The 1,055,067-nt window shown below is 40.7% G+C and overlaps 3 protein-coding genes and 1 pseudogene across 4 annotated transcripts; 2 read left to right on the forward strand and 2 right to left on the reverse strand.

The window, feature by feature from the left end:
* Positions 1-23,550: 23,550 nt before the first annotated feature.
* Positions 23,551-76,680, forward strand: napgb (N-ethylmaleimide-sensitive factor attachment protein, gamma b). The gene is made up of 12 exons (XM_043687753.2): positions 23,551-23,754; positions 28,064-28,131; positions 29,114-29,198; positions 33,105-33,122; positions 41,444-41,474; positions 45,415-45,524; positions 46,671-46,737; positions 51,170-51,240; positions 53,795-53,873; positions 58,745-58,824; positions 68,767-68,896; positions 75,471-76,680. Exons 1-12 carry the CDS (start codon positions 23,702-23,704, stop codon positions 75,612-75,614), a joined length of 936 nt encoding a protein of 311 aa, XP_043543688.1. The 5' UTR covers positions 23,551-23,701; the 3' UTR covers positions 75,615-76,680.
* A 2,481-nt stretch (positions 76,681-79,161) lies between these two features.
* On the forward strand, positions 79,162-126,154 carry LOC122548865 (putative aminopeptidase NPEPL1). The gene is made up of 12 exons (XM_043687751.2): positions 79,162-79,335; positions 83,684-83,869; positions 87,792-87,962; positions 100,123-100,212; positions 102,241-102,322; positions 103,151-103,293; positions 104,013-104,090; positions 110,448-110,548; positions 111,073-111,196; positions 113,451-113,627; positions 118,364-118,474; positions 124,108-126,154. Exons 1-12 carry the CDS (start codon positions 79,168-79,170, stop codon positions 124,267-124,269), a joined length of 1,593 nt encoding a protein of 530 aa, XP_043543686.2. The 5' UTR covers positions 79,162-79,167; the 3' UTR covers positions 124,270-126,154.
* Positions 126,155-129,715: 3,561 nt separating this feature from the next.
* LOC122548766 (piezo-type mechanosensitive ion channel component 2) lies at positions 129,716-911,955 on the reverse strand. 2 transcript variants are annotated; one of them, XM_087986702.1, is made up of 54 exons: positions 909,864-911,955; positions 738,585-738,680; positions 611,987-612,112; positions 565,253-565,295; positions 486,386-486,548; positions 435,153-435,360; positions 434,751-434,964; positions 422,431-422,599; positions 414,077-414,208; positions 395,727-395,765; positions 388,967-389,105; positions 379,046-379,164; positions 376,390-376,635; positions 369,867-369,978; positions 369,367-369,548; positions 358,111-358,259; positions 356,235-356,408; positions 335,036-335,172; positions 331,054-331,217; positions 329,397-329,573; positions 317,869-317,997; positions 313,622-313,822; positions 294,426-294,630; positions 293,267-293,368; positions 290,052-290,217; positions 288,853-289,096; positions 271,473-271,569; positions 269,551-269,716; positions 269,178-269,267; positions 268,905-269,035; positions 263,299-263,370; positions 259,759-259,865; positions 253,349-253,447; positions 251,189-251,288; positions 249,693-249,764; positions 238,968-239,134; positions 229,045-229,244; positions 203,421-203,579; positions 201,536-201,838; positions 201,195-201,453; positions 195,455-195,637; positions 188,141-188,378; positions 185,116-185,251; positions 166,320-166,467; positions 163,793-164,007; positions 163,410-163,568; positions 160,786-160,933; positions 159,162-159,350; positions 154,441-154,533; positions 152,001-152,173; positions 148,670-148,786; positions 140,677-140,756; positions 133,672-133,864; positions 129,716-129,968 (listed from the first exon to the last, which is right to left on the reverse strand). In XM_087986702.1, exons 1-54 carry the CDS (start codon positions 909,925-909,927, stop codon positions 129,716-129,718), a joined length of 8,247 nt encoding a protein of 2,748 aa, XP_087842828.1. In that variant the 5' UTR covers positions 909,928-911,955. The 2 variants fall into 2 exon arrangements, with proteins under 2 accessions (XP_087842828.1, XP_087842829.1); XM_087986703.1 differs by lacking the exons at positions 203,421-203,579; positions 253,349-253,447.
* LOC148150488 (uncharacterized) lies at positions 183,073-183,791 on the reverse strand (annotated as a pseudogene).
* Positions 911,956-1,055,067: the final 143,112 nt, after the last annotated feature.

Here is a 1,055,067-nt window from a genome sequence, read left to right on the forward strand (position 1 = left end):
TTCATATTTTTCTATCAAATTTAGTAAAGGGAAGGGGCAAAAATACTATTTCTGTAATTGTGAATTGTGATTCAACAGTTGGGAGAGTTCATTTTTGACAAATGGCCTTTCATATTTAATTTCATGAATGCATTGAATATGCAGCTGCCTTATGGTACACTATAAAACCCAAGATTTTTCATACTAGTCAATTCATACATTATCTTCAAAGATACAATGAGGTTCCCATATGTGCCATGCAATGTCAGGAGCGAGAACTGTTATACGTGTTCTTTCTTGTGAGTCAGTCGAGAACTAAAAGCACTGTTTGAAAATTAGGGCTTTCAGGACAGGGATAGAAAGATTCTTTTTCACTGAGAGGGTTGGGTGACTTCAGAACTCACTACTCGAGAAAGCAGTGGAGGTGGGTTGTTGGGCCATTTTTAAGATAGAGGTGAATTGATTCTTGTTAGGCAAGGGAATCAAGCGTTCTTGTTGGTAGACGGGAATGAATGGCGGAACAGGTAGAAGGAACTGAATGGTCTTCTGCTCCTGCTGATGTATTTATTCATATACAAGGACCCATTCTCTGACAACAAAATTAATTTGATCAAGCCTTTTACAATTTTTTGAATTGTCTGCTGGTTGGCTAGTCTATGGTTCCTTGTTGCTTTCTCCATGGTAATACTTCAACCAATCAGACTTACCCACAAATCAGTACACTTTTTTTCTGTAGTATAAATTGTTGTGTACATTTGAAGTTTGTCATTCTTGCATCTGCCTTGATGAGTACATGGCAAAAAGCTTTATCAATCCATCTGTCTTTTTAGAAATATTACAGCTTTTTAAAATTCCCCTTAATAAACATGTCAGGATGTTAATTAATGGGCTGGAGTTTGCAAAATGAATAAAGTGTTCTCCATAATTCTAAGTTCATCAGACAGCAAACTCTGGCATCTGCACATGTGCAGCTATGTGTTTTTACCACAAGTTTTCTTTATTAATGTCTCACTCTTAAACTTAGCATTGATATCCATGGAAGAGTTGTTAGGGCTTTTTCTGTAGCATACTCACTAAATAAGCCAGAAAAGTTTAGGATCTTCTCCATTTGAGTTGTAAGTGAATTTGTAATACTGTAATGAAGTCTTCATTATTGCCAAACAATTTCTCTGTTGGTGAAAATAGCTCCCCAGTTTGGAGTCTCGCTCTTTCAGATTTTAATTACTGTTGGTGTGATTTGTCCTTTTTTGTTATGAAGGAAGGTTGAAACAGAGGTGAAAAGCAGTCTGCTCAAAGCCATTAAAGTAAACAGCTTGTGAGGCCTTGTGAGCTTTTTCTTAAAAAATTGAAACAGTAGAAGCAGCCTGAATGGGTGGGGTCAAGTTCTCACAGAACCAGGATTTTTAGTCTAGACTTCAATAGCGGTTGCTTGTGTCTTAAAGCTGGATGCGGATGCTTTTATTGCTCTCTCTGTTACAGTTAAAAGCTGGGGTTCTCTTCCAGCTGCTAATATGGCATGTGAGACAATCTATTTTACTGAATTTGCCTTTGCCAAGGGTGTGTTCTTTTGGGATGTTACTATATTAGAACAGTTTTATATATATATAGTTAAACATTTTGATAGAGGTATAGTCAAGCTAATTATTTTCTTTTGTATTTATATTGTCTACATTTTGACTGCAGTGTAAAAATAAAGAATGCTTTGCTTAAAGTCAAATAGTTTGACGAATCTAATTGTATCTGGAATGCAACACTTTACATTTATCTTTAAGATAAGAAAAAGTTGGGACCTAGGCTATCTTCTTAGTATATTTTGATGGAGTTTGGTCTGGTTCATAACGTTGGAGATGTCCTTTAAAGTAACAATTAAATTAAAAATAGTTCTCTTGCTACATTTTTCTTATCTGTTAATCCCATTGTGTTTTCATTTTTGTTTCTTTAGCTTTCTTGTACATTATTCTGATTTATATTTCCTTGTTTGGATGAGGACAGGGATGGAAGGAATCCAATTGCAAAGTAGAAGGGCCAGTCATTTGTTCCTTAACTGAGGAATAGTCAGATTGCTGATCTAGAGATGATCTCTGAATGAACTGGGAAGGGAGAACTGTTTCTACTGGAAGAGAATCTGATAGTTTTGAGAATGACCAGGAGACAGTATTCCTGCTCCTCCTGGGTCATCAGCAGTTTTTCTTTAGTTTATTTGTCATGGGATGTTACCATCACCGACAACATCATCATTTATTCCCCATACCCAATTGCCCTTCAGAGTTGATGGCCAAATGCCTCAGTGCTGTAGAAGCATTTACTCCCTGAAGCTGTCCTCCAATCTCTTGAACTGTCAGATATCCTGAAGAATCTCAGTCAGCCAGGGTCAAATCTGTAAGGGAAGTTAAACATGGAGGCCCATTATAGTATTCAAATAGTCAACCAATCCTTTAGTAGACTGACTGCCTTCTTGTAGTCCAATCTCTAATAAAACTCCTAAATGAGAAAGATGGGGTCAGAATTGAGATTTTTAAACATTTTTACATCTCACCTGATTCCCAAGCCACTTACTTTTTTAAGAGTTAAAATTTATCCCTGTGTCTCAGTGAGGATTCTTCAATCTTATTGTTTGAAGAGGTGTGCAAATGATTGCCCAGCTCACAGCTGTCATGCATCCCTCTAGAGGGTGTCACACTGTATCAGAACCCAATTAGGATAACCCACGTGGGCAGCTGTAAGCACAGTGAATATTCCTTCATTGCTGACTACAAAATCCAAGGCATTGTATCTCAGTCAAAGGGACAATGCTGCTGTAAGCATGGAATTGGAATATTGACCAAGATACTGAATTCCCTGCATGGATTCATACCAACAGTCTTCAGTCCCACAGCGAGGGTGCTACTATCTGTGCAAAGCTGACATTTGGCTTTCTCCTCTGGTTAGTGAATTCCCAGTGTCATTCTATAGACTTCTAATGAAGTGAGCTATTTCCCAGGTTCTCCTGTTATATAGAATTCCTCAGTCTTACATAATCCATTCACTGTTTATTTGCTTTTGTTTTAACATTTAGGCATTGAATAAAGTTAACCTGGCTGCCAAATTTTCCCAAGAGATGAAACACATTCAAGAGCCAAACCTTTTATATCCACGAGATGTTGTAAGTTTAGTATTTTTGCTTGTTTTCAGTTCAACTAAATTTCTGAAAAATGATCAAAATTCTATGGGTGCAGAGAATTACTAATTTATGAATTTTATACAGAAGTCCTTGATCCATGTGGACCTCTCAGTAAAGCAGCAATTTATCTGCTGAATTCTAACTGCTTTCATCATTTTTTAAAAAAGTAATCATTCTGAAAACAAATTCATTTAGAAATTTCTGGTCAACTAAATTGTAACACCCTGTCCTTGGCAGCCAATATTTATCCAAACCAATAATGTTATAGGAAGTGAAACTAGATCAAAGTGGTCCTTAATACCCTGTTTATACTGTAGACTGCGCACAGGCTGATGCCAGCTTACATTAGGATGAATTGAATTGCGGGTCACTCAGATACAGTGCATGTACTGGATGATATTAGATTACTTGCCCTGGCACACGTGCCGTACTTGTTATTTTCATGCAGAAATTGGCAAGAGATTCACATTGTTTATACCAATCTAATGGGAATCTCCTGCACCACAGCGCAGCCTTGTTCTAAGGTCATTGCTGCAAAGTTTTTGGGTATGGATTGGGTACCTGCTAAATAAATTCTTGAAATAACATTGAGAGCTATTTTATATAGTATGCTCTATTTTGCTCTTTTAAAAATATTCTTGTACTCCTCGAGTTCAATTACAGCGTACAGCAAGTACCTCAGTTTGAGAAATGATCCAAAGGTTCAGCCCCTAACTGTCTGAACATCAGAGTTTCTCATTGTTTAAGCTCTTCAATTTCTCCTTTGCCTAATTCACTGGAGATCACAGCAATTATACAATTATAATTTGTAAAGGTTTTACTTAATTTTGTCACAGTTTGTAAGTGTAACTTATAAAAAGGGGACAATTATGGCTTGGAATGATCCATGTTGATGACTTAATCATCTTTACTGATTAAGCAAATGATTAGAAAGTGGTTAAACCAATACATTAAAGTTAGAGGTTATTGTTTAGCTATCCCTTGTTTAGCACTCTACATGTGCTTTTAAAAATGGCATGTAAAACCAAAATCAGCTGCTTACACGAAAACTTGAATGGATTTTTCTCCTGATGTACAATTTTTAGATTTAAAACTTACAACTGGCCTGAAGCTAAGTGATCCAAATGTCTCTTATGATCTTATTAACTCTTACCTATTAATTATTTCCAAACCCCTTCTACTTGCTGACTACCCCACTAACACTCACTATTTCCTGCTATCTGCCTTATTCATCACTCTTTTCTGGAACCTTTGCTGTGAATGAGAATGCAAATGTAAGGAAGGCAGCAAATGAGAGATGTAGTTAGTAAGATTGGAGGAGTTTGAACCACAGGTTCAAAACAGCTCTAGCTTTTAATTATGAAAATTGCAAGACACAAGCACAACCCATTGCATGTTTTCTAACGAGTAAGCGTTTTTTAATGTGTTTTTTTAGAAATGTGTTAAGAGCCCTAAATGAGAGATAACTGTACTTTTAACCACTTTTCTAATTATTTGATTAATATATTATTTGATTAATATATAAGGATGATTAAATATTCAAGTGGAATACTGTACTGAAGGTAAAACAGAGACAGCGCTATTCATGGAACTTTGCTAATTTACGAACCATATTAAAACAAAACATGAATTGTGTTAAAAGGATATACATTTTATTTATAAATATTTATAGGGCTGTAATAACAGGCATTTCAGATAGTTTTGTTCTGCAATACTTCAGGCTGAATTGTAATATTTAATTAGACACCATCTACAAATAAATCAAAGTAAAATGGAAGTGTTGCTTTAATTAGCATTTCCAATGTCCTCAGAATGTCCCTCAAATCCTTCATACACGATGAATTCTATAGTGCAGTCACTGCTTCTCTGTGAGCAAATGCACCAATGATATTGTACACAAAGGCCAATAACATGGCACAGTTGTCTATCTTTTAAAACCAGTTCTCTCCCCTCTCCAAAGACTGGTATCATAGTCGATTCCAACACTTCTTCATCAAGTCTCCCCATATGCGTACTTTCCATTCTGATCAGTGGATATTTTTTCTTAATGAGACTCCATGGTTGATGTAGTGCCTAGCCTCCAATGGAAATATTCCTGTAGAGCCCAAACTGTAACCCACAGCTAAAATCAGCAATTTAATCTGAGATCCTTTTAGTTCAGAGCTTCTTCAAAAGGCAACTTTAAGTTTGAAAGGATAGAATCAACACGGTATTAGGTCTGGGCAGGAAAATTCTTGGGGAGTGGGAACATGAAGAGGGTTCAAAGGAGTTAATCCCTCACTGTCTGCAAGAGTAGGTTTCTCACATTGGGAAGTTACTGGATTAGCAATCTAAAGACGTATCTTACTGTTCTGGAATACAGGTTCAAGTCCCACTATGGAATTTAATGGACTCCTGAGGTATAAATTATATTGTCTCTACCTCTGGGCCAGAGGATCTAGGTTCAAGTCCAGAGGTGTGTTACCAGAGCATATCTAAATAGGTTGCATAGAAAGAGGCAGGAATTAACAAAGAGACTGTGATATGAGACTAGATTGCCCAAATACTTAAGTACAATTTTGTCGAAGTTATGCTGAAATATTAAAAGCTCTGTTTAAGTTGTATACAGATTAAAGCCTTGAGTTCTCGTTGTCACAAAATAATGCAGCAATCCAATGAATGAACAGTAATGAACAGCTACATTAAACTAGCTATTTTTCTCCTTGAAAAGGTGGGAACTATTCTGATGTCTGAAATATTTAATAGAATCAGTGATATAAACTTTTGAAATTTGTAAGTTTAGCTGAATAATAGGTACATGTTTAAATTTGAGAATGGCAGTTTAATAGAGACAAGAGATAGTATTTCTTTACACAAAAGGGTGATCTACAACTGGAACAGATTTTTACAAACAATCGTGGAGGCTCAGATCTAGGATTCATTTAAGGAAGAGAGATAAACTAGATGCTTCAGCTGAAGTATCTTCAACTCAGCAAATTGACTGGATGATGGGAATCTGTTTCATATTTTGTTGGGGATGACATTTCCTTTAATCTGGGCTTTAATGACCAATTTACTTAATTCAAACATATGTATCCATGGCTCCAGTTGTCAGGTCGGGCATGTCTTCTAATGACCTTTTTCAGAGGAAATTGGAGTAAAATGAATTTCTGGTGATATCTGTCACAATCGTAATTGCAATTAACTGTCAAGGCCCTGAAAGACTCTGCAAAGAATAGGAAACTTATAATGTGAACATGGAAGATTTAGCAACCTGCTCCGCTTAGCTTTTGTCTTATAAGTAAAACCATTACTTTTGATTATTCATATATGTACTAAATTTGCACACAATTTGCAAACATAATGTTGTTACAGTTCTGTTGCATATTTATTAGACTCTAGCTAACTACAGTATGTTCCTGAGCAATTGGTACATTCACAATTAAAATTTAGGGTTCATGACAAAAATCAGCGTGCAGTACGGTGGCACAGTGGTTAGCACTGCTGCCTCACAGCGCCAGAGACCTGGGTTCAATTCCCGCCTCAGGCGACTGTCAGCGTGGAGTTTGCACATTCTCCCTGTGTCTGCATGGGTTTCCTCCGGGTGCTCCGGTTTCCTCCCACAGTCCAAAGATGTGCAGGTGAGGTGAATTGGCCATGCTAAATTGCCCATAGTATTAGGGGAATGGGTTTGGGTGGGTTGCTCTTCGGAGGGTTGGTGTGGACTTGTTGGGCCGAAGGGCCTGTTTCCACACTGTAAGTAATCTAATCAACTATTGTTAGCTTACTTACATACAAATTTATATTAGTAAATATTTTGCTAATTTTAAAATGTTTCAGAAACTTTTTTCTATGAAATGTTTTAAGCTATTGCTAAATAGATCCTTTGTCAGCTATAATGTAACTTTTAGAACGTTTCTAAAACAAAGCCATGTTTCTGATTTCATTGTGTGGCCAATGCTGAATAAAATAAGTGAGATGGAGCCACCTAGTGGTCGTAGCAGTTTTACACGGTTTTAAAACTGCAAGAAATAACAATACCAGACAAGTTGGTACAATTGTACAGATAATAACTTAGAGGTTTTTACTCCAAAGAGATATAGTTGAGGTATTTATTTTAATTAAAATGCAAGAATAGCTTATAACCAGAAGGCTCTTTCTCTTATATAAGGGCAAAGCACTGCAGATACGACATAAAAACAAAGTGCTGGAAAGTTTCAGCAGGCCTGGCAACATCTGCGGAGAGAGAAACAGTTAATATTTCAAGTCTGATAAGATTCTTCTTTAGAATCCTTCTTGTTTTCAAATTCTTCCATACTCTCATACTCTCTTCTAATCCTCAAATTCTGCCCTCTTTAGCATCCTGATTTTTGTCACTCCATTGTTGGCTGCTGTTCTTTCAGCTGTCAAAAGTCTTAGCTTCTGAAATATCCATCCTAAACCTTTTCACATTTCTCTTTAAATGTGTAAGCAACAGTCATGATTTTATGAGAAGCACTCCTTGCTCTGTCAGAGGATTGTTGGCTACAGTCCCGCCTCTCGATTAAAGCACAGAAGAAATCAAGGTGTAAACTTGAGCGCACGACTGAGGGTGCTGTTATGCAGAAACTTACTGAAGATATTAAACCAAGGATCTGAACACTCTTTAAGTTGTGTGGAAAAGATTGCAATACACAATTTAAAAAAAAATGTTTTTCCTTATTATCATTAAGAAATCAAATAATCAACGTTCATCATAATACAATTTGTGGAAGTTTGCTGTGCACAAAGGTCTTGCTGCGTTTCCTGTATTACAATGGTAACTACACTTTTGAAAGTGCTTCTTGATTTTAAAATGTTTTGGAAGGTTTTTGAGTTGTGAAAGGTGCTGAATAAATGCCAACTTGCTCTTTACTCCCTTAAAACAATCCTTAAAGTTGCTATTCTAATGTCTCCTAACATGGCTCAGTATCTAATCTTGACTAAGAATGATCTTGTGCCTTGAGCTATTTCACAACATTAAAATTGCAATATAAATGCAAGTTGTTGCTTATGTAATGGGTCCAGGGGATTAGCTGATGGCATTTGTGAAATATTTTACTTTTCACTTCTGTATCCTCTTTATCTCTTCTCATCCTGTCTGTCTTCCTGGTTCCAGCCTCAGGCAACTGCCTGTGTGGAGTTTGCATATTCTCCCTGTGTCTGCATGGCTTTCCTCCGGGTGCTCCAGTTTCCTCCCACAGTCCAAAGATGTGCAGGTCAGGTGACTTGGCCATGCTAAATTGTTAGGTGCATTAGTAAGATGGAAATGTGTCTAGGTGAGTTACTCTTCAGAAGGTCGGTGTGGACTTATTGGGCCGAAGAGCCTGTTTCCATACTGTACGGAATCTAATCGAATACATTTTTATTTCATTACAGCAGCTTTTCTTTTTCCATCATTTGCTAAACAATATTCATAGTGAAGCTAAAACAAGGGTTAAAATAGGATAACAGGTTGCATTCACAAACCTACACTGCATTGTACAGTGAAGATTACTGGTAGTTCTCCAATAACACTGTAGTTGCTTGCAGGGAAACCTCGTTTAATAGAAAATCACTTAATATAAATTTAGATTAGATTAGATTAGATTCCTATGGTATGAATACAGGCCCTTCGGCCCAACAAGTCCACACCCGACCCTCTGAAGAGTAACCCACCCCAGACCCATTTCCCTCTGACTAATGCACCTAATACTATGGGCAATTTAGCATGGCCAATTCACCTGACCTGCACATAATGGGGCCTATTGGAAAAGTGGGGTTGGGGCAGACCAGCAAAAAACAAATTACTCATGATCGCTCAAACATCATCCAGAAATCTAACACAAAATATAGCACAACGTGAATGAAGGTATAAATCACATTTATTAATGAAATAAAAATAAATTTAACATAGTACATTTAAAAAATATTGTTAATTCAGGGACGTAGGGTCATTTATGGTGTGTAACGTAGACTCTCTCATTTCTGTTTGGCGAGCTATATCACATATTCTCTCCTTACGCTCAAAATGCTTTATAATATCTTGCTTCTCTTCTCGTGTTATAGCCTTTCTTCTACGTTCACCATCAGCAATTCTATCATAGGATGCTTCTTGTTAACATTCTTGTCATTATGTCCCTCCATTTTTTCCAAAAAAGGGACAATCCAGGAGTAGTGTACCTTTCACAGGAAGCTGCTCAATGTATCTCTCTCAGAAAGCTGCTCTCTGTGCAGTACTTTTCACAGAAAGTTGCTCTGTCAGCAGCTCACACTGGCACATGCTCAGAATGGCATGACCACCAGCACTGACACTGGCACATGCGCAGAACAGCACAAAGACTGGCACTGATATCGGTGCATGCAAAGAACTATACAAAGACCAGCGGTGGCATTGGCGCTTGGGCAGAACAGCCTGAAGGCCAGCGCTGACACTAGCCCCTGCGCAGACCAACATGAAGACCGTCGGTGACACTAGCGCATGTGCAGACCAGCATGAAGACCGGCAGTGACACTGGCGCATGCACAGACCAGCATGAAGACAGGCGCTGACACTGGCGCTTGTGCAAAACAGCACAAAGACCTGTGCATGTGCAGAACGGTACAGAGACTTTAACGCAGACATCAGTGCATGCACAGAATGAAGCATGTGAAACGATCATTGCTAGAATCGCGCTATTGCAAAGAGATAATTATTCTCAAAAATACTGTTCCCTGATTCCTCAGTGATGTTATAGCCAAATCGTGCTGCCGAAATGCGTGTTATCTGAGATTGTAATCTAATTGAAGTGTAAAAGAGGGTTAAAAGAAAATACTTCTTCTGGCAGGTACATTCAAGTACAAGGATGCACTGAACTCAGTATACTGAGTTAAGATAACAATCAACCATGATCTGATTTAATACCAGAATAGGCTTGAAAGGCTGAATGACCAATGCCTATTTTTATGGGTGAATGCCCTTCATTGAAGCTCCAAAGTTTTTTGGTCCAGTATAAACACAGAGAATGCTGGAGAAACCGAGCAGGTCTGGCAGCATCTGTGGAGAGAGAAACAGAGTGAACATTTTGAATATGGAATGACTCTTCAGAATTTCAGAGGGTTCTGAAGAAGAGCCATACTGCCTTTGAAACATTTAACTGTATTTCTCTCTCCAGGCCAGCTGAGTTTCTCACATATTCTCTATGTTAGTTTCAGATTTCCAGCATCCTCAGTATTTTGCCTTTATTTTAGAGTGTAATCACTATTTAATTTAGGAATTGTCCAATATCTAATGGAAGATATGTTGAGAATAAGAGGTTTTACATGGAAACAGAAGATCACATTACTGAGGAAGGAAATCATGATTACATGCACAACTTTCCTTCCAAAGAAGGTACATAAAATTATAGAATGATTGCAGCACAGAAGGAGACTGTTGTTGATCCATGCTAGCTCTCTGTAAGATCCACTCTACGAGTCCAACTCCCTCCTTCCCCACCCCCAAACCTCCCTCCCTATAACCCTTCACATTATTTCTCTTCAGATAATTATGCTTTTAAAAGCCATGATTAAATCTCCTACCATCACAATCTTGGTGGATTTCAGAACCTCACCAAGCGCTGCTTAAACGAAACTTTTCCTTAGCACCATTGCTTCTTTTCCCATTCAGCTTCAATCAAAGGGACAGTTTCACCCTGTGTACTCTGTTCAAACCCCTCATGATTTTGAAAACCTTTATCAAAGCTGTCAATATTTTCTTCTTTAAAAAGAACAATACCAGCTTGTCTAACCTAGCTACACAGCAGTTAAACCTCACTGAAACCAAGTGAGTGAATATTCCAACTTCTCCAATATCCTCACATCATTCCTGAAGTGTGGTGCCCAGAACTTGACACAGTATTCGAGATTAGATTAGATTCCCTACAGTATGGAAACAGGCCCTTCGGCCCAACAAGTCCACACTGACCCTCTGAAGAGTAACCCACCCAGACCCATTTTCCCTCTGACTAATATACCTAACACTAAGGGCAATTTATCATGGCCAATTCAGCTGGCCTGCACGTCCTTGGACTGTGGGAGGAAACCGGAGCACCAGGAGGAAACCCACACAGACAATCACCCGAAGCTGCAACTGAACCCAGTCCCTGGCACAGTGAGGCAACAGTGCTAACCACTGAGCCATCATGTCATCCATTCTAGTTTAGGACAGTATCTTCATAAAGGTTCCCAATGACTTCCTTGCCTTTGTATTTTATAGGGTAGAATTTACCACTCTCCTTCAAGATGAGTTTGGCATTGCAACTAGGTTAATAAAAAGGGAAAAACTACTCTCAACTAATAAATAGGTGAAGGCAAGGTTGAGTAGGCTTTGAAGTGCAGTAGTCTTTGATAAGGTACTTCACATGATAGATTACTGCATATGGTTCCATCTAATAGTAGAGATCTGGAATGCCAGATAAGAAATCGGGTCCCACTCCACATAAGAAAAAATTGTGTAGTTAATAGACCTGCTTAAAGAAATGATACTATTGATGCATATCCTCAATACTCTTCACTAACATTATCAATGAGCTCGACAGTGATGTTGTGAGTAGAATATATGACACTGTCAATGACAGTAAAATTGTTTAATGTTTAAAACAGAAATTAAATCCAAAAAGATACAGATATGTTATTAATTGGCTTTTTATTGGCAAATAGTGTTTAATTTAGATAAATGTAATGCTATCCATGTTGTACTGTAACAGAATATGCATACCATACATGCATAGTGCAACACTGGCCTCCACTGGCAGTGTGGAAAATTGCCCAAGTAAATCCTGTACACAGTGGTTCACCTTAATTAGATCACCTCCTAACCTTCTATAAAATTTGCACATGTAGCAGCTCTGACTTTGGTCCAATGAGGAGTGCAGGAAAGCACAGCAGGATCAATCTAAACTTTATATAAAAATTAAACTGCCAAGAAATGTAATTGAATGTTTTGATGAACAGTCCTGAACCACTAATTCATTATTTGCTTTCATATGTCAATCATTATACTACACATTTCCAGCACTCTCTGTTTTGATTTCATGTCCCATTTTCTACCAATTAAGCTAATGAGCCATAGAGTCATAGAGATGTACAGCACGGAAACAGACCCTTTGATCCAACTCGTCCATGCCAACCAGATATCCCAACCCAATCTAGTCCCACCTGCCAGCACCTGGCCCATATCCCTCCAAACCCTTTCTATTCATATCCATCCAGATGTCCTTTAAACATTACAATTGTACCAGATTCCACCACTTCATCTGGCAGCTAATTCCATACATGTACCACCCTCTGTGTGAAAAAGTTGCCCTGTAGATCTCTTTTATATCTTGCCCCTCTCACCATAAACCTATGCCCTCTAGTTCTGGATTCCCCAACCCCAGGGAAAAAAACTCATGCCCCTCATGAATTTATAAACCTCTATAAGGTCACCCCTCAGCCTCCGACGCTCCAGAGAAAACAGCCCCAGCCTGTTCAGCCTTTCCCTATAGCTCAAATCCTTCAACCCTGGCAACATCCTTGTAAATCTTTTCTGAACCCTTTCAAATTTCACAACATCTTTCTGATAGGAAGGAGACCAGAATTGCACGCAATATTCCAACAGTGGCCTAACCAATGTCCTGTACAGCCGCAACATGACCTCCCAACTCCTATACTGAATACTCTGACGAATAAAGGAAAGCATATCAAATGCCTTCTTCAGGATCCTATCTACCTGCGACTCCACTTTCAAGGAGCTATGAACCTGCACTCCAAGGTCTCTTTGTTCAGCAACACTCCCTAGGACCCCTGACCATTAAATGCATAAGGCCTGCTAAGTTTTGCTTTCCAAAAATGCAGCACCTCACATTTATCTAAATTAAACTCCATCTGCCACTTCTCAGCCCATTGGCCCATCTGATGAAGATCCCGTTATAATCTGAGGTACCTTCTTCACTGTCCACTGCATCTCCAATTTTGGTGTCATCAGCAAACTTACTGAGCCATGCCTTGGTGAGTTATAGTTCCTGCCTAGTAAAACAGGAGATCCTGAGTTTGAATTCAGTTGTGCTTCCCCCTATCACTCAGTGCAGAGATAATGCGCTAAGTAACATCCTCCTGTGTTAAAAAATTTCTATGATCGTGAGTTCTGCTTTAATTTGTCAAAATGACCATAGTAAATGGGGACTTTATAAATGCAATCTTAAATTAAATACAACTTCCTTTCCAAGTTGTGTGGTTGAACCAAATGATTGTTTGGTATTGCAATCCTTTGTAATTTCATGGAATTAACTGAAAACAATACAAACAGAATAGAAAACAATTTAATTGTAAAACCTCAGAGGCAAGAAAGGAGAGATAAAAAGGAATTTAATGAATTCAAGTTTAATCACTTCAGTCATTTTTGAGTTTAACTCAACTTTACATAGTGGAATTGAGCTATCAAGATTATTGGAGGTAATTGAATGTGTTCAAAATGATGTCGTGCCTTGAAGATGAAGACATTCCTATCTGTCATTAAACTACTCAAGTTGGATTTAATAATTAAATCATAGTTCATCAACGTTCTTGTCATTTAAAATGAGGGGATTGGTTACAACAGTCTCCTAAAACTTGATAAATCACTACAGTGATCAGAAGCATGCCAAACTGGTTTTTTGAAAATGTGATTAATTCAATTTAAAACATTTTAACCTTTTGTGTCAGAATTTTATTTGCAATGTGTTGTACTGACATTTTAAATAAAGCATGATGAGATGCAGAAAGGATTAGGAGAAATAGACTTGTGAAGGATATCAAACCAATAGCAAACATTATTATAAATGTAATGGGTGAATGAGAGTTGGAAAAGGAATTGTTGACTTAACAAATAATAGACTTTTCGACTCTGATAAAGAAAGTAATACAGTTTACGATATACATATCTCCACTTATAGTCATTTTCCTAACATTTTCCACCACCATCAAGATTTGCGAATTATGGTTTTGATTTGAATGTTTCAAATATTACTCCATTATTTTACAAGAAAGGGAGTATTAAACAGACAGTGGACATGCCAATTCAACATAAGGTCTGTATGTAATGGATAATCAGCAAATGGCAGACTTATTAAAAGTACTTTACAGAGTCCACGCATGGCTACTTTGTGCCAGGTAACAGCCATTAATAGACTTAGTGATCCATCGGGAGAAGGTGAGGATTGCAGATGCTGGAGATCAGAGCTTAAAAATGTGTTGCTGGAAAAGCGCAGCAGGTCAGGCAGCATCAAAGGAACAGGAGAATCGACGTTTCGGGCATAAGCCCTTCTTAGTGATCCATTGGCCAATCTCCAGCTATACCTCCAAGAATGTTGGCCTCTGAAATTACTGTACTTGGGGGCCGAAGATGGGACCTCTGGGCTGAGTTAACAATTGAGGAAGAACCCAAACATCCTCATCACCAGTCCTGTACATGAAAACCTTCTAGGCTAGGAACTTGGTGTGGGCCTTTCCTGCCACTGGTTAAATTGCGGTTGAAGTAATTGCAAGCAGGTGAGTTACAGGTAAGCTATCCCCTGCATTTTACATCCACCCTATCTTCAAACCTGTTGTGGGAGAACTTACAGTCTTACCGGTTGGGGGGGGGGGGGGGTATCTACTTCACAATAGAAGAAGAATAATAGAAAGGAATTTAGTATAAACATCACAAAATGAATAAGTCTGGTGATAAAGAAAGTAGGAGAAAGTGAGGACTGCAGATGCTGGAGAAAAAGTCAAAAAACGTGGTGCTGAAAAAGAACAGCAGGTCAGGCGGCATCCGAAGAGCAGGACAGTCGACGTTTTGGGCATAAGCCCTTCATGGGGATTCCTCTGAAGGGCTTACGCCTGAAACATTGACTCTCTTGCTCCTCGGATGCTGCCTGACCTGCTGTTCTTTTCTAACGCCACACTTTTCGACTCTGATAAAGAAAGTAACACAGTTTACGACATAAATATCTCCACTTATAATATTTCCCTAACATTTTCCATCACCATCAAGATTTGCGAATTATGTTTTGCACTCCTCAGCCCATTGGCCCATTTGATCAAGATCCTGTTGTAAACTGAGATAACCTTCTTCGCTGTCCACTACACTTCCAATTTCGGTGTCATCTGCAAACTTACTAACTATACCTCCTATATTCACATCAAATCATTTATATAAATGACGAAAAGTATTGGACCCAGCACCAATCTTGTTGCACTCCAATGGTCACAGGCCTCCAGTCTGAAAAACAACCCTCCAGCACCACCCTCTGTCTTCTACTTTTGAGCCAGTTCTATATTCAAATGGCTAGTTCTCCCTGTATTCCATGACATGTAACCTTGTTAATCAGTCTCCCATAGGGAACCTTGTCAAACGCCTTTCTGAATTTGTATATACAACGTCCACCTCTCTGCCCTCATCAATCCTACTTTGTGACTTCTTCAAAAAACTCAATAAAATTCGTGAGACATGATTTTCCACACACAAAGCCATGTAGACTACCTCTAATCAGTCCTTGCCTTTACAAATACATGCAAATCCTGTCCCTCAGGATTCCCTCCAACAACCTGCTCACCACCGACATGAGGCTTATTGGTCTATAGTTCCCTGGCTTGTCCTTACCACCTTTCTTAAATAGTGGTACCATGTTAACCAACCTCCAGTCTTCCAGCACCTCACCTGTGACTTTCAATGATACAAATATCTCAGCAAGAGGCCCAGCAATCACTTTCCTAGCTTTACTTTCCTAGTTCAACTTACTCCATGTGATATTAAGCTCCTATTGGTATAGAAATTGGTTTCACTATTGCTTTGCTGAATTTGAGCCAATTCATATCCACTACCATTGTCTCCTGCTATGTCTAATAGTTGATGGATACTTTTATATGTCTACAGTGGAGCTGTGTCAAAAGGGTTAATGCCAGCAGTACATGGCAATGGTGAAGAACGGTGTCGAGCTGGGGGCTTAAATATTTGATTTGGGATCTCAAGTAGTGGTTAGCAACAGTCAGGAAGGGCAGCTAGAGCAGATGGATAGACCCTTTCTGAAAAAAAAGGTGTCTCTTTAGAAAGGAGGGCCCGTGGGATGGAGCAGACAGCAAAGAAATTCCCCAACATCAACATAAACTATAGCTTCATTCTATGTATACACTTCCTTGTTTAATCTCAACGTTTGCAATAACCAGACGCAAGTGGAAAAAAGAAACCCAGCTTCATGCAACTTGATACTTTCATGTATTCAAATCTCTCATGTCACATATTTAAGACTTTGTCAGACAGCAATTCAACTAGCGCAAATAAGTGAAGGAGTTTTCTGGTAATGAGGCTCTACTATGAAAAATAAATAGTACATGCTCTGCAATGAGCTCTAAGTAGTGTCATTGCACCAAAAATAAAATTGCATTTAATTGGAATCACACAACATTGGCTGTTAAGATGTTGAAACCAGTCTTTCGGACAATCATGTAGGCGTTGGTGGAGGCAAGGTGGTGCCAAAGAGAACTCATGCCTGGCCACCAGTCCCATGGTGGAGCACTTAACAAGAAGAACTGTAAAGTTGAACACTTCTGCTTTATTTTTCTTTCATTATATTCTATGCTTAGGTTTATTTTTCTGCATTTTAAGATGACACCAGAGAGTGACAACACTACACAATAGTAGAGGAATTGAGTTCCGGAGTACTGAGGTCATGTTGCAGTTGTATAAGACTCTGGTGCGGCCGCATCTGGAGTATTGTGTGCAGTTTTGGTCGCCATATTATAGGAAGGATGTGGAGGCACTGGAACGGGTGCAGGGGAGGTTTACCAGGATGTTGCCTGGTATGGTAGAAAGATCGTATGAGGAAAAGCTGAGGCACTTGGGGTTGTTTTCATTGGAGAAAAGAAGGTTTAGGGGTGACTTGATAGAGGTGTATAAGATGATTAGGGGTTTATATAGGGTCGACAGTGAGAATCTTTTTCCACATATGGAGTCAGCTATTACAAGGGGGCATAGCTTTAAATTAAGGGGGGGGAAGGTATAGGACAGATGTTAGGGGTAGGTTCTTTACTCAGCGAGTCGTGAGTTCATGGAATGCCCTGCCAGTAGCAGTGGTGGACTCTCCCTCATTATGGGCATTTAAGCGGGCATTGGATAGGCATATGGAGGATAGTGGGCTAGTGTAGGTTAGTTGGACTTGGATCGGCGCAACATCGAGGGCCGAAGGGTCTGTACTGCGCTGTATTCTTCTATGTTCTAATACTTTTCACTATGTTTTGTAACAAAACACGACAATAAATAATTCAAATCAAATCAATTAAATGAAGAAATTCAGCTTGTGTCAACCCTATAGGCTTGCAAATCTTTTTCAAATAATGATACAACTTCAGTTTGAAAAGTTGAATTGAATTTACTTCTTCCACACTCTCAGGCAGTGCATTCCAAATCCTGACCACTCACTATATTTTTTGCCTCATGTTGAGATTACATACCTTTGCGAATAACCATAAATCTGTACCTTTTGGTTCTCAATTCTTCCACCAATGAAACAGTTTCTCCCGATCTATTCTGTTCAAATCCCTTATGAATTTGAAAATCTCTCCTTTCAAGCTTCTCTCCTCAGAGAACAAACATTTATCATCTACATAATTTCCTTGTTATAGTTCTTAACAATTTTACAATTTCCTAAAACTTTCCCACCACTAACATTAAACTGACTGTTTCACTTATCTTTCCATTATTTTGGACAAGGATATAACCACAGACATCGGAATAGAATTAGGCATTCAGCCCACTGAGTCTGCTCCACTATTTGATCATGGCTAATATGCTTCTCAACGCCATTCTTCTGCCTATGCCCTGTAACCCTTAGTAATCAAGAACCTATTCATCTCTGTCTTAAAAACACTCAATTATTTGGCCTTCTGCAGCAATGAGTTCTACAGATTCATGATTCTCTGACAAAAAATTCCTCCTCTTCATTCTGAGGCTGTGCCCTTGGTTCCTAGTCTCTTCTACCATTGGAAACATTTTCTCCGTGTTCACTTTATCCAGGCCTCTCAGTATTCTGTAAGTTCCAATAAGATCCCCCTTCATCCTTCTAAACTTCATTGTGTACAGACCCAGAGACCTCAATTGTTCCTCATACAACAAGCCCTTCATTCCCAAGATCATTCTTGTGAACTTCCTCTGGATCACCTCCAAGGCCAACACACCCTTCCTTATATACAAAGGTCACGTACAACTGCTCACAATATTCCAAATACAGTCTGCACTGAATCTTACACTCAGCAGTACATCCCAATTTTTGTATTCTAACTTTCCTTAAATGAAAGCTAACATTACATTTGCCTTCATAAATGCCAACTGAACCTGCACGTTAACTTTAAGAGAATCCTGAACTAGGACTGCAAAGTCCTTTTATGCTTCTGAATTACAAAGCCTTTTCCCTTGGAGGAATTAGTCTAAACATCTATTCTTCCTACCAAAATACATAACTTCACGCTGTTACGAAGTCAAACTCATGTATGTTCAATTTAAAACAGAGTGTTTTCTGAATAATTAATTAAACTTAAAGTGCAGGCTCAGCTGCCCAAACGAAAAGGTTGGGAGGTGGCTGTTCCAAAATAGATACATGTAACAGTTGGCTATTAAATGGATACCTGAGTTTTGCTTGCTCTTTTAACAACTATTCAAATTTAACTAATTAGTTTAAATTATGCCCAGGATACCAGAAGCCAATGGAATTTCATTTTAATTGTTTTGTCACGTGGAAAGCAATCAAATTCTAAAAAAAGTGTCATGAGGGGTATATAAACCCAGCATTTTGAAAATTAGAGTGAGAGCAACTGCTGTAGAGCCAACTGCCTATATAACATATTTCTCTTAAAGAAATAAGAAAGCACTTTCATCTTCTACCTTGGCACCCTGCAACCACATGGGATTAATGTGGATTTCACCAGTTTCCTCATTTCCCTCCCTTTGCCTTATCCCAGTTCCAAGCCTCCAACTCAGCACCACCCTCTTGATCTGTCCGTGTTTCCCATCTAACCGCTCAATGCTCCTCACCGACCTATCACCTTCTCACCCACTTTCATCTACCTATTGCATTCTCAGCTACCTTCCCCATATCCCCACCTCCCTCCCGTTTATATTGCAGCACCCCAGCCCACAAGCCTCATTCCTGATGAAGGGCTTATGCCCAAAATGTCGATTCTCCTGCTCCTCAGATGCTACCTGACCTGCTGTGCTTTTCCAGTACCACATTCTCGACACTGATCTCCAGCAACTGTAATCCTCGCTTTCTCTTAAAGCCTTCAAGTGTCAAGGCTATCTTTCCTTACACCATGACATGGACACCTTTATTTCCATTGGTAAGGGAGATACATAGTTATCTTTTATTACGTCAATCATGCCCTCTTCTTCCATGCATAAATCTGATTTTCAAAAATGTGGAATTTCATGGGATTTAGGCAATACAGTCAGACCAACATTTGTTGTCTATTCTTAATTGCCCTTGAACAGAAGAGCATGCTCGGCTTGTACAGGAAGAAGACAATCAACCACATTGCTGTGGGTCTAGAGTTCACATGTAAGCTTGACTGAGCAAAAATGATTCCTTCTCTAAAGAACATTGGTGAACGAGATGGGTTCTTACAACAATTAATGATAACCTCCCAGTTATTATTTGGGGGGAGGTGATGGCTTAGTGGTATTATTACTGGACTGTTAATCCAGAGATCCAGGTAGTGTTCTGGGGACCTGGGCTTGAACCCCCCCCATGGCAGATGGTAAAATTTTAACAATATACATCTGGAATTAAGAGTCCAATGATAACCCTGAATCTGTTGCTGTTTGTTGGAAAAAAACCCATCTGGTTCAGTAATATTATTTAGGGAAGGAAACTACCATCTCTACCTGGTCTGGTCTACATGTGACCCATAGCATGTGTTGACTTTTAACTACGCTTTGGGCAAATTTGGAATGGGCAATTAAAGCCTCTTCAGTAATGCCCTCATTCTATGAATAGCTTTTTTTAAAAAAAATTACTAGTTAGACTAGTTTCATATTCCAAGGTTTTATTAAATTCAAAGACTCTTGGGTTCCATTTTATGTATTTGCTTACTTCCTTCTACAATTTCACTCTGAACGTCCTCGAGTCATAGAGATGTACAGCATGGAAACAGACCCTTCGGTCCAACCTGTTCATGCCAACCAGATATCCCAACTCAATCTAGTCCCACCTGCCAGCACCAGGCCCATATCCCTCCAAACCCATCCTATTCATATGCCCATCCAAATGTCTCTTAAATTGTACCAGCCTCCACCGCTTCCTCTGGCAGTTCATTCCATACACATACCACCCTCTGTGTGAAAAAATTGCCCTGTAGGTCCCTTTTATATCTTTCGTCTCTCACCCTAAACCTATGCCCTCTAGTTCTGGACTCCCTGACCCCAGGGAAAAGACTTTGCCTCTTTACCCTATACATGCCCCTCATAATTTTGTAACCCCCTATAAGATTAGATTAGATTAGATTACTTACAGTGTGGAAACAGGCCCTTCGGCCCAACAAGTCCACACCGACCCGCCGAAGCGCAACCCACCCATTCCCCTACATTTACCCCTTTACCTAACACTACGGGCAATTTAGCATGGCCAATTCACCTGACCTGCACATCTTTGGACTGTGGGAGGATACCGGAGCACCCGGAGGAAACCCATGCAGACACGGGGAGAATGTGCAAACTCCACATAGTCAGTCGCCTGAGTCGGGAATTGAACCCGAGTCTCTGGCGCTGTGAGGCAGAAGTGGTAACCACTGTGCCACCGTGCCGCCCACAAAGGTGACCCCTCAGCCTTCAATGCTCCAGGGAAAACAGCCCCAGACTGTACAGCCTCTCCCTAGCTCAAATACTCCAATCCTGGCAACATCCTTGTAAATCCTTTCTGAACCCTTTCAAGTTTCACAACATCTTTCCGATAGGAAGGTGACCAGAATTGCACACAATTGGCCTAACCAATGTCCTGTACAGCCGCAACATGCCCTCCCAACTCCTGTACTCAATACTCTGACCAATAAAGGAAAGCAGACCAAACGCCTTCTTCACTATCCTATCTACCTGCGACCCCACTTTCAAGGAGCTATGAACCTGCACTCTCTTTGTTCAGCAACACTCCCTAGGACCTTACCATTAAATGTATACATTCTGCTAAGATTTGCTTTCCCAAAATGCAGCACCTCACATTTACCTGAATTAAACTCCATCTGCCACTTCTCAGCCCATTGGCCCATCTAGTCAAGATCCTGTTGTAATCTGAGGTATCCCTCTTCGCTGTCCACTACACCTCCAATTTTGGTGTCATCTGCAAATTTACTAACTGTACCTCTGATGCTTGCATCCAAATCATTTATGTAAATGACAAAAAGTAAAGGACCCAGCATCGATCCTTGTGGCACTCCACTGGTCACAGGCCTCATGTTTGAAAAATAACCCTCCACCACCACCCTTACCTTTGAGGCAGTTCTGTATCCAAATGGCTAGTTCTCCCTATATTCCGTGAGATCTAACCTTGCTAATCAGTGTCCCATGGGGAACCTTGTCGAACGCCTTACTGAAGTCCATGTAGATCACATCTACTGCTCTGCCCTCATTAATCCTCTTTGTTACTTCCTCAAAAAACTCAATCAAGTTTGTGAAACATGATTGCCCACTCACAAAGCCATGTTCACTATCCGTAATCAGTCCTTGCCTTTCCAAATACATGCACATCCTGTCCCTCAGGATTCCCTCCAACAACTTGCGCACCACTGATGTCAGGCTCACTGGTTTATAGTTCCCTGGCTTGTCCTTACCACCCTTCTTAAACAGTGGCACCACGTTAGCCAACCTCCAATCTTCCGGCACCTCACCTGTGATTATCGATGATACAAATATCTCAGCAAGATGCCCAGCAATCACTTCTCTAGCTTCCCACAGAGTTCTAGGATACACCTGATCAGGTCCTATTTTCAGTGCTGTTCTCAATCATATTGTTCACCTGTCATCTTTATCTTCTTATTAACTTTTATATAAGTTTTGTCTCTCTGGATTTGTTTGTTCTACCTTTTTCCCTTCGATTGATTTGCTACATTGACTGCATGACTGTAATTGGAGAGGCATTCCCAAGAGAATGCGCTATAGAATGTTGACTGATCCCCTAAACTTGTATTTAAATTTAGAAAAGGTAACACTGTGACCAATCAGCATGCTTTTCTTATACAGTATAAATTGTCATTCCCTTTGAAATTTGGTATTCTGGTATCTGACCTGATGAGCCCAGGACAAAAAAACTTTGACTATACCTTTTTTCAAGCAATATGAAAGCTCTAGACTATACTTGAACTACCTGTCCTTTGTTCAGTAATGTCAACCAATACTTCCTAACAGCAGCGTCTTTCTTGTGCAAACTACATTACTGCAACTGGCATACTACGTAACGTAGCCATAGTTCCAGAGAACCACTTTTTCATTTAGGTGGGGCTTTAACCTTCAGTTCACAACATTTCAGCCAAGAGGTGAGATTGACAAGGTGTTAATGTCAGCTGATGCGAGAACCCACATTGTTGGAGTCATTCTGCATTGTAAGCCAGCTGTCCAGCCATCACAGCCCAACCCCTCTCATTAGTAGATGGATGAGGATATTGTGCTGGAACCATGTACAGAATGCTGAGAAGCCTGATAACGTGGACATTAACAAGATGTTTCCATTAGTTGGAGCGTCTATGACCTGAGGGGACACTCTCAGAATTAAGGGATTTAGAACTCAGATGAGCAGGTTTTTCTTGTGACAGAGAGTGTTGAATCTGTAGAACTCATTGCCGCAGAAGGCTGTGGAAGCCAAATCATTGAGTGTATTTAAGGCAGAGATAGAGAGGTGTAAACAACAAACCAAAAGAACTGCAGTTACTGGAAATCAGAAACAAAAACAGATAATGCTGGAAAAACTTAGCATGTCTGGCTGCATCCACGAAGATAAAAGAGGTAATGTTTCAGGTTCAGTGAACCTTCCACAGAACTACACTAAGTTAAAAAAAATCACACAGCACCAGGTTAGAGTCCAACAGATTTACCTGAGGATCATTGATTATGGAGTAAGACCAATAGGGGCGGCGCTCCGAATGTATCCAGATAAACCTTTTGGACTGTAACCTGGCGTTGTGTGATTTTTAACTTTGTTCAGCCCACTCCAAACCCCAAGTCACATCAGCCATATCAACAGACTCGATGGGTCAAATGGCCTAATTCTGCTCCCGCGACTCATTGACGCCGCAGGCGGATGCTACTGCGTAAATGCAACTGCGCACCCACCTGGGTGAACGCGCTTGCGCGTTACTGTCACGGCCGGCCTTGTTCGTTGGCAATTGAGCGGCTCCAACCAGCGGCGACCGCCTGAGAGGGCGGGGAGAAGATCTGCGCTAGAGGCCGAGGGATTGGGCTTTTACTCCGGACCTTTACTGCAGGAAAGCACGAAACATCTGACCGTACGGAGTGAAGTCTTCGTGTCCTTTTCACTGTCCTTGATGTTTTAAAGCGAACGAAAGTGTGAGCTTTTAGTCTGAGAGAGGCGGATGGCTCAGAAAATTAACGAGGCGTTGGAACATATAGCCGCAGCTGAGAAATGGTAAACAAGCCGACGGACGAATTTGAATTGTTTTGTTTTTCCTCCCATTTACAATATTGCTTGAGGCAGTCGCTGTGTTTTATGAATGGAAGAGCTAATCCGAATGGGTTCTAACGCTTCGTTTTAACTGAAACGGCTCGCGGCCTCTGGTCTGCCTGACCCCCGACCGAAGCATTCTGGGAGTTGTAGTTCCATATCCTGTGTTTAGATCAGAGTGGTACTGGAAAAGCTCAGCAGGTCAGGCAGCATCCGAGGAGCAGGAAAAGCCCTTCATCAGGAGTAGGGCTGATGAAGGGCTTTTGCCCGAAACACCGATTTTCCTGCTCCTCGGATGCTGCCTGACCTGCTGAGCTTTTCCAGCACCACTCTGATCTAAACTCTGGTTTCCAGCATCTGCAGTTCTCACTTTTGCCTAGTTCCATATCCTGTGTCTACCACTGTTGGCATCCGTTGGTGCACTAAGATTCCCAAGAACCTTTGCGAACTATATGCTTCCTGTTTAGGTCTTCAATAAAATCAGTGCAAATGAAGCCAAATTCACTGGTTATGTTACTTTTTGATTGCCTCTTGGGTGTACTGTATTGCTTGATTATATTCATTGGCGTTACAATGGCTGAAACCTCCATGCCAATGTATTTTAGGGGTGGTGTGGATTTGATTGACTGAAAACTGCATTGGACTAGTCATATAAACAGTGGAAATGTTAGAAAACTCAGCAGGTCTGGTAGCTTGTGTGGAAAGAACAGTATATTCATGTCAGGTATGACGTCAGCTTTTCTGAAAGGTTAAAACGATAATCCCATCGGAGAGTAGAACTTCAGATGCGGATGCCTGGAAGAGAGGTGGAAGTGAACTAAGTACTCAAATATCACAAAGCAGAGTTGCTGCTAGACCTGCTGATAAGTCTCCTGCATTCTGTTTGTTTCACATTTCCAGCATCCACAGTGTCTTATTTCTTTTTCAAGCCATATAAGTGCTGTGCCTACAAGTGCAGGCTAGGAATCCTGCAGTGAGTAACTCACCTTGTAATTCCCCAAAACCTGTCCACTATAAGGCCCAAGGATAATTAGAAATGGCCAATAAATGCTGGCCAACCCAGCGGAATCCACAACTCATGAATGAATTAAAAAAAAAGTGGCACAGTTGTGTTGCAGATGTCCCTAAATGCTATCAACGTTTTGATAGCTCCAATGTCCATTCTGTGCAGTACAAACACACTGATATCAATTCTTAAATTAATCCTGTATAATTTTAAGCAATAGTTTTACAGTATAACTAAATTGTATTCTGCTCTATTTTTATATGTGGTTGTGTTATTTGCTGGGATTAAAGAACTCTAGCTAGATGGGTTGCTGACGCTGGAGCTATTCTTTTTGGATAAAAGATTAAGTTGATTTGATGCTTGCAAAATCATGAGGGGCCTATAGGTAAGGGAAAACGTGGTGGAAAGATCGAGAACTAAGGGACACCAATTTATGGGGATTGGCAAAAGAAGCAAGGATGACATTGCAAAATCCTTTTTATTCTGCACATGGTTAGAATCTGAAATGCTCTGCTCAGGCATAGTAGTCAGCCTTTCAGAAGTGAATTACATAATAAAAAAAAGTTTGCAATGATACCAGTGGAAGATAGGACTATGTGAGTTGTTCATCTCCAGAGGTGGTACAGACCTGACATGCTTCTGTACTGTATGTATCCCATGATTCTTAATCAGTGCAGAAATTGATGGGTCTGGAAAGGACAAGTAATAATTCACTAATAAAGGAATGTTAGCTTCATGGCTCGTAGCAATTTTAATAAAAATCACAGAAGTCATGTGGTCTGGAAGGCTCTGTTCTAACAAATGAACATCATTACCTAGTGCCAAATCGTCGTCTTCCCTATATGCATTATTTTTAATCAAATGATCAACTCGGCTAACTGATACATTTTCAGAGCTTAACATTTTAATATATTCATTAGTTCCTTATTAGCCAAATGACAATACTGTGTTCGAGGTGCTCGTAGAAATTTAGTGGACTGATGAAGTTGAGACTATCTTTGCATATAATAAGTGTACGTTAATATTGATTGAATTCTTGAAGGGGGAACTTGGGGGAAACTCTTTCAAAGTACTAAAGCAAGCATCATTTTAAACAAAAAAAAATGGGATGTGAGCATTGCACCAATATTCATTATCTATCCCTAACTGCCGTTGAGAAGATTTGGTAAACTGCCTTCTGGAATTGCTGCTGTTCATTTGGTGTAGGTACACCTACAGTGTTGATTGAGACGGGATTCCAGGATCGTGATCTATTGACACTGAATGAACGGTGATGTATTTCCAAGTCAGGGTAGTGAGTGGTTTGGAGGGGAGCTTGCAATTGGTGTTCTTCCTACATATCTATTGCCTTTGAATTCTAGATGATAGTGATCAAGGATTTGGAAGATGCTGTTTGAGGCTTTAATGAATTCCTGCCCTGCACCTTGGAGAGGGGATAAGCTACCGCTTTGAGTCAGTGGTGAAGGGAGTAAGTATTTAAGGATGCAATGCCAATGAAGTGGGCTGCTTAGTCCCGTATGGTGCCAAGTTCTAAAGTTGTTGGAATTTCATTTGTCCAGGCAAGTGGGGGGTATTCAATTACACTTCTAACCTCTGCCTTGGACATGGTGGACTGGCTCTGGGAGTCAAGAGATGAGATTGTTGGACCAGGATTCCTAGTCTCCGAACTGCTATGATGAGGTGCATCTTTATAGACAATAGGTGCAGGAGTAGGCCATTCTGCCCTTCGAGCCTGCACCACCATTCAATATGATCATGGCCGATCATCCTTAATCAGTATCCTGTTCCTGCTTTATCTCTATAACCCTTGATTCCACTATCCTTGAGAACTCTATCCAACTCTTTCTTAAATGAATCCAGAGACTGGGCCTCCACTGCCGTCTGGGGCAGAGCATTCCACACAGCCACCACTCTCTGGGTGAAGAAGTTTCTCCTCATTTCTGTCCTAAATGGTCTACCCCGTATTTTTAAGCTGTGTCCTCTGGTTCGGCACTCACCCATCAGCGGAAACATATTTCCTGCCTCCAGAGTGTCCAATCCTTTAATAATCTTATATGTCTCAATCAGATCCCCTCTCGGCCTTCTAAACTCAAGGGTATACAAGCCCAGTCGCTCCAGACTTTCAGCATAAGGTAGTCCCGCCATTCCAGGAATGCTGATGTGTGATCTGATTATACTTTTGGTAAGGAAATGTTATTGAACAAACTTTTAAGAAATGGTACGTGTTAAAATTGAGCTCCTTTGAGAGTGGTTTTTTTTTTGTCATTTAAAGAATACATCTATTTTATCTTGAAGCAATATCTCAAATGTTGTTAATGTCTTCATTTGGAGTTGAGAGTGCTATTAATTTTTCAGATCATATATGAATAGAAATTTGGCTCTTATGGCGCAGTGGTGGTCTGAGCCAAAGGTCTGGCCTCAAATGGCTTGCTGTTTATAGTTTTATTTAAATAACTTAAACATGAATGTAGGAGGGTTAATGAGTTTGCAGATGATACAAAGATTGGTTGGGTGGTAAATAGTGAGGAGAATAGACTTAGATAGGATGGTCAGAATGACTGACTGATCAGTGGCAAGTGGAATTAAATACAGATAAATGTGAGGTTATGCATTTGAGTAGGACAAACAATGTAAGGGAATACTTGATGAATATTTGGACGTTGGGAAGCACCAAGAGTAGAAGGAACCTGATGTACATGTACACCAGTTCCTTAAGGTATCAGGACAGGTGGATAAAGTGGTTCAGAAAGCATTTGGGGTACTTGCTTTTATTAGCTGAGGCACAGATTTAAAGAGCAGGGAGTTTATGTCGAAACTGTACAAAATATTGTTTTGGTCCCAGAGTATTCTGTACAATGCTAGAATCCAGACTATAGGAGGGATATGATAGCACTGGAGAGGATGCAGAGGCTATAGACTAAATGCTGGAAAATGGCATTACTGCAATTAGGTAGTTGCTTTTGAACTAGTTGGGATAAGGGGTGTGTGATTGCCTTTGACATCAAGGCTGCATTTGACTGAGCTCAGTACCTTCTTGAGGGCAACTAGGAATGGACAATAAATGCTGGTCTAGTTAGCAAAGGCCACATCTGCTGTTTGAATTTAAAAAACAAGGACCAGATCACTATTATATATCAAATCTTGGGTAGTTTACTGCAATCCTAACTTTTGTCTAATGGAAACCTAGTTTATTAGCTGTGAAAATGTTAATGCAACATGAGGCTTTGTTAAATACAATTCACTTGATTGGTTCTGTTTTATTTGCAGTCTGAAAACAGGCTTTTTAAAATGGAAACCTGATTATGACAGTGCAGCATCTGAATATGCAAAAGCAGGTAAGAACAAATGATCTTAATGTTTTGAAGTTGCTCAATAATATTAATCTCAGTTCCATATTTGATCTACCCCGTAAAACATATCTCTTTCTATTGTAATATGTTATGTGTACTGAGCACTCGCTAAGTTTATACTTTGTTAATAATTCATAATGCTGAAAATGTGTTGCTGGAAAAGCGCAGCAGGTCAGGCAGCATCCAAGGCACAGGAGAATCGACGTTTTGGGCATAAGCCCTTCTTCAGGAATGAGGAAAGTGTGTCCAGCAGGCTAAGATAAAAGGTAGGGAGCAGGACTTGGGGGAGGGGCTTTGGAAATGCGATAGGTTTACATTTACTTAGCATTATGAATTATGCTGATCTCCAGCATCTGCAGCCCTCACTTTCTCCTTAATAATTCATAATGCTAAGTAAATGTAAACTTATACAGGTTATCTTTCAGGGTTGGCATAAAGATTTTGAAATTTTTACATTTATAACTTGAAATAGTGTTTCAGTAGAAAATTAACAATAATTGGAAGAAACTTCTATTAAATGCACAATTACTTTGTTTTATCGAATTTATCAAGGTGAGATTTAATTGACCTATTTAAAAAAGAAAGTAGGTAAAGTTGTCAAGAAAAACTTATTTACCTTTAAAGGGATGAATAGTCAGTGATGCAGATTATATGTAATTGATGGAAGCATTGGGGAAGAGTTGACAATTGTCTTTCTTGCAGAAGTTGATGGGAATCTGTAATAAGAATAGAGGCAAAATCTTCGTTACATTTAAATAAGTATTTGGATATAACTTCAAGTACTTGAACATGAGTTCCACGTCGAGTTGGAAACTAGGTTAAGGTGGATGGCACTTCCTTGGCGGATGTGCTCCATCTATTTAGTACATTTTCTGTCTTTGCATGTTGTGAGTAGTGAATAATTAAATGAAAATTGCTGTTGTATCTTATAATTTCATATAAATTTTTGTATTCTGTTTCTTTGTAGCTGTCGCATTCAAGAATGCAAAACAATATGACCAAGCAAAAGATGCCTACCTAAGAGAAGCAGAGTCACATCAGAACAATAGAGCGTATCCTTTTCTTTAAAGCTGACTTCTTGAAGGAAGTGCTTTACTTGATATTATGTATATTATGTATTAATATTTTCAAAACAAATTCTAATTCATTTTTAGGGAAGTAAGATATAACTAGGAAGATGTTTTGCATTGTTTTATACCAAATTGAACAACTGCTAAATTGGAACTATAATGAGGATGAACTACCACAGGGCTTTTCCTCCTTGAATTTTATTACTTAGGCTTAAGGATAATGCTAAGAGGCTATTTTTACTGATTGGAGGAGAAAGTGAGGACTGCAGATGCTGGAGATCAGAGCTGAAAATGTGTTGCTGGAGAAGCGCGGCAGGTCAGGCAGCATCCAAGGAACAGGAGAATCGACGTTTCGGGCATAATGCCCGAAACGTCGATTCTCCTGTTCCTTGGATGCTGCCTGACCTGCTGCGCTTTTCCAGCAACATATTTTCAGCTCTATTTTTACTGATTGCAGAGTTTAGAACTTGGAACATCTGTGCAGAATAAGGGTTTCAGTCATGTAGAATTCAGATATTGAGGAATCTATTCACTTAATTTGTATTGGGAATATTTGGAATTCTGTACTCTGACTATTCAGTTGTTGAATATATTCTGGCCAGATCAAAATGGTTTTGGACATTAAGGGAATTTAGGAATGTGGGATAGGAAAAGAAAGTGGAATTAAGATAGGAAATTAACTTTATTCAGTGGAGTAAGCTTGAGGTGTGTGGCCAATGTCTGCTCCTACTTCTTAGATTCTTTTGAAAAAAAAACTGAGAGAATGATGTATACAATAATTTTTCACTGTTGTGGGGAAAATCACCAGCCTCTGAGTCAGAGTTCAATGACAGAGTTTATTGTGCACGGGAATACTGTAGCTCCGGGGAGAGAGAGACACCAACCGCACAGTGGTCAGCTGCGATTCTTCTCTCCACCCAGAGTACATGTCAAGATACTTTTATACGTTTTGTAATATGACAGGTCAGTAGTGAGGTTATTGTCGTTGTAGCGTAGTTTGTTTATTGTAAGCATTACAGAATCACTGATAGTTTTGGTGCAGTCATTGTCAGTTCCAGTGCAGCCTTTGTTAATTTTGGCACGGTCATTCAGTTTCAGCGCAACCTCTGTTAATTTCAACATCTGTGCACAAGTGCATTACTGTAGTAATGGGTGCTAATCGCTCTTCCTGAGAAGGATGATTACTGCAGCCCTGGCTGTTAGCACTTTGTATTGAGTCCGTATCAAATAGTTAGCATTTCTATCAAAGGTGTTGGCTAGACCCAGACACTTAGGTGGGCAGTATCCGCTACTCGTGTATTCTCTCCCCCACCTGCCTTAAACTAATCAGCTAGGTTGTGAGTGCATCATGCTGGCATCCTGGTGGCCCCAGGCAGTATCTGTGTTTGCTCTGCTGTCTCTCTCCATATTGTAGTCTGGTGGCCATCTTGTGTGTTAAGTGGCCAACTTGTGTGTCCGTGTGCCTAGTGTCACCCTGCCCCGTGCCATCTCCCACTTCATCACCAAATGCTGATATATCACTGAAGTTATAATGTGTGCATGGGAGAACTTTAACTTTGAAGAAAATTGTTGCCCAATGTCCTTTCAAGTTGCCTGTTGTCTCCTTGCTCAGCTGCATTTAAAAAGATTGCAGCTTGGTTGTAAATTTGTTCTCATTTTCTGTTCCAAGAAACATCCCAACATTACTGTAGACTTTTGGAGTTATTAGGTAGGCAGAGTCTTTCTCTTGGCTCTGTGGTAGCACTTTGGCTTCTGCATCACATGGTTTTAGTTCAAGCTCTACTTCATGGACCTCAGTGCAGTGCTAAGGGATTTTTGCATTGTCAGCGATGCAGATTTTTCCGATTAGGGATCCCTTCCTTACATCCCCGATAAGCTGGCCGACATTTATAGATATTATTACTGTTTATAGATAGTTAATATTTCCCAAAAAAACTATAGGATATAATGTGGTCTAAATCTTCAAGCATGCAGATATGGAATTAAATTAGTATTGAGCCTGAGCTTTTGAGTTACCTATGTGTCAATTTTCGACTCGGCTCATATTTTGTAGTTGAGTGCTCAATATGTTAGAATGTATTTTAAAATTCAGGACAATCCAGCTAAATAGTAAAGTTGCTGTAGTCTTTGTGGACCATGGAGCTGCTCTTTCATTGGAGAAATTGACAGCTAGTGTTTTAATGTGAATGTCACCACTGATCTGAGCCTCAGACAAGGTGAAATAGAGTCCTTCATAGTTATCTCAACCAATGTGGAAATTGAACCCAAGGGGTTGGCGTTATAGTGCATAGCGGACCAGCTGTCTCGCCAACTGTTTACCAACCCTCCCCCTTCCGCTCAATAAAATGAAGGTGAATTGCAGTTTGGAATATGCTGTTAGGCAGTTGAAAACTAAACACAATGTGGCATATAAACTTCATTCACTGTTTTCAGAGCAACTTCTAAGTATTTCTAGGACATGCTTCTTAAATACACTATCAGGTCAGTAGAGGGATTGCAGATTTCTTTTAAATGAAATATGAATTGGCATGATGTGACATATTTTGAAATAAATCAATAAAACTCTTCATGATAATTTTTAAATTGGAACTTAAATGAAGAACATTCAAATTATTATTTTATTCCTTTGCAAGTGATACTTGACAGCACTGAAGATCTCTTACATCACTTTGATAAGCAAAAGTAGACAGAGTGATAATTGGTTAGCAACAAAAACAGAAATTGTTGGAAAAGTTCAGCAGGTCTGGCTGCACAGATCTGCTGTTTTGTTTCTGATTTGCAGAATCTGCAGGTTATTCAATTTTTATTTGATAAATTAAGTTCGATTTGTCCTTCCTTTTGTGGATAGGTCAGTTTTCCACATTATTGAATAGATATTGAAGCTGCTTTGGAACAGTTTGGCAAGGGCGCGGCTAGCTCTGTACCACAGATCTTTAGGGGTATTGCCAGAATGTTGTCACAGGACTACTGAAAGGTTCCGACCTGAAATGTCGACTGCCCTGCTCCTCTGATCTGCATGACCTGTGCTTTGTCCACTCTACGCTTTGTCGACTGACTTTCAGCATTTGCAGTCCTCACTATCTCCTTGGGCTGATATGTAACAAGTAATATTTGCACCACACTATATCAGGCATTGGCCACCTCCAAGAGAGAATATAATCACCTCTTCATGTTTAATGACATTACCTTTGCTGAACAGAACCTGTGCTATAAATACAGTTAGAAGTTTGAAATTCTGTAGCAGGTAACTCACCTGCCTTGCTGAAGCCTATTGATCTCCATAGCACAAGTCTGTTTGCCTGGTTTTGTGCAGTAACAGTCAAGAAGCTTAACACCATCCAGGACAAAGTAGCCCACCTTCAACATTCATCATTGATGAACTGTGGCAGCAGTGTGTACCAAGATGCATTGTAGTGACTCATCATGGCTGAAGGACAGGGTCAGCAGATGTATGAGGATCACATCATTTGCAAGTTCCCCTCCAAGCTACATTCCATCCTGCTTTAGAAATATATTATTGTTCCTTCATTGTCACTTAGTCAAAATTCTGTAACTCTCTCCCTAATATCATTTTAGCTGTCCCTACACCCCAAAGGCTTCAAAACTACATTCTCCAGGATATTAAACGCTGACCCAGCCAGTGATGGCTATGTCATTTGAGAGCATTAAAAGCAACAATTTTATTAGAATCCTGAAGTCAGCACAATTATGTTTTCAGTGAATGCTGAAACAATCTGATTCCTTGTCATTGGCATATTTCATTTAACGATAAGATCCAGATGAGACATCACTCTGTCTGAGATCACACTGAATGGTTTGTAATATGTAATGATATATATTCGCTGCTGACACTACTTTTTGTCTTCCTTAACATTTTGTTCATGCTAGTTTCTTCCATGCTGCTAAGTAAGTATTGTAAATTTCTGCTGCTTTTGTTTTCTTTACCCCAGGGAATTAAATTAAAACCAATATTAATGGTGAAGTTAGAGATTTGCCTAGTGCCCTTCTAATGGAATGCAGCAGTCCAAAAGAAATGATATAATTTGTACATCTGATCAACCGAAATTTAAAAAACTCTGGAATTTGGTACTGATGAGAAAAGCATCAAGAGATGGGGAAAAGGCCAGGATGGAACAATTGAGATTCCTCAATGAGATCTTTTTAATTTTAAAAGTAATAATACTTAAAGTACAAGTCAAAAATTTAATTCTGCTTCCTTCAAGCTCAGGAGATGGTGGGAGCCCATATCAGCTGAAGAGATTCAAGCCTGAACTGCTTTTCATGTTGTTGGGATAATTATTAGGGGTTTATGGTAGATGGACAAAAACAGGTTGCTTTATTTTTCAGCATGTTGGACAAATCCACAGAAAGGATTAACGTTTTGCATTACTATAACTTCATATGTTTTAATTCAGTTACAGGTTTAAGTTGTATTGCTAGATGGCAAGGATTCATTTTGTTTTGTTTTTGGGGCCAAACTTTGTTTCTTGTGCGAAATCAGATTCTTCAGACTTATCCTTTTGTCTATTACTATGGTAAGAAAAGCATCGCTTATTCATGTTGTAAACACTGCATTAACATTCAATTGTATTTCTTCCTAAAATTGATATCTGTTTTGGCTTTAATGTAGTTTCACACCAATTTTTAAATTGTCTGGTGATTGGGGGACCTCCATTTGCACTTAATCATTTCCGTAGGTTATGTGTAACTTCGTTTGTCATTACTTTTTGTTAATAAGTTTCTTACAACTGTACTCAGATCTTGCATTAGAAATTTTAAGCAACTGGGAATTCACTGATTGTTCAAACCATGCAGATCCATGCGAAACTCTTGCGTCCCCAGGTTTTTAGTTGAAGAAAGTAAAAAGCGTGAGATGAGAGGGAGAAATTGACAAATGTATGCTTTAAAAGGGAATTGGAGGGTGCATGTACAAATCATTCTAGTACCTTGATCTTTCTATTTGTTTTGCTGCTACTGAACTAGGAAGTGGCATCAGCAACTGGACTTTCAGTTTGCAGATTTTTTTGTTTGACAAAATCAATTTCTTCCCAGTTGTGTTAACTTCCATACCTTTTTTATAATGTCATTATCTCACTGTTAAGTAGAAATTAAGGGAAATTCTTCAGTCAAGACAGCAGTCAAAAATAAAATTGCTACATGAAATGAGTTTTGGATTTTTTTCATTCCAGGTACTTGAAAATATATTTCTTCAAAAAGAAATTCTGATATTGTAAAGTAATTAACTCTGGTGATATCAGAGAATTGAATCAACATTGCAGAACTGGGCTGATAAGTGGCAGATGGAGTTCAACTTGGAAAAGTGAAGTCATTCAGTTTGGAAGGTTGAATTTGAATGCAGAATACAGGGTTGAAGGCAGGATTCTTGGCAGTCTGGAGGAATAGCGGCATCTTGGGGTGCATGTCCATAGAGTCCTCAAAATTGCCACACAAGTTGATAGTGTTGTTAAGAAGGCGTATGGTATGTTGGCTTTCATTTGCAGAGGGATTGAATTTGAGCAGCAAGGTTCTGCTGTAGCTCTATAGAGCCCTGGTTAGACCACATTTGAAATATTGTGTTCAGTTTGACTCATTACAGGAAGCTTTAGAGAGGGTGCAGAGGAGATTTACCAGAATGCTGCCTGGACTGGAGGGCATGTCTTATGTTGAGGGAGCTAGGGCTTTTCTCATTGGAGCGAAGAAGGATGAGAGGTGACTTGATAGAGATGTACAGGATGTTGAGAGGCATAGTTAGAGTGGATAAACAGAGATTTTTTCCAAAGGTGGAAATCTCTATCAAGAGGGACATAATTTTAAGGTAATTGAAGGAAGGTTTAGAGGAGATGTCAGAGGTAGGTAGTTTACACAGAGAGCGGTGGGTGCGTGGAATACACTGCCAGCAATGGTAGTAGAGTCAGATATATTAGGGGCATTTAAGAACTCTTGGATAGGCACATGGAAGATGGTACAATAAAGGGTATGTAGGTTAATCTGATCTTCGAGTAGGATAAAGGGCTGGCACAACATCGAGGGCTGAAGGACCTGTACTGTTCATGTTTTAACATTAAATGAATGCACAGACAAAATTGTGAAATGACCATATGTTTGAAGCTGCATTTTCTATTAAGGTTTAGGTCAGATTTACTTTCCAAGCACTATCTTTGTTCTTTTGTTTCAATTTTTTTTGCACTAAAGGCAAAGATGTTAGTGGACTGCTAATGTAAAGGCCAGGACAGAGGGATTTTCAATTCAGTTAATTAAAAATTGAACAAACGTCTTATTAATGACCATGAAGCAACTGAATTTTTTTTAAAAAACAGCAAAAAAATACATCTAGTTCACTAATCATCTTTTAAGACAGTAGAAATACATCCTGCTTTACCAATATGGCCATGCAGACAATGTACTGCAACAGAAAATACAAGATGGAGTAAAAACAGCCATTGAGCATCACCTTGCACAATCAACCCTGCAAAGTCATCCTCACTCAAAACTGGAATCTTGTGCCAAAAGTATTGGACTGTCCCATAGACTAATTCAGCAATCTGACTCAATAAAAGTACCAAATTATATTTTAAAGTTGATGCCCCAGACTTGTCCATTGCCATTCTTGGGTAAGTCTACACCAACGGATGTGGCAGCACAGTAGTTTACAATTAATGGAATGGCTCTGGGACCTTTCAGCATTAAGTAGAGTATTAGAGTAGAGTAACTGGTAGAAGACCGAGGTGGTGGTGGAGGGTAGTTTTCCAGACTGGAGGCCTGTGACCAGTGGAGTGCCACAAGGATCGGTTCTGGGTCCTCTACTTTTTTGTCATTTATATAAATGATTTGGATGCGAGCATAAGAGGTACAGTTAGTAAGTTTGCAGATGATACCAAAATTGAGCTGTAGTGGACAGTGAAGAGGGATACCTCCGATTACAACAGGATCTTGACCAGATGGATCAATGGGCAGCGAAGTGGCAGATAGAGTTTAATTCCGATAAATGCAAAGTGCTGCATTTTGGGAAAGCAAATCTTAGCAGGACTTATACACTTAATGGTAAGGTCCTAGGGAGTTTTGCTGAACAAAGAGACCTTGGAGTGCAGATTCATAGCTCCTTGAAGGTGGAGTCTCAGGTAGATAGGATAGTGAAGAAGGTGTTTGGTATGCTTTCTTTTATTGGTCAGCGTATTGAGTACAGGAGTTGGGAGGTCATGTTGCGGCTGTACAGGACATAGATGAGGCCACTGTTGGAATATATTGTGCAATTCTGGTCGTCTTCCTATCAGAAAGATGTTGTGAAACTTGAAAGGGTTCAGAAAAGATGTTGCCAGGGTTGGAGTATTTAAGCTATAGGGAGAGGCTGTACAGGCTGGGGCATTTTTCCCTGGAGCGTTGGAGGCTGAGGAGTGACCTAGAGGTTTACAAAATTGAGGGGCATGGATAGGGTAAATAGACAAAGGTTTTTTTTTCCCTGGGATTGGGGAGTCCAGAACTAGAGGGCATAGGTTTAGGGTGAGAGGGGAAAGATATAAAAGAGACCTACGGGGCAACATTTTCACACAGGGTGGTACGTGTATTGAATGAGCTGCCAGAGGAAGTGGTGGAGGCTGGTACAATTGCAACACTTAAAAGACATTTGGATGGGTATATGAATAGGAAGGGTTTGGAGGGATATGGACCAGGTGCTGGCAGATGGGACTAAATTGGGTTGAGATATCTGGTCAGCATGGATGGGTTGGACCGAAGGGTCTGTTTCCATGCTGTACATCTCTATGACTCTATAACATATATACTGGTACAATAAAAACGAGACAGTGTTCTTCCAGGACCGAGGTGCTATATGAACACACAGATTGCACAGGAGTACAATCATACACAGGACGGCATAAAATGCAAAATGTGTAAGATAGCACAGTAATTCCTGACAAATTACAATGTAACAGAAAATGATCATTAATAAAACAGTATTTTAGCAGCAGTTCAAAAGTCGCCCGAAAATTGCAAATGGAATAGAGTGGGATCACACAGCATTAAGAAGTCTAATGGCTTGGGGGAAGAAACTATTGTGCAGTCTGGCCGTGAGAAACAGAATGCTCCGGTATCTTCTGCCAGATGGTAGGAGGGAGAAAAATTTGAATGAAGGATGTATTGGGTTGTCCACAGTGCTGTTAGCCTTGCGGATGCAGCGTGTGGTGTAAATGTCTGTATTGGAGAGAAGAGAGAGACCCCAATGATCTTCTCAGCTGTCCTCACTATCCGTTGTAGGGTCTTACTATCTAAGATGGTGCAATTACCGAACCACGCAGTGATGCAGCTGCTCAGGGTACTCTCGATAAACCCTTTGTAGAATGTGTTGAGGATGGGGGTTGGGAGATGGGCTTTCCTCAACCTGCTCAGAAAGTAGAGGTGCTGCTGGGACTTTACTATTTCTTAGCAATGGAGCTGATGTTGAGGGACCAGGTGAGACTCTCCGTCAGGTGGACGCCAAGAAATTTGGTGCTCTTCACAATCTCCATTTGGAAACTGTTGATGTTTAGCAGAGAGGGATCACTCTATGCTGTCCTGAAGTCAACAACGATCTCTTCCATTTTATCCACATTCAGAGACAGGTTGTTGGCTCTGCACCAGTCTGTAAGCCATTGCACCACCTCTCTCTATGCTGACTTGTCGTTCCTGCTAATGAGACCTACTACCAACATGTCATCAGCGAACTTTATGTAATTCGAGCTGTGCATGCTGCACAGTTGTGTGTCAGCAGGGTGAGCAGCAGTGGACCAAGCACACAGTCCTGGGGGGGGGGGGGGATAAACTGGTCCCAATATGGACTGACTGAGGTGTCTGTCAAAAAGTCCAGGATCCAGTTACAGAGGTAGGTATTCAAGTCCAGCAGGTTCAGCTTTCTACTCAGGTGCTGAGGAATGATAATGTTAAATGCAGAACTGAAGTCTATGAACAATAGTCTGTCTTGTCCAGGTGGGGGAAGGGCCAGATGGAGGGTGGTGGAGATAGCATCATCAGTTGGGTTGATACAAAACAGCAGGGTGTCCAGTGAGGGGGGCAGCAGGATCTTGAAATGCCTCATCCGAGCCTCAACGCTTTATGATGATGGGGGTTAATGCAACAGGGCATTATCTCCAAGCCTGATGGTTTCATGTTACTGAGTCGAACGTGTGAAGAAACCTCTTCTAGATTCCATCTACCACTCTCGCTCAGCTAATGAATAAGTACTCTTCCATGTTGAACTGGAAAGAAGCTCTAAGAGTAACAAGAATGCACTCTGGGTGGGGAACCTCAATGTCCCCAAAGTGGCTTAGGTCGAATCACTACTGACCAAGCTGATTCAGTCCTGAAAACGATATCTGCCAGATTTGTTGCATTGCAGGTAGTGAGATGGTATTGGAATGAATAGCCGTTCCTTTTGGAGAGGAATCCCATCTACACACAGATCATTCTCTATTATGTGTAGTTATTCCACTTTGCTACATTGGACAGGCCCAGGATCAGTCTGGTGTCTCAAAACTGGGCATCCATGAGGTTCAGTGGGCCTTCAGTGGTAGCAGAATTACATTTAACTACAATTTGTAATCTCTCACATTCTTTCTGTGCTTCAAGGTTCAGGAAACCAAACCCTGCTTCAGGGGAGACTAAAGGAGAGCATGAAGAAGCAGCATTAGACATACCTGTAAACATGTTTCAAACCTAATGAAGCTATAACACAAAGCTACCTGCAGGCTAAATAGCAGAGTCAGTATTCTGCAGATGGAACTGAATAAATCTCATGCCAAAAGATCAGAACAAAGCCTTGAAGTCTTGTTACATTCAGTTCTGAACGATGTTGGGCAATTAGTTAACTAACTGGAGGATAATCCAAAAACATCCCTATTCTCTTTGATTTTGAACACAGCATGTTAGTGCAAAGGACACAGCTGGAACAGTAGCTTCTTCAGCCAGAGTTGCCAACTCTTTGATTATCTTCTACTCAGAAGGCCTGCACCAGCATAGATGCCAGTGTTTAGACAATTCGATTCCCTTTGGGTATGTTACATTAATGGCCCAAGGTCGTAAATATAGAAATGGCCATGAATCTTGACAATACCCTAGTTATGATACTAAAGTTTGTGCTGTGGAACTAGCAGCACTCCTAACCAAGCTGCTGAAATGCATCAAAAACGCTGACCTTTACCTGACGATGTGCAAGAATTGAGAGAGTACATTCTGTCGGCAGAAAGCAGTGTAAATCCAATTGGTCATTATTGCCAAATTAGCCAACTAACGAGTGGTTTAAAATATCCCTCATTCAGCAACCTGCCCACCAATGTTCCAATATTGATATTTGCAGAACCCCTAATTCTAGAGCTCTTTATAGTCTTAGTCCAAACATGGGCAAAAGAACTGAATGCTAAAGATGAACTGACAGAGACTGCCATGACATCATGAGCATTTGCCCAAGTATGGTAAAGTTGAACTCAATGAAAAAAAAGAATAAGCTCATCATTAGTTGATGTCATATATAGGGCAGAAAGTGCTTGTTGGAAGTCAGTAATTTCAGTCCAATTAGGTTGCCACAATGTAGTGTCTTGAGTTTGAATAGTCTTCAGCAGCATTATCATTAAAACATAAGGTCAGAAGTGGAGACATTTGGTGATATTAATGTTTTTTTAAAGCCATGGAACAGCATTCCAGTTTGATCTCAACAATTGAGTGTTGGAAGTCTTATTTTCAACACAATGGATATTTTGAAAAATATAATTTCGTTATATGTTTTACGTGCCTACTTGTATAAAAAGATGTGCAATCCTTCTTGAAATATATTTTTATTTATACCGTCCTTTTCAGTGCTGATGTTGTTATATATCTAGAAAACTCCACTACATAATGCATTACAGTTTTCTGTTCATTGTAGAATTATGTTTTTTAAAATAATGACAACTGTTTTCTACTTATTCATCTTTTAAGGCCAAATGCTCTGGATTTCCATACTGGGGGCAATATGGTGACACTGCAGTGCTAACAAGTTTACCTGGTGCATTTTTTTATTTGTTGAGAGTCTATCTGTGGGTTGCCCAGAGGACAGTTACGAGGACATGTAGGCCAGACCATGCAAGGATGTCAGTTTCCTTCTCTAGACCAACCAGATGGGTGTTCCCAACATTTAACAACAATTTCACAGCCAAAATTAGACGCATTAATTCGAGATTTCTTACTAAATTCAAATTCCACCAATTGCCATAGGGTTCCCAGAACATTATCTGCTTTTGCCTGGAACATTGATTCTCCTGCTTCTGGGATATTGCCTGACCTGCTGTACTTTTCCAGCACCACACTTTTTGATTCTGACTATCCAGCATCTGCAGTCCTCACTCTCTTCTAGCTGCTCAGTAGTGGTGCTACTGAATTATTCTTGGTGATGGATGTTGAAGTCCCACATCCAGAATACATTCTATGCTTTTGCCAGCCATCAGTGAGTCCTTCAAGTGGTGCTCAATACGGAGGAAAACTGATACATTAGCTGGGGTCATAGTGCTGTTAATCTGCAGAATATTTTCTTGCCTGTGTATGACTGGTTACAATTAAACATTGTCCAGAGTTAATGTTGAGTAATCCCAGGCAAGCTCCTTCCCAACTATGTTCAAGTGTGCTTCCACTGTGGATGATTATGCAGCATTTAAGATATAGTTACACTCAGAAATTACCTTCAGGCGTTTTGAAGAGTTGCTATGTAAGAGAACTATTGACTGAGTTGACCGAGATTTAAAAGGTGTCAGGCTGTTGACTGCTCTCCCAATTTTGGTATAAGTCCCCTTGGATGTTGGTCAGAAGGACTATGCAGGATTGACGGGGCATTTTTAAAATTGTCATGTGGGATATGGCCAGGGGCGTTTGTTGTCTATCCAGCAAGTTGTCTTTCTAGGTCATGTCAGAAGACATTTGAGTCAACCACACTGCTGTAACTCCTGGTCACCATTAAATTAGCTTTTAATTTTATATATAAAGTTGAATTCACATGTCAGTATCTGCTGTGTTGTAATTTGAACCTATGGTTCCAGAGCATCAGTCTGGGTCTCTTGAGTTAATAGTCCATTGGTGAGCACTGGACCAATACTGGTACCGCTTGCAGTCTGCTTAGGACTGCATCAGCTATCTTTAATACTTTTCTGTTAAATTTGTGCATCATGACCATTTTTGTATAGTAATCCTATGGTGTATGGTATCTCTGTGTAATTTATTTCTGTTCTCCACAGAGCATATGAACAGGCTGGAATGATGCTGAAGGTTTGTCCCTTGTCATTCATTTTTCTTTCTTTATGTAACCAAAAATAACTAATGTGCAAAGGTTCTTTTTCAGCAAAAGAGAAAGAATATTTGAGAGCCTCTGGATAACATGATAACAATATTGCAGAAATATGCAGATATCTGAGATTACAATTTTGATAGCGCATGCATATTTATGGGAGAAAATTTGTATTCTTTCATTTTATTACTCACCTGATGAAGGAGCAACGTTCCAAAAGCTTGTGATTTAAATAAACCTGTTGGACTTTAACCTGGTGTCATATGACTTCTGACCTTGTCCACTGCAGTCCAACACCTGCACCCGCACTTCATTTTATTATTGAGATGATGCTTGCTGTCTAACAGCTGAATTTCATTGGCTGTGACTGTAATCCTAACCACCAATAATATTCCAAATCCTGAACTGCTTTGATTGTGAATCAGATAGTTAACTGCCTGCCTTTGAGGCTTCCATGCGTTTAACAAAGAACCTAACCTTGAGTTGCTGGCCAATTAGAAAACAAACAGCTCTTCAGTCTCAGCAGTGCCAGCTAGAGTGGTGGCCAATCCTGGAAATACAGCTGGCCTCAGTTATGATAAGTTGGTAGCACGCACCTCTGAGATTTTGGTTTGAGTTTCACTTCAAGACTTAAGTTGAAAATCAATGCTCACATTCCATTGTATCCTGGCCACCATTTATCCTTCAATCAACAACAAAAAAATTGATTACTTTGTCATTTATTTCAGTGCTGTTTGTGGGCTGTTTATGGTGAGCATATTGGCTGCCACTTTTCCTAGAATCATACAGTACAGAAGAGGCACTTCGGCCCATTGGTTCTCACCAACAAAAATAACACTCAAATCTATTCACCTCCCACTTTCCAGCACTTAGCCCGTAACCTTGAATATTATGACTTTTAAAGTGCTGATCCGAAGGAAATGTTTTAAAGTTTGTGAGGTTTCCTCCCACAAGTACCCTCTCAGGCAATGCATTCCAGATTCCCCATCCTCAGGATGAAAATAAATCCTCAAATGCTCTCTAAATCTTACACCTTTAACATTATGCTACTTGTTATTGACACTTCAACTAAGTGGAACAACTGTTTTCTATCCACCCTGTTCATTGCCCCTCATTATCTTATTATATAGGCTCCCTCTTAGGTTCCCTCTAAGCTTTCTCTGTTCTAAAGAAAATAACCCAAGCCTCTCTTCATAGTTACACTGCTCCATCCCACGTAATGTTCTGGTGAATCTCCTCTGCATCCCTTCATTGCAGTGACATCCTTCCTATAGAGCAGTGACCAAACTGTACGCAGTACTTCAGCTGTAATCTAACTGCCACCTTAAATAGACTATTAACCTGTCCTGCTGCCTTCTGGCATCTGTAATCAAGCACCCCACACTCCCTCTGTTTCTCTGAACATTCTAGTGGCCTGTCATTCATTGAGTACTTCTTTGCCTTGTTATTTCTTTGAAAGTGAATCACCTCACCAGTATCTGCATTAAATCCCACCTGCCTCTGATCTGTCCATCTGACAAATCTACCTATATCTTCCTGTAAGATTTAAGACGTTCTTCCTTACTGTTAATTGTCTGGCCAGTCTTCATGTCATCTGCAAACTTCCTTTTCAACACCCCTCCCCCCACGTTTTCTCCTATATTACTTGTATGTATACAAACTGAAGAGTAGTGGACCCAGCACTGATCCCTGTGGTATGCCACTGGACACTGGCCTTTGGATACACAAGTAGCCTTCAACCATCACCTTCTGTCTGCTATCACTAATTTTGGATCCAAGTTGCCAAGTTACCTGGATCCCATGTGGAATATTATTGAATGATGTGTAGAAATTCATATAAACTACATTAACTGCACTATCCTCATCTACACACATAGCCGCCTTTCAAAATTCAATCAAATTGGCGAGGCATGACCTCCCTCTGACAAGCCATGCTGCCTACTATGGTCAAACTTTGTCTCTCCAAGTGGAGATTAATGCTTTCCGTCGTCTGCCAGAGCAACGTGGAATATATCTCACCCGGACCTGGCAGTTTGTCTACATTTAAGCCTGCCAAAACGTCCGATGCCACGTCAAACTTTTCAGTCCTTCTTCCTGAATTCTGTACCTACATCCTCTTCCTCCACCGTGAAGGCACATATGAAGTACTCATTTAGCCCAACCAATGTCCTTTGACTCTACACACAGATTGCCTTTGGTTCCTAATGGGCCCTAATCTTTCCCTTGTTATCCTCTTGGGTGGAGGTCCAAAGATCCACAACCACTGAGAAAAAAAGGATTATTCTGCATCACCATCTCAAACGGGAAACCTTTTATATTTTACCTGTCATTAGATTTAGTCTCCCTCTCAGGAAGAAATATCCTTTGATGCTATCCTCAGGCTCTCTTCTATTTCAATGACATTGGCTCTCATCCTTCCAGACTGGTATAGTGGTAGTGTCACTGGATGAGTAAACTAGACTCCCAGACTAATGTTCTGGTAACATGGATTGAAATTTCACCATGGAAGATGTTGAAATTTGAATTCATTAAAAATCTAGATTAAAAATTGCCTAATAGTGATCATGAAACCATTGTTAATTGTTGTAAAAGCTATTTGGTTCACTAGTGTCCTCTAGCAAGAAAAGCTGCCATCGTTCCCCATGATTTGACATTTACCGCCCCTCTAAATAATGAGGGAAAGGCAATAAATGCTGTCCTAATCAGTGAAGCCAATATCCCATGAACAAAAATAAAAGGACGCAGGCCAAACTTGCTTGGCCAAACTTTCATTGTAAGATAAACTCACCCCTCATCCCGGTACCAGTGAATCTCCTCTCAACTGCTCACTTTAAAAATAATGGAACTCCTATTTAAGATGGAGATGAAGATGAATTTCTTCACTTAGAAGCTCCTCAGTCTTTGACATATTCTTACTCTTAAAATAGTGGGGGCAGCGTACTTTGAATATATTCAAGGCTGAGTTGGTTAGATTCGTGATTGGCAAGGGGACTGAGGAATATGGGGAAACACAGAAAAATAATAAGGCCACAGTCAGTTATCCATTATCATAACTGAATGATGAAGCAGACTCTAAGTGTTGTGGTCCACTGCTCCCCTGTTTCTTATGATCTCATCAGGTCTACAAAACTGCTACATAATTCAGTAATATCATGGCTGATCTGATTGTAGCTCCATGATCCTAACTGCATTCACATTAATATACAAGTAAATCATAAATTTTAGCATCTTCATATGTTTTAATATTACTATTCACAATATACAGTTTTAAAACTGTTTCACAGAAGGAAAGCTTTCTGAATCATTACAAAATTATGCTTATTTTCCATCTTTGGTTTGAAGGTGGTCTTCTAGCAATTGTTTGTCTGTAGGACAATAATCATACAAAGGCTGGAGTGACATCAGTGAACCTGTTGAGTTGTTGATGACAGGCTAATTGTTTTGGTTGCTTTTTTTTGTGGTTTTAGTGCTCCCAGCAGAAACCTATGATCCCTATCTTGCAAATGAATTATTTTATGTGGGAATATTGATGAAATATCAATAAATGTAAATTGAACCTTACATTGGAATAGCATGTTTGAGAACCGGTTAACAATACATACTTTGTGGAATTTGAATGGGATTGTTCTGGCTAGGGAAATAAGTAGGTGGCATGATTTTTAAGGCACAAATAATATGGGAATGTTTAATGAATGCTCCTTTGTTTAAATACGTATTTACTTAGTAATATTTAAGTGTGCATTGGATGTTAGCTCTTCTCTTGGAGTTATTGGATGCATGTTATTTCACTATTCTTCCCATCTTTTGAATAATGTCCTACTGTACCCATTGATACCTGACCATAAACCACAAGTTAAATATCCTATGCTAATGCAAAGATCTAAAGATACACATGCGTAATTGAATATTTTTTGAAAATAGGAAATGCAAAAGTTACCAGAAGCAGTTCAGTTTATTGAGAAAGCCAGCATGATGTTTGTAGAGAGTGGAACACCTGATACTGCTGCCATGTCACTGGACCGTGCTGGAAAGTAAGACATTTAAAATGACAATTGACAATTTAAATGTATTTATAGTACACAGATTTGATGACATTTGGGTGATGGCATTTGAGTGAAAGATTACAAATTTTGGATATTTGCAGTTAAATGTATTTAATGAGTCCATACCTATTATTTTGAAGCATACTTGGAGTAATGGTCAACACTAGTGCAGTATAGATATTTTACTTCCAAATAATTATCTTTTTTATGTGTGTAATGAGGCTTATTTTACTGTGGAGACCTCATACCATTCTATAAAACATTCACCTAACTGCAATTGTAACAATGCAAATATCACTGAGTATTGACAAGTCTCAGGGTGAAATAGATATAAATTATAGTCTCATGTTTAACAAGTATAGTCTCCATTCCATCACTGTTTACTAAAAACTGAAAATTTATTCAATATCTCTGCCAAATCTGTATCATTGCAATTGGACTCTTTCCATTTTTCCTACATAAAATCTGTCTTTGAGCCAGAAGGCCAGTGCTTTGTGACTCACTGCACAAACTTGAGCTAATGTCTATACTGTCATTTCAGTGCAGCACTGAAGGGTTGTTTCATTATTGGGTTTCCTGTCTCTTGAATGTGATGATAAACTGAGGGACATTTTCACTTTCAACTCCCAGGATAAAAGATCCCACATTATTTGAAGAAGAGCAGACTGTTCTGTTTTGTTCTGCCCTAAAATTAATTCAGCCACTACCACACTTATAACTTGTACCACCAAGAAGTATTAGAGCAGCCTGGAATTCCCTCCCTAAAAGCACTTTGTGGTGTTCCTGCACTACAAAGACTGCGGTGGTTCAAAAAGGTAGCTCATAAATGCTGGCCTAAACAGTGACGTCCACATTCCCTTTGGAAAAAAAACCTTTCAAAAATTCATTGAATTAATGCCATTACAATGGGGATTTCCTTGTCCACAGCATCCACTCCACCAGTCTTCATATTCAACAGGCATTTCTGTCACCTGCAAAATAATTGTAGATTGGTTAAAGTCAGAGTCCAAATGATGAGCAAAGTTCACTTGGTAGCTTTGAGGTTTAGCCAATCTTTGTACATTATATGGTAATAACTGGTTAACAAGCAATTCCGGATTACAGGCTTTAAAAAATGTTTTTCTTATGTTTCAGGCTGATTGAAAACATAAACTTGGAAAAAGCTGTAGATCTTTACCAACAAGCTGCTTCAGTGTTTGAGGTAATTTGTGGACCCAAGGATCCTGTAATTTATTTGCTGATTTATAAAAATGATTTTCTTGGTTGCTTTTCAGTTTATCAATAGAACCAACAGAAAATTGGTTTAGAAATCAGTCCAATAAGAATATAAGTTCAGAGAACATCAGATGAATGTACAAATTAGGAGCAGGAGTAGACCAATCAACAGCTTGTGTCTGCTCTGTCTTGTAATAAGGTCCAGGCTGATCTGATTGTGACCTCAACTCCACTTTCCCTACTCTGTGTGACCCTTTTGCCAATCAAAGGACTATCAAACTTGGCCTTAAAACTATTCAGAGACCATTCCTCCACTGCATTTTCAAGAGAATTTCACACAATAATAACCTCGCAAGGGAACATAATTTTCTGGATTCGTTTTAAATGGCAAACACCTTATTTTTAAATAGTCTGTCCTAATTCTAATCTCTCACAACAGGGATATTTTCTCAGCATCTATCCTGAAGAACTGCAGATGCTGGAGATCAGATTCGAGTAGTTGCTGAGTCGAGAGTGTGGTGCTGGAAAAGCACAACTGGTCAGGCAGCATCCAAGGAGCAGGAGAATCGACATTTTGGGCATAAACCTGATTCCTGATAAAGGGTTTATGCCCAAAACATCGACTCTCCTGCTCCTTGGATGCTGTCCGATCGGTTATGCTTTTCCAACACCACACTCTCGATTCAGCATCTACTCTGTCATTCTTCTCTGTATTGCAGGGAAAGGAGACACTGGTAGGAGCAATCTATAGGACTGTATATAGTAGGCACATGGTGGGTCGGGTCGGCGAGTAAATCAGTAGAGTATAAATACATGTATCAAAGGCACTACAGTAATTATAGGTGATTTTAATATTAATATATATTGTGATATAACCTTACTAATCAATCTATCATGCAGAACCTTGTTGAATGCTTTACCGAAGTTCATGTAGTCTACATCTACTTCTCTGTATTCTTTGATCATCTTTGTCACCTCTTCAAAAAAAAACTCAATCAAGTTAGTGAGAAATGATTTCCCATGCACAAAGCCATATCCCAAATCAGTCATTGCCTTTCCAAATGCATGTAAATCCATATAACTTTATTGGATGATCTCCCGGGAATATCCTCCCTAAGTGCAGCTGTAATTTTCTCCCTGACCAAAAATGCCACTTCCCCTTTTCTCTTGCATCATGTTATATCTTCTATAGCATCTGTATCCTGAAGCATTAAGCTGCCAAACTGTGCATCCCTGAGCCATATTTCTGTAATGGTTATGAAACTCCAGTCCCATGTTCCCATCCATGCCCTAAATTCATCTGCCTTACCTGTCAGGCCTCTTGCATTGAAGTAAATGCAGATTAATTTATCAGTTTTATGTCGTTCTCTGCCATGCTGCCTTACTTATCTGCTGAACAAACCTCAGCCTTTTCTCTTTTCTCACTATTGCTTTGGTTCCGCTCCCTGCTCTTATTAGTTTAAAGCCTCCTAAGTAACACTAGCAAGTTTCCCCGCAAGGATATTAGTCCCCTTCCAATTCAGGTGGAACCCATTCTTCTTATACAGGTTATTTCAACCCCTGAAGAGATCCCAATGGTTTAAAAATGTGAATCCCTGCACCAGCTCCTCAGCCACTTATTTAGCTGCTCTATCCTCCAGTTACCACTCTCACTAGCGCATTGCACTGGTAGTCCAGATATTATTATCTTCTATGACCTACATTTTAACCTCCTACCTAGTTTCCTATATTCTTTCTGCAGAACCTCTTTCCTTTCCTTACCTATGTCATTGGAACCAATGTGACAACTATCCCCTGCTGGTCACTTTTCCCTTTCAGAATATTCTACACCCTCTCCAAGACATCCTTGACCCTGGTTCTTGACCAAGGAGGCAAAACATGATCCTAAAGTCTCACTCATGGCAGCAAAACGTTTGCCTGTACCCGAGACCAGAGAGTCCCCTATTACAATCCACCGTTTGGAACCTGACATACTGGACAGTGTTCCAACTTGTAATTTATGCACTCAGAATAGGAGCACACCGCTGAATTTGACCTGAAGTTATAGGCAGCACAACCCTGTCCTCTTTAAGTAGCTCTAGTAAGGGTTTGTAATTGGTTACTATAACAAATTTACATCCGCAAAGGTATTGGTGAAACTTTCTCACATCAAAGATTAACGCCAAACCTTCCTTCTCTATCTGAGTTAATCATCTTTTGGCATCAGCAAAGTCTGGGAAGTATTCACTATCCGCTGGGTCACTGGTGAGCCAACACTACTCTGATATTGTAGGAGGGGCATGGCATATCAGCACCAGCTCTCGCTTGGGATCATATTGTGCCAACACATAGACTATGATAGCTGTTTCTTCACTTTCCTAAAGTCTAAGTCTTGACTACAGGATTATTTCCAAGGCTGACTCTTTTTCGATAGCGGAGGTAATGGTGCCAGGATGAATGCCAGGTTGCGTATGAATTTGCCACAGTAATTTACCAACCGAAGGAAAGATGTAAGCTCTGGTACAGACATGGAGGCCGGGGTACCTTTCATTGCCCTGTCTGTCTTCCAAAGGATGTAACCTGGTCTGGTTGACTCTGTAGCCCAAGAAGGTCACTTGGGATGCCTGGAATGCACATTTTCCCCTCTTAAAGCGCACCTCCACCTTGGAGAAACTTCAAAGCACATGCTCAAGTTCTCTAAATTCTACTATTTTCCTCCTGCTGATATCAGACTAATATATCTGTAGTTCACCACGCTCCCTTTTTTTCACAAATAGTTGGATTATACCTTCCAGTCAGCAGGAACCTTTCTTGAAATTTCAAAAACTAATCAATGTATCAGTTAGCTTCAACACTCTCAGCATGGGGAGGTGGTGACATAGTGGACTTGTAATTGTGAGCCCCCCAGACTAATATTCTGGAGACATGGGTTTGAATCCCACCATGGCAAATGGTGAAATTTCAATTCAATAAAAAACATGGAATAAAAAGGTAGTTTCATGGTGACCATGTGCCTACTGCCACATACCCACCTTGTTCACTAATGTGCATTAGAAATGAAATTTGCCCCCCTTACTTAGTCTGACCTACATGTGATTCCAATCTCAATGCATTGTGTTTGATTCTTAACTGCTGTATGGGCAGTAATAAATACTGGCTTAGCAACGCTTGTCGCCCATAAACAACTAAATAAAATCTGAGATGAAGCTCATCTGTCCAGGGTTTTATCTACTCTCAATTCAGTCAATTTTTCAAGTGCTACATCTTTACTGATACTAATTTCTTTTAACTCTTCAGTTGCAATTGTCCCTTGGTTGCCTCGTATTTACAAAATATTTTCTATATTATCTTCAATGAAGAAATATGCAAATTAACTCTACAGTTTCTCTGCCATTTCCCTGTCCTGTATTATGAATTCTACTGTTCCCACCTGTAACAGGTCTCTATTTATCCTTGTTAATTGTTTTCCTTCCAAGTACCATACAGTCATGGTTTTTATCTTTACTAGCTTGCATTCAAATTCTCTTTTCCCTTTTCTAATCAGTTTCTTGGTCTTTTGCTTGTGTTAAGTTAGTTTTTCCTGAGGTTCTTACGCACTTGATGCAACTGCAACACACCAACTTCTGTGAGCAAGCAACCACATTTTATTAAGAACAGTACAATACAAACTTAGGAGAAACCCTGAACACTCCTCACCATGCTTGTGAGGCATGTCCAGGGAAGCTCTCTCTGAACAAAGGAAGCAGTCCTTCCTTTATACAAAATCTTTACATCACAGTTAGTAATGCCCACAAGAAAACCCCCAGTCACTCCCCCACAGTCACATGCCACTCAAGATACAATGCAGTGACAATATCACCTCTAGAAATAATGTAATGCAAATCATCCCTTAATGGACAGATCTGGTGTGAATTGTATTTTTTTTAACTACAAGGAGTCGTCAGAATTCCAACTATATAATATTCTTATTAATTTTTAATAGGTGATGATGACAATGTAAATCATCCCTGAATGGCAAGGGAATGAGAATGTAAACCTCCCACATTCCACCTATAAAACAAAGACACACCATCCTACCCCTGATGCATTCACTTTCTTGCAGGTCAGCAGAGCAAATGAACTCTTTAATATCATATTAGGATCTAAATTGCTCCCAGTTCTGAGGCTTAACGCAATTTCCTTTGATCTAATGCAGTTCTGTTTCCTTTGATCTAATGCAGTGTTTTAACTTTTTCCCTTAACTATGATTGATTTATCTTTCCTTTAAAGATGATACCAATTACCTAGAAACATCAAGAATTTATGTGGACGTTATTTTTAAAAAAAGATTTGGAAGTCTGCATATATACTATTGAGTTATGAAATGTTGTGAAGTATGCTGTATGGCTTACTATAAAATGTTGACTTTACTTTGTAACAATGGAGTTATTGTTTGGTAGAATGAAGAGCGTTTACGCCAATCAGCTGAATTGCTTGGAAAAGTTTCACGGCTGCTAGTTCGGGATCGCAGGTAACAGCCTTTCTGAAAATTAGATTCAGCTACCTACGGACTTAAAATCAAGAAAAGTTAATGAAACAGTACTTCTGTTCCTAAACATGTCTCCCTCCAATGTGTTGATGAAACCGTTTTATCAGTAAATATACATATTGTACCTAAGCATTTTATTGAGAGGGAAATGGAAGGTTATGCTGACAGTTTGGATAGATGAGCTGCCAGAGGAAGTCGTGGAGGTTGGTACAATTACAACATTTAAAAGGCATCTGGATAGGTATAGGAATACGAATGGTATAGAGGGATATAGGCCAAGTGCTGGCAAATGGAAATAGATTAGGTTAGGATATCTGTCGGCATGGACGAGTTGGGCCGAAGGGTCTGTTTCCGTGCTGTACATCTCTATGACTCTGAGGAAGGATGTGAATATATGTGCATGGAGCTTAAATGCTGGGGTGGATTGGTTGGAAATTTTGGCCTTTTTCAGTGCTGTGCATTTCAAATGATTTTTAATTATCTAATATTGGACAGTCTTTAACCTAGTGATTCCATAAGATACAGGCGCAGAAGTAGGCCACAGCCTGTTGAGTGTGCTCCACCATGAGATCATGGCTGATCTGATAATTCTCAATTCCACTTTGTTGCATTTTCCTTGACTGATTGAAATTTTGTTATCTTAACTTTTAATATACTTAAGCTTCAACAGCTGTCTGCAGTACTGAATTCAATATATTCACTACTATCCGAGAAAAATTTCCTCCTAATCTCTGTTTTAATTATACAACCCCTTAATCCTGAGTTTATGCCATCTGGTCTAAGACTCTCCCTTAAGGAGAAGCGACCTTTCTGCATCCATCATGTAAAGTCACGAAGATTCTTGAGTGGTAAATTGTCCCCTCATTCTTCTAAATTTCAATGAGTACAGGCCAACCTACCTAACCTGTCAGCCCTTGATGTAGACAAACAGGAAGCTGGAAGAACATGGCAAACCAGGTAGCATCAGGAGGTGGAGAAGTCAATGTTTTGGGTGTAACCCTCCTGACGAAGGGTTGCACTCAAAACATTAACCTCCACCTCCTGATGCTGCCTAGCTTACTGTGTTCTTCCAGGCTCCTGCTTGTCTACCTTGGATTCCAGCATCTGCAGTTTTTTTTTGTCTGCTACCATATCTGATGCCAGCTGACTGAACTTCATCTGGACTGCCTCCAATGCCAGCAGGGACACAAAACTCATGGAATGCTGCTCTGGTCTGACTAGTATCTCGTATAGTTTTAGAAAAACCTCCTTAATTTTATACTACATTTCCTTTGAAATAATGGCCAATATTCCAGTTACCTTCCCTATTATTTGGATTTGAATGCTAGCTTTTTGAGACTCACAAGGCCTCACAAATCCCTCTGTTCTGTCACTTTCAGCAGTCCTTCTCAATTTAAATAATAATCAGCTCCTCTCTTCTTGCAACAATGCGTAGTCTCTCATTTTTCCACATTAAATTCTATCTGCCAAAGTTTTGCCACTCACTTAATCTATCTTTCTGCCTGTGCAGCCTCTGTGTTATCTACGGAATTTGCCTTCCTACTTATGTTTGTCACACCTGCATACTTAGCCATAATATATTCACTTTCCTCATCCGAGTTACTTATATCAGTTGTGAATAATTGTAAGCCACAGCACTGATTCCTGTGACGCTCCGCTAGTTACAGGTTGCCATCTGCAGACCTCACTTTCTCCTATCTTGAAAATGACTCCCTTATCTCAAATCTCTTAATTTCTATTAGTTAGGCAATCCTCTATCCTTGCTGAGGTATAGCCTCTAACACTATGGGCCCTGATTAAATAGCCTAATGTGTGGCATCTTATCAAATGCTCTAGTGACTTCTGTTAATGAAAGACTTTGTGTCCCAGAGCACTTAAATTCACATGTAGAAATAGGTTTTGTACAGAAAGTTGCCTGGGAAATGATTGCCTTCAGCTTTGGTTGTGCCACTTGTGTTCATTTTTTGTTTTTATTTAATTTTACCTATTTTTCTAATTAACCTGTTCAGATATTATTGTACACCTCTGGAGCAGACAGGACTTGAACACATGCCTCCTGGTCCAGGAATAGGGACACTACCTCTATACCACAAGAGGGCCGTGTATTCTTTTTCTTAGCTGTCCTCCCTACATCATCCCAGCTGTGACTTTGAATTTCTGTAAATAGAACCTTTTCCTTGAATGCTATGATTCTGTCCAACATGATTCAGAATTACCTATATATGTTTCTCCTCTGCTGTTAGTGTTCTTAGTTTTAAAGTATTTGCATTTACTATATCCAAAATAGTCTTGTGTTGTGAAATGGCTTTGAAGACTGACTTGTCAGTAGATGATTGGATCACAGTTTTGTGCTTGTTTAACATTGTCTTTTCAAATGCATTGGCCACGATAGACATGTTGAGGGTTCCATCTATATATAAAATAAATAGTTGTTGATTGTTGGTATTTTAAATAAATATTTTATTGCCATAATGAAGTCTGTTTGTGGAAATGCCTTAAAACTGCTGTTAAAGTGTTTCTTGTTCCTATTTTTAAGGCTTGATGAAGCTGCAGCATCTCTTCAAAAGGAAAAGAACATGTATAAGGAAATTGAGAATTATCCTACATGTTTTAAGGTACCCAAAGAAGATTTGTTTTTGCATTGACATTTGGCAATTTTCCTTTAAATCTTTAGCTGACAGTTGACATTTCCCCTTTCTGATGAACAATATAATCAGGAATTCATTTAAAATTTAAAATTAAGCCTAATGTATTTTTTTCACTCAATCCTGATTTAGGCACTAATTTGAAATCACTTGATTCACCACACAATAAAATGAAAGGAAAATCTATAACACCTATTGTGCTGCTTAATCAAAATGCAATTAAAATTAATTAATTATAGAGTCATATAGCACAGAAACAAACCCTTTGGTCAAACTCATCCATGCTGACCAGCTTTCCCAAACTAAACTAGCCCCTTTTGCCTGATTTGGCCCATATCCCTCTAAACCTTTCCTATTCATGCACCTGCCCAAATATTTTTAAAATATTGTAACTGTACCTGCATCGACCACTTCTGCTGGCTGCTCATTCCTTGTATGCCACCCTCTGTAAGAAAAAGTTGCCCCTCTGGTCCCTTCTCACCTTAAACCTGTGCCCTCTAGTTTTGAATTTCCTTACTTTTGCTAATCATCTCATCTATGCCCCTCATGATTTTATAAACCTCCTATAAGGTCAACCCTCAGCCTCCTACGTTCCAGGGAAAAAAGCCTCATCCTATCTAGCCTCTCCCTATAACTCATACTGTCCAGTCCCAGTAACGTCTTGTAAATCTTTTCTGTACCCTTTCCAATTTAGTAATACCTTTCCTAGAGCATGGCAACCAGGATTTTACACAGTTCTCCAAAAGTGTTCTCACCAATGTCCTGTACAGCTGCAACATGACATCCCAACTCCTATACTCAGTGGTCTAACAAATGAAGCTGGTGGTGAACAATGCTTTCTCTAGCAGTATTGGTTTTGTTGTTGAAATACATTTGATGAATTAAAGCTTTCTGTTTAGTATGAAATTAATCAATCCAACAGAGTTATCTAACAACTCAAATCACTCATAAACCGCCATGAATTAGTATTAACTTTACAGTCTTGCTCAGGCACCTTAAGAAAATTTTTCTGTGGAAGTAATTTGTAAAGAGGATATGATTTAGATTAGATTAGACATAAGGAGGTTACAAAGAGATTGGATAGGTGAGGTGAATTAACAAAGATCTGACAACCTTACATTCTGTAAGTTATCAAGCTAAATGGAATATAATGTGGGAAAATTGACCATTTTAACAGGAGGAATTAAAAAAAAAGCATAATATTAAATAGTAAACGATTTCAGATCTCTTAAGCATCATAGGGTCTTAAAATGCAGAGGAACCTGGGTGTCGTGGTACATGAGTCACAAAAGGTTAATAGGAAAACTTGTAGAATGTTGTTGCTGGTAGTGAGGAGAATTGAATACACAAGGAGGGTGGTTAACCTTCAGTTAAACAGGGCGTTGGTGAGACCACATTTTGATTACTATGCACAGTATTGGCCTTCAGAATTAAAGATGGAGATAAATGCATTGTATGCAGTTCAAAGAAGGTTTAACTGGACTACTACCTGGAATGAGCAGGCTATCGTAGAGGCAAGGATGGACAAGCTGGGTTTGCATTCACTGTTTAAAAGCATAAGAGGAAACTTGATTGAAATATAGATCTGAGGGGCCATGACAGGATAGATCTAAAAAAGGTGTTTCTTCATGGAAGAATCTCGAACTAAGCATCATTATTTTAAAATATGGAGTCATCCATTTAAGACAGATGAGAATTCTTTTTCTCATGCTTGAGTTTTTGACATTAATTTCCTTCAAAGCAGAATTTTAAAAAAATATTGAATAAAAGCTGAAAGAACAGCAGATGCTGTAAATCAGGAACAAAAGCAAAAGCTGCTGGAAAAGCTCAGCAGGCCTGGCAGCATTTGTGAAGAAAAATCAGAGTTAAGATTTCAGGTCTGGTGACCCTTCCTCAGAATGTTCCGAGGAAGGATAACTGGACCCAAAACATTAACTCTGATTTTTATTCATAGATGCTGCCAGACGTGCTGAGCTTTTCCAGCAACTTCTGTTTTGGTTTTTTAATATTGAAGTATTCATTGATCAGTAACTGGAGTCCATAAATTATAATCTCCAAATTTAACAAAAGGGTGTAGCAAAAGTTTGAATATTGAAGGTAGATAGACGCTCAATGAGCAAGGTGGTGAAAGAGTTTTGGTGGTAGCTGGGAATGTGAAGTAATTAGGTCAGCCACAATCTTATTGAATGATGGAGCAGATTTGCAGGTCAAGTGGCTTATTCCTGCTTCTATTTTGCATGTTAGTGTGTGAGAAATGAGAACAATATTTTAGATTGATCTCAAGGATGAAGTAGTTTCGTTTACTGTGCTGTAATGTGCTGGATTTGGCCTTAGATTATCCAGTGTTGCAACAGAGACGATGTTTCATTGTATAGGATTGAGCATAAAACTGTGAAAATCAAGTACAGAACCAAAGAACGACTGAAGTTGACTAAACTGAATCAGGCTTGTACTTATTCTGGCTGTCTGCATTGTACAGGTCTTGTGCATTACTACATGTAGTTTTCAGTAGTGTAAGTGTGCCACACTGAGAGCCTGATTGACTATCTTAAATTAGTTGCCAGAGTAATTCTTAGCATACTCTGGAACAACATTTGCTAATAATCCTATAGGTTGTTCTGCTATGACGTGCGTTTTGCTAAAACGAATTTGCTGTAATGCGATTGACGAATTGGGGACACTTTCTAAAGCAAGAACTTTTAAAATGTTGTTGGCTGTAATGTGATTACATTGTCAACACTTTACATGCTGTTTCTAAAGTGCGATGTTTCTATAATGCGGAGTTGCACAAGAACTGGCTGTATTTTAGAATCACAGTTAATATTGAACATAGTAGACCTGGTTAGGTCCAAAACTAAGGCTACAACATTCAGTCCTAAAATACTCCTAGTTAATCTCAGGTTACCCTGGAAGAATAAAGAATCTCAAAATTTGTGCAACATTTGAAGCTAGCTGTTTCACGCTGCTACCATGCAGCTATGAAGTGGTGTTCATGAATAACAGAGCACTGTCATCAAATCAAAGAAAGATGTTTTGCCTATAGATAAATTGATATGAAAGTTTCAGTGACAGTATGATGCTAAGAGTATGCAACATCGTGAGCATACCACTCATCCGTTTCAGCAAAGATCACCTGCTCCACCTGTGGCAAGGTTTGCAATCCAATTCAGTAATCTCAGAACCCACAACATTGGAGTGAAGTAAAGTCAACCTTAATCCCTAGGTACTGCTTAACAAGACAAGGTTAAGGAATGTAGACAAATTGTATCCAATAGGGTAACCCTTTGGTTGATTGAAAGAGGTGAGCAACTGACTGGGTGCAACTAGCTTGCGCTAGCTAAACTTTTTAAAACTTTGTATCTTTTATTACTTTGTACCTAAGTTTTGTTTGTACTGAGGTACCTTTGTACCTAAGATGGTGTGTTGTGTGGACACATTATACACTTTTCACTATACTCCTGTACTTGAATACACGTGACAATAAAATCTAAATCTTAAAAGAAAATCAAACTTGATTGAACAAAATTTGTAATAATTATGAATGTGTAAAATAAAATTAGTGTGGCAACTAATTTTAGATTATCAGTCCGGTTCATAGGGTGGTGCTATTTTGCATACTGGAAGCTGCATATATTAATACACTGGAACCTGTTCTTTGCAGATAGAAAGATCATAAATGCACATTGTGTGTGCTTCAGCTTAACAAAATAGGTGACAGCCATTCTCAGAGTTAATGTGCCTGATTTAAATTTAATCACAACTTGGCTGCTAAATGTCAGTCTTTATCCAATTGGTACATTTTCCATGATAATGCCTCGACAAATTAGTGTCCATTAAAGTTAATCAACACTCTCTTCTCGTACAGTATAAAGTATTGTTCCACTTTACAGAGATATTCTTGCAAAATCCTGATGAGTGCAAAATGAAAAGTTTTGACAAAATGTTTTCATCAGTACTCAAAGTTTGTACTAGCAAATTTGAGTTCTTGAGTTTTGTTGGAGCATTTGTTGGAGCTACTTCAAGGCAAGTGGAGAGTGTTCCATCAACTCCTAACTATGCCTTGTAGATGGTAAGCAAGCATTGGGGAGTCAGGAGGTGAGTTACTCACTGATGAACTCATAGCTTCTAACCTGCTCTTGTATACACAGTATTTATATGATTGATCAGAAATTGAACTGGTAACACCCAGTATGTTGAAAGTCAATTCAGCAATTAAAGCAGAGATATCTGGATTCTCTCTTGTTAGAGAAAGTCATTGCCTAACACTTGTGTGATGCAAATGATTTTTAATTAAAATAGAAAATGTGAAATTCCACGAACATTTAAAAAGCTAGTAGAATAGTTCAGCAATAGTTAGGAGTTCAGTATGCCATTGGGGAAAAAAATCATTTTTCAAGTGAGACCAATAGCAAAAGGGGTAGGTTTCCTCAAGTTCAGTGTTTTCTACTTGATTAAAATCTGGGAGAAGGAATCTCAGCAGCTCTGTAGAGTAGCACAGAATCACCAAAAGCAACTTCTGAATTTCTATGTTTAACCAATGTATACACTTAAAATTCCACTGTCATTACTACCACAAAATTCATGTCAACCTGTTTTGAATTTGGTGTTAGACAGTATTTTTTACTGCATTAACACAATGCGGGTTTTATTTGTAATAAAAATATGTGTGATGAAAAGTGCATAACTTTTTTAAGAGCTCACATTTTTCTAAGAAGTCTCAACTTGTAGATGACTTGTTTATAATATATTTTACTAAGGGAAATGAAAACTTTTAAAAGCACTTACTTCATGTTTATGTTGCAATAATAAGTTTTTAACAATATTACTTTTTTTTCCTCTAGAAAACAATTGCACAAGTCTTGGTTCATCTACATAGGAATGACTATGTAGCTGCAGATAAGTGTGTTCGGGAAAGTTACAGGTGAGCATTAACAAATTGTAAAAGCAAAGTCCTGCGAATGCTGGAAATCTGAAATAAAATGTAGTGCTGGAGAAACTCAACAGATCTGTCAGCAACTGTGGAGAAAGAAACAGAATTAGCTTTGAGTCTCTTCATTGATGATGTCAGACCTACTGAGTTTTTATGGCTTGTCCTTATTTCATAAACAAATTATTTCTAGCTACCTCTAGATGAGGAATACCTTATCAAAAATGATGTGCAAACTCAGTAGTCTATTGGATTAACTATTTGAACTGTCAGCTTAGGTACTTTGTCACAGCTGAAGGGTTTTTAAAAATTTGTTTGAGATGTGAGCATTCGTGATTCTGCGAGCATTAAATACTTGTTTTCCTCATTGTCCTGAGGGTAGTTAAGAGTTAACCATATTATTGTGGATCTGGAGTCACTCATAGACGAGATCAGGGAAGGACAGCCGATTTCCTTCCTTAAATGCATTATGAACCAGATGGGTTTTTATGATATTTGACTGTTGTTACATGGTTGCTATTAGGCTAGATTTTTATTCCAAATTTCTGCTGTGTTCAACTTTCACCGTCTGCCATGATTGGATTTGAACCCATGAACGTTAACATGAGGTTCTGAACTCATTATCGTTGGCAATCACTCATGCGATGATTGTTCATTTTGGAAATTCCATGTCACTGTGGGTCCTTGCGTAGCTGATGAGTCTGATTTGAAAGCTGCCTTTTCAGCCACACATTTGGCAGATGTTTCTAGGAGGTGGAAATTGGCCTTGAAATTGATGGCACTCCATTTCAAGTTCATTTTCTGTACTTCCTCTTGCCAATAGTGTTCCTTCACACAGGAGCTTATCCTAGTTGGTTTCTTCTGGACAAGAGCCTCCTTTGCATTGATCTCTTAGTTGTATTTTTTGAGGCAAGCCTTAAAGTTATCTTTGAAAAGCTTCCTTTTTCCTTATCTTATTCAAGTATCTTCTCTGAGCTGGGAGATGATGATTTGCTATGACAGTCAGAACTCTGGAATTCTAAGCACGTGGAGTTGGTTTTGAATGATAATGGCCTCGATTCTGGTGCAGTTTGCTCCTTCAAGGAGATGGATGTTAGTATGCCTGTCCTCCCTGCTGATGTGGAAAATCAGCATTGATGATATTTGTTAAGGGCCTTGAGGTTGCATCTATGTAGTCCAAGTTTCACAGCCATGTAGGAGTGTCAGTAGGATGACTGCATTATTGTTGGCGGCGGCAATCACTTGCTCATGAGTATGATTGTCCACCTAGTTAATTGTATGTTATTGGTCATGGGTTTGTTCCATGTGTGGCTGATGAACCTGATCCTTGAGCCACATCTCCGACCACACATTCGGCAGATGTTTCCAGGAGGTGTAATTAGTCCTTGGCCTTGAGATCATTGGCATTCCTTTCTTTGGTTTATTTTCTGTACATCCTCTTGCCAAGAGGTGTTCTCAAAGAATGTGTCCCTCATAAGGAGGGACAATCAAATTGTTTTCTTCTGAATGAGGGTCTCCCATGGTTTGATGCATTTTTTGAGTGAAGCCTTTGGAGGGGTTCTTTTAAAAAGCTTCCCTTGCGTTTCTGTTATTTGAATGCCTGCCTTGAGCTGGGTGAAGATGATTTGCTTTCTTAGTCGAATTTCAGGCATCCTGAGCACTTGGCCAACCCAGCAGAGTTAGTTTCAGATCATCATGGCCTTCATGCTATTGACTGCTTCAATGAAGCTACTTTCAGTACACCGGTCCTCCCAGAGAATTCATGTCAAACAATATTGATGATATTCCTCAAAGGTCTAGAGGTGATGTCTGTACATACTGCAAGTTTTGAAAGCATATAGAAGACTTGGAAGGAAACTTTTCTTATACACAAGGATCTTGGTATCAGCAAGATTCATGGTTGTTGAAGACTCTCGTCCTTGGGTATATGAAGATTAGATGCAATGCTGAATCTTCGCATCGATGGCAGCCATATGAGAAGAAACTTCCTAGGTAGGGAAAAATGTTCCACTTTTAGGGGATTTCTCTGTTGATCTTATTGGTGGAATGGACCAGAACTTGACCCGTGACAGGTTGGTAAAGCATTTGAGTCTTTTTGAGGCTGAGACCAATTCTTTGGAATATTTTTGGGAAAGCATTAAATAAAGCTTGATGATTCTCTTCTGAGAGAGCAGGGATGACACTGTTATCTGCATACTGAAGTTCCATAAGTGAGGTCAGAGTTATTTTCTTCTTGGATTTCAACTGGTTGAGGTGGAAACGTTTTCCATCCATTATGTAGACAATATCCATGTTAAACTTGGGGTTCTGGATTCCAGTAACATGACACCACCTCCCCAAAACAGTGAAATGAGTACAGGTAGTTTCAATTTAGTCTTATGGATACATCAATAAAGTACCATATTGCTCTAAATTATGCATTTATGCTAAATTATGTTATTGGGAAGACCTAACTCAGTGGTTGGTTTGTTATTTGGTAACACTGTGTGTAAAATAAAAGGGTTAAAGTTGTTGTGAAGTTGTCCCTGGTGCACATGGCAGCAGCTATGTGACAGCCCAACTGTAGCAGATTAGGTGAGCATTGGACCTGGAGGTGCTATACACCAAAGCAAGGAAGGAAAGACTGCCTAGGTGGACCTAATAAACTATTATGAAGATCTTCCTTCTCTGATCCGGGTATTGCTGATTTTCATTTTTGCTGTGTTATTTAACTTAACTCATCTGTGACGTGGAGGTGCTGGTGTTAGAGGTGCTGGGGTGGACAAGGTCAGAAGTCACACGACACCAGGTTATAGTCCAACAGGTTTATTTGAACTCACGAGTTCTCGGAGCACTACTGCTTTGTCAGATGGAATGACAAAACAGCACCACTCCGAAAGCTTGTGATTTCAAATAAACCTTAACCCTCTCGGTCACCAAACAGGACATTTCATGATCTACACCTCCACTGAGGCTTTGGATCTACTAAGGGTCGCATGCCTCTGGGAATATGACTGCTGTTTCCTGGTGGCAAGTGTGGATTCATGTCCCTGACATTGAATTCTGGCTTTCTGAAGCCCATATCCTGCCCTTTCTGTTTGGATAGACTTATCCCATTTCTAACTACTAGAATCTTCTGATTTTACATCCAAATTTGTTTGACACAAATTTGTTTTAAATAAAAATGTATTATTCTGAAAACGCAAATACATTTATTCTTGTAATCAGCGGTTTTCAGCTGCTAAAATCTGTTTGTGTAAGTGATTTATGTAAACCTTGATTATAACAATGTAATTACAATATTTACTTCTATCCTTGTTGCTCTTTATAAATAATAGAAATATTTTATCCACATTTTATATTCTGCAATATTATGATCGTTTAATACAATAATAGTACTGTCTTATTACAATTATAATTCACACAGTTGAGGTACACTAATTGATTAAAATACTAATAACACCTTCATTTGTATCATTTCATTGAGAGATAAGGGGAGAGGAATGAAATTTCTTTATTCCAGCAGCAAGAAACTGCCTTGAAGCACATTAACGACTGATATTTCACCAAATCGTTTTTATTTTCCATTGATTTGGAAAATATGGTCTGTTGACTTAAAAAGTATTTTCAAAATTATTGACTTTAAACTACGTAAAAGTGACATTGTGACTGGAAAACAAGCATTCAGAGTTTGAATTTTTTTTCTATGAACTCCAGTGGAAAGATCTTGTGCAGTGAAAAGTTACCTTCTAATTCACTATGAGCCTATCTCTATCTACTGGTATACACTAATTTTACCCACAAACTGGAGAAAAAAAAATTCTAAAACTATTACTTGCCGATAATTTTTTACACGTTTCTATTTTTAGCTGTACATTATAGTTTACAGCAAACAGTAAGAATTTGTAGTCCTCGTGGACAATAATGTGGGAATCTCTTTATAATGAAACCAAATTGGTAATATTTGTTGCCAAATTTGTTAACCTGGGCCAATTAAGAACTTGGTTAATAAGTTAGCAAGGTCAACCTGATCCCAATCATAACGTCCCCTGCCCCAGCCTTGGCCACAAGCCCAGAGATGTGGGCCTGATCTTTTGTTTGTAGCATTTTTTGTGACACTTTTGCCCCAGGTCTGGTTGTTCCGACTTGGGCTCAGGCACAGGCGGCATGTACTGGGCTGTGGCCCGTCTCTTTCATCTGGAACATCTTGGAAGATCTCTTTCTCTTGCAGTGGCAATGATATCAAAGCTGCATCCATTTCGGACATTAAGGTTTTCTTGACACTAGATGGAGGAGGAGCACTTGTAGTTTCAGCTGGGCCTTTGGGCTGTTTTGAGGGGCCAGGTATGTTTTGAACCTGTCCCATTTGTGAGGTAACAGCTTTCAGGTGATCCACATGTTTGTTCTGGACTATATCACCTACCCGAACTTTGTAAGTCACTTGTCTTCTCACGTCAACCTTGCCTTGTATCCACACAGGGCTATTTCCATGGTTCCAGCACCAAAGTTCATCCCCCTGAATTAAATTGCCTCTTTTGCTTAAGAGAAGACTTTTCTCCATTATTGGCCTTCCTTCTGCTGTTTCACTCCTCGCCTCCAAGTCTGGAAATATCAGTTTTAGCCTGGTTTGAGTCAACAACTCCACTGGGGTAATTCATGTTGTTGCACGTGAGGTGATCCTATAACCGAACAGGAACTGGGACAGCTTGGTCTCAACTACTGTAGGCTGTTTCTTTAAGTCTGCATTCAATGTTAGGACTGCTCTTTTCGCTAGATCATTGGACGGGGGTGGCATGGAGCTGTCCTTATGTGCTGAATGCCTTGGACTTTGGGAAATATTCAAATTTTCTGCTAGTAAATGACGTCCCATTGTCCATGACCAATACGCCAGGAGTCCATGTGTTGCGAATGATACTCTCAGCTTCTCAATCGTCATTTCTGAGTTTGCTGAACGAATTTTATTCATGTCCAACCACTTTGAATGGACATCTACAATGACCAGGAATATTGAGCCCATGAAAGGACTGGCATTGTTATCATGCACATGTGTTCGGGGTTTACCTGGCGATTCCCATGAATGTGGATGCTGCTGGTAGCAGTTTTTGTCCTTGTTGACACTCTGGGCACTGCTACACCAAACGCAGCTATGTTGGCATCCAAATGTATCTTCATCTTGGAAACTCCCAGATTACCCTGGTGGAGTTCAGCCATTATCTGGCAGTGACCTTTACTTGGGACAATTACCCTTGCTCTCCACAGTAATATGTTGTCCTCAACGGTAATCTGGTCTTGTTGGGTCAAAAAAGGTTTCAATCCTGGTTGTGATGTTTCCCCCATTTCCACCAGCTGTATTCATTTCGTGAGGACAGAGGATCTTTTTGTGTTTACAGTTGGGTATTGTTTGTAGTGACTGGAAGGGTGTCTAGAGTTTAAAACCAAAATGGATTTTTCCGGGCAGGCACCATCAGTGGGGTATCTGTCAATGGGAGGCAGCTTAAGGCATTCACATTAGCCACTTGGCTTGCTAGATGGTGTTCTAACTTGTATGTGCTGAGAATAAGGGCCTAACACTGAATTTTACTGGAAGCTATGCATGGCAGTGCCTTGTCTTCCTTCAGGGGTTTGTGATCTGTGACAAATTCCCATCTGTATAGGTACTGGTGGAACTTGCTTACACCAAATTGACTGCCAAGCCTTCCTTTATCTAGCTCTACTTGTGTTTGGCATTAGCCAAAGTCCGGGAAGCATACGATCTCAGGTGTTCCTCTCCGTTGGGCCACCAGTGAGCCAACCTTACCCCAAGACTGTATGGGGAGGCATTCTATGTCAGCAGTAGTTCTCGCTTCGGATCATAGTGGGTGAACACTTTAAATGACGATAGCTGCTTTTTCACTTCCCTAAAGGCTGCTTCCTGACTTTGTGACCATTTCCAAGGCTGACCCTTTTTTCAATAGCAGGCATAAGGGTGCTAAGATGGAGGCCAGGTTGCGTATGAACTTTCTGTAATAATTCACTAACTGAAGGAAAGCCCTAAGCTCCGGTACAGAAATGGGAACCATGGCTCCTTTGATTGCCCACACTTTCTCTTCCAACATGTGTAACCCAGTTTTGTTAACTCTGTAATCTAAGTAGTTCACCTGGGGTGCCAGGAGCACACATCTTTTCCTTTCTAATGTGTACACCCGCCTGGGAGAAACGTTTAAGCACTATGTCCAAGTTCTCCAAGCATTCGTTATTGCCTGTTATTTGTACATTTTCCAGATAAACAGCAACTTGGGGTAGCCCTTGTAAAATGGCAGTCTTGTATATTGATATAAACCCTTATGGGTATTAATTGTAGCGTACTTTTGGTACTCATGTCTCAATTGCAGGTAGGCATGGCTCACGTTCATCTTCATCACCCTCGCCAACTTTGCGTACAAGTCCTCTATGCGAGGAATTGGGTTCTTATCTGAGAAGCAGTTTACCATTTGCTTAAAATCCCCGTAAAGGCGAACTGAGCCATCAGGCTTCACAATCAGTACAACCGATGCTGTCCATTCTGCAAACTGCACTAGTTTGATGATCCCTTTGCTCTCCAATCTCCTGCTTTCTGCCTCTACTTGTCCCTGCAAGGCAAATGGCATGGGCAGGCCTTGCAAAATCTCAGAATTGTGTCCTGGTCAACATGTTAAGTCGCTTTGGCCCCTTTGATAGTCCCAAGCCCTTCTTGAAAAGCATCTGGGTATTTCACCAGGAATTCACTGAGGCAGCCATTTTCCAATTGAAAAATATTGAGCCAATCAAGGTGAATAATTCTGAATCCATTCTAGATTAGATTAGATTACTTACAGTGTGGAAACAGGCCCTTCGGCCCAACAAGTCCACACCGACCCGCCGAAGCGCAACCCACCCATACCCCTACATTTACCCCTTTAACCTAACACTACGGGCAATTTAGCATGGCCAATTCACCTGACCTGCACATCTTTGGACTGTGGGAGGAAACCGGAGCACCCGGAGGAAACCCACGCAGACACGGGGAGAATGTGCAAACTCCACACAGTCAGTCGCCTGAGTCGGGAATTGAACCCGGGTCTCTGGCGCTGTGAGGCAGCAGTGCTAACCACTGTGCCACCGTGCCGCCCGTGCCTACTCCGATAGGCACGGGCCAAAGCCTTTTACTACCATCAGTGGTAACTGCACCAACTGCTTCTCATAGGAGACCGGAACCGAAGTCGTACCCTTAATTTACAACGGTTCCCCAGTGTATGTTATCAGTTTGGCTGAGGTCCTGTGTGAGTTTAAAGTTTGGTATCCCAAGCGAATCTTATTAAAGACTAATTCTACAACTCCAGATACAGCTGAGCAAGTATCAACCTCCATGGTAACTGGGTGACCATTTAACCAAACATTAGTGTGGCTCTGACTGGTGTCACTAAGCAATTTAATTAGGGGAACTTTCCAGGGTGTGCACTCTCCTGGGTACTGGTCTCTGAGTTTTCCTACTGAAGACATCCTTATAGGACTCCTTTGCTGTCTCGAGTCTGCATACCAGCAGCATCTATGATGGCATGCTGGCCAAGATTCTGGCCTCCACCACTTGGCAGAGGCTTGGCTTTGTTGTAGCGTTCTGCTGTGGGTTGGCCTAGGGTCCCTTTGCTCTGGATGTTCCCTGTGTGGAACTCTATAATTGCCTACACCCATGTGATGTTCCCCAAGCTCTGTGGATAGGTGTCCACTTCCTGTAGTTCCTACGCTCCACCTGCTGCATTTCCTAATGACAAGGCCAGCTGTAGTGCCTGTTTGAAGTCCAGTTGGGCCTCAGCTTCTGCAAGGTTACATCATTTAATCCTACGTACCAAATGGTGTCTCAGTATTTCATGAAGGGTTAACCCAAAATCACATGCCTCTGTCAGTCTCTGTAACCTTGTCAAAAATGCCGATACGGATTCCCCTGGTTCTCTTAGAGCCAAATAAAACCAATAGTGTCTCAAGATTAGAGGAGGTTTAGGGTCATAGTATGCCTTAACCAACTCTTGGAAGATTTTTAGTGTCAGATGCCTCTGGGAAAGTTATGTCCCTTATGACAGAAAATGCTGCAGGTCCACAGGCAGTCAAAAGGATGGCTCATTGCATTTCATCTGCCCTCAAAGTAATTTGCCTGGGGAAGAAATATCATTTTTTCAACATACTTGGATCAATCTGATGGTAGGGTCAAATGAATCAAGCTTCCCCAATGGAGGTATGATGCCAAAAATTCTTACACCAACTCCAAGATGATAGGTTGCAAGCGAATGTTCCTCAGGCGCATCCTGTTTTCTCCCATCACCACTGAAATAACTGCACAGAGGCCAAGTCCTGTCACCAAGTCACCCTTTTATTTACTGGGGCACAATACACATACTCCAAGCTGGCTGGTTACAGCCAATCTTCAACTGAATAGATTCTAATCTTTTTTTTTTACCACCTATGTATGTGTGAATGCAGAAATCAGTAAAAACTCCAAGTGTAAAATAATTTTTTCTCCTTTTTCTTAAATCTCCAGTTTATATTTTATTAAACAATACACGGTTAACAATTAACATGAACAGTTGTATACAGAGAAACAGCAGTTTACAAAGGAGACAAATGGCAAAGCCATGCCCCAAACCCTACCGTTCAACCAGTTTTCAGGGAAATGAGGACAAACCTGAAATCCCAGTTTCGATCATTACAAAACAGTAACAATGACATTTGTCCATATAAGACAGTCCAATTACATAAAACCAGTTCAGACAATACAGACCCCTAGCAACCCACCCGTCCCTCCCACCGGCCACTCTAAAGGCAGCCCGCCCCACGCCCCTTCCGGCTCTCTGTCCATCTAGACATACCTTCCGACCACCGCTAGGACAGCCCGTCCTGCTTCCCTAGCACCCCCCCCCATGAGCGACAGCGGTCAGGACGGCTTACCCACCTTGCGGCATCCCTGACCACCCTTTGCACCTTCCAGCCACCTCTAGGTACCTGCCCAGGGTGACAGCACTGAGGACGGTCTACCTGCCTTCCAGCTCTCAGTCTGCTCCTACGTACCATCTCCTGGTTATAATATTTTATTAAACAATAAACAGTTTACAAAACAATTAACATTAACAGCTGTGTACAAAGAAACAGCAACTGGGGCAAAGTCAGGCCCCAAACCCTATCGTTCAACCGGTTTTCAGGGAAATGAGGACAAACGTCAAATCCCAGTTTCAATCATTACAAACAGTAACAATGACATTTGTACATATAAGACAGTCCAATTACATAAAAAAAGTACATTTAATACCAACCCCAAGCAACCCAGCAAGCCCCCCAGTCCTGGCCAGCTTCCGGCCACTCTTAAGGCAGCCCGCCCCTATGCATCTTCCAGCTCTCGGTCCACCCCATGCTCCTTCCAGTTCTTGGTTCGCCCTGTCACACCTTCTGATCACCTCCAGGACAGCCCGTCCTGCTTCCCTAGCACCCCTCCCGCCACAACGGCGTCAGCGGTCAGGACGGCCTACCCACCTTGCGGCTTCCTTGACTGCCCTTTGCACCTTCCAGCCACCTTTAGGTACTTGCCCGGGGTGACAGCACTGAGGACGGTCTACCTGCCTTCCGGCTCTGTCTGTCCCTGTGTACCATCTCCAGGTTATAATTCTGCCTTCTTGAAATTACTTTGCTTAAATATGGATGCCCTTTTAATTTTAGCATGCAAGTCTATATTGTCAATAACTTGAGGATAGAGGTAATGGTGATTATGGAACAAATGGGAAAGTACACAGTACTCTATATGTTTGGCACCTGTGAAATATGGCCTAGATAAAACTGTTGTATTTCATTGTTCCAAATTTAAATTAAAAAAAGCTGATCAAGAAACTAACTAAATGTGTTCATATTTATTCCACAAAATTCAGCTTATGTTGGATAAATTTTGGATGCAGTTTCTGACACAGTTCTTTTTGTACATAGCCTCCCAGGATTTAATGGCAGTGAAGACTGCTCTGCTTTGGAGCAACTACTGGAAGGATTTGATCAACAAGACCAGGACCAAGTTTCTGCTATCTGTAATTCGCCTCTCTTCAAATACATGGATAATGATGTAAGCTTGGTTAACCACTACTTTGAGTGTTAATGTTGTTATGTGAAAGTATAAGCACAAAGGAACTGGAACCCCAGAATAGGCTACTCAGCCCCTCAAGCCTGTTCTGTCAGTCAATAAAATTATGAGTGATCTACCACCTCAAGTATATTTTCCTGCCATTTGCCCTTATCTCTATATCCCTTGATTCCCTTATGATGATATCAGTCTCCGATATATATGCTCCATAATTGCAAAGATTCACAACCCTCATTTCTCCTGATATCAGAATTAAAATGCTGATTCCTCATCATGCCTCTGTGACCTACTAGTGTTATGACCAGATCCAGGGTGTGGTTCTTCAATTCTTTATGGATCCCAAAGAGGTAGCCCAAACGGTTAAGCTCATAGATGAGGATCAATGAACTGGCTCCCCTTCTTTACCCACCATTCCCTTAGTTGATTGCAACATTATTAATTGAAGAAGGGTCCCTTCCCATTAGTGGATATCTTCTCCCAATCCCAAATGAACTTTGTTTTTAAAGAAGTCAATTTGACCAGGCTTTCTTGAATTAACAAAAAGAATTACCAAATGAGAAGAAATATTACCGTAACACAGGTACATGTAAATTAGAAATATGTAGTGAATCTAAAGAGATGGAAGTTTAAAACAAGACACCTATATGGATCAGTCTTTGAATTGTTTGTAAAGAGTGAATAGTTGAACATTCTGCAGTGGACGTTACTAGTAACATTGACTTTGGTGATTTTGGACTGGATTCCTTTTTTTAATATTAATTTTCAGCAATTCAAGGTTAACATGGAGTCATAGAGATGTACAGCATGGAAACAGACCCTTCAGTCCAATCCGTCCATGCCAACCAGACATCCCAACCTGAGCTAGTCCCACCTTCCAGCACCCGGTCCATATCCCTCCAAACCCTTCCTATTCATAAACCCATCCAAATGCCTTTTAAATGTTGCAATTATACCACCCTCCACCACTTCCTCTGGCAGCTCATTCCATACACGTACCACCCTCTGCATGAAAAGGTTGCCCCTTAGATCCCTTTTATATCTTTCCCCTCCCACCCTAAACCTATGCCCTCCAGTTCGGGACTCCCTGACCCTAGGGAAAAGACTTTGTCTATTTATCCTATCCATGCCCCTCATAATTTTGTAAAATTCTACAAGGTCACCCCTCAGCCTCCGACGCTCCAGAGAAAACAGCCCCAGCCTGTTCAGCTTCTCCCCATAGTTCAAATCCTCCAACCCTGGCAACATCCTTGTAAAACCTTTCTGAACCCTTTCAAGTTTCACAACATCTTTCTGATAGGAAGGAGACCAGAACTGCATGCAATATTCCAACAGTGGCCTAACCAATGTCCTGTACAGCCGCAACATGACGTCCCAACTCCCGTACTCAATACTCTGACCAATAAAAGAAAGCATACCAAATGCTTTCTTCACTATTAAGCAGGGGTTTATCAGTTCCTTATTATGTTTGTAGTCACGAGAGAACTGTCCAGTCTGTTTAAAATTTCCTTGACGCCTTTCGGTGTTAAATCCAGATTTTTTTTAAACAACTGTAATTATTTTGTCTCTGTAGCAATCCTCTTTGTTTAAAATAGATTTGGCCTAAAAATGACCATGTCATCGTAACATTAGTTCTTGACTCTGCAGCCAGGGAAGATGGCATCTGAACATCTTCCCGTCCAATCCTTTAGACCTTATACATTTCTTGCTAAAATAAATGCTGTAGTTTACATGTGTAGAAATTCTGTAATTGAATTTCTACAGTCTAATTTTTTTCATTAAACACTATATGAAAGATATGAAATTTTACAACCTAGAAATCATCCATCTCATATACCCTTCAATTTAGTAAAAGTACTACTCTACTTTTGTCTTGTAATCTATTTATATATCAAAGTTACTTAAGACAAAGCAAACTGAGCATCAGCTTGATTTTAAAATTCTCCTTTTCAAATTTACTGCTCTTTATCCTTGTAATCTTCATTGGTTCGCAATCATCTGAAATAACTACATTGACCCTTCAACTTCTTTTGATTGCTTAATGATTCACCTTCATGATGGCACCGTCCAAACCTCTGACCTTTGCTGCCTTGTTCTTCTAGGTTATAGATATAAGGGAATACCACCACCTGCAAGGTCACCTCCAAGTCGCATTTTTACTTAGATCTATATTGACAATCTTTAATTATTACTGGGTTAAAAACATAGAATTCTCCTCTTAAGTGCACTGTGGATGTATACACCACATTGACTGCAATGTTAAAGAATGTGGTTCACCAATCAGATGGGCACCAAATGTTGGCATTGCTAGCATATTCACACTTTATCATGCTCCCTTCTGGACAGTCAAAAATGCCAACTTCCCATCTATAGAATCCATCTACCAGGCCTACTGTCAAGGAAAGGCCGCTAGTATTCTCAAAGATCCATCCCACCCTGGCAATGCTTTTCTATAACCTCTACCATTGGGCAGAAGATACAGAAGCCTGAACATACGCACCAGCTGGTTTTGTAACAGTTTCTACCCTACTATTGTTAGAACATTTAATGGACTCACAAATTCTTAACATTCACCTGTACCTGTATTTATGTTTTTGCCACTGTTTACCTATTATTTACTTATCTATGTTAAAAATCTATGTTAAAAATCACACAACACCAGGTTATAGCCCAACAGGTTTAATTGGAAGCACACTAGCTTTCGGAGTGACGCTCCTTCATCAGGTGATTGTGGAGGGCTCGATCGTAACACAGAATTTATAGCAAAAATTTGCAGTGTGATGTAACTGAAATTATACATTGAAGAATTGATTGTCTGTTAAGCCTTTCATCTGTTAGAATACAGTGATAGTTTCACTTCTTTCATGTGTAAATCACAAAACCCTTTTTTTTAAAGTTGCATTCTCGGGTTAGCTGTTAACAATGGTGATAGCTAGACAATGTGTTGAAGGTGTTAGCCCCCTGTGTTCTCTGTCTATGACCTAATGTTTAGATTGATTCCAATCTAAAAAGTGAAATAACAGAGTTTTACATAAATTCATGCAATTTTTGAGCTCAGAGTTCGACATGAATCTATGTGGTTTTTGAGCAAAGTGCAATGTAACTTTGTACCAAAAAAATTCACCACACACAATATATATGTGTGCATGTGGGTCTGTGTCTGTCTGGTGTGGGGGTTGTGAGTGTGAGAAAGTGTGTGTGTGTGTGTGTGTGTGTGTGTGTGTGTGTGTGTAGTGAGTGCAGAGTGTCTTAAGTCTGTGAGGGAGTGCATGTGTGGGAGTCTGTGTGTCTATAAGGGTGTGTGTGCGCGTCTGTGTGTATCTGTGTCCTTGTGCATGTGAGAGTGTGTGTGTAGGAATATCTGTGTGTGTGTGTGTGTGCAGTGCAATGGTAATCACCTGTAATGTGACATGAACCCAAGGTCCCGGTTGAGGCCCTCCCTATGGGTACCGAACTTAGCTATCAGCCTCTGCTCAGCCACTTTCCTCTGCTGCCTGAAAATCACAAAAAAGGGTTTTGTGATTTACACATGAAAGAAGTGAAACTATCACTTTATTCTAACAGATGAAAGGTTTAACAGACAATCAATTCTTCAATGTATAATTTCAGTTACATCACACTGCAAATTTTTGCTATAAATTCTGTGTTACGATCGAGCCCTCCACAATCACCTGATGAAGGAGTGTCGCTCCGAAAGCTAGTGTGCTTCCAATTAAACCTGTTGGACTATAACCTGGTGTTGTGTGATTTTTAACTTTGTACACCCCAGTCCAACACTGGCATCTCCGAATCATGATTACTTATCTATGCTACTTAACTCTGTGATCTGCCTGTATTGCTCGCAAGACAAAGCTTTTCACTGTGCCTCAGTACATGTGACAATCAATTCAATTCCATGAAGAAGATACAAAAGAAGATTAATGTACAATTGAGAAAGATAAAAATAATATTTTTGTATTTCCAATCAATTTTAAAATTGGATCCTGAAGTTTATATTGCTGCTTCATATCAAATTGTGTAGAATGCCCTGTCCTTTATGTACATGTAATACAAGTCACTGAAGGTGAAGATCTCGACCCATGGGAGGGGTGTCTCAGTTCTGCGATCGATCAATAAACACTAGCAATTCAGTCTGGTTCTGTAAGATTTCACCCTTTATTCAATCTCGGCCGGGCACAGGTTGTCCAGTAACATAGAGGTCAAACATTTCCGTGTTTCTCTGAGAAACTGAGGACGTGGCTTAAAACAAAGACATTTTTAATGCTTTTTTTAAGAGAGGTACAGGCCATAATCATAGAGCACATTCAAACAATTACAAATCAATTTTATCGAAATGGTTTTATTGACAGTAATTTAGCCCAATGATATTTCCTGGGAACCAACTTTGTTTTCCAACATCCAAGTACTCCTATCTCACAAACCTAGTCTCTGCACTTGCACTTGAAGGTCAGTTAGGGTGGCCAGTAATGTCTGATCTAGTCTAGTTATTTCTATGCTGTAAAAGAAGCATTGTCTGCTAATCTCTGTAAAGGCAGACTGTGGTTAAGTCAATCAAGCCATTTTGTGCAGCTTGAAGCAGAATTGTCAATTTGCAGCCGAGAAGCCATGTTGTCATGTCATTTGCATTAAGAAGCCATTTTATTGCTGTCTATATTAGTAAGAGCATGTATTATATGGTTGTTCCTGACAACAACTAATTATTTCAGCCTGTGTTTAGATTTCAGATCCTCAAAGGAAGCAGGACAGGATAAAACAAATTGAGATTATTGGCAACATAGAAAGCAAAAGAAAGTAAATTATGATGAATCCATATAAAAACCCTGGTTCAGTCACATCTGAAGTATTGTGTTCAACTTAGGCAAAGTAAAGATTTATGAGAATAGTTTCAGGGAGATGGAGCTTCAATTGTTTGGATGAATTGGAGAAGTTTGGACTGTTCTCTTTGGAGAAAAGATTGAAAATATACATGTTTTCAGAATGAGTGTTTGAAGTCTGAATCTGAGGACTTTGCCTGACAAAGGAGCAGTGCTCCAAAAGCTTGTGATTTCAAATAAACTTATTGGACATAACCTGGTGTCATGTAACTTTTGGATTGATCTGGGTAGAAGAACCAAATTCCATTGTTGTGGAACAAAAACAAATTTAAGAAAAAATTCAGAAGATCTGGCAGCTGGAGAAGGGCAGTGGATCTGAAATATTAACTGCATTGTCTCTCCACAGATGCTTCCAAACCTACCAAGTTTTTTTTCCCAGCAATTTCTGTTTTTGTTTCTGATTTCCAGGATCCATAGATCTTTGGTTTTCTCATTGGTATGAGTTTGCATGTAAGTGTATGGTGCTCCACCTACTGGTGCTGTTGGCTACAAACAGAGGAAGGGTCACTCGACCCGAAATGCTAACTGGCTTCTCTTCACACGTGCTGCCTGACCCGAGCTTTTCCATCAAATTGCTTTTTTGTATTTTTAGAGAGCTGGACTAAACAGATTGGGAGAAACTGTTCCTTTTGGTGGAGGAATTGAGAACCTTAACACCAGTTTAAAATGATTGACAAAATAAACAATGTTGACGTGAAGATTTTTTTGTAATTTGCGTTTGGTTAGGATCATGCCTGTGCATGATGAAGGCAGATTCAATCACATCTTCCAAAATTAATGATAAATTATCATTATCTGATAATTATTTGGAGGGAAAATATTTGCAAGAGTATGGGAAAATGGTAAGGGAGTACAGGTGGTAAGTTTCTCCTGCAGAGGCCGAAGATAGTTATGGTAGACTGAATGACTTCCTGTAATGTAACTGATGTGTGAGTGAAACCTCCTCTCTCTAATGGAGAGCTTTCAGTGGAATAGGCAATTAATGACCATTTAAGGGCCTCATTTCACTGCTTTGATAGTAACTCAGCTGTAGAGAGCCTGCAAGATGTAGTCCCTTTGATCAAAAGGTACTCAACACTGAGAAGGAACAGCCTGCTGGAAACCAGTCCTCTGCCCTTGCTTTTGAACATTCTTCTTCCCTGACATTGCCACGTTGCAAAACCCTTCTTGACATTACTTACTTCTGCTCTGGGTCACTCTGTGACCTTCAGACTCTGAAGTCTGTTGTGCTGACACCAACCACCCCATCCTCCTGTGCCTCTCCTGAACATGTTAGTAGCTGACCTTTAATTGACCAATAGTTCTCAGTGGGTGAGACTGGCATCTTGATTCCAGGGGAATGCCTCGTCACTGCTAATTGAGCACATGGTTCAGCAGACCTTCCCAACAAAGGGAAGCATAGATCTCTTGTTCACTAAGCATCTGGCAGATGAGATCCTGACAACATGACGATTTTGTTGTATGATTTATGAGCAACCTTTGCCAATAACAGGTTGATGATAAAGTGTGGCTAGCTGTGACTAGCATTATTCAGACCTCCGCGTTTCATGACAAACTTGCATGGTGAGCACTCATAATTACAGTTTCTAATGGAAAACAAACTTGTATGCATACTAGAAACATATTTTTTGTATTAGGCATTTGAACATTTTCTGTAACTAAAGTTATTTCATGCTTTTTTCTAGTATGCGAAACTCTCTCTAAGTTTGAGAGTCCCTGGAGGGGGAACAAAAAAGAAGTCACCTGAGTCGCAGCAAGAAGCTGGAGAACCTGTACAAAGTGCAACTGTTAATGAAGAGGATGATGAGTACTCCTCTGGACTGTGCTAGTTCTGGACAGATCGCTTGTTTGATTTTTTTTTTTCGGGTCAGTTGTTTAGAAGTGAAGGCCAAAGCTCAAAACAGTCCAGACTCTTGACTTTAGCTGCCAACCTATAACTAACAAGATTCTGGTTTGTATAGGAATGGTTCAAGAATCAGATTGATTAAAGCATTAGTCTTGTTGACAGCATTTAGATTTGTCTAATTCTGCATTACATATAATTTGTTAGATAATCTTAGGTGTGCTTTTTGTTTTGGAAATGTAATCTTAAAGGTGCAACTTAATTTGGTTTTAAATCAGTGTAAAGATACCTTGCCATCAAGAAAATTTTCTTTTTAAAGACTTATGCACACGTGTTATATGATCCCAAATCAATGCAGTTTATTTATTATACCAGTACAACAGATTTGTTTTGGCGGGTCAAGAATTTGAGCAATGACATAGAAATTTGAAAAAAAATATAAAATGGGAGAAGTTTAAAAATATATCCAGAATTAATTTACAGAATAACGTTGTAGCTTTGAAATACTATTGCACACAGTTAACAAAAGCGTACTCTATGATTAAGGCTGGGTATTGCCACCATCAAAGTGTTCCTTTTCAATTTATTCCATGATGTGAGAATATATGCTTAAAAGTTGTAATATTTGTTCATGTTCAATAGGATTACAGTATTTATGATTTATCATGTGTATGTGTTTGAGCAATTCAAGTGATTAATATGCACGTTTAGACAATGGTCGGTTAATGTATTCTATGAGACTTGACTACAAACTTGCAAAAGCTTTTTCAAAGTGCATTTTCAACCTTAGTCATTTTAATTTAAACCAACGCTATGGAAGCAACTGAATATATTGATGCAAATCATTTGATAACTTAAGTATCTTAAAAGGAACAAAATAGTACTTTCTTGATCTTGCTGCCACTGAGAAAATAAGATCAGCGGGCCAACAAATACTTGTTGATGTTCTTTCTGTGTTGGCAATGATGTCACGGTGTAAACATGATAAAGCTGCTTTGTTGTGTATACACGTTTTGAACTTTATCTACAGTAAAGTATTGTACTTGCCTGAATTTTTTTGAGTGATGTGTTTTAATGAAGATCTTGTAGTTTGTGCCATAATTTAGCTTACTCATGCATGCCATAAAAGGTTGATTCTCATCTTTATCACAATTTAAACAGACCCATGAGAACACTGTTGTTCATCAGGCCAAGTTTAAAACATAATGGAGCATCTTGAATGGAGAAACATTTGATTTAATAATGCTTTTTCATTTTGTCTGGCCCTTATATATGCAGTTACTCTTGAATTCAGCCAGTTTTGCTTTACTAATTTTCAGATAAAAACTGTCTAATATCATGCTGAGATTGTTTTTGTACATTGCACAGCCATTAAGAATGGTTATGTTTGTAACCTTTCATTCTCCTTAATTAGAATGCACAAAAGGAAATAAATTACTCTACTAAAAGATTATTGGTTACTTGTGGTCAAAAGAGATTGGGCCATTCAAACCTTTTCACACTGGAGAAGATGGTTGTTTTATATCCAGGCAGAATTGTTAAAACCAAACACCAATAGGAAAGCAATTAACAGAAACCAGTTTACATTTTGGCCAAGATCATTTGAGTAAATGATTTGCTGTGGGAAGAAAAGCTAGAACAGAATGGATGTCCCTGTCTATTGTGTACGTTGCAAAGCACGTTTGTGGTCTCTTCAAGGATGAGAATGGGAAACTAGTAATGGGAATCAAGAAACTGTCAGACCCTATGAAAATGTGTTATTTATGAAAATGTATCATAGTAACGAACACAAAAGGCAACCCATGAATAGGAGAAAATTAAGAGGTTAAAAAGGGAGGAATTTAAAACTATGTTGATCACCAGAGAAACAGTACAAGGAAAACTAATGGGACTAAAGATTGACAAGTCGTCTTTAGATCATTAAAAACCTTAATGAATCCACACACTTAGAAGAAACAAATAACAGCAGATTTCCTTCTCTAAAGCACATTAGTGAATCAGGTGGGTTTTATGAAAATTAATTCATGGTTGTCATTAATAAAACCAGCTTCCAATTAGAAAATTTTAATTAAATAAGCTTAGTATGGTGAGCCTGTGCACCTGGCTTGTATGGACCCTGTACACCAGACCAACTTTTCAAACGCAATGTTCTGCAATCTGAACTGTATGAGGGAAATTCCCTTCATGCTCTTCAAAATGGAGGTGTTTCTTGCATGGGCTGCTGCTGCACGCTATCCACTTCCAACCGTCCATCAGTGACGATCCTAGTGGAGGGCCCTCTATAAGGGTTTAGTTCTTTGTCCATCAGGTCTCTGATGGAGAGAGTTGCACACTGTAATCTCATGCAATAATAGATCAAGTTAGTTCACTGGGGGGGCTGCATTAGTGTTTGGAGCCTGGAAATGGTTTTTAATGTTTACTGAGTATTTTAGTTTGCAGCCTCTATTTAGCTTTTTAAAGGTAGTATTTTAAATGATTGCTTGCACTTCAGCCCCGTACTCCTAATCTATGGGGCAGCTTGTTTGGATGGGGGTGGCAGGCAGTTCAGAGGGCCTGGTCAAAGTGGCTATTAAGAGGTCTAGGCAATGTGGCATGGAGAGCACTGTAGTACTGCAGTGTCTGCCCCTTTTCTGTGGTTATCTCCATGTTTGGATATCCAGGAGAGGGGTGTTTGGTGTTTTCTGGCACAATATAGACTATCACACTTCTATTGGCACAGCAAGATCTGGGGTGCATCTTCAGCATGAATAATAATGTTTTGATTTAATAAGTTTCCATTTTAGTCTTGCATGTTATTGTTATTGTGCCCTCCAGGTGCTGGTTACCTTAATGCTGTATCAAAAGATAAAAATTGATCCTGGGATGAGTGACTTTAGTTACATTAAGAGATTCATCAAGTTGAGGCTGTTCTCCTTGTTGAAGATTGAGAGATTTGGTAGAATTGTTAAAAATCGTCAGTTAGACAGGATGGGATCAATGCAAGCTGACAGATTTAAGGAAATTGGTGTAAGGCAAAATGGTGATATAAAGGAAAACTTATTCGTGCAGTTGGCCAAGTTGATAAGCACTGACTGAAAATATGCTGGAGGCAGTAATTTAGATTAACTATAAAGTAAATAAAATATTGGGTCATGGGGAAAAGGCAGGTGTGACATTATTGGACTGTACCTTCAGAGAGCCATCAGAAATATGGAAGGCCGACTGGTCTACTTTTGTGCTGTAACTATTTTGTGAACGAAATGCAGAACTGAGAGAAAAAAATAGGATTAGGTCATTTTACTTTTCCAGGAGACAAAATCTTATATTGTACTGCAACCCCAGTTTCAAATAATTTGTTTATAACTAACCCATTCCAGATTGTTTTGTTCAAAACTAACTTTTCAATAGAAAAAGGGACCTGCAAACGACAAAAATGTTTCACAAGTCTGCAATCTACTGAATGCACTTTGCATTGTATTACAGTGGGGTGGTGCGGGTGCGCATGCGTTAAGAGCGGGCAGGCTGTGCGCAGGCGCTCTTGAATTGACTTAGGCGGCGGGATGAGAGGCGCCAGAGGGTCGGTGAGCGAGCAGCTGGTGTTCACGGCGAGTGCCGGGGATGTGGACCCAATGTCCAGGCCCGTGTTGCTAGTGGGACAGCTGTCAAACTTGCAAAAACTCACCTGGGATCAAATAAAGGGCAAGTTGGAGCCCCGAGTGAGCCCGGAGGTGAGTAACTTCAAAATGGTGGCTTTGGCTCCGGAGGAGGAGGAGGAGGCCGATCGGCCCCTCTATCTGGCCTGCTAGCCCACCCTCGTCTCCTTCCAGTCCGCCTTAATAGCCCAGCCTACTTGCTATCCAATTTTCATTGATACTCGTCGAGAGGGATGTGACTTCGTTCTGAACTTTTAATCTTTAACTTCCAGTATGACAGCTGAACCCATCATGCATGGTTCAGTATTCCTGGATAGCTATTCTTAAGCATCATTAGGACATGGAAAAATGCCATTCAGCCTATTGATTGAGTCTGTTCTGACTGTTTGTAGAGGCATCATTTTTGAGAAGATTTGTAGCTCAGGTTGATGATAAGTCTCTAAATTAGCTCACTGAGTTTGAAGGTTTGTTTTCAGACGTTTTGTCACCATGCTAGGTAACATCATCAGTGAGAGTCTGGTGAAGTGCTGGTGCTATGTCCTGCATCTCTCATTCATAGATCTTGGTTTCTTAAGGTGGGCAATGTCATTTCTAGCTTTTTTTTTCAAGTGAAGGTAGATAGGTGGGTGATGTCATTTCCAGTTCTTTTTCAAGGGAATCTAAGTCGTCATAAGTCGATGTGTTTATTGATGGAGTTCTGGTTAAAATGCCATGCCACTAAGAATTCTTATGCATGTCTTTGTTTCGCCTGTCCTAGGATGTGTGTTGTCCCAGTCAAAGTGGTGTCCTCCTTTGTCTGTATGTTAGGACCGGGTGCTGGCAGGTGGCACCACGTTAGCAAACCTCCAGTCTTCATGCACCTCACCTGTAACTATCGATGATACAAATATCTCAGCAAGAGACCCAGCAATCACTTCTCTACCTTCCTGCAGATTCTAGGGTACACCTGATCAGGTCCTGAGGATTTATCCACTTTTATGCGTTTCAAGACATCTAGCACTTTCTCCTCTGTAATATGGACATTTTGCAAGATAGCACCATCTATTTCCCTGCAGTCTATATCTTCCATATCATTTTCCACAATAAATACTGATGCAAAATACTCATTTAGTATCTTCCCCATTTTCTGCGGCTCCACACAAAGGCCGCCTTGCTGATCTTTGTGGGGCCCTATTGTCTCCCTAGTTACCCTTTTGTCCTTAATGTATTTGTAAAAACTCTTTGGATTCTCCTTTATTCTATTTGCCAAAGCTATCTCATGTCCCCTTTTTGCCCTCCTGACTTCCCTCTTAAGTATACTCCTACTTCATTTATACTCTTCTAAGGATTCACTCGATCTATCCTATCCTTACATATGCTTCCTTCTTTTTCTTAACCAAACCCTCAATTTCTTTAGTTATCCAGCATTCCCTATACCTACCAGCCTTTCCTTTCACCTTAACAGGAATATACTTTCTCTGGATTCTCGTTATCTCATTTCTGAAGGCTTCCCATTTTCCAGTCGTCCCTTTACCTGCGAGCATCTGCCCCCAAACAGCTTTCAAAAGTTCTTGCCTAATACCATCAAAATTGGCCTTTCTCCAATTTAGAACTTCAACTTTTAGATCTGGTCCATCCTTTTCCATCACTATTTTAAAACTAATAGAATTATAGTCGCTGGCCCCAAAGTGCTCACCCCCAGCCTTATTTCCCAAGAGTAGGTCAAGTTTTGCACCTTCTCTGGTAGGTGAATCAGAAAATTATCTTGTACACACGTAACAAATTCCTCTCCATCTCAACCCTTAACACTATGGCAGTCCCAGTCTATGTTTGGAAAGTTAAAATCCCCTACCATAACCACCCTATTATTCTTACAGATAGTTGAGATCTCCTTACAAGTTTGTTTCTCAATTTCCCCCTGACTATTGGGGGGTCTAATAATACAATCCCAATAAGGTTATCATCCCTTTCTTATTCCTCAGTTTCACCCAAATAACTTCCCTGGATATATTTCCAGGAATATCCTCCCTCAGCACAGCTGTAATGCTGTCCCTTATCACAAATTCCACTCCCCCTCCTCTCTTGCCCCCCTTTCTATCCTTCCTGTAGCATTTGTATCCTGGAACATTAAGCTGCCAGTCCTGCCCATCCCTGAGCCACGTTTCTGTAATTTCTATGATATCCCAATCCCATGTTTCTAACCATGCCCTGAGTTCACCTGCCTTCCCTGTAATGCCCCTTACATTGAAATAAATGCAGTTTAATTTATTAGTCCTACCTTGTCCCTGCCTGCCCTGACTGACTCGCTTCTGTTCTCAACTGTACCAGTCTCAGATTGATCTCTTTCCTCACTATTTCCCTGGGTCCCACCACCCCCATCTTACTAATTTAAATCCTCCCGAGCAGCTCTAGCAAATTTCCCTGCCAGTATATTAGTCCCCTTTCAATTGAGGTGCTATCCATCCTTCTTGTTCAGGTCACTTCTACTCTAAAAGAGGTTGCAATGATCCAAAAATGCGAATCCTTCTTCCAAATACCAGCTCCTCAGCTGCTCTATCCTCCTATTCTTGCCCTCGGCTCTCCTATTCCTGCTCGTAGCACCGGGAATAATCCAGATATTACTACTCTCGAGGACCTCCTTTTTAAATTTCTGCCTAACTCTCTGTAATCTCCCTTCAGAATCTCAACCTTTTCCCTTCCTATGTCTTTGGTTCCAATGTGGACAATGACCTCTTGCTGGTCCCTCTCCCCCGTGAGAACATTCTGCACCCTCTCTGAGACATCCTTGATCCTGGCACCAGGGAGGAAACACACCATTCTGCTTTCTTGCTGCTGGCCACAGAAATGTTTGTCTGTACCTCGGACTAGAGAATCTCCTAACACTCGTTGCATTAGAGCCAGTCTCAATACCAGAAACTTGGCTGTTCGTGCTACATTCCCCTGAGAATCCATCACCCCCTACATTTTCCAGAACAGCATACCTGTTTGAAATGGGTTTATCCACAAAAGACTCCTGCACTAGCTGCCTACCTCTCCTACCTTTCCTGGAGATAACCATGTGTGTGACTGTATCTGAGACTTCCCCTCCCTTCCTATAACTGCCATCCATCACATACTGTTGCTGTTGGAAATTCCTCATTGCTTCTAACTGTCTCTCCAACCCATCCATTCGATCTGATAAGATTCGCAGCCAACAGCATTTATGGCAGATATAATCCGCAGTAACCCTTAAACTCTCTTTAAACTCCCAGATCTGACAAGAAGTACATATCACTCTATTAAAGGCCATTTTTGTTCCTTCACAATCTACAGACCCAGAAATTACCACCGTCTTATTCCTCTAAAACATTGCCCCAGTGTAAATTAATAGTTATGACTTATAATTAAAGTTTAATCAAGAGGTGTATCTCCAGAAACATAATCAAGAAAGAACGCACTCTACTCACTACTGCAGATTCTCTGTAGGCCACACTTAAAACAATGATTAACTTATCTGATTCTGTGCTGTGAACTTCGTCCAACAGTTCCTCCAAGATCAGTTGTGAATTTCGCTGTTTGTTAATTTTCCCAGATGCACTTCGATGTCCAACGATACATGAATTCAAACAGCAAAGGCAGTAACTGTGCAGGTTTTTTCTCTCTCTCTTGCTCTCTCTCACTCCTGCAATGACCTCACTATGTGCTTCTTTTGTCTGTTCTTCTCCCTTTTAAAACTGTTGTTTTGACTTTTTTTTCCCAAAACAATGCAAAAGCATATAAAACAGTAATTGCTGCTCCTGGAATTCGAGGAAATCACCTCCAAAACCTAAAATACCTCAAAAAAGGAGCAGCTGTTACAGCCAGAAATTTTTCCCCTCCTCCACCTTGCATTACCCAGAATCCGCCAACTGAGACTGATGTGGAGGTGCAGGTGTTAGACTGGTGTGGACAAGGTCAGAAGTCGCACGTCACCAGGTTATAGTCCAACAGGTTTATTTGAAATCACAAGCTTTCAGAGTACTGCTTCTTTGTCAGGTGAAGTGGAGGGAAGAATACTGACACAGAATAGCTGAGAATAGTTAATTTGACAAAAGTTGAATTAGGAACCTTTATGGTTTGTTTTTCTGTGCATCACATCAAGAAGTATGTTTCCACACTAAGACAAAGGCAATACTTAGCATTTCTTTAGAATATATGTTTGATGTAATTTTTAAATGATTATAAATGACATTTTTCTGATTCAAGTTGCTTTGGTCATTCCAGATTAACTTTGGCTTCTTGTGTTTTCTCAATGATTGTAACATGTACTTTCTGGAATTTGCTGCAGCCTCGAATGCTGAACACCTGTAGACAGTTGTTTTTAAGTGTTAAATTTGGTCAGAGTACATATCAAGATTGTGCAGTAATAATTCTTTCCTCTGACATTCCAAATCTACACTTTAACAACATCTTGTTTGTCATTCAGGTCTGGCAGGCTGCATTGAGCACTTTGAATCCCAATCCAATAGATACCTGTTCTCTTTGGCTTAATTATGCTGTTGTGGCAGCCCTCCCATCTAAAGTCAGCCGCCATAACAGCCCGTCATCGGCTCACTTTCTCACACGACTGATTCGCAATTGCTCGTCTGGAACGACTCAACAGTGCATTGTGGTAAGTGATGTCCCTTTACAGTAGCGTTGGATTGTATGCATAATCTGTGTGCTTCGTGGTTTTACTTTGCAGTCATTCTTGTTTCCAAAAAATAATTTTGTTCCCTCAATTATCATAGACGATGCTCAGTATCATCAATAGCCTCCCTATCACTGATGCCTTTCCTAATAGTATTGTAATTTTTAAAAGCAGTAGGAATTGTTAAAGAAAGGTTTAGGCAGGTTCAGTGCTTGAGCAATTTTGTCTGAAGGTATGTTCTGTGTAAAAGTCCTCATCTAATGTACTTTCCCATTGCATTGGGTTTCTGTCTGGTGTTCTTTGGCTTACAATACTAATTTTTTTATACCTTCATAGGGCATTGTTGACTAGGCCAGCATTGTTACCTATCTTTAATTTACCTTGAAAAGATATGGTGGGGTTCTGTGGGTGTTGTTACTCCCACAATGCTGTTAGGGAAGAAGTGCCATGACTTAGATATATTGTCAATGAAAGGATATGCAAATCAGGACGTGTGACTTGGTAGTGTTTAATTTCTACCTGTCTTGCCCTTCTAAGAGGTTTAGTATGTGGTTTTTGAATATACTGTCAAAGAAATTTGGATGACTTTCAACTGTGCATCTTGTCGATGGTACTCACTGCTGCTACTGAGCACTAGGAGTGGAGGCAGTGGATCATGAAGATGGTGGATACACTACTAGTCAAGTGAACTGCTTTATACTGGTTGCTGCTGAGGTTCTTGTGCACTGTTGGAGCTACAGTAATTCAGGCAAGCACAGAGTATTCCATCACAATCCAGATGTGTACCTTGTAAATGGTGAAAGGTTTTATGTAGGTGAGTTACTTATCACTGAATTTCCATGCTTCTGATCTGCTCCTGTAGCCATTGTAGTTAATTAAAAATCACACAACACCAGGTTATAGTGATATTTAGCTTTTTAGACCCTAGTCTTAACACCGGCATCTCCAACTCGTGACTATTGTAGTTATCCAGATGATCCAGTTTTTAGTCCAAGGTAACCCTCACGATGTTGATACTGGGGGATTCGGCGATAGTAAAGCTATTGAATGTAAGAATGAGAAGAGTAGATTCTCTCTTGTTGGAGTGGTCATTTCCTGGTACATGCATGGTGTAAATGTTACTTGCCATTTGCCAGCTGAAGCCTGACTGTTACCCAGGTCTACCATTATTCAGATACAGATGGCATCAGTATCTTTGCTTAATGCAAAAGCTCTATGCACTGAAAACAAATTTCATCAAATTGCTTGCAAGTGAATCATAGAGTCATAGAGATGTACAGCATGGAAACAGACCCTTCCGTCCAACCTGTCCATGCCGACCAGATATCCCTACCCAATCTAGTCCCACCTGCCAGCACCTGGCATATGTCCCTCCAAACCCTTCCTATTCATATACCCATCCAAATGCCTCTTAAATGTTACAATTGTACCAGCTTCCACCACATCCTCTGGCAGCTCATTCCATACACGTACCACTCTCTGCTTGAAAACGTTGCCCCTTAGGTCTCTTTTACATCTTTCCCCTCTCACCCTAAACTTATGCCCTCTAGTTCTGGACTCCCCAATCCCAGGGAAAAGACTTTGTCTATTTAACCTGTCCATGCCCCTCATTATTTTGTAAACCTCTATAAGGTCACCCCTCAGCCTCCGACACTCCAGGGAAAACAGCGCCAGCCTGTTCAGCCTCTCTCTATAGCTCAAATCCTCCAACCCTGGTAACATCCTTGTAAATCTTTTCTGAACCCTTTCAAGTTTCACAACACCTTTCTGATAGGAAGGAGACCAGAATTGCATGCAATATTCCAACAGTGGGCTAACCAACGTCCTATACAGCCACAACATGACCTCCCAACTCCTATACTCAATACTCTGACCAATAAAGGAAAGCATACCAAACGTCGTCTTCACTATCCTATCTATCTGCGACTCCACTTTCAAGGAGCTATGAATCTGCACTCCAAGATCTCTTTGTTCAGCAACTCTCCCTAGGACCTTACCATTAAGTGTATAAGTCCTGCAAAGATTTGCTTTCCCAAAATGCAGCACCTCTGAATTAAACTCCATCTGCCACTTCTCAGCCCATTGGCCCATCTGGTCCAGATCCTCTTGTAATCTGAGTTAACCCTCTTCGCTGTCCACTACACCTCCAATTTTGGTGTCATCTGCAAACTTACTAACTGTACCTCTTATGCTCGCATCCAAATCATTTATGTAAATGACAAAAGGTAGAGGGCCCAGCGCCGATCCTTGTGGCACTCCACTGGTCACAGGCCTCCAGTCTGAAAAACAACCCTCCACCACCACCCTCTGTCTTCTACCTTTGAGCCAGTTCTGTATCCAAATGGCTAGTTCTCCCTGTATTCCGTGAGATTTAACCTTGCTAATCAGTCTCCCATGGGGAACCTTGTCGAACGCCTTACTGAAGTCCATATAGATCACATCTACTGCTCTGCCCTCATCAATCTTCTTTGTTACTTCTTCAAAAAACTTATTCCTCGATGTCTTAATTAGACAGCAGTGTGGAGGTGGCATCCTGATCCTTGTTTTCTGCGTCTGCATAGTTTTGATTGGGTATCTGAAATATGCCAAACTGCTGATAGAATTTCTAATTCAAAAAATGATAATCAAGTTTATTATGTTTTTTTTTTAGTCAGTATGCCTGTAATGGTTCAAAAATCAACATTTCATTGCCTCCATTAAGAATAAGAACTGGAATAGGCAATTTGGCTCCTTGAGTCTACTGTTTACTCAGATCATGTCTGATGATCTACCTTTGTGCACTATCCTTATATTCCTTAATACCCCAAAAGCTATCAACGTCTGTCTTAAATATATGGAGCATTCGCAGTAATGTGTAATACAGTTCATGTAACAAAAAGAAATTTGGAGTAGACCTAATTAATTTAAATGTAGTAGTTAAAGAATTAATATCTACTATGGTATGATAACATTTCTTGATTAGTGTATTGTTGAGGCTGAGATTAAGCACTGAGAAAGGTCAGTTAATCTGTGAAATCAAAAATCTTGATTCTGGCAAACAATGAGAAATATTTGTTTTCAGCTTTTATGTATATGACAACAAAGATAAATCTGCAACAATAGTTTAAATGATCAGAATAGACTAAGGTAAGTGGCACAAGTTCAAATCAACAAATGAGAAATTTTGACCAGTTTTCATACTCATAGAATAATCATAAATACTGAGACTTTATATATGTTACTGGGGTCAAAGTCTAGTTTTGTTAATTAAACAATTAGGAAGGAATCTGTTTCAATTTTGTTTTTAATGTTCACGATCTAAGAATGACTGAACTTCCTTGGTTTTTTAAAGTTAGACCATTTAATATTTTTGTAGTATTGGCATGACTGAAGCAAGGTTGTGATATTGTCTCAGTTTCTCAAAACCCCCATTTAAAATTAGTATTGCCAAAATTTTATTTTCATTTAGCAAAATATCTACTTTTATCAATCTGCACTGGATTTAGAATAACAAATATTTACTTAATCATAATTAGAAATGTAATTGAGGAATCCTACCCAGCTGAGGCTAGAAAGTTGTTCTGTCACAAACGGAAAGGTAAAAGCAAAATACTGTGGTTGTTTAAAATCTGAAATAAAAACTGGAAAAGAACAGAAGGTCTGGCAGCATTAGTGATGAAAAGGAAGAGGGATAATTAGTCACTTAAAACAGTAAATGGCAATTTGTAAGAATAATGATGCAAGCGGACCCGCAAATCCAGAAGAGTTTTGTCACCTAACTCAACATAAAGTCTGAGGAACTGTTTTGATTTTCTGGGACAGCAACAATATTTTAATTTCTAGAAATAACTGGATTTGGATTTCCTTAATAGATTTTAATGCACATTTAAAATATTTTAATATTGTGATTAAAATTTTATTACAGCTCGTTTGTGAATACACGGAGATTTTCGCATCAGCTTGTGCAGTAACAAGGGCATTTCCCCTGTTCACTCGGTGCACTGGCTCGCTGGAACAAGGAGAGAAACTCACTGTTTCGGTAGAATTTATTCTGGTTGGAGAGAATACCAATCCACTTAGTGAATCTATGCTTACGGTAAGTTTTAGCACAATGATGAGAGGATTGCACATTATATACTTACTAAATTATATTTAGTATTTGTTTTTATTGTCTCCTTACGTTCTGTGTCATTGGCTTACATTTGTATGAATTGGATGCCATTTAGCTCATAGAAGTTGGTAATGATCTTGGATGACTGGGCACTCTGGCACTAATACATTGAGCAGCTTTCCATCATAACATTTTAGCAATTACAACACAGCAGGAGCCATCTGGCTTATCACGCATCTGTGAGTACTATCTCTATGGAAAAAGACTTCTAATTTTTGACATTGCCCTTCTAGTGAGAACTTATGAAAGTTTGCACACATTACAGTAATGCAGTCAGTTGGAAACAATCTTTTACTCTGAAAATACTGACGATTTTGAATACTATTAAATATTCACCATTTTCTTCACTGGAACAATGAAGGATGATTTTAAAAAAAATGTGTTTTAGAGCTCTTCTTCAATAATGTAGTCTGTGACCAGTGGTGTTCCACAGGGATCAGTACTTACAATTCTTGTTGTTTGTAATATATGTAATTGATTTGGAGGAGAATGTAGGTGGTCTGATAAAGTTTACAGATGACTCAAAGCTTTGGTGAACTGCAGATTGTGAGGAGGATTGCCAGAGGATACAGCAGGATAGAGATAAGTTGGAGATTTCGGTGGAGAAATGGCAGATAGAATTTAATCCAGATGAATATGAGGTGACATATTTTGAAAGGTCGAAATGCAAGAAAGTATATAGTAAATGACAGATCTTTACAAGCATTAACATACAGAGGGATCTCGGCATGCAGGTCCACAGTTCCCTGAAAGTGGTAATATAAGTGGATAAAGTAGCCAAGACGGTATGTGGCTAGTTGCCTTCGGTCAGGGCATAGAGTTCAGTATAAAAATTGGCACGTCATGTTACAGCTGTGTAGAACTTCAATTAGGCAATATTTGGAATATTGTGTACAGTTCTGGTCATCACACTACCCCAGGATATGGATGCTTTGGAAGGGTACAGAAAAGGTTTACCAGTATGTTTCCTAGTGTGGAGGGTATTAGTTATGAGGAGAGATTAGACAAACTTGGTTAGTTTCTACTTGAATGCCTGAGGCTGAGAAGCAACCTGACAGAAGTTTACAAAATTATGGGAGATGTGGATAGATGGAGTCTTTTTCTCAGGGTAGCAGTATTATTTACTAGGGGACATAGGTTTAAGGTAAAAGGAGAAAAGTTTAAAGGAGATATGAGAGGCAAGTATTTTACACAGAAGTTGGTAAGTGCTTGGAATGAGAAAGCTTGTCCCTTTTTTTTTGAAAAGTTGTTTCTTGGCTCAAGGAGATTCTGTTCTTGATTTTTTTCAGAGGGGTAATAAACCTGGCTGGGCTCCAATCAGTCTGGTTTGGTACAGAGGTCAAAAGGTTTTTGAGAGGCCTTTTGTTTATATCTAAACAGATGAAACTTTCAGGCCAAAGTGGTCATTTTTTAGAAGTGACCGATACAAAGAAAGTCAGTGGTCAGCTCTCTAGTGAGCTGAATGAGCAGTTTAGGTTCAGTCTTGAATTGGTTGGAAGTTCAGCAGGGAGCTGTGAGGAAACTCTCTCTCTTTCTGCCCTTTAACTTCAACCTCTAAGCATGTGTTCCATTTATACTGGTTTTTAAAGGGAGTTTGCTTATTGGGACCGTTGTGCATATTCGGAATAGCATAATTAATTCTATTTTGGATAGATTTGATTTCTGTAGGAGTTCTTTATTCTGCTCTTTTTGTTTCATTGTTTAATTTTGTGAATACATTTTTGTCTGTTTTAAAATCTAGTAGTCATCTGAGCTAACTTAATCTGAGTAATTTTCACTGTACACTTACTGAAACAAATTGCAAAGTTATGGTCTGAGCTGCCTGCTAAGAATTTTTTGAGTGGTCTGGCCTAGTCCATAACAACTGTCAAAGGAAGTGATAGAAGCAGATACAATAGCAACATTTGGATCATTGGAATCTCTTTTGGGGTAGATGTGACCTGTACAAGAAGGACGGATTGCAACTAAATTGGAAGGGGACTAATATAGAGATTTGCTGGAGCTGCTAGGGCGGATTTAAACTAGTAAGGTGGGACCCAGGGAGATAGTGAGGAAAGAGATCAATCTGAGACTGATACAGTTGAGAACAGAAGCGAGTCAGTCAGGGCAGGCAGGGACAAGGTAGGACTAATAAATTAAACTGCATTTATTTCAATGCAAGTGGCCTAACAGGGAAGGCAGATGAACTCAGGGCATGTTAGGAACATGGGACTGGGATATGATAGCAATTACAGAAACGTGGCTCAGGGACGGGCAGGACTGGCAGCTTAATGTTCCAGGATACAAATGCTACAGGAGGGATAGAAAGGGAGGCAAGAGAGGAGGGGGAGTGGTGTTTTTGGTAAGGGATAGCATTACAGTTGTGCTGAGGGAGGATATTTCTGGAAATACATCCAGGGAAGTTATTTGGGTGGAACTGAGAAATAAGAAAGAGATGGTCAAATTTGTAAGGAGATCTCAGCTATCTGTAAGAATAATAGGGTGATTATGGTAGGAGATTTTAACTTTCCAAACATAGACTGGGACAGCCATAGTGTTAAAGGTTTAGATGGAGAGGAATTTGTTAAGTGCGTACAAGATAATTTTCTGATTCAGTATGTGGATGTACCTACTAGAGAAGGTGCAAAACTTGACCTACTCTTGGGAAATAATGCAGGGCAGGTGACTGAAGTGTCAATGGGAGAGCACTTTGGGGCCAGCGACCATAGTTCTATTAGATTTAAAATAGTGATGGAAAAGGATGGACCAGATCTAAAAGTTGAAGTTCTAAATTGGAGAAAGGCCAATTTTGATGGTATTAGGCAAGAACTTTCGAAAGCTGATTGGGGGCAGATGTTCGCAGGTAAAGGGACGACTGGAAATGGGAAGCTTTCAGAAATGAGATAACGAGGATCCAGAGAAAGTATATTCCTGTTAGGGTGAAAGGAAAGGCTGGTAGGTATAGGCAGTGCTGGATGAGTAAAGAAATTGAGGGTTTGCTTAAGAAAAAGAAGGAAGCATATGTAAGGCAGGGACAGGATAGATCGAGTAAACCTTAGAACAGTATAAAGGAAGTAGGAGTATACTTAAGAGGGAAGTCAGGAGGGCAAAAAGGGACATGTGATGGCTTTGGCAAATAGAATTAAGGAGAATCCAAAGTGTTTTTATAAATATATTAAGGACAAAAGGATAACTAGGGAGAGAATAAGGCCCCTCAAAGATCAGCAATGCGGCCTTTGTGTGGAGCCGTTGAAAATGGGGGAGGTACTAAACGAGTATCTTGCATCAGTATTTACTGTGGAAAAGGATATGGAAAATATAGACTATAGGGAAATGGATGGTGACACCTTGCAAAATATTCAAATTATAGAGGAAGAAGTGCTGGATGTCTTGAAACGCATAAAAGTGGATAAATCCCCTGGACCTGATCAGGTGTACCTGAGAACTCTGTGGGAAGCTAAAGAAGTGATTGCTGGGCCTCTTGCTGAGATACTTGTATCATTGATAGTCACAGGTGAGGTGCCTGAAGACTAGAGGTTGGCTAACGTGGTGCCACTGTTTAAGAAGGGTGGTAAGGACAAGCCAGGGAACTATAGACCAGTGAGGAGAAAGTGAGGTCTGCAGATGCTGGAGATCAAAGTTGAAACTTTATTGCTGGAACAGCACAGCAGGTCAGGCAGCATCCAGGGAACAGGAGATTCAACGTTTCGGGCACAGGCCCTTCTTCAGGAATGAGCAGAGAGTGTTCAGCAGGAGAAGATAAAAGGTAGGGAGGAGGGACTTGGAGGAGGGGCGTTGGAAATGTGATAGGTGGAAAGAGGTCAAGGTGAGGGTGATAGGTCGGAGTAGGATGGAGGCGGAGAGGTCAAGAAGAAGACTGCAGGTCAGGAAGGCGGTGCCGGGCTGGAGGGATCCGGCTGAGACAAGGTGGGGGGAGGGGGGATGAAGAAACTGGTGAAGTCCAAGTTCATCCCCTGCGGTTGGAGGGTTCCCAGTCGGAAGATAAGACGCTCCTCCTCCGACCGTCGGGTTGTTGTGGTTTGGCGGTGGATGAGTCCAATGACCTGCATATCCTCGGTGGAGTGGGAAGGGGAGTTGAAATGCTGTGCTACAGGTTGGTTGGGTTGGTTCGTCCGGGTGGCCCAGAGGTGCTCTCTGAATCGCTCCGCAAGTAGGCGGCCTGTCTCCCCAATATAGAGGAGGCCACACCGGCTGCAGCGGATGCAGTAGATGATGTGGGTGGAGGTGCAGGTGAATCTGTGGTGGATATGGAAGTTTCCTTTGGGGCCTTGGAGAGAAGTGAGGGGGCAGGTGTGGGCGCAAGTGTTGCACCTCCTGCGGTTGCAAGGGAAGGTGCCGGGAGTGGAGGTTGGGTCGGTGGGGGGTGTGGATCTGACAAGGGAGTTGCGGAGGGAGTGGTCTCTACGGAAAGCTGATAGGGGAGGAGAGGGGAATATATCCTTGGTGCTGGGGTCTGTTTGGAGGTGGCGGAAGTGACGGCGTCACTTCCGCCACTTCCGCCACCTCCAAACAGACCCCAGCACCAAGGATATATTCCCCTCTCCTCCCCTATCAGCTTTCCGTAGAGACCACTCCCTCCGCGACTCCCTTGTCAGATCCACACCCCCCACCGACCCAACCTCCACTCCCGGCACCTTCCCTTGCAACCGCAGGAGGTGCAACACTTGCGCCCACACCTCCCCCCTCACTTCTCTCCAAGGCCCCAAAGGAAACTTCCATATCCACCACAGATTCACCTGCACCTCCACCCACATCATCTACTGCATCCGCTGCAGCCGGTGTGGCCTCCTCTATATTGGGGAGACAGGCCGCCTACTTGCGGAGCGATTCAGAGAGCACCTCTGGGCCACCCGGACGAACCAACCCAACCAACCTGTAGCACAGCATTTCAACTCCCCTTCCCACTCCACCGAGGATATGCAGGTCATTGGACTCATCCACCGCCAAACCACAACAACCCGACGGTCGGAGGAGGAGCGTCTTATCTTCCGACTGGGAACCCTCCAACCACAGGGGATGAACTTGGACTTCACCAGTTTCTTCATCCCCCCTCCCCCCACCTCGTCTCAGCCGGATCCCTCCAGCCCGGCACCGCCTTCCTGACCTGCAGTCTTCTTCTTGACCTCTCCGCCTCCATCCTACTCCGACCTATCACCCTCACCTTGACCTCTTTCCACCTATCACATTTCCAACGCCCCTCCTCCAAGTCCCTCCTCCCTACCTTTTATCTTCTCCTGCTGAACACTCTCTGCTCATTCCTGAAGAAGGGCCTGTGCCCGAAACGTCGAATCTCCTGTTCCCTGGATGCTGCCTGACCTGCTGTGCTGTTCCAGCAATAAAGTTTCAACTATAGACCAGTGAGCCTGATGTTGGTGGTGGGCAAGTTGGGGTGGAGGGAATCCTGAGGAAAAGAATGTGCATGTATTTGGAAAGACAAGGACTGATTAGGGATAATCAACAGGGCTCTGTGTGTGGGAAATCATGTCTCAAACTTGATTTGAGTTTTTTGAGGAAGTAACAAAGAAGATTGATGAGGGTAGAGCGGTAGATGTGATCTATATGGATTTCAGTAAGGCGTTCGACAAGTTTCCCCACAGGAGATTGATTAGCAAGGTTAGATCTCACTGAATGCAGGGAGAACTAGCCATTTGGATACAGAACGGGCTCAAAGGTAGAAGACAGAGGGTGTTGGTGGAGGGCTGTTTTTCAGACTGGAGGCTTGTGACCAGTGGAGTGCCACAAGGATCAGTGCTGGGTCCTCAACTTTTTGTCGTTTACATAAATGATTTGGATGTGAGCATAACAGGTACAGTTGGTAAGTTTGCAGATGATACTAAAATTGGAGGTGTAGTGGACAGCGATCTTCACCAGATGGGCCAATGAGCAGAGAAGTGACAGATGGAGTTTAATTCAGATAAATGCAAGGTGCTGCATTTTGGGAAAGCAAATCTTAGGTGGACTTATACACTTAATGGTAAGGTCTTACGCAGTGTTGCTGAACAAAGAGACCTTGGAGTACAGGTTCATAGCTCCTTGAAAGTGGAGTCGCAGGTAGATAGGATAGTGAAGAAGACGTTTGGTATGCTTTCTTTTATTGGTCAGAGTATTGAGTACAGGAGTTGGGAGGTCGTGTTGCGGCTGTACAGGACATTGGTTAGGCCACTGTTGGAATATTGCGTGCAATTCTGGTCTCTTTCCTATCGGAAAGGTGCTGTGAAACTTGAAAGGGTTCAGAAAAGGTTTACAAGGATATTGCCAGGGTTTGAGGATTTGAACTGTAGGGAGAGGCTGAACAGGCTGGGACTGTTTTCCCTGGAGCGTCAGAGGCTGAGGGGTGACCTTATAGAGGTTTACAAAATTATGAGGGGCATGGATACGATAAATAGATATAGTCTTTTTCCCTGGGATTGGGGAGTCCAGAACTAGAGGGCATAAATTTAGGGTGAGAGGTGAAAGATATAAAAGAGACCTAAGGGGCAACGTTTTCACGCAGAGGGTGGTACGTGTGTAGAATGAACTGCCAGAGGAAGTGTTGTAGGCTGGTACAATTGCAGCATTTAAGAGGCATTTGGATGGATATATGAATAGGAGGATTTGGAGGGATATGGGCCGGGTGCTGGCAGGTGGGACTAGATTGGGTTGGGAAATCTGGTTGGCATGGACAGGTTGGACTGAAGGGTCTGTTTCCGTGTTGTACATCTCTGTGACTCTATGACACTATTTAAGAGACCTCTTGATAGATATGTGAAAAGGCAGGGAAAACAAGGATAAGGACCATGCAAAGGCAAAAGGTGTTTAGTTTAGAAAAGCATCATGTGTTGGCACAGGCTTGGTGGGACAGAAGGCCAATTCCTGTGCTGTTCTCTTCTTTGTAGCCTCTCATTGTTGCTATCATTTTAATAGACCTTTGCTATGCCCTTTCAGAGGTTCTAATATTTACAAGCATGTTGCATGGAACATTTTTTTCTTCATACAAAGGATGTGAGCATCACTATCTAGACCAGCATTCTTTGCCCAAGCTAATTGCTCTGGAGATGGTGGTAGTAGTAGTGGTGAGATGCTGATGCTGACTTTAACTAGAAGCATAGGACCAGAATTAGACCATTCATCCCCTTGAGCTTATTCCAGCATTTGGTGAGATCATGGCTAATCTGTGGCCTAACTCCATATACTTTGGTCCATATCGCTTAATTCCTTTGCATTAAAAAATCTATCTCAGATTTAAATTTAACACTGGTCCTGTATCCACTGCCTTTTATGGAAGAAGTTCTGAACCTCAATCACCCTTTGTGTGTAGAAGTGTTTCCTAATATCTCTCCTGAACAGTCTGACCCTGATTGTCAGTTTGTGTCCCTTGGTTCTAGAATCCCAGCCAGTAGAGATACTTTATCTACCCTGTCTTTTCGTGTTAATATCTTGAAGACTCCTCTCAGACTGCTGCAGTCTTTGAGGTTTAGGGACTGTCTCTTAGACTCAAAAGAGAAGGATACCAGGATTTTGACCCGATGAAAGTGAAGGACAGTTAAACATAAATTAACATTTATACCCTGGGCAAAAGACTCTATCCATTATATGTATGTCTCCAATAATTTTGTAAACTTCAATCAGGTAGCTCCTCAGCCTTTGAATGGCTTTAAGGGGAACTTGCAGGTTATGGTGTTCCCAACCATTTTCTTTCCTTGACATTCAAGGTATTAAAGGTTTCAGGTTTGGAAGGTTCTGTAGAAGAAGCTTTGAGTTACTGGAGTGCATCTTGTAGATGATACACACTTGCCATTGTGGATTGGTGGTGAAGAAAGTGTACATTAAAGGCGATAGATCAAGTGGGTTGCTTTGTCCTGGATGGTGTCAAGCTCCTTGACTGCTATTGGAGCTGCATCCGTTGAGGCAAATGGAAAGTAATCCACTGCAATGTGATTTGAGATGGTGGGGAGGTAATGGGAGATAGAAAGTGAGTTAGTCACTGTAGAATTCCTAGTCTCTGACTACTCTATTAGCCTCACTATCTGTATGGCTGATGCAGTTCAGTTTCTGGTCAACACGAACTACGAGATTGTTGATAATGGGAGATTCGAAGGTAATGCTAGTAGAGAATTTACCCCGTACCCATTTCTGCTGTGAGGTGTGTGCTTTATTTGTATTTTAATATCACTTACTTTAGAGTATGGATTCTGAACTACCTGTAATATCATGTGGGTTTGGTCTGTGTTTACAAAGGGATTTAACTGTAGCCACAATGATTTTTAAAACACAGTATAAGAGAGACACCTTATGCAGAGAAATGAGGTTTTGTTTTCCTTGGGTAAATTTTATGTATAGATAGAGTAAAGCTTGTGCATTGGGTTTCAGATAGAAGATTCTTGATTTCTTTTGGCTAAGGAGAAGCTCCTATGGCTTAAAGAAAGCCTATTAGGGTTGGCAGTTTGTAGTCCTTGAAGTTGGATGTGTAAGACATTTCCTCCTGAAAAAGGGAGATTTTGAACTGCTAAGGAATAGGTTACTTTAATTTAAGTGATTAGTTTGAGAGTTCAAATTGGAAGTGGTTGGTTAATACCCTGAAGGCATTATTTGAAGCCGTGAAAGTGTGTCATTTACTTGAAGACTCAAGGAAGAGGCTATTAGTTTCTCAAGGCTAGGAATGAAAGCCAGAGTTCAATTAAACTCTATAGATAAAGGAGGGAATTCTCTCAAATGTGAGTACTGCAAGGGAGGGTTTTAAGATTAATGGGATTGTAGCTCCCTGTATGTTTTGGAATTTTTAAACTTATGCTGTACATAAATAGGAGAAAGTAAGGACTGCAGATGCTAGAGATGATAATCAAAAAGTTTCGTGCTGGAAAAGCACATCCAGTCAAGCAGCATCCGAGGAGTAGGAGAGTCAGTGTTTTGAACATAAGCTCTTCATCAGGAATGTGGGGTGTCCCAAAGAGGCTGAGGGATAAATGGGAGGGGTGTGGGGCTGGGGGGAAGGTAGCTGGGAATGCAATAGGTAGGTGAAGGTGGGGGGTAATGGTGATAGATCGGAGTGGATAGGTGGGAAGGAAGATGGACAGGTAGGACAGTTCAAGAGGGTGGTGTCGAATGGGAGGGTTGGATCTGGGATAAGATAGGGAGAGGGGAGATCAGGAAACTGGTGAAATGGACATTGATCCCAAGTGGTTGAAGGGTTCCAAAATGGAAAATGAGGTGTTCTCCTCTCCAAAGAAAAAAAACTTTCCACCCTGACCTCAAATTCACCTGGACCATCTCGGACACCTCCCTCCCCTTCCTGGACCTCTCTATCTCCATTTCCGGCAACCGACTCAACACGGACGTCTACTTTAAATCTACTGACTCCCATGGCCAGCTGGATGACACCTCCTCACATCTCCCACCTGTAAAAATGCTATCCCTTACTCCCAATTCCTCCGCCTCTGCTGCAACTGCTCCCAGGAGGACCAGTTCCACTCCAGAACATCCCAGATGGCCTCCTGCTTCAAGGACCACAATTTCCCCTCCCACATCAATAATGCCCTCTAGCACATCTCATCCACTTCCCACACCTCTGCCCTTGAATCCCACCCCTCCAGTGGCAGCAAGAATAGAACCCCCTCGCCTCCCCCCCCCCCCCCCCCACCCCCCGGTCCTCATCTTCCACCTCAACAACCTCCGGAGACAACGCCGCATCCTGTGCCCTTTCCGCCACCTACAGTCAGACCCCACTACCAGAGATATATTTCCATCTCCACCCCTTTCAGCATTCCACAGAGACCATTCTCTCCGCGACTCCCTTGTTAGGTCCATGGCCCCCACTAACCCATTCTTCACTCCCAGCAACTTCCTTTGTCACCACAAGAAGTGAAAAGCCTGCACCCACACCTTGCCTGTCACCTTCATCAAGGCCTCAAAGGATCCTTTCACATTCGGCAGAAATTTTCCTGCACCGCCAAACACCTTGTCTACTGTGTCCATTGCTCTCGATGTTTTCTCCTGTACATTGCGGAGACAAGACGCCAACTTGCAGAATCAACCCCACATCTTGTAGCCAAATACTTTAACTTCCCCTCCAACTCTGACAAGGACACAGAGTCCTGGGCTGCCTCCACCGCCAAATTCTATCCATCTGACACCTGGAGGAAGAACACATCATCTTCTGGCTTGGGTCCCTCCAACCACACTGGATCAATGTCAATTTCACCGGTTTCCAGATCTCCCCTCACCCCACCTTATCCCAGATCTAACCCCTTTGAACTGTCCTACCTGTCCATCTTCCTTACCACCTTTCTGCTCCACCCTCCACTCTGATCTATCAGAATCATCCCCACCTTCATCTACCTATCTCATTCCCAGCCATCTTCCCCCTCCTGCCCCCAACCCCCAGACCCACCCCCCACACATTTATCTCTCAGCTCACTTGCTCTCCCCCTCCCCCCGCCCCCCCACATTCCTGATGATGACCTTATGCTCAAAACGTCAACTCTCCTGCTCCTCGGATGCTGCCTGACTGGCTGTACTTTTTTACTTTTTCACTGCACTTTTTGATACGTTGACTTGAGTTTTGCTGGGCACTGTTGACAGTTCCATCACTTTGAAGTATTAGAGTAAACTGATAGGGCAGTAATTGTCAGTGTTGGATTCATCCTGCCTGTCCAGAACATACCTGGACAAATTTTTCTGTTGTCAGGTAGATGTCAGTGTTGTAGCTAACGTGGAACAGCTAACATTGGGCTGGCCGTGTAGCTGATTTTGCAGCCCAATCTTCAGTACGGTGGCTAGAGCTTTGCTTCTGCACACTTCAACATCTTCAACTGTTTCCTTGTATCACCTGGAGTGTGTTGAATTAGGAGATTCCTACCTGTGATGCTGGGGACCTCAGGCTGAAAGACCATGCAGTGCGACTCTCTGAGGAACACCTGGCACAAATTCAACATCATTTTGTTTATTTTTATATATTATGGTGCACCTATGTATTAAAGTTCAAACTAGCTTTCCCTTTTTAAAATTATTTTTCTGCCTGTAATGTAATTGTAATGCAGCAGTGCTCCAATATTGCTTCTACAGTTATCTTACCACTAGGGTATCATTTATTTACTTGATCTTTACCTCACTTCGAATGTTTATTTCAACAAAGCTGTGCTACTGGCACTCAGTACTGATTTTTGAAATCAGTATGACTTAAATATTACCAATTTATTGGAGTTTGTTGAAGAAGTAACATGTGCTGTTGATAAGCAGATGTACAACACTATAGATTGCCAGAAGGTATTCGAAAAGTTCAGCATCAAAGGTTTTTGGACAAATTAGGAACACATGGTATTGAGAGGAGGGTAAAATGTTAGCGTCATTAAAGCTTGTATAAATGGATTATGATCTGATTGAAGGATGTAACAAGTGAGGTCCTGCAGGAGGTGGTGCTGGGACCTCAACTTATCAGGGAAATAAAAACATGGTAATTACATTTGCAGGTAGGTGGGAAAGTAAGTTATAACAAGAACATGAGGTTGCAGATGGATGTACATAGATTGAGTGAGCAAAAAATCTGGCAGATGGAGTGTACTGTTGGACAAGGTAATCCTTTTGGCAGAAAGAATAAACGGAAACCTAAACTGAGAGTGCCTGCAGACTTCCAAGATGCAGAGTGATCTAGGTGATCTGTTGCATGAATTGCAAAAGGTTAAGTGCAGGTACAGCAAGTAATTATAGCAAGTGGATTGTTGTTCTTCACTGCCAGAGGAATTGAACATATAAGTAAAGGGCATCCTTAATTTAAAGTCATTGATGAGACCACATCTTGATTACTGGAAACATTTATGGTATCTGAGTTGCCTCAGACTCTTAAGTTTAGACTATTGTGTTCCCCCCCCCCCCCCCCCCCATAGAGGAATGTTACCTGTTTAGATTGTACTTTTTTCATCAAACTGCTCAGGCATATTATGACGCGATGTTGGTGGCGGTGGGGCATTTGAGTCCAGTCCTTCTGGCTCAAAGGCATGAACACAGCAACCACACCATGAATCCCTTGCTATTTTGGTTATATTGCTGATAAAATCACTTATTATTCAGGTATAAGTGATGATTGTCATGATGGATTTCCATTGCTCCATAGTGTCTGTTAAATGTTGCTGAAGGCATTCGACTAGCTGCTCGCATTGTGGATACACCTTGCAATGAGATGAATACAGATGACTTCCTTGCGGTGAGCATATGTGATTTGTTATGAGTATAATAGCTAACCTGATTCAAGACATTTTTCTCTGTTCTTCCACTTGATGTTAAAAGTGAGTTTGTTAAGATCTATAAGTGATAATGAGCAACACACAATGGTTGTTGTTTGTAATATGCTAGTCACATATGAGATATGCTAGTCATATTTCCAGTAGCATAAATTTCTTGACCTAAAGTGAATTTTCCATATGTTGAACTTCAGAGTCGAGAGTGTGGTGCTGGAAAAGCATAGCAGGTCAGGCAGCATTTGAGGAGCAGGAGAATCAATGTTTCGGGCATAAGCCTGATGAAACATCGATTCTCCTGCTCCTCGGATGCTGCCTGATCTGCTGTGCTTTTCCAGCACCCCAACACTCGACTCTGATCTCCAGCATCTGCCTTCCTCACTTTCTCCATATGTTGAACTTTAGTTTTGGGTGAATTTTGCTATAATACCTTCCCTGCCTGGCCTTTCCCCACTCATTATCCAGTGCTGCAACAGAGTATGTAAGGATAAAGTTTACCTGCTTGAACATCATGGTTTGCTATATCTTACAATTTTCCATTGTCATCAGGGTGGGCTACTTGGAGAAAACAAAAATCTCCACTTGATGGTTAATTTGCTGGGATCCAATTTTGTTTTTGCAGCATGTTTTTCTTTAACTTTTTAAAACTTTTCTATGGGATATGGGCTTCATTGGCTGGTCAGCATTTATTATCTATCCATAGTCATCCTTGAGAAGGTGATGGTGAGCTGCCTCGTTGAAATGCTGCAATCTATTTACTACATTCAGAATGTAAGTATATCTACTGTAACAGTTCAAGGATGTCAGGAAAAATATGAAATGTGAAAAAACATACACAAAGTACCCATCTTTACATTGTGCCTATCACAATTCCAAGATATCCTAAAGCATTTTGCTGTCAATGAATGATTTTGAAATGTCAATATTGTAATCTATGAAAAGCACTCATTTTGCATAAAGCAATCTTCAATGAGCAGCACTGAAATAACAATAGTGGTTGAGGTCTAAATTTTGGCTAGTCACTTGCTCTTCTTCAATATCATGTCTTTTTTTATGGACAGAGCAGATTTAACCTGAAGTACTTCTGACAGGTTCATCCGTCCTTCAGTACTGCACTGGTGTGTTAGCTTTGTTTTTGTTTTGAGTTCCTGGAATGGAGCTTGAAAGTACAATCTTTCAATTCCATAGACAAATGTCTAACGTTGTGTTTATCATAATTCTCCAAACCGGCTTGTAAATTGAGTGAGATGAATACGCTTAATGGGTAAGCTCTGATCTAGCAGCATATGATTTGTGCACACATTGAGGTTGCAACTTCAGTTAGTTGTATCCTATTGATAGAGGGTAGTACTGGATTGTAGCTATCGCAATTCCAAATAACATATAAGTTATGAAGGGTTACTTTAAATAATTTGTAAATATTTTTCCGCTTATTACTAATCTAGGAATTTCCTTTATCAACTTGTGTTAGCTGTTTTTAGAAATGTATCTGTTTGTCTTAGCTGCTAGATAGTGGCTTTTGGTTGAGTCCATCACTCGTTATTGGAGCTCTGTTATTCTAGTCTGATGTAGAAATGCTGTGCTTCTTAGTTACCATCTGTAGCCATGACCTATTTTAATTTTATTACAGCAATTACTGTTAATTCAATTAAGTAATCAATGTTTCAATAAAAGGAAAGTACTGTAGATACTAGAGAGCTGAAATAATAACAGGAAGTGTTGGAGAAGTAAAGTTGCAAGAAAAAGTTATAATGGACTCAAATGTTAAGTCAGTGTTTCTTTCTCCACTGGCAGATGCTGAGTTTCTCGAGGACTTTTTGTGAGGAATATATAATGTTTTAAAAATGATGTTCAGTTAGGCCCTGGAGAATAAGGTGACTAACATTGATTTGACTAAAATTGTTGCAGTCACATATAGTATCTCACATACATCTTCAGTTTAAAATTATTTTTCATTTTGAGTACTTTATTTACAATGTTTTCTTTTCTGCTAGGAAATTGAACTTGTTGGATCTGAGCTGGGCATTATTCCCACTGTTATCCGTGGAGAGGAACTTAATCGCAAGGGATTTGGCGGTATCTATTATGTAGTAACTGATGTTTTTAAAGACCAAAATTATATTGTTTAAATATCTTTTCTATATTCAATTTTGTACTTAAGATAAACTTTTAAATGTGTTCTATATGTTTTTCAATGACTAACCTTCCTGTTTCCAGGATTAAGTATTCTTTGCCACAAGTTTATATAACTTGTTGTAATATTGGGATTACACCATTAGGGAATGTGAGCATAATTGTTATATCACAATACCAGTCATCCAAGGCCTTGGCTAATGATTCGGACACAAGTTAAGTCTTGTCACAGCAACTGGAGAATTTAAATCCAGTTAACTAAATATATGTGGAATAAAATGCTAGTAACCAATAAAGAAGACCATTTAAATATATTTTGTAAAATCAATCAGATTCACTAAAGTGTTTTTAGGGAAGGAAATCTACAGTCCTTTCTTGACAGTAAGTCAAATCTGACCTCTAATTACAGACCCACAGTATTGTGGTTGACTTTTAACTGCTCTCTGAAATGGCTTAGCATGCCGCTCACCGTCAAGAAGACAACTCACCACCACCTGCTTAATAGAATAAGCAATAGATGCTGACTTAGTGATACCTATGTTCTGTGATTGAATTGATAAAAGACAATGTTAGTGTGGTTAGCTGTAGTGTGTTTCAGTTTATCGTTTTATTCCTCGTCTCCTTGAATACATAGTCAAACTGTGTGTTAAGTGTGAATTGAAATCTTCACTGCGAAGTTCATTGTAATTGGACCCTTCCAATATCTGTTTGCGATCTTTTCACTTTGCATCCATTTTAAGTATTCATTTGATTTGTATTTATGTTGTTCAGGCATCTACGGAGTTGGAAAGGCTGCTGTGAGCCCACCTATTCTTGCGATACTTAGTTACACTCCAGAGGATGCTACACAAACTATAGCCTGGGTTGGCAAGGGTATTGTTTATGACACTGGTGGCCTCAGCATCAAATCAAAGGTGATATAGCTTTCCTGTTTATCTGTTCTTACCTTTGCTGATCACTCACACTCGACCTAATACTGTACAATGTGAACAAATTTGATCCAATGTACCAATTGCAGAACATTCAGTCTTTTATGAATTCAAAGTTAGCTGTGTATGTAAGATAAAATCAAATATATTTTGTTTCCATACAATTTAGAGGAAACAAATTTGAGGCTGTGACTTGCATATCTAATATTGTAACACAGATTTATAAACTAGTCAGTATATGTGAGTTCCTTAGTGTCTGGGTTTTGATACATTTCAGTGTCAACAATTTATGTTTGGCATTATGTTTAGCAATACCAACAAAAATTCTTTACTGACTGACGATCAAAAATACTGTAAAATGTGCACGTGTGCATATTTGAACATGGTTAAATGCCATAGTTTACCAATTTTAATCTAATGAAAAATTAACAACAGTCCTGCTGAAACAGTGAGTGCGTCAAGTTATGACTATTCAGGTTGATGACTTTTAATCTGTTTCTTTTTAAGGTTATATTCCAAAAAGTGATGAGCACCAATATAGTTAAATTGCACAATATAATTAGTACAGTGAAGAACTTGCTAACCACAGAAGATTAAAAAATAATCTTTACATTATAAATTTGCGATATATTTTATGTCTTTGTAATTATTTTACTGGATTATACTTCTATAAGCATGCGAGTTGAATTGATATATTTTTGTAGACCTGTATGCCAGGTATGAAGAGGGATTGTGGAGGTGCTGCTGCTGTCCTAGGAGCCTTCAGAGCAGCCGTGAAACAGGTGAGTAGTTCCTTTCTGTTTCTGGTGGTAAGGGATGCAGACGTTTTGCTGAGTGAGGAATTTTCCTAATTTTTTGAGTCATGAAGAGCATGTTTCAGAGATTCTTGAGATTTGAAGAAGTGTCACTGTCCTCCAGGCATTAACTCTACTTCCTCTCCAGACATGCTGCCAGACCTGCTGAGTTTTTCCATCAATTTCTGTTTTTGTTTCAGATCTTCAGCATCTGCAGTTCTTTCTTTCAGAAGATCTTTCTACTTCCTTGCCCTCCTTTCCTAAAGCTGACTGTTGCAGAATACACTTTCATTAGCTATGGGCAAATATCTATTTCAGTGGCTTAAGACAACATGCCATACTTCATATTTGATCATGTTGCTACCTACACATGTCTTCAACTCTTTGTTGCACTCCGCTCCAAAAGAAATTTTAGGCTAATTTATCAAAAAATATTTCAAGAAATCCCTCTTTAAATCTGAAAACGAATAAACAATTAAGTTCCAGGTGATTATATCACTAGTGCCAGTTAATCCAGCTGATGTGGATATTATTCAGTTTGTAGGAGGCAAAAGAATTGCACAGTGTTCACGTTCACTACATGTATGGCATCCAATTAGGAACAGAGGACTTGGAAACATTTGGGCCCTTCAATGCTTCAAGCCTGCTTTGCCATTCAGGCTCATTGCTGATCCAGTACTGGTCTCAGCTGCACTTTCCTGTTTGCCTCCCATGACCTTTCAATCCCTTATCTATTGAAAGTACATCTAAATCACTTAAAATAAATCCATGACCCTGCTTTGCTTTCTGACTGTAGAATCCCACTTAATCATGACCCTCTAAGAAAATTTGACCATGATCAGTTCGAGGAGTGGCAGATGGAGTTTAACCTAGATAAATGTGCCATGTTGCATTTTGGTATGGTAGGATGTGTACAGTTAATGATAGGGCTCTGGGAAGTGTTGCCGACCAAAGAAACCAAGGGGTACATGTGCATCGTTCCTTAAAAATGGAGTCAGGTAGACAGAGTGGTGAAGAAGGTGTTTGGCATGTTTGACTTCATTGGTCAGTGCATTGAGTATAGAATTGGGAAATCGTTGGCATTGTACCGGACATTGATGAGGCAACTTTTAGATTACTGCATTCAATTCTGGTCTCCATATTATAGGAAAAATGTTAAACTTGAAAGAGTTCAGAAAAGATTTACAAGGATGCTGCTAGAATTGGAGGGTTTGAGATATAGGGAGAGGCTGAATAGGCTGAGGGCTTTTCCCTTGGAGGGTTGGTGGCTGAGGTTTGTAGATGTTTAGAAAATCGTGATGGGACATGGATAGGGTGAATAACCAAGGGCTTTTTCCCAGGGTGGGGAGTCTAAGACCAGTCACATAGGTTTAAGGTGAAACGGGAACGACTTAAAAGGGACCTGAGGAGCAGCTTTTTCTCACAGTTGGTAGTGAATGCATAGAATGAGCTGCCAGAGGAGGTGGTGGTACTGTGGCATCAGGATGAAAAGGGAGGGTTTAGTGGGATATGGGCTAACAGCTGGCAAATGGGGCTAGATTGATTTAGGATGTATGGTCAGCACAGGCAAGTTGGACCCAAGTGCCTGTTTCTGTGCTGTATAATCTCTGACTGTATAAAATTCTTGTCTCCACCTTAAAAAGGAGTTCCCTTATTCTTAAACTTTGCCTCGCTCTAGTTTCCCACATAAGGAACCATCATCTGGGTATCTACTCTATTGAGTCCGTTCAAGATGGCATATGTTACTGTAAGGTCATAGAGCCTTACAGTGCAAGTCACCTTCCATTCTTCATGGGTGAACTCCCACTGGCAAATGCCCAATCTATTCAGCCTTTCTTCAAATAGTAAGCCCTTCATCCCAGGAATGAGTAATGTGGGCCTTATCAGAACTGTCTCTGGCGAAATTATATCGTGTATAAATAAGGTGAACAAAACTGTACACAGTCCTCCAGCCATGACCTTACAAAGGCTCTGTACTGCTGCAGAGAGACTTCTCTACTTTTATCTTCTATTCCTCTTAGACTAAATGCCCAGCATTCAATTTGCTGTAGTCTGATTTAGGAAAATATGATTTCACTTTTTGGCAGAAAGCTTGAAGAAGCAGAGTAATTTTTAATGGAGAATGACTGTGAATTCTGAGTTGCGGAGGGGTTTCTGTGTTATAATACATGACTGTCAAAATGTTAGTATACAGGTATAATGCACAATCAAGAACACTGATGGTATTCTATTCTTTATCACAAGAGGAATTGAGCATTAAAGTAAAGAATGGTATGTTTCATTTATTGAGAACATTGCTGAGATCACATCTCATACTGTGTCCAGTTTTGGTCGTCTCATTTAAGGAAGGATGTAATGCAATAGAGATGGTTCAGAGGAGGTTTATTTAATTGACGTGGGTGGATTGTCTTATGAGGGGAGGTTGGACAGACTGAGTTTGTTTCCTCAGGAGTTTAGAAGTGTGAGGGGTGAGTTGTTTGAAGCGTGTACGATTCTGAATGGTATTGACAGGATGGATGTGGAAAGAATATTTCCTCTTCTGGGTGAGCCCAGCCAGTGTTCTAAAATTAATGATTACCACTTTAAGGCAGCGCAGAGAATTTGTTTCTCTCTTGGGGTTGTGTAACTTTGAATTTTCCACTCAGAAGGCAGTGGAAGTGCTTTTTTTAGGACAGAGATTTTATTAAGCAAAGGAATCAAAGGTTATCAGGGATAGATGAGAATGTAGAATTCCTGTAAGCAAACAGATCAGCTGTTGTTTTGTTGAATGGTGGAACAGGCTCAATGGGCCAAATGGGTGACTACTGCTCCTGTTCCACAGGTTTATACATACCCCCACTTCTTATCTTTAAACTCAGTGTGAAACTCTATCATGATATGATTGTTGTAAACTTGCATTTCCTTCACATGAAGTTATTAATTAATCCTGTTTTATTGCAGTTCCAGAACAGCTCTCTGTTAGCTTCAGAAACTGTTCTAAACTCATTTGGCAAACTACCTTTGCTAATCTGATTTGTCCAATTGAGATGTGAATTTAAGTTGACCATTGTTATTGCATTACCATGAATCTTACTGTATGTTCCAACTTGCATTAGAACTACTGCTAAGGTGCCTATAAACTTTTTCCACAAATGGCTTTTGCTATTTCTAATCATGCCCCAAACTGATTCTACGTTGATCTTTCAAACAAAAGTAATCTTTTGCTACTGTATTAATAATATCCTTAATTAATTGATCTTTCCTTAGCTTCCTGAGTTGAAGTTTCAAATATCCTTCAATATCTAGGGCCTAGCCTTGATTGCCTTCAGCCGTGTCTTTGTAATAGCTATCCAGTCATTCTAATATTTGGCAACTGAAATGAAGGAGGAGAATGCGTAGTACAGAATCAATATGCCTTTACTGTTCTAAAGACTTCAATAATAGCTTCGTGAAGTCTGCATTTCCCCCAGAATAAGTACTGCTGCTTAAATTGGGTATCAATCAAGTGACCCTGCTCTGGAGTTACTCCAGGAGCTGTATTCCCTGTTTTGGGGGAGCATCGTGGCAACAGTATTTGGCCTAGTCAGACTGTACATCACATTATAGATTCCCTACAGTGTAGATAGAAGCCATTTGGTCCATTGAGTCTGCACTGACCCTCCAAAGAACATTCTACCCAGATTTATGTTCCCACCCTATTTCTATATTTACAAAGACTAATCCACCTAATCTGCACATCCCCAGACATTATAGTGCAATTTAACATGGCAAATTCACCTAACCTGCACATCTTTTGGACTGTGGGAGGAAACCGGACCACCTGGCGGAATGTGCAGACTCCACACAGTTATTGAAGGCTCGAATCAAACTGGGTTCCTGGCACTGTGAGTAGTGCTAACCACTGTGCCACCATGCCCTCCATTGCTTGGCTGGATACATCTATTCTGAATCCCAACATTGTTTCAGAACTGGAAGATCCTATAACTTGTTTACTTTGAACAAAGGAAACCAGTATATATTATCTTAATTGATCATTTACACATGAGCAGTCTGTTTAAGCTGGTGCCCGCTGAGGCTGCTCAGAGTGATCTTCTCTTTCCACAGCAATGTGATGTGTAAAGTTAACTATTGTGGTGTAACATTAGAACCTTTTGAGATCTGAAGTGAGGACAGACAGGGTTCTGGCACCAACATTTTTTGACATATTCTGTTTGCTGCTGTTGTAAGTCTTCGGTTCCCTTACATATCAGGATTCCTGAAGAAGAGCTTATGCCCGAAACATCGATTCTCCTGCTCCTTGGATGCTGCCTGACCTGCTGCGCTTTTCCAGCAACACATTTTTCATATCAGAGCTGAAGGAAAGATGTTTAGTTTCACAAAAGCTACATCTGGTATGTCCAAGCTGAGTAAGAAACTGAAATACCTCTGTTTGTAAAATATAACCCAGAGCTTCCAGTTGCCTGAAACTTCAACACACCACAGTATTCCCATGCCAGGCCTGCTGCAGTGAGCCTCATCTCAAACTTGAAGGACAGTGCCTCATTTTCTGCTCGGGGACCCTACAAACCTCTGGGACTCGATATTGAGTTGAGTAACTTTAGAACCTTATTCCATCCTTCTGTGTTTTTTTACCCAAACCCACACCCAGTCCTGTTATGATATATGATGCTTTTAGCACAACCAACCCATTTTCACCCACTCTGAGGCCTGATATCTAATTACATGGTTTCTTTTCAGCACAGGTTACCCATTCTGTGCTACCCTCAGCTCTCATTATAAATTATTCAGCTTCTATTACTGAGAATATTTTACTGTGAGTCTACCAAGCTTCTATCCTGAGTGCACTCCTCCTCTACAGTGCTGAGACATGGTAAACATATGTTACGGAGAAAAGGCTGAACAGTTTCCACCTTCATATTCTCAGACATATCCTGGTGATCTCTTGGCAGGGTGGGGTCATCACCTGAGGGCCTGAGTGTTCTGTTTCCTTCAATGAACATTCCTTGCCAAGCCAGTACTAGGTGAATAGCAGCTTAAGATCTTTTGTACAATGGGAAATCCAGGAAGTCGTAATCTGTGAATTCAATATCCACTATAAGGACACCTGAAAGTGAGATATGCAAATGGGAACATTGACACAGACAACTGCAGAACAGTTGCTGATGGACGTGTCATTTTTCAGTCTGACTGTTGGAGGGGCATTGTAAAATGTGTGATGAAATGGAAAACACAGCTGGTTGAGAAGGGTGGGGGCACAGAAAATGGAGATCAGTGAATAATACAACTTCATAGTCAATTATCTTCTTCTGTTAAAAAAAAATGACAGACTGCCATGCCAAAGTGGTACTCTGGCCCACACTAAATTAAGTTTAAGAGTTAATCACCAAGACACAATAAGGGATGGAAGACTGCCAGAGAAACCATGCTGTGAGTGGAGCAAAATTAATTTGAAAATTGTCGATGGCAGCTAATGCAATGTCCTGTATTAAGTAGAAATTATACTTCTAATTGTCCTCAATATACACCTTATTCATTCTTGTAACAACCTCCTGATACTGGATCTTCCAAATTTTATGTACAGTAATACCTACTGCTAAGTGACCTTGAATAGTGAATGCATACTTATAACTGTGTTGACCAGTTGCATCTTATTGTACCTGTTCTGTCTTGAAAGATATTTACCACGGCGAATGTGGCTGGATCTATGCCTCAGACTGTTTATTTTGTCTTAGGGTTTATCATTTTTTTCCCTCTATTATTTCATAAATTGAGTGCACTAGTATTTGTTGCTCATCCCAAATTGTCCTTGAATGAAATGTCTTGCTGATCTATTACAGAAACTTTATGAATACAAAGATCCGATATATTTCATTGTAATGTAATTTCCTTCTGAATTCTTTTTCACAGGATGCTGCAGTAAGATTGCATTTGTTTTTCTATTGGCCTTTATTAATTTGTGCTACTATTTTTAATATCTAATTCACTAAGGTTGCTGTGCTCCTCAATATTTTATTCGAATGTTACAATTCCCATAATCTTTCTTTCAAAATATAGCGCTTCACAATTTTTCTATGTTCTACTTTCACTATGTTTACCTCTGCATTTCGCATTCTACTGTTTTTCACCAACATCTTGCACATTCACCTCAATTCATATGATATTAATTTCACAAGAATATGGTTAATTCTGTATTGCACACAATGAGAAGATTACCTGTCGGTTACTTACTGAGTTTGACTTGATATATTTACAACAATAATATTGTTGATTTTTAAACTGCATGATGTATTTACAACTAGTTTCTAGTTTAAAATGCCATTGTTAATAACCTTGTTATCCTGAAGGAATTTCATTTCTCTTAATCAGGGTTTTAAAGAGAATTTGCATGCATTGTTCTGCCTGGCAGAGAATGCAGTTGGAGCTAATGCTACAAGACCAGATGATATTCACCAACTGTACTCTGGAAAGTGAGTTAATGGATTGACGTGCTGAATGTGTCCCTAATGCTTCCTCACTTTGTTCCAATAAAAGAACAAGAACACAAGAATTAGAAGCAGAGCAAACATGGTTTAAACTTGGTTTCTTTAGGAATACCTTGGTGTGCATTTACTGCATTCACTCTAAATTCCAGTCAGAATGCAACATTTAAAAAAAATTAAGATCATTCTTGCCATTACCTTTTACCTAACATACAAAAAGTTATGAGTGGGACAGTGTTATTTCTGTAGAAGAAACATGAAACAGACTCAAATACTGCTTGATAATATTTTGACTGGATGCTTAGTCTGGTTTATGGTCTTGAATATTTGCTGTTTAATACCATGCTTTCTGTAAATCATAAGTACATAATCTTACACAAATTTGCAGATAACTTCTATCACAGCATGATGTGCATGAAGAAAGTGAAATGAAGTATTGAGTCAACAATATAATAATAATAAACAATATCAGTTTTGATCTTCTGCTTACAAAACCTTATTTTACTCAACAGAACAGTTGAAATTAATAACACAGATGCAGAGGGCCGCCTGGTTTTGGCTGATGGCGTGTCATATGCTTGTAAAGATCTTAAAGCAGACATCATCTTGGATATTGCTACTTTAACTGGAGCTCAGGTAGGTAACCATTCCAATATATTTTGATTGAACTCTTAATTTTCACAGACACCTAAGATTACCTTGCGTTGGCGTGTACAAATTGATCTTTTAACTGGAAGTTACACTTATTGTGAGGTAGCAACATTCAAAAATAAAGAAGTGTATTATTAAATCAGAGAGGGGTCAGAAACGATTTACCAGGATGTTGCCAGGGATCGAGGGTTTGAGTTACAAAGAAAAGCTGGATAGACTGGGATTTTATTCACTGCAGCGGACGAGGTTGAGGGGTGATCTTTATAGAAATCTATAAAATCATGAGGGGTATAGATAAAGTGAGTAGCAAGGGTCTTTTCCCTAGAGTGGGGGAGTTCAAAACTAGAGGGTGTTTTTTAAGATGAGAGGAGAAAGATTCAAAAAGGTCATGAGAGGCAACTGTTATACACATATAGTAGTTCGTATGTGGAATGAACTACCAGAGGAAGTGGTGCATGCAGATACAGTTACAACACTTAAAAGACATTTGTATATGAATAGGAAAGGTTTGGAGGGATATGGGCCAAACACAGGAAGATGGGACTAGTTTGATTTGGGAACATGGTCGGTGTGGACTAGTTGGACTGAAAGGTCTGTTTCCATGCTGCATCACTCTATAAGTATATGTTAGCTATATGCTGTTTCATTTCTGTTTTGTTTTTACTGTATTAAATCTTAACTGTATAGAGATCATTGGAATATGTTCAGTTAGTTTGGGTTAGGTGTGGTCATGATTATGTATAAAAGTTGCTTATGTGTAGATCCAATACACTGAAGTATGAAGCTCGCTCGCGCGTACGCTCTCTCTCTTTCTCTCTCTCTCTCTTCTCTCTCTCTCTCTCTCTCTCTCTCTCTCTCTCTCTCTCTCTCTCTCCTCTCTCTCTCTCTCTCTCTCTCTCTCTCTCCCTCTCTCTCCCTCTCTCTCCTCTCTCCCTCTCTCTCTCCCTCTCTCTTTCATCTCTCATCTCTCTCAATTTTCTCTTGATGTTTTCCCTCCTGGACTGGAGAATTGCCTGTGAGACAATCTATTTTACTGAAATGTGCCTTTTGCCAAGGATGTGTTTATGGGGTGTTATTATATTGGAACAGTTAGTTAGTAATATTTAATATGTATAATTTTGTTGAGCATTCCAATAGAAGTACAACTAAGCCAATTTTAAAAAAAAATTTTAAGTGTAGTGTAAAAGTAAAATGTGTTTTGCTTAACGTTGAGTAGTTTGACCAGCAAATTGCATCTGGAACGCAACACCTTACACCTACCTTTAAAATAAGAAAAAGTTAGGGTTTAGACTATCGTAATATATTTTGGGGGGTTTTGATCTGGTCTGTAACAATTGACATATAGTGTATATGGACTGTCGCAGAATTGGAATTTAAGTAATTTATCAAATTCTCCATTAAAGTTGGAGCATAAAGAAAAGTATTAATTTTGTAGATTAAGTTTGTAGATAACACAGTGTTTAAATTGGAATAACAGAACAGGTATCTTGACCTCAGGTTTAAACTTAACAAATAACACTCTTCAGTCCAATAGGATCAACTATATATTTTCCAAGTGTCATAGCTCCTTCCTAGTCCTATACAGCCTTAAAGTAGAGATTTCACCACCCGCCCCTAGCTCCCAGTCACCCTCCCCAACCAATCCCTGACAACCTCACACAATCGCCTCCTCTTCCTTCTTCTCCACATCTGTGCACCTATGACACTCAGGTCAGACCCAGCCCTAACTAAAAGTGTCCCTGATCTTGGCCTCAGCTAAATGTGACCCCTGTGACAACCTCATTTGCTCTACTCACTAGTGAGCCTATTAACAACCAGCATGGGAGAGAGCCAATTTGGGATTGGTCTAAACCCCCAGCCCCTATGACTGAGTTTTCCAGGGTGATTTGAGGACTTTCAGGGGCAGATCCACCCATTACATCTGTGTTTTGAGAGTATTGGCTACTGGTGGTATTTGCAATTGATCATTGGCAATGTGCAATATCAATTCAAAAGCTACACTTTTAAACATTTTTGGTAGTTTCAAATATAGGATAATGAACTATCCTATTCATTCTCTGCTCTCAGTGCATTTTTATATACCTTCTGTGCAAATTACCTTCCACCATTTCAACTTGTCAAATTTTCAGTTTTGGCTCCTGTATGGCAATAGGTAGTTATATTTATTTTAGGTTACGGGGTTAGCTTTCAGTTTATAGTTGTTGAGAGAACAAATCTCTTGATTTTCTTTTTCAACCAGGGTATTGCTACTGGAAAGTATCATGCTGGGCTGCTTACTAATAGTGAAGAATGGGAGCAAGCCTGTGTAAAAGCTGGGCAGAATAGTGGTGATCTTGTGCAGCCAATGGTGTATTGTCCTGAATTGCATTTCAGCGAATTTACTTCTGCTGTGGCAGACATGAAAAATTTTGTGTCGGTAAGTTAATAATGAACCCAACTAACCAAATGGGCAACTTTGGTTGGTTTGGGCTGATTTTGTATTTTATTTGTTCTTTTAGTTTTGTTTGGATTCTCTTTAAGACATTAATGTTTGGTTCAGATCAACCGTTTCTTATCATTTTGCAAAGTAGAATATAGTGTAAAATGTCACTGAAAAATTAACTGGTCAATCCAGTCATTGTTAAATTTCCTGAATCTTTTCTATACCCAGGAAACTAAACAGCTGTTCTCGACTTATATGTTACTAATGTTTGTATCGGTGATCACAAAATTGACTTCAGTTCAAGATGGTAGCATCTGCGGAGCAGGGGGATGAATGTTTCGAGATAAGCCCTTCATCAAGAATGAGGATCCCTTGTGGCCCGAGGGATCTGAGAGTTAAAGGGGAGGTTGGTGGTGGGGAGTACCTGGGAAAGCAATGGGGGGGTGAAGGTGACAGGTGGGAAGGAAGATGGACAAGTAGGACAGTTCAAGAGGATGGTGATGAGTTGAAGGGTTGGATCTGCGATAAGATGGAGGAAGGGAAATAAGGAAACTGGTGAAATTCACATTGATCCTGTGTGGATGGAGAGTCCCGAGGTAGAAGATGAGGCGTTCTTCCTCCAGGCGTCGGATGGTTGGGGGTTTGGTGGTGGAGGAGGCCCAGACTTACATGTCATTGTCGGAATGGGAGGGGGAGTTAGTGTTTGGCCACAGGGCAGTGGGTTTGTTTGGTGCTTGTGTCCCAGAGATGTTCTAGGGAGAAGGTAGGACCGATCAGGGATAGCGTAGGGAACTTGTATTTGGAGCCTGAGCAGATGGGGGAAGCCCTAAATGAGTTCTTTGCTTCAGTTTTCACTAAGGAAAGAGATCTTGTTGTGAATGAGAACTTTGAGGAGTTGAAATACAGGCTTGAACAGATCAAGATTGATGAAGTTGATGTGCTGGACATTTTCGAGAGAAAGTGAGGTCTGCAGATGCTGGAGATCAGAGCTGAAAATGTGTTGCTGGAAAAGCGCAGCAGGTCAGGCAGCATCAAAGGAACAGGAGAATCGACGTTTCGGCCTGACCTGCTGCGCTTTTCCAGCACCACATTTTCAGCTCTGATCTCCAGCATCTGCAGCCCTCACTTTCGCTCAAAAATGTCCAGCACATCAACTTCATCAATCTTGATCTGTTCAAGCCTGTATTTCAACTCCTCAAAGTTCTCATTCACAACAAGATTCCTTTCCTTCGTGAAAACTGAAGCAAAGACCTCATTTAGGGCTTCCCCTATCTGCTCAGGCTCCAAACACAAGTTCCCTACGCTATCCCTGATCGGTCCTACCTTCTCCCTAGAACATCTGGCTTATGCCCGAAACGTCGATTCTCCTGTTCCTTTGATGCTGCCTGACCTGCTGCGCTTTTCCAGCAACACATTTTCAGTGCTGGACATTTTGGCAAACATTAAGATTAATATGTCCCCAGGGCCAGACCAGATTTATTCTAGGCTGCTCCGGGAAGTGAGAATGGAGGTTGCTAAGCTGCTAGGAAGCTAATTATATTATATTAGGATATTATAAAGATATTAGGAAGATCTTTACTTCCTCACTCTCCACAGGAGTCATACCAGAGGATTGGAGGGAGGCGAATGTTGTTCCCCTTTTCAAGAATGGTAATAGGGAAATCCCTGGCAATTACACACCAGTCAGTCTTACGTCTGTGGTCAGCAAAGTTTTGGAAAGAATTCTGAGGGATAGGATTTATGACTATTTGAAAAAGCATACCGTAATTAAAGGCAGTCAGCATGACTTTGTGAGGGGCAGGTTGTGCCTCCCAAATCTTATTGGGTTCTTTGAGGAGGTGACAAGACAGGTTGATGAAGGTTGAGCAGTGGATGTGGTGTATATGGACTTCAGCAAGACTTTTGATAAGGTTTCCCATGGTAGGCTCATTCATAAAGTCAGGAAGTATGAGATACAGGGAGATTTGGCTCTCTGGATTCTTAATTATTGGCTGACGGAAGGCAGAGAGTGGTTGTAGATGGAAAGTATTCTGCCTGGAGGTCAGTGTTGAGTGGTGTCCCACAGGGCTCTGTTCTTGGGCCTCTGCTGTTTGTAGTTTTTATAAATGACTTGGATGAGGAGATTGAGGGGTGGGTTATTAAAATTGCAGATGACACAAAGATTGGAGGTGCTTTTGATAGTATCGAGGGCAATTGCAGGCTGCAGGATGCAGAGAAATGGCAGATGGAGTTCAATCTAGATAAATGCAAAGTGGTGCATTTTGGAAGGTCAAACTCGAATGCTGAATACATGATTAAAGACCGGATTCTTGACAGTGTGGAGGAACAGAGGGATCTTGGAGTTCAAGTAAATAGATCCCTCAAAGTTGCCACCCGAGTGGATAGGGTTGTTAAGAAAGTTAATGGTGTTTTGGCTTCCATTAATAGAGGGATCGAGTTTAAGAGCAGCAAGATTTTGTTACAGCTCTCCAAGTCCCTGGTGTGACCACACTTGGAATATTGTGTCCACTTCTGGTCGTCCTATTATAGGAAAGATACAGAGGCTTTGAAGAGGGTGCAAAGAAGGTTTACCAGGATGCTGCCTGGATTGGAGGGCTTGCCTTAAGAAGAGAGCTTGACTAAGCTCGGACCTTTCTCTCTGGAGAGAAGGAGGAAAAGAGGTGACCTGATCAAGATATACAAGATAATGAGAGGCATGGATAGAGTTACTAGTCAGAGACTTTTCCCCAGGGCAGGATTGACTGGCACAATGAGTCATAGTTTTAAGATATTAGGAGAAAAGTATGGAAGAGGTGTCAGAAGAAGGTTCTTTACACAGAGAGTTGTGAATGCATGGAATGTGTTGCCAGCGGTGGTGGTGAAAGCAGAATCATTAGGGACATTTAAGCGACTGCTGGACATGCACATGAATAGCAGTGAATTGCAGGGTGTGTAGATTAAGTTATTTTATTTTACATTAGGATTAATCCTCAGCGCAACATCGTGGGCCAAAGGGTCTGTTCTGTGCTGTACTTTTCTATATTCTATGTTCTCTGAAATGTTCTGCAAGTTGGTGTCCTGTCTCCCCAACGTGGAGAAGATTGCATTGGGAGCAATGGACACAGTAGATGACGTGTGTGGACGTCTGGGTAAATCTCCTCTGTCGGATGTGGAAGGATCTTTTAGGGCCTTGCATGGTGGTGAGGAGGGAGGTGGGTGCGCAGATTTTGTACTTCTTGCGATGGCAGGGGCAGGTGCCGGGAGTGTGATGTGGGCTAGTGGTGGCCGTGGACCTAACAGTGAATCCAAGGAGGGAATGGTTTCTGTGGAACGCAGGTAGGGGTGGGGAGGGAAATATGTCCCTGGTGATGGTGTCTGTTTGTAGTTGGTGGAAATAGCGAAGGATGGTTTGATTTATCTGGAGGTTGGTGTTGTGGAAGGTGAGGATCGTGGGGAGGGTTCTGACTTGTTTCGGTTGGAGGGATGGGGTTCAAGGGCGGAGGTGTGGGAAGTGGAGGAGATGCGGTGGAGGGCATTGTTGACCATGTGGGAGGGGAAATTGCGGTCTTTGAAAAAGGAGGCCATCTGGGGTGTTCTGTGGTGGAACTGGTTTTCCTGGGAGCAGATGTGGCAGAGGCGGAGGAATTGGGAATAGGGATAGCGTTTTTATAGGAGGCAGGGTGGGAGGAGTGGTAGTCCAGGTAGTTTTGGGAGTTGGTGGGTTTGCAGTAGATGTCCGTGTTGAGTCAGTTGCCAGAAATTGAGATGAAGAAGTCCATGAAGGGGAGGAAGGTGTCCGAGATGGTCCAGGTGAAATTGAGGTTCACCATGGCTACCCCTTTGGTATGGGGGATGAGGGAGGATTCAAAGGAGAATCCAGACAAAGAGGTAACCATGGGCACCAACATGGGCCCCGACTATGCCTGCCTCTTTGGGTAGGTGGAACAGTGCATCTTCTGCAGCTATACCAGCACCACTCCCCACCTTTTCCTCCGCTACATCGGTGACTGTTTCGGCACTACCTCATGCTCCCACGAGGAGTTTGATCAGCTCAGCAACTTCACTAACACCTTCCACCCCGACCTCATGTTCACCAATCTTGAGGGCAACAATGGAGGAGCCTAGATAGTGGATAGTAACTACCTATTTTAGCCAAGAGATGAATATCCTGGAGCTTGGAGTCAAGTAATGCTTGGAAAGGTTTGAGAGGAATTGAGAATTTATTTTCATCCAGACAGTTTGGCGGGGGGCTCTCTGCTTAAAAGTAGAGTAGAGGATAACACCCTCAGTGCATTTTAAGAAGCATTCAGATATGTAGGTAAATTGCTGTTACCTATAATGTCCAAATGCTTGGAAGTGGGATTATGTTCAAGACATTGTTATCTCTAAATTACATGGCCGCGCAGCCTCTCTGATCAGCATGCTGACTCATTGGCTTCCGTTTTCGCTCCCATGCACGGACCTCAGACATTAGTGCAGCAGAAAAACTAATTAAAGGGAACATTGTTTGGATAGCTCGCTCTCAGGTAGCACAGGCACATGCTGTGGTGTCCTGGGTTGTAAATTTTGTAATTTTATAAGTCCATTGATTGTCAAGTTTCTATTTTGCTTTATATTTTTATTCACAGATTTTCTGTTTAAAAAATGTAGAGATTGCAAAAAAACGCTTGTTTACAAGTGAACTGTTTGTTTGCTAAGGGAAAACAGCTCAATAGGTTTCTCTCCAGTATAATCTAATTGTTTCATTACAGGATCGAGCCAATGCTTTGAGTTCATGTGCGGGCTTGTTTATTGAAGCTCATATTGGTTTTGATTGGCCAGGCATCTGGGTGCATATTGACATGGCTTCACCAGTTCACACTGTAAGTATTTGTAGTTTATCTTTATGCAATAGTTGCATATTTTGAGTTTTGGCTGCACTCAATCAACCTCTATTACTATACTCAAACTGCATCAGATAGATTGATTTATTTTTATCTTCAAGTGCAAAATGTGTCGTGACCAAAATGTTTTTGTTTTGTAATTTCATGTATTTATTAGATGTTTGTACATGTCTATGGTGATGGTATTCAATCACATTTCAGTAAGTACCTCTATGTTACAATTAAATAGTCAATTAAAACTCATTAAGAATGACAGGAGAAATCAAAACTCAGAGCTGCAGCACATCAGAATTCCTGGAGCTTTGATCCAGTATATGAGCTGGAGACTGAGCTGCAGCACATCTAGGTGGGAGAAAGTAACTTGGATGCTTTGTGTCTTTCAGATAAGATGTTCTGATTTGGTCATACTCAGATGAGTGTGACTAAGTTAGATAAGTAAGGTAGATTAGGGTACCCAGACAACAGGAGCACAAAGCTGCAGTTTTTACAGGTGTTCATCTGTGAGAGCTGTTGGCTGGATGAGCTAACTGACCATAGTAATGTGATACAGGAAGCCATCCAATTAAGGGGAACATAAAGGGATCTTCTAGTACAGTACAGAGAGTGTGATTGACACTGTTCTCTGCCACAAAATGTGAGTGAATAGGCCATGCTGCCTGCATGGTGCCAGGTTTCAGGACTGGATAAGAGAATTCTGATTCATGGGACACTGGTACTAGGACTCAGAAAGTAGACTGCACTGTTAGAGCAATCTATTCTAGTGGGCTGCATAACTAGGGAAGCAGAGAAGGTTTTTGAAATACTGGGGGCAAGGGAAGATGTGGTGAATCAAGGTTTAGAGCTGAGGTAAAAGAGAAAGGGAAATGGTAAACAGATTGTGACAGGAAGAGATACAATGTACATATCAGAGTAAATCAGATGAGGTTAGAGGTCACAAGAATAATAAAAGGATAAAATTAATGACCGTGTCTATCTGCTTGCACGTAGCATTTAGAACATTAAAATAAACTGTGCTAATAAAAAGGAATAAGTGCGATCTGACAGTTATAACAGAGACAAGACTGCAGAAAGACATGGATTAGAATCTGAATGTTGAAGGGAATAGGACATTTGGGAAGGACACGAAGCTTGGGAAAAATGGAGGAGTGGTTTTGACAATTAATAATGGCATCAGCACAATAAAAAGAGATGATTCATGTTTAGGAAGCTAGGATGTAAAGTTCTGAAGAAGAATCATACCCCAGACTCAAAATCTTAACACATTTTCTTTCTGTGCAGATGCTACCAGACCTGCTGATTTTGTGCAGTGTTGTCTGTTTGTTTCAGATTTCCAGCATCTGCAATAGTTTGCTTTTATTGTAGAAGCAGTTTGGGTTGAGATGAGAAATGGGAGAAGTAATTAATCACTTATGGGAGTGTCATAGAGCTCCCTAACAATAACACATGTTAGGGTGAAGTGTAAAGTTAGAAAGGTACAAAGATTATCGTGGAGGATTTTAGTTTACATATGAAAAATTAGTGAGCAAAAATAGCCTTGGTGAGTTCATGGAATGTTCTGGTATAGTTTCATAGAACAGCATTTTCTGGAGCTGACCAGAGGGCAGGCTATACTAGACCTGGTAGTGTGCAACAAAAATGACCTCAGTAAAGGCACTACTTGATAGCAGCAATCATTATATGATAAATTATACATTCAGTTTGAGAAAGAGAAGTGGGTCCAAGATTCATATTTTAAACTTAAGTTAGGGAAATCATGAGGCTATGAAAGTAAAGCTAGCTTAAGTAACTATTTAGGGTCAATAGATGTGCAGTGTTGAATATTTAAAGGGATATTTTAGAATATGCAGGATATTCCAACAAGGGAGAAAATTTCCAAGGCAAAGTGCAAAAAGTTAAAGATAATTTGATACTTAAAGAAAAAGCCTTTAATCGTGCAAAGATGTGTGGCAGGCCAGAAGTTGGACTGAATATAAAACAATGACACAGAATGACTGAAAGATTAAGTGTAAGTGAAAAATCAGAGTATGAGAGAATGCTAGCTAGAAATATAAAAACACCTAGTATGAGTTTCCATAGATATTTAAAAAGGTGAAGCATTAACAAACTGAGTGTTGGTCTTGTGGAAAGTGAGTCTGGGGAATTGACATTGACTGATCTATTGATTTGTCTTTACTGCAGAGAATACAAGTAATATCTCAAATAGTTGTAAGTCAGGAAATTGAAAGGACAAAGGAACTCAAGAAAGTTATAGTCACTAGCTAAGTAGTACTGAGCATACTGTTGTGTGCTGACAAATCTTTGGTCCTAATGGATTTAATTCTGGGTCTTAGAAGAAGTAATTAATGAGATAGATAAGTTGGTTTTCATTTTCAGAGATTTTCTAGATTTGAGGACAATATCATTAGGGCAAAAGATGGGAAATGTAACTTGCTTGTTCAAAAAAAAACAGGAAACTTCAGGCCTGTTAGCATAGCAGCTTTCATGATAGAAGTTGTTGGAAAATACAAGTATATTAGGCAGCATCAGCATGATTTTTAAAATGGAAATCAATGGAAACCAATTTATTAGAGTTCTTTGAAGAAATAATACATGCTGTGTTTGAAGAGAATCTGGTGGATGTACTGTACTAAGATTTCTACAAGGCATTTGGTAAGGTGCCCAAATCAAAATCATTATTGCAGAAAATAAAGGCTAATGGTGTGGAGGGTAACATATTTGCATGGATAGAAGAGTGTCAAGATAACATGAAAAATAAATGGAGTATAATGGAGTTAATATGAGATTATCCATATTAGCAGGACAAATAAAAAAAAACACCCATTACTTAAATGATGATAAGTAGTAGAGCTCTGAGATACAGTGTGTCCTGTGTGTCCCAGTAAATGAATCACAAAAGGCTAGCAAGTTCAGCAAGTAATTAGGAAAGCTATTGTTATTCTTGTGTGGAAAGTGAATACAAAGTAGGGAGTTAATGCTTTTGTCACACAGGATATTGATGAGACTATATTTAGAATACTGTGTACAGTAGTGCCCCTCCCCTGGTGCAAAAGGCCTGGATTCAAGTCCCAACTGCTCCAGAGGTGTGTAATAAATCTGTGAACAGGTTGATTTGAGAAAATAAAGTAGGTTCATATCCTTGTTTAAGAAAGGAGGTAAATATTTTGAAGGCAATTCTGAGGAGGGTTACTAGGTTAATACCTGGAATGGGTGGATTGTCTTATGAGGAACAGGCTTGGCTGTATCCCGTGGAGTTTAGAAGATGGAGAGATTACTTGATTGAAACATGTAACATCTTGAGGGGTCTTGACACTGTATGCAGAAGGAATGTTTCTTCTTTTGGGAGAATCTAGAACTATGAGTCACCACTTTTTAAAAGAAAAATCACAGATCCATTTTAGACATATGAAACCTTTCTCTGAGGGTCTTTGGAAGTGCCACCTCCAAAGGTAGTGGAAGAATAGCTTTTGAATATTTTTAAGTCAGAGGTGGATAGATACTTAGTTTTTGGGAGTAATCAGATCAGCCTCAATTTTATTGAGTAGTGGAGCAGTCTTGACAGCTAAGTGGACTGTTCCTGTCCCTAACTCTTGTGTTCTGTTTTCAAACTCTTTCTACATTTTTTTTGTTTCCTGTTTGGTGAATTGTGATTAATGATCTGAGAAAGCACAAGGTGCCTTGAATTCCAAAGTGGGTCCGAGTGCATAGAGTCATAGTCATAGAGATACAGAGTTCGTATTCATATACTCCCAAGTATGTGATCCAGATGCCTTTTAAATGTTGTGATTGCACCACCTTTTACCACTTTCTCTAGGACCTCATTCCATACCCACATTACCCTCTCGGAAAAAGTTGTCCCTTGGGTTCCTTTTATATCTTTCTCCTCTTATCTTAAACATATGCCTTCTAGTTTTGGACTCCTCTACTCTGGAAAAAATACCTTGGTTATTTATTATGATTTTATAAACCTCTATAAAGTCACCGCTCAGCCTCAGATGTTCCAGGGAAAATAGCCCCAGGCTATTTAGCTTCTTTCTATACCTCAAACTCTTCAACCCTGCAACATCCGTGTAAATTTCATCTGCACCCTTTCAAGTTTCACAACATCTTTCCTGTAGCAGGGAGACCAGGTTCACTAAGACAGGTAGGCTTAACGCACTGTAGTTGGAACTGGGGAGAACCTGAGGCAGTTGTGGTGTCAATTATTAGTTGGGGTATTTCAGAATGTTTGGAATGGCTTACGCAAAGAGTAAAGTGGAACATTCAAATTTAGAGTAAATAGTGACCAGTGTGTATGAATTCACCATGTACTACAAAAGCAAAGTGAAGTGATTTTGAAAAAGAAGTTGCCTCACAGCGCCAGAGACCCGGGTTCAATTCCTGCCTCAGGCGACTGACTGTGTGGAGTTTGCACGTTCTCCCTGTGTCTACGTGGGTTTCCTCCCACAGTCCAAAGATGTGCAGGTCAGGTGAATTGGCCATGCTAAATTGCCCGTAGTGTTAGGTTAGGGGTATGGGTGGGTTGTGCTTCGGCGGGTCGGTGTGGACTTGTTGGGCCGAAGGGCCTGTTTCTACACTGTAAGTAATCTAAAAAAAAGTTTAAGTTTCAATTAAGTATTATATATTGCCATTTCAAATCTACAAAACTATTTTAGTCTCAAATGCCTAGAACTTTGAATTGTGTTGAAGTTTCACAAGGTAATATTGCATGCTGCAAATGATTCTTTTTTATTGAACAAGTAGTTTAATTTATTGCTTTCATGAAGGATTTTAGTTGCTCGAGATTGTCTTATGAAGAGAGTTTGGGCGTCTCGGCTTTTCACACTGGAGAGAAGGAAGAGAGGTGACTTGATAGAGGTGTGCAAGGTAATGAGAGGCATATATAGAGTAGATAGCCAGAGACTTTTCCCCAGGGCATAAATGGCTGTCACAAGAAGTCATAATTTTAAGGTGATTGAAGGAAGGTATAGGGGAGATGTCAGAGGTAGGTTCTTTACGCAGAGAGTGGTTGGTGTGTGGAATGCACTGCAAGGGATGGTAGTAGTGTCAGAGACATTAGGGACATTTAAGCAACTGCTGAACAAGCACATGAACGATAGTAAATTGAGGGGTGTGTAGGTTAGGTTGATCTTAGATTAAGAAATGCTTGGCACAACATCGTGGGCTGAAGGGCCTGTACTGTTCTATGTTCTATAATAGTGGATAATTAGGAATTGTTCTCTTTGTTGGACAAAGTCTTTTGGTGCACTTTGTACTTTTGGCAGTTATTCTAAGAGGATCATCCATAAGAACATAAGGAATCGGAATGGGCTGTGTGCTCTTTGAACATGCTTTGCAGTACAGTAAGGTCATTCCAGATCTTCCATCTCAATCTTAGTCAATCTATCCCTATATTCCTCATTTGCTTTAATGTGCAAAAATCTCTCAATTTTAGTTATGAATATACTGAATAATTGAACACCCACAGTTCTCTAAATAATCCCAAATATTCACAAGCCTCTGGGTGAAGAAATATCTTTTTTTTCAGTTCCATTGAAGTTGGTTTTTATATTTCTTTGAACACTGAAAGAAGAGTTTGTGAGCAGTAAAACTAATGTTTGAACTTTTTTCATCAGGGAGCGCGTGCTACAGGCTATGGAGTAGCACTACTACTAGCATTGTTTGGTCGTGCAACAGATGATGCATTATTGAACTTTGTTTCACCAGTTGGTGTTAACTTTGCTGCAGAAGGTGATGCTACAATGGAAAATTGCTGCAAAAAGAGACGACTGGTATAAATTCTGCCTGAGGTTATGTTCATTGTTTATTGTTCAGATTTGAATGTAGAAAACCACTGAACTGGTGTGAGCCATATCTGTTGAATTATGCTTTAGGGTAGATGCTGTGTGAATTTAAATACTAACAGCTGTATTCATGATGGTGTACATTTGCTAGATGCCAGCATTTTTAGACATAAATTAGGTCTCGTTTCAAATGTTAAATTTCAAATGGTGCAGAAGGAATCTGTTATTTTGGCTTTATTATCTTAACGTGATTTATTGATGTGCAAAAGTTGCAGCTTCTCACATAACCTAAATCTAATTCTTCAAGCACTGCCTAGGATATCATTATCAGTTTGACTTGGCTTAATTTGCTATACATTTATTAAAAAGTCCTTGATCACATTGGTGTCTATCCATCTTGTGGTCAGGTTTTACAGAATTTGTAGTTTTGCCTGTAAATTGATTGTGAATCACTTAATCTTTGCTCGTGACCCTCTACTCCTATGTCATTCTAATCAAGATCTGCCCTAATGTCGGATGACACCAGAGCTCGCGTTCAGCTCTAACTCATTATAATGAGAAAGGGTGACAGGGCAGTCCTGTCATGTTTTGAGGCAAATAAATATTAAAGCTAAAGGGTTAACACTGAATGTAACAAAGCAAAGCTTTGTTTCGCATTTATTCCGATATTTTGACAAGACTATAGTGCTAACCTTCTGCTTCCATAATACTTAGTGCTGTCTTCAGAAGTCACTTCATACAAAATGCTAACAATGTTTTTTTAGTTGCCTACTGTCCAGTTTGGTAACCGCGTCTTCTAGGCTAACGTGGTTGTTTTGCCAACTGAATGCGTGTCCTTAAAACCAAAAGTACTCCATTGAACACAATGGGGGCAGAATTGTGGTTGACAATGTGTCCCAATAAAAAATGGTCTCAATGGATGCATTGTATTGATCTAACTGTGTTTGTATCCTGGAGTCTTCATATGTAGAGTTCTCATGTTAGCCTGTGATTCAGGTTTTGCAGTTCCTCCTTTGTCAGCACAGGGATAATCGCTGTTGAGAAATCACTAAAACAGTGGAGTAAGGGGAGGTACCCAACTCAAGGTTCCCTGTGAATGAGGAGATTGACATATTTTCAAAAATATTAAGCCAGTTTGGTTAGAATATATTTTTCCCATGGTACAAATAAATCTGCACCTTACATTTGCCTTCCTCTTCAAATTGCCCTCATCTTTAAGAATGCTGTGTGTCTTATCAACCTTATTAAACTGACTTGATTGATGCCTTGAATATGCATCTTTTAGGAAACCATTTTGTGTGTACTGTAGCTAAAAGATCATGAAGTTTTAAAATAACAAATATGAGCACTGTTAATCAATTGAAAATCCAGATGGGAGCTTTGCTCAGTATTGTAATGCCTTTAATCCTAACATGGTGGTTATTATATTCTGGACTAAGGTCAGGGCTTTTACTCCTATGAAACGTATGTATTTTGGAAACTACTGTTAGCTAGATTTGCACAATGGTGTCCATAAAACTTCGATGAAATTTTGAGATCAATATATTGTTTTCAAGGTGACTCAAGCTCTATCTTTTTCTCTGTCACAAAAAGACAGGAAGAAAATGGAATTTATTTTGTGTTCATGATGGAAAAATTCAGACCTCAATTCACCTTGTAGGCAACATTTGTAATCTCCAAAAGGTATAGGTGTGTTGCTAAGTTTATATTTAGAGAATGAATCTTATCTAATTATTTCTAGAATAGCTAAAAGCTGTAATGATCTTATCAAATTTTTGTAATGATAATCTTGCGTCTACCTCGCAAATACTTATAAAGCATTTTTATATATTTTTATGTATTTGAAATTATGTACATAAAGTAATTTCACATTTTACAAGACTTTTCTGTATCTTTAATGAAGCTATCGTTTTGATCATTACTGGTACCAAGGACAGGACGTTTTAGATGACAAGGATATTGGGTAGGTAATGGGCTTGCAATGCACTGCATTTTCTGAGTGCTTCCTTCCCCCCCCCCCCCCCCCCCACTACCCATCCCTTCCAAAAAGTCTGAATGGTCCTAGTTAAGTCATCCTAGATTGCTAATAAATCATCATAAACCTTTCCAAGCCAATATAAACCTCGTTATATTTCACAGGAATTCATTGTCCCACTCCTTGTTTCAAACTGATATTTTGCTGTTTTAGAAATTATACTATTGTAATAAATCCTTTCCAAAAATAAATACTCCTTTAATAGTGAGGTGGTTTGTTAGGATTTAAATAGTTTAGGTTTTGTAGAGATCTTCTTCATTAATAAGCTTTTGCTATAGAAAATTCGGGTGCATTATGAAATTTTAACCAATTCTCTAAATTCCCAGGTAACTTTAAAATAAACATGCAAGAAAAACAAATGCCGATCAAGCAACTTAAGATGAAAGCACCTAATCATTACTCACAAATTTACTGGTGAGAAAAAAATCCATTTTTCAAGAAATTTTATTGAAAACGTTCATCACTTAGTGAGATGTTTTAGAAACAAATATAAAACAGGGACATATTTCCACTGGTAACTGTTGACAGCAGGGTCACAATTATGGGTTTGGGAGACAGCGTTCTGCACAGAGAGAAACCAGAGTAATCCAACTAGAAGCGAAGCTTATTGCATAATTTCTAAACTAATTTCAGTATTCCAGAAGTTTATGAATGAATGTGAAATATAAATACACCTTAACACAATGTAGTACTGAAATCTATTGAGGAATAACATAACTCGTGTTATACAAAACTTAGTTTTACAAACTGCTATCGTTCATTTTCAGAAATATCCATTTAAAATCATCTGAAACAGTGCACGTTAGGGTCAGAACAAGCAGCTAAATTGTCAATAACTAGGATCAAAAATGTTACTTTGTCTCAATAAACATGGTTAAGGTAATTACACAAATTTAAAGGGAAAGCAATAGTTCCCCCTCCCCCATTCTACATAGGATTTCATTGCAATTCCTACTCTTAAAAGATGAAAAGTTCTTAACATTTGCATATGAAAATTCTTTCTCACATGAATGCTTCTTTAAAACAGATAGTTATAAAATGGTTTTCAAGGGTTACCTTAACTGTAATATTGCAGGTTATAGAGTTTTGCAAGTTTACGTAGCTACATTTTCTTTTTCAGTTTTAACACTATAACACCGTTTTTGAAACTTAGAGTGAGTTCTTACTGACTACCAGTTATTTTTCTCATGGTCTTTTCTTCATGCATATTATTATTGAGGTACTGAATCTTTTGCCCAGATCCTCTTGAAAACATGGAAGTAAACATTTATTTTCAAACTGATTAAGCCTGAACTCCAGTGCTATTTAAATATGACGTAAGGAATTGGAGAGCACTATATAGTGAGTCCCAAAAGCTTTAACAATTGAACTGTCTTGTGATTGTGTAATAGCTGGTCAGCTACTGAATTAGATAATTCAATGGAGAAACTGCAAACTAAATGTAGCATTCATTGGTATTATTAATGATTTCTTATTGATACAAATATCAACAGCTGTGAACTGAGCTGGCTTCTCTAAGTAACAATATATATGAAACAGAATGATTTTCTTAAGAACTAACAATTTATCTTTTGCAAAGCACAAGTTGAAAAATAATTCTACATCTGTACATTGCAACATTATGCTTGAAATACCCTTGCTGCAACAGTGGATTAATTTTTATAGAATTTCCAAATCTTTTGATTTTTAAAGATCTGTTGATTGTGCTTTGATTCTAATCCTATCAATAATACTATGACTTAGAAATATCTCACCATTTTGAATCTTTAATCATATTTGCATTTTGGTAAGTCAATAAAATCAATGTTAAAATACATCAGACTGATGTCTTGCCCTGTACTCCTGCAATAGGATTATGGATGCTTCAACGGTTGTAGCAATAGCAATTTGCATGTGGAAATATGTAATCAAAGATCAAAGTTTATCATAAATCTGCAATACAGAAATCCAGACTTTCTAGCAGGCAATTTTTGTTGTTAGAATATTATGCAATATTGAATGGTTCCACAACATCCTTTTATTTTGACTCCAGTTATTTCTCACATTCTATATACTGTGCTCAACAATATCTTCTTTAAAGATTAATTTAGAATATAAAGACAGAAACTATTATCTGTGGAACTTGATCATGCTACCATCTTCATCACTGCTGTGCACATTTAGGTATGGAAATAAAGTTGAAGTGCACAAATATTTAGGTCGAGTTTGAGATCTAAACTGGATCTCAGTCGGGCCTTTTCTTTCTGTTTAGTGCTAATGAACAAACCTTATTTGTCTAATGCACATTGTACAAAAACTAGAGTGACACAATATATGCTTACTCCAACCTAGTGTGCAATACCATGGGAGTCATGATTATTTCCCTGATGGTCTCTCATTAAGTTCTTGATAATGGTCAAGCTGTCATGGGCAGTAGAACACATAACATGGATTCTGACAAGAAGGAATAGCCTTGGACCTTCAGAAATTTGCACTTTCTGATAATCAGATTGGTACAAGCAGTAACAAGGCTATAAAGTGTCCATGTTCCCAAATGACACATCTCATGGGTAAAAGGGAGGGGTGTTTTAGAGGTAGCAAAATTTGGAATGAAAATCCAGTTATTATTAATTTTCTGCCCTTCACAAAAAGTAACTGATAAAGCTATAGGGCTATCAATGAAGTTGAATTCTGAATATTTTGCTGACCTTTAGTTTCAAGTGTTCTCACTGGTATCATCTGGGCCTTTTCATCTTGGAGAAGCATTTGCTTGAGGAAGTTTTTATAAGGGAATGAAGTTACAGAAGGCACACAAAAGCCTTTGGTAAATGAACATTTTTCCTGAGAAAGATCACTGAGATGGTGATACTTTTCTTTTGACTGTACAAATAAAATAAGGCATTCAAAACAGATTGTCAAATTATCTTCCTTGCTCAAGCCAGTCAGTATTAGCTTACACCACTGGAGACCTGTGATATCCAAGAATTCCTGTACATTGGTGATGTCCCTATTATTTTGGCAGCATTGTCACACCAGGTTCTATTCCTCTGTGCCTGGGTGATAATGACAGCAGATTACATGTTCCAAAATCATTGCATCGCATAGAGCAATGTAAAGGGACTGATAATGGCTGCAAGGATGGTAAGCATTTCAGAAGCTCTGATTTTGGCTGTAATAAAAATAGAAAGAAACTGGATTCAGTTCCGACAGAATCGTTTCCACAATATGGTGCTGAATGTTAGAACAAGCACCAATCTTTAGTATCAGCAAAGACTGTAGGCAGAGAAGACTTGAGGAACGTGCGACTGCCTGGGCTCCATAAGGAAAAGCTGCTGTCACTCTATTGTGAATAGCTTGGCTTTTCAATGACATTGTGCTTTTGTTTTATTTTCAGAAAAATACCTCTGTCCACATCAGCAGAAGCTTTCATTTTGTCTTTTCACGTGTCCACTTGATCATAGTTTCTGGTGATCTATACAAGAAAATGAGCTTGGCATACAGATCCTCCTCTAACTCCAGTTCTCCAGTCTCTCGAACCAGGAAGATATCTGTACATAATTTTAAAATTCGGTCTACATTTGGCAGTTCTTCGAACATGATGTCATGAGAGATCCCACTGAAAAACTCACGTACAAACTTCCCAATGACCAGTACAACTGATGCATACAAACCCATGATGCTGAAAAGTAACAAAAATAGTATCAAACATTTGGTAGACAAAAACAATTCAGAAAAAAATGAGTTGAAAAGAATGTGAGCCTAGCAATTTGGCTATGTGACATTTAAGTTGAGGGTGCTAAACAGCCTCCTAAACATCTGTGACAGATAGGAAGTATTAGCTTATTATGAGCCATGAAATATGTAATCGACCAAATTGGTAAAAATCAAACATTTAGCATGGAATGCCCATGTATTCAACAGCTGATAGTTCCTTTATATATGCAATAAGTGCATCAGGCCTATTTTAAGATTTTCATTGTAACACTGACCATCAGTTAGAATCTGGAAGACCAGGGCTAAGGCCTCAACTAATTAAATGCGATTTTTAAAGGTCCTAACCTAAAAGTGAAGTTGCAGCTACTCTCACCCAATTAGCATTTACTGATTTCCATGGAGATCAAATCTGATCTCTAACATCATCTGAGTTCCTTCAAAACAAAAATCTGCCACTCTTACTAACTTGCAACATTTATTAACTTGAGAATTGTTCTTTGTTCTAAGCTCTCAAAATAAATAATGTAATAAATCCATCCTTTTTTATCCTTATTCTGTCTCTATCTTCCACCACTATGTGGGGAAGCTAACATTTCCCTTTGACTCTTCCTACATTTTAACAAATATTATCTTGCAGCAATTTAAAATGCCATTTGGGAGACTGATGAGTCACCACCTTTGACCAGAATAAAATTATGAAATAGCCACAGCACAGGAGGATAGTACCATGGTATGTTTGCTCTGCAAAGTTTACTAGTTTACTCCCCTTTTCCCATTACTCTACAATACCTTTCTCTTCAGGTGTCATCAAATCCCTTATTGAAAACCCAACATGTAAGCCTTTACCACACCAGATAATGTATCCCAGGTCCTAAACATTTGTTGCATAGCATAGCTTTCTTTCGTTGCATGTATTTTACCAACCATTTCAAATTGGTGTCCACTGGTACTTGCAATTGAAGCAATTTCTTTCTATTTGGACCGTCATTATTTTATGCACTTCTTTTAAATCTTCTTTCAGCATTCTCTATTAAGAACATCAGTTGCTACAATCTATCTTGAAAGGGTTCAGAAAAGATTTACAAGGATGTTGCCAGGGTTGGAGGATCTGAGCTACAGGGAGAGGCTAAACAGGCTTTCGCTGTTTTTCCTGGAGTGTCGGAGGCTGAGGGGTGACCTTATAGAGGTTTACAAAATTATGAGGGGCATGGATAGGATAAATAGACAAAGTCTTTACCCTGGGGTCGGGGAGTCCAGAACTAGAGGGCATAGGTTTAGGGTGAGAGGAGAAAGATATAAAAGAGACCTAAGATGCAACTTTTTCACACAGAGGGTGGTATGTGTCTGGAATGAGCTGCCAGAGGATGTGGTGAAGGCTGGTACAATTGCAACATTTAAGAGGCATTTGGATGGGTATATGAATAGGAAGGGTTTGGAGGGATATGGGCCGGGTGCTGGCAGGTGGGACTAGTTTGGGTTGAGATATCTGATCGGCATGGACGGGTTGGACCGAAGGGTCTGTTTCCATGCTGTACATCTCTATGACTCTATAACTGAAGTTCTTCACAGGAACCATTCTCAGTTCTTTTTGTGTGTTTTCCATAAAGCCATGGTCAGAATTAAACACTGTAATGCCAATCAAAACCAAATAGAGTTTCATGAAGTTTTTCATAACTGTTCTACTACCCTGAAAAAAATGCATTTTCACCCCAGGTCCTTCTGTTCATGCACCCCTTTTAGAATTCTGCATTATTGTATTTTGCCAACTGAACTTTTCATATTTTGCCTGATTCTTGTATTATCAACCTGACATCTGTCAGAGACCAATATTATAAAAACTATGAATGCTGAAGGTCTGAAATGAAAACAGGAATTGCTGGAGGAAGTCAGCAGGTCTGGCAGCGTATCTGGAGAGACAGAAGAGCTGACGTTTCAAGTGCCAGCTATGACTCTAACCAATCTTCCACTATGTTTAAAAAAACACTTTTCGCTACAGCCCAATAAAAATATTAATCATTTAGACACTTCAAATGTTCAATAGTTGAAAGTGCAAGCACTTGAGATCTATTGACTTTGTGTAAATAATATTGTTAAACTGAAAGCATATCTTAGCTTGTGTAAATAATGTGAAATTGGTCAAAAATGCATCTTAAACAGTGTCTTAAAGGAGAAAAGGCAGAGAGACAGCTCCTCTTTCAATGATAGAAGAGAATTCGTGATAGTCAAAACTCCAAAATAAGAATGAAGACGGCTCTACAATTCACAGAAGCCATGCTGTCGTTTGAGAGAAATATAGGCGTTATGTTTCAGTAGGCAGTTATGAACCATCAAGAAATTTCCTCCCAATTTGAAAGGAATGGGCTTTGGTGAATAAGTGAATTCCTGCTGTCTGGCTTTGAGGATCTTGCAGCAATATTGGAGGAAATTTAATGGCCTTGTTTGGGTGGTCAAAATTAGTCAATACACCTTAAAAAATCATCTTGCATCTAGTGAGTTACCTCAGGCTATTCAATGCACTACACCTCCATCACTCACCCATCAGCAGTTCCTAGCACTCAGAACTATTGCACAACATTTAAATATTCTATTGCCACGCTTTTCAAGTATCACATCTTCCATTTGTTGCCTCTACATTTCTCCAGCTACTCAGCTATGCCAGATTCAGCAATCAAACATGGTACAACATAATCATTGACATCCTGCTTAAGCGATTTAAGGAATAGTTACAGTCAATACAAGAGAACAAAATGAAATTATCAAGGAACAGATATGCCTTTATTTCCTGAGCTAATCATGAATGAGCTGTGACATGGCAATGCTGGATGGTATTGCTGCCAAGAATTCTGGATGACAGTATGGTCATGTCTTATCCCGCCTCATTTTCAACCCACTTATGCCATAATGTACAAGCTAAGGATGATGTGAACATGGACATCTTAATTTACACCAATGAAACCTCTTTGGATTCAGAGCATTCACTACTTCAGAATTGCCTTAGCAACCATAAGAGGAAAAGAAAGAGCAACAGACTGCCATGCATGAAGTCATACTGTCGCTCTGACATTTGCAACTACCAGCCTGTGACTTATGTTTGGTTGTGAATGACTCTCACAGGTGTCAGTGACCTCTACGACTGAGGTTCCAGGAATGAGTCGAGAGTGTGTTGCTGGAAAAGCACAGTAGGCCTGGCAGCATCCGAGGAGCTGGAGAATTGACGTTTCGGGCTGGAGCCCTTCATCAGGATTGAGGTCTGATTCCTGATGAAGGGCTCCAGCCTGAAACGTCAATTTTCCTGCTCCTCAGATGCTGCCTGACCTGCTGTGCTTTTCCAGCAACATACTCTAGACCCTGATCTCCAGCATCTGCAGACCTCACTTTCTTCCAGGAGTGAGTGCCAATTGATATCACATCAGTGTCTCCTCAAAGAACTGGTGCATCACATGCCAATGGCCTATGAGATGGGTCCAAAGTAACCAGCAGCACAACCCAGTACATTCCATTTTATATTTCTAAGGATTCTGTAGTGTTGTAATGATACCTGAATGAATGGAAATTACCATTGTGTACATGTAGGAAAAGCCAAGAAATTTGAAGTTTTAATTAAATAACAACAAATTATAACATAAACTTAAAATGTATCAGAAAGACTAAACAAAATTTTGTCTTACCCATAACCAGCAAGAAATCCAAGGCTAGGTGGGCTAACTTTATCACTGAATACAATAATTTCTAGGCTTTCTTTATCATCATTTCTATATAATCTTTCAGTCTGGTTAACAGTCCACCATTGCTGACATGGTTTTAAAGGACAGTTTTCTTGCTGAACCAGTTTTACAATGAGTTCACAGTAATCACCATCATCTATTGGAGAAATTGAACAAAATAAACATTATAATTACATATTTTCACCAATGCTTTTGTTGATATCAGGATGTCTCCAAATTTGAAAAAGGGAAACACTTTTAAATATAGATGAATTGTTAATAAGGCGACATCAAGCTTAGATTTAAATGTTTGAAAACCGAAATGAAAACTGTGGAAAGTTAGAAATTGTGGAACATTGGTAACTCCTAACTGGCCTCAGAAATAGCCTAGCTGAAAATGTGTTGCTGGAAAAGCGCAGCAGGTCAGGCAGCATCCAAGGAGCAGGAGAATCGACGTTTCGGGCATAAGCCCTTCTTCAGGAAATGCCTGAAACGTCGATTCTCCTGCTCCTTGGATGCTGCCTGACCTGCTGCGCTTTTCCAGCAACACATTTTCAGCTCTGATCTCCAGCATCTGCAGTCCTCACTTTCTCCTCAGAAATAGCCTAGTAAATCATTGAGTATCATATAAAGGAATCAGCACATAGACCACAGTGTTTCAAGAACCATGGTCACTTTCTTGAAGGGTAATGAGGATGGACAAGAAATATTAGCCATGTTGATGCTATCCGAATCTTAAGAATGAATTAAAAATAAATATTTTTGAGGGTCTAGTAAAGAAAGTGTTCGAGTAAGTTTTGATTTAAACATAGTCAAGGTGAAATAATGGCCATAATGGTATTTAAAAATTGAAATCATTTATTTTGGATTTTTGTCACTTAAATAAAAAGATTGGAAAATTGAACAATTCCAATATATGGTGTTTCTGTAAATAGTAGTGTTTTATTTTTAGTAGTAATTGGATACATTTTTAAGAGTTATAACAAATTTTTATTTTCAACTCAATTAGCAACTGAATTGAAGCATTGAAAATTTCTTTAGACTGTACCTGCTTATAGAATAGAATCATATTTTCAGATCTTAGAAGATTCGACTTGAACAATGTGAGAAAGTTTTTTTCCTAGGAGAGTCTAGACTTAAATATATTTTCAGGATAGGTGGTTGGTCATTTAAGACTGAAATTAGGAATTTTTTTTGTATAGTTGTTTGGCACTACAGAGCTAGAATGTTGCTGATAAAAGACACATTTTGTCGAAGTTGTATGCATCCAAAAGTTTTGTATTAATACAAAAGCAGGGTAAAACACGTGACAGGCAGTGCTGTTTAGTTGGCACATGCACTTTGGGGCATTACAATAGAGAGCGTTCCCCTTAAATACTGTTTGACAGATAGGTTTTGTTTACATTCTAAACCAGGCAGAATGACTCTGATTGGTCAGGGTATTGCCTTGAGAAATTAACCAACAGATAGGTGTTATCTATTTTGTTAAGTTGGAACAGGTGCAATGTGTGTCCATGTGCGTTCTGTCTGAAAAGAACGGACATATGAATTAATATACATAACTTCCAGTACATGCAAGTACACCACACTGTGAGCAAACTGACAATCCTAAATGCAATAACCAATGCTGACTCAGCATAAATGGTGTTTACCACAATCAGAATGTGGCAATTAAAACAATGCTCAGCCCTCCCACCCTACCCCATCCCAAGTAAGATAATGGTTTTGTAATGCTAAGAATAGGAGTTACCATCAGTAGAGCTGACTTGAGACACACTTGGACTAAGCCATAAAAGTTCCAAGTTTTTTTTTAGTTGTCTCTTTGGGAATTTACAACAGTTGGAATGGTGGTTAAGGCAGTTGAATTCTCTTCCTGTAGAATGTGGGAGTTAAGGGTCATCACTAGTCTTCCTGCTGACTTAATCTATGGGAAGTGCACCCAACTCCAGCTCCTCAGAAACCGTGTTACGGAACTGGAGCTGGGGCTGGATGAACTTTGGATCATTCGGGAAACTGTGGGGGGGTAATTGTGGGGAAGTAGAGGGAGGTAGTCACACCTCAGGTACAGGAAAAAGGTAGATGGGTTACAGTCAGGGGATGGACAGGGAACCAGCAGGCACTGCAGGGATCCCCTGTGGCCGTTCCCCTCAATAACAAGTTTTGGATACTGTTGGTGAGATGACTTACCAGGGGCAACCCATAGTTGGTGTGTTGTCTCCCAGGTGCCAGGGTTCATGATGTTTCAGTTCGTGTTTTTGGGATAATTGGGGCTCATTCTGGGGTAGGTGGAATCTCTACAAACAGCATAGTCTACACCTGAACCAGAGGGGTACCAATATCCTGGGGAGAAATTTGCTAATGCTCTTCAGGAGGGTTTAAACTAATTAAGCGGGGAGATGAGAACTTGAATTGTAGCTCCAGTGTACAAGAGGTTCAGAATAGTGCGATCATAAATAAGGTTTCAAGGTCACAAGAGTGTACCAGCAGGCAGGAAACTAGTTTGAAGTGTGTCTACTTCAACGTCAGAAGCATCCGGTATAAGGTGGGTGAACTTGCAGCATTGGTTGGTACCTGGGACTTGGATGTTGTTGTAATTTTGGAAACATAGAGCAGGGACAGAAATGGTTGTTGCAGGTTCAGGGGTTTAGATGTTCCAGAAAGAATATAAAAGGTGGTAAAAGAGGGTTGTGTGTGTGTGTGTGTGTGTGTGTGTGTGTGTGTGTATGGTGGGGACATTTGTCTACTGAGTTAGTATGGGCTGAGGTTAGAAACAGGAAAGGAGAGGTCACCCTGTTGTGAGTTTGCTGTAGGCCTCAGAAAAGTTCCAGAGATATAGTGTGTTATCAAGGTGCAGGTGTGTACTGTACCTTTAAGAGAGAGAGCAAGCTAGCAAGGACTGACTGAAAGCACAGTGTCTGCAGAACAATTTAAAAATGTAATATTTGGTTGAAATAAATGGCTGGAGTTGTGTTGCCATGGGACAAAAAAAAGTTCAAATTCGGCCAATCAATTTAAATTATGCCCCAAATACCAAAATCCAATTGAATTTGATTAGGCAAAATTTAGGATGTATAGGATGGCAAAGGAAACTGTGGGGATGGTCACAATTGAAAAGTGGAGCTTGTTCACTGAACAGCTACTGCGTGTCCTTGATAATTGTGTACTTGTCAGGCAGGGAGGAAGTGGTTGAGCAAGGGAGCATGGTTTACTAATGAAGTTGAATCTCTTGTCAAAAGGAAGAAGAAGGTTTATGCTAATATGAAACGTGAAGGCTCAATTAGGGCACTTGAAAGTTACAAGTTATCCAGGGAGGACCTAAAGAGAGATCTACGAAGAGCCATGAGGGGACATGGCAAGTCTTTAGGCAGGTAGAATCAAGGAAAACCCTAAAGCTTCTTATAGGTATGTCAGGAATAAAAGAATGACTAGAGTAAGATTAGGACCAATCAAGGACAGTAGTGGGTTATTGTGCGTGGAGCCTGAGGAGCTAGGAGAAACACTAAATGAATATTTTTTGTCAGTATTCACACTGGAAAATGATAATGTTGTTGAGGAGAATATTGAGATACAGGCTATCAGACTAGTTGAGATTGAGGTTCAAAAGGAGGAGGTGTTAGCAATTCTAGAAAATGTGAAAAAGTTAAGTCCCCTGGACTGGATGGGATTTATCCTAGGATTCTATGGGAAGCTAGGGAGGAGATTGTAGAACCTTTGGCTTGGATCTTTATGTCATTAATGTCCACAGGAATAGTGCCAGAACACTGGAGGATAGCCAGGGAACTATAGACCAGTGAGCCTGACGTCGGTGGTAGGCAAGTTGTTGGAGGGAATCGTGAGGGACAGGATGTACATGTATTTGGAAAGGCAAGGACTGATTAGGGATAGTCAACATGGCTTTGTGCATGGGAAATCATATCTCACAAACTTGATGGAGTTTTTTGAGGAATAACAAAGAGGATTGATGAGGGCAGAGCAGTAGATGTGATCTATGTGGACATCAGGAAGGCATTTGACAAGGTTCCCCATGAGAGGCTGATTAGCAAGGTTAGATCTCATGGAATACAGGGAGAACTCGCCATTTGGATACAGAATTGGTTCAAAGGTAGAAGACAGAGGGTGGTGGTGGAGGGTTGTTTTTCAGATTGGAGGCCTGTGATCAGTGGAGTGGCACAAGGATCGGTGCTGGGTCCTCTACTTTTTGTCATTTACATAAATGATTTGGATGCGAGCATAATAAAAGGTACAGTTAGTTAGTTTGCAGATGACACCAAAATTGGAGGTGTAATGGACAGCGAAGAGGGTTACATCAGATTACAACAGGATCTTGACCAGATGGAATTTAATTTAGATAAATGCAAGGTGCTGCATTTTGGGAAAGCAAATCTTAGTAGGACTTATACACTTAATGGTAAGGTCCTCGGGAGTGTTGCTGAACAAAGAGACCTTGGAGTGCAGGTTCATAGCTCCTTGAAAGTGGAGTCGCAGGTCGATAGGATAGTGAAGAAGGCGTTTGGTATGCTTTCCTTTATTGGTCAGAGTATTGAGTATAGGGGTTGGGAGGTCATGTTGCGGCTGTGAAGGACATTGGTTAGGCCACTGTTGGAATATTGCGTGCAACTCTGGCCTCCTTCCTATTGGAAAGATGTTGTGAAACTTGAAAAGGTTCAGAAAAGATTTACAAGGATGTTGCCAGGGTTGGAGGATTTGAGCTATAGGGAGAGGCTGAACAGGCTGGGGCTGTTTTCCCTGGAGCGTCGGAGGCTGACAAAATTATGAAGGGCATGGATAGGGTAAACAGGCAAAGTCTTTTCCCAGGGGTCGCAGAGTCCAGACCTAGAGGGCATAGGTTTAGGGTGAAAGGGGAAAGATATAAAAGAGACCTAAGGGACAACTTTGTCACACAGAGGGTGGTACATGTATGGAATGAGCTGCCAGAGGAAGTGGTGGAGGCTGGTACAATTGCAACATTTAAGAGGAATTTGGATGGGTGTATGAATAGGAAGAATTTGGAGGAATATAGGCCGGGTGCTGGGAGGTGGTACGAGATTGGGTTGGGATATCTGGTCGGCATGGATGGGTTGGACTGAAGGGTCTGTTTCCATGCTGTACATCTCTATGACTCTATGATAGCAAATGTTATTGACTTGTTCAAAAAGGGGAGTAGAGACAACTCTGGTAATTATTAACCAGTGAGCCTCACTTCAGTTGTGGGTAAAGTGTTGGAAAGGATTTTAAGAGATAGGATTGATAATCATCTAGAAAAGAATAATTTGATTAGGGACAGTCAACACAGTTTTGTGAAGGGTACGCCGTGCCTCACAAATGTTATTGAGTTCTTTCAGAAGGTGATCAAACAGGTAGGATGAGGGTAAAGTAGTTGACGTGGTGTATATGGATCTCAGTGAAGCATTTTATAAGACTGCCCACAGCAGAATATTGCAGAAAATACAGAGGCATGGGATTGTGGGTGATTTAGTGGTTTGCTTCAGGATTTGCTAGCTGAAAGAAGACAGAGGTGGTGGTTGATGGGAATTGCTCATCCTGGAGTTCAGTTACTAGTGGTGTACCACAAGGATCTGTTTTGGGGCCACTGCTGTTTGATATTTTTATAAATGACTTGGATGAGGGTGTAAAGGATGGGTTAGCGGATGACACTAAGGTCAGCGGAGTTGTGGACAGTGCTGAAGGACGTTGCAGGTTACAGAGGCTGCAGAGTTGGGCTGAGCGGTGGCAAATGAAGTTTAATGCGGCAAAGTGTGAGGTGATTCACTTTGGAAGAAGTAACAGGAGTACAGGATACTGGGCTAATGGTAGTGTAGATATGTAGAGAGATCTCGGTGTCCATGGATCCCTAAGTTGCCACCCAGGTAGATAGAGTTTTTAAGAAGGCTTTTAAGTGTGTTAGTGTGTTTGGTGTGTTAGCTTTTATTGGTAGAGGGACTGGGTTTCAGAGCTATGACGTTATGTTGCAGCTGTACAAAACTCTGGTACAGCCACACTTGGAGTATTGCGTACAGTTTTGGTCCCCGTATTATAGGAAGAACGTGGAAGCATTGGAAAGGGTGCAGAGGAGATTTACTAGGATGTTGCCTGGTATGGAGGGAGGGTCTTATGAGGAAAGGCTGAGGGACTTGAGGTAGTTTTCGTTAGCGAGAAGAAGGTTGAGAAGTGACTTAATACAGACATGCAATATGATCAGAGGATTACATAGGGTGGACAGTGAAAGCCTTTTTTTTGGAAGGTGATGGTTAGCACAAGGGGACATAGCTTTAAATTGAGGGGTCATAGATATAGGACAGATGTCTGAGGTAGTTTATTTACTTGGAGAGTAGTAAGGGCATGGAATGCCCTGCCTGAAACAGTAGTAGGCTTGCAAAACTTAGGGCACTTAAATGGTCATTAGATAAACATGTGGATGACAATGGAATGGTGTAGGTTAGATGGGCTTCAGATTGGTTTCACGGGTTGGTGCAACATTGAGGGCTGAAGGGCCTGTATTGCACTGTAATGTTCCATGTTCTATGAATGCTCTGTGCTACCCATTTGTGTATATAGTGTAAATACTTATTTTTAAAGGAATGTTATTCTTTTCTGTGTGAGAATCTTGTCTCTCATAACATCCATAGTGTAATCTCACAACACCACTCCCCTGTAAAATTCAGCCTGCGGTGTTCAAGCTGAAGATTAACTATGATGTTATTGAATATTGAAGTAGATTTGATGGCTATGCTTCTATTTATTATGCTCTTTAGTCACTTACACTGAAGTGCTAGAAACTCCATCCAAATAGATAAGAGGATGGATGGGTGGTGTATTTATAGACAGGCTTTGGAAGTGAAATGGGAGTAGCTTTGAGGAAATCCCTAACTAATACTTTAGATTCAAATCTTACTTATTCTGTTATTCACTCCTTACACATCACAATATTCATATATTTCTGTATGGAGCATTATAAACATGCAGACTTACTTTTATAAAGTTGTTTCACAGGTTTTGTTTCAGAATTACTGGGAGCCCTAATGTAGTTTGGAAATATATTTTCAAGTTTTCTGTAATATAAAAACAGTTTTATTGATATGTAGTTTGTCAAAAATAAGAAAAATGTTCTTGCTGCTTGATCTAAATAATGGCCCTGAATTTCCACAATGCCTCAGAAAATTACATCACTCACCAGCAGAGGGTGCTGCACATAAGAATAATTGGTGAGTTAATTGACAAATGAAATAATGATGTTCTGGCAAAACTCTGCTCTCAAAAAATAAATGACAATTTTGACTACAGGAATTCTCAGTGCAGAAATGGTTCCAGCTGAGAACATCAAGTTGGGGATTAAAATTCCTTGACAAAAGATTGCTGGCTGATAATCTGATTTGAGCGTGAGATGCCCTATTTAACTGCAATCTCTCAAGTGAAATATTAAATCAAAGTCTCACCTGTTCTCTCAGTTGAATGCAAGAGATCCCATGATATTATTTTAAAGAACAGAAGGAGCTTTTTCTCAGGATCTTGATCAATACTAATCCCTCAATCAATCTGCCTAAAAACTATCTGGTCATTATACTTTCCATACAAAAACATATTACAAGATAAAACAATCAAATTGGCTATCATGGTTATATTTACATTTAAGTAAAACTATTCGGCTGTAAATCACTTTTTCATATCTTAAGGTACACAATTCTTTCTGTCAAGGACAAATTTAGATATTTTCAACTGCTTTGTATTTCATTCACTTTGGCAATTTCCCAGCTTTATCAAAGATATCTCTTGCCAGAACTATAAGCACTCACATGTCTACATTGTTTATTCAAGCAAAGCAATCTAATTTTTCACAGGGGAAATTTGAAAGCACTAGGAAGAGGCCACATATAAGAACCTAAGACACAAAGGTAGGAGTTGGACAACCCTGCATTTCAGTACGATTGTGGCTGATCTTAGGGGTGGTGGTGATAGCACACCTCTATCTGCCATAATGAAGGCCTCCAAACCCTCCGTTTCTTCCTCTCCCGGTGTCCCCACCATTTCTGTTCCACTGAAACTCTCATTTATTTGGCTGAACTGGTCCTCACCCTCAATAATTTCTCCTGTGAATCCTCCCACTTCCTCCAGACCAAAGGGGTAGCCATGGACACCCGCTTGGGCCCCAGCTATGCCTGCCTCTTTGTTGTGTATGTGGAACAGTCCATCTTCCGCAGCTACACTGGCATCATTCCCCAGCTTTTCTTCCTCTACATTGACGACTATGTTGGCTCCACCTCATGCTCTCACAAGGAGGTTGAGCAGTTCATCAATTTCACCAACACGTTCCACCCCAACCTTAAGTTCACCTGGACCATCTTGGACACCTCACTCTCTTTCCTGGACCTCTCCATCTCCATCAATGGTGACCGACTCAACACAGTCATCTTCTACAAACCAATCAATTCCCACAGCTACCTGGACCACACCTCCTCTCACCCTGCCTCCTGTAAAACTGCCCTTATTTCCAATTCCTCTGCATCTGCTCCAGGAGGACCAGTTCTATCACAGAACAAACCAGATAGCCTCCTTCTTCAAAGACTGCAATTTCCCCTCCCATGTGGTCAATGATGTCCTCCAGCGTATCTCATCCACTTCCCGCACACCTGCCCTCAAACCCCACCCCTCCAACTGCAACAAGGACAGACTCCCCCCCGGTCCTCTCAGACTCCACCGCCAGTGATATATTTCTCTTCCCACTCCTACCTGCATTCCACAAAGACCATTCCCTCCGTGACTCTCTTGTCAGGTCCACGCCCCCATTAATCCACCCTCCCCTCCTGGCATCTTCCCATGCCACCACAAGAATTGCAAAACTGGTGCCCATGCCCCAAAGAAGCTTTCCACATCCATCATAGATTTACCTGCACTTCCACATATGTCATTTACTGCATCCATTGCTCCCGATGCAGTCTCCTCTACATTGGGGAGACACGATGCCTACTTGCAGAATGCTTTAGAGAACATCTCTGGGATGCGCGTATGAAGCAACCCCACCGCCCCGTGGATGAACACTTTAACTCCCCCTCCCACTCTGTCAAGGTCATGCAGGTGCTGGGCCTCCTCCATCAATAAGTCCTAGCCACCAGTGCCTGGAGGAGGAATGCCACATCGTCCGCCTTGAGATCCTCCGACAACACGGGATCAATGTGGACTTCAACAGTTTCCTCATTTCACTTCCCCTCACCATATCCCAGATCCAAACCTCCAACTCGGCACTACCGTCATGATCTGTCCTACCTGTCCATCTTCCTTCCCATCTATCCACTCCACCCTCCTCTCCACCGATTACCATTCCCCCCACCTTCCTCTACCTATCGCACTCTCAGCGACCTTCCCCCCCAGGCCCAACCCTCTCCATTTATCTCACTACCCCTTTAGCTCACAAATCTCATTCCTGATGAAGGGTCTAAGCCCAAAACCTTGACTGCCCTGCTCCTCGGATGCTGCCTGACCTGCTGTACTTTTCCAGTACTACACTCTCAATTCTGATCTCCAGCATCTGCAGTCCTCACGTTCTCCTCATTAATTCTCTACCCTCACCCTCAATGGAGCAACACTCACTTCAGTAAGTTTCACTTTCTAAATAATTGCAGAAACAGGGTCTCTATTCTCAATTGTGGTTCAAAAGAGTGAAAGGTGGTCTAATTAGAGTCATAGAAATGTACAGCATGGAAACAGACCCTTCGGTTCAACTCGTTCCATGCCAACCAGATATCCCAACCTAATCTTGTCCCACTTGCAAGTACCCAGCCTATTTATATACCCGTCCAGATGCCTCTTAAATGTTGCAACTGTACCAGCCTTCATCACTTCCTCTGGCAGCTCATTACACACACGTACCACCCTCTGTGTGAAAAAGTTGCCCCTTAGGTCTCTTTTATATCTTTCCCCTCTCACCCTAAACCTATGCCCTCTAGTTCTGGACTCCCCCAGCCCCGGGAAAAAGACTTTGTCTATTTATCCTATCCATGTCCCTCATGATTTTATAAACCTCTATAAGGTCGCCCGTCAGCCTCTGATGCTCCAGGGAAAACAGCCCCAGCCTATTCAGCCTCTCCCTATAGCTCAAAACCTCCAACCCTGGCAACATCCTTGTAAATCTTTTCTGAGCCCTTTCAAGTTTCACAGTATCCTTCCAATCGGAAGGAGACCAGAATTGCATGCAATATTCCAAAAGTGGCCTAACCAACATCCTGTCCAGCCATAACATGACCTCCCAACATGACCTACAATCAATACTCTGACCAATAAAGGAAGGCATACTAAACACGTTCTTCAGTATCCTATCTACCTGTGACTCTACTTTCAAGGAGTTATGAACCTACTCTCCATGGTCTCTTTGTTCAGCAACGACCCCTCGGACCTTACCATTAAGTGTATAAGTCCTTCTAAGATTTGCTTTCCCAAAATGCAACACCTCGCATTTACCTAAATTAACCTCCATCTGCCACTCCTCAGTCCATTAGCCGATCTGATCCAAATCCCATTGTAATCTGAGGTAACCTTCTTCGCTGACCACTACACCTCCAATTTTGGTGTCATCTGCAAACTTACTAACTATATCTCCTATGTTCACATCCAATTTATTTATAACTTAAAAATGATTAAAGTGTTAGATGGGGCGGATTCAAAAAGGGTGTCTCCCTCAGCTGGAAGAGTTTGAACTAGGAGAAACAAAGGTCTCAGAATAAGGGCAAGTCACTTCCCACTGAGATCAGAAAGAATTTCTTCACTCAGAGGGTAGTGACTCTTCGGAATTCTTTACCCCAAATGGCTGAGAAATTTAGGTATTTAAGTACGCTCAGAATAGAAGTTCCTTCTCGAATTTTGGATGCAAATCATATCAAGCAATGTGAGGTAACATAGGACAATTATGTTGAGGTAGATGATCAGCTATGATCCAGGGCACAGATGTTCGCAGGTAAAGGGACGGCTGGAAAATTGGAAGCCTTCAAAAATGAGATAACAAGAGTCCAGAGAAAGTATATTCCTGTTAGGGTGAAAGGAAAGGCTTGGAAAGGAAAGGAAAGGAAAGGATAGGGAATGCTGGATGACTAAAGAAATTGAGGGTTTGGTTAAGAAAAAGAAGGAAGCATATGTCGGTACAGAAAAGATAGATCAAGTGAATCCTTAGAAGAGTATAAAGGCAGGAAGAGTATACTTAAGAGCGAAATCAGGATGGCAAAAAGGGGACATGAGATAACTTTGGCAAATAGAGTTCAGGAGAATCCAATGGGGTTTTACAAATACATTAAGGTCAAAAGGGTAATTCGGAAGAGTCCTTCAAAGATCAGCAAAACAGCCTTTATGTGGAGCCGCAGGAGATACTTTATGAGTATTTTTTTAGATTAGGTTAAATTACCTACAGTGTGGAAACAGGCCCAACCAGTCCACACCGACCCTCCAAAGAGTAACCCACCCAGACCCATTTCTCTCTGACTAATGCACCTAACACTGTGGGCAATTTAGCATGGCCAATTCACCTGACCTGCACATCTTTGGACTGTGGGAGGAAACCGGAGCAAAGCCATGCAGTCACAGGGAGAATGTGCAAATGCCACACAGACAGTTGCCAGAGGCTGGAATCAAACCTGGTTCCCTGGTGCTGTGAGGCAGCAGTGCTAACCACTGAGCCACCATGCCGCCCTACTGATTTTGCATCGGTATTTACTGTGGAAAAGGACATGGGAGATATAGAATGTAGGGAAATAGATGGTGACATCTTGAAAAATGTCCATATTACAGAGGAGGAAGTGCTGGATGTCTTGAAACACACAAAAGTGGATAAATCCCCAGGACCTGATCAGGTGTACCCTGTAACTCTGTGGAAAGTTAGAGAAGTGATTGCTGGGCCTCTTACTGAGATATTTGTATCATTGATAGTCACAGGTGAAGTGCTGGAGGACTGGAGGTTGGCGAACGTGGTGCCACTGTTTAAGAAGGGTTGTAAGGACAAAATGGGGGGGGCTATAGACCAGTGAGCCTGACGTCGGTGGTGGGTACGTTGTTGGAGGGAATCCTGAGGGACAGGATGTACATGTATTTGGAAAGGCAAGGACTGATTAGGGATAGTCAACATGGTTTTGTGCATAGGAAATCATGTCTCACAAACTTGATTGAGTTTTTGAAGAAGTAACAAAGTGGATTGATGAGGGCAGAGCAGTGGACGTGATCTATATGGACTTTAGTAAGGCATTCAACAAGGTTCCCCATGGGAGACTGGTCATGGAATACAGGGAGAACTAGCCACTTGATTATAGAACTGGTTCAAAGGTAGAAGACAGAGGGTGCTGGTGGAGGGTTGTTTTTCAGACTGGAGGCCTGTGACCAGTGGAGTGCCACAACGATCGGTGCTGGGTCCACTACTTTTCATCATTCATATAAATAATTTGGATGTGAGCAAAAGAGGTATAGTTAGTAAACTTGCAGATGACATCAAAATTGGAGATATAGTGGACAGTGAAGAAGGTTACCTCAGATTACAACAGGATTTTGATCAGATAGGCCAATGGGCTGAGAAGTGGCAGATGGAGTTTAATTTAGATAAACGTGAGGCGCTGCATTTTGGGAAAGCAAATCTTAGCAGGACTTATACACTTAATGGTAAGGTCCTAGGGAGTGTTGCTGAACAAAGAGACCTTGGAGTGCAGGTTCATAGCTCCTTGATAATTGAGTCGCAGGTAGATAGGATAGTGAAGAAGGCACTTGGTATGCTTTTCTTTATTGGTCAGAGTATTGTGTACGAGTTGGAAGGTCATGTTTGCGGCTGTACAGGACATTGGTTAGTCCACTGTTGGAATATTGCATGCAATTCTAGTCTCCTTCCTATCGGAAAGATATTGTGAAACTTGAAAGGGTTCAGAAAAGATTTGGAGGATTTGAACTATAGGGAGAGGTTGAATAGGGTAGGGCTGTTTTCCCTGGAATACCAGAGGCTGAGGGGTGACCTAATAGAGGTTTATAAAATCATTAGGGGCATGGACAGGATAAATAGATACAGTCTTCTCCCTGGGGTGGGGGAATCCAGAACTAGAGGGCATAGGTTTAGGTTGAGAGGGTAAAGATTTGAAAGAGACCTAAGGAGCAACTTTTTCCCTCAGAGGGTGGTATGTGTATGGAATGAGCTGCCAGAGGAAGTGGTGGAGGCTGCTACAATTACAACATTTAAAAGGCATCTGGATGGGTATATGAATAGGAAGGGTTTGGAGGGATATGGACCAGGTGCTGGCAGGTGGGACTAGATTGGGTTGGGATATCTGATCGGCATGGACGAATTGGACCGAAGGGTCTGTTTCCATGCTGTACAACTTTATGACTCTGTGAGTCTAATAGTGGAGCAGGCTGGAAGGGTTAAATGGCCTCCAGTTGATTGGTTAGACTTGCCAGCAAACTGCTTCCTCTTCCACAAAGCCCCATCCCAACTCTTCCCTTTCTGGATTGGGTTTCCAGCTGCAGAAGTAGAATTTCCACTCATAAAGTCTTGGCCCTCTGCCACTTGGTCTCCTTACAGATTGTATCTCTCTCCATTCTTTTCAGTGGCTATACTTATGCCCTAGAACCCCAGATATAGACAGATTGCCAGACTCTTATCCAATTAAGTTCCTCCATCTACTATTCTTCTCGTCTCCCTGGAACTGTAAGTTTGTTCACACTGAAGCTAAACCCAATTGCTCACAATGACGTCATCCATTAGACCTTGGCTTGAGCTTGCAAGACAATATTTCCATCTCGAGTAACCCGCAGCCACTCCTAAATAGCCACATCTGTTAAGGAAACCTCAGGCATGTCACTGTCACTTCTAATCTGAGATTATCCATTCCTTCCATCTTCCATAAAATGTTACTGTTTCCACGTGGAATTCTGTTTCTCCTTTGCTGAAATTCATCAAGGCTCTTTAGGCAGCACCTTCTAAATTTACAACTGCTACCATTTAGAAAGATAACGGCTGCAGAAACATGGGATAATTACTACATGCAAGTTCCTCTCCAAGCTACTCACTATGCGGACTTGTAGATTTCTATTCCCTCAGTATCATTCGGTCAAAATCCTGGAACTCTTCCCAAACAATATTGTGGGTCAACCTCCAGTAAATAGGCTGCAACTCATCAAGAAGGCAACTTATAACCACTTTCTCAAGGACAACTAGTGATCGGTAAATAGTGCTGGCCCAGCTAGCAATGCCAATATCTCATTTGTGAATAAAAAATAAGTTCTATACAGATTAACTTGCTCATTGCCTGTTTCATGCTCACCCACAATAGTTTTTGAGATCCTCAAAATTCTTATTCTTTGTGTTAAATTCCCTCTCTGGCTATGGTTGTCCCTATTACTGTAACTTGCTGTTCTCTATCACCACAACCTTCTCCAGTTCTGCAAACGCTCCTCCCTACAAAACCCTCATTTTCCCCAGCACCAAGTTCTTTATTCCTCCTTCTTTCACCATTGCCTCACTATCATGTCTAATGTCCATCTTATTGGTTGCCTCTACATCATTTCCACGACTTTCCCTTTCACCACCTGTCGCTTCTTCATTAAGGTCATTCATAAAACTTGCCATTTTGACCCAGTCACCACTACTAATCTCTCTTTCTTTGACTTCCACAACCTTATATTTTCATTGTGTTTCTTTGAAACCTCATTTTTACATTTTTATAAATGAAAGTCTTGTTGTTGTAAAAAAAACCCTATATTCATTAATTGGCATAAGACATTTTCAAAATACCCTCCTTATGCCAAATAAAGAAACAGAAAAATTCTTCCTTTAAGTATTGATATCAAAACTCAGATTTCAAACTTTAGCACTTTATGCAAACATATAAATGCCAGGTTTAGATTTTTAAAACAAGGATCATATTTAATGTCAAGATTATTTGTGAGAGAAAACACCTTAGAATGTGAAATTATTATTGTGGATGCAAATTAAATGAACTGGTTAACTTACACAGATTCGTTCTTTATTCCTTCCACCACTGCAGCAAGTGCTAATTTGGCTTCTGGTTGAATTTCTAATGAGATTTTATCTGAAGCAATTTCCGATTTTCCACCAAGACTGACATTCCTGCAAATTAAGAATATTGAAAACTGATTACAATGTACATGATGAACACATATTGTGTGTACAATAACCTTAGGGTCATAACATGAATACAGTGACATGATTTAATTAGAACAATGAGTTAAAAATTTTGCAAGTAAAAATTGTAGAGATTGTAAAAATGTATAAGTCAAACATAACAATTTATTTGCTCCCTTAATGAGGACTATTCTGAAATTCTAAGAAAGAAATATATCATAATTTACTTTTGTACAATAAAAGGGCTGAATTTTACCACGGGTTTTGACATCCACAGGTTGAAAAGTGGGTAGCATGTTTGCACCACTTGCTGGCTGTGGTTTGATAGTTTAGTCATTTTACTGAAGGCAACCTCCTCATTGGTAAGCAACAATTACAATTAAGGGGCTTCATGAGACAACCCTTTGAGGATACAGTTGTATAATTTGCACGCATAGAGTCATAGAACATAGAACATAGAAGAATACAGCGCAGTACAGGCCCTTCGGCCCTCGATGTTGCGCCGATCCAAGCCCACCTAACATACACTAGCCCATTATCCTCCATATGCCTATCCAATGCCCGCTTAAATGCCCATAACGAGGGAGAGTCCACCACTGCTATTGGCAGGGCATTCCATGAACACGTCTCGCTGAGTAAAGAACCTACCCCTAACATCTGTCCTATACCTACCCCCACCTTAATTTAAAGCTATGCCCCCTTGTAATAGCTGACTCCATACGTGGAAAAAGATTCTCACTGTCGACCCTATCTAAACCCCTAATCATCTTGTACACCTCTATCAAGTCACCCCTAAACCTTCTTTTCTCCAATGAAAACAACCCAAAGTGCCTCAGCCTTTCCTCATACGATCTTTCTACCATACCAGGCAACATCCTGGTAAACCTCCTCTGCACCCGTTCCAGTGCATCCACATCCTTCCTATAGTATGGTGACCAAAACTGCACACAATACTCCAGATGCGGCCGCACCAGAGTCTTATACAACTGCAACATGACCTCAGTACTCTGGAACTCAATTCCTCTACCAATAAAAGCCAGTACGTCATATGCCTTCTTCACCGCACTATTTACCTGGGTGGCAACTTTCAAAGATCTGTGTACATGGACACCAAGATCCCTCTGCTCATCCACACTACCAAGTATCCGACCATTAGCCCAGTACCCCATCTTTTTGTTACTCTTACCAAAGTGAATCACCTCACACTTAGCTACATTGAACTCCATTTGCCACCTTTCTGCCCAGTTCTGCAGCTTATCTATATCCCGCTGTAACCTGCCACATCCTTCCTCACTGGTTGGGCGATGGCACCTCTGGCTTTGCAGGCCTCCAGGGTCCCTCAAGGAGGCTCCACCAAGAGAAGCCAACAGGTTGCAGCCACCCTTCTGCCTCTCGTACTAATGATAGCAATGGTAGGAGAATGATGGGGAACTGATCCAACAAGGCAGTTTCACTATTTTACCAGTCCCTCTGTTCCTTCCACCAGAGAATTAGTAAAATTCAGCCATTTATCTACTATATAGGTGACCTGGAATGAAATATCAAATAGGTATAAAGTAATGAAAAATAATTAAAGTGGTATTCTCACTGTAAAAGGTAGTTAGCAGCGAGGTATTATTTTTCAGCTGATCATTTTTTAGATTAGATTTAGATTACATTACAGTGTGGAAACAGGCCCTTCGGCCCAACAAGTCCACACCGACCCGCCGAAGTGCAACCCACCCCTACATTTACCCCTTACCTAACACTACGGGCAATTTAGCATGGCCAATTCACCTAACCTGCACATTTTTGGATTGTGGGAGGAAACCGGAGCACCCGGAGGAAACCCACGCAGACACGGGGAGAATGTGCAAACTCCACACAGTCAGTCACCTGACACCTAACCAAAGAAAGATGAACTGAGCTAAATATGACAAGTACAATTTACTGCTGTTAGAAAACAATGACACAGGCAAACACATATGGTAAAATTGGCAAAGGACAACTAAGAAACAAAGAAGAATCTACTGCTTGCCAATATAGCTGGGTTGGAAATAAATTATCAAACTTTAAATGAAAGTGAGGAGTTGGCCAAGGCAAAGCCATGGGAGGGAGACACCAACATAAAGTCTACGACTATCAATCAGTCAGCAGCAGGAATGACACTAATACTGATAGTATTCCCTACCATCATTGAAAATTTTGACTTATAATTTTGCACCAACCAAGACAGATGTAAACAGGGAGGCACATAGATGTGAACCTAATAAACAAACGGCAAGAAACCACTATTTACCATGGGGGTATATCCTTCTACAATACCATTAAGAACATGAATGTTTTATTAATACATTGGTGAGAAGATGCATTTGCTAGGCTGTCATAATTATGACCTATCAAAATACTACCAGATAAAAAATGCCCTGGAGATTGGAAATTACATTATCGCCAGACCAGTGAGTTGCAAAAGAAATTGTTCTTTGAATACCTAATAGAGTGAACCTGAGCAGGCAAGATACTAAAAGAAATTGGTTTTAGTTTTTATCTTTTCCAGTACAAGTGCAGGTGACACACATTCCAGTCATAGCTGCTAACATTTTAAGTGTCAGCCAACCAGCCACATAACTGTGGAACATATGCATTCTAGCACATTATAATTTATCTTTGAGATGTGGATATGACTGACAAGACTGCCATTTATTACTGTTTTTTAGTTTCCTTTGATAAGTTTGTGGGCGACTTCCAAATTTAACTACTGCATTCTATATATGTCAGAAGTCACACAAAACCAGGTTATAGCTCAACAGTTTTATTTAAAATCACAAGCTTTTTGAGTACTGCTCCTTCATCAGGTAAAGTGGGTTTCATGCAAGTGGTGCCATTTTCATTAGACCCTATGGGACAAATATCTGCCTTAAACCTTTGTAAACCAGAGTTTACCTAGCAGTCTCCCCTGACCATTTGCTAGATATCAACAGAAGTGGGAAGCAACTCTTAACTAGTCAATTAAATGTCTTAGTTGTATTCTGGGTGTGAGGTCTGTCTGCCATCTTATTTTGACAAAATGACATGGTCAAAGAAAGATAACAGATACATCAACCTTCACAGTTTTATGGACTATCTTGCCTCCTATATAAACTCTATAGGAGGCTTTAAAATCCAGCTTATCATCTGTGCACTTAAATTTACTAGTAATTAAAACTTCATAACCTTTTACCTTTGAACAGACCAAGAAACCACAATGAAGATCTTTGAAACATTATCCTTCAATTCTTCTACCATCTTGCTCCGACTTGGAGGACTGATAGTCCAAAGAGAATTTGAATTTCCTTCAAGTTGTGCAATTAGAATGTCTTCTTTCATGTATGCATCCAGGAACTGCATAGCAGCCTAAGAAAAGATAGAATTAGCTAGTTCTAGTTTTAGGGACCAGTTAACACAGATATTATACATGGTGATCAACTTTCAACTTCAGATGCAAGTCAGGACGAATATATGGAAAATTTCTGAAAAGCCCAGAAAGGTATATCATAACCTAACATGTCATCTTTGGAGGTAAGGTGTAGGAAATGAGAGTCTGAAGTTTAGGTGTGAGCCTTGACACATGATAGTGTAATCAGCTTGTGAACTTCACTGAGTAGTATTGTGATGGATGTAAGGAATGTTAGCTTCTGTAGAACTTCACCATACTATTTTACCTAGGCGAAAGTGAGGACTGCAGATGCTGGAGATTAGAGTCGAGAATGTGGTGCTGGAAAAGCACAGCAGGTCAAGCAGCATCCAAGGAGCAGGAAAATTGATGTTCTGGACAAAAACCTAGAACCACAGCACCACAATCTCAATACTATTTTGTCAGTCAGCCTGACTATATGCCTATAAAAAATTCAATTAACTTTCAAGTAGCAGCTGACTTTTCTTATCAACTTACTGCCTGATAGTCACATGGTGACCTTACAGAGCTGTTCTACAGTTGTTTCTCTGTTCACCATGACAAGTGTTTCTTAGGACCTGTCAAAATGTCAATTAGTTGTAAAAACTGGTCTTGGAATGCTTTTGAAGAATCTTTTAGCAAACTAAAACCAATCAAATTAATCAGATATAACTTTCCCTCAACAAATCCTGCTGCCCACCCTTTTTTAATCATGCTTTTATAAATGTTAGGGATAAAAGTTGCATTAAAGTGACTTTTACTAATTAAAAATACAACTGCATAAACAGAGCCAATGTTTATTTTTACCTTGAAATGCAAAAATATTTAACTAAAGTAACTGCACAACACTCAAACTGAGTGAGACATTTTCTTTAAATATGAAAAAATATACTTGAAAGTGCACATTAGCAGTAAAAGGTGAACTTTTTTTTATGAACAGGAATAGATGACCTAATTTACCAAATTAGACAGTTTAAGTCAGCAGTCCCTGTCGGTGATATTCTATCTAGACTAATTTTGTTAATCAATAGAGCATCAATCATGACTGCAGCAAATTTCAACTTTCCTGGGTTGGAGAAATAAAAACAAAACAAAGTTCCATCTCAAATGCACTAGCATTCTACTCCTGAAAAAATTGGGCAGGCGTGGATGTTCTGTGACAATGTCCTCCACTCTATAAGAGCTACAATTCAGTTTTGAGACGCACATGTGAAGAATATGCTTTAGTTGACTTGAAGTTTGACTGAGGGGTCTTGTGGGGCAATTGTAGTGCCCAACACTTGAGCCAGGAGGCCTGGGTTCAAGTTCCCCATGCTACAGTGCTATGTAATAAAATCTCTGAACAGGTTGATTCTCTGATAGCATGAGTCAGCGACCTAGATCTTCTAATGAGGACACAGTTTAAAACTGAATGGTTTAAAAGCAAATTTGGGATTTTAATTGTACTACTTCAACTCAATTTCAACTTATTATAATTGTTCCAGATAACAATGTGGAGAAGCGAAGGGTACCTGCTTGCAGTCGGAGCATAAATTTGTATGGAAATGTAAATGATGAGAGCATAAAGATGAGTAGCAAGGTTTTAGATAAAAACATTTTGATATATTACTTTTAAAAAAATTGACTGAAACCTAGTTTCCCAAATTACACTATCTGATTGCTCCAAGAAAAATAACTCAAATAATTACCTCAAAGACAATAGTGCAAACACCATAGAGTTGGCCCAAGGAATTGAGGGGGTTGAGTGCTCAGTCACTAAGTGCTGGAAGCCGCATTGTTGTAAGGGAAGCCATTATCACTGTGGACCTTCTCCTCTGAGTGTCCAATAGGGAAGGGGTTTGTGCTCCAGAAGCTACTGGGATGTTGCATCTGGCAGAAGGCAACATGCCCTTAGAGACAGGGAGTGCCTTAATAGGTCATTTAAGCAGTTCAGTAGGCTTCCAGGAAGGCAACCAGTCTACCAACTTTCTTGCTGCTAGCAAAAGGTGTTTGTCTGCTTAACAGCACATTATCACACACTATGGAAATTTCCAGCCAAAGTTACAAATACCTAATTATTTGGCTTTGTCTGATATCTATAAGAGTGCTGCCAAAATATAAGATGAACAACTTCTTTCAATATATCACCTTTTACACACAGTAGCACAATTCCACACAGAAAACTTTAATATGGTGCAACATATTAAGCACAAACAGAACATAATGATGATGACGCAAAAGTACTTACAGGTTCATGTTTAAATTTCTTTAAAAGATTGTTGTATTGGTTTTGATCAAAATCTTGTAGCTGTTTCTGCTGGGCACTCATTGTAAAGATAGGCTTAAGGAAAGAAACAGATTTAAATATAGAAATTTGTATTAAAGAGATGCTCAGAGGAAAGAAGTACCATTGATGGTGATTATTGTATTTCAGAGAGAAAAAACTGCTTGGCAGCAATTCTTACATCATTCTACTTGGGTCCACAGGACAAAACCAAACTATTCAGACTAACTGTGCCATGCCAGACTTAATGTGCATAAGCCTTCTCTCATTTCTCTTGTTCTAGTCTCAAATATCAGACAATTCCCATTGTCTTTTTAACTCTCATATGATGAGGGATTGCATTTTGTTTCCAGAAAACAATCTAGTTTTCCTTGGAACAAGCAGCTTCTCATAAAAGTATTTGCCTCCCCAGCTCTGTGAGCATTTGAGTTGCCTTGCTATTGTTCTATCTCAGTATATCAAGAATGATATGTTTATTTTACGACATCAGGTTATAGTCCAACAGGTTTATTTGGAAGTACGAGCTTTCGGAGCTCTGCTCCTTTGTCATGTAGCTAGTGGAGTACAATCAGAGGACACAGAATTTATAACAAAATATCATAGTGTCACACACTGATGCAATTATCCTTTGCTATAAATTCTGTGTCCTATAATCCTACTGTACTAGCTACCTGACAAAGGAGCAGTGCTCTGAAAGCTCATACTTCCAAATAAACCTGTCGGACTATAACCTGGTATCATCTGATTTTTAATTTTGTCCAGCCCAATCCAACACCAGCACCTGCATATCATATTTATTTTAGGAAGAGATATAGTATACTCCTTTTAACTTTGCCTGTTGGAAATAAGGAGAAAACTACACGTTTAAATCTGTCTCATGACAAAGAGGTTTTAAATTGGATTTAACATCACTTTATATCAATATTAGTCAGGATGACTGAACATGAACATTCTTTACCTGCATTGGCTATGATGCGATTCCTGCCCCATTAGTTTAAATGGCGCAGCTATTGCATGATTTTCTTATAATGTGACATTGCACAAGGACTATTGCGTCATATCAGAACTAACAGTATTCCCCTCTGAAGTTACAAGAATGATAGTGTGTGAAACAATTTAATTGGGCAAGAATCCAGAGATCAGATTCTTGCTGTGGAGAAAGGTTTCCCATTAAGTTCTCACATGTTTAATGACGCATCTCAAACTCCGGTCACCAGGTGGAGGGCAGCTATTTACCATCCATTGGCAGTTAATTAATATTTAACTGTATATAAGACCATAAGACATAGGAGTGGAAGTAAGGCCATTCGGCCCATCGAGTCCACTCCGCCATTCAATCATGGCTGATGTGCATTTCAGCTCCACTTACCAGCGTTCTCCCCGTAGCCCTTAATTCCTCTAGACAACAAGAATCTATCAATCTCGGCCTTGAAGACATTTAGCGTCCCGGCTTCCACTGCACTCCGTGGCAATGAATTCCACAGGCCCACCACTCTCTGGCTGAAGAAATGTCTCCGCATTTCTGTTCTGAAATGACCCTCTCTAATTCTAAGGCTGTGTCCACGGGTCCTAGTCTCCTCGTCTAATGGAAACAATTTCCTAGCATCCACCTTTTCCAAGCCATGTATTATTTTGTACGTCTCTATTAAGTCTCCCCTTAATCTTCTAAACTCCAACGAATACAATCCCAGTATCCTCAGCCGTTCCTCATATGTTACTTTCAATCTTATATCACACTTTCAATCTTCCTCACTATAAATGAGAAATTTAATGGTGCAAAAACGTAAGTCACAAAATAGAGCAGGTACCCAGCAATCTGCCTTATCAGCATCCATAACAACTCATGGAATAGCAGTGCCAGCTATCTAGCTTCCCTTTACATGAAACCACTTCTGCACAAAGTGCAGGTGTCCTTTGTGTTTCAACTTGCTTTTTAACACTGACGTAGAGCCAAATAGCCTCTGTGTCCCAGCCTGATTTTTTTGTACAGAATGAGAGGCAGATAGTTCATGGCAGGGAAGTGTCAAAGAGGAAAGATATCAGTCTGAGATGGGATGGACATGTCGCTTTATGACATGGTGCTGAATAAAACTCAGAGCTGAAGAATGAGCCAAAAACACACTGTATGATGGCAAAGTCAGTGTTCAATTAACAATGTTTAAAATCACATAACACAAGGATATAGTCCAACAGGTTTATTTGGATGTGCAAGCTTTCAGAGCACTGCACCTTTGTCAGGTAGCTGAGTGGGACAGGATCACAGGATATAGAATTTAGAGTAAAAGATCTTTGATTCTAATTTAAAGCTTCTTTGTCATGAAACTGATTTAAACATCTTTGATCTTTTACTATAAATTCTGTGTCCTATGATCCTGCCCCACTAGCTACCTGACGAAGGAGCAGTGCTGTGAAAACATGTACTTTCAAATAAGCCTGTTGAACAATAACCTGTTGTTGTGTGATTTTTAACTTTGTCCACCTCAGTCCAACACCAGGACCTCCACATCAGTGTACAGTGAGATGAAGGTGTTTTTTTCAATCAATCAAAGGCTGGTTCAACGTCAGTCTAGAGGTTTGGGCATAGTCAGTCAGTCCCTTCAATCTATGCTGGTGACTGGGCTTAAGTCAGAGCTCAGGTTAAATACAAACGCTCTTGGGATTATGAGGGGACAGATGAGGTGTTGTTAGGAGATCAGTCTGGAGTTTGGGGGGGTAGGGTGAATGCCCATTTAGTCAGAACTGTTCTGCCAGGTCAGTCTGGAAGAAAGTATAAATCATTCAGGGGGCTTTACTATCTATTAGCCAGGAGCTTATCAGGGAGCTGTCCATAGTACCTCAGGGTAAACATATAGTTTAGATCTGGAGATGAACTTCATTGTATCAGGTTGTTGAGGTTATGGGAACAGTGATAGGGGTAATTAAAGATTTTAAGATCAGATCTTAAAGTTAATTGGAGGATACTGGAATCTCCTGAAGGAGGAGAGTTGAAGCTATGCATACTCTGCACCAAATTACTGCGAAAAAGCAGCAGTGAGACTGTGCATATATTACAGGGCACTGAAATAAAACAAATAACTGTGAATGTTGTAGATCTGAAACAAACACGAAAAGTGTTGGATTAATTCAGCAAATCTGACAGTATCGGTACAGAGGAAAACAGAGTTAATGTTTCAAGTCAGTGGTCTTTTATCAAGTCCAATAAAAGGTCTGGTCCTGAACCATTAACCCTATTTTTCTCTCCACAGATGCTACCAGACTGTAGTGATTGCATTGACGTCAGCTGGGTGCCCTTCATAGAATATAATTTCCCTGATTGGGGCTGTTAATCCAGTCCAATCAGAGAGCCCTGGCTGACAGATATAAATAGGAATGCCACCTGCACACAAATAACATGGGTGCTGGGGAAAAATAAGCAAAAAAAATGTAAAAATACAGGAACGTCAACATCCTGAAAGCTGGCTCTGAGAAAGCAGGATCAGTGTCAAGGACTCTCCATGTGTAAATAAAGGGTCACTTGGTGATGGAATACCAACCTCTGTGGAGTTATTTCAGTGGCAATGAGAGAAAAAGACATTCCTGAAGAAACTCACTTGCAATAATCATCTTTGAGTTGGAGTAAGCCTTTCTGGCAGAATGCCATTATTTAGGAAGCTTGCATCATTTGATCCTGCTGTCAAAGACTGGACACAATATGTAGAAAGAATGTATTGTTTTTCCGGCAGATGAAAAGCAAAGTATCTATGGACCCACAGCTTTCTTAGTTATTAGCAGCCTTACTTAGTTAACAAATATTATGACCCCATACCTCCTCTAATTCTGAGACGCTACTGGTTTTACTTGGTAATTCAAGATTCTATATTGGTATTTTTGAGGAGGTTAAGACAACTGGCAGAGGCATATGACTTTGGTTTAACCTTAATGGGCTGAGAGACCATTTGATATGTGGGATTAATAATGTAACCATGAAAAAGCACCTACTTGCTAAACACAAATGGATTTCAAACAGGCACTATAACTGGCTTTATCATTGGAAAAGTAGAACATATGAGTTGGAGGGTAATCCGATGGAAGTGGATACCCTCATCAGTCTGATTGAGCTTAGGGAACACCATTTGATTGAAAGCAATTGCATAGTCTCACTCAGAACATATCCTGAAATAGGGACTCTAGGTTAGCCCACAGCAAAACCCCAAAGGAAAGTCAAACCTTGGTCAAACATTTAAAATTTTCTTCAGGATCCTGGCTGGCAAACCATAGTAGTTGCTGACACAAGACAGCAAAAGAGTCCCATTAGACCTAAATGGAATAAGAGAATTCACAGGCCAGTGAGAATTGTAGTCAGCTGGGAAGAGGACTGATTTTGTCTCCATCGGCCTATCCAGCAGTAGTTTCAGACTTTTCTGTCTGTCTGGGTTTTAAAAATGGCGGCACAAGCTAAAAGGTGTCAGTAGTGCTGAGTACAGTACTTCTATTTCATGAAGCACACAATTTGCTGAGTCAAGTGCTTGCATACATAATGAGGCGAGAAGTGCATCATTGTATAGGATAGCTCACTCCAAGCTATGGTGAAAGTGATGCCATAAAGCTCATTCACCACCATTCTTTAACATAAATTGTGAAAATGACAGCCTTGATATTTTTGATTACTTCAATGAGTATTAAAAAACTTACAGCAATTGTTTTACCTGATAACCTCCAATGGTTATTGAAACAGATACATCCAATGGTTTATTTGTCACACCAGCAACAGATTTGATCAAGGACATGAAGAGGAGTGGGAACCACACAATGCATATTAACAAGAAGACGATAAGGCCACCCATGCCATATTTTACAACCTTCTTTTTCTTCTGTCCACGTGGTTGAGGATATCGCTGTAATGAAACCCAACAAAGGCAGATCATTAAACAAGAGATTTTATAACCCTTTCAAAAATAACCTGCACCTGCCATAAATTGGCCATGCAAATCCAAGTCAGATGGCACCATCAATGCCAAACCTCAAATTGCCAGTCATGCTGAGTTTTTAATACAGGTGGAAACTTCTAAAAACTCTTCACAACTCAGCATTAATTAGCTACCAGTCATATTCAGAGGACCCTGGATGGTTGGAATAGGAGACAAACAGTAAAAATAAAAGTATTCAAGTTGATTGTGCCCTTGTGAGTGTAGGACGAGCTTTGTTGTTGGAACTTTCTGTTTCATCTAGCTGCACAATACTTGATTTATGTGTAAGCTAACAGTGGAAATCCAAGATAGGAAGAGTTCCATTCCTCAACACTATTGTACTTTACCTGAGAAGCATTTATAAAGCATTAAAATAAATGAATTGATTCAAAATAGTCTGTAAGATTTTAAATTATTGAATTACAATGTTATTTATCTTCTATCACTGAGCTACCACCAACCCCTGCTCAATGACTTCACAAATCCTGAGGTATAGACAGCACTATGCTAGGATATGCATTGTGTCAATGACTGTTCTGCTAATGTGAAATATAAAAAAAATGTGGGGGTCTAGATTAGAATGGTGCTGGAAAAGCACAGCAGGTCAGGCAGCATCCAAGGAGCAGGAAAATCTATTCTTGATGAAGGGCTTTTGCTGAAATATTGATTTTCCTGCTCCTCGGATGCTGCCTGACCTGCTGTGCTTTTCCAGCACCACTCTAATCTAGACTTTGGTTTCCAACATCTGCAGTCCTTGTGTTTACCTACAAAAGAAAATCAACCATTCAAATACATAAAACAATGCCATATTCTGAGCAATATAATAAAGAGCTAAAGAATTTAATGAATGATCTCAAAAATTATTAAATGATTAATTGTTTCAAAGCATAAGTGTCACTTTTATTTTTATTTGTTCATGGGGAGAGGGCATCACTGGCTAGGCTAGCATTTATTGTTCAATCCTAAATGCATTGGAAAAGAGGGCAATGAGACATCTTTTTGAACTGTTACAATCCTTGGGGCACATTCTATGAGGAAGGGAGCTTCAGGATTCTAACCCAGCAACAATGAAGGAATGGTGATATAGTTCCAAGCTAGCATGGTGTGTGGCTTGGAGGGAAATTTGTAGGTGGTGGTGTTCCAATGCACCTGCTGCCTTTGTTCTTCTAGGCAGTAGAATTCAAGGGTTTGGAAGGTGCTGTTGAAACAACCTAGGTGAGTTACAGCAGTGCACCTTACACATTGCTGTTACTGTCCCATTGAACATCAAGAAGAGATGGTTAGTTTTTTTTTGAAGATGGTCATTATTTGGCATTTGTGGGCACAGTGTGGTACTATTCAATAATGATTTTTCTTTTCTTACCTTTTCAGATTCACGCCAGCACTTCAGAATAAAAATATGAGCGTAAATGTCCTCTATACAGATCCAACTGGAGAGACTAAGGGTTGTGTCTGTCCAGACCCAGTCCATCACTGCTCTGAGCTCAGTCAGAAACGGAACTAGTCGAAATCTGGGGAGACCAAGTTACATCAAAACTGAACAGATGCCTGGCACTGGTTAATTATTAGAATGTTTTGTGTTCATTCATTGTACCTGGGTTTCATTGAGTGAGTCAGCAACATTAGCCATCACTACTTCCCTGGAAGGTGGTGATATTATATCTTGAGGGGAGGGGGGATTGCCGAGTGGTGTTATCACTGGATTGTTAATCCAGGCCCAGGTAATGTTCTGGGGAATGGGGGTTGAATCCTGCTACAGCAGGTAGTGAAAGTTGAATTCAACAAATGTGTGGAATCAAGAGTCTAATGGTCACCATGAATCATTGTTAATTTCCAGAAAAACCCACCTAGTTCACTAATTTCCTTTAGGGAAGAAAACTGCCAACCTTACCTGGTCTGTCTACAAGTGACTCCAGACCAACAGCAATGTCATTGACAGATGGAGTTTAATTTAGATAAAAGCGAGGTATTGCATTTTGATAAGATGAATCAAGGCAGGGTTGATTGTAGGACCCTGGGGAGTGCTGCTGAATAAAAAGATCTGGGGATGCTGATGCATAGTTCCTTGAAAGTGGAGTTACAGATAGATAGGATGATGGAGAGGGCATTTGGCACACTTGCCTTCATTTGTCAGTACATTGTGTATTAGAGTTGGGATGTCATATTCCAGCTGTGCAGGACATTAGCTAGGCCACTTTTAGAATAGTGTGTTCAGTTCTGATCACCCTGCTATAGGAAGGATGCTCTTAAACTTGAAAGTCTTATAAGATTTACAAGGATTTTGCTGCCATTAGATGGTTTAAGCTATTAGGAGAAGTTGAATAGGTTGGGTCTTTTTTCCCTGAGGGGTGACATATAGAGGCTTATAAAATCATGGGGAGCATTGATATGGTGAACAGGCAAGATCTTTTTCTAGGGTAGGGGAGTCCAAAACTAGATGGTATAGATTTAAGGTGGGAGAGATGATGGTGTTTTCATATATTTTTGTCCATTCCCTCTAAACTGTAATGGTCATCGATTTAAAAAGTGCTGACTAAGGAGCCTTCATGAATTTCTACAATGCATCTTGTGGGTTGTACACACTGCTCTTTCTGTGTTTCAGTGGTGGAAGGAGCAAATATTAGTGGACATGGTGTGTATCCAGCCGACTGTTTTGTCCTGGACCATGTCAAGCTTCTTAATTGTTGTTGAAACTGTACTCATCCAGGCAACTGGGGCGTTCTCTTGACTTTGGGTGGCTTGTAGGTAGTCAACAGGCTTTGAGGTGTCAAGAAGTGAGTTATTAGCTGCAGGACTCTTAGCCATAATATTTATATGGCTTGTTCAGTTCAGTTTCTGGTCAAGATAATGCCCAGGATGTTTATAGTGAGGGATTTTTCTAGGGAATACTATTGATTCTCATAGAGCAATGATTAGATTCTTTGTTGTTAGAGATGGTCATTAGTCTGGCAATTGTGTGGCCTGAATATTAATTGCCATTTATCAAACTGCAATATTATTCAGGTCTTATCACATTTGGACATGAACTGCTTCAGTACCTGAGGATTCATGAATCGCACTGATTGTGATATAATCTTTTGAATTTATTCAGTGAACAACCATCATGGCAATTAAATTATGTTCTTCCAAGCCATATTCCAATCTGAAATTGTTCAATATTATCATCAGCTGGGGTCATGACATTGATAAAGAAAGACTGAACATATACTCATTGGAATGTAGAAGAATGAGATATGGTTTTTTGAAATTTCTGAGGAGGCTTGGCATGACCAATGCTAAATGGATATATCCCCTCATGCAAATCTAGAATGAGGGGGCACAGGTTAAAATTAATTGGGCTACCATTTAAGATGGAGATGAAGAGGAATTTCTTCTCTGAAATGTTTTTAGATTTTGAAGTTATCTTCCACAAACAGCAGTGAACACTGGACAACTAAATATATATTGAAAGCTGAGTTAGTTAAGTTTTAACTGGCAAGGGAGTCTTGGTTATAATTGATTGACAGACAAGTGAAATTAAGGGAATCAGATCAGCCATGATCTTATCAAATGATGGAGCAAGCTTGGTGGGCCAAATGATTTACTCCTGCTCCTATTTCTTATAACTTTATGAAATATAATACATCTTTGAACCTGTCACTCCTTATTCTTTTGGGTCATATATGAAAAAAATGACTACAAAATAAGAGATACCAGAGATTGATCTGTGGTGGTGGAACAATATGTTACATAAAATTACACAGAATATTAATTAATTCTGTGAGCAATACATTGGCACAAGGACCACACTAACATCAGATACCTCCATGCATTTAAACAGGTTTCTGTTTTTCTTATTATAAATATGATATTGACAGCTGTGTGTCTCATGCAATTTTTACTCCATCAATGGAAGATTTAGAAAGTAATTATAGATTTCAGCAAATATTTAAACAAATTGAAAAGTGTCTGAATTGAGTTACCACATTTACAAAGAAATTCCCTTACCCTTGGAACAGAAACAAGTTGATATAGTTGTAGCTTTTTGTCAAAAAGTTACCAAGCACACGTGTTGGGTAACCACAACGTATTTGATACGCTGACAAACCAAAGTAAACACATTTAACAAAGTACCAAACCTGTGCGACTTTGTTCTGGTTAAACCTTCTGCAAGGAAACAACAAAGAAAACTATTTTTAGAGATCTATGCAAACAAATGCAAATACACCAAAGTATTTAAAGTTAAGGATTTAAATGATTGGTGATAGTGGAAGAATATATATAACTACTACTAAATGTAATTACCAGCCTGCAGTTAATTTGTCTACAAAACCTAAACCCTTCTTCCCATCATAAAATTTCCAGTTAACTATAATAAGATAAGAAATTACCTTTCTGTCACTCTTGGTAATATAAAAAACATCCAGAAATGAATTCCAAAAACAAGGATCACTTGAAAGATAACTTTTCCTAAAACTGTCTTTCTGAGATAGAGTGCTCGATCCACTACCATTGTGCCAAACTGAATTATTAACATCACCAAAAATGCCTCCGGCACTTGATCCTCTGATAAAGAAGATGTGATGTCGGCAGCTGCTGAATGTTTCTGTAGAAGACAAAACAGCCATTATTGAATTCTTGTCTTCATATGTGCAATATTTCCTGAGTCGACTGGATCTCTAGGACATAGAGAAACCCAACATTAACCAAAAGAGCTTTTCAAATAAGCTTTTGAGAAATCCACATATAAAATATTCTTCTTTGCTTGGCATAAACTTCATATGTCTCATAGAAAAACATCATAACTAACTAGGCCAAAGTAAATTAAGTACAAACCAAGTATTCAGGGCTCCAGGTGTTTATTGGGGAATTGCTGGACTTTGAATCAAATAGCTAATCAGTGGTTGAAATTTCAAACTGTTTAAATACTATATTTGGTTGACTGCAAGATTATCTAGCACTTTGCTGAGTGGGAGTAAACCCACCTCTGGTCAGTGACAACATCCTAAACTACTGAGAACTTGGTTCAAGTGTGTACTTAATGGACATAAACTGCAACAGATAATAAGCTCAATGTTAATTTAAGGTAGCACTGACAATCTAAGTGGGCATTAGACATCCATTAATGTTTGGTTTTTAGCCCTTGCCAGTTTAGAACCAGAAATCCATCGTTAGTAATATATATTAACCTAACATCAAGGTATCATTCTTTGTTTGCAGTTCTCCCAACTCCTAGTTTCTTCATCAATTACAAGCATGTGTATGAAGGACAATTTGTGGCTTGATTAACCATACGCAAATCCAACAAGGTTTACCAAATGTTTCAACCATATTATGTAAAACAAGACGCAAAGATGCAAAGTTGTACTCCCTGATTTGCCTTGTGGATGGAATCCATAGATCACAGCAGACCAGAAACTTCTTTCTCATATTCATTTTGCTATAAATTCACAGGGTAACTTGGTCCTGTTTCATGCAGAAGGTAAAGAAAGTCTTTGTATTATAAGATTAGGAATCTGAACCACGATGGAAATCTACTTGGACATGGATCTAATATGGTTATATATTAATCTCTATTGAGTTTTTACTGTCACTGAAAAGAGACAAGAGTGCTCTTTGGCCCTTTTCATCAGGTCCCACAGAACAGTGTTCTACTCAAAGCAGGTATTTGCTAGAATCCCTAGGTCCACATTGGCAGCAAAGACGTAAGTAAGATGGGGGATGTGATCCTGTCATCAAAATTTAGGAAGCTAGGTAGAAGATCAGCTAACAGATCTTAAATGTAGTAATTTCTGGATTACTCCTGATGACATGCAAAAGTTAGTACAGAAAAAGACAAACACAGATGAATGCATGATTCCAAAGATGGTGCATGAAGGTGGGCTTTAGATTCCTCAGGACACTAGGACTGGCTCTGAAACAGTCAGCACCTATATGAGCTGAACAGGTTGAACCTGAACAGAACTTGGATTGAATTCCTTGTAAGTGATTTGCTAATGTTGTTGCAGAGACTTTTAACTAACTTTACATGGATGATGGAACCTGGCAAGACTATCAGAATACCAGGGTGTACAAAATACGGGGAGGGACACATAGAACGAGAAAAGAAAATAGTAAGAGTCAGAATAAGGAAGAATTTAAAACATTCAAACCCTACTGAAATTTTACAGGAATATTGTGTGTAGTATTTATTTCCTTACCTAATGGTAGACAATATCCACTACAGGGAGTGCAACAAAGCTTCACCGGAGTGATGCCTGAGTTGAGAGGATTAGCCGATGAGGAGAAATTGAATAGACTAGGCATATGTTTCCTAAGGGTGACAAGTGATTGAATGGAAACGTACAAAACTAAAAGGAGATTTGATAGAATTGGATGCTCAGAAAATGTTTCTCTTGACTAGGGTATTTAGAACACAGAATAAAAAGTCAGCCATTTAGGATCAAGATGAGCAGAAATGTCTTCACTCAAATGGTTGGGAATCCTTGGATTTCTCCATCCCAGAGTACTGTTGATGCTCAGTTATCAAGTATATTGAAAACAGAGGTTTTGAGTATAAAGATAATTAAGGGATGTTGGGAGAGTGCAGAAAGATGAAACTGAGGTGGAAGATCTGCCATGACCTTACATGACAATGCAGACTCTACAGATAGACACCAACTCAAGCTGAAGCATACCCCTCCAGAAAGTCATTAAAATCAAATAATCTTTTAGGGGCATTGTATTGAATATATACAGCGGATCACAATATTTTAAAATCAAATACACGCTGCAAATAGATTTGGAAAGAAAGTACAGTTTTTTTTTGGTTGGGTGAGAGGTCATCCTGATCTTCTGCTGAAACTTTGGTCAAAGATCTGTGAGAATCTTGGAGAAATGTTAACCATTCTTTAAAATAAAACAAAAACATTTACGTACCCCAAATGCCCCAAAACCAAAGACAATAACAATGAAGTCTACAACATCAGCCAAGAACATCAACACGTAGACATCTGTTACTGCACTATACTCCGGATGGATAATGTTGTAGAAAAAATGTTTGATTGGAATATATATTTGAAGTGTTCTGAAAAAGAATGAAACACCAAATGAAATGCAGCAGTTAATAATCATAGGTTAAATTGACTTAATGATTTTAAATTTAATGCATGATCTAATGCTTTTTTAATATATAAAGTAGAAAAAAAAAATCACTTATATGGCACATTTCATGATCATTGATAATCCCAAAGCATTTTACAACCATTGAAGTATTTTTGAAATGAAAAATAAAAGAATAATAGTAAAATTGTTATAATAAAAGAATTAGAAACAAAAAAAACCTGCAGACACTGGAATCTAAAGAAGACAGGCAGGAGGCTAGAAGAACACAGCAAGCCAGGCAGCATCAGGAGGTGCAGAAGTCGGTGTTTTGGGTGTAACCCTTCTTCAGGACTGGGGATAGGAGTGGGGGGAGCTGCAGATAAAGGGGGAGGCAGGGACATGGTGGGGAAGTGGGGAAAGGTGAAGATAGGTAGAGGGTACCTGGTCAATGGGAGGAATGAATCCAGTTGGCGGCAGGGAGCAGTGAAAGGGAGTGGGAGGGGCTGGGTAGGGAGTTGAGGGATGGAGAGTGAGGTTATTTGAAATTGGAGAACTCAATGTTGAGTCCTCCGGGCTGTAGGGTGCCCAGGTGGAAGATAAGGTGTTGTTCCTCCAATAGGAGATTGTAGTTTGTTTTAGCAATGGAGGAGGCCAAGGATGGTCATGTCGGAAAAAGAGTGGTTGGTGGAATTAAAATGGGGGTGACTGCGATGCTCAGTGAGCCATTCCCTGAGTTTACGTTTAGTCTCCCCAATATATGCGAGCATAAGAGGTACAGTTAGTAAGTTTGCAGATGACATCAAAATTGGAGGTGTAGTGGAAGCGAAGAGGGTTACCTCAGATTACAACAGGATCTTGACCAGATGGGCCAATGGGCTGAGAAGTGGCAGATGGAGTTTAATTCAGATAAATGCGAGGTGCTGCATTTTGAGAAAGCAAATTTTAGCAGAACTTATACACTTAATGGTAAGATCCTAGGGAGTGTTGCTGAACAAAGAGATCTTGGAGTGCAAGTTCATAGCTCCTTGAAAGTGGAGTCGCAGGTAGATAGGATAGTGAAGAAGGCGTTGGTATGCTTTCCTTTATTGGTCAGTGTATTGAGTACAGGAGTTGGGAGGTCATGTTGCGGCTGTACAGGACATTGGTTAGGCCACTGTTGGAATATTGCGTGCAATTCTGGTTTCCTTCCCATCGGAAAGATGCTGTGAAACTTGAAAGGGTTCAGAAAAGATTTACAAGGATATTGCCAGGGTTGGAGGATCTGAGCTACAGGGAGAGGCTGAACAGGCTAGGGTTGTTATCCCTGGAAGTGTCGGAGGCTGAGGGGTGACCTTATAGAGATTTACAAAATTATGAGGGGCATGGATAGGATAAATAGACAAAGTCTGGGGTCAGGGAGTCCAGAACTAGAGGACATAGGTTTATGGTGAGAGGGGAAAGATATAAAAGAGACCTAAGGGGCAACTTTTTCATACAGAGGGTGGTACGTGTATGGAATGAGCTGCCAGAGGATGTGGTGGAGGCTGGTACAATTGCAACATTTAAGAGGCATTTGGATGGGTATATGAATAGGAAGGGTTTGGAGGGATATGGGCCGGGTGCTGGCAGGTAGGACTAGATTGGGTTGGGATATCTGGTCGGCATGGACGGGTTGGACCGAAGGGTCTGCTTCCATGCTGTCCATCTCTATGACTCTAAGACCACATTGGGAGCACCTGATGCATTAAACTAGGGTTGGAAGAGAGGCAGGTGAACCTCTGTCTCACCTGGAAGGACTGTTTGGGGCCCTGGATGAAGGTGAGGGGGATGGTGCACCAGCAGGATTTGCATCTTTTCTGGTTGCAGGGGAAGGTACCTGGGGGTTTGGTGGTGGGGGTGGTGTGAACCAAGTACTGTTGGAGCATCCCATTCTCCCAATTCCTTTGCCTCCACTGCATCTGCTCAGATGAGGAAACATTCCACTCACGAGCATCCCAGATGTCCACCTATTCTGAACAATGTGCTTTTCCCCCAACCGTCATTCAGACAGCCCTTTGCCACACCACCTCCATTCCCTGCTCCACTGCTCTAAGCCCCCCCCAACACAATAAAGATAAAGTTACCCTTGTCCTCACCTACCACCCCACCAGTCTCCATATCCAATGCATCATCCTCAAACACTTCCGCCAGCTCCAAATAGATACAACCCTCCCCACCCCTCTCTGCCTTCTACAAGGACTATTCCCTCCGACAGTACTTGGTTCATCCAACATCCACCACCGAACCCAAAGGTTCCTTTCATTGACTTCTGAGCCTCCTGATGCTACCTGGCTTGCAGTGTTCTTCTAGCCTCCTGTTCATAATAAAAGAATTGGCAGTTAGCTTATAATAAAACTGATTTGCTTTCTCTGTAATTTAAATAATGGTCCTTTTTACACCTGCAGCATTTGCACATGAACATATGAAGATGATGGACAATTTTATTTTGAAAGAGAGCACAAAATATCAACAATTCACTTTAACAAGGATGGGAGCCAGGGTGGGATGACCTTCTGTATTTTCAGCACAGTCAGGGACTAACCCATGTCTGGGCATATCTCTAGAAAGCCTTTAAAATCAAATGACCTTTCTATTGAAGGTAAATCGAAATGGAATGGATTATTTGTTAGTACTGTGATAGAAAGAACAGAACTAGGAGTGGGAGTAGGCATTCGACCCTTCAAGACCATTCTACTATTCAATATGATCATGGCTGCTCATCCAACTCAGTACCCTGTTTCCGCATTTTACTCATACCCTTGATCCTTTTAGCCCTAAAGAACTTTATCTACTACCTTCTTGAAAACGGTCACTGTTTCAGCCTCAAACACTGTCTTTGGCAGAGGATTCTAGAAGCTGACCATTTGCTGTGAGAAGAAATCGCTCATCATCTCTGTCCTAAGAGATCTATCCCATGTCCTCAAATTGTGACCTCTTGTTTCGTATTCCACAGTCATCAGGAACATCCTCCCTGCGATGATTACAACTGATTATATTTTTGCAGAAACTGAGGTTTAATAGTCATCAGATTTGCTGTCGGCAAATTTAAACCCACAAAGATTTCATAGAATCCATACAATGTGGAAACAGGCTATTTGGCCCAACAAGTCCACACCAACTCCCTGAAGAGCATCCTACTCAGATTCAACTATCATTTCCTTGTAACCCCGCATTTCCCATGGCTAACCCAGTTAACCTACACATCCCTGGACACAATGGCCAATTTAACATGGCCAATCCACCTAAACTGCATATCTTTGGACTGTGGGAGGAAACCCACACAGAGAGGATGTGCAAACTCCACAGAGACAGTTGCCCAAGGCTGAAGTTGAACCTGGGTCCCTGGCACTGTGAAGCAGTAGTGCTAATGATTGAGCCACTGTACTGCCCAAGGGGTCATTTTATTTCAAGAAGATACAGATGGCTGACTTCATACCCAAATATGTGGCAACTGTTTGGCCTAAAAAGCTATTCACGTAGACAAGAGAAACATCAATATTGTGGGCACATAACAGAAACTTGCTTATAATAGGAAATTCTTCATGAAGTCACAAGAACAGCTCAAAGCAGCCAACCTAGGTCAAAAGCCACCAAAGATCTTGCTTGGAAAAGGAAGAGATTCACATTAGGCAAAGAAGTTGGCTTATTCTTTAACTGCAAGTTATACCTTTACTACAGCGGCTTGACTATAATTTTGATTGGAAAAGCAGTTGCACTTATGTTGTGGATGCAGAAAAAAAAATGAAGGTTTATTCTTTCTTTCAATTTAAACTTATGAGACAGCCTAGTTTGTATCTGTTCAAGCTCAAAACTCATGGTCACAAAAGTCAAGGTGTAAGAAACTTCTTGAAAACAAATCTGGTTGCAGTTTGATGAGAGGTAGAAAAAATGAGAAATCATCTTGCCCCTATTCTCCATTAGATGGTTTCAGCCATTTAAATCTAGTGCCATCACTTCTGCAACAATATTCATGCAAGGCAAACACACAAGAAAAGGTGTTCACTAAAGATGCAGCATGCACTCAGATTTTGTAAAGATTCAAGAAAACCACTTCTATTGTTAGTCCTTGCGAAGGTAAATGGAAATGGTGCAAGCCTGAGGCATCTTTTAGTTTGCTGAAGACAATGAAAGTTGGAAATGTTGGCAAGGAACTCACAGTGGTGTACTCCAAGCATTGATTTGAATGGTCTTTACTTCAGTGATCACCCAGTAAAGCACCCTGTGAAGTCTAAGGCCAGCCAAAATCCAGGATAAAGAGACACCAAAAACCTCCCTCCGCCGCTGCATCCAGGGGTTTTCAGCCATACTCCTCTCCCCAATATCCAAGAGCCTTTGACTCCCCACAATGTTCCACAATATCATCACAGGAAATTAAGGTAGAAAATCACTTATCAGCATGGTGGAAACAAGATCTTGTTGGCCCAATATTTGAGTGACAACTCCCTGCATGCTCTTCCCTGGGTTACTCAGGAAAGGCTGGATGAAAGAAGGAGAATGCTTTGTATAACCAAGCATGACTGAACAAAAACCAAAGATGAGGTCAGCAACTGTGTAATTATTGGAAGAACCTAGTTGCAGTACCTTAAGTGAAACAAAACATTTCTCCCCTTTGCAAAGTTAAATACCACACCACATTTCCCCATGGCGAACAGCAAGTAAATCTGAATGAGGAATTGCGTGTGAATGTTTGGGACCGAAAATTTACCAGTCACCATGCAGCATCTAATTGGAAAAGAATAGTTGCAGCTCTGCCTGGGTACATGAGTCTGGTAGTATTGATTCTTAGAAGGTCCTGCCAAAGTGTCCTATTGCCATAGACATGACATTAGTCACAGACACAGCAAAAAAGTGCATATTGATTCGGCCTTATGTTTGCTCTAGTTCAGCTACTAATATTATTTTCTGTGTTCCATGGGTGTAGAGAGATCAGAATGCCAGGGAAAGACTGGAGACCAATGGTGAATTCCAAATCATTGCCACCTGAATTCCATGGCTGAGGAGGTTCTTGAGTTGATAGGAAATCAGGGTTGCTGCTTCATAGCAAAGAGGCTGGAGTGGTATAGCAGAAGTATACATCAACTCGCTGTTGGCATGAAGAATGGTGTACATGTCTCTTACAAAGTGCAGTCATTGATGTGAGATGTGTGATGTGAGTCCTCCATTTCTGTTTTTCAGCGGCAGCAGCAACTCGAAGGGCGGGAGCTTGCACCAGGGGTCTGTCGGGAGCGGTGAGTCACTGATTTGTGCTTTTAAATTTGAAGTCAGAGAGCAGAGGTTTCTGGGAAAGGAGGGACTTCTTATTTTTATTTCCGTCCTGCTATATAAGTCAGTGTCTTCTCAACCTGAGACCCTACCTTTGTAGGGCCTCCCATCCAACCACCTCCTCTAACCTTAAAGACCAGGGACATATCAGATAAGCGCCTCTTTTTTACTTTCTGACGAGGGGACTAGCAGGGATTGCAGTGCAGGGAGAGCAATGTTCCTCCTGCATGTTGTTTGAGGCCAGGGACACCAATAGTGTCCCATCCAAGTACATCTGCAGGAAGTGCACCCAACTTGTGGGCGGCACGGTGGCACAGTGGTTAGCACTGCTGCCTCAGAGCGCCTGAGACCCGGGTTCAATTCCCGCCTCAGGCGACTGACTGTGTGGAGTTTGCACGTTCTCCCCGTGTCTGCGTGGGTTTCCTCTGGGTACTCTGGTTGACTCCCACAGTCCAAAGATGTGCAGGTCAGGTGAATTGGCCATGCTAAATTGCCCATACTGTTAGGTAAGGGGTAAATGTAGGGGTATGGGTGGGTTGCGCTTCGGCGGGTCGGTGTGGACTTGTTGGGCCGAAGGGCCTGTTTCCACACTGTAATGTAATGTAATGTAATCTAATCTAAACTGTCGCTCCTCCAAACCCGTGTTAGGGAACTGGAGTGGGAGCTGGATGAACTTTGGATCATTTGGGAGGCAGAGGTTGTGACAGACAGGAGTTACAGGGAAGTAGTTACTCCTAGGCAAGAAGAAAGCTGGGTGACTGTTCGAAAGGGGAGAAAACAGTCAGTGGAGAGATCCCCTGTGGTCGTTCCCCTGAAAAACATGCATACCATTTTGGATACTGTTGAGGGGGATGACTTACCTGGGGCAAGCAGTGGGGCCTAGGTCTCTGGCACAGAGCCTGTCCCTGTTGCACAGAAGGGAAGGAGTGAAAGGAGGAGAGTGTTAGTCATTGGGGACTCAATAGTTAGAGGCTTAGATAGAAGGTTTGTAGGGAACGAACGAGACTCGCGGTTGGTGTGTTGCCTCCCAGGGGCCAGGGTCCGTGATGTCTCGGATCGTATCTTTGGGGTCCTGAAGGGAGAGGGTGACCAGCCTCAAGTCGTTGTCCATGTACCAATGACATAGGTAGAAAGAGGGATAGGGATGTAAGGCAGGATTTCAGGGAGCTGGGGTGGAAGCTGAGAGCTAGAACAAACAGAGTTGTTATCTCTGGATTGTTACCCGTGCCACGTGATAGCGAGACAAGGAATAGGGAGAGATATCAGCTGAACACGTGACTGCAAGGATGGTGCAGGAGGGAGTGTTTCAGGTTTTTGGATAATTGGGGCTCATTCTGGGTAAGGTGGGACTTGTACAAATAAGACGGTCTTCACTTGAACCAGAGGATACGAATATCCTGAAAGGGAAATTTGCTGGTGCTATTCGGGTCGGTTTAAACTAGCTCAGCAGGGGGATAGGAACCGGGGGTGTAGCTGCAGTGCACAGGAGGATGAGTGTAGGAAGGACAGGGACAGGATTTCAGGGTCACTGGAATGTGCTGGCAGACAGCGAAGTGGTTTGAAGTATGTCTACTTCAACGGCAGAAGTATCCAAAATAAGATAGGTGAGCTTGCAGCATGGATAGGTACCTGAGACTTCGATGTTGTGGCCATTTCGGAGCCGGGTGAGGAATGGATGTTGCAGGTTCCAGGGTTTAGATTTTTCATTAAAAACAGGCAAGGCGGTAAAAGAGGGGGAGGCGTGTCCTTGTTAGTCAAAGATAGTATAACCGTGGCTGAGAGAACTTTTGATGAGGACTCGTCTTTGATGAGGTAGTGTGGGCTGAGGTTAGAAACAGGAGAGGAGAGGTCACACTGTTTGGAGATTTTTATAGGCCTCCGCAGAGTTCCAGGGAGGTGGAAGAGAGGATTAGCAACATTATTCTGAGTAGGAGTGAAAGGAACAGAGTGGTCATTATGGGGGACTTTAACTTCCCAACATTGATTGGAAATGTTATAGCTCGAGTACATCGGATGGATCAGTTTTTGTCCAATGTGTACAGGAGGGTTTCCTGACACAGTATGTCGAAGGGCCGACAAGAGGGGAGGCCACACTGGATCTGGTGCTTGGTAATGAACCAGGCCAGGTGTTTGATTTACTTGTAAGTGAGCACTTTGGAGAGAGTGACCATAATTCAGTTATGTTTAGTTTAGCGATGGAAAAGGATAAGTACATACCACAAGTCAAGAGTTATCGATGGGGCAAGGGCAATTATAATGCGATTAGGCAAGAATTAGGATGCATAGAATGGGGTAGCAAAATGCAGGGGATGCAGATAATCGAAATGTGGAGCTGGTTTAAGGAACAGATATTGCATGTCCTTGATAGGTATGTCCCTGTCAGGCAAGGAGGAAGTGATAAGGTAGGGGAACCGTGGTTTACTACAGAAATTGCATCTCTTGTTAAGAAGAAGAAAGAGGCTTATGTGTTGATGAGGCAAGATGGTTCAGATGAGGCGATGGAGAGTTACAGATCAGCTAGGAAGGATTTAAAGAGGGAGTTAAGAAGAGCGAAGAGAGGACATGAGCAGTCTTTAGCAAATAGAATAAAGGAGCACCCTAAAGCTTTCTATAGGTATGTGAGGAATAAAAGGATGATTAGGGTAGGAATAGGGCCAGTCAAAGACAGAAGTGGGAAGTTGAGTGTGGACCCTGTAGAGATCAGAGAGGTGCTAAATGAACATTTCTCATTGGTGTTCACTCAGGAAAAGGAGAATATTGTAGAGGAGAAGAGTGAGGTACGAGATATTTGACTGGAAAGGATCGAGGTTAGTTACGCACAGGTGTTATCAATTCTAGAAGGAGTGAAAGTAGACAAGTCCCCTGGGCCGGATGGGATTTATCCGAGGATTCTCTGGGAAGCTAGGGAGGAGATAGCAGAGCCTTTGGCTTTGATATTTGAATTGTCATTGTCTACAGGTTTAGTACCTGAGGACTGGAGGATTGCAAAGGTTGTGCCCTTGTTCAAGAAGGGCAGCAGAGATGACTCAGGTAATTATAGACCAGTGAGCCTTACTTCTGTTGTAGGAAAGGTTTTGGAAAGGATTATGAGAAATAAAATTTATAATCATCTAGCAAGCAACAATTTGACTTCAGATAGTCAACATGGTTTCGTTAAGGGCAGGTCGTGTCTCACAAACCTCATTGAGTTTTTTGAGAAGGTAACCAAGCATGTAGATGAGGGTAGGGCAGTTGACATGGTATATTTGGACTTCAGTAAAGCCTTTGATAAGGTTCTACATGGTAGGCTGATGGAGAAAATGCAGAGGCATGGAACTGAGGGTGATTTAGCAGTTTGGATTAGAAACTGGCTTTCTAGAAGAAGGCAGTGAGTGGTGGTTGATGGCAAACATTCAGTCTGGAGTCCAGTTACTAATGGTGTGCCACAAGGATCTGTTTTGGGACCACTGCTGTTTGTCATTTTTATAAATGACTTAGACACAGGTATAGGTGGATGGGTTAGTAAATTTGCAGATGACACTAAAGTCGGTGGAGTAGTGGACAGTTTGGAAGAATGATACAGGTTGCAGGGGGACTTGGATAAACTGCAGAATTGGGTTGAGAGGTGGCAAATGGAGTTCAATGCAGCTAAATGTGAGGTGATACACTTTGGGAAGAAAAACAGGATGGCAGAGTACTTGGTCAATGGAAAGATTCTTGGTAGTGTGGATGTGCAGAGGGATCTTGGAGTCCATGTGCATAGATCCCTGAAAGTTGCCACCCAGATGTATAGTGCTGTTAAGAAGGCAGACGGTGTGTTAGGCTTCATTGGTAGAGGGATTGAGTTCCAGAACCGCAATATCATGCTGCAACTATAGAAAACGCTGGTGCGGCCACACTTGGAATATTGTGTAGCGTTCTGGTCGCCCCATTACAGAAAGGATGTGGAAGCATTGGAAAAGGTGCATAGGAGATTTACCAGGATGTTGCCTGGTCTGGAGGGAAGGTCTTATGAGGAAAGGCTGAGAGACTTGGTTCTGTTCTCATTGGAAAGAAGAAGGCTAAGGGAGGATTTGATGGAGACATACAAGATGATCAGAGGATTAGATAGGGTAGACAGAGAAAGACTTTTTCCTATCAGCTTGTACAAGAGGGCATAACTACAAATTGAGGGGTGATAGATTTAAGACAGATGTCAGAGGCAAGTTCTTTATGCAGAGAGTGGTAAGGGCGTGGAATGCCCTACCTGCTAAGGTAGTCAACTCAGCCACATTAGGGAGATTTAAACAATCCTTAGATAAGCACATGGATGATTTTGGGATAATGTAGGAGGATGAGCTGAGAATAGTTCACAGGTCGGCGCAACATCGAGGGCTTGTTCTGCGCTATATTGTTCTATGTTCTATCTTGCTGACTCCATGGACTCCTATCTATGAGTAAAAAAAACACTAATTATTCCATTATCTCTTAAGGTCCACCATAGAAACAAAAAGCTGCCTATTCTGGCTGACACTTGCTCATCTCCAAAGAGTAGGAGATGACATTGTGAAAATCAACAATACTGACTCTGTCCCCATGGCCTGACAGTCCACACGGATTCAGAAACGTATGCAGTGATTGGTTGTCCTGAGGCAGAATTCTATTGGTTGACACATGATTGAGGGTTACACAGATACATCCAGTGGGCTCCTAGATGGAATCAAAATTATAGATATTCAGGACCACAATGAACCACTTGCATGAGATGATCACCAATATAATTGCAGTACATCTCCACTTCCATCAGGCATATCAGTTGTGACATTTCAGGGCCAATCACGTCTTTAGTGACACTGTTGCTCCACCATCTTACAGGAGTTGTCCTTTGATAGGACACCCCACAGCTCTATGTGGGTTCTGCTTGCAGCTACCACTGCAGTCTTTTGCCAATTTGCCTTTATGAAATTGTCCTTGCAAGTAGCCAGGAGATTGTTGCTCTCCCAATCTTTGTGTCTGCATTTTCTACCTCTCAAATTCTCCTTCTCACTGGAGGAACATTCTCTAGAACATATAACATTCATGGCACAGTCTTTCTGATTAGGACACATTCTAATAGGTTCTACAACACTGCCCAGATTCTTTTGTCTCTCAGACCCGCCTCCAATGAATGGCTTTCCAGAAGCACAATCATCTCAAGGTTGCCATTCTTAGGAAGAAAAGTAAATCGCTTTACTGTATGTCTGCCAAATGTAACAATAACAACAGCTGCTGCCTCATTGCTATCCTTTAAAGCTGCAGGGTCACTGATTCCACCATCTCTCTTATTTTTTTTTATATAGATATTTTTATTAGAAATTTAACATTTTTTCAAGTTTACAAAAATAAACAAAACTCTCAAGTACAAACATTGATATACAATTAAATCTTAAATATATAATTACCAAAATTTAACAAAAGAAAAATACCGAGAAAGAAAAAAAAACAAAACTCAACTAACTACTAATCTAACCTACAACTAATCAGAGTGTATATTTAAGTCTCTTACATTATTCAAATAAGAGAAAGAGAAAAAAACCCAACAGATAACACAGAAATTGGGGAGTGAGATACATGTCGGAATGTGTTAACATCAAATGTAACAAAACCCGTATTCGTGCGGGATTCCTCTCCCAAGGGGCCCCGGACCAGCCAGGTTCGTAATCTCAATTAAATAAAAGCCCTTGTTAGGATAGCCGAAATATCTGTATTCATATAATTCAAGAAGGGCTGCCATATTTTATAAAATAATTCGGTCTTTCGGTGCACCATATTTGTAAGGAAGTCAAGGGGAATACATTCTATAATTAACCTGTGCCAATTTGAAAGTCCAGGGGGGCCCTCAGCCACCCAGTTTACCAAAATATTTTTCCTTGCACAGAAAGAGAGAATAGAAAATAGTCTCTTCCTGTGCATGTCCAAGGAGGGAAAGTTCGAAAAGCCCAAAAGGAGAGATACAGGGTCCACTTTAATTTCCGTTCCTAAAATTTCTGTCAGATTACTTGCTACTTTAGTCCAGTATCTACGGATCTTATGACAGGTCCATAAGCAATGTCCAAGAGTGCCCACCTCTATTTTACATTTGGGACACATTGGAGATGCTCCTGCCTTAAATTTTGCCAATCTATCCGGTGCTATATGGGCCCTATGAAGTATCTTCAGCTGGATAGCCTGAGTTCTGTTACAGATGGTGATTTTTCTGGCGTTTTCCCAAATGTCATTCTACGTTTCTATAGAGATTTCTAGTCCCAATTCCTGATCCCATGTTTTAAGCAGATTGTCGGGAGATTGTCCATATCTCCCGATACTTCATCATGTAGTAAATGATAAATAGTACTGATGGAGGATACCCCCATTGGTCGTAGTACTCTACATTCTCTATCTGATTTATAAAGACTATCTAATAATGTAGTCTTCTTCTGTATATAGTCTCGAATTTGGAAGTATCGATAGAGATCTCCATTAGGTAATCCAAATTTCTGATGCAGCTGTTCAAAAGACATCAGGACCCATCTTTAAATAGGTCCCCTAGACATGAGATACCCCTGGATCTCCAGAGTTTAAAAGTGGCATCTGTAAACCCCGGTTGGAATCCCCATGCTCCCACTATCGGTGCATAGGGGGATGTTTTATGTGAGTTGCCCTCATTTTGCCGCATTATATTCCAAGCTTTAATTGTGTTTAGTATTATAGGGTTTTTACAGTGATCCGTAATGATTTTCCTCTTGTCTGAAAATAAAAGGTTAATAAGTGGGCATTTTATTTGAGAAGCCTCGATATCCGGCCAGATTAATTGTGGATCAGACAAGACCCAATCAGCTATGTAACTTAATAGGGAACTTAACTGATATTTCCTAAAATCTGGGAAGTCCAATCCTCCCCTTGCCTGTGGCAGCTGTAGCTTCTTCAGCTTAATGAGGGGCCGTCCATGATTCCAGATAAAGGAACCCAACCAGCCATATAACTTACGTAGTGCCAGCCTCGGCAGCATCACCGGAAGCATTCTCATAGGGTATAGGAATCGGGGCAGGACATTCATTTTAATTAGTGCTATTCTACCCAGCCAGGAAATTGGAAGGTCTCCACATCGCTGGAGGTCCTGCCTTATCCTTTCCAGTAAATGCACAAAGTTAGCCTTGTATAACTGACCAAATACTAGGGTAATAAAAATACCTAAATATAAGAAACCCTCCAGGGACCAACGAATGGGAAAATGGGATCCGTCCATTAAGTGGGGTGCTGTGGTTCTGTTCGCCGAGCTGGAAGTTTTTGTTGCAAACGTTTCGTCCCCTGTCTAGGTGACATCCTCAGTGCTTGGGAGCCTCCTGTGAAGCGCTTCTGTGGTGTTTCCTCCGGCATTTATAGTGGCCTGTCCCTGCCGCTTCCGGTTGTCAGTTTCAGCTGTCCGCTGTGGTGGCCGGTATATTGGGTCCAGGTCGATGTGTTTGTTGATGGAGTTTGTGGATGAGTGCCATGCTTCTAGGAATTCCCTGGCTGATCTTTGTTGGCTTGCCCTATAATGGTAGTGTTGTCCCAGTCGAATTCATGTTGCTTGTCGTCTGCGTGTGTGGCTACTAGGGATAGCTGGTCGTGTCGTTTCGTGGCTAGTTGATGTTCGTGGATGCGGATCGTTAGCTGTCTTCCTGTTTGTCCTATATAGTGCTTTGTGCAGTCCTTGCATGGGATTTTGTACACTACATTAGTGTACAAAATCCCATGCAAGGACTGCACAAAACACTATATAGGACAAACAGGAAGACAGCTAACGATCCGCATCCACGAACATCAACTAGCCACGAAACGACACGACCAGCTATCCCTAGTAGCCACACACGCAGACGACAAGCAACATGAATTCGACTGGGACAACACTACCATTATAGGGCAACCCAAACAAAGAACAGCCAGGGAATTCCTAGAAGCATGGCACTCATCCACAAACTCCATCAACAAACACATCGATCTGGTCCCAATATACCGGCCACAACAGCGGACAGCTGAAACTGACAACCGGAAGCGGCAGGGACAGGCCACTATAAATGCCGGAGGAAACACCACAGAAGCGCTTCACAGGAGGCTCCCAAGCACTGAGGATGTCACCTAGACAGGGGACGAAACGTTTGCAACAAAAACTTCCAGCTCGGCGAACAGAACCACAGCAACGAGCACCCGAGCTACAAATCTTCTCACAAACATTAAGTGGGGTATCATAGCAAGGCCTCCCATTGGCATTGCCTCCGATTTTGAGAAATTAATTTTACAACCTGAGAATGCGCTAAATGTATTAATAACTTGGATTAAGCAAGGTACGGACATCAGAGGATTACTGAGGAATAGAAGAACATCATCTGCATAAAGGGTAATTTTATGTTTACCTGAACCAATCCTCGGGGCCGTTATATTAGGATCAGCCCGTATAGCTTCTGGTAGTGGTTTAATTATTAGCGTAAATAACAATGGTGAGAGAGGACATCCCTGACAGCAGCCCCTACCCACACTGAAGCTATCTGAACCTTATCCATTGGTAACCACAACTGCTTTGGGATCACTATACAATGTTGAGACCCATTTGGTAAACACCTTTCCAACGCCAAACCTTTCCAATGTGTAAAACAAATATGACCATTGAACCCTATCGAATGCCTTTTCCGCGTCTAATGAAACTACTACTCCTGGTATCTTTCCCTGATAGCAGGCTTGAATCATATTCAAAACCCTTCTAATATTATTGGATGATCTATGGCCCTTAATAAACCCCGTCTGATCCTCCTTTATGATATGTAGCAGTACCCTTTCTATTCTCAATGCTAACGTTTTAGAAAGGATTTTAAAATCTACATTTAGCAAGGATATTGGTCTGTTGGACATACAATCTTCTGGATCCTTTCCTTTTTTAAGGATAAGAGAGATATTTGCCTCTTTCAGCGAAGGCGGGAGACAGCCCTGACTATATGCATAGTTATACATGTCCATAAGTGGACCAGCCAATATTTCTGTAAATTCTTTATAGAATTCAGCTTGAAAACCATCTGGGCCAGGTGCCTTCCCGCTCTGAAGTTGCCTGATTGCGTCAAGTATTTCTTGGACTGTTAGGGGAGTATTTAAGACCGATACCTGTTCCGGAGTTAGGCCCGGAAAGGTCAAATTTTTTAAAAATGATTGCATCCTCCTAGTCCTGTCTTCACATCCTGTGATTTATATAAATCAGAATAAAATTTTCTAAAGATAGCATTAATCTTTTTATGATCATGAATCAAAATACTTGTACTTTCCTTGATAGACGTGATTTTTTAAGGGCCCTTTTTTTTCTTTGCAAGAAATGCTAAGTATCTACCTGGTTTGTCGCCAAATTCATATAACCTTTGTTTTGCAAATAATATTTCCCTCTTAGCTGTTTGGGTAAGTGTAGTGTGTTTAGAGCTGTCCTAAGGGCCGTGATCCTTTGCAATTTGATAACAGAAGGTCTATCAGCGTATGATGTTTCAGCTGCTTTTAAGTGAGCTTCGAGCAGACGCTGTTGTTCTCCCTTTAATTTTTTCTGGGTCGCTGAGTAGGAGATGATCAAACCTCGCGTGTAAGCTTTGATGGTCTCCCACATCATTGATGGGTTGCTAGCTGTACCTAAATTAATTTCTAAAAAAGTTTTAAATTCTTGAGAGAAGTGCTTTACAAATTTACTATCTTTCATTAGGAAGGGGTCCATACGCCGATGCTGAGGGGATGTCCCGTTGTTCCTCGCCTTGGTTTCCATATATACAGCAGCGTGGTCGGAAATTGCTATACTACCTATTTTACAGGATGATATGGAATTTAAAAAAATCGAGGGGGCAAAAAACATATCAATTCTGGTATGACATTTATGTGGATTGCAGTAAAAAGAAAAATTTTTTACTGCAATGAAGACATCTCCATACATCTACTAATCCTAATTCTTTGTTCAGATCCACCAATTGTCTAGATCTGGGAGATACTCCTGCAGTACTCTTGGGAATCCTATCCATTTCTGGATCCATAATACAATTAAAGTCTCCCCCTATAATTGTATGACGGGCACCAAGAGCCATCAATTTTGAGAAGGCTTCCGTTATAAATTTAAAGGGGTGTGCCGGGGGGGGGCAGTACAAATTTAAAATTCCATATTCCTCTCCATATATAAGGGCTTTAATCAGAATATATCGTCCCGATTCATCTTTTATCTGATTTAGGATTTTGAAAGGGAAATTCTTCCGAACAAGAATAACAACTCCCCTACTTTTTGAGCTAAAGGAAGAAAAAAGGCCTGATCAAATCCACCCTGTTGAGATTTCTTTCTTTCTTAAGATTTGATAATATTTTCTTCCTTTTGACTGGCGAATTACTCCCCTTGACATTCCGGGTGCACCACTTAACCATAATCATCTGGGCAAATCCGAGACCCCTCGGGAGGGGAAATCCTATCCAGAACATCCCGAGCATAGAGCATATAAAATTCACAAAAATAAAGGCTCTCTAATACACTCACAACAGTATAATAAAAAACTATTTCTAAATAATAAAAAAAAACGTATTTAAATGGAGAATTTCCCCTTTGTTCCCAGGGGGTGTCACTTCCTTTCGAAAGGTCCATCGTATCCTCTCCCAACCAATGCCCCACCCTTGACCCAGGTGCTCCTCAATAGGATGAGGAGAATTCAGATATAATATAAAGCTAGAGTTAACAGTGAGCACCCTCCAGACCCCCCCCACCCACACCAACACCTGGATATATTTGGTAATGTTAATACCGTATAAACATATATAACTATAAAATTACAACCTCAATAAATAATAATTAAATATAATAATACAAAATAACAAGGGAAAACAACCCCGCTCCTAGAGACAGAGGTAAAATAGAATAAGGTAACCACCTCCCCCACCAACGTTAACTAAATCCCCCGGCTTATATATATATATATATATACATACACATACATATATATATATATATATACATACGTACACACATACATACATAAAATAATAAAAAAACCCCAAGGGGGGGAGAAAATCATTAAATAGAGAACAAATAAATAAATCCCTCTCCCCACCCCCCAAGATAATATTAAACAGTAAGGTAAGAAAAAAGAAAAAGGCGGGGGGGGATATAAACCGGAGTGGGGGAAAGGCAAACCAACATCCATTATCTCTTACAATTTATCTCAGACAGTCCAAAAATTCCTTAGCCTTTTCCGGCGATCCGAAGTTATACACGGATCCTTCATGGTTAAAGCGTAGCGTCGCTGGGTAGCGTAAGGAGTATTGAACATTTAAGTTCCTTAAACACTTCTTCGCCTCATCGAATATCTTTCTCTTTCAGACCAGAGCTGGGGAAAAGTCCCGGAATAACATGATCTTAGATCCTTTATAGATCATGGCTTGGGAATCTTTTCCAAGATTTCTAGAAGCTTCTAGGAGTATCTGCCTCTCCCTATAGCTTTGCAGCTGGAACAGGACTGGGCAGGGACGCTGGTTCGAGCTAGGCCCGCGTATTGCGACCCGGTAGGCCCATTCTACCCTCACCTGGCCTGATTCAGCTTCCAGATTTAAAAGCTGTGGCAGCCACTGCTCGAGAAACGCTGTAAGCTGGCCTTCCTCTTCCCGTTCGGGAAGGGCCAGCAAACGAATATTTTTTTGACGACCTCGATTATCGAGGTCATCAATATGATTCTCTAAGGTCCGGACTCGCTGTTCGAGAGTCCGGACCCGATCCACGGCCGATTGCGCTGTAGTTTCGGAGGTCGCGGCCTTTAGCTCCGCCCCTCCGACACGGCGCTAGATTTCTTTAATGTCTCGGTCGTGCTTTTGCAGCGCGGCCAAGAGTGAGTCCCATCGACTTCGGGATTCTTCAATGAAAGCGTCAATCTTCTCATCCAGTTTGGAGATGATTTCCACGAGGCTCGCCACTGTAGGTAAGTCCCCTGGGGCGGCTGCGGACGCCTCTGCTGCAGCAGGAGAGGGTGGGGGAGAGGTTCCTACTTGCTGAGAGCTGCGGGCTCCCTTCCCTTTAGTCATTTTTACTAAACAACTAATTAAATTAAACAGCTATTTTAAATGATTTGGTGAGTGTGGTGGGGGTGGGTGGCCCACTTTACCCAAGTCTTGGGAGGAGCACTATAGACTCAGACTTGCTGGGTCGCCGCCATCTTCATCTCTGTTGTTTATTTTGTGTCAAATGTGGCAGGGCCAATAAATTGGGTTTGATTACCTCTTTAACAATTATAAACCCTCCATGAAAGATTTTGCAAATGTGGGTGCTGTTCCTATGTGTCTTGCTTTCAGCTGATTATAGAATTGGGGATCAAAATTGGTGACCAGCCATCTCTTACAATTTACTCTGCCTGTAATGTCATTGGTTTCTGGCCCAAAATCACCTGGTAAATATTGAAATCCATGATATCTAATCTTATTTAATATGTTTTATTCATATATTTAACCCACAAATTTCACAATCCGTTTAGCACAACTGCAGAATAAGCTAAGAAAGTCATAACACTGGTTGCAACTTGTATCCACCTGTTCACAATATAATTGCACTTTTAACTGGTGAAGAAAGGCAGATACTCCTTGTCACCATTCCACAATGTTTCACCAGCAGTTTGAAGATTTTACTGAGCTACTTTGGGAATCCTGCAAATGCACTTCTACTGAGAAGAAATATAAGTTCTTTGGGTTTATTGCTTTCCTCTATTATTCAAGAAAAAAAGAACAAAAGTCAAAGCTGATCTTTACCTCCATGCTGAATTTTTAAAAATACCAGGAGGGCTCGTAAATTTTAAAACATTACATGGAAATTCTGCTTTGCAGTACTAGCAAAGCTGCCAGAGACAGTTCTTTTCTTTAATAATGAGTTTTCATCTGTCTATTTGAGGGAAACAGTGCTTGAATGCGAATAACATTTCCTTGTTATATTGAACATTAATATTGCATGATCGCAAAGAATTCCTCAACTTGTTCAAGAAATGACATTGATCCTGTGATCAGAGCAGAATTCTTTAGTCTACTCATGTATTATTCCTTCCTGGAAGATGATCCATAAATAATGCTTATCCAAGTCAATTGGCAAACTTGCAGCAATTAGTATTGAACTGAATTGGATCTATTTTCTACAATAATCATTAGGAACTAGAACCGAGACTGTTTGACTACTTGTAGTTCAAACTCAATAATTATGATAGGAGGAAAATTTTAACCAATTCCTTGACCTGGATTTAAACACAAAACAGCACTGTTCTTCCAGTAAATGTGTCGCATATTTAATAAAATGACAGAATTTTTTATAACTATCTTGATATCCTGCATGGATAAACATTTTCAAAATCAGAATTATATCACTTACTTTGCAATGGCAATGGTTTTTGCCTTGATCATTTGTTCCCTTACTTTTTCCAATAAAAGCTCTTTTTTATTCTTCGGTTGAACACTGAGTGACCCGCTTCCTTTTCGGCTACTACTGTTTCGGGTGCTTACACTACCTATATGAAATTTTTGCAAAAATCACCTTGATTAAACACTTACTAGCAACAAAACTTTGAGTTTTGAGGATTAGTTTTAAGAAATTAGCATAATCAGTAGTTACTCAGTTGAATGATAATCACATAATTTAACAAAAACAAAGTCTGTACTTCCATAAAGGAAAATAAACAAATAATTTAGCAATCAATGTGTCAAATTCAATGCAGAATTAGGCAGTATGAGAACTTAAAATTTTGTGAATAGTAAGCTTGTAAACAGCCTTACAGTATAAGACTTTTCAACTGTTAACTGTGTATTGGAACCAGGCTTTAAAAAAATGTTTTCATTTTCCAAGAATTCTGTCTTTCATAAAATTTCACAGTAAAGACTGGAATCCTATTTTATCTCCACTGACAGCAGGAAAAGAAATCTCTAAAAATTATCATTCATGGACCAGTGAAAACTAACATGTCTTGATTGCAAATGAAGTATGGTCATAGGAGTTATACAGCATGGAAACAGATATTAGAACATAAGAATATAAGAAATATGAGCAGGAGTAGGACATCCGACCCGTCGAGCCTGCTCTGCCATTCTATAAGATCATGACTGATCTTTTCGTGGACTCAGCTACACTTATCTGCCTGTTCACTACAATTCTTAATTCTTTTATTGTTAAAAATCTATCCTTCCTTAAAAACATTCAACAAGGTAGCCTCAAATGCTTCACTGTGCAGGGAATTCCACAGATTCACAACCCTTTGAGTGAAGACATTTCTCCTCAACTCCTAAATCTGCTCCCTCTTAGTCTGAGGCTATGCAACCCCCCCCAACCCCACCCTGGTTGTAGCTTCACCTGTCAATAGAAACAACCTCCCTGCTTCTAGCTTATCTATTCTCTTCATGATTTTATATGCTTCTATAAGATCCCCCCTCATTCTTCTGAATTCAAATGAAAATTGTCCGAGTTCACTCAATCTCTTCTCATAAGCCAACACTCTCAACTCTGGAATCAACCTTGTGATCCTCCTCTGCACCCCTTCCAGTGCCAGTACATCCTTTCTTAGGGTGACCAAAAATTTACAGAGTACTCCAGATGTGGCCTTAAAAGCACCCTACACAGCTGCAACATAACCTCCTAATTTTTAAACTCCATTCCTCTTGCAATGAAGGACAATATTCCATTTGCCTTCTTAATTACCTGCTGCACGTGCAAACCAATTTGTTATGATTCACGCACAAGGACACCCAGGTCACTCTGCACAGCAGCATGCTACAGTTTTTCACCATTTAAATAATAGTCCATTTTGGTGTTATTCCTACCAAACTGGATGACCTCACATTTACCAATATTGTACTCTATCTGTCAGACCCTTGCCCAGTCACTTAACCTATCTGTATCTCTCTGTAAACTTTCAGTGTCCTCTGCACATTTGCTTTACCATTCACTTCGATATAACCTGTGAACTCTGATACACTACACTTTGTCCTCAATTCTTGTCCAACTTGTCCATGCTGACCAGGTATCCTAAACTGATCTAATCTCATTTGCCAGCACTTGGCCCATATCCCTCTATTCTCCCTCCTATTCATGCACCTATCTAAATGCTTTTTAAATATTATAATAGTACCCACCTCCACCACTTCCTCTAGCAGCTCATTCCATACATGCTTCAGCCTCTGCAGGAAAACATTTCCTCTTCGGTCCACTTTAAATCTTTCCCCTCTCATCTTAAACCTATGCCCTCTAGCTTTGGAAATCTTGACCCTGATAAAAGACTTTGGCTATTCACTCTATCCATGCCTCTCATGATTTTATAAACTTCTATAAGGTCATCCCTCAGCCTCTGTTGCTCCAGAGAAAATAGACCCAAGCCTATTCAGCCTCTCCTTACAACTCAAACACTCTAACCCTGGCAACATCCTTGTAAATCTTTTCTGAATCTTTTCAAGTTTAACAACATCTTTCCTATTGCAGGGAGACCAGAAATGAATCTAGTATTCCAGAAGTTTTCCCAAAAGTAACCACTATTTTTATTAGATTTTGCTTTGTTTTGGAACTAAAAAAAAATCATAACAATGATACTTTAATGGGAGGAAGGAGACAGAAGGAGACTTGGCTTCAGAAAACACCACGTGAGAGGTCAGAGAACGGCTGTAGAGTTCAAAAAGAAAATCAAAACAAAAGCTAAGCAGTGAACTCTCACAGCTGACTGACTGTAAAATTACAAACATCTCTGGAAATCAGAATTTGGTCCAAGAAAAGCAGTGACATTTCACAGCTGACCTTGGAGAGGTCCAATATGATCTCCTCTTCAATTGCTTTTAAAGAAAAGTTGAGACAAAGACACATGTACCAATTATAAACTCAAAGTGGGACTGTAAGTATTATGTATTTGTTGAATCTTGTCTGAATATCAAGTTGATTTCTAGGTGAGCTTGAAAAGTTTCTTAAATTTAATGTAGATTTTCATATTATCTAAAGGTGAACATATGACCAACAATTTAGAAATTATTGAATATTTACTTCCTTATAAATCAATTATATATGAGCTAATTAATTATCTTTAATTCCCTACTCTCCATGACATTGAATTCATTATTACAATGTAATCCAGATTATATTTATTATAATAAATATGCTTAGCACTTATTAAAATGTTTTAGTCTCATATTTGATTCCTGAAGAGATTTCAAACCATTGAATTTGAAAGGTTTTCCAAAGATAGCTCAATTATATTTGCAAACATCTCAGCTAATGTTATTGCACTGAGCGCTCTATAAGGTTACATTTGCTGGCAGATAAGCTAAAAGTAACAACACTTTCAACTACATTAAGAAGTTCCAGCATTCTCAAAATTTCACACATCTTTTCTCACACCACAATTATCGAAAAATATGTGACATACCTCTTTGTGATCTATGTGACGATCGATTTGAGATCTGTGAACCTGTGGAACTTGGTCTTCTGGCTTTTGTCTGTTCTGGAAAATGAACATGTATGGAATCCATTGATGCTTGCAAATTAATTGATTTTAAAGAACCTAGAGAGTTCTTTCTCTGAGATTCATTCAGATGATCTTCTTCCATGTCATCTTTAGCTGAGGCATTTTCATTCTTATCATCCTCATCCCATAAACCATGACACTAGAATTAAATGTTTACAAAATAAGCATGTAGTCATCACCAGAACAATTAATACAATAATATTTTAATACCACTCACATGACTATACTACAAAAGTGATAATAATTGACTAAGTCATCTAGTATTGCTTGCCATAAGCCCAAATGTGACTGGCACTACAATGAACCTGATCCCTAGAATATGTTATATATAGAAAGCACCGTTTGACAATCATTCATAAAAGAAAAAGAAAATTCAAAGAATAGAAGTTTTTTCACTATTTTCCATGAACTGAACAATTTCAACATTCTGAATAGTTGTGACCTTTTCATACAACTTACATCCAGTGGGTAATTCTAAGTTTGGATGTCAGTGTAAAGTGGGTTAATTCCATTTAGCCCCTTTCCTACATCTCTCCTAACTGTCCTTTCCAGTCACTTCAACAGAAATGAAAATCTTAGGAGATATATAACGAAGAGAAAACTACCAATGTCTTCTAAGTACCAATGGCATAATAGGTTATCGGGATACTGTGGGTAAAAGGCACTGAAGTGTTCCATCAGCCATAACCATATTAAATGGCTCATTGGCTGAATGGCCCAACTTTTGTTTATGTGTTCCGACAATGTTAATGTAAAAGAATGCAAAAACAATGTTTTAGTGAAATTATTTTTCTTACAAGAGAATTATAAATGAAGTCCAAATGATGGGTGAGTCTCCATGATGGGGGAATGGGTAGAAACGGACTGTCGTGGGGTAGTGGGATGTTAAACGGGGCAGGGAATCTTTGGAAGTGTACCAGGCTAACAGGTGGGCTGAGGGTGCACTCCCAGCCATCATTTTTCCTCTCCAGATGTGGTGGTAAAGCTAAAGTTACCACAGTCCTTAATCTGTGGATCACCATGCCTCAGGTGAGGAAGAGGCTGAACTAGTAACCTCAACTATTTTCATCACCTTTGCTTCTTTTGAACATCACTTTAAATTAGATTTTTTCCATTTGCTCTTGTTCCTTTCATAAGTGGGAACAGCCTCTCCCTATCTACTCTATACAGCCCACTCGTGATTTTGAAAACCTTTATCAAATCTCCTCTCAGCCTTCTTGTCTCCAAGCAGAATAGTCCCAACATCTTCAGTCTATCCTCATAACTGAAGTTTCTTATTCCTGGAACCATTTTTTTAAATCCTTTCTGCATTTCCTATAATGTATTCATACCTTTCCAAAATGTAGTGCCACAACTTTTCACAATACTGCAGCTGAGGTTTAACAAGTATCATGCAAATATGCTTTATTAACCACACTCTTCAATTGTTCTGCAATCTTGAATGACATATATACACCAATTTCTGGATTAGTGGTGCTGGAAGAGCACAGCAGTTCAGGCAGCATCCAAGGAGCTTTGAAATCGACGTTTCGGGCAAAAGCCCTTCATCAGGGATAACACCAATGTCCCTCTGCTCTGTACCCTGTTACATTGTGGAAGACCCCGCACAACCCCCAATCAAACTCTTCTCCCTCCTGCCATCTGGCAGAAGACAGTGGTTAGGCCACTATTGGAATATTGCGTGCAGTACTGGTCTCCTTCCTATCGGAAAGATGTTATGAAACTTGAAAGCGTTCAGAAAAGATTTACAAGGATGTTGCCAGGGTTGGAGGATCTGAGCTACAGGGAGAGGCTGAACAGGCTGGGGTGTCGGAGGCTGAGGGGTGACCTTATAGAGATTTACAAAATTATGAGGGGCATGGATAGGATAAATAGACAAAGTCTTTTCTCTGGGGTCGGGGAGCCCAGAACTAGAGGGCATAGGTTTAGGGTGAGAGGGGAAAGATATAAAAGAGACCTAAGGGGCAACTTTTTCACTCAGAGGGTGGTACGTGTATGGAATGAGCTGCCAGAGGATGTGGTGGAGGCTGGTACAATTGCAACATTTAAGAGGCATTTGGATGGGTATATGAATAAGAAGGGTTTGGAGGGATATGGGCCGGCTGCTGGCAGGTGGGACTAGATTGGGTTGGGATATCTGGTCGGCATGGATGGATTGGACCGAAGGGTCTGTTTCCATGCTGTACATCTCTATGACTCTATACGGTTTCTCACGGCCAGACTGTGCAACAGTTTCTTCCACCAAGCCATCAGGGTATTTAACCCAGTATAATCGGATTCCTTCCCATCTGAAATTCTTTCATATTGTTGCTAGAAAAATGTCTATCATTCATCATCCCTCTGTTACACTCTAACTTGGGTGCTTTACACTTCTTATGCACTTTATGCCATGCACAACTATGTAGTTTGTGCTGACCATGTAGCACTCTCGGCACTGGAGGAACACTGTCTTGCTTCTCCTGTATCAGTTGTATATTGGTAGAAGTGACAAATAAAAGCTATTCCACTCTAAATTGTACAACCTATTTTGAATTGTGTTCCAATATTCTTCCAACCAAAGCACATCGCCTCCATTTCTCTGCATTGAAAATCATTTGCCACCTGTCCAGCAACTTGTCAATGTTGCTTTTAGAGTTCCATACTATCCTACCCAGTGTAGAATTCTTCCAAGTTTCATGTCTTTTCCAACTTTGAAGCTGTGACTTGCATACCTAGATCCAGATAATTAATATATATTAGGAAAAGCAAGGGTCCCAATCCCAAAAACCCAGAGAACTCTACTGTAAACCATGTTCCAGCTAAAAAATATCCATTGACTATTGCTCTCCGTAATCTATCATTCAATACATTTTGTAGCCACCTAGCCACTGTCACTTTTTCTACTATGAACTATAACTTTCTTCAGAAGTCTGTTATGTAGCACTGTATCAAAAGTCTTCTGGAAATCCATATATATCACATCAACAATGTTACCTTTTTTGCTACCTCCTCAAATAAACTCCAGAAACCTGTGCTGACTCCTTGTAATAACCTGTGATAACTAATTCAATCTCGAACAGTTGTTTCTAGAAGTCTCATACTACCAAAATTAAATTACCTGGCCTATAATTGCTAGGATCATCCTTACAACTTTTCTTGAACAAGGCCAATTCCTCACATGAGGAAGGATGTTTTGGCTATGGAGTGGGTGCAATGAAGGTTTGCTAGATTGATTTCTGGAATGGTAGGATTGATATAGGAAAAGAAACTGGATCAGTTAGGTATATATTCAGTGGAGTTTAGAAGAATAAGTGGGGAATCTCTTAGAAACCTATAACATTTTAACAGGATTGGACAGGAAAAATGTTCCTGATGACTGGGTAGTCCAGAACCAGGGGCGATAGTTTAAGGACATTGGGTAGGCCATTTAAAACTGAGATGAGGAGGGAGTTCTTCACCCGGAGAGTGGTGACCCTGTGAAATTATCTGCCACAGAAAGCTACTGAGGGAAAAACATTTAATATTTTCAAGAAGGATTCAGATATAGTTCTTAGGGCTAAAGGGATCAAAGGGCTTTGGGAGAAACAAGGGACTGAGTTGGATGATCAGCCATGATCATATTGAATGATGAAGCAGGTTCAAAGGGCCACATGGCCTAATCCTTCTCCTGTTTTCCATGTTTCTGAGGAGAAAGAAGCTCTCATTATCCAAGCTGAGCTCAGCTGTGCTGGAGACAGAACCACACTGACACCTGCTTCTAACTGGATGAAACACACAATCATTGACTGTAAAGTAACTTTTGGTCATGATGCTGAAAAATGGTTTGCATTATGGAGTGACATTTAGCTAAATTTATTTGTGTTCCCTTTTGCTTTCTGTAAATAAAGCTCAAGTTTGTCTTTGTAATTATCTATTTACTTCGTTGTATGTGATGTTCCCTGACTGGACAATGACAAGCTGTGGCTGTCCAACAGGCAATGGACACTGATTAATAGTGACAACAGAGGCTGGTTAGATAGGATGTAGCTTGGGACAGATAAAGCATATGGCAAGGTTGTTAATGAGCAACCAGGTTGAGAGAATGGAGTTGTATGTGCGAGGAAGTGTCAGCCATATTGGCTATATGCTATGTAAAACATGGCTTTGGGGTTGCTATGTCATGACATTGCCAGCGAGGGGCAATGCATAATTGTGAGAGCTTATCCAGGTGCACAGGACCTTTCAAAGATGGTGTGGGTATAAATGTTGCTGGACTTTGGGTGGATATTTGCTGAGTTGTATGCAGTTGTGGGAACAATATGTAGTCAGATGGGTAGAAATCAGTCATAAGAGATGACACAGGTGCAAGGTAAGAAGTTAACAAAGTGAGTTTGGTCATATACGGTAAAAGAATTCAGACCCATGGCAAACAATCCTCCAAAAAACTCAAAGCAATTCAGATTTAGCCAAAAAAGGCAAGGTTCAGCATCTTGATTTTTCAATAAATTAAGCCTAGAAAGAGTGACATGATATTAGGATTCCAATACAAGTACAAGTGGTTCTGGCAGTAACATGCATTTCATTAATGCAAATTTGCTATATAATGTGATTGATGAATTGGGGACACTGTTTCTAAAGTGCAAACTTTTAAAATGTGTATTGATTGTAATATGATTACATTGCCAATATTTTAAATGCTGCTTCTAAAGCACGATTTTTCTATAAGAGAGGCTTGCACATGAATGCAACCATCGCGTTATAAAAGAACCACTTGTATGAAGTTATGATTGGATGAGTATGTCACAACATATGAAGTAATATGTGATAATAAATGACACTGAAGTATGGGTTCATAATGTGTTGAGCTCCTAGATAATGCTTGAAATGGTTAAAGTTGTCTGTATAATAAGAAAGGAAACTCTTAGATCATCAAGGCATTTTTACATATATCCTAGAGATACTGATTTTATAAAATTGGATACAAACTAATGCAAATGTAAAGAAAATAGAACATAAAGGAACTTATATTGGGCAAAAATTAGGAATATGTAAAAGATAGAAACATATAAGGACAGAACAAAAAGGATTGTAAACAATTATTGGAAGTAAGTTACGCTGAGGTACCATTAGCAGATATAGGGCTTACAAACTTAATGTGGTGAATTAATGTAGTGTTACTATGTTATAAAACTATAAGATATAGGACCAGGAGTAGGACATTTGGTCCTTCAAGGCTGCTCTGCCATTCAATAGTATCATGACTGATTCAACACTCCTCAGCTCCATTTTTCTGCCCTTTCCCATAGCCTTGATTCCCCTAGTGCTCAAGAATCTGCCTATCTCAGTCTTAAATGCATACAATGTCTCTGCTTGAGAGGTTTTCGTGGCAGGAACTTCTAAAGACTTTCAATCCTCAGAGAAGAAATTCCTCCTCATCTCATGGCATGTCTTAATTCTGAGATGACTCTCTCTGGTCCTAGACTCCCCCAAGAGGAGAAACATCCTCTCCGCATTTACCCTGTCAATTGCCTTAACAGTACTATATGTATTAATGAGATCACCTCTTATTCTTCTAAATTCCAAACAGTAGAGTCCCAACCTGTTTAACCTTCACTCTTGAGACAATTCCACCATTCCAGGGATCTTCCTAGTGAGTGTTCTCTGAACTGCCTCCAATGAACTGACATCTGTCCTTAAATAATTACATGAAGAATCGAATGCTCAGGCACTTTTCAACCTCAAGGTGGGGACTATAGGATTAATTAATTTCAATAATTAGTAATTTTGACTTGATTAAGAAAGTGAAGAATTACATCATAATTTAATTATTTGTGGTTAGCTGTAAAACACTTGTGCACAAGAAAGTTACATGGCAAAAGTCAAAACTATGATTGGGACTCAGTTTTATGGTTGTATTCATGGTCGGACTAATAACGGAAAATGCTTTACTGAAAATGATATTCATTTCTGTGTGTTTTAAATAATTTTCATTTTGTAACTTAAAGTATGTAACAGTCCTATTTTTTATTAATTTGTGTCGTTGTTTTGAGCTTTAATTTGTTTTAGGCATAAACAGTTTTGTGGAGTTACACATTACTCTTGCAGTTAAAGGATATTGTAGGCTTTAGAGAATATTTAGGTACATCAGTTGAGTGTTTGGGATAATATTAAAATACTAGGGAGTGACACTACAAACTCCTGTTCAGATGCTGATAGTGAAATAATCTTAGTAGATATCTAAAAGGTTTGGAGTTTCATACAGACAAGCTGTTACAATAGTAATGATTTTATAAAGTGATTGATGTGTTAAAGAATGAATCAGGAGACAGTTCAAAGTCACGCCACTAAGATGACCATACCATTTAGAGAAATTATTCAGAAATTGGGCAGACAGTTCCTCATCAATCCAAGATGGACCACGAGATGTTCATAATGTAATAAGCCAATTAGAATTCAGAATGTTTCTGCTCATGCATAGGGTACAGTGGCAAGCAAGGGTTAACAAATGGTGATTCTCAGTGGTTCCATGCACGAACAAAGGAAGACTGAAGGGGAACTTCAATCAACACAACAGAACAAGTGAATAGTGCCCAGTCACCCAGGTTTGCGAACTGGTACTCTAAAGTGAATCAATTGCAAACCATTGCTTTCATTAAGTGTTATTTGTTTTGCTCTTGTTATGCTAAAGTTATTAAATATCATGTTGTAACAAAATAGAACTAGTAATCATTTAGTTTGGCTCTCTCAAATTCAGTCTATAATTTAATTGTAAGAACTAATCAATTATAAGTTGAAGTTAACCCCAAGGTCTGACATACATGCTGAAATAAGAACAAACTATTCACAAAACTACTTCATAGGCTTGTTAAAATCTGATAGGAGAAAGTGAGGACTGCAGATGCTGGAGATCAGAGTTGAAAATGTGTTGCTGGAAAAGGGCTCATTCCTGAAGAAGGGCTCATGCCCGAAACGTAGATTCTCCTGCTCCTTGGATGCTGCCTGACCTGCTGCGCTTTTCCAGCAACACATTTTCAGCAGTTGTTAAAATCTGAGACAAGGAGATGAGTCCATGCCCCAATGATTACCCATCACCAACATTATGTTTTTCCTGCTTTTACCACACTTTATGACATAAGATGTTGGATATCTTTTTAACACCTGATAGAAATAACCTTTCGCAATCTTCCACATGAGAATGCACAGAGAAGACAGTTTGACAGTGTATTTTTCCTTCAGGAAGGAATGACATCATTTTACCTTTAAAATGGATCGGTGAAAGAACAGTGCAAGTAGCTGTATAAGGTCATAATGCACATAGCCTTCCTTCTTCTCAATGCCAATTATATTTGGGGCAAAATCAGGTTTATCTCGAGTTCTACTCAAATTTTCATTCCAAGGAAAAAATCCAAATTGGAAAAAGTATTTGATTACAATTGTTACCTGTAAGAAGATGAAACACCAGAGGTTTGCATAGCAGTCACATTTGCATTATCATCCAGTTTAATTCAATGGAATTAAATAGTTATGGTACTTTGGGAAATACAGAAAACAACCAGAGTAAATCATTATCAGTTACATATGAGGGCATTTCATCCATCCACAGTTAATATTAACAACAACAATAATAATAGGATAAATAAATCAGAGATATTTTATGTATGTATGAGTAAATTCTATTAGAACCCTACAAATGAATTAGAAAAGCATCATATATCTTGGTGGTGATGAGATACATTTTTGGAACTGCTGCAGTCCTTGTGATGTGCTGTTAGGTTGGGAATTCCAGGAATTTTTTACCCCTTGATATTAAAGGACCAGTCATATAGGTTGAATACTAATGCTTTGAGCCCAGTGACCATGCTACCATTGTGTTTTGATGTTAGAGGGAGTGAGTGTTGAATGTATTAGCAGGAGTGCCAATCAAATATGGGCGGCACGGTGGCACAGCAGTTAGAACTGTGGCCTCACAGCGCCAGAGACCCGGGTTCAATTCCCACCTCAGGCGACTTTCTGTGTGGAGTTTGCACATTCTCCCCGTGTCTGCGTGGGTTTCCTCCGGGTGCTCTGGTTTCCTCCCACAATCCAAAAATGTGCAGGTTAGGTGAATTGGCCATGCTAAGTTGCCCTAGTGTTAGGTGAAGGGGTAAATGTAGGGGAATGGGTCTGGATGGGTTGCACTTTGGCAGGTCGGTGTGGACTTGTTGGGCTGAAGGGCCTGTTTCCACACTGTAATCTAATCTAAAAAAAAACTGCTTTGTTGTTGCTTGTGTCAAGTTCTTGAGTGTTACTGTGCCTACAAGTGCAGAATATTCCATTACACTCTTTATTTGTGCTTCTGAGATGATTGTCAGAAATTAGGAAGACAGGACGTAAGTTACTTATCACAGAATTCCTAGCTTCTGACATGCTTTTATAGTCAGTAATTATATGGCTGGTTCATTTCAATTTCTGAGCAATGGCATTCCCAGGATATTGATAATAGAGGTTTCAGTAACACCAAGGGGTGATGGTTAGATTGTTATTTGCTGGAGCTGGTCATTGCCTGTCACTTGTGGAGCACAAATGTTGAGTGTCACTTATCAGGTCAAGCCTTAGTCACCATCTGCTTCAGTATCTGAGGTGTTGCAAATGGTGCTGAGTATTGTGCAATCATCAGTGAATATCCCCACATCTGAATGGAGGAAAGGTAATTGATGAAATGGCTAAAGATGGTTGGGCCCATGAATTTCAGCATGGATGTTGTAGCACTGAGATGATTGACCACTCAAAACCACAACCCTATTCCTTTGTGTTAAGTATGACTCCAACCAAAGGTGGCTTCGCCTGATTCCCATTTGTAGTGATTTGAACATGGATTTTGTATAATATGAGTTCTCTGATTGGGACTGTTAACCTGGTCCAATCAAGGAGTCCTAGCTGACAGATATAAGCAGGTATGTCAGGGGTCTTGCTCACTCTAGGAGCCGATTAAAGTATGGCTACCTGAGTGAAACCCTAATTAAATGTATAAACATTTTTGAGGATGGTCTTCCTTGGGTTGGTGAATTATTACGGAAGGTTCATACATAAGCTAGCCTCCATCCTGGTACCCTTATTCTGCTATTGAAAAAGGCTGAATTATCACTGATTAACTCATGTCACTGACTCACCGAATGGCCTGAAAGGCTCCATAATTTAAAAAATCTCTACTAAGTATTCATTTAAACTTGATCATTCCAATGTATTTTAAATTTCTCTTTAAGAATTTAGTTTTTAAAAATCATTTATATTACGCTTATCTATATCATCTTTACTCACTTTTTACGAATGGTTGCCCTAAAACTGAACACCGTACTGTAACTGTAACCACTCTGTTCCCATTTCCCATACTTATTTGATTGGAATTTTAATGGCTTTTATCAGAATAGCATTTTAAGTTCATGAGGCTTGAATTTGCTGGAAATAGTTTTGAATTCCACCTTCCAAGTTTTAAAATATATTGTCCGTAAATCTCTAATGAAATATACTCAATTTGATTAACAATTTGTTATGATGCAACAGACGTCTGCAATATTAATGTTTTATCCATTAACAATCTGTGTATAGATTTGACCTGAACCATTATTAACAAAGCACTTTTTGAAAAAAAATCATTTGAATATGGATTCCAATTCTCCTTTAAAATTTTAAAAGCAGTTTTCCAATTTTGTATTCTGGTCAGACACCTTAACAGTGAGAAATATTTATTGGAAATGTTGTAACACTCAAACATGTATAACAATTAGATAGGGAAAACATATATTCCAAATGTAAAAGGCCCTATTGTTCTGGAATAGCTGAAGTTTGTGAAGAATATAGGACAGGTAACCCAGTGAGTAATTCATATTTGATGACATAAATGTTCCTAAGTCAGCGGAATGTGCCAATAACAACGTTCATTGTGAGTATTCTGGTTTTTGACAAAACAAGTACTTCTTTTATTCATCTATGGGATGGGACTTTTCAACTCTGATTCTCCAACATTTGCAGTCCTCACTTTCCCCCTTGAACTGAGTGGCTTACTAGGCTATGTTAGAGGGCAGTTAAGAGTCAATCACATTGCTGAGAGTCTGAATCACATGGAAGCCAGACCTGGTAAGGATGGCAGATATGCTTCCCTGAAGGACATTAGTGAAGCAGACTACCACCCAGTGGTTCTGACCTCCATAATCATGAAGGCCGGTCATGGCCCACATCAACTCGAATCTCCCGGCCTGCCTCAATCTCCTACAATTTGCCTACCAATGTAACAGATCCACAAAGGATCCCAATTCCCTAGCCCTGCACTCACCTCTGGAACATCTGGACAACAAGGACACCTATGTCAGACTCCTGCTCATTGACTCCAGCTCCACCTTCAGTACCATTATCCTCTCCAGACTAATCTCAAAACTCTGAGACCTCGGTCTCGGCTCTGCTCTCTGCAATTGGATCCTCAGCTTTCTGACTTACAGACTGCAATCAATGAAGATAGACAACTGAACCTCCTCCACGATGGATCCCACCCCACACACCCCCCCGCTCCCCCACAAAAGATGAATCCTCAGCCCTCTAATGTGCTCCTTGTATAGCCACAACTGTGTTGCCAAATTCTGATGAATACCATTTGCAAGTTAGTTGATAACACCAACATGGATATCTCACAATGATGAGTTAGAACACAGAAAGGAGACAGAAGGCTTAGTGTCATGGTGCAATGAGAACAACCCCTTCCTCAATTAAGGCAAAACTAAAGAACTGATCATTAAGTTCAGAAAGAAAGGAGAAGAACACGTCCTGAACTACATCAGTGGAGCTGAGGTTGAGAGGGTGGAGAGCATTAAACTCCTAGGAGTGATGATAGCCATCACCCTGTCCTGCACTTCCCATGTAGATTCAGTCAAGAATGGACAAGAAAGCCGCTTCATTATCAGGCGATCAAGAAATCTGGCATACCTATATGGACCCTCACCAATATTTACATATGCATCATTGAAACTATACTATCTGCGTGCATAATGGCCTGGTTTGGCAACCACTCTGTCCAAGATGGTAAGAAACTACAGAAGGTTGCGTGCATGGCCCACCCCATCATGGAAGCCAACCTGTGGAAATGCTGCCAACATCATCAAAGACCCATTGCATCCTGGTAATTCTCTCCTAACTTCTTCCGTCAGGCAAAAGATACAGAAGTTTGAATAAATGCACCAGCAGGTTCAGGAATAGCTTCTTCCCGGCCATTATTAGACTGATGAATAGACTCTCTAACTTCAAAGAATGTTGATCTTGCCTAGTGCATGCCTTTGCAACATAACCTATATGCCTCTAAGTTTTTTTTAACCCTATGTTCTGTATGTTCTCGCTTACTATGATCTGCCTGTTCTGCTCATAAACAAAGCTTTTCACTGTATTTAGGTACATGTGACAATAAATAAATCAAACAAATGGAAACTCATGGCAATAGTGACTATAGCCATATTAGGCCAGTTTTTAATTCCAGATCTTTATTAAAAGCTGCCATGATGGTATTTGAACACGTCCCCAGAATATTAGTTTGGGACTCCAGTTTATATGTCCTGTGACAGTACCACTATGCCATCACCGCCCCAACAGGTCAACTACTGAGTTACATAATCTGATAGGATTTGGACTGGGGAGTACAAAGTTAAAAATCACACAATACCAGGTTATAGTCCAACAGGTTTATTTGGAAGTATTAGCTTTCAGAGTGCTGCTCCTTCATTGGGTAGTATAAGATTGTAAGACATGGAATTTATTGCACAACTACTGCTATATATCCTGTGTTGTACGATCTTATACTCCACAACTACCTGATGAAGGAGCAGTACTCTGAAAGCTAGTTCTTCCAAATAAACCTGTTGGACTATAACCTGGTGTTGTGTGATTTGTAATCTGACAGAGTAGCTTCCAGGGTTCAATCTTTCTTGAAAGGCCGCCTAAATAATATTACAGGTGACTAATAGCTTGATTACAGATGTAGACAGTAATGAGTACTTAAAGGAGCAGATGGAGCTAGAAAGACAGAGAAGTTTCAGAATGGAATTTCAGAAGTTAGGGCTAAAGCAATTGAAGGCAATGTTGTCAATAGCAAGTAAAAAAAATGTGGAGGAGGAAGAGACTGGAATTGGAATGAGGCATTGATACTGGGCTCAAGACAAGAGGAGATTCAGTCATAGAGCATGGGAAAATATGGAAGGATTTGAAGTAAAGTAGAAAATTTTAAAATTAATACATTGTCAGACGAGCAAAGAGAGAGGCATGAATAGAATTTGGTACAATTTAGGATATTGGGGACAGACGGTGAAAGATTGGAGGCCGACCAGGAGACCATTTGAATGGTTGAGTTAGTCAGACTGATCTAGAGCTATCAATGGGTGGTGCTATAAAATTTTCAGAGTATTAAAGGCAAGACAGAATTGGTTCAGGTAAATATTACTTATGAAAGCTTTTTCATTTTGCAAAACTTTCACACCCTCAGGCATTGAAAATGAGACCAACATGTGTACATGTGAAACATAATGAAATATATTTTTGTTGAAATCTTAACAGCAAGGTCCCATAAACACAAATAAGATGAATGGCATTACTTTCCCCATTGTAGTTTCACCCAGACTATCTATTATTTCATGGCTTGGGCTTGTAAATTGTGTATTGTTGGCAAAAGTATGTGAAATTAATAATATGTAGGAGTAACATACATAACAGAACTACATTCTCAACTTCCAAGATATTTTCATCATCCTCAGTTACCCACTCTCTCTGCCTATAATCCCACACATACATTTGTATTTTAAATTTGATATTTCAAAACTTTGTAAGGAGCTAACATTATAATTAACTTGCCCATTCTAGTAATATTGAATAGACAACATTACCACAGTTCTTTTAATATTGTAAAACTATTTTTAGCCACAATAAAAGGAAATTAAGTATTAAATAATGTAAATAAATTAAAACAAACTCCAAAAATTTAACATACCTCAGTATACACAATGGCTGTCATCCAGAAACGTTTGCTTGGCCTTGGTACAGACAGCATAGCCCAGAGGAAGATAAGAATAGGAAGTACCAGTGTAATCATTGAAGCAGATACCATGTGGTTCAGTATAATGACAAAGAAACACAACATTTCGGAACGAGCTACTAAGGTATTATATAGAGCGAAGAATAGGAGTAGTGCTCGAGGCTGGGCTTTGTAGAATTTTTCTGACTCCTCTAATTCTTCATCATAAAACATTCTGAAATGTAAGATATTGGAATTGTATTAAAAGTATATGCTAATTCAGTAAAAGAAAGACATGTATCTAAATTTCATCTTACTTGTTAAGAAGCAGTTCACTGGCTGTTAGTTCATGGCTTAAATTTGGAAAGATTTTATCTTCCAGTAAATCTATCCTGCTATCTGGAGTAAGTGCCATGAGGTGTTTTTCACCAGCTGAATCTGAACTGAAGGATAGACAATCAAGACTAACAGCTTTGCTATACGAAGGTGGAACTTCCTCAGTCATGATATCTGATGTGCATACAGGAATTGTTGCTTCTTCATCCTGCTCATCTTCCACTTCTTCAATTGTGTCTGTGGTACCTTGGCGTGAATACAGCAGTGTGCACTGTGTTGGCTCACTAAGAAAAAGAAATGTTCACTTTAATAAAATACATTTTGTAGCGAATCTTTCTTCCTTTCAATGATATTTTAGATTTTTAATCCTTTCCTATTCAAAACATTTAAAATTTCCATGATGATTTAAGCATCAAGTTACAAAACTTTGATTGTCTTGACCAGGAAAAGATTCATTGTACATTTGGCACCAGCTTCATGCACATATTCAGTCCACATGCCAGGATTGCTCACATAGGTCCATGCTTGTGTGTCAAATGGCATTGATGTGATTAAAATGTGGAAATATAATTAAACCTGTACAGAGTCAAAAGGTAAAGAAAATATTGAGATTCATCAATTTAATTTACTTTGTGTTGCACTCTATCCATTAGAATTGAATGAAACTTTCTACTCCTTTGTCTCTGTGGCAATAATTCGTTGTATGAACACTCTCTCTGGAACTGGGAGACCTTCAGTACCAACCCAAAGTAAACATTCTTCACATATAAAACAGGCATTAAGAGTCAGCAGGTTACTTAAAAAAAAGGCATTATAATGGGTCCAATTTAATCATTATCCAACATGCACACACGTTCCATTAGAAAACAGGCAGAAGAAAGAGCATTTGTCAGTTTTCTCCATTCTCCAAGCAGACCAATCAACTGTAGCATCACCAACACTGCCTCATTAAGACCAACGAAAGCAGCACAGGTCTGGACAGAATTTTGAACCTACCTTATCTGTATCGTTTTGTATTAAACCACAAAGTATATTAGTACTTACTCAAGCAATGAAAGGGGAAGTTCTTTTCTTCTCCCTTAAATTGTGACTATTTTATCAGCTTTTTTGTTTATGACCAAAACATAAATCCTCCAAGATTTTACCAGAATTGGAAGCAAACGTTTGTCAGGACAGATCGAACAGGCTGCTGTTCATACTCTACTCCTTATAAGAGAGAAGACTGAAAGATAACCTGAAAGAGTTCTTTAAAATGACCAACAGGTTTGTATTATGGACATGGAGAAACTGGTTCAACTTCTGGGAGACTCTAGTGCAAAGGAGCTTGAATAGAAGATAGTCAATAACTTATCAGAATAATGAAAGCAGGAAGACATTCTTTACAAAAGAATGTAGCACTCAAGAAGTGGTTGAGGCAGTTAGTATTCATGCATTTAATTGGAGGCTTGATGCACACTTGAATTGGAAGAATATGGGCAAGTTAGGAAACGCAAGTTAAAGTTAGAGGGCTTGTGTGTTATATGAACTCCAATAGAAATGATTTGGATTGAACCTATACTCTGTAATTTTGCACAATTCTTAGTGTAGCCTGCAGGCTAAATAGTAAATACAGAAAGGACCTTGCAGATTTGAATAATTCCAGATTTGAGCGCATAACTTCAGTGACACTCTGACTAGTTTCAGCATTAAGTTTATCGCAGCACGGTCAAGTAACCTGTAGTGTTGTTACATTTTACAAAGCAGAAACCTGAGTTTAAAAGTAGGAATCATGCTGAACACATTATATAAACACATATATACTATATATGTATATAACATACATATATTTAATTAATTATGGAAATTAAGCATGCATGAATAAAGCACCTTGACACTATACTGCAACTTTCAACCGATGAGGATGACATATCAACGCTGTACATTTTACGAAGCCTAGGTCGAGCACGCTCACTTGTTTTAGGAATATCATCTATATCATCTAGAGTTGACTGCCGTGAGTACAGCATGGTAGCTTCAGTGTAGCAGCTAGCAGTACAAAAAGTTAAAATGACATAGAACATATAAATTAGACAAAAGTGTACAAAACAGCTACATACTCAAAAGATGTAAAAAAATACAGAATCTCCAAGATTCTGCAGTTGTGTACAAATCTGAGGGCTGTATTTTCCTTTCTGACAATTTGAGAAGGAATGATCTTCATGAACAAAAGGGATTTCATACTAGTGAAAAACCTAAAAGGCCGTTAATCTTATTTAAATGTTAAATAAACGTGAGCAATAAATGATAACAGTTCGATTTGCTTGTTAATGTTAATAATAGGGAACACACTCAGCTTCCCTCAGTTGCACAGTTCAATTAAAGAAATGAGTTTTATTTCAGGCCAAGATTGGCATTACCGAACTAAGTGAGCAAGCAAATTTCAATAAACCAATAAAGTGACGGGAGTGAATAGGATTCTCTATTACTGGTCAGTTACTCTCAACCAAGTTCCAAAATCTAAAAATAAACTACGTCATTTAGTTTCCATTAAAAAGAGGAAATAAAGCACATGTATCTTTTAATGGATAAAAAAACTGTGGTGCATGATAAACAACTTTTGAAAAATATACACATTTTTAGAGTAAAATTGAAGAAAATATGTAATGCCATACATCTAACTAATAATATTATTGTTCTCCAACTCAAATAGGATATCATGTTTATAAATGCACTTTGAGATTAAAAAATTTGGTTCTCTTCATGTCTGGCTAGAAAGAGAGATGCAGATTCTGTAAAAAATAAAATTAGCATCTCCTTGTGAAGAAGTTATTGAATAATTTAATAAGTACTCGGTGAATATGAATCACATATTAGCATAGATGGTGAATTAGGATGAAAAATGACCAATACAATTACATTTGACAAAGTGTGGTGTACTCTTTGTATTAAGAATAATCTGCGCAATTTTCTAAAATGTTTGCTGCAAGGGATAATGTTTAAGAACAATTTCGCAGTGCTACACTGTATCAGCAGGACTGATTAGAAGAGGAGGAAGCAATTTATTTGTGGTGCTCCAATTGCAACCTCCTGTATGTAAGATCTAGGTGATAGCATTGGGTCTATAAAATTTCACCCAAATTGCTAAAATGCAAATATCCTTTCTATAATTTAATTTCTGTTAAAGCTCCTTGTACAAGCCTCTTAAATATCTTTAAACAAAATGGGTTTTAGAAAATGGAAATAAAGCATGAGACCAGCATTGCTTCCATTGGAGAACATTTCCAGAATTTAATGCACATCAGAGGCCAGCAGATCTCCAGCACTAATCAGCACAACTGGGAGCAAGACTAATGCTGGTCATACATTCACAGATGCCTGGCTTCAATAAGGTTCCAGGCCACAGGTGAGTGGCTGGAGTTGGGGAAAAGGATGCTGCATGGAAACAATGGAAGAAACAGAGGTTACTGGCTCTCATTAGATACCCTCTTCCCAAAACTGGGCTTTGTGATTGAACAAGTGATCCTTATGGAAGCCCATATGCCAATGTTACAGATTTTGCTTTTTGGGCTCCCTGCATGGTGACTTTTCCACTCAGTATTTATTGAATACTAGTGGCCTTTCCCACCTTGAATGTAATCAATGAGAGATGGGTTTCCACCTTGCACCCTCATGTCTGATTTCCTGTCTATTTACAATATTTTCTGTTTTATTTCACAAAAACAAGAAGATAAGAAATCGGAGAAGGAGTTATCCTTGTGGTCCATCAAGCTTGATCTATTGCCATTCAATATAATATTGGGCTTCAATTCCACTTTCTCAATCATTCCATTTATCCCTTGATTCCCTGAGAGACCAAAAATCTCACCATTCCAGCCTTGAATGAAATTAACAATGGAGAATCTACAACCTCACTGGGTAGATAATTCCAAATATTCACAACCATTGAATGAAGTAACTTCATATAACTGCACAAAGATGAGTGGCAGGTCAGATGCATAACCAGAATGCAAAGTAATGTCCAAGAATGGCTAAAACACTAATCAGAACAAAGAACGTGAGAAAAAGTTTGAAATATTTAAAAAAACAGATAGCAAAACTTTTTACAGATATTTAAAAGAGAAGGGAGTAAATAAAGTGCAGTGTTGGTCTTTCAAAGAGTGAGAACGCTGGTTAATAATAAATAAAAAGAAAAAAAGTAGATAAGATGAGTAAATATTTTGCTTTCTTCTTCACTACAGTAGATAGAGAATACATTCAAGTACATCAGGAGGTGAAAGGGAGAGAAGACCTTAGTGAAATTACAATCATAAAGAAAGTGGTACAAAGTAAATTAATGGAGCTGAGGGATGACATGTTTTGGGTTCAGGTGGACTTATAAAAGAGGTTGCCAATGAGGTCTATTTTATTTTTCCAAAATTCCCTCACTTCCCACACTTCAGAAAGAATTCTATCAGATTGGAATGTAGTAGATGTATCTGTTTATTTGAGAATGGAGTGAGTCTGAAATTATAGACTAATTAGATTGGTAGGTAGGTTGAGTGAGTCGGCAAAAATCTGGAAAATTAATTATAATGTGGAAAAATTTGAATTCATTCACTTTGGCAGCATAGATGAAAAAGCAGTGCATTACTTAAATGGAGAGTGACTGAGAAATTTTAAGTTGCAGATTTAGGTGTTCTAGTGTACGATTTACATTTGGGGGAGTTCACCCAGCCTCTGAATGGTGTAATCAATGGTGAGTCAATTGGGAAAATGGGAAGGAATTGAATGGAAGTTTAAAACATCAAAAAGAAACAAGAGAGCAGACATGAAATGAAGAGGCAAACAACAACCAAAATGTGACTGGAAGGTAATGAAAATATAACGAAAAGAATGCAGCAGATATTAGAACCAGATAAGTAATAATGGTAAGAAGTTGAATCTTAAGGCTTTTTATATGAATGCATGTTGTATTTGTGACATAGTAGGTAAATTGATGGCAGAAGTAGTAATAAATAAATACAACTTAATGCAATTGGTTTGGATGGGAATAAGGAAAGGCAAGGAAAAGAAGCCATCGTGGAAATTGTCTATTGGCCCCTAAGGAGTTGATTCACTGCAGGACAAAATATAAATCAGAAAATAATGGAGGCATAAGAAGGGCATTTCAATTGTCATTGCAGTTTTAATCTAAATATTGACTGGACAAAGCAAAAGTGCAATTATAAAATGGAACAGCTCATCAAGGATTTCAGTATGTTGCAGATCCTATTTTCAAACAGGCTATTTTAGATCGAATAATTTGTAATAAAATAGGATTAATAAGACATCATTTAGTTAATGGTGCTGTAGGGATAGCAATTACAACATGGCAGGATTTGAAATAAAGTTTAAAGATTACAACTACAAATGTATGAAGAAAATGTTGTCTAAAGGACTAGGAAAATAAACTAAGGAGATGTGTAGATGAGCAGTAGCAGACTTTTAAGCAGATGTTTCACAACGCTCAGCAAAAATTTATTCTGGTCATAAAGAAGGACTCAAATAAAAGAATGAACTACCCAAGAAGCATATCCAAGCAAAAACAATGGCATACAAAGCTAATAATAGTCCAGCAGCAGATGATTAAAAAGTTAGTAAAATGGGAGAAAATTGATTCTGAAAGTCAATTGGTAAGAAATGTAAAAACAAACAACAAAAGATTCTGAAGGTATATAAAAAGAGAGAAGCTAAATCGAATCTGGACTCTTGAAGGAAACAACTGCAGAATTTTTAATCGGGAATAGGGAAATGATAAATGTAAGAGGTAATTTCGGTTTAAACTTTAAGATGTGCCTGGACCACAGACTGATCTATAATAAAAGACAAAACCTTTGTTTCTTTTCTAACAACCATTTTATATACTCAAAAGTAGAGTAGTTTAAATTGTGCAGAATGCTGACAATTTGTGAGCTATAGTGAAAGCGAGCAGGCTCTTGATTAATGAAGCCATTCACACAGCAGAGAAGGATGAGTCCTTCGCTGATAAGACTCCAGGGATGGGAGTGCGACTTGAGACATCTGTTTCAAGATTAAAGCTTTTGACTGATAAGACTACAGGGTGAGAAAAACAACAAACTTTGGAGACTCTGGAGCCTTTTGTTGCAGACTTTGTGATAAAAATAATGATGTTTTTAAGAATGTGAACCTCATGGCTTGTTGGAGCCAAGGACAGGAGGGACTTGTCCTATAAATAATGGAGACTTTGTAAGCCTCAGCGCGCCTTTTCTTTAAGGGTGCCCGACTCTGCAGACTTGACTTGTTAATAAAACTTTGTTTTCCTGAATTTGTCTAGAGCGATTATTGAGAAGCGATTTTCGTTTCTAACAACTTGGGGGCTCGTCATCCGGGATCAACACTCCGGCCGCAAGGGGAGTTGAGGAAGGATATCGGAGAAGGTGCACCCTGCTGAGTTCAGCAGTCCCTGATTCCTTGCTTGTCGCCCCGCGCGGCTTGAGCGAGTGATATCCGGGAGGCTCAGGAAAACAAAGGAGGGGTGTACCCGAGGCAGTGGGGATGGTTAACGATCGAGTAATTTCGGTGCACCGAACCCAGGTAAGACAAAACTTGCGGGGACCGTGTTTCCGGAGGACTGGGTACCTACGGGGTGCCTGTGGATTTTTTTTTCTACAGAGACGTGGGACTCAGGAATCTGGAGGCCGGGGCTCGCCTGTGAGGGATTTTGCAGAGACCGTGTTTGAGGAGGAACGTGTACCTACGGGGTGCCTGTGATTTGTGTCACAGAGACGTAGGACACAGGAATCCAAAGACCGGGGGTGCCTGCAAAGGAACCTGGGCGATCACGGGACTGAAGGTCCGGGAATTGGCTACATTGTGATAGATTATCACGGGAAAAATACGAAGTCCTCGGAAATGGGAAATAAGGGATCTAAGGTGATTAAGGGAAAGGTAGGCTTAAACAGGGACAATGACACATACCCCGGGGTACCTGACGATAGTCCGTTAGGGAGAATGCTAAATAATTGGGATCAGGCTGGAAGAAAGGGAAAATCTAAAAGGAAGATGGTAAAATACTGTCAAAAGTGGTCCCAGAAACCTATTCAGGGCGACTCAATGTGGTGGCCTAGATTCGGTACTGACGAAGACTGGGTCCGGCAAGCCCTCATTTTATATGTCAATTCAAAACCTGATGTTAATCTGGAAGAAAGTGATTATGCCCTTTGTTGGCTGCCGGTTACGATATCTTGTCAAATGCAGGTAACTAATAAAGACTCGAAAGGGCAGAAAGAATGGGACCCTTTAGATCACTTACCGCCGCCCTACGTGACCCCGTCTGCCCCACAGAATGTTCCTTCGGGTGACGACGATTCAGGGGAAGGGGAAGAAGATGGGGAGGAATCACAAACTACCTCAGGGGTACAGACCAGATCTCAAGCTGAAAAGGGTCACAGACAAAACCCTGTCTCGATTGCAAGAATGAATCCACTCCGGGAAGTGCCCATGGGGGGCGAGGAAGGAAGGACGGGATATGTGAACGTTCCCTTGACGAGTACTGAAGTACGGAATTTCAGGAGGGAGATGAAGGGTCTACTAGAGGACCCCATGGGACTTGCTGAACAATTGGATCAGTTCCTGGGTCCGAATACTTACACGTGGGAAGAGATGTGTTCCATCATGAAAACATTGTTCTCTAGCCAGGAGCATCAGATGATACGACAAGCTGCGCTCTTGGTCTGGGAGAGAGAGGGGGAGAAGGAGGGGAGCAGAAGTTTCCCCTCACCGACCCCGAGTGGGATAAGAACACGGAGGGAGGACGGCGCAACATGAGAGACATGCGGGAATATTGGATAAAAGGAATAAGACACGCAGCCCCAAAGGGGCACAATTTTACCAAGGCCTTTGGTAATCATCAAAACCCGGAGGAAACCCCTACGGACTTCCTAGACAGGATTAGGAAGAATGTGCAGCAGTTTGCTGGGGTGGACCCTGAGACGGACGTGGGGCAACAACTCATACGGGTAGAGTTTGTATCAAAGGCCTGGCCGGACATACGAAAGAAGTTAGAGAAAATGGATGATTGGGATAGTAAATCTTTAAGTGAATTACTACGAGAGGCGCAAAAGGTGTTTGTGAGAAGGGACGATGAGAAGCAAAGGAAGGCGACAAAGATAATGATGCAAACGGTGCAACAAATGACAGCTGGAAGAAAGGAAAAGGGAGAGCCGTGGCAGAAACAGGAAAGGGGAGAGTCGTGGCAAGAGCAGAGGAAAAGAGAACCATGGCCGGAACAAAGGAAGAGTGGAGGAACGCGAGACCGCGACAGGGAAACGAAGAGGACACTCAGATGTTACTATTGTAATGAAGAGGGACATTTTAAACGAGAGTGCTCCCGCTACAAGCGGGAGGTGAGGTCGTACGCCCTGATGGAGGAAGATTAGGGAAGTCGGGGGTTCCTACCCTTGGGGCAAAAGGACTATCGACAGGAACCCCTGGTAAACTTGAAAGTAGGGCCCCAAGGATCGGAGATCACATTTATGGTGGACTCGGGAGCCGAAAGATCAAGTATAATCCAAATACCCCCCGGCACCCGAGCAGGAGGAAAAGTTATGGGGGTATCTGGAATTGGAGGACAGAAATTACAAGTCCCAGTGGTAGAGGACGTGGAAATTGGATATGAAAACAGAACTACTAAACGAGACCTCCTTCTACTGTCATCGGCGGGATTTAATTTGTTAGGAAGAGACTTGCAGGTCAAACTAGGGATCGGAACGGTACCAAGTAACGGGGAAATGGTGGTAAGGTTGTTCGCCCTCACCGAAGATGATGATCAACAAATAGACCCGGAAGTTTGGTACCGAGAGGGGAATAGAGGGGGTCTAAACATCAAACCTCTCCAAATCACCATGTTACCAGGAAGAGGCCCGGTAAGAAGGAAACAATACCCGATTGCTATGGAAGGACGGGAGGGGTTACAACCTGTGATAGAAAGATTAATCACAGATGGACTACTGGAGGAATGCATGTCCCCTTTCAATACTCCAATACTCCCTGTGAGGAAGCCGGACGGGACATATAGGCTGGTGCAAGACCTGCGGGGGTTGAATGAAGTAGTCCAGGCTAGATACCCGGTGGTACCTAATCCCTACACGTTAATGAGTAAAATTCCCCCCGAACATGAATGGTTCAGCGTAATAGATCTGAAGGATGCTTTTTGGAGTTGCCCCCTTGACGAAGAAAGTCGGAACCTTTTTGCCTTTGAATGGGAGAATCCCTTCACAGGACGAAAGCGACAGTTAAGATGGACGGTCTTGCCGCAGGGATTCACGGAGTCACCCAATTTGTTTGGACAAATACTGGAGCAGATCTTAGAAGGATTTCAGTGTAACGCGGAGAATCAATTGCTCCAATATGTCGATGATCTCTTACTCTCAGGACCAAGAGACGAGGAGGTACGAGCAGACACCGTTGCCCTGTTGAACTTCCTGGGGAAACAGGGTCTACGCGTCTCCAGGACAAAACTCCAGTTTGTGGAGTGAGAAGTAAGATATCTGGGCCATCAAGTCAGTAAGGGGCACCGCCGTATCACGCCAGAACGAATATCAGGAATTACGGGTATGCCAATACCCAGGACGAAGAAGGAAGTCAGGCAATTCCTGGGACTAGTAGGGTATTGCCGGATATGGATTGAAAGTTACACCACTTTAGTAAAATTTTTGTACGACAAACTGGGACAAGAAGGACAAAAGGTGGACTGGTCAGATGAGGAGGAGCAGCGATTTAATATTATTAAAAATAAACTGATTCGAGCTCCGGTATTGGCTTTACCCACCCTGAAGGAACCGTTCCAGTTATATGTTAATAGCGCCGGCGGAATTGCCCAGGGTGTGCTCACTCAGCTGCGGGCAGGGAAACGACAGCCGGTTGCATTTTTGTCAAAAATGTTAGACCCTGTGTCACGTGGATGGCCGACCTGTATACAGGCAGTGGCAGCTACGGCAATGTTAGTAGAAGAGGCCCGAAAACTTACCTTTGGAGGAAGGATCACAGTATACTCCCCACATTCGGTTAGTGCCATACTGGCTCAGAAGGCTCACCGCTGGTTAACAGACTCTCGCATCCTAAAGTATGAGACGATTTTGATGACCGGGAACGATCTCAATTTTGCAAAAGATCTCAGTTGCAACCCAGCCCAGTTTCTGTACGGACGTCCTGCAGACGGGGAACAGGAGCATGATTGTGTGGAATTTGTGGACTTGCAGACCAAAAGCCGAGAGGACCTGCAAGAAGCCCCGCTGGGTGAGGGACAGGAACTGTATATCGACGGGTCCTCCCGGTGCATCAGTGGAGTACGATACAGTGGCTATGCTGTTATAGATGGTGCAACAAAACGGACGATTGAGTCTGGACGACTGCCCGGGAAGTGGTCAGCCCAATCCTGTGAGTTGTACGCCCTCCAGAGGGCCCTGAAGCTGTTGGAAGGGAAAGTGGGGACCATATATACTGACTCAAAGTATGCATACGGAGTCGTTCATACTTTCGGGAAAATCTGGAAAGAGCGAGGATTGATAACTTCCCGGGGAAAGGAATTAGCTCACGAACAAATGATCAGCCTAACGTTGGAAGCCCTGGCGTTACCTACGGAACTTGCAGTAGTCCATGTACCCGGTCACCAGAAGGGGTCGACACCGGAAGCGGTGGGAAACCGGCTGGCAGACGAGGAAGCCAAGCGGGCAGCGGTCGAAAAATCCGTCCAATTGTTAACGTTAATACCGTTGAGGGAGGGCCTCGCTAAACAACCCGTCTTCACCCAGGGGGAGATTGATAAAATGGATCAATTGGGTGCCCGGCTAGATACTAACGGGAAGTGGACGGTTCCTGATGGGAGACAAGTACTGAACAAACAGATCACCCGGGGTATTCTGCACCGATTACACCATCAGACCCACTGGGGGGTGCAAGCCATGTGTGACACAATCCTGAGAGACTATGTATGCAGGGGGATATACACATTAGCCCAACAAGAGGTAGTCGGATGCCCCACTTGCCGGCGTATTAATCAGAAAACCATGCGTTCTATGCCAGCTGGTGGTCAGCCCCTAGCGATTAGGCCATTTCAGAGGATCCAAGTTGACTTTACAGAATTACCCCCAGTACAGAGATGGAAATATCTGCTAGTAATAGTAGACCATTTCACTCACTGGGTAGAGGCTTTCCCAACTGCCAAAGACGATGCACCAACCGTGGCCCGACTGTTGTTAGAGAACATAATCCCGAGATATGGCATAATGGAATCTATTGACTCCGATAGCGGGACGCATTTTATTTCTAAGCTACACCATTTGATCTGTAATGCCCTGGGCATCCAATGGAAATTCCACACACCCTGGCATCCTCAGAGTTCGGGTCGAGTTGAGAGAATGAATGGCACGCTCAAGACCCAATTGACTAAGCTGATGTTAGAAACTAAGTTACCCTGGCCAAAGTGCCTGCCCATTGCCCTATTGAGGATACGTACGGCACCTCGCCGAGATGTCGGGGTTTCCCCCTATGAAATGCTCTTCGGATTACCGTATTGGAGTAAGGTTGATGGATGTCCCACTCTACAAGGGGGGGATGTATTTATCCGAACCTATTTACTGGCCTTATCCCGTTCTTTTGCAGAACTCCGAAGGAAAGGTCTCCTGGCTCAGACTCCGCCGCTCGACTTCCTCCTGCATAAGGTGGAGCCCGGAGATTGGATACTTGTTAAGACCTGGAAGGCCGAAAAGCTCCAGCCGCGGTGGGAAGGACCGTTTCTGGTTCTGTTAACAACTGAGGCAGCTGTTCGAACGAAAGAAAAAGGGTGGGTCCACGCATCAAGGATAAAGGGGCCCGTTCCGCCTGAAGAAGAAAGCACCTGGACATGCGAACAAGGGGACAAGCCGTTGTCGGTAAAACTGAAAAGACAGCAATAATGAACTCTACTTGGACTGTATTGGTGGGGATATTGATCAGTTTACTCCTGTATGTGGGGGAGGGTGAGGGGAGATGTGACAAATGTCGAACTACAGTAAGACTTGGGATTCGAATCTATTCGGGATCATTTGTGTCCCATTCCTATGTGGACGATAGGTGTTACGATGTGAGTGCACGCCATGAATGTTGGGAGGATGGGAGACCCTATTATCAGGTATATAATAAAGGATACAGTGGCAAAATCCATGGATGCCCTATAAATGACCGCTGGGTGTGTATTAGCAAAACTGGGAGGCGGGACCTATCCTCCGTGTTGCTCAGGGAGCAGGTTGACAGAGTCAAGGAGACCAAGATACAGATCCCTGATCGGGGGTTGGGGAAAGAGCAAGACCGACAGGGAACGGTCGTGCTCCCTAAAGTGCCATCTGTATACGAAGAGGTAGAAGGACAGATTAAACTCCCTGATGTTACACAAAACCTGTTTATTGATCTCACCTCTAGAATAGCCACTGTTTTAAATGTTAGCAATTGCTGGTGGTTGGGGGCGGCATGATTCTTCTTCTCGTATTACCCTGCCTAACTCCCTGTATTCAGTTTTTAATTCAGAAAAATATTTCCCGACTCCAGGCAGTGGTGGTTCCACAACATGGGACACGGGAACTTAAAGTGATGTTGCTGCGAAAGACCAAGGATTTCCCGGGCCCTTGAGGGAAGGGGGGGGGCTTATCTTGGTCAGGCACATCTTAAAGAAAGAAAAGGGTGGAATTGTAAGAGGTAATTTCGGTTTAAACTTTAAGATGTGCCTGGACCACAGACTGATCTATAATAAAAGACAAAACCTTTGTTTCTTTTCTAACAACCATTTTATATACTCAAAAGTAGAGTAGTTTAAATTGTGCAGAATGCTGACAATTTGTGAGCTATAGTGAAAGCGAGCAGGCTCTTGATTAATGAAGCCATTCACACAGCAGAGAAGGATGAGTCCTTCGCTGATAAGACTCCAGGATGGGAGTGCGACTTGAGACATCTGTTTCAAGATTAAAGCTTTTGACTGATAAGACTACAGGGTGAGAGAAACAACAAACTTTGGAGACTCTGGAGCCTTTTGTTGCAGACTTTGTGATAAAAATAATGATGTTTTTAAGAATGTGAACCTCATGGCTTGTTGGAGCCAAGGAGAGGAGGGACTTGTCCTATAAATAATGGAGACTTTGTAAGCCTCAGCGCGCCTTTTCTTTAAGGGTGCCCGACTCTGCAGACTTGACTTGTTAATAAAACTTTGTTTTCCTGAATTTGTCTAGAGCGATTATTGAGAAGCGATTTTCGTTTCTAACAATAAATAATTGAACCAATATTTTGTATTGGTCTTTATGGTAGAGGATACCGTAAATATTCCAAATATATCAGATAGACAAGGTCATTATGGAAGAAAAGGTCTTGCAACTATCATGATGGGCAATGTATCTTACAAATTAATGGGACCAAAGGCAGACAAGGACCTAATGGCCTGCTTCCAAAGGTTCTCCTTAGGGGCCAGAGTTTATTGTCCTTGATGCAATTTTCTGCATCTGAGCAAAATACCTTCTCACTGCAGACTAAGGATCTTGGGAATAGTCACAGAACTGGCACTTGCAGGAGACAGATTTGCAACCTTGAAGGAGTTGCCATCCTATCCCAGTGTCCAACAAAGTGACAGCTGCCTGCTTCCAAAGGTCCACTGCTTATCTTTGTGGGATCTATTTATTCTCAACCTATGAAGATAGAAGGCTGTCATGGATGCAGTTTGTAATAGACCACATGGCTTCAATTTGTTTCCCCATGAAGAGGTTATTGCTGCAGCCAGGGCAGAAGGCTTTGTTAAGACAGCAGTTGCCTTCCATCAATTTATCAAGGCAATAGTGGGAATTGGAAGCAGCATGCTGGGATGCAGAGAAGGCAATAATTGTGCCAGGGATAACTAATCATAACGTTGGGAGATGATAGTACATTGGAGGACATATGTCCCTTCTTGACAGGGGTGTCACCAAGTTTCAAGCATCCTGGCTTCCTTGGAAGAACAGTGCAAAATGAACATTGGCTGTAGGGCACTATGGCCTGTAGCCAATTTGAAGTGAGAGTGTCATCCAATGTAGCTACTCTCATCAACAGAGGAGGATTCCATTCTATCAATGCACAGTGTCACAATGCTAGTCCTTTTACAAGGTCACTGTGGCCTTGAAGTTTGTTTTTCAGAGAGGGGGTAATTGACTAGGATCTAAACAGACTGAGTTTAAATGGTTCATTGAGGCCCTTTTTGTTTATACATAACAGATAATGATTCAGGCAGAAAGCTTTCAAGTCTTTTTTAAAAAACTGGTATAATCAAGGGGACGTGGCCAGCTCTTTAGCTGCACAGGTCATTTCAGTTCAGGGGTTAGTTGAGTCAGGGTCACTGTTGAAACTGGGAGCTCTCTCCCTCCTTCTACCTTTTTGACTGCATAACCTGTAACCTTTTTGTGTCACTTTTACTCTTTATGCTAAGGGATGTGTTGATTGGCACTGTTGCAATTTTTCTTTTGGAACAGCATCATTAAGTGGAGATAGCCTGTTGGGTTCAAGGAGGATAAGTCATTCGAGTATTCTATTTTCAGTTTGTTGTGTTTCATTCTGTAATTCTGTAAATAAATTCTGTTTGTTTAAAACTTGGCAGTCGAACCAGCTAATTCATTCTGAGAATATCCACTGTACACTTACCTGAAACAAATAGCAATGTTAGTCTGGGCTACCTGCTTAAAAGTGTTTTGAGGGGTCGAACTTGGTCCATAACAACATGCTATTTGTGATCAGTACCACATCTTATAAGTGTGCAACAGGTGTCCTGGAACTTGCCATGATGCCAATATCCATGAGAACACTTTGGTTGCTGCTTGACTTCAAAAATGTAATGCCTTACATGGATAGTTACTAGGAGAATCCTCTGGCTGAAAACTGAAAAAAAAACTATGGATGCTGTAAATCAGAAGCAAAAACAGAAATTGCTGGAAAAGATCAGCAGATCTGGCAGCACCTATGGGGTTAAATCAGAGTTAACGTTTCGGGTCGAGTAACCCTTCCTCGCAACTGGGTCCTCAGGATAGATAAATTCTTGCTAGGAAGTGGAATCGGGGTGACTGGGAGTTGATCGGAATGTAGAATTTGAAACAAATATAATTCAAAATATAATTGAAATCAGCAATTCAAAAATGGATTCAATGACAAAATTAATATTTAATTACAATAAAAATACAGCTGCAGTGAACAATAGAAAGTCCAAGTGATAGGTTATGTTAGATCTGTACATTTGTTAATAATTACATTATGCTATTAATAATGATTATTAACACCATTGGTGAAATGGCGATTCTTGGTTAGTTAAATCATGATGGAATAAGACATGCAAATACTTTCAAGGGCCATTCCTCAATTCCTAAGGCTGGATTTTATGGCCAGCACAGGTGGAGAGGGCATAACCACTATAGATAACATGCCTGCCTTCAACCCACCAGAATTGAACTACCTCAATTTTATTAGTGTTGGCCAGTCATTATGAGGCCTGCCAACTGAGGCCATAAACAATTTATTCTGTCGCCGATAGAATTTAACCACCACGCCAAATATACAGCTTGGCAGCTTTCAATATGCTCACTGGTGGCAAGTAAAGTGGAGGTAGCGGTAGAGTTGCCTCATTAACTGGCCTACAGGGTCCCATTGAACGATCTTTATATTCTCCCCACCCATTAGCCTGTCTATCCTATTTCTCATGAACCCTGCTTTGCTGGTGCCAGTCACCCCAACTGGGGTTGGAAATCTTGTCTTTCGTGTCGGACTCCTTTGCAGCATGGATGGGATCACCAATTCTTTTCTCTAGAAGGCAGTATATAGATTTCAATGCACTGAAAAATTCAGATATATTGCCAAGACTTTCCTTGATTGACTTGTGCTATGCTTCTTTTTCTTTCAGCAGATCTGTGAAAACTGTAAGTAATAGTCCAGTCTTAGTAAAGAGATGCTTTAGTCCAGACATCCTTGCTCATGAAGCTCCAGGTTATGCCCTCATAGAGGTTAGTCTTGCACCTGGCCATGCCACAAACAGCATGTATTCCATCTTTCTCTGCATTCCTGTGGTGTTCCTTAAAAGTGAGGTTAGGAGAGCTAAGAGGCAACATGAGAAAACACTGGCAGATTAAGTAAAGAAAAAAATCCAGTTTTGGAAGTGTGTTAGGAACATGGGAGGATAACCTGAAAAAGAGCAGGGCCCATTTGGGGATAAAAGTGGTAATCTGCATATGGAATCAGAAGATGTAAGTGAGATTTAAAAGGGGGAAGACATTGCAGAATTAAGGGAGGAGACTTTGATATACTTGAAGAAAATAGCACTGGGAAGTATTAGTAGTTTTAGCAGGCTTAAAAATCAATAAATTCCGAGGCTATGATGATTGTATCCTAGACTGCTGAGAGAGGCAAGGCAGAAGAATACAGTGAGTCTGCCATTAATTTTCAAATCCTGTCTGCACACAAGAGAGGTGTAAGAGGACTGGGAACAGCTGATGATTCAAAAGTGTTATTAGTATGAACCACAAGTCTACAGACAAGTAAATCTAACATCAGTGGTACAAAAACCATGGAAAATATTTTGAGGAATAAAATACATCTCCACTTAGAAAGACAAGGATTAATTCAGGACAGTCAACATTGCTTTATTAACAGGAGAGTTTGGTTCAATTTGTGGGTACATGAGGCTTGTGCAGTTGATGTAGTGTCACATGGGAAACTGGTCAAGAAGATAAAAGTGAGTGGGATCCAGGACAATTTGGCAAATTTGATTCAAAAGTGGCTTCCTGTCAAGAAACAGAGGGTGATAGTCAAATGTTGTTTTTGTGACTAGAAACCTGCACCCAATGGCATACTGCTGTTTGCAATATGTATTGATGTTCTAGGAAAGTAGATGTGATGGTTAAATTCACAGGTGAAATGAAAATTGGTGGTGCCATAACTAACAAGGAAGCAAGTTTCAGATTATGGGACAAATAGACAGACTGGTCAGATGGGCTGAAGAATGGCAAATGGAATTTAACTTGAAAAGTGCAAGGTGAGGTACGTCAGGAGGACAATAACGTGGCAAAGAAATACACAATGAATTGTAGGACCTTAGGAAATATAGAGGATCAAAGAGATCATATCTATGACATGGCTCAGGGATGGGCAGGACTGGCAGCTTTAATGTTCCAGGATACAAATGCTGCAGGAAGGATAGAAAAGGAGTCGAGAGAGAAAGGGGAATGGCGTTTTTGATAAGGGATAGCATTACAGCTGTGCTGAGGGAGGATATTCCCAGAAATACATCGAGGGAAGTTATTTGGGTGGAACTGAGAAATAAGAAAGGGATGATCACCTTATTGGGATTGTATTATAGACCCCCTAATAGTCAGAAGGAAATTGAGAAACAAACTTGTAAGGCGACCTCAGCTATCTGTAAGAATAATAGGTTGATTATGGTAGGGTATTTTAACTTTCCAAACATAGACTGGAACTGCCATAGTGTTAAGGTTTAGATGGAGAGGAATTTGTCAAGGGTGTACAAGAACATTTTCTGATTCAGTATGTGGATGTACCTACTAGAGAAGGTGCAAAACTTGACCTACCCTTGGGAAATAAGGCAGGGCAGGTGGCTGAGGTGTCAGTGGGGGAACACATTGGGGTCAGCGACCATAATTCTATTAGATTTAAAATAGTGATGGAAAAGGATAGATCAGATAAAAATGTTTGAGGTTCGAAATTGGAGAAAGGCTAATTTTGACGGTATTAGGCAAGAACTTTCAAAGGCTGTTTGGGGGCAGATGTTCGCAGGTAAAGGGACAGCTGGAAAATGGGAAGCCTTCAGGAATGAGATAACGAGAATCCAGAGAAAGTATATTCCTGTTAAGGTGAAAGAAAAGGCTGGGAGGTATAGGGAATGCTGGATGACGAAAGAAATTGAGGGTTTGGTTAAGAAAAAGAAGGACGCATATGTAAGGTACAGACAGGACAGATCGAGTGAATCCTTCGAAGAGTATAAAGGCAGTCAGAGTATACTTAAGAGGGAAATCAGGAGGGCAAAAAGGGACATGAGGTTGCTTTGGAAAATACAATTAAGGAGAAACCAAAGGGTTTTCACAAATACATTAAGGTCAAAAGGGTAACTAGAGAGAGAATACGGCCTCTCAAAGATCAGCAGGGCGGCCTTTGTGTGGAGCCGCAGAAAATGGGGGAGATACTAAACGAGTGTTTTGCATCAGTATTTACTGTGGAAAAGGATATGGAAGGTATAGAATGTAGGGAAATAGATGGTAACACCTGGCAAAATGCCCATATTACAGAGGAGGAAGTGCTGGATGTCTTGAAACGCATAAAGATGGATAAATGCTCAGGACCTGATCAGGTGTACTCTAGAACTCCGTGGGAAGCTAGGCAAGTCATTGCTGGGCCTCTTGCTGAGATATTTGTATCATCGATAGTCACAGGTGAGGTGCTGGAAGACTGGAGGTTGGCTAACGTGGTGCCACTGTTTAAGGAGGGTGGTAAGGACAAGCCAGGGAACAATAGACCAGTGAGCCTGACCTCGGTGGTGGGCAAGTTTTTTTAGATTAGATTACTTACAGTGTGGAAACAGGCCCTTCGGCCCAACAAGTCCACACCGACCCGCCGAAGCGCAACCCACCCATTCCCCTACATTTACCCCTTTTACCTAACACTACGGGCAATTTAGCATGGCCAATTCACCTGACCTGCACATCTTTGGACTGTGGGAGGAAACCGGAGCACCCGGAGGAAACCCACGCAGACATGGGGAGAATGTGCAAACTCCACACAGTCAGTCGCCTGAGTCGGGAATTGAACCCGAGTCTCTGGCGCTGTGAGGCAGCAGTGCTAACCACTGTGCCACCGTGCCGCCCACGGTTGTTGGAGGGACAGGATGTACATGTATTTGGAAAGGCAAGGACTGATTAGGGATAGTCAACATGGCTTTGTGCGTGGGAAATCATGTCTGACAAACTTGATTGAGTTCTTTGAAGAAGTAACAAAGAGGATTGATGAGGGCAGAGCGGTAGATGTGATCTATATGGACTTCAGTAAAGCATTTGACAAGGTTCCCCATGGGAGACTGGTTAGCAAGGTTAGATCTCATGGGATACAGGGAGAACCAGCCATTTGGATACAGAACTGGCTCAAAGGTGGTGGTGGACGGTTGTTTTTCAGACTGGAGGCTTGTGACCACTGGAGTGCCACAAGGATCGGGGCTGGGTCCACTACTTTTTGTCATTTATATAAATGATTTGGATGCGAGCATAAGAGGTACAGTTAATAAGTTTGCAGATGACACCAAATTTGGAGGTGTAGTGAACAGCGAAGAAGGTTACCTCAGATTACAACAGGATCTTGACCAGATGGGCCAATAGACTGAGAAGTGGCAGATGGAGTTTAATTTAGATAAATGCGAGGTGCTGCATTTTTGGAAAGCAAATCTTAACAAGACTTGTACACTTAATGGTAAGGTCCAAGGGAGTGCTGCCGAACAAAGAGACCTTGGAGTGCAAGTTCATAGCTCCTTAAAATTGGAGTCACAGGTAGATAAGATAGTGAAGAAGGCGTTTGGTATGCTTTCTTTTCTTGGTCAGTGTATTGAGTGCAGTTGTTGGGATGTCATGTTGCGGCTGTACAGGACATTGGTTAGGCCACTGTTGGAATATTGCGTGCAATTCTGGTTTCCTTCCTATCGGAAAGATGTTGTGAAACTTGAAAAGGTTCAGAAAAGATTTACAAGGATGTTGCCAGGGTTGGAGGATTTGAGCCATAGGGAGACGCTGCACAGGCTGGGGTTGTTTTCTCTGGAGCATCGGAGGTTGAGGGGTGATCTTATAGAGGTTTACAAAATTGAGGGGCATGTATAGGATAAATAGACAAAGTCTTTTCCCTTGGGTCAGGGAGTCCAGAACTAGAGGGCATAGGTTTAGGGTGAGAGGGGAAAGAAAGAAAAGAGACCTAAGGGGCAACCTTTTCACACAGAGAGTGGTATGTGTATGGAATGAGCTGCCAGAGGAAGTGGTGGAGGCTGGTACAATTGCAACATTTAAAAGACATTTGGATGGGTATATGTGTAGGAAGGGTTTGGAGGATTATGGGCCGGTTGCTGACAGGTGGGACTAGATTGGGTTGGGATATCTGGTCAGCATGGACGGGTTGGACTGAAGGGTCTGTTTTCATGCTGTACATATCTATGACTCTATGAATGTTGAAGGCATTAGGAAAGGTAGATACGATGGTTAAGATGACATTAGGGATACTTGTCTTTATTACTCAAAGCATTGAATAGAACAGCAGAGAGGTTAAGTTGTATAAAATGTTAGTTAGGCCACAGCTAGAGTACGCTTACAGTTTTGATTGTGCATTATAGGGAGGCTGTGATTGCAGCAGAGAAGGTGCAGAGGAACTTCACCAGGAAGTTGCCTTGGCTAGAACGTTTCAGTCAAGAGAAGGTTGGGGTTGTTTTCCTTCATGAAGAGGAGTCTGAGAGATGATGTCATTGAGTGCATTGTGAGGGACATAGATATGGTAAATAGGAAGAAACATTTTCCCTTAGTAGAGGTGTGAATAATCAGGGGCATAGATTTATGGTGTTTGAAACTCACTACCTGAAAGGGTGGTAGAGTCAGGAACACTCAAAACTATTTAAGAAGTATTTAAAATGCCTCAGCATACAGGCCAACTGATAGAAAATTAGATCATAGCAGATAAGCACCTATTTCTGCAATGTAAAACTTCATAACTAGAAAGACAATGGTGACAGACGTAGGGGAACAATATCACCTGCAAGTTCTTCTCCAAGCCACTCACCATCCTGACTTTAAAATATATTACTGTTCTTTTAGTATTATTGATCCTGGATGCCACTTTTGAACAAACTGAAGCTGTTCCACTCCCCACTGCCTTCTTGGGGGGCATCAAAGGATGGATATTTAATGCTTCTCATCCCATAAATGAACAATAAAAAAATTAATTTTTGGACTTTTGCACAATTAGCTCAGCACTATTACTGTCTTCTCAGAGACAGAAAATCATGTGTCACAGAATGGCATATGAATTTAGCAACAATAGCAAACCTGATGGTTGTTTGTAAATCATTTCAGCTTTGATTATGTAAGCAAACAGCAAATCCATGCTTGGAAACAAATTAGTTTTCTATCCTCATCAATATAACATGCATAGGAAATACTTATTTTCACTGTAGGAACTGTGCAGACTTGATAATTGATACTAAGCTACCTAAATATATTCAGTATTAAGAATGATGCTCCCAATTCCCATTAAAACAAAGTTTCAACCTGCTTCCCATCACTATCCATTATGGAGTCTCAAGTCCTGAAAAGTTACATTTTATAGTTCAACTCTTACATTTCCAATTAACTGACTTGTGATAGTTTCCTTGTTGTAGTGCGAGAACCGTCATTGAGTTTTCATTTCTTTTCAAATCAAGTTTTGGTTTGGAGTTGTGAACTTTCAGCTAAGAAGTCTGTATAGTCTTCTTGTAATTTAAGGCTATCATCCTCACTATTTACCATTCCACCATTTTTTGTATCATCTGCAAACTTTTGAAAGGTAACTTTTGGACTGCGTACAACAGCTTGTGTTTATAAAAAAGAACAAACAAGCTGTTATTTGTATTTTTGAGGCCAGGTTTGAAAGTTTATTACAACTTGTTTCTTGCTAAAAAGTGATCTATAGATGCTTTGACTCCAAAGAGACCTAAACAGATGTCAGATGCTGAATGTTAACTGATATCTCATGGAGAGGCAGTTAGTCTGGCAGAGACAGATCAAAGTTTGAACTAGGGTTTTGAACTCTGTTTAGGTTAGATGGTTTAGGTCAGCTACAAGATAGGAGTTTGGTTGCTACTGGTTGTCCTCTCATTATCAAACTATTGAAAATTCACTTCGAAGAATCTCAGTTATAAGAATTAAATTATTATTCCTCAGAACCTACTGGAAATTATCCATGCATCAGTGTTTTCAGAAAACAGGCAGTATATAATTCCATATGCTGAATCGTGAGGATTGCTCAAGTCGGTTAGTTACATCACCTCTATTTTTCTCTTTTGATTTATCCCTTAACTATACCTGTTTGTCTGTCTGTCTTTGTGTGAGAGTGGGGGCTAGAATTAAAAAGGTTTGAGTTTAAATCTTAAAAATTAATTAGATTACCTCATTGTTTAACTTTGCCCTGTTAAAGTTATTGTGTTGTTAAGAAATTCTTAATACTTTTGTTTGGCCTATAAACCCGGGGCTTGGTATCAGTTATTCACAAAATCTGTTCAGGTTTTTCAAAACGTCTGGTTAGGAACCATTGGGGTCAATTGTGAGGGTTATTGAATATTTCAATTTTACTATGTTGTGAACACAGGGAAATGAACGATAATGTCACAGGGTGGCACAATCAGCCACCTCATTTATGGGGAAACTATTGGAAGCAATTCTGAGGGACAGAACATAATCTGCAATTGGAAAGGCTGGGATTACTCAAGAACAGTCAGCATAGTTTTGTTAAGGGTAGATCATGCCTGACAAACTTGCTTGAATTTTTGGAAGAGGTGAATAGGTGTGTAGATGAGGGCAATGCTTTTGAGGTGGTCTACTTGGACTTTGGCAAGGCTTTGGATATGTCTTATATAGGAAACTGATCGCAAAGACAAGAGCCCATGGTATCCAAGGAAATTTGGAAAACTAGATCCACAATTGACCAAGTGGTGGGAAGCAGAGGGTAATGGTCAAGGGGTGTTTTTCTAACTGGATGCCTGTCCGGTGAGGTTCCACAGGGATCCATGGTGGGAATCTTGCTGTTTGTGGTTTATATAAATGATTTAGGCTTGAATATAAGAGTGTTAATCAGTAAGTTTTCAGATGATCCAAAAATGGTGGAATGGTAAATAGTGAGGAGGATAGCCTGAGATTACAGAAGGATATACAGAGCTCGTCAGATGGACTGATCAATGGCAAATGAATTTTTAAAATTTATTCGTTTTGTGGAATGTGGGCATCACAGACTGGCCAGCATTTATTGCCCACTCCTAGTTGCCCTTGAGAAAATGGTGGCGAACTGCTCCAGTTTACCTGCTGTGGATTTACTTACAATACCACTAGGGAGGGAATTCTGGGATTTTGACCCAGCAAATGAGGAGGAACAGCAATGTATTTTCAAGTCAGAATGGTGAGTGGCTTGGAGGTAAACCTGAAGATGGTGGTGTTCCCATAATCTGCTGCTCTTGTCCTTCAAGATGGAAGTAGTTGTGAGTTTGGAAGGTGTTGTCTGAGGATCTAAAGTGAATTAAACCCAGATAAATGTGAAGTGATGCGCTTGGTAGTACAGACAAAGCAAGGGTACACATGATGAATGGTAGAACCTGGGAAGTACTGAGGATCAGAGGGACCACATGTACAGTGCTCCACTGAGGTAGTGGGTTAGCAGAATAAAGTGGTTAAGAAGGTATGTAGTATGTTTGCCTTTATTAGCTGAGGCCTAGAGTTTAAGAGCAGGTAGCTTATGCTGGAACTGTATAAAATGCTGGTTAGGCCACATCTAGTGTTTTGTGTGCCATTGTGGAAACAACATTATAGGAGGGATGCGCCTGGAAAGGGAGCAGAGGAGATTTACCAAGAGGCTGTCTGTGCTGGAGAGTTTCAGTTATGAAGAGAGATTGGACAGACTGGGATCCTTTTCCTTAGACGAGAGGAGATTGAGAGGGGACATGATTGAGATGTATAAAATTACAAGGGTCATATATAAGATAGACAGTAAAAAAGCCTTTCCCCTTGATGGAGGCGTCACTAATCAGGGGGCATCGGTTTAAGGTAAGGGAAGAAGGTTTAGAAATAACATGAGGAAAATCTTTTTCACTAGGAGGTGATGGGAATCTGGAACTCATTACCTGTAAAGGTGGTAAGGCAGAAACCTTCATAACATTTAAGAAGTATTTGGATGGGTACTTGTGATGTCAAGGCATAAAAGCTTTGGGCCAAGTGCTGGAAAATGGGATTAGAATAGTTAGGTAGTTGTTTTTGACTGGTAGGGATGTAATAGACCAAAAGACATGTTTCTCTGCTTTAGATCTCTATGACTGTATGATTTGATGTGGATTTGTGTTTCTGTGTCATAATAGTATCCTATCCTTGTAACACTGCATTTCCCATGGCTAATCCACCTAACCTACACATCCCTGGACACGATGGGCAATTTAGCATGGCCAATCCACCTAACCTGTACATTTTTCAACTGTGAGAGAAAACTGGAGCACTCAAAGGAAACCCATGCAGCCATGGGGAGAATGTGCAGACTAACCCTTGGCACTGTGAGGCAGCAGGGCTAACCATTGAGTCACTGTGCCACACACATTTTATTTTTGGTAACAATGTAATTATTCTGAAACTTTTCAAGATCTCATTTTGATACATGCCTCTCAGAATAAGGCAAATGTATAAGCAGTGTTTCCTTGACTCATTTGGTCTTGGGGGATTTGGTCTTCACTGTGGATTTCTTTTGCTTCCATTGTCACATTAGATTTTCACTGACATGAATTTCCTTGACACAACATCCTTATTTGACAAGTTAGCAGATGTTACAACTATTTGTAACATTTAGAAGGACAAAGGCACCAGATGCATGGGAACAGTATCAATTGCATCCATCTCCAAGTCAATACTGTTCTGACTTGAAAATACGTTGTGTTCCCTTAATCTTGTTGGATCAAAATCCTAGAACTCTCTCCTTAAAGTTATGGCTTGAGCCACACCGAAGAAGTTTCAAGAATGTGAATTGCCCACATCTATAGGCTGAGACATTCAGAGCAATTGCAACTTTTTTTTTGGGCATTTTATAGTTTTTTATGCCCTCAATCAGGAGGCAGTGACCTAGTCACGAGTAGTTAGTCAGAGTCCCCAAACTAATGATCTTGGAACATAAGATAAAATCCCACCATGGCATCTTGGAATTAAATAGCTCATCTTACTTCATGATGACCATGAAACCTGCAACAATTGTTGTCAGAACTTAATGGGTTCACTAATGTCCTTTAGGGAAGGAAGTTTGCCATATCTCAATTACCTGCAAGCCTAGACCCACAGCAATGTAGTTGACTCTTAACGAACTTCTGAAATGGTCATTGTTATTGTAAATTAGAATTACTAGTTAGTCTAAATGACTAAACATAACTTCAAATTCTAATTCTGATGAAGGGCCACTAGACTCAAAATACTTATCATTGATTTTCTCTCCACAGATGCTGCCAGACCTGCTGAGTTTCTCCAACAGTTTCTGTCTTTGTGTCAGTTTTCCAGCATCCACAGATCTTTCTTTAATTTTATTAGTCAAATTCTAATGATCTGTTGCTGTTCATGGAAAAAGACCCCATACTGGGTCACAGCTTTTTGGCTCAGAATTAGCAACAGTCCATATACTTAATTATGCAATACCACTTATGGTTTTGTATGTGTACATGTTATGCACATATCCAAAATAGGTTTCAGGGTTTTTTGCATTAGCAGCCCCCATTACAACACTTGTTTGTTCTGAGGCAAACATGCCTGAATTGGTAGCACTCAGGAATACCAAGCCACTTCTACATCCCTGTTAATCCCTGTCCAACTCAAGCATTTCCATTTCCCAATCCCTTTTTCTCAGTTAACCGAGGACTGCTGCTGAAAAAGCTGCAATTGATCTTCCAGTCATAGAGTCATACAGGACAGAAACAGGACTTTTGGTCCAACTTGTTCCCGCCAACAAGCTATCCTAAACTGATTTAGTCCCATTTGCCAGCATTCGGCCAATACCCCTCTAAACTCTTCCTATCCATGTACCATCCAGATGCCTTTTAAATGTTGTAATTGTACCCACCTCTACCACTTCCTCTGGTAGTTCATTCCATATATACACCACTTCGGTGTGAAGTTGCTGTGCAGGTCCTTTTTAAATCTTTCCTGGGAAAAAGACCTTGGCTATTCACTCTAGCCATGCTCTTCTAGATTTTATAAAACACTATAAGGCCACCAGTCATCCTCAAATGCTCCATGGAGAAAAGCTCTAGCCTATTCAGCTTCACCCTATAGCTTAAACCCTCCAATCCCGGCAACACCTTTTGTGAACCCTTCCATGTTTAAGAAGATGTATATTAGGTAGACCAGAATTGAACACGGTACTCCAAAAGGGTCTCAGCACTGGTAAACTACCTGCTATTGTCCATGACTTACTGGTTGGCTGATAACAAGGCTTGAGGCTTTAAACCCTGAAATATGAACTCCTACAAACCATGCACCGAACATATGTTGTTAGCAAAAAAAGTAGTCTGAAGACCATTGAGAAACTATAAAACGAATAAAGATTTTTTGGAACTAAAAATGCATGTTATGTATCTGAGCTCAGTTAACTTTTGAGATATACTGCACTATTGTGACAGCCTTCTGCTACTGTTGTACAGAGTTGAAAGCTTTTACACAAGCTCGTGAAACAATTACACACCATCTGATTAAAATGCAATATTTAAAGTGGGTGGAATCTTATTAAGATATTGAGGGTCTCACTTACCAGGTAAAGAGAGATCTATACTGCCTTTTTTGGGCAAGGACTGCTGAGCCACAAGTCAATCAGGCATCGACGTGGCCATTGATTGGCCTTGGCCTTGAATCAAGACCCTAGGTGGAAGTCTTGCTGGCCCCTGAGTGGGCTCTTATGCTCAGCAGTGGCCTGCAACTCTTGTGTTAGCAGCGCCAAAGGGAGGCATAAGCGGCTGCTGATAAAACACTAAGTTTCAGGATCATGGATCAAACCAAGCCACAGGGAGATGGGGAGGTATATTTTTATGATAAACATTTGTGTGAGAAGGGTGTGAGGGCGTAGTCAGTGTGGACTGGTGAGGATCTCACAGGCACCCCCTCCCTTTCCTAATCTCGACTCTCTTAACAAGGCAATTGATCTGATCAAGGGGCACCCCCCCCCCCCACCTCTCACGCCTCACCAACCCCCTCCCCTACTCAGGCCCTGGTGAAAACCTTTCACAGAGCCATACAAGCTAATTGGCAATAGACTGCAACTGAGAAAAGAACAGCAGCCGCAGGATGCAACACTTCAGTGGCCATTAATGGCCTCAGTTGGAAGAAGCTTGAACATAGCCTTCCTCCTTCAACTCAATTCTGGTTTAGGTGATAAGGCAGAGGGGTTCAAGTATGCCATCATCCCATCTAATTCCTACCTCTCAGCTCACCATCAACGAGACCAAAAGGTCATGCCCAATGTTCCAAATAGTTCAACATTTGAACATTTAAACTCTATTAAAGGACAATCAGGCCAGTTTAAGATCTGCATGATTGCTTAAACACATCATAGAATTTTAAGCATCTTGTAACTGCATGCCAGGTCTAGGTATACTTTGGCGTCACTTAACATCCTCAAAATCTGGTCATGTCAATTGAATCAACTTACATTTTTTTTGTTAGGACAAAAAAAGTAAAATGATAGAAACAGATATTTCTGAAGCAACTACCTGGACAGACTATCACGAGAAACTATAGAATCCGTGCTGTCCATTCTCTCAGCACCGACTTCCTGGTTTCCTTCACGGATAGTTAAAGCAGCACATCTGGCACCATCATCATTTCTATCCAGTCCTGACTCACGTGAATTGTGCATCTTCATCTGGTGCTTGTAATAATTATGGATACTGTCACGACACGGAACATTTCCCTACAGTCAAGTAACACATAAGATGATAATCAATCAACTATGCAGGATCAATTTGCAATGAACAAGTGTGGAGAAATTAAATTTTGGTTAGGAATGGATTATCTTTATGAACTACATTTTTTGAATCTCAAAATGAGATATGAGGCAATTTTATTTGAATAAAGAGACAGAGTTATATATTGGGTTACCCTAATTTTGAGGCATGGGTTTGTGGTTTTTAATGTTCACATGCATGGATGAACTGAGCTGGGAGACATCACATTTAGTACATCCATGTCATGTAAGTGGTTATAGCATTTGGACAAAAAAGTCCCACATTGCTGATTGTCTCTGTGCGCAGCATGACACCCTAATAGCACAGTTCACAAACTACACAATAGGACCAATCCCATCCCTCTTAATGGGAACCTACACAGAAGAACATTGCTGGAACTTAAATAATGACAAATTGAAAACAGGAGCACAGAGATGATTGCAGGCAACATAGAAAATAGGACCAAGAGTAGGCCATTCAGCCCTTGAAGCCTGCTCCAGCATTCAATATGATCACGTCTGATCATTCAACACAGTATCCTGTTCCTTCTTTCTCCCCATATCCTTTGATTCCTTTAGCCCTGAGAACCATTTGTAACTGCTTCTTGAAAAATACAATGTTTTGGCCTCAACCGCTTTCTGTGGCAAAGAATTCCATCGGCTCACCACTCTCTGGATGAATACATTTCTTCTCATCTTCGTCCTAAATGGCCTAGCTCGTTTCCTTAAACTGTGGCAAATGGTTATGGATTCCTGATCACTGAAAACATCCTTCCTGCATTTAACCTGTCCAGTCCTGTTAGAATTTAATTGCTTTCTATAGATCTCCCTTCATTTTTCTAAAATCCTGTGAATATAGTATTGACTGATCCAACATCTCTTCTGAGGTTGTACTGGAGGCATTAATGTTGAGGTTCGGAGAGATGCTACAGTTCCTTGGGGACTAAGAGACCCTCAAGGTCCACAGTCAAAAGTGAGTAGCAGTAGGTAAACAGGAGTGTCAACTCTTGGAACCTGGACTTGAGTTTCTGCAGCAGTGCGACAAGAAATCTAATGATATATCATGGGCTGGTCAAAATTAATCAATCTTTGCATGATATACCATGCCCAATATATCACTAAAGTCTTACACTGCTGCTCTAATCCCAGCTGATACTAATTCTAGAAAAATCAAATTCCAAAGTGAAACATATCATGTTAGGTCCAAAGTTTGATTCTCAGCTGTGGAGATCAATTTCTAAACACATTCACGTGAGACTGCTTTACTAAAACATTAATTAAACAAAATCTGAACTATATTAAATGGGACAAAAATATTTCGAAGATGTGAATATAGGAAGTACGGTTAGTCAGTTTGCAGATGACACCAAAATTGTCGGTGTAGTGGACAGCAAAGAAACTTACCTCAGAATACAACAGGACTTTGATCAGATGGTCCAATGGGCCGAGGAGTGGCAGATGGAGTTTAATTTAGATAAGTGTGAGTTGCTGCATTTTGGAAAGGCAAATCAGAGCAGGACTTATACATTTAATGGTAAGGTCCTGGGGAGTATTGCTGAACAAAAAGAATTTAGAGTCGAGGTTCATAGTTCCTTGGAAGTGGAGTCCCAGGTAGGCAGGATAGTGAAGGAGGCGCTTGGTATGCTTGCTCTTGTCGGTCAGTGCATTGAGCAGAGGAGTTGAAAGGTCATGTTGCGGCTGTATTGGACATTGGTAAGACCACTTTTTAAATACTGTGTGTAGTTCTGGTCTCCCTGCTATAGGAAGGATGTTGTTAAACTTGAAAGAGTTCTGAAAAGATTTTCAAGTAATATTGCCAGGGTTGAAGGGTTTGATCTATAGGGAGAGGCTGAATAAGCTGGGGCTATTTCCCTAGAGTATCAGAGGCTGAGGGGTGACCTTTTAGAGGGGCATGGATAAGGTGAATAGCCAAGGTCTTTTCCTTGGGGTGGGGGAGTTCAAAACTAGAGGGCTTAGGTTGAAGGTGAGAGGGGCAAGATTTAAAAGGGACCGAAGGGGCAACTTTTTCATGCAGAGGGTGGTGCAAGTATGGAATGATCTGCCAGAGGAAATGGCGAAGGCTGGCACAATTACAGCTTCTAAAATGCATTTAGATGGGTATATGAATAAGAAAGATTGAGAGAGATATTGGCCAAATGCAGGCAAATAGGAATAGATTAATTTAGGGGATCTGGTCAGAATAGATGAGTTGGACCGGTGTCTATTTGTGTGCTGTACATGCTCTATGACTCTATTTTATTAAAGACATTAGAAAATCACTCAGCTCCTTTTATTTCAGCATCCTTAGGATCATCCTACCTCAGAAAAGAGTTCCACCATGTCCACACAGGCTAATAGAGTTGAAATCTCACTGGTTAGCACTGCTGCCTCACAGCACCAGGGACCCGGGTTTGATTCCAACCTCGGGCGACTGCCTGTGTGGAGTTTGCATATTCTCCCCGTGTCTGCATGGGTTTCTTCCAGATGCTCCGGCCTCCTCCAAAATCCAAAGATGTGCAGGTTAGGTGAATTGGCCATGCTAAGTTGCCCATTAGTGTTCAGGGATTGTGTGGGTTGCATGCATTAGTCAGGGCTAAATATTGGATAATAGGGTAGGGAAATGGGTCTAGGTGGGATATTCTTTGGAGGGTCAGTGTGGACATGTTGGGCTGAATGGCCTGTTTTCACACTACAGGAATTTTATGTTAGGGTTCTATGTTAGAAATCAACAAACTGTCAGCAAATTTCTGTGCAGTCACTAGCAACTTTGTATAGTATTTCTCCGTGAGACATCTAAACAAGCTGCAAACTAAAATATACTACTGGTTTAATTTCAGTACGTGTTCTCTGACTCCAGTGTCCAGCAGTCCTTCACTGTCTGACATACGCCACATTAACTAACTGGCTTTCCAGATTATTCAATTTTCTCTATCAAGCTCTATAGTTAAAGAAGGCACATCTCCTAATAGTGCAGTGTACCCACTGACATTCCGTAGCTCTATTGCTGAACCGAAGGTAAACAAAGTTACCCCTGCATCTCCTGAATTCTCTAGAGGAGAGTGTTGTCTGCAACATGGGCTGACTACAACAGAACATGTAATATCCAACAGCACTGAAAATTTTGAGGATAATGGGATGTAGTTTATACTCTTTCTCAACTTTCAGCGCATCCTCATCCTGCTGTCTGGCATGATGAGCAAGCCACTGTTGATACAGTCATGCAGCTTGTACTTTTCATCTTAACAATATCTTTGTTTTCAACAATCAGCTCTGAGTTCCTACTTTCACAAGCCCAAGAACTGCTACCAACCCAAACTAGGCAGGACAACAATGAAGTGAGACAAAGAATAAACAAACTGCTGAAGAGGCCCTCTCACTTGATTTAACATTTGCAGTCATCAGCACGGAAACTAGTATACAGTAGGGATCCTTTCATATGGTGAGCCATATGGGCACAAATGGACTGCAGCTCAATTAGGGGTAAAGGATGGTTCATCAGTTCATCAGGAGACAGATTACAGATGGGTTGAACTGCAGAGAATTCAGACGAAGACATTGATGTGGTGCCATATAGAAGAGTATTGATGGGAATGCTGGCTACACTGGTTCTGCTGTCAGGTAGCCTCCCAACACTATCAAAGAACATGAGGATGTCATGCATTATCCTGACTGAAGGTATGGAGCATACATTGGCCATCTACAGCGTCTACTTAATCACCTTGTCATGCTGCGATACTGCGGCTTCTGAATGTGCCCCTCACCTCAGAGATAGAGTCATAGAATCATACAGCACGGAAACCGACCTTTCGGTCCAACCAATCCATGCTGACCATAATCCCAAACTAACTTAGTCTCACCTGCCTGCATTGGCCCATATCCCTTCAAACTTTTTCTATTCATGAACCCATCCAAATGTCTTTTAAATATTGTAATTGTACCCGCATCCACCACTTTCTCTAGAAGTTCATTCCACAAATGAACCATTCTCTTTGTAAAAAACATTGCCCCTCATTTTTATTTTAAATTTTCCCCCTCTCACCTTAAAAATATGACCCCTAGTCTTGAAATCCCCATACTAGGGAAAAGAACACAAGCCATTCACCTTATCTATACCCCTCATGATTTTATAGACCTTAAGAAGGTCACTCGTCAACCTCCTAAGGTTAAGTGAAAATGTCCCAACCTATCCCGCATCTCCTTATAACATAAATCCTTCATTCTTGGCAACATCCTGGCAAATCTCTTCTGAACCCTCTCTAGCTTAATAATATCCTTCTTATAATAGGGTGACCAGAAGTAGACACAGTACTCCAGAACAGCCCTCACCAATGTCTTGTACAAACTCAACATAATGTCCCAACGCCTATACTCAAAGGTCTGAGCAATGAAGGCAATTGTGCTAAATATCTTCTTAACAATCCTATCTACATGTGATGCAAACTTGAAAGAATTATGTACCTGAACCCCTTGATCTCTCTGTTCTACAATACTACCAAAGGCAATACTTTTAATTGCACAAGTTCTGCCTTTGTTTGTTTTACCAAAATGCAATACCTCTCGTTTATCCAAATCAAACTCCATTAGCCACTCCCCGCCCATTGATCCAGTTGATCAAGATCTCTTTGTAATCCTTGGTATATTCTTTACTGTCCACTATACCATTCTGGTGGTTTCCGCAAACTTATTAATCATGCTTTCTTATTCTAATCTAAATCATTTATATAAATAACAAACAAAAGTGGACTCCGCACCGATCTAGATTAGATTACTTACAGTGTGGAAACAGGCCCTTCGGCCCAACAAGTCCACACCGACCCGCCGAAGCGCAACCCACCCATACCCCTATATGTACCCCTTACCTAACACTATGGGCAATTTAGCATGGCCAATTCACCTGACTTACACATCTTTGGACTGTGGGAGGAAACCGGAGCACCCGGAGGAAACCCACGCAGACACGGGGAGAAAGTGCAAACTCCACACAGTCAGTTGCCTGAGGCGGGAATTGAACCCGGGTCTCTGGCGCTGTGAGGCAGCAGTGCTAACCACTGTGCCACCGTGCCGCCCATGGTGGAACATCACTGGCCTCCAGTTCAAGAAACAACCTGTGGGAGGAAACCAGAGCACCCAGAGTGGCATAGTGGTTAGCAGTGCTGCCTCACAGCGCCAGAGACCCAGGTTCAATTCCCACCTCAGGCAACTGTCTGTGTGGAGTTTGCACATTCTCCCCGTGTCTGCGTGGATTTCCTCCGGGTGCTCCGGTTTCCTCTCTTAGTCCAAAAATGTGCAGGTTAGGTGAATTGGCCATGCTAAATTGCCCATAGTGTTAGGTGAAGGGGTAAATGTCAGAGGAATGGGTCTGGGTGGGTTGCTCTTCGGAGGGTCAGTGTGGACTTGTTTGGCTGAAGGGAGAATGCGGGTAAGTGGAGTTGAAATGCCCATCAGCCATGATTGAATGGCGGAGTGGACTCGATGGCCTTACTTCCACTCCTATGTCTTATGGTTTCCATACTGTAAGTTATCTAATCTAATCTTTCATCATCGCTCTCTGTCTCCTGCTATTAATGTATTTCGTACCAATTGGCAAGTTCACTCTGAATCCCATATGAACTAACTTTACTGATTAGTCTGTCAGGTGGAACCTTGTCAAAGACTTTACTAAAGTTCAAGTCTATTGCTCTACCTTCATCAATGTGATGTGATGTCGTGTGATGACAAATGCAACAGAAATTCTACCCTAATAGTTACTCTTATATGGACAAAAGTAACTGTTTCTAGGCTAAACAATTATTAAAGCCAGGCATTTGGTATGTGAATTGCAACATATGATTATCCAGTGCTTGATGTGACTGATGCAGATGACACAGAAGCCTTCTACAGGCTTCTCATCTCCAGACAGAAAAGTGGAATTACCGCTTCAAATAGAACAGGCACGATCTCATGGAATGGCAGAGCAGTCTTGATTGATTGGTACAATATCCTCCAACTCCCCTTATTTATTATGATTCTATGATTGTGACACACAGTTCAATATTAAACAGACTATTTCAAAACTGTATGTACAATGTGGGGTCAGCATTAATTACACTAGCTCATACCTCAGGACTCATACCTACCATTCACATGCTCCACTTCAACCTCACACACTTATCATGGCAGCAAACCTCACCTTGCAGTTTTTAGATAGCTATTCAGCTATGACAGACACAACATCTAATCATATATCAACAGCAAGGGACAACAGGCAAACCTACATATTTTCACTCCATTGGAGGAGACAGTTCTTTGTCTTACTGATGCAGCCATCATTGGGACAGTAGAAATCAATGTCACTTAGGTCAATGGGATGATGGTGTGTTCCTACCTTATGCGATTTTTGAAATCCCAATTACCTTTATCCACAATTGGTACGATGTGAAGGATGACAATGGTGGAACCATGCACCTCTTTTTTCCCACTTGCTTACCCTTCCCTCACCTCAACCCTGTCCTTCTATATCATTTCATGTATGCAAAACTTATCACCTAGCCTCCCAGTAGTGTATAAAAATGAAGGCTTAGAGGCATAGCACACCTCTGAGAAAGAGCTGCTACTATATGATTGGACACTTACAACCACCATCTTAGATACTGGCACTGCATGCACTGTTGAATACATCAAAGATGCCAGATCTGCATGTGGTGAGCCATCATGCACTACGGCGAGGGGAAAGTTACAGTATGTGTGCCAGCTCCCCAGTGGGCAAGATTAGATGCTGTAGAGAGTTCAGATGGGAACTTAATTCGGTTGGCATACTGGTTCTGCTTCAAAACACAGCATCTTGATTTGGGACTGCATTGCTGTTCCATCACTGTTTCTGAGTCAAACCCGAGAACACCTTTCGTAAAAGCATATTGCATATACCTAACACATGGACTGCAGCTGTCAAGTCAAAGAAATCTACAGTACAAAAAGGCCCTTTGGCCCATCATGTCTGTGCTAGTCAAAAACAACCACCTAACTATTTTGAATTTCCAGCACTGGTCCCACATATGCCTTGACATTGCAAGTGTACGTCTCTGTTCCGTATACACACTTTTAACCTTCATCTTCAACAGTACTGACTCACCATATCTCAATGTTATCATGTCTGCAGTTTGATTTCATCTTTAGTTTCATTTAACCTCTTAACAAAGTTACTTTCTTTTAGATACTAAAGATAATGAAGTCCAATAATCTGCAAACCAATATCCCTGCAGATCCTTATTTCCCTTCATATCACTCTGACTCCACTCTTTCTTCTAATCTGACCTTTTGCTACATATTACATCGAATGTTCCACTTTCTGACAATGAATAGTCTGTCCTTAGCATAGAACTCAGCTTTATCTCCTCACAACTTCTGATCTTGAAATGTCCATTTTGGCCAGCAGTCCTCTCTCTGCTCAGCCAACCCTTAAAACTCTTGCAAGCATTTTCCTTCCACCTGATCCTCTCCTTTTGGTCTCTCACCTTCTTTTGTCTTTTCATTGAGAACTGCCATAATGCTAATTGCTATTTCAATATTTCTGCTCTCGTCATTCAGTCGAAGCCATTTTTCACCAGTTCTGATGAAAGGTCATCAATTTGAAATATTTATTCTGTTTCTTTTTTTGGAACTGTTTCCTGACACAATTATATTTCCAGCATTTTCCATTTTTATGTCAGACTTTGTGGTGAACAGTGAACTGTCATGTTGATGATTTTGCAAATTACAGTCTAAAGGATTTGGTATAGAAATTGAGGGGCACAGTGATCTTAACAGTCATTGGCAGAGTGTCATCATCCTACTCTGCAGCTCAGTCACATTTGAGAAAGTGGTGCAGTTCTGATGCAGTGCAGCTACTTCAAACATTGTTCTGACTGAGGTACAAGTACAAGAAGTGCTCTGAACACCCATGTTAGTAGGCCTCCTACAAAAGGTTTTCCTCCTCCCCTCTGTAGATAGTTTTGTCTTTATGCTGTTGCTGCTCCAATTCCCTTTCATTCCATTGGCCATAGGTTGAGGGCAAATCATATGCTTAGAGGTCTTTCAAATTCACATTTCTTCCAAAGGTCCAGAAATAACTCTGTAATATTCTCCAGCAAAGTACTTACATTTATACTGCACTGCAAAAGAGAGTCAAAAGCAACTCACATGGAAGTTGAGCTTCAAAATATTGCAACGGTATTTCTCCTTCAGGTGAGTACAAAATCAGTTGTGCATGGAGGGTGTTATTATGGTGGGCAAGAACTAAAATGACACATTGCATGCCAAGCCAGCATTCAGGGCAACCTGAAGCTACAATTCATCCCCTCTGCCAGCTTTTGATGCCCAGATGGAATGTCTGAGATGTCACCCTACAAAATGGAAATCATTATTCACTGTGCCAGACATTGGCAAGAACGGATTACCCTCCCTTTATTTGTGTTCTTTCGGCAATAACATGGATTCAAATTCTGTGGCTTATATGTTTCGAAATATGTAAATGGCTTACCCTGTTTATGCTGGCTAATTCTCAATTAGAGGAAATAAAACAAGAAACATTTCTTTTTAAATTTAATAGATAGTATGATGTTAGATCGTAATTTCAAAATATTGTTATTACTTTTAGATCTAATGTCTGGTTGGGTGGAAAAAGGGTTCAAAACAATTCCTGACTTTTAATCTGATGATAGCCACAAAGGATAATCAGGTACTTGATATAGGCTGCCAGGAAGTTTGGTAGACATATTGGACTCATTTTTTGTTTAAAAAGAATGGAATATCTGAAACAGCAAAGTGAAATTATGAAATAAATAGAATCAAAGGCCTTCATGATCTTGTAAGCTGATGGGTTTTGATGTAATAGTACAAGATACTGTGTGAGCTAACCTGCAGTCCAAAGGCTTAAATAACTCTACTTTCACAGTCTTGTTCAAGACTTTCCCTTCCCACATTGGTCACCTGGATTGCCTCACTGACAGGTGACATGCCTCAGGGTAGAATCCTGCTGTTAACCACCGATCTGGTTGAAGCCTGCAGATTTCTGTGGCATGCTACAGAGGCCAAAATATGGCCCTAAGATCATCATGAACAAGTAAACAGAGTGATGTTAAACTGATTTTGAACCTGTTTAGTTACTGGTTAAGAATCATCAAATAGACTAATAAGAGATGGTGGCCAACATTCCTGCTTTATTTTTCTTCTGAGTGGACCTCTGAGGTCTGTGCATGGCAGCAACGTCCAGAATAAGAAGTCAATGCTGTGAATGGTATTGGCATACTAATTGCCATGTATGGACCCTTGGAATGACTGCACATCTTGGAGTGAACACTGGGTGTGGTGTTGTGGACGAGTGATGTAAAATCCTGAGCTAAATGTTCTGAGGACATATGTTTGAATTCAAACATGGCAGTTGGTGCAATTTGAATTGAATAATACCTGAAATTAAAATGCTAGCCTAATGGTAGACATGTAACATTGTCAATTATTGTAAAAAATTAACTGGTTTACTAATATCCTTTGGGGATGGACAATTAATTTGGCCTAAGCAAGTGACATGCACATTATGTGAATGAATAAAAAAAAATTGGGTAATAGTCATACATTGGGTATAGTCAGGATATTAGGGTGTAGCATTTTTGAAAACTTAGTTAAAACTTTTAATTCGATAAACACAATTTTCAGAATGATGATTGCAATATTCCATACCTTCTTTACTTCTCTCGTAAGCATACATCTTTCTATCCTCAGAACAGTGGATATATCAATGCATTCCTTTGAGATTGAATTTAGCCAGTTTGTAAAACTGTCCACCAGAGCCAAGAAGAGAACCCACGTGAACTTCAGAAGATTAAACACCCGCTTGATAACATTATCTGAGAAAGAGGAGGAGAAAGATTATTAGAGATAGATAGATAAGAAACATATGGATGAATTCAGCCTTTCCACCATGGAGTACAAGCAAGGACTTTATAGAGATGGGGCCTCAAGATTTTCTATCCATTGAAATGAATAGAGACTAGGCCAATTAAAATTTAAAGCTGGGATTGGTATTCTTTTGGTTGAAAACAGCATTGAAGGATCTGAGCTAAGACAGGTGGATAGAGTCAAGGTAGAAACCAGTTCTGATCTAAACGAATGCCAGAACAGATTTGAGTTGTCGATGTTCCTCAAATGCGACAATCTAGAATGAGAGGTCATAATTTTAATGGTTAACAGATTTAAAGTAGAGATGAGGAGAAATTACTTCTCCGAAAGAGCTGTGAATCTGTGGAATTCACTACCTCACAGTATGCTGGACGCTAGGACACTGAGTAAATTTAAGGAGGAGATTGACAGATTTTTAATTAGTAATGTATTGAAGAATTGTGGTGAGTGGCTAGGAATTGGAATTGAAGCTGATATGAGATCAGTCATGATCGTATCAAATAGGGTAGCTAACTCAAGAATTGCCTATTTCCGCACATAGTTCTTACGTTCTTGTGAATGGTCAACTCTTGTTCCACTGTAGATAGAAAAAGAGGTATGCTGACCACTATGCATGAATTGAAGATATGCAATCCCTCATCTCAGTCAGGGGAACTAACTCACAAAACACACTCATGCTGCTGTTTTTAAATGTAACTAGGAAACAGGCAACAGCTGGAGTTTAATGTGCACCAGTGCAAGATTGTATGGGACAGTGAATGTGAAATATGTGCAGACGATTGAAGGGTCCCATAACAAAACAATGAATAGGATTTCAGTTCAACTAATACTTCTCTGAGTTATAGAATATACAAAAATATTAATCAGGAATTTCGTTGGAATTTAATGATATCTATTTGAAGGAAGTTATGTCAAACTGCTGCCACTTAATGACCAAGCCAATTTAGAATACTGTCTTATTATTGCAGGTGATGACTTTTCAACAACTGAAATTTCATCCACCCAAAATGTTAACTTTGTTTTTGCTTCCTACTGCCTGACTTGCTAGGGATTTCTAGCATTTTGTCTTCCATAAAGTTTTCATTATCCACATTATTCTATAGTTAGAATGCTGCATATAATTTTGTTTATTTAATAACTAAACTACATAAGATATCCCAAAACTATAACAATAAGAAAGATAATGGTCTTACATAGCGGTCCAATATTCCAGTTTGGGTTGAAATCTCTATTCCCAACCAAGATCAAACAACATGTTGCTATATACCTTCCCAGAAATTTTCAGGACAGACTTCCCAGGATTAATTCCAAAGATAGAGGTCAGCAAATAATATAGTAACACATAGTGAACCTTTACAGAAAACATGGTACCAAGTTATAGCATTGCAGGTAGTTCTTCTATAATGTGCATTTTGTAAGTGTGATTTGGCTGTAACACTATTTGTGAATTGCAGATTTTTTTAATTATAAAGCAAACTCCTGTTTGTTGTTGCAAGATTTCACCCCCTGTATTACAAGCTGGCTGTGACTTATTCTGCTGGCGCATCTATTGTAACAGGTTGTTATCTGTGTGTGTGTATTTGATTGCTTCTATCTGCAACTAAAGTAGGGGAAGTGAAGAGTGGAATATTTTGCTGGAATGCTTACTAGGATCATGCACGGAGTTAGGGGATTGGGGCCGAGGGAGCGGGAAAAGAAAGAGAGAGAGAGAGAGAAAAGAGTGGGAGCAAAAGAAGTTGCAAATACAGCGAAGTCCAGTGAGTGTTGAAGAGTAAGCAGGATCTTTTGTTAAACAGAGGCTCAGATACTGGCTATCTGGAGCTTAAACACATGGCGACTTTACAAGAGGTGTATGTCTGTGGAAGGGGGGAGGTGTGAAACTAAGGACGAATCACTGGCAACACTCATCTCTCCCCACCCCACCCATCCCCAAGTTATGCCTGATCCAAGTTTACCCAGTCTCCATTTCAGAAGGGTGGGGGCATGATCTAAGAGTCTCGGCTCCTCATTCTCTCCGAAACCCGAGACACATCAACATTTTCAGCTATTCAGAGCACCCCAGCAGCCCTTTAGCCACCTCCCTCAAAAGAAAGGAGATTTTACTTGTGCAAAAAAAAACTTCCTAAAGTTTCACAAAGTTTAATGGCAGACAGCAGGTAAGTGGGCTAAGTGCAGAATGGAGGTAGTGAGGTCTGCAGATGCTGGAGATCAGAGTTGAGAGTGTTGCTGGAAAAACACAGCAGGTCAGGCAGCATCCGAGGAGCAGAAAAATTGACGTTCCGAGCTGGAAAATGATGAAAGGCTCTGACCAGAAACGTCAATTTTTCTGCTCCTCGGATGCTGCCTGTCCTGCTGTGTTTTTCCAGCAACACACTTTCAACTAAGTGCAGAACAGGCTAAGTGGTAGGAGGGAGATGTGGGGGTAGGGTGGCAGTTAACTGATGGAGGGGCTAGAGTGGTAGCTGGGTAAAAGGGTATGGTACCCAGTGTGTGAAGGAGCAGGGTGGCAAGAGGCTGGGTGAGGGGTAGGGAGCAGGTAGATGCCTGTATGAGAGATCTTTATAACATGGGGTGACCATTGTATGCTGGCCATCACATGGCCCTCAAGATAAAGTTCAGGCCATGGTACATTGAAATCCTCAAGGATAATGCCACTTGTTACAGGCATGAGCAAAACACCGCTATCATAGCCTGAAAACACAATGCTATAATATTAACATTATTATTCTGAGTGAGACAAGGTGGGCAGGTCAAGGCCTATTCAAGGAATAAGGTGGCAGGTACACCTCCTTCTGGAAAGGTAATCCAGAAGAACAAAGCTGATGACTTGGACTTGCCTTCACCAAAAGGTTGATCATCTTTATGGGATAAATAATACCTCATGACCTTCGGCCCACCTTAATTCAGAAGATGTGGACCATAGTTGTCAGTGCATGTGGCCTGACTTTAAAAATAATGTATGAGGCCAAAGAGGAATTTGGCACCAACTTTCTTCAGTCATACAGTCATAGTGATGTACAGCACAGAAACAGACCCTTAGGTCCAACTCGCCAACTCTGACCAGATATCCTAAATTAGTCTAGTCTCATTTGTCAGTATTTGGTGCATTTCCCTCTGAACCCTTCCTATTCATATATCCATCCAGATCCCTTTTAAATGTTGTCTCTGTACCAGCCTCCACCACTTCCTTTGACAGCTCATTCCATACACATAACCTTCTGCATGAAAAGGTTACCCCTTGGGTTCTTTTAAAATCTTTCCCCTCTCACCTTAAACTTATGCCCTCTGGTTTTGGACTCCCCACCCCCCTATCCCCACCCCCGGGGAAAAGACCTTGGCTATTTACCCTATCCATGCCCCTCATGATTTTATAAACCTTTATAAGGTCATCCCTCAGCCTCTGACGCTCCAGGGAAAATAGCCCCAGGAGATTCAGCCTCCCCATACCGCTCAAACCCTCCAACCCTGGCAACATCCTTGTAAATCTTTTCTGAACCCTTTCAAGTTTCACATAGCAAAGAGACCAAAATTGCATGGAGTATTCCAATAATGGCCTAACCAATGTTCTGTATAGCTGCAACATGACCTTGCAACTCCTATACTCAGTGCACTGACCAATAAAGGCAAGCATACCAAATGCCTTCTTCACTATCCTATCTACCTGTGACTCCACTTTCAAGGAACTATGAACCTGCACTCCAAGGTCTCTTTGTTCGGCAACACTCCCAGAATCTTATCATTAAATGTAGAAGTCCTGCTAAGATTTGCTTTCCCAAAATGCAGTACTTTGCATTTATCTAAATTAAACTCCATCTGCTACTCCTTGGTCCATTGACCCATCTAATCAAGATTCCATAGTACTCTGAGGTAACTTTCTTAGCTGTCCACTACACCTCCAATTTTGGTGTCACCTACAAACTTACGAACACTACCTCCTATGTTCATATCCAAATCATTTGCATAAAAGACAAAAAGCAGTGGACCCGCTCGCAAACCTCCAGACTGAAAAGCAATCCTCCAACATTACCCTCTATCCTCTACCTGCGAGCCAGTTCTGCATCCAAACAGCTACTTCTCACTCTATTCCATGTGATCTAACCTTGCTAACCAGTCTATCATGAGGAACCTTGTCAAACGCCTCAGTGAAGTCCATATAGATCATGCCCACAACTCTGCCCTCATCAGTCCTCTTTGTTACTTCTTCAAAAAACTCAATGAAGTTTGTGTGACATGATTCCTCATGCACAAAGCCGTGTTGACTATCCCTAATCAGTCCTTGTCTTTCCAAATATGTGTAAATCCTGTCCCTCAGGATTCCCTCCAACAACTTGCCCACCACCGATCTCAAGCTGTTATGAAGCTGTGGGTGTATATTTAAGAGAGTGAAGGACTTGGCAGGTACACTGAGTACTGGAGAATTTACAAAGTAATATTTAATTAAGAATAAACAGCACTTGCTGAGTTGTTATGAGAAAAAAGCACAAATTCAAATTCGGCCAATCAGTTTAAATTATACCCCAAAAAATATCAAACTCCAATCCAATTTGAATTGACTATATTGACAATCTTAAAAGCCAATGACAAAGTCTGATGCTTTGGAGATATAACAGTTGAGAGGAGAACTGTCAAGCTCAACATGTAAACAGACTGCCTGAAAAATAGTTCTCTTAAAAAAGGTACCTTTTTGATCAGTAACTTGTGACACAGAAATTCCTCAGGAAAAAAAAAGACACAGGAAGATCCGAATAGAAGAACGAAAGCTGCCTGGTTTTGTAAATCTTAATTGGGAGTTTTATCAAACTAGTATTATAGCAGGGAAGGTAAAAGATAGGTTAGAGGCAGAAATGGTAAATAGTTGTTAGTTAATTATTCTCTGTTCTACTTTAAGAAATAAAGTTGTTAACTTTTCTTCAAATAATTCTTGGCCACTCGAAAGTTTTACACATTACTGCATGGGATAAATCTTTGCTGTATTGTTGATTTTAAACTAAGCAGAAGCGTTTACCCTAGGCAAAAGTGAGGACTGCAGATGCTGGAAATCAGAGTCTAAATTAGAGTGGTGCTGGAAAAGCACAGCAGGTCAGGCAGCATCCGAGGAGCAGGAAAATCGATGTTTTGGGCAAAAGCCCTTCATCAGGAATGAGGGCTTTTGCTCGAAATGTCGATTTTCCTGCTCCTTGGATGCTACCTGACCTTCTGTGCTTTTCTAGCACCACTCTAATCTAGAAGAGTTTACCCTGTCTTGTAATCAAGTTCATCAGTCTATAGTTCACTGGCTTTTCCTTACCACCTTTCTTAAATACTGGCACCACATTAGCCAACCTCCAGTCTTCTGGCACCTCACCTGTGGCTATCGATAATTCAAATATCTCAGCAGGGAGTCCAACACTCACTTCCTTAGCTTCCCACAGAGTTCTAGGGTACACCCAATCAGGTCCCAGGGATTTATTAGTCCAAGAACTCCCCACCTACGTTCGTGACACCACCCACGCCCTCCACCTCCTCCAGGATTTCCGCTTCCCCGGTCCCCAACGCCTCATCTTCACCATGGACATCCAGTCCCTGTACACCTCCATCCCCCATCACGAAGGACTCAAAGCACTCCGCTTCTTCCTTTCCTGCCGTACCACCCAGTACCCTTCCACCGACACCCTCCTTCGACTGACCGAACTGGTCCTCACCCTGAACAACTTTTCTTTCCAATCCTCCCACTTTCTCCAAACAAAAGGAGTAGCCATGGGCACCCGCATGGGCCCCAGCTATGCCTGCCTCTTCGTAGGGTATGTGGAACAATCCATCTTCCGCAACTACACTGGCCCCACCCCCCATCTTTTCCTTCGCTACATTGATGACTGTATCGGCGCTACCTCGTGCTCCCACGAGGAGGTTGAACAGTTCATCCACTACACTAACACCTTCCACCCCAACCTCAAATTCACCTGGACAGTCTCGGACTCCTCCCTCCCCTTCCTAGACCTTTCTGTTTCTATCTCAGGCGACCGAATCAACACGGACATCTACTACAAACCAACCGACTCCCACAGCTACCTGGACTACACCTCCTCCCATCCTGCCCCCTGTAAAAACGCCATCCCATTCTCCCAATTCCTTCGTCTCCGCCGCATCTGCTCCCAGGAGGACCAGTTCAAAATACGTACAACACAGATGGCCTCCTTCTTCAAGGACCGCAATTTCCCCCCCGACGTGGTCGACGGTGCCCTCCACCGCATCTCCTCCACTTCCCGCTCCTCCGCCCTTGAGCCCCGCCCCTCCAACCGCCACCAGGACAGAACCCCACTGGTCCTCACCTACCACCCCACCAATCTCCATGTACAGCGCATCATCCGCCGTCACTTCCGCCACCTCCAAACAGACCCCAGCACCAAGGATATATTTCCCTCCCTTCCCCTATCAGCTTTCCGTAGAGACCACTCCCTCCGCGACTCCCTTGTCAAATCCACACCCCCCACCGACCCAACCTCCACTCCCGGCACCTTCCCTTGCAACCGCAGGAGGTGCAACACTTGCGCCCACACCTCTCCCCTCACTTCTCTCCAAGGCCCCAAAGGAAACTTCCATATCCGCCACAGATTCACCTGCACTTCCACCCACATCATCTACTGCATCCGCTGCAGCCGGTGTGGCCTCCTCTATATTGGGGAGACAGGCCGCCTACTTGCGGAGCGATTCAGAGAGCACCTCTGGGCCACCCGGACGAACCAACCCAACCAACCTGTAGCACAGCATTTCAACTCCCCCTCCCACTCCACCGAGGATATGCAGGTCATTGGACTCATCCACCGCCAAACCACAACAACCCGACGGTCGGAGGAGGAGCGTCTTATCTTCCGACTGGGAACCCTCCAACCGCAGGGGATGAACTTGGACTTCACCAGTTTCTTCATCCCCCCTCCCCCAACCTTGTCTCAGCCGGATCCCTCCAGCCCGGCACCGCCTTCCTGACCTGCAGTCTTCTTCTTGACCTCTCCGCCTCCATCCTACTCCGACCTATCACCCTCACCTTGACCTCTTTCCACCTATCACATTTCCAACGCCCCTCCTCCAAGTCCCTCCTCCCTACCTTTTATCTTCTCCTGCTGAACACTCTCTGCTCATTCCTGAAGAAGGGCCTGTGCCCGAAACGTCGAATCTCCTGTTCCCTGGATGCTGCCTGACCTGCTGTGCTGTTCCAGCAATAAAGTTTCAACTTTGATCTCCAGCATCTGCAGACCTCACTTTCTCCCCAGGGATTTATCTACCTTTATAATATGGACATTTTTCAAGATGCTGCTATTTATTTCTCCATGTTGTTTATCTTCCAAAACCTTCTCCACAGTAAATACTATGCAAATTACTCATTTAGAATCTCCCTTATTTAGATTAGATTACAGTGTGGAAACAGGCCCTTCGGCCCAACAAGTCCACACCGACCCGCCGAAGCGAAACCCACCCATACCCCTACATTTACCCCTTACCTAACACTACGGGCAATTTAGTATGGCCAATTCACCTGACCCTGCACATCTTTGGATGGTGGGAGGAAACCGGAGCACCCGGAGGAAACCCACGCAGACACGGGGAGAACGTGCAAACTCCACACAGTCAGTCGCCTGAGGCGGGAATTGAACCCGGGTCTCTGGCGCTGTGAGGCAGCAGTGCTAACCTGCGGTTCCACACATAGATGGCCTTGTTGATTTGTGAGGGGCCCTATTCTCTCCCAAGTTACCCTTTTGTCCTTAACGTATTAGTAGAATCCCTTTGGATTCTCCTTAACCTTATTTGCCAAAGCTATCTCATGTCCCCTTTATGACCTCCTGATTTCCCTCTTAAGTATACTTGAATCACTTGATTTCTGCTGTCTGTACCTGACATACACTTCCTTCTTATTCTTGAACAAAACCTCAATTTCTCTAGCCAATCAGCATTCCCATACCTACTAGCCTTGCCCTTCACCCTACAGGATCATACTGTCTCTGGACTGTCCTTGTCTCATTTTTGAAGGCTTCCGGTTTTCCAGCCATCCCTTTACCTGTGAACATCCACACTCAATCAACTTTTGAAAGTTTTTGCCTTATATCGTCAAAATTGGCCTTCCTCCAATTTAGAACTTTGAGGCCAGTGATATAATTCTATTAATTCTAAAATAGTGATGGAAAAAGATAGACCAGATCTAAACGTTAATGTTGTAGATTGGAGGAAGGCCAATTTTGACATGTTCGAGTTTTCTGCTCCTCGGATGCTGCCTGACCTGCTGTGCTTTTCCAGTAACACACTCTCAACTCTGATCTCCAGCATCTGCAGACCTCACTGTCTCCTAGCATCTTACATTCAATCTGTTAATGTTCAATAGGAACCTCAGAATGTCCGCAGCACTTTGGTATGGAACCATAACCTCATCTTATCCAACTGAAGGTTCATTATAAACAATCACTCCCTCAATATCCACCAAAACAAAGAAGGTGGTCATCAACTTCAGGAAGCAGTGTGGAGGACACACCCCTGTCTGTATCAATGGTGCTGAGGTGGAGGTGGTTGACAGCTTCAAATTCCTAGGAGTAAATATCACCAACGATCTGTCGTGGTGTTTTCATGTTATTGATACAGTGAAAAAGGCACACAAATGCCTCTACTTCCTCAGAAGGCTAAGGACTTTCGGCATGTCCATTATGACCCTTACCAATTTTTATAAATGCATTATAGAAAGCTTCCTGTCTGGATGCATTACATATGCTCTGCCCAAGACAGCAAGAAATTACAGAGAGTTGTGAATGAGCCCAGTTTATCATGATAACCAACCTTCCTTCCATTTGCTCCACCTACACTTCCCATTGCCTTATGAAAACAGTCAAAAAATCAAAGACCCCGCCCACCCCTGTTATACTCTCTACCACCCTGTTCTATTGTGCAGAAGATATAAAAGTGTAAAGACATGTACCAACAGATTTAAGAATCACTAAATCCCCCACCATCAACACCCTTGGAGTTATCATTGATAAGAAACTCAACTGGACTCACCACATAAATGCAGTGGCTACAAGAGCAGGTCAGAGGCTAGGAATTTGGTGGAAAGTAACTCACCTCCTGACTCCAAAAGGCCTGTCCACAATCTCCAAGCACAAGTCAGGAATGTGATGGAATACTCCCCTCTTGCCTGGATGACAGTAGTCCACAACACTCAAGAAGCTTCACACCACCCAGAACAAAGCAGCCCACTTGATTGGCACTGCACCCTCAAGCAGCCATCAATGAATCTCAGTAGCAGCAATACATACTTTCCAAAAGATGCACTGAAGAAATTCATTAAAGATCTTCAGACAGTACCTTCCAAACCCATGACCACTTCCATCTAGGAGGACAAGGGCAATAGATACATGGGGACCACCACTTCAAATTTCCCTCTAAGCCACTCACCATCCTGATTTGGAAATAGATCACCATTCCTTCACTGTCATTGGGTCAAAATCCTGAAATTCTGTCCCTAATGTCATTGTGGGTCAACCCATAGTAGGTGGATTGCAGCAACTCAAGAAGAAAGCTCACCACCACCTTCTCAAGGGCAACTGGGGACGGGCAATAAATGCTGACCAGCCAGTGATGCCAACATCCAACAAAATGAATAAATTATATAAAAAAGCTTTTTTCCCTGCTGTTATAAGACTCATGAATATAAGGGTATAAATGTGTATAATCACATATGGGTAAGATGATGGGTTGTCAAATTGGTAATGGGGTAAATTGGTTGAGAGCATAGAGTGGCAAGTGAAGAGGAAGTTGTATTGTGGATGGGTGGATGAACCAGTACCTGAGTAGTAGTCAGTTGTCTGGTGTGGAGGAATTGGGTGCCTGTGAGGGTGACAAGGAACATTGGATTTATTGAGTGGAGAGGCACTGTCACATGTCGTGTAGCCCTGGAGTCTGCATAAGAAAGTGGTTGGATCAGGTGCTTGGGGGATCAGTGTGAGTGGGTGAATGATGGGATCAGTTGTATAGTTAAACAGAAGTTTGAGCAGGTTTTAATTCTTCTAACTTGTTCTGTATAACTACCAAGGTAAGTAGGTCACAATCCTCTAAGATTTCCAACTCAGAATTGGAAACTTTTTTTCAGAGGTGCCAGAAGCAGACTAGTTGCTGACTGAAAGTTTAAGCGTCCTGGGAAATTACATCGTTAGTGCTTTGGGGCTTCCAATGTGTATCTTTCAAGGTATGTCTGAACTATTTGGAGACCGGAAGATCTTGACCATTATATCGGATGCTAAATTTTATGCACGAGAACTCTTTTTAGCTAAATCGGTGAATTAGCTAAATAGTTCATATGGTTTTCAGTGTGTTAAAATAAATCTGAAAATCCTGATGGGATGTGCTATTCTTCAAGTCTGAATTCTAAACAGTCATCTTTATTTGTGAAGTTTAGTACTATCTCTTCTAATTATTAAACTTCAATTTCTTGAACGAACAATAATTCATTTAAGTTAAGATGTTATTTATTATCGTTAAATGCTGTCATACCTGGTGCATTAGAGTGTTTATGCACTTCTTCTGGTAGTTCTTCTGTCTCTTCACATTCAATTGCAATGTGACCTAACGAAGAGAGAGTGGAGGAGATATCAATAAGCTTAAAGTGTGCACCATACATTTGCTTCATTTTCATTACTCTTTTGAAGAGTCACTGAATTGATCTCAAATTGCTTTCATGGTAAACATTGCAAACATCGGAATATAGAAGTGAAAATAGTTGCTTGTTCCCTGAAGAAATAAAACAATTAAATAAATGGATAATACTCTCACGTCTGTTACTCCATTCTTCTTCAAGATAGAATAAGATTTTAAATATTTACAAAGAAGGTGCATAGAGTTTTGCACCACTAAATTCCATGTTTTTGGGTAATCAAACTGAAACAGTTCACAGCCACATTTTTCTTTCAAATAAATTACAAACTCTGGCATTTACAGCTTTACAAGAATTGAAACATTGCATTGCGTGTCAATTAAGCAGGAAGATCAATCTCTAACTAAAATATTTTAGAGAATTTTTGTGTTCTTGGAAAAGTGTTTCTTGAGTTAACAGTCTATTTACTTTTACAGGATTCTGGGTAGGAGTAGAGACATTACAGAGAAGGGAAGTGGACATGGATAAGTATTGGAAAAGATTGAAATTCTGAAACAAGTCAGAAACTCTCGACTTTCTTAATAATAATCCATGATTTTTGAATAACTTTTGAGATATTTTTAGAAATTTCCAAATATTTTCCACACTTTCCAAGATCTGCATAAATCCTGGAAAGCATTAATAAATTAACTATTTTCAAATATGCAGTATCTCCTTTCCAAATTATTATTTATTTAGGATATCTAGTTGGTCTGACGGGTCTGTTTCCATGCTGTATATTTTTACGACTCTATGACAACTAATCTCAGCTTTTACTGTTGCAAATGCACGGCGGTTTTCATGATTAATATATAGAATATATAGAATACAACTAGATCTCTCCCCCTCCTCCTACCTCACTGCACGTCCTTCTCCCCTACCAGAATGATTTCAATATCTGAGATCTGATTTTACCTCTCACTATTAAGAAGAACATCAGGTTGGAAGGCATTGGCACAACCAAATGTGCATGGGGAGCCAAATCCAGCAACTCCATTTCAATTTGTAACTTTATTTGTAACTTAAGATAACTCATACTATTAGTTTTATGAATGTTATTTTTACAATGTTGCAGGGCATGTCTCACATAGATTTAAAAAATGCAATGTTATCACCATAGTCCACGAAGAATCAGATATGTCTTTTTCCATTAGAGAGAGACAATTTGTTATGTATAGCTTGAGGGTAACCACTTCACAAGTGTAGGGTAAGGCACAGAGACAGGCCTCAATGAACCAAAACAGCTGGTACAGAGATTGAACCCATGTTGTTAGCTTTATTACTATACCACACTTGAATGCTCAGGACAACTAAACTAACTGCCCCATGAACTAACAAACAACTGCACCAAAATTACCTCCTGTTTCTTTTTTACTGTGTTCCCATCTTTTCCGTTTATTTTTCTCCTTTCTTTTTAATACCGATTTTGAATCTTTCATCCAGGTCTGATAAATGAACTGTAAGAGAAAAGTTCATACCTCTTCAACAGACTTAAAATAACCCCATTTAGTGCATAACCACACAACAAAGAAAAACAAGTGACATTCAGAAACTCACCACAGCTCAAGCAGATTAAAACATGTATGATGTTGGATTCAAAACACAAATGAAATGTACAGATAATTAGTTGGAACAGTCAGGCATTAGGCTAGACTTTGTTGTATGTTTTGGTTATTAACAATTAACCATTGACCATAGTGCTGTACTAGTATACAAAAATCAGGCACTCTAATGACATCAATTTAAAATCCACTGTGATAGTTCTATTACTGATTTGTGAGAATCTCACTTGCCTCTCAACTGGTGACAATTGTTCCAAGGAAAAATACTTATGGCAAATGCAATCTTTATCTTGTTAAGAATGATTACACGGCACAAAACCAACATTAGTTTAGAAATTTCATCCTAAGAAGCCACAGAATGCAAAGAAATCTAATATATTAGGGATCATCCAATGCGATTAGGATTTATCTTTGAAATTAGTATTGGAACATTCCAAATTGAATTTAATTTTTCCATATTGGCATTGAGAGACTTGATGCTGATGCCCGTTGTTTAAATAAAAAAAAAATTGATTAAAACTTTAAATATATTTTGGAAATTCAAACAAACTTTTGCAGCCAATGAGAGAGATTCCTGTCAACACGTTCATTGATTACTGCCATTGTGGCTGACACACTCTGTAAAGGCTATCTCAATTGCCATTTATTGAAGTCTACTTCAAATGCAGCAGTAGAGTAGTTCTATATCACTTTGGCCAGGTTTTTATTTTGAAATACCAAATACAGCACTATGCAAGTATAAATTAACCAATCATTAAATAAGTGATAGAGGGAGAAGAAAAACCACAAGATTTGTTTGCTACTTTCTAGCAATTGTTAGTTCATTAGAATCATAATTAGTGATTAGTTTAAATGATTTTTCAGTAGTATTAATTTATTTAAAATCAGCTGTAAGCATTTGTCTCTGTGGTGACTTTTAATGCCACATAAAAATCCCATCTATTCAGCAGTGCAACAATTCTCTTTTTGTTATTGTTTTACTCCCATGGTGCCAGTAGTGGACAAACACATGCATGCAAAGCAAGAACAACAGAAGCATGAAAGAAAATCAGCATTGGCTTAAAGCAAGCATAAAAGAAAGCATGCATATAATGTTGTACAGAAGCAAAATGTTTCCGAGCTGTTTTCCAGCAGAACTGGTGTACAGAACAACCAACACAAAAATACACAAACTCAATTAGCATTTAGATATTCTCAGTTTGAATCTTTCAATTTTAATCCATAATTTCAGTTTCCTTTGTTTTCTCTGAATATTAATGTTAGGATCAACTCCAAACCACAAGATTCTGATTTGTGTATTTACAGCCCATAAAAAGCATGATCCTTGAATATGAAAATACTTTCAAGGAATTTAAATGTATTTACTTTAATTAATAATAGGCTGTTAATAACACAATCAGCATTGCATCACTGAACTGAGCCTCTAGCCTGTGGAAAAAATGTCTTGAATGCACAAAGCAACATACCTCAATAAGCAACAACTTCAGAAAATTCCTCAGATCAATTTTGTTTGTTTCAAATTTGTTAAATAGTTTCAGGTATCCAAAGTGTGTCAACTATCAAACTCTTTATTTAATTTGGAGCAATCCTAATGAAAGATAACTAAACATGCAACTAAAAGCTAGTTACAATAAGGCAGAATGGTTTTGGTATAAGAGGAAGGTACAGTACAACCCCACCAATTGGCAATCTCAGGAGATGGAAAGAGCCAGATGTTATATGTATTTTTAATGGAAACACAGATAGTAGTTGGTCATTTCATCAACGCTTCCAAACTCTACAGAAATTTTCAACTGCACTATAAACATTGCAGGAAAAGAATTCATTCAAAATACAATTAAACCAAATTCATCTAAGAGTTGTCAACTGGTTGGGATTTACTGTACTAAATGTGTTGGCATACTACACAATGAGGCATAAGCATTCCACACACTCATGAAACATCTGAGAAATACCTTTATAGCTCTGACTATCAACTGAAGTATTGTTTTTGGAAGTTTTAGAATAGACTTTGGCAAGGCTATAATGGCTGAAGCAAATTTCCGAACTGCTCTCTACAGAGAAGGATAAAGCAAGGCAACTGTTAGTAGAAAGGAGGTCCCTAAAACTTAAGTTTTTTGAAAACGAATTCAAGTCAATATTTTAAAGTTTTACATTCATTCAGAAGTTATTTATCTTTGAAATTTACATAAGTTAATTGAAATGACTAAAACCAATGTGATTTTCTACAAAAAGACCTAAAGGAAATCTGAGTTTCCAAATTAACTAGCTTAAAATAAAAGCTTGTATTTATGTAGCTTCTCACATTTGAGACAAATTTTGATTAAGAATAATATAGGGACAATGACATTGGGAAAAAAAGAGAGTTAAACAGAAAAACTATGGCGAATGGAAGGCATATATGAAAAATATTTTATACTAAGCTTCTTGCATCAGTTAACGAGACAGTGAGCGGTCAGCATGGACAAGTTGGACCGAAAGGTCTGTTTCTGTGTTGTACATCTCCATGACTCTATGACTATAACTCTATAATCACGCTCAATGGACAAGGAAGTTTAGAGTGAAAATAGGGTGAGCCTTCACTGGAGGTTTGAACATCTGCAAAATTGTTCTTGATGGTGGAATGGTTGAATCTTTACTTGTGATATTTCTAGTAAATTGTTTCAACTAGTTCAGGTATAGTGTAAAATAGCTCTTTTTTTTTGCATATCAAAATCCTTGGTGTTCTTTTCTTAAAAGTACATTGGCAAACTTTTTTGGATATATTTAGAAATGACAACATTCTGCCATGATATCTGGATTGTTTGAGTCCAATTATTGATAACATTCTCTTCTTGCACTACAGATCCTGTCAAACATTAAGGGTTGAGGCGATACTCAGCATTTGCTTAAGAAGTCTTTCTCGGTCTTTTATCTGTACTGGTACCTTCTAAGAGATACAGGTTCTATGGTGGATGGCCGATAGAGGGGTCAGGTTAATTAGTGCTTCAGGAGTTATATATTGGTGGTAATTGTTGGTTCAGCTTTCCAGTTTGAGTGTCTCCCGGCAGGCAAGGGGGAGGCAGTTGCACTCAGAAGAAGCAGTGGTCACAAAACAGATAGTCTCAATTTTGGACTCTAATATTTCAATAGTGATGTGGTTTCTTAAGATTGTTGTTGGACTTTAGTAGTTACAACATTTTCAAAAATTGATAGACAGTTAATGAATTGAATATTAATAAAACACTTTCTGAAATATGTGATGTTATGTTGTATGTCAAATTAAAACCAAGTAAACAATTACAAAGATGTAAACACTCAAATGTAATTATTTAATTTTAAATTCTATTTCAATAAAATGTTTCTCTGTTTACAAATAGTCTTAAATGTGCTCTATATTTTTCTGTTTTGATGTTCACAAATATTTTAGCAACAATTACACCCCTGAATGCAGACCTTTAATTAACAAATATGAAAAGTAGCCAAATTTCAAGAAAATATAAGGACAATAATTTGATGATACCCTCAGACAAAAATGCCAGCCTCAGATCATCAGCAATAATCAGTTTCTACATTATAGAAAAAGTTCACATGTCATTTAATTTATCAAACCCACAGAGATCTCAATGATTTGTATAAACGTTTGTTCACTTAACCTTAAACATTGGCAAACAGAAACAAAAAAGTTACCAGAATGTTACAGTAATTATGCATGACAAAGCATGAAGAATAAAATCAATAAGTAAAAATATATAGCAATATAACTTAATGCATTTGCAGATTCTTGACAAAATCCTGCTTCATATCTGATGCATCTCTGCAGCGATTTATGTCAAATTATTTCAGTTGTTCAAGCCAATTCAAAAGCATTGCCACAAACATGATGTAAGCAATTATTATATTTCTTCTTCATATATTATGATCATGAAAATAGAGTTTGAGTTGAAACTTTATTTTTCATGTTTTGATGTGGGAAGAAGACATTCTTACATCTCAGTCAATCTGCGAAACTGGGTGCAGTAAAAGGCAAACAGTTATCATGAGCAAATGGCATTTCTAATTCAAGGATAGAAAAGAACAGAATATGCACTTGTACATTACTACAGATCTTCTAACAGCTCTTTGCATAAGCATCACATTCATTTTCAGTTAAATGTATGGAAATTTAAAAGTGGCTGGCAAATAACTAATCTATATTTAATAGTTAAGTGCCAGTAACATGATTTGATTATATATAACAGAAATGCATAAATCATGTACAAAGCATTTCTCTTTTCAATTCGGATCTGTTATCAAACAGTCCTGCACTCTGGACAGATAAGGCTACTATAAAAAGTCATAGGCAAAAATCCCATCTACAGCTACATATACTGACATAATGAATCATTTCCCTAGCATCACAGGTGCCCATCTTCAATCAACTTAATTTATTCAAAATTGTAGTAAGAAGTGGCTGAACACAATGAATGTGACAGCATAAGTCACAGCAACATCCCATTGTGATACTGAAGACTTGTGCTCCAGTATCCCTAGCCAAAGAATTCCAGTATAGTCATAAAAATCAGTGTATCTATCCAACAATATGGAAAATTGTTCAGGTGTATCTTGTCTTTAAAATGCTAAACAAATCAAATCCAGTTAATGCTATGGCATTAGTTTATTCTCAAGTCTCAGCAAGTTGCTGAAAGGTGTCATCAACAATGCTATCAAGTAACATTTATGCAGCTAATGATCCGCATCCATGTTGGGTATCGGACTAGTCACACTACCATACATCAGGAGCATCTCAGAACTGACAGCCAGACTACTGCGACCCCTAGGACTCATAACGGCACACAAACCAACAGCCACGCTCAGACAACAACTCACCAGAACGAAGGACCCGATACCCAACATGAGCAAAACTAATGTAGTGTACAAAATACCATGCAAGGACTGCACAAAACACTATATAGGACAAACAGGAAGACAGCTAACAATCCGCATACATGAACATCAACTAGCCACGAAACGACACCACCAGCTATCCCTAGTAGCCACACACACAGACAACAAGCAACATGAATTTGACTGGGACAACACTACTATCATAGGGCAAGCCAGACAGAGAACAGCCAGGGAATTCCTAGAGGCATGAGCTGAAAATGTGTTGCTGGTAAAGCGCAGCAGGTCAGGCAGCATCCGGGGAACAGGAGAATCGACGTTTCGGGCATAAGCCCTCCTGAAGAAGGGCTTATGCCCGAAACGTCGATTCTCCTGTTCCCTGGATGCTGCCTGACCTGCTGCGCTTTACCAGCAACACATTTTCAGCTCTGGTCTCCAGCATCTACAGTCCTCACTTTCTCCTCAATTCCTAGAGGCATGGCATTCATCCACAAACTCCATCAACAAACACATCGACCTGGACCCAATATACCAACCATTACAGCGGACAGCTGAAACTGACAACCGGAAGCGGCAGGGACAGACCACTATAAACACCAGAGGAAACATCAAAGAAGCGCTTCGCAGGAGGCTCCCAAGCACTGATGATGTCGCCTAGCCAGGGGACGAAACGTTTGCAACAAAAACTTCCAGCTCGGCGAACAGAACCACAGCAACGAGCACCCGAGCTACAAATCTTCGCACAAACTTTGAAACACATAGACCTGGACCCAATATACCGGCCACTACAGTGGACAGCTGAAACTGACAACCGGAAGCGGCAGGGACAGGCCACTATAAATGCCAGAGGAAACACCACAGAAGCGCTTCACAGGAGGCTCCCAAGCACTGAGGATGTCACCTAGACAGGGGACGAAACGTTTGCAACAAAAACTTCCAGCTCGGCGAACAGAACCACTATAAACACCAGAGGAAACATCAAAGAAACGCTTCGCAGGAGGCTCCCAAGCACTGATGATGTCGCCTAGCCAGGGGACGAAACGTTTGCAACAAAAACTTCCAGCTCGGCGAACAGAACCACAGCAACGAGCACCCCAGCTACAAATCTTCGCACAAACTTTGAAACACATAGACCTGGACCCAATATACCGGCCACTACAGTGGACAGCTGAAACTGACAACCGGAAGCGGCAGGGACAGGCCACTATAAATGCCAGAGGAAACACCACAGAAGCGCTTCACAGGAGGCTCCCAAGCACTGAGGATGTCACCTAGACAGGGGACGAAACGTTTGCAACAAAAACTTCCAGCTCGGCGAACAGAACCACTATAAACACCAGAGGAAACATCAAAGAAGCGCTTCGCAGGAGGCTCCCAAGCACTGATGATGTCGCCTAGCCAGGGGACGAAACGTTTGCAACAAAAACTTCCAGCTCGGTGAACAGAACCACAGCAATGAGCACCCGAGCTACAAATCTTCGCACAAACTTTGAAACACATAGACCTGGACCCAATATACCGGCCACTACAGTGGACAGCTGAAACTGACAACCGGAAGCGGCAGGGACAGGCCACTATAAATGCCAGAGGAAACACCACAGAAGCGCTTCACAGGAGGCTCCCAAGCACTGAGGATGTCACCTAGACAGGGGACGAAACGTTTGCAACAAAAACTTCCAGCTCGACGAACAGAACCACTATAAACACCAGAGGAAACATCAAAGAAGCGCTTCGCAGGAGGCTCCCAAGCACTGATGATGTCGCCTAGCCAGGGGACGAAACGTTTGCAACAAAAACTTCCAGCTCGGTGAACAGAACCACAGCAACGAGCACCCGAGCTACAAATCTTCGCACAAACTTTGAAACACATAGACCTGGACCCAATATATCGGCCACTACAGTGGACAGCTGAAACTGACAACCGGAAGCGGCAGGGACAGGCCACTATAAATGCCGGAGGAAACACCATCAGTGCTTGGGTGTTCATAGTGGTCTGTCCCTGCCGCTTCCGGTTGTCAGTTTCAGCTGTCCGCAACGAGCACCCGAGCTACAAATCTTCTCACAAACTTTTAACATTTATGCAGTAATGAAACTCAGTTCATCTAAAAGTCAGTGTCCCAGGAGCATTCAGCTTCAAGCCTCAATATAATATGACTTTGATCCAAACATCCACAAAAGAGTTGAATTTGAGAGGTGAGATGAGAGTGAATGTTCTTGATATCAGGCAGCATTTCTAAGTGTGACATAATAATTCTCAACATAACTGAAATAAACCAGAATCAAGGGAAAAGTTCTCCATTTGTTGAAAGCATAGCTGGCGCAAAGGAAAATAATTGTTTTTGTTGTTGGAAGGCCAACAATCTTAGCCTTAACAGATTGCTTCAGGAGTTCCTTGGGGTGGTGCCCTAGAAATAACTATCTTTAATAAATTAATCAATGACCTTCCCTCCACAATAAGATTAGAAGTGGAGATCATCATTGATGATTGTACAATATTCATTATCACTCACAACTCCTCAGGTATTGTAGTAGTTTGTGGCTGCATGCAGCAACACCTGGTCAACATTCAGGTTTGGATTAATAAACTTCAAAAGAGAATCTAACCTTCTCAACAGTTAAAACTCTTCAACAGTTCAAACTGACTGGAGATGCCTTCCGGAGCAACCATATAAATGCAGTAAATACAGCAACAGCTTAGGATCTTGGAATTCTTGGCAGTGTAACTCACCTCTTAAACTCCCAAACTTTATCTATCATCTACAGTGGGTAATTCAGAAGAATGAAGTGAATACTCTCCCTTTGTTTGAATCAGTACAGCTCTAGTAAACTAAACTCCATCCAAGATAGAGCAGTCTGCTTGATCAGTACTCCTGCCATCAACTTAAACTCTTGACTCCCTCCACAACCAACACATACTGGCATCAGTGTATACCATCCACAAGGTGGACTGCAGGAATTTGCTAAAGGTCTTTTGGTACCACCTTACAATCGCATTCGACTTAATATCTGGGAATTTCATCTCTAACAGTATGATAGGCTTACAACATGCATTGCAGCTGTTCAGGAAAACTGATATTCTCCTGATTCCCTTCTCATAGACAATGAGGAATGCAGAATAAATACTGTTCTTGCCAGTCACATTGGCATGCCATAAATAAACATAAAAATAATGAATTGTATAATTATAAAAAATTTCTCACAATTCTTGGAAATAAACCACTGATCAGTAAAGATTTGAAAGTCAAGAAATATCAATATTTAGACGTAATGCTTAACACTTCCAATCAAAAAATCAAGGTATCAGGTTCCAAGCATTAATCTAAATTTTAATTGCTGAATTAACCTTTGTATTTGCAGCTTTTATTTCTGTGAACTGTCAGAATATTTTAGATCTTATTTACTGTACTGAATCTATTATTAATATAGGATGTTGAATGCTTTTCAAATTTAGTTCTACAAATGTTACTATTTGATAAAATATAACAGGATTCCAGACTATTACCTGAAAACCTGACTTTTTGGGTTGTTCTTCTTCATCTTCTTTTACTTCTTCTTCATTTTCCTCCTCACTGTCTGTCTCAAAGAGATAGTAATCTCCACTTCGTACCACTAAGCAGGAGGAGATAACATTACTAGCACAATGAAAGGTAAAATAATTCAATTTTATGGACTTCTGAGCATATGGTTAGTTATTTTTAAGTATTGCTCAAAATCTCTTGATTCCATTTTAACAAATTAGCACTAGTAAAACAAATGACAAATTATAAGTCAAACCATGTCAATAATGTGGTAGAGAGCAGAGTGTAAAGAATGTGCAGCACTAAGCTACTCAAATGGTTACCTGAAAGTCAACATCCAACTAAAGAGAATGCACAAGAAAATCAAGAAGAGGAGGTAGCCAGGAAAACAAAGTGTAATGAGGATTTAGTAGCAGAATGTAGAACATCAAAAAGGACTGCTATGGTTGAAAAAAGTGAAGAAAGGCGGAGAAACAGAGAATAAATATTGCAAAGACTGGCAAGATTTCTGTACAAGTATTGCGAATAAGAAAGTAAGAAATTGAAGCTGAGGCTTAATTGAAGTTTTGTCTAAAATAGTCGGTATGTGTTAATTGGAAGAAACATAATTCATTTTATATTTCTGCAGATTTAAATAATCCATGCAGAAATATGCATTAAAATAAAATTCAAATAATATAAACTATGTCTAACAGAATGCAAAGTGATATATAATTATCTTCTCCTGTAAATTTAAATGTTCAGATTTACAATTAACTGGTTGTAACCATACAAACAAAGAAAACCTGGGTTATATACCAAATGATTTCAAAAAAGTCAATACGAACATGGCACTCCTTTTCAATTATTACCAATTTATTGTAAAGGTATGCATTAATTACAAGTGAACTACATTACACAAATCCTTTTGAAGTTTCCATGGTTTATAACCCCTTACCAAAGAAAATTAAATAATTAAAATAAATTGTCATTAACTTCATAAGTTTTTTCTATCTATTTATATTTTTAACTTTGTTTTCACTGTTCTCTAAACAGCAATGTGCTTAATCAGAAAGATAATGTGTTGATAGAATGAAGGAGTTGAAGTCAAACTAAAATAAGAGATTTACTCTCCTATGCACAAGGTTCTACTGAGTAACAGCAATAAAGAACAGATTGCCACTGTACTTGAAGGTTCTCCCAACACGATTTCTTTTGGGATTGTCTGCTCCCAGCTGTCAAAGAGGTCCTGAGGGATGCATCCAACAGGGATCTCTATTGATGAGCAATAAAGCCAGGAAAAGAGAGAACATGTCTTTTTTTAATGATATTAACTACCATATGCTAAGCTTAAAGATCCAATCTTTTAATGTGATTGAGTGGACAAATGAATGCGTTACTGGATGAATAAATATGGATGAACGAGTGAACAGTTGGCTGGGGAGGTGAGTGAGAGGATTGATGAGTGATTCAGTAGGTGAATGAGTTGGTAGTGGGCAAGTGGATGGGTGAGTAGGTAGGTTAAGTAAATGATTTTTAGACAATGTGAGTAGGCAAGTGAGTGGGTTCGGTTACTCAGGTTGGGTCAAAGGATAATTATGTGTTGCCACAAACTCAGGTAGATCACTGCAGTCAGGTGGGGTGGGGATCAACTGAGTATTGTTGTGAAGGTAATCAAGTCAGAGGGATGCTCAGATGATTAGATGAAGTTTGTCATGTGATCGAGATATAGTAAAGAGTGCAGTGTGCAAATTGGGGAAGGGGTAGTTGGGTGTTTTGAGGTAATGGATGATTGGTGAGGGAGGATGGTGTCAGTTGTAGAGTTACTCAGGTGTTAAAGCAAGTTTTAATCTGTTCAATGTTTCCTGAGTAAATATTCTGTTTAATACTGAGGATCTTTCCCAAGTCTCCAATTCTAGCTCACAGTCAGAGACATTCACAAAGAATCCTGGGAGGAAGGAAATGGACTGTTCGAAATTTAAATTATCTGGGCAATTCCCATCTAGGTCCATATGTTAGGACTTCTGAAAGGTCTCAATGTGCACCTTCAATCATGCTTCCAATCTCTGACAGTAAGGGGACAAAAGATTTGGCCCACTACTAACACAATTATAAAGAAAGTTTTGTAGCTTTACCAAAACTTTTAACCATATTGGATACAATTTATTTCCTTCATGAACAGTTCTGTAACTTTTCCAAAGAAATACTTTTAAAGAGGTTAAATCGAATCAGAAACAGAAACAGAAACTGCTGGAAAAACTGAGCAGGTCTGACAGCACCTGTGGAGAGAAATCAGAATAACGGTTAGGGTCGAGTGACCCTTCCTCAGTTCTGACCCGAAACATTAACTCTGATTTCTTTCCACAGATGCTGGCAGACCTGCTGAGTTTTTCCAGCAATTTTTTTTTGTTTATGATTTATAGCATCTGCAGTTCTTTGAGTTTTTAAATAGAATCAATTTAACTAAAACAATAAATAGATGGAAAAAAATTAACCAGATGTCAAAATTAATGACAATTTTATGTGAAAATGAAGCTGTCATAAAAAATTCCTAAGGGAACCACACACTCTTAATGAAAATTCACAGCATCCCGGAACTGACCTTAGCCTCCGAAATAACCAATTGGTTTGGTGTCACACATTTAACATACCTAATTTCCTTGAATAGATCATGATTTCATTACTTTCATGCCTCATTTTAAAACAGAGTCACAAAGGTAAAGACCAACCCAAATATATAAATAATGGAGCAACAGGCTGTTTGACTGAGACAAACAGCTGCAAGTAACGATTTCTTGCGGTCTGGCAGAATGTTGTATTTCCTGGATATATTAAAATATTGAAAATAATAATAATTAACAGATGGTTCTACAGATCAGAAAATAACATCAGTCCAACAAAAAATGTTTTTCAGTAATCAGCCACTGATTTTCATCTTCCACATTGTGTTCATAACACATAATTAGATGGCACAAAGGTAGCTCACACATTGCTTTCATCTAATCATTTACACATGTAGTTTATTTGTCTTAAACTGAAGTAGGATGCCACATATACTTAGCTAATTTGAATTGAAGTAATTCAAAAAGTCCTTATTCGCTACATTATTTAAATTGTTTTATTTCAACCACTGGATAATTCAAAATTTGGCACTCAAAGGTGTTGATGGTTCTCAGTTATTTGAACTACAGTGCAATGCAAAATGGTTAGATGATGATATTTAATTTACTGTAGCTTCACAGTTAATTCTGCATTCAACAAGGATCCCTACAGTTGTGGTGAGTTAATGCAGAATGACCCACGTGCATAACAAATCAGCACACAGCTATCCTTGTTTGAAACTGAGCATAAAGCCCATCAAAATAACAACAGTGGGCTAAAATAAATTCATGCTTTAAATTAAACTAGGATAGACAAGTTTTTGAAAGAAAATACTTTTTATTTGTTAACTTTTATTTCAAAAACAAAACCAAAACAATTGTCTATTCAAGGAAATTGGTACATGATTAGCACACATAACTAACAGATGATTGAGGCAAACCTACTAGAAGCATGGTCAACCCAGGGCCGCCACCACTGCTTTTTTTTGCCCTTGGCTTTGTCTTTCTCTGGTTCTCCTAAAATAAAATACGTCCAAATATTAATTACGTAAAACAAAAACAAAATAATCAGGTGGGCAAGTCAGTGGAATTTTAACCTATGAGGATTACAAATGGAGTAACATGTTAATGAGAATTTTATGCAAGAAACAAACAATACTTCACTAATACATGATATCTTATTTTAATCATTACATTTTCTCTCAGAAATTATTTCCTTAACATGCAAATTATTTCCCATGCTGAGTAAGATTTCCCACCAACTTCTCAACACAATCCCTCATTCTGAAAATTACTGAAGACATCACCCCTTGATTTTTTATTTGGGTATGTATATCTGACAGACAAAAAAAAACTCATCACTATGCTTAAAATTTCCAACCCAACAAACTACTGAAAAATATTTGTAAGTATAATTTTTAAGTGAAGTGCAGAGGCAAATCCAGAGGTGGGCATGCTGGCACTTTCAACAATTGGCCAGCATACAGGTAATCAATGAAACCATCAATTGAGACAGTTCATTACACACCACACACATTATATCTAAAATTTTTCAGATGGCATACAGGCTGCCACTAAGGCCACAGCTTGTTGAATGGATAGAGACAGCATCAAAACAGCAGTTTACTATTGTCATTTTTAGGTCAAAATCAACTGAAAAGGATCTCACTTAGCCCTGAATCTTCTGAGAAAGATACACAATAGGAGCTTCACAAAAATACGCATTGATCCGGCAGCTAGGAGTTGCCCAAGAATAGTGAATGTTTTTAATCTTCTGTCCATAACAATTGAGCTGAGGTAAATGAACCAGTGACACACCCATTTGCAACTCTTCCTTTTCAATTAAAATAATAAACTTAGTCACAGAGACAAAAAGTACAATGGCAGGGACAGCTACTTCAACTCCACCGGTGGATGGAGAAAGTGAAGACTGCACATGTCCACGATCAGTGTCAAAAAGTATGGTGCTGGAAAAGCACAGCACAGGAATTTCTGATGAAGATCTTATGTTCGAAATGTCGACTCTCCGCTCCTCAGATGCTGCCTGACCTGCTGTGTTTTTCCAGCACTACATTCCACCGGTGAATGCACTGTTAGCTCAATTACCAACTTTTGTGCATATTACCTGGTGAATTCTATGAACTGCTAACAAAAAGATGTACCCATGTTTTACTGTGTCATAACATAACAAAGTTCATGCATGGTTTAGTGATCTTTCTAATACACTTGTCTGATTTGACTTGCAAAATGTATACTTTCTGTCAGAGATAGGATCATAGCTAGAGGCATGGGCTCTCTGCTGCAATAATTTTAAACTGTAAATAAGCAACACAGCACACATATTACATTTTCGTATACTTCAAATGTATTAACAGTCTTCCATTAAATAGGCAAAACTCAATAGTTCTGGCAGCATATGTGATGAAGAGTCACTGGACTCGAAATGTTAACTTTGCTTTATTTCCATAGATGCTGCCAGACACACTGAGTTTTGCCAGTAATTTCTGTTTTATTACAGATCTCCAACATCTGCAGTTTCTTGTTTTATTCCAAAAAAAAGTGAGATTTTCTATGATATTACATTGTGAATTTTATCGTTCTTTTGTTGCACTCCAGATCAATGCCAAAATTATCGATTTTGTCAACTGGTGTTTGTAAAACCTTTTAATAAAAGTCTGTTTATTTTACTGAAAGAGAAAGAAGGTATCACTAAATTCACCAGTGCTAATTGACAAATTTGATATTAGTTCAACTAATTTCACCTCCAGACAAATGTGAATCCAAGCAACTTATTAAATATTAACTGTGCTAATATTAGCCTAGCAACTATTGTTAGCAATTAATGTGATATTCCTTAACGTCATTGTTGTGGAGTTAAAGGTGGGTACTGTACCTTTAAGAGAGAGGGGAAATTGAAAGGCTGGCAAGCACCTGTCATGTGACTGACAGCAGGCAAAAAGTGCACTGGACAATTTGAAGATGCAACATTTGAGCTGTAACTCAGATAATGAGTTGTTTTCAAAACCATTCAAATTCAACCAATCAGTTTAAATTACTAAAACCCAATCAAATTTGAATTTTACTGTTTTGACAACATCAAACCAATGAGATGATCTAATGTTTCAGGGTATAAAAAGCAGGCATTTTGAACAGTTAGCCAGAGACAAAGAACACCTACTGCTATCAATAGGCTACCTGTGCACCCTTTCTCTAAAAAGGTATCTTCTTCATATGAAACATTTTTGCCACAGAAGACCAAAGATCACCCAGAGGAAATCTGCAGACAGAGGATGTTTGACACCTGAAGATGACAAATGGTTTTGAAGATTGATTTGCTGTACATTTTATAGGGGCTTTATTGGATCAGTATGTTGGTATTGAGTGGGAGGCAGATAACAAATTTTAACAGAAAGGAGCTGACAGTTGTAGATGTTGTTTTAGGTTCTCTTTTGGAGTTAAAGAATAAATTGTTAAACTTTCTCTTTAAATAGTGGAATTTGGGTAGTTCTCTGTCACTCATACTTAAACAGATTGAGGTGAGGTGAGCTTTTCTGTGTGTTTGGTTTAAATTAGCAGAAGGATTTATCCTGTGTTGTAACAGTTTGGAGTATCACTAAATTCACCAGCGCTAATTAACTAATTTGACATTAGTTCAACTAATTTCACCTCCAGACAAATGTGAATTCAAGCAACTTTTTAAAATATTGACTGTTAATATTAGCCTAGCAATTATTGTTGGCAATTAATGAGACATTCCTGAACATCATATTTTAACAGATACAATACACACTTAATGCAGTGTTAAGCTGTTGTTTATTTTAACTTATTGGGCAGAGGAATGCTTTACAAATTTGTTAAACATTTGTCAACCGGTAGCATCACCAGTATTTCCTAAGCTTTTGGCTACCAAGATAGCATGTAGTGACAAGAGCAAATGAATGAAAATTGAAAACTAGCAATCAAAAAGTAGTTCTAAAATAAAGTTTTAAACTGGATGCACACTTGTTAATGACAATAAAACTTGTGAATTGCACTCCAGTTGTTTGCTGATATTTTTCCCTTTTCCCAGTTCTCACATTGGGTTTTGCTTTTTATTCATTCATGGAATATGGGATTCATTTTCTGGGCCAGTAATTATTTAATTTGTTTAATATCTATGAGGCTTGAATTTAACTCTTAACTGTATGAGTTTTGAGTGAATTTTAATGTTTCCCAGGATTCAAAGGTGGTTACAGTCTACCTCAGCAAAGTAGCTATTCATATGGAATCCTTAGTGAGAGTGGCAGCAGGTAATTCATTATTAGAGTTTAAAGAAAGAAGTTCAAACCTTACTCTCTTCTGGCATCAAGACATATTTTCAGCAAAGGTTATTGATCAGCGAGGTAATTTTAATCTAACTTACCTACTGGAAATCTGACAGGATCAGGTGCAACATTGTTTATATCCTAGTCAAATTTACTCTCCACTGCACAGATTATAACGATTCTCCAGTGGAATGTCAATCCAATATTTTTCTACCTTATATCGAATGCCTTGATCTGTTCCTTAGACTAAAATTCAATTAAAACTCAAAACAGAAAAAAAAAATGCCTTACGTATGATACCCATTTGTTGTGAGGAAATGCCACCAATTGTCAGGTAAGATTATAAAAAAGAGTAATGCATTGAGCACAGATGCATTATATTTCATTATGGTGAATGATGTATCAACAAAACAAAAGAAGTTCCCATAATTCTGCATTGGGAAACTGACATTCCTACACAAGGCTCATAATTGTAAGCTGTGTTGATTTTGGTCACAATTTTGTATGCTACAACGTCACTGGTAAGGTATGGTTATGAATTATTCTCACCATAAAATTACTATTAATTAGTTGTAACAAATTATTACAATATCTACCAAATCATTTATCAAAGCATCTCCGCTAGAATTTTACATTAAAATTATTGCACATCAAGTGAAGCGTATTGTATACTTTCAGATAATACAGCAGTACCAACTTTATTCCTTTTAGTCTTCTGTCTCAGTGGTTTTTGATTAAATTAGAGCTTTTCATTGTCCTCAGCTACCTAGGCCTACATGTGCTTTTTGGCTTCACAAATAATTACCATTGAACATTGTCTTTGACAAAATTTAATGAAATACTCCTTGATGTTGATGATTAGGTAAGAAATATATTGCTATGAAGACAATGGACTAAATAATTATTTGAAATTACTGAGAAGAAAATCTCGTTGGTTCCTTTATGGCAGGATAGGTTGCTTGCTTCTCCAGATCAGAGAATATGTACTGTGTTAAAAATAAAATTCAACCTGGAAAGAATACTATGAAAATTACTTACTTTTTAATAATAGTTGAACTTAATTGTGCAAATGTAATGTTTCTTTGTGAATTTGTGAATACAAAGCCTATAATATTAATGCTGGGAAATGAAATTTCTATTTGGGGTGGCCAATGTCAACTTCTAGTATTTTCACATAAATGGAAGATTCAGTATAGACTCCTAACAACATTTCTCTTCTGATAGGATGTCCATTTTAACTTGGGAAGATTTCATGTACTAATACTGCAGGATGAACGTGCTCACTTTTTAAAAACTCAACCTCCAGGCATGATTGGACAGAGGTCACAAAGGATCAATCAGCAATACAAAATCAATTTGCAGGTAATTAGCATGCTGAGTTCTTCTCTTCACATATATACAGAAGCTTTTACAATCAGTTTGTATCTTCCCTACAAGCTTACTCACATTCTGTATTTCCACCCTTTTAATCTCTCCCTTTGTCCTCTGATGAAATTTAAACTGTTCCCAATCCTCAGATCTGCTGCTTTTTTTTTGGCCAATTTATGTGTATCTAACCCGAATTTCCACTGTTAGCCATAGTTGGGCCACCTTTCCCATGTTATTTTTGTGTCAGGGAGAAAAGTGTTTCCACTTTAGACTTTAATTAATCAAAGTGTAGATTGTTATGCTTCTATTGGCAGCAATGTTCCTCTATGACCCCACTAAAATAATCTGATTTATTGCTACCTACCTCTGACTTCCATGATCCCAACCCTCTGCCACTCCAGATATGCTTTTAGTTTGATAGTGATTGGGAAAGTTAGAAGTACCAGCCCTAACAGTGCATAGCTGGTGAACTGCAGCATGACAAACAGATATCCTGGTGCAGCTGGCTGGCCAAATGGAAGTAGCCTAGCCTACTGTGGCTGCATTTTTGCTGTGGATACAGGTGACCAGCCAGTGTGCTCCTCTGGTTGGTTGTCCTAGGTCATAATCAACAAATGGGAGTAAATTAGAATGCTGCATCAGGAACTTATACTCAAATTAAATTCGTACAGATGAAAATTCAATTTTTCTATGCATAATTGTTAATGGTGGGTTTAAATTCTATAACTAATTTTTGAAATATTAAGGGGATGACCATAATGTATATCCATGACAATCATGACCTGTGATATAACATAAATAACATTGGTCAATAATGGAATTAATAAGCATGCAAAATGTGTTTTGTCTTATGGGTTGACATTGCCAATGTTGAAATACCTTCATCGTCATCATCATCATCATCTTCCTGCTTCACCTGAGGACCCTGTGCATCTAGTGACTGTGTCAAACTGAGCATTCTCTCTTTGCCTTTTTTATATTTTTGTTGTCTTGTTTTGATACGATCCATCCTATTCAAAATAAAGAAAAATATATACATACAACCGATCAACAAATTCACAAATCAATGGTATTAATCTTGCCATACTCAAGTAAGAATAGTGACATGGAAAGGTGTATTCATAAAAATAATTAATTAAAATGTGGTCCTACTGTCTTTTAAGTTGATCCATTGATTTCTTTTCCTCTTCGAGTCTAGCTTTCACAGCTTTTACTATTGTAGCTTGAAACAGCTCTGCACCTCTAAAATAAGACATAAAATAAGCATCATAGCAAACCATATTTAAACAAAGATAATAACTAAACCATATTCAAATAACTGAAAGAAAAGAACTTAACAGATACAAAAAAAAAGCATTAACTTAATAATGAATGGCAATAAAAATTTACTTTTTTGGAAAATAACTGAGTGGAAATGAATTATAATATGGTCACTTTATTAATAGTATTAACTAAATGCTAATTCTATAAATGGTTCATGTCTCATGATTTTATATGGTTCTATGAATATTTTTTTTTAACCTACCTTGATGCGAGAATTTGAGCAGATTTTATGTCTGCTACTACATGCAAGAAGTAATAACTCATGAAAACCCTCCTTTGTAGCAACAGAAAAGAAAAGCATATACTGTCCCATATAATGCCCGCTTCATCCTTAGGCAATGGACATTTTGTAAGGTTCTCAGCAGGGGCTAGAAAAGAGGATATTATTTCAACAAGGAAATAAATCAAAATATAATTGTAGAAATAATCAGTTTTCTATTTCTTATGCTAAATTTTATACATTTTTAAAGTTTTCTAAATGCATCATTATTTTTAGTGAAATGTTAACATTCAGGCACATGTGGCCACTTTGCATATTTAAGCAAGGCTAAAACCTTCCCTTTTTATTGATCTGGAGGACAACCAAACCAAGAATTAAAATTCTTTCCAATTTTGGACTTACCAAATTTATAACGTCCAAGCATAGCCTAGCATGAATGTACAACAGATATCATTGTATCATGATAAGCACCAATCCACTATGCCAAATTTAGCTTCAATTTCAAATGAGCATGAACAAAAGTAAATTGGACATTAAAAAAAATTATCATGGAGGCTGATGAATATGTAAAATATGTGATCACAAATTGTGGTGACTCTAAGAAATCTGGTTTATCATAGAAGAACTTAGAAAATTTTTCATTCGCAATTCAGACTCAGAGTATTAGCTTTAGCATTGCAGTAATGTTAACTTATTAGCAGTGGATCAATGATATGACAATGCATAAAATTAATTACTATCCACTTGATAATCTTGTACTGTACAAGCAATGTCAATTTGATTAATTTTGAGGTTAATTTACATAATTCTACATGCAGATATAAAGATTATGAAACTCTTTTACACTTTGCACAGAATGCAACTCTAAGTTTCATCTTGGGATGTGTGTGAGTCCTAAGTTCTGATTTCATCACAGGGTGCAGCTACTGGGCCCAGCATTCACTGTTGGACACAAGCTGTCTGCCAATAGAGATCCTTAGCCCAGGAGGCCATCAGGCAGGGGATTTAGCTGGCCACTTCAGCCCCATTTGGGACACAAAGTGATGCCCTTGACAGACTTGAGGTAGAGCTTGAAGCTTGGAATACAGGTTGGAGAAGAATGGGCAGAGATGGAAGCCACAAGAATAGGAGAGAAAGCAATAGCAAGAAGCAGAATCCAGGACATGTAAGTTACAGTGTGAAAGAGACACAGCCACAGCCATGAATAGTCCAAAGTGAAGACTTTGACATTGGCTATAGAACCAGGAAGAGAAACTGGGGCAGTTATACTGCAAGAGCAAAGAATCCAAGATGCCACAAGGAGAAGAAGATTCTCTTTTTGTCTAGGAGGCAAATCTGGTTCATATGATCAACAGAAATTAGTAATAGGAGCTCCATCAACTGTACTCTGCAGATTGGAATTTAAGCTCTTGACAGAATGCTGGCTATCCAATGAGTGCCCAATACAAGTAGTCTCTCTGCTTTAAGCTTTTCCACTAAAGTGTATAAAGGTTTAATGGCACTAAACTAAAGAATGGAAATGTGTTGCTGGAAAAGCGCAGCAGGTCAGGCAGCATCCAGGGAACAGGAGAATCGACGTTTCGGGCATAAGCCCTTATTCAGGAAACGTCGATTCTCCTGTTCCCTGGATGCTGCCTGACCTGCTGCGCTTTTCCAGCAACACATTTCCAGCTCTGATCTCCAGCATCTGCAGACCTCACTTTCTCCTAAACTAAAGAATCCCAATCTCATTATTTTTGTGCTGTGCGAGTGCTTGACTCTCATTAATGTAAATGAGAAGACATCCTTCACTGTAAACATTTATCTTAATTTGTGGTACTAATTTGCCACCTCAAACATTTTGTAGAATGTATTTCTTTGGTGTAAATATTTTTGTACAATAAAAAACAAAATGTATTACTTACGCTGGTCATAGCCCTTAACAGTACAAACGAGACCAAATGTTTGGATTAACCAACAGCTTTTCAAAATTAAAGAATTGATGTAGGCACATGCTCCTATCTGGAATAGAAATAAATATTTAAGAACACATTTTTAATGTGCTTTGGTGCTCACAGCACTTAAATATGAAATGGTTTCAATTCTTTAAATATATTATAAGTCAACAACAAACCTCTACACATATGATTTGTCTCACATAACACATTGTTTAATTTCTATGCATTGCATTTTTGGTAACCCTCTTCAGCCACTGAGACAATTAATTCTCATGAAATACAATTTTAAGATTTAGTTTTCTATTCATAAGTATTCTGGAACAGGAATATGGACATCAGAGAGAACTCAAGGATTCCAATCAAGAGAATGGGTTGGGCTGTATTAAATATAACTCACTGAAAGAAGAATTGATAGTGAAAAACTGACCATTGATAGACCTCAATGACGGGAGTATACAATCCTTGTAACTTATGCACAGCAATCCAACAGTGCAATAAACAGGTCACACTCAAACAAAAAATCTTGTGTGGTTCCACAGCAGTTTGAAATGTATGTCCACCCCCTTCCTCCCCAAACTGATTATTCAGCACTGGTGAGCATGTTAAGCTGCCTGGCTTTCTGTCTGCGCTAATAAGGCAAGGTAGAAATGCCGTATAAGTTCTGAATGAAGAACATTGCGAAGGCAATGCAGAGATGTTGTGAGTATCCACGTAAGTGTAATGTGAGTGAGAGCTAAGAAAGCAAGCTAAGAAGCCTAAGAGACACATCCAAATAGATATGTGAGACAGGTATATATAACTAGGGATACTGATAGGTCTGATATATAATTAGTGTGGGGAGGGTTCAATTGAAAAATCAAAACAAACAAGAGAGCACTACTGTAACTTTGTGAAGAGGTGAATGATAGTCAAATGTGACAGAAAAGGGGTGAAAATATACACAGAAGAGTGTAACAGAGATTAGAACAAGAGTAAGTAATAACATTAACTAGTCAAGCTTAAGGCTCTTTCTTGAAATGCATATAGCATTTGTGACAAGATAGGTAAGCTGATGGCATAAATAGAAATAAATGACTATGTCTTGATAGCTATTATGAAGATGTGATGACAGGATGATTGAAACAACTCCACAGACACGAGTATCCCATATCTGGGTCCATTATGTGGATGACACCTTTGTCATCACCAAACAAAACGAATTAGAGGAAACTTTCAAGACCATCAATAATACCCTTACTGGCATAAAATTCACGAAAGAGATGGAAAACAACAACAAACTGCCAAACCTAGATGTCACAGTAGAGCGAATAGCCGATGGGGAACTTCAAACGAGCGTCTACAGGAAAACAACACATACGGACCAAATATTGAACTACAGAAACAATCATCCCAATATCCACAAACGAAGCTTCATCAGAACATTATTTCAATGAGCCAACATACACTGCAGCACAGAGGAACTATGCAGAGGAGAGGAAAATCACCTATACCATGTATTCAAAAAGAATGGGAACCCAATGAACACAGTCCACCGATTTCTCAGCAACAAACGCAAATAAGCAGACAGAACACGTCCAGAAAGCCTCACCACTCTCCCCTACATCAAAGACATCTCAGAAATGACTGCCAGACTACTCAGACCTCTTGGCATCATGGTAGCCCACCAACACACTAAAACAGCAGCTAATGAACTTGAAAGATCCTATGCAGACAACAAACAAAACTAACATCATTTACAAATTACCGTGCAAGGACTGTAAGAAACACTACATTGGAAAAACAGGCAGAAAACTAGCCACCAGGATACATGAACATCAACTAGCCACAAAACAACATGACCCTCTCTCACTAGTATCCTTACATATAGATGAGGAAGGACACCACTTCGACTGGGACAACACATCCATCCTCGGACAAGCCAAACAGAGACATGCACGAGAATTTCTAGAAGCATGGCATTCCAACCAGAACTCTATCAACAAGCACATTGAGTTAGATCCCATCTACCAACCCCTGAGAAAAACAGGAAATGACTTCACCACAGGAAATGACATCACCAACCCAAAGAAAACCCAAACATATAAATAGAAAGCAGTGCTTTGCCCGGATGCCCACTAGGTGACGAAACGTCTGGAAGTGAACCTTCCAGCTCAGCGAGCAAACCTACATCCAGAACCTCAACCTGAGCTACAAATCTTCTCCAAACTGGCTAATCTTCTGCAGGTAGCAATCACAACATTATATAATTTCCAACTCAGTTTGAGGGACAGCAACTCAGGTCTCAAACCAGAGTCTTCAACTCAAATAAGATGAGAACAATGAACTGCCTGTGGTTAAAGGCAGTCAATGAGAGTACCCAACCAAACTTAAGTATTACAAAGTGGTGAAAATTAGCAGTAGGCCATACAACTGGGAATTTTTTTATGAACAAATATCCGATGACTAAAAAGACATAAATAAGGAGAAAATTGATTCTGAACGTAAATTGGCAAGGAATATAAAAATAAACAACATCGATATACATAAAAAAGGACAGAAGCTACAGGAAGCGTGGGACCTATGGAGGATGCAACTGGGTAAATGATAATGAGGAACAGGGAGATTGCAGATTATTCACGTAAATATCCCAAAGGTAACAGACAAACAAGCTGTTAATAGGAGGAAAACCCTTCCCATGGTTGCTATTATGATGGACAAATCATTTGACAAACTAATGGGATTAAAGGCAGACAAGCTGCCAGGACCTGATGGCCTGCCTCCAAGTGTTTTAAAGCAGTGATTCTCAACAGTTTTTTGACCACCGCCCCCCTAGGAGCTCTTCTCATGTTCCAGAGCCAACCTTTCAAACAGGGTTAGAACACAAACAAATGGACAGAAAATCATTTATTACTGAACACCAAGAAAACTTGAACATTCCGACATACTGGACAAAACTTAAAAAAAGACTGTATGAAATTAAACATCTATCAGACCTAATGTGATCCTTGAGCTTGGTGCTTTTCTGCAAGTTTCATGATATCGGGCTACAAATGAGATTCGGCATGAGTATTTCATTGGTTCAGGTACCAGGGCCCCCATAAACACTTGGGGCTCCCCTTCTCACAGTTTTCAGTCTGTGGCCCCCTTCAAACGTGCCAACAGCTCCTAAGGAGGCCATATAGCTCCTTTGATAACAGCTGTTTTAAAGGACGTGGCTTCAGAGAAAGTGAAGGTATTGTCCAAAATATTTTAGAATTCATCAGATCCCAGGAGTGTTGCAGCAGATTGGAAAAAGCAAATATGTTGCAGCTGTTCAAGATGGAAGGGAGACAGAAAGCAGGAAATTACAGGCCAGTTAGCCAAACATCTGTTGGGAAACTGTGAAGATCCATTATTAAGGAAGAAGTAGAAGGGCATTTAGAAAAGCTATTGCAAACAAAGGTAACATGAATGTGTGAAAGGAAAGTCATGTTTGACATATTTTCGTGAATTTTTTTGAGGATATTCAAAAATATGTCATTTGAAAATTTATTTCATAAGGTAAGAATTCACACAATTTGGAGTAATGTTGTAGAATGGATTGAGAATTGTTTGACACAGAGAAGACACAGTCAGGATTATAGGGTCATTTTCAAATTTGAAACGTAACTAGTAGAGTGCCACACATTTCAGTCCTTGGGCCCAAATTATTTACAATCTGTATTAATGATTTAGAGGAAGGGCAAAATGTTATACTTCTAAATTTACTGATGATACATAAATAGATGGGAGGGTACATTGTGATTAGGATATGAGAGATACAGATAGATTGAGTGAATAGGCAAAAAGTTAGCATGCCATTAATGTAGGAAAATGTGAGATCATGTACTATTGATAGGAAGAATCAAAGAAGGACTACTATTTAAATAGAGTGTAAACATTTAGCACAAAGTGATCTGGGTGTTCTTGTGCATAAAAGTACACAGGTACAGCAAGTAATTAAGAAGCCAAATGGAATTTTAAGTTTCACTGCTAACTGGGTTTTAAAAATAGGGAATTTTTTACAAGTGTGCAGTGCATTTGAGAGGTCAAATCTGGAGTAGCGTACACAGTTCTGACCTCGATATTGAAGAAAGGATATAGTGACATTGGTGACAGTTCAAAAGAGATACATGAGGCAAATTCCTGGGATGAAGGACTTGATTTATCAAGAATGGATGAACAGAGTAGTCATCAGAGTTTAGAAGAATGAGGTGTGATTGAGCCTGTTCGACCATTCAATAGAATTATATGAACCTGATTATGGCCCTATCCACATACTCTGCTTTCCTCCGAACTCTTGACTCACTTGGAAGACAAAACCTTTCTATTCTAGCCTTAAGCTTTTTCATGACCCAGTCTATACTAGCAGCCATACGAGAATCATAGCATGATAAAATTCAGAAAAGGCCCTTCTGCTAACTAGGTCTGTACTGCCAAAAATATATCACTACCTAAACTAGTTCCACTTTCCTGCACTAGGCCTATAGCCTTGAATATTATGACATTTCAAATGCTCATCCAAATATGTTTCAAAGGTTGTGAGGTTTACAGCCTCAACTAGTGCATTCCAGATCTGAGTAAAAAGGTTTATTTTCTCAAAACCCCTCTAAACTTCTTTCCACTTAAAATTATGTTCCCTTGTTATTGGCCTTTTGACTCAGGGGAAACAGCTACTTGCTATTCACCTTGTCCATGCCCCTCATACTCTTATACACCTCTCTCAGGTTCCCTTTGATGTTCTCTGCTCCAAAGAAAACAAGGTGAAAGTGAGGACTGCAGATGCTGGAGATCAGAGTCAAGATTAGAGTGGAGGTGGAAAAGCACAGCAGGTCAGGCAGCATCGGAGGAGCAGGAAAATTGACATTTTGGGCAGGAGCCTTTCTTCAGGAATGAGGCTGGAGCCTCCGGAGTGGAGAGCTAAATAGAACATAGAACATAGAAGAATACAGCGCAGTACAGGCCCTTGGGCCCTCGATGTTGCGCCGATCCAAGCCCACCTAAACTACACTAACCCACTATCCTCCATATACCTATCCAATGCCCTCTTAAATGCCCATAAAGAGGGAGAGTCCACCACTGTTACTGGCAGGGCATTCCATGAACTAACAACTCGCTGAGTGAAGAACCTACCCCTAACATCAGTCCTATATCTACCCCCCCTTAATTTAAAGCTATGCCCCCTTGTAATACCCGACTCAATACGCGGGAAAAGGTTCATACTGTCGACCCTATCTAACCCCCTAATCATCTTGTACACCTCAATCAAGTCACCCCTAAACCTTCTTTTCTCTAGTGAAAACAGCCCCAAGTGCCTCAGTCTTTCCTCATACGATTTTCCTTCCATACCAGGCAACATCCTGGTAAACCTCCTCTGCACCCGTTCCAATGCCTCCACATCCTTCCTATAGTATGGCGACCAAAACTGCACACAATATTCCAGATGTGGCCGTACCAGAGTCTTATACAACTGCATCATGACCTCAGGACTCCGGAACTCAATTCCTCTACCAATAAAAGCCAGTACGCCATATGCCTTCCTCACCGCACTATTTACCTGGGTGGCAACTTTCAGAGATCTGTGTACATGGACACCAAGATCCCTCTGCTCATCCACACTACCAAGTATCCGACCATTAGCCCAGTACCCCATCTTTTTGTTATTCTTCCCAAAGTGAATCACCTCGCACTTAGCTACATTGAATTCCATCTGCCACCTTTCTGCCCAGCTCTGCAGCTTCTCTATATCCTGCTGTAACCTGCCACATGCTTCCTCACTGTCAACAACTCCTCCGACTTTCGTATCATCCGCAAACTTGCTCACCCAAGGGGTGGGGGATGGGGCTGGGGAGAAGGTAGCTAAGAGTGCAGTAGGTGAATGGAGGTGGGGATAAAGGTGATAGGTTGGAGAGAAAGGTGGAGCGGATAGGTAGGAAGGAGGATTGGTAGGTAGGACAGGTCATGGGGACGGTGCTGAGCTGGCAGGTTGGAACTGGGGTAAGGTGGGGGGGAGGGGAAATGAAGAAACTGGTGAAGTCCACATTGATGCCCTGAGGTTGAAGTGTTCCGAGGCAGAAGATGAGGCTTTCTTCCTCCAGGTGTCAGGTGGTGAGGGAGTGGCAGTGGAGGAGGCCCAGGACCTCCATGTCCTCGCCTGAATAGGAAGGGGAGTTGAAATGTTTGGCCACAGGGTGGTGGGGTTGATTGATATGGGTGTTCCGGAGATGTTCCCTAAAAGCGCTCTGCAAGAAGGCGTCCTGTTTCCCCAATGTAAAGGAGACCGCATCGGGAGCAATGGATATAGGAAATGACATTTGTGGAAGTGCAGGTGAAACTTTGACGGATGTGGAAGGCTCCTTTGGGGCCTTGGACGGAGGTGAGGGGGGAGGTGTGGGCACAGGTTTTACAATTCCTGCAATGGCAGGAGAAGGTGCCAGGAGGAGATGGTGGATTGTTGGAGGATATGGACTTGACCAGGTCACAGAGGGAACAGTCTTTGTGGAAAGGAAATAGGGGTAGTGAGGGAAATATATCCCTGGTGGTGGGGTCCATTTTTGTAAGTGGCAGAAATGTTGGCGAATGATGCAGTTTATCCAGAGATCGGTGGGGTGGGGATCGTGGGGTTTGAGGGTGGAGGTGCTGGACATGGATGAGATGCGTTGGAGGACATCTTCAACCGTGTGGGAGGAGAAATTATGGTCTTTAAAGAAGGAGGCCATCTGGTGTGTTCTGTGGTGGAACTGGTCCTCCTGGGAGTAGATATGGCGGAGGCGGAGGAATTGGGAAAATGGGATAGCATTTTTGCAGGAGGTAGGATGGGAAAAGGTGTAATCCAGGTAGCTGTGGGAGTCGGTAGGTTTGTAAAAAAAATGTCAGTGTTGAGTCAGTCATCGTTGATGTAGATGGAGAGGAGGTGTCAGAGATGGTCCAGGTGAATTTAAGGTTGGGGTGGAATGTGTTGGTGAAGCTGATGAACTGCTCAACCTCCTTGTGGAAGCACGAGGTGGCGCTGATGCAGTCATCAATGTAGCAGAGGAAGAGGTGGTAAGTTACACCTAGTGCACTCTCAGCTACCTTCTCCTCAGCCCTAGCCCCCTCCCATTTATCTCTCCACCTTGGAGGCTCCCAGCCTCATTCCTGATGAAGGGCTTTTGTCAGAAACATCGATTTTCCTGCTCCTCGGATGCTGCCTGACCTGCTGTGCTTTTTCAGCACCACTCTAATCTTGACTCCAAAGAAAACAATTTGAGCTTATCCAGCCTCTCTCCATGGTTGAAATGCTTCACCTCATAGAACATAGAACAGTACAGCGCTGTACAGGCACTTCAGCCCACAATGTTGTGCTGAGCATTTATCTTAATCTAAGATTAACCAAATTTACACACCCCTTAATTTACTGCTGTCCATGTGCTTGTCCAACAGTTGTTTAAATGTCCCTACTGCCTCTGAATTCCACACACTCACCACTCTCTGCATAAAGAACCTACTTCTGACATCTCCTCTATACCTTTCCCTAATACCTTTCCCTACACTCCTTGTGACAGCCATTTCTGCCCTGGGGAAAAATCTCTGGTTATCTACTCTACTTATGCCTCTCATTACCTTGTACACCTATATAAAGCCACCTCCCTTCTTCTCTCCAGTGTGAAAAGCTCGAGCTCACTCAACCTCTCTTCATAAGACATGCCCTCCAATCCAGGCAGCATCCTGGTAAATCTCTGTACCCTCTCTAAAGCATCTACATCCTTCCTAATAATGAGGCAACCAGAACTGGATACAATATTCAAGTGTGGTCTAACCAGGGTTTTAGAGAGCAGAAGCAAAACCTTCTGGCTCTTATCTCAATCCCTCTGTTAATGAAAGCCAAAACACCATACACCTTCTTAACAACCCTATCAACTTGAGGCAATTTTGAGGGATCCATGTACATGGACACCAAGATCCCGCTGTTCCTCCACACTGCCAAGAATCCTGTCTTTAACCCTGTATTCAGCATTCAAATTCGACCTTCCAAAATGAATCACTTCACATTTATTCAGGTTGAACCCCATCTGCCATTTGTCAGACTAGCTCTGCATCTTGTCAGTGTCTTGCTGTAGCCTGCAACAGTCCTTGACTCTACCTACAACACCACTGACGTTTCTGTCATCTGCAAACTTACTAACACACCCTTCCACTTCTTCATCCATGTCATTTATTAAAATTACAAAGAGCAGAGGCCCAAGAACAGATCCCTGCTGGATACCATTAGTCACTGACCTCCAGGTGGAACACTTTCCATCCACTACCATTTGCTGTCTTCTTTTAGCCAGCCAATTCTGTATCCAGACAGTGAGATTTCCCTGTATCCCATACCTCACTTTCTAAATGAGCCTACTGTGAGGAACCTTATCAAATGCCTTACTGAAATCCATGGCACAGTGGTTAGCACTGCTGCCTCACAACTCCAGAGACCTGGGTTCAATTCCCGCCTCAGGCGACTGACTGTGTGGAGTTTGCACGTTCTCCCCGTGTCTGCGTGGGTTTCCTCCGGGTGCTCTGGTTTCCTCCCACAGTCCAAAGATGTGCAGGTCAGGTGAATTGGCCATGCTAAATTTCCCGTAGTGTTAGGTAAAGGGTAAATGTAGGGGGTATGGGTGGGTTGCGCTTCGGCGGGTCGGTGTGGACTTGTTGGGCCGAAGGGCCTGTTTCCACACTGTAAGTAATCTAATCTAATCTAATCTAATCTAATCTAATCCACTGCTTGACCTTCGTCAACTTGTCTTATCACATCCTCAAAGAACTCAATAAGGCTTGTGACGCATGGCCTGCCCCACACAAAGTCATGCTGATTATCTTTAATCAAACTATGTTTTTCCAAATAGTCACAAATCCTATCTCTCAGAATCCTTTCCAGTACCTTGCTTACCATAGACATAAGACCTACTGGTCTGTAATTCCCAGGAATTTCCCTATTCTCTTTCTTGAACAGAGGAACAACATTTGCCTCCCTCCAATCAGCCGGTACCATTTCCATGGAGAGTGAGGATATAAAGATAATCGCCAGAGGCACAGCAATCTCATTCCTCACATCCCATAGTAAACATATCTGGTCTGGTCATGGGGATTTATCTGTCTTGATGCTTCCCAGAATTTCCAGCACATCTACTTCCTTAATATCAATCCGTTTAACCCTATTAACCTGATCCACCGTGTTCTCACTATCAACGAGGTGCCTCTCTCTCCTGAATACTGAAGCAAAAAACTAATTTAGGGCCTCCTCTACATCTTCAGACTCCAGGCACAAGTTCCCTCCACTATCCCTAATTGGCCCTATCCGCTCTCTGATCATTCTCATATTCCTCACGTATGTGTAGAACAACTTTAGGTATTTCTTAATTATTCCCGCCAAGGCATTTTCGTGCCCCCTCCTGGTTTTGCTCTGTCCATTTTTGAGTTCTTTCCTAGCTACCCCGTAATCCTCTAAAGCTGTGCCAGATCCTTGCTTCCTCAACCGTAAATAAGCTTCCTTCTTCCTTTTGACAAGAAGCTCCTCTGCTCTTGTCATCCAAGGCTCCTTCACCTTAGCATTCCTTACCTGTCTCAGTGGGACAAAGTTATCCAACACTCACAACAACTGCTCCTTAAACAGCTTCCACATATCTGTTTTAAAACCCTGGTAAATCTCTTTTGCACCCTACACAATCCATTCACATTCTTTCAAGGGTGTAGTGACCAGAACTACACACAGTAAACCAGCTGTGGCCTAACTAAAGTCATGTATACCTCCAACATATGACCTCCCTGCTCTTATAATCTATGCCACAACTGACAAGCACAAGCATCCTATATGCCTTAACTACCTTATTAATCTATCCTGTTGCCTTCAGCGATTTATGGACAGCCTCCTAAAATCCCTCTGTTCCTCTTGCCATTCACTGAATACTTTCTTATTTTGATCCTTCTTCCAAACTGCATCACCTCACAATTTGTCAGGGTTAAATTTCACTTGCCATTGATCTGCCACCTTACCAATCCATTTATATACAAATTCCTCCTCACTGTTAACCAATCGACCAATCCTTATGCCATCTGCAAACTTGCTCATCATGCCCCTCACATTTTCATCTACATCAATTATAAATATCACAAAAAATATGGGACCAGAAATAATCTCTGAAATGCCATTACAACCAGGCTCAAGTCACACAGACTTCCACCATGCTCCTCTGTCTCCTTTCACATAGCTAACTTTGGATCCAACTTGGCAACAAAATGGTTCAGAATGGTAACAGAACAAATAAACATTAATAGATGGGAACTCCATTTATAGGATAGGTGCTGTTTTACTTGGCAAGAGAGAGAATTCCCAGCTCACCACCCACCGAAATCCCAATGTAACAGAATGTGGAAATATTAGAAGAACAGAAATAAAAGATACATGAACAATCAAATAAAGAAAGCTGGACAGCCGAAATCAGGAAACAACAAAAAACGAGAAATTCGACATCCTTGGATTATATGAAATATGGTGGATCAGGTGACTTTATGTGTGAGGAAATGAAAATGATTTCATCAGAAGAGAAAAAAATGAAGAGTAGTATTTCAATCAACATGGATGCAGGAATATGTGAGAGTGAAATTAAATATGATTCAGATACATCAATGCTCGTGGATAACCTGTGAATGTTACTACCATTCAAATATATATGCCTACAAGTAAAAATCCAGATGAGGAGGTTGATGAAAAATGACAGAATGGAAAAAAAAATGAATTGAATGTGAGTGAAAAGCCCTATTGGATCATGGGAGACTCGAACAATCATGTGGGGATCAGTTAGAACAGATGCATAATCCTGTGAAAGTGGAAACGGTAATCCAGCTAAAGAAGACTGCAAATAGAATACACAGAAAACAATGGTACTTAGAGAGACAGAGGGAAAAAACAAACAAATTGCAAACAGAATTTGTAACTTGGGTTAATGAAGCACTAGCTCGGAAGCTTAAGAATACCACCAATATGAATCAGTAATGGAAACATATGAAAGAATCTGCCAAGGAAGAGAATTAAGTAGCATGTGCTTTTAAGGTAACAGGATGTAGAATCCATGGGTCATGATGACAGTGTTGTAAAAGATGAAAGAAAGAAAAAATGAGAGAATATCAGTAATAAGAAGTTAAGCTGAAATACACAAACAATAAGCAAAAAGATAAGCAGAAATGGCATGAGAACAATAGTTTAAGAAGCAGTCAGGTATATTTGAGGAATTGGATTGACAAGCACAGATTGACTCAATGTATGAAAAAGCAAAGGAGATTTGTGTTACTCATTATAAGGGACTAAAAACAACAGCATGAGAGTGTAGACACTGATGAGGTAAGAAAAACAATGCAAGCACCATTTTGAAGAACTATGTACAAAAACTTGAAATAAGACTACAGGCCATGAGACCATAAAAATAGGTGAAAAGGCAAGTGGTGAGAGTGACACAGACGGATAGAGATAAGTTAAGGGTGTGAGCAAAATCTTGGCATATAATGTGGAAAAATGTGAGGTTATGCACATTGGCAGGAAGAATAGAGGAGCAGAATATTAATTGAACAAAGTAAGATTGCATAAAGTTACAGAACAGAGGGAATTGGAAGTCCTCATGCACAAAATGTTAGCCTCCAAGTTCAACAGGTAATGGAAAAGCAAATAGAATGTTGGCCTTCATTTCAAAGAGAATGGACTATAAAAGTAGGGAGATTTCACTAAAGCTATAAAAGGCACTAGTCAGACCATTGCTGGAATACTGTGAACAGATTCGGACACCTTCTCTAGAGAAAGATATACTGATGATGGAGGCAACCAGAGAGGGTTCATTAGCCTAACACTGGGTATGAAGGGACTGTCCTATAAGGTTGAGTAGATTGAGCCTTACTCATTGGAGTTTAGAAGAATGAGAGGCAACCTTATTGAAATAGGGGACTTATAAGATGCATGCAGAGAGGTTGTTTCTCCTTGTGGGAGGGTCTAGGATGAGGGTCTCAGAATAAGGGTCGAACATTTAAGACAAAGATGAGGAGTTTCTTTTCACAGAGGGTACTGAATCTGGAAAATGCTTAACTGCAGAGGGCTGTCTAGGCTGACAGACAGAAGAAGGGCCTGTGCCCGAAACGTCGAATCTCCTGTTCCCTGGATGCTGCCTGACCTGCTGTGCTGTTCCAGCAATAAAGTTTCAACCAAGACAGATTTTTAATCAGTAAGGGTTTATAGAAGAAAGGAAGAAAAGTGGAGTTGAGGATTATTAGATCATCCCTTAATTCACTAAATAGTGCAGTGACCTTAATGGGCTAAATAGCTTACTTCTGCTCCTACATCTTATGATCTTAGTCCTTAGTCAAGTCAAGGTGGACTATGGTCAGCTGGCACAGTACACTTGTCTGGTAAACCTTTGTTGCACTCTCTGTATAGCCAGAATAGCGCATATCTGAACCAGGTCTATTATATAAAAGGTCCATGTAGGGGCATCTTACTGCAGTCCTCGGTAGAAGCCTTTTTGTTGCATTTTTTCAATGACAACTGTTATTTGTGTGTATTGTAACTGCTGATGCATCACACTACTAAACAGCTGCTTTATTTTTGATATTCTCCATATTGCCTCTTTGGAACCATCATCAATGTATCCATACACAGAGCTCATTGTCATCACTGTGTTCACTGTGCTATGTGCACCACAAAAATGGTTAAGGTACACATCCATCTAGAAGCCCAGGGCCAGCAGTAGTCTCCAGCAGATGTGTAGCAGCCTCCTGATGCAGATTCCAGTAAAAGCTGTCCTCATGATGAGATGAAAGTACAGAGGGCTCATAGATGGAAAGAATAGCAATCCTTCAAATATGATTTTTCCATCATTTGATGCTAATAATAGCTAGTCTCTTCAGATTCATTCTTGTACCGTAGTCACAGTAAATGAAGCAATGTAAATATATATTGACAAATGTGATATCCTATTTACAATGAAGTGGCATCCATGCTATCTATGTTGCTTAGAAGGTTTTCCTTTTCCCTTCCTTCCTAATATGTTTAGGTGTAATGATGGGTCCTCAAGTGATGTCAAGTAAGCCTTCCCTAAAAAAGGACTTTTGGTCTTAGTGCTTTGGGCAAATGACTCTGGTGACTTGATAGTCCACACATTTTGAGAATGCCTTGGCCAAGTGCAGGCTCACCCTCCTTGGCTTGAGTTTCCACAGGGTTGAAGGTCACAGTCAGGGTTGAGGGCCCAAGTATCTCTGGATGTCTCAGGAGAAGATTACTGAGAGACCTGCATGTGGATTGCCTTCCAGCTGGGTTTCAACTGGAACTTCTCCGTATCCATGTAAGGAAGGAACATCTGGAGTGAGTTCAAGGTCCTTTGATCCCTTGTCTTGTCGTAGATACTGAACACCAATGGCTAAAAGAATGGAGTGCAGATTTGTACACATACCTAGTAAACACTGAATCAGCAATGAAATAAAGAAACAGCAATATGTATGCAAGCAAAAGCCAGCACAGTATAGATGGCCACTGGCGGACATCTACTGCCATCAATCTAGCTTCCTGAGTGTCTCTGTCAAACCTGTCTGCCACTCCTGTGTCAGACTGTGCATTTTTAACAAGCTGTTAATGGCTAACCCATGAGATCATCATCTGCCTGGGGCTGAGCAGTTGCCTAGTCTCCAGCAATACTTCCACTGCCTGCTCCTGGACATTCTCTCCTTAGCCAGCTGTCGATTATAGCTGTACTGTGCGTCAAGGTGTCATTATTTGAGCAGGTGGATGGCGGAGAAGCTAGCCTTGCTGGTACTTCTTCTGAAGGCCTATGGCTCCTTCCTTAGAGGCAGTTCAGGAAATGATAGCTGGAGGAATTGGTCTCTGTGGAATTTGTGAAATAGGGCTAGAATATTCGTGTGTTAGGAATACATTCAGTATCTTGTTAGTGAAAACACCACTTGTGTTGCTACTGTAAACAGCTGACTTTTTCTGCTGTTCAAATTCTTGAGGTACTGCACTTTTCCAGGATATTTGGAATCTGAGTATACTTGCTAACTTATCCACACTCCTGTTTCATTCAATTTAAATGTTAACTTCCTTATACTTCGATATTTCTTGTGGATTGTCCTGATGAATGCAAGACAAAAACTTCAAATAATGTGTCTTTTTTCAAGAGTATTCAAGATATATTTGAATATGCAGTCAGCCGTGGTGAGATGGGGAGTGATGACAAAACATTTGCAGCAAAGCACAGAAAAAGGATAACAAAAGCCAAGAGAAATACTAGCCACAACAGGCATTAGAGTCATAGAGATATACAGCATGGAAACAGACCCTCTGGTCCAACCTGTCCATGCCGACCAGATATCCCAACCCAATCTTGTCCCACCTGCCAGCAACCGGCCCATATCCCTCCAAACCCTTCCTATTCATATACTCATCCAAATGCCTTTTAAATGTTGCAATTGTACTAGCCTCCACCACTTCCTCTGGCAGCTCATTCCATACATATACCACCCTCTGCTTGAAAAGGTTGACCCTTAGGTCTCTTTTATATCTTTCCCCTCTCAATCTAAACCTATGCCCTCTAGCTCTGGACTCCTCCACCCCAGGAAAAAGACTTTGTCTATTTATCCTATTCATGCCCTTCATGATTTTATAAACCTCTACAAGGTCACCCCTCAGCCTCCGAAACTCCATGGAAAACAGCCCCAGCCTATTCAACCTCTTCCTGTAGCTCAAATCCTCCAATATCCTTGTAAATCTTTTCTGAACCCTTTCAAGTTTTACAATATCCTTCCAAACGGAAGGAGACCAGAAGTGCATGCAATATACCTAAAGTGGCCTAACCAATGTCCTGTACAGCTTCAACATGACCTCCCAAGTCCTGTACTCAATGCTCTGACCAATGGCAGGAGTAGGCCATTCAGCCCCTTAAGCCTGCCCCCACCATTTAATAAAATCATGGCTGATCTTCCCAAAGCTTCAATTCCTCTTTCATGCCAGCTTCTCATTGCTCTCAATTCCCTGATGTTTCAAAAATTGAAGTCCTTTTTAAGTACTTTCGGTAATCTATATTTATGAGCCAGACTTGCCTTCAAGCCTAAATCTCCCACTAACTGCAGCCACACGTGCTTACACTGCTAAGATATCACAGGATATTCCAGCATCCCTGGCACTGGTGTCACCTTTAAAAGACCATTGGTCAAACAATGCTCTACATAGTTTGTGACCTTTTCCCTGAACATGGCAGACAAGCAAAAATTGACATCTTGCTTTTTAGAGAGAGATCTAGAGATTCTGTTGGATGCAATAGCAAAGAGGAGGGATATCCTCTTCCCACAAGACCGGCATAGGAGGCCATGACTCCAGACTCTACCATCCTGGTCCAAAGTTGTCACCCGAATCAATAGAAATTCAGCAGCCTGAAGAAACAGTGTGTGAAAACAGTCATTGACTTCCTCCACTCTGCCTGGGTAAGTGCCACCATCGCCTCTCTGCTACCTTGTACTCACTCTATCTCTGCTACTGCATACACCCTCCACCAAGGCTCATACTCTACCACTCAGACTATTGCATGCAACATCTTCCGACTTTTACTCATCCAATTCCCAGACATCACTAACCCTGGATGGCTTCAATGTTTACTTATAGTCTACCATTCTCACTTCTGCATCAACATCTTCTTTTATTATTACCAATCCAATTCCTCACACCACCAACCTTACATGCCAGCTGCACTGTCTACTTGCACACCTCACCACCTTTCTTCCACCTGTACTGGCAGTTTCAGCATTTTTATTTCACTCAATTCTTTCCTTTGTCTCATTCCCAGAGAAAACAGGCAACAACTGGGCAGAAAGAGCCAAGACAAATTGCAGGGTGCCAGACATTTGGATCCTCACCTTCTAAGCAGAGACATTCCTGAACCTGATCCCAAGTGCTCCAGTGGTGATACCCAAACCCCTGAACTGAAGCCACAGGCTATTCTTGAATTAGACTTGGGTTCTTGCCTAGGTGCCCAGGCTGAAGTGTGATTTCTTTGACTTGAATTGTCATTTAGTTAATGCACACTCCATGTTTGCTGCATATACACATGACACAAGTGAAAGATTGACGTAACATTGTACCATATAGCAACATGTCCACTCCCTTGACTGATCACTGCCAACAACTTTGACAAACCTCCTGATTTGATTGGCACCATATCCGCTGCCACTCTTTTCACCACGAACACTCAGAAGCAGCAGTGTGTACCATCTACAACATGTCCTACAGAAATTCACAAAGTAACTTTAAACAGCACCTCCCAAACCCACAACCACTACCATCTAGAAAAGCAACAGCAGTGCATAAATGGGAACACCACCACCTACAAGCTCCCTTCTAAGTCACTGATTATCATGACCACAAAGTATAATGCTATTCCTTTGGTGTCACTGGGTCAAAATCTTTGAATTCCCTCTCATACATCATTGTGGGTGTATCTGTATCAAAAGAAATGCAGGGGTTCAAGACATCAGGAGCAACTAGGGATGGACAAATAAATGCTGGCTGAGCCAGCAATTCTCACGTCTCATGAATGTAAACAAAACTCTGGCACCTGTCACACAACACAACCTTCAGGATTCATATTTTTAGGGAAGAAACACAGGTAGCATGGTGGCTCAGTGGTTAGCACTGATGCCTCACAGTGCCAGGGACCCGGATTCAGTGCCAGCTTGGGGCGACTGTCTCTGTGGAGTTTGCACATCCTCCTTGTGTCTGCATGGGTTTGGTCTGATTTCCTCCCACAGTCCAAAAATGCGGGTTAGGTGAATTGGCCATTCTAAATTGCTGATAGTGTTTGGGAAGTGTAGGCTAGGTGTGTTAATCAGGGGAGATGGAGAGTAATGTTGGTCTGGGTGGGATGCTCTTCGGAGAGTTAGACCTGTTGTACCAAATAGTTTATTCCCACACTGTAGGGATTCTATGAAAACAGTATCTATATCCTCAGTTATACAGTCCCCTATTGTAATTTAAGCCTTTTTAAACTCTTTGAAAGGACCCCACAGTATAGAGCGGTGGGCATTTCCTTATCTTCTCTCTAGTCCCTGCTCCTTACAACCATGAAGGACTTCAAAACCTGCTTGCCAATTGCAAGGTCTGAGGTCCTTTGACTGCTACCTTTTAAATATTTCAACCTGCATCTTTTCCAGCAAAATCGGCCCTGACTTGGAATATTGATCAATCTGATGAAATTACCCCAATAAATAACTGCCTCAACAATGTAATAATAATGGTACATATTTCAACAACAAAATAAAAATATTCTTCAAAATTGCTTATAGATAAAGCTTGTCATTCACTACTTACAGAAAGAATGTTCTTCATTGTGATCACAAAAACATTGTAGGCAATAAGACAGTCCCAATATTGGAGGATTATTTTAATAGGTTTTAGTAATAGCTCTCCACCAAAGAGCAGGAAATAAAAACAGGCGACAAGGTAGCCCATGCAAAAGATGCTGATTCGTGTTGTTCCTGTGATAAAGATGATTGTAAGCACGAACCAAAATAGGTAACTGAATCCAATGACTTTGATCATATCCAGGTAGGATCTGTATTTTGAGGAAAGAAAACAATGAAATTTCAATCATGAGATCATAAATATCAGTACAGAGGAGGCAGGCAATTAGGGACATACATTGTTTTAGCTTTTTTTTCACAGAAATCTGCATTCCCCAATCACAATATTTAATATCTATAATTCAAGAGTCCACTGCATTATCTCGAAGACTGTTACAGGTATTAATCATCTTTTATTTCCTGAAATTAGTCCTGAACTTGTCTTTTATTTGTTTATACTTTTAAAAGTTAAGCTTCAGGTTAACTTAGTATCTTACCTTGTAACAGAATTTAAAGATGGTCAATAATAGCAGGTAAAATGTAATGCAAATAAATTCAATAGCTAGACTGCCAAATCAATTAGAATATAAGTTCTTAAGGATTTCAAAATATTTGAAAGATTTTACATTTCAGGAGATAATTCTAATATTATTGAGAGATGCATACCATATTGCAACTTTATCTGTTGATTTATTTAGCTTCTGCATAAGGGTTAGTATTATAATAAAAACATCACTGGAAGTATGAAAATGAGTCCAAATCTCAAAATGGCTCAAGCATAAACCTTGCCAAGAATGGATGACTACACTGCCAACTTTGCTTTGGTCTTGGTGTTTGCTCATCCATCCTTTCCATCAATTCAGCAGAACATCAGGTTTGATAATAACATTTGCATCTTTATAAAGGTATTATGGACCATTGCTAACAGGATTGCAAACCATCAATAATTCTTGTGTAATTACACAAGAGTGTAATTATTGTATGGACAGGATTGTAACATGAATTAACATTCATTTTAATTGCTGGTGATTTATACATATTTTGAAACATTATGTTACAACAAACATAATATATGATCTATTATATGGACCACGTGAAACCTCTTGCTAGAATAAACACTTATCTCTCACTAAATATGAAAGATAGCAATCAGGGTTCATGTTTTACCTGCAATGAATAAAGTCTGGCACTGGATTATGTTGACTGAATGTGGCTGCATCCAAATCTCTGCAAATTTCTACATTATCCCCAGCAACTATTCTCACTGCAGCTCTGTTTTCATCTTCGAATACCTGCCACTGCAGTGATGCACACAGCAACATCATGAAGTCATCTAAATATCAACAAGACAAACATCTGATATTTACTTTTGTATTTTGAACGATATTTATTATGTAAAAAAGAGATTTTGCATGTACTTGCAACATTTGAAGGTACAAATTATATGATTTTTTTAAGGAGACAACCTGGTATAGCAATCAATTTTCCTTTCATTGTTGCACTCCCATACAGATTGTCTTTATTTTACGCATTCCACTTTCTAACCCACACTGGGATTAAGTCTAATCATATGAGAAACCACAGGTAAAAAAAACCCACATCACAATGGATTCATATTTACTGGAGATTAAAAGACTGAATGAAGCTTATAAAATTGCACAATGTAAAAAATATATAAAATTCTTAGAGGTGTTGACTGGGTAGAAATTGACAGATTAATTCCCTGGCTGGGAGCTTTTGTCACACAGTGGTAGTGTCCCTACCTCTGGACCAAGAGACCCATGTTCAAGTTTCCCCTGCTCTAAAGGTGGTGATAGCAACTCTGAGCAGGTTGATTGAAAACATTTTAAAAATCTTAAATACCCTGGCTGGAGATTCCAGAATTAGTCTCAAGATCATATGTCAACTATTTAAGAAGGAATTTACAAGATAATTCTTCACTCAGATGTGTGATTCTTTATAATTCTCAACTTCAAAAGACTTGAAAATTCAGTTATTGAGTACATTCAAGTCAGTGATGAACAAATACTTGGGCACAAATGAAATCAAGGAAAATAGAGATGTTGCAAACAGTTTATTTAGAAATTCAGCCACATCCTTATTTAATTCTGCAGCAGGATCAGCAGACTATTTGGCTGACACCAGCTCTTATTACTTGCTGTTCCAAGTATTCCACATCAGGATAATGTTTTGTTAATTGATTGCGATGATAAATCATTATTTTGTATTTGTGTAAACCATTTTGCAATTGAGATATGTTTCTTGCGTAGATACTTAAGTCATCATGAAAGCATAAACTTCATCTGCTTTTCTTGACAGTGTAAGTATGTGGAGTTAATTTCTCTAATGTATGTGAACAGGCTTCAGTTACTGAAATAAATCCAATCAAACAAACTATTTTGGTAGGTATCAGATAAAAAACAATTCTGAAATTATAAAATAAATGTTAGCATTACATAGTATGATTTGCACTTAACAGGTGTATTGTAAGTAGAAAGAATGAAGTATCAAGCTAGTGACTGAAAAGAAGCAGAAACGTACATTTTCTCAAAGAATTTACAGAAACATGTAAATTATCCTAGTTAACTATGAATATTTTCATTGTGTTATTGTCAAAGGCAATGCAACTTTTGTTTTTCTTCATTCCTGTGCAGTCTGATTTTAAATAAAGTTATATACCCTTTCAAAAAATTTGTTGTGAGGCTACATTAAATTTAGCAGTATAAAATGATTGTGCTCCCCATTTTTGCATTTTAGCATGGATGTAGAAAATTTCAACACTTCAGTGAAAAGAAATTTCTTAGCAGGATGAATATTAAAAACTTAAGAAATATGTTGCTAGAAATTCATAAATATTTCATATAGCTCTCAGTTGTTATAAGCATCTTATTGAATTATTACAGTTGTTGAAAAAGTAAAAATGCCAATTTCCAGAACTAGTGCAGAAATATTTAAAATATTAAATTATCTTTTAAAGCCATTGCAGCCATTCAAAGTAAACTAAATTTCTCTTAAGTGACAGTGATTTTGTCAATTTGGAACGACCTGTAACTGGAATTTGGGATACTTGATGTGCTTTAGATTTAGCCTCTAATGACAATAAAAGACAATTTTAGTTGACCAAATCTATGCCATTATATTATAAATACCAGAAAAAATATTTCAAATATTTTCACATTTGAAAGAAAATGTTAAAGTTACGATCATTTTGCTAAAGAGCTATGTTTTGCTACTTTGATACAAAATGGCAGTGAATATGTTAAACGTAACTTAAAGGAGGAGAAAGTAAGGACTGCAGATGCTGGAGACCAGAGTTGAAAAATGTGGACCAGAGTTGAAAAAAACACAGCAGGCCAGGCAGCATCCGAGGAGCAGGAGAATCGATGTTTCTGGCATAAGCCCGAAGGGCTTATGCCCGAAACATCGATTCTCCTGCAAACGTAACTTAAACCCAACATTTGTGCAATAAACATTTATAAGTATTTGTTCATACAGTAGAAGTTAGATTTTTTGTTGTGCATGCAAGTAGATTATGTGTGAATGCGAAAATGCAGAAGGTATTAAATAAAAATGGGAGATATATTAGAAAACACTGCAAGATAGAGCACTTCGCGCGTTTTGAGAAGATTTGTAGCTCAGGTTGAGGTTCTGGATGTAAGTTTGCTTGCTGAGCTGGAAGATTCTTTTCCAGATGTTTTGTCACCATACTAGGTAACATCATTAGTGAGCCTCTGGTTAAGCACTGGTGCTAGTGACTTGTTCTCTATTTATGTGTTTAGGTTTCCTTGTGTTGTTGATGTCATTTCGAGTTGTGATGTCAGTTCCTGTGGTGATGTAATTTCCTGTTCTTTTTCTCAGAGGTTGGTAAATGGCATCCAAGTCAATGTGTTTGTTGATAGAGTTCCGGTTGGAATGCCATGCTTCTAGGAATTCTTGCATGTGTCTCTGTTTGGTTTGTCCTAGGTAGATGTGTTGTCCCAATCAAAGTGGTGTCCTTCCTCATCTGTATGTAACGATACTAGTCAGAGCGGGTCATGTCTTTTTGTGGCTACTTGATGTTTACCACCCTCTGAGAAAAAGAACGAAATGACATCACAACAGCAAATGCCATCACTACAGGAACTGACATCACCACAGGAAATGACATCACCGACACAAGAAAACTTAAACATATAAATCAAAATGGTCACTAACACCAGTGCTTCACCAGAGGCTCACTGATGATGTCACCTAGTATGGTGACAAAATGTCTGAAAACGAACCTTTCAGCTCAGTGAGCAAACTTACATCCAGATAGAGCACTGTTTGCCACACACCAGTTATGTCTTATTTCTGAATTCAGTCCCTCATACTAATGCTTTCAAAACATTTTCTGTACTCACAAATGAGAAACATCGGATTTGGATTTGTGATGAAGTCTGGAAAGTACAACCACTTAATAAAATTTGAGTTGATTTTGGCACTGGCATATCTCCATGGATACTCTGCAATACAATCAAAGTACCGTGAAACATATCTATTGGTATTTATTTGGGAAATGAAACAGATCTGTCTACATTTCATTTTGATAGGTAATTTCATCGCTGTCACTACAATCAGAAATGAAAAAGACTGACAAAAATAATATTATTGTCAATTCAGTTGTGAATAGTGGGAGTAATGTATTACTCAAGTTTTTGCGCAGAGTACTGTTATCTCAGCTCATGATATTTTACATCAGAATTCAACAATTTTATTTTGTATTTAAAGGAACACTGGTCTCCATCCAAATTGAGTATGACCTCTTCATAGAGTTCTAACTTTAGTCATTTAGGTCTTGTAACTAACAAGAAATGTTGGAAGAGAAACAATCATGAAAACTGTTGCAGGACACTATTAATTGAGCAAGTATCTCACTGTAAATCCATCTGCGCTAGTTGAATCAGAACTGTGCATTTCAATCTACAATAAACATATAAACATACAAGAATTATGATGTATTCCCATTTTCAGCAAAATCAAGAGTACTAATTATTATTGTACAACGTTAGCCCTCTGATCAATGGGTTTTACAAATGGTTATTTAGAGTCATAGAGATGTACAGCATGGAAACAGATCCTTCGGTCCAACCCGTCCATGCCGACTGGATATCCCAACCCAATCTAGTCCCACCTGCCAGCACCCGGCCCATATCCCTCAAAACCCTTCCTATTCATATACCCATCCAAATGCCTTTTAAATGCTGCAATAGTACTAGCCTCCACCACTTCCTCTGGTAGCTCATTCCATACACGTATCACCCTCTGCGTGAAAAAGTTGCCCCTTAGGTCTCTTTTATATCTTTCCCCTCTCACCCTAAACCTATGCTCTCTAGTTCTGGACTTCCCCACCCCAGGGAAAAGACTTTGTCTATTTATCCTATCCATGCCCCTCATGTTTTTGTAAGGTCACCCCTCAGCCTCCAATGCTGCGTCAATGTCTCACAGGTGATATGATACATAAATTAATTCAAAGAAAGGCTGATGTTAATTACAATAACTCAACAATTACAACAGTTCTACCTTTGCAGGCAGCAGGTGGGATGCCAATACAAAGTAGGTACTGAAAGGTCAAAATGCATGCTAGGAAGCAGCAGTATTTCGGCCAGATTTCGGCAATGGCTTTCCTGCGGCGTCGATAGAGTAATGCAAATAACCAAAAGGCATGAAACATGGCATACAGATCCATTCGTTGGCCAATCACATTGACAGTCATTAAAAAACATATCTGTGGAAAAACAAACAGAAATGGTATTACTCAAAAAAGAATACTTGCAAACTAATGTAGTAAACAGAGATGGATTGTAAAATTCCAAATTTAACTTGCAATGCCTTATATAAAATAAATCATTAATAAAAAGGCCCAAAATTTGGACATTGATTGGGCAGAGGTTACAGCTGAATTTTGGTAGACGTTTACTTGCTTTCTATTTAAAAATTTTGTGAGTGAGACAAAGGTGAATTATTCCTCCATTCAGTGTTTTTATCAACATACGGCACAGGTTGGATTGGCAAACATAGGTATGTATCTGCTCCAAGAAAAATTCTGATAATATTAACATAATAATCTGAACCATGGAGTTTTTACTTATTGGCCAGACAGCCAGCATGACACTTGCAGTGCATTCTTTGGGAAAGGCCTGCCAAACAATGAGGAATGATGCAGTTAAAAGGCTAATGGTGGGCTGTTTCCTGGGATTTGGACAACGGGATTGTAAAACCACATATTGAGATCTGTCTGACAATTAGAGGCTGGAGGCTCTCTTGTTCAGCAACATCATCAGGGAGGTAGTGGTTTCTGGAGGAAAGATACCGACCAGAAGCCCAGGATAATGGCGTGATCCAGGCTGCAGGTCCAGAGTGGGTACTGTTAGGTAGTCAGGTATAGAGAAAATTAGGGCACCAGCAAAGGCATTGGTGGCTCTCAGTGGGAGCTCCTCTTCTTGATGCTGTTGTCTCTCAGTCAGGCACTGAATCCCAATGAAGGAATGACCAGTGCCCTGTTGTGCTCTGGGAGATAGCAAGCAGCGTAATGTTTACTTGTCATACATGTCTAATGATGACAGACCCATAAATGACTGAGTTAATACTAATGATTGTGCTTATTAATTGTCCATTTAAGGGTCAGTGAGGCAGGAAGGTCACCTTGGGTGTCTCCTTCCTTTACTTATCAAAGGTGAAGCTGTGAAGACAGTAATGTGTTCACATATCTTCTGCCTAGTTAAAATTTTTTCCCACCTCCAAGCACACAGCTAAAGAGGACAGAATATTCCACCCAATGTTCTGGACAGCTTGTGAAATAAAATTACTTCGTATATAAGCAACTTACAAATCTAATGTGAATGTCTATTTTGTAGTTTTAAGCCTTATAGATCAGACAAGGTTCATATCAAATGTTTCATTAATGATAATTACATTCAGATGAAAGAATCTTGGGGGCACTGTAAATTTCTTAGTTTTGTTCTCCAATACAAAGGAACGTATAAAGTAAGCCCAGATTCATACTTCTGATTGTTATTTAAATTACAATAATAGAAATACCTTCATTTTTAAAAAATTCCTTCGTGGAATGTGGGCATCGCTGGCTTGTCAACATTATTGCCCTTCCCTAGTTGCCCTTGAGAAATGGTGATGAGCTGCCTTCTGAAACTGCTGCTGCACGTGTGTTGTAGGTAGACCCACAATGCCATTAGGGAGAGAATTCCAGGATTATGACCCAGTGGCAGTGAGAAACAATTGTGGTGTTCCCAAGTATCTGTTGTCAATGTCCTTCTCATGAGCTTATTGTGGGTTTGGAAGATGCTGTCTAACGATCTTTGGTGAATTTCTGCAATACATCTTCTAGATAGTACACACTGCTGCTACTGAGCATCAGTAATGGAGGGTGTTGGATGTTTGTGATCTGGTGCCAGTCAAGGGGGGAGGGGTGCCTTGTCCTGGATATTGTCAAACTTCTTGAAGCTACACTCATCCAGGCAAGTGGGGAGTATTCCAACACACTCGTGACTTGTGCTTTGTAGATGGTGGACAAGCTTTGCAGTGTCTGAAGGTGAGTTGCCTGCCACATTATTTTAAGCCTCTGACCTGGTCTTAGAGTTATAGAGTCACAGAGATGTACAGAATGGAAACAGACCCTTTAGTCCAACCCATCCATGCTGACCAGATATCCCAACCCAATCTAGTCCCACCTGCCAGTAGCCGGCCCATATCCCTTCCTATTCATATACCAATTCAAATGCCTCTTAAATGTTGCAATTGTACCAGCCTCCACCACATCCTCTGGCAGCTCATTCCATACACGTACCACCCTCTGCATGAAAAAGTTGCCCCTTAGGTCTCTTTTATATCTTTCCCCTCTCACCATAAACCTATGCCCTCTAGTTCTGGACTCCCTGACCCCAGGGAAAAGACTTTGTCTATTTATCCTATCCATGCCCCTCATAACTTTATAAACCTCTATAAGGTCACCCTTCAGGCTCCAACGGTTCAGGGAAAACAGCCCCAGCCTGTTCAGCCTCTACCTGTAGCTCAGATCCTCCAACCCTGGCAACATCCTTGTAAGTCTTTTCTGAACCTTTTCAAGTTTCACAACATCTTTCCGATAGGAAGGAGACCAGAGCTGCACGCAATATTCCAACAGTGGCCTAACCAATGTCCTGTACAGCTGCAACATGACGTCCCAACTCCTGTACTCAATACACTGACCAATAAAGGAAAGCATACCAAACGCCTTCTTCACTATCCTATCTACCTGCGACTCCACTTTCAAGGAGCTATGAACCTGCACTCCAAGGTCTCTTTGTTCAGCAACACTCCCTAGGACCTTACCATTAAGTGTATAAGTCCTGCTAAGATTTGCTTTCCCAAAATGCAACACCTCACATTTATCTGAATTAAACTTCATCTGCCACTTCTCAGCCCATTGGCCCATCTGGTCCAGATCCTGTTGTAATCTGAGATAACCCTCTTCGCTGTCCACTACACCTCCAAATTTGGTGTCATCTGTAAACTTACTAACTGTACCTCTTATGCTCGCATCCAAATTATTTATGTAAATGACAAAAAGTAGAGGGCCCAGTCACCGATCGTTGTGGCACTCCACTGGTCACAGGCCTCCAGTCTGAAAAACAACCCTCCTTCTACCTTTGAGCCAGTTCTGTCTCCAAATGGCTGTATTCCATGAGATCTAACCTTGCTTATCAGTCTCACATGGGGAACCTTGTCGAACACTGAACTACTGAAGTCCATACAGATCACATCTACTGCTCTGCCCTCATCAATCTTCTTTGTTACTTCTTCAAAAAACTCAATTAAGTTTGTGAGACATGATTTCCCACACATAAAGCCATGTTGACTATCCCGAATCAGTCCTTGCCTTTCCAAATACATGTACATCCTGTCCCTCAGGATTCCCTCCAACAACTTGCCCACCACCGAGGTCAGGCTCACCGGTCTATAGTTCCCTGGCTTGTTTTTATCGCCCTTCCTAAACAGTGGCACCATGTTTGCCAACCTCCAGTCTTCCGGCACCTCACCTGTGACTATCGATGATACAAATATCTCAGCAAGAGGCCCAGCAATCACTTCTCTAGCTTCCCACAGAATTCTTGGGTACACCTGATCAGGTCCTGGGGATTTATCCACCTTTAACTGTTTCAAGACATTCAGCACTTCATCCTCTGTAATTTGGACATTTTGCGAGATGTCACCATCTACTTCCTTATAGTCTGTATCTTCCATATCCTTTGCCACAGTAAATACTGATGCAAAGTATTCATTTAGTATCTCCCCTTTTTTTTGTGGTTCCACACAAAGGCCGCCTTGCTGATCTTTGAGGGGCCCTATTCTCTCCCTAGTTACCCTTTTGTCCTTAATATATTTGTGAAATCCCTTTGGATTCTCCTTAATTCTATTTGCCAAACCTATCTCATGTCCCCGTTTTGCCATCCTGATTTCCCTCTTCAGTATACTCCTACTTTCTTTATACTCTTCTAAAGATTCACTCAATCTATCCTGTCTATACCTTGTCGCAACAGTATTTATGTGGTGAGTCCAGTTAAGTTTCTGGTCAATGGTAATCTCCAGGATGTTGATATGAAGGATTCAGTGATGGTAGCACTCATTTTGCACATGGTCATTGTTTGGCATTTGTCTGGTGTGAATGCTACTTGCTAATTGTCAGCCCTGGATATGGTCCAGATATTGTTCCATTCGAACATGAACTGCTTCAGTATCTGAGGAGTCACGAATGGAGCTGAACATTGAGTGAACATTGGCAAACATCTCTAATTCTGACCTTATAATAGAGGAAAGATTATTGATGAACCAGATCTAGGCCTAGGGCACTACCCTGAGGAATTCCTGCAGAGATGCCCTGGAACTGATATGACTGATCTCCAACAAAGGACGAAAGTGAGGACTGCAGATGCTGGACATTAGAGTCGAGAGTGTGGTGCTGGAAAAGCACAGCAGGTCAGGTAGCATCCAAGAAGCATGAGGACTAACAGGAATGACGGGCTTTTGCCCAAAACGTCAATTGTCCTGCTCCTTGGTCGCTGCCTGACCTGTTGTGCTTTGCCAGTACCACACTCTCGACTCTGACCTCCAACAAACAAAACCATCTTCCGATGTGCCAGGTATGACCCCAACCAATGGAAAATTTGGCCTTTGATTCCCATTGATTTGCTATGGTTCCTTTAGGCCACATTTGATTGAATGCAGCCTCAATGTCAAGGCAGTCACTTTCACCTCACCTCTAGAATTCAACACTTTTGTCCATGTTTGAACTAGGGATGTAATGAGGTCAGGTATTGAGAGGCCCTGCCAGAATCCAAACTGGGCGTCACTAAGCAGGTTATTGCTGAGCAGGTGCTCCTTGATCACATTGATGATGGCACCTTCTATCATTTTACTGTTGATCAAGAGTAAACTGACGTATGGTAATTAGCTGGGTTGGATTTGTCCTGCTTTTTGTTTACAGGACATAGCTGGACATTTTCCCACTTCATCAGGTAGACGCCAATGCTATAACTGTACTAGAACAACTTGGGAGTGGCAAGTTCTGATGCATAAAGCTTCAGTACTGTTGCTGGAATATTGTCAGCGCCCATAGACATTTCAATATCCGGTGCCTCCAACCATTTCTTGATATCATGTTGAGTGAATCAAATTGGCTGAAGACTGGGATGTGAGATACTAGGGACCATTAGAGGAGGCCGAGATGGATCATCTATTTAGCACTTCTCACTAAAGATTGCTACAAATGTATCCACCTTATCTTTTCCACAGGATGTGTTGGACTCTTCCACCTTTGAGGTTGGGGATATTTGTGGATCATCCTCTGCCAGTGAATGGTTTAATTGTCCACCAATTTACAACTGCATGCGACAGGATTGCAGAGCTTAGATCTGATCCATTGGTTCTGGGATTGCTTAGCTCTGTCTATCACTTGCTGCTTATACTGTTTGGCATGCAGGTAGTCCTGTTTGGTAGATTCACCAGGTTGCCACCTCATTTTAGATAAGCCTGGTGCTGCATTTGGCATGTCCTCCTGCACTCTTCATTGAACCTGGATTTTTTTTTTGGCTTGATTGTAATGGCTGAGTGGTTGATATGCCAGGCCATGAGGTTGCGGATTGTGTTAAGGTACAATTCTGATGTTGTTAATGGCCTCTCATCTCATGGATTCTCAGTCTTGAGTTGTTAGATCTGGTTGAGATTTGTGTTCCATTTCACAGACAGTGAAGAACAGTTTTCTAAGATTACAAAGGGATCTTGATCAAATGGGCCAATGGGCTAATAAAATGGCAGATCAAGTTCAATCTGTATAAATGTAAGTTATTGTATTTTGGTACAACAAACAGGTTCAGGACGTTTACAGTTAGTGGTGTCCTGGGTAGTGTTGCAGAACAGAGGACCCTAGGGGTTCAAGTACATAATTCTTTGAAGTTTTCATCACATATTAACCACAGGGTGGTTAAAAAGGCGTTTATCACACTTCCTTCACTGCTCAGTCCTTTGATTGTAGGAGTTGGGAAGTCATGTTGCGGTTGTACAGGTGAGGCTTCTTCTGGAGTAATGTGCCCAGTTCTGGTGACCCAGTTATAGGAAGGATATAATTAAGCTGGAGAGGATTCAGAAGAAATTTACCAGGATATTGCTGAGTATGCAAGGTTTGAGTTATAAACAAAGCAGTGTGTGGAGGACTGTATACCGAGGAAGTCAATCCTGGTGTTCCCCAATAGGAAACCCTAGATGAATCAGGACATAAAGAACCTGCTAAAAACCAGGCATGAGGCCTGCAGATCAGGAAACCCATACAAATATAAAGAATCCAAGTATGGCCTTCGCAGAGCCATTAAGACAGCCTAGAACCAATACTGATCTAAACTAGACACCCAGACAGACATTCAGACTATGGCAAGGACTGAATGACATCACAGGTTCTAAAAAGAGACAGTGCAAGATAGCAGATGATGCCATATCCCTCCCAGCTCATCTCATCACCGTCTATGCTCACTTTGAGCAGAATTTCGGTGGAGCGATAACACCTATTCTGACAAGTCCTGACGAACCTATCCCAACAGTCACTGCATCAGAGGTCAGATCAGTTTTCCTTCAAGGAAAGTGACGGGACCAGATGGATTATCAGGCCGTGCACTCAGAGCAACTGGCAAAGGTCTTTTTGGACATCTTCAACCTCGCCCTGCAGCAGGCCAGAGTCTCTGCCTGTTTCAAGAGGGCCAACAGCATCCCTGTGACGAAGAAGACTCATGCAGCATGTCTCAATGATGACCGCCTAGTGGCCCTAACTTCAAGGTCATGAAGTGCTTTGAAAGGCCAGCCATGCCATTAATCAACTCCAGCCTCCCCACTACTCGTGACCCACTCCAATTTGCCTTTCCGACCAACAGATCCATGTCAGATGCCATATCATTTGCCCTTCATTCTTCCCTAGAGCATCTTGACACCAAGAATAGCTACGTAAGAATCCTACTCATTGACTACAGTTCAACCTTCAACACTATTATCCCCTCGAGACTGATTACTAAACTTAGTGATCTTGGATTAAGCCCCACTCTCTGCAACTGGATCCTGTTTCCTGACCCACAGGCCACAAATCAGTGAAGTTTGGGGACAATATTTCATCATCACTAGCACTCAACACTGCAGACCCCTTGGAATGTGTACTCAGCCCTCTACTGTACTCACTGTATACCCATGACTATGTCACCAAATACCAGAGTAATGTCATTTACAAGTTCGCTGATGACACCACCATAGTTGGTTGAATCTCAGACTACAGACAGGAGGTGGAAGACCTGGAAAAATGGTACACTGAGAACAACCTAGCTCTCAATGCCATCAAAACTAAGGAACCCATTATTGGCGGAATGTAACTCATACCCTCCTCCACAGTAACAGCACAGAGGTGGAACGAGTGGACAGTGTCAAGCTCCTGGGAGTGGTCATCTACAACAAGGTTTCTTGGACTCTTCATGTTTCTTGGATGCACTGGTTATAAAGGCCCAACATGTCTTCTTCCTCAGGCAGCTGATGAATTTTAGCATCATGGTGAATACCCTTGCCAACTTTTATAAGTGCACCAGATGGAGCATTCTGTCTGAATGTATCACTACCTGGTATGGCAACTCTACCATTCAAGATTGGAGACGGTTACAGAGAGTGGTGAACTCGGCCCGGACAATCACAAAGGCCAACCACCCATCTATAGTATCCAGCTACCAGGCCTGCAGTCAAAGAAAGGCCGCCAGCATTCTTAAAGATCCATCCCACCCTGGTAATGTTTTTCTACAACCTCTACCTTTGGGGAGAAGGTACAGAAGCCTGGACACACGCACCAGCCAGTTTCAAAACAGTTTCTACCCTACTGTTGTTAGAATACTGAATGGACTCACAAATTCTTAACATTAGCCTGTACCTGTGTTTTTGTTTTTGCCGCTGTTTACCTATTATTTACTATCAATGCTACTTAGCTATGTGATCTGCCTATATTGCTTGCAAGACAAAGCTTTTCACTGTGCCTCGGTACATGTGACAATAAATTCAATTCAGTTCATTCATTCATTTAAAGGCTAGATTGACTGGAATTTCTTAACTGGAGCATAGGAAGTTGAGAGGTAACCTTATTGAGGTTTATAAAATCATGAGGGGTATAGATAAGGTAAATGGCAGGTGCCCTTTTCTTGGGTTGGGGGGTTTCAAGTCTAGGGGGTGCAATTTTAAGGTGAGAGGAAAGGATTTAAAAAAGACATGAGGGGCAAACCTTTTACATAGAGAATGGTTTGCATGGGGATTGAACTTCCTGAGGAAGAGGTTAATGAGAGCACATTTACAATGTTTAAAAGACACTTTGGTAAGTATGTGAATAGGAAAGGTTTGGAGGGATATGGGGCAGGGGCAGGCAAGTAGGACTAGTTTAGTTTGGAAGTATGTTTGGCATGGACTGGTTGGACCAAAAGGTCTGTTTCCGTGTTGAATGAATTTATGACTATGACTCTTTTACATGATGGAGGATATTCTCAATGTGAGGTGGAACTATGCCTCCACAAGGACTGTGCAATGGTTACTCTTACTGCCATGAAAAAATGCATCTGCAGCTGAGAGACTGCTAAGAATGAGGTAAACTATGTTTTCCCTCCTGTTTCTCTCACTGCCTGTTGCAATCCAACCTAGCAGGTGTGTTCTTTAGGACTCAACCGGTTTGAGCAGTAGTGGTCATGGAAATTCCAGGGAACATTTTGCACACTTCCTACCCTCAGTGCTTCTTCCAAGTGCTGTCCAATGTGGACAAACACTGATTTATCAGATAGGGAGAATGGTTATGATAATCAGCAAATTTCCTTGACCATGTTTAACTTGAAGCCATGAGACATCTTGGGTCAGGAATCAAAGCTGAGGACTCCCAGACCAACTCCCTCCTGACTGTATACCACTGTGCCATAACCTCTGCTGGGTTTGTCCTACTGGTGGGACATGACATATCCAGGGATAGTGATGGCCATGTCTGGGACATTGTTTGCAAGGTACAATTCCATGAGTATGACTATGTCAAGCTGTTGCTTAACTAATCCGTGAGACAGCTCTTCCAATTTTGGCACCACTGTCCAGATGTTAGTAAGGAGGGCTTTGCAGGGTTGACAGGACTGTTTCTATTATTGTCTATTCCGGTGCCTGAGTTTAAGACTCGTGGTCCATCTGGTTTCATATCTTCACTGAGATATTATCATGACTTGTACAACTGAGTGGCTTGTTAACTGCTTCAGAAGGTAGTTTAGAGTCAACCACATTGCTGAAGGTCTGGAGTCACATGTGGGCCAGAGCAGGTGAGGATGACAGATTTCCTTCCCTGAACAATATTTATGAACTAAGCAACAATGGCTTCATGTCCATCAACAGATTCTTAATTCCAGGCATTTTTTTTATTGAATTCAAATCCACCATTTGTGAGATGTGAATCTGAGTCCCCGTAACATTAGAGTCGAGATGTGATGCTGGAAAAGCACAGCAGGTCAGGCAACATCTGAGGAGCAGGAGAGTCAACATTTCAGGCAAAAGGAATTCTTGACTCTAATCTCCAGCATCTGCAGTCCTCACTTTCCCCAGAACACTAACTGAGTTTCTGGATTAATAATCTCATAATATTATCACTAGGCTATTGCCTCCCCACGCATGTGGCAATTTTAATAGTAAAAACTCATTAGTCACATATTAGATTGCTTTCAAACAATATTTGTAATTGAGCCACTTAAGATCATTGGACAGCTCATTAAAAGATTGGTAAAAAGGGAGATTTTAAGAAGTGCTTTGTAGATGGTAGAATTCGAAAAGCAGAAATATTTAAGAAGGGAATTACTAAACTCAGGGCACAGATATTTAAAAGTATGATCTCCAATGATAGAATAAATAAAATGCAAGATGCACAAGAAGACAGAATTGCAGAAAGACAAAGATCTTGTGGAGTTTATGAATTTACAGACAGGAAATTTTGAAACCAGGATCAGTTTGATCATACAAGCAAAATGTATGGTTGCCAAAGTCACCAGGCTTTATGGAGTAGCAAATTAGATGGAAGTGAATTTCTTTTGAAAAGAAATATCACTTAAGGTAAGGGTGCAGTGCCAATGTCTTTATTGGATAGCGGGTCAAAACCCCGGAACTAGCAATGAAGGAATTTGAAGGAAAAGTTAAAAATTTTAAAATTTGAGGATATGGAACAAATATATGGCAGTAAACATAAGAAATAAATGAAAACTTGTGTTCTGGGCAACATTTTTATGGGTTCTTAGGTTAAGGTGATTGGAAGATGGAAAACTGGATATGTTGTGTAATGGAAATGCTGGATTGGATTTTCTCAGCCTGTGAATGACATAGTCAATACTGACTTAATTGACAAAATATGGCCGGATCTGAAAAAAGTGAATCTTGATAATGGCAATACAAAAATCTCATTAGAGAGCAGCAAGAGGTACACTTGCGTGTATTGAAATCTTATTGTTACCTTTTCTTGTCTAATTTATACGACATGAAAGTTAAAGCTGGTATCTAACAGCTTATGCATCTGGGCCGCCATCTTGGAAGTGCAGTCTCCAACATCTTATGGTATACTCTTTGGGCACTGACCACCAGCAACCTCTTCTACCATACCATTCTCCACTTCAGTTAATTCCATAGGCTGAGTTAAGTTGAAGGACATTTAGTGGTATGACACTGTGGTACATCAATGGCACACTTACAGCAGCTCTTTCAGCAAACAGACTGCAAGTGTACAGCCAAATGACCCTGCTCACTGAAAGTTAACATGGGTTTTCAGTGTCCACTAATGTGACAGAGAAGTTGGAAAGTTATTCGGGGTTTGGAAGCAGTATGATGACATACAGAATTAACAACCCTGGCTTCAATACTTGCACAATACATCATGATGGTTGGTATGGCTAAGCTGTCATGCCAATGCCTATGTGGCAATGTTGGGGCACGAAGATTTAAATTAAAATGTTTAAATTAAAATGTTGGAATGTGTAGAAGCTCAGAACCGATGGGTTCTGATAAGAGTGCAAAGAAAAAAAGTTTACCAGGATAAGCTGTGACTCATTCTGCAAAACATGACTTGTGTTACCTTCCACCCTCATCCAAATCACAAATGCAAAATAAGACCATCAGATGTAGGAACACAAGTAGGGGCATTTAGCTGGTTGAAATTGCTCTGCTATTCAATAAGATCATGACTGATCTGATAATCCTCAATGCAAACTGACTGCTATCACACACCAAGTGGGTGGAGTAAATGTTTCTTTTTAATCTGTCTGAATACAGGAGCTCCACCTCTGTTTTGTCCACTCATGGGATATGAGTATCACTGGCTAGTCAGCACTTATTGCCCAGTTACCTTTGAGAAGGTAGAGGGTAGCTCATTTCTTGAACTGCTGAAATCCATTGAACGTAAGCACAATGCCATAAAGGAGGGAGGTGCTGGATTTTTAGTCACTGACACTGAACAAACGCTGACACATTTCCGAGTCAGGGTGATATGTGATTTGCAGAGGAACATGCAAATGGTGGTGTTCCTAAGAAATTATTGCTTTTCTGCTCACAGAAGATTTTGTCTAAATAACTTGGTGAATTCCTACAATACATCTTGTAAATGGTACACACTGTTATTTGAGCATCAGTGGTGGAGAGAGTGAACGTTTGTGGATGTGGTGGGAATCAAGTGGGACATTTTGTCCTGGATGGTGTCAAGTTTCTTGAACATTGTTGAAACTCCACTCATCCAGATAAGTGGATCGTACTCCTTCATATTCTTTACTTGTGCATTGCAGATTGAGGACCGGCACTGGTGAGTCAGGATGTGAGTTATTTGCTCGAGGATTCCTAGCCTCTGACCTGCTGTTGTAACCACAGCAGTTAAATGACGAGTACAGTTTAGTTTCTGGTCAATGGTAATGCCCAGGATATTGATAATGGGGGATTCAGTGACCTCTCACCTTGAGCTGTAAGCATTTATCACCATACTTTACATGCAAGCTGCTTTTATTGGGTGATGGTGGGGGTGGGTGGGGGTTGCAAGGTTTCAGCAATCCTACGACACTTTCAAACTCCTATAGTATTTGAATGGTATGGTTTATGCTCCAACTATCAGAGTAAGGTCCTATGTCAAAAGACTATGTACATCCATCCCATGGCATTCCTTGCCAAGTCTTCTATGTACCATTGTGTTTAGAACTATGCTAAACTGTCACAAGTATGTGATGTTAAAACTGACTGCTTACATTATTAAGAGGCTGTTCTGTTTCTGATATTCCCCAAACAGGTTCATTGGAACAGTGATCAATAGATTCAGGGACAGCAGCGGTTATCATCACTGCGGGTACATTGTAAAAAAGACACAGATAAATGAATGAGGAATAAATATGCCAATTTCCACTGGCTGCTGAATAGCCTCCATTTGAAGAAATCACAGCTAAAGGTTTCCTCATGCAGAGGAGGTACAAGAGTTTTACAGTCTATCATACTTGATGCCGTTTCCTTTAGATGAACAGGTGCATTGTTGCCACAGACACGTTTCCCTGTGATAAGCTCAGTGCTTACTTCTCCCAGGTGCAGTGTGCACTGTACACAGATTGCGTTACAGCACCATATCTTATTGTAGCAGACTCCATCCACAGGAAAGGATTCCATTCCATAAATGTATAAGTCTTCTATAATCTTTGGTACCACATTTTAGAAGTCTGCACCAGGTAATGTGCAAGTTGCCATGATGCCTATATCCTTAAGAACTCTCAGGTTCCTGCTTGGTCTCAAGGGTCAGATGTCTTACAAGGATGCTTACTGGGATACCAGGGCTACCATCTGTAACTGTGGCTGATGACTCCATTACTCAACCTCTGTATTCAGACGTAATTAGATATAATACAGTCCAATCTTCCAGCAATGAATCATGGAGTAGATGGTAAGCCTCCTGAAGATGAGATTCTAATGCCTGTATCACTCACAGGGCACCCTGCAGTACAGTCCAGACAATCTATGCTGCATAATTCTTGCATGTTGTGTTCTGTGTAACTAAAACAGGTAAAGAAGGAATGTAATGACTTCTAAAGAGCTGAGAGAGCAGCAGCAGTCTTACAAGGAAGAAGCAAAGGACACTGAGCATGAGGACCATCACCTTCAACATTACACAGCACTGCAACAGTGGGTGTAACAAGTCAAACAGTGTTTAATTGATAACTGGCTTCAACAGGTATAAGTTAGGTGAAGTGATCATTCATGGACTGCAAGTTTGTTGTTGCTTGAAAAGCAAGCAGCCCTTATTTATTCCTAGAAACAAATATAGATCTTTTTCTTTAATTGTTCTTTGCTTTTTCTGTTAACATTTTCACTGTTTGAAGGCTTTTCGACATGGTGATGCTCCCACATTGAACAATGACAAGATGTTATGCCATACTGGACACTGGAGAAACCTTTTCACACGGTTTGAATATATTCTGCCACCAAGGAGAAGTAGCCTGTGTAGTTTCATTTCTGTAGCTGCAGTTGCAACGACAGTTGATCAGACTGATGTCAGTGGCATAACTCCTAGAAAGTTCTGACAGCAACGAATACCTCTGCTGCTAGTGATTGCATAATAGCAGCGCTATGAAATCAGCAGTGGAGAATTGTGACATAACGTGCTAAAGCTCATTGAGAGAAGTCCTCACTGAAACTCTCCAAAATTGATTTGGTTAAATTCAGCTTGTTGAGTCCAGTGTTACAAAATTCACTCTTGGATGAGCTGAGGCAGAGATTTTTTTAAGGTAAAATAGACTTGTTAGTAGCTCACCATCAATTGTAAGAATAATTAGAGATGGGTAAAGTTTTATGGCCACTTTTATCTGAGACACTTTTATCCAGTGAACAAATTAAGAAACAATATTAGGTCAGAAACTGAGCTCAGGGTTAAATAGAGCATCAAGTTTGCAAATAATTTAGTTTTGCCTCAGAAAGCAGTACAGTAGGCAGCTGGATTTATGGTTAGGATTCAGAGTTTGTAGTGTTAATTCAAAATAATGGATTGATTTGGCAAAATGGTCAACTCATCAAATATTCAGAGCTGGGTAAACTGCATAGCAATTAAAAAGGTGAATTCCAGCAGGATATTGTTAATGTACATACAGAATCTGATCTGATATTTTCAGAAACATCACTGAGGTGTAGAATATTAATGAAAAAAATAGGTAGGAACCAAGGATATATCTCCTATTTGTTAAAAGTGTGAATGTGTGGAAGTCAAATGAGGACAGTCAGCTTAGTAGTGATGTCCTTTTTGGTGACTAGCTTGTCACAAGCCAGCATTTAGATTCACACACAAGCAATGTTGTTTGGAAAAGATGCTGGAGAACTGGGGATCCATCAGCCTGGATAACAATCAAAATAAAACCCACTGTCTCGCCCATAGTCTTTTATTTTTCTCTGCTTCAAAGCTTGCCCATTCTTTTCTTGCAGCAAAAAAGTCCATGCGCTTACAATTCTCTGCACACAAGGCTTTTCCTAGCCTTTACTAGTATATTTCAACAAAAGTCACAGCGTATGTGAAAAGGAAGACAGAACAGTAAAACGTTTATCATCCACAACATTGTAGTTGCTAAATATTAAAAAAGAGAAAAAGAGAGGATATTTCTCTCAGTCCCTCAAGTCAGACTAATGTTGTGATGAAGACTAAGTACAAAAACTTAACCTGTTCCAAGCTGTCTATTTTGAAGCACACAAAATCAGCCTTGAAGGTCAGTCCTCATGAGTAAAAATATATCTACAAGTCTGTTGCTTAAAGATTCCACTAATTAAACCTTTGCCTCCGTGACCCCAAATTCCTAAATCTCTAACTCTGCAAAGCCACTGCAGGATCCATGCACATCGAATAGTGGGTGTACACATTGATTTCTGGTTTAGCATTGCTGTGCCTGGACCTCGGCACAGGAGAGGGATAAAATATTACAGAGAACTTAGTATGTCCATGCTGTGTTCATTCAATATTAATACAATGCTTTCACAATGCTGCCTTTCCTTGAGACTTTTCCCTCCCAGTTTGATTATCTAACTACAAGGTTAAAAATGAAAAGAAAATCTTTTTATTAAAAGCTTCTACCTCACAATCCACATCCAACAACCTGCTCTGAAAATTCTTCACGTTTTGACATCTGTGACAAATTGCATCACCAAATGAGGTAATCCATAACATTTTAAAACAGTCAATGTCCTGTGTGAAATAATTCCAACATTTTGTTTAGAAATGCAAATTCACTTTCTTCATCTTTGCCGAAAGGTAATCAGCTTTTCCTTGAGTCATACACATACCATTTGCCAGTTTTAGTAAAGTCCAACCATTAGTTCTGAGATATTTTGTTTACAAAGTGTAACAAATAAGGACAAAAACATTATTGCTACCCATCTTCAGTAATAAAGACTTTCAACAAAGAATTAGATAAAAACTTAGAGGAGAAGAATTTTCAGATATTTGGGGAAAGGACAGGTAAACGGTTACGGTCCCAGTTAATGTTACTATCTCCTCCTTCCTTCTTTATTCTAGGCTAATGTCCTTAAATTGTTTTTAAACAGAAAATCAGAGAAATGTATGGCACAGAAAGTGGTCATTTGGCCTACTATGTCTATGCCAGCTCTGCAACTGAATATCAGATCTCTTCTTAACCTTCTCTCCCAGGAGAATGGTCCTAAATTTTAAAATCTATCCTCACAATGGAAATTTCTCACTTCTGGAACAATTGAACATTAGCCTGTTATTTTATACTACTAGTCTAGTGACATTATCATTATATCACCACCTCCCACATCAATTTTACTTTTTGAAGTGCAATCTGGGATATACCACTCAGTAAATATGAAATAAATAGTTTATTTCAGAGCTATATAAATTCAATTCCACGTATATATAATTATTCATTTTGTCCTCTAATCACTGGGTCTCAGTGTGACACCTGTAACTGACGCTTATCTGCTAATACCTTGAAGTCTGGGTTCTAATTTGCTGGTTTGCTGGAAAAAAATGAATGTTGAACTTTCAAACAACCTTAAAATTGTCAACTTTCTTTGTTTCTGTTCAAGGGAAAACTATCCATCAATTTACTGTGCATCATTGTGTGATGTCATTCCAAATTCTCCTTTTACTTGTTGACATACCATGGTGACATAAGGCAAATGCTGTTACCTTTTGCAGTTCTAAAAAAAAATCATTTTCTTATTCCATATGGAAGTTGTATGTCTTCAGTTTCATTTTAGATGTTCCAGGGTCTTCACTCACCATTGATATGGATGTGTCACTGTTGAAGTGGGCTGGACAAAGTCAGAAGTCACATGACACCAGGTTATAGTCCAACAGTTTTATTTGAAATCACAAGCTTTTGGAGCGCTGTTCCTTTGTTTGGTGAAATCACCTGACAAAGGAGAAGCACTCAGAAAGCTTGTGATTTCAAATAATACTTTTGGATTATTACCTGGTGTTGTGTGACTTCTAACTTCATCACTCATCATTGTCACCAGCCAAGGAAGCATTTTTTAGATAAGATAAAAAGCAAGCTTACACTAGCTACCAGCCTCCAACGAGAATACGCCTTGGGTTAGAGATCTGCACCACACATAATAAACAACAGGACGTAAAGGTTTTTGTAAACCAAGTTTTAAAATAGATTGAATTCAGACATAAATTCTGCACTTGCACAAATTATGAGTTTTAAATGTGGAGCTGGAAGCCCTTTTCCCTATATCACTTCATCCTGTAATTTGTGATGCCACTGGTCACACTGCAGGTGGGCCTCTGGATCCGCACCTCAGAACTGGAATGTTGCTGTTGTTCTCAAGAAGGTCAGGAAGTCACTTTTGTGACTGTAATTTGTTTTTGGGGACCTGGGTCAGCTATGTCACTCAGGTACTGGATGTTGGACATAGCAGGGTTCTTGTTAATTTTTGTTTGTTCTGCAAGGACCTCCAAGTCCAGCAGTAGCTTCTGGAAGTGAATATCATGATTCAGCATGATGATCAACAGGCACAGCTTAGGCAGAATGCAGAATGAGAATGAGAAACTGAGACTGCTATTGAGACTGGATCAATTAGTCAATCACAATCTGTGAGTTGGAGACCATGGCTCTAAGCCTTTCTTTGGGCAAATCATGTTGTCTAATTTCAGTTACTCTTTAGAAACTACGATTTTTAAATTTCATCTTGCTTCGTTTTTTTATTTTACTCACTTTTCATTATCTTCTGGTTTCTTTCTCCCTCATGTATTTTAATTTTACCTTCTCTAATTCAGTTTTTATTTCTCTTCTTTTTCACTCTCTAAGTCATTTTTTTCTCCATTTCTAACTGAATCCTAGCTAATCTAGCTGTGCCATCTCAGTTTTAGATTTCACCTATTCAAATTCTTAATGTTGGATAATCATTTGAAGAATCTCCTCATTACAAGGTCCTGCTTTTACTTCTTTTTATCTGTGAACTCCCAGAGTTCACCTTAATCAAAGGTTTCAAGTTGCTCACTGTTATATCTTCAACTTTTAGAATATTGCATATAATTCTGGTCACTGTTCTATAGAAAGGATGTTGTTAAACTTGAGAGGGTGCAGGAAAGATTTACAAGGATGTTGCTGAGACTGGAGGGTTTGAGTTATGGGAAAAAAGCTGAATAGGCTGGGGCTTTTTTCCCTAGAACATTGGATGCTGAGGTGTAACCTTATAGAGGTTTACAAAATCATGAGGTGCATGATAGGGTGAACAATCAAGGTCTTTTTCCTAAGGTGGTTGAGTCCAAAACCAGAAGGCATAGGTTTAAGGTGAGTGGGGAAAGATTTAAAAGGGACCTGAGTAACTTTTTCACGCTTGTGTATGGAACGAGCTGATGGAGGAAGTGGTGGAGGCAGGTAAAATTACAACATTTAAAAGGCATTTGGATGGGTATATGAATAGGAGAAGTTTAGAGGGGATATTGGCCAAATGCTGGCACATGGGACGAGATCAGATTGGGATGTCAGGGTGGCATGTACGAGTTTGACCAAAGGATCTGTTTCCATGCTTATGACTCAACAACTTCCAGAAAACTCTTAGCAACTTTCAAAACTCTCATTAAAATACGTGCATTAAACTTCACCACATATCAAACATTTCCTGTCCAAAACCTCCACATACCCACTACTTTAAGAAGACAGATTTAGATCCAATGAATTCAAATCCCTCAACAGTCCCCACTTATTATGATCTCAATTGATGTTACTTCTGGACACATTATATCACTGATTTAAAATCTGGCTTGATAGAAAATATTTTGTTTTCTTTATATAATTAATGCAGTGGTCCTTCACTGAACTATAAGCATGCAATGCTGTAGATTGGGGGCTTTAACAATAATACAGTTTACTGAACTATTTACATTTGAAAGACACAATCCCACCTAATCCCAACACTATCATTTTATATTCTCAAATACCAGAGAGAGAGGTCTCTTCTTTATTACAACTATAGATTTGAAGTAACTATTTCTTTCACTTCCCAGTCTTGAGAGATTGATAAACTCTTCCTTGATTATCCTTGAGCTTAAACTTTGTTAGCTTCAAAAACCTGCTTTCAGGTTCTAACTAAACATTTCTGGTCTGAATGTTTCAGACCAAAACCACTACACTGAGGTGTCTATTTCCTAACTGCTCTGTACCACTCTGCAAAGTTCCAACCCATTCTAAGTGATTAAAGACAACAACAATCTTGGTTTGTTCAATACACCGCATTGGTTGAAACTATAAATTCTGTGTCCTATGATCCTGCCCCACTAGCTACCTGACGAAGGAACAGTGCTCCAAAAACTTGTACTCTAAATAAATCTGTTGGACTATAACCTGGTGCTGTGTGATTGTTAACTTTATCCACACCAGTCCAACACCAGCACCTCCACATCACAAGTTACAATGAGAAACCTTGATGCCAAATTTCAATCATTGGCAAGCCACCTCCAGGCATTTCTGCAGTCTGACTCTAAGGAAAATCTGCTTTCCACTGGGAACACCTTGGACTTGTCAGGCATCCCTGCCATTCCAATAAATATGAATAAAAATATTATTTGTCCTTCTGACCACTCATATTTTTCAATTAACTATCATTTACATATTACTTGAATATCTTTGATTACTGAGGCATATAAATAAGATTTTATTTCAAATCCATATGCTGCACACCTCCAGCCCAAACTTGTAGAAGAAGTAATTTATGAAATACTTGGCACAGTTCACCAGTCCATTATCCAAGTGTTGTCTTGTGATGTCATGAAAGATAGTTTTTGTTACTGGATGTGGAAGGTTATTGCGGAGCCTAAAATACTCCTGATGACGGTAGATTGTGACTTCAAATGCTAAAACAGCAAGAATCAGCAGGTTGTTCTAGAAAAGAGAAAAAAAAAATTACATTTATTATACTTGAATTTCCTAAAGTACTGAAGATATATTCTGGACTGGTTATGACAGAATTTGAAACTTTAAGGTGTCCCACAAAAGTCAGAAGGTGCTCTTGGTATCTGCCTTCATACAATGCACTATGTGTAAGTGCAATTTGCTGTTGATAGCAGCTAAAATGAACTAAGCAAGTTTCTAGAAATTGCACATTAAGCCTGCTGTACCATTCAGCCAGAACATGGCTGATCATTTATCTTAACTCCATTAACTGATGTTATTAGCACCCAGAACATCCACTGACTTCTGCCTTGAGCATACTCGAGAGCTTCCTTATAGTCCCACTCATTATAGCTTATCATCCTCAGAATGACCTGTTTATATCCACTTTTTTCTTGTCTGTTAATGAATTCTCAATTTAATTCATAATATTACTGCTAGTCCCTCATGTGCTCTAATTTTTTTTACTAACCTCCTAAGTGGGATTATCAACAGCTTCTGAAAATCCAAACATATCATATCCATTGCTTATCCTTTATGTAATATCTTACAATAACATCCCCAAAAAACTCAAATACGGTTGCCAAACATGATTTCCCTTTCATGTTCATTCTTCCCAATCTTACTAAAAGGAAATGTTCTAAATGTCCCCTTATCACATTCTTTATAATATATTCCAATATTGAGCACCCTACTGATATCAAACTAAAACATCTGTAATTCTCCATTTTCTCTTTCCCAGCCTTCTTAACCAGCAATTACATAAAAACAAACTAGGCAAAGGTGAGGACTGTAGATGCTGGAAGCCAGAGTTTAGATCAGAGTGGTGCTGGAAAAGCACAACAGGTCAGGCAGCATCCATGGAGCAGGAAAATCGACGTTTCAGGCAAAAGCCCTTCATCAGGTTGGTTGCTCAAGGAATTGTGACCAGACCTACGTCATTGATTCTTTGACCAGTATCTAAACAATCAGACAGCATCAGTAAAGTGCAAAGAGTAGCATCTATGATCTTTTTGGCATTGGTTAATCAGGGCCTTAAGGTCTTGTACTAGACTTTGAAGCAACAAGTTGCTGAACTATGAAGTTAAAAAGTTACTACAACTGACATAAGGCAAGGAACTACTGATGCTGGAGATCTGAAACAAAAACAGAAATTGCTGGCAAAACTCAGCAGATGTGGCAGGATCTGTGGAAAGAAAGGAGATTTAACATTTTGAGTCTGGCGACTCTTAATGAGAAGACCTGCTGAGTTTTTCCAGCAATTTCTGTTTTTGTTTCAGCAATTATGACAGTTTGGAATATTAAATAACTAGGACTGGTGGGAAATTCAAGACAAAGAAATAGATTTGAAAAAATTAAACATAGTCAATGGATGTTTTGTTGGTAGTTTTGTTTTGTTGTAAGTATTGTCACATAGGTCAGCACTTCAGATGGTGAGACCAATGGATTTCTTAAATTCCAAAGTATAGTTTATTGTTTTACAAGGTCCAAGTTAAATCAAGCACCATATCCAGAACTAACCTGAACTACAGAGAAGACTAATAGGGAGGTGATGGCCTAATGGTATTATCACCAGACTATTAATCCAGTGACCCAAGTGATGTTCTGAAATCCAAGTTTGAATCCTGCCAGACAGATGGTGAAATTTGAATTCAATCAAAATCTGAAAATATGAGTTTAATGATGACCATGAAACCACAGTTGTTGGAGGAAAAGCCTATTTTGTTCATTAATGTTTCTTTCAGGGAAGGAAACTACTCTCCTTACCTGGTCTTGCCTACGTGTAATTCCAAACCATTGGCAATGTGGCTGTCTCTTAACTGCCTTTGAGCAATTAGGGATGGGCAACAAATACTGGATAGTGATGCCCATGTCCTATGAATAATTTTTTTAAAATCCCAAAACACTCTTGCCACACCTCTGGATCCAATACATTCCCCTGCCAACCAGGTCACAATCAGTTAACTTCACCCACTTGGCAGCTTTCCCCTCCAGTCATCTGATACCTGTAACACCCATTATTCAAGTGCTTCTTTTTGTTGTCATAACAGATGATTTTAAAATTGGATGTTATTGCAGAAGCAGAAATACTTCTGGTTGACAGGCTGGAGCTCTTGCTTCACAAGGTGAAAGTATATGAAAGCAGGGAGGTGTATTGAAGAACTATGAGAGATTATGCTGAGAGGCTATGCAATGCATTCAATGACTGCATACAACGCATACACTTCAAATCAACTCATTAGCTGTAAAAAAAACAATTAGGACATTCTGAAAATGAATTGCCATAAGTGGCTGAGCCTTGTGTGACATTGGTTGAGAGTGCTGATCTTCAGCCTGTAGACTTGCTGTTAACAGTCTCACCTCCTTCTGGAAGGTTTTTCATGTCTATCTGTCTATGAAGGAACATGCAGCTGAGGAATAGAACAGGTGTTGTTGCACCTACTGATGTTGCTCTTGCTGCTAGGTTAAGAACAGTTGTGTGATGTCAGCTCTTGACCTCCCAGCAGATACAGCATGGGGCAATGCATAAATAGTTCCAAGAAATTGACAAATATGCATTAAAGAGTCACTCTCTGAGAGAACAGCAGTCTCATTAATGGACAATGCTGCAGTTAATATAAACGTTCCCAGTTTGCCAGTTTCACTGAAGAAGCTCTTCACTTGCCTTCATGATCTTAAAAGTGGCTGACCATTCAGGAAACAAGTTACATGGCTAAGAAGTCAGGATTCAGGGTTAATGAACTTCATAATTGACTTCTGAAAAGCCTTAACAATGACTTAGTTAATCCAAGGGAATTCTCCATTCTCCTTCAATCCCACATTCAGAAAAGCCAGAACAGCATGGACTCATTTGGCTACCCAACTAGACATCAGTTTCTGAGACCTTCCTCTCATCCCCACTACATCTCCACCGATCTGTAAAAAATATGTGCTTATTGTTTGCTCTTGGGCCTTGGCAGCTTTCCTATGGTCTGAAGCAAAGCTTTTAATCTTTGCAGTAAGATTCTGAAAATTGTGCAGCGAATTAGATAAATTACATTGTATACACTGAAATCCTTGTGAAACCATTCAAGAAATGATGCTAGATTTAACTTTATATGCCCTCCACTCTTTGGACCCATCAAATTGTGTTTCAGAATTTGTTTCAGAAGATGAATATTCCATTGGTCATGTACATACTTGAAAGTTTCCCAGTACTTATATCTGCGGTTCAGAACAATAAGTCAAAATTTTTTACAGATTTGTTTTAAATATAGTTGGTTCATTTACATTTGCTTTATCTTCAGCTTCCAAAAACAGCATAAGATCTTTACTTAATTTATGATCACTTAATTAAAATAATCTAATGAATAATCCAGGATAACACTGAATTCCTCCTTTCTTAATTTGGTTTATGTGACAATCTATTGTTTTCAAATTAAATTTAAAAAACTACACTATTTGAGGCACATACAAATAAAAGTGTAAAACACAACTAAATGAAATCTGCAATAAGAAAAGGAAGTGTTGGAGATCATGCAAAATATGCCTAAATGGTAGCCCAAAGAACGTTCTCTTAGGGGAAAATGATTACATGGCAACTTGATGCTGATCTGTGACAGTGCATCAATGTCTTGAGCTTAAAACATTGTTGTAAATAATGTGGAAACACAATATAAACATTCCTCATTGGTATCCTTTTGAATTGGGATCAAATTTGATTGTCAAGGTTTGATTACAAATGTTTTAAGCAACAATCCTCAATTTCACTCATCATAAATAAAGTTTACATTTATTTGCAGTATGAAAAGCCCTTAGCACATGTTGTTTATATTTGGACACTACATTAGAGACATTAATTTATTTTAATGGAGGCAATGTGGAACATGAGACAATGCCAATAGATGCACAAATGGTTACACTCGAGCTGAGCATCAGTTTCTACACAGACTTTAAATTCATTCCTTGGTCCCTTTTGAGATAACGCTTCCTTTTGTTTTGTTGAATACATGTTAGAATGGAAAAGAAAGTTAGGAAATATTGTAGCAAATCCATACCTTAAGGTATACCAGAAGGGGAGAGGACTTTCTTAGCCCAATCCAATTTGCTGGGTCAACCGGGCTGGCGTAAAGCACTGATTTGTGCAATTTCTCAATGCTCTCTACATTTGTCTCATTAAGTTGTGGCTGAGGAATTAAATATTCAAGAATATTATTTGGAGTCTTAAGTACAAAAATAATTAATATTACTAAATGCTCTATTTTCATTTATTTTCCCTGTTAATGGAAATAATTTACTGTATAAGTGCATTCATTTTAACGGTTGAAAATGACTGGCATTAAAAGACCATTCTAAAAAGAACTTCAAAGTTAAACCCATTTGCAACTGAAGTAGGCTTTGCCATGGCTTTTTTAAACTCAGCTATGTTGTTATCACCATTCATCCACATTCCCTGTTAATCTGAGAAAGGATGATGCCACAAATCTGTGTAAGGAAGGTGAAGAGATTTGACAGGAGTTGGAATGCCTGAATTTCAAATTAGTTTCTGTGACTACAGCAGAATGGAATGAGAACTGAAAGGCTTCCTCCCATTTACTCTCTCCAACCATTCCCAGGATATAGACTAGAGTATGGACTCTTACCTGGAGATTATGATGGGGGATCTGGAGGACAGAAACAAGAAACTATGTACAAAGGTTGGTAGGAAGATGACAGTCTCTCCCAATCAGCAATTTAGAAGTACTGAGCAAATGAACAGCAGATCTGGAGACAGTGTCCAAGAGGTTCAAGGGTTTCAGGAGACCAAGAATAGTGAGTGGCATGTATTTTCAGAGGCCAACATCAACCTTGACTTTCTCAGCATTCTTCTACAAAATACCTTTCAGATCAGTAAACCTTGCAAATTTAACATCCCTTTCTTTCAGGCACTTCTACACTTACCAATCTGAATGGCAAACACTTACCACTTCATCCTCATTGGTACGCTATGCACACTCATGCCTCATAGCCTCCTTCCACAAATATGTCATCCATAAGACCATACGAAATAGGAACAGGAGTAGGCCATTCAACTCCTCAAGCCTACTTTGTCATCCAACAGGTGAATGGCTGATCCAACATTTTTCATATTCACTTTGCTACATTTTTCCTGTAACCCTTGATTTATCTACTGTTGAAGAATCTATCTCAGCCTTAAATATACAGATGGACTCTGCCCCACAGCTCTCTGTGGAAAACAGTTCCGAAGACAAGGATAAACATCCTCTCAGCACTTTCCCTGACAAGCACCTTAAGAATCCTATTGTTTCAATGAGATTACCTCTCATTCCTCAAAACTCCAGTGAGTAGAGTTCCAAACTGTTTAGTCTTTGTTCATAAGATATCTCTTCACAGCAGGAATGATCCTAGTGAGACGTTTGAACAGTCTCCAATGATATTATGATTTTCCTCAAATAAGGGAACTAAATCTTCTTGCAGTACTCCAGATATGGTCTCTCCAGTAACATGTTGCACTTGCAGTAGGACTTCTCTACTCCTGTACTCCAAACCCCCTGGAAATAAGGGCCACCATAACATCAGCCTTCCTGATTACCTGCTACAGAGTATGTGTTAGCTCTCTGGTTTCATTAAAAAGTACCCTAAGTCCTTTTGCATTGCAGCTTTCTGCAGGTTTTCTTTACTTAAATATTATTCTGTCCTCTCTTGTTCTCCCTTCCAAAATGAACAAATTCAGATTTTCCTACATTACCCACCATTTGCCAGCTTTTTGCTCACTTAATTTATCAATATCTCTGTAAACTGTTAGTGTCCCTGTCGCAATCTGCCTTTCCAATTACTTTTGTGTTCTCTGCAAATTTGACTCCCCTTAATTCCTTCATTCCTCTAAGTAATTAATTTATATTATGAAACGTTGCTGTCTCAGCACTGATCCCTGTAGAATTCCACAGATCCCAGGACAGCAACATGAAAAAGAACCCCTTATTTCCTGTTTCCTACCATATGCCAATTCTCAATCCATGCTAGTATACTGCCTCCAATATCATGGGCTTTTGTCTTGTGACTTAACCTTTTGAGATACCTTGTTAAATGCCTTCTGAAACTCCAAATACAACATATTTACCGTCTCTAGTTGAGACTCCCTCAGCAAACTCTAATAACTTAGTCACATACAATTTCTCTTTCATGAAGACATGCTGATTCTGCTTGATTAGATTACGATTTTACACATATTCTGCTATTACTTCCTTGATAACTGATTCCAATACTTTTCCAATAATACACGATAGTCTAATTGACCTAAAGTTACCACCTTTTTGCCTCCCCCCTCCCCCTTTGAATATGTGACAACACTATGACTTTAAAAATATATTGTGTTCTGGCTTTTTGTGAAGAGATGTTGTGACTAAGGTGGCGAGCAGGCAGTACCAAGCCAATAAAGTAAATAGCTTGTGAGGCCTTAGTTTTTTTTAAAAGTTGGAACAACAGAAGCAGAATGAAGTGGTGGGGTCAAGCTCCCACAGAACCAGCTGCTGTTAGGGTTTGGATGTTGCTATACATTTCTCCTTGCTATAGCAAAACACTTGAATTTTCTTTCTGTCTCAGAGTTTATTCTTGATTTTCTTTCCGCCTGGTCTGGAGAAACATTACATGTGAGATAATCTGTTTTACTGAATTTGCCTTTGCCAAGGATGTGCTTCTGGATATTACTATTTCAGAACAGCTGCTGTTTAGTAGTTAGATAATCTATTATTCTCATAAGTTTTCCAACTGGGTTGTTATTCCAATTCTTCTTTCATTCATTTGTATTTAAACTATATGAATAAAGTAGATTTTGCTTCAAGTCTGATGGTTTGATCAATCAAATTGCATCCAGAACACAACACCTTACACTTGCCCTTAAAAAGAAGAAAAAGTTGGAGTGTAGGCTATCTTGTAAATATATTTTGAAGGAGCTTTGGTCTTGGGTATAACAAATTGGGGGCTTTTGATGGGATCAAAATCTCTAATTTTAGAGCTATTGGACTTAAAGACAGTGAGTGGTGAATACTGGTGTTATCTTTTCAGCTGTTGTATTTGATTATGGTTTAAATAGGATGTGCCTTGTGTAGTAATGGATCTTTCAGTCACTAAGAGTTTCCTGGGGACGGAAGAAGGCAATTCTGGTCTCTCTCCTACCAGAAGGATGTTGTGAAAGATTTACAAGGATGGGCGGCACGGTGGCACAGTGGTTAGCACTGCTGCCTCACAGCGCCTGAGACCTGGGTTCAATTCCCGCCTCAGGCGACTGACTGTGTGGAGTTTGCACATTCTCCCCGTGTCTGCGTGGGTTTCCTCCGGGTGCTCCGGTTTCCTCCCACAGTCCAAAGATGTGCAGGTCAGGTGAATTGGCCATGCTAAATTGCCCGTAGTGTTAGGTAAGGGGTAAATGTAGGGGTATGGGTGGGTTGCGCTTCGGCGGGTCGGTGTGGACATGTTGGGCCGAAGGGCCTGTTTCCACATTGTAATGTAATCTAATCTAATTGAAGGATTTGAGCTATAGGGAGAAGCTAAATAACCTGGGACTGTTTTCCCTGGAGCATCGGAAGCTGAGGGGTGACCTTATCGAGGTTTACGAAATCATGAGGAGCATAGATAGGGTAAATATATAAGTCTTTTCCCCAGAGCTAGAGGGCATAGGTTGAGGATGACAGGGGAAAAATTTAAAAGGAACGAAGGGGCAACTTTTTCACACAGAGGATGGTGCATGTATGGAATGAGCTGCCCACGGAAGTGGTGAAGGCTGGTACAATTACAACACTTAAAAGGCATCTGGATGGGTATATGAATAGTAAGGGTTTAGAGGGATATGGGCCAAGTGCAGGCAAATGGGACTAGATTAGGTTAGGATATCTGGTCAGCATGGCGAAACTGCATACTGGAGATGCTGGAGATTAGAGTCAAGACTGTGGTGCTGCAAAAGCACAGCAGGTCAGGCAGCATCTGAGGAACAGGAAAATCAATGTTTCGGGCAAAAGCCCTTCATCAGGAATTTAGAATTGCCTTTGTACAAAAAGGGGAGGTAATTGCAACAATAGCTTAACTTACAATTGCCAGAAATGCTATCAGAATCTCTAGAAATGGTTAAAATTCAATTGCAAATGAAGCAGCTTGAATTACATACAAAAGAAAGAGAAAAGGTAATGAAACAGTTTAAATTATGACTGAAAGCAGAGGAAAAAGAATAGGAAAGGAAGGCCCCAGCAGAAGAAAGGGAGAAAGAGAGAGTTTTTGCACTTCAGAGGTTGGACCTGAAAACTCAAAAGTCGATTTAAAATGGTGGAGGTAGAGCTGAAAGGTAGAAGTAGTGACGAGGACAGTGATGGAAAGCAATCATTGTAGCCAAAAGCCAAGTGAGGATTTGTTTAAATATGTCCAAGTGGTGTCTAAGTTCAATGAGAAGGACGTAGAAGTCTTTTCCATTTCATTTGAGAAAGTGGGTAAACAAATGAAATGGCCAGTGACTACTTGGGTATTGTTGATCCAAACAAAGTTGGTAGGTAGAGCTAGTGAGGTACCTGGGGAGTATGATGAGGTGTAAAGAGCCACTTTAAATGCATATGAAGCAAACAGACAGCTTTTCAGGAATTTAAAGAGGGAACCTGGTCAACTATAGATTAAGTTTGAAAGGATCAAACAAAGTTATTTTGATAGATGGATAAGAGCACTGAAAATAGGTCAGACAGATGCTCTTAGAGAGATGATTATTTTAGAGGAGTTCAAAAATTCATTTCCTGAAGTAGTGATGATTTATTTGAAGAGCAGAGAGTGAAGACTGCAAGTTTAGATGTGGAAATGGCAGATGATTATAAATTCATAAATTAACATCTGGCTTCTGGCATCAATTTCAATCTGAGACGTATGGAAATTGGGGAAAAGAAAAATCCTCGTAAAGGAAAAAGAAGTCTCATTGAAGATAATAATGATTGCTTATTACAAGGTAATCAGGAAACTCATGAGAGGAGAAGAGAAGTAAAAAAGAGAATAAATAGGCCACATGAAGTCGCAGTGTTGGTGGTTTAGAAAAAGCACTGGGAAGACAGATGTGGGAAAACAATGATTTTTAACTAACTGGAAAGCACACTGGAAGCTAAATTAAAAACTGGAAAAGACTGTACAACCTTATCGGGGTTGGTTGAGAAGAAAGACCGGGATCTCTTTAAAGAACTTACATATGTAGGTGGGGTTTACTCATGTATGCCATGGTGGGGTAGGTAAAGAAATTAAAAGTTTTAAGAGATTAGAGCACAAGTCAATCTTTGGTGGTAAGAGATTAGGAGATATGCAATTCAGGTGAGTAATGCCAGAAAAGGTTGTAATATGCGGAATTCACAGTGATAAGAGCAGTGATCCATTATATACAATAAGATTGAAGAGTCTGGTGAAAAGTGGTGAGATGGCAGTAGGAGTAATTGAGAAATGATCAGTTATGGAAATGCAGTTTATGCTTAGTAATAATATAGCTGGATCACAGATGGGAGCGATGCCTCCTGTGGATCAAATGGCAGTGGAAAATCAGACAACTGAGGTGTTACAGGAAATATATCCTGGGGTTTTTCCTGGTTGTGTGGTAACAAGGTCAAAAAGCCACAGGCTGAAACAGGAGGAGAAATCAAGGAGTAAAGATAACGAAGTTGAAGTTCATTTATCAAATGGTTTGATCAAATGGTTGGAGAAAAACAAGAACAGATGGAGGACAAAGTGGATATTTTTTAGTTCAGAAAAATTACAACAGAAAGATGAAAAACTAAAGCAGTGTACCAAAAAAGCTTACACAGAAGAAGAATCAGAGTGTATCCCAGAACGCCACTATCTTAAAATCAAAGTGTTGATAAGGACATGGAGACCATTACATATTCGGGCAGATGAAAATAGCCAAAAGTTCGAATTTGCATTTCCAGTAAGTTATAGAAAGGTGGTGTTGTGGGTAACACATGAATTAAAAATAGGAAATAATTTGGGAGCCATGAAAATTCAAGCCAAAATGCAGAAGCATTTTTGTTGGCCTGGACTGCAAACAGATGTGGGTGAATTTTGCTAGTCATACATATCAGATAATAGGAAAACCTCAGGCAGTAATAGAATAGTACCCTTAATATCCTTTCCCACATTTGAGGAACCTTTTGCAATACTCATACCTGATTGCATCAGATCCCTACCTAAAACAAAAAGTGGGATTTAGTATTTGTTGACCATAATGGAAGCGTCTTCCAGATTTCCAGAGGTCTTTCCATTATGAGTATCACAGCTAAGGGAATTGTAGAAGAGTTACTCAGATTTTTTTGACTAAATATGGATGACTCACAGAAATTCAATCACATCAAGGGTGAAATTTTACATCAAAGTTATTCAAGGATGTTATGGATTAACATGGAATAAAACAATTCAAATCTATTGTGTACCATCCAGAATCACAGGGAGCATTAGAATGGTGGTATCAAACTTTAAAGACTATGTTGGTGGTTTGTCGTCAAAACTATCCAGAGGCTTGGGGTAAAGGAATTACATTTGTATTTTTTGCAATTGGGTAAGCACCTCATGCTTGAGGTGAGAGAACGACTGAAATTAATTAAGGGAAAATTGGTGAGTCAGGGTTCACAGACCACATACTTGGACTATGTGTCAAATTTTAGGGAAAGATTAAAAAAGATGTGTAATTGGCTAGACAGCATTTAAAAGCAGCACAGCAGGTGATGAAACAGGAAGAAGACAAGAAATCAAAAATTCACAATTTTGCTAGTGGAGAAATAGTTTTATTGTTACTTCCAGTGGTAGGTGAACCTTTGAAGGCAAGATTTAGTCCTTGTCAAATCAAAAAGAAATTGAGTGAGGTGAATTATTTAATAAGAACGCTAGATAGCAAGAAATCTTATAGCGTATGTCATGTGAATATGCTCAAAAGGTATTTTGATAGGAAAGGAAAGCAAAATGAGAATGTGTTACTAGTTACAACACCAAGTGAAGAACCAAGTTCAGATGATTCTGAATTGGACATACTTCAAATTTATTTGGATAATGACGATGTTTTCAAAATTGGCATAAATTATTGAGTTACCATTGAGAGGAAAATCAAAATGGTTATGTGGACTATCACAAAATCAATGCTGTTGCAAAATCTGATTTTATCCTATCCCATGTTTAGAAGACTGTATTGAGAAGATGTGACAAGCAGCTTATATTTCTAAGTTGGAATACTCAGAGGATACTGGCAGGTCCCATTATCCAAAGACTGAAGGAAACTTTGGCTTCTATGACACTGAATGAGCTGTACCAGTTTTAAGTCATTCTGTTTGGTGTGAAGAATGCGCCAGCCACATTTCAAAGACGAACCAATAATGTCATTTCAGGATTACCCAATTGTGTGGTGCACATTGACAATCTGGTGATTTTTAGTCACACATGTCACATGTGGAGCATCGATCAGAATTACTGATTCACTTAGGGAGGCAGGCTTGGTGATATACCAGGCTAAGAATGAATTTGCAAAAACCCAAGTCATATTCTTAGGTCAGGTATGGCACATGGACAAATGGTCCCATGGGATATGACAACAAAGGATTTTGGAGAGATCCCAAACCATTGACAAAGTAGGAAGTATTAGGATTCCTGAGACTGAGTGGTTTCTATCAAAAGTTCTTAGTGAATTTTGGAAGTGTTGCTCCCTGACTGACTTGTTGAAGAAGTAAGAAAATTTCAATAGATGGAGGAATGTCAGAAGGCATTTGACTACCCAACAGCTGTATTCACCACTGTCCCAGTGTTAGCCACAACTAACTACACAAAGTCATTCAAGGTGGCTATTGATGTGAGTGATGTGGGTGTTGATACTGTACCCTTGCAAGATGACAATGAGAAGATAGAAAGACCTATTGTATATTTTTCCAAAAAGCTGAGTATTCATCAACAGAAACATTCCACAACTGAGAAGGAGACTTTGAATTTTTAATAGGTGTTGCAACATTTCAACATTTATGTTGCCAGTAATATGTCTGAGACAATTTTATATACTACTCATAACCCTTTAAAGAATTTTGAAAATTTTAAGGATAAAAATTACCAATTATTTAGATGGATCTTATTATTGCAGCCTTTGAATTTGAAAATTATAAGTGCGGCAGGACTATAGAATGTATTTGGTGATGTGTTGTCATGACGGGTGATGAAGGGAGCCGAAGGCGTTTGGTGGTGTAAGAAATAGATTGAAATGGACTGTAGTATTGAGTTTTTGCATATTTAGAGTCAATGTGACATAATATATATATACTGAAGAGTAATAGTGTTTGGGGTGTCACGGTGGCTCAGTGGTTAGCACTATTGCCTCACAGCACCAGGGATCCAGGTTTGATTCCAGCTTCGGGTGGAGTTTGCACATTCTCCCCATGTCTGCATGGGTTTCCTCTGGGTGCTCCAGTTTCCTCCCACAGTCCAAAGATGTGCAGGTCAGATGCACAAAGTGTTAGGTGTATTAGACAGAGGGAAATGGGTCTGCGTGGGGTACTCTTCAGAGGGTCAGTGTTGACTTGTTGGGCCAAAGGGTCTGTTTCCACACTGTAGGGAATCTAATCTAAAGATTTTTAAAAATGAAACCATCTTTGTGCATTGATGGTTTTTTTTTAAGGGGGCAAATGTGACTATATTTTGGCTTTAAGAGGTATACTTTGTCCTTTTTGTTATGACGAGATCTCGAGTCAGAAGTACCAAGCTGTCTTCTCCAAGCAAATAAAGTAAGGGGCTTGTGAAGCTTTGGGTTTTTTGTAAAGTTGGAACAAAAGAAGCAGCACGAAGGGATTGGGTTCAGCTCCCACAGAATCAGGATCTTAGTTTAACTTTCTATAGTTGTTGAGGTTTGGAAGCTGCTGTACATCTCACCCTGCTATAGCAAAATGCTTGAGTTTCTTGCTCTCAGATTTTTTTTGATGTTTCTTTCCTCCTGGACTGGAAAATTAAATGTGAGACAATCTGTTTTAATGAATTTGCCTTTACCAAGGGTGTGTTTAAAGGATATTGCTATGTTGGAGCAGTTGTCAAATAATATATTATTCTATTAAGTGTTCCAGTAGAGTTAAGTTACTCCAATTCTTCTCTTCTTTGCTTTAAGCCTGGTAACTTGCATCCAGGACACATCATCTTCCATTTGCCTTTAAAAATTAGAAAAGGCTAAGATCTATGCTATTTTCTTAATATTTTTAGTGGGTTTGGTGCGGCCCAAAACAAATAGACATATCAAATTGGTAGTTTCCAATCCTTGGTACTGCTCCAGAATCCAAAGAATTTTGGAAAAGTACAACCAATGTATCTACTACCTCTGTGACTACCTCTTCTGGAATCTTGGTTGCAAGCCATCAAGGGCCAGGGGACCTATTAGCCTTTAGCTTCATTAGTTTGTCAATTACTATTCTTTAGTGATGATGGTGGTACTTAACTCATCCACCATTGCACCATGTATGTTCCACTGCAAAAACTGATGCAAAGTATCTGTTTAATTCCTCTGCCATTCCAATCTTCCATATAACTGTCTCCCCAGATTCTAAGGGACCTATGCTCACTTTGATCTCTCTTTTCATTTTTATATAGTTAAAAAAGCTCTAAAAAGCTCTAGTTTCCCCCTGTTGTTTATTTGCTTTGCCTTTATTATCTTTCTAATCCTCTTTAATAGTTTCTGAATTTATCTCAGTCTTTGGGGCTATCACTGACATTAGTGTCTTTATATGCTTTCTTTCAACTTATTACTTTCCTTCTTTCCACATGATACATTGCACACACTTGCAACTCTTTGCTTTCTCTTCTGACAGGGGAATACTATGCAAAGATCTAGGGAGAGGCAGAAAGCCAAATTCTGGGATCAAGTTAGCCACTTTGTTAGAAAGTGACAGTAAGATGGCTTACTGGGAAGGAAATCTTCTTCCAGGAGGTAGCAGACATTAGCAGTAACAGGTGGTGGAAATGTAAGCCTTTTGGGCAAAGGTGCTTTATAGACTCTCCTGTATTGACTGTCAAACAAACCGACCCAAATCGAACCCAGAAATGGATGGGATCACTTCAAGCTGCAAACCAGTTGCCACTTTGTTTTGAGCTTAATCACACTCACTTCCTTTCTGGCCATTAAAAGTTTGGTTAATATTGCAACATATATTCTAGAATGTTCTGCAGAAAAGAATGAACATATAATGTGGCATATTCATAAATCTGTATACTCTGGCAATGTAATATATATTTGCTTTAAGACAGAGTCTATTCTATCTGTTAAGAGAAGATAAGATGAATAATTGAAGTAAAAGAAAGTGCGAGAAAATTGATAAAGAAAAGGGTTGTGAGTTTGGGATTGTGTTGTTCTAGTAAAGAATCAACATAGAGACAAAGGCTTCCTTCTGTGGTGTGAGCTTCAACAGTTGTAAAATTTTTGGATAATTTCCCAATGATTTTTCAGGAGACATGATGAAATTTTTAGCAAAGATAATTTAGTGTATTGCTAACCTTCACAGAAAGAAAATCAGTTCCATACCAATCAACTTAAATAAAAACCTTTTCCACAGCAATAATATGATGTCAGAGGCCTGGAGAGGCTGAAGGTCAGATTTTTGTTCCTCAATGAACAGAAAATCTAATCAATACAATCAATCTGATTGAACAGTAGCCTCTAGTAGTCCCAGCAAAACTAGAACTCTGTACTTGGATGCTGCTGAGTCTGCAAAGATGGGAACAGCGATTGTTGAAGAATCCTGGATAAAGGTATTTCCTGGGCTTTAAGAGCATGAAGGGACTAGGCAAACTAAAGAGTGATGTGTGAGGGGTTGGGTGGTGGGTTCTGAAGGCTAAGTGGGGAAAAACAAAGAGTGGGGGACGGAAGTGTGCCCCCAATGTGCAAAGTATACCCAGAAACAGCTTTTTCAATATAGTTGTAAAGAAACAGCCTAATTAAACAGGATTAATTAGTACGATTAATTGGGCAATTATGGCCTCAAAGATCTCATGACAGGCAGCCAAGGGGATGCTTATCTGGATTATGGGAAATATGGGGAGCGGGTTGGAGTGGACAGGAAGGTGGTAGATCAATCACCCAACATACTTTACGTATCCTTCTGCTGAAAACATGTCCAGCTGCAGGCCGTAAACCAATACCTTGAGGAAGATCTTTTACTGTCCTTTCATTCCATATATTTCTAGGTTTGGAATGTACTTGCTGAAAGTGCGGTAGAGGCAGGTTCATGTGAGGCATTCAAGACAGCATTGGATGGTTATTTAAATTGAAACAATGTGCAGGTTTATGGGAAAATAACAGAAGTTTGTGGCACTAAGTCAAAATGTTCAGAAAGCCAGTGTATACACGATGGGCTGCATGGTGTTCCTTCTACATCATAACAATTCTCTGTTTCTGTGATTCAGGAGTGCATTTTAAATAAATAAGAAATGGAGATGTAGATAATGGATAAGGCCAAAGACTGAGTATTCTGTGGATATAAAATTTTGCATTCATAAGAACATATTGCAGGTAATAATGAACAATCGAAATTATAGGAACATAATGAAAAATAATAAATATTGTACTCACAGTTGTACAGTTAGAAGAGTGGTTGGAAGGCTGAACAGAAGATAGTTGATACAACATTTTACACACAATGATTATACAGGTCATGACTGTGCAGATACTTGATGCCAGTGGGCGTAATTTGACATAAGGTAAAGCAAAGGCCCATGAAATTAAGAAAACGTAATTCAACAAGGAAACCTGCAGAAGAAGTACACTTGTATTAGCTTTTCACATTGTAGTGATGCAAAACTAATTTTGGGATGAGAAACAAGTTAATTGGAGATCCTTTTGAGAAGAGAAGCCACAAGAACATTCTCTCAGCAAGGTGGTTATGCATATAGTAAGCCTGGACTAGAGGCAGGGACATTAAGTCAGAATATGTTGTCAAAATATCAGTAAACCTATTGGAATTTGCTGTTATTTATGCACCAATGGTATGGGTGATAAATAGATACACTATTTAATATGACTATCCAAAAGTTTTTTGTTTCAGTTGTGTTGCTCATCATTAGCTTTTCAAAGTAGACAATTTTTTTCTTCCTAAATATTCAATGTTGTCAAGTACAGGCATATAGCAAAAATAATAGATTTGTTACGTATTTGTAATCTAGGGATATAAATTCAAATCGTACCATAGCAGCTAGGAAAGTTAATTTCCTAGATAATTTTTAATTAAGTTAAAATGTGGAATAAAGAGCTATGATGATAAATAGTGATGATGAAACTCTTGAATTTGTTGTAAAAGTCCATTGAGACCACTTTAAGGAAGAAAATCTGTTATCCTTTTCCATTCTACCTATATTTAAGAACATATGACTAGGAGAAAGTAATTTGATCTATTTTAATAATGCGCTAATTGGCTAATCATCGCATCTAGTACTGAAAATTAACTATCACAAGTGTGGAGGTTCATTCTTTCAGGTTTTGAATATTTTGTTAAATGATTTTGAATATTACAATTTAGTTTCATTTTACTTTCTCTTTTTCATTGACTTCTTTCCCTCCTTTTATTTCACTTTCTGTGCCTGATTTGACATTGATTTCAACCCTACTAATTCATCTTTCATGTTAATTCTTCCAATATTTATTTTCTAATCCTTAAATTAGTTACGGAAATAACTTGCGGAGTATTCGCCTCATCAGGTTCCAGATGTTTTGACTTTCTTGCAGCACCATTATTGGCTTTCTGTTTCAGAAACTTTTTCTTTTGTAGAGCAGAAGGTACACAAACAGATCTAATCATTGGCAGATATGATTAGGTAGATGTCTTTCCAGAGCAAATACTGGTGCTAAATTTTAGCTCCAATTCTTGGCCAGTAAAGTCCCAAAGTGGGTAAACAGAACTAACAAATCACTCTACTATACAAAGAAAATTTCTGCAGTGCAATCATGGCATTTGTTAAAACATTAGGTGTGAGGTAGTGAGATTAGCGGTGGATTGCTGTAGCAAAAAGAAACAGCGTAGGCAGGATGTACAAAATGGCCACCCTTTGAACTGAGAAAATTTACAATTCCATGTACTATTTAATTTGATATTTTACTAATTTTGTAGTAAAGTGGAAACATATCAATCTAATGTCAGTTTTGTGGGGCATAAATGACTAGGAAATGATTAGGCTCTTGAATGGCACAGAGGAATGTAAAAGCCATATACACGTTGTTCTGTTTTTACACTAACCTCTTTTAATGTAATCCAAATGATGTAAAAGGATACAATTTTGATTATGTGCAGCTCTAAGATCCACCAAGCCATAACTTGCAGTTTGTGGAAAGTCTCCATAAATTTCAGAAACAGCACGGTTAGTCGATCAATTACGAGATGCCATTTATTATTTTTGTCCTCTAAATAGGATAGAAGAAAACTGTTTCATTAAATATATGAACAATGTAAAGCAGCCATGTCAGTTTACCAATTACTTTTATCTCAAACCACATAATATTTGAATGAAAGTTCTCTTACAAAAACTCAGTTAGGAACTTGCCAAAAGAGAAGAAAAATTGGAGAAAGAACCATTATGGATGTTATTAGGGAGCCTTAAATTGAGAACTCTCCCTCTATATTGATCTGGGGAATAGTTTATGGTATTTGATACCCCAAAGTAGTGTACAGAATGGAAACAAAAATAACATTCTTACAATAACAAAACTGTAGCCTTCAATTTCTTTTGGGTCAGATGCACACATTTCATATGCCAGCTGATAACTACATGTGACTTCTGAAACTTCCAGTCCCAGCTCAGACCATCAGCTTCTATCATAGTTTGATCAGGATTAATTGACCAGGTTGATAACGGATCTCAAGAAAAGGACTTTGTGAAATGTCTATGAGAAGACTTTGTTTTAGAATAGCTTATAGTAGAGTCCACAAGGGGACAGGCAATTCTGGATTTGATGTGTTATGAGGTAGCTTTAATTAGGAAGCTTAATGTGAGGGAACAACGATAGGGCAGTGACCACAATATGATAGAATTGCATGCAGTTTGTGAGGTAGAAGCTGGAATCAGATGTAACGGTATTGTAACTGAGTAAATGTAACTAGAAAGACATCAGGGAGGAGCTGGCCAGAGTGGATTGGAAGGGCAGCCTAGCAGAGAAGATAGTAGAGTACCAATGGCAGATGTTTCTGGAGGTAATTCAGAAGGCACAGCAGAAATTTATCCCAAGAACAAGTGATCGAGGAAACCTTGGCTGACAAGGAAAATCAGGGACAGCATAAAAGCAAAAGAAAAAGTATATAATGTGGTGAAGACTAGTGGGAAGCCAGAAGACTGGGAAGCCTTTTAAATCCAGTGCAGGACAATGAAGAAAAGCGGAAATAAGAGCGGAGAAGATGAAATGAGAGTAAGCTAGCTAGTGATGTAAGATTGCAAGAAATTTTTTGGATATGTAAAAGGTGAGAAAGAGGCAAATGTGGACATCAGACTATTGTAAAATGAGGTTGGAGAAGTAGTAATGGAAAACAAAGAAATGGCAGAGGAACTGAATAGAAACTTTGTATGTCCTCACAGTGGAATATATCAGTAGCATACCAGGACTTCAAGAGAATCAGGGGACAGAAGTGAGTGTAGTGCCATCACTAAGGAGATTGTGCTGGGGAAGCTGGAAGATCTGAAAGTGGATAAATGTTGTGAAGGAGACAGCTGAGGAAATTGTGAAGGCATTGGTTGTGATCTTTCAGGAATCACTGGAGTCAGGAATAGCTCCAGTCGACTGAAAAAATAGTGAATACAACACCATTGTTTAAGAAGGGAGGGAGGCCAAAGATGGGAAATTAAAAGCTGTTTGGCCTGACCTCTGTTGTTGGTAGGATTTTACGGTCCAATATGAAGGATAAGATTGCAGAGTACTCAGACGTGCATGGTTTAATGGGACGGCGTCAGCATAGCTTCATCAAAGGACGGTCAGACCTGACAAATCTTCTTAGAATTCTTTGAGGAGGTAATAATCAAGTTTGCCAAAGGAGACTCATTGGACCTGATCTATTTGGATTTCTCAAGGCTTTTGACAAATTGCCATATAGGAGGCTGATAAATAAGATAAGAGTCCATGGTTTTAGGTGCAAAGTACTAGTATGGGTAGAAGATTAGCTGACTGACAGGAGGCACAGAGTGGGGATAAGTAGGTCGTATTCAAGGTGGCAGCTGATGACTAGTGGAGTTCCACAGAGGTCAGTGTTGGGATCACAACCATTCATGTTATACAGTAATGATCTAGACAAAGGAACTGTTATTGAAAGGTTTGCTGATAACACAAAAATAGGTGGAGGGATAGGCAGTGTTGAGACAAAGACGAGGCTGCAGAAAGTTGTGGACACACTAGGAGACTGGGCCAAGAAGTGGCAGATGGAACACAATGTGAGCAAGTGTACTTTCGTTGGAAGAAAAGAGGCTTATTTTCTAAATGGGAAAGTGCTTTGGAAATCTGCGCTAAAACAGGACTTAGAGTTCCAGTTCAGGATTCTCTTAAAATTAACATACAGGTTCGGTTGGTAGTTAGGAAAGCAATGTTAACATTCATTTCAAGAGGATTAGAATACAAGGGCAGGATGTACTGAAGAGACTGTACAAGGCTCTGGTCAGACCATATTTGTAATATTATGAACAGTTTAGGGTCTCTAGTTAAGGAAGGATTATTAGTCTTGGAGGGAATACAGAGGAGGGTCACAAGAATGATGCCAGGAATGAAGGGCTTGTCATATGAGGAGCAGTTGAAGGTCTGTCCTTAATGGATTTTAGATCATTGAAACTTACAGAATACTGAGAGGCCTGGATAAAGTGGATATTGATATGTTTCCAATAGTACAAACTCAGGACACAGCCTCAGACCTAAAGGACCACCCTTTAGAACTGAGATGAAGAGGCATTTCTTTAGCCAGACAGTGGTGAATTTTGCGAACCATTGCCACAGAAGGCTGTGGAGGCAAATGGCAAAGCAGACTCTGGTCCAATGGCCTAATTTGGCTCCCACATCTTATAGACTTATGGTCCTCACAAACCTTTTGTGGACTTGCATTTGAAGCATCAGGGAATTTATTTAACAAGGACTATAAAAGGATATTGGAATTTTTTTATGAAGGTATTTTTTGGTAGTCACATGTCTTAAATAATGAGTCACGTGATGATTGTTTACTTGGAGGTGCATGTCTAGGTTTATGACTATCAAGTTTTCATGTTAGCTTTGGATATAGTTCAAAGTTTGTGCAAAGATTTGTAGCTCGGGTGCTCGTTGTTGTGGTTCTGTTCGCCGAGCTGGAAGTTTTTGTTGCAAACGTTTCGTCCCCTGGCTAGGCGACATCATCAGTGCTTGGGAGCCTCCTGCGAAGCGCTTTTTTGATGTTTCCTCCGGTGTTTATAGTGGTCTGTCCCTGCCGCTTCCGGTTGTCAACCGGAAGTGGCAGGGACAGACCACTATAAACACCGGAGGAAACATCAAAAAAGCGCTTCGCAGGAGGCTCCCAAGCACTGATGATGTCGCCTAGCCAGGGGACGAAACGTTTGCAACAAAAACTTGGATATAGTTTGCAGAAGTTGAGTGAGTTGTTGTGGTGCAGAACTAGTATCCCTATCACTGGACAAGAAGATCTGTGTTCAAGTCTAACTTGTTCTGGCAATGTCTTGTAACACATTTGAAGACATAAATTGAAAATATCTTTGGAGTAGTTTGTAGTCAGCCTGTCAAACAAAGGGAGGCCAGGTCTCAGATGTTTGAAAAAACCTTTTTGTTGTGAATCCAGCATGAAACCTGATTGTTGTTTTGAAGAGCAATTGGGAAGACTTCTCAACATTGCATTTCCTAAGCAGTCTGTGGGTTGCAAAGTATTCGTTCAGTGACATCTTTTTTTGTGCATTAGCACATTAGGCTGACGGACATATGAACATATCAAACATTACCCTTTATTGTTTTCAAGAACTGAGACTTACTGGACAAAAGTGATTCTTATTTAAACAAAGTAAATTTCTGCAGAGAAATCTATTTCTTTCCCTTTATCTGATGTGTGTGTGTCAGTTGTAACAATACCAATTAACTAACAATGTATCAGAATCTGAACTTATTTATGAACAGATTCAACAGGAATAGCTGCTAAGAGTCTTTTCAAGCTACTTGGAGATCAAAGAATGCTGTTGTACCTCAACAAAAAAGATAACTGAAAAATAAATCACCTGTGGGGTCTTCGTATTCTTCGTTGTCTTCTTCACCTTCCTCTGGCTGTTTACCCTCCACTCTTTCCTCTTTTTGAGCACTGGTATTAATGTTCATCATACCAATGTCTGGAAGACTTCCATCCTGATTTACTAACCTGTTGGCATGTTATTAAGCCAGTTAGTAACACTTTAACCAGCATGTTGTGCCCCTATTAATAGGTGCAGACATTTCTCATCACAGAATTACAACCATTTTATGATATCATTTGACATAAGTCTTTCCATATGATCATGTCTATATCAGAAAGTTAGAATTTTAGAATAACTGATTTATGAAACAACTATCAAAAGCAGGTGCATATTAAACATGGTGCTTCAATTCACAGCCTGCAGTTTGTTGTTTTTATGAGTCATGCTTAAACTTGACATTTTCCATGGGGAGAAAACTGTCAGAGTTTAAGTTGAGAACATGAAATGATAACATATGAGAGCAAGCATTTCATGTCTTTGGAAGACTTACGCATTCTGGCGATTTGATATGTATTGCTTGATTCTGTACAGAGTAATTCACATAGGAAGAAAAAGAGGATGAGTACAGAGACCTTATGGAAGAAAATCATTTAAATAAGAGATTTGCATCAAGCCAGACAAAGTTTATTATCTTTAATACTTTGTTAACTGTTTGTCTCTGCATTGTATTCTTTTGGCACAACAGCATTTTCTGCAATAAAGCAACATGCATTCCTGATTAGGATAGTACATGCAACATTCATAATTAATTGCTTATTTTACAAAACATATCACATTCAAATATTAATGGTCATTCCATCTTTTAGAAATGCTTAAAATTATGATGCCTTCAATTTATTTTGGAGATGCATTCAAAAGTTAACATTTGCTTCTGCTTGCTTTGTTGGAAGCAAATTAAAACTAAAAAAAACTTCCTATCCATTTGTAGTTGTGTTTGCATATCTTACAAAGTGAAAAATGCATTTGCATGCTTTGGAAAATATGGATCATGCATTTTCTCTATAAATGTTACATGATAGCATAGTGATTTAATATTTACACGTAACAAATTTCCTTGCAAACACTAAGAATAAGTGCTTATGGATGATCTATATTGGCAAGGTGTATTGGTAATCAAGATATTTTACAATAATCACTCATTTTAATGATGAATTGAATGTGAGCACCAGATTAGCAAGCACATGGAAGATGGCAATATATATTCCATTAGTCTCCATCTCATTAACTGATTGTAAAACGATGGTGCAATACAGGTTTAAGATTTTGAGCAACAGATGTAGAAGAATTATGACGAAAATCATATTTAAGCAGCCTACAGTAATAATCTGAAATTCAATGGCTATGAAGTCAGTTGATGTGGAAACAATCAATGAATTCAAAAGGAAATAGGACAGGTATTCAAAGGAAATAGACTTACAGATTTATGGGAGCTGACTGTGGGAGTGGCACTGACTGCTCCATGAGAGCCAACATTAACCTAATAGACCACTTTCTGTGCAGTATATAACTCTAAAGTCTGAACTTTTGAAGAGTCGAGTGGCTATATAAATTTTAAGAGATGATGGGCTGAATTCCTATTCCCCTATCCTCAACTCCTCCCAGCATTCCTCCTCCCCTACTCTATTTGCTTATTTAGGAAAATGTTGCATGTAGCAAGCCTATATCCTACACCCCACCTGGATGGCTCTATTGGGGGGTGGGGGGTAGGCATCTCATAGCTCCCATGATTTTCACAGAGTCTGACAAGCTTCTTCATGACACATCATTCACTCTTTCAGAAGAGTCTTCATGAACTATGTTTTGGATTCAGGAAAATTTTAAAAGCTAAGTTCAAAAGCATTTTTATTCATGCTTCCCATGCCCTCTCAATGTTAACTATGTGCCACCTCCACTACCCTTTAATGCATCCATGTCAACACATGATCCTTCCATGCTAATTCATCCAATGTGCACAAGGAACTAAACCAAGGAACCATATAGCAACAATGATATTTATAAAAATGTCAAGAAAAATAATCCATTCATAATTCTTTGGCATCAACTGGTGTTCCTAGAAGCCTACCTAACCATCAATTAAACAGACCATTAAAGTATCAATGTCAGGAGCTTTAAGTGCACCATACTGTTTAATACAGTGAAAACAAATATTGCAACATTGACAAAAAACATCACAGAAAAAAATCTTATCATAACTACATAAATGTGGCGGTCAAGAAAAGTAAATACATCTGCCCACTCGAATAAACATTCAGGAGTCTTGGCTCTCAGCAAAGAATGCATAATTTTTAATGGTTTTTGTCTCATTCTCAATAGTTTTATACATGCAAATATGATTATAGGGCTCCATTATATTGGATGAATGGAGAAAGAAGGTTCATGAGTTGGAGTGGTGTCTTGGCAGGGACGAGGTGGGGGGGGGGAGGGTTGCAGAGGGTACAGAGGCATGAGCTGGCATTGAGCTAATGTGGGGCAATGATGCATGGAGATAGCCTGGGATTGGATGAGAAAGTTAGGGCGAGATAGCCAAAAATGTAACCAAACAAATGGAACAAAGTTCCAGAGAGATGAAGCAGGCATCTTAACATCCTGCTTCAGACCTTATCTGCTGCTATGGCTGTATATGGGGTCAGCGGACCTGACTCTGACCCACATCTACCATTCTGGGGTACAGATATTGCCACTGTCTTCTACCAAGTGACTGTGTTCAACCAAGAAATTTCCCAATTCCAGGGATCCACCACAGTAGCGAAATACCACTGTTACTGCTATTCTGTGTAGGTTTCTCTTTTAAAATGTGATACATAAAATTCTCAAACAAATGCTGTTAAAGGTTGTTAGGCTTTTATTAACAGTGAGTCATTGTGGAGTTGGAAGCAAAGCATATCCTGAATTCACATTCAGAAGCAACTTTGGTTTTGTGAAGGAAGGGCAAGATTTCAATGCATTAGCACAACAGTTGTTCTGGATTTCTTTGATTTGAATTGCCAACCAACAGCTACTTCTCATAGAATCCCTACAATGTGGAAGCAGGCTATTCAGTCTATTAAGTCTGCACTGACACTCTGAAGACTATCTCACCCAGACCCATGCCCAAATTCTGCATTTCACATGGCTAATTCACTTAACCTACAGATCCCTGAGCACTATGGGGAATTTAGCATGGTAAATCCACCTAACCTGGAAGTCGTTGGACTGTGGGAGGAAACTGTAGCACCCTGATGAAACCCATGCAGATAGAACATGCAACTTGATACTGATCGTCACCTGAGAATGGAATTGAACCCAAATTACTAGTTCTGTGCTAACCACTGAGCCATATGTTGCTGTGTTGTTGTCAAGTTTTCTCATGTAAACTTTTACTTCCTCAACTCCCCTCTTAGTCTTCTACCTCTTAACTTAAATTATGTCCTCTGGTTACTGCCCCCTCTACTAATGGGAAAAAAAGCCTTCCTAATCACCCTATCAATGTACCTCATAATCTTATAAATCTCTATGAGGTCACCTCTCAATTTTTGTTGCTCAAGGATAACAATCCCAGCTTCTCCAATTTTTATTTATAACTCAGACTCTCCAGCTCAGCAGCATCCTGGCAAATATCCTCTGCACCCTCTCTAGTGCAATCTAGTGAGGTGACAGAAATGCACTCAGCATTCCAGATCTGACCTTACCAATATTTTCTGCAGTTCCAGTGAAACCTTCCTAATCTTGCATTCTATGCCTCAGCTGATGAAGGTAAGTATCCCATATATCTTCTTAACCACTTTGTCCTACAGTTTATAGTACAATTCAATGTTTAATTAGCCCTTGTCAACTGCATTGCCTCATATATATGTGACAATTAGATTGACAACTACATTTAAAAACTGCCCCATCACAAAAAAAACCTATTTCCATTTAAATTGTTTCTGTTGAATTTGAGTATTGCTGAGAAAAGACGTTTTATTGAAATTTTCCATTTTGGAGTCATCAGGATAATTTGCAAGAATACTAATACAGCAGAATACTAATATTTATAATGCATGAGAGGAGAGTGCTGATTGGTTGACAAGTGAACCTCTAATTTGTAGAGGCATTGCAATGGAGAATTCAACCATTAGTACTGATTGACAGTGACTGCCAGGCTTTATTAAAACTTGAGACCAAGCAGATTGACTCTGATTGGTCAGGGCATTCAGCAGTGAAATTGCTGTTACCAGTTTTGCTGAGATGAAATGGGTGCAATTTATGTTCCTTCTATCTGTTAGGTCTTAAAATTAAGCCCTAGGAAAGTGGGACTAACCTTATGTAAAAAATAAAAATTCCAGGTCAGCAATTATTTAAGCCACTTTTATGGATTCATTGCACACATGTTATGTGGTTCACTGCATATTACCAGTTGTTTTGAGAGTTACAATGGACAAGTAACTAATCTGAGAAGTGAATAATTCGAATATATGTCAAGATAGCTTGGTTTCAGTTGTTGTCAAGAATTAATTCTACTTCAAGAATTTTTTCTGCAGGAAGATCCATTTGATTGTCAATTCTTATTTGATATGCTTTTAAATATGTATCTCCCTTAAAGGTGCTAAATAAATTAACAGTTTATTGCCATTAGAGTTATTTGTTATTTGTTTATTTTTTAAATACTGTATTTCAAAATAAATGAGTTATGTTTTGAAATTCAAATATGATATTGGTTTGTGGATTTAAGCATAAACAAAACACCATAGACAAGTTCTGATGTCAAAGTACAACTGTTTTAGTAATGTACAGAAGTTAGAAAATACTAACTAGGCAAGATATTAATATCTGAAAACATACTAGTCATATTGTTGATAATTATTTGAAGTGTCAGTGGGAGAACACTTTAGGGCCAGTGATCATAATTCTATTAGCTTTAAAATAGTTACAAAAAAAGATAGAATTGATCTAAAAGTTAAAGTTCTAAATTGGAGTAAGGCCAATTTTGATGATATTAGGCAGTAACTTTCAAAAGTTGATTAGGAGAGGCTATTTGCAAGTAAAGGAACAGTTGGAAAATGAGAGGCCTTCAGAAATGGGATAACAAGAGAACAGAGACATATGTTCCTGGTAGTGTTAAGGAAAAGGCTGGTAGGTGTAGGTAATGATGGATGCTGCGAGAAATTGAGGGTAAAGCGCTGCTTCATCTGGAAGGTGTATTTGGGCCCTTGGGAACTGACGAGGGAGAAAGATCTAAGGAAGGGTCACTTGATCCGAAAGGTTATCTCTGATTTCTCTTCACAGATGCTGCCAGACATGCTGAGCTTTTCCTGCAATTTATATTTCTGACTGTGATTTACAGATTCTACAGTTCTTTTGGTTTTCAATACAGAAATTAAGGCTCTGGTCAAGGAAAAGGAGGAGGCATATGTCAGGTATAGACAGCTGGGATTGAGCAAATCCTTAAAGGAGTATAAAGGCAATAGGAATAATCAGGAGGGAAATCAGGAGGGCAAAAAGGATACATGAGATAGCTTTGGCAAATAACGCTAAGGAGAATCCAAAGAGATTTGATAAATACATTAATGGTAAAAGTGTAACTAGGGAGGCAATGCAGCCCCTTTAACATCAATAATGCCATATATGTGAGGATCAGCAGGAGATGTATTAGATACCAGATGAGCATTTCATGTCAATATTTGCTGTGAAGAAGGACATGGAAGCTAGGGAACTTGGGAAAATAAATCATGATATGTTAAAAGTGTTCATTTTATGGAAGAGGAGGTGCTGGACATTTTAAAACACATAAATCTGGATAAATCCCTGGGACCTGATCAGGTATATCTTCGGACATTGTGGGAAGCCAGGGAAGAGATTGCTGGGACCCTTGCTGAGATACTTGTATCATCAATAGCCACAGGTGAGGTGCTGGAAGACTGGAGGTTGGCTAATGTGGTTTCATTATTTAAGAAAAGTGGGAAGGAGAAGCCAGGATCAATTGACCAGTAAGCCTGATGTAATTGGTGGTTAAGTTGTTGGAAGGGAGTCTGAGAGACAGGATTTACATGCATTTGAAAAGACAAGGACTGATTAGAAACAGTCAAAATGGCTTTGTACATGGGAAATTGTGTACTTGGGAAATTGTGTACATGGGAAACCACCAACTTCATTGAGATTTTTTGAAAATACAAATAGGCTCGAAGGTAGGAGACAGAGGATGGTGATGGAAGGTTGCTTTTTGGACTGGTGGCCTATGACCAGCAGTGTGCCACTACTGGGTCCACTGCTCTCTGTCATTTATATAAATGATTTGGATATAAATATAGGAATTATGGCCAGTAAGTTTGCAGATGACACCAAAATTGATGGTACAGTTGACAGTGAAGAGGGCTATCTCAAAGTACAATGGCACTTTGATCAGATGGGCAAAGGCTCGATGATGGTAGATGGAGTTTAATTTAGATAAATGTGAGGTTCTGCATTTTTGCTAAGGCAAATCAGAGCAGGAGTTATACAGTTAATGGTAGGGCTTTGTGGAGTGTTGCCGAACGAAGAGACCTCGGAATGTAGATGCATAGTTCCTTGAAAATGGAGTCACAGATAGACAGGGTATGAAGTAGGTGTTTGGCATGCTTGCCTTCATTGGTCAGTCCACTGAATATAGGAGTTGGGTTGTCATGTTATAGCTGTACAGGATATTGGTTAGGCCACTTTTGGAATATTGTATTCAATCCTGGTTTCCCTGGTTTACAAGAATGTTGCCAGGATTGGAGAGTTCGAGCTATGAGAGAGGCTGAATAGGTGGGGTGTCGGAAGCTGAGGGGTGACCTTACAGAAATTTCTAAAATCATAATGGGCATGGATAGGGTGTATAGCCAAGTTCCTGTTCCTAGGGTAAGGGAGTCCAAAACAAGAGGCCATAGGTTTAAGATGAGAGGGTAAAGATTTAAAAAGAAGCTGAATGCAATTTTTTCACATGGATAGTGGTGCATGCGTGGAACAAACTGCCAGAGGAAGTGGTGGAGGCAGGTAGAAATTTGACAGTTAAAAGGCATCTGGATAGGTACATGAATAGGAAGGGTTTAAAGGACATGGGCTAAATGCTGGCAAATGGGGCTAGATCAGTTTAGGATATATGTTTGGTATGGACGAATTGGACCAAAGAGTCTGCTTCTGTGTTGTATAACTCTATGACTCTCTGACTCTAAGTGGAACAGTTAAAAACAAAATAATTTATCTGTCAGTAGAAGTCCAAAGATCAAGATACTCAAGATTCCCTGAAATGTGTTCAAGTAACATTTGCCACTGGCTAATGAAACTCTGAAATCCAGCAAATTATAACTTGAAACTGGGAGCGCCATAAATCATCAGGAAACTGTTATTTTGTTTGTCAGTTAGTCAGTCATTTGTATAAAAACTCAGCACTGGTTAACATTGACCATTTATAAGACCAGACAATTAGTCATATGTAATTTAAATTTACAAGTTATGCTGCAAGTTAATAAGATAAAACTTTTAGGAGAAAATACTACACACAAAATACCCGAGTTACTGTTAAAACTTCACACACATCTTATGATTTGTATACTTAGGATGCAATTAAAAATATGTTGCAAATAATTGGGATTCTACTGCAAAAACAATTCCAAAATAAGAATGATTTGCATGCTACAACTAAAGGCAAATTCAAAATCGTGTAATAAAACTTTGTGATAACTAATGGAAAGCACAATAGTACCCACCTATTTACTAACAGATAAACGCGCCCATTAACTTTGGCATGGCTGGAAAATGGAGTAATGTCAAGCACATAAATAGACAAAGAGAGAAAGAAAGAAAAGAAGAAATAAGAAACCACTAAAAATTGTCACAATTAGCCAATACACCATAAGGTTAGATGATTAGTAAGCTTAAAGTTACTACAGAAGCGATGAAAAATAATAAATATTAACAAAGATAAGGCAGGGTACAATTTTAATACTAATATTGAGGGAATGGTCGCATAATGGAATAGTATTGATCGAGATGTCTAGACTAATGATCCAGGGACATGAGTTCAAATCTCACTGTAGTAGTCAAGGAATTTAAATTCAGTTAATTAAATAGATCTGGAACAACTGCTAATTGGGAACACACAATTTCTGGATTGTCACAAGAGGCAATCTGCTTGACTTCCATTCAGTAAGACAATATTTTTAATCATTTCTTTCTGAATATAAACCTTGATAACACCCTAAATGTAGTCAATTTCTTAAGCTCCAGAAATAGTTGAATCTATAAGCTATTTCAGTACAGCTACAGAAGTAAAAGGTTTCCCAAACTAAAAGTAGGGCAAATCCAATCTGGATATTCACTGCTTATCTACCAACACTCAACCATCAGTAAAATGATCGATAGAATCATCCACAGTATTAGTTAGTGATACTTACCTGGCTAACAATGCTTAGTTTGGGTTCCATCAGGATTACTCCACTCCATATTTGATTATAACTTTGAGCAAAAATATTAATTATAGGGGTGAGGTGACAGTGACTGTTCTTGACATAAGGCAGCATTTAATTAAATATGGCATCAAGGAATCATAGCAAAATTGAGAACAATGAGAATTGGGGCAAACGTCACCATTGGCAGAGCAATAACTAATAGAAAGAAAGCTGGTTGTAGTTGTTGGAAACCAACCTTCTTAGTTCCAGGTCATTACGCAAGAATTCCACAGGACAGTGTCCTACACTCAACCATTCATAGCTCCTTCATCAATGACCTTTCCTCTATTAAATGGTCAAAAACGGAAACATTTGACAAGATTGCAAAGTTCCAAGTGCCATTTGCAAATCCTTAGAGAATTAAGCAGACTGTAGCTGGTTGCAGCAAAACCTGGACAACATTCAGACTTTAACTAATAAGTGGAAGTATAATTCCTGCTACCAAAATAATGACTGTCACCAATGAGTTTTTTTTAACCTTTTCTTGACCTTAATTGGTCTTCCTTCACTGAATTTCTTACATATACATGCTGGCTAAAAAAGCAGCTCTTAGACAGAATGTTCTGTGATGAATGGTTTACTTTACAAATCCTTTTTGACATTTACATGCCACAAATCAGGAATGCAATGAAGTGCTGTCTACTTGCCTGGATAAGTACAGTTCCAACAATTCTAGAAACTTGATATCCATCTAGAGCAGCACACAATCCACCACCCTAAATATTCACTCTCTTCACCATCTACATTTTTCCCATCTACGAGATGCACACCCATAATTTATCAAAGTTCCTTTGAAAGTATCTTCCAAAACCACAACCTGTAGCAGCCAGAAGAACAAGGGCAGCCTTTGAACTGAGTGGCTTACTAGGCCAGTTTAGGTAGCAGTTAAGAGTCAACAATATTCCTGAGAGTCTGGAGTCACAGATATACCAGACTAGGTAGGCATGGCCGATTCCCTTCCCTAAAGGACCTTAATGAACTGGATCTTTTTACAATAGCAATGATAATTATCATCAATCGATTTCAATTCCAGATTTATTAAATTAATTCATATTTCATTTGCTACTATGGTGGCATATGAAACCATGTCTCCAAAGCAGTAGTCTCATGATTAGAAGTTCAGTAATATTACCAAGGCAGCAGCATCTCTCCCAATCTGTGTATAATTCTTTGGTTATAAATGGTGATTATTAACATTTTCTACTGATTACTCATTGTGTCACCCTTCACATGCATGGGTGGAACCACAGAAAATCACCCTGCCCTTTCTTTTGTTGAGGAATGTGATGTAATTTGTAGGAATTATGAAATAAGTATCGAAAGTAGTGACACCAAAATAAATTATGATTCACCAACTGAGTGTAATTACGTACAAAATTGTCATCATATTGATGCTGAGTTACACTGAAAAATTTAAAATGCTAAGATTACATAAAAGAATGTGAACAATCAATAATGCTTCTAGCCTAATATAGGATCCTGAAACAATTGGGGTCAATTTTAATACAACCAAGCAGGTGGACTGTTATGAGGCATTTTTTTGAACATTCAAACCCCACTTTACTTGCACTAGTTTCTATTTTAACCTATTGCAGCAGCAGCATTCTGAAGGTGGATGAAGCTCTTACTTAAAACAGTTAGAATCACACCAAATGTAACAAATTGTCGAATGGTTAGAGCACAGGGGGCAGCAATTTATTCCAACAGATCAGTGTTGGCTGTTTGGAAGAGCAGCTCACCTAATCCCACTCTTCTGCCTTTTTCTTGCATTTGCAAATATGCTAATGTTTGCTTTTCATAAAACTATCCAATTTGCTTTCAAGGCATTGAATGAATCTGCCTTGGTCACAATCTCAGTCAGCGCATTTCAGATCCTGACCATTCTACTGTTTTTTTCACATTCTACTGTTTCTTTCTTTGCTGATCATTTTAAATTGATGAACACTGTTTCTACACTTTTTTTCCCAATGGGAGTAGTTTCTCCCTCTTTGTTGTTGGCTTCTGTCAGTCCAGATCATCATATAATCATCACCAGAGTTCTCTTCATCACTGACTGTGTGCATGATTGACATGTCATAACTTGGTCTATGTTGGTTTCTGTTTCATTGTAATGTAGTACCATTCTCAGTTATGACTTTGTACAATCTGGGTTGGTTGCATTTTTAGAAACTTTTGCGCATATCCAGATAACTGTGACTGGACTTTTGACTCACTCCCTTTATCCAGTGTGGAGCCATAGTAGTTCTTTACCTGCTCATTTGACATGCAACTCTTTCATTCTCCTCTGTCATTGAGGAAGAACGTCCTTTTTTTTAGAATGGTTAGGCAGGTTGTTAGGCAAGGTCATTTTGACTCGCATTCTGAAGACTAGTCATGAAGACTGGTAATCTTTTGTGCTGAATGTTTCTGAAATAATTGATTAATCGAATTGAATCATTCTTGGGATGTAATATGGCATAACTTTTGAGATTGCACTTTTTGTAAAAATTTATAGCTCAGGTTGTTAGTTTGCTCACTGAGCTGGAAGGTATGTTCTCAGATGTTTTGTCACAATGCTAGGTAACATCATCAATGAGCCTCCATTGAAGTGCTGGCGTACTGTCCCACTTCCTATTTATGTGGCTTGGTCTGTTGTGGTGGGTGATATCACTTCTGGTTCTTTTTCTGAGGGGTTAGTAAATGTGGTCCAAATCGATTTGTGTGTTGATGGAGTTCCGGTTCGAATGCCAGACCTTTAGGAATTCCCATGTGTGTCTTTGTTTAGCCTGTCCCAGGATGGAAGTATTGTCCCAATCGAACTGGGATCCCTCGTTGTCTGTGTGTAAGGATACTAGTGATAGTTGGCCGTGTCTTTTGGTGGCTAGTTGGTGCTTGAGCATCCTGGTGGCTAGCTTCTTGCTAGTCTGTCCAATGTAATGTTTGTTGCAGTCCTTGCAGATACATATAAATCATATATAGCGTTTGTTCTGCTGGTTGTTGGTACAGGGTCCTTTAGAATCATCAAGAGTTGTTTCACTGTATTGGTAGGTTTGTCGGCTACCATGATGCCAAGGGGCTGAAGTAGTCTGGTCATCATCTCTGAGATGTCTTCAATGTATGGTAGTGTGGCCCGGGTCTCTGGGCATGTTGCGTCTTCTTGTTTCGGTTTGTTGTTTAAGAATCGGCGGACCATGCTTATTGGGTGCCCGTTGTTCTTGAATACGGTGTATAGATGTTTCTCTTCGGCATCTCATATTTCCTGGGTGCTGTAGTGTGTTGTGAATCATTTATATAATGTCCTGATGCAGTTCCATTTGTGGGTGTTGGGGTGATTGCACCATGCAGTTGAGTATCTGGTTTGCGTGCGTTGCTTTCCTGTAGACTCTGAACCTTTAAGATCATAGATTATGTCAAATCCATTTGGGAACACCTGGGTGAAATTGCTGGCTTATTCAATTTTATCAAGCCTGGTATGTTCCATAAAAGTAGGTTTGATTTGAATGTCAAGAGTTGTGGCTATCCTGAAATCTGTGTATACTGTTAGTCCTGCTACTGTTAGTCCTGCTGGACCTTCAGTATCTCCTTGGCAGAAGACTCCAAAAATCCCTGCTGTGCTTATGAATTGGCATGCATGGAATTAGTGATCTGTTATATGCTGTAAGATAGTTTCTTGTACCATGGAACGAAATTTCTTTAAATACTTTTAGAACGCAGAGTAGCAATATTTTGCAACAGCTCCTGTGTCGATTTTGACTTAGGGTGTATCTGCCTACCTTTTAGAGACATACAGAAATAACAGCCAGAAAAGCTTCTGACTGTCTTATACTGTTGACACTGTATGTGAAGTTAACAATATGGAAAGCTTAGCCATCTTCTGAGGTATCTATTTCATTCTGTTGATTTTGCAATTCATTGATGCTTTCGTTGGTGCAAGCATAACACTGTTGTACTGTTTTATTAGTCACCTGTGTCTAGCTTGGTTTTTGAAAACAAATTTTTTTTTTTACAAATGTTTGCTGAAATGTCTTTTGCTGCCAAATAGTTTGCTGATGTAAAGAAATGTAAGAAAAATCTTGGGTAGGTGTGGTAAACCACATGTATGACAGACCTTGCTGGTTTGGTGCACTTTGCTGACCATAGCAATAGAGTTGTCTGCACAGACAGATGTAACTGATGTTGGCTTGCTATGACAGCTTCATGCTAGCATAAACACAATGGCCCTTTTCCTTGGTCAGAAAAGTTTGCTAAAGTATGATGTGGTGGTGATTAATGATTCTATTGGTCTCTTTGCAAATTCTTCTTTGGAGAAATAACACTCATGCCCTTTGCTGCAGCATCTCTCAACAAACTTGTCAATAGACTTCTGCGGTGTGTGTCTATGACATGAGTTGAAGTCTGTTAAGCAGAAGTTGATTTGTACTTTTTGATGATATTCAAGTACTAATGGATTTTTCTTCTTTTAAAAAGAATCATCCTTGAAAAGACTGGATATAGTTATTCTGCAAAATCACTCTTTGCTAATAGCAAGTAACATTATCATAGATCTCCTCTTTGAATAATTTTTTGCTTAAATTTGTGAATGAAAGCGACAATCTGATTAAATAGGTGTCATTCAGGGGCACTCACTGCCCAGTCCATAACTAAATGTTTGCCTTCCATTTCTTGTGAAAGGTTGTTTGCTTTATTTTAAATTGAAGTAGAGTGTGGGTTTTGTTTGTTCCTGTCTTGTTTGTTTTGCTGTTAATTCCTTTTTTTAACTTTTGTTGCTTCTACATTATTTTAATTTTTATTGCTGTAGCTCTTTTCATGACTGTTGATGCCTGAGGAAATCTTTAGAAATAAAGTAATAGATTCCAGACAGTATAGGACAATTGTACCAAATGATGAGTGATGATACCATATTTCAGTTCAGAGGCGAAGACTGTAGTGCTGGAAAAGCACAGCTAGTCAGGCAGCATCCGAGGAGCAGGACAGTAAACGTTTCAAGCATAAGCTCTTCATCAGGAATGAGGGGGTGGCCCAAGGGGGCTGAGAGATAAATGGGAGGGGGGTGGGGCGGGGGGAAGGTAGCTGTGAGTGCGATAGGCAGATGAAGGTGGGGGTGAAGGTGATCAGTCAGAGAGGAGAGTGGAACAGAGGTGAGAAGGAAGATGGACAGGTAGGACAGTTCAAGAGGGCAGTGCCAAGTTGGAAGGTTGGATCTGGGATAAGGTGGAGAGAGGGGAAATGAGGAAACTGGTGAAATCCACATTGATCCATGTGGTTGGACGGTCCCAAGGCGGAAGATGAAGTGTTCTTTCTCTAGGCATGGGCTGGCTAGAGTTTGGCGGTGGAGGAGGCCCATGTTCTTGGTGGAGTGGGAGAGGGAGTTAAAGAGTTCAGCCACAGAGTGGTGGGGTTGTTTAGTATATATGTTCTGGAGATGTTCTCTGAAGCATTCTGCAAATTGGGGTCCTGTCTCCCCAATGTAGAGGAGATCACATCGAGAGCAACAGACAGAATAAATGACATGTACAGGTAAATCTCTGTCAGATGTGGAAGGATCCTTTGGGGCCTTGGATGGATGCGTAGGCACAGGTTTTGCACTTTTTCCGGTGGCAAGAGAAGGTATCCAGAGTGGAGGGTGGTTTGGTGGGGGTGGGGATCTAACAAGAGAGTCGCGGAGGGAATTGTCTCTCCGGAATGCAGGAAGGGTGGGGTGGGAAATATATCCCTGGTCTATTTGTAGGTGCCGGAAATGGTGGAGGATGATGCCATGTATCCAGAGGTTGGTGGGGTGGAAGGTGAGGACTGGGGTGGGTTCTGTCCTTGTTGTGATTGGAGGGGTGGAGTTCAAGAACGGATGTGCGGGAAGTGGAGGAGATGCGCTGGACGGCATCATCAACCAGGTGGAAGGGGAAATTGTGGTCTTTGAAGAAGGAGGACATCTGGGATGTTCTATGGTGGAACTGGTCCTCCTGGGAGTAGATGCGGCAGAGGCGGAAGAATTGGGAATAAGGGATAGCGTTTTTACAGGAGGCAGGGTGTGGGGAGGTGTCATCCAGGTAGTTGTGGGAGTTGGTGGGTTTGTGGGCACCGCTTCCACCTCTTGACCCCCAGGGAAAGCGTCACTTCCGTTGGTGACATCACCCATGATCCCATAACCACATCCATAGATAGTCTCCGTTCCCACTCCCAGCTCTAGTCCCAAACCAGGTCCTAGATCCCGGCTCTGCCGTATTTTTACCATCCCCCCAGACCGCTCCCCCCCCACCTCACTGAAGATGAACAATCAGTCCTCAGTAAAGGCTTCACCTTCATCCCCTAGACTCGCAGATCAATGATTTAAATACACAGCGCGAAATAGAATGTTTCTTCCATGCATGTAAACCCACCGTCTCCCACAGCTACTTGGACTACACCTCCTCCCACCCTGCCTCCTGTAAACACGCTATCCCATATTCTCAATTCCTCCGCCTCCACCACATTTACTCCCAGGAAGACTAATTCAACCATAGAACATCCCAGATGGCCTGCTTCTTCAAAGACCCCAATTTCCCCTCCCATATGGGCGACAATGCCCTCCAGCATATCTTTCCATTTCCCACACCTCCGCCCTTGAACGCCACTCGTCCAATCGCAACAAGGACAGAACGCCCCCAGTCCTCACCTTCCACCCCACCAACCTCCAGATACATTGCTTCATCCTCTACCATTTCTGGTACCTACAAACAGACCCTGCTACCAGGGACATATTTCCCTTCCCACCCCTATCTGTGTTTCAGAGAGACTATTCCCTCCACGATTCCCTTGTTAGGGCCACACCCCCCCCACCAATCCACCTTCCCCTGCCACGGCAAGAAGTGCAAAACTGTGCCCACACCGTCCCTCTCACCTCCATCCAAGGCCACAAAGGATCCTTCCACATCTGACAGACATTTACCGTACTTCCACAGGCGTCATCTACTGTGTCCGTTGCTCTCAATGTGGTCTCCTCTACATTGGGGATACAGGATGCCAACTTGCGGAACACTTCAGAGAACATCTCCGGGACACATTTACTAAACAACTCCACCATCCTTTGGCTGAAACTCTAACACCCCTTCCCACTATGTCAAGGACATGCAAGTCCTGGGCCTCCTCCACTGCCAAACTCTACCCTGCGATGACTGGAGAAAGAACGCTTTATCTTCTGCCTTGGGATCCTCCAACCACAATGTGAATTTCACCAGTTTCCCCATTTTATCTCCCCCATCCAATCCCAATTCCAACTTGGCACCGCCCTCTTGAACTGTCCTACCTGTCTATCTTCCTTCACACCTATCCGCTCCACCCTCCTCTCTGACCGATCACCTTCACCCCCACCTTCATCTACCTCTCACAATCCCAGCTACCACCCCGATCCCCAGCCCCACCCCCATCCCCTTCCCATTTATCTCTCAGCCCCCTTGGGCAGCCCCCTCATTCCTGATGAAGAGTTTATGCTCGAAACGTTGACTCTCCTGCTCCTCGGATGCTGCCTGACCAGTTGTACTTTTCCAGCACCAAACTCTTCGACTCTGACTCCAGGATCCACAATCCTCACTTTCTCCACATTTCAGTTCAGCCAAGTGAGAGGACTGCTCAGAAAAAATGGCAGAACTAACCAGCCTTTGTACAAAAGTAGTTTTCCTGAGTTAAGAAAATCACTTTGTAGTATTAAGAGGTCATTTTTCCCATACATTGAATGTAGCATTTGACTGTTTTACTGAAGTTATCATGAAGATTCTGGCTACTCAACCTCATCTCTCACCATCAGTCATCTCATTCTAATGAGACAGCAGCCTGTGGCCCTCTGGGACTATGGTTACTTTACTTTTACCTTACTTCTAATGACGTACAACAATCTTTGACTGCAGTATCTTAACTTTCAAATTGGGAAGCAGGCTGATACTAGGCCTTTTTAAATGGAGGTACAGGACCTCTGGTTGGGTAGAACTTAAACTTGAAGAGTTAAGTATGACTCCTGGCTATTTCATTTGCAGATCCGTACTCACATAAACCTGCGCTGTTAATCTTCCAAATGCTTTCACGTGCAAAACAACCTAATCTTCAGTGAACATTCCAAGCATCTGCAAATGAAATCTGTAGTCTTTTACAAACAGTTATTGCAGTTGTCATGCCTCACTGGGATAATGCTCTGAGAATCAAGCTCCATGAATGCACAGGGTCATCACGAAAAGAAAAGATTTTAAAAAGAACAGAAAGCCCAATTAACCTGTCCTTTAGACCCGAGTCGACAGAAAGCATCACAAGTTGCTGTACTTAACAAGAATGAATATTTATTATAAATAGACTTTAGTTTTATGTAAACAATTATAAACCACCAGCACATAACTCTAATAATTAAAACTTAAAAGCCCTTGTAAAGACCCTCTTTACAGTCTGCAGTCAGACCCAGACAGGAGGAAAACACATCAGTATCATAGGCAGAGGGAAAAACTAGGAAAGCAGTAAACTGGTCCCCGTTTTCAGGATTTGATGAGCTGATTCTTGTGCTAATCAGAATGTTGCTTCTCAATAATCCTTCTCTCAATATTTTCAATTGTTTGCAGGAGGGACAAGATGATTGGATTGCACTTAAAAAAGATCTCTGACTTATTCACTAAAAGTTATAGCTGATAGCAACTGAAGGAAAAATAAATGGGTTTTCTTCAGGTTTAATTTTTACTACAGAAAATAGTTCCTGCACTTCTGGCGATCTGATGGCTTCTCCCAATCTTGTTCACAGCCCCAAGCTGTTCAACCACCTAGGAATCAATCATATAGATGCTGGAAGTCTGAATTACTACTTATACACAGCACATAACCTGTCTTCATTTTTAGTAGACTACTGATTGAACAGCAGCTGCGTAAACAGTACTTATATGTGTATCAAGTTACTTCCTTTTAGAAGCTACAGAAATTATTTAGCATTAGTGTTTTTTAAAAACAATTCTTTTTCATTTCAATCCACAATTACAATAAAGATAAAGAAAAACAAATGGTTTTTGCACTGCTGTCAAAAAAGATCCATTCTGCCCTCATGATCTGCTATAGATGAAGTAATGGGTTTTTAATCTTCAATATGGTACTTATACATGATGAGGCAATATTACATTAGCTCCCATTAAATAACAACCACATGTTAATAATGTAGTACTGAATAATTCAATGAACTTTCATTACAGCTCCTGTGTGTTTCCTGAAGAGGGGCCTGTGCCCGAAACGTCGAATCTCCTGTTCCCTGGATGCTGCCTAACCTGCTGTGCTGTTCCAGCAATAAAGTTTCAACCTGGTTCCAGGTACTGCAGTATATGAGTGTGTGCTGGAAATGTACAACTGGTCAGGCACCATCTAAGGAGCAAGAGATGCTGCCTGACTGGCTGTGCTTTTCCAGCACCACACTCTTTGACTCTGATCTCCAACATCTGCAGTCCTTACTTTCTCCCACTGCAGTATAAGCCCAAGTATTAAGCAATTCAGTTACAAACTGTAACACAGTTGTCTTAACATGTCATGCTGTAAGTGGTGCCAGTAAGTTGGAGACTGAAACCTTTATACTGCCAGGTCATATGCCATTATAATAGCATGTAATGATATCAAGAGAATGTCTTTGAAAGGTACATTGCATCTCTTACACACTTATAAATCTTCTCTAAACATCTCCAAATCAAAGGTGTACAATTTATTTAATCAATCCATGCAACTGAAGTTTGTCATCCCTGGAACCACTCTGATGAATCTTTTCTACATTTTCTCTAGTCTTCTTTAAAGTGAGGAGCTCAGAATTAAGGCTGCACCAATATAAATAACTTGTTTTTGTACTCTATATATTACTTATAAGCCAAAGATCCCACAACCTTTATTGACCACTTTCCTAGCCTGCCCTACCAGGTTTAAAGACTATTATGCGTATATCCTGGTTTCCTTTGCTCCTGTAGCCCATTTAGAATTGGACATTGTAATTTATATTGACTCTTTTGTTAGTTGAAATGGATTCATTCTCACCTGATTGAAAATGGCCCTCCCACTGTAAATTATTTTTACCCTGTATTGCATTTTGTCTTTTTTCGTAGTTAATGTAAAACATATAAATCTATACACTGTCCCCTAAATGTTCCTCTACTGACAGGTGATTCACTAACCCAGGTCATTCCCATAATTCAGACCATGTATCACAGGGTTTCTCTCATTAATATTCAGTAAAATACTGGTTGAAAAGTGAGGTGAATCCTCACAGTCTGACTTAGTTTCATTTGCCAACATTTGGCCCATATCCCGCTAAATATCTTTTGTGTGCAACCCATCCAGATGCCTTGTAATATTCTGATTGTACCACCTCCACCACTTCCTCTGGCAACTCGTTCAATACACACACCACCCTCTGCATGAAAAGCTGCCCCTCAGGTCCTTGTTAAATCTTTTTCTCTCTCTCATCTTAAACCTATGCTCTCTACTTCTGGACTCCCCCACCGGAGGAAAAAGACCTTGGTTATTGATCTATGCCCCTCATGATTTTATAAACCTCTATAAGGTCACCTCTCAGCTTCCAACGCTCCAGGGAAAAAAAAGCCCCAACCTATTCAGCCTCTCCCTATAGCTCAAGCCCTCCAACCCTGGCAATATCCCTGTAAATCTTTTCTGCATTCTCTCAAGTTTAACAAAATCCTTCCTATGGGAGGGAAACCAGAACTGTATACAGTATTCTAAAAGTGGCCTTACTGATGTCCTGTACAGTCATATCATGACATCCCAATTCCTATACTCAATGCACTGAACAATGAAGGCAAGCATGTTAAATGCCTTTTTCACAACCCTGTCTACCTGCAACTCCACTCTCAAGAACCAATGCATCTGTACCCCTAGGTCTCTTTGTTCGTCAACACTCTCCAGGGCCCTACCATTAATTGTATAAGATTTGTCTTTGCAAAATACAACACCTCACGTTTATCTAAATTAAACTCCATCTGCCAATCCTCAGCCCATTGGCCCATCTGATCAAGGTGCAATTGGACTCTGAGAAGATCTTCTTCACTGTCCACTACACCAACTATTTCGGTGTCATCTACAAATTTCCTAACCATGCTTCCTATATTCACATTCAAATCATTTATATGGATCAAGAACACTTCCCCAGGGCATTAAAAATACAGCAAGTGCTAGAGAAATTCAGATGGTCTGCCAGCATCTGTGATATGACTCTCAACTCTCCTCAGAACTTCAAAATTTAAAAGGGTGGAATTTTTTTATGCAAAAAAATCACCAATTCTAGTCTCTTCCAATTCTGAATCAAACTTGAATGTTAGCTCTGATTCTCTCTCCACAGACAAGGCCTGCTGAGTTTCTCCAGTGACTTTCTGTTTTTATTTTCCCAGAAGACTAACCTAGAATCTGGATTACCAGTCCAGTGACCGTACCACTACATCACATTGCCTCCTGTTCAGATTGGACTAAAAATTTATCTCAATGTATTGAATACTATCTCTTTGTGCATGGTGCAATACATGAATTAATTGATCATAATTATCTGTTCAGATCTTAAGTAGTTAAAAATGGCTCAAATATTTAGTCATTTTCTATTAATACAAAGCATATATTTCTAATAATTACGCTCAATTACAAGAGCCCAGAAAGATCAATGTTAGGCTAATCATAGTCCATAGAATCCTTACAGCGTGGAAGCAGGTTATTCAACCCATCGAGTCCACACTGACCCTCCAAAGGGCATCCAATCCATCCCCAACCCCCTACCCTATATCTGTAACCCTGCATTTCTCTTATCCAATCCACCTAACCTGCACATCTTTGGACTGTGGGAGGAAACTGAAGCACCTGGAGGAAACCCACTCAGACATGGGGAGAAGGCGCAAACTCCACACAGTTGCCTGAGGGTGAAATCGAACCCGGTCCCTGGTGCTGTGAGGCAACAGTGCTAATCATTGAGCCTCCATGTCACCCAAAGGATTTCATACTAAAGGACTCTAGGAGTATAGAGAGAGAGCAGGAATATGGTGCTGAGATAGAAGAGCAGTCACTTATATTGAATGGTAGGCTGGCTCAATGGGCCAAACGATCTACTTTTGATCTATGATTATATATTTTTTGACCGCGAGTCATAAATATAACATATTTTGTTTCCAAATTACATTTAGTATGTAAGAGTTATTTTTACCTTCATCTTCTGACCATTGAAGCACCTGTCTAATTTTCATTGCATTGAAATCAAAAATACATAAATTATAGGGATTCTACCAGAGCTGAATGGTTCAATTCATTAGGTTTATAGGAGAAAGTGAGGTCTGCAGATGCTGGAGATCAGAGCTGGAAATGTGTTGCTGGAAAAGCGCAGCAGGTCAGGCAGCATCCAGGGAACAGGAGAATCGACGTTTCGGGCATAAGCCCTTCTTCAGGATTCCTGAAGAAGGGCTTATGCCCGAAACGTCGATTCTCCTGTTCCCTGGATGCTGCCTGACCTGCTGCGCTTTTCCAGCAACACATTTCCAGCTCATTAGGTTTATACCCAAGTGCTGAAAGGACAATATAACCCTGTCCACTAAGCCTTTTTATTTCAATAACTTTAACATGTAAAATGATAAGAAGCAATAATATTTTATTATGGTTTAAATCTTAAGAAATCAAAGATGGCTAAAATTATTTAGATACTTATGATTAATGTATGACATATATTTAGAACAACAATGTCAGGATATGTTACTAAAGTCACAGATCAAGAAATATTCAGCCCTAATTACTGACTTGTCAAAATGTTTGAGTTTGTTTCTTACCTGTAGATGCTGCTTTCCTGTTTGCTGGTAACAGCTTTTAGATCAGTGAGCTCGAGAAACCGATCATGGAAATAATGCAGATGTAGTATACAGACCAGCAAGAACGATGTTGGGATGAAAATGCTAGTAAATAGATCTGTAACGGAGAACTGTTCTAATCCAAGATCCTTCAATCTTTAACAGAAAGAATAACATAAGGCATAAGGTTTTGAAATCATGTTCTGACTAAAATCAGCAGTTCCAACCATAATAATTGTTTCTAATTATAGAATGGAGTGCTAATTTTCATTGATGTACAGTAAAAGATATGTATTTATTTACTTATCATTGTCTACATACGCGGTAACAATTTAAAAAAAAAATCATGTTTCCTTGAATCATAATACACATGAAACTATATACAACGCATACTACACATGAAACATATTCAATTTGGCACTTTGATTTGTAACAATTATTACTGTTTACAGGTTTGCATCTTCTATTAACTTCATTCTCAGCATGTGGATATTGCTGGCAAGCTAACATTTATTACTTGTTCAAATTGTACTGAGAAGTTGGAGCGACCTTTCTTATTCTTTGCAGTACAGAACAACCACAATATTCCAAACGAGAAGGGCAAGGAGTATTTTATTCAAATAACTGATTGTTCGGACAACTGATCTGATCATAAACAAAGGAAGCGATACTGAACTTAATTATATAAAAAAGTATGTTTACAGAGTTTTTATTTCATTCAATTGACAAAATGTGTACAAACACTGGACATTGCTTAAAAATTCATGATATTTTACAAATAAAATCACTTTTTCGCTAGAGTTTGACTGGAGTCTGTGAAATCTTTTGCTGACATATTCTTTGGTTTTATCCCGGACCTTGACAGCAGCCGGCATCTTTCTGTTCAGTGTCGTCCCACCGTCCAGACTAACCCGGTGTTGTCCCTGCCTCCTCAGTGACCGCCGAGCCCTTACAGAGAGAGAGGTGAAAAATACAGGGGGCACACGAGAGAGGGGGAAGATTTTTTTCGCTGACTTCAGTTTCTGTCCTCTCAACAATATTTTTAGGGAGTTAATGTTTTCCTTGTGTTTCCTCTTGCCAATTTTTATTCCTATTTATTTTCACGTGTGCTAACTCACTACAACTTGCTGTTCCGCATCAAAAAATGTTACATTAAATTTTCTTGTCAGCTGAAAGATATTGAACTACTTTTTGTTTGGAAAAAAAGAGTCGTCATGGGATAATGGGAGGAAAAAAGCAAAGGAAATGGAAAGTGCGAGCACATTTCTTGACTTAACTCTCCAGAGAATGAGCTGAGAAAAAAAATTGTTGGATTTGCAAAATGGAGCGAGTCAATGTTGAGAGGGAATCTTGCTGGTAGAGCGCACAATTCGGGCTTGCACATACGTTGTTCTTTTTTGTTAACAGTCACAAACCTTTGGCCTCAGGGAGAATAAGTATTGGAAAGCCTTTTTATAAAAAGTGTAAGACTTAACTCTAACGTCTCGAATATATATTTGAAGTTAATTATTTATTAAAGCATACTTATATCTATATTCCTGTTCAAATTTACAAAATGAAGTATTAAATGGATGAGGAATATAATTTTCCTACTTCAATTGAAATGCATGTTCAGGGACATTGTGATCTTGTTTGGATAATTCAAAATTCAGGTAATTGATGTTTGGATAACCAAGGTTGTTCTGTATTATTAAATATCATATCCAACGTAACGTACAGATCCACACAACTAAATAAATCTGTGCACTTACCTGATTGATTATAATGTATTTCTGAAATTAACAGCCATTTGAGATAAAATAAGACACAATTTTAGGCTGTTGTCCAAATACCTTCTGTTTTTGTTTTGGTTACTTACTTTTCAATATCCATTCCTGTCATATTTTGCCACAGATCTGGGAATGACTTAAACTGATAGGTGTACACAAGGATCAAGACCAGCATAGTATAGGAAACAACAATAATCCAAAAATATTTCAGAATCCGCCGCCACCAATCATAGTGCACCTGAAAAAAATGTCTCTATGAATACAAAATAGTAAACTATCATTGGATTATAAAACTTAGCTAACTATAAGATGTAAATTCATTGTATCCCCTTACATCAGCCTCTAAAATAAATCTTAAATGCAGTGTGTAACAATCAAGTGGTACAGTAGCTGTAATTTTGCGATGTAACACTTCTCCTAAGTTATCCCATTCACAAAGTAATATCTCAGATTTTCTGATTGCACCTTCCCAGTGGGCTTGTTAAACAATGAAATAATTCTTAATATTGCTTTTCTTTACATTCATTAATGCTTTGTAGGTGTCACTGTCAAGGCTAGCATTTATTGTGAATTCTTAATTGCCCTTGTGCTTTCATGTCATGAACAGGAAAAAACTGAATGTTCAGTGCAATGTGACAAAAAGGGTCAAATTTCAAATGCACTGATATGCAGTAGTAGGTCATATTGTACATTTGACAGATTACAGTGCATTCAACACAACAGAGGATTTTTGCCATTGATTAATTTTCACTGGTAGTTCAGGTCATTGTCTGAACGCATTAAAATTCATCCTTTTCTACATGTTTTACTTTAGGGAAACCTTAATTATATCTGCCCATTTCAGTTAGTGGCCAGGCCCTTTATTTAAGGCTTAGTTACTTGGTCTTCTTGTACATGCAGTAAAATTAACACAGAGAAATTCGTGCTTGCATCATTTTATTTCAGATTGCAAAATTACCAGAACTTGTATTATGGCTGCTCATGTCTTCAAGAATATGTAGAGCACTTCATAATCAATTACTTACTTTTGCAATAAAATCACTACTGCCTGCAGTCAGAAGCGTACATCATAAATAATTTATAAATAATTAACTGTGAATGACAATAGAACTACTATGGACTACTTATCTCTATAAAATACACATAGCCACTCTTCTCTGCAAATGATCTACTTCGTTATACAGTTTACAACATTTAGCATCAATTACATTATCGTAACTAAATTTACCACATGGATTATTGTTCAATTGTATCTGCCTTTCATTAGCCAATTTGACTTAGAGTAATTACATGATGAGCCTTGACCAAGATCTTTATATCCCATCTAGCCACTGGAGAGGTCCTGGCAAGAAGCTCGTGTTGTTTATCTGCTCAAGAAGAGAAATAGGGATAATTCAGGAAACTATAGACCAGTGAGTCTCACATCAGTGGTTGGGAAGTTATTGGAGAGAATTCTTAGCAATAGGATTGATGTGCACTTGGAAAAGCATGGTCTAATTAGGGACAGTCAGCATGGCTTTGTGTGGGGCAGGTCATATCTTTCCAACGTGATTGAAGTTTTTGAGGAAGTGACGAAGGTGATCGAGGAGGGTAGAGCAGTGGATGTTGTATACATAGATTTTAGTAAGGCTTTCTACAAGGTTCCTCATGGTAGGCTCATTGAGAAGATGCATGGGATCCACAGTGACTTGGCCGCTTGGATTCAGAATTGGTTTGTCCATAGAAGTACTGGTGAAAGTGTGTTTTTCTGGCTGGAGGTCCATGACTAGTGGTGTTCTGCAGGGACCTGTACTGTGACCTATGCTGTTTGTGAGATACAGTTAGTAAGTTTGCAGATGACACCAAAATTGGAGGTGTAGTGGACAGTGAAGAGGGTTACCTCACATTACAACAGGATCTGGATCAGATGGGCCATTGGGCTGAGAGGTGGCAGATGGAGTTTAATTCAGATAAATGCGAGGTGCTGCATTTTGGGAAAGCAAATCTTAGCAGGACTTATACACTTAATGGTAAGGTCCTCGGGAGTGTTGTTGAACAAAGAGACCTTGGAGTGCAGGTTCATAGCTCCTTGAAAGTGGAGTTGCAGGTAGATAGGATAGTGAAGAAGGCGTTTGGTATGCTTTCCTTTATTGGTCAGAGTATTGAGTACAGGAGTTCGGAGGTCATGTTGCGGCTGTACAGGACATTGGTTAGGCCACTGTTGGAATATTGCGTGCAACTCTGGCCTCCTTCCTATTGGAAAGATGTTGTGAAACTTGAAAAGGTTCAGAAAAGATTTACAAGGATGTTGCCAGGTTGGAAAATTTGAGCGATAGGAAGAGGCTGAACAGGCTGGGGCTGTTTTCCCTGGAGTGTCGGAGGCTGAGGAGTGACCTTATAGAGATTTACAAAATTATGAGGGGCATGGATAGGATAAATAGACAAAGTCTTTTCCCTGGGGTCGGGGAGTCCAGAACTAGAGGGCATAGGTTCAGGGTGAGAGAGGAAAGATATAAAAAAGACCTAAGAGGCAACTTTTTCACGCAGAGGGTGGTACATGTATGGAATGAGCTGCCAGAGGATATGGTGTAGGCTGGTACAATTGCAACATTTAAGAGGTATTTGAATGGGTATATGAATAGGAAGGGTTTGGAGGGATATGGGTCAGGTGCTGGCAGGTGAGGAGAAAGTGAGGTCTGCAGATGCTGGAGATCAGAGCTGAAAATGTGTTGCTGGAACAGCGCAGCAGGTCAGGCAGCATCCAGGGAACAGGAGAATCGACGTTTCGGGCATAAGCCCTTCTTCAGGAAATGAAGTTGCAGGTAGATAGTATAGTGGAAAAGACTTTGTCTATTTATCCTATCCATGCTGGCAGGTGAGACTAGATTGGGTTGGGATATCTGGTCGGCATGGACAGGTTGAACCGAAGGGTCTGTTTCCATGCTATACATCTCTATGACTCTATGACTTGGATGAAATTGTAAATGAGTGGGTTTGTAAGTTTGCAGATGATACAAAGATCTGTGCAGTTATGGATAGTGATGAAGGTTGTCAAATGATACAGTGGGATATAGATCTGCTGTAGACATGGGTGGAGAAATGGCAGATGGAGTTTAATCTGGGCAAGTGAGAGGTGCTGCACTTTGGGAGATCAAATGGGAAAGTATACAGTTAATGGCAGGACAAAGAACATAATTGATGTACACAGATGGATCTTACAGTTCAAGTCTCTAGCTCCGTGAGTCAGGATGTCATGTTACAGCTTTATAAGAATTTGGTTAGGCCAAGAATTTACTTACAGTCTTGCATTCAATTCTGATCTCCACATTACAGGAAGGATGTGGAGGCTTTGGAGAGGGTGCAGAAGAGGTTTACCAGGATGCTGCCTGGATTAGAGGGTATAAGCTATAAGAAGAGGCTAGAAGAACTCAGATTGTTTTCTCTGGAATGGCAGAGGCTGAGGGGAGACTTGATAGAAGTTGATAAAATTGTGAGATGCATAGATAGGTTTGATAGTCAAAATCTTTTTCCCAGAGTTGAAATATCACATAGTAGGCTGCACGTATTTAAGGTCATGATGTGGAGATGCCGGTGTTGGACTGGGGTGTACAAAGTTAAAAATCACACAACACTAGGTTATAGTCCAACAGGTTTAACTGGAAGCACACTAGCTTTCGGAGCGCCGCTCCATCATTACCTGATGAAGGAGCGGCGCTCCGAAAGCTAGTTTGCTTCCAATTAAACCTGTTGGACTATAACCTGGTGTTGTGTAGTATTTAAGGTGAGAGGGGAGAAATTCAAAGAAATTGTGAGAGGCAACTTTTTTACTCATAGAGTGATAGGAGTCTGGAACATGCTGTCACGGATAGTGGTGGAGCATGATAGGACAGTTTAGGGGACTTTTAGACAAGCATATGAATATGCAAGGAATGGAGAGATATGGACCAAGGGCAGACAGAAGGGACTAGTTTAATTTGGTGTCATGTTCGGCACAACATTATGGGCTGAAGGGCCCGTACCTGTTCTGTACTGTTTTATGTTCTATAATGGTCTTTGGTATCACAGTATCCCAGCACATTGTTATTGATCATAGCATAATAAACTGATCTTGGCTGATTTTTCCATGGTCAAATTTTGCAATACTTTGCATGTTGTTTATTTTGTGTTGTCTGTCCCTTTAGCAGATGGGATACAAGATAATGCCTCCGAAGGATAGGTAGCACCGGTATATTGAAATTAAGGTAAAACATATGAATAAGATCTTAATGAATGTGATTGCCTTTTAATTAGTTTCATTCACTGATGTTTAAAATTTTACTTCTACTCTCTACCAAATACAGCAAAGTAGGGCAACTGTGACAAACTACTTACCCAGTACTATGGCTAGAAAATACATCAGATAACAGAATTAAATTATTTGTATACCATCACATTGTGGCTTTCCAAACAGGTCATCCATATATTGTGGAAGTAGCAAGGGAAATTAAAGAGCCAACAAAGTAGCTCCTTAGAGTGTTTGTTCTTTTAGCTCATGGGGAAGTTGATAAAAATTGAGTTTGGGCCTATAGGAGATTAATTTCTAGGAAAAACCTTTAAATCATTGACTTATGGTCTGGCATTTCATGACGAGGACAGAAGATACCAAAAGGTAGGAAATAACAATTTATACACAATGAGAAGAAGGTGTTGATTGTTTGGACAATAGTTGGCATGAAGATACAGCATGAACTGGTAACTGTCAATCATAGTTAGCTGATTAATATCAAGCCATGCAGGTATACTCTGAAAAATCAGGGCAGGGCCATGAGGAATGATGCTTGCCTGAATATAGTAGTCATAGTATCATTCAGAATAGAAACAACAAGTATTGAATACAGGAGTTAGGAGGTCGTGTTGTGGCTCTATAGGACACTGATTAGGCCACTGTTGGAATATTACGTGCAATTCTGGTCTCTTTCCTATCGGAAAGATGTTGTGAAACCTCAATGCTCTGACCAATAAAGGAAGCATACCAAGCATCTTCTTCACTATCTTAGTTACCCGTGACTCCACTGTCAAGGAACTGTGAACCTGCACTCCAAGGTCTCTTTGTTCAGCCACACGCCCGAGGACCTCACCATTAAGCGTATAAGTCCTGCTAAGATTTGTTTACCCATAATGCAGCACCTCACATTTATCTAAATTAAACTCCATCTGCCACTTCTCAGCCCACTGGTCCATCTGATCAAGATCCTGTTGTAATCTGAGATAACCTTCTTCGCTGTTGGCTATACCTCCAACTTTGGTGTCATCTGCAAACTTACTAACAATACCTCTTATGCTCACATCCAAATCATTTACATTAATGATGAGAAGTAGTGGACCCAGCACCAATCCTTGTGGCACTTCACTGGTCATAAGCCTCCAGTCTGAAAAACAACCCTCCACCACCACCCTCTGTCTTCTATCTTCGAGCCAGTTCTGTACCCAAACGGCTAGTTCTTCCTGTATTCTATGAGATCTAACTTTGCCAACTAGTCTCCCATGGGGAACCTTGTCAAATGCCTTACTGAAATCTATATTGCTCATGTCTACCACTCTGCCCTCATAAATTCTCTTTGTAACTTTTACAAAAAACTAAATCAAGTTTGTGAGACATGATTTCCCACGCACAAAGCCATGTTGACTATCCCTAATCAGTCCTTGCCTTTCCAAATACATGTACATCCTGTCCCTCAGTTAAAATGCATTTGGACAAATACATGGATAGGAAAGGATTAGAAGGATATGGACCAAGTTCAGGGAAATGGGGTTAATGTGGAAAGACATTTTGGGCATGGACCAGTTATGGCCAAAGGCCTCTGTGCTGTAGGACTCAAAAAAAAAATGATCAAGACTAATATAGACAGATTTTTAATCAGTAAGGACATAAAGAGTTAAGAAGCAATGGGCTGGAAAGTGGAGTTGAGGTTTCTCAGATTAGCTAGGATTTCATTGAATGGCAGAGGAAACTTAATGGTGCAAATGACTGGCTTCTGCACATAAGTGTTATGTTATAGCACACATTGCCTCTATGGATCTTAATAGACCCTACTTTTTTTTTGGTTAATCTCTTGATCTTTATATGTTTAAGAAAACCTTTTGGATTTTCCTTTGTTCTGCACACTGAAATGCTTTTATTCATTTTTTGGCCTTCCTACTTTCTGTTATTCCAGTTTATACTTCTCTGCCAACTCGTGCCCTCGATATCTGCCATAGGTTTCACTTGTTTCAGTTTTGGATCTACCTCTTGTCTTAGGAACATATTTGCCCTGGACTCTAGCTACTTCCTCTTTCATTGTCTCCTATGTACTGACACAGTTTTATCTACAAAGACCTCTCCTCGTCAATTTAGCGTATATCGTCTCTTATCTTAGTAAAATTAGCCTTTTGACATTTTTGAATTTTTATACCTGGCCATTATTACCCTTTTCATTATGATTCTAAGTATAACTAAGTTATGGTCACTATTTCCAAAATGCTCCTCTACTGATACATCTTCCATCTGCCCATGCTCATTTCTAAATGTTAGATCCAGAACTGCCTTTCCGTTGTTCGCCTTTCTATGTACAGACTAAAATGCTTTTTTGTATGCAATTTTAAAAACATGTTTACTTCATAACTTGCAAACTAAACTATTCCAGGTAATATTTGGGTATTTAAACTCCCCCATTGTGACTGCTTTATTACTTATGTTTTTCTTTTTAAATATCTGTAGAAACTCTTATCCATTTTTACATTCCTAGCTAGCTTCTCCTCATAATGTAACATTTTCCTCCTGATAAACCATAAGATATAGGAGCAAAATCAGGCCATTTGGCCCTTTGGGTTGCTTTGCCATTCAATTATGGCTGATAGGTTCTTGATTAGTAAGGGGGTCAAGGCAAAGAATGAGGTTGACAAAGCTATCTGTCTCTGTCTTAAAGACATTCAATAATTGGCCTCCAGAGCCTACATTACCTTCTGAGTGAAGAAACTTTACTTCATCTCAATTCTAAATGATTGTCCCTTCACTCTGAAATTGTCCCCGTCGACCCTTGTCTCTCCTACAAGTGGAAAGGACCTTTCCATATCGACTCAATCAAGACCTCTCAGTATTCTGTAAATCTCAATTAGATATCCCCTAATCCTTCTAAACTCCATTAAGAATAGAACCCAGATTCATAAATGCTGTTCATATGACAAGCCCTTCAATCCTCTAGTCTCCCTCCAAGGCCAGCATATGCTTCTTCCAATACAGGGCTCAAAATTGCTCAGTACATTTCAAATATGGTCTGACCAGCGTCTTATACAGCCTCAGCAGTACATCCCTGTTCTTGTGTTCTAGCCCTCTCAAAATGAACGCTAACATTGTATTGCCTTCCTAATTGCCACCTGAATCAGCATGATCACTTAAAGGCTAGAAGACCATCAGATATAGAAACAGAATTAGGCCATTCAGCCCATTGAGTCTGCTCTGACATTTGATCATGGCTGATCAGTTTCTCAATCCAATTCTTTTGCCTTCTCATGACTCTTGATCCCCTTATTAATCAAGAACCTATGTATCTGTCTTAAGTACACTAATTGATTTGACCTCCACAGGTGTCTACGGCATGGTGTTCCAGAGTCACCACTCTCTGGTTGAAGAAATTCCTCATCTCAGTTGTAAAGTATCATCGCTTCACCTGAGGCTGGGCCCCCAGATCCTAATTTTTCCTATCTTTGTTCCCTCAGCTCCTTCATCCAAATAATTTATGGAACCTCAGTAACATTTTCATGGATAGAACATAGGTGTTCCACAAAACGGTCACCCAGTCTATGTTTTGTCTTCTCAATGTAGAGGAGACTGCATTGAGAGCGTAAATACAGCAGAGTAAATGGAGTGAAGTGCAGGTAAATTACTGCTTCACCTGGGAGGTCTGTTTGGGTGCTTGGACAATGAGGAGGGAGAAAGTAAATGGGCAAATGTTGCACCATCTGCAATTGTATGGGAAGGTGAAATGGGCATGTGGGGAGAGCGTGGGAGCAGAGGAGAAGTGGACCAAGGTTTCCCAGAGGGAACAGATCCGTACAGGGGTGATGCAGGGAGTGAAAATGTGTCTGGTGGTAGCATCCCGCTGGAGGTGGCAAAAATGGTGGCTTATGATCTCTTGGAATTGGAAGCTGGTGAGGTGGAAAGTGAGGACCTGTGGGACTCTATTGTTGTTGTGGGAGGGAAGAGTAGGGATGAGGGCATTAAACATGGAAATGGGTTGGACTGCTGCCCTGTCAACCATGATAGCAGAAATCCTCTGTTCAGGATAAATGGCAACATCTCTTAAGTGCCCGGTGGAAGGTGGCATTATCAGAACAGATGCGATGGAGATGGAGAAACTGGGAGAATGAAATGGTGTCCTTATAGAAAGGATGTGAGGATGTATATAGTTCAAGTAACAGTGGAGGTTTGTGGGTATTTAATCGATATGGGTGGCCAGCCTATGCCTAGAAATGGAAACAGAGACAGAGTCATAAGGTCAGAGAGATGTACAGCATGGAAACAGACCCTTTGGTCCAACTCGTCCATGCCAACCAGATATCCTAACCTTATCTAGTCTCATTTGCCAGGACTTGGCCCATATCCCTCTAAACCCTTCCTATTTATACACCCATCCAGATGCCTTTTAAATGTTGAAATTGTGGTGGGCGTTTGGAATGCGTTGCCAGCAGAGGTGGTCGAGGCAGGCACGGTAGATTCATTTAAGATGCTTTTGGATAAATGCATGAGTACGTGGGGAGTAGAGGGATACAGATGCTTAGGAATTGACCAAAAAGTTTAAGACAGTACATTTGGATCGGCTCAGGCTTGGAGGGCTGAAGAGCCTGTTCATGGGCTGGAAACTTTCTTTGTTCTTTCTTCGTTGTTCTATCCTTCCAATAGGAAGAAGACCAGAATTGCACACAATATTCCAAAAAATGGCCTAACCAATGTCCTGTACAGCTACAACATGACCTCCCAAATCCTATACTCAATGCTCTGACCAATTAAGGAAAGCATATCAAACACCTTCTTCACTATCCTAACTATCTGCGACTCCACTTTCAAGGAGCTACAAACCTGCACTCCAAGATCTCTTTGTTCAGCAACACTCCCTTGGACCTTACCATTAAGTGTATAAGTCCTGCTAAGATTTGCTTTCCCAAGATGCAACACCTCACATTTATCTAAATTAAACTCAATCTGCCACTCCTCAGCCCATTGGTCCATCTGATCAAGATCCCATTGTAATCTGAGGTAGCCTTCTTCGCCGTCCACTACACCTCTAATTTTGGTGTCATCTGCAAATTTACTAACCATACCTCCTATGCTCATATCCAAGACATTTATATAAATGACGAAAAGCAGTGGACCCAGCACGGATCCTTGTGGCACTCCACTGGTCACAGGTCTCCAGTCTGAAAAGTAACTCTCCACCACCACCCTCTGTGTACCTTTGAAAAGGTTCTGTATCCAAATGGCTAGTTCTCCCTGTATTCCATGAGATCTAACCTTGCTAACCAGTCTCCCATGGGGAACCTTGTCGAACACCTTACTGAAGTCACCAGTCTGCCATCATCAATCTTCTTTGTTACTTTTTCAAAAAACTCAATCAAGTTTGTGAGACATGATTTCCCATGCACTGAGCCATGTTGAATATCCCTCATCTCTCCTTGCCTTTCCAAATACATGCAAATGCTGTCCCTCAGGATTCCCTCCAACAACTTGCCCACCACCAGTCTTACCATCGGCTTCTCCTTACCACCTTTCTTAAATAATGGTACCATGTTTGCCAACCTCCAGTCTTCTGGCACCTCACCTGTGACTATTGATGATACAAATATCTCAGCAAGGGGCCCAGCAATCACTTCTCTAGCTTCCCACAGAGTTCTGGGGTACACCTGATCAGGTCCTGGGCATTTATTCACCTTTATTCATTTCAAGGCATCCAGCACTTCCTCCTCTGTATTATGGACATTTTTTCAAGATGTCAGATGTCAAGGAAGTGAAGGGAGGAGTCAGTCCGTGACCCCATTTGGCAGTGAGACTCTGGATAGCATATTGCCAGGATGGCCAATTCATTGTTTCTCTTTCTGATGGCAGCTGATCATTACTCTCACACCCATACATCCTGTAAACTGTTTGTCTCTGTAGTAATTCCATTAACACTTCCTTTAATCTTGCACAACCAACTCTTTTGTCATTTAATCATTCCCATTTTAAGCTTGTCACAGATCTTTCCTTATATTCTTTACCTACCCTCTGGGCTTTCACTTTATTAATAGCTATTTAAATTTCTAACTTTTCTCAGTTCCAATGATAGGTGATTGACCTGAAATGCTTACACTGTTTTCATGTCCAAAGATGCAGTATTTTATGCTTTTATTATCATTATTGATTTCACCAGATAAGAAACAGACTATAAGAATAGAGTATGACAGCATTATTGCTTGATATGTTAGTTCTGAATGGGTTTTTTTGTCTTTCAGTATATTCAGTGATTCAAATAGCTGGTGTATAATGACGATATGCAAGGAAAAGAAAACTTCAAATTAACTGATTATTAATCAACACTGTATCCTTAATCATTAATAATCATTAACAATTATTGATGTAATCAAACATATTCCTAGCCAACAGTAAATATCTGACTTAACTTATTAGTTTGATGGCCTCCAGATTAAATGATGTAAATTAATACATATATGAAAGACTAAACTTTTTTAAGTTGCAGAATCAAACTCTATTTTAAGTTAGTCTAGTTAAAACAGCCAGCTAGATAACATATTGCTATCTTAAATTTGGAGGACAGAAAGAAAGCATATCAAGGTGCAACTTAATACCAGAAGCAATTATTTTTAATTCATTTTTAACAGTTGCCCAGTTTTTGTTGACAACAAATATGCATGTATAAAACAATCAGCATGGGATAGTTTGGGGAAAATACAATTTATTGCTTAACTGTTAGATATTAGTCTAATACTCTTCTTCAGAGGGTTGGTGCAGAATTGATGGGCCGAACGGCCTTTATCTGCACTACAGAAGAATCTCAATTATCTGGCATTCGATTATCAGAATATTAGATTATCTGACAAGATCATAATGTCCCAATGCTTGGCTAAACTATGTTATCCGGCATTCAATTATCCGGAATTCGATTAACTGAACAAAATACTCCCCTCCCGTGTCCTTCAGATAATCGAGGTTCCTCTGTATATGGATTCTATGATTATTGACTAAAGAAGAGAAAAATTAGTAACTACCATAGCTGCAGAATCTCACTTGGTAATATACCCAGTTTTGTATTTTAAATGAGATGCAGCACTATCATAAAGCTACAAGAAATATGTACCTGATATAGAGCGACGCAGAACAGAAACAACATCATGTATATAATCTTGTACATGACAATCTTCCCTTCAAAACTGACAAAGAAAAACATTCCACCACAAACGTAAATCCAATACTTGACAAACATTCCCATCACCAGGGTTCCTAAGACTTTCATTATCTCTTTTCCTTGTTGGCCATCATCTAAATAAGAAAGTAAATACTCGGGTTAATTTTTAAACAGCAATTTTCTATTCCCAAAAATTCAATTTTAGATCCCAACTGCTTCAGTGGTATCCTAGCAGAATGGGCCCCTTTTAAAGAAACCACCTGACCTGCATACAAGAGGTCAGGTGATCTTCTACGTCTCAAAACTGTCCAGGTAGGTAACGTCTATCAGTTCTTTCTTAAACAGTTTCATGCAAAGAAAATCAAGACATTTATGACACTGCATGACAGCACCATCCAAAAGTTATTCATCAAAGCGCTTCTCAGATAAATGTCAAAGTAATTCAGATTTACCTAATTCCTCCACTTTAACTTCTGATAAGGCAGATTCCTTGAGTTTTTTTGCTTCTCGGTGCTCTGTAATGTACTGGCGTAGCAGCAACCAGAATGTCAGTGCACACAGGATCTATCAATTAAAATATGAATATTCTCAGTATTCTGAGCAAAACAATAACACACAAAGATGTGAGAAATGTGTTTACACTTTCCAAAATGTGAAAATTGGCTTCAATTTTAGCTCGTGTCTTTATTTGGGCTAGAATTTTGCGACAAATTGTTATTGGTAGTAAACTACCTCCTTGAACCACCACCATCCACATGATGTAGGTACAGCAACAAAGCAGTTAAGAATGAAGTATCTTAATTTTTACCAAGTGACAGTAAAGGAATGAAAAAATACCTCCAGGTCACAATGACGTCTAATCTCGAGAGGGTAACTGTTTTCTTATGTGTCTGCAATGCTTGACTTTCTGGACAGCACAGATTATGGGTTTGGAACAAAAAAGAAATTACTGGAAAAACTCAGCAGGTATGCAGCATCTGTGGAGAGAAAGCAGAGTTAATGTTTTAGGTCCAATGACCCTTCTTCAAAATGTTCTAAAGAAAGATAACTGGACTCAAAACCTTAACTCTGCTTTCTCTCCACAGATGCTGCATACCTGCTAAAGTTTTTCAGTAATTTCTCTTTTTGTGGCAGTTACATAGAGTTCTATAGGTCTAAAGAGATCAAAGGGTAACGGGCAGTAAATAGGTACAGGGTTTGATGATCAGCCATGACCGTATTGAATGGCCTGCTCCTGATGCTTAGTTTTCTATGTTTCTATGTTTACCTCTGATAGTTCAGGCTCACTCTATCCCTGCTACTGTATCCACCTTGCATAAAGGTTTATGCTTATCCTCATACTCTCATTATTGGCTGCAACACCTTCGTTCACTCACATTTTCTGACTCCAACCTCTGACAACATTAAGCATGCATGATCTCTGCACTGTCTACATACTCATGTGTGGTATATCTCCATCTGCACCAAACGTAACATCTGTGCCACCCACTTTCATCACTCTTAGTACTTGCCTCTATCTCATTCCAGAAGGAAAACAGCCCCAATAGGACAGAAAGAGTAAAGATGGGTGGTGGCTGCCTGATATTTGACTCCTCACCTCTTATATGGTGAGCATCCTGACTCTAAACATCCTGAGCAGCTGACTGACCACGTCTAAGCCCTTGGACTGATATCAGAGACTGGCTTGACTTTCTATACCAGAGCCCCTAACTGAAGGCTATATCCCTTGAACTTGACTGAAGACTGCTGACAACCATGCCAAGCTTCCTGCTTTTGTGTCTGCTCTAAATGGCAAGGCAGTGTAGCAATACTGTGAGCCTGATATCTCCAGTTTAGGGGGAAAGATGCAAAAAGTCAGGACAAGGCAATGCAAGGCAGGAGTGCTGTGTGCATCCAGGTAGGCTCAGAGTGAGTCAATGCTATGACAGCAAATAAGCAGGTTGCAGATACAAAACAACTAAAAAAAACTCTGAATTCTGGGAATCTGAAACAAAAACAGATATTGCTGGAAAATCTCAGCAGGTCTGGCAACATCTGTGGAGAGAAATCAGAGTTAATGTTTCAAGTCAAATGGAACTTCTTTCGATGCAGCCTGGTCAGTCCATGAACTGGGTGCATACCCCTGAGTTTACAGTGTCCTTGCAGCAGTGTTACAATGATAGTTGCTGATGCAGACCGAGGTGCAGCATTGAAGTGCAGAAGCATACTATAAAAGTTGATCCGAGAGGTATATTGAGGTTTCTTAGAGACTGGCACATGACAGATGTCAATGTTTGTGGAAGTGGAATGCATGTAGCCAGTACCCTTGGATCATGCCCTATAGTACTGCTCAACATGTAGATCCTTTGGAACGAGTGGTGAGCTGAAGTTGTCCGTTACCTCCTCAGCTGTCCTTGTAATTTTGATATCTAACTTGTTTGGTGCATTTGATAGGAAGCTGAATATTAATGAGGTACACTGCACTGTCAATCAAGCTTTAATAAAGTTATCTCCTCTTAAGTGGCAAGTCACCTCACCGCTTGTTCTTGTTCATGTCTTTACATATTGACAGGTCAAACATGGCTGAGAACTGGGGCATGTCTTCCACCTGGAATGAGTAGATGCCTTGCCTACAGCAGTTGTCTTGAGTGCCAGAGCCCTAAATGTTCTTCTTCGACTGGTTGTGAAGAAGTGCTCACTAGATTGCGCTCCCATGTCTAATTAGATTAAGTAAGGGATCAAAGGTTACAGGAATAAAGCAGGAGAATGGGGTGGAGAAGCATACCAGCCATGATCAAATGGCAGAGCAGACTCAATGGGCCAAATTGCTTAATTCTATTCCAATATCTGTGATCTATGCTCTCACCAAGTCTTTTTGTGCTGTAAGAGGGTTCATGGGTTCCTCTTACAAGGTGGAGTTGAGATTGAAGTGTCTCCAGTGCTGGTCTCTTCATCATAGAAGTTCAAAGAGTGCATTTAGCATCTGCATTCAAGAAGATAATCAATTGCAAAAGATGAATAAAGCTTCTACAGGTTAAGAATGAATTAGTGTTGGTGGTAATGGACAGCAGCACATACAATGAAGCTTACTGGCTTGGTTGCCTACTGATGTTGTCCAATCGCAAGAGTAGTTCTGTTCTTCCCTAGCCAGTTTCACTGTCTTCTCCTCATAGTGAATGAGAAACTTGATACCTGTTACTGTATGCCAGTTCTGGACCTTTTAACCCCGTTGTGTGCTCACTTTTTCCTAGTCAGTTAAAGTAAGGAATTGAATATGATTGAAATGGATGCAAGAGCAGTTCATGGTCATACTTGAGTAAGATAGGTGATGAGATATCTCCAGTGAGAAACGGCATTAGTAACACAAACAGTGCAGAAAGCAGAAATGATTAGTATTTGTAGAGGATGAAGTGAGTATTCGCCTTTGAGTAAACATGATTCATGTGAAACTGAGGTTTGTAGTCCACCACCCGAGGTGAGATGCACGTACAATGATTGACTTTGAGTGAGTAATGGCACACTTTGCCTGTGAGATAACAGAGAGAAAATAGTGCCATTTAGCCATGCAGAGCAAAGAAGATCATTGACCTTCTCTTGCATTTCCTGGTTGTTTGTCTTCACATGGCATACAGCACTGACCTGTGCTGCTATCTAAGTGCAAGTTATCCGGGTCAGGTTGTATGACCTCTTGTTGTGCTCTGTAGTGATTAGGGTAGACCTTTTCTCCACTATCTTGTTACTATCACCTTGAGATATTTGTCCATGGAGTGAACTTTGCTTCTTCTGTGCAATTTCTTCAGACTCAAAGCACTGCAGTTTGAGGTATCATTCCTTCCTTGTAGCATCTGAAGTTGTGTGCAGCTGACCTTCAAATAAGGCACTGGTTGTGTGAAAGCCATTAGAACCCAACATTAAGATTCCCCCAAGCATCACAACCAATATCTCACTCGTGTAAGTTGCACAGAAAAATCCAGATGATCGCTTGAGATAACTTACCCAGGCCATATTGAGTTAATGTCATGAAACTCACTCACTACCACACTTTAAGTATGAATGGCAAAATTCTGCTCATATATTTGTCTACACAGTAAAAAGACACAAATGCATTCTGGAAATAATGGGGGCTTCAAAGCTCTAGTAAGCTTAAGGACCTGAACGTCAGGTCAGATTATCTAAAGGAGCTAGGAATATGGTTTGGAGAGGCTGGGTGCACATATACCAGGGATTAGCATATTGCCGAGGTGAGGCATAAACTGAACTTTTCAGTGCACTGCTCCCTTTCTATTGTGGGTAAAAACCTGGAAATTGCTGTTGCTGCATGTGGCACAGTTCTAGCCCATTCCCTGAGCCTGCGCTTTAGCAGTCACCCAAGCTATCTTCCACTTCATCTAGAGATCAATGATTGCTAATGTCTAAAGGGACAGCATGTGCAAACCTCTGGAGGGGAGTAGGTGTGGGTGGGGTGGGGGTGGACCACCTTCATCCTAATGCTTATCTTTGTGTGTGGTTGTACCAAACTGTGCTTGGATTCTCTATATGCAAACATGAAGTGTCACCATATGCCTCATAAATCTGTCCCCAGTGTTGTGAAGGATGATTCTGGCCTTGTTGCTATGCAGTGCTCTATATCACCTGCCCCTATGGAAAAATTATAAAGACAAACACATTGATCATCAGAAAGTGGTCAGCACAAAGTCTTCTGCACTCTGCGGGAAACAGAGAGGGTAGATCCTGTTGAGAGGTTCCTTGAGCAAATGGTCAACATCATTTGTCAGAATGTTTCATCACCAGAACTTTCCAACAAGTGTAAAGACACAGCTTGTCTGGTGGCAAGAAGTGCATTGCCTGTCAGATCCTTCATGTACATCCAGTCAGAATGCATCTAAACGCTGCCCTCAAACAGGCTGCGCTTGTGAAGAAACTGCCATACATCTTCTGTAGAGGCTGGAGGTCTGGAAAGTGACACCATGGTTTTTGTCAAGGTCTGTCCTGAGCACCTCCGTGACCAACACTAACATCAACTGGCCATGAAGTACCATCAAATCGGTAAAAGATTCTCTTTGGCTCTGTCTAAATTCGTAGGTCTTCCAGTGTAAAGAACTGACCTCAACCAAGAATTGCAGACTGGCACATTCTAAGGTCCAGAACCAAGTCTGAAAGGACACAATAAAGTCTGGTACATCTGTTGCTAAGGTGTGGTAGGGAAAGACCACGGTCTAAGGTCTTTCTGCCGAAGTATAATGGGGTTCATTCAGTTGTGAGATCTTCTCATTAACTTCAAATGAATAAAAATAGCTTCCTACATAAGTAAAAATGCCTTTTTTCCCAGTTGCAGAGAAAGTCTAGGGTAATAACTCCATAGAGGCTGGGATCCTGTCATCAAGTCACCCTTTATTTACACATGATCAGTCCTTGATTGTAGTACTGCCTCACACAGAGTCAGGCACCAGATTGTCAGTCTCTGACATTTACCCTTTTTATATGTTCGCTAGGGCTCCCTGATTGGACAGGATTGTATGGGTTGGCTGACCTTGTTACAATCACTACACTGGGAAATGTTAAAATTCCAATGTTTTGTTTTCTTTCCCTTTGCAAAGACTGTACAGAACTAATTTAGAACTTCTGTATGTACTAAGTTTTTTTTAAATGAATAAAGTATGTTTTTAAAATAAATAAAAAGTCTGCAACAAATGTTCTCTAAACCAGTTACTGGAATGAGTGGAGTGCCCAATGAGAAGAGAGTGAATTAACTAAGCCTATATTCCATTAAGTTTAGAAGAATGACACATGGTCAAATTGAAACAAATGTAATTCTTAAGGGATTTTACAGCATGGAAGCTAAGAAAATTTTATCCCTGCCTGGAAATTCTAGAACAAAACATTTTAGACTTAGAATATGGAGGATTTAGGATTGAAACATGGAGAAAGTTTTTCTTCCAAATAATTGTGAGCCGTTGGAATTCTCCAGACAGCCATGGATTCTCACTCTTTCAGTATACTCAATTCAAAGATCAATTTGTTTTAAGGGTGCAAGGAATTAAAGTATATGGGCAGAGTGTTAATTGCTCAGACCTTTGAGTATAGGAGTTGGGATGTCATGATGAGGTTGTACAGGACATCGGTGAGACCTCTTCTGGAGCACTGTGTGCAGTTCTGGTCACTTTGTTGTAAGAAGGATAGTACTAAACTGGTTCAGAAAATGTTTACCAGTATGTTGCCTGGAATCGAGGGTTTGGGATACAAAAACAGACTGGAAAGACAGGGACTCTTTTCACTGGTGTATAGGTGGTTGAGGGTGACCTTATTGATGTTTACAGGAGCATTGATAAAGTGAATGGCAAGGGTCTTTTCCCTAGCAGGGGGAGTTCAAAACTAGTGGGCATATTTTAAAGTAATAGAAGAAAGACTGAAAAAGGATATGAGGGACAACTTTTTTAACACAGCGAGTGGTTAGTGTGCAGAATGAACTGCTTGACAATGTGGTGGATGTAGGTACAGTTACAAAGCTTAAAAGGCAGTTGGCTAAATTTGTGCAGAGGAAGTGATTGGAAGGATATGTGCCAGGCACAGGCAGGGTGACTAGTTTAGTTTGGAAACATGGTCGATGTGGACTGGTTTGACCAAAGGGTCTGCTTCCATGCTGCATAACCCTATAAGAATGGGAAGGTGAAGTTAAGTAGAAGATCAGCCATGATTTTGTTGAATGGCAGAGTAGACTTGATTTGCTGCCATGTTTATCAAAAACAATTTATTGTATTTTCAGATTTTCCAGAACTGAAATTCATTTCTTAAACTGAATATTGGAGTTTGAACTCACATTAATTTAGATTATTAGTCACTGCTATTGGATGACTGGACTGGCAGCACAATGCTATGTCATCATACTTATCCATTATGAAATGACTTTACCAATTAACAGAAAATGGAATTGCAGTCAAACATGTTAGAAGTTGCAGGCAAGCACCCAGAGAGTAATTTTGTTTCATTAAAACCAACCTTTGAACTTAGTTCGACACATGGTGTTGTCTTCATCTTTTGTAAGACTCCTGATAGCTCAGGAAGTTCTTCTTCTGTGAGGTCAAGACTCCAGATATATTGCAAGGTTAAAAGAACATTTCCATAGAAGACCATGAATGGAGATGTGAGCATGGCATATCGCCGCCGATCTCGCACCATCCAAAGAACACAGGACCAGATCAATAAGACAAAGGTGAGCCAGCTGTGATAAGTAATACTCCAAGCCTAAAGGAAGATGACAATAAAATGGTCAGGAAAAACCCAGAACTAAACAGCATCTTGTGCAACAAATATGGCCCTGAACATAACTGATATTCCTTGAAAAATCAAAATATTAAATCGAATTAGTAATAAAAAGTGATATAAACAAAAAGACACCCAATAAAGAAAATGAAATTTCACATTTTTCATTGCTTAGTTGATGCAAAAAGCTAAGGTAAGCTTAGAAAAGTAGTCTGAAATTTGGTGAATTGAATGTTAAAGACTTTGCTAAATCAAAAAAAATTCAATTACATAATACATACTATTTATTATTTCTGAAATAGTACTAGTAAAGTAATCTGCCTGACAAGCATTACTTTCTCTACTTCTTTCTATAAACAATTGTTGTTTTAGTAAATAATTAGTATTTATGTGATCTGTTCATGAAAATGTAGCTCAGGCATTTCAAAGTTTTCTACTTCTCTTTCAGTTGTGTGCATACTTCTCTGAGACTATGGCCATTTTTTTTCTCGCAGGCAATTGCCTCTCACCACCAGCTTATAAAATGTTGATGAAAAAAAATCTGCATCTGTAGGCACAGGAAGTCAAGATTGCTCTTATGGTCCTTAGGCTAAGGATGTAGCTTCCATTCCCATTTTACAGGATGCCTTGCCTCTGACAGCTGGTCATGAATCAGGTGGCTTGCAAAATTGCAGTCTCAGAAGCACCACTCAGAACAGTACCACTCCCTGATGATGAGCCATGCAGGAGGCCAAAATCATAGGTCAGTTGAGTGGCTTTGCTAGAGCGAATCAGACAGGCCCTGACAAGGGTAGAATAGAATGAGGTTCGAACAAATGTATTTGCTTATCATCATTGAGTGGGTGCTCTCTTTTCGGCACAGGACCACAAAGGGTGACCTCAACACAAACCCAGAATGTATATCTGGCAGCCTGACCACATAGCACAGGTACCCCCAGCTGCAAATAAGGTAGAAGTAATATTTGGTGAAGACCATTAGGTTGCCATTATTGGTCCCCATTGGCTGGTGGGCAAAAGGTCATTCCCGGCACTATGAGGAAAAGTACCAGTAGAGGTGGTTAAGCAATGGACGAAGAAGCCATGCACAAAATGTGGGCCTGTGTCTCCAACCCATTATACGAGCAGGGAGTTGAAAAGGGTACTAGGAGTCCCAGATCAATTGAGGGACACAAGTAACAGGAGACAGCAATTTTGGGTTGGGTAGAGTGTCCAGTTGATAAATTGAAAACTAAATCAGAAGGACTGGAAGGCCATTAAAATTGGAAGGATGGGAGAAGTTGGGTAATAAGTAAGGCTAGGTGAATAAGCAGGGATAGCATTGCAGAGAGTGCAGAGCTCACAGCTGAAATGGGAGGCAGGAGAGTGGGTGTTAACTTGCCTCACTGGGTAACGCACAGGAAATCAAGCCTCACTATTCCCAGAGTCATCATAAATATTAATGATGCTACAAAAATATGCAAAATTGTTCACGCTATCTGTCTTTTAGATCCAGGTTGACAGAAAGCATGGATTAGTTTTCTGTACTTAACCAACATTACTACTAACTACAAACAAATAGATTTTAGCTACAGGAAAACAATTATAAACCATCAATGTATAACTGTACTAGTTAAAACTCTAACCCCCTTATAAAGCAGTCCTACATGCACATGCAGACAGACATACATGCATACACATACAAAAACACAATGTAGAGGAAAATGTCTTGGAAAGCTGTTCAGCAGTCCCTGTCTATATGGTTTGCTGAGATTACTCACATGGCTTTCCAGGACATGCTGCTTTTTGATTATAACAGCTCATTTTTTACATAAACCTAACTGGGAGATGGACAGGATAAATGGATGATAATTACAGTGAAGAGTTTATATTTTCTATTTTCTCAGCATTAGATTTTGGCTCTACCACTGAGAAAGTGCTGGCATCAAATAAATTAAATGAATAAAAGTATGTAATGTTTTCCCCAGCACCATTTATAATCTGTGTGATGGCACATAGTACTTCATCAAAGGTCTCTTTGGAGGCCAGGTAAGTAAAATAATGACATACACGTTCTTGTCCTTGAGATGAAATAGATTCTGCATAGCATTTTGCTATTCTTCAGTTGTTGTTAAAAGTTTTCTTCCAAAGTTTGCGAGATGGAATTTATTCATTTCCAGCCCATGCATTGAGCAGCAGCTGTCTCGCATACTGGATAGTGTTGGTCTATGAGAAAAGGTTCATTTTGACAGCACTTCCCTGTTCCTATAAATATTCTGTTGCTGCACAAGTGGTAGTAACATATAAATCAATTCTGCGCAGTTTTATATTTTAGCGCACACAATTGTTTATACAACTAGTGTTAAACAACACAGTAACAGAGAATATAAAATCAGCCTTCCACTTTTGAACTTACCATCATAGCAATGAGTGCACATATATAGCTTTGTTTCATAATGAAACGGAAGATGGTGATGAGGCTGTTGAGTCTGCTATTCACTGTCTCTTCAGGAATTATGTCATCTTCTGTTTTGTCTGACAATGACAAATAGAAATAGTTATAGAGTCATACAGCCTGAAAACAGGCCCTTCAGCCCAACTTATTCATGCCAGCCAGGTTTCCTGAATTGAACTAGTCCCATTTGTCTGTATTTGACCCAAATCCGTCTAAACCTTTCCTGTCCATGTGCTATCCAAATGTTTTTTAAATGCTGTAATTGTACCCACCTTTATCATTTCCTCTGGCAGATAGTTACATATTGCACCACTATGTGTGTGAAAAAGTTGCCCCTCAGATCTCTTTTAAATCTTTCTCCTATCACCTTAAACCTATACCTTCTAGTTTTTGATAGCCCTATCCTGGGGAAAAGTCTTTAGCTATTCACCTTGTCTATGTCATTCATGATTTTAAAAACCCCTCAGCCTCCTAAACTTGAGACAGCAAACATCATTTCAGGGAGAAGTTCCAAATATTCAAGACACTCAGAGAGAAATATTTGCGTCATCACTATTTTAAATACGCCACCTGATCTTTAAACAGTGACGCCTAGTTTTAGATTCTCCCATGAAACGAAACATCCTCTCCACACCCACCTTATCAAATCCCCTCAGAATCGTATACGTTTCAGTCAAGTCACCTCTTACTCTTCAAAACTCCAAAACGTATAAGCTCAGATGCTGGGGATCAAGTCAAGAGCGGGTTGCTGGAAAAGCACAACAGGTCAGGCTTTGGGCATAAGCTTTTCCAGCAACACACTCTCGACTTGATCCCCAGCATCTGCAGTCTTCACCTTCTCCAAATATAAGCTTAATATAACCTTAATCTAGCAGCAGAGAGAGAACTCAAACTTTGTGTTGCAGCAGAGAGAGAGCTGTATCTATCGGCCTCAACACTGACTTCCAAATTCCAACTGAAAAGCAAAACTAAAACCCTGGGTCTGTGAGAGCCTGACTCCACCCACTCATGCTTCTTTTGTCTAATTTTAAAAAAACTCAGGGAGCTCAATGTTATATACCCACTTCTTCTGAAGTTGATATTTTGGCAACATTCTGGCAACACTTCTCTGCAAGGGAAATAACACATTGGGCTACTAAACGGTGGCCAGTCAGTGATGCCCACACCCCAAGCTTGGAAAAATACTAATGTGTTGGGCTTTCCCATCATTGAGTTTGGCATATTTGTGTTCATTGATCAATTGTCTACCACAGTTCATGTCTGGATGTTGAAGGACTGCACAGCTTAGATCTGCTGCATTGGCAGTTAGATCACATAGCAATGTCTGTTGCATGCTGCTTTCTCTGTTTAACATGTAAGTAGTCCTGTATTGTAGCTTCACTGGATTTACAGCTCATTTTTAGATATGCTTGGTGTTACTCCTGGCCTCCCTTCTATGCTCTTTATTGAACCAGGGTTAGTCTCCCCACTTGATAGTAATGATAGATAATTTAAAATATGCTGGCCATTTGATTACAGGTTGTGGTTGAATATAATTATGCTATGGATGACCCATTACCACCTCAGTTATGTTCAGCTTTGAGTTGCTAGAACTGTTTAAAGTCTGTCCCAATTAGCAAGATGATGGTACCATGCATCATGATGGAGGATGCTGTCAATATGAAGATGGGACTTTGGTTCCATAATAATTGTGGTGACACTCCTAGTGATACAGAGGTGTATCTGTTATAGGTAGACTGGTGAGGACAAGTTCAACTAGAATTTTACTTCCTATTGATTCCCTACCTGCCAAAGACTCAATCTAGCAGCTACATCCATTAGAACTCAGCCAGTTCAGTCAGTGGTAGGGTTATTAAGCTACTCTTGATGTTGGACATCAAAAATCCCAATCAGAATATTCTTTGGCCTTTGTGCCTCCTCCTACAGCCAAACGTGGGAATGTTCACTGATGACTGCAAAATAGTGCAGTTACTGAAGCAGTTCATATCCAAGTACAGCAAGACCTGGACAATATCCATGACTGGACTCACAAATGGCAAGTAACATTTACACCAGAGAAGTGTTAGACAATGACCATCATTAACAACCAAGAATTTAATCATTACTCTTGACATTCAGTGTCACTTCACAGCATTGAAATCCTTACTATCAACATCCTGGGGGTTACCATCAACCAGAATTTCAACTGTAGTAGCCTTAATAATACTATGGATTTGATTTGATTTATTACTATTATATGTTTCGTGAACGTGAATTCGCTGTAACGTGATTGATGAATTGCGGACGCTATTTCTAAAGCACAAAGTTTTAAAACAGGTGTTGGCTGTAATGCCATTATAGAATCAACATATTAAGTGCTGTTTCTTAAGTGCAATTTTTCTGTAACACAGGGTTGCACAAAATCGTAACCATTGCGTTATTGAAGAACTGACTGTTTTGTCACATGTACCGAGAAACAGTGAAAAGTACTGATTTGCTTGCTAACTAGACAAATCATACCTTACATAAGTACATCATGGTAACAGAATAAAATGCAAAATATAGTGTTATAGCTGTTGAGAAGGTGTAGAGAAAAATCAACTCAAATATATAAGAGGCTCATTCATAAGTCTGTTAAGAGCATGGAAGAAGCTGTTCTTCAATCTGTTAGCACATGTTTTCGAATTTCTGTATCTTCTGGATGGAAAAAGGTCTAAGCAGGGTGGGTGGGGGTCTATGATTATGTTGGCTGATTTCTGAGGCAGTGGAAAGTGTAGACTGAGTCAATGGAAGGAAGGCTGATTTTCAAAATGGACTGGGCTGTGTTCACATCTCTCTAAGTTCTTGTGGTCTTGGGCAGAACAGCTGTGATGCATCCAGATAGGATGTTTTCTATGGTGCCTCTATAAAAATTGGAGTCATTATGAACATACCAAATTTCCTTCACCTTCTGAGAAAGTAGAGGCACTGGTGTGCTTCCTTGACTGTAGCATCAACATGAATAGACCAGGACAGATTGTTGGCGATATTTACTCCTTGGAAATTGAAGCACTTGACCACCTCCACCTCAGAACCATTGATACATACAGGGGCATGTCCTCCACTTCGCTTCCTGACATTGATAACCAGTTCCTTCACCTTTCTGACATTGAGGGAAAGATTTTTATCTTTAAACCGCGCCATCAAGCTCTTTATCTCTTTCCTGTACTCTGTTTGAGATCCACTGGTGTCAAGAGCAATTTTGTAAATGGAGTTAGAGTTCAATTTGGTCACAAAGTAATGACTGTGTAAAAGAATATAGTAAGGGCTGAGTATGCAGTCTTGCAGGGCATCAGTGTTGAGGTTTATTGTGGAGGAGATGTTGTCACTTGTCCTTACTGATTGCGGTCTGTGGGTCAGGAAGTTGAGGATCTTGTTGCATGGAGGGAGCACAGTCCTAGGTCTCAGAATTTGGAGATGAGTTTGATTGGAATTATAGTGTTGAAAGTGGTTGTAAAGTCAATAAGTAGGAGTATGATGTAGATCTCCTTGCTATCCAAATGTTGCAGGGATGTGTGTAGGCCACACAGACGGCATTTGCCATGGGGCCTATTGTGATGGTAGGTGAATTGTAGTGGACCAAGACAATCTCGGAGGCTGAGTTGATGTGTGCCATTACTAAACTCTCAAAGCATTTTATAATGACTGATGTCAGAGCCACCAGGCTGTAGTCATTAAGACACATTGCGTAACTTTCCTTTGGTGCTGGGATGATAGTGGTCTTCTTGAAGCATATGGAACCTCACATCAGAGTAATGACAGGTTAAAGATGTCTGTAAACACTTCCACCAGCTGGTTTGCACAGGACCTGAGTGCACAGCGGGGGATTCCATCCAGTCGAGTTGCTTTCAATGGGCTCACCTTCAAGAAGGATGTTCCAACATCTGCAGCAGTGATTGTGGATACAGGTACACCCAAGGCTGTCAGGGCAAGTGACATCATTCAACTGACGTTTTGTTCAAAATGAATACAGAATGCATTACGCTTATCTGGGAGAGATACATTGTTAGTTACAAGGGCCAGTCAGACTAGGAATCTTGCTGTGGATAACATACCTCCTGACTTCCCTGTCCACTGTCTACAAGAGATACGTACAATAGTGTGATGGAGTAGTCCCCACGTGCCTGGATGAGTGCAATTCTAACAACACACAAGAAGCTTGACACCATCCAGAACAAAACATCCAACTTGATTGGCACCACTTCCACAATCATTCACTCCCTCCACCACTGGCGCTCAGTAGAAGTGGAGTGTACCACCTACATATGTACTGCAGGAATTCACCAAGGCTCCTTAAACATTATCTTTGAAATCCACATTTAACAACTTGTAAAAGAACAAGGGATATTTTCTTTTATTTCAAAATTTATTAATAAAAATTATCTTTGTATATATACATAGCCACAAACACAATTCAGTTCTGTACAGTAAAATATCAAGGAAACAAGCAAATATTAGAGTTTGACTCTATGCAAAAAACCAAGGGCATCTCTTACACATACAAGAAAATGTTTACATGCATTGGGACACAAAGAGGGTCTGATAACTGAACAGGGCCCCATTTACCTTTGGCAGAAAGACCTCAGACTTTCCCCATTGTGCCTTGGCTGCAGCTGCCCCAAGCTTTAGTATATCCCTCAGCACATAGCCCTGACCTTGGAATATGCCAGTCTGCAACACTCGGTTGAGGTCAACTTTTGTTTTGGAAGACTAACAAGTTTTGGGCAGATCAAACAGCATCTTTCACCCAATTGATGGTATTCCAGGCACAGTCGATTGTTTGACTCGATGAACAGGCTGTACAGCTAGAGTTCTGCATCATGGAGGTTCTCAGGATGAAACTCAACTAAAACCATTGCATCTTTCTCCAGACTTCCTTTGCAAAGGCACATTCGACTGGGCATACGTGAAGGATCTCACAGGTAGTGTCCTTCTCACCACCAGCCAAGTGATGTCTTGGTGTTTGTTGAAAAGTTCTGGTGATAAGGCATTCTGCCAAATGACCTTGATATTCTGCTCAGGGAACCCACAACAGGATCCACACTCTTGTTTTGCCTCAGGGTCTCAAGGACACTACGTGCTGACCACTTCCTGATGAACTTTTGGGCAAAGGTGTTTTTCTTTGCAAATTTGTCCACGAAGGACTGGTGATATAGAATGGTCCGACTACTGCTGCATTCTGCAGCAACAAGGCCAGTCCCATCCTTTCTCCTGCTCCTTGGATGCTGCCTGACCTGCTGCGCTTTTCCAGCAACACATTTTCAGCCCCAGTCCCATCCTTGGCAACATGGGAGGGGGGGGGAGGTAGAACCTCAGTACATAGTGGGACTTGGTGTTTGTGTACCGAGGGTTTTCTCACAGCTTGTTGCAGCCACATATAAAGACACTCTCTCTGCCCTACCTCCCCCTCACAGCACCCCCCCACCCCCTTCCCTCCATCCACTTCATGATGCACTTGTGGTCAAAGGTCTTTTTCTTAGCAAATTTCTCCATGCAGGACAGGTGACACAGAGCAGTCTAACTACTTGGTCTCCCTGCAGATATGGTCCAGCTTAGATCTCAAGATGAGGTGTAAGATGGCTCAGGTGACTGAAACATTTCGGGGAATGGGCCAGACCTGCACCCCATACAATACAGGGGATGCCTCACACCTGATGACCAGATCTTTACTCGCAATGAAGAGACAGCAATGCTCCCAAAAGGCCAGTTTCTGCCACACCTTGAGGATATGCTCCTTTCAAGTATCTGTGCACACCATGGCTCCTCCCAATCATATTCCCAGCATCTTCAGATAATCTGTCCTGATAGTAAAGGGGATAAAGGATTAGTCGGCCCAGTTCTCAAAGAACATGGCCTCACTCGTATCTCGATTTACCTTGGCTTCCGAGGCCAATTTGAACTGGTCGCAGATGTTCATGAGTCTGTGCACTGACAGCAGATTCCAGAAAATGGCGACATCTTCTACGTACTGTGAAGTTTTGACCTGCGGGTCTCTGCTGCCTGGAATAGTCACACTTCTCAGACTCATACCCTTTCTAATGGACTGAGCAAAATGCTCTAAGCAACACACAAACAAGACAGGAAAAATTGGGCAGCCCTGCCTAACTCCGGATCTGATCAGGAAGGTTTCTGATTCCAACCCATTGATTGAGTACTGTATTACGGATACTTGGGACCATCACCTCAAATTCTCCTCACAGCCATTCATCACCCTGATATAGAAATAAATCACAATTCACTCAGTAGTGCTGGGTCAAAATCCTAGAAATCTCTTCCTTACAACATTGTAGCTGTACCTATAACAAAGGGACTTTACAGGACAGCTATGTTTCAAGGACCTATAGACTATTCCAACCAGTGTCTTCTTCCCATTATTATTTCTTAATTCCATCCATATGAACACTATATCATTCAATCCAAGATATTTTCTTGCTATCATACTTATCCCAGCTAACTAACAAAACTATTTCACACTTCCCTTCCTGCCTCTCTTTTTGAAATGTTATATACCCTGAATATTTTATTCCCAACTTCCCCATAATGGCTAAAAGGTCATAGTCATTAACCTGTACTTTGCATTAATTCATTTATTCTAGTCTGAATGCTACACCCATTTAAGTGAAGGGTCATTTATTTTATTTTTACACCATTTTTCTCCTTTAACTCTATCTGCTGCTGTTTTCTTGTGTTTGTACATTCTGCCTATTCCTGACTCAAACTCAGCACCATTATCAAGAGAGTTAGACTGCAATGCTACCAAATCCTTTTGCTTTGCTAGCCTATGTCCTCCTCCTCCTGAGCCTTCCTCCTCATTTAATTAATGCCCTCTCTACAGTCCTGTTATTCAACTCACCAGGCAATTGGTCCCAGCACAGTTCAAGTGAAACCCATCCAACTGGAACAGTGCCCTTCTACCCCAATACTGGTGCCAATGCCTGTGAACTGAAATCCATTTCTGCTACATCAATCTTTAAGACACGGAGTTAACTCCTTGGCTTTATTTACCCTGAACCAATTTGCCTGTGGCTTAGTTAGTAATCCTGACATTATTAAATTGGAGAATTTCCTTTTTAGTTTCACTCTGAGCTGTTTACAATCTTCCAGGAGATCCTCTTTTTCACTCCTATCAAAATCATTAGTACCAACAGGTATGACAACAGCTGGATTCCTCCCCTCCCTTAGCAATTAGTTCTGTTCCCAATGGGGAAGTTGTGGTCTTCCTATAATGGAGTGGCCTGCCCGCTGGGTTACAGAGTGAGGGGAGGCTTCTGAATTGTCCCTATTCAGCCAAGATGAGACTGGGGTTGGCTGCTGAAAGCTACCCACCTACATTATTTCTACATGCCACATCTTCTTGCTACCTCCAATAACTCCAAAAAAAGGTACCTCATGAATCCATGGTGGTAGCTCAGAGTGACTGCCAGCCTCGGATTATTTGAGAGTTTCAGGTTACAGTCCAGAAAGTGAACCAGCAGAAAGCCCATTGCGTGACCACTTTAGTGCTGATAGACTCATGATTCTTTTCTATGTATATTTGTTTTCAGGCAGTTTCAGGTATGGTGGAACATCACAGTCCAGAAAGTGAACTAGCAAAAAGCTCATTGGGTGACCACTTTAGTGCTGATTGTTATGAAATTGAATGCATGTACTGTGCCTTTAAAAGAGAGTGAATGCCGTTCTGAACTGAGACATTACAACCACCTGTGTATATGACTAGGTGGCAGTCCCTGATTGTACTAGAAAATTGAAAAGACGTAACATTTGGCTATGGAATGGATACCTGTGTCTTGATTGTTGTTTTGACAACAATTTGAATTTAACCAGTTTAAATTATGCTCCAGGATACTAAATCCCAACTAAGTTTGAATTTATTGCTTTGCCAGCATTGAATCAATGAGACGATCATTGTTGGGGGGGTATAAAATTGGTCATTTGGAAAATTAGTCAGAGAGCAATTGCCATTGAGACAGAAACACATGGGGTGCTATCATCTTGCTCTCCAAGAAATTAGAAAACACTCTATCAAAGGTACCTTTTCATATGAAACATATCTGCAGTAAAAAAAAAGACCAACCAAGGTATTCAGCAGCTGAAAGAATGAAGTCACAGAAGAGGACAGCAGTTATATGGTTTTGAAATTAAGTTTACTTAATTTTAATAAGAGTCTTATCGGAACAATATATTATTATTATTGAGTTGGAGGCAGATGGTAAGCAGTTAAGAGAAAGGGGGCTGAGAGTTGTGAACAGTTGTTTAATGTTCACTTTTAGAGTTAAAAAATAAATCGATATTATTTTCTTTAAACAGCAGAATTTGGGAGTTCCCTGCCACTCATATTTTAACAGATTATGAGGCAAGGTGTGCTTTTCTGTGTGTTTGGTCTACTTAACAGAGGGGTTCACCTCCGTGTTGTGACATGATAGACACATTATTCTTTCCTATTTATATGCCTAGAACTACACTTAGATCAAAGGATAGAAATTCTACGCTTAAAGGACCAAATTAGTTTGAAAATTACAAAGATGTGGGAAAACAACTATACAGTAGGAATAACAGGACACTATAATTATCCTAATATAAACTGAGACAATAATTTGGCATACAAGGAGAAGGGCAAGTGTTTTGAAGATTGTTCAGGAGATTTTTCTTGATCCATGTGTTTCCAGTGTAAAAAGGAAGGAGCAATTTTTGGTTCTGTTTTTAGGGAATGTGCTGAGTCAAGTAGACCTTAGGCTGGAATTTTACAATTCCTTCCTCTCCCAGTTTCAGGGTGGCAGATGGGAGAGTACATTAAAATTATACATCATACTAATGGAGTTATTTGCAGCACTATGCACTCACTGCTGCTATTCTTACAGTGGTGAGGGTGATATTTAGTGGACTGCTTGCCTGTGGGCTGATTGATACTCATTATTGGCCAATTAATGTATTCTCGGAGACTCTTCCTGACATGGCTAGGGACAAGAAGAATCATTATTTATTGCTGGTCATAAATGTTATAAACACTTCTAAAACTGAGGAAAGCACTTGAAAAAAGTTTATTGAAGTTATTACTCAGTGAAGCAGAGATATGAGTAACCATTGGCCTCTGAGATCAACTGGGAATCATTTGGACTGCTATTAGGACGAAAATTCTGTGAAGAGTATGATATGTGATGAGCATAAAGGTGAATTTTTTGTTCTGTAGGATAAGATACCTACAAATTAAAATAATGTTTGATCATTCATGACTTTAGACATATGTCATAGTGAAAGATTTAAAATGTGAAATCTTCCTGAGTCAGTCTTTCAGCTGAGCATTCAAATTACTTTTAAACATTATCAGCATCCATAGAGATCATGACACTAAGCTGCTCTTTGATACAGCAATCACTGACATGTCTAACCAAATGGTTTCCTTTTGTGCTGTATCTATGATTCAATGATAATAAAATTGGACCAGAATAATATCAAAGTCATAAACAAATTCCTTAAGTAATGGCAATAAATCTTTCAAATTATTAACTGATATCAGTTTGTATTGTGGACATGTTGCATGTTGCAAAAATTGGTAATATAGAAGGGCAGAGTCCTACACCAGCTCTGTACATGACTACTGGTACACAAATCAGTGCATTTAACTGACCTCACAGGGTTCTTCGGCTAATGTTAGATCCAGATTGTTAAATCTGTTTGAAGTCAATTTTTGCAATAGGTGGGCATCTCTCCTGAGCATATTAAGAACATTTCATTTAGTTTGATAATGTTGATCTCACTTGAAAGCAGTGGTTTACTTTCAATTTTGATTGAATTGAGGTTCATTTTTTGAAATGGATAATTTTGAAAACGTTAATAGGAACGCAACAACAACCATATTTAACTTACCTGGGGATTCGTCAGGCATCTCCCATTTATATTGTGGTGTGGAGTACATCTCTACTGTGGTTGGACCATTCTCAGCTTGCAATGCAGAATTCATATTATGATAGTCTACAGGGTTTCCATTTACTGTTACAAGCAAAGCCTGTAATATAATCAAAAATATCAGTAGTTTATAATATTTTCCAGAAATCCTGTTTAAAACATTCTGCAATCACTTATGATTTTTAATTTTGAAGAAACACTAGTCACCAATGAAAAGATTATTTGTGAAGAACATTTATTAAGTCCACTGACTGGAGAGAAGATTGTTTTATTCTTTAAAAAGAATGGTATTGATTAAGGGAAAAAGTAATTCGAGGAAATTTAGCGCAAAGAGTATTCATTTTGTGATAGTTTTGAAAAATGGGTTACATTTAGTAACTGTGATTTGCTTTTTTTTGGAGAAGACCATTGCGATGTTGGATACCAGTCAAGTGGGCTGCTTTGTCCTGGACATCCACTTTGTCAAGACCTCTCAGGATCTTGTATGCCTCCATCAAGTCTCATCTTAATCTTATAAATTCCAGCAAATACAAGTCTAGCCTGTCCAACTTGTTAAGACAACACATTTCATTTCAGGGATTCATTTAGGAAACCAAGTTCTGTTCCTATCTCAGCAGTCACCATTCACAGAAAAAGATTCCTTTTTATTCTTTCTGATAAAATCGACAATTTCATATTTTCCCACATTATACCCATTTATCACATAATTTCACTCACTTAATCTATCTACATCCTTTTCTAACTTTCATACGTCCTTTTCACAACTTATTTTCCTACTTATATTTGGGTCATCAGTAAATTTAATAATCATACTTTGGTCTTTTCATTCATCTCATTTAAATGTTGAGGCCCTAGCACTGGTTCAATGGGCCAAAAAGATTTTCTTCTGTGCTGTAGACTTCTATGACTCTATGACGCTGATCTCTGTGACAAATCATTCAAGGTATCTTGCCATTCAAATAACAATCCATTAGTGCCTGCTCTCCGTTTGCTCATCCATCTTCTATCTGTGCCAATATGTTATTGCTAATACAATGAGCTTTTATTTTCAGCAATAACAATTGATTATTAAATGTCTTCTAGTAATCTACATCCACTAGTTCCTATTTGTCCACAATGCATTGAAAACAGCAAATGCTGGTGATCACAACTGGTCAGACATGGATTCTGTCTGACCCATTGTGATCTCCAGCATTTGTTGTTTTTAGTACGGATTCCAGCATCTGCAGTAACTTGTTCCTACATGCTGTCCATAATGCATGTTACTTTCTCAAATACTCCAATAAATTGGTTAAACATGACTTCTCTTTCACAAAATTGTATTCACTCTGGCTCATTAGCTTTTGCCATTCTACAGACCCTGCCTTAACATCTTTAATAATGTTAAAAATCACACAACACCAGGTTATCGTCCAACAGGTTTATTTGGAAGTACCCCAGTCCAACACTGGCACCTCCACATCATCTTTAATAATAACATATAATATCATCCTGATCAGATATTAAGCCAATTGACCTATAGTTTCCAGCTTTCTATCCCCACCTCACTTTTTGAATATAGGAATTATGTTCATTATTTTCAATTCCAACAGAATCTCTCCTGAACCTAAAGAGTTTTCTAATTTGAAAACCAACACAAGGGTCACCAAGTCAAAACATTAACACTGGTTTTCTCTCTACAGTTGCTACTAGATCTGCTGCGTTTCTACAGCACTTTCTTTTTTGCATCAGATTTTCAGCATTCACAGTTCTTTGTTTTTATATTGACAATCTCACTGACCACTTCTTTTAAGACTCAGGATGAAACCTAGTAGGGCCCATGAACTCATCAGCACACAGATCCAGCAACATGCTCAGTACCCCTCCCCTATCGATTGTAATTTTTTGAGTTTTTCCTTCCATTATATTTTACATTTACAACTATTTGTGGCATATGTCTTATGAATACAGTGAAGACAGATTTTAAATACCTGTTAAATTCATCTACCATCTCCTTATTTTCCATTAAATCCCTAGATGCACTTTCTATAGGAGCAAGTTTAACTATGTGAACTTTTTGCTTTTTATCGACTATAGAAACTCTATTTGTTTTCTATTTCTAACTAACTTTCTCACGTATTTTAATTATTCATCTCTCAGTAATCTTTTAGTCACTCTCTGCTATTTTCATATTTTGCCAGTATGCTGACCTATCACTCAACTTTGTACTAATTTGCTTTTATTCTTAAATTTATTGTAATTTTTTTGAGTTAATTTCCTCACCCTGGGAAATTTTCTTTCTCACTGGAATGTATCTATGCTGTGTATTTTTAAATATCCACTTAACTATCTGGCACTGGATCGCTCTTGAACTAACACTTCAACTGATTTTCTCCTGCTCCTAACTTTTATGCTTTCAGCTGATTGTGTGTGGCAATGACCCACAAACCATAGAACAACCAGATAAACCTACTATTGTGATTTTTCTTGGAGGAAAAGAATATTGGCTAAGGCACTGAAGATGGTATTGTGTTTCTATTTAGTGCTACAAGCTCCCCTATGTTTACCTAAGATGGCATATGTGGCAGTAGTTTATTATCTATTTTAAAACACATTGAAGTGTAACTCTCTGTTATGTGCTCATGTCTCTGCAGTGTGGTTTGACACAATAAGTGGTCAGGTGTCATCACTGGACCAAGGATATTGGATAGAACACAAACTGGCTCAACAAGACCATAAGAAAGAAGAGCAGAATTAGGTGATTAGGCTCAAGTCTGCTCCGCCATTCAATCATGGCTGACTTCACTTAATGTCTTGGCCTCCACAGACTTGTGCGGTAATGGATCCCACAGATTCTGACTGAAGAAATTCCTCCTCAATTCTAAAGGGTTGTTCCTCACTCTGAGGCTGTGCCTTTAGATCTTTGTCTCTCCTAATAGTGGAAATATCTTCTCCATGTCCAGGCTTTCCAGTATTCTGTAAGTTTAAATGAGATCCCCCTCATCCTTCTAAGCTCCACTGAGTACAGACGCAGTGTACTCAACTTAATTCCCAGCATCATTCTCATGAACCTTCTCTGGAACCTGTCAAAGGCCAGCATGTCCTTCCTTAAATAGGAACATTAATCTGTTCAAAATTTCCCAAACATGATTTGACCATAGCCTTATAAAGCCTCAACAGTACATCCCTGCTTTTGTATTCTTGTCCTTTCCAAATGAATGCTAACATTGCATTTTCCTTCCTAAGTGCCAACTGAATCTGCATGATAACCTTGAGAATCCTGAATGAAGTCCCTTTGTACTTCAGATTTCTGAAGCATTTCCCCATTTAGAAAATAGAGTATGCCCGTATTCTTCCAATCAAAGTACACATTCCCACATTATATTCCAACTACCGCTCTGTTGCCTACTCACCTCGTCTGTCCAAGACCACCTTCAATGTCTTTGTTTTCTCAACACTACCTGCCCCTCCATCTATCTTTGCATCATCTGCAAACATAGCAACAATGCTCTCAGTTCCTTCATCCAGATTATTAATGTATAATTTGAATAGCTGTGATTCCAACACAGACCCCTATGGAAGTGCACTTGTCACCTGCTGCCATCTGTTTATCCCCACTCTCTGCTTTCTACCAGTCAGCTAATCCTCTATCCATGCCAATATCATGCTCCTAAAAGCTTGGGCTCACCTTATTTAGCAGCCTCCTGTACTGCACCTTGTCAAAGCCCTTCTAAAAATCCAAACAGATTATGTTCACTGGGTCTCCTTTGTCCAACTTGCTCCTCAAAGGAGTTTAACAGATTTGTCAGGCATGATCGCCCCTTAATGAAGCCATGCTGACTCAGCCATATTTTACCATGCACTCCCAAGTACTCTGCAGTCTCATCCTTAATAATTGGCTATAAAATCTTATTAATGACTGAGGTCAGGCTCACCGATCATAATTTCCTGTTTTTTGCCTCCCCTCCCTTCTTAAACAGGGGTGTTACATTAGCCATTCTCCTGTCTTCCAGAACCTCCCTTAATTCCAGTGATTGAAAGATCACCACCAACTGCAGGGTGAATTCTATCATGTTATGGTCTGTACTCCATAGAGGTTCCTTACGTTTCGTTCCATTATCAAATCTGCCTCATTACATGTTAACAAATCAAGAATTGTCTATTTCCTGGTGGACTCTACCACAAGCCGCTTTGAAAAAAGCCATCTTGTAGATATTCTACAAATTTGTTTTATTGGTATTCTGCTTTTCCAAGTCCATCTACATATTGAAGACCCCATGATTATTGTAATAGTGCCTTTCTTACATGCCTTTTCTATCTCCATATTTATTTTCTGCCCTTATCCAACTCTCATCAGGGTCATTTTTACCTATGCAGTTCCTCAATTCTATTCTCAACTCTGTGCCTTCCAATCCTATATTGCTTCTTGCTATTGATTTGATTGTATTTCTTCCAAACAAGGCAACCATTCCCCCTCTACCTGTCCTTTTAATGACACATATCCTTAGATATTTAGTTCACAACCCTGATCGCTTGCAACCATGTCTCGGTGATGCTCACAACTTCATATTGGAATTTAAATTGGCATTTTTCAAGCTCATTTGCCTTGTTTTGCATAAAGTACACACTTAAGTACAATATCCTAAGACGTGTGTTGACCACTCCCCTTCTCTTAGTTGTCCTCTTATCTGCTATGCCTGAAATTAAATTCGGTGAACCCCCCGATGCTCACCTTCCACCCTACCATAAACCAAATCATCCGCCGACATTTCCGCCACCTCCAAACGGACCCCACCACCAGGGATATATTTCCTTCCCCATCCCTTTCCGCCTTCCGCAAAGACCATTCCCTCTGTGACTACCTGGTCAGGTCCACGCCCCCCTACAACCCACCCTCCTGTCCTGGTACCTTCCTCTGCCACCGCAGGAATTGCAAAACCTGCGCCCACACCTCCTCCCTCACCTCCATCCAAGGCCCTAAAGGAGCCTTCCACATCCATCAAAGTTTTACCTGCACATCCACCAATATTATTTATTGTATCCATTGCTCCCGATGCAGTCTCCTCTACATTGAGGAGACTGGACGCCTCCTCGCAGAGCACTTTGGGGAACATCTCTGGGACACCCGCACCAATCAACGACACCGCCCTGTGGCCCAACATTTCAACTCCCCCTCCCACTCTGCCGAGGACATGGAGGTCCTGGGCCTCCTTCACCACCGCTCCCTCACCACCCGATTCCTGGAGGAAGAATGCCTCATCTTCCGCCTCAGAACATTTCAACCCCAGGGCATCAATATGGACTTCACCAGTTTCCTCATTTCCCCTTCCCCCACCTCACCCCAGTTCCAAACTTCCAGCTCAGCACTGTCCCCATGACTTGTCCTACCTGCTTATCTTCCTTTGCTCCTATCCACTCCACCCTCCTCCCTGGCCTATCACCTTCATCCCCTCCCCCACTCACCTATTGTACTCCATGCTACTTTCTCCCCATCCCCACCCTCCTCTCATTTATCTCTCCCATCTTCAGGCACTCTGCCTGTATTCCTGATGAAGGGCTTTTGCCGAAACATCGATTTTACTGCTCCTCGGATTCTGCCTGAACTGTTGTGCTTTTCCAGCACCTCTAATCCAGATTCCTTTCCATACTCTTTTGTTCTAGAAACTTTAATAATCTTTCATGAGCCATCCCCACCCCAACCATTTACATATAAAAGGCAAGATAACGTTTTATAATTCTGCCCTAATATTTATTAGTTCATTTTTATTTGTGATGTGTGACATACAACAATTCTTAAATACTTGATTTATTTTACAGTGTTCTGGAGTGGAGAACACTGTCCATCATTTTGATTCTACTCCTTTCCACCCACTGTGTATCCCTCCATCCCATGGTTTACTGACAGCAGAGTTGACCTTTATCCATTACTAACATATACTATTAACACATATTTTTCATTTAAATGTATTCTCTATGACCACTAGCATTCCCTTTGATTTTTGCTCTGGGCACCTTCACAATTCTTTTCCAGTTACTGATCCTCCCCACTTCGTATTAAGCATAAAAAGTATAATTTTCCAGCCCACCTCAGTTCCAAAGAAATCATACTAGACTCAAAATGTTAACTCTGTTTCATTGTCAGATCTGCTGAGTTTCTTCAGCATTTTCTGTCTTGATTTCAGATCTGAAAATGCGTTGCTGGAAAAGCGCAGCAGGTCAGGCAGCATCCAGGGAACAGGAGAATCGATGTTTCGGGCATAAGCCCTTCTTCAGGCTTATGCCCAAAACGTCGATTCTCCTGTTCCCTGGATGCTGCCTGACCTGCTGCGCTTTTCCAGCAACACATTTTCAGCTCTGATCTCCAGCATCTGCAGACCTCACTTTCTCCTCTTGATTTCAGATCTCCAGATTCTGTGGTTACTGTGTTTTTATCTTATTAAATTTCAGTTTTGAATGTTTCTGTACCATTCTTTTTGAATGCTATATAGCAAGGGATTGCAGAAAGAAGTTAGAAATTGCAATTTCTACTTTGCTTTCCTAACAATGGAAAACATAAAGCATCCTTGTGACAGTTTAAAAATCTGTAGAAACATTGAAACAATGTCTACTTCTAGATTAAGCAGATAAAAAACAAATAGCTTTATAGTCACAAATGTATTGAGGATCTTGAGTATTATTACTGTCTATTTAGCAATTACTATTATTATAGCATGCATAAACAGAATGGCATTTATTTACTAACATCAGAAGAGTTGGTATCATCCTGGGTAATCGTAAGGAGCTGAAAGAGACAAGAAAGATGAAAATATTACATTCAAGTTTCCAATGGTCCAAGCATGTATCTATTATGTATTAGCTCTTATTTCAGAGAACCCACACATGGTTACTAATACTGACCACTTCATTTATCTCCATAGATATAATTTTTATGACTTGGTGCATTCAGTGAAGAACTTAACTCACCAACTTCAACATATTGTCTCGCTATCACCATTGTTAACAGCTAATCTGAGAATGCAACTTTTTAAAAAAAGGTTTTGTGATTTACACAAGAAGTGAAACTATCATGGTATTCTAACAGATGAAAGGCTTAATAGACAATCAATTTTTCAATGTATAATTTCAGTTACATCACACTGTAAATTTTTGCTATAAATTCTGTGTGTTAGATTGAGTTCTCCACTACCACCTGATGAAGAAGCGACACTCCGAAAGCTAGTGTGCTTCCAATTAAACCTGTTGGACCATAACCTGGTGCGTGATTTTTAACTTTACTCACCAACACTGCATATTAAGAGTTCAATTCTGCTAGACCTGCTGAAATATATAGTTTGAGGGTTTGTGGCTGACAATGGTCTCCACTATTGGAAAAGGAAATCCAATACGGTGGAAACTGGTCTACTGATTCACCATGACCATTTTGTGCTCCGGTTGTAAGCCAAATCCACTCACATGGATCTGGACCCAAATTTCTGTTGTGAGGCAATTTTGGGTAAACTTCTACAATATAAACCTAACCTGTACAAGCATATTTAAAGAATAAGGTGATAAATGGAGTTAAGATAAAGACCACACAGGATCTAATCTAATTGAACCTAATTTAATTGGCTGATGTTTATTCGTACATTTATTACATATATTTGTCCCTAAAGATAAAATAACAGCAGTACTTCTAGTAACATAGCAGAAGTAACCCACACAGATCAAAACCTGCAGTTCAATTTATTTTAAACCAGTTCTCATTACTTGCAGTATGGCTTTACAATTTGTAGGATATTAAACCAGACCCATGTAATTTCTCATTTGCTAAAACAGTAAAACATTTATTAATATTTGTTGTTTTATTATTTTGTGGAGGTGACAATTAAACTAAGAGCTGAATCTTACATTATTTTGGCCAATTCTGAGTTTTTTTTGGAGCATTTTTTTGTTGTGAAGCCAAGTGAGTTCTTTCGCCGTATCTTACCAAACTCATCTCATTACCTAAAAACTGAAAGAACTGCAGATATTGTAGTTGGGAAACAAAAACAGAAGTTGCTGGAAAAGCTCAGCAGGTCTGGCAGCATCTGTGGAGAGAAATCAAAGTTAACGTTAAAAGTTTAATTTCTCTGCATAGATGCTGCCAGAACTGCTGAGCTTTTTTAACAACTTCTGATTTTGTTTCACCTCATTAATTATCACGCCTCTATGGCATGTCTCAAACCTGATTTCCAACTTATCTTACCACACACTGTACTCAGAATAACTCACCACTCAGCAGATACCCCAGAATTCACCATCATTCTTTAAAACCTGATATGCCCCTGCACATGCACAATTAGTCTCTAGCTGCCCTGCATATTTGCCCCAAACATGGTAGAGGGAAATTGGCACCCTGCTTCACAGTCAAGGTCCTGAAGAGAAGAGTGTTGACGTGGCACTTCTTTCACCCCCAGGACCAGAATTGATGGTCAGAACACCAGACTATGCTAGTCTGGTCCAATGTTGGGTTGAGAATTGGAGGGCCCCTTAAACCTGAGTTAACTCAACATTCCATACTCGGTTGTTCCATATTTGGTAGCATGAAGCCTCATATATCTGTGTCACATTAGTAACTAATCTTCTCGAATGTAAACAAATCTCAGAATGAAAACAGAAGAGATCATAAGAATCATCAAGGTCTTGACTTATATTAAAGATTTATCAGGTGACACCCTACACCATTATCAATGCAATGTATTTAGTCTTAGGGGAAATGAAAACTAAGCTTCAAGTGGAGGTGGGAAATGTGATAAAAAGCTGTCCCATGGCCATTGGCCAAGAGGAGTTAGATAGGAAGTTGATTTACATTGATGGCCAGCTCCAAAATAAGGTATATTAATGGGGATAGAAGGCAAGGAAGCAGCAAAAGGCTTCAGGAAATGAACCATACCCTCGCTTTAGTGGAAGACATGGAGTTCCCCTCCATCAGTTCAAGGGAAGAACAAAGACTGTTGGTACTGAGACTGTGATTACGGGATAACTAAAATCAACAGTTCCACTCCAGGTTAAAGCACTCTCAACCGTCTGGACAAATGTCGGCACTGTAGAAAGGTGGTGAATATCTTTTGCCATTCCACCAGCGTGAGTTCCACCATCTTCGATCTGATACCTCACACTCCGTCTATCCCTGCCACTGTGTCAACTCTCATCCAGGATCATGTTCTACCACTCTCACTGCTGCCTGAAACATCTGGCCCATAAACTCTTACTTACACGAACGCCAACACCACTGACTGTGCTTGCACTCTGTGCTGCCAAATCATTTGATCATGACACTTCCCCATAGTAACGGTTGTGCAACCCAGCTTCACTGGTTCAACTTCTTCCAATGAAGAAAACAGTTCACAATAGGGCAGAGAGAATCATAATGGATAGGCTGCTTGGTATTTGGCTCCTCACCTCTTAGGAGGAGAGGAATGCTTAAGCAGGACTAAAACTGGTAATGGAGACTGCCCTTGACCTGTCCGGAGAATCCCTGAATGAAGGCTACCTCCTTGACTTGACAGAGACCTACTGACAACTATGATCAGCTTCCTGTCTTTGTGTCTGCATTAAATGGCATAGCAAGACAGCAGTAATATGAGCCTGATATCTCTAGCTGAAGGTCCAAACATAAAGAGGCAATGCAAGGCTGTGAGCATTAGCTAGGCTCACTGTGAGTGAGTACAATGAGAGCAAGCCAAATGTCCAGAGAGGCAGCCTGGTCCAGTCTATTAGTTGGATGCATTTCCCTTAGTGCACAGTGTTCTTGCAGCAGTATTACAATGATGGTTGTCAGTTCATGGCATTGAAGTGCAGAGCATCTTTTAAGTTGATCACGTGGTTGTGTATCATGAGAGTTGTTACAGGAAGGCATATGTTAAATGTTAATGTCTGTGGATGGAGGATGCATGTTGCTGGTGTCTATGGGAACATATACTCTCAGATGTTGGTGCCTGTTTCCAGCATAGAGGTCATTCAGAATCAAGTGGCGAGTTGAGTCTGCAAATGTTAATGAAGTAAGTTGGGCTGTTGTCAGGGCATTTAATAATCAATGATATCTAACAATCAGCAACTTGCCACTGCCTAACAAGAATCTTGCCACACAGGTTGTGAAAAGCATAAAAGATGAAATGAATGATCTCAATGTTAATGTGCCTAGCTGCACTTATTGCCCAATTCTGTCACACCCCGCCAGAGCCTATTTTGTTCAGGCTTGTATAAGCTTCCAATCATATTTTCTGTAACAGAATTCTTTACTCTAATTTTTGGAAAACTTACTTTTACAGCAAGAGAGTTAGTTGAACAGGACTAAAGGTCTGGGGTCAGTTGAGGAGATTTGCTCAATGTTGTTCTTGGCATCAAATCTCTACTTGGTCTGAGAAATATTGGCAGAGGATGGAGATGAAACTAAGGCAGAGCTCAGCCATAGAAAAAATAAAAAATAAAACAGGGATAAATGAGCACAGACTCTGAAGTAGAAAAGATGTATGAGAACAATGCAAAACTTAACAAGTAAACTCTTCAGATAAGAATTATTAATAATGCCTGAGATGAATGCTAATTTTATTTCTTCATCAGCCAGTTTAATGCACAGGAATTCATTCAAATTCCTGCAGGTTTAAGTTGCCATGCCCTAGTGTTATGGTACATGTGTCATTCAATTTACCACATTATGCTTGGATTGCTACTTCTTCAAAGAGTTGAGGTGATAGCTCATACGAGATATTTTTCTTTCTGAATCGATATTGACTGCTAATTGCTAGCTTGTTACTCTTCTACATATGATCCCTAATCTTACTTGGAGCTTTTATGTGCTTAATTCAAGAACCTTGTAATTCTCGGGGAGGGATGTATGATAAAAGTAATCTCATTTCTGAGAGACAAACAGAAATTGCTGGAGAAACCCAAAAGATCTGACAGCATCTGTGGAGAAAAAACAGTTTTAACAGCTGTTATCTCACCCCTTGCCCATTCTCTTCCTTCCCACAATAATAGGGTGTCCCTGGTCCTGACTTTCCACTGCAATAGCATCCATTTCCAAAAGATCATAAGTCACCACTTCCACCACATTCAGCGAAATGGCACTACCAGGCACATATTCCCCTGCCCTTCCTTGTCAGCATTTTGCAGTGACTATTCCCTCCCGGACATCCTAGTCCACTCCTCCATTCCTAACACCTCCCCATACTTCCATGGTGCATTCCCATGCAATCACAGAAAATGTAATACTCGCCTGACTCACTATCCAAGGCTGCAGACACATTTTCCAGATGAGTCAGCAATTCACTTGTATTTCACTCTACCTAGTACACTGTATTCACTGCTCATAACGAGGTCTCCTTGTCATTGGGTAGGTGAAATGCAAACTGGATGATCTATTTGCAGAATGCTTATCTTTCAGCCATTAAAAGAACATGCTTCCAGCTGCTTGCCATTTCAGCACCACAGTGCTCCATGGCCAATAGTTCCGTTGTGGGCCTATTGCAGTGCTCCAGTGAGGCTCAGTGCTCAGACACAGCTGGGAGAAAGTGGAGACCAGAGTTGAAAAATGTGGTGCTGGAAAAACACAGCAGGCCAGGCAGCATCCGAAGAGCAGGAGAATCGACATTTCGGGCATAAGCCCTTCTTCAGGAATGAGGCTGGTGTGCCAAGCGGGCTGAGATAAAGGGTAGGGGGGAGGGAATTTGGGGGAGGGACGCTGGGAATACGATAGGTGGAAGGAGGTGAGGGTGAGGATGATAGGCCGGAGAGGGGGTGGGGGCGGAGAGGTCGGGGACAAAGTGAGGAATGCAGATGCTGGAGACCAGAGTTGAAAAATGTGGTGCTGGAAAAACATAGCAGGCCAGGCAGCATCCGAGGAGCACAGCACAGGAGATGCTCAGAGCATCAATTTTCCTCTTGAAGACCTTGCAGACTTCAGGTCTCAAAATTGAGTTCAATAATTTTACAGCCTAATCATCTCATCCACGTCCTTTATATATTCCCAAAACACAGGCCCTGTCATGTCTTGGGCTGTTTTCAGCATATTCAATCCATTTACTCCTAGTTATTGTCCCCATTAACAACTTTTGATACATGACACAGTCATTTGCAAAATCCAGATATATTTAATTAGCAATCATCTCATTGGCCATTTGCTACACATGCAGATTTAAAGAAAATTAGATTCTGGTCAAAGGTGATTTGCAACATGTCCATAGTGTTTGCAAATTGGACATAGGAATGTCAATGATGTTGTTGTTGGCACCAATGATGTTACAAAAGGTTAATGATGGCCAAAGGAGATCCATTATTCATGCAACTTTGAACAGTGCTGTGGAAACCACACCATATTGTTTCACCATCTGTTACAATTGTTTGTACTAATTGCAATCAGAAGCTGAGTGTTTGACGTGGATCTGGGACAAGAAAGGTGTCGAACTACATGCATTTCTTTTTCGGTCACATTGAGTGAATGCTCAGCCAGAACAACACTTTAATCAAGTTACTATTTGTGCTGAGCTTGAAGGTGGATGAAAGATGAAAACATGTCCCTCTTTATCACTGTGCAATATTTTTTACTATATAGAGAAGCGTGCTAAGTCTCATCTGCAGTGTATTCTTCTGATGACTCTTCTGAGATCTAAGAACTTCTGCCATTCCTTCTTTTCACAATGTAGATAATTACTATGAAGACTTCTGCGCTTTGCTTGTGATGGCATGTTGATTGTTGTTGCTGCCTAAGAAGACAAAGGTGGATACAGGAGAACCAGAGCTGATGGCATGCCTGGGAGCACCAGAAAGCCGACATGGAGGACAAAGAGCACACAGTTCAGGGAGAGGTCATTTCGCAAGTTTCCTCAGAATGAACAGGAAGCTCAGAGGTTCCCGGTCCAGACTTCACTCCCATAGCCAAACTTGTTCATGCCTACCAAGTTTCCAAAACTGAACTAGTCCCACTTCCCTATCTTTGGCCTATTTCCCTCTCAACCTTCCCTATTCACCTACCTATCCAAATGTCTTTTAAATGTACCTGCAGCTATTCACCCTCTGTCAAAAAGTTGCTGTTCAGGTTCCATTTTAAATCCTTTTCCTCTCACCTTAAAAAAACAGCTCCCTAGTTTTGAACTTACCCATCCTGAGGAAAAGACCTTTGCTATTCACCTTATCTATGCCACTCATGATTTTGTAAACCTTTATAAAGTCAAGAGGTACACAGGTGCTACATGTCCTGGGACACTGTGATGAAACTGTAACAGATGTTGGAAAGCAGCTGCAGGCGTGGGAGCACATTCTCTTCCAGTGTCTTTGAAAGTAACCACTGCTTTGAATTTCCATGTTACTGGCCCCTTTCTGTTAGTGACAGATGGGATTTTTCAGTCATGCACCTACAAGGGCATCAGGCTAGTGATGACTGCCATCTTTGCAAGGTCACATTGGCTCATTTCATTTGCCTATGATGAGGTCAGTGCTGCAACCCAGAATACAGCTGAGATCGACAGGTGTAGGTTGCCATCAACAGCTACTTAGATGTCTGATCTATAATGCTACAGAATTTATCATCAGGAATGGGTTCCATTCAATTACTGTTCAAGTTATCACTGATTGATGTTGCCATTTCTCGCAGGTATGTGTTCAGCAACTGGCACAACTCCTGGAATATTCTCATCTATTGTGTACCAGGTGCATTTGAGGATCCAGGGGCTTTATAAGGCTGGTTACTGGGGAACATGGCCTGCCCATTACAAGCACAATTTCTCAAGTCCTGAATAATGCAGAACGCAGATTTAATGCAGCCATGTTTCAAATAGGTGGAGCCGGGTACAGTGCAGTTTCTCTGCTTGAATAGTCTGATGGCAAAAGTGAGGACTGCAGATGCTGGAAACCAGAGTACTCTTTGCTACCTTCTCCCCAGCCTCACACCTCCCTCACCCCCCCAACTTATCTCTCCAACCTGAAGGGCTTTTCCCCGAAACGTTGATTTTCCTGCTCTTTGGATGCTGCCTGACCTGCTGTGTTTTTCCAGCACCACTCTAATGTGAATAGTCTGATGGTTTGGACATTATCCTTGCACGCTGGGCTCTGCACAATTAAAGTAGGCAATGAGGCAAACAGGAGCAGACCTCCCAGGACTTGAGAAACGGTAGCTATCTTTCAATGAGGAGGAGGAATCTGTCCTTGTCCACGACAGAGGTCAGCGGCATCAGATGCTACAAACAGACAGCACCTCATTGAAACTGTGTCCAATAAATGACAGTTGGGTGCAATAGACTATTATGGATTGTAAAATATTTGTTAGTCAAGATACTGATATTTTGTTTGTATTATTGGGATGGACTTCAAGTCAATTGGCTTTGTTTGTGTTTGCTTTTTGGTGTCTGTGAACAAAAGTTTATTTTGAATTTATCTAATTGTTTGCATGTATGTGACAGTTCCCTACTAGACAATGACAAAATGTAATTGTACAATGGGCACTAGGGACAGGGTAACAATGACTTCGAGAGTCTTCAGACTGTGCATGCACAGATCAAGTATATGATGCGGGGGTTAAACAGTGACTAGGGTGAAAGAATTGCATTATATGTGTGTAGGAGTGTCAGCCACATTGGCTATGTGCCATGGACAGTGTGGATTTGTGGCTGCTTTGCCATGACTTTGTTGGTGAGAAGAAATGCTGCATTGTCTCAATGCTTATCTGGATGCACAGCATTTTTCAAAGATGGCATGGGTTTCAAGGATGTTGGTCTTCGAGCAGTGGCAAGTTGTTCCAGACAGGTGTATGGTATATTTTGTGCAGAAATGGACAGGATCATAGGAACAGGGTAGTAGTTAGTGCATCAAGTTTGATAAGACATGGTGAGAAAATTTATTGGATATTCACAATGGAAATCCCTCCAGAAAATTCAATGTAGCACCAACAAAAAAAGTTTCAACACTCAAGTACAGTACTTCCACTGTTCCCCTTTACACAAAGCAGATGCCACTTCCTCAAAGAATTCCAGAAAAATCAGTTAAACATAATTTCTCTTTCACAAAACCATGTTGACTCTGCCAGTCTGGAATTTTCCTGTGCCCTGCTGTAACTTTTAGAATTATGGTCACATAGTCATACAGCATGGAAACAGACCCTTCAATCCAACCAGTCCATGCCAAACATAATCAAAAACTAACCTGTCCCACCTGCCTGTTCCTGGCCCATAACCATCCAAACCTTTCTTATTCATGTACTTATCCAAATGTCTTTTAAATATTGTAATTGTACCCACATCCACTTCCTCAAGAAGTTCATTCTACATGCAAACCATCCTCTGTGTAAATAATTTGCTCATGTCTTTTTAAAAAATCTTTCTCCTCTTGTCTTAAAAATAAGATCTTGAAAACCCCATCCTAGGGAAAAGACAACTAACATTAACTCTACCTATACCCCTCATTATTTTGTAAACTTCTATAAGCTTGCCTCTCAACCTCCTATGCTCCTCTTTCTTTAAAACTCAAACCTTCCACAGCTGGCAACATCCTTCTAACATCTTTCTTATGACAGATGTTAAGCTTACTGGCCTGTGGATTCCTCTTCCTGTCTTCCTCCATTTTCCAAAAAAGGAGTTACGTTTACAGTTTTCCAGTCTCAAGGAAATCTAGGAAATTTTGGACAAACACAGGTAGACTATTTTACTACCCACTTCTTTTAAGACCCTTGGATGAACACTGTCAGGAAGCAGGCACTTGTCATAGAAGCATAGAAAATAGGAGGAGAAGTCGGTCATATTGTCCTTTGAGCCTGCTCCTTCAATCACTATGATCATGGCTGATCAACTAACATAACAGCCTGTTACCATTTTTCACCACGTCCTTTGAGCTCTTTAGCCCTAAGTGCTACATCCTTCTTGAAATCTATGCATCAATATGCAGCTCTAACAGTTTGCTCTGTACCACATCCCTGGTTATTGTAATTTTCTTGAGTTACCTCCTCCTTTCTACTTTTGTGACTTATAGCTTATTTTTTGAGGTGTTACTTATGCCCTCTGTAGAAAAGGCCAATGCTAAATACCTATTCGTTTATACACCATCTCCTTATTTTCCTGAGCTTTCAACTCAGGGCCTAAGCAACTGAAGGCATAGTAACAAATAGCTGTTAGGAATGCACAAGGGGCCAGAATTGGAGGAGCACACATATTTTGGAACATTGTGGGATTGAAGGTAATTATTGGGTGACATCACAGAGAGATCTACAAACAAGGATAAAAATTTTAAAATCACAATATTGCTTCAGTGGGAGCTTATGTAACTCAGCAAGCACAGGGTGACAGGAAAATAGAATTTGCTGCAGCAGAATTCTAGGTGACCTCAAGTTATGGAGTCTAGAAAATAACGAATGGTCATTCTTTATTTATGTGTGAACAGCACTTAATACAGGTCCACCTTCCTTACAGCCAGCTCTGAGAGTAAACAGAACCTCTGACACTTTTGTTTATATCAGTCAGCCAGGTCTCCCTGACTGGGGCTATTAACCATGTCCAATCAGGGAACTCATATTCTATGAGGTCCACCTGACTGACCTCATTAAAATCACTACATAACCCTCTCTCCCTCAAAGACCGGGGACGTAGGCCTGGTCATTTTTTGTGTAGCCTCTCCTGTGACATTTTTACACTGGGTTCAGTTCCTCCTCAGATACGAGGGGTGAGGGTGATTTACTGGACCATAACCTGTCTCTTGCACCCGGAAGATCTCAAGACAAATTCATCTTTTTCTTGGGTGGTAAAGGAATCGAGGCTGTGACATCTGCTGTGTCCATCTCAGACTCTAAGGTTCCTTTGACGCTAGATGATATGATGCCAGAAATGTTTACCCCAAACTCTATTATGACTGTTGAGAGCTAGTTTCTTCAGGAGGGTATTTTTATCTCTCGTCACCACTAAAATAACTCCACAGAGGCCCATATCCTGTCACTAAGACACCTTTATTTACATATATGTAGAACTGGTCCAAGCTTCCTCAGAGTGAACAGAACCTCTAACACTCCTATTTATGTCTGTCAGCCAGAGCTCCCTGATTGGACCAGGTTAACTTCCTCTATAAGGGAACTCGTATTCTATGAGGTCCACCTGACTGACCCTGTTACAATCACTACAGGTAAGTTATTCAACAAGACTAGGAATCATTTATGTACATGTAGTAGACAACAGGGAAAAGGTGTAAATCGAGGTAAATGGTTATGATACAAATGCCATTACATAAACATGGTTGCATGGTGACAATAACTGGGAACTAAATATTGAAGGATATTCGAAGTTTAATAAGGTGGACAAGTAAGAAACGGATGTGGAGTCGTGCTATTAGGAGAAGGGAGCAGTACTTGTAAAGGAAGAACTCAGATCGGAAGAACAATTTGTGGAATCTGTTTGTGTGGAACACAAACAGCAAGGGGAACAGCGTTACTGAAACTACTAGTTGTAATGTTGGCATTGTGTTTTTAAGAGGGATTTGTTCTGTGCTGTTTCTCTTGCAGAGGTGTTGCCAACGTTATTGGGATGTCTGCTTCAGAAGCCTTAGGTAAACAGCTTTGAACTCTAATTTAAAAGAAAAAATTAGACAAAGACCTTTGTTCATAGTGCAGGTTCATAGTTCATTCAAAGTAGTCGCAGGTAGAAAGGATGGAAAAGGCAGCGTTTGGTATGCTTTCCTTTATTTGACAGAGTATTGAGTATAAGAGTTGGGAGGTCATGTTGCAGCTATACAGGACATTGGTTAGGCCATTTTGGAATATTGCATGCAATTCTGTTCTCCTCCTGTCAGAAGGATGTTGTGAAACTTGAAAGGGTTCAGAAAAGATTTACAAGGATGTTGCCAGGATTGGAGAATTTGAGCTACAGGGAGAGGCTGAATAGGTTGTGACTGTTTTCCCTGGAGTGTCAGTGGCTGAGGGGTGAATTTATAGAGGTTTAGAAAATCATGAGGGGCATAGATAGGGTAAATAGACAAGGTCTTTTCCCTGGGGTGGGGGAGTCCAGAACAAGAGAGCATTGGGTTAGGGTGAGAGGGTAAAAATTTAAAAGGGACCTTAGGGACAACTTTTTCACGCAGAGGATGGTGCGTGTATGGAATGAACTGCCAGCGGAATAGTGGAGACTTGTACAATGACAACATTTAAATGGCATCTGGATGAGTATATGAATAAGAAGGGTTTACAAGGGTATTGGCTAAATGCAGGCAACTAAGACCAGATTAAGTCGGCACGGATGATTTGGACCGAAGGGTCTGTTTCCATGCTGTATATCTCTATGACTCTAAAATAAGCATGAGTGTGGAGTCAGGCTCATACAGACCCAGGATTTTAGTTTTACTTTCAGTGGAAGTTGGGATTTGAAGCTGCTAGACACACCTCTTTGCTGCAGCTAAAAGTTTGAGTTCTCCCTCTGCTGCTTGATTGTTTCTTTCGGTTTCAGTGTTTCTTTCGCATGGACTGGAAAGAGAACGTGAGAAAAATTTGTTTTGCTGAATTTGCCTTTGCCAAGGCGGTGTTTATGAGATGTCACTACATTGGAAAAGTGGATGATTAATCAAATAATATAGAGTCATAGAATCATAGAGAAATACAGCATCGAAATAGACACTTCAGTCCAACATATCCATGCCAACCAGATATCTCAACCCAATCTCGTCCCACCTGCCAGCACCCGGCCCATATCCCTACAAACCCTTCCTATTCATATACCCATCCAAATGCCTCTTAAATGTTGCAATTGTACTAGCTTCCACCACTTCCTCTGGTAGCTCATTCCATACACGTACCACCCTCTCGTTTAGTATTTTAATAGAATTAAAGTTAAGCCCATTCTCCTTTTTTGTTTGTATTTTAACTGTAGTGTAAGAACAAAGTTTGTTTTTCTTAAAGCCTAATAGTTTGGCTAATCGAATCGCAGAGTCATATAGTCATACAGTATGGAAACAGATCCTTCAGTCCGACCAATCCATGCCAACCATAATCCCAAACTAAACTAACTGCCTTTGTTTGACCTATAATCCCTCCAAAAGTTTATTGTTCATGTACTTATCTGAATGTATTTGGAACATTGTAACTGCAGCTGCATCCACCACTTCCTTAGGAAATTCATTTCACACACAAACCACTCCATGTAAAATGAAAGTTGCCTCTCATATATTTTTTAACCCTTTCTCTCCCACCTTAAAAGTATGCACCCTAGTCTTGAAATCACCTACCCTAGGGAAAAGACACCTGCCATTCACATTATCTATACCCCTCATTATTTTGTAAATGTCTATTAAGTTACCTCTCAACCTCCTATGCTCCTAGCCAGTCCAGCTTCTCCTTATAACACAAACCCTCCATGGCCAGCAAAATGCCAGTAAACCTCTTCTGAGATTTGTCCAGTTTAATAATATCCTTCCTATCACACGGTGACCAGAACTGCCATGGTGTTCCAGAAGAGGCCTTGCCAACAGCCTATACAACCTCAACATAACATCCCAACTTCTATATTCAACTGTGTGAGCAATGATGGCAAGCATGATAAATGCTTTCTTAACATCTTATCTATATGTGATGCAACACTGGGAATCATTTTCCAAAAAGAATAGGCTTACAAGCAATCTTAGCGTACATGGAATAAAAAGGACAATAGCAGCATGAACAAGAAATTAGCTGAATGATAGAGAAGCAATGATTTTTGAGAGGCAGGAAATGTTTAAAGTGGGATTCTTCAGAGGAAAGTGTTAAGACTACTGCTTTACTTGATTCATATTAATGACTTAGGGCAAAATGTTAAAATTTGCAGGCAATACAAACTTTTATATTTTATGAACTATGAGGAAGATATTGTTAAACTTCAGAAGAACAAATAAATGGTAAATAAATGGCATGATGTGAATTATTTTAGTAGGAAGAAGAAGGAGAGCCAGTAATGAATTAAGAGTAAAATTTTAAAATATATGTGGGAGGACCTGAAGTATATTTCCATATATTATTGAAGGTTGCAATATAAACTGACAGGGAAAATAACAGGATTCTGTTGAGTATGAAAACAAGGGCATTATCATAAACTTGTATAAAACACTGGTTGAACCTCAACTGGACTATTGTGTTTTGTTCTGGACATACACTTTAGAAGGGATGCAAAGAAGATTCAAAAGAATGGCTACAGAAATAATGAACTTCAGCTTCATGAACACTTTGGGCAAGATGGGGGCTGGTCTCCTATAGAGTAAATAATTGAGAGTTTTTTTATTCAAAATCATGATAAGGGTGCACAGAATAGGTAAGTAGAAGCTGTTCCCAATTTTGGAAGGATCAAAAACTGCAGAACATTAATTGGAGTGAGTTGTTTTAGTTTGCTCACAGGTTTTCAACATCACTAGGTAAGTCAGCATTTAGTTCCCATACCTGCTAGCCCTTGAGTAGGTAATGATGAACTGCCTTCATTAACTAGTGCAATCTATGGGGTTAGGTACACCTGCAGTGCTGTTAGGAAGGGAGTTCCATCCAGCGATAGTGAAGGACAATGGGATGGAATGTGGCTTGGACAGTAACTTTATAGAGTAGTGATCCAGTGCATCTGTTGGCTATCAGGCTATTGCTTGACTGGTCTGTGGAGAATCTCTTCTAGGTTTGACAGAAGCAACCAAATGTCAATCATGAGGTTTTTGTAAGGCTGAAAGATCTGGACTTGCTGTTTCCATGTCTAGTTAGTTCAATTGTTTTTTTTTTAATTTTTCAGCAGTATCATCCAATTGAATAGCTTGCTAGCTATTTCCAGAGCACATTTTAAGAATGGCCATGTTGCTGTAGGTCTGGAGTAACTTGTATTTCAGGCAAGTTCAGCAGATATCTTTTCCTAAAGAAATATTCATGAACTAGATTTTTTTAAAGACAATCAACAATTGTTTAAAGGTCTCTAACAAACTAGCTTCTTCATGCGATATGTATTAATTGAATTTAAAATTGACCAGCTGTCTTGGACGATTTGAACACATATCTAAGCATCTAATACAATGATGCTGCGACTAGACTGCCTTTTCCCCAATTTTGGATTGGTAAAAGAAATAATGAAACATGAGGAAATAGAGAATGAGCAGAATCTGGAATGCACTGCATGAGAGTGTGGTGGTTGCAGATTTGGCATTGTCTTTCAAAAGCAAAGAATGGCATAATTAGATTAGAATTGATTAGATTCCCTACAGTGCGGAAATAGGCCCTTCGAACCAACCAGTCCACACCGACCCTCCGAAGAGTAACCCACCCCAACCCATTTCCCTCTGACTAATGCACCTAGCACTATAGGCAATTTAGCATGACCGATTCACCTAGCCTGCACATCTTTGGACTGTGGGAGGAAACCAGAGCACCCGGAAGAAACCCACGCAGACACGGGGAGAATGTGCAAACTCCACACAGTCACCCAAGGCTGGAATTGAACCTGGGACCCTGGTGCTGTGAGGCAGCAGTGCTAACCACTGAACCATTATTTGAAGAGAAAATAAAACAAGGCTATCAATAAAAGGGAGGGGGATGGGACTAAATGAACTTTTCTCACAGAAGCCAACCACATATGGTGGCAGCAAAATGGTGTCCTTCTTTTCAGATGATTTGTAGCTCAGGTTGAGGTTCTGGATGTAGGTTTGCTCACAGAGCTGCAAGACACATTTTCAGACATTTCCTCACCAGACTAGGTGACGCAAAGCCTGAAACCGAACCTTCCAGCTCAGCAAGAAAACCTACATCCATGTGTCCTTCTGTTCTGTAAGCATTCCATGATTCTGCAATTTTATGATTTTGACAGTGTTTCTTGGAACTTAAGTTTTTCAATTTTATTTTTAAATGTTCTCTGATCCATGCTATTTTTATATTTCACATAACTTAATCCAGTGAATATGTTTTGAGTATTCACAGACATTCATATATACAAAATTTTGTGATTGTACTTAGCATTCATCTCATCCAACACAGATGAAGTTCCAACAGTGAATACAAGATCAGTGCATTTAGTGAAAAGACTTATTGTTAAGCAATATCACATAGCATTCAGAACAACAGATTTGATTTCGGCGCTAAAAAGGACACTTGACACGTTGAACAAGGTATTTCTGACAGTTTAATTGAGTAATGTTTTCAGTTTCATTGAGTGTGTTTTGCAAAATATTTTGATGACACTCAAATTACTTCATATAGTTCAAATGAATAGTAATTAGTTGTTTTTAGATATACTATGGTTGCTTGTTTTAAGGCTTCACATACATAACTAAAGGGAATTAACAGGATTTTGTAAAAAGGGATTACAACAGGAATAAAGCAACACCTTACAAGTTAGTAGTGTAAGGCACATTTTAGCAGGCATGAGCTTTGAACACCCTAAGTGTCCATAACAGCAGAAAAGACTAGAGAGGGACCAGGTACACCCTAAGGCCTGACAGCAAGCTAGATTATAAACAGATACTTGAAGACAGGATAAGAGAAAAACCTAGAATGGAAGATTACTGTGTATTCTGCAGTAAAGAAAAGTAAACAGTGTGTATAAAGGTTAATGATTTTCTGCACATAATGGACAGCTGTCCAACCAAAATTGGACAGACATGGAAAACGGATATGGGACAAAGACAGGCAGAGCCAGGACAGAGTGATAGACAAAACTTTCTTTGAATAAACATGAAGGTAACCTCCATCCTTGCGTCCTCCTGTGGTTTGTGTAAGGAGAAAACAACAACACTTGCCGTAGGCATCAGGATAGTTATATCAGATCCTCGGGTTGGCACTGAAAAGGGTGTGTACATTTTATTTATTACTCACAGTTAGTGCAGTAATTCAATCCCCCAGAACAGAATAGTCAAGTATCAAAAGAACCTGAAGGGAGAACTCAGCACAGGAGGTACAGCCATACTGGTGGGCTGTTATCTGTGAGAAGACAGTAGCTGAAGCCATGCAGACTAGGCAATACCTGTCCGTAAAAATGTTGCTGAACTGTGAAGCGTTGTTGGTGGCAATTACCCAGCAGGTGAGAAGTGGAATGATTCCCCGGGAGTTGAGGATTAATACACTTTGAATTTGAAAAGCCTTCGTCTTTGATCAAAGTTACTAAGGCACTAATATTTTAAAATGTAACTAATAGATAGTTTAAAGGAAAGGTTAATCATAGAGTCATACAGCACAGAAGAGGAACTTTGGCCCATTGAGGCTATGCTGACCTATCTATACTCTTCACACTTTTCAGTACTTGTTCCATAACCTTTAATGTTATGACACTTCAAGTGCTCATCCACATTGTTTTTAAAGGTTGTGAGCTTTCCTGCCTCTACAACCCTCCCAGGCAGTACATTGCAGATTTCCACTGGTGATTAGTAGCAAACATCGTACTGGAAATTGTAGAAACATGCAATGGTAATTATGTGTGTCCTTGACAGGCTTTCAAAGAAGTTTATTAGAGGAACAACTGAGTTAGAAACAGCCTGAAATAAGTTAGCCTATGATGTCTATAGTTGGATAAAGAAAATAAAAAGCTGCAAAAACTTGCAAAAATGCTGCAGGATTGCTGGCAGGAAAGTAATGTCATCAATGTCATATGTAAATGTGAGAAAAAAGCTGCAGACAGACCCAGCATCGCAACTGGACAAACTGGTGGTTGTTTTTGAGACAGGTCATGAAACAAACATTTCCTCCAAGTTAGTTAAAATAAAAAAAATTAATCAGAACTGCTATCTCACAAGACAAGGCAGATAACATTAGGAGCATAGTTGAGAGCATTTCCTCCACCATTCTGTTTCTACATATTGAGACAGAGCCAATGTGTAATGTCACCTAGGAAGTAGAAAGGGTGGGCAAAGGAGTAGAATCCTTAGGCACAACTAAGGAAGAGATTAAGTCTGTCTCCCCCAAAGGAGTTAAAAAAACGTTCTGTGAAAATCGGATTGCATTCTGTGTGTTCCCAATGTTAAAATGACAGCATCCCTTACATTCAACTGAAATCAGTATCAAAACAAAGGGTGGTCCAGAACTATCACCAATTAAAATCTTATTTCATCAAAAGAGAATTTCTCTCTGAATGATCTAAACTTAAATTTAAAAAGAGATCTTTTTAAGTGCTTTAAAAATGGTCTTTTTTTATTCTGTCCCCTTCTCAAACCAGCACAGAATTAGTTTTCTCAAACTTTAAAACAATTTACCATTTGCATTCCATATTGCTAATTGTGAGATTTTGGATAAGATTAAATTTTGGAATCCTAGATTTACATATATCTTTATTCATTATTTATTGGGCATTTTCAAGAGCCACAATGGATATTATTTATGTGCTTAAACAGGTTTCAAGAACAGATCGAGCTTTATTATATTATCTATACAATACAGCACAGGAACAGGCCCTTTGGACGACCAAGCCTATGCCAAACCCTAATCCTTATTTAGACCCACTAATTATTGCCAATATGCATCTTTTAATCCCTCTGTTAGTCTCCTATTCATGCGTCTATCTAGATTTGCCTTAAATGTTGCTAATATGCCTGCTTCCACCACATGAAACTGGAAATGCATTCCAGATATTGGTCACCTTCTGTATGAAAAACTTTCCCTACAAAATTCTCCCCTAAACTTCCCCCCCTCTCCTCACTTTGAATCTGTGCCCTCTTGTAGTTAACCTGTCCTCCCTGGGAAAAGGCCTCTGGCTATCCACCCTGTCTACCATTTTATGCATGCTTTTATTAACCACAAAATGGTTACTCCTGACAACAGTCTAATTCCAGATTTTAGGTCCTCACAAACATGCATGTCAGGAAAAAGAGTATCTTACTGAGATCGAACAGAAATGGAGCAGATGTCAGACCAATATTGAACAAACACGGAATACAGACGTTGAATAGACATGGAACAGAACCAGACAGAGCCAACTCAGGGTACTAGACCGAATTCTGTTTCACCACTTTAAGATTATTTAAAGAAATACAAAAGCTCTTGAGTCCTCCTATGGCTTGTCTAGGGAGAATAACCACAACAATAACTAAATAAAAATGTCACTCATGACATTAGTTTCCCTTTAAACAATTCTAATTACCTCTCCTAAATTTGAAGGATTTAATCTGAAAAACTAATAAATTAAGAAGCATTACCCTTCTCTCATCAGTTGCATAGTGTGCTGAATACCACATATTACGTCGCATATTGGCAGTAACAGATGAATCACTTTCAAATGGCTCTTTTTGCTCTTCTTCCTCCCTTTTGTAACTTTCTTCTTCCATATTCTGCAAAGGTAAAATGAAATATAATTTTGAAGATTATACCAATATACATTCAGAACATGTACAATGCATTACTGTAAGGAATACTCATGTAATTACAAGAGATACAGTCAATGAAGATAACTTAAATTAACAAATATGTAATTGAGGTGGTTAAATTTAGAATAGTTTGGGAGACTGGCTCTATAATTCAGTCATTAAATGTGGCTCATTTTGTGCCATAAATGTGCTGCCCAGTTTTCTATTATTTATATATACTTCCAGCATTATTTACATTTTGAGCTGGGTGATGGGGTGAGAACAAATAACCTGGGCAGAACTTTTAAATGTACAAATTCAGCTTATGCCCATACATAAATTATATATGCACTTTCTGCTCTTGAGGAAATACATATATTGTCTTGTGTTGTTGCATTTCTTGAACAAAGATGAATCAAAATCAATCAACTTAACCATTTTGGTCCTTGTAAACTACTGGTTAGGCTGCATGAGATTTGGTTTTCCTGGGTGGCCCTGGGGTCACTCGGTCTACTTTGAGTTCTGAAGAAGAATCATATCGAACTGGAAACATTAACTCTTTCTCTCTCCACGGATGCTACACAGATGTCTCTCTGGCATTTTCTCTTTTTCGATGAGACTTGGATTTCCTGGTTGACACTGGAGTCAACAATCTCAAGATAAAACAGTACAAGGTGCCTCAGGCAACTGCCAGACCCTTATACTGACCTGTAAAGATACTGAAGCCTACACCGAGGAAGAATATGTAGAGGAAAAGATCACAAAAGACATCCTCCCACTCTGATGCACCATGCAAGGAAACTAGAAAATGTCAACAAGAACATTGAACTAATTGATTCATAACACACAAGTATGCCTGGAGAATGATTCATGTTTGGCAATGTACGATATTTCTCCTTGAGCCTGAAAATAAGTCTGACTATATCTTTGAACTCTCAGCATCAGAAGCTGAGTGTTCATCTGAATAGAAGAAACTTGAGGAACATTATACCTATGTGCAGAATAAATTCCATTGTGTACAAAATGGATCTGCAGTGTACAGCACATATTTATAGAAATATTAAACCATAAGAACCAAAGAAACAGGAACAACAGTAGGGCATTCAGCTCCTCGAGCTTGCTCTGCTATTCAACACGATCATGGTTGATTAAACATTCCTCATGCCCACTTTGCTGTGTTTTCTCTGAAACCCTGGATTCCTCTACTGATCAAGAAGCTATCTCAACTTCAAATGTACAAAAGACGTTTGCCTCCACAACTCTCTGTAGCAAGAATTTCCAAAGTCTCAACCACCCGAGAGAAGACATTCCTTCAACACTTTCTTAATTACCTCGACATTGTCCTGTCCCCCTTCGTCCAAGAACTTCCCACCTACGTTCGGGACACCACCCACGCCTTCCACCTCCTCCATGATTTTCGTTTCCCCGGTCCCCAACGCCTTATCTTCACCATGGACATCCAGTCCCTGTACACTTCCATCCGCCATCACGAAGGCCTCCAAGCCCTCCGCTTCTTCCCCTCCCGCCGACCCAACCAGTACCCTTCCACTGACACCCTCCTTCGACTGACTGAACTGGTCCTCACTCTTAACAACTTCTCCTTCCAATCCTCCCACTTCCTCCAAACCAAAGGAGTAGCCATGGGCACCCGCATGGGCCCCAGCTATGCCTGCCTCTTTGTCGGATATGTGGAACAGTCCATCTTCCACAGCTACACTGGCACCACCCCCCTTTTCCTCCGCTACATCGATGATTGTATTTGCGGTACCTCGTGCTCCCACGAGGAGGTTGAACAGTTCATTCACTTTACTAACACCTTCCACCCCGACCTCAAATTTACCTGGACCATCTCAGACTCCTCCCACCCCTTCCTAGACCTCTCCATTTCTATCTCGGGCAACTGACTCAACACAGACATTTACCACAAACCGACCGACTCCCACAGTTACCTAGATTACACCTCCTCCCACCCTGAACCTGTAAAAACGCGTCCCATATTCCCAATTCCTTTGCCTCTGCCGCATCTGCTCCCAGGAGGACCAATTCCACTACCGAACAACCCAAATGGGCTCCTTCTTCAAAGACCGCAATTTCCCCTCCGACGTGGTCGACGATGCTCTCCACCGCATCTCCTCCACTTCCCACACCTCCGCCCTTGAACCCCGCCCCTCCAATCGCCACCAGGACAGAACCCCACAGGTTCTCACCTTCCATCCCACCAACCTTCAGATACATCGTATCATCCTCCATCATTTCCGCCACCTCCAAGCAGACCCCACCACTAGGGATATATTTCCCTCCCCACCCCTATCAGCGTTACGGAGAGACCACTCCCTCGGCCACTCCCTCGTCAGGTCCACACCCCCCAACAACCCAACCTCCACTCCCGACACCTTCCCCTGTAACCGCAAGAAGTGCAAAACTTTCACCCACACCTCCCCCCTCACCTCCCTCCAAGGCCCCAATGGATCCTTCCATATCCGTCGCAAATTCACCTGCACCTCCACACACATCATTTACTGTATCTGCTGCATCCGATGTGGTCTCCTCTACATTGGGGAGACAGGCCACCTAATTGAGGGAACACCTCTGGGACACCTGCACCAACCAACCCAACCGCCCCGTGAACACTTTAACTCCCCCTCCCACTCCACCAAGGACATGCAGGTCCTTGGCCTCCTCCATCGCCAGACCCTGGCCACACGATGCCTGGAGGAAGAGCGCCTCATCTTCTGCCTAGGAACCCTCCAACCACACGGGATGAATGTAGATTTCTCCAGCTTCCTCATTTCCCCTCCCCCACCTTATCTCAGTCCCAACCCCCGGGTTCAGCACCGCCCTCTTGACCTGCAATCTTCTTCCTGACCTCTCCGCCCCACCCCCTCTCCAGCCTATCACCCTCACCCTCACCTCCTTCCACCTATCGTATTCCCAGCACCCCTCCCCCAAATTCCCTCCCCTTTACCTTTTATCTCAGCCCGCTTGGCACACCAGCCTCATTCCTGAAGAAGGGCTTATGCCCAAAACGTCGATTCTCCTGCTCCTCGGATGCTGCCTGGCCTGCTGTGTTTTTCCAGCACCAAACTTTTCAACTCTGGTCTCCAGCATCTGCAGTCCTCACTTTCTCCCTTTCTTAATTACAGGCATACACAGAAAATGTGGCAGCTTTCCTGGAAACTGTGACATTTCCCCAGTTCAGAAGCAGTCCAGGACAAGTTGCACCTCCTTGTCTAAGAGGTACAAACTTAAGTTAGAGATAAATTAGAAGGTTTTCTGACAAAGAGTCACTGAACTCAAAATGTTAACTCTGATTTTTCTCCACAGATAATGCCAGAATTGCTGAGATTTTCCAGTAATTTCTGTTTTTGTTAGACATTAGAAAGCACCTCGCATAGCAGTTTTAAGCTGTGGGGACTACGAGATTGTCATCTCTCGAGAGTTTCTGATAGTTAGAATCCTGATTAATGTAGATATAGAGATGCAGAATCCAGTGGAACAGCAATAACTGCAAGCAAGTTGTCTGAACCTGTATTTTCTCAGAACAACAGTACTTGCCAAGATCACTACAAATGGATGAGTTTGCACTAGACTGCCCAAATACAAATTCCAAAAGTACAACATGCAGCCCTTCTCGCTCAGAGTCAAGCTACCATAAGAGAAGGGCAATCTCAATGTCACATGCTATTTGTGCAACAGTCATACTTAGGCATCTCTAGTGATACAAATACTCAGGAGGAATGTCGAAGATGAATATGGATGAGAGCAGCTCCAAAAAATGCAAGAAGTATGGCGCCATTCAGAACAAAGTGGCATTTCACTGTCACTACATCACAAATATTCAGTCCCTCGATCATTGACACTCAGTAGCAGCAGTGTGCACCAGCAAGATGTTATGCAGAAATTCACCAAAGCTCCTTGGACAGCACCTTCCAAACCAAGGATCATTTTCATCTAGAAGATGAGGGCAAATAGATTGGAATGCCACCATGTGCAATTTCCTTGCCAGGCCACTTACCATATAGAGGTTGAAATATATTACTGTTCCACCAGTGTTGCTGAATCAAAATTCTCATACTTCCTCCTTGATGGCATTGTGAGTGTGCCCACACCAAAAGGAATGGTAACACTTCAAGAAGGCAGTTCACCACTGCCTTCTCAAAGGTTTCATGTTAATAAAAAAAGAGGAAAATCAAAACAATAGTCTATCCTTACTCCTCTGGTTCACTCCCTCCCCACCTACAACTGGAATTCCTCTGATGCCCTGCAACACATTGACAGCTTTCAATTCGCAGGCCCTAACCACCTTCTATTCACCATGGATGTGCATTCTCTTTACACCTCCATCCCACACCAAGACGGCTTGAAAGCTCTACGCTTCTTTCTCAAAACAATGCTTACTGAAGCATGAAAAACAATGTTAGCTTTCACTTTTTTTTTTACCTGTTAGCATTATGTAAGACAATGGTTTGCATTATTCTTCATGGACAATATAGCCATAAGTAAGGAATGAACATTCCGAAATGATGCATGTGCCCATTTTGCACAAAATTCGATTTTGTAGTGAGCACATTTTCAATATTTTGGATGTTGTTTTGAGTCCAAATTAGAATCTACAAATATGTGTACATTTCTGATGCAGGCCATGGCAGATGTCCTTTTTGATAAGTCACTAACACTGACATCAGAAGGATAAAAAAAAATTTCATCCTCAGCACTATAGTTGATACCTTCTTCTAGCCTTACAGTGTTGAGTATATGTCCAGCAGCAAGATCAACCCCCATTTTCCTACCACTTTAATTTTAGTTGCTGATTGACAAACAAGTGGGTATTGCTGTAAGTTCAGACGTTTTGAAGAACGTACTGCCACATAAAACTGATGAGGTCTGCAGGGAGTGGAGTGGTTCTCATTTCAAGGATTCATCATAAATCATTTGTTCCACACCTTGATGCTAAAATTTATATCCTTTTGGTCCTCAACATGGCAGGGAAAATTACAAAAGGCAATACACAGCAAGATGAGTCCTCATCTAAGGAGGGAAAGATTAACTCCCAGCAGGAAGCCATATTGATTCAGGGTCTTCAGAGGTGAACAGAGTATGCGACACCATGAGTTCACAAGGTGCTGACTGATGTTTTATTTACAGTCTCAGAGAAGAATGAGGATGGCATTAGGAGTAGCTGTAAAGGTGACCATGGCCATGAACATCTTCATTTCCAGTTCCTTGCATGTGGCAACAGGTATTTCTGCAGCATCCCAGTTTATAGACATACAGAAAATAGGAAAATGAGTAGACCATTTGGTTCCTCAAACCTATTTCATCATTCATTATATCTCCCCCTTTACCAAACTATAGCCATTCAGTTAACAATTTGCCTACTGTTTTTGCTACCATAGTGCAAATTATGTGCAGACCATTTATCCACATTAGCCTTGACCTGCTATGTATTTACCTACTCACGCAACTTGTCCTAATCACATTGAAACATCTCTGCATCCTTCTCACAGTTCACTCTCCTATCTAGCTTTCAGTTGTCTGTAAATTTGGAGATATACATTTATTGCCCTCATCTAAATCATTAACATATATTGTAAATAGCTGGAGTCCAAACTCTGATCTCCGAAGAACCCCACCACTCACGCAGAAAATGATCCATTTAGTCCTACTCTTTCTTTCCTCTCTGCCATGTCAGTACACCACCTCAAATCCCAAGCATTTTAATTTTATATGCTAATCTCTTATGTAGGACCATACCGAAAAGCTTCCAATGTTATATAAAGGGATTCCATGAATGGGTTGAGAAGCAGGCAGTGAACACGATAGCATGTCATGAATTCTCACTTCTTTGCATGCAACGGATATAAATTCAAGTTTCCTCAACCAAAACAGTTGCATTGTTGTGAAATTTATCTGCTTCACTGGTGTCCTTCACAACAGGAAACCTGCCACATTTACATGTGACATTGTAGTTGTGTTTTAACTGATCTCTGAAATGGCCAAGGAAAGCACTCATATAGAAACAAGATACTGTAGGTTTTGGATATCTGAAATGAAACAGAGAATACTGGAGAATGGCAACCAGCAGGAATGGCAACGTATGTAGAGGAAGAAGTAGAGTTAATACTTTCAGTCCAAAGATTCTTCTGCCAAAATCCAAAGAGGAGGTCTTGGGTCCATGGTGAGTTGAACAACATTGTATATAAACAATATGGTGCTCACTACCTGCTCAAGGGCAGTTAAGAGTAGCAATAAACGCTGACCTTGCTGACTGCTGTAATATCAAAATTCCAAGAAATTTCCTTGCTGGAAGAGGATGTCCATGATTGGCTGCTTCAACAGTGACACAAGTGATTGAACCCTGATGGTGCATTACTATTATTTACCCTCTCTCTGGCTATTATAAACTCCACTCAGCCAGAATGGTGTAATAAAAGACATTACAAAACAATGATTCCAAATTTCGATGGAAGTATTAAATATTCCACAGAGAAATCAACTCGTTACCCTTGTGCATTCCTTTTACTGGTTGTCCTTCCAGTTCTTTTATCTGTCCAGATAGTCCCATATGATATTAGCAATATAACTGACAAAAGGCTGCTGACAACTGATGACCTTTCAGGATGGCTCTTGCCCTAGAAAGATGAGTTTCAAGCTCTGCATGAAGTGGCATATAAATGATTGCCGTCCTCCTCCATGTTTCTTGACTTGACTGCAGACTTTATGGCAAGCTCATGCCTGTATTTAGCATTCCATTATCCATAGCCTTCTGTTTATTCTGTCTGCTACCCCACTGAGATTCTTGCATGACTCCTCTGAAACAGAACTCAAGAGCAAACACACTTTTCAGCAATCTGGCACCCACTTGAGCTTTTTCTGTTGACCTGGCTAGAGGTTTTCCTTGCCTGGTGTTTTACCATATAAAATGTCACCTTCAAAGATCAACAGTATCACTATATGACCTGATGACTGAAAGTGTGAGCGAGGAACATTGCTTTTTCATAATCAGACTCTTTTTTCCCTTTTGCATATCTTGATCCTCCACTAATTCATGGTCAGGTTATAGTTTTGACAGTCTGATAGGAAAAATGGACAAGGGTAAGGTTGTGGTTAGAGGAAGCTGAAAAAGCAAAAAGTATGTGCATGCATGCTCAATCTGACACTTGAGAATTAGAAGTGAAAGTCAGACCTTCTCGTACTGCAGCTGACAAGCGTCTCAGTCAAGGACGTTCCAATTGTGGTGCGCATTGTCTCCTCCATCAAGGTGAGGATATATAGCCATGGGTGTCCCTGTTGACCAGCTGAAATACTGTTAACCAGTGTGAAAGCTGTGAGATGAAATGACATCACTGCAGTGCTAAATGTGTGAAGGTATGGCATACGATGAAAGATACGAAATTTGGATGATAGGTTGGTAAATGAGACAAGGAATGGTGGTGGCTTGAGAAGTGGTTCAGTTGTAGAAAAATAGCACTTGAAGATACTTTCACTGACCTTCAGCACATTTGGTGACATTGAGCTTCTTGCAGTACTGCATCCAGATCCTTGGGTTACATTGCTGCCATTGAATGTAGTGGCTGTCTGCTGTCAATGGCTCCATAGTGTTCTTGGCTTCTGTGAATAAAGTTCCATTCTGCACAGATGCTTGAAACACGACTCTCCTGCTCCTCAGATGCTGCCTGACCGGCTATGCTTTTCCTGCACCACATCCTTCCACTCTGCGTTTGCCCAGTTCTTGAACCAAGGGCCCATATCCCTCCAAACCCTTCCTATTCATATACCCATCTAAATGCCTCTTACATGTTACCAGCCTCCACCACATTCTCTGGTAGCTCATTCCATACATGTACCACCCTCTGCGTGCAAAAGTTGCCCCTTAGGTCTCTTTTATATGTTTCCCCTCACCCTAAACCTATGCCCTCTAGTTCTGGACTCCCCAACCCCAGGGAAAAGACTGCTCAAAACAACTAGAAAAGTTAAGATCTGGGCTACCTTCTTGACATGTTTTGAGGGGGTCTGGCCCGGTCCATAACAGTTATTACTGCATGTAGCGTAGAGGCAATTTGTTGCAACACTTAAACACAATTGATTTTGATAGCATGATGTTTTATAATGTCAAAGAAACTGGATTTTTCATGTCAAAATTTATGCCACTATGAGATAACATGGAATAAAAAGATTAAATTTCCAAAATATTGAACATTACTCACCCTTATAACTGGTTCTTGAAGCCAGAGTCGTATGAGTGTAGCCAAAGTGTAGTACAGTAAGAGCAGCATGATAGGATTGACATGTTGGGGCCAAGGCATATTGGGATTGGCTATAATCTTCCAGGTAGTCGTGCAATTTGTTTGAATGACTGGTGATACACCAAACAACCTGTTCTCAGAGGTAGAAAGAGATAATAAACTTGTCATCAAAGTTCAAGTTGAAATAATATGACTTTACATATTAAGCATTTATTATTTTACTAACAATGTTGGTAAAGGAATAAAATAAGTATACTTAGAATTTTAAAAAGAAAGATAAACTGGAAAGGATGCAAATAGTGGTGAATCTGATGTTGCCCATTTTAAATAATTGCGACAAGTTAAAGTAAACTCTAACCTGAAACTAATAAGCTTCTAGTTTAGAGGCTTTGTTGTTAAACCAACATTTAATATAGTAACATTTAAAAAATAAGTTTTTTGCTGCCATGCTAAAGACAAAATTAATGAGCATTGGCTGAAGCAATTCTTTAGCCTCAGTAAAAACAAATTAGTGGGCAGCAAATTTTAAATCACTTTATATTTATACTTCCATATATATTAACTTTCATTCACACAAATCTAAAACAGAACTAACAGTAATTTTACAAAGAAGTTTAGAGAAAAAAGTTAATAAATTGCCCCATAATCACGTGCAAGGCAATGCATTGCTTGCAAATCTTTGGACATCTTAATTGACCAATATGAACAAATATGCACTTACTCGTTGAGAGTTTACATGACCTGATGGGAAAAGGAAGGTGGAAGTGAAAATAGGCAACAATGGTCTTCAGACTTCAATATCTGTTTCCTCAGCGGTTTCACAATAACTGGTCAATTAACAACTGATAAACAGTATGATTGACCACTTGGTGGTATGAATAGAAGTAGCAATTGCAGCTGTTAAGGAAGAAAGGGCTGACACCATGTTTAATGACCCCTGATTCAGTTGCAGCATTCAGCCCTGCCAGGAACCTCTGAGCAGTCAAGCCTGCAAGCTGTCCATGGGCAGGCATCACTTGAACAGCCTATGGGAGCAGTCATCCTTTCATCAGCATGTGAGAAGTCATTGCTCCAGCACCCTCAAACAAATATCCTGCGTGAGTTCTCAATTCTGTCACAACTCTTTGATGCTCTCCACCAAAACTCTCAAACAATGCAAGAGTATTTTTTGAGCACACCTCCTGTCTAATCAAGTAGATTGTAGAGGCAGCAGTTAATGTGCAAGCCAAACAGGCATTGTGTCTGTTCTAATGGGGTGGTTCAGTGGTTAACACTGCTGCCTCGCAGTGCCAGGGACCCGGGTTCTATTCCAGCCCCGAGCGGCTGTCTGGGGTTTGCACATTCTCCCTGTGTCTGCATGGGTTTCCTCCAGGCGCTCCGGTTTCCTCCCACAGTCCAAAGATGTGCAGGCCAGGTGAATTGGCCATGCTAAATTGCCGATAGTGAAAGGTACATTTGTAGGGGAATGGGTCTGGGTGGGTTACTCTTCAGAGGGTCGGTGTGGACTTGTTGGGCCAAAGGGCCTGTTTCCGCACTGTAGGGAATCTAATAAGGTTATTAACATTGCACTTCCATGTTTCCCAAGGATTGGAAATCCTAAAATACCAAGGACTAATGGAGGGCTAGTAATTTTTGCCATCCTTACAGCCATGGAAAAAGAGGCTTTAGAACACTCATCAAGGGACAGCGACACATGCAACAGCATAAATGACCCAATGACCAAACACATATGAATCTTAGGAGAACAGAAGGGATGGTATATATGTCATGTACAGATGTTGATGTATGAATGCTCCTCTCTCGAAGGTTTGTAGTGATCATTATTCCATTATTTTCCACAGTTTCCCACAAATTTCCAAATGATAGGAAATGACAGCTATTGAGTCCAGGGAATATTGATTGCTCTCTAAGGAGAAGGTAACATCAGAGAGTATCTTCCCAAATGCCAGAGAAGGACTGAGGGACCAAATGACCTATTTCTGTACTTAATTCATATGTTCACATGTATGCAGTCATGTAATTTCCTCACATTCACTACCACACATAGATACTTTCATGTCAGTGGCTATGCTATGTGTTGCAAGTTTGATTTGGACCCACCATCTAGTATAAGTGCTTACGTGTGCCTTATCAGCTTTTGGAGGACGCGGCAGTCAGGGAAGTGTGAGAGGCCAAACACGTGCTGATCCCCAGGCTGCTGACTTACCTTGAGAGTCATCTGTGAGGTGACAGATGTTGGACATGCAGCATTAAGTGTGTTAAGATTCAGGTTCTGGCAGAACTTTTCCAATCCCCATTCAAACAGTATACGAGCCTAATAATGCCATGAGTGCTGTTGTATGCCTACTATCTTTGACTATATCATCAAGACATTGATCGCTATCATGGAAATCAACACCCAGTAAGCCAGTCATTGGATGATGGAAATTGTCACAATGTTGGTCTTATTACAAGGTTACTATACCCTTGAGTTTTTTGTTTCCCCAGAGAGGGGGTAATTGGCCAGGATCCAACTTGACTGGGTTTGTAAGGTTTATTTGGGGCCCTTTTTGTTTACTCCTATCAGATAATGCCTCTGGCCTAAGGCTTTCACATCATAGAGTCATAGAGATGGACAGCATGGGAACCCGTTAATGCCGACCAGATATCCCAACCCAATCTAGTCCCACCTGCCAGCACCCAGCCCATATCCCTCCAAACTATTCCTATTCATATACCCATCCAAATGCCTCTTAAATGTTGCAATTGTACCAGCCTCCACCACTTCCTCTGGCAACTCATTCCATACACGTACCACCCTCTGCGCGAAAACATTGCTCCTTCGGTCTCTTTTATATCTTTCCCCTCTCACCCTAAACCTATGCCCTCTAGTTCTGGACTCTCCAAACCCAGGGAAAAGACTTTGCCTATTTACCCTATCCATGCCCCTCATAATTTTGTAAACTTCTATAAGGTCACCCCTCAGCCCCCGACGCTTCAGAGAAAATAGTTCCAGCATGTTCGGCCTCTCCATATAGCTCAAATCCTCCAATCCTGGCAACATCCTTGTAAATCTTGTCTGAACCCATTCAAGTTTCACAACATCTTTCCGATAGGAAGGAAACCAGAGTTGCACACAATATTCCAACAGTGGCCAAACCAATGTCCTGTACAGCCGCAACATGACCTGCCAACCCCTGCACTCAATACTCTGACTGATAAAGGAAAGCATGCCAAACGCCTTCTTCACTATCCTCTCTACCTGCGACTCCACTTTCAAGGAGCTATGAACCTGCACTTCAAGGTCTCTTTGTTCAGCAATACTCCCACAGACCTTACCATTAAGTGTATACGTCCTGCTAAGATTTGCTTTCCCAAAATGCAGCACCTCGCAATTATCTGAATTAAACTCCATCTGCCACTTCTCAGCCCATTGGCCCATCTGGTCCAGATCCTGTTGTAATCTGAGTTAAACCTTCTTCTCTGTCCACTACGCCTCCAATTTTGGTGTCATCTGCATACTTACTAACTGTACCTCTTTTGCTCACATCCAAATCATTTATGTAAATGACAAAAAGTAGAGGACCCAGTACCGATCCTTGTGGCACTCCACTGGTCACAGGTCTCCAGTCTGAAAAACAACCCTCCACCACCACCCTCTGGCTTCTACCTTTGAGCGAGTTCTGTATCCAAATGGCTGGTTCTCCCTGTATTCCATGGGATCTAACCTTGCTACCCAGTCTCCCATGGAATTGGAAAAGAATTACTCAAAGTTTTTTTACTAGATACGGACTACTAATAAAGATACAGTTGGATCAAGGGTCAAACTTCGCATCCAAACTATTCAAGGAAGTTATGGACAGCCTAGGAATAAAACAATTCAAATCAACTGCTTACCATCCAGAATCGCAGGAAGTGCTGGAAAGGTGGCACCAAACACTTAAGACAATGATGAGGCTTTGTAGTCAGAATTATCCGAATGATTGGGATAAGGGAATTCCGTTTGTGCTTTTTGTGATCAGAGATGCACCAAACGAATTTACCAAATTCAGTCCATTTTAATTAGTTTTTGGGTATGAAGTGAGAGGACTATTAAAATTGATTAAGGGGGAATTAGTAAGTCAGAATTCAGAGGTTACCCATTTGGAATATGTGTCAAATTTTAGAGAAGAATTAAATAGAGCTGGGGAGTTGACTTGACAGCATTTAAAAATATCGCAGCATGCAATGAAACAGGAAGCAGACAAGAAATTAAAAATTCACAATTTTGCTATTGGGGATACGGTATTAGTGTTACTTCCATTAATAGGTGAATGTTTAAAAGCAATATTTAGTAGACCTTATCAAATCGAAATGAAATTGAGTGAGGTGAACTACTTGATAGGGATTCCAGACAGGAAGAAATCTCACAGTGTGTCATGTGAATATTCTCAAAAGGTATTTTGACAGGGAAGGGAAGCAGGAGAAGGTGTTAATGATTACAACACAGAGAGAAGAACCAAGTTCAGAGGATTCTGAACTGGACATTTCTCAAATTAAATTGGACAATGAGGAATTTGTCAAAAATTGGGATAAATCATTAAATTACTTTCCTGAGAAAAATTGAAATGACCTGAAAGAGTTATTACTATCACATGGGGAGATATGTGGAAATAAACTGGGAAGTACTAACCTAATTGTGCATGAGGTAAATATAAGAGATGCTGTTCCAATTAAGCAATATCTTTATCGGCATAGCCCTCTAAAGTTGGCACAGGTTCAGAAGGCGATTAAACTCATGCTCCAAGGTGACATAATCAAAGTGAGTTACAATGACTGGAGCTCACCTATAGTAATGGTGCCAAAGCCAGATGGTACCTAACGGTTATGAGTGGACTATTGCAAAGTCAATGCAGTTACAAAGACTGATGCATTCCAATTCTGCGGTTGGAAAGGTGGGACAAGCAACTTCTAAGATGAAGCAATTTCTAAGTTGAACTTGCTCAGAGGCTACTTGCAAGCACTGTTGTCAGAGAGGAGAAAGTGAGGTCTGCAGATGCTGGAGATCAAAGTTGAAACTTTATTGCTGGAACAGCACAGCAGGTCAGGCAGCATCCAGGGAACAGGAGATTCGACGTTTCGGGCACAGGCCATTCCTGAAGAAGGGCCTGTGCCCGAAACGTCGAATCTCCTGTTCCCTGGATGCTGCCTGACCTGCTGTGCTGTTCCAGCAATAAAGTTTCAACTGTTGTCAGAGAGAGCAAAGACGATTTCACTTTCGTGGACTATATCAGTTTAAAATTAAACGATTTGAGATGAAAAATGCTCTGGCCACATTTCAGAGACTAACCCATAAGATCATTGCCAGATTACCCAATTGTGTGGTATATATCGATGACCTGGTGATTTTTCATCACATGTAGAAGGAACTTTTACAACATTTAATGGACTTGTTCAATCAACTTCGGAAGGCAGGCTTGGTGATAAATCTAGCTAAATGTGAATTTGCCAAAGCCCAAGTCACCTTCCTGGACCATTTTATTAAACATGGACAAATGGCCACACGGGATACAAAAACAAAAGTAATTGGGGGATTTCCCATACCATCATCAAAAAGAACAGTACTATGGTTCCTGGGATTGAGTGGATTTTATCGAAAGTTTTTGCTGAATTTTAGCAGAGTGGCTGCTCCACTGACTGAATTGCTCAAATAAAGCAAAAAAAGTTTCAGTGGACTGCGCACTGTCAGGAGGCATTGGACGGCGTTAAAGCTGTCTTAATGACTACCCCGGTATTAGCCATACCTGAATATGTAAAGCCTTTCAAAGTGGCTGTTGATACTAGTGATGTGGGTGTCGGTGCTATGCTCCTGCAGGAAGACGACAAGATGATAGAAAGACCTATTGGGTATTTCTCCAGGAAGTTGAATGTTCATCAACAGAAATATTCGACAGTTGAGAAAAAGACTTTAAGCTTGGTGTTGGCGCTACAACATTTCAGTGTTTATATTACCAGCAATGCATCTGAGACAATCGTATATCTTTACTCAGCGAGTCGTGAGTTCATGGAATGCCCTGCCAGTAGCAGTGGTGGACTCTCCCTCTTTATGGGAATTTAAACGGGCATTGGATAGGCATATGGAGGATAGTGGGCTAGTGTAGGTTAGGTGGGCTTGGATCGGCGCAACATTGAGGGCCAAAGGGCCTGTACTGCGCTGTATTTTTTCTATGTTTCTATGATCATAACCCATTGAAATTTGTGGAGAAATTTAAGGACAAAAATGCCAGACTGTTACGATGGAGTCTGTTGTTACAGCCATTTAATTGGAAAATTGTGCATGTGGCGGGTCAAGAAAACATGATTGCCGATGCATTATTGAGACTCGAATGAGAGATGAAGGTGTTCAGTGGTAGGAGAACCACAGACGGAATCCAAATGTAGTTGTGTCTGTTTTCATGTTTATTTTCAGTGAATATATATTCGTGTTTTAGGGTACTAACCTTTATTTTTTGGTGTTTTGAAAAATGAGGCCATCTTTGGATATTGATGGTTCATCTTTTTAAGGGGGGGCAGTTGTCACAATATTGGTCTTTTTACAAGATTCTTTTCCAGAGTGGAGGTAATTGGCTAGGCTCCAACTAAGCTGGGTTTGAAAGGTTTATTGGGGCCCTATTTGTTTATCCTTAACAGATAATGCCTCTGGCCTAAGACTTCCATGTCTTAAACAAAACCGGTATAATCAAAGGGAAGTGGCTAGATCACTGTGTAGCTGGCTTCGTTTAGATTTGAGTTTTTGATTCAGTTCAGCAGCAGTGTGTGTGAAGAAAGGCTGCTGGGGCAAGTCCAGCTGGGTACTCTCTCTCTCTTTTTCAAGCCAGTAAGCACTGATTTGTTTCATCTTTCCTCTGTGTTTATTGGGACTGATGCAAGTATTTTCAGAACAGCATCATTAAGTCGGGATAGTCTGTCGCGTTATTTGATAGGATAAGTTATCTGGTATTCTATTATCTGTTTTTTGTGTTTCATTCTGTAATTTTGTAAATAAATTCTTTTTGTTTAAAACTTGGCAGTCAGATCTGCTAATTCAATCCGGGAATATCCACTATACACTTACCTAAAACAAATAGCAAAGTTACGGTCTTGGCTACCAGCTTTAAAATATTTTGAGAGGTTGGGCCTGGTTCATAACAAGATGCATGCACATCATTTTCCTCATGAGCTCAATGGCAAAGTGAGAGGGTAACTGTCCGTCTTGAGTTTCCACTCAATTTGGGTCCATCTCAGGTCAGTATTGATAAAAAAACATGCCAGAGGAGGATAGAGTATTCCTGCTTTCTGCTTCTGTCAGATCCTCTCATGTTATTCTGACTATTGACAGCAGCCCCTCTGTCAATAGTCTGTGGATTTCTCTTCCCAAGACAGTAGTTCTTGCTTGATTCATTGAATTAATTCAATGTGGAATTATGTAGAATCTTGTCTGATAAGGGATTCAAGACAATTAGAGGGCTGGGAGGATGCCAGTCAGGAAAAAGGAACTGAAACCTTATTTGATCAAATGACGGACTGGGTTTGAAGGTCCAAGACTATATTCCTGTATCAGTGATACCAGTATGCTTCATCTGTGCAGAAATCCCTCAGCATGCTGGGGCCCTCCTGAACTTAGGCTGGCCTTCTCCAGCAGCCCTAGCATCAGAGATGCCAGCCCTAGCACCTGAAGAAGGGCTTATGCCCGAAACGTCGATTCTCCTGTTCCCTGGATGCTGCCTGACCTGCTGCGCTTTTCCAGCAACACATTTTCAGCTCTGATCTCCAGCATCTGCAGACCTCACTTTCTCCTAGCATCAGAGATGCCAGTCTTCAGTCAATTTGATTCACTTCACATTAAATGGAGAAATGGGTTGGTGGCATTGAATACTGTTATGAAGTCGAAAGGCATGTATGGTCACTTTAAGAAAATGCTTTTCTGAATTTAAAGTACAGCCACAGCTGCCAGCTAAAGGTTGGGCTGTTCCAAATGTAACATTTGCTGTTAAATGAGTTTTGGTTGTTGTTATGACAACAATTTGAATTTAACCAATAATTTTAAATTAAGCTCAGGATAGCAGAAGCCAATGGAACTTGAATGTTTTTGTTTTGACACCTGGAAACCAATCAAATTAAAGGAATTTAATGTGTCATGGGAGTATTTTGAAAATTAGAGGGAGAGCAACTGCCATAGAGAGAGTAAGTGCCGGAGAGCTAACTGCCAGCATAATATCTTGCTCTCAAAGAAATTAGAAAACACTCTCTATCAAAGGTACCTTTTCATGTGAAACATACTCATAGTAAAAAAAAAGAAGACGACCCAGGAAGATCAGTAGCTGGAAGAGTGAAGACACAGGAGAAGATAGAGAGTGTGTGGTTTTGAGATTAAGTTAATGTAATTTTAATAAGTGTCTTATTGGAACAGCATTTTTTATAGAATTAGAGTCAGGTAGTAAGCAGTTAAGAGAAAGGGGGGCTTGGATTTGTGATTTTTTTTTGTTTAATGTTCACTATTGGAGTTGGAAAAATAATTTGATTTTTTTCTTTAAATAGTAGAATTTGGGAGCTCTCTGTCACTCACATTTTAACAGATTACGAGGCAAGGTGAGCTTTTTTGAATGTATGATGTAATTAACAGAGGAGTTCAACCTTCTGTGTGATAACAATACTACAAAAGCAATGAGACCTATCATTCTGACCATAGAATTGAAGACATGTGCTCTAGAACTTGCCGAACCCCAACTACGCTGTTCTAATACAGCTACAACACTGGCATCTGCCAGACAATGTGGAAATTCGCCCAGCTTTGTCCTGTACATAAAAGGAAAACAAATCCACCCTGAACAATTAACACTCCACCTGTCTTCTCTCGGTCTTTGGTAAAATGATGAAAGGAGTCATCAACTGTGCTGTCGACATACTTAGCAATAACCTGCTCAGTTTGGAATTGACAAGGGCCACTCAGCTCTTGACCTCATTACACTCTTACTTCAAATATGTAAAAAGAGCTGAATTCCAGAGATAAGGTGTGAGTAACTGCATTTGACTACGTTTGCCATCAAGAAGCCCTAACAAAAGTGAAGATAACGGGAATCAGGAGTAAAACTCTCCAATGGTCAGAGTTATACACAGTACAAAAGAGGATAATTATGGTTATTCAAAGTCAATCATCTCAGCTCCAAGCCATCTCTGCAGATATTCCTCAGGGTAGAATCCTAGGTTTGGATGCTTCATCAATGCCTTTCCCTCTATCCTAAGTTTAGAAGTGTCAACTCCTTTTTGATGATTGCACAATATTTAGCACCATTTGTAGCTCTACAGATACCCGACTGAAGCATTTTGTTTCCAGTTGCTGCAAGACCTGAACAATGTCATGCTTGGACTGACAAGTGGCAAGAAACATTTGTGTCACGCAAGTGCCAGACAATGATAATCCCTACACAGGAGAGTGAAACCACCATTCCTTGATATTCAATGGCATCACCATACCACAATCAGCATCCTGGTGATTACCATTGATCAGAAACTAGCCATAAAAGTACTGTAGCTACAATAACAGGATAAAGGCTAGGAATCTTGCAGTGAATAACTCAGCTTTTTACTCCCCAAATCTTGGGTCCACCATCTATAAAGCACAAGTCAGAAGTGTGATGGAATACTCGTCATTTGCCTGGATGAGTGCAGCACTAACAACACATTGACAACACATCCACAAACATCCACCCCCTCCACCACCAATGCTCAGTAGCAATAGCATGTGCCACTGCAGAAATTCACCGAAGCACCTTACACAGCACTTTCCAAACTCACAACCACTATCTTCTTTTGAAAGATAAAGGCAGCAGATGCATGTTCTCCTCCAAGCCACTCAACATCCTGACTTGGGATTATTTCAACATTTCTTGATTGTTGCTGGATAAAATCTATCAACATCCATAAATTGCAGCAATTAAGGAAGGCCACTCACCTCCATATTAACTATTTGGAAGGACAAGTTCCATTCCAAGTCACATGCCTCCTGTCTCAGTAAAATGTCATCATTATTTTTCTGGTGCTGGATCAAAATTCTTTTATTCTCTTTCTAATAGAATTATTGGAATTATCAGAACTCATGAAAAGTCACCAGATACGAAACGTTAACTCTACTTTCTTCCCACAGATGCTGCCAGACCTGCTGAGTTTCTCCAACAATTTTTGTTTTTATTTCAGATCGTCAATTCTTTATTTTATTTCAACATTACTGGGATCCCTAGACCAAATAGACTGCTGTGTTTCATGAAGGCAGCTCACCACTGCCTTCTCAAGGGCAATTAGGGATGACAAATATATGTTGGCACAGCAATATCCACATTCCATGAATAAATGAAAATAGTGACATATTTATATTTGTTTCTACACCATATTTAAAACTGTACTATTTAGTTTATATTGGGACACATTATTCTTCCTCCCAATATGCTTAATTTTAAACTTTTTTGGACTAAATTTTGTCTGTTTTGTGTAGTTCATTGAACCAGTGTATCTATGTTCATCTGAAATCTGTTACTAAAGACCACACTAGTTAGTTAGGGGACTTTCTCCGCACTTTTAAGCATTAACAGGTCAGTGCTAATAGTTTCAGATAGATATAACCCAAAAGATACAGTGATATATCCCTTCCCCATAGACCGTTAGCCCATCTAATGACTATAATTTACAACATTGTAAACTGTGGTATGTTATGATTGTAATTTTGAAGTTATTATATAACTTAAAAAAATAAAATGTCAGTCTTCAGGCTGTTGAATTCATGTTAACCTGTGTATACTCATCAGGTAATTTTATATTCCAAAATTCCCTGCAGTATAACCTTCATTGATTGTGAATTTCAAAACCTTGGGCTGTCTTGGAAGCATGTTGCAACAGAAACAAACTGTTTAATCATTGTTGCAGTTAATCAGAGCTACATGTGCTCCATATGATGGTAGTGTTGAAACATGCAAGCAGTGCAATGAATAAATTGAAAATAAAATGAAAGATAAATTGAAGATGCTTTGGACTAAAGTGAGACAAGTTGGACAAAGCTGAATGCTTCTCTCTGGAGAAAATTTACAGGGACTGGTATCTTTTTAAAAATGAAATACTGTGGAACCCTTGAAAGGGAGTAATTCCTCTATGTGCCTAAAATTGCAATATCAAATTAATGCAATGGCATAAAATTCAAAATTGAATTGCACTACTCATCAGTCATTTTACCCTGGGTACTTTATGGGGAACTGAATCAGTTAAATTTTAGTTTCCCTCAAAAACAGGCTGATTTGGTTATTCAAGTTGGACTTCTTTAGGGTCTAAAGAAGCTTAATCAACAGTCCTTAACAGATAGTTCAAAAATTGTCCAATAATGTTGAATATACTTTATACTTTGCAGAATTTGAAGTAGGGTATACTCATAATGTCATAGAGTCATAGAGATGTACAGCACAAAAACAGACCCTTTGGTCCAACTCATCCATGCTAACCATTATCCTAAATTAATCAAGTCCCATTTGCCAGCCCTTGGCCCATATCCCTCTAAACCTTTCCTATTCATATACCCATCCAGGTGTCTTTTAAATGTTGTAGTTGTATCAGCCTCCACCACTTCCTCTGGCAGTTCATTCCAAACATGCACTATGCTTTGCGTGAAAAAGTTGTCCCTTAGGTCCATTTTAAATCCTCTCACCCTAAACCTATGCCCTCTAGTCTAGACTCCCCCAATTCAGGGAAAAGGCCTTGTCTATTTAATCTATCCATGTCCCACATCATTTTGTAAACCTCTATGAGGTCATCCCTCAGCCTCTAACTCCACAAATTGCAGATCACTGATTAATCATTCAGAAAGATTTCCCCTCTCTGCTAACAAGGATTTCAAGACAAACCTCATGCTTATTATTGCTCTGCCTATATCCACACTGCAATCCATTGATGTGGATGATCCAAATTTCATAGAGGCGTTCAAGGTTGAGACAAATTTAGACAAGGTAGACAAGGAAGAATGGATCATATTTACCAATTATACATGAACTAAGGAACACACATTTAAGCTTTTGGGGTAGTAGAAGTAGAGATGATCATTGATTTCAAAAGATAATTAGATTGGTACTTGAAGGAAAGTAACTTGCAGGGCTATGGAGGTTGGGATGGGGAGGTGGATTGCAGGGGTGGATCTGACTGATGAGAGCTAGATTGAACTCAATGGGCCAATTGGCTCCCTTCACTGACTTTAAATATACAATAAAAAATATCGACACGACATATAGTTAAGTCTTATTATGATTTACCTTGCATAGAAATCACCAGGTGGAATGAGTTCCTGTAGGAATTGCAGCTGGTAAAGATACAGTCCAATCAAGTGTCCTGCACTGAATATAGCCATTAATACACACAAACAGCTGAATATCAGTGGATCAAACTGTTTACCGCAGCTCCACCAAGTACACAATCCCAAAAATACAAAGAAGTATACTCCTGAGCTCAAAGATGGTAGCGTAATGCCTGGAGAAAAGGATAACACATTGTTATTAAAATTACCTGAGTTACAGAAGGGCAAAGAGCAAAGAATATGTAATAGAGTTCTTTGATCTATATCTTCATACATTTGGAACATTAATTTAAAGGAAAATGAAACGATCTGTTTATGGATGTACAAAGGTTTAATGTACTAGAATTACAACAGCACAAACCTGTTAAACCAAGCAAAATGGTAACAACTACTTTTCCAGTGGTTGCTATAATATTTCCAATAAATTCTTTTAGTTTTGATGCGTATGTTGCAATTCTGCGAAGAATATTTTGTTTGGTTCCTTCTTCTTCCAATTCTTCAACTACATCTGCTACTTCAAAATCTTCTTCATAAATGAATGGATCTGCCAGTTCAAGTTTGTCTTCAACCTATAAAAACAGAGTTTAATCAACTGCACATAGTTTTAACATATTGTTATCAAGTCTTTAACCTTAAAATACGTTCTTACGACTCAATTTTGCAATTGTGCTACATCTTATGAAATAAACTATATTAATTCAGGTGATTTATAATGCGATTACAGACTTGTGCTAATTTATTTATCCTAGATTGAAGTCACATCTAGGATAAATGGTTGTGGTTGTTCAAGCTCAGTTGTCTCAGCTACAGCAAATTTCTTCACATGTTCCGATTCAGGGCAGTCCTCTAGGCCCAACTAGCTACATGTGTTCCATTAATAATCTTCTCTGCACCATAAGGCCAGAAGTTTGGGTCTTCATTGATGATTACACCATTCAGCAGCATTCCATCTCCAAATGCAGCAAGATAGCCAGATAAAAGTGACAACTAACATTCAAGCCATACAAGTGATAGGCAATGACCATCTCCAACGTGAGCAAATCTTACCAGTCTTGACATTTAAAGGCATTACCATTACTGAATCTCCCACTATCAACATACTGGGAAATACTATTGATCAGAAATGAAACAAGGCCGCAATTGTAACTCCATTTGATTCAAAATTATTATGGAAAAGGACAAGTATGAGCCTGAAATCAAATTGCTAAATTGGGGGTAGGCCAATTCTAATAAGATCAGGTATGATATGCCCAGAATGAGTTGGGAGCAGATACATTCCATTAAATCTGTGTTACATAGTTAGACTCTTTAGAAAAGAAATAGGGAGAGTACAGGGCCAAAATGTACCCATAAAGAGTAGAACCAACAAATCTAGCAAATCCTGGATATCAAGAGATAGGCAAGATTGGATACTGAGGATTTTGGCAGATACTTAGAGCTCAAAACAGCAGAAGCCTTAGGGGAATACAGAATGTGCAAGGGGAACTTAAAAAAGGAAATTAGGAGATCAAAAACAGGCATGAAAGATTTGTGAAGGTTTGCAGCTCAGGTTGAGGTTTAGGGTGTAGGTTTGCTCGCTGAGCTGTAGGTTTGATATCCAGACGTTTTATTACCTGGCTAGGTAACATCATCAGTGGTGACCTCCAAGTGAAGCGAAGCTATTGTCTCCTGCTTTCTATTTATATGTTTGTCCTGGATGGGATTCCTAGGCTTTGTGGTGATGTCATTTCCTGTTCATTTTCGAAAGGGTTGATAGATGGTATCTAGATCTATGTGTTTGTTTATGGTGTTGTGGTTGGAGTGCCAGACCTCTAGGAATTCTCTGGCATGTCTTTGCTTAGCCTGTCCCAGGATAGATGTGTTGTCCCAGTCGAAATGGTGGTTTTCTTTCCTCCGTGTGTAGGGCTACGAGGGAGAGAGGGTTGTGTCTTTTTGTGGCTACCTGGTGTTCGTGTATCTTGGTGGCTAACTTTCTTTCTGTTTGTCCTATGTAGTGTTTGTGGCAGTCCTTGCATGGAATTTTGTAGACGACATTGGTTTTGTCCATGGGTTGTACTGGGTCTTTTAAGTTTGTTTTTAAGCTTGTTTTTAAGCCCCCCTCAGACCCATAGTCTCACTACCCGGTACACCAACTTACAGACTGGCCAAAGAACTACACACAAGACTGAAATACCTAGTAGAAGAGTCACAGCACTCCATCCACTCCACCCAGGAATTCCTAAAAATCATCAAAAACACCGAAACAATGATCTCATTCGACGTAACAGCACTGTTCATCTCCATCAACATCGACCTGGCAAAGGAAACACTTACCACACTTTTAAAAGAGACCATCACACACACCCCAACCACCATCAATCACATTACCAACAAAAACATCATGAAGCTAGTGGACCTGTGCCTCACCACCCACTTCACCTTCAACAACATAATTTACAAACAAACCAACGGCACACCCATGGGATTTCATCTATCAGGATTCATAGCAGAAGCAGTAATGCAAAGACTAGAACAAACAGTCCTACCAACCATCAAACCAAAAATCTGGATCCGTTTTGTTTCATCACAAAACGAAACAAGATAGAAGAGACATTTAACATCATCAACAACACCCTCACAGACATAAAGTTCACCAAGGAGGAAGAAACCGACAACAAACTCGCATTCCTGGACGTCACAGTCGAAAGAACGGACAACGGAGAACTACAAACCTGCGAATACAGAAAACCGACAAACACTGACCAAATACACCAGCAACCATCCCAACACACACAAACGAAGCTGTATCAGAACACTATTCCAACGAGCCACCTCACACTGCAGCACAGACGAACTTCGGAAAACAGAGGAGAGCCACCTATACAACGTATTCAAGAAGAACGGATACTCAAAAAATACAGTCCGCAGATTCCTCAAGAACAAACCACGACAAGCAGACCAAATACAGCCAGAAACCCTAACCACCTTACCATACATCAAAGAAGTTTCAGAAATGACAGCTAGACTACTAAGACCCCTCGGAATCCTAGTAGCACACAAACCCACCAACACTCTCAAACAAAAACTAACAAACTTAAAAGACCCAGTAAAACCCATGGACAATACCAACGTCATCTACAAAATGCAAGGACTGCCACAAACACTACATAGGACAAACAGGAAGAAAGTTAGCCACCAGGATACACGAACACCAGCTAGCCACAAAAAAACACAACCCTCTCTCCTGCGTAGCCCTACACACGGAGGAAAAAAACCACCATTTCGACTGGGACAACACATCTATCCTGGGACAGGCTAAGCAAAAACATGCCAGAGAATTCCTAGAGGTCTGGCACTCCAACCACAACGCCATAAACAAACACATAGATCTAGATACCATCTATCAACCCCTCAGAAAACGAACAGGAAATGACATCACCATCAACCCCAGGAACCCCATCCAGGACAAACATATAAATAGAAAGTAGGAGACAACAGCTTCGCTTCACTTGGAGGTCGCCACTGATGATGTTACCTAGCCAGGTAATGAAATGTCTGGATATCAAACCTACAGCTCAGCAAGCAAACCTACACCCGAGGCATGAAAGAATAACACTAGGTTAAAAAAAGGTAAATCCTAAGTACTTTGATGGCAAAAAGATACCTACAGAAAGGGAGGGGCCCATTAAGGATCATAGCAGTAATTTGTGCACGTTGGCAGAGGACATAGATAGGGTTCTAAATGAATACTTTGTGTCAATGTTTAGTAGTGAAAGTTATGATGTTTTTATAGAAATCATGGAGAATAAATTTTAATATACTTAAAGGAACTGGCACAGAATGGAGGCTTTGAGTGGTCTGGCAGGATTAAAATTAGATAAATCTCCAGGGCTGGTTGAAATGTATCCCAGGCTGTTGAGTGAGGCAAGGGAGGAAATAGCAGAGCTGCTGGCAATAAATTTTAATTCCTCTTTGGCCATAGAAGAGGTGCCAGAGGACTGGAGGACAACAATGTGGTACTGTTATTCAAAAAGGAAGTAAAGCATAAACCAGGAAACTACAATCAATTAGTGATGGGGTCCCACAAGTGTCAGTGTTGAGGCCCTTGCTGTCTGGGGTATATGTAAACAATTTTGCCTTAAATGTTGGGAGGTTGATCAGTAAGTTCACAAATAATATGGAAATTGTTGGGGTGGTAACTAGTAAGGAGGATAGCCTTAGGTTGCTACAGGACACAGGCTGACTTAATGGTCTCAGAAACAGAAGTTGTTGGAAAAGCTCAGCAGGTCTGGCAGCATCTGTGAAGAGAAATCAGTTCTGAGGAACTGTATTAAATTGTATTTGCCACTGATCAGCCCATCTGATCAAAACCAAAAGAACTATGAATGCTGTAAATCAGAAACAAAAACTGAAATTGCGGGTAAAGCTCAGCAGATCTGGCAGCATCTGTGAAGAGAAATCAGTTCTGAGGAAGGGTCACTGGACACAAAATGTTAACTCTGATTTTTCCTCACAGATGCTGCCAGATCTGCTGAGCTTTACCAGCAATTTCAGTTTTTGTTTCTGATTTACAGCATTCATAGTTCTTTTGGTTTTGATCAGATGGGCTGATCAGATGGGCAAATACAATTTAATACAGTTACGTCTGAAGTGATGTACTTAGGCAGAACAAACAAGGCTACAGAAAACATGATGAACAGTAAGAGCCTGGGAAGCACTGATGAACAGAGAGACTTTGGTGTGCATGACCACCAGTCCTTTAAGGTGATGGGCAGACAGATAAAGTTGTTAAGAAGATATATTGGATACTTGCTTTAATAAGCCAAGGCACAGAATTTAAGAGCAGGGAGGTTATGCTGGAACTGCATAAAATAGACCACAGTTAGAGCACTCTGTGCAGTTCTATAATTCACATGAGACAAAGAATACAACCTTTACTGGAGAAGGTGCAGAGGAGATTTACCTGGATGTTGCCTGGGCTGGAGAGCTTAATTTATGAAAAGAGATCAGACAGACTGGGGTTGTTTCCTTTAAGCAGAGGAGATTGAGAGGGGCGACGACTAAGATGCATAAAATTATGAAGGGCAGAGACAGGAAGGAAATTTTCCACTTGTTAGAGGCATTAATGATCAGAGGTATAGCTGTAAGATAAGAAGCAGGAAGTTTAGAGGGAATATGAGGAAATGTTTTCTGACTTAGAGGGTGGTGGGAATCTGGAACTCACTGCCTGTAAGGGAGGTAAAGGCAGAAACCCACATAACATTTAAGAAGTATTTAGATGTACACTTGCGATGCCAAGGTATATGAGACTATTGGCCAAGTGCTGGAAAATGGAGTTAGAATAATTAGGTGTGATGGTGTAAACTTCAGAACTTTAATAACTGTTCACAGATTGAAAGAAAGAGCAGTAGCTCTGTCTGGAATTAACAATCGGGGACAAGGTCAAACCTATACAAGAAATCAAAGCAAGTTCCTTGACAATGGAGTCACAGGGAGACAGGGTAATAAAGAAGGCATTTGCTTCCCTTTATTGGTCAGTGCATTGAGTATAAGAGTTGTGAGGTCATGTTGTGGCTCAACAGGACATTGGTTAGGCCACTTTTGGAATACTGCATTCAATTCTGGTCTCCCTGCCAGAGGAAGAATATTGTGAAACTTGAAAGAATGTAGAAAAGATTTACAAGAATGTTGTCAGGGTTGAAGGGTTTGAACTACAGGGAGAGGCTGTATAGGCTGGGGCTATTTTCCCTGGAGCATCAAAGAAGTTCATAAAATTATGAGGGGCATGGATAGAGTGAATAGTCAAAGTTTTTTCCCAGGTCAGGAGAGCCCAAAACTGAAGGGCATAGATTTAAGGTGAGTGCGGAAAGATTTGAAAGGGAACTTTTTCATGCAGAGGTTGGTGCGGGCATGTAATGAATTGCCAGAGGAAGTGGTGGAGGTTGGTACAAATATAACATTAAAAGCCATCTGAATAGGTATATAAATAGGAAAGGTTTTAGAGGGATATGGGCAAACAGGGGACAATTGGGACTAGATTTAATTTAGGATATCTGGTCCCCAAGGACAGGTTGGACCAAAGGGTTTGTTTCCATATTGTATATCTCCATGACTCTAATTAGCCATGCCTGGGAAAAAGAGAAGTTGAGACTTCATAAACAAACTGTTTTGACTTCTGTTGACAACTGGCTGCTTATGCCAAAAGGACAATTATTGCCGTGCAGAAGAAGTTAAAGGAGTTAATCACATCAAAACTGTATCTTCAAATGGACAAACCGATGTCAAATGTAACAAGGAACAAAGAAGTTACTTTTGATAAGAAGGCAAGTTGCAGACTCAATGATTCCGAAGGGTAATCAATATTTTGGATGAAAGAATCTAGAAGATCATCAATAAAGTCACTTCATAGACCTGAAGGATGAAAAACTATAAAACTTAAACATCAGAAAACTTTTTCAGCAGGACCTCAAAGAACAATACTGCACAAGGATCATACCCTAGACATCAAAGACTGACACTGTTGGTTGGAACTGTAGCTAAATTTTGCCATTAATCAACGAATAGCCAAGTTGAGTTGTGAGGCAGAATTTGCTTACATGAGGGCACTTATTGTGATTGCTACATGCAATAAATTTTAAATAATTTTTTAAGAACTTGATTGTGAGATTTCTTAATAAGTAGATGAATTAAACATAACTTATGGTGATTTACCCACAACAATTGATTTCCTTGGGTTGGCTTTGATAATAAATGACTTTAATTGCTCTGAAGTCAAACCTAACAGCTTATACTTTCAGAAATTCGGCCTGAGCCTTAATTAAGAGGGCCATATGACAGTTCAAATTCAAGTGAGTGGAGCACAATACAGGCATCAATTTTCAGATTTAATTGGAACATATACATTTTGTATTATTGAATTGTGCATTAGCTTGAAATCTAATTGAAATCATGGCAGACAATCAATCTTAGTAGGAGAGCTTGGTTAAAGAATATTTGAGAAAGAAATTACTGAAATGGAGAGAGTATTAAGCTTGTGATGCTACAAGTTCCAGATCATGTATTAGAGTCAGTTGGGGAGCTCATGGGAAAGCACACACCCAAAGAGGACGAGTTGTTGGGAATTTGTTGTCATGATATATGACGTATGCATTAAAGCACAGAAATGTTCAGATAAATCAGGTGAAGTCAGAAAGTGAGGAATTGCAGTCAGAAAATGCAGAGTTAAAACAGAAACTTGATGGCCTACTGGCTGTCAGTCAGGAAAGGGGAGTTATCCAGACAGAAAACAAAGAATTAAAAGGAAAGTTTAAATGCCTAGAGGTTGCCAATCAGAGGAAGATAGCTTACCTCTCAAATTATCAAAGTCAATTTGAGACAGGGAACAGGAATGCCAAGAAGGTACAGAGGCAAGTTCAGGAGTCAGAAATTTAGGACTCAGGATGTTGAAAATTAATGTAAAGATCTCCAGCCAGCACTTATAGTACTGCATCAAGCACAGCCTGAGCAACAAATGCAGAATGCTGATCATTCTAAATACCAATAAGAAATTGATGCCTTGAAGTCACAACTTTCCAGCCACAATTGTGCTATTGGACCCAGACAAAGATTATGGTTGAAAGGGGAGATTCTGATTGGGGATCAACTGAGGGCGAAGCGACATGTTCTAGATTATGATTATAATCTTAATCCCACGCCCCTCTACCACACTCGGATCAAGGTTCCTGGAGTCTGGTACCAGCCCAAAGTAAAGATAAAGATTTAATGAAAATCTAACAACATAAATAAAGATAGAGTCATTCAACCAGCAATTGGGCTATAAACCAGGTGTTTTGCAAAGTGAGACAAACAAATGGCAGAGTTTGAAACTAGGTTAATTAAAAGAGTGGGTAAACTCTCCAGTTAGCCAAAAAGAAAATTTAGAGGGGTGTGACATGCAGCTCTGATGTAATTAAAATTAGAAGGACTGGAACGGGAATTTACCGAAAGCTGTATTCCAATACCAATCGATTCACCTATCACTGTGACAAACCCTGGATAGAGAGAAAATAAAGAAGAATAAACTAGTTTGAATTGCAGCCCTTTGTTTGTCTCATAAATTAAGAGTACCTGGGCAAATGTATTTTTGGAGTAATAAATTGGTTGAACTGTCTGTATAGAACATTTCGCAGGCAACAATTCTAATGAGTACCAATCTTGGAAGAATAAGGATCTGTGTGAACTGATAAACTGTAAATAAGAGCAGAAACTGCCTTGAAGTTTTGTTTGTGAGCTTTAGATAAGCTATGAACCTGGTTATTGAAATCATATTGCTGGCTTGGCTTTCACAAATGAAGTACGAGTCAGCAGTCAAGATGCAGTGCACAATGGAAAAGGACATCATGTGCATACATAACCAAATACTGATAGGTGCAGACCGAAAACGCCTCTGCTCACAAGTTTGCGTGCATTAATCTTACATGCAACACGGATATAAAGTTCATTTGCGCCAATGATTTGCACAGAACCTCCACGACATCACTCCCACAGATTACAATCGCACTTACATCAGAATAGACTGAAAACCCTGTAGAATACTCAATAGGAAAAGAAGGACTCAGAGCAATCATACAGTCATACAGCATGGAAACAGACCCTTTGGTCCAAGCAGTCCATGCTGAATATAATACCAGGCTAAATTAGTCCCACCTGCCTGCTCCTGGCCCATAGCCCTCCAAACCTTTCCTATTCATGTACTTACCCAAATGTCTTTTAAACATTGTAATCGTACCTACATCCATGACTTTCTCAATAAGTTAAACACACACGCAAACCATCTTCTGTGTAAAAAAAATGTGCTTCTCATGTCTTTTTTAAATCATTCTCCACTCACCCTGAAAATGTGCTCCCTTGTCTTGAAATCCCTCATAGTATGGAAAACACAACTTTATCTATACCCCTCATTATTTTATAAGCTTCTATAAGGTTGCCTCTCAACCTCCTACACTCCAGTGAAAAAGTCCCAGCCATTTTTCATAACTCAAACCTTCCATACCCAGCAACATCCTTGTAAATCTCTTCTGAACCCTCGACAGCTTAATAATATCCTTGCTATAACTGAGTGAGCATAACTGGATTGAGAAGAGACCTCACTGATATCCAATACAATCCAATGGGTGGCACGGTGGCACAGTGGTTAGCACTGCTGCCTCGCAGCGCCAGAGACCCTGGTTCACTTCCCGCCTCAGGCGACTGACTGTGTGGAGTTTACACATTCTCCCCGTGTCTGCGTGGGTTCCTGGTTTCCTCCCACAGTCCAAAAATGTGCAGGTTAGGTGAATTGGCCATGCTAAATTGCCCATAATGGTAGGTGTAGGGGAGTGGTCTGGGTGGGTTGCGCTTCAGTGTGGACTCGTTGGGCCGAAGGGCCTGTTTCCACGCTGTAAGTAATCTAAAACATGACTTCTATACTCAAAGGACTGAGCAATGATAGCAAGAGCACAAAATGCCTTTTTAACCATTGTCAATATGTACTGGTCACTTCTAACCCAGAAGACATTCCAATAATCCAAAAATGTGAATCCTTCTCCCATACACCAGCTCCTCAGCCATGCATTCATCTGCTCTATCCTCCTATTCCTACCCTCACCAGCTCGCAGCACCGGGAGAAATCCGATATTACCACTCTCGAGAATCTCCTTTTTAAATTCCTGCCTAATTCTCGATGTTCTCCCTTCAGAATCTCATCTTTTTCCCTTCCTATGTCATTGGTTCCAATGTGTACAATGACCTCCTGCTGGTTCCTCACCCCTCACATTCTGCACCCTCTCTGAGACATCCTTGATCCTAGCATCAGGGAGGCAGCACACCATTCTGATTTTTCGCTGCTGGCCACAGAAATGTCTGTCTGTGCCTCAGACGAGAGAATCCCCTAACAGAATTGATCTCTTGGAACTCGATGTACCCCTCATTGCATTAGAGCCAATCACGATACCAGAAACTTGGCTGTTCTTGCTACATTCTCCTGAGAATCCATCACCCCCTACATTTTCTAAAACAGCATACTTGTTTGAAACGGGGATAGCCACAGAAGACTCCTGCCCAACCACTTACATAAGAGGCATACTTAGTAAGTTTGCAGATGACACCAAAATTGGAGGTGTACTGGACAGTGAAGATGGTTACCTCAGATTACATAGAACATAGAACAATACAGCGCAGAACAGGCCCTTCGGCCGTCGATGTTGTGCCGACCTGTGAACTATTCTCAGCTCGTCCCCCTACACTATCCCAAAATCATCCATGTGCTTATCTTAGGATTGTTTAAATCTCCCTTACAACGGGATCTTTACCAGATGGACCAATGGGCTGAGAAGTGGCAGATGGAGTTTAATTCAGATAAATGTGAGGTGCTGCATTTTGGGAAAACAAATCTTAGCAGGACTTATACACTTAATGCTAAAGTCCTAGGGAGTGTTGCTGAACAAAGAGACCTTGGAGTGCAGGTTCATAGCTCCTTGATAATTGAGTCGCAGGTAGATAAGACAGTGAAGAAGGTGCTTGGTCTGCTTTCCTTTATTGGTCAGAGTATTGAGTACACGAGTTGGGAGGTTATGTTGCGACTACATGACATTGGTGAGGCCACTATTGGAATATTGTGTGCAGTTCTGGTCTCCTTGCTATCAGAAGGATGTTGTGAAACTTGGAAGGGTTCAGAAAAGATTTACAAGAATTTTATCAGGGTTGGAGGATTTGGGCTACACAGAGAGGTTGAATAGGCTGGGGCTGTTTTCCCTGCAGCGTCAGAGGTTGGAGGGGTGACCTTATAGAGGTTTAAAAAGTCATGAGGAGCCTGAATAGGGTAAATTGGCAAAATTGCTTCCCTGGGGTGGCTGAGTCCAGAACTAGAGGGCATTAGTTTAGGGTGAGAGGGGAAAGATATAAAAGAGACCTAAGGGGCAACATTTTCACGTAGAGGGTGGTATGTGTATAGACTCAGCTGTCACAGGAAGTGGTGGAAACTAGTACGATTGCAACATTTAAAAAGCATCTGAATGGATGTATGAACAGGAAGGGTTTGAATGGGTCGGGTGCTGAAAGGTTTGACTAGATTGGGTTGGGATATCTGCTCAGCATGGACAAGTTGGACCGAAGGGACTGTTTCCTTGCTGTACATCTATATGACTCTATGACATTTTGTGTGTGCAAAGTATGGATGGTGTGTTGTATGAAAAGTCCATCATGAATTGTTATTGGTTATTCTAAATCTCTCATGTTACCAACATGGTGTTCATAACCTTTACCTAGCATTTATAAGGAATTGATCAGAGCATTGTATAATCAAGTAGGGTTATACAACTGAGGGGAAAACAAGAAGCAAAGAAATTTGATAGGAGATGCTGCAGAACTTCCTATAGTAATAGACATCATTGCTATAAGTGATTGATCAAATAAATCAATTTCTCAAGTTAAAGATTTATTGGGTGCGATGAATGTTAACATTAAATTTTGTTTAATGGGGACACCACTAACAGCACTACATTTCAAATTGTTAATATCTTAGAAACACACACCAGTGTGATTAATAACTTAGTAAAAGAAGTAGATCAGCATCACATAAATGTAACATTCTATACTTTATATGCAATATGATTGATGTCAATCAGTATAGAGAAAATAAAAATCAATTGAAAAGGGAGAAGCTCCTACTTGGGTTGATGACACTAATTTCAGGAAATTAGCTGTGAGTTCAGGAAATTAACAAAAGTAAGGACTAACGACTTGTGTATTGCAGGGAATGGAAATGGTCTTCTGTTCAGGATAACTGATATGTCGAAAGATGACAAACTGCTAATGTTACAACCGAGTGATCCAAAACATCATCTGGATGACAGTTAAGGAGGTACTACTTTTTTGCAGTAGAAAAGGAGACTTGTAGGAATAGCACTTAAGGCATGCCAAAAGATGGAGAAAACTATTGTTTGTTCCTATCTCCAACACATGGCTGGACATACCACATACTGTTTTATGCCCAGCAGGAATGAAACAGTTAACTGTACTCTCAAAATTTCAAGTACCATTAGAGACAATATAATCAGAGTTGGATATGCAGGTGATGGAGAATACTGAATCACATCTTTAAAATATTATTAACATAAGCTGTCTTATGTTAACATAACCTCTCACTGATTCAACATTTTGTATTCACCCTCAAATGCCATGTACGTACAAACAATGGAACTGGTTAACATCAGAAGGAGAAAATCTATGACTTTTGACATGACTGACTCAGCTAGAAAAGAGATTATGTCTGATTGGCAAAACTATGAGGTCTATATGGCCCTGCAAAGCGAATATTTGGAAGAAAAGAGATTTTGAAAAAGGCACACAATTTACATGTTACGGTTCAACAGGATAGTCAAAAATCAAGTTAGCTATTACAAACATTAAGGAACTTACTTGGTGGAATTACATCTGGAATTTGGAAAGCAATATACACACGGCCAATAGGCCTGTGCTATTTCATATCTTGTATTATTGTTCTATGTACTTGGGTCTACATAATTTTGAATGCTATCATGTTTCAGCAACAAATGCAGCAGACGAAAAAGGAATTAGTTGTGTTAAGACATAATAATCATAAAGCTGCAATGGGTGAAGCATAATGCACGTTTATTACTTTATTTCTGTTCTCGGTGTACTTATTACTCTATTTTTGATTTGTGATTTGTTTACTGATCTGAAACTCATTTATTGATTATTGTCATTCATATATCTATACCATACAATAAAATAGTGCAATTTAAAATTGTGCACAGGGCAGCAACTCAGCTTGGATATGAAATGCTGTGGGGGAAATGGCTAATTGCACAGTACTAGTATTTGTTCATCAATTAAAAATAATGAACAAAGAAGAGGAAATGTGATAGTGTAAACTTCAGAACTTTAATAACTGTTCATAGAATGAAAGCAGCAGCAATAACTCTGGACTAAACTATCAAAAGATAAGGACAAACAAATTGAAAGCAATTAGCCATGACTGGGGAAAGGAACGATCAAGGCTACATAAATAAAACTGTTTTGATATCTGCTTGACAACTAGCTGCTTATGCCACAAGCACAAATTATTGTCGTGTAGAATAATTTAATGAGTTAATCACAGCAAAACTGAGTCTTCAAACAGACAAGCCAACGTCAAATGTGATAAGGAACAAAGAAGTTAATTTTGATAAGAAGGCAAGCTGCAGACTTGAGTAATCAATATTTTAGATGAAAGAATCTAGAAGGTCATCAATAATATCACACTATAGACCTAAAGGATGAAAAGCTGTGTAAAATTTAAACATCAGAACTCTTTTTCAGCAGAACTTCAAAGAACAACACTGCACCAAGAATCATACCTGGTCATCAGAGACAGACACTGTTGGCTGGAATCATAGCTAGATTCTGCCATTAATCAGGTAATAGCTGAGTTGAGTTGTGAAGCATAACTTGATTACTTGAGGGATCTTATTGTGGTTGCTACATGCAATAAAATTTAAATCATTCTTTCAGTGTTTGATTGTCTGTGAGATTTATTAATAAGTAGCCAAATTAAGGGTAACTTGTGGCAATTTACAACAGGTGGCTGTTGGATGTCAGTCATCTCAGCTCCAGCACATTTCTACCATTGTACCTCAGGGCAGTGTTCTAGGTCCAACTGTCTACAGCTGTTCCATTAATGGTCTTCCCTTTTGCTATGCTGTAATCTATACAGCATATAAAGATACAGCGACTAGACCAGGTCAGATCTTGAACACACTGCAGCAAGTAACTCATCTTTAGACTCCCCAAAGCCTGTCCATCACCTACAAGGCACAAGACAGGAATGTAATGGATACTCCTCACTTGCCTAGATGAGTGCAAGTCCAACAACATTCACAAAACCTGTCACCATCCATCTGCTTAATTACCACCATATCCTCAAACATTCACTCTATCCATCACTGAGACGCAGGAGCAGCATTGTATGCCATCTCCAAGATGCACTCAGACATTCACTAAGAAGGTCTCTCTTAAAAAGCTAGAAATCACACAACACCAGGTTATAATCCAACAGGTTTATTTGGAAATACTAGCTTTTGGAGCACTGCTCCTTCATCAGGTGGTTGTGGTTATGTGGGGCCTGTGTGTCGATGGCGGAAATGACGGAGGGTGAAGTATCTGAAGAATTACAAAAGGTGCTGAACATTATACAGTCATCAGTGAATGTCCCCATTTCTGATCTTATGATGGAGGGAAGTTCATTGATGAAACAGCTGAATTTGGCTGGGCCAAGGAGCCATCATGAGGATATCCTGCAGAGACATCTTGGAGCTGTGAATGATGACGTCCAAATACAACAAACATTTTCCTTTGTGTCAAGTATGACTCCAACTCATATACAGTTCAATTTTGCTATGATTCCTTGATATCAAATTTGATCAAGTGCAGCTTGATATCAAGGGCAGTCACACACCTCATCTGTGGAATTCACCTGTTTTGCCAATGTTTGGACGTCCATTAAGGTGAGGAACAGAGTACCCATGACAGAAGCCAAACTGAGCATCAGTGAGAAGGTGCTACTTCATCCTACTGTTCATGACTGCTTCCATTGCTTTACTGATGATGGAGAATTCACAGATTAATTGGCGAGGTTGGACTTTTCCTCATTTTTGTGTATAATATACCTGGGCAATTTTCCACATGCCAGTGTTGTATCTGTAGGAATGTTTGGCTAGGGTGCTGCAAGTTCTGCAGCACAAGCCTTCAATACTATAGCTGAATGTTGTCAGGTCCTCTAGCCTTTGCAGTATCCAGTCTCCCCAACTATTTCTTGATACCAATCAATTGAATTGAATAAAGTCTGGCACTTGCGATGCTAGAGACCTCTGGAGGAAGCCAAAAGTGATTATCCACTCAGCTGTTCAGGTTAGATACTTTTGTGAATGTTTTAGCCTTATCTTTTCCACTGATAGGCTGGGTGCCCCATATTTGAAGATGGGAATGTCTCCTTCTCCAGTGACTTGATTAATTGTCTGTTACTATCCATGACTCGTTGTAGCAGTATTACAGAGCCTAAGTCTGATCAATTAGCTCTAGAATCACTTACCTCTGTCTATCACTTGCTGCATATGCTATTTGGCATATAACTCATCCTGTGATGGAGGTTCACCAGGTTAACACCTCATTTTTATGTTTGGCTGGTACTGAACTTGCAAGCCCTCTTACACTACTCATTGAATCAGGGTTAATCCCTTGTCTAATGGTAATGCAGAGTGGGGGATATGTCAGGCTTATGCTGATGATGATCCACAGCACTTCATGGATGCTCAGTTTTGAGTTCACAGAATCACAGAATCTGTACAGTGCTGATAAAGGCTATTTGTCCGCACCGACCCTCTAAAGAGCATCCCACCTCCATCCTCATAACCTCATATTTCCTATGGCTAACTGACCTAACCTGAACATCCACACATCACAGTGGCAATTTAGCATGTCCAATCCACCTAACCTGCACATTTTTGGACTGTGGGAGGAAACGGCACGCGGCAGAAACTCATGCAGACATGAGCAGAATGTGCAAATTCCACACAGTGACCCAAGTCTGGAATTGAACCTGGGTCCCTGGCACTATAAGGCAGCAATGGTAACCATTGTACCAGCGTGCCACTAAGTTGATAATTACTAAAGTCTATCCCTTTTACCATTATGACATTACCACACAACACAATGGAGATGGAACTTAGTCCGTACCAGAACTATGCGAAGATTACTTTTAACGATATTGTCATGGACAGATGCATCTGTGTTAGGCAGTTTGGTGAGGATGAGGTCAAGTGTTATGAGTAAATCACAAGTTTTCATTAATTCAGCTTCCTTATTAAGAAATCTCACAAACAGTCAAGTACTGAACCAATGTAGCAACCAAAATAAGACCCCTCAAGTAAGCACTTAGGCCTCACATCACAGCTTGGCTATTACACGATTAATGGTAGAATGTGAATGCAAGCTTGTGAGAAACATGAGAGTGCACTGTGAAAGTTTATATAAATTGGTGAACAGGAAGGGATTAATGAGAAAAATGTGGGCTGCTAGACTTGCTGAGTTTCTCCTGAAAGTTCTGTTTTGTTTGTTTCAGCTCTCCAGCATCCACAGTTCTTTATTTGATTATAATGATCTAGACCTGTTAGTTTGATGTCAGTAGTGGCTGATTTAATTAAATGATGGAGCAGGCTCAATATCCTGAATGACATACTCCTGTTCTAATGATTCTACCTCCATATTATAGTTGAAGTAATTGAATGACAATACAGCATACTTTAATAAGCATGCAGAGCAGCTTTCGCATATGTAATATATTTTAGAAGTTTAACCACCATCTGAAGTAATAGTATCAGGGCACAACACTAATATGAAAATAGTAATGTGGTTTAACAATGGATTGATTGCACTGAATGTGTCTGAATTTCTGAACATCTCACAAAAGTGAGGTCATATAACTTCGAGAAATATTAGTAATCACATTAAAATAGAGTGAAATAAATAGACTGGCAATTTTGCATTGTTAACTTGTCAGCTAAGGAGTCTAGACTTAAATTAGTTTCCCCATCCATATCAATCTCAGACAAATATCTTAAATCAAAATTTATCATCAGCAACAAGTTAATATTAGAATATCAGTCTATCTTTACTCCTATCTGAGTTTAAAAGAATTGAGCCATGGGCTTCCAGCGGATTGGTCTGTTCTTATGGGCAAGGTACTGCAGTCATTTGCCATTGCTTTTTGCAAAATGACTGACCAGAAAATTCTCTTGCCGTTACCATCTACCACCAAGCATACTTGAAGAATTTTCAGACCCACAATCAATCTGTGCAGCCACATTATGAACAAATCTTCCATGACGAACAACTCCTGGCATGAAACTCAAAAGGCTTCTGGCTTAGGTGCATGGGCACTACATCTGCAATACAAGACCTTCAATATTTACACCATCACTGTGTTGTACATGAACTGTCTCAATTATTTACTATTTATTTCTTCAATAAGCTTCATTTACTAATTATTTGTGTACTTATATTAAGTGCTAAACTTGATTTTAAAGTTACTGAATAACTGTACAGCTCATAACTAGATTGTTGCTGCGAGTATTGTCTTTAGTACTTGAAAAAAGTGTTTATTCCTTCATTTAAAATCTTGTGGATCATGACAAGGGGCTGATAATATAAATGTTGATATAATAAAAAGTAGTAAAGTTCAGAGAGACAAATGTAGGCAAAATTTGATTGAATTTGTAGGCTGCATGGTAAGCCTAAGAAGATTCTCTGAATAGTTAAAGTGACAGAATTAAGAATTTGTCAAGCACAATTGAAAAATATTTTGATCAGGTTATCAATCCCTGTGTTATAATAATGCTGATACCTGGTTCAAAGTATTGTTCCATTACCAGTAGGGTCCTCTGTAACCTCTTATTGTCATGTGTGCTCTGCCTGAAATAAGACCCTTGTCTGCTAATGCTTACCCTGAGTCATTTTCTTGGCAGCTTTTTCAACTCTCAAATGCAAAGAATGGAGACAGGTCCAGAACACATCTCAGACAGAACAGGGGTCAAACCTGTACTATAGGTTGTTATTCTGAACCCAGATGCGAGACATGTAGCCAACTGAGCTAACCAGTTCCTATCATCTATTGTATTCCTCAAAACAGACCCAAAGAAGTCAAAGTACATTCTATTGGTTTTTGACTCAGAAATTTATTTGAAGAAAGAGTGATCCATGTTTATCCAACTTGAAACTCTGGGTGAAATCCAAATCAATATATATTCTTTTCTTGCTGTAATAAATTGAAGTCATTCCTCGTATTTGGAAATACCAAAAGAGGTCCATGTTAGGCAGTCCAAACTTCTGGTGTAACTGCTCAAAGGGCATCATAACCTCCCCATCGAAAGGTCTCCCAAGCAGGAGATACTTTATACTTCCAAGTTTTAAATGTAGCATCTGTCAGCCCTGGCTGGAATCCCGATGCTCCCACTATAGGGGTATAAGGGGAGGTTTTTTGCAGGTTACCCACATCTTGTCGCATTATCCTCCAGGCTTTAATTGTATTTAATACAATAGGGTTTTTACATTAGGCCATAATAACTCTCATCTTGTCCATAAGTAAAAGATTGATGAGGGGACATTTTGCTTGGGAGGATTGAAGTCATTCCTAACTCACTTCCAAAAAAATCTTACAGATGTTTCCAATTAATCTAAACGTTTAGCTTATCCAGCTAAAGCAATCAAATTCACATCAGCATGGATTTAGGTTGCAATTTCCACTCAATTTGTAATTAAATGGTGAAAACTATAATAGAAAATTCTATAGAAATAGACAGACATATTTTAATATATTCCTGTAGTGTTTCTGAAATTATTGGGCCATAATACAATTGCTGAAGAAGATTTGTTAAAATGTGGAGTGATCATGATATTTTGGCACAGGCATTAAGTTTATATCAGTCCTTTACATACTTAACTATATTTACTGGGAATTTTAATGGGACTAACAGAAACCTTTAATATATATTATAAACAGAATTATAACCAAAAGTACAAAGATTGATGAAGGGAAGACCCTTATTACATGTTTGAATGAACCCTTTCTTCTTATTCTTAAAGTAAAAAAAAGATTAAAATTGTAATGTAATTTAAATTAAACAAATGGATATTGTTTCATGGACAGACATTCAGAATTTCTCATACCCAAGCTACAATTTATTTGCATTTGCAAGATTTTCAATGCATCATTAGCTGTATTCCACAATGTTCCAATAATAGGTTCACACTCCTCAGTTCCGCATCTGTATCAAATTAAACAGATTTCTTTCTCCCAAATTTTGCATTGCTTTACTTTCTTTAGACCTTTCTTTGTGAGCTGCTGACTGTGCTAGGTATAACTTTTTAGGAGTGGCACCCATGTATTTAGATATTAAAAATTTGCACAGATTAGACCTAAGAACCACTTAAAGTAATTCTTTTCATTCATTGCAAGGAAAGCATTGTGATAATTATACTATTAGAATCATAGAGTCATAGAGATGTACAGCACAGAAAAAGATCCTTTGGTCCAACTCATCCATACCAGCCAGATATCCAAAATTAATCTCGTCCCATTTGTCAGCATTTGGCCCATATCCCTCTGAACTCTTCCAATTCATGTACCCATCTAGATGTCTTTTCAATGTTGTTATTGTACTAGCCTCTACCACCTCATCTGGTAGCTCATTCCAAACACGCAACACAATTTGTTTAATTTAAATTACATTACAATTTTAATCTTTTTTTTACTTTAAGAATAAGAAAAGGTTGCCCCTTAAATCCTTTCTTCTCTCACAATGGCCTCTAGTTTTGGATTCCCTCACTCTGGGGAAAAGACCTTGGCAATTCACCCAATCCATGTCCCTCATGATTTTATACAGCACTGTAAGGTCACCCCTCAGCCTCTGACACTCCAGGGAAAATAGCCCAGTCTATAGAGTCTCTCCCTGTAGCTCAAAGACTCTAACCTTGGCAACATCCTTGTAAATCTTTTCTGAACTCTTTCAAGTTTCACATCTTTCCTACAACAGGGAGACTAAAGTTGAATGCAGTAATCCAAAAGTGGCCTAAGCAATATGTACAGCCATAGCATGACACCCCAACTTCTATACACAATGCACTGACCAATAAGAGCAAGCGCACTAAAGGACTTCTTCACTACCCTGTCTACCTGCAACTCCACTTTCAAAGAATTATGAACCTGCACCCCAAGGTCTCTTTGTTCAGCAACACCTCTCAGCATAGCTCCTTGAAAGTGGAGTCGCAGGTAGATAGGATAGTGAAGAAGGCGTTTGGTATGCTTTCCTTTATTGGTCAGAGTATTGAGTACAGGAGTTGGGAGGTCATGTTGCAGCTATACAGGATATTAGTTAGGCCACTGTTGGAATATTGTGTGCAATTCTGGTCTCCTTCCTATTGGAAAGATGTTGTGAAACTTGAAAGGGTTCAGAAAAGATTTACAAGGATGTTGCCAGGGTTGGAGGATCTGAGCTACAGGAGAGGCTGAACAGGCGGGGGCTGTTTTGCCTGGAGCGTCGGAGGCTGAGGGGTGACCTTATAGAAGTTTACAAAATTATGAGGGGCATGGATAGGATAAATAGACAAAGTCTTTTCTCTGGGGTTGGGGAGTCCAGAATGAGAGGGCATAGGTTTAGGGTGAGAGGGGAAAGATATAAAAGAGACCCAAAGGGCAACTTTTTCACGCAGAGGGTAGTATGTGTATGGAACGAGCTGCCAGAGGATGTGGTGGAGGCTGGTACACTTGCAACATTTAAGAGGCATTTGGATGTGTATATGAATAGGAAGGGTTTGGAGGGATATGGGCCAGGTGCTGGTAGGTGGGACTAGATTGGGTTGGGATATCTGGTCGGCGTGGACGGGTTGGACCGAGGGTCTGTTTCCATGCTGTACATCTCTATGACTCTATCTTACTATTAACTCTGTAAGTCCTTTCCTGAAATGCCATACTAAAATGTAGCACTTTACATTCATATAAATTAAACTCCATCTTCCATTCCTCAACCCATTTGCTCATCTGATCAAGGTCTCATTGTACTCTGAGGTAATCTTCTTCACTGTCCACTACACCATTAATTTTGATGGCATCTACTGGATGTCGAAGGTTGCTCTCTTAGACTGTTCTTGTGTGACCAAAGCATTTCTACATAGTCTGGTGAAGAAGCTTGAAAACTTTTAACTTTCATTTGCAGACATCACTAACAGACAAACGTCATCTAACAGGGAATTTGACTTGCAACAGCATAATAATGTGATAGGACACTGCATCACCTTTGATGATGTATATTATGTCATATTTGCATATAACAAAGTAACCTTTTATATTACAATAACGAGACATTGGCTTGGTCACCAGATCCAGGAGCTGGAACGGCAGCAAGGGAGAGACTGAAACAAACACAGAAAATGCTGGGAAAACTCAGCAGATCTGGCAACATCTAAGGAAGGAGAAACAGAGTTAATATTTCAATTTGAGTACAACTCTTCTTCAGAATCCTTTCGTAGGAAGAATATTGGTGCTGAATTTATTTCAATGCAGAAAGCTACAGAAGAGGGATGTCGGAGACCCAGTCCATAAATTATAAAAATTTAGCTTTTCACAGTTGACATGTGTGTTTCCAGGGTGCATACATCCTGGTGCTTTCAAATCTGTCCTGCAAATGAGCAACCTTCCACATCCAAACACAAAAAACCCTATTTTTTTTTATTTAAAGAAAAGTATTTCAAAAAAAAATGTTGTAATGGGTTTGTACTAAGTGTAACCACTTGAGGGCAGAAATGCCATAGTATATAGCTGCATGGAATCATTGCTGCATGTCATAGATTGTAAACTTATAATAATGATTAATACTGATGTTGTGTTCAGCAGCAAATTAGATGTCAATATATAAGTGGTTTAAGCTAACAATTATATAACATGATTTGCTCACAATATATGTTAAGAGGCACTTCAATAAGCATGCACCCTGAAATGGCCAATTTTGTCAGAGTTGTTAGAACTATGCCTGAATATTACAAATTAATGTATCCTTTCTCAGTAGAAACTGTTTTTTTGTCAAGGGGGTGACAGACAGTGCACTAAGTTATGTAGCACAAGGTAAGAAGACTGGAAGGAGATAAAGAGCTTGGTGTTATGATGCAGTGATAACAATCTCTCTGTCAATATCAGCAAAACAAAAGAACTGATCATTGACTTCAGGAGGGAAAGGAGGACACACCCCTATCTATATCAACGGAGCTGAGGTGGAGAGGGTCAAGAATGTCAAGTTTCTAAGAGTGACTATAGCCAACCATTGTCCTGGACCTCCCACATAGTTGTGACGGTCAAGGCAAGAAGCAGCTTAGGAAATTCAGCTTGTCAATAAGGAGCGTCACCAACGTTTACAGATCCACCACAGGAAGTGTGAGTGCATAATAGCCTGGTATGGTAATTGCTCTGACCAGGATCATAAGAAACTGCAGAAAGTTGTGTTCACAGCCCAAATCATCACCAACCAACCTCCCATCCTTGTACTCCATTTACACTTCTTGTTGCCTCAGAAAGGCTGCCAACATCGTCAAAGAACCCTCCCTCCTCAGTAATGCGCTCTTTCAACCTCTTCCATCAGGCAGATGATACAGAAGCTTGAACACATGCACCATTGCTTCTTCATTGCTGTTATTAGACTGTTGAATGGTCAGTTCCAACTTCAAATAATATTGATCATGCTAATGTTATCTTTCTTTGTGCACCTCCTGTATAGCCATAACCTTGTATGCTGAAAAATGTGTTGCTGGAAAAGCGCAGCAGGTCAGGCAGCATCCAAGGAATAGATTCCTGAAGAAGGGCTTATGCCCGAAACATCGATTCTCCTGCTCCTTGGATGCTGCCTGACCTGCTACGCTTTTCCAGCAACACATTTTTCAGCTCTGATCTCCAGCATCTGCAGTCGTCACTTTCTCCAAAACCTTGTATGCCTCATTCTGCCTAAGCACCCATCTCTATGTCCTTGTTTGCTATGATCCGCCTGTACTGCTTGCAAAACAGAAGTTTTCGCTGTACTTAGGTGCATGTGACTACAATAAATCAAATCAAAGATAATCATAAATCATTGGGATGTGACATTTAAACCACTAAGATCCATGTGCTCAATTATTACAAATGCCTTTGTAAACAATTGTGAATTTTGGATGGATGATGGACATAAGATTTTAAAGATAAAGCACTTTTAAATGGTAGCATTTGAATGGTGGCAGAACATTTATCAAGTTAGACAAATAACAAATCTGGAGAAGTGTCAATTAATCTAATTTTAGGCTGCTTTGAATTGTTTGAGAGGCTTACGACGTTTGTCTCTTGTCGCGGATTTTTGATTAAGTAGACTGAGATAATTATTTTCCAATATCCTTGCCTACCAGTGGAAATAAAATTAGGAAGTTGTGAGAGTGCTGTGCATAAGTTCTTCATTAGCAACAGGAATAAAGTCACAGGGTTTGTGACTTCAATTTCTTTCTGAGTGCAAAGCTCCTCAACAGCAGTACAAACTCAATTAAATTACTGAATTTTATTCCACCTTTTACCTTGCTGCAGGAATTCATGGTTTTCTGTTGGGAAAGAAAACTGTAGCACACGCAACCTCAAGAGCAGCAGCTGGATTTACTCATTTGAGGTGAAGTGTGGTGGCTGTGTTATAAGAACAAAATTTGCTTTCTTAACTAATGCAAACTTCTACATAACTAAAAAGATTATGACATAAAATTTTTGCTGCTGGACAAAACAATAAGACAATATTGCAAAACATATATAGGGACCAAAATATAGGGAGAAGCTTCAAATATAGGGAGAAAGAGATGGAGGGGAGCAAATTAAAATTAACAAGTTGATTCATGCGGCAAGCTAAGTGAAGTATCATGAACTAATTTTTAAGTAAAGTGCCTGACTATAGTTTATTCTTGCATATTTGAAAACTATTAGTTTGACATTGAATGTATGAGATTCAGTATAACCTTTTAATTACCTGTCAGCTTGTTAACAGAACTCAAAATCTTAAACAACATTCACAGCTGATGTTTTAAATCTGGGTGTATCTAATATAGAAAAGCAAACCATTAATCCTAAGGCATTCTATACTTATATGAGGAACAAGAGGATGGCCAGAGTAAACATAGGGCTGAGCAGGGATAGTGGAGGGAGCTTGTGCCTGGAATCAGAGGAGGTAGGGGAGGTCCTTAATGAACACTTTGCTTCAATATTCACTACTGACAGGGACCTTGACATTTCTGAGGACAGCGTGAAACAGACTGATATGCTTAAACAGGTTGATGTTAAGAAGGAGGATGTGCTGAAAATCTTGATAAACGTAAGGGTAGATAAGTCCCTTGGGCCAACAGGATATACCCTAGGTTACTACAGGAAGTGAGGGCAGAGATTGCTGCACCTTTGGTGATGATCTTTACATCCTCACTGTCTACTGGAGTCGTGCCGGATGATTGGAGGTTGACAAATGTTATTCCCTGTTCAAGAAAGGGAATAGGGATAATCCTGGGAACTACAGACCAATCAGTCTTAAGTCTGTGGTGGGCAAATTATTAGAGAGGATTTTGAGACACAGGATTTATGATTACTTGGAAAACTATAGCTTGGTAAAAGACAGTCAACATGGCTTTGTGAGGGGCAGGTCATACCTTGCAAACCTCGTTGAATTCTTTGAGGATGTGACAAAATACATTAATTAAGGTAGAGCAGTGAATATGGTGTACATGGATTTTAGCAAGTTGTTTGATAAAGTTCCCCACAGTATGCTCATTCAGAAAGTAAGGAGGCATGGGATAGAGGGAAAATCTGACTATCCGAATACAGAACTGGCTGGCCAATTGAAGACAGAAGGTGGGAATAGATGGAAAATATTCAGCCTGGAGCTTGGTGACCAGTGGTGTTCCACAGGAATCGGTTCTGGGACCTCTACGCTTTGTGACTTGGATGAGGAAGTGGAAGGGTGGGTTAGGAAGTTTGCTGATGACACGAAGGTTGATGGAGTGGAGAATAATGTGGAGGGCTGTTGTAGGTTATAACGGGACATTGACAGAATGCAGAACTGGGTTGGTAAGAGGCAGATGGAGTTCAACCTGGAAAAGTGTGCAGTAATTTATTTTGGAAGGTTGAATTTGAATGCAGAATATAGGATTGAAGACAGGATTCTTGGCAGTGTGGATAAACAGAGGGATCTTGGGGTCTGCGTCCATAGATCCCTCAAAGTTGCCACCCAAATTGTTAAGAAGGCGTATGGTGTGTTGGCTTTCACTAGCAGGGCGATTGAGTTTAAAAGCCCCGAGGTTACGTGCAGCTGTATACAGAGCTGAAAATGTGTTGCTGGAAAAGTGCAGCAGATCAGGCAGCATCCAAGGAGCAGCAGAATCGATGTTTCGGGCATGACCCCTTCTTCAGGAATGCCTGACCTGCTGCGCTTTTCCAGCAACACATTTTCAGCTCTGATCTCCAGCATCTGCAGTCCTCACTTTCTCCTTGCAGCTGTATACAGCCCTGGTTAGACCACACTTGGAATATTTTGTTAAGTTCTTGTCACCTCAATATAGGAAGGATGTGGAAGTTTTAGAGAGGGTGCAGAGGAGATTTGCCAGGGTGCTGCCTACTTGGAGGGCATATCTTATGAAGAAAGGTTGAGGTAGCTAGGGCTTTCTCATTGGAGCAAAGAGGAATGAGAGGTGACTTGATAGAGGTGTACAAGATGATGAGAGGCATAGATAGAATGGATAGCCAGAGACATTTTCTCAAAGTGGAAATGGCTATCATGAGGGGGCATAATTTTAAGGTAGCTGGAGGAAGGTTTAGGGGAAATATCAGAGGTCAGTTCTTTACACAGAGTGGTTGGTATGTGGAAAGCACTGCCAGCGGTGGTAGTAGAATCAGATACATTAGGGACATTTAAGCGACTCTTGGATAAGCACATGGAAAATAGTACAATGAAAGATACGTAGGTTAGTTTGATCGTAGAGGAGGATAAAAGGTCGGCCAACATCAAGGGTCAAAGGGCCTGCAATGTGCTGGACTGTTCTATGTTATTAAGATTTGTTTAGCAACTGGGAATACAGAATTGCATGGATTTAACATGCCAGGATTTAAAGTTGCCAAGAGGTAAAAGATCCCCAAAAGGTACGGACCACATTAGACAACCAAGTTGGAGTCAATCAAATTTCTGTACTTATTAACTACATTTCATGACATTTAGACAGAAGATAGAATACATGAATCTCTTTGGGATGGTTAACTTATAAACAGAATTGTTGAGTTTGTGATTGCATCCACCTCCATGGAAGCTTCCCATAAAGATGTGCAAGTCAAACTGACTTTAGAGCATCAAAGAAGTACAGAAAGATTGTTATAAAAATAATGCAATCTGCACAGGTTGACAAAGTTCACAGGTCCTAAGTACAAACATCACAGCTGACACAATCACTCAAACATCCACATAAAGCAAGACATGTGAAAGATGTGGTCTTGTTCCTGAACTAAGGAAATACCTAGATTTTAAACAATTTTGCAAGGCATGTGGCAGAAAGGGTCTTTGGCAGAGGCATGCACCAGAGAAAAGTCTGATGCAGCTTTAAAGGAATCATGCACTGACCAAAACAGACCACACATATGAAGTACCTTCAAGCTACAATAAAGACCACTCATAGTATTCTGTCAGAGACATTCCCATGACATGAATGACAACAGAACCTGACTCTGTGCATAGCGTGAGATGTAGGCATCACTAGCTGGCCAGCATTTATTGCCTCTCCTTAGTTGCCCTTGAAAAGGTGGTGGGGATCTGCCTTCTTGAACTGCTACAGTCCACCTACTGTGGGTTTAACCACAATGCCTTTAAGGAGGGAATTTATGAGAACACAGTGAATGGTGAACCCATTTCACAATTTTGTGCAAAACATCAATGTCATCACAGTCTTTGAAGTGTTTTTGAAAATTTAGGTTATCTGTACTCAGAAAACTAGTGACTGTCTGTTATTGATTGATACAGGTACAAGTGCCAATACACTACTGCTACAAATTATAAAAGACATATTCCCACAGACATGGAACAGGTTGACAAAACCCAAAGAATGAGTATACAATGATAAACTAATTCCACATGCAGAATTAATAGGACTGGAGTGCTTATATAATCACTCTGCCTGGATGTAGTGGAAGTTCTACACCATTGACACTGATGGGACAACAATTACAGGTATGTATTCATACCTATTTATTGCATTAGTTGCAATCTACAGACACGTTCATCCATCAGAAAAGGAAAGTGAAAGTCGACATTGATCATTCTCTCGTTGTAGAAAAGCGACTGGTCATGGGTTTAATCTGAGGGTCACCACACTTAAAGCGATTACAGGTACTTTTTGTTGACATTACCTCCTATCAAAACCTGACCAGCCAGCAATTGAGCTAACTGACTCTGAAAGTCTGAGAGAAAAATATTCTTTCCTCATTCCTGAAGAAGGGCTGATGCCCGAAACGTCGATTCTCCTGTTCCCTGGATGCTGCCTGACCTGCTGCGCTTTTCCAGCAACACATTTCCAGCTGAGAGAAAAATATTGCCAATTGAAATAACTCCACAGAGGCTGGTTTCCCATCACCAAGACATCTTTATTTAAATGTGCACAGGGCATGGACTCTGAGCAGCTCGCTCAGAGCCAGTCTCTAGAGTGAGGAGAATCCCTGAGACTCATGTTTATTTTTTTTTCCCTCAGAGCCAGCCAGCAGAGTGAACAGAACTTCCTGTTTATATTTTTCTTTTTTTTCTTACTCCCCACACTACCGCTTAACTGAGTAGTGCCTATTTTTTCCCCAGCACCCATGTTGTGTGTGTGCAGGTGTGAGACACAGTGAGAGACACAAGGTGCACAAGGAAGAAAGGAAACACCCAAGTGGCCAGTGACAAGCAGTGCCCTTGACATCAAAGGGCAATGCTATGTGATCAAACAGTGAAAGGGAGGGCAGGGATTAAATCAAAATAGAATTGGAGGGGGAAATAATTCACTCCACTCCCTGCAGCGCTCACCTCTCCCTGAACAACTCAAGGGTGTTGGGAGACTCCTGTTTATTTTATTTTCTTTCTCTTTTCTCTAGACACAGTGAAAGACACAAGGTGCACGAATCTTTTTTGTTTCCACCACCAGAAGAAAGGAAACACCCAAGTGGCCAGTGACAAGCAGTGCCCTTCACATCAAAGGGCAATGCTCGACTCCTGTTTTTTTTAGTCCCTGGCACTGATTCAGCTCCCTCAGAGCCAGCGGTCAGAGTGAACAGGATGTCTGACATTCCTGTTTATTTTTTTTCTTTTCCTCTGACACTCCTGTTTTTTTTTCCCTGAACACTCCTATTTTTTTTCTCCACAGAGGATAGTATCCCATCACCAAGTCACCCTTTGTTTACATGTGGACAGTCCTTGATACTAATCCAGCTTCCTCAGATCCAGCTCTCAGAGTGAACATGATGTCTGACACTCCTATTTTTATTTTTAGGATGTCTGACACTCCTGTTTATTTTTTAAAAAAAATTTTCTCCACACTACCGCCTAACTGCGGTAGTGCTTATTTTTTTCCCCAGCACCCATGTTGTGTGTGTGCAGGTGTGAGACACAGTGAGAGACACAAGGTGCACAAATCTTTATTCACTTTCCACCACCAGGAAGAAAGGAAACACCCGATTGGCCAGTGACAAGCAGTGTCCTTCACATCAAAGGGCAATGCTGTGTGATCAAACAGTGAAAGGGAGGGCAGGGATTAAATCAAAATAGAATTGGAGGGGGAAATAATTCACTCCACTCCCTGCAGCGCTCACCTCTCCCTGAGCAACTCAAGGGTGTTGGGAGACTCCTGTTTATTTTCTTTTCTTTCTCTTTTCTCTAGACACAGTGAGAGACACAAGGTGCACAAATCTTTTTTAAGTTTCCATCACCAGGAAGAAAGGAAACACCCAAGTGGCCAGTGACAAGCAGTGCCCTTCACATCAAAGGGCAATGCTCGACTCCTGTTTATTTTTTTAGTCCCTGGCACTGATTCAGCTCCCTCAGAGCCAGCAGTCAGAGTGAACAGGATGTCTGACACTCCTGTTTATATTTTTTTCTTTTCCCCTGACACCCCTGTTTATTTTTTTTCCCTGAACACTCCTATTTTTTTTCTTCTTTTTTCTTTCCTTTAACCCCCACACTACCGCCAATCTGCGGTAGTGCTTTTTTTCCCCCAGCACCCATGGTGTGTGTGTGTAAGTGTGAGACACAGTGAGAGACACAAGGTGCACGAATCTTTATTCAATTTCCACCACCAGGAAGAAAGGAAACACCCAAGTGGCCAGTGACAAGCAGTGCCCTTCACATCAAAGGGCAATGCTCAACTCCTGTTTTTTTTAGTCCCTGGCACTGATTCAGCTCCCTCAGAGCCAGCAGTCAGAGTGAACAGGATGTCTGACACTCCTGTTTATTTTTTTTCTTTTCCTCTGACACTCCTGTTTATTTTTTATCTTTTCCTCTGACACTCCTGTTTATTTTTTTTCTTTTCCTCTGACACTCCTGTTTATTTTTTATCTTTTCCTCTGACACTCCTGTTTATTTTTTTTCTCTTCTGACACTCCTGTTTATTTTTTTTTCTTTTCCTCTGACACTCCTGTTTATTTTTTTTCCCTGAACACTCCTGTTTATTTTTTTTCTCTTCTGACACTCCTGTTTATTTTTTTCTCTTTTCCTCTGACACTCCTGTTTATTTTTTTTCCCTGAACACTCCTATTTATTTTTTTAAGGTATTTTTTTTTTCTTTTTTTTCAGTGAAGGGGACACTGCTATATTTTTTTTTCTTTTTAATTTAACCCCCACACTACCACCTAAGTGCGGGAGTGCTTATTTTTTCCCCCAGCACCCATGGTGTGTGTGTGCAGGTGTGAGACACAGTGAAAGACACAAAGTGCACAAATCTTTATTCAAATTCCACCACCAGGAAGATAGGAAAACACCCGAGTGGCCAGTGACAAACACTGCCCTTCACATCAAAGGGCAGTGCTGTGTGAGACACTCCTATTTATTTTTTTTTTAGACACAGTGAAAGACACAAAGTGCACGAATCTTTATTCAAATTCCACCACCAGGAAGATAGGAAAACACCCGGGTGGCCAGTGACAAACACTGCCCTTCACATCAAAGGGGACTCCTATTTATATATGTCAGCAAGAACTCCCTGATTGCCCCAGGTTAACAGCCCCAATCATGGAATTCATACTCAGTGAGATGCACCTGGCCAACCTTATTCCAATCACTCCCGCAGTTTACTGGTGTATTTGGAGCAACTTGCAAATAAAACAAATCTGGCTAAGCAGGATCAGCTGAAGAAATATTAGACTAAGCATACAGCAGTGCTGGAGAAAATCACTGCCATGCAAAAGGGAAAGAGATGTACAGCACAAGGTATAGCACAGTTGTACAAAAGGAACAGGAACTCATTTATGAGAGAGTACTTTCAGAAATAGATGCCAGAATAAAGGTTGTGGACAAAGTCAACAACCATTGAGACAGCAAATGGATGAGGCTTAAGCATTAAAGAAAACAAAAATAATAAAGGGCTGATAGTTATTAGAACAGGTTATGAAGGCTGAATATAAACTGCACCAAAAAAGGCTAAAACTTTGATAGAAATAGAAGAATGTAAAGTGGAAAATCATAAATTTAAAAATGATTTGGAAGCTCCTAAAAAAAAAAGGAATGCCAAAAAAGATTTACATCGCTCAAAACTACCTGTTGAAGAAGATCAGTCAGTGGTTATTCTGGTACAAAAGTTGTCTCTTGTGTATCAGCTAGGAGAAAGTGAGGACTGCAGATGCTGGAGATCAGAGCTGAAAAATGTGTTGCAGGAAAAGCGCAGCAGGTCAGGCAGCATCCAAGGAGCAGGAGAATCGACATTTCAGGCAAAAGCCCTTCATCAGGAATACAGGCAGAGAGCCTGAAGGGTGGAGAGATAAGTGAGAGGAGGGTGGGGGTGGGGAGAGAGTAGCATAGAGTACAATAGGTGGGTGGGGGAGGGGATGAAGATGATAGGTTAGGGGGGAGGGGGGAGTGGATAGATGGAAAAGAAGATAGGCAGGTAGGACAAGTCATGGGGACACTGCTCCTCTTTTCGCTGAATGTATACAATGTTGTGACTCTGTCTGACAGTTAGTTTGCTTTCTATCTGCAAACTGCTGAAATAGAAACCAATTGGTTTGCTGCAATGCTTCATAACTTGCAATGTGCTTCACTGTTTTAAATAAACTAACCTATGGAAAAATCAATTGCTAATAGTTGATGGATTGTTGACATTAATCTGACAATTGTAGGGAAAATATATTTTATTAATTGTGGTAAGACCATAAGATAACTAAAATATATACAAGTTGCAAATTTTTTGCTGTATATTATTTGACCTTATCAGACCTTGCTTCTAATCCTAAATTCATTAGCTAAATATCATTCACATTGGAAAAATGTTAGTGAGAATAGAGAGATACAGGCTACTAGATTAGATGGGTTTGTGGTTGACAAAGTGGAAGTTTTAGCAATCTTTGAAGATCTGAAAACAGGTAAGACTACTGGGCCGGATGGGATTTATACTTGGATTTTCTGAAAAGCAAGGGAGGAGTTTGCAGAGACTTTGGCTTTGATCTTTATGTTGTCATTGTCTACAGGAGTAGTTCCAGAAGACTGGAGGATAGTAAATGCTGTTCCCTTGTTTAAGAAGAGAAGTTGGGACAACCCTGGTAATTATAGGCCAGTGAGCCTTACTTTGGTTGTGGGTAAGGTGTTGGAAAATGTAATAAGAGATAGAATTTATAATCATCTGGAAAGGAATAATTCGATTAGGGATAGTCAACAGTTTTGTGAAGGGTAGGTCATGCCTGATTAACTTTATTGAGTTCCATGAGAAGGTGACAAAATGGGTGGATGGAGGTAAAGCAGTTGATGTGGTGTATATGGATTTCAGTAAGACGTTTGATAAGGTTCCACACTATAGGCTAATGCACAAAATAGGAAATTTCATGATTGAAGATGATTTAGTGGTTTGGATCAGAAATTGACTAGCTGGAAGAAGACAGAGGGTGGTGGTTGATGGGAAATGTTCATCCTGGAGCTCAGTTACCAGTGGTGTGCCGCAAGGATCTGTTTTGGGGCCCCTGCTGTTTGTCATTTTTATAAATGATTTAGATGTGGGCGTAGAAGGATGGGTTAGTAAATTTGCAGATGACACGAAGGTAGGCATAGTTGTGGGTACTGCCGAAGGAAGTTGTGGGTTCCAGAGAGACATAGATAAGGTTTGTGCGAAGATTTGTAGCTCGGGTGCTCGTTGTTGTGGTTCTGTTCGCCGAACTGGAAGTTTTTGTTGCAAACGTTTCGTCCCCTGGCTAGGCGACACCATCAGTGCTTGGGAGCCTCCTGCGAAGCGCTTCTTTGATGTTTCCTCCGGTGTTTATAGTGGTCTGTCCCTGCCGCTTCCGGTTGTCAGTTTCAGCTGTCAGCTGTAGTGGTTGGTATATTGGGTCCAGGGCGATGTGTTTGTTGATGGAGTTTGTGGATGAATGCCATGCCTCTAGGAATTCCCTGGCTGTTCTCTGTCTGGCTTGCCCTATGATAGTAGTATTGTCCCAGTCAAATTCATGTTGCTTGTTGTCTGCGTGTGTCACACACGCAGACAACAAGCAACATGAATTCGACTGGGACAACACTACTATCGTAGGGCAAGCCAGACAGAGAACAGCCAGGGAATTCCTAGAGGCATGGCATTCATCCACAAACTCCATCAACAAACACATCGACCTGGACCCAATATACCAACCACTACAGCTGACAGCTGAAACTGACAACCGGAAGCGGCAGGGACAGACCACTATAAACACCGGAAGAAACATCAAAGAAGCGCTTCGCAGGAGGCTCCCAAGCACTGATGATGTCGCCTAGCCAGGGGACGAAACGTTTGCAACAAAAACTTCCAGTTCGGCGAACAGAACCGCAACAGACATAGATAAGATGCAGAGCTGGGCTGGGAAGTGGCAAATGGAGTTTAATGCGGAAAAGTGTGAGGTAGTTCACTTCGGAAGAAGTAACAGGAATGAAGAGTACTGGGCTACTGATAGATGAACAGAGAAATCTTGGTGTCCAGGTGCACAAATCCCTGAAAGTTGCCACCCAGGTTGACAGGGTTGTTAAGAAGGCATATGGTGTGTTGGCGTTTATTGGTAGGGGGAATTGAGTTTCGGAGCCATGAGGTCATGCTTCTCCTGTACAAGACACTGGTAAGGCCACAACTGGAGTTTGCATACAGTTCTGGTCACCGCATCATAGGACGGATGTGGAAGCTTTGGAAAGGGTTCAGAAGAGATCTGTTAGGATGTTGCCTGATCTAGAAGGAAGATCTTATGAGGAAAGGCTGAGGGAACTGAGGCTATTTTCATTGGAGAGAAGAAGGTTGACAGGTGACTTAATCAAGACGTGTAAGATAATCAGAGGCACAGATAGGATGGACAGAAAGTTTTTTTCCTCAGATGGTGAAGGTTAGCATGAGAGGACATAGCTTTAAATTGAGGGGTGATAGATTTAGGACAGAGATTAGGGGTAGTTTCTTTACTCAGAAAATAGTAGGGGCGTGGAACAGCCTGCCTGCAACAGTAGTAGATTCACCGATGTTAAGGGCATTTAAATGGGCATAAGACATACATCTGGATAATAATGGAAGAGTGTAGGTTAGATAGGTATCAGCTTAATTTCACAGGTCAGCACAACATCAAGGGCTGAAGGGCCTATTCTGCGCTGTAACATTCTATGTTCTATGCAAGTAAACAAAAAACAAAATGATGGTTACTTAATGTCATAGAGTACTTAACAACAGAGCCCATTGTGTCTATGCCAGTCATTAAGAAATATCTATTCTAGTCCAATTTTCCAGTACTTGGCCTACAGCCCCGCTAGTTCAAGTGATTATCTAAATATTGCTTAAGCGTTCCCACCTCAAGCACCCTTTTAGGCAATGAGTTCGACGTGCCCACTACCCTTTGTGTGAAAATAATTTTCCTCAAATCCTTTCTAAACGCTTTGTTTCTTATTTTAAAACTGTGTCCGATTTTGAGACTTCTACTTAAGGGGAAAAGTTTCAAACACTATGTACCCTATCTATGCCCCTTATAACTTTGGACACCTCATTTAGATCCCTTTAGCTTTCTCTTCACTGATGAAACCAACGTCGGTTTATCAAAAGCAAAAACAGAAATACATAGAGGAACTCAGCAGGTCTGGCAGAAACAGAGTTAATGTTTTGTGTCTAATGACCCTTCTTCAGAACACTTAGAGTCACAGAGGTTTGCAGCGTGAAAATAGGCCCTTTGACCCAACTTGTCCACATTGCCCAGTTTTCGCAACTAAATTGGTCCCATTTATTTATCTTTGATCTATACCGCTCCATGGCTATCCCATCCATGTATTTGTCCAAATGTTTCTTAAATGACAATCCACCATGACCTCAGGCAGCCCGTTCCGAACACTCACAACCCTCTCGATGTGAAAAAAACTACCCATCTGGACCCTTTTGTATCTTTCTCCTCTCATCTTAAACCTATACCCTCTAATTTTAGATTCTGCTACCAGGGAAAAGCTGTTGGCTGTCTATCTTATCTTTATTCGGAGATGCCGGTGTTGGACTGGGGTGTACAAAGTTAAAAATCACACAACACCAGGTTATAGTACAACAGGTTTAATTGGAAGCACACTAGCTTTCGGAGCGACACTCCTTCATCAGGTGATTGTGGAGGGCTCGATCGTAACACAGAATTTATAGCAAAAATTTGCAGTGTGATGTAACTGAAATTATACATTGAAGAATCGATTGTCTGTTAAGCCTTTCATCTGTTAGAATACAGTGATAGTTTCACTTCTTTCATGTGTAAATCACAAAACCCTTTTTTTTAAAGTTGCATTCTCGGGTTAGCTGTTAACAATGGTGATAGCTAGACAATGTGTTGAAGGTGTTAGCCCCCTGTGTTCTCTGTCTATGACCTGATGTTTAGATTGATTCCAATCTAAAAAGTGAAATAACAGAGTTTTACATAAATTCATGCTGTTTTTGAGCTCAGAGTTCGACATGAATCTATGTGGCTTTTAAGCAAAGTGCAATGTAACTTTGTACCAAAGAAATTCACCACACACATGTGTGCATGTGGGTCTTTGTCTGTCTGTGTGTGTGTCTGTCTGGGGTGGGGGTTGTGAGTGTGAGAAAGTGTGTGTGTGTGTAGTGAGTGCAGAGTGTCTTAAGTCTGTGAGGGGGTGCATGTGTGGGAGTCTGTGTGTCTATAAGGGTGTGTGTGGGTGTCTGTGTGCGCATCTGTGTGTATCTGTATCCGTGTAAATGTGAGAGTGTGTGTGTGTGTAGGAATATCTTTGTGTGTGTGTGTGTAGTGCAATGGTGATCACCTGTAATGTGACATGAACCCAAGGTCCCGGTTGAGGCCCTCCCTATGGGTACCGAACTTAACTATCAGCCTCTGCTCAGCCACTTTCATCTGCTGTCTGTCCCAAAGTCCACCTTGGAGGATGGTCACCCGAAGGTCCGAGGCTGAATGTCCTGGACCACTGAAGTGTTCCCCAACTGGGAGGGAACCCTCCTGTCTGTTGATTGTTGTGCGGTGCCCATTCATCCGTTGTCGTAGCCTTTGCTCAGTTTCCCCAATGTACCATGCCTCTGGGGCATCCCTGCCTGCAACGTATAAGATAGACAATGTTGGCTGAGTCACATGAGTACCTGCCATGTACACGGTGGGAGGTGTTCCCACGCGTAATAGTGGTATCTATGTCCACAATCTGACACGTTTTGCAGCGTCCACCGTGACAGGGTTGTATGGAGTTGTCCTGAGAGCCGGGCAGTTTGCTACGAACAATGATCTGTTTGAGGTTTGGCGGTTGTTTAAAGGCAAGTAGTGGAGGTGTGGGGAAGGTCTTGGTGAGGCGCTCATCTCCATTGATAATGTGTTGCAGGTCACGAAGAACATGGCGTAATTTTTCAGCCCCTGGGAAGTACTGAACAACGAAGGGTACCCTCTCAATTGCATCCCGTGTCTGTCTCCTGAGGAGGTCATTACGGTTCCTTGCTGTGGCACATCGGAACTGGCGGTCGATGAGTTGAACATTGTACCCCGTTCTTGTGAGGGCATCCTTGAGTACTTCCAGGTGTCCGTCACATTCCTCCTCATCTGAGCAGATCCGGTGTATGCGTAGGGCTTGTCCATAGGGAATGGCTGTTTTAATATGTTTTGGGTGGAAGCTGGAGAAGTGTAGCATTGTGAGGTTGTCTGTGGGTTTGCGGTAGAGTGTGGTGCTGAGGTGTCCGTCCTTGATGGAGACGCACGCGTCCAAGAATGAGACAGACAGTTGAGAGTAGTCCATGGTGAATTTGATGGTGGGATGAAAATTGTTGATGTCACTGAGCAAAGGCTACGACAACGGATGAATGGGCACTGCACAACAATCAACAGACAGGAGGATTCCCTCCCAGTTGGGGAACATTTCAGTGGTCCAGGTCATTCAGCCTCGGACCTTCGGGTGACCATCCTCCAAGGTGGACTTCGGGACAGGCAGCAGAGGAAAGTGGCTGAGTCGAGGCTGATAGCTAAGTTCGGTACCCATAGGGAGGGCCTCAACTGGGACCTTGGGTTCATGTCACATTACAGGTGATCACCATTGCACTACACACATACACACACACACTCTCACATGCACACGGACACAGATACACACAGACGCGCACACAGACACCCACACACACCCTCATAGACACACAGACTCCTACACATGCACCCCCTCACAGACTTAAGACACTCTGCACCCACGACACACACACACACTTTCTCACACTCACAACCCGCACCCCAGACAGACACACACACAGACAGACAAAGACCCACATGCACACATATATATTGTGTGTGGTGAATTTTTTTGGTCCAAAGTTACATTGCATTTTGCTCAAAAATCACATAGATTCATGTCAAACTCTGAGCTCAAAAACTGCATGAATTTATGTGAAGCTCTGTTATTTCACTTTTTAGATTGGAATCAATCTAAACATCAGATCATAGACAGAGAACACAGGGGGCTAACACCTTCAACACATTGTCTAGCTATCACCATTGTTAACAGCTAACCCGAGAATGCAACTTTAAAAAAAAGGGTTTTGTGATTTACACATGAAAGAAGTGAAACTATCACTGTATTCTAACAGATGAAAGGCTTAACAATCAATTCTTCAATGTATAATTTCAGTTACATCACACTGCAAATCTTTGCTATAAATTCTGTGTTACGATCGAGCCCTCCACAATCAGCGTCGCTCCGAAAGCTAGTGTGCTTCCAATTAAACCTGTTGGACTATAACCTGGTGTTGTGTGATTTTTATCTTATCTTTGCCTCTCATGATTTTATAGACCTCCATCAAGTCCTATACTGCATGGAAGAAAAGTTCTAGCCTATTTAGCCTTTCTGTATAACTCAAATCTCCCAGTCCAGGTAGCATCTGAGTCTATCTTTTCTCCACTCTTTCTAGATAATAGCCTTTCTGTAGCAGGGTGTCCAGAACTGCATGCAGTATTCAAAATATGGCCTCACCGATCTCTTGTACAACTGTAACGAGATGTCCCAAGTCAATGCTCTGAATAATGAAAGCAAGTATGTTGAAAGCCTTCTTCACCACCCTTTCGAACTGTGACCCAACTATCAAGGAGGTATGAATCCATACCATTAGATCTCTTCATTCGATAACACTCCCCAGGGCTCCGACTGTGTAAGTTCGGCCCTGGTTTGACCTACCAAAATACAATATTTTGCATTTATTACATTAAGCTCCATCTACCATTCCTCAGCCCAGTGGCCCAGTTGATCAAGATCTCACTACATTCCCAAATAATCTTCTTCACTGTCCACTATATGACAAATTTTGGAGTCATCTACAAACTTAGTAACCATGCCTCTGAAATTCTCATCCAAATCATTTCTATAAATGAAGAATAACAGTGGACCCAGCACCAATCCCAGTGGCACACCGCTGGTCACAGGTCTCCAGTTCAAAAAACAACCCTCTACCACCACGCTCTGTCTTCTAGCTTCAAGCAAATTTTATAGAGACATAGAGTCATAGAGATATACAGCATGGAAACAGACCCTTCTGTCCAACCCGTCCATGCTGATATCCCAACCCAATCTAGTCCCACCAGCCAGCACCCGGCCCATATCCCTCAAACCCTTCCTATTCATATACACATCCAAATGCCTCTTAAATGTTGCAAGTGTACCAGCCTCGACCACTTCCTCTGGCAGCTCATTCCATACCTGTACCAACCTCTGTGTGAAAAAGTTGCCCCTTAGGTCTCTTTTATATCTTTCCCCTCTCACCCTAAACCTATGCCCTCTAGTTCTGGACTCCCTGACAGCAGAGAAAAGACTTTGCCTATTTACCCTATGCATGCCCCTCATAATTTGTAAACCTCTGTAAGATCGCCCGTCAGCCTCCAACGCTCCAGGGAAAACAGCCCCAGCCTGTTCAGCCTCTCCCTATAGCTCAAATCCTCCAACCCTGGCAACATCCTTACAAATCTTTACTGAACCCTTTAAGTTTCACAACATCATTCCGATAGGAAGGAGACCAGAATTGCAGGTAATATTTCAACAGTGGCCTAACTAATGTCCTGTACAGCCACAACATGACCTCCCAACTCCTGTACTCTGACCAAGAAAGCATACCAAATGTCTTCTTCACTATCCTCTCTACCTGCGACTCCACTTTCAAGGAGCTATGAACCTGCACTCCAAGATCTCTTTGTTCAGCAACACTCCCTAGGTTCTTACCATTAAGTGTATAAGTCCTGCTAAGGTTTGCTTTCCCAAAATGCAGCACCTCGCATTTATCTGAATTAAACTCCATCTAACACTTCTCAGCCCATTGGCCTATCTGGTCCAGATCCCGTTGTAATCTGAGGTAACCCTCTTCGCTGTCCACTACACCTCCAATTTTGGTGTCATCTGCAAACTTATTAACTGTACCTCTTATGCTCACATCCAAATCATTTATGTAAATGACAAAAAGTAGAGATCCCAGCACCGATCCTTGTGGGACTCCACTGGTCACAAGCCTGCAGTCTGAAAAACAACCCTCCACCACCACCCTCTGTCTTCTATCTTTGAGCCAGTTCTGTATCCAAATGGCTAGTTCTCCCTGTATTCCATGAGATCTAACCTTGCTAATCAGTCTCCCATGGGGAACCTTGTCGAACGCCTTACTGAAGTCCATATAGATCACATCTACTGTTCTGCCCTCATCAATCCTCTTTGTTACTTCTTCAGAAAACTCAATCAAGTTTGTGAGACATGCTTTCCCATGCACAAAGCCATGTTGACTATCCCCAATCAGTCCTTACCTTTCCAAATACATTTTTTGTTTAAATCAGAGTGGCGCTGGAAAAGCACAGCCGGTCAGGCAGCACGAGGAGCAGGAAAGTTGACGTTTCAGCAAAAGCCCTTCATCAAGCTATTCCTGATGAAGGGCTTTTGCCCGAAATGTCCATTTTCCTGCTTCTCGGATGCTGCCTGACCTGCTATGATTTTCCAGCACCACTCTGATCTAAACTCTGGTTTCCAGCATCTGCAGTCCTCACTTTTGCCTTCCCAAATACATTGGCTAGCTCTCCCTGGATCTTGTGAGACTTAATCATATGAAACAACCTATGAAGTGGTACCTTGTCAAAGGCTTTGCTAAAATTCATGTAACAACGTCTACCACACTGCCCTCATCTACTTTTTCAGTCATACCTTCAAAACAATTCGTGAAACACTACTTCCCAAGCACAAAGCCAAGCTGACTATCCCAAATGAGTCCTTGACTCTTCAAATGCTTGTGTATCTAGTCTCTCAAAATCCCCTCTAAGCTTAGATGCACCGGTCTGTAGTTCCCAGGCATTTCATTGCAGCCTTCATTAAATAATGGCACAACATTAACCACCCTCCAATCTTTGGGCACTTCACCTGTGATTGTCATTGATACAAATATCTGTGGTAGGGACCCCACAATTTCCTTCCTAGCCTCTCATGAAATCCTGTGATACACACTCATCAGGTTCCAGGATTTATCTATGTTGATGCATTTTAAGACTTCCAGCACCTCCTCTTTTGTAACATGGACTCTCTTCAAGACATCACTATTTATTTCCCTAAGTTCCTTAGCATCCATGCCTTTCTCATCGTTAAATACTGATGAGAAATATTCATTTAGGATCTCACCCATCTCTTGTGGTTTCACACATAGATGACCTTGTTGACCTTTAAGAGGCCCTATGCTCTCCCTATCCCCTCTTTTGCCCTTCATGTACATGTAGAATGGATGCTCCTTTACTTTATATGTCAAAGCCATCTTGTGTCCCTTTTTAGCCCTCCTGATTTCTCTCAAGTATACTCCTACATCCTCTATACTCCTCAAGGAATTTACTACCTATACATATCATATGCCTCCTTCATTTTCTTGACCAGGGTCTCAATAACTCTAGTCATCCAGGGTTCCTTACTCCTGCCAGGAACATGCTGTAACAGGAACATGCTGGCCCTGAACTCTCATTAACTCACTTTGAAAGCCTCCCACTTGTCAGATGTCTCTATGCCTGTAAACAGCCTCTCCCAATCAAGTTTTAAAAGTTCCTGTCCAAGACCACCAAAAGTGGGGGGGGCCTTGTCCCAATTTAGAACTTTAACTTGCAGACCAGACCTATTCTTATTTAATCCCTTTTCATAGCTGAATAGTTCCAGCCTGGACAATCTAGTATATCTTCTTTGCACCCTCCTTAGCGCAATCACATCCTTTCCTTCGTGAAATGACCAGAACCATACACAGTGGATATGCATATCTATTCTCCAGATAATAACATTCTTCTCCTTAGTCAATCAAGGACTACCAAACCACTACCTTATTACGCAATTTTGCTATTAGGCAAGACGAGGAGTCAGGTCCCAATCTCAGCAAATACAGGGTAATCAAATCTATGCTGTTAGTGTTACTCCATGAAGCCAACTGAGTTAACTGGCTCTCTGGTGGCTAACAAGATGCTCAAAAAACGACTTGAACAATTTAGTTTTATTTATTCGTATCAGTTTGCTTTCATTTTCTCATGTTAGTCCTTGATTCGTGGGTTCTATTTCTGTAAATAAATAAATAAATTCACATAAATAATGACCTGAACTTTCTGCTAGTCAGGCACTCATCATTCCGGCATGGATGGAAGTTGTACTTAGAGACCCTATGGAATTCCTATTGTAGCATGATCCCAAAGAACTGCCAGACACCACCCCTATCTTGGGACCCAAAACCATGCACCTGCTTCTCCACCAGCCTGGACCCACTTTGCTGATCTGACCTCAGATTCCCCCTCTACTAGACTGATCCATAATATCCCACTCCTCACCCTCCACCATTGGACCTAACACTAGCCCTACTTCCAATAGACCAAACCAGACTCTCACCACCCAACACTCTCATCCTGATCCCCTCCCCCATCCTATCTTATGTATATAAACCAACATTTCCTAGCTACCATCAGTTCTGAGGAAGCATCACTGGACCTGATATGTTAACTCCAATTTCTCTCCACAGATGCTGCCAGACCTGCAAAGTCTCTTGCTTTCAAATAGCTCTGTAGTTTCAATAATTATATAGAATATTTCACCATCACCTAATGTACTGAACTTTTTGCAATGTTAGGAATATGTTTCAACATCATTCTTGTAGCTTTGATATTAATTTTTATTTGACTGAACACACATGTTTAGTCACAAATGGGTATTCAAACAGAATGGAGGTCAGTTAACTCAGTTGGCTGGACCAACAGCATGAGTTCAATTCCCAGCCAGCATGAAGGACCTTTCCCCTCACCTGATGGTGATTCTTAGTTTAAACCACAACCAATTATCTCTTTGATGAGAGAGAAGCCCTATGGCCCTCTGGGACAACAGCAATTTCATATTTACCTTATTCAAACAGAACAAACCTATTGCATTTTTTAAAAGCATTTCTCTTAACATCAATATCAACACTGATCAAGCTGAATGTAGGTGCTCAAAAAACAATCAACTTTGATACTCTTGTTCTGAACTGGGTAACCTACCAGTTGGTACTGTACATATCTAACTCAATTCCTGGCATGCATTTTCACCTTGAGATTGCAACTAATCAGGAATTAATACTGAATTACTTCCATTTGACAAAAATGCATTAAAACATCTTGTCAGTAACTTCAGACTCATACAGAAAGCAATATTTATGCTGAAAAATATAAAAATAGCTCAGTTAAAGAAATTACACATTAAGTTTGGCATTCAATTTAGCATTTCTTTGCTCTTAATGAGGATTTTACAAAGGTCAATGCATAGAATGACTCTTTGCCATTTTCCATGAACATTTAATAAGATTTCTGCTAAAAAAAAATATTTACCCCAGAAGACAGAGCAGGCTCATATTGTGTTTTCAAAATGAAACAAATGTACGTTGGCGGTAAAATCCACATTGATTCCATATGGGTGGAGGGTTGCAAGGCAGAAGATGAGGTGAGATTTTGGCGATGGAGGAGGCCGAGGACTTGCATGTCCTTGGTGGAGTGGGAGGGGTAGTTAAAGTGTTCAGGCACTGGGAGATGAGGTTGTTTAGTGCGTGTGTCCCAAAGATGTTCTCTGAAACGTTCCACAAGTTAGTGTCCTGTCTCCCCAATGTAGAGACCACATTGAGAGCAACGGAACACAGCAGATGAAATGTGTGGAAGTACAGACAAATCTCTATCAGATGTGGAAAGATCTTTTGGGGCCTTGGAAGGAGGTGAGTGGGGAGGTATGGGTGCAGGTTTTGTACTTTTTGCAATGGCAGGGGAAGGTGGCGGGAGTGGAGGATGGGTTGGTGAGGGGTGTGGACCTAACAAGAGAGTTGCAGAGAGAATGGACTCTCCAAAATGCAGGTAGGGGCGGTGAGGGTAATGTATCCCTGGTAGTGGGGTCTGTTTGTAGGTGGTGGAAATGCCTGAGGATGAAGTGTTGTATCCAGAGGTTTGTAGGAGGGGAAGGTGAGGACCAGGGATTTCTGTCCTTATTGCAACTGGAGGGGTGGGGTTCAAGGGCAGAGGTGCAGGAAGTGGAGGAGATGTGTTGCAGGACATCGTCGACCATGTGGGAGGGAGATTGCGCTCTTTGAAGAAAGAGGCCATCTGGGATGTTTTACAGTGGAATTGGTCCTCCTGGGAGCAGATGCGCTAAAGGCAGAGGATTTGGAAATAAGCATTTTTACAGGAGGGAGGGTAGGAGGAGGTGTACTCCAGGTAGCTGTGGGAGTCAGTGGGTTGGTAGTAGATGTCCGTGTTAAGTCGATCACTGGAAATGGAGATGAATAGGTCCAGGAAGGAGAGGGAGGTGCCCGAGATGGTCCAGGTGAACTTGAGGTCAGGCTGGAAGGTGTTAGTGAAGTTGATGAACTGATCAGCCTCCTTGTGGGAGCACAGTTGATGTAGCAGAGGAAGAGGTGGGGAATGGTGCCAGTGTAGCTGTGTAAGATGGATTGTTCACGTGAACCGACAAAGCGGCAGACATAGCGAGGGCCCATGCAGCTGCCCATGGCTACCCCTTTAGTCTGAAGAAGTGGGAGGATTCTATGGAGAAATTGTTGAAGGTGGGGACCAGTTCAATCAATCAAATGAGTTAGGGTAGTGGAAGGGTAGTGGTTAGGTCGGTGAGGGAGGAAGAAATGGAGGTCTTGGAGGCCTTCGTCATGGTGGATGGATATACAGGGACTGGATGTCCATGGTTAAGATGAGGTGTTGGGGTCCAGGAAAACGAAAGTCATAGAGGAGGTGGAGGGATTATGATGGTGTCCTGAATGTATGTGGGGAGTTCCTGGACCAAGGGGGACAGGACAGTGTCAAGGTATGCAGAGGTAAATTCGGTGGGGTAGGAGCAGGCTGAGATGATGGGTCAACTGGGGCAGTCAAGTTTGTGAATTTCAGGTTGGAAGTAGAACTGGACCGACTATGAGGTTGGAGGTGGTTGGTGGGAGATCCCCTGAGGTGATGAGGTTTTGGATGGTCTGGGAGATGATGGTTTGGTGATGGGAGGTGAGGTCACGTTCGAGGGGGCAATAGAAGGAAGTGTCTGCAAGTTGACGCCTAGCTTCAGCAGAGTGGAAGTCTGTGCACTAAACTACCACTGAGCCCACCTTGTCTGCTAGTTTGATAGTGAGGGTGGGGTTGAAGTGGGAGGGAGTGGAAGGCTGCGCGTTGCAAGGGTAAGAAGTTGGAGTGGGTGAGGTGGTGGACAGATTGAGGCGGTCAATGTCACGGAGGCAGCTGGAAATGAAGAGATCAAGGGCAGGTAACAGACCAGCACAGAGTGTCCAGGTAGATGGGGTGAGTTGGAGGGAGTAGAAGGCTTCCTTGGAGGGTGGGCGGGAGTCCTGATGAAAAAGGGAAGCACAGAGAGGAGAGGCAGCTGAAGAAAATTAAATGTTGCAAATTGTGTTGAACTCATTGATCCGGGAGCGTAGGAGGATGAAGGTGAGGCCTTTACTGAGGACTGATCGTTCATCGTCAGTGAGGGGGTGGTCTGGGGGGGACAGTAAAAATACAGCAGGGCTGGGTCTAGAGGACATGGTAAAAACATTGCAGGGCTGGGCTGGGGGATGGTAAAAACACCTGCCACCCTGACCTCAAGTTCACATGGACCATCTCGGACACCTCCCTCTCCTTCTTGGACCTCTCCATTTCCATTTCTGGTGACCGACTTAACACGGACATCTACTACAAACTGACTGACTCCCACAACTACCTGGACTATACCTCCTCTCACCCTGCCTCCTGTAAAAACACTATCCCATATTCCTAATTCATCCGTTTCCACCACATCTGAGCCCAGGAGGACCAATTCCACCAAAGAACATCCCAGATGGCCTCCTTCTTCAAAGACCCCAATTTACCCTCCCACGTGGTCAACAATGCCCTCTATTGCATCTCCTCAACTTCCCACATTTCTGTCCTTGAACCCCATCCTTCCACTCGCAACAAGGACAGAACCCCTCTGGTCCTCACTTTCCACCCCATCAACCTCCGGATACATTGCTTCATCCTCTGCCAGTTCTGCCACCTACAAACAGACCCCACCACCAGGGGTTTATTTCCCTCCCCACCCCTATCTGCATTCCGGAGTGAGTCTCTTATTAGGTCCACACCCCCCCCCACCAACCCACCCTCCACTCCCGGCACCTTCCCCTGCCATCACGAGAAGTGCAAAACCTGCACCCACACCTCTCCCTTCACCTCTGTCCAAGGTCCCAAAGGATTTTTCCACATCTGACAGAGATTTATCTGTACTTCCACATACGCCATCTACTGTGTCCGTCACTCTCGATGTTGTCTCCTCTACACTGGGGAGACAGGACGCCAACTTGCAGAACATTTCAGAAAACATCACTGGGACACATACTAAACAACTCCACCGCCCAGTGGCTGAGCACTTTAACTCTCCCTCCCACTCTGCCAAGGACATGCAAGTCCTGGGCTTCCTCTACCACCAAACTCCCGCCACCCGATGCCTGGAGGAAGAACGCCTCAACTTTCATCTTGCAACCCTCCAACCACATGGGATCAATGTGGATTTCACCAGTTTCTCCATTTCCCTCTCCCCACCTTATCCAGATCCAACCCTCCAACTTGGCACCACCCTCTTGAACTGTCCTACCTGTCCATCTTCCTTCCCACCTGTTCGCTCCACTCTCCTCTCTGACATTTCACCTTTCCCTATATCATCTACCTAACACATTTGCAGCTACCTTCCTCCCAGCCCCACCCCCCCTCTCATTTATCTCTCAGCCCCCTTAGGCCACCCCCCTCATTCCTGATGAACAGTGTATGCTCTAAACGTCGACTCTCCTGCTCCTCGGATGCTGCCTGACCAGCTGTGCTTTTCCAGCACCACACTCTTCAACCATGAAAATCTTTGAAGTGGTAATGACAGGGCAGTAGTCGGGCCATGTTGATGTGGGAGAAGTTTAAACTTGCTAGGGAATTTCTGTGCATGTGTGCCAGGGATATCTACAGCAGCTCGAAGCTCAATACAGACATACATCAAGGTTTTCCTGTTACGAGCTGTAGAATATTTGAATCTTCAAGAGAAAAATGAAATCGTCTTTGCCCATTGAATTTTATGTGCAGTAATATATCTCATATTCTGGATTAGAGTGGTGCTGGAAAAGCACAGCAGTTCAGGCAGCATCCGAGGAGCAGGAAAATTGACGTTTCGGGCAAAAGCCCTTCGTCAGGAATACCTAATATATTTTACCTAATATATCTCATATGTTTATCGTTTTACTTCTGGTACCATGTTATAGTAAGGTATTAAATAATCAGAGGAGACAAACATTTTAAACTGCAATAAAGACCAGAGTCATGAATTTATAACATATAACATCCTGAAGATGGTTGATGTTTAATATTGATTGGAGAACTTCAGTTTTGAAGAATTATGAAAATATGGTTTCATATTAGGTTTTGTGGAAATACCAGGAGTGGTATTTCAAAGAGGCCATTGACAGTTTACTATGAACATTGGAGAATGTTTTGAAACAAGAATCTGTGACAATGCTGTCACTTTAAAAAGGCTATTTTTTCCTTTTATTTTGAAGAGAGGTTGTAAAAGCAGGGGTGTCTAAATGGCTATAGTGGACCAACTAAGTCAACAATCAGAGAAGGTCTTTAGTTATTTTTTAAAACAGTTGTAACAATGGAAGGCAGTGGCCAGTTGTCACAGATCAAGCTTACTAGTTTATTTTAGTTGTAGCAGTGAAAAACTATTTGGCTCCCAGAACAGTTGGAGCTTCAGTAAAATGATTCTTAGCTGCCACATGCCCTGAAATCTCTTGATATTGTTTCATCCTGGCTTGGAGAATTGCCTGTAAGAATCTGCGTTTGAATTTATCTTTTTGCCAAGAGTGTGTTTATAAGATGTTACTATATTGGAACAATTAATAGTAATAGATACTGCATCTATTATTCAGTTAAGTTTTCCAATGTTAACTTTTTCTAAGTTCCTCTTTCTTTTGTTTGTATGTTAGCTATAGTGCTTAAACAAATTGTGCTTTGCTTAAGATCGAGTGGTTTGACCAGTTGTATCACATCTAGAACATGCACTCCACGTCTACCGATAAAATAAGAAAAAGTTAGTCTAGGCTACCTTCTTAAAATATTTTGAGGAGGCCTCAACTGATCCATAACAAATACAGAGTCAGAATCAAAGAATTATTGTGGTTCAGAAGGCGGCCATTCAGTCCATCAAGTTCCAATGGTCTTCTGAGCATTTTAACTTAGCAATACTTTATTGCCTTTTCCCTATAAACCTGTATATTAATTCTATTTGAATGATCATCCAATGCCCTCTTGAATGCCTTAATTGAAACTGATTCCCTCAACTTCCAGGAAATTCCGTGCCTAAATTACTCGCGGGTTAGTTTTGTTCTATCATCTCACATTTTCTTCTTTTGAAAATAATTTTAAAACAGTGATTTTTGATTTCTTGGTCTGTTTACAAGTAAAGCCACTTTGTCCAGACCCCTGATGATTCTGTAAGTTATATGAGTAATAATAACTGATTGCTTTGTTGACCCCTGCTGAAGTTGATTTTTGAACACAAATTGGCTGGAGAGATCTTTGTTTTATTTTGTTCAGTTAGAGTGAAGCCAGCTAAGAACAAGCTGAGCAGAAGGAAAACTTGTGAAGAAAAAGCTTTCCAGCCGATCAACCTTGTTTCTGAAAAGAAAACCAAATTTTGACTTCAGGGTAAAACATACTTGTTCTTTTATTTTTAATATTTACTAACTCAAGAACCAAGAGCTACTATTAATAATAACAATTGGTTACAATTATATAGGCATGATAGACATTGCTATTAAGACTGTGAAGAAGAACTTCATTTTAATTTTTAAGTCCCTCACTCTCTACCTACTCTCTCTTATTCTTTTTATGTTGTACTCCCCCCAGTGGGCAGTAATTGATGTCACAAGTGATTTGGTAATTTTTTAAAAAATAAAACATGGGCAATAAGGTAGAACCAGGAGGTCTTGGTTCAAGTCTCATCTGGCCTGAAGATAGATCAAAAATGTGCTAATTGGTTGACTAAAAAGGAACTTGAAGGTTCCTTAGATTGTTGGCCTACATCTTTCAAACTCCAGAGCTGTTCATTCAACCTAGTCCATTGGTCTGTGCAAAATGTTCATCTCAGCAAAACCTTTCAACAAAATGGACCTATTTTCTCCTTTTCCCATTATTCACACTTGTTTTACATCTCTGTCATCCCTTTAGCGCCACTATCACTGTCTTTGTCTTTTGGACTAGGCACCCTCACAACATGTTAGGCAAAGATTGCAGATGCTGGAGATTGGAGTCGAGACAGTGATGCTGGAAAACACAGCAGGTCAGGCAGCATCTGAGAAGCAGGAAAATCGTGTTTCGGGCAAAGGCCCTTCATCAGCACCCTCACAACATGTTTCACTTACTCCCTGCGCCCACACCCACCCCCCACCAAACCCTTCTGTCAACAGCATAAGAACTAACATTTATCCAGTTCCCTTCAGTTTTGAAAAGTTATAGTGGACTCAAAACATTAGTTTTTTTTTTACTCTCCACAGATGTGCCAGACTTGATGAGTTTCTTAAACACATTCTGTTCTTATCCCTACACAAATGTTGCTGGCTCTTGCCATCTGAACTTTCTTCAGAGATGGGAGAAGAGTCATAGAGTCATAGAGATGTACAGCACAAAAACAGACCCTTCAGTCCAACTCACCCATGTCAACCAGATATTCCAAGTCAATCTAGTCCCACCTGCCAGCACCTGGTGCATATCCCTCCAAACTCTTCCTATTCATATATCCATCTAGATGCCTTTTAAATGTTGCAGATGTACTTGCCTCCACCACTTCCTCTGGCAGCTCATTCCATACATACCACACTCATTGTGAAAACGTTGCCCCTTAGGTCTATTTTATATCTTTCCCCTCTCACCCTAAACCTATGCCCTCTAGTTCTGGACCCACCCACCCCAGGGAAAAGACTTTATCTATTTATCCTATCCTATCCATGCTCCTCATGATTTTCCCCTCATCCTCCGACACTCCAGGGAAAACAGCCCCAGCCTACTCGCTTCTCCCTATAGCTCAAATTCTCCGACCCTGGCAACATCCTTGTAAATCTTTTCTGAACCCTTTCAAGTTTCACAACATCTTTCCAATAGGATGGAGACCAGAATTGCATGCAATACTCCAACAATGGCCTAAGCAGAGTCCTGTACAGCCGCAACATGACCTCCCAACTCCTGTACTCAATACTCTGACCAATAAAGGAAAGCATACCAAACACCTTCTTCACTATCCTGTCTATCTGCGACTTTACTTTTAAGGAGCTATGAATCTGCACTTCAAGGTCTCTTTGTTCAGCAACACTCCTTAGGAACTTTCCTTTAAGTGTATACGACCTGCTAAGATTTGCTTTCCCAAAATGCAGTACCTCACATTTATCTAAATTAAATTCCATTGGCCCATCTGATCAAGATCCTGTTGTAATCTGAGGTAACCTTCTTAGCTGTCCACTACACCTCCAATTTTGGTGTCATCTGCAAACTTGCTAACTATACCTCTTATGCTCACATCCAAATCATTTATATAAATGATGAAAAGTAGTGGGCCCAGCGTCGATCCTTGAGACTGGTCACAGGTCTCCAGTCTGAAAAACAACCCTCCACCTACTGTCTTTTATCTTTGAGCCAGTTCTGTATCCAAATGGCTAGTTCTCTCTTTATTCCATGAGATCTAACCTTGCTAACCAATTTCCCATGGGGAACTTTGTCAAATGCCTTACTGAAGTCCATATAGATCATGTCTACCACTCTGCCCCCATCAATCCTCTTTGTTACTTCTCCAGAAAACTCAATCAAGTTTGTGAGACATGACTTCCCACGCACAAAGCCATGTTGACTATCCCTAATCAGTCCTTGCCTTTCCAAATACATGTACATCCTGTCCCTCAGGATTCTCTCCAAACACTTGCCCACCACTGACGTCAGGCTCAGTGGTCTATAGTTCCCTGGCTTGTCCTTACCACCTTTCTTAAACAGTGGCACCACGTTAGCCAACCTCCAGTCTTCTGGCACCTCACCTGTGACTATCGATGATACAAATATCTCAGTAAGAGGCCCAGCAATCACTTCTCTAGCTTCCCACAGAGTTCTAGGGTACACCTGATCAGGTCCTGGGGATTTATCCACTTTTATGCATTTCAAGACATCCAGCACTTCCTTCTCTGTAATATGGACATTTTTCAAGATGTCACCATCTATTTCGCTACATTCTATGTCAGTAAATACTGATGCAAAATACTCGTTTAGTATCTCCCCCATCTTCTGTGGCTCCACACAAAGGCCATCTTGCTGATCTTTGAGGGGCCCTATTTTCTCCCTAGTTACTCTTTTGTCCTTAATGTCTTTGTAAAAACCCTTAGGATTCTCCTTAACTCTATTTGCCAAAGCTATCTCATGTTGCCTTTTTGCCCTCCTGATTTCTCTATTAAGTACACTCCTCCTGCCTTTATACTCTTCTAAGGATTCACTTGATCTATCCTGTCTAAACCTGACATATGCTTTCTTCTTTTTCTTAATCAAACCCTCTATTAGTGGAAAACATTTTTACAAAACCTATTTGGTTATAGATTTCCATCATGTTGAAAATATGAAACACTTAATTTATGCCAACAAATCTCATTTCAAAGGATTCCCTCTTCTTTTTGGGCCCACCTGACCTAGGAAGTGCTGTGAAATCCTCTACTGAGTTTCACTTGAACAATTGTGGCATGACTAGCTGTTTTATGGCCATTTGCCTGCTGACTGTAACTGGTGTAACATTTCTATCCACTTTAAGAAGTTTATGCTAAGACATACATTCGTGCTTAAATAATCATCCTTAAGCATGAAGGATGTGTGTGTTCTTTCTATCTGAAACTTGCAGAGTTGCTTGTAGAATACCTTACAGCTTGAGTATTATACTACTTGGATCATGAACTTGCACTGCTGAGGACTATAAATATTATTTCTTCAGCCATGTTATATTGTCTGATAATACAGTGACGCACATCCCTGTATCAAGCTTCAAATTGGTGACATGCCCAATGAGATAAGTAACTTCATGTCAAGAGGTGGCTCGTTTCTTAAACAGGACACAATTTATTGCATCATAACAATAAGATACAAATTACATAGGTATGATATATATTGTTATCAATCAAAGGGCAACCTCGTGGTGTCTATTTTCTTTGAGGAAGGGCGGCATGGTGGCTCAGTGGTTAGCACTGCTGTCTCACAGCACCAGGGTTCCAGGTTTGATTCCGGCCTCAGGCGATTGTCTGTGTGGAGTTTACACATTCTCCCCATGTCTGTGTGGGTTTCCTCCGGGTGCTCTGGTTTCCTCCCGCAATCCAAAGATGTGCAGGTCAGGTGAACTGGCCATGCTAAATTGCCCATAGTGTTAGGTGCATTAGTCAGAGGGAAATGGGTCTGAGTGGGTTACTCTTTGGAGGGTCAGTGTGGACTGGTTGGCCCGAAGGGCTGTTCCCACACTGTTGGGAATCTAATCTAATCAGAACTGGAGCCCCTGCCCATCCCAAGTTCATATCACGTTATCATTTATTTGGCAGTGCTGAATGAACAACTTCCCTAATATCTTGTTTAACAAAACTAGGAAATTGTACTACAACTGCTTGAAACATGTATCTTTAACGTAATGTGAGAGAACCATCTGCTTTTGGCAGTTTATTACATTAACAAGGAGCCACTAAGCAATAACTTTGTTTCACTGAACCTTTGGGTGCACAAACAGTGTTCCTAATTTGTTCTAAAAGCAAAGGCAAAAGTTAAAAAAAATGTTTTACCTGCTCTTCATTTTGGAACTCTGGATTATACTGTGCCATATCTTCTGATGGTGGCTGTTGAACTAAACTTTTACAGACAAGCCATGTCGCCAAGCCAGCAACAAACATTCCAACATCTGGAGCAAAAAGTCTAATAATGTTCCCAGCATCTGCCCCACTCACGCTGTGAAGAAAAAGAAACATACTTTAGGTAAATGTGAAGACCTTTCAAAATTAATGTAGCACAGACGTACATTCATTTTGTTATCACTAGTAATCACTCAATCTTTTAAAATTTGTTTGCAGGATGCTAACAATGGACTACTACTGAGGATAGACTGTCATGGAATATAAAATTGCAAAGATAATTCATAGTTCCAGATCTAATATAACACTAGCACAATCTTGGAATCATGTGTTTTTACTTTTTACAATAATTATACTCAACATATTATTAAGTACTGAGAGTTTCTGTCCTGGAAATATGTTCTTCCAAAATATTTCTCTAGAATTCGATGTCATTTGTCTTTCTAACCAAAGTTGAAACATTTGTTTTTAACACTTGGGCAAACTGCACTGACAAAGTACAACTAATAGTAAATTATAATATTTATTCCAATACTCATGCTAGTTTTCACCATCTCCTTTTCTCAGTAGTTCAACGATTTGTGAACATCAATGTAAAGGTTTGGGATGGGCCTAACCTTCATGCCTGGATGACTACAGCTCCAGGAACACTGAAGACCTTGACACCATCCAGGACAAAGCAACAAGCTTGATTATCTCATTTCCTCTATAACAACATTAATTACACTTGAAATAAATACTGCTTCATTAGCTAAAACGTTCTGTAGATTATCCTTGACATGGGTGCTGGGTATTGGACTGGGGTGAACAAAGTCAGAAGTCACGTGACACCAGGTCATACTCCAACAGGTTTATCTGAAATCTCAAGCTTTCAAAGCGCTGCTCCTTTGTCAGGTGATGAAGGAGCTGACAAAGGAGCAGCATTCCGAAAGCTTGCAGTTTCAAATAAACCTGGTGGACTATAATCTGGTGTTGTGTGACTTCTGACTTTGTAGATTATTTTGACATTGAGGAAAAAAGCTAAAAGAATGCGCATCTTTCTTCTAGGTATTTTCCTATTTAGGAATCTTCACCTGTAAAAATGAATAATGTCTGATCAGGAGAGGCACGCATGTCTGCTTTTTTTTTTAAATTGGAGGTGTAGTGGACAGCGAAGAGGGTTACCTCAGATTACAACAGGATCTTGACCAGATGGGCCAATGGGTTGAGAAGTGGCAGATGGAGCTTAATTCAGATAAATGCGAGGTGCTGCATTTTGGGAAAGCAAATCTTAGCAGGACTTAAACACTTAATGGTAAGGTCCTAGGGAGCGCTGCTGAACAAAGAGACCTTGGAGTGCAGGTTCATAGCTCCTTGAAAGTGGAGTCACAGTGAAGAAGGCGTTTGATATGCTTTCCTTTATTCGTCAGACCATTGAGTACATGAGTTGGGAGGTCATATTGCAGCTGTACAGGACATTAGTTAGGCCACTGTTGGAATATTGCGTGCAATTCTGGTCTCCTTCCTATTGGAAAGATGTTGTGAAACTTGAAAAGGTTCAGAAAAGATTTACAAGGATGTTGCCAGGGTTGGAGGGTTTGAGCTATAGGGAGAGGCTGAACAGGCTGGGGCTGTTTTCCCTGAGGCTGAGGGGTTACCTTATAGAGGTTTACAAAATTATGAGGGCATGGATAGGGTAAATAGACAAAGTCTCTTCTCTGGGGTCCAGAACTAGAGGGCATAGGTTTAGGGTGAGAGGGAAAGATAAGGGCCTGTTTCCACACTGTAAGTAATCTAATATAAAAGAGACCTAAGAGGTCTTTCTTCACATAGAGGGTGGTACGTTTATGGAATGAGCTGCCAGAGGAAGTAGTGGAGGCTGATACAATTGCAACATTTAAGAGGCATTTGGATGGGATATGGTTAGGAATGATTGGAGGGATATAGGCCGGGTACTGGCAGGTGGGACTAGATTTGGGGGGGGGCACGGTGGCACAGTGGTTAGCACTGCTGCCTCACAGCGCCAGACACCCGGGTTCAATTCCCGCCTCAGGTGACTGACTGTGTGGAGTTTGCACATTCTCCCCGTGTCTGCGTGGGTTTCCTCCGGATGCTCCAGTTTCCTCCCACAGTCCAAAAATGTGCAGGTTAGGTGAATTGGCCATGCTAAATTTCCCGTAGTGTTAGGTGAATGGGTAAATGTAAGGGAATGGGTGTGAGTGGGTTGCGCTTCGGCGGGTCGGTGTGGACTTGTTGGGCCGAAGGGCCTGTTTTCACACTGTAAGTAATCTAATCTAATCTAATTGGGTTGGGATATCTGGTCGGCATGGACGGGTTGGACCAAAGAGTCTGTTTCCATGCTGTATATCTCTATGACTCTATGTCCCAGCAAGCTTTACCTCTCAACTCATGCCATGGTGCAAACAAAAGTCGCAAGTAAAGGTCAGGACCAGAATACAAAAGGCCAATTAAAATGGTATTATTTCTTCAAAATTTAACTTGCTCCATTTCTTGATAAATCTAGAGGAAGAACCAAGGTGCATAATGTAGAACTGTATATGCCATTCTGTGCGGATAAGATAAAATGTCAAGGGACTGTAATGCCAAAGAAGAAGATCAAAACAGTATTAAACTACATTCCATGCAATCTCCAAGCATAAAACCACAAGAAGAATTATCCTTTTACACTGAATGAATGAGAAACTTTAATGTACGCATTATAAATGCAAATCAAGAAATGTTCAATGTTCAGCATAGTTGTAAAAATTAGCCAGGTTGGGGATTTAACAACTTTTTCATTGAAGAACCAAAGAGAAACAAACTGCTCTTCACACCAAAAAGGAACAATTATTTCTACATGCATTGCACTGCAATGTCGACAAATATTGGCAAGGAATCATTCACCCTGTCTGCAGCAAACACAGCAATAAAAATAGTATGAGTCACCCACAAACATTCACACATCTCACAGTCCTGTCTGGATCAGGTTTCCTTGAGTCTACAGTGCTGCCTAGTCTGTAAAAAAAGCTACACATGCCATTCATTGTATAACAGCCTGTATCTGGTTTTGCTCCACCATCCCCCAAAGTCTAGCACCCACTTTTTCTATGCTTTCCCAAAAGAGCAGCTCCTGATCTCAGTTGTGCTGAGCGTAAGGTCAGGTATAATGGCACTGAGGCAGATGGTAAAAGTAAAAGGAGCTTAACCACAAATTTCTTAGCATTATGTTGTAGAACTTTATAGATGAGAGCAAGTTATTGTGGGGAACATCAAATGTGACTCATACTAAAGTGATAAGTGCATTCCAAGAAACTAAAGAAGCGTAACTGTCAGGAGGGACTATTAAAAATAAAACTTAAAATTTGCAGTAGAACACTAGAAAATTTACTGTTTCTTGTTGCTTGTTTTCTGTACTTCACTTATCTTAGTTTACAACTGTTTTGAACTTGCTTAAAGCAAAAAATTCATACACATATCCCCTCAGCTTGGGGGTGTAGCCATTATAATGAGTCAAGATAGATTTGTGCAGCAAGGGTTGACAGAGGTGTTAGATTGATAAAATTCAGATGTAGAATAAACACATGCTTAAAAGATCTAAACCAAGTTTTCTCTATCTTTTAGGCTGGATATTTGTTTCATACTCTAATTATACATATGTCTGAAAGAGGAAATGAAATGGGTACATCTGATTTACTATGCAGCACTAAAGTTTTATGCTGCAATCATACATCAGAAATTTGGCTTCTTGACTTTGTAAAAATTGCATGCCATTCCAGATATTATGCAACATTGTTTCTAATCTCTGTCAGACGTCACACTGTCAGGTGATGAGGGAGTAGTGCACCAAAAGCTTGTGATTTTAAATAAAACTGTTGAACCCTGGTGTCATGTGACTTCTGACTTTGTGCACCCCAGCCCAACACTGGCATCTCCACATCATGTGAAAACTCTGAACAATTCTCTTAGACTTTGCACATGCACTTCTGGAAATACTTGATAGGCTCAGGAATATAATAAAATAATCAGAACAAAATCGCTAGATAGGCTGCTTATAATCAATAGATATTTATAGATCAATAGCGGTGGATCACTGGTACAGTTTCATTTCATTCTCATTGCTAAGTAGCAAAGATAATTTTATATGGTGCAGTGTATTGGATGCCAGTACTGTAAAAAGGGTAAGATGGGCATTCAGCCTGTGCTATATGATGTGATGAGCTTGTGACCTAGCTGGGTGGTCAGAAAAAGTCCTAAGGCAAAGCACAGCAATTCATCAAAAGAAAAGGAAAATAAGAAATTATAACTCAAGTTACTCACATCTGAATTACTGATGAGCTTCTTTTTACAATTACTGAAGAGCTTTTTAAAGATAATTGTCTTGAAAACATGTAGCTTTTCTTTCCCATTATCTTAATAATTTATAGCTGTTAATTGAGTTTTCACTTACATTGGCACCCTTGACCTGCCTCAGCTTTTTTTCGTGCCTTTGTGCTCTTTCTGCAAACTACAGGCTTTTCATCAGTTGAATTTACAACGAATGCTTACAGGAGAAGAAATTGACCTACACATTGACTTCTCCCATACCTTAAGGGATAGAAGGAAAATGTACTTGTCAATTTTTGTAAAGGCAGATACAACATTTTGTCTTTACATATGTAACTATGTTACCCTGAATTCCAAAATTTTGAATTGAGAATTGAATCTTCATGTGTGCTTTAGTAGCCAATCAAAAGACACTATGGTTGGTTTATTTGGGGGCTTCTGTGCTATACAGAACCATCTTTTCATATCCTAAAAAGCTTGAATCTCCTATTCTGCACACCCTGCAGCCACAACCCTACACCTTATTTCCCAGAAAGTCTTAAAACATTTGATCAAACGGAGGAAAGAAAACCTTCTGCTGATCACTAAAAACTGCTCTCCCTTGGCTGATGAATCAGTACTCCTCCAACATACTTGGAGGAAGCACTGAGGGTGGCAAGGGTACAGAATTTATTCTGGCTAATGGACACTGTTTTTGCTAGACTGGATCTGCAGCTGATGGTGAGGAAACAACAAAAAGGGAAAAATATACTTTACCTCAACCTCACCAATCTGTCTGCCACAGGTGCATCTTTTCTTAACAGTACCTGTAAGAGTGACCACCACACAGTCGATGCTGCAAAGGCTATGGGACTCAACAACATTTGAGCAACAACATTGAAGATGTCTGCTCCAGGACTTGACAGTTCACTTGTCAAGCTGTTCTAGTGCAGCTACAACACTGGCATCTATCCAGAAATGTGAAAAATTGCCGACATACGGCCAATACATAAAAAGCAGGAAATATCAAACATGGCCAATTACCACCCCATTTATCTATTCTAGTAATTGATAATGTGATGGAAGATGCCATCAATACTGTTATCAAGCAGCACATCTCAGCAATAACATGTCTACTGACACTCTGTTCAGTTTTGTTAGGATCACTCTCCTCTTAACATCAATTATGTCTTGGTTTAAAATAGATAAAATATCTGACCTATTCAGCATAAATATAGCATGCCAGGCAGCATTAGGAGGTAGAGAAGTCAACGTTTTGGGTACAAACCTTATTCAGGAATGGAGGTGGGGTTAGGGGGAGCTGCAGATTAAGGGGATGGTGTTTGGGTGGGGAGAGGGGTGGAATGGTGAGGTAGTGATAGGTAAACACAAGTAATGGGTATGACCTGGTTAGTCAATGGGAGGAATTAATCCAGTTGGTAGCTGGAAGGAAGGATCAGTAAGTGGAATGGAAGGGTACTTCCTGCTTGTCTACTTTGGAATCCAGCATTTGCAGGTTTTTTTTGTCTTACTTACTGCAAAAGAACAAGTTTGTCGCTGTTGGAGGTCAATCATCTTAGCTCCAGAACATCTGTACAGGATTTCCACAGGGAAGAATTGTGAATGAATCTGTTCAAAGATATTATGACACAGTTCTGGAGCAGGTAGGACTTGAACCCAGGCCAACTGGCTCAGAGGTAGGATCACTCCCAATGTACCATAAGAGCCTTAGTTCTATAGGTTATGCATTACTTAAAGGCCAATTTCAAAATTCCTCCAGTATTTGGCCCACAGAGTTTTCTAGTCTGTGGTTACTTCCAATTAGGTGAATATTTTCCTAATCAACCTGTATTACACATCTCTGGAGCAGGTGGGACTTGAAATTGAGCTTCCTCAATCAGAGGTAAAGACACTATCACTGTGCCACAAGAACCTTAGTTCCAAAAAGTATACATTTTCTAATCACCCTGTTTAGAGATGTTAGAATACACCTCTGGAGCAGGTGGTATTTGAACTAGTCCTTCTGGCTTTGAGATAGGGACACACTCACTGTGTCACAAGAACCCAAATTCTAAGGGGTAGTGTCCTAGGCTTAACCACTTGAAGCTGCTTCATCAATTACCTTCCCTTCATCAGAGTCTGGGGAAGGCATGGCATCATATTACTGGCACTGGACCAAGTAACCCATGAGTCCAGGTTAATGTCTGGGGACATGGGATTACATCTCACCATGGCAGATGGTGAAATTTGAATTCAATAAAAACGTCTGGAATGAAATGCTTGTCTAATGGTGATCATGTCCCTATATCTAGACCAGCAGATATAGTGAACACTGGTTCAAGTCCCACCTGCTCCAGAGGTATGAAAAACATCTCTGGCTAGGTTTATTAGAAAAATATTCTGGATTAGTGGTGCTGGAAGAGCACAGAATAGGTTAGTAAAAATAAACACCGATTGTCATCGAAATCCATCTATTTGACTAACATCATTTCGAGTCGAAAATCTGCATCCTTCACTGTCCAGATCCACTGCAATGTGGTTGACTCTTAACTGTCCTCTGGGTTATTAGGGCAGGTAATAAATGCTGGCTTTGCCAGTGACTTCTACATTCAGATAACATATAATAAAATGTTAAAAAAAGGTCAGAACTGGGGATATTCTCAAGTGAGTAGATATGTTGCTGTGCTGCACTGTGCTACATCAGTGTAACATCTCCAGAATAAGTCACCACCTGACGCAGCAAACACATTTCAAACAAATAGCCATGTTTCAATATCTGAGGACAGTAGCCCTTGGTTAAGTCAAGGGATACTGTAATTAGGCTGGGGTTATCACCACAGACAAGGGTATTCTTTAATTTTAGTCCACTGGCTTGGACAAGGTCAGTTGGTTGCTTGAGGTGGTTGGGTTCAGGAGTTCCATACAACTGCAATACAGAAGCTAAATTCAATCCTTCAGGTCCAGTGCTATCAGTCTGGGGATTAGTGGTGGGTCAATCAGGGAGCTGCTCATTCACATCAGTCAAGGCTGTTCTTCCAATTCAGTTAGCAGTGTTCACCATGGTCAGTCCTGAGGATCTGCTCACTAATTTTAAGGTAGAGTTTCAGGGGCCATCCCTTGTAGAAGGGAGTGGGAGGGGGAGTTAAAGTGTTCACGGGGCGGTTGGGTTGGTTGGTGCGGGTGTCCCAGAGGTGTTCCCTCAATTAGGCGGCCTGTCTCCCCAATGTAGAGGAGACCACATCAGGTGCAGCGGATGCAATAAATGATGTGTGTGGAGGTGCAGGTGAAGTTGTGGCGGATATGGAAGGATCCCTTGGGGCCTTGGAGGGAAGTAAGGGGGGAGGTGTGGGCGCAAGTTTTGCATTTCTTGCAGTTGCAGGGGAAGGTGCCGGGAGTGGAGGTTGGGTTGGTGGGGGGTGTGGACCTGAGGGGGGGGTCACAGAGGGAGTGGTCTTTCCAGAACGCTGATAGGGGAGGGGAGGAAATATATCCCTGGTGGTGGGGTCCGTTTGGAGGTGGCGGAAATGACGGCGGATGATACGCTGTATATGGAGGTTGGTGGGGTGGTCGGTGAGGACCAATGGGGTTCTGTCCTGGTGGCGGTTGGAGGGGCGGGGCTCAAGGGCGGAGGAGCGGGAAGTGGAGGAGATGCGGTGGAGGGCATCGTCGATCACGTCTGGGGGGAAATTGCGGTCTTTGAAGAAGGAGGCCATCTGGGTTGTACGGTATTGGAACTGGTCCTCCTGGGAGCAGATGCGGCGGAGACGAAGGAATTTGTAATATGGGATGGCGTTTTTACAGGGGGCAGGGTGGGAGGAGGTGTAGTCTAGGTAGCTGTGGGAGTCGGTCGGTTTATAGTAAATGTCTGTGTTGATTCGGTCGCCCGAGATAGAAATGGAAAGGTCTAGGAAGGGGAGGGAGGAGTCTGAGACAGTCCAGGTGAATTTGAGGTCGGGGTGGAAGGTATTGGTAAAGTGGATGAACAGTTCAACCTCCTCGTGGGAGCGTGAGGCAGCGCCAATACAGTCATCGATGTAGCGGAGGAAAAGGTAGGGGGTGGTGCCAGTGTAGCTGCGGAAGATGGACTGTTCCACATATCCGACAAAGAGGCAGGCATAGCTGGGGCCCATGTGGGTGCCCATGGCTACTCCTTTGGTTTGGAGGAAGTGGGAGGATTGGAAAGAGAAGTTATTCAGGGTGAGGACCAGTTCAGTCAGTCGAAGGAGGGTGTCAGTGGAAGGGTACTGCTTGGTACGGCGGGAAAGGAAGAAGCGGAAGGCGTTGAGTTCTTCGTGATGGGGGATGGAGGTGTACAGGGACTGGATGTCCATGGTGAAGATAAGGCGTTGGGGACCGGGGAAGCGAAAATCATGGAGGAGGTGGAGGGCGTGGGTGGTGTCCCAAACGTAGGTGGGGAGTTCTTGAACTAAGTGGGACAGGACCGTGTCGAGGTATGCAGAGATGAGTTCGGTGGGGCAGGAGCAGGCTGAGACAATGGGTCGGCCGGGGCAGTCAGGTTTGTGGATTTTGGGCAGGAGGTAGAAACGGGCGGTGCAGGGTTGTGGGACTATGAGGTTGGAGGCGGTGGATGGGAGATCACCTGAGGTGATGAGGTTATGAATTGTCTGGGAGATGATGGTTTGGTGGTGGGAGGTGGGGTCATGGTCAAGGGGGCAGTAGGAGGAGGTGTCCGCGAGCTGACGTTTAGCCTCAGCGGTGTAAAGGTCGGTGCGCCAAACTACTACCGCACCTCCCTTGTCTGCTGGTTTGACAGTGAGATTGGGGTTGGAACGGAGGGAGTGGAGGGCTGCACGTTCCGAGGGTGAGAGGTTGGAGTGGGTGAGAGGGATGGAGAAGTTGAGGCGGTTAATGTCGCGGCGGCAGTTGGCTATGAAGAGATCGAGGGCGGGTAAGAGGCCAGCACGGGGTGTCCAGGTGGATGGGGTGTGTTGGAGGCGGGAGAAGGGGTCGTCAGAGGGTGGGCGAGAATGCCTTTTTCCGAGAATGCCTTTTTCCTGAGGAGGTCATTTTGGTTTCTCACTGTGGACGTCGGAACTGGCGGTGATGAGTGGTGCATCATACCGTTTGTATGAGGGCATCCTTGAGAATTTCGAAGTGCCCGTCATGTTTCTGGCTGCAGTGTCTGGTGTGCAGTTGGGCTTTAAATCTGGTCCAAGAAAAATAAGTGCCATAAGATCCTATCAGTGGCAAGTACTTCCATCTCTCTTGACATATTATTGACATAACCCATGAGAGGGTTGCTGAAGTCCCAGTTGCATAATTAATGGAGAGAGTAACATTGCACAAGGTGAGTCACCGTAAGTCCCAACTGGGTGGGATGAATCTTACTTGACTTACCACTTTAACTGAACATGGAAATTTCCAATCTCCTTCTTAACACACACCAAACTTAAAAGCCATGCATGATTCTAACTACTATAGAACCCAGGTTTCTGAAACAGTTGCTAAATATATATCATGAACCTTTATAGTACTCACTTATGAAATAATACTCAAGTAAAAAGATACAAACACACCGGATAAAAGTTTGTGCAAGTATGAGTCTGGAGGAACAACAGATATTCCCAAGTGAACATGAGGTCAATGGACATATTAACAGTTATACCACATTGGTTCAACATTAATCCAATTCTCCTTCATCTTTTCTGTTTCGCTTTTGGTTTATGAAAAAAAATTTTTTTTCAAATTAACGGGGCATTCCTCATTATGACCATTATCCGCATGATGGTTCTTCTAAAAGAAAAAGATTTTCCACAGGTTTGTACTTTCTTGTGGACTAACCCAACTACAACTGCATAGTCTAAGTTATTGTTCAAACTACATTTTCTTAAAAATTGCTTGTGCCTGTTTGCTGAACTATGAACATAGAACATAACAGGCCCTTCGGCCTTCGAAGTTGTGCCGTCCTGTGAAACCAATCTGAAGCCCATCCAATCTACACTATTCTATTCTTGTCCATATGCCTATCCAATGATCAATTACATGCCCATAAAGATGGCGAGTCTACAACTGTTGCAAAAGCACGTTCCAGCCCTTACTCTCTGAGTAAAGAAACTACCTCTGACATCTGTCCTAAATCTATCAGCGCTCAATTTGAAGCTATACCCCCTTGTGCTAGCCATCACCATCCTCGGAAAAAGGCTTTCACTGTCCACCCAATCTAACCCTCTGATTATCTTATAAGTGTCAATTAAGTCACCTCTCAACCTTCTTCTCTCTAATGAGAGCAGACTCAAGTCCCCCAACCTTTCCTCGTAAGACCTTCCCTCCATACCAGGCAACATCTTAGTAAATCTCCTCTGAAACTTTTCCAAAGCTTCTACATCCTTTCTATAATGCAGTGACCAGAACTGCACGCAATATTCCAAGTGCGGACACACCAGTGTTTTGCACTCCTGCAGCATGACCTCATGGTTCCGAAACTTGATCCCTCTACTAATAAAAGTTAACACTCCATATGCCTTCTTAAAGCCCTACCAACCTGGTTGTCAACTTTAAGGATCTATACATGAACACTGAGATTTCTCTGCTCATCTACATTTACCATTCACCCAAGTACTCTATATTTCTGCTACTCCTTCCAATGTGAATCACCTCACACTTTTCTGCATCAAACGCCATTTGCCACCTCTCAGCCCAGCTCTGAAGCTTGTCTATGTCCCTCTGTAACCTACAACATCCTTCGGCACTATCCACAACTATACAAACATTAGTGTCGCTCGCAAATTTACCAACCCATCCTTCTATGTCCTCATCCAGGTCGTTTATAAAAATGACAAACACAGTGGACCCAAAACAGATCCTTGCGGTACACCACTAGTAACTGAACTCCAGGATGAACATTTCCCATCAACCACCACCCTTTGTGGTTGCCATTGCCCTCAATCTTAAATGCCTCCGCATTTTGTATAGTAGCCTACCATGGGAACCTTATCAAATGCCTTACTGAAATCCATATACACTACATCAATGGCTTTACCCTCGTCCACGTGTTTGGTCACGTTCTCAAAGAACTCAATAAGGTTTGTGAGTCACAACCTTCCAGTCACAAAACCGTGTTGACTATCCCTAATTAACTTATTCCTATAGAGATGATTATAAATCCTATGTCTTATAACCTTTTCCAAAACTTTACCCACAACCAAAGAAAGGCTCACTGGCCTATAATTACCAGGGCTGCCTATACTCCCCTTCTTGAACAAGGAAACAACATTTGCTATCCTCCAGTCTGTAGACAATGATGGCAGAAAGATCAAAGCCAAAGGCTCGGCAATCTCCTCCCTGGCTTCCCAGAGAATCCTAGGGAAAAGCTGATCCAGCCCAGGGGATTCATCTATTTTCACACTTTCCAGAATTTCTAACACCTCCACCTTCCGAGCCTCAATCCCATCTAGTCTAACAGCCTGTTTCTCAGTATTCCCCTCAACAACATTGTCTTTTTCCAGTATGATGCAAAATATTCATTTAGCATTTCCCCTATCTCCTCTGACTCCACGCACAACTTCCCACTACTGACCTTGATTGACCCTAATTTACTCGAGTCATTCTTTAATCCCTTATATACCTATAGAAGTTCTCATGTCTCCTCATGTCGCTCATCTTTGCTCTCTCTTTAGGTCTTTCCTGGCTACCTTGTAACTTTCAATTGCCCTAACTAAGCCTTTACATCTCATCCTAACATCAGCCTTCTTCTTCCTCTTGACAAGAGATTCAACTTCCTTAGTAAACCACAGCTCCTGCACTTGATGACCTCCTCCCTGTCTAACTAGTACATACTAAGCAAGGACACGCAGTAGCTGTTCCTTGAATAAGCTCCATATTTCTTTTGTGCCCATCCTCTGCAGTTTCCTTCCCCATCCTATGCATCTTAAATCTTGTCTAATCGCATCAAAATTGCCTTTCCCCGGCTGTAGCTCTTGCCCTCCGGTGTATACCTATTCCTTTCCATCACTAAAGTAAACATAATTAAATTGTGGTCACTATCACCAAAGTGCTCACCTACCTTCAAATCTAACACCTGGCCGGGTTCATTACCCAGTACCAAACCTAATGTGCCCTAGCCCTTTGTTGGCCTGTCTACTGTATCAGAAAACCCTCTTGCACACAATGAACAAAAACTGACCCATTTAAAGTACTTGAACTATAGAATTCCCAGTCAATATTTGGAAAGTTGAAGTCCCCCATAACAAATACCCTGTCATTCTCGCTCCTATCAAGAATCATCTTTGCTATCCTTTCCTCTAAATCACTGGAACGATTCAGAGACCTATAGAAAACTCCTAACAGGGTGACCTCTCCTTTCCTGTTTCTAATCTCAGCCCATACTCCCTCAGTTGATGAGTCCTCAAACGTAATACTGTCCTTGACTAACAATGCCACACACCCACCTCTTTTACTATTTTCTCTGTTATGACTGAAACATCTAAATCTCAGAACCTGCCACAACCATTCCTGTCCCTGCTCTACCCATGTCTCTGAAATGGTCACAACATCGAAATCCCAGGTACCGACCCATGCTACAAGTTCACCCGCCTTATTCTGGATGCTCCTGGTGTTGAAATAGACACTTCAAACCAATGTTTTGCTTGCCGGTGTCCTCTTGCGACTCTGAAACCTTATTTGGACATCCCTACTCTCAACCTTTTGTATATTCAAGCTACAGTTTGAGTTTCTATACCCCTGCTGAATCAATTTAAACCCACTCAAACAGCATTAGCAAATTTCCCCCACAGGATATTGGTACCCCTCTGGTTCAGTGAAGACATCCTGTTTGTAGAGCTCCCATCTACCCTAGAAAGAGAACTAATGCATTAGCTCAGACATTACGAGTTGGCAACTAGAAAACGGAAAAGGCTCAGCAAATTGTTGGAAACTCCATACTCAAATTTAGACATTACGAGTTGGCAACTAGAAAACGGAAAAGGCTCAGCAAATTGTTGGAAACTCCATACTCAAATTTAGTCAAAAATGGAGAGAGGTCAACTGATTCCATAAAGAAGAGTTAGGTTTGGTAAGAGTACCACACATGAAGCCTTTACCTTCCCATCCTGTTTAATATATTCATTCAATTGCTGAGAAAGATTGACTGTGTCACCTGAGATGAAGTTGATGCACAAGTTGGCTAAATTTGAAGGTCATAAATGCAGGAAAAAATGGGTCATACAACGTAAATAACCTCTGGGATATGGTGTATGTGTATTTGAATTTGAGAGAGATTAGTCAAGGAGAAGACAAAATCAAGAAGTGTCTTAGACTTGAAACTAACAGTAATTGTTGTGGCTTAATAGTAATTACAGCGAGTATTTATGGTTAAGTATAACTACATTAATAAAGGGCTAATCTATCTTCTCACATGTTCATGTCCAGGTGCAATCGAGGATTTCTCTCAATCTAGAGTGTTTTTGCTTTGCCCACACTAAAACATGATTTGCGGCTCTATGACATAATAAGGTTGCTCCAGGGTTCTGAAGCATTCTACAACAGGATACATTTTACAAAGATTCCCTGAACTAATAGTGCAATTAAATTCAAGTATATAAATGCAAATTACAGCGCAAAATAGGCCATATAGCAAACAGCATAAGCAATAAGAGATAGATAGAGCAAAGTGGATCAGATCTAAGCTCTGCAGATCAGATCTAAGCTCTGCAGCCCTGCCACATCCAGTCATGAATAGTGGGAGACAATCAAACAATGCACTGGAGGCGGTGACTCTACAAATATCTTCATCCTCAATGATGGAACAGCAAAAGACATCAGTGCAAATGATAAGGCTGAAACGTTTGCAGCAATCTTCAGCTAGAAGTGGTGAGTGGATAATCCATCTCAGCCTCCTCTAGTGTCCCTAACATCACAGTATCAGTCAGCGACCAATTTGATTTACTCCATGTGTTATCAAGAAATGGTTGAAGGCAGAGGTTGATGCAGACATTTTGTGTTTGGCATGAAAAAAACGTATAAGATGTTAGAACTTTGGAAATGAGAAAATCCAGCTCAGGAAATAAGTAAAGGGGTAGCTGTACATACTTGTAAAAACACTTCATTAGTCATCAACACTAACAAAAGCTATTTTGTTTCTGATTAGTAAGAAGACTATGTGTAAAAGTAGCCCAAAAGCCATATACACACATAATTACATTCATTGGGGATGAAGCAATGTTTGTTTTAGATAGTACATGAGGCTAATAATGTTAATATAAAATTTTCATAGTTTAACATGATGCACCTTAAGGCTGTTTGTCATCGACTCTGATTCACTATGATTTAGTAAATGATCTTTGCATTACTCAGTACTTTTTAGGAGTGAAGACACAGCATATGTTCAGAGCCAGGCTAAAGCATAATATCTTTACAATTGGCCCAATGTACCAAAATGCTACAAGATGTTGTGGTACTTTTATTTAAACATCACATTTATTAATTTATTGGAATATCAGAAATAATAATGAAATAGATTTGAAAAGCCACCAAAACAAATATTATATCTGAACTTGGCAATGTTTGCATGATGAAAACAGTCATTTAACTGTGCTTCCTCTGTGCAACTACATGTAAATGGAGCAGCACTTCATTCTTAAGAAATTTATGCAACAACGTTGTAATCATAAGTTCACAGAATCCTGCAACACATGAGGCCACTCGGCCCATCAATGGCTTGACTGGCTCATTGATAAAACTGACATTTAATATTACACATCCCAACAACATTCCCATTGTAGTACTGAATAATTGAGCTTCAGCTCTAAACCAAATTATTTCAGTACATCTGCCAATGTTCAGGTACATCCCACCCCCAGAGCAAATACAAATGAAAAATCAGCTATTTACTGCTACATAGGTCTACTCTCAATGATCAGCAAAGTTTGCATAACAGGTCGACAGGGTGGTTAAGAAGGCATTTAGCATGCTTGTCTTCATTGCTCAGACCTTTGAGTAATGGAGTTGTGACATCAGGTAGTGGTTGTAGAAGACTTTGGTGAGGCTTCTTCTGGAAAACTGTGCGGTTATAGCAGGGATGTTATTAAACTGAAGAGGGCTCAGAAAAGATTTACTGGAACGTTGCCAGGAATGGAGGGTTTGAGATACAAAAATAGACTGGAAAAGTTGGGATGTTTGCTACTGGAGCGTAGGAGGTTGAGGTTATTAAGCTTATTAAGATTTCTAAAATCATGAGGGGCATAGATAAGGTGAATGACAGGGTCTTTTCCCTATGGTGGAGGAGTTCAAAACTAGGGGGCATACTTTGAAGATGAGAGGAGAAAGATTTAAAAAGGACATGAGGGGCAACCTTGTTATAGGGGAAGTGGTGCGTGTATGGAATGAACTGCCAGAGAAAGTGGTAGATACAAGCACCGTTACAATGTTTAAAAGACACTTGGATAAGATCATAAATAGTAAACATGATTTCAAGATGTCAGCGTTGGACTGGGGTGTACAAAGTGAAGGTTTGGAGAGATATGGGCCAAACACAGGCAAATGGGGTTAATTTAGATTGGGAACATGGTCGGCGTGGACTAGTTGGACCTAAGGGTCTGTTTCCATTCTGTATGACTCTATTATTCAATAATAGATGGTATTGTGGTCTGTGTTATCAAAGAATCAGAATCACAGAATTATCACACTGCAGAAGAAAGCCATTTGGCTCATCACACCTGTGCTGGCTTTTTAAAAAAAGCATCATTACCTAGTGGTAATCTTCAGTTGTTTCTCCATACCCTTGCAGACTATTTTTATTCAAATAACTTTCTAGTGCCCTCTTGAATGCCTCAACTGAACATGCCTCCACCACATTTCCAGCCACTATATTCTACACCTTAAGTAATTATGCAAAAATGATTTTTCTTACATTATCCTTTCTTCTTTTGCACATTATCTTAAGTTTATGTTCTACCATTCTTATTCCTTTTTGAGCAGCAATAGCTTCCCCCTCTCTATTCTATCCAACCCTCTCGTGACTTTGAAAACTTCAGTCAAATATCCTCCCAGCCTTCTCTTCCAAGAAGAACTCTCCCAAGTTCTTCAATCTCCCTCAGAACTACAGGCAGTTCAGAGAAAGTTCACTAGATTAATTCCAGATTATGAGGAGAGATTGAACAGTTTAGGCCTAAACTCAATAGAGTTTAGAAGAATGAGAGCGTATTTAATAAAGATATGCAAGATGCTAAAGGGGATTGACAAAGTTGATGAAGAGAAGATGTTACCCTTATGGGGCAATCTAGAATGAGAGATTAAGAGGTATTACTTCTCTCAGAGAGCCGTGAATCTGTGGACACAGGAACACTGAATAAATTTTAAGGAGATAAAGCAGATTTTTAATTAGCAATGGATTAGAGGGTGACAAGGAGTGGACAGGAAAGTGGAGTTGGGGTCAATATGAGATTAGCCATGATCATAATAAATGGCAGTGCAGACTTGAGGGGCTAAGTTGCCCACTCCTATAGTATAGCTGTTATAGTATAATTGAAGTTTCTCATTACAGGAATCACTCTTGTAAATTAGTTCTGCATTGTCTCCAATGCAGTTACCTCTTGCCCTATAATGCGATGTCCACAACTACACACAATGCTCTTAGATTTTATACAAATCAACTTCATCTTTTTGTTCTTGTACTCTTTGCCCCACTAATAATATGTGCTTTATTAACTGCTCTCTCTATCTGTCCTGCCAGTTTCAATGATCTGTGTACATATATACATGCAGAAGGAGTAGATGAAATAGGTTATTTAGTTGACCCAACCTTCTCACCATTCAATGAGGTCATGGCCGATCTGATAAACCACAACTCTACTTTCTATAACACAATTCACTTTGTGATTAACTATCTGTCTATCACAATCTTGAATATACTTGATGACCCAAATTCCTGCTCATCTGTGCTTTATATGCACGACCTCTTACTCTGAGGTGATGTTCTCTGGTCTGAGACTCTCACAAGGGAAAATAACATTTTACATCTATGCTGTCAAGTCTCATAAAAATCTAGTCTGTTTCAGTAAGGTTGCCTCTCATGATTCTAAATTCCAGTACATACAGGTTCAACCTACTTGACATCTTCTAATAAGACTGTCCCTCCATACCTGACATCAGCCTAGTGATGTCAATGTACCTTTCCTTAAATAAGGGGCTCAAAGATGTTTACAATATTCTAGTTATGTTCCAACCAGTACTCTGTATATTATCCTATTTTTATTTCAACAAAAATAGACTTTAAAGTCCAACATTTCATTTGCCTTCCCTGTTAACCATTGAATTTGAATGCTAGCTTTTTATGACCCATGCACAAGAATCTCAAATATCTCCATTCTGTAGCTTTCTGCAATGTTTCTCCATTTAACTAATATTAATCTTCTCTATTCTTCCTATCAGCATGCATAATATCAGCATGCTTCCTATCTGCATGAATAGAGAGGGGGAAGCTCAAATCTCACATTCCACTTGCCAATTTCCTTGTTTTGCATTGCATTCTCTGTCCTTTTCATAGTTTACAATTCTTCCAAGTTTTGAATCATCCACAAACTTTCTAACTGTCCCCTGCACACCAAAATCCAGTTCATTAATACAAATTAAGAAAAGCAAGGGTCCCACTAGCAATCTCCACTACAAACCTTCCCCACAGCCTGAAAAATATGTACTGACCTTTACTCTCTGTTTCTATCACACAGCAAATTTTGTATCCATGTTGCAACTTTCCCTTTGATACCATTACCTATAACTTTCCTCACAATCTGTTGGAAGGTACTGTTTCAAAAAGAAATCAAGAAATGCTCACCGAGTGCACAGCTCAGATTCTGCCAAGGCCATTAAAGCCTTGGTTTAAATTTGGGCAAAATAGCTAAATTCCAGTGGTGAAGTGAGAGTGACTACCCAGAATATAAGGGTGGTACTTGTAGGAAAGTGACTTAAAAAGTCATGGCAAAATTGAAGTCAATATGCTATTTAAAGTGCTGTATGCTTAAGCTATCCATGACTTCCTCAAACAGCCGAGCAGCAAAATTAGACCCTGGGTCTGACAGAATCTCTCTAGGTAGACCAATTCACGTGAAGAAAGCTACTAACTCCTCCACCACCCTTTATGCTTTAATACTCCATAATAGAATTGCTTCCAGAAATCTGGTAGACACATCCATTATGGTTAGCAAGTACTGGTTCCCATTTTTAGTTGTGGGGAGGGGGGGGGGGGACCTATACAATCAATCATAACCCGCATGAAAGGTTCTTTGAATATGGGGATTGGCATCAAAGGTGCTGGTTTTATTACTACCTGTGGCTTACCTACCATTTGGCACATATGACATGCATGGCAAAAGTTAACCACATCTTGTGCATCCCAGGCCAACAGAAATGCTTTTGTACTTTAACCTGAGTCTTTCTTTCACCTAGGTGACTTCCTACTGGCTATTCAAGTGCGTAAAGAACCTACCTGTGACATCTCCTCTATACCTTCCTCCTAATATCTTAAAACTATGACCCCCTCATGCCAGTCAATCCTGCCCCGGGGAGAAGTCTCTGGCTATTGACTCTATCCATGTCTCTCATTACCTTGTATACCTCAATCAGGTCATCTCTCTTCCTCCTTCTCTCCAGAGAGAAATGTCCGAGATTAGTCAACCTCTCTTCGTAAGACAAGCCCTCCAGTCCAGACAGCATCTTCGTAAACCTTCTTTGCACCCTCTCCAAAGCCTCCATATCTTTCCTACAATAGCGTGATCAGAACTGAACACAATATTCCAAGTGTGCTGTCTGTATGCTACCGACAACACAATCTTGTGCACTTCTCCCCTTTTCTCCTCTGCACTAATCAGCTGTAGTCTCCATTTTGTCTTTGGAGTCCACCTTGAAGATAATAACACTCAGCAATATTCTCTGACTCCTTTTCTGAGTATGCATTAACATATAAATCCTTTATTGTCTTGTCTTCCTGTTGTAAGTCTATTAGCCTTTCAAGACTAAACACTTAGAACATAGAAAAGTACAGCACAGAACAGGCCCTTCAGCCCACGATGTTGTGCCGAGGATTATTCTTAATCTAAAATAAAATAATCTAACTTATGCACCCCTCAATTCATTGCTGTCCATATCTAGCAGTCGCTTAAATGTCCCTAATGACTTTGCTTCCACCACCGCTGCTGGCAACGCATTCCATGCATTCACAACTCTCTGCATAAAGAACCTACCTCTGACATCTCCCCTATACCTTCCTCCTAATATCTTAAAACTATGACCCCTCATGCCAGTCAATCCTGCCCTGGGGAAAAGTCTCTGGCTATTGACTCTATCTATTCCTCTCATTATCTTGTATACCTCGATCAGGTCACCTCTCTTCCCCCTTCTCTCCAGAGAGAAAAGTCTGAGCTTAGTCAACCTCTCTTCATAAGACAAGCCCTCCAGTCCAGACAGCATCCTGGTAAACCTTCTTTGCACCCTTTCCAAAGCCTCCGTTAATTTCCTATAATAGGGCAACCAGAAGTTGACACAATATTCCACATGTGGTCTCACCAGGATCTTGCAGATCTGCAGCAAAACCTCGCAGCTCTTAGACCCGATCCCTCTTTAATGAAAGCCAAAACGCCATATGCTTTCTTAACAACACTATCCACTTGGATGGCAACTTTGAGGGATCTATGTACTTGAACACCAAGATCCCTCTGTTCTTCCACACTGCCAACAACCCTATCTTTAATCCTATATTCAGCATTCAAGTTTGACCTTCCAAAATGCATCACTTCGCATTTATCCAGGTTGAACTCCATCTGCCATTTCTCAACCCAGTTCTGCATCCTGTCAATGTCGTGTTGCAGCCTGCAATAGCCCTCAATACTATGAACACCACCTCCAACCTTTGTGTCATCAGCAAATCTACTAACCCACCCCTTAACTTCCTCATCCAAGTCATTTATGAAAACTACAAAGAGCAGAGGCCCAAGAACAGAGCCCTGCAGGACACCACTCACCACTGACTGCCAGGCAGAATTCTTCCCATCTACAACTACTTCCAGCCAACCAATTCTGAATCCAGACAGCCAAATCTCCCTTAATCCCATACCTCCTTACTTTATGAATGAGCCTACCATGAGGAACCTTACCAAATGCCTTGCTGAAGTCCATATACAACACATCCACTGCTCAACCTTCATTGACCTGTCTCATCACCTCCTCAAAGAACTCAATAAGATTTGTGAGGCATGACCTGCCCCTCAAAAAGCCATGCTGACTGCCTTCAATTGCATTATGCTTTTTGAAATAGTCATAAATCCTATCCCTCAGAATTCTTTCCAAAACCTTGCTAACCACAGACATAAGACTGACTGGTCTGTAATTGCCAGGGATTTCCCTATTCCCCTTCTTGAAAAGAGGAACAACATTTGCCTCCCTCCAATCCTCCACTACAATTCCCGCGGAGAGTGAAGAAGCAAAGATCTTTGCCAGCGGCTTAGCAACCTCCTTTCTCACTTCCAGGAGCAACCTAGGATAAATGTGGTCTGGCCCTGGGGAATTATTAATCTTAATTTTTGCCAAAATTTCCAGCGTATCTTGATCTATCCAAGCCCGTTTCCCAGCTTCTCAAAGTTCTCATTCACAAAGAGGTCTTTTCCTTAGTGAAAACCGAAGCAAAAAAACTCATTTAGGGCTTTGCCTATCTGCTCAAACTCCATGCACAAATTCCCTATGCTATCCCTGATCGACCCCACCTTCTCCCTGATCATTCTCTTATTCTTCATGTTTGAGTAAAATGCCTTTGGTTTCTCCCTATTTCTTCCTGCCAAGCTTTTTTCGTGCCCCCTCCTGGCTCTCCTCAGTCCATTTCCGAGCTCCTTTCTAGTAAGCCTGTAATCCTCCGAAGCTGTGCTGGACCCTTGCTTCCTCCACCTTACGTAAGCTACCTTCTTCCTTTTGACGAGAATCTCTCTGTTCTTGTCATCCAAGGCTCCTTAATCTTACCCCTTCTTGCCTGTCTCAGAGGAACAAATTTGTGCATCGCTCGCAACAACTGCTCCTTAAACAGTCTCCACATGTCTGTTGTGCCCTTTCTGTGGAACAACTGCTCCCAAATTGTACTTCCCAACTTTTGTCTGATAGCGCCATAATTTCCTTTTCCCCAATTAAATATCTCCCCTTGGTAACTGCTCCTTTCCTTCTCCAAGGCGATGGTAAACGTGAGGCAGTTGTGGTCACTGTCACCAAAGTGTTCTCCCACTGCGAGATCTGACACCTGTCCTGGCTCATTGCCGAGCACCAAATCCAAAATGGCCTCTCCCCTAGTCAGCCTGTCTACATTCTGAGTAAGGAAACCTTCCTGAACACACCTGACAAAAACGGCTCCAACCAAACCACCTGCACTAAAGAGGTTCCACTCAACATTGGGAAAGTTGAAGTCACCCATTACAACAACCCTGCTATCTCTGCGTTTTTCCAAGTCTGCCGGCCTATGAGTTCTTCAGTCTCTCTTATGGTGTCTGTAGAAAACCCCCAATGAGGTGGTTGCTCCCTTGTTGTTCCTAACTTCGACCCATGCTGACTCAGTAGTCAAACCTTTCTCAACAATCTTCATTTCTGCAGCTGTGAAGCACTCTCTGATTAGCAATGCTACACCCCTTCCTCTTTTTCCATCATTCTTGTGTTTTATAAATGTTCTAAACCCTGGAACATCTCGTAACCATTCCTACCCCTGTGAAACCCATGATTCTGTTATGGCCACAACATCATAGTCCCAGGTACTGATCCATGCTCTAAGTTCATCACTTATTTCTGACACTCCTTGCATTAAAGCAGACATACTTTAACCGATCATTTTGTTTCATCATGTGAAAAGCCTTCTTGACAGATTCACTACATCCTGTCACTGCCCCATCTACAACACCCCTGCCCCCCCCCCCCCCCCCCCCTCAGTTATGCAGCCCTGGTTACCACCCCCTTTAAACTTGTTTAAACTCTTCCGAACCACATGAACAAATGTCCCACCCAGGTCATTTGTGCCACTCCGGTTCAGGTGCAACCCATCCTTCTTATATAGGTCCCACCTTCCCCAGAAGGCATCCCAATGGTCTAAGTATCTGAAGCCCTCCCTCCTGCACCAGCCTCGCAGCCACATGTTAAGCTGCATTTGCTGACTGTTCCTCACCTCACTGTCTTGTGGCACTGGTAGCAAACCTGAGAAAACTACTCTACTCATCCTGCTCTTCAGCTTCCAACTTAGCTCTCCATAGTCACTTTTCAGATCCTCAATCCCTTTCCTGGCTATATCATTGGTGCCAATATGTGCCATGATTTCTGGCTGCTCACCGTCTCCCTTCAGAATCCTGTAAACCCAATTGGCGACATCTTGGATCCTGGCACTGGGGAGGCAACATACCTTCTGGGAGTCCCCTTCCTGTCCACAAAATCTCCTGTCAATCCGTCTAACTATTGAGTCCCCTACCACAAGTGCTTTTCTATTCTCCCCCCTTCCCTTCTGAACCTCAGTGCCAGGCTCAGTGCCATAGACCTGACAATTATGGCTTTCCTCTGGTAGGCTGTCCCCACCAGCAGTATCCAAAACAGTATACATATTGCTGAGGGGAATGGCCACAATAGATCCCTGTTCTACCTGTTGGTTCCCTTTCCTCCCCCTGACTGTAACCCAGCTGCCCTTCTGCCTGGACCACTGCCTGTTCAGGTTTTCCTTGCACCATTATGTCAAAGAAGGTGTCCGCTAATTGAACCTCAACTCCTTCATCTTTCTCTTTAGTTTTTGCTTCATGCTGTTACTTATGGTAATGGGATTTTGTTACTACACAGTCTTGCAAAATTCCAAGGTATTTTTCTTTTAACTTCTCATTTCCTGGTCTTCCTTTGGTTTCTCCACAACAAGTGGTGTCACTCCCACCTTGGATCCTGCTAAATCAGTTCCAAGAACAAACTATTCCTGGAACTGACACTGTCAATCATTCCCACTGTTATTTCCCCAGTCTTGAGTTGGCACTCCAACATGATCTTACTTAGGGAACGTTAAATTTCTATACATCTATCGCACAAATTACCACTCTATCAGGTAACAGGTCTGAAAGAGTACAAATCCATTTATCTCTTACTATTAGAGACTGATTAGAACCTGTATCTCTCAAAATTCTTTCTGAGTAAACTTTACCCACAGAGACAAAATCTTTAAAGAGACCAGGTACTAACTTCATTCCCAACCCTTGACCAGGTTGTGCACTCTCCTGCCTTCCTCGACTTTTCTTGGGGTTTCCTTTACTACTTTCACTAATGCTACTGGCTTAGCTTCTTTTACCACATCTTTTCTCACAGTGCCTTTCTTTAAAGATCAGCACTCTGACTTTATGCATGCCAACTTCTGACAGTGAAAACACCTTTTCCCAGTGCCCTTCTTAAACCACTGGCACTGTAATTTTCAGTGTCCCACTCCATTACAGTGAAAGCACCTGAGGCCTTCCACCTCCTTTCCACACTCTTCGGCTTCTTTTTTAACCTGTGGTAAACGATTACCAGCGTGGTCTACTCTTTGTTTTATAGTGTAGGATCTCCTCTTCTCCCAATGTTTATCCCTCACAGGATTAAATTCTTGCCAGAAGCTTGTCATATGCACTGATGTTTATTAATCTGCTAATTCTGCTGCTCTTCTCACTTCCTGAACTTTCTGTTCATCCACATAAATTCTTATCATCTTTTGAAGTGAGTTTTTAAATTCCTCCAGCAGAATAATCTCTCTTAGAGCCTCATAGGTGTTACCTATTTTTAAGGCCCACACCCATCTATCAAAATGACTTTCAAACTCAACATCGGTCTGACTTAATTCCTTCTTTATTTTTCTGAACTGCTGCCTATACTCCTCTGGTATCAATTCATAAGCACTTAAAATAGTCTATTTGACATATTCATAATCTCTTAACCCTTCAACTGACAGCGCTGCAAATATCTCACTAGCTCTGCCTACCAGCTTAGTCTGATCGAGCATTACCCACAAGTTCTCTGACCATTCCATCTGCCTAGCCAATTTTTCAAATGAAATAAAGAAGGCTTCGACATCTTTTTAATCAAAATGTGGCAGTGTTTTAAGATATTTGTATACATCACTACCTTCTCTCTTCATCTCCATCCTGTTAACTTGACTTTCCTGACTAAGTTGCAAGTTCAAATGCTTTCTCTTTCTTCTCTCTTGCTCTCTCTCACCCTTTCTTCTCTTTCTGTCTCTCTTTCTATTTCTTCTCTCTCTCTTTGCTCAGCTAAGAACCTTCTCTCGGTTTCTTTTTCCTCTCTCTTTCTTTTCTCTCTGTCTTCCTTCTCTCTTTTTCTTCTCTTTCTCACGTTTTCTTCTCTCATGGCTCTTTTTTCTTTATCTTCTAACTTCATTTTCTCAATTGTAATTTAAGTTTTTCTAACTCTATTGCACTTGTCTGTTTCTCTGACAAACCTAAGTGCTTACAATTTCAGCTAGACTTTTGTCCTTGGTTAGACTCAATTCTAACTATTTGCTAATTCTAAAAGTATGGCCTTTTTCTGTCTTCCTAAACTTTCTTGGCAAATTTGGGAATCATCTTCAAACCCCAGAACCTCTTTAGCAATCTTAAGAGCCAATTCTCTCACTTAACCAACCATAAGTAAACAAAATTAAACAAATTGTCTCATCTATGTTGAAGATCTAGGACAGTAATTATCAAGTGTTAAAATCTGGTGGGATCGTTTATGCCCCAAATCTATCCAAATCTCAGACTGGATCAGTCTAAACCTGTCCAAATCATGGATCCAAGCCCCAAACTGTTATGACACGGCAGTGAACCCTTCTGCTAATGAAACCAATTACCCAGAAAAGCTCATCTTGCCTTGTAATCTGTTAAACTACGAGTGATACAGAACTCCCAAATTCCACTATTTAAAGAAAAAATATCAATTTATTCTTTAACTCGAAAAGTGAACATTAACGAACAACTATTTACAACTCTAAGCCTCCTTTCTCTTAAACGCTTGTTATCTGCCTCCAACTCTATAATGATACACAGTTCCAATATTAAAATTACATCAATTTATTTTCAAAACCACACCCACAGCTGTCATCATCGATGTCTGTCTTCCTCTGGTTATTGATCTCCCTGGGTCATCTTTGGTCTTTTGCTGCAAAGATGTTTCATATGAAAGACAGTGTGTTGCTGGCAGTTACTCTGGTGATGGCAGTTGGTTTCTCTGTGTAACTGTCAAAATGTTTGTTTCTTTATACCCTCAGCAACAGATCATCTCATTGGTTTGATGTTGGCAAAACAAGAAATTTAAAATTGATTGGTTTCTAGTATCGAGCATAAGTAAAACTGATTGGTTCAATTCAAATTGTTGTAAAAACAGCAAACAAAACTCAGGTATTTGTTTCAAAGCCAAATGTTACATATTTTCAATTTTCCAGTACACTCTGAAATTGCTAATCAGTCACAGGACAGGTGTCTGCAAGCTATCAGTGCAAAACAGCTTTCACTCTTAAAGGTACAGTATATGCCTTCACCCTCATAACACTATCCTGCTATCAAATAATGGGCGTTAACATGTACTAGTAAATTAACAGAACTAGTCATATACAAATTACAGATACAGGAAAAGGTCAGATGTTTGGAATTCTGAGGATAGTAGCTCACCTTCTGACAGCCTGAGCATTTGCATGGCACAACCTAGGAGAGTGATGGAATACTCTTACTTGTCTAGATCAATGCAGTTTCAAAATCACAAATGAACTTGAAGCGCACCCAAGGTAAAGGAGATTACAGCACCAGTATCCACATTAAGTATTTTCGTGTGGACAAGATGTGATGAGTGCAGCACCACAGGAATTCTTGTTGGATCCTCAACTATTTAAAATTTATATCAATGACATAGATGAATTGACTACATTTTCATAAAAATAAAGTATTGCAAATGCTGGAAAGCTGAAAGAAAAACAAAAAGTGCCAGAGAAACTCGGCAAGTCTGGCAGTTTCTATGGAGAGAGAAACAAGAGTTAGCCTTTCAAATCCAGTATAATGTTCCTTCAGAACTGGAACATGTTGGAAAATGGTAGTTTTAATGCTGTTGACAAACTGAGGAGGAGGAGAGAATGAAACAAATTGTTAGAGTTTCCAGAACAAAAAGACGAAGGGAATGCTAAGAGGGTAAAAGAGTGAAAAGGAGAAATTGGCCCTAGTATGCTGGCAGCAAAGTTAACAAGTATAACAATACACTACCAGGGAGGACGGTGATGTAAGTAAAGTAAGTAAAGGACAGAGGTCATATTCTGAAGTTGTGGAAATCAATATTAACTCCTAGAGTCTGTAAAATGCCAAAGTGGAGAATGAGGTCTTATTTCTCCAGTTTGCATTGAGTTTTGGTGGAACACTCACAAGACCAAGGATAGAATTATTAGAGACAAAAAACGCAAATTGTTGAAAAAACTCAGGAGGTATGACAGCATCTGTGGAGAGAAATCAGAGTTAATGTTTCGGGTCGAGTGACCCTTCCTCAGAACTTTGATAGAATTATTAGTGTGGGAACAAGGTCGCTTATTGAAATGGCAAGCAACTGAAAGATCATGATCATGCCTATTGGCAAAGTTGAAATGTTCCGCAAAACAGTTACTGGTCTGCATTTGCCAATTTAAAGGAGACCTACATTGTGAGCAACAAATACAGGTTGGATTGGAAGTACAAGTAAAATATTTCCTTTACTGGAAAACATGTTTGAGGCCTTGGGTGATGAGGAGGGAGGAGGTGAATTGGCATGTGTTAACCTTCTGTGATTAGATGGGAAGATGCCATGAAAAGTGAGAAAGTGTTAATCGCGATGGAAGAGTGGGCAGAGGAAATAGTCCCTGCAGAATGCTGACAGTGGAACTTAGGAGAAGATGAGTTTGGTTATGGTATCATCCTGGAGATGGCAGAAATAGCAGAGAATGATCTTTTGAATGTGGAAACCATTGAGGGAAACAGGAACCAAATTGTTGTTTTTGGGGGGCAGAAAGAAATGGGTTGGACATATCTGAGGGCTCTGTCAATCATAGTGAGAGTTAGTGTTTAGGGTTGAGCAAAATGAGAAATGTCAGAGGCTCTCAGGTGGAAAGTGGCATCATCAGAGCAGATGGGACGGGTAAGATGGGAGACTGGTATAGAATCCTTGAACAATGTTTGAGGAAGTTAAGATATCTGAGAGAGTTGGATTTGAGGTGGATATCCCAGCCTACCTCAACAACAGGAACAGTGAAGTCAAGGAAGGGAAAGGAACAAATGGACCAGATAAAGGTGAGAGATGGATGGAAATGGACCAGATAAAGGTGAGAGATGGATGGAAATTGGAGAAAAGAAAACTGAGATAACCATTTCAATTTTAGACAGTAGCAGAAAGCAGCACTTATGACATAAGCCATTTATCAGATGGAGACCCGAGTAGGACTAGGACAAAGAATGTCTGGAAATCTGTGTCTATTGAGGTCCTGCAGGGGTCAGTATTGGGGGCCCTTGCTATTTGGGGTTTATAAAAATGATTTGGATTTGAATGAGGGAAGGTTTATCAGTATGTCTGTAGATGATATAAAAATTGGCAGGGTGGCAAATAGATTACAGGAGGATACAGATGGGCTGGTCAGATGAGCTGATCAGTGACAAATGGAATTCAATCCAGATAAATGCAAGGAGATGAACTTGGACAGGGCAAACAAGGTAAGGGAAATAATAATAAAGGGGAGTAACATGGGAAGCACCAAGGATCACAGGAACCTTGGTATGCATATACACTGGTCCTTTAAGGTATCAGGACAAATGGATAAAGTGGTTAAGAAAGTCTATGGGATATTTGACTTTATTAGTTGAAGCATAGAGCTACATGAGCAGGTCAGAGGCTAGGCAAGTAACTCACCTTCTGACCCCACAACTTTTGTCCATCATCTACAAGGCACAAGGCAGGAGTGTGTTGGCATACTCCCCACTGGCTTAAAGCTCCAACAACACTCAAGAAGCTTCACCATCAAAGCACCCCTCTTGGTTGCCACTGCATCCTTAAACCTTTATTCTCTTCACTACCAACATTCAGTAGCAACAGTGTCTACTATCTACAAAATGCACTGAAGAAATTCACCAAACAAGCTTAGACAGCACCTTTCAAATCCACAATCACTTCCATCTGGAAGGACAAGACAGCAGATTTATGGAAACACAACCACCTACCAGTTCCTCTCCAAGCTACTCACCATCCTGACTTGGAAATATATTGTTGTATCTTCACTGCTGCAAGATCAAACTCCTGGAATTGCCTCCCTAAGGGCATTGTGGGTCAACCTGCAGTCTTCTTGCAGTCTTCAAGAAGACAGCTCACCACCACCTTGTAATGGTAAATAGGGATGGGCAATAAATTCTTGCCAGGCCTTAATGCCCATGTCTCACAAGTGAATAGATAAAAAAATTGTTCAAAGCGAAAACAAGCTCATTCAGGTGAAAGAGGGTAGTGATGGATTACAACTGCTCTGGTATCTTTTAAAGGAAGAATTGGAGAGCCTTCAGATCATTCTTAATTTGATTGTTAAATTTGTTGATGACACGAAGATATGAAAGGAATTGTGAAGAGTGCAGACAGTATCTGCAAAAGGATTAAGATTGGTTATATCAGTAAACTAAGAAGTAGGTAATATTGTATTGTGTGGGAAAATGAATTAGCTGAGTTAGCTTTAATTATTGTCAAAGGTACTCTAATGAGTATACTGAAAAGTTTACAAGTTGCCACTTATGGCGCTGTCTTAGGTACAAAGGTACCTAAGTACAGATTCTTCACTACAAGGTCTTAGGAAAAACATTAGAAAAATAAAGAAATAAAAATGTCAAAGTACTGTTTTTTGTTACAATTGTACATGGTAATGGTGAGACCTCATCTGTAGTACTGTGCACAATTTTGGTATCCTTATTTTTAAAATGATTTAAATGCATCAGAAGCATTTCATTCTGACAACTGGGGGCCAAAAAGGGAATTTACAAGTGGAGATGGAAGCATAGGTAACTACCCAGCCCATGGTGACAGATAAGGAAACTCTGGTAATAGATGGGTTCAAACTTGAAAAGGAAGTAATGTTGGATAGATTGTCGGTATTTAAAGTTGACAAGGCACCAAAACCAAATGAGATGCATTCAAGAATACTGAAGACTGTGAAAGTGAAGTTGCAGGGGCACTATCCATTATTTTTCAGTCTTTTCAGACAAAGGGGAGGCGCTAGAAATCTGGAAAATTGTAAACAAATGTACCCATGTTCAAGAAAAGTCATAAGCGTAAGCCCAGCCAATCATAGGCCAGTCAGTTTAACTTCAGTCGTGGAGAAAATTCCAGAAGCAAACATTCGGGATAGAATTAGTAGTCACATGGAAAAAGCTCTGTTGATTTGAAAAAAAAATCAATGTGTATTTCTAAAGGGGAAATCATAATTAATTAATTGGTTGGAGATTTTTGAAAAGGTAGCAGAAAGGGTAGATGAGGGTAATGATGTTGATGTGGTATACATGGACTTCCACAAGGCATTCGATACAATGCCATATAATAAACTTGAGAGTGAAGTTATGGATCATGGTGTAATAAGGATATAAACTTCGATACAAAATGGGCTGAGTGATAGGAAACAGAATAATGATCAATAGATATTTTTCAGGCTGGAGGAAGTTTATAGTCGATTTCCTTAGAGGTTAGTATTAGGATGCTCGTTTTTCCTGATATTTATTAATGATCTAGATGTTGGTCTGCAGGGAATAATTTCAAAGTGTGCAAATGATAACAAACTTGAAAACATTTTGAACTGTGAAGAGTACAGTGTAGAACTTTAAAAGGTAATAGATTGGTAGAGTTGGCAGATGTTGGCAGATGAAGTTCAATGCAGAGAAGTGTGAGGTGATGCATTTTAGAAGGAATAACATGAAAAGACAATATAAAACAAGGATACAGCTCTAAAGTGGGTGCAGGATTATCGCAACCTACCTATATATGTGCACAGATCATTGATGGTAGCAAGATAAGTGGAGAGAGCTGTTAATAAAACATAAAGTATCCTGCACTTTATTATTAGGGGCATGCATTACAAAAGCAAGGAAATGATGCTAACCTTGAAAAAGACACTTATTAGACATCAGTGGAAATATTAGGTGCCCCACTATAACAAGGATGTGATCTCATTGGAGAAAGTACAGGAGAAATTTACAACAATGGTTCCAATGATGAGAAATCTTTTTAATTAACATAGATTGAGAGGTTGTGATTGTTATTCTTAGAAGAAAGAAGGCAAAGGAATGCATTGCCTGGAAGTGTGGAGCAAGTGAGTTTGAATGCAGCATTCAAGAAGACCTTAGAGGATTATTTAAATAGAAACAATATGGAAGGGTGTAGGGAAAGGGCAAAAGAATGGCACTATATCATGATGCTCATTTGGAGAGCCAGTGCAAACATGGCCTCCTTCTGTACTGTAACACTTCTATAATCCTGTGACTATTAAACAATAAAACAAATTCAAAATTTAACTTAGTCATGCTGGAAGTGAGCTTCAACTAGGTTACCTCTTGCATCTCAGGCACGATGATATATTGCTCAGTCATGTTTTCTTGGAGTCCTGATCATTAGCCTTACTTTGTTTTCAAAAGATTGTTGTTGTTTCCCCATTTCATTGTTCATTCCAGTTTAAAAGGTACAGCAATGATGTAGGCCACCCCTTCTGAGCTTTAATACAAGGTTCCATCAAGTGGACCAAGCATCAAAGCCTTCTCTTAGGGAGGTCTATGGTCTGATCCACAAAGGCTATGCTGGAAATGTGAGCAGCATTGTACCTTCATTTCTGTATTAGTTTCAGAGTTTCATAAAGTTGCCATCAGCCAAGCTTGAAGGGAGCACACGTGATCCGCTTGCAGCCACTTCTGCATAGACCGAGAACTACGAAACCGGTGAATTCTCTAATATGTAAGAATCATGGCAAATTTCATGATGTTCTCCAGAATTTGGCATTGATGGTCACATATAATTTGAATATTGATGGAGTGGAAGCATTTTCTCTTGAGAAAAATGTTCAATACTTAAATTTCTTAGGACCTCTAAACAAATACTTTTAAAATTACTACATGACATATTTGTGAATAATGAAGTATAACACATTACGAGATCATCACAATGGCTGAACATAACTGATTAGTAGATTAATTTGTAAATTAGTGCTTGACTACAATTGTAAAACTGTATACCCTGGGCATGCCTGATTGGCAAAGACTCAAAGCCAAAGACATAAAAAAAAACAATTATCTATCTATGGTTGGTGATGCTAGGTTAAATATGTGTAATATTTTGCTTCTTTAATTTGCTATAGTAAACTGACATTCAAAGAAAAAAAAGATTAAGAAAGGTTGGGCACATAAAATGTAATATACTTAATTAGAAGTAACCTATGTCTATAGACTATTTGAGTTAAGCACACAATGGTTGTTCTAGTTATTGCTTTCTTCTGATTACAATTATTGCCCAAGGGAAACATAAAATTAAATAAAATACACTACACAGGAAATGAAAATGGTGCTTCAACAAGCTGGGCTAGTCATTTCATTAACAAACCTTCTAGCATCCCCATTGAGCAATTCTGTTTCTTATAAAATGGACCACTTTGGCAATCTTATTCCAGTCTTCCAATTACACATTGAACAGCCCTCCTTTAAGCATTTCTTGCTGTCAACAGCACTTTTAAAGTGTACTAGCATGAAGTTTTTTAAATTGGTATCATTGGGTTTGATACAATGCAGCATATTGCTGGAAAAAATAGCAACCAGGCACAGTTAATCAGAACAGTCTCAAATCAGTCTCCCAATGGCAACAAAATCTCACACAATTAATTTCATAGTGCAGAGGGGCTACTGTACTGAATCCTGGCCAAACCTGGATGATGTCAATTTGCTCATTAATGAACCAAATAAAGCCCATTATCACTGACTCCACTATAATTTCTTGGTGATTCAGGGATTAAATGGAAACGACATGACTTTCCTATACCCTGAGAGATTAAATAGAGGCTGCATGGCTTATCACACCATTGAGAGTCCTCCCAGCAAACCCTATCAAGAAAGATGGAAGACTGTCAAAAGCCACATCTCACCCTACCCTGTCTCAATTCCTCTTCCATGCAAGCTCCTATCCTCACTCACCTATGGCCTGGATAACGTGATGATCCTTATGATCTGGTGAGTGCATTGGCCCCTGCTAAAGCTGGTTGCATGAGGAGCTGCCAGCTTCTGATTTTCCAGCATTTATTGAAGGGTAGGGCTTCCATCTCAATTGCAGAGAGGGCCCAACAGTGGTCATTCAAGCATCTGAAGGGCACCTGGTTTCATCGGGACTCAAGTACTTTAACGCCAGGAGTATCTCTCTGATTCTCCAAATGGTGAGTGAGAACTCTATTAGCCTGACAAAATCTCAACCAGTGCAACAGTCTCACTTGTTTTTTGTGTCGTAAAAGAAGTAAAAAAACCCAAAAGACCATATTATTTTAAATCTGACTATAATTTTAATTCATTATAAATAATTGAACTATAAAGTTCACTTCTTTCTAATACTTCAGATCTTGCATTATTGCTGTAATTGGTAACCAGACATAGATTTAAAATATGGATCATAACAAGAGGGTAGGTGGTTTACAAGAGAAAATAAGATCATTTCCAATTCCTACTTCGAGCTAAAGAAAATGACAACTGCACAATGTCTTTTTTCATTGGATATTTTCCAAGTTAAACAAAACTTTACATTCGAAATCAGCAATTAATTTTCTCCTTTGTGCTCTCTTCTTTGTAGTTTTGCATTTTTTTTGCACCTGGTTTAACATTGAATATAAGGAACACAGGAGCAGGAATAAATTATTCATCAACTCAAGTCTGCTCTGTCATTCTAGATCAGGTTTGATCATCTACCTCAATGCCATATTCCCATACTTTCCCCATATCCTTTAATATCATTAGTAACGAGAAATCTATCCACATCTGTCTTCACCTTATTTAATGAGTGAATTTTCACAGGCCTCTGGCAGAGAATTCCAAAGATTTGCCATCTACTGAACAATGAATTCATCCTCAACTGAGCCCTAAATGACTTGCTTTCTTATTCTGAGATTATGCTCCTTGGTTCTAGATGCTCATAGGAAATAGAAACAACCATTTTGCATCTACACTTTCATTGAGATCTTTTTAAGTTTCTGTCAGAGTGTCTTTTGTTCTTCTAAACTCCAGAAAACACAGGCCCAGTATCTTCAATCCCTTCTCACGGACAGTTGCGCCATCCCAAGAATCAGTTTGTTAAACCTTCATGGCGGTCCTTCTATAGCAAGTATATCCTTGCTTACTGAAGGGGACCAGATCAGCACAGAATACAGTACTCCAGGTGAAATCAACGTTTTAAATAACTGAAGGAACTCTTTTTGTTCCTATACATAAGGCCTCTTCCGATAAAGGCTAACATACGTTTGCCTTCTGAATTGATGCTGCATTTACATGTTAGCTTTCAGTGACTTATGGATAAGGACACCCAGCTCTCTGTGAACATCAACCAATTCCACTCACACCATTTAGGAAATACTCTGTACCTTTGTTCAGCCTACCAAGTGGATAGCCTTGCACTTACACTAATTATATTTCATCTGCTATGATCTGTCCACCCACTCAGCCTGTTGGGATCACCTTGAAGTCTCTTTGCATCGTCTTTATAACTTACATTCTCATCAATTTTTGTATCATCTGTAAACTTACAAATATTATAATTGGCTCCATATCCGCATCATTGACATAAATTATGAATTGGAGAGGTCCAAGCACTGACCCTTGCATAGTCCCCATTGGTCAACATCCTGCCAACCTGAAAATTACCCATTTATTCCTACTCTTAAGTTTTCTTTCAGTTAAGCAATCCTCAATGTGTGCTCGATTACATTACCCCAAACGCGTGCACTTTAATAGGGCTTTCTCAAAAGCTTTTGGAAAATTCAAACACTCCACATCCACTGCCTCATTTATGTCAGTAACATCCTCAATAACATTAATCAGATTTGTTAAACATAATTTCTCCTTCATAAATGTATGTTGGCTGTGTCCAATCAGACAATTGTTTTCTAAATATCCAAGCATCCTATACTTTATTTTGGATTATAGTACTTTCCCTTCTACCAATATCTGTAATACCCAGTTGTATTTCTTTCTTATTTCTTAAACAGTAGGATAACTGTTGCATTTGCAACCTTCCGATCTGGAACAGCTTTTCAGAATTAATAAAGTTTTAAACAAATGATCACTGAGGGATCCATACCTTTGTAGTCATCCCTTTTAACATTCTAGGATTAAAGTTGTCAGGTCTTCAGAATTCATCAACCTCAGTTCCATTAATTTTTAAAATATTTTTCTTACTAAGTCTAGTTTCTTTCAGTTCCACACTCTTATTAGATTTTTGAATCTTACTTATTGAGTCTTCCTCTGTGAAGACAGCACAAAATACTTTTATAGTTTCTCTGGGGATTTCAACATGCAGGTAGACTGGGAGAATCAGGATGGTATTGGACCTTAAGAAAGAGACTTTGTGGAGTGCCTCCGAGATGGATTCTTAGAACAGCTGGTGCTAGAGTCTACCAGGGAAAAGGCAATTCTGGATCTGGTATTGTGCAATGAACCAGAATTGATCAGGGACCCCCGAAGTGAAGGAGCCATTAGGAGGTAGTGACCATAATACAATAAGCTTCAATCTGCAATTTGAAAGGGAGAGGGTACAATCGGTAGTGACAATATTTCAGTTGAATAAAGGGAACTATGGAGCTATGAGGGAGGAGCTGGCCAAAGTTCTATGGTGTAATACCTTAGCAGGGATGACAGTGGAGGAACAATGGCAGATATTTCTGGGTGTAATGCAGAAGATGCAGGATCAGTTCATTCCAAAAAGGAAGAAAGATCCGAGGAGGAGGCAGGTGTGGCCGTGGCTGACGAGGGAAGTTAAGAAACATATAAAGTCAAAACAGAAAAAGTATAACATAGCAAAGATGAGTGGGAAAACGGAGGACTGGGAAGCTTTTAAAGAACAACAGAGAATTATTAAGAAGGAAATACGCAGAGAAAAAATGAGGTACGAAAGTAAACTGGCCAAAAATATAAAGGAGGATAGTAAAAGCTTTTTTAGGTATGTGAAAGGGAAAAAAATGGTTAAGACTAAAATTGGGCCCTTAAAGACAGAAACAGGGGAATATATTACGGGGAACAAAGAAATGGCAGAAGAGTTGAATTGGTACTTCAGATCTGTGTTCACTGGGGAAGACACAAGCAATCTCCCAGAGGTAACAGTGGCTGATGGACGTGAATTGAAGGGAATTTATATTTGCCAGGAATTGGTGTTGGAGAGACTGTTAGGTCTGAAGGCTGATAAGTGCCCGGGGCCTGATGGTCTACATCCTAGGGTACTGAAGGAGGTGGCTCTAGAAATCGTGGATGCATTGGTGATTATTTTCCAGAGTTCGATAGATTCAGGATCAGTTCCTGCGGATTGGAAGGTGGCTAATGTTGTACCACTTTTTTAAAAAGGAGCGAGAGAGAAAGCAGGAAATTATAGACCAGTTAGTCTGACCTCAGTGGTGGGAAAGATGCTGGAGTCAATTATAAAGGATCAAATTACGACACATCTGGATAGCAGTAACACGATAGGTCTTAGTCAGCATGGATTTATGACTAATCTTCTGGAATTTTTTGAGGATGTAACTCTGAAGATGGACAAGGGAGATTCAGTGGACGTAGTGTACCTGGACTTTCAGAAAGCCTTTGATAAAGTCCCACATAGGAGGTTAGTGAGCAAAATTAGGGCGCATGGTACTGGGGGCAAAGTACTGACTTGGATTGGTTGGCTGATAGGAAACAAAGAGTAGTGATAAACGGCTCCCTTTCGGAATGGCAGGCGGTGACCAGTGGGGTACCGCAGGGATCAGTGCTAGAACCGCAGCTTTTTACAATATATATTAATGATATAGAAGATGGTATTAATAGTAACATTAGCAAATTTGCTGATGATGCAAAGCTGGGTGGCAGGGTGAAATGTGAGGAGGATGTTAGGAGATTACAGGGTGACCTGGACAGGTTAGGTGAGTGGACAGATGCATGGCAGATGCAGTTTAATGTGGATAAATGTACGGTTATCCACTTTGGTGGCAAGAACAGGAAGGCAGATTACTACCTAAATGGAGTCAAGTTAGGTAAAGGGGCAGTACAAAGAGATCTGGGTGTTCTTGTACACCAGTCAATAAAGGCAAGCATGCAGGTACAGCAGGTAGTGAAGAAAGCTAATAGCATGCTGGTCTTCATAACAAGAGGGATTGAGTATAGAAGCAAAGAGTTTCTTCTGCAGCTGTACACGGCCCTGGTGAGACCGCACCTGGAATATTGTGTGCAGTTCTGGTCTCCAAATCTGAGGAAAGACATCCTGGCTATTGAGGGAGTGCAGTGTAGGTTCACGAGGTCAATTCCTGGAATGGCGGGACTATCTTATGTTGAAGGATTGGAGCGACTGGGCTTGTACACCCTTGAGTTTAGAAGATTGAGAGGGGAATCTGATTGAGACATATAAAATTATTAAAGGATTGGACATTCTGGAGGCAGGAAACATGTTTCCGCTGATGGGTGAGTCCTGAACCAGAGGACACAGCTTAAAAATAACGGGTAGGCCATTTAGGACAGAGATGAGGAGAAACTTCTTCACCCTGAGAGTGGTGGGTGTGTGGAATGCTCTGCCCCAGAAGGCAGTGGAGGCCCAGTCTCTGGATTCGTTTAAGAAAGAGTTGGCTAGAGCTCTCAAGGATAGTGGAATCAAGGGTTATGGAGATAAGGCAGGAACAGGATACTGATTGAGGATGATCAGCCATGATCATAATGAATAGTGGTGCAAGCTCGAAGGGCAGAATGGCCTACTCCTGCACCTATTGTCTATTGGTGTTTTTTATATCTTTTAATCTTTTGGGAGTGGCATGGTGGCTGAGTGGTTTGCATTGCTGCCTCACAGTACCAGGGACACAGGTTTGATTCCACCCTTCAGCAATTCTCTGTATAGAGTTTACATTCTCCCAGTGTCTATAGGGGTTCCTTTGGGTGTTCTGGTTGCCTCCCACAGTCCAAAAATGTGCAGGTTAGGTGGCTCAGCCATGGAACTGCTGGGTTATAGGGATATGGTAGTGGAATGGGTCTGGGTGGGATGCTATTCAGAGGATCGCTGTGGGCTTGATGGGCCAACTTTCACATTGTAGGGATTCTATGATTTAACTGTAGCTTCTACTATTGCTGCCTGAGATGGACCAATAATTGTCTTTGCTAATCTTTTCCATTTTACATACGTACAGAAACTTTACACTCATTCTATTGTCTCTTTCTTTGTCTTCCTTTGCTGAATTCTAAAATTCTCTAAATCCTCAGGCTTACAATAATTTTGGCATATCTTCTAAATTAAACTTCCTTTTAAATTAAACTTCTTCAGTCCTGGCAATATTTATTTCACAATGATCAATCTTAGAGATGCAAGACATCAGCAATTGCAGTAACACAGACAAAGCAGAGCGAGTGGAGCTGGTGTATTTGGATTTCAGAAGACTTTTGATAAGGTGTCATAAGGAGGTTAATAAATAAAATTAAAGCACATAGGATTGACTGGAATATTCTATATAGATTGAGAATTGATATCAGACACAAAGTAGAAAGTTGGAATAAATGGATCATTCTCAGGTTGACAAGCTGTTACGAGGGTAATACTATAAGAGTCAGGGTCAGGCCACAACTGTTCACAATCTAAATAAATGTTTTGGATGTGGAGGAAAGATGTAAAATTTCCAAATTTGCTGCTGACACCAAATGAAGTGAGAATGTAGACTGTGAGGAGGAACCAAGAAGGCCTCAAGAGGACTTAAATAGGCTGTGATTAGAACATGACAGATTAAATATAATGTGAATAAGTGAGAAGTTATTCACTTTGGCAAGAAAAAAAAACTAGAAAGCAGAATATTTCTTAAATCATGAGATGTTGAGTAGTGTGGGTGTCCAAAAGGATATGCATGTCTTTGAAAACTAGCTTGCAGATGTAGCAAGCATTTAGAAAGGCAAATGATATGTAGAAATGATATGCTAGCATTCATTTCAGGGAAATTTGCTGTAGTTGTGGTGAGTCATGAGTTGCTGAGCTCACCTAGAGTGTTATATATAGTTTAAGTACCCATATCTAGGCAGGATATACTTGCCATTGAGATGGTGCAACAGAGGTTCACCAGTATTATAATGATGGGTAAAACCCCAAAACATTATAGCACTGAATTTCAAATTTTTTTTTAGAAAGAGCACTATTGTAGAGGCAAAGTGAAGGTAAATGTAAACTCAATACCAGGCCAACAAAAAGTCTGCGTGAGGCCAACTGAATGTAACATCTAAAGATGTCAAAGAAATTTCTGACATAAAGAGAGCAACTCTGAGGTAAAAGGAGCTCACTATTACTCCACCCCATGCCACATACCTCCTAGAGATATTTTTGTGGTTTCTCTTTCCAGGAATATATGTTAGAGAGGTTGAAATAGAGGATCAACACCAGGTTCTGTGTTATTATTAGGCTGTTATAGACTACACTGTGTCTAGTATGCTGTGGAAATCACAGCTTGAGAAGCCTGTCCTACCGTATCATAAGGAGAAAGTGAGGTCTGCAGATACTGGAGATCAAAGTTGAAACTTTATTGCTGGAACAGCACAGCAGGTCAGGCAGCATCCAGGGAACAGGAGATTCGACGTTTCGGGCACAGGCCCTTCTTCATTCCTGAAGAAGGGCCTGTGCCCAAAATGTCGAATCTTCTGTTCCCTGGATGCTGCCTGACCTGCTGTGCTGTTCCAGCAATAAAGTTTCAACTTTGATCTCCAGCATCTGCAGACCTCACTTTCTCCTCGAAGATTTCAACCTACTGCGAATCCTCTTACAAGGATGCCTTCCTTGAAGAAGCTCTCTGCCTCTCTCCCATTCCTGAAGAAGGGCCTGTGCCCGAAATGTCGAATCTCCTGTTCCCTGGATGCTGCCTGACCTGCTGTGCTGTTCCAGCAATAAAGTTTCAACTACCGTATCATAAGCCTCAATCATAAAATCATCCACAGCTGCTTTATTAATAACCTTTTCTCCATCAAAAGGTCAGAACTGGGGATGTTCACTGATAACTGCACAATGTTCAGCTTCACTCCCAATTCCTCAAATGATGAAGCAATCCATGTCCAAATGCAGAAATATCTGGACAATATCCAGGCTTGGGCTGAAAAGTGACAAGTAGTATTAGCACTACACAAATACCAGTCAATTACCATTTCTAACAAGAGAGAATCTAACCAACACCCTTTGACATTCATTACCATTTGGCATGAGAAAATTTGAGGAAAGACATTCTGGCTATTGAGGGAGTGCAGCGTAGGTTCACGAGGTCAATTCCTGGAATGGCGGGATTACCTTACACTGAAAGACTGAAGTGACTGGGCTTGTATACCCTTGAGTTTAGAAGACTGAGAGGGGATCTGATTGAGACATATAAGATTATGAAAGGATTGGATACTCTGGCAGCAGAAAACATGTTTCCGCTGATGGGTGAGTGCCGAACCAGAGGACACAGCTTAAAAATATGGGGTAGACCATTTAGGACAGAGATGAGGAGAAACTTCTTCACCCAGAGAGTGGTGGCTGTGTGGAATGCTCTGCCCCAGAGGGCAGTGGAGGCCTAGTCTCTGGATTCATTTAAGAAAGAGTTGGATAGAGCTCTCAAAGATATTGGAATCAAGGGTTATGGAGATAAGGCAGGAAGAGGATACTGATTAGGAATGATCAGCCATGATCATATTGAATGGCAGTGCAGGCCCGAAGGACTGAATGGCCTACTCCTGCAACTATTGTCTATTGTCTAATTTGGCATGACGGCAAATACCCTTGCCAACTTTTATAGATGTGTCATCGAGAGCATTCTGTCTGGATGTATCACTACTTGGTATGGCAATTGTACCAGTCAAGATCAGAGACGGTTCCAGAGAGTGGTGAACTCAGCCTGGACAATCACAAAGGCCAACCTCCCATCTATGGAATCCATCTACCAGGTCTGCTGTCAAGGAAAGGCCAGCATTCTCAAAGATCCATCCCACCCTGGCAATGCTTTTCTACAACCTCTACCATCAGGGAGAAGGTACAGAAGCCGGAACACATGCACCAGCTAGTTTTGAAACAATTTCTACCCTACTGTTGTTAGAATACTGAATGGACTCATTAGATTAGATTACTTACAGTGTGGAAACAGGCCCTTCGGCCTAACAAGTCCACACCGCCCCGCCGAAGCGCAACCCACCCATACCCCTACATTTACCCCTTACCTAACACTACGGGCAATTTAGCATGACCAATTCACCTAACCTGCACATCTTTGGATTGTGGGAGGAAACCGGAGCACCCGGAGGAAACCCACGCAAACACGGGGAGAACGTGCAAACTCCACACAGTCAGTCGCCTGAGGCGGGAACTGAACCCGGGTCTCCGGCGCTGTGAGGCAGCAGTGCTAACCACTGTGCCACCGTGCCGCCCACTCACAAACATATAGCATTCGCCTGTATCTGTGTTTTGGTTTTTGCCACTGTCTACCTATTATTTACTTATCTATGCTATTTAACTATGTGATCTGCCTGCATTGCTCACAAGACGAAGCTTTTCACTGTGCCTCGGTATATGTGACAATAAATTTAATTCCGTTCAATTCTATTCAATTCAATTCATTACAGAATACCTCACTATCAATATCATTGAGGTTACCGTTGACCAGAAACTGAAGTAGACTTGCCATACACAAACCAAGGCTACAACAGCAGGTCAGGGACTATGAATACTGTGGTGAGAAACTCACCCCTGACTCCCCAATGTCATCACCACTGAATCCTCCACTATCAACATCCTGGAAGTTACCATTGTCCAGAAACTGAACTAGACTAGCCATATAAATACAGTGGCTACAAATGTACACCAGGGCAGTGACTAGGCAAGGACTTCACCTCCTGACTCCCCAAAGCTTATCGACCATCTACAAGGCATAATCAAAAGTGTGATGGAATACTGCCCATTTTCCTGAATGAGTACAGCTTCAGAAAAACTCAAGAAGCTTGACACCATCCAGGAAGAAACAATCCTCTTTATTGGCACCAGATCCACAAGCATCCCCTCCCACCACCACTGATAGTCATAGCAGTAATGTATACTATCAACAAGATGCATTACAGAAATTCACCAAGGATCCTTAGAGAGTACCTCCCAAATCTACAACCAATTCCATCGAAGAGGACAAAGCAACAGATACGTGGGATCACCACCACCTTCAACTATCCCTGCAAGCCACTTAATATCCTGACTTGGAGATATATTGTCATTCCTCTGTGTCCATAAGTCAAAATCCTGTAAGTCACTCCCTAACAACACTGTGGGTCTATACAGCAAATAGATTGCAATAGTTGAAGAAAGCAGCTCAACACTACCTTCTCAAGGATGGGCAACACATGCTGGCCCAGACAGTGATGCCTAGAATCCATGGATGAGTAAAAAGACCTCCAGTGCAGGTAACAAAAGGATGATTCTCACTCATTAAGAGTGCTGCAAAATAGTGAAAGAAGGAATCAGGACAAAGTAACTTCAATCAATCTACAAAGCCCAAAATTATTTTAAAAAACCATTGGTCAACTGCCAGCATCAAAATAACCAGTGCAACACTGTAATAGACTTGACAGCAAATTATCTACACTTCACAAATAATTCAAAGACTCATCCATATAACATTTTTTTATGTAACTTTTACCTTTAGGACTCATTTCTTATTTCTCATCTCTTTGCATATTGCAATCATATTTTTCCTTGATTATAGTCTTTAATAAACACACTTCTTTTGTTAATTCAACAAAGCCTCACTAAATAGGCTTCTCTTTAAAGCTTACAATTATTTGGTCTGAGTGCAAGATATCCATAAGAGAAGGAAACATTTTAAAATTAAACTTGCTGTAACCACTCAAGAGATTCAAAAAGTTAAGAAAGAGAACCAGTTCTTTCCCCCTCACCTGGGAACTTAATAGTATTTTTTATTATTCACTCATGGGATGTGGGAGCTGCCATTGGGCCAATATTATTGCCAATCCCAAGATTGCTCTTGAGACGTTGGCAGTGATTTGACATTGCAGATATAGATAGGAATCTATATGTAGTGCCTCTAGAGCCAAGTGTCATAATCTCAGGCTGAGGAACAGATCATTTTGGATTGAGATGAGGGAAGGTTCCTTCACTCAGAGGGTGGTGAATCTTTGGAATTCTCTATCCAGAAGCCTATGAAAACTCAATGATTTCAATATAGAAGTAGTTTCACTACAGAAATTAATAGCTTTCTGGAGATTAAGAATATTAAGGGAACTGTAGAGAGTGCAGAAACATGGCTTGAAAGTGATCGTACATGATCTGGAATGGTAATGGCCTACATTGTTTCTATACTGTGTTCACTCAGGCCCCAGATTCCCCCATTCTCCTGATATGACATCATCAGTTTGCATCTTGCCCACACAAAGACTGAAAGCATAATTTTGAAAATAACAGTTCTTTTATTCTTTCAGTCTGCTTGTAGATTAGCATTTGTTGCTCATCCCTAATGAGAAAATTGTTTTGAACCATCTTTCCCAACTGATGTAGTTACACTTCCAGTTTTGTAAGGAAGAGAATTCCAAGATTTTGATGCAGTGAGAATGAAATAATGGAGACAAAATTACAAGCTAGGATGGTATGGTTTGGAGGAGAACTTTGCACACAGTGATGTTCCCATGCATACACTTCTCTTGTCCTTCTACATTGTAGAGGTCACAGGTATTATCAAAGGAGGTTGAATGAGTTACTGCAAGTACATCTTGCATCCGGTATACACTGATGTCAGTGTGAATTATTGGACAAGAAAGTGAATACTTAAGATATAAACCGGCTATTATGTGTCCAATGGTATTGAGCATCTTAAGTAGTGTTGGAGCTGTATTTATCCAGGCAAGCAGAGAGTTGCCATCACATTTCTGATTTGTGGCTTGTAAATGGTGGACAGGCTTTGAGGAGTTGGAATAAGAGGTACTCACTCCAGAATTCTGTTTCTGACTTGCTTTGGAAGGACTGGTTTGTTTTTCCAGGGTATGGTTCTGACTTAGGGGCCTGTAGTGCACTAGTATGTGAGAGATCCTGGATTCAAATCCTGGATGAGCACTGATCATTTGTCTCTAGTTAGTATTTATTTGATGTGGTTGAGTTGTCTATAAAGGATTTGAGCTTCCAGTTATTAAGATGTGCTCAAATCCCACGGCTGTTAATATTTAATGATTTGGACTTTTGCTATAAATTCTGTGTCTTGCAATTGTGTCCTCCACAACCATCTGATGAAGGAGCAGCACTCCAAAAGCTAGTGCTTCCAATTAAACCTGTTGGACTATAACCTGGTGTTGTGTGATTTTTAACTAAGTTAATATTTAAGGCCTCTTGTGGTGCAATAGCAGTGTCCCTAAAAGGCCTAAGTTCAAGTTCCACCTGCTTCAGAGGTGTGTCACAACAGGTCTGAACAGGTTGATTAAAAATATCTATAACCCAGACTATATATATCTGGGATATTCTATTAGCGTCCATAATTAGTTCTTAATAAACTTCCATACATTTGTATTAACAAGGGCATAACTCTCTGGGGCAGCAGAAAGCATGGACTGCTCCTATTCAGGAAAGTGATTCCTGATTGAAATATGTCAAAGTAATAGTGAGGAGAAAGTGAGGTCTGCCGATGCTGGAGATCAAAGTTGAAACTTTATTGCTGGAACAGCACAGCAGGTCAGGCAGCATCCAGGGAACAGGAGATTCGACGTTTCGGGCACAGGCCCTTCTTCAGGAATGAGCAGAGAGTGTTCAGCAGGAGAAGATAAAAGGTAGGGAGGAGGGACTTGGAGGAGGGGAGTTGGAAATGTGATAGGTGGAAAGAGGTCAAGGTGAGGGTGATAGGTCGGAGTAGGGTGGAGGCGGAGAGGTCAAGAAGAAGACTGCAGGTCAGGAAGGCGGTGCCGGGCTGGAAGGATCCGGCTGAGACAAGGTGGGGGGAGGGGGGATGAAGAAACTGGTGAAGTCCAAGTTCATCCCCTGCGGTTGGAGGGTTCCCAGTCGGAAGATAAGACGCTCCTCCTCCGACCGTCGGGTTGTTGTGGTTTGGCGGTGGATGAGTCCAATGACCTGCATATCCTCGGTGGAGTGGGAGGGGGAGTTGAAATGCTGTGCCACAGGTTGGTTGGGTTGGTTCGTCCGGGTGGCCCAGAGGTGCTCCCTGAATTGCTCCGCAAGTAGGCGGCCTGTCTCCCCAATATAGAGGAGGCCACACCGGCTGCAGCGGATGCAGTAGATGATGTGGGTGGAGGTGCAGGTGAATCTGTGGCGGATATGGAAGTTTCCCTTGGGGCCTTGGAGAGAAGTGAGGGGGGAGGTGTGGGCGCAAGTGTTGCACCTCCTGCGGTTGCAAGGGAAGGTGCCGGGAGTGGTGGTTGGGTCGGTGGGGGGTGTGGATCTGACAAGGGAGTCGCGGAGGGAGTGGTCTCTACGGAAAGCTGATAGGGGAGGGGAGGGAAATATATCCTTGGTGCTGGGGTCTGTTTGGAGGTGGCGGAAGTGACGGCGGATGATGCGCTGTACATGGAGATTGGTGGGGTGGTAGGTGAGGACCAGTGGGGTTCTGTCCTGGTGGCGGTTGGAGGGGCGGGGCTCAAGGGCGGAGGAGCGGGAAGTGGAGGAGATGCGGTGGAGGGCACCGTCGACCACGTCGGGGGGGAAATTGCGGTCCTTGAAGAAGGAGGCCATCTGTGTTGTACGTATTTTGAACTGGTCCTCCTGGGAGCAGATGCGGCGGAGACGAAGGAATTGGGAGAATGGGATGGCGTTTTTACAGGGGGCAGGATGGGAGGAGGTGTAGTCCAGGTAGCTGTGGGAGTCGGTAGGTTTGTAGTAGATGTCCGTGTTGATTCGGTCGCCTGAGATAGAAACAGAAAGGTCTAGGAAGGGGAGGGAGGAGTCCGAGACTGTCCAGGTGAATTTGAGGTCGGGGTGGAAGGTGTTGGTGTAGTGGATGAACTGTTCAACCTCCTCGTGGGAGCACGAGGTAGCGCCGATACAGTCATCAATGTAGCGAAGAAAAGTGCCCAACCCAACCAACCTGTGGCACAGCATTTCAACTCCCCCTCCCACTCCACCGAGGATATGCAGGTCATTGGACTCATCCACCGCCAAACCACAACAACCCGACGGTCGGAGGAGGAGCGTCTTATCTTCCGACTGGGAACCCTCCAACCGCAGGGGATGAACTTGGACTTCACCAGTTTCTTCATCCCCCCTCCCCCCACCTTGTCTCAGCCGGATCCTTCCAGCCCGGCACCGCCTTCCTGACCTGCAGTCTTCTTCTTGACCTCTCCGCCTCCACCCTACTCCGACCTATCACCCTCACCTTGACCTCTTTCCACCTATCACATTTCCAACTCCCCTCCTCCAAGTCCCTCCTCCCTACCTTTTATCTTCTCCTGCTGAACACTCTCTGCTCATTCCTGAAGAAGGGCCTGTGCCCGAAACGTCGAATCTCCTGTTCCCTGGATGCTGCCTGACCTGCTGTGCTGTTCCAGCAATAAAGTTTCAACAAAGTAATAGTGAAGCTTGCCACACAATAAGACCCAGAAGGCACAGCAACAGTGGTAAAATCTGGTTGATTCCAATCTGATCTCTTAGTTAAAGGTCCTTTATTAAAAGAAGTAGTGCTTCCCACAAATAGCTATTAAGATGCAGCAAGATAACGCTCAACCGAAAAAGCATGAAACAATTTGGGAGTTTATAGTGCAATAGTAATGCCATTGAACTTGCACCTACAGGCTTAGCTTAATGCTCCAGTAACATAGTTGATGGCAGGGTTTAAATGCAATTAAAAATTCAGGAAAGCTAGTCTCAATAAGGGTGACTATGAATCAATTTTAATAAATCACATTTGGTCTACTAATTTTTTCTTTGAACATGAAATGTGCCAACTTTACCTGATTTGGCCTATATATGACTCCAGATCCCCAAAAATAAAAATTAATATTTATTATTCTTTGAAATTATCTGTTGTGAATTTCAAGAGGAATGAAGCTGGGCAGAATACCCGGCAAAGGACGAGGCAATGGAAATGATGATGACTAACCCAGTTTCTTCAGCCACGCACAAGTCCTCCTTATTAACATCTGGGAGCTTGTGTCAAATTCAGGAGAGCTGTTACTTGTAGAATCATACTTTCAACATAATGTCCTAGATACCACCATTGCTATCCCTGAGAATGTCCTGTCTCATAGGAAAGTCAAATTCAGCAGAGGTGGTGGCACCTTGGCTTCCCTCCGTGACTACCTGGTCAGGTCCACGCCCCCCTACAACCCACCCTCCCATCCTGGCACTTTCCCCTGCCACCGCAGGAACTGTAAAACCTGCACCCACACCTCCTCCCTCACCTCTATCCAAGGCCTTAAAGGAGCCTTCCACATCCATCAAAGTTTTATTTGCACATCCACTAATATCATTTATTGTATCCGTTGCTCCCGATGCGGTCTCCTCTACATTGGGGAGACTGGGCGCCTCCTAGCAGAGTGCTTTAGGGAACATCTCCGGGACACCCGCACCAATCAACCACACCGCCCCGTGGCCCAATATTTCAACTCCCCCTCCCACTCTGCCGAGGACATGGAGGTCCTGGGCCTCCTTCACCACCAGACGCCTGGAGGAAGAATGCCTCATCTTCCACCTCGGAACACTTCAACCCCAGGGCATCAATGTGGACTTCAACAGTTTCCTGATTTCCCCTTCCCCCACCTCACCCTAGTTCTAAACTTCCAGCTCAGCACTGTCCTCATGACTTGTCTGGACTTGTCCTACCTGCCTATCTCCTTTTCCACCTATCCACTCCACCCTCTCCTCCCTGACCTATCACCTTCATCCCCTCCCCCACTCACCCATTGTACTCTATGCTACTTTCTCCCCACCCCCACCCTCCTCTAGCTTATCTCTCCATGTTCCAGGCTTACTGCCTTTATTCCTGATGAAGGGCTTTTGCCCGAAACGTCGATTTCGAAGCTCCTTGGATGCTGCCTGAACTGCTGTGCTCTTCCAGCACCACTAATCCAGCACCTTGGCATATATTTGAGAGCATGTTGCTTGGGAGTCCTCAGCATTAACTTTGGACAGAATGAAGTCTTAAATCTCATTACATCAAGTCAAATGTGGGAAAGCAAACAGTCTACTGATCATCACCAACCACCATCTCTAAACTGATGAATAGCATTCCTCAATGCTGAATACCAGCTGAAATAAACAGAGGGAGACAATGGTACAGAATGTACTCGAGCTGGGGAACTTTGATGTCCAGAACCATGAGTGGTTCAGCTTTTTATGACAGTTGACAATGCTTTCATGGTCATCTTTACTTAGGCTGGTTGATGTTAATTCAGATTTATTAACTAAATTTAATAAATTTAACTCCACCTTCTGCCATGGTGGGATTTGAACCCATAGCCTAGGTCTCTGTCTGTATTACTAACACTATTTATATATAATATATATTATGTTCTTCAGATTATCGAACTTAATTTGTGTTGAATATACTCAGACCATATATGTAAATCTGAGATGTCATATTAGTGTACACAGTTAGTTATTAACAAACTTCCAGATACTGGTCTCAATAAGGACATTACCATTAATGTGCTACTAATGACAAATACAAACTATATGGACCAAATCTTACATTATTTGGCTAAGTATCAACTATAACATGTTTTGTAGAGAGGTTTTTGCTGTGAGGCCTTGCAAGATTTCTTACTTTATCTTACCAAATTTGCCTTACTCTGCCCCTCTGGGGTCTCTCTCATTTGATTCTAGCCCTATCTTACCATGTTCTATTTCCAAACAAAATCTCCACTGATTGAATATCATTTTTAAAAGGCTCCTGTGCACTAAGTCAAGTGTTGATAATACTGCTGTTCACTAACAACCTAATGTCACAGAAACCACAAAGCCACACTACTCATGGTACATAGCTGGTATTGCTGATAATCCCTTGCACATACAGTCCCATTCTTTCAACCTAGCCACTATTTAACTAACAGACTACACAGTTTATCTGTCTTTAGTTACATTCTATATAAACAGTCTCCCGAAGAGTGGAATATTTTAAGGATCTGAGTGACATTGACCATGGTGGGATTTGTGGAAGAATCAGATGAGAAGTTCGGCAAAACTGATCTCAATTTGAGGATCAACTTGCTCCATCTTCTATGATTTTCATAAGGAGCATAGCGAGTTTATTGCTAGGTAACAGCAAGTTACCAATTAAGTGGGATTATTGCTCTTAAACACCTTGTTAATGGCTCAACTCACCTTATTAATATTCGGCTTTGTACGCTACCAAATGCACCATACAAGCTACATGTTGAGAAAAGTGCAGCAAGACCTGGACTATATCCAGTTTTGGGGGAAGTAACACTGACTTACAAAAGTACCATGCAAAACCATGACACCAAAGAACACCGATTTAAGATAAAACAAAAGCTGAGATGACATGAGGAAAGTTGTATTTATGCAGTGAGAAGCTGCATTATGGAATGGACAGCTAAAAAGGATTGTGGACTTAGTAATTCCCAAAAGGGAATTATGTAATTATTTGAAGGGAAACTGATTACAGGACATGGAGAAAGAGCATGATTGTAGAAAAAGATAGTAGCTCTATTATAGAACAGGCACAATCGTTTGAATGGCTTACTTCAATGTTCAAAACCATGGTAGATTGGATACTGCACTATTCAAGTTATTTAATTATTCCCATTTTACAGATAACTCTTCTTGTAATTCCATTAATTACTTATGGATGACAGATTGCTTCTAAACCAACACTAACTACTCCTGTTGTTTATATAAATACTCATACAAATACTTGACAGCAGATATTATGTCAGATCCAAGTTCTCATCTTTTATTTTAAATTACAGGGAGTTGAATTTGCTGTCTTTATGTTATTTAATCTTTATGAAGTTCCTGACAATAATACCAATAAAAGTGAATAATTGTGTGTTTAAACCCTGTACATCATGTAGAATGGCCTTAACTTTGTCTTTTCACATCATTCCACAATTGAAGCATATTTGATGTTCACCTTAGTTTTTCCCATCTTCTAGTCTCTCTTGCAACTTTTCTCATTCCTGTTGGCAACTTTACCTCCTTCCTTGTGATAGTCTCAAGTTCCCCATCCTCTGATAAACTAGTTTAAACCCACCACCGCTTGCAAATCTCCCTGTGAGAATGTCAGTCTCAGTCCTGTTAAGGTGGAACCTGACAACAAGTACAGGTCCCACCTGCCCCAGAATCAGTCCCAATTACTCTGAAATCTGATGCCCAATTTCCAACACTAGTTCTCTCACCAAGTTTTAAAACAATCAGCCACCCTCTTATGCTCACTAGTACTGAGATTACTACTCTTGAGATACAGCTTATCAATTTACTTTCTAACTTCCTGAAATGTACTTTCAAGACCTCGTTCCTCTTCTTACCTATGGCATTGTCTCTAATGTGAACTACAACCTCATTCCCTAAAATATTGTTTTGTACCTCTTCCATGACAACCTTGATTCTGGCACCAGGTAGGTAACAAGCTGTTCTGGAATCATGTTTAATGTCGAATTCTTTGACTACGTAATCACCCACTACCATCTCCTTCTATTTGTAAACCTTGTAAGTCAATTCAGTTGAGACACCCTGGTGCCATTCACCTGGTCTAGTTGCATTTCCTTGAAGAACCATCTTACTCATTAATTTCTAAAATGGATTACTGATTAGCAAGCACGACAAATTCAACAGGTTCTGAATTAGCTGCCTGTACGCTTCTAATCTGTGGTGTGACTAAACCCCTATATACGCTATACATGTAGTCCTCTGCCTCCTGGATGCACAACAGTGGCTCCAGCTGCTGCTCAAATTTTGAAACCCAGAGCTCAAGCTTATGAAGCCAGTGATTCTTCCTGTAGATGTGCATGTCTGAGACACACGGTATGTCCATGACTTCACGGATACTGCAGGATGTACACTTGAGTCAGCTGACCTTCCATTCCATAACTCTAAAAATTCCTTGTTACCTTTAGAATACATACAAATTTACAACAGAACCTTACTAGTAACTTCACTACTTCACTGACATTAAATTGATCTTTGATTGGTTTATTTTATTACTTCATTTTACTTCACTAATTTAATTTTACTTCATTTTTGGTAGTGATCCTTTTTGAAACCCAAATAACTACTAATTCATTGTGAACAATACAATTTCTAGTTTTAAACTATTTAAACTCACTCCCTAACAGCAGCTTATCATCCTGAAGTGGGGATTTCATGTTGCTACATATGTTCTAGGCACATCCACAGGTATGGCATGTACTCTCAGTTACAGGAGCTACCGTCTCTGTATTTGGCTAAAGACACCAGTCAAGAACCCAACAATCCGAAGTCCCCTCCTGCTTCAAGAAGACCACCATCAAGAAAACACAAGCAACGTGCCTTAATGACTACCACCCAGTGACTCTGAGCTCCATAATCATGAATTGCTTCGAGAGACTGGTCATGGCCCACATCAACTTTAGTCTCCCAGCCTGCTTCGATCCCCTGCAATTTGCTACCAGCGAAACAAGTCCCACGCCGTTGCCATTTCTCTAGCTCTACACTCATCCCTAGAACATCTGGATAACAAAAATACCTGAAGTAAAATTCCTACTCATTGACTACAGAGCTGCCTTCAATCCTTATCAGACTAATCTCATCACGCAAGATCTAGGTCTCAGCTCCACCCTCTGCAACTGGCTCCTCAGCTTCCTGACCCACAGACCACAATCAGTGAAGATAGACAACAACAGCTCCTCAACGATAATCCTCAATATTGGGATGCGTTCTCAGTCCCCAATTGGACTCCCTGTATACCCATGACTATGTAGCCAAAACCTGTATGAATGCTATCGATAAGCTTGCTGACAACAAAACGGAGGTTGGACAGATATTTAACAATGGTGAGTCAGAATACAGGAAGGAGGTAGAGTGCTTGGCGTCATGGTGTAATGATAACAACTTCTCTCTCAATGTCGGCAAAACAAAAGAACTAATCACTGACTTCAGGAAGAAAAGAGGAGGAAACACCCATATCTACATCAACTGAGGGAGATGGAGAGGGTCAATAATGTCAAGCTCCTCGAAGTGACGATAACTGACAATTTGTCCTGGACCTCCTACGTAGATATGACATTCAAAAAGGCACAGCAATGCCTCTTCTTCTTCAGGTGGCTTAGGAAATTCGGCATGTACATAAGGATCCTCATCAACTTTTACAGATATATTACAGAAAGCATTCCATCAGGTGCAAAGCGGCTTGGTGCGGCAACGACAGGAAGTTGCGTGCACAGCCCAGAACATCACAGAAGTTAACCTTGCATCCATGGACTCCACTTACACTCTCGTTGCCACAGAAAAGCTGCCATCATCAAAGCCCTCTGCCACCCCAGTCGTGCTCTCTTCCGACGCTTCCATCAGAAACTTAAATACACGCACCAACAGGTTCAAGAACAGCTTCTTCTCTGCTGTTATTAGACAACTGAATAGATCTCTCTAAATTCAACCAATGTTGATCTTGCTTTGCGTATCATCTGTGCAGCCGTAACTATGTCTGTCTCGCTCTGTCTAAGCACCCTATGACCTGTATGTCCTTGTTTGCTATGATCTACCTGTACTGTTCACAAAACAAAGCTTGTCACTGTCCTTGGGTACATGTGACTGCAATAAATGTAATCAAAAGAAACAGTGTAATGTTTGTCACAGCTCCACAAGAATTTGTTATGCAGCTAATAGGACTGATGAAGATGCTACTTCATTACCTGGATCATTGTGGGAGCTCTAGTGTGACCCACCAAGGATCTTGTGGATCATCATTTTGTTCTACATCTTGGAAAGCTTGGTGCAGCAAAGGAGTGAGACCTTAAACTAGAGATACAGAGGAGACATAAATCTTATGAAGCAAAGACAATGGAGGTTGAACAGGCAGAAGTGTTCCATCATCTGCCTGCTGTGAAGTCAGAGACATGAGATACATGCTCAGGAGGCGTGTGAGATCTTGATTTGCATGTGCTTCCAGCATCAGTAGAGAGGTGATGGGTGAGAGACATTATTGCTAGGCTATTAATCCCGAGATGGAAATGGGTACTGCAGATGCTGGAGATTAGAGTCAAGATTAGAGTGGTGCTGGAAAAGCACAGCAGGTCAAGCAGCATCCAAGGAGTAGGAAAATCGACGTTTCGGGTAAAATCTCTTCTTCAGGATGATTCTGATGAAGGGCCTTTGCCAGAAATGTCAATTTTCCTGCTCCTCGGATGTTGCAAGAACTTGCTGTGCTTTTCCAACACCACTCTAATCTTGACTCTTAATCTCGAGACTCTGCTAATGTCCTGACAACTCAGGTTCGAATTCCGCATATAACAACTGGAATTCAGCAAAAAAAACTTTGGAATGAAGTATCCACTTATGACCATGAAACCATTGCCAATTGTTGGATTAATCTTTGTGGCTTACTGTGTACTTCAGCAAAGGAAATCTTCCCTCCAACATGCTATGGCCTACATGTGAATCAAAACCAACAGCATTAGGGGTGACCCTCAACTGTTCTCTGAAATGGCCTAACAAGCTACTCAGTTCAATGGCAGCTAGGGATAAGCAATAACTACTGACCAGTCAGCAACTCCCACAAGTGAATAAAAAAATGTGAGTGGTCTGCTGGATCTCTCTTTAGTCACCAACCTCTTGGCATTCACATGCCTAAGCAATAATAGTCCTCCATCATCCATCAATGACACAGAGGCAGTTCTAACAGATTCTCTTCTCTTTCTCTCTGCAACTTCAAAAAATTAAATGTAGCCAACTAAAGCAGCTTGTTTTCAGTCAGGACCTCAACAACTGTCATGGCCCTCGTAGACTGCCTCTGAATTTCAGTGTGGTGCTCATCAGATTGTAACGTCAAGCCATTTTGGGAGTATGTTCTCTCTGAGATGACTGTATTTGTGCTGAAGAATGGTGAAAGTGAAAGAGATGCAGCCGTGAGAGGTTTAGCTTTCTTCTTACAAAGAAGCTTGAGTAGAGCTATGGAACAGGTACACTTGCAACAATCAAAATAACTCCTTTTCCCTCCAAATAATATCCTCATCCATACATGCATCACACTTCCTTTCTTCCTGGAAGTATAAAACTACAGTCATCTTCACTGTAGTAATCACACTATTTGTGGCTTTGGAGATGAATAAGCTGCTCTGCGATAAAGCATCTCTTGTAGCCATAGTATTTGGCTGTTCAATTCAGTTTCTAGTCAATGATACCCTCCAAGATGTTGATAGTGGGGGATTCTGCAATGATAATTGAATGTCAAGTGGATGTAGGTATATTCTCTGTCGATTTGATTATTGCTTAGCATGTGTGGTGCAAATGCTACTTGCCACTTATCAGCCTAAGCCTAGAGCTTCAGTTCCTTAAGTCTTGCAAAAGGTGCTAAATATTAGTGATTAATCAATGAATCTCCTAATTTCTGACCACATGCTGGAGGGAAAATCATTGATGAAGCAGCCAAATGTGGTCAGATTTAGGACACTATTCTACTGAAGTCCTACTTGAACTGAAATTATGGACCTCGAACAATCACAATCGTGTTCTTTTCTGCTAGATATGACTCCAACCCAGTGGAGTTTTCCCCCAGCATCCCACCAACTGCAGCTTTTCAAGGGTACATTGATGCTATACTCAGTCAAATACTATCTTGATATCAAATGCAGTCATCTCACTTCTAAAATTCAGCTCATTCGTCCATGTTTTCACCAAGATTGTGATAATTGTGATTGTGACCTGAGTGACACTGGTGAAACCCAAACTGAGCATCAGACAGTAAGTTATCCCTTTTGGAAATGGCTCTCAATAGTATTGTTGAGGATACACAGTGGACAGACACGGTGTTAGTTGGTTGGTTTGAATACTACTAGTTCTGGTGAACAGGACATACCAGAGCAATTTTCCATACTGTTGTGTAGATGAGAACGTTGCAGCTGTGGTTAGTTCTGAAGCTGTACTATTGCTGGAATGTTGTACATACTCATTGGCTTTGTAGCATCCAATGCCTTCAGACATTTCTTGAGGTCATATGGAATTAATAACTAGCACCTTTGATGCTGGGGATCTCACAAGGGAGTCTGTTATATCAGAAATGGAGTAGATAATTTGTGAACAGCAAAGTCCCATAAATGACAATGTGATAATGACCAGATTACCTGTTTTACTGATCCAGGTTAAGGAATAAACATTATCAAACACAGCAACCGGGGGAATTGATCCTGCTCTTCTTCAAAATAGTACAATAGGATATTTTATATATACTTGTGAGAGTGGATGGATCATCAGATTAGATTACTTACAGTGTGGAAACAGGCCCTTCGGCCCAACAAGTCCACACTGCCCCGCCGAAGCGCAACCCACCCATACCCCTACCTTTACCCCTTACCTAACACTACGGGCAATTTAGCATGGCCAATTCACCTGACCTGCACATCTTTGGACTGTGGGAGGAAACCGGAGCACCCGGAGGAAACGCACGCAGACACGGGGAGAATGTGCAAACTCCACACAGTCAGTCGCCTGAGGCGGGAATTGAACCCGGGTCTCTGGCGCTGTGAGGCAGCAGTGCTAACCACTGTGCTACCGTGCCGCCCATCAATTAAATGTCACATCTGAAAATGGCATATTCAGCAGTATAGGACTCTTTTGGTATTGCAATGGAGTGGTTTATATGTTCAAATTTTAAAACAGGAATTCAGCCACCGTTTCTGAATCAGAAATGAAAGTGCTAATCATTAATCCTTAAGTGATATAAAAACAAAGAACTGTGTGGTTAGCAATGCTGCCTCACAGCTCCAGATACTCAGGTTCGATTCCAATCTTGGGTGATTGTCTGTGTGGATTAGATTAGATTAGATTATGTACAGTATGGAAACAGGCCCTTCGGCCCAACAAGTCCACACCGCCCCGCCGAAGCGCAACCCACCCATACCCCTACATTTACTCCTTACCTAACACTACGGGCAATTTAGCTTGGCCAATTCACCTGACCTGCACATCTTTGGACTGTGGGAGGAAACCGGAGCACCCAGAGGAAACCCACACAGACACGGGGAGAACGTGCAAACACCACACAGTCAGTCGCCTGAGGCGGGAATTGAACCCGGGTCTCTAGCACTGTAAGGCAGCAGTGCTAACCACTGTGCCACCGTGCCGCCCACGGAGTTTGTATGTTCTTCCTGTGTCTGCATGTGCTTCTGCTCTAGTTTCCTCCCATAGTCCAAAGATGTGCAGGCTAGGTGGATTGGCCATGCTAAATTAGCCATAGTGTCCAGGAATGTGTAGGTTAGGTGCATTAGCTATGGGAAATGCAAGGTTACGGGAAAAAAATGGTAGGGGGATGGGTCTAGATGGGATGCTCTTTGGAGAATCCGTGTGGACTTGTTCAGCCAAATAGCCTGTTTCCATACTGTAGGGGTTCTATGATATGATTCTATGAGATGCTATAAATCTGAAACAGAAACAGAAAATACTGGAGAACCAGCCTCAGCAGACCTGTCAGTATTTGTAGAGAGAGAGATAGCATTTTGAGTCCAGTGACCATATGTCAATCCCTCTGACACAGACTGATGCTGACAGACGTGTTGAGTTTTTCCAGTACAATCTAGGTTTGAACCCTGAACTGTTGCTTATGAAAAAATCATTTCTGCATATAAAGTTTAAAATAACTGAAACACTGAATAAAAGTATCCTCTACCTAGAGCACATATCACAAAGTTGCATACTCCCAGCACATGTTTCTAGTCTGAAGTGAATGTAGAAAATAATTTGATTTCAAGCTATAGGTTTGATTGTATTAATAATGATCTTTTGATATATTTCACTCAACGTTACGATATTTGAGCCAAAGAAAGCATTTGCTGCAATACAGATAGTTTGAAATGCATTGCAATTCTGGCAAACAATGTTGCACCGCCAATGTTCTTTAGAGGTTTGTCCATACCTTGTAAATTTATTATATTATGTACAAATATACAAGTTAGGAGCAGAATCAAGTCATTCAACACTACTAGCTTTCCACACCATTCAATAAGATCATGACTGATTGGCTTGTTTTCCAAATTCCATCTACCTCTGATAATATTAAATTTCCCAACCAAACTCTGGTAAAAACAAGCCCAGCCTATCCAACATTTCCTCTGACAACCTGTTCATTCCAGGTTCAATCTAGCAAAGTTTATCTGAACCATGACCAATGCATTTGCATCCTTCCTTAAATAATGAAACCTTCCATAAGGGAGAGTTTCACTTACCTCCAGACTCTTATTTCTCTCTCACGCATATATTTTTTCCTCTCTATGAATACTATGGTCATTGCTCCACTTTTTCTTGTGTAGATCCTCATTAGTTCTAGATATCTCAAATTAGTTGCCCTTCCTGCACAATGAAGGCTCATCACTTCTGTTCCAAACAATTCTTTCTCAAAACAATATTTTATTCCTTAAAAGTCATGATTCGGAGATGCCGGTGTTGGACTGGGGTGTACAAAGTTAAAAATCACACAACACCAGGTTATAGTCCAACAGGTTTAATTGGAAGCACACTAGCTTTCGGAGCGAAGCTCCTTCATCAGGTGATTGTGTGACCTTCTGGTTCTTCTGTAATCTAGTTCCACTTTAAACCCCAAATTTGTAGTTTCATCATTGCTTCTCAATTGGATTTGACTTTCCTCCATTTTTTGTTCCAAACTTAGTAGTAACCTTCATGCCCTCCACTAACATTGTTCAATAAATTATGAGGAATCCTAAATCACAGAGCTCATCGTAAGGGTTATGACTGTATAGTCATAAAACTGAGAGTTATTTGACATTAGCTATATGGTTACTTAGTTTGCTAATGTTAAAGGTAAAAGGAGATTTAAAACAATGTTCACAATAACAGTCACAAAGCTTCAATAACTTAGGTTCTCGCACTGTCACATATAGCTGGCTCGAGACCTAATTGCAGTCTTCAACACATTAACAACAAAAAATTCAAATTATACAGCATCTTTAATTTTGTAATATGTCCACAGTCATTCCAAAGGGAGTGATTTGCAACAACATTTAACATTTAGTTTGGGATTATGTTCGATATGGACTGGTTGGACCGAAGGGTCATTTATCATTCTGTGTGACTCTATGACTGACTACACTCTATTGTATCTTACTGGAGCCACAGTAGATGCTTGGTGGCCTATCCATCTTTGGGCCAGTGAGGCTCTCAAGTGGCCAATTACTTGCCATGCATGGGCCTCCTCCTCCTGCTGCTGGTATTCCCTGACATTTGCCTCTGGACTCTCTCTTATCTGAGTACATCATGCCCCATGGAGGACCCTTTAGCGGAAAAATTTGCTTCTTATACACCCTAGCCTCCCAGTTACTGTTCCTCCAGTCACATCTCTTGCTCAGATTTACTTCTCTTGTTTCTGAAGAGGGCATCCCATTTACCTAGTGCTCCACTCTCCAGTGATGCTCCTGTTCAGGAATTGACTTCATTTGCAGCAGAACCAACCATTTTCGATAGAACTACTGAGGTTGAATAAATGACAACTTCCTTTGTAGGCAGTCTTATTATCCCCGCTTAATATAACACTGAACAACTTAGATCACAGCCCGAGACAATATGGCTTGATAGACTCCAAGTTTTATTTGTTTTCTTTGTCAGTCACTGAGCAACAGGCAAGCAATATTCTTTGAACAAAAAATATAACCTTTTATTATACAAAAGAAAACATGAACTATAGTTGCTGTGAGAAACAAAAGCTCACTCACTTTAATAATTTCAGTCCGAGACCAAAAATCTGAAACAGTGTTGTTTATTTGTACACTTGCAAGTGGGTGCCATGTCTAATGCCAGGTAAGGCAATGACAAATGCACACCAAGTCCAACAAACTCTCGAAATTTATACAGTTTGAATTCCCATATTTTTTCCTTATTCCATTGTTTGCCCATCCTCCGCTTACGTCACTCATTTCCTTAAGACTGATCCCACAACTTCTGTTTATCCGGCCTTGTCAGTGACAAATGTCTATCTCTGCCTCCCATAAAGTTGTTTGACGTCATCCCATTCTTTGCTTACCATTATCTGCTCCCTCCATCTGCGCTGCCCCTCACAGCATCTTATCACTAAGCCCTTTTAATTGGGGTTTGTTCCTGTGTCTCTGTACAAGTGGGAAACAGATGTTTATAAAGGCCTCTTTTCACAACATTTTATCTAGTGCCTGTATTTCTACCATTGTTCTGTAATCACGTCTCATGCTAACATACCATTTTGTAACGGATTATATATTTCCTCATTCTTGCTAAGTCATCTCTCGTCCGAAACAATCCCAAACTAATTCATTTACTCTGTATCAGAACTTATAACTGCAGAAATAACATTAATTCACCTATATTCCACAGTTGCCTAAACAAGAACTATTTGAAACAAACACATTACAAATATCAGAAACTGAAGATTCAACTCTTTTACCCGAGCAATAACATTACATTACTCAAGACTCAGTGAAGGGCCACTCTTATCTCCACATTAAAACTATTGTGTATCTAGCAAAACTGTAATTATTTTCTTTTCTGGCAATTTTCAATCAATATTATTTTCTTCAATTAATGTCTCTACTGAAGACAAGTTCCTAACTCAGCTCACTATTATTGACAAACATGGGTCCCTCAAACGCATGTCTTCAAAAATCTCAACGGTACCCTATTTGAGAGACACACACACACACACACACAGACACAAACAGCTTTTCTACTGTTAACAATCTCTTCTCTCTGAATGAAGTGGCTTCTATACTCCATCTCTCTCTCTCCCTCTCTGGGTTGTATAGCTCAAATCACATTTTGTGACGAGGCTGTGCCTTTAACAAAGTTATGTTATCCTAGTTTTTTTTCAGAGAGGTCGTGAGAGACACAGACTCCAAAAAGTCTAAGTTGAAGCATTTTAGGGCCAGGTTGATTATAGCTGACAGATACTGCTTCAGGCAACAGGCTTTCAGGTTTTTGGGAAAAAAACACAATGCAGGCAGACATACTCTAACCTCACACCTTTAATGATTGTCTGAGCTGAGACCTCACCTTTCTTTTTATAGAACCTTGAGTTATCTCAAGAACGTGACTTAAAAGAAGTTCTGGGATTTACATAATCATGAACAGAAACCTGCAACCCATTTTAAAAGATGAAATAGATAACAGAAATCTAGGTTTGTTCAATACATTGTTCAGGTGCATGAAACTATAATCTTTTGCTTTAAATTCTGTGTCTTATGGATCTGCTCCACAACTACCTGATGAAGAAACAGCGTTCTGAAAGCTACTGCTTCTAAATAAACCTATTGGACTATAACCTGGTATTGTGTGAGTTTTAACTTTGTCCACCCCAGTCCAACACCGGCCCCTCCGCACAATGAAAGGGAAATGGCCAGTTCTCCCTGTTCAGCTTTCCTCTGGTTTAGATTTTTTTAGCAGTGCATTTTGAAGTTGCTGGACCCAAAGAAGTAGGTCCAGTCTGGTATTCTCTCTCTGACTTCTCTCCTGTAAGACCTTTTGTGCCAAGAAGTGTTTATGGGGATAGTTGCAAGTACTGGGAATAGCATATTAACTTGGGATAGCCTGTTGGGTTTTTGGATATGTTAGGTTATTCTGTATTCTGTTCTCTTTTGTTTACGTTTCATTTGTTAATCTTGAAAATAAGTTCTGTTTTACTTAAAACTAAGTGGCTTGACCAGTGGCATCTCTCCTGGAATATCCACTTTCAATCTGCTCAAAACAACTGGCAAAGTTAGGTTCTGGGCTACCTTCTTGAAATGTTTTGAAGGGTCTGGCCTGGTCCATAATAAACTGGGAGCTCTTTTCGAGATTTGTTCTATAGTTCTGATTTGGGATTAGGGTTTTTGGATTCAAAGACAGCAAGTGGTAGGTGTTGGTGTCTTTTGTTCTAGGTGTTGAATTCAGTTGGTTTAAACAGTGCTTGGGATAGCAATGGCTCTTTCAATCACGAAGAGTTTTCTAGGGGTGGAAGAGGTGACTTCAGGTTTTTACAAAATGTGATTAAGGCCAAGCTGCTGGAATTAGCAGACAAACTGGAGCTGGAGTTGCTCTTTCCATAAGGAAAGAAGAGATAATTATAGCAATATCTCAGTATTTGAATTTGCTGGGAATGCCATCAGAATCTTTAGAGATGGCTAAGATTCAATTGAAAATGAAGCAACTTGAGTTAGAAGCTAAATACACGGAAAGGGCAATAGAAATTAAACAGTTTGAATTCTGATTAAAAGCAGAGGAAAGAGAAGAAGAACGAATTGCTTTAGCAGAACAAAAAGAGAGAGGAAGAGAGAGGGGAAGCAAAAAGAAGAGAGATGAAAGAAAGAAAGAGAAGGTACTTGAACTTCAGAAATTGGCACTTAAACAGGTGTTCAAAAATTCACTTCCTGAATTAGTGAAAAATCATGTGGAAGAGCAGAGAGTAAAAATGGAAAGATTAGCAGCTGAAATGGCTGATGATTATGAGTTAGTCCAAAAATCAAAGTTTAGCTTCCAAAATCAATTTCAATCTGTGAAGGATAGAAATTAGGAAAAAGAGAAATCTTTGTACAGAAAGGGAAAGGTAGATCTCGGTGAAGATCATAAGGATGAATTATCATAGGGTAAAAAGGAATCCCTTGAAGGGGAAAGAGAAGTTAAAAAGCTCTGGCGTTTTCACTGCAATAAAGTAGGCCACATGAAATCGCAGTGTTGGTGGCTTAGGAAAGGTACTGGGAAGCCAGATGTAGGAAAACAGGATAAGCCAGTGAATTTAGTTGGAGTGGTAACAGAAAGCACTGTGGAGGCCAGAAAGCTGCACCAGAATGCACAACCTGGTCAGAGGTTGATTAAGGAGGAAGTGCCAGATCTTCTTAAACCATATATCTGCAAAGGTAAAGTTTATTCTCATAGGCCAGCAGCAGCAGATAAAGAGGTTACAATATGAAGGGATACAGGATCCTCTCAATCTGTGATGTTGAAAGATGAGCAGATATGTACCTCTGAAGGACTATTACCAGAAAATGTATTAGTAACGGGAATTTATGGTGAGAGAAGAAGCACTCAATCATGCAAGTGAGGTTTTAGTGTCCAGTAAAGAGTAGAGAAGTTTGGTAGGAGTACTGGACAAATGTCAGCTCCGTGAACACAATTTGTCCTTGCTAATGATCTAGCTGGTTCACAGATGGGAGTGCTGCCTAAACTCAGGCAACTGAATTATTGCAGGACACATATCCTGGGAATTTTCCTGCCTATGTGGTGACGAGGTCATAAACTCCCTGTTGAAACAGGAGAGATCAAAAAGTACAGATAAGAAAGTTGAAATGCAATTAGTAGAGACCCTGTTTGATCAGATGGTTGAGACAAACCAGAAGCAGATAGATGGCAATGCAGATATCTTTAGCTATAGAGAGGAGGTTTTGCGACTGGTACATGAGTTACAAGTAGGGAGTCATTTAGGAGTGAGAAAAACTCTAGTTGAGATACAAAATCATTTTTACTGGCCTAGACTGCACAAGGATGTAATTGACTTTTGCCAGACATGTCATACATGTCAGATAATTGGAAAACTACAGGCAGTAATAAAACGTGCACCTTTAACATCTATTTCTGCATTTCAGGAACCTTTTACGAAAGTCTTAATTGATTGCATGAGACCCTGACCTAAAACAAAAAGTTGGTATCAGTATTTGTTATCAATAATGGACTAAATTTCCAGAGGCTGTTTCACTACGTAATATCACAGCTAAAAGAATTGTAGAGGAATTACTCAAATTTTTCATGAGATACGAACTATCCGCAGAGATACAATCAGATCCAGGGTCAAACTTCAAGTCAAAATTATTCAAGGAAGTTATGGACAGCTAAGGAATAAAATAATTCAAATCTACTGCATACTATCCAGAGTCGCAAAGATTGCTAGAAGGGTGGCATCAGTCATTAAATACCATGTTGAGGGCTTATAATCAAGACTATCTAGATGATTGGGATAAGGGAATTCCATTTGTACTTATTGTGATCAGAGATGCACCACATGAATTGACCAAATTCAGTCCATTTGAAATAGTTTTTGAGCATGAAGTGAGAGGACCGCTAAAATTGATTAAGGAAAAATTGATAAGTCAGAATTCAGCGGCCATATATTTGGACTGTGTGTCAAATTTTCAGAAACTATTAAATAGAGCAGGGGAGTTGGACTAGACAGCATTTAAAAGTATCACAGCATATAATGAAGCAGGAAGCTTTCAATCTGCTCAAAACAACTGGCACAAAATTAAAAACTCGCAATTTTGCTACTGGGGATTAGGTGTTGGTATTACTTCCGGTGATAGGTGAACCTTAAAAAGCAAGGTTTGGTGTACCTTATCAAGTCAAAAGGAAATTGAATGAGGTGAACCATTTGATAAGGACACTAGACAGAAAGAAATCATAGAGCGTGTCATGTGAATATGCTCAAAAGATATTTTGACAGGGGAGGAAAGCAAGAGGAGAATGTGTTTATGGTTACAACATAGAGGGAAGAACCAAGTTCAGAGGATTCTGAATTGGATATTCCTCAAATTAAATTAGACAATGAGGAAATTGTCAAAAATTGGGATAAATTATTGAATTACCTTCCAGAGGAAAATCAAAATGACCTGAAAGATTTATTATTATCACATGGGGAGATATGCAGAAATAAGCTGGGAAGTACTAACCTATGTGTACATGATGTAGATATAGGAGATGCAGTTCCAATTAAGCAACATCATTATAGGCACTGCCCTCTAAAGTTGGCACAGGTACAGAAGGAGATAGAGCGCATATTCCAAGATCGCATAATCGAAGTGAGTTACAGTGACTGGAGCTCACCCTTAATAATGGTGCCAAAACCAAATGGTACCCAACGGTTATCGGGAACTATCGCAAAGTCAATGCAGTTATAAAGATTGATGCATATCCGATTCCACATTTGGAAATCTGTGTTGAAAGGTGGGATGAGCAACTTATATTTCTAAGTTGGAATTGCTCAGACGATACCGGCGGGTACGTTTGTCAGAAAGAGCGAAGGCAATTTTGGTTTTCGTAATGCTGAATGGATATATCAGTTTAATGTCATGCCATTAGGTATGAAAAATGCGTCAGCCATGTTTCAGGGACTAATCAATGAGGTCATTGCCAGACTACACAACTGTGTCGTATAGTCACGCATGGAAGGAACATTACAAAATTTATCAAACTTGTTCGATCAACTTCAGAAGGCAGTCTTGGTGATAACGGCTGAAAATGTGTTGCTGGAAAAGTGCAGCTGGTCAGGCAGCATCCAAGGAGCAGGAGAATCGACGTTTCGGGCATAAGCCCTTCTTCAGCCCTGAAGAAGGGCTTATGCCCGAAACTTCGATTCTCCTGCTCCTTGGATGCTGCCTGACCTGCTGCGCTTTTCCAGCAACACATTTTCAGCTCTGATCTCCAGCATCTGCAGTCCTCACTTTCTCCAGTCTTGGTGATAAACCTAACTAAAAGTGAAATTGTCAAAGCCCAAGTCACTTCCTGGGCCAGGTTATTGGACATGGACAAATAGCCCCAATTAGGGAGTTTCCCATTGACAAAAAGAACAGTACTACGATTCCTGGAATTGAGAGGATTTTATTAAAAATTCAGACAAATCTTAGCAGTATGGCTGCTTCACTCACTGAATTGCTAAAGAAAGGCAAGAAATTTCAGTGGACAGCGGACTGTTAAAAGGCATTTGACAGCCTGAAAGCTCTATTAACCAATGCCCCAGTGTTAGCCACATCTAATTACACAAAGGCATTCAAGGTGGCTATCGATACAAGTGATGTGGGTGTCGGTGCTCTGCCCTTACAAGAGGACAATGAAAAGATAGAAAGACCTATTGTGTATTTCTCCAGGAAATTGAACATTCATTGGCAAAAATATTCAATGGCTGAGAAGGAGACTTTGAACTTGCTGTTGGCGTTATAACATTTTAATATTTACATTATCAGTAACGTATCTGAGACAATATACACTGATTTCTGGAGTTTCTGGATAAATTTAAAACAAAAATGCTAGACTGTTTAGATGGAGCCTGTTGTTACAGCTATTCAATTTGAAAATTGTGCATGTGGCAGGACAAGAAAACATGATTGCCGATGCATTGTCGAGTCTTGAATGAGAAATGAAGGCGTTCATTGGCAGGAGTAAAAAGACTGAAACAGAATGGAGTTGTACATATTTGTATTTTTATAGTCTCTGTATATGTGTGTTGTAGAATATTAACAGTTTAAGATTAAGGAGTTTTAAAATAAATCCATCTTTGGATATTGTTGTTTTTTTTAAGGGGGGGAAGGTGTGACAAAGCTGCTCCTTTAACAAGGTTATGTTGTCCTTGATTTGTTTTTTACAGAGAGGTCGTAAAACACACAGACTCCAAAAAGTCTAAGGTGACGGGTTTTAAGGCCAGTTTGATTATAGGTAACAGATAATGCCTCAAACAAGAAGCTTTCAAGTTTTTGAAAAACAAAACACTTCTACAATGAAAGGGGATTGGCCAGTCCTCCCAGCTCAGCTTTTCTCTGGTTTGTTTTTTTTTACAGTGTTTTGAAGCTGCTGGTACCCAAAAAATCAGGTCCAGGCTGGTACTCTCTCTCTCTGACGTCTCTCCTGTAAGACCCTGTGTTTGATTTTTTTTCCTTTTGTGCCAAGGATTGTTTATGGAGATATGTGCAAGTATTGCGAATAGCATTATTACGTTGCACTTTCGAATAGGTTAAGGTATTCTGTATTCTGTTCTCTTTTGTTTATGTTTCATTCAGTAATCTTGTAAATACATTCTGTTTTGTTTAATACTAAGTGGTTTGACTTGTGGCATCTCTCCTAGAATATACACTTTACACCTGCTTAAAACAACTAACAAAGTTAGGGTCTGGGCTACCTCCTTGAAATGTTTTGATGGGTCTGGCATGGGCCATAACACATTACTTTCTAAGGTGTTTAAAAGAAAGACAATACAGACCTTCACAGAACTGAAAACTAAAATCATTTACTCTCCACTTTAAAAGCCAAGTTCCCAAATAAGCCTTCATCCCATCAGGAGCTCTTGGAGATGGGACATTTACAGGACCAAAACTGACACTCAATCCTGAGCCATGCAAAGTTCAACAGTGGCTTCTTGGGCCTGGTAAAGCAAGCATGCCTCCAACTTTCCAGCCTCTGAACAGGACTGGTAAAGAATAAAAATATTCATAATAATGCTTTTCACCATTACATGAGTTTTTTGTGAAAATCACAAGATTTTTAAGAGTGAGATGCAGTTTTACAAAATTAATGGATATAAATCATTCGACAAATTTCTGATATTTCTTCCTTGTTGCAATTTACTGACTATCAATATGACTTACTAACAGTCTGGACTGTTTTGAAATATTTCATAACTGTTTACATTTAAGCAACAACAAATTTACATCTTTGTCCTTCCTAAAACCCTTGGACAATCTCCCTTTCTCCTTTTATCTTACCGAATGGCTGGGGTTTTGCAAGGATGTAATTCCTGTTCAGAGGCTGGAAAGTTGGAGGTTGGCCTCTAAGCTGTAAACAATTCAAAGTATGGAATCTCAATTCTTTAAGTTGTGAATTGCGTTAAGCAATTTAAATGTCATGTTGTTTAAAAAAAAAGTCAATTACTTACACTTACACTCGTGGGCAGAAGATTTTGAAGCCTATATGTGCACAAGCTAAATCCAAATACTGGGGCATGTATTGTTCTTGCAAATTCTGGGGTAATACTACATTATATTGAATAATTAATTTTAAAATTTCTTCATAAGAGTTGAGCAATTTATTACCTTGAAAAATTTTCATCAGTTTACAAAAATATTAATTTGAAATCTTCCAGTTTTCAAAGATGAAACTTGAACAATGTTTTCTTTACAGTCCAAATCCACTGCATCCATTTGATTTCTCCCATCACAACCAACCACTAGCATTGAGGTGCTTTAAAGCTTTAGTGCCTTAAATAAGTCGAAAATCAGGTCATATAAAAGAAATTCAGGGTTGTGGTAAAAAGCTTGCTCAAAGATGACTTAAGTTTTGTAAACAAAATTCAAACCTGAACAATGTGAAGATCATAGAGGGTTGCCAAAGTGTTAGCAATGCATACATTGAATGATTTGAATACTAGGAAGACAAGCTTAGATTTGAGGTGTTGCCAAACTGGAAACTAATGTGACTTATCTCCACAAAGAATTCTATATGGTCATCTAGTATCCAAGTACTCCTCTTGAAATCTGTCATGTCTGTTTATAAGTCACTGTAGTTCTTGTTCCTGACCAGAAAGGTGTCCGGAATGGTTATACACGTAATTTGGGATACACAATGATTGTCAGCACAACTATTAACTTGCACAGTTTCCCCGAGTAACTCTGAAGAGAATTGCTTAGTATAAATACTTCTCCTAGTTTATAATTGGCACAAAGCTGTTTTTATTTTTGCAAGCTGGTGTCTAGTAATTATATCCTTTATAGTTAGAATTCAGCATAGCAAAGCACAGCTGCACTAAAATGTATTCACAGACTGACAGATTGATATGCATTTGTACATTTTATTCATGTATTTTTTCCTTCAATGTTTTGAATTAAAACTAATTAATGAAAATATTACTTGTGGCTGAGGATCATGAACCTGGCATTAAGAGCACATTAACTACCAACTGAGTCAGCTGGTTTGTGGAGGAACTTGGTCCAATCAACCTTTCCAACACAACCTTTAACTTCTGAGTCAGGTAAAAATTGAAACCAAAGAATTGCATAAAGAAGTGAAATTTGTATATTTTAGAATTTATAGTGTGAGCTGAAAACATTATTGGAAATGGTTTTCACTTCCATGGCAAAAAGTGAAATGCTGTCTGAGGAATATTAAGTTGTTCCTTATAACGTAATAATATTAGAACAGGTAGTGGAGAAAATCAACAATTCCATGGCCAAAGAAAATTAATAAGCTCCAGGTCAGTTATAAACTGTACATTCTGTGCCCTTTATTTTCAGATTTGTGCAGACAAAATTTCTCTCTATCGCAAACTAACAGTTACAAATGCAGTGGTGGTCACCGCACAGGCTGAATGTCCATATGCAACTGCTTCTGACACTTTTCTGGTTGATGACAGGATTATTTTACCTTTGCGTAAGTAGGGAATATATTCATCATTAGAGATGTTAAAATTTTCACAATCACTGCTATTTTCCTAACTGGCTAACAATTGTCTGGATCATCACTGCATCCCACTACCGAAATAGCTTGAAATCTTATAAAGGCTTACATGATGTGGGCTGTTACAGATCAGGCCAGCACCCTGAAAACATTTCAAGAAGTTAGCCCAGACCCTAACTTTGCTAGTTGTTTTAAGCAGTGTAAAGTGGATATTCCAGGAGAGAATCAATTGGTCAAACCACTTAGTCACAGAGTCATGGAGATATACAGCATGGAAACAGACTCTTCGGTCCAACTCATCAATGCCAACCAGACATTACAACCTAATCTAATCCCATTTGCTAGCACCCGGCCCATATCCACCCAAACTCTTTCTATTCATTAAATGTTGCAATTGTACTAGCCTTCACCACTTCCACTGGTAGCTCATTTCATACACGGACCACCCTCTGCATGAAAAAAGTGCCCCTTAGGTCTCTTTTATATCTTTCCCCTCTCACCCTAAACCTATGCCCTCTAATTTTGGACTCTCCTAACCCCACCAGGGAAAAGACCTTGTCTATTTACCCTCTCCCTTCATGCCCTTCATGATTTTATATACCTCTATAAGGTCACCCTTCAGCCTCCGACACTCCAGGGAAAATAGCCCTAGCCTTTTCGACCTCTCCCTATAGCTCAGATCCTCCAACCCTGGCAACTATCTTGTAAATCTTTTCTGAATCCTTTCAAGCCTCACAACATTCTTCCAATAGGAAGGAGACCAGAATTGCACGCAATATTTCAAAAGTGGCCTAACCAATGTCCTGTACAGCTGCAACATGACTTCCCAACTCCTATACTCAGTACTCTGACCAATAAAGGAAAGCATACCAAATGTCTTCTTCACTATGCTGTCTACCTGCAACTCTACTTTCAAGGAGCTGTGAATCTACACTCCAAGGTTGAGTTAGTTTTCAACAAGCCTGAATTTATTTATAAGATTACTGAATGAAACACAAACAACAGAAAACAGAATACCAAAATACTTATCCTTGCTGAAAACCCAACAGACTATACCAACTTAATGATGTTGTTTCAAATACTTGCAACAATCCCCATAAACACTCCTTGGCACAAAAGGTAAAATCAAACACAGGTTCTTACAGGATAGGAGTCAGAGAGAGAGTACCAAACTGGACCCGCTTCAGGGTCCAGCAGCTTTTCCACTACTAAAAAAAAGTGAAAAGCTGAGCTGGGATAGCTGGCCACACCCATTTCATTGTACATGTACTTTTTTTAAACTTGAAAACCTTCGCCTGAGGTAGTCTCTGTTATCTATTATCAATTTGGCCCTAAAACCCTTCACCTCCAGACTTTTCGGAGTCTGTGTCATTTACGACCTCTCTGGAAAAAAAAGCCAAGGGCAGCATAACCTTGTTAAAGGAGCAGCTTCATCACAGGGTTCCAGCAGGAAATGTGGAAGAATTGCATCAGAAGTCAGGCAAAGTTTTTCTTGATGACAGGAGCACCCTGTTGCATTTTCCACAGAGTTCCGGACATCAAGTTGAGTTTCTTAATTAGGAATGCTGAAATGCCTATTAAGGGGTATTATTGCTTTGTAAAAACCTTACTCATAACAAATCTCATCTCATTAACACAGAGATTGCTATTCCACGACACTGCAGAGAATAACTGTTATAATGTTGACATGAAAATCAGAATGGGTACCTGGTGACTTCAGTTAACTGCTTGCATCTCTGGGACAATATCATGAATATCCATTAACAACATCTTAGGGCAGGTTCCAGGGCACCAACCACATGCACGCTGCATCCACAAACCTTAACATCTGACAGCCTCTCCGAACCATCATGGTATCTTTCTGATCCACTTTCAGGATGCTTCTACATTTTAAAGCTGGACTTTGGGTGCTGTCTATCAGTTCAATGCTTCTGCAAGGAAACCTTGTGCACGTGGTCACGCACTGAGCTCATAATTGAAACAGGCTGCATTTCAACTGTTCTACAGCTATCAGTCACTTAGTACTTAGTCACAGCATCACTGCCTTACTTTGCCTCTTAGCCATAAATATAAGAGTTCCAATATTCTGAAGGCCAACAAAAACAGAATCAATATTTGCATCTCATGTTTCTTTATGTTTTATTAATTCAAATCCTGCAGTACCACAGAAGATCAATGCTATTTTTAAAAGGTTACTGCAACTGTATCTCATTTATTTATTTCTTTTGACTTATCTCTTGACTGTGTCTATTTATTTGTCTGTTTTTGTGTGAGTGGGAGCAAGAATCAAAGAAGATTAGGTTTGAATCATAGGCCTTACTTAGACTACCTGTTTGCTTTGCTCTGCTGAAGCTACTGTACTATTAATAAATTGTTAATTAACTTGGTGTCTGGTATTATTGATTCACAAAGTTTGGTACTAGTTATTGAAAAGGTCTGCTTAGGAACCATTGGGCTCAATTTTAAGGGTCACTGATGTTTTAATTTTACTGTGGTACAGATAAAGGAATAGACAGTCTGATTTGATTTGACTTCGAGGGTACAGAGGGTACAGCTCTACGTAGTGTTCCACATAGACTTCAGGTCTTAGCGGTCTTGTACAATCCTGCACATCCTTTGATATCCAGGGTTTTCGGGGATAGTTGGTCCTTCACATCTGCAGGAACATGTTTACCCTGCATTCTCACTATTATCCTATGAGCAACATAGGAAAATAGGAATAGGAATAGGCCATTTGGCCATTTAAGTCTGCATGCCATTTAATATGATCATGGTTGATCATCCAATTCAACACACTGCTCCTGCTTTCTCCTCACATCCTTTGATCCCTTTAGCCTTAAGGACTACATCAAACACCTTCCTGAAAATATTCAATATTTTGGCCTCAACTACTTTCCATTTCTACAGAATTCAACAGGTTCATCACTAAAAAAGGCGAAGAAATTCCTCATCTCAGTCCTAAACAGTCAACCTCATAGCCTTAGACTGTAATCTCTTGTCCTGGACTCCCCCATCATCCAGAATATCTTCCCTGTTTTTTACTCTGTCTGGTTTTCTTCGAACATTATTGGTTTCTATTAGATTCTCTGCCACCTCCCACCCCCCCCACCCCCAACAACCTTCCTCCTAAACTCCAGCAAATATAGTCTTAATCAATATAGTCTATCTTCATATGCCAGGCCTGTAAGCCCAGGAATCAGTGTGGTAAACTCCCTCGATAGCCAGAACATTCTTTCTCAGATAAGGAGACCTAAATTGCATACAATATTTGAGTTGTGGGATCACTAAGGCCCTATACAATTGTAGCAAGATATCCTTCTTTTGTCCTCAAATCATCTTGCTATGAAGGTCCAAATACCATTGTATTCTTCAATATCTGCTGCACCTGCGTGTTTATTTTCAGCGACTGGTGTAAAAGGACATCCGGGTGTCATTGCATTTCTTACTTTTCAATCTATTGTCATTCAGATAATAATCTGCCTTCCTCTTTTTGCTAGCAAAGTGGAGATAACCTCACATTTATCAATATTATGCTTCAGCTGCCATGCATTTGCCCACACATTAATTTTGTTGAAATCAAATTGGAGCATCCTTGCTTTCCCTTCTATTTTTCACCCTCCCACTCAGTTTTGTGTCATCTTCAAACTTAAAGACATCACATTTAGCTCCCTCATCCAAATCATTAATATATATTGTAAGTTGGGGTCCAAGTGCTGTTCCCTGCGGTTCCCCACTAGTTACTGGCTGCTTGGAAAAGTCACTTGGAAAATGACCCATTTATTCCTACACTTTGTTTCCTGTCAGCAACCAGTTCTCTATCCATGACAGTATATTACCCTTACTCGAATATGCTTTAATTTTACGTACTAATCTCTTATGTGATGATGTAACGGAAACTTCATAACTTTAATAACTGTTGGAAAAATCAACAAAGATAAAGTGTTACACATGGATTGAAAGAAGCAGCAATAAATCTTTTTTGGGAATAAGCTGTTTCTTGAGATGAAATGAACAATGAGAAACTATTATAAAACAAGTTACAGCAACATATGAATTAACCATCCCCTAGGAAAAAATAACATATAGAAGCTGCTTCCTGGGAGACAGGGTATAACACTGTTTGACAATCTACTGCCTCATGGCAATGTTCTGAAGTAAAGAAGTTAATTACAGGAAAAAGCTGTGTTTTAAACAGATAGCTAACCCCAAACGTAACAAGGAACAAATAAGTTATTTTTTATGAGAGGGCAAGCTACAGACTTGAGGTCTCCAAAAGAATAATCAATAATGAAGATGAAAGAATCTAAAGGCTTTCAATAATGCCACACCACAACTTGTAAGAGAGGAACCTGTATAAGCATCCAACATCAGAACAGCTCAACAGCAGAACTTCAAAGAACAACACTGCACAAGGACTGAACCTTGGAAATTTCCAGAGACAGATCACTGTTAATTGAAATCCTGGCCAGATGTCACCATTAATTTGGTAATAGCTAAGTTAGGTCGCAGGTTTATACTTGCTTACATGAGTCGAATGATTTATTGTCACTTGCATTTTTACCATGAATAATATAACAAAATACAATGAAAAGCTTTAATTGTCACCACAATACAACAACATTTTGAATAGTTTAAGAATACAAAGATATAGTTGAAAGAGAGTCTATCTTCATTCCACCACCTCCACCATGAATCCTGTGCCCTGAGCCAACTCACCAAGACACCTGTGCAGCCATCCATTCTCCACTGCACTGGATTCACCAAAGTAGAAGGCGCCATTCTTCAGACACCATTTCTTCACTGTTGGGACCACTTCGCCGACGTTCCGCCGATGCCAGGTCCCATGCTGGACCCTCACTTGCCATGCGACAGGAACCCCTGGCTTTGCTGCTACCACTGTTTCGCCAATAACCAGGATTCCCCTGGTTACTCTTAATAAATTTTAATTTATTGTTTCAGAATTTGGTTGTCTTTGCAATTTCTTGATAAGTAACCAAATTAAATATAGGTTGTGATGATTTACCCACAATAGTGGGACCTTATCAAAAGCCTTCCAAAAATCTGATTGGCTCTATCTTATCAACCTACTCATTACAACCTCGAAAAATTTCAGAGGCTTTGTCAATTCATGGTGAGTGTTCAATTCTGTTACTGTTTCTAAGTGTTTTACTATTAATTTTTTATAATGGACATTTGCATTTTCCACAATACCAATGTTACCCTCACCAGTCTATAATTCTGTGTTTCTCTCCATTTCCTTTTACAAATAGTGGGGTTCTATTATCTACCTCCAATCCTTAGAAACTGTCCCAGAATCTTTAGAATCTTGAAACATCACAATCAATGCATCTATTATTTTTAGGGCTATTTCTTTACGTATTGTCAGATGTAGGTCATCGGGCCCTGGGATTTACTGGCTTTTAGTCCTATGAAATTCCCCAACATCATTTCTTTACTGATATTGGTTTCCTTCAGTTCCTCCCTCTTACCAGACCTTGTGTTCCCCAACATTGTTGGGACATTATTTGCATCCTCCTTTGTGAAGACAGACAAAATATGTATTTAATTAATCTGCCATTTCTTTGTTTCCTGTTATAACTTCCCTGTTTCTAATTGTAAGAGACTTACAATTATCTTTACTCATCTTTTCTCTTCACATACCTATAGAAACTTTTATAATCACTTTGCATGTTCCTTGTAAGCTTACTCACGTACTCTATTTTCCTCTTCTTAATCGTCCTTTGCTGAAAACTAAACTGCTCCCAATCCTCAGATCTGCTGCTTTTTGGGCCAATTTGTATGCTCCTTCATTAGATCTAATACTAGCCCTAATTTCCCTTATTAGCCACTTTTCCCATTTCATTTATCTGCCAGACAGTTCCGCTATGCACTCTTTAAATGTTCACTTTTATCTATCTACTGTCATCTCTTTACTAACATTCCTCAATTTAACATAGCCAGCATGTGTTACATAATTGTAGTTTCCCTTATTTAGATTCAGGACAGCTTTGAATGTCTTTGACTGCTGTGATGTGAATTATTCTGCAAGTAGGTGCTTCCAGTCCACTTTGGCCAGATCCTGTCTTATCTTATTAAAATCAGCTTTCACCCAATTCAGAACCATTCTTTCCAGTCCATCTTTGTCCATATCTATAATTACCATAAGTCTTCCTGAATTACGGTCACTAAAAGTCAAAATCTCCTCCACTGCCAGATCTAACAATTACTTGGCTTTGTTTCATAGAATTAAGCCCTGCACCACCCCTTTTTAATGGTCTTTCTATATTCTCGATTAAAAAGCTCTCCTGAACAGATTTTAAGAATCTCACTCTCTCTTTCACTCTTGTCCGCCACAGTTAAGACTGGGGAAGTTGAAAGTATAAATAATAGGGTTATATGTAGCTACTACCCTATTATTTTTACACTTCTCTGAGATTTGCTAACGTATTTGTCTTTCTGTCTCTCCCAGACCTTCAGCAAAGTTATTGTTTCCATTTTAAGTTCAATCCTTAGGGCCTCATTTGAGGAGCTTTCAAAGGTATCATCCCTTCTCACTGCAGAAATTGTTTCTTTGATCAAGATTGTAACACCTCTTCCTCTTTTATAACCCCCACCTCCCCACCCCTAATCTTGCCTCAAGAGTCTATGCATTGGATACTGAGCTACTAATCCTATCCCTCCCTCATCTGCGATTCCATGATAATCATGATATTACATCCCCACGTGTTAATCAGCACTCTCCACTCATCTGTCTTATTTGCAAAACTATTTCATTAAAATAAGTGCTAACCAGCATTATTGTGTTTCCTTGTGTCTTGGCTAATTCGCACTGCCTTCTAGACTGACTTGGTTCTTCTTCTTTACACATCTGAGCATCAGCCCCCTCCCCTATATATCCCACCTCCCCACCAAATTATTTTAAACCTACACCAACCAGAGTAGGAAACGTCTCTGCAAGGAGGTTGGCCCTATTATGGTTCAGGTGTAACCCATCAGACTGAAGCACCTACTTGCAGAAGAATTCACATCACAGCAGTCTCACCTTCACCAGAAATGAACCCAATAATCCAGGTGCCTAAAGCCCTCTCTTGTGCTCAAATCTTCAGTCACACCTGTTTTCATCTGTTCTATCCACCTATTTCTATACTGACTAGGACATGGCACCAGAAGTAATCAAGAGATTACAACCTTTGAGGTCCTAGTTTTTCAATCTAGATCCTAGATTAAATCCTAGATGCTACCTGGATCCCTATATTCTTGATGCAGGACCTCAGGCTTGGAGGGCTGAAGGGCCTGTTCCTGGGCTGTACATTTTCTTTGTTCTTTGTTCTCATCCCTCTTTTTACCTATGTTCTTGGCCCCAATGTCAACCACAATCTCTGAGTGCTTTCCTCCGACTTCAGAATACACTGCAGACGCTCGTGACATCCTTAATCCTGACCCCAAAATCATGTTGGTATCACTTCTATGGCTGCAGAGATGCCTGTCTGTACTCCTCAATATTGAATTACCTATCATTATTGTTCTTCATTTTTTCCTGCTCTTCTCTTGTGCAGCTCATCTCTGACTGCACTCTCTAGATGAACCATCACTCTACATGGAAAATCTGCTTGAGTGAGGTGTGCTTGGGGCTTTCCTATTTGTCTGCCACTCTTCTTCTGACTGACGGTCATCCCATTTCCTTTTGACTGCACTTGCTTCAACTGCAGCGTGTCCATGACTATCCATGTAATTCCTAGCCTCAAACATGCACTGTTGTCCGTCAGCAAATGCTCAAGCTGATCAAAACATTGGCACTTCGTGCAGATGTGTTCATGCAGACTGTCAGCAGTGCTTCAGATTTTCCACATACTACAGGTCATGTAACACCTGTGACAGAGTTCCCTACTATACCTTAGTCTTAGTCTTAAACTGACTTCACTTACGTTAATTTTACTCTCCTTCCCTTACCCTAGTTTGGCTTACTTATATTACTTTATTATATTGGTCCTGACTTTCATTTATTTTTTCATTTTATAGCAATTTCCAAAATAGTCCCTAGCAGGAGTTTGTTACCAGTGAACGAACGTAACACATTTTCTGCAATAACATTCTTGTTTTTTTTCATCAAAAACTGATCACAGGACACTTTGTTAAACCTGGTGAGATGATCTATGACCATTTCCTGAAGAACAGAATTCAGGTTGCAATCAGAATTAGACATCTACCATCAGTTTACAGCTGTCATTGATTCATGAGGGTTTACAGCTTGGAAACAGGCCCTTCGGTGCAACTTATCCATGCATTCAATTTTCACAATAAATCTTGTCCCATTTGCCTACATTTGGTCCATATCCCTCCATGCCTATCCCATCGATGTACCTGTCCAAATGTTTCTTAAATGACAAAATTGTCTTCCTCTACCACTCTCTGCATGAAAAAATTGTCCCTCTGGATTCTTTCATATCTCTCCTTTTACATCTATCCCCTCTAGGTTTAGACTCCCCTACCATGGGGAAAAGCTGTTGGCTATCAATCTTATCTATGCCTCTCTTGATTTTATAGATTTTATAAGGTCACTCCATAGTCTCTTATCCTTCAGGGAAAAAAGTCACAGCCTATTAAGTCTCTCCTTAAAGCTCAAACTGTCCAGACCAGGTAGCAACCCAGCAAGTCTTTTCTATGCTCTTGCTAGTTTAACAATATTCTTTCTGTAGTACAGCAACCAGATCTGTATGCAGTACTCCAAATGTGGCTTTATCAACATCTTGTACAACTGCAACAAGATGTCCCAACTCCCATACTCAGTGTTCTGACTGATGAAGTCAAGCATGCTGAAAGTCATCTTCACCACCCTGTCTACCCGTGACTCCACTTTCAAGGAGCTCTGAACCTGTATTCCTAGATGCCTTTGTTCTATAACACTCCCCAGGGCTCTACCATTGACTGTCTAAGTCCTGGTCTGATTTGACCTATCAAAATGCAATAACTTGCATTTATCTAAATTAAACTCCACAAATTTACTAACCATACCTCCTAAATTCTCATTCAAATCGCCTGCATGTATGATAAATAATGTGGACCCAGCACTAATTTAATCCTCCTTTGCTGAAATCTGAACTGCTGTCGATCCTCAGGTCTACTAGTATTTTTGGTCAATTTATGTGCTCCTTCACTGTATCTAATATTAGCCCTAATTTCCCTTGTTAGACATGATCAGGCCACCTTTCCCATGGCATTTATGTGTCAGACAGGAATGAAAAATTGTTGCAGATCCTCCATGCAGTCTTTCAATGTTTGCCTTTGTCATCCCTTTACTAACATTCTCCAGCTGTCCAAAATTTGATTTCATTGTCAGAAAATTCATTGGATGTGAGAAGTCATCACCTTTAATCCTCACTTCCAGAAGGCCAACAGGAATTGTTTCTGCTCTTTGTCTTAATTATCTCGTGGAGACTTGCCTTTTTATATAGTGTTAAGTATCTTCGTACTTGAGAGTGAAGCAATAGATGTTTAGTTCCTGGTCATATCTTAGGTGTTAAGGGTGCTTGTAACTTACTTTGAAAATAAGCTGAATTTATAATGGTCTAGATTTTCTGATGGCCAGATTTGTTACTGCAGCCTAGAGAGGAAATAGACATGAGAGTTCTGAGGAATCTGCACCATAGAACACTGCAAAGTCCAATCCCCATAACTGAAGAAATGGTATGAGACAAACCATTGGGACGAGAGACAGATAGTCCCTTTAGGGCTGATAGCTTGCATCCTAGGATTCTAAAAGAAGTAGCTACAAAGATAATGGATGCATCATTGTAATTTTCCAAAAATTGTTGGATTTATAGCATGTAGAAATCCTTCTTCACCACCCTGTCTACCTGTGACATAAATATGTCACCAATTATTGCCAGATATGCCATATATGTCAGGTAGTGGAGCAACCTCAATGCTCAATTTATTCCAAAAGCAGCTTTTGCAGAATCATATAGTGGGGCCTTAATAGATTATTTAAAGCCCCTACCTAAAACTAGGAATTGAAATCAATATCTTTTCATGAAAATATATGCCTCTACAAGATTCTGGAAAATTACTGTAAAAGTAGTGGTATAAAGTAGTATAAAAAAATTAGTTTTTTTTAGGCGACATGGATGACCCAAGGTAATGCAATCAGATCAAAACTCAATTCTATGTAACGAAATGATGGCTAGTTTGGAAATCAAACAATCCACACCTTCTGCTTATTATAGAATCCTGACAGTGTGAAAGCAGGCCATTTAGCCTATCGAGTCCACATTGATATTCTGAAGAGCATCCCAACCGCACCTGCGCTCCCCCCTGTCCTATCCTGTATTTCTCATGGCTAATCTATCTAACCTACACATCCTTACATATTATGGACAATTTACCATTGACAATTTACCTAGTCTTAACATGTTTGGACTGTGGGAGGAAACCAGAGCACGTGGTGGAAATCCACGCAGACATGGGGAGAATGTGCAAACTCAATACAGTCGCCTGAGGGTGGAAAGAAACCCTCAACGCGTCCCTGGCACTGTGAAGCAGCAGTGCTAAACACTGAGCCACCGTTTAGTTTTGGCACTGAAACTACACACGATTGGATTGTGGTTAAGCAAGGGCCCTGGAAAAAAATCTTAAAATTTGATGTGTACAGAGACAATACCATAAATTCAGCATATCTGTCAGCAATTGTAACATCCAATTTAGCAGACAGTCTTGAAGGCTGCTGTCATTCATTATAGATTAATTACAAATTGTAACTGACTCTGAAATGAAGCTCTTTCACTTGCTGCTAAATGAAACAACACCTGAAATATCCACTTTGTTTTGTGATAATGAACAAGAAGATGTTTAAGGCTGCATAGAAAAAGCCAATACTATTTTGCACACAGGGTGCAACCTGCAGATGATTACCAGGGAATTAATTATCAAGTGCATATTATTCTACATCAAACAGACTATTTCATTACATCAAACCTCATAAAATAAGTAGGATTGCAATTTTGTTTTATCCATAAAGAATCCTGTCTATAAAAAAAAATAACTCACCTTTCAAATCCTATCTGCCGGAAGCTCTTTTCCCAATCTGTGCCTAGAAAAAGTGAAGCATGAATTAATTAATTACGATAGTCATTGCTTAGTAGAATTCAAAGACTTGAACGGATACATACAAAGTATAAATAGTAATTCACAAATTTCCAATTGATCCTAGATTCAATTATCCTAGGCCCAATCATCATCAACTAGTTTACCAAACACTTTCCCTCCATTGTAAGATCAGAAATGGGGGTGTTCACGGGTGTTTGCACAATGTTCAACATCATTTGAAACTCCTCTGATAATAAAGCAATTCATGTTCACTGGAAGACATGAATAACATCTAAATTTGACAAGTCATATTTGTGACACATAAGCGCCAGACAATGACCGTTTCCAATAACAGACAATCTAACCATAGTCCCTTAACTTTCGATGACATTACCACCACTGAATCCATCACTATCAACATGCTAGGGGTTTCCATTGACCGGAAACTGAACTGGATTTGCCACATTAATACTGTGGTTACAAGAGAAAGTCAGAGGCCAAGAATCCTGCAGCAAGTAACCCACCTCTTGACTCCCCAAAACCTGTTCACCATTACAAGGCTCAAATCAGGAATATAATGGAATATTCCCCAATTGCCTGGATGGCCACAGCTCCATAAATATGCAAGAAATTTGACACCATCCACAACAAAGCGACCCACTCGTTCAATACCATATCCACAAACATTCACACCCCACTGACACTCAGAAGATATAGAGTGCAACACAGGCTTACCAAGGCTCCTGAGACATCACCCTTTAAATTCATGACCACTAGCATCTAGAAGAAACAGGGCAGTAGATTTTTGGAAACAAACCAGATGTAAGTTTCCCTCCAAGCACAGGTCGGTAGAAATTCCCTTCATTTAAACATTTGGAAGACTGAAACTGTTTTCAGTCCCCACTTCTGATGGTAGCAGAGTAAGACATTCCAGCCAGAGCTCCTCTGCTCTGTCTGTTCTTTTTCTTTTTTTCTCTTTTTTTCTCCTTTTCTGAGTTTTTTTTCAACTTTTGACTTAAACTTATCTGGAGAGGATTGGAGGAGGTGACTCCAAACTCAAGGCTGCTGCTGGCGAATCCCAGAGGTGAGTTGATGGGGCAGACACTGGTGCAGGTAAGCAAGTCCCAGAAGAGAAGCCAGCATGGGAAAGTGAATTCCGGAGGGGGGAAGCTAGTTCCAGAGCGGGAAAGCAAGTTCTGGAGCTGAGTCTGGCTTGGGTAAGTGAGTCCAGGAGTAGTGGCGTGAGGCCGGTGGGGAGAGGCAAGTCCTGGAGCAGCGGTCCGCATGGGAAAGTGAGTCCCAGAGCAGCAGCCAGCAGAGGGAAGCGAGTCCCAAGAAAACCTACCTTGTAGCAGCTGAGAGCCAGCACGGAGCAGACTGGAGGCTTGGATTGGAGTGAGGACAGGTTGTTAGACTGGAGTTTGGTGCGGTCAGTCAGATCACATGTGGAAGTCCCTGCCTGAGCTACTGCAATGTAATGCTTATTTGTAACTTGATTATCTGACTGTAATGTCTTTCTTTTTAACAATATCACATTTCTAACTTATGCTGTAAATCACTGTAAAGTAATGCAATTACTTTTATTTTTTGTTCCTCTTTTGTATCTGAGATTTGTACCTAGGTACTTTGTACCTAAGATTTCACTATACTACAGTACTTCTCTACTTGATTACACATGATAATAAAAGATATTCCATTCTATTCATTGCCTCACTATATAATCTCCCTCTCTCATTCTGGCAACAGTCTCAGATAAACCAGTCTGTTCACAATGCTGGTCTTACAGTTAACCCCAAGATGAGCTATAAAGCTGGAGTTTGGTGCGGTCAGTCAGATCACATGTGGAAGTCCCTGCCTGAGCTACTGCAATGTAATGCTTATTTGTAACTTGATTATCTGACTGTAATGTCTTTCTTTTTAACAATATCACATTTCTAACTTATGCTGTAAATCACTGTAAAGTAATGCAATTACTTTTATTTTTTGTTCCTCTTTTGTATCTGAGATTTGTACCTAGGTACTTTGTACCTAAGATTTCACTATACTACAGTACTTCTCTACTTGATTACACATGATAATAAAAGATATTCCATTCTATTCATTGCCTCACTATATAATCTCCCTCTCTCATTCTGGCAACAGTCTCAGATAAACCAGTCTGTTCACAATGCTGGTCTTACAGTTAACCCCAAGATGAGCTATAAACATCACATTTGTGCCATTACTAAGGCCAACTAATTCAATATCACTGTCCCTTCTTACTGGCTATGAAACCTTCACTCATGCCTTTGCTGTCTGTAATAAACTTGACTACTTATTCCAACATTCAATGTGATGGACTCCCACATTGTACTCTTGAGGTCCTACAATGGTTTGCTGCTGATACCTTACACAAGATCACATTCTTGTACGTACTTACCCACATTCTCATTCTTGTTTTCAACTCCCTCTATAGTTTTGCCACTGAATATCTCTGTAACATCCTCCAGCCCACAACTTTCCAAGATACCTGCTCTCCTCTAATTTTAGTATCTTGAGCATCCATAATTTTAATCCCTCTGCTATTGGTATATGTGGCTTCAGATGCTCAGATGCCCAATACTCTGAAATTCCCTCCAAACAGTGTCAGTCCCTTTGCCTTACTTTCCTGCTTCAAGATGCACTTCTTTGACAAGCCTTGTGCTCATCTGACTTACTATCTCCTTATATGGCTGAGCAACATACTTTATTTTAATGCTCTTGTCAAGCACACGTTATTATGCTAAAGAGATTATATAAATAAAAGTTATGCTATTGTTGCTCTGATGGCATAAAATTTTGCTAAATCTCAACATTTTCTGGATAAACAGGACATTTGGATTCATTGATGAAGTAGCATTTAGGTACAGTCCCACCACGTAATAAGTTTACACTTTTGGTCATGTTATTCTAAGAAGGCATTGATCCTACAAGAAGAAAGGACACGATTATGAGTAGGAAGAATATAAGACAGAAAGAAACAAGCAGTAGAGATGATTATTATTTTGAAGGATGGACACTAGCTCAGTAAAGAGGAACTTAAGAATTAAAGCATAGCAAAAGGAGTTAAATTGAACAGTTTTCTGGTAGAGAGTGATATAAAAGCTATTAGAGGAAGAAAGGGGACCATAAAATACAAAAATTGATGTAGAAGTGAGGATGAAAATAAATCGCAAATATTTTGAATGGTTACTTCCTTCAAATATTCAATGCACCACATGTCCTCCACACTCAGAGATGGCTAAGCACAATTGATGCCTATGTTATATCTGAGCTGGACAGAGTGAAATAGCACAAAAACAAATAAATTTTGAGAGACACTTGGCTTTGATTCCAGAGCTGACAGAAACTAGCAAGAAGATTCGCAAGATACTGACAATAACCCATTTGGGAATCACTGGTCTCTGCGAGATGTCAGTAAATTAGAAACAGGTTAATATGGGAACTGCATTCCTTACTAATCTTTAAAAGTGCTTGCAAAGGTACTTTGTGATTGATGATCTGTAACAACACACCTGCACATAGAAGTCTTCATTTAAATGGATACAAAATCCTAGCTGTAACCACCCCAGTGAAATCAAATTGTAGTGATCAAAATTATGTAACAGAACAGAACATGACTTTTAAATTAACCACTCTGTAACTATAAACTAAGAAACATGATTTTGTCATGCAAGAAAGAATTGTAAACATTTTCCAACAATAAGGCATATGTGAAGCAGCAAACTATATCATGAAACTTGCTAAACTGTAATTGTAGGAGATATGGAACAAACTAAACCTACAGATAATTTGTTCAAAGATATGTGGCCTTTAGTCTGAGGACACCCTTACACAATTCTAAAAAGGAACAACTCATCATCATCTAAGCATAAACCGGGAGCAACAAAGATGTTCTGAAGGGAGAGAAGGAAGCACTTCACTTTATTATTGAGATTTTCATCAAGCTGTTGAAATATTATGCATAAAAATCAAACTCTCTTTTTCAACATCAAGAAACTATTCTGACCATATTTTACCAACTGCTTTGCCATTACCCTCGTTGTTAAGTACTTTAGAAAATTCAGCCATGTGCATGTGAATTCAACAAGTTTGATAAATTATAGGCTGGCATCAGGTAAAATAACAAAAACCAACTTTAAATTATGAAAAAGGGGACTTTTTGTTTTAGCGAATCTAGCCGAAACATGTGACTTCTGATACTTTCATTGCAATACCAAACATTTCTCCTTAGACATCTAAAAGCCCTGTTTGCTTTGAGTATTAATCACTGAATACAGCATTTTCACTGGAGATTGTATTTAAGATGAACTCCAGGTACAGCTCTACATCTGCCCAATGTAAAATTTGATTATGAGGCTTAAGGCTACGTGTTAGTTCTATTCTACTGGTGCATCATTTTTGATAGTAATGGGCATGATGCAGCATTTTTAAATATTGAACGCCATCTCCCTTTAGTCCCACTGTTTTTGCAAATCCAGAAGATAATCTTGCCTTGGATGATATGATTTTATCTTGATGTGAAACCACACAGTCATCTGTAACTAGTCATACATTTTTTAAGTTTGTTGGGAGAATTGTTTTTGTACATCAAGAGGAGTAATGGTCCCAACAGAGCACCCTGTGGCACTCCAGAGAATATGTCTCCAGAAAAGGAAAGAATTCCCTCCAATACACACCGCATTTTATCTTCTGCTGATGCAGACATGCCAAATCCATTTTAATAAAGTTGCCCTAATTCCATAGTAGTGAAGCTTGGGTAAGGACTTTTTATCAACAAATTTGCCAAGGACTTTTCGGAAATCCAGTACTGTCATAATGAAGAGTTTCCTGTCTTTCAAAACTTCAAGTTTCTTGTAATGTTAAAAATAATTTCCCATTGAATCTTTGCATTTTTCACTTAGTTATTTTCCAATCAACCTATTGAGAGATATTACACACCACTGGAGCACGTACGACACGTTATTGACTATATCTGTTGCTCCCGATGCGGTCTCCTCTATATTGGGGAGACAGGACGCCTACTCGCACAGCGCTTCAGAGAACATCTCCGGGACACACGCACCAATCAAACCCCCCCCACCCACCCACCCCCCCCGTGGCTGAACACTTCAACTCCCCCTCTCACTCTGCCCTCCCCCTCTCACTCTGCCGAGGACATGCAGGTCCTGGACCTCCTCCATTGCCACTCCATTACCACCCGACACCTGGAGGAAGAACCCCACATCTTCCACCTCGGGACCCTCCAACCCCATGGCATCAATGTAGATTTCACCAGTTTCCTCATTTCCCTGCCCTCACTTTACCCCAATTCCAACCTTTCAGCTCAGCACCATCCTCATGACCTGTCCCATCTGCACATCTTCCTTCCCACCTATCCACTCCACCTTCCCCTCCAACCTATCACCTCTACCCCCACCTCTATCCACCTATTGCATTCTCAACTACCTTCCTCCCAGCATCACCCACCCTCCCATTTATCTCTCCAGCCCCCAAAGCTCACAGCCTCATTTCTGATGAAGGACTTTTGCCTGGTTCTCTGATGCTGCCTGACCTGCTGTGCTATTCCAGCACCACACTCTTGATTCTGATAACTCCAGCACCTGCAGTACTCCCTTTCGCCATGTAAGACTTGAACCTGGGACTCCTGGCTCAGAGGTAGGAACACCAGGACTACACTACAAAAGACCCACCAAGCATTTTCCACTTCCTAAGTACCTGCACAAGTTCAACTTTGGTTAATCTTAGTTACCATTTATTAAAATTCAAGTGCTGTGGCTTTCCACAGCCAATTGTAACCTCAGCCAAACTGCTCATATAAAGACAAAAATTGGAACAATTATAGAGTCATAGAGTCATACAGCACAGAAACTGGCCCTTCAGCCCAACTCACCTATGCCAACCATGTTTCTTAAAATGAACTAATCCCATTTTCTTGCATTTAGGTCATTTTCCTCTGAAGCTTTCCTATTCATGTAGTGTCCAAATGTCTTTTAAATGTTGTAATCATACCAGAGCTTCTACCACGTCAGTTGCTCAGTTGTAGGAATGATATTTTTAAGCTGGAGAGGGTTCAGAAGAGATTTACCATAGTGTTGCTATATATGGAAGTTTTGAGGTATAAAGAAAGGCTGGCCCTTCAGGTCCCTTTTAAATATTTCGTCTCTCACTTCAAACCTATGCCCTCTAGTTATCCATACCCTCTAGTTTTGGACTCCCCTACCCTTGGTAAAAGACCTTGGCTATTCACCTTAACCATGTCCCGCATTATTTTACAAACGTCTCTAAGGTCACCCCTCAGCCTCCTATGCTCTAGGGAAAAAAGTCCCAGCATATCCAACCTCTTCTTATAACTCAAAATTGTACACAGTACTTCAAGTGTGGCCTTCCCAATGGCTTCTATAGCTGTAACATGATTTGACTGATGTAGGCAAGTATGCCAAATGTCTTCTTTACTGCTCTGTTTGCCTGTGATACCACTTTCAAGAAATTATGTATTTGCACCCCTAGGTCTTTTTGTTCGGCAGTACTCCCCAGGGCTCTGCTATTAACTGTATAAGACGTGGCCCAAGCCAGTAAAACCATCAAAATTTGAAAGCAAAACAACAGGTTCAGTTTCAGATAGAACCTCTTCATTATAATTTGAGTGTCTCTATTTAGGGGCTGACATACATGTATCATTTTCTCTTTCAATCTCAGCTCACTGCATTCAGCAGGTGGGACAATTATGCATTAATTAAAATTACAATTGACCATTATATAATGTGATCGCATGATTACAATTTAGTAATTTACCTTTTCTTAAAATCAGTTTTGTTAGCATGAGTATTGGATGTTCTCATGATCCCTTCCAACACCTCTATTGTTGCCAGCCCATCATTGAGACTCTAATGATGACCATGAAACTATTGTTTAATGCTGGAGAAAAACTTATCTAGTTCACTAATGCCCTTTAGGGGAAATAAATTGCCATACCTACCTGATCTGACCTACATGTTACTCTAGACCCACAGTAATATGGACGACTCTTAAATGCCCTCTGGGCAATTAGGAATGGATAATAAAAGCTGGCCAGGCTCAAAACGAAATTATTATTTTGTACTAAAGCTTTGAACAATACTCTAACATGATCATGTCTTTTCAACACATAGATTCCTCCTATTGTGAATTTTTTGTGCATGCATAAATATTTATAAATATTAGAGAGTGCAGATTGCAAAATATAAAGTACTGGCATTATATCAAAGAAAATAGTAATTCTATGGAACAGTGAAAGAAACTGTCACTACTATGATTATCATCATCACCTTATCATTATACTGATGACTAGAGAAAACAGGATGGGCTATTCAAGCACTGAAATAAATGTCCTAAACAAACTATAGAATAATGAATGGTTTCCACGCACAAGCAATTAACAAGCAACCAAAAGAAGTGTTGTTTTACAACACAGGAAGCAAATTAGAGTCATATTAGAATCAAAACATTAAATCGGTTTCTATCTCTACAGATGCTGCCAGACTTGTTAAGTTTCTGCAGCGCTTTGTGTTTATATTAGCCATCTGTTAGCATTGTATGTTTTTTTGTCCTCAATTATGAGTTGCACATGCTATGTTTTGTCAACTCTGTTTTTTAAAATGAGCACTTCGAATCTAGTCAGATTAACATCACTGAGTTGTATTGGAGATAAAATCCATAGATGTTAATGAGTAAGTCTGGCTCTTCCAGTAGCCAAGAGATAGATTTTACAGCTCCCATAGGACATGATTTCAGCAGAAGTCACGTAAAACAGGTATATAGCCAACCTTGTTTCTGGCTGTTGTGTACTAATGTTTCACGATCAGTATGTCTGAATGCCTTTCAGAGAAATGCTAATGATGTCATCACTATATCATAGCATGTGACCTGAGAATATAGATGTTGCATAATCCATTTTACCAAAGCCCGTTCATCATTCACAAGGCACAAGTCAGGAATGTAATGGAATACTCCCCATTTGCTCAACGAGCAGCTCCAACAACATTCAAGAAGCTCAGCACCATCCAGGAAAAAGCAGTCTGCTTGATCTACCACCAATACTCAGTAGCAGCAGTGTGTACTATGTACTGCAGAAATTCACCAAAGATCCTTGGATCCTTCTAAACCCCCAATTACTTTTATCTAGAAGTACAAGGGCAGCAGATACATGGAAAGATGGCCACCTGGAAGTTCCCATCAATCCACTCACCATCCTGACTTGGAAATATATTGCCATTGCTTTATTGTCACTGAGTCAGAATCCTAGAACTCCCTCCCTAACGGCATTGTGGTCAACCCACAGCACGTGGATTGCAGCTGTTCAAGAAGGCAGTTCACCACCATCTTCTTAAGGGCAACTAGGGTCAGGCAATAAATGCTGGCTGGCCAGCAAAGAACACTCACGTATCCCATAAATGGGTAAAAAGATAAGATTACTAGACTAATATCTGGAATGAATGGGTTATCTTATGAGGAAAGGTTAGATAAATGACCCTTGTATCCATTGGAGTTTAGGAAAGAAACAGGTACCTTTATGAGACATACAAGATCCTGAGGTGGCTTGACAAGGTAGATGTGGAGATGATGTTTCTGCTTGTGGAAGAATCTAAAACTAGGTGTCACTGTTAAAAATCAGGGGTCACTGATTTAAACCAGACATGAGGTTCTGAGTCTTTAGAACTCTTTTCCTAAAAAGATGTTAAAGAGTCAAAGTTTTTGCAGCCAGAAATAGGCCATTTGACTTAATGTGTCCATGCAAGTTATTAAATATCTATCTATTTAAATCCCCAAATTTCCAGCACTTGGCTCATAGCCTTGTATGCTATGGCATTTCAAGTGTTATTTAGATATTGTTAAATATCTTGAGGATTCCTACCTATACCAATCTTTTAGGCAGTGAAAAACATTTTCTACTGAGGGGAAATAGTGTTTCTCCCTATCAGTTTCCTGAAGAAGGGCTCATGCCCGAAACGTCGATTCTCCTGCTCTTTGGGTGCTGCCTGAACTGCTGCGCTTTTCCAGCAACACATTTTCAGCTCTGATCTCCAGCATCTGCAGTACTCATTTTCTCCTTTCTCCCTATCAACCCCACTCATATCCCTCAGAATTTTGCACAGTCAGATTCCACTTCAGCTTTATCTGCTTGAAGGAGAACAACCCCAGCATGTGTCGTCTCTCTTCAAAGCTGAACTGCCCCAACTTAGGCAACTGGGGATGAAAGGAGCTGTTCCGATCAGATGAGCTCCACCTGAATCTTGTTGGGTCCAATGGTCTTGTGAATCACATAACTGTGGATAGGGCTTTAACCAAAATGGTGGGAGGATGGGTTCAGTTGCATGAAAAAATATGGAAAAAGTAGGGAGAGGGCTCAGTAGAGGTTAAAGTTTCTCGAACAAGTAATAGGCCAGAGTATATGAAAAGGGTCAGGAATTTAACTTCAGGCATAGGCGACAACTATGAGAAGGGAGGCAGTCAATGCAGGACTGAAGGTGTTGTACGTAAATGCATGTAGTAATAAGAATGCTTGTAGCGCAGAATGAAATTGGCAGGTACGATCTTGTGGGTACCACAGAGATGTGGTTGCAAAGGGATCAGCGCTGGGAACTTGGTATCCAAGGATACCTGCCCTACCAAAAGGCAGATGGGCATAGGGGATGGTGTTGCCTTGTTTGTAAGAAATTAGATGAATAGCAAGAAGTTGTATGGAATTGGGAGGCATAGAATTTATGTGGGAAGGATTGAGGAAGCGCAAAGGAAAAAGGACCGTGACAGGAATTGTATACAGGCCTCCTAGCAGTAGTCAGGATATAGGGAAGAAAATGAATCAGGAGACGGTAAAAGCATGTAAGAAAGGCACTATGACAATAATCATGGGGGACTTCAGTATGCAGGTGGACTTGGAAAATCAGGTTATCGAGTCATAGAGTCATAAAGCATGGAAACAGACTCTTCGGGTCCACATTGACCATGTTCCGAAACTAAACTAATCCCACCTGCCTATGTTTGGCCCATAGCCCTCCCAACCGTTCTATTCATGAACTTATGCAAATGTCTTTTAAATATGGTAACAGTACCTGCATCCATCACTTTCTCTGGAAGTTCATTCAACACGTGAACCACTCTCTATGCAAAAAGGAAGAAGCTTGGCATTCATCTTATCTATCCCCCTCATGATTTCATAAATCTCTAGAAGGCCATCTCTCAACCTTCAACATTCCAGTGAAAAAAGTTCCAGCTTTCCAGTCTATTTTTATATATCAAACCCTCTATTCCAGGTGACATCCTGATAAATCTTCTTGGAACCCTCTCAACTTTAATAATATCCTTATTATATCAGGGCAACCAGAACTGCACACAGTATCCCATACAACCTCAATATGACATGCAAACTCCTATACCCAAAGGTCTGAGCAATAAAGGCAAGCATGTTAAATGCCTTCTTAACCACCCTGTCTACCTGTGACACAAATTTCAAGGAATTATGCATCTGAACCCCTCAGTCTGTCTGTCCTACAACACGACCCAGGGCCCTATCATTAATTATATAAGTCCTGTCCTTGCCTGTATTACCAAAATGCAATACCTCACAGAAGTAGGATGTTTGCTGATGATTGCACAATGTTCAGCACCATTTGTGACTCTTCAGATACTGAAGCAGTGCATGTCTAAATGCAGCAAGACTTGGACAATATCCAAGTTCGGGCTATGAAGTGGCAGGTAACATTCACACTATGCAAGTACCAAACAATGACCATTTCCAACAAAACAGAATGCAACCATCACCCCTTGACATTCAATGGTGTTACCATCACTGACTTCACCTACTATCAATGTCCCAGAGATTACTGTTGACCAGAAACTAACCTGGACTTGCCATACTGATGCTGTGCTACAAGAGCAAGTCAGAGGCTCGGAATCCTACAGTGAGTAACTGACCTGTTGACTCCCCAGTGCCTATCTACTATATACAAAGCATGACTCAGGAGCATAGTCTTGGTAAAATACTCATTTGCTGAGATGAGCATAGCTGCAAAAACATTCAAGAAGCTTGACATCATCTGGGACAAAGCAGCCCACTTGCGTGGCATCACATCTACAAACATGTAGTGCGTCCTCCAATGACATTCAGTAACAGCAGTGAGTACTACCAAAGCACTGCTGAAATCTACCAAGGCTCCTTAAATAGCAACATTCAACCTGACTATCACAACCACCTAAAGGGCAGGACACCAGATACATGGAAATACCATGACCTTGAAGCTCCCCTCCAAGTCACTCAACATCCTGACTTCTAAATATATTACTATTCATTCACTGTAACTGGGTAAAAATCCTGGAACTCTCTTCCTAAAGGCAATGTGGATTTACCTAAACTAAATGGATTATAGCAGTTCAACACAACAGTTCACCATCACCTTCTCAAAGGCAACCAGGCATTGGCTCAGGCAGCAAAGCTAACCTCCTATGATGAAAAACAAATGAAGGCAGGTGATGGAAACTGTTTTGAACCATATTACAGTTGCTTCTTGGGTTAGTTCCTACAGAAAGAACTGTAAACCTACAGCAAATATTTAATTTACATGAAAACAAGAATACAACACTACCAAATATGACAATGGTTCTTCATTAAAACAAATAAAATATCACAGGATTCTGCTACAAAGGTGAATAGCTCGGATTGAGAAATTTTTCAATGTCACCTTCATAAAAGATGCCCTGAACTATATGATACTTGCATGGGAGACAGACGCCAATCCTGGCAGTAGTGATTAGGTGGCCAAAAAGGTACAGGAGTTCTTACATAGACTGCTTAGATGGCCCAGCTCAGTTCTCTCAGACTTTGTCACAGTTGTTTTAGAAGATACTAGGTCCTCTCATCCTCAGCCAAGAATTCATAACAAAGTCCAGTCATCCATTAATCTATTGAAAGAGCTCCATCCAAGGGGGAAACATTTCTTGATTGACAGTTTCTTTCTCTTAGATCTACTTATCAATTGTATAACATTTGTTTATATAAGATAAAGAGATACAGAGTTAAAGAGATAAAGAGTTTTTGCTGTTGATTTAATGCGTTACTGGCAGTTTGACACTTATGTGTCTGTAGTAAATACAGATTTGTTTTTATGAAAAATATGAATTAACCTTTTGATGCCATTGGTAATATAGGTTTGGTTAGTTTGGTGCCGCATTTGTATCAACTTAATCAGTGTGGAAAAACTATAAGTTAGCATGAAGGTTATGAGAGGACATTTGGGATGGTTGCAAAGGCAAATATTCGTATGGAAGACATGAAGGACCATGAGAAGTATAAATTAAAATGTAGAATATGAAGGACCATGAGGATATGAAGCAGCTAGGCTGGCATGGATGGGACATGGGAGGTGATGGGGTCTGAAAGGTGTAGGGTGAGGACTGTTTTCTGTTCTATTGCTTTCATTACACACAGAAACAAAGTCTCAGTCTGCAAGGAAAGCCATTAAAACAGATTGTCTTGGCACTCAGAGCCCCAGTTGCAAAGTCAATTCAGATTATGGAGTTGGTAATTCTTACAATCCCAGAAGAAAAATCACAATTTTGCAGGAATTTTTTCCACAAGGTGGGCACAATAAGTTATTAATTTTCCTGTCCCCTCCTGTCTGACTCTAAAATGAAGATCCAGCCCATATTTTGGAAAACTCATTTGTCAGAGATGATAAAGTTGTTTCGCTTCTATATTGTCCAGAAACATAGTGAGAAGTGATAGGTTGTTACTTTTGGGATCTTTTTTCAAATCTAGCTCTTGGCTGTAAGAATACACCACAATATGACTCCGTAGAATCTGAGCACTGAACACTTACAAGAATGAGTGAATTCACAGCAAGAATTATCTCCTTATTTGACATTGTAACTCAGAGGAACGATAAGAGTGGCTTGTTCAGGAGTAGTTTGTGGTTTTCTGATAAAGTAAGGTACATTGTTGAGGCAGTAGAACTATTACTTTCGCATGATGGTCTCCAGCAAATATATTGTGATCGTTTTATGATCTATCAGAAGGATGTTGTGAAATTTGAAAGAGTTCTGAAAAGATTTACAAGGATGTTGACAGCGTTGGAGGATTTGAGCTATAGGGAAAGGCTGAATAGGCTGGAGGTGTTTTCCGTGTAGCTCGGAGGTTCAGGGATGACCTTAAAGAGGTTTATAAAATCATGAGGGGCGTGGATAGGATAAATAGACAAAGTCTTTTCCCTGGGGTGGGGGAGTCCAGAACTGGACGGCATAGGTTTAGGGTGAGAGGGGAAAGATATACAAAGGACTTAAGGGGCAATATTTTTACACAGAGGGTGGTGTATGTATGGAATGAGCTGCCAGAGGAAGCAGTGGAGGCTGGTACAATTACAGCATTTAAAAGGCATCTGGATGGGTATATGAATAGGAAAGGTTTAGAGGGATATGGGCTAAGTGCTGGCAAATGGGACTATAACCTGGTGTGTTATTTTTGACTTTGTACACCCCAGTCCAACACCAGTACGTCTAAATCGGGACTAGATTTGGATAGGCTATCTGGTTGGCATGGACGATTTGGACTGAAGAGTCTGTTTCCATGCAGTATATCCCCATGACTCTATGACTGATCAATCACAGAGTTTCTGACAGTCGATGCCACTGTTCACTGACAATTAATTTCAATGTCTGCCTGTGTTTCCATGCTGCCCCATGAACTTCTGCTTCCATAAACCATGTGACTATAAAAGATAAAGTGCAAGCTGTCAACAGGTTTTGCCAGCTTGTTGCACCATGTTTCATCTCATTCCAAATAGACTATTATTGCATGATAAAGTAAGCTTTGTGGTGGCAATTCAAAAAAAAGGAAAAAGAAATGGACTAGGAACTGATTAGAATCCTAGGAGGCTATTTGGCCCACAATGTCACTGAGGAATCAGCAAAAGCAGCGCACCTACCCTGTTCTCCTGTCTGTCTTCTGCAGACCTTGCAGTTTTTTTTCAGTGACTTATCTAACTGGTCCTTGCAGGATAAAGAAACATTTTTGGGAATGTTGTCATGTCCCACATCAAGTATTTCAGCAACTTAAAACAAACAAATGTTCACAGAAACAAATCATGATTGTAGACTTGATAGTAGGCATCATGACCTCCTGTGCTTCCACACATGAAGGTAGCCAGCAACATTCTGCTGTTCAGAGGGGCAGATCCAGAAGACACCTGCATTGTGACCAGAGGCAAATTGACATCATGAACTTCAAAGTAAAGTAATTATGTTAAGTGATGTACCTGGACCATATAAAAGGAAACCAAAAATGTACAACTTTCACATGACAGTTCATAACCGTAAAAGAAAAGAGCATTTGCTTTGTACATCACCAAATTTTGTTTTCATTCTTGGGGTGTGGGCATAACTGACTGGACCTGCATTTACTGCCCAATCTTCATTGCCCAGAGAGCAGTTGAGAATCAACCACATTATTGTGGTGTGGAGTCATGTAAACTAGGCCAGTTAAGGGAAGCAAATTCCCTCCCTATAGTACATTAATGAACTGGGTTTTTTTCCAACAATTGACAATGTCTTCATTATCATCATTAAATCCTTCATTCCAGATTATTATTGAATTCAAATTCCACTATCTGACATGGTGGGATTCAAACTGGTGGCATTATAACTCTGACATGGTGGCATTATAACTCTATGACTAGTGCCACAAGGCCATTACCTCACCAAATCAAATATTAAAACAGGGAATTTGGAAAGACATCACACAATGATGCACAGTAAACTCAAGGAGAGCTGTCGCTTTAACAGCATGATTCAGACAAAGAAAGTTAACGAGCTGAAGGTCATTTTAAAAGCTCAACAATCATTTTTTCTAAATCAACTGTAAAAGCTAGCCTCCATATTGAAGCATCATTTTGTGTTTGCTATTTTTTAGAAAAACAGAATAAATCATTCAGAGATGGCAAATTAATTAAAGAAAAAAATGACTATGGCTGCTGACTCCTTATTTTGAACCTTTAAGAACAAAGAAGAAATAATTATGGCAATCCTAAACATGTCACTTGGTGCTTCCATAGTAGCAAGACAAGTAGAGTCTTTCTCCAAAAACATCTTTCAGTATGTACAGCAAATTTTGAAGGACTGAGAATGCTTCTCACTGCATTTCAATGAACCACCGGCATGACTAACACAGCCCAGCTTTTTTGCATGTGGCTGTTCAGGACATGACAACTAAAGAGGATCTTCTCATCCTTTAGCCTCTTAAACAAATAACAAGAAATGACAATAATGAGGGATGAAGTAGGGCACATTGGTCAAGGAATTGAATCATGGTGGTCAGCAGCACTCATGTTGGTAAAAAAACCCTAGCTATTTAAATCTAACTTTCCACTATTTGGTTAATATTCTAGTGTGCCTTTGCATCACAAGTGTGCATCTAAATTCTTATTAAATGTCATGACAGTTCCTACCTTTGTCACCCTTACAGGCAGTGAGTTCTAGATTCCTACCGCCTTTGAGTGAAATTGTTTTTTTCTCATCTCTCCTAAATCTTTTACACCTTACATTAAATCTATGCTCCCTTGTCATTTATCCCATCATTAAACTGAAAGGTTTCTTCCTGTCTGGCATGTGTATGCTCCTCATAATTTTATACGTTTCAATTATCCCCTCTCAATTTCCTCTGCTGTAAGGAAACCAACACCAGTGTGTCCCATCTCTGTTCACAAATGAAATAATCCAGCTCATGCAATTTCCTGGCAAATCTCTGTACCATCTCCAGTGCTATCACATCCCTCCTGCAATATGGATTCCAGAACTGCACACAATATTCTAGCAGTAGCCTAACGAATGTTTTATACAGTTCCTGTCTATCCTCCCTGGTCTGATGCATCAAGTAATAAAAGCCAGTGTACCAGATGCTTTTAGACCACCTTTTTCACCTGTCCTGCTACCTTCAGGGACTGGGGTACATACACATCAAGGTCCATCTGGTACTCAATGCTTTCCAGGGTCCTATCTGTTCATTGTATATTCCCTGTCTTGTTTCTCCTGCCCAAGTACATCACTTCACAATTAATGCAATTGAATTCCATTTGCCATGGATCAGCCCTTCTGACGACCCTTTATATCTTCCTATAATTTAAAGATATCCTCCTCACTACTTATCACTGACTTTATCCCTGATTTATATACCAATATTGTCCATCTTACAAGTGAACTCCGACACAAAGTATTAATTTAGAACTCCGTCTACTTCTTTTGGCTCTGCACACATATTACCACTGTGGCCGTGAATCTGCCATACTTTATCCCCATTATTCTTTTAAATAACTTAGGACTTTCTTTTATTTTACCTACCAAAATTCATTCATGTCCCTTTTCAATTATCTTAATGTCCTTTTCAAGTTCCCTTTTGCACATTCTATATTCCTCTTGGGATTTTGTTGTTTGGCCCTATCAGTATCTGCCAAAAATCTCCCTTTTTATTTTAATCCGATGCTGCATATCCCTCAATATCCAGAGCTCATAGAATTTGGTAGTCTCACCCTTTGTGAAATATGTTGGCCCTATACTATCCATATTTTCTTCTTAACTGCATCCCACTCTTCTAAGACAAATTTACTTGAAAGCATATGCTCCCAGCCCACTCTCATCAAATCATATCTGACCTATTAAAATCAGCCATCTCCCAGTTTAGAACTTTGATTTCAGACGCATTCTTGTCCTTTTCTTTGTCATTGATTTTTTTCTAGTATGGTCCATGGAGTGGCATGGTGACTCAGTGGCTAGCACTGCTACCTCACAGTGCTAGGGAGCCAGGTTTGATTCACGCCTCAGGCAACTGTCTGTGTGGAGATTTCATGTTCTCCCTGCGTCTGTGTGGGTTCCTTCCGGGTGCTCCGTGTTCCTCCCACAATCCAAAGATGTGTAGGTCAGGTGAATTGGGCATGCTAAATTGTGTAGGTTAGGTGTATTAGTCAGGGGATAATAGGGTAGGGGAATGGGTCTGGGTGGGTTACTCTTTGGACGGTCAGTGCAGACTTGTTGGGCCAAATGGCTTGATTCCACACTGTAGGGATTCTGTGATCTTTTCTATAACAATTTTGATAATGGGCTTTTGATCGCAGTCTGCAAAATATTTCCCCACTAATACTTCAATCACTTGCCCAGCTTTGTTACATAAAATTAAGTCCATCACCACCCACAATGAATCCAAAAAATATATGTTTGAGAAAAACATTCCAGTCAAAAAACTGGTTTCCATCACAAATGACAGTGCATCAGCCATGACTGATGCAAATGCCATTCTTTTTTGTATATGGCAGAAATTCGCTTAATTTCCCCTCCTGCATGAATTAGTACTATGTGAAGCAGCATCCATTATCAAGTAGAAATTATGGACTATACAAAATGTAATAAAAGTTCTTGCGCAAATCCTTATTCAACAAGCTCAATGCTACCTAATGTGAACTATTCCTCCATGCTGGCATAATTACGCTGAGAGAAGGTCCTGCAAAAGTTAGATCTGATGCCTGAAATTGTCACTTTTTGTAAATCAAGGAATAGGGTGTGCAATGAACTGACAACAATCCATGGTTGCATAATTTTGGGTTCCTTACAAACATAATATCAAAACTGAAAGAGCTGAATTATGAACTGCATGAAAAGTAGACAGACTTAGCACATAAGATCAGTCTTGTAAATGCATTCTGATTGAAACTGTGTCTATGATGCTCCCCACTAAAAAAAATTAAATACTGCAACACTTCCCAAGTCTGTGAAACATGCTAGAAAAAAATCAAAGACAAAGAAAAATTATTCCACCCAGAGAACCTCTGTGCACGCCTAAAGAAGTTATCAGAGGAACTCAATAAGAGCTTTCACAAATTAAGTGTAATGGTATAAATAATCTGTTTGTCTCAAATCAATTCGTTCATGTTGTTGGTTCGCAACCAAACTCCACCAGATTCACAGAGGAGTAATGTTGATAAAGAGATAATTACTACGCAAAATGATATTGAGATGAAAAAACACATAATTACTACGCAAGATGATATTGAGGTGAAAATCAAATCAAGGAACAGTCATTTTTCAGACTTATAAGTACCCATTTCTATCATCCTGTCCTTTTAAACTGCAAGCTTACTTTGACTTTGGTGGCCCAGGGTTTAGCACTGCTGCCTCACAGCACCAGGGATCCAGGTACAATTCCAGCCTTGAGCGACTGTCTGTGTGGAGTATGCACATTCTCCTAGTGTCTGCATGGGTTTCCTGCAGGTGTTCCAGTTTCCTCCCACAGTCCAAAGATGTGCAGGCTAGGCGGATTGGTCATGCTAAATTGCCCATAGCGTGCAGGCTAGATGGGATAGCCATGGGAAGTACAGGGTTACCGGGATAGTGAAGGGGGTACAGTCTGGGTGAGGTGGTCTTTAGTCGGTCAGTTTGGACATGATGGGCCAAATGGCCTGCTTGCACACTGTAGGGCCTATGACTTCACAGTGATCAGTAAAAACACATTGGAGTCATGTCATTGAATCATAAGCTAAGTAAAACATATAAGGAGTTTGCACATTCTACCTGTGTTTGCGTGGGTTTCCTTCAAATACTCTAGCTTCCTCCCACAGTCCAAAAATGTGCAGGTTAGTGGGATTGGCCATGCTAAGTTGCCTTATGTGTCCAGGGATGTTGGTTAGGTAGATTAGCCATGGCAAATGCAGGGTTACAGGGATAGGACAGGGGCATGAATCTGGGTGGGAGCAAGACAATCTTTGCTGGTGAGAAATGAGGAGGTATGTACTTGGGGAAGGGGTATTGCCAGAAAAGGTAGCAATATGTGGAATTCATGGTGAGGAGAGCAGTGTTTTATTGTATAAGATAAAGTTGGAGAATCCAGTCAAAAGTATTGAAGTAGTGGCAATAGAGAAATTCTCTGTTCCCGAGGTACAGTTTATCCTTAGGAATGATATAATTGGATCACAAGTGGGAGTGATGCCTACTGTGGTTGAAAGGCCAGTGGAAAATTGGGCAACTGCTCCAGGAGGTATTTCTTGAGATTTTTCCTGACTGTGTCACAAAGGTTGAAACAGGAAGGGAAATCAAAGAATAAAGATAAGGAAGTTTAACCACTATTATCAGAAGCTCTATTTGATCAAATAGTTGAGAAAAAAAGTAAGAATAGATTGAGAACAAACTGGATTTTTTAGTTCAGAGAAGTTAGCTGAGAAGTACAACAAAAAGATGGAAAAATAAGGCAGTTGTATGAAAAAATATACATAGATGAAGAATGTGAGTGTATCCCACTATCTTAAAAATGGAGACTTGATGAGGAAATGGAGACCATTACAATGGCAGATGAAATATGAGCAGAAGTTCATCAATTTGTATTTCAGCGGGTTATAGAAAGGAGGTGCTGTGGGTAGCACATGAATTATTATTAGGAGGTTATTTGAGAGTAAGGCAAACTCAAGCCAAAATACAAAAACATTTTTACTGGCCTGGACCACATAGAGATGTGGTTGAATTTCACCAGACATATCAGACCTATCAGATAATAAGAAAGCCTCAGGCAGTGATAAAACCACTGTCATCCACTACAAAGCCACTAACTCCCATAGCTACCTTCTCTACAGCTCTCACACTCCACATCCTGTAAGGATTCCATCCCATTCTCCCAATTCTTTCGCTTACGTCCATATATGTTCAGATGATGCCACCTTCCAAAACAGCGCTGCTGACATGGCTTTCTTGTTCCATAACTGTAGTTTCCCACCCATTGTGATTGACACAGCCCTCAATTGCAACCAACCTATCACCTGCGTTTCCGCCCTTGCCCTTCCCATTACTCTCAACAGTGTGTTTGGGTCCTAATTGTCCTCACTTTTCATTCCACCAGCCTCTGCATTCAAAGGATCATCCTCCGCCATTTCAGACAACTCCAGCAGAATGCCACCACAAACACACCTGCACCACACTCCCCCTATTTGCATTTCACAGGGACCATTCCTGCTGGGACACCTTAGTCCATTCCTTGCTGACCACCAACACCACCTCCACTCCCCAGGGCACCTTCCCATGTAACCGCAGAAGGTGCAATAACTGCCCCTTCAACTCTTCCTTGCTTATGGTCTAAGAACCTAAACAGTCTTTCCAGGTGAAGCAGCATTTCACTTGTATTTCCTCCAATCAGTAAACGATTCATAAGACTAAACTCCTTTGTTCCGTCGCCCTTATAAATCGACAGCCATTATTGGTGTCTGTCCAGCAAATGAAATCCTCTGGTCTTCAACATGGCTTCTTATTCAGAAAGTAACGCATGTTTTAATCCAAGGAAGAAGCTCTCAAACTCTTGACAACAGGAATTGAAATAACCAAATAAGGTAAATCTATAGATGTGATAAGAAAGCAAATTTTCTATGGTGTTTTAGTTCTATAAATTGATGGTTTTGGGGAAGACAGGATTGTATTTTACTGTGTGTTTCAAAATCTTTTGAATTATGTTATTTGTGAATAGCTTGGTTTCTTCTATTTCTTCATTTTTTGCAAAATAAACTTCTGTTTTATTGGTAAAATCAAATCTGCAGCATTGTTTTGACATTAAAATTGAATAAACACCATACAAAATGTCTCCAAAGACACAGGAAGGGAGGGAAGAAGGAGTATGAATTGTAGAGGTTCTGGGTCTTCCATGATTTCCAGAAACAACTACAGAAAATGATAGAGAAATGATCAGGTCTGGCAGCATCTGTGGAGACAAAAAGAGTTAACGTTTCAAGTCCAGTGTGATCTTTCTTCAGAAAGGAAAGGCATAAGGAAATTGAGGTTGTTCTACTTTCATTTGAGGTAGAGGGGGAGCATGTGAAAACCCAGTGCAAAAAGGCAAATGGATTGGTAATTGTGGTGAAAGAGAAAAAGAAATAAAATGGATGTAAGTGACATAGTGTGCAAGGGAGAAAATGGGTCCCCTCTACTGAGAGCAAACTAAACTAGAAGCAAAGAGATCCTTCTGCAGCTGTACAGGGCCATGGTGAGACCACACCTGGAATATTGTGCGAAGTTTTGGTCTCCAAATTTGAGGAATTCTGGCTATTGAGGGAGTGCAGCATAGGTTCACGAGGTCAATTTCCAGAATGGCGGGATTATCTTATGCTGAAAGAGTGGAGCGACTGGGCTTGTATACATTTGAGTTTAGAAGGCTGAGAGGGGATATGATTGAGACATATAAGATTATTAAAGGATTGGACTCTCTGGAGGCAGGAAGCATGTTTCCGCTGATGGGTGAGTCCTGAACCAGAGGACACAGTTTAAAAATAAGGGTAGGCCATATAGAACAGAGTTGAGGAGAAACTTCTTCACCCAGAGAGTGGTGGGTGTATGGAATGTTCTGCCCCAGAAGGCTGTGGAGGCGAAGTCGCTGGATACTTTCAAGAAAGAGTTGGATAGAGCTCTTAAGGATAGTGGAATCAAGGGTTATGAGGATAAGGCAGGAACGGGATTGAGGATGATCAGCCATGATCATAATGATTGGTGGTGCTGGCTCGAAGGGCAGAATGGCCTACTCCTGCACCTATTGTCTATTGTCTATAATTAGGCCATTCACCTAATGGAGGCACAGTGGCTCAGCAGTACATACTGCTGCGTCACAGCACCAGGGACCACGGTTCGATTCCAGCCTCAAGCGACTGTGTGGAGTTTGCACAGTCTCCCTGTGTCTGCGTGCGTTTCCCCTGGGTGCTTCAGTTTCCTCCCACAGTCCAAAGATGTGCATGTCAGGTGAATTGGCCATGCTATATTGCCCATATTCGGTGCATTAGTCAGAGGGAAATGGGTCTGGGTGGGTTACTCCTCAAAAGGTCAGTGTGGACTTGTTGGGCCAAATGGCCAGTTTCCACACTGTAGGGTATCTAATCTAATTACTCATGGTGTCTGCTCCACCATTCAATCATGGCTGATAATGTTTCTCAACCTTTCTCTCTGCGACCCTTGATCCCCTTACCAATTCCTTTATCAATCAGGAACCAATCCATCTCTGTCTTAAATACATTAAATGACTTTCTCCACAACCCTCTACAGCAAGGAGTTCCACAGATTAATGATCCTCTGGCTCAAGAAATTCCTCCTCATCTCAGTTCTAAAGGGTTGTCCCTTCACTCTGAGGCTGCACCTGGTCCTGGTCTCTCCCACAAATGAAAACATCTTCTCCATATACACACTATCCAGACCTCTCAGTATTCTATAAATTTCAATCGGATCCACCCTCATCCTTCTAAACTTCATAGAGTACCGATCTAGAGTCGTCAATCACTCCTCATATAACAAGGCCTTCATTCCGGAGTCATTCTTATAAATCTCTTCTGGACTCCAGGCAACACCAGCACATCCCTCTGTCCTAGACTCTGCTGCAAGGGGAAACAAGCGTTTGATATCCATACAGTCAAGTCATCTAAAAAATGATAGAGGTGATTATAAAAGAAAGGATTTACATTTAGAGAGGCAAAATTGGTTAGGGATTGTCAGCATGGTTTTGTCAGCGAGGAAACTCATGTCTCACAAACTTGATTGAATTTTTTAAGGAAGTTACCAAAAAGATTGAAAATGACAGAGCAGTAGACATTGTTTATTTGGATTTTAGTAAAGCCTTTGACAAGACTCCAGATGATAGACTAATTAGCAAAGTTAGGTCATATGGGATTCAGGGCAAGTTTACCAATTGGATACATAATCGGCGTAATGGCAGGAGACAGAGAGTGGTGGAAGGTTGCTTTTCAGACTGGAGGCCTGTCACCAGCAGTGTTCCACTGGGATCAATTCTGGATCACCTTTTGTTGTTATTTATATAAATGATTTAGATGAGAACATAGAACACATGGTTAGTAAGTCTGTAAACGACACCAAATTTGGTAAAGAAGGTTTTCTAAGATTACAAAGGGATCTTGATTAAATGGGTCAATGGACTGAAAAATGAGAGAAGGAGTTCAATCTGGATAAATGCAAGGTATTGCATTTTGGTACAACAAACAAGGGTAGGGCTTATATAATCAATGGTAGCGCCTTGGATAGTGTTGTAGAAAAAGGGAACCTAGGGTGCAGGTATAATTCTTTTATGTCACATACAGAGAGGGTTGTTCAAAAAAGCATTTGGCATACTTGCCTTCATTGCTCAGACCTTTGAGCATAGGAGTCGGGAAGTCATGTTGAGGTTATACAGAAATGGGCGAGGCCTCTTCTGGGACACAAAGTTCAGTTCCAGTTGCTCAGTTATAGGAGGGATATTATTAAGCTGGAGAGGGTTCAGAAGAGATTTACTGGGGTGCTATCAGGTATGGAAGTTTTGAGTTATAAAGAGAAGCTGAATGAGCTGGGGCTTTTTCTCACTAAAATAATGAGAGGTATAGATAGAGTTAATGATAGTTGTCTTTTCCCTAGGATGGGACATTTCAAGACTAGGGGTTACACATTTAAGGTGAGAGAAGAGTGATTTAAAAAAGACATGAGAATCTAATTAATTACACAGATGGTGGTTTACGTTTGGAATGAAATTCTTGAGGAAGTGATAGATGTAGGTTCAATTACAACGTTTAAAAGACAAAATGGGATAAATATATAAATAGGAATGGTTCGGAGGGATATGGGCCAGAGGCAGGCAAATGGGACTCGTTCAGCTATGTTTGGCATGGTCAAGTTGGACTGAAGGGTCTGTTTCCATGCTTGATGACTCTATGACATACATATTTCTTGCCCAATCGATTCAATCTCTCTCATAAGACTATCCTTCCATTGTTGGTATCAGCCTAGTGCCTTCTCTGGACTATCTCCAATGCCAGTATATCCTTCATTCGATAAGAAGCCCAAACAGTTCACTATTTTCCAGCTATAGTCTGACTATAGTTTTATAGTTTTAGCAAAATCTCTCTACTTTTATCTTCCATTCTCTTTGAAATAAAGGCCAACATACCATTTGCCTTCCTTATTAGCACTGAACTTGGATATTAGGTTTTTGTGACTCATGGATGAGGACTTTTGAATCTCTCTTTTCAGGAGGCTTCTTGCAGTCTTTCTCCATTTAAATAATATTCAGCCTCTCTATCTGGCAACAGTGCATAACCTCATATTTCTCCTCATTATATTCATCTGCCAAGTTTTTGCCAACTCACTTAACCTTTCTCTAGTTCTCTGTGTCATCCTCACCATTTGCCTTCCCACCTATTCTTGTGCCATTTGCAAACTTGGCTTTAGTATATGTACTTCCCTCATCCAAGTAATTAACATATTATGAATAATTTTCCTACTCTATTGGTACAACATAAGCAGAAAGTCTAGAGAAAAATATAAATAGCCATTTTAGCTATCTAGTTACTTTTCCTGTGTTCTAACAAAGTTCAACAAATCCTCCAACAAAATTATGATAGTAGATCAGGAGAACTTCTGCATATGTTCCAACTATAGATAGTTGAGATACAATCCTTATTTTTCTTCAATTCTGTTTATAATTTCTCAAAAACAAAAATTTTAACATTCTCGCTCAATTCCTAACATATAGATACAACCAGAATTTTGTTTCATTTGTTTTGAATAAAGAACTCTATTCTACACACACTAACATTATATTTCCAATTAATTTATTTCACCATAAGGTTGCTCACATCCAAAGGTAGACTTTAAATTATTTTTAGAACTCAGTAAGTTCACATGGTACTTAGATTCAAGTCTTACTTCAGTATACTGGTGACTTGCTTATTCTTATACTGTATGGCCAGGCAGTTTAACAGCATTAACTCCAGATATTTCCGCAGGAGATGAGATCAAGACAACTACTACTGCAACAATTGCATGCATAAATCCATATGCAGTATCCTCTGTGCTTCTGAATGGGTGGCCCAACATTTCAACTCCCCCTCCCACTCTGCCCAGGACCTGCATGTCCTTGGCCTCCTCCACCGCCGCTCTCTCACCACCCAACGCCTGGAGGAAGAACGTCTCATCTTCCGCCTCGGAACACTTCAACCCCATGGCATCAATGTGGATTTCACCAGTTTCCTCATTTCCCTTCCCCCACCTCACCCCAGCTCCAACCTTCCAGATCAGAACCGTCCTCATGACCGGTCCTACCTGCCTATCTTCCTTTCCACCTATCTACTCCATCATCCTCTCTGACCTATCATCTTCGTCCCCACTCCCATTCACCCACTGTACTCTTTGCTACCTTCCCCCACCCTCCTCTCTGACCTATTACCTCCATCCCCACTCCCATTCACCTATTGTACTCTATGCTACTTTCTCCCCACCCCCACCCTCCTCTCATTTATCTCTCCACTCTGCAGGCACCCTGCCTCTATTCCTGATGAAGGGCTTTTGCCTCAAACATCGATTTTCCTGCTCCTCGAATGCTGCCTGACCTGCTTTGCTTTTCTAGCACCACTCTAATCTAGCTTCTGAATGGGTCAGTTTTCTCAACCTAAATGCTCTGTTTATGGATCCTTACAGTTTCCCATTACTCATAACTTTGCTTTCTCTTTGTTTCAGAGCTTATTGATATGAGAATGGAAATCTGTAAATAGTAACATGCTTCAGTGCCAACAGAACTAAACCACCAAAGATCTTTCTTGTGAGCACTTACAAGTGAAGAAAAAGGATAATATTTTTTAAACAATTAAAATTTTATAAGGAAGAAACAAAGGAAAATTTCAAAAATGCAACAAATTATGGAAAACAAAGCAATTAGTGTGACAGACAAATGTGTATACTCTCAGGACATTTTGTAATCATACTACTTCATGGTTCATTTTCTGTAATGCACCATTTCCTGATGTCTATCCTCTGTTTACAGTAAATGATTTCATCGTAAATTATCTTGTGAAGATTCACATTGCTCCTAGCAACTGGCACAGCCTTCCTGATACAGGCAGACTCTGGGGTGCAAATGGGTTCTGTTTGCAAGTCGATTTGTGTGCAAGTTGTTACACAATGCAGAACAATATAAAGTAGCTATTGGAGAGGGTGCAAAGAAGGTTTACCAGGATGCTGCCTGAACTGGAGGGCTTGCCTTATGAAGAAAGGTTGAATAAGCTCAGACTTTTCTCTCTGGAGAGAAGGAGGAAGAGAGGAGACCCGATCAAGGTGTGCAAAATAATGAGAGGAATAGATAGAGTCAATAGCCAGAGACTTTTCCCCAGGGAAGGATTGACTGGTATGAGAAGTCATAGTTTGAAGATATTAGGAGGAAGGTATAAAGGAGACATCAGAGGTAGGTTCTTTACGCAGAGAGTTGTGAATGTATGGAATGCATTGACAACTAAGGTGGTGGAAGTGAAGTCATTGGGGACATTTAAGCGACTGCTGGACATGCACATGGATAGCAGTGAGTTGAGGGGTGCGTGGGTTAAGTTACTATATTTTACATTAGGATTAAGTCTTGGCACAACATCCGTGGGCCAAAGGGCCTGTTCTGTGCTGTACCTTTCTATGATCTATGTTCTCTATAAGTACAAGAATGGTCATACGTCGGATCATTAAAATGGAGTTGCACTAGTAAATACAAGTGTTCATGAATCATTTGCTTGCAAATCGGAGACCCCTTTATAACAAAATTAGGAAATCATCAAAATGTATTACAAAAATAAAATGGCAGATTGTCTATTAATGAAAGACTCCAAATCTGGACATAAATCAGGATTTTAAAGTGTAAGGTAGTCAAGTAATACTAATATTTCATCTGTACAATTATCCTAAAAGAGTACAGAACAGCTCCTGAAACTTAGCACAGAGCTATCACCATGTCTGCATAAGGACAGTTTACTGGAAAACTCATCATCTACAACTTGTGGAATGTCCTTTAATTTGCTGAGGTTCAGACCCCCTGTCTATCAATTGCACACTTGATCTTTGCTAAGTGATGAATTAATTTGTGGGCTGGACTTATTTAAATGAAGTTTTGATTCCCAGCACTTCATCAGTTAGTTTGCTGTGTGACATTATGATAATATGGAATATAGCTGTTGCAGCACATATAGATGCACCCTTCTGCTCCTTTACATGCATAGGCCATGTAGCTAGTGGTCAGGTTACATCTACGTCATGGCACAATGCAAAATGACACTACTTTGCAAATTTATAGTCTATTGCTTGTGCACAAAGCATGTTTTTGGTAAGCCTGAGTTATGGAAGTTTATATGTTTTGATATTGCCGAAGTTATCCGGCTATCATCTCAATTCAATTTTTATGCTTCAATAATTCAAAGTCAAAAATATAAGATTAACTGCACTGTATAAATTATAAAATTTTATAGCTATTAGTTCATCTAAACTCACCTTATTCACCTTTATTTGCAAGCCTAGCACAATTTGGAAACAAATGTGGTAAGGCAATAAATCACTTGTATGATATGTATTTGTTGTCAAGCAGCAACTGTGTTCTGAGTAAATTGCTGCTTGATAGTTTATTTACTGTAAAATATGTGCATTTTCAGTTGACTGAACATGAGGCATAATAAAAATTAACTCAAAGTATAGGGTTGGACTTTCACAGAATTGACAGATTGTTTCATTGAGATTGTAAGTAATAAAGTATGGACATCAATGTTAACAACATAATCTCAATTTACTAAGACTAATGATTGTTTTGCTTTTTCCCAATAAATCATTTTGAGTAAGGCATATGGTCAGAGTGAAGGAGATTTCATTGCAGTGGCATTGAGACAGAGTGAGTAACTGCAAATTTGGGATAAAGTTGGAATTCATTTCATGAATCTTGTGAAAGATTAATTATAAAGTAAAAGTCAGAATCAGACCTAGAACCAATAGCACTTAAGGAAGCTAAAACAGCCTAGTTTAACAGGCAACTGTCTGATAGAAGCAATTATCTGTCAAACATCTAAAATTCCTTGTTTCAATTAGGTATTGATACCGTAGAAGGAGATTAAGTCAACACAAGTGATACATCAGAGTTCTCTGCATGAGAAGGGCTGGTTCGAAGCAAGTGGTCAGATTAAGTTGTATGTTCAGAGTAAGGGAGACTTGATTAGAATAAGACTGAGACAGATGGAAACTGGAAATTAGGGTCAAAGTGATAATTTGGGGCAAAGGCAGGGAAAGGTGCTATTAGTAAGGTTTACTCCAAGAAATTAAGTCTGTAGAATGAGAGGTAAGTGGAAAATAAAATAAGGTGTGGATCATGAAGTCTTCCTGCACTAGGACTAATGGTGGTGTGACATCACGAGTGTGGGGCAAGTAGCTGATTGGTGAGTAGGTTTGGTCAGGATTACCAATCATTAAAGTTAAAATTATGTGTTTAGTTTGTGTTTAAGTCTCTAGAATTGGTTGGCTGGAGATTGAAAAGTATTATTGATGGACCACTAAATCGTAGTGCTGGCATAGGGAATAGTATTAATCAGGAGATGAGAGAAACTTGCAGTATGGACGACAGTTATCATTGGTCATTTCAATCTACAGTTAGACTGGGTAAATCAATTGAGTACTAAAGCTGTGGAGGATGAGTTTCTGGAGTGCGTTACATATGTTTTTTTAGAACAGTGCATGGATGAACCAACATGAGGATATGTCATTTCAGACCTAGTATTATATAATAAAAAAGGCTAATTAACAACCTTCTCATATGCAAAAGAACTCTTAGAGATGAATGACTACAGTTTTACATTACATTTGAAAGTGAGGTAATTTATTCTGAAGTAAGGGTGTGAAATCTGAATAAGGGAAATTATGAAGGCATGAGGCACAAATTGGCTGATGTGAACAGGGAAAATATATTTAAAGGCATAACTGTACATCAGCAATAGTTAGCCACTAAATATCTATGACATGATTTAAATCATCATGCAATCTTTCAAATTGCAAAGACTTAAAAATAATCAGTCAACTGTGGCAAACAAAGAAAGTTCAAGATTGCAGAAGCTTAAAAGAAAAGGCTGATAAAGTTGTCAAAAATAGCAGTAAATTCTGGGAATTATTAGGTTTATAGAAAACAACAAAGAAGAACCAAGAAACTGATAAGGAAAGGAAAATTAGAATCTGAATGTAATCTAGCAAAATAACATAAAAAACAGACTGTAACATCTTCTATTGGTACACATTTTAAAGATTTATATAGCTGAACCCTCAAGTCTCTTAGGACATCCATTATACTTGATACCATCTAGAAAATACCCTGATCTATGCTTTTTGTGCCCAAAAAGGATGACCTCATACTTGCTTATATTCAACTTCACCTGCTATAGTTTTGCTAATTCACCTAATCTATCAGCATCCCTTTGTAATTTTATGATATCATCAACATTTTCTACAATGCTGCCTGACTTTGTATCATCAGCAAGTTTGGATATATGACTTTCTATACTATTATCTAAGTCATTAATAAATAATGTAAATAATTGAAGCCTTAACAATAGGTCCTTGTGGGACAACACTGGTCACATCCTGCCAATTCGAATATCACCTTCCCACTATCCTACTTTCTGTAGCTTGCCACTCATCCAATTTTCCAGTCACGTCAGTAATTTGCCCTCAATTCCGTGGGCTTCTGTCTCTTATGTGAGACTTAATCAAATGCCTTCTGTAAGTCCATGGCAACAACATAGATAGACATTCCCTTGTCCACTACCTTCATAATCTCTTAAAAAAATTCAATGACCTTTGTCAGACATGACCAATCTGTCATGAATCCATGCTGGATCTCCCTGATTAAATAAGAATTTGAGGTGTTCAGTTAACTCATCCTTTATTATAGATTCCAACAAGTTACCCACCACAGATGTTAGACTTACTGGTCTGTAATCCCATGGTTTTCCTCTTTTACCAGTCTTAAAAATCAGAGAGATATATAATTTTCCAATCCACAGGAACACCTCCTGTTTCTAGGGAACTCTGAAAGATTAAGTTAGAATTATAGTTTATCTGTGTTCTGCTAAATTTATATTATTAATATTTGTTAATTTTTGTTTGAGTTATTAACTTGATACCAGAGATCTGATATTCATAAAGTCCAGTTAGGTAAAGTTGGGCAATTTTATTAGCGTTTGAATATTTTAATTTCTCTGTGTTATGATTCCAGTGGTACTGAGGATGATTTGGTTAGGCTTGCTATCCATGTATCATAACAAAATTGGGACCTCGAGTCCAGGATATTGGAAAGTAGACAATATAGGTTTGGAATTAGATTGGAGCAAGCAAAGAGGGCAAAGTGAGGACTACAGATGCTGTTCATCAGGAATGAAGAGATGAAGAGCTTATGCTCGAAATGTTGACTCCCCTGCTCCTCAGATGCTGCCTGACCATCTGAACTTTTTCAGCACCACGCTTTTTGACTCAAGCTAAGAGGGCAGACATTATAGGTTGAATATTGAAGCATTTAAGTTTGATGAAAATATTAGAGAGGTCAAATAGTTCAGGTAATACAAGGAATGAATCAGTGAACATTGAATTATAGTTTAGGCAATTGAAAATGGGATAATTGGACATGGAATTACAAAGAATTAGAACTTAAAAAACTGGAATTCTCAAAAGTAAAAAAGAAGAGAGAGAAAGGGAATTAAATTATAAATGATGAAGCTTAAGAAAGCTAAACCAAAGTTTGGGAGAGTTTGGAAGACCATGCCATAATCTATGGTTCAGTCAAGAGATGATTACATTTTACATGCTTAGCCAAAATTTGAAGAGATGGATGTGAAAGCATTTTTCATGTCATTTGAGAAGGTAGCAATCCAAATGGGGTCGCCAAAAGTGGATTGGACATTGCCAATAAAAAGTAAGAGTTTAAAGAAGATTTGTAGTCAGATTGTGGATGAGGTTGTTCGCTGAGCTGGTGCATTTGTTCATAAATGTTTCATCACCATTCTAGGTAGCATCATCAGTATGCTTCCAGTGAACTGCTAATGTTCCGTCCCACTTGCTTCTCACGTGTCTGGGTCTGTTGGGGTTAGTGGTGTCATTTCCGGTTTTGTTGTTGGTTCTGTTTCTTAGTGGTTGGTTCCAGAACACCATTAAGAAACACATAGAGTTGAACCCCATATACCAGTCACTAAGAAACAGAACCAGAAATAAAACCGGAAATGACACCACCAACCTCAGCAGACCCAGACACTTAAATAGCAAGTGGGACAGAACACCAACGCTTCACCAGAGATGCACTGATGATGTTACCTAAAATGGCGATGAAACATCTACGAATATATGTACCAGCTTAGCAAGCAAGTCAACAACCTCAATAAAAAGTAAATTGACTTATAAAACACAAAAGATTTATGCATTGCTGATGGAGGAAGGTTCCAGGGATTATGATGAAGTAAAAAGGGACAGTGTAAGCACTTACGAATTGGTCCCAGAAGCATACAGACAGGGGTTTCAGAACTTAGAGAAATTGCCTGGACAAACTTACATTGAGTTTGAGAGAATTAATGGCGAGTGACTAAAAGCATTAAAAGGCTGAAAATACTTACAATACTTTCAGAGAACTTACTCTTTAAGAAGAATTTGACACTTCCCTATCTTTTGTGATAAGAATTCATGTAGAAAACCAAAGAGTAACAACAGCAAGGGAAGCAGCTTTAATAGCTGATGATTGTGAACTGATCTACTAAACTATATCCTGCCATCTCCAAAAATTCGAGAAAAATCAAACGCGGAATAGTGAAAGGAAGGCAGGTAGCCAGGGTACAGAGTGCCCTACAGAGTAGGGAATGCCTCAATAACTCCTCATACGAGGAAACAAAAAGTACTGAGTCCAGAAGTGAAGTTCAGAAACTTAAATGTTTCTGTTGTAATAAGTTGGGACATGATCGTTTGGAATGTTAGAAATTGTGAGATACGTGGTATACTCCAGTTGTGGCCTAACCAGTATACAACTCTGGCACAATTTACTTGCTCTTTTATTCTAGATTCTGCTCCCATCCATAGTGTAATCTCTTACCTTATTATCCCTCTACATTCATCTTGCTTGAATTCCATTTGCCACTGCTCTGTCCACCTTAGTAGTGCACTCATATTTTCCTGCAATTTACGGCAGTCCTTTTCACCATTTACCAGCTTAGCAATTTTCATGTCAATCTTCTTGTTTAAGTCCGTTATATAGTTCAAATCATTACAAATATACACCATAAACAGCAAAGTCTCCAGCACCAAGATATCAAAGCCTTTGAAGCAGACCTTCAGTCACGAAATTATCATTCTACCACAAACCTCTGCTTCCTGCCTCAACTCTAACTTTGGTTCCAATATGCCACTTTGCCTTGAATCCGATGGGCTTCTACTTTCTTGACCAGGCTGCCATGAAAGACCAAATCAAATGCATTGCTCTGAATAAAGGTCCTCAAAACATTTGATCAAATTTGTTAAACATGACTTACCCTTTGCAAATCCAGACTATGACTGAGTAATCTCTGTCTGACTCTCCAAGGGCAAATGTATTTTACATAACATGCCACCATTGAGGTTAGTCTGACTGACCTGTAATTCTCTGGTCTACCATTCTTCCTCTTTGTAAAATAATTGGACCTGTTTAGCCATCCTCCAGTCATCTGGCACCTCAACTATGGCCAGAGAGGATTTGAAAATTACCACCAGTGTTCCTGATGTCTCCTCACTTCAATGCCTGAGATATATCTCATCCAGGACAGCAGCTTTATCCAGTTTTAATGCTGCTAAACTTGCTAGAACTCAACTCTACATTAATTTGTTCTAACCTTTCAATGTGTGTTTTGACGAAGATGCAAAGTGGCTTTGGACAGACAGTGGACAAGAACATGGCAAATGGAATAACATGTGGAAAAATTAACGAGTTTTGAGAAGATTTGTACCTCAGGTTGAGGTTCTGGATGTAGGTTTGCTCGCTGAGTTGGAAGGTTCGTTTTTGACACATAAACAGAAAGCAGGCCATACCACTAGTGCTTCATCCGGAGGCTCACTGATGATGTTACCGAGCATGATGACGAAATGTTGAGAAATGAACCTTTCAGCTCAGCAAGCAAACCTACATGCAGAGTATGGAAAATTGTTTTGTATGTGTTAAAAGATTAGAAAACAGAGACATACAATGGAAACTGGTGCTTTTATGAATAAATCACTCTAGAGTAACATGCAACCGCAGCAAATAATTAGGAAAGCTCTGGAATGTTGGCCTTTAAGAGATATGAGTACAGGAAAAGCAAAGTATTATTTTTCATTCATATAGGAGCTTAGAGAGAATTCACTTGGAATGCTTGGTGCAATTTTGAGCCCCTCACCTCACAAAGGAAATTATGGCTGCAGATGAAGTGTAATGTGAGTTCATCGTGCTTGTTCATAGGATGACATGTCTGACCTTCGAAGAGAGCTCAGAGAAACTGGACATGTATTCTCTGGAGATTTCAAAGAGTGAGAATTGATAGCAAGTTTGCAGGCAAGATAACAATGGTTTTTTTTAGTCTTTCTAGTGATTTCCTTTCTTGTGTATTGAGTGTGTTTCCTTCTTTTTTCCTGCTTACTGTTGATGCAACTGTCTGTCTGATGGTTTGCTGGGTTTCCTCTATGAGTTTGTTGTCTTTCAGTGTTGTTTTTAATGCTGCTAAGAAATCTTTCTTGTTCACACCTTGGAAATTGTAATTTAATCCTTTTACTAAGACGGTTTTCTCAGTGTCTGTTAAGGGTCAGTTAGATAAGCTTTTTTTAAATCCATGCTTCTGTGTTGTCTGTATTGTTATTTTGTGTAAGCTTGTCTAGTTTTTTTCTGCAGGTCTAGTTTTTTTTCAATTTCTCTGTTTGTCACTGTCTAATGTTTATGGCTTAATTGTTTATGGCTTGTTGTACTGTATCTGTCCATTCATGGTCTGTTGCATTAGTGAGTAAAGTTTTTTGGCGTGAAATTTCCCAGTTGCATTTACAAAGTCTGTTGTGGGCATTATCATACAGATGAGGAAAGACACCACTTCGACTGGGACAAGCATGCATCCTAGGACAAGCCAAACAGAGACATGCACAAGAATTCCTAGAAGCATGGCATTTCAACCGGAACTCAACAAACACATTGACTTGGATCCCATTTACCATCCCCTGAGAAAAAGAACAGGAAATTACATCACCATGGGAAATGATTTCACCACAAGAAATGACATTACCAACCCAAGGAAACCTAAACACATAAATAGAAAGCTGGTCATGCCACCAGCACTTCATCCGGAGGCCCACTGATGATGTTACCTAGTATGTTTACGAAACATCTGAAACGAACCTTCCAGCTCAGCGAGCAAACCTACATCCTGAGTGAGAAGTGATGTCTTAGAAACCAAATAAATATTTAAAGGGATGGACTGGAAAGATGCAGGAAAGCTGTTTAGGAGGTCTAGTGTCAGGAGACATGATTTCTAAATTAGGACCATTTATAATTGAGAATGTAGTGATTGTAACAAGGTCAGCCAGCTGGACCTCACATAATATGGGTTCCCTGATTAGGGGTATAAATCTGGCCCAATCAGGGAGTCCTGCTGACAGATAAAAAGGGGAGTGCCTACCAACACCCTCAAGGTTTTCAGGGAAAGGTGGGTACTGTGGGGCGTGGAGTGTTTTATTTCCCCCTCCAACTCTATTTTGATTTAATTCCTGCCCTCCCCTTCATTTTTTGATCACACAGCACTGCTCTTTGATGAGAAGGGCACTGCTTGTTACTGGCCACTCTGGTGTTTCCTTTCTTCTTGGTGGTGGAAAATGAATAAAGATTTATACACATGTTGTCTTTCACTGAGTCTCACACCTGCACGCACACAACAAGGATGCTATGGAAAAGAAAGCACTACCGCTATTAGGAGGATTGCACTACCGCAATTATTCTAAATCTCCGTTTTTTTCATTTTTCCCCGCACAACCACTGTTCGGCAGTAGAGTGGGGGAAAAGGAAAAAGAAAAGGGAGATTTAGAATAAAATAACAATACAACTAGGAGATTTAGCACCTCCTCATTTTAGGGGACTGACTCTGTGCTGGCTGGGCCACAGTCAGTGTGTTACTGCTGCTATTAGTCTCTGCTGAGGCGGAGAGTTTCTTTTTCTTTCCTCTGTCCAGGAAGACATCTTTTTTTTGATTTTCTTTGTTTTTTTTGGTGGAAAAAAGGCAAGTGCCTGAGATTCTGACACTCTGATAGATGACTCAAAAGAGGCAGTACTAGAGGCAAGGATAGTTCATGTATAAATAAAGGGTGACGTGGTGACGTGATACCAGCCACTGTGGAGTTATTTCAGTGGCAACGGGAGTAAAGTATAATCCCGAAGAAATTTGATTGTGAAAGTAGTGAGCTGTGGTAAGCATTTCTTACAGTGTGCCTTTGTTTGCCTCATTCAATCCTGCTGTCAAGGACTGGAACCAGAATGTTTTCCTGGGCAAATGACATTGTGGCAGATGAAAAGCAATGAGTATTTCTCCTGACAGCCTGTGGAACTGCAGCTTTTTCTGCAAAGAAGCCCTGAGGCACCAGATACTAAAACCTTGCAAGAATTGACATACATAATTAAGGAATAATACCCTCCTCTAATACTGAGACGCTATTATTTTTACTTGGCAATTCGAGAACTAGGGAAATCCGTATCAGGATTGGCAGAAGACTAGCCATTTGGTCTGTGGGATTGGTGGTGGGACTATGCATCTTCTAGCTGAAGCTCAAATGGACTTCAAATAGGTACTGGTTTTATTATATGACACTTGGAGTATATGGGTTGCAGAGTATTCAGATGGAAGTAGACACCCTCACCAGTCTGACAGACCTTGAGGAACACCACTTGACTGTAGACAACTGCATAGTCTCACTCAGGATATATTCTAATCAGAGGAACTCTCGGTCAGCCTACAGCAAAATCCCAGAATAAGGCCAAGCCTCAGTCAAATGGTCAAAATTTTCTTCAACATCCTGGCTGTTAAGTTATTGTAGTCACTGCCGGTATGAGTCCTGCTAGACCTAAATCAAGTAAGATAACTCATAGGCGGGTATCCAGGAGAGGTTAATATCTTGTGAAGTCTACCTATACCTTTATGGATGCAAATTTGTGATAAATATCTGTGATCACTACTTTGTCTGCTTAAAGGGGACAAGGTGGTGCTGCCTGTAGCTTCAGGCCGCATTCAGTGGTGGACTCTAATGCTAAGTACTTATTATAATAATAGAACAGTGTCTACGAGGCAGAGTAACAAATGCAGATGCATTGAGTTGCGCCCCCCCCCACCCCCCACGAGCAGGTATGCCACTGGTCATATTCCCATTGGAAGAGTCTGTAATAGTACTAAATTTTCTGGACACATTCCCAGTCACAACTGACAATATCAAAGTTTGGACAGAGGAAGATCCAGTCCTTTCAAAATAGCTGTGATGGAAGAAGCCAAAGGGCTGTGACAGCTAGAATTGAAGCCTTTTTGGCCCAGAGAGACCAACCCACATGGGGACAGCATATTGTTATGGTCAGTAAGAGTGATTGTCCTGATCAAAGGTGGCAATTAAATACTGGCTAAACTCCAACAGTGCAATCGAGATGTCCCCAAAATGAAAATGTTGGCGAGAAGCTATGTCTCGTGACCAGACATGGATGGAGCACTGTCTAGCATATCAACAAGAATAAAAATTACTACTAACAGCTCCTTACATCCGGGTAAACCTTGCACTCAGTTGCATGTCGACCATGCGGTTCCTTTTATGGGCTGAATCTTCTTAGTTATTGTAGATGCCCAGTCAAAGTGGACATGCATAGGGTCCATCTGTCAAACAAATAGGTGACAATAGAAAAACTGCGGGCATTTTATTCAATAAACAAAGTCCCGGACAGTCTATGTGAGGTCAGGACCATTGATATATAAAGTTTGGATAGGTGTGATAATCCTAAGCAAGCATGTGGACCATAATAAATCCACAAATTAGCAAACGGTGCAGGAGCAAACATGCCCTGACCCCTTGGAACAGACCAACAGGCTGCCAAAACCCATGCGTTCACCCTCTCCATGAATTTTTGATGAGTCTTAGAATCAGAGATGGAGTTGATGGATGTAGCTGCCTCGACGCCTATGAGGTGTCAACTTGGTGGAGCTACCAAACAGGGCTACTTGCATGCCAAACAGCAGAAGCAGCAAGTAATTGACAGAGCTAAGTAAGCTCACAAGCAATGGATCAGATCTAAAATCTGCAGTGCTGCCACACCCAGTCATGAATGGTGGTGGACAATTAAACAACTCCTGGAAAAAGCTCCACAAATAGCCTTATACTCAATGAGGGAAAAGCCCAGCACATCAATGCAAAAGATAAGGCTGAAGCATTCATAGCAATCTTCAGACAGAAGTGGTGCATGGATGATCTTGCTCAGCTTCCTAAGCATCACAGAACCAGACTTCAGCCAATTCGATTCACTCCACGTGATATCAAAAAATGGATGGAGACACTGGGTACTGCAAAGCTATGGGCCCTGACAACATTCCATCAATTGTACTGACAACTTGCCATTACCCTTGTCAAGATCTTCCAATATAGTTACAGCACTGACATTTACCCGACAAAGTTACTCTTGATCATCAGCAAAGTATTATCAATAGTGCTATCAAGCAACACATGCTCAGCGATACCCAGCCTTGATGTCTCGGGCTGTCACTCTTACCTCACCTGTAGGGTTCAGCTTTTTATCCATGTTTGAGCTAACTTTGTAATGAGATCTGGAGCTGAGTGATCCTAGTGGAAAGGACTTTATCAAGATAAAGCATGACATTGGAGTGTTCCACTGTTAATGATTAAGAATCCAGTGGGCAGGTTGCTTAACATGTGAAAACTAAAGCATCAGTTTTAATTCTGAAAGTATAGAATTAGATTAACTTCCAGACCAAGAACATTAGATGGGAAATCTGAAAATTATTAGAAGCTTTCAATTTCATGAAAATTTATGTAAGAATACCTCAGATCACAGACTGAACTAAGTAGAAGAAATTAAGTCAAACCTAAAGATTTGAAATAGATGGGCAAATTCTCCTGATTTGAAATGCTATAAAGTGATGCTGCTGGGGAACAAATTAGACTTTGTCTTACTAAGTGTTCTAAGATCTTTCAAACTGTGTTCTATATCTTCTTTTATGTAATGAATTTCTGTGTTTTTATTAAAGAAAATATGCAGCCTTGTGTGCCTATATTTCAGTGAATTACCATCACATTCAATATTTTAAGAAATGATTCATCAATCCAGATTTCAGTCTGGGAACTGATTTGTCCACTAGCAATATCAACTGGGATCTTAACACTTGCTGATTCCATCTGGCAGTCAAGCAAATTCAAAACAATGCAGTCCAATGAATTGGCTGGTGTCACTATTCCCAGTTAACCTAGTTACCTTGTACAACTTGGAATTTCTCCTCACAGCATCTTGTTTGTCTCCCTCTGAAAAACTTGAATTACATTCATTTTCACCATTCATAACAGTAACCACTGAAAAGGTCAACGCTTCTGCAGAAAGAAATATTTGTTAATCAAATTCTATACTTTCAGAATTGACACTGGCACTGTAGTTTTCACATGTTAAACAACCTGCCAATTTGATTCTTAATCAGCAACAGTATAGCACTCCAATTTTCTGTTCTATCTTGATAAATAAGGAATCTTTAATGAGATATCAATGAATTTCCTTCCTCTGAATCTTTTATAAGTGCTGGAGTCTCAGAGGAGAAAGTGAGGACTGCAGATGCTGGAGATCAGAGCTGAAAATGTGTTGCTGGAAAAGCGCAGCAGGTCAGGCAGCATCCAGGGAACAGGAGAATCGACGTTTCGGGCATAAGCCCTTCTTCAGGCTTATGCCCGAAACGTCGATTCTCCTGTTCCCTGGATGCTGCCTGACCTGCTGCGCTTTTCCAGCAACACATTTTCAGCTCTGGAGTCTCAGAGGCAATACAAGTTTTAAAGCTATCCCATAACATCCAGTGATGACGCTTTCATGAAGAGTCCTCTCACTACACACAGAAACTTCAGCAGAGTCATCTGCAGAGTAAAGTCCTCTGGAGCTTAGAAGAGTCAGATGTAACCTAATTCAAATACATAAGAACCTGAGGGAACTGGACTGGGTGGATGTTGAAAGGATGCTTCCACTTCTCATTTGTGAGAATCTAGAACCATGGGTTATAGTTTAACAATAATGGAGCATCTATTTAAAAGACAGATGAGGAAACAATTTTTTCCTCTCATAGGGTTGAGTGTCTTTGGAATTCCCTTCCTCAAAAAGCAATAGAATACAGAATCTAGATATTTTTAAGACAAAGTGGGACAATGAAAACTTCGCAAATTTAATAACTTCATGGATTGAAAGAATCAGTGATAACACTTTCTGGAATAAACTATTTCTCAAGATGAAAGGAACAAGGAGAAATTGTTATAAAAGAATGAAAAGCATCATGTGAATGATCTAACTCTGGTAAGAAACAACATTTACAATATTTCCTAGCAGACAGAAGATAATGATTGCTTGATAGCTACTGCCTCATGACAAATAGACAATTAAGACTGCCTACAGAACAAATGTTTTGAAATAAATGGGTTAATTGCAGGAAAAGCTATGTTTTAAACAGATAGCTAACCTTGAATGTAACAAGAAACAAAGAAGCTACTTCTGATAAGAAGGCAACCTGCAGACATGCAGAAATTATAGGAATGTACATTCGATGTTAAAATAAGATCAACCATCATTTTATTGAATGGTGGAGCAGGCTCAAAGGTTGTTTCTTATTTGTATATTTGTAGGGTCCGAGGCTGGTTCAATTCTTGTATAACTGCCAGGGTCAGAATCTAAATATTCCGCATTCAATTTCACCTCATGTACATTTCTTTATCTCTGCAAGCCAGTTTAAGTGTATCCAAAGAACTCCACTATGAATTCAAACTGAATCAGCACTAGTGCCAGGTTAATATTCACTTAAAAAGGCAGTCTAATTTCCTGTCTTGGTTCAATTTATTCCGGATGCACAGATGATATTTAAAGCAAACTAGAATTTATGTTGGTGTTGTTAGGATGGAAGTCATGGTGAAGCTAGTAACAATTAGACAGTTTTATGGCAGTTGGGGATGAGAAATTATCCTTAATATTTTCTATTTAATCAGAACATAAAATGAATCAATAACATTGAACCTGACAGAATGATTTTCAAGAGGATAATATTGGTTCCTGTAAATGTCAGGTAATGACCATTTAGCTTGATTTTGGCACATCATTTATCACACATGGATCAGAGTTTGTTTAGCAAGTTTGTTTCTTACATAAGACCTATGTGGGAGGAGAATGGAACTCTAGAATAATTAGCAGTGACATTATCAAATGACTTTTGTTTTCCAGACAGAAAACCAAGAAAATAAAACAGGAAATGATTTACAAACCCTGGAATTTCTACGCTTTAGATTAGATTACTTACAGTGTGGAAACAGGTCCTTCGGTCCAACAAGTCCACACCGACCCAACGAAGCGCAACCCACCCAGACCCATTCCCCTACATTTACCCCTTCGCCTAACACTACGGGCAATTGAGCATGGCTAATTCACCTCAACTGCACATTTTTGGACTATGGGAGGAAACCGGAGCAAACCCAGGCAGACACGGGGAGAATGTGCAAACTCCACACAGTCAGTCGCCTGAAGCGGGAAATGAACCCAGGTCTCTGGCGCTGTGAGGCAGCAGTGCTAACCACTGTGCCACCGTGCTGCCCACTAGGACAAGATCTTTAAAAAGCAAGAAAGCTAATCATTTCTGGTAGGAGAGTTCAACCTATGAAAAGCCAACAGAAACAAAAACTAAACTTTTTCTCACCTCTGCACAAGAAGATCAGAACATGAGTAAGTAGGGGGCTGTGCAGGAACATGCAAATGCATTTTTTATGTACAGATAACTTTACGCTTGCATGTGTGAAAATACATGTGTGTGCGAGTGCATGCAAACAATATCACAACATGTTAATTGATAATAAATCAACCAACAAGAGTACATTTGCTGCATAATGGACAACAGTGATTGCTGGCCAGCAAAGTCAGCATTTTCTCTGCGTAAAATTCCCGTGTTACACAACATACCTTTTCATATGTTATACTTGAATTGAAAGATTAAATGTGTCAACTGGTTTTAATAAAATCATGAGGGGCATAGATAAGGTGAAATTGCCTTGGTCTTTTCCCCAAAACAGGAGGACATAGGTTTAAAGTGAGAGAGGCAAGTTTTAAAAGGAACTTGAGAGGCAACACTTGAACACAGAGGGTAGTGCATACAGAGGAACCTCGATTATCCAAAGGACATGTGCAGGGAGTATTTCATTCGTTAACTGAATGCTGGATAATGAAATGATGGATTACATAGTTTAGCCAAGCATCGGACCCTTGTGACCTTGTCCTGATAATCTAAAATCTGGATAATCCAAAATCCGGATAGTCAAATGCCAGATAATCGAGGTTCCTCTATATATTGAATGAGCTACTGAAGCAAGTGATAGAGGCAATTACAATTACAACATTTAAAAGACATTTGGACAGGCACACGGCTAGGAAAGATTTAGAGGAATAGGGATTAAACGCAGGTTTAGGAAACCTAATTGGCATGAACGAATTGGGCCAAGGGCCTGCTTCCACACTGTATGACTCTATAACATTTATCAATGCATTGCTAGGAAACATGGATGATTGCAGAGAAAAGGTTTTCATAGTTTTCTATAATTTCAGTTCCATTAATTAACATCTGAAAAAATTAAAATGCTGCATATAGCCTAAATCATGCCAAATGAGCTAACCATATCAAACTCAACATAAATATCACCCAAAATAACCTGAAACAACCATTATCTTTTCAGCTGATTTGTTAAACAATAAATAACCCAAACAAGGATTTGTAATTGACTGGGAAGGAGTGAGCAGGAGTCAGAATCACTGAGTGGACTGGGAGAAATACGCAGTAGTCAACATCATTGTGAAGTAGACTGAGAGGAGTGTGCAGTGGTTCAGCATCATTGTGAACTATACTGGGAGGAATATGGTACAAAGCAGTGTGATTGGAGAGTCGTAAATGCAGTGAGATAGTGTTTGTAAGATTCATTGTTAAATAGCTCTAAATTAGAAATTATCCACAGTAGTCAAGTGAATACTTCAGCTTCAATTTTTTTTTGCTACTTAAAATTCTGCAGTCCATTAGTTTAAACAAAATAAGGTTGGGGCTTTGGATTGTTGTGAGATTGTTTAGAGTTGAAAAAGATCCCTAGAGTAAAATTATATTCTGTAAAGTGAATAACTAATGGACTTAATCTAAAGTGAAGTCATCACAGGCTGAGATCACACCTGTGACTTGCTCCTCCTTTGTTATGTGGGAAGTCATGGACAATTTCAGACTCCCTGTTGATTATGCATGCAGGATTCAATTGAATCTAGAGTCTGTCAACATTTTGGAGCTGGAGCCGCAGGCAGGCTTACATAAGGCTACTGCGATGCTGAGATTATCATAAACAACACATTCAGTGAGGTGTTCACACCTCTGGAAAAGACTGAACAGAAAAAAGGGCATGCATGAACACCAAGCAAAGAAGGAAAAGGCAGCTGGTGCAGGAGACCCTGTGGTCCTACCTCTCTCCAACAGACATACTGTTTTGGATACTGTCTGGGGACACAATTTCTCAGGGGATAGCAGCAGGAATAAGTTCCATGGCACTACAAATAGCTCTGATGTTAGGAAGCAGAGTGGATGACACACCCCTGTCTGAATCAATGATGCTGAAGTGGAGGTGGTCAAGAGCTTCAAATTCCTAGAAGTAAATATTACCAATGATCAATCCTCGTCAATTCGCATCGTGCTACAGTTAAGAAAGCATACGAATGCCTCTAATTCCTTAGAAGGCTAAGGAAATTTGATTTGACCGCAATGACTCTCATCAATTTTTATAGATGCACCATAGAAAGCATCAGTTCTGGATGCATCACAGCTCAGTGTGGTAATTGCAAGCCTGCAAGAAATTAGAGAGAGTTGTCAACACAGTCCAGGTCATTAAAAAAACCAGCCTTCCTTCCATTGACTCCGTCTACACAACCGCTGCCTCAGGAGATTAGCCAACATAATCAAAGACTCCTCCCACTCTGGCTATACCCTCTTCCATCGGGCAGAAGATACGACAGTTTGAAAACACGTACAAACAGATTTAAGAATGGTCCTCTCATATATTACAGGAGAAAGTGAGGACTGCAGATGCTGGAGATCAGAGTCGAGATTGTGGTGCTGGAAAAGCACAGCCGGTCAGGCAGCATCTGAAGAGTGGGGAAATCGACGTTTCAGGCATACACCTTTCATCAGGAGTGAGGCTTGTGAGCCAAGGGGGTAGAGAGATAAATGGGAGGGGGGTGGGGCTGAGGGGAAGATAGCTGAGACTGCAATAGGTAGATGAAGGTGGAGGTGATGGTGATAGGTCAGGGAGGAGGGTGGAGCGGATAGGTGGGAAGGAAAATGGACAAGTAGGACAGGTCATGAGGGTGGTGCCGAGTCAAATTATAAGAATTTAATGTGTCATGGTGGGTATATAAACACAGTGTGTTGAAAATTAGAGGTAGAGCAACTGTCATGCAGCTATAGAGCTAACTGCCAGTATAACATCTTGCTCTCAAAGAAATTAGAAAAACACTCTCTATCAAAGGTACCTTTTCATGTGAAACATACTCATAGTAAAAAGAAAGACAACAACCGAGGGAGATCACTAGCTGAACACGTGAAGATATAGAATACAGAGGCTGTGTAGTTTTGAGATTAAATTAATGTAATTTTAGTAAGTATCTTATTGAAATAACATATTATTTTTATGGAGTTGTAGTCAGATAATAAGCGGTTAAGAGAAAGAGGGGCTTAGGTTTGTGATTAGTTTTTGTTTAATGTTCACTTTTTGAATTAGAAAATACATTGATGTTATTTTCTTTAAACAGTGGAATTTGGGAGTTCTCTAAACTGATGGTGAAATGAGCTTTTTCTGGGTGTTTGATTTAATTAACAGAGAGGTTCAACCACTGCTTTATAACGCGATGGACATAATTTTACCCTTCCTGTAAGTGTCGAGGAAGGTGACAAGAAAAACAAATAATTTGGTGAGTTGACCCCAGAGAGATATTTGCCCCTTTCTTGCCATTTCAACAATTAAGTTCTGGGCAAGAAGGTCCACCACTAATTAAGGCCCTTAAATTGTCAATCTTAAATGGTCACCATCAGCATTATTACCTGCCTCCCTGGCAAGAAAAGTGGTTGGTTTTCCAGCAGAGAAACTTGCACTAGCTGCCTGTTAGCTTAGAGGAGGGCCTCCATTTTCTCCAGCCTGGAGACATTTAGAACCAAGTTTTGGCTTGGGAACATAGGAACAGAAGTAGATCATTGAATCCATCATGATTGCCCAACTTTCAGGACAATCACAGCTGATCAATGCCTTTTACCCACTTCAGCCCATAACCCTGTACACCACTGGTATTCAGAAATTTATCAATTTCCATCTCAAACATACATAGTCCTTTGTGGTACAGAATGCCAAAAGTTCACAACCCACTGAGTAAAAGAAGTTCTCCTGCCTTCGGAGTAAGAGTCATACAGCATGGAAACAGCCCCTTCAGTCAAACTCATCTATAGTTCCATTTGCCTGCATTTGGCCCATATTCCTCTCAACGTTTCCGATTCATGTACCTGTCTAAATGTCTTTTAAACATTTAACTGTACCTGCATCTACCACTTCCTCTGGCAGTTCATTCCCCCCTCTATGTGAAAAGGTTGCCCTCAGGACCCTTAATTTAAAACTGTGGTCCATGGTTCTCAACTCATCAATCGGGGGGCGGGGGGGGGGGGGGGGGACCATTGTCTCTGCATCAATGCTGTTTGTCCCTTTAGTGTTTTGTAAGTTTAAGTCACAGCATCTCTCATTCATCAAAACTCCAGAGGATACAGAATACAAAAAAATGCCCAATCTCTCATCAGAGGAAAGTCCTGCCATCCTAGGAACAACTCTAGTGAACCTTCATTACACTTCCTCGATGGCAATAATATCTTTGCTGAGAAAAGGAGACCAAAACTGCATACAGTATTCCAGGTGTGGCCTAATAAACCTCTTATACAATTTTTAGCAAGGCGTCACTACTCCTGTATTCAAATTGTCTTGTAATAAAAGCTAACATGCTATTAGTGTTTCTATAAGCTTACTGTACTGTATGTTGGTCTTCAGTGACTTACCAACAAGGTCACCCGGGTTCCTTCTACTTTTTTCAACCTTTTACCATTTAGTACTCTGTCTTCTATCAAAATGGATAAACTTCCAATTTTCCACATTATATTCCAGCTGCCACGTTCTTGCTCATTCACTGAACCTGTCTAAATCCTCCTGAAGTCACTTTATATCTTCCACCCAACACACATTCCCACTTAGTTTTATATCATATGCAAATTTGGAAAAAAATAACATTTGGCTCCCCGCTCTAAATCATTAATATTGTGAACAACTGAGCCCCAAGTACTGATCCTTGTGGTACCCAATTTGTCACCGCCTGCCAATAGAGAATGACCTATTTATTCCTATTCTCTGTTTTCTATCCATTAGTCAATAATTAGTTGATGCCAGGATATTACCTCCAATCCAATGTGTTTTAATTTTTCTAATGAGCCTCATGTAGGGGACTTTATCAAAAGCTTACTGAGATTCTAAGTATACTATGTCCATTAACCTTTCTTTGTCAATTTTGATAGTAACATCTTCAAAAAGCCCTAACAAGTTTGTCAAATGTAATTTCCCATTCACAAATACATGCTGACTATGCCCAATCAGATCATTATCATCTAAATGTCTATTTATCTCATCCTTTATAACAGATTCTAGCATTTTCTCTGTTACTGATAAGGCTAAGTCTGTAGTTCCCTGTTTTCTCTCTTACTCCCTTATTAAAAAGTGCGGTGACATTTGCTACTTCAATCTGTAGGAACCCTTACCAGAACCTACAGAATTTTGAAAAAAAAAATTGCATCAACAACTCTATAACAAGGACTCTTCAACTAGCTGTGGGTGTTTGCTGAAAGCCATGCTTCCTATCCTTGCTTCCAATCTGTCGACACCCACTCTCCCTGCAAGCCCCTTTCATCCCCACCAAAATTCAAAACAAAACACACTCACTTACTGTTTCAGCCCCTTGTGCCTTCAAAATTTGAGCCTCCAATGAAGATCTTAGAGTCCCAGGACTGCCAGTTTTGAATAAGCTAGCAGCTTTAGGTGGCACAGGACTTCTGACTAAGCATCATACCAGACATGAAACATGAACTCTGTTTCTCTCGCCAGAGATGCTGTCAGACCTGCTGGGTTTATTCTGCACTCTGTGTTTTTATTCAGATTTCCAGCAGTCACAGTATTTTACCTTTAAACAAAATCTTATCTTTTTTCTCCCTTACGTGTTTATCGTGTTTCCCCTTAAATACATTTGTGATACATTTAAATATTTCTCAACTATTCTTCATGAATCTCAACTAATGTTAATTCTTTATGCTTTGCCAGAGCTATACAAACGAATGTACCTTTTAAATAAGTGCAATGAATCACAATGTGCATTTAATAGCTTTTTCCTTAGCCATGTGGTAAAATCAAGAAACATAGCTATGAAATAAACCCTTTATCAACTGTGAAAAAAAAGTGTTGTCATAGCATATGAAAAGGAACAGAAAGGGATGTACTTACAATTGAAGCCTGGTTTGATTTTTTCATTAGCTTGGAGGCTGTAAATTGTAATTTGAAACAAGGCATGCAGTAGGAGAAATGTGAGGCTTGTAAAACACAAGGTTTTCAGTAAGCGGCCTGTATGTCCTGGAATAAAACAAAAATTCAATAATAATGTCCCAGTAAGGAATTCTAATTAAATCAAATGATCAGTTAACTGTAATATTGACAATCAATATATTTTAGAAGTGTTATACTTTACATGTCATATCTTTCCTGTTCTGGCATCCTCATGGACTGCTTTTTTTCGTTATGAATAATATTCACCAACAGTATTCCCATCTCAATTTGTATATATGAAAATAATGTATTTGCATTTTTTGTAAACCAATTTTAAGAGCACAGTTATAACAATAGACTTACTCAACATAATTTCAGAGTACAAAGAATGTTAGGAGGAGATTTAATTGAGATATTTAAAATCATGAGGAGTTCTGATAAAATAAGTAAGGCAAATCATTTTATTGGCAGAAGGATCTGTAACCAGACATCAGCGATTTAAGTTAATTTCCAAAGAGCCTGACTGCAGATAAAGTGAAATTATCTTAGGCAGCATGATACTATGATCTAAATGCATGGATTGAAAGAATAGTGGAGGAAAATTTAATAACAAATTTTATAAGCCAATAGGACATACAGAGGAACCTCCATTATCCAAAGGACATGGGTGGGAAGTATTTCATTCGGTTAATCAAATTCCGGATAATCGAATGCCGGATAACATAGTTTAGCCGAGCATCGGGACCTTGCAATTTTGCCAGATAATCCGATATTCGCTTAACTGAATGCCAGATAATCGAGGTTCCTTCGTGTAGAGTCCGAGTTATTGAGTTATGGAGTCATACAACATGGAAACAGACCCTTCAGACCAACTTGTCCATGCCAACCAAGTTTCCCAAACCAAACTAGTTCCGATTGCCTCTAAACCTACATGCCAAAGAAATTAAACCATTTCTAACAATATAATGGGGAGAATTTGAGTACTCCCATTCAGCTTTCCGTAGAGACCACTCCCTCCCCGACTCCCTTGTCAGATCCACACCCCCCACCGACCCAACCTCCACTCCCGGCACCTTCCCTTGCAACCGCAGGAGGTGCAACACTTGCGCCCACACCTCCCCCCTCACTTCTCTCCAAGGCCCCAAAGGAAACTTCCATATCCGCCACAGATTCACCTGCACCTCCACCCACATCATCTACTGCATCCGCTGCAGCCGGTGTGGCCTCCTCTATATTGGGGAAACAGGCCGCCTACTTGCGGAGCGATTCAGAGAGCACCTCTGGGCCACCCGGACGAACCAACCCAACCAACCTGTAGCACAGCATTTCAACTCCCCCTCCCACTCCACCGAGGATATGCAGGTCATTGGACTCATCCACCGCCAAACCACAACAACCCGACGGTCGGAGGAGGAGCGTCTTATCTTCCGACTGGGAACCCTCCAACCGCAGGGGATGAACTTGGACTTCACCAGTTTCTTCATCCCCCCTCCCCCCACCTTGTCTCAGCCGGATCCCTCCAGCCCGGCACCGCCTTCCTGACCTGCAGTCTTCTTCTTGACCTCTCCGCCTCCATCCTACTCCGACCTATCACCCTCACCTTGACCTCTTTCCACCTATCACATTTCCAACGCCCCTCCTCCAAGTCCCTCCTCCCTACCTTTTAACTTCTCCTGCTGAACACTCTCTGCTCATTCCTGAAGAAGGGCCTGTGCCCGAAACGTCGAATCTCCTGTTCCCTGGATGCTGCCTAACCTGCTGTGCTGTTCCAGCAATAAAGTTTCAACTTTGATCTCCAGCATCTGCAGACCTCACTTTCTACTCCCATTCAGCCAACATAAGAAGGTAGTATGTTCAAAATAGTGAGAAGCTAGTTATTGGTATTAGTCTGGACATTGCAAGCATCTACCAAGTCTAACACTAAACAAGTGACAGTTATATGCTGTACATATCCTATACTAAGATCTATTTGCCCTTATACTTGAAAACAAGAAAAATGCATGGCCATAGGAGGGAGCAGGGCAATGGAACTAAGTGGCTAGCTCTTTCAGTGAAACAGCACAGTCATAATTGACTGAATAACTGCCTTCTGCATAGTAAGATTCAAACCCAGAGCCCCAAAACTTTACCTGTGTCTTTAGATTACTAAACAATACCACAAGGTCAACTCCTCCACCAATCAATTTCATTAATTATTGGCCACAGAGGTGCTATATAAATTAAGTTTTTTTTAAACAAGTCAAATAATATCTGGTGGTTATTGGCTATTTAAGAGGGAAATATTAGTCTGGGAATCAAGGCAGCATTATTCTTTTCAGTTAAAATGTACTGTGAAAGGCAGTAGCTCAGTTGCTGTTGTGCTAATTAGAGGTGATTTATTTTAAAGCAGCTCAATTTTTGTTAGGTCATTTAATATTATCTCCCTTATTTTACTCTTCCCCCTTTGCCTCTTTTCCTATTTTACCCAATCTGACAAAGATGTCTGCCAATTTTCAGCATTCTATTCGGATGCAAAGCCCAGGAAGACAGGAGCAGGAATAGGTTAATGGGCCTGTCAAGCTTGCTTTTCTATGCAATTAGGTCATGGCTTTGAATGGCAGTTTCCGTATGCTATCCCCATATTCCTTGATGTCATTAGTATCCAAGAATGTATTGATTTCTGTCTTGAATATCCTCAATAATTAAGCTTCCACAATTCTCTGGGCAGAGAATTCAAAGATATAGCATCCTCTGAGTGAGGAAATTTCTCCCCATTTCAGTCTTGAATGGCCTAGTCAATTCCTCCTCTTAATACTTATAAAATCTTTTTGGTTAAATGTATGAATGGCTCTTGTGCAGCATAAACATTGGCTTAAATCAAACTAAGGTTGTGTTAACCAAAATTTACAACATTATTGAGCAATTTATTAAAAGGTTTTTCAAGATTGAGTAGAATTGTTGGGATGGATATAACTTAAACATCATAAAATAAACCATGCCAAGTTTAAATTGTTCAGAAATGCTACAAGCCTTGTAAATCATATGTTTTTGATAGAGCTGATTTTTTTTCTGTTGGTTTTTAACCAGGGCAGATAGAGAGAAACTATTTCCACTACTTGACACAAGGAGAAATACCCTAACATTTAATGAATGGTGTGAGGAAACACCTCTGCATACAAGGAGTGATAAAAGTTTGAAACTCTTTTTTCACAAACAGGAATTAATGTTGGGTAAGTTGTAACTATATCTACTCAAGAATCAATTGCACATAAGTCAACATGGACTTTTGGTCCCTAAATCCTTAGCATTTCGTATAACATTCATAAACTGACCCCAAATTTTGGCCCAATGAGCTTTGTCTTTCATAAGCTTTTGATCATTTTGTGAGTTTGATTAGTGGAAGAGTTATTGAGTCTTTTTCACAATTGGTCTATTCTCATTTAAATAGCAGAAATACCATTAGATTGCCTGGGACAGCTGGTCCCTGCTCAATTCAGAACTATGGCCAGCAACCGGTGTCATTTTCATTATTGGTAGCTCAGCAATTTCAAAGGTCTGGCATGGATTTCCTCTTCAGCATACATTACTCATGTAAAAGTCGACTCCTACATTTTACTGGAACGTTTGTTTACAAAACCACACATATATATGTAGTTATAAATCTGAGCTTTATAGTTTATCGAATACTGCTGAAATACAAGTCATTTTGTCAAAACATTTTGTGATCTTTATCAACTGAAGCATTCTCAATAGCAATATTTCTACCAGAGTCCACCTGCCAATAAATCTATGCTCTCCTTTCATGCAGTTGTATTGTCAGTTTTCACTTTAAATTTATATTTTTGTAAATTATCCTAATAAGTGCAAGATGAAAAGCCTCAATTAAATGTGTTTTTTTTCAGCAATACTTGTGTTGTATCATCAAAAGTCTATTTGCAATGCATTTATTAATCAAAGATGCTAAAATATATAGAATAAAGGCAAGAGCTAGGTCACAGATGAGCCACAATCTTACTGAATGGAAGAAAAGGCTCAAGGGATTAAATTACTTACTCCTGTTTTCATCAACTTGTTGAGCTGAATGGCTCTTTACTGTGCTTAAAATATTTTACAAATTGTTCAAGCTCTATTGTAATTAAGTAGGAATGTGATTTAGTAATAAGAATACTGTTCTGGTAGTGCTGAGTTTGCAACAGACGTATTTGTTTCAACATCACAATATATGAACTACAAATTTAAAAAGGAAATTGTAGAATATCACCATCTGGAACATCCTTAGTTTTGTTGCCAGTTGAAAGGTTATTAGCTAATTTTGAATAATCAATTTATAAAACATGATTGATATATGAGAATTGAAACATACTTTGTCTGAAGGATTTAACAATATTCGAGTTTAATAAGCAATGTCAACATTTAGCATCTGTCAGTAATTTTATCATTCTATATTGACAAATATTCAATTAAAGTAAGCTTAGTGTGCATATTTATTTTACTGCAGTTACAACATAAGTGCTAGTTTGGGGCTAGTACCTGCTCAAAGCCATATGAATTTGGCAGTCTTGAGCTTGACAGCTGGGTTCACAACTAAGTAAATCATAGATGGGCACACAAGTACTTACACAAAGCTCCTGTCATCACGATACAATTGACAGTTTCTAACATTAGAGAAGAGCAAACAAAACAGCCAGCTCTGCCAAAATCATACCATTTATGAAGCTTGTAGCATTTTCAAACATGGCAAACTTGGCATGGTTTATGCCATGATGCTTGCAGTTATATCACAACCAGTGATAAGAGAAAGCTAGATTCACCTTTGAGATAGTGTCATACTGTACGCCAAACTTCACTTTTACAATACTGAGTTATGCTCCATTATTTTAATTGCCACAATAACATAACTTCACTGGCCTGATGCAAAGACATCAGTGAAGTAAAATAATGAACAATTATTTCATCTGCAATGAATCACAAAAAATGTTGCTAGTGGCAAAAAAAATCAATTCTGTAAGAAATAATAAATTAAAAGATGGGATTTTTTGAGTTGTGTGGCTCTTGATGTCAGAAAAGCTATGATTGAAGAAGTAGTTACTAAAGATATGAGTACTGTAGTAGCCATTTGATTCCAATAATGTACTCCTCCTAGTGAAAAGAATTTTCTCTACATATGTAGCATAATTAATGCATTACTTTGATGTAAGTTTGGGGTAACATAGCTGTCTTTTCAACATTACTCATTTCAGTTCTAAGTGAGTTTATTTTCCATTCAATAGTGCATAATGTATTCTATTTAAAATACATCCCTTAAATTCCAACTTCTCAAAATTGAGCCATAAAATGAAATTTCTTTTAATTTATCAATTTTCTATTTGTGGCAAGGCTGACACTTCTGGCCTATCCCTAGTTGTCTTCAAGAAAATGATCGTGGACTTTCTTCTAGCAGTCCATTTAGTAACCCCAGCATTTATCTTGTTGGTCCACTTAAGTTTCCAGCATTCTCAATTCAATCCAGACTTGCACTTCCAGTTAAAACAGTCAATAATAAATGCAGTAATCTCTGTGGGGGATGTTCCCTGTGAGAAATCATGTCTCAGTAACTTGATTGAGTTTTTTGAAGAAATAACAAAGAGGATTGATGAAGGCAGAGCAGTGGACGTGATCTGTATGGACTTCAATAAGGTTTTCAACAAGGTTCCTCATGGGACACTGGTTAGCAAGGTTAGATCACATAGAATACTGGGAGAATTAGCCATTTGGTTCCAGAACTGGCTTGAAGGTAGAAAGTAGAGGGTGGTGAGGGAGGGTTGCTTTTCAGACTGGAGGCTTGTGACTAGTGCTGTGCCACAAGGATTGGTGCTCTACTACTTTTCGTCACTTATATGAATGTTTTGGATGTGAATATAGGAGGTATGTTAGTAAGTTTGCAGATGACACCAAAATTGGAGGTGTAGTGATTAGTGGAAAAACTTACCTCAGAGTACATTGGGATCTTGATCAGATGGACTGAGAAGTGGCAGATGGAGTTTACTTTAAATAAATGTGAGGTGTATTTTGGAAAGGCAAATCAGAGCGAGACTTATCCGCTTAATGGTAAGGATCTGGGGAGTGTTGCTGAACAAAAAGACTTTGGAGTGCAGGTTCATAGTTCCTTCAAAGTGGAGTCACAGGCAGATAGGATAGTGAAGGTGGGAGTGTGCTGCTGGAAAAGCACAGCAGGTCAGGCAGCATACACGGCGCAGGAGAATTGATGTTCCGGGCAAAAGCCCTTCATCGCCAGCATCTGCAGTCCTCACTTTCGCTAGGATAGTGAAGGCAGTGTTTGGTATGCTTGTCTTTATTGGTCAGTCATTGAGCATAAGAGTTGGAAGGGCATGTTGCGGCTGTACAGGACATTGGTGAGGCCATTTTTGGAATATTGTGTACAATTCTGGTTTCCCTCCTATAGGAAGGATGTTGTTAAACTTGAAAGGGTTCAGAAAATATTTCCATGGATGTTGCCCAGGTTGGAGGGGTTGAGCTATATGGCAATGCTAAATAGGTTGGGGTTATTTTCCTGGAACGTCGGAAGCTGAGGAATGACCTTATAGAGGTTTATAAAATCATAAGGAGCATGGATAGGGTAGGTAGACACAGTCTTTTCCCTGTGGTGGGGAAGTCCAGAACTAGAGGGCATAGGTGTTGGGTGAGAGAGGAAAAATTTAAAAGGGACCTAATGTGCAACGTTTTCACACAGAGGGTGGTGCGGGTGTTGAATGAGCTGCCAAAGGAAGTGGTGGAGGCTGGTACAATTACAACATTTGAAAGACATCTAGATGGATATATGAATAGGAAGGGTTTACAGGGATATGGGCCAAGTGCTGGTAAATGGGACTAGATTAATTCAGGATTTCTGGTTGGCATGGACAAGTTGGACCGAAGGGTCTGTTTCCACGCTGTACATTGCTATGATTCTATGGCTCTATGTTGGCATAACAGTAACCTCTCTAGACGAATAATCCAGAAGCCCAGACTAATGCAGCTGGTGGAATTTAAATTCAACTAATAAATCTGATACGTTAAAAAAAGCTTGTCACAGTCATGGTTACTATGAAGGTATCATCAACTGTCCTAAAATTCGGTCTCAATCACTCGTCCTTTACAGAAAGAAACCTGCCAACCTTATCTGGTCTGGCCTACATGTGATTCCAGACTTGCACTCAGCAGCTATGCGAAATGGCCGAGCTTGTAGGTTAACGGGCCTTCAATGGGGGCAGGGGTAACAATTGCCGTTCCTCTGGCCTAGGTATTCTTCTGTGAGGAGGCAACTTAACCATCTCCAAACTTAAGGAGGTGATGGGTTGGCTCCTCCTTGTAGCAAGTGTAATGTACAGAAATGTCCCCCTGAGATTAATTAACTTGTAACCCCCCAGTGGTAAAGAGTGAGTGGCTGGTCATCCTTCAGCAGCTCGCACTGCTGCTAGCAACTTCCAGGCAAGTCATTCTGGTTAGCGAGTGCAACTGCACCAGCAATGCAAATGGACAAGTCAGAGGGCTGACAGTAAACCACGTACCACATCCAGATTCCTGATGGAAATAGATAAAGTCACCAAGCTACATGATTTCAGCACCCCTGCAGACAGAACACAGAGTGGATATACTTGGAAAAGGCCAGATGGTCTATCTCCTCAACGCTAGATTTCCTGTTTGTGTCCTGGATGTTCTTGGTCAGATCCACTGATGTCAAGCCATTGTTTTTCTCTGACTACTGCCTCTTGCTGGCTAATTGTCACCTACAGGACGACCAGCCGGCTGGCAAGGGAATATGGAAGCAGAATGTGAAATTGTTGACATCAGAACACATTGAGGAGCCTAAAAGGGATTATACAAATTGGTGAACCGTGAAGTCCCTCTTCGAGTCTCCAGTTGACTAGCCAGAAACAGTCAAGGGGAATTTCAAGTGGTTCTTTATCCTCAAAGATGTTCAAAATGCAAGTGAGGCACAGGGGAAACTGCCCAAATTCCAGAAAAGCATGCAGAACCTACCCCTGTTGAATATGATGAAGGTTGATGTCAAGGAAACTTTCCAGGAGGTGAACAGCCAGCAAGCCTCACTCATTGCCTCAAAGGCCTCCCAGATAGTCTTCCAATCCAGGGTCCACACCATATAGCAAGATGATACTTGCTCGCATATCTTCTTCCAGAAGTTGAAGGTAACGTCATTTCAGTCTGACATCCTGAGACTAAGCAAATCCTTTTATGTTAGACTGTATGACGTGACGTCCACAGATAGTGCAGCCTCCCAATCTTAGTTGTACAGCATGGGAACAGACCCTTCCATCCAGCTCGTCCATGCCAACCACATATCCTAAATTAACCTAATCTCATTTACTATATTCCCCTAAAGACTTCCTATTCATGTACCCATCCATTTGCCTTTTAAATACTGTAATTATGTCAGCCTCCACTACTTCATCTGACAGCTCATTCTGTACACATCCCACCTCCTGCACGAAAAACTTGCGCTTGAGATCCCTTTTAAATCTTTCTACTCTCACCTTAAACTTGTGCCCTCTAGGTTTGGACTCCACCAATCCGGGAAAATACCTTGTCTATTTACCCTATCTATTCCACTCATGATTTTTATAAAACTCTATTTTGCCTATGCCTCCAATGCTCTAGGAAAAATAGCTCCAGTCTATTTAGCCTCTCCAACACTGGCAACATCCTTGTAAATCTTTTCTGCACCCTTTCAAATTTCATAACATCTTTCCAATAGTAGGGAGATCAGAATTGAACGCAGTGTTCCTAATCAATGTCCTGTACAGCCACAATGTGACATGCCATCTTCTATACTCAATGCACTGACCAATAAAGGCAAATGTACTGTGGGATTTTACTGGCTAGGACTGCTGCAGTGTACGACAGTGTTTCTGGCAGATAGCATGTGCGAATCCATGAGGAAAGGTATCATCACCTTCAGCAACAAGCAGAAGGGGGAGAGGGAGGAAATTAGAAGTTAGCAACCAATTTCACTGCTGAATTCAAACTTCAAAATCTTGTCTAAGGTCGTTGCCAACCAGATTAGGTCTGCTCTGGGATCAGTGATTCACCTCAACCAAACCTGTGCTGTTCTGGGCAGAAAGATCTCTGAGACCCTCACGCTGCTCAGGGATTCAATCGCCCACATGCAGAACAAATGGATGGTCACATGGAAACATAGAATATAGGAACAGTAGGAGGCTACTCAGCCCTTCAAGTCTGCTCCCCCATTCATCATGATCATGGCTGATCATCCAAATCAATAACCTATTCCTGCTTTCTCCCCATAATCTTTGACCTCATTCTCCCCAAGTGCTATATCTAGTCGCCTCTTGAATACATTCAATGTTTTGTCATCAACTATTTCCTGTGGTAATGAATTCCACAGGCTCACCACTCTTTGGGTGAAGAAATGTCTTTCTCCGTCCTAAATGGTCTACCCCGAATCCTCAGACTGTGACCCCGTTCTGGACACACCCTCCAGAACATCCTCCCTGCATCTACCCTAACTGGTCCTGTTAGAATTTTATAATTCTCTATGAAACCCCCCCCTCACTCGTCTGAACTTCAGCAAAAACAATCCTAACCTATTCAATCTCATATGTCAGTACCACCATCCCTGGAGTCAGCTTGGTAAACCTTTGCTACATTCCCTCAAGAGCAAGAGTATCCTTCCTCAGGAAAGGAGACCAAAACTGCACACAATATTCTCAGTTTGGCCTCACCAAGGCTCTGTATAACTGCGACAAAACATCCCTTCTCCTGTACTCAAAACTCTTGCAATGAAGGCCAACATACCATTTGCCTTCTTTAACGCCTGCTGCATCTGCGTGCTTACCTTCAGCGACTGGTGCACAAGGACACCCAGGTCCCGCTACACACCCACCTCTCCCAATTTACAGCCATTCAGGTAGTAATCTACCTTCTTGTTTTTGCTTCCAAAATGAAGGTGTGGGCTAATGGGGGATATGGATCTGATGAGGGAATCGCGGAGGGAATTGTCTCTCCAGAACGCTGATAGGAGTGTGGAAGGAAATACATCCCTGGTTGTGGGGTCTGTTTGCAGGTGGGGGAAGTGGCAGAAGATGATGCAATGTATACGGAAGTTAGTGGGGTGAAAGGTGAGGCACAGGTTTCTGTTCTTGTTGTGTTGGGAGGGGTGGGGTTCAAGGGCAGAGGTGCATGAAATGGAGGAGATACGCTGGAGGGCATCATCGACCATGTGAGAGGGGAATTTGTGACCTTTGAAGAAGGAGGCCATCTGGGATTTTCTCAGGTGAAACTGGTCATCCTGGGAACAGATGTGGTGGAGGCGGAGGAATTGGGAATAAGGTTTGGTGTTTTTACAGGAGGTACGGTGGGAGGAGGTGTAGTCCAGGTGGCTGTGAGAGTCAGTGGGTTTGAAGTAGATGTCCGTGGTTAATTGGTTGCTGGAGATGGAGAGGTTCAGGAAGGGGAGGAAGATGTCCAAGATGGTCCAGGTGAATTTGAGGTCGGGGTGAAAGTGTTAGTGAAGTTGATGAACTGTTCAAGCTCCTTGTGGGAGCACGAGGTAGCACAAAAATATTAGGAGACACAAAACCGTCTGTATCTCAGAGTTCTACAAATTCTCACCTTAAATACTATGTTGATTTCCTATTCTTCGTGCCAAAGTGGACAAGTTCACATTTTCCCACATTATACACCACTTGTCCAATTTTGTCCACTCACTCTAGCTATCTATATTCCTTGCAGACCTATGTCTTCTTCACAGCTTATATTACTACTTATCTTTCTGTAACTAATGAAGTTATTATGCATTGTTGTAATCCATATACACACTAACTTTATAGACTTTCTGTATCAATAATAATAACTTTTGTTTAATGTAACTGAATGCCACCCTTTGTCTTCTGCATAGTGCAATTTAGGCCATCAATTGTGGCCAAACTTTTAGAGAGAAATTCAACGCCTACATAATGCCTGAAGACATGGTTGAAACCCATCTAAGGTAAGAGGCTCCTTCCCCACGAGCTACTGACTAATCAGAGGGTTGGCAGGTTCCAACAGCACATACGGTGCAATATTGTAAACCCTGAACCAGCAGACATTGAGTAGACACGGAGCATCAGTGGGTTGGTTTGGGGTCCATCAGGACCAATCCAGTCAACCTTGACAAGTATTTTGTCCTCCGAGGACACAGCAATTTCTGATGTGTTTCTGTCTGTGGACCAAGTGCAGGAGTGTCCTCACCCTTATGTCCACAGGGATGCTGCCAAACTTAACTAGCTGGCTTCCTCAGGTGGTGAAGTGCCAATTTGCACTTACAAAAGGCAGAATGATGGGAATAGTCCTTTGAGTGTCCACTGATTGTCCTAAGAGTCAAACAAGAAAACTAGTGAAATGTTAGTGATGGCAGAAAAGTAATAGATATAGGAAACCAGACTGTCCCAACTGTCCCCAACCTGCTGCCAGAGGAGCAGAATGTGAGGTAACATTCTGGCCTGCATTTGATTTAAAATTGATGAAGGAGATTTGTATTGAGTCTACAGGGCAGAAGTAAGTCATTTTGCCCAGTTAGTTTCCTCAAGCCATTTTTCATCTAACCCTATCAGCATATCTTCCTATTCCTTTCTTCATCATCTGCTATAACCTGTCTTTAAATGTATTGATGCAGTTTCTTTCAACTCCCAAACGGTAACAAATTCCACTCTCTTGGTGAAAAATTGCAGATGTTAAATCTTGAGTCCTGATTTACAGCCAATTCTTTTGCTGCAAGCAATGGATGCTAGTGTGATGTACTTTATGTAATTGCACTACAATAAACGTGCAATGTAAAAAGTAATTACCGCACAATATGCTGATGGGCCATTTTCATTTAGAGATTCAACAGAAAATCCACAAGATGCAAAATGTTAAAATGAGAACCCACTACATTATAAATTTATTCCGCCATCAGGAGAGGAAGCAGCTGCATCTACAACAGCCCAGACATAGAGAAATTCACTCTGAAGTAGCTAGTTTTTTGGATCATGAGTTGTACTTTTGCTACTGTTAGCAGAGTAATCACTTTAAATCTATTGTCAATGTTGATAAAGAAATCCTAATGTCTGTATTGCTGGGTCGATGTGGATGTTGTGTGCAGGAGGATGCAGCTGTTGCAAATGAGTCTACGGAAGAGGCCCATGCAAGTGAATCAAGCAAACAAACAGAAGAAATCAACTCCCACCCTGATAGTGGTGTTCATTTATGTCTGAACACTAAGGAAATGACGTCAAGTATGCCAGATTTCTGCATAGAATATTTGTCAGGAGTAATAAGATGTGACAGTTTTCAGGGTAGTTTCTGTCGATAAAGCAAATTCCAGTTACCAAGTATTTCACAAAATGGTGAATTTTGCACAGTGCCAAGATTTCAATTATTTGCATTCCAATACTGGATTTGACAGTTATGATATATTATTCATATGTAATGTTGCTGTACTATTCTATTAATGTTAGTTGATTTCCTCTGCCGCATATTTCCATATTTTACAAGTAAAAGTAGAAAATATACATATCACTGAAATCTTCAACCTTACTTATATGATAACACATCCATTTGTTTTTGAAAATGTATTTGTCATTTTAGATTAGCTAAATTCTACTATAAAATGCATACATTGTAAACACCAAGTTTCACCAAGTAGATCCATAGTACAATCAAAGGGCAGAATTTCCCATTTATAGCTGAACTGTTTTATCAGGTGAGATTCATGGTGCCCAGTCTACTATGGCCTGGAGCAACTTTCCTCACTTAATCTTCCACTCTGCACTTTATTAATTATGTAAACAAGCTCTTGGGTGCCTTTCTCAGGGAATTGTGAAACTAGAAGCATTTGACACTGCTGAGCCCTTCTTACTTTCATGCATCTGATGTCATATTTAAAGCCCAGCTGCATGCCACTTAAGATGCTGCAAGCTGGAATTAGCCATCACACTCAGTGCTCAATCACTATTACCAAGCACGGGGCCCAGAGAAAAAAAAAAGGCTCACCCTCTGATTTGCAGACAAGGGCCTGGAGAGGTTGGTGAATGGAGGTTGTGAAGAAAAGGGCAGTCATTTCTCAACTGACTACCAGAAGAGGTCATGGCATTAGGCAAAACCAGCTTGGACACAGTTTGAATCCCAGGTCAGTACTGTGTCCCGGGTGAAAATGAATATTCAGCAGTGTAGAAAGAAAGTCAATAATCTTCTGCATTCCTTCAGTGTTATGTCATCGTGCGATACCTCATACTCACAAAGCAAGTACTCACATTATTTCTGCCACTCCACATGAATCTGACAAAGGCTCATGAACCGCAATTGTCACTATTACATTTACCACTCAACAGCATTCATCTACAGGTTGTACTTCGATACAACGATGGTTTCGTTTTTGTACAACCCCGTGTTATAGAATCACACTTTAGAAACAATACTTAAAAGGTTGGCGACATAATTGCATTACAGCCAACACACATTTTAAAAACTTACACTTTAGAAACAGTGTCCCTAATTCATCAATCACATTACAGTGAATTCGCATTAACAAAATACACATTATAGCAGAAAGACCTGTACTTCATCCTCCCAAATTACTAATCCTTTCTACACTTTGTTTTTCTTCCTCAATCAATGGAGATTCCTCACAATCTCTTTTGCTCAATCAATGGTGTAAACAGCACTTACAAGAAGGGTTAGGTAACTTGTTGTTAAAAAGTGCAACAATTGTTTTGACATTTTTTAGTTTTTAAAACACTCCATTTCCCAAAGCGGTCCACAATCTGGAATGTGTTCTTGCAGTCTGGGGATTAGACAACACACAGTTCAATGTTCTCTGTCCACCAGGCTTCACTGAGATTATCCTTTTGACTTGTCAGGACTTGTTTCCACATAGCTGAACAGGTTGTGGTGTGGTCAGGGACCAGGGAGACAACACACCATCCTGATGTCTCACTTGCAGCCACAGAAACACCTATCTGTGCCCCTCACTAGAAAGTTCCCAATCATAATCAACTGCTTGGACTTTGACATGCCCCTCTTAACAGCAAGGTCAGTCATGGTGCCAAAGACCAGGCTGTTGGTTCTATTTTCCTTGTCAGGCCATCTCCCCAGAATTACTTTTACAAGATCTTGAATAAGAAAGCAATGTGAGCCACAAAGAAGCTTGCAGCTTGTTAGTCAATGCTGAATCAATGAGTGTGCACTCAAAACGTAATGTGAAGTATACAGAGACTAGTAGCCTCCAGATTAATGGTAAAATGGGTAAGCATTAAGATAACAAGAAAACAGCTATAAGATACAGCTTGTGCAAATGCATGAGATGCATGTTTATCCCTGCATACCCAGTAGATCCACACAAATCATAATTGTCCCTGAGCTCCAAAATAACGTTGAAGAGATGAAGCGGTATCTGAGATTATCTGAGAGCAGGCATGATGACATGATGAGGCCAATGGTTTTCCAATGCTGACTTGCATTGATCAAATGCTAAGAAGGATGGTGGCCATAGAGCATGCAGGGATATTTGCTCAGAAGACACAGCTACATGATGGCCAAGACAAGCATTTGCCAAGAAGCAGCCACCACGTATCTGCTCTGAATTATGTTGATAATTGTTGTATCCAATTACTTGGTGAAGGGCAGCAGAATTGGAATCAGTATTTAAACTAGGAGAGATGGATTTTTCATGAAATGAAAATACATGCAAATAATGTGGTTGCTGGTCTTAATTTGCATTTGAGGGGAATCCAGGATTTTATTTTCCATTCAAAAAAATCAGAGATTTTCATTCTGACTGTATTTCTCAACTTTCTTGCGATTAATCATATCATGAAGAGAGACATTCTATTGTTTGCTGCCATTAAGTCAAAAGATTTTGCCAGAATCCAAAACAATAGGTTCCCAGAATCTCAGAATCACGAAACTGTTACAGCAGAAGGAGATCTTCCAACACATCATGTCTGCACTGGCTCATTATGAACAAAGTAAACACAGGCCCCTTAGAAATGAATCTGGGGAAAAAAAGGTTATGGGGAAAAGGAAATGGCAGAGGCCTTAAACAGATATTTTGTATCAATCATGCTTCGAACATTCCATTAATACTAAAGTATGCAGGATTGGAATTAAGTATCATCACCTTCATTAAAAAAATGTTATTAGAAAAAACTGATAGGTTAAAGGCATATATAAGTTCACTGGCCCTAACCAGCATCTGCAGTCATCACTTTCTCCCTGATGGCTTGCACCCTAGTATCCTAAAAGAAGTAAATACAAAGATAGTGGATGCATTGGTTGTAATTTGGCAACCCATAACCAGTAGAGTTCCACAAGGATTGGTGGTGGGATGTGACTGCAATATATATCAATAACTTGGAGGAAGGAGGCAAATGTACTGCAACTACATTCGTAGATGACACAAAAATAGGTGGAAAGGCAAGCTGCAAAAGGGATACAAATAGTTTACAGAGAGATATTGATATGGGCGGCACGGTGGCACAGTGGTTAGCACTGCTGCCTCACAGTGCCAGAGACCCGGGTTCAATTCCCGCCTCAGGCGACTGACTGTGTGGAGTTTGCACGTTCTCCCTGTGTCCGCGTGGGTTTCCTCCGGGTGCTCCGGTTTCCTCCCACAGTCTAAAGATGTGCAGGTCAGGTGAATTGGCCATGCTAAATTGCCCGTAGTGTTAGGTAAAGGGGTAAATGTAGGGGAATGGGTGGGTTGCGCTTCGGCAGGTCGGTGTGGACTTGTTGGGCTGAAGGGCCTGTATCCACAGTGTAATGTAATGCAATGTTAAGTAAGTGGGCAAAAAGCTGATTAATGAAACAAAATATGGGAAAATGTGAAAGTGCTCATTTTGGAAGGGAGAGCAAAAGAACAGAGTATTATTTAAATGGAGAAAAATGCAGAAAGCTGCAATGCAAAGAGACTTGGGGATGCTTGTGCAAAAAACACAGAAAGCTAATACACAGGTGCAGTATCAATCAAGAAGGCTTATGGGATGTTGATCTTTATTTCAAGGGGGTTGAAATGTAAGAATTAGGAAGTCTTGCCACAACTGTGCTGGTAAGACCAAATCCAGATACGGTGAACAAGTTTGATCCCCTTACTAATTTCATGGGAGGCAATTCAGAGAAGGTTCACTTGGATGATCCCCGGGATGAAGTGATTTTTTTTTAATGAGCAAAGGCTAAACACATTTGGATCTTATTCACTGGAATATAGAAGAATGAGAGATGATCTCTTTGAAATATATAGGATTCTTAAGGGACCTGACAGGGTAAATGCTGAGAGGATGTCTCCTCTCATGGGAGAGTCTTGGGTGAGAGGGCATAGACTCAGAATAGAGGGATGACAATTTAGGACTGACGTGAAACGAAATTTCTTCTCTCAGGAGATTGAGAGTCTTTTGAACTTTTTGTCACAGAGCTATGGGAGCTGAGATAGATTCTTGATCAATTGGTGTATCATGGATTAATGGAAAAAGGCAGGAAAATGGACATGAGGAATGTCAGATCAGCTAGGATCTTATTGAGTGGCAGAGCAGGCTCAAGGGGCCACATGACCTATTTTTGTTCATGTTCCTTGTGCTCTGAAAATGACTTAGTGCCATTCTCCTGCCTTTTCTCTGTAACACTAAATTTTGTTTCTATTTAAATGATGATCCAATGCCCTCTTTAAGGCCTCAACTGAATCAGCCTGCACCACACTGTCAGGAAATATATTCTAGACCCTAACCACTCCCTGGGTAATAAAGATTTTTCTGACCTCACATTTGATGCGAGGAATGGCAGATGGAGTTTAATGTGAATGAATGCAAGGTGTTGCAATTTGGTAAGACTAACCAGAGCAGAACTTACACAGTTAATGGAAGGGGCCTGGAGAATGTTGTCAAAAGGTAGACCTATGGGTGCAGGTAAATAGTTCCTTGAAAGTGGCGTCACAGGTGAAGAAAGCATTTGGTACACTTCACTTCATCAATCACAGCATTGAGTGCAAGAGTTGTGACATTATGTTATGGATGTACAAGGCACTCGTAACACAATTGTGTACAATTGTGTACAATTGATTAGAGCTGATGCATTCAATTCTGGTCGCCTTGCTGTAGGATGTTATTAAACTGGAAAGGCTGCAAAAAAGATTTACAAGGATGTTACCAAGACTGGAGGGTTTGAGTTATAAGGAGAGGCTGAATCAGCTGAAACCTTTTTACCTGAGCATAGGAAGTTGACGTTTATAGAGATTTATAAAATCATGAGGGGCATAGATAAGTTGAATAGCCAAGGTCATTTCCCCAGGGTAGGGAAATTCAAAACTAGAGAGCATAAGTTTGAGGTGACAAGGGAAAGATTTAAAAGAGACCTGAGGGGCAACTTTTTCCACACAGATGGTGCGTGTGTGGAAGGGGCTGCCATAGGAAGTTGTAGCGGCGGGTACAATTACAACATTTGAAAGGAATCTGACTGGGTACATGAACTGGAATGGTTTAGAGGGATATGCCAAATGCTGGTAAATGGGGCTAGTTCAGTTTAGAATATCTGGTCAGTGCTGCCAAATTGGACCAAAGGGTCTATTTCCATGCTGTATAACTTCATGCTTATGTCAATTGTATGACTGACATAAGGAGATATTTCTTAAGCCAGACAGTGGTTAAAATAAAAACACTGTGTGTTTTCAAGGAAATAGATATACTTCTTAGGCTAAATTGATCAAGGGATGTTGGGGAGGGCTGGATTAGGGTAATGATCTTGTTGATCAACCATGATCATACTCAGTGGCAGGGTAGGCTTTAGGGGCTTGAAAGACCTACTTCTGCTCTTATCTTCTATGTTTCTATGTATCAGAAGAATATTAACAATGAAACAGTTAAAGCTCAATAAATTATAGGACATTGAAATGTAATCATTAGATTACACAATTGCAAAATTGTGTACAATTGATTAGAGCTGATGCAGTTGAGTTGAGCTACCAGTTCTAAGATTGGCGATGGGACAGCAGTGTGATTTCTCTTTACCATAATGGGAAGATGGACCTTTGGTGATAAATATATAATGTGGTGCAATTTAATTGTTGCTAGTTGGACACAGTATCCACTTGAAAGAACATTAGTCATAGTTTCCCAGTAGGAAAACTCAGTAAAACTGGCAAATGACACATAATTCTCCAACTCGAACAATACAATCAGTGCATTAGTTTCCAAGTCTTACTGCTTTCTCCTTGAGTTGTGTTAAGAGTTGCTAAAAGGAGGCAAGAACTTGAAACATTTTGTCTTGTACTTTGACTTCTTGTCTCCTTTTATCAATGTTCATGTTCTGCACTACCAAGCAATCATTTGTGTACTTGTCATAGGTTACATGCCAATTCTTTGTGACATTATCAACCCATTCTTTAAATGCTACAATCGTTGAATTGACACCCTTTTCTCAGATGTCAAGTGCTTAATTTAACTCTGGGATATCAGTCACTGTGAAGCTGTATTTGTTGTAATTGTAATTCTTAGCACATTTGGGATTTTTCAGTAAATGCAATTTAAATGAATATAGGAGTTGGGAGGTCATGTTGTAGCTCTACAGGACATTGGTTAGGCTACTTTTGAAATACTGCATGCACTTCTGGTTTCCTTACTATCAGAAGGCTGTTGTGAAACTTGAAAAGGTTCAGAAAAGATTTACAAGGATATTGCCAGGGTTGGAGGATTTGAGCTATAGGGAGAGGCTGAATAGGCTGGGCCGTCGAAGGCTGAGAGGTGACCTCATTCGAGGTTTATAAAATTATGAGGGGCATGGATAGGATAAATAGACAAAGTATTTTCCCTAGGGTGGGAGAGTCCAGAACTAGAGGGTATAGGTTTAGGGTGAGAGGGAAGGATATGAAAGGGAGCTAAGGGGCATCTTTTTCATGCAGTGGTTGCTGTGTGCATGGAATGAGCTGCCAGAGAAAGTGGTGGAGGCTAGTACAATTGCAACATTTAAAAGGCATCCTGATGGGTATATAAATAGGAAGGGTTGAGAGGGATATGGGTCAAGTGGGACTAGATTGTACTGGGCTATTTGGTTGGCATGGCCAAGTTAGACCATGGTCTGTTTCCATGCTGTACATCTTTATGACTCTATGACATCATATCCAAATTGATTGTTAGAAAGATTTTCATTGCTTCATAAGCAAATAAGAGCACTCTACCCAAATACACACTGTATTTGCAACAAGATAGATAATCCAACGACACAAAAGAGAAATTAATGGGAATTTTCTAGTTGCAATTACAGAAACATGGCTTCACGGTGACAAGGACAAAGAAAGGTATATTCAAGGATCTTTGATACTTAAGGACAGACGTGAATGAAAAGGAAGTAGGAGTTGCATTGATAATAAAAAATGGAATCAGTACATTAGTAAGGGAGGATCTGAAGAACAAATTGTGGAACCTGTTTGAGTGGAACTAAGAAACAACAAGGGGCACATTCTTTCGAAGTGCAAAACACAAAAAAAGGTCAATCATCATTAACAAAGCAAGTTCAGGACTATCTAAGATTATAAGAAAGTTATATAATGTTTCTAGATATAGCTATAAGTTTGAAGATTGGGAAGTTTTCTGCATACAGCAAAGACTGACCAAGAAAAGCTGAGCAAATAAAAGGGTACATAGAATATGAATGGAATATAGCAAATGCATAAAAATTGACTGTAAACTCTTGTATAGACATGTAAACAAGGAAGTTTCGGCTGAAGTAAAGTAGATCCATTATAGGCAGAATCATGAAAATTTACAATGGGGAAGAGAGAAATGGCAGATGGGCTAAATGATTCTTTGTGTCTTGTTCACAGGAAAGTAAAAATAAAATTCCAGAGCTAGAGATCCAAGTGATTGGGAACAATGAGGAGTTGGAGGAAATTGGCATTGGTAAGAACGGCAAAATTAGTGGGGATGGAAGTTGATAAATCCCTATGAACTGATGATCTTCATCACAGAGTGTTGAATAAAGTGGCTATAGAAATAGCTGATGCATTGTTGATAATCTTCCAAATTTCTAAATATTCTCACATGATTTCTGTGAATTGGAAGGTACTGAATAGCACCTCACTATTTATGAAGGGAGTGTGAAACAAGAAAATACAGATCTGTTGGCCTTACATGAGTAGTAGGAAAAGTGCTAGAATCTATTATAATGGATGTGATAAATAGACTCTTGGAAAACAGTGATATGATTGAGCATAATCAACATGGATTTGTGCATGAGAACTTGTGTTTGATGATCTTCTTAGAGTTCTTTAACACATTATGAACAAAATTGATAAAGGAGAGTTGACGGATCTAGTACTTTGGATTTTCAAAAGGATTTTAATAAATCCCCCAAAGGAGGATGGTTAGAAAAATTTGAAGTACATAGTACAGGAAATAATGAAGCTTGGAATTCTCTATCCCAGAAAGCTGCAGAAGCCGAGTCATTTGAGTATAAAGTAGAAATTGAAAGATTTCTGATTGCCAATAATGCATTATAAAAATTGTGTGGGAAAAGGCAATTAAGTGTTCAATCAACTATGATTGTACTAAATGGCAGCGCTGGCTCAACTCAATGTCTACTCATGTTCTTATGTCATTAAAGTCTGATAAATGCAGGCAGACAATGTCACCTGTGCCAACTGATATTTTCTTGATGGAATCTTAAATAAGTTGTCCTGACAGTCCTGACAGCAGCTCTCTATTTTATTAGGCTGTTGAGAATATAATTTACTCTTACTACATTGTTGTCTACTACTACATTCCTTTTTATTCCCCCACTGAATGGCCCCTGTACCATGTTGCTCTGGTCAGTTTGCTCATTCCTTCTGCAGTCCCTGCTTTTGTCTGCACAGGCTGCAAGAACACTTAATCCACTTCCTTCACATAAACTATTGTAAAGAACTGTGATCCTTGTGACATTCCACTAGTTACAGGCTGTCATCCTGAAAATGCCCCCTTTATCCCAACTCTTAGTTAACCATTCCTCTATCTATGCTAATATTCAATCCCAAAACCATGGGCTTTTATCTATTTAAGTAAACCTTTGTGCAGCACTTTGTCAAAGCCTTGTGGAAATCTAAATGTATTACATCTACTGATTCCTGTTAATCAATCCTGCATGTTACCACTTCAAAGATCTGTAATAAATCTGTCACTTGTGATTTCACCTTCACAAAGCCTTGTTGTCTCTGCTTAATGTTACTTGTTTCAAAATGTTCTACCATTACATCCTTAATAATGGACTCTTAGTGTTTTCTGAAAGACAGATGTTAAGCCAAATGACCTGTGCTTGATTTCCCTCCTTTTTAACTAAACATGCTACATTGGCCCAAAACATCAATGTTCCTGCTCCTCGGATGCTGTCTGACCTGCTGTGCTTTTCTAGCACCACACTCTCAACTCTGATCTCCAGCATCTTCAGACCTTAATGTCTCCATTCTACATTGGTAGTTTTCCAGTCCTCTGGCCTTATTCCAAAGTCTAAGAACTCTTGGATGATTACTATCAGTGCTTTCACTATTTCTGTAGCTACTTTCATTAAAATCCTAAGATGCAACTTATCCAGTCAGGAGACTTATTGACTATTAGCCCCATATACATTTTTTTTCAAATGAAACTTATTGTGTTTCATAGAATCCATACATGTGTGGAACAGGTCATTTCATCCATTGAGTCCTCACCAAAGAGCATCTCACCCAGATCCATCCCCCTACCGTATACCTGTAACCCTGCATTTTCATGGCTAATCCACCTAGCCACTGCATTCCTGGACACTATGGGCAATTTAGCATGGCCGATCCATCTAACTTGCATATGTGGGAGGAAACAAAAGCACCCAAACAAAACCTACACAGACATGGTGTAGTGATTGGAACAAAGTGGATCTTGTTGACTATGAGATCCTTTATTGGAGTTGTTAACCTGAGCCAATCAGGAAAGCCCTGGCTGACCAATATAAACAGAAGGTTGTCTAATGTACAAATGTCATTGTCACTGTCTTGTCATATGTGGAACTGGGATTTGAGGTTTGTCCTCCTCTCCCTGTAAAATGGTTGAACGGTAGGGTTTGGGGCCTAGCTTTGCTGCTCCTCTCCCTTGTAAAATTGCTGTCTCTTGTGTACAGCTGTTAATGTTTTTTTGTAAACTGTTTTGTAATTTGTTTAATAAATTAAAAAAAATATAAACAGGAAAAAAAAATATAAACAGAAGGTATGTTAGAGCCCGGGTGTCCTTGGAGAAGGAGCACGCGGTGTCGACCAACACCCTGGAGTTGTTCAGGGAGAGGTGGGCGCCGCAGGGAGTGGAGTGCATCATTTCTCCCTCCAATTCTATTTTGATTTAGTCCCTACCCTCCCCTTCACTGTTTTGATCACACAGCACTGCCCTTTGATGTGAAGGGCAGTGTTTGTCACTGGCCACCAGGGTGTTTTCCTATCTTCCTGGTGGTGGAAATTGAATAAAGATTGGTGCACTTTGTGTCTTCCACTGTGTCTCACACCTGCACACACACACACCATGGGTTCTGGGGATAAAAAAAAAGAGAAAAAAAAAAAAATATCAGGAATGGAGAGGTGGGTGCTGCAGGGAGTGGAGTGCATTATTTCTCCCTCCAATTCTATTAAAAAAAAGATAAATAAACAGAAGGTATGTTAGAGCCCGGGTGTCCTTGGAGAAGGAGCACGCGGTGTCGACCAACACCCTGGAGTTGTTCAGGGAGAGGTGGGCGCCGCAGGGAGTGGAGTGCATCATTTCTCCCTCCAATTCTATTTTGATTTAGTCCCTACCCTCCCCTTCACTGTTTTGATCACACAGCACTGTCCCTTGATGTGAAGGGCAGTGCTTGTCACTGGCCACCCGGGTGTTTTCCTATCTTCCTGGTGGTGGAAATTGAATAAAGATTCGTGCACTTTGTCTTTCACTGTGTCTCACACCTGCACACACACACCATGGGTTCTGGGGATAAAATAAGCACTACCGCACTTAGGTGGTAGTGTGGGGGTTAAAATTTAAAAAAAATAAAAAAACAGGTGTGCTTGCCCTTTGAGGTGAAGGGCAGTGTTTGTCACTATAAAAAAAAGGAAGAAAGAAAAAAAAATATAAACAGAAGGTTACCTTTCTGATCTTTGGGCACCCAGTGCGGAGTGGGGAGGGTAGGTCAGAGAACCTCCTCGTGGGTCTGCTCCTGGGCATGGCCAAACTGGCCATAAACAGATCCAGGCAGCGGGCCGTGGAGGGAGTCGTTAGAGCCAATTGCCTGCCCCTCTTCCACGGTTATGTTAGATCCCGGGTGTTCCTGGAGAAGAAGCACATGGTATCCACCAACATCCTCGAGATTTTCAGGGAAACGTGGGCACCGCAGGGAGTGAAGTGCATTATTTCCTCCTCCAACTCTATGTTGATTTAATCCCTGCCCTCCCCTTCATTGTTTGATCATGCAGCATTGCCTTCTGAGAAGGACACTGCTTGTCACTGGCCACTTGGGTGTCTCCTTTCTTCCTGGTGGTGGAAATTGAATAAAGATTTGTAGTCCTGTTATCGTTCACTGTGTCTCACACCTGCGCACACATAACATCATGGGTGCTGGGGAAAATATAAGCACTACCGCAGTTAGTGCGGTAACTAATCCTGAACTGGCTGGCCATAGCCAGTGTACTGTGTACAAGTAAATATAGGGTGACAGGATATCAGCGTCTGTGCGGGTTATTTCAGTGGCAACAAGAGTGGGATAGTACGTGCCTGAAGAACATTGCTTGCATCAGTTACCTTGGAGTTGGGATAAGCATCCAAGAGTTGATGGAGTTAGTTAAAGAATATTATGACTGCAAACCTCCTCTAATTCTGAGACGCTATCGGTTTTATTCAGCTGTTAGAGAACCAGGGGAATCCACATCAGGATTTTTGACAAATTTGAGACAACTGGCAGAGGCATGCAATTTTGGGTTAACCCAAGACGCTATTGGTTTTAGTCAGCTGTTAGAGAACCAGGGAAATCCGCATCAGGAGTTTTGACAAATTTGAGACAACTGGCAGAGGCATGCAATTTTGGGTTAACCTCTGAATGAGATGCTGACAGACCAATGGAAGTGGATTCCCTCACCTGTCTGAAAAGTTTGGGGAACACCACTTGGGTATAGGCAATTGCAGAGCCTATCCTGAGCAGAGGGACCTTGGGCCAGCCCACAGCAGAACCCCATAACAAAGCCAAGCTTCGGCCAAGTGGCTAAAATGTTCTTCGGGATCTAGGCTGGCAAGCTGCTGTAGTTGCTACTGGCATGCAGACTCGAGGCAGCAAAAAAACCCTACAAGTCCTGACTTGAGTAAGAAAACTCATAGGCTGATACCCAGGAGAGTGCACACCCTACATGTGGGTTGGAACAATTAAATTGCTTAACGTCATCCAAATCAGAACTGATTAAAATTAGTGTTTGGTTAAATGGTTACCCAGTTCTCATGGAGGTCAATACCAATGCAGCTGTATCTGTGGTTGTAGAGTCTGTCTTGCTCGGGACTCCAACCCTTAAGTTTGTGCAATACCTCAGCCAGACTGAGAATATACACTGGGGAACCATTGCAGATGAAGGTCACAACTTCAATTCTGCTCTCTTATGAGAAGCAGTTGGTGCAGTTACCACTGATGATCGTAAAAGTCTTGGGCCCAAGCCTATTGGGGTGGAATTGGTTGAGAAAGATTCGCTGAGATTGGCTCAATGTGTTTCGATTAGAAAATGACTACCTCAGTGAAGTCTTAGGAAATACCCAGGAGATTTTCAGGAAGGGCTTGGGATATCAAAGGAATCAAAACCACTTTACATGTTGACCAGGAATCAATTCTGGGATTTTGTCAGGCCAGCACTGTGCCACTAGCTTTTTGGACAAAAGCAGGGGTGGAAATCAGGAGACTAGAGAGCAAACGAATCATTAGACCACTGCAGTTTGCAGAATGGGCAGCACCAGTCATTCAGATTGTGAGGCCTGATGGCACAGTTCACCTTTGTGAGGATTTGAAGCAAACAGTAAGCCATATCTTGCAGCTGGATAAATACCCAATCCCTCGCATAGTGGGCTTGTACGCAAAGTTGGCAATGGGGCTGTCTTTTACGAAGCTAGATATGAGCTATGCCTACCTGCAATTTCGATTGGATGAGAAGTCCCAGAAATATGCTACAATTAATACCCATGAAGGTTTATACCAATATACAAGACTGCCATTTGAGGTATCAGCAACCTGCGCCCTTTTCCAGCTGACCATGGAGAACAGTTTACAAGGGCTACTCCAGGTTGCCATTTATCTGGATGACATACCAATAACAGGAAAGCCATGATGTGGAGATATTGGTGTTGGGCTGGACAAAGTTAAAAATCATCAACACCAGGTTATAGTCCAACCAGTTTATTTGGAAGCTCAAGCTTTCGGAGCGCTGCTCCTTCATCAGGTAGTTAGTGAGTCAGAATTATAGGACACAGAATTTACAGTAAAAGATCAAAGTGTCATACAACAGATGTGATGTATTAAACAAACCTAAATTGATGTTAAGCCTTTAATCACTTAGAATGGGTTGCAGGTTTCGATTCATTAATATGTAAATCCTTTGCTTCTGGAGCCATGATTCACCTTCTCTCAGCCTAGTATAAATACCTCCCTATTTCTCCCTTTTTTTAGCTCTGACAAAGGGTCAATTAGAGTCGAAACGTCAGCTCTTTTCTCTCCTTACAGATGCTGCCAGACCTGCTGAGAGTTTCCAGCATTTTCTCTTTTGGTTACAGATACATTCTGTTTTGTTCAAAAAGCAAATGTAGGCAGTCAGTCCATGTGACATTTTATAAATTCCTACTTTGGAAATAAGACCAGTCTGACTCAAGAATTGGAATACAGACAGACTCTAACCTCATACCTTTAATACATTGTCTGAGCTGAGATGTCACCTTTTTTTAAATAAAACCTTAAGTTATCTCAGGAATGTAACTTGAAAGAAGTTCTGGGATTTACATATTAGTGAATCTAAACCTGCAACCCATTCTAAGTGATTAAAGACTTAACAGTAATCTAGGTATGTTCAATACATTGCATCAATTATATGACACAATCTTTTACTATAAATTCTGTATCTTATGATCCTGCCCCACTAGATACCTAATGAAGGAGCAGCACTACAAAAGCTTGTACTTCCAAATAAACCTGTTGGACTATAACCTGGTGTAGTGTGACTAATAACAGGGAAGACCAATAAAGAGAACTTGGACATAGAGCTTAAATGTTTCTCCCAGGCTGGCGTTCACCTTAGAAGGGAAAAATATGTATTCTAGGCAGCCCAAGTGAGTTATTGGGTTACAGAGTCAATAGAATCGGCTTACACATAATCTAAGGTGTTGGCCCACTACGTTCTGAGCAGAAAGGTGGAGCTGACATACAATGGCTCCCTGATGATGTACAGCATCAGGGTAGTGTTGGCTCATCGGTGGCCCAACGGAGAGGAACGCAAGACAGCATATGGTTCCCGGACTTTGGCTGATGCCAAATGCAAATATGCCTAAATAGAGAAGGAAGGTTTTGGCGGTCACCTTTGGTGTGAGGAAATGCCATCTGTACCTTTGCAGAATTTGTAATAGTAACAGATCACAAATCCCTGATAGAAAGACCAGGCTCCCCCCATAGCTTCCAGTGAAATTCAGCATTGGGCCCTCATCGTCAGTATGTACAAGTTAGAATACCATGCAGGAAGCCAAGTGGCTAAAGCAGATGATTTGAGCTGCCTCTCACTGGCAGATACTCCACCAGTGTAAAATAGGTACTAAGTTATGCTAGAGCAGTGTTTTAGAGAAGTAAAACTGTGCTATTTTCGGGATTCTGTCGATTGTTAAGGTGCAAAGATGGTTTTTAGTAGAGTGATGTGCTCTTCCTGTGGATGTGGGAGATTAGGGAGAATTTCAAAGTTCTTGTTGATTATGTCTGCAGAAAGTTTATTTACAAATCCTATCAAATTGGATGGATTGATTAGAGCTGCAATTAATAGCAATAAGGAATTTACAGGAGCCAGGGGTATCATGGATGGCAGATCCAGGAAGATAGAAATACCATAGATACAGTCTGGTAGATGGGATATCTTAGGAGAATGTAGCACTGACAACCAGGGGGTTCTGTAATGAGGGGGACATCAGGTTCCAAGCAATCAATTGTGATAGTGAACTCTCCTGTAAAAGGCACAGACAGACACTTCTACAGCTGACAGCGAGACATCAGAATAGTGTGCTGCCTCTCTGGTATCAGGGTCAAGGATATCTTGGACAGGATGCAGAGTATTCTCAAAGGGGAGAGTGATTAGCAGGAAGTCATTGTACGCATTGCTACCAATGACACAGGAAGAGACATGGATGAGGTTCTGAGGAGAGAATATAGAAGGTTAAAGAGTAGACCTCAAGGATAGTAATATATGGATTACCTCTGGTGCCATGTTCTGGTGAGAATAGGAGAGGAGCATAGAGCAGATGAATGCATGGCCGAGGAGCTGGTGCGGAAAAAAAAATTTACATAGTTTTGGATCATTGGAACCTCTTAGAGTCATAGAGATGTACAGCATGGAAACAGACCCTTCGATCCAACCCGTCCATATCGCAACCCAATCTAGTCCCACCTGCAGCTCCTGGCCCATATCCCTCCAAACCCTTCCTATTCATATACCCATCCAAATGCCTTTTAAATGTTGCAATTGTACCAGCCTCCACCACTTCCTCTGGCAGCTCATTCCATACACGTACCACCCTCTGTGTGAAAAAGTTGCCCCGTAGGTCTCTTTTATATCTTTCCCTCTCACCGTAAACCTATGCCCGCTAGTTCTGGACTCCCCCACCCCAGGGAAAATATTTTGTCTATTTATCCTATTCATGTCCCTCATGATTTTGTAAACCTCTATGAGGTCACCCCTCAGCCTCTGACGCTCCAGGGAAAACAGCCCCAACCCATTCAGACTCTCCCTATAGCTCAAATCCTCCAATCCTGGCAACATACTTGTAAATCTTTTCTGAACCCTTTCAAGTTTCACAACATCTTTCTGATAGGAAGGAGACCAGAATTTCACACAATATTCCGACAGTGGCCTAACCAATGTCCTGTACAACCGCAACATGACATCCCAACTCCTGTGCTCAATACTCTGACCAATAAAAGAAAGCATACCAAACGCCTTCTTCACTATCCTATCTAGCTGCAACTCCACTTTCAAGGAGCTATGAACAAGAAAGGTGGGTTGCACCTGAATTGCAAGTGGACTAATATACTTGAGGGGAGATTTGCTCGCGGTACTTGGGAGGAATTTAAACAGACACATGCGGGGGGGTAGGGAATGGGGGGACCCTCAGAGATAGTGAGAAAGGTGGTCAGTCTGAGGCTGGTGCAGTTGAGAAAAGGTGCAAGACAAACAGTCAAGGCAGGCAGGAACAAGGCAGAGAACGAGCTTGTACTGATAAATTAAAATTATAGCCATTTAAATGCAAGAGGTCTGACAGGGAAAGAAGATGAACTCAGGGCATGTTTGGGAACATGGTACGTAGATAACATAACTATTACAGATACGTGGATCAGGGACGGACAGGACGAGCACCTTAATATTCCAGTGTATAGATGCTATAGGAAGGACAGAAAAAGGGGCAAAAGAAGAGTGGGAGTGGTATTTCTAGTTAGCGATAACATTACAGCTGTACTTAGGAAGGATATTTCAGGGAATACATCCAGTGAAGTCATTTGGGTGGAACTGAGAAATAATAAAGGAATGATTACCTTATTGGGATTGTGCTATAGACCCCTCAATAGTCAGCAGAAAATTGAGAAGCAAATTTGTAAGGAGACCTCAGTTATCCGTAAGAAGAACAGAATCATAATGGTAGGAGATTTTAACTTTCCATAGATTGGGACTATCTTACTGTGAAGGGCTTGAAGAAGTGTAATTTGTTAAGCGTCCACAAGAAAATATACCTATTCACTATGTATACGTACCTACCAGAGAACAAGCAAAACTTGACTTTTTCTTGGGAAATAAGGTAGGGCAGATGACTGTGGTGTCAGTGGGCTGGCACTTCGGGGTCAGTGATCATAATTCTAGCAGTTTTAAAATAGTTATGAAAAAGGATAGATCTGATCTAAAAGTTAAAGTTCTGAATTTGAGAAAGGCCATTTTTGACAGCATTAAGCTAGAAGTTGATTGGGAACAAATATTTGCAGGCAAATGGGTGTCTGGAAAGTGGGAAGCCTTCAAAAAGTGAGATAACAATAGTCGAGAAACAGTATGTTTTCGTTAGTGTGAAGGGTTTAGGTGTGGGGAATACTGGATGACTAGTGAAATTGAGGCTCTTGTCAAAGAAAAAGAAGGAAATGAATCCCTTGAAGACTATAAGGTCAATCAGTGTATACCTAAGAGGGAAATCAGGAGGACGAAAAGAGAACATGAGATAGTTTTGACAGATAGGAGATCCAAAGGGATTCTACAAGTAACTTAAGAACAAAAGAGTAACAAGGGAGAGAATACGGCTCCTTAAAGATCAGCAAGACCACCTATGTGCGGAACCGCAGGAGGTGGATGAAATATTAAATGAGTATTCCATTTCAGTTTTTACTGTAGAGAAAGATATGGAAGCTAGAGAACTTGCGGAAATAAATAGTGATACTTGAAAGTGTCCGTATTACAGAGGTGGTGGTACTTGATGGCTTAGAATGTATAAAGGTGGATAAATCTCCAGGACCTGATCAGGTGTATATCAAGAACTTTGTGAGAAGCTGAGGAAGTGATTACTGGGCCCCTTGCTGAGATACTTGCATCATCACTAGCCTCAGGTAAGATGCCAGAAGACAGGAGGTTGGCTAACTAGGTAACAACAATGACTGCAGATGCTGGAAACCAGATTCTGGATTAGTGGTGCTGGAAGAGCACAGCAGTTCAGGCAGCATCCGAGGAGCAGTAAAATCGACGTTTCAGGCAAAAGCCCTGTATTCCTGATGAAGGGCTTTTGCCCGAAACGTCGATTTTACTGACTCTCGGATGCTGCCTGAACTGCTGTGCTCTTCCAGCACCACTAATCCAGAAGGAGGTTGGCTAACGTCCAGTGAAGTCATTTGGGTGGAACTGAGAAATAAGAAAGAAATGATTACCTTATTGGGATTCATTTCATTCTTTTTCTTGACAAGAGACTCAATTTCACTAATCATCCAGTATTCACGAAACCTAAACCCTTCACACTAACTGAGACATACTGTTTCTAGACTCTTATTATCTCACTTTTTGAAGGCTTCCCACTTTCCAGATATGCCTTTACCTTGTCCCCATTTAATGAGAAAGGTGGTAAGGAAAATTCAAGGAACTATAGACCGGTGAACCTGATGTCAGTGGTAGTTAAGTTATTGGAGGGGATTCTGAGGGGCAGGATTTACATGTTTTTGGAAAGAGATGGAAATGTGTTGCTGGAAAAGCGCAGCAGGTCAGGCAGCATCTAGGGAACAGGAGAATCGACGTTTCGGGCATTAGCCCTTCTTCAGGAATGAGGAAAGTTGGTCCAGCAGGCTAAGATAAAAGATAGGGAGGAGGGACTTGGGGGAGGGGCGTCGGAATTGTGATAGGTGGAAAGAGGTCAAGGTGAGGGTGATAGGTCAGACTGGGGTGGGGGCGGAGAGGTCGGGAAGAAGATTGCAGGTTAGGAAGGCGGTGCTGAATTTGATGGATTTGACTGAGACAGGCTGGGGGGAGGGGAAATGAGGAAACTGGTGAAATCCGAGTTCATCCCTTGTGGTTGGAGGGTTGGAGGGTTGGAGGGCTCCAACCACAAGGGATGAACTCGGATTTCACCAGTTTCCTCATTTCCCCTCCCCCCAGCCTGTCTCAGTCAAATCCATCAAATTCAGCACCGCCTTCCTAACCTGCAATCTTCTTCCCGACCTCTCCGCCCCCACCCCAGTCTGACCTATCACCCTCACCTTGACCTCTTTCCACCTATCACAATTCCGACGCCCCTCCCCCAAGTCCCTCCTCCCTATCTTTTATCTTAGCCTGCTGGACCAACTTTCCTCATTCCTGAAGAAGGGCTAATGCCCGAAACGTCGATTCTCCTGTTCCCTAGATGCTGCCTGACCTGCTGCGCTTTTCCAGCAACACATTTCCATCTCTGATCTCCAGCATCTGCAGACCTCACTTTCTCCTCATGTTTTTGGAAAGGCAAGGGCTGATTAGGGATAGTCAACATAGCTTTGTGAATGGGAAATTGAGTCATTAACTTGTTTGAGTTTTTTGAAGAATTGACAAAGAAGATTGATAAAGGCAAAGTGATGGATATTGTCTATATGGACTTCAGTAAGCTGATCAACAAGGTTCTACACGGTAGACCGGTTAGCAAGGTTAGAGCATATGGAATACAGGAAGAACTATCCATTTGGATACTAAATTGGCTAAAAAGTAGGAAACAGAGAGTGGTAATTATGGGTTGCTTTTCAGACTGGAGGCCTGTGACCAGCGGTGTGCCACTGCTGGGTCCACTACTTTTTGTCATTTATATAATTAATTTGGATGTAAATATACAAAGATATGGATAGTAGGTTTACAGAAGACATCAAAATTGGTGGTACAGTGGACAGCAAAGAAGTATGATGGGACCTTGCTCAGATAAGTCAATGGGCCAAGGAATGGCAGGTGGAGTTTAATTTCGATGAATGTGAGTCTGAATACGCTGAGGCTACTTTTCCTAGAGGCTGAAGGGTGACCTTACAAGTTGTTTAGCAAATCATAAGGGGCTTGGATGGGGTGAACAGTCAAAGTCTTTTCCCCAAGGTAGGAGAGTCCAAATCCAGAGGGCATATGTTCAGGTGAGAGGGGTTAAGATTTAAAAGGGATCTATGGGGCAAGTTCTTCACACAGACGGTGGTGCTTATATGGAACGAGCTGCCACAGAAAGTGGAGGAGATACAATGACAACATTTAAAAGTTAAAAATCACACAACACCAGGTTATAGTCCAACAGGTTTAATTGGAAGCACACTAGCTTTCGGAGCGACGCTCCTTCATCAGGTGATTGTCACCTGATGAAGGAACGTCGCTCCGAAAGCTAGTGTGCTTCGAATTAAACCTGTTGGACTATAACCTGGTGTTGTGTGATTTTTAATTGTGTACATCCAAGTCCAACACCGGCATCTCCGAATCACAACATTTAAAAGGTATGGGTAAATGAATATTAAAAGCTTTAAAGGGAAATGGGCCAAATGCTGGCAAATGGACTAGATTAATTTAGGATATCCGGTTGGCATGGATGAGTTGAACTGAAGGGTCCGTTTCCATGCTGTACATGTATGACTCTATGATTCTCAAGCTTCTGGTTTACCACTAATCCTTGCCACATTATATGATTATTTTTCTTTCAATTTGATTTTACCCTTAACACCCTTGGTTAATAATGGTCATTTTATCCCAACTAAATCTCCAAACCTTTAACAAATCCATTCTGGACTACCTAATTAATCTTTTTTGTCAGAGTAATTGATAATTCTTTCCTAGATTATTGCCTCTAAAGGGTCTTCCAGTAACTCTTGTTAAATGGACTGCTCTGTCATTGCTGCATTAATCATTGCACATGTTTTTTCAACAGAGATTTGGCAGTAGCATCTTTCCATCTATCTATGTTAGATGATAGACAAGCAGCAAATTCTTTGGAAATGGATGAGCTGCATACTGCTGATGGCTGAAGAAATCAATCGAGAAGAGGCAGGTCCTTTCATATCATATGGTTATCAGGTATCATTGTGAGTTTTGTTTTTGTGTTTTTGTGCCGATTCCAAGTCACAGTGGCTACTGATTGACATGGTCCTGTGATGATTTCACTGTTTTCTTTGAACATAACATAAGAAAAAGGACCAGATGACCCTACTCCAGCTCCTTCGAGCTTGCTTCACCATTCAATAACATCATGGCTGATCTTTTCATGGACTCAGCTCCAATTACCCACCCTCTCACCACAACCCTTAATTCCTTTACTGTTCAAAAAATTTTCTAACTTAGCCTTAAAAACATTTACTGAGGAAGCCTCAACCACTTCACTGGGCAGGGAATTCCAGAGATTCACAATCCTCTGGGTGAAGATGTTCCTTCTCAATTCAGTCCTAAATCTACTCAGAATCCTCATAAGCCAACTTCAGAATCAACCTAGTGAACCTCCTCTACACCCTCTCTAGTGCCAGCAAATTCTTTCTCAAGTAAGGAGACCAAAACTACATGCACCAGGTGTGGCCTCAACAGCACCATATATAGTTGCAACATAATCTTCCTGCTTTTCAACTCAATCCTTTTATCAATGAAGACAAAATTCCATTTTCCATCACTTGTTGTACCTGCAGATTTGATATATGCACAATGACACCCAGGTCCCCCTGTACAGCAGCATGTTGCAATTTTTCACCTTTTGAGTAATAGTGGTTTTGACTGTTCTTCCTATCAAAATGGATGACTTCACATTTACTAACATTGTACTGCATCTGCCAGACCTTTGCCCACTCACTTAAACTATCTATGTGCCTATGCAAAGTCTCACAGTCCTCCGCACACTTTGCTCTACCACTCATCTTAGTGTCTTCCGCAAACTTTGACACACTACATGTGGTCCCCAACTTCAAGCCATCTATGTAAATTATAAGTAATTCCAGTCCCAACACTGATCCATCATTCACGCAAGTAGTCACTGATTGCTAACCAGAAAAGCACTCTTTTATCCCCACTCTTTCCTTTCTGTTTTATCCATATAAAGTAATGTGTTTTCTCTCTTATTGGTTTGTAGGTGTTGTAAATTTTTTTTTTGTAATTTTACAAAAAATCTTTCTTTCAATAAAAATATCTATAAAATAAAAATATTACAAGAAGGCTTTAAAAGTTAACTTTCACAGTTCTGAGACAGAAGGCACTAGGGTAGTCACTGGGACTATCCATGCTAATACATTGCCCGCAACACCTTGCATCTTTATCCTATGCAGCAACCTTTTGCGTGGCACCTTGCTGAATGTCTTTTGGCTGACCTGGTTCGACCAATTGACATATAGATTAAAATCCCCCATGATAATTGCCATACCATTTTTACAGGCATTAGCTATTTCTTTGTTCATTGCTCATCCCAATGTGATATTATTATTTGGTGGCCTATAGACTACACATATCAGTGACGTTTTCTTAGAATTTCTAGTTTTCACCCAAATGGATTCAACCTTGTTCTCCCTAAAACCTAAATCATCTCTCACCACTGCCCTGATGTCCTTCTTAAATATCAGAGCTACACCACCTCCCTTACTTTCCTGTCTGTCTTTCCAAACAGTCTGATACCCCTGGATACATACAGTCGTGACCATCCTGCAACCGTGTCTCCATAATGGCTACTAAATCATACTCATTCGCGATGATTTGTGCAACACTACGACGATTCAGGTAAAGTGCCCCACACTAGTTTTTGTACTCTCTTTATGAATTCCAACACCTCCGATAATATCTCCTGAGTTACTTCTTTCATAGTCTGCCATATAGTCAAACCGTCCTGCACACATACTAACCTGCTGTTTGCCTTTTTATTTACCATTATACTTCCCCTTTTTCCACTTTTCATTTTCCCCTTTCCTTCCCCTGACTCACTGGTTTAAAGTCCCAGTGACTACCCTAGTGCCTTCTGTCTCAGAGCTGTGAAAGTTAACTTTTAAAGCCTTCTTGTAATCTTTTTATTTTATAGATATTTTTATTTAAAGAAAGATTTTTTGTAAAATTACAAAAATAAATTTACAATACCTACAAACCAACAAGAGAGAAAACACATTACTTTATATGGATATATCAGAAAAAAATATGACACAAACAAAATACAAATCTACTCATGTGCAAAATAGACAGATCAATAGAGGTAATTAATATTTCAATAAATGAAACAGCTCAGCACAGCACCAAAACAAAATTAACTCCTGACCTCCAAGAACCTTAAGTATTACACAGAAATGTATTCAAAATTCTTCCTCCAAGGACATCATGTACACTAGGTGAGACTATCATGGTTACACAGAAGTCCTAGTTAAGATGGCAGATAAATCTCCATCCAAATAGTCCAGAAAGGGCTGCCATATCCTTATTAAACTTTTCAGTTTTCTGGTGTACTATATTTGTCAAAAGTCCAAAGGAATATTTTCCACGATAAGCCCATGCCAGCCCAACAGACCAGGAGGTGTTTCTGAGATCCAACACATGAGAATATTTTTCCTTGCACAGAAAGTAAGAATATTAAAAAGGTTTTTTTTTTCCCCATGAGCATCCAGAGAAGATATATTGGGTAGACCCAGGAGAAGAGAGATGGTGCCCATCGGAACATCTGCCCATCTCTTTAACTCCTGCCACAGCACTCCAATACATACGGAGCCTGCAGCAAGACCATAAACAATGAGTGAGAGTGCCAATGCTTGTTTTACACTTAGGACACAATGAAGATACTCCTACCTTAAATTTTGAGAGATGCTCTGGGGCCAGTTGGACCATATGCAAAATTTTCAGCTGCATGGCATGGGTCCTATTGCAGATCGTAATCTTCCTCGCATTCTCCCCAAGTCTCCGTAGAGATCTCGACCCCTAATTCTATCTTTCCAGACCACACAAAGCCGCTCAATGTCTTCTGAAACATCACCTCCTAATATATGATAAAGAGTACTAATAGAGTACTTTTAGTAATAGTATAATACTTTTACAACAGTAATAATACTTCTACTAATAGTACTTTTAGCATGAAGCACCCTCTTCTCCACAATAAATTTGCAGGGGTCAGTCAAAAGCATGGTCCTTTTTTAAATAAAATCACTGGCCTGAAAAAAGGCGAGAAGGGTCTTTGCTAGCTAAACCATATTTACGGATTATTTGGTCAAAGAACATCATGACTTCATCTTCAAATAAATCGCCCAAACAGGAGATTTCCCCGAGCTGCCCAGAGATTAAATCCGGGATCCAATAACCCCGGCTGAAAGCCTGGCATATCAGCTATGGGGTAAGAAAGGGTGTTTGGATGTACCACCCTCCTTCTGCCGCATTGCCCTCCATGCCTTGACAGTATAAATAATTATCGGATTACGGCAATATTCCGTGACCGTCTTCAATTTATCTAAAAGCAGCAGGCTAATGAGGGGGCATTTTGCCTGGGAGGCCTCAATATCCAGCCATATTGACGCCAGGTCTTTACAGCCCCGTCACTAACAAGAGATAGAAGGGAACTTAATTGGTATCTTTTAATATCTGGAAAATCCACTCCCCCCACGCCTGAGGCAACTGCAGTTTAGACAGCTTGATAAGAGGTCACCTCTAATGCCAAATAAAGGAGTTAAACCATCCATTAAGTCTCTGGAATGTTTGCCTAGAAAAAAATTAAGTGGGGCATTTATATAGAATACAACAAACGGGGGAGAACATTCATTTTGATAAGAGCTAACCAGCCTAGCCAGGATATTGGAAGCGCCTCCCATTGCTGAAGATCTTGCTAATTCCTGTTGAACAAATGGGCAAAATTGGCCTTAAACAACCAAAGACAGGTGTAACAAAGATGCCGAAATACAGAAAACCCTCCTGGGACCATTTGAAGGGGAACCGTGATTCACCCTCCACCTCAGATATTCTCCTAAGACTCCCCATAGGCATAGCCTGCGATTTTGAGAAATTTTGAGAAATTATTACATTGTATTAAATGGGACACTGAGATCACTGGAAAAACAAGAACATCATCTGCGTATAATGAGACCTTATGTGGTTTAGATCCTACTTTCGGGGCAGCAATGTTAGGACCTCCACAGATCGCCTCTGCCAGCGGCTCAATCACCAACATAAAAATTAACGGCAAGAGGGGATAGCCTTGCTAACTGTCCATATAGATAATAAAATTAGTAGACCTCACACCATTGATAAGAACCGCCGCCAGAGGATCAGTATAAAGGGCCCTCACCCACCTAATAAAAACCCTCCAATCCAAATCGCTAAAGGGGATAAAAAAGATATAGCCACTCAACCTGATCAAATGCCTTTTATGCATCAAGGAGACCACTAATCCCTGAACTGACTGCTACTGAGAAGTTTGAGTCATATTCAGCCACCTCCTGACATTATTTGGGGATCTACGGCCTGTTATAAAACCAGTCTGATCATTCCTTCACAATAGAAGGTCGTACAGTTTCCAACCTTAACTCAAAAACCTTAGAGAAAATTTTAAAAGCAGATTTCAAAAGGATGGGTCTATATGAGGCACTTTCTTCTGGAGTCTTTCCTTTCTTGAGAATGAGAGAAATATTAGCTTCTCTCAGGGATGGTGGGAGACAATCTTGACTACATGAGTAATTATATATGTTTAACATTGGTACCGACAGTATACCTATAAATTATTCGTAAAAATCGCTAGGAGACCGTCAGGACCAGGCCCCTTCTCACTCTGCATTTGTTTCACAGTCTCCTGCACCTCTTGTACTGTTAAAAGGACATTAAGGAAGGACGTCTGTTCAGAAGTAACACTTAGAAGATCCAGGTTCTTAAAGAAAGATTCCATCTTAGCCCTTCCACCTTCACAATGCTCAGACTGGTATAAAATGCTACATTGATCTTTTTAGAGTCACAAGTGACTATCCCAGTCCCATCCCTGATTGAGGTACTAAATTGGGAGGCATTCTTTCTCCTGGCATTCTTTTCCCACCTTGTTCAAACAGTCTTTGTTTTGCAAAGGAAATTTCCTTCCTTGCTGCCTGCATAAGCACGGAATTCAAGGTGAACTGAAGAGCGGTAACCGGCTGAAGCTTAACCACAGATGGTTTGTCAAAATACACCTTTTCAGCGGTCTTTAACTGAGCCTTGAGCAGGCATTGTTGCTCCCCCTTCTGTCATTTCTGACTGGCAAAGTAAGAAATAATTATCCCCTTGGCATAAGCCTTAGCTGTCTCCCAAAGAATAGGTTACTAGCCATATCCAAATTAATGGATGAGAATACCTTAAATTCATTGAGAAAATATTTAATGAACTTACTGTCCCTGAGAATAAAGGGATCCATTTGCCAGTGTTGAGCGCCCGTAACATTGTCCTTAACCTCTGTCTCTAAATATACTGCAGCATGATCAGCAATAGTGATATTTGATATAGTGATATAAACCACCCATAATCATTTTTAATCTGTATCTTAAATAAAATATTCTTCCTAAGGAGTATGGCTACTCCCCTGCTCCTAGTATCAAAGGAAGACAAGTACACCCGGTCAAATCCACCCTGTTGTAGTTTCAAATGTTCTTTATCATTGAGATGAGTCTCCTGTAAAAGGGCAATGTCCACTCTCTCTAAGACTAGAAAGCACCTTTCTCCTTTTAACGGGCGAATGGATTCCTGTAACATTCCAGGACACAATTAGCCATGACTCTCTATAACATCATTTATCTCCAAAAAGGAAGAATATGACTTAGAAACTGCTGAGCATATGAAAAAAAAATTCAAGAAACCAAAAAAATACATAAGCTAAAACTACTACAACTAACACTCTAATAACTACATATACAAAAAAACAGACGAAACCAAATACAAAACACTGAACAAGTGGCTCTACCCGCTGCTCACAGAGGGCACTTACATGTCCGAAAAATACCCTCATATCTTCTTCCAGCTTGAGCCGCATCCCAGACTCAGGCCAAAAAAAGAAAAGAAAAAAAAAATCTTAACAAGGAAATTAAAAGTAGACACTCTACCCATCCCCAAATAATAATTATCACTCATTAATATCAGGAACAAAAATTTCAGCAACATCTTCTTAAAAAAAAGGTGCAAGAGGAAATGGAAAAAAGAAACACTATTGTCACATCCTTTAAGTTATCCAATCTATTTTAAAATGTCCAAAAAAAATTTCACTTTTTTTGAAGAATCAAACAAATGCATCATGTAAAGCGAAGCACTGCCAGGTACCTTAGGGAATACTGGATATCAAGGTCTCTCAAACTTCTCTTAGCTTCATTAAAGGTCTTCCTTTTATGAATTATAGTTGGAAAGAAGACCTAGAAGAACTTAAACTTGGAGCCTTGGTAGATTAAGGCCTGTGGATCCTATCCCTTTATTCTGGAGGCCTCCTTAACTTAAACTTTGTCCCTGTAGCTGTGGAGTTGCACTAGGACCAGACGAGGGCACTGGCCCTTTCAATTTTCACTCGGTCCAACGCAGGCCCGAAAGCGTGGCAGCCAGTTTTCAAAGAAGCTCGCTGGCTGGTCGCCTACTACTTCCTCCGGCAGCACCACAACGCAAATGTTCTTCCATCTACCTGTGTTTTCCAGGTCATCGACTTGTTCCTGTAAGGTAAGTACCTGCTTTTCCAGTACTCGGATTTGTTTTTTTGTAGAATCAATCTCGGTTTCCAAAGTCGCAATCCTCCTCTGACTTCTTCCATTCCGTGCCCTAGGCTTTCCAGCTGCTCCTCATGCTTGTGGAGCTTGGTCGTGACCGGGTCCAGTCTGACGCGGAACATATCTTCAATCGATGACTCGATCATATCTCGAATGTTCACAAACTCCGTAGCCAAGGCCTGGTGAATGAACAACTCCAGTGGGTATGTAGAGGGAGCTGCAGGTACAGCCGGGAAAGTAACCGACTTCTCAGGTGAGTGCCCAGTGTGTTGGGACTTGCTGGAGCCTTTTGTCATGTTTCTTTGATCAAGTAGACTTTATAACAAAATTTGTATAAGTTCTATAAGTTCAGAAGCTCTGTAAACACTGAATTTTCATAGAAATAATTTAACTGGGGAGGTGAGAGTGCTACTTTGCCTGAGCGGAGATGCAGAGCTCAGCAAAGCAGACCTCTCAGATCGCCGACATCTTAGAACCCCCTCGTCATCTTTTTAAAGCCTCTTGTCAGCTTGAAAAAGAGCAGCATCATATTAGGCTTCTGTCTTTGGGTACCTTATCACATAAAAAGGTTTGGTTATCCTTCTCTCTTCCATCCTGAAAATGTGCCTGAACCAGCAACATTGCCTCTGCTTAATAAATGCCAACAAACTTGAAATATTTGCCTTCGAAAGAAATGCTACTTTAAGGCATGCGAACTAGGATCAATTAAAGGATATTTGGCTCCTTGAGCTTGTCTTTAGCTTAACCTCTCTGAAAACTGATTATTGGAAGAAACCCTACATTTGCCTGAAAAGTAGAACAACCTGCACTGTTAAGATTCCAACAACTTCAAAAACTGCCATAATTCTGCAAAATCAGTCTATGGAAAAGTAGCTTAAATGGTCACGGACTTTCTGAATTCAGTCAAAATTCAGGTAAATTGATGTTCATCGCTTTGAGTTTTAAATTCTTCATCATTAAACTTCTTTTCTTTTCTTTTTTCTGTCCTTGCTTATTCTTTTGAATGAGTGATTGCTTCGTTTTCATCATAAGGAGAGTTAAATATGGGTCACTTTGAAAATTGGACTTCACAAACAGCAAGTTTTCAGGGGAATGCTCAACATTAATTGCAAAAAGAACAAAAATAATAAAAACTAAAACCATCTCTGCTTGCAAACAGAAGAAAAATGTTTTATTTTTCATTTTCATTTCATTTTATGCCTCTGTAGGAAATAAACTACACAGACTGAGACATCTGCAAGATCACTCTGTGACAATAAAACAGAGGGCACTGGTGAGAAGCAACTGAGGAGGATTCTAACAGAAGTCAGTTTAGTAACCATGATTGAGAAGAGGATCACAGAGGATCCAGTGGTCATCAGGAAGAACAGTATCCAACAGACAGCGTTCTGACAGGAGGATTCTGAGAGACATCGGTTCGGGCTCCGCAAGTGAGAAGAGGATCAGGGACATAAGTATGGCTGCTCAAGACCAGTTTTGAGGACTGATTGAGTAATGTCTGGAGAGAGATAAAGTACTTTTTGTAGTTGTAGTCCTTCTGGAAAATGTCTTGGCAAAGGAAGTCTGGACAGAGATGAGTGGCTTTTGTCAATGTTTGTCCCGAGCAGCTCCATCACGCAGGACTCTGTGCTCTATGGTGTGTTCCCAAGAATGCACCTTGAGATGACTATCAACTGCATCTGGTAGACCATCAACTAAGTGAGAGATGCTCTTTGTTCTGCTTGAAACCTCTTGGTCTTCCAGCACAAGGAGTTGGCCTTGATCAAATGTTGTAGACTAATACATTCCTACATTCCAAGATCCAGGGTTATGTGCTCTGGGCTGCACAAAAACTTGGGGCAGCTGCTTCTAAGGCACAGTGAGAAAGACCAACATCTAAGATCTTTCTGCTGAAGATAAATGGGGTTCCATTCAGTTATCAGATCCTTCCAGTGCCTCAAATGTACGTAAATATTGTTTTATATAAGCAAGAAATGTCTTGGGTTTGTTTGTTCTACATATTATGAAACTGAAGAGGGTTCAGAAGAGATTTACCAGGATGTTGATGGGTATGGAAGATTTAAGTTATAAAGAAAGGCTGCATATGCTGGAACATTTTTCACTGCAGCATAGGAGATTGAGAGGCGATCTGATAGAAGTTTATAAAATAATAAGAGATATAGACAAAGTTAATGGTGGTTGGATTTTCCCTAGGATGGGGATTTCAAAATTATGGAGCACATTTTTAAGGTGAGAAGAGAGAGATTTTAAAAAGATATAAGAGGCAAGTGTTTTTACACAGAGAGTGGTTTGCGTGTGGAATGAACGTCCTGAGAAAGTGATGGATGCAAGTACAATTACAATATTTAAAAGACATTTGGATATATACATGAATAGGAAAGTTTGGAGGGATATGGGCCAGGAGTAGCAGGAACTAGTTTAGTTTGGGATTATGTCCAGCATGGGACTGGTTGGACCGAAGGGTCTGCTTCGAGCTGTATGACTCTATGACTTTATATGTGAAGACTGTGTACAGAATTGAACTGCTGCAGTGACTATGTATGTATATAAAGATTATTTATGAATAAAGTATACTTCTGAAATTTAAAAAAAATCCTTTTATAGTTGTAGTCTAGGAATAGACAGCGTGAGTGAGAGACCTAGGGGTAAGGTTGTGTAATCTGTTCTTGGATTGCTGTTTGTATAGTCATAGAGCCATACAGATATACAGTATGGAAACAGACCTTTTGGTCCAATATGTCCATGCCAACCAGATACCTTAAATTAATCTATCCCCATTTGCCAGCATCTGGCCCATATCTCTCTATACCTTTCCTTTTCACGTAACTATCCAGATGCGTTTTAAGTGTTGTCACTGTAGCAGCCTCCACCACTTCCTCTGGCAGCTCGTTCCATACATGCATCAACTTCTGTGTGAGAAAGTTGGTGCTTCGGTCCCTTTTAAATATTTCCCCTTTCACCTTAAACCCTTTAGTTTTTGACTCCCCATCCCGGGAACAAGACTTTGTCTTTTCACCCTATCCATGCCCCTCATGATTTTATAAACCTCTATAAGGTCACTCATCAGCCTCCGACGCTCCAGGGAAAACAGCTCCAACCTAGATTTGAGTGGTGCTGAACAAGTACAACAGGCCAGGCAGCATCCGAGGAGCAGGAAAATTGACATTTCGGGCAAAAGCCCTTCATCAGGAATGAGACAAGGAGCCTCCAGTTTGGAGAGATAAATGGGAGGGGGAGGGGGATGGGGCTGGGGAGAAGGTAGCCAAGAGTACAATAGGTGGCTGGAGGTGGGGAACTTCAGCCTCTCCCTATTCGATATGTCCAGGTGGTTTTTTTCAACACTATGTAAATAATCCAGTGAGGGAAGGTGCAATGGTAGACCAAGTGTTGTTGAATAAGCCTGGTCAGGTGTTTGAAGTTTCAGTGAGGTAGCATTTTGGGATCAGTGACTATAATTCTTAAGTTTTAAGTTATTTATGGATAAGGACAAGAACGTCCTTGGGTGAAAGCATTAAACTGGGGGAAGAATAACTACCACAATATTAGGCAGGAACAGGGGAATGTTGATTGGGGCAGCTGTTGGATGGTAATCCACGTCTGGCATGTGAGAATCTCTCTAAAGGCCAGTTGATTTTCAATTTAACTGTCAAAATGAAGGAAAAGGGTGGGAAGATTCAGGAACCATGGATGACAAGAGTGATTGAGAGTTTGAAAAAAGGAGGTATACAAAAGGTTCAGGAAACTGTAGATAGAGAGCCCCTGAAGAATACAAAGGCAGTTGGAAAGAACTCAAACAAGGAATTAGGAGGGCTGGAAGAGGCCGTGAAATGTCTTTGGTGAACAGGATTAAAGCAATTTCCAAAGCATTTATACATATATAAAGAGGGTGACTAGGAAAAGGGGAAGTGTATTCAAGGACAAAGGAGGGAATTTATGCGTGTAGCCATAAGTTTCCTTAATGAAAACTTTGCATCAGTATTCACAAATGAAAAGACATGCTGAAAGGTGAGTCTCAAGAGGGGTATGTTGATATAATAGCCATGATGTGGAGGATCAGTGTTGGACTTGGGTGGACAAAGTTAAAAATCATAACACCAGGTTATAGTCCACCAGGTTTATGTGAAGTACTAACTTTCTGAGAACTACTCCTTCATCAGGTAGCTGTAGAGCAGAATCATAAGACACAGAATTTATAGCAAAAGATCACAGTGTCATGCAGGCAACAGATACGAAATATTGAACAAATCTAGATTGCTGTTAAGTCTTTCATCTTTTAGAATGGGCTGCAGGTTTTGGTTCATTAATGTGTAAATCCCAAAACTTCTTTCAAATCACATTCTTGAGATAACTTAAGGTTTTATAAAAAAAGGTGACATCTCAGCTCAGTCAATGCACTAAAGGTGTGAGGTTTCAATCTCAAGTCAAACTGGTTATATTTCCAAAGTATGAATTTATAAAATGTTACATGAATTGACTGCCTGCAGATTGGGTGCTTTTTTGAACAAAATAGAATATGTCTGCAATTACAATTCTGCAAATGCAAATTTACTCGATAAGTGTGTGTGTGTGTGTGTGTATACACTTGTGCACGCGCGCATGTGACGAAGAGAGAGAGAGAGAGAGAAAACTAGTACTTTCAAATAAACCAGTTGGGCTATAACCTGGTGTTGTGTGATTTTTAACTTTGATATAATAGGGCATGTCAATATAAAAAAGGTGGCGCCGTTGGGTCTTTAGAAAAGCTTTAAGATAGACAAGTTCCCAGGACCTGATTGGATCTGGAAGAATGCTGAGGGAGGCAGGGAAGAAATTACTGGAATCACGTACAAAATCTTTACATCCTCTTTAGTCACAGGAAGGGTTCCAGAGGACTGGAGAATAGCTAACATTGTTCCTTTGTTTATGAAGGGCAACAGGGATAATCTTGGAAATTACAGCCTGATGAGTCTCACATTAATGATAGGTAAATTATTGGAGACGATTCTTAAGGATCGGATTTACTCACATTTGAGAAAAATATGGAATTATTAGCAATAGGCAATATGGCTTTGTGTCAGAAATGTTATGTCTCACAAACTTGACTGAGTTTTTTTGAAGAAGCGACAAAGATGATTCATGTGGACAGGTTGGTAGATGTTGTGCATGTGGACTTTAGCAAGGCTTTTACTAGGTCCCTCATGGTAGGCTGAGACAGAAGGCGAAGTCACAGGGGATCTATGGTGAGCTGGATTGATACAGAACTGGCTTAGTCATAGAAAACAGAGACACTATTGGAAGAGTGTTTTTTTGACTAGAGATCAGTGACATATTGTATTCAGCAGGGAATATTGCTGGGACTCCTGTTGTTTGTAATATACATAAACGATTTGGAGGTAAAAATGTAGTAGGATTAGTAAGAGTGCAGATGACACAAAGATTAAGGGAGCCGTATATAGTGAGGAGAATTGCCAAAGGATACTGTGGGATATACATACACTAGAGACTTGGGTAGAGAAATGGCATTTGGAGTTTAATCTAGACAAATGCAAGGTGATGTATTTTCGGAGATCTAATGTAGGAGGGAAGTATGCGGTAAATGGCAGAACCATTACTAGCATCAACATACAGAGGGATATAGAACATAAAACAATACAGTGCAGTACAGGCCCTTTGGTCCTCGATATTGCACCCACCTGTGGAACCAATCTGAAGCCCATCTAATCTACACTATTCCATTTTCATCCATATGCTTATCCAATGATGCACTTAAAGTTGGCGCATCTAGTACTGTTGCAGGCAGTGCGTTCCACGTCCCTACTACTCCTTGAGTAAAGATTTAGACATACAAGTCCACAGTTCCCTAAAACTGGCAACCTAAGTGGATACAGTGATTAAGAAGGCATAGGCATGCTTGCCTTCACCAGTTGGGGCATAGATATAAAAATTGGCAAGTTATGTTGCAGCTGTATAGTAAGGCCAAATTTGAAATTTGTGCATAGTTCTGGTTGACACACTATGAGAAGGATATGGATGCTTTGGAGGGGATACAGAAAATGTTTATCAGGATGTTGCCTGGTTTGGAGGGTATCAGCTATGAGGAAAGATTGGACAAACCAGACTTGAACATCAAAGGATAAAGGGGTGATCTGACAGAGGTTTATATAATTATGAGAGATTATAGATAGAATGTAAAGTTGGAGTTTTTTGTCCCAGAGTAGAAATGTTAATTAGTTGGAAACATAGGTTTGAAGTAAAAGGGGAAAATTAAGAAGTGAGAGGTAAGTTTTGTTTTTACACAGACAGTAGTGAGTGCCTGGAATGCTCTGTCAGACATGGTGGTAGAGGCAAATACAATAGCAACATTTAAGAGGTATCTTGACAGATATATGAATAGACAGAGAATAGAGGGATATAGACAGTATGAAGGCAAAAGGATATTGGTTTAGATAGGCGTCAAGTGTTGTCGCAATCTTGGTTGTTCGAAGGACCTGTTCTTGTGCTGTACTGTTCTTCGTTCAATACCCAGGTCAGATGCATTTCAAGCATTCTGGGGATATAGCATTTGATGTTTTTACTATATTAAAAATACAGTAATACATAAATTCAAGTTGTTATCATAGAATTGTGATTAGCCCATTTTGCTTCCCGTTTTATGCACTGAAAAGGACTTGAAAAGATCTGATTTGTATCCATTAATCTTATTCACTGTGCTTAGGTTAATTGAATGAGTGTAAGACATTCTTGTTCATGTGCTATTTTCAATATAACTAATTTCAAGAAATAGTTACAAAGCTGCAGTCTATTAATTACTGTTGCAAGCTTTCACTTTTGGAATTACATACTTGCTTAATTCACTGCCTTGATGTGAAAATTAATTTCATTTGCTGGCAAGGTTATATTGGATATTGTGTCAAGGAAGGTACAAGGAACCACAAACACGTTTGGATTTCAAGTCCATCGGTAAATAGAAGGATATTATATATAAAGTTGTTAAAAAATTGTGTAAATATTTTTGAAAATATTAAAACACAAATGAGGGATGTGGCATTAGTTTATGTTGTTTTCGGCTACACGTTGGTGTGTTTGGTTTCCGCATTATACAAAAGCACTCTTTTACCCCTGTTTACTAATGTTTGCAGTACTGAGACTAAAATTGGTTCATGTAAGTACATATTTACTTGTTATTGTAACCTAACTAAATATTTGTAACATATTTACATTAAATTTCTGCTCACTCTAAAGAAGCAGATAAACAATCTTCAGCTCCACTTATATATGGAGCTGAGCATTAAGTGGAAATTTACAGGAACTCTATTGGTCGAACATTATTTTCAGAATGAACAAGGACAGAATTTATTAGAGTTCAAAAACAAAATGGAGATGCTGTTGCTACTGGAGCTATTCTATTAGCCTTGAAATAGTGAGAAAGAAATTGAGGAACATATCTGTAGGAAAGTGACAGAGATTTGCAATTATACGCAGGTGATACTGAGTGACTTTAATTCTCCAAATATTAAATGGGATAATGTTCAAATAACAGGAACATTTTCTGGATAGCTTCCTGAACTAGTATGTTCTAGGTCCAATGAGGAAGATAGTTTTCTGGATCTGGTGCTGGTGAATGATGTGCAACATGTGGAGGAACAGTGATCATTGCACCACAAAGTTTAGATTAATAATGGAGAAGTGCAAGATGTAATCTAAACTTCAAAGTTGAAAGAGAACTAACTCTAATAGCATGTGACAGTCTATCTAGAGTTAATAAAAAACAAAATCTGATAACAGACTGAACTGAAGAGTGAACAAAAGGAGCACTAAGAGGCAATCAGCGTCAGTTAGAAGAGAACTCAAAGAAAGGCAGAGAGTTAGCAGCATGGAATTGGTTCTTAAATCTATGATGGGGAGAAAATAGTTGTTTTATGACTGCTCAGTGGTTAAGGTCTATCCTAATTATAACTTTAAAAAGTTAGATAAATGGTATTCACTCATGTGGTGAGGGCATCACTGACTTGACCAGCATTTATTGCCTGCTACTAATTGTTCTTGAGAAGGTGACAGTGAGCTGTTTTCTTGAACCACAGCAGGCCATGTGCTGTAGATAAACCCATAATGCCATTACAGAAGGGTTTCCAAAACACTGAAGGAATAGTGATATATTTCCAAGTCGGGATTGTAAGTGGCTTAGAAGGGGATTTGCTGTTGTTGTGTCCCATTTATCTGTTGTCCTTGTGCTTCTAGTGAAAGGGGTTGTGGGTTTGGAAGATGCTGTCTAAGGAGTTTTGGAGAAGTGCACTGAATCTTGTATACAGTACATACTACTGCTATTGCGTATCGGTGGTGGAGTAAGTGAATGCTTGTGGATGTGGTGCCAAATGTGAGGCCTGCTTTGTCTTCAATTATGCCAAGCTTCTTGAATATTGTTGGAGCTGCACTCATCCAGGCAAGTGGAAGTATTTCATCACCCTTCTGACTTGTGCCTTTTGATGGTAGACAGACTTTGGGGAGTCAGAAGGTAAATTAGTCACCAAGGATTGCCAGTTCCTGATGAAGAGCTTATGTTCGAAACGTCAATTCTCCTGCTCCTCGGATGCTGCCTGACCGGCTGTGCTTTTCCAGCAGCACACTCTTTGACAAGGATTCTGAATTGTTGACTTGCTCTTGTAACTACTGTATTTATTCGATTAGTCCAGTATAGTTTCTGGTAAATTGTAAACCAAAGGATATTGGTCATGGGGATTCATTGATGGTAATTCCACTGAATGTCCTGGGATGGTGGTTAGATGGTCTCTTATTGGAGATAGTCATTGCCTGGCATTTGCGTGACACAAATGTTACTTGTCATATTTCAAACCAAGTCTGGTTATTGTCCAAGTCTCACTATATATCTAGACATGGACTGCTTCAGCATCTGAGGAATCACAAATGGTGTGAAGCATTGTGCAATCATCAATGATCTTTCCCACTTCTGATTTTATGATGAAGGAAGGTCATTGATAAAGCAGCTAAAGATGACTGGGCTGAGGACACTACTCCGCAGAACTCTTGTAGAGATGTCCTGGAGTTGAAATGATGGACCTCCAATAAGCACAGATATCTTCTTATGTGCTAGGTCTGACTCTAACCAGTGGAAAGTTTTCACCAATTATTATTGACTATAGGTTGCTAGGGCTCCTTGATATCACACTTGGTCAAATGCAGTCATAATGTCAAGGATAGTCACTCTTACCTCAACTACAGAATTCAGCTTTTGTCCACGTTCAAATCAAGATTATATTGAGGTCATGAGCTGAGTTGTCTTGACAGAACCCAAACTGAGTGTCAGTGGTCATTGCTGAGCAGTGCTGCTTCATAGCACTGTTGATAACACCTTCCATCAGTAGACTGATGGGGTGGTAATTGGCCAGATTGGATTTGTTTTGTTTTTTATAGACAGAACATACCTGGGCAATTTTCCACATTGTTTGGTAAATATCAGACCTGTAGCTGTTCTGGAATAGATTGGATGGGGGTGCAGTAAATTTTGAAACGCAAGTACTATTGGCAAAATGTTGTCGGGACCCATAGCCTTTCCAGTATAAAATATCTCCAACTCCTTCTTGATAACACATGGAATGAATCTAATTTGTTAAAGACTGACATTTGTAATGCTGGAGGGGGCTGAGATAGATTATTCACACCCGCTACTTCTGGCTGAAGATTGTTGTAAATGTTTCAGCCTTACCATTGAAAATACTTTTCCTTATGTTACCTGGAACTATCACCATGTTAAATGAGGTGGACGAGCAACTCAGAACTTGTCATCCACGAAGCACTGTGAACTATCAGTACTCTTTAAATATACTCAGAACACCGGGTTATAATTTCATGGCCCAGTGGAGTCCCACTCTACCATTACTATCAAAACAAGAGCGCATGCCAGGAGCAATACCAGGCATATATAAACATAAGGTGACTACCTGGTGAAACTACAGAACTGGACAACTTATACACCAAAAGGCATAAACAACAAATGATAGAAAAAGCCAAGTATTTCCAAGACCAACAGAACATATCTAAATTCTGCATTCCTGTTATATTGAGTCATGAACAGTACTAGACAATTGAACAATACACCACAGGAGGAAGCTCAACAGGCACCCAATCATCAATGGTGGGGAAGCCCACCACATCAGTGCAAAACATAATGGTGAAGCATTTGCAACTATCTCACCCAGAAATATTGAGATGATGATTCATCTTGACCTGCACTTGAGGCCCCAGAATCACAGGTGATGAGATCAGCAGTGGCTGCATCATTGAGATGGACTCAAAGTAGACTCATGACAGCAGCACAGTCAAATTGGGCAGGTGCAGTACCCGGCTGCATTGGTGACATCTGTATTGGCAAGGACTCATAGCGGTGAAGGCGTCAGTAAAGGCAAGATGGCTTTGAAGAGTTGTGTCTTTCATTCCAACAATGGCGACAAAACCAAGAGGACTTGTGTCTATCCACCAGGCCCATGGCCCATGTCGGAGCATTTCAAAAGAAGGACTGTAAATTGAACACTTTTTCTTTATTACTTTATTTTTCCACTTTTGTATTCATGTTTAAGTTTATTTTTCTGTGCTATAAGATGGTGCCAGAGAGGGGTGACATTATACAACACTTCTCCACTGTATGTTGTCAGAAAAAATATGTAACATTAAAGAAATCAAATAAATCACATCAGATGCCAGACTCCAGACAATTTGATTCACTCCAAGAAACTGTTTGAGGCACTGAATACTTAAAAGGTTATAAGCCCTGGTGACACTCTAGCAATAGTGCAGAAGACTTCTGCTCCAGAACTTGCCACAATTGTAGCCAAGCTGCTCTATCTCAGGTACTTTAAATTAGTTGTAACCACAACAATAACTTTCTTACTTATATCATTTCTTTAACACAGTAAAATGTCCCAAGGTGCTTCAAAGTTGCATTATAAAACAAAATACAGCACCAAAATAAATAAAGAGGTATTGGTCAGATAATTAAAAACTTGGTCAAAAAGCTGGATTTTAAGGACTGCCTTGGGTATTGCAGAACTATTACAACCATCAGTGATAAAGCTGTTAAAATTCAGGATGCTGAAGAAATAACAATTAGAGGAGCACACGTCTCTGAGAAGTTTGCACGATAGATGGAATTTGAAGGTTTAGGGATGAGTGGGGGCATAGTTAGCATTTAGAAGACAAGGATGAGAATTTAAAGAACAGATACTACTTGCGTAGAAACCAAAGTAACAAAAACAGAAATTGCTTGAGAAACTTAGCCGGTCTGGCAGCATCGATGAGGAGAGAGCAATGTTTTGGGTCCAGTGATCCTTCTTCAGAAACTATAATACTTTGGCAAGCACAGGCTTTATTCCTGATGAAGGGCTTTTGCTTTTGCAGTCGATTTTACTGCTCCTCGGATGCTGCCTGAACTGCTGTGCTCTTCCAGCACCATTAATCCAGAAGCACAGGGTTCATAACTATTTAGGACTAAATTCAAGTTCAAGGCAACAGAGTTTTGTCCCTCAACTTGTTACAGGGTGCAGTGATAGTGTTCCTGCTTCTTGTATGAGGTAACATTTCTGAACAGGGTGATTTAAAAAAAAACTAGAATCTAGGAGACCAGCCAGGGTGCATTGAAATTGGCAAGTCTGGCAGTAACAAAGACAGAGATGAGGGTTTTAGCAGTTCATAAACTGAGATGTGCAAAGTTGTTACAATGGCAATAAATGTTTCTCATTTGAAGTATTCTACATTCATAATGAAACCTAGAGCAAGATAAGACTATGCAAGCTGAAGGGGACACTGCAGACCTGAGCAACAAGAAAAGAAGTGAGGAATATAAGGATGTCAAATTCGTCTTTGATGTTAAACTATTACATTGGAAATTAAGTACATTAGTTTTAGTTAATTGGGAATAATCTACTATGAAGTAGTGGCAGAACTGACAATCAAATTGAGCTGCAAAAGTATTGAGCTGCTTTAGGAAATTCATCCCTACTCAGGACAAAGCAAACTGGAAGGAGCACTTTGGGGTCAGGGACCATAATTCTATTAATTTTATAATAGTGATGGAAAAGGATAGACCAGATCTAACAATTTAAGTTCTAAATTGGAGAAAGGCACATTTGACGGTATTAGGCAAAAACTCTCAAAAACTGATTGGGGGCATAAGTTTGCAGGTAAAGGGACGGCTGGAAAATGGGAAGCCTTCAGAACTGAGATAACGAGAGTCCAGAGACAGGATATTTCTGTTAGGGTTGAAGGAAAGGCTGGTAGGTATAGGGAATACTGAATGACTAAAGAAATTGAGGTTCCGGTTAAGAAAAAGAAGGAAGCATATGTCAGGTATAGACAGGATAGATTGAGTGAATCCTTAGACGAGTATAAAGGCAGTAGGAGTATACTTAAGAGGGAAATCAGGAGGGCAAAAAGGGGACATGAGATCGCTTTGGCAAATAGGGTCAAGGAGAATCCAAAGGATTTTTACAAATACATTAAAGGACAAAAGGGCAATGAGGGAGAGAATAGGGCCCCTCAAAGATCAACAAGGCGGCCTTTGTGTGGAACCGCAGGAGATGGGGACATACTAAACGAATATTTTGCATCAGTATTTATTGTCGAAAAAGACATAGAAGATATAGAATGTAGGGAAATAGATGGTGACTTCTTGAAAAATGTCCATATTACAGAGGAGGAAGTGCTGAATGTCTTGAAATGCATAAATGTGGATAAATCCCCAGGACCTGATCAGGTGTACCCGAGAACTCTCTGGGAAATTAGGCAAGCGATTGCTGGGCCTCTTGCTGAGATATTTGTATCATCGATAGTCACAGGTGAGATGCCAGAAGACTGAAGGTTGGCTAACGTGGTGCCACTGTTTAAGAAAGGTGGTAAGGACAAAACAAGGGATGATAGATGCTGAGCCTGACATCGGTGGTGGGCAAGTTGTTGGAGAGAATCCTGAGGGACAAGAAAGGCAAGGACCGATGAAGGATAGTCAACATGGCTATTTGCATTGGAAATCATGTCTCACAAACTTGACTGGGTTTTTTTGAAGAAGTAACAAAGAGGATTGATGAGGGCAGAGTGGTAGGTGTGATCTATATGGACTTCAGTAAGACATTCAACAAGGTTTCCCATGGGAGACTAGTGAGCAAGGTTAGATCTCATGGAATACATGGAGAACTCACCATTTGGATACAGAACTAACTCAAAAGGTAGGAGACAGAGGGTAGTGGTGGAAGGTTGTTTTTCAGATTGGAGGCCTGTGACCAGTGGAGTGCCACAAGGATTGGTGCTGGGTCCACTAGTTTTCATCGTTTATATAAATGATTTGGATGTGAGCATAAGAGATATAGGTAGTAAGTTTGCAGATGACATCAAAATTGGAGGTGTAGTACACAGCGAAGAAGGTTATCTCAGATTACAACAGATCTTGATCGGATGAGCCGATGGGCTGAGGAGTGGCAGATGCAGTTTAATTCAGATAAATGCGAGGTGCTGCATTTTGGGAAAGCAAATCTTAGCAGGACTTATACACTTAATGGTACGATCCTAAGGAGTGTTGCTGAACAAAGATACCTTGGAGCGCAGGTTCATAGCTCCTTGAAAGTGGAGTTGCAGATGGATAGGATAGTGAAGCAGGCGTTTGGTATGCTTTCCTTTACTGGTCAAAATATTGAGTACAGGAGTTGGGAGGACGTGTTGCGGCTGTACAGGACATTGGTTAGGCCACTTTTGGAATATTGCATGCAGTATCGGAAGGATGTTGTGAAACTTGAAAAGGTTCAGAAAAGATTTACAAGTATGTTGCCAGGGTTGGAGGATTTGAGCTACAGTAGCGCCTCGACATACGAACGATCCCGTTCATGTACAAATCGATTTACGAACAGGATTGTACGTAAAAGTTTGCTTCAACGTACGTACGAAATTCAAGGTACGAACGAAGATACGAACGCAAAAAGCCCATGTGCAATCACGTGGTTTCATTGTTCTGCTTTGCTATGCGCTTGTTGAACGCAAAAGCTCTCGGGCCCCACATGATCTCATTTAGTTCGTCTTTGGTGCGTGCGCTGTGAACAGCCGTCCAAACATTCTTACGCTATCCGAACAATGGGAAAAATTGATTCAGTTCGCGAACCGGGTCCCGGAATGGATTAAGTTCGTAAGTCGAGGCGCTACTGTATAGGGAGAGGCTGAACAGGGTGGGGCTGTTTTCCCTGGAGCGTCGGAAGCTGAGTGGTGACCTTATTGAAGTTTTTAAAATCACGAGTGGCATGGATAGGGTAAATGTACAAGGTCTTTTCCCTGAGTTGGGCGAGTCCAGAACTAGAGGTTTAGGATAAGAGGGGCAAGATAGCAAAGAAACCTAAGAGGCAACTTTTTCCACACAGAGGGTGGTGCGTGTGTGGAATGGGTTGCCAGAGGAAGTGGTGGAGGCTAGTACAATTGCAACGTTTAAAAGGTATCTGGATGGGTATATGAATAGGAATGGTTTGGAGGGATATGGGCCGGGCGCTGGCAGATGAGACTAGATTGGCAGATGAGTTAGATTGCATGGTCTATTTCCGTGCTGCAGATCTCTATGACTCTATTACAGCTATAATACTGGCATCTACCTGAACATGAGGAAAATTGCTTAGTTATTTCCTGTACATAAAAAAAGGCCAAATCCAATGCAACCAATTACCTCTTCATCAGTTGACTCTCAATCATCAATACAGTGATGGAAGGTGTCATCAACAGTGCTATCAATCAGCAATTGCTTAGCAATAATCTGCTCACTGATATCCAGTTTGGGTTCTGCCAGCTCCATTCACCTCTGACCTCATTAGAACCTTGGTCTAAACATGGACAAAAAAAACTGAATTCCAGATATGGTGAGAGAGTGACAGCCCTTGAAATCAAGGTCACACTTGAAGTGTAGGATCAAGGAGCTTTAGAAAAACTGAAATCAATGAGAATCAGAGGGAAACTCTCAGTTAATTGGAGGTATACCTGGCACAAAGAAAAATGGTTATAGTCACTGCAATAGTTCCTCAGGGAAGTGTGCTTGTCCCAAGTGTCTGATTCACCAATGATCTTTGCCCCAACATAAGGACAAAAGTAAAGATGTTCACTCTTGTTCAGCACAATTTGCGATTCCTTAGATACTGAAGCAGTTCATGCCCAAATGCAGCAAGACTTCGGCTGACAAGTGGCAAAAGTTATTTGTGTCGTAAGCGCCAGGCACTGACCATCTGCAACAAGAAAGAATCTAACCTTCACTCCTTGACATTCAATTCAAAAACTATCACTGAAATTCCCCACAATCAACATCCTAGTGATTATCATTGACAAGAAATGAATGAGATTCAACATATAGGTACTGTGGGGACAGCAACAATTCAATAGCTGGGGGTCTTGCAATGCATATTTCACCTTCTGACTCCCCAAAGCCTGCCCACTGTGGGATCGCGTTCAAATAACAACTGAAATCGGTGAGTGGCGAAATTAGTCTCCTTTATTTAGCAACCTCAAGTAGCACAAGTTCGATGTGGCAATAGAATCCTGAAATAGAGTTCTTACAAGAGCCCCTTTATACACGGTTCTTAAAAATATTAAAATTCCATTACGATGGTATTACATTTTTTGTCAATAGTACACAAAAGTTTGAGGGTCTTCTGTCCTGGAAGACAGGAGATGGGTTAAAACGTATTAAGTGCTGGTTGCTATTTCTGATGGGATTAAGAGTGTGTGTTCAGTCTGCTTGCATAATTGAGAGGTGTTAGTCCTTTTGTCTTTTCAGTTAGTAAATGTTAGTAAAAATAATAGGCCTATCTGCTCCAAATAAGTTAGAAATTGTACTGTATTTAATAAAAGAATGAAGGATATTAAACTGATTACCGCAGCTGGGTTGTGAGATTTGTTCACTATTTACCAGTGTGAGTTTCATTCATTAATGCATTTTCACTTCAGCACTTTTTTTTGTAAACATAAGCAAACAAAAACTTTTTTTGGATTTTTACAAAAATATAAAGTTATGAAAAATATAAGAAATACCAGTATAATTTAAAAAACGCAAATTACAATACGACTACTGCCTACTAACTACTAACCTACCCTGTAAAAAGAAACAAACATTGTGCAAAACAATGCCAATAAATAAGTAAGTGACTAAAAAAAACAAAAAAAAACAAAAAAAAACAAAATAACAATGCTCAGCGCAGAGCTCCCAAACAATGTCTCCGAGCATTGTATGCATACCCATTTTAACTCAGGAGTCCCCCTTCCAGGGCCCAGTGCTCAGCAAACTTAACCATCCTGGTTAAAGAAATGCCCTAGTTAAGATTGCAGACAAATTTGTGTCCAAATAACTCAACAAAGGCTGCCATGTCTTATAAAACACGTCTATTGCGTGGTGCACCATAGTGTGAAAAATATCCAAGGGAATATGCTCCATAATTAATTTTCGCCATCCCAGCAAGCCTGGTGGGTTCTGAGACACCCAATTCAGCTGAATATTCTTCCCTGCAAAGTAAGTAAGAATATGTACAGTTTTTTTTCCCATGTCAGTCTAAAGATGATAAATTCGGTAGACCTAGAAAGAGAGATGTTGCGTCTACTTTAACTTCGGGTCCTCAATACCCTTCATATCTCTCTTGCCACAGAGCTCCAATAAACAGGGAGCCTGTGGCATGTCCAGAAGCAATGGTTAAGAGTACCTACACTTATTTTATATTTGGGGCACATTGGAGATGCACCTTAAACTCTGTCAGATGGTGTCAAATGAACCCTGTGCAGAACTTTTAACTGCATAGTGTATGTCGTATTACAGATTGAGATCTTTCGCCCGTTCTCCTATATGTCCTCCTACGTTTCAGAAGAGATCTCCACTCCTAGCTCTTGCTCCCAGAACTTCGCGTAACTGGTTAATATCCTGTCAGTCCCTAGCATCCAGTAGGCAATAGAGGGGACTAACTGAAAGGGTGCTTGTGGTATGTAGCAACAATCTCTCTGTATCCAGCTTATAGGGCTTAGTGAGATGAAATCCCTAGCCTGAAAAGAATGAAAAAGATCTCGACTGGGCAGCCCATATTTGAGGCTAAGTTGCTCGGGGTAATAAAAATACCTAGGTATCGGAAACCCACCCGTGGCCCTTCATCCTCTGGCACTTCCTTAAGGTCCCCAAAAGGCATAGCTTCCGACTTTGCAAGGTTGATTTTATATCCTAAAAAAAAACCCCAAATGAATTAATACATTGTATCAGATGGGGTACAGGTGTCCCAGAGATGTTCCATAAAGCGCTCTGCTAGGAGGCATCCAATCTCCCCAATGTAGAGGAGACCGCATCGGGAGCAATGGATACAATAAATTATATGAGTGGATGTGCAGGTAAAACACTGATGGATGTGGAAGGTTCCAAAAAGACCCCACCACCAGGGATATATTTTCCTCCCCACCCCTTTCCACATTCCGCAAAGACAGTTCCCTCCATGACTACCTGGTCAGGTCCATGCCCCCCTACAACCCACCCTCCCATCCTGGCACCTTCCCCTGCCACCGCAGGAACTACAAAACCTGCGCCCACACCTCCTCCCTCACCTCTATCCAAGGCTCTAAAGGAGCCTTCCACATCCATCAAAGTTTTACCTGCACATCCACTAATATCATTTATTGTATTCGTTGCTCCCAATGCGGTCTCCTCTACACTGGGGAGACTGGATGTCTCCTAGCAGAGCGCTTTAGAACATAGAACATAGAAGAATACAGCCCAGTACAGGCCCTTCGGCCCTCGATGTTGCGCCGATCCAAGCCCACCTAACCTACACTAGCCCACTATTCTCCATATGCCTATCCAATGCCCGCTTAAATGCCCATAATGAGGGAGAGTCCACCACTGCTACTGGCAGGGCATTCCATGAACTCACGACTCGCTGAGTAAAGAATCTACCCCTAACATCTGTCCTATACCTACCCCCCCTTAATTTAAAGCTATGCCCCCTTGTAACAGCTGACTCCATACGTGGAAAAAGGTTCTCACTGTCGACCCTATCTAAACCCCTAATCATCTTGTACACCTCTATCAAGTCACCCCTAAACCTTCTTTTCTCCAATGAAAACAACCCCAAGTGCCTCAGCCTTTCCTCATACGATCTTTCTACCATACCAGGCAACATCCTGGTAAACCTCCTCTGCACCCGTTCCAGTGCCTCCACATCCTTCCTATAGTATGGCGACCAAAACTGCACACAATACTCCAGATGCGGCCGCACCAGAGTCTTATACAACTGCACCATGACCTCAGTACTCCGGAACTCAATTCCTCTACCAATAAAAGCCAGTACGCCATATGCCTTCTTCACCGCACTATTTACCTGGGTGGCAACTTTCAAAGATTTGTGTACATGGACACCAAGATCCCTCTGCTCATCCACACTACCAAGTATCCGACCGTTAGCCCAGTACCCCATCTTTTTATTACTCTTACCAAAGTGAATCACCTCACACTTAGCTACATTGAACTCTATTTGCCACCTTTCTGCCCAGTTCTGCAGCTTATCTATATCCCGCTGTAACCAGCCACATCCTTCCTCACTGTCTACAACTCCTCCGACTTTCGTATCATCCGCAAACTTGCTCACCCAACCTTCTAACCCCTCCTCCAGGTCATTTATAAAAATGACAAACAGCAATGGTCCCAAAACAGATCCTTGCGGAACATCGCTAGTGACGGCACTCCAAGATGAACCTTTGCCATCAACTACTACCCTCTGTCTTCTTCCAGCCAGCCAACTCCTAATCCAAACCTCCAACTCATCCTCAATGCCATACCTCCGTATTTTTTGCAGTAGTCTACCATGGGGAACCTTATCAAACGCCTTACTAAAATCCATATACACCACATCTACCTCTTTCCCCTCGTCCACCTCCTTAGTCACCTTTAGGGAACATCTCCGGGACACCCGCACCAATCAACCACACCACCCTGTGGCCCAACATTTCAACTCCCCCTCCCACTCTGCCGAGAACATGGAGGTCCTGGGCCTCCTTCACCACCGCTCCCTCACCACCAGACGCCTGGAGGAAGAGCGCCTCATCTTCCGCCTCGAACACTTCAACTCAAGGGCATCAATGTGGACTTCAACAGTTTCCTCATTTCCCCTTCCCCCACCTCGCCCTAGTTCCAAACTTCCAGCTCAGGACTGTCCCCATGACCTGTCCTACCTGCCTATCTTCTTTTCCACCTATCCACTCCACCCTCTTCCTTGACCTATCACCTTCATCCCCTCCCCCACTCACCTATTGTACTCAATGCTACTTTCTCCCCACCCCCACCTTCCTCTAGCTTATCTCTCCACGCTTCAGGCTCTCTGCCTTTATTCCTGATGAAGGGCTTTTGCCCGAAACGTCAATTTTACTGCTCCTCGGATGCAGCCTGAACTGCTGTGCTCTTCCAGCACCACTAATCCAGAATCTGATTTCCAGCATCTGCAGTCATTGTTTTTACCTAGCCATTCCACCAGGTCAAATGCTTTCCTGCATCTAAGGAAATCACCAACCCCTGGATCGATCTTTGCTGACATACTTGGACCATATTCAGCAAACTTCTAATATTATTAGCGGACCTACAGCCCCTTATAAAACCTGTCTGGTCCTCTTTGACAATGTAGGATAACACCTTCTCTAATCTCAGTGCCAAAATCTTAGACAGCACCTTAAAATCTGAATTTAATAGAGAGATGGGCCTGTATGAGGCACAATCCTCAGGAATCTTCCTGTTCTTAAGAATGAGGGAAATATTAACTTCTCTCAAAGATGGTGGGAGGCATTCATGTACATAGGACTGATTGTACATTTCCAGCATCAGCCCTGACAGTGTCCCTGTAAACTCCTTATAAAACTCACCTGGGAGACCATCAGGGCTGGACACTTTCCCACTTTGAAGTTGCCTAACTGCCTCCTGTATTTCCTGAACTATCAGGGGGGCATTGATTAGATTAGATTACTTACAGTGTGGAAACAGGCCCTTCGGCCCAACAAGTCCACACCGACCCGCCGAAGCGCAACCCACCCAGACCCATTTTCCTACATTTACCCCTTCACCTAATACTACGGGCAATTTTGCATGGCCAATCCACCGAACCTACACATTTTTGGATTGTGGGAGGAAACCGGAATACCCGGAGGAAACCCATGCAGACACGGGGAGAATGTGCAAACTCCACACAGAGAGTCGCCTGAGGTGGGAATTGAACCCGGGTCTCTCGCGCTGTGAGGCAGCAGTGCTAACCACTGTGCCACCGTGCCACCCACAAATTAAGGAGAGAGGCCTGTTCTAAGGTTACCCCCGGGAGGCCCTGGCTCTTGAAAAAGGTTTCAATCTTGGCCCGCCCATCCTCGCAACCTTCTCAGCATCATTTTGACAGTTAATTTCTTAAAGGGGTAACGGAACTGCTACAAGGTATTTAACAAGTACATAAACTGGTGTTCTGTAATCTATTCAAGTCCGGAAGATGGTTGGTAAGGGCTGATTAATATTACAGGGTTTGGTAGAGACATGATGGCGGGGATGGTATTCTTCTGTACGCTACACCTATTCAGAGGTAAACACTGCTTGTAGCAAAGGCTGATGAGGTGCGAAAATGCAGTAATGGATTTGAAAGGGTTGTTTTGATTATAAAGGGTTGTTTTAAATTTGGTCTATCTTAAGATAGTAAAATATACTACAGAACCGCAGTTTTATGAATGAATGAATGAAACCGTATTATAGTAGGGAGTGATGAATGAATGAAGCGGGAATGCGGTGTTCACTTGTGAGTGGATTAGTAAAGGTGTTATGAATGAATAAACATAAAGCACTTGTGAGTGAGAAGTATAAAGTGCTTGTGAATGGGTTAGTGAAGGGATCTAAAATACAATGTCTCACACCACCATCTTCAAAACATGTTTGGAGGGTGATGGAATATTCCACACTTTCATGGATGAATGCACTTCCAACAAGATACAAAAAGCTTGACACCATTCAGGGCAAAGCTGCCCACCTTATTGGCATGGCATCCATTAACATTCAATCCCTCCACTACTGATGCTTAGTGGTAGCAGCACAACGTACTATCTATAAAACACACTGCAAAAATTCACCAAGGCACCTTAGTAAGCACCTGCCAAACCCACCACTGCTCCCATTTAAAAGAACAAGGGCATCAAATACATGGAAACACTACTACTCACAAGATCCCCTCCAAACTACATATCATCCATTCTTGGAAATATATTGTCATTCCTGCAGTGACACTGGATCAAAATCTTGGAACTCCCTCCTTATTGACATTGTTGGTGTACCTACACCAAATAGACTGTGGTGGTTCAAGAAGGCAGCTCACCTTCACCTTCTCAAGGGCATCCAGAAATTGACAATAAATGCTGGCTCAGCCTACAGCCCATGAAGTCATGGGTGGATTCTAGTGACAACATCTCATTGGGGATGCAATTAATAAAGGAGATTTGTAATATTTAGGATATTGAGACAGAAGTGTGGAGGCATGGAAGCTGCTAAGGAATAGCTTCACTGATAGAAATGTTTCTTCAAAGATTCTGTGATGCTTCTTTACAGATGCTTTTGCAAGCAGCAGGCAACAGAGAGGTGTGCACTTTCAAACACATTGGTGGGCGGCAAGGTGGCACAGTGGTTAGCACTGCTGCCTCACAGCGCCAGAGACCCGGGTTCAATTCCCGCCTCGGGCGACTGACTGTGTGGAGTTTGCACGTTCTCCCCGTGTCTGCGTGGGTTTCCTCCGGGTGCTCCGGTTTCCTCCCACAGTCCAAAGATGTGCAGGTCAGGTGAATTGGCCATGCTAAATTGCCTGTAGTGTTAGGTAAGGGGTAAATGTAGGGGTATGGGTGGGTTTCGCTTCGGCGGGTCGGTGTGGACTTGTTGGGCCGAAGGGCCTGTTTCCACACTGTAAAGTAATCTAATCTAATCTAATCACATCAAATCTGATGTAGGAGCATGCTTGGAAGCAAATCAGGAAGCCACAAGAACTTGGGACCATGCTATAAGAGATTCTGTAACCCCGATGCAGTCTGGAATAGTGAATGAACTTTAGGGTTTTACAGATAATAAAGTGGGATGGCCCATGAATTAAAAAGGTGCCCATGAAATATGCACCAAAATGGTGGACCATGGCATGAATATACATTGATACGCTCATTTCGTGCAGATCTCGACAGTATGGTCAGTGATGGGTGAAAGCTGCAATGAGTTGGCTGAATGTCAGCTGAAGTTTCTAGACATTCCCATTTATGACCCCATCCTATCCCGTCAGGGTGGTGCTGTACCAAAATATCTGTAGAGTGGGCCATGAGGCAAGAGGGCACCAATATGTTTGTGCTTGAATGAGAAGTGTATTCTAAATGTCAGAAGTCACACGACACCAGGTTATAATTCAACAGATTTATTTGAAATCACAAGCTTTCGGAGCATTGCTCTTTCACATGACACAAATGATACTTGCCACTTGTCAGCCCAATCTGAATATTGTCTGGGTCTTGCTGCATTTGGGCATGAACAGCTTCAGTATCTAAGGGGTCATGTGACTTCTGACCTGAGGAGCAGGCATAGTCCATTTGACCTCAACATCTGTTCTGCAATTTGATAAGATCATGACTGATCTGATTGTGACATAACTTTATTTTCCTGTCCATCACCTACATATTCTCACAGCTGCTAAAAACGCTACAGAAATGCCAGGAATCTGGCAAATTTGTGCCAGAAGCCATAAAGCACTTTAAAGACAAAGCAAGATGTAAGTTTTACTTAGAGTTGAACCTGGATTCAAGTGGCAATGGTCAGCAGGATTCACTAACATTTTAAACACCTGGCATTGCTGTCTTGAGAACAATATGTTGCTGCAGGAGATATTAATTCAAGTCTTTTACAGATAATATCATACAATGTGTTGATCCAACAGTAGAAAATTCTGAGAATGTTGCCTGAAGCATGAAAGGGATGTCAGGAGCTTCATATTGTTAATGCAATTCTTTACTCAGGTCTCAACAAGTATACTCTTCTAATGGTTTACTCGAATCCAAGGCTGTAACCACCATTAAGAGAATATTGACAGATGTCATGGGTTTCACAGCTTTTTAGAAAGAAATACAGTTAAAGTCTTTCCAGAACCACAATCAGGGTACACCTTGCTCTTACTTTTCACCTCAATAGACTCCACATTCAAAGGGTCATCCTCCATTATTACCACAACCTCCAGCATTATATCACCACCGCCACATCTTTCTTTCCTCTCCTATCTTCTTTAAAAGGGACTGATTGGTTCAGAAAATACAACTGAAAATCAACAGGAGTACCAAAGGTTTTGGGGAGGGTGGAAAGAACAAATAAGTAAAGCAAAGAGAAACTATGAGGAAAGACTAGCAGTTAACATTGGGAAATCACAAAGTCTTCTATGGCATATAAACTGTAAGAGAGTGGTTAAAGGAGGAGTATGACAATCAAAGACCAAAAAGGGGATTTACAGACGCAGGTAGGTGGCATGGCTGAGGTATTAAATGAATATTTTGCATCTGTCTTTTTAAAAAAAAAGGATACTGCCACGGCCATGGTGACAGAAAAAGAAATTGTGTCATGAGAAGGAATTAAAATTATGAAGGAAGAAGTCTTGCACAGATTGTTAGCACTTAAAGTTAATAAGGTATTGGGACTGGATGCGATGTATCCAAAGATTATGTAGAATGTGAGTATAAAAATTGCGGAGACATTGACTATAATATTTTAGTCTTCCCTAAATTCCAGGGAGGTCCCAGAAGATTGGAAAAATTGACAACTTAACGACAAAGGCGGAAGTGGGTACTGCAGATGCTGGAGATCAGAGTCAAGTTTAGAGTGGTGCTGGAAAAGCACAGCAGGTCAGGCAGCATCGAGGAGCAGAAACATCGATGTTTTGGGCAAAAACCCTTCGTCAGGAATCCTGATGAAGGGCTTTTGCCTGAAACATCGATTTTCCTGCTCCTCAGATACTGCCTGACCTGCTGTGCTTTTCCAGCACCACTCTAATCTGAATTTAACAACAAAATACACTAAGACAAAAAGCAGATCTAATCTGGCTAATTACGGCCCCGTCAATCTACTCTCAAACATCAGTAAAGTGATGGAATGTTTCATCAACAGTGCTATCAAGCAGCATTTACTTAAACATAACCACCTCAGTGAGGCCTAGATTAGGTTGGTCAGGATCACTCACCTGCTAACCTCATTAAAGCCTTGGTTTATACATGGACAAAAAAAAATCTGAATTCCAGAGGTGAGGTGAGAGTGGCTGCCCTTGGCATCGAGGCCTCATTTGACAGAATGTAACATAAAGGAACTCTAGTAAAACTGGAGTCATACATGATTCAAGGAAGATGAATGGTGTTTGTTAGAGGTCAGTCATCTTAGCTCCAGGACCTCTCTGCAGGAGTTCCTCAGGACAATGTCCTTGGCCCAACCATCTTCAGTTGCTTCATCAATAACCTTCCCTCCATCATAAGGTCAGAAATGGGGATATTCACTGATGACTGCACAATATTCAGCACCATTCATGACTTCAATGCGTGCTCAAAAATATCCAGGCTTGAACTGATAAGTGAAACTAACAATTGTAACATACAAGTTCCAGGCAATGACAATCTCTGACAAGAGGGAATCTGACCAGTGGCACTTGATGTTCAATAGCATTACTATTGATCAGAAATTGAATTGGATGGGCTATAAAAATAGGAGCAGGAGCTCCTATTATAGGTATAGGAGCAGGTCTTGCAAGAATCTTGAAACAAGTAACTCACCTCCCAACTCCCAAAAGCCTGTCCACCATCTACAAGACACAAGTCAGGAGTGTGACGGATAGCTTCCCACTTGCCCAGATGAGATCGGCTCCAACAACTCAAGAAACTTGACACTGTCTAGGGTAAAGCAGCCCATTTAGAGTCATGGAGATGTACAGCATGGAAACAGACCCTTCGGTCCAACGTATCCACGCAGGCCAGATATCCTAACACAATCTGCAATGGGCGGCACGGTGGCACAGTGGTTAGCACTGCTGCCTCACAGCGCTGGAGACCCGGGTTCAATTCCCGCCTCAGGCGACTGTGTGGAGTTTGCACATTCTCCCCGTGTCTGCGTGGGTTTCCTCCGGGTGCTCCGGTTTCCTCCCACAATCCAAAGATGTGCAGGTCAGGTGAATTGGCCATGCTAAATTGCCCGTACTGTTAGGTAAGGGGTAAATGTAGGGGTATGGGTGGGTTGCGCTTCGGCGGGTCGGTGTGGACTTGTTGGGCTGAAGGGCCTGTTTCCACACTGTAATGTAATCTAATCTAATCTAATCTAATCCAATCCCACCTGCCAGCACCTGGCCCATATCCCTTAACTCTTTCTATTCACATACTCATCCAGGTGCCTTTTTGGGTAGCACGGGGACTCAGTGCTTAGCACTGCTGCCTCACAGCACCAGGGACCCAGGTTCGAGTCCAGCCTCGGGCAACCGTCTGTGTGGAGTTTGCACATTCTCCCCGTGTCTGCATGGGTTTCCTCCGGGTGCTCTGGTTTCCTCCCACAGTCCAAAGATGTGCAGGTCAGGTGAATTGGCCAGTCTAAATTGCCCATAGTGTTCTGTACATAGTCAGAGGAAATGGATCTGGGTGGGTTACTCTTCGGAGGGTCAGTGTGGACTTGTTGGGCCAAAGGGCCTGTTTCCACACTGTCGGGAATCTAATCTAATCTATAAAAAAAAGTTGCAATTGTACTAGCCTCCACCACTTCCATACACATACCACCCTCTGAGTGAAAAAGTTGCCCCTTAGGTCTCTTTTTATATCGTTCCTCTCTCACCCTAAACCTATGCCCTTTAGTTCTGCACTTACCCCACCCCAGGGAAAAGCCTTTGTCTATTTATCCTATCCATGCCCCTCGTGATTTTATGAACATCTATAAGGTCACCCCTCAGCCTCCGACGCTTCAGGGAAAACAGCCCCAGCCTATTCAACCTCTCCCTATAGCTCAAATCATCCAACCCTGGCAACATCCTTGTAAATCTTTTCTGAACCCTTTCAAGATTCACAACATCATTCTGATAGAAAGGAGACCAGAACTGCATACAATATTTCAAAATAGCCTAACCAATGTCCTGTACAGCCGCAACACGACTTTCCAACTCCTGTATTCAATACTGGCCAATAAAGAAAAGCATTCCAAAAGCTTTCTTCACTATCCTATCTACCTGCGACTCCTCTTTCAAGGAGCTACGAACCTGCACTCCAAGGTTTCTTTGTTCAGCAACACTACCTAGGACCTTACCATTAAGTGTATAAGTCCTACTAAAAACATTCACCCCTCCACCACTGATGCTTAGTAGCAGCAGTGTGTACACCCTCTAAGATGCACTGCAGTAATTCACCAAGATTCCTAAGACAGCATGTTCCAAACCCACATTTACTACCATCTAGAAGAACAAGGACAGCAGATACGTAGATCACCACCAAGTTCCCCTTCAAGCCACTTGCAATCCAGACTTGGAAATATATTGCCATTCCTTCAGTGTTGCTGGTCAGAACCCTGGAAATCCCTCCCTAACAGCATTGTGAGTATAGCTACACAAATAGATTGTGGGAATTTAAAAAGGCAACTTAATCTTCTAAATTACTATTAGGGATGGGCAATAAATGCTGGCCCAGCCAGCGATGCCCACATCCCATGAGTAAATAAAGTAGCTTCCTGGCTTCAAAATTTTCTTTTAATTCATTTAGAGGATGTGGGGCAGCATTTATTACCTACCCCTTAATTATCCAGAGTACACATATGGGCATGTGCAGATGATGCAGGGTATTCTCAATTTGAAGGTGGTTCTCTGTCTTCACAAGGGCTGTGCAATGGTCACTCATACTGATATTGTCATGGACAGATGCATCTGCAGCTGACAGATTGGTAAGGATGAAGTCAAATGTGTTTTTCTTCTTTTGTTGGTTCTCTCACCACCTGCACACACCCAGTATGGCAGCTATGTCCTTTAGGTTGCAGTCAACATCATACCCTTCTTTCCAAGCTTTTATTTAATTCAACTTCCATAATCTGCCACAGTTGGAATTGAACACCGGTCCCTAGAACAGTACCTCCATCTCTGGATTAATAGTCTAAAGATAATACCACAAGGCCATCACTTCTCCATGATGTGATAGAAGTACTGTGGATCTATTAGCTCTGTTTGAGGGGGTCAAGTGCTAAAAGGCAAAGCAAAGAGGCTGTGAGCATCTGGATAGATGCTAAGTCAGTGATCACTAAGAATGCAAGCGAGCAACCCTGAGATGCAGCCTGGTCCAACCTCTAAGCTGTGTCCCTGTCCCTGCTTGCAATGCTTCCTTGCAGCAGTACTGAAATGCAGAAGCATATTGTAAGTAGATGGAGATGTGCCATAATGGTGCAGAGAGACTGGCATATGTAAGATGCCAGCACCCATGGATGTGGAACACATGTTCACTGCCTATGAAGTATGCTCTGAAATGTTGGCAGCTAATGTCTAAATGAAAATCTGGAGGGGCAAATGGCAAGTTAGAGTTGTAAGATAACCCCTCTGACTTTCATGTCAGGAATTGTCAACAATTAGTTTCTATTCAGTTCTTATCTTGGATGGGAATTTCTTGTTAATGAAGTGAGATCAAGTTGTAATGAGGGTCACAATGAGCAATAGTCCCTGTTAATAAGCCTCTCACCACTTCATAGCCAACTGGAATTTAGTTGGAATATGTGACTTATTGCTAATGACATTGAGAAAGGTCTCATGGGAGTTCTCATGTGATTTCTCACCATAGCCCATTTTCAGGATGTGGGAAGATTCGGCCTACTGTTTTTGGTCTACAGCCAAATGTGACTGGAGCTCAACACAAGATTGCAAAACAATATCTGCCTTTCTAATTAGGCACTTTACAGCATTCTAGATTTAACACTGAGTTCGACATACAGTGAACCAGACCAGTTACCTTAGCATTTGTCATTCGGAAAATATTAGAGTTGAGCTCAGATTTAAACATACACAATATAAACAAGTATGGCTTCACGAAAGAGAAATCATGCCTGACAAATTATTGAGAATTCTTTGAGCAGGTGACAAGTAGGATAAGAAAATAAATAGGAAAGGGGGGGGGAGGAGGGGGGGGTATATCATTTAGTCCTTGAGGTCTTCCCCAACATTCAACAAGATCATGACTGATATGGGTGAACAGGGATATGAAATATATTTGAATTTTCAAAATGTATTTTATAAGGTAGAGCACTTTAGGTTCCTAATCAAATAACTGGACATGGCATTAGGAGTAGTATGTCAGTTGTACTTTTATTTATATTAGTCAGTTTAACTTCAGAATTGGGCACGGTTCTAGAGATAATTATCCAGGATAGAAAAAGTAGCTGCATGGAAAAGAGTGGATTACAAAAGGGGAATCATGTTTAACTAGCTTTCTAAAGAGACAACAGAAAATCTCATTGAGTGTAACACTGTTGATGTGGTGTCCATGGACTTTCAGAAGGTGTTTGATACAGTGGCACAGAACAGACTTGGAAGGAAGGGTCATGGAGTGTAAGGGTCAATAGCAACAAGGATACAAGATTGGCTGAGTGATAGGATACAGAGAGTAATGATCAATGGATATTTCTTCGGCAAGAGGGAGGTTTGATGTGGGATAAAAAAAAATACATTGCTAGAGGAACTCAGTTGATCTGGCACCCCATCTATGGAGTGAAAGTAGAGTTAATGTTTTGGGTCCAGTGACATTTGTTAAGAACTAATTTGAAGAAGTGGAGTTCCCCAGGTGTGGAGACCCTTGTTTTTCCTGATATGTCGTAACTATCTAGATCTTGGTGTGCAGGGAAGAATTTTGAGGTTTGCAGATGACACAAAACTTGGAAGAATTATAAATAGTGAGAAGGATAGTGTAGAATCCCAGAAGCACATAGACAAATTGATGAAGTGAGCACATTGGTAGCAGATGAGTTTCAAAACAGAGAAGTGTGGTGCATTTTGTCAGAAGTACATTGTAATACAGTAGAAAATCATGGGTTAATTCTCAGAGGGGTTTGGGGCAGAAGTAAAGTGAGCAGTAAGTAAAGTGTACAATAATCCATAGCTTTGAGTGGTTCCAGGGTCAAGGAACTTCAGTTTTGAGTCCTGCTCATAAAAGGAACAACAACAAGAGAGCATAGATTTAAAGAGATCTGTAAAAGAAGCAAAGATGAAGTGAGGAAAAACATTTTCACTCAACAAGTAGTTAGGGTATGAAATGCACTGCCTTGGAAGTGCAGAGGAGGAAGATTCAACTGAGGCATGTCAGACAGCTTTGTATGGTTATTTGTATAGTGCAAAGGAAGGCGGTAAAAACTAAAAACTGGTACTGGACAACAGTGCTCATTTTGAGATTAGCTCAGATAGACCATTGGCTAACTAATTGTTGACAGACAGAATGGCAACCTGTAATTCTTGGAGTATCACAGGAATCAATGATGGTGTCACAATTATATCTAATATATGTTAATGATTTTGATAACGCAAGTGAATGGACAATAGCCAGGTTTATGAATTATACAAAAGTAGGTGAGAAGGCAGGTGGTGAGGATGACACAAAGAATCCACAGAGGAATATGGGCAGGTAAGTAAAAATTTAGCATATGGAATATTGTGTGGGAAAATGTAAGGCTATACATTTTAGCATCTAACTATGCTCATCCCCTTGGTACCATTTATGAGGGTTTCTATTATGATGGTTTCGGTCTATACCATCCTTGCAGACAGTGAGTTCCAGATTCACCACCCTCAGGGTGAAAAGATATTGCCTTATATCCCCTCTAAACCTCCTTCCCCTTACCTTAAATCTATGCCAAAGAAACGAAAGAATTCCAGATGCTGTAAATCAGAATCAAAACAAAAATTGTTGGAAAAACTCAGCAGATTTGGCATCATCTATGGAAAGCAGAGTTGACATCTCTTGATTTCTGTCACTCTGCCAATTCTGGATCCAATTTGCCAATTCTGGATCCAATTTGCCAATTCTGGATCCAATATGCAATTTTACTTGGTTTTCTTTGGGATTTTGCTTTTAATTATAAGTTTCCCATGTGAGACCTTATTAAAAGCCTTGATGAAATTCAAATAGACTCATTGCCACACTTCTTCAAAAAATTCAATTGAGTTCATCCCCTTAACAAATCCATGTTGACTGTTCTTGATTAATCCTTATCTTTCCAGACTAATTCTGTCCCTCAGAATTGCTTCCAATAGTTTTCCCACCCTGAGGTTGGCCTGTAGTTCCTGATTTATCCCTTTCTCCCTTCTCAAATAATGTGCCACATTGGCTGTGCTCCAGTTGCCTGGTACCTCTCCTATGGTCAGAAAGGAAAATAAAATTATTGCCAGTGACCCTTCAATTTTCTTCCTTGTCTCAGGCAACGGCCTGAGATACACTTCCTCGAGCCTTAATGATTTATTTTCTTTTAAGCCAGCCAGATCACATAGAATCTCCTCTCTGTATATGCTACTTTGTTTAATTATACTATAATATTTCTTCAATTTCTGTACCCACATCGTCCCTCTCACTAGAAAACACCAACACAAAGTATTCATTTAGAACCCTACCTACATCCTCCAATTCCATGCAGAAATTACCATTTGGGTCCTTAATGGGCACTACTCTTTCCCTAGTTACCATGCCTCAAGTGAAGGAAGAGGCTGAGAAGGAGTATCCTTCATGGTAACCTCAGCCAGTGTGGGAATTAAACCCATGCTATTGGCATTACTCTTCATTGCAAACCAGCCATCTAACCAACTGAACTAACCAACTCCTCTTTTACTCCAAGCCCCTTGAAATAAATGTCAACATTCCATTCACCTTCCTGATTATCTGCTACACCTGTGTGGTAGCTTTCTGTATTGCTGCACAAGCTTTCTGCAGATTTTCTTCATTGAGACAGTACTGTTCCTTTTAACTCCTGTCCAAAATGAACAATGATCCCCTACAATTTGCCTACTGACATAACAGGTCCACAGCAGTTGCCATATCCCTAGCCTTGCACTCATGCCTGAAATATGTGGACATCAAGGATACCAATGTTAGACTCCTGCTCATTGACTGCAGCTCCACCTTCAACACCATTATCCCTTCCAAACTGATCTCAAAACTCCATGACCTCGGTCTCGCTCCATCCTCTGCATCTGGATCCTCAAATCAGTGAAGATAGGCAACTGCACCTTCCTGCAATAACACACATCACTGGAGCCCCCAAGGATGCATCCTCAGCCCCTACTGTACTTCTTGTACACCCAAGACTCTGTTGCCAAATTCAAAACTAGCCATCTAAGTGTTGACGATACCACTGTAATAGGATGGATATCAAACAATGATGATCAAAATACAGAAGGGAGATAGAGGGGTTGGTGACGTGGTGCAACGAGAACAACTTCCCTCTCAACATCGGCAAAACTAAAGAACTGATCATTGACTTCAAATAGAAAGGAGGAGAACACATACCCATCTGCATTAATACAACTGAGGTCTTAGAAGGTGGACAGCATCAAGTTCCTCAGAGTGACGATAACTGACAACCTGACCTGGACTTCCCACATAGATATGACAGTCAAGAAGGCACAACAATGCCTCAGATAGCTCAGGAAATGTGGCATGTTCATAAGGATTCTCACCAACTTTTACAAATGTGCCATTGAAAGCATACAGTCTGGGTGCATAACTGCCTGGTGTGGCAACTGCTCTGCCCAGGACTGTAAGAAACTACAAAAGGTGCTGTGCACAACCCAGACAATCACAGAAGCCAGCCTTCCATTCATGGACTCACTGCTGCAGGAAGGCCGCCAACATTATCAAAGACCCAACGCACCCTAGTAATGATCTCCAACAACCTCTTCTGTCAGACAGAAGATACAGAAACCTGAATACACGCACTCTAGGTTCAGGAACAGTTTGTTGAATGGACTGTCTAGCCTCAAATAATGCTGATCTTGCTAACGTTGATCTTGCCAATGTTAATCTTGCCTAGCACACATCCTGTGCAAAGTAACTTATATGCCTCAGACTAAGTCATTTTGATCTGTACATCCTTGCTTACTATGATCTGCCTATACCATTTATAAACAAAACTTTTCACTATACTTGGATAGACATGATAATAAATAATCAACTTCATATTTTCCCACATTATGGTCTATTTGCCAATCTTTTGCCCAATTACCCCATCATAAGCTGCCTTTCCCGCTGTTGATGAGTCATCTGTAAACTTGGCTATAGTACATTCACTTCCTTCCTCCAAGTCATTAAATGTTAGGGTAATCGGTCTATAGTTACTTGCTTTTTGCTTTCCCCCTTTTAAGTTCCCATTTGCACAGCCTATATTCCTGTAGAACTTCAGCTGTTTTGAGCCCTTGGTATTTACAAAGAACAAAGAAAATTTTCAGCTCAGGAACAGGCCCTTCGGCCCACCAAGCCTGAGCCGATCCAAATCCACTATCTAAGCCTGTCACCCAATTCCTAAGGACCTGTATCCCTCTGCTCCCCACCTTCTCATGCATCTGTCCATCTTAATGCATCTTAAATGAATCTACCGTGCCTGCCTCTACTGGCAACACATTCCAGGCACCTACCAGCCTCTGTGTAAAGTACTTGCCGTGTGTATACCCCCTAAACCTTTCATCTCTCACCTTGAAAGCCTGACCTCTTATTATTCAATCCTTCACCCTGGGAAAAAGCTTATGTCTATCTACTCTGTCTGCACCCTTCATGATTTTGTAAACCTCAATCAGGTCCCCCCTCAATCTCCTTTTTTCTAATGAAAACAATCCAAACCTACTCAGCCTCTCTTTATAGTTAGCACCTTCCATACCAGGCAACATGCTCGTAAACCTTCTCTGCACCCTCTCCAAAGCACCCACATCCTTTTGGTAATGTGGCGACCAGAACTGTACACAGTATTCTAAATGCAGCCGAACCAATGTCTTGTACAACTTTAACATGTTCTTATACTCAATACCCCGTCCAATGAAGGCAAGCATATCATATGCCTTCTTGACCATTCTAATCACCTGTGCAGCAACCTTCAGGGTACAATGGACTGAACTCCCATTGCTCATCAACTTTTCCCAAGGCTCTTCCATTTACTGTATAATTCGCTCTAGAATTAGACTTCTCAAAATGCATCACCTCACAGTTGCCTGGACTGAACTCCATCTGCCACTTCTCCATCCAAGTCTCCAGTCCATCTATATTCTCCTGTATTCTTTGACAGTTCCCTATGCTTTCTGCTACTCCACCAATCTTTGTGTCATCTGCAAACCTGCTGATCATACCAACAGTGCCCTCTTCCAAATCATTTATGTATATCACGAACAACAGTGACCCCTGTGGAACACCACTGGTCACCTTTCTCCAATTCAAGAAACTCCCTTCAACTACTACTCTCTGTCTCCTGTTGCTCAACTAGTTCTTTATCCACCTAGCTAGAACACCCTTCACACCATGTGACTTCACTTTCTCCATTAGTTTACCATGGGGAACCTTATCAAACATTTGCCATGACCCTTGACACCAAGTGTTCACTCGATTTGTGCGCCCCACCCTTTATCTTTGTTGGGATATCCAGGCCCCTTGTGCATATGTGAATGAGCTAAGCTATTTCACAGGGGAAGTTCAAAGCTCTCGGTATATTTAAGTTTGCAATAAAATCTATGAACACTGAGGAGATAGACAACAGATTTATTAAACATGTGTTATTGTATGTATATGTGAGGTTGGAATTGTAGCCACACTAAAATCCAAACATAGCACAATGCTAAGCTCAATATTTAAAATTTAATAGTCAATAAAATTACACTATGGGCAACTCCTCAATTTCTGGCTGAAATTCACAGCCTCACATCTTTGATTGTTGGACACCATGTGCAGAGGGTTCACATGTGCTGATGACCCCCTCATTAACCTACTCTTGTGGAGAGATTCAAGATGGCGGTGACCCAGCAAGTTGAGTCTGTAGTACTCTGCCCAAGACTCAGGCAAAGTAGGGTGCCCGCCTCCACCACATCCTCTAAACCATTTAAAATAGTTTTACCCAGCATATTTAGTCATTCTGCACCAAACTTGAATAGTTTGGTGCTGTGCTTAAAATGACTAAAGGAAAAAATGCCCGCAACTTGCAACAGGCGGGGACACCTCCCCCACCCCCTCCAGCAGTAGCGGAGACGTCCGAGAAATTGAAAAGCTCGACCATCGTGCTTGAGCGGTGGAGCTAAAGGCCGCGACCTCGGAGACTGCTGCTGAACTGGCCGTGGGCTGGGTCCGGGCTCTCAAACAGAGAGTCCGGACCTTGGAGAAGCACATCGACGACCTCGATTATCGAAGTCGTCGAAAAAATATTCGGTTGCTGGGCCTTCCCGAACGGGAAGAGGAAAGCCAACTTGCAGTTTTTTTGGAGCAATGGATCCCTGAAATATTAAAGCTGGAGTCCGGATCAGACCAGGTGCGGGTAGAGTGGGCCCACCGGGTTGCTATACGCAGGCCCGGGTCGGACCAGCACCCCCACCCTGTCCTGTTCTGGCTCCAATGCTATAGAGAGAAGCAGATGCTCTGGAAGCCTCTAGAATCCTGGGGAAGGATCCCCAGGCCATGCTGTACAAGGGCTCTAGGATTATGCCATTCCAGGATTTTTCTCCAGCCGTGGTCCGCAAAAGGAGGGCATTTGATGAGGCGAAGAAGCGTTTGAGAGATTTAAATATCCAATATTCCTTGTGTTACCCAGCAATGCTGCGCTTCAGTTATGAAGGATCCGTTTATAACTTCGGATCACTGGAGAAGGCTAAAGAATTTTTGGACTCTCTTAAATAGACTATAAGAATTAAACCATATGGATAATGATGCTATTTTGCACCCCCCCTTCCCCTGGTTTACCTTTTCTCTTTTCGTCCCCTTTATTGTCTCCAGGGGGCAGGGCGGGGGGGGCTTATTTGTTATCCACTACATGGTTTTCTTATTTTTTTACAGGCTGGGCATCCTGCTTGATTCGTTGGGGGGGGGGGGGGGTTATGCATTCGCTCTGTCCTACCTCAGTTTTAGCGGGGTTCTTTTGTTTTCTTCTTCTGTCATACTTAGTTATCTATTACTTGCTGGGATTGTAACTTTATAGTTTTATATGTTTATACTTTGTATTATCGTTATTGTAACTTTATAGTTTTATATGTTTATACTTTGTATTATCGTTACTAAACATATTTAAGTGTTGGTGGGGGTGGGGGTGTGGGGCACTCACTTCTAACTTTGGTTTTACAGTACACATTAATTTATTCACTCTATTATGTGGTGCCTGGGTCGAGGGTGGGGCGCTGGTTGGGAGAGGATACGGTGGGTTTATTGATAGGTAGTGATGCCCCCGGGAACAAGGGGGAAAATCTCCTTTTAAATGTGTTTTTTTAAATTTAGAAATAGTTTTTAACTATAATGGCGTGAATGTATTATAGAATTTCTACTTTCGTGAATTTTCTATGGTCTGTGCCCGCGGTGTTTTGGGTGGGATTCTTCCTTCCGGGGGGTCTCGGACTTGCCTGGACGATCATGGTTAGTCATTTGATTAGATGGTGCACCTAGAATGTCAAGTGGAGTAATTCACCAATCCAAAGGAAGAAAATACTATCAAACCTCAAAAAAGAAAGGAGTGATATAACTCTCTTACAGGAATCACACTTACTGGATAAAGAGCACTTAAAATTACAACAAGGAGGATACGATCAGGCCTTCTTTTCATCTTTTAGTTCCAAAAGTAGGGGAGTAGTCATTCTCATTCGTAAGAACCTTCCTTTCAAAATCTTAAGTCAGATAAAAGATGAATCTGGACGGTATATACTGATCAAAGCCCTCATAAATGGAGAGGAGTATAGAATTTTGAATCTTTATTGACACCCGGCACACACCCCTTCAAATTTATAATGGAAGCATTCTCCAAACTGATGGCTTTTGGGGCTCATCACACAATTATAGGAGGAGATTTTAATTGTACTATGGACCCAGAGATAGAGAGGATACCCAAGAGTACTGCAGGTATATCTCTTAGATCCAAACAATTGGCGGATTTGAATAAGGAGCTAGGGTTAGTAGATGTGTGGAGGTGTCTTCATCCGCAGGGCAGAGACTTTACTTTCTACTCTAATCCACAAAAGTGTCATACTAGAATTTATGTGTTTTTTGCTCCCTCGACCCTTTTTAACTCCATATTATCCTGCAAAATAGGTAACATAGCAATCTCTGATCATGCTCCAGTATATATGGAAGTTAAGACTCGGGGCGATAAGACAAGCCCCCGACATTGGCGTATGGATTTCTTCTTAATGAAGGATAGTAAATTTGTAAAATATTTCTCTCAAGAATTTAACACCTTTCTGGAAATTAACTCAGGCACGGCCAGTAACCCGTCATTGATGTGGGAGACCATTAGGGCTTATGCGCGAGGTCTCATTATTTCATACTCGGTGACACAGAAAAAACAAAATGGAGAACAACAGCGTCTACTCGAGGCTTGCTTGAAGGCAGCTGAGATAGCGTATGTTGATAGGCCCTCTATTGCTAAATTACAAAGAATTACAGCCCTTAGGACAGCCTTGAATACCGCACTTACCGAAACAGCAAAGAGGGAAATATTATTTTCAAAACAGACTATATGAATACGGCGATAAGCCTGGTAGATACCTAGCACATCTTGTAAGGAGAAAAAAGCCCCCTCAAGCCACCACATACATTAGGGAAAGTGCTGGTACTTTGACTCATGACTGCAAAAAGATCAATACAGCCTTCAGAAAGTTTTATTCTTATCTGTATAAATCATAGGATTGTGAAGACAGAGCTAAGAAGATGGAGTCCTTTTTTAAAAGCCTGGCCTTTCCAGACTTAACCCCGGAACAGGTGTCGATCCTGAATGCTCCCCTGACAACCCAGGAAGTACTTGATGCAATCAGGCAGCTTCAGAGCAGTAAAGCATCTGGCTCAGATGGAGTCCAGGCTGAATTCTACAAAGAGTTTATAGGGGTACTGGCTGGTCCACTTATAGATATGTACAATTATTCATACAGTCAGGGCTGCCTCCCACCTTCGATGAGAGAAGCAAATATTCCTCTCATCCTTAAAAAAGGAAAGGCCCCAGAAGATTGCACATCATACAGACCAATATTTTTGCTAAATGTAGATTTTAAAATTCTTTCTAAAACATTAGCATTAAGCTGGAGAGGGTTTTACCATATATTATAAAAGAGGATCAGATGGGGTTTATCATATAGTAATATATATTATATATAATAATATTAGAAGGGTTTTAAACATGATCCAAATCTGTCATCAGGAAAGAATACCAGGAATAATAGTCTCTTTAGATGCGGAGAAGGTATTCGATCGGGTTGAATGGTCATATCTGTTTTACACACTGGAAAAGTTTGGTGTCGGAGAGTTATTCGCGAAATGGGTCTCAATATTGTACAATGACCCCAAAGCAGCCATGATTACTAATGAGGTAAAACAATGACTGCAGATGCTGGAAACCAGATTCTGGATCAGTGGTGCTGGAAGAGCACAGCAATTCAGGCAGCATCCGACGAGCAGCAAAATCGACGTTTCGGGCAAAAGCCCTTCATTGCTAATGGTTTAGGCTTGGATAGCTTCAGTGTGGGTAGGGGCTGTTGTCAGGGATGTCCTCTCTCACCGTTATTATTCAAGCTAATAAATGAACCACTAGCGGAAGCTATACAGGCTGATTCTAATATAATGGCTCCGAGGGTTGGTTCAGGTAAACATAAAATTACCCTTTATGCAGACGATGTTCTCCTTTTTCTTAATAATCCTTTGATATCCATGCCCGCTTGATCCAAGTAATTACTTTATTCAGTGCGTTCTCAGGTTACAAAATCAATTTCACAAAATCGGAGGCCATGCCAATGGGTGGCTTCGCTAGTGTGTCCAATTTATCGGATGCGTCTTGCTTTCCCTTTCGGTGGTCTCTGGAGGGTTTTTTATATTTAGGGATTTTTATCACCCCAGTTTTTGGTCAGCTGTACAAAGCCAATTTTATGCACATATTAGAGAGGATAAGGCAGGATCTTCAACGCTGGGGGATCTCCCGATATCTTGGTTCGGCAGAATAGCTCTAATTAAAAATTAATATTTTGCCTCATCTCTTATATCCTATGAGAATGGTCCCTGTGATGTTGCCGAGGCCGGCATTGCATAAACTATATGGTTGGCTTTCATTTGGAATCATAGACGGCCCCTTATTAAATTAAAGAAGCTGCAGCTCCCACAAGCAAGGGAGGACTGGATTTTCCAGACTTTAGGAAGTACCAGCTGAGTTCTCTATTAAGCTACGTAGCCGACTGGGTCTTGTGTGACCCACAATCAATCTGGCTGGACATTGAGGCTTCTCAAGCAAAGTGTCCCCTCATTAATCTCTTATGTTTAGTTAAGATGAAAGTCATTATGGACCATTGTAAAAATCCTATTGTATTAAATGGGCGGCACGGTGGCACAGTGGTTAGCACTGCTGCCTCACAGCGCCAGAGACCCGGGTTCAATTCCCGCCTCAGGCAACTGACTGTGTGGAGTTTGCACGTTCTCCCCGTGTCTGCGTGGGTTTCCTCCGGGTGCTCCGGTTTCCTCCCACAGTCCAAAGATGTGCAGGGTCAGGTGAATTGGCCATACTAAATTGCCCGTAGTGTTAGGTAAGGGGTAAATGTAGGGGTATGGGTGGGTTTCGCTTCGGCGGGTCGGTGTGGACTTGTTGGGCCAAAGGGCCTGTTTCCACACTGTAATCTAATCTAATCTAATCTAAATACAATTAAAGCTTGGAAGATAATGCGGCAAGATGAGAGTAATTCACAAAAAACCTCTCCTTATACTCCTATAGTAGGAGCATGGGATTTTCAACCGGGGCACACAGACGCTACATTTAAAACCTGGAGGTCCAGGGGTATTTCTTGCTTAGGGGATCTGTTCAATGGGGAGGTTATGATATCTTTTGAACAGCTGCACCAGAAATTTGGACTGCCTAATGGAGACCATTTTCAATATTTATATACAGAAGAAGACCACATTATTGGATAGCTCTTATAAATCAGATAGGGAAAGAAGAGTGTTATGGCCAATGGGTCCACTCTCGGTCAGCACTTTTTATCACTCATTACAGAACGAAGTATTGAAAGACATGGAACAATTGTTTAAAACATGGAATCAGGAACTGGGGTTGGAAATCCCTTCAGAAATGTGGGATGACATCTGGGAAAATGCCAGAAAGCTCACCATTTGTAATAGAACACAAGCCATCCAACTAAAGATACTCCATAGGACTCATATAGCACCGGAACGATTGGCAAAATTCAGGGCAGGAACATTTCCAATGTGTCCTAAATGTAAAATAGAAGTGGGCACTCTCACACACTGTTTATGGACATGTCATAAGATCCGTAAATACTGGACCAGAGTAGCAAATGTGCTAGCAGAAATCTTGGGAGCGCAAATTGGAGTAGATCCAGTATCTCTTCTCCTGGGCTTTCCGAACCTACCCTCCCTGGATGTGCACGGGAGGAAATTTTTTTCCATTCTCTCCTTTTGTGCAAGGAAAAATATCTTAGTAAATTGGGTAGCTGAGGGCCCTCCAGGACTTTCAGATTGGCACAGGTTAATCATGGAATGTATTCCCCTTGTCTTCCTTACAAATATGGTGCACCAAAAAACTGAATTATTCTATAAAATATGGCAGCCCTTCCTGAACTATATAGATACAGATATTTTGGCCATATTGTCAAGAGCTTTTATCTAGTTGTGGTAGTGGTTCTGGCTGGTCCGGGGACCCCCCCCAGGGGAAGAATCCCATATGAATACGGGTTTTATAATGACTTGATGTTAATTCATTCTGAGCATGAACTGATTATTTAATTACTATGTTTTTTTTTGAGTAATGTAAGATATTCTATTATATGCTTTGGTTATTTGTAGGTTAGATTAGCTCTTAGTTGAGTGTTTTTTTTGTGTTTGTTGCGTTTTGGTTATTATTTATTTAATGGTATATTAGTGTTTATATTTGTTTGTGTTATTTTGCAAGTTTGTAAAAAATGTTTAAAACATTTCCTCTTTCTTCAATAAAAATATCTATATAAAAAAAACCTGCTCTTGGATCTGACCAAGATAAATAGCTGTGGATTCAGGTAGATGTTGGACCCAACTGCCTGCCTCTCATCCAAGCATTGGTTTGCAGCTGTCTCTCCCTCGAGAGGGAACATAGCATCCGCCAATCCAACCAGTGGGCATGGCAACAGCTGGAGTCTTTCTTCAGTCTCAAGAGTGTTATTTAAAATTGAATTTAATGTGTTCTTTGAAGATGAGGCTTTCATTACACTGATCCTTTAAGTCTATCAATCATTTAATTTGGTTATTGCAAAAATAATCTGGAATAAGTTAATGTGTGCAGTCCACTTGTATGCTTTTCAGCTTGTTAAAGAAAATAAAGAGCTGCGGGAATTAATAAAAAGATGCTGCAGAGTTTAAAGGATAGCCATCCGGAAAGCAATGCACCACAGAATGCAATGTGTTACACAGGAAAAGACTGCATGTAGTTGCAATGTTGCAATTGAATAGACTGGATCATGAGATGGACTTTTCCCCGACTTAGTCAAAATCAAAACATTTCAAGCAGAAATCTGTAAATAGACAGCAGTTGTGACTGCAATTTCACACAATAAGGTTGGTAGCTTTGGGAACTTGGTTGAGAGCACGTCACTATGGCTGTACTTTCTGAGACAAAACCACTGTGTGATGTCACCCAAGACAGGACAGAAGGGCAGGTGAAGGTCCCTCAAGCACAGTTAGAGAAGTTAATTTCCCTTAGTGAAGTTAAACAGCCCTCTTGTGAAAATTACTGCATATTTGTAAAGAGGTTCCATGGCTACTACAATGAAATTGTTCCTTACATTTGTGTGAAATCATTGGTAAAACAGGATGCTGTTGGCTAACATTAAAGATTCAAAACTGGTTTTTCAAAGTTCAAAAGTTTGGACCAACGTTTGGAAATAGTATTTAATTTTCGATTTGAAAACAAGCTTTCTGTGCTATGACAAGTTCGAATTGAAACATAGAGATAACCTGATTTAAAACAAATTACAATTTAAAACTATGACACAGTGTCACCTGGTGGCTTGGGCCCTGACTCTTTTCAAGCCAGCAGAGAGTTAACTCATTTTGCTGACAGCTATTTTTAAAATTTCACAGCATGTTCCATATTGTTAAACATGTGGTTTTTGACAATAATAAATTTTGGGCATTTCTAAATGCATAGATAAGATAGGATATTAACAACTTGTTGGGTTTCTAAACAGAGTTGTGGTAGATTTTGTGTTTTTTATGTTTTTAGTCATATCGCACGAGCTATTAAGTACCACAACAAACAGGAGAAAGTGAGGATTGCAGATGCTGGAGATCGGAGACAAAAAAGTCAGACTTAAGACACTGGAAAAGCACAGCCAGTCAGGCAGCATCTGAGGAGCTGGAGAGTCGACGTTTTGAGCATAAGCTCTTCACATTCCTGACTCTCCGGCTTCTGGGATGCTGTCTGACCAGCTGTGCTTTTCCAGTGCCACATTTTTTTGATTCTGACCACAACAAGCAGTCCAGGAGCCTTGCACATTCAAGAATTTATCAAAAAACATTAGATTTGGACTAACGACTTTGCCTTTCAGAGACTTGGCCTGGACCAGTAAAGCCATTCTTATCTTCTGAGACAAAGTATTTGAGATCCACAGAATCTGAAATAGACTCTGAGCACTTTGCCCCTGAAATAAAAACATCAGCAAAAATGACTGGAATGGATCACTCGTCCACCCAATAGCCTGTATCAGCCTTGGGAGCAGATTAGAAAGTGTAAATAGATTCCTGTAGACAGGAAGACAGAAAGATCAAGATTGAAAAATTGCTTATCATATAAAAATAAAATGTAAGCAATATATGAGTACATGACTGCAGAAAAGATAAAGGTTGATGGTCTTTTGTAATAAATAGAGGTGGGACAAAGCTGGGCAGAGTTTTGTTTAGCCAGTTTAAGACAGATTCTCATTCTGTCAGGTCGTTTGAGTAAATGGTAAGTTAACTTTTATAGCTGAATATTCCTGTGGTCTGTGTAAGAAAATAACCTCAACATACATTCCTGATATTTGGCCACCCATGAATGTGCAATCTACAACCCACCCATATTAACTTCCACCACCTAAAATGATGGCTTCTGGATTCAGGGGCAAAATATTTTGGCTTGACCAGAGTATTTTTCTGTCAATTCAAAAAAGTCAGACTTAAGGTAATTATGATAGAAAAATGAATTTTATACCCTTCTGAAATATTCGGAAATTTGGTAATAATTGAAGAATGTGTAAACATAAAATACTTCTAGAAGCAAGTAACATTTTAAAAGTTGATAAACTGAAATAAAAGAGAATTTATTTTACATTTAAATGAAACTTTTATGAAAAAGTAATTTGAGCGAACTGTGAACATCATCTAAGATGCCAGTTAACTGCTACCCACAACAGGAAGATAAACTGGCAAGCAAACTCTAATTAGTTTTTATGATGTGACTCATAGCTCAGTAATTTGCCAGAATCTAATCATGGTGCTCTCAGTGAAATCAATTAAAGAGCAGGCTTAAAATTTCTTAGAACACTGTGTAAAATTCTGTACCTTCAGACCCTCCATAGTTTCACATTATTTCATAAATAAACAGTTTTAAAAATCATGCTGCAAGAAGTTAACACTGGCAATGCCTATTTATCTCACACATCTAAAGACATTGCTGGATGGCTGTTATATTTGCTAAATTTTCAAAAATCTAGTGATATTGCAGAAACAACTGCAGCAACAATCATTTTTTTTTATTTAAAATGTTTTTGTGCTGAGCCTGAAAACATGAGAGTATCCAGCTGTGACTTGGAAATATTGGCATGGTTTTAAAAATAATGACAGGTTGTTAAAGCTATTTTGCATCGACCAGCTTGAAATACATATCTTAAACTGATTAAAGAATGTAATTCCTTTCTAAAATGATTCAATGGAATGTGTTAATAGTGAAAGAGATTTTCATTTCGTGATTCTCCCCTTCAGTGGAAAATATGACAGCAGATTGTTTGCATCTCTTACTATTTTTGTTGCTGTAGCTGTTCATGATCAAATTCTTCAATCAAAAAGTGGATTGCATATAACACAGCAAGTGGCTTTCTTTTCTGGACACTAAGAGCCATCCAGACATCAATGGGATAATGACATTAATGACATTAATCATTAGGTAGCAGGAAAGAAAATTGGGGCTTGTGAGTAACCAATCAACTGCCACTTAGCAATGAAAGTAGATTTCAATCCTTCACATTTCTGCAGAATCTCAAGGCATTAAAAACTAATCTCTAGATTATTGCTGTGAGCAGCCAAAGAAAAAAAATGATCATTGTAGTCAAAAATATTGGCTTTTAAAAATATTGTCTTTAATCATGCTGGCTGATGAATTCTAAAAAATATTTGAACAAGACATAACGGTTTGTTTGGCAGTCAAGAATCAGCCAACAAAGCAGAGAAGAATGTATTCACTTTTTGATGGAGTAGAAATCTGATGCATGGTGAGGATGGTCATATCAAGTGACAAATAATAGGACCATGGGTGTGGTGGAGTGGGACAAAAGTGGGGAACAGGAACAGGGGTGAAACAATTGGACATAGGAAATTGTGTGAAGCCTTCTTATATCAAAATTAACATATACCCCAATATAGGAGCAAGTGAGAACTGCAGATACAGGAGATCAAAGTCAAAAAGTGTGATGCTGGAAAAGCACAGCCGGTCAGGCAACATCCTCAGATGCTGCCTGACTGGGTGTGTTTTTCCGGCACCACACTTTTTGACATATACTCCGATATGTTAATATTGGTGGACAAAAGATTGCTTTAAAAAAACCTGTTTTTTTTTCCATTTGTCACTGCTGCAGTAAGCTACAAATGATCAGGGACTAAACGTGTGATGGATCTTAGAAAGAACCTTTCATATTAGGTCAAGTCAGGAGGAACCTTCTGTGGGTCAGTAGTTCAAATTAGTGATTGCGCTTTACAATCCTAATTTCATAGAATCATGGAAAATTACAGAAACAAATTAGTTCATTCAATCTATTAAACTTGCACTCATGATTTTCTCAATTTAAGACATCTATTCTATTCCTCCCCCATCCCCACTCACTCTCCATATATTCTTTAAGTTGCTCACTATAAGCAACTAGTTCTGTTTTAGAAGAATACAATTAATATATTGAATAACACTGCTTTGGGCTAGAAAATAACTACAATGAATGGAAAGGAAACCAAGCATAATTATGGACCAAACCTGTATGCACCATCAAGTGTTTTTGTAAGAGAGCTGTAGGGAGTCAATCATGGCTTTAAGAGGAGTATTGGATAACTGTGCAAAGAGAAAAAAAAATTGCAGAGCTATGGCTTGGGGGAGGGACATGCTGATTTGCCCTTGTAGAAACAGCATGGGCACAATCAGTGAATGGGCTCTTTCTCTGCAACAGCCATTTTATAATTCAACCACTAAATGCCTGTTGTAGTGCACACTTCTGACCAACTGTTTTACTATCATCTGAAACACAAGCCAGTAGCAGGCAAGATGAGGGGTTCTGCTCCCCCATGATGCACCTGCATTTTACCAAACTCCTCCCACATTCAATCAACTCACCCTGAGTTTGATAAAATTCAGTCCTTGTTTGATGGCTTTTGAAGTGAAGATGATGCTGCAAGAGATGGTTGTGAAGAGAGGTAAAAACAATGACTGCAGATGCTGGAAACCAGATTCTGGATTAGTGGTGCTGGAAGAGCACAGCAGTTCAGGCAGCATCCAAGGAGCTTTGAAATCGACGTTTCGGGCAAAAGCCCTTGACCCCATCCCCCATCACCAAACCATCATCTCCCACACCATACAGAACCTCATCACCTCAGGAGATCTCCCACCCACAGCTTCCAACCTCATAGTCCGGGAACCCTGCACTGCCCGGTTCTACCTCCTTCCCAAGATCCACAAGCCTGACCACACTGACTGACCCATTGTCTCAGCATGCTCCTGCCCCACTGAACTCATCTCTACCTACCTCAACACTGTCCTATCCACCCTAGTCCAGGAACTCCCCACATACGTTCGAGACACCACTCCACCCTCCACCTCCTCCAAGACTTCCGGTTCCCCGGCACCCAACGCCTCATCTTCACCATGGATATCCAATCCCTCTACACCTCCATCCGCCATGACCAGGGCCTCCAAGTCGGTCGTCATTTTTTTCCTCTCCAGACGTCCCCAACAGTACCCTTCCACCGACACTCTCATTCGTTTGGCCGAACTGGTCCTCACCCTTAACAATTTCTCCTTTAAATCCTCCCACTTCCTCCAGACCAAAGGGGTAGCCATGGGCACACGTATGGGCCCCAACTATGCCTGTCTCTTTGTTAGCTAAGTAGAGCAGTTGATCTTCCGTAATTACACCGGCACCACTCCCCACCTCTTCCTCCGCTACACTGATGACTGTATTGGCACCACCTCGTGCTCCCGCGAGGAGGTTGAGCAATTCAATTTCACCAACACATTCCACCCTGACCTTAAATTTACCTGGACCATCTCTGACACCTCCCTCCCCTTACTGGACCTCTCCATCTCCATTAATGACGACCGACTTGACACTGACATTTTTTTACAAACCCGACTCCCACAGCTACCTGGATTACACCTCTTCCCACCCTACCTCTTGCAAAAATGCCATCCCGTATTCCCAATTCCTCCGCCTCCGCCGGATCTGCTCCCAGGAGGACCAGTTCCACCACAGAACACACCAGATGGCCTCCTCCTTTAGAGACCGCAATTTCCCTTCCCACGTAGTTAAAGATGCCCTCCAACGCATCTCGTCCACATCCCGCACCTCCGCCCTCAGACCCCACCCCTCCAACCGTAACAAGGATAGAACGCCCCTGGTACTCACCTTCCACCCTACCAACCTTCGCATAAACCAAATCATCCGCTGACATTTCTGCCACCTCCAAACAGACCCCACCACCAGGAATATATTTCCCTCCCCACCCCTTTCCGCCTTCCGCAAAGACCGTTCCCTCCGTGACTACCTGGTCATGTCCACGCCCCCCTACAATCCACCCTCCCATCCTGGCACTTTCCCCTGCCACCGCAGGAACTGTAAAACCTGCGCCCACACCTCCTCCCTCACCTCTATCCAAGGCCCTAAAGGAGCCTTCCACATCCATCAAAGTTTTACTTGCACATCCACTGATATCATTTATTGTATCCGTTGCTCCCGATGCGGTCTCCTCTACATTGGGGAGACTGGGCGCCTCCTAACAGAGCGCTTTAGGGAACATCTCCTGGACAACCGCACCAATCAACCACACCACCCTGTGGCCCAACATTTCAACTCCCCCTCCCACTCTGCCGAGGACATGGAGGTCCTGGGCCTCCTTCACACCGCTCCCTGACCACCAGAAGCCTGGAGGAAGAACGCCTCATCTTCCGCCTTGGAACACTTCAACCCCAGGGCATCAATGTGGACTTCAACAGTTTCCTCATTTCCCCTTCCCCCACCTCACCCGAGTTCTAAACGTCCAGCTCAGCACTGTTCTCATGACTTGTCTGGACTTGTCCTACCTGCCTATCTCCTTTTCCACCTATCCACTCCACCCTCTCCTCCCTGACCTATCACCTTCATCCCCTCCCCCACTCACCCATTGTACTCTATGCTACTTTCTCCCCACCCCCCACCCTCCTCTAGCTTATCTCTCCACGCTTCAGGCTCACTGCCTTTATTCCTGATGAAGGGTTTTTGCCCGAAACGTCAATTTCGAAGGTCCTTGGATGCTGCCTGAACTGCTGTGCTCTTCCAGCACCACTAATCCAGAATCTGGTTGTGAAGAGAGGCAGTCAATTTCTCATGTCCAGGCATGAGAGGTTTGCATGGTAGCATGCTATAAATAAATTTGATCTGGCTGAATATAGACTTTATTCATAAAGCAGCACTGAAAGTATGAGATACTGTGATTTGGATACAACCAAATAATTTTCCAGTAGTGTGGTTAATCAGGCATTCAAGATACAATTGAAGAATGTTACAGTACAGAAATAAGAAGGTGGGCTATCAAATCTGAGCCAACAACTTTTTCTGGTGATCCAACCACCCACCCAATCTCAGCTGACTTTAAGCTTACTTGTCACTGATATTCTTCAATATTTCTCTTTTTTTCTACCAAATTTCGACAAAAAAATTGTTTCTTTTTCATCAATAATGTTTGGTCAAGAATTCCACATATCATCAATCTTCTATATTAGGATATGCTGGATGCAGAGCAGGACAACTGACTGGGCAAGTATGTCTGACCTGTAGGAAGAATAAGTATAGGACAAGACAGAAGGCAGACCATGGTGAGATAAACCAAAAGAATTGTGAATGCTGTAAATCAGAGACAAAAATATAAATTGTTGGAAAAGGTCAGCAGGTCTGGAGAGAAATTAAGAATTAATGTTTCAGGTTGAGTGACTCTTCTTCAGAACTGTCAGTTTATATGCAGAAGATAGGGTGGGAGAAGGCGTAAGGAATAAATGATAGGTGGGGATACAGCCCAACAAAAGACAACAGCAGTTAAACAGACAAAGGAGTGTGTAACATTCTGGCTAGGAGGATAAATAGCTGGTAGTGGCCAACAAGGAGTGGTGGGTAATAGCAGACTATAATGATAACAAGGCCTGGTTGTGGGAGTTAGGTAAAGTCATGGGAGAGCAAGGACATGGGAGACCTCAAGCCCTAAAGTTACTGAACTTGATATTGACTCTGGAAGGCTGCAGGATCCCCAGGCGGAAAATGAGGTGCTGTTCAGCTTGTGCTGAAGCACCTCAGCAAGCCTGAGACAGAGATATTGGCCAGGGTGATATGTTAAAGTGGCAGGCAACTGGAAGTTCAGGCTCTCTTTTGCAAACTGAATGCAAGTGTTCTGTAAAGCAGTCACCCAGTCCACGCTTTGTTTCCCCAGTGTAGAGGAGACTACATTATGAGCAACGAATGCAGTAGACTAGATTGCGAGAAGTGCAGGCAAAGTGTTGCTTCAGTAGGACTCAATATTTCGTGGGCGGCACAGTGGCACAGTGGTTAGCACTGCTGCCTCACAGCGCCTGAGACCCGGGTTCAATTCCCGCCTCAGGCGACTGACTGTGTGGAGTTTGCACATTCTCCCCGTGTCTGCGTGGGTTTCCTCCGGGTGCTCCGGTTTCCTCCCACAGTCCAAAGATGTGCAGGTCAGGTGAATTGGCCATGCTAAATTGCCCGTAGTGTCAAGTAAGGAGTAAATGTATGGGTGGGTTGAGCTTCGGCGGGTCGGTGTGGACTTGTTGGGCCGAAGGGCCTGTTTCCACACTGTAATGTAATCTAAAAAAAAAATTAAGTTCAACAACTTTAGGGCTTGAACTCTCCCATGTCCGTATCCTAACCCCCACAACCAGGCCTTGTTATCACATAGTCTGCGATTATACACCACCCATTTTTCGCCACAACAGTTCCTATTAACAAGTATTCACCCTCCTAGCCAGATCATTATCCACACTTTCGTCTATCTAACTGCTCTCCTCTCTCTGGGTTCTATCCCCACCTATCGTTTACTCTTTACTCCCTGCCCCCAGGAGAAAGTGAAGACTGCAGATGCTGGAGAGTCAGAATCCAAAAGTGTGGGGCTGGAAAAGCACAGCACATCAGGCAGCATCCGAGGTGCAGGAGAGTCAATGTTTCAGGCATGAGCCCTTCATCAATGCCCCCACCCCATCTTCTGCGTATAAGCCAACAGTTTCCCAGCTACCATCAGTTCTGAGGAAAGATCACACGACCCACAATGTTAACTCTGATTTCTCTCCACAGATGCTGCCAGACCTGCTGAGCTTTTCCAGCAAAGACCATGATGAGAGGTGAGTGAGAAGTCAGAACATGAGGAAAGAGTTCCTGTATCCATGGAGAACAAGGAGGTGCTTGAAATCCACTGATGAAATAATGGGAGTATGGCCATTATAACCAATTCTAACCATGAGGACATGAATGCAGTACTGAAAGAAGCTCAATTACCTTACAGAAATGTGAATGTGAATACATTTTCAAATACCATATCCTTGTAAATTAAGCAGTTGGCCTCACTCAGTGCTCAACTCACCATATCTTGCACAATAAACTACCAAACATTTCCTTACAATCTCAACTCATACTTCACATCGACAGTTTTACCACATCCTCACACAATTCTGGTGTATTTAGAAAGTGCTCTCAAAGGCACCTTGGCAAAATTCCTGAAGTCCAACTTGCAACTGTCGTAAAGAGAGTAAAGGAAGGTGGGTCAGATCCCAATCAAAATGACTGCTGTGTACTGGAAGGTGCTGACATAGGTCAGTCACCTATGTCCCAGGATATAACTGCAGGAATTCTTGTCCAACCAACTTCAGCTGTTACACCAATGATCTTCCCTTCATCATGAAATCAAAAGTGGAGCCTTCCACTGATGATTGCATAAGCACCATTCACGATTGCTCAGATGTTGAAGCAATCTGTATCCACACAAATATGGACAACGTTCAGGCTTGGGCTGATAAATGACAACACACCACACAAGTACCAATTAATGACAATTCATAACAAGTGAGAATTTAACCAATACCCCTTGATATTCAATGGCATAATCATCACTGAATCCCCCATTATTAACAACCAGAAACTTTAGTAAATCTTATAAGTAATGTTTCTACAAGAGCAGGTCACAGACCAGCAATTCTGCAGCAAGTGACTCACCTCCTGTCTCCAGAATGCGTGCCCTCTAACTAAAAGGCACAAGACAGGAGGGTGACTCGATACTCTCCACCTGCCTGGATGTGTGTAATTGAACAACATACTTAACACCACACAAGATAACATAGCTCATCTGAGTGGTACTGCTTTGATTGGTCCAAATCAAGCTCAGTCAGAGCAGCAGTGGGAAGACAGAGCTCCTGAAGTAACAGGAGAAAGTGAGGACTGCAGGTGCTGGAGGTCAGAGTCGGAAAATATGGCACTGGAAGAGCACAGCCGGTCAGGCAGCATCTGAGGAGCAGGACAGTCGACGTTTCAAGCATAAGCTCTTCATCAGGAATGGTGAAGCCATTCCTGATGAAGAGCTTATGCTCGAAATGTTGACTCTCCTGCTACTCAGATGCTGCTGATTAGCTGTGCTTTTCCAGCCCACATTTTTAGAACTCCTGAAGTAACAGTCCAGTAAGTGATGCTTTGGAATCAGCTTTAGGACTTAGTGAGTAGCACAGGAAGGGAGAAAGAGTGTTATGTCCTTATTTTTGTGGTTTGTAATTTGTTAGGAATAGAGAGAGAGAGTGAGAAATCTGATTTGGTGAGTGGTAGGTAAGGTTGAGTAATTTGTTCTTTATTTATCATTTATTGTTTGTAGTTAGTAAAGTTCACAATGGCAAAATAACTCAGTCGTGTAGAATGCTCCTCCAGTAGAATGTGGGAATCATGGTGATCATGTTTGCAGGAAGTGTGTTGAGCTGCAGCTCCTGATTGATTGCATGAGTGGCTGGAGCTATGGATCAATTCACTACAGAGCATTCATGATGCTGAGGACATTGTGGATAGCAGATTTCGCAAGCTGGTTACATCAAAAGTAAGAGCTACATAGGGAGAAAAGCATTGCATGACCACTAGGAAGACAAATGAACATGGGCAGGTAGTGTAGGACTCCCCTTTGGCCATCCCTTTTTCAAGAAATGTTCTCCCAAGGCAAAGCAGCAAGTCTGTGGTACCACGGTTGGATCTGCTGCACAGCAGCGGAGGAAGAAGATTGAGGGAGAGGGGGCATAATCATAATGGGAACTGGCAGATGGTTCTGTGACAGCAAACAAGACTCTTAAATGGTATGTTGCCTCCCTGGTACCAGGGTAGGCGGTGTCTCAGAGAGGCTGCGGGCATTCTGAGGAGGGAGGGTGAACAGCCAGCAGTAATGCTACACGTTGGTACCAGTGACATGGGCAATAAAGAAAAGAGGTCCTCATCAGGAATTCAGAGAGTTAGACAGTAGATTTATGAGAAAGACTGCTAAAGTTATAATCTCTGGATAAATTCCAGTGCCATGTGTTACTAAGTATTGGAGTTGGAAGATAAATCAGATGAATGCTAAAGAAATGTTAGATTAGATTAGATTAGATTAGATTAGATTACTTACAGTGTGGAAACAGGCCCTTCGGCTCAACAAGTCTACACCGACCCGACAAAGAGCAACCCACCCAGACACATTCCCCTACATTTATCGCTTCACCTAACACTAGGGGAAATTTAGCATGGCCAATTCACCTAACCTGCACATTTTTGGACTGTGGGAGGAAACCGGGGCACCCGGGGGAAACCCACGCAGACACGGGGAGTTTCCTCCGGGTGCTCCGGTTTCCTCCCACAGTCCAAAAATGTGCAGGTTAGGTGAATTGGCCATGCTAAATTGCCCCTAGTGTTAGGTGAAGGAGGGAGGGTTTTAGATTTTTGGATCATTGGGACAGTTTCTGGAGCAGATGGAATTTGTAAAAGCTGGGCAGAAATGTACCTAAACTGGAATCAGACCAATATCGTTGTTGGGAGATTTGCTCATGCTGTTAGGGAGGTTTTAAATTAACTTGGCTGAAGACTGGGCTCAGAGTAGAGATAAAGTAGGGAACAAGGTCCAATGAGGTATTAAAGGAACGTGGGGACAGCCCAGCAGGTGGCGAGGACTTGGGCATTATAAGGCACATGAAAGGTCTGGAAAGCTAAATTGTATCTATTTAAATGCAAGGACGTTCACTGGTAAAGCGGTTGAACTTAGAGCATTGATCAGCACATAGAAATATGTATTTGCTGCAATCACTGAAACATGGTTGAAGGAAGAACAGGACAAGCAACTCAAGATTCCAAGTACAGAAGTTTCAGGTGGGATGGGGGCTGGAGGAAATGTAAGAAAGGTGGGCCATTGCATTAATGATAAAGGAAATCATCACTGCAGGAATGAGGAAAGATATTCTAGCTGGCTCCTCAAATGAGGCCATCTGGGTACAAATTAGAAATAGAAAAGGTTACTTTGCAGGGATATTATAGGCCACCAAAGTTTAGAGGGTGATAGAGGAGCAGATATGTAGGCAGATCACAAAGGTGTCAGAGATTTCAACCTTGCTAACTTAATTGGGATTGCCTTAGTGCGAAAGGATTAGACTGGGTAGAATTTTTAAAGTGCATCTTGGAGAACATTTTGTGCCAGTATGGGGCAGTGCTAAACCTAATTCAAGGAAATGAAGCCAGTCAAATTGTTAAAGTTTCAGTGGTCATGCATTTTGGGCATAGTGACCATAACTCTAAATTTCAAAGCCATTATGGAAAGGGATAAGGATAGTGCAACTGATCAGGTGTACCCTAGAACTCTATGGGAAGCTAGAGAAGTGATTGCTGAACCTCTTACTGAGTTATTTGTATCATCGATAGTTACAGGTGAGGTGCTGGAAGACTGGAGGTTGGCTAACATGGTGCCACTGTTTAAGAAAGGTGGTAAGGACAAGCCAGGGAACTATAGACCAGTGAGCCTGACAGTGGAGATGGGCAAGTTGTTGGAGGGAATCCTGAGGGACAGGATGTACATGTATTTGGAAAGGCAAGGACTGATTAGAGATAGTCAACATGGCTTTATGTGTGGGAAATCATGTCTCACAAACTTGACCGAGATTTTTGAAAAAGAAACAAAGAGGATTGATGAGGGCAGAGCGGTAGATGTGATCTATTTGGACTTCAGTAAGGCGTTCGACAAGGTTCCCCATGGGAGATTGATTAGCAAGGTTAGATCTCACGGAATACAGGGAGAACTAGCCATTTGGATATAGAACTAGCTCAAAGATAAAAGGCAGATGGTGGTGGTGGAGGGTTGTTTTTCAGACTGGAGGCCTGTGACCAGTGGAGTGCCACAACAATCGGTGCTGGGCCCTCTACTTTTTGTTATCTACATAAATGATTTGGATGCGAGCATAAGAGGTACAGTTAGCAAGTTTGTAGATGACACCAAAATTGGAGGTGTAGTGGACAGCGAAGAGGGTTACCTCAGATTACAACAGGATCTGGACCAGATGGGCCAATGGGCTGAGAAGTGGCAGATGGAGTTTAATTCAGATAAATGCGAGGTGCTGCATTTTGGGAATGCAAATCTTAGCAGGACTTATGCACTTAATGGTAAGGTCCTAGGGAGTGTTGCTGAACAAAGAGACCTTGAAGTGCAGGTTCACAGCTCCTTGAAAGTGGAGTCACAGGTAGATAGGATAGTGAAGAAGACGTTTGGTATGCTTTCCTTTATTGGTCAGAGCACTGAGTATAGGAGTTGGGAGGTCATGTTGCGGCTCTACAAGACGTTGGTTAGGTCACTTTTGGAATATTGCAATTCTGGTCTCTTTTTTATCAGAAAGATGTTGTGAAACCTGAAAGGGTTCAGAAAAGATTTACAAGGATGTTGCCAGGATTGGAGGATTTGGCTGGGGCTGTTTTCCCTGGAGCTGAGGGGTAACTTTATAGAGGTTTATAAAATCATGAGGGGTATGAATAGGATAAATAGACAATGTCTTTTCTCTGGGGTGGGGGAATCCAGAACTAGAGGGCATAGGTTTAGGGTGAGAGGGGAAAGATATAAAAGAGACCTAAGGGGCAACTTTTTCATTCAGAGGATGGTACGTGTATGGAATGAGCTGCCAGAGGAAGTGGTGGAGGCTGGTCCAATTGCAACATTTAAAAGGCATTTGGATGGGTATATGAATAGGAAGGGTTTGGAGGAATATGGGCCGGGTGCTGGCAGGTGGGACTAGATTGGGTTGGGATATCTTGTTGGCATGGATGAGTTGGACCAAAGGGTCTGTTTCCATGCTGTACACCTCTATGACTCTATAAGTTAAGTTTTAAATTGGGAAAGGCCAATTTCAATCAACAATTAAACAGAATCTGCCAAATAATCTGGGAGCAGCTACTTGCAGATAAGTCTGCATTTGGAATGTGGAAGGCATTTAAAAGTAGTATAGTGAGAATTGAGGGTCAGCATATTCCTCTCACAGTGAAGATCAAGGGCAGCAAGTCCAGGGATTCCTGGATGTCAAGGGATATCAAGAATTTCATAAAGAAAAAGAAGGAAACATTTATTAGGTATAGCAGATTTTAAAATGGGGAGCACCTTCAGGAATATAGAGAGTTGGGATGCTTAGAAAAGAAATCAGAAGGACAAACAGGGATCACAAAATATCTTTTTCAGGTATGATTAAGGAAAACCCCAAAGTATTTTATTAACTGTCATCGATCTGATCATGAATGTGCCATTGATCACATATTCTGGATAATCAAGAGGTCAATATAATCAATGTAAAAACACACATTAAGTAATAGAAATATAATGCAGGTTGTATGCAGATCACTGTTATACTTTATTTACAGCATAAATCAATCAAATAATAATACAACTTTGCCTGAAATACAACCTACCGGCAGAGAGCATTCTCACACGCACCTTCACATAGCACATTGCGGTAGATCGCAGTACTTGAGAAGAAATTGACTTGAACTTGAATCATATTTTATGTGGCCATTTGATTGAACAAGTATATTACATTGAAATAAATAAATTAAAATTGAAATAATTGGTTAGAATATATACAATTGTTATGAGGATGTGGGTGAACTACACCTTTTAATAGAGTTAAAAGCTAGCAGTAACAACACCAAGTGTTCTCAATAAGAGTAGCTGGAGCGTATGTTACATTGTGTCTTATTGAGAACACTTGGTGCTGGAAATGACAAAAAACAAATTAGGCCAATCACTTTAAATTACACTCCGAAAAATATCAAATTCCAATCAAGAATAAATTCAGTATATTGACAATCTTAAAAGTCTGCCTGAAAAATAGCTCTCTTAAAAAATATGGTTTTCAATCAGTAACCTTTGAAGCAGAAATCTCTAAGAAAAAAGAAAACACAAGAAGATCCAAATAGAAGAACCAAAAACTGTCTGGTTTTGAGATAAGAAGTTTGTTTTGTAAATCTTAATTGGAAGTTTTATTAGACTAGTATTATATAAGGGAAGGTAAAAGATAGGTTAGAGTAAGGTCTTGTGAATACTTGTTAGTTAATTATTCCCTGTTATACTTGAAGAAATAAAGTTGTTAAATTTTACTTTAAATAGTTCTTGGCCACTCAAATTTTACAGATTACTACACGGGATAAATCTTTTTTGTGCTGCTGGTTTTAAATTAAGCCGGAGAGTTTCCCCGTATCGTAACACAATAAACTTCACAGTATTTGTAGTATATATTTTTGCTGGTTTATTGAGAGTTCAGGTTCATAAGTTAGAGGTTAAAACTAAGTTTGCTGTATACTAAGAGTAGAATTACCAGGGGCCTATTAGAGACCAAAGGAGCAATCTGCATGTGGAGCCAGAGGATAAGGGTGAAATCTTAAATTGATATTTCTTACCTGTATTTATAAAGGGAAAGACAACTGTGTATTTCAGTGGGATGGCGAGGTTCTAGAACATGCTAAAATTAATATTAAGTATCAGATGTTTTAGCCAGCTTAAAGGTGCATAAATCCCCAGGGTTGATGCAATGATTCCCAGGCAGCTAAGAAAGGCAAAGGTAGGTTGCTGGGGCCCTGGCAGAGATATTTAGTATTTCGTTGGCCACAGGTGAAGTGCCAGATTACTGGAGGATAGCAAATGTGGTTCTTTGTTCAAGCAGGGCAGGTAATTATAGACCAGTTAGTCTAATGTCAACATAATGATTGTACCAAGATCAACCAGCTGGACCTCATAAAATATGAGTTCCCTGATTGGGATTGATAATCTAGTCCAATCAGGGACCCATGACTGACATATAAAAAGAGGAGTGTCAGAGATTCTGGTAGTTGGGTGCTGTCTATGCCAGAGTCAAGGACTTTCCACATGTAAATAAAGGATGACTTCTGATGAGACACTAGCCTCTATGGAGTAACTTCAGTCAGTATTCGGGAAATTATTGGAAACAATTCTGAGGAACAGAATTAACCAACAGGTTAGCACGGTTGCCTCACAGCACCAGGGACCCGGGTTCAAATTCTGCTTCGGGTGACTGTGCAAACTCCACACAGACATTCTTCCAGTGTCTGTGTGGGTTTCCTCTGGGTGCTCTGGTTTCCTCCCACAGTCCAAAGATGTGCAGGTCAGGTGAATTGGTCATGCTAACTTTCCCATAGTGTTAGGTGCATTAGTCAGAGGGAAATGGCTCTGGGTGGGTTACTCTTCAGAGGGTCGGTGTGGACTTGTTGAGCCAAAGGGTCTGTTTCCACACTGTAGGGAATCTAATCTAGAAAATGGAGGGATTGATTAGGGATAGTCAGTATGGATTTGTTAGAGGGAGATCTTGTCTGACTAATTTAATTGATTCTTTTAAAAAGGTGACTAAATATTTTGATGAGAGTACTACAGTGATGTGGTTTACATGGACTTCCCTTGACAAGACCCTACATGGAAGGCTGGTCCAAAAGATAAGAACCGGTAGGATCAAAGCAAGTTAGCAAACTACATCCAAAATTGGTTTGCAAATAGAAGGCAAAGAGTGATGGTGAAGAATTGTTTTTGTGATTGGAAGGCAGTGACCAGCAGTTATCAGAGTGCTGGGACCCTTGCTGATATTTATGTTAATGACTTGAGTGTAAATTTCACAGGTATAATTAGTAAGTTTGCAGGTGACACAAAAATTGGTGGTGTTGTTGATAGTGAGGAGAATGGGCTCAGTCTTCAGTTTGATATTGATCAGATACTCTATTTGCAGAGCTTCAGCAGGTAGGATTTAATCCTGATAAGTGTGAGGTATTACTTTTCGGAAGGTCTAATAAGTGAAGGATATACATAATAAATTGTAGGTCCCTAGAAGTACAGAGGAACAACGGGATCTTGGTGTATAAATCGTAGATCCCTGAAGGTGTCAACACAGAGTGCCGAAGGCGGCCTATGGGAAGCTTGCCTTCATTAGCTGGGGCATGGAAAATAGAGCAAGGAAGACTTGTTATAACTTTATGAAGCATTGGTTAGGCCACAGATTGAATACTGTGTGCAGTTCTGATTGCCACATGATTGGAAGGACATAATTACACTAGAAAGGGTGAAGCAGGGATTCACCACAAAAATGTCCAGGATGAAATGTCTCAGTTACAAGGAGAATCTAGATAGTCTGGCTTTGTTTTCCTTGGAGCAGAGGAGGCAATGGGGAATCTGATTGAGGTATGCAAAATGATGAGAGGCAAGATCTTATCCCCATGGTAGAAATGTCTAAGAGCAGAAGCCACAAGTTTAAGGTGGGGAGTAAGTGATTTAGAGGAGATCTGAGGAAAGCTTTTTCATCCAGGGGCTGGTAGAAATATGGAATATTCTGTCTGAGCGGTTGGTGGGGACAGGTACTCTCATAAAATTTAAGAAGCATTTGGATGAACACAAAATGCGACAGCACGGTTGGCGATGGACCAAGTTCAGGTAAATGGGATTAATTTGGTGTTTGTTGTAGACATTGATATGGTGGACTGATGGGTCTGTTTCTATTCTGTTTGACTCTACAATATTTTACATCATTCCCTTTGACATCAATACACAGTGGCAGTGGTTTGCACCAACTACAAAATGCAGTACAGTAACTTACAATGGCCCTTTCTAAATGAGTTTCTAAACCTCCAGCATCAAGAATCTATAAGGACAGGGAAAGCAGATGCACATTGTATAACCACCCGCAAGTTCCTTCCTAAGCCACACCATCCTGATTACTATATCACCATTCTTTCATTGCCACTGCGTCAAAATCATGGAACGCCATTCCTCACAGGATATAACTACCCTCTATAAACTGCAGTGGTTGAAGAAGGCAACTCACTACTACCCACCTGAGAGCAATTAGAAATAAGTAATAAGTGCTGTCTAGCCAGCGATGCCCATATTCAATTTAGGAAGAATCAGACATTAGATGTTGGACAGGTTTTCAGAATGAGTATATGGGACTCATGCCACAGAATTCTCAACTTGCTCTTATACTCGAAGTACAAACAGAAAATTACTCTTCTGAAGACTCTTCTGAAGGAATCATATCAGACTGAAAACATAAACTCTGTATTTCTCTCCACAGATGCTGAGTTTCTTCAGCATTCTCTGTGTTTGCTTTAGATTTCCAGCATCTGTAGTATTTTATCTTTATTTTTATAGCTAGATCAGTTAAATTTCTGGTAGGCAGTGGCAACCCCCAAGATGTTTATGGTAAAGGATTTATATTTAAAGATAAGTAATGAAACATCTCAATAAAACATGTCTCACAGAAACATTACAGCCACATAAGGAGATGACAAGTCAGATGACCAAAAAATGGTTAAAAAAATCACTTGCCATCATTCACTATTTCATAGTTGTCATTAGAGCAAAGAATAAAGAACAGTACAGCACAGGAACAGGCTCTTCGCCAACCAAAACTGCGCTGACACATGATGCCTTTTTAAACGCAAAACCTTTTGCCTCTATGGAGTCCATATCCCATTATTCCCTGCCTATTCATATATCTGTAAAGATTCATCTTAAATATTGCTATTTCATCTACCTCCATCACCTCCTCTGGCAACACATTTACCATCCTCTGTGTAAAATAAAACTTATCACTCACATCTCCTTTAAACTTACCCTTTTTATTAACCTTAAACCTATGTCCTCTAGTAACTGAAATTTCTACCATGGTAAGAGACTCTGAGTATCCATACCTCACTTAATTTTGTAAAGTTCTATCAGGTCACTCCTCATCCTCTGATATTTGTCCAATTTCCCCTTATAGCTAATACCTTTCAAAACAAACAACATCCTGATAAACCTTTCTTGTACCCTCTCCAAAGCCTCCCAATCCTTCTGGCAGTGTGGTGACCAGAACTGTGCATAATATTCCAAATGTGGCTTAACGAATGTTCTATACAGCTGTAACACAGCTTGCCAATTTTATAGTCTATGCCCTGACTGATGAAGGCAAACACGGCATATGCCTTCTGGACTAACTTATCCACTTGCATTGTTCGATTTTCATCCCAATTTTTTATTGAATTCAAATTTCACCACCTACAATAGTGGAATTCAAACTCATGTCCCTGGAGCATTAGCTAGGTCTTTGGTTTACTAAACCAGTGACAATATCTTTTAAAACGCTACGTCCCAGGTAATGAATAAAGTGAGGTTAAAAAGGCAGACTGATGTGTGCAGGGAGCTCCAGACAGACCTTTAATGACAGAGTGAATAAATTGGTTCTATACTCTGTAGATTATCAAAAAATGAGACATGATATTGTTGAAACACACAAGATCTGAAGGGGCATGACAGGACATCTACTGAAAGGATGTTTCCCTTGGTTTGGGAATCTAGAAAGATAGGCACAATCTCAGAATGGGTGGTGGTGGTGGTGCGGGGTGGTTGGGTGGCGGAGTTGATGAGCAGTTATTCCAAAAGAAGATTTTCTTCATTTGATCTTGGAATCCTTTAGCTGTTTCATTGTTTAATATGTTTAAAGCTGAGATAGACAGATTTTTGGAAATGGAAACAAAATTCAGATCATATTTAATAGCAACATAGTGCAGTGGTTGATCCTATTTATCCACCAAAGCCCTATACAGATGCAGCAAGGTTTACTTATTCTTGTACTCCCATCTTGTTGCAATAAAGGCCAATATGCCATTTCTCATAGAGATGTACAGCATGGAAACAGACCCTTCGGTCCAACCCGTCCATGCCGACCAGATATCCCAACCCAATCTAGTCCCACCTGCCAGCACCCGGCCCATATTCCTCCAAACCCTTCCTATTCATATACCCATCCAAATGCCTCTTAAATGTTGCAATTGTACCAGCCTCCACCACTTCCTCTGGCAGCTCGTTCCATATACGTACCACCCTCTGTGTGAAAAAGTTGCCCCTTAGGTCTCTTTTATATCTTTCCCCTCTCACTCTAAACCTATGCTCTCTAGTTCTAGACTCCCCGACCCCAGGGAAAAGACTTTGTCTATTTATCCTATCCATGCCCTTCATAATTTTTTAAACCTCTATAAGGTCACCCTTCAGCCTCCGACGCTCCAGGTGCTTGGTGTACCTGCATATTTGCTTACTCTTATTCTTATTCTGAGTACATCCAATTCACTCTGAACAATAACATTTTCAATAAATATATTTTCATTGAACTTAATGAATTTTTAAAAAATATTTATCATGTTTATTGCCTGTGTTTGTCCAATCAAAACTTAACCAGTTCTGCCCTCATTGCCATGTGAATGACTATGTTTAACATTCCTGTTTGCATTTGGAGTATATCATTTTCAAACTTAATATGAAATTCAAGTGTACTATGACTACTATTTTCCAGTAGAGTCACAGATGCATAGATTCATATAGCACGGAAATAGACTCTTCAATCCAACTCATCCTTGCTGACCAGACATCCCAATCTCACCTAGTCCCATTTGCCAGCAATTGGCCCATATCCTTCTGAAATCTTCCTATTCATATATCCATCCAGATACCTTTCAAATGTTGTAATTGTACCCTCTTCTATCACTTCCTCTGGCAGCTCATTCCAGACATGCACCATCCAAGGGGTGGCATGGTGGGTCAGTGCCTCACAGTGCCAGGGATCCAAGTTTGATTCCAGCCTAAGAAGACAGTCTGTGTGGAGTATGCACATTTTCCCCGTGTCTGCGTGGGTTTCCTCAGGGTGTTCTGGTTTCCTCCCACAATCCAAAGACGTGCAGGTTAGGTGAACTGGCCATGCTAAATTACCCATTGTGTTCAGGGATATATAGGTTAGGTGCGTTAGTAGGGATAAAAGGAGGATAATGAGGTAGTGGAATGTGTCTGAGTGGGTTGCTCTTCGGAGGAGCGGTGTGGACTTGTTAGGGAGTCTACACTGTAGTGATTCTACTCAGATTCTGCTTCTACTAAGTATCCTCCGCATAAACAAATTACCCCTTGGTGCTTATTAAATTTTTCCCCTTTCAGTTTAAAATTATGCCTTCTAGTTTTGGACTCCCCCATCCAAGAAAAAAGACATTGGCTATTAACCTTATTCATGCTCATGATTTTTATAAACCTCTGAGGTCACTCCTCGGCCTCTGAAATTCCAGGGGAAAAAAAGCCCCAGACTATTCAGCCTCTCCCTATAACTCAAACCCACCAGTTCTAGCAACATCCTTGTAAACCTTTTATGATACATAAAATATTAATTAACCCTCCTAGCATTTATTTTGCTAGGAAACTATCTCAAAAGCATTCTACAAACTCATTGTCTAGTCTAACCTTGCCAATTTGAGTGGTCCAGTCTCTATGAAGATTATTGAACCCCATAATTATGACATATGTACCAAAAAGTTTTGTTTAATCACACATCCAGTGGTATAACTACTGTTAGGAGTCTATAGACTATTCCCAACAGTGTTTTCTGAGCCTTCCTATTTTTAAATATCTAAGCATACTAATTCTACTCCTTAATATTCTAAGTGAAGAACTTGCTCTTACTACTAATCACTGTTACCCTTTATTTTCAGGGCTATTCCTCCTTCTTTTCTATTTTCTAGATTTTTTTCAAAAGGTTGTGTACCTTGGAATCTTTATTTCCAAACTCTGGCAAGGATGGAGCCTCAAGTCCATCCTTGAGGCAGATGTGCATTTAATCAAATGAGAATGTGACAGGTGTGGAGCACACTGCCTTCTTGACTTTACTCTGATTATGACTGTGATTGGAATGCCTGCTATCAATTAAGGCACTGAAACGGGCAATTAATGATCCAGCAATGATGCTTGACTAAGTGGGGTAATACAACTGGGTGGAGTCACTGCCTCTCTAACAGCACTGGTGTCCAATATAGCTGCCAACTTCTGACTTGCACAAAATTCTTCACTGGCAGACATCCATCCCTTGGGGTGCTGATCCCAGGAGGAGGCCTGCTGCTGGCCAAAATATCAAGTTCCTGAGTGGAACACAGTGCAGCAGATCTTCACAAAAAGAGGTGACACCCAGTGCTTTTTGCTGACTCGACAGCTGATGGCTCAGACCTCCATTGCCTCTGCAAGATCCTGACCCATGGCTCTGTAATGACAATTAGATGTAAACCATTTGTTTCTATTTATGCCAATGTTATTGCAAATGCTTCATACAGTCAGCCAAAAAGTCTTTAATTTTATTTTTTCATCCAATTCTTTCCAAAGACTTTACTCACTGATGCACTATAACAGTTAAACTCTCTGCTACGTCTGTCCCACTTTGTCTCTCTTTACCCATATTTTTACATTGTTCTGTAACAGGACCTGCCTACGAGAAGGACTTTATCAGCAATGTATTTATGTCATGGAAATGGCTCAAGCTGATTGGATAAATTTATATTAAAAGAACAATGTGAGTAAGAATGCACAAATTAAAACCCTAAAACAACATTAAAAACAAATTTAAATCTTCCAATTCTTTCTTTTTTACTGCTACCTTTGCTAATCAGAGTAGCAGGGATGAGTAACAAAAAGCCTTAGGAAATTTTTACCCATTTCAGCGTACGCTGTATTGGCAAATATTGACCAATAACTTTTCTGACCAAAAATGTACATCTAGTTTTGTCAGAAATTGTCTCAAATCTTTCCGACTATTATTTGAACAACAGGATAAACATTGAATGATTTTTGATACATCATTGTAGTTTGAACCCTTTTTTGTCTCCAATGTATTATCTTAATTATTATGACAGCAATACTAGACTGCTTATACCTCTGTGAGAGAAAAAGCTGCACCCAGTTTTCCCAAAGACTTTAATAGTACATGGATTGTTTTATTTTGTTCCTCATATACTCTGACTGCGACACTTATTTTTGCTTCCGGCACACTGACTGAGTCCTCTGTCAGCTTGATGATGGCTGAAATATTTAGTAAGTGCCAGGGGCCATATTGTATCACAAGAGCGCTTCAAGCTCATCAAGAGAGTTATTTTTCAACGATCATGTTTGTCTTTGCTTTAAAAGGCTTTTGAAATGAGTATGGTCTAAATATTTGATGGATGGCATATGGTTAAGAAACAGAAACAATTGCTAAAGCACAGGCATAACAACAGGTGAAATAGTACAATTTTTGCATGGCTCAGAGCTGACAATTAGGACAAGAATTGGCCTGTGGTAGGAGGATCTTTATTAATTAGTGTAAGCTATAAAGACCAAGTCTTTAATTTACTTTAACATTGATTGTGAACTGAATTGGAAAAAGGACTGTTTTGCAACAAACTGCTGAGGAAGGAATTGTTATTCTTTTAAAAAGCATGTTAATGAAACATTGTAAATCGGATTCTTATTGTTGCTTTTCAAGCAGTGGGTGCAGATGTAAATAGATAGCAAGAGTGTGGCATGCAAGCACGTGAACAAAATGAGATTCGGCCAGCACCAAAAAGCTGATTTTGACCATTCATGAATGCCAAAGGTCATCAGCCTGACAATAATTCTCTGACTGATTCCTAGGTAGCTGAATAGCTTGTGGCTGTGAACAATACATTGAGATGCCCTAGACATCTGGAAAGGAATGTGTCCCCCTCTGTCCAGTAAAATACCTGAAGCTAAAAAAAAAGTTTTTTCCCCCACCAGTTGCTATAAATAGTTGCTTTTAACCAATAAGTTAGATACTTTATAACTTGCGAACTAGTCTTCAACTGAACCAGACTTCCAAGTCCACAAGCAAGAGTAGCTCAGCAGCTGCACTACTATTCGAGCTGATCAGGTCCTAAAAGACATCACTACTAGACTGGGTCGGCAATCGGTGGTGAGGGAGCCAACAAAAGGGAAAAACATTCTTAACCTCATCATCACCAATCTGCCCGCTGCAGCTGCATCTTATGACAGTATCTGAAAGAGTGATCATCGCACAGTCCTCATGGTGATGAAGTTCCGCTTTCACAATGAGAATACATTTTATTGTGTTGTGTGGCACTATCACTCTCTCAAGGAGATAGGTTTTAAAATGATCTAAGACTGGGCATCGATGAGGTGCTGTGGGCCATCAACAGCAGTAGAATTGTACTCTTACACAATCTGCAACCATTACAATTATCATTAAGTCAGGGAAACAGCTCTGGCTCAATGGAGAGTGCAGGCGAGCATGCTAGGATCAACACCAGTCAAACTAAGATGAGGTGATGACCTGGTGAAGATATCAAACTGATTCACTTCCATGCCAACCAGCATAAGCAGCAGGTGATAAAAAGAGCTGAGTGATTTCACACCCAATAGATCAGATCTGAGGTCTGGAGTCCTTCAAATCCAATTGTGAATGGTAGTGGACAATTAAACAAATTAATGCAACAGTAGACTCCACAAACATCCCCATTTGTCAAAAGTGGAAGACTCAGGCACATCAGTGCAAAAGATAAAATTGAAGTATTCGCAACAATCTTCAACTAAAATGTCAAGTGGATGATCCTATCTAACTTGTTCCACTGGTCCCCAATATCACAGATGCCAGTCTTCAGCCATTCGATTCATTCCATCTAATATCAAGAAACAGTTCAAGTTATTGAATACCAAAAAGGCTAAGGGCTCTGACAACATTTTGCCTTTAGTACTAAAGGCTTATGCTCCAGAACTTGCCATAAGATTAGCCAAGGTGTTCTAGTACAGCTGCAACACTGGCATCTACCCAAACAATGTGAAAAAATTGCTCAGATATGTCCTTTAAACAAAAAGCAGGACAAAGCCAACCTGGTCAATTATCACCCCATTAGTCTACTCTTGATCATCATTAACATGATAGAGGATGCCATCAACACTGCTATCAAGCAACACCTGCTTAGTAACAGCCTGATCACCGACATGTAATTTGGATTCCACCAGGCCCACCTAGATTCTGACCTCATGACAGCCTTGGTTCAAACGTGGTCAAAAGATCTGAATTCCAGAGGTGAGGTACAGCGAGACTGACAGCCTTTGACATCAAGGGCATATTTGACAAAGTATGGCACTATGGAACCCCGGCAAAAGTGGAATCAATGGGAATTGGGGGAAAACTCCCTACATCGTAATGTCAGAAGTCAGGAAGTCAGGAAGCAGCAGCTCAGATACTGAAGCAGTCCATGTTCCAAACGCAACAAGACCTGGAGAATATTCAACTTAGGCTGAAACATAGTAAGTAACATTTGAGCCACACAAATGCTAGGCAATGACCATCTCCAGCAAGATGAAAGAGAGGATTGCAGATGTTGGAGATTAGAATTGAGAGTGTGGTACTGGAAAAGCGCAGGTCAAGCAGCATCAGAGGAGCAGGAAAATCGACATTTCGAGTAAAAGCCCTTCATCAGGAATGAGGCCCACCTTATCCCAGTTCCAAGCTTCCAGCTCAGCACCACCCTCATGACCTGTCCTACCTGTCCATCTTCCTTCCCACCTATCCGCTCTATCCTCCCCTCCAACCTATCACCTTTACCCCCACCTCCATCCACTTATTGCACCTCAGCTACCTTCCCTCAACCCCACACCCCTCTGCCATTTATCTCACCATCCCCAGCCTCATTCCTGATGAAGGGCATTTGCCCAAAACGTCAGTTCTCCTGCTCCTCAGATGCTGCCTGACCTGCTGTACTTTTCTAGCACTGCACTCTCGACTCTGATCTCCAGTAAGAGACAATCTAACCAACACCCCTTGATATTCAATGGCGCTACCATCACTGAATCCTGATTATTAACATCCTGGTGGTTATCAAATAAATATTGAGTACAGGAGCAGGTCAGAGGCTAGGCATACTACAGCAAGCAACTCACTTCCTGACTCCCAAAGCCTGCCCATCATCTACAAGGCACAAATCAGGAGTATCATGGAATACTCCCCACTTGTCTGGGTGAGAGCAGCTGCAACAACACTCAAGAACTTTGACACCATCCAGGACAAAGCAACCCACTCAATTGGTATCATATCAACAAATATTCACTCCTTCCATTCACTCCTTTTGTGTACTATCTACAAAATGCACTGCAGAAATTCACCAAACCTCCTCAAACAACATCTTCATAAATTAAGACAATTTCCACCTGGCAGGACAAAGACAACAATACATGGAAACAGCAGCACCTGAAAGTTCCTGACCAAGCCACCCAATATCCTGATTTGGAAATATTTCACCATTCCTTCATTGTTGAAATGTTGTAGCCAACACCAAGTGCAAAGTCTCCTTCTCATCTGTTGAATATTTCTGCTGATGTAAGTTCAGGTTCCTGGAAAAATACCTGATAGGTCTTTCCATGTTTTCCATCATTGTCTTGTAAAAAAGCAGTAACACCCACTTCTATCAATAGCCACTTTGAATGGCTTTGTGTAATTAAGCATGGCTAATACTAGGGCAGTGGTTAACATAGCTTTCAGGCTAGGCAAAAGTGAGGACTGCAGATGCTGGAAACCAGAGTTTAGATCAGAGTGGTGCTGGAAAAGCACAGCAGGTCAGGCAGCAACTAGGCAAAAGTGAGGACTGCAGCTTTCAGGCTGTCAAATGTACTCTGACAGTTCGTTGTCCACTGAAACATCTTGCCTTTCTTCAGCAATTCAGTGAGTGCAGCAGCCACACTGCCAAAATTTGGTACAAATTTTCGATAAAATTCACTCAATCCCAGAAACTGTAGAACTGCTCATTTTGTTGATGGTATGGAAAACTCCTCAATTACCTTTGTTTTTGCATTCCATGAGGCCATTTGTCCATGTCCAATAACATGGCCCAGAGGTGAGGAGAGAGTGGCAGCCTTTGACATCAAGGGAATATTTGACAAACTATGGCACCATGGAACCTTAGCAAATGTGGAATCAATGAGAATGAGGGGGAAAACTCTGCAGTTTGGAGTCATACCTGGTACAGAGGAAGACAGTTGAGATTGTTGGAGTACTGTCACTGTCCAGGACATCACTGCAGGAGTTTCTCAAGGTAATGTCTTATGCCCATCTACTTTCAGCCTCTTCATCAATGGCCTTCCCTATATCGTGACTTGGGCTTTGGCAGATGCACTTTTAGCCAGATTTATCACTAAGCCTGCCTCCCGAAGTCAATCTAACAATTCTGATAAATGTTGCAAATATTCCTTTCATGTGTGACTAAAAATCATCAGGTCATCTATATGTACGAAACAATTGGGTAATCCAGAAATTGCCTCATTGGTTACTTGCTAAAACATGGCTGGCACATCTTTTCATACCAAACGGCATATCTTTAAACTGATACAGTCCATTCAACATTATGAAAGCCAAAATTGTCTTCAATGTTTTGGACAAAGGTAACTGCCAGTCTCCTCTGAGCAAGTCCAGCTTAGAAATACAAGTTGCTTGTCCCATCTTTTCAACACAGTCTTCCAAACATAGGATCTGATATGCATCATTCTTTGTAATGGCATTGACTTTTCAATAGTCCACACATAACCGTTGGGTACCATCTGGTTTTGGCACTATTACTGTGGGTCATCTCCAATCACTATAATTCACTTCGACTACATCGTCTTGGGGCACATGTACAATCTCTTTTTGAACCTGTGCCAATCTTAGAGGGATATGTCTATAAGCATGTTGCTTAATTAGAACAGCATCTCCTATATCCTTGTCATGCTTAGTTAGGTTAGTACTTCCCAGCTTATTTCCACATATCACCCCATGTGATAGCAATAACTCTTTCAGGTCATTCTGATTTTCCTCTGGAAGGTACTCTATAATTTATCTCAATTTTTGACAACTTCCTCATTGTCTAATTTAATTTGAGGAATGTCCAATTTAGAATCCTCTGAACTTGGTTTTCCATTCTGTGGTGTAACCAAGAACTCAGTCTCCTTTGGCTTTCTTCCCCGTCAAAATACCTTTTCAGCATATTCACATGACACACTCAGACTTCTTTCTGTCTGGAATCCTTATTAAATAGTTCACCTCACTCAATTTCCTTTCAACTTGATAAGATCCACTAAACCTAGTTTTTAAAGGTTCACCTATCACTGGAAGTAACATTAACATCTTATCACCGATGGCAAAATTACACATTTTGATTTCTTATCTGCTTCCTGTTTCATTATATGCTGTGATACTTTTAAATGCTGTCTAGGAACTCCCCCACTCTATTTAATCATTCCCTAAAATTTGACACATAGTCCAAATATGTGGTTTCTGAATTCTGACTTATTAATTTCTCCTTAATCAATTTCTATGGTCCTCTCACTTTATGTCCAAAACCTAATTCAAATAACTGAATTTGGTCAGTTCATTTAACGCATCTTTGATCGCAAAAAGTACAAATAGAATTCCCTTATTCCAATCATCTGGGTTGACTTGACTATAAGACCTGAACATAGTTTTTAATGTCTGATGCCACCTTTCTAGCATTCCATGTGACTCTGTATGGTATGCAGTAGATTTGAATTGTTTTATTCCTAAGCTGTCCATAACTTTCTCAATAATTTTGATGTGAAGTTTGACCCTTGATCTGATTGTATCTCTGTGGGTAGTCCGTATCTAATGAAAAATTGAGTAACTCATCTACAATCCTTTTAGCCATGACATTATGTAATGAAATGGCCACTGGAAATCTAGTGGACACATTCATTGCTGTTAACAAATACTGATTCCCACTTTTTGTTTTAGGTAGGGGTCCTATGCAATCAATTGGGACTCTTGGAAAAAGTCCCTCACATGCAGGAATAGGGATTAAAGATGCAGGTTTTATTACTGCCTGTGGTTTTCCAATTACCTGGCATTTATTACTTGTCAGGCAAAATTCAATTACATCTTGTGTAATCCAGGCCAGAAAAATGTTTTTGTATTTTAGCTTGTGTTTTTCTTACTCCTAAATGACTCCCTAATTGTAGCTCATATGCCTCTCGCAACACCTCCTTTCTATAACCCACTGGCAATACGACTTGACGAACTTCTGTGCGGTTCTTATCTGCCTGAATATGTGATGTTCTCCATTTCCTCATTAAGACACCATTTTTCAGATAGTAGCGTTCAGGGGTACATTCAGATTCTTTTTGTGTATATGCCTTTTGACACACTCGCTTTAAATTTTCATTTTTCTGTTGTAACTCAGTTAATTTGTCTGAGCTGAAGATGTTTGTCATCTATCTGCTCCTGGTTTGTGTCAACCATCTGATCAAACAGGGTGACTTCTAATTCCACTTGAACTTTCTTATCTATACTCTTTGGTCACTTCTACTTTATCTGGTGATTTTGTGACATTGTCACCACATAGTCAGGAAAAATCCCAGGATATGTGTCCTGCAACAGTTCAGTTGCCTGAGATTCCACTGGCTTTTCAACCACAGTAGGCAGCACACCTACCTGTGAACCAGCTACATCATTAGCAAGGACAAATTGTACTTTTGGAACCAAGAGTTTGTCCAGTACTCCTACCACGACTTCTCCACTCTTCACTGGACACTCTAACCTCATTCTACATAATTGAGCACTTCTTGTCTCACCGTAAATTCCTGTTACTAGCACCTTTTCTGGCAATAGTCCTTCAGAGGTACATATCTTCTCATCTTTCAACATTAAAGTTTGAGAGGTTCTTGTATCTCTTAATATTGTAACCTCTTTACCTGCTGCTCCTGGCCTATGCGAGTAAACGTTACCTTCACAGGGGTATGGTTTAAGAATATCTGGCACTTCCTCCTTAACCAACCTCTGACAAGGTTGTACATTCTGGTGCAATTGTCTAACCTCCACTGTGCTTTCTGTTACCACTCCAAAAACAATCACTGATTTATCCTGTTTTCCTACATCTGGCTTCCCAGTGCTTTTCTTAACTCACCGACAATATGATTTCATGTGGCCTACATTATTGCAGTGAAAACACCAGAGCTTTTTAACTTCTCATTCCCCTTCAAGAGTTTCCTTTTCTTTCCCTGTGGTAGTTCATCCTTATGAGCTTCGCTGAGACCTTCCTTTCCCTTTCCACATGAGGATTTATTTTTTCCCTAATTTCTATCACTCACGGATTGAAATTGATTTTGGAAGCCATTTCAGCTGTTAAACTTGCCATTTTAACTCTCTGCACTTCCATGAGTTCTCACCTTTCAGGAAGTGAATTTTTGAATTCCTCCAAAACAACCATCTCTCTAAGAGCATTATTGGTTTGCTCTCTATTTAGTTCCCTTATCCACGTTTCAAAATTACTTTGTTTGATCCTTTGAAACTCAATGTAGGTTTGACCAGACTCCCTCCATAGATTCCTGTCTGTAACCTTCTGGCACAAGCTGACTTTCTTCACCTCCTCATATACCCCAGATACCTCCTCTGATGGTGACGCAAATACCTCAGTAGCTCTACCTACAAGTTTTGTTTGAATCAACTAAACCTTCATGGTCACTGGCCACCGCATTTGTTTAGCCACCTTTTCAAATGAGATGAAAAAGGCTTCCACATCCTTCTCATCAAATTTAAGCAATGCTTGAATATATTTAAACAGTTACTCACCAGGTCTTTGACTACCATCGGTTTGCTCATTCTCACACTTTTCCTCACTAAGCTTACCTTCAGTCTTCGTCTCCATCGTTTTAAGCTGACTTTCCTGTCTAAGTGCCAATTTCTGAAGTTCAAACTCCCTCTTTCTTTCATTCTCCTCTCTCCTTTTCTCTCTCTTCTCTTTGCTTTTAATTACAATTCAAACTATTTCATTTCTGTTGTCCTTTCCTTGTCTTTTGCTTCTAAATCTAACTGCTACATTTTCAATTGAATTTTAGCCATCACTAAAGATTCTGATGGCATTTCCAGCATATTTAAATGCTGGGCTATTGCTGTAATTATCTCTCCTTTCTTTACAGAAGGAGGCAGCTCCAACTCCAGATTGTCTGCTATTTCCAGCAGCTTGGCTTTATTCACCTCTTCCAATGCCTCCAAAGTCACTTTTTCTACCCCAAGAAAACTCTTCATGACTGAAGGAGACATTGCCATCCCAACCAACCAAAATCAACACCCATAACAAAAGACACAGGGCGGCACAGTGGCTCAGTGGTTAGCACTGCTGCCTCACAGCACCAGGGACTCAGGTTTAATTCCTGCCTGCAGGTTAGGTGAATTGGCCATACTAAATTGCCCATAGTGTTAGGTGGATTAGTCAGGGGTAAATGTGGGGGAATGGTTCTGGATGATTTGCTCTTCGGAGGGTCGGTGTGGACTTGTTGGGCCGAAGCGCCTGTTTCCAAACTGTAAGGAATCTAATCTAATCAAACTAACACCTGCCACTTGCTGCCTTTGAGACCCCTAATTCCAATTGGAACTATAGAACAAATCTCATAAAGAGCCCGCAGTCTGTTATAGACAAAGCCAGACCCCCCTCAAAACATTTCATGAAAGTAGCCCGGACCCTAACTTTGCTCGTTGTTTTATGCAGGTATAAAATGGATATTCTAAGAACGATGCAGCTTAGTTTTAAACAAAACATAATTTATTTGCAAGTTTACCAAATGAAACAAATGAAAAAGAGAACAGAACATAGAGTAACCTAACCTATCCAGAAACTCAACAGACTATCCCAACTTAATGATGCTGTTCCAAATTCCTGCAACAATACCCAGAAACACCCCTTGGCACAAAAGGTAAAATCAAACACAGGTCTTACAGGAGTGACGTCAGAGAGATGACAGAGAGATTCGGCATGGAACTCCTTCTTCCATGTCGCTGTTTCTTTGACTAGTAACCTCAATCTGACTGCTTGTTAAAATCAAACAAAGCCAAACCAAACCAGAGAAAAGGTGAGCTGGGAGATCTGGCCACTCCCCTTTCACTGTAAAAAATTTTTTTTAAACTTGAAAGTATTTTCAAGTAGTTAAACCCAGACCTTTTGGAATCGCTACTTTTACGACCACTCTGGAAAAGAAAGCCAAGGACAGCAGAACCTTGTTAAAGGAGCTGCATTGTCACACTCATCTGGGATTTGCTTTGAAACAGAGTCAATGATCTATTAGTAAAAAAGTAAACTTAAATAAAACGCTATGTTCTGTACTGCAAACAAAACAATGGCACTGGAAATTGCCATTGCAGCCCCTGATAGTTCGAATTGAATTTTCAAAACTTAGGTTGATTGAATTGGCAGGGAATCTGACATAACTAGGAAGGAGACATAATTGAGGTAACAGCACAACACATGGGTTTAGTAGAAATTCAAAGGAGATAATGTATTCCAGGTTGTGACAATTTGGGATCAGGTAACGTTGAATTACAGTTAAAGCAAAGTTTGTGAGAAGATTTGTAGCTCGGGTGCTCGTTGCTGTGGTTCTGTGCTGTTATAAGTCCTAGTGGTCGCAGTAGTCTGGCTGTCAGTTCAGAGATGTTCTTGATGTATGGTAGTGTGGCTAGTCCTTTGTGTTGCGGCATGTCCTCGTTCCGTTGTCTTTCCCTTAGGCATCTGTTGATGAAATTGCGAGGATATCCACACTACCATACATCAAGAACATCTCTGAACTGACAGCCAGACTACTGCGACCACTAGGACTTATAACAGCACACAAACCAACAGCCACACTCAGACAACAACTCACCAGAACGAAGGACCCGATACCCAGCATGAGCAAAACTAATGTAGTGTACAAAATCCCATGCAAGGACTGCACAAAACACTATATAGGACAAACAGAAAGACAGCTAACGATCCGCATCCATGAACACCAACTAGCCACGAAACGACACGACCAGCTATCCCTAGTAGCCACACACGCAGACGACAAGCAACATGAATTCGACTGGGACAACACTACCATTATAGCGCAAGCCAAACAAAGAACAACCAGGGAATTCCTAGAAGCATGGCACTCATCCACAAACTCCATCAACAAACACATCGACCTGGACCCAATATACCGGCCACTACAGCGGACAGCTGAAACTGACAACCGGAAGCGGCAGGGACAGGCCACTATAAATGCCGGAGGAAACACCACAGAAGCGCTTCACAGGAGGCTCCCAAGCACTGAGGATGTCACCTAGGCAGGGGACGAAACGTTTGCAAAAAAAACTTCCAGCTCGGCGAACAGAACTACAGTTAAAGCAGCTTGAGTATGAGGAGAAAATGAAGAAATTAGAAATGAGTAAAAAATATGGAAACAGCAATGAGAAAACTAGAATTAGAACTGCAAAGGAAAAATGGAAATCAAGACAGAGAGAAAGAGATGGACCATGAATATAGGTCAAAAATGCTGCTGTTGAAGCAGGAGACATCAAGTTCCAATGCAATATTTGATGGGGAAAATCTGAATTATAACTTAAACTCCAGTAATGAAATGTTTAAATTTGAACAGGCCCTACCAACATTTGAGGAAATACATGTAGCAGCAATCTTGTTGTCATTTCAGAAAATAACAGGACAAATGAATTGGACAAAGGAAAACTGGACATGTATGAAGAGAGACTGCTAAGGCTTGGTTATTTCATTTAGAGCAGAGAACTGTGAGGGGGACCTGATGGAAGTCAATACAATAAGGAATGTATGGACTGGGTGGAGAGAATGCAGCTGGTCCCCTTTGTTGAAAGGTCAGTAATGAAGGTGGATAATTTCAAGGTGAAGGGCAGGAGGTTTAAATAAGATTTGAGGAAATTTGTTTTTTTACCAGAGGGTGGTAGGAATCTGGAATGCACTACCTGGGAGGGAAATAGAGAAAAGAAACTTCACAACATTTAAAAAGTATGTGGATGAGCATTTAAGACTATGGGCCAAGTACTGGAAGGTGATATTAGTGTGGATAGGCCACTGCAGATTCAATGGGCTCAAGCAAAAGTGTTTGAGCATGAACCTTGATGTTAGTTGGACCCATTAAGAGGGATAGAGTGAGCGTGAGTTATCAGGGAGATGGTGGCACTTAAACTGGCAGAGTGGATAAGGACATTGACCTTCTTCTGACAATTCTCGACATTCTTCCAGATGGCTGAGACTGCTCCAACCTGGGTGGCAACCTCTGACCAGGTTGGCATGATAGATGTCATAGCCTCCAATCTGAAACTGAGGATAGAGGAGGTGCTACCTGTGCAGTACCACATTCAGGAGGAGCTCCAAAACATGCCCATAAAGCATAATGCTAATTTCCCATATCTACCATATCCAGGGCAATTAACATCTATCATGCAGGACAGCTCTAGATTGACAATGCTTATTCAGGTTCACAATAGTTTTATTTTTAAATATGGTGCTGGTACAGTGATGCTGATCAACTCTTGAATATTCAATGAGAGAGGAGTTGCTCCAGGAATGATGCGTGGTGAGATGGGGTGGAAATCGGATGGTATTCTTTTTATTGAATTCAAATTCCATCATCTGCCATGGCAACATTTGAATCAAGTCCCCAGAACATTACCTCGGTCTCCGAAAATACAGTCCTGCAATAACAGCAACTAGGCCATTGCCTCTACACATTCCCATGGTCACAATGCACCAAAAAGGCAGCAGACAAGAAAATTTGGATGAAACATCACTCCACCTCAGCTGTAGTGAGTTTGGAGTAATGGTGCTGAAATTAAATGCTCCCAATTCCAGATGGCTCTTAGTGAATGCACAGAAAATATTTAGCCATTTTATGCTTCTATGAAGAAAAATTATCTACTAAGTAAAGAAAATTTTCAGTTAACAGCTGAGTAGAATAAATAACAGAACACAGTATTAATAAAGAACTTTAAAACTGAATATAAAAACTAAAAATCTCTGAACCTTTAAGAGCTCCAATATTCACATCAAATTGGTGTAGATTACCAAATCCCACCCTAAACAGATAAGAAAACACTTTAGACTTTCTACAAATACTTCATAATATTAACATGGAAACTATTCCTCCTTTTATTATTAAAAACACTTTAAGCTGATCAAGAAACAATGCCAGATTGTGCAAAATGTAACTAAGAGGAACTAGTTGAAAAATGTGGCACTGGAAAAGCACGGCAGGTCAGGCAGCATCCAAGGAATAAGAGAATCGACATTTCAGGCATAACCTTTCATCACACTGCCTGACCGGCTGTGCTTTTCCAGCACCACACTTTTCGACTCTGATCTCCATCATCTGCAATCCTCACTTCCTACAATCAGGAACTAGCCTGGCTAAATCACCCTGTACCAGATGCCTTGCTCTCCAAAATGCTGACTTGTTCCTGTGCACTGAATTTACTAATTAGAAAATCCATGACAGAATTAAAGAGTAAAAATCAGTTTCTAATGACACTTATTATTTCTACTGTCCCAATAGAATGGCTTCCACATTAATCTCAGAAAAACATTGGCTAAATCACTGATTGAGTCTGGATAGCTGATCAACGTAGATTTTTAAATTAAGATACAGAATTTCAATGTGATATCTCATTTGGTCATTTTCATTCAGAGTTCCTTGATGAGCAAATATTTCATAACATATTGAACATTCATTTATCAGCAATCACCAAAATATTCTCTCTTGTGTACTCTCACCTTTTTTTTTCTTAGTTAATTGGCTGCACTGAATTAATGAAATGTTCCAATGTTGATACCAGTCAAGTGAGAACTAGATTCAAACTGCCAAAACTGAACTTACATAAGATCCTAAACAGTTATAAAAAAAAAACTGCTTGCTTTCCCAATGCTCGATTTGGAACAGAAACAAAAGTATATGACTGAAACTACTGCCTCGGCCAATTGGTCTGCCCAGCCCCAAATAGTATCTTTTTTTTAATTAGTTGTATAACTGACAGATTTGACAACATTGCTAGTAAAATACAGAGGAACCTCGATTATACAAAAGAGATGGGCGGGCACTATTTTGTTCGGATAATTGATTCTTCTGTTAATTGATTCAGTGCCTCTCCTCTGGAGCTCGGAGTTTTCTGAAGTTTCCTTTCTCCTCGCTCTGCCTGCCTTGCTCCCTCTCTCTGTCTCAGGGTTTGTTTCTGAGCAGAAACACACTTGTGTGTTAGGACCTGCAGCATTGCTGAAGCCTCCTGTTCCCCCCCCCCCCCACTAGCCATCAGTTCAATGGGATTGATACAGCGAGTACTTGCTAAATCCGCTTCCCCCATTCTGGAGATTAGGCAGCAGCACACTATGCGCGAGCCTCTGCTCCCCCATCTGCCCCCACCCCATCCTCGCCCCCATCTGCCCCCCACCCCCGTCCACACCCACCCACCCCCATCCAACCCCGCCACAGTCAGCCCCCACCCCCCCATCTGTCCCAATTCCTGTCCAAGTGTGACTCCCCACTGCCCCCCCAATGCGCCCCCACCAGTTCTTAAACCACATCACTCCTTAATGTTTTAACACTGGAGGCATTAGATCTGCATTGACTTTATACACAGACTGTAGGCACATTTTGTAACAGCCGTCTATGGGATATGGGTATTGCTGAGTAAGCCAGCATTGTTGCACATTCCTAAAAGCCCTCAGGAAGGTAGTGGCATGCTTCCTGAACCACTGCATTCTACTTTGTGTAGGTACATCTAGTTGAGAAGGGAGATCCACGATTTCCCTTCCACGATCCTAGCAACTGTGAAGGAACAGAGATGTCATTTCAAGATGTCACCTCGCTTGCAGGGACACTTGACAGAATGGTGTTCCCATTCTCTTTGCCCTACTACATGGCAGAAGTAGTGGATTTGGATGATGTTTTTAAAAGAGAAGTAGTGAGTTGCTGCAACGTATCTTGGTGCCACCATTCTTAGATGATAGAGAGTGTGAATGTTGAAAGTGGTAGCTGGGGTGTAAATCAAGTAGGTTGCTTTGTATTAAGTTTCTCAGGTGTTGTTGAAACTGCACTCATCCACACAAATGAACAGAATTGGATTACACTTCAGATATAGTGGGAGACAGTGGCACAGTGATACTGTCATAAGTAATTCAAAACCCAGGCTAGAATTCCAGAATTATGAGTTTGAATCTCATTATGGCAGATGACAAAATCTGAATTAATAGAAATGTGGAATGAGAGGAGGAAGACAAAAGAAAAACACAATGAAACCATAGTCTGCCATCTTTACTTGATCTGGCCTACATATGAATCCTCTGATAAATTAGGGAATGGAAATAAATGGTGGCCTGTCCTGTTACACCCTCATACCTATGCCTTAGACATGGTGGATAGACTTTGGAGAGTTATGAGATGGGCTACTCACAACAGAATTTCTACCCTCAGAGTTGAGCTGTTAGCCATACTATTTGTATAGCTGGTCCAATTCAGTTTGAGTCAATGGTAACCTCCAGCTTGATGACCAGGAAGGATCTTTTAATGAATAGCAAGGAAGATTTTTTAATGCGGTCTTATTTCCTGGTAATTGTGTGGTATGAAAGATGCTTTCCACTTTGTAGCCCAAGCCTTAGTATTGTTCAGTTTTACAACAAATTAGTACAGGCTGCTTCAGTACTTGTAGATTCATGAATATCACTGAATGAAGATAGTACTATCCTCAGCAAGCATCACTGGTTCTGCCCTTATAATGAAAGGAATGTAATTGATAAGCAGTTAAAGATGGTTCTCCAGAATTATGGGCCAGACTAAACCTCCTCAAAATAAGTTGAGATAGCAAAGACCCTAACCTTTTTTAATTTTAAAGGCAAGTACCAGTCGTTGCATTCTGACTGCAATAACCCATTGATCAAATGACCCAGCTTGAAGCAAAACACACTTCATGCATACACTATAGTTAAAAATATAATTAAAAAGTTAGAAACTTGAATACCTTAACTCTATTAGAAAATTTAACAGAATCAAACATTATTACACTGAAACAGAAACCGTTCCAATATAGTAAAATCCCATAAACACATCCTTGGCAAAGGCAAATTCAGTAAAATAGATTGTTGCACAGGAAATTCTCCAGTACAACTAAAAATCCAGGCTCTGAGGGCAGCTTGACCCCACTCATTCAGGCTGCTTCCATTGTTCAAACGTTTTAACAAACCCAAGGCCTCGCAATCTGTTTAATTTTTTGATTTCAAATAGAAAGCTCAGCATCTGTCTTAAACCCTTTCTTCAAAAGAAAACGGACAAAATTTTCTTAAAGCCATAGTACTGTCACATCTGGGCAATATCTTAAGAAACTGGAACTAGCCTCCAGTAATCACAATCATCTCCCTTTGTGCTAAGTATGACCCCATCAGTAAAAAGTTTCCATTTGATTTTTGACAGACTCACATTTTGTCAAGGGTCCTTGCTTCCACAATTGGTCAAAAGCTGCTTTATGTCAAATGCAGTCATTCTTACCTCAACTCTGAGGTTCAGCTCTTTTGTCCTTGTTTGGATTAAGGCTGTAATAGGGTCAGGAGCAAATTGGCTCTGGCAGAACCCAAACTGGGCATCAGTGAATAGATCATTGCTGAGAAAGTGCTGTTTAATAGCACTGTCGATGAGGCCTTCCATCACTTTAATGGTTATTCAGCATAGATTGGGATGCACAAAAGACAGGACAAATCCATGGCAAACTATTACTAACAGTTAGTCTATGCTCAATTGCCATTGAAGTGATGGAAGGTCTCATTCCACAACAAATGTCGCAGATATACTAGAACTAATTGAGAGGTGAGCATCTAGCACTGGGGCAAAAGCCTTCAGTGCTATTATCAGAGTTTTGTCAAGTTCAACAGCCTTTGCAATATCTAATGCCTTCACCGTCTCTTGATATCACGGGAGTGAAATAAATCTGAAGATTGGTCCCTCTGATGCTCAGGACATTGGGGAGTGGCTAATATAGATCATCCACATAGCACGTCTGGGTAAAGGGACTGTAAATGCTTCGGCCTTCTGTTTTGCTGTGATTTGCTGGACTACTCTATCATTATGGATAATGTTTGTAAGTTTGAGTTCTGGTTTTCAAATTAGTAATTAGTGGGTTTGCGAACTAGGTTGCCTTAGAGTGAGGATTTGGTGATAAAACTCTAAAGAAATTATTTAAGCTGAATATAATTAAGTAGGTGTGTCAAAGCTTCAGGAAGAAGATATCTGCAGTTCCCATCTAAAGACTGAAGTCACAAATAACTTAAACTGACCCAGGTGTTGGATACAGAGACTCTGCTATGAATATTGTGCAAGTAGTACTTTGGGATTCTGTGGTTGAGGTGTGTTTAGAGCGTTATACAAAAGCTATTTTGTTTCTTTTCAATTTATGAAGGGCGGTTTTGAGAATAATGGGATTTTACTTTTACCTATGTGTTTAAAATCTTTAAATTTCAAAATTTAAGTAGATAGAAAAGAGAGGGGAATAAGAAAAGTGGTAAGCAGACAAATCAAGGGCTAAAACCAAAGGGACACAATGGAAAATTATGGGAATGGGCAAGTAATGTTAAAAATGGCAAGTCTTATGGCTTTGTGCAGAAAACAGGTATGGGATAGTCAGGATTACAGATACATGGCTGCAGGGTGACTGGGGATAGGAACTGAATATCCAGGGGATTCAATATTTAGGAACGGCAGACTACAAGATAAGAGCAGTGAAGTTGCTAGTTAAAGAGGAAATGAATGCAATAATGAGGGAAGATATTGGGTCCAACTACATAAAAGCTCTATGGGTAGAGCTGAGAAACTACAAGGGGCAAAAATTATTAATGGGGACTGTACAAAAACCCCAAACTATAAGGGTGATGTTAGTAATAGCATTAAACAAGAAATTAGAGATTTATACAATAAAACAAAATCTTTAATGATGGGTGACAAATCTGCATAAAGATTGGATAAATCAAATTAGTATCAATTCTGTATAGAAGGAATTTATGAATTATACAGGATGATTCTTTGGACTAACACATTGAGGAACCAATGAGAGAAGAGACCATCCTAGACTTGGTATTGTAATTAGAAAGAGAGTTGAAACTTTATTGCTGGAACAGCACAGCAGGTCAGGCAGCATCCAGGGAACAGGAGATTCGACGTTTCGGGCACAGGCCCTTCTTCAGGAATGGAGAGGCAGAGAGCTTCTTCAAGGAAGGCATCCTTGTAAGAGGATTCGCAGTAGGTTGAAATCTTCGAGGAGAAAGTGAGGTCTGCAGATGCTGGAGATCAAAGTTGAAACTTTATTGCTGGAACAGCACAGCAGGTCAGGCAGCATCCAGGGAACAGGAGATTCGACGTTTCGGGCACAGGCCCTTCTTCAGGAATCATTCCTGAAGAAGGGCCTGTGCCCGAAACGTCGAATCTCCTGTTCCCTGGATGCTGCCTGACCTGCTGTGCTGTTCCAGCAATAAAGTTTCAACTTTGATCTCCAGCATCTGCAGACCTCACTTTCTCCCCTAATTAGAAAGAGATAATTGTCAATCAATTGTGTGAAATCCATTGGGGATGAGTGAACATAACATGATTGAATTCTGCATCGTGATGGAAAGTGATTCTGAGACGAGATCCTAATTCTAAATAGAGGAAACTTTGATGGTGTGAAGCATGAATTATCTATGATAGATTTGGGAATGTTACTTAAAGCAAGTAATCAGGAAGGCTAATAGAATGTTGGACCTTATTTCAAGGGGTTGGAGTATAACAGTAGGGAAGTCATACTGTAACTATACAAGGTGCTGGTTAGACCACTTCTAGAGCAGTTTTTGTCCTGCTAAGTTAATATTATGAAGTTGAAGGCATGTACTGTACCTTTAAGAAAGAGTGAATGCTTTTTGAACTGAAAGATTTCAAGCACCTGTGTACATGACTGGATAGCAGTCCCAGTATGCACTGGAACATTGAAAACACAGGGCAACCCCTGTATCTGCGGGTCCGGTTACAGCGGTTTCAGCTACCTGCGGTTTACCATAGCCCAAACATATAAAAGGGAACGTTCCAGAACCAGGGACCAGAAGGCTGCTGGGAAAGTACATTTCCCATTTAAATGAATGGGTTTGCACTATCTGCGGTTTTAGGCTTTCGCGGTAGGGTTTGGAACATATCTCCTGCAGATACAGAGGGACTGCTGTATGTAATGTTTGGCTAAGAAATGGATACCTGTGTTTTGGTTGATGTTTTGACAACAATTCGAATTTAACCAGTTTAACTTATGCCCAAGGATACTAAAACCCAATCGAGTTTAAATTTATTGTTTTGCCAACATCAAACCAATGAGACAATCTGATGTTGGGTGGTATAAGAACATGGACATTTTGAAAATTGGTCAGAGAGCAACAGCTTTAGAACCAGAGAACTAACTGCCAATCTAACATCTTGCTGTCAAATAAATTAGAAAACACTCTACATTAAAGGTAGTTTTCATGTGAAACATACAGTAAAATGAAAGAAGATGACTCAGGGAGATCAGTAGCCAGAAGAGTGAAGTCACAGAAGACGACAGACTCTGGTTTTCAGATGGAGTTAATATAATTTTAATAATTGTCTTTTTGGACCATCATATTTTTGCAGAGTTGGAGTCAGATAGTAAGTAATTAAGAGAAAGGGGAGCTTGGACTTGTGAATAGTTTTTTTGGTTAATGTTCACTATTGAAGTTAGAAAAATAAATTGAATTTTTAAAACTTAAATAGTGGAAATTAGGAGCTCTTGTCGCTCACTCACATTTTAATGGATTACAAGATGAGTTGAGCTTTTCTGGGTGTTTGGTTTAATAAACAGAGGGGATTGGACCTTCCGTGTCATAATAGAAAGATAACATTTCATTGGAGGCAGTTCATAGATGATTTACTAGGATGACTCCCAGTTTGAAGAGACTGTTTTGTCAGCAAATGCTAAATAAGTTGGGAATCTACTCTCTGGAGTTCAGAAGAATGAGAGGTGATCTCATTGAAACATCTAGCATTCTTAATGGGCTTGATGGGGGAAATGCTAAGAGGATATTTTCCCTTATGGGAGAGTCTAGGGCCAGATGGAATAGTCTCAGAATAAAGGAATTCCAATGAGATGAGGAGGAATTTCTTCTCATAGAGGGTTGGAAGTCTTTGGAACTCTTTATCACAGAGAGCTGTGAGGGCAGAGTCCTTGATGAATATTTAGCCTGAGATAGACAGACTCTTGATCAGAAGGGGAATCAAGAGTTATGAGGAAACTGCAGCAAAATGGACATGGGAAATGTCAGATTAGCCAAGATCCTAGTGAATGACAGAACAGGCTCAAGGGACCAAACAGCATTCTCCTTTTCCTTTTACATGTGGTCTTACAGTACTTTAGGAATGGTGATCAAAAGACAATGGCAAACACTTAAACAGCGCACAGGGAACTGCAACAATCGTTCATTGCTATCTAAAACAAAAAAAAGTAGCCAAACCATGGTATATAAATTAAAGATAATATGAGGTCCAAGGAAGAGGTATACCAATTGGCCAGCAAAAGACACCAGACCCGAGGAGTTGAAGCAGATAAGTTTTAGCAAAGGAGGATAAAAGGATTAACGAAAGGAAAAAGGAGTATGAGAGCAAACTTGCAATGAACATAAAAACTGATTATAGAAATTTCTATAGGTATGTGAAGAGAAAGATTGGTGAAGACAAATATAGGTCCCTTAAAATCAGAAACAGAAATTTAAAATGGGGAACAAAGAAATGGCTGACCAACTAAATACATAATTTGGTTCTTTGTGCAAAAAGTGAGGACATAAATAATATTTCAGAAACGTTAGGTTTTGGTGAGAGGGAGGAACTGAATGAAATCAATATTAGTAGGGAAATGGTGTTCTGAAATTGATGGAATTGAAGGACAATAAGTCCCAGGTCCTGATAACCTACATCCCAGAATATTTAAAGAAGTGGCCCTAGAAATAGTGGATGCATTGGTGGTCAGCTTCCAAGACATTTTAGACTCTGTAACAATTCATACTGGAATGTAGCTAATATAACCTACCTATTTGAAATGGGAGATAGTGATAAAACTGGTAAATATAGACCAGTCAGCCTGGCATTGGTAGTTGGGAAAATGCAAGAATTTATTATAAAACTTGTAATAGCTGAGCACATGGAAAACAGTGCTAGGATTGTACGGAGCCAAAATAGATGAATAAAAGGTAAATCATACTTGACAAATCTACTGGAATTCTTCAAGGATGCAACTAGTAGAGTTGATGAGGGTGAGTCATTGGACATGGTTTATTTAGCTTTTCAGAATGCTTTCTATTATACGCCAATGTGATTTCTCCAACTGTGACATCTTTAAATGAAATCTTCAAATGTGCAAATGACAAAGCTAGTTGGAAGGGTGAGTCATCGAGATGTACAACACAGAAAAGACCCTTCTGTCCAACTTGTCCATGCCAACCAGATATCCCAACCCAATCTAGTCTCACCTGCCACCACCTGGCCCATATCCTTCCAAATCCTTCCTATTCATATATCCATCCAGATGCCTTTTAAATGTTGCAATTGTACTAGCTTCCACCACTTCCTCTGGCAGCTCATTCCATATACGAACCACCCTCTGAATGAATGAGTTGCCCTTTAGGTCTCTTTTATATCTTTCTCCTCTCACCCTAAACCCATGCCGTCTAGTTCTGAACTCCTCCACGCCAGGGAAAATACTTTGTCTATTTATCTTATGCATGCCCCTCATGATTTTATAAACCTCTATAAGGTCACCACTCAGCCTCGGACACTCCAGGTAAAACAGCCCTAGCTTGTTCAACCTCTCTCTATAGCTCAAATCCTCCAACACTGGCAACATTTTTTAAATTCTTTTCTGAACCCTTTCAAGTTTCACAACATCTTTTCGATAGGAAGGAGACCAGAATTGCACACAATATTCCAACAGTGGCCGAACCAATGTCCCGTACAACTGCAACATGACCTCCCAACACCTGTACTCAATACTCTGACTAATAAAGGAAAGCATACCAAATGCCTTCTTCACTATCCTATCTACCTGTGACTCCACCTTCAAAGGAGCTATAAATCTGCACTCCAAGGTCTCTTTGTTCCGCAACACTCTCGGACCTTACCATTAAGAGTATAAGTCCTCTAAGATTTGCTTTTCCAAAATGCAGCACCTCGTATTTATCTAAATTAAACTCCACCTGCCACTTCTCAGCCCATTGGCCCATCTGATCAAGATCTGAGCTGCGATGAGGATGCAGAGATGCTTCAGTGTGATTTGGGCAAGCTGAATGGGTGGACAAATGCATAGCAGATGCAGTGTAATGTGGATAAATGTGAGGTTATCCATTTTGGTTTGAAAAATATGAAGACAGATTCTTATCTGAATGGCTATGAATTGAGAGAGGAGAATGTGCAATGAGACCTGGGTATCCTCATACACCAGTCATTGAAAGTTAGCATGCAGACGCAGGAGGTAGTAAAGGCAACAAATGGTACGTTGGTCTTCATAGCAAAGGATTTGAGTACTAGAGTGGGAATATCTTGCTAAAATTGTACAGGGCCTTGATGAAACCACACCTGAAATATTGTGTCTCCTTATCAGTGGAAAGATGTTCTAGCTACAGAAGGAATAAAATGGAGGTTTACCAGACTGATTCCCGGAATAGTTAAGACTGATGTATGATGGACTGGTTAATGGTGATGATGGAGACTCTCTCAAAGAAACTTATATAATCCTAAGAGGACTAGATAGGGTAGCCAAAAGATGATGTTCCCAGTAAGTGAACAACCACAGTTTACGACACAGGATGGGCCATTTAAAATGAAGATGAGGGAGAATTTTTTCCCCAGAAAGTGATGAGCCTGTGGAATCCCCGGCCACACAATGTGGCAGAGACAAAAACTTTGAATGTTTTATGCATCTATATTAGATCCATTTCTCAGGGATAAAGGGAACCAAAGGGTATGGAGAGAAAGTGGAACAGGGTGCTGAGTTGGATGATTAGCTATGCTCATACTGAATGGCAGAGCAGATTCGAAGGGCTGAATGCCTTTTCTGCACCTATTTTCTATTTTTCTCTGCAAGAAGTCACTTGGGAGGATGGTGCACACAGGCCCTATATTATTAACCACATGGTAGAATGGAGTACAGAGGAGCAAATAATAGGTGCTTATCAGAAAGCAGGACTTTAATTTACTTATGGACTAGAAAAATCAGATCAGTAAAAGGTAGCCTAGATGAGGACTTCAAAAATGTATTTGGGACAGTTTCTTAGAGCAGTACATTCTAGAGCTGTACTGAAAACAAAGAATGCTAAAGATCACAGTGGGTTAGGCAGCATCCATGGACAGAAAGCAAGCTAATAGATAAAAGGTCATCCAGACTCAAAACATTAGCTTGCTCTCTCTCCATGGATGCTGCCCGACGCATTGAGATCTCCAGCATTTTTTGCTTTCAGCACATATTCCAGCATCTGCAGTAATTTGCTCCTACATTCTGAAGCTGAGCAGAACTGACCCTATACTAGGCCTGATATTGTGTTACAAGGTATGATTAACTGATAGCTTTGTAATGAAAGTGGCCCCAAAGTGGTAGCAATCATAATAGTATTGAATTGTACTTGGTTGAGGGAGTGGGTGCAAGTCTAATGTTATACATATAAATAAGGGAAATTATGAGGGCATAAAAGAATACCTAGCTAAAATGATCTGGTTAATTGGATAAATGGATAGATCAACAGAGATGCAATGGCAGATATTTTAAGGGATATTTCAGAATACACAGAAAGGGACATTCTAACTTGAAATTAAAATTCCAAGGACATTTCAAACAGATTAAATTAAAAGAGTTAAATATGTTATCAAAATTACAGGAAACACATGCAACTGTGCTAGGATGGGTGGTCAGAAGTTTGAATAAAATCTAAACAAAGGCAAAGAATGACTAAAAGACTGAAGTTAAAAATCACACAATGCCAGGTTATAGTCCAACGGGTTTATTTGGAAGTACAAGCTTTTGGAGCGTTGCTCCTTCATCAGGTAGCTAGTGGAGTAGGATCACAGGATGCTGAACCTACAGCAAAAGATCATAATGTCATACACTGATGCGCTTGTACTTCTGAATAAACTTGTTGGACTATAACTTGGTGTCATGTGATTGTTTTTGTTTTTGCCGCCGTTTACCTATTATTTACTTATATATGCATTTAACTATGTGATTTGCCTGTATTGCTCGCAAGACAAAGCTTTTTATTGTGCCTTGGTATACATGACAATATATTCAGTTCACTTCAATTCAACTTTGTCCACCCCAGTCCAACACCGGCACCTCCACATAAAAGATTAAAAAGGAAGGAAAAATAAAATGTGAAAAGAAGTTTGATATATAAAAACAGATAGTAAGAGATTCTATGCAGTAGGCTTGTAATCAAATCAGCCATGACCTTATTAATTGGCAAAGCAGACTCAAGTGGACAAGAAGCCTAATCCTTCTCCGAATTCATGTTTTCATACATGTCAATTTTACAAAATTTAAACTGATGTGTGGTTTAAGGTCTGCTAATGTAATGAGATCTTAGAATATTGATAACTGTGAGCAGTGTTACTTTTGTGAATTAGTGTAATAATTATGTGGATATAGGCACTGTTATTGGTGGGTTATTAAGGGATTTGATTGAGAATAATTTAAGGCTGTCAAAGGAGTTAAGGATGCTGTTTAACCCTTTTTTTTAAACGTTGATTTTGTCAAAAGCTGAGCAATATCATTGCAGAAATTGTCTGGTTTCATATCATGTAGGGATACTGAACCAAAATGAAGGGATTCCTTATCTATAGAAGACAGCCCTGCGATGCATTTGGCAATGCTCCAGAGGTTGCTATCTAATTAGCTGCCTTCAGATTGACCATTTAGCTAAAGACCTCAGGCAAGCTGAAGATGCTGTTAGCTAAGTTAGAGATGTACAGCATGGTCTGACAGCTGTGAAGCCTCAGCAGTACCTTAGCTTCCGTGGGGTATCACTGAGCTAGGTTGGAATTAATCCTGCATTGGAAGTATATTTCTTCTTTGCAGCTGGGATAAAACTAAAAATTCTTAATAGCATTGTGATACATGTATCACATAGACTGCAGCAGTTTAAGGCAGCAAACTATCACTATCAGCTTAAGGGAATTCGATTTGGGAAATAAATATTGGTGTTTTCAGCAACACTCATGAGAATGAATCATTAATTCCTGAGCTATCAATTACACATTAAATACAATCATACACAGCTTGCATACAAAATAATAATTCACAATTTCTTACCTTGCATTGTCTTTTTTGTGGGTTCAGAAAAAAGAGGAATAAGGAGGAGAAAAATGAGGTACACAAACGATAGCCCATTGTATCGAAACAAACATGCTGAAAGACAAGTGAAAAGAATAATAATCATTTCTGTGGTCTGAGAAGTAACTTGGGATTACTGTTTATTTCCAAAAAACATATTATGCATTACTTATTTATTCAATGTTTAAGTGTAGTGTGTAATAATGTGTTTATGATTTGGAGGTGCTGGTGTTGGATTGGAGTGTGCAAAGTTAAAAATCACATAACACCAGGTTATAGTTCAACAGAGTTATTTGGAAGCACTAGCTTTCAGAGCACTGATCCTTCATCAGGTGTTTGTGGAGTATAAGATCGTAAGACAAAGAATTTAGAGCAAAAGTTTACAGTGTGATGTAACTGAAATTATATATTGAAAAAGACCTGGATTGTTTGCTAAGTCTCATCTTTTAGAATGAACATGTTGGTTTCAGTTCTTTCATATATAAATCACATTCAACCAGTCCCTATGTATTCAACCACTCCCAATAGCTCAAATCCTCCAACCCTGGCAACATTAAAAATCACACAACAGCAGGTTATAGTCCAACAAGTTTATTTGGAAGCACTAGCTTTCAGAGTGCTGCTCCTTCATCACGTGGTTGCGGACTATAAGATCGTAAGGCACAGAATATTTTAGCAAATGTTTCCAGTGTGATGCATCACATTTCCGACGCCCCTCCCCCAAGTCCCTCCTCCCTACCTTTTATCTTAGCCTGCTGGACAAACTTTCCCCATTCCTGAAGAAGGGCTTATTCCCGAAACGTCGATTCTCCTGTTCCCTGGATGCTGCCTGACCTGCTGCGCTTTTCCAGCAACACATTTCCAGCTCTGATCTCCAGCATCTGCAGACCTCACTTTCTCCTATAAAATTAGGTGTCTTACGATCTTATACTCCACAACCACCTCGTGAAGGAGCAGCGCTCCGAAAGCTAGTGCTTCCAAATAAACCTGTTGGACGTTAACCTGGTGTTGTGTGATTAATAATGTGTTTAAGCTTTAATGTGTAATAACCATTCTAATTAATTGCCAATTTTCTTTTTCATTTTACAGGATGTGTGCATTGTTGGCTAGTCCAGTATTTATTGCCTAACTCTAATTGCTGACGGGGGGGTAGTTAAGAGTCAACCACATTGCTTTGGGTCTGGTGTCACATGTAGGCCAGGTTCGGATGGCAGATTTCCTTTTCTAAAGAGCATTAGTGAATCAGATAGATTTTTTTTCTGACATATTGACAGTTTTCTGGTCATCATGATACATTTAATCGCAGATTTTACTGAATTATAAATTCCACCATCTGACATAATGGGATTTGAAGCCAGGTCACCAGAAAATTACGTGAGCCTCTGCATTATGAGTCAAGTGATAATACTACTAAGGCATCACATCTCCCCTTAATGGCCTAAATATTCTGATGTTCAGATTGTTTGAGATGAGACATATGTTACAGGATGTATGTCAAGATGCTCTGGAAGGTGGGGAGGAGGGACTTGGGGGAGGGGCATTGGGAATGCGATAGGTGGAAGGAGGTTAAGGTGAGGATGATAGGCCAGAGAGGGGGTGGGGGCAGAGAGGTGGTGAAGAAAATTGCAGGTCAAGAAGGCGGTGCTGAGTCCGAGGGTTGGGACTGAGATAAGGTGGGGGGAGGGGAAATGAGGAAGCTGGAGAAATCTGCATTCATCCCTTGTGGTTGGAGGGTTCCTAGACGGAAGATGAGGCGCTCTTCCTCCAGGCGTCATGTTGCCATGGTCTGGAGATGGAGGAGGCCAAGGACCTGCATGTCCTTGGCGGAGTGGGAGGGGGAGTTAAAGTGTTCAGCCACGGAGCGGTTGGATTGGTTGGTGCGGGTGTCCCAGAGGTGTTCTCTGAAACGTTCCGCAAGTAGGCGGCCTATCTCCCCAATGTAGAGGAGTCCACGTCCGGTGCAGCGGATGCAGTAAATGATGTGTGTGGAGGTGCAGGTGAATTTGTGATGGATATGGAAGGATCCCTTGGGGCCTTGGAGGGAAGTGAGGCGGGAGGTGTGAGTGCAAGTTTTGCATTTCTTGCGGTTGCAGGGGAAGGTGCCAGGAGTGGAGGTTGGGTTGGCGGGGGGTGTGGACCTGACGAGGGAGTCGCGGAGGGAGTGGTCTTTCTGGAATGCTGATAGGGGAGGGGAGGGAAATATATCCTTGGGGGTGGGGTCTGTTTGGAGGTTGCGGAAATGACGAAGGATGATACGATGTATCTGGAAGTTGGTGGAGTGGTAGGTGAGGACCAGTGGGGTTCTGTCCTGGTGACGATTGGAGGGGCGGGGTTCAAGGGCGGAGGAGCAGGAAGTGGAGGAGATGTGGAGGAGATGTGGTGGAGAGCATCGTCAACCACGTCTGAGGGGAAATTGCGGTCTTTGAAGAAGGAGGGTTGTTCGGTATTGGAATTGGTCCTCCTGGGAGCAGATGCGGCGGAGGCGAAGGAATTGGGAATATGGGATTTTTATTATAGGGGGCAGGGTGGGAGGAGGTGTAATCTAGGTAGCTGTGGGAGTCGGTCGTTTTATAGTAAATATCCGTGTTGTGTCAGTCGCCCGAGATAGAAATGGAGAGGTCTAGGAAGGGGAGGGAGGAGTCTGAGACAGTCCAGGTAAATTTGAGGTCAGGGTGGAAGGTGTTAGTAAAGTGGATGAACTGTTCAACCTCCTCGTGGGAGCACGAGGTAGCGCTGATACAGTCATCGATGTAGCGGAGGAGAAGGTGGGGGGTGGTGCCAGTGTAGCTGCGGAAGATGGACTGTTCCATATATCCAACGAAGAGGCAGGCATTGCTGGGGCCCATGCGGGTGCCCATGGCTACTCCTTTGGTTTGGAGGAAGTGGGAGGATTGGAAAGAGAAGTTGTTAAGAGTGAGGACCAGTTCAGTCAGTCGAAGGAAGGTGTCAGTGGAAGGGTACTGGTTGGGTCGGCGGGAAAGGAAGAAGCGGAGGGCTTTGAGGCCTTAGTGATGGGGGATGGAGGTGTATAGGGACTGGATGTCCATGGTGAAGATAAGGCGTTGGGGGCCAGGGAAGCGAAAATCATGGAGGAGGTGGAGGGCGTGGGTGGTGTCCCGAACGTAGGTGGGGAGTTCTTGGGCTAAGGGGGACAGGACCGTGTCGAGGTATGCAGACATGAGTTCGGTGGGGCAGGAGTAGGCTGAGACAATGGGTCGGCCGGGGCAGTCAGGTTTGTGGATTTTAGGCAGGAGGTAGAAACGGGCAGAGTGGGGTTGTGGGACTACGAGGTTGGAGGCGGTGGATGGGAGATCCCCTGAGGTGATGGATGGTCTGGGAGATGGTGGTTTGGTGGCGGGGAGTGGGATCATGGTCAAGGGGGCAGTAGGAGGAGGTGTCCTTGAGCTGGCGTTTAGCCTCAGCAATGTAAAGATCGCTGCACCAAACTACCACCGCGCCTCCCTTGTCTGCCGGTTTGATAGTGAGGTTGGGGTTGGAGCGGAGGGAATCGAGGGCTGCATGTTATGAGGGTGAGAGGTTGGAGTGGGTAAAAGGGGTGGACAGGTTGAGGCGGTTAATGTCGCGGCAGCAATTGGCTATGAAGAGACCGAGGGCGAGTAAGAGGTCAGCACGGGGTGTCCAGGTGGATGGGCTGTGTTAGAGGCAGGAGAAGGGGTCGTCAGAAGGTGGGCTGGAGTCCTGGTTGAAGAAGTAGACGGGGAGGCGAAGGCGGCGGAAGAATTGTTCGATGTCTCGCCGTGTGTTGAATTCGTTAATCCGGGAGCATAGGGGGATGCAGGTGAGGCCTCTGCTGAGGACTGATCTTTCATCCTCAGAGAGGGGGAGGTCTGGAGGAATGGTGAAAATACGGCAGGGTTGGGAGCTAGGACCTGATGTGGGGCTGGAGGTGGGAGTGGGGGCTGTGTTTTCTCCAGCTTCCTCATTTCCCCTCCCCCTACCTTATCTCAGTCCCAACCCTTGGACTCAGCACCACCTTCTTTACCTGCAATCTTCTTCCTGACCTCTTCATCCCCCACCCCCTCTCCAGCCTATCCACCTATCGCATTCCCAATGCCCCTCCCCCAAGTACCTCCTCCCTACCTTTTATCTTAGCCTGTTTGGCACACCTTCCTCATTCCCGAAGAAGGGCTTATGCCCGAAACGTCGATTCTCCTGCTCCTTGGATGCTGCCTGACCTACTGCGCTTTTCCAGCAACACATTTTTCAGCTCTGAGCTCCAGCATCTGTAGTCCTCACTTTCTCCAAGATGCTCTGAAAGCCCAGATACCACAATATATAGGGCTAGAATTAGGCCATTTAGCCATAGAATCAGAGTCAGAGATGTACAGCACAGAAACAGACCTTTTGGTCTAACTCGTCTATGCCAACCTGATACCCCAACCCAATCTAGTCCCACCTGCCAGCTCCTGGCCCATATGCCTCCAAACCCTTCCTATTCATATACCCATCCAGATGCCTTTTAAATGTTGCAATTGTACTAGCCTCCAACACTTCCTCTGGCAGCTCATTCCATACACGTACCACCCTCTGCATGAAAAGGTTGCCCCTTAGGTCTCTTTTATATCTTTCCCTTCTCACCCTAAACCTATGCCCTCTCGTTCTGGACTTCCCCACCCCAGGGAAAAGACTTTGTTTATTTATCCTATCCATGCTCTTCATGATTTTACAAACTGCTATGTGGTCACCCCTCAGCCTCTGGCACTCCAGGGAAAACAGTCCTAGCCTATTCAATCTCTGCCTGTAGCTCAAATCCTCCAACCCTTGCAACATGCTTGTAAATCTCTTCCGAACCCAATCAAGTCTGTTCCATCATTTGATTATGGATGATATACTTCTCAATCTCTTTCCCCTGCCTTTTCCCTGTAACCCTTGATCTCCTCACTTCATCTTCCAACTGGTGTCACTCAGTATTGTCGGCCCTGTAGCCCAAGTAGGTCACTTGGGGAGCTGGAACACACATTTTTCCCTTTTTTGACATAGCTTGCCTTGGAAACATACCTTCAGACTATATCCAAATTCTCAGTGTTCCTTATTAGTTTTCCCTGTTATCAGGATGTAATCTAGGTAATGGCGACCTAAGGTACACCTTGCTAAATCATTCACTGAAAAGTTGAATAGGCTGATGACATGCTGAATTGCATATTGGTATTGAGGGCTGCAGATCGGCACAAACTTTTAAAAGTATTAATTGCAACATACTTCTGAGAATCCAGGTCTAAAAGCAATAGGAAGTAAGTGTAGCTCATGTCAAATTTCCCAAAGATCAAACCTCCTTTGTATAGCTTTGTATACAAATCCTCTAATTAAGGGATTGGGCATCTAACCAACTGTGAAAAACAATTTCACATTCATTTAAAATCTCCCACAAAGGTGAAATGATCCACCAGGTTTCAAAATTAGTATGACCAATGCTGCCCAGTTCACTATTTGGACTGGCTTGAAGATTTCCTCACTTTACAGTCTTGAATTCTGTCTCAAAAGTGCCCATAAAGCAATGACACTGAACAGGCCTTGCAGAATCATGGAATTTGCTGCCTGGTCAACATACCAAGTTATTTTGACTCCTCTGATAATCCCTCGACCTTCCTGGAAAACATCCAGGCATTTAATTAGGACTTCACTCAGGTAGTCATTTTCTAATTGAAAAATGTTGAGCCAATCTAGCTGAATCTTTTGCAACCAATTTCATTCCATCAAATTTAGGCCCAAGGCTTTCACTACAATCACTGGTAATGGAGCTAGTTATAGTATCATGTAGCTTCCACCACTTCCTCTGGGAGCTCATTCCATACACGAACCACCCTCTGCATGAAAAAGTTGCCCCTTAGGTCCCTTTTATATCTTTCCCCTCTGACCCTAAACCTATGCCCTCTAGTTCTGGACTCACCCAGGGAAAAGACTTTGCCTATTTGTCCTATCCATGTCCCTCATGATTTTATAAACCTCTATGAGGTCACCCCTCAGCCTTCGACACTCCAGGGAAAACAGCCCCAGCCTATTCAGCCTCTCCCTCGAGCTCAAATCATCCAACCCTGGCGACATCCTTGTAAATCTTTTCTGAACCCTTTCAAGTTTCACAACATGCTGCCTGAATTGCACGCAATATTCCAAAAGTGGCCTAACCAATGTCCTGTACAGCCACAACATGACCTCCCAACTCCTATACTCGATGCTCTGACTAATAAAGGAAAGCATATCAAACACCTTCTTCACTATCTTATCTACCTGTGTCTCTACTTTCAAGGAGCTATGAACCTGCACTCCAAGGTCTCTTTGTTCAGCAGCACTCCCGAGGACCTTACCATTAAGTGTATAAGTCCTGCTAAGATTTGCTTTCCCAAAGTGCAGCACCTTGCATTTACCTAAATTAAGCTCCATCTGCCACTCCTCAGCCAGTTATAATCTGAGGTAACCTTCTTCGTTGTCCACTACACCCCATGCACAATAGTGTTAGTCCTCTCCATTCTATTCCTCATACTACTGCAACAAAACTCCGGTTCTTTGCTCCTGAAACAGGTATCTCACTATTCTGTTCCATTCTTCAAGAGCTTCCTTGTTATTTAACATATTGAGGCACATCAAAATTCACACCATCTGGATTTGATTCCTCACTCTGAAGCAGTAACTAACACCTGTTCCCCCAGTTCCTTGTACCTATTAAAGTTAGGTTTCAACATATTGACCAGCATCCTGACCAGATAGTTTACCTGCTTCAACTTTTTCCTCAATTTGATAGGTACCACTAAACCTGGCTTTGAAGGGATCTCCTATCACTGGTAACAATACTAAAATACCGGAAAACATCTGAATTTTAGATTTTTTATCTGCCACCTGCTTCATTCTATACTGTGCCCTCTTCAGGTACGGTTTAGCTAACTCACCTACTCGGTTTAATCTCTCCCTCACCTCAGATACGTAATCCAAGTGTGAGATTTCCTTCTGCAGTCCTATCAATTTTTCTTTAGTTAGTTTCAAATACCTTTTCATTTCAAGTCTGAATATTAACACAAAGGGAGTAAACTCAGTAGATTTATTTGGGGCATCTCTAATGGCAAACAATATGAATGGGATGCCTTTGTCTCAATCATTCAGGTAATCCTGACAGTACACTCTTAACTGGCCTTCAGGGTCTCATGCCATCTTTCCAAGGCTCCCTGGGATTCAGGATGGTACGCACTTGATTTAAAGTGCTGTATGCTTAAACTATCCAGGACTTCCTTAAATAGTCCAGCAGTAAAATTAGACCCTTGGTCTGAATGAATCTCCCTGGGCAGCCCATATTGGGTAAAGAAAGCTACCAGCAACTCCACCATCATTTTTGCTTTAACACTCCATAATAGGGGAACTGCCTCTGGTAGAATCATCCATTATAGTTAGCAAATACTGGTTCCCACTTTTAGTTTTCTGGAGGGCACCTACACAATCAATCATAACCCATCTGAAAAGTTCTTTGAATGTGGAAACTGGCCACATTTATTATTGTCTGTGACTTACCTACCATTTGACACATATGACATATACAGCAAATTTAAACCACATTTTTATGCAGTCCAGGCCAACAGAAATGCTTTTCCACCTTAGCCTGAGTATTCCTCACACCTAGATGATCTCCTACTGGTAAATCATGTGTTACCTGTCTGCATGCTACCGGCAACACAATCTAGTGCACTTTCTCCCATTCATCCTTTGTACTAACCCACCGTGGTCTCCATTTTTGTCTTAGGATTTTATCCTTAAGATAATAACCTCAGGAATACATTGATTCCTTCTGAGTATGCGTCAATATATATATATATATCTTTCATTGTCTCATTTTTCTATTGTAAGTCCATTAGCCTTTCAGAATTAAACACGTCTGCCTGACCCTCTACCTGTTCAGGTTTTTCCTGTATTATTACATCAAACAGGGTGTCAGCTAACTGAATCTCAACTCCTTTGTCTTTCTCTTCAGTTTTTCCTTCTTGCTGTAACTTATGAAATTGGGATCTTGTTACTACACAGTCTGGAAAAGTTTCAGGTTATTTTTCTTTTAACTCTTCAGTTCCCTGGTTTCCCTTTGGCTTCTCCACCACAATGGGCTTCACTCCCATCTTAGATCCTACTAGGTCATTCTCAAGAACAAACTGTATTCCTGGAACTGAAACTATGTCAATCACTCCCACTGTTACTTCTCCAGTGTTGATTTCGTTCTCCAACCTGATCTTACACAGGGGAACGTTAAATTTCTGTCCATCCATTCCACAAATGATCACCCTCTTGGGTAACATGTCAGAAAGAGTGCAAATACTTTCATCTCTTACTATTAGAGAATGACCAGATCCTGTATCTCTTAAAATTATACCTTGTTTCTCTTTCCCCCGTTTTTCCTGAATAAACTTTACCCACAGAGGTGAAGTTTCTATAGAAATTGGGCACTAACTCAATACCCAGGCCCTGCCTAGGCTGTGCACTCTTCTGCAGCTCCTTGACCTTTCCTGGATTTCCTTTACTACTTCCACTAATACCACTGGCTTAGCCTCTTTTACCACATCTTTTCCCCCAGTGACGTTCAACAACCAGCACTGAGACTTTGTGTATCCCACTTTACACAGTGGAAACACCTGAGTCCTTCCATCTCCTTGGGCTTCTTTTTTCACCTGTGGTAAACTATTCCGAGTGTGATCGATTCTTTGTTTTGTATTGAAGGATCTCCCCTTTTCCCAATTTTTATCCCTCACAGGATGAAATTCCTGTCGGAAGTTAAATTTCACTTAATGCACCAATGCATATTCATCTGCCAACTCTGCCACTATTCTCACTTCTTGAACTTTCTGTTCATCCACAAGTTCTTATCATCTATGGAAGTGAACTTTTGAACTCCTTCAGCAGAATAATCTCTCTTAGAACCTCACATATTTTGTCTATTTTTAAGGCCCACACCCATCTATGAAAATTGCTATGTTTAATTCTTTCAAACCCAACATAAGTCTGACTGGTTCCTTCTTTATGTTTCTAAACCACTGCCTGTATGCTTCTGGTGCCAATTCATAGGAACTCAAAATAACCTTTTTGACATCTGCATCATCTCTTGACCCCTCATCTGACAGCGCTGATATTAATCAAATTAGATTTTGAGCATGGTAAATCATTTGTCTTGCACACACAAGACGACACAGAAGCACCAGGACCTTGTATACCAGAGACTGCCGGACTACTGCTACACTATATCCAGCTACATAAAGTATGCAATCAACTGGCCATTAGACATGGTCAGTGATGCCCAGCAACCTCAAAGTCTGTTGAAATGTGCAGAGTCCTGAAATCTATTGCCCTACACATTGGTCCTCAGCACCAACAGCAAGGCAATAGGAAGTCAGATCACCTTGACTCAGACACGGTGCACCTTCCTCAAAAGGAGGAGTGTCAGTAGGCACCCTAGCAGAGGAAGGACCTTGGAAATCTCCTTTCAGGACATTCAAGAGGTACTTAAATTAGTTTTACATGCAGGTAAAGGTCATGACTACTGCACTTTTTAGATCCAGTTTCAAAGTTGTTCTGTCTTGTCAAAAAACCTGTGCCAATAAAAAGTGAATAGTTCCAAAACCAAAGCTATAAATGCAGCTAACTGTTAAGTATGTTGATTTAACAAAACATTAGTAAGAAGCATCTGTTTAAAGAGAAGTGCCAAAAATATAGGCTAATAGTTTATTTTGAAACAGTTGTTGTTGAATTGAAAATGATTGAAAATTTTCATTGAGCTACAGAATTATATGACCAAAATGTACTTTAGAATGGTGGCTCAGGTTGTAGGATAAAAACGCTACAGTTGATATACACTCACCTGATATCATGCTCAATAGAAACAGACACAGATGTAATGTAGCCTGCTAACTTGCTAGCTATAGGCTCATTTATTATAACAATTACGGATTCATTGTGTTTTAAACAATAATAATCTGAAATTACCCAATATTACCACATTAATAATTGCTTAGTTATACTGAACTTAAACATTGTTTCACATCTCCTTTAAATAACGCTTAAGTTATGACATTCTTGGCCACAGTAAATTAAATATTAAACTGAACTCCAACAAAATTAAACAATGAAAATAGTTAATAAATTATCAGTAAAACCACTCTGATAACTCCATGACTAACTCCAGAGATTGCATATCTTAGTCTTCTAGTAGTCTGCACACTTTACCTCCACATATGGCTGTTTACAAGTTTTGTAACTACAATATTTAAGTATTTCATTCTTCTGCTATTACTTATAGGTTGTACAGTATTCAGTATTCTGTTGAAATATGAACAAGTAGAACGTTGATTATCAGTAATAGGTTTCAAATAAGGAATATCAATACAAGCAATCTACAAAGCCGTGCCAAAATTAAAAATCCTTAGAAGTATTTCAACTGTATATTTATTTAGTTCCACAAAGAGGTGATGGTACAGCATATTCTTGCTTTATGACGAAATAATCTCATGAAAGCCCTGGAAGAAGACATGCAAGGTAAGGAAGTATTAGCCAGAAAAGCTACCTTAAGGAGGAATAGCCCATATGGAAGATTGTACTTTGACTTCTGTTTCTGTCTAAAGCACCAAAAATGTCAACATCTTTTCTTTCCCACAAAGTAGATGTCATCATTCATACATCGTTTAGTGTGAGCTTCAACTCACACGACTCCTATTTAAAGTTATTTCAATCAACCCACCTTCCAACTTTATTTATTTATTCAGAACTGAGTTGACAAAGTTATATTGAACTCGAAATATTAACTTTTTCTCTGTAAACAGATGTTGCAGACCAAAGCCACTTAAAATCATGGGGTGGAATCTTAGAGAAATCTGAGCAATTTGAGATATGTGGCAGAGCTGTAAGACTATAACCAAGAGCAAGGTAGGCGATGGTCTAGTGGTATTATTGCTAGACTATTAATCCAGAAATTTAGCTAATGTTCTGAGGACCTGGGTTCAAATGCTGCAATGGCAGGTGGTGGAATTTGAATTCAACAAGGAAGTCTGGAATTAAGGGTCTAATGGTCACCATGAAACTATTGTCGATTGTCAAAAAAAACCTGGTTCTCTAATGTCCTTAGGGAAGGAAATCTTTCATCTTTACATGGGCTGGCCTATATGTAACTCCAGACCCACAGCAATGTGGTTGACTCTTAACTGCCCTCTGGACAAATATGGATTGGCAATAAATGCTGGTCTAGCCAGACACACACATCCCATGAATGTATTTTAAAAAGTGCAGCAACAGCCTTCTCGATGTTGTAAGATACTTGTGCCACCATTTATGCTTTTCACAAACAGCATAGCAAGAATAGTGGAGAGTTGACATAGGAACAGGAGTAAGCCATTCAGACCCTTGAGGCTGTTCTGATATTTAATGAGATCATGGTTGATATGTAGCCTAACTCCATAAAGCTGCCTTTGGCACATATCCCATAATATATTTGCTTAACAAAAAGTTACGCCCCTAGTTTTACAATCCTAAGTGGAGATAGTTTACCTTTATCTACCCTGCCTTTTCCTGTTAATATCTTGAAGACTTCAATCAGGTCAACCCTTAAGCTTCTAAATTCTAGAAAAAACAGGCCTAATTTGTATCATTTCTCCTCCTAACTTAGTCCCTGGTCAATCCTTCTGTACTTCAATGCTGCACTGGCAATGAACACAGCAATGCTGCAGCAAGGACACTTTTCACTCAGGGATGCACCCAGCTCATGGACTAAACTCGGTTGCATGTCTGGGCTCTTCAGTTGCTATCACATCATTCACTTATTCTAGCCTACCTGGATGTCAGAGCATGATCACAGCTCCCAGCCTTGCATTGCCTTGCCCTGTTTTTATGTGCTTTGCTTCCTTAGCCCAAGATGCCAGACTCATCTTATTGTTGCCTTGATGTAGACAGAAACAAAGCCAGGAAACTTGTCATAGTTGTCAAATTTCTTCAGTCAAGTCAAGGAAGAATAGCCTTTGCTCAGAAATTCCCAGAATGTCAAGTTAGGAGCATGTTTCAATATCAGTTCATGTCCCGCTATGAGTCAGGAATCTCTCCTCATAAAGGGTGAGGAATGAAATGAAGAGCTGTACAACATCCATCTTGACTCTTTCTGCCCTATCGAGAGCTGTTTTACTCACGAAATGAGAGGCAGGCAGATAATACATCTCCTGTAAGTGGACAACACAGATATTACTTTTTGTGCAGGTGTCCCAAGTGAACGAGAAGGCAGCACAGAGGATGTGCAGTGTTTGTAGTATTGGAAGCTGGGATGCATGACTGCAAGTGAGAAAGATGTTGCAAACAACATTAAAAGTACTAGAGCATGAGCCTTGGTGGGAGGTGGGTACAATAGAAGAGATTGAATGAGTGTAGGGTATTTGACAGTCTAACAATGATGAAATGGAAAAAGGTATTGACCTTTGTCCTATAGTGTTGTACATTCCTTCAAATGGATGAGATTGTTTTAAGCCAGTGGCAACCTTGGACCAAATTGGCAGTGTCTGGTGTTGTGGCCTCTGCTGTTGGTCCTGGAGATCCAAGAAGTCCTGCACAGTACCAGCCATCCAGGAGTAATTCTAGGACACAGAACATAAACTTCAGGATCCACAGAGGACAGCTGTAGACTGACAGTGCTTGTCTGACTATACAGCAGCTTTTCAAAGATGGTGTGGGCTCACGAAGTTCCAGTCTTCAGGCAGATATTTGCTGTCGTTCGGATTGTTCTGGGTTTGAGTTGTTCTGGGCATTATATATGGTATGATAGAAACCACATGTGAGAGGCATCATAGAGCTGTGGTAGATAATTAACACGATAAGTTTAGTAAGATGCAGCAAGAAATCGGGCTAGGTTCATGGTGGTAAGTCTTCCAAAAACTCAATGCAACTTGAATTTAGCCAAAAGCCTGCAAAATTCAGCCCATAATGTTGGTCATTGCCTCATGGACATTTAGTCCAAAAGACTCATGAAAGTTCTGAGGTTTTTTTTAATGCAGGTTTAATGCCCAACCACTTATGGTCAGTATTAAGTCACCAAAATAAAAGGAAAGATAAGGGGGCACCAACACAAATTCTGTTTAAAATAATAAGTGTTTGACAAGTCATCACCAACCAATACCTAAAACATCAAAAACAGGCAGCCATTTTGCAACTTATAGATCTGCCTAATTTCATTGATAATGTACATACTTAAACAGTTACTGGACAGTGATCAAGAGAGGCAACTGGGTACATTTTCATTCTAAGTAAATTGCACAAATGTTAAGCATTACAGATGAGGTGAGGTCATATGCTTTTCACATACAGGTTTAAACCTGACACCTTTTTAATCTGTTGGTTCAATGTCACAGCATTAAGCCATTGGGAAATTTCTGAAGGTCCAGACCTTAAACCTAGTCTAATAGGTTTAATTTTTAGCATCTGGTTTTAGCAAACCAAGTTCTGATTAAAAACTAGCTAAATTGCATGATTTAACTAATAAAAAGTGTGGCTGGAACAGAATTCTTTTACAACTAGGTTTGTGTACTTACCTTATTCTCTGCTTTTCAAGTTGCAGTACTGTACCTCAGAAAAATACGCTCAAGTCAAGGAACTGGCAGCTGCACATAATTTACACAGCCAAACCTTGCTGAAAGATACAATTATTTGTATTTTTGGAAAATCATTAATAAAAATTCAGGCTGTCTGTAATCATCAATTCAAGAAAATACCACATAGTGGGTAAAGGATGCTTATCTTCCAATTGCTTTCAATGGACTTATTCAGAGACATTTGACCCATGACATGCATTTCCTGTCTGATTGTAGAAGCAAAGTCAAGCACGAGCATGACATGAATTTGAGCTATGCCAGTGGTCATGGTAAGCTTTTGTAAATATTAGCGTTAACACTTTACAGAGATCCCACTAAAAAACCGGCCATATTTTACCATAGAAATATAAACTGTATGTGTTGTTTTGTGGATGATGTGAATACCAGGCAGTTAAGAAAAATAATTTAGACCCTTTTCTAGAAAAAAAAAGTTAAAATCCATAAAATTTCTATAAATCACACAAATTGTTTCAATATTTTAAGTTTTTTGGCAAAACCTTTTACAGGAAACTAACACTGAATATATTTTAATGTACGCGAATTGATTAGATTAGATTAGATTAGATTACTTACAGTGTGGAAACAGGCCCTTCGGCCCAACAAGTCCACACCGACCCGCCGAAGCACAACCCACCCATACCCCTACATTTACCCCTTTAACCTAACACTACGGGCAATTTAGCATGGCCAATTCACCTGACCTGCACATCTTTGTGACTGTGGGAGGAAACCGGAGCACCCGGAGGAAACCCACGCAGACACGGGGAGAACGTGCAAACTCCACACAGTCAGTCGCCTGAGTCGGGAATTGAACCCGGGTCTCTGGCGCTGTGAGGCAGCAGTGCTAACCACTGTGCCACCGTGCTTTCTGTAAAGGGTAATTCAATGAGTTGCTCAAAGATCATCACTTGTTTCTCAATCCTTTAGGTCCGTAATCATGTCAAAGGGATAATGGAATGTGATCTAGAGTTGCAAATCTGGTTTGATTGCATCAAATAGGAACAATAGGAATTGCTAGATGGATAAAGACAAATGTTCACCTTGTCGAGTTTCTTTAAGCTTGTAGTGGCAAAATACAGCTACAACAGATTTTGACTCCAATTATAGTAATTAGCTTCTATCAATTAGTTTTCAATGAACCCAAAAACAGGGAAAACACCAATTCCAGAAAACTTTAGAACGATAGTTCTAAAATCAGTTGCTCCTCCTATACACGTCACATTTGTTCTACCTCAAAATATTGTGATATATTTCAGGTCAGAAAGCTATTTTCAATCACCAAGTTTCAGACAGACGAAAGCATGGGGAATACAGAGAAGCAGAAGAAAAAGCAGGATCATTGTGTGAACCATTTACAAAATGCACTGAAAAACGTCCTGCAAAGTTCCTTCAACAGCATCTTCTAAACACACAACCATTTCCATCTAGAAGAACAAGGGTAACAGATACATAAAAACACCACTGAGATAACAAGAGGTCATTATCTCTCACCAAGTCACACTTTATTTACACATAAACATTCCTTGACTAAGAGTCAAGCACCAGAGTATCAATATTCCTGACACTCAACCTTGTTTTTATAAATATATTTATGAGCAATTTTTTTTAACTTTACGAACATATACAATTATTGAAAAATACAATCAATAACAAATATCAGTATAATAAAAAGAAAGAAAAACACAAATTACAATACAACTACTGTCTACTAACTACTAACCTACCGTATAATACAAAACAAACTCTAACACTGTGCAAAGCAACACCAAAAAAAACAGAAAGAAAAGCAAAAAAAACACAAAATACAGAATAGCTATGCTCGGCGCAAAGCTCCCAAACAAAGGAACAGGAGCATTGTATATATACCCATATTAACTCAGGAGACCCCCTCCAGGGCCCAGGGCTTGACAAATCTAACCATCCTGGTTAAACAAACGCCCTAGTTAAGATAACTGACAAATCTATATCCAAATAACTCAAGTAGGGCTGCCATGTTTTTTAGATTACATTACATTACAGTGTGGAAACAGGCCCTTCGGCCCAACATGTCCACACCGACCCGCCGAAGCGCAACCCACCCATACCCCTACATTTACCCCTTACCTAACACTCACGGGCAATTTAGCATGGCCAATTCACCTGACCTGCACATCTTTGGACTGTGGGAGGAAAGCGGAGCACCCAGAGGAAACCCACGCAGACACGGGGAGAATGTGCAAACTCCACACAGTCAGCCGCCTGAGGCGGGAATTGAACCCAGGTCTCAGGCACTGTGAGGCAGCAGTGCTAACCACTGTGCCACCGTAGTGTGTGGTGCACCATGTTTGTAAAAAAGTCCAAGGGAACATGCTCCATAATTAACTTCTGCCATCCGAGCAAGCCCAGTGGGTTTTCAGACACCCAACTCATCAGAATATTCTTCCGTGCACAGTGTGCAAGAATATTAAATAGTTTCTTCCCATGCCCGTCTAAAGATGGTAAATTTGGTAGACCTAAGAGGAGAGATATCGGGTCTACTTTGACTTGAGTCCTCAATACCCTCCCTATCTCTCCCGCCACAGCGCTCCAATAAACACGGAGCCTGTGGCATGTCCAGAAGCAATGGGTAAGAGTACCTACACTTATTTTACATTTGGGTCACACTGAAGATGCCCCTTTTTCAAACTTTGCCAGACAGTCTGTGCCAGATGAGCCCTGTGCAGAACTTTTAACTACACACGGCATGTCCTATTACAGATTGAGATCTTTTGAGTATTCACCCATATGTTCTCCCATGTTTCAGAACAGATCTCCATTCCTAGCTCTTGCTCCCAGACCTCACATAACCGGTTAAAATCTTGCCAGGCACTGCCACCCAGCAGGTGATAGAGGGCACTAACCAAAAGGGTGCTTGTGGAACGTAGCAACAACCTCTCTGTATCGGGCTTGTAGGGTTTAGTGAGAAGTGTAGTCTTCTTCTGGATGAAATCCCTAACCTGAAAAAAACAGAAAAGATCTCTGCTGGGCAACCCATATTTGTGGCTCAGTTGCTCAAAAGACATCATAACCTCCCCTTCAAACAAGTCTCCCAAACTAGAAACTCTTCTTGCTGCCCATAGTTTGAACCCGGAGTCCATCATCCCTGGTCAGAACCCTGGCATGCCAGCTATAGGTGTAAGTGGCGAAGTCTTGGATAAACAACCCTCACTCTGACGCATCGCCCTCCATGCCTTGACTGTACTAATGACAATGGGGTCCCAGCAGTGGTCCATAACTGTCCTCATCTTATCCATGAACAACAGGTTAATAAGAGGGCACTTTGCGTCAATATCCAACCATATTGAGTTTGGATCGTTACCTACCCAATCACAGACAAAGTACAGCAGGGAACTCAATTGATACCTCCTGATATCTGGGAAATCAACTCCTCCCCCTCCCTGAAGCAACAGCAATTTAGTAAGTTTGATGAGGGGCTGCCTACGATGCCAGACAAAGGAACCAAACCATCACATAAGCTTCCGCAGTGTTGACCTGTGAAACATTTTAGGGAGCATACACATGGGATAAAGCAAACGAGGAAGAAGATTCATCTTAATGAGAGATATTTGGCCCAGCCATGAAATTGGAAGAGCCTCCCATCTCTGGAGATCTTGTCTAATATTGTCGAGCAAGTGAGCAAAGTTAGTCCGAAATAACAGATCAAACTTGGGGGTAATAAAAATGCCTAAGTATCGGAACCCCGTCCGTGACCACTTAAAAGGGAACTTAGGGCCACCTTCAACTTCTGGCACATCCTTAAGGTTCCCCAAAGGCATAGCCTCCGATTTTTCAAAGTTAATCTTATATCCTGAAATAGCCCCAAATGAATTGATACATTGTATCAAGTGGGGTACGGAGATCCTTGGGTTCAATAAAAACAGAAGGACGTCATCCACATACAGTGTAATCTTGTGTGCCCTCGATCCCATTTCCACAGCGGTTATGTGGATGTTCTGACAAATGGCCTCTGCCAGTGGTTCTATCACCAACGTAAACAACAATGGTGAGAGGGGGCAGCCTTGCCGACTACCCCCCAATCCTAAAATTCCCAGACTTCACGGCCAGAGGGTGGAAATTTAAAACCTCCACCAACCTAGCAAAGACTCCATCCAAACCAAACTGTTCTAAGACATAAAAAAGATACAGCCATTCCACGCAGTCACATGCTTTCTCTGCATCTAAAGAAATCACCAACCCCTGAATCGATCGTTGCTGACAAGCTTGAACCATATTCAGCAACCTTCTAATATTATTAGAGGACCTATGGCCCCTTATAAAGCCTGTCTGGTCCTCTTTAAGAATAAGGGGCAACACCCTTTCCAATCTCAGCGCCAGAATCTTGGACAGAATCTTGAAATCTGAATTTAATCGAGAAATGGGCTGTATGAGGCACAATCCTCAGGAACCTTCCCCTTCTTAAGAATTAAGGAAATATTAGCTTCTCTCAAAGATGGTGGTAGGCATCCATGCATATAGGAGTGATTGTACTTCTCCAACATCAGCCCTGACAGAATCCCTATAAACTCCTTATAAAACTCACCTGGGAGACCATCTTTCCCACTCTGAAGTTGCCTCGCTGCCTCCTGTATTTCCTGATCTGTCAAGGGGGCATTAAGGAGATAGGCCTGTTCCAAGGTTACCCCTGGGAGGTCCAGGTTCTTAAAAAAGATCTCCATTTTGGCCCTCCTGTCCTCGCAATCTTCAGACCTATCCAATTCAGAGTAAAAGCTCCGAAAAGCCTCATTAATCTTTTTAGTATCGTATGTAAGGACCCTGGCGCTGTCTCTGATTGCAGTTATGGATTGGGGAGCACACTTTTTCTGAGTCAGGTACGCTAAATACTTACCTGGCCTATCCCCATATTCGAACAGCCTTTGTCTAGCAAAAGCAAGTTCTTTCTTTATGTTTTGTGTCAGTATTGAATTCAAGGCACCCCGGAGCGCCGTGATTCGCTGCAGTTTAGTCACCGAAGGCCACGCAAAATGTGCCAGCTCGGCGGCTTTCAACCGCATCTCAAGTAGATGCTGCTGTTCCTTCTTCTGTCATTTCTGACTAGCCAAATAGGAAATAGCTAATCCCCGAGCAAAGGCCTTAGCAGTCTCCCATAGCATGGATGGACTACTAGCCGTGCCTGAGTTGATAGTCAAGAATTCCTGAAACTCCTTCAAAAAGTATTCCACAAATTTGGAATCCTTAAGGAGAAAAGGGTCCAAACGCCAGTGCCACAAACCTAGCCCTTCACTCTTGGCCTTAACCTCCAAATATTCTGCTGCGTGATCAGAGATTGGTATATTCCCAATTTTACAACCCATAAGCGAATCCAGAAGGGCCGAGGGAGCCAGAAAGAGGTCAATCCTCGTGTGACATTTACGTGGGTTTGAAAAAAAAGGTGAAGTCCCTGCCGGTAGGGTGAAGGCATCTCCAAATATCCACCTGCCCTAACTCCTCGCATAAGTCAACCACCTGCTTGGCCTGCAAAGAAATAGTTGGGGGCCGAGAAGGCATCCTGTCCACTGTCGGATCCAAAAGACATTTAAAATCTTCCCCTATAATAATGTGCCGTGTTCCAAAAGCTCTCAACTTAGAGAAAGCACTAATCAAAAATTTGAGGGGATGCGCCAGAGGACAGTAGACATTTAAAATGCCATATTTCTCCCCATGTATCAGGGCTTTAAGTATCACAAACCGTCTCTGCTCATCTTTCACCTGCTCTAATAATGTGAACGGAAGATGTTTTCTGGATAAGTACCGCCACGCCCCTACTTTTAGTAGTAAAGGATGAAAACAATACCCAGTCATAACCCCCCTGTTGTAATTTCAAGTGTTGGCCATCATCAACATGGGTCTCCTGCAACAAAGCTATATCAACCCTTTCCTTCTTAAGGCTAGAAAGCACTTTTTTCCTTTTAACAGGCAAATGATTTCCCTTAATGTTCAAGGTGAACCATTTAATAAGGCACTTAGCCATATCCCCTTTCAGAGACCCTTGAATCCCTCAGAGGGAGAACCCTGCTTACAAAGCGCTGAGCATAAGTAAATAAAGACTCAGAGTCGAAGAACTATAGATACAAAAACTATTCTATCATAACTATAAACAACTATTACTACCAAAAAAACTACAAAGAAAACCAACTATAAAACCTTGAGTGAAAGACTTTTCCCCCTGCCCAGAGGGGGCACCCTTCTTCACAACTCCTTCAAACCCAGACTCTGCCCCAGCCTTAGGCCAGAAAAAAAACAAGGAGATGATCCTTAAATCAACAGAAAAAAGACAAAGTCAGGATGAGCACTCCACCCATCCCTGGCTTCATGTCACCCCTACTTGTGGCTAAAAGAGAAGCAGAACAAACAAAAAAAGGGAGAGAGACAACAAAGAACATCCACAAAGTTTCCCATCAGAAAATACAGTTATTAAAAAGAAAGGAACAACTTATTCCAAGGTCTTTTCCTCCTTTCCATAAAGGAAAGTATTAGGCAGAGCTGTCCACAGAAGTTCCACAAATTGCCGCCATCTTGCGGAGTCCCCAGCATTCAACCTTTTTATGTGAACCAGGGTTCTCTGATTGGACCGGATTAACAATCCCAATCAGAGAACTCATGTTCTATAAGGTTCAGCTGGCTGACCTTTTTATAATCACTGCATGCCTCTCTGAGTCCGCAGACATTGGCCAATCTGGTTTCTTTGAGAGTCTCTGGGATGTTTTCGCACCGGTTCACATTCTTTTGACTCAGCGTCTGACACGGGCAGCATGTAATGCACGAAGGTCGTTTTGTGCACCAGGCGTGCCTCAGTAGACTTTCCACTCTCTTCCTCCACTGGAAGAGGCACTGAGGTGACTGCTTCCGTGGGTTCCATCCCTGTGAAGGACACACCTCCTGCCCTTCCTGATGAAGGGCTCTTGCCCGAAATGTCAATTTTCCTGCTCCTCGGATGCTGCCTGACCTGCTGTGCTTTTCCAGTATCACTCTAATCTTGACTCTAATCTCCAGCATCTGCAGCACCCACTTCTGCCCAGACCTCTGCTAGCTTTGCTTATAAATCTTCTGTCTGAGGGATTGGATATTTATCTAGCTGTGAAAAACAGTTTACTGTTTGTTTAAAATCACACCAGCAACAAATTACAATGGTTTCTTGGCCAGGATCCTGAAGAAAATTTTAACCATTTAGCCAAGGCTTGGTTTTATTTTGGGGTTTTGCTCTGGACTGACCTAGAGTCCCTCTGATCAGATTACATCTTGACTGAGGCTATGCAATTGCCTCAACTTAAGTTGTGTTCCCCAAGCTCAGTTGGACAGGTAATGGTGGCCACTTCCATTGGAATACCTTGGAACTCACATGCTTGAATTGCTGCAATTTCCAATTATAGCATGTGTTTGAAGTCCAGTTGAGCTTCAGCTACCAGGTATTTTTGCATAGTTACATTATTAATTCTACATACCAGACGATCTCTAAGCTTCTCATTAAGAGTTAAATCAAATTCATAGCCTTCTGCCAGTCCTCTTAGCCTAGTCAAAAACCCTAATATGGATTCCCCTGGTTTTTGAATTGCCAATTAAAAGTGGCTCAGAATTAGAAGTGGCTGTGGCCATAATATTCCTTAATTATGTCAGTAATTCTTGCAAGGTTTTAGTATCTGATGCCTCAGGAAACGTTAGGGTCCTAATGACAGAAAAGACTACAGCTCCAAAGGCCTTCAGGAGAACTGCTTACAAAATCAGAAATCGCTGAAAAGCTCAGCAGGTCGGGCAGCATCTGTGGAGAAAAAGCAGGATTAATGTTCCGGTTTCAACAACTAGGAAAACTTCTTGTTTTTTGTCTGCCCAGAATGCATTCTTTTCACATACTCGGCCCAGTCCTCAACAGTAGTATCAAACGAGTCAAGCTTCCCAAACAAGGCATGATAGAAGAAACCCCAACTCAAATACAACTGCTATGAGTGCATTTTTTTAAGGATTATGCTTTACTTTGTCTCCAGAGGCTAGTATCCTATGACCAAGACTCCCTTTATCTGCACATGAACAGTCCTTGACACGGGGTAAATCCTTCTGCTAATTTAAATCAGACACACAGAAAAGTTCACCTCACCTCAAAAAAACATGAGTGACAAAGACTTACCAAATCCTACTATTTAAAGAAAAAATTTAACAATGTATTCTTTAACTCCAAGAAAAAAAGTCAGCAACATTATACTGTATCCTCCTTTGTCTCATCAATTTATCTACCTTCCACCCTAAAACACTATACTGATCCGATAAAAATCCTCGATTAAGCTTAACAAAAAATTCAAACTTCAAAACCAGTCAGCTTTCGGTCTTCCAAAAGATTTTCCTGGGTCTTTTCTTCGGTCTTCTGCTTTGCAGATTTCATATAAAAAGGTAACTTTCAGAGAGAGGCTCCACAGGCTGTATGGTACTCTTTACCATTCTAGCTAACTGTTCAGAATGCCTGATTTTTATTCCCCAAAACATCAGACCACCTCATTGGCTTATGTCCTCAAAACAGGAAAGTTCTAATTCGAATGGATTTTGGTATCATGGGGCATAATTTAAACTGATTGACCAAATTCAAATTTGTTGTGTAGCATAACAACTCAGCTCAGCTATTTGTTTCACAACCAAATGTCACATTTTAAAATTTTTCAGCACACACTGTGCCTTTCTAGGTCAGTGCTAGTTTTCACTCTCTTAAAGGTACAGTACACGCCTATCCCTTCATAACACTACAGTACTACCTCATACAGAGTTAGGCACGAGAGTGTTGATATCCCTGGCACTCAACCTTTTTGTGTCAGGTGGGCTCTCTGATTGGACCAGATGAACAACTCCAATCAGGGAATTCATATTCTATGAGGTCCAGCTGGCTGACTTTATTACAATCACTACAACCACCATGTGCAGTTCCCCTCCAAGCCACTCACCATCCTGACTTGAAAATATATTGCCATTCCTTCAGTATTACTGGTTAAAAATCTTGGAACTTTTCTGCCTAACAGCATTAAGGGTCTACCTACAGTACATAGACTGCAATGGTTCAAGAATGTAGCTCACCACCACCTTTCAAGGCCAAATAGGGATAGGCAATAAATATTGGCCCAACGAGAAAAATACATCTCACAAGTGAATTATTAAAAAACTCAAGACAGAGGAAATCACAGTGGGGATAAAAGTCCTACGTACAAGAATCACCCTTTCAAAAGGGAGCAGGATTGGGACAAGTGTCCTTGGAGGTCAGGCTGGTTAAATGCAAAAGGACATAATTGCTAGATGGGAAAATGAGGCAACAAACAAGATTAGGAAGGAGTGGCACATGGACAAAGTCTGGATTCACATTAAGGATACCATCATCCTATTGTGTGATTTAGCCACTGTGATAAATGGGATAGATTTCAACAGAGTTAGCAAATCAATCTGGACATCCAAGAGGCATTGTGGGACATCAGTAGCAAAACTTAATTCCAAGAAAATCCGAACTCTCATAATTGTATGCCAGACAGCATGAATAGTAAGTGATAGACAGAGCTAAGTAATTCCACAACTTCGATCAGATCTAAAATCTAGAGTCCTGTCACACCTAATCATGAATGATGATGGGCAATTAAACAAACCTAAAGAGAAGGATCTACAAAATTTTGGGGTAGCATGGTGACTCAGTGATTAGCACTACTGCCTAACAGTGTCAGGGATTCCAGCCATAGGTGACTGTGTGTGTGGACTTTTCGCATTCTCCCTGTATCTGCATGGGTTTCCTCTATGTGCTCCAGATTCCTCCCACAGATGTGCAGGTTAGGTGGATTGCTCAATGGCGTCCAGGAATGTGCAGAATAGGTGGATTAGCTGTGGGAAATGTCGGGCTATAGGGACAGGAGTGGATCTGGGTGGGATGTTGTTCGGAAAGTCAGTGTGGACTCGATGGGCTGAATGGCCTGCTTCCACAGTATAGGGTTTCTATGTCCCCTCTTAATAAAACAAAATCCCCAACCTCCATGATGAGGAGCTCAACAAATCAGTGTGAAAAGTTACAGCATTTGCAGTGAACTTGAGCAAGACATATGGAGTGAATGGTCCATCTGAGGTTGCCCCACATGACAGGTGCCAAACATCAGCCAATTTGATTCACTCCATGTAATATCAAATAATAGCTGAAGACACTGGCTATTGCAAAGGTTTACAGCCCTGTCAAGCTTCCACCCTCAACATATTAAAACAGCCATCCCCTACAGATGAGCCCTACACATACACAGGATCTGTTCAGATGAGAAGGAACGCGACGGACACCTAAAGGTGCTGAAGGACGCCCTCATAAGAACAGGATACGATGCTCAACTCATCAACTGCCAGTTCCACCGTGCCACAGCGAGAAACCGTAATGACCTCTTTAGGAGGCAGACACGGGATACAACTGATAGGATACCCTTCGTTAACTAGTATTTCCCAGGAGTGGAGAAGCTACGCCATGTTCTTCGCAGCCTGCAACACATTATCGATAAAGACCTCGCTAAGACCTTCCTATGCCTCCACCTCTCACCTTTAAACAACCACCAAATCTTAAAACAGATCATTTAACTGCCCAGTCTTCAGGCCAACATCAATCTCAACACTGCACAACCTTGTCATGGCAACCACTGCAAGACATGTCAGAGTGTCAACATGGAGTGGAATAGATAGAGCCAATTGCCAGAGAGTTTTCCCCAGGCCAGGATTGACTGGTACGAGGAGTCATAGTTTGAAGATATTAGGAGGAAGGTATAAAGGAGACATCAGAGGTAGGTTCTTTACGCAGAGAGTTGTGAATGCATGGAATGCGTTGTCAGCTGTGGTGGTGGAAGCAGAGTCATTAGGGACATTTAAGAGACTGCTGGACATGCTCATGGATAGCAGTGAGTTGAGGGGTGCATAGGTTAAGTTATTATATTTTACATTAGGATTAAACCTCAGCACATCATGGGCCAAAGGGCCTGTTCTGTGCTGTACTTTTCTATGTTCTATGATACTACCACTACACATGGGGACACTACTCACCATGTACACAGCAGGTACTCATGTGACTCAGCCAAGGTTGTCTACCTCATAGGCTGCAGGCAAGGATGTCACAAGGCATGGTACGTTGGTGAGACAAAGCAGACACTATGACAACGGATAAATGGACACCGCGCGGCAATCATCAGGCATTTCAACGGTCAGGGACATTCAACCTCAGTTCTTCAGGTGACCATCCTTGAAGGCGGACTTGGGGATACGCAACAATGTGGAGTGGCCAAGCAGAGGCTGATAGTGAAGTTCGGTACCCAGGAGGAACCTTGGGTTCATGTCATACTACAGGTGACCTCACTACACTATACACTCTCTCACACACACATACATATATACAGACACACACACACACACTCATACACATACACACACCCTACATTCACACCCATGCGCACACCCTCTCTAAGGCATGTACTCCATCACACTCACGCACGTACTCCATCAAGCATGCACACACTCTCACGCACACACACTCTCTCTCCCCCTCACATGCACGCACACACACATATAAATCTATGGGGTGAATTTGCATTTGCAGAATTGTATTTGCAGATACATTCTATTTTATTCAGAAACACACTATCTGTAGGCAGTCAATCGATGTGACATTTTATAAATTCCTACTTTGTTAATAGAACCAGTCTGACTCTAGATTGGAATACATACAGAGTCTAACCTCACACCTTTAATGCATTATTTGAGCTGAGATGTCACCTTTTTTATGATGTGGAGGTGGGTGGACAAAGTTAGAAATCATGTAATACCAGGTTATAGTCCAATAGGTTTATATGGAAGCACTATCGTTTGGAGCGCTGCTCCTTCATCAAGTGGCTGTGGAGTCACAACGTCGCATTTACTGCTCCTCAGATGCTGCCTGACCGGCTGTGCTTTTCCAGCACCACACTCTTCGATTCTGATCTCCAGCATCTGTAGTCCTCACTTCCTCCTAGATACATTTGGTGTTTACAAACACTGTCAGGCAGAAATATGTGTGACAAACATGCAGATGTTGTAATAATAAAGGGAGGCAAATAGTATTTCGACCATCGTTACAAAGACATTTGAGTGTAAAAGATGTCTTGCTGCATTTTTATAGAGTCAAGGTAATATCAGATGAGGAACATTGTGTCCAATTTTGGACTTATAATCTTGTCATAGGATGATAAGCCATTTAAGACTGCGAAGGAGGAATGCCTAGATTCAGAAGGTGGTGAATCCTTAGAATAAAAAACGTTATAATAACATTATAACATTTTCCCTAGTACAGACATCAAACTAACAGGTCTGTTGTTTGCCATTCTCCCACCCTTATAGAATGAGATTACATTTGCTGCTATCTAGTCTGCAGTGAGATTAAATTTTTGGCTTTCAATCTGAAGGAATCTTTTCAAAACCTGTGGAATTTTGAAGGATCATCACCCACTATCTCATAGTTACCACTTTCAAAACTCTTCTATGTAACTCATCTAGTCCTGGCTGAATCCAATTAACTTTTCAAGCAGTGTCTTTATATTAGTCTACAAATCAATTTTACACACCAGAGTAACAAAGAAAGTGGCCATGGAAATAATTGTTGTGATTTTCCAAAGTCTATACATTCTGGAACAATTTTGGCAGATTGGAAGGTGGTAAATAAAACATATTGTTTAAAAAAAAAGAGGCAGCAATTAAACTGGGAATTACAGACTGGTTCTTCTGACATCAGTGGGAGGGAAAATGCTGGAGGGAGTTTATTATAAAGGATGTGATTACAGGACACTTAGAAAATACTACGGGATTACACAAAATCAACGTGGCTTGATGAAAGGGAAATAATGCTTGATAAAGTAGAGCTTTTTGAAGTCATAATGAATACAATATATATAAGGGAGAGTCAGTGGATTTGGCGTTTTTAGATTTTCAGAAAGCTTTTGACAAGATCACACATAAGAAAAGCGTGTAAAACCAAAGCAAGTTCAATTGGTATTGATATACTGGCATGGATTAAAAAATGGTTAGCAGACAGCGAACAGAGCACAGAAATAAAAGTAGGAGCAAATGTGTCTTTTTTAGAGTGGAAGGTAGTAACCAGTCAGCTATCACAGGCCCCCGAATTCTTGGACCCCGAATATTCATGTGCTGACAAATTAGGAGACATTGATACACAACGAAACACAGATGCCCTTGTATACCAGTCACTGAAAACAGGCCTGCAGGTACACAAACAGTCAGGAAGACATATTATGGGGAGGTCATGACCTAACGGTATTATTGCTAGGCTATTAAACAAGAAACTCTGCTGAAAGACATTTAAAAAAGATATGAGCGGCAAAATCTTTACACCAAGGATGGTTCATGTGTGGAATGAACTCCGTGAGGGAGAGGTGGATGTATGTACAATTAAATGATATTTGGATAGGTACATGAGTAGAGTCATGGAGATGTACAACACGGAAACAGACGCTTTGATCCAACTCGTCCATGATGACCAGATATCCTAAGTTAATCTAGTTTCATTTGCCAGCACTTGGCCCATATCCCTTTAAACCCTTCCTAGTCATGTACCTATCTAGATACCCTTTAAATGTTGTAATTGTACCAGCTTCCACCACTTCCTCTGGCAACTCATTCCATACAAGCATCACCCTTTGCATGAGAAAGATGTTCTTAGGTCCCTTTTAAACCTTTCCCCTCTCACCGTAAACCTATGTCCTCTAGTTCTTAACTCTTCCAATCCAGGGAAATGTTTGGAGGGATAGGGCAAGGAACAAGTGGGACAAGTTTAGTTTGTGATTATGTTCAACATGGACTGGTTGCTCGGAAGGGTCTGTTTCCATGCTGTATGACTCTATGACTCGATGATGTTCTGGACACCCAGGTTTGAATCTCGCCACAACAGATCATGAAATTTGAATTCAATACAGAAAAGCCCACACCTGGAATATTATGTGTAATTTTGGCATTCTTACTTAAGATATACCTGCCAAACAGGGAGTCAGCAGACTGATTTCTGGGATGACAAGTTTGTCAAATGAATTTGGATGAACTGGACCTGTATTCACTGGAATTTAGAAGAATGGGATGGGACCACAGTGAACAATAAACAATTACGGCAGGGGTAGGCAGATTGGATGCAGGAGTTATAAAATCGTAAATTTTTGGTTTTCTTCTTAATTGTGGACTAAAGTGTAAAAAAGGGGTACATAAAAAAACAGGGATTATGGAAATAATTACTTCACTTTAAAAACAGTCACTGAACTGGGGAAGCTGTTTGTAGACACTGAGGTCTGTTTACAAAATGCGATTCAGCCAGCTACAGGCTACTGTTTCTTTTGTGAGATTGTGACCAGTAGCAACTCTCTAGTGGCTTTCTGAGTAGCTGAACAATGTGTGGGTGTGACCAATACAGAGTATCTTTGGACTCCTGGAAAATGTGTGTGTGTGTGTCTGTCCTGAAGAAAGTCAGTTCTTTTCTCCCACCTGTTGCTCTAAATTATTGCCTTTAACCAATAAATTAGAGATTAAGATAAAATCACTATAGTCCTTCTAGTTCATAGGCTGCTCTCTCAATAGACAGAAATGTCTAATGCTAGTTTAATCAGAGGGACACCATGTTTCAGGCAAATGGAGAAGTTGAGAAGGACAGAGTCGAAACTGTATTACTGGAAAATCACAGCGGGTCAGGCAGCATTCGAGGAGCAGAAGAATTGATGTTTCGGGCATAAGCCCTTCATCAGGAATCAGAGTCGAGAGTGTGTTGCTGGAAAATGAAAGTTGAGAAGGACAACCTTTCATGGTAATGTCAACTGAGAACTTGTGAACTGTGCCTCCTCTGAAAAAGTAAAAGAACCCTGAAAGAAAAGATCAGAGATCTGAAAGACATGCAAAACAAAAGAAACATCCTATCAAATTCTGAATACCAGTGTTATTGAATTGCTCCCCAGTGTTTTTCTCACCTCTCCCTTGACAAATGTTCATGTCTTTCTAAGTCCCTCATTGCCTAAAATGTCTGGGTGGTATTTGGTATCTTCTTCCATGCACATTTCCCTGTTCTGCACTATAAATTCATCTGTCTCAACTTATAATGAACCCACATGTGTCCGAGCTAATCATTTACTTTCTGAGGGGCATGGATAGGATAAATAGACAAAGTCTTTTCCCTGGGGTCGGGGAGTCCAGAACTAGAGGGCATAGGTTTAGGGTGAGAGGGGAAAGATATAAAAGAGACCTAATGGGCAACTTTTTTACGCAGAGGGTGGTACGTTTATGGAATGAGCTGCGAGAGGATGTGGTGGAGGCTTGTACAATTGCAACATTTAAGAGGCATTTGGATGGGTATATGAAAAGGAAGGGTTTGGAGGGATATGGGCTGGGTGCTGGCAGGTGGGACTAGATTGGGTTGGGATATCTGGTCGGCATGCACGGGTTGGACCGAAGGGTCTGTTTCCATGCTGTACATCTCTATGACTCTAATCTTCTCAAATCTGCCTGTATGTTTTCCATTAGCTTGTATTCAGAGACTCTTCTCACTTATTTTTTATTTGTTTGGTGAATATGCTTTGCTGGGCTCTAAAGTGCTCCTAATTCTCAGGTTTATCACATTTTCTGGTGCCCTTTCTTTGATCTAATGCAATCTTTAAATTCTTTTGTTAGGTATAGTTGATTCACCTTTCCAATTGGGTGTTTTTGCCTTAGAAGAACATATCTTTTGGATGCCATGTAGAATTTCCTTAAATACTATCCATTTCAAGTCAACAAAATCAGTTAGCATATTTTCCCAATATTCAATAACCAACTTGACCATTGTACCTTCAGTTGTCCAGATTTAATTCCTTTATTTCAGAATGAACCATGTCACATTTAAACTTAATATCAAGAACTTCCCAAAGGCTCATTTACAGAATGGTTATTAATGAGACTTTCATTGAACAACTAAAATTATAACAGCCTAATCCCTAGGTCATTTTCCAATTTACTACTCTAGTGACCAATGATATATAGAGACCGATTACATGTAAACTCCAACATATATCCCCCACAGAATTAGTGCTGATTAGGTTTACTCATTTAAATGCAATTGAAATCACCGAATACTTCTGTATTTACGTTGAATTTCCTGATAGCTGATCAATTTCTCAACCCCATTCACCTGCCTTTTCCCCGTAAGTTTTGATCAACTTATGAACCAAGAACATTTCTGTCTTAAATACACTCGACAGCTTGGCCTCCACAGCCTTTTATAGCAATGCGTTCCATAGAACCACCACCCTCTAACTGAAGAAATTCCTCCTCGTTTCAATTCTATAGCATTTTCCCTTCACTCTGAGATGGTGCCTTCTGGTCCTAGCCTCTGCTAATTTTAGAAAAATCTTCACTACATCCACTTGATCCAGGCCTCTCAGTATTGTCTAAGTTCCAATGAGATTCCCCCTCATCCTTCTAAACTCCATTAAGTACACACCCAGAATCCTCAACCATCCCTCATATAACAAATCCTTCATCAGTGGGATCATTCTTAAAAACCTCCACTGGACAGCTCCAAAGCCAGCACATCCTTCCTTAGATACAGGGCTCAAAACTGCTCACAATACTCTAACTACTGTCTCATTAAAGCCTTATAAAGCCTCAGCAATACATCCCTGCTCTTGTATTCCAGCTGTCATGAAATGAATACTAACATTGTTCTTAATCACAAACTGAATCTACACATTAATCTTAGGAGACTCCTGAACTAGGACTCCTAAGTCCCTTTGTGTTTCAGATCTCTGCAGCCTTTCCCAATTTAGAAAGTAGTATACACCTCTATCCTTGCTACCAAAGTCTATGGCTTTGTATTTTCCAACTGCCGCTTCTTTGCCTATTTTCCTAGCTTATCGAAGTCCTTCTCAATCCTCCCAGTGTCCTCAACATTATTTATCTTTCCACCTACCTTTGTTTCATCTGCAAACTTAGCAGCAATGCCTCCGTTCCTTCATCCAGGTCATTAATTTACAACGTTATAGTTGAGGCCCTAATACTGACCCCTGCAGAACACCACTAGTCACTGGCTGCCATCATGAAAAAGACCCATTTATTCCTATTCTTTGTTTTCTGCCTGTCAGGAGAAAATGAGGATTGCAGATGCTGGAGATCAGAGCTGAAAATGTGTTGCTGGAAAAGTCAGCCAATACTTTTTCCATGCCAGTACCTTGCCCCTAACACCATGGGCACATTTTTTAGCAGCCTCTATTCTTTGCAGACAGAAACACAATCTGCAATTGTTTCAACTCAACAAAATAGGTAGCAGCTATTCTTTGATTAATTTCTCAGGGTACTGTCTTGACCAAAGTTAACCTGCCTAGTTTAAAATTTAAACAAAGCTTAGCAGTTAACTATCAGTCACCATCTAATTGGTACACTGTCCAGCAATACTTCTACCAGAATCACCATCCTCATTTCAGACAGTATAAATGGTGTTTTCCCTTTACCTTGTTAGTTCTTATAAATTGTCCAAGACAAAAAGCTTTGCCAAAATGTGTCTTTTTTCAGTAATGCTCAAGTAGTGTGCAACCAACAATCATTTGTAAGATCGAAATCACTAAATTGCTGGAGAATAATGACATCACATTGGAGATAGCTTGGGAAACTGGCATTGAAGCAGGTGGTTAGCCTTGATCCCATAGATCAGGGTTATCAAGAACTCAACTTTCAAAGACTACATATTGTTGTTGATACAATAAATTTACTGAATTGTTTTTCTATTTGTGCAATGAATATTCCATTAGCTACTTTCCACCAGATATAAATTATGTAAGCCTGATGAACATGAAAGGTTGATGGAGTCACAAAAGTAGGCATATACATGCTATCTTGATCAAATATTAACCACTCCAACATTACTATCAAAACACGCAGACAAAAACTAATGTTAAACACTTTATAATTAGAGAGATGCTAAGTGAAGGTGACACTCATTTATTTGTTATCCATTAAACTATAATGAAATACACAATTGTTCGTTGATTATTGCAATTTTATGTAAGTTGAACCATATCTATTTTCAGTGTGAGTAAAAGACATTGAGGTGTTCGATCACCTAAATGGTGAAGCAGGCTGGATGGACTGAATGGCCTATGTTTCTAAAAGCAGAACAATATTCAACTACATAGTACCGATTTTCCATGGTATAACTTGGTAAATCAATTTTAATTTACTTCTGTTTATTTATTTCTTGGAATTAGATTAATTTATGCAATAAGCTCTTTACGGTATAGTTTGCATATTGGTTATCAAAATTACCTTAGTTTTGAATCAAGCAAATCTGTCTTCCTTATATTCATAATGCGGAAGGTTGTCTGAATGTAGTCTGGAGTCGATTGGGGTTGAGTTAATTGCATAGGCAGGTGCTGAGGAAGGGGATTTGGCTGTAATAGCAAGTCTGCTTCAGTATGTGGTTGGAGCTTCAGGGCAGAGGAGATGACCTGGGGGGTGCAGTGGGAGAGAGACTCTTTGAGGTCTTTGTGGAGGGAGGAGAAGAACTTCTTCAAGTTGGGCATCCTTGGAGGAGGCTTCACAGTAAGGTTTCAGCAACTATGAGAAAGTAAGGACTGCAGATGCTGGAGAATCAGAATCAAAAAGGGTGGTGCTGGAAAAGCATAGCAGGTCAGGCAGCATCCAAAGGGCAAGACTTTCAACGTTTCAGGCATAAGCCCTTCAATCAGGAATGTGTCCAAATGTAGTCTGGAGTCCATGAGTCAATTGCATGGGCTGGTGCTGAGGAAGGAGGAATGGCTCCAGTAGCCCGTCTGCTTCAGGACATGGTTGAAGACCTTCAGGGTAGAGGATGATTACAGTGTTGCTGGAAAAACACAGCAGGTCAGGCAACATCCGAAGAGCAGGAGAATCGACGTTTCAGGCAAAAGTCCTTCATCAGGACTCTAATCTTGACTCTAATCTGCAGTATCCACTTTCACATTCAGGGTAGAGGAGGTGACCTGGGGTGGGGGGAGTGGGGTGGGGTTCAGTGGGAGAGAGACTCGCTGAGGTCCTTATGGAGGGAGGAGGAGAACTTCTTCAAGGTGGACATCCTTGTAAGAGGCTTCGCTGTGAGATTTTCAGCAACTAGGAAAAAGTGAGGACTGCCGATGCTGAAGAGTCAGAGTTGAAAAGGATGGTGCTGGAAAATCACAGCTGGTCAGGCAGCATCCAAGGGGCAGAAAAAATGATGTTTTGGGCATAATCCCATTCCTGATGAAGGACTTATGCCAGAAACATCAACTCTCCTGCCTCTCAGATGCTGCCTGACCTGCTGTGCTTTTCCACCATTTTTGACCCTGATTCTCCAACATCTGCAATACTCACTTTCTCCTATATTCATAATATGCTGCCTCGTGGAGGATTAAAAGTCGGTCCATGGTTGAGACTTAGAATTGCTAATGTTGTCATCCTCAAAACTGTACTGTATGAAATAATACTGTAAATGATATAGCTCAAAGCTAAATGAGACAATAAGCCTTTGAAATGTAATGCTAGTACAACCTAATCTGCATCAATTGGCAGCAATGTGTCTTTACCTCACTGGTGATTTACACTCATCGTTATTAACCCATTAGACTGCACAAATGAGGTGCATAGCCTTAACATTAAATGCCTGTTCTGAAAGCCACTTGATTAGCAACATGACTGAACAAAATATGTTGTAACAAACTCAAGTCCAAATAGCCGATTCAGGCTATTTGCCCGAAACGTCGATTTTCTTGCTCCTTGGATGCTGCCTGACCAGCTGTGCTTTTCCAGCACCACTCTTATCTAAACTCAAGTCCAATGCAACAATCGTGACAATGTGGAACTGAATTGACAAATTTTGAAATCACATGAAATATTTGAACTTGTTGTACTTAGCCACAGGAACCACAGCTGAAAGATTTAGAGGGTGTCTAATCAGTTGTGACTGAAATTTTAATACCGCAATAAATCTCAATTACAGCCAATGACCAAACGTGCAGCATCTGTGGAGAGAATCAGAGAAAAACTGAGCTTTTCAGGTTTTGCTTCTGATTTCCAGCATCCGCAATTCTTTCAGCTTTTATTAAAAACTTACATTTACAAATGTAGAATTTGACTCCTTCATATTTTAATTAGTGTTGGAGATTTTTCAAAAATTAGAAATGAAGAGCAAAACTTGTAGGGCCCTTGAAGGATTTGGGCTATAGCACGAAATCTGGAAGAATCACCTGAGAAGCCCAGCAAGGCCCTTCTCAAGCAGCTAGCTGTATTTCCAAAAAGGTTTTGGATATCAAGTTGAGATACTCACTAAGCAGTGATGTGACACCTATTATCAGGTATTATTGCTTGTTACTAGCCTCATTAACTGCACATCTCACCTTATTATATGCAGTTTCCTACCTACCAGAAGGAAATTAGATGCTGAGAATTCCCTACATGAAGATCAGAGCAGGCATCTGGTCATTCCAACTTGCTGCTTTCTCATTTTTGGCTGCCAGGCTCTCTGGACCTTCACAATACCTATGTAATCACTTCTGCATCTTAAAGCTGTAATTTGTGGTGTAACGTCAACTACCATTTAAATGCTGTTGCAAGGAAATTTTGCATATAAGTTTCCATCTCTCAGATTGGACCAGATTGCATCTCAGCCTGTTCACTTGATCACTTAACTCTCACTCACTTCGAACCTGCCTGGATACACTCAGCATACTTGCTTTGCCTCAGTGTGGTTTGGCTCTCTCTCCAGCCAGAATTATCAGACTCACGAAATTTTGTGTTCCTTGCTGTTTAGCACAAACATCAAAGCTTGTCATGATCATCAGCAGGCCTCAACCAAGTTAAGGAAGACAGCCTTCAATCAGGGGTGCAGCAAAGTAAGTCAAGAACAGCCTTTGGTAGTAATTCAGAAGCTGTTAGTGTTAGTGCTGGTGCTGGTGTGAGAATGGTGAATTGTCCCGAATGAGTAGTTTGCACAGAAACTATGCAGGGTTAGTAGAGTGGAGAGCTGGCATGGGTGACAGCAAGTGAGGAAAAATGTTGCATGTAATAGTGAGAGTTATAGAGCATTGAGTCTTACTAGGATGCGGGTGTTATAGGGTGTTATGTGAGTGCGAGGTAGCAGAGGGAACATGGAAGCACTTCCATTTTCCAGAGAAGAGAAGGTCACTGACATTCTTCTTTCACAGCTAGGCATTCCTTCAGACTATGGACTAGATTGCCAGGGTCTGATGTCATGGCCTCATTTGCTGGCATGGGGTGGGCGGGAATAGACATTCCAACTCTGCACCATCCCATTCACCAAGAACTCCAGGTATCTGTCCACAAAGTATGGCATCAATTTTCCCTTATCTGGCACATCTGTGTCACTATGATTCAGGGCAACTCCTAACTGATATTGCTTGTCCGAATATGAAACAGCTTTTTAAAGATGGTGTTTGCACAGTGATGCTGGTCTATTCCAGATTATCCTGGCATTGGGAAATTCTTTCAAGCACATTGAATGATAGAACCTACCTCGCATCAGCCATGAGGAGCATAATGAGGGTGGAGTAGGTTGCTAGAGACATGAGTAAGGAATGATACAGTGAGAAAATGTGTTAGGCTGCAAGGAGAGAAACCCTCTGTGAAATTTGACAAAATTGTCACTTAGCTAAAAAATGTAAGATTCAGTCCCAGGTACCTTTTATATGTTTTTTTTCTACTTCTTTTATTACACAGTCTTTTAAACCAATCTATTTTTATCACAGAGTCATAGGAATCTATAGTAAAGGTCCTTTGGCCCATCACAAACAACCAATTAAAAATAGCCACCAAACTATTCTAATCCCATTTTCCAGCACTTGGTCCATGTCCTTGTATGCCTTGGCATCACAAGTGTATCTTGGCATCAAATGTTATGAAGGTTTTTGCCTCTACCACCCAGACAGGTGATGAGTTTCAGAATTCCCCTCTGGGTGAAAAAGCTTTCCCCCATATCTCCTTATAAATCTTCGCCTTACCTTAAACCTATGCGAAGGGCTTTTGCCCGAAACATCGATCTTCCCTGCTCCTCAGATGCTGCCTGACCTGCTGTGCTTTTCCAGCACCACTCTAATCTAGACTTAAACCTATGCCCCTGGTCACTGATACCTCCATCAAGGAGAAATGTTTCTTCCTATCTATCCTAATCCTACATATATTGACTATGTCCCCTCTCAATCTCCTCCGCTCTAAGAGAAATAATCCCAGTCTGTCATATCTCTTCATAACATGACACTCTCAAGCCCATGCAATGTCCTGGTAAATCTCCACTTCACCCTTTCTAGTCACATCCCTCCTAACATGTCAACTCTAGAACTGCAGTCACAATACTCTACCTGTGGCCTAACCAATGTTTTACAAAGTTCCAGTATAACCTCTCTACTCCTAAACTCTATGCCACCACTAACAAAGGCAAGTATATCTTATGCCATTTTAACCACTTTATCCAACTGTTTGGACACCTCATTGTGCATATATACAAACTCTCGCTGATCCTTGGTGCTTCCCACGGTCCTACCGTTCGTTATCTCCATGTTTAGTTTATTTTTGGAACACAATGGTAAATTTAAGCAATTATTCTAATTCGTATTTCTTAGTTTAGACTCTGCTAGGGTAAGTTTTACCCAATTTGGTGTGAGTAACTCACAACATCAGGTGAAACGCTGAATTTACACTCCACCCAGTATTTCTCATTGACCTCAAATGGAGAATACAATTGGCTATATTGTGTACCCAACAATGAATACCATCAGTGTGTTGATTGATGGATCAGTTAAGAATACTGCTATTAAATGCTCCTATTATTTCATTTGTTTCCATGGGTTTCCTATCTGGCAATTTAGATTAAAATTATGTCCATTATGTCACAATGTGAATTTTTCAATTTCAATTTTTTGAAGAAACATACTGGAGTCTGTCCTGTCCATTAGATTCCCAAATCCTGTTAGGGTTGCTGCACTGAAATAGCTCTCAAATTAGTTAAGTTGTTATGCCATAGCCATGATCAGTTTGCATCAGTTTTAAATAGAATGACAAATACGAAGTGTGTTTTCATTGTTGACCTCAAAATCATAGCCTATATTTTTTGGTATATCTGGAAATATTATGTACAGTTAATTATAAATTTATTTGCTTTGATAATTGCTCAGACCAAATATCATTCTTATTTTACAATGGTGGGGTTTAATGCAATATCAATGTTGGCTTGGGTTTGCTGATGGTTTTTGAATCCTACTTAGATACAACGACTGATTTGATAAGAACACAAATATGCAAACTCATAGACTTTCAACAGGCAACATTTAAAACCTGATGACAAAATCCACAGAAAAGAGGCTTGTCCACCAGACAGTCAAACTGGAGGATTCAAAGAGCCCAAAATTTGAAGAACACAGTTTGAAGAACAAATTGTGGACTGAGATCTAATGAATAGCAGTAGGGGTAGGCCATTCAGCTCCCCACGTCTGCCTCTTTCCTCAAAACATTGTTTGTACTAGCTTATCACAGATCTCGATATATCTTCCAATCCATAGGAACTGTTCCAGAGTCTGTAGGATCTTGTGAGATCACCACCAATGCATCCCTATTTCAAGAATGTAGATCAAGCAAGTCCTCAAGATTTCTAATTTCCTTTAGATCCTTATTCTCACCAGATCCTTTGTTTCCTAATATTTTTGGGATGTTTTCTGTACTTTTTTGTTAACCTAAGTATATATTTAATTGGTTAGAGACAAAAAAAATTGTAGATGATGGAATCCGAAATTGACAAACAGGAGGCTGGAAGAATACAGCAAGCTAGATATCATCAGGTGGAGAAGCTAATGGTTCGGGTATTTAACCCTTATTCAGGACTAGGTGTGGGGGTCGAGGAAGCTGCAGATAAAGAGAGAGGAGAGGAGGGGATGGGGTGATGTGAGGTTATGAGAAGATACAGATAAAGTTGGGGGGGGGGGGGGGGGGGAGGTGGGAGGGCATGGGTGGGGACAGTAGTGGAATGGTAAGGTCGTGATAGGTGTACACAACTAGTGGGTATGACCTGATTGGTCGATGGGAGGGATGAATCTGGTGGATAGCTGGAAGGAAGAGTCAATAGGTGGAATAGAAAGGAGAAGGCAGGGCTGGAAGGGGAGCTGGGGGATGGGTGGGAAGGTTATTTGAAGTGGAGTTCTCTTGTATTAAATTGTCTGGGCTGGAGACTGTCCAGTTAGAAGATGTTGTTCCTCCAATTTTCTGTCTGATTCACTGCGACAATGGATGAGACCAAGGATGGACATGTCAGAGGGGGAGTGGGAGGGGGGAATTGAAATAGACAGTGACTGAGACGTCAGGCTGGCACTTCAGGCCAGGCAAAGATGCTTGGTGAAGCGGTCACCTAGTCCACGTTTGGTCTCAACAATGTGGAGAAGACCACATCAGGAGCACCGGATACAGTAGAGTAGTTTGGAGGAGATGAAAGTCTCACCTGGAAGGACTGTTTGGGGCTCTGGCTGGAGGTGAGGGAGGTGATGTAAGGTCAGGTGTTGCATCTTTTTCAGTTACAGGAGAAGTTACTGGGATGGTTGGAGGATTGGGTGGGGAGTGTGGAGCAAACCAAGGAGTGCTGAAGTGAATGATCCTTGTGGAAGGCAGAGAGTGGTGGAGTGGGGAAGACGTTCTGGGTGGTAAAGTCTAATTGGAGTGATGGAAGTATTTGAGGATGATACGTTGGATGTGGAGGCTAGTGGGGTGGAAAGTGAGGACAAGGGGAACCCTATCTTTATTATGTGGTTGGGAGGAGATTTAGAGTAGTGGAGCGGGTAATGGAGGTGGTGTGGAGAAGAGCTGTCTGGATGACAGAGGACGGAACAAAACATTGCTTGAAATAGGAGGTCATCTGGAATGTTTGGGCTTGAAACATCTCCTCGTCAGAGCAGACAGAGGAATTGGGAAAACAGGATGGTATTTTTGCAGGATACAGAGTGGGAGGAGGTATAGTCCAGGTAGCTGTGGGTTTACAGTGAATGTCGGTCTGTAAACTATCACTGGAGATGGAAATGAAGAGGTCAAGAAAGGGGAGGGAGATGTCCAAGATAGACCAAGTAAATTTGAGGATGGGGTGGAAGTTGTTAGTGAAGTCTGGGTGCAGAATGCAGCATTGAAGCAGTCATTGATGTAACAGTGGAAGAGTTGGGAACAGTACCAATGTATGTATTGAAGAGGGATTGTTTGACATAACTGACAAGGTATATCTAGGGCCCATGCGAGTGCCCATGGCCACACCCTGGATTTGGAGAAAGTGGGAAGAACTGAAGGAATGTTATTGAGGGTAAGGACTAATTCAGCAAGGTGGAGGAGAGTACTGGTAGTTGGTAGGGCAGGGGAACTGGATTGGTGTGTTGGAGAGGAAAAACTGAGGGCCTGCAGGCCTTGTCCTCACTTTCCACCCTACCAGCCTCCGTATCCAATGTACCATCTTCAAATACTTCCACCAATTCCAATTAGACCCTACCACCCAGAACATCTTTCCCTACCCATTTCTCTCTGCCTTCCACAAGGATCGTTCCCTTCGCCAATCCTTGGTTCGTGCCACACTCCCCACCAACCCGTCCAACCACCCCCACCTCCCGGATCTTCCCTGGCACCAAACAAGGGGCAACACCTGCCTGTACACTTCTCTCACCTCCATCCAGGGTCCGAAACAGTTCTTCCCGTATCAAACAGAGGTTCATCCACATCTTCCCAACCTAGTTTACTGCATCCAATGCTCCCAATGTGGTCTTCTATACAGCGGTGAAACCAAACATAGACTAGGTGACCATTTAGCTGAACATCTTCTCCTAGCCTGAAATGGATAGCCTGACTTCCCAGGCACCGCTCATTTCAATTTCTCTTCCCACTCCCTCTCCAGCATGTCCATCATCAGCCTCCTCCATTGCCACAGTGAGTCAGAACGCAAATTGGAGGAACAATACCTACAGACCAGAGGACCTAACATTGATTCTCTAATTTCAAATAACCTTCCCACCCATCGCCCACCCTTTTCCAGCCCTGCCTCCTCCCTTCAATTTCACCTGCCAACCCTTTCGTCCAACCGGATTCATCCCTCCCATCAACCAACCTGGTTGTACCCACTACCTGTACCCAGCTATTACTATCTTATCATTCCGCCACTTTCCTCACCTATGCCCCCCCCCCCCCACTTCATCCGTATCTTCTCATACCCTCACATCTAGTCCTAAAAAATGGTTAGTACCTGAAACATTGACTTCTCCACCTCCTGGTGCTGCCTGGCTTGTTGTGTTCTTCCAGCCTCCTGTTTGTCTACTATATATTTAGTTGGTCTGCCACATCTTTGTTCCCCATAACTGACTGTAAGCTGAATACAATGAATGACAGGGAGCCCATCACCTGTCTTGGCTCTTTCTACCCCACTGTGGGATGTTTTGCTTCAGGAGTGACAGAGGTAATGGGAGATTCAAGTGGATGGCACAGCTATTACTTTAGTGCTGGTGGAGATGTGTCCAAGTGAGTAAGTAGGCAGTGCAGAGGGCAGTTGGACTGTGAGACACTTGGACTGGAAATAACTGTGTTGAACTTAAATAAAGGGAATTACAATGAAATGAGCTTAGAGTTAGCTAAAGTAGATTCTCCAATTTCAAAACCTCATTTTCCACCTGGGCAGCCTACAGCCTGGAGGACTCAACATTGAGTTCTCGAATTTCAAATAACCTCCCTTCCCATTCCCCGACTCCTTCCCATCCCCTCCCCATCCCTTCCACTCCTCCCAACCACCTACTGGATTCATTACTCCCATTGACCAACCAGGTACCCTCTGCCTGTCTTCACCTATGAGAAAGTGAGGACTGTAGATGCTGGAGATCAGAGCTGAAAAATGTGTTGCTGGAAAAGCGCAGCAGGTCAGGTAGCATCCAAGGAGCAGGAGAATCGACGTTTCGGGCATAAGCCTTTCTTCAGGAATGAGGAGGGTGTGCCAAGCAGGCTAAGATAAAAGATAGGGAGGAGGGACTTGTGGGAGGGGCATTGGGAATGCGATAGGTGGAAGGAGGTTAAGGTGAGGATGATAGGCCGGAGAGGGGGTGGGGGTGGAGAGGTCGGGAAGAAGATTGCAGGTCAAGAAGGCGGTGCTGAGTCCGAGGGTTGGGACTGAGATAAGGTGGGGGGAGGAGAAATGAGAAAGCTGGAGAAATCTGCATTCATCCCTTGTGGTTGGAGGGTTCCAAGGCAGAAGATGAGGTGCACTTCCACCAGGCGTTGTGTTGCCATGGTCTGGCGATGGAGGAGGCCAAGGACCTGCATGTCCTTGGCGGAGTGGGAGGGGGAGTTAAAGTGTTCAGCCACGAGGCGGTTGGATTGGTTGGTGCGGGTGTCCCAGAGGTGTTCTCTGAAACGTTCCGCAAGTAGGCGGCCTATCTCCCCAATGTAGAGGAGTCCACATCGGGTGCAGCGGATGCAGTAAATGATGTGTGTGGAGGTGCAGGTGAATTTGTGACGGATATGGGGCCTTGGATGGAAGGGAGGGGGGAGGTTCGGGCACAAGTTTTGCATTTCTTGCAGTTGCAGGCGAAGGTGCTGGGAGTGGAGGTTGGGTTGGTGGGGGGTGTGGACCTGACGAGGGTGTTGCGGAGGGAGTGGTCCTTGGCCTCCTCCATCGCTAGACCATGGCAACACGACGCCTGGAGGAAGAGCGCATCATGTTCCGCCTAGGAACCCTCCAACCACATGGGATGAATGCAAATTTCTGCAGCTTTCTCATTTCCCCTCCCCCCACCTTATCTCAGTCCCAACCCTCGGACTCAGCACCGCCTTCTTGACTTGCAATCTTCTTCCTGACCTCTCCGCCCCCACCCCCTCTCCGGCCTATCACCCTCACCTTAACCTCCTTCCACCTATCGCATTCCCAACCCCCCTCCCCCAAGTCCCTCCACCCTATCTTAGCCTGCTTGGCACACCCTCCTCATTCTCAAAGAAGGGCTTGTGCCCGAAAAGTCAATTTTCCTGCTCCTTGGATGCTACCTGACCTGCTGCGCTTTTCCAGCAACACATTTTTCAGCTCTGTCTTCACCACCCTGCCCTCGCCACCCCCTTTATGTATGGATCCCCCTACACCCACTCCCAGGCCCAAAGAAGGGCACACCCAAAACATCAACTGCTCCACCTCCTGATGCTGCCTGCCCTGCTGTGTTCTTCCAGCCTCCTGCCTGTCTACTTTGGATTCCAGCAACTGCAGTTCTTTTATCTCTAACTGAAGTTGATATATTAGCAGGAAAGTCAGTAAGCAAGCGGTGGTAGATATGTAAAGACGTAATTCATGACTTTCAGTAAAAATACATCCCAGTTAGGAGGAAAGATCCTAAGATCCTGAACCAACTACGGCGAACCAAGAAAGGTGAGTATGAAGTTGAAAGAAAAAAGGACGCAAAAGTCTGGGATAGCCCTGAAGACTGGGATAAATTCAGAATTCAGCAAAAGTGGTCCAAAGGTTAATAAAGAGAGAGAAAATAAACTACAAGGACAAACGAGCAATGAATATTAGAACTGATAATAAGAGCTTCTTTAAACATTTAGGAAGAAGTAGAGGTCAAAGTGAAGAAATGTCCCTTAGAAAATGAATTTGGAAGATCACTATAGGGAAACAAGGAAATGGCAGAGGAGTTAAAAGAATTTTTGCTCTGAACACCTCATTCACATTGAAGAATATGGGGGAGGAATTACCATTAGTTGAAACTTTATTGCTGGAACAGCACAGCAGGTCAGGCAGCATCCAGGGAACAGGAGATTCGACGTTTCGGGCACAGGCCCTTCTTCAGGAATTCCTGAAGAAGGGCCTGTGCCCGAAACGTCGAATCTCCTGTTCCCTGGATGCTGCCTGACCTGCTGTGCTGTTCCAGCAATAAAGTTTCAACTTTGATCTCCAGCATCTGCAGACCTCACTTTCTCCAGGAATTACCATTACCATCACTAGGGAAGCAGTATTTGACAAACTAATAGAGCTACAGGCAGCTATGTCCCCTGGTCCTGATAAATTGCATCTGAAGATTTTAAAAGAAATAGCTACAAAGATACTGGATGCATTGGCATCCATGGATTGTGGAGAAGTACCAGAGGTTTGGAAATTATGACACTATATTCAAAAAAAAGATGCAAAAAGTGTAACTAAAGGCTGATTTCCCTAACATCTATTGGTGGAATCAATTATTAAAGGATGTAATAGCACCACGTTTGAAAAATCATAATCCAATCAAGCAGAGTCTTGAAAATCGTATCTAATTAATTAGAGTATTTTGAGGAAGTCTCAATCAGAGGGGACAGAGGGGAACCAGAAGATGTGGTTAAGTCATAAGAATGCATGGTATTGGAGATAGTATGTTGGCGTGGATAGAGAATTGGATAATGGTTAGCAAACAGGAAGTGCTCTTTTTCAGTTGGCAACCTATAACCAGTGGGGTTCTGCAGGATTAGTGCTGGGACCACAACTGTTTATAATATATAGCAATAGCTTGGAGGTAGGATGCAAATGTTCTGCGTCATGTTGGATAATGTGAAGTTCATTTTGGAAGGGACAACAAAATAAGAGTATTATTTAAATGGAGAAGAATTGGAGAAAGCTGGAACCCGAAGGGACTTGGGGGTACTTGTGCACAAATCACAGACAACTAATACACGAGTGCAGCAGGTAATCAGGAAGATCACAGTCATAGAGTCATAGAGATGTATAGCATGGAAACAGACCCTTCGGTCCAAACCGTCCATGCCGACCAGATATCCCAACCCAATCTAGTCCCTCTTGCCAGCACCTGGCCCATATCCCTCCAAACCCTTCCTATTCATATACCCATCCAAATGCCTCTTAAATGTTGCAATTGTACCAGCCTCCACCACATCCTCTCGCAGCTCATTCCATACACATACCACCCTCTGCGTGAAAATGTTGCCCCTTAGGTCTCTTTTATATCTTTCCCCTCTCATCCTAAACCTATACCCTCTAGTTCTGGACTCCCCGACCCCAGGGAAAAGACTTTGTCTATTTATCCTATCCATGCCCCTCATAATTTTGTAAACTTCTATAAGGTCACCCCTCAGCCTCCGACACTCCAGGGAAAACAGCCCCAGCCTGTTCTGCCTCTCCCTGTAGCTCAGATTCTCCAATACTGGCAACATCCTTGTAAATCTTTTCTGAACCCTTTCAAGTTTCACATCTTTCCGATGTGGCCTAACCAATGTCCTGTACAGCCGCAACATGACCTCCCAACTTCTGTACTCAATACTCTGACCAATAAAGGAAAGCAGAACAAACGCCTTCTTCACTATCCTATCTACCTGCGACTCCACTTTCAAGGAGCTATGAACCTGCACTCCAAGGTCTCTTTGTTCAGCAACACTCCCTGGGACCTTACCATTAAGTGTATAAGTCCTGCTAAGATTTGCTTTCCCAAAATGCAGCACCTCACATTTATCTGAATTAAATTCCATCTGCCACTTCTCAGCCCATTGGCCCATCTGGTCCAGATCCTGTTGTAATCTGAGGTAACCCTCTTTGCTGTCCACTATACCTCCAATTTTGGTGTCATCTGCAAACTTACTAACTGTACCTCATAATGCTCGCATCCAAATCATTTATGTAAATGACAAAAAGTAGAGGACCCAGCACCGATCCTTGTGGCACTCCACTGGTAACATGCCTCCAGTCTGAAAAACAACCCTCCTCCTCCACCACTGCTGCCTCACAGCGCCAGAAACCCGGGTTCAATTCCCGCCTCAGGCGACCGACTGTGTGGAGTTTGCACATTCTCCCCGTGTCTGCGTGGGTTTCCTCCGGGTGCTCCGGTTTCCTCCCACACTCCAAAAATGTGCAGGTCAGGTGAATTGGCCACACTAAATTGCCTGTAGTGTTAGGTGCAGAGGTAAATGTAGGGGAATGGGTCTGGGTGGGTGCGCTTCGGCGGGTCGGTGTGGACTTGTTGGGCCGAAGGGCCTGTTTCCACACTGTAAGTAATCTAATCTAATCTAATCTAATCACTCTCTATCTTCAAGCCAGTTCTGTATCCAAATGGCTAGTTCTCCCTGTATTCCATGAGATCTAACCTTGCTAATCAGTCTCCCATGGGGAACCTTGTTGAATGCCTTACTGAAGTCCATATAGATTACATCTACTGCTCTGCCCTCATCAATCTTCTTTGTTACTTCTTCAAAAAACTCAATCAAGTTTGTGAGACATGATTTCCCACGCACAAAGCCAAGTTGACTATCCCGAATCAGTCCTTGCCTTTCCAAATACATGTACATCCTGTCCCTCAGGATTCCCTTCAACAACCTGCCCACCACCGACGTAAGGCTCACCGGTCTATAGTTCCCTCGTTTGTTCTTACCACCCTTCTAAAACAGTGGCACCACGTTTGCCAACCTCCAATCTTCCGGCACTTTACCTGTGACTATCGATGATACAAATATCTCAGCAAGAGGCCCAGCAATCACTTCTCTAGCTTCCCACAGAGTTCTCAGGTACACCTGATTAGGTCCTGGGGATTTATCCACCTTTAACCATTTCAAGACATCCAGCATTTCCTCCTCTGTGATCTGGACATTTTGCAAGATGTCACCATCTATTTCCCTACAGTCTATATCTTCCATATCCTTTTCCACAGTAAATACTGATGCAAAATATTTATTTAGTATCTCCCCCATTTTCTGTGGCTCCACACAAAAGCCGCGTTGCTGATCTTTGAGGGGCCCTATTCTCTCCCTGGTTACTCTTTTGTCCTTAATATATTTGTAAAAACCCTTTGGATTCTCCTTAATTCTATTTGCCAAAGCGATCTCATGTCCCCGTTTTGCCCTCCTGATTTCCCTCTTAAGTATACTCCTACTTCCTTTATACTCTTCTAAGGATTCACTCGATCTATCCTGTCTATACCTGACATATGCTTCCTTCTTTTTCTTAATCAAACCCTCAATTTCTTTAGTCATCCAGCATTCCCTATACCTACCAGTCTTCCCTTTCACCTTGACAGTAATATACTTTCTCTGGATTAATGGAATGTTGGCCTTTATTTCTAGGGGGTTACAGTGCCAGAGTATGAAAATCTTATTACAATTGTACAGGGTGCTGTTGAGATGATACCTGGAGTACAGTGAGCTGTTTTGGTCCCCTAATCTAAGAAAAGCTATTATTTCATTGGAGATAGTTCAAAGAAGGTTCACCAGGATGATGCCTGGTAAGAAGGAATTGTCTTATGAGTAATATCTGAACAGGTTAAGGCTTAACTCCCTGGAGTTCAGAAGGATGAGCAGTGATGTCATTGAAACAGATTAGAATTCTTAAGGAGATTGATTGATTTATTCATTTATTGTCACCTGTACTGAAGTACAGTGAAAAGCTTAGTTTACAAGTGATACAGGCAGATCCTAGTAAGCACAGATGTACAGATCAGAGTTTGTACGAAGACTTAGACAGAGGCATATGACAGAAGGTTATGCTGTCCTTGGCTTTTTGTTTTCAGAGAGGTCATAAAAGCAGTGATTTCAAAAGATCTGGCTTAGATGGGTTTTAGGGCCAATTTGATTATAGCTAACAGGTACTGCCTTAGGAAAAAGGCTTCCAAGTTTATAATCAAACACCGTACAATGAAAGGGGAGTGGCCAGTTCTCACAGCTCAGCTTTTCTCTGGTTAGGTTGGTTTCAGTAAGCAGAGTTTTGAAGCTGCTGGACCCAAAGTAGCAGGTCTATGCTGATCCTCACTTTCTCTGATATCTCTCCTAAAAGACCCTGTGTTTGGTTTTACCTTTTGTGCCCAGGGGTGTTTATGGGGATTGTTGCAAATAGTTGGAACAGCATCATTAAATTGGGATAATCTGTTGGGTTTTCGAATAGGTTGTTATTCTAAATTCTGTTCTTTTTTGTTTGTGTTTTATTTGGTAATCTTGCAAATAAATTCTGCTTTATTTAAAGTGGTTGGGCAGGCTGCATCACTCCTGGAATATTGATTCCACACCTACTTAAAACAACAAGCAAAGTTAGGGCCTGGGCTACTTTCTTGAAATATTTTGAGGAGGTCTGGCCTGGTCCATAACACATACAGATTATATTGCACAGGGTGTGCACTAAGCAAGATCAACATTAGCAAGATCAGCATTATTGGAGGCTAGAGAGTCCATTCATCAGTCCAGTAACAGCCAGGAAGCTGTTCTTGCTGATGTATGTCTCCAGGTTTCTGTATCTTCTGCCTGACGGAAGAGGTTGTAGATCATTACCAGAGAGCGATGGGTCTCTGATGATGTTAGCAGCCTTTCCATGGCAGCAAGCCGTGTAAATGGAGTCCATGAATGTTAGCTTTCGTAATGGTCTGAGCTGTGCACAGCAGCTTCTGTAGTTTCTTATGGTCCTGGGCAAAGCAGTTGCCATACCAGACTATTATGTACCCAGGCAGTGTGCTATCAATGGTGCATCTATAGAAGTTGGTGAGGGTGCTTATGGACATGCCAAATTTCCTGAACCGCCTGAGGGAGAAAAGGAGTTGTTGTGCTAAGGGTTGACAGGGTAAACTCTGAGAGAATGTTTCCTCTCATGGGAGAGAGCTTAGGACCAGAGGACATATTCTCAGAATGAAGGAGCACCAATTTAAGACTGAGATGATGAGGAATTTCTTCTCGCAGAGGTTTGAGTGTCTTTGGAACTCCTTGCCACAGAGAGCTGTAGGGCTTGTATTTGTGTATATCTAAGGCTGAGATAAATAGATTCTTCATCAGTGGGGGAATCAAGGGTTATGGGGTAAGGGCAGAAACATGGACATGAGGAAACTTGAATCAGCCATGATCATACTGAATGTCAGAGCAGACTCGAAAGGCTGAATGCCCTACTGCTGTTCTTATGTTTTATTGTCTTGTAGGCTTAGTGGTGTTGTGGATTGGGGTGGAAGAGAGTGAAAGGAAAGGATGTTGCGAGCAATAATGAGGTTGGTACAGCATGAGCCTTGATCAGAGATGAGTACAGTAACAGAGATAGATTGAGTTTGAGGAATCAGAGAGAAGGTGGTAGACAGAAGGATAGTAACCTTCTGTGTGTATGGTTGATCATTCCTCCAGTTGGCTGAGACTGCTTTGGCCTGAACAATAACCACAGACCAGACCTCCACTAATCAATAGGATCATGGCTGATTCAACATTCCTCAGCCCACTTTGCTGTATTTTTACTGTAACCGTTGATTCTCCTACTGATCAAGAATCTATCTCAGCCTTAAATGTGCACAAGGACTCTGCCCCCATGACTCTCTGTATCAATGAGTTCCAAAGTCTCTCAACCCTCTGAGAAAAGAAATTCCTCCTCATATCAGTCTTAAATTGGCACCTTTTTTTTCGAGACAATTCTATTACATTTGGTTACTCATCCTCAAAGGTTATTTTACAAATAAATTAACTAGCCCTTATGCATTACATAATACTAGAACCAAAATAGCCTGTCCTCTTGTCAACTCAACATTATGTTCTGAAAAAAAAATTCTTATCACACACACGAAACCTGATCTCCACAGTTTTGGTACCCAATTGGTTTACCCAGTCTACATGCAGATTGAAATCACGCATGATCACCAGGCCAGGTAATCAACCTACAAACTTCTCTCATTTCCGGATTAATGCAATGCCTCACAATGCCATTCTACTTGGTGGCCTGTAAACAACTCCAATTTCTTCTGCCCTTTGCTGGTTTTTAGCTGCATACAAATAGATTCCACACTATCCTTCAGATCTAAGATCAGCCCTTACTGATGCACTGATCCCAAGCTTAAATGTCAGTACAACTGTACCTCTTTTTAATTTCTTGTCTGCCCTTCTTAAAAAGTTGAATAACCTTTTGGGTAATATATTTTCAATTAAGAACTTTCACGTCACTACAGCACAACCGAATGCAAGATCAACTCCATTCCTGGCAGGTTTATGACTTCAAAATTAAGCCTGCCTTAAACATAGCCTTAAAGTTCATGATATACTTTGACATTTCATTTTCCCACATCGGCTGTTTCATGCCTGCTCTGAATTAGAATCCCAATTTAACACTAATGAGGGGAAATGTGCAAGTCTTCTGTTGTTGACCTGCTTTTATTAAGTATTAGGTAATACTAACTCATTCCACTAATGCGTTATAAACAAACAGAGCAAGAAAGTTATTATTTAACAAATCTGAGCTGGATTCAAGCACATATCTCTTGAGATTATGGTTCACTTTCAACAAAATCAAAAACATATAATGGCAGCATGTGTTCAGCAGTAGTACAAACTGCATTTTGAATTGACCGCCCATAATGCTTCCTGCCTGATGCTCAGTTCCATTGACCTCAAGAGTAAATAATATCAAGTAGGGATCTAACAAGCATCTTAGAGGATGCATGATGTTTATAAAAATGTTTGAGCTGATTTTCTTCACCATTTAACACCAAAGCTTGATTCCATCCAATTAATGAAGTAGTTTGTCTTCTATACCTCTCAGGAATAACGCACCACCTCATTGAAGAAAATCAGTTAAGGAACATCATGCACCTTAGCTAAGCCTACTCAACTTAGAATTTCATCATGGATGATGTGGTGGTGGGCATAAAAGCCATTCGCTGTGTGCAATAACACATCCAGATCTTGTAAAAAAAAGGTTCACTCAAATTGGAACTCTTGTAATACATTAGTCCTGACTTCTGAACCAAGAGGCCTGGATCCAAGGTCAACCTGCTCCAGAAGGGTGAAAACCACCTCTGAATAGGTTGATTAGGAAAATCAAGCCCACTCAATTGTCCTTCCACTTAGAATCATAGTCACAGAGCTGTACAGTACGGCAACAGACCCTTCAGTTCTACTTGTCCATGCCAACCAGATATCCTAAATTAATCTAATCCCATTTACCAGCATTTGGCCCATATCCTTCTAAACTCTTCCCATTCATGTACCATCCATATGCCTTTTAAATGTTGTAATTGCAGCAGCGTCCACCACTTCATCTGGCAGCTCATTCCATACACACATCACCCTCTGTGTGAAAAAATTGTCTCTTAAGTCCCTTTTAAAATTTTCCCCTCTCACCTTAAGCCTATACTCTCTAGTTTTGGACTCTCCTATCCTGGGAACAAGACCTTGATTATTCACACTATCCATGCCCCTCATCATTTTATAAACCTATATGAGATCACCTCTCAGCCTCTGACAATCTAAGGAAAATAGCCCCAGCCTATTCAGCCATTCCCTTTGGCTCAAACCCTCCAAGCTTGGCAACATCCTTGCAAATCCTTTCAAGAGTTACAACATCCTTCCTGTAGCAGAATTGAATGCAGTAGTCCAATAGTGACCTGACCAATTTCCTGTAAAGCCGCAACATGACCTATCAACTCCCGTTATCAATGCACTGACCAATAAAGGCAAACGTCTCTGTCTACCTGCGACTCCACTTTCAAGGAACTACCTGCACTCCAAGGTCTCTGCTCAGCCACACTTCCTAGGGCTTTACCATTAAGTATACAAGTCCTGCCCTGATTTACCTTTCCAGAAAGCAGCACCTCACATTTACCAAAGTTAAACTCCATTTGCTACTGCTCGTCCAATCGGCTCATCTGATCAAGGTCCCATTGTACTCTGAAGTAACCTTCGCTGTCCACTTTATTGATTTGCATTTTCTTCTTTCTGACATGTTTGAATTTGGTGGTGGCTTGCATTATTGCTTTGGACAAATAATCATTCCAAACTCAATTGGATGTAATTAACTAAAAATATGAGTTTTACACAATTTATCAGGCCTAAACTTTTTTCTGTATCTCATAGAACCTAAAGATTTATAATGTTATGATTAGATTAGCGTTTTCTAAATATCAAAAGGATATGTACTATTTTTCATTGACTCCTCTCAAATTAGCATGTTTACAAAAGAAATTCATAACCTTGCAATTCTCCAAGATTTTTCACATCACAAAACAATGAAAACTAGACACGTTGAATTTATTTACAACGTAAATACATATATATAGCTCAATTGCATAACGAGTCTTGTCATTGGGAGAAATAGGTAGTGACATAGTGGTAATATCACTGAACTAGTAATCCTGATGTTCTGGGACCATAGGTTCGAATACTATCATGGTGGATGCTGAGATGTGAAATAAATAAAAACCTGGATTTAAAGCTAGCCGAATGCTGACCATTTATTTATCATACAAACCAATCAGAGTCAATAATACCCTTATTAGGAATTAATTCTATCCTTAATTTAGAGAAGCTACGTTGTGACTGTAAACCCACAGCAATATGGGTCTGAAGTAGGGTCACTGGACCCAAAACTTTAACCCTACTTTCTCTCCGCAGATGTTGCTGGAGCTGTTGAGATTTTTCAGCAAATTTCTGTTTTTGTTTCTGGTTTTAGTGATTAACTTACTGCCACATCTCTTCCAGGTATATCCAGCTTGAATAAGTTCTGCTCCTCTCTCTGACAGAATTTCTGTACTAATCTTCTTTTCTTCTTCAATGCCATTACTTTGTCACTTCTGATGTAACAAGGTATTCGCCAAAACTCATTTCCACAGCCACATCACAGTTCTCAGTGACTGCGTTTGGGTCAGACTCACACCCACACCACACGGTTTCCAACTCCAGTTTCATCCTTTATGCTTCAAATCCACCCAGGATTATAGGTATCGCCCAAAAGTACAATGATCCTCAGACCGCTGTTCTTGCCTCATTCTGCAATCCACACTCAGTGCCATGCATCACCAAATGCACACTCTTGACCTCTCTCTCCATCAGCACTGCCTCACGATAGCTCAGAACTGCTCTGCCCCTCCAGTTCCACTTCTTCTCTGGCTCATTCGATGTTCAAACAAGAAACTTTTTATTTCCTTTTCGGGCATTAAAAAATGCAAGATACAAAAATTCAGAGACACCCACATCCCTCTGGAACCTTCCGCCCCTCCTCTTTCCTCTGACTCCATACCCAGTCCCAACGCCACCTTTTGTCATGTATTTACTATACCATCTGACCTTCCATACTCTGATGCCCAAAATTCTGTACTCCGCAAGGTTTTATTCAAGGTTTGTTCCCCTTAGTTTAGCTCCTTGTGCCCCCACCTCAATGAATTTCAGGCATAGCATGACATTGAACTTTTCTTCCATTGTCCCTCCATGTCTGTGCCTATGTCTTTGCAAAAGAGACCTCGTCCTGTTCCATAGATGCCTTAATCTGCCTCCAACATTCTTCCTCCACCTGGACCCCTCCCTCTGGCCTTAAACATGTTTTTGACCTGCTCATCGATAACCGTCAATGAGACAATGGTCACCTCAATTTCTGTGCCTTCTTACCAATTCGAACCTATCTTTCTCTGAGCTGATTGCACTCTGTGCTCTCAATTCCAACCCTGACTAGGTTGACTGGTCCAAGATGGCAGCAGAGTAGTGGCACTGCATCTGAGCTCCCAACCCAGGGTTCGTCCGCTTCCATCTGCTTTCTTTGGCTTTTTTTTCTTTTAACTTTTGCTTTTTGCTATTCCTCTTTTTTACTTTATTCCCCACCCTGGGGATTTATTCGGTATCTTCAGTAGGGTGAAAGCAGGCCTGGTCTCCGAAGCATGTGCGGCAGCAGTGGCAGGAGTCAGCTCCTCGGGGACAGCGAGCCCAATGCAGAGGAGAGTGAGCCCTTGGAGGGCTCATGAGTGTGGACCCAGTGGTGAGAGATGGCGCTAGAATATGGAGATCTTGATGTTTATACACCCAACAGAGGACTTCAGACAGTGGTGGTGGCTCAGGATTTCAAGATGGTAGCAATGCAGGACAGCCTCTGTGGTTGGCTGAGAAGGCAACATCTGCAGTTGGCATTGGCGAACTGCAGCAATGCGGTAGGCCCAAGTTGATACTCCTGGCTGATTGATGGGAGTGGTGGTTGTATTAGGCCCACTGTGATGCTCCGGGCGATAGAGCTATGATGGCGGTGGTGGCCCCGGAGCAGGACTCCTGGACTGGAATGGGCATTGGTGTGTACACAGCCCGTTGTAGAGCACAAGAAGAGAGGAAAACGTCTTTTTAGTGATATTTTAGTTATATCTTAATGTCCTTTATAACTCAAAATGGCGCCAGGGTGTGGCAACATGTTGCACTTTTCAGTACATTTATTCGTTAAATACAGGTGACAATAAATCATTCAATTCAATACAGTGGTTAGCACTGCTGCCTCACAGCGCCAGAGACCTGGTTTCAATTCTGCCTCAGGCAACTGTCTGTGTGGAGTTTGCACATTCTCCCCGTGTCTGCGTGGGTTTCCTCCGGGTGCTCCGGTTTCCTCCCACAGTCCAAAAATGTGGAGTTTAGGTGAATTGGCCATGCTAAATTGCCCGTAGTGTTAGGTGAAGGGGTAAATGCAGGGGAATGGGTCTGGGTGGGTTGCTCTTCAGAGGGTCGGTGTGGACTTGTTTGGCCGAAGGGCCTGTTTCCACACTCTAAGTAATCTAATCAATTTACTCTGTAATCAACAAAGGTCGGAAGAAGGGCCACAGGACCTAAAACATTAACTCTGCTTTCTCTCCACAGATACTGCCAAACGTACTGTGTTTTTCCAGTAATTTCTGTTTTTGTGTCTGATTTGCAACATTCGCAGTTCTTTGGGTTTTTTTTCCCAGAACAAAATGGTTGGCACTCACCTGCCCTCTGGGCCTAGCATGTAACCCAGTCCTATCAAAACTTCTACAAAACCTAAAATAATAGAATGAAACCAGACAGACCACTCAGAATAAACCTAGGCACTATAAATGATATGAGCAAACTAGCCACAGAACCATATAGTACAGTAGAGGCCTTTCAGCCCATTGAGTCTGAATCAACAAAACTACACTAAATCTACACTAGGGTCACCTTTGAGCATTTGGTCCAAAAGGCTTGAATATTATGACATTTTAAATGCTCATCCAAGTACATTTTAAAAGCTGTGAAATTTCTCACATCAACTACTTTCCCTGGCATTGCATTTCTGATTTTCACCACCTTCTGGGTGAAAACACTTTTCCTCAAATCCCCTCTGAACCTGCTGCTATTTACCTAAAAATTATGCCCCCTTGTTATTGACCTTTCAATTAAGGAGGTCAGGTGCTTTCTATTCACCCTGTCCATTACATAGTCCTATGGACCCTGCAAAGTCTTACTTGAAAAACAGGACCTCAAAAGTTGTAATCTCTGGAACCAAGCACAAATTGGCACGGAGGCAAGTTAACATGTGGCTAAAGGAGTAGCATGGGAAAAAGAGGTTTCACGTCTTGGGGCACTGGCATCAGTATTTGGACAAGAGGGAAGTTTAGTTTTGGGATGGGCTCGACTTGAACTGATCTAGGACCAGTATTCTAGCAGAAAGGCTAAATAGAGTGGTCACAAAGACTTTAAACTAATTAAGGGAGGGGAGGGCTCAGAAGAGGCTTTTAAAATTTCCAGAACAAATCATAGGACTGAGTATGGAAAGGGTCAGGAATCTAAGGTCAGGACAGCAGACAAGGGGATAACTGTGAGAAGGTAGGTGGTCAACATTGGACTTAAATACATGCAGTATACAAAACATGGTAAAGAAGCTTATAACTCAGATTGAAACTGATGGGTATGATGCATAGAGTATCATAAAGACATGGCTGTAAGGGAATTAAGGCTGGGAACGAAGTATCAAAGGATATATGTCCTATCAAAAGGATGAGCAAAGGTGGCAGGATTGCCTTGTTAGTAGGAAATGAAATTAAAGCCAGAGCAAGAAGTGATACAAGACTTGAAGACTAGAACCTGAGGGATAAGCAAACTAAAAGACCAATAGGAAATTTCACCGAAATAAAAGACATGCCTTCTGGCTATGACATTCCAAAGAATTTTACCTACTTCACTAAATTGCAACTAGTGTCTAAGCAACATTTTAAAAATTATTTTGTTGCTATGGTAGTTTTAAAATGATATCCAATAAAATAGGACATTTTTTAACAACAAAAATCAAGTTATTCTTATGTCATCCAGCAAAAATAGATTGCAATACGTATATATTGTGTTATGTTAATGACCTATTACTGATGAGCCTGCTACAGACACTCGGTGAAAGGGAAGTCATGAGTCATGGACCAAAATTCGTACTGTGTTTACATGTACTCTTGTCAACAGATCAATGATCCTCTTGAAGACTGACTTTAAGACTCTAGATGAATAGCTGCACAATTTGCAGATGGCTGTTATAGTAGGAACTGTGATGCCTTTGTATATGTAGTTTAATAAGTTTCAGTAATTTTTGCTGAAATGTAATACTACCATTTCAACCCTGAAACATCTGGAATTTGTTAAAATCCTTGGCAGGATTCCAGCATTCTGGTCTGTACTCTGCTGTGTAACTTTGCCTCCCCAAATCCTTTCTTTGATCAGCAATCCCAGTACAGACAATAACTTTCTTTGAGTACCAACTACTTAGAGAAATCTGAACAGCTTCCACTAAGATTGTTGAATTAAAATACCATAATAAGACAATTCAAGGATTTTGGTTAATTACAGAATGACAAAAAATATTTGTAGTATTTATGTATTGTTGATTTTAAGAGATTTCAACTACCATAACACCATGAAACTAATCATAGTTAAAACAAAAACTATTAGTCCACATTTTATTTCATTTTAGAAATGCAACCAACATTAGTGAGGTCAGGATACATCCCATTACGCTGCTAGACCATAATCAATTTGCACTTGCAAAATGGGCAAAATACATATGCATATCAAAATGTGTGTCAGGATAGGACAGTGTGTTCCTTTCACCATGTTTGCAAGTATCCTGAATGTTAAAACAACAGTGCAGGAAATAAACAGCTTACATTTAATGGGAGTCTTTGAAGATCTCAAGAAATTTCAAAGCATTTCAGACAATGAAATATGTTTTGAAGTGTAATTTTAGTTGTAATGTATGGAGTGTAGTAGCCAAATTGCACATAGCAAGGGGCCACAAACTTAATGGGATAAGTATGAAATCATTTGTTTTAATAATGTTGCTTGAGGGTTAAACATCTACTAGAAGACAAGGAAGAATTCTTCTTTGAAATAGTGCAGAGATTTTTCCTCCATGAAAGGGTTAAGTTGGGTGAGGGCCTATCAGAATCCCAATGCCTTCCTGCCTCCACTGGAATTATGCTCTCAGCTGTATGGCCCATGGTCAGCCTTGCTGCCCAGCCAAACTTTGAGGCCCTTAAGTGGCCACGTAAGGAACACTTAAGGGTCTTAACCTACTGCCACTGGCATTAACCGAGCTTCAAACAGGCCTGTCACCATGTGGTAAGTTAGTTGGTGACATAAAATTCTATGGGAATGAATAATTTGAAGTAAAGCACTCCTGAATTGACTCAGAAAGGCTATATGAATGTGCAAGAACACGACAGATAAAACAAAATGTGAATAAGTATGAGGTTATCCACTTTGAAAGAAACAGAAAGGCAAAATATTTCTTAAATGCTGAGAAATTGGGAAGTTTTGAAAGCAACACCCAAAAAAGACCTTGTGTCCTTGCTCATTGGTTATGAAAAGATAGCAGGCAATGCAACTCTGGCATCTAGCCAACAATGTGGTAAATCACACAGATATCTTCGTGAAGAAAAAGCAGGATAAATATAGTCTTGTCAATTCAAATTTATTAATCTACTCTCAATCATAGGTAAAGTGATGAAAGGGGTCATCAATAGTGCTATCAAGTTGGACATGTAAAGTCTTGCTGTACCTGATCTCTGAAGCTTAGTTTGTATTGCACTAGAGCCCCTCAGCACTTGACTTCATTAAACCCTTAGTCCAAACAAGAACAAAGAGCTGAACTCCAGATGTGAGGTGAGAGTATTGGCCACAATTTAGAACCTACAAAGGACTGGCCAAGTAACTGCATGGGACCGGAGTACCTGAAATACCATGAGTACCTAAAAGCATCCATACTCCGTCCCCACCAACTAAGCCGAACACCATCCTAACTTGGAATTACATTGCCATTCCTTCATGTTTCTGGGTTAAAATCCTGAAACTTCTTTCAATTCACAATAAGACAAAGCAACCCCTTTGGGAGGCAATGGCACAGTGATTACATTGCTAGAGCATTAATGCCAGACTATTAATTCGAAGATTCAGGGAATGTTCTGAGGAGCAGAATTCAATACCACCAGGGCAGATGGTGGGATTTGAACTTAACAAAAATCTGGATTATTCTTTACTTAATTCCTGTTCCTACGATCCAAACAAGAAGAATGCCTGCTGGGCAATATTTCTTCAAAAACATCAAAAGTTTTAAGAACCTGCCTATCATCTTCAGAAATTGATGATAATAAATCCCTTTTAAAAGGAATAGAATGAACTGAATATCATGAAGGTCCAACAGAAATATGTCCAGAGTGAAGAATGAGCAAGAACTATGTTAGAAAGAAAAAATTAAATAAAGTGTGTTTATGTGGCAGTTTTCATGCCCTGACAGCATCTCAAAGTATTGAGAGGTAATAGGCAGCTTTGACCTGCAGAACTACTATTTTATAAACACACAATACAGCCAGTGTTCTAGAATATGATGGATAAACATTTAGCTTACTTAGCTAGCACTGGGAATATTTCAGAAAGAGAATAGGTTGATGAAGCCATAATGTTAATGTTTATAGCTTTGTTGGTAAACAGGCAGGTAAATTTTGAAATCTGCGCAATACCTCCAACACCACTCAGCACTGTGTTCTAGAATTTAATTTATTCAGCTAGCATTGGGAATATTTCAGATACAGAACAGGTTGGTAAAGCCATGATACTAACATTCACAATTTTATTGGTAAACAGGCAGGTAAACTTTGAAAGCTGCCTCAACACCTCCAATACCCCTCAGTACTGGCTCATTCATCCAAATTCTGTCAATAATAGAAAAAATCTGTTGGAACATTGTCCTAATAATTTTAAAGCATATTCTCTTTATTGTGCCTTATGAAATGCATTAAAAAATGTTGCATTTAAAAATTCTTTCAAGTAATTTCTCTGCTTATTGGCACAATTTCACATGCTCATCTAAACAATCACATCAGTAATAAAGTATTGCCATGAGAATGACTATATTTTAGGTACGTATATTGCCTTCCTGGCCAAACTCACAGAATAGTTGGTTTGTATATTTAAAGTTATTTTGAAAATCCAGTCTTTGCCTTATTTAGCAGTCTTTAGCAGATCATCTTCCAAAAAAAATCTGTTGCAAAATATTTATGGTGCATATGTGCATTATACATTTTTATGAAACTAGTAACTATTTTGCATACTGCATCCAAAAAATGAAATGATTTCAGTTAGTTGGCAGTGAACTATAAAGAGGAAATATTTTATATTGTCACAAGAATCTCATTATTATGCTTTTTTCACAATGCTGTTTTGCTGCAAATAAGAAAAGTTTACTAAAGTTGCTCTAAATTTCAATTTTCTGAGAGATCAAATTTAAGATTTGTTGCAGATTTCCTTTAGACATGGCTCTACACCAAGAACATCGACAGCAGTATACTTTGAAACAAAACCAAAAGTATTGGATCAATGCACAGCATTTTCCCTCACCTCACACTGGTACAGAGTGATTTAGAGATAATGAATGAACTTGTTCTGAAATGTTGTTACTGTTCTAAATTTTGATGACCAAATAATTAACAATTAAATGGTGGGAATTCAAATTGGAACGGATTGCTGAAACAGGATGCATTCAACTGAAACTTGCGTTTAAATCCAGCTGACAATATAAATATCTTCTCTCTTCCATAGTTTTAGCAATTTTAAATGACATCAGCATTAGCAGTCTCAACTTAGAAACATAAAACCAGGAGCAGACCATTCAGCCTTTCAAGCCTAATAACTGATCTAACATCACTTGTCATTTGTGGAAGAGTGTTCCAAGCTTCTACCACCCTTTGAGTATAAAAGTGCTTCTGATTGTCTTTTCTGAATGGTCTGACTCTAAATTTTAGACCATGCCACCTAATTCAAGAATTTCCAGCCAGTGGAAATAGCTTATATTTATCTAACCTGTCTATTACTGTTAATGGGGGAGGTGATGGCCTAGTGGTATTATTGCTCGAATATTAATCCAGAAACCCAGAATAATGCTCTGGGAACCTGGGTTTGAATCTTACCACAGCAGATAGTGGAATTTGAATTCAATAAAAAAAATGGAATTAAGAGTCGACTGATGACCATGAAAACATTGTCAATTGTTGGAAAAACCCATCCAGTTCAGTAATGTCCATTAGGGAAGGAAATCTGCCATCTCTACCTGGTCTGGCCTACAAGTGACTCCAGAGCCACAGCAATGTGGTTGACTCTCAACCGCCCTCTGAAATGGCCTAGCAAGCCACTCAGTTGTATTAATCGCTAGAAAGTCACAACAAAGAAATGAAATTGGACGGACCACCTGGCATCGACCTTGCAACCGGAAAAGACAACGGCAAAAACACAAACAGCCCTGTTGACCATGCAAAGTCCTCCTTACCAACATCTGGGGGGCTACTGCTGAAATTAGGAGAGCTGTCTCACAGACTACTGAAGCAACAGCCTAACATAATTATTCTTACGGAATCATACCTTGTAGATAACACCCCAAACACCACCATTACCATCCCTGGATATGTCCTGTCCCACCAACAGAGGTGGCGGCACAGTGGTATACAGTCAGGAGGGAGTTGACTTGGGAGTCCTTAACATCGACTTCAGACCCCATGACGTCTCATGGCTTCAGGTTAAACATGGGTGAAAAAACCTCTTTTTGGTTACCACACACCATCCTCCTTTGGCTAATGAATCAGTACTCCCCCATGTTAAACAACAGTTGGAGGAAGCACTGAGGGTGGCAAGGGCACAAAATGTGTGGGGGATTTCAATATCCATTAGCAAGAGTGGCTCAGCAGCAGAATTATTGATTGAGCTGTCAGGTCCTAAAGGATATAACTGCTAGACTGGGACTGTGGCAGGCGGTGAAGAAACCCACAAGAGGAAAAAACATACTTGACCGCATCCTTACTAATCTGTCGGCTGCAGAAGCATCTGTCCATGATGCTATAGGTAAAAGTGACCTTGTGGAGACCAAGTCCCAGCTTCACTTTGAGAATAACACCCATTGTGTTGTGTGGCACGATCACCGTGCTAAATGGGACAGACTTTGAACTGATCTAGCAGCCTGAGACTGGGCATCCATGAGGCACTGTGGGCCATCAACAGCAGCAAAACTGTACTCCAGCACAATCTGCAATCTCATGGCCTGGCATATTCCCCACTCAACTATTACCATCATGCCAGGGGATCAACCATGGTTCAATGGAGAGTGTAGGAGAGCATGCCAGGAGTAGCATCAGGCATACCTAAAAATGAGGTGTCAACCTAGTGAAGTTACCAAACAGGAACTACTTGTGTGCCAAACAGCAAGACACAGCTAAGCAACCCCATAACCTACAGATCAGAATTAAGCTCTGCAGTCCTTTCACATCTCGTGAATGGTGGTGGACAACTAAACAACTCACTAGAGGAGGCAGCTCCCAAATATCCCCATCCACAATGATGGAGGAGCCCAGCACATTGGTGCAAAAAACAAGACTGGTGCATTTGCAACAACCTTCAGTCAGAAGTGCCAACTGGATGATCCATCTAGGGCTTCTCTAGTGGGCCCCAGCATGACAGATACCAGTCTCCCGCCAATTCGTTTCACTCCACGTGATATCAAGAAATGGCTGGAGGCACTGGATACTGAAAAGGCAATGGGCCCTGATAACATTGCAGTAATAGTACTGAAGTGTGGTCCAGAACTTGCCGCTCCCCTAGCCAAACCCTTCCAGTACAGTTACAACACTGGCATCTACCTGACAATGTGGAAAATTGCCAAGCTATGTCCTGTACATAAAAAACAGGACAAATCCAACACAGCCAATTACCCTTCAATCAGTCTACTCTCCATCATCAGTAAAGTGATGGAAAGGGTCATCAACAGTGCTATCAAGCAGCCCCTGCTCTCCAGTATCATACTCTCAACCCTGCTCTGCAACAACCCGCTCAGTGGTGTCCAGTTTGGGTTTCACCAGGGTCACTCAGCTCCTGATCTCATTACAGCTTTGGTTCAAATATGGACAAAAGGGCTAAATTCTAGAGGTGACGTGATAGTGACAGCCTTTGACATCAAGGCCGCATTTAACCAAGTGTAGCATAAAGCAGCTCTGGCAAAACTGGAATCAATGGGTACCAGGGGCAAACACTCCGCTGGTTAGAGTCATACCTGGCACAAAGGAAGATGGTTGTGGTTGTGGAGAGCCAGTCATGTCAGCTCCAGGACATCTCTGCAGGACTCCCTCAGGGTAGTGTCCTAGGCCCAACAATCTTCAGCTGCTTCATCAACAACCTTCCCTCTGTCATAAGGTTAGAAGTGGGGATGTGTGCCGATATTTGCACAGTGATCAGCACCATTCGCGACTCCTCAGATACTAAAGGAATCCATGCTCAAATGCAACAAGATCTGGACAATATACAACAAGTGGCAAGTAACATTCGCGTCACACAAATGCCAGACAATGACCATCACCAATAACAGATACTCTCACCACCGCCTCTTGACATTCAACAGTATTACCATCACGGAATCCCTCACTGTCAACATCCTTGAGGTTACCATTGCTCAGAAACTCAATTGGGCTCACCACATAAACACAGTGGCTACAAGAGCAGGTCAGAGACTAGGGATACTGCGGTGAGTTTCTCACCTCCTGACACCTCAAATTCTATCCACCATCTACAAGGCACAAGTCAGGAATGTGATGGAATACTCCCCACTTACCAGGATGGGTGCAGCTCCAACAACATTCAAGAAGCTTGACACCATCCAGGACAAAGTAACCTACTTGATTGGCACCATATCTACAAATATTCAATCCTTCCGCCACCAGCGCTCAATAGCAGCAGTGTATACTATCTTCAAGATGTATTGCAGAAATTCATCAAAGATCCTTAGAAAGCATCTTCCAAACCCCTGACCACTTTCATCTAGAAGGACAAGGACAGCAGGTACTTGAGAACACCAGCACCTGCAAGTTCCCCTCCAAGCCACTCACCACCCTGACTTGGAAATATACTACCATTCCTTCACAGCCGTTGTGTCAAAATTCTGGAATTCCCTCTGTACTGGCATTGTGGGTCAACCTACAGCAAGTGGATTGCAGTGATTCAAGAAGGCATCTCACCGCCACTTTCTCAAGGGTAAATAGGAATGGGCTATCAATGTGCACTTACCTAACCTATCAATAATCTCTGTAAACTATTTGTATTCCTCTGACAACTTCCCTCTCTACCTATTTTAACATTGTCTGCAAATTTGGCTAAGTATATTCACTTCCTTCCTTCAAGTCATTAACATACATTGCAAACAGTAGCAATCCCAGCACTGATTTGTTACGACACGGGGTAAACCCCACTGCTAATTTAAAACATGCAACACAGAAAAGATTTATCCCATGCCGTAATCTGTGAAATTTCAAGAGGCCAAGCACTATTTAAAGTAAAAACTAACAACTTCATTTCAGAAAGTATAACAGAAAATAATTCATTAACAACTCTTAACAAATCCTTCTTCTAACCTATCTTTTACCTTCCACAATACTAGTCCAATAAAACTTTCAATTAAGATTTACAACACAAAACTTCTTATCTCAAAACCAGACAGCTTTCAGTTTTCTCTGTATTCCTGTCTTCTTCTTTTTGGGGGTTCTGCTTCACAGGTTACTGATCGATAAAGGTATCTTTGAAAGAGCTATTTTTCAGGCAGTCTTTACATGCTGGTCGCTTGGCAGTTTGCCTCTCAACTGTTCAATTTTCCCTGGTCTTATACCCCCACCCCCCCCCCCACCCCCAAAGATTGTGTCATTGGCTTTTAAGATTGTCAATATACTAAATTCAAACTGGACTGGAGTTTGGTATTTTTCAGGGTATAATTTAAACTAATTGGCCAAATTCGAATATGTTTTGTCATTTCCAAGCAACCAGCTACCCTAGTAGATACCCTACATTGTATCTTTTTTCAGAACACTTGGTGCTGTTAGGTAGTTTTTGCTAACTTTTAACTCTCTTAAAGGTACAGTACACCCACATCTTCATAACACCTCCCCCCTTAAGAAAAAAATGAATCATCAGAATGAAAAGATGGCTTCATTTATTTTTCTTTTTTTAACACATTATCCTACTGTACAAATAACTTTAATATCAGCCCACCTTAACCTCTTCCCATACACCAATATATGTATAACATTAAATAGATACAAATCTCATTTAAACTCTATCAGATAAATCCGTGATAACGCATCTGAATTACATTCTTACGACCCACAACTTGTACGATTTTTAAATTAAAAGTCTGTACATAAGACTCCAACAAAATAGTCTCATATTCTTGTCTTTGAAGCACTCTAAGAATGTAAGCAGATTGTGATCCATATACACAACTGTCTCCAACACATTGTTCATGATATACATATCAAAATATTGTAAGACCAGTACCAAGCTCAATAGTTCCTTTTCGATTGCAGAGTATTTCGTCTGGTGGATGTTGACTTTCTTCAAATAGTAACCGCCTGGCAGTTCAATCCCATCCTCATCTTCCTGTAGGAGTACAGCTCCAACTCCTATGTCACTCACATCAATGGCGGTTTTGAAAAGTTTGGTATAACTAAAACTGGTTTGGTGGTTAATATGGCTTTCAAATGGTTGAAAGCATCCTGGGATTGTTCTATCCACCAAAACTTTGTGTTCTTCTTCAGAAAATCAGTTAAAGGTGCCACTACACAGCTGAAGTTTGGAACAAACATCCGACAGACATCCACTGAGTCCTAAGAATCGAAGCACCTCTTTCTTCAAGGTTCGTCGTGGAAATTCCTCGATGGCCTTTGTCTTTCCGTTCCGTGGCAACCTTCCATGACCAATGCTATGACCCAAGAACGTCACCTCTATTTTCGCGAATTCAGTTTTATTTAGGTGTATCCCCAGTTTTGCTTCTCATAGTCATTCAAAGAGTTGGAGCAATTGTACTATGTCATCTTTCCAGGACTTACTAAAGATCACTGCATTGTCCAAATAGACTGCACAGTTTGTTAACACAACTCTGGTCATGAGTCTTTGTAATATGGCAGGCGTGGTCTTCATTCCAAAGGGAATCACTTTAAACTGATATAGCCCATTTGGGGTAACAAACGCAGAAATTTCTTTCGCCGACTCTGATAAAGGTACCTGCCAGTAACTGTGCATTAAGTCCAACTTGGTGATGTAACTGGCTTGTCTGACTTTCTCGATACAGTCCTCCAATCTAGGAATTGGGTATGAGCCTGATTTTGTAACAGTGTTGACCTTCCGACAATCCACGCAGAATCATTGAGTCCTGTCGGTTTGGGAATTAAGACGATCGGCGAACTCCACTTGCTCTGGCTTGGTTCGATGATGTTCTCGTTGAGCATGGCCTCCAGCTCTATCTGGACCTGTCTGACTTTGAAAGGACTAAGCCAATAGTGGTATTGTTTTATTGGAGCAGTATTCCCTACATCGACTTCATTTACAATAACATTTGTCCTGCCCCATCTGATTCTTACATATGTCCTTATACTTCAGTAACAAATCTTTCAACTGCATTCTATGATCCTGAGACAGATAGTTTACTAACCTATTCCGATCCTTCACATCAAAATCCACATCATCTGGATTTGATTCCTCACTCTGTGGGGCAGAAACTTACACCGGTTTCTCCAGTTCTTTCTCTCTAGTATAATACAGTTTCAACATGTTCACATGACATACTCTATATCTTTTTTTTCTATCTGGCATCTTTACTAGATAGTTCATCTGACTCAACTTTTTAATAATTTGATATGAACCACTAAACCTGGCTTTGAAGGTATCTCCTATTACTGGTAACAGTACTAACATGTTATCCCCTTTGGAAAACATCCAAGTCTCAGAGCTTTTATCTGCCGCCTGCTGCATTTTATACTGTGCCCTCTTTAGGTGCTGTTTATTTAACTCACCTATTCTATTTGATCTCTCCCTCACCTCTGATACATAATCTAAGTGTGAGATCTCTGACTTTGGTCCTGTCAATTTTTTTTTAATTAATTTCAAAGGGTGTCTCACTTCATGACTGAATATTAACTTGAAGCAAGTGAACTAAGTAGATTCATTAGGGCATGTATAATGGCAAACAATACGATTGAGATACCTTTATCCCAATCATTTGAATAATCCTGACAGTATGCTCACAACATGGTCTTCAAGGTCTGATGCCTCCTTTCTAAAGTTCCCTGGGATTTAGGATGATACACATTGGATTTAAAGTGCTGTGTACCTGAGTTAACCATAACCTCCTTAGACAGCCTCACAGCAAAATGTGACCCTTGGTCCAACGGAATCTCTCTGGGTTGCCCATACATATGAAGAAAGCTACCAACTCCCCCACCACATTTTGTGCCTTAATACTCTGTAATGGAATTGCCTCCGGAAATGTGGTATACACATCTATTATGGTTAACAAGTACTGGTTCCCAATTTTAGATCTTAGGAGGGGACCTGCACAATCAATTATAACCCACATGAAACGTTCTCCAAATGTGGGAATTGGCAACAAAGGTGCTGGTTTTATTACATGAGGCTAACTTACCATTTGGCATGTGTGACACTAATACCAAAAGTTAACCACATCCTTGTGCATTCCAGGCCAATAAAACTGTTTTTATTACCTTAGCCCTACAGGACCTCCCACAGGTCGTTTCATGTGCTACCCGTAATACTTGTCTGTATGCTACTGGCAACACTTCGGCTCATTTGTCCTCTGCACTAACCTGCCGTGGTGTCCATTTCCATCTTAGCATTTTACCTTTCAGATAATAACCCTTTGGAATATTCTCGACCTCCTTTTCGGAGTACGCATCCACATACATATATTTTATTGTCTTGTCTTGATTTTGCCAATCTCTTAGCCTTTCAGGACTAAACACTTCCGACTGACCCTCTGCCTGTTCAGGTTTTTTCTGCACCATTATGTTAAACAGGGTATCCACTAACTGAACCTCAACGCCTTCATCTTTCTCTTTACTTTTCGCTTCGTGCTGTGATTTATGATAGCGGGATTTGGTTACCACACAGTCTGGGAAAATATCAGGATATTTCTGTTTTAACTCCTCAGTTTCTTGGTCTTCCTTTGGCATCTCCACAACAAGGGGTGTCACTACCACCTTGGATCCTGCTAAATCATTTCCAAGAACAAACTGAATTCATGGAACTGACACTCTGTCAATCACTCCCACTGTAACTTCCCCAGTCTTGAGTTGGCACTCTAATCTGATCTTACACAGGGGAACACTAAATTTCTGTCCATCTACCCCACAAATTACCACACTCTTGGGTATCAGCTCAGAAAGAGTGCATATTCGTTCATCCCTTACTACCAGCAACTGGTTAGATCCTATATCTCTCAGAATTCTAACTTCTTGTCCTTCTCCCCGTTCTTTCTGAGTAAACTTTACCAACAGTGACGAATTCTTTGTAGAGATCAGGTACTAACTCCATCCCCAGCCCCTGCCTCGGCTGTGCACTCTCCTGCAGCTCTTCTTGGGATCTCCTTTACTGCTTCTCTAATGCAACTGGCTTAGCACTTTTACCACATCATTCCCACAGTGTCTATCTTTATTGGCCAACGCTGTGACTTTACAAATACCTCACTAGCTCTGCCTACCAGTTTAGTGTGAACTAGCATTACCTGTAAATCCTCTGACCACTCCAGCTGCTTAACCAATTTTTCAAATGAAATAAAGAAGACTTCAACATCTTTCTCATCAAAATGTGGCAGAATTTTGACATATTTATATATATCACTATCTTCTCTTTTAATTTCCAGCCTGTTAACTTGACTTTGCTGACTAAGTCACAACTTCTCAAGTTCAAATTCTCTCTCTTTTTGTTCAGCTAAGAACTTTCTCTCTCTCAATTGCAACATTTAAGAGGCATTTGGATGGTTATATGAATAGAAAGGGTTTGGAGGGATATGGGTCAGGTGCTGGCAGGTGGGATTAGATTGGGTTGGGATACCTTGTCGGCATGGACAGGTTGGACCGAAGGGTCTGTTTCCATGCTGTACATCTCTATGACTCTCTCTCTCCTTTTCGTCTTTCTCTTTTTGCTCAGCCAAAAACCTTCTCCCTCTCTCTCTTTCCTCTCTCTCTCTCTCTCTTCTAACTCCATTTTCCTCAATTGTAATTTAAGTTTTTCTACCTCTACTGCACTTGTCTGTTTCTCTGACACACCTAAGTGTTTGAGTAACTCCCTTACAATTTACTTTTGTCCTTGGTTAAACACCCAAATCTATCTTATTTGCTAATTCTAAAAGTATGGCCCTTTTCTTTCTTTCTAAACCTTCTTGGAAAACCTGAGAATCATCTTCAAATCCCTGAACCTCTTTCGAATTTTTAAGAGCCATTTCTCTCACTTTTAATTTACTCAACCACAAGTCACCGAAAGTAAACAAATTGTCTCATCTATGTTTTATTTAAAGATCTAGGACACTAACCTGCAAGCGTTTGAATCTGCTGGGAGTTCTCATACCCCCAAATCTATTGAAATCGTCTAAACCAATTCAAATCACAGACCCAAGCCCCCAAATTGTTGCGACATGAGGTAAAACCCTCTGCTAATTTAAAACCCGCAACATAGAAAACATTTATCTCATGCAAATTGTGCAAATTCTAGAGGCCAAGCACTATTTAAAGTAAAAATTAACAACTTATTTTCAGAAAGTATAACAGAGAATAATTAATTAACAACTCTTAACAAGTCCTTCCTCTAACCTATCTTTTACCTTCCCCTTCCACAATACTAGTCTAATAAAACTCCCAAGATTTACAACACAAAACATCTTATCTCAAAACCAGGCAGCTTTCAGTTTTCTTTGTATTCCTGTCTTCTTTTCTTCTTTTTGGGGGTTCTGCTTCACAGGTTACTGAAGTGGGCGGCACGGTGGCACAGTGGTTAGCACTGTTGCCTCTCAGCGCCAGAGACCAGGGTTCAATTCCCGCCTCAGGCGACTGACTGTGTGGAGTTTGCACGTTCTCCCCGTGTCTGCGTGGGTTTCCTCCGGGTACTCCGGTTTCCTCCCACAGTCCAAAGATGTGCAGGTCAGGTGAATTGGCCATGCTAAATTGCCCGTAGTGTTGGGTATAGGGGTAAATGTAGGGGTATGGGTGGGTTGCGCTTCGGCAGGTCGGTGTGGACTTGTTGGGCCGAAGGGCCTGTTTCCATACTGTAATGTAATCTAATCTAATCTAAAGAAGCAACATTAGACAAGCTAATGATGCTAAAGGCAGATTCGTCCCCTGGCCCTGATGGTTTGCATTGTTATGGACTAGACCAAACCCCCTCAAAATATTCAGAAGACAGTCTAGACTCTAAATTTTTCTTATTTTAAAGATAAATGTGAGGTATTGTGTTCCAGATGCAATTTGATTGGTCAAACGACTGGATTTAAACCAAAACATGCCTTAATAATTTGCTATATTTAAAATACAACAAAGGAAAGAAGGAATTGGAATAACTTAACTGTATTGGAAAACCTAACAGAATAATGGATACAGTAACTATTATTAATTAACTGCTCCAATATAGTAATATCCCCGAAACACACCCTTGGCAAAAGACAAATTCAGAACATCGATTGTCTCACATGTAACTCCTGCAGCAGGCAGAGAACCCCCCAGTTTTTGAGAAAAACGAAGTTTCCACTTCTTCAGGAGACGAACAGCAGCTGCTGAAAGCTAAACCTAAAATCTCTGGTTCTGTGGTTAGGAGCTTGACTACACCCATTCAAGCTGCTTCTATTGTGTAACTTTTAAAAGAAATCCAAAGCTTCACAAGTTCTTTATCCTCTCATGGACTGCTTGGTATCTGTCCCCCAATCTCTCTGTAAAAGAAACTAGGACAAACACACCTTTTAAAGCAATAGCATCATCACAGTATTCTATGTTCCTAAAAAAGACAGCTGGAGCGATAATTGATCCATTGCTTGTAATTTTCCAAAAATCTTTAGATTCTAGGGAAGTACCAGAGGGATTGAAAAAGTGATAGTGTGACATCCCTGTTCAAAAATAGAGGGAGGCAAAAAGTGGGTAACTATAGACCAGTTAGCCTAATATCTGGTGTTGGAAAAGTACTGGAATTAATTATTAAGGAAGTAATAGCAGAACATTTGGAAAACCATAATCAAGCAGGGTCAGCATGTCTCGATCAAAAGGAAATTGTATCTCACTAATTTATTTGAGTTTTTGAGGAAGTCTAAACCGGAGTGGAAAGAGGGGAGCCAGTAGATGTTTTATATTTTGATTTTAAAATGATGCTTAACAATTACCCAACAAAAGTTTAAGTCACAAGATAAGAATGCAATGTGTTAGACGTAGTATATTGGCATGGATAGAGAATTGCCTCAAGGTGAGGAAACAGTGAGCAGGGATAATGGGTTTCTTTTCAAGTTGGAAGCCGGTAACTTATGAGGTTCTATAGGAATGTGTTATGAGGTTGTGGATGTACTGTATCTTTAAGAGAGTTAAAAGCTAGCAAAAACTACCTGACAGCACCAAGTGTTCTGAGAAAAAGGTACAATGTAATATGTGGTGATGATATTATTTCCTCCCTCACATTCTTTTGCATTAATGAAATGTTCAAACTATCTTCCTCCATAAAGACAGCTGCAAAATATATGCTTAACTCCTCTTCCATTTTCTTATTCCCTAAAACTGTCTCCTAGATTCATTTCCATGAGGAAACTTACCCTTGCAGCAGCTGAAACTGGTGCAGAGTGGTCTGGTGGCTTGGAATGGAGCAAAAACGTTGTTGGACTGGGGCCTGGCACTGACCGTCAGACCACAAGCGAAAGACTCTGCACTCAGCCCATGCATGGAAACCCCTGTGCTCAGCAATGCAATGACTATCTGAATTTTTTTTCTGACTGTAATGTCAATCTTCTAACTATGTCTTATTTTTAATTTATTGTTTAAATACTAAAGAAATGCAACTACTTTTCTTTTTTTTTTACCTCTTTTATGTCTAAAATTTGTACCTTGGTACTTGTACCTAAGGTGGCACCATAAGAGGTGAAAAAATTGTAAATTTTTTCACTATACTCCTGTACTTCTGTATTTGAGTACACATGATAATAAAGGATAGTTTATTCTATTTGAACAAGCTCTTATTGTCAGATTTCATATTCCTTGTAATTTTGTTTTCTCTCTTTCATATCATTTTAGTCCTCCTTTGTTGGATTCTGAATGTATCCTGGTCTTCAGCATTCTCATAAGCTTTTTCTTTCAATTTCATTCACTTCTTACCTGCCTTGGTTAGCAATGGTTGGTTTATCCCTGTCTTAAAATCTTTCAACCTTAGAATCTTAAAATCTTTGATTTGAGAACCTTTGACTCCTTAACCTTCGAAATTCTAGGGAAAATAATTCTAGAGAAATAATTTGTATAATTTCCTTTCATAACAACCTCTGAAGTCCAGGTATCATTCTCGTAAATCTATGTTATACTCCCTTCAAGATCAATATATCCTTCCTCAGATGTGATGCCCAGATCTGCTCTCAGTACTCCAATTACAACTACAAGTTAGTTCATTTATTTATTCTTTCATAGATGACTGTGCCACTGGCAAGGGCAGTCTTTAATGCCCATCACTAATCACCCCTGGATTGAGTAGTTAGCATACAATATTTCACAAGGCAGTTAAGAGTTACTGACATTCCTGTTACCTGGAGTCTGGGAAAAAGTCACACCAGGTAACAATGGCAGAATCAAAATCAGAAATTGCTGGAAAATCTCAGCAAGTTAGGCAGCATCTGCAAAAAGAAGGCAGAATTAAAATTTTTTGTCCAGTGATCCTTCTTTAGAACTCCCACATGCTGAGAAATTCTGAGAAGGGTCACTGGACTCAAAACATTAACTCTGCTTTCTCTCCACAGATGCTGCCTGACTAGCTGAGACGTTCAAGACATTTACGATTTTGTTTCTGATTTCCAGCATCTGCGGTTCTTTGTTTTTTTTTGTTAAAAGGCGACAGAATTTCTTCCATAAAGACATTTGTGAACCAGATTGGTTTTGACTATTAATTATAACTTCAAGGTCATAGGTGGGTGATGATGCTGCTCCTTTAACAAAGTTAGGTTGTCCTTAGTTTTTTTTGTCAGAGGGTTTGTAAACACATAAACCCAGACATTTCAGAACCTATCTACTTAAGAAGCTCTTAAGTTTTTAAACAAACACTTCTACAATGAAAGGGGAGTGTCCAATTCTCCCAGCCCAGCTTTCCTTTGGTTTGGTTTGGTCTGTCTGTTTAGAGCAAGCAGTCAGTTTTTTTGAAGCTGTTGGTCAAAGAAACAGCTGCATGGAAGGTGCTCCATGCTGAATCTCTCTGACATCTGTTTCTCCTATAAGACCCTGTGTTTGATTTTACCTTTTTTGCCAAGCAGTGTTTATGGGGATGTCGCAAGTATTTGAAATAGCATCATTAAGTTGCAATAGAGTCAACTGGGTTTTCAGATAGGTTAAGCTGTTTGGTACTCTGATCTCTTTTTTGTGTTTCATTCGGTACTCTGTAAATAAATTGTTTTGTGTAAAACTGAGGGTTTTGACCAGCTGCGTCACTCCTAGAATATCCAGTACACACCTGTTCAAAACAACTAGAAATGTTAGGGTCGTGGCTACTTTCTTGAAATGTTTGAGGGGGTCTGGCCTGGTGCATAACAGATGTCATCTTCTTTTAATTTCAATGGAATTTGAACCTGTGTGGTAGGCAAGCCTCTGGACCTCTAGCATCTACACTCCTCACTTTCACAAAGTCTCTGGATTACTAGTTCAGTAACATTGCTACTACATTACCATCTCCCCATGGTAGGTGTGAATGTGAAAAAATATTCATGTAAATGTATTCAGTATTTCTTTATGCACGGCACATACTTGGTATTGTTCATGGTTTCACTCATGGTGTCCTAGTCTCTACAGCAACATGCACTTTTATATGCAGGTTGTAGTCTGGATAGTGATAGCAGACCAGGCATTTTTCCCACTGTTCCATCTGCCATTGGCATCTGTTGAAATGATATGCAGCATTATCCTCAATCTGTTTGGTTGAGTTAGGAATACACCTTAATTGATCAAGGGGGGAACAGTAGCACGGTGGTTAGCACTGTTGCCTCACAGCGCCCAAGACCCAGGGTCAATTCCCACCTCAGGTGACTCTCTGCGTGGAGTTTGCACATTCTCCCCGTGTCTGCGTGTGTTTCCTCCGGGTGCTCCGTATTCCTACCACAATCCAAAAATGTGCAGGTTAGGTGAATTAGCCATGCTAAATTGTCCGTAGTATTAGGTGAAGGGGTAAATGTAGGGAAATGGGTCTGGGTAGGTTGCACTTCGGCGGGTCGGTGTGGACTTGTTGGGTCGAAGGGCCCGTTTCCACGCTGTAAGTAATCTAATCTAATCAAATCCTGCAAATTATTCCACACTACAGCTTTTGGCCCAGAGGCAGGAAGATTACCCATCTAACCTAAAGGGCCTTCCCTGTCTTAGCTACAGAGGTTTAAAACAAAATCTCCCACAGGTAATAAGCCTCTCTCTATGCCTCTGCTTGTAGCTGTTCTTACCAAATAACTTGCTGTCATGATATGTCTTGCCCATTTATCTCACACTATCTCTATGCATCCACAATAAATAATAAGCAAATTGATATAATATAGAAACCCACATGATAGCACTTTGTTGAATAAGGTATTAAAGAATCAGTTTCACAGGGTTAAGAAATAAGTTGTTAACCTGGAAAATAGGAAAAGTATTCAAGAAAATGTAAGCATGCCTAACTTTCTTTTCACAATGCTAAAAGTTATATTTAGAATAGTTCACAGTATCCTTTGCTTTTTCAGGATAAAGTTTTAAAATTTTTAAAGACTGGGCTAATTTTTTGGAGATGAGAAGTCAAATTACTCAAAAATTGCAAATTGTTTCATATTACTATTGGTTCAAGTTGATGTTATTTACAGGAGGTATCCCAACAACTTGATTATTGTTTCAACAATGACAATTGTCCTGCCATAAATAAACAGAGGTCATAAATTGAATTAATGCCAACGAAGGATAGGTTAGTTAAGTTATTTTTCTGGAGAATTTAATCAAAGTAATTACAACCTATTTCAATGACCACTGAAACCCCTGGATGGTCACCATTGGGATACATACTCCAATATTGGCAATTTTGTTTTTGTTTGTCACACAAGGTATTCAGTGTAGGTTTTAGTTGCACCAACTGAGAGTTTATGAATTGAAAGCAGGATTGAAAGCCATGCAGCAGGAGGGGGGATAAGTTACCTGAATTCTTTGCACCCCAGGCGACAATGATGTCATTTAGGATAATGTTGGTCAGGGGCATCGCAGGTGGGCGTGATTGTGAGTGAGGCACGCCGGAGGACCCAAATGGCAGGAGTGCAGTTGTACAATAGGTCTGAGTCTATTTGGATGAGAATGGGGATTGCCCAGTGGATGAGCAAAGTGACCTTGGCATTGTGCTACAGGAAGCCATTCAAGCAGAGACACAACAAGGAATGTAACAGTATGAAATTATAGTACAGTGAGGGGGATTGACACCATTCTCTGCAGTATACAACAACAGTCCAGAAAGTTGTGTTGCCTGCCTGATGCCAGAATTCTGAATATTTGCTCAGGGCGAGAAAGGAACTAGCAATAGAAAGGGAAGGATGCAATTGTTGCAGTGCATTTAGATTCCAATTAAATAGGTAGAACAAGGAAAGAGATTCTGCAGACTGAGGACCTAAGTGCTAAATTAAAATGCTTTCAAGAAAGTTTCTTAAAGCTGTGCATTTTAAAATTGACCAGAGAGCAGGTTATATCCGATTTATGACTGTTATGTGACAGAATCAATGTCCTCAGAGTTATGACATCCCTGGGTAGCAGCGACCACAATATGATTGAATTTTAAATCCAATTTGAAATGAAAAAGATCGGATCGAAAGAAGGACTGATCCTTGAGAAAGTGAGAACAGACAGTTGACAGAAGATAACATGGAATTGGCAGAAGAAATGAATGAATATTTTATATTCTGTAATTATAATAAAGCATTTTGCAAAATTGGAGGTGTAGTGGACAGTGAAAAAGGTTACCTCAGATTACAATGGGATCTTCAGCAGATGAGCCAATGGGCTAAGAAGTGGCAGTTGGAGTTTAATTTAGATAAATGCGAGATGCTGCATTTTGGGAAAGCAAATCTTAGCAGGACTTATACATTTAATGGTAAGGTCCTGGGGAGAGTTTCTGAACAGAGACCTTGGAGTGCAGGTTCATAGCTCCTTGAAAGTGGAGTGGCAGGTAGATATTTATTGGTCAGAGTATTGAGTACAGGAGTTGGGAGGTCATGTTGCGGCTGTACAAGACATTGGTTAGGTCACTTCTGGAATATTGGTGCAAATCTGGTCTCCTTCCTTTCGGAAGAATATTGTGAAACTTGAAATGGTTCAGAAAAGATTTACAAGGATGTTGCCAGGGTTGGATGATTTGAGCTATAGGGAGAGGTTGAATAGGCTGGAGCTGTTTTCCCAGGATTGTCAGAGGTGGAAGGGTGACCTTATAGAGTTTTATAAAATCATGAGGGGCTTGGGTAGGATAAATAGACAAAGTCACTTCCCTGGGTGGGGGAGTCCAGAACTAGAGAGCATATGTTTAAGGTGAGAGGGAAGAGATATAAAAGAGATCTGAGGGGCAATTTTTTTCACACAGAGAGTGGTACGTATATGAAATAAACTGCCAGAGGAAGTGGTGGAGGCTAGTACGATTACAACATTTGGATGCATATATGAATGGGAAGGGTTTGGAGGGATATGGGCCGGGTGCTGGCAGGTGGGACTAGATTGGTTTGGGATATCTGGTTGGCATGGAAGTGTTGGGCTGAAGAGTCTGTTTCCATGCTGTACATCTCTCTGACTCTATTTAAAAAGCGTTCCAATAATAGCTATACATCTAGAAATGGAAGGGAAAGATAATATTACAATCATGAGGGAAGTGGTACTAAGCAAACTGATAAGCTGTAGACTGACAAGTCTTCAGGTCCAGACAGACTTCATCCTTGAGTCTTGAAATAGTTGCAGATATATTGGTTTTAATTTTACTGGATTTTCTAGATTCAGGAAAGGTTCAATCCAACTAGAAAGTTGTATAGAACATATGAACAGGAATAGGCCATTCACCCCATCAAGCCTGCCCCACCTTTCAATCTGATTGTGGCTGATCGAACACTTCAGTGCCATGCACTTGCCTCATCCCCACAATCCATCACTCATAATTAGAAAATAATCAATAAATTAAAAATAAAGAACTGCAGAAGCTGGAAATCAAAAACAAAAACAAAAATTGCTGGGAAAACTCAGCAGGTCTGATAACATATGTGGAGAAAAAGCAGAATTAATGTTCGGGGTCCAATGATCCTTCTTCTAAACTGATTGTAGCTAGGGTAAGATTGTTACATATGCTAAACATGGGGTGAGGGGAGTTTGGAGGAGTAAATAATTAATTTATTGGGCGGCACGGTGGCACACTGGTTAGCAATGCTGCCTCACAGCGCCAGAGACCCGGGTTCAATTCCCGCCTCAGGCGACTGACTGTGGAGTTTGCACGTTCTCCCTGTGTCTGCGTGGGTTTCCTCCGGGTGCTCCGGTTTCCTCCCACAGTCCAAAGATGTGCAGGGCAGGTGAATTGGCCATGCTAAATTGCCCGTTGTGTTAGGTAAGGGGTAAATGTAGGGGTATGGGTGGGTTGCGCTTCGGCGGGTCGGCGTGGACTTGTTGGGCCGAAGGTCCTGTTTCCACACTGTAATGTAATCTAATCTAAATGAGAGGGCCTACTTGTGTCATATTAGTAGTGTCCCTATCCCCAGGCCAAGAAGTCTGTCTTCAGGATCTATCTGCTGCAAAGGTGTGTAATCTCTGAACAGATTGTTTAGAGAAATAGGAGTAAATGATAGGCAGAGATCAAGCCCAGAGAGAGAGAGAGAGAGAGAGAGAGAGAGAGAGAGAGAGAGAGAGAGAGAATACGACAGTTGGACGGTCAAAGGAATGGGTAAAGGTCAGCCTTGGGGAATCAACAGCTTTTTTTGGGGTCTATTAGAAGTCACAGTGGAATGGTTGAGGTAGCAGGAGAAAGTGAGGACTGCAGATGCTGGAAACCAGAGTTGAAAAATGTGATGTTAGAAAAACACAGCAGGCCAGGCAGCATCCGAGGAGCGGGAGAATCAACATTTCGGGCATAAACCCTTCTTCAGGAATGGTTGAGGTAGCAGCCCATGTATGACAAGGCCTGGTGCACGAGGGTTAGGGTGAGGATATGGCCTCTGGCCCTAAAATTATTGAACTCAACATTAAGTTCAGAAGGCTGCAGAGTTCCCAAGTGGAAAATAAGGTGCTGTTCTTCCAGCTTGCTCTGAGCTTCCCTGGAGCACTGCAGCAAGCCTGAGACAGAGATGTTGGCCAGGCAACATAGTCGTGTGTTGAAGTGACAGGCAACTAAGAGCTCAGGGCTTTTTTTTGTAGATACCAGATAGATGTTCTGCAAAGCAGTCACCCAGTCTGATCTTCATTTCCCCAAGGTGTGAAGATGCTGCTGTTGGACTGAGGGTAGACATAGAAGTCACATGACACCATGTTATAGTCCAACAGGTTTATTTAAAATCACAAACTTTTGGAGTGCTGCTCCTTCATCAATGGAGTGACTATTTTCTAAACAGGAGCAGGCTTCAGAAATCTGAAGCACAAGGGGCTTAGGACTCCTAGTTCAGGATTCTCTTAAGATTAACATGCAAGTTCAGTTGGCAGTTAGGAAGGCAAATGCAGCTTTAACATTCATTTCAAGTGGGCTAAAATACAAGATCAGAGAGATACTGTTGAGGCTGTAAAAGGCTCCAGTCAGAGCACACTTTGGACCCTGTATCTTGGAGGGGTCCAGAGGAGGTTTATATAATGATCCTAAGGGTGAAGAAGGATAAGGGGTATGTCATTGAAACTTATAGAATACCGAGTGGCCTGGATGTAATGGACATGAAGAAGCTTCCACTACAGGAGAGACTTGGTCCTGAGAACACAGCTTCAGAGTGAAGGGACAGTCCTTCAGAACACAGATGAGGAGGACTTTCTTCACCAGGATGGTTTATCTGTGGAACTCATTGCTGCAGAGGGCTGTGGATGGCAATCATTAATTGTATTAAGACAGAGGTAGATAGGTTCTTTATTGGTAAGGGGATGAAGAGTTACAGGAAGAAGGGAGGGGAATGGGGTTAGAAACACATTAGTCATGGCCAAACGGTGGAGCAGACTCAATGGGCCAAATGGCCTAATTCTGCTCCTATGTCTAATGCTGTTATGGTTATGGTATCACAGACTAGTTTGCACAATCTTGCTTTATAATACAGTCTACCATCCTGGGAAAAAGTCTGGTGAACCTTTTCTACACTCCTTAACAATGATCATTTCTTTCCCAAAGTAAGGAGAATAAAACTGTGCACAATATTCCAGAAGCAGTCCAACCAATATCTTATACAAAAGCAAGTCTTCATTACCCCTGTACTCAAATCCTCTTGCAATACAGAATTACACTCCATTAGCCTTCTTCATAGCTTGCTGCGCCTGCATATTAGCTTTCAGTGCTTATTAACAAGTACACCTAAGATGGCTTTGTACATTTACACTTTCCAACTTCATATAATTTAAGAAAATACTACACACATCTGTGTATCCTACCAAAGTGGGTAACCTCACATTTTTACATATTATACTCCATCTGCCATGTTCTTGCCCATTCATTAAGCCTGTACAAACCTTCTTTAGATGTTAAATGTTCCTTATCGTATAACCCCTCTATTTAAGAAGGTTGGTGCAGAAAAAGAACACTGTAGTCAGCCTGACATTTGCCATGTGATAGAATTAATCATTGAAAAAATAGTGTGTACTTAGAAAAGCTCAGGTAATTGTGAAGAGTCAACATGGATGTGTCAAAGGTAGATCCGGATTAACCAACTCTCCAGGGAAAGTAGAGATGGCCAATGAATGCTGGTCTAGCAGTGTTGCCTAGTTTCTATGATTTTTTTTAATTTTAAAGGAACAACATGCATTGTGGATAAAGGTGACCCTTTCCAGAAACCATTTGATAAGCTGTCACATCAAAGTGTATTACAAAACAAAATCAGACTGTAGGGGAAAAATATTTTAATAAGGGTAGAAACTTGGCTAGCTGGCAGTAAACAAAGGATATGTAAAATGGCTCTTCATTTGATTTGCAGGATGTGACAACAAGAGGAAAAGTTTCCAAGGGATGCAGGAAGAATAAGAGGACTACAAAAGGGATGAGTGTGTAGAAGGTGGTTTGAAACATGCTGTGGGAGAAGAATGCAGAAATGGTGGGCTAGATTGAGGCTGCAAAGGAGAGAGAGGAGTGTTAAAACTACCAACAAATGAAAATGTGACTAACCAGGAGCTAGGAAAACCCTGAAACTACTGAGATAATAAAATTCTTGTAAATAACTGTAGATATTGGTGAATTCTTCTAATTATGCTTCTCCAGGAATCCAAATATCAACACAAAAATGCACAGACTTATTTCTTTATGACAGTATCTCCTAATACATGAGATGGTGAGAATGAAAAAGTAGCTTCTAAAGGCAAAATGTGGCCTCCAAAATCTCAGGCAAGGCACTCAAAAAATGTTTTGGCCTTTGCTCTATAGGGAACCCCAATGTTAGCTCCTCAATGAGGATGACAACCATGAACATCTTGGCAACAAGAAGGCTACTATGCAAACAGGCTGGTTTAAGGCCATCTAATATTACAATGGGAGTAACAGTTAGAAGTGTTGTTTTGGTAATCTTTACCTTTACCTTTACCAACACCAAGCATATCACCCCTGTTAGATTAATTTCTACAGTTTCTCGTTCTCTATCCCATCTCAATTCCAGATAATGCAGATGAATGGAAGAGAATCAAGATAGATATCAATTGTAGATATGCTGAGCCCAGATACTCTCTATGTTCACAAACTCCTGCACACTCTAGGCCCAACACACAACTTGCTCAATGATAATATCTCAGTTGAGATTACTTATTTGTATCAATAGTATTAGTTTTAAGTTTTTCTCTTCTTTTTCTACACTCTAACTTAAACTAAATACTGGACAAAAAATAAACCAGAAATATTTATTGCCTCAGGTTTGTATGAATACAGACAAATATTGGAGACAAGAAAGTAGCAGATCTACAATGGTGCTCCCATCACTGATCCCTATGAAACACAACCTCCCATCTTTTGGGGATATTAGTAACTATTTCTAATTCTTCATTTTTTTGTTTTATAGTCAGCTAATCTGTGAAGATGAAGGTAAAGATCACCAAAACAATACTTCTAACTGATACTCCTATTGTGTTACTTGATCCTAACTCTCCATGTCCGACATCAGTTATGAACCAAGTACCTTATGAAAGTACCTTATCACAACTGTTTGGAAATCCAAACATATTTCACTAAATTTCCCTAACCCCAAAGAAACTGATTTAGAGGTGAGATCAGGATCACAATTAGGAAATTTCAGATCGAGTCATCGCTTTAATACAATCCTGCTCTGGGAAAACTTTCCAGCGATGGGTTCTGACTGGCACCAGCTATTCATCCAGCAACAATAAGTAACTAATTAATATCAATTAAGTGCTAACTTTTGGACAAATACATCCCTTCTGACAGAGGGTAAGACCCATTTTGAAATCAAAACTCAGCTATGCATTGGTCAACATTTCAACAGCAGACTGTGGGCCCATCAATGCCTCCTTTAAGTCTCCCACCCACTGCAGAAGGAACAGAAAGTCCAAAGACCAAACAACAGTCAGTTATGATGAGATCTAAGTGGCCATTGTGATGTGATTATGTTAGACAATTATTTCAAGCAATCAGGAGATAACAAGAATTCTAAAAGTCAGACAAGATCACAGTGAGGGTTCTAAGGAAGCGTCATCAGACCCGAAATGTTAACTCTGATTTTCCTTCACAGATACTGCTAGACTTGCTGAGCTTTTCCAGCAACGTCTGTTTTTGTGTCACAGTGAGGATATAGGTCAATGTTGTTTGTTGAAGGGAAATGGTTATTGTTAGTTTCTTTAATCTAATAAACTATGATGAGATCAATGTGCATGTAGCTATTGTAATGCAAGAATGTATGAATATACTGTATTTGATTGGAACTGTAAGAGCATCTTGGAGAATGACTCCAGAGACAATGTGGCAATGAGCTCAGAATAAAGATCAATTTGTGCTACTAAAACACAGGATTCAATGCGCCTCTTTGAGATCGCTCTCCAAAAGCAATTAACAGTTTTAGTGCACCAATTCAACCTCCCACATGTCCAATGTGCCATCCCTAATTGTCTTTGGAACCCCATCCAATCTGTTCCTGGTCACCCCTGGGAATATTGCAAAGGCAGGAAGAAATTGGGCACCAAAGTTGTAACCTGCATATGACCCAACACAAAAGCATATAATTCAATTCATTATTTCTACTCTTATTATTATCTACCCTTTTTGCTGCTCCTTCAAAGAATTCATCTCCATAGGATGTCAGTGGGAGAGTACTTTGGGGCCAGCAACCTATTAGTTTTAAAATAGTGATGGAAAAGAATAGAGCAGATCTAAAAGTGAAGTTCGAAATTGGAGAAAGGCTAATTTTGATGGTATTAGACAAGAACTTTCAAAAGCTGATTGGGGGCAGATGTACGTAGTTAAAGAGACGGCTGGAAAATGGGAAGCCTTCAGAAATGAGTTAACCAGAGTCCAAATACAGTATTTTCCTGTTAGGGTGAAACGAAAGGCTGGTAGGTATAGAAAATGCTGGATGACTAAAGAAATTGAGAGTTTGGTTCAGAAAAAGAAAGAAGCATATGTCAAGTATAGACAAGATAGATCGAGTGAATCCTCAGACAAATATAAAGGCAGGAGGAGTATACTTAAGAGGGAAACCAGCAGGGCAAAAAGGGGACATGAGATAGCTTTGGCAAATACAGTTACAGAGAATCCAAAGGGTTTTTACAAATACATTAAGCTCAAAAGGGTAACTAGGGAGAGAATAGGGCCCCTCAAAGATCAGCAAGGCAGCCTTTGTGTGGTGCCGCAGGAGATGAGGGCGATACTAAATGAGTATTTTGCAGTGTTTACAGTGGAAAATATAGAATGTAGGGAAATAGAAGGTGACATCTTGGAAAGATTACAGAGGAGGAAGTGCTAGATGTCTTGAAATGCATAAAAGTGGATAAATCCCCAGGATCTGATCAGGTGTACCCTAGAACTCTACAAGAAGCTAGGGAAGTGATTGCTGGGTTTCTTGCTGAGATATTTGTATCATCGATAGTCACAGGTGAGGTGCCAGAAGATTGGAAGAGGTTGGCTAACGTGGTGCCACTGTTTAAGAAAGGTGGTAAGGACGAACCAGGGAACTATAGACCGGTGAGCCTGGCGTCTGTGGTGGGCAAGTTGTTGGACGTAATCATGAGGAACAGGATGTACCTCCCGTTCCTCATGATTACGTCCAACAACTTGCCCACCACAGACGCCAGGCTCACCGGTCTATATATGAAAAGGCAAGGACTGATTAGGGATAGTCAGCATAGTTTTGTGCATGGGAAATCATGTCTCACAAACTTGATTGCATTTTTTGAGGAAGTAACAAAGGGGATTGATGAGGGCAGAGCAGTAGACATGATCTGTATGGACTTCAGTTAGGCGTTCAACAAGGTTCCCCATGGGAGACTGGTTAGCAAGGTTACATCTCATGGAATACAGAAAGAACTAGCCATTTGGATACAGAACTGGCTCAAAAATAGAAGACAGACGGTGGTGGTGGAGAGTTGTTTTTCAGACTGGAGGCCTGTGACCAGTGGAGTGCCACAAGGATCGGTGCTAGGTCCACTAAATTTCGTCATTTATAGAAATGATTTGGATGTGAGCATAAGAGGTATACAGAGGAACCTCGATTATCTGAGTACCAATTATCCAAATGTCGGATTATCCGAAGGAGATCTCGAGGTCCCGATAGAAACATTACATCAAAGACGTGTTTCCAACATCGCATCTTTTGTTTACAGTGGTTAAACAGGCACTGTCTCCAAATGACTGACTGCCTGCCCTCTCGCTCTCTCCCCACACTTTTGCTGGACTTCTACAGAGGGGCGTACCCTAAACCCCCCCAAAAAATCTCTCCAACATTGCCCTGTACATGGCAAACGTGGAATATGTCAAAAAGGTGCAGTAAAAATGTGTGTGTGTGACTGTGGTGTGTGTGTGTGTGTGTGTACACGCTATTCGGAGACCTACCCAACAAAGGCAGCTGCAGCAGCAGTCTTGTTGTTGGTGTCCAGTCGGGCTGCCCCAGAGAGGGGGCGGGGGGGGGGATTGTGGACAGTGAGGTGCACGGGGTGTGTGTGTGTGTGTGCGCGTGTGTTGGGGGGTGGGGAGGGCAGAGTAGCACCGGGCCGGGGGGCTGTGTTGGATAGGGGTGGGGACAGTTTTGGATGGGGTTTGGGGGGCAGTATTGGACAGGGGTGGTGAACGTATTGGATGGGGTCAGGGAGCAGGGAACAGTGTTGGACGGGGCGGGTGGCGGTGTTGGGCGGGGAGGGGAGCGGGCGGTGTTGGGGGGGGGGCGGTGTTGGACGGGGTCCGGGGTGGTGCTGGCCGGGTCAGGGTTGGTGTTAGACAGGGGCGGGGGGGGGTGTTGAACGGGGCCGGGGGGTGGGTGGGGGGTGGTGTTGGGGCGGGGACTCGTGTGCTGTGTGCTGCTGCTAGTCTCCTGAATGGGGAGAATACTTTAAAAACTCAAGCCCTAGAGGAAAGGAATTTAATCGATTAACTGAATAATCGATTATTCGAATGAAATAATGCCCGCCCATCTTGTTTGGATAATCGAGGTCCCCCTGTAGTTTGTAAGTTTGCAAGTGACACCAAAATTGGAGGTGTAGTGGAGAATGAAGAAGGTTATCTTGGATTACAATAGGGTCTTGATCAGATGGGCCAATGGGCTGAGGAGTGGCAGATGGAGTTTAATTTAGATAAATACGAGGTGCTGCATTATGGGAAAGCAAATCTTAGCAGGACTTATACACTTAATGGTAAGTGCCTAGGGAGTGTTGCTGAACAAAGAGACCTTGGAGTGCAGGATCTTAGCTTCATTAAAGTAGAGTCGCAGGTAGACAGGATACTGAAGGCGGCGTTTGGTATGCTTTCCTTTATTGGTCAGAGTGTCGAGTACAGGAGTTGGGAGGTCATGCCGCGGCTGTACAGGACATTAGTTAGGCCACTGTTGGAATACTGCATGCAATTCTGGTCTCCTTCCTATTGGAAGGATTTTGTGAAACTTGAAAGGGTTCAGAAAAGATTTACAAGGATGTTGCCAGGGTTATGATTTGAAGATGCCAGTGCTGGACTGGGGTGTACAAACTTTAAAATCATACAACACCAGGTTATAGTCCAACAGGCTTATTTGGAAGCACTAGCTTTCAGAATGCTGCTCCTTCATTAGATGATTGTGGAGTATAAGATCGTAAGACACGGAATTTATCGCAAAAGTTTACAGTCCTTGGGTTCATGTCACACTACAGGTGATCCCATTGCACTACACACACACACGCACACGTAAGTTTGTGGGGTGAATTTGTACTGCAGAATTACATTTTATTTTGCTCAAAAACTGCATGAATCCATGTAAGATTCTGTAAATCCATTTTTTAGATTAGAATCAGTCTAACCAGTGTGGCACAAAGTCTCACACAGGGCAGCCCACACCTTAAATGCATTATCTGGTCCAACATGACACCAATTGTTAAAGTTCACTTGAGAATGCAACTTTTAAAAATGTTCTGTGATTTACATGTGAAAGAACTGACACCAACATGTTCATTCTAAAGGATGAAAGAATCCAGGTCTTTTTCAATATATAATTTCAGTTACATCACACTATAAACCTTTGCTATAAATTCTGTGTCTTATGATCTTATACTTCACAACCACGTGATGAAGAAGCAGTGCTCTGAAAGCTAGTGCTTCCAAATAAACCTGTTGGACTATAATCTGTGATTTTTAACATTGCCAGTGTTGGAGGATTTGAGCTATAAGGAGTGGTTGAATAGGCTGTGGCTATTTTCCCTGGAGCGTTGGAGGCTGAGGAGTGACTTCATGGAGGGATATAAAATCATGAGGGGCATGGTAGTGTCAGTAGACAAGGTCTTTTCCCTGAGGTGGGGGAGTCCAGAACTAGAGGGCATTGGTTTAGGGAGAGAGGGGAAAAGACATAAGAGAGACCTAAGTGGCAACTTTTTCACACAGAGGGTGGAGTGTGTGTGGAATGGGCTGCCAGAGGAAGTAGTGGAGGCTCGTACAATTGCAACATTTAAAAGGCATCTGGATATATGAACAGGAAGGGTTTTGAGGGATATGGGCTGGGTGCTGGCAGGTGGGACTAGATTGGGTCGGCATGGACGAGTTGGACTGAAGGGTCTGTTTCTGTGCTGGACATCTCTATGACTCTAATTCAACTAGCTAGTCAATCTTAACATTTACTTCTGCAATACATATTGACCACTCTTTAATTTAATTTCAGATTATAGATATTTTTCCATGACATCTTTGAGTAAAGATTCCATTATTTTTCTTACCTCTAATATTAACTTAATTGGTTATAGCTCCATCTCTCTTTATAAATGCAAGAATCATATTAGCTATCTGTGAATCGTCTGGCATTAATCCCTTTGCTAATGAATTTTTATTTATGTGCACCCTGTTCTGCCACTCAAATGTCTTTTCACTCCATTTATTCATCTTAAAACTCTGCCTAACAAAACTCTCTGAATTTCAGTTTTAAAATAGTCAATTGACCTATTTTCAACATCTTTTGTCAATTCTAGTTCTCCATAAGGCTTTGTGTGAAGAAGTGCTTCCTGACATCACCCAAAACAGTCTGGTTCTAATTTTAAGATTTTGTTTTAAATTTTTACACCAGAGGAAATATTCTGGCTCAAATCATTTGGCTCAGTCAGCTCCTTATTCCAAAAAAACCAAAAATTTCCATCACACTTTCAAGCTGTTCTTAAATAATTCCAAATATTCTATCTTACTATACTGGACAGACCAAATTCATCACTCTGGGTAAAGAAAGTCTTACTGATATCCTTTTTTATCAGTTTTTTTAGAAGTGTACTGTACCTTTTTCCTACAATTATTGTTAATTAATGAACAGTACTCTTAGTTAATCTATTTCCTTGCACTATGAACTTGTATAACTTATATAATCTCATTCAGCTGTTTTCAAGGCTGCACAATTCCATATTTCTCTTCATAACTCAGCCCCCTGAAATTAAGGATCAGCTTCATGATTGGTCCTGCACCAATCAAGGTTTAAATGTCTTCCTTGCTGTGTGATATTAGAATTGAACAGATGCAGCTTGACCTGCATACTGTATAATTTTTGCCTGAAACTCTTAGATTATCAGTGTCAGGTTTCTTTCAGCATTTACATGGTTAGTTTAATACTAATTGTTAATTATGTCTCATACTTTACTTCAAACATGATAGACCATGCATTTATTTGTATAATATTCTATCCAAGATAAAATCAGATACTGTGGTGTATATTACAGATGGGATGATACCCTATTCTCATCGTTAAATCCATTCCTAACTCGTTTACCTTCTATTGGCTCAAAGATAGAAGACAGAGGGTGGTGGTAGAGTGTTGTTTTTCAATTGGGGGCCCGTGACCAATTGGAGTGCCACAAGGATCGGTGCTGGTTCCACTACTTTTCGCCATTTATATAAATGATTTGGATGTGAGGTATAGTTAGTAAGTTTGCAGATGACACCAAAATTGGAAGTGTAGTGGACAGCGAAGGAGGTTACCTCCGATTACAACAGGATCTTGATCAGATGAGCCAATGGGCTGAGGAGTGACAGATAGAGTTTAATTTAGATAAATACAAGATGCTGCATTCTGGGAAAACAACACTTAGCAGGACTTATACAGTAATAGTAAGTTCCTAGGGAGTGTTGCTGAAAAAAGAGACCTTGGAGTGCAGGTCCATAGCTCCTTGAAAGTAGAGTCACAGGTAGACAGGGTAGTGAAGGTGGTAGTGTTGCTGAAAAAAGAGACCTTGGAGTGCAGGTCCATAGCTCCTTGAAAGTAGAGTCACAGGTAGACAGGGTAGTGAAGGTGGTGTTTGGTATGCTTTCCTTTATTGGTCAGAGTATTGAGTACAGGAGTTGGGAGGTCATGTTGCAGCTGTACAGGACATTGGTTAGGCCATTGTTGGAATATTGCGTGCAATTCTGGTCTCCTTCCTATTGGAAAGGTGTTGTGAAACTTGAAATGGTTCAGAAAAGATTTACAAGGATGTTGCCAAGGTTGGAGGATTTGAGTATAGGGAGAGGTTGAATAGACTGGGGCTGTTTTCCCTGGAGTGTCAGAGGCTGAGGGGTGACCTCAGGTTTATAAAATCATGAGGGGCATGAATAGGGTCAATAGAAAAGGTCTTTTCCCTGGGGTAGGGGAGTCCAGAACTACAGGGCATAGGTTTAGGGTGAGAGGGGAAAGACATAAAAGAGACCTAAGGGCAACTTTTTCACACAGAGGATGGTGCATGTGTGGAATGGACTGCCAGAAGAAGTGGTGGAGGCTAGTACAATTGCAACATTTAAAAGACATTTGGATGGGCATATGAATAGGAAGGATTTGGAGAGTTTTGGGCTGGGTGCTGGCAGGTGGGACTAGATTGGGTTGGGATATCTGGTCTGCATGGACAAGTTGGGCAGAAAGGTCTGTTTCCATGCTGTACATCTCTATGACTCTTCACTCATGCATGCAAACTACATTGAAGTTAGCAGTAGAGTAAGCTCTTAATTTGTGAAAACTTGCAAATATTCCACATCACACTGCTTTCATTTTAATTATTTGTGCATAATTGTTTTTTGCTGAAATGAAATTTGTCAGACAGCAACATGCACTGGCAAGCATTACAGACAAAGGAACATATGAATTAGGTGTAAGACTAGCCAATTGGCCCCTCAACCATTCTCCACCATTCTATAAGACATGGCTGACCTGAATCTGACCTCTGCATTCCATCTACCTCCAATAAGCTTTGACTCTCTCAATTTGAGAATCTGTTTACCTCTGCCTTAAAAATATTTAATGACTTTGCCTAAATACTTTCTGCAAAGGAAAGCCTTCTGAAAACAAAAAAAAAGTTCACCTAATCTTTGTCTTAAGTAGAAGACCCATTATTTGAAGAGGTTTTTTTCTTGTTTTAGTCTTTCCCATAAAGGGAAACCTCCTTTCAGCAACCACCTTGTCAAGTCCTCTCAGGATCTTACATTCTTCAATAAGATCCACTTATTTTTCTAAACTGCAATCAATACAGGTCTAGCTTCCTTGACAAAGCTAGCATATGCTGCCGACCTCTACTGCCCCTTGAGCTCAGTGGTCATCACAGAGAGTAATTTGCAAAGGCTAATTAAGAGCCAACCACATTATTATCATCTGGAGTCATATCTGGGCGAGACCAGGAGAGTTCCCTTCCTAAACAATATTAGTGATAGATAGTTTTTATCAAAATTAATGATTGTTGCATGGTTACAAATGCGACAGGCTTTCAAATTCAGTTTATTAATTGAAGTTTAATTCCATCAGCTGCTATGAACAGATATGAGCCAAACAAAACTGCAGACACTGGAATTCAAAGTGACAAGCAGGAGGCTGGAAGAACACAGCAAACCAGGCCCTTGCAGCAGGAGAAGTCAACACTTCAGGTATAATCCTTCTTCAGGAAGTTGGGGGAAGGGGGACCTGCAGATAAAAAGACAGGTGAAGGGGTTTGGGTAGGGAGAGGGATGGAATGGTGAGGTAGTGATAGGTGAACACAGGTGGTGGTGCAACCTAGTTTGCCAATGGGAAGAATGAATCAGTTTGGTAGCTGGAAGAAAGATACAGTAGGTAGAATGGAAAGGAGGAGGCAGGGCTGGAAAAGGATTTAGGGGATGGGTAGGAAAGCATAGATGAAATTGAAGAACTCAATGTTGAGTCCTCCATACTGTAGGCTGCATGGCCACCCAATTCAATTCCTCTTCCCACTCCCTCTCATCCATTTTCGGCCTCCTCCATTGCCATAGTGAATCCAATTGCAAATTAAAGGAACAACACCTTATCTTCCACCTGGGCAGCCAACAACTCGGAGGACTCAATATTGAATTCTTCAATTTCAAACAACCTTCCCACCTATCCACCAACTCCCTTTCCAGCCCCGCTTTCTCCCTTCCATTCCACCTAATGACTCACCCTTCCAGCTACCAACTGAACTCATTCCCCCCATGGACCAACCAAGTCGTACGCACCACCTGTGTTCATCTATTACTACCTCACTAATCTGCTCCTCACCCCACCAAAACCCCCTTGCTCTTTATTTGCAGCTCCTCATACACCCTCCTCCCCAACACCTCGAATCCTGAAGAAGTGTTATGCCCATCCTGAATGCCCTACAGCCACTCTGAGACATACCTAACCCTAGCACTGGGAAGGAAATATATCATTTGGTCCTCATTGCCGAGAAGCTGCATCAATGGAGCAAATCCTGTGACCTCGAGTTATCTCCACTAATAGCTAGTGGCTGCCATGGGGAGCCAGCACTTGGCACCCTTACGGACTGCTGGAGACATATATACTCCTGTACTCCATTGCCCCACCATTGGTCTTATGCACCGAAGACATGATGATATGGGGCAGGAGCCCTGACTCCATTCCCGGCGCCACCTCCTCACAAGGATATAGGAGGCACTCAGCCACACATGGAACCACATGTAGGCCCATCTGCATTGTCCACTCAGGACAACTGCACACTGTCTGAACTTCTCCAAACCTTGGAAGATCAAGCTGAGGACAGTCAAAACTCTGCTATGATGAGCCCATCTAAACACATGTATCCCCAGGTTCACCCCATCAACCTGTAGGATCAATGGGTTTTACTACTGACCATGCTTTTTCCATCCCAGCTGTATGACCAGATACAACATTGAGATATAGAAGGAGTGCAAGAAAGAAAACATATCGACAGGAGTTAGTGACAATGCTTGTATGCCATTATGAGTTTATTCATAAATGCTCCTAACATTAACTTGTAAATTTTTGTCTCTCTGTGTAGATGCTAAATGCATATTGATATCTCCCAGCAACACTTCATGGCCAGACACAAGCTTCCAGGAATCGTTGCGTTAGAAGCCTACTTCACCATCCAGGGAACAATGTGTAAATATGGTATTTAATCATGATGATACTTTCATTCCTCATTCAATGTGTCTAATATTTGGGTCCCTTCACTCGTAGAGTTGTAGCTGCCAAAAACTTGTCCAGCAGTGGGTGTGCCAGAGAGATGCAACACTGAGTACAAGAGCCAAGATGTCATGTTGCAGCTTTATAAGATTTTGTGTTCAATTCTGGATGCCGCATGACAGGAAGACTGTGGAAAATTTGGACAAGGTGCAGAAGAAGTTTACCAGAATGCTGCATGGATTAGAAGGCATAGGGGATAAGGAGAGGCTAGAAAAGCTCAGGTCGTTTTCTCTGGAACGGGAGAGGCTGAGGGGAAATTTGATAGAAGTCTATAAAGTTATGAGATGCATAGATAGTGTTGATGGTCAGAATCTTATTTCCCAGAGTTGAAATGTCTAATACTAAGGGGCATTTAAGGCGAGGGTTGAAAATTCAAAGGAGATGTGCAGGGCAAGTTCTTCAGAGAGTGGTAGAAGTCTGGAAACTTGCTGCCAGGGGTGGCGGTGGAGGCAGATACAATAGGAGCATTTAAGAGATTTATGGATAAGTACATGACTATGCAACAAATGGAGGGATATGGACTAATGGCAGGGAGAAGGGATTAGTTTAATTTGACATTATGTTCGGCACATAATGGTATGATTAAGGTCTCGTTCCAGTGGTGCACTATTCTATACATAGTTAAAAATCACACGCCAGGTTATTGTCTAACAGGTTTACTTGGAAGTACTAGCTTTCAGAGCGCTGCTCCTTCATCAGGTAGCTAGTAGTACAGGATTATAAGACACAGACTTTATAGCACAAGATCATACATAGACAACATGGTAACATTCTGATACCAGAAGACAGGCAGCCTGCAAGTCTGTGTGTTATATATTGCATTGGCTTGTGACCTATGTTCTTCTCTTTAAAAACCAAGCTACTAATATTTAGTGCAGCCCCTCCATCTGCCTTCTCAAGTGTGCTCACAGCCATTTTATTCTCCATTGTACACTTCCAATTTTCATCACAATGGAAAGTAACAGTGCACACTCAACTGCTTGCGCAGCCTCAGCCTGACCATGCTGATAAGCCCCCAAGCATCCACATCCCTATCCTAGTAGTCCATCTTGTTAAGCCCACAGATTTCACTTTCTCAAGTCCTCACTCAAGCCATCCACACTGCCTACTTTTCCCACCCAGACTCTGCATATAAGCTGACCATGCCAGGTGTGATAATTCGCTTCAGTATGCCTTGTGTGCAACTATCAAGTGCAGAGGTGGATCAGAGGTGCCATGAAGGTCCTGAGATACTGCCAAGTGTTGGATGCTAGTATCAAGGGAAGAGAACAAGTTCAGGCAGTGCCTTGAAGCGGGCCCTAAATGTTTTGCTGGGTGTCCAAGATAGTAGTCTAGAAGAACAAGTGGAAAGCTGGAGTTGCCGGGCATCCACTTTGTCTTTCATATTAGGAATTCCTAGTGTCTAGTTTTCTCATGGTAGGTGTTGAATAGGAAGCTGCATATTAATATAGTAAAATGTGCAGTAATATAGTTAAAGATGCCAATAACAAGCAATAATACCCCTTAACTGCATCTCAGCACGATCTAGCAAGAATTTTATCTCAATGTCATAACTTGATTATAAAATGTAACTAATTGCTTCTTACATTGAGAAAGGCTTCACTAGACTTAGATTAGATTACATTACAGTGTGGAAACAGGCCCTTCGGCCCAACAAGTCCACACCGACCCGCTGAAGCATAACCCACCCATACCCCTACATTTACCCCTTACCTAACACAACGGGCAATTTAGCATGGCCAATTCACCTCACCTGCACATCTTTGGACTGTGGGAGGAAACCGGAGCACCCGGAGGAAACCCACGCAGACACGGGGAGAATGTGCAAACTCCACACAGTCAGTCGCCTGAGGCGGGAATTGAACCTGGGTCTCTGGCGCTGTGAGGCAGCATTGCTAACCACTGTGCCACCGTGCCGCCCTTCTTGTGATCCTCTCCCAGATTTATTTTAGAATTAGAATCCCTGCAGTGTGAAAACAGATCCCCCACCGCCCAACAAGACCACACTGACCCTCCGAAGATCAATCCACCCTATATTTACCTCTGACCAATGCAACCAATCCACATAGCCCTGAACACCACAGGCAACTCAGCACAGCCAATTCACTAATCTGCACTTCTGGGATTGTGAGAAGAAACTGGAGCACCCAGAGGAAACCCAAGCAGACATGGGGAGAATGCGCAAACTCCACACAGACAGACACCTGAGGCTGGAATCGAACCCAGGTCCCTACTGCTGTGAGGCAGCAATACTAACCACTGAGCCACAATGCCACCCTAAATATTTGGCAGTAGTACCTGTCATTCAGAGCCCTGTAAGATTCTGTCCCACAAGATTTTATTTTGCTTGTTTTTGTACTATGGAATATATAAGAAAGGTGCTGTTTCAAGTCAAGATAAATTTAAATTTAAAATGTGGTTGCAGTTTTAAGTTATACAAAATCATGTATACAGGAGCACATTATAATACAACAAAATACTATTTTTTCCTTGAACACTGACAGTAAGAACAGACAGCTCAAAGCCAATGAGTTCAGAACCATGAGTGGACAATTGCTAATAACAGCGTTTTGATTTGTTCCTGACCAATTGACCAACGGCATTGTGTGGAGCTCATCTTTCTCTGCACATCCCCTTTTGATAAAGGAAAAATCACTTTCAGATATTTTGAAAGGGACAAAATTTCAACCTTGAATGAAAGAGAATATTTGTTCAAACAACCTTCTGTCAACAGCAAATAACTAAAAGGAATTGGAAGAAACCATAAGAAACCAACTCATCAACCACTGGTGTTATTGAGCTGGGTTTCCTTTTCCATCCTTAATACCCATGTTTTGTCTACTTTAGCCAAACTGTCTGTCTGTGAAAGGGGTGGAGGTGGGGGGGGATGCAGGAATGTAAAATGGGTAGATATTGAATTACAAAGTTATATGATAGCAATTCTTATTTTCTTTTTGGCATTGATGGAAGACAATTTGCTTGCTGTAAAGACCACAGGCTGAACCCTACATTTTTTGAATCTGAGTTGCATTGAGTTTTTTTAAGGAATTTCCACTACAAAGCCCAGTGAATTTACTCACCATATCTTACCAAATTTGCCTCATTCACCACCTACCCAGCACCTATGGCATTCACTTGTCCACTTCTGACCCCATCTCAATGCAATATTTCGAGAATAAGTCATCACCTGGTGGATATCATGGTATTCACCAGTATCCTTTGCACCTGTGCCACCTTTAGAATTACATTGTGCATCCGGTGATTTTAGAGATGCCCAGTATAATTGGTCTTGGATATGGCAGAAATGGGGAAATCTGAGCCCTGCTGTGAGAGCAGGGACATGGAGGTCCCGCCAACAGGATGTTGAAGAAATGGGAGTTCCCCTTCCTTCAGGGCCAGTAGTGGAGGTCACAACACTAGGCTATGCTAGCCTGTCTCAGGACTGCATATAAAGCAGTTTCAGGAACTGGAGGAATGTACAAGAAAGTCAATAATTTTCTCCACACTGCCAACTTCGGTGCCACCTTCTTCTCTCCAATATCTCACTCGCTATGTCTTTGCTCCTATACTGACATTCCACCAATGTTCACATTCTACCATTCTCTATTATCTGCAACATCTTCTTTCATTTGCTCTCACAATACCAACTGACAAGAATACTAACCCTGCACACCCTCAGCACTGCTTAATCATTTGTTTGGGACACCTCCCCATTGCACCAAACCTAATAGCTGTGTCACCCATCTTAATATCTGCATCTCTGTCATTCGAGGAAGACAGTATTCCCCAATACAGTTGAAAAACCCAAATGGATGGTGGCCTGCATAAAATCCAGCTTCTCTCCCTTAAAGACAGGGCAATCTGACTCTGACTGTTGAGTGGCTGAACGATGATTTTCAAGCCCTTGGATATCAGGATCTTAGGTATATCATGAGTTCTTAAAGGTTGGAACAATTCCAAGAACATGAGGCACATACGGCCAGTACCCATGGATTGTGCCCTGAGATGTTGGTGCCCAGTGTCCAACATGAAGATCCTTCGGAGCAAGCAGTGAACTGAATTCTTTAGGTATCCACTCTGGTTTCATGTTGAGTTTTCATAACCTGGAGCTTATCTGGTGAGTTTGGTAAGATAGAATAGGATAAAATAAGATGTCAGCAAGGCCAGTTGTGCTGTCAACAGCAATGTGCTTAACAAGTGATAACTCCTATTGATTGGTATATCATCACTGCTAAACTAGAAACTTGTGAAAAGCAGTAAAGGTAGAGCAAGATACTTCAAACATTGAGGTGGGGCTTGCCAGCTCTCTCATCTGATTCTACCATACATTTTACAATAGTGTTATGAATTCGACAAAACCCCTTCAAAACATTACAAGGAGACAGCATAGACCCTAATTGTTATCTTGTGTAAGACACTGTGTTCCAGGTGTGATTTGATTGATCAAACTACTAGGCTTTAAGTAGAACACACTTTATTCTTACACCACAGTTAAAATACAAACAAAGTATTTAACAATATAGTATATTTTTAACCAGCACTCATCAACTGTTCCAATACAGCAGCATCCCATAATCACACTGTTGGCAAAGGCAGATTCAGCAAAACAGATTTTCCTCATTTGCTATCTCCAGTCCAAGAGAAGACAGAATGAATCTAGCAGCTGAAAGAGAACTTAAGCTTTTGCAGCAGCAGAGAGAGAGAGCTGGATCTCGCAGCTTCAACTCCAAAACCACAAATTTAACAACTGAAAGCAAAACTAAAACCTTGGGACTGTGTAAGACTGGCTCCACCCATTCATACTTCTTTTGTTTACTTTTAAAAAAAGTTAGTTACTCTGCTTACCATGCAGAATACACCTTGGTAATCAATTGACAACACCCTCTTCAAGGAGGACCAGGAGAAAACAAATCCCTCTAAAAGGCACATTTCATCACAATAGCTCACATCACAAAGACCACTATGAAATTTTGCCTAACATCTTTTTAATTTTCTTTATTTGAATTGGAAACATGGAAAAAATGACTGTTTAAAACAAAGAACTGTAGGAGTTGCTGTACTTGTAAAAACATGTTCCGAGAACTCATTGTGAATGATAGAGTCAGAGTCATAGAGTTATATAGCACAGAAACAGCCCTTTTGCTCCACACTGACCAGACATTGTATTTATAGTATTACTTTGTTCAAGCAATGAGGGAAGAGATCAAAAACACCACAGTTTGGGGAGAGGAGAGGTACAGAGCGAGCTTTGTGTGCTGACACATTGCTAATTTGTTTGTGCAATTAGAATTAGATGTGATTGTCAGAAGACATCAGCATGATGACAACTCTCTGATTGGCTCCTGAGTTGGTCAACAGCCTTGTGTTTACAATACAGGCCACAGGTTTCCAGACTGCAGCAAAGACAAATGCTCTCTCTCCCTCTTCAGAGAAGTAATGAAAGCCTGGAAGTCAATGAGCTTTTCTCTCTCAATAGTCGCGATAAGCTACTGCTTCTAATTAGTGAATAAGATGAAAAGTGACTAGGGAGGATTCAAGGAGCAGTTGGCCTAGTTGCCACGACTGAGAAGGGGACAGCAAGGGATCTGGTTCTCAATAAGAGGAATAGCAACCAATAGATGGCACCAGTGGGAAGCAACCAAGGAGGATTCCAAGAAGGGGGAAAGGTTGGCACAGTCACCACAATTGAGAAAGTGAGGACTGTAGATGCTGGAGATCAGAGTTGAGAATATGCTGCTGGAAAAGCACAGCAGGTTAGGCAGCATCTGAGGAGCAGGAGAATTGACGTTTTGGCCAAAAGCCCTTCATCAGGAATGAGGCTTGTAAGCTGGGGGTAGAGAGATAAATGGGAGGGGGTGGAGCTGGGGGGAAGGTAGCTGAGATGAAGGTGGGGGTAATGGTGATAGGTCAGAGAAGAGGGTGGAGTGGATAGGTGGGAAGAATGATGGACAGGTTGATGAGGGTGGTGCCGAGCTGGAAGGTTGGATATAAGGTAAGGTGGGGGGAGGAGAAATGAGGAAACTGTACCCTCCAACCCCACACCTCTCCCATTTCTCTCTTCACCCCTTTGGCTCACAAGCCTCATTCCTGATGAAGGGTTTTAGCATGAAACATGGATTCTCCTGCTCCTCAGATGCTGCCTGACCTGCTGTGCTTTTTGAGCAGCCCACAGTCACCACAATTGCTAGCTTCTAGCAGCTTTGCCTTGATCAGCAGGCAGAGGCCAGAATCACAGAAGCCAGAGGGAGGAGACAGCAACCAGAGCAGTTAAAAATTCAAGCGCGTGAGTTGTTAATTCGTGGAAGCTGTATGTCGTGACACCTCAAATTCAAAAGTGACCATATGGACAGAAGGGTTCCTGATTGTTAATTAGTGGTCAGGTGATTCTTTCTTTCTTACCTTCAATTTCTGTTAACCTTTTCACAGCCATAAGGTTTTGGAGTAGTGGAATTTAGGCTAGAGGTAGAGTGATACAGTACTATTGTTTACAGAATAGTGTATATAGTATTTGTTTTAGTGATAATCTAACAGTAAAGACCATCTGGCTAGATATAAATTATTTTAATGGCAATTTATTTTTCATTATATTGTTGCTGGAGGGGAAAAATGGCAGTCAGCGGAGTATTATGCTTATCCTGTGGAATGTGGAAAATCAGACTCACTTTGAATGTCCCTGACTACATCTGCAGGAAAGAGGCTGAGGGGTGACCTTATGAAGGTTTATAAAATAATGAGACGCACAGATAAGGTGAATAGAGAAGGGCTTTGAGTCCAAAACTAGTGGGCATAGCTTTAAGGTGAGAGGGGAAAGATTTAAAAGGGATCTCTGTGGCAAATTTTTCTACACAGAGAATAGTGCAACTATTGAATGAGCTGCTAGAAGACGTACTCGGGGTGTTACAATTACAATTTATAAAAGACATTTGGACAGGTACATGAACAGGAAAGGTTTAGAGAGATATGAGCCAAGCGGAGGCAAATGGGACTTGTCCAGTTTAGGAAACCTGGTTGAGCATGGACGAGTTAGGCTAAAGGGCCTGTTTCCATAATGTATGACTCTATGACTCTATAACTGCAGCTCCTATCAAACCACGTTGATCAGCGAGCAGGAGGAGAAATTCAGGAGCATGGAAGAGGTGGAAAGTGTCAGAAACAGGAATTTCAAACATATAGACACACCAAAGGTTTTTGACAGATAGATGAGCAACTACTAGAAGGGCAGGCAGACAGTGCAGGAGTCTCCTGTGGCTATCACCCTGACTAACAAGTAAAATTTTCAGAATACTGCTGGAGGAGATTGTTCATCTGGAAGTGGCGACAGCAGCAGCCACAATGGTGGTACTACAGCTGGTTTTGTTGCATGGTAGAGGCAGTCAAAGTGCAGTAGAGCATAGTACTAGGGGTTTCTATCATCTACTGGCATTTCTGTGGTTGCAAAGAGAATCCAAGATGATTTGCTGCCTCCCTGATGCCAGGTCAAAGATATCTCTGAGTGGGCACAGGACATTCTCAAAAGGGAGGACAAGCAGCCAGAAGTCATGGTACACATTGGTACATCATTGGGATGTCTTCCAGGCAGGTGAGATCTCAATAAGAAGGATGGTTGCAATGATGGAGGGGCACCAATGTCTTGGCAGGGAAATTTGCTGGTGTCACTTGAGACGGTGGCAGGAGGTAAGAACCTGAGTAGTAGGTCAGCAAGTAAAATGACCGAGGAGTTAGAAACTGAGACCAATAAGGCTAAGAGAAAGAATTGGCAGTCTGAAGAATATTTGTTTTATGCAATGAATATGACATGTAAGGCAGATGAACTGAGAACTTGGATTAGTACATCTAACTATTATGTTGCAGCTATTACAGAGACTTGGTTTGGCAGCTTAACATATCACGATTTAGATGTTTCAGATGAGATAGAGGGGGATGTAAAAGAGGTGCAGGAGTTACGTTGATGATTAGAGAGATTATCACAGTTGTACTGAGGGAGGACACTTTGGAGGGCTCATCTATTGAGGCCATATGGACGGACTTCAAGAATAGGAAGGGTAAAATCACTTTTATGGGGTTGTACTACAGATCTCCTGAATGCCAGTGAAACTTACAGATATAAATATGTGGACAGATTATGGAAAGATGTAGAATCAACAGGGTTGTTTGGTAGGTGATTTCAACTTTCTCTATGTTGACTGGGATTCCCTTCATGCCAGGTGCTCAGAGTCATAGAGATGTACAGCACGGAAACAGAGCCTTCGGTCCAACTCGTCCATCCCAATCCAATCTAGTCCCATTTGCTAACACTTTGCCCATATCCCTCTAAACCTTTTCTATTCACATACCCATCCAAATGCCTTTTAAATGTTGCAATTGTACCAGCCTCCACCACTTCCTCTTGCAGCTTATTCCATACATGCACCAACCTCTGAGGGAAAAAGTTGTCCCTTAGGTCCCTTTTATATCTTTCCCCTCTCACCCTAAATCTATGCCCTGCAATTCTGGACTCCCTCACCTCAGGGAAGAGTCTTTGTCTATTTATCCTATCCATCCCCCGTATGATTTATAAACCTCTATAAGGTTGTCCCTCAGCCTCCAATGCTCCACGAAAGAACAGCCCCAGCCTATTCAGCTTCTTCATATAGCTCAAATACTCCAACCCTGGCATCATCCTTTTCAATCTTTTCTGAACCCTTTCAAGTTTCACAACATCCTTCCGATAGGAAGGAGACCAGAATTGCCTGCAATATTCCAACAGTGGCCTAAGCAATGTCATGTACAGCTGCAACATGACCTCCCAACTCCTATACCAAATGCTCTGACCAATAAAGGAAAACATACTAAATGCATTTTTCACTATCCTATCTACTTCCGACTCTACTTTCAAGGAACTATGAACCTGCACTCCAACCGTCTCTTTGTTCAGCAACACTCCTAAGGACCTTACCATTAAGTGTATAAGTCCTGCTAAGATTTGCTTTCCCAAAATGCAGCACCTTGCATTTATCTAAATTAAACTCCATCTGCCACTCCTCAGCCCATTGGTCCGTCTGATCAAGATCCTGTTGTAACCTGAGGTAACCTTCTTCGCTGTCCACTACACCTCCAATTTTGTTTTTATCTGCAAACTTACTAACTGTACTTCCTATGTTCATATTCAAATCATTTGTATAAATGACGAAAAGTAGTGGACCCAGCACCAGTTCTTGTGGCATTCCACTGGTCACAGTCTCCAGTCTGAAAAACAACCCACCAACACCTCTGTCTTCTACCTTCGAGCCAGTTCTGTATCCAAATGACTAGTTCTCCCTGTATTCAATGAGATCTAATCTTGCTAACCAGTCTCCCACGGGGAACCTTTTCAAACACCTTACTAAAGTCCATATAGATCATGGCCACCGCTCAGCCCTCATCAATCCTCTTTGTTACTTGGATGAGGAGAATTTGTTTTGTACATCCAGGCAAGTTTCTTCAAGCAACATATAAATTGTCCAACTCGTGAAGTGGCCATAGTAGATCTGGTTTTGAGGAATGGGCCCAGCCAGATGATCGGAGTTTCACTGGGCCAGCACTTCAGAAACAGTGACCATAATTACATTAAGTTTTAAGTTACTTATGAATAAAGATAAAAATAATCCTCGGACGAAAGTAGTAAACTGGGGGAACGCTAACTACCACAATATTAGGGGAGAAAGTGAGGTCTGCAGATGCTGGAGATCAGAGATGGAAATGTGTTGCTGGAAAAGCGCAGCAGGTCAGGCAGCATCTAGGGAACAGGAGAATCGACGTTTCGGGCATTAGCCCTTGTAATAGCTGACTCCATACGTGGAAAAAGATTCTCACTGAAAAAGATATGGGGCAGCTGCTTGAGGATAAATCCACATCTATCATGTGGGAAGCTTTTAAAGGTCAGTTGATTAGAGTTCACTTTCTTATGCTCATCCTCTTTGCTCAAAACTTCTCCACCTTGCCTTTTTGCACTTTGCTGCCTCATCCAATGCAAACGAAAGGTAAGTTTGGCAAGATTCGGGAACCTTGGATGACAAGAGAAATTATGAGCTCAGTCAAAAAAGAAAAAAGGAGGCATACCATAAAAGTGTCAGAACTGAATACAGAGCCCTCAAAGAATATAAAGAAAGTACAAGGTATCATACATATATAAGGTGCAAGACAGTGGCAAGGGGAAGGGTAGATCTAATCAAGGACAAAGGAGGAAATTTATATATGGGGTCAGAGGAAGTGGGTGAGTTCTTTAGCAAATACAGTACTTTGCATCGGTATTTGCAGAGGAAAATGACACGATGGATGGAGAGTGCAGAGGGGGTTATGATGTTATTGAAGAGCATGTCAATATAAATAAAGTGTTGGGTGTTTTAAAAAGCATTAAGTGTTATGGACTAGACCAAACACCTTCAAAATACTAAGATAGTCTGGACCCAACCTTTTCTTATTTTAAAGGTAAAATGTTAAGGTGTTGTGCTCCAGATGTAAGTTGATTATTCAAATCCCTGTGTTTAAAACAAAGCACACTTTATTCGTTAACAATAGTTAAAATACAACAAAAGAAAGAAATAACTGGAATAACTTAACTCTACTGGAAAACTTATAAAAATAATAGATACAGTAACTATTATAATTAACTGTTCCATACGGTAACATCCCATCAACACACCCTTGGCAAAAAGCAAATTCAGAAATCAAATTGTCTCACATCAAACTCCAGTAACAAGTAGAGAACCCCAGCTTTTGGCTGTAACAGAAAGAGGGAAAAATAGTTTCCACTTCAAGATCCCAACAGCAACTACTGAAAACTAAAACCAAAAGTCCAGATTCTATGGGAGCTTAGCCACACTTATTTAGCCTGCTTTGTTCCAATGTTTTCTTAAAAACCCCAAGGCCCCATAAACCAATTACTCCAGTGACTCTAATGGACTGCTTTTCACCTCTGTCTTAAAACCTCTCTTCAAACAAAAAGGAACAAATACATGTCTTAAAGCCACAGTATCGTGACATAAGTTGGACAAATACCTGATGGGATCAATTCCAGAATACTGAGTGAGATGAGGGGAGAAATTGTTGAGGCCTTCAACATCTCAGCCTCCTTCAGAAGTCCCCAGCATCATTACGTCAATCATCGACCACTTCAATTCTCTCTGCGTGAAATCAAGAAACAGTTGGAGGTACTGGATGCTGCAAAAGCTATAATTTCTGAAATATTCCAGCAACAGTGCTTCAGAACTTGCTGCAGCAATAGATGATGTGATGTGCCAGACCACAACAAAACGACGGTTGGAGGAAGAGCGCCTCATCTTCCGCCTAGGAACCCTCCAACCACAAGGGATGAACTCGGATTTCACCAGTTTCCTCATTTCCCCTCCCCCCACCTTGTCTCAGTCAAATCCATCGAATTCAGCACCGCCTTCCTAACCTGCAATCTTCTTCCTGACCTCTCCGCCCCCAGCCCAGTCTGACCTATCACCCTCACCTTGACCTCTTTCCACCTATCACATTTCCGACGCCCCTCCCCCAAGTCCCTCCTCCCTACCTTTTATCTTAGCCTGCTGGACAAACTTTCCTCATTCCTGAAGAAGGGCTTATGCCCGAAACGTCGATTCTCCTGTTCCCTGGATGCTGCCTGACCTGCTGCACTTTTCCAGCAACACATTTTCAGCTCTGATCTCCAGCATCTGCAGACCTCACTATCTACAAGGCCCAAATAGGATTGTGGTGGAATACTGCCCACTCAAGAAGTTTGACATCATCCAGGACAAAGCAATCCATTTCATTGGCACCACATCCATAAACATCCACGACTGATTTTCAATTTCAGCAGTGTGTACCCATGTACAAGATGCACTGTAGAAATTCACCAAAATTCTTTTGACAGCATTTTCCAAACCCATAACTATGTCCATCTCAAAAGACAAGGGCAGAAGATGCATGGGAACCTCACGAGCTGCAAGTTCCCCTCCAAGCCACGCACCATTCTGACTTGTAAATATATTACCATTACTTCAGTGTCACAATGTCAAAATCCTGGAATTCCCTAACAGCATTGTGGGTCTAGCTACAGCACATGAATTTATAGCAATTCAAGAAGGCAGCTCACCACCATTATTTCAAAGGTAATTAGTGCCAGGCAATGAATGCTAACCCAGCCAGCAAAATCCACATTCCATGAGATAAGAAAACAAATATTCACTGACTGAGCAGTTTCATTGAGTTTCATGGAAGATTTCTCCCTGCAAGGCCGAGCAAATTCTTGCATGATCGTCCCAAATTCACCTAATTAACTATGTACTCTAAGAGGCCCCTCTCATTGATGCTAGCCCAAATCTCCCACAAACCATACGCAGAAGTATTTGCCACAGCCAGAGTGTGCTGGACTCCCTGCTGCAGCACCTTTAAAAAAAATCATTGAGCACCTGGTCAAGTATTGGTAGTTCATAGCCATTCTACATAGAGGAATTTGCTTTAGTCATAGGAAATAAGGGTAAATTGGTGCCCACTTTGCGACAGGGACCTGCGGGTCCTTGTAGATGTGGTGGTGCATAGAGAGACGTTCTCTTCCCCCAGGACAGGTAGAGGAGACCACTATACCAGACCCTGAAAGCCTGAGCCAAGATTTACACTTGGGCTTGTACGATCACCACACTGTGGAGGAACTTGGAGCAATTCAACAAATGCTCTGCCAGGATAAGTGCCACTATCGTCGCTCTCGTATCACACTCACTCTGTATGTGCCTACCTCTAAGGCTCATGTTCTACCACTCTCAGTGTTGCATGCAACATCCACCCTCATTTGCTCTTGTCCATCCCAGCACCCTAACCCTAATAACCCTGCATTATTTCTGTTCTGTCCACTCACTCACTTTGGATATCTCAACACCTTTTCTCTACTTATAACAGTATTAACAGCTGTGCCTTTTATATCACTCAAACACTCCCTCTCCTTCCAGAAGAAAAGAGCACATAATAGGGCAGAAAGAACCTTGCTAAGTATAGGGGTTCCAACATTCAGCTCCTTGTCTCCTATGAAGAAAGGATTCTGGTCCTGATGATTGAACTCGAGGACCAGTCATGTGGAGATGCTGAAATTTTCATGCAAGCGAGCCAATAAGAAATTTAGTCATTGTTATGCTATTTTCCCAGTATCTGCACTATGAATGTATGATTATCATGCCATAATGACTACCTTTTGTTTTCTCGAAGTATCAGTGGAGCAGCCATAGTTAAAAATAACACAACACCAGATTATAGTCCAATAGGTTTATTTGGAAGCACTAGCTTTCGGAGCGCTGCTTCTTCATCAGTGTCCATGGTCAAGAGGACGATGCCACAACATTTTATTTCTTTCCACCTCTGAGAAAGGAAATATGGATGCTTCAGAGGAAGCACCAACAAGATTGACTCCTGTAACCCCACCCAAAAGCACAGATACTGACAACTTGATGGTTACATTAGAAGGATTCGAGTTGGTAATACACAATGGTGAGCACTTCACTGCCACATCTCTGCAGCTACTATTGGAGAAACACCAAAGATTGCTGACATGAAAGGAATGCCAGAGATCAGCTCCCAGGTAGGCAAAGACCCCAGCAATTAGGGACTCCATTGAAGTGTACAAACAGCTACAAGAGCAGCAGGCAGGTTTTTCAGGGGCATTAAGCAACCTTCCACAACAGGTGCAGGACTGCAGAGGCATGGTTGGGACACTGATGCCTCAGGCATATAATTGTCTGACTGTCTTCATGGACACATTATGACTGTCTCTAAGTGGAGTGCCAGAGTTATACAGCACAGAAACAGACCCTTCAATTCAACTTGTCCATGCCGACCAAATATCCCAACCAAATATCACCTGCCAGCACCTAGCCCATAACCCTCCAAACTCTTCCTATTCGCATAACCATCCAGATGCCTTTTAAATATTACAATTGTACGAGCCTCCACCACTTCCTCTGGCAGCTCATTCCATACACATACACCCTCTGCGTGAAAAGGTTGCCCTTCGGTCTTTTTTATATCTTTCCCCTCTCACCCTAAACCTATGTCCTCTAGTTTTGGATTCCCCCACCCCAGGGAAAAGACTTTGTCTATTTATCATATCCATCTCCCTCATGATTTTATAAACCTCTGTAAAGGACACCACTCAGCCTCCTGGAACATTAAGCTGTCAGTCCTGCCCATCCCTGAGCCATGTTTCTGAAATTGCTATGATATCCCAGTCCCATGTTCCTAACCATGCCCTGAGTTCATCTGCTTCTCTGTTAGGCCCCTTGCATTGAAATAAATGCAGTTTCATTTATTCGTCCTACCTTGTCCCTGCCTGCCCTGACTGTTTGACTCGCTTCTGTTCTCAAGTGTACCAGTCTCAGATTGATCTCTTTCCTCACTCTCTCTCTGGGTCCCACACCACCCCCCCCCCCCCCCCACCAACCTTACAAGTTTAAATCCCCCCGAGCAGCTCTACCAAATTTCCCTGCCAGTATATTAGTCCAATTTAGGTACAGGTCACTTCTACCCCAAAAGAGATTCCAATGATCAAAACGTGTGAATCCTTCTCCCATACACCAGTTCCTCAGCCATGCATTCATCTACTCTATCCTCCTATTCCTGCCCTTACTAGCTCGTAGCACCGGGAGTAATCCTTTTTAAATTCCTGCCTAACTCTCTGTAATCTCCCTTCAGAGTCTCAACCTTTTCCCTTCCTATGTCGTTCCAATGTGGACAATGACCTCTTGCTGGCCCCTCTCCGCCGTGAGAATATTCTGCACCCCCTCTGAGATATCCTTGATCCTGGCACCAGGGAAGCAACACACCATTCTGATTTTTCGCTGCTGGCCACAGAAATTTCTGTCTATACCTCGGACTACAGAATCCCCGAACACAATTGATCTCTTGGAAGCTGTCTACCCCTCGTTGCATTAGAGCCAGTCTCAATACCAGAAACTTGGCTGCTCGTACTACGTTCCCCTGAGAATCCATCACCCCCTACATTTTCCAAAACAGAATGGGTATATCCACAAAAGACTCCTGCACTAGGTGCCTATCTCTCTTACCTTTCCTGGAGTTAACCCATCTATGTGATTGTATCTGAGACTTTCCCCTCTTCCTATAACTACCATCCATCACATATGTTGCTGTTGGAAATTCCTCATTGCTTCTAACTGTCTCTCCAACCGATCCATTCGATTTGATAAGATTCACAGCCTACAGCATTTATGACAGATATAATCCGCAGTAACCCTTAAACTCTCTCTAAACTCCCACATCTGACAAGAAATACATATCACTGTACAAAAGGCCATTTTTGCTCCTTCACAATCTACAGACCCAGAAAGAAACACCGTATTATTCCTCTACAAAACACTGCCCCAGGTTAAATTAATAGTTATGACTTATATTTTAAGTTTAATCAAGAGACAATCTCCAAAAACATATAATCAAGAAAGAACCTACTCTACTCACTACTGCAGCCTTTCTCTTGAACACACTTAAAACAACGATTAACTTATCTGATTCTGTGCTGTGAACTTCGCCCAAACAGGTTCCTCTAAGATTAGTTGTGAATTTCACTGTTTTGAGTGTGTCTGGGAAATGTCCAGCGATACATGAATTCAAAACAGCAAAGGCAGTAACTGTGCAGGTTCACTCTCTCTCTTCCTCTCTCCTGCACTGTCCTCACCATGTGCTTCCTTTGTCTGTTCTTCTCCTGCTGTTGTTTTGACTTTTTGTTTCCAAAGTTCCAAAACAATGCAACAGCATGTGCTGCTCCTGGAATTCGAGGAAATCACCTCCAGCACCTAAAATACCTCATAAAAAAAGGAGCAGTTGTTACAGCCAGAGATTTTTCCCGTCCTCCATCTTGGATTATCCAGAATCCTTGTTTTAAACAAAAGAGAGCAGAAGGAGACGCTTCCTTTTGAGCAAGACAAATTACTGTAATTCATTGAGACTTGTGTTTCTACTGCTCTCCACCCTCCCATCACCATCCTTGTTCTCAACTACATAAATGCTTCTTCAAAAGCACCTGTTCACTTGTGGAATTTTCAAGAATGCCACGAGAATATTGCTGCAGCATGTGTCATGTAAATATGATTCTAATGAGTGCAACAAATGAATGGTGTAAGTAGGTCTAGGATGGGAAGAGTCAAAGTTCAGCAGACTCCCTTTGGAAGTTATGAATTTGCTACTCAGCTGGCACGACACCTTCACCAAGTTGGTGCACCTGTTGTAACCAGAGCTGTGGTGAAGCAGATGGTATAGATTTTGAAGATTAACTTCAGAGCTTGGACACTTCCGACTCTCCAGTATCATCAGGACAGAGTGTATGATAGCTTGGTCATGGCAACGGCATCAGCGGCATTAGGGAACAGCAGCGAGAACATATGGCAGAGATGTTGGAGGCATGTTCGGGTTCTCGGCAGCTACTATCAAGGTGGTCCTAGCACCTGCTCAACGTCAAGTTCATCTTACCTTATTTTGGCAAGTTCAGATAAGGAGGTGGTTCCAGGAGATTGCTGCAGTGGAGAATGCCGTAGGGATCCAGCCGTTCTTCGTGACTGAAGGCAACAATGGTCCGGGCCTGGGATTACAATGGTCCAGGTTTTCCTTAAGGCCTCTGCAGTGTCTTTGTGATAATGTGGCTGGTCTGGTCCAGCCTGGGATTCTTTTAGGTGGCCTTAGCAGTGACCTGCGAGTCCTTTTGGCGGCTTCAATTGCTGTTTTCATTAGCATCGGTCTGAGTCTCCTTGTAGCAGCTTCAGTCAGTCTTCATATGGCATTTTCTTCAGCATCGTGCTGGATCAGGTCCAGGATTCTAAGAGTGGAGGGTGGTCAGGTCATTGAGACCAGAATCATGAAATGGACTAAGTGGACTTTGTCTTAATATTTTTTCTTTTATTACCTTATCATGGAAGGACTGTTAATCTGAACTTCTTAATCTCTTTATTTTTATAATTCATTACTATGATTTTGTACTTTTGAAGGTCCTTTTTGGACTTCTCATTTTCTAATATTCTTTTCCTAAGAATGTGTAATCAAGAATCTGTACCTTGGTATCTCGTACCTAAGATGGTACCATATGAGGCAATTTGTAAACTTCTCACTGTACTCATGTGACTACTGTACATGTAACAAATAAAGCTAATTCAACTTAATTCAATTCAATCGTGGCGTCCTGTGTTCTGCACAATTGGAGCAGGCAATGAGGCAAGGTAGTAGTTGTGGACGAACCAGGGGAACATCATTCAAGAAGAAATGGGGTCTTTAAGCTGGAGGAAGTTCTCCTTGTGCATGGCAGAGTTCAGCTGCGAGGCAGCAGTTTCTACAAGGCAGACATGATTTGATTGACACACAGTTCCAGTGGATACTAAATTAAAACCAAAATACTGCAGATGCCAGATATCTGAAATAAAAACAAAGTGCTGGATGAACTCAGCAGGTTTGGCAGCATCTGTGAAGAGAAAAAGTTAACTTGATTTAATCAGTAAGACTCTTCTTTGGACTCTTCTTCTATCCGGCAGATACTAGCTGGGTGCAAAAGACCATCATGGACTGTCAAGGTCAAGGACTCACAATGTCGGAACAAACAGCAGCCTGCATTTTGTTTCCTCTGTGGTCCCTTTTGTTGCCCATCAATCAAAGTTCATGCTTAGATTTCTCTGACTACTTGTCTGTATGTAATGTTCCCTTACAGGACAATGACAAGATGTGTGTGTCCAATGAGTGTTTGGAAAGAGTGATGGTAACTTAGAAAAGGTGCTTAGATGGGATGTAGCTAAGAACAGGCAATCTTTGTGGTTTCATGGTTGAGAGAATGGAGTTGTTTGTGCAAGGCATGTCAACCATACGCTATGTGCCTTGAGTAGCATGGCTTTGTGGCTATGGTGAAAGGAAACAATGCTATATGGGTACACACAGCCTTTCAAAAGTGGAAGAGGTATCAGTTTGTTTGGTTGATACGCAATGAGCGCCTAATTATTCCAGGAAATGCACATGGTAAGATGGATTTAGAATCGGATGTGAGAGACCCCATAGGGATGAACTAAATAGTTAACAAAGTGCATTGTTAAGATAGTGAGAAATCTCACTTGGTACCAAAGTAAGAATCCTTCCAAAAAATTGATGCAACTCTCACAACCAAAAAAATGTACATTCACTTCAGAGTCTCTCTCCCATTCTCCCTTTGCAGTGAAGTAACCAAAGCCTAGATGACAGCTACATATTCTTTCTTTCTCACAAGCTCCTGTAAGCTGTTGCCTTTAACCAGTAACTTACAACCTGTGTGCTTACTACCTCATATCTCCCACAAAGAACTGAAAGACTCTGGAAATAAAAAGAGTTCATAAAACAGAAGGTTTTAGGAAGCAAAAAGGACACCTGTCATCTGATGCTATCCCTGATATTTTCTCTTCCACCCATAGTTTTAATTGTTTTTTGTTTGTCTCAGTCTGCCTTTATATGTATTTAGGGGTTTAAGAGAGTTCTTAGAGTTTCAGCTAGTTGAGTTATATGTTGATAATCTATAACTTTGTGGTTCGAATCAATGTATTTGTAATAAGTAGTCCTTATTAAAAACAGAAACCTGGTCAGTGTGTTCTCTAAATTGAGTTTATCAGACAGGAAAATCGGGGACTTTGAATACTTTGATTAAATATTTAACTTTGTGATGACCCCAGAAGTAGTGAAATTCAAGTATCAGTGCAGTTTCCCAAGTAAATCAAAACAAGAAGTTATCACATTTAAATGTGTGTGTCTGAATGTCTATACAACCACAACTGAACATTGACGTTAGAGAGCCCAGCTATCCTTAGCACTATAAAATGTTGGACAGTCCAAGGTTTGAACTGAGTTAGAACTACACCATGTGCAGGCCATTGGTGATGTAAAGTTGCTTGCTACTTTAGCAATAGAATCAATCTATCCAGGTAACCAAACATTACAACTGCATCAATCATTTGTGGGATTGATTCATAATCTTGCACAATGTAGTCAAGAGTAGTTGGAGCAAGGATGTGGACTTCAGACAGGAGGGTAATGACTAGGTTTCACATAACAGATGTGTTTCAATTCTAATGTATGGTGTCTGTGTCATGCTGTTGCCCTTTGAAGGGTCTCTCTTCATTCAATTGAAGTCCCCTTTCTCACAAAATAAAAACTTAGTCCACCCATTCCATGTGTGATCACAGCCATTTCTAACTCCATCGCATACTTAATATTAACAGAAGGGTGAGAAACAGCACAGGTCACTCCTTCAGCAGTGAATCTCAGGCTCAGCCTTTCATTATTAATGAATTATCAAATATAAGTCTTCCCTTCTTGGCAGTCCTCCCTGTCAACCCCAAGGCTTTGAACTTCACCAAGAATCCCAGTCAACTCTAACCCTAACCTTAAAGTTTCAGCCTTAGTGGCCACATCCTTGACTGATATCTATACTTGTCCCCAACTGTTGAAAGAATGACATGGCTCATTATTTAGATTATAGAGGTTTGGATCCCCTGACCCTGACCCCCTAATCGGTGACTGACCGGATCAATATCAGAGGCTGCTCTTCATTGACTGTGGCAGTACTCCCTGCTTGAAGGGTGTCTCCATGGATGTCAAGGAGGACCTTAGATTGAGACATAGCCATTTGCTTGAAGCATGTTACAGTGTAACACTAATGTAGCACTGCGTGCCACATACCAACATGTCCACTGCCCTTGACTGATGACTGTTGACAGCAAGCATAAGCTGTCCACCTTTGTGTCTGAAAGGCAAGGTATGGCACAAATCCTATGAGCTTTTAAGGTCAGGTTGAAGGACCAAAGCACAAAAAGACAAGGCAGAACAAGGATGCTGTAAGCATCCAGGTTCATCCAGGTTAAATAGCTACTTTCTGCTGTGGTATTCTATCATCCTAGCAAATTTTTAAAAAGTGCTAGTAAAACAGGGAACATGGTACAGCCATTGATATTTTTGTGTTAATATTATGCCAATTTACTTCAGCTTCACAAAAACATTGCTTTTTTTCAGGTTTGTTGTTAAAATGTACTCACTGTTGTAATATAGAAAATGTGGCAGCCAAATTGTCCACCGAGTGTCCACAAACAAAATAGTACAAGACCAATTTAGGATAAGTGGTTGGCATGGACGAGTTGGACCAAGAGGGTCTGTTTCCGTGATGTACATCTCTATCACTCTAACAATGTGACCAGTTCTGAAGAAGGGTAACTGGATTTGAAACATTAACTTTGTTTTTTCCCCACAGATGATTCCATACGTGCTGAGTTTCTGCAGCAATGTGTTTTTGAATGTGACCACGTATCTGCTTTAGTGATGCTAACTGTGGACTAAATATTGGCCAAGACATCAAGGGACTGCATCCCTACTCATCCTCAAAAAAGTTATTTTTGCAAAAGGATCTATTACAACCTCCTGAGGAATAGGCAGGGCCTTGACTGCTTTGATCAACAGCTAACAGTTGTTGCACTACAGCACTCAGTCCTACAATACAGGATCAGTACAGATTTTTGTGCTCAGGTTTCTAAAATGAATATAGAACCAACAATCTTTGGCCTTGAGGGCAGAATACAATCAACTGTGTAACTGGTGCATTTGTATAATAATGTGTACGGCCAAAAGAAATATAACTCATGTAAATTGATACACTAAAGTCCTCATTTTAATTTGTATTCACATTCCTGAAAGATAAAATTTGAAGTGAAGTGGCTTTAATAAATCATTTTTTTTAAGGATCAGCATTAATGCTAGAGTTAGGTTCCTTCAGGCGTTTCTCACATGGCAACAACCATCAATATAGAAGTTGAAATACTGCACTGTACTCCATTCATAACTGAAATAAGTTGCAAATAATATGCAATATTGAATATAAAAGAAAACATTACAATAATTTAAGAACATTCTACACTCACTTTTATTGTTCAATTAGCCATGTTCCATTTAATGGCAGAAGTTGGTAATTGAAGGTAGCAGCCAGATCCGCAGAACTACATGCACTGACAAAATTATGTTAATAAATGAAGTCCAGGATCTCAGTGCAAATTCAGGAGCAAAATCAGTAGGGAAAAAAAAATACCTGGAGGCTAAACTAAGGAAAGAGATGGGAAGTAGGCTGCAGGGGGAGCCAAGGCCAGGCTGAAAATAAGCAGGAAGCAACAAGATGATATCAAGATTGGGGAGACTTGGCCAAGGCTAAGCAAGCCAGAAGACCAGGATGGGAGGATGACTAGACTGAGAGAGAGACAAACCAGGAAGGAGATGAGACTGGGATAGGAGGTGAACATGAAGCCTAATGGGAAACATGTTTGGAGGCATATGAAACCAATTATTGAGGAGAAAGTCATCTGAGCAAACAAGCCTCAGATTTGGATGTCTGGCAAATGGCACTAAAGTGAAACTGACGTTGAACCGTTTACTGACATGACCTTGTTAACAAGCTTAATGTAGGATAATGTTATGGGTCAACATAAAGCAGGAACTTACTGTACAATGTAAATCACTATTTCTGGCATGTAAAATTTGGTAAAGAAAAATCAACAAATGCAGAAACAATAGTTAAGCAATCTGTTGCTTTTCATTTCAGTTTACATCTAAAACAGCAAATGGTGATTCAGTGTAAAGAAATCACCTTTGCAGCAATTTAGTTACACCAATTTATCATTGTTCAAGACAGCCATCCTGAGCATTATTGCCTGATCAGTTATCAAAATACTCTTGCTTTTAATTCTAACACTTTGAATACTAATTGAATTAATGTTAATGCTTAATAATTCAATATTTATCCGACAAAATGTTTTTATCAAATTTGCATTGTTTGATTACATATTAAAAGCAATTACCCTTACCACAAAGCTATTAAGTTCTCAATGAAACACTACTGTACTTACTTTAAACATTTCTAATGATGGGCAATGCTTAAGCTTTAAAGTTATCCTCAGATGCAAAAAAAAATCACAAAAACTGCATTTTTATATTATTATACCTTAACCATAGACTTTCAAATATAATGCAGTCCATTATTTTGCAGCAAAAGAGGATCAGCTACTTTTAATCCTTTATAAAATAACACATTTCTCTACCCAGACTTCAAAAGACCCTTTCAAACAAAAAAATGTATCCAATGATCCATTGTTTATGCATAAATTTGTGACTATCTCTACACTGTACACTGTTCTTGTTATTTGTTATAAAGGTTAGAAATTGTTGAGATTGAACCATTATCTAAAGTTGACAAATCTCCCAGCAAGTTTAAAAGTTTCAGAATTGTGGAGAAGAAATAAGCAAAGTCAATAACCAGCTGACAGATTTAAGCCAGGCAATACAGTTATTTTAATCAATCTGTTCAGACATGTTACAATACACTTCCTGGAACTTAAACCAGGACTTTCTGGCACAGAGTTAGAGAGACTACCAGAGTGTCACAAGAGCCCTCTCAAGCCAGACAAAATAATCCTGCCTGTCAATGTCATAATGCATTATGGGTGTGATAAATTGATAGAATGGTGATTTATTTCCAAGTCAGGATTGAGAGTGGCTTGGAAGGGAGCTTGAAGGTGGTTGTGTTTCATATATCTGCCCTTATCCTTCCAGATGGTAGTGGTCAAGGGTTTGGAAGGTGAATATTAAAACATTAGGGAAAAGGACTGGTAGAAGAAAATTAATGGAAACCTTTTAAAATTTATTTTTAACAGTATCAATAAAACCTATAAGCACAAGGTGTTTCATCCTTTTATTGTAAAGCTGTGGGAAATTATTACAATCTAATCATTGTGAATCTTTCATTGTAGTTCTTTGTCAGTCATTTACAGATGGTATCAGTTTACTACAGCTGCATTCAAAACCTCAAATTGGCACTCCTGTTAAATTGTACAACAATACTTACCACTGACATGTAAAAACACACAGTTATAACATACAAATGTCTTTTCCTACATCTTTCTTTAGAAATACAGTGCCTCATATCATTTCCAGACATTTTTCAACAAAAGACTTATTACAGTCTTCCCAATCAATCAACAAATTCTTTTTTGAAATATATTTTCCATAGACTAAATTCGCAGCTGTTGGTCTCACCTTTGTTTTTAGTAAGGTATCAAATCATCAGGAAAAGCTGAATGTAGTGCAATAGCTAAATGATAAGTGTAATTTGACCTTGCTAAACATAATCTTGATTACAATTTAAATGTTAAGTCTAAGGCTAGGTTTCACTTCAAGTTTCAAGATAAAGTTAACTGAAGAGTATTTGATCAGTTAAATCAATGTAATTAGAATAATTCATGTTATTCATTGAAACATATGTACCGGTTTTATAAATACAATGCCAAAGATGATCAAACAAAGCAGAATACAAACTAATTTAAAACTTTAGCAATAGAATCACACATTTTTGATTGCAACATCATACCCCCACACCTGCATACACTTAACAGGTTGGACTTATCAGAAGATGTTCATATTCAATTCATTGTGAACTGAATAATGTAGTTCAAATTGAAGTTCTACAAATTAAAATACAGTCAGTTTTGTAAGACCCCTTCCAGGAAATCATCACACATTGCTTCAGTGCTGTGCCTGAAACTGCCTACAGCACAACACAAAATTTAAATATTATTTTCCCTCATCCATTCCAAACAAGTGAAAAGGTAATTTGTATTCAGGAATCAAGGAAAACATTCAGGAAAAGTTCTTTGCCCAAAGAATATGGTTAGGATGTGGTATTTCAAATAGTTCAGGTGAATAATGAATGCATTTAAGAGACAGCTAGAATATGTGGGAGAAAGGAACAGAAGAATAAAGTGATAGGTTAAGATTGTTTATTTGTTCATGGAATGTGAGTGTGGCTGGCGAAGCCAGCATTTGTTGCCCATCTAAAACTGTCCTGAAGAAGGTGATGTTGAAATGTCCTCTTGAACTGCTGCAATCCATACTTGTATCTTGGAGGCTGGTGGTGTTTGCATGCATCTGTTGTCCTTGTCTTTTTAGGTGGCCGAGAACATAGACTTGGAGGATGCTGTCAAAGGAGGCTTGGTAAATTACTTCAGTGTAACATGTAAATGATATTTAAAAAATTGTGGATGCTGGAAATCAAAAACAGAAACAAAAACAAATTATTAGAAAAACTCAGCAGGTCTAGCAGCATCAATGGAGAGAAAACAGAGTTAACATTTCAGATCCAGTGACCCTTCTTTAGAACGGATTGTAGCTGGAAGAAGATTTCTATATATGCTGAAGATGGGATGGGGAAGGAGAGAAGAATAATGATGGATGGAGATGGAACTCAGAGAGAGAGAGAGAGAACAACAATTAGATAGACCAAGGGGTGCATAAAAGGGTCAGCTGATGGGGGCAATTAATAGCTGACAATGGGTTGGTTGTGGGAGCAGCCCATGTGATGACAAGGCTTGGTGCATGAGAGTTGGGGAATAGACATGGGAAAAAGTGCTCAGGGATTAAAATGATTGACCTCAATAGAAACCCGAAATCCCAAGTGGAAAATAAGGTGCTATTCTTCCAGTTTGTACTCAGCTTTACTGAGGCAATGTAGCAAGTCAGAGAAAGAGATATTGGCAAGAAGAAAGTCACTGATGCATGTTGTCCATAGGCCATGAAATAATAACACATTGGGACGGGCAATAAACAAAGAAATAACTAATGCTTGTAAAAGTGGTATGGCAATTATTATGGGGGATTTGAATCTACATGTGGTCGAACCAGCTCAGTCAGGGTAACCTTGAGAAGGAGTTCGTTGAGAGTATCCGCGATAGTCTTCTTGAACAGTATGCAATGGAATCGACAAGGGAGCAAGTTTTCCTAGATCTAGTCCTGTGTAATGAGACAGGAATAATTAATGACCTCATGATTATGCATCCTCTTGGAAGGAGGAATCGCAGTGTGGTTGAATTTAGAATATAGATGGAGAGTGTGAAGATAAAATCCAATACCAGGGTCCTGTGCTAAAACAAGGAAGATAAAGGAGGAGTTGGCTAATAAGATTTTATGATGGGACAGTTGACGAGCAGTGGAGGACTTTCAAAGCAAGTTTTTCAAGTGCTCAGCAAAAGTATATTTCAATGAAAAGGAAGGACTGGAAGGAAAAGGGGTAATCTGCCATCGGTGTCTAAAGAAATAAGGGAGGCTATCAAGTTGAAAGAGAAAGCCACAAAAAGAGCTGTAAAGTAAAGTAAGATACAACATGAGAAAAAACTAATTCAGAATATAAAGACAAGTGGCAAATGTTTCTATAAATATATAAAATGAAAAAGAATGGCTGAAATAAACGTTGATCCTTTAGAAGATGAGAAGGGGCATTTAGTCATGTGATAGGATGATATGGTTGAGGCATTGAAGACGTATTTTGTGTCAGTCTTCACAATGGAGGACACGAATAACATACTAGTAATTGACAAAGTGATTGAGGTAGGTGAGGACCTGGAATCAATCATTATCATGGAAGAGATAGTGTTGGGTGATCTAATGAGGCTAAGGATAGACAGGTCTTCTGGCTCTGATGGAATGCATTCCAGGGTACTAAAAGAGTACTTGTGGTAATTTTCCAAAACTCGCTGGACTCTGGGGCAGTTCCAGCCGATTGGAAAACAGAAAATGTGAAGCCACTGTTTAAAAAGGGCAGTGCACAAAAGATGGTGAATTATAGAATAGCTAGCTTAACTTCTGCAGTGTGGAAGATGCATGGGTCTTTTACCAAGGAAGAAATAGCAAGGCATTTAGATAGAAATTGTCCCATTGGGCAGATGCAGTATGGGTTCATGAAGGGCAGGTCATGCTTAACTAATCTTTTAGAATTCTATGAAGGCATTATGAAACGGTGGACAATGGGGACCCAGTAGATGTAGTGTACCTAGATTTCAAAAAGGTTTTCGACAAGGTGCCACATAAGAGGCTGCTGCATAAGAGAAAGATACATGGTGTTACAGGTAGAGTATTAGCATGGATAGAGGATTGGTTGACTAACAAGAAGCAAAGATTGAGGATAAATGAGTGCTATTCTATTTGACAATCAGTAACTGGTGGTGTGCCTCAGGGATCAGTGTTGGGACTGCAATTATTCACAATTTACATTGATGATTTGGAGTTGGGAGCCATGTGTTGTGTGTCAAATTTTGCAGACAACACGAAGATGAGTGGCACAGCAAAGTGTGCAGAGGATTGTAAAACTTTACAGAGGAATACAGATACTTTAAGTGAGTGGGCAAAGGTCTGGCAGATGGAATACAATGTTAATAATTGTGAAGTCATCCATTTTTGTAGGAGTAACAGTAAAAAGGACAATTACTTGAATGGTAAAAAGTTGCAGCCTGCTGCTCTGCAGAGGGACCTGGGTGTCCTTGCACATGAATCACAGAAGGTTTGTATGCAGGTACAGCAGGTAATTGGAAGGCAAATGGAATTTTGTCCTTCATTGCTGAAGGGATCGAGTTTAAAAGCAGGGAGGTTATGTTGCAGCTGTATAGGGTGCTAATGAGGCCACACCTAGAAAACTGCATCCATTTTTAGTCTCTTTACTTGAAAAAGGATGTACTGGCAAGAGGTTGATTCTGGAGTTGAAGGCGTTGGCTTATGGGAAGAGACTGAGATTATATTCATTGGAAATTTGAAGAATGAAGGGGGATCTTATTGAAACATATAAAATTATGAAATGAATAGATAAGATAGGTGTAGAGAGGATGTTTCCACTGGCAAATGAAATGAGGACAAGAGGACATAGCCTCAATTAGTGGGAGCAGATTTAGGACTGAATTGAGAAGGAATTTCACTCCGAGGGTTGTGAATCTATGGAATTTCCTGCATGAAACAGTGATGCTACTTCAGTAAATGTTTTTAAAGCTAAGATAGATTTTTTTTAACAATAAAGGAATTAAGTGTTATACAGTGACAGGGTCAGTAAATGGAGCTGAAGCCACAAAAAGATCTGCCATGATCTTACCGAATGGCGGAGCAGGCTCAAAGAACCTATACCTAGTTCCTATGTCCTTATGTTCTAATATGGTACTGTGTTGAAGTGACAGTCATCATGAAGATCGGGATCATATTTCGGGATCATATTCCCGAATGTAGGTGTGAAATGTAAAGTGCTGCTTCACCTGGAATCAATCTGTAGATGATATCCATTGCTGCTACAATCACCTATGGTGGAGGTGATGAATGCTGACATTGGTAATGTGCTCCAATCAGATGAGCTGCTTTGTCCTGAATAGTGTCAACCTTCCTGTGTGCTAATGGAGCTGCATCTATCCAGGAAAGTGGTCAGCAGTCCTTCACATTTCCGACTTGTAACTTGCAGATAACAGACAGGAGGTGAGAAAATTGCTTCAGTATTCCTAACCTTTGACATTCTCTTATAGTCACAGTGCATCTGGTCAAGGGAAAACCCCAAGGTCTTGACAGTGGAGGATTCAATGATGATAATACCACTGAATGTCAAGGTTTGATGATTACATTCTCTCTAGTTGAGATGGTCATTGCCTTACACTTGTATGTCACAAATATTACTTGCCCTTATCAGCCCACATATGGATGTTTTCAAGGTCATACTGCATATGACCATAAACTACTTCAGTATCCAAGGAGTTTCAAACAGTGCTGAACAATGAGCACTCATCATCAAACATTCCACTTCTGACCTGATGATCGAGGGTCAGACCTAAGACTGAAGCAGCTAAAGATAGTTAGATCTGAGGAACTTCTGCAGTGCTAAGATGATTGACCTTCAACAATCACAACCATTTTCCTTTGTAATGGCAGTGGTAGCTTCTCTACCCTTGGACTGGAAAGCCCAGGTTCAAGTCCCACCTGTTCCAGAGATACGTAATAACATCTCTGAACATTTTCAGTGGTTAGCACTGCTGCCTCACAGCACCAGGGTCCTAGGTTCGATTCCAGCCTCGGGCGACTGTCTGTGTGGGGTTTGCACATTCTCCCCGTATCTGCGTGGGTTTCCTCCAGGTATTCTGGTTTCCTCCCACAGTCCAAAGATGTGCAGGCTAGGTGAATTGGCCACGATAAATTGCCCAAAGTGTTAGGTGCATTAGTCAGAGAAAAATGGGTCTGGGTGGGTTACTCTTCAGAGGGTTGGTGTGGACTTGTTGGGCCAAAGGGCCTGTTTCCACACTGTAGGGAATCTAATCAAAAAGTTGATTAGAAAAATAAGTTAAATTACAATAAAATGCACTGTTGACAACTCCTTCTACACTTGTTGATGATTGAGAGTAGACCAGTTGATGAGATAGAGTGGTAAATGATGGTAACAGGATAAAGTTATTTACTTTTGAAGCATACTGGATCACCTACACAATGGCCTTTCTCAAAAAGCATGTCTCACAGGTGTCACCTGCAGAGGCTGGCAGGTGCAAAACCATGGAAGTCAGAATCCAAGTATTCCCCCCATGAGAGTCAAATCAGACCAACTTTTCTGTACTGCACAGATGATTCATTTTTAAATAGATCTAATCCCACTTTAAATACTCCTATTGAATCAGCTTCCAAGCTTTTACCAGTTCATTAAAACTCAATGAATGAAATAAATTCTCTTTTTGCCACCATTACTTTTGTGACAATTACCTCAAAGCTATGCCATCTAGTTACCAAGTTTACTGTCAATCAAATTGTTTCTCTCATCTATCAAATCAAAACCCATTATTTGACCACATATAGTAGACTTAGGCCTGGATCCTCAAGATGGAAATCAAGGTTCAGGCCATTTCCCAAAATTGCTAACACTTCCTGCCCCCTACCCAGCTGTGCCATCCTATGCTTTTAGGAGGGTGGAGCAGGCTGGAGTCAGGTTCTCTGCCTCACAGGTTAAAAGGCCAGCTTAAGTTCCATAAGTTATTGGTCCAATTCTGTACATATTGATAGGCAGTCTAACTCTCACCTCTACGCAACCATATCTACTATGCCCCCTCACTTATATCCCCCAAATTTCCTCATAGACCACATATCTCCAAATCTCCTAATACCCTACCTATACCTAAATGTCCCATATCATCACCCCATGCCCATTTCCTGTACTCGTGATAGACAAAACTCATAAATAAGCCCTTAAATAACACTGGGACCCCATCCCATATTTAAAATTCACAATGCAATAATTGTGTTATTGACTTTTAATGCAAAATAATTTATATAGGTTTCTGAATGTATTGAATAACACCTTTTAAAAAATATTTTGAAATGGTTTAATTTTCTTTTTAAGGTTCATTATTGAAACTTAGCCATTCTTGCAAGGAAGCCAAAAGTTAGGGTCAACATGTCTACTGGCATATTTCACCTGTACTGTGAAGAATGAGTTTTGTAGCTCAAGTATTCTCAAGCATGGCACCAAAACAAACAGAGTGAAAGATACACTCCTGATCCCATAAATCCCTGTCAGTTGAGCTAACTTATTTGGTTAAATAAATATTTTCAACACTCAGCTAAATTGCTGATAGGAATGGCATGCAGTAACCAAATATTTGTTGGTCAATAAAAGGAAGAAACAGCACCCTTTCTGTTCTCCCAAAAGAAGGAAGGTACATACATGTTAATCATGCAGTGGTACAACAATACTGGTGAAACTGGATTATAAATTGTAATATCGATCATGAGTAATAATGAATCAGTGACCTATTTTGCACTTTATCCAATTTTCTCTTCAACTGATTTTTCTGGCTTTCATAAATATTAAACTACTTGTATAGATATCTATTTTAACAGATGCTGCCAGACCTGCTGTGACTCTCCAGCATTCTCTGTGTTTGCTTCAGGTTTCCAGCATCCACAGTATTTTGCTTTTAGTAATGAAATGCACTTTCTTCATAAAATATTTCTTTTACAAATAATCAATACTCTTCCTTCATTATACCCACACTTCCTGTGGGTATTTGCCCTGAACAGGATGATTAGAAAACTATTTCAGTGCTCTGACCTATATGAATAGGACAAGTAGCTGTGTATCTCTTTAATTCCTGATGAAGGGCTTTTGCCCAAAACGTCTATTTTCCTCTTCCTTGGATGCTGCCTGACCTGCTGTGCTTTCCCAGCACGACTCTAATCTTGATTCTAATCTCCACCATCTGCAGTACCCACTTTTGCCTAAATAATTTTACTGATGCTCAGAACATTTGAACTAGGGAATACAAAGCAAATAAATTAACTGTCAGATCTTGTATAGTAAGTGAAAAAAAGATCAGAATATATAGAATTGACAGAAAGAGATAAAAATGGCAAAAATTACAAACAATTTTCTATCCTTTTTAAATCTGAGAATAAGTAAAATATGAAGGAGCAAAAGTTATGCATGCAAATGTTGATTTTTAGTGCTATTAAATAGGACTCATGCTGTAAAGATCAACTTATACAAGAATGAAGACGATTCACCTTTTGTTGGTGAGTTAGAGGGTTACATCAGGCACCTCAGTCATCAATTTACTTTCAATTCCAAATTTGTCAATTTTCATAGGAACTCAGACTATTAGAGGGGCCAGTTGGTTCAGTTGACTTTCCTGAAGAAGGGCTAATGCCCGAAACGTCGATTCTCCTGTTCCCTAGATGCTGCCTGACCTGCTGCGCTTTTCCAGCAACACATTTCCATCAGTTGACTGGACAACCAGTGTGGATCAAATTGATGCCAACAAAGCACGGTTCAATTCCCATTCTGACTAACGTTGATTCAAGATATGCTTCCTTACCTTCGATGTTGTAGTGCTGAGGGTCAGAAGTGCCTTTGCGCAGAGAACTGAGTAAAAGAAAGTCTATGTATAAAACCATAGAACACTTCTAAATTCACCATGAAATCGGAAACTTGCCATAATTGTAGAGGTAGGTGAGGATTTGCTTTCTTAACTAATCCATTCTTGTAGAAGAACAATTTTGATATAAGTAGCAAATATGAAGGCTGCTATTAATTCAGTCGGTCCTTGTCAGGGACCATTTTTATGTCTGGAAGGCAATGTGAGAGTTTATCTCCAGTACCATCCAGCAGCATTTGCAAAGAAATAACCTGCTCATGGACAACCAGTTTCAATTTTGCTAAAGCCAGTCTGTCACCCTATCGCGACCTCGGTTCAAACATGGACAAATAAGCAAAATGCCAGAGTTGATATCGAGGCACATTTCACAAAGTGTTGCATAAAGAAGCCAAAGCAAAACTGGAGTCAATGGGAGTCATGGGAAAAATGTCTAATCTAGTTGGTATCATACTTAGCATAAAGAAATATGGTTGCAGTCGTTGTTGGTCAGATAGCTTAGCTCCAGGACATATTGCAGGAGATCCTCATTGTATTTTTTATTAGTCAACCCACTGAGAGTTGCTCTCACACACCTGTGGAGCAGTTGGGATTTGAACCCAGGCCTCTAGGCTCAGAGGTAGTGACACTACCACTGCAAGATGCTCAGTGTAGATATTTTCTATTCAACTGTTTGGAAGTGTTGTGACACTCCTCTGGAACAGGTGGAACTTGAATCCAGACCTTCTGATCCAGAGGTAGAGATATTACCATTGTGAGATCCTCAGTTCAGAGTTCAAGGCCTGACCAACTTTAGCTGCTGCAGTAATGAACTTCCTGCCGTCAGAAGTGGGGATAATAACTTATGATTGCACAATGTTCAGCACCATTCTTGACCTTAGTTAATGAAGCAATCTATGCCCAAATGCAGCAACACCTGAACAATATCCAGGCTTGGAATGAAAAGTGGAAAATAACACCTCGACATTCAATGGCATTACCATCACTGAATTCCCCATTATCAACATTCTAGGCATTTAACACTGATCAGAAACTGAACTTGACTGGCCATATAAATACTGTAGCTACAAAAGCAGATCAGAGGCTAAGAATCTTGCAGCAAGTAATTCACTCCCTGACTCCTCAAAATCTGTTCACCATCTGTAAAGTACAAGTAAATACTCTTCATTTGTCTGGATGAACTAAGAGGGCTCAGGGCCTCAGGAGGACATGACAAGCTGGCATAACACTTTCAAGTGCTACATCTCACATCCTAACTTGCCCAATGTTCTCTTGTACAGCACTCTTCAGACCAATGCACCTTTGTCTCTACTCCAATCCTCCCTCTCTATTCAGATCACAACCCAATCTGAACAATTAACACTCAGCCTAAAATTATTGTCCTCTCATCCTTAAGCTTCATAGTCATGCAAAAAAAAAGTTATCTTATCTCCTGTCTACACAAACCATTAGAGCCACTAACATCAGTCTGCTTTCTGTCCTTGCCAAAGACAGCACACACTTCTGATAGGAGGGGTATGTACTGGCCTTTGACTGTCAGCCAAATCGTTGAACATTGGCAATGTGTTCCATTACTCCACTATGAACATTTTTTTTCTAGGAAAGTACAAATGTCTATAATAACCCACCTTGAGAACCTTAGCGCTCAGAAGTACTGATACTCAGATATTTTGAGAGGGCTGACCCTCTGCTTCCAGATCCAACTATGGCAGCCTTGTCTCCTTCCAGATGCATCAGTTTTCAACCCATCCGTCCTGCAGGAGGCATACACCCGAGAAGGTGGTAACCTGGTGCTGCTGTTAGGTGTGTTGCTCCTGCTGCTGTTGGTTTTGTAGTATTGGGTCTGGCCCCTCAGCATAGGTAGAATTTGCAGAAGCTTAAGTGATTGCATGCTCTATTGAAGGCAGTTGGCATTGAAGTAAGGCTGAAGATGTGCGCGCAGCTAAATATTTCTAAACATGAACACAAGAAATCTAAGTTTCAAAAGGTGAAAAGAGAATGACTGCCTATGACAACAAGGCAGCATTGCATCAAGTGCAGCATCCAGGTGTCCTGGTAAAATTTAAGTCAATAGCAATCTGCGGAAACTCAACCACAGAGAAAGATTGTTCCGCTTGTTGAAGGCCAACAAACTCAGCCACAAGATATTGCTATAGTTGTTCCTCAGGAAAGTGCCCTATGCCCAGCCATCTTCCTGGCTTCAACAATTAATTTCTCTTCGTATTAAGGTCAGAATTGAAGATGTTTGCTGATGATTGTAGTATTCTGTAATTGCAACTCTTCAGATATTGAAACAATTCAAGCCCACATGCAGCAAAATGCAAATAGCATCTAAATTTGAACTGATAATCAGCAAATAACATTCATACCACATAAATGCCAGTGTGATAAACTTTGACCCAGAACCATACAAACACATATACAGTAATACAAATTACGAGCAGGAATAGGCCATTCAGCCCTGCCAACCTGTTCTGTCATTTGATAAGATCATGACACATCTAATTACAACCTCAATTCCACTGTGCTGTCTACTCCCTTTGCCAATTTTCTCTCTATCAAGAATCAAATTGGTGCCAACAAAGCATGATTCAATTCCTATTTTGACAAATGTTGATTCAAGATATACATCCTTACCTTCAATGTTGTAGCGCTGAGGGTCAGAAGTGCCTTTGTGAAAAGAACTGAGTAAAAGAAAGTCAATGTATAAAACCACAGAACATTTCTAAATTCACCATGAAATAGAAAACTTGCCATAATTGTAGATGTAAGTAAGGATTTGGTTTCTTAACTAAGCCATTCTTGTAGAAGAATAATTTTGATGTAAATAACAAATGTGCAGGCTGCTATTAATTCACTCAGTCCTTGTAGGGACCATTTTTATGTCTGGAAGGCAATGTCAGGGTTAATCTCCAGTACCATATTAATATAACTCAGCCTTAAAAAATAGTGCGATTTTACCTCCACTATTCTTTGAGACAGAGTTCCAAAGACTGATGACCCCAAGAGGAAAGAACTCTCCCTATCATTGACATAAAAGATAGACTTCTTAAACCGTGACTCCCATGCTAGTTTTTCTCATAAAAGAAAGCATTATTTTAAGCTTTACCCTGTCAAATCCCTTCAAGATCTGATATGTTCTATTAGATTAGATTAGATTAGATTGCAGTGTGGAAACAGGCCCTTCGGCCCAACAAGTCCACACCGACCCGCCGAAGCGAAACCCACCCATACCCCTACATTTACCCCTTACCTAACACTATGGGCAATTTAGTATGGCCAATTCACCTGACCCTGCACATCTTTGGACTGTGAGAGGAAACCAGAGCACCCGGAGGAAACCCACGCAGACACGGGGAGAACGTGCAAACTCCACACAGTCAGTCGCCTGAGGCGGGAATTGAACCCGGGTCTCTGGCGCTATGAAGCAGCAGTGCTAACCACTGTGCTACCGTGCCGCCCTAAAATCATCTCTCATTCTTCTAGACTCTAATGGACATGATCTCCACCTCTCCAACCTTTCCTCATAAGATGATGCTTCCATCTCAGGATTCAGCCAAGTGAATCTTTTATGAATTGCTTCTAATGTAGAGCTCGCCAAACTGTGGTTCTGATCACAACTGGGACACAAACCAAGATTTTGGGATTGTGAGCTCCAAGGCAGCAAAGGTGGTTCTACAGCTCAGACTGATTTCTGACAACTGACAGATCTCTTTAAATGCTCCTAGCTTTGGTCTAATGGACTGAATTCAAACATGTGTTACTTACTGTTGTAAAAAAATGTGAATAAATAGATTTTTTTTGTAGAAAGCGCTTTCATCAACTTACTAGATGTTCAATTTCTGTTCCCTTAACCCAACTGGTCAAAAACTACAAGCTCCACACACCAACGTTTGAAAATTTCCCCCAATAATAGCTGAAACCTCACCTGAGCAGTTAAAGCTTCCCTCCCTTTCAACTGAATCTCCTCACACTACAACGGAGGCATCCCCTCAAAACATTAAAACCTCTCTTCCACAGCTGAGGCCTTCCCCTAAACATTAAAGCTTCCCTCCAACAGCTGAAGTCTCCTCCCTAATAGCTGAAGTTTCCTTCCTAACAAGTGAAGACTCACTCTCAATAGCTGAAATGTCCCAGCTCACCCATTCAAGAAATTTGCACTTCGTGGCATTAAGTAGTTTCACATCTGGACAAATTTTAGGAAGCTCAGTTCTAATACAATTATATCCTACATAAGGAGACAAAAACTATACATTGTACTCCAGATGTCATCCATACATCTGTAGCAAAAATTATCTACTTTTATATTCTGTGCCCTTGGAATAAACAACAACTTTCTACTTTAGTTCCTAATTGCTTGTTGTACCTGCATCCTACCTATTTGTGATTCATGGACAAGGACATCCAGATCCTTCTGTACCAGAGTTCTGCAATCCCTCTCCATTTACATTATTTACTTATCTATTCTCCCAACCAAAGGGGACAAGTTCACATACTCCATCTGCCAAATTTTAACTGCGTATTTAATCTATCTGTACAGTTTATATTCATCAGTAATTGTAAATCTTTGAGCGAAGTTTTACATATAACTCCTCTCCAGAAGGCACTTCAGCACTTAGCCAACAAGCTAGGAAGAAGCTATTCAACAGACAGATCATAAATTGGTATAGAGTGAGACTTCTACCCCTCAAGTGGCAGGAAACTTTTCAAGTAATGTATTTAATGACTGCCATTAACTAAAGTAAAAGCAAGTCCCAGTGGAAGTAGCAGCCAGGTGACGACAGCAAGCAAGCTGGTGCACTTTGCAGAAACGTATTGTGCCAATAATCCCACTTTGCATAAAAAAATTGCATGCTTTATCAATTGTTGTTATAAGTTACATGGTTACTCAACATACTTAGTCAAAGAAAATTATCATTCATTAACAAACAAGCTGATAATTTTAATCTATCTCACTTTCATAGAAAATGGGAGCAGGCCCTTTTGGCCCGTCAAGCCCACTCCACCATTCAACGTGATCTTGACTGATCTTCTTTCTCAACAGCACAATCCTACTCTCTCCACATACCCTTAAGTCTTTAGACTTTCTAAATCCAACAACTTATTTCATAAATATATTCAATAACTTGGCCTCCAAAACCTTCTGTGAAAGAGAATTTCACTGATTCATCACTCTCAGAGCAAAGAGATTTCTCTTTGTCTCAGTCTGAAATAATCTATCATGAACCCTAAGACTGTGATTCTTTGTTTCTCCAAAGTCAGGGGAATCACCAACCCCAAATCCAGCCCTATCATAATTTTATGTTTCAAGCAGATGCCCTCGCATTGTTCTAAACTTAAGTGAATACTGGACCCATTTGATTCAATGTGTACTGCAATCCCTCAATGGGAAATATATCTTTTCTTAGGTAAGGAGAGAAAAATCTTTTTCATCAGTTTTTGAACACGCATTACATCCATTATCTGTAAAGCTTTCAGGTCTTTTAATTTAAAAATCACACAACACCAGGTTATAGTCCAACAGGTTTAATTCGAAGCACACTAGCTTTGGGAGCGTTGCTCCTTCACCAGATGATAGTGGAGGGCTCAATCCTAACACACAGAATTTATAGCAAAAATTTACAGTGTGATATAACTGAAATTATACATTGAAAAATTGATTGTCTGTTAAGTCTTTCATCTGTTTGAATACCATGAAAATTTCACTTCTTTCATGTGTAAATCACAAAACCTTTTTTAAAAAAGTTGCATTCTCAGGTTAGCTGTGAACAATGGTGATAGCTAGACAATATGTTGAAGCTGTTAGCCCCCTGTGTTCTCTGTCTATGTCATGATGTTTAGATTGATTCTAATCTAAAAAGTGAGATAACAGAGTTCTACATGAATGCAAATTCACCCCACAAAATATGTGTGTACATGTGGGTCTTTGTCTGTCTGTGTGCTTGTGTCTGTCTGGGTTGGGGGTTGTGAGTGTGAGAAAGTGTATGTGTGTGTGTGTGTGTGTATAGTGAGTTTAAAGTGTCTTAAGTATGTGAGGGGATGCATTTGTGAGTGTAGGAGTGTGTGCGTGGTTGTCTGTATGCGCGTCTGTGTATATGTGTGTCCATGTGTACAAGTGTGTGTGTGTGTGTGTGTGTGTGTGTGTGTGTGTGTGTGTGTGTGTGTGTGTGTGTATGTGTATAGCAGGGAAATGTGGCCGAGCAGAGGCTGATAGCTAAGTTCGGTGCACATAGGGAGGGCCTCAACTGGGACCTTGGGTTCATGTGTCATTACAGGTGACCACCATTGCACTACACACACACACACACAAACTCACAGACTTAAGACACTCTACACTCACTACACACACACATACACTTTCTCACACTCACAACCCCCAACCCAGACAGACACACGCACACAGACAGACAAAGACCCACATGCACACATATATTTTGTGGGGTGAATTTGTACTTGCAGGGTTACATTGTACTTTGATCAAAAACTGCATGAATTCATGTGAAACTCCGTTATCTCACTTTTTTAACAGCTAACCATTGTTAACAGCTAACCTGAGAATGCAGCTTTTTAAAAAAAGGTTTTGTGATTCACACAAGAAGGAAGGAAGTGAAACTATCATGGTATTCAAACAGATGAAAGACTTAACAGACAATAAATTTTTCAATATATAATTTCAGTTATATCACACTGTAAATTTTTGCTATAAATTCTGTGTGTTAGGATTGAGTCCTCCACTATCACCTGATGAAGGAGCAACGCTCCCAAAGCTAGTGTGCTTCGAATTAAACCTGTTGGACTATAACCTGGTGTTGTATGATTTTTAACTTTTGTACACCCCAGTCCAACACCGGCATCTCCAAATCAGGTCTTTTAATGACATGTATGTGCATTTTTGTTACCAATTTGTCTAGCGTCTTTTCATTCCTGGAATGATGTTCATTCCCTGAAAAGTGTCATTCCTGCATAAGTACATGATCAGAACAAATGTTCATATTTCAGATTCAGAATCACAAATTGTTATCGTGCAAAAAAAAAAGGCCATTTGGCCTATTGTGTCTGCACGGGTTCTATTGCCTAGTGCCAATCTCCTACATTTTCTCCATATAACTGCACACCATTTCTATCCAAATAATCATCTGCACTCCATATCCTAACTACTCACTGTGTGACAAAGAGTCTTTTCACCTCACCCTTTCTTCATTGGCATGTCAATTTAAATATAGCCCCTTTCATTTGTTTTTTATTTTTACACATGGAAATAGCTTCTCCCTATCTACTCTGTCCAGCCCACTCAATTTTGAAAACCTCTATCAAATCTCCTCTCAGCCTCCTTCTCTCCAAGGAGAACCATCACAATTTCTTCAATCTATTCTCATAACTAAGTTTCTCATTTCTGAAACCTTTCTTGTAAATCACTGCTGTATTCTCTCTAATGCATTTACATCTTTCCTATAATGTGGTGCTCATAACTATATACAATACTGCAGTTGAGGTCTAACAAATGTCTTGCCCAAGTTCAACATCACACCTTGTTGTCGTATTCTGTGCCCCTATTAGTAAAGCCAACAAAACTGTATGCTTTATTAACTAACTCTCCCAACCAGTCTGCCACCTTCAATGATCTGTCCACAAGCACACCATGGTCCCTCCCATCCTGCACCCCTTTTAGAATTGTAACCTCCATTTTATATTGTCTTTCATAGCACTTGCGGCGATCAAAGTGCATCACTTCACACTTCTTTGAGTTGAACTTCACCTGCCATCTATCCACCAACTTGCCAACGTCCTATCGGTGTTCCACACTATCCTCCTCACAATTTATAATCAACGTTTCGTGTCCAATCCAATATTTCTGCTGTGTTGATGACTTCCAATGTATGTAAAGCTGTTGCTATTTCATTTAATTTGAATTAGTATCTGAGGAGTCATGAATGGTGCCTAGCATTGTGTTGTCATCAGGAAACATCCCACTTCTGACCTTATGATGGAGGAAAGGTCACCAATGATGCAGCTGAAGTTGGTTCTGCCAAGGAAACTACCCTGAAGAACTCCTGCAAGATGACCTGGATCTGAGATGATTGAGCTTCAACAAGCACAGCGATTTTTTTTTCCTGTTTATTTTTTAAATTTTTTTTATTTTATTAAACAAATTACAAAATATTTTACAAAAAACTGTTAACATTTACAGCTGTATACAACAGCAATTTTACAAGGGAGAGGAGCAGCAAAGCTAGGTCCCAAACTCTACTGTTCAACCAGTTAGCACAGCGATTTTTCTATGTGCCAGGCATAGCCCCAGTCACCAGAGTTTTTCCACTGATTGGTCACACTTGTTCAAATGCAACCTTGGTGTCAAGGGCTGTACTCTCACCTCACCTCACCTCTGGAATTCAATTCTTTTGTCCATGTTTAAGCTAAGGGTGTAATGATGTCAGCAGCTGTGTGGCCCTGGCAGAACCCAAACCAAGTGTTAAAGAGTAGGTTATTGCTGAGCAGGTGTTACTTGTTAGCATTGTTGATGACACCTTCTATTACTTCATTGATGATCAATAGTAGGTTGATGGGGCAGTAACTGGCCATCTCATATTTGTCCTGATTTTTGGGTACAGACATAATTGGGCAATTTTCCACAATGTCAGGTGGATGTTGGTGTTGTAGCAGTGCTGGAACAGCTTAATTGTAGCAGGTCGTGAAGCTTGAGTCTTCAGTAATATTGTCAGAATGTTGTCAAAGCTCACAGCCTTTGCAATAGCCAATGCCTCCACTGTTTCTTGATATCACGTGGAGCTAAACAAATTGCCGTAAGACGAACACCTGTGATGATGAAAATCCTTGAAGAAAGCCAAGTGCTGATCCATTCAGCACTTCCAACTGAAGATTCTTATGAATGCTTCAGTTTTTTCCTTTTCAGTGATATGCTGGGCTCTCTCATCTTGAGATGGGAATATTTGTGAAACCTCCTTCTCCAATGAGTTGTCTGATTGCCCACCATCATTCACTACAGGACAGAAGAACTCAGATCTGATCTTTGGATGTGGCATCATTTATCTATGTCTATGATTTACCGCGTTTGCTGTTTGGCATGTAAATAGTCTGATTTTGTAGTTTCACTGCATTAACACCTCATTTTTAGGTTTGTCTGGTGCTGCTCCTGGCATGCTCACCTCCAGTCATCATTGAACCATATCTTTTGGAAGGACACTAGGAAGCTCAAAGGTCATAGATACTCCCTTTTAAAGCATTTGACATCTGTAGTTGTGACAATAAGAATGTAAATACTCGAAGCACAAGTAGGCACATCAGGTCCTCGAGCCTACTCCAACATTTATCATGGAATCATCGATCATTCAGTACAAAAGAGACCTTTTGTACCATTAAGTCTGTACCAACAAAAAGCTACTCTAAATTTGCACCAGTCCCACTTTTCAGTACTTGGTCCATAGCCTTCAATGTTATGACATTTCAAGCATGAATCCAAGTACTTTTCAAAACATCTGCATACAAACCAACCAGCTCGGCAGGCAAACCAACAATCACATCCACAACCTGAGCGACAAATCTTCTCAAAAACCTCAATTAGCTTTTCAAGGTTATGAGATTTCTGGCCTCAACTATCCTCCAGCAAAACATTCTGGATTCCCACCACACTCTGGACAAAGCCCATCTTCAAATCCACTCTAAACTTCCTGCCTTTCAGGACTGTTGTAATTATGGACCATTGTAATCGATCCTTCAACTAATGGGAACGTGTGCTTTCTATAACCTTAGAACCCCTGGTTGACATGGATTTCTTAGCCTTCCCTGCTCTAAAGACAACAACCTGAATTTAACAGCTAACCTGCTCCATTCCAGGCAACATTCTGGTGAATTTTGTCTGCAAACCCTCCAGTGCAATCACATACTTCCTGTTGTACAAGAAGCCAAAACTCCACAGATTACTCCAGCTGCAGCCTAGCCAGATGCCTATACAGATTAATATAGCTTCCATGCTCTTAGGATCTATGCTATGGCTGATAAAGACAAATGTCCTGCTTAACTAATTTCTGAAATACCTTATTAACCTATCCTGTCATCTTTAGGGATCTGCGGACAAGCATCCAAAGATCTTTTGTAACGGCCACAAAGATTGACTATCCACTCTTTATGAATGACTCAAAGAGTGATCTGAATAATTTTTAGTTTTAGCTTTTATTTTTTATGGACTCCTCTTTTAATACTAATCTATATATAGATATTGCATTATTATCAGAACTAATAAACCCACTCTTTTGTTAGCCACACAAGTCTGGTTAAGTTGCCTCCTTTCAAAATGCAAATTCACCTGATCTGGAAGAAAACTATCCAAAAGGGATGATTTGGAGATGCCAGTGTTGAACTGGGGTTTACAAAGTTAAGAATCACACAACACCAGGTTATAGTCCAACAGGTTTATTTGGAAGCACTAGCTTATGGACCGCTGCTCCTTCATCAGGTGGTTGTCCAAAAGGGAGGAGGAGTTCCTTCATAAACTAACTTTGCTGCAACCAACTACAGGGCCCATTGAATAAAGGATATCTGTTAATTCTTCCTTACCCAGAAGATTGAAAGTTTAGGATATCCCATTTGGAATCAAAATAATTTGGGGAACATCGCCTGGGGTCTGACACAACCAAAACTCACAACGATTCAACCAAAAGAAATCCATTTGATTGGCATCCTATCCAGCACCTTAGTCACTCCTTCCACCAGCCACATACTAACAGCAGTATACACCATCTATGTATGTCAAGGATCATTTGATAGTAACTTCTAACCCTGAGACCTCAATCACCCCACCTCAATGATACCCCAAAAATACACTTCATTTTGACTGAGAACATCGTGGCACTAGAAACTTGGCCCTCTTTCTAAAAGCTGCTTGGTCTAAGTGGTTCAAGCAGGCAACTCATTATGACCTCAAGGGCAATTAGACATTCAAAACAATATAATCTCGCCAGCAGAAAAAGAATCTGATTTCAAACAAATTACCAATTACCCATTAAACAATGAATTCACACTCTGAAACAAAGTGCTTTGAACAGCAGTATCTCAATCACCATTTCTTGAATTCAATAAAGTTCTTCACTGTAACTGATCAAAGACTCACAGCTTGTTGGATTATTGAAGAAACTCTTTCTGCTGTGCATTCTCCTCATTGACCCTGCTGACAAATCAAGATACAGCTTTTCTGGCTGTAATATCCAGGACTCAGATTAAAACTGCTGATAATTGGCTTCTTAACAACTTCACCCACTTGACAATTCTTACTTCTTACCACTGAGCCAGGAACCCTGAGTTCATGGCCCATCTGCTTCCGAGATGTGTACTAACATCTCTGGACATATTGATTAGAAAATATAAAATAACTCTTCCCCGATAGATCTGAGAAATTTCCCAAAAAATAAATGACTTCTTAGTAATTTACCCAACAGATCTGAGAAATTTATCTACTCTCCTTTAATCCTATTCTTGAGAAATTCAGAAGATAAGATCACACTGGCATCCTATTTTAATTTTTATTCCCAGGATTTTCAGAACCCACAGACTCACAACCTCAGTTCCAACATGTTTTGAAAACGCTGTCCAAAAAACTTTTTATCACTTGTATTATAGCTAACATCTATCAAACAAAATATGTGACGATGTGAAAACATAAAATTGTTTGTGCATTCTAAAGACTTTTTTGACAGAATATTCTGTACACTGAACTCAAAAATCTAATTGATAAGTAAAAACTATGACGAAAATTTTCCATCCAGGAGATAATTCTTGTTGACAAAACAAATCTTTTTTTGTTTAAATCATAGAGTCATAGAGTTTATACTACCAACTGCTTTTCTATGAACTGTTGCATTAGCAGTGTGAACTATATTAAATAATAAACAGAAGAGATTTCCCTTTGTTTTATCGAAATATGTAGTTTGTTGAATTCAATTAGCTCTTCAAAATTTGAAGAGCTGCTTAATTTATAGAGAAACATTTGCATTTCAAGGTGAAGTACAAAAAGAACAGGTTAGTAGATTGTGAAATTGGGTTATCACAACAACATGATTGTTCATGATTAGTTTAAAATTGGTTACATTTGACTGCACCTAGACTAGCGACAAATTTTAATCAATTAATGTTTGAATTAGTTCATTTTTTTCACATTTAAAAGATTGCACCAAGCAAAATAGGGAAATGACAAAGTGGTGAGTTTCATTTGGGGCAGGTATGCAATCAAGAATTATGTTTGAGACAACAGCACTAAAAAGGGGAAGGAGCAGTGCTAACAAAGTGTTTAGTTTAAGCTTTAGCTTGTCAGAATTATTTGTACAATTCAAATTTAAACCAATTTATTTATCTCATACTAACTGGAAATCCACACTGAAGACTGATTGCTTTTTCACATAAATGGATACACTGTAAAAATCAAGTTAAATTGATTTGTCAAAGAAAGCAAAATGGCTCCACTATTATTGATTGAAAATAAAATCTGTACGTCTAGCCACCTGTTGTAAGAACAAATGAAAAGCTTGAAACATGCAGTGAACAAAGAAAAACTCGAAATTATAAATTATACAAAAAGAAAACAATAACTCAGCTGGTGTGATTTAAAGTATACTGATGGCTATAATGTAGAGTTTATGACTTATAAGTTAGTTCTTTATGCACAGATTATTTATTCATCAATTTTCATATAGTTTAGAGTTTAAGGAGATTTTTATTGGAAAGCAGCATCTTAATTTACAGCCATATCTACACTTCCAAAAGTAAAAGCACTTTGGAATATAGAAGGTGTTATAGCAATGTATGTTATTTCTTTTTTCCTCTGTCTTGACTTAATATATAGAAAATAAAGCAAACCTTCATTTGTCAATTGTTTTATAATAATCATATAGATATTTTTAAAAATGGATTAGCCATTTCTTTAAAACAGTCATGCATATTTCCATAAGTAAGCTTTCCTCAAAGTAATGCAACAATTTGCTTATATTTAGTTCTTCCTGTTCAATAGGGATAATACAAGTACAAACATTAATAATGCAGTCATTTTTACCTCTAGCCTGTTATGAGTTTCAAGTAACAAACAATAATTTCAGCAGTCTAGCACACAACAGATCATGAGGAGTCTAGCAAACGACAGTTATATATGTAATTCCTTGGAGCTCAGTTTTCATTCAACATATTTTTATGTAAAATTTCAGAAAAATAGCCTATTATTATATCTTTGTCATTCCAGGTTAGCTCCACAAAGTTCTATTTTTAACATGTTTTACCAAATACAACGTAATAGTGTGGGAATAAGTAGACGTAGCACAAGAGGAAACACACATCAAACTGGCAGACTTTAAGCAAAATTCCAAAGTTCCCTCAGATTTGATTCTGTCTTATCACCTTGTTGAAAATATATAAATGAAAAAGAGATGAAATCAATAATTATAGGGCCAGTGTAAACTGAATAGATCAGAGGTATCACAATGTATGATGTTTCCTCTTTATTTGCAAAAAGACTTTGTCTGGCCTATAGGTTCAATGATGTTGATCCAAAGGGAGAAAAAAAATTTATCATGTTTAGTTTAACTTTTTGCACCTGTATACAAAGTAGGCCAATTTTCAAACATTTAAAAATGGGAATAAAACATACAACTGGAGGATCAATAGGTTTGATGATCTTTTCCCCATAACCCTTGACTCCCCAACTAACCAGGAATCAATCTATTTCAGCCTTAAATATACACAAGACTCTGCCTCAACAGCTTTCAGTGCCAAGGAGTTTCAAAGACACATAATCCTCTGAAAGAAGAAATTCCTCCTCATCTCAGTCTCAAATTGGTACATCTGAACTCTGAGACACTGCCTTCCGGTCCTAAACTTTCCCATGAGAGGAAGCATCCTCTCTGTAATTACCCTGTCAAGCCTCTTAAGAATCCTATATGTTTCAAAGAGATCACCTTTCATTCTTCTAAATTGCAGTAAGTTCTAACCTGTTCAACCTTTGCTCATAAGACAATCCTTCCATATTGGGGATCATGCTTGGATCATCCTTCTCTGAACTGCCTCCAATGGAATAAATTTTTGTACAAGATAGCAACAGAGCAGGGTCTCTGAGCCATGAGCTCATCCACTGCTGTCAACTTCCTTTCTTTCTTTTTCTTCTTTTTACCTTTGCTGTTTTTTAATTATTTTCTTTTAAGCCGCTTGTATCAGCAGCAACAATGCCAGGATGAGCCGACAAGGCTCGATCCTAGCCCACTGTATCCCAGCAAGCGAGGAACATGTTCTGGGCTGACTCCCCTAGTCTGGATCACAGGCTAGGCTGAAGTTCCAGGTCTGCAGGTAGACCCAGGTGCTTAAAAGGAGAAAGGCGGTGTCGCCCTGGCATCGTAGTCTCCTGGTTTGGCAGTTTCTTGGTGTGACAGTGTTATCCCAGTGTGGCAGTCTTGTCCCTGCCTGGAGGTCTCATCCCATTTTTGGAGGTCTTCTTCGTCTTCGATGTCCAGGTGTTCCAGCAGTTCAGAAGGCGGTCTCGTCCACGAGTCGCAGACTCTGCCCAGCATGGCGGTCTCATCCCAGCTGCGTCTTCAGACGATTCCATCATTCCTAAATCAATTTTCCCCCATTCCAAGAGCCTTTAACTGAACTGTGATGAACTTTGCTTTAATTTTACTTTTATTTATTATTATGTATGACTACTGTTATTGATGTAGCCGTTATGGTGGGATGACTTATAAAATTTATAGTGAATGTATTTTTCATGTAAAAGTACACATTATAATAAATTTTTATTCTAATTTCTATTTCATTTTTCCTTACATAAGGGAACCAAAATTGCTAACAGTACTCCAGATGTGGTCACACTAGCAGCTTGTATGGTTTCAGAAAGGTTTTCCTATTCTTATAATCCAAACCTCTTGAAATACAGGCCTATATTCAATTACCCTTCCTGATTATCTGTTGGACCTGTGTGATAGCTCCTGTGTTTCATGCACAAGTATCCATACATCCATTTGTGTTGTAGCTTTCTGTAGTTTTTTTTCTCCATTTAAATAATATTGCTCTTTCATTCTCCTTTCTAAAATTAACTTCATATTTTTCCATATTGTGCCCAATTTTCAAACATTTTGCCCACTTGCTTCAGGTAGAGTCATAGAGATATACAGCATGGAAACAGATCCTTCGATCCAACCCGTGCATGCCGACCAGATATCCCAACCCAATCTAGTCCCACCAGCCAGCACCCAGCCCATATCCCTCCAAACCCTTCCTATTCATATACCCATCCAAATGCCTCCTAAATGTTGCAATTGTACCAGCCTCCACCACTTCCTCTGGGAGTTCATTCTATACACACACCATCCTCTGCATGAAAACATTGCCTGTTAGGTCCTTTATATCCCTCTCACAATATGCCTTTCCACATATTATCTGCAAATGTACTTCCTTTCCTCCAAGTCATTAAGATATATTGTCTACAGTTGTGGTCCCAACACTGATCCCTGTGGAATCCCACCTGTCACAGGTCGCCAACCTGAAAAAGATCCCTTTATCCCCACTTGCTCTCTTACCCATTAGCCAATATATTATCTCCAACACCACGACCTCTTAACCAATGAGGACCTTTTGTGAAATAATGTGTCAAACGCCTTCTGGAAGTCCAAATATAACACATATATTGGCTTCATCCATCCACTCCAGACGAGAATTCCTTGAAAAACTCTAATAATTAGTCAGACACCATTTCCCTTTCACAATGACATGGTAACTCTGCATGATTAGATCCAAATGTTCTGCAATGAACTCCTTAATAATTGATTCCAATATTGTTCCATCAATAAATGTTAGGTCACTCGGCTTATAATTAGCTGCTTTTTGCCTCCTTCCCTTTCAATCATCTGGTACTTCTCAAAAGCCAAGGATGTTTTGCAAATTACAATTAATGCATCCACTATCTCTATAGCTACTTCTTTTAGGATCTTAGGATGCAAACAATCATTGTAAGGGATTCATCTGCCTTTACTGTAATTAGTTTGTCTAATACTACTTGTCCATTGATGTTGAAGGCATCAATTCCTCCTGTATTAGTGATAGAGATGTATGGCACAGAAATCTGCCGAACAAATATCCTAAATTAACCTGGTCCTATTTGCCATCATTTGGCCCATATCCCTCTAAACCCTTCCTATTCACATTCCCATTCAGATTCCTTTTAAATGTTGAATTGTACCAGCCATCATCACCACTTCCTCTGGCAGTTCATTCTATACACACACCATCCTCTGCATGAAAATATTACCCGTTAGGTCCTTTCTTAAAACTTGCCCCTCTCACCTTAAATCTATGCCCTCTAGTTTCGATCTCCCTTACCTTGGGGAAAAGGCCTTGACTATTCACCTTATCCATGCCCTTCATGACTGAGGTCATCCCTCAATGTCTTACCCTCCAGGAAAAATAGCTCCAACCTACTCATCTTCTCCCTATAGCTCAAACCGTCCAACACTGGCAATATACTTGTAAATCTTTTCTGAACCCTTTCTAATAATTGTCCTCATTTCATTTTTATTAACAGTTCTACCTAACCACCATTTTCATCCCACCTGTCTTTCCGAAAGGTCAAATATTCCTGAATGTCAACTTCCCAGTTTTGATCTCCTTACACCCAGAATGGTGATGAGATCATATTCATTTATCTTGACTTATGCCATTAGTTCATCTACCTAATTCTGAATGCTTCATACATTAAGATAAAAAGCCTTCAAGTTTGTTCTCTTATCAAATTTCTCTACACTTCTTAAGATTTGACACGTAATCTGACACTTATTTTCTGGTAACCATCAACTCTATCACTAACTTGCAATTGTACTTTCTCCTTTATGTTTGATCTTGTAATTTTCCATGCAACTGAACACCATCCCCCTCACACCTCTCCCCAATATTTATTTTATAGCTGTACCTACAGCCATTGCAATGTGATTTGCCAGGACTCTGGTCCTAGCATAATTCAGATGAAGCCCATCCAATCAGAACAGCTCCCTCCTTACCCAGTACTGGTGCCAATGTCCCATGAATTCAAACCTGTTTCTCCCACACCAATCTTTGACCTATATGTTTGCAACTTTAATCTTGTTGATCCTGTGGAGATTAACAACTTTTTGGTTCTGCTTTATAATTTAACTCCTAGCTGCTCACATCCCCTCTTTCTTTATTCTACCTATACAGCTGATGCCTATGTGGACTACAACAATTGTATCTTTCCCCTCCTACTCCAAGTTCCTTTGTAGCTCAGTTGAGATACCCTGTATCCAGATAACATGCTGGCAATACAAGCTTCAAGACGCTCGATTCTAGCCACAGAGAACAGTGTCTATTCCCTCGACTCCACTTATCCCCAATTCCTATATTTCTCTATATTGCCCCCTTTGAATGGGTCCCCGTACCATGGTGCTTTGGTCAGTTTTCTCATCCTTTCTACAGTCGCCACTCTCATCCACACAGGACACAAGAATCTAATCTGGATTCCTCTAAAGGCTGACACATCTCCAAGACCTCAGGCTCTTATTAAGTAGCTGCTGAGGTGATGGATATGGTGGTCATAATTTTCCAAATTTTTCTAGATTCCCATTGATTAAAAAATATCAATCGTGAACTCTTCATTCAAGAAAGGAGGGAAACAGAAAGATGGAAACTACAGGTTACTGAGCCTAATATGTGCCATAACAAAATGCAACAAAATATCCCAAAGGTAGTTGTAGGAAAATATTCAGAAAATCATAAGGAAATCAGGCTGAGCCAACTTGAGTTTGCGAAAGGCATAGTGAGTTGAATGAATTTAGTGTAATTCTTTGATTATGTAACAAGCAATGCAAATAAAGGGGAAGAAGAAGTAGTGTACATTAATTTCTAGTCGCCATTTAGTAAGCTGCAGCTTTGAAAGCTACTACACAAAATAAGAGCTCGTGGTATAGAAGGATAACATGCCAGCATTGATAGAGGATTGTTGAGCAAACAAGTAACAGAGAAGGAACAAATGGTAAATTTTCAGTTTGGCAAACTATAACCAGTGAAATGACTCAGGTGCTGGGGACTCAACAATTTACAAATTACATCAATGATCTGGATGTTCAGTTTCAGTTCCATCAGGGCTTCTTAATTCCTGACCTCAAAACGGTCTTGGTTCAATTCAAGCTCCAGAAGAGTTTCGAGTGCGCCCTCAGAGATGTCTGCCTTCTTTCCTCAGCTGAGGATTCCACTATCTTGGTTGACAGCCATTTTCCCTCACTTCTGTGCTCACCCCTTCCAGTCTCTCAATAGTGACAGGGTTCCACTTTTCCTCACATTAAACTGCACCAACTTCTACATCCAAAGGATTATAAATCACCATTTCTGCCATTTCCAAAGAGAAGCCCCTTCCCTCAGCATTCTGCAGGGTCCATTTTCTCCTATACACCCCTGGTCCATTCTTCCTCCATTTCAATAGCAGCTTCCCACACACTCATGGAAGGTGCAACACTTGTCCATTTATCTCCTTTTTTCTCACCATCTAAGGTACCAGACACACCTTGGAGGTGAAGCAACAATTTACCTGCACTTTGTTCAATCTTGTCTACTGAATGTTATCTAAGGAATCTAGATTGGGGATAAAGTAAAGGTTAGATGGTCAGAGCGCCTTTCAATATCTTTAAAAAGGAAGACAGTAAACATAGTAAACCAAAGTAAACATAGGTCCCTTAGAGAAAAAAAAACTGGGAAAATAATAATGGAGTATCAGGAAATTGGATTCCTGAAGAAGGGCTTATGCCCGAAACGTCGATTCTTCTGTTCCTTGGATGCTGCCTGACCTGCTGCGCTTTTCCAGCAACACATTTTCATATCAGGAAATGGCAGAGGAGTTCAATAGTATTTTGCACCAGTCTTCATAGCAGACGACACTAAAAGCATTCCAAAAGTACTAAAACATCAAAGGACAAAAAAGGAAGAAATAAATACAAGAACTATCATGAGAGAAAAAGTACTAGAAAAACTAAAGGCAATAAGTCGTCTTAACCTGATGTATCAGATCTGAGAATATTAAAGGAAATAGTTAGAGTCAGTCACTCAGGCCAGTCAAAGTCAAGATGCTCTCCACACAAGGGTGAAAAGCCGAATGTCAGGTAGCCAACCACCCATCTTGAGTCTTTCTATGCTATTGTTCCTCTTGCAATGACAGACAGGCAGATACAATGGGAAACAAAAATGGGTGATACAGCAGTTACTTTTGGTACTCTGGGGAGGTGAACCAGGGGAGTGAGTAGGCAGTGCAGAGGCGTACGGATTAGTTGGGATTGGGTAGATAACAATGAATGTGGCAGGCAATATGGAGAATGGTGTAGCATGAGTTTTGATGGGAGGTGGGTGCACGGAGTGTGAGATAGTAGAGACAAGATTATCCTGGCGGAGCAGAGAAAAATCACAGCTCTGCTTTCTCTGCTGAGTCTTCCTCCAGACACCAGAGACCATATATCCCAGGTAGCAATCTTGGACCAGCTGGCAGGAACAGATGGCATAGCGTCCTCTGCTGATCTGAGGGGTACAGGATGGCCCTGCTTTGTACCATACCATCCACCAGAACCTCAAGGTGCTTGTCCACAAATTAAGGCATCAATTTCTCTTTGCCTGACATGTCTGGGACAAACATCAGGAACCTTACAAGGCAGCTCCGGACGAACAGTGTTTGCCTGAATGCACAATGGGCTTTTGAAGATGATGCAGGCACAAGGAATGCTGGTTGTTCAACTGATATTTTTTCAGGGGCACGTTTTTTTCCGAGAATGGCATGTGACAAGATAGAGCTCATAGAACCAAGTTAGGTAGCTAATGAGGCAAGTTTGGTAAGATAAGGCAAGGAACACAAACATAAGAACATACAAAATCTTGCTAAGGAAGGCAAGGAGGGAAAGGATCTAAGTAAATTTGTGAGGAGCTGAATCGAGTCAGCTTCTCAGCCATGTCCTGACTGGGCATCTGAAAATGGGCAGGCTACTGATTGCCTTTAGTTAAATATGCAAAGGCCCAATTAAGGGGCACTCTACCAAGCTATTAACATTGACTCCCAAATGAGGTGGAAATTGCCAGCTAAATAATCATGACCTCCTAGCAGAAGTTCAGGTGGAAGCTTTTTTAAAGCAAAATGAAGCCTCATTCAGCAAAGGTAGATCTAAAGGCTCCAAAAGTATCTAAAAAGAAATTTCCCCTCAATACTTGTTGCCGGTTTGTTTTTACGATGATTTTTTTTTCCACATCATCTGTAGGCTGAAGCGTCCCTGCACATCTCAGCGAGTATCTTAATCAACAGCAAGAAAACCAGCTGTGGCAGAAACTCTCCAGGAGTTGACACTCAGTCTCCACTCAAAATGTTTTGGTTTCCACTTAATTTGCAATTTTTTTGTAATTTCTATAACATCTTTCAGTTAGTATTTATGTAGATATGCACATAGCTATCTTATTGGTATCTCATGCCCTTGCTCAAAAACAAGACCCTTAAAGAAATTCGATGTACTTAGAAATCATAATAGGTAATAATTTACTTGTTTTGTTCCTTAGCTTTAGGGTTGGCAAAAAATTGAGAGAAAAAATAACGAATTTCATAAATGTCTCTAATTATTTCTTTGTTTGGTACCATGTGCTGATTTGAAGAAATAATGATACGGAAACAGTTTTCTTTTGGTAGACAATAAGCGATCATTCAAAATAATGTATTGAGGACTTCTACTACCAGAGATTCAGTCTCAAATTTCAGTTTAATATCCTCTTTCAAACTGGGAATTTTTTGAGTATGCCATCAAAATGTATTTGCTTTCTTTTAATTATCTACAGTATATGATTGTGATGCATACCAAAAAGAATTGTATATTATTAATTGAGGAAAGAAGGTTTACTTTAACCTCCATGTGATACACAATTCACATGTGTATCTGTATAAACCTTTCAAGCTCGTCACCAAATTTATTTTTGTCACATCTTCAAAACCTATTTTACTCATAGAAATAACAGGTAATTATGACACTATCCAGTTAAAGTAATATGCTCTGACAGCTACAATCTGTTTTTAATAAACCATTACTAGAACACTGTCTACAAACAACTATAAACTATTACATTTTGAAAGTTTTTTTAGATATGTATAGCTTCCATGTTCTAGTCAAACGTTAGCATTAAATTCCTATACTTAAGAGTGCTTTCACTTGCTTAAATAAAAAAGGTATTTCATTGGGGCTAAATTTTCAATTTTCCAGTTCTACTTGAACACAAAACTAGTGTTACAGTTTGTGTAGCTAATATAGGTAAGCCAATTTTCATTTCTGATAACCATAGCTCTTAAAGAAATTCTGCATTCAATTGGTGCATTGCATAGTTATCAGTGAAGATTGCCCAATGGGTAAAGAATGTGGCTGGTTATTAATTAATTAATTAAATCTCCTAAAGGAGCTATCGTGTTGCTGCCATTTTGGAATATTGTGAGCAGATTATATCCAATCTCTTGAGACCCATGAATATACAAAAGTTTCTCAGGAAGTCCATTTTTAAAATTTGTTCATGGGATATCAGGATCGCTGGTAAGGCCAGCATTTAATTTCCCACAGAGCCATTAAAAGTCATTGCTGTGAATCTGGAATCAGATTAAGCCTGAACAGATAAGGATGGCAGATTTCCTTCCCTAAAGAACATTAATGAACCACCTACATAGGGTTCTACAATAATGAAGAAAAGGATATCCATGCACTGTGCATACACCAAATACCATTTGTACACATCAACAACGCAGGGCTGGATTTTCACTACTGAGATGATGAGCTCAGGTCAAAAACATTTAACCTATGGCAAAACTTTTGGTGAGACACATGTAACATCAGACAAGCAAGAGAACAGCAACATCTTGCATGGGTTCAAGGCTCACTCAGCAGGCAACAGCAGTCCATTTAGAATATTAATGTTCATCTCTAATGAGTACACAAAGAGCAGGATGTTTGCAGAAGTGGAACAAAAGTTGTTGGAAGGGATTCCTGCTGTATCCCATAAGCCTGCCCCATATAACCCATAAGAAATAGTAACAGGAGTAAGGCATTCAGCCCCTCAAGCCTGCTCTACCATTCAACAGGTTCATGGCTGATACTCATGCCAATTTTCATGCCCTTTTCCCCATAACCCTTGATTTCCCTATTCACCTGAATGACAACCGAAAGCTGTGGAGGTGGCTGAGGAGGAGGAGAGTTCTCCTAATATTTTGGCATGCTGATCTCCCACTAGTTATCCAGCTCCTCTGCCAGAGTCCTCTGTATGTAGTATTTATCACAGCTACAACTGCTGTTCCTGCCAAAATGCATAGCCTATAGTTTCAGTGTGTCTGTATCATGAGGCTGGCTGCCATGATCCTCAATGCCTTGCACCAGAGAGATAAGCAGCCTATCTCCACTTCCCACGAAACAATGCAGGGAGCACTATGTAGGAGTAAGTGAGGACTGCAGATGCTGGAGATCAGAGTTGAGAATGTGTTGCTGGAAAAGCACAGCAGGTCAGGCAGCATCTAAGGAGCAGAAGAATCGATTTTTCGGGCATAAGTCCTTTCTGATGAAGGGCTGATACCCAAAACATCAATTCTTCTGATCCTTGGATGCTGGCTGATCTGCTGTGCTTTTCCAGCAATGCACACTCGGCACTATATAGGAGTGCTTGCCAATGAAGTGTGCTGCTTTGCCTCAATCATTAAAGAACTCACAGTGGCGCTATGTACTGCAGCAAAAGAGCTTCTAAAATTTTTAAAATTTTAAGAAAAAAGTCAGAAATTGAGAGGGAGAAAGAAAAAGACAAGAAACAGTAAGAGCAATGAGAGAAGAGAGTTTTAGGAAAACAGAATTAGAGATTAAACTTGAGATTGAGTTGAGAGCAGGAGCCATGACTAGCCTGGACTTCAGGGCTGAGGAATATAATTTGACCAGTAAATCCCAAGTTTCTGAAGACAGAGGTAGATGTTTTCCAAATCTCTTTCAAATGATTGGTACAGAAGTTAAAGTGGCCAGTAAAGCATAGAACCCTATTATTGCAGAGTAAGCTGATAGGAAATCTCACTAGATTTACTTGCTATTGCCTGAGGCAAGTGCCACTGATGACAAGGCAGTTAGAAAGGCTTACCATTAAGCAACTTGCTTTCATCCAGTTGGTATGGACGCTTCACACAGCCATCACTTATGAAAAGCTTTGAAATAATTCTCCTTGAGGAGCTTAATAACTCCAAACCTCTTGCTACAATAATACACCTCGAGTAACAGAGTGACAAGGTGAAGGAAAGCAGTCACACTGGCTGACCATTAAGAGTTGACCCATAAACTCATGTTCTAGAATTAAAAACAGTTAATATGACAAAAACAACATTTAAATCAGATTGATTTAAAACACAAGCTAAATGATAAAATTCTATCAAATTTGATTTATCTGCTGTTATGTTATCAACAATAGCAATACAACAGGAAAATCTGTTTAAACTGCAATTTCAAATTTATTTGTCTGGGCTGGATTCAAGCCTCTTCAAACAGTTCCAGAAAGTTAGGTAAACATGATTATCCCTTAAGAAAATCCTAATCAATCTATATTTTTCTGTGTGACCTTTAATTCTGTCCCGAATAATTATTTCCAGAAGCTTCCTCACCACCAGAGTTAGTTTGTGATTGGTAGGTTTACCCTAATAATCTATACTGAACAAAGACAATATTTGTAAATCTTCACATCTGGAGAATTCTCTGCAGGAGCAGCGCTCCAAAAACTAGTGCTTCCAATTAAACCTGTTGGACTATAACCTGGTGTTGCGTGATTTTTAACTTTGTACACCCCAGTCCAACACCGGCATCTCCAAATCATGGGTTTTGTACTCATTGTTAAGCCACAATTCTAGAAGTTTGATAAACTGAGGAAGTACTCACGTGATAATCATTATTATTTTAACATAATTTTGATCAACGATATGCACTAAAAATATATGTAAATAGTTTTCTGGTAGTACAGAACTTTAACATTGCTAAAAATAAGAAGTTGAAGCTTTTTATCTTGCACTCATCAGGACTAGGGCACTAGAAATGGGTTTCAAAAAAATGGACCCCATGAGCCTGGTCCACCATTCAATAAGATCATGGCAAATCTGTTTGCATGTTTGAAATTTCATATTCATATTTACCCCAATAATCTTTGATTCACTTGCCTAGCAAGAAACTCTCCCTTAATAAAACATTTAATGACCCCAATTCCTTCTGAGGCAGAGAGAGTTCCAAAGTCACACAACAGTCAAAAGGAAAAAAAAATGTTTCTTGTCTCTGTTCTAAAAGGGCAACTACTAATTTGAAATAGTACAGCAGTGTTCTGGATTCACCCACAAGAGGAAACAAGCAATGAGGATAACGCGTATCCTGTAGATGACATACATCTGAACTTCCAGAAAGCATTTGATAATATGTTGCACAAAGGTTAATACGTAAGTTAAGATCATACAATGTCAGAGATATTTTATTAGTTTGGACATAGGATTGGCTAACCAGGAGAAAACAGACAGTTGGGATAAACAAGTATTTTTCTGGTTGTCAAGATGTAACTAATGGGATGTCACAGTATTCAGTCATATATTAACTTAGATGAGGGTATTGAAAGCACTTTAGCTAAATTTGCGGATGACATAAAATAGATGGGAAAGTAAGCTGTAGTAAAGAAATATGAAATTTACAAATGGTTATATATAGCTTAGGCAGATTGACAAAGGGGATTGACAAAATAGGTACAGAAAGGGTATTTCTCATGTGGCACAATCTAGAATGAGAGGTCATAGTTTTGGGAGAAGGTATAGCAGATTTCAAACAGTGATGAGGAGAAATTACTCCTCTGAAAGAATCATTAATCTGTGGAATTCACTATCCGATACTGCAGTGGATGCCAGGACACTGAATAAATTTAAAAGGAGATAGACACATTTTTAATTCATAATGAGTTAAAGGTTTAAGGAAAGCAAACAGGAAAGTCGAGTCAAGGCAGCCACAATCAAATCAAATGTCAGAACAAGCTCAAGGGCTTGTCAGAACTTCCTACCTCTGCTCCAACTTTTTATGTTCTTATGTTTCCACATTCACCTTGTCAAAACCATTCCAGAATTTACACACTTAAATCAAGCAACCCACACTTTCTAAAGTCCAGTGGAAAGTAGCCCAGCTTTGTCCAAATTATCCTCATAAGAAAGCACACCTATTCCAGACAAGTCTTGTAAATCTCTGAACTGCACCTAATGTGTTTTCATGCTTCCTTGAATAAGAGACCAAAATTCAACTCAGTGGTCAAGATATACTCTCAAGAATGCCCTCTATAACTGAAGCATAATATACTCTCGTTTATGTTCAATTCCACTCATAATAAAGGATTACATTCCATTAGACTAATTTATTCTATGCTTTATCTGCATACTAACTTTGTGTAACTCATGCACCAGAACACCTTAATCAAGTCACTGTATATTGTAAAATCTGATGAAAGGAATTATGTTCTCAATTATGACTCTAAAGAAGCCCAGCCTACATCAGCTTATCCTGGATTAGAAGGAGTCTCAAAAATTTCAACAACAGATAAAGTTAGATGTGTAACACTGTTACCATTCAGTAAACCAACAAATAATGTTCTCCACTAATAGGATGCTGCTATCAAGGCAAAAAGACATTTTGCCGAGCACATAAGTGATTAAATTGATATATGAACGTCAGTGCCAATATGATGCCACTTATGTAGGCTGTTGTTATGAAGGCGTGGGCGTACTTTAAGAGAGATAAAAGCAGCAGAACTACTGGACACAGCACCAAGTGTTCTCAATAAGGCAACAATGTAACACTAGTTGAACAACTCGATTAGTTCATTGCCTGGAGACAAAAAACAAATTTGAATTCGCCCAACCAGTTTAAATTATACACCAAAAAAAACAAACTCCAATCCAGTTTGAATTGAGTATACCAACAATCTTAAAATTGAACATTTGGGAGGAGAACTGCCCAGCCAACAACATCTGCACACGGCCCGGAAAGATAGTTCTCTTAATCAAGGACAAAACTAAAGCTGAAATTGTAAGTGAGTTACTCAAACACTTAGGTGTGTCAAGAGAAATAGACAAGCGCAGTAGAGATAGAAAAACTTAAATTACTATTGAGAAAAATGGAGTTAGAAGATAAACAAAGAGAGAGAGAGGAAAAAGAGAGGGGAGAGAGAGAGAAAAAGGAAAGAAAGAGAAAGAGAGGGAGAAGGTTCTTGGTTGAGCAAAGAGAGAGAAGGGGAGAGAGAAGGAGAGAGAAAATAAAGGGAGAGAGACAGAGCAAGAGAAAAGAGAGAGAGAATTTGAACTTGAGAAGTTGCGACTTAGTCAGCAAAGTCAAGTTAACAGGATGGAGATTAAAAGATAAGGGAGTGATATATATAAATATGTCAAAACTCTGCCACATTTTGATGAGAAAGATGTTGAAGCCTTCTTTATTTCATTCGAAAAACTGGCTAGGCAGATGGAATGGCCTGAGGATTTAAGGGTAATACTAGTTAAGACTAAACTGATAGGCAGAGCTAGTGAGGTATTTGCCGCACTGTCAAATGAGGTGTCAAGAGATTATGAAGAGGTTAAACAGGTTATTTTAAGTGCTTATGAATTGGTCCCAGAAGCATATAGACAGGGGTTCAGAAACACAAAAAAGGAACCAGGTCAAACTTTTGTTGAGTTTGAAAGAATTAAACATAGTCATTTTGATCAATGGGTGCATGATTTCAAAATAGATAGGACATTTGAGGCTCTAAGAACTTGGGAGAAGGGGAGATCCTGCACTACTAAACCAAGAGTAGAGAGCATTGGTAAGAATTTACCACAGAATAAAAAAGCCCAAGATGGTGGAAAGGTGAACGGCCTCAGGTGTTTGCACTGTGGTTAAGTGGGACATGTAAAGACACAGTTCTCGTCATTATAGAAAGGCGCTGTGGGAAAAGATGTGGTAAAAGAAGCTAAGCCAGTGGCATTAGTGAAGGTCGTAAAAGGAGATCCCAAGAAGAGCTGAGGAGTTTTGCAGGAGAATGCACAGCCTAGGCAGGGTCTATGTATGGAGTTAGTACCTGATCTCTACCAAGAATTTGCCTCTGTGGGTAAAGTTTACTCAAAGAACAGGGCGAGAAGGACAAGAAGTTAGTACTTTGAGAGATAGGTCTAACCGGTCACTGATAGTAAGGGATGAGCGAATATGCACTCTTTCCACTCTGTTACCCAAGAGTGTGGAAAGTTGTGGGATAGATGGGCAGAAATTTAGTGTTCCCCTGTGTAAGATCAGGTTAGAGTGCCTACTCAAGACTGGGGAAGTTACAGTGGCAGTGATTGACAGAATGTCAGTTCCAGGAATTCAGTTTGTTCTTGGGAATGATTTGGCAGGATCAAGGTGGGAGTGACACCCCTTGTTGTGGAGAAGTCGAAGGAATACCAAGAAACTGAGGAGTTAAAACAGAAATATCCTGGTATTTTCCCAGACTGTGTGGTAACCAGATCCCACTATCATAAGTCACAGCATGAAGTGAAAAGTAAAGAGAAAGATGAAGGAGTTGAAGTTCAGTTAGTGGATACCCTGTTTGACGTAATGGTGCAGGAAAAACCTGAACAGGCATAGGATCAGATAGAAGTGTTTAGTCCTGAAAGGTGAAGAAACTTGCAACAGCAAGACAAAACGATAAAAGATATATATATGTGGATGCATACTCTGAAAATGAGGCACAGAATATTCTGAACGGTTATTATCTGAAAAGGTAGAATCCTCAGATGGAAATTGAGACCATGGCAGGTTAGTGCAGAGGAGAAACGGGCCATCAGATTGTATTACCGGTAGCATACAGTCAGGAGGTGTTACGGGTAGCACATGGACTACCCGTAGTAGGTCACCGAGGGGTACAAAAGACTGAGGCTAAGGTAGAAAATCATTTTTATTGTTGTACATGCCAAATGGTAGGTAAGCCACAGGCGATAATAAAACCAGCACCTTTGTTGCCGATTCCCGCATTTGAAGAACCTTTCACATGGGTTAGAATTGCTTATGTAGGTCCCCTCCCGAGAACTAGAAGTGGGAACCAGTATTTGTTAACCATAATGGATGTGTTTACCAAATTTCCAGAAGCAATTCCATTCCTGAGTATCAAGACAAAAAAGGTGGTAGAGGAGTTAGTAGCTTTCTTCACATGGTTAAAGGCTACCCATAGAGATTCAGTCAGACCAAGAGACAAAGTTTTCTGCTAGGCTGTTTCAGGAGGTTATGGATAGCTTAGGTATACAAAACTTTAAATCCAGTGTGTATCATTCTGAATCCCAGGGAGCTTTAGAAATGTAGCATCAAACTTTAAGACCATGTTGAGAGCAAACTGTCAGGATTACCTGAATGATTGGGATAAAGGTATCCCATTCATATTGCTTGCCATTAGAGATGTCCCAAATGAATCTACTCAGTTTACTCACTTTGAGTTAATATTCGGTCATGAAGTTAGAGGGCCTTTGAAATTAATTAAAGAAAAATTGACAGGACCAAAGTCAAAGATCTCACACTTAGATTATCTATCGGAGGTGAAGGAGAGATTAAATCGAATAGGTGAGTTAGCTAAACAGTAACTAATCAGGGCACAGTATAGAATGAAGTAAGTGGCAGATAAAAACTCTGAGATTCAGACGTTTTCCCAAGGGAATAACGTGTTAGTACTGTTACCAATGGTACCAGATCCCTTCAGGGCCAGGTTTAGTGGTCCCTATCAAATTGAGAAAAACGTTGAGTCAGGTGAACTATCGAGTAAACATGTCAGATAGAAAAAAGGCATTGGGTATGTCATGTGAACACATTCAAAGCTTATTATAACAGGAAGAAGAAACTGGAGGAACAGGTGCTAGTTACTGCCCCACAGAATGAGGAATCAAATCCAGATGATATGGATTTTGAGGTGCGCCAAAATAGATTTAAAAATGAAGAAGTACTTGAGGGGTGGGATAGATTAGTAAGCTATCTGACTCAGGAGCATAGAACAGAGTCAAAAGTACAAGGACATATGTAAGAATCAGACGGGGAGGACTGATGCAACTTTACACGAAGTACATGTATGGAATACTGTTGAGATAAAACAACACCCCTATCGGCTTAATCCTTTCAAAGCCAGACAGATCCAGATGGAGATGGAGGCCGTACTTGATGAGGACATCATTGAACTAAGCCAGAGCGAGTGGAGTTCACCGATCACCTTAGTTCCAAAACCGGAGAAGACTAAAGATTCTACATGGATTGTCAGAAGGTCAACGCTGTTACAAAATCAGACTCACATCCAATTCTTAGATCGGAGGACTGTATCGAGAAAATGGGACAAGCCAGTTACATCATCAACTTGGACTTAATGTGCAGTTGCTGGCAGGTACCTTGATCAGAGTTGGTGAAAGGAATTTTTGCATTTGTAACACTAAATGGGCTATACCAATTTTAAATTGCACCCACCACATTCCAAAAACTCATGAACGAGTTGCAGCTATGTTAACAAACTGCAGTCTATTTGGATGATGTGATGATATTTAATAAGTCCTGGAACGATCACATGGTGCAGTTAGCAGATCTCTTTGAACGACTAAGAGAAGCAAAACTGGTGATAAACTTAAATAAAATTGAATTCATGAAAGCAGAGGTGACGTTCTTGGGACACAACATCAGGTATGGAAGGTTAACCCTACGGAACGCAAAGACGAAGGTCATCGAGGAATTTCCACGATTAACCTTGAAGAAAGAGGTGCTTTGATTCTTAGGAGTCAGTGGATTCTATCGGAAGTTTGTTCCAAACCTCAGCAATGTTGTGGCACCGTTAGTTAATTTGCTGAAGAATAACAACGTTTCAGTGGACCGAACCAGGCCAGGAGACATTCGACCATTTAAGATATTAACCACCAAACCAGTTTTAGCTACACAAAACTTTTCAAAACTTTTTAAAGTCGCCATCAATGCTAATGACATTGGAGTCAGAGCTGTACTCCTACAGGAAGATGAGGATGGAATTGAACTGCAAGTTGGCTACTTTTTGAAGAAGATCAACATCCACCAGAGTAAATACTCCACAATCAAAAAGGAACTATTGAATTTGGTACTGACCTTACAGCAATACATGGATCACAATCCACTTACATTCTTAGAACATTTTAAGGATAAGAATGAGAGACTATTTCGTTGGAGTTTAATGTTACAGATTTTTAATTAAAAATCAATCTGGTCGGCAGATTTTGTGCTGTATATCTCTAAAACATGACTCAGAGTGTGATGAAACACCACCCACTAACTTGGATGGGTGCAGCACCAACAACAGGCAAAAGGGTAACATCATCCAGTACAAAGCAGTACACTTGATTGATACCATATCTACAAGCATCCACTCACTCCACAACTGTCACTCAGTAGCATCAGCATATGCCATGAACTTGAAGCACTGCAGAAATTCACTAAATCTTTGACATCACCTTCCAAAACTAGAAGCATTTTCATCTAGAAGGTCAAGACAGCAGATACATGGGAACACCACCACCTGCAGGTTTGCCTCCAAGCGACTTGCTATGCTAACCTGGAACAATATTGCCAGTTCTTCAGTGTCTTTGGGTCAAAGTCCTGAAATTCTCTCCGTAATGGTATTGTGGATCTCCTTTCAACACATGGACTGCAGCAGTTCAAGAAGAGAGCTTATCGTGACCTTCTCAAAGCCAAATATGGATGGCTTCACAGGCAATGCCCACATCCCACAAGTGAAAGAAACATGATGGGCAATGAATGCTGGCCTCACAAGCAATGCCCACATCCCACAAGTGAAAACAAATGACAATCAAGTGAAAAAACTGTCAGGGGGTGGGGAACTGTCTATATAGATAGAAATATAAAGGTAGTTGCAGCTTAAAGTTCCTAGAGTCCTTGAGTTATGGGAATGACCTGAGTGTTTAGCTGTTGTCTTAATTCTTCAACAGTGATGAAGATTGCAGATTTCGAGTTCTCTGTGAATAGTGATTGTTCAAAGTTGCTTGTTCACTGGACACTGACTTCTGAGGTCGAGAGAGAGCGGGGAGAGAGAGAGAAATATAGATAAACAGCTAGTGTCTTCCAGCTCTTGCTTATAATTCATTGTTCCTGCTTCGTTGATCAAGCTTTGTTGATGTAAATTTATTTGTGTACTCCTGAGTCTTCTCATTGTTTTAAGAAGCTAGCTAACTAGCAAGTGAGCCTTTCATCACACTAGCTGAAATTACCAGACATATAAATATGATGCAAATTTCTTAAGAATGTTGTCTGTTTTCACTGTTTATGGATGAAATGGTAAGTTCAATGCAGATGATCACTATCCCTTACTGTTTCACAAACTTTACCTTAATCTTTGGTCAGGTAATCACAGCAGACATTTTTGATCAGGACAGATATTTATATTTTTCAAAAGTCATTTTCCTCTATCAAGGTCTCAGGTCTTAATATCAGATGATGGAAGTTGAATATTGATAGCCCATTTTTACTACAATTGTAACAGTATCCCTTACTGTCTGACATAATAAAAAATTTATAATTAAACAGCATTATGAGGCAATGTCCATCTGGAGAAAAAGAGCAGCTTAGGATCAGACAAATTTAACTAGAAAGTGGATTAATTTATTCTTGTGCTGTACTGTACATTTTTTGACTGCACTATCTTTCTGAAGTTGAACTTCGTAAAACATTATTTACATGTTTGTTTAAGCTTATAAAACTCTAAGGTATTAAAACTAGCATCTGAATGAACATGTACTTTATGTTTCTTCCTCTCAATTGTCTCTCACAGCCCCCAAACCCTCTCTTCCATTCATTACTGCAGTCTGTGATTAGCAGAAACTAGAGGTAAAGGCAAAGGTCATCACTATTAGGAAAAAAAATTTATATAAGTGTAGCATTAGCTCTACTACGATAAATAAAACATCTAAAACAGATATTTGATAAACAAGAACTTAAGCTCTAGGCTTGGTAAAATCAATTATGAGATTTGCATAATAGAGATCAAACTTCCCAAAAGCTATCTGACACTAGCCTTTATGCTTATGTTGGTTCTTTGAAAGAACGAGCTAACGATTCTCACTCCCTTGTTCTTTCTGCAAACCATGCAATTTTTGCCCTTTGATTAGTGTTCTTTGTCCACAAAGCTTTTGATAACTTGCCAGGTAACAATTCTTCATTTTCTTCAATTGTGGTTGCTAATCAAAAACTGTTTTGTTAAAAAATGTTCAAAATCCTTGTGAAAAAAAAACCTGAATGAAGAAATCTACTGAAATAAAACATCTAAAATGCAACATAATATCAGAACACCTAACATAAGCTATTCTTCATATATATTCAAAGTATAATTATAATATAAAAGTTTCAACAATTTATATTGATAATGCTTGTAAAAATGCACTTGCATATTTCTAATTGTCCAGGCTGTTTTTGGCTTCCATTCTTCTCTTCCTGCCCAGATTTAGCCAATAAGCAACCAACTCATTTTGTACCAAAAGGAAAAATGTCTCTAATCTTACTCTCATTTTAATATTGACCACTCAAAAGGGAAATCCTATATTATCTTAAAATTTCAATTCGACTGCTAATCACTACTTCAAGACATATAGTCCAAAGCTCAGACATATCAAAATTTCAACCAGTCTCTATTAATAAAGTCTCTAACTAAATATTTTAAAATAACAGCACATTTATAGCAACTTTGACATAACAAACAATTAAAGAACTTTTGCACAGTATGTCCTAAATCTGAGCAGGAAGAGAATGAGAGGTAGCCAAAACAAAAGGTATGGACAAACTGATGGAAATATGCATATGTATTTTTTTAGAACAGAATCAATATAAATCTTTGAACCTTTTATATTCAAGTCTACTGAAAAATTACTTTAAAAATACCCAGATAATGGCAGGTAAAAATGCTACTTAATTATTGATCACTTTCATTTGTCGCATTACTAATATTTTAATGATTTATTTTTCATAAGGGTGCTAAATATATCACATTGTTTTTCAGCCTTTTAAGACTTTTCAGAACTATACTGATAAAATAATTGTATTGCTTTTTCAAAATTACAGATGAAAACAGTGATGTGTGTTAATAGATCAGTTTAAGAATCTAGATGCTAAACACATGGGTATATATTCCCCCAACAGACCACATCACAAGAAATAAGTCTCACTACTTTGTAAAACTCTCAAACCAGTAAAACAGAGAGTTTGGCACCCTATGTAAATATGTTCAGTAACTACTAGAGATTGAATGAAACCACTTAGCAACAGCGAAAGAGATGTATAATTAGACTTCATACTCATGTTGTATAAAATTAGCTCATTTTCTTTTTATATTGAATTGGATTGTGTCTATAATTCTTCAAATCTTGAAGCTCCAGATCTCAATCACCTAGGTACAAATAGTGTACTTAATAAATCTCAGGCATTGCCACACAAACAGCGTTTGGAAGAATGGAACAAGAATAATATTCACACTAAAACATTGATGCACTCGATTGAGAGATTGTATACTGAACTTGACCACGCAGGAATGAGAAATGGATTTTCAAATTACAGCACTGGGCCTCACAAAGAATAATACATTAAGACAAAATCTTTCCACAACATATTTCATGGATAAAATCTGGATTGCATGGCCTATCTGTAATGAATGTTTTAACTGATGTTTATTTTCCATTTTCATTCCTTCTAATTTATTTTTATGACCATAGAATATTAAAGCATAACAGAGATTATGAATTTCGAGAAAAATATTTGCTTTATCTACGAACTTTGATGTCTGTTTAGTTTTATTATGAGACAAAGTGTTCATGTAAACACATAATTTTCCCTAAAAGAAGTTTATAAAAAACTTTGAAAATATATTATCACAATTTTAAATACAACGAAGAATAATAAATAAGAAATACACACTAAGATTTGCAACAAGGGTTGAGGGCAGAGATTTATCTTGTTGCCATATAAGCTATAAACTTATTCTCTGGATATTATCACCACAACTTGATGTGAATCTCATTAAACTTTTGCTGAAGTAAATAAAAATTGAAGATTATTTATAGTGCCTGGTGGGCAAATATCTGAACAGACTATTATTTGTTCAATTAGTAATACTGCACATAATATTAGAGAATAGATTATAAAGAAGGTTTGCTCTAGATCCATATTGTTATAAGTAATTACAAAGCAGTTAGAGCCAGAGAGTCATAGAGATGTACAGCATAGAAACAGACCCTTCAGTCCAATTTGTTCATGCATAGAGTCATAGAGATGTACAGCATGGAAACAGATCCTTCAGTCCAACCTGTCCATGCCGACCAGATATCCCAACCCAATCTAGTCCCATCTTCCAGCACCTGGCCCATATCCCTCCAAACCCTTCCTATTCTATACCCATCCAAATACCTCTTAAATGTTGCAATTGTACCAGCCTCCACCACTTCCTCTGGCAGCTCATTCCATACACGTACCACCCTCTGCATGAAAAGGTTGCCCCTGAGGTCTCTTTTATATCTTTCCCCTCTCACCCTAAACCTATGCCCTCTAGTTCTGGACTCCCCGACTCCAGGGAAAAGACTTTGCCTATTTATCCTATCCATGCCCCTCATAATTTCGTAAACCTCTATAAGGTCAGCCCTCAGCCTCCGACGCTCTAGGGAAAACAGCCCCAACCTGTTCAGCCTCTCCCTGTAGCTAAGATCCTCCAATGTCAACCAGATATCCTAACCTAATCTAGTCCCACCTGCCAGCACTTGGCCCATATCCCTCTAAACCCTTCACGTACCCATACAGGTGCTTTTTAAATGTTGTAATTGTACCAGCCTTCACAACTTCCTCTGGCAGCTCATTCCATACATGCGTGAAAACGTTGCCCCTTAGGTCTCTTTTATATCTTTCCCCTCTCACCTAAAACTATGCCCTTTAGTTCTGGACTCCCCTATCCCAGGGAAAAGACTTTGTCTATTTATCCTATCCATGCCCCTCATGATTTTATAAACCTTTATAAGGTCACCCCTCAGTCTCTGATGCTCCAGGGAAAACAGCCCCAATCTATTCAGCCTCTCCCTATAGCTCAAATCCTTGTAAATCTTTTCTGAACCCTTTCAAGTTTCAAAACATCCTTCCGATAGGAAGACCAGAATTGCACGCAATATTCCAAATGTGGTCTAACCAATGTCCTGTACAGCCCTAACATGACCTCCCAATGCCTACAGTCATAGAATGCTACAGCATGGAGACAGGCCCTTTGGCCCAAACTGGTCCATGCTGACCAAAATGTCCGTCCATGCTAACCTGATCGCCACACTTGGTCCATTTCCTTCTAATCCCTTCCTATTTATTTGTTAATGGACCCACCTCAACCACTTCATCTGGCAGCTCATTCCATATGCATATCACCATGTGGAAATTTATCAAAGGCCTTACTGAAATCCATATAGACTACAGCGCCCTGCTCACGTCAAACTTCCTCGTCACTTCATGAAAGAACCCATACAAATTTGTGAGGCATGATCTCCCACTCACAAAACCATGCTAACTACTCCTAATGAAACCCTGTCTTTCCAAAGGCATGTATATTGTGTCCCTCAGTAACTTACCCATCACAGATGTTCAGCTTACCGGTCTGTAGTTCCCAGGCTTTTCTTTACAGCCGTTCTTGAATAATGGCATTTGCTACCATCCAATCTTCCAGTACCTCACCCCTGATTAGCAATGATGCAAAAATATCAGCCTGGGTCCCTGCAATTTCTTCTCTAGCCTCTTGCAGTGCCCTTGGATATATCTGGTCAACTAGCCATTTGGATACAGAACTGGCTGAAAGATAGAAGACAGAGGGTGGTGGTGGTGGAGGGTTGTTTTTCAGACTGGAGGCCTGTGACCAGTGGAGTGCCACAAGGATCGGTGCTGGGCCCTCTACTTTTTGTCATTTACATAAATGATTTGGATACGAGCATAAGAAGTACAGTTAGTAAGTTTACAGATGACACCAAAATTGGAGGTGTCGTGGACAGCAAAGAGGGTTACCTCAGATTACAACAGGATCTGGACCAGGTAGGCCAATGGGCTGAGAAGTGGCAGATGGAGTTTAATTCAGATAAATGCGAGGTGCTGCATTTTGGGAAAGGAAATCTTAGCAGGACTTATACGCTTAATGGTAAGGTCCTAGGGAGTGTTTCTGAACAAAGAGACCTTGGAGTGCAGGTTCATCTAAGCCCTTAACACTCTGGCAATCCCAGCCTGTTGGGGAGAAAAAGAATCCCTTACTATTACAAGCATATTGCTCCTGCAAGTCTCCCCAGTCTCTCTGCATATTTGTTTATCCAATTCCCGTTGACTCTTTGGGGGTCTGTTGTACAACCCCAATAACGGCACAGTCCCCTTCTCATTTCTTAGCTCCACCCACAAAGCCTCACTGGATGATCCTTCAGTTATTTCATCTCTGAGGACTGCGGATGCTGGAGATCAGAATCAAAAAGTGTGGTGTTGGAAAAGCACAGCCAGTCAGACAGCATCCAAAGAGTAGGAGAGTTGATATAAGGTTTTCATCAGGAACTTAGATGTGACTTCACTAAAACTCTTATCTAGGAGGCGCTCAGCATCTTGCATGATCCTGAGTGCATCTAGCTCCAGCTCCAGCTCCAGCTCCCTAACACGGTTTCCCAGGAACTGCAGCTGGGTGCAGTCATCAGGGACAATGGAAGTCTCCCTCAGCTTCCACATCCTGCAGGAGGAACATTTGATTGCCCTAACTGCCATCTTAACTAATGTAAAACTAAAAAGAAAAGTTAAAAGGACTTTACCTGAGCTTGCCTGTACTTTTTGCAGAGCCACTGCTCTCCAAAGCCTCTCGAGACTTACTTCTTACTCTACTACCAGCAAATCATTCTTAGAAGTTCTTAAAATACAGCATTATATTTATATAGAATGCTTCAAAAAATAAAAACAAATTGCTGGAAAAGCTCAGCTGGTCTGGCAGCATCTGTGGAGAGAAATCAGAATTAATGTTTTAGGTCAAGTGACCTTCACTCAACCTGAGACAGTAACTCTGATTTCTCTCCACAGATGCTGATAGGCCTACTGTGCTTTTCCGCAATTTCTGTTTTTGTTTCTGATTTACAGCATCTGCAGCCCTTTCAGTTTTTATTTATGCTTCAGAAAATGTTTGGTTTGAGTATCTGGCATTACTTTCTGACTACCTATAAGATTGTTAAGTAACAAGAGTTTCAGTCATTACATACTGGATGTTCCTCAAAAAAGACAGTTTTGCTTCAGGTGCATTTCTTCAGGAGAAGCCAGCAGCTACCTATTCTGGGAAAGCATCCTGATGACCTCACAGGGGAAGGGAGCATGGTTTCTGACTGGTCAGTGCTGGTCAGGTGCTAGTTTGTGTTAACTTCTTTATTCCCTTGGAGCTACAGGTGAAGAAATCTCACTGCTTAAGGGTAAGTGTGTCTCAGTCTTTCTAAAGGGTTAGTACAGTTAGTTCATCTTCTGGTTCGTACAGGAAATTCAGATAGTAAGTTGGGGGGGATGCTATTTGTTAGAAAGCAATAACTGTAATTTTCAGTAGCTAATTAACATTTAATTTGTAAACTAACAAACAATAGAGGGTTAGTCATTCAAATGGTGGGGTTTTGTGTTCTGCCTGTGAGATGCAAAGAGCGTCCACAATAATTACATCTGCAGGAAATCAACCCAGCTTCAACTGCTCACCTAATGAATGGATTGGCTTTAGTGGAAGTTGGAGACACTAAGGAGCACACAAATGGCAGATAGCATCACAGATAGAAATCACAGAAACGTAGCCACACCCAAGGTACAAAAAGATAGATGGGTGACTGCTAAACAGGGCACACAGTCAGTGCAGGAGTCATAGAGATATACAACGTGGAAACAGACATTTAGGTCTAAATCATCCATGCCGACCAGATGTCCTAACCTAATCTAGTCCCATTTGCCAGCATTTGGCCTATATCCCTCTAAACCTTTCCTATACATGCACCCATCCAAATGTCTTTTAAATGTTATAATTGTATCAGCCTCCAACACTTCCTCTGGCAGCTCATTCCATACAGCCACCACCCTTTGCATGAAAGATTGACCCCTTAGATCCCTTTTAAATTTTTCCCCCTCACCCTAAACTTATGCCCTCTAGTTCTGGACTCTCCCACCCCAGGGAAAATACCTTGTCTATTTATCCTATCATGATTTTAAAAACCTCTGTAAGGTCACCTCTCTGACACTTCAGGGAAAACAGCCACAGCCTATTCAGCCTCTCCCTATAGCTCAAACCCTCCAACCTGGCAACATCCTTTGTGAATCCTTTCTGAACCTTTTCAAGTTTCACAACATCCTTCCTATAAGAGGGAGAAAGAATTACACACAACATTCCAAAAGTGGCCTAACCAGTGTCCTGTACAGCCACAACATGATCTCCCAATTCCTATACTCAATGCACAATGCTCTGACCAATATAGGAAACAATACTAAATGCCTTCTTTACTATCCTATCAACCTGAGACTCCACTTTCAAGGAACTATGTACCTGCACTCCAAGGTCTCTTTGTTTAGCAACATTCCCAGGACCTTACCACTAAGTGTATAAATCCTGCTAAGATTTGCCTTTCCAAAATGCAGCACCTCACATTTACCTAAATTAAACTCCATTTGCCAATCTTCGGCCCATTAGCCGATCTGATCAAGATCCTGTTGTACACGGCACCTCCAATTATGGTGTCATCTGCAATCTTACTAAGTCTATCTCCTATGCTCACATCCAAAACATTTATATAAATGATGAAAAACAGTGGACCCAGCACCGATCCTTGTGGCACATCACTGGTCTCAGGCCTCCAGTTTTCTACCTTCGAGCCAGTTCTGTATCGAAATAGTTAGTTCTCCCTGTATTCCATGTAATCTAACCTTGCTTACCAGTCTACCATGAGGAACCTTGTTGAACACTTTTGTGAAGTCTTTAGATCATATCCACCACTCTGCCCTCATCAATCCTCTTTGGTACTTATTCAAAACTGCAATCAAGTTAGTGAGACATGATTTCCCACCCACAAAGTCATGTTGACAATCCCTAATCAGTCTTTGCCTTTCCAAATACATGTAATTCCTGTCCCTCAGAATTCCCTCCAACAATCACCAATGTCAGGCTCACTGGTGTATAGTTCCCTGGATTTTCCTTACCACCTTTCATAAATAGTGACACCATGTTAGTCAAACCCCAGCCTTCTGGCACCTCACCTGTGACTCGAAGATTCAAGTATCTCAGCAAGGGGCCCTGCAATCACTTCCCTAGATTCCCACAGAGTTCTGGTGTACACCTGATCTGGCACTGGTGATTTATCTACCTTTATACATTTTAAGACATCCAGCACTTCCTCCTCTCTAATATGGACATTTTTCAAGATGTCACCATCTATTTCCCAACATTCTGTATCTTCCATGTCCTTTTCCACACTGTAGCTGTCCCCCTGTCAAGCAAGTATTCTGTTTGGATACTGATGAGGGGGCCAGCCCATCAGGCGACAACAGCAGCAGCCAGAGTAGTGGCACCACAGCTGTCCCTGCTGTACAGAGGGGAGGAACAAGCATAGTAATTGGAGATTCAATACTCAGGGGCACAAATGGACACTTCTGCAGCTGCAAGAGAGACTCTAGAGCAGAGTGTTGCCTCCCAGGTGCCAGGGTCATGAGTGTTTTTCAGCAGGTATATGGCATCCTGAAATGAAAGGTTAGCAAACAGAATTCATTGTTCATATTTTCACAGGCGACATAGGTAGGAAGAGTGACAAGGTTCCGCAATTACAATTCAGGAAGTTAGATAGTTAACTAAAATGCAGGACCTCTCGGGTAGTAATCTCAGGATTACTCCCCATGCCACTAAGGCTATGAGCAGAGATAGAATACAACTGAATGCATGGCTAAAAAGAGTTGGTGTAGGGAGGAGGGCTTCAGATAGTTGGATCATTGGGATGTTTTCCAGGGAAGATGGGACCTGTACAAAAAGGACAGGTTGCACCTAAATTGGAAGGGCGCCAATATCCTGGCAGGGAGGTTTGATAGTGTCACATGGAAGGGTTTAAACGAGTGCGGTTGGGGGTGGGGACCAAAGCAACAGGTCAGTAAGTATTGAGAGTGGGGAAGAGCTTGAGTCTAAGGAAAATATAGCTAAGAGGAATATCAGTCAGGCAGAGGTTTCTGAGCTCAGTGGAACTAGAGCTTGGATTGTATTTTTTCAATGCAAGAACAATAACAGGTAAGACAGATGAATTTAGAGCCTGGATTAACGCAGGAAATTATGATGTTTTTGCTATCACAAAAACATGGTTGAAAGAGGGACAGGATTGGCAGCTTAAAATTCCAAGATATCTATGTTTTAGATAAGACAGAGGAGGAAGCAAAAGAGGTGAGGGAGTTGCATTACTGGTTAGGGAGCATATCACAATTGTACTGAGGCACCTTGGATGGATCTTGCAGTGACGCATTATGGATAGTGCTCAGGAATAGGACAGGTGCAATCACAATACTAGAATTGTACTACAGACCTCCCATCTGCCAGTGGGAGATAGAGGAAGAGATACATAGTTAGACTCTGGGAAAATGTAAAAATAACAGGGTTGTTGCGGGGGGTGATTTTAACTTCCCACATATTGACTGGGAGTCCCTTAGTGTCCTTAGTGCCCCTTGGATGGGGAGTAATTTGTTAGGTGTGTCCAAGAAGGTTTTTTTGAAACACTGGATAATCCAATGGGAGTGGGGACCATACTGAAGCTGAATTGAGAAATGAGTCTGAACAGGTGATCAAAGTTTAACAGGGAGAGCATTTTAGGAATAGTGACCATAATTTCTAAGTTATTTGTATATTTGTGATAAGGACAAGATCAGACCACGGACAAAGGTGTTAAATTGAGGGTAAATTGGATTTACCCTCAAACAGCCACTCTTAATCCACATTCTCCAATTCTTAACTAATTTGGATATAGTTGGCCTTTCTCAATTTAAGGAGAATGTGAGGTCTGCAGATGCTGGAGATCAGAGCTGAAAATGTGTTGCTGGAAAAGCGCAGCAGGTCAGGCAGCATCCAGGGAACAGGAGAAGGGCTTATGCCTGAAACGGCGATTCTCCTGTTCCCTGGATGCTGCCTGACCTGCGCTTTTCCAGCAACACATTTTCAGCTCTGATCTCCAGCATCTGCAGACCTCACATTCTCCTTAAATTGAGAAAGGCCAACTATATCCAAATTAGTTAAGAATTGGAGAATGTGGATTAAGAGTGGCTGTTTGAGGGTAAATCCAATCTGACATGTGGGGGTCTTTTAAGAACCAGTTGGTTAGAGTGTAGGATAGGCATGTTCCTGTGTAAATGAAGGATGGGAATGGCACGATTTGCGAACATTGGATGACAAGAGAAATTATCAGTTTAAGTCAAAATAAAGCGGCATACCCAAGGTCTAGTCAACTAAAAACTGTCTATATTCTTCAAGGATTTTAACTAAGTAGGAAAGAACTTAAATGGAGAATTAGGAGGGCTAAGAGGAGATAAGAAATGTCCTTGGCAGGCAGAGTTAAGGAGAATCCTAAGACTGTTTTCATATATATTAAGAGCAAGAGGGTAGCTAGGGAAAAAGTAGGCCCACTCTAAATTAAAGGAGGGAAATATGTGTAGAGCTAGAAGAAATGGGAGAGATCCTTAATGAGCACTTTACATCAGATGCACTGAAGAATGTTGAGATTAAAGAAAAGTCAACATAATGGAAGAGGAAGGTAGACAAGTCCTAGGGCCAGATGGAATCTATCCCAGGGTAATGTCGGAAACGAGGGAGGATTTTGATTTTTGGTTTGATTTATTATTGTCACATGTACCTAGGTTCAGTGAAAAGTTTTAGGAGAAAGTGAGGACTGCAGATGCTGGAGATCAGAGCTGAAAAATGTGTTGCTGGAAAAGCACAGCAGGTCAGGCTGCATCCAAGGAGGAGAATCAACATTTCGGGCATAAGCCCTTCTTCAGGAATCCTTAAGAGCAAGAGGGTAGCTATGATTCTTCAGGAATCCTGAAGAAGGGCTTATGCCCAAAATGTTGATTCTCCTGCTCCTTGGATGCTGCCTGGCCTGCTGCACTTTTCAGCTCAGTGAAAAGTTTTGTTTTGCGTGAAGTACAGGCAGATCATATGCACAAAGATCATAGAGTGATAGAACAGAGCAAGGAAAATAAAGTTATGGCTGCAAAAAAATTGTAAGGAAAGCAAGATCAAAATTAGATCTGAAATTTGAGAGGTCCATTCAGAAGTATAATAGAAGAAAGACGCTGTTATTGAACCTGTTGGTCTGTGGGCTTAAGCTTTTGTATCTTCTTCCTGACAGAAGAGGTTGGAAGAGATTATAACCAGGGTGGAAGGGTGTTTGATGATGTTGGCTGCCTGTTGGCTTGTGTGGTGGACTGGGCTGTGTTCACAACTCTTATTTCTTATGGTCCTAGTAGAGTAGTTGCATACCAAGCCATGATGCATTCAGATGGAATGCTTTCTATGGTGCATGTATAAAAATCAGATTACAGGCTTGATAGTCATGCTGAATTTCTTTTGCCCCCTGAGGAAGAAGAGGTGTTGTTGTGCCTTCTTGACCATCACATCAACATGATTGGTCCAGGACAGATTGTTGGTGATCATCACTCCTATGAACTTGACGCTCTTGACTATCTCCACTTCAACTACATTCATATAGACAGGGATGTGCCATCCTCCTTACTTCCTGAAGTTGATGATCAGCTCTTTAGTATTGCTGACATTGAGGGAGAGATTGTTATCTTTACACCAAGCTACCAAGCACTCATTTTACTATATTATGTTTCATCATTGTTTCATGTTCGGTCTACAACAATGGTGTCATCAGCGAACTGGTGGTTGGAGTTCAGACAAATTTTGGTCACACAGTCATGAGTGTACAGGGAGTATGGCAAAGGGCCGAGTATGCAGCCTTGTGGCGTGCCAGTGTTAAGGATAGTCATGGAGGAGATGCTATTGCTTAGCCTCACTGATTGCAGTCAGTTAGTCAGGAAGTTGAGGAGACCTAGTTGCACAGACCAAAGTCTTGAAGTTTAGAGATTAGTTTGATTGGGATTATAGTGTTGTAATCAATGAGTAGAAGCCTGACATAGGCTTCCTTATTATCCACAAGCTCCAGGGATCACTGTAGGGCTAAGGATATGACTTCTGCTGTGGACCTGTTGCACTTGTAGACAAATAACCCATGTGAAGGAAGTAGCTGCGGCCTTAATAGATATCTTTACATCCTCTTTGGCCTCAGCTAGATTCCAGAGGACTAAAGAATGGTCAATTTTGTTCCTTTCTTTAAGAAGTGAAACAGAAATATCTAGGTAATGACAAGACAGCAAGCCTTACATCAGTGGTGGAGAAGCCATCAGAAAACATACTGAGAGAAGGATTTATCCACATTCTTCCAAAATGTGAACGGACTTGTTAGTGATAGGCATCATGCGTCTGTGCAGGGAAAGTCATTTCTCATCAACTTGATTGAATTTTCTGAGGATGTGACAAGAATGTTTGATGAGGGAAGGGCAGTGGATATTGTCTTTACGTACTTTGATAAGACATTTAATAAGGTACCTCATGGCAGGCTAGTACAGAAGCTAAAGTCTGATTGGATCCAGGGTGAGCTGGCTAGATGGATACAAAATTGGCTTCATCATAGAAGACAGTGGCAGTGGAAGGGTGCTTTTTGAAATGGAGACCAATAACTAGTGGTGTTCTGCAGGGATCAGTGCTGGGACCTTTGTTGTTTGTAATATTTATAAATAATCTGGAGAAAAATGTAGGTTATCTGATTAGTGTGTTTGCAGATGACATGAAAATTGGCAGGGTTGCAGATAGTGAGGAGGACTGTCAAAGGATACAGTGGGGTACAGATAGATTGCAGATTTGGGCAAAGTAATGGCAGATGGCACATAATCCAGACAAATACAACAATTTTGGAAGATCAAATTCAGGTGGCAATTATACAATAAATGGCAGAGGGATGTGGGTGTACAGGTTCACAAATCATTGAAACTGGCAGGTTAATAAGGTGGTCAAGAAGATAGACAGTATGCTTGCCTTCATTGGATGGGGCATCGAATATAAAGGAGCAAGTGAGGACTGCAGATGCTGGAGATCAGAGTCAAAAAATGTGGTCCTGGGAAAGCACAGCAGGTCAGGGAGCATCCAAGGAGCAGGACAGTCAATGTTTCGGGCATAAGCCCTTCATCAGGCTTATGCACAAAACATCAACTCTCCTGCTCCTCCGATGCTCCCTAACCTGCTGTGCTTTTCCAGCGCTACATTTTTTGGCAAGTTATGTTACAGACAAAAACTGCAGATGCTGGAATCCAAAGATTTACTTAAGCCACATTTGGAATATTGTGAGCAGTTCTGGTCAGCACATTACTAGAAGGATGTGGATACTTTGGAAAGCGTGCAGAGAAGGTTTACCACATGGTCTGAAAGGTTGTGGTTATGAACTTGGATTGTTTTCACTGGAAAGATGGAGGCTGAGGGGTGACCTGATAGAGATCTACAAAATTATGGAGAGGCATACAGAGGGTGCATAATCAGAGGCTTTTTGCCAGGGTGGAAAGGTCAACTTCGAGAGGGCACAGGTTCAAGGTGACAGGAGAAATGTTTAAGGGAGAAGTGTGGGGAAAATGTTTTCCTCAGAGGGTGGTGGGTGCTTGGAATGCACTGCCAGTGGAGGTGGCGGAAGCCGGCACCTTAGTAATGTTTAAGGCATATCTTGATAGACACATGAACATGAGGCAAGTAGATGGATAGATACCACTCCTGGGCAATAAGTAAGGGTTTAAGTAAGGATTGGAATCAGCCGAGGCTTGGTCGGCTGATAGGCCTGTTCTTGTGCTGTATTGTATTGTATAAAATAAACTCATGACGACTTAAAAATCACCCAACACAAGTTTTTCACAACTTTACTCAAACATTTTTTTTCAGATATGTTCAATATAAATTATATATTGCTAAATCACAGAATTATTATCACACAGGAGACCATTTAGCCCATTGTATCTGAATTGGTTCTATCACCTACTGCAAATCTTCTGCCTTTTCCCCAATGCCTGCACACCATGTCTATCCAAATAATCATTCAATGCCTTCTCAACTATCTCAATTGAACCTGTCTCCATCCCACTTCCAGGCAGTGCATACCATATTCTAAACTACTCATTATGAAAAAGTTTGCTTCATTTGTACCTCAATATAAGTTTAGAGCATCTCATTATCTTTTCTCTCTGTTGTGAGCAGGAACAGCTTTTCCTCACCTATTTGTCGGCTTGCACATGATTTTGAAAACATCAATTAAATCTCGTCTCGGCCTTCTTCTCTCCAAGGAGAACAGTCCCAACTTATTGAATCTATCCTCATAACTGAAGTTTATTATTCCTGGAACCATTCTTACAAATCGTTTCTACAATCTCTCCAGTGTATTCACATCTTTCCTATAATGTGGCATTCACAACTGTACATAATGCTCAACTGAGTTCTAACCAGCAATCTGTACAAGTAAACCACCTTGTATTCTCAGCCCCTATTACTAGCCAAGCAGTTGGCTTCATTAACTGCTCGTTCCAACTGTCCTGCCACCTTTAACAATCTGTACATCTATACATCCAGATCTCTCTGCTCTTCTGCCACCTTTAGAATTGTACACCTGATGTTATATTGTATTTCAATGTTTTCCAACCAAAGTGAATCATCTACTACTTCTGAATAGGCTGAGACTGTTTTCCCTGCAGCAACGGAGGCTGAGGGGTGACATTATAGAGGTTTATAACATCATGAGAGACATGGATAGGGTAAATAGAGTCAGAGAGATGTACAACACGTAAGCAGACCCTTTGGTCGAACTCGTCCATCCCGACCAGATATCCCAACCCAATCTAGTCCCACCTGTCAGCACCTGGCCCATATCCCTTCAAACTCTTCCTATTCATATACCCATCCAAATGCCTCTTAAATGTTGCAATTGTATAAGCCTCCACCACTTCCTCTGGCAGCTCATTCCATTCACATACTACCCTGTAGGTCTCTTTTATATCTTTCCCCTCTCTTCCTAAACCTTTGCCTTCTAGGTCTGGAACCCCCCCCCCCCCACCCCAGGGAAAAGACTTTATTTGTCCTACCCATGCCCCTCATGATTTTATAAACCTCTATAAGGTCACCCCTAAGCCTCTGATGCTCCAGGGAAAACAGCCCCAGCCTGTTCAGCCTCTCCCTATAGTTCAAATCCTCCAACCCTGGCAACATCCTTGTAAACCTTTTCTGGACCCTTTCAGGTTTCACAACACCCTTCTGATAGGAAAGAGACCAGAATTACAAGCAATATTCCAAAAGTGGCCTAACCAACGTCCTGTGCAGCCGCAACATGACCTCCCAACTCCTGTGCTCAATACTCTGACCAATAAAGGAAAGCATACCAAACGCCTTCTTCACTCCACTTTCAAGGAGCTATGAACCTGCACTCCCAGGCGTTTCTGTTCAGCAACTCTCCCTAGGACCTTACCATTAAGTATATAAGTCCTGCTAAGATTTGCTTTCCCAAAATGCAGCACCTTGCATTTATCTAAATTAAACTTCATCTACCACTTCTCAGCCCACTGGCCCATCTGATCAAGATCCTGTTGTAACCTGAGGTAACCTTCTTCGCTGTCCACTACACCTCCAATTTTAGTGTCATCTGCAAACTTACTAACTATATCTCTTATGCTGACATCCAAATCATTTATATAAATGATGAAAAGTAGTGGACCCAGCACCTATCCTTGTGGCACTTCACTGGTAATATGCCTCCAGTCTGAAAAACAACCCTCCTCCTCCACCACTCTCTTATCTTCTACCTTCAAGCCAGTTCTGTATCCAAATGGCTAGTTCTCCCTGCATTCCATGAGATTTAACCTTGCTCACCAGTCTCCCATGGGGAACCTTATTGAACGCCTTACTGAAGTCCACATAGATCACATCCACCGCTCTGCCCTCATCAATACTCTTTATTACTTCTTCAAAAACTCAATCAAGTTTGTGAGACATGATTTCCTACGCACAAAGCCACGTTGACTATCCATAATCATAATGCCTTTCAAAATACATGTAAATCCTGTCCCTCAGGATTCCAACAACTTATCCATCACCAACGTCAGGCTCACTGGTTTATAGTTTTCTGGCTTGTCCTTACCACCTTTCTTAAATAATGGCACCATGTTAGCCAACCTCCAGTCTTCTGGCACCTCACCTGTGACTATCGATGATACAAATCTTTTCCCTGGGTTGGGGGAGTCCAGAACTAGAGGGCATAGGTTTAGGGTGAGTGGGGAAAGATTCAAAAGGGAACTAAGGGGCAACTTCTTCACTCATAGGGTGGTGTGTGTATGGAATGAACTCCCAGAGGAAGTGGTGGAGGCTGGTACAATTACAACATTTAAAAGGCATCTGGATGGATACATGAATAGGAAGAGTTTAGAGGGATTTGGGCCAAGTGCTGGCAAATGGAACTGGATCAATTTAGAATATCTGCTCAGCATGAACAAGTTGGACCAAGCGATGTTTCGGTGCTATATATGTCTATTACCCTATGTCTTCTCTGCATTGAATCTCATTTTCCACCTGTCTATCAATTCCATCAACTTGCCAATGTAATTTCAGAGTTCCAAACTGTTCTCACAGTTTACAATTGTCCCAAATTTAGCAAACTTTGAAACTGTCCCTCACATACCATGGTCCAGATCACTGATATGGGTATATACATGTATGTCTCAGGAAGTCTTAGCACTTACTTAGCACTATCACATCACTATAATAGCACTTTCCTTTTACATCTAAGTTTGCATTCATCTCTCAAAATGTATAATGAAACACCAGTTTTCAATGCAACAGAAATATTCTAACTTCAGTCATAAAAGTAAATTAACTCAGTCTTACTCCAGTGTTTGGGTTATGCATTCCCTTGCCTCAAAGTGCTCCGTCACAACAATCACTGAGATAAATTAAAATTTTATTTTAATTTTCCATTATTAGAGAACTCCAAGTTTGTAATTGTTCAGGTATTATGTTTATAGTGGGCTTCATCTCTGGGAAGGTGATGGTCCAGTGGTGTTATCATTGGGCTGTTAATCCAGCCACGCAGGTATTATCCTGGGACTCAGGTTCAATTCCCATCACAGCAGATGGTGAGATTTGAATTTAATAAAAACTCTGGAATAAAACGTCTAGTAATGATCATGAATCCATTGCCAGTTGTCAGAAAAACCCATCTGGTTCACTAAGATCCTTTAGGGAGGGAAACTGCCATCCTTATCTGGTCTAGCCTACATGTAATTCCAGACCCACAATGGGATTGTCTCTAAACTGCCCTCTGGGCAATAGGGAAGGGCAATAAATGCTTACATAGCCAGTGATACCCTCATCCCATGAATGAATAAAACCACACTACAACGGTCTCTCCGATGCCTGCAATACATACATGTGCTCATTCGTCACTCATTTTTGTACAATTTTTAGAATTAGGTAAAGTATCGTCATTTTGCATGCTATCCTACTAATTGTGGCCTAGAATACTTAATTAAATCATCTCACACAACTGAAAAAATGTTCTAAATAAAAATCACTGAATTTTACATTTCATAGCATTGTGATTTGTTTTACTTTATCTTTCGGATCATTTTGATTTTGCACCAAAAATTGTTTTAAGTTTGAGCTGCAAATAATACAGCGACCAGTGTAGCTAGGGCCTTCTACTTGCAAGAGTTTTCCCAAATAGCAATGTCTGAAAGCCATGTTTGAAAAATAAAAGTTACAGGGTATGGCATTGAGTTTTGATGTTGCATCTGTATAGTGCAGTAAAAAAGGAATGTGTTAATGTAGTAACTGTAATATTGAAAACCGGGATATTTCCATCAGGAATCCCTATTTGTCAACCTTCATCTTCAGTTTTGCAGCCGCAAGTTTAATATTAGAATATTATAATTTTCATGTTTCGCTCTGTGGTAAGGAACTCCATTACAAAGATTAACTACCAAATCACACTTGTGTTACAAAATATGATCTCCTCAATCTGAAAGAAATACAATTCCACACTTTATCAAATGAGAAAACTTAAAGAAGATTAATGCTTAAGCAACACTACCGTCTGTTTCTTCAAAAACGAAGTGTCTGAATCTGTTTATTGTTCCCGCTTAAACCATCCTTCAGTTTTCGCAGGAGTCTGGTTCAGTCGGTGCCCAGGTTTATTTCACCCCCTCACCCATTCACGCACACTTTAAAGGAATTTCTCAACAACCTCCAGAGGCGCATGTATTTCAGCCCCCAACAACAACCCCGACAGACCCCAACAGAATAAAATGGAGGAGTTGACGGTTGGCTCAGCGCGAGCCCAGGTGACCCGAGACCACGCGACAGCGACCGCGCCGCGAGCCCAGGCGTCATCTTCTCCGCTCGCCATTAGAGGAGCAAGGCGAAAGCGCGGGAGAAAGCAGCACGAGGAGACTCGCTGCCCAGCACGCGAGGGTGCTGAGCTCGCAAAGCCCCGCTTTGTGCACCAAAGAATAACTGCTAGCTCTCCTTTGTTCCTTGCTCCTAACAAAAAAGCTCAGACGTTTTATATTTTCAAACACAGACCGCCAGTTATCATGCATACAAAAATAATAGTGATTTGTTCCCCCTCCCCACCACCTCAGAAAACAAGGAAACTGTAACGCCTCGGTGAGACAGCAAAAAACATTTCTTCAACTGTGGGTGGGTGCATGCGGTGTCATCTGGAAGCCCTTAAGTGTAAAAAATAACGGCTCTTCGAAATATGCTGAGTGCGTGACTATGAAGGGAACAGAGGCAGGGGGATGTTTATTTAAATTACTTCACTGGACGTCTGGATTTCTACCTGATACATTCCTGTCACGTGTAGGCAACGAGTAGCAAAAGGAAGTTGAAATCTTACACTAACTGTGCTAAGAGGCATTTAACTAGCATTTTAATCGCGAAGCCTTTTCCGAACTCTACCTCACCCCTCCTCCCCCAACACCAGGGTTCGCTTTGCTAACACTTGTGTGCGAGATTGGGTGTTGGACTCGTTTGTCTTGAACAGCAGAACACTTTATTTGTCAAAAGAATCCCCCGCTTACTTAAGTAGTGAATAGATGGTACCAAAATAAATTCAAAGCGCAATTTAGAAATCGGCAAGTAACAGTTTGCTGAAGCGAATTTGAAGGCATTGTCAGGTAATGCTGCCACGAGCACTGTCAGAACACCCGATTTGACTACATATTTCGCAACAGATCTTGTTCACTAGTAAGCTTTAAAGCAACAAAATGCAGCTCGGGGGGGGGATGTATGGTATCCCCAATCCACTGGGATTAAATCAGAGGGCTGGCGATCCGCCCCTTCCTCCGCTGCAGGAACCTTTCAAATGGGAAAGGGATACAAGGTCAGGAGACGGATGTACTTCACCGCCAACCGGCCTGAACTGATGCCCTTTTTTTTGTTTCACGCTAATTTCAATGAGGCTTTGAATACATCCCAGAAACTGGACTGGAGCAAACCGCGCATTCTGTTTTCTATTTAAGCTTTAACCACAGTCGTGGCGTAAGGTCAGAGCTATTTCTCTCCTGGCTTTGCCATTAATCGGCTTTATTCTCTTCCTACAAGTTCCTACCTCGTAAAGTCAGTCTGCTGTTCAAACCGATTCTGCTGCTTGCCGCGGCATTGCTCGACATTGAACACAGTGGAAAGTATTTCGCAATTGTGATTATGCCAATTTATATTTTGTTTGGTACATTTTGGGGGGGGGGGGGGAACACCGGCTTTATTTCAATCGACATTGACGTTTGCTGTCGCCTCATGAAAGAGTGATAGATATGGGATAAATAAATCTGATCGATTGCAAAACAGCTTCCTGTTAGCGACCATTACTTCTGAAATGCATTCTAAAAGTACCTTTTAAATGAAAGAAAAAAATCAATTGTACGTGAGATTTTGCCGCCTCATGTTGTAAATTCCGACGTGCACTCACTTAGTCTTTTAAGTAATATACCTTCAAAAACGTAATACTTCAGCAGTGTATATTTCAGCCAATGGCCACAATATCAATGAAATGAATGAACTTCGCCCAGAAATTTAAACATAATTTTAAAACTATACTATAATTGATTAAAAGCAGACATCTTTTGCATTCACAGAGACGACGCATGCATTAAAAAAACCTTTCGACCTAAGGGTTATGGAGTTTATTTTTCTTATCTGAAAGCACTCTTACCAGCAACTAAACAGATAGGAAGAAGCAATCTGAAGATCAGCCCACACACCACTTCCGATGCCATTGCAAGAAGACGTTTCTTTTCTCAAAACTGCAAAGGGTATTCAAATACTTGTTGAACACAGCGAACCAATTATAAATTTAAAATGTGCAAAAATCCCAATCAACTGCAGGTCCGGCCTTGCCGAAAGTTAAAGTAATCTTGTCATGGTAGCCTCCTGAGTTTACCCTCCTGAACCGGGAAGTGTCAACTGATTGTTAGCATTGCCGGAATAGCCCATCAAGCACCGGTTTGTCCGATGGAGTCAAATTATTTTCATAACGCCCGGGGAGTCCGGCAAGCAATATCGCCCCACCTTCGATGTCGTCCTTTCCTTTTTTTTAAGCGCGGCTTTGTGCAACAACAAAAGAAGGCGATGAAGCTACGAAATGGTGTAAGAAATGATCCAGCAGCCAATTTGTTTCCTATTTTCTAGCCAGCAGACTTCAAAAACTTCTGCTGTTAAATCCCTTGGCCCCTACGACTCACCGCTGAAGCAGAATCGGAGCCCAAGACGTTTCACTGATGGTGCTTCTGGTCTAGCATTTTTTTTTCATCCAGTTTTTTTTACACAAGAAGATTCACATCTGCAACGTGAATATGAGGGTATTCCATTGCCGAGGGTCAATTTATTCGTTACCTTGCGATTCCAGTTTTCTTTTGGGGAGTGGGGAAAGCACTCACAGTTTTGCTTTGGAAAACCATATGCGAGTGGGTGCGTTCTGTGACAGTATGGTTTTTAAATCCTGCTGGAACAGGCTTGAAATTTCAGCTTCGCCGCAATGCCCTTCTCTGGTTCTAGCTTCCAGCTGCTCCTGCTATTCTGCTAACATCTGACTCCACTTCCCTCCACCTTCAATGAAACTTTGTCCAAACCAAATCCCACCTCCTCCTTTGTGATTGACGTTGAAATCCGACCATTTACAAACGAGGCGAGGCGTGGATAAGAAATACTATCTCGTATATTAGAATGAAATTCAATCTTACAAAACCAGACCGGGCGTACGGCATAGGATTTATACTTTGGAGTAGAATGTGGAAGTTCTTCCTTTCTGTGCTCCGAACCGCCTTAGAAATACATGGAGGTCATAAGGACAACCCGATAATGATCTTTAAAACAGTTCAAAACATTGGCAGAGAAAAAAAACTAATTCGCGAAACACTTGTAAATTCGGTGTCAAATCAAGATGAAGACTTTAATTCCTTACGTAGATAAACAATGGCCTTTAAGCAGAAACTCATCCTAACTACATTTATTTCGTCTTCAGTGGGTTGATTTTTAAGATCAGGTCGCAACGTCAAAAATTAATTTGGTATGTAATTTGTAAGTTAAAAGTGCTGCCGCTAAATAAATATAGCAATACATTTAACGTTGATTTAACGTAGTTAAATATTTGAAATGCCAGGTTTTAAATAGGAAAACGACTTAAAAGAGGCTATAAAGTTAAACGCCGATTTAAAAAATGTATCCCGAATAAACGGAGAAAATGCTAAAGAAATTCAGCAGTTCTAGCAGCTGAATCCACGAGCGTTCGTATTTATTTCAGATTTCTAGCATCTGCACTACTTTGACTTTAATTAAAATCCGTGGTTACTTGCTGAAAGGGTTTAAGAATGCATGCGATTTTTCCAAAGAAAAACAGAATCGAGAGAGAAACTTGGCATCCAACATTAAATTATATTTTTCGGAACCACACTGTTTTTTTCATTTCTGGGACATTTGGTGAAATTTCAGCGCCTAGATACTGAAAGATCCACTTAAAATATTGGGCCCCGTCATTTAACTTTTATGCTCTAGAAATTTTGAGACTTTGCAATATTGCCCTGGAAATTCAAAGTAATTCTTTAGTACTGTAACAGGCAAGGAATCCACCTGGAATATTCTGAACCCTGGACGGTGTTTCGTTAAAAACAATGAAAACTATTTTTTGAAAAAAAAGTATTTGGTGGAAAGACGCTGGGTTTAAAAAATGACATTCTTTTTAAAATGTCAACTTTGACTGTTGAAAACGTACGCAGATTGCAAATAAACCCACCGATGTACCTGCTTTGGGTTTTTTTTCTTTTTATATTCATCAAAAGTGGCAGATTTTAAGGTCTTCAAATTATTGAAAATTATGAGCAGTAAAAATTTCAGTTACATTAACAGATAATAAATGTTAGAGAGAACAGATATGAGCTGTCAGTGTTACAGTAATAGACAAGGTTCCGCATTTTCTTTACACACTAAAAAGTAAATTTATTACATCTGTGTACAATTATTAAAATATTAAGATTATGTAGATGTAATAGCAAATTCAGATGAAGGTAAAAACCAATGCCTAATTTCCTAAAACTTGTCCAGTCGTCTAATCTTCCAGCTGCCACCTAATGATTGTAATTGAGTGATGTGCTGGAAAAGGCTGCATTAATAAGTAACCAGGCAATCAGCTCCAGTGATTAGGTGGCAATACTGGTTTACTGAAAATTCTAGATTGGATATTACCTGATTGTATTTTCACTGGCCAATTCTGTCATCACTGCACACAGGAGTCACCTATAAAAGATATACAAATATAAACAAACATTGTGATTGATAGTTATTTATTTGACTTTACGTTACAAAACGGTCTCAGTAAAATATTCATTTTGTTTTTTAACTGTCATAGTAAAATACTATGACTAATGCTTTAATTGATATAAAATTAGGCAAGATTAGGACAAGACTAGTCAGAACATAGGAAAATAAGTAACTCAACACATGTGAGTATAATCAGTTAATAAACAAAAAGGTTGCTGAAAACCTTGAAAAAACAGTAAGATACGCAGCAGAAAATATGTCCCAGGCAACCAAAATCAGTTCTTCCTGTAGTCCTAGCATTTCACTCTGACATTTAAAAGAAAACTTTTTTAGATAATTATGTATTTGATTTTAGATAACTATCCATCACACAACAGTGCAATGACATTTCCATGTCATGTCTTTTTATCTTTTATTGAAGATTATAAATTAGAATTAATGTGCTTCATTTACACTTAATAGAATCTACATATATTCAAAAACAGGGATCTTCCCTCTGCAGACAAAAGGGGCATGTTCAGGCATTGTATCTTTTTTTTGAATCAAACAAAAGTGGTGTCAGTTTTCCTTGGTGCATTCTCCGTGTCAACACATTGGCCAGTTACTATTGAACCAATCAGAAAACTTTTCTTAGGGAATGTAAAATGTTGCTTTCTTTGAAATCAGGTATAATTAGGAGTGCAAATGAAAAGGTTCTCGTTCTGCTTTAATTGCGCTGACATCACTGATATTAATCATGTCCTGCCAACATTAGCAGTGTGACTTAAAGCAGGCATAACCTGCTGAAGTGGTAATCCTGATAATGAAAATTTATGTATGGAGATGATCTGAAAAAGATTTCGAGTGACAGGTTGTGACTATTTCACAGGACGTTCTTTTTTTTCAGTACTTATATAGTGTTTTTAACAGGATAAAACAAGGGAATTTTCTAACAAAATTTGACACAAATATTCTGGTAGGCGACCAGAAGATTATTTTAAAAAGTTATTTAAGGAACATAAATAGGAAAGAGAGGCAGACAGATTTAGGGAGAGAATTGCAACGGGCATTAGTAGCTGAAGGCAGACCTGCCAATAGTGGAAAATTAAAATCAGAAATGACAGAAACAGAACCTGTCAAGTCGTACTGACAGAAGAGATTCTGAACACACGGAGGGCAATGCGTTGAGATTTATTATTTTGAAAAGATTAAAATGAAAATTCTAACATTGAGGCGCTGTCAACATAAACGAGCAAAGGACTGATGATGGCCGAGACTTCTAAGAAAGATGCTACATCTTTTTTCTTCTTTTCCACCTCCTGGCTGGCTTCTTGTGTACTTTCTGTCTGATTCCATATGGCTGTGAACCAGTCTGCACGGGGCTGTCAACAAGGGATTGAATTTAAATTATGTGAAATTAACTGGGAATTGACCCATTCGTTTTAACCCCTTTCATCCAGCGGAGACGAGGCATGCGTAAAAGGGGTTAAAAAACGTGAACTTTCTGTACCGCAAAACCAACTCATTTTTTTTAAATTGCAGATTTCCAACATCCGCAGTTCTTTCGGAGTTTTTTTTTGTCTAAAACATTGTGTTCGCAATAATCGTAATATTTAACACAGCAAACCAGGTCATTTACGCTAAGGTATGCGTAAACTTATTTGACATGGAAAGGTCATGATACAATGACGTTACTTGCGTCACAAGTGTAAATTAACATCAAAAGTCTGGTCCTGTGCAGAGTACTAGTGAGAAGATATTTGAGAAATTTACTTTTTGCTGCAAGTCACTGGGGCAGGAGTGCTCCTCACCAAGTCGTGCAATGTGTTCTTGGGCATTCCTCGATTCTCCTGCTCCTCGGATGCTGCCTGACCTGCTGTGCTTTTCCAGCGCCACACTCTTAATCTCCAGCATCTGCAATCCTCACTTTCGCTTTTCTGGTCTCAGTTATTCAATGGTCCCACTCGAAAACGTCCCATCTCCAGATCTGAATGTTAACTTCCTGTCGCTAAATTTATCGCCGGCGATTTATCAACCACCTGGTATCCGTGGAGAGAAAGCAGAGTGCTTCCAGAACTGCTGAGTTTCTCCAGAAATTTCTGTTTCTGTTTCGCAGTCTTTTGTTTTATTTTAGTGTTAGGTAGTGGATTGGCTTGGATTGCCGAGCGGGTTACCCGGTTACTTTTATGAAAACGATGGCTGAACGTCATGGTTGCTAGGGCTTTTGGCGTTTGTTGGCTGCTTTAAACCAACCCCGCCATTCCCCTTTTGGGGCCAGAGTCTAAACAGAGCATTTATTCATATTAAAAATCACATCATCACGGGACTCTGGGAACAGAAGGAGGCAATTTGGCCCACCCAGTCAACATTGCCATTCAAGGACATTGTGGCTGGTCTGATACTGCCATATCACTACCCTTGATAGTCATACTGATTAAAAATCTATCCATTTCAGCCTTGAATATATTTAATGACTTAGAATTGACATCACTCAGCAGTACAGAATTCCACAGAATCCACTGAATGAAGAAATACCTCCTTTATCCAAGGCATACAAGGTTATTGGCAAAGCGTTGGCAAATGGGATTAGAATTGTTTGGTGCATGATTTTGACCATTGAGACCAATGTGCCAAAAGGCTTTTTCTCAGCATTTGGTCCTCTATTACTGTTTTAAATAGGAAACCCCCTACTCTGAAATTATGCCCTCTCATCCTAGATTCTCCCACAAGGGGAAACAAACTTCTCTAACTTTACCCTGTCAAGCCCTGAAGAATTTTTTTTTAAGTGTCTTCTCATTCTTCTAAACACAAATCAATATAAGCCCAGCCTATTCAACTTCTCCGCATAAGAAAATCCCTTTACACCTGGAATCAATCTAGCGAAATTTCTCGGGGACAGCCTTCAATGCCATTATTTTCTTCCTTCATAAGGGGAACAATAGTGCTCACAGCGTTCTCGCTGTGGTCTGATTCGCATATTGTACAGTATCAGCAAGAATTTGTTATTTGTATACTCTATATTTTTTGAAATAAAGGCCAACAGGTCATTTGCCTATTACCCCTGACCTTGAATGTTAACTTTTGTAGATCATAGTAAGCATCTGTAACATTCTTCAAATTGTAATCTTGTCAACATTTCTAGCTTTAATATTGTTGCTAAGTGTCAGGTTTAAAATATCGCATTCTCAGATAAGATAATCCACTTTAATACTGTTCATCCAAAAGTTAATTATTTAAGAGGATTGATGAGGGCAGAGTGATAGACATGGTCTATATGGACATCAGTAAGGTATTCAACAAGGTTCTTCATGCAAGACTGGTTAGCAAGGTTAGATCTCTTGGAAGACAGGGAGAACGAGCCATTTGGATACAGAACTGGCTCGAGGGTAGAAGACAGAGGGTGGTGGTGGAGGGTAGTTTTTCAGACTGGATGTTCAGAAAAGATTTACAAGGATGTAGCTAGGGTTCAAGGATTTCAGCTATAGGGAGAGGCTGACTAAGCTGAGGCTGTTTTCCCTAGAGCGTCAGAGGCTGAGTGGTGACCTTATAAAGGTTTATAAAATCATGAGGGGCATGGATAGGATAAAGGTCTTTTCCCTGAAGTGGGGGTGTCCAGAACTAGAGGGCATAGGTTTAGGGTGAGAGGGGAAAGATTTAACAGGGATCTAAGGGGCAACGTTTTCACGCAGAGGATGGTGCTTGTATGGAATAGGCTCCCAGAGGAAGTTGTGGAGGCTGGTACAATTACAGCATTTAACAGGCATCTGGATGGGTGCATGAATAGGAAGGGCTTAGAGGGATATGGGCCAAGTACTGGCAAGTAAGACTAGCTTCAGTTAGGATATCTGGTTGGCATGGATGAGTTGGACCAAAGGGTCTGTTTCCATGCTATACATCTCTATGACTCTAAGTGCCCTGATTATAAATTGAATGTATTCTTGTCAAGGTTGTAAAGTATACAAACTGATTTCCATAAAGCTTATGATAATGCATTTATGTAAAGTTTAATAATTTATACCTGCAGACCTTGGCTTTGACATGTAAACCAACATCTTGCTATAGATTTGCTCTGGGTTTTCATTGTAACCTTCCATCTTGATGTTGAAGTGCTCATTTCACTTCACAGCTCAGACTTAAAGTGAAAAGTCAAAGTAATATGACCCTGAAAAAAAAACTTACTTTGCTTTATTTTAACCATATTTCGCTTGACCAAAATAACTTGCCAGAAAAACCCTAAACATTTATGAAAAGCTTTTGTCCAAAAAAATAAATGTCTGATTGTTTCTGACGCACTTTTTAAATCCTTATCACACGATTAATTCCCTAATGGGGTCCAGGATTGGAGCACACCAAGATTTTAATGCCTTCCCAATCCAGCCTGAACTTTATTTATGTCATATTCAATCTTTCATGTTGTCCATCAGGATAGAATTTATTTTTAATTCTATTGTTTGCTCAGAGGAAGTATAATTGAGCAGTGAAATTTAGACGTAATTTATAAATAAACACAGCAGCTGCACTATTGCATCTCTTTTATTTCAAATGACAGGTCTCAGCTCTTAATTAAAACAAATGAACTGTTTTCCGCTCACTGTGAAATGAAATCCCAAATCAAAGGATTTTCAATCCAGGTCATCAATTTTCTCAAAACCTCTTGTGTTTCCTCTATTTGAAAGTGGAAATGCCAAAATGATGTGTAACAAATTGATGCATTGCATGCAACTTTTATTTGCCAGTTATCTCTATAAAGCACAGTGTGTGAAAGTTCCATCTTCACTATGAGCAGCAGTCTGATGGAGCAGATGGCCTATTTTTGTTAAAATTCTTCCATACATCATAAACATGCTGGCTAGGCCAGCATTTTTTTGCTAATTCCCTGGTTGACCTTGAGAAAATGATGGTGAGTCACCAAACCACACATCATCTAACATAGAGAGAACAGATTATAAATACACATTTTGTTTTATTCTTCCATGAGAGAATCACTGAATTGTTATAGTGCTGAAGGAGGCCATTCAGCCCATTGTGCCTACACCTGCTATATTATCTAGTGCCAATCTCCTGTCTATTCTCATATTCTTGCACACCCATTACTATCCAAATAACCACTCAATGCTCTCTTGAATACATCAATTGAATATACATAAGACCATAAGACACAGGAGTGGAAGTAAGGCTATTCAGCCCATCCAGTCCACTCCACCATTCAATCATGGCTGATGGGCATTTCAACTCTACTTACCCACACTCTCCCCATCGCCCTTAATTCCTTGCGAGATCAAGAATTTATCAAGCTCTGCCTTGAAGACATTCAACATCCCAGCCTCTACTGCGCTCCGTGGCAATGAATTCCACAGGCCCACCACCCTCTGGCTGAAGAAATGTCTCCTCATTTCCATTCTAAATTAACCCCCTCTAGTTCTAAGGCTGTGCCCACAGGTCCTAGTCTCCCCACCTAACGGAAACAAATTCCAAGCTTCCACCCTTTCTAAGCCATGCATTATCTTGTAAGTTTCTATTAGATCTCCCCTTAACCTTCTAAACTCTGATGAATACAATTTCAGGATTCTCAACCGTTCATCGTATGTTAGGTCTACCATTCCAGGGATCATCTGTGTGAATCTCTGCTGGACATGCTCCTGTGCCAGTATGTCCTTCCTGAGATGTGGGGACATAATATTCTAAATGGGGCCTAGCTAGAACTTTATGAAGTCTCAGTAGCACATCGCTGCTTTTATATTTCAACCCTCTTGAGATAAATGACAACATTACATTTGCTTTCTTAACCACCAGCTCAATTGCAAGTCAACCTTTAGAGAATTCTGGACTTGCACTCCCAGATCCCATTGTACTTGGGCTTTATGAACTTTCTCACCGTTTAGAAAATAGTCCATGCCTGTATTCTTTTTTCCAAAGTGCAAGACCTCATATTTGCTCACGTTGAATTTCATCAGCCATTTCCTAGACCACTCTCCTAAACTGTCTAAATGTTTCTGCAGCCTCCCCACCTCCTCAATACTACCTGCCTGTCCGCCTAACTTCGTATCATTGGTGAACTTTGCCAGATTGCCGCCAGTCCTTTTATCCAGATCATTAATATATAAAGTGAACAGCTGTGGCCCCAACACTGAACCCTGTGGGATGTTACTTGTCACTAGCTGCCATTCCAAAAAAAACTTTTATCCCAACTCTCTGCCCTCTGTCAGACAGCCAATCCTCAATCCATGCCAGTAGCTCACCTCAAACATCACAGGCCCTCACCTTCCTCAGCAGCTTCCTGTGAGGCACCTTATTCTAAAGGCCTTTTGGAAGTCTAGATGGATAACATCCACTGGGTTTCCCTGGTCTAACCTACTTGTTACCTCTTCAAAGAATTTTAACAAGCTTGTCAGGCATGACCTCCCCTTACTAAATCCATGCTGACTTGTTCTAATCTGACCTGGACTTCCAAGAATTTAGAAATCTCGTCCTGAACGATGGATTTTGGAATTTTACCTACAACCGAGGTTAGACTAATCAGCCTATAATTTTCCATCTTTTGTCTTGATCCTTTCTTGAACAAGGGGGTTACAACGGCAAGTTTCCAATCATCTCTGACTTTCCCTTACTCCAGTGATTTTTGAAAGATCACAACCAATGCCTCCACTGTTCCTTCAGCCACCTCCCTCAGAACGCTAGGATGTAGCCCAACGGGGCCAGGAGATGTATCGACTTTTAAACCTTTTAGTTTTTTGAGCACTTTCTAGTAATGGCTATCATACTCAACTCCGCCCCCTGCCTGTCCTTAATTGTTGGGATATTACTCATGTCTTCCACTGTGAAAACTGGCAAAAAGTACTTATTAAGTTCTTCAGCTATTTCCTTATCTCCCATCACTAGCCTTCCTGCATCAATTTGGAGCGGCCCAATTTCTACTTTTGCTTCTCATTTGTTTCTTATGTATTGAAAAAACTTTTACTATCATTTCTAATATTACTGGCTAGCTAACATTCATATTTGATCCTCTTCTTCCTTATTTCTCTCTTTGTTATCCTCTGTTTGTTTTTGTAACCTTCCCAATTTTCTGGTTTCCCAGTGGTCTTGGCCACTTTATAGGCTCTCTCTTTTTCTTTAATACATTTCCTGTCTTCCTTTGTCACCCATAGCTGTCTAATCCCCCCGCAGATAATTTTTCTTTTCTTTGGGATGAACCTCTGTACAGTGTCCTCAGTTACACCCAGAAACTCCTGCCATTGTTGCTCTACTGTCATCCCCATTAGGCTCTGCTTCCATCAGTTCCTCTCTCATGCTCCTGTAATAACTTTTATTTAACTGTAACACCATTACGTCTGATTTTGCCTTCTTTTCAAACTGCGGACTGAATGCTACCATATTATGATCCCTGTCTCCTAAGTGTTCCCTTACTTTAAGATCTTTTATAAAGTCTGGCTCATTACATAGCACTAAGTCCAGAAAAGCCTGCTCCCTTGTGGGCTCCATCATAAACTGTTCCAAAATGCCATCCTGTAAGCATTCCATGAATTCCCATTCTTTACATCCACCAGTAACATTATTCACCCAGTCCATTTGCAAACTGAAGTTCCCCATGATCGCCGTGACCTTGCCTTTCTAACTTGCCCTATCTATTTCCTGGTACATCTTGCTCCCGTGGTCCTGACCACTTCTAGGAGGTCTATATATAATGCCCATTATGGTTTTTTTTGCCTTTGTGGTTTCTCAACTCCACATCATCTGATTCTATGTCATTCAGTGCCATAGATTTAATTTCATTCTTAACTAACAAGGCAACCCCACCCTCTCGGCCCACCTGCCTGTCTTTTCGATAAGTTGTAAATCCTTGGATGTTTAACTGCCAGACCTGAACCCCTTGCAACCACATCTTTGTGATGCCTACAACATCATAATCATTCACGATGTTACAAATACTACGAGCATTCAGGTAAAGCACCATAATGCTAATTTTTTTATCCTCACGATTTCCAGCATCTCTAGAAATATGTTCTAAGTTATCCTTCCTTTTTGCTTCATTCCTAGTCTGCCTTAAACTTAAATCCTGCACACACGCTAACTTGCTGCTTATCTTTCTACTTGACTCCATACTCCCTGTTGCTTTCCCTTTCCCATCCCCCCGACTCACAAGTTTAAAGTCCTAGTGACCACCCTATTTATCCTTTTCGCCAGAACACTGGTTCCAGATTGGTTCAGGTGGAGACCGTCCCATCGGTACAGATCACCCTGGTTCCAAAACTGATACCAATGTCCCATGAAATGGAATCCCTCTTTCCCCACATCAATCTCTTAGCCCCATGTTTATTTCCCTACTTTTATCCCTATCACAATTAGCACGTGACTCGGGCAGAAATCCAGAGATTGTGACCCTCGAGGACCTGTTCTTCAATTTCCTTCCTACTGCTTGATACTCCCCAAACAGGTCCTCCTTCCTAGCCTTGCCTATGTTGTTAGTGCCAATGTGGACCACAACACTGGATCTGTCAACATGCCTCACATTTCTAGGCAGTGGATTCCATACCCTAACAACTTTTTAGATTACTTACAGTGTGGAAACAGGCCCTTCAGCCCAACAAGTGCACACCGACCTGCCGAAGCTCAACCCACCCAGACCCATTCCACTACATTTGCCCCTGCCCCTAACACTACGGGCAATTTAGAAAGGCCAATTCACCTAACCTGCATATTTTTGGACTGTGGGAGGAAACCGGAGCACCTGAAGGAAACCCACGCAGACATGGGGAGAATGTGCAAACTCCACACGGTCGTCTGAGGCGGGAAATGAACCCGGGTCTCTGGCGCTGTGAGGCAGCAATGCTAACCACACTGCCACCGTGCTGCTGTGTGAAAATGTTTTTTTTTCACCCTTGCTTTATTCACACATCACTTTAAATCCATGCCCTTTGGTTCTTGGTTCTTTTACAAGCAGCAACAGCTTCACCCTATCTGCTCTGTCCAGAGTGCTCACAATTTTAAAAATTTGAATCTCCATTCAGCTTTCTCTCTGGGATAAACAAGCCTAACTTCTTCAATCTATCCTCATAGCTGAAGTTTCTCATAGTTGGAACAATTTTAGTAAATCACATCTTCACTCTCTTCAATATATTCACATTTTTCCTATAATGTGATGCCCACAACTATACATAATACACAATGTCGAACACGTATCTTGTAAAAGTTCAATCTTACTCTTGTACTCTGTGCCTGTATTAGTAAAGCTGAGAGCACTGCATGTTTTCTCTACTTGTGCTGCCACCTTTTATGATCTGTGCAGATTTCTGCACCACCTTTAGAATTGTGCCCCCTATGTTATATTGTCTTCATTGTTCTTCCAACCAAATCATCACCTCATACTTCTCTGGATTAAAGCTCATCTGCCACCTATCCGCCCACTACACCAACTTATCAATGTCCTTTTGGAGTTGGACATTATCCTCTTCACGGCTTAGTCTCATCTTCAAACTTGGAAATTGATGCCTGCACACCAATATCCAAATCACTAATATATATTAGGAAAAACAAGACTGCCTATACTGACCCTAGCAAATTCTGCAACAAGCCTTCCTCTTGTCCAAAAAATATCCACTAATCATGAAGAAGGTTCTGAAGTGGATTCACTGGACCCAGAACATTAACTCTAATTTTTCTCCACAGACGCTGTCAATCTCTCCATATATTGCTGAGATTTTCCATCAATTTCTATTTTTGCTTCAGATTCCCATCGTCTGCAGTTCATTTGGTTTTTGTTCATTAACCGTGAGTTATTTTTTCACTCAGCAAATTTGTATCCACATTGCCACTGTCCCTTTTATACCATGAGCTACAATTTAACATATAAATCTGTTGTAAGGCATTGTATCAAACACCTTCTTCAAAACAACGTTTACCATCTTAACAGTATTATCCTGTCACCCCAGTCTTTCACCTCTTCAAAATAAATTGCAGCAAATTAGTTGAACACAAATTTCAAATCAGATCATTAAGGATGAATTATTAAGGATTAATTGGACATGACAATGAGCAATTGCATAAGAATAGAAAATTACAGGTTTAGTGTAAGACGGTTGTTTCGGCTGTCAGGGAGCCGTGTGACATGGCCACCTGGAGCATGGTTTTCGACACAATAGAATGTCTGGGAAAATACTGAAAGCACCCAGAATTAATATCAGGGACTCTTCAGCACTCATTGGCCTTCACCTCGGACTGAATTTGTGATTGGTGCCAGGAAGCCCCAAGTTCTCCAGACCAGCACGGGGTCCCTGACAGGCAGAAGGCAGTGAGACACATTGTTAAGCATGTCTAGAGTAGTTTAAACTAATAGATTCACTTATTAGTTCTCACATATTATGTGGGTTAAACTAATAGATTTGCCTTCCAAACAGCACAGCTGACGTGGTTTCCTTCTTCCATTATGTGGTTTCCCACCCACTGTGGTTGACAGGGCCTTCTACTGCACCCAATCTACCACCCGTTTTTCTGCCCTTGCTCCTTCCCATCACTCACAACAGGGTGATCGGGTCCCCCTTTCCTCAATTTTCATCTCACCAGCCTCCGCACTCAAAGGATCATTTTCCACTATTTCAGACAACTCCAGCAGAACACTGCCACCAAACACATCTTCCCCTCACTCCCCCTGTCTGTATTTCACAGGGATCTTTCCTCCTGGGACACCCTCGTCCATTCATCGATCACTAATACTGACCCCCTTCTCATGGCACCTCCCATGTAATCGCAACACCTGCCCCTTCACCTCCTTCCTGCTCACCATCCAAGGGCCTACACAGTCTTTCCAGGTGAAGCAGCATTTCACCTGCACCTCCTCCAATCTTGTGTATTGTATTCACTGCACCTACTCTAGCCTACTCTACATTAGAGAAACCAAATGCAGACTGGGTGGCCTCTTTGCAGAATATTTCCAGTCTTGCACAAGCATGACCCTGATCTTCCTATTCATTTTAACACAGCGCCCTGCTCACATACTCACTTGTCTGTTTTCAGCATGCTGCAGTACTCCAGTGAATCTCAGTGAAGGAACAACATCTGTCCTTAATAGTGAGTTCAATACCTTCAAATTATGAACCGACTCCACATTCCTTCCCTTTCTTTTAACTTTACTTGTGACATTCTCTGTCACCATGTCCTCTCTAACCCTATTCCCCATCCCAGTGGGACTCCCTGTTCTGCCATTCCCACATTCCAATCACTTTATCTGAACTATCATCATCCTTTCTCCCCCAGCACATTACACTCCAACACATACCCCCTCCCCCAACTAAAGCATAAATGCTGCCCCTTCCACAGTCACTTCGGTTCTGATGAACAGTCATCGAGACTCGAAACTTTATCTTGCTCCCTCTCTGTGGATGCTGCCTAACCTGTTGTGATCTCAAGCATTTGTTTTCAGTACAGATTCCAGCATTTGCAGTAATGTGCATCTATATTGACTCATTAGTTTGTATATATTTTAAGTAGATTAAGCTAATAAATTTGCTTTATATCAAAACACACGTGCCTTCTTGTAATCATTTTGATCAGACCTAAAAGAACCTGTTAGGTACTTTCAGTCTAACAATGCACCTTGCTAAGCTGCTGCATTGCATTTTGTATATAGCACATACTTCACTCATTATGTACCAGAGGTGGCTGGATTGAACTTTAAAATTGGTAAACAGATTACTAACCAAGTGGGCTGCTTTGTTCCGGACAATGCTGAGCTTATAGACATTCACAGCATTGAAGGAGGCCATCCAGCCCATCATATCCACATCGATCAATAAAAATCTTACTGCACTAATTCTGACAACCACCTGGTGAAGGAGCAGTGTTCTGAAAGCTAGTGCTTCCAATTAAATCTGTTGGACTGTAACCTAATGTTGTGTGATTTTTAACTTTGTCCACCCACATCATACACAAATTCTATTTTCCTTCTGTTGGTCAATAGCCCTGGAGGCTATGGCAACACAACTGAATATCCAAATTCTGCTTAAATTTCATGAGAGTTTCTGACTCAAATGCTTTCACGATGTGAATTCCAGACTGAATGAAAACAATTCTCCTTCAGTCTCCTCTTAGCCAATGACTTGCCTTAAATCTACACCTTCCAGCTATTGACCCCTTCAACTAATTTAAAAAGTGCCTTCTTATCTACCTTATAATCCTTCACAATGTTATTCACCTTGACCAGGTCCCCTCTCGACCTTCATTGATCCAAGGAAAATAACCCTGATCTATCCAATTTTTCCTTGTAGCTCAGTCCCTCCAGTCCAGATAACATCCTGGAAAGTCTCCTTTGTGCCCTCTCTCGTGCAATCATATCTTTCCTATAGTGTGGCGACCAGAACTGCAAACAGTAGTCCAGATGTAGCATGATCAGTGCTTTATACAGTTCCAGAATAATCATACTTTCCAGGGTTGCACTTATTTTGTCACTGCTCTGCCCACCAGAACAATCTATTGATATCTTCCTGTTGTCTATCCTCCTCACCCTATGAACTTTTATGTTATCTGAAAACATCTTGATTATTCACCCCATATTTAATTCTAAATCATTGATGTACAAACAGCAACAGCCCCAGCATGAAACCCTGCAGAACCCCCCTGGAAGCAGACTTCCGGTCATAGAAACAGCCCTCTACCATCACCCTCTGCTTCTTATCTCTTAATCAGTTTTGGATATAATTTGCCAATTTACATTGAATCCCTTGGGCTCTTAACTTTCTTGAACAGCTTAGTATAAGGTGCCCTATCAAATACCTTGCTGACGTTTGTGTAGACCACATCAAATTCATTACCCTTATCAACACTCCTGGTTACCTCCTCAAACATTTGATAAATTTGTCAAACAATGACATTCCCTTAACAAATCATGCTGACTAGCCCTGATGAATCCTTATCTCTCCAAGTGCTAAAATAATTGATCCCTCAGAGTTTATTATAATAACTTTTCCACCTCCTACATTGTACTACATGGCCTGTATCATTCTGGTCTATCCCTCCTCCATTTTTAAGTAATGGAGCAATGTTAGTCATCCTCCAGTCCTCTTGTGCATCACCTGCAGCCAGACAGAATTTTAAAATGACTGCCAGGAGTCTTCATATCTCCTCCCTTGTATCTCTCAACTGCCTGTATCTCATTCAGGCTTGTAGATTTATCCACTCTTAAGGCTGCTAACCTGTTAGCACCTCCTGTCTCTCTTCTAATATGGCACAGTCTTCCACTCCAATTCTAATATATTTTTGGAACTACAATTGTCTTCCTCGCTTGTACCATTTAGATGGTGAGAGTGCTTTGGGGAGTCCAGAGTTGAATCACTTGTCTCAGAATTGTAAGCTTCTGACCTGTCTTGTTCCCAAGAAGTTGTGTTTATGTTACTGATCCAGTTCAGTTTCTGGTCAGTGGTTTAGGTTGTTGTTACTGTGGCACTCAGCAATGGTAATCCGATTGAATGCCAAGGAAAGATGGTTAGATTCTTTTGCTTTGAAGGTGGTTATTGTCTGGCACTTGAGTGTTGAAACTGTTGCTGCAATAAAACCCCTCAGCTTCCATTCCATTTTAAAAACTTCCATATCAACAAAAACTACTGTTTACAAGGACCATTGTCTCTCTTGTCTTCTTCACTCTCGCCTTCAACAAAATGTGTGAGGAATTTAATGGCTTCTTTGTCTCTACATTGGAAACCATCAGTTCAACTATGCCTGCTGCTTCCCATTTCTCCTCGCCACCAAGCTAAAGTTCTTCTTCAGGTTCTCTCCTGACTTAGTCCTGAGAATATAAAAAGACAAGAACTTGAGAGGTGGTAGCCTAGTGATAATGTCACTAGACTAATAACCCAGAGACACAGGCTAATGCACTGGAGGCCTGGATTCAAATTGCACCATGCCAGACTGTGGAATTTTAATTCAATCATTTAAATATGGAATTAAAAACTTGTTGCAAAAGCTCTTCTGATTTACAATGCTCTTCTTTTAAGGAAAAATATCTGCAGTCTTTGTCTGGCCTTCTCCATGACACAAAGTCCATAGTAATGAGTCTGAAAAAGCCTGGAAAGCCAGTCAGTTGTGTCAAACTGCTGCAAAATATAAGGAATGGAATGAAGCCAGGAGGACCTCCTGGCCAGCGATTACTCTAATTTATTTTTCTTCTGCATTGACCTTCAAGATCTGTACGTGGCAGCAACTTCTAGAATCAATGCAGTGATCCATACTGGCACGCTGATCCCTGTGTGCAGACTGTCAGAGTAGCTGGGCAGCTTAGAGAGAATGTCGTTCTGGCCTCAGCCAATAAAGCCTCTTTCAATGCTTCATTTCAAGATTTCACAATTGCGTAGCATTGATCAGCATCAATCAAAGTTAACAATGACATCCTCTGCGATTGCAACTATCATTATTTTGTTCCTCAACCTATTTGACTGTACCAGCACAACAAGCCCATAATTGACCCTCCAATGCCTCTCACAAATTCTCTGCCTCAATGAGATTCATTAATTTGCTTGGATTCTTATATATCTAATAAAAATAATGCCTCCTCTCTTTGCCCACTTGCTATCCCACCTCAGCCCAACAATCTATCAGCAAAGGCTCCTCTTGACTCCATTAGGATCTATCCTTGGTACTTTTGTCCTTCCTTATTTACATACTGCTGTTGTCCAAACACAAGGTCAGCTTTGATATGTATGCGAATAACATCAGACTCCACACTTCCATTGCCTCTCTCAAATCTTTAGCTACCTCTGTTATGCAGGGGAAATGATGGCTTGTTGATAATGTCACTACCATTAGCCCAGGCTAATGATATGCAATGGTATTACCATCACTGAATCCCCACTATCAACATTCTTGGGGTTTGCATTGACCAGAAACTCATCTGGACTTGCCACATAAACATAATGGCTGCAAGAGGAGGTCAGAGGCTAGAAATACTGCAGAGAGTAACTCTCCTTCTGACTCCCCAAAGCCTGTCCACTACCTAAAAAGCTGGAGCTTGATGGAATATGCCCCAATTTGCCTAAATGATTGCAGCCCCAGCAACACCCTATAACTATCCAATACAAAGCAACTTGTTTGATTGGCACCACATCCACAAGCATCCACTCTCTCCGCTATTGAGGCTCAGTATACTATCTATAAGCTGAAATTCACTAAAGATCCTTAGATAGCACCTTCCAAACCCATGACCATGTCCATCTAGAAAGACAAGGATAGCAGATGTATGGTAGCACCACTAACTTCAAGTTCCCCTCCAATCTGCTCATTATTCTGACTTGGAAATATGTTGCTATTCCTTCACTGTTGTCTTGGAATTCCCTCCCTAAGGGCACTGTGAATCAACCGAAAGCAGGTGTACTGCAGCAGTTTAAGAAGACAGTTCATTAACACCTTCTCAAGGGCAACTTGCAGGACAAGAACAGGACTGCTCCTGCCAAAACATCCATGCCAACCAAATAAATATCACTCTTCATTCCACTACAACTCTCACACTAACCTCGTTGTCAGTGTCATTAATTGAACACCACTTCTAACCACTGGCTGTGGCACCTTCTCCCTGTTTTCTCTTCAAGGTATCAGTGGATGTTCACTACCTCTGTGGAGGAACTGCAGAAGCCTCCTCCTCAACCTCTGTGTACTGAGTGTACTGAGGCGTCAGAGGAAGGTTCAGCATGACTCCTTCGCGTGTGTCTCTATCAGCTCAGATACTGACACCTCAGTGGGAACGTTAGCATGAGAAGGTTTGGAAGCACATTCTAGTTAGTCCCTCCCTGCATCAAGTCTGCAGGTCCAACGAAGAAACACCCTCCGCTGCTGGTAATCAAAGGATTACAAAGGCACCCAACTCAGCTCCAGGCAGGAGAGAATTCTTTGGTGTCGGCAATGAAGGACTTTGTCCATATGCACAAGGAGGAACAGAAGTTTCAAACAAGAGTGTGGAATGTAATCACCCTCATTGCCCAGAGCCTGCAGAAGTCCAACTGACCAAAATGTGCAATGCATGGTTGTCTCTATTGACAGGTTGGTGGTTTATATAAACAGCCAGTCAACATAGTCAAGGTCTTTGGAGAGACACACTCATCTGTACCCCCTACCACAGCCATTGGTCTGAGGACTGAATGGATAGTGACTGCAGATGTTACGTACTACTGATGCCCCTTCCTCAAAAGGAAACACAGTAGGACCAGGTAGAGATCACCCAGGGGAGAAACCACACAGATGCCCCTCAGAAGTAACATCTCAGAATGTTCCAGAGATGGCTGAGCCTTCCCATTACATCCTACCTTCCCTCCTTCTCACTTTTGAAACTTCACGAGGATGTTGCACTAACCTCTGACAAGAAGACCCTCAGCATGCCAGGGCCCTTGGGACATAAACATCGCCAAGGTCTCCTGACCAAACCTCCAAGACCAATGGGCTCCACTGTCAATGAGGCTCACTCTAGTCCAGCTGCGGAACCTGAGACAACACTAAGATGAAGAGGAGTAGAGAGAAAGGAAACAAACCCATTGAAAGCACTTTGGTGGCACAGATGACATTGCACTATATGTGAAGTGTCATACTTTTAGGTATCATGTGATTGCCTTTACACTATTTTTTTTTTGTTTCATTCTCTCTGTAAACACAAATGTAATGTTGCCAGCATGATGTCTAACTCTGTCTTGTCAGGACGTACCATGGATCAATGTTTGTGTTGAGAGCCTGCTGCCACATCTGAACAAAAGACAAACAGTGTGTATGTAGGACAATGAGCAATGTTTTTTCCAATGATGTTTTTTCTGCTCTGTGGACCCCCAGATCTGTGCGTAACAGGAGCTTCCAAAAGTGGAAACCAGTCCATTGGCACACTGATTGGCATGCGCAGAACCTCTCAGTGGCTGTATAGTCATGCAGCTTAGAGGGAATATTATGTTGAAGTCTTCTAAATTCAAGGGAGTATAATTTTAGTTTTTGCCACTAGTCCAGACATTGCTTTGCCCACTCGAGGTATTGCTTTTGAATTCCAGGATAATGGAAGACAACAGTGAGTGTTCTTTGGCAAGTGCTTCCTCAATATACCAGGGAGTTCTTTGATCAGAAGGTTGACAAGGGCTGGGCGGTAGATGAAGTCTGTATGGATTTCAGTGAGGCCTTTCATAAAGGTTCTACATGGTTGGCTGCTCTAGAAGGTTACATCGCATGGAATCCAAGGTGAGCTGGAGAATTAGATACAAAATTGGCTTGGTGGTAGGACACTTGACTGTGGCCAATCATCTGGTCGAGTTTTGGTGGCTGCCCTTGATCTACTGTACCAGGATCTCCTGACTGATAGTTGCCTGACATGGAGTTTGGTGACAACTGTTATGGACTAGGCCAGAGCACTCAAAACATTCTTGAGCAGCCAACCCAGACCGTAGCTTTGCAATTTGTTTCAGCAAGTGTACAGTGAAAATTACCTGAAGTAAGTTAGCTAGGTTGACTATTAGGTTTTAAAACAGACAGAAATTTATTCACAAAATTACACAGTGAACCACAAAGAACAGAAAATAGAACCCCTAAAGAACTCAATCTATTCAAGCTATCTTAATTATTCTGTTCTGAATACACACAACAGTCCCTATAAGCAAACCCCCTTAAAAAAGTTAAAAAGTGGAACAGATGCTCACAGGTTGAAGTTAGAAGGGCAGAAAAAGAAAGAAAGCCTGTTTCCACACAGCTGAACTCCTAACTGGTTCTGAACTGAACTGCTCAGCTCGCTCGCAGGTCACTTCTAAAACATGACTACTTTGGCCTGAAGTCTCATCAATTTACATATAAACAAAAAGGCCTCTCAATACCAAATAATCTCTGTACCAAACCACTCTAATCGGAGCCAGGAGCTTGGTTATGGCCCCTCTGATAAAATCCAAGGACACAGTATCCTTGAGAAAAGGAACAGCCTTTAGGAAAATGGGACCAGCTTTGTGACATCTCCCCCCACTTTAAAAAATGAGCCATCAATACAGTCTAAAACACACATATACACTATACTAGCTATTAGCATGCAAACATGCACAAACACATGTGAATTCTGGCTGTGACACACGTGCTAACAAATGCCTCCGTATCTCATTTGAGTCTCAATAACACATCGGCAATCACGTTTTCGCGACCTGCCACCTGCAGAATTGCCAAATTAAATGGCTGCTACAACAAGCTCCTTTTAAACAACCAGGCCTTTTTTGTCCTTAAATTCTTCCACAAATGCTAATGGGCTATGAGCAGTGTACACGATTGTCTCAGATGCATTGCTAATAATATAAACACTGAAATGTTGAAATGCCAACAAAGTCTCTTTCTCCACCATTGAATATTTCTGTTGATGAATGTTCAACTTCCTAGAAAAATACCCGATGGGTCTTTGTATTCCCTTGTCATCCTCCTGCAGGAGCACCATACTGACACCCACATCACTGGCATTGATAGCCACTTTGAAAGGCTTCATGTAATCAGGTGTGCCTAATACTGGGGTAATGGTTAAGACAGTTTTTAGGCTGTCAAACGCCTTTTGACAGTCTCCTGTCCACTGAAACTTCTTGCCCTTCTTTAACAATTCAGTGAGTGGAGCAGCCACACTGCTAAAGCTCGGCACAAACGTTCAGTAAAATCCACTCAATCCCAGGAACCGTAGTACGGCTTTTTTTGTCGACGATGTGGGAAATTCCCAAATTACTTTCTTTTTCACATCCCATGGGGCCATTTGTCCGTGTCTAATAATATGGTCCATGAAGGTGACTTGGGCTTTGGCAAATTCACTTTTAGCTATGTTTACCACCAAGCCTGCCTTCTGAAGTTAATCGAACAAATCCAATAAATGCTGTAAATGTTCCTTCCATGAGTGACTAAAAATCACCAGGTCATCGATATAACAATACAATTGAGTAACCCGGCAATTACCTTATTAGTCAGTCTCTGAAGTGTGGCTGGAACGTTTTTCAAATCAAATGGCATGACTTTGAATGGATATAGTCCATTTGGCATTACGAAAGCTGAAATTGCCTTTGTTCTCTCTGACAGAGGTACTTGACAGTAGCCTCTGAGCAAGTCTGACTTAAAAATGAAAATTGCTTGTCCAACGTTTTTGACACAGTCCTTCAACCATGGAATTGGACATGCACCAGTGTTTGTAATGGCACTGACTTTGCAGTAGTCTACACATAACCGCTGGGTAGCATCTGTCTTTGGCATCACGACCATGGGTGAGCTGCAGTCACTGTAACTCACTTCGATTATGCTAACTTGGACCATTCACTCGATTGCCTTCTGAACCTGTACCAACTTTAGAGAGTTAGGCCTATAAGGATGTTGCTTAATTGGCACAGCGTCTTTTATCTCTACCTCATGCACAATTAGGTTAGTACTTCCCAGTTTATTTCTGCATATCTCCTCATGTGAGAGTAATAAGTATTTTAGGTCTTTTTGACTTCCTTGTGGAAGATAACTCAATAATTTATCCTAATTTTTGGCAACTTCCTCATTGTCCAATTTGATTTGAGGAATATTAAATTCAGAATCCTCTGAATTTGGTTCTTCCTTCTGTGCTGTAATCATTAACACCTCCTCCTCTTGCTTTCCTTCCCGATCGAAATATCTTTTGAGCATATTCACATGACCCACTCTGTGAGATTTCTTCCTGTCTGGAGTCCTTATCAAGTAGTTCACCTCACTCAATTTGCTCTTGATTTGATAAGGTCCACTAAGCCTTGCTTTTAAAGGCTCACTTGTTATTAAAGGCTCACCAATACCTTATCCCCAGTTGCAAAATTGTGAATTTGTGATTTCTTATCCGTTTCCTGTTTCATTGTATACTGTGATACTTTTAAATGCTGTCTAGCCAACTCTCCAGTTCTAGTTAATCGTCCTGTAAAATTTGACACATATTCCAAATGGGTGGTCTCTGAATTCTGACTTACTAATTTCTCCTTAATCAATTTTAACAGCCCTCTTATTTCATGCTCAAAAATTAATTGAAATGGACTGAATTTGGTCAATTCCTTCGGTGCATCTCTGATCGCAAGAAGTACAAACAAAACTCCCTTGTCCCAATCATCTGGATAATCCTGACCACATTCCCTCAGCATGGTCTTTAATGTTTGATGACATCTCTTTAGCGCTCCCTGCGATTCAGAATGATGTGCAGTAGATTTGAATTTCTTTATTCCCAAGTTATCCATAATCTCCTTGAATAGTTTGTATGTGAAGTTGGATTCTGGATCTGACTGGATCTGTATTGGTAGTCTGCATCTCATTAAAAAAATTAAGTAATTCTTCTATAATCCTTTTAGCTGGGATGTTGTGCAATGGGATTACATCTGGAAATCTAGTCGATACATCCATTATTGTTAATAAATACCAATTGCCACTTTTTGTTTGAGGTAGGGACCTACACAATCAATCAAGACTCTTGTGAAATGTTCCTCAAATGCTGGAATAGGTATTAAAGGTGCAGATTTTATTACTGCTTGTGGTTTTCCGATTAACTGACATGTGACACGTCTGGCAAAATTCAACAACATCTTTGTATAGTCCAGGCCAATAAAAATGTCTTTGTGTTTTAGCTTGTGTTTTCCTCACCCCTAAATGACCTCCAAGTGGTAGATCATGTTCCACTCGCTGCATCTCCTTTCTATACCCTACTCGCAAATCAATTTGATGAATCTCTGCCCATTTCTCGTCTGTGTGTGTGTGATGGTCTCCATTTCCTCATTAAGACATCATTTGTTAAGTACTAACACACAGGGATGCATTCATTCTCCTTCTCTGTAAATGCCTTTTGATACAACTGTTTTAAGTTCTCATCTTTCTGCTGTAATTCGATAAGCTTAGCAGAGCTAAAGAAACTTGCATGTTTACCTATTTGCTCCTGCTCTGTCTTATCTGATCAAGGAATGTCTCGGATAAAGCTATGTCAGCTTCCTTATCTGTGCCTTTTGATCTCTCCTGCTTCAGCCAGTATCTCTGTGATCTTGCGACCACACAATCAGGGAAAATTCCTGAATAAAGATCCTTCATGTCTTCAGTTGCCTGTGTTTTCACTGGATTTTCAACTAAAGTAGGCAGCACTGCTACTGGTGAATCAGTTATAACACCTGCAATGACAAATTGTATTCATGGAGCTGAGAGTCTGTCCAGTATTCCTACCACAAATTCTCCACTCTTCTCTGGACTCTCTAACCTCACTTTACATAATTGAGTACTTTTTGTCTCACCATGAATTCCTGTTACCAGTACCTTTTCTGGCAATAGTCCCTCAGGAGCACATATCTCCTCATCCTTCAGCATTACAGACACAGGATCTGTGTCCCTTAACATTGTAACCTCTTTATCTACTACTCTTGGCCTATGTGAATAAACTATACCCTTGCATGTATATTTTTAAGCACATCTGGCACTTCCTCTTGAATCAACCTCTGATTGTACACTCTGAGGCAATCCAATTTTCCTACATCTGACTTTCTCCTAGCCCACCGACTCTATGATTTCATGTGGCCCACTTTATTGCAATGAAAACACCGGAGCCTTTTCATTTCTTTGTCCCCCTCAAGGGTTTCTTTTTTACCCTGTGGTAAGTACTCCGAATGATCTTCACTGAAATCTACCTTTCCCTTTCCACGTGAGGATTTCTCTTTGCCTCAGTTGCTATCCCTCATGGACTGACATTGATTCTGGAAGCCAAACCGTGTTTTATGGACCAGCTCATAATCATCACCCACTTCAGCTGCTAACATTGCCATTTTAACTCTCTGATCTGCCACATGAGTTCCTCACTAAGGTTACCTTCAGCCTTTATCTCCAGCCTTTTAAGCTGCCTTTCTTTTTAAGTGTCAGTTTTTGAAGTTCAAAAGCTCTCTCTTTTTATTTCTCTTCTTATGCTCTCTCTTGTTCCCTCTCTTCTGCTTTTAATTGTAACTCCAACTGTTGCATTTCTGCTACCCTTTCTTTATCTCTCACCTCTAAATCAAGCTGCTTCATTTGCAACTGAATTCTTGCCATCTCTATAGATTCTGATGGTTTCTCCAGCAAGTTTAAACACTGAGCTAATGCTGTACTTGTCTCTCCTTTTCTCACAGATGTAGGCAGCTCCAATTCCAGCTTGTCTGCTAATTCCTGCAGCTTGGTCTTATTCACCTTTTGCAAAACCTCCAAAGTTACCGCATCCACATCCAGAAAATGTTTGGTGACTGAAAGAGCCATTATTATCCCAAGCTTTGTCTACCCAACCAAACCAACCCCCAAAATAAAGACACTACCACTCACTGTTTAAAATCCTGGACAAGCCCCAAATCTGTTATGGACTAGGCCAGACCACTCAAAATATTCTTGAGGACGCAACCCCCAGAGCATAAATTTGCAATTTGTTTCAGTAAGTGTACAATGAAAATTTCCTGGAGTAAGTTAGCTATGTTGACTACTAGGTTTTAATCCAGACAGAAATTTATTCACAAAATTACATAATGAAACACAAAAAAAGAGTAAAAAACCTGTACAGAACTCAGTCTATCCAAACTAGACTTAATTATTCTGTTCTGAGTATAAACACCAGTCCCAATAAGCAAACCCCCTTAAAAAAAGTTAAACATGGAACAGATGCTTACAGGTTGAAGTTAAAGGGTAGAAAGAGAGAGAGAGAGAGCCTGTTTCCACACAGCTGAACTCCTAACTAGTTGTGAACTGAACTTCTCAGCTAGAGAGCTGACCATTCCCCTTTCATTAAACAGGTCACTTCTAAAACATGATCACTTTGGCCTGAAGTCTCATCTGTTTACATATAAGCAAAAAGATCTCTCAATACCCTTTAATCTCTGTACCAAACCAGTCTAATCAGAGCTGGGAGCTGGTTTATGACATGTTAAAACAATGGAGGGATGCTGTGAGTGACAGGCAAGGGATAAGTGAGTGAAAGCCAGCAACCCAAAAATACACGAGGTAAAAACAATGACTGCAGATGCTGGAAACCAGATGAAGGGCTTTTGCCCGAAATGTCGATTTTGCCTGTCCTCGGATGCTGCCTGAATTGCTGTGCTCTTCCAGCACCACTGATCCAGAACCCAAAAATACAGCCTAGTCCTTGAATGGAAGACTCTTCCCCCTGCCCATAGGGAGCACTCACCCTGCCCATCCCCTTCTTCATAGCTCCTTCAAATCTGGACTGTGCACCAACGTTAGGCCAGAAAAAAAACAAAGAGATGATCCTTAAATCAAAAGACAAAGTCAGGATGAGCACTCCACCCATCCCTGGCTTCATGACACCCCTACTTATGACTAAAAGAGAAGCAGAACAAACAAAAAAAGGGAGAGAGACAATAAAGAACATCCACAAAATTTCCCATCAGAAAATACAGTTATTAAAAAAAGGAACAACTTATTCCAAAGATTTTCCCCCCTTTCCACAAAGGAAATTATTAGGGAGAAAGTAAGGAATTTAAAAAAAGGAAGGGAAAACATGGGGAAAAATAGAAAAGGGAACAAACATTAACCATATTCTTCAGGCCAATCCATCTATTTTAAAGTGTCCACAAAGATTTTAGCCTTATCAGCTGAGTCAAATGTATAAACTGAGTCCTCATGGCTGAAACGAAGTACTGCGGGGTATCTCATGGAGTACTGGATGCCCAGTACTCAGCCTTTTTTTAACTTCATCGAAGGACTTCCTCTTTCGGTTTACAGCTGCTGAAGAATCCTGGAAAAACGTGAGTTTTGATCCCTTGTACAGCAGCACCTGCGGATCTTTTCCCAGGGATCTGGAAGCTTCTATGACTTTTTGCTTGTCCTTGTATGAGTGGAAGTACACGACGACTGGGTGGGGATGCTGCACCGGCCCTGACCTATGTACTGTAACCCGATACGCCCTTTCAATCTGCAGCCTGCTGGACTCAATGTGAAGGCCCAAAAACTTCGGCAGCCAGTTTTCAAAGAAACTGACTGGCTGCTCACCTTCCTCACCTTCAGGGAGCCTGACAATTCGGAGATTTATCCTCAGACCTCGAATACAGTTATTAAAAAAAGGAACAACTTATTCCAAAGATTTTCCCCCCTTTCCACAAAGGAAATTATTAGGGAGAAAGTAAGGAATTTAAAAAAAGGAAGGGAAAACATGGGGAAAAATAGAAAAGGGAACAAACATTAACCATATTCTTCAGGCCAATCCATCTATTTTAAAGTGTCCACAAAGATTTTAGCCTTATCAGCTGAGTCAAATGTATAAACTGAGTCCTCATGGCTGAAACGAAGTACTGCGGGGTATCTCATGGAGTACTGGATGCCCAGTACTCAGCCTTTTTTTAACTTCATCGAAGGACTTCCTCTTTCGGTTTACAGCTGCTGAAGAATCCTGGAAAAACGTGAGTTTTGATCCCTTGTACAGCAGCACCTGCGGATCTTTTCCCAGGGATCTGGAAGCTTCTATGACTTTTTGCTTGTCCTTGTATGAGTGGAAGTACACGACGACTGGGTGGGGATGCTGCACCGGCCCTGACCTATGTACTGTAACCCGATACGCCCTTTCAATCTGCAGCCTGCTGGACTCAATGTGAAGGCCCAAAAACTTCGGCAGCCAGTTTTCAAAGAAACTGACTGGCTGCTCACCTTCCTCACCTTCAGGGAGCCTGACAATTCGGAGATTTATCCTCAGACCTCGAATACAGTTATTAAAAAAAGGAACAACTTATTCCAAAGATTTTCCCCCCTTTCCACAAAGGAAATTATTAGGGAGAAAGTAAGGAATTTAAAAAAAGGAAGGGAAAACATGGGGAAAAATAGAAAAGGGAACAAACATTAACCATATTCTTCAGGCCAATCCATCTATTTTAAAGTGTCCACAAAGATTTTAGCCTTATCAGCTGAGTCAAATGTATAAACTGAGTCCTCATGGCTGAAACGAAGTACTGCGGGGTATCTCATGGAGTACTGGATGCCCAGTACTCAGCCTTTTTTTAACTTCATCGAAGGACTTCCTCTTTCGGTTTACAGCTGCTGAAGAATCCTGGAAAAACGTGAGTTTTGATCCCTTGTACAGCAGCACCTGCGGATCTTTTCCCAGGGATCTGGAAGCTTCTATGACTTTTTGCTTGTCCTTGTATGAGTGGAAGTACACGACGACTGGGTGGGGATGCTGCACCGGCCCTGACCTATGTACTGTAACCCGATACGCCCTTTCAATCTGCAGCCTGCTGGACTCAATGTGAAGGCCCAAAAACTTCGGCAGCCAGTTTTCAAAGAAACTGACTGGCTGCTCACCTTCCTCACCTTCAGGGAGCCTGACAATTCGGAGATTTATCCTCAGACCTCGATTTTCGAGGACGTCGATATGGTTTCGCAAGGACTGCACCTCTCACTCCAGCGCCTGGATCTGACTGGATGAGGACTCCATCGCAGCTTTTGAAGCCTTCATTCGACCCTCCACCTCCTGCAGCCTCTCCCCGAGGCCCTGGATCTCCTGTTCATGCTTCTGCAGCATGGATGCAATAGGTTGCACTTGGGCACGAATTTCCCCACGGATTTCCTCAATCGCATCCGCAACTTTCAAGGTAAGTCTCTCCATCGCTGCAGCCAATTCCAGTGAGTCTGTCAGGTACCCGGAGGGTTCAGGAGAGGCTACTGATGCTGCAGTGTCTGGTGTCCTCCCTGCTGCTGTTTGCCGGCTCCTTTTCCCTTTGGCATCCTTCCCACTCCCAAATATTAACAAATGTGTGTTCTGTAAGGTTTTAAACTAATATTTCCAATACATAAGTTGGCTGGGGATGGCAAAAAACACCGGTATGCCTTGGCTGTTAGGCAGAACTGTCCACAGCAGTCTTACAGAATCGCCGCCATCTTGCCGAGTGCACAGCCTAGTCCAATCTGTGAGCTGGGTGTCTGTCCAGGCATGCGAAGCCTTCTTGAAGCAGCCTTTCAATGCCACTTGCTGATGCAATTTACAATTACTCTAACCTAGCTAATCTTCTATGCATGCCACATGCTACCCCTGAACTGTGAGCTTTTATATATGCAATAATGTTTGATGTGGTACATCACCAATGCCTTCATACATAAGTACAATATAACTACCAGTTTCCCTTCTTCTATAGCACGTTATCTCCTCAAAGAACTCCATTAGATTGGGCAAATGATGATTTCCCTTTCACAAAACCATGTTGACTCTGTCTCATTACCTTGAACTTAAGCAAGTGCCCTGCAATAACCTCTTTAATTATAGCTTCTAACATTTTACATATGACAGATGCTAAACCGACTGTCCTACAGTTTAATATTTTATGTCTCCCTGCCTTTTTTAGCATTCATTATCTAATGGGACCATCGCCAACTCAAGGGAGATTTGGAAAATTAAAATGAATACATCAACTATCTCACTAGTCACTTCTAAGACCTCAGGATCCGATCATGTGTCAGCCCACAACTCCAATCATTTACTCAATATTGTTGCTCTGATGATTGTGATTTTCCTGAGTTTCTCCCACATTTCAATTTCCTGATTTATTGCTGCTCTGGAATGTTACTTGTATCCTCCATAATGAAGACTGTTTCACAATGCCTGTTCAATTCATTTGCCATTCCCTTATTATCCATTATAGACACTTTACATTAACTTTGTATAAGATCAACATTCTCACAAACTTTGAAGACCAATATTGATATTGTTAATTCTTTACTTCCTTAAATACATATAGAAAAACATGACCTGTTTGTATATTTCTGGTCATCCTTCTCTCATGCTCTAATTTTTGACTCATTCGTCAGTTTCCAGTCATTCTTTGTTTTTTTTAATGTTCTGTCCAATCTCTGACCTATCACCTGTGTCTGGACAACAATGTGCTTTTATTTTAATCACCTTAAATGTCTGCCAATGCATTTCTATTGACCTATCCTTTAACATAATTTATCAATTCATTTTAGTCAGTTCTGCTTTCATGCCCTCACAATTTCCCTTATGAAAATTTATAAAATAGTCTTGACACATTTCACTCTCCCTCAAATGGAATGTGTAAAGTTTAATCATATTATTCTTGCTATCGCCTAGGACATGCTATGTCATTAATTAATTCTTTCTCATTGCATTGTTCTAGTATTTGTATAGTATAGTCTGCTCTCTGGTTAGCACAATAACACGCTGTTCTAAAAAGCTATTCCAAAAATATTCCATGTACACTTCATCTAGGCTACCTCTGCCTATTTCCAACTGATATATAGATTAAAATCTCCCATGATTATGGCCATGCCTTTCTGAAAAGTCTTTTTATAACTTCCTTTATGCCCCACCCTGACGTGTGGTTATTGCTAGTGTGCTGTTACACCACTCCTGCAAGTGATTTCTTATCTTTATCATTTCTCATTTCTACCCAGTCTATTGCCACATCTTGGTTCCTTGAACCTGGGTCATTCTTCTCTATTGTGATAACATCTTCATGAACTTACAGAGACTCCCTTCACCATTTCCTATTTTCCTGTCATTCTAAATATCTTATATCCTTTGAGGTTTGGTCCATGTCATCCTGTAGCTATGTCTGTGTAATGACTACCTGTTTGCACTTTTTCATTTCTACTTGCACTCTCAGTTCATCCATTTTATTTTCAATGCTACATACATTAATCTACAGAGCCTTTAGCCTACTTTTTTTTTGTAAATTTTAATCTTATCCATTGATTGATTATTTAATTCATACTCTCTAACCCTTCCTGGGTGTTTGTTTGTTTGTTTATCATTTTCTGCAATGCTACATTGTTTTTGCCACATAGTAAAACTCTTACCTTTTCTTTCCAAATTTGATTCATTTGATACTTTACCTCACAACTCAGTTTAAAATCTTCTTAACGTTTCTAATTATGCAGTTACTAAGAGTACTAGCCCCAATATGAATCAGAGGAAAACTGTCCTATTGCTACAGATCCTGCTTTGCTGAATACTGGTGCTGGTGGCTCACAAATTGTAACCCATTGCACCAGTATTGGAGCAATGAGTTCATTTCTGTAATCTGATTTTCCCACTGCCAATTTGTACATGCCTTAGGTAAATATGCAGAGATTTTGAACTTTATGTCTTTTGTACTGTTTGTACTGCAGAACTTTAGTAAATTATGCCCCCTTACCATAGCAGTCAGCTGTCATATTCTGAAATTAAAGCTCTTGACAGTTACCTTGACAGCTGCTGTCAAAGTTAAGTACATAAGTTATGTGTGATATTAGGGTGCTTAGGAAGATTGGGTGCCAGATGGACAAGGAAGAAGAATGCCAGATAAAAGGTCATTCAGACCATTGATCCTGACATTCAATTCAATCATGGCTAATCTGATAATCTTCAACTCCACTTTCCTGTCTTTTCCTCTTACTGATTCCCTTCCTGATTAAAAATCTGTCTATCTCAGCCATGGCTGTACTCAATAACCCAGCCTCTATAGAGTTATTCATATTCACTACGCACTGAGAGGAATAAATTCTTACTCAACTTTGTCTTAAAAGTGCGACCCCTTGTTCTGAGATTATGAACTCTGATCCGAGACTCTCCCATCCAGGGAAGCAATGTTTTTACATCTCTTCTGTCAATTCCCCTAAGAATCTTGCATGTTTCAATAAGATCATCGCTCATTCTTCTAAACTCCAATGAATTTGGTCCCAAATTACTCAACCTGTCCTCATAAGATAAACCGTCCATACTCGGGATCAACATAGTGAACCTTCTCTGGGTTTTCTTCAATGCCAGTACATCTTTCTTAAGATAAGGGGCCCAAATCTGTTCATAGTATTCTAACCGTGTTTTTTTTTCATTTCTAACTGCACCTTAGCTAATTCCAACAGTGTCACCTTGATTTCAGGTTTTCCTTCCTGAAATTCTAAATGTTGGATAATCACATGAAGCATCATGTGGGCGGCACGGAGGCACAGTGGTTAGCACTGCTGCCTCACAGCGCCAGAGACCCGGGTTCAATTCCCGCCTCAGGCGACTGACTGTGGAGTTTGCACATTCTCCCCGTGTCTGTGTGGGTTTCCTCCGGGTGCTCCGGTTTCCTCCCACAGTCCAAAGATGTGCAGGTCAGGTGAATTGGCCGTACTAAATTACCTGTAGTGTTAGGGAAGGGGTAAATGTAAATGTAGGGGTTGAGGTATGAGTGGGTGGAGCTTCGGCGGGTCAGTGTGGACTTGTTGGGCCGAAGGGCCTGTTTCCACACTGTAATGTAATCTAATCTAATCATATCCTTATGAGATCCTACTTTTACTTTCACCTTCAATTTATCTGCTAAAACTCTCAGTTTAGATTCAATCATATATTTAAATAACTTGCTCTTATATCTTCCACTTCCAGAAAACTCTTATAACATGTAAATCTATTTACCAAATCTGTGCAATAAATGTTACTATACCACTGCTGTTTTATGTTCACCACATACCTGTTGTTCTGAAAGGAAAGGCACACTTCTGTCATAAAGTCAATGAATATAAATCCTGCAAGAATCCCCACTTGTTATGACTTCAGCCGATGTTACTGTTGGACAGTTGTAATCCCAGGCTGAAATCTGGCTTGATAGATTATATTTTGTTTTTGTATTATTTTAGTGACATGGTCCTTCACAGAATCACGATCATGCAATGCTGTAGATTTGTTTTTCACAACATATCAGAAGAAATGTTGATAAAATAAAATAAACAAAGCTATTTCAATATAATCCAATATGAAACATTTTAAAACATGCAACAAAATAAAATCTCCTCAAAGTACTAAAAACACAGAGAGAATTTCCTTTGTATCATAGAACATAGAACATAGAAAAGTACAGCACAGAACAGGCTCTTTGGCGCACGACGTTGTGCCGAGATTTAATTCTAATGTAAACTATAGTAACTTAACCTAGGCACCCCTCAACTCACTGCTATCCATGTGCATGTCTAGCAGTCGCTTAAATGTCCCCAGTGACTCTGCTTCCACCACCACACCTGGCAATGCATTCCATGCAATCACAACTCTCTGCATAAAGAACTTACCTCTGACATCTCCTTTATATCTTCCTCCTAATATCTTCAAACTATGACTTCTCGTACCAATCAATTCTTCCCTGGGGAAAAGTCTCTTGGTATTGACTCTATCTATTCCTCTCATTATTTTGCACACCTCGATCAGGTCTCCTCTCTTCCTCCTTCTCTCCAGAGAGAAAAGTCTGAGCTTATTCAATCTTTCTTCATAAGGCAAGCCCTCCAGTCCAGGCAGCAACCTGGTAAACCTTCTTTACACCCTCTCCAAAGTCTCTGTATCTTTCCTATAGTAAACATGTTCACATGTTTGCCATAACCGTTTCAGGTCCTGATTTTGGCAGTCTGATAGCCTTTTTTATGTTTATATACACAACTGAACTTAAACATTCTTAGCTTCAATTAATCCATTCAGCTTCCTAACCAAACACTTCTGGTCTGTAATTGTTTTCACTAAAGCCCTGAGGTAATCAATTTACAAACTGTTCTGAACTAATTCCTTTCTCCAGGAGAAACTGTTCTCACTTCTAACCTCAGTCAATTCTCTGCAAACTGAAATGAAAAGCTTTCATATATATTCCTGATCTTTTTGAACCAAATGCAAACCGATGCTTTTCACTGCTTACTTTTTTTTAATCGTAAAATTCTCACAATACAACCCAGTTTCCTTTAACACTATAAGTGCTGGCCTGTCTTATATATGGTTTAAAAATCTTGACTCCAGAAAAGCTGACAAGTCAAACTCCTTATACGTATAGATAAAAACTCACATGCCACCAGCTCAAATTCAATTTCTAAAATAAATAATAATAATAATATATGAATCTCACACAACTTATATCACAATCTCTGTCCTAAAGGGTGATCTCTAACTTTAAAACTGTGCTCCTGAGTCTCGACTCAGAAGAGAAAACATCCTTTTCACATTCAGTTTGTCATTCAGGAACTTATACACTTCAATCATTCACTCCTCAGTCTTCTAAATTCCAATGGAAATATGCCTAACATGTTCTCTTTTTCATCATTAGCCAGCCTGCTCATTCCAATAGACCTCATCTGAACTGCCTCCAACACATTTATATCTTTCCAAAACTATACGCACAATTTTAGATACTGTTTCATAAATTCCTGGTATAAATGAAACACAGCTTGCTTAATTTATATTTAATTCCTCATGTAATAAAGGACTGCATTCTAGTTGCACACTTGATTATGTGCTGTAACTGCACAGTAATGTTTTGTGACTCATGCATTGCAAAATTTAAATCCTGTTGCACCTTGGAATTCCACAGTCATTATGAGTGTAAGTAATACTCTGCTTTTATTCATTCTTCATATCTCCATTCCCCCAGATTTTTGCCCACTGACTCAACATCTTCATATGCAGCTTCAAACTCTTATGTCTTATTCACAACATACTTCCTACCTCTCTTTGTGTCATCCAAAAATTTAGCTGTCATATTTTCTCCCCCCTCATCTGAGTCATGGATGTAAATTTTAAAAAGTTGAGGCCCTAGCTCAGGACCCTTCAGGAGTTTACTCACCATAACATGCTAATCAGGCAAAGACCCATTTATGCACGCTGTCTGTTTTCTGCCAGATGGTCAATATTTTATCTTTGCCAATATGTTACCTCTTATATCATAAGCTCTAATTTTCCACAGTAACCTTTAATGTAACACCTTATCAGATTATCAGAAATGTAAGTGCAATGTGTTCATGTGCTCTGAGTTATCCGTGCACATGTTACTCCTTCAGAGAATTTCAATAAATTAGTTCAAAATGATTTCCTTTTAACTGAATCATTTTGACTCCACTGTGGCTCCTTCTCCCCTGCAACATTAGTTTTGCATAACATGTTGGCTGTTAGTCAGACATTCCTCCTTCTGTCCTTGTATCTGTCTACTTGAGCCAGAATTGTATGAGCATCTGAAGGGTGTGCTGGTCTTCTCAATGTTGAGATTATTTTGCTGCAAGTTCCCCACTTTGCACAAATTGTGCAGATGGCGGGAGAGGAACCTACTCCATTGTCAAGCCCGAAATTGAAACAACAAACTGTGGATGCTGGAAGTGTGAAACATAAACAGAAATAGTTTGTGCCATAAATGCTGACAGACTGGCTGAGTTTCTCCAGCTATTTCTGTTTTTATTCCATAGTCAAATCTCTGACAATTAAAGCAGCAACTTTGAGAAAACATATCCTGCCTTGTGACAAGTATCACTCCACCAAATGTGATGCAACTCACACTTAGCCAAATAAATATGAGTTTGCCTTTGATGCGACAGAGTTCTAGAGCAAACTATCCAAATAATCCTCTTCCTTTCGTAAACATTATTGTGTCTCTAGTTCAGCTGATCACTCGGGACTGGCCACAACTTCCCATATTCTTTAGCTATGATACATTGCCTGTGCTGTCACTATCTATTGTATTTATTAATCCATTTTACAGCATTTCTCTTTCCTTCTTGATTTGCCTTTGATCTGATAGATTTAATTTGAATCCTATGAGGTATTTCTGTTTCTCGGTTGAGTATATTTAGCGTAATCCATCTATTTACTTAAAGCTGATAGTTTGGTTTTTGTCCTTACTTCTTAAGTATTTTTGTTTAAGTTTAGTAACCCCTTAATCTATTATATAATTAAATATTAATGTGTACATTAATAATTGAATATTTGGCTTTCATTCCTCGCGGTCAACTGCTCCTTCATCTGTGTTGGCTATCATTAATTTTCATTTAGACTCGGCAAACCAAACTTGTCTTGAGGACAATTTTGAGGAAAGCATATAGGAAGGCTTTCTTGATCAGCATGTTCATAAATCAACTAAAGAACAGTCTAGTTTACATTTAGTATTATGCAAATAATTGAAAATTAATTCAGAAGCGCGTAATAGAAGAGTGGTTATGGAACATTGATCATAACATGATAGAATATTATAAAATCATGGATTTCCTATAGTGCTGAAAGAGGCTATTCAACCCAGTGAGTCTGCACCAACCTTCTGAAGACCATCCTATCCAGACCCCCCCGCACCTCCCTCTATCCCTGTAACCCTGCATTTACCTTCCACATAGTTTGCACACTACAGGGCAATTTAGCATAACCAATCCACCTAACCAGTGCGTTTTTGGACTGTGCGATGAAGCCAGAGCAGATGCAGGGGGAATGTGCAAACTCCACACAGATACCCACCCAAGGCTGGAATCAAACTCTGGTCCCTTGTGCTGTGACCAGTGCTAACTACTGTGCATAAAAAATAGCATACAAAATTGGAATATAGCAAAGTATGGAGGGTATGGGGGCAAGTCATCTAAGATTAATGAGAATATTACATTAAACATACATGGTGGAAGATAAACAAAGACAAGCACTTAAACAATTATTCATAATTTGCACTAAATCTACATTCCCCTAAAAATGTTAATCTTAATGGGAAAAGTGATCCAACTCTGGCCACCAAAACAAATTACAGATAATATAAGATTGAAGCTAAGGGCTATAATTTTGCTGAAGTATGACTAAGGAATTGACAATGGGGAAGAAAATAAACTGTAGGAGCAAAGTGACAACAGATGGAAAATAGACTGACTATAATTTAAGTTAGCTGTGTCTTTCGATCAACTGAGTGTACTTACCTCATGTTTAAAATCCATCTGTATAAAGATACTCATCACTAAATATTTACACAGAATGCGTGATTGCAGTGGTAGAAATATTAGAAGTGATTGAACACACTCACTTCTTGAGCTTAATATTGTCTTTGAACTGACAGTACTATAGCACTACAAACTATATGTATATTAATAATGCAAATCTTCTACTGAATAGTATTGTATAGCAAACATGAGCTTTTCAATTTCTATGTCACACATATGTGGTGTACTAATCTTGCCCAATTTTAAATGGTCATTGAATGTTATCAAGGTTCACAAGTTGGGAAGGATATTTAATGCAGAACTTTCTGTTTCTTTTAACTGAACAACATCTGTGAGATAAAGAGATTGTATTCATTGCATTCCTCTCTTGCTTTAATGATAGAGAATAAAGAATTAATAGCAAAGATGTCATGCCGTATCAAAGACAAATTTACCCATATCCCTCAGTGAGCCACCCAGAGCTACTGACAATGATAGAAATACTGCTGCTGCATGTTCTGCAAGGACAGAGCTATGTGTAACATATGGTCAACCTCCACCATCAGAGCAGCACTGTGAGTGACAGCCAGGGTGACAATGCTTTCAACATTTATGTCTCCAATTGTTTCTGGGTTACAGCAAGACACATCTGTTTTGTTAGAAGAAAGTGAGGACTACAGATGCTGGAGATCAGAGTCAAAAAGTGTGGCGCTGGTAAAGCACAGCAGGTCAGGCAGTTCCCTCCGTGACTTCCTCGTTAGGTCCATGCCCCCCACCAGCCCATCCTCCACTTCCAGCACCTTCCCTTGCAAGAAGGTGTAAAACTTGCACCCACACCACTCCCCACCCCCCTCACCTCCGTCCAAGGCTCCAAAGGATCCTTTCACATCTAGCAGAGATTTTCCTGCACATCCAAACATCTCATCTACTGTGTCCATTGCTCTCGATACGGTCTCCTCTACATTGGGGAGACAGGACGCCAACTCGCGGGACTTTTCAGAAAACATTTCTGGGACACACACACCAAACAATGCCACTGCCCCATAGCCGACCACTTCAACTCTCCCTCCCACTTCATCAAAGGCATGCAAGTCCTGGGCCTCCTCCACTGCCAAATCCTAGCCACCCGATGCCTGGAGGAAGAACACCTCATCTTCAGACTTGGGACCACCCCAACCAAATGGCATCAACGTCAATTTCACCAGTTTCCTCATCACCCCTCCCCCCACCTCATCCCAGATCCAACCCTCCAATTCGGCACCCCCCTCTTGAACTGTCACACCTGTACATCTTCCTTCCCACTTATCCGCTCTCTGCTCCACCCTAACACCATCACCTCTCAACTTGCATCTATCTGCATCCAAACTACCTTCACTCCCCAGCCCTTCCCCCCTCCTATTTATCTCTCAGCCCTCTTCACCCCTCCACATTCCTATTGAAGGGCTTAGGCCTGGAACGTTGACTCTCCTGCTCCTTAGATGCTGCCTGACCTGCTGTGCTTTTCCAGCACCATACTTTTTGACATCTGTTTTGTTATCCAATTTCCTATTGATGAGTATATCAAATTGTTGATGAGTATACCAAACATGTTATTAGCAAAGCAGTCTACCCAAGATCTACATCTCTCTCCTTACAGAAACAGGATGAAGTTGTCCAAATACCCCACATTCTGAAGAAGAGTCATATTGAACTTGAAACATTAAGTCTCTGCAGAATGTTATGGATGCTATTGCAAGAAATTTGGAGATCCAGCAAGGCCTCTCTCAATGTCAGGAGCAACTCGCCACATTTTCCAAATATGTTCTGGGCATCGGGACAAGATTCTCACAAAGCAGCAGCAAGATGCCAAATAACAAGAGTTATTGCTTGTTAACAACCTCATTAGCACTGTATCTCAGCACATTATTTTGCAGCTTCCTATCCTACCACCACTGCAAGGAAACTAGATATCAACAGTTCCCAACATGAAAGTCTGAGCAAGTACTAGGTGGTGCCAGCTCACCACTTGGTCATTCAGGCTGCCAGCATGGACATTCGGCAATAATTGTCTCAGTGCATCAGTCACATGTAACTCTGGATGCTAGCATGTGACAGCTGACAGCCTCTTAGAACCACCATAGCATCTCTCCAATTCATTTGAAGAATGCTTCTGTACTTCAACACTGCACCTTGTGCACTGGTGATGAGCATTGAAATATTGCTACAACACCTTACACACGTGGTTGGACCAAGTTGCATCTCAGGGCCAGTTTCTCACTCACTTAGACACCATTCACTGTGAGCCTACCTGGATGTTGGTTTGTGCCTTTCTTTGCAATTTAGCACTTTACTCCCTGATCCAGAGATATGAGGTTCATGGTACTTCTGTCTTGCCTTGACATTTTCCACAAACTCAGAAAGCTTGACACGGTTGTCAGTGTCAGTCAGTCACATCAAGGACACAGCCTTGGGTCATTGGGTCCAAGCACAGTATATCAAGGGCAGCCTCTGATACCTGACAAAGGGCTTGGAAATAGACAACAACTTTTGTCGTCAGGGTCAGAATCCTTTCCTCACAAGAGGTATGAGTGGAATGTTGGAGACACATCCATTCATCTTCGATCTTTCTACCCTATTGTGGCCTGTTTTCCCCAGGAATAAGAGAAAAGGAGGGATTAAGTAAGATGAAAGTAGGTAGCATAGCTGTTAACGTTGGTGCAGTTTGGAGAACAGTAGTTATTTATGTGAGTGAGTAGGTATCGTAAAACCAGGATGTGGGGCTATGGTGTCAGGTGTTGAAGTGGAAGAGTGCAAGTGAACGAAGTCTGTTCAAGTATTAGTGAGAGTGGAAGATCACGAGGTTTGGTAGGAGATGTATGTAGTAGCTGAGTTACAGTGAATGAGAGTTAGCAAAGCAAAGATTGTGACAGTTATCCTAGCGTGGTGGAGAGGGTCATTCACTTTCTACCTATTTTAGTGGGTATTCCTCCAGGTTAGATTAGATCCCCTACAATATGGAAACAGGCCTTTCAGCCCAACAAGTCCACACTGACCCTGCGAAGAATACCTCACCCAGACCCATTCCCGTACTCTATATTTACCCCTGACTAATGCACCGAACACAATGGGCAATTTAGCATGGCAAATTCACCCGCACATCTTTGGATTGTGGGAGGAAACCCACACAGACACGGGGAGAATATGCAAACTCCACACAGATAGTCACCCGAGACAGGAATTGAACCCATGTCCCTGGCACTGTGAGGCGGCAGTGCAAACCATTGAGCACTGTGCCACCCCAGATGGAGGAGACTACATTGGCAAGCTCAACACAGGCTGACATGGTCTAGTGGCCTAGGGGGAGAGGACTGCTCCCTTTTGTACCAATTTGTTCACCAGAACTTCCAGCTCCCTATCTGCAAAACTAATACCAATTTCTCTTTTTCTGAAATGTCCAGGACAAATGCCACTCACCATGCAGAGAAGCTCCAGACTAACTGTGTGTGTGGGTTCACACAAGCCTTTTAAATGCCTTTGGCATCAGGGAACACTGCCAATTTCAGGATATCCCTGCAATAGATATTTCTTCTGGGTACAGAGAGTGAGAGAATTGGACAGCATTATATGAGAGTGCTGCCTTTCTAGCAGGGTGTAGGTAGCTAATGTCATGAGTTTGTGATGATATAGTAACAAATCTTGCTGTGTCTCACCGAGCTCTGGGTCTTGAGAAAAACGCTTCATTACATTTGACAAAGTTAACACTTAGCCAAATTGTGACAAGATTCAGCCCTCTGTTTTTTTCTCTACAGATGTTGCCAAACCTGTTGAGTTTCACCAGCTTTCTCTTTTTTTTTATTTCAGATCTTCAGCATTTGCTTTAATCCTCCATGTTTTTGGCTTTTTCAAAATACACCAAGTCTCTCATTCCTGTGGCACAATGTTATGATGGGTGCAGAAAAGAGTTCTTTATTATCTAATGTCAACACTATATGGCACAGCTCTAAGACAAAAGGCATTGTGCAATTAATTTTCTGACAAATATTTGAGCCAGGTTTATTTGAAACAAAGAAAGTTTGCATGAATTGTCCCTTTGAGGTCATGGTTATCATTATTAGCTATGTTTAAGGGTGTCTTTGCAGAAGACACGCATTGAAATTGGAGAGCAGAAATTATGAAATCCATCCAGCTGCCACACTATGAGATACTGGTCCTTGTTTTTCTTGACTGTAGAATACTGTATGACCAAATCAGGATGATTAACTCTAACATTCAGGGAGATTCCCAGATTCCTTCTTCCTTCCTCACTGGAAGCTTCCAAATCCAATAATATGTAGCATTATCTCCTCAAAGAGAAGGATTTTAAATAATGATGTAAGCATAGTTTTGAAATGCTTAAAAAGCACATACAGACACAAATTTGCATAAAAGCTAGAATTATCCAGCATGCAAGTGAAGGAACATATTTTACATTGGAATGGTTTGCTCTGTGCGGAGTTTATGATGTGACAATATGGATATAAGTTGCAGTTTGTGTTGAGGCTATGCCTGGTAAAATTCAAATAACTATAGGATCGTATAAATGTTTTGAATAGAGCAAATAGAATAGAGGGAAATTCTTTGTTTCAACTATTCTCAGGGCAGTATACTTGGCAAAGGAAGCCATTCAGTAGCCTTTAAATTAAAAGCATCCTTGTACATTTCAATCCAGATCATCTGGATGCTTGTGGGAAAACTTATTGTGTAAGTTATCTGCTGCCAGACCTGGTGTTTCTGTGGATGGCACTCTTCAGTGCTAAAGAGGACCATCTTCCTTCCAGCAGCATCAGCTCTGGTGCGCATTGCAAATCTATTAGTATAAATTGAGAACTGTTTTTTAGTCCAACCTTTGGGCAAGAGTGGAGTTGTTTAAATTTCTGCTGGAGCTTGTTCAATAGCCTCTGCAAGCCCTTCAATGGGAAATTCACTGGACATGTGGAAGTTGCAAACAGATATGTAATCCCTAAATATTAAAAACAAGAAGTCTTGTGAGTGGAGCACACAATTTTCACTAGCATTTCCAGAGTAAATTTTATAATTGAAAAAGAACACATATACATAAATATGTCAGGTAAATAAAACATTATTCGTGAAAATATAAATAAATTTAATTATTGCTGGAACTGGTTTATTCAGAGTAAGTCACCTCACCAAAGCAGAGAACTGATAAACAATTATTGCAATGCCAAAACTTCTTGAAGGCCAGCTTCTGAAGTAGCCTTCAATGGCAAGATACTAAATTAAGATAAATACATTTCCACATAGATGGCTACACATCTTACTATTAAAAATAAATGGGATATTTGGTTGAAATGGAAATTCTGAATGCTAATGTATCGGATTGTTTGTTGTGCAGTGTTCAATGATCCATAGCTAACCTTCGTTCAGACTAATATGGCATGAACCATTAAGTTACAAGGATAAGATCACATATAAATTACTTTTTGTATTTGCATTATTAATAAATTCAACTCCATTATAATATCCAACAACTCTTTACTGACCAGGCATTTTTCTGTTTTGGGATGCTAACATGAGAAAGGTAATTAAATTCTTGAACTCTGAAGCATTTCACCATAATGTACTTTTCATTGACTGGAAAAATATGGGACCAATGATGTGAAGCTTGATGCTAGTAGCACCACAGAACATAGAAAATAGAATGTTACAGTGCAGTTCAGGCCCTTCGGCCCTCGATGTTGCACCTACCTGTGGAACCAATCTGAAGCCCATCCAACCTATACTATTCCATTCTCGTGCATATGCCTATCCAAGAATCATTTAAATGCCCTTAAAGTTGGTGAGTGTACTACTGCTGCAGGCAGTGAATTCCTCACCCCTACTACTCTTTGAGTAATGAAACTACCTCTGACATCTGTCCTATATCTATTACCCTTCAATTTAAAGCTATGTGCCCTCATGGTAGCCATCGCCATGCAAGGATAAAGGCTCTCATTGACCACTCTATCTAACCCTCTGATTATCTTAACTGTCTCAACCTTCTTCTCTCGAACGAAAACAGCCTCAAGTCCTTCAGCCTTTCCTTGTAAGATCTTCTCTCCATACCAGGCAACATCCTAGCAAATCTCCTCTGAACCCTTTCCAAAGCTTCCACATCCTTCCTATAATGTGGTGACCATAACTGTACTAAATACTTCAAATGTGGCTGCACCAGAGTTTTGTACAGCTGCAGCATGATCTCATGGTTCCGAAACCCAATCCTTCTTTCAATAAAAGCTAACACCACCATATGCCTTCTTAACAATCTTATCAACCTGGGTGGCAACTTTCAAGGATCTATGTACCTGCAGACCGCGATCTCTCTGCTCATCTACCAATCTGAACTGAGCACAAGTGACCCATAGTATTTAGTGATCAGCTTTTTGCAGCATAATTTAATGTAGAGATATATGTGGTGCCAAGAGTCTGGGCACCAAATTTGTTAAAGCCTCACAAAATGTAAGTAAAGCCCTTGCCCCATAATAGGTAAATGGGAGTAAACCGGTTGACGTGGTGTATATGGATTTCAGCAAGACGTTCGATAAGGTTCCCCACAGTAGGCTATTGTACAAAATGCGGAAGAATGGGATTGTGGGAGATATAGCAGTTTGGATCAGTAATTGGCTTGCTGAAAGAAGACAGAGGGTGGTGGTTGATGGGAAATGTTCATCCTGGAGTCCAGTTACCAGTGGTGTACCGCAAGGGTCGGTGTTGGGTCCACTGCTGTTCGTCATTTTTATAAACCACCTGGAGGAGGGAGTAGAAGGGTAGGCTAGTAAATTTGCAGATGACACTAAGGTCGGTGGAGTTGTGGAAAGTGACGAAGGATGTTGTAGGTTACAGAGAGACATAGACAAGCTGCAAAGCTGGGCTAAGAGGTGGCAAATGGAGGTTAATGCGGACAAGTCTGAGGTGATTCACTTTGGTTGGAGTAACCGAAATGCAAAGTACTGGGCTAATGGTAAGATTCTTGGTAATGTAGATGAGCAGAGAGATCTCGGTGTCCAGGTACACAGATTATTGGAAGTTGCCACCCAGGTTGACAGGGTTGTTAAGAATCTTTGAGGAGAAAGTGAGGGCTGCAGATGCTGGAGATCAGAGCTGAAAATGTGTTGCTGGAAAAGTGCAGCTGGTCAGGCAGCATCCAGGGAACAGGAGAATCGACGTTTCGGGCATAAGCCCTTCTTCAGGAATGAGGAAAGTTTGTCCAGCAGGCTAAGATAAAAGGTAGGGAGGAGGGACTTAGGGGAGGGGTGTCGGAAATGTGATAGGTGGAAAGAGGTCAAGGTGAGGGTGATAGGTCAGACTGGGGTGGGGGCGGAGAGGTCGGGAAGAAGATTGCAGGTTAGGAAGGCGGTGCTGAATTCGATGGATTAGACTGAGACAAGGTGGGGGGAGGGGAAATGAGGAAACTGGTGAAATCCGAGTTCATCCCTTGTGGTTGGAGGGTTCCTAGGCGGAAGATGAGACGCTCTTCCTCCAACCGTCATTTTGTTGTGGTCTGGCGATGGAGGAGTCCAAAGACCTGCATATCCTTGGTGGAGTGGGAGGGGGAATTGAAATGTTGAGCCACAGGGTGGTTGGGTTGGTTGGTCCGGGTGTCCCATAGGTGTTCTCTGAAACGCTCCGCAAGTAGCCGGCCTGTCTCCCCAATATAGAGGAGGCCACATCGGGTGCAGAGGATGCAATAGATGATGTGTGTGGAGGTGCAGGTGAATCTGTGGCGGATATGGAAGTTTCCTTTGGGGCCTTGGAGGGAGGTGAGGGGGGAGGTGTGGGCGCAAGTCTTGCACCTCCTGCGGTTGCAGGGGAAGGTGCCGGGAGTGGAGGTTGGGTTGGTGGGGGGTGTGGACCTGACGAGGGAGTCACGGAGGGAGTGGTCTTTACGGAATGCTGATAGGGGAGGGGAGGGAAATATATCCTTGGTGGTGGGGTCCGTTTGGAGGTGGCGGAAATGACGGCGGATGATGCGCTGAACATGGAGATTGGTGGGGTGGTAGGTGAGGACCAGTGGGGTTCTGTCCTGGTGGCAGTTGGAGGGGCGGGGCTCAAGGGCGGAGGAGCGGGAAGTGGAAGAGATGCGGTGGAGGGCATCGTCGACCACGTTGGGGGGGAAATTGCGGTCCTTGAAGAAGGAGGCCATCTGGGTTGTGCGTTTTTGGAACTGGTTCTCCTGGGAGCAGATGCGGCGGAGTCGAAGGAATTGGGAGAATGGGATGGCGTTTTTACAGGGGGCAGGATGGGAGGAGGTGTAGTCCAGGTAGCTGTGGGAGTCGGTCGGTTTATAGTAGATGTCCGTGTTGATTCGGTCGCCTGAGATAGAAATAGAAAGGTCGAGGAAGGGGAGGGAGGAATCTGCGACTGTCCAGGTGAATTTGAGGTCGGGGTGGAAGGTGTTGGTGAAGTGGATGAACTGTTCCACTTCACCAACACCTTCCACCCCGACCTCAAATTCACCTGGACAGTCTCAGATTCCTCCCTCCCCTTCCTCGACCTTTCTATTTCTATCTCAGGTGACCGAATCAACACAGACATCTACTACAAACCGACCGACTCCCACAGCTACCAGGACTACACCTCCTCCCATCCTGCCCCCTGTAAAAACACCATCCCATTCTCCCAATTCCTTCGACTCCGCCGCATCTGCTCCCAGGAGGAAAAGTTCCAAAAACGCACAACCCAGATGGACTCCTTCTTCAAGGACCGCAATTTCCCCCCCAACGTGGTCGACGATGCCCTCCACCGCATCTCTTCCACTTCCCGCTCCTCCGCCCTTGAGCCCCGCCCCTCCAACCGCCACCAGGACAGAACCCCACTGGTCCTCACCTACCACCCCACCAATCTCCATGTTCAGCGCATCATTCGCAGTCATTTCCGCCACCTCCAAACGGACCCCACCACCAAGGATATAGTTCCCTCCCCTCCCCTATCAGCATTCCGTAAAGACCACTCCCTCCGTGACTCCCTCGTCAGGTCCACACCCCCCACCAACCCAACCTCCACTCCCGGCACCTTCCCTTGCAACCGCAGGAGGTGCAAGACTTGTGCCCACACCTCCCCCCTCACCTCCCTCCAAGGCCCCTAAGGAAACTTCCATATCCGCCACAGATTCACCTGCACCTCCACACACATCATCTATTGCATCCTCTGCACCCGATGTGGCCTCCTCTATATTGGGGAGACAGGCCGGCTACTTGTGGAGCGTTTCAGAGAACATCTCTGGGACACCCGGACCAACTAACCCAACCACCCTGTGGCTCAACATTTCAATTCCCCCTCCCACTCCACCAAGGATATGCAGGTCTTTGGACTCCTCCATCGCCAGACCACAACAAAACGACGGTTGGAGGAAAAGCGCCTCATCTTCCGCCTAGGAACCCTCCAACCACAAGGGATGAACTCGGATTTCACCAGTTTCCTCATTTCCCCTCCCCCCACCTTGTCTCAGTCTAATCCATCGAATTCAGCACCACCTTCCTAACCTGCAATCTTCTTCCTGACCTCTCCGCCCCCACCCCAGTCTGACCTATCACCCTCACCTTGACCTCTTTCCACCTATCACATTTCCGACACCCCTCCCCTAAGTCCCTCCTCCCTACCTTTTATCTTAGCCTGCTGGACAAACTTTCCTCATTCCTGAAGAAGGGCTTATGCCCGAAATGGCGATTCTCCTGTTCCCTGGATGCTGCCTGACCAGATGCGCTTTTCCAGCAACACATTTTCAGGGTTGTTAAGAAGGCTTATAGGGTTTTAGCTTTTATTAACAGAGGGATCGAGTTCCGGAACCATGAGGTCATGCTACAGCTGTACAAAACTCTGGTGCAGCCGCACTTGGAGTATTATGTACAGTTCTGGTCACCGCATTATAAGAAGGATGTGGAAGCTTTGGAAACGGTGCAGAGGAGATTTACTAGGATGTTGCCTGGTATGGAGGGAAGATCTTACGAGGAAAGGCTGAGGGACTTGAGGCTGTTTTCGTTGGAGAGAAGAAGGTTGAGAGGTGACTTAATAGAGACGTATAAGATAATCAGAGGGTTAGATAGGGTGGACAGGGAGTGCCTTTTTCCAAGTATGGTGACGGTGAGCACGAGGGGGCATAGCTTTAAATTGAGGGGTGATAGATATAGGACAGATGTCAGAGGTAGTTTCTTTACTCAGAGAGTAGTAAGGGTATAGAATGCTTTGCCTGCAACTGTAGTAGATTCGGCAACTTTAAGTACATTTAAGTCGCCATTGGACAAGCATATGGACGTACATGGAATAGTGTAGGTTAGATGGGCTTCAGATTGGTATGACAGGTCGGCACAACATCAAGGGCAGAAGGGCCTGCACTGCGCTGTAATGTTCTATGTTCTATGCCTTTAGGAAATCCTTACTCTATATTTTAAAATGTACAACTGGATGCATTCTCAAGGAAATCAAAATTGGGTTCAGAAATGTATAATCGATGCATTAAGACTGGAGAGAGTTAAAGCGGCATCCAGGCCTTTTGTAACTTGCAGGTGAGGTAATTATGGGCAATAATGCTGAAAGGGAAACGTATTGCTGGAGATTTTTTTTATCTTGCACTCATCTGGGCAAACATAAGAATGCCAAATTTCAAACAATCGGAAAAATGTATGCCATTGGAGATAAAGCTGCTGATTGATAAGCTGAATCTGATTGGTCAACACATTGCCAGAGAGAAAGCAATGTAATATAGCTGGCGTAATATAACTGGAGTAACTCAATTCAAGGATTTCGAAGTTCCGAAATACCAAACGGCTGAATGGATAATAAAAAAGTGACAAATTTGGCATTTGTTTTCATAGTAGGTAATCAGGTCAAAATACTTTTGTTAGCTGGGAACTTAAAGTAATTGAAAGGAATTTATTATATTCAGTGTAAGTTTAATAAATGAGAATGGAGAAGGTAACTAGATTTCAGATAGATAAATCTCCAGATCCTGATGAGCATCCCAGGATATTTAAAGAAACAAATGAGGAAATTGTAAATTTGTTCCCTATAATTACACAAATGCCATGAGTCACATCTTTTAGCAAGGGTGAGAGGCAGAAACCAGGTAGAGTTGAGTAGAGTAAAGTAGTTTTTTTTATTTGTCACTTCTACCATATACAATTGATACAATAAAAATGAGACAGCGTTCCTCCAGGACTGAGGGTGCTACATGGATAGCACAAACCACACATTCAGATGCATCAGATTAAAATAAGTTGCATGACGCTTACTAGATTGAGAAAGTCATTGAGGACCTGAGCAACTGTCAGCTACTCAAGTTGGGTCACAGGGATTTGTGAAGCATAGCTCATGTCTGACTAGTCTATAGAGGTCACTGATGTCCTTGATACGATCTACAGTAGTTGTCTATATAGACTCCTACGTGGCACTTGATAAAGTCTACACAACAGAATATGACTTAAACTTTGCTAGAAAGAGATAAGAAGTCAAAGCTTTTCATCTTGCATTCATCAGAGATAAGATGCAAGAAGCTGACTTGTAAAAAGAGAGATCAGTACGAGAAGTGTGTGCTTATTGGTTGGGTAATTTTTGACATTGAGATGCAGTGGGAGAAGTTAACTGCCAACCTTGGTTCACAGACTAGACAGGCAGATTTTAATTGGTCATGGTGTTGCCATGATAATGCTGCCATTGGCCAGAATCTACCTGCCAGTGCAAAGATCTGCAGATGGGAGAGAGAAATTATGAAATAATTTAGACAGGCTAATTTGGGATTTGTGCCAAGTTTTGGAAAGATGCCCAATTTTTGCCAGATGACAGCTGAGAGTTATACTGACAGAATCTTTCTTAATGGCTAGTGTCTAGAAATATAGAAAATAATAACAAGAATAGGCTATTTAATATTAGCTAATCATCCAACTCAGGACCCAGTTTCCAGTTTTGCCCATACTGTTTGATCTATTTAGTCCTACAAAGTATATCTAACTCCTTCTTGAAAACATTCAATGTTTTGGCTTTCTCAGGCAAAGAATTTCACAGCCTCACTTCTCTTTGAATGAAGAAGTTTCTACTCATTTCAGTCCTAAATGGTTTATCCTGTATTCTTTGACTGTGAGCTCTGGTCTGGACTCTCCAGTCACTGGGAACATTCTTCCTGTAACTACCCTATCTAGTCCTGTTAAAATGTTATAGATCACACACCCCTCCACTCTTTCTTCGGAACGCTAATGAATATAGTCCTAACTGATCGAGACTGTCTTTACAAGTCAGTCCTGCCATTCCATGAATCAGTGCACTGACATGGATAGAGAAATGCTGCATTTTCTCCATAGCTGGAACATCCTTTCTCACGTAAGGAGACCAAAACTGCACACAAAGGTGCAGTTGGAGATTCACAGTAGAGATTCAATGGTTAGAGGAACAGACAGGAGGTTCTGTGGTTCTGGATTAGTGGTGCTGGAAGAGCACAGCAGTTCAGGCAGCATTCAAGGAGCAGCGAAATCGATGTTTCGGGCAAAAGCCCTTCATCAGAAATAAAGGCAGTGAACCTGAAGTGTGGAGAGATAAGCTAGAGGAGGGTAGAGGTGGGGAGAAAGTAGCACAGAGTACAATAGGTGAGTGGGGGAGGGGATGAAGGTGATAGGTTAGGGAGGAGAGGGTGGAGTGGATAGGTGGAAAAGGAGGTAGGCAGGTAGGACAAGTCCGGACAAGTCATGGGGACAGTGCTGAGCTGGAAGTTTGGAACTAGGGTGAGGAGGGGGAAGGGAAAATGAGGAAACTGTTGAAGTCCACATTGATGACCTGGGGTTGAAGTGTTCCGAGGCGGAAGATGAGGCGTTCTTCCTCCAGGCGTCTGGTGGGGAGAGAGCGGTGGCGAAGGAGGCCCAGGACCTCCATGTCCTCGGCAGAGTGAGAGGGGGAGTTGAAATGTTGGGCCACGGGGCGGTGTGGTTGACTGGTGTGGGTGTCCCGGAGATGTTCCCTAAAGCACTCTGCTAGGAGGCGCCCAGTCTCCCCAATGTAGAGGAGACCGCATCGGGAGCAATGGATACAATAAATGATATTAGTGGATGTGCAAGTAAAACTTTGATGGATGTGGAAGGTTCCTTTAGGGCCTTGGATAGAGGTGAGGGAGGAGGTGCCTGCGCAGGTTTTACAGTTCCTGCGGTGGCAGGGGAAGGTGCCAGGATGGGAGGGTGGGTTGTAGGGGGGCGTGGACCTGACCAGGTAGTCACAGAGGGAACGGTCTTTGCGGAAGGCGGAAAGGGGTGGTGAAGGAAATATATCCCTGGTGGTGGGGTCTTTTTGGAGGTGGCGGAAATGTCGGCGGATGATTTGGTTTATGCGAAGGTTAGTAGGGTGGAAGGTGAGCACCAGGGGCGATCTGTCCTTGTTACGGTTGGAGGGGTGGGGTCTGAGGGCGGAGGTGTGGGATGTGGACGAAATGCGTTGGAGGGCATCTTTAAGCATGTGGGAAGGGAAATTGTGGTCTCTAAAGAAGGAGGCCATCTGGTGTGTTCTGTGGTGGAACTGGTCCTCCTGGGAACAGATACGGCGGAGGCAGAGGAATTGGGAATACGGGATGGCATTTTTGCAAGAGGTAGGGTGGGAAGAGGTGTAATCCAGGTAGCTGTGGGAGTCGGTGGGTTTGTAAAAAATGCCAGTGTCAAGTCGGTCGTCATTAATGGAGATGGAGAGGTCCAGGAAGGGGAGGGAGGTGTCAGAGATGGTCCAGGTAAATTTAAGGTCAGGGTGGAATGTGTTGGTGAAGTTGATGAATTGCTCAACCTCCTCGCGGGAGCACGAGGTGGTGCCAATGCAGTCATCAATGTAGCGGAGGAAGAGGTGGGGAGTGGTGCCGGTGTAATTACTGAAGATCAACTGTTCTACGTAGCCAACAAAGAGACAGGCATAGCTGGGGCCCATATGTGTGCCCATGGCTACCCGTTTGGTCTGGAGGAAGTGGGAGGATTCGAAGGAGAAATTGTTAAGGGTGAGGACCAGTTCGGCCAAACGAATGAGAGTGTCGGTGGAAGGGTACTGTTGGGGACGTCTGGAGAGGAAAAAACGGAGGGCTTGGAGACCCTGGTCATGGTGGATGGAGGTGTAGAGGGATTGGATATCCATGGTGAAGATGAGGCATTGGTGGCCAGGGAAACGGAAGTCTTGGAGGAGGTGGAGGGCATGGGTGGTGTCTCGAACGTATGTGGGGAGTTCCTGGACTAGGGGGGATAGGACAGTGTCGAGGTAGGTAGAGACGAGTTCAGTGGGACAGGAGCATGCTGAGACAATGGGTCGGCCAGGATGGTCAGGCTTGTGGATCTTGGGAAGGAGGTAGAACCGGGCAGTGCGGGGTTCCCGGACTATGAGGTTGGAAGCTGTGGGTGGGAGATCTCCTGAGGTGATGAGGTTCTGTATGGTGTGGGAGATGATGGTTTGGTGATGGGGGGTGGGGTCATGGTCGAGGGGGCAGTAGGAAGAGGTATCCTCGAGTTGGCGTTTGGCTTCAGTGGTTTAGAGGTCAGTGCGCCAGACTACCACTGCGCCCCCTTTATCCGCTAGCTTGATGGTGAGGTTGGGATTGGAGCAGAGGGATTGGAGGGCTGCGAGTTGTGAGGGTGAGAGGTTGGAGTGGGGGTGGGGGGTAAACAGGTTGAGGCGGTTAATGTCCCGGCGGCAGTTGGAAATGAAGAGGTCGAGAGCAGGTAATAGGCCAGCGCGGGGTGTCCAGGTGGATGCAGTATGTTGGAGGTGGGCAAAGGGGTCCTCGGAAGGTGGGCAGGAATCCTGATTGTGAAAGTAAGCTCGGAGGCAGAGGCGACGGAAGAACTGTTCGACGTCACGGTGTGTATTAAATGCATTGATGCGTGGACGGAGGGGGATGAAGGTGAGTCCACGAGACTCCTGGTTGGTATGTTGCGTCCCAGGTGCCAGGGTCAGGGATGTCTCAGATCAAGTCTACAGGATTCTTAAGGGAGAGGGTGAGCAGCCAGAAATCATGGCATACATTGGTACCAATGACATAGCTAGAAAAAGGAATGAGGACATGAAAAGTGAATATAAGGAGTTAGGTTGGAAGCTAAAAGGCAGGACGAGCAGAGTAGTAATCTCAGGATTGCTACCAGTGCCACATGCAAGAGAGGCTAGGAATAGAGAGCGAGTGCTGCTAATCACGTGGCTGCAGAGCTGGTGTAGGAGGGAGGGTTCAGATATGTGTATCATTGGGATACCTTCTCGGGAGATGGTGGGATCTGTACAAGGAGGACGGGTTACACCTGAACTGGAGAGGTACCAATATCCTGGGGCGGGGGGACAGGGTGGGAGGTTTGCTAGAGCTCTTTGGGAGGGTTTAAACTAGTTTGGCTGAGGGATGGGAACCAGAGCTATGGATTAGAGGATGAGGTAGCTGGTGAACAGGCAAATACAGTATGCAGAGAGTCTGTGAGGAAGGATAGACAGTTGATAGGGCAAAGTTGCAGTCAGTGTGATGGGTTGAAGTATATCTATTTTAACGCAAGAAGTATCAGGAATAAGGGTGATGTACCTAGAGCATGGATCAGTACTTGGAGCTACGATGTTGTGGCCATTACGAACACTTGGATATCACAAGGGCAGGAATGGTTGTTGGATGTTCTGGCATCTGGATGTTTCAAAAGTAATAGGGAGGGAGGTAAAAGAAGTGGAAGAATGGCATTGTCAATTTGAGATAGTATAGCGGCTGCAGAAAAGGAGGTCATCAAGGAGGGTTTGTCTATTGAGTCATTATGGGTGGAAGTCACAAACAGGAATGGAACAGTCACTTTATTGGGAGTTTTTTATAGGCCCACCCAGTCGGAACTGAGACAGGAGGAGCAGATTGGGAGGTAGATTTTGGAAAGGTGCAGAAATAACAGGGTTGTTGTCATGGGTGACTTTAACTTCCCTCATATTGATTGAAACCTCCTTAGTGCAAATAGTTTGGATGGCGCAGAATTTAGGTAAAAACAATGACTGCAGATGCTAGAAACCAGATTCTGGATTAGAGTGGCGCTGGAAAAGCTCAGCAGTTCAGGCAGCATCCGAGCAGCAGGAAAATCAATGTTTTGGGCAAAAGCCCTTCATCAGGAATATAGGCGGAATGCCTGAAAGGTGGAGAGATAAATGAGAGGAGGGTGGGGGTTGGGAGAAAGTAGCATAAGAGCTTCAGAATTTGTCAGGTGTATTTAGGAAAGATTCCTGACTCAATATGTAGATAGGCCGACTAGAGGGGAGGTCATATTGGATTTGGTGCTTGGCAATGAACCAGGTCAGTTGTCAGATCTCTTGTGGGACTGCATTTCGGTGATAGTGATCACAACTCTTTGACCTTTACTGTATTCATTGAGAGGGATAGGAACTGACCTTATGGAACATGTTTAATTGGGGGAGGAGGAATTACAATACTATCAGGCAACAACTGTGGAGCATAAATTGGGAACAAATATTCTTAGGGAAATGCACGACAGAGATATGGAGGTTATTTAGGGAGCACTTGCTGCAAATACTGGATAGGTCTGTCCCACTGAGGCAACGAAGGGATGGTAGAGTGAAGGAACCTTGGATGACAAGAGATGTGGAACATCTAGTCAAGCAGAAGAAGGAAGCTTACTTAAAGTTAAGGAAGCAAGGATCAGACAAGGCTCTAGATGATTATAAGGTAGCCAGGAAGGAACTGAAGAATGGATTTAAAAGAGCTAGAAGGAGGTTTGGAAAAGTCTTGGCAGGTAGGATTAAGGAAACCCTAAGGTATTCTACACTTATGTGAGGAACAAGAGAATGCCCAGACTGAGATTGGAAACGATCAGGGGTAGTGAAGGGAACTTGTGTCTGGAGTCGGAGAATGTTGGGGAGATCGTTAATGAATATTTTGCTTCAGTATTCACTAGTGAGAGGGACCTTGTCATTTGTGAGAACAGCATGAAACAGGCTGATACGCTCAAACAGATTGATGTTAAGAAGGAGGATGAGCTGGAAATTTTGAAATACATGAGGAGAGATAAGTCCCCTGGCCAGATGGTATATACCCAAGGTTATCATGGGAAGTGAGGAAAGAGATTGCTGCACCTTTGGCGATGATCTTTGCATCCTCACTGTCCACTGGAGAAGCACCAGATGATTGGAGGGCGGCAAATGTTATTCCCTTGTTCAAGAAAGGGAATAGGGACAATCTTGGAAATTACAGACCAGTCGGTCTTACATCAGTGGTGGGCAAGCTATTGGAGAGGATTCTGAGAGACAGGATTTATGATTATTTGGAAAAGTATAGCTTGATTAGAGATAGTCAGCATTGATCTATATGGGGTGGGTCATGCCTCACAAGGCTTGTTGAATTCTTTAAGGATATGACAAAATACCTTGCTGAAGGAAGAGCAGTGGATGTGGTGAACATTGACTTTAGCAAAGTGTTTGATAAGGTTCCCTATAGTAGGCTCAATTAGAAAGTAAGGAGGCATGAAATACAGGGAAATTTGGTTGTTTGCATACAGAATTGGCTGGCCTATAGAAGACAGAGGGTGGTAGCTGTTGGAAAGTATTTGGCCTGGGGCTCAGTGACCAGTGGTGTTCCGCAGGGATCTGGTCTAGGATATCTGCTCTTTGTGATCTTTGTAAATGACTTGGATGAGGAAGTAGAAGGATGGGTTAATAAGCTTGTTGATGATGTGAACATTGATGAGGTTGTGGATAGTGTGGAGTGCTATTGTAGGTTGCAATGGGACATTGACAGAATGCAGAGCTGGGCTGAGAAGTGGCAGATGGAGTTCAACCTGGAAAAGTGTGAAATGATTCATTTTGGAAGGTCAAATTTGAATGCAGAATACAGGGTTCAAGGCAGGGTTCTTGGCAGTGTGGAGGAACATGGGATCTTGAGGTCCATGACCATAGATCCCTCAAATTTGGCATACAAGTTGATAGGGTTGTTAAGAAGGCATACAGTGTGTTGGCTTTCATCAGCTGAGGGATTGAGTTTAAGAGCCATGAGGTTATGCTGCAGCTCTATAAAGCCCTGGTTAGACCACACTTGGAATATTGTGTTCAGTTCTGGTTGCCTCATTATAGGAAGGATGTGGAAGCTTTAGAGAAGGTGCAGAGGGGATTTACCAGGATGTTTCCTGGACTGGAGAGCATGTCTTATGAAAAAAGGTTGAGAGAGCTAAGGCTTTTCTGACTGGAGTGAAGAAGGATGGGAGGGAATTTGATAGAGGTGTAAAAGATGATGAGAGGCATAGATAGAGTGGAAAGCAAGAGACTTTTTCCCAGGGTGGAAATGGCTATCATGAGGGTGCATAATTTTAAGGTGGTTGGTGCAAGGTTTTGGGGAGATGACAGAGGTAGTTATCTACACAGAGCATGGTGGGTGCGTGGAATGCACTGTTAGCAATGTTAGTAGAGCCAGATATATTAGGGACATCTAAGTGATTCTTGGATAGGCACATGGATCATAGTAAAATGTAGGGTATGGAGGTTAGTTTGATTTTAGATTAGGATAAAAGGATAGCAAAACACTAAGAACTAAAGGGCCTGCAAAGTGCTGTACTATTCTATGTTATATATGTTGGAGTGCAGCAAAGAGACCTTGGAGTGTGGGTTCATAGCTCCTTGAAAGTAGAATCACAGGTAGATAGGATAATAAAGAAGGCATTTGGTACACTTTCCTGTATTGGTCAGAGCATTGAGTACAGGAGTTTGGAAGTTATGTTGCAGCTGTACAGGACATTGGTTAGGCCACTTTTGGAATATTGCATGCAATTCTAACGGAAGGATGTTGCGAAACTTGAAAGGGTTCAGAAAAGATTTACAAGGATGTTGCCAGGGTTGGAGGATTTGAGTTATAGGGAAAGGTTGAATAGGCTAGGGCTGTTTTCCCTGGAGTGTCGGAGGCTAAGGGGTGACCATATAGAGGTTTATAAAATCATGAGAGGCATGGATAGGATAAATAGACAAAGTGCTTTCCCTGGAGTGGAGGAATCCAGAACTAGAGGGCATAGGTTTAGGGTGAGAGGGGAAAGATATAAAAGGGTCCTAAGGGGCAACTTTTTCATGCAGAGGGTGGTATGTGTATGGAATGAGCTGCCAGAGGAAGTGGTGGAGGCTCGTACAATTGCTACATTTAAAAGGCATCTGTATGGGTATATGAATAGGAAGGGTTTGGTGGGATCCGGGCTGGGTGCTGGCAGATGGGACTAGTTTGGATTGGGATATCTGGTTGGCATGGACGAGTTGGACCAAAGATGGCTGTATATCTCTATGACTCTATGTTCTACGTAATATTCCATTGTGTGGCCTCAGCTAGGCCCTGCAAAATTGCAGCAAGCCATCCCTGCTCCTGTATTCAAATCCTCTTGTCATGAAGGTTTTTCCTTCTTCATCATCTGTTCTACTGATATGATTATTTTCAGCAACTGGTGTACAAGGATACCCAAGCCTTAATGTACTTTCCCCTTTCTCAATCTATCAACATTCAGGTAATAATCTACCTTCCTGTTTTTGCTACCAAAGTGGATAACATCACATCATCTGCATTACACTTCATATGACATGAATTTGCCCACTCACTCAACTTATCCAATTCACAATGAAGCATCTCTGCATGATCTTTACAGTTCACCCTCCTAAACAGCTTTGTATCATTTGCAAACTTGGAGATATTATATTTAGCTCCTACAGACATAAGTCATGCAGACATATTGTGAATACTGCCCATGACTTAGAAAAAGACCAGTTTATTCTTACTCTTCGTTTTCCATCTGCCAACTAGTTCTCTATCCATGTCAGTACACTACCCCCAAACCGATGCACTTTGATTTTGCATATTAATCTCTGATATGGATCACATCAAAAGCCTTCTGAAAGTCTAAGTAAACCACATCCACTGGCTCTCACTTACCAGCTATACTCGTCACATCCTCAAAGAATTCCAGTAGATTTCTCAAGCATGATTTCCATTTTGTAAATCCATTCTGACTCTGTCCAATCCTGTCAGCATTTGCCAAGTGTTCTGCTATTAAATATTTTATAATGGATGTTTAGTATTTCTCTCCTATTGAAGAACTCTGTGGGAAGCTAGAGAAGTGATTGCTGGGCCTCTTGCTGAGATATTTGTATCATCGATAGTCACAGGTGAGGTGCCAGAAGACTAGAGGTTGGCAAACGTGGTACCACTGTTTAAGAAGGGTGGTAAGGACAAGCCAGGGAACTATAGACTGGTGAGCCTGACCTCAGTGGTGGGCAAGTTGTTGGAAGGAATCCTGAGGGACAGGATGTACATGTATTTGGAAAGGCAAGGAATGATTTGGGATAGTCAACATGGCTTTGTGCGTGGGAAATCATGCCTCACAAACTTGATTGAGTTTTTTGAAGAAATAACAAATAAGATTGATGAGGGCATAGCAGTAGATGTGATCTATATGGACTTCAGTAAGGCGTTCGACAAGATTCTCCATGGGAGACTGATTAGCAAGGTTAGATCTCATGGAATACAGGGAGAACTAGCCATTTGGATACAGAACTGGCTCAAAGGTAGAAGACAGAGAGTGGTGGTGGTGGAGGGTTGTTTTTCAGACTGGAGGCCTGTGACCAGTGGAGTGCCACAAGGATCGGTGCTGGGCCCTCTACTTTTTGTCATTTACATAAATGATTTGGATGCGAGCATTAGAGGTACAGTTAGTAAGTTTGCAGATGACACCAAAATTGGAGGTGTAGTGGACAGCGAAGAGGGTTACCTCAGATTACAACAGGGTCTGGACCAGATCCAATGGGCTGAGAAGTGGCAGATGGAGTTGAATTCAGATAAATGCGAGGTTCTGCATTTTGGGAAAGCAAACCTTAGCAGGTAAGGTCCCAGGGAGTGTTGCTGAACAAAGAGACCTTGGAGTGCAGGTTCATAGCTCCTTGAAAGTTGAATCGCAGGTAGATAGGATAGTGAAGAAGGCGTTTGGTATGCTTTCCTTTATTGATCAGAGTATTCAGTACAGGAGTTAGGAGGTCATGTTGCGGCTGTACAGGACACTGGTTAGGCCACTGTTAGAATATTGCATGCAATTCTGGTCTCCTTCCTATCGGAAAGATGTTGTGAAACTTGAAAGGGTTCAGAAAAGATTTACAAGGATGTTGCCAGGGTTGGAGGATCTGAGCTACAGGGAGAGGCTGAACAGGCTGGGGCTGTTTTCCCTGGAGCTTCGGAGGCTGAGGGGTGACCATATAGAGGTTTACAAAATTATGAGGGGCATGGATAAGATAAACAGACAAAGTCTTTTCCCTGGGGTCAGGGAGTCCAGAACTAGAGGGCATAGGTTTAGGGTGAGGGGGGAAAGATATAAAAGAGACCTAAGGGGCAACTCTTTCACGCAGAGAGTGGTACGTGTATGGAATGAGCTGCCAGAGGAAGTGGTGGAGGTTGGTACAATTGCAACATTTAAGAGACATTTGGATGGGTATATGAATAGGAAGGGTTTGGAGGAATATGGGCTGGGTGCTGACAGATGGGACTAGATTGGGGTTGGGATATCTGGTCGGCATGGATGGGTTGGACCGAAGGGTCTGTTTCCATGCTGTACATCTCTATGACTCTATGATTCTATGTCAGCCTATCTGGTCTATAATTGCTTGTTTGCTCTCTACCTCCATTTTTAAAAAATAGTCTGGTTACATAAGGTTCCCTCCAATCCATAGTAACTATTGCAGTGTCTATAAAAGGTCATCATAGTCCTACTCTGTCATTAGAGATGACTGGACTGTTTTAACCAAAGGGTCACCATGCCTTAAAGCAATAGGAGCAATTGAGAAAGACAGTACTTCCAGATAACTTCAGAAGGTGCAGGAATTGAACTTATGTTTTTGGTTTTAACTCTGTATTGCAAACCAGCTGTCTAGTCAACTTAGCTAATCAAGTCTGCAGAGCTTTAAAAGATGACCACTAATGCAACAATTATTTCTAGGGCCATTTCCTTAATTACACTGGGATGGAGATTATTGGATCCTAAGGATATATTGGCATTAATCCCATAAATTTCCCCAGCATCATTTCCACTTCTAATACTGATTTCCTTCAGTTCCTCCCTCTCACTAGACTGCCTGTTACATTCTTCGTTATTTGTACAAAGTTAAAAATCACACAACACCAGGTTATAGTCCAACAGGTTTAATTGGAAGCACACTAGCTTTCGGAGCAACGCTCCTTCATCAGGTGATAGGTGCGTGCTCCGAAAGCTAGTGTGCTTCCAATTAAACCTGTTGGACTATAACCTGGTGTTGTGTGATTTTTAACTTTGTACACCCCAGTCCATCACCGGCATCTCCGTTCGTTATTTGTGTTCTTCTTTGTGAAGACAAAACCAAAACATGTATTGAATTGGTTTGCCACTTCTTTGTTCCCCTATTTTTCACAGTGAGGAATCTACATTTGTCTTCTTTTTCTGTTTACATAGCTATAAAATTTTTAAAAATTAATTATTATGTGCCCCACATGCTCACTCTAGTGCTGTATTTTCTCCTATTAATAAATCCTTTTGTTTCCTTTGTTGAAATCTAAACTGCTCCCAATCCTCAGGTCTGATGTTTTTCTGGGTCAATTAGTATGTCCCATCCTTTGATTTAATACTATCCCTAATTTCCCTAGTTAGTCATTGTTGAGCCACCTTTCCCGTCATATTTTTGTGAATTAGGCTCTTTCATCACCATGCTAAGATAAAAGGTAGGGAGGAGGGACTTGGGGGAGGGGCGTTGGAATTGCGATAGGTGGAGGGAGGTCAAGGTGAGGGTGATAGGCCGGAGTGGGGTGGGGGCGGAGAGGTCTGGAAGAAGATTGCAGGTTAGGAAGGCGGTGCTGAGTTCAAGGGATTTGACTGAGACAAGGTGGGGGGAGGGGAAATGAGGAAACTGGAGAAATCTGAGTTCATCCCTTGTGGTTGGAGGGTTCCCAGGCAGAAGATGAGGCGCTCTTCCTCCAACCATCATGTTGCCATGGTCTGGCGATAGAGGAATCCAAGGACCTGTATGTCCTTGGTGGAGTGGGAGGGGGAGTTAAAGTGTTGGGCTACAGGGTGGTTGGGTTAGTTGGTCCGGGTGTCCCAGAGGTGTTCTCTGAAACGTTCCGCAAGTAGGCGGCCTGTCTCCCCAATATAGAGGAGGCCACATCGGGTGCAGCGGATGCAATAGATGATGTGTGTGGAGGTGCAGGTGAATTTGTGGCGGATATGGAAGTGTCCCTTGGGGCCTTGGAGGGAAGTAAGGGGGGAGGTGTGGGCGCAAGTTTTGCATTTCTTGCGGTTGCAGGGGAAAGTGCCGGAAGTAGAGGTTGGGTTGGTGGGGGGGGGGTGTGGACCTGACGAGGGAGTCACGGAGGGAGTGGTCTTTTCGGAACGCTGATAGGGGAGGGGAGGGAAATACAACCCCGCACCGCCCGTTTCTACCTCCTGCCCAAAATCCACAAACCTGAGTGCCCCAGCCGACCCATTGTCTCAGCCTGCTCCTGCCCCACCGAACTCATCTCTGCATACCTCGACACGGTCCTGTCCCCTTAGTCCAAGAACTCAGGACACCATCCACGCCCTCCACTTCCTCCATGATTTTCGCTTCCCCGGTCCCCAACACCTTATCTTCACCATGGACATCCAGTCCCTGTACACCTCCATCCCCATCACGAAGGACTTAAAGCCCTCCGCTTCTTCCTTTCCCGCCGTACCAACCAGTACCCTTCCACCGACACACTCCTTCGACTGACTGAACTTCTCTTTCCAATCCTCCCACTACCTCCAAACCAAAGGAGTAGCCATGGGCACCCGCATGGGCCCCAGCTATGCCTGCCTCTTCATAGGATATGTGGAACAGTCCATCTTTCGCAGCTACACTGGCACCACCCCCCCACCTTTTCCTCCGCTACATCGATGACTGTATCGGCGCTGCCTCGTGCTCCCACGAGGAGGTTGAACAGTTCATCCACTTTACCAACACCTTCCACCCTGACCTCAAATACACTTGGACCGTCTCAGACTCCTCCCTCCCCTTCCTAGACCTTTCCATTTCTATCTGGGTGACCGAATCAACACGGACATTTACTATAAACTGACCGACTCCCACAGCTACCTAGACTACACCTCCTCCCACCCTGCCCCCTGTAAAAACGCCATCCCATATTCCCAATTCCTTTGTCTCCGCCGCATCTGCTCCCAGGAGGACCAGTTCCAAAACCGTACAACCGAGATCGCCTCCTTCTTCAAGGACCGCAATTTCCCGCCAGACGTAGTCAATGATGCCCTCCACCGCATTTCTTCCACTTCCCGCTCCTCCGCCCTTGAGCCCCGCCCCTCCAACCGCCACCAGGACAGAACCCCACTGGTCCTCACCTACCACCCCACCAACCTCCATGTACAACGTATCATCCGCCATCATTTCCGCCACCTCGAAACGGACCCCACCACCAGGGATATATTTCCCTCCCCTCCCCTATCAGCGTTCCGAAAAGACCACTCCCTCTGTGACTCCCTCGTCAGGTCCACACCCCCCACCAACCCAACCTCCACTCCTGGCACCTTCCCCTGCAACCGCAAGAAATGCAAAACTTGCGCCCACACCTCCCCCCTTACTTCCCTCCAAAGCCCCAAGGGACATTTCCATATCCACCACAAATTCACCTGCACCTCCACACACATCATCTATTGCATCCGCTGCACCCGATGTGGCCTCCTCTATATTGGGGAGACAGGCCGCCTACTTGCAGAATGTTTCAGAGAACACCTCTGGGACACCCGGACCAACCCAACCCAACCACCCCGTAGCCTAACACTTTAACTCCCCCTCCCACTCCACCAAGGACATGCAGGTCCTTGGACTCCCCTATCGCCAGACCATGGCAACACGACGGTTGGAGGAAGAGCACCTCAGCTTCTGCCTGGGAACCCTCCAACCACAAGGGATGAACTCAGATTTCTCCAGTTTCCTCATTTCCCCTTCCCCCACCTTGTCTCAGTCAAATCCCTTGAACTCAGCACCGCCTTCCTAACCTGCAATCTTCTTCCTGACCTCTCCGCCCCCACCCCACTCTGGCCTATCACCCTCACCTTGACCTCCCTCCACCTATCGCAATTCCAACGCCCCTTCCCCAAGTCCCTCCTCCCTACCTTTTATCTTAGCCTGTTGGACACACTTTCCTCATTCCTGAAGAAGGGCTTATGCCCGAAACGTCGATTCTCCTGTTCCTTGGATGCTGCCTGACCTGCTGAGCTTTTCCAGCAACACATTTTCAGTTCTGATCTCCAGCATCTGCAGTCCTCACTTTCTCCTCTTTCATCACCATCCTTGGATATATCCTGTCCTATCAGCAGGACAAACACATCATGCAGGCAATGGAATTGTTCTTGGAAGTTTTCAATATGCACTCCACATTCCATAAGGTCATTCAGTCAAAACTGGGTAAGAAATCTTCTTGCTAATTCATATGCTGAATGATTTGAAATGTTCAAAATTGAGATTGATAGATTTTGATTGGTGCGAGTATCTAGATATTCAGAGCAATTACAAACAGAGTTGAAGTATAGATTGTCATTAAGTAATTTTTAAAATTACTTAAATCTAAATGGTATGAAATTAAATGTAGTGGATGTCCAAAGTGACTTGGGGATTCAGGTATATAGATCTTTGCAATGCTATGAACGGATGCAAGAAGTAGTGAAAAAATCCTAGGAATGTTGGTCTTTATATCTGAAGGATTGGAGTATGAGGAGATAGGAAGTTATGCTGTAGCTATACCAAACCCTGTTTGAACTCTCTTGCAGTACTGAGGAAAGATCTGCACCACAACTTAGGAAAGTTATATTGGTCTTGAAAAGAGTACAATATAGGCTTTAAAGAATGATACCTGGATTTCAGAGGTCAGGTTTAAACATAGAACATAGAACAGTACAGCACAGTATAGACCCTCCAGCCCTCGATGTTGTGCCGGCCTTTTATCCTATTCTAAAATCGGACTAAACTACATGCCCTTCATTGTAATACCTTCCATGTCCCTATCCAAGAGTTGCTTAAATGTTCTTAATGTATCTGACTCTACTACCACAACTGGCAGTGCATTCCACACACCCACCACTCTGTTGGTAAAGAACATATCTCTGACATCTCCTCTAAGTTTGATTGATTCCATGCTTTAGATACATCACCCTTATTCCTGATACTTCTTGTGTTAAAATAGACACACTTCAACCCATCACACTGACTGCAAGAGATAACACCCTAGGGTATCAAAACAATGTGACACACTTATTGCCACTTTTACTCATACTTCACTTGTTCCAATCTTCCAGCTCAGCACCATCCTCATGACCGGTCCTACCTGCCAATCTTCCTTCCCACCTATCTGCTCCACCCTCCTCTCTGACCTATCACCTTCATCCCCACCCTCCATTCACCTATTGTATTCTTTGCTACCTTCTCTCTACACCCCCCACCCCCCCGCCTCCCATTTATCTCTCCACCCTGGAGGCTCCTTGTCTTCAGTCGGGCTTTTGCCCAAAATGTTGATTTTCCTGCTCCTCGGATGCTGCCTGACCGGCTGTGCTTTTCCAACACCACTCTAATCTAGACTCTTTTTTGAATTAGAAGAAAGTGAGGACTGCAGATGCTGGAGATCAGAGCTGAAAATGTGTTGCTGGAAAAGTGCAGCAGGTCAGGCAGCATCAAAGGAGCAGGAGAATCGACGTTTCGGACATGAGCCCTTCTTCAGGATTCCTGAAGAAGAGCTTATGCCTGAAACGTCGATTCTCCTGCTCCTTTGATGCTGCCTGACCTGCTGCGCTTTTCCAGCAACACACTTTTCAGCTCTGTTTTGAATTACCTGGCAGCTTTTTTTTGAGGGGGGGGGGGGGTTGGAAGGAGGGAAGGGAGCTGTGGTTCCATATTATTTTCCAATTGCAATGCCCCAGCCAAACTTGACATCTAATTAACATCTTACTCTCTTCTGATATCAATTCTTGTGAGACGATGTGACAATTGTCATTCTTGCATTTGCCTTGATGTGTGCAAGACAGGAAGCTTCAGCAAAAAGTCTCTCTTTTCAGCAATATTCAAAGTTATTTCCAAATTTTTAAGACATAAATCAAATTCTCAAACTGCTGTACTAGACCTTGAACTGTTGTTTCCTGGAATATTAGCCAAGCCTGGAGTGTTTTGTTATGTCCAACAACATAACAACTGCACTACTGCACACAAATTGAAAGGTAAAGTAATCTCAAGGGACTGAGTTCATAAAATAGAATATGCTGAAGAAACACAGCAGGCCTGGCAGCATTTGTAGAGCAAGAAACTGAGTTTCTATCCTAAAGAAGAGTCATTATTGGACTTGAAATGTTAACTCATTTACACTTGGGAAGCCCTTACCTATTCCATTAAATCAAGGATATTTTTCCTACTTTTAACAAACAACTGATTATAAGACAACATTGATATCTCTTTAATAATGCTTACAATATACTTTTAAAAATTCCAACTAGACTGGCAGATGTTTGGCCCCAGTTGAGATTAACACCTAATTGCAGCTAGTTACCTCATATGTTTTATCATATTTATTGTCCTTCTCCCTTTCAGCATCCTGCCACAATGCACACTGTGCTATGGATAAGAGATATGACAATCTGCTGCCAGAACTTTATCAATACATCTGTATAATGAGCCATTAGGAGGTGCAAGAGGGCAAGTACTCAGGTTGAATTGCCTTCAATTTTTTTAATACTTCCTTCTGACCGTCCGTTTACCATTTATCTTTTCCTATTACAACCAATTTGAAACAAGGAACTCGCCATTCATTTGTGCTCAATGGTGTAATGCATTGGTACAACAGTAGGCTGTGCTACCTTGCCACCAAGACACCATGTTCCATTCCCAAATCCATACTTGAATATATTTGAAACCTGTAATTCTGCAATTGCTCCCTTTTTTGCAAATACATGACAGTGATGAAATATTAAAAGATTTGATCAGCAAGAATTAGCTCCTATTTTGATTTTGTCTTCAATATGCAATCTTTTAGAAGTGCAATATAAGAATATCAGAATATTCGTTTTCGCATTCTTACCTGCTGATTCAATGAAGATTATGATTTCAGGCTGCTTCTCCAGAATTTGAGAATTCAATCAAATGCTGAATAGCTTATATTACATTTTAATCATGCTTTTTTTAAAAAAAAGATTCTAGTATCTTTTATTTCAGGTTTTCAATATTCGAAATTCTCATTTTATCTTCTATTACTATAGTGTGGGATTATTTCAGCGATCGCTCCGTTTGACATCATTTATGCCAGAATGATTATTTTGGAGTATTATGCTGTAATAGGGTCATAGAGTCATAGAGATGTACAGCATGGAAACAGACCTTTCAGTCCAACCTGTCCATGTCAACCAGATATCCCAACCCAATCTAGTCCCACCTGCCAGCAACCGGCCCATATCCTTCCAAACCCTTCCTATTCATATACCCATCCAAATGCCTCTTAAATGTTGTAATTGTACCAGTCTCCACCACATCCTCTGGCAGCTCATTCCATACATGTACCATCCTCTGCGTGAAAGTGTTGCCCTGTAGGTCTCTTTTATATCTTTCCCCTCTCACCCTAAACCTATGCCCTCTAATTCTGGACTCCCTGACCCCAGGGAAAAGACTTTGCCTATTTACCCTATCCATGCCCCTCATAATTTTGTAAACCTCTATATGGTCACCCCTCAACCTCTGACACTCCAGGGAAAACAGCCCCAGCCTGTTCAACCTCTACCTATAGCTCAAATCATCCAACCCTGGCAACATCCTTGTAAATCTTTTCTGAACCCTTTCCAGTTTCACAACATCCTTCCGATAGGAAGGAGACCAGAATTACACTCAATATTCCAACAGTGGCCTAACCAATGTCCAGTACAGCCGCAACATGACTTCCTAACTCCTGTACTCAATACTCTGACCAATAAAGGAAGGAATACCAAACGCCTTCTTCAATATCCAGTTTTCTTAGATTATTTTATTACTGCAATGTCAGGTAAAGAAAGAACTGCTTTTCATTACCTCAAGCCATCCCAAAGCACATTACAGAGAAAAAGTAATAGTCACTGCTGCACGCAGGTATCTTGTTGGATGAGTCCAGCAAGAAACCTTTTTTTTGAGTCATTCATGGAATGTGGGCTTTGCAGGCAGGTCCAAGATTGATTTCCTTGCTCTAGTTTCCCTTGAGGAGGTGGTAGTGAGCTGCCTTCTTGAACTACTTCAATCCATACAATATAGATATACCCACACCAGGCATTTAGGGAGGGAGTTCCATCTTTTGACTCAGCCACACTGAAAGAATGGTGATACAATTCCAAATCCAGAACCAAGACCAGTCCAACCTCTGTTGTTGGTATACAATGATAATTGCTTGTGCGCATATTTAGATGGTGAGTGGCTTGGAGGGGAACTTAGGAGGTGGTGGCATTTCATTATAATTGCTGCCCTTTCCCTGCTGGATAGTAGTGGTCCCCTGTTTTGAAGGTGCTGTCAAAGGACCCTTGATGTATTTATACCGTGCATCTTGTAGATGGTACATACTGCTGCTGCTGTGCATCTGTCTTGGTGGGAATATGTGTTTATAGATGCAGTGTCAATAAAGTGGACTGTTTTGCCTAGAGTAGTGTCAAGCTGCTTGAGTGTTGTTGGAACTACACTCATCCAGGCAAACAGAGAATATTCCATCATAATCCTGACGGGTGCCTTGTCAAATGTGGCAGGCCTTGGAGAGTCAGGAAGTGTGTCACTTGCTGTAGGATTACTAGCCTCTGGTCTGTTCTTGTAACCATAGCATTCTTATGACTTATTCAGGTCAGTTTCTGGTCAATAGTAACCCCCTAGCATGTTGATAGTGGGGGATTCAGTGGTGGTAATGCCATTAAATGTAAAACATAATGGATTGATTCTCTCTTTTTGGAGAAGATCATTGCTGGTACCTGTATAATGCAAATATTATTTCATACTTGTCAGTCCAAGCTTGTGTATAAGCCAGGTCTTGCTGTGCTGAACATTGTGCAGTCATCAAAGAACATTCCTATTTCTGACCTTATGCTGGAGAGCAGGTCATTGATGAAGCAGCTGAAGATGGTTGGGCCTTGAAAATGACCCTGAGGAATTCCTATAGAGATGATTTGGAGCTCAGATGATTGACCCCCACTAGCCATTGCCATCTTTTGTACTAGATACAACTCCAACCAAGATTTCACCAGATTCCCATTGACTTTAATTTTACACAGCCTTCTTGATCCCATACACAGTCAAATATGATCCTGACATGAAGTGCTTTCATGCTCACCTCCTCTCTGGAGTTCAGCTATTTTGTCCTAATTGGAACCAAGCATCTAATAATGAAACAAATCCAGGAATGCAGGATTATACAAGTCTTGTTACTTTTAATTATACAAGGTATCAAATAAACAGTCATGATCTGAAGATCAGGTGCCACAACTTAAGAGTCTAAGAGCTTTTTAAATAGCATGTTCTTTAACACCCTATTATGTTTACCTTTACGTGGGCATGCATTTGATATCACGTTTTATTATTATCCTCAGTGTTTGTAAGTAAGAAATTTATCTTTCATTTAGAGTCATAGAGTCATAGAGATGTATAGGACGGAAACAGACCCTTCAGTCCAACCCGTCCATGCTGACCAGATATCCCAACCCAATCTAGTCCCACCTGCCAGCACCCGGCCCATATCCCTCCAAACCCTTCCTATTCATATACCCAACCAAATGCCTCTTAAATGTTGCAATTGTACCAGCCTTCACCACTTCCTCTGGCAGCTCCATACACGTGCCACCCTCTGCGTGAAAAAGTTGCCCCTTGGGTCTCTTTTATAACTTTCCCCTCTCACCCTAAACCTATGCCCTCTAGTTCTGGACTCCCTGACCCCAGGGAAAATACTTTGTCCATTTATCCTATCCATGCCTCTCATAATTTTGTAATTCTCTATAAGGTCACCCCTCAGCCTCCGATGCTCCAACCTGTTCAGCCTCTCTGTATAGCCCAGAACCTCCAACCCTGGCAACATCCTTGTAAATCTTTTCTGAACCCTTTCAAGTTTCACAACATCTTTCCGATAGGAAGGAGACCAGAATTGCACGCAATATCCCAATGTCCTGTACAGCCGCAACATGACCTCCCAACTCCTGTACTCAGTACTCTGACCAATAAAGGAGACCATACCAAACGCCTTCTTCGCTATCCTATCTACCTGCGACTCCACTTTCAAGGAGCTATGAACCTGCACTCCAAGGTCTCTTTCTTTCAGCAACACTCCCTCGGACCTTACCATTACGTGTATAAGTCCTGCTAAGATTTGCTTTCCCAAAATGCAGCACCTCGCATTTATCTGAATTAAACTCCATCTGCCACCTCTCAGCCCATTGGCCCATCTGGTCCAGATCCTGTTGTAATCTGAGGTAACCCTCTTCGCTGTCCACTACACCTCCAATTTAGGTGTCATCTGCAAACTTACTAACTGTACCTCTTATGCTCGCATCCAAATCATTTATGTAAATGACAAAAAGTAGAGGGCCCAGCACCAATCCTTGTGGCAAGCCTCTAGTTTGAAAAACAACCCTCCACCACCACTCTCTGTCTTCTACCTTTGAGCCAGTTCTGTATCCAAATGGCTAGTTCTCCCTGTATTCCATGAGATCTAACCTTGCTAATCAGTCTCCCATGGAGAACCTTGTCGTACGCCTTACTGAAGTCCATATAGATCACATCTACTGCTCTGCTCTCATCAATCTTCTTTGTTACTTCTTCAAAAACCTCAATCAAGTTCGTGAGACATGATTTCCCATGCACAAAGCCATGTTGACTATCCCGAATCAGTCCTTGCCTTTTCAAATACATGTACATCCTGTCCCTCAGGATTCCCTCCAACAACTTGCCCACCACCGAGGTCAGGCTCACCGGTCTATAGTTCCCCGGCTTGTCTTAAACAGTGGCACCACGTTTGTCAACCTCCAAGTCTTCCGGCACCTCACCTGTGATTGTCGATGATACAAATATCTCAGCAAGAGGCTAAGAAAGATCTTGCAACTGGCTCCTTAATTTTGACAAACATACATTTTAATTGAAGGGTGATATAGATATGTGCTAAAATGAATTAAAAATTTTTGTTATGGTCAACTGAGGGTTTTTTTTTCAAAGTGGGGAGCCAATTTGTCCCTTCTCACCTGCTCGCAATCATATATAGTAATAAATTTACTATTAACCTTCTTCTCTGATACCACACAAAATTAAGCTGTACAGTATTATGTGTTAGCATGTTGTGGAATCAAACCACCGAACAAGCAAATATTGCATAGCCCTATTTTCATCTCTTCGCATTAGAATGAGGCAGTCAGGTCAGATTATTACTCGTCATTTATATCTAAAAAACAAGCCAAGTTTTTACATGCGCAATTCTTCTGAGAAAGAGGGAAAATGAGGACTGCAGGTGCTGGAGAGTAAGAGTCGAAAAGTGTGATGCTGACAAAGCACAGCAGGTCAGGTAGCCTTCAAGGAGCAGGAGAAGCGACATTTCGGGCATAAGCCCTTCATCAGAAATGTGGGGGGTGGGGAGCTGAGAGATAAATAGGAGGATGGGGGTACAGCTGGGAGGAAGGTATCTGGGAAGGTTATAGGTAGATGCAGGTGTGGGATGATTGCGATAGGTTGGTGGGGAGGGTGGAGTGGATAGGAGGAGCATCTTTGGTGGATCTGGGATGAGGTAGGGGGGAGGGGAGATTTGGAAACTAGTGAAGTCGATGTTGATGCCGTGTGGTTCCCAAGGTGGAAGATGAGGCATTCTTCCTCTAGTTGTCAGATGGCTTGGATTTGTCAGTGGAGGAGGCCTAAGACTTGCATGTCTTTGGTGGAGTGGGAGGGGGAGTTGAAGTGATCAATCAAAAAGTGGTGCGGTTGTTTGGTGTGCATGTCCCAGAGATGTTCCCTGGAACACTTGGTGAGTTGGCATCCTGTCTCCATGATGTAGAGGAGAGCAACAGACACAGTAGATAAGGTGGGTGGATGTGCAGGAAAATCTATGTTGGATGTGAAAAGATCCTTTGGGGTCTTGAACAGAGGTGAGGGGGAGGTGTGGGTGCAGGTTTTACACCTCTTGCAGGAACACAGATAGAGGTGAGAAGGTGGCGGCATCTGATTTTAGGTGGTGAAAATAGTGGATACACTGTATCTGGAGATCAGTGGATTGGAAGGTGAGGACCAGGGAGGTTTCTATCCTTGTTGTGATTGGAGTTGGTGAGTTTAATTGGCATAGGTGTGGCGAGTGGAGGACTTGCTTTGGAGGGCATTATTGATCATGTGGGATCCTATGAAATAGGAGGCTATCTGGGATGTACTGGAGCAGAATTGTTCCTCCTAGGAGGAGATACAGCTGAGGTGGAAGAAGTGAGATTAAGGGATTGCATTTTTACAGGAGGGGGTTGGGAAGAGGTGTAGTCCATATAGCTCTGGGAGTCGGTGGGTTTGAAATGGATGTCCGTATTGAGTTATTCATTAGAGATGGAGACAGAGAGGTCCAGGAAGGGGAGGGAGGTGCCCGAGATAGTCCAGTTGAACTTAAGGTCAGGGTGGAAGGCATTAGTGAAGTTGATGAACTGTCCAACCTTCTTGTGGGTGCTGATACAATCATCAATGTAACAGAGGAGAAGGTGGGGGACAGTGCTGGTGTAATGTGGAAGATGGTCTGTTTCACGTACCCAATGAAGAGGCAGGAATAGCTGGGGCCCATGCAGGTGCCCATGGCTACCCCTTTGGTTTGGAAGAAGTGGGAGGATTTAAAGGGGAAGTTGTTGAGGGTGAGGACCAGTTCCGTCAATTGAATGAGTGTGTCGGTGGAGGGAGACTGGTTGGGTCAGTGGGGCATGAAGAAATAGAGGGCTTGGAGGCCTTCGCCATTGCAGATGGATGTATGTAGGGACTAGATGTCCATAGTGAAGATGAGATGTTGGGGGCTGGAGAAATGAAAGTCATGGAGGAGGTGGAGGGTGTGGGTGGTGTCCCAAATGTATGTGAGGAGATCCTGGACCAGGGTGGGAGGGATGTGCATAGGACATCATCAACATATGAAGAGATAAGATGCGTGGGGCAGGAGCAGGCAGAGACAAAAGGTTGACCGGGACAGTCAGGTTTGTCAGTCAGTCCGGGAAAGAGATAGAACAAGGTGGTGTCGGGTTGCAGAACTATGAGTTTCAAGGCTGTGGTTGTCCATTAGATTAGATTAGATTAGATTACTTACAGTGTGGAAACAGGCCCTTCAGCCAAACAAGTCCACACCGACCCGCCGAAGCGCAACCCACCCATACCCCTACATTTACCCCTTTAACCTAACACTATGGGCAATTTAGCATGGCCAATTCACCTGACCCGCACATCTTTGGACTGTGGGAGGAAACCGGAGCACCCAGAGGAAACCCACGCAGACACGGGGAGAATGTGCAAACTCCACACAGTCAGTCGCCTGAGTCGGGAATTGAACCCGGGTCTCTGGCGCTGTGAGGCAGCAGTGCTAACCACTGTGCCACCGTGCCGCCCACTCTCAGTGTGGTCACCTCCAAATCAGAAAGACAGGACACCAACTTGCAAAGTATTTCAGGGAACATCTCTGGGACACATGCACCAATCAACCCCACTAGCCTGTGACTGACCACTTCCACTCCCCCTTCCACCCCACCAAGGACATGAAAGTCCTGGGCCTCCAAGCAACCACGCAGGAAGAACACCTCATCTTCCACCTTGGGACCCTTCAACTACACGGCACAACATCGACTTCACTAGTTTTGAAATCTTCCCTCCCCCATCTCATCCCAGATCCAACCCTCCAACTCAGCACTGCCACTCTATCCACTCCATCCTCCCCACCAATCGATCACAATCAACCCCCCACCTGCATTTACCTATTATATTCCCAGCTACCCCCTACCCACCCTCTACTTATTTCACAGCCCCCTTCCTCCCCACCACATTCCTGATGAAGGACTCTCCTGATCCTCGGATGCTGCCTGACCTACTGTGCTTTTCCAGCGCCTCACTTTTCGATTCTGAGAAAGGGAACATACTTATGCTGTGAAACCCTTCCACAGCAAGTTCCTGCTTCTCCAACTACTGTGGGTGATGTCAAGAACAGGAACAAACAATGAGTGAAAAAGAAGTATTGATCTGGTGGGCAACTATGATTAATTAATTGTTTGATTTATTGTTGTCACATGTACTGCGATACAATGAAAAATGTTGTATTGCGTGTTTTACAGGCAGATCCTACCATACAAAGTGCATCAGGGTAGCAGAACACAGTGCATAATACAGTGTTGCAGCCATAGAGAAGATGCAGAGAGAAAAAGATCAGAATTAACATTTGAGAAGCCCATTCAAAAGTCTGATAACAGCAAAGAAGAAACTGTTCTGGAATCTATTAGTGTTCGTATATAAACTTTTATATCTTCTGCCCAGTGGAAGAGGGTGGAAGAGAGTATAACCGGGGTTGGATTATGTTTGTTGCTTTCCCAAGGCAGCAAGAAGTATATGTGGAGTCATTGAATGGAAGGCTGGTTTCCATGATGGATGGCTGTGTTTATGACTCTGTAGTTTCTTGCAGTCTTGAGCAGAGCGGTTGTCATAGCATGGTGTGATGCATCCAGATAGGATGTTACCTATGGTGCATCTATAAAAATTGGTAAGAATCCTTATGGACATGCTAAATTTCCTTAGTCTTCTGCGGAAGTAAAGTTGCTGTTGTGCTTTCTTGACCATTGCATCAATGTGTGTGGTCCAAGACAGATTGTTGGTGATCATTACTCACGGGAATTTGATGCTTTTGACCATCTCCAGTTCAGCCCCATTGATGCAGACAGGGGCATGCCATCCACTCCATTTCTTGATGTCAATGACCTCTTTCGTTTTGCTGACATTGATGGAGAGATTATTGTCTTAACGTCATGCCGCTAAGTTCTCAATCTCTTTCCTGTATTTTATCTCATTGTTGTTTCAGACCTACAAAGGCGGTGTCATCAGGAAACTTGTAAATGGAGTTGGGATGAAATTTGGCCACAAATTTGTGAGTATAAAAGGAGTACAATAGGGGTCTGAGTATGCAGCCTTGCGGGGCTCTGGTGTTAAGGATTACTGCGGAGGTGGTGTTGTCACCCATTCTTAATTATTGCAGTCTATAGGTCAGGACATTGAGGATCCAGTTACAGAAGGGGGAGCCGAGACCTAGGGCTTAGATTTTAGAGATGGGTTTGTTTACAACTATGGTGTTGAAGACGGTGCTTTAGTCAACAAGGAGGAGCATGATACCAGTATCCTTGTTATCCAGATGTTCCAGGGATGAGTGTCAGGCCAGGGAGATGGCATTTGCTGTGGACCTGTTGCACCGGTAGGTGAAATCATAGAGTCATAGAATCCCTACAGTGTGGAAGCAGGCCACTTTGCCAATTGAGTTCACACTGATGCTCGGAAGAGCATCCCACCCCGACCCACCCTCCTACCTATGTCTGTAACCCTGTATTTCCCATGGCTAATTCACCTAGACTGTACATTCTGAGACATTATGCGCAATTTAGTATGGCCAATCCACCTAACCTGTTTATCTTTGGGCTGTGGGAGGAAACTGGAGCACACGGAGGAAATCCACGCAGACATGGGAAGAATGTGCAAACTGCACACAGACAGTCACCCGAGGGTGGAATCGAACCTGGCTCCTTGGTGCTGTAAGGCAGCAGTGCTAACCACTGAGTTACCATGCAAAGGGTCATGGCAATTTGGTAGGCTGAAGTTAATGTGAGCCATGACTAACCTCTTGAAGCACTTCATAATTATGGAGGTCAGAGCTACTGGGTGATAGTAATTGAGACATGCAGCATGATTTTTCTTTGGCACCAGGATGACGATGGTCTTCTTGAAGCAGGTGGGGACTTCAGATCATAATAAGGAGCGGTTAAAGTCTAAATACAGATATCAATTTTCACATTGGCACTTCTTCCAACCCTCCTTCTGGGTATTTTTGGTTTTCTACAAGGTGAAAGCTAACTGAAGAGATATGTAAAATAATCTAAAATCATAATATTCCAAATTACAGTTTCCATTGGGCATACAATTGCTTAGACTGGGAAATCTGAATGTTGAAACAGCTGTTCTTTTCTTAGCATATCTTTGTGCACACTTTTGTCCATTTTGGTAATAGTGAGGAAAGATAGAAGGATATCAGCCCATTGGATCATGCTATGAACTGTGGGGCTGCATGGTGGCTCAGTGGTTAGCACTGCTGCCACACAGCACCAGGAACCCAGGTTGATTCCACCCTTGGGCGACTGTCTCTGTGGAGTTTGCACATTCTCCCTGTGTCTTATGGGTTTCCTCCCACAGTCCAAAGCTGTGCAGGTTATAGAGTCATAGAGATATACAGCATGGAAACAGACCCTTCGACACATGCCAACCAGATATCTCAACCTAATGTAGTTGCACCTGGTCCATATCCCTCCACACCCTTCCTATTCATATACCCATCCAGATGCCTCTCAAATGTTGCAATCGTGCTAGCCTCATATCTTTCCCCTCTCACCCTAAACCTATGCCCTCTAGTTCTGGACTCTCCCGCTCCAGGGAAGAGACTTTGTCTATTTACCCTATACATGCCCCTCATGATTTTATAAACCTCTACAAGGCCAACCCTTAGCCTCCGACGCTCCAGGGAAATAAGCCCCAGCCTATTCAACCTCTCCCTATAGCTCAAATCCTCCAACCCTGGTAAAATCCCTGTAAATCTTTTTTCAATTCTTTCAAGTTTCTCTTTCCGATAGGAAGGAGACCAGAATTGCGTGCAATATTCCAAAAGCGGCCTAACCAATGTCCTGTACAGCTGCAACATGACCTCCAACTCCTGTACTCAATACTCTGACCAATAAAGGAAAGCATACCAAATGCCTTCTTCACTATCCTATCTAACTGCGACTCCACTTTCAAGGAGCTATGAACCTGCACTCCAAGGTCTCTTTGTTCAGCAACACTCCCTAGGAACTTACCATTAAGTGTATAAGTCCTGCTAAGATTTGCTTTTCCAAAATGCAGCACCTCGCATATATCTAAACTAAACTCCATCTGCCACTTCTCAGCCCATTGGCCCATCTGATCAAGAGCCCATTGTAATCTGAGGTAACCTTCTTCACTGAGTACTACATCTCCAATTTTGCTGTCATCTGCAAACTTACTAACTGTACCTCTTATGCTCAAATCCAGAATATTTAGGTTACGTGAATTGGTTAGGTTAGGTGAATTGACCATGCTAAATTGCCGATAGTCTTCAGGGATGTGTAGGTTAGGTGCATTAGTCAGGGGTAAATGTAGAGTAATGAGAAATGGATTTGTGTGGGATACTCTTCGGAGGGTCAGTGTGGACTTGTTGGGTCGAAGGGCCTGTTTCCACTCTGTAGGGTCTCTAATTCTAAACATTCCTCAAATAGAAATGATGGAAGATTGAACCTAGAACTTCTAGCCAAGAGGTCGGGATACTATTACTGCAAAACATCAGTTAAAACCCACGATACAATATAATTTTTTTAAAATATGACTTTACTTAATCAATCATTGCAGATAATTAGATCTTGCATAGAATTTTGTAAAACACAGAACTACGTTTGCTTTAAATTACTGTTATAAAATCCATTGAAGATTCACTTATGCAATCCTTATCTCAAACATTTCTACAAAGCATTAATGGGTGATAAGAAAGAAAGATAAGACTTTAAATTATCAGGCAAACTTTGATAGTTGGTCCTGATACTTTGAAATATTATCTTTCCTTTTTGTCACCCTATAAGTTGAATTAATACCTCCATTTGCTTTCTATTTTAACCTGAGCAATTTAGCTATTACCTTATGATTGATTGTCTGTCAAAATTTCCTTAGCAAGCATTTTCTATATACTACGCTTGCATAAAAGTAGAGGTAAATTCTAAATTAAGCATTTTTTATTGGCATAATGACCTGTTGCATATTCCTTGATAAATATATTTTGCACAAAAATATGACATATTTGAAAAATGCCACTCAAGCAACAATCTCCATTGGTAAATAAGTTTTATGTTTCGGTTTGCCAACTCTGGCAAACATAATCACAGAGGCTTCATCACAATACCCCTAATCATCCTCTCTGGTCAAATTTTCCCATCTCTAATATCTTCATAACAGACAGTTGTGTACAATGAAAGGTCAGAAGAAATACCAGTTCTTTTAATACCCTACTATTATTTTGTTACTTGGTTTCTTGCAATATTGTCCATGAAATTAAACTTAATTGCCAGCGAACCTGGGATAATCCTGGATAGTTGGTAACCAATGTAGGGTTTCTTTCTGCTTGCTTTGCTGATGATTTGTTTAAAGTGTTGTACCTTCATTTTTTTCTGTATGATTGCACGAGAGATAACTTAATGGAGCTAACTTCTCACCTCAGCAACGTCATTCATCTATTCTAGTCCTTTTTAGGTTGGTCACTGATCTTATACCCTCTATGACCTTGAATTTATCTAAATCTCTGATGCATCAATCCTAATTGATCTGAAGTTCCAATCTACATCGAGTCACATCCAGTTCTGGCATCTTGCACATCCCAGATTACCATCATTCCACCTTTGGCAGGACTAATAATAGTAATGCAGTATTGCTGTCATCCTATTAAAGCAGTAGAGAAAATATGTCCAAAGGTTCTGCTGGTCCATTGCTCCATGGTTGCTGATATACATTGACTTCCAATGCAGCAACACCTTTATGTTAAATTTCTCATCTTTGCTTTCTCCTCACTCTATTACATTATGTCTTCCTTTCTCTGTAACAACTTTCAGTAAACAAACATTCAACACCTCTGAATTCCTCCTATATAGATTTTTTGCACATGCCTGTTGTCCAAAATGCGTTTAACTTTACTTTCATTGCTGCAGTTAACAGATCTGTATGTCCTTGCTTGCTATGATCTGCCTGTACTGCTCGTAAACAAAGCTTTTCGATGTTCTTAGGTACACGTAATAATAAACCAAATCAAATTTAGGTGACCTCACAGACATGTTACTAATGATATAGTCTAGGAACTAGTCCTGCATCCATTTGTTTTCACAGCCTTTATTGTATCCTGGTCAGTGGGAGTATTTGCACTCTCATTTTCAGGCAACTTCAAATTCTGTTCAAGGGTTTAAGTTGTAGAGAAGTGAAATATGTTTCAAAAAGAAGTCAAACATTTACAAGGCTATAGGAAAAGAGCAGGAGTTAACTAAATGGACAGTACTATGAAATGAATAGACAACTGAGCCTCCTTTAGTGCAGCATGACTCAATGTTTTGTGATTTGGATCTTCTATGTGAGTGGGCTAAACATTGAAAAAGGAATTCATTCAGACAAATGCAATGAATAGGGCCAATGATATGTGGCACGCTCAATTGATTAATGTCCACTTAAGGGTTTCGCCCATTACTGCTACTATTCAACCCCATGGTGGGTGGCTCGGGGAACTGCCTTTGGGGTTACTCAAAAATGAAGCCCTGCAGGCTCCCCATGATGGGGTGTGCGGGTATCCCTTGTTCAGTGTATCAGGGAGGACGAGATGCCTGCTGAAAGTCACCTCCTGCCTTTGCCCCAAACCTCTTCCCCACCTCTCCTGTGACCCTACCAATGACCCCTCTCCCATTCGCACTCACCTTTGATCTGCTGGTCTTGTTGATCCTGGGCCATTGATGGGTGAATTTTCTGGAATTCCCCCTGCTCCTGGTGGTGTTGACACGCAATTGAGCACTTTTGGCTTCTGATTGGAAGGTCGCTCTTGGATTGGTGGTGGTCAGGACTTACACCCCAACTATCCTTAATCCTGTGGAAGGCTCAACAACAGTCACTTATGATATACACTTAATATGGTGGACTTACCCAACTGAAGCAACATGAGGCTCTGCCAGCAGGTGAAACCTCCATTATCTGAATTCAGTTCATACTGGATATGATGCTACTCAGTTTAGGTTGAGTACTGCATAGTGATGGCTCAGTAGAACCATAGATCATGATATGAATATTATTAAATTTGGAGGAAACTCCATGCTTCATTATCCCTCACTGACTTGATGTTATCCTGTCCCGTGATCATAAAGTTGCCACCTTTATAAGAATGTTGACTCGCTTTTGAAAAGTGTTTGTACAGGCAAAGCAATATAGCACAGATTTGGTGTTCATACAGAAAGCACTGACAGTATTGTGTAGTTTCAGTGCAATGCCATAAATTAAGCATCCATTTTATTGCGTGAAACCTCCTTGAATGAAAAACTCATAAAATTTGACGAACGATGCAAAATTGGTCTGACTCATTTTGTACCTGGAAATGGACCTCCAATACAACCAATGCATTTATTTCCCAGTTTTGATGTTTTTAAAAAAATTTTTCCCCTCCGGTACACACAGTTCCATACATATGTCCATTCAAACAAAATGTTTCTTAGCCTGATTTTTAAAATGCCATTCCTACATCGAGCTCTGACAAGACTTAGTATCTTGCAGAAATAAAAGAGTAAATTGTTAGCAGAGAGGTGTTGCTTGCTTATGTACTTGGCCAGGGACCACAGCTATGTAGAGCATTATTATTGACTTACCGTAACAGATTTCTTGAGACCTGACATCTATTTCCTGCTTTTGCTGGTTCTGGATACTGAACTGACTCTTTCCCCCAAGCCTGTTGAACAGACAATGTGTCTCTTCTCTGGTTGCTTCCAGTAAGACACCTAGTGCCTATTTCTATATCTGCCTGTCATGCATTCAGTTTCACAAAAAGAAATGCTCAGTGAATATGTGTCCTGGTCTCTCTCATTACAATTCAAATTCATTTAAATGGATTCCAATTGCAGATCTCTGCAGGATCTTTGCTTGATCTGTTGACTGGATGATTCTGTTTGAACATTAAAATATTCTGTATTAAAAACTGAAAAAAATCTTAATTCACCCCTCAATAACACATTAACATCATTTTAAAGTTATGATGTCACCATTTCTATCTGTTCCATTATATCTGATGAAGTGGCATAAACACAATACCAACGTAAGTGCTTGCATTACAATGGTCATCTAACACCATAATCAAACCCGCAGATAGAACTTGCTTCTTGAGATAGCTGGATCAATGAGGCACAAGACCTGGCTAAAAACATGGTCACCTTCTTTGAGACTCCTGATCATTTTGAATCACATATTGCTAACAGTGTCAAGTATGATAACTTTAAGTGTGTAATACATCATTAACAAAGATGTATTTCCTTGATTATTTATATCTCTTTTGTTGAAGGAAGACTGCTTTATATCTGGCATCCAAAAAGACATACAAGCAGACTAAACTCAAATTATTTCACATAAATATTAACTAATATAATTCTTAACATTATTGATCACAACTTTCCTTATATCATTATATCAATTTCAAAGCTAGCAGTTACCTGTTTTAAATTTGATGCTTGCTATTACCATAATATTAAATAGGTTGGTTCTAGATGTATTATTGTTGTGGAATCTTTTATTTATATTAACTTATTTCCTTTCATCTAGCAATTTCTGCACTGACTTTATACTAGTTGCAAAATGAAATTCAGCCAAAAATATTGCAATTTGTGAAACATGATCAGGTCATCATGAAAGATGTAAATTTAATGTAACAACTTGCTAATGAAAGTATATAATTGAAATAAAACAGCGCTAAGTTACTTCACAGGAAAACTGTAAAGCGATGTTGACATCCATTCTCATGAAATAGTAGCTAGATGAACAAAATCTTGATCAAAATTTTTAACTCATTTTGTGTCATAATGGCATGAGCTCTATTTAAAACATTAGGTTGAATGGATGGGAAATGTGTAAATTAAGAACAGCATGAGTAATTCCCACTAGCAAAATCCATTGCATTGATAGAAATGCAGGTTATACAAATTAGAATGGAAATTTCTGCAATATTTAATAAAAGCTATGAGGACAGTGTGGTAATGTCACATGCACACATGTCTGATTTCAAGTTCCACCTGCTCCTGCTACATGCCTGAGCAGACTGATTAAAAATATTTTTAAAAGTAGCTAAGGAATCCTATTCTTCTCAGTCATCATGGATAATGAAATTTTATTGGACTCAGCTAAAACAATTTACTATCTAGAAGAAAGCTTAACAAAATGTCTTTAAAGTCTATAAGTTTAGATAATTACTATGAAAATTGGCTCAATTTACCACTGGGAGCAAGGAGACATTTTGCAGTAATGGCTTACAAGCCATCACATTCTGCAAAGCTGCAAATTCACTATATTCTGACAAATGACCAGCCCACAAATTGTTAATTGCCTTCATCTTTACAGATTCTGTTGGATATTAGTGTTTGTTTCCAGCAATTTAGCATTTCATTATCCCTGTCTGCATTTTACCTTATAAATTGTCATCCAATTCTTCCAGTAGGCACTTGTTAGCACAGAATTGATTTCTTTACCTGGGAGTCTATTTCACATGCCCATAACACTGTAACATACAATTTCTTCAAGTTTCGGTATCCTCATAATCAATAAGACTCAGTCTAGAAAATTAGACATGCAATTTGCTTCCGACACAGAGAAACCAAATAAAAAGATTCATCACCACCTTTGTCATTGATCAATTGAACCCTCAAGTCGTAAGCAGATTATAGTGATATGTCACAATTAAATATGTTATATTATTAATTACAGCTGGGGCAAAAGTATTGTTTTGAAACAGTATTAAACAGAGCAGATTCATTTAAAATTAAACTTTCAATAGAAGAAGAGGCTTGTTCATTTAGTCTGTGCGGCGAGTGTAAAAGCTGACTGTGTGCTTAGAAAATAGTAACTGTGTGACTGGGGTGGCTCAGTGGTTAACACTGTTGCCTCACAGCGGGAGGGACCTGGGTTTGATTCCTGCCTTAGGTGACTGTATGTGTGGAGTTTGCACATTCTCCCTGTGTCTGCATGGATTTTTTTCTGGTTGCTCTGGTTTCCTCCCACAGTCCAAAGATGTGCACATTAGGTAAATTGGCCGTGCTAAATCGCCCAAAATGTTGGGGATGTGTGGGTTAGGTGTATTAATCTGGGGGGGATGGGTTACTCTTCAGAGGGTCAGTGTGGACATGTTGGGCTGATTCTATATCTAATATGGAAAACTAATTAAACATTAAACTAATTGGTGATGTGGCATATGGTTTGTACAATGAAATTTGAGAGTTTCCCAAAGGTTTCATAGGTGGAGATTTCAGGAGCACTGTCCTAGTCCAGATTTTTTAAAAAAATATTGTCACTCATGAGAGTATCAGGAACGAGAGAACAGATTTAAATGTTTTACAAAACAAGTAAATGTGAAAAAAGGAAAAGCTTCTTCATACAGCCAGTAGTTAGGGTTTGGAATACAATGGACATGAAGAGGGCAGATTTAGTTGAGGTATACAAGAGGGCACTAGGTAATTATTTGCACAGAAACAATAAACATGGTTAAAGGGAAAAGGCAAGAAATTAGCACTAAGCCAAAATGCTAAGAGAGCCAGTGCCAAAAGTGTGGGCCAATGGCCTTCTTCTGCACCATAACAGGTTTGTGATTCTATGATATGACATCATTTATTGTCCATTCATAATTGACCTTGAAGTGCTGGTGGTGAGCACTTACTTGGATTACTGCAGATAATGTACTATAGGAATAATGTTGGTAAGAAGAGAGTTCCAAGAACGGCTCCATTGATCCAAGTCAGGATGCTGTATGGCTTGGTGGGGAATGTATAGGTCGTGATGCTCCCAATCATCTGCTGTCCTTGTCCTTCTAAGAGTTGGGCATTGTGCGTTTCTCAGGCACTAACGGAGGAGCCTTGGTGAGTTTCTGCTGTGCATCTTGTGGATTATGTACACTGCTGCCATTGTGTTTCAATGGTGAAGCACATGAATATTGAGGGTAGTGTGTAGAGTATTAATCAAGCAGGCTGCTTTATCGTGGATGACATTGAGTTTTGTGAGTGTAGTTGGACTTATGTGCATCCAGGCAAGTGGTGAGTTTTCCATCACAGTCCTGACTTTTAGCTTGTAAAATGGAGGGAGACTTTGGGGGACAGGAGGTGAGTTGGCTGTTTGTATTTTATGTTGTTCCATGTTGGAAATTGTCTCTACCTAGTTTCTATCTGACAGGTGGGAAAATGAGAAACCTCATGTAAATAATGTTAACACATGCAAATTGATGCAAATACGACCTTCACTGATCAGTATATAGACTCTCGTCTCACCATCTAACATTTGGTTGAAGAATCAGACCTTTTACCTTCAACGATAAGAATCTTATCACTAACGATCTCACCTATTTTCCTAACTTTCTCACCAACACACATGTTGGGAAGATACCGTCAGACATTTTGAGTTTGTGTTCTTTTATATTATTGTAACACTGTAGGTGGAAACAAAAGTGTGATCTATTACTGAATATTTACTTTCCATGTACCAAAAGAAGACATCACTCACCTCACCATTATAATCACATTCTGCTGAATCACTTAAGATACAGATTGCCTGCATCTGTGCAATTTTATGAGCCATGTATAATAACAATTAGCATTTATGTAGTGTCTTCAGTCTGGTAAAATGTCCCAAGATGTTTCAGAGGAGTACTCAGGACTATTAAACATTAAGCCACTTAGTAAGATAATAGGGTGGATGACCAACAGAGGCCAAAGCGATAGCTTTTTTAAAAATACCTTAAATGAGGAAAGTACTCATTGTACCACGTGCCCTTCTGTTTCTGAAGCAACTAGTTTACAATGAAAAGAGCTTACAAACGTGGCTTCAATGTGATTTGTAGCAAGAATTCCATATATGTGATACATCACTAAGGAGAGACTTAGGAATTGTTGCTGTCTGCTAAATGTTGAACAAATATGACCTTTAAAAGGTTTCATTAGAGACCACCAGGGGAAAGAATTCTCTGCTGGCTGTGAGTAGACTTTCTACAGCTTTCACACAGGAGCCATTTTTGTAAATTGCATGTGTCCACTGTATTAAAACTTCTGTCTGTGTCTTGCCAGGTGCTTCCTGCACATTGTTGTGAACCCAGCTGATGTAACTGCTGAACAAGTCATAATTTCTTTTTTGTTATTTAACGTGGCAGTCTTTCATTTCAAGATAAACATGCAAGGCTATGGATTAAGTTTTAACAATAAGACAGAAGTTTATTTCACAAGAGAGAATTTTTTTTAAAATTACCAAGCTATCTAAATGTAACATTGAACTGAATCTGAATTTTGTTTTGGCTAATTCTGAGTTGTGAGGAGTCTTTTTGAAGAAGTTGTCAACATGAAACCTCGTTAATTTTCTCACTCTATGTTACCACATTATTCACATCTGTTCTGTACCCAATCTTACTACTTGCCCTTTCTGGGACAACTTGCCACTCAGCAAATATCCACCGAAACTCTGGCCTCCCTTGTGCTTGCACCATCTTTAAAATGCCACAGTACACCCGAATGTATACTGGTAATTTGAAGGTGCCCCACATTGATGAACACATCTGAACATGTCAGAGAAAGAGAAGATGAAAGTGTAATTCACTGACAGAAGAGCAGGAAGTCATGGTGGATGGGGTCATCCAGAGGAGATGTGTCCTCTTCCTAGATGACCTCCAGACCTTGCCAGCCTACTTTGAGAACTCTGCCTGGGTCAGTGCCATTTCCAACGTGCAGAGAAATTGTCAACAGTATAGAAAGATGGTCTCCACTCCACCAAGGTAAATGCCCATTTTTTTCCCTTTCACCTCACACTCACTCTACCTCTGCTACTGCACTCATCTCACAACAAGGTTCACGCCCCATTACTCTCACTATTGCATGTAACACACCCCCTCAACCCCACATCTTCCCCTCCTATTTCTGACACTACTAAGCCAGAACACCTTCTGCGCTGCTACCTGAGTTCTTCATCACATTTTTCCACATGCACAGCACTAACAGATATACTACACATTCTCACCTCATTCATTCCATTCTTTTTTTCCCATTACAACTCATAAAAGGGCAGAGGAAGCCCAAATCCTCCCCCTCACCCCCATGAAGAGATAATCCTGGTCCTTGCCGTGACCTGATGCCAAGACGTCCATGTGTTATCAAACAAGTAAGTAACGTTCTGCATGTTGATCCCATTAATCCCACTGTCATTCTCAAGCATTGCACACCACTAGGCATGGTGCTTTTTCTCTCATTTTCCTCACAGATCTGCAAGCATTCCAATGACATTTACAGAGAAATGGCAGCTGAAGAAGAACCACCTTCTTGGATCTTTGAATCATTAGAGGAAGCACTGGCAATGTGTACACCCACCAGCTCAGATACTGAGACCTGGGAGGGAACCATCATCATGCAAAGCGGGGTATACAATGTGATGAATACCTCACCATGACAGCTGTACAGCTGACTGAGGAAGAAATAGCCCAGGCCATTGGTAGATGGAGACCATCAGAAATTAGACAGGCAGGAAATAACCTTGCTGTTTTGGCTATGACAGACTTCATCCAAATGCACAGGAAGGAAGTGAAACAGAACAAAGGCTGGGAATTCTGCAATGAATAACTCACATCCTGACTCCTCAATCCGTCCAACATTTAAAAACACAAGTCTGGAATGTGGTAGGATACTCTCCACTTGTTTCAATGAATGTATCTTCAACAATACTAAGAAAATTTGACCCCATCCACGACAAAGTAGCCACTTGACTGGCAGCCATTAACATACACTCCCTCTACACCTGATGCACAGTAACAGCAATGTCTATACAATGTATTTCAACAACTCACCAAGGCTCCTTAGAGAGCAATTTCCAATCCTCTGCCACTTAGAAGAACAAAGTCAATTGATATATGTTGGAACTCAACAAACTGCAAATTCCTCTCCAGCCCACACAGCATTCTGATTATATTGCTCTGATTTCATTGTGGCTAGGTCAAAATCCAGAAATTTCCTCTGCAACAACACAGTTGTGGAGCCCATAACCCAGGGACTGCAGCAGCTTAAGTAGGCAACACATCACTTTGCAAGAGCAATTAAATACAGACAACTGTTGGCCTCATTAGTCCTCATCCTAACAATACATATTTAAAAAAACTCTGAGGAATTTCTTTAGAGATATCCTGAGATTGAAATGTTTTGCCTCCAGCAACCATAACCATCTTCCTTGTGGCTTATGCGACTCAAACCAGTGAAGGGTTTTACCCCTGACTTTGATTTTGCAAGGATCTCATTATACTGTACTCATTCAAATGCTGCCTTGACATCAAGAACAGTCACTTTAATCTCACCTCTGGAGTGAAGGTCATTAGCTCGGTGTTTGTACCCGGGTTGTAATAAGTCCAGTAGCTGATTGGCTCAGGAAAACCCAAATTGAACGTCAATGTGCAAGTTATTGCTGAGCAAGTGTTGCTTGATAGAACTGATGACATCTTTTTCTATCAATTTGCTGAAGATTGAAAGTAAACTGTTGGGCTATTAATTTATGGTGTTGGATTTGTCCTGTTTTTTTATGAACAGGACATTACTGGGCAATTTTCCACATTGCAGGGCAAATGCTAATGTTGTAGCTATACGAAACATCTTTCCTGTCTATATGGAGAATCCTGAAATACAAGTCCTCAGTCCTATTGCCAGAACGTTTTCGGGGCACATAACCTTTGCAGTATCTCGTCCTAGCAGCCATTTCTTGATATCATGTGGAATTAATCAAATTGGCTGTTGACTAGCATCTGTGACACTGGGAACCTCAAGAGGAGGCCAAGGTGAATGCAAGGGTAGATGCAATTGATTCAGGATTAACTTTTGCACTGATGTGATACACTCAATTATCATTGAGAGTCAGGATGTTTTGGAGCTCTTTCTGCTGGCTGGATGTAGCAGGACTGCACTATGAGTGTACCTTCACTGCATGGATTGCAATCATGCAAGATAATGGCTCATCACTTTCTCAAGAACAATTCAGAATAAACAATAAATGCTGGTCTACCAGCAAAATCCCATGGCTCAGTTTTACTTGCCTCTATCTAGGATGTTTTCAGCAGGTGGATACAAAAGAGAGCAGAGATTCAGAGCGCCAACATCACACCCATACCAATCTAACTCACTTACTTTGTAAGATGCTTGAATCCTTTCTGTCCAATTCCCCAACTTTCCTGAATCCTTGATCCAGTGGGGAATATATCTTGGGATTGGTTGCAGCCTTGGCAGTGACTGCTGCCAAGCTCTTGGCACTGCCAGAATTGTTGGTTCTGCCAGTCAATCTATTGGATAGGTTGGAATTTCCTCCCCTTGAGTGGCAGAACTATCTCTCTGCTCCAACCTAGCCCATCCATAGAGATTTCTGAGGGGCAGGGCTTTTGTCAGTCTGTTGGCTAGCTGCTGAATATCCTTCTGGTCAGCCAAGCAGTCTGTTCTCTTTTTAAATTCTGCTGCATATATCATGAAAGTACAAAAGAAAATCTATACTTAGGAAGTGTTTATCACTTCATCAATAGATGAGTGATTCAGGAGGTGATTCAGAAATTACCACTTTGAGGTTTTACATTTTAATTTGTATCCTCACTCCTCAGGAGAACCTCGCTCCCAACTCTTCTGATGTAGTTGTTTCTTACATGGACAGTGTCATTTGCATTTTCTCCCACCTTCTTTAATTACTGGGAGCTGTCCTTACTGTAGGAACAGCCTTAAGAACTTCTTGTTGCATCTGCAGTGTCTCTCCCCTCCAACTATTCTATTCCAACATACAGGTATTTCTATTGTTCCCTGTTTGAAAATTCTTCTATACGACAGCAGTGCTTCGTTCACCCTGCTGTCTCTCTTCTTGTCTACAACACTATCTAGTCCCTCACATTTGTTGGACAATCAAAAGAGATGAGATTCTTTCATCACTGGATGAACAACAATTTTATCTGCCTGAATAAGAGTGGTATTCTCCTGTTTTAACATTTATAAGAACGAGGTGCAGAACTGTCCAGTCCTTTGAGCCTGCTCTGCCATTCAATAAGATCATGGTTCATCTTTTCAGGGACTCAGATCCACTTGCCCTTAATTCCTTTATTGTTCAAAAAGAAATCTACCTTAGCTTTAAAAACGTTTACTGAAGTAACATCAACTACTTCGCTGGGTAAGGAATTCCACAGATTAACAACCCTCTGGGTGAAGAAGTGACTTCTCAATTCAGTCCTAAATCTGCTCCCTCTAATCTTGAGGCTATGTCCTCTTGTCCTAGCTTCATCTGCCATTGGAAACATTCTCTCATATTCTATCTTATTTATTCCTTTCATAATTCTATAAGTTTCTATAATATGTCTCCCTCAATCTTCTGAATTCCAATGAATATAATTCCAGTCTACTCAGTCTCTCCTTATAAACCAATCTCCTCAACTCTGGAATCAACCGAGTGAACCTCCTCTGTACCCCCTCCAGTGCCAGTTCATCCTCTCTCAAGTAAGGAGACCAAACCTGCACACATTCCCCCAGCTGTGGCCTTGCCAGCACTCCACAGCTGCAACATAACCTCTCTGCTTTTAAACTCAATCCCTTTAGCAATGAAGGACAAAATTCCGTTTGCCTTCCTAATTACTTTTTGTACCTGCAGACTTACCTTCTGTGATTCATGCACATGGGCACCCAGATCCCTCTGCATAGCAGCATGCTGTAACTTTTCACCATTCATGTAATAATCCTTTTTATTATTATTCCTACCAAAATGGATGACTTCACATTTATTAACATTGTATTCCATCTGACAGACCTTGGCCCACTCAATCAATGTATCTATGTTCCTCTGCAAAGTTTCACAGTCCTTTGTACATTTTGCTCTGCCACTCATCTTAGTATCATCTGCAAACTTTGACACACTACATGTGATCCCCAACTCCAAATCATGTATATAAATTGTAAATAATTGTGGTCTCAACACCGATCCCTGAGGCACACCACTCGTCATTGATTGACAGCCAGAATACACAAAGTTATCCCCACTTTGCTTCCTGTTAATTAACCAATCCTCTATCCACGCTAATATGTTACCCCTAACACCATGCATCCTGTCTTTAGCAGCAACCTCTTGTGTGGCACCTTATCAAGGCCTTTTGGAAATTTAAGTACATCACATCTGCTGGGTGCCCATTGTCCACCTTGCTCGTAATGTCTTCATAGAATTCTAAAAGATTAGTTAAGCATGACCTGCCCTTCATGAACCCATGCTGCATCTGTCCAGTGGGACAATTTCTATCAAGATGCCTTGCTATTTCTTCTTTGATAATAGGCTCAAGCATCTTCACCACTACAGAGGTTAAGCTAAATAGTCTATAATTCCCCATCTGTTGTCTATCTTCCTTTTTAAACAGTGGCATCACATTTGCTATTTTCCAATCTGCTGGGATTGCCTGAGTCCAGTGGAATTTGGAAAATAACTGCCAGTGCACCTGCTATTTCTCCTGCCACTTCTTTTAGTACCTTGGGATGCATACCATCAGGGCCAGGAGACATATCAACCTTTAGCTCCATTAGCTGGCCCAACATTACCTCTCCCATAATAATGATCGTTTCCAGGTCCTCACCTACCTTCGTCTCTCTGTCAATTACTGTCATGTTTTTAGTGTTCTCTGATACAAAGACAGATACAAAATACCTGTTCAATGCCTCAGCCATTTCATCATATCCTATAACTAAATTCCCCTTCTCATCCTCTATTGGGCTAACATTTACTTTAGTAACTGTTTCTTTATTTTATATATTTATAGAAACTTTTGCTATCTGTCATTATATTCTGTGTTAGTTATTTTCTCATTGTCGATCTTACTTTTCTTTATAACTCTTTTAGATTTAACCCAATCTAAACCACTATCCATCCTAGAAGTGCAAATGCCTGAACCAAATACAGAAAATGCTGGAGGAACTCAGCAGGTCTGGCAAAATCTGTGGAGAGAATTAATGTTTTAAGTTCAGTATGTCCTTCCAGAAATTTCTGTCTTTGTTTCAGATTTGCAGCATCTGCTGTATTTTGCTTTGATTTGAGTTTGAGAACCTCCTGCGTCATAAAGTCATAGAGTCATGCAGTATGGAAACAAACCATTTGGTCCAACAAGTCCATGCCAACCAATTTCCCAAACTAAACTAGTTCCACTTGCTTGTGTTTATCCCATTTCCCTATCCCCTTGGTCAAAGTCTTCTTGTTACAATATCCTCCCGGATCTATCACAATACCTACATTTTTGATTCTAGCTAAACAGCTCTAAGCCAATAAAGGTCCTCAAGTTGTAGACTAACCACTGACATTGGATTCTGGGGTCATAAATAGTCGCCGCAAATTCCCATGTGCTGCAGATGTCACATATTTTTCACACTGCCATCTCTAGTTAACCTTATTTTATATCTTTATTCAAAGCTTGAGGTCATTAATTTTTCTGATTTATTAAACCACTAATTAATTTACCTATGTTAAATTATTAATTCAATGAAATATTTGGTAAAGGTTCTGTGCTTTAATGGCTTAAGTGTGTACAAACCACAAATATATTAAAAACAAAAATAAACTTTTTTTTTCTCTATACCAAATTCTCACATTCTCCAGATTCTTAAATTCTCATTCTGTTTGTGGTGCATTTAGTCTATGTGTGATGATGGATACAGTCTGTGCCTTCGCTGAAATCTTGTACTTTTATGCATCTTCTGAGCAACATTCCACTACTCAGTCCACTTCTAGTTTACAGTAATTAATCATTGTGCAGGTCAGCAGTTGCCACCGTTCTGATGATAGGTCATCAACCTGGAATATTAAATGAAAACCGAAAGAACTCCGGACGCTGTAAATCAGAAACAAAAACAGAATTGTTGGAAAACCTCAGCAGGTCTGGCAGCGTCTATGGAGAGAAATCAGTGTTGATGTTTTAGATCAAATGATCATTCCTCTCCTGAGGATCCTTCTGAGGAAGGGTCACTTGACCCGAAACGTTAATTCTGATTTCTCTCACAGATGCTGCCAAACTGCTGAGCTTTTCCAGCAATTTTTGTTTTTGAACCTGAAATGTTAACTTTGTTTCTGACCCCACATATCTGCTGAAAATTTCCAGCATTTTCTGTGTTTATTTCAAATTTCCAATACTGCAATAATTTGTTTTTGTGTCACTTATAGCTAATTCTCTTTAACTATTAAAGTGTTAACTGTTAAACTGCCTTTTCAGGGTTTTCAAAGTTTGATGTTAACTTCTAAATGTTAAAGTTTAAGTAATAAGTCCATAAGAATAGTAACTAGCAAGAGGATTCTTGGGTCAGTTATGTTCTATGTAACCGATGGATTTTTAATACAAAAACTTCAGATTAAAACATAGCACACCTTAATGCATATGTTCCTACGATAAAGTGATTTTTGCTGAGCCCTGTTTTTGTAAGAAGGCCACAGAAGTGCTAAATGAGGGAGAGTTTCAGATCCCTTCAGTTTTAGTGAATCATTTTTTCACTCTCTTCAGCGCCTCGATATTGTTTTTATAATATGGAAGCCAGAACTGTGAATATACTCCAAGTGTGGTCCAACAAAAGTTCAATGCAAGTTTAACATAACTTCCTGCTTTACATTTCTATCCCTCTAGAAATTAATCACAATGCTCAGTGTGCATTTCCTTTACCAGTTGAAAATCTGTTTGAACAATATAGAAACACTCTTAATTCTTAAAAGTCAATTCCATCCAATGTAAGTGCAGCTGTGTCAGCAATCCTAATGCATTTATTCTCCATTATGTATCTGTGCTTTGAAACTCTACAGTGATTTCATCAACTACATGAATATATGGGTATGAAAGGAACTGATCATGTTATACAAAGCTCATTTTCAGATAATCGTGTGTTTTGTTACAGCAGGTCAAACTACTCAGCTAAATCACATCTATAATTTTGAGAATATGTATAATATTTGTGAAAGCAAGTTCACAAAAACTAAACATCAGCAAAAATGTAATTTGAAAAAGAGTTATAATCAATTCAAATCTGATAAAGGCTTTTTAAAAGCATGATATGTTGACAATAAGTAGCAATTCCTCCTGGAACTTCTGTACAATAATGTTTCTTGTAATATGAAAGTAAATCAGATTTATGTCTAAGTTATGATTTGAATATTAATCTCACAGTATATTGCTCTGTACTATACCACTTATTGAATTAGGGTTTTACACTGTGCCACTTAAGAAGCCTTTCATTGATTACCCAGATTATAAAGATTGGTTTATCATTAACTAAAATGTTCCATATCTAGCGGAAATAATCATCAGTTTTACCAGAACAGTAATTTCCCTTGACTGGGATGGTTTAAAATACAGCTTTCAATGCAACACAACACTCTCCAACTGTTCTAAACACGCAGGCAGCATATGAACTCCAGGTTTTGGTTTCAAAATCAGCTGCTTTCTCTTAGTGCTTTTTATAGTTCAGGATCACTAGGTTTCCAACCATGGGCCCCACATGACTGATTGCAAGCCTTGTGTAAAACTATTGAGACTCTTAAAGTCCAATGATCAAATACTGTAAACAATACACATTCTTTGTAAAAGAAATAAACACTTGCATTTATATAGCAGCTTTCACGCCCCCAAGCCAAGTACTTCACAGACAGTGAAGTACTTCTCATGTGATTTATCTGTTGTAATACAGGAAACCTGGCAGTCAATTTGCGCACAGCGTATTCTCACAAACAAGAATGTGAGAAATTGCTTCATTTGCTTGTTAACCCTGCAGTTATTTGAAACACAATATTCAGCAAGTGGCTCACACTGAAGTAGAAGAACTGATGAGTGTGTGGCCCAGCCCACACAATTCCTAGTGGTTTGAGCAATAAATCAAAAGCTTCAGCTATCATTCTGACATTATAATCTATATTACGCAACCTTGACTAGTTTCACTATGCAGGTGGCATTTCCCAGTAAGACTAAATCTGAGTTATCCATAGAGTATTTGATCATCTGCATTGAAAAACCATCAATGGAATCTTCAGCCAGATTGTCATTCAAATTTTTTTTAAATTTAAAAAATAATTGTCAGCTGTTTTTTAAACATGAATCTACTTTGTTCACATGCTTTCTGATCAAACTAATCATTTTTCCAGTGTATCATTTTGCCTAACACATGCCTAGCTCACCTGATGGGTGTGTTTGAAAAAAAATCCTTAGACTCTTCACAGATACAGGGTAATTATCATCACTCTGTAAATTAAAAAGAAAATGGAACACACGTCCTGTTCTCCCTAATATTGTTTTCCCTTCCTAGTCCTTTTCCTTTTACTTAAGACAATCGGCTAAAGCGCCAAGAGGAGATGGGAAGAATGTTTTTATATACGGAGTTAGGGCATGCATTTTCTCATTAGGAGTTGGAAATGGATTTAACAGCATCTTTCAAAAGGAAATTGAAATTCACTTCTAAAGGAAAACATTTGCAAAACTTTAGGGAATGAGTAGATGAATGGAATTAACTGAATAGCTCTTTCAGAGAATCAGGCCAAATGGCATCCATCTGTGATTTGGCACCCCCCAGTAGTCCATTTGTTTCATTTAAGTTAACTTCTTCTGTCTGCAAGGCATAGGCAAAACATTGTTGAAAAGTGTGACCTCCCACTTCCCCAAAGACATGCAATTGTGGACCTCCTCCACAGCCAAATTCAAGCCACCTGATAATTGGAGGAAGAACGCCTCATCTTCTGCCTTGGGACTCTTCAACCACATGGCATCAGCATCAACTTCAACAGTTTCCAAATCTCCCCTCCACCCCCCCCCACCTCATACCAGATCCAAACCTCCAACTCGGCAATGTCCTTTTGACCTGTCCTACCTGTCTATCTTCCTTCCCACCTATTCGCTCCACCCTCCCCACTAACCTATCACAATCACCCCCACACACCTGCATCCATCTATCACCTTCTCAGCTACCTTTCCCCAGCTCCTCCCCACCCCCTTATTTATCACTTAGCCCTCTTCCCCCGATGAAGAGCTTATGCCCGAAACATCGACTCTCCTGCTCCACAGATGCTGCCTAACCTGCTGTGCCTTTCCGACACTTTTTGACTCTGACTCTCCAGCATCTGCAGTCTTCAATTTCTCCATAGGCAAAACAATGGTGTCACTTCAAGCAACCAGATTCTTTTCAGGTTTGTTGCATAACCTCTACCTGCAAAATCAAGTAAAGAGTCAAAATCCCTCGGACCAAAGTTATTGCAAGGTGCCACACACCTTAAATTGAAAGCACACTCATTAGGGCATAGCTTTGGAGGTGAATAAACAGTCAGAAGTTGTGGCACGATGGCACAAACAGGATTGGTGAATGAGGTCAGTATAGAGGGATGAGGTTCTGAAAGTAGAATTTAGGGAGCTAGGCAAGAGACTGAAAAGTAGGATTTCTAAGGCATTTATCACAAGATTGTTTCCAGTACCACATTCTGGTGAATGTAAAAATAGGAAGATTGAGTTCTAAAACATATCACTGGAAAACGGAGGAGGACAGTGGGTTTTGGATTTCTTCAACAGTGGGACCAATCCTAGGGCAAGTAAGACTTATACAAAGATGATGTGTTGCACAATATATTCACATGGAGATTTGTTTGTATTGCTGGGGAGGGTTCAAACTGACTTGTCAGGTGTTGGGAAACAATGCTGTTTATGTGAAGTAGAAAAGCTGTAAATAAAAGGAGAAAGCAGCAGAAACAAATTGTAGAATCAACCAGGGTTAAATTACACAACAGTGTTAAAACGGCAGAATTAAAAGGACTGGACCTGAGTGCACGCAGCTTTTATAACATGATAGGTGGATTGATGGTGCAAATAATAATAAAAGGGTATTATTTAATTGCCATTACAGAGACATGATTGAAGGGTGACCAAGACTGGGAACTGGGAACTGAACATTTAAGGGTAGTTGAAATTTAGGAGGTAAAGGCAAAAAGTAAAAGAAGGTGGGGTAGAGCTCATAATAAGGAGAAAGTGAGGATGGCAATGCTGGAGATCAGAGTTGAGAGTGTGAAGCTGGAAAAGCACAGCAGGTCAGGCAGTATCCGAGGAGCAGGAGAATCGACGTTTTGGGCATAAGCCCTTCATAAGGATTCCTGCTCCTTGGATGCTGCCTGGCTGTACTTTTTCAGTGCCACACTCTTGACTTCAGAGCTCACAATAAGGCACAGTACAAATGTATTAGTGAGAGATGACCACTAATTAAAAATATAAAGTCTGGGTGGAGCTAAGAAACAGCAAAAGGCAACTAATATTGGTGGAAGTGGTTTAAAAGCCACCAAATAGTAATGATAACAAAGGGCATTAAAAAAAATTAGGATTTCATAATGTTATGAAGATGTGGGTAAATTTTTAAGAGAGTGAAGGATTTGGCAAGTACACCAAGTGCTAGAGAATTTACAAGTAACATTTGATTAAGAACAAATAGCACTCGTTGAGTTGCTATGAGGCAAAAAACCATGAATTTGAATTTGGCCAATTAGTTTAAACTATACCCCAAAAAATATCAAACTCCAATCTAGTTTGATTTGAGCATATTGATAATCTTAAAAGCCAATGACACAATCCGATGCTATGGGGGTATAAGACCTGGGAAAATTGAACAGTTGTGAGGAGAACTGCCAAGCCCACCATGTAAACAGGCTGCTTGAAAAAATAGCTCTCTTAAAAGTACCTTTTCTATCAGTAACCTGTGACATAAAAATTCCTAAGAAGAAGAAAACAAGACACAGAAGGATCCGAATAGAAGCACGAAAGCTGCCTGGTTTTGAGATAAGAAGTGTGGTTTTGTAGATCTTAATTGGGAGTTTTATCAGATCAGTATTATAGAAGGGGAGGTAAAAGATAGGCTAGAGGAAAAAAATTGTAAATAGTGGTTAGTTAATTATTCTCTGTTATACTTTAAGAAATAAAGTTGTTAATTTTTACTGTAAATAGTTCCTGGCCACTCAGATTTTTACAGATTACTGCACGGGATAAATCTTTGCTGTGTTGCTGGTTTTAAATTAAGTAGGATGGTTTCCCTCATGTCATAACATTTTGGGGAGCTTGGGTCTGTGATTTGAACTGGTTTAGACAGATCTGAATAGATTTGTGGCTACGAAAAGTCCCAGCAGATTAAAACACTTGGAGGTTAGTGTCCTCGATCTTTAAATAAAACGTAGGTGAGACAATTTGTTTAATTTTGGTGACATGTGGTTGATTAAATTAAAAATGAGAGAAATGGCTCTTAAAGTTGCTAAAGAGGCTCAGGGATTTGAAGATGATTCTCAGATTTGCCAAGGAAGTGTGTCAGAGAAACAGACAAATGCAGTACAGCTGGAAAAACTTAAATTACTATTGAGGAAAATGGAGTTAGAAGATAAACAAAGAGAGAGAGGAAAAAGAGCGAGAGAAGGTTTTTGGCTGAGCTAAGAGAGAGACGAGAAAGAGAGAGAACTTGAACTTGAGAAGTGGTGACTTAGTCAGCCAAGTCAAGTTAACAGGATGCAGATTAAAAGACAAGGTAATGATATATATATATAGAAATATGTCAAAACTCTGCCACATTTTGATGAGAAAGATGTTGAAGCCTTCTTTATTTCATTCAAAAAATTGACTAGGCAGATGGAATGGTCCAAGGATTTATAGGTAATGTTAGTTCAGAATAAACTGGTAGGCAGAGCTAGTGAGGTATTTGCCGCTCTGTCAGATGAGGTGCCAAGACATTATGAAGAGGTTAAACAGGCTATTTTAAGAACTTATGAATTGGCTCAGAAGCATATAGACAATGATTCAGAAACAAAGAAGGAACCAGGTCAGACTTCTGTTGAGTTTGAAAGAATTAAACATAACCATTTTGGTCGATGGCTGAGTGTTTTGAAAATAGATAGGACATTTGAGGCTCTAAGAGAGATTATTTTGCTGGAGGAGTTTAAAAATTCACTTCCAGAGATGGTAAGAATTCATGTGGAAGAACAGAAAGTTCAGAAAGTGAGAAGGGCAGCAGATTTGGCAGATGAGTACATGCTGGTGCATAAGACAAAATTCTGGCCAGAATTTCATCCTATGAGGGATAGAAGTTGGGAGACAGGGAGATCTTATGCTACGAAACCCAGAGTAGAGAGCACTGGTAAAATTTTACCACAGGTTAAAGAGGCCCAAAAGGGTGGACAGGAGGTGAAAGGCCTCAGGTGTTTTCACTGTAATGGAGTGGAACACAGAAAAGTACAGTGCCGGTGGTTTCAGAAGGGCACTGGGAAAAGGCGTTTTCACTGCCAGAAGGTGGGACACGTGAAGACACAGTGCTGGTCATTAAAGAAAGGCACTCTAGGAAACCATGTGGTAAAAGAAGCTAAGCCAGTGGCATTAGTAAAGGTAGTAAAAGAGACTCCAAGAAGAGCCGAGGAGCTGCAGGAGAGTGCACAGCCTCGGCAGGGGCTGGGTGGGAGTTATTACCTGATCTCTACAAAGAATTCGCCTCTGTGGGTAAAATTTACTCAGAAAGAACAGGGGGAGAAGGAGAAGAAGAAGTTAGAACTTTGAGAGAGACAGGATCGAACCACTTGCTGACAGTATGGGATGAGCGAATATGCACTCTTTCTGATCTGTTACCCAAGAGTGTGGTAATTTGTGAGGTAGATGGACAGAGTTTGGAGTGCCAACTCAAGACTGGGGAAGTTACAGTGGGAGTGATTGACAGAGTGTCAGTTCCAGGAATTCAGTTTATTCTTGGGAATGATTTAGCAGGATCCAAGGTGGGAGTGACACCTCTTGTTGTGGAGAAGTGCAAGGAAAACCAAGAAACTGAAGAATTAAAACAGAAATATCCTGGTATTTTCCCAGACTGTGTGGTAACCAGATCCCACTATCATAAGTCACAGCATGATGTGAAACATAAAGAGAAAGATGAAGGAGTTGACTTTCAGTTAGCAGATACTCTGTTTGACGTAATGGTGCAGGAAAAACCTGATAGAAGTGGGTCAGATAGAAGTGTTTAGTCCTGAAAGCTGAAGAGACTTGCAACAGCAAGACAAGACGATAAAAGATATATATGTGGATGCGTACTCTGAAAAGAAGGCAGAGAATATTCCAGAAGGTTATTATCTGAAAGATGGAATCCTCAGATGGAAATGGAGACCGTGGCAGATTAGTGCAGAGGACAAAATGGGCCGAAATGCACCAGATTGTATTGCCGGTAGCATACAGACAGGAGGTGTTACGGATAGCACATGAACTACCTGTAGGAGGTCACCGAGGGGTACAAAAGACTGAGGCTAAGGTACAAAAACATTTTTATTGGCCTGGAATGCACAAGGACGTGGTTAACTTTTGCCATATGCGCCGTACATGCCAAATGATAAGTAAGCCACAGGCAGTAATAAAACCAGCGCCTTTGTTGCCAATTCCCGCATTTGAAGAACCTTTCACATGGGTTAGAATTGACTGTGTAGGTCCTCTCCCAAGAACTAAAAGTGGGAACCAGTACTTGTTAACCATAGTGGATGTGTCTACCAGATTTCCGGAAGCAATTCCATTACGGAGTATCAAGGCAAAACGGGTAATAGATGAGTTAGTAGCTTTCTTCATACAGAATGGGTCACCCAGAGAGATTCAGTCAGACCAAGCGTCAAATTTCACTGCTAGGCTGTTTAAGGAGGTTAGGTATACAGCACTTTAAATCCAATGCATATCATCCTGAATCCCAGGGAGCCTTAGAAAGGTGGCATCAGACCTTGAAGACCATGTTGAGAGCGTACTGTCAGGATTATCCAAATGATTGGGATAAAGGTATCCCATTCATATTGTTTGCCATTAGAGATGCCCCAAATGAATCTACTCAGTTTATCCCCTTTGAGTTAATATTCGGTCATGAAGTGAGAGACACTTTGAAATTAATCGAAGAAAAATTGACACCACCTAAGTCGGAGAACTCACAATTACATTATGTATCAGAGGTGAGGGAGAGATTAAATCGAGTAGGTGAGTTAGCTAAACTGCACCTAAAGCGGGCATAGTATAGAATGAAGCATGTGGCAGATTAAAGCTCTGTGACTCAGACGTTTTCCCAAGGGGATAACATGTTAATACTGTTGCCAATGATAGGAGATCCCTTCAAAGCCAGGTTTAGTGGTCCCGATCAAATTGAGAAAAAGTTGAGTCAGGTGAACCTTCTAATAAAGATACCAGATAGAAAAAAAGGTATTGGATATGTCACGTGATCATGTTGAAACCATAATACACTAGAGAGAAAGAACTGGAGAAACAGGTGTTAGTTACTGCCCTGCAGAGTGAGGAATCAAATCCAGATGATATGGATTTTGAGTTTCCTCAAAATAGATTAAAAAGTGAAGAAGTCCTTGAGGAATGGAATAGATTAATAAGCTATCTGTCTCAGGAGCATAGAACAGAGTTGAAAGATTTGTTACTACAATACAAGGACATATGTAAGAATCAGATGGCTAGGTATAATGCTATTAGATTAGATTCCCTACACTATTGAAACAGGCCCTTCAGCACAACAAGTCCACACCAACCCTCCGAAGAGTAACCCAACAGACCCACTCCCCAACCCTACATTTATCCCTGACTAATGCACCTAATACTATGGGCAATTTAGCAGGTCAATTCACTTGACCTGCACATCTTTGGATTGTGTGAGGAAACCAGAGCACCCAGAGGAAACCTATGCAGACACGGAGAGAATGTGCAAACTCCACACAGTCGCCCGAGGCCAGAGTCGAACCCGGGTCCCTGGCGCTGTGAGGCAGCAGTGCTAGCCACCGTGCCACCCACTGAGCCACCGGGCTGCCCATTGTGCATGAAATAGACTTAGGAAATACTGCTTCAATAAAACAACACCCCTATCAGTTTAATCCTTTCAAAGCTAGACAGGCCCAGATGGAGGTGGAGGCCATGCTTGATGAGATCATCATCAACCAAGCCAGAGCAAGTGGAGTTGGCCAGTCGCCTTAGTTCCCAAACCAGGCGGGTCTCAATGATTCTGCGTGGATTATCAGAAGGTCAACACCGTCACAAAATCAGACTCATATCCAATTGGAGGACTGCATCGAGAAAGTCAGACAAGCCAGTTACATCACCAAGTTGAACTTAATGCACAGTTACTGGCAGGTACCTTTATCAGAGTTGGCGTAAGAAATTTCTGTGTTTGTAACCCTAAATGGGCTATATCAATTTAAAGTGATGCCCTTTGGAATGAAGAATGTGTCCGCCACATTCCAAAACCTCATGAACAGAGTTGTGGCTGAGTTAACAAACTGAGAAGTCTAGCTGGACGATGTAGTGAGTTTTTAGTAAGTGCTGCAAAGATCACATAGTACAGTTGGCAGAGCTCTTTGAATGACTACGAGAAGCAAAACTGGTGATAAACTTAAATAAAATGGAATTTGCAAAAGCAGAGGTGATGTTTTTGGGATGTAACATCGATTATGGAAGGTTGACCCCATGGAACACAAAGATAGCCATCAAAGAATTTCCACAACCAACCTGGAAGAAGGAAGTACTTCGATTCCACGGATTCTATCGGATATTTGTTCCAAACTTCAGCAGAGTAGTAACACAGTTAGCCGATTTGTGGAAGAAGAACACAAACTTTCCATGGACAGAACTATGCCAGGAGATATTTGACCATTTGAAATCGATATTAACCACCAAACCAGTTTTAGCTACATGAAACTTTTCAAAACCTTTTAAAGTCGCCATGAATGCTAGTGACATTGGAGTTGGAGCTGCACCTCTACAGGAAGATGAGGATGGGATTGAATTGCCAGTTGGTTACTTTTTGAAGAAGATCATCATCCACCAGGGGAAATACTCCACATTTGAAAAGAAGCTATTGTGTTTGGTAATGGCCTTACAGCATATTAATGTGTATGTCATGAACAATGTGTCGGAGACAATTGTGTACTTACATTCTTAGAACATTTTAAATGTCAGAATATGAGACTATTTTGATGGAGTCTTATGTTACAGACTTTTACCTTAAAAATCATACATGTTGCAGGTTGGAAGAAGGTAATTGCAGGTGCGTTATCGCAGATTTAATTGATAGCATTTAGATGAGATTTGTCTTTATTTAATGTTATACATATACACGTATATGGGAAAAAGTTAAGGTGAACTTATTTAAAGTTATCTGTATGTTAGGGTAATGTGTTTTAAAAGTAGAGAAAAAATGAAGCCATTTTTTCATTATGATGGTTCATTTTTTCTTAAGGGGGGAGACATTTTGAAGAGGTGAGTGTACCTTTAAGAGAATGAAGGACTTGGTAAGTGCACCAAGTGCTGGAAAATTTACAAAGTAACATTTGATTAAGAACAAACAGCATTGGCTGAGATGCTATGGGACAAAAAAAATACAAACTTGAATTCAGCCAATCAGTTTAACTTATACCCCGAAAAATATCAAACTCCAATCTAGTTTGATTTGAGTATATTGACAATCTTAAAAGCCAATGACACAACTCGATGCTTTGGGAGGTATTGAACAGTTGAGAGGAGAACTGCCAAGCCCAACATGTAAACAGACTGCCTGAAAAATAGCTCTTTTAAAAAGGTACCTTTTTGATCAGTTACCTGTGATGCATAAATTCCTAAGAAGAAGAGAAGAAGACACAGGATGATCTGAATAGAAGCACAAAATATGCCTGGTATTGAGATAAGAAGTGTGGCTTTGTAAATCTGAATTGGGAGTTTTATTGGACTATTAATATAGAAGGGATGGTAAAAGATAGGTTAGAGGAAGAAATCATAAGTAGTGGTTAGTTAATTATTCTCTGTTATACTTTAAGAAATAAAGTTGTCAATTTTTCTTTAAATAGTTCTTGGCCATTTGGAGTTTTACAGATTATTGCACGGGATAAATCTTTTCTGTGTTGCTGATTTTAAATTAAGCAGGAGGGTTTCCCATGTGTCATAACAATATAACAAGGAGATTACATTAATCATGGTGACTTTAATTTATGTACAAATTGTATGGCTAATAAGTACCAGCGTGTGGAGGAAGAACTAATGCAATATGTTCAAGATTGTTTTCTGGAGCAATAAATTGAGGAACCAACTAGAGCGTAGGCTATTTTAGAAGGAGTATTATGTGAAAGGTAACCTTGTTGTAAAATTACCTTGAAGGCATAAGAGCATAATGTGATAAAAGTTTGCATTATGGTTGAGAAATGTGTAGTTCACTCGGAAACTTGAGTCTTAAATGTAAATAACTGTGAAGGTATAAAGAGGAAGTCTGGTGTGATAGCTTGGAAAAATAGATTAACAGGTTTGATGTGGATAGGCGATAGCTGGTATTTTAAGAATGAATGCTTGGTTTTTAACAAATCATACCTTCCTTTAAAGCAAAAATCCCCAACAAAAAGTGAGAGTCATGGCCGACAACAGATATAAAAAACAGTATTAGGAGGAATCATATCAAAGGAAGAACATTTTAAAGTTGCCAAAGAAGTTGCAAGCCTGAAGATTGGGAGAGTTTAGAGTTCAGCAAATAAGGACCATGAAATTGTGAATAGAAAATGAATTTAAGATAAAAATGAATTGTGAATGTTTCTATAGGCATGTAAAAAGGAAAAGATTAGCAAAGACAAAAGTGGATCCATTACAGGCAGAGACGGAAGAATTTATAAAAGGAAATAATGAAATGAACAAAAAGTTAAATATGTAATTGTCTTTATAGAGTTTCTGTTCATAATTAAGATCCAAGGATCTAGTGAGAATGTGAAACTGAAATAAATTAGTATGAGTTATTGGAGTATTGGAGAAATTTATGGAATTGAAAGTTGACAAATCCCCAGGACCTGATTGCTTTCGCCGTAGAGTGGTGTCAGAGCTGGCTACGGAGATGATGAATGAATTTATGATCATCTTTCAAAATACTATTAATTCTGCCAAAGTACCTGAGACTGGAGGTTGCAAATGTCACCCCACTAATTAAGAAAGGAGGGAGTGAGAATGCAGAAACTACAGACCTGTTCGCCTGATGTTTATTGCAGGGAAAATATTAGAATGCTAGAATTTAATATAATCTATTATAAAGTATGTAATTTTTGGATATTTTAGAAATAATTAATTGGACAGAGTCAACATGGTCTATAGCTTTTGAAGGCATTGCTAATAAGACAATCCTGCTCCAAATCGTGTTAGCAAATTCCAAACAGCATGGTGCTTGTGGTCACTGCCATGAATAGAACAGTAACACTCAATATCATAGAATCTCTGTTGACAACTCTGACAGGACTACATTCTACTGCTGTGGATGATCAAACACTTGCCATTTGAGCTTTGGGGTTCAGTATTAACAGCGTCTTTTATGGAGTATGTTGGGAATACATATTTGTGTTTAGGTAATATAAGGAACTGACATATAAAATTGTTTGAACACTCTGGATTGTAAGGGTGTTGAAGGATCACATGATTGCTAAATCATCTAAACTGATATCTGATCTGAAGATCTCATTAATTTTGCCAGCATTGTGATATCAATAACAGAAAATTAACTGAACTGAGAAGCCTCCCTTGGCCAATTGGGATATTTTTCCCATTTACTTTTTATTTAAAACCCATATACTCTCTGTAGAATTGCAATGTCTAGTCTATCATATGATTGTATGTTTGGAATTAAGAGAGTTTAGTTTTATTCTGAATAATACCTGAGTTGATAATCAGTTTTCCCAATTATGTTGACAATAATTTTGTTTTTAGAAATGGGTTATAGAGTCATAGAGATGTACAGCATGGAAACAGACCCTTCGGTCCAACCCGTCCATGCCAACCAGATATCCCAACCCAAAGAAACCTATTAAAAATTTATTCTAAAAACCAAAAGAACTTCAGATGTTGTAAATCAGCAATGCTGGTTGGCATGGTGGCACAGTGGTTAGCATTGCTGCCTCAAAGCCCCAGGGACCTGGGTTCGATTCCCACCTCAGGCAATTGTCTGTGTGGAGTCTTTGCATTCTCCCTGCGTCTGTGTGGGTTTCCTCCCGGGTACTCCGGTTTCCTCCCACAGTCCAAAAGATGTGCATGCCAAGTGAATTGGCTGTGATAAATTGCCCATAGCGTTAGGTGCATTAGTCAGGGATAAATGTGGAGAGATGGGTCTGGGTGGGTTACTCTTTGGAGAGGTCAGTGTGGACTTGTTGGGCCGAAGGGTCTGTTTCCACGCTGTAGGGAATCTAATCAAAATAGAAATTGCTGGAAAAGCTCAGAACGTTTGGCAGCATCTGTGGAGAGATATCAGAGTCAACGTTTCGGGTTGATTGACTCTTCCTCAAAACTCTTGTTCTGTATAACTAATAAAGAAAGATTGACCATTCCGGTGATTACTTAAAACGTTTACATTTTTGTTGCAGCTCTTTAAGCAGTGGGGCTTAATTACCAGTATCTCTTCCCATTAGAGTCATAATAATTGTAACATTACTCCTGTCTCTTGTAAAGTGCATAGGAATAATGACAGGAAGTCTTGTGATGCACAGTTAATGAGTCCACCTCTAAGCCAGAGGTTCTGGGTTCAAGTCCAGGACCAGATGGCACAGGAGGTATATCCATAACTTGGCTGAACAGGTTGGCTTTCAATACTGTAGTCAGAGTGGAAAATATTCCTAGTCAGCAATTTGATGAAAACAAAATCAGAGCCTCTAACATCACTACCTCATGATCCAGTTAAAGCAAGCATGTAGAAGTGTTTGTTACTATAGCACCGTGGTTTCCTGAGATAGCCCATTAGCTCAGTTTGCTGGTGTCAGATTGGAGCAAATAGAATGGGGTTTGATCCCTTTTCTGGCTTGGGTGGATTCTGGATGTGCCTCCTTTCCCTATCCATGGTTGAGGTAATTGTTCCGTAAGTGGGACCAACTTTTCAAAAAAGTACACAAGGTGACGGAGTACTGAATACTAAGCAGAAGATTGACTTTGGATCCATTGAATTTGCATGTTTCTATCATCAATCACGCCACATTGCTCTTGTTAATGTTATAAAGTTAATTGGGCAAGACTGCCGTGGCCAACATCAAGATATTCCAGTCCATACCCACTCCCTCAAAACCCAAAACGTATCAAAATTGACCACCATAGCCATCCGAAGAACAGTCAGTTAAAACTCAACAATAATCTGTGTCCCAGGCTGTTGCAACTGAGGAAACATTCTTGGCCTTCCCATTATTCTTTCCACTCTTCCTCCTCTGCTTCTTGCTCCTCCTTCTGTTAATCTTCCAATTACCGATTCTCTCCCTTTACTCTTCTTCTGCCTCTGCTCCTCCATTTCTTCTGCCTTTTGTTCTTCTCTTTCCTCATCCTCTGCCTCTTCCTTTGTGTCTTCTGGTCCTCTGCTTCCTGACATTACACCTTGTCTTACTGCTGATTTATTCCTATTTTTTCTCATCTTCTTCCTGCTCGTCCTAATCCTGTTCTCCCATCTGCAATCCCAATTCATTCTCCTTGTGCTTGCCATCATTCTTTTCCTACATTCCTCCTACACTTCTAGTTCAATTGATGCTGGTAAGGGCTGACTACTCATGATGACAAAAATCATCTTGCACAAAACTGAAGATAGAGTCATAGAGATGTACTGCATGGAAACAGATCCTTCGGTCCAACCTGTCCATAACGACCAGACATCCCAACCCAATCTAGACCCACCTGCCAGCACCCGGCCCATATCCCTCCAAACCCTTCCTATTCATATACCCATTCAAATGCCTCTTAAATGTTGCAATTGTACCAGCCTCCACCACATCCTCTGGCAGCTCATTCCATACATGTACCAATCTCTGCATGAAAAAGTTGCCCCTTAGGTCTCTTTTATATCTTTCCCCTCTCACCCTAAACCTATACCATCTAGATTAGATTAGATTACAGTGTGGAAACAGGCCCTTCCGCCCAACAAGTCCACACCGACCCGCCGAAGCGAAGCCCACCCATACCCCTACATTTACCCCTTACCTAACACTACGGGCAATTTAGCCTGGCCAATTCACCTGACCTGCACATCTTTGGACTGTGGGAGGAAACCGGAGCATCCGGAAGAAACCCACGCAGACACGGGGAGAATATGCAAACTCCACACAGTCAGTCGCCTGAGATGGGAATTGAACCCGGGTCTCTGGCGCTGTGAGGCAGCAGTGCTAACCACTGTGCCACCATGCCGCCCACAAAGTTCTGGACTCCCCCACCCCAGGGAAAAGACTTTGTCTATTTATCCTATCCATGCCCCTCATAATTTTGTAATCCTCTATAAGGTCACCCCTCAGCCTCCAACACTCCAGGGAAAACAGCCCTAGCCTATTCAGCCTCTCCCTGTAGCTCAAATCCTCCAACCCTGGCAACATCCTTGTAAATCCTTTCTGAACCCTTTCAAGTTTCACAACATCTTTCCGATAGGAAGGAGACCAGAATTGCACGCAATATTCCAACAGCGGCCTAACCAATGTCCTGTACAGCCGCAACATGACCTTCCAACTCCTGTACTCAATACTCTGGCCAATAAAGGAAAGCATACCAAACGCCTTCTTCACTAACCTATCTACCTGCGACTCCACTTTCAAGGAGCTATGAACCTGCACTCCAAGGTCTTGTTCAGCAACACTCCCTAGGACCTTACCATTAAGTATATAAGTCCTGCTAAGATTTGCTTTCCCAAAATGCAGCACCTCCCATTTATCTGAATTAAACTCCATCTGCCACTTCTCAGCCCATTGGCTCATCTGGTCCAGATCCTGTTGTAATCTGAGGTAACCCTCTTCGCTGTCTACACCTCCAATTTAGGTGTCATCTGCAAACTTACTAACTGTACCTCTTATGCTCGCATCCAAATCATTTATGTAAATGACAAAAAGTAGAGGGCCCAGCACCGATCCTTGTGGCACTCCACTGGTCACAGGCCTCCAGTCTGAAAAACAACCATCCATCACCACCCTCTGTCTTCTACCTTTGAGCCAGTTCTGTATCCAAATGGCTAGTTCTCCCTGTATTCCATGAGATCTAACCTTGCTAATCAGTCTCCCATGGGGAACCTTGTCGAACGCCTTACTGAAGTCCATATAGATCACATCTACAGCTCTGCTCTCATCAATCTTCTTTATTACTTCTTCAAAAAACTCGATCAAGTTCGGGAGACATGATTTCCCATGCACAAAGCCATGTTGACTATCCCGAATCAGTCCTTGCCTTTCCAAATACATGTACATCATGTCCCTCAGGATTCCGTCCAACAAATTGTCCACCACCGAGGTCAGGCTCACCGGTCTATAGTTCCCTGGCTTGTCTTTACCACCCTTCTTAAACAGTGGCACCACATTTGCCAACCTCCAGTCTTCCGGCACCTCACCTGTGACTATCAATGATATAGATATCTCTGCAAGAAGCCCAGCAATCACTTCTCTAGCTTCCCGCAGAGTTCTCGGGTGCACCTAATCATGTCCTGGGATTTATCCACCTTTAACCGTTTCAAGACATTCAGCACTTCCTCCTCTGTAATCTGGACATTTTGCAAGATGTCACCATCTATAGTCTATATCTTCCATATCCTTTTCCACAGTAAATACTGGTGCAAAATATTCATTTAGTATCTCCCGTATTTTCTGAGGCTCCACACAAAGGCTGCCTTGCTGATCTTTGAGGGGCCCTATTCTCTCCCTGGTTACCCTTTTGTCCTTAATGTATTTGTAAAAACTCTTTGGATTCTCCTTAATTCTATTTGCCAAAGCTATCTCATGTCCCCATTTTGCCCTCCTGATTTCCCTCTTAAGTATACTCCTTCTGCCTTTATACTCTTCTAAGGATTCACTCGATCTATCCTGTCTATACCTGACATATGCTTCCTTCTTTTTCTTAATCAAACCCTCAATATCTTTAGTCATCCAGCATTCCCTATACCTACCAGCCTTCCCTTTCACCCTGGCATGAGTATACTTTCTCTGGATTCTTGTTATCTCATTTCTGAAGGCTTCCCATTTTCCAGCCGTACCTTTACCTGCGAACATCTGCCTCCAATCAGCTTTCAAAAGTTCTTGCCTAATACCGTCAAAATTAGCCTTTCTCCAATATAGAACTTCAACTTTTAGATCTGGTCTATCCTTTTCCATCACTATTTTAAAACGAATAGAATTATAGTCGCTGGCCCCAAAGTGCTCCCCCACTGACACCCCAGTCACCTGCCCTGCCTTATTTCCCAAGAGTAGGTCAAGTTTTGCACCTTCTCTAGTAGGTACATCCACATACTGAATCAGAAAATTGTCTTGTACACACTTAAGAAATTCCTCTCCATCTAAACCTTTAACACTATGGCAGTCCCAGTCAATCCCCTACCATAACAACCCTATTACTTTTACAGATAACTGAGATCTCCTTACAAGTTTTTTTCTCAATTTCCCTCTGACTATTGGGGGGTCTATAATACAATCCCATTATGGTGATCATCCATTTCTTATTTCTAAGTTCCACCCAAATAACTTCCCTGGATGTATTTCCGGGAATATTCTCCCTCAGCACAGCTGTAATGCTATCCTTTATCAAAAATGCCACTCCCCCTCCTCTTTTGGCTCCCTTTCTATCCTTCCTGTAGCATTTGTATCCTGGTACATTAAGCTGCCAGTCCTGCCCATCCCTGAGCCATGTTTCTGTAATTGCTATGATATCCCAGTCCCATGTTCCTAACCATGCCCTGAGTTCATTTGCCTTCCTTGTTAGGCCCCTTGCATTGAAATAAATGCAGTTTAGTTTAGTTTAGTTTATTATTCCTACCTTGTCCTTGCCTGCCCTGACTGTTTGACTCACTTCTGTTCTCAGCTGTACCCATCTCAGATCGACCTTTTTCCTCACTATCTCCCTGGGTCCCACCCCCCTCACCTTACTAGTTTAAATCCTCCCAAGCATTTCTATACTGCAAATCTCTTCCCTCGGTGTCAAGAACAGAAATTTTGAGTGCTGTTTTTCATTGGTATATGGCTCTTGTTGTAAGCTACCTCTGTAGCTCGACTCAGGTTCCTCCAGATATCACAAGTCAAGTTCAATGGGAAAGCCACCCTGTCATCCAATCATCTATCTGAAGCAAAAGCAGCACTGAGGGCTGACACAGGATGAATGCTTCATGACTGCTTTAAGAAATAGGACCCAGACCTACATAAAGAAATTGCCTTTGGTCAAAAACAAGTTTGATATGATTGACATACCACTCTATTCAGAAACAAATCCAGACAGGCGAGGAATCAAGGTAAGACGAGTGCTGACTTATGCCACCTTGCATTCTAGGGAAGCTTGCAATGAAGCAGGTGATCTCATCTCATCCAACCACAAACCAGAGCTTGTTCTTCCTCAAATAATAAATGTTCCTTGGAGGCTTATAACATGGTGCACTCCCAGTGCAGAATTAGCATGTGTCTACCACCCATTAAATTGGGCCTATATACAAGCTAGAGAAAATTAACACTTTTTTGAAGATTTCAAAACAAATCTTAGAGGGGAAAGAGGGGCAGGGTATGAAAGGATTTATGGAGGAAATTCCAGAGTTTAAGCAGCAGAAGACACAGTCATCAATGATGAAATGAATGAAATCAGTAAGCACAAGAGACAAAAAAAAGTTCAGGGATCCCAGAGGGTCATAAATTACAGAATAGTGAAAAATCGTGTAGGAAATTGAAAACAGGATTACAAATTTTTAAATCCAGGTGTTTTCAGAACAGGAGTCACTGTCGGTCAACAAGCATTGGGGAATAGCTGGTGGGTATGTGCGCCAGTAATTTGGCAGAGCTCAATACTATGGCGGGTGCTTTATGGGCTAGGAGAGCAGTGGGTTTATGGGCTAAGTCTAGAGGTAACAAAGACATGGATAGTTTGCATGCTACTTGCCCCTCACTTCCTGAGGGGAATTGTCAGACCTTTGCTGTCTGCCTTCCTCAACAGCTTTTCCAATATCCTGTGGGAAATTGTCGATGGAATTCATTCTTACCAATTTGTAAGCCAGGTTTGAGAGTTTTTCAAAATAGCACAGCTGCAAGTTACTCACAGAGTATTTGAAATAACTCCATTTCCTACCATGATAATTGTTCTCCAGGTACTTCTAAAATCTAGAGGCTGGAAAATAAATTAAAAACTGAAAATTTGTTAAAAACCTGGAAATTACTCTATTGTGTACAAACTATGAAGTTAAACAGATGACTAAGTCAGCTGCTTTTGCTGTTGAATTTCACTTTTAGCACCACAGTGCATTTGCTTCCCCAAATTAAGTAAACAGACCAGACATTCCAGACATAGGCACCACTCCACTTTATGGCACTCAGAAATCTAACTCTCTAGGAGGTGCAGAAAAAAAGTCACATTCAGTTTTTGTTCAGATACATTTACTTATGGTACCATGAGACATGTTTCAGAAAACAGATCTGCAGGTTAACTTGTTGAGACCTGGAAAGCAGGCAGGGAATTCTTTTCTTGCAGGATCTATACCCAAATCATACAGATTATAATCTTCTAGTCAGTATGAAGTGTTTTGGGGCAAATTGTGATGTGATTCCCTTCAAATACTCAGATCAATGGATGTAGGCACAATGTCTTCAGTGGCTTCCTTCTGTGCCAAATGGCACCTTAATTGATGCAAATATGATTTCCCAATTCCCTTACAGTGCATTATTTGTTTATCCTTGTGAAACAGGCAATTTACAGCCTTCAACTAAGGCTTGTAAATACTTTTACCTCAATGTAAAAAGCCTACAGGTTGGGTACATGGTATAACAAAAAAAGTATTACAAATATTTCACAGAAAATATTTCTATACTTAAAATTGTTAATGCTTACTATAAAACATGAACATCAAAAAATATTACAAACAAAAGTCAGCATACACATGAGTACACTAATTGCACTCGTGTCCAATAGAGTCACATGTTCTTCTTTCTGATCAAGCTGTCCAACTCATCCTGTCTAGCTTCTCTTGGACTACTGCTTCTATTCTCCAAACCTTAACTGATCTCCCAACACATGAATGTAAAACAACTCCTTAATGATTATTCATCATTATTATCACTTCTCCCAATCTGTAGCTGGTGGACCTCACAGCTGTAAGTTCTGTACTACCAAATGACTAAATTTTTCTTCATTCAAAGAATATCAAATACACACAACAAACTATCAGATTAAACAGTGAATGCAAAACCTCTAGAATTATTTGCAGAAAAATGCAATACAAGGTATACTGTAGGACAGTGATCCCAGCTAATGTTATTACTGGAGAAGTCAGATCCCAGATTAAAATCTATTTTAATAGATCATTCAATTTTTTTGCTTTAAGCATGCAATATTGTAGATTTGGTTTTAAGAATAAAAAATGTTTATTTGGCAAAAGAAATGAAGACAAAATAGAATAAATGAAGCAATTTACAAAGCACACAAAACTAAAGGCTTAGGTGAGATATAATCACCCTAATTCCCAAAAAATTATCACCATCGCACATCCCCCAAAAATGTCTCTTACAGTGTTCTACAGTACGCTGTGGTGAATCACTTTTCTATCGACTCTATCAGCGTAATTTAGCATAATTTCAACTCCGAGTCTGGATAATCTGATAGCTTCATCCTGTTGCCTTATTACACCAGAATCTTGTCAGTTTACTTCTTCAAGATTTTAATCCAAACACTTCTGGTCTAGAACTATTACTAGACTCCTTAAACTGTGTTAATCTGCTTTTTTTAAAATATAAGCTACCTTTTTTCAGAAGCAACTGTTTCACACATTCATCTTCATCCAAGTCTCCTGTAGAATTTACCATTCCAACTCAACCTAAGAGATGTCTCTCCAATCTGTCAGTGTTTCCCTTTAAGCTTAATAGAAATCCAGAATCTTCCATCAGAAAACCTATCATATTACATTTTGTACTTTCTTCATTCACAAACTCTCCCAATGATATTAGTTCTTGGAGGCTATCTTTGTCACAATGTTTGAAAATAAATCACCATGACTACAGAAATCCTTACAAATTAATCATTCAGCTCTATCAAGCTTAAAATCTCATATGTCACTAGTTCAAAATGCAAAATTTCAAACTCACAAATAAATGACATTCAAGTGTATTACAGTTGCAATTTAATGATGTTAGAAATATTCCCACAAGATATCACAACAGAATTAGGCAGTTTGGCCCATCAAGCTTGCTCTGGCATTCAATCATGGTTGAAATATTTACAGCCACATTCTCCTGCCATGTCCCCGTAATCTTAGAGCCCCTTAGTTAAAAAAGAACTTACCTATCTCTGTCTTAAATATATTTATTCAGTGACTTGGCTTCCACAGCCTTCTGTGGAAATGGTTTCTTCAGATTCACCACTCTTCAGCTGAAGAAATTCCTCTTCATTTTAATTCTAAAAGATCGTCCCTTTACTCTGAGGCTATAACCTTGGATTGTAGTCTCTCTTACTACCTTCTTAACATACACGCTCTCCTGTATTCTGTAAGTTTCATTGAGATCCCCCCTCAACCTTTAAACTCCATCAAGTAAAGAAGGTTACTTCAGAGTACAGCAGGACCTTGATCAAATGGGCCAATGAACCGGGGAGTAGCAGATGGATAAATTAGATAATTTAGAAAAATGTGATGTTGCATTTTGGTAAGGCAAACCAGGGTAGGTCTTATTCAGTTAATGATTGAACCCTGGAGACTGTTGCCGAATAAAGAGACTCAGGGGAGCAGGTACATAGTTCCTTGGAAGTGGAAGTGCAAGTAGACAAGGTGGTGAAGATGAAGTTTGACTCATTTGCCTTCATTGGTCAGCGTATTGAGTATAGGAATTAAGACATCATGTTCTGGCTGTACAGGACATTGGTGAGGCCACTTTTAGAAGACTGTATTCAATTCTGATCTCCCTGCAATGGAAAAGATATTGTTAAACTTGAGAGGGTGCAGAAAAGATTTACAAGAATGTTGCTGGGATTGGAGGGTTTGAGCTATAGGGAGAGGCTAAATAGGTCGGGGGTATTTTCCCTGGAACGTCAGATGTTAAAGGGTGGCCTTACAGAGGTTTATAAAATCATGAGGGGCAATGGATAGGGTGAATAGCCAAGGTCTTTTTGCCAGGGTAGGCAAGAACCAAAAGTAAAGTTTAAGGTGTGAGGAGAAAGATTTCAAAGGGAACTGAGGGGAAACATTTTTACACAGGGGATGGTGTGTGTAATGAATGAGCTGCCAGTGGAATTGGTGGAGGCTGGAAAAAATACAACATTTAAACAGCATCTGGATTGATATATGAATAAGAAAGGTTTAGATGGATGTGGGCCAAATGCTGGCAATTGGGACTAGATCAGTTTGGACTATCTGCTCAGCGCAGATACATTGAACCAAAGAGTCTGTTCCAGTGTTGTATAACTCTAACACTATGAGTACAGTTCTCAACCACTCATCATACGACAAGCCCTTCATCCCTGTGATCATTCTTGTGACTCTCACCTGGACCTCCTCCAAGGCCAGCACATTCTTCTTTAGTTTTGGGGGCCCAACCTGATCACTATATTCTAAATATGATCTGACCAGAGTCAGAGATTTATATGGATGAAGAATTAAGATGGACCTAATCACATCTTAAGTAAAGCATCTGAACCAAACATTCACGAAAATCAAATCTCAACTTTCTCAGTTGAATTCTATAAATATGCTGAAAGTTTGCTGTGAAAAACAAATAATCCTCTAATATTTTTCAATGAAGGTTTTCATCCAACATCTACCTAGTCTGGCTTAAACATAACTTCACTTCTATGCTAAGTGGTTGACCTTTAATACCCTCTGAAGTAGCTTGGCTAGTGACTCAATTGAAAAAACAATCGCTACAGTGATGAAGGCCCAATACTCTCGTAAATGCAAAAGGAAGTAAAGCCTGCCTTGCCAGTGCCACCCACATCCTGAAAGCAAATAAGGCAGAATGTTTTACCATCAACTGTTGAACTCATACAACCTTTGAAAGGACTGAAAACATCTTTCAAAAATCTGGTGCCCTTTAGGGACATGTGAAACATCTTCAGTAATAGGCCATATGAACTCTCAAATATATAGCATCAGCCAATAAGATCTTAACTATTTTTAAATTCCACTAAACTTTTTATCCCTATTGAATTACTTAATCTCCAAGACTGTCAAGGCTCGGTCATTAAGTATATTCAAGTCTGTGATAGGCGGATCTCTAACCATTAAGGGAATCAAGGGTTATGGAAATAAATCAGGAAAGCTGTGTTGAGGATTCTCAGATCAGCAATGATCCCATTGAAAGGCAAAGAGCTCTCAATGGGTCGAATGGCCTACTTCTACTCTTATGCCTTATGGTCTTTTGGTCAAAACCCTTTGTGTCAGTGGAGATACCTTGCCCCCAAACTACGAATATATGTCAAGAGGAAATTAAAGTATCTGAAACAATGTCATGGACATTTTGTATCCTGAATATGTTTACCCTGAAGGGTCAGAATTTGTTTAAGATTCTTACTCTTATCTGAATCAGATCAGACTTCATGGGTGGAGAAAACAAAACATCTTTATCTTAGCCACAAAGGCAAAATCATCCAATATAAAATTACAGTGAGGTACATTCCGAATAGTTCCATCCATGTACTTCTGTAACACATCTTGGCAAACCATATAATAGCCCAAATAGTGTCAGAAACACTACCATCCAATGGTATCCTAAATGTTCTGAGGTCTGCAAAAAGGACAGACCAGTATTCATACTTTGCATATAGCTTGAAAAAGAATCTTTATCCCAGAAAATTTAGGTTTTAGTTCTTCTAGTATTGATATTTTGTGTGCACACATTTTAAATGAAAGGTTGAAGTGCCTTATATTTAATCATACACTTACGGTGCCATCTTACTTTAAATTGAATGGAACTATGCAAAACAGTATGGTTGAAGACCTTGCATATTGGCATTGCAATGTGATGATGTTAAAGCATAATTTGGTGATCTGTTACTTGCTGTGAGATGGATTTTCATAGGTTGAACCATAGAGTGTCACCTGCTCGGTTCATGTCTTTCAGGATGCACATTTCTGATAAGTTGGTACTGTCTTCCATGTTGATTTTAGCTTTTAACATACTTTGACCATTTTTTTACAATATATGATATGAACTATTGTAAAAGCATCTGATCACCTTATACCTTCCACAGGGTGTGTGAGGTAAATAGGATGGAAAACTTGGTCATATTCTGAAATTTGCCTTTCATTTAGTCGATTATGAAGCTCATGGAAGCACTTATATTTGTATACATTCTTAATACTTTCCTTCCTGCTTGTACTGTGGTGTGTACCAACCTGTTGGTTAGCTGTGTGCTGTTCTGGTGTCTCACTTGAACTTTGAAACCAGATTTCCTGCACATGCACACCCAAGAACACGATATCCATTATAGATATCAAGAAAACTTGGACAGTTTTTGATAGATGTGACAAACCAAAACACTTACAGAGCTTGCTGGTTTGGTGCATTTTGTTGATCATAACAATATTGTTGGTTGCACCTAAAGCATATAATTGTTGCTGTCTTGTCATGATGGCTTCATATGTGTGTTCAAACTAAAGTAATCTATCGACGGGATAGCACCTTATCTTGCCAAAGATCTTTCCTAAAGCCTTTAATTAGTTAAGAAATTATAATTTTAAAAATGAGCCTCTCTGAGCATTCCTCTTCGAAAAAGTCATACACATGCCCTTTGCTATGGCATCTTCGTACAAAATGCTCAATAAACACTTGGAATTGCAGTCTGTATAAAATGTGTTGGAGTCTGTTAATCCTAAAGTTAATTCTTATCTTTGAACCTTCCAAAGCTTTTCTGGATATTTCTGATCATCCATGGAAAAATGGATTGCATTGATTCTGCCAATCCCTTCCTTGTGAATGGAAGGCAAAATATTTGCATCTGTTTTTTGGGATTATCTATGCTTTAGTTTGATTAATCAAACTGCAGGAGTTTAAATAGTTGTAATTCAGTAAGGGTGACATCGAGTGCCCAGTCTAGAATGAGATTTTTGCAATCCCATGATTCTATCTTAATGTTTTCCAAATGTAATTTTAATATTGCTGCTCCATTAATAGAAAGACATTGCAATTGTTTTCAGACTATCAGGAGCACAGCATTCAATATCAACTATCAGGAGCAGAGCATTTTAGCCATCCTACTTTCTATACTTCATAGCACCGGCATGGTGTTCTAGTCAAGATTGCACTTCAGCATATTTATTGTATTTTTAAATTAAGGCAATCTTGGAAATTTTATATGGCTTGAAATGACCTGTTGTGTTCTGATTAAACGTAAATTAAGCTTGGCATCATCTAGGACAAAGGAGCCAGGTTGATTGGCATTACATTTACAAGCATCCACTCCCTTCACCACCAATGTTCAGTAGCGTCAGTGGGTACTATCTACAACATGCACAGCCAAAATCCGCCAAGTCTTCTTCAAAAGCATCTTCCAAAACCATGACCATACCATCTAGAAGGGCAGGGCAGAAGATACATGGGAACATCACCAACTATAAGTGCCCCTCCAAGCCACTCACCATCCTAACTTGGAAATATATCACTGTTCCATCACTGTTGCTGGGTCAAAATCCTAGAATTCACTCCCTAACAGCATCATGGATCTACCTACAGCACATGGATTGCAGTGGTTCAAAAAGACTGCTCACAATGACCTCAAGAGAAACTTAGGATGGGCAATAAATGTTGGCTAAGCCAGCAATGCCTACATCCCAGAAGTGAATAAAAATTTCTGTTTTCTTAGTGATTAATGCCAAATCTACAGATATGAATAAGTGTTTATACCTATAGAAGATGGTGCGGCTTCAGATTGAGAGACATTCCCTTTGTCCAAATTCTCTATTGTCCAAAACTCCTGTCTTGCTAGTCATTGATGGCCACTGCTGCTACAATAGTGAGAGCATCCTTTGGACAGAGAATTGTACCTGCAGCAATATTTGTTATCCCATAATGTAAGAAGTTAAGTATGAATATTATGGTATTGAAGAATCCAACAGCCATTTACTGCAATGAACTGCCATAAACAAACATTACATTCATCAGGCACATTAGTATTTGGACTAATGTTAAACTATTAATTTACAACTAAACAACTTCAAGTAAGTTGTCATGTTTCAAGTGCTTAAAGGTAAATTGGAATTTGAGACCTTTGTACTCTCAAAGGTCATTTAGTGTGATAGGAGAAAGTGAGGACTGCAGATGCTGGAGATCAGAGCTGAAAAATGTGTTTCTGGAAAAGCGCAGCAGGTCAGGCAGCATCCAAGGAGCAGGAGAATCGACATTTTGGGTTCCTGAAGAAGGGCTTATGCCCGAAACTTCGATTCTCCTGCTCCTTGGATGCTGCCTGACCTGCTGCGCTTTTCCAGCAACACATTTTTCAGCTCATTTAGTATGATAGTCTTTTAATGGCATGCTGAAAGACTGATCATGAAATGTACCATAGAAGTCAACTTCTTGCTGCATATGGCATGGACTTCTATATCTGAGGATTTGTGAATGCTGGTCAACATTGTATATTCATCACTCAGCATTTCAACTTTTAACCCTATGATGGAAGAGAGGTCATTGATGAATCAGCTGAAGACCACTGCACACAAGAACTCCTGCAGTGATGGTCTGGGACTAAGATGATTGACCTCCAATAACCACAATCATCTTCTTTTGTTCTAGCTGGAAATCCAAGGATTAGAGATAACCCTCCCAATTTCCAATAACTCCAATTTTGCTAGAATTCCTTCCTGTCACTTAGTCAAATACTATGTTCAAAGGCAATTACTCCCACGTCCCATACGTCAGATCAGATCTTTTTCCCATATTCAGGCCAAGGCTATAATGAGATCAATAGCCAAATGACACAGGCAGCACACAAACTAAGCATTAATGAGAAAGCTATTGCTGTGACCGTACTACTTAAAACTCTGTCAATGACTCCTTCAGTCACTTGCTGACTATTGAGTGAAGGCCAATGACATGGTAAGTAATTGGATTGAATTTTCCCTGATTTTTGTGGCTAAGACATATGTGAGCAATTTTCCATATTGTTGGGCAATTGGATGCCTTATTCCTGATGAAGGGTCTAGGCTTGAATCGTCGATTCTCTTGCTCCTCGGATGCTGCCTGATTGGCTGTACTTTTCCAGGGCCACATTCTCGAAAGGGATGCCTAAGTTGTAGCTGGACTGTACTTTTCCAGCACCACACTCTCGACTTTAATTTCCAGCAACTGCAGTTCTCACTTTTGCCCTGCTGGACTGGAACAGCTTAGTTTGGCGTGCTGATAGTTGTAGAACCCCTTTAATCTGTTCATTATTCTAATAAATCATGAATGATCTGTATTCCAACTTCATTTACCTGTCTTTAATTGAAACCAAGAATTAATTAAATTTGTATTAACTTTGTTTGAAATTATTCAGGTAACTTTTACTTGGGAAAAAATTTTAACCTTGTTATGGATAGCTTGTTATTATATTTGGCAACAGAGGCTACATTTGATAAAGCTTTACATATTAAGCATTACAAAGAAAAATAAACCATGTGAAATTAATGGCTAATTATCCAACTGGACTGAAAACTGGCTAAATGTTAACATGGATGAATAATGTAAAATGTAAGTTGAGCCAAACTATGTTCAACAGTACCACTTAAATCCATAATTTATATTAACGAGGGAATGATAGAAATAGACAACAGGAATACTATCACTTCTCTGATCTCCAGTAATTTGTACATCATCCAGTCTTGGAAATAGATCATTGCTCTATGATCATTAGTACATAAAATCCTAAAGCTTCTTTCTTAACAGTGCCACTAAACTGTGTATTAGTAAGTCCTGACAGTTTGACATTTGATTTGCAGCTATGTGAAATCTGTACTTAGGCATCTGTACTGTGATATCACCAGTATAATATGAACCATATGTATGTTCCTTATTTACTTACTCCATTGATTGCACGCTAAATGAATCTAGGTTTTTCTCTTCCTGATTTAGCTTATTGTTGAAGTTAAGATGTGTTACATAAAATGCACAATTGACCAGCCAATTGGAAATGGACTGGATTAATGTCTTTGAATATATGTTAACTGCCTTAGGTGTCATTCATGGCTCTGTTGCTCAGCTACTCACCTCTCAGTCAGAAGTCTAACGTTAGAGACTAAGCTGTCACCACCTTGAGTATCTCAACCTTGAATATACTTAATGCCCCAATATTGACAGTTTTCTGTGGTAAAGAATCTCACAGAATCACCACCTTCTGTGAGAAGAACCTCCTCCTCATCTCTGTCTTGAATATAAATCCCTTATTCTGAGATGATGCCCTCTGGTCCTCAACTGTCTCACAAGTGGAAGCAACCTTTCCTCATCTACTTTGTCAAGACCACTGAGAATATTGTATGTTTCAACAAAGTCACATCTCATTCTTCTATTTTCCAATGGGTGCAAGACCAGTCTACTCAACCATTCTACATAAAGCAGTTTGTCCATAGCTGGTAGCAGCCTAATGAACCTTCTCTGGATCATTTCCTATGCCAGTAGAAGTTTTCTTAGATAAGGGTCCCAAAGCAATTCATAATATTTCAGCTATGGTCTGACTAGTGCCTTATACTATTTTAGCAAAATCTCTCTATTTTTATACTCCAGTCCCTTTGAAATAAATTCTAATATTCCATTTACTTTCTCTATTACCCATTTACCGTTGATGCTCGTGCTTTGTGAGTCATGACTCTTAAATTCCTCTTTCATGGCTTTTTGCAATCTTTCTCCATTTTAATAATATCTAGCTCCTCTATTCTTTCTGCTACAGTGCATAACCTCACATTTCCCCATTTCACATTCCATTTGCCAAGCTTTTTCCACTTGTTAAACAGGTCTTTTCCCATACAGACATTTAGTTTCACCCTCACCAATTGCCTTCCTAACTATTTTTGTGTCATTTGCAAACCTGGCTGTCAACTTGCATGTAGCTCAGGTAATAATCCAGAGATTAAAACAGATACCAGTTTTGATGAAGAGTCACTAGACGCAAAACATTAACGCTGCTTTTTTTTCCACAGATGTTGGAAGACCCACTGGGTTTTCTGCTTTTGTTTTGGATCTCCAGCATCTGCAATTCTTTGTTCTGTAATAATCCAAAGATTTTTACTTTCATGATTCCACTTCTTAATTTGATGTCTACATCCCCATGCAGACTATGCAAACCTTCTTTTCTTGTCTTTAGTGCCTATGTGCACCATGATGACTGAATCCTCCCTCTCAAACCTTACATCCCTGTCCAGATGTCCTGAGCCCTGGCAATGGACAATCTTATGGACTTTTGCTTTTTGCTGCACATGACCATGTTAATCCCCTATACTATACTGCCCCATACATACATTACTTCATTTTTAATTCATCCCACTTGAATGGCTTCCTGTGCAACAGTGCCATGTTTAATTAGCTCATCCGCCCTTTAGATCTCACTCACATGCAAAGCAAGCTGAAAGAACCTTAAAACTGTTGGACAATTGTAAAGCTAAGATTTCTACACTCCTGTCCTCTGGATTCCCCTACCTATCTCACTCATAGTCACCCATTCCTTGCCCTCACCGGTGATCAAATCAGAAGATACTAATCTAATTAGATGTGACTGAATACTGGAATAAACTGTTTAGGTAACTTTAGCCCTCTCTCATCTGTCTCAGCATTGGTATTTTGGCTTCCAACTCACTAACTCTGAATGAAAGCTGTTTAAACTGCAAACGCTGAATACAGATGTGCTTCTTCTAGATCAACCAGTATCCTAGAGCTTCTATATTCTTCAATAACAACACTTCACCTGCCCTGCCATCCTTATTCTTTCTTAATTATGTAATTCATAATGTAATGAATTCATTATTAAATAAAGCAAATCTTTTGGCACTATCACTTACTGTACTAGAATTCAATAAACTTTACCACTTAAGAATGAGATAAATAATGAAATCATTAGTTTCTTAATTCCTTTTTGTTCAAGTCTATTAAATAATCATAAGTTGGCAATTACAGCTTGGTTAAAAAAAAGTTACATTTTTCTTCGTTCCAACAATTTATACACAGTCCTTAACTGCATTTCCTCACCAACCAATCAATTCATGACTCTCCTGTAATGTCGATGTTTTTCAAACCTGGCACAATGATCCTCATACCCTCTGTGTATCTTTCACATGTCCACCTCTATCAGCTGCTCTCCCAGCCAATTGCCCTACACCTGAAAACAGAACTTATAAATTTAATTACATATGTTATGATGAACTGCTGCAATGTGAGTGACTGACAGAGAGAGTGGAAAATGAATTACGTGAAAAGGATTGTTTTTGACCTGTCTTTAAGCCATACAGTTTAACCACTCCTGACTTCCCTCTGTGTGAACAAACCAAAAGTGGGTTCTACTTATGCAGGATGACAGACTTAAAATTAGAAAATCCTCCTCTATACTGTGCAATTTTGACTGAATAGTATTGACAAAATAGTATTGAGGTGTCGGAAGTCTAAAAGGATGTGGATAAGAGCCAGCCAAATAGTCATCCAGTGTATGTTTCAACTTCAGGTTGAATTTGCTTTGTAGGCAACCTTTCCAAATGGCCAGGAAAACATTTCCAAATGGTCAAACAACAGTTGCAGCTATAACCACAATAACATTTATCCTGCTGTGGTATTGGTGTTGATACTAAATTTGGGAAATACTGGCTTTTGAGGTCTTCATCTACAGTCTCAGTAAGGTTCAACTGGGAGAAAGAAAACTGTTAGTGTCCTGTATACTTTGCCCATCTACTTGATAAGGTGAAATACTGGCCAGCTTTTCCTTGGCTGATTTCCTCAGGCTATTCATTAATGTTATCCTCAGCTGCCTTCAGCTTTTCTATATGTTGAAAATATCACTCATTCTGTTATCACCTTCTGCCAAGCCTCACGCACATTTCTTTCTAGAGGAGGGTGCCCTGACAGGCTGGACTTGATTCACAAGAGCATCCAGACTTGCATCAATCATATTTCTCACTAGCTGCCAAAAAATATTAGTCAGAACTGTTAAACAGCAGCTGCTGTTTTTAAGAGCTGCAAGTTGCTGGATACAATTCTCTACCACCATGTCAATGAATGCTCCTTCAAGCAGGCCCCATCTAGGACATCATCCTCTCTATGAATCCTTCATAAATATCACCTCAGAAAATTGACTGAGATAATTTTTTTTAAGTGATATGTTCGCCATCATGCGTTCAGTCTCTAGACCGTACATTACAATATATGTAGGAATGGAAACTAATTGTGAGTTCATTCAACAATAAGCAACTAGTGCATTTTAACATCTGAAGTTCAAATACAAATTATGTAAAGTCATGAATTTTGGCATAGCGAGATTAAATTGTCAATTAGTTTAGAATATTTTCTTTATGATAGTTGTTTCTCCCCCACATTGTTCAAGACTGCTATTCAGTTTCAAAGATCTACTCAGATGAGAAGATTTCAGAACGAGGAGCGGAATTTGACAGCTCAAATCCCTAAATTACACAGAGAATTAACTTCAAGTGACAACAGGCACCCAGACATATCAATTATACAGTTACAATGACCAAAACCTTTCAGTGTAACTTACTCCATAAAAAACTACCAATTTTATGAGGTAAAAGCAGGAAGGGGTATTGAAAACACTCAACAGGCCTCACAGCATCTGTGGAGAAAGTCAGAGTCAACATTTTTGGCTGAAATATTACACTTCAGAGTTGGAGATGTAGAAATGTGATGAGTTTTATGCTTTTGAAAAGGAAGGGAGGGACAGAAAAACCAAAAGGGAAGATCAGGGATATGTTTGATGGTGGGAGAGATTAAATGCCAAAGATGACCTAGAATAAACATTTTTCACACAAAGGCTGGTGAGTGTCTGGAACGTGCTGCCAGAGGAGGTATTGGAAGCAGATACAGTAGCTGCATTCAAGAAGCGCCTGGATAAATATATGAATAGGAAGGGAACAGAGGGATATGGGTTCTGTAAGTGAAGACAGTTTTAATATGTAAGAGCAAAATGTGTTGGCACAGGCTTGGAGAGCTGAAGGGCGTGTTGCTGTGCCGTATTGTTCTTTGTTTTAAAAGGTAAAAGGAGTGATAATGATTGTAGAAGCCAGCTCACCACCTTCTCAAGTGCAGCTAGGGCTGAGCAATAAATGCTAGCCCAGCCAGCAACACTCACATCCTATGAGTGGATAAAAAAGGTCAAGAAACAAAACATTGTTCCTCATCTACGGGTTAATAGCAGAATGAAGGACAGCTGTGTCTGAAAGCAAAACATGAAAACAAAATACAGACTGACATGAGCTAAGAAAAAACACAGTGGACTTTGATATTGTTGAACTCAATGTTGAGTCCAGGAGGCTGTTAATTGGAAAATGAATTACTGTTCCACCAGTTTAAGCTGGGCTTCACAAGAGCATTGTGATTCACTGAGGGCAGAAATATCAGTATGAGACCAGTTTGACGAGGTTCTGTAATGGTGTAGGTAGGCCTAAAATGTGAAGTCTACCTTGTGAGCTCACTGGATTCTTCCTGTGACCAAGATCATTAAATTTCTACTCAATGTGATTGTATACTTCAGACCTGAATTTCAGCTGGTGGTGAAACTGGTGTCATTTTGGTAGTGAGCATCTCCCTGAATTTGTATTTTAAATTAAATGCATGTACATAAATTGCTTTACTTGTCAATAATATTAAGTTGTACATGATGCAGAATTAACATCAAGATGCTGTCAAATATAAAGGAAAGCATATTAGTTTTGAAATACTATTTAACATTCAATGCATCAACAATTTCACAGAGCAAATGTTTTCAGGTTTAACAGTAGTATACAAACAACAATCAGTACACAAGACACCATAATTAGATACCATGGCTATTCTATCCTTTGAGGAGATCAGCTCAATTATTCTACCTGCTCCAAGATCATAGAAGCATAGAGCCTTGAAGGAGTCTATTTGTCCTATCATGTCTTTGCTGAACCTTTGTCAGAAGTATCACATTTGTGTCAATCCCATGCTCAATCGTCATTGCAGAGTGTTGAATGACAGAGAACATTTAGAACTAAGGCCACAGGCAACTCTTATGTTTTTGGAAACTTGTTGGTCTTTGATGGTAATACCAGCTGCAATGCACACCATACATCAAAAAATTGGTGTTGCCATGTTTGCCAGAGGAAACATAGACTCCATGGTTTTAGTGGAAAGGAGAGACTAACAGGAAAAGGCACGGGCAAATAAACCCTAATGCAATATGTGAACAGGAGGGAAATTCACTCCATTAATGACATCTAAGCAGAAAAACACAAAATAATACATTAATGTCCCTTTATTCCCAAGATTCTCATACTTTTCTTTTAAGACGTTGCTCAATGATTTGAAGAAAATGGACAGATAGGTATTGGGATATTAGAATTAGCTTTTTCATGTATACTGTTAACCAATTATCTCTAGAACTTTTGTTTGCAATGTGCCACTGTCTTATTGCACCACACTATCTTTTAAAATAGATGTGTGGACATGCTCTTTGTGTGCAGCACATTTTGATTGCTGCATGATCATATATCAATGCAGTTTAGAAGGATCTTTGTCATAAAAACACACTTGAGATCACCCATCTGGCAGTAGGGTACAAATGAATCTCATTTAATAATCAAATTACTATGCAGCATATCATGAAGAATATGTCTGTTTTATGGACTATTAGAACATAGAACATAGAACATAGAACAATACAGCACAGAACAGGCCCTTCGGCCCACGATGTTGTGCCGAACATTTGTCCTAGCTTAAGCACCCATCCATGTAGCTATCCAATTGCCGCTTAAAGGTCACCAATGATTCTGACCCTGCCACTCCCACAGGCAGCGCATTCCATGCCCCCACCACTCTCTGGGTAAAGAACCTACCCCTGACATCCCCCCTATACCTTCCACCCTTCACCTTAAATTTATGTCCCCTTGTAACACTCTGTTGTACCCGGGGAAAAAGTTTCTGACTGTCTACTCTATCTATTCTTCTGATCATCTTATAAACCTCTGTCAAGTCACCCCTCATCCTTCGCCATTCCAATGAGAAAAGGCATAGCACTCTCAACCTATCCTCGTACAACCTATTCTCCATTCCAGGCAACATCCTGGTAAATCTTCTCTGCACCCTCTCCAAAGCTTCCACATCTTTCCTAAAGTGAGGCGACCAGAACTGCACACAGTACTCCAAATGTGGCCTAACCAAGGTCCTGTACAGCTGCAACATCACTTCACAACTCTTGAATTCAATCCCTCTGCTAATGAACATTAATACACCATAGGCCTTCTTACAAGCTCTATCCACCTGAGTGGCAACTTTCAAAGACCTATGAACATAGACCCCAAGATCCCTCTGCTCCGCCACCTCACTAAGAACCCTACCGTTAACCCTGTATTTCGCATTCTTATTTGTTCTTCCAAAATGGACAACCTCATACTTGACAGGGTTGAACTCCATCTGCCACTCCTCAGCCCAGCTCTGCATCATATCTAAGCCCCTTTGCAGCTGACAACAGCCCTCCTCACTATCCACAACTCCACCAATCTTCGTATCATCTGCAAATTTACTGACCCACCCTTCCACTCTCTCTTCCAAGTCATTAATAAAAATTACAAACATGAGAGGACCCAAAACTGATCCCTGCAGAACTCCAATTGTAACTGGGCTCCAGGCTGAATATTTACCATCTACCCACTCTCTGACTTCGACCGGTTAGCCAGTTTTCTATGAGGAGAAAGTGAGGTCTGCAGATGCTTGAGATCAGAGCTGGAAATGTGTTGCTGGAAAAGCGCAGCAGGTCAGGCAGCATCCAGGGAACAGGAGAATCGACGTTTCGGGCATAAGCCCTTCTTCAGGAATGAGGAAAGTTTGTCCAGCAGGCTAAGATAAAAGGTAGGGAGGAGGGACTTGGGGGAGGGGCGTCGGAAATGTGATAGATGGAAAGAGGTCAAGGTGAGGGTGATAGGTCAGACTGGGGTGGGGGCGGAGAGGTCGGGAAGAAGATTGCAGGTTAGGAAGGCGGTTTTCTATCCAACTGGCCAAATTTCCCTCTATCCCATGCCTCCTGACTTTCCGCATAAACCTACCATGGGGAACCTTATCAAATGCCTTCCTAAAACCCATGTACACTACATCCACTGCTCTACCCTCATCCACATGCTTGGTCACCTCCTCAAAGAATTCAATAAGATTTGTAAGGAAAGACCTACCCTTCACAAATCCGTGCTGGCTGTCCCTAATCAAGCAGTGTCTTTCCAGATACTCATAAATCCTATCCCTCAGTACCCTTTCCATTACTTTGCCTACCACCGAAGTAAGACTAACTGGCCTTACTTAAGTCTCTGGCAGTATTCATCAGTTAACAACTGTAACAGGAGATTTAATTAATCTGCAGAAGCGGGTGCTAATGGCTAGCATCCTGACTTCAATACATTCTAGGGTAGTGTTCATTCTTCTACAAACCCCACCGACTCCCACAGCTACCTGGATTACACCTCCTCCCACCCTGCCTTCTGTAAAAATGCTATCCTGTATTCCCAATTCCTCTGCCTCTGCCACATCTGTTCCCAGAAGGACCAGTTCCACCACAGAACACACCATTTGACTCCTTCTTTCAAGACCACACTTTCCCCTCCCATGTGGTTGATGATGCCCTCCAACACATCTCATCCACATCCCCCACCTCCGCCCGCCAACCCCACTCCTCTAACTGCAACAAAGACAGAACCCCGCCGTCCTCACCTTCCACCCCACCTACCTCCGTATACATCACATCATCCTCCGCCATGTCTGCCACCTACAAACAGACCACACTACCGTTCTCTTTGCAACTACCTCATAAGTTGAAACTTTATTGCTGGAACAGCACAGCAGGTCAGGCAGCATCCAGGGAACAGGAGATTCGACGTTTCGGGCACAGGCCCTTCTTCAGAAATGAGCAGAGAGTGTTCAGCAGAGAGTGTTCTCCTGCTGAACACTCTCTGCTCATTCCTGAAGAAGGGCCTGTGCCCGAAACGTCGAATCTCCTGTTCCCTGGATGCTGCCTGACCTGCTGTGCTGTTCCAGCAATAAAGTTTCAACTTTGATCTCCAGCATCTGCAGACCTCACTTTCTCCTTGAAGATAACTACCTTATAAGGTCCACACCCCCTAACAACCCACCCATCCCTCCCAGCACCTACCCCTGACACCGCAGGAATTGCAAAGCCTCTGCCAAATCTTCCCCCTCACCTCCATCCCAGGCCCCAAAGGAGCCTTCCACATCCATCAAAGTTTTACCTGCACATCCACATATGTCATTTACTGTATCCATTGCTCCTGATGTGGTCTCCTCTACACTGGGGAAACAGGACACCTACTTGCAGAGCATTTCAGACAACATCTCTGGGACACCCGCAACAATCAACCCCACTGCCCTGTGTCCAAACACTTTAACTCCCCCTCCCACTCTGCCCTGGACATGTCGGTCCTGGGCCTCCTCAGTTGCCACTCCCTTACCACCCACCTGGAGGAAGAATGCCTCATCTTTGGGACCCTCTAACCCCATTGCATCAATGTGGATTTCACCAGATTCCTCATTTCCCCTCCCCCCACCTTACCCCACTTCCAGCCTTCTAGCTCAGCACCGTCCTCATGGCCTGTCCCATTTGTCCATCATCAGGAATAAAGGCAGAGAGCCTGAAGCGTGGAGAGTTCAGGCTCTCTGCCTTTATTCCTGATGAAGGGCTTTTGCCCGAAACGTCAATTTTGCTGCTTGTCGGATGCTGCCTGAATTGCTGTGCTCTGCCAGCACCACTGATCCAGAATCTGGTTTCCAGCATCTGCAGTCATTGTTTTTACCCCATTTGTCCATCTTCCTTCCCACCTATCCACTCCACCCTCCCCACCAACCTATTACCCCACCTCCATCCACCTATTGCACTCTCAGCCACTATCCCCTCACCCCCAACCTCCTCCCATTTATCTCTCTACCCCCCCAAGACTCCCAGCCTCATTCCTGATGAAGGGCTTTTGCCCGAAAAGTTGATTCTCCTGCTCCTCGGATGCTGCCTGACCTGCTGTGCTTTTCCAGCACCACACTCTCGACTCTAATCTCCAGCATCAGAAGTCCTCACTTTCACCTAGTGTTCATTATTGTCAGGTATCTTGGTGCCACCTAGTCTGCGTGGGCTTTGTGGGGATTGAGTATCTGGGGAAATAAGGAATGCCCTCGGGGCTTCAGGAGCAGTGATACTATTGTGAGATAGGAAAACCAGTTAGCAGATCACCTAGGTTGTGTGTTTCTTCATCGGGAAACTGTTTAGGTAATGTTTCATTTCACTGTTAGTTGCTGATCTGAGTGTGGTCAAGTTGAGGTGCCAGTGGCATTATGGGTAGGTTTTCTTTGGCTAAAAACAGACATGGTTTCTGTAAGCAAGTGGTGGGTAGGCAAAGCAGTTTGTTTTTTGCCCACAGGACCAGAGAGAGCTCTTTGGTTCAGTGGGAGTATCCTTACTTCTGAGCCAGAGACCCAGATACACATCCCATCGGCTCCAGCGGTGTGTCATAACACGTCTGAGCAGGTTGATTTAATTTTTTTTAAAGTATCAGCAGTCTGCGAGCTTGCAGTCAAGACTGTGAGTCCTCAACATCCTGGTTGAAAATATATCAGGTTGGACATCTGTTTTCTGTCCACTTACTTCTAAAATGAAAACACATTAAGGGCAGGAATAAGGAATTAGCATAACTGTGTGGATGCATTCTATCAGGTTCTATGATAATTTCACTTCTTTCATGTGTAAATCACAAAACCCTTTTTTTAAAAGTTGCATTCAGGGTTAACTGTTAACAATGGTGATAGCTAGACAATATGTTGAAGGTGTTAGCCCCCTGTGTTCTCTGTCTATGACCTGATGTTTAGATTGATTTACACAAGAAAGAAGTGAAACTATCACTTATTCTAACAGATGAAAGGCTTAACAGACAATCAATTTTTCAGTGTATAATTTCAATTACATCACACTGCAAATTTTTGCTATAAATTCTGTGTTACGATCGAGCCCTCCACAATCACCTGATGAAGGAGCATCGCTCCGAAAGCTAGTGTGCTTCCAATTAAACCTGTTGGACTATAACCTGGTGTTGTCTGATTTTTAACTTTGTACACCCCAGTCCAACACTGGCATCTCCAAATCATGACTAGTCAAATAGATACATTCTCCAGCCTTCTGAGAATCCCCACAGATTTGTCCTGGTATAACCAGAGAAGAAGAATCATTGGATAGTCTGTACTCTTGGTTGTAGGTTTAGAAAAGTCTACAAAAACCAAGGAAAGCACAGATAAATGAGCACTCGAGGGTCCTCTTTAGTGAATTGGGGAAAATGTGAATTCATTGAAGCTGCAAGTGTCTGTTCTGTTTGCTGTAAGAACTGTGATTCTGTGTAGAGTGTGAAATATAATAAGTACGTAACAGGAATGTTGCTTTCCATTGTTCAAAGTACAATTTGCCTTCAAAATGTAACTTCATTGTTTGTTACAGTAAATGTTACAAAACCTGAAACTAGAAATTTATTTTTAGAAATGATCAATCTCAACAGGCATCATAAAAATATACCGGACATAATTTGGTCAATCCAAGAATATTAATGTGATGTAGGCTCACAGGAAGATGATGGAGGAAACTAATGTGAAGGCTGTGGGATGAGTGAAACACTGCTTAATCACTGACACATCACAACAATCTAATGACCATGATACTATTGATTTTCATAACAACCCATCTGGTTCACTTATGTCCTTAGGAAAGGAAACAGCTGTCCTTACCCTGTCTCATCTCCATGTAACTCTAGATTGATAGCAATGTGGTTCACTTTTAACTGTGCTCTGAAATGGCCAGTTATTTCAACTTTGGAAAGGAAAAGAGAAACAAAACTGGACACATCACCTGGCATCGACTAAGGCACTGGAAATCATGACAGCAAATACAACCCTATCAATCCTGCAAAGTCTTCCTTAGTAACTATTGGGGACCAGTGACAAAATTGAGAGAACTCTCTTACAGATTACTCAAACAACAGCCTGACTTAGCTACACTCATGGAATCACACTTTACCGGCAGCACTATCACAATTCCTTGGTATATCCTTTACCACTGGCAGAATATGGCCAGCTGATATAGTGGTACAATGGTATACAGTTGACAGGGAGTTGCCCTTCAACATTGATTCTGGACCCCATGAAATCTCATGGCATCAGGTCAAACATGGGCAAAGAAACTTCCTGCTGATTACCATGTACCATCCCCTCCATGTTGAACACTAGGAGGAAACACTGATGTCGACAATGGTAAAGAATGTACTCTGGGTTGGGATTTCAATGTCCACCATCAAGAATGGCTTGCTGCAGCAGAGCTGGTCAAGTCCAAAAGGGAATAGTTGCTACTTTGCATCTGCTGGGAAAAATATGCTTGACCCCCATCTTGCTGCAGATGCATCTGTCCATTACAGTTGTAGTAAGAGTGACCCACCGCGCAGTCCTTGTGGAGACAAAGTCCTGTCTTTATATTGAAAATATTCTCTATCATCTTATGTGGCATTATTACCATGCTGAATGGGATAGATGTCAAACAGAGTTGGATACCCATAGGCACTGTGGGTCATCAACAGCAGAAGAATCATACTGCAACACAATTGGCAATCTTATGACCCAGCATATCCCTACTCTACCACTAACGGCATTCTGGGTGTATCTATAGCACATAGACAGCAGCAGTTCAAGAAGGCAGCTCACCCGCAACCTTCAGAAGGGGAACTTAGGATGGGCAACAAATTTTGCCTAGCCAGCATCACCCACATCACATGGGTGAATAAAAAAAAATCACCACAACAATTGATTGTCAAGCACAAACAACAGATAACACAACAGGGTTTAGTCTGCATACATGATTCTTAATACAAACTAGCTTGAATCCAAATCGAGACTGCCTTTCGCACTCTCAAGATGTTCCAAAGCATGCTACAGCCAATTAAGTATGTTTGGAAGTGTAATCACCATGCTGGTGTCTGGAAATATAGCAGCCAATGTAGTCATAACTGACTCTCACAGTCATGAGTGAAATGGCTAGATAAGCTGATGTTGACTGTGGGATAAATATTGGTTGGGGAAACTGCAGAAAATGTCCTCAATTTGTTGACGTAGATCTTCAAATTCCATCTGAGAGTGCACACTATGCCTCACTTTTAAGTCTCATGCAAAAGGTGATACCCTATCCACAATATCCATCTGCCCACCTCCCCCCTCCCCATTCCTCCAACCTCCATAACAACAGTCATACCTGAACAATTTTACACATTGCTGGTTAGGTGGAACCTCTCAGTAACCAGCAATTGGTGGCCATAACTCCCTCATTTTGGATGTTAATTCTGTTAGACAACCCACCAGCATTGAATTTAGCTGACTGATTGTTTGAAAATCCAGCAGGCTTTCCCATCTTCATAGGCAGTGGCTAAGATTTCTGGATGCAATCTGAAAATGGTAGTATTGCAGCAATAGACACAAAACATATCAATATTTGTAACAACACAAAGAAGTGATTTAAACCTTCATGTACACTTATATTTAAGATTACTTGATTCCATTTGTAAGTTTAAAGAGAGACTTGTTTTTCTCATATACCTCAGGAACAGGTCTTGACATGAGTTATATATTATAGAGATGTCTGAGTAAAGATAATATCTAAAGAAGCTTGCTGATGGGTTTCTGGTTAAAGCAGTGATCAGTCAAGAAAAAAAAAGGCCAACTGCTTGACAGTTTGCTTTTAGTTCTTCACTGAATTTTCTGATTTCAGCCAAATTTGTGGCAAAATGTTGCAATTTGTCTGAACACACATATATCAAGAAGAAGAACTATTCTAGTGCTCCTACTTCCGATAGCTTCATACTGGAAGTGCATGCAAATGGCTATTTGCTAAAGGTATAAACAGGACTATGTTTAACCTAACTTGGTAGGAAACCCACAGGACTGGGCGAGCTAATTTTAAATCCAGACTAAATTGCTCTGTACTGACGTCAATGGGAATGAAATCAGGACGGCCATAAAACAAGACTTCTGCCTAATTCTGTCAGGCACTTGGTTTAGATTGAAAGTGTTCCCCACCTCGACTCCAACATGAAGATTGAGAATTGAGTTGAGGTTGGGGCACTGTTGCGAATGAAGGAGAACATGGGAAGAAGATATGATACCTCTTTAACATAAAGTTTCTGACAGAATCGTTTAGCAAGCAACATCCCACTTTGACAGGATGTGATTTAACTTTATTATATCAGTATATCAATAGTTTTCAGAGATTCTATCTAACATACTTAGGATAAAATTATGTAGACTTTGGATGACTGCAAAAATGTCTGTGTGCAATATTAGTTTTTCTTTTATGAGTTTTAGATGCAATCATGCTCCCTAATTGTTTAGAACAATAATAGAGTTATGATGCAGGAGGAATAAATATAGGTACGCAAAGAATTATCTCAACTGAAAGTAATACATTATTTTGCTGGGGCTAATAATGCCCTAAAAATTGTGATTTCTTTTCATAAAATTTTACCCAACTTGAAAATGCTTTTTGGCAAGCAATAATAATGCAGCTCAAACTGGTAGACACCGTAATAGCTCATCACTACATTATTACTCGTGTCCAATATGGGCATTGTTTATTCAGCTGAAAATATGGGTGGCATGGTGGCCCAGTGGTTAGCACTGTTACCTCCTAGCATTATGGTCCTGAATTTGATTCTGCCCGTGGGTGACTGTCTGTGTGAAGTTTGCACGTTCACCTGTGTCTTTGGGTTTTCTGCTGGGTGCTCTGGTTTTCTCCCACAGTCCAAAGGTGTGTAGGTTAGGTGGTTTTGGCCATGCTAAATTGCCCCATAATCTCCAGGGATGTGCCAAGGATATGGTGGATTAGCCATGGTAAATAGCTAAGAAGACAAGAATGTGAAGGCAAGGGAGGAGGCAAAGTGAGAAGGAGGCACATGATATGGATGAAGGGGCTCAATCTGCTGAGGGCATGCTGTAGCAACAAGAGAGATCATAACATACCAGTAGGGTTACCAATCCAGGCTGCCTACATTGTCAGCTATCACAAGCACTTCTATGGTGGGCAGGGAAAACCATTCTTCAAAACTAGCCTGCCACCTACTCATATGACCAAAAAAAAAAGTTTCAAGATGGTGGCAGTCATGGGTTTGGAAGGTGCTGACTAAAGATCCTTGGTGAATTGCTACAATATATTTTGTAAATGATACACACAGCTGCTACTGAGTGTTGCTGGTGAAAGGAGAGAATATTTGTGGATCAATCAAGCCAATCAAAAAGGTAGCGCTGGAAAAGCACAGCCGGTCAGGCAGCATTTTCATCAGGAATGCTTGAAAGTTTACGCTCAAGACGTCGACTCTACTGGTCCTCAGATGCTGCCTGATTGGCTGTGCTTTTCTAGCATCACACTTTCTGACTCTGATCTCCAGCATCTGCAGTCCTCACTTTCTCCTCATCAAGCCAATCAGCCAATCAAGCGGTTGCTTCGTCCTAGATGGTGTCAAGGATCCTTCCACATCCAGCAGAGATTTTCCTGCCCATCCAAACATCTCATCTATTGTGTCCGTTGCTCTCAATGTGGTCTCCTCTACATTGGAGACAGACACCAACTCGCAGAATGTTTCAGAGACCATCTCTGGGACACACACACCAAACAAACCCACTGCCCTGTGGCCAACCACTTCAACTCCCCCTCCCACTCTGTCAAGGACATGCAAGTCCTGGGCTTCCTCCACTGCCAAATCCAAGCCACTCGACACCTGGAGGAAGAATGTCTCATCTTCCAGCTTGGGACCCTCCAATCACATGGCATCAGCGTCAACTTCACTACTTTCCACGTCTCCCCTCCCCCAACATCATCCCAGCTCCAACCTACCAACTTGGTACCACCCTCTTAAATTTCCTACCTGTCCATCTTCCTTCCCACCTATCCACTCCACCCTCCCCTCTGACCTATTACTATCACCCCTCACCTGCATTGACCAATCGCTTTCCCAGCTATCTTGCCCCATCCCCACCCCCACCCTCCTATTTACCTCCAAGTCTCCTTCACCCCAATTCCTGATGAAGGACTTATGCCTGAAACGTCAATTCTCCTGTTCCTCGGATGCTACCTGACCTGCTGTGTTTTTCCAGCACCACACGTTTCAACCCTGGATGGTGTCAAGCTTCATAAATATTGTTGGAACTGCCATCATCCAGGGAAGTGGAGAGTATTTCATGACACTTCTGCTTGTGCCTTGTAGATGAGTTAGTCATTGCAGGATATGCTACTTCTGACCGGCTCTTACAACCACAATATTTATGTGTAGTCCAGGTCTATTTTTGAACAAAGGTAACCCCTAGGTTGTTGATAATGAGGAGTTCAGTGATAGCAAGGCCATTGAATATCAATTGGGCATATATGAGAAAAAGAAAACTGAGGGTCATGAGGTATACTGGAATAAGATTATAGCTCTTTTGGAGTCAACACAAGCCCAACAGGGCAGCTAAATTTCTGTTATTCTATATAATTCTGTTATTCAAACTTCCAGGGCTCAAACACATTTGTTTTCTTTTTCAAAATTCCCTCCATCACTTTCCCCACAACCTTCCCTTCTACCCCTTCCTGTAACTTAAAATAACTGAGGTCCTGTCTTATCAAAATTATAGGAGAACTTGAGGACTGCAGATGCTGGAGATCAGAGATCTGATGAGCAGGAGATGAAGGGCTGATGCTCGAAATATCAACTCTTCTGCTCTTTGGAATCTGCGTGACCTGCTGTGCTTTTCCAGCACCTCACTCTCAAGTATCAAAATTATAGGGATTGATTGGATAATGTTTTAAATGGAGCACTGATTATGTTGGATTTGCGTTGCTATCATCACTGATTTAAAATTTAATAGAAGTTTAAATTTTAAAATTGGAGAAATAGGAATCATTGAGACATACTGCTGTTAGTACACTGCTTAACATCTGATGCTAAAGACATTATGAAAAAAACCCTAAAGTAGTAAATTTTATTGATTCCAAAAGAAGCAGTTGAGATTTGGTACTATCATGAGTTCTGCACAGTAAAGATATAGTTTAATCCAAAATACATCTCTTCCAGCTCATTTCCTTCATCTAAACCTTTCTCACCAGGATGGTAGCAGATAGCATATTTATACATAGCAAGTGGAAAATGGACACAAGCTTCTAAGTGGTTTCACAATGGTGTGGAGCAGAAAATAAGTTAGTGTGCATTTGGGCAATCTGAAAGAGACATTATCCATGGTAAGCACAAAAATCACTTAAGCATAGTTCAACCAAAATTTTATCAGCATCTATTGTATCATATTGTGTCAAATAAATTGTATTTCAGTGATTAATATTAGTGATTTTCTTATCTGTAAAACAGCAGCCATTAGCAGCCAGCTACTTTTCAACAAATCAATGTAGCAAATGACAAAATAATTATATTTTCTTTAAACCACTGCTCAGTTTATAACTTAAATTTGAGCTGCATTTTCAATTTCTGCACATTGCAGTAATTTGATATTCGAAATTCTGCTAATAAAGAAAATGTTTACATGAAAAACTTTTCCTCCACCCCAAAAAGTCTTTAGCCAAGTGATTAATATCAGGACTGTTTCACCATTAGAGTCAACTTATAATATTTATGAGTTTTCAAGTGTGGATGTAGAGGAGTGGAATTGTGATAGGAGCTTCTACATTGACTCTTTTCATGAGGCTCTGGATAATATGTATTGCAGCTGATAAATTCGAACAAAGGTTTAAAAGAGAGGTAACTGCTTTATGACAGCGAGCCAAAAACCTCAGTCAGGCCAAATAATACAGAGCAGATTCAACTAGATTTAAATGGACCACAAATTCCAAATTGTTACGTGGTGTACTCAACTGGCATTGTAAGCAACACTCAGATCTGGTCTTAATTTACATCAACAGACTAGCTGGATAGCAATAAACAGAACATTTGGCAACTGCATTTTCTTGCAAACTTTCAACCTTGCATTAATTCAAAAGAGGAATTGTTAAAGAAATAGATTGGGTACATCTGAAGAAAAATAGTTGGCAATATTGATCCAGAAAAAGTGACTATCAGTTGCACAAGCATAAAGTTTATGTTTTAAAACATATCTTTTATTTAATCAATGTAGCTCAGCAGACTTCAGATCTGACTTTCCATTGTTTGATGTGTTTCCCAACTGATTATAGTAGATATATAACCATTGGCTGGAGGCGGGATTTCCACCCCCTTGCTCAGCCCAAAGTTCCACCTCAGAGAACTGTAGACAATCTGACTGTCCCAGCAGCTCTGTCATCCCAGCAGTACCAGCATTGGTGGCCAGGACCAAACTACAATCAGTGCCAAGATTGTAAATCCTGGAGTTAGGGTCAGATAAGACTGGAGTTGGGATTGTCATGGAAAGTGATGTCAGCCTGAATGGGCATAGGTGAGGGGTTTGGATTCTTGATTGAGAAGCCAGGAAGGGAGGTAGTGCATGGACAGGCAGATATATGAAAAAAGGGGTGGTGAGTGTCCTCAGTGTGTAACAACAATATAATATACAGCTTATAGAGACTGTAGTACAGTGAAAATGTATCTCACTATAGCATTCTACTGTTACTGCTACAGCTCCAAAATAGAATCATAACTGCAATCAATCTGTGTGAGATTGGTTATAGATAGTTATTCATAAATACAAACTATGTTGTCATAAAACAATCAGTAGTATGAGTACCAGATATATGATTGGCTGGCACTCATACCAACAATGGTTGATCACCATTTCTTCAACTCTGGCACTGTCTTTGAAATATTAAGCCCACAGCTAGCATAGAAATGAGAGATTCCCAACATTGATACATGTCCATCCTAGTTATAATTGTATGCAAAGAACTTTCCACAACCTTTCCATTTCATAGTTGCGCCTATTAATACTTGATTTGAAGCACAGGAAAATTTATTCATAGGTCAAATCCACAAACAATATGGAAAAGTGTTTATTGCTCATGAGACTAAGGATCAAATGTAGCAGCAAAATTTATTAAATATATACAGCAAGAATAAGGAGCAGCTTCATAAAAATTAAGCTAAAAATCACACAACTCCACGTTATAGTACAACAGGTTTATTTGGAAGCACTAACTTTCGGAACACCGCTCCTACATCAGGTGGTAAAGGAGCAGTGCTCCGAAAGCTACTGCTTCCAAATAAACCTGTTGGACTATAATCTGGTGTTGTGTAATTTTTAACTTTGTCCACCCCAGTCAAACACCGACATCTGCAAGTCATAAAAATTAATTCATCTTTAATGTTTCATTCAATCTGCAACACTTCTTATGGAACACCTATAAAAAATCTCTGATTTATCAGTTAAACGTCACAACTTACAACAACTGTTTCAGGAAAGACAAATGTGTTTTATTCAAGTTAACAGTGAGTTTTTATGACAGGGAACATGGAAACCATTCCTGAGCTGGAGAAGAACTGAACTCTTCTCATTCTTTATACCCTTGTTCCTAGCTCCAAGCTGTTCAGTTACCTGAGAATCAATCACACAATTATTGACAGACAGAAATGTCATTGATAACTGGTCACTAGTCCATAGATAAATCAACTTCTTGTTGCCAGCAAAAGCTGTATCTGTACACAGCCCCTCGGCCGCAAGTCATCTGCAACTCAACTCTTCAGATACTGCTTGTTCAAACAGTTGTTTATACGAAGCTTGGCATGGTGTCAGGTTGCATGCTTTCCAAAACTGCAGTCACTATGTCAAACACCTTCGTTTAATGTGGCTCATTCTTATTTCAGTTCACAATTTTAAAAAAGCACAAAATCAGAAGTACATAGTCCTTAAACAGCACTCTGCTTTCATTTTAGGTTTCTAGGATTCACCGTATTTTGCTTTTATCAATATCCTATATACCTTCTCCTTCGGTGACATTGCAATATAATCAGGAATAGAAGCTACCTCTAAATTCTCAGGCCTAAGCTCTCTGATTATTCCCTTTTCTCATTGCTACTGGAATACTTTAAAATCATGGGTATTATGCTGAAGAATTAGAATTATAACTAACCAACACCATCAAAGCAAATATAACTTAATATTTAGTACAACTATTGTTTCTAGAATCTTGTGTGAAAATTGGCTTTTGTCTATGCCTCTCGATTTTAGCTCAGTTGGCTAGATGGATGGTTTGTAATGCAAAGTGATGTCAATAGCATGGGGTCAATTCCTGAACTGACTAAGGTCACTGTGAATGCTCCACCTTCTTAAACTTGCCCTTACCTGAGGCTTGATGCCCCTCAGGTTAAACCGCCACCAGTTGTCTCCCTATAAGAAGAGAACACTACGGTAACTTTATTTACTTACCTCAAAAATAACTCATTTGCTTAAAGTGCTTTGGGACAACCAGTAGATGACAAAGACTCTCTTTATTTTAGTAATATTTCATTGGGCTAAATAGCTTCTTTCTGTTCTGTACACTTGTACAACATAGTTGGTGACTTCCAACCCATAACTTCTCATTTCATCCTATTGACTCATGTGCACATAGAACATCCTACCCTTTGGCTGTGGAACAGACTAACTATTTGCTGGCAACTGTTGATTGACATAGAGCTGCTGGAATCTCAGAGAACTGCAATAGCAAATAAATAATATGAACAATGTTCGTACAGTTCCTCTGTCCACATTACACTTGAAGCTTTCTTCACACACTAAGTTCTTATTATTCGCTGTACCAAGTCAGTCACTCTGCTAGTGGCAGAAAGCATTTAAAACCTAACTGTACCCACCTGTTCCCAACTAACAAAAATACAGATGTAAGCAAAACCAGTCACTGTTGAAAATTTAGTCATCAATGTAAATAATAGGGCAACATTCAGTAGAATTCTATACCCTCTCTTTCTGCAGTTGTTTGATCTCTAAACCAAATAACCCGATTGCTATGTATGAAAATAAGGCTGCTGGTGTGAATTCTACATAGAAATGTGAGATGACTAAATAAAACTAATAAAAATAGAATTCCCTACTGAAAACACTCAACAGGTCATGCAGCTTCTGTGGAAAGAGATTTAGACTTAGTTCCAGTGGTCCCACGCAGGACAATAGACTCTGCCACAAGCTTCAATCAATCACAATCTATTTTGTTGCAATGTTTGGTATCTTGTTCCTGAGGTTCCTCCTTAGAAGTACTTCACCAAGTCTTCTTTGATCAATCCTATCTTCCCCTCCGATCTGGTGGAGGCAGAAGCAAATATATTCTAGTTAAGCAGGGGAATCAAAAGCTATCAGCGGGAGTTTGGAGTTCACAACACGAACAGATCAGTCCAGAACTTATTGAATAGCGGAGCCCCTGTCAGCATTCAACATCACCTCCTTCAGAGTGAGCTGAAAAAACAAGAGGACATAGAATGGGAGATTATAAAGTTTTCCCATATTGCGGAGAGAATGTTGAAAGTGTGCCTGTGCTGGTCTTGTTGCAGCAGCTGGAGATGTGCCTTCAGACAATAAATCTTTGGTGTCACTAGAGTGATCACTGATGGATGTTTTGAAAGCCTTCTTGAAATCAATGCTCTAGGGTCTGCTGTATGATACTTCTGAAGGTAAAGCTATACATACAGCACCATCACCTGGAATATTATGCACTGCTCAGAAACATGATGGAAGCAAGTTTAACTGAGGAAGTGGAGAGGGTATTGGATGATTATTTGGATAAAAATAGAGTCATATAGCCATAGAGATGTACAGCACAGAAACAGACTCTTCGGTCCAACCTGTCCATGCCGACCAGATATTCCAACCCAATCTAGTCCCATCTGTCAGCACCTGGCCCATATCCCTCCAAACCCTTCCTATTCATATACCCATCCAGATGCCTTTTAAATGTTGCAATTGTATCAGCCTCCACCACTTCCTCTGGCAGCTCATTCCATATACGTACCACCCACTGTGTGAAAAAGTTGTCCCTTAGGTCCCTTTTATATCTTTCCCTTCTCACCCTAAACCTATGCCCTCTAGTTCTGGACTCCCCCACCCCAGAGAAAAGACTTTGTCTATTTATCCTATCCATGCTCCTCATGATTTTATAAACCTCTATAAGGTCACCCCACAGCCTCTGACACTCCAGGAAAAACAGCCCCAGCCTATTCAGTCTCTCCATGTAGCTCAACTCCTCAAATCCTGATAACATCCTTGTAAATCTTTTCTGAACCCTTTCAAGTTTTACAACATCCTTCCGATAGGAAAGAGACCAGAATTGCACGCCATAGTCCAACAGTGGCCTAACCAATAGTGTACAGAAATATGGGGAAAAGGCAGGAGCTTGGCACTAGGTAACGGAATCAGTGCAGGCATAATGAGCTAAACGGCCTCCATAACAATTCTGTGAATCTGTGAATCTATGTTTTTGGGATTTAAAAATCTATCTGTTCTTTAGCCTTTTTTTTTGTACTGGGCTCCACCATCATTGAGACTGGAGCTATTTTAGATGCTCCTCCTTCAATAAGTTTTTTTAATTGTTCATCATCACTCATGACTGGATGTGGCAAGGCCACAGATCTAAGATCTTATCTGTAGAATCACTTGCATCTGTCTATCATATGCAGCTTCTGCCTGTTTTTCATATAAATGTACTATGTTGTTGCTTCCAGGTTGATTTTATATGTACCCCTGATGTCAATAAACATATCAACAACAGCAAGAGCTTCGACAGTTATTTAAAAAAAAAGAAAGAGTCTCGCCAAAACAATTGCACGACACTTAGAGAATGCCAATGGAGGATTAATAATGTGGAGCAGGAAATAACAGTTAACTTAAAGCAATATTTTGCATCAGTGATCATGATGAAGGACACAGCAGACATCCCAAAAATTTGAGATAAGCGAAGTGTTAATGGGAGGAAAAGTCTTGTAACAGTCCCAATCACCAATGGGTTTGAAGGCACCAATGTGACCGAGGCCTGATTGCCTGCATTCAAAGTTCTTAAAGGAAGTGATTGCAGAGATAGTGGTCAAAATATTCCACAGCTCACTGGATTTCAGTGAGGTCTATCTTTGAGAATATAGCAAGTAGAGTCAATAAAGGTGTGATGTAATTGTATTCACAGAAGGCATTCAATAAAGTGCCACATAAAAATTTATTGCACAGGTAGGAGCTAATTTAGGAAGAAATATATTAGCATAGATTGAGATTAGTTTATACACAGCGATTGGTCTTAATGGATCTTTTTCAGACTGGAAAGACATAGCTAGCGTTATGCAACCAGGATCAGTTCTGGTACTTCAATTATTTACTATCTGTATTAATAACTTGTAGGATGGAGGTAAAGTGTAATTTATCCACATTTGCCGATTTTACAAAAATACATAGGAGGATATAAGGAATATAAGGAAATAAGGAAGTTAATAAAGAATTATCAATGGGCTGAGTGGGTGGACAATGGAGTTCAATGTAAGAAAGTTTGAGGTCATGCACTTTGGTAGGAAGAATGAAAAGGCAGATTATTATTTAAATGGACAGAGATTCCAAACAAAGTGGTGTACAAAGATCTGGGAGTTCTTGTGCATGAAAGACAAACATTACATGCAGGGGGAGCAAAAATTAAGAAGGCAAATTAAATTGTGATTTTTATTGCTCGAGGTCAGATTTTAAAACTAGGGAAGTCTTGTTTCAACTGTACGAGGTGTTAGTACTGAGTACAGTTTTGGTCCTTGTATTTGAGAAAGGATTTTCAGGTTTTGGAGGCAGTTCAAAAAAATGTCTAGGCTGATTCGTGAGATGATGGGATTGACTTATTAAGAAACATTAAATATTATTCATTAATCTTTATTCATTAAAATTGAAAATAATGAGGGCTGATCTTACTAAAGCATACAAGATTCTGAGGGGTGTTGACAGGGTAGATGTTGAGAAGATGTTTCCACTACTAGGGTATCTTGAACTAGGGACATAGTTACAGAATAAGACGACACTCATTTAAAACTGAGATGCAGAGCAATTTCTTCACTGAGTGTCTTGAATGTCTGGAATTCTCTACCACAGAGAGTTGTGGAGGTTAGATCACTGAACGTATTTAAACAGGAGGTAGATAGACTGAAATATCAAGGGGTTGAGGGCTTTGAGGGGTTGAGGCCTGGGACAGGTCAGCCGTTATCTTACAGATTGGCAAGGCAGCCTTAAAGGCGAAATAGCCTGGCCCTGTTCCTATTTTTTATGTTCATATGTTGTTCTGATGTTAGTCCTAACATGTCCTCCTGCACTCTTCATTGAGTCAGGGTTGGTGGTATTGGTAAAATGCAGGATATTCAGATCTTTGAACTTATAAATTGTGTTTGAATACAATTCTGCTGCTAATGGCCCACACTGCCTCATGAATGTTCAGTCTTTAGTTGCTAGACTTGTTTGAAATCTGTTATGTTCAGCACACTGGTAGCATCACACAACACAGTGGAAAGTATCCTCAATGCGAACATGGGACTTCCTCTCTCCAAGGATTTCAGTTATGGACAGATGCATCTGTGACAGGTATATGGGTGAAGTATATTTTTCTCTCTAATTAGTTCCTGCACCAAGTGCACCAGGCCGGTCCAGCAGCTATGACCTTTAGAACTTGACCATCTTGGTCTGTAGTGGTGTCACGGAGCCACTCTTGCTGATGACCATTGAAATATCTGGATGAAGGAACTCAGGTTATGTTTGCTAAGTTTGCAGATGACACAAAGTAGGTGAAGGTACAGGTAGTGTTGAGCAAGCTGTGAGATTGCAGAAGGACCTGGACAGGCTAGGAGAGTGTACAAAGACGTAGCAGGTAAAATACAATGTGGGAAAGTTTGAGGTTACGCACATTGGTAGGAAGAATAAAGGCATAGACTATTTTCTAAATGGGGAAAGACTTCAGAAATCTGAAGCACAAGGGAATCCTAATTCAGGATTCTCTTAAAGTTAAAATGTAGGTTCAGTTAGGAAGACAAAAGCAATGTTTGTATTTACTTTGAGAGGACTAGAATACAGAGCAGGGACGTACTGCTGAGGCTGTATAAGGCTCTAGTTAGACCGCATTTGGAATATTGTGAGCCGTTTTGGGCCCTGTATCTGAAGAAGGATGTGCTGACCTTAGAGAGGTTCCTGTTGAGATTCATAAGAATGATTTGGGGAGTGAAGGGCTTGTCACATGAGATAGGTAGAGGGGTAGGTAACATTGAGGAGGCGGGGAGACTGCAGAAAGATTTGGACAGGTTGGGAGAGTGGGCAAAGAAATGACAGATGAAGTACGATGTGGGAAAGTGTGAGGTCATGGTAGGAAGAATAGAGGCAAGGACTGTTTCCTAAATGGGGAGAAAATTCAGAATTCTGAAGTGCAAAGAGACTTGGGAGTTCTAGTCCAGGATTCTGTCAAGGTTAATTTGCAGGGTGAGTGAGTAGTTAGAAATGCAAATGCAATGATGGCATTTATTTTGACAGAATTTGAACATGAAAGCAGGGATGTACTCCTGAGGCTCTATCAGGGTCTGGTCAGAGTATTGTGTGCATTTTTGGGCCCCATAGCACAGGAAGGATGTACTGGTCCTGGATTGTGTTCAGAGGAGGTTCACGAGAATGATCCCAGAAATGAAGAACTTAACACATGAGGAACGTTTGAGGACTCTGGGTTTATATTCAATGGAGTTTAGAAAGATATGGGCGATCTAATTGAAACATACAGAATACTGAATAGCCTGGACACAGTAGATGTTGGGAAGATGTTTCCATTGGTAGGACAGACTAGGACCTGAGGGCACAGCCTTAGAGTAAAGGGAAGACCTTTCGGAACGGAGATAAGGAGAAACCTCTTCAGCCAGAGAGTAGTGAATCTATGGAATTCATTGCCACTGAAGGCTGTGGAGGCCAGGTCATTGAGTATATTTAAGACTGCGATAGTTAGGTTCTTGAATATCAAGGGAATAAAGGGTTTTGGGGAGAAAGCAGGAGAATGGGGTTGAGAAGCTTACCAGCCATGATAGAATGGTGGAGCAGACTCAATGGGCTGAATGGCCTAATTTCTTATAGTCTTATGGACTCTGAGGGTGTATTTGATGGAGTTTAGAGGAAGAAGGGGCATCTCATTCAAACTTATAAAATGCTGAGAGGCCTCGATAGAGTGAAAATGAAGAAGATGTTTCCAATAGTAGGAGACTAGGACCTGGGGGCACAGCCTTAAACTGAAGGTGATGACCCTTTATAACTGAGATATGGAAGAATTTCTTTTTCAAGAAGTTGAATCTGTGGAACTTGTTTCCACAGAAGACTGTGGAAGCCAGGTCATTGTGTGTCTTTAAGATAGAGATGGTCTTTGTTTAGTAAGGGAATCAAAAATTACAGAGCAAAGGCAGGAGAATGGGGTTGAGAAAAATATTTGCCATGATTAAATGGTGGAGCAGACTCAATGGGCTCAATGGCCTAATTCTGTCCTGATATTTTATGATCTTATGGTCATACCATATGCAAACTCTATCCTGTGCCCTTGCCACCTTCAGTGAGTCCTCCAAATAGTTTTCAACATGAATAGTTTTCTTTACTCAGCGAGTCGTGAGTTCATGGAATGCCCTGCCAGTAGCAGTGGTGGACTCTCCCTCATTATGGGCATTTAAGCGGGCATTGGATAGGCATATGGAGGATAGTGGGCTAGTGTAGGTTAGATCACTATAGGATAGTAGGCTTGGATCAGCGCAACATCGAGGGCCGAAGGGCCTGTACTGCGTTGTATTCTTCTAAAAAAAAAGGAACACTGCTTCATCAGTTGAAGGGTGGTCAGTACTGAGTCGCTATGATACTTCACTGGGTCTGGAGTCAATGTTGAGGACTCAAACAAAAAACAAACCTATTAGAGAAACTCAGCAGGTCTGGCATCATCTGTGGATCGAGAAACGGAATTAATATTTCAAATCCAGTGAGTTCTAAATTCTTGAGTTCTGACATAGCAAGGGATGGCGATGGTGTTGCCTTACAATTTATGTAAGGTGTGATTCTGTCAGTAAGAAAATGTAAGTTTTTGATTGCTAGTCTGAGACACTGTTCTTTTAATGTTGTCACAAGTCCCCAGATGTTAATGGTGAAGAGTTTCCAGGGTCAGTAGGGCTGTGTATGCTGTTCAGTGTCTTGATTGATAATAGTTGGTCCATCTAGTTTCATTTCTTTTATTAGAATTTGTCACACCTTGATACAACTGAGTAGCTTGACATGACATTTCAGAGGACAGTTAACAATCAATTGCATTGCTGTGAGTATGGAGTTATATGTAGGCAACATGGGTGAGGACTTTCTTTCCCTAAAGAAAAAAAAAGGACTTTAGTTAACCAGCCATATGTCACTATTATACCAGTTTTTAATTTCATACTTTTTTTAATCAATTAAATTCAAATTTCATCCTCTGTTATGGTGGGATTCAAACCCATGACCCCAGAACATCAAACAGAGTCTATGGTGACAATGCCTATACACTACTCCAACCCAAGCAGGCAATAAAGTCACTAGTGTACTTGGTTAACACTGCTGACACCTGTAACTGTGGCCACCTTGACAGATGCCCTGAAGGTTGTAGTGATACCATGCCACTCAGATACAATACAGGAGATCTTAAACAAGACCAGAGCAACAAAATCTCCATCTTTCAAAATGAGTTCCTGGGCTATATCATTAAGAGTTTCACTCCTGCATTTTGGAGCTTTTAATAGTTCTATCACAGTTTGATTGAACTTATCAAGAAAGCCTGAGTATCCCTGTATTTACAAAAGGGAGCAAGTGATAGATCTGCCTAAGGGGGCCTCTCATTGGAAGGCTCTTGCTTCAGTGGATGAGTAGAATCTGGTTGCAACTGTATACAACTTCATTTTTCACCCTTCATTTATAGCACTTGGGAAATTTACCAGGCTTAGATCAAAATTTCAAACCCAGAGCTGCAATGTAGAAGACACCAGAGCTGTACACCAGAGTCTGACATTTATGGATATTTGTCCCTTATACACATATAATAAAGTATCACTCTGATGCCAACACCTTGAATTAATTAGGATTCATGGATTTGAAGGCTCTTGTCCAGACACCAGAAGCACAATAACTTCCTTTATGTTTCAATGTGTCTCAATATTGTTTACAACTGGAAGAAAGATTGGAAACTGCAGGAGGATTTGCATTACACTGAAAATTCACAATCAGAGTCATTGTTTTCTAAACGTGAGGGAATATTCCACCCACTGCGTGTCAGTGGTGCCCAAGTGAAATGCCTTGTATGTCTGTGCGTGTGCATGTGTGTATGTGTGTGTGTGTGTGTGAATGGGCATTACATAAGTATGCAATCTGACTTGTACCAGAAAGGGAAGCAGACTTGATCAGAGAAATCACTGAGGTTCAACAAGCAACATATCCAATTTAAACAGAATACCAAAGAATGGTCGATATTGAAATTCAGCAGCAAAATCAAAAATTGCTGAAATAACTCAGGTCTGGCATCATCTGTGGAGAGAAAACAAAGTTAATGTATCGAATCCAACAATCCTTCAGAATGGAAGTTCTTCAGTTTTGTAGAAGGGTCAATGGACCCAAAACATTGACTCTGCTTTCTTTCCAAAAAAAATCCAACTTACTTTCATCTGCAGATTATCATAAGATTTAATTTTGATTTTTATTTACATCTTTAATGCTTCTGGGCTGTGTTTTTTTGGCAGCTGACTTGCTTAAAATGATTGCTTTCTTTTGCATTTATTTGACCTCTTCCCATCATTTTCTTGGACGAAGAAAGAAATTCCTGTGGAGTTAAACAGTTTCATTTTATTTCTCCTCAAATTCACCTTCTCTTTCACATTTTTGGCCCCCTCATGACACCCCACACCAACCACACATTAGAATAGATG

This window comes from Chiloscyllium plagiosum, unplaced genomic scaffold, assembly GCF_037043375.1.
Source record: "Chiloscyllium plagiosum isolate Xiang-an unplaced genomic scaffold, Cpla_swu_hap1 HiC_scaffold_4, whole genome shotgun sequence".
Lineage (NCBI taxonomy): Eukaryota > Metazoa > Chordata > Chondrichthyes > Orectolobiformes > Hemiscylliidae > Chiloscyllium > Chiloscyllium plagiosum.

Coding starts and splice junctions, on each gene's coding strand:
- napgb (XM_043687753.2), top strand. CDS start 23,702: ATGGCTCAGAAAATTAACGAGGCGTTGGAACATATAGCCGCAGCTGAG. Junction 51,241..53,794: donor CTGCTAGTTCGGGATCGCAG/GTAACAGCCTTT, acceptor CCTATTTTTAAG/GCTTGATGAAGCTGCAGCAT. Junction 53,874..58,744: donor ATTATCCTACATGTTTTAAG/GTACCCAAAGAA, acceptor TTTTTCCTCTAG/AAAACAATTGCACAAGTCTT.
- LOC122548865 (XM_043687751.2), top strand. CDS start 79,168: ATGAGAGGCGCCAGAGGGTCGGTGAGCGAGCAGCTGGTGTTCACGGCG. Junction 104,091..110,447: donor TCAGAGCAGCCGTGAAACAG/GTGAGTAGTTCC, acceptor TCTCTTAATCAG/GGTTTTAAAGAGAATTTGCA. Junction 118,475..124,107: donor TGGCTTCACCAGTTCACACT/GTAAGTATTTGT, acceptor TTTTTTCATCAG/GGAGCGCGTGCTACAGGCTA.
- LOC122548766 (XM_087986702.1), bottom strand. CDS start 909,927: ATGGCATCGGAAGTGGTGTGTGGGCTGATCTTCAGATTGCTTCTTCCT. Junction 435,361..486,385: donor AGTTCCAAAATGAAGAGCAG/GTAAAACATTTT, acceptor CTGTTTTTATAG/GTTGAAGACAAACTTGAACT. Junction 434,965..435,152: donor CATTTTGCTTGGTTTAACAG/GTTTGTGCTGTT, acceptor CCTTTTCTCCAG/GCATTACGCTACCATCTTTG.